This window comes from Homo sapiens, chromosome X (assembly GCF_000001405.40).
Source record: "Homo sapiens chromosome X, GRCh38.p14 Primary Assembly".
NCBI classification, from domain to species: Eukaryota; Metazoa; Chordata; class Mammalia; order Primates; family Hominidae; genus Homo; species Homo sapiens.
In genome coordinates, this window is record NC_000023.11 from 10,844,561 (window position 1) to 11,997,993 (window position 1,153,433).

The 1,153,433-nt window shown below is 39.1% G+C and overlaps 5 protein-coding genes, 6 long non-coding RNA genes, 1 other non-coding gene and 3 pseudogenes across 29 annotated transcripts in view, besides 22 other annotated features; 9 read left to right on the forward strand and 6 right to left on the reverse strand.

Annotated features, from left to right (window-relative positions):
• Positions 1-2,982: 2,982 nt before the first annotated feature.
• HCCS-DT (HCCS divergent transcript) lies at positions 2,983-266,578 on the reverse strand. 3 transcript variants are annotated; one of them, NR_186561.1, is made up of 6 exons: positions 266,323-266,578; positions 262,341-262,430; positions 211,376-211,476; positions 194,043-194,095; positions 15,483-15,786; positions 2,983-4,244 (listed from the first exon to the last, which is right to left on the reverse strand). It is a non-coding gene; the product is annotated as an HCCS divergent transcript (long non-coding RNA). The 3 variants fall into 3 exon arrangements; NR_186562.1 differs by lacking the exons at positions 2,983-4,244; positions 15,483-15,786; positions 194,043-194,095 and adding an exon at positions 256,071-256,674 and having other exon boundaries at positions 209,679-211,476; NR_186563.1 differs by lacking the exons at positions 2,983-4,244; positions 15,483-15,786; positions 194,043-194,095 and having other exon boundaries at positions 209,679-211,476.
• Positions 56,406-84,924, forward strand: LOC124905244 (uncharacterized). Its single transcript, XR_007068390.1, has 3 exons — positions 56,406-56,508; positions 83,210-83,314; positions 84,772-84,924. It is a non-coding gene; the product is annotated as an uncharacterized LOC124905244 (long non-coding RNA).
• Positions 77,629-77,923: an enhancer, noted in NCBI's record as "tiled region #6238; HepG2 Activating non-DNase unmatched - State 24:Quies". NCBI's record gives its function as "activates a minimal TATA promoter and a strong SV40 promoter by Sharpr-MPRA in HepG2 cells {active_cell/tissue: HepG2}" and the evidence as "EXISTENCE:reporter gene assay evidence [ECO:0000049][PMID:27701403]".
• LOC124905243 (uncharacterized) lies at positions 105,245-120,144 on the forward strand. The gene is made up of 3 exons (XR_007068389.1): positions 105,245-105,390; positions 106,499-106,682; positions 119,504-120,144. It is a non-coding gene; the product is annotated as an uncharacterized LOC124905243 (long non-coding RNA).
• Positions 162,569-163,080: an enhancer, noted in NCBI's record as "OCT4-NANOG hESC enhancer chrX:11025249-11025760 (GRCh37/hg19 assembly coordinates)". NCBI's record gives its function as "activates a minimal SCP1, AML or CMV promoter by ChIP-STARR-seq in naive H9 embryonic stem cells {active_cell/tissue: H9 hESC(naive)}" and the evidence as "EXISTENCE:reporter gene assay evidence [ECO:0000049][PMID:30033119]".
• Positions 258,544-258,743: an enhancer, noted in NCBI's record as "active region_29409". NCBI's record gives its function as "activates an Ori minimal core promoter by ATAC-STARR-seq in GM12878 lymphoblastoid cells {active_cell/tissue: GM12878}" and the evidence as "EXISTENCE:reporter gene assay evidence [ECO:0000049][PMID:35858748]".
• Positions 266,772-278,526, forward strand: HCCS (holocytochrome c synthase). Of its 3 annotated transcripts, none has more exons than NM_005333.5 (7): positions 266,772-266,958; positions 267,459-267,600; positions 270,275-270,426; positions 272,707-272,855; positions 273,941-274,060; positions 276,347-276,433; positions 277,052-278,526. In NM_005333.5, exons 2-7 carry the CDS (start codon positions 267,501-267,503, stop codon positions 277,248-277,250), a joined length of 807 nt encoding a protein of 268 aa, NP_005324.3. In that variant the 5' UTR covers positions 266,772-266,958; positions 267,459-267,500; the 3' UTR covers positions 277,251-278,526. The 3 variants fall into 3 exon arrangements, with proteins under 3 accessions (NP_005324.3, NP_001116080.1, NP_001165462.1); NM_001122608.3 differs by having other exon boundaries at positions 266,772-266,900; NM_001171991.3 differs by having other exon boundaries at positions 266,772-266,863.
• Positions 266,801-266,930: an enhancer, noted in NCBI's record as "active region_29410". NCBI's record gives its function as "activates an Ori minimal core promoter by ATAC-STARR-seq in GM12878 lymphoblastoid cells {active_cell/tissue: GM12878}" and the evidence as "EXISTENCE:reporter gene assay evidence [ECO:0000049][PMID:35858748]".
• Positions 292,984-821,360, reverse strand: ARHGAP6 (Rho GTPase activating protein 6). 5 transcript variants are annotated; one of them, NR_109776.2, is made up of 15 exons: positions 819,681-821,360; positions 445,823-445,918; positions 409,988-410,147; positions 352,365-352,436; positions 344,168-344,424; positions 341,676-341,871; positions 337,503-337,558; positions 334,742-334,892; positions 333,540-333,688; positions 324,945-325,124; positions 311,969-312,066; positions 304,070-304,159; positions 299,420-299,688; positions 297,673-297,753; positions 292,984-294,970 (listed from the first exon to the last, which is right to left on the reverse strand). NR_109776.2 is itself a non-coding variant. In NM_013427.3 (13 exons), the coding sequence occupies exons 1-13, from the start codon at positions 820,266-820,268 to the stop codon at positions 294,303-294,305; spliced, it is 2,925 nt and encodes a 974-aa protein (NP_038286.2). In that variant the 5' UTR covers positions 820,269-821,360; the 3' UTR covers positions 292,984-294,302. The 5 variants fall into 5 exon arrangements, 4 of the variants coding, with proteins under 4 accessions (NP_038286.2, NP_001274171.1, NP_038267.1 ...); NM_013427.3 differs by lacking the exons at positions 304,070-304,159; positions 445,823-445,918; NM_001287242.2 differs by lacking the exons at positions 304,070-304,159; positions 445,823-445,918; positions 819,681-821,360 and adding an exon at positions 582,988-583,258.
• Positions 376,788-381,171, forward strand: FAM9CP1 (FAM9C pseudogene 1; annotated as a pseudogene).
• Positions 411,289-411,583: a silencer, noted in NCBI's record as "tiled region #12683; HepG2 Repressive non-DNase unmatched - State 24:Quies, and K562 Repressive DNase matched - State 6:EnhF". NCBI's record gives its function as "represses a minimal TATA promoter and a strong SV40 promoter by Sharpr-MPRA in HepG2 and K562 cells {active_cell/tissue: HepG2 | K562}" and the evidence as "EXISTENCE:reporter gene assay evidence [ECO:0000049][PMID:27701403]".
• On the forward strand, positions 448,853-465,028 carry AMELX (amelogenin X-linked). 4 transcript variants are annotated; one of them, NM_182680.1, is made up of 7 exons: positions 448,853-448,908; positions 450,217-450,282; positions 452,219-452,266; positions 453,543-453,584; positions 453,676-453,717; positions 453,988-454,413; positions 456,047-456,201. In NM_182680.1, exons 2-7 carry the CDS (start codon positions 450,229-450,231, stop codon positions 456,050-456,052), a joined length of 618 nt encoding a protein of 205 aa, NP_872621.1. In that variant the 5' UTR covers positions 448,853-448,908; positions 450,217-450,228; the 3' UTR covers positions 456,053-456,201. The 4 variants fall into 4 exon arrangements, with proteins under 4 accessions (NP_872621.1, NP_001133.1, NP_872622.1 ...); NM_001142.2 differs by lacking the exon at positions 453,543-453,584; NM_182681.1 differs by lacking the exons at positions 452,219-452,266; positions 453,543-453,584.
• Positions 460,408-461,056: an enhancer, noted in NCBI's record as "NANOG hESC enhancer chrX:11323088-11323736 (GRCh37/hg19 assembly coordinates)". NCBI's record gives its function as "activates a minimal SCP1, AML or CMV promoter by ChIP-STARR-seq in naive H9 embryonic stem cells {active_cell/tissue: H9 hESC(naive)}" and the evidence as "EXISTENCE:reporter gene assay evidence [ECO:0000049][PMID:30033119]".
• Positions 474,054-474,126, reverse strand: MIR548AX (microRNA 548ax). Its single transcript, NR_049865.1, has one exon. It is a non-coding gene; the product is annotated as a microRNA 548ax (primary transcript).
• GOT2P7 (GOT2 pseudogene 7) lies at positions 489,476-491,439 on the reverse strand (annotated as a pseudogene).
• Positions 518,600-518,689: a silencer, noted in NCBI's record as "silent region_20658". NCBI's record gives its function as "represses an Ori minimal core promoter by ATAC-STARR-seq in GM12878 lymphoblastoid cells {active_cell/tissue: GM12878}" and the evidence as "EXISTENCE:reporter gene assay evidence [ECO:0000049][PMID:35858748]".
• Positions 562,849-563,143: an enhancer, noted in NCBI's record as "tiled region #12383; K562 Activating DNase matched - State 5:Enh". NCBI's record gives its function as "activates a minimal TATA promoter and a strong SV40 promoter by Sharpr-MPRA in K562 cells {active_cell/tissue: K562}" and the evidence as "EXISTENCE:reporter gene assay evidence [ECO:0000049][PMID:27701403]".
• Positions 572,655-589,330, forward strand: LOC124905246 (uncharacterized). The gene is made up of 2 exons (XR_007068392.1): positions 572,655-582,075; positions 588,437-589,330. It is a non-coding gene; the product is annotated as an uncharacterized LOC124905246 (long non-coding RNA).
• Positions 617,651-617,795: an enhancer, noted in NCBI's record as "145 bp enhancer 58 fragment used in the MPRA reporter construct; PK_construct_3552". NCBI's record gives its function as "activates an SV40 promoter by MPRA in HepG2 cells {active_cell/tissue: HepG2}" and the evidence as "EXISTENCE:reporter gene assay evidence [ECO:0000049][PMID:23512712]".
• Positions 617,718-617,728: a transcriptional cis regulatory region, noted in NCBI's record as "NFE2L2 motif; enhancer activity is reduced when this motif is scrambled". NCBI's record gives its function as "necessary for full MPRA enhancer 58 activity {active_cell/tissue: HepG2}" and the evidence as "EXISTENCE:site-directed mutagenesis evidence [ECO:0005528][PMID:23512712]".
• Positions 714,469-714,763: an enhancer, noted in NCBI's record as "tiled region #13392; HepG2 Activating non-DNase unmatched - State 13:Ctcf, and K562 Activating DNase matched - State 12:CtcfO". NCBI's record gives its function as "activates a minimal TATA promoter and a strong SV40 promoter by Sharpr-MPRA in HepG2 and K562 cells {active_cell/tissue: HepG2 | K562}" and the evidence as "EXISTENCE:reporter gene assay evidence [ECO:0000049][PMID:27701403]".
• Positions 720,858-721,470: an enhancer, noted in NCBI's record as "H3K27ac hESC enhancer chrX:11583538-11584150 (GRCh37/hg19 assembly coordinates)". NCBI's record gives its function as "activates a minimal SCP1, AML or CMV promoter by ChIP-STARR-seq in naive H9 embryonic stem cells {active_cell/tissue: H9 hESC(naive)}" and the evidence as "EXISTENCE:reporter gene assay evidence [ECO:0000049][PMID:30033119]".
• Positions 721,471-722,082: an enhancer, noted in NCBI's record as "OCT4-NANOG-H3K27ac hESC enhancer chrX:11584151-11584762 (GRCh37/hg19 assembly coordinates)". NCBI's record gives its function as "activates a minimal SCP1, AML or CMV promoter by ChIP-STARR-seq in naive H9 embryonic stem cells {active_cell/tissue: H9 hESC(naive)}" and the evidence as "EXISTENCE:reporter gene assay evidence [ECO:0000049][PMID:30033119]".
• Positions 785,146-785,255: a silencer, noted in NCBI's record as "silent region_20659". NCBI's record gives its function as "represses an Ori minimal core promoter by ATAC-STARR-seq in GM12878 lymphoblastoid cells {active_cell/tissue: GM12878}" and the evidence as "EXISTENCE:reporter gene assay evidence [ECO:0000049][PMID:35858748]".
• Positions 836,742-837,279: an enhancer, noted in NCBI's record as "NANOG hESC enhancer chrX:11699422-11699959 (GRCh37/hg19 assembly coordinates)". NCBI's record gives its function as "activates a minimal SCP1, AML or CMV promoter by ChIP-STARR-seq in naive H9 embryonic stem cells {active_cell/tissue: H9 hESC(naive)}" and the evidence as "EXISTENCE:reporter gene assay evidence [ECO:0000049][PMID:30033119]".
• Positions 859,575-860,074: an enhancer, noted in NCBI's record as "H3K4me1 hESC enhancer chrX:11722255-11722754 (GRCh37/hg19 assembly coordinates)". NCBI's record gives its function as "activates a minimal SCP1, AML or CMV promoter by ChIP-STARR-seq in naive H9 embryonic stem cells {active_cell/tissue: H9 hESC(naive)}" and the evidence as "EXISTENCE:reporter gene assay evidence [ECO:0000049][PMID:30033119]".
• Positions 859,686-861,053, reverse strand: LIMK2P1 (LIMK2 pseudogene 1; annotated as a pseudogene).
• Positions 860,091-860,592: an enhancer, noted in NCBI's record as "H3K4me1 hESC enhancer chrX:11722771-11723272 (GRCh37/hg19 assembly coordinates)". NCBI's record gives its function as "activates a minimal SCP1, AML or CMV promoter by ChIP-STARR-seq in naive H9 embryonic stem cells {active_cell/tissue: H9 hESC(naive)}" and the evidence as "EXISTENCE:reporter gene assay evidence [ECO:0000049][PMID:30033119]".
• On the forward strand, positions 888,129-890,793 carry LOC105373131 (uncharacterized). The gene is made up of 3 exons (XR_950513.3): positions 888,129-888,173; positions 888,341-888,510; positions 889,873-890,793. It is a non-coding gene; the product is annotated as an uncharacterized LOC105373131 (long non-coding RNA).
• Positions 890,794-905,892: 15,099 nt separating this feature from the next.
• On the reverse strand, positions 905,893-913,523 carry MSL3-DT (MSL3 divergent transcript). 2 transcript variants are annotated; one of them, XR_007068393.1, is made up of 2 exons: positions 912,192-913,523; positions 905,893-910,960 (listed from the first exon to the last, which is right to left on the reverse strand). It is a non-coding gene; the product is annotated as an MSL3 divergent transcript (long non-coding RNA). The 2 variants fall into 2 exon arrangements; XR_007068394.1 differs by having other exon boundaries at positions 911,075-913,145.
• Positions 913,217-913,416: a silencer, noted in NCBI's record as "silent region_20660". NCBI's record gives its function as "represses an Ori minimal core promoter by ATAC-STARR-seq in GM12878 lymphoblastoid cells {active_cell/tissue: GM12878}" and the evidence as "EXISTENCE:reporter gene assay evidence [ECO:0000049][PMID:35858748]".
• Positions 913,437-913,586: a silencer, noted in NCBI's record as "silent region_20661". NCBI's record gives its function as "represses an Ori minimal core promoter by ATAC-STARR-seq in GM12878 lymphoblastoid cells {active_cell/tissue: GM12878}" and the evidence as "EXISTENCE:reporter gene assay evidence [ECO:0000049][PMID:35858748]".
• Positions 913,597-913,976: a silencer, noted in NCBI's record as "silent region_20662". NCBI's record gives its function as "represses an Ori minimal core promoter by ATAC-STARR-seq in GM12878 lymphoblastoid cells {active_cell/tissue: GM12878}" and the evidence as "EXISTENCE:reporter gene assay evidence [ECO:0000049][PMID:35858748]".
• Positions 913,597-914,124: a biological region, named in NCBI's record as "Sharpr-MPRA regulatory region 2065".
• Positions 913,599-931,212, forward strand: MSL3 (MSL complex subunit 3). Of its 5 annotated transcripts, none has more exons than NM_078629.4 (13): positions 913,677-913,805; positions 915,233-915,315; positions 915,843-915,938; positions 916,277-916,377; positions 916,940-917,022; positions 917,570-917,692; positions 918,277-918,437; positions 919,220-919,378; positions 920,907-921,169; positions 924,013-924,122; positions 927,596-927,695; positions 928,061-928,145; positions 930,420-931,212. In NM_078629.4, exons 1-13 carry the CDS (start codon positions 913,704-913,706, stop codon positions 930,517-930,519), a joined length of 1,566 nt encoding a protein of 521 aa, NP_523353.2. In that variant the 5' UTR covers positions 913,677-913,703; the 3' UTR covers positions 930,520-931,212. The 5 variants fall into 5 exon arrangements, with proteins under 5 accessions (NP_001269103.1, NP_523353.2, NP_523352.1 ...); NM_001193270.2 differs by lacking the exon at positions 913,677-913,805 and adding an exon at positions 914,022-914,213 and having other exon boundaries at positions 930,420-931,193; NM_001282174.1 differs by lacking the exon at positions 916,940-917,022 and having other exon boundaries at positions 913,599-913,805; positions 930,420-931,193.
• Positions 913,830-914,124: an enhancer, noted in NCBI's record as "tiled region #2065; HepG2 Activating DNase matched - State 1:Tss, and K562 Activating DNase unmatched - State 1:Tss". NCBI's record gives its function as "activates a minimal TATA promoter and a strong SV40 promoter by Sharpr-MPRA in HepG2 and K562 cells {active_cell/tissue: HepG2 | K562}" and the evidence as "EXISTENCE:reporter gene assay evidence [ECO:0000049][PMID:27701403]".
• The window catches only part of FRMPD4 (FERM and PDZ domain containing 4), a 902,085-nt gene continuing 726,530 nt past the window's right edge, over positions 977,879-1,153,433 (forward strand). For both annotated transcript variants that reach the window (NM_001368398.3, NM_001368395.3), the window contains exons 1-3: positions 977,879-978,155; positions 1,020,526-1,020,656; positions 1,033,335-1,033,458. In NM_001368398.3, coding sequence (NP_001355327.1) covers positions 1,020,629-1,020,656; positions 1,033,335-1,033,458 — 152 coding nt within the window. In that variant the 5' untranslated portion in view covers positions 977,879-978,155; positions 1,020,526-1,020,628. The remainder of the gene's footprint in view (positions 978,156-1,020,525; positions 1,020,657-1,033,334; positions 1,033,459-1,153,433) is intronic.

Below are 1,153,433 nucleotides of genomic sequence, written 5' to 3' on the forward strand. Positions count from 1 at the left end.
GCAACAGAAAGAAAAATAAGATGGAGAAAAGATACATTGAAAGCAAGGACAGAGGCACAGAGACAGAGACCTGCAAAGAGGAACAGACAGATACAGAAATAGACTGGAGGTTTCCAGGAAGGTGTTAAGAGCTCAATGGCCTTGTTATGTGACTCTGCTATTATCTCAGGCTATAGAAATCAGAGAAAAGGATGATTCTGTAAAAGAAATGAGAAACTTGACATAGGTTGGAAACATACACTAGAGTATAGAAACTTTTCTGCCTTTTTCTATTTTAAAATGTTAGGTATTTTTTTTCTATGTGATTCGGAAGGGTTTGCACATGTGTAAATGAACAGCTCTGGGTTAGCAAGTTTTTCAGGAGCCTTTGCAAAGACTGACCACCAAGCTTTTGACACTGAAAGCTGTCATGCGCTATGGAGTTGTTATTTGAGAAACCCATACCGTCTAGCGTCCCAATGCCAGAAGGACACATTTAGAATTGGCCTTGATTTCTTCCTAATAGACACTTCTGTTTAGAAATCAACCTAGTTTTTGGTCTACCTTGGAATAGATATAATGGGAAGCAAATTAAAAAATTGTTTAAAAAATCTGTAAGGTTTAGTTTAAGTTTTCACAGTGGTACATATAAAATCTTCAGAGGGTCTCCTCTTAAAAGGAGTCCCAGTATTTCACAGAAGATTCCCTGATCATTGAACCCCACGGTTAACTGCAATTAACATATGCTAGGCGTTTCTGCAGACTAGTGTGTACTCACTTACATTTTCTATGGTGTTTTCGAAAAAGGAACTTGAAACACTATTAACTATATATCAGGATAGTCTAGACAAGGTTAAGTGTGAGGTATTAACAGTCAATCAAAGGTATTTGATTAGTGTGTGCCCTAAGTCAGTCCAAATATGTACTTCATGGATGGAATACTTATACCCAGGCCTCAAAATCTTTTATTGATATTTATCACAGAATCCACATACTATATTACATGAAAGAAATCTCTATTTAGAAACTGATTGAGATTTTAATAATGGTTGTTGGGTTGGAATTGGGAGAGTAGGGAGATAGATCTGGGAGACATCTCAGGGGGATGCATATTTCCTCTTGAATGAGTTTCATATCTTAAATGTGAAGTTCTCATGAGCTTGTATTTAAACTTTAATGTGGCAAATTACATAAACTCTTTAATAAGAGCCAAAGGTCTAAAGTGCCCTCTTAGATTTGTTTTCTTTTTCCACTGAAACAGCATACCAAATCTGAATCTGATTAAGCCTGCTGAATTTGTTATCAGTGCTAGGAACTATGTATTCTGTTCAGAAAATTAACTTCACCTAGAAATGCATGTTTTGGTGGTTTTACACTCCCCCCACCGACCCCAATAAAAGCAGGCTGGTTAGAAAGGCAATAAATCCTGGGAGAAGCCGAACTTCATTTTTCCTGATAAAGAATTGGGTTTGCACATAGGCTGAAAACAGGGCTGAAATTCTGAGTTTTGAAGACACATAATGACTTTAGGTTAAGTTAAGCTGTCAATGAGGGATGCCCTGGTTATTTTCTCCCTATCACAGTGTTTGACACTTAGACCATATCTAGCTTTATTTTTATGCATCTATGTATCTATCCATGTATATCTATCATTTAACTATCTCAAATTTTCCCAACCTCAGCACTACTGACCTTTTAGATAATTCTTTGTTTTGTGTGTGTGTGTGTGCGTGAGGGGGTGGGGGCTGCCCTGTGTACCGTAGGATGCTAAGCAGCATCCCTGGGCTCTCACTACTACCCACTAGATGCTGGTAGCATTCATTACCTATGGTAGTATATATAATAATAAACTATAATAATATGTAATAAATACATATTCTCTAGGGGAGAATATGCCTTCTACCTATTATCCTTGGTGGCAACCAACTTTTTCTGTGAACACTGCTTTCAGATACTGCTTAGAATATGTCATAAATTAACAGACAACATTTAATTGTTTTACTGAATTAAGTTAGTAAATCCATAGCAGATCATAATAATCTCAAAACTAAAGCTTGTTTGATATATAAGAACTAGGATTTTTTGAGGGAGAAATGGGATTTTCTTGAATTTAAAACGTTTTTCTTTAAATATCAACAGTCAGAGCCCCAGATGATTTAGAAATTTTAAAAAATGGACCAACAAGATTTGGTTTCTGAAAGCAAAGAGAGTTGTGCTGTACGTCCCATATGGAAGACTGGGAAGAGATAGCTTTGTGGGATGCCCTGCCCCTATAGGGGGCAGCCAGAGCAGAGCAGAAATGAAGAAAAGGTCTTAGCTGGCTGGCTCCAAGTTTTCCTTGGCTACTCCTTGATGAGAAGGCAGTTGGAGGTGTTCATGTGTCACCATAAGTGGTGTGGATAGAGTGGTTGGAACTTGAGAGCTGGGAACCTGCTAAAAGGTGTGTGTAGTGTTACTCTAGACAAAGGGTCCCATCCCAGAGGCTGCTATGAGTGGGACATTTCAGTCTGGGGCTAGTGAAAGGATGAGGCTGAATTGCAGGGCCTGGGTGGGAAACAAATTAGCAGGGATGAAGATCAAGTGTGTTGTCTAGTCCACCTCTACCCATGTTTTGCCAATGAAATAGCCTTCCCTCACTGCCTCCCCACACTCAGACCACCCTTCCTAGGATAACTGCAGAGGTCAGTAGATGAGAAATTCTCAAGTTGGCTGGATTTAAGCTCTGAATGAACCACACTTTGAACCAGAAGTGACCTTTTTCATTGAATTAACAAACAATTCTTATGCTAAGTGGAAACAGTGGCTTCAATTGAGTTTAGTTATAGAGAAATAATGTATTTTTGCACCTTAATGATGTGACTATAAGTTTTAAACTTCCTACAAGTATAGAACTTATTAAAATAGCTAAGTCCAAAAATGTTGAAGAATAGCATATTCAAAAGATGACTCACATTTGTATAGTTATATCCTCAGCACCCAAAAGAGTACTTGGCACACTGGAAGTTTTCAAAACATTTTGTTTAATGAAGGCACAAATACTAAGGAGAGGCCATTGAGAGCAGTTAGTAAAAGTGTAGATTCCAGAACCAGATAACCTGTCTTTAAATTTTCTCTCCACCACTAATTTTATGATTTGGAGCAAGTCACTCAATGCTTCTGAGCCTTAGTTTCTTCACTTGTAAGAAGAAGGGAATCATGCCTGTCTCTAGGATAACTATGGGGATGAAATAAAAAACTATATATAAGATGTTCATCCCAGTGGCTTGCACACAGTAGGTCCTCAATCATCATCTAAAGTAAATCATGGCAGGTTTTTAAGAACACGTAACTGGTATCATTTCAATCTAAACTTTAATTTTAAGCAAAACCATAATGAGCACAACTTGGGTCACTTTCTTAGAATCAAAATCTGTGGGTTTATATTTTCATGATGTATCAGATCCCTCTATACCACAACTGCCATGTCATGAGTAGAACATAGACATTAGACTCAGAAGTTGACAAATGACCCTTGGCAGGCCATTAAAACTTGTTAAGGCTCTTGATTCCATCATCTTGTGAAAAGGGAAGGATATTAATTTTTACTTCTTAGATTTTTTTCTAACGATGAAATGAGTTCAGGTGGAGCAAGTGCCTTATAATAAACTTTTGTTAGGCATTTGTTTTAATGCCCCTGAAGACTGGCTTCCATGGCCAATTGCTTCAAATTCAGCAGCAAAATTTATTTCTTCCTGTGCTTGACTCAAGAGCATATATGTGAAAGTCTGTTGACAAGAGTAAAACGTTATAGCAATGGAGGTGGCAGTGTGTACCCTATCCCTTCCAGGTAATTCTTCTACCCTGTCTCTCTTCAAACAGAAGCTAGGTATGCTTGAAAATATTGAACTCCCTTTTAACACCAGCAATTATTTAAGGGCCCCCAGGCCCCCTACTCTCAGGAGGAAGACAGAGTAGAGACCAGCATCAGCCTAAAGTCAGGATTGAACAGTCCGTCAGAGCTGCCTTTGTTGACCTTGCCTTATGGAGTTTTGTCTAACTCCGTAAACTTGGTTTACTTGACTATTCCATCTTGTGTTGGGTGACCTCTATGAACCTGATCCCTGGTTTAAGTGACCTCCACGGCCTCATTTGCTCACTTTCTCATTCACTCACTCATTCCTTCAGTGATGAACTATATTCAAATTGTAGTTAATCAGTGATACTGAGTCTTGTGGAAGATCAAAGGATGATTCAGGAATTCACTGTGCCTTTATACATCTCAGAGCCTGAAGGGGAAGGAAGAAAATAATTACACACAGATAACTAATGCTACAAATGTATTACATTTATATGCCTGCTCATACTACTAATATTTAATTATATATATGTATGTGTGGTGTACAAGTGTATATATGTAATACAGATGATAAATGACATAAGAAGAATCCAACTTAGATGTTTTTAGAATTTGATGAAAAAAGATGACAGATAAGGGGCTTATGCAAATCTTTGTTGAAGGGCATGTGAGGTGGTTTTTCGGCACAGATATATTTGGGTGTAAGGAGAGAGTGCCAATTCAGTTATTCATTTTATAAAAATTTGTTAAACTGCACATATATGCTTAACTTAAAATAATGTTGACAGACACTTTAATCATCATGTTTCTTAAGTTTGCACTACATTGTCTGCTCCTCTGACCATTCCAAAATGTGGTATCTGAAATATATATTTTAATTAGGCTAACAAAATTATTTTGTCAAACCGCTTCTAACAATAATTGGGATGTACTGATGAAATGGAAAACCGGGATTGGGATTCATCCATCTAAGTCATCTAAGACCCCAAAACTAAGATAATTTTCTCAGAGAAATAGAATCTATAGCTCTCTCTCTGCGTTCTTTGACTCACTCAGTATTTTTCTTTTAACACATGGATAATATTGTTTGTCTCCCTGAACTGTGTGGCTATTATGGGAGTTTTTAGGGTAATTTGTTTAAATACTTTAATGAGCCCAGTGTATTTGAAATCATTTCAGAAGGTCTTTCTTCCATGGGCAGGCTGACCAAGGGTTCAGAGACCAGTTCCTCCATCACAGCATAAGGGACCTTAGCAGAATCTACCAATGGGTGGAAGGTGAACTCCTCACCCACAGTCCCTTGAGGGAAATTCACAACTAGATTGGTGAATGACTGAATGGCTTGTAGGGCTAGGGATGGTTGTGAGAAGGACAGAGAAGGAGAGGTAGAGTGAAATATAGAAGAAAGGAAGTCCAGGCACCAAGTGGGGAAAATGTTTCATTGACAAGCAACCTTGGAAAGTAAGAGATTAGGAATCAGGGACTTACGGGTTAAGCCTAAATGTGGGGATTTGTATATTCTAGCTATGTTTCAAAATCAATTTATAATAACTGACACAAACTAAACAGAACCATTAAAATAAGGATAAAAGAGTAAGAACAACATAATAAACCAAGAGAAGCAGTTGCTTAGAAAACAAGTACAGCAAAGTCATTAGAACTGAACACAATGATTAGCTCCAGGAGCCATGGGAACTAAGGCAGGAAGAAAAACAAGACTAATTACATAGTTTGCATGATACAGAGAAAGAGGAAACCATTTTACTAGCACCAAGAGATAGATATTTTAGCCAGGCACGATGGTCCACGTCTGTAGTCCTAGCTACTCGGGAGGCTGAGGTGGAAGGATCATTGAACCCAAGGCTTCAAGTCCAAGTTGGGTAATATAGTGAGACCCTGTCTTTAAAAAAAAAATAAAAATATAGGTATTTTATTCAAGGGGTCATGTGGTAGGCAGAAGAATGCCTTCCCCCTTCCCCAAAGATGTCCTAATCACCAGATCTGTGAATGTTCCTCACTTGACAAAAGGGACTTTGCAAATATTATCAAGGTAAGGATCTCGAGATGGAGAGATGATCTTAAATTATCATGGTGGGCCCAGTGTAATCACAAGAGCCTTTGTATGGGAAAGAAATAGGCAGGAGGGTCAGAGTCAGAGAAGGAGACGTGATGATAGAAGCAGATGATTGCTGGAAGGGGATCATGAGCCAGGCAAGGTGGGCAGCCTCTAAAAGCTGAGAAAGGCAAGCAAACAGATTCTTCCCTAGAGCCTCCAGAAAGAATCAGCCCTGCTGAAACCTTAATTTTAGCCTAGTGAGAACCATTTTCAGAATTCTGACCTCCAGAATTATCAGGCAATAAATTTATGTTGTTTTAAGCCACTAGATTTGTGATACTTTGTTATAGCAGCAAGAGAAAACAAATATAGATCTGGTTTATAATAGACTGAGAAAAAAATCACTAAAATATAACTTAGATCACTTCTGTTGGGACTAAAAATAATATGGCTGATTTATGTAATATTCTGGCAAGGCTGTCTAGATGTAAGAATCCAGGTACATGAGAATCATCTGAAGAGATAGTGAACAATTCAGATCCCCAAGTCCTTCTCCAGTTCTGCTAAACAGATTCTGTGGCTAGGACCCAGGAATCTGGATTTTTAACAAGCATGTGTAATAGCTATTATTGCTGCATACAAATTACCACAAATGTAATAGCTTGAAACACATAAATTTATTATTTCAGTTTCTGTGGGTCAGAAATCTAGGCACACCTTAGCTGGTTCCTCTGCTTCAGGATCTTATAAAGGCTACAGTGAAGTAGCCAGTTGGGGCTAGAGTCTCATCTGAAGGTTTAGCTGGGGAAGGATCTCCTACTAAGCTCACTCATGTCGTTGGTAGAATTTAGTTATTTAAGGGCTTTTTTCCTCTTTTTTTTTAATTTTTCCATAAGTTATTGGGGTACAGGTGGTATTTGGTTACATGAGTAAGTTCTTAAGTGTTGATTTGTGAGACTTTGGTGCACCCATCACCTGAGCAGTATACACTGCACCATATTTGTTGTCTTTTACCCCTCTTATTTCAACGCTTTTGGACTGAGGGCCTAGGTTCCTGGCTGGCTATTGGTTGGAGACTGTCTTTAGTTCCTTATCAGGTGAGTCTCTCCAACATGGTAGCTTGCCTTATCAAAGCCAGCAAGAGAGATTCTACTAGCAAGATAGGGCATACAATCTTAGTAATGTAATCAGGGAAGTGTATTCCATTACCTTTGCTATATTCTATTGGTTAGAAGCAAGTTATAGATCCCATTCACATTCAAAGGAATGGATTACACAATGGCGAGAACACTAGGAGGAGGAGATCAATGGGAATCATTATCTGGGATGCTGTTAGGTTGCTTCTAATTGACCTAACAGCATCCCAGATGATTTTTGTGTATGACCAAGTAGTGAAGTACTAACTTAGAAGAATAATTAATAGAAGGAATCAACAATTCCAGCTGGGTTTTTGACAGGAAATGGATTTGAAACAGTTCAAGACTGTGGGCTCTGGTGATGTCTCTGCTGTGTCCTTTTCATAACAAATGCTGTAAGTTAGCATAGTGTCTGGAACTTGGAGATAGCCATTATCACTACTTTCAGTCCCCTCTCTGCTACCAGTCAATTGCTCACTATCCCCAAGCTGACCTCAACATCTCAGGGGAGCTGGTTTGTGGGAAAAGTGGGTAGGAAAGAGGGAGGGTAAACTGGCATGGTAAGAGTGGGTCTCTATGGAATTCATGAGTTCTGATTATTTTTAGTTTCTTCTCAAAAAATGTAAATTTTGCCCTATCACAATATAAAGAGAATCTATTTCACAATTTACACAGCTGATTTTAAATACTATCCTATTTCAAGCTCCATCACATTTTCCTCAGATATTGAAATGTTATTCTGGCAGAAACATTGGCATGTACTTGCCAAGCCCTCCTGGGCACAACACTAAACATTTCCCAGCCCCTTGCAGTTAAGCGAGGCCAGGGAATGGAGTCAGCTTGTGGCAAGTGGCCTGGCTGCTGAAGCTTCCCTCATGGTCTTTGAAACTCTCTTTTCACTCATCCTTGGCTGGATGTTTGAGAACACAGAAAAGGCCTCTGAGGCCCTTGTGATGGCATAGGACTAAAGGAGTCTCTGGACTGAAGGAGCCTGGGGTCCCAGGCAACTATGTGGATTTCTCCTCCACTCTTGTTGGCCAACTGCACAGGAGTGAAATGTGAGCAAGAAATGAACAATTGTGCTGTGAAGTCACTGTTCATTACAGCAGCTGACATTACCCTAAGTAAGAGTTGTATTGTTTTCTTCTGCAGAATGGAAGTCACGTGCTTGGTGTAGAGGGACATGAAATAGAATAGTTCATAGGGGTGATGCATATTCCCTTTGTGTTCTTTTTCTCTAAATTATACATTAGCATGGATCATTCTAGATGTCAATTCTCTATCTGTGGAAATTGAGCTATTTCTCAGTGAGTCTGTATGACAGGCCAGGCCCACTATTCTGACTCAGACACTGATTCTAAGGGGATGGCCTGCCCTGAATTGCCACACTCCCACCAATCTAAATTGAAATAATGACCACCTGCTGACAACCTGTGCCCCACCCCACTAGACTAGAGAGTCTTTGTCCTGATGCCAGCCTGGTCCAAGCATAGTTTGGTTACGCTTTTTAGACATCCTGTAGTGGAACGCTGGCTTCCACTTGAGAGTTCAGGGACTACTCAGACATTGTCTTATTTCTACATTAATACACTAACCTGTGCCGTTAAGGTACCAGCCTGTCTTTTGCAAAACCCCAACACTTTCGTTTTTAAAAGGGAAAAAATGTCATTTAATATGTGTGAGGCCCTGTGCTCATCATACATCATGTTTTATGTACTTTTATTTAAATGTCTGGGGTAAGGTATCCGGATTATGTTGACATGCGCTGATGAGAAAAATGAATCTCAGAGTAGTAAGCTTCCACACAGCTAATATGTGGAGAGAACTGGAATTAGGAGGCAAGTCTAATTCCAAAGGCAATACTATTAAGTTGTGTGTGCGTGTGTGTATAATGAATAGATTTAAAAACATATAGAAATATACATGTGCATTGAACAGTATTTAAACCATGTATACATATGTATGTATAATGAATAGACTTTAAGCCATAAGTGCATGAGAGTTGAAGGGAATTTAAACCATATATATTTATGTGTGTGCTGTATGCATATAATAAATACTGTCAACAATGTTTATACATACTTGTGTATGTGCATTTAATAGAATGTAAACCATATATGTATGTAGATGTGTATGCATTGAATAGGATTTAAACTTTGTATTTGTGTGCATGTGTGTGTGTATAAGGAACAGTTTTCAAGGAGGATATATTGACTTGGCCAAGCACACAAAGCCAGTGACAGAGGTGGAAACCTATTCTGGCTTCACAAATCTATGAAAGTTGGCCTTCTCGAAGTTCTAGATGTTAACTTCTTTCAGGGTAGCTTCTTAATAATTTCAGTACATATTTGAAATGTTTTGCAAAGGGCTAGAAATATACACCTTCCACATCATGCAAATAGAAAAAGCCAACAGACTGTATAAGATGAGGTTGTGCTGTGGTTTATAAAACAATATTAATAATTATTTCTAGAATTCATTATAATGCTGTATTTGACATGTCTGCTTTTAAAAAAATACATGCCATCTCATACAACAAATTCAGAGTCTGTGGGATTTATGCAATATGTACAATAATATTTTAAAGTACAGTTCTTAAGGTTTTTTATATAGTTAAAAAATATCTTTAACTTGGCATGCATATATATATATATACATATATATATGAAGCTTTGGAATATCATCTTCTAAACCAGCTATAAAAAATTTGGTAAAAATAGGACTTAGGCAGAAAATTTTCTTAGCTGGTATTCAATTAATGTTAACTTATTTACTGAATGAACGAATGAACAAATGAATGAATTACTGATATAAGAATGCACATTATTAAACCTGTATGATAATTAAGGCTATGAAGCATATACCATGGATTTTCTCGAGTAAAACTAAAACAAGATAAATCACACAACACCATTTTCCACACATATGAGGTGATTGTTAATTTATACAATGTCACATCAGTTAACTGATGATAAAAATCTTGGCAGTTTGGTTGATATTATGAATTAAATTCTGTATGGGTCATGGTTGCATATTTCCCAGTTTAGGGGGTACAATAATGAGGTCTTGACTTGACTTTTAATTTTCTAAACAACACTTTGGTTACATTTCTAGAATTTCGTTATACTGATGTCATATCACAAGCCCCTCATGCTCTTGGCTATGTAACAGGATTTCTCAACCTTGGCATTATTGACATTTGGAGCGGGATCATTCCTTGCTGAGCAGCATCCCTGACCTCTATCCACTAGATGCCAGTAGTCTCTGCCTTAATTGTGACAACTAAAAACGTCTCCATTCATTGCCACGTGTCCCCTGGGGGGCCCAATCGCCCCTAGTGTAGAACCACTAGTGTAGATAATGCAGGAGCACATTTGAGAGATCAGGGCCTTCAGCAAGGAGCTGTAACCCACGATCTGGACTCCGTTGCAGCTTTCAACTTTTATCTCGGTGAGATTCAGGATGTTGACTTTCCTTTTGATTCTTAGTTGGCTCTTGGCCTCTTCTTTAGAAGGTATCCTGAAACTAACCAACGACTTCGTCCAATTTCTCCATCCAGTTTAAATTCTGGCCACGTGGCTAGAACTGTTTTCCTCCATCAGAATAACTAAAGTTTAAAGTTCAATGCTCCCTAAACTCTCTTGGGATCTAGCAGAGTTACTTCAAAAAGAATGTGCTCTTATATAGGCTACTTTTAAAATTATTTAGACAGGAACAGATATTAAACTTCATGCATTTCACTTTGCTGACATCTGACAGCTATTAAAAAATAATCTGACGAGCATACATGTTTACATGTGTCTTCTTTCTCAACAGAATTTCTCAAGTAAACAATCTCTTTTATCTATACTTAGATGAAGTTTTAATAATATTTCATTAAGATCTCCATAAAATTTGCAGCAATATTTACGTTTTATTTTCATTACTATAGGAATCAATCATTTTTCCTCAGGAAAAATTAGGCTTCCACAAACACCCTACTGTTTAAGAAAAGCAGTTAATTACAAACACTAAAGATTAGTGTTTCAGCCTAGAGTTAAAATGAAGAACCTCTCTTATCCTTTGAAACAAATAGAGTCTACTCCTGAATTTGCTACCAAAAATATATTTTCACTGATGCTCCCTGTTAGTTAAATCATGTCTGAAATTCCATAAAGTAAATGCATTATGCTGTAAATGGGTAGTCATTATTTAAACAAAGGAATATAAGTAATTATGCCTCTACACAAAAAGAAGAGTTCTCCAAGTCACTCTCAAGTGCTTCCTCACCGTGATTCAAGTTTCTGTAAGTTCCTGTGTCCAAATTTTCAAATGTTGTTGTCGACAAAGTCCTCTCAACATAACATTCTATGCTTATCTACTCTTGGTAATTTCCTAATAGGTTTATTTGGAACCAAGATGTGTTATTTCAAGCTTCAAGGTCTTCAAACCCAGCATGAGAAATCTGGGTTGGCTCCCATCTGCCTCTTAATTCTTTTCTCTTAATAACAATCCAGTAATCCAATTTTAGCTTGCATTCAACTCAGTGCTCTATCAGGAGGTACGGAATTCAGTTTGCTCATTTGATTCCCAAGTGCCTTGGCTAAAAATATGTCTTGTTATTGTCAAAGAAAACAATGCAATTTGAAGACTTATAAGGAATTAAAAGGATAAGAAAGAAAATGAGGCTCTATTAAGTTTAATATGTCATCTCTCAGTTTTCTTTATTTAAAGGGCAACAGAATATGACTGTTTTCAATACAAAACATTGAAAGTAGAACTTAAAACAACTTTCATAAATAAGGAATTTTCTCAGGTGCTCCATGGATGACTCTGAAGGGTACAGGAATAGCATGTGACACGACTGAGAGGATGTGTTGATCAGCAGTTGACGCAAAAGCTTCCTTCTTGCCACCCCAACTTGCCTGTGTTATTAAGCCTCACAGCTAAACTATATTAGAGGGCTGGCAAATATTTGTTCCTCTCTATAAAAAATTCTTAGCTTAGATTGTTGGCTCACGATATTTTAACCAGAAGAAATATCTCGCTTTAAATCAAGTGTCCCAGGTCTCAATTTAAAATTGGTGATGTACTGAGAACATTTCCTAGGGACAGAACTCCACTACATCTGCCTACCAGGTGGCAGAAATGTAAGTACCCAGAGTAAATTTTATATTAGAAAGGCAGATAATTCTGACACAAGCAGACAGAGAGAAAAGCTGCCAAAATAGAGCAGGGAAGAAACAATACCCTAAGAGTGCTCCCCTTTTTACTGTTCCCTAGACGTGTCTCGCCCCCGTCCCAAATTCTTAAAAGTCACCCTACAATTCAGAGCTCCAAGCTCAGACTTCTCATGTTTTTGTTGTGGCTTCTGACCTTTCAACTGCCCCACTGATAACCTAGCATAAGATAGATTAACTAACCATATGCTGAAAGGTTCGACCATCCCTTGGGGGATATCAAACTACATGGAGAACTCTATGTCCTGGCAGGGGAAACACAGTCTAACCCATTTTTCTTACCACTGCATGCATTTCACGGGCCTGGGAAAAATGGATATTCTTACTTGTTTTACCAAACTCCATCAAAACAAGACTAGGTGTCGCCCAAACAACTAATCAGAGCCTGGATTTTATTGTGGCTCGAGGGGAAAGCAGAAAGATCATTGACATTTTCTTGGCTCTAAAGCTACCTTAGGGGAACCTTGCAACCCAGACGTTCCTCAAGGGATACCAAATATCACTGTACTTGATGTGGAAAAGCATATTAACTCAAGAACCCAGATATTCTTATTCTTGTTTTGGAAAATTGATTGACAAATATGAAGACAGTCATATTTGACATAAATATCATGGTACACTTGTTCTTAGTGCCTTCTTAAAGTTTAGTACAAAATATTGAGCTAATTCTCAAAGCCTCCCTTCTGATGCCAGAAAATATTTCTGCAAGAATTCTATGCATTGTCATCAGCAGAGTGCTGCTGCTCAATCTGAAGTCGTTGCCTGCTGGAATAACCTCTCTTCCAAAGCTGGAGATCTGTCTTCCAACAAAACAAACATCCAACACCAGAATGGCAAAGAACCACAGTCCTTCTCTCAAAGCCTCTTGGTCAAGGTGGGAAATATTTGAGTGATTATTAACAAACACAAGTGGCATTACCAGTTTCAATCACTTCTTTTACTTTTCATCTCTATTGCCCTCTCTTTGGTTCAAGCTACCATCCTGTCTTCCCTACAGTACTACAACAGCCTCTTTGTTTTTGTTTGGTTTTTGTTTTGGTAAAGGTTGTTGGGGTGTGATTTACATATCATAAAGTTTACCCCCTCTATGTGTACATTTCAATGATTTTTAGTAAATTCACTGACTTATACAACCATCACCTTAATCCAGTTTTAGAACATTTGCACACCTTCAAAGAGATTTCTCATGTCCATTTACAGTTAATCTCCATTTCTCCCTTCCTCAGGCTGCAAGCAGTCACTAATCTACTTTCTGTCTCTCTAGATTTGCCTTTTTGGGTATTTCATATAAATGGAATCACATAATATGCCACCTTTTGTGACTGGCTTTTTTTCATGTAATATAATGTTTTCAAGGTTCATCCATGTTACAACATGAATCAGTACTTCATTCCTCTTTATGCCTGAATAATACTCCATTGTATGGATGGACCACATTTTATTTAACAATTTACCCATTGATGGACATTTGGGGTTGTTTTCATTTTTTGGCTATTATGACTAACGCTGGTGTGAACACACACATACAAATCTTTTCTATGTTTCACTTTAGGATTAGAATTGCTGGGTCATGTAGATTTATGTGTCACAGTCTCTGAACTCTTCTACTTGTCTCACATCTGGGCCCACTTCAAGACCTTCTCCTTACTATGGCTAGAATGGTCTCTTTTTTTCTTGCTGAAATGTCTTTATTCCTAAAGTATGATCTTTCATGTTTCTTTTTTTAAAAATTATTTTAATGGCCACATAATAATTATATATATGTATTGGGGTACAGAGTGATATTTTGATGCATGTGACTGTCCTGATTTTTTCATTACACATTGTAAAATGATCTTTTGAAAACTGAAATTCACGTGTTATTTTGCCTGGTTAAAAATGCTCCAGGGGCTTCCCATTGTCCTCGAGTTGAAATCAAAACTTTGCAACACTGTTTGTGGGGCCTTGTATGATCTGTTTTTATTCTGCAGCCTCTAATCTTATTCCTCCACTTCACCTGGCTCCTTAACCTTCTCTATGTCAATCAGACTAATCTTTAGTTTTCAGTACAGACTGTGCTCTTTTAAGGCCTTATCTTGGGCTGTTCCCTCTATCTAGAAATCTCCTTCCCTTTAGGGTAGTAGTTAAAAGGGAAGCTCTGGAGTTAGACACCTGAATTCACCAATTAAAAGCCATATGATTTTGGGCAAGTCATGTCTCTGTATGTCAAATTCCACATCTTTAAATCGAGGATTAATAACACATCTTGACTCATAGGGTCCTTGGAAGGATGAAATGTGTTACAATGAGCAAAGCGCTTTCAACAGTCTTCAGTAAAAGTCAGCAATGGCCAATGAATTCTTCATTTTTTTTTTTGGCTTAGATTTAACTTTCTTCTAGAAGCTTTCACAGACCTCTTAAGTATGGGCTAGCTCCTTTAAGTGTTTCCATAATACTCTGTTTTTGTTGTATCATATTGTTATTGCCAGTTTACTTATCCGTGTTCTCCTGGTAGTATCTGAGTTTCGTAAGGCAAACCAGAGTACCTCCAACTTCAGCATCTAACAGACAGCATGGCTCACAATAAATGCTCATTAAAATATTTGCTAAATTGAAAAAAACTGTATTAGATAGTCTCTGTGTTCCATTCATTCCCATCCACCTTCACCCAGTTGTCTCTCTCAGAGAGACCTACATGGACTGTATCATCTAGACTACATACCAGCTGTGGTAAGTAGTTTGGTTGGGTTTGGCCAAGAGGAAGCTCTGGCAAGAGACAGATGAGTGAGCGGAGGAAGAGGTCATGGTAATTACCCTTTCCACTTCCTCCCTGCTGTGGTTCTGCCAGTGACTGCATTCTGCTATAGCTATGGCTCCTGTTAAGACATCCCACTTCCAGAGCTCTAGCTCTTTCTGGTGCCATTACGGACATTCCCTTCTCTTGCCCACTCAGACCTAGGAGTGGCAGCTGCAGCTTCCCGTTATTGCTAACCCCATTCCTCATCAGTCTTTTAGCCCTGCCCAACCATCTGTAAAAAGTTCACTATTCTCTCTCCATGTAAACTCATTTGAGTGTGCCATCTGCTTTCTTTTGAGACCCTGAATAATAACAATGACTGAGCATAACCATTCCTGCTAGGGGTCTCAGGTGGCAGAGAGTGGGGGGACTCTTTGGTGTGTTTTGTTGGAGAGATAGTGGTGGGGTAGAATATGATTTCACTATTAAATAGCTTGCAATGTTTACAGTTCTTATTTTTATGTGTATATACGTCACTTACCATATGCCAGGATGTGTTATTGCCAATGGTTTCCATATGGATAGTTCATAAAGCATTTTACTGCTGGATCATTCTTTCCGGTGCACTCTGTAGTGAAGACTGGGTAGCAGTGCTTGACTTGATTGATAGAAAATCATAGTCCACCAAGTGCTAAGTCTCTTCAAGTATCACAATTCTTTCCAGTTCCAGCTGATGGTACATTTCTTAGGCTATTATTTCTAGTTCTATTTGAGAAACAATGCTGGATATGTGATCTCACAGTTTTCATTTCAGGAATAGGTTTCAGACAGCCAAGCATCAGACTCTGAAACCAGGAAAGACATATAGGTTCAAAGACCACCTCCTGGATATCCTTGTCTCTTGTGTTAGTCTGTTGACGTATATCAAGCACACACTCCTTACAGAGCCTGATCCTATTTGCTTAGTTTCCAAGAGACAGGAGGCTTGAACTGACCCTTCAGGTGTTTTATGATATAACTATTGCTTTGTGTCAAATAGGTGTCTTTTTGCATATGAACTTAGAGTTATAAACAGCACACACAAGGACTTGGCATTATTATCCAGTTTGCATAATTTAAAATGATTCTTTGATTAGTAAAGCTCAGATTTCAAGAGTTCTAACTAGATTACTTTGCAGCCATTAAAATTTGTCTGGAGCTAAATGTGAGAGGCTATACTGAGGAATTGATGGGTTTTTTAAAAGTACATATTCTAAAATTATGGTTATATTTGTTTCCTATAGCTGTTGTAAGAAGTTACCACAAATTTAGTGACTTAAACAAAGCAAATTTATTATTTTATATTTATGGAGGTCACAAGTTCAAATGGATGTCACTGGGCTAAAATCAATATGTCAGCAGGGCTGTGCTCTTTCAGGAAGTACTAGGGGATAATCAGTTTCCTCGGCTCTTCCAGCTGCTTGGGCCTGCCCACATTCCTTGGCTCATGGCCCCTTCCTCCATCTTCAAAGCCAGCAATGCTGGTTGAGTCTTTCTCACACTGCATCACTTTGACACTGCTTCCATCCTCATACTGCTGCCTCTGACTATCTTGTCTCCCTCTTTCACTTACAAGGACCCTTTTAATTATACCGTGCCCACCTGGGTAATCCAGAATAATTTCCCCATCTCAAAATCCTTAACTAAATCACATCTTCAAAGTCCTTTTTGCCATGTAAAGTAACATAATCATAAGTTCCAGAGATTAGGATGAGAGGCCTTTATTTGGGCCTACTCCAATCTTTGGGGGCCATTATTCTACCTACCACACCTATTAAATAATTATTTAAAAATTTAAAAACCTTTGTCTTTGCTGTTATAAATAATTAAAAATGATGGAAATAAAAGCTAAAAACTAAAAAGTATTCTATGGGTGTTTTCAATTTTCTCCTGAGGCCATAACAAAACTGAGAAACATTCTGTTACCTTGATGTCTTTAAATGGAAATAAACACAAGCACTTCAAAAGGCTTAAATTTTTTGAACTTAAAATGGTTAATACAGGTAAAATTACTGAAGTAGAGAATGTGCTCAAAAATAGTCCTATATTCATTGCATACCATTTTTTAAATACATATTATTTTCCCTAAGTTAAGGAAAACGAGTATTTCAGTAGTAATGATTATAATGGTTTAGGTTTCAGATGTCATTTTGTGATTTGGAAAGCTCTATGAAATAATTTCATAGTTCATATAATCTCATCTTCAAAATTAATAAAGAAGAAACACGTTTTTTAGCCTATATATAATTTTTACTTAAGTAGCTTTGAGTTTGGCCCTTTACAAGATAGGAACTAGAAAAATTTTTGGTTTCTGTGGTGGAAGCTACGAATTCTCCCCCTAATTCACAAGCCAACTATGATGTATGATTATTCATTTCAGCAACTGAGAAGATAATTGGAAAGTTTGAAGACGGCCAAGTTGTACTTCTTAGCACCATAAAGTGTCATTGCCATGCCACTGTACTGAGGACAATGAAGTAAATGGCCAGCCAACAAAACTTACAGTAATCAAAAAGATAACTACCTGCCAGGTCAAGGAACAGGGGTGACACAGACAGATAAGGCATCTGCTTTTGTGGTACTTACATTCTAATGGGGAATGAGAGAGAAATAATACACCAATAGGAAGGTGAGCCAATATACAAACAATGTAAATCCAGAGAATGGGAAATGTTATGGTAATAGTGATATGCTAGGTTGTGTCTGTGCCAGAGGGGAGGCTACTGTAAGGGAAAATGTCTCTGGGGAGGGGACATTTGAGCTGTCTTTTGATGATAAACAGCACATCCTGTAAGTCCTTAAGAACCCAAATCCCTGATCTCCAAAGTGGAGTATGTGCACTACCAAAGGCAAGCAAGATAATCTATTGGAGTTTAGGGAAAAAAGATGAGAACTTCTGTTTGTATTTATTTTTACTTAGAAAACAAGAAAGAAATTAAACTTTGCTAACAGGGGAGGAAAAGATTTCCATCACTAGGTTTGTGGCCAGTTTTCTATAACAAAAAACTAGATTATTAACAAGAAAAAAACATAGAAATTTATTTAATATAAGTTTTACATAACACAGGGGCCTTCAGAAATGAAGGCTCAGAATAGGTAAACTTGCATATTTGTATATTTAAGATTGATAGAGAATGGACAGTCATGGAGAAATATGATTGGAGGACAAAAGGATATGATCTAATGGTAATAAACTGGGGGGAATTTAGCAAGACTTGTTTGTTCAGATTTTTCTCTGCATCCCTGTGTCTTCAGATAAAAGGATGTTCCTTTCCTTCAGGTATAGTTTCTTTCCTACAGAGAGGAAACCTCTCGCACTAGGGTCTTACAACTTGATTCACGGGAGAACGGTGAAGGGAAGATGAGAGTGTCTTCCCTGTTTCTGCTGTTTTTCCAAATGTCAAGGTGCCATATTTTGGGGTAGTGTGTCCTGAACCCCATCACTAATATTTACATTTTTACATTGAAACCCTATATGTGGCCCGTGTATCAGATAGTCACCCCCACTCTGTAGTATTGCAATGTATTGTACTGTTATATTATCTAATTTTAACTTGAATAACCCTCACATAATGGACCAATGGCTTTGAAATTTTTCTATAAGGAAGCCACGGGTTGAGGAAGTACTACTATTGCAATCTTAAGTCAGTGATAAGAAAATGTCAGAAGCAACTCTTTTCCTACTCCAAGTAGGCCATCATCAGCCACATTATGACTCTTTATTCAGAGTCAAAGATAACTCAGCCACAAATAATTAACGTTATCAAGAAATTCACATACAGCATGTATTAACAACTATTTCCATTCTATACAAACTGTACCCTAAGAGGGAATTGTGCCTTCCCATAGGATGATGTTATCACGGTGAGCAGCACGTTTCAAAATATTATCTATTTACTTCATGTTTATTCTGTTATGTATGTTTTATAAGACACAACATGTATTGGTTTCTGGTTCACGTATGTAATTTATAAATATATATATATTTAGAATACATGTGCATTTATTGTTAACTTCTACACATGCATAATCAAATACACTTTTCAATCGTTGCTCTCAACTATTTGATAGCTACGGCTCTTGTCAAAGACTGTCAGCAACTATATATAGGGCAACCCATCTCTGAATTCTGAAACTGATTTTCAAAGATGGTGTGAAGTTTTCAGAATAATTAAGGTGCCAAGAATCACATAATCCAACAGAATCTAGGTGAAGTGGCAATTTCCTGGTGCTTTGGAAGGTACATTCTAATTCCAACTAGAAGCTTCAAGGCATCTGTGCCAATCCCTGAGGCAATGCTGTAATTTCTGGGTCTTTGGTTCATATATGGTGAGGGTCAAGATTTCTCTGCATATTTGTCCCCCCAGAATAGAGTTCCATGAGTCGATACAGGTCCCATCATCAGCAAATTTTTTATGAGCATGTGTGTATGTGTGCTTGCATGCATGCACAAACATACACCAAAGTGACACCAACCAGTCTTCCCTTGGGCTCCTTGTGATTTCATCAAACACCTTTGAGGTGTTTTGATATTTGTCTTATTTTAACATTGGATAAACTATTCTACATAAAAGTGGTTGTTAACTTTCTTTGGTCTATAGCCAAGAAAATCTAGAATGCTTACTATGAATATATTTATAATTAGGAGTTAAATGTATTTTAAAGTATGTGCGTGTGTTTTACTCTAAGTGGCATTGATGAAATAATTTTCAATTTTGTTTGTCCTTAAGTATAGGCCAATTGAAAAAGTACAATTTTCAAAATTGTTCAATGCAGCAAATTTTCAGCTGCTTTCATGTTATCAATTGTCTGTGGTAAATAGCAACTGGTAATATTTAAGGATTTCCTGGTGACTAGATTGGGATGCATTTCTCTTTCCCAGGAGAAAAGGGAGCCGCAAAGGTGCCTTAAGGTTTCCATGTCCTATATCTCACATTTATCAAAGTAATAATTGTCCTATGAAAGGATTTTTCTCCTGCTCCCTTTGTCCCCTCTTCAGCTAGGCACACACTTCCACTTTTAAGAACACAGACTAACTCATCCCAGAAACACGAGCAGGGTAGAGTTACTGAAGACTCAGCCAGTCATCAGCATTTTCAGAGATTTGGTGCATTTCATTCCCATTGTTCATCTACATCTATACCATGCCATTCTTTGAAGTGTAATGTCACATAAAGAATTTTAATAAAAGCATATTGTATAGGCAAATATATGTGTGCTCAGATAATGGTGTCCAATCTTTCTGAGGAGACAGATAAATTTATAGGAGTGTTCTAAGGAAGTCACTGCTTCAGGCATTTATCTGTAGTGGTGTTGGCGTTGGTAATGGTGTGTATGCGTGTGTGTGTGTGTGTGTGTGTGTGTGTGTGTGTGTGTGTGCGCATGCATGTTGGCAGAGGTTGAAGGAATAGGCTTTCATAGAAAACCATCTTTTCCATACTGTGGGAAAGAAGATAGGTTGGAAGCCACTTAAATTACTAATCAAATACTACCTGATGGTCCATACGAGGCACATGAAACTTATGAAAGTGGCTTGAATGATCCAAGAAAACTGTATATTTGGACCTGATTATTTGTTCCCTGGAAAAATCTCTTCTATCCCTTTCTTATTTTTACCAAATGCCCTAAAGGTAGATTCTGGATCGAAGGTTCAGGGAATCTATGAGTTCCAAATCTATTTTAGTAAAAACATTTCCAGTTCTGAGCAACTCTGGGATCAGTGACAAGCTAGCCCCTATCTGGGTGAGGCAGTCAGTGCATAGAGGCACCTGGCAGATTTCATCAGCAGTGGGAAGGAAAGGGTGAGGATGGAGCCTCATGATCAGTTTGGTCTCTTCTTTGTTCTCTCTAGAGACCCACTTAATCATTTCAATCTTTCCATATCAAGGTCCTAGTAAATTTTTCTTTGGAGAGGACAACTTCCCAGGAAGTTTCCAAAGCCTGATGTCCTAAACTAAAAACACAGAAACTCGAGCCCCCCACCCACCTCTTATCATCACAATAAACATGTACCACAATAGGATGGTTTAATTTATTTTATATGTGTAAGATTTTATTACGTTTAAAGTAGATGGGTACACAGTTCTTTCATGCAGCTGTAGTTTATGATGAGGGTAACCCAAAACACATGACCACATGATAAAATAATGTAATGGAGTGCTTCAAGAATTCTGAGTGGACAGAAGGTTGGAAAGCAATCCTTTGTGTAAATAAGAGCTGGTCTCACATAATGGTAGATGCTTGTAGATCTAAAATCCAAAGAAACATGCACTTTCCCCTGGGATGTCATTTTCAGCATAATAAACATGATTCCAAATGCTTTTATACAAATATTGTCACATGAAAAGTCTGAAGGTCTGTCATCCTCCAACACCATCTATTTGGACAAAATTTAAACCTAGAAATCATTGGAGGGGCTGTTTTTTATGAAGGTAAATTCAAGAAAGATTCCAGCATTTCTCTTCTTGATCTTGCTGTTAGGTCATCGACCAACTCACTTCCTTCTGATGTTAGCCCAACTGGAGGAAACTTCTTAGATAACTTTTGCAGGTGTCTCATGTTCCTGAAGCTCATTGACTTTTTTTTTTGGCTAGTCTAGATGCACATCTTCAGGCCCTTCAGACAGGAAAAACATGCAGCACTGTCCCCTCTATCACGACCAGGGACCTGTTCCAGCACTTAGGAAACCTTTGCAGAATGTTCTTTTTTTGCTCACAAGTATAATCCCCTCACAATGCACAAAATACTAAGAGATAAAAATACCATTTTGGAAAATATTTTGGATGGCATGCACACGAATTTAACTAAGCATGAAATAATGTAGTTTACTAGGAAGAGGAGATGCTGTTGAGTTAGGAGGCTTGATTCATGGTCCTCACCCTGCCATTCACCAGCTGGTGCAACTTGGGCAAGTCACTTGACCTCTGTAAGCCTCCTGATCCTCCTAATCTTAAAAGGGACCAAGAATATCTACCCTACCTACTCACAGGGTACTTGTAAGAATTGGATTACTTGAATTACTTATTGATATACAATGATTGCATACTGTGTTGAAGAAAGAGCAAAGAGTTACTGAGTTACTTCTTAGGGAATATTTGGTAAAACCAGTTCATTTTTCTGGAAGAGTGATCTGAGGCATAGGGAAGAGAAGAACTCAACATTTCTCATGGTTACACAGTGGATGTATGTTTAAGATACAAAACAGTAACACAAACAATTGTTTGGACTGTGTACTCACTCAGTATAATATTTTCCATGATATCTATGTGAAACCGGTTTATAGAACATGACAAGAGTATTTTTTCTCCAAACCTCTGCCTTCAAACATTTTCTGTCTGGCTGCCAGTTTCTTCTCCAAAGATATCCCAGGCAGATCCTTCCATTGATTGCTTATTTTCAATTTGAAATTGACCAGCTCAGTCCATTATAAAACTTCAGTCCCATATTCTGCTTAGGAGGAACTCCTCCTCTGGGCTCCCAGTGCTAGGCCTTGGCTTGAGGGGTTTTAGATAGGGAGAGGGCTTTTTCCACTTCTTTCACTTGTCCTCTTCCAGGTTCTTTCTTTTTATTTAGTGTAAGGGCTTAGGGAGAAGGAACAGGGTTAGGGGTGCCTGGGGGCAGACAACTCTGATAAAATAGGTACCTTTGTAGTCAACTCTCTGTTGACTATTGCTGCTCTTCCCCAGAGGCCCTGTGCATACATAAACAAAACGCCTGCTCTGTCCTGCAGCTCATGGAAGTATTTTTCCAGAAGTCCCTTGGGATGGGTCTTTCCACTACACAGTTCTCAAACGTGAAAGATGCACTTCAGTTTGACCCCACTTCAAAGACTGGCTTTGGTGGTGGACCACACAACCTCTTGCTGCCAGGGACCCCTCACCCAATAGGCAGCCATCATGGGTGGGGCAATAGCCCAAACCCAAGTACATTTTCTTCATGTCCATTGGACTCATGGGAAACCCAAACATCCTGGACACATTTAGAGTGTGTGCTCATTGGTCTCTGTCTTCTTCTCCCTCTCCAGTGATTGTCCTGCCCCCACATCCAGAGAAGAAACAAGCAAATCTGTTACGTAAGCAAATAGCTAACTGTGGAATAACATTCCACCCTCCATCACTGAAACTTTCTCATCACTTGACTTAAAATGTAGGTATTCTCTGATGATTCTCCAGTGCATTTCTAGACTTCTGCTTGTAAAGGTTGAGGAAGTTGGTGAGGAGATTGCAGCTGTGTGGGACCTCCCAACTCTCAACAAGTTCTGCAGAGTTTGTGAATAGAGTGTGGGAACACAAGATGCCTGTTATTTTCACCCTGTTGTCTTTATCTGCTCAAATGTGCTGTTGAGTCCTGCTGGTGAGTTTTTTATTTTGGTTATTGTACTTTTCAACCTGAGAATATCTATTTGGCTTTTTTCCAATAATTCCCATCCTTTCATTAAATGTTCTCTATTTAGTGAGACTTTGGTTCTTTAGATATGGTTTCTTTTAATGCTTTGAATATATTCAAAATCACAGATTAAAAGTCATTGTCTAGTGAGGCTCAAATCTGGGCTTCCTCAGGTACAGACAGTTTCTGCTGACTGCTTCCCATCCCCAACCCCACCACAATGTATGGGCCACACTTTATTATTTCTTTGTGTGTCCATAATTTTTTGTTGAAAACTAGATATTTGAAATAATATAACATGACAACTCTGGAAATCAGATTCTTTCCCTTCTCTAGGATTTGTTGTTATTGCTACTTGTTGTTTTGTTGTTCGTTTAGTGACTTTCCTGAACTAATTATGTACAGTCTGTATTCTTTGTCATGCATGAACACTAAAGTCTTTGCTCAGATTAGCGGTCAGCTAATAACTAGACAGATTTTTTTAATGTCTGGAATTAATAAGTCTTCCAGTCTTTGCTGAGGGGCATTTTGTGCATGTTGGGTCATACCTTCAACACTCAACAAAGCAGCTTACAACTTGGCCTTAGCCTTTACTTCCTGCCTGCACAGAGCCCCAAGATTAGACAGAGGTGAGAACTTGGTGCCTTCTTAAGTCTTTTTTGAGCATGTTCACAGCCCTGGGTATGCACACAGCCTTACACATGCGTGTAGCTGTCCAGATTCTCGGAAATATGTCAGAGTCTTTCAAATCTCTCTACGTACATCTCATTCTCTAGCTTTTTCTTTTAAGTTTTTTTGGTTAGCCTATTATTTGCCCTAACTGTTATCTGAGTGTAATCTGAGTGTTCTAGGAATACCAAAGTTCTTGTAAGGATTGTTCTCTTAGCCAAAAACTTAGCCCAAGACACAAACCTTTAGGAGATCGTAGAGATGACTCCAGGTGAAGAGATCAGATGGGCTGCCATGCCATAGCATTCCAGCTCACCATTCTTCTTCACTGCCTTTGCTTTCATTCTGGTGGTAGGGGCTACTCCTGTTTACCCATATCTAGACTTCTTCTTTCCTGGAATTATGGGAGGACATACACTTAACCAATCCCCTTGCCATTGGACAGAGGGATGTGACTAGTAATGGCCAATAGGCTGTGGGCAGAAGTAACTTGCATCATTTCCCAATTGGGAAACTTTATTGCCATTGTGAGACCTCACAGCACTCTTCCCACTGATGTTATGACCAGTGATGTTCCATATGTTGTTATTTCTATTAGCCCAGGTCCCAGAGGCAAGATAACATAGAATAACATCCTTCATGGGCATCTGCTATTTATGAGGCATAATACAAAAATAAACTTCATTGTGTTATGTGACTAAGATTTTGGTGTTGACTGTTAATGCAGCTTAACCTGCACTAATCTGACTTGTCTCATGATTTTAAGCTTGGCTCACCTATGGTCCTCTGGTTTGACCACCTGCATCATTTTGATCACATACGTCACATTCATCAGCATCTTTGTGCTTATTTGATGCTTAGTGAAGGGAGGCAAAAGCCTCATATTTTTTTCTCTCTCTGAGTCTCACATTAATATATAAAGCTATGAGCAAACCAAATTTTACTATCATTTTCTTTCTCTCTCTCTCAAAAGAGGTTTATTTGACATAGACTCAACTAGCTAAAATTTAACTTATAAGAATATATACATACTCAGAGTTCCTATGCCTCTTTATAACTTGAGCAAACCATTGTCATCTTGGGTTTCCTTTTGCTACTCCGTAAAGCAAAGACAAGAGTGATATTTCCCAAGGTGGCTCTGATAATGTGTGTGTTGGGGGGTTGGGTATAACTAAGAGGATGTTAGGGAAAATGTTGTGTATTTTGCATAAAGTTCTGGAGTGAAAAAGGCACTCCAGAACTTCCCAAGATGGCCAAATAGGAACAGCTCCAGTCTGCAGCTCCCCACGTGATTGACACAGAGGACGGGTGATTTCTGCATTTCCAACTGAGGTACCTGGTTCATCTCATTGGGACTGGTTGGACAGTGGGTGCAGCCCATGGAGGGCGAGGTGAAGCAGGGTGGGGTGTCGCCTCACCCGGGAAGCTCAAGGGGTCAGGGGATTTCCCTTTCCTAGCCAAGGGAAGCCGTGACAGACTACCTGGAAAAACGGGACACTCCCACCCACATACTGTGCTTTTCTCAAGGTCTTAGCAACTGGCAGACAAGGTGATTCTCTCCCGTACCTGGCTCAGTGGCTCCCACGCCCATGGAGCCTTGCTCACTGCTAGCGCAGCAGTCTGAGATCAATCTGTGAGATGGCAGCCTGGCTAGGGGAGGGGCATCCGCCATTGCTGAGGCCTGAGTAGGTAAACAAAGCAGCCGGGAAGTTCGAACTGGGCAGAGCCCACTGCAGTTCAAAAAAAGCCTACTGCCTCTAGACTCCACCTCTGTGGGCAGGGCATAGCTGAACAAAAGGCCGCAACTTCTGCAGACTTAAACGTCCCTGTCTGATAGCTCTGAAGAGAGCAGTGGTTCTCCCAGCATGGTGCTTGAGATCTGAGAATGGACAGATCTGAGAATGGACAAACTGCCTCCTCAAGTGGGTCCCTAAACCCCGTGTAGCCTAACTGGGAGACACCTCCCAGTAGGGGACGACAGACACCTCATATAGGCGGCTGGCCCTCTGGGATAAAGCTTCCAGAGGAAGGATCAGGCAGCAATATTTGCTGCTTTGCAGCCTCCACTGGTGATACCCAGGCAAACAGGGTCTGGAGTGGAACTCCAGTAAACTCCAACAGACCTGCAGCTGAGGGACCTGACTGTTAGAATGAAAACTAACAAATGAAAAGGAATAGCATCAACATCAACAAAAAGGTCATCTACACCAAAACCCCATCTGTAGGTCACCAACATCAAAGACCAAAGGTAGATAAAATCACAAAGATGGGAAGAAACCAGAGCAGAAAAGCTGAAAATTCTAAAAATCAGAGCACTTCTTCTCCTGCAAAGGATCACAGCTCCTCGCCAGCAGTGGAATAAAACTGGACGGAGAATGACTTTGATGAGTTGACAGAAGTAGGCTTCAGAAGGTCAGTAATAACAAACTTCTCTGAGCTAAAGGAGGATGTTCGAAACCATTGCAAGGAAGCGAAAAACCTTGCAAAAAGATTAGAGGAATGGCTAACTAGAATAAACAGTATAGAGAAGACCTTAAATGACCTGATGGAGCTGAAAACCATGGCAGGAGAACTTCGTGAAGCATGCACAAGCTTCAATAGCTGATTCCATCAAGTAGAAGAAAGGCTATCAGTGATTGAAGATCAAATTAATGAAATAAAGTGATAAGACAAGGTTAGAGAAAACAGAGTAAAGAGAAATGAATAAAGCCTCCAAGAAATATGGGACTATGTGAAAAGACCAAATCTACGTCTGATTGGTGTACCTGAAATTGATGGGGAGAATGGAACCAAACTGGAAAACACTCTTCAGGATATTATCCAGGAGAACTTCCCCAACATAGAAAGGCAGGCCAACATTCAAATTCAGGAAATACAGAGAACACCAAAAAGATACTCCTCGAGAAGAGCAACCCCAAGACACATAATTGTCAGATTTACCAAGGTTGAAATGAAGGAAAAAGTGTTAAGGGCAGCCAGAGAGAAAGGTCGGGTTACCCACAAAGGGAAGCCCATCAGACTAACAGCGGATCTCTCAGCAGAAACCCTACAAGCCAGAAGAGAGTGGGGGCCAATATTCAACATTCTTAAAGAAAAGAATTTTCAACCTAGAATTTCATATCCAGCCAAACTAAGCTTCATAAGTGAAGGAGAAATAAAATCCTTTACAGACAAGCAAATGCTGAGAGATTTTGTCACCACCAGGCCTGCCTTACAAGAGCTCCTGAAGGAAGCACTAAACATGGAAAGGAAAAACCGGTACCAGCCACTGCAAAAACAGGCCAAATTGTAAAGACCATTGATGCTATGAAGAAACTGCATCAATTAATGGGCAAAATAACCAACGGACATCATAATGACAGGATAAAATTCACACATAACAATATTAACCTTAAATGTAAATGGGCTAAATGCCCCAATTAAAGACACAGACTGGCAAACTGGACAAAGAATCAAGACCCATCAGTGTGCTGTATTCCGGAGACCCATTTCACATGCAGAGACACACATAGGCTCAAAATAAAAGGATGGAGCAAGATCTACCAAGCAAATGGAAAGCACAAAAAACAGGGGTTGCAATCCTAGTCTCTGATAAAACAGACTTTAAACCAACAAAGATCAAAAGAGACAAAGAAGGACATTACCTAATGGTAAAGGAATCAATTCGACAAGAAGAGCTAACTATCCTAGATATATATGCACCCAATACAGGAACACCCAGATTCATAAAGTAAGTCCCTAGAGACCTACAAAGAGACTCAGACTCCCACACAATAATAATGGGAGACTTTAACACCCTACTGTCAATATTAGACAGATCAATGAGACAGAAGGTTAACAAGGATATCCACGACCTGAACTCAGCTCCGCAACCAGCAGACCTAATAGACGTCTGCAGAACTCTCCACCCCAAATCAATAGAATATACATTCTTCTCAGCACCACATCACACTTATTCTAAAATTGACCACATAATTGGAAATAAAGCACTCCTCAGCAAATGTAAAAGTACAGAAATCACAACAAACTGTCTCTCAGACCACAGTGCAATCAAATTAGAACTCAGGATTAAGAAACTCACTCAAAACCGCCCAACTATATGGAAACTGAACAACCTGCTCTTGAATGACTACTGGGTAATTAAGGAAATGAAGGCAGAAATAAAGAAGTTCTTTGAAACCAATGGTAACAAAGACACAATGTACCAGAATCTCTGGGACACATTTAAAGCAGTGTGTAGAGGGAAATTTATAGCACTAAATGCCCACAAGAGAAAGCAGGAAAGATCTAAAATTGACACCCTAACATCACAATCAAAAGAACTAGAGAAGCAAGAGCAAACACGTTCAAAAGCTAGCAGAAGGCAAGAAATAACTAAAATCAGAGCAGAACTGAAAGAGATAGAGACACAAAAAATCCTTCTAAAAATCAATGAATCTAGGAGCTGCTTTGTTTTAAAAGATCAACAAAATTGATAGACCGCTAGCAAGACTAATAAAGAAGAAAAGAGAGAAGAATCAAATAGACACAATAAAAAATGATAAAGGGGATATCACCACCGATCCCACAGAAATACAAACTACCAACAGAGAATACTATAAACACCTCTATGCAAATAAACTAGAAAATCTAGAAGAAATGGATAAATTCCTCGACACACACACCCTCCCAAGACTAAACCAGGAAGAGGTTGAATCCCTGAATAGACCAATAACAGGCTCTGAAATTGAGGCAATAATTAATAGCCTACCAATAAAAAAAATGTCCAGGACCAGATGGATTCACAGCTGAATTCTACCAGAGGTACAAAGAGTCGCTGGTACCATTCTTTCTGAAACTATTCCAATCAATAGAAAAAGAGGGAATCCTCCCTAACTCATTTTATGAGGCCAGCATCATCCTGATACCAAAGCCTGGCAGAGACACAACAAAAAAAGAGAATTTTAGACCAATATCCCTGATGAACATCGATGCAAAAATCCTCAATAAAATACTGGCAAACCGAATCCAGCAGCACATCAAAAAGCTTATCCACCACGATCTGGTCAGCTTCATCCCTGGGACGCAAGGCTGGTTCAACATATGCAAATCAATAAATTTAATCCGGCATATAAACAGAACCAATGACAAAAACCACATTATTATCTCAATAGATGCAGAAAAGGCCTTTGACAAAATTCAACAGCCGTTCATGCTAAAAACTCTCAATAAACTAGGTATTGACGGAATGTTTATCTCAAAATAATAAGAGCTATTTATGACAAACCCACAGCCAATATCACACTGGGCAAAAACTGGAAGCACTCCCTTTGAAAACCGGTACAAGAAAGGACGCCCCTCTCTCAGGACAGAAAACCAAACACTGCATGTTCTCACTCATAGGTGGGAATTGAACAATGAGATGACTTGGACACAGGGTGGGGAACATCACACACCGGGGCCTGTTGGGGGGTGGGGGGCTGGGGGAGGGATAGCATTAGGAGATATACCTAATGTAAATGATGAGTTGATGGGCACAGCAAACCAACATGGCACATATATACCTATGTATCAAACCTGCACGTTGTGCACATGTACCCTAGAACTTAAAGTATAATTAAAAAAAAAAAAAGAAAAGAAAAGCACTCCATTCAAAGTAGTGGTCTGGAGAATTATAGACCTTTGGAAGATGGTGGAATCTGTTTTCTATTTTCTGACATTTATTACATGCTAAAGCTGTTTGGATGCTCATTCTCCATTGAGATATTTGGCCCCAGCAGCAGGTACTGAAACATGGACTTGCTACACTTATTTACTGATTTAAGAATAGCAGCTAATCCAGTAAAAACAGGATAATTCTTATATCAGCCTGAGATGGTAATAAAATATTGTGTTTCTGCAAACTCTAAATGATTTAATTTTTAACATTTTATTATTTTGTTTATAAAGCAATGGCCACTTTTTATTAACATAGTAATATATTTATGCAATGTTACAATAATAATTGCTGTAGTTAGAAAATTTGTCCCTCCCAAAACTCATGTTGAAACTTAACTCTGAACATGGCAGTGTTGATAGGTGGGGCTTCTAAGAGATGATTGGGTTACAAGGGCTCTGCCCTCATGAATGGATTAGTTCATTCATGAATTAATGGATTTAAGGGTTAACTGATTAATAGGTTTTTGTGGGAATGGGGCTGGTGGCTTTATAAGAAGAGGAAGACAGGCCTGAGCTAGCATGCTCAGTCACTTTGCCATGTGACTTTATAAACAATCAAATGTGTCCTCTTGAAGTATGCCTTGGGACTCTGCAGAGTCCCCACCAGCAAGAAGGCCCTCACCAGATGTGGCTACTCAACCTGGAACTTCTCAACCTCCACAACTGTAAGAAATAAATTCCTTTTTAAAAAAATAAATTACCCAGTTTCAGGTATTTTGTTATAAGCAACAGAAAATGGACTAAGATAATAATTAAGCTTATAAAGGATATGCAGGGATAACTACATTTCATTTCCTCTCCAGGCATCCAGGTTCTGGTCCTCCCAGAAGGAATCCTTACTACCATTACACATTATACGCATATACAAGTATAATATATGATACATACAATGTTTAAAACCTACCCTTCCCATATTTATCAACATAAATTGGAGAGAATGTGCACAGTATTCTTGACCTTGCTACTTAACCTTGATTTTTAAAACAATGTTATCTTGGTCATTGCTCCTCTTTAGTCTATACAGACTTATCTATTCTTTTTAATGGCTAAATAATATTTCATTGTACATTTGGGACCTGGCTTATGGTGCAGATGGCCAAGCTGGAAAGCTGTAGGTGGGTCTGGCTCAAAATTATAGCATGCATGATACTTATTTTGATAGCACAGTTATGCCGCATTAACAAACAATCCCCAGATGACAGACATTTGTGCTTTTTTCAGTCTGAGGCAGACAATGCCATGAAGATCTTGCTCTACCTTTGTATACATACATTTGCGAGTATATCTAGAGAATAGGCCGGGCACAGTGGCTCACGCCTGTAAACCCAGCACTTTGGAAGGCTGAGGTGGGTGTATCACTTGAGGTCAGGAGTTCGAGACCAGTCTGGCCAACAGGGTGAAACCTCGTCTCTACTCAAAATACAAAAAAAAAAAAAAAAAAAAAATTAGCTGGGCGTAGTGGCGCATGCCTGTAGTCGCAGCTACTAGGGGGGCTGAGGCAGGAGGATGGCTTGAACCTGGGAGGCGGAGGTTGTAGTGAGCTGAGATCACGCCACTGCACTCCAGCCTTGGTGACAGAGTGCGACTCCGTCTCAAAAAATAGGTAAATAAAAATAAAATAAAAATAAAGTCTTAGCAATCAAGTGCTGAAATAAAAGGTATGTATATTTTCATTTACTTTGAATAAACTTTATATACAATCAAATGCATCTTCTTTAAGTGTGCAGTTTGTGTATGTCCATGTTACCATCAACACAATTCAGATATAGAATATTTGTGTTTTAATAGGCTTTATTATTACTTAGGTATGGTAAAGGCTGACAGAGCAGGAAATGACTGTCATTCAAAAGACAGTTTATTATACTCACAGTTTCCAAGAGAGGGAGTACACTTCACACTATTGGGGAGTCACCTGGGGAATCACTGAGGGTAAGGTAACGAAGCCAGTGGGCAAGAGAAAGAGGAACTGTGGGCCTAGGCCTTTATCATGGTTTCTGCAGGAAGCATAAGGGAGGAGAAATGACCTTTGGTTGTTAGAGAAGTGAATGTAGACTCTGGATTGGTTGGTTTGTATTTAAAGTGACTTAGGTATTTCACTGGGTTGTCCAGAGCAAGGTGTGTTCGGCATATGCATGCAGGGCAGATGTTAAAGCATCACATTTACAGATGGTAGAAACATGGTTAATACAAATTCCATTAACACAGACGTTCCCTCACAGCTGTTTGCAGAAAATCCCTCCCCAAACCCTGGCTCTAGGCAACCACTTACTTGCTTTTTATCAACATAGTTTTGCTTGTTCTAGAATTTTACAAGTGGGATCATACAGTGTGTGCACTTTTGTGCCTGGCTTCTGTTTCTCAGGAGAGTTTTGAAATTCATTCATGTTGTTTTGTTATCAATAGTTTATTTTTTATTGCTGAGTAGTATTCCATTGTATGAGTATACCACGATTTGTTAATCCATTCATCTTTGATAGACATTTGAATTCTTTCTTGTTGTGGGCTATTACAAATATTGCTGCTACAAATATTCTTGAAAATATCTTTCGGGGCCACAGGTGTACATTTCTCTTAGGCAAACACCCAGGTATGTAATTTCTGGGTGTGTGTTTAACTTTGTAATAAACTGCCAAATGGTTTTACAAAGTGATCATGCCATTTTATACTCACAGCAGTGTACGAGAGTTCCAGTTGCTCCAAATCTTTTCCAATAAATGATATGGTCAGTTGGGATGTAGATTTTGATAAATATTGTGCTCCAAATGTGTATCAGATGCAATGTTGTTGGTTGTTTAAACCAACATCTGTTCCCACCCCCTTTCTTTCTTGCCTCTCTGCATTAAGCTAACACATTCTCAGTCTCCCCTGCATCTATAAGCGTTCAATTATATCACAGTTCCAGACAGGACGGTATAAACCAAAGTCTGCTGGGATCTATCTAGGTAAGCTTTTATTTACCTAATACAGGAAGAGATGTGTCAGCACTACTTTCTCTCTCCCTCCTTGCTCCTTACTGACTTGAATGCAGACATGGTTCCTGGTGCTGTGGTATGCGTCTTGCCACAGTGAGAGGGAAAGGCCAAGAGAACCACAAGAGATAATGGAAGCACTGAGCCACCAAAACAGAAGCCACCTACCTTTAAACTTCTAATTATATGAGAAAAGTAAACCTCAACTTATTTAAGCCATTGTGCCCTAGGTACTCTCTTACTTGCAGAATATCGGACTAACATTTTTTCATGTGTTTATCATTCATAAAGAATACAAAAGGGAGTCAACAGCTGGTACCTCTATTGCATGTTTTTCATCTTTAGTATTTTGTTCTTTTAATATACATTTACTTAATTATGACTGAATTTGGAACTTAATTTGCTTAAAAGCTATTCATTGTCTTTCCTGTTATATGCCTGTATACATCTTTCGGATATTGATTCATAAAAATTCTTTATATCTCAATAAACTCAGCTCTTCATCTGTCATATTTTTCATTTGTCTCTCAACTTTGTGTAGGTAGGTTTTTTGCTAATCAGAAATTTTTAGTTTTTATATAACATGCTTTAAAATGAGATGTCCTATATTCAAATGTTGTTTTTGCTCTTTACTAGTTCTGATTCAGGGACTTTTCTACACTCAGTTATCTATCATTATTATGGTGGGAAATCCTTCCTAGGGTTCTTTTGAGGATAAAATGAGTTAATACATACACGACATTACATTATTTTCTGCATATAATGAGCATGCAAATATGAGCTTCCACTGTTATAATTTACAATTATGCTATTTACCTCATTATTAGGGTTCAAGTTGTTTCCTTTTATGTTTTTTAGAGTTTGAGTCTTGCTTGGAAATCTGTTTTAACTATAAAATTATGTTTAAAAAATCATCTTTTGAAATATTTCTTTTATGATTTTTAAGAAAAATTTTGTTGCAGTTAAAGAACAGAGTTGTAAATGGCAAACAGCAAAAGAGTAAAGGGTTTTTCTTTGGATGGTAGACTAAGGGATAGATATTAAAAATACTTTTATCTGACATTTTTGTAGATGGTTAGAATAGCATACAAAGACACAAGACTCTAGGCTTTCCAGTGACTGAAGAACTTGCTTGGGTAGCCGATGTGAGTGCAAAAGGTGTTGGAAAATATCTGCTGTTTGATTGATAGGTTCTTATAAAATGAAATGAGGTATATGTGGTACTGAGTTGAGCATGGGAAGGAAAGCATGCCCTGGATATCTTCCCAGGTAGCAACACCCTCTAGGAACCAAATAGGGGAAAAGCCTAAGACAGATGATATAATTAGAGTATTAGCAACTATTTGCAAAGTGCTATGCTTATTATTTTGTAAATATGTATTAAGAGGAAAGGCCAGTGCAATCAGATTGTTCTGGACTCAAGTCCCAGCTACTCTACACCCTGTGTTAGATGACCTTGGGGGAGCTAACTGCCCTCAATAAACTTCAATGTTTTTTCTATTAAATGGGATAAACATGAGTTCCTATGTCATCAGGTGATTGTGATGATTGAACAAGATCATGCAGTGCACTTAGCACAGCGACTCTTCTAGTACACACTAAGCACCCAAGAAATGTTACCTGTAATTACTATCCAGACAACACCATTAGGTAGGTATTATCACCCTCATTTTGTGGATGAGGACAGTGCTGTCCAGAGAGCTTAATTAGTTTTCCCAAGTTTATCCAGCTAGTAAGTTATGCTGGGATTTGAACCCAGGTCTGTCTGACTCCAAACCCTACGATCTTCCTATTTATCAAAGTACTTTATGCCTTACTGATTATATGCCTTCTCAGTTCATTGGTATGCACAGTATTTAGATCATCTTCCTAAGGGAAATCATACCTAAAGTCACAGAGAAGACACTTTCTTCATTTTTTCTTTGTGAAAATGTGGCTCCCCTACGGCTTCACCTATAGGTTATAAACAGGTATATGGATCATCCTTCTATGAGAAATCATACCTAAAGCACTAAAAAACAATGGCTTTCTTCAGTTTATGGAAAGGCTCTATTCATATTTCCAATCTTTTCTAAAAATGTGGCTCCTCTATGACTCCATCTGTAGTATACATACAGATACGTGGTAGGTCCAAGTTGGTCTCCCAAGATCAAATTGTGTCTCCCTTTTGGTGGTCTCTACTAAAACAATTTGTTTTAGTTTATGAAATCTTTCAATGCCATTATCAATTGAGCTTAAAATGTTATCAAAAATTTAAATTATTATTAACACAAAAATCTAAGAACTATGGACAATCTACTTAGTGTGGGCTTATCTTTCCCTCGATGCGTATATAAGGGTGGGAATTTCACTTTTTTAACCTACATTAAATTAGAATTTTACAGTACATGCCAGACAAAAATCAGCATTTTTCTCAATTCTATTTCCATTTTAGACTGTAATTTTGCATTGGCTTACATTTTAATAAAGTTGGCATTTTTACCTCTTCCACATCTGGAACATTTCCAATTGGCTTTTTCACATTGTGAACTGAAATAGTAATTCAGTTGCACTGAATTTGCTTTTAGGAATAAACCACCACTTTTGCATTTCTCTCCTTTATGATTTACTGATTTTCAAGATGTGCCAGGAAATACAGAAATATAGGTATACATATATTGTATACACGTATATAGGTACTATATACGTGTATACATATATTGTATACACGTATATAGGTACTATATACGTGTATACATATATTGTACACATGTATATATGTACTATGTGTATACATATATTGTATACATGTATATATGTACTATATATGTGTATACATATATTGTATACACGTATATATGTACTATGTGTATACATATATTGTATACACGTATATATGTACTATGTGTATACATATATTGTATACACGTATATATGTACTATGTGTATACATATATTGTATACACGTATATATGTACTATGTGTATACATATATTGTATACACGTATATATGTACTATGCGTATACATATATTGTATACACGTATATATGTACTATGTGTATACATATATTGTATACACGTATATATGTACTATGTGTATACATATATTGTATACACGTATATATGTACTATGTGTATACATATATCGTATACACGTATATATGTACTATGTGTATACATATATTGTATACACGTATATATGTACTATGTGTATACATATATTGTATACACGTATATATGTACTATGTGTATACATATATTGTATACACGTATATATGTACTAATATATGTGTATACATATATTGTATACATGTATATATGTACTATATATGTGTATACATATATTGTATACATGTATATATGTACTGTATATGTGTATACATATATTGTATAATGTATATATGTACTATATATGTGTATACATATATTGTATACATGTATATATGTACTATATATGTGTATACATATATTGTATACATGTATATATGTACTATATATGTGTATACATATGCACAACTGAAGTTAAAATAAAGCAAGAGTTGCATGCATAGTTGAACTTAATGTTAATTTGATTTATTCATATAGAGTAGCTCTGAGGAGTGAGAAGCTGAATAAAAGCAAATTTAAGAGAGAGAACAAAATATATATATGTAGATTGTTGAGAACACAATTGTTTCCATCCCTTCACTGCTTCTGGAAAATAAGTATGATTTCAATTTGTTCAATATTTAAATTTAAGAAGAATATATTCTGTTAAATCAGTAACTCTGGTAAATCCACTAGATACCCTACATCAATGTGACTCTTAAATGTTTGAAATAATATGACAACAATTCAAGAAGTCTAAACGGTCCTACCTTTGAAAATAAAGGGGAATGTAATTTGCCTGTCAAGAATAGCCACTCCGCCATTTTGTTTGAGGGTGAGAGCATGGTAGGGTAAACAACCATTCCATTTGCTTGGGATTGGGGAGGTTCCCAAGATGTGGGCCTTTCAGTGCCCAGGATTTTCCTGGGCAATCCACAATGAGTTGGCTAGCATACAGCAGGGAAACCTGTCGTGGGTGTTACAAATTGCACCCATCTGGGTTTGATATTGGAACACGTGACTGTCCTTCAAGTGCCCAGAACCAAGATCATCCCTGTAAATATTCACAGTGTCTAGATGGAGGAAAAAATCCTGAAACCACAATAAAATCTTAAATGTTTTAAAAGGCTATAATGAAGGCCTTTTGTAGTTTGATTTCTCCAGAATAGTCAGGATGTTGATATAAACAAAACATTTCCTAAAATTCAATTAAAGAAAACCAACTCTCCATAAGATAAGTGTCAAGTCTAAAATGAACATCAACTTAGTGGTTTGCCATGAGGGAAAGAGATGTTTATATATGCTGAAAATGCAATATTATGTTAAGAAGGCAATTTAGAAAGTAGCTTCTTTTATTATCATAAGCATTGAGTCCTCTAAGATAATAGGATGCCCATTTTACATGAAAAAGTCACCAGCGGCTAATATTCTAGAGGCAAGTTCCAATAAAACTATACTTGAATCTGCCACTGTTGCCTACATTCAGCTATGTCCAGAATTGGGGACCATATTGAAATGCATCTTGTGTAAAGCAAAGACCTCTGAAAATAAGATATTTATGCTCACAGATAAAATATTAAGCGCTTTTAAAATGACTAGACACCTCTCTTATCTCTTGTTTACAATTGGCCATTGTGAACAAGTTCTCAACCAGAACATTGGTTGAGGAAAGCGTTCTGGTTGAGAACTTTTCCATCTACTTTTGAGTTGATTACACTGCTAGACAATATGCACAGATGAAACACAAGAGGGGCTTGGCCTAACTTTCTCCTTTTCATTCTATAAGACAAGTCAGGGTATAAATCAGATGTCAGCTGAGTCATGCTTTCCCTTTTGATTGTCATTAAGTTGGTTGGTATCTCCATCCCAATTACAGAGGAGGTCCTCCATGGATTCATGGAGGTAGGTGGGGCTTGGGTTTCTTCTAGTTGTTTCTGACTCAAATTTCTGCTTCTGATGAATTAGATTGGTGTCTCGATCACCTCACCTTACTGAGTTTATTGTCTTTGGTGACCATAGGCTTGTGCCACTCAGATCTCCCTTTATGAGAACTTCCTGCCAGGAGTATGGTTAGCAGACAACCACCAGCTCTTGTGCATACAGCTCCCCTGTGGCATTTATGCCCTGAGGTCACTCCCAGCCAATGACTGAGCACAGCAGAGGACTAGAGACAGACCCCTGTCTGATGTGGATTCCTCTAATGGGCAAGCTTTGTTCAGGGGCTCCCCATTAGCCAGGCCAAGATGTTCTTGGAGCTGCACTACAGGTTAGGAGTTTTCTGTCCCAATATTCCTTCCTTTCTTCTTTCCCCTCACAGATGTCAGAGTTGCATCATGGATTAACGACTCTCCCTGACACCTCCTGCTTATCTTTCATTGACACTTTCTCCATCTGCATATATGCTTCTTACCGGAGCCAAACTGACACATAGTTTTTTCTTACTGACCTGTGTGTGCTAGACACCACTCAAAGTACCAATGACACAAAGTTCTAGGTATAGCAGTTTTTCATCGAAGGTTGGAGGCAAAGGATAGCGTTCACCCTGTTATACACCAAATGATATGAAACTTAATCTTTAGCATCTCTGCCTTAAAATATTTTGCTCATCCCCCAATCTTGGAATTTCTCATGAACTGTCTTTCCATAGGTTCCCACTTCTTGTCATGTCTTTCACATTCCCAGCTTTGTATCATTTCTATGATCTCCATTCTGCACTCAATATTTGCTGTGCCCCCTAGATTCTTGTTAACATTTAAGCCATTGGGATATCATCTGCCACAGCTCAAGAAGCCTATTATTTATCTTCCTAAAACTGTCAGGCCAGGGTAAAAAATGACATTTTTTCAAACCCTATTGTGCATTATTAAGGATAAAGAACCAAAAGTCTCACGTTTACAGATGAAAAAGGGACATAATCTCCATAACTCTATCCAACCGGGAAGTATTTCCTCATTCTATGAAGCCATAAGAAAAAAAAAAAAAAGAAACATTAAATTGGGTTAAACCAATGGTATTGTGGTAATAATTTTATACATTTGATTCTGGCATTACATGAAGATGAAGCATTTCTCTATTTCTTATGATCAACAAAATTTTAACTCAATGTGCATTCTTTCATTCAACATTTATTTTTAATGCTACCTGTGTGCCCAATGCAGAATTTGTTTTTAAAACAGTAAATCCTTTGTTTGCAAATATAATTTCTTATATTTATTTCTTAGACACCAGTATATGTAAGACAATGAAAGACACCTTACCTCATTTCCATAAATACTTATAAAAAATTTGAAAAATTGTGTGTTTAGGGCAACACTTTTTGTTTGTTGGACATTTGGTCCAATGGTTTCCTTAACTCTTTCTTATTTTCTATGATTTTTACCATAGACAAATGCTTCTTCCATTCAGGCAGGAAGTTGGTTGTGTTTTAAATAAATAAATGAATGCAGACATATATGTGACCATTTTACAAATTTATATGTTTATTTTTTTGCATTTTTTGTGTATGTATGTATTTCCTTCTGAAAGCACACTTGGCCATAATTATGAAAGAAGTACATTACTGGAGACCACAATCTCTGTGTTGAATATTCCTTTTGCAAACCTTTCTGACCTATGACTCCTGGAAGGAAGAAGCACAGAACGGCAGTGATGCTAGGCTGATACTTCTAATGATGCTTGTCTCTCTGGTACTTGGAAGGTAGGATGCATTGTGAAAAAACACTCTTCAACCCGAATAGTTTGGGCTACAAAAAGCAGTAGAGTATGGGATACTGCCCATTTTCAGCAAATGAAATTTGGAAGGAGGATTTCAGAAGTATTCTGGACAACTTGCCCAGTGCCTCAGTCCAGTGTTTAAATGCCAGTGGTGTTTAAAGTGAGACTGTTTGGAAGTCTAAAAGCCTCACATTCAAATTTCATTGCAAAGGGAGCATTCTTAAGTCACATGCAAAAAATATTATGTTTCGGTTCTGAATTATCTGTGTCTAAGCCCCTCTACATTCCACAGTTAACAAAGGTTGAACAGAAGTAACATTTCTGCCCTTATTCTCCTCTCACTGCATTATTTATTATCACTTGAAGCAATATGATGCTGCTAATCCTATGACTGTACAGCCTGACTTGTCCCTTGGGAAATACTCCCAGGGCTAGAGTCTGCTAAGGCTAGGCTAGTCTTAATAATCTACAATTGGCAAGTCATTCGTTTGAGATATCAACCAAGATGAGCCAAAAGACAGCAGAGATTTCTGACCATCAGTCAGTAAGAAAGAGAAGAGAATGCTCAAAGAAATTCTCAAGAGGAAAAATGGCTCAATGAATGGCCATGGACTCAAGTCCCATAACCTCTCCACATCTCAGTATCCTCCTTTGTATAATGGTAGAGTTACACTGGAAAATTCTGGTGTCCTTTTAGCTCTAAAAGTCTACGAATTGAAGTATATGTATGTATTTTTTGAATGACATCAGTGCTTTATCAAACTCGAAATCTGACAGAGCATCCTTTTTTTTTTTTGAGACAGAGTCTCGCTCTGTTGCCCAGGCTGGAGTGCAGTGCTATGATCTCTGCCCACTGCAACCTCTGCCTCCCAGGAGCGATTCTCCTGCTTCAGGCTCCCGAGTAGCTGGGATTACAGGCACATGCCACCATGCCCGGCTAATTTTTGTATTTTTAGTAGAGACGGGGTTTCACCATGTTGGCCAGGCTGGTCTCGAACTCCTGACCTCGTGATCTGCCCCCACCTCCCAAAGTGCTGAGATTACCGGTGTGAGCCACCGTGCTCGGCCCTGACAGAGCATCCTTCAAAGGTGCACCCCTTGTGTTTTGTTTCACTAGTTTCACCATGTTAAAAAAGAAAATATTTCATTTAGAAACCAACTAGTAAGCATAAAATTTAAAAACGTGGTGGAAGTTGTCAGTAGATATCCATGTATGTGTCAAAAGGTGGTGAAAGGGATTGTCCAATTTGTTAACACCTCATTTTTTGATCAGCCCCTCCATAAATACCTTTCTCAAATCTCAGAAAGAACAAGAACAGAATATACGTAAGCTGGGCTTATTGAATGAGTCCAAAGCCTTGTAGGAAGATATAAAGCCTTGAAACCACAGATTCTCAGTAAGTGACACGCAAATGTATTCCAACCCTGCAGTCTGCCATTTAAAGGAAGCAGCTCTTATTACATCCTGGGTTTACTTATTTGTTTGTTTTGTTTTGTTTCAATTTTACTGAAGTTTGATCACATCTGGCAAATGTCTATACAGCAGAGGGGAGAGGGAAAGAGATGGAATGGGAATAAGAAAATAAACTTGCCATAGGAGGAGGGGGAGTTCCAGAAATATTTTCTACACAAGTTTCCATAATAAGCCAATGGTAATAAGGTCTCACCACATGCCAGGCACTGGGTGAGGCCTACAAGGCACCATGCTAGATGGACATCAAAGAGAGAGGGATGAAACACAGCTACTTGGCAGACGCATCTGAGTTAAAAACCCTTTTGCACGGGCTTGAGAGAGGCTGTTGTCCCCTGGAGAGGCTTTGGCACGGCCAGAAGAAAACATCAAAGACACTCCAGACTTCAAATCCCCTCCAAGGGTGCGATCAGCAGGACAGGAAATGGGAAAGTCATTCTAGAAGGGATTTGGAAGGGAAGGGGCTTATCCACGGATGCCCCTCACCCTGCACATGAGCTCTCACCATGTGTACAGTTAACAGACATGATATGGTGAACAGCTTGGCACCCAGTCAGTAGCAAGTCTTACTCTAGCCCCCGACCAAGAAGCTGTGGGGTAAGGCGACACAAGGAAAGATAATGCAATAAGGATGTTTTGTTGTCTTCATGGTCGACTTAATAGTTTGAAAGGATACTATAGAACAGGGAAGCTTGCATTCTAAAACAACAGAAGCACAAATAAATAACCAAAGATAAAAGTCCAAAGACCAAAGTCAACCAAAAGAAAATGAACAAATAGGGTTTGCCTGAAATAATATCTGGCATGCTAAACTAAAATTCCTGGTAACCCAGCAGGGTTGCTTCATGCTTATAGTACCCCAATATGACCAAGGAACCAAAAGTTGCCAACAAACACAAGGAAAGGCCTTTAATTCCATGTCACTGGGAAATAATGACAGACTATGAAATCTGTCCATGTGCAGAGCCCAAACAAGACTGAAATTTCACATGCGGCCTGCCATTGAAGTGGGACCATAAAAATGAAGTCAGCCAAGCTGTTTTTTTTTTTTAAAGACAAAGAGCTCCTACAAAAACAAGGAATAGAAACTTCTTTGAAGAGATAGGAATGTGCAAGCAAATGTATGGGATACTGTGGATGTATATTGGTTGATTAAACCAAATAACACACACCACATATGTACATATGCGTACACACACACACACACACACACACATTTGAAGTTGAGCAAAGCTGAGATTTTTAAAGTAAAGCTGCAGCAAGTGATATATTTTTTAATGAGTTCCCAAGCCTGGTAATCTTCTCTGCCACATGCCTAGTTAGCGAGGACCCATGCATGCAGCTTGATAGCTGTGTAGCATAATGGTCAAGCTTGGAGTTTCTGGAGTGAAACCTTCTGGCCTTAGATAGCAGCTTCACTACCAAGTATCAGTGTGACTTAGAAAAGGTCCTGGACCAGACCTCAGACAACATGGGCATAATAGCAGTACTTACCATATATGGCTGTTGTAGGTATAAAGTGAGATAATACATGTAAAGCACTGGACTGAACCCTACCACATATTACGGACTCAACAGATATTCACTATTAATATCATAAATTTATCATAAGCTCTGTGCCCCATATCCCTTTGTAGTATGCACAGCAACTAACAGAGCAAAGAGTAAAAATAGTATTTATTAAATACCTGTTGTTTGATTTACAAATTAGGACCCTATTGTTTGTTTGATTTCCTAAGTCCCACAATATAATTGGTGACCTATAAAACAAAATTGTTTTCTTTTCTTTTTTCCTATGTGTTTATTTTCATCAGTTACTTAAAAAAATTTTTTTCCACTGTAGTCAGTTTTAAAAATTCATCTTCTTAGAACAAAGTAAACACCTGTTCCTTGTCATCAGTATTAAATCCCATAAATAATCCTTCTGGAGCCCAGCACAATATTAGCACCTTAGAATAATGTTCCTCACGATATCTCCAAGAAGCATATTCTTCACATGTCCCTATTTTTAAAAATACCATATTAAAGTTAATTTAAAAATGCTGAATTAAACAATGTTAATCAGGCATGCAGGACTTACCAGTCATAAAAGTGCTAATGTGTGCTGTGGATCTCCAAGAGATGAATATAAAATGAAATGCTGTGTTCCAACAGGTTACTTGTCCACACAATTCCTTTTTCATGGAATTACCTCTCTCACAGAGCTATAACCCTCATACAGCAGTAATGCTCTGTGGTAGGCACTTTGGGACATTCTATGTTCAAGGGATGACCTGAAGTCTACTGATTTTATCCTGGAAAGTGGGGGTCACCATCTCATGAGAACACAGTCACTTTTCTGCTCAGGTGGTCTGCATATAAAGCAATGATAGCTACAAAACATCAGTATCCTGATCCCCAGGGCTGATTCTGATGATTTTACTGGATGGAATGGTGTTTTTTTTCACTTGCACTACTCCCTGTGTAGGTTCCTCCTGCACCTATAAGCTCAGAAATATCAAATTCTTAAAAAGATGAATGTAGTACTGGTTTCGGTCAAGGGCATCACTTATTCTGGCTGTGCGTTATGCTGAACACATCATCAGTGGATACTGCAAGATAACACAACCTTCATTTGTACTGTGCTTTCCATAGTCATTTAAGCCTGCATTGCAATTTAGTTTCTTGATTAGCGTTTCCTAAACTTTAGGATCATAATAATCACCAGTGGAACTTGGGAAAAATCATGATTCTTGAGTTCCACCAGCCCTGCAGTCTCCAGTTGGGAGGTCATATGTTTTGAAATGCTCTCCTAGTGAGGCTTATGATCAAGCATCTTTTGGAAATTCAAACTTGGCTACATATTACATGTTTTATTTTTTTTTCCAAATACCAGAATTCTAAACAAAACCCACTGCATCAGAATCTCCAAAGGTGGAATGGGTATCTGTATTTTTAAATGTCTAAGAAATCAGTCAGTCTTTGAGGGGAGCCACAGCTCTATACCATACGCCAGAGATGTACTGACAGCTAGGGATGAAATTGGAAACCAGCTTCTCCAATTTGAAGTCTCAGGTTTCTTTTATTGGACCACTTAATATTGGTCATGAGGTACTGACCAGCATGGCACCCTAAACGGGAGGAGCCCAAATACATACTGAACGAGTAAGGAAGGAATGTCAAAAGTAATACCTGAAAATAAATACTTTTCTCTGAAAATAGGCTGAGTTGAGAGAAGGGAATTCATCCAAAATTTCCCCATGTGGTTTGGCCAATAGGCTCTTCTTGAGAAGATGTGATCATTCCACTTTACCTTCCAGTATTTTCTACAGTGGAAAACAGCTCCATAGGTTTTCTTCAGGACATGAGATACCTCCCCAAACATTATCAGGCAGTTTTCTGACTAGTGATATGTTTTCCCAATGTATTTTCATTTCTGTTTTGTCCCCCCAACCATGAGCCTGAATATATATAGAACAAGCTCTCCACGGGGAGACATGGCCTCCTGAGTGGGAAATGTGTGAGCCCTGCTGTAAAGGAGGAGACTCATCATCAGCTATTAGACTCTAGAAACCTCATGCTAGAAAGAAGAGGCAATCTCAACACAGTTACAAAACTAGCTAATCATACTGTCAGCCCTGAGAAACTCTTATTTGAAGAATTAGCACAAATGGTAGAAGGAAGTGAAAAAGAATTAAAAGAGAACTTCTGGAACTAATTTTGTTAACATGATTCCTACAACAAGACACCCCTCAGGGATCAAGATGCAATTTCTTTTGTAAAAAATTTTTTTATATTTCCATAGGTTTTTGGGGAAACAGGTGGTGTTAGGTTACATGAGTAAGTTCTTTAGTGGTGATTTGTGAGATTTTGGTGCACCCATCACCCAAGCAGTATACACTGAACCCAATTTGTTGTCTCTTATCCCTCACCCCCTTAAGACGCAATTTCTTTTTAACAGTTCATCTTTCCTGGGCGATAAATTTTAGACTTACAGAAGAGTTTCAAAGATAGTACAAAGAGTTCTCATATATCCTTCATCTAGCTTTCCCTATCCTTCACATCTTATATAACCATCAAAATTTTATTAAAACTAAGAAATTGACTTTAGCTTAATACCATTTTAAATGGTATTAATACCATTTAAATAAATCCAAAGTACAGGATTTATTCATATTTCATCAGTTTCCCCACTGATGAAAAAGAAATCCTGTCCCTTGAGAGGTTTTTAAATCAAGACATGTCTTTTGTTGTTGTTGTTGCAGGCATCCAGTGAGGATTCCACATTGCATTAACTTGTCACATTTCCTTAGTCTCCTCTGTTCTGTGAGTTTCTCTTTCTTTCCTTGTCTTTCAGGACTTTGACACTTTTGAGGAGTACTGGTTACTTCTTTTGTAGAATGTCGTTCAATTTGGGTTTGTCTGATGTTTTCTCATGATTTAGAATGAGGTTTCACATTTGGGGAAATAATACTCCTAGATCACCTAGCTAAGCTGGTGTCTGCCAGAATTCTCTACAATAAACTTACTATTTTCTCTTTGTAATTATTAAATATGTTGGGAGAGATACTATCCAAACAAATATCCTGTTATTGCCTAGACTATCACCCACTCACTTTAACGTTCATTCGTGGATTTTTCCTGAGACAATTACCACTATAGTTTACTAATTCTATTTTTGAACTACTCAATTTAGAAGTTCTATTTTTTAATTTCCATCATTCTTTTTACTTTTATTCATTGGAATTATTCTGTAAGGTACAGTTGTTGTTTCTCCTCCATTTAAGACAAAATATTGAAAGGATAGAAACAGGGTATATAATTTGAGGTAGACTGGTAGAACAGCATGCATAGTTGATTGGATCTTCAGAATATGATACTGGACCACCATCCACTGATAGTATTCTACTATAAAGACAAGCAAAACATGCACAGGGCTGGGCACAGTTGCTCACGCCTGTAATCCCAGCAATATGATACTAGACCACCATCCACTGAGAGTATTCTACTATAAAGACAAGCAAAACATGCACAGGGCTGGGCACAGTTGCTCACGCCTGTAATCCCAGCACTTTGGGAGGCCGAGGCAGGTGGATCACTTGAGGTCAGAATTTCGAGACTAGCGTGCCCAACATGGTGAAACTGTGTCTCCACTAAAAACAAAATTAGCCAGGCATCGTGGCATGCAGCTGTAATCCCAGCTACTTGGGAGGCTGAGGCAGGAGAATTGCTTGAACCCAGGAGGTGGAGGTTGCAGTGAGCTGAGATCGTGCACTGCACTCCAGCCTGGGTGAAAGAGTGAGACTCTGTCTCAAAGAAAAAAAAAATCAACAAAAAAAACCATTCACAGGGCGTGAAAAGTTCTGGAGTTTCCACCTAAACTCCAGGTTTAGGATGCAGCAGGGTGGAGATGATGTGAGGAGGGGGTTGTTCCTGGTGGTGTCCATCTGAAGATGAAGAAGATGAAACACTAGCCAGGAACAAAAGTATTTCTGAGGTTCAGAGAGTATAAAGGCAGAAAAGGCTGAACAGGTGAGTGGCAATTGATGCTTGGTTATGAAACCAGTCAATATCAAAAGAATCTAAGCAAAAGGTGGCAGGCCAGTGACAAAATTCCATAAGGAAAATAGGCCAAAATCTTATGGGGCTTAAGACTGAACACAGAGGACTTTGTATGACAGCAGGGAATCCAGGCAAACGTAATAGACCCAGAAAACAAAAAGATCAGCTGGTATCATCAGAATTGTTCTCTGTGAATGGCCAGAAAGAAAATGTTTTAGGCTTTATAGTCTGTATAGTCTCTGTTCAACAACTCAACTCTGCTGCTATTACATGAACATGACCATATACATTATGTAAAGGAATGGCCATGGCAAAATTTGACTTGCAGTAGTAGCCAGAGCACAATTTGAGCACTGTATAATTTACCTCTTGATCAGTCCTGTCTCAACTTGAAAACTTCCCAAGGGGCAGAGAACTAAAAAAATGACTATAGTCACTTAAAATGAGGCATAACAATTTTACGAATTCTTGCTAATGATAGGGTCTTTGAGTTACTTTAGTTATTGTTTTTATCTAGACAGAGGGGTAAGCATTACTTTGGAACTTAATCAAGTTAGTTATTTATAGTACGTTTCCCCAAATTAGATACATTACACACTTTTATTTGGTAGTTAGAGTTCAGAAGTACATTATGTTGAAGTTTCTTGAAATTTTTTTGAACCAAAATTGAATACAAGTCACTGTTATTATTAAATGACCTCTTAACTTGAAATTTTATGATATGAGTAATTTGAACCAAGTTCTTGCCTTAAATTATTTCAGTAAGTTGAAATAAAGGAAATGCTAACATTCTCTCCATCCTTTGATTCATCTCTGGCCTGGTGTTTTGTTTAATGTTCTCCTTAAACATTATACCTTTGAAATATAAGCTTTTAAAACATAATAGTGACTAAATAGAGGAGGATGAACCAGGGGAGAACTTCAAATCATTTCACTCTAGGAGGGTTAAAATATATAGAAAATGTTAAACTAATCCTTTTGGGAGTGAGATATCAATTCCATTTTCCTTGTACCCTCTGGGCTTTTCTTGAATCTTTGAAATCCTTTCCCTATAACTGGAATCTCTGTGAAAATATTTCTGTATATTTATTCTCAAGTAGCATAAAAACACTTTAGAATTCTTTGTTAACTTAATTTTATGATATTTTACAATTTTGACAGCCTTGGAACTTAAATAGACACAAATATAATGCAAGATAGACAAAATGCATGACCATTCATCTGGGAGATGAATAAAAAGAAAAATTACCTTTCAATATTTTCAATTTCCATAATGTTCTATTAGTTCCCTGGAAATTTAATTTCAAACACATGTCACACTTTACAGATTTAATGTGAAGTAAAGGAATAAATTTCAGTGAAATATCAAAAAGATGTTTTCACATTTTAAATTTCATTAGACTGAATATTGGTATAAGACATACAGGATTCATGTCACAATCTACTATTTTGTAACATTGGAATTGAAATATTATGCAAATTATTTTTCATCTAAGAATTTTTCAGCAATTTGCTTTTACCTTGTGAAAAAAATAATAGTTTCACACCCCCAAACCAGTAGACAGACTATAGAATCACTTGGGTTTTAGGGCTATAGAAATTCCAATTATTATATTCATGCTTTCCTTTGGGTATAAATTAAGTAGGCCATGGGACAGTTTTGTAGAATGACCACAGCTTTACAAACCTTATGGTTCAGCAGATGTGGTTGTAAGATATGGGTTCACTGAAAAATATTCACCACTAAGCAATTTGAGGACTCCATTCTGAGGTTTTGATTTAAAAACCAGGAATTTCCAGTTGAAAATGGGTAGATTTACCATCATATTGGTCTTCAGATACAGAAATATTCAGTTGTGTCACATAAGCAACAATGTGAATCAGGAGTATTTCAAATTGCAATATTTTTACAAATCTGCAAGTCATGAGCTGAGAAAGGTGTTCAGCACATGCAATGACTCCTATTTCAGTTTCTTTTTGTTGACCTCAAGATATTCTGGGGCTTTTCTTGGTGTATAAATTAGAAGCCTTCATGGAGGCATTCACTTTGAAAGATTACCTCAATATTTAAGAAAATTATTTGAACAGTGTATTCTCTGATTAGTAAAATATGTGCATTTTCGAGTAAATGTGGTATTATTGAAGTGTTCTAAGATTTTAGAGGAAATATCATAGCTACAATCATTTCCTGGGCTGTGGATTTGAATAACATTATCCATATGTACATTGAGAAATTTCATAAAATCCTGAAATGCACAGGAACCAAGTAAGTACCTAGACATCCATGAGAACAGAGACAATGGAGCTTCAGAAACACATTAGTCAAACTCATGCTTCAAAGGTTTGAGTTAATAAAAAATTGAGTCAGACCAGCAGTACTACTTTCATCTAGATCAAAACTTCCCACTCTAATTCCTTGACTGTGAGAGGAAAGTGTATTTCCAGATTTTTCTTTGTAAAATAAAAGAAAATCTGAAAAATGCTGACATACTTCCTCAATGGTTTTAGAACTTGTGAAACTCATTACGAAACTCGTTGAGTTACAATCTAACATTTCCATAAAACAGGAAAGGCTGATGAAATTAACATGCTAAAAAGTTGCAAGGGAAACCTACCTCTACAATAAGGCAGGATTGCAGTACTGATCCTCAATGAGTGCTGTTTCTCCACCTGGGGGATAATTCCTAGTTGGTGGAATAGTGGAATACTTAGTCCTCAGAACCTTTTTTTTTTTTGAGATGGAGTCTCGCTCTGTTGCCCAGGCTAGAGTGCAGTGGCGTGATCTCTGCTCACTGCAAGCTCTGTCTCCTGGGTTCACGCCATTCTCCTGCCTCAGCCTCCCGAGTAGCTGGGACTACAGGTGCCCGCCACCATGCCTGGCTAATTTTTTGTATTTTTAGTAGAGGCAGGGTTTCACTGTGTTAGCCAGGATGGTCTCTATCTCCTGACCTCTTGATCCGCCCACTTCGGCCTCCCGAAGTGCTGGGATTACAGGCGTAAGCCACTGCGCCCGGCCCCTCAGAGCCTTTTAAGCTGTTCCAGTTTCTCACTTACTTTCCCATGGAATATTCAGAGTATCACTTACGGTTTTATTAGTCAGAACTCTTTGGTTTCCCAATCACATGTCCCTGTTTACTTGTAGTGTCCTTGAAAATGACCACACAAAACCTCACTGAAGTCACTCATATAGATAAATGAAGACCAGGAAGAATAAAAGTACTGTTTCAATTGCCTATGAAGTTGTCTGTTTTCTCTCACTAGATTATAATCTCTGTGAGGGTAGGGACATTAAGCATTTATCCTCAGGGTGTCATCAACACTAGTATGGTAGTTTGTACATAATATAGGAGCTCAATAAACTATTTTAGTTTGATTGATTACATCTGGGGTTATTAGCCCCTACACAGTGTGTTTCCTCTACTTATTATCAATTAAACTTCACAGTGACTTTTCCAGTTAGGCAATATTATCCTAAATTGCTGAAGTTCCAAGGTAACATCATAGGAAAGCAAAATAACTGGCATGAGAACTCAGGGTTTCTTAGTCCAGATTTATTATTTCCACTCCCCATCAGCTGCCTGAGAAAGTATTCAATGGACAGTAGTAGTTTCAAAATCTTTTCTCATTCCACAAAATAAAGGATAATAACTAGATTTTTAAAAATATAAATACCTAATATAAGAATCCTTTCTTGACCACAGAAAAGGAAGGGTTTTGAAATCCATTATTCCTTTCAACTTTGAAGGAACAGAAAAGTCTTCAGTTAATTATTTAGGGAAAAGACTTCCCAATCCCCAATCCAATATTTTCCTAATCACATTCCTAGTTGGAACATAGGCACTGAGTTTGGAACCTGAAGCTTATTTCCTGTCTAAAATTGTTTTCATTCATCGTATGTGAACACTTGTTTTTTATTGCAAAGTTGTTTACAAAGTTGAGCTGCCGGAATACATTTCTTTTAATGAACAAAAGAGTGATGGAATATTTAGCTGGAAGGAATTCACAGAGCTGCATGCAACTCGAAAATCGTTTTAAGGTTTAAAAGTTGTAATGTAGGCTTTCTAGTCCAAAGTGGAGGAATATAGAGGTAAAAAATTTTTAATAAAAGAATTGAATAACTCAGAAAAGGAAGTCTGACCATCTCTTCAAACTAAACAGAACTTGCTTTCATCTAAAATAATGTTTCATTCAATAAACATTAATGAATATAAAATCCTTGCTACATGCCAGGCATCAGGATACAAAGTTCATTAACATTGATCCTACCCATAACATAAAAGATCAATAATTTCATATCTTCATAAAAAATGGCAAATGACTTTCTAAAGGCAATTCATATAAGTGAGAGCAAATATTCAGAACCCCAGCAATTAGAACAATAATATCAACACATAAGGCTGAGATCAACTGCATATACAAGCCACCTTGAAGACAAAAACCTGGTACTTGGTCTATAGAATATGTGAATCAAAAGAGAGTATTCCTTTTTTTAATCGGTGAAACTTCAGTCTTTTTACTTAAATCAAGATATAATTCATGCACCATAAAATTTGCCATTTTCAAGTGAATGATTCAGTGCCTTTTAGTATACTTACAGAGTTGTGCAATTGTCACAACTATCTAATTCAATTTTCATCACTTTAATTAGAAACTCTGTACCCTCTAAGCTGTCATTAGCTGTTCCCTCCTTCCCCTAGTCCCTGGGAACCACACATCTGCTCTTGGTCTCTATGGATTTGTCTATTCTGGACATTTCATATCAATGTAATCATACAATATGTAGTCTTTTGTGATGGACTCCTTTTACTTAGCATAATGCTTTGAGTTTCATCTATGTTGTAGCAGGAATCAGTACTTCTTCCCTCTTTATAGTTGAAAAATATGTCATTGGGTGGATGGACTACATTTTAATCATTCATCAGTTGATGGACATCTGCATCGTTTATATTTTTGGCTATTATAAATAATGTTAATATGAACATTTGTGTACAACTTTTTGTGTGAACATGTTCCTTTGATAGGATTAACTTAGAAAAAAGAAAAGTAAGAGTGAAAAAGGCAGCTAACACTGTGCCAAAGACAGCAAATGGCCTATTATAAATCCACAAATCAGGATTCTAATATTCCCTAATTATTCCGAAGATAAGTCACTATGTCCTTTGCTACAGGACATATTCATGGGCCCCAAACCAGGCATACTAAATTTGAATTTCCAGGGAAGGAGGGTGAAAATCTCTATATTTAAACAAGCCTCCCAAGTGATTCTAATCATTAGCCAAGTTCAGGGAACACTGGTTTAGTCTTTGCAACTCAAAGTTGATTCCTGAGAATCTCTAGCACTGCATCTCCTGGAAGCTTGTTAGAAATGGAGAGTCTCAAGCCCCACTCCAAACCTACTGAATCAGAATCTCATTTTAACAAGATCCCCAGGTGAAAGGACTCCTTATTCAATAAATGGTGCTGGGATAGCTGGCTAGCCATAAGCAGGTGAACGAAACTGGACCACTACTTTTCACCATACACAAAAATTAGCTCAAGATAGATTAAAAACTTAAATATAAGACCTAAAACTATAAGAACCCTGGAAAATACCATTCTGGACATGGGCCTTGGGAATGAATTTATAACTAAGTCCTCAAAAACAGTTGCAACAAAAACAAAAATTGCCAAGTGGGACCTAATTAAACTGAAGAGCTGCACAGCAAAAGAAACTATCAACAGAGTAGATAGACAACCTACAAAATGGGAGAAAATATTTGCAAACTGTGCATGTGACAAAGGTCTAATATCCAGAACCTATAAGGAACTTAAACAATTGAAAGAGTAAAAAATAAATAACCCCATCAAAAAATGGGCAAAATACATGAACAGACACTTCTGAAAAGAAGACATACAAGCGTCCAACGAACATGAAAAAATGCTCCACATCACACATCAACAGAGAAATGTAAATCAAAACCACAATGAGATACCATCTCACACCAGTCACAATGGCTATGTGTAAAAAGTAAAAACACAACAGACACTGGCAAGGCTGTAGAGAAAAGGGGACATTTATACACTGTTGGTGGGAATGTAAATTAGTTCAGCTACCATGGAAAGCAGTTTGGAGACTTCTCAGAGAACTCAACACAGAACTACCATTTGACCCAGCAATCCCATTACTGGGTATATACTCAAAGGAAAATAAATCATTCTACCAAAAAGACACATGTACTTTTATGTTCACTTTGGCACTATTCACAATAGCAAAGACATGGAATCGACAACCTAAGTGCCCATCAGTGGTGGACTGGATAAAGAAAATGTAGTTCATATATACCATAAAATACTATGCAGCCATAAAAAAGAATGAAATCATGTCGTTTGCAGCAACATGGATGCAGCTGGAGGCCATTATCCTAAGTGAATTAACATAGGAAAATATCGTAAGTGAATTAATATAAGATTCCCAACCCTAGTTGCACATTAGATTTTACCTAGAGTGCTTTTAAGAAATATGATCCCTGTGTCCCACCCCAGGCCAATTAAAGCAGAATCTCTTAGGAGTTGGAGGTTGGGCATCAGTATTTCATTAGATTATTTTAGGTCCCAGGTGGGTTTAATGTGCAGCCAGGGTTAAGACACCTAGGAAGTCGTGATCCCTCTCCGGCAGCAGTCCCCAACCTTTTTGGCAAGAAGAACCAGTTTCCTGGAAGACAATTTTTTTCCACGGATTCGGGGATGGGTTTCAAGATGAAACTGTTCCATCTCAGATCACCAGGCACTAGATTCTCATAAGGGGTGCGCAACCTAGATCCCTCACATGCTCAGTTCACAATAGTGTTTGCGCTCCTATAAGAATCTAATGCCGCTGATCTGACAGTCGGCTGAGCTCAGGAGGTAAGCCTGCCACTCACCTCCTGCTGTGCGGCCCTGTACCGGCCTGCCGCCTGGGGGTTGGGGATCCCTGCTCTAAGGTAAGGCTAGGAGGTGAGTCCAAGAAGAATACTACGTTGTCACACAGCCTCTCCCACTGCAATACAGACATAAAATTTCATATACTTAATCCTTTAGTCCCACTATTTTCAAAAAGGGAAAAGGGAAGGGAAGGAGGAAGGGGAAAGGGAAGGGAGAAGGGAGAAAGCGAGTGAGAAGAGAAGGAAAAGAAAAAAGGAAGGGAAAAGGAAAGGGGAAAAGGAAAAGGAAGGAGAAAGGAAAAAGGAAAGGAAAGGAGGGAAGCAAGGAGGGAGGGAGGGAAGGAGATATAAGAGAAGAAAAAAGTGTTATAATATGCTACATAAGAACCTTATAGTTTGAATCAATTGCAACAATTTTTATTGGAGCATATAAAAAATTTCCCAGTTAAGTTTTAAAAAATTCTGTTGGGGTATCATTTACATACAGGGAAATTAATCCTTTTAGTGTATTGTTCTGAATTTTGACAAACCCATAAGCTTGTGTAACCACCACGGCAATCAAGGCACAGCAATTCCTTCACTCCCAAAAATTTCACTCGTGCTGACTCTGTAGTTAGCTCTTCTTTCCACCTGAAGACAACCACTGACCACTTTTCTGTCTCTACAATTTTGCCTTTTCAGGATGTCAAATAAGTGGAATATTGATTCTGGCTTTTTTCACATAGCATAATGAATTTCAGATTCATCCATGTTGTTTCATGTATCTGTAGTCTGTTCCTTTTATTGTTGAATACTATCCCATTGAATGGAAATGCCACTGTTTGTTTATTCACGCACCAATTATATGTTTGTGTAGTTTCACACCAGTCGATGTTTGGGTAGTTTCTAGTTTTTGGCAATTATAAATAAAGCCACTATAAACATTCACATACAGGTTTTTGTGCAAATATACATTTTAGTTTCTCTTGGGTTATTACCTAGGAGTAGGACTGTAGCATTGTATGACAATTTTGTGTTTAACTTTATAAGAAACCGCTATGCTCTTTTCAAACAGACCCCAGTGTTTTGGCTTCTCATCAGCAATATATGAGAGTTCCAGTTGTTTTGCATACTTGTCAACATTTAATACTGCCAGGCTTTCTGGTTTGTTTCTTTTAGTTTTAGCCATTCTGTGTAGTGATATCTCATTGCGGTCCTTTTAAGTTTTGATGCCCTAAATTATCCTCAACTGTATTTTTTTAACCTTGTTTTTTAAAATCTAGCAGGTAACCTGTTTTGTTGTTATTGTTTTTTTTCCCAGCATTAAAAAAAACTTGTACAGAATTAGACAGAAGAGTATAATAAATCTGTGTGAACTGATCACCTAGCTTCAATGGTTGTCAGTATTTGCCATTTCTTTTCATCAGTCACCACCATCAATTTTGTTTCTGGAGTCCTTTAAAGCAAATTTCATACTTTATTTCATTAGTTAATATTTCAATACGAATCCCTGGAGGAACTTCAAAAATAAAGCAAAGGTAATCACATATAACAAAATTAGCAATAATTCTTTAATATCCCCTAATAATCAGTCTATTTTCAAATATCCTCAATTGCCTCAAGCATGTCTTTTAAAAAACTGCTTTGTTTAAATTTAATTTGCTTATGATATGAAGTGGAAGCTATAAAATCCAAGGTCCTACTTTTTTTTCAAATGATTGTGGTTCCACTCAATTTTCAGAAATAGTTTGAAGTCAGTTCAGATTTTACTGAGCTATAGTTTATCTATTCAAATTATATTTTTGTTATACAACAGCAATTGGGAATTATAAGGCAGATATTAAGAACATTGAATTGGCATATCATTTAACTGACAGATCAAAACAGTTAAAAGATGCCTGCCACTAATGGACAGTACAGCCAATTGGTTCTGTTGGCAGTGAATATATGAGTTGGCATTACCAGTCCAGGGTAGTGGGGAGAGGACAAATGGGTAGTAGGGGAATGGGAAGGGATTCTTTATTTGGCCAACAGACAGAAGGGATCACTTCTCTCACCTGGCATTGTTACAAATAAGGTTTGTTCATAGTGGGCCCCTAGCACAACTATGGAATTGATAAAACACTATCAAGAGGTGTGTGTGTCACCAGGGCCTGTTGTGGGGTGGGGGGAGGGGGGAGGGATAGCATTAGGAGATATACCTAATGCTAAATGACGAGTTAATGGGTGCAGCACACCAACATGGCACATGTATACATATGTAACAAACCTGCACGTTGTGCACATGTACCCTAAAACTTAAAGTATAATAATAAAAAAAAAAACAAATCCAAAATATTGGGGTTAAAAAAAAAGAGGGGTGTGTGTGTGTGTGTGTGTGTGTGTGTGTGTGTGTGTTGTCCCAGAGGTTTCATCCAAATACAATTTTGGCTTTATTTTGTTTACAAGAATTTTTTCTTTCATTCACTTTAGTTAGTAAGTAGACAAGACTTTATTGTGAATTTGTTCCATTATTGCTTTTATCTTTTTAAAATGTGGTTTAGCTCACAGCCAAGTCATATAAAAGTAATTAATATTTAGATTTGAAGATCAGCATCTTGGTGATTTCTGTTTTGATTTTTTTAAGTATATGGTTCATTTTAAATTCCAGATTGGAACAGGCTTTTTCTTCAATCCAAACCTATATGGATTCCTACAGCCTTGAGCTCTTTTTCAACATTTGCACAAATGTATTTGCTTGCTCTGTTACCGTTTAGTACAGATAAGAAGGTTCAAGTAAATGTAACCTGCACAATAAGAATATAATCACTGTTTAAAATCAAACTTCAGAACAGGTCAACATGGCATAATCTCCTGTATAAATGATCTGTAATTCGCCTCTTCAGATAGTCATCTTGGCCCTGGAGTGGTTTAAAAGATAGTAGCTGCCAAAAATTGTTAACCATTAAACAAAGCTTTGCTTTTCTTTTATGTGGCAGGAACAAAGGTACACTTTTAAATCTGTCTCTGAAAAATGCATTGGTTTTGAATCCAATTCACTCTACAACCCTTGCTTTTGGGATCCAGGAGGAACCTTTCCAAAAAGGGTTTTTGGTTTGTTTTTTTTGTTTTGCCTTCATGGAGTGACCTGAGCCAAGGTATGTGGGTTTTATTTCCGGGGGCAAAGTTGACATAAAGAAAACTTGGAAAACCCAAGGGAGGCTTGAAAGGACTGTGTATTACACTGGAATGTATTCCATCAATTGTCAGAGTACTTAAGAACACTGAGTCATCATGGGGAATGTCCCCTTCATGAAGTCAACAACGGGTTGGCATTATGGAGAATATTCATCTCTCCTATTGAACCATAGTGCAATTTGGCAGTCCACATATTTGCCTTTCATGGTAGCTAAAAAGTAAACATTCGTATTTATGTTCTATTTCATAAAATTAGACCACTATATTGCTTCCAACTTCAAAGAATTCTGTAGTTTCACTTTCAAGGCAACTCTAGAAGACAGTATTTTAAGCACTAGGGGACTTGAGATGCATACACAACCAGCCTCTTATGGATTCACTTAATCACCATTAGAACCTGAAGATCTAAGTTTCTACTTAGTTGTCTGTGCTCATGGTAGGTTTCTCCCAGGGCATTTCTTTCATGGTCACATTTGGTTTCTGCCAAATTCTTCTTTTGAGATTTAGAATGTCTTTTTAGACCTTTACCAATGGAAGGAAAATGCCAGGTATTTCATTAGCATAATGGACCTATATGCCAAAGCCAATGAGATTATCATGTTACTTACCAAATTCCTTAGATCATACATGTTGGCAAAGTAATCACTTCCTTCCACCTATTAAATTTGTTGTTTTTAATGCCAGATGAGAGAAACAAAGATACTTGAAGTGATCTTTTATAACCAAGTGACTTGCTACTATGAACATTTAGGGTTAGGCAATTCTTTGTTGGGAGTGGGGACTGTCTTGTGCATTGTAGAATGCTTACCAGCATCCCTGACCTCTACCCACTGTTCCAGTAGAAACCCCCTCTCAAGTCACGACAACCACATGTTTTCAAACATTGCCAACTATGCCATGGGGAGCAAAACTGCCCCCTGTTGAGAACGAGTTTTATAAACAGCAAGACAGGTATTCATCTACAGTCTTTTGAATTATTTATTAATTAATACATTCCACAGTTGGCTCCTGTGTAAGGGGTAGTGCTAGACATGAGGGACTATTGGATATGATCCTTGCACAAGGCTTGTTTTCACAGAGCTTATGAGTCAGCCTAGGAAGCTCACAATCTAACCTCATTCTTAACATCTCCCTGGCAAGAGTCATGAATCGGGTCAGTATAGGATAGGGCCCATTTGTAAACTTACACCTTGCATTGGCTCATGACCTGCCTATTTGACCCTGAATCCCCAAACCAGAGCACCTGTGTAGCCTCAGTGGGCACTCAAACAGGGTGATTCCATTCTCTTTTGAACTCTTCCAGGGTATTAGATTTGTGTCATTGATTATCTACTGCCCAGTTTATAGACATTGTGTACAGTTCATCATTTTCTTATTTTTAATGATTAGTACCCTCTGTAAGATGGATTTGGCTGGCTGCCTGGATGAATGGTTCGGTTGATTATTTTGGAGCATCTTGGCAGCCAAACTAAAGAGTTTGGAGACAATTTCTTTTAGTATGGGAATGACATGACTGATTACTTAGTAATATCCACATGTCATGGTGCTGGGAAGATTTGGAGAGGGGAAAACATGAAGCCAAAGAGATAATAAAATGATTTTATATTCCTCCTATGATCAGTAAAGTACAGTAGCAGAAGAGCAGCAATGTCAATGAGGAACAAAGGAGCAAAAAGGAGAGCCATTTCAAAGAAAAAATAAATAAGATTTTGGAAGAGAAAATGATCATTACAGAGAAATTGAGTCAAAGGACTCAAGTTCAGTGTGTGTAGATATGAAAATGTGGTTTCTCCATTAAATACAAATATAGGTGTTAAGATGAATAAAGGATATCCTGATATACCGAGGCCATCATTCTTCATGTAACTTTCCTCATTTGAAAGTAATATTCTTATGAATTTTCTATTCTTACATTAAGTCCAGCTGTAAACTAAGAGCAACCAAACAGGAGGTAGGATGATTCACTTTTTGAACAATATCACATGTAAACAATTCTGTAAAAAGCAATGCAATATGGATACAAGAGGCCTGAAATCAGAATCAATAAATCTGGGCTCCCCAGATGACCTAAGTGAAGCCTCACATGGCATTATTCACCACTCAGTTCACCTCACCACATTTCTTTTTCCTCCATGTGAAAAAAGTGGCTGACAAGTGAAGATTTCCTTAAATTGTAGTATTTTTAGAAATGCCAATTATATTAATGATATCCTCCTTATTAGTAATCTCCAAGTAGTTACATAATGTGCAGAATCATCTCAAGCACTAATTTTAAAGTAAATGAATATTGAGTGTCTCATATATGTCAGATCACTTTTCTGGGCACTGAGAATAAAGGGGTTTATAAAATAAAGTCCTTGTTCTTTTCCTCTTGGAGTTTACATTCTAATAGGGGAGACAGACAATAAACATATAAAGAAATAAATATGTAATAAATCATGTGGTAGTAAGTCCAATGAAGACAACTATGGCACTATAATAGGATTGAAAGTGATTGAGGTGTTATTTTTGATCAGTGAAGTGACATGTGAGGAGACTAGAAGGAAAGCAGGAAGCAGGGTATGCAATGTACTAGAGAAGACTATTCTGAGCAAAGGAAACAGCAGGTGCAATGGTCCTGGAAAGGAGGAGTGCTTGGCCCCTTAGGGAAACATCAGTGAGGCCAGGTGGCTGGAGCAGAATGAGTGACAGGGGAAGGAGAGGAAGTCAAAAGGGAGTAAGAGCCAGTTTATTAAGGGCTTTGTAGACCATGGAAAGGACTTCAGGATTTTCTCCCCAAATGTGATGGGAAGAAATTGAGAGTGTTTTGAGTAGACGATGACATAATCTGATTCAGTTTCCAGCAGTGGTTCTCAACCAGGAATAATTTTTGCACCCAGGGTACATTGGGGAATGAATGTCTGGAGACATTTTGGTTATCACAGCTGGGGAGATGTGCTCCTCGTCTCAAGTGAGCAGAGATTAGTGATGTTGTTAAACATCCTACAATGCAAAGGACAACCCCTTTCCCTTACCACTGCCCATTCCCACCACCAACACACACAGCAAAGAATTTTCTGGGCCAAAATGTCAACAGTGCCTGTTTACAAGATATCTCTACCATCGTGAAGAGAACAGACTGTGGTGGGGCCAGGGTAAAAGCGGGGTAAAAGTAGGAGTCAACTGCATTAGACTCAGGTGTCAGGGGTAGAGACTGGAAAGTGGTCAGATTGGGGATACACTGTGAAGACCACATTAATAGAATTTGTAGATAAATTTAGTATAAGAGATGACTCAAGAATGACTCCAAGTTTTCTGGCATGAACTACTGAGTTGAGGAATTTAGGGAGAGTAGCCAGTTTGGGAAGATATCAACAATTCATTTTTGAACATGTTAACCTTGAGAACTTGTTAGCTATCTAAGTGTAGATCTCAAGTAGCCATCTATAAATATAAATCTTAGAAACGTGAATCTAAAGTTACATGTTTGGCTGCAAAGATAAAGTTGAGAGTGGTATTGCAAAGGATTCTTAATTGCAGACAAGAGAATCCATTCTAGCCAGTTTAAATCAAAAGGGGATGTTACATAGTTCCAATAATCTCTGGGTAGGATGGAACAAGACCTGATGCTATTTGGTCAGAAACAATACAGTCAGGGTATACATCCAACCACACCATAGGAAAGTTCTGGTAAAAAACACCACTGTTGCTACTATCCACTATGACTTTAGGGACTGGAAATTGGAGATGTACTCAATTTGCCTCAGACCAAGCAGGTGTCTTAGCCTTCATGCTAGATAATCCTATCTCTCTTAGTTACAATTGGCCCAAATCTTGCACCTGGACATTTGATGTCACATGTCTCCACTCTAGCTATTAGAAAAACGTACAGTTTTAGCTTTGCAGTTTCTGTAATATTGGAAGGTGAACTAGAACAGTTTGGAATGAGTGTTGAATAAGTCAACTTGCTCTCTATCTGCCTCAAGAAGCCACTGGCATATAGACGGAATTTACAGTTAGGGTGTTTGATAAGGCCACGTGGGGAGAGAAGAACATTTAGTGGGACGAGCTCTTAGGCATCCCAACACTTGGATGTCCGGTAAGGAGACTGAAAAGAATCATGTAGTGACAGGAATGAGAACCAGGAAATTGTGATATCCTAGAAGCCAAACCAGGAGAGTGTTTCAAGGAATAAGTGATCAACTGTATTGAATGGTACTGTCAGATCAATTATGGGCAGATAATTAACCAGTGGATTTGAAAACACTGAGGTTATTCATAGTCTGACAAGAGACATTTCTGTGGAGTGATGGGGACAAAAGCCTGATTAGAATGGGTGCAGGAGAGATTGGGAGAGGGTGAAGTGGACACAGTGAGTATAAAAGAGACAGAGATATAGTCCTGCAAGTTGGAGGCGGAAATGGGGCTAAAGAAAGGTCTTTTTTTCAAATGGAAAATATTTAAAAATTAAATATTAAAAGAAAAGCATAACAGCCACATTTTAAAGCAATCCAACCAAGTTCTATATTTTAAATTTTCTATATTTTCTATATTTTAAATTCTCTTTCACAGAAATTGGTTTATGTCTTGGTCTTTGCCAATACTGTGCTTTTAAGCATCGCTCCTAATCATTTAGAAAGCCTCCATGGGGAATGCCAAGGGATTTCTGATGAGCAGCTCATTGCCCTCGGAGCCTTTTATATATATACACACACACACATATATACATATATATGTATATATATGTATAAAATACATGTATATATACATATATATGTATATATGTATAAAAAATCATTGCCAAGATCATCCTTTCACAACTGAGATCTCTGATCTTGTTCAAGCTTTTCCTAAAACATTTTTCATTTTTCTCTACTTTTAACAAATGAGCTTCATTAGAAAATACTACCCTTTGTTATCCATAAGAGGAGTTCACTTTAGAAAGTGGTAGAATATGAAGATCTTGCTGTAATAATATATCTCTCTTCATCTGCTGAAGCACAGCTACTATGAAAACAGAATGAGTAACTGCTTCCATTCAACACTCCCAGCTCTCCCTAAAGGGAACATGTCTGAAGAACTAAGTGATTTGGTCACCTTTAATACATTTTCATTTCCATAATATGCTCTTAACAATTCAAATGACACGTTTCTCCATTTAAGTCTCCCACTGGGCATCTCTATCTTCTCACAAACTGTTTTTAGTTATTATCATTGTATTGTCTATGGAGATTAGGTTTGCTGCTATGACAAATCAGGGGAGATTTTAAAGGATGACATTAATTTGACAATTTTAGGAGTATTTATTCATATTTTTAAATATCAAAAGGATTAGAACAGTCATTTGGTTTTTTCCTTATATATTTCATATTTTAACTTTTTGTCAGATACGAGGTTTGCAAATATTTTCTCCCATTATGTAAACTGCCTTTTAATTTTGTTGACTGTTTCCTTTGCTGTGCAGAAGCTTTTTAGTTTGATGTAGTCCCACTTGTTTATTTTTGCTTTTGTTGCTTGTGCTTTTGGTGTCCTACCCAAAAAACTAATTGCTAAAATCAATGTTAGGGAGCTTTTCCCCTGTTTCGTTTTCTAGGAATTTTATGGTTTCAGGTTTTACATTGAAGTAAACAATTTTTATGAATGGTGAAAAATAGGAACCCAATTTTGTTCTTTTGCATGTGAATATTTAGTTACCCACCACCATTTATTAGAAAGACTATCCTTTTCCCATTGTGTATTCTTGGCACTCTTGCCAAATATTAATTGACCATGTACGTGCAGACTTATTTCTGGGCTATATTCCTTTCTAGTGGTCTATGGGTCTGTTTTCATGACAGTACCATACTGTTTCGATTATTAAAGCTTTGTAATATAGTTTGAATTAAGAAGTGTGATGCCTCCTGCTTTCTTCTTCTTTCTCAAGATTGCCTTGGCTATTCTGGGTCTTTTGTGGTTCCATAGGAATTTCAGGATTTTTTTTTTTCTATTTCTGTGAAAAATGCCAATGGAATGTTTTTAGAGGTTGCAATGAGTCTAAACATCACTTTGGGTACTATGGTTATTTTAACAATACTAATTCTTCTGATCTGTGAGCACAGGATATCTTTCCATTTTTTGTGTGCCTTTAGTTTCTTTCATCAATGTGTTATAGTTTTCAGTGTACAGATCTTTCATCTCTTTGGTTAAATTTATTCCTAAGTATTTTATTGTCTTTGATGCTATTATAAATAGGATTGTTTTCTTTCTCTTTTAGATAATTCATTGTTAATGAATAAAAATGCAACTAATTTTTTGTACGTTGATTTTGTATTCTGCAACTTTATTGAATTCATTTATTAGTTCTAACAGTTTTTCTGGTGGAGTCTTTAGGGTTCTCTTGATATAAGATTGTGTCATCTTCAAACAGAGAAAATGTTACTTTTTCTGATTGGGATGTCTTTTATTTTTTTCTTGCTTAATTGCTCTGTCTAGGACTTCTAGTAGTATGTTGAATAGAAGTGGTGAGAGTGGGCATCCTTGTGTTGTTCCTGATCTTAGAGAAAAAGAATTCAGCTTCCCACTATTGAGTATAATGTTAGAGGTGGGCTTGTTATATATGACCTTTATTATGTTGAGGTATACATCTATACCCAACTTGTTGACAGCTTTTATTATGAAAAAATGTTGAATTTTGTTAAATGCTTTTTCTGCCTCTGTTGAGATGCTCATATGATTTTTATATTTCATTTTGCAAATGTGGTATATCACATTTATTGATTTACATGTCAAACTCTCCTTGCATCCCAGAGACAAATCTCACTTGATCATGGTATATAATCTTTTTGATGTGCTGTTGAATTTGGTTTACTAGTATTTGTGCATATTTTCAGTTCTTTTCAGTTTGCTGAGGTTTATTTTATGGCCCAGAATATGGTCTATTTAAATTCAATGTTCATCATACTTAGTGAATATTCATATGTTTCACTACAGAAATATTCATATGATTTATTTCTTGGGGCTTCCCTAGTCTTTAATGTGGGTGACACACAGTATATGTAGCATATAATATTCTTAAAATTTGAAAAACTGTGAATTCTGAAATACATCTTATCTCAGGGATTTGGGATAAGAAATTCTTGGTTATATTATCATCCTTGTGATCTAGAATAAGTTTATATTATTTTTAGATTATCACTGACAAGAAAACAAATAAATTTTAAAATTTCATAGAAGGACTTGCAGACTCAAAAGAATATTTCCATAGACCATGGGGTCTGTGGTTCCCAGCTAAAAAACTTAGCAATGATGAATTTACAGTATAATGATGTTGAGTTTTCTTTGGCTCTAGCTGCTTTCTCAGCAAAGATCTTTGAAATGCTAAACTATCTGACAGGCAAATTTGGCTGGCACTTTTGCTTTGGATTTTCTTGGATGTGATCAGAATTGCCAAAGGTAATTTTATTGCTTTTCTGTGATGAGTGCCGCAGATTGCAAGGAAATCACTGAGGAGAAAGAGATGAACAGTTCATGACAAGTATCAACCCCATTTTAGATCATAGCTATCTTGCTTATTGAAATCTGATAATTATCAATTGGAACTAAGAAAATTTCTTATTGAAACCAAGAAGGTTAGCAGTTTTAGAGAAATTCTAATGCCATTCCTAAATCTGTGGTAATGAGCCGGAGGCAAATGATATATTTAAGGGTCCTTAAAATTGCAAGCTTTAGCCCAGAATTAAATAAATAATTCCAATCTTTATTTAAAAATATAGTTTAGTGAAAATGATCAAGAGGTCTCTGTTGTGGTTGGGCGTGGTGGCTCATGCCTGTAATCCCAGCACTTTGGGAGGCCAATGAGGGTGGATCACTTGAGGTCAGGAGTTCAAGACCAGCCTGGCCAACATGGTGAAACCCCGTCTCTACTAAAAAAAATACAAAAAAGGAAAATTAGCCTGGCGTGTTTATGTGTGCCTGTAATCTCATCTACTCGAGAGGCTGAGGCAGGAAAATCGCTTGAATGCAGGAGGTGAAGGATGCAGTGAGCCCAAATTGTGCCACTGCACTCCAGCCTGGGCGACAAAATGAGACTCCATCTTAAAAAAAAAAAGAGGCCTCTGTTGTGTAGGATGAGGGGGAAAGACTCAAGATCAGCTACAAAAGTTAAACCGTTAAATTCAATGGACACTGTATAGGCCAGCCAAACCTTTGGGCAAGAGAAAGACAATACAGGGAGAAAAAACAGGCAAAGCTGTGACATGATTTGCATTCTTTAAACATAAGCATTCAAGGAATCAAGAGAATCATGGGAAATTGACTAGATATTGTAAACGTTGATGCCACAACTGCTCTGCACATTTTGCACTCCTGGTTGCCCAGGAACTAAGACCTCTGCCTTATTTCAATAACATTATAGAGAAATTCATGTGCTAATTTGTAAATTCATGTGTAATTGGGGGTGGAGCAGTACATCATCTGGTTGGCTCCACCTTGATAAAGTCTTGAACAGCAACTTGGATTTGATGTCATTAAATAGAACAATATTAAAAGTTACTTTTAACTGGCTGCTACTGTGTTGCTTCCCCTCTGGACTCTGGGTGGACTCCATGTTAAGTAATAAAAGTGATGTGATTATTCATTCCAGTTGAATGACAAGGTCTTCTCTTGGATACCTGCTCGAAAGGAAAAGTCCAGGAAGCTGAGACTTAGGACTGGAAACAGATGGATGAGCCATCTCACCGTGCCCTGTGCAGGCTAGAGAGTGAATGTCAGTGCCTCTATTGCTGGGATGAACCTCTCTCTCCACCCTGGGGCTGGGGAAATGTGGCACACGGAAAGTTAGTAGGCTCTACACAGCATTCTTGACAAAGCACTTATTTTTCACTTATATGTCACCTAGATATTTAAAAAACCCAAAGAGCAGATCAGAGCTTTTGAGGAACCCATTACTAAACACAACCCTTGGTCAGGGATGTTACCTAGAAAATCCTATTCTGATTCCACTCCCATTTCAAATTTAGGAAACATACCTGCTGGTCTGCCTCAGTCTCCTCTATATCTGAAATCAACTTCAGAGGCAGAATGGAGATTTGGTTAGGTAAATAGTGGGTATCCATAGCATTCTTTGAAGAGACAAAAAGGCCAAGCCAGGGCTGCAGGCAGTCATGAATAGAATTCTTACACCCCGTGAAAAATCAAGCTGTGCATGATTCTGTTCCAGCACTGACTACTCTTGGTTGCATTAAGTGGCTACTTCCAGTGAATGCAAAGTTCAGCCTCCCAAACTGAACTGTGTACCTGAATACTCTGGGAAGGTATCCTTATTTTATTTTCCTTCAAAACCCTACAGCCTGCTGGCCAGGTAAAGTAAGAAAACATATGGTCTTTATTTAGTTATTTAGTGCTTACCACCAAGACTAAGAGGAGAGTGAGGAGTGAAGATTTCTTGGCTGTCTCCGATGCTTTCCTTTAATCTTACTTTATTTGCTAAGAGCTAATAAAAAATCTGAAGTGCTTAACTCTCAAGTGTTGCTTTTCTTCTGGGCATTGGTATTTGATTTGTTTCTTGGCCTAAACTCCCTCCCTCTTTTTATCACCAAATGGGCGACTGTGAACATCCTTTTTAATGCTGTGCTCATTCTCTTTTCTTTGATATATTTTTCAGCTTCTTAAAGTTTATGTTTTTTTCCACTCTTATTCAAAAATTTAAGCTACAATCATATTAGATTTATACAAAATAATTTAATTATAAAAGTAATAATCTATTTTTGGAAAAGATGAGAAAATCATTTATAATTTTACTGTCCAATTGCAATAGCTCTTGATTTATTCTCTTTTAATATGTGTTGTATTTTCCATAGTGACAGAGTGTGCATAGAATTCTGCTCCAAATGTCTTTCACCCCATATTATCCTATCAATGTGATTTCATGTTCACTAATTCTGCTTTGTAATAATTAGGTTGCTTATTCCACTGAGTGACATTGCCTCAATTTACTTAACCATCCTTTTCTCAGTGGGACATTTGGATTGAAAATATCTGCTTTTAAGGCTGTATTAACACTGACAGGAGTTTTGTAAAGCAATCAAACCTGCACAAAATTAATACGTAAAACCTAATAATGTGTGAGTCTTTGGATATGAAAATGATAAGTTATAAAAACTTCGTGACAAATAACTCAACAAGAACAACTCTCCTTGGTTATTTTCAAGACATACTTACAACTGTAGATTTGGAAAGTGAGCATATGTATGATAATACTTAAGAATGAGTATCAGCATTCTTAAAAAAAAAAGTATCACTAATACAATCATCCATACCCATGGAGTCAATTTGCTGCCATATCTTTTCTGCAACTTACCCTTGAAAATGTGACTCTTGATATTTCCAACCTCCAGGTCAAACTAATTATATCTATATCAAAATCTTCAATATTTGTACAAGATAAGCATTTATTTCCTCATCAATTACATAGTAAGTAGCCTCTTAAATACTTTTCCATATTCTAATATTTACACATTCTAATTTTTTTCAGAGAAAATTAGAAAATTGATTTTTTCTTCTAGAAGGCTTGTATTTATCTGTAGACACTAAAAATGGAAACTAACAGCTTAATAAACCTGACTGCATTATTACTATCAAGCCTAATCGCCTTGTTTTGTGATAATCAGGAAATTGTAAAATAGACAAAAACATGCTCTTCATCCTTTGTTAATTAGTGACTACACTATCTCTTTTTAAATAAATAGTGCCTCTTAATCTGGATATCGATCCTTTTTCTTTTTAAAATTCTTTTGCTAATGAAATACTTGAAATATACAGAAATCCTAGAGATTCTTGATGCAATCATCTCCTAGTCAAACACATTTTACCAATACCAAAACCTTTTAATAATCTTACAAGATCATTACTTTTTTTCTTACCCAATCTTTTAGTATCTCTTTTTTTCTATTTAAATATATTTTTCATAAATTCTTCTCTATATACCTGTTTTGTTTTGGTAATTGGCCTTTCTCTGGATATATATTTTTTACTCTCTCAAACTATTTAAAAATAGTTTGTGTCACCTTGTTTTATGTGTTTCTCTTGTGGGCAGCATATGGGTACATTTAATTTTTAATCCAATCTGATAATCTCCATGTTTAATGGTTTTATTAATCTTTTTGTGTATATTTTTACTGACATGATAAAGTTATTCATGCTGTCTTTTTTCCTTTTTCTTTATTATCTTTTGATTTGCTACTATTTTTATTTTCCTTTTCTAACATCTGTGGGATGAATAACTTTTTAATCTATTCTTCTTTTAATAAGATAAGGTTTGCATTTGTATTACTTTAGTGGTTATTCATACATGTTAGCATACACAGCGAGTTTAAATTTATCTAACAGCTTTAAGTTTATTTGGTAGTCTCACCCTCCTCCAGGACATAGCAAGAGCTATAATGCTTTAAATAGCCATAGAAACTTCCGATTCTCGTTATTCATTTCTATAATTTTACTCTTATCTCTTTCAAAAAAACATTTTTTATCAGTTATTTATGTTTATTTACATATTTTATTAATTTTAGGCTCCCAATTGCTTCTTGTACCCCACATTTTCTTCTGGGTTTCCATTTCTTCATTCAGAAGCCCCTCACTCCTTGTAACTTTATTGAGTGTCTCTGGCTTTGAGTAACTGAAAATGTCTTGTCTTTGCTTTTGCTTTAGAATGATAGTTAACTGGGTATAAAATCCTGTGTTGGCATTTACCATCAACATTTTGAGGTTATTAATCCATTATATTCTGGCATTCATTTCCAATTACAAAGAAATGCACTGGGAATATAACCAACAGGGTTCAGTTCTCTGTCTTTTCTCTCTGGCAGCTCTTAAGATATTTTGTATGTTACCCTTAATGTTCTGTAGTTTCATTACAAGTGTCTAGGTGTGGATTTATTTCCATTTATCCTCCTTGGTACTTGGGGCATTCTTTTAAATTGAAGACTCATGTCTTTCTCCAATTTAGATATTTTCCAGCTATAATAACAGTCATTTCCTCCATTCTTGGTGCCCCACTTCTCTGATGCCACTCCAACACAGTCAAAGTGGTGGTTTGGGGCATCTCATTACAGCCTGGCCAGGATGGAAGTCTAAGCTCTGCACTCTGCCTTTGCTGGCTGGGGTAGAGGTACAGCTGCAATTTGGTCTTTTTTTTTTTTTTTTTTTTTTTTTTTTGTGCAGTTTGGCTGGAGTAGAGTGGTTAGTGTCTAAACGTTCTTTATATTGCCAGTTGCCCTTTTCCTGGTTTTTGGCTAGAGAGATCTGGCTTTTCTCAGGTTTTTTGTTTTTTTGTTTTGTTTTGTTTTTGTTTTTGTCTGTACCTATTGGCATTTCCAGGTATGCAGTTTGGAATATATGTTGCAAAAAGAAAACCTCAGGTCCCAAGGTCCCTAGCTGGTCTACCTTCTTTTCTCCACCTTTCAGAGGCTTGTTATATTTGTTTTATGTTTAATGTTCAGGATTTTTCGTGGTACTTAGCTGGAAAAATAGGAAAAAGCATGTCTACTCCATCTTCCTAGAAGCAAAGCCTATGTATTTTAAAGTATTTGTCAGACTCCTCTATAAATTAGTTTTTAAGTAGGAAGAACTTAAATAATGATTTAATTATCAATATTTTTGCTATGTTTCTCACGTTAGATTTCTTTGCCTGTTTTTGCATTTTGGTTTAGAAGCACCTTTTGAGAAAGAGGTTTTGCTTTATTTTTCTCTCTCTCTCTTTCAATGATCCCTTGTCTTTTTCTAGTCATTTCATTATTTCTTTCTCAAGACACTAGACTTCAATTCTAGAACCAGGTTTAAAATGTAATTCAGGTTCCTGGCTTTTTTTCGGTGAGCTACAGTTATCACAGATCTGAACCCCAAGGCATTTGGTGACCTAACTAAGTTCCTAGTGGATCAGCTATCTCTGAGTTCTTCCACTGGTTTGGCCTGTAGGTAACTGTGAACTCAGTGAGTGGTAGCAGATTTTTCAGTCTGTTTTCACTGGTGGGGAAAGAGGAAGCCCCACTTCAGCCCTAGCTTTAAGCAATGACTTTGGCCCGGTGCATCCGAAGTGGAGATGAAGAACCAGAGGGCATGTTAGTCTCCCTTACTTTGAAGCGCAACTGTCTTCTGTTAGACTCAGGTTCTGAGAGGCTGCTGGGTTTTGCACTTCTGTTATTCTTTTTTTGGGCCACAGCAATATGTTGGCCAGGATGATCTCGATCTCTTCACCTCATGATCCGCCCGCCTTCGCCTCCCTAAGTGTTGGGATTACAGGCGTGAGCCACCACGCCTGGCCTATCACAAGCTTTTAAAATATTTTTGATATCTCATTACTATGTGTTGGGAGCAGAAACTGTGCACCAAAACATGAACTTGCTGGGCTATCTTAATGGAAAATCTAAATTTTACTTAAACACCTTTGGAGACACTTGGGGGGAGTAGTTTATATAAGATAACAAACTGCAAAACCCCACATTAGCTCAGATTAGGTTAATTTCATTAAAGAACCAGTTTTCAGTTAACATCATCTATTTATTAGCAATTTGGACATATAATTATGTCGTTTTCTTACATCCCCCTTCACATCAACCCATCATCCAAGTAACTTTGTGTTAAATTGTTATTCAGTATTATTGGGTGAATATAAGCCAAATGTATACTATCACTAAATTTTCTTCTAACCTTCTATTCCCCTAGTGCTGATAACTGTCTCATTTTCCTGGGCATAGTTATCTTTTTATCTATGGCTAATTCTTCCCATATCTGATTATGGGTAATAGAGATTTCCATGCAGTCAAATATCTCAGTTCATTTATCAGTTACCTTTTTCTCCTTTCTGACTTTCTTCCCAATACTCTCCAACTTCATGTCCATTAAGGCCAATTACTTTCTTGGACTTCCTTCTGACAGTTGTCTTCTGGAAACTTCTCTTTGCCATCAATCTGGGGATTCCCTTTTCCTCTTTCCTGTGTCAGATCTCCTTTCTAAGGACCTCACTACTTCTTTCTGGATTTACTATGGTGTGGCTCATGCTCTAGAGACTTCCTAAGAAAAGATACATGAGAGATACCTTTTAAAAAACTCTTTGTTTTACTTTCACTCTCAATGAGTAGGTTGGCTGATATAGCATTCTAGGTTGAAAATTATTTTCACCTAGAATTTTTGGAAGTCATTGATCTATTTTCTTCTAGCTACTAGAGTTGGTAGGTCAAATACTTTTTTTATTCCTGATCTTTCATATGGGACCTGATTTTTATCTCTGGAATATTTTATGATATTCTCCTAATCATCTGTATTCTGCAGTTTCACAATTGTGTGCCATAATGTGGGTTTTTTAAATTCTTCGAATTATGGTCTCAGGAGGTCTTTTCAATCTTGAGACTCAGGTACTTGAGTTCTGGAAATCCCTCTTGAATTATGTGGCAGAACAGCTAAACTTCTCATTGGAATTTAGTTTGTCTCCTTCCAGAGTCCACCCCCAACCCCTGTTCTCCTTACATCCAGGTAGGCCAGATGATAAGTTCTCACCAATAATAGGAGAAGTGACATCTGGGCTAAGGCATTGCAGAGGTAGGTGGCTTACTCTACTCTCTTTCTTCCCATTTGCCAGATGGATGCAGCAAATGTCAAGGTGCTAGGATGGTAGAGCCACAAGGCAGAAGGATCATGGGTCCCTTAGTCATCACAAGGAGACAAGTAACCATGGGCATTCATCTGTTATGTGAGTGAGAAAAGTACTTTAATTTGTGAAGCCACTGATGTTTAAAGGTTTGTTGTAGTAGTCAGTGTTCCCTGATTGATATATTTTTTTGAAATATCCTACCAACTGCTTTCTCTGTTCCCAAATTTCTGCAATGTTGATCAGTGAGATATTTGACTTCTTAGATTAATCTTCTAATTTCTTACATTTTCTCACATCCTATCCATCTCTTTGGCCTTTTTTCCCCACTTTCAGTGAGTTTGATTTGTTAACTTCTTTCAACTATTTTATTGAAAAACTTTGGAGGGGGGATGGAGAGGGAGAGAGCTATCATATTTTTTTTTAATTTCCAAGAATATTTTCTTTGATTCCTCTTTTATAGTATATTTCATAGTATATAGTTCAGGTTCGATTAACTCAATATTCTTCTTATCTCTGAGGATAACAATTATAGCTTTAAATTATTTCCTGATTTTTATATCATTTATTTCCTTTTTGTATGTGTATGGGAAGCTATTTCACAATGTCTTAATGATACAGGGCTGCCATACTTCTTTAGATTGAAGCACTAGAAGTCTGACTGAAAGCTCCATGTGGGTCAGGGAGCAACTAGTGAGCTTCCTGTAAAACAGTTGCATGGGCCACTGGCTTCTTCACTGGATGAGCTCCAATTATGAGTCATGAATTCTCCACTTGGCCCTGATTTTCCGAGAACAATACAGGGACAGGAGATTGGGTGGGAGTGGAGAGTGGGGTTCCCATCATTTTCTATGTATACTTGCACTTCACCCTTACCTTCACCTTAACATGTGCCAGGTATCACCCCTAGTTCCAAGTCTCTCTAGTTCAATGTATGCATGGAGTAAGACTTCTAGCCTTATTACAAGGACTGGGAAGAAACAATTGCCGGATATGAAAACTAAGGTTGGGTTATGGAGGCAGAGCAAGATTGGTTGATTGGGATCTTCCACACTCCCAGAGTTTTATAAGTCAAGTGGTGTCTTAGTAATTCCTTTAGCCAAGATGTGGGCAACACAGGAGAAATAGTAAGTGGAGTATGGTTTGAGGTTCTAGCTAATTGGCTTTTTTATAGGGTAGAAGGACCCCAGTAACAAGAAACGAGAGATAACCTGGATTGCCAGGGTATCTGACTTTGGAGTTGATTTGCAAAATCATACCCAGAAACAGAAGTGAGTGACTGAGGACAGTGAGACAGGGAAAGGAGAAAAAGCCACAAAATAGTGAGTTATTAAGTTGGTAAATAGTGTGGGCAACTGGGGCTCAAGCTCGATGAGTGCCATCTGGGGAACTAGTAGAATAGATCTCAGAAGTGTTACATCAAACTAAATGGAAGTAAAGTCATTTATCTATTGACTCTCATTGCGTCTCTCATTGGTTACTCTTGGGGCATCAGCATCCCCCTCATACTTCAGGGGAGTGACTGTTCAAGGCCTAAAGGGTCTCCCTCTGCTTTGGAGAAAGTCCTGAGCAACAAAGCAACGAGATGCCAAGACTGAGATATGACATGTTGGCAGTATGCATGGAATGTCCATCCCAGATGCAGGAAGATCAGTTAGGTAAGAGCACATAGTGAAAGATACCACGAGTATCTGCTACACAGAGTGGTGGAAGGAGGTGACACAAGTGACTAAACAGAAGAGAAAAGCACCTGCCTAGTTCAAGGGGGTCAAAGTCAGAGAGTTCAAGCAGAGATCCTCCAAGGGGCCCTCAAAAAAGGCTCACAGGACAAAAGACCAGCTTTATACATCTGCCAAGCATAAAGAAAATGAAGGCAACTCAGAAGGGACCAACTCTGTTCCCTTTTCCTTCCGTTTCCCACTCCTCCTTATGCCCAAACTCTTGACTGGTCTGCCCAACATGCCAGGGGGTTGGGGAAGAGGAGAAACTCAAGTTCATGCCCATTTCTTCACTGGAGGATTCAAGTCTGGGAAAAGGATAAAGTGCTGCCTTTAAATCAAGCTTTCTGTTTTCATCTGTATCTTGGATTGGACAATGATCTGAGAGCTGAGACTATTTGCAACTGTCTATAACCATAAAAACTACACGTTACCTAAGAAAGAACAGAAATTTTTTCATCTTGGGGTAGGATACATTCAACCCTTCTAAATAAAAGTTTTATCAGGAATGTAGCAGATAAGAAATAAAGTTACATTTTGATTGTAGCATTGGCTGTGCTTATTTTACCTACATGTATCTTTTCTTATTTTCCAGGGTAGACCATATTTTCCAAAATGAAAAAGGTGATGAAGGATACGGCAGGCAGAAAGCTTGGCTTGAGGCTATGAGAATGAATCCAAATTCCTTACCACTGCTCATAAGGCTCAGTGTGGTCCTGAGCCTGCTTATCCCTCCTAGTCATGTAACACTCTCTTCTTCAAATTCTATGCTTCAGCCACAGGGAGAACCCTTCACTTCTGGCAGAGTATCAACGTGTAGTTCCTCCCCTGTCCTCCACATTGTTGTTCTCTCTCCACTCTCCCACCTCCTCTGTTTTCTCTTATGCTCACCTAACTTACTATTCACTAGATCTCAAATTTCGCCTCCTTCAGGAAGACCTTCAAGTACCCAAGTTCAAGGCACTCCCTGTGCTCCATCTCTCCTAGCACCTTATCGCTACTATATTTACTTGTTCACTTTGTGGTGTACTCCTTGCCCATACCCACTATCACAATCTCTGTAAGAGATGGTCTGTCTGGCTCTTGCCTTCATCCCCAGAAGTTAGTATAGTGTCTGGCATACAGTGGGAAATTAATGTCAAATGAATTAATTTGTGTATTTACATAAAACGTCTGATAAATGTATATAAATCAAGCCACAGATTTTAAAAAATAAGCTTTACTATAAATAATAAAATGAAAAGATATAGGAACTATCCTTGAAAATTCAGGATTTATATTGGCTATATATAGTGAGTATATATCTCATAAGAGAGTGTTTCTCAAAGTGTTGTCTCTGGACCAGCAGCATCACCTGGGAGCTTGTTAGAAATGCAAATTATCAGCAGGGAAACCCACCCTACCTCACTCTCAACTCAGAAACTCTGGGAGAGGGGCCCAGCATCTGTGTTTAATAAGCCCTCTGGAGCATGCTCAAGTTTGAGAACCACTGCCCTAATATTTGAAATGCCCCTCCCTGCAAAGAGCTTAAGTCATATTTTAAAGGAGATGGTGTGTCTATTAAACATCCCTGAAAGTTGAGATCTGTATATTCTCCTTCTCCTTGATGTCATTCAAGTTAACCATCCAAACTAAAGACTGTCCAACACAGTCCATTACAAGAGGACTCAGCTGGAAAGGATTACAAATGAGCACTACTGTCAATATCTACAAACGGTCTCCAGGTGTGTGCATCTGGCATGACTGGCTAGGAAATCACTGGATTACTTGCTTCATTTAGTTCTGCATTTTAACAGTCTGACATTTTAAACTTCATGGCTGGATTTTTAATCAGATGGGCTGATCTCTGTACCTATCTTGGCATGACAATTTACTTTGTGGGAGAGTTGAATTAGCAAAGGTGTTAAGCCTCAGGTTTGGCCAAGGGGAGAGGAAGTGACATTTAAAATGTATGACCATTCCATATGGGACTTAAGATCAAAGCCTCCTGTTGGATAAGGACAGTGAAGAGCCATATAGAAATCATCCAGAACCTTCAGTGGGTATTTACTGATTCCTTCACCTGAGGAAGCTGTATATTATTAAATCCCTTTCAAGTTCAGGCAGACAGGAAGTCTTGTATCCTGGGTTAGATTCTATTTTATCCATGAGGATCACCAATAGGACCAATGGGAAAGACCTAAGACATAGGAAGGAAAATACATTTTTAAATGTAGTAAAATGACAACAGCAAAAACAAAAAACCAAGAAGAGCACAAAGAAAGAAAAAAAGAGTGAAGATTTGTTAATTAGGGTTAACAAAAAACAAATAATAAACAAATGAAAAATGCCAGACACTATGTAGAGAAGGAAAAAAAAGAGAAGAATAAAAATGCCAGCCATCTTAGGTGCTAATGGCTGTCTACTTATTCTTTAGAATTGCTCTGTCCAAGAAGGAAACTGCTAGTCATATGAAGCTACTTATATTAAAATCAATTAAAATTACATACAATTAAAAATTCAGTTTCTCCATTACACAAGACACATTTCAATTGTTCTATAGTCACATGTCGTTACCATATTGAACAGCACAGATTAGAACACTCCCATCATCATAGAAAGTTGGATTGGACAGTGCTCCTATAGAACTTACTTTAAGATCAAACTTGTACTTTTCCCTGTCCTTCCAGGGGTATCTAAATCCACAGAATATGGAAAACTAAAAGGTTAAGGTCCAGGGATGCAAGTAATTTTGCTTTGTTGATGAATTAGAATTTTCCCTGAAATTCAGTGCAAACATGGTCTGGTTTGTTTGTCTACACATCTCTCAAGCATATATTCAACACAATTCAACACACCAAATGTTAACTTGGATGCCCCTTCTGGGCAAGACACTACCCTGAGCACCACCTGAAGAGTAAAGATACATAGAATATAGTCCCTGTTTTCCAGGGACATATTTGACAGAGCACGTAAGACTAGGACATAATTATAATACAAGATAAGAAAAATAGGTACATTGGGAGGGGTATAAAAAAAGGTGTGGGTCTTTAGTCTTGCTGTGCATATAATTGCCTTGTTAAAAATACAGATGTTTCAGCATCATCCCTAGACAGGTCTATTTGTTGGCTCTGAGAGAAGCTTCCAGCATCAAGCATGTACCTTCTTTATGGATGCAGATATCTGTAAGATGGCTGGTGACTTTAAGGAGGCGGGGCAGTACAAGGGAATGCACATTGGTGTGGAAGTCAACAGAAAAACGATTTATAAACTGGCTTTGGCACAGATATTTGTGTGCTGTTGATCAAACCACTTCAGCAACTTAACTAGTGACTATGGTCAAAATGGCTGATTATGATTCATGTTTGAATCTTCAAATGTCAAAAGAACAATTTAAATTCTTGAGTAGGAAAATGAACTCAGGAATTAGTGAGATCTGAATGGAATAAAAGGGAAACCAAGTCCTGAAGTCACCAGAATTACTCAAGGGACTTAAGCCAAACCAGAAGACAATATAGACAATCCTTTGGGGACAGATGAGTCACCTATGATACTTATCAAGTTATTAATTAATATAGGTAGATCAGCAATCCTTAAGGGAAGAGCACACTCTTTATAGATAAATAGAACACATTTGGAATACAGGGAAGCATTCCTTGGGATACAATACATAAAGCTGAGAGTAGCTGGTAAAATTATGTACAAAGATGCTGCATTTATTAGGTGACAAATGAGCAACTTTCTGACCACACATTGCCCATAGATAACTTCTAGCCCATTCCTTGGCAGTAATGGCTTTCACATCAATGGCTGATTGACTTGGGCCAGTGTGATGGACACCTCTCCTGTGGCTGGGCAAAACCAGAAAAATCAATATTAAGTTTGTGGTTGACTTCAATCACATTGTAGCCTAAAAAGTACATAAGTATTTAAATTTTAACTTTTTCATCCTCATCCTTGGTTTCTTTCTTGTCCATCTATTCTAGGATATTGCAAATACTTCCTTCCTCCCTCCTTTTATTTCTCCTCTTCTCCTCCTCCTCCTCCTCCTTCAAGATTGGAGATGAAGGGGTTTGCTGTTTCTTAACTGGATATAGCAGATAAAGAACAAGAATATTGGCTCACTCGAAGTTGTCCTAATTTCCTTCATTTTAACATATTTCTTCACCACCACCAGAATGCCTTCTCTAATGACAAACAATTTCCTGCTACACCATATTTCAAGACTTTAATCCTTGTGAATGGCCATGCAAATGTTAGATTTTGTAAGTCATAAGCAGTTTTCTAAGGAATTTTTAATCGAGTTTCATTGGACATGCAGGCTAAAATGCAATTTCTGGCTTTTATTACACACCAAAAGTCTGTCTTTCAAATAAATCATCAAAGGAAAATTGGGGTGCAATACATAGCAGATAAGAGGCAAGACCATCATATAAGACCATACTGGTTGTACATTGCACAACTACAGGAAAAGTCATTCATAAAGTCTTTGATGTGAATAGTGTTCCCTGGAGTTGTACAGTGTACAACCTGCTCAGCTGCTCATGACAGACATAACAGTAAGATTTCTATATAATTATCATAGGCTATTTGTTCATGTAATTAAGTGTTTATTGGGTGCTGATCATATGTCAGGCTCTGTGCTAGATCCTGGTGAGCTAAAGTAATGAAGTCTCTGTCCTCATGGAGTTAATATGACATTAGGAGGGTCAAAGAATTAAGGAAGCATTCATGATGAAAGCAAGTTAGGTACTATAAGAATTATAGGGTGACATGGAGCACAGAGAAGGGAGCCTCTTTGGGAATGGGTAAGGGGAGATTCCTAAAGCAATTGACATTGTTGTGAAATATTAGAAATAAACAGGAATTAGATAAGCCAAATGAGTAATATGATTGGAATGGAGAGGGGGAAGGGGATGCTGAGGAGGGAACATTCCAGAAAGACTATTATGCATGAAAAGAACTAAATGATGTGTGATGTGCTGAGTCATCAGCTACTTCCTGATGCCAGTTTTATTGGAGCCAAATGTGCTTGCTGTATTAGTGCTCATGGCAGAGCCAAGCCATGGATCATGCTTGGAGAAGATGTTATCTCTAGGCAGTCACATGGACAACTGTACTTTGCACCTGCTTGGTGACACTTGTATGTAATCTTATGTTTTGCTCCAAAGTAAATGGGGTACTTTACTCCCCACTCAACTGTGGGAGCTCATTAAGAAGAGAGTATGTCTTACTTTCCGATGTCCTTTATGCTATCTTTGCATGTGGCAGGTGTCCAATAAATATTGATAGAAAATAATTAAACCATCATCTAACAAGATAAATCAGCATAAGATAAGGAATTGGGATTCTTTTTTCCTTTTTCCAACCTTTCAATTAAGTGAAACCAACATAGACATGTAAGCTGGGAAGATTTTGAGCCTGGTTTTTCTGATTTCAATTGTGTTGTTAGTGAACACATCCTGATATTGTAATATGACAGAAAAGGACATTTAAACAAACAATGATATGTGCAGCCAAAGATCCATGATCTCATGTTTTGATTCCAATCTTATAAACACTTGAAAGTAGCTTTATAGGTATCTTGGGCTAAGACACCTCTGAGAGAGCATATAGTTCTTGTGCAGTCATTGGAAAGAAAACACAGTATCCTATTCCAATAAAAGTTTCAGACAGGGCAGTAAATCAGGCTTGCCTTCCAGAATGCAACATTAGGCCATTGGTTTGGGCATAACATTTGGTAATATCATTGAGACACTGAAGGTGATCACCATAACCCACATATATCTGCAGTTCTAAGGGCAGCTTTATGTTGAAGCCAGAACATGACGATGGCATGCAGTTTTCTGTTGTTGTTGTTGTTGTTTTACCTCATATGGTGAAGACCATAGAGACTACCAGCCAGTAACCCATTAACAAGATTAACCTTTGCCTTGACACCAGGGGAGTGACTTTTCTCAAAGCTCATAAAATATCTTTGCATCTCCACTGATAAGTTTGCAATGACAGTGGGGAAATTTCTTAAGTTATTTCACTCAGCTTAAAAATTTTTAAGAAGTCTGATTGCAAAAATGCTCATTGACCTTTCAATTACACTACTCCTTTCTCTTATTAGTGACAATGTTGCCAGCAGCAGTGAGGATGAGTGACCTAAAAAATGTGGGCTTTCATAATTCGGCCGATATTTTCAGTTTGTATTTAGGAGATTTTACTTCCAATTTTCTCCTGGCTTTTGCACCGCTTTAATTTCTCACAAGCTCTGGTTCCAGAATAGCTATGCCAAATTTGGTCATCCATGATGACAGTGTCATAAGTCATAGAAATATTGGGCTCCAAATTTCTTTGGAGAACAAATTCAGATTTAATGCTGCCAATACCCCATATTTCTTGGGAGAAATATGTGAAAATCTTTGGTTTCACTTATAGGAATACTCAAAGAAATGAATAAACTTGCCCATTTAAGAGGTTTACATTTACTGTATAGTCTCAATACTTTAAATTCTGATGATCTTGGATTACACTGGGCTATTTCAACACTTAATTTTTCACAGTTTCTTGAGGCTTTCAAAAAAACAAATATACTTTTCAGGTACAAATAATTGATATGTTACAACATTGATATAAGTATCTTCATAATTGAGCATCTTTCTATATTTGCTTTGCGCATAGCTGTCCAGTGAATTTTTTGAAAAGAATGAACAGTTCTATAAATATTTCTCTATATCCATCAGCCAAAATATGTTAAGGCCAGACTGTCACCTAGATAATTTTAAAACAGCATACTTCCAATTGTAAAATGCAGTTCAAACCACTCATCATTTTCAGTCTTTTGGCATCTCTCTGGTCCACAGGTCTATGTTCTCATAGGCCAGCCCAGCTCCTAGGAATAGTCAGGTTGATCACAGTATTCAGCGACTGTGGCTACAGAAAACAGGGGCTAGAATATCCCAGTGGAATGTCTAACAACTGGAAGGAGCATGTTGACAAGCAATCCCAGGAGCAGGCAGACAAGAAATTTCAGGAAGGTTCTTCCCTGAGCTGGTGGGGAGCAAAAAAATATAGCCCTCCACCAGTGTAGGAAAACTAGAAGGGATGAAGATGGTACAGCCCTAGGGAGGCTGAGCTGATTCTAATTTACTGAGATTCAGATTGAACTCAAGAGATGAGCCAGTACGCTACAATTTGAGGTGGCTGTCCTGGGAACAAAGAAGAACTCCAGTTATATGACCCAGGGGCAAGATCAGAGCCAAAATGGCAGCCAGGAGGGCATGAGAGGATATTCTGGGTATTAAACCAGAATTCCTTAAATCCCCCCAACAAAGATAAAGGTTGGGTCTAGAAACTAGCATGAGATTAAAGTAAAGTGACTGTGCCAGGGTGACTTCAGTGGTGGCTGTTTTCACACTGCTTTAAGAAACACCTGAGACTGGGTCATTTATAAAGAAAAGCAGGTTCAATTGACTCATAGTTCACGTGGCTGGGAGGCCTCAGGAAACTTACAGTCATGATGGAAGGGGAAGCAAGGCACGTTTTACATGGTGGCAGGAGAAAGAGAGAGGAAGTAGTACACCTTTAAACCATCAGATCACATGAGAACTCATTCACTATCACGAAAACAGGATGGGGGAAACTGCCCCCATGATCCAATCACCTCCCACCAGGTCCCTCCCTCAAGACGTGGGGATTACAGTTCGAGATGAGATTTGGGTGGGGGCATAAAGGCCAACCATATCAGTGGCCCTGTTTTCCAGGCCATATGAATGTTTACCCCACGCTGCAGGGCCCTCAATAGCTCCATTTTCTCCCGCGGCTGAGCCATTGTACTTTCTAGAAAAAGTCTTTCTTCATGACTGAAGGTTCAATCTTGTGCCAGTTTCCAGACCCAACCTTTATCTTTGTTGGGGGGATTTAAGGAATTCTGGTTTAATACCCAGAATATCCTCTCATGCCCTCCTGGCTGCCATTTTGGCTCTGTTCTTGCCCCTGGGTCATATAACTGGAGTTCTTCTTTGTTCCCAGGACAGCCACCTCAAATTGTAGCGTACTGGCTCATCTCTTGAGTTCAATCTGAATCTCAGTAAATCAGAATCAGCTCAGCCTCCTTAGGGCTGTACCATCTTCATCCCTTCTAATTTTCCTACAATGGTGGAGGGCTGTATTTTCTTGCTCCCCACCAGCTCAGGGAAGAACCTTCCTGAAATCTTTTGCCTGCCCGCTACTGGGATTGCTTGCCAACATGCTCCTTCCAGTTGTTAGACACTCCACTGGGACATTCTAGCCCCTGTTTTCTGTAGCCACAGTGGCTGGATACCATGATCTATCTGTGTATTAGTTCATATTCTCCAAGAAGCCGATACCAAGACAAGATGAAGTGTGCAAGTATTTCATTAGGGGACATGCCTACATGAAAGGAACTAGGAGGAAAATGGAGTAGGCCAGGAGAGCATTCAGTTTGTGATGCAAATTGACTTCCAGTGAAGGAGAGAGGAGGAAAAGATGGAAGCTCCTAGACTGTCCTTCTGGCTTAGGAAGGTTTGGGAAAGCCACCAAGGGCATCTTAGCCAAAGTCACCCATCAAAAAGGTACTGTGTCTCTTAGGAAAGGACCTGCCTTAGAATCCCCTCAGCCCCAATCACATTTAGCCATTGGTAGAGAACAGCCTGTGGGAAAGGGGCCTTGGCACATACCCACTGATAGATTTCAGAGTGCACTAGATGGAGTTTCAGTCAATTACATCCCCTGGAGTCACAGGTGTGCCAGGTGCATGCTCATGACCTTCACAACTTGTCAGTTTGGACTTTCTTCCAGCACCCGAAGCTGGGTCTGTACCCCAAGGTGCTAGTCTCACTCTACAAACATGCTGTTTTACCTTCAGGTCCCAGTCTCTCCTAGCCTGCTTTATCCAGCTGGAATCAACAGACAGCCAGGTCGGGCCTTATCATGAGCAGCGTTTTCAAGTGTGAATTCCTTCCTGGCATTTCTCCAGAAATTTATATGGACTTCTAAAACCCGAATTCCAAGAAAAATTCATTGAAACATTGAGGGAATGAGAAAAAATGTTACAATTCTCCTTGAAAAGTTAAAACTGAACAATCAACACAAAGACATAACTGGTTTGATGGAAGCCACTGACAAAAAGTCAAAAGAGCAGGAAACTCTGACATGGAGTCAAAGATCAAGGCTGGAATTTCCAGAACCATGACAGGAGTACAGAACAGTGGTCATGAGCTAATCAGTCAGCCTTTCTTGCAGCTGTTGCCATGTTATATGTGTGTGTTTGTTGCAGATAAAGTAAATATTAATAAGTTTATATGCATAGTATGCTTTATAGAAATCATATGATTGCTCTTCCAAAAAAAATAACAAGTTTTTTAAGCAAAATAAGTCCTTTAACTGGCAGTTTCCACATATGACTCTGGGAAGTGATGTTAATTTTATTAGGAGATCTGAATGTGAGGTTATTCGTATATTACCCAATAATATTTGTCAGCATTTTTCAGTGTTTGAATATTTGTTATAAAACATAATTCTTGGTAAAAAAAAATAGTAAACTGAAAATTCCTTTTTATTACATCATTTTAATGTCCATAATAATAAGATATGAAGAATGGTGGAAGTATTTAAAGAATAACATATGACTTAGAATAATTTGTGAAATTTCCAAGAATTCCAGTATCTCATTCCAAGTCTTGAAGACTAGAAATACTGTGAGATAAAGCTTGGGAATTCTCCAGGATTGATTAGAGAAATGATGATGACTAAAATGAGACTGCTGTTTTCGCTTTTATCCAATCAGAACTCAATCCTCTTAGCCAATCTAAACTTTAATCTCAGTGCTGTGAGCCTAATTTAACTGCTTCTTCAGAATAAGGAAAATAATTACACCATGCAAATTTCAATTGTGAATTTTCCCAACTTAGGAAAAGATCAATAGTTTTAAATATTTGTCCTCTATAGGGCTTGGCAACAACATGGCTAAAAATAAAAGCGATATTACAACTAAAAAGAAAAACACACCACTATAGCCATGCTATTGCTGCAGAAATTTTCATATACTTGACCTCTGATTAACATGTCATCTCTCTAAAGAGCTATTCTCAATTTTACTCCAGTGTCTTAGTCTGCACAGGCTGCCATAACAAAATACCATGGACTAAGTGGCTTAAACAACATAAGTCTATTTCTCACAGCTCTAGAGGTTGGGGAGTTCAACATCAAGGCACTGGCCAGTAGGGTTCCTGGTGTCTCTCTGAGGTCCTTTCTTATAACATCACTAATTTCATCATGAGGGCCCTACTCTCATGGCCTCACCTAACCCTAATTATCTCCCAAGGACGCCATCTTAAATACCATCCTGTTGGGTTGTAGGGCTTCAACATGAGAACCTGGGGTGGAGGACACAAACATTTGGTTCATAACATCTGACATGGCTTTCTTGAGACCAGAACCAGCTCATGAAAAGAGTCCAATCAGGTAAGCATAACTGGGCAGTTCCTACCACTTCTCCTTGGTGCTCCTTATTCCCCCAGGAACCAGTCCCTTAGGGTCCTCATGGGGGGCCTCTCTCTGGGATTTGGGGAGCAACTGAAGGGGGCAGCACATTCCCACGTACAGAGGGCAGACCATGTGCAGGGGCTTCACAAACATCATCAACTTTCACCCTTCCAGCATCCCTGCTGGGAGCACCTCTTCCATTTTCAGAAGAGAGACATTTGGGGTTGAACCAGTTTCAATAATTCATATGCCCATGTCACAGAAAAAGTAAGGACTAGAGCTAGTCTTTTCTTAAAGATACAATTCAGATATTAGAGAATTCACCCTTTCAAATTATACAGTTCAGCAGTTTTTAGTATATTCATAACATGCAACCATCACCCCTATCGAATTTCAGAACATTTATATCACCCCTAAAAGAAATCCCATACCCTTTAGCAGTCACTCCTCATTCTTCCCTTTCCTTGGCTCCTGGCAACCACTTATTTACCTTCTGTTTCCATGGACTTGCCTATTTTAGACATTTCATATAAATGGAGTCATACATGTTTTTTGTTATCTGGCTTCTTTCACTTAACATAAACATTTTCAAGGGTCATCTATGTTGCAGCATGAATCCCTACTTCATTCCTGTTTATGGCTTAATAATATTCCATTGTATGGATATACCACTTTTAATTATCCATTTATCAATTGATAAACATTTGGGTTGTTTCCACCATTTTGGCTTTTATGAATAATGCTGTTATGAACATTCATGTACAAGTTTTTGTACTGACATATGTTTTCCTTTCCCTTGGCTATATACCTTAGGAGTTGAATTGCTGGGTCATATGGTAACTCTGTGTTTAACTTTTTGGAGAACTTCCGACAGACCTAGTTTTGAACCAAAATACGTCTATGTTCTTTCCACCACATCAAGCAGTTATCACAACTTCGCTCAATCTTTGTTGCACATTCTAAGCACTTGGAGACCTTTGAAAATACTCTGAAGCCCAGGTGTCCCCTATGCAAGCGATTCTGATTTAATTGGTCTAAGGTGGGGCTTAGACACTGGTGTTTGTTCCTACTGGGAAGTCAAGGTGGAGAATCATAGCATTCCACTTTATGCATTCCAGATCTATGGACCTTTCAGCTGAGGTCAGTCTCCCTACTGTTGATAAAGGGAAATAACAGGCTAAACCACTCTGGGAAGGTGTTGCCCCTTTCTTGGCCACATCATATTTTAACAGAGTAAAGATGCATATGTCTTTGAGCATTAGATTTGCCTTTGAAGCATGGTGAGGCTATGGTAGGCCGGCAGGCCCCTTGGTGCCTAGTGTGCATCCATGAAGGTAAGGGCCCATTACTTTTCCTGACGTCTGGGATAACATTATTGTCTGTGAACCTTGCGATAACCCTCTGAGATAGTGATTGTCATGATCTCCATTTTGTAGATGAAAATGCTAAAGCTTGGAGAGTTTGAACCCCTTGCCTGAGGTCCTCAAGTGGTGGAGCTGGAATTCAAACCGCAGGCATCCAACTCCAGAGTCCTCAGTCATAACTGATCTGTGATATTGACTCTATTCTAATAAACAACTTTAACAAAATCTGTGATATTGACTCTCTTCTAATAAACAACTTTAACTTTATTCATCTTAATTACTGAAAAAATAATCACCAAACATAGTACTCTATATGACCAAAACCAAAATGAAACACTCTGGTGAGAAATGAACCAAAGACTTTGAAATCTGGCTAAAGGCATTAAGAAAATAAGTACTGATATCAGAAAATTTCAGATGTTCTGTCTTCCAAACTTATGTTGGGAACCTGACCCTAGAGCACAAGATATATTTTCCTTGTCCCCATGATGGATATATTTAATGATTCTTTTCTGGTCTGAGAATGGGGAATCTGATAATGCACCATATACAGTTACATTGTTCTGAGTCTGGGAGGACTTCTGAAGATTGAAAAGCTTACTAAAAGTTTACCAGCACAGTGCAGCCTAAGCTGCCATCTCCTTCCACCGACCAAACCATATCAGTTTCAAAACCATCTCTCTCAGTAGCCTCTGGTTTTATTTAATTTACTGCATTTGGAATTTGATAAGTTCCTGGCTAGCTTTCACATTCTTTTTCATCCTAGTAATTCACGTATTATCTTTCAGCTTTCAATTCTTCGAATCTTCTCGTTACTCCTAGAGAAAAACTGCTTTAGTGTTTTATCCATTTAATGCCTCAAAAACATAGTCAAACATGGGGATATATATTCTTACCCCAAAATGTCTCTGTGGTCCAGGAACTCCTCAATGTCCAACATTTTGGGAGGTCCATTTTTTGTGCACACCCCCCACTGAGGATCTACAGATGAAAGAGTGTCCCTACCCTACAGGAGCTCACATTTTTGTGGGACGAACAGACAACAGCCAGTTAAAAAATAATATAGGCATTCCAATAGAGGTATGGTATGTGGTGCTGCCCAAACTCATGATTGAGGAAGCTTGCACAGACTGTGGAGGCCAAGGAATATATTTTTTAGGAGGCTGTGGGCCATGATGAGTAAACAGGGACAACTGCATCCCAGGAGGTGGGAGGCATCCCCAAAGCAACATCTGTGAAAGTAGATGTGATCTGACCACAGACTGTGGGACATGGAATGAAGAGATATAAAATGGCTAATCCATATATAGTCTTACCATATGCCACTCATAGTTTTTCCTGCTTAATAACTGCTTGTTAATCCTCACAACTCCTGGGATATAGGTACTACTATTTAGAGATGAGGAAATGAAGGCAGAGAGAGGTCAGAGTGCCCAGTAAGGTATAAAGCTAGGATGCAAGCCCAGGCAGCCTGGAGCCAGAGTACACAGTTTAATTCTACCAGGCAGGTATGCAGAGCATGCATGAGATCATGACTGACTTTGCCAGTTCATTCCATTCATTCATTCACTTGTTCATTCATTCATTCAGCACATATTCATGGAATGCTACTATATGGCAAGGATGGTAATAGACTTGAGGATAAAACAGACAAGGCCCTTGAATTCTATCCTTAAGGCAACGGTGTGGGCAGAGCAGTGGGTGGGCTGCCGTTTGACTAAGATACAAATGGAATAATAAGACATGGGCCCTGCCTTTTGGGTGCTCAAGGTCTAACAAGAGAGAATGCTGTAAGAACAGGAAACATTCCATTAAAAAAATTCGTTCAATATTATGGAAAGAAAATTTAGACTGAGCATTGAACCTAACAAAAATTAATCTCAAAATGAGTAAGTGAGCAAAGATTGGTAAATAATAGGTTATTACGCAAATGGGAGAAAGTTGGAGATAGCTGATACCAATTGAAAGGGAATGCAACTTGATATGAAAAGTGAAATGGAGCAGAGGCAGGACAAGCTTACAGGGCTGGCAAATGCCACCTGGAGGCACCATGAACATGACTTGGTTCTCTATCAAAATCCTTCAGGGTCCAGGCGCCTGTAATCCCAACACTTTGGGAGGCAGAGGCGGGAGGATTGTTCGAGCCCAGGAGTTCAAGGCCAGCCTGGGCAATATAGAGACCCCAACTCTACAAAAAATAAAAAAATTAGCCAGATGTGTTGGTGCATATCTGTAGTCCTAGCTACTTGAGAGGCTGAGGTGGGAAGATCACTTAAACCCAGGAGTTGGAGGCTGCAGCAAGCTATGATTATGCCACTGCACTCCAGCCTGGGTGATAGAGCAAGACCTTGTCTCTAAAAACACAAAAACAAGAGCCCACAAAATACATCAAGACTTCTCTTGGAATGTTCAAGGATGTTGCCAGCACATAGTTGTACCTGGAAGCCAGCCTCAAAAAGCTCTCTGGCTGACCAAGAGAAGAACTAAAGGAAGATAGTTACAAATTCTTCCACGAACATACCCAATTCATACCCTCTGGCCTTAATGACTTTGGCAGACTGGGCACAAAACACATGACCCATCAGCTCCTGACTGACTGACTTGCCCCAATGTGAACCCCCACACCTCCACTCACCTCCCCTATCTCTTTCAAAACTTGCCAGTGACAGGAGAGAGGAAACTACTGGGCTCAGAACATTTTTTCTTAAAAATCTTTCCAAAGTTCCTTTTTAAACCGAAGCAGGGACAACACTTTAGGAAACTCTTTCCAAAGCAGATTTTTCTGCTTGACCAAAGGTATAATTTTTCCTCCAGGAAGTGAAGGCACCTCATGCTGGTGTAATCGAGTTTCCCTGGGAAGAAGCCGCTGCCCCCTGGGTGGTCATTGCTGTTGAAAAATTAAACACAGATGTTTGGCGGGTCGCCTCCCCATGCATCCCACTCTTTGTGTGTTTCCTCTTAGAGAGATGGGAGCAGATTCAGGACATCCCTGACATGCTGGGCCTACGTACTCATCAACACATCCATGCAGTTTGCTGTTATAGAAACCTCTGAAACTAATTGGTCATCCAGTGAATCCATTGGGCACCACCATATTGGTTATCCCTTCTCTCAACCATCGTCCCAGCCAATGAACACAGCAGTATGCCCCTTCTTATTTGAGGAATTATGAAAAAGCTTACGAATTTGTGAAATGCAATGCAGATTTTAAAGCTATAAAGCTATGTTCTTATTTACTCTTTTGGGAAATAAATGCCAATTATTTTAACCTGTCATACGAAGGGGAAATGAAAGGGTGAAGGTTGTTTCCCCAACATGGTGCTATTAAGTGAGGATCACGGATATTGACTTGTTAGTGCAGCCATCAATTAATAGTAATTTTTGAAAAATTATGAGCGGAAATAGGAATAAGTTAAACTTTTAAATCTCACCTTTACAAATATCCTACTAAGTCTTCTATCTTAAAATAAAAACATATTTATTCCTGTCCCTCTCAAGTTAGTCCATCCTTTATTTCCTGTCATTTATAACAAAACTTTTGAAAAACTATCTGGACTCCCTGAAGCCAATTTTTCTTTTCCCATGCATTTTATACTGCTTCAATTTATTTACCTCACTATAAAACTCATTTACATGAAAACCTCCCAAACACAAAGCAAATCAGCTCTGTTTTTCAGCTAATTTCATTTTCTTTCCAGTCCTCCACTCTCTAATTTTAGGACCACGCTGTAATCAGGCTTGTGCATCAGTGCAAGCTGGCTTCCTGTACTAGCTCATTGCAATGCTCTTCCTTGGTGGGTCCTTAAACAGGCCAATAAAATCATAGTAAAAGCACTGTCTACAACTTCATTCTGCAGCACAAATATTAATCTATTGTCAGTTATTATTTGCAGGCAGCAGTATTTTCTAGTATCAACAAATCTGTCCAAATCTGGTACGATGCCAAAAAACTCATCATGACACACAATTAAAATACTGTGTTTCCACCCATTTTAGTCAGGGCCCATAAATAGAGTATGTGTACATATGTGTGCTGTGTACCCTTTAAGTATACAAATGTCACTTAGTCATCTTGCACTTCTATAATTGTGCTCACTGAATGTGTTGCTTCCTTAATAATAACTGTAGGCTAGGGTGATTGATTGATTTGCAAGTGTATTCACTCTCCAGTAGTAAACCCTGCAAGCAACTTTTGAGTAATTATGGGGTAAGGGAGGGAATAAGTCAAAGCTTTAAAATCACCTTCAAAACATGCAGTTATTTCTCCTATCTCCCAATTTTTCTCCAGATAGTGACACATTTCTCAACTTCCTTTTACAAGGAGACTCCTTCCAAGTGTTGTTTCTATTTCCTCTTTCCACTTTCCTGCCTCCCAGTCTTGTGAACCTCCTCTTTTCAAGCCATTGCAGCCACCAAAGCTGTTCTAATGAAGGATCACTAGTTACTTCAACATTACTACATCTAACATTAGTTCTCAGTCCATATCAGGTGTGGCTCATGGGCAGCATTTTACAAAGCTCATCACTATCCCTGAAACACTTTCTAGGCTGGGCGTGGTGGCTCACACCTGTAATCCCAGCACTTTGGGAGGCTGATGCAGGAGGATCACTTGAGGCCAGGAGTTTGAGACCAGTCTGGCCAACATGGTGAAACCCTGTCTCTACTAAATACACAAAAATTAGCCAGACGTGGTGGCATGTGCCTGTAATCCCAGCTACTTGAGAGGCTGAGGTATGAGAATTGCTTGAGCCTGGGAGGACAAGACTGAATTGAGCTGAGATCACACCACTGCACACCAGCCTGAGTGACAGAGCAAGATTGTCTAAAACAAACAAACAAACAAACAAACAAACAAACAAACAGGGAAGAAAGAAAAAGAAGAAACATTTCCTATTCTTGACTGTCAGGATAGGCACAGGAAAACCATCTTGGTTTTTGTTCTGCTCCTCTGTTTCTCCTGAGCCTGCTTCACTGATCCCTTCTCCTCTTCCTTTCTTGTTCCCTTTTTTTTTTCAAATTAAGGTGAAATTCACATAACACAAAAGAAACCATTTCAAAGTGAACAATTATATGGCATTTAGTACATCCACAATGTTGTCCAGCCACCCACCTCTATCTAGTTTCAAAACAATGTTATCACTCCAAGACGAGATCCTGTATCCATAAAAAGGTCACTCAACATTCTCCCCTCCACCTAACCCCTGGTAACCACTAATCTGCTTTCTGTTTCTATGGATTTTATTATTCTGGTTATTCATATAAATAGAATATGTATTTATATGAATACATATTCCTATAATAGAATATGGACCACCCAGGTCCACACTACTGTTACTCTTTTCTGGATTATCACAATGGTCCCCTGACTGGTTTCTCTGCTTCTGCCAAGGTTGGGTTATAAAACACAAAAAGACACACACACACACACACACACACACACCCCAACATCAACTCCTCAGGACTCTGTCTTTTTGGATGTTTTCACAAACTGTTAGCCTGCTTCTGATTATAAAAGATTTCATATGTCTTTTGTGTCTGGCTTCTTTCACTTAGCACAAGCTTTTCAAGGTACATCCATGTTGTCCTATGTGTCAGTACTTCATTCCTTTATGAATGAAGACTATTCTACTGTATAGATAGACCATAACTTGTTTCATCTGTTGATAGACATCTGGGTTGTTTACTTTTGTGCTATTTTGCCCCTGACTTGTTAATATCAGCATGCTCTGGGGCTTAGTCCTCCCACCTCTTCTCTCTGTTTTCCTTTCCATATCAGTCTTCAGTGGATCTATTCCAGTTGCATGATTTTATGTGATATCTGAATGCTGTATATCTCCAGCTCAGACCTCTCTCCCAGTTAAATATACTCTTATATTTAACTGCCTGCTCAGCATCCATTGTTGGGTGTTTAATAAGCATGTCAAATGCAACATGTCCAAAATGATACTTTTTATATTCTCCCACCTACCCTTTACTACCAATCCTGCTTCTCCCAGTCTTCCCCATCTCAGTTAATGACAACTCCATCCACTTGCATGCTTTGGCCAAAGTACTTAGAGACACCCTTGATTCGTCCTGTATTCACATTTGATCCATTAGCAAATCCTATCACCCGCTCTCATCACCTCCACTTGGACCACCCAGGTCCACACTGCCGTTACTCTTTTCTGGATTATCACAATGGTCCCCTGACTGGTTTCTCTGCTTCTGCCAAGGTTGGGTTATAAAACACAAAAAGACACACACACACACACAGACCCCAATATCAACTCCTCAGGACTCTGTCTTTTTGGATGTTTTCACAAACTGTTAGCCTGCTTCTGATTATAAAAGATTTCTTAGGCAAAAGCATTATGACCTTCCAGGAGAAGTTGAAATGTATCCATTATCAGCTGGCAAGAATACGCTCAGATGAAATAAATATGGAAGAAATGACTTTATTTACTCTCAAATGTGCTTGTTTTCTGGCTTTATTTTCCTTGTTTCCAATTCTTAAGGAAAAAAAAATCAACATAAATTAAGTTCCTTAGGTCCGCTCCAAGGGAAAGGAACAAATTCTTCTTTTTGCAATTTCGATAGTAATCTTCCTCCATCCATTTTAATATATGGACTAACTTCTAACCCCCTGTCCAGCTTCTATTCCATGTATGTGAATTAACTCCATGTTGCCTAAGTATTTAAAAGGACAGTAAATTAACTCTACTGAACATACTCACAGAAGTCAGCATAGCAGCACCAAAAACTTACATCAGAGTTCAATTAGCCACAAACTATTTTTTTCTTGTCAAATGTATAATTACACCACTATTATTTTCAAGAAAAGAAAATTGTGATATAATATCACTGCCAACTTATCTTTCCATAAGGCAGTGATTTTCATCTTGGGGCTATTTTGTCTCCCAGGGCACATCTTGCAATAGCTGGACACGTTTTTGGTTGTTGCATGGTGATGGAGGATTGCTAATGGCATCTAGTGGGTAGAGGCCAGGGATGCTTCTAAACATCCTACAGTGCAGAGGGCAGTCTCCCATCACAAAGAACTACCTGGCCCAAAATATCACAAGTGTCAAGTTTTAGAAACTTAGCTTTGAAGTTACAACACTCATTACTCCATGGGGCCATGGGAGATAAGTCCAGTTTTAAAAGATTTACATTTTATAAGTAAACTTCTGGTTTTCAGACTTTTGATGCCTTTCATTGAAGGCACAGCTTTTACATTTTCATCTCGGATAATGTTATATAAATTAACATATGTCATCTTTAAAGTCACCCATGTAGCACGAAACTGACTTTTGGAACTACTATGAGAAAAACTCAGTAACTACTAATTTCCTGAAACACTGATCTGGCACCAAACAGATACCCTGGAGATGAACAGAGAAGCATGAAGCATAGTCCATTGTATACAGTGTGTGTGGGAAAGATCTGGTGATATCTCGACTCCAGTTCAGGATGTGCAGGATGTGTTTGAAATACAAGTTTCTGGATGGTTTGTTAGTGTCTACATTTATCAACCTGATATAGTATTCAAATCCTTTTTGGGTCTAATAGGGTCCCACAATTTCTATAAATGAATGTGGTGTGAGATGACTTAGAATGCTTTTATTTCAAAACATTCAAATCAATCTCTCCCTATTACATGTATAAACATAGGTATAGGTATAGGTATAACCCTGTAACCACTGGGGCCACATTAAATTAAAAATCTCACATCTATTGTGTTCTCTACTTTAAGAGGTTAACTAAAACATTAGCTTCCCAGAATGTGGATACTTAATGGACTTTAATGAAGATCTAGTGCAACCACTCCTTTTTATTACAAATGAGGAAAGAGAGGATCCCAGAGGATATGAGACTTTTCCAAGGCCAAAGAGCTGGTTATTGGCCAATCCTGGACAAGAGCTCCTCTTCTGTTAAAATATTCTGGGATTATTCCAACAAGCTAATCTTTCTTTGCTTAACTTATTTGGAATCAAACTTTCCACAACTGCTGCATAAAGTTGTGTTGGCTAATTTATTGTGTCTATAAACTTGGTATAAGTCCCTGAGCAAGTTACTTATTCCCATCCTTTTGTCTGAAGTGAAAATCTTCCACTAGGCACACAGCACAATGCTGTCTTCTCTGAGGTGAGCTGAAAAGTATTATATAATTCAGGCTTTATAAGTGCAATGTGTGATACATAATACTTAATATATAATATGGTACAGTTAATGATTTTTTTCTCATAATGGCTTCTGAGGTATTATACCACTTTTAGAACACTACTTTCTTCCCAGAATATCAATTTTTTCACCCCAAAACACACTAAATGAACTAAAAGAAGTGATATGTCAACATTATTAATTTAGACAAAGATATCTTCATCAATTTACTTGACACAACAATTTTTAGTAAGAGAATATAGTAATATGAAACAAGTTTTATGTCTACCATGCTTGAACGAACTCAAAGGGTTTTGCTTGGTTTTTAAGCTAAGGAAGAAGGATAAACTGGTTGATGGCTGTTGGCCACATGTGCCATTTCCTCATTTTTGAGACACACCTTAATGTTGCCCCCTTGGTATATATTTCTTTCTGCACTATTTGTAAGTGTATTCTGAATATAATGCAACCATGAGCCCCAAAAGATTGGGAAGTTGGGAAAGAAAATGAGTCACAAAAAAATGACTCAACAAATCTTCACAACATTTATATTTATAGGTACAAAATCTACTTATGTATTTATCTATTTAGTATCCATTTAATCTAATTAGTGAACTTTTTTATTTCATGGTTTTCAGTAATGAATTACTGTTTTTAAGCAAAGAATAAAGCTGAAAGTGATTTGGGATTTTTATCATAAAGCCAAGTACTCAAGCACTCTCCACAGTTATAACTCTACAGGTTGCCGCTCCCTGTTCCCTAGTAGAATTAATTATTAAAACATTTGATTCCAGATCTTTTATTCTCTTTGTATATCTTCTCTTTTTATCTTTTCCTACAAGCTAGATACCACGGTATTGTAACAGACACTTCAAAAATGCCTGGAGTCAGGCATGGGACTTTATTAGGAGGCTCTGGCTGGAGCTTTTTGCAATGAAAACTAAATAATTCTGCATTTAAATGGAAATGAAAATATTTCATCCTGAATTATCTTTACGAGATGATTTCGGCTTTAACATATGAAAATAGCAGTTGAGATTGTTATCTGTGAATTTCTCAGGAGCTCCATTTTCGGACTATGTGGTCTATTTTAAACACACCATATGGATTATGTACTCTAAGAACTACTCTCGACTAAAAAAAAAAAAAAAAAAAAAACTTTGCAAACACAAACCACCCAGCTCTAAAGTCCCAGCTGGCACTTCTGTTACCCATAAGTGCTCTCTTCTGTTTATGTTTCTTACACCCACATGTATATATGTTTGCAGTTGGAACCCTTCACCCTTGTCTCTTAAAAATTCCTTGAGCAACAAGGCAACTGCGAATGAGATTTTGCTCCATTTCTTGTAGCACGAACAAGGCCAACACTGCAGGCAGACAGCTGGTGAGAGAACACATGGTCCAGAATCTTCTCCTCCTCCTCTTCCATCTAAATTTGCTTGTCTTGTGTTCCATTCCCTTGAGGCTCAACTCTCTGCTCTCATTGATGCCACCCAGTCTGATGAACCAGCATTTCCCAAAGATGTGTGTTTTACAAGCTGTTAGCAAGAGTCCCATGAAAAGATGGGTTCCATGGTTAAAAGCATAGGAAGTCAGAACTTATCAAAACCTTTTATGCCCAGGACTTTCCATGTTATTGTTCATTATAAATATATTAGATGGGATAGCAAAGTACAGATTTTTAAAAAATGTTTAAATATTTTCATATTTTTCCCCGAGTGTCCTACAGAAAGAATAGACCATAGAACTCATTTTGGGAAATACTGCTAATGTTAATGGCATAAAGGAACTTTTCAAGATCTAACACTATATCCCAGTGGCATGGGTCTCAAGTAGGACAGGCAGGCTGCAGGGGAAGCTATTTTTAAATAAGTGGAGCTATTGGCACATATCAGGGACCACCACACAAGTGGTTGCCAGTTTCCGTCTGATAATAGAGTTCCCTGTGACATAGTCACATTGTCACACATCTAGGAGTGACAGCAATGATTTCAGGGATAATGAACTACACAAGAGCAATGCAGAAAGTAGACAGAAATTTTAACTGCACTTTTCAGGGTTTATGAATTACAAATAGTAGCAATCCTTTCATCCTCCACTACACAATGATTACCTTAAGTATGGAGATCAGGTTGTTCCTTGATGTTGCCCTAGGCTCGACTATGTACAGGGTCTGGCACATGTGTGCACTCCATAAATATTTGCAGAATGACTCATTGAAGCAGTGATCACCAGATTTGGTCATTCAGCTCAGTTTTTATCTTTCTATCTTCTCTACAATTCCAATCACCTTTTCACATATGATCATGGGAATCTGTAGATACGGAAACCAGAGAGGACATCTAGTCTGCTATTTGTCATCAGTCTGAAAGCTACATCTATTAGATGAATGACAGCTCCCCTATCTTTACAAACCCCAGTAAAAGAGGCTTCAAATCTTCCTTATTACCTTGTTTGAGTTGAATTACACTCACTACTAGGAAACTCAATCTCAATCGCACCTTCTATCTTATGTAAGCATTCAAAAGGCACTGGAGGGATGGTGGCCATTTCCCTGGATGTATCAAGTCCAACCATAACCCTTTGTCAAAAGCACCAAAGAACAATATTTTTCTTGATGCATGATCAGATGAAGGACGTTCTCTGGAATCTAATTTCCATTCCCACCTTTTAAAAAATACACACACACATACACATATACACACATGCATATATCTGTGTGTATGAGAGTGTATTTATATGTGAGTATGTGTGCTAATATCATCACTTGGCTAATCATGTAGGTTCAAGATTTTAGCCATTTTCATATCCTCCTCCTTCTGTGAACTTTGCTTATTTAATTAACTACTGAATTGGGTTTATACTGCTTCTGAAATGATGTTCGTGCCCATTGGATCATCTCCAAATTACTACTACTAGTTCAGCCTTCTTTCTCTTTCATTTAGACTATGCAGTAGGCTTCAAACTGGTAGAGAGATGTTTCCAAACTCCCCATCCAGTATTGTATTTGTATAGCAACTTATAACTGCTAAAATGTCTTCTAATATATTATTTTATGCATATGACAATTCTGTGGACTAGGCAGTATGGCCTCTGTGTGCAGATGAGGTAGTGGTGAACAGTAAACAATTAGCTCAGTGTCCCACCACTATTAATTTATGTGTCAACAAATCACCTCTTTTCTCCTCCTCTTTTTTCCCCATAGACCTTAGGTATTTTTTTTTATTATACTTTAAGTTCTAGGGTACATGTGCACAACGTGCAGGTTTGTTCCATATGTATACATGTGCCATGTTGGTGTGCTGCACCCATTAACTCGTCATTTACATTAGGTATATCTCCTAATGCTATCCCTCCCCCCTCCCCCCACCCCACAACAGGCCCCAGTGTGTGATGTTCCCCTTCCTGTGTCCAAGTGTTCTCATTGTTTAATTCCCACCTATGAGTGAGAACATGCGGTGTTTGGTTTTTTTGTCCTTGTGATAGTTTGCTGAGAATGATGGTTTCCAGCTTCATCCATGTCCCTACAAAGGACATGAACTCATCGTTTTTTATAGCTGCATAGTATTCCATGGTGTATATGTGCCCCATTTTCTTAATCCAGTCTATCACTGATGGACATCTGGTTGGTTCCAAGTCTTTGCTATTGGGAATAGTGCTTCAATAAATATACATGTGCATGTGTCTTTATAGCAGCATGATTTCTAATCCTTTGGGCATATACCCAGTAATGGGATGGCTGGGTCAAATGGTATTTCTAGTTCTAGATCCTTGAGGAATCACCACACTGTCTTCCACAATGGTTGAACTAGTTTACAGTCCCACCAACAGTGTAAAAGTGTTCCTATTTCTCCACATCCTCTCCAGCACCTGTTGTTTCCTGACTTTTGAATGATCGCCATTCTAACTGGCGTGAGATGGTATCTCATTGTGGTTTTGATTTGCATTTCTCTGATGGCCAGTGATGATGAGCATTTTTTCATGTCTGTTGGCTGCATAAATGACTTCTTTTGAGAAGCGTCTGTTCATATCCTTCACCCACTTTTTGATGGGGTGGTTTGTTTTTTTCTTGTAAATTTGTTTGAGTTCATTGTAGATTCTGGATATTAGCCCTTTGTCAGATGAGTAGACTGCAAAAATTTTCTCCCATTCTGTAGGTTGCCCATTCACTCTGATGGTAGTTTCTTTTGCTGTGCAGAAGCTCTTTAGTTTAATTAGATCCCATTTGTCAATTTTGGCTTCTGTTGCCATTGTTTTTGGTGTTTAGATATGAAGTCCTTGCCCATGCCTATGTCCTGAATGGTATTGCCTAGGTTTTCTTCTAGGGTTTTTATGGTTTTAGGTCTAAAATTTAAGTCTTTAATCCATCTTGAATTAATTTTTGTATAAGGTGTAAGGAAGGGATCCAGTTTCAGCTTTCTCCATATGGCTAGCCAGTTTTCCCAGCACCATTTATTAAGTAGGGAATCCTTTCCCTATTTCTTGTTTTTGTCAGGTTTGTCAAAGATCAGATGGTTGTAGATGTGTGGTATTATTTCTGAGGGCCCTGTTCTGTTCCATTGGTCTATATCTCTGTTTTGGTACCAGTACCATGCTGTTTTGGTTACTGTAGCCTTGTAGTATAGTTTGAAGTCAGGTAGCATGATGCCTCCAGCTTTGTTCTTTTGGCTTAGGATTGTCTTGGCAATGGGGGCTCTTTTTTGGTTCCATATGAACTTTAAAGTGACCTTAGGTATTTTTTTAAGTAAGTTGTTAATGACTGCTAAACAAGAATGTATTAAGTGGGAAAAGACAAAATTTGTCTTTATATATAATTTTAAAAGTTATTAACCATCAAAATCTTAAAATAAATATGTATGTAAAGTTAAATAATTCTACTTAAAATTAATTAATTTATACTATGAAAAATTATGTAATTTCTAAAATTCCTATGGGCATGTGAAAAGCCATATATGGCCATGAAACGATTCTGTTATTTCCTAATTGTTGTGGTTTGTAGGTCTGACTAAGTAGAACTACATGTGGGGTGCAGACCCTGCATTTGTCCATTCTTTACTCCCAGCATAGGATGACTCTTTCCAGTATCTCCAATTTGCCAAATCCTGTCCACCCTCCAAGTCCCAGTTAGTATGCCATTCCCCTCCCCTACCCACTGACCCATAAGGCCTTGTCTGTTACCTTAGGTTGTTGTTTAAAACTCTCTTAGGGAATTCAACAAATCCTAGCCTAAATCATAGTTATCTAGGTATACATTCTCCATCGTTACAGAATCATTCATTCATTCACTGATTCAACAAATAACCTTTCAGCATTGTTACCATGCCATTCTGGGCCCTGAAAACAAAGGGAGTGAGAAGAAATAAATTCTGCCTTAAGAGTGCCATCTTGTGCAAGCAGCTGCTGTCTTTGCTATATCACATGTATGAGTGAATAGTGTTGCTGTGTCCAGTCCAGCAAATCTGACTGCAGACCTCAGTTTACTGAGGCTGTTTATTCTACTGCCTCTCTAGTGTAGCCTGAGACTGTAAATTTATCAGAAAGAAATTCAGCATTTCAGCCTTGCATTTAGTATCTAACAGCTAACTGCACTTCAAACAGAATGGCGCTTCTTTTGAGAAAGAAGTATCTCTCACATGAGCCCAGCATTCCATGAACCAATGAACGAAAGTGTTGTTTAAACATTCTATTTCTCCCTGAATTCTTCTCTTAATTAATTATGTAGCTCAGGGTAGTAACAATAGTAAGGAAATCTGATACAGCCAGAGTTCTTTTCCACTAACAAACTTTTAGACCTTCTTATTTATGTTTATATTTACATTCATATATGGGAGTGAGTTAATTTTACAAAATACTCTGAGTTCAGTGGGAGTGAGAAGTGTCCATGGCATCCTTGAGTAATTGGGGACAATTGTTTGAGTGCTTGGTGCTAACTGTAACTGTCAGTTCATCATTTATATAACAAACTCTTATGAAGATGTCTTTCCACAGCCAGCATAAACCAATACGCTAACGTTGGAGCAAAGGGAAAAAAACTTTTAGTAGACTTTGTAAATTACAGATTCCATCACTATTTTATGGGTTGGCCAGTTCTTTCAAAGTAGGATTTGATACAGCTTACAAGTTAGTATATAAATTCCAAATAAAAATGGGAAATTGAGGTCATGGAATGAAGTAGAAAGAAAATGTACACTGGCACATTTGATGGCACTAAACAAGTTTAACTCTGAGCTTCTTGCTGGCAAGGGCAAAAAGAGAAAAATGACCAGTAACTGAGATATCATTAGCAGAATGGACAACACATATGAATGTTCTCCTTGGCTAACCTCCTCAGTTGGAGATTAGATGGTAGTTTCCTCATCTTTACCTCTCAGTTTGCTAAACTGGATCTTCCTTTCCAAGTGGAAGTTTGGGCTCCATTAAGTTTTACCAAGTTTCCTCTGTAATCGAAGACAGTATTGTGTTTATAGCTAATAACTGGGATGGCTGCCTTTTCTCCTGACCCTGGTAATCCATTCTTCAGAGAACAGTTAGAGTGATCTCTCACAAACAGACATCAGAGCAGGTCTGTCACATATCCACCATCCTCCCAAGACTTTCCATCACACTTAGCATAAGTCCAGACTCAGACTCCTATGCCTAACCCAGAGGTCTCCAACCTTTTTGGCACCAGGGACCAGTTTCATGGAAGACCATTTTTCCATGGACCAGGGAGGGGGTAGGATTCTTGCGCATTACATTTATTGTGCACTTTATTTCTATTATTATAACATTATAATACATAATGAAATAATTATACAACTCACCATAATGTAGAATCAGTGAGCGCCCTGAGCTTGTTTTTCTGCAACTAAATGGTCCCAGCTGGGGGTGACAGGAGACAGTGACAAATCATCAGGCATTAGATTCTCATACGGAGCATGCAACCCAGATCCTTCGCATGCACAGTTCACAACAGGGTTCACATTCCTATTAGAATCTGATCCAGCCACTGATCTGACAGGAGGCAGAGCTCAGGCAGTAATGCAAGCGATGGGGAATGGCTGTAAATACAGATGAAGCTTCCCTCACTCGCCCGCCCACCATTCACCTCCTGCTGTGTGGCCGGGTTCCTAACAGGCCAGGAACCAGTACTGGTCCATGGCCCAGGGACTGGGGACCCCTGCTCTAACCCACATGACCCTACAAGATCTGAACACTGCCTCAGCTTCCAACTCCCTTTCCCTCTCTCAATTCTACTTTAAGCACTGTGGTCATCTATTTCTGGAATACACCAGGCTTATTTACTCCTCTGGGTCTTAGCACTTGCTCCTCCCTCTGCCTCAAAAGCTCTTCCCTAGATTTTCACATGGTTTGCTTTTTCATGCATTCAGAAATAATGCAAATGTTAAATTCTCGAGAGGTGCTTTCCTGATGACCACAAAACCAGTCTGAACATCACATTTTATCACATTACTGGGTCTTATTTTCTTCACCACACTTAGCACCTGAAGTGATCTTGATGCCTGTCTCCATTTGCTTGTTTGTCTGTGTCATCACTAGCATGTAAACCCACAAGAGAAGTTGTGCATGACGTGTGGTGGTGATGAAGAAATCATTAATGAAAGATATATTATAAATGGATTTTATTATTAAAATGTATAAAATGAAAGAGAAATACAAATATATCATAGTTATTTCCTTTCCCAAACTATCTGGTTAATGTCTACATCAGTGAATTCACTTAATACAGGGGTTGGCAATTATTTTTCTGTAAAGGACCACTAAATAAATATTTTAGGCTTTGTGGGCCATATGGTCTCTGTCTCAATTACTCATCTCTGTGCTTGTAGCACAAAAGTAGCAATACATAATACATAAACAAATGGGTGTGCCTGTATCAATAAAACTTTATTTTAAAAAATAAGCAGCCATTGGATTTGGCCCTTAGGCCACAGTTTACCAAATGCTAATATAGCATGTAGATCATAGTTAGTACCAAGAAAATCAGAGTTGCTGTTAAAAGTAAAAACAAATAACAACAAAAAAATCAATGTTAAAAAGAATCCAGAACACTGGAGCAAAAATTCATATGTATAAAAAATGAAACAATAATAAGAATAATAAAAAAAACCAAATAGCAGCAATGCCAATGTCCATATCCTGGTTTAGGCCACACTCCCGAGCTTCACTCCATGGCTGTGAAAAGATGATCCTCTCTCTAGAATATGCTGATGAGATCATACTTGGAAAAATGTAGACAGGTCCAGGCACTTCATTAAGGAGAAAATGGAAAAAAATGTCCAAAAACTTTGGAAAGCCTTCCTAGTCGCTGGAGTGCATTCAGAAGCATGCAGCCAGAAAGGCAGCTTGGGAAGCGAACAATTGCAGAATGATTAAAAAGGCCACAGGCTATGAAACAGGGTGGAATAAAGGAAGACTACAGGGGACACGTGAAAGCATTTATGTAAGAATGCTGCACAAGCTGCAGAAAGAGGTATGTGCTGTTCATTCTATCTGAAGATTTGAAAACATAAAATAGAATGAAATTTGGAGATACATATTGGATCCAAATTTTCCCACCGAGTTTAGAAAAAAATAGTAATATCTCTTCTTTTAAAGTCTCTCCCAGTGATTCTAGAAAATGTTTCCAAGAATATATTTACATTTATTTAGCACTTCACAGTTTTTAAGGTACATTTGAACACTCCATTCCAATTTGATCATTGAGGCAGGCAAGAAAAATTTTACTATCCCTGTTTTGTAGATGAAGGAACAGAAGTTCAGAGAGGTGAACTGGGTTGGCTAGTAAGTAATTGGGTAAAGGGCATAAGCTTTGGAGCCATGTAGATCTGAGTAAAATTCTAGCTTAAGTCATTGGGCTTATTACTACTTAAGACAGAACTTTCTCTGAACACCTACATCTTCATGGACTCAATGTTACACTTGGGAAATTTCTGGCTTGACATGAGATATACCTGAAGTACATTTAAAAAAATGTAGCTATTCTTGAGCTTCACCCAGACCAATTAAATAAAAATTTCTGGGAGTAGGGCTCAGACATCAGCAATATTTAAATATGCCAAGGTACCACCAAAGTTGAGAATCACTGATCTAGTACAAGGGTTGGCAAATGTTTTCTGCAAAGGGCCAGATATTAAATATTTTAGTCTGCTTACCATTCAGTCTCTGCCACAACTACTCAACTGTACTGTTCCATGGCAAAAGCAGCCTTAGACAGTATATAAACAAATGGGCATGGCTGTGTTCCAATAAAATTTTATTTACAAAAGCAGGCAATGGGCCAGATTTGGCCCAAGGGCCATGGTTTACCAACCCCTGATCTAGTAGAAGATTTCTATGGAAAGAGACGTCTGGAGATGTTAAAGACCTCATCATTCATCAATAACAAAGTCAAAGCCAGGATTCTGCTGTTCTGCCCACTGGCCTGCTGTGGTCCTACTACCAGCTCTCTCTGTGTCTTGGACATGCTGTGCTTTATTCTCAACAAGCTTAAAACATTGCTCCAGAATAACATATCAATCATTTAATGGGAAGAGGGCTGCCTTTAGACAGAGACAGCCATGGTTTTCAGTCCCAGCCCTGCCACTCATTAGCAGAAGCAGTTCCCTCAAACCCTCTGTGTCTGACTGCCTTCATTAATAACCCAGATATGAGATTCCCCGCAGAGAATTTCTGTGTGGGTTAAATGAGGATGAAATGGCCTGGCACCACAGTTGGCACATGGTAATTGCTTGATACTGATTCCACCACGTGCAGACTTTTATTATTTTAAGATGTGCTCTTTTACACTTCATGTAAAATATTGGAAAAAACTGAAGTCTTAGGAAAAGATATATATTTTACTAAAATTTACTCTCACAATCAGAGAGGAGAAGGAACATATTGAAAAGGGGATCGAAAGAGGGGTAAAGGAGATATGTGAAGAAGCTCCCCAAAGAGATTCTGATGGCCATGCCCAACCTTACCACCAACTGAGAATCACCAGCCTAGAGTCTGAATAGTCTTCCAGCACCCCAGAAGTTGAAACGAGATGAAGACAGTGCAAAGATTATATATATTTTAAATCAGATATATGAGAAATGTGGTGTGGGTTTGTTTACTCCATCCTCCTAGGCTTGGTGACTTAAATATGAATCTAAATACCGTAATTCATTATTTTTCATTAAATATAGGAGACATGTTAGTCAAAGTGTGACTTCAGGATTTAGTTGACATGACAAAATTGATTTATACTGATATTTGTGAATTTAGTGACTTTTTAAAATACCCTAGGGTGGTCATCAAGCTACCTATCTTTCCACTGAGGTTTAGAAGATTTCTATGTCACATATTCTAAAAGATTGGGATACTAATTCCTATGAGCAGGAATTGTTGGTTGACTGTACAACATCCATTTCCTTCCTTGCTTGCTAAGGGATCCCTATATCATTCAAAGATTTCTTGCTCCTAGGCCATCATGTGTTTCACGTGAGGGAGTCTGAACCTATCCTCAGCTCTACCTGTGGGCCTGATTGAGGTAGAAATAATGTATGTCTTCTCACTTGTGATTGGATAGAAAATGGGTATGTGACCTTATTCTGGCCAATGAGAGATGAGAGGAAGTCACATAGGGCTTCTAGGACAAGTTTCCTAATTCTTTTGAGAGGGCAACAGAAGAGACGGTCTCTCTTCTTTCTTTGGAAAGCATTGTTTCTGTAGGCGATGCCAAGATCCATCATCTTGCCTAAAGTTAATCTGATAATAAAGGTGGCCATGGGGCAAGTGGTATCAAGAACTTGGATCTTTGTTGACATCATTATGTCGTGGAATCAACCACCCTGAACATGCTCCATCTATGGATGTTTCTTTATGTGAGTTAATACCTCTCCTTCTGGTTCAAGTCAATTTGATTGAGAATATCTTGGTTCCAAAAGCATGCTCCTGAAGCCAAAGTACAGCATGGAGTAGCATATTTGCTACATTTGGTAACCTGAGGCTTCATAAGGAATGCAAGTAGTCTGGCATTTTGAAGATTTTAGAAGAGACATGTTCTTTATTAACAAATTTCTACGGACAAATCTCACAGCTGGATGGCAATATACCCAGAAGTAATACCATTAATCTTTAGGGAAAGCAATGTCTTTGGAGTTCAGACCACTTGAATGCACACATATTTGCCAATCTTGTACACAACTCAAAATTTTGGTTTTAATTCATCATTTCAAAGTACAATAAAATGTTCACCAGAGCAACCAAATAAATGAGAAAAACTTAAATTTACGGCTTCAAAATAATATAGGTTATAAATTATTTCTCTTAGCTCAGCATTTGAACTTCCTGTACTCATTCATCCCGTAAATACTTATTGAGCTCCTATTATGTGCTAGGTGTACGGAATATAGAAATAAAAAGGGCAAAAATCAGTCCTTTAAGGGAATCAGAGGCTATCAGAGTCCTGTACAGTAAACCTTTCTGCAATGATGGAAATGTTCTATATCTGTACTGTGCAGTACAGTAGCCCTAGCCACCTGTGGCTAAAGACTACTTAAAATGTTGCTATTGCAACTTAAGAACAGAATGTTTAATGGAATTTAATTTTAATTAATTTAAATATAAATAGTCACATGTACCTCGTGGTTTCCATATTGGACAGTACAGTCTAGATGGTAATGCAGACAAGAAAATCAAAGGTGATTATATACTATTATCTGTACCACAAAAAGAGATGCACCTGGCTCTAAAAAGTAGGAATCCAGGGGAACAGTGCCTAAGTAATTCAGCCTGGGGCTAGAGGGCAGGATAAGAAAATATATCCAAGGAAAGCGGACCGTTAAACCAAGTCCTAAAGGACAAAGAGAAGTTAATCACTGAATCCACTTTCTGTCTCTATGACATTAAAGAATTATATTTGCATATTCTAGTATGTCATGAAATTAGCATATTCATTTTATGTATACATTGGAGCTTTCCTGAATCACTTACTCTACATTTGATCCAGAAGGATTTCTACTTGACATTTTATGTTACATACAAAATATTTTATGTTAATACAAAAGCACTCATGTGCCAGTTTGAATAGGATATCTACAAACTTGTTTTTGAGCACATGCTACCAAAATAATTTTATCTGATCCTATGCATGTTTTCCTCTTTCATCTATTCTAAATAGTGGTTTTCAGGTTACCATTCAAAATACATATCTGAAAAAGTAAACCTCCAGTTATATAAATAGTATGTGCATGGAGATTCATTTTTCTTTCTGTTGCTTATAGTTCACTGAGAGAGTCATTTCTGACTCTTGAGCTCTTTCTGAAGCTGTGAGGTGCACTTGTCTCTGGAGCAGAACTGAGTGCCCACCTCTGTGAATTGATTCCAGGTCCTATCATACCCTGCATGGTTCCTAAGCACAACATTCTGTCTCTCCCAAAGGAGAGGAGCTGGGAAAATCTGTGTGTGGCTCTAGCTGGCTCTAGAAGATTAATGGCTGAGGAGTGAAGAGGACAAATGCAGGCAGGGGTACTGCTGTGGAGCAGAATCACCAGGAGGCCTGGACAATGAGGAAATGGAGAGGTAATTGGATCTCAGGTGATAACAACAGAATGGACAGGTTTGGGGCAGAGTTGAGGAGAAAATGAGAGCACTACTGGGTTGGAAACACATTGAATACTGGAAGGCAAAGATGGTCAAGGCTTTAAAGTAGGTGACTGAACAAATAGTGTAATAATTTGTGTAAAAAATGTGGAGGATGGCTTGGCTTCTTTTGGGAGTTAGGTGGGGTTCTGTTGGATTCGAGGAGTAGTGGGGTATGGAAAACACAAATTCGGAGGTCAGTGATGCCACATTTAGAGAGATCACTGAGGGGGTAAGGCAGATGGGAAGGAGAGCAAAGTAAGGGGCAAGAGACTAGACAGGGAGCAACCACACAGAAGAACTAATGTGCTTGGAGGTTCTCAGGTCTTGGAAGAGGCTGTGAAGCCCAGATTAAGGTATTGAATGAGACAGTCAGGACAGAAAGAGACCTGGAATGGGGATAGATTGGGAACCACACGTCCGTGATTCACATTAAACAATGGAGAATATGTCCCAAGAGTGCCTTGCTCCAGGAGAGGAAATACGATGCCATGGTTAAGATCCCAGCCTCTGCCACCATTTAACCTGTTTTGGAATTCTGTCTCTGTGACTTCCGGGCCGTGTGACCTTGGACAAATCACATCGTTTTCCTGTGCCTCAGTTTCCTTCTTTCTAAAACAGCAATAGCAACAGTGCCTTGTGTGTCATTGTGAGGATTAAGCGAGTTAATATATGTAGTATATGGGAGAGGCGGAAGAAGGGAAATGGTCTTTCCGAGCTGGAGATCTTGAAGCTTGGAAAGCTTTGATTACTAATGGTGGTGGCAGGGACAGGTATCAGGGGTGAGGTGAAAATGGAGGCCCAGGAAGTGCTGGAGATTGAGGAACTGGCAGATTAGTCTGTTAGGAATAACCTCAACATAAATGTTAAAGGAGAGCAAGCATAAAAAAAAGCAGAAGGAAGACTAAGTTTTTCTTGACAACATTTGAAATTTTAATATTAGCAGATATTACTGATCAACCAGCCTCTATGGTTGGCAGTTTATGTTCCTTTACCTCATTTTCTGCTCATGACAACTCTGCAAAGTCAATGTTTTCTGCCTTTTCAGAAAAAAGAAATTGAGACTGAAGTGGTTTATGTACAATGCCAAAGCTCCCACACGTAGTGCATGGAAAAGGAGCCCTCAGAACCTGGGCTTTTCGAACTACAGCTATGTCATTGGAGGAAAGAGAACAGCTCAGCTCTCCAAATTGCAGTAACTGTTGAGCTAAGGTGATGACGTCAAGGGGAAGGTAAGGAAGAATGCAGAAAAGATGAGTTTGCAAGACTGAAAGCTATTCAACATTGTAATCTGTATTTGCAAATCTAAAAGAGAACCAGTCGGTTTGTATCAGTTCTTTTGGGTTCATTGCAGTTACCCTCTGAACTGAGGAAGCTCTTTTCTTTTCTTTCTTTCTTCTTTCTTTCTTTTTTTTTTTCCGTTGGAGAATAGCATTATCATTCAGATTGGTTTGAGTGTCTGACAATGTTTTATGTAGTCTTCTTATTTCCAAGCCTGAAAAGTTATTCCCCATGTAATAGTTCCATATTCCTTTTGGAATGTGTAGCATGATATCCCTCCCTCCCTCCTAGCAGCTTGTCTTCTATGATATATGCCATTTCATCCCTTTAGCAATTGGAAAATGTATTTCTAGAAGCCAGTCTCTTGGCAATTGGTGCATTATCCATTAAAGAGAATATCCATGCATTCACTAAGAATTGCAGGTTTAAAGTGTTTGGTAATAATCGCTGGTTGTTTGTCAAGCAGAATTTTTGTCTGAACATGAAAATACAACATGAATATGATTTGCAACCATTCCACAGGGTTCCTAATTTCCTCCAGCAACACAGAGTTATTTTTCTTCATGCTTAAAATCCACTACAGGTGCTTAGTGCATTTGGTCTCCTTTGGAGGTACATGTTCTAAGTTTGACACAGGAAAAAGCTGAAAATGTTCTAACCAAGTAATCCCCCCATTCCACAATCTTTTAACTCTGATTTATTCCAAAGCTGAAAGTATTCATCACTAGTTGAGCTAAAATAAACTAACTCTTATGACATATAATTAAATTACTGGCAGAAAGAAAATCTAAAATTCCTCCACAGTACTTCACATAAACATCAGCAGCATAATTGAGTTGAGGTAAAATATTTTGTTGAAAGGCCAAAAAATGTCACCTGAAGGAATTTGTTTCCCTAATCTCTGACGTTGTTTAATTTTCTTCATAATTACCAAAAAATTCACTTTCATGTAAAATCCTCTTTTCTTTTAGCTATTCTTTACCTCACTTCTCTTTCTATGTCTTTACCAGAAACTGGGAATAAAAACATTAGAAAAATGTTTACACTTTTAGCTAACTGATAGTCTCTCCAGATCTGGCTAAAAGAAATTATGCATATACTCAGTATTCACAATTTCTAAGTTTAAATTCTAGAAAGGGGGAGTGTTACATTTCCGTTTTGTCCATCTGGGTTTTCTTTTCAGTTGACCCAAGAACAGACTCGATTATCCTCAAGACTTTGTAACCAGGGCATGTTAATTTGGGGAGAATAGTGATTTCTCGTTTCCTAATTAAATAGCCCTAGGGAGAGGGCCAAAAATTGCCTATTAGAAGCAGCTGTGGAGTAAGGCACTCATGGAGAAGAATGAAAGGGGCAAGTGAATATAGCACCTTCAACTGAAATATCCAGGTGCACTCGCATTGGGACTGATCAGGGAAACAACTACCCACAGAGAACGAAGAAAAAGCAGGGTAGGGTGACAGCCCTCCCAGGACTGACACGGAGCCAAGGGAAACCCCACCCCCAGCCAAGGGAAGCAGTGAGTGATTGTGCAACCCTGGGAAACCACCACTTCTCCCACGGATGTTTGCAACCCGTGGATCAGGAGATCCCCTCATGATCCCCTGCCACTAAGGCCTTGGGTCCAACACAAAGAGCTGTATGGAGTCTCAGCAGGGCAATTGCTCAGGAATGCACAGAGATCAAGGAACTTTACATAGTCTGGGCCCAGGATCCCCAACAAACATGTCTGCAACTCAGGCAAGGCAAGAGGTCCATACACATCCCCAGGAAGGGGACTGAATCCAAGGAGCTGAGCAGCATCAGTCTGCAGACTCCACTTCCACTGCCCCTCTAAGACCCACTGGCTTGGAATTCCAGCCTGCCACTGGCAACAGGGTGAAGCCTGCCTGAGATGTGACAGTTCCCTCAGTGGGAGGGGCAGACCACCATCTCTGCTGTTTGGTAGACTCAGCCATTCCAGCCTGTGGGTCTTGGAGAGTCTAAGCTGACAGAGGCAGAGGCAGTTCCCCAGCATGACATGGCTGTTTTGTCGAGCATAGCCAGACTGCTTCTTTCAGTGGGACCCTGGTCCACTCCTCCTCTGAGGTGGGTCCTCCCAGCCAGGGCCTCCGGCCATCCCTGCCCATGTTCTAAAGCAGACAGAGTTCTCACTTCACCCTGGGACCGAGTGCCCAAGCAGTAGGGCAGGCTGCCACCTCAGCTGTTTGGGCGTCTCAGCCAGTCCAGCCTGTGGGCCTTGGAGAGCCAAAACTGATCAGGGGCTGAAGGGATCCCCAACACAGCACAGCTGCTCTACCAAAAAAGCAGCCAGACTGCTTCAAGTGGGTCCCTGATCCCATTCCTCTTGACTGGGTGAGACCTCCCAACGGGTCTCCAGTCACCTCCTACAAGTACATTTGGGCTGGCAACAGGTCAGAACCCCTGGGATGGAGCTTCCAGAGGAAGGGGCTGGCTGCCATGTTTGCTGTTTTGCAGACTTCACTAGTGATACTTCCAAGTATGGGAAAAACCAAGGTATGGGAAAAACCAAGGTGACTAGGGTCTGCAGTGGACCCCCAGCAAACCACAGCAGCCCTATGGAAGAGTGGCCAGACTGTTAAAAGAAAATCAAACAAGCAGGAAAACAACAGCAACAACCCATAAAAACCCCATCCAAAGGTCAGCAACCTCAAAGATAAAAGGTAGATAAGCCCACAAAGATGAGGAAGAATCAACCCCAAAACACTGAAACTTCAAAAAGTCAGAGTGCCCCTTTTCCTTCAAATGACCACAACACCTTTCCAGCAAGGGCTCAGAATCAGGCTGAGGCTGAGATGGCTGAAATGACAGAAGTAGGCTTCAGAATGTGGATAAATCAAACTTCACTGACCTAAAGACGCATGCTGTAAGCCAATGCAAAGAAGCTAAGAATCATGATAAAACAGTGCAGGAGCTGAGAGCCAAATAGCCAGTTTAGAGAGGAGCATAACCAACATGATAGAGCTGAAAAACACACTACAAGAACTTCATAATGTACTCACAAGTATTAATAGCAGAATAGACCAAGCAGAGGAAAGAATCTCAGAGCTTGAAGACTATCTTTCTGAAATAAGACAGTCAGACAAGAATAGAGAAAAAAAGAATGAAAAGGAATGAACAAAACCTCTGAGAAATATGGGATTATGTAAAGAGACCAAATCTATGACTGATTGGAGTACCTGAAAGAGACAGGGAGAATGGAACCAATTTGGAAAACATACTTCAGGATATCATCTAGGAGAATTTCCCCAACCTAGCAAGATAGGCCAACATTCAAAGTCAGGAAATGCAAAGAACTCCAGTAAGATACTCCACAAGAAGATCAAGACACATAATCATCAGATTTTCCAGTGTCGAAATGGAAGAAAAAATGCTAAGGGCAGTCAGAAAGAAAGGCCAGGTCACCTACAAAGGGAAGCCTATCAGACTTACAGCGAAACTCTCAGTGGAAACCCTACTAGCCAGAAGAGATTGGGGGCCAATATTCAACATTCTTAAAGGAAAGAATTTCCAACCCAGAATTTCATATCTGGCCAAACTAAGCTTCATAAGTGAAGGAGAAATAAGATAAATGCTGAGGGAATCTGTTACCACCAGATCTGCCTTACAAGAGATCCTGAAGGAAGCACTAAATATGAAAAGGAAAAACCTTTACCAGACACTACAAAAACACACTGAAGTACACAGACCAGTGACACTATGAAGCAACCACATAAACAAGTCTGCAAAATAACCAGCTAGCATCATGATGAGAGGACCAAATTCACACATAACAATACTAACCTTAAATGTAAATGGACTAAATGCCCCAATTAAAAGACACAGAATGGCAAGCTGGATAAAGAACCAAGACCCATCAGTATGCTGTCTTCAAGAGACCCATCTCACATGCAAAAATACACACAGGCTCAAAATAAAGGGATCAAGGAAAACTCACCAAGCGAATGGAAAACAGAAAAAAGCAGGGGTTGCAATCCTATATTCTGACAAAACAGACTTTAAACCAACAAAGATCAAAAAAGACAAAGAAGGGTATTACATAATGGTAAAGGGTTCAATTCAACAAGAAGAGCTAACTATCCTAAATATATATGCACCCAATATAGGAACACCCAGATTCAAAAAACAAGTTCTTAGAGATTTTCAAAGAGACTTAGACTCCCACACAATAATAGTGGGAGACTTTAACATCCCACAATATTAGACAGATCATCAAGGCAAAAAATTAACAAAAATATTCAGGACCTGAACTCAGCTCGGGATCAAGTGGACCTGATAAATATCTACAGAACTCTCCATCCAAAAACAACAGAATATACATTCTTCTCATCACCACACAGCACTTACTCTAAAATTGATCATATAGTCGGAAGTAAAACACTCCTCAGCAAATGCAAAAGAACTGAAATCATAATAGTCTCTTGGACCACAACGCAATTAAATTAGAACTCAAGATTAAGAAATTCACTCAAAATCACACAAGTATACGGAAACTGAACAACCTGCTCCTGAATGACTTTTGGGTAAATAATGAAATGAAGGCAAAAATCAAGAAGTTATTTGAAACTAATGAGAAAAAAGATACAATATACCAGAATCTCTGGGACACAGCTAACACAGTGTTAAGAGGGAAATTTATAGCACTAAATATCTACATCAAAAAGCTAGAAAGATCTCAAGTTAGCAACCTAACAACACAACTAAAAGAATTAGAGAGCCAGCAAACAAACCCCAAAGCTAGCAGAAGACAAGAAATAACCAAAATCAGAGCTGAAGTGAAGGAGATAGAGACATGAAAAACCCTTCCAAAAAAATCAATGAATCCAGGAGCTGGCTTTTTGAAAAAAATTAATAAAACAGATAGACCACTAGCTAGACTAATACAGAAGAAAAGAGAGAAGATTCAAATAAACACAATCAGAAATCACTGATTTCTGACTCCACAGAAATACAAACTGCCATCAGAGAATACTATAAACACTTCTGTGCACATAAACTAGAAAATTTACAAGGAAGGAATGGATAAATTCCTGGACACATACACTTTCTCAAGACTGAACTAGGAAGAAATTGAATCCCTGAATAGACCAATAACGAGTTCTGAAACTGAGGCAGTAATAAATAGCCTACCAACCAAAAAAAAAAAAAGAAAAAAAAAGCCACCACCAAATGGATTCACAGCTGAATTCTAATAGAGATACAAAGAAGAGCTGGTACCATTCCTACTGAAACCATTTCAAAAAAATTGAAAAGAAGGAACTGCTCCCTAACTCATTCTATGAGGCCAAAACCTGGCATAGATACAACAAAAAAAGAAAACTTCAGGCCAATGTCCTTGATAAACATCGATACAAAAATCCTGCACAAAATGCTGACAAACCAAGTCCAGCAGCAGATCAAAAAGCTTATCCACCACAATAAAGTAGGCTTCATCCCTGGGATGCAAGGCTGGTTCAACATATGTAAATCAATAAATGTAATTCATCACATAACTGCAGACAAAAACCACATGATTATCACAATAGATGCAGAAAAAGGCCTTTGATAAAATTCAACATCCCTTCATGTTAAAAACTCTCAATAAACTAGGTATTGAAGGAACATACCTCAAAATAATAAGAGCCATATATCACAAACCCACAAACGATATCATACTGAACGGGCAAAAACCAGAATCATTCCCCTTGAAAACTGGCACAAGACAAGGTTGCCCACTCTCATCATTCCTATTCAACATAGTATTTGAAGTCCTGGCCAGGACAATCATGCAAGAGAAGGAAATAAATCATATTCGAATAGGATGAGAGGAAGTCAAACTATCTTTGTTTGCAGATGACATGATCCTATACCTAGAAAACCCCATTGTCTCAGCCCAAAAGCTTCTTAAGCTGATAAGCAAATTCAGCAAATTCTCAGAATACAAAATCAATGTGCAAAAATTGCTAGCATTCTTATACACTAACAGGCAATCTGAGAACCAAATCACAAATGAACTCCCATTTACAATTGCCACAAAAAGAATAAAATACCTGGGAATATAGCTAACAAGGGAAGTGAAAGACCTATTCAAGGAGAACTACAAACCACTGCTCAAAGAAATCAGAGATGACACAAACAAATGGAAAAACATTCCACGTTCATGGACAGGAAGAATCAATATTGTGAAAATGTACATACTGCCCAACGCAATTTATAGATTCAATGCTATTCCCATAAAACTGACACTGACATTCTTCACAAAATTAGAAAAAACTATTTTAAAATTTATATGGAACAAAAAAGAGAGCCCAAATATTCAAGCAATCCTAAGCAAAAAGAGCAAAGCTAGAGACATCATGCTACCTGACTTCAAACTATATTACAGGGCTACAGTAACCAAAACAGTGTGGCACTGGTATAAGAACAGACACATAGACCAATGGAACAGAATAGAGAACCCAGAAATAAGACTGCATATCTACAACCATCTGATCTTTGACAAACCTGACTAAAACAAGTAATGGGGAAAGGATCCCCTATTTAATAAATGGTGCTGGGAGAACTGGCTAGCCACATGCATAAAATTAAAACTGGACCCCTTCCTTACACCATATACAAAAATCAACTGAAGATAGATTAAAGTCTTAAATGTAAAACCCACAACTATAAAACATCTAGAGGAAAACCTAGGCAATACCATTCAGGACATAGGCACAGGCAAGATTTCATGACAAAGACAACAAAAGCAATTGAAACAAAAGCAAAAATTGACAGATGAGATATAATTTAACTAAAGAGCTTCTGCACAGAAAAAGAAACTATCAACAGAGTAAACAGACAACCTACACAATAGGAGAAAATTTTTGCAAACTATCCATCTGACAAAGGTCCAATGTCCAGCATCCATACGGAACTGAAACAAATTAACAAGAGGAAAACCAAACAACCCCATTAAAAAGTGGGCAAAGGACATGAACAGGCACTTCTCAAAAGAAGACCTATATGCAGCCAACAATCATATGAAAAAAGCTCAACATCACAGATCATTAGAGAAATGCAAATCAAAACCACATGAGATACCATCTCACACCAGTCAGAATAGCTATTACTTAAAAGTCAAGAACAACAGATGCTGGTGAGGTTGTGGAGAAAAAGGAATGCTTTTATACTGTTGATGGGAGTGTAAATTAGTTCAACCATTTTGGAAGACAGTGTGGCAATTCCTCAAAGACCTAGAGGCAGAAATACCATTTGACCCAGCAATCCCATTACTGGGTATATACTCAAAGGAATATAAATCATTCTATTATAAAGATACATGCACGTGTATGTCCATTGCAGCACTACTTACAATAGCAAAGACATGGAATCAACCTAAACGCCCATCAATGATAGACTGGATAAAAAAAAATGGTTACATATACACAATGGAGTACTATGCAGCCATAAAAAGGAATGAGATCATGTCCTTTGTAGGGACATGGATAGACCTGGAAGCCATTATCCTTAGCAAACTAACGCAGGAACAGAAAACCAAATACTGTATGTTCTCACTTATAAGTGGTAGCTGAATGATGAGAACACATGGACACATGGTGGGGGGCAGAGAGGAACAACACAAACTAGGGCCTGTTGGAGGGTGGGAGGAGGAAGAGCATCAGAAAGAATAGCTGTTGGATGCTGGCTTAACACCTGGGTGATGGGATGATCTATGCAGCAAACCACCATGGCACATAGCTACCTATGTAACAAACCTGCACATCCTGTACATGTACCCCTGAACTTAAAATCAAAGTTGGAAATAAAAATAAATAAATAGCCCTGAGGAACACACCACCCACCTGCCACCCCCCCATCCCCACACACACATATGCTACTCAATCACTCTGTACTTCAACCCATTCAGGAACTTGTTAGGATGACTTCAGCTTTGTTTTGCTTGGGAGTTTGTCCTTTCTGTCACTTCAAATTTCAAAATGATATGGTCATTTCAGAAGCCAAAATTGCAGTGCCCACACCACATGGAAAATTTGTAGGCCAACACTTTCAGGATTCACCACAATATGAACAACAAGTCAACACAATGGTGGTTTACAAGGCAATAAATTTTTCCTTCAAGTTTTCGTGGTACCATTTTCATATTAACTTCTAAGTTTGAAAAATTCTCTTAACCACCTCCTCCCTTTTCCTGTTGAACACCAATTTTTAAATTATCTGGTGGTTTAATAAACTTCTCTTATTTTTCCACACTCTCTTCAACTGTGCTAGTATTTTTCAGGCTACTTTTCTTTCTAAATGCAGGGGGCAGGGAGAAAAAAACCAAAAACTGGACTTGAATTGGAAATTTGGGATTGGCCTCAACTCTGTCATTTATTAGCCATGTGACCTGTGGCTGGTCCTGTGATGACTCTGAGCCTAGTGGGCTCATCTATAAAACAATGTTATAAATACCTACACAAGTGGAGGATTCAAAAATATGGTACAAAGCTTGTGAAGAAGCTTTGTAAGTGCCAGGAGGCTACACATAGGTAATTTTTATTCAGAGGCATCTTTGTGACATAAAATATCTGGCAAAAGAATGCATTGGCTTTCTTCTTCTCCCACTAGGAAGAAAGAGCACTGTCTCAGGTATCAGCACTCACTGCTGTAATTACAAATGTCTTCCCACTCTGAACTCCAGAAAACTCTCCTCACATTTCAGAACTATCCCAGGCCTGCTCTCAAGAAGGTAACTCTACTCCTACTATTTTGTAGCCCATAGTCTACTGATAACATATCCATATGCCTTCATATTCTCTAATGTCTCTGCCCTTTGCCTTATCCTCAAGGCTCTACCTCCCTTGCCAGCCTTTCCGAAGGAAGTTTGATTGCTCCTTCTCACACTTCCCATGACTTGGGGATGGGATTAGAATGACTAGGAGGAGATGGAATAGTCCCTACTTTCTTCTATAGCTTTTAGGTTCCTGCCCCAACATCAACATGCTATAATGTTCCTAGTTTGTGTGTGTGTGGGGGGAGGGTTGTTTTGTTTTGTTTTGTCGAGACAGGGTCTTGCTCTGTCACCCAAACTGGGGCACAGTGGTGTGATCACGGGTCACTGCAGCCTTGACCTCCCAGGCTCAAGTGATCCTCCCATCTTAGCTTCCTGAGTAGCCGGGACCACAGGTGCATACCAACATGCCCAGCTAATTTTGTAATTTTTTTGTAGAGATGGGGTCTCATTATATCACCCAAGTTGGTCTCAAACTCCTGGGTTCAAGAGATCCTCCTGTCTTGGCCTCCCAAAGTAATGGGATTATAGGCATGAGCACTGAGCCTGGCTCTGTTCCCAGGTTTTAAGACTTTTGTCATATACTTACACATCTCTCCTTTCCCATTTATTGTTGTTCCATTTTGAGACACATTGCCAGGTGTTTTAAGACACTAGGCATCCACTGCCATCCTTCTTTTCAAAGACATCATCCTCCAAGGCACTGACAACCCTACTGATGCCCCTTCTGACACCACAGTTCACAGATCCTTGTCCTTCAGTGCACTAAAAACTCATCTCTTTGGTACTTCCCCTCTAAGGAAGCATTACAATATACTTGACCATTTCATGTGACTAAGATCTCACACCGTGAGATCCCTCTAATAGACTACAACCTCCTGAACTTCCCAAGCTTTCAAATCCTAATTCCTGCTGCATCTCCTTCCTCATGCTGGCATCCACTTCCTGGATCCCTCCCTACTTTTCTAGTGGATTGCCAACTGTGGTCCAATGAATAGTGACCCTCCCAAAGGTTTCCACGTCTTAATCCTTAGAACCTGTGAATATGTTACCTTACATGGCAAAAGGGATTTGCAGATGTTATTAAGTTTAGGATCTTGAGATGAGGTGATTTTCCAGGAGCCCAAAGTAATCGCAAGGATTCTTATAAGAGGGAGGCAGGAGGATCAAAGTCACACAAGGTGATATGAGGATGGAAGCAAAGACTGGAGTATGCAGCTGTGAACCAAAGAAAGTCAGCAGCCTTTAAAGCTGGGAAAAGCAAGAAAGATTCACCCTGGGGAAGTAGGGGAGACCTAGCACTGACACCTTGATTTCAACCCAGTGAAACTCATGTTGGATTTCTGGCCTTCAGAACTCTTAAGATAGTAAGTGCTGTATAAGCCATCAAGTAGGTGGTAATTTGTTACAGCAGCCATAGGAAACTAATATACAACCATAGCTGAGTGGCCTCTTGACTCAGTTCTGAAAGAGCCAATGGTCAATAATTTGTTTTTCCCTTCACCCTAGAATTCCTCTTGCCAATTCCCAACTGACTTCTATTACAATTATGGAACTTTTCATTCCTACACATCTGTTTTTGAGTGATGTTAGAGCAGACCTTAAACTAATTAGGATCATTTATAAATTACTGAATTATATAAATCTTTTTCCTTGAAGATTTCTCACCAGTGGCTCAGTAGTAGATGCTGAAAATATTTCTACTCTGTCTGGGTTACCAAATCCACCTCCACCCACTTCAGTCTTCAATGAACCCACCTTCTCTGACAAAACTGAGATAATCTACAACCTTTCAACTTTTCTTCTATCTATTTTTAGAACTGTTTTTAAAAATATAATTTATTTTTTCTTTTTAATTGATATATAATAGTTGTACATGTTTTTAGGGTACACATGATATTTTGATAGATGTACACAAAATAGTTAGAAGAGAAGACTGGAATGTTCCCAACACAAAGAAAAGATAAATGTTTGAGGTATAGATATTCCAATTACCCTGATTTGATCATTACACATTGTATACATGTATCAAAATATCACATATACCTCTTCTGCTTTTAACTGCCTCTTTTCTTCCCTCTTGTCTCAAATTCAGTGCCCTTTTTCCTTCTCAGCTCTATGTACGTCCTTTCCATATCCCCTAGATCCCATGCCATTCTGCATCTTCCTGGGTCTCACACCATCTATTAGCTTCAATCACTGGGGTGCATAAGAAGGAGTCTTGTGCACTGGGAGCTCCACTCCCAGGTTCAGGGAAGCACTACCTAAGCCATCCAAGATAAAAATCATTCTCATGTTGTTTCCTAAGATCCCCAAAGCTAGATCCATAGCTTGTTTCTTTTTACCATATTTTCTTGCCTTAAATATAAAGACTTTCTCAAGTTGAAGAGAGCATTCTATTGTTCTGCCGTTTGGAGACACACAGGAAAAATAATAGACACAATGACATTAATAGGAATTCTCTAAGATCATGTGGATTGCAGATATTCTATACCACTGTCTCCATAAATATAAAATGACCCATTTGTTTTGTTTTGTTTTGTTTTGTTTTGGAAATTAGAGTCACTCTTCCCATGATACTTAAAGAACTGTGCCTTTTGGGTAATAGACACTCACTAAATATTATTGAATTAAATATTCAAAATAGCTCATTGAAATGGACATTTTTCATGAGCTGCATCATCATGGGCATTGGACTCTTAACCCAAACAGCTAGATTTGCCTTCAGGTAAGAATCTCTCCATCTCTGTCCCCATAAATTTGTTACAAAATAATATATTCATCAGTGTATAACCTTTACCATGTGGCTTCCCACTGTGAAAACAGAATTAGGTGCTTTTTACTGCTGACACTAATATATGCTTGTTATAGGCTTCAAAAATGTCATGTAATAGTTCCAAAAATTTTCGCTGGCAATTGAAGCCCATGGATAAAGAGAAAGAAGCATAAAAGGGAACAGTTGTGTATATATATATGTGTGTCTATATATATATACATAATAACTGACATTATGTTGATGTTAAAGATGTCAACATTTTTGGGGAAAAATATTGCTTATTTTAAAATGTCTAACATTATTCTAGCCAAATAAATAAAGAATCAAGCTCTTGCAGAAATATAATCCTTTTGAAAAAGGTATAGATTTTTTCGTATAGCTATTTTCTTTTTGCTTAAATTAATTGCATTTGTATGTAAAGCACACAGACCTATATTTAAAAAGTGTATTATATATACTAACCTTCTCAAAATTTATATTTTCAATCTGTGAATTTACATATATATGAAATATATAAACCATTTCAATGATAGTACCAGAATACATTTTAAATCCCAATTTATGAAAATATCTTAAAGAAATTATGAAGACATTTAAATAAGAAAAGCAATATGGAGTACTGAGAAGAAAGTACATGTTTGAGCTAATCCAACCTGGATTTGAACCGTTATCACTCACTATGTATTATTTAATAAGTTCAATCCCATTAATACCAAAAATGACATATAATAATATTGTAATTCTCATCTTCCTCGATGTTATGGAGCTTAAATGAGTCACAGCCTTTCCAAAAACATGGATTTCTTTTCTTCCTTCTGTTTAAGAACTGTATCTAATTTTACCCCCAAGCGTGCCCAACACAATGCTTTAAATAAAGTAGATATTCAATAAATGTTTACTAAGTCAATCAATGTCTTGCAAATCACTTGGCAATGCACATTATCTATTTTCCTCCACACTGAGAAAAAACCTTCATAGATAAATCAAGTTAATCATTTCCCTTAACCTAAGAACTACACCTCAATTTCTTTCAGAGAACCTTACATTTTGAGTCTCTATGAGTTTCTTGTAAATTATGTCTTCTATGGGGCTCGGCAATCAAGTGGCTAAAAAGAAAAGAGATGCCAAAATTTAAGGAAAAGGAAAACACATGATTTTAGCCATGGTATTGCTTCAGAAGGTTTTATACACTTGACCTTTGATAAACATGTTTTTTCTCCCAACAGCTATTCCTGATTTTACTCCAAGGTGGCTTTCCCAAGACCAGAACCAGCTCATGAAAAAAGAGCCCAATCAGGAAAGGGTGGTTAGACTCTAATCACCCTGGGCAGTCCCTGCCTCTTCTCCTTGGTGCTCCTCATTCCCCTGCAGGTACCAACCAGTCCTTTAGCATCCTTACGGGGCCCCTCTCTAGGATTTGGGGAGTGAGTGAAAGAGTTGGCACATCCCAGTTTACGGAGGGCAGACCATGTGCAGGGGCTTCACAAACATCATCAACTTTCACCCTTCCAGCATTCCTGCTGGGAGACCCTCCTTCATTTTCAGAAGAGAGTCATTTGGGGTTCAACCAGTTTCAATAAATCATTTGCCCACGTCACAGAAAAAGGAAGGATTAGACCTAGTTTTCTTTTTCTTAAGATACATCATATATCATACAACTTGCCCTTTTAAACTATACAGTTCAGTGGTTTTTGGTACATTCATGATGTTGTGCAACTATCACCACTGTCTAATTTAAGAACATTTTTATCCCTCTAAAAGTAAACCCCATACCTTTTAGCAGTTACTCCTTACAACACCCCACCCTCAGTCTTAGGCAACCACTACTTTCTGTCTGTATGGATTTACCTATTCTGTACTTTTTATATAAATGGAATTTCATATTGTTTTTGTAAAAGAAAGGAGTAAACTAGGATATATTTTATATATGTATAAAGAACCTACAGAAAGATATTTTAGTCCGTTTGGGCTGCTAAAACCAAATACCTTAGACTGGGTAATTTATAAATAATAGAAATTTATTTCTCACAATTCTGAAGGTTGGGAAGTCTAAGATCAAGGCACTGGCTGATTGGTGTCTGGTGAAGGCCTGCTTACTGGTTCATAGACAGGGCCTTCTCGCTCTGTCCTCATATGGTGAAAGGGGTGAGGGAGCTCCCTGGGGTCTCTTTTATAAGAGCACCAATCCCATTCATGAGGCTCCGCCCTCATGACCTAATCACTTCTCAAAGTCCCCACCTTCAAATACCATCACATTGGTATTAAGTTTAAATATATGAATTTTGGAGGTACACAAATGTTCAGTTTATAGCAATGATGGAAGGGGAAACTGAAGAGATTCCAAGGGTAAGAGGGGCTCAACCCACCACTGTCGGCAGGGGCCAGGGGAAAGCAAGAGAAAGAATGTAGGCAGCTGCTGGGAGCAGAGTGGTCTGACTGACAGCCAGCAAGGAAACGGGGACCTCAAGCCTACAACCGCAAGGAATTGAATTGGCTAACAACGCCAAAGAACTTGGAAGTGGATTTTTCTCAGAGTCTCCTGAGGAGAGCCTAGTTGGCTGACACATTGATTTCAGCCTTGTGAGCCCCTGAGCAGAGAAATCAGCCAAGCCAACTCGACTTCTGACTTACAGAGCAGTGAGATTTTGTGTTGTTTTAAGTTGCTATATTTGTGGTAATATGTTGCAGCAGCAATAGGAAACTAATACGCACCTAGCTGTATTATTTGTCTTCTTATTATAAATAAAGATTGAAAGCTAGTGGAAAACCAAACAGACTATGCTAACATAATTGAGAGTAAGGCTAGTTTCCTAGTGACATAACTTATCCAGTCAAAAGGTCATGATAGTTTTTAAATTTTGTTTTGCGCACCTACGCTTGATAATTTTAGTCTGAAAATTGTAATTTTGACAAAAATCTCCAGGGAAGCAAATCTTTCTAGTAAAACTTGAATGGCAGGCTTATTAACCCAATGTTCTCTGTCTCCTAAATCTAGAGCCTTCCCTTAATACTAAAATTCCAGGATATAAACATGGTTTCTTTCATTCTTAAGAAGTTGATTAACAACATGCCCCGGTGTGTGATGTTCCCCTTCCTGTGTCCATGTGTTCTCATTGTTCAATTCCCACCTATGAGTGAGAACATGCGGTGTTTGGTTTTGTTGTGGGGTGGGGGGAGGGGGGAGGGATAGCATTGGGAGATATACCTAATGTTAAATGACGAGTTAATGGGTGCAGCACACCAACATGGCACATGTATGCATATGTGACTAGCCTGCACATTATGCACATGTACCCTAAAACTTAAAGTACAATAATAAAAAAAAGAAGTTGGTTACAACTGATAAAAATTAAATTGATAGACTCTAAAGAGACAGACACTTGGCTTAAAGGAGAATGTTTGCCTTGTCTATTTGAAATGTCTAAAGGTTAACTCTGCACTTTATCTAACCTTTAACCATACAGTTTTTCCTTTTGGTATTGGGTATGTTCCAGAGCTTTTCTAAAGGAGTTTAATGTTATTACATGGGGAAAATGGTCAAATAAGTGGTCTTTAATACAGAATTAAGATGAAAGTTCTAAGAACACCATTTCTCTTATTATCATTTAGCTCTATATGGCTAAGTACTTTGTGTGAAAACAAAAACAGTTCAAAATTGACTACATTCTATGAGAAAAAGCAGAAATATTTTTCCTACCTAATTTGTTGGAAAAGCTTAATTAATTTATTTTATTTTATTTTATTATTATTATACTTTAAGTTTTAGGGTACATGTGCACAATGTACAGGTTAGTTACATATGTATACATGTGCCATGCTGGTGTGCTGCACCCATTAACTTGTCATTTAGCATTAGGTATATCTCCTAAAGCTATCCCTCCCCTCTCCCCCCACCCCACAACAGTCCCCAGAGTGTGATGTTCCCCTTCCTGTGTCCATGTGTTCTCATTGTTCAATTCCCACCTATGAGTGAGAATATGCGGTGTTTGGTTTTTTGTTCTTGCGATAGTTTACTGAGAATGATGATTTCCAATTTCATCCATGTCCCTACAAAGGACATGAACTCATTGTTTTTTATGGCTGCGTAGTATTCCATGGTGCATATGGGCCACATTTTCTTAATCCAGTCTATCATTGTTGGACATTTGGGTTGGTTCCAAGTCCTTGCTATTGGGAATAGTGCCGCAATAAACATACGTGTGCATGTGTCTTTATAGCAGCATGATTTATAGTCCTTTGGGTATATACCCAGTAATGGGAGGGCTGGGTCAAATGGTATTTCTAGTTCTAGATCCCTGAGGAATCGCCACACTGACTTCCACAATGGTTGAACTAGTTTACAGTCCCACCAACAGTGTAAGTGTTCCTATTTCTCCACATCCTCTCCAGCACCTGTTGTTTCCTGACTTTTGAATGATCGCCATTGTAACTGGTGTGAGATGGTATCTCATTGTGGTTTTGATTTGCATTTCTCTGATGGCCAGTGATGGTGAGCATTTTTTCATGTGTTTTTTGGCTGCATAAATGTCTTCTTTTGAGAAGTGTCTGTTCATGTCCTTCGCCCACTTTTTGATGGGGTTGTTTGTTTTTTTCTTGTAAATTTGTTGGAGTTCATTGTAGATTCTGGATATTAGCCCTTTGTCAGATGAGTAGGTTGCGAAAATTTTCTCCCATTTTGTAGGTTGCCTGTTCACTCTGATGGTAGTTTCTTTTGCTGTGCAGAAGCTCTTTAGTTTAATTAGATCCCATTTGTCAATTTTGTCTTTTGTTGCCATTGCTTTTGGTGTTTTAGACATGAAGTCCTTGCCCATGCCTATGTCCTGAATGGTAATGCCTAGGTTTTCTTCTAGCGTTTTTATGGTTTTAGGTCTAACGTTTAAGTCTTTAATCCAGCTTGAATTAATTTTTGTATAAGGTGTAAGGAAGGGATCCAGTTTCAGCTTTCCACATATGGCTAGCCAGTTTTCCCAGCACCATTTATTAAATGGGGAATCCTTTCCCCATTTCATGTTTTTCTCAGGTTTGTCAAAGATCAGATAGTTGTAGATATGCGGTGTTATTTCTGAGGGCTCTGTTCTGTTCCATTGATCTATATTTCTGTTTTGGTACCAGTACCATGCTGTTTTGGTTACTGTAGCCTTGTAGTATAGTTTGAAGTCAGGTAGCGTGATGCCTCCAGCTTTGTTCTTTTGGCTTAGGATTGACTTGGCCATGCGGGCTCTTTTTTGGTTCTATATGAACTTTAAAGTAGTTTTTTTTTTCCAATTCTGTGAAGAAAGTCATTGGTAGCTTGATGGTGATGGCATTGAATCTATAAATTACCTTGGGCAGTATGGCCATTTTCATGATACTGATTCTTCCTACCCATGAGCATGGAATGTTCTTCCATTTGTTTGTATCCTCTTTTATTTCATTGAGCAGTGGTTTGTAGTTCTCCTTGAAGAGGTCCTTCATGTCCCTTGTAAGTTGGATTCCTAGGTATTTTATTTTCTTTGAAGCAATTGTGAATGGGAGTTCACTCATGATTTGGCTGTTTGTCTGTTATTGGTGTATAAGAATGCTTCTGATTTTTGTACATTGATTTTGTATCCTGAGACTTTGCTGAAGTTGCTTATCAGCTTAAGGGGATTTTGGGCTGAGACAATGGGGTTTTCTAGATATATAATCATGTCATCTGCAAACAGGGACAATTTTGTTTCCTCTTTTCCTAACTGAATACCCTTTATTTCCTTCTCCTGCCTAATTGCCGTGGCCAGAACTTCCAACACTATGTTGAATAGGAGTGGTGAGAGAGGGCATCCCTGTCTTGTGCCAGTTTTCAGAGGGAATGCTTCCAGTTTTTGCCCATTCAGTATGATATTGGCTGTGGGTTTGTCATAGATAGCTCTTATTATTTTGAGATATGTCCCATCAATACCTAATTTATTGAGAGTTTTTAGCATGAAGGGTTGTTGAATTTTGTCAAAGGCCTTTTCTGCATCTATTGAGATAATCATGTGGTTTTTGTCGTTGGTTCTGTTTATATGCTGGATTACATTTATTGATTTGCGTATATTGAACCAGCCTTGCATCCCAGGGATGAAGCCCACTTGACCATGGAGAAAAACTCTACGAATTAATCTAGCTGTTGGGTAAAATCTACTTATTTTTAACATCATCTCTCCTCTTCTAAGACCTGTATCCACCTCTTGCTACCCACTGCTGTCAATATTTATTTCAGTAGTTCTCAACCAGGGGAGATTTTGCCTCCTAGGGCACATTTGGCAATGACTGGAGGTGTTTTTGACTGTCACAACTGGGGGTGTGCTAGTCAATCTAGTGCGTAGAGGCCAGGGGTGCTGCTGAACTTCATACAACGCACAGGACAGCCCCTTCTACAGATAATTGTCCAGCTTCCAAATGACAATAGTGCCAAGTTTGAAAAATTCTGGTTTAGATGGATCTAGAGAGGTGGGTCAGTAATGAATAAAGATATGGAGTTCTCCATTTAGGACAATTAATGAAAGCCATGTTAGTACAGGATTGTTGTGAGAGAGGGAGAGGGATAGGGAGAGAAAGAGGTTTGACAAATGTCTATATTAAACTATATTAAAGTAACAGAAAGAGAGACCAAAAAGTAGAGGCAAAAACCAAGTGATCAGAGAAATAGGAAGATAAGGATAACAGAGTGTCACAAAAATAAGGAGGGAGACAATTCTAAGGAAGACTTGGTCAGCAAGGTTGAATGCTATGGAGCAGGAGTGTTGAATGAGCACGAAGGAAACACCATGACTTTCATACTAGGATATTATGGGTGACCTCCAAAATATAAGCTTTAAGTGAACAGTGAATTTTGGAGAAGAGTTCAAGGCTTGAAGGAATCGGAACAGATGCTTTTTTTTTTTTAATTTCTGTTTATTTTTGTTTGTTCTATTGCCTTTTTAAGACAGAAAAAGATGGAGAATGTGGTTATGCTGACAAAACCACCACCAGGCAGGATAAAAAATATCATTGTGCTAAAAATTATCCTCTGAAATAATTAGCATTTCAATAAAAATTTTAATTTTTTTCACAATTTCAAGCAATCACAACATTTAAAGAGGCATATATCATATATGACATTTAAAGGGAGATATGAACTATCTTGTGAAAAACGAGACATAATTTAATACAAAGAAGATACTCTTCTTCCCTCCTTGTTCTTCTTATACCTAGTTGTAAAGTCCAGTTTATGCAACATACAACAAATGAAAGTTAATTGGATCTAAACAATTAGTCAACTGGGGTGAAGGGACTGCAAAGAGGAGAGCATTGGTTATAATGCTCTCGGCATGATGACCACCAGTTGGTAAACCAATTTGGTTTCTGCACTTTTCAGCTGATTTTTTCTGAATAGTATAGAGAGGTTAACTCTGATTTTCCCATTTGAAACCAAAATGGATTTGACATCAAAACTATTTCTTTAAGTAAGCCATAAAAATAATCTGTTCAACTGTCTGCCTCCTTCATGCTGGGCTGCTGGTTGCCATGCTGGACTGCGAACTGTCATGCCAGGCTTGAAAAGCCATTACTTCACATAAAACCCAGGCCCGCCCCCATGGTCCCACATAGCTCTTGATGGGCATGCTCTGTGGCTCCTTGGATCAGGCCTGAGAGCTGGAAAGTCGCTATGGAGCAGCAGACAGAGTCAATCAAACGAGAACTTCCTTTGGGCAAGTGCAACTACAGGAAACAATAATAGACTTCAGATTTCTGGGAGGGATTCTTCTTATCCAGTCTCTTAAAAACAGAAAGCTTTTCTCAGACCCTTAAGTGAATTTAGTTCCAGCTTTCTTTCAGCTTTGGGTTGGAGAGAATGTAGCTGAGTAATAACTAACAAGTATAATGCATTCACTCTCTTCAAAGCCTCTGCCATACCATTTTAGGGGTAGAACTGAAGCCCAAAGCCATGTGCATTTCAGCCCCTGTGAGTTGGTTAGCTCCCTGTGTCACAGTGTCTCATCCTAAGTCAGTTTATATGAAGGGTTGTGGATAGAACATCATATTCTTTGTATAACTACTGGAAAATAAAGACGCCCTCTTTCTGATGTGAGTCCTATAGCGTCTTGCATGAAAAAGAGAACATTATATTATTCTTGGTGATCAGAATAGATGCTATCTAGAAGATACTCACCTATACAATTCGATTTCCAATTCATTAGTACGTGAGCTGGCTACCCTGCCATGTTCCCCCACTGGTTCTGCAAGTCCACAACCCTCAGTCTGTCCATCCCCCTCTTCCCCTTCCATGACTTTGGCATGACACACACTTATGTCTCTCTAACTCCTCCCCTACTACCACCTTGCCCAACACTTCAGAGCAGCACCCCAGGATCTTGGCATTTAAGTTGTGAAAAGTCACCAGGCTTAACTGTATCAATGGCCCTACTGAATGCTCATACAAATAAATTATGGTTTAGTGTAAAAAACCCCACTGCCTTTGTAAATGCTGCAGTAACACTCATTACATCAGAACAGAGCCAAAGAAAGAAGCTTAGATTTAATCTGTTTTAATCTCAGTTATTTCCTAATATAAAAGACTGTGGGCATTTTCACATTCTTTGGAAGGATTAGCGAAGGCCAACATGAATAACAAATTGACATTTCTGAAGTTCTGGAAGAGCCAAAAGCAATATAAAAGGAAGGCAGACAGATCAAATTTCTGAACAGAATTATTTTTCTTAGCAGAGTTTAAAAGTTAACATTAGGAACAAATGTTAAACAGCTCTGCACAGTTATTTATCTTTACCTGGAACACATTTTGCCAAACAGTTTAACTGACAATTTAGAAAGACATATCTTCATGTTATAGAGACAAAGAAACTTCTTCTATGTGACAGGCATAATAAGAGTTTTTTTAGAGTAATCTGTATAACAATTTTTACATTCCTCTAGTCATTTTATTGTCTGAAATATTCCAGAACTAATGCTGCCATTTTTTTTTTAGTGAAGAGTATGTTGGTTCCCATGAAATCGTTGAATATTTGTGTTAAAAGAGATTTAAAGAAAAGTAATCTACTTCAGCTTTTCATTTCATAAATGAGGAAAGTCAGGCTAAGAAAGAGTACCCAAGCAACCAGTGTCATAAAATCACAGATCTATGACAGTTCAGGCCTAGGATCCTGGTTTTCTGATGACTCATCCAATGATCTTTTCATTTATCTTTGTCCTTTTCCTCAAGAAGATTATATTTTATCATTATATAGTATTAACTTGCTCCATTATAACCACATTCCAATTTGCTTTGATGTATCTTAAATCAAAATAGCAAAAACAAATTGACTCTTGTGGCTCTACTTGTCTTAATGCCCCACAAAGTCACTGAGAAATGCTGTGAGGGTTGGGTCCATCCCAGCCCTTGGATATAGATATTTTCACATGTAACAGAATTGTGAAATGAAAAGATTTCTAAGATATTAGTTCTACGATAGGATTCTAAATCCTAACACATTCTGCCTTCCCTCTTAGTCCTAGACATAGGGTTTAGTCCAAACCAGGGTTTCTCAACCTTACCACTATTGACTTTTAGGGTCAGATAATTTTTGTAGGTGAGTATCAACCTGTGCCTTGCAAGGTGCTTAGCAGCATCCCTGGCTTCTACCTACTAGATGCCAGTAGCACCCCACCCCTAAATTGTGACAACCAAAAATGTCTCCAGAAATTGCCAGAAGTCTCCTGGGGTGGGGGTACAAAATCACCTCAAATTGAGGATCATTGGTCTAAACCCTTTAGCACTTACATAAACCTTGACACAAAATAGGAGCAAAGCAGAGATGAAAAGTGGGATACAAAGGAACTTACTGGCATCTTTGACTATGAACCTTCCTTGACTCTAAAGCCAATTAAATGTTTTGGTGGAAAAAAAGGAAAGTTGTTTTAATCAACCATATGCCTTTCCTCACTCCCACCACACTTTTGCCTTAAAGTTTGTTTTTGTTGCCATGAAAACAGAGCCTGCCTGTTTGTAATTATAATATTATTCTGCAGCAAATTTCAGAAAGCGCCAATTGGTACACTTCCAACCTCAAATTCTCTCCCTCTTCATCTCCCTTCCCTAGACAGGAGTTTAGAGAGGGGGAAGGAATGAGAGAAGAATGCCTGGTATCCTCAGCTCTGACCTCCTAATGCCTGCACTCAGCATAAACCTCTCAGGTCTCCAGGACCTGGCAATCAAACCTTCCAACACGGCCTTGTCTCTGACTGAACTTCATTTGTTCAGCATTTTCACCCAAAACCACAGAACTTTGATAAGAGTTAGTCAGGACTCAATGATGGTGAAGAAAGGGAAGGGAGAGGTAAGACAAGTAGACCCATGAGAATCAATTTGTTCTTGCTATTTTGAGTGCAGATACATCGAAGTAAATTGGAATGTGGTTACACTGGAGCAAGTTAATACTATACAATGATAAATACCCATTCTTTTTTTTTTAATTATACTTTAAGTTTTAGGGTACATGTGCACATTGTGCAGGTTAGTTACATATGTATACATGTGCCATGCTGGTGTGCTGCACCCACTAACTCGTCATCTAGCATTAGGTATATCTCCCGATGCTATCCCTCCCCCCTCCCCCCACCCCACAACAGTCCCCAGAGTGTGATATTCCCCTTCCTGTGTCCATGTGATCTCATTGTTCAGTTCCCACCTATGAGTGAGAATATGCGGTGTTTGGTTTTTTGTTCTTGCGATAGTTTACTGAGAATGATGATTTTCAATTTCATCCATGTCCCTACAAAGGACATGAACTCGTCATTTTTTATGGCTGCATAGTATTCCATGGTGTATATGTGCCACATTTTCTTAATCCAGTCTATCATTGTTGGACACTTGGGTTGGTTCCAAGTCTTTGCTATTGTGAATAATGCCTTTTTTCAATTTTTATTTTTGTTTTTATTTTAAGTTCCGGGGTACATGTGCAGGATATGCAGGTTTGTTACATAGGTAAATGTGTGCCATGGTAGTTTGCTGCACCTATCAACCCATCACCTAGTATAAATACCCATTCTTAATGAAAATGAGTTATAGTATTATTTTATTCATAGCCTGTGTTACTTCTCTGAATATGTCAGTAATAAACATGTTGTAGAAATTTAATAGAAATATCTAATAGATGTCGTTATAAACATGCTGTAGAAATTTAATAGAAATATATAATAGATGTGGTTCTTACATAATTTCTTCTCTGGCCTTTTACAGCTTGAGATATAATTTACACACAATAAATTGTTCAAATCTAAACTGTAAAGCTCTATAAATTTTTGCATATGTATATATTCATGGAACTGCTTCCCAGATGAAGATATAGAACATTTTCATTATAGAAAGCTTCTCCTGTTTCCATCTAGTTAGTATCCACCCTTACCTCCCGGGCAAGCAATATTGTGATTTCTACCAATGAAAGAATAGCTTTGTCTGTTTTTTTATCCCATAAATTAAATTGTACAGTATGTACTCTTTGTGCCTTTTGAGGCACATGTTGAAGAACATGAGAAACATGTTGAGTTTCTAAGGTTCATTCATTCAGTTTTATGTGCCAATGGTTTGTTCTTTTTTGTTGCTATGTAGTATTCCTCCATCCAAATAAAACACAGACTCCTGTTGATGGATATTTGTGCCTGTGTATATGTATGTGTCTATATGGACTATTATGAATAAAAATGCAAAGAAAATGGGGTGTACTAGTCTTTGTGTGGATATATGCACTTGTTTATCTTGGGTATATAACTCAGAATAAAATTCTAATACTAAAAATGGAAAATATTAATAATCAAATTGAATTTTTTATATTGCTATAAAGACTTGAAGGACACAATAATCTTCTCCCATTTATTTTACACAAAGGGAAAATAGATAAACCTTTTAAATAATTAATCAGGAAAATATATTAAGGCAGATGAAGACATAGAACACCTGACAGTAAGGTGAATATAGAATTTTTCATGAAACTGGGAGACTTTCTGAGTGAAAGGGGCATGATCAATATTTATATAGGGACTGTTTAACCTGGACTTTGCTGAAAATACTGGATCTTATGGCCATTCACGCTAATTGTGACTGAGAAGATGGAAACTAGGCCAGACATCTAATGCCAACTTCAGAATTAACCCCCTTTTTGACCTTGGTCAACTTGTTTAAACCTTTGTCCTTTAATCATGGCATTGGTCAGAATATTCTCCGCTGAAATTTTATAAAGACTCCATGAATGGCAAGTCATAAATCATAAACCTCAAAGCCAATAAAGCTGTCCTGCAAGGATTGAGAGCTGGAATGCAGACTTCCAGGGTTGAGATGTATGCTTTCAAGAGCCTGGTTGCACCTGCTTCTAAAGTGCCACTCAATTAATTTATGAGGTTCTCTCTTCTCTTTCATTTACTTTTCCAGTTGTGACTTAAAATAAGTTTCAGCTAGCCACATATACTCTATGTTATTTCACTGAAAAGATGTGAACTGCAAATTACATCAGTGATTGAGACACATTTGGCAATATCTTTCTTCCTCATGCTTCAGTCAACTAGACTTACTGTGTGATGAGAATCCCAGAGGCCCAGGGCGACAGCCCCTGAAATTTTCTTTTTTTTTTCTTTTATTATTATACTTTAAGTTTTAGGGTACATGTGCACATTGTGCAGGTTAGTTACATAAGTATACATGTGCCATGCTGGTGTGCTGCACCCACTAACTCGTCATCTAGCATTAGGTATATCTCCCAATGCTATCCCTCCCCCCTCCCCCCACCCCACAACAGTCCCCAGAGTGTGATGTTCCCCTTCCTGTGTCCATGTGATCTCATTGTTCAATTCCCACCTATGAATGAGAATATGCGGTGTTTGGTTTTTTGTTCTTGCGATAGTTTACTGAGAATGATGATTTCCAATTTCATCCATGTCCCTACAAAGGACATGAACTCATCATTTTTTATGGCTGCATAGTATTCCATGCTGTATATGTGCCACATTTTCTTAATCCAGTCTATCATTGTTGGACATTTGGGTTGGTTCCAAGTCTTTGCTATTGGGAATAGTGCCGCAATAAACATACGTGTGCATGTGTCTTTATAGCAGCATGATTTATAGTCCTTTGGGTATATACCCAGTAATGGGAGGGCTGGGTCAAATGGTATTTCTAGTTCTAGATCCCTGAGGAATCGCCACACTGACTTCCACAATGGTTGAACTAGTTTACAGTCCCACCAACAGTGTAAAAGTGTTCCTATTTCTCCACATCCTCTCCAGCACCTGTTGTTTCCTGACTTTTGAATGATCGCCATTGTAACTGGTGTGAGATGGTATCTCACTGTGGTTTTGATTTGCATTTCTCTGATGGCCAGTGATGATGAGCATTTTTTCATGTGTTTTTTGGCTTCATAAACGTCTTCTTTTGAGAAGTGTCTGTTCATGTCCTTCGCCCACTTTTTGATGGGGTTGTTTGTTTTTTTCTTGTAAATTTGTTGGAGTTCATTGTAGATTCTGGATATTAGCCCTTTGTCAGATGAGTAGGTTGCGAAAATTTTCTCCCATTTTGTAGGTTGCCTGTTCACTCTGATGGTAGTTTCTTTTGCTGTACAGAAGCTCTTTAGTTTAATTAGATCCCATTTGTCAATTTTGTCTTTTGTTGCCGTTGCTTTTGGTGTTTTAGACATGAAGTCCTTGCCCATGCCTATGTCCTGAATGGTATTGCCTAGGTTTTCTTCTAGGGTTTTTATGGTTTTAGGTCTAACGTTTAAGTCTTTAATCCAGCTTGAATTGATTTTTGTATAAGGTGTAAGGAAGGGATCCAGTTTCAGCTTTCTACATATGGCTAGCCAGTTTTCCCAGCACCATTTATTAAATAGGGAATCCTTTCCCCATTTCTTGTTTTTCTCAGGTTTGTCAAAGATCAGAAATTTTCACTAAGTCAAATACCATGAAATTGTTTCATCGAGCTGACACTTGACATTGGATGAAAGGGGGTTGGCATTACCTCCTCAAAGTTGATGTTCTTAGGCTCACGTGGGACAACAATGCTTTATTTCTACCATGTTTAGAAGTTTTAAGGCAACATAAGATAATAACCACAAAACAGCAATGCCATTTGAGAAGGAGGGGCTGCAAGTTTTTGCAGGCATTTAAAACTACGTTTGTCAAAAACAAAAAGCGAAAAGATAGAAAATATGTCTCTTGCAAGGGAAACAATGTATACTGGCTACCTGTAGAATGTCCCCAGAGTCACTGGATTGAAATAATTAGTTGCAAAGAAAGAATAAATTTAGGTAAAATAATGATAATCTGATATTAAGGACATTGTGTTTCCTACTATAGAAAAACAGCCTTTCCAAGCGAATTCATTGGGAGTCATAATCTGTTGCAAAATTACAAGTTAGAACAAGGACTAAAAATATAGCATAAAATCAGAAACTAAAATACTATTTATAACATGAATTATTTTTTATTTACTTTTAAAAAATTATGGATACATAATAGTTGTACATATTTATGGGGTACCTGTACCCCATAAATTGTTACATGTATAACCATACATGTAATAGTTTTGATACAAGCATATAATGTATAACAATCAGATCAGAGTAATTGGGATAGCCATCATCTCAAGAATTTGTGTTAGGAATATCCAATTCCATTCTTTTAGTTATTTTGAAATATACAGTAAGTTATTGTTAACTATTAGCACCCTATTGTGCTACTGAACACTAGATCTTATTCCTTCTATGTAACTGTATTTTTGTACCCATTAACCATCCTGTCTTTAATCCCCCTCATCTAGAACATGAATTCTTTGTTGATAAATTTTTGTTTTATAAAATCATCATTATCTTACTGCTAAGTTAATATATTCAAAGTATGAAACATTTTTCACTGAGTCTATACCTTCTAGATTTCAAATACAAAAATGTAACGACATTAGTTAATTTTAAAATATATATTGTATTTTATATAAACATATATATTTTTAAGTTTTTAAAAATCCACGTCTGTTTCTAAATCTGAACACATACACTCATACACCATACACAGTCTTCTTCCTACCTTTTGAGAGTCACTACCTTCTGAAAAGAACCTTTCCTAATGTAAATTTTCATAAGTAAAGAACAAAATCACCATTAATATCAAATGGCAAAGTTTTTATACATTTCCGATGCCCAAATTAAACCTATTTATGCTAAAGCAACACCAAGTCACACTAAAATGAACCCAATAATGTCAATATTTATCATAAGTTGTTATAACACAACATAACAAGGAAATAGCCCTTTAATTCATCACTAACATGGTTACCTATCTGCATATGTTCCGTTCTTTCCTAGCAGTTATGTATCATGCATATCATGCACGTAAGCCTGTGACCATAACATGTGCATTTGACCATCAATGTTTAAGTAATTGTACTTTTAGTTAAAAAATAAAACAAATGAAACTATCATTGATAACAATGCAAATGCACTAAGATCATCACTATTCCAAACCAGCAAACCAGGAGTTCTCTTGGAGGAAGAGATGGCAAGAAGCACCAACTGCTTCGTGCCTGTTCCATAAAACATTGGCCATCTATTTTCTTTGGGCCAACCAATGAGCATTCAAATGCCCTTCCATCTGTCCTCTACCAAGTCCAGTCATCAGGACTGGGTCATTCTTCTCTAGTGTTCTTTAAAGACAGCCAAGCGGACACAGGGGTGCTATCTGCAGAGTTCGGTGAGGACCTGATCAAAGATAAGGTGACTTATGAAGCTGTCCCATATTAAGAGGTGTCTAGATAAGACAACAGAGTAGAGGAACAAAAATATACCATTTTAGTTAGAGCAAAAGTATCTTTATCTGTGTTTGTGTTAAACACATATGCATCCATGTGTGCCGTGATGCATCTAATCACAGTTGGCAAAGTGTTGCTTAGTAGTTTGCTGAGCTAAGAGACTTGGTGTCACTGGGAGATAGTGAAGCCAACAAAAAGAGTGTAATGCTTCCTTTGATAAAGATAATTCATCTCATCCCAGTGAGTCTCTCCTTTTGCTTGGGATGCCCAAACTCTCCAAGGAAGGAGTGGAAAGCAGAGAAAAGATGAGGGAGACAGGAAACCAGAACAGGGGAGACACAGCAACCTGAGACAAAAAGTTAAAATCTATCGAGGATGGGAATTAGAGAGTTGCAGGTATTGGCGGGGCCTCAGATACTTCCCACTCTAACCATCGTTCCCACTCCGAAGGAAGCAGGAAAAAGAGCACAGGGGCATCAACCAGACCTGCCTATAAACTCCTCCCATCCATCCTCAGGGCCACCATTTTCACCCAGGCTCTGTCTAGAGCCCAGGTGGCCTGCTCAACTCCGCTCACTTTGTACATGGGTCTCTGCATCCTCTCTGAAAAAAGTCAGGTGCTGGTCTGTTGAATGTGGCTATAGAAGGTAATGACGAAGTATTCATGGAGATGACCAGACAAGTGGAGCCTTCTTAAGAGGAGATGCCTTAGGACTGGGATCCCGTAATCTGTGGTTTTCAGCCAGGGGCAATTCTGATCCCTGGGCAACCTTGAGCAATGTCTGGAGACATTTCTAGTTGTCACTACTCAGGGTAAGGGAGGATGCTACTGACTTCTAGTGAATAGAGGCCAGGGATACTGTTAACATCCTAAAATGAACAGGGCAGCCGCCACAGCCAAGAATTATGTGCCTCCAAATGTCACTAGTACTGTGGCTGAGAAACCCTGGACTAAAAGAAGCCAACCCTAAAGGTCAGCTTGGTGATGCAGGAGCAGCCAGATTACATGGCTAAGAGGGACACAGTTGGACAGAGTCAGACGCAGGACATCTCTGGGCTTCAGAAGGACTTCTAACTCAAGTTGATGAACAAATGAGAAGTCAGAATTGTGTTGCCGAAACGTCGGAAGTTTCAAAGTCAGAATCAAGATTCCAGCAATTACTTGATGTTTCCCAGTCTTAATTTTTTCATCTGTAAGACTGGGATCCTAACATTGCTCCATAGGAATTTGCTAAGACTAAAGAAGATATTGAACATGAAGAACTTCTCACCAGTGATTGGCAAGTAATAGGCACTTCACAAAGAGCACTTCTCTTCCATTTTCTTGCTCTAGGTAACCTCTGGAATGAACATTACAGAGATAGAGCAAGGAAGTGGATGGTTAGATCTTTTCCCCACAGCCCGACTTTTTCAGAGCTCCTTGATCTTCCTTCCTTTTGTAATTTTTTCTTTCTATCCCACCTCCTTCTAAGAACTGAAATTTCCCATCCATCAGTGATCACATACTCAGGCAAGGGCTTGAGGTGTAACTTTTTTCACCTTGTGACTCATGAAGATACAGTAGGGTGATCTCACCAGGAACCTATGCACATAAGAGACTAAAGAGCCTCATAGAAAATAACTTATCCTGGAAGAATAAAAAGTCAACAGGAAAAGAGTGTTTCAAGGACAACAGGTAACCTTTGAAAGAAAGGGGTCATTCTAAGCACAGCATAAGCCTCATCATGAATTCACCCTGAATCTCTGGACAAGGAAACATTAAAAAATACCTATTAAGAACCAAAATTGTTTCTGCAAAATTTCTAAGGGCCACTGAAAGCACAAATATTATTGGATTTATAACTATGAGGGAGAAGCTGGCATTGGTGGAGACTTTGCTTATGAGGGCTGCCCACTTTATTCTGACAACAAAGTTGGTGATATGGTGGCCTCTATCCACCTCTATTCACCTTGACAGAACGCATTGGTTGCAACTGTAGCAGCAATGCTGTTGAGAGACATCTGCAGTGGAAGTATTCCCTTCCATTGCAGATGGAAGTAATCAAATTTCTCCCCACAGAGACTCACAGGAGGGGAAGAAAGAGGTGGTATATTAGTCCGTTTTCACACTGCTGTAAAGAACTACCTGAGACTAGATAATTTATGAAGAAAAGAGGTTTAATTGACTCACAGTTCCACAGGCTGTACAGGAGGCACAGCTGGGGAGGCCTCAGAAAAATTACAATCATGGTGAAAGGGCAAAGGGGAAGCAAGCAGGTCTTCACATGGCAGCAGGAAAGAGAGAGAGTAAAAGGGGAGATGCTACGCACTTTCAAACAACCAAATCTCGTGAGAACTCTATCATGAGACAAAACTAGGGGGGACGGTGCTAAGCCATTAGAAACCACCCCCGTGATCCAATTAACTTCCACCAGGCCCCACTTCCAACATCAGGAATTACAATTCAACATGAGATTTGAGTGGGGACACAGAACCAAACCATATCAGGTGGTGTGCATTCCCACAGCATGGGGAGGACACATAGAGTACCATGGGCACATTCCCTGGATATCCCCAAGACTATGGAGGGACAACTTGAGCAGTGGAGGCAGAGCAGCCAGAGAAACACTTTTGGGGGTTGCCACTTGGCATTCTTTTCTTACTCAAACAGTTATGGCACAAGTTACAGTATAAGAGTAAACCATTATTCTCTCAGAACACCCAGTGGGTCTGCTTTCCTGTTGCTAAAAATCCTAACACCAGGTTTCAGCAGTAACAATAAGATGTTCACTGTGTCCCTGGGGCCATGCAAATACTGCAGAGCCTTAACTTTAGCTCACAAACCTTTGACAGGCCAGATCCACTATAGCACGTGATGGTGTTATGGGTAGGGGGAGGGAAATTACTGCTCTTACAACTTAGCTGATCCTCAATTGATGCTTCTAAGTTGCTGTTTCCTCACTTCCCCCACTAAAATTAATACATTAAGTCCAGATCTTTCTGCTTAGGGTAAGGAAAAGTAAAGCTAAGGCTGCTCGACTTGCCTTACGGTATGCTGTGAGACAAACAAGAGTCCAGGGTCCCTTGCTCACCTTGACCGTCACTGCCTGGCCCTTGGAATCTATACAGTGTAAATAAAGATCTGAGGGAAAAAAATCCTGGCTCTCTGTGATATTTTAGAGGAATGCAAAAAATTAGACCTAAGGCATTTGCATTGAAACTCTTACATTCCATTATACATATCTGAAGCTCTTTTGCTGGTTCTTTATGTCTTTGTGGACAGGATGTTAATCTTAAATCAAGATTGTAAAATTAAACAATTTTAAATATATGCATGTTTAACTAAAAGATTTTAGAGATTAAGAATCATTTGTAAAATTAGATTTTACACGTTTGATTTAAGAACATGTATTGAATGTTAGCCGTCAAGTCCCCAAATCCATTCATTTGTAGATACTAAAGGATCCCAAGAGGTGAGTTGATTCTAGCCCAAGCCCAATTAATCCTGACTCTAAACATTATATGTGTATTTTTATTGAGTGCTTCCTATATGTTGGGGTACTGGGCAAAAAGCTGTTTGAGCACTGTATCTAATATGTCTGCAATATTTCCCTCTTCACTGTGGGGAAGAAATGTTTCACTCTTCTCTTAATTTTCATATATATGTGTGTATATATATATATGCATCTGTACCACACTTCCCTCTTAATTCTCTTATATGTGAATAAATACATATATTTATATGTGTATATATGTGTGAATACACACACATGCATTTATATATACATAAAGATAAATGGCACCTAAAGTATGGCGTCAGTGTTCACTCCAGCTCATTGATTCCCGTCGGTTTGTAGGGCCAATGTCAAGTTTTTCACGAAAACAAAAAATTTCTGAACTTTTAATTTAAATATCCTTGTTATGGTCTGAATTATGTCTCCCCTAAATTCATATGTTGAAATCCTAACCCCAGTATCTTAGAATATGACTGTATTTGGAGATAGGGCCTTTAAAGAGGTAATTAAGGTAAAATGAGGCTGGTAGGGAGGGCTCTATTCCAATCTGACTGGTGTCCTTATAAGAGAATTTTTGGGACACAAAGAGACACACCAAGGATGTATGCATACAGACAAAAGACCATGTGAGGACACAGCGAGTAGGTGGCCATCTGCAAGCCAAAGACAGAGGAATCAGAAGAAACCAACCCTGCCGACACCTTGATTTCACACCTCTGGCCCCCAGAACTGTGAGAAAATAAATTTCTGTTGTTTGAGCTACCCAGTCTGTGGCATTTTGGTATGGTAGTTCTAGAAAATGAATACGCTCTCGTTTTTGAAAATTCAGGTTTTTAACAGCACTGTGTAGGTCAAACAAAAACATAACTAAAATGAAGAATGAACTCTCATACATAATGGGAGTGTGCATAAATTGCTTCAATCTCTATGGAGGGTAACTTGGAAATATCTATCAAAATTAAAAATGATTATTTTTGAGTCAGATATTCCATTCCTAAAATATTTATCCTGCAGAAATATTCTTGTGTGTGAAGTAATGTGTTCAATATTTGTTGCATCATTTCAATACAGCAAACCACATACATGCCCACTGATATGGGACTAGTAAGTAAATTATAGCACACCTATACAATAGAATTATGTGCAGTTATTTTTTAAATGAGGTAGCTCTATATAGAATGATTTTACAGATAGAGTGCCAAGTTAAAAAGTATCAGAACTGTGTGTGTGTGTGTGTGTGTGTGTGTATAACCATTTGTGTGAAACAATGTGTAATGTGTTTCAAAATGGCCCCTCAAAGTGGGATGTGAAATAGAAAAAAATATATCTGATGCTGAAGTCAGGGTTTTTTACCATGACCTTAAGGCATTTATTAGGGATACCACACCTATACCCAACCAAGATCTCTCAGCCCATTTCCAGATGGGCACTCAAATTTCTTAGTGCAGTTGGAGCCCTGCCCTACACAGCTAAGAGAAGCTGTGATCATCAGACTTCATGACTTCTTTTTCCCTGGGCAGGCTTCTACTCTGGCCTTTCCTGGCCCCTCCCTGCTTTGCCACTAAACACCGCCTGAGATATGGACAGCCTACCCAGAATGAACTCTCCCTTTGTGATGTCTCCTTGGGTGTCAACAAATGGGCTACTACTGTCTCCCTCTTTTGAACAAAGGCTCTCTATGGCCTGGTTAGAGCATTTAGCTTAGGAGGCAAGAGTATTCCACGGAGCACAACAACCTCATTATTTATATGATCAACTAAATCTTACAAGTGCTGCATACAGTTGCATACTCACAAGCACATTAGCATATAAAGTCTCTGAAGTCTCCGCGGTGTAGAAAAGTGGTTGCCCTTTTTCATCCCACAGTTGCCCAAGATTATTTAACTAATGAATCTTCTCTCTTTGTTGCACATCTATGCACATCATGTAAAACTAGTATTTCCCAGTGTGTAACACACTTGAGAAAATCTCTTCTAAACCAAGCACAGCTTCCATTCTTTTCTCCAGCTTGCTCTTTATAGAAGAGACTCAAATTACCTTCCCAAACAAACAAGGCTCCAAGGATTACAGCTAACAACAAGGATAAAACAACAACAACAACAAAAATAAGACTAAATAGGAGAGGGAGAGAAACCCAATAAAGAGGTAAAATTTAAAATTAAACGTCAAATTTTATAATTTGATGGTTCTATTTATTTCTGATTAAGAAAAGAAACCTGATCATGGAAAGTTATAAATTAGAAACCAGGAGGCAAGCAGGCAGGAGAATAGACAGGAATGTTGAAGGTCACAGCAGGCAATGGGTCATAAATCAGGAGCCAAGAGAACACAAACACCTGAGAGGAGGTCAAGGTCAATGGTTCTACTCTGGACAGCTCATCAGGAACCATTAAAAAGCCATAGGAGTGAGATGGCTATAGAGTCTTACCCAAAAGATGATTGAAAGATTACTAATTTAGGTTTGATTGGCCTGAATTCTCAACAGCCAATATGTTTATGCATGTTGTACATCTAATGGAACACCATTAAGATGGCTGACACTGTCGATTTATGCATTTATTGACATAATTCTGGCAGACTTTTTCTAACAAAATGTTTATATATTTTTTGTTTGTTCATTTGTTTGTTTTTTGAGATGGAATCTCACTCTGTCACCAGGCTGGAGTGCAGTGGTGCGATCTTGGCTCACTGCAACCTCTGCCTCCTGGGTTCAAGCAGTTCTCCTGCCTCAGCCTCCTGAGTAGCTGGGACAACAGGTACGTGCCACAACGCCCCCCAAAAATATTTTTGTATTTTTAGTAGAAACGGGGTTTCACCATGTTGGCCAGGATGGTCTCGATCTCTTAACCTCGTGATCCGCCTGCCTCGGCCTCCCAAAGTGCTGGGATTATAGGCATGAGCTACTGCACCCGGCCCAAAATGTTTATAACAATATAGAAATACATTATATTTCTAACTCATGCAAAGGTGCCTTATGAGCAAGCAACAATCCTGCCCCAAGGTCTGCCTGGTCTCTGGAAGGCCATGGAGGTAATGGCAGGAGGGCAGCTCTTGAAATCAGATGACCTGCATTCTATACCCAGCACCATTGAGCAGTTTTCCTCACCATTTTAGGTTTGAGTGTCCTCATCAGCAAAATGAAATCTATTTCTAGATGATGTTTCAGTTACATGAATATATTAGATTCTTTCTCACCTCTCATTTTTCACATATGCTATTGCTTCTACTTGGAATGCTTGTCCTTCACTCATCCCCAGGCTGGCCCTCCACATTCTTCAAGTCTCTGCATAAATGTCAAATCTTCCAGAATGCTTTCTCTTCTACCTTGGTTAGATCCCCTACTCAAGGCTTCCATCAGCCATCCTCCACCCACCATCAATTCACATCAAATATTATCATAATTATTTATTTCACTGTTTGTCTTTCCCACTAGACTTTAAATACCCATGGACAGAAAACATCTCTCTCTCTCATTCAGGGCTGTGTCTCCACTACCAAGCACACAGTAGAAACTCAATAAAAATTTGTTACATGAAGACATGAACAATGTTAAAATTTATATGGAAACCATTAAGTCTTTTTTTAACTTTTAAGTTCGGGGTACATGTGCAGGTTTGTTACACAGGTAAACTTGTGTCATGGGGGTTTGTTATACAGATTATTTCATCACCGAGGTATTCTCATTTTTTAAAAGAATTTTTCTGTATCTAGTATGCCACTTGGTTTGTCAAAGTTAGCCAAATTCACTTGTCTCCTACTTAAGAAAGTTAATTATTGAAGCCTGATTTCTTATCTCTGCACATTTTTATAAAACTAAAGTGCTATATAGGCACAAATATATTCTTATGAAGTTGTGCATGTTGTGAGGACGTGAAAACTAATTTCCACTTTAGTTGTACTCAGCAACTCAAACGGAATGAAGTCGTTTTATTAACAAACACCCTTCCTCCCAATTTATTTAGTAAATTCAGATTAATTAGGATTATTTCACTTTAAAAGAGTGGACTCTTGGTGTTAAAAGTGGGGGTGGTGGTGAGGGAAGTTCTGTTATTATCGATATGGAAATATCTTGATCATTTTCTCAGGGAAAGAAATCAAGATAAAGAACACCAAAAGTGTGATTTGCATGACCCTATCCCCCAGTCTCCCAGAGGACTTTGTCTTTGGCAGTCATGTTTTGGAAGGCCAAAAATGATCCTCTGATACTAAAAGGGAGTAGAAAGACGAGACCAACTGGATCTTATTGAGAAAAGGGGCAGCATTTGAGGGAGGTGGCATATACCCCTACAGGAGGAAGAATTTACTCCCTGGGAGGTAAGATTCTTAGCACCTGCAGATGTTTAACAGCACAGACTGTGAAGCTGGACTGCCTGGGTTCAAATCCGAGCTCTACCCTATTATCTGGGGAACTTTATATGTTACTTAATGGTGTGGTGTCAAGCTCACTCATCTGTAAAAATAGGGATAGTTATGGCAACTACATTACAGGGTTGTCATACAGGTAAAATGAATTAATGCATTCAGGAGATTAGAAAAATGACTACCATAATAAGTTCTTAATACTCATATATGTCAAGTTGGACTTTTATTATGTTTAGCTCTATATTCGTGGGCAGGGACTGAGAGAGAATTGCTTTTGTAAGATACAGAGTACACTCCAGCCTAGCCTGAGGAAATTGGCAAAAACTGAAATGGCCTGAGGAAATTGGCAAAAACTGAAAATTCCTTTGGGTAAGGGAGCCCAAAAGAGCTGAGGTCACTTAGAGGCCAGACTATAATCGCTTGAGATTCTCCAATTCTCTGACTTTGGTGTAGGCAGTGGTAGCAAGGGAGAAGGCAGAAGGCAGGTGAAGACACCAGTTAATGCAGTAAGGGTGGCAGAACTGGGAAACAAAAGCAGCCAAGAAGCAGAGATGGGAAATGCCTGGAGAAGACGATCACTAGACTCTCCAGTCAAATGTTTGCTAGGCTTTCCTTTTCAGGTGGCTTCTGAAGAACAGCATAACAAACTGCCTCATGGTATAGGAGACATCTAGAGCCCAAAGCCTGTATAATTGTTCCTCAGTTTTTTCTCAACAGGGAAAATCCCATTAGATAATTCCAAAGTGTTCCAAGCACCCAGCCTATTTAATGGTGCCCCCTGGAGTTGTGTAACACAGAGATGCTGAGCTGAGAGATCATAAATTACGTTTATCCATCTATAAGTGATTTGTTAGCCTATTATTTCCACCTTATAATTCTGTACCATTTCCTTTCACTGCATAACAGAAACTAATTTACATCTGCAACTAATTTTTGCATTTATTTATGTATTTATTTAGAGACAGAGTCTCACTCGGTTGCCCAGGCTGGAGTGCAGTGGCACCATCTTGGCTCACTGCAACCTCTGCCTCCTGGGTTCAAGCAATTCTCCTGCCTTGGCCTCCCAAGCAGCTGGGACTACAGGTACATACCACCACACTCAGTTAATTTTTGTATTTTTAGTGAGACAGGGTTTCACCATGTTGGCCAGGCTGGTCTTGAAAACCTGACCTCAAGTGATCTACCTGCCTCGGCCTCCCAAGTGCTGAGATTATAGGCGTGAGCCACTGTGCCCGGCCAATATTTTCATTTAGAGACTACTGATTCATCACTAAGTTGTCAGGAGTGGTATGTGGTGTGTGTGTGTGTGTGTGTGTGTGTGTGTGTGTGTGTGTGTGTGTATTAGCCTCTTTTAAGAGGTTATTTAGAAGAGGAAGACATAATTATTCACTTCATTTATGAGTTGCTCTATTACAATTTGGTTGTTCCTTTCGCAAAGCATTCGTGACATTGTTAGAACTTGTCATTAAGTCCTTTGGCGGAGGGCTCTACCTCTAATCTTTGCACAGCACTAGCTTCTTACTGTCCTATTTTCTCACCCATCTCACACACTGCAGCTGAAAATTGTGGCTGGGCTTGCATATGTAATTAGAGTTGTGCCTCTTTGCCAGGTTGTTTCTTCCTCCTCTACTAATTGGTCTAGTTTTCCCTTTAAGGCACGTAGGAATTATCAGTTAAGTCAAATGAAAACAATAGGCTGGGTGATGTCAGTTTTTGAAACTGTTGATTACTTTCCATATTATATCATATGGTCATGAGGATTACTCTGCACTTATGGGTAAACTATTCAGCTACTCATTAGCTCAATCCAGACACATCGAGGCTTGTCCTGGTTTAACTAACTTTTAAGCCATGTGACACAGGAAAAACGAATTCTTCTTCAAGAGTTAAACTGACTATCATGCTAAGACCTTCCTTTCCTGATGGCATTTGTAGTCATTTTTCTCACAAGCCATCAGTTCCAAGACAAGGATTTGGAAGAAAAAGCAACAAAAATAATAGTGCTTGGATATCTCTTAAGAAGCTAGGGCCATATTTTGCAAATATATTATTGTCCATTTTCAAGCATCCTAACAAGATGTGATAGACTCAGAAGCTTCCCAGTAGTAGCATAGGCTGTTCCTACTAAATCCAGAGGTTTATGGTTATCCTAGCACAAGGAATAGCAGCTTCAGATGTTGGCCATGGGGCAATTGTTACTCTTACTCCCATCTCTGGGAGTTCTCGAAAACTGTGGTCCCAGAACCAGCAGCATCAGTATCACCTATAAACTTGTTAGATAGGCACATTTTTACGGCTCACTCCAGACACAATGAATCAGAAACTCTGTGGGTGGAAGTCAGCAATCTGAATCTTAACAAATTGTCTGGGTGACTCTGATACATCTCTATCACATGGAGCCCCACTGCCAACCATAAGGCAAAGTAGATATGGGCCAAGCAGGTCTGTACAGGTTTTGGTGAAATCCTTAAAGCTCATACTGTTACCATGAGTCTTAGATCACAGAAAACACAGTGTTAGAATCATTGTTACTTCTATGCAGAAAAGGAAGAAGGAAAAAAATGCGCCAATTTCCTGGTAAATTTCCCCAACGGTTTTAACAATCTTTACCATATGCAAAATATAATGTTCTCAAAGATTAAATACCACTCTTGAGACTTAAAGAAAAGAGAATAGAAGACCATACTTGGGAAAAGAAATCTCTCTCCTGCTATGGGAGAAATATAACACTTATTATTAGGTAATTCAAAAATCTGTTGCATTGGTTTCTAAGACAAAGAAAACTTCTTAGACAGAGTCGCCAAGATGAATGAGAGTACCTTTCCATAGTGACTTTTTCAGTGTTGACACACAACTTCTAACAAGAAATGTTCCTAAAGAGTTTAACCTAATTACTAAAGTTCTTTTTACTCCTGTCATAAAGGAAGGGGAGGGGAGTTCAGAAAAAATTGCCTTGAAATCAGAGTCCCAGACTCTTACACATTCCTTACATTCATGGCATTCATGAGACCGTCAGGAGACCACCCGTAAAGACAGACAAAAGAAGATGGACTGGCGGCAGCACAAATAGTAATTATCAAAGCCATTGCCAAGTGGTTATCCCATGGAAACACATTTCTGTATAGTCAGTAAGTGGCAGTAATGATAACTGAGGGCATGCCAGCCAATAGAAGACCATGAACAGAACAAGATTCTTCCTGACCTTATCAGCAAGAGAGGGCTTTGAGGGAATGGAGATGCCTGGGCACTGAGGTCACCAGCACTCAAGAGGCCACCCCACCATGTCCTCATCCTGTGTGAATCCAATTGCTTACTTGGATTAGCTTTGCCACTTTACAATAGATGCTTAGAGGAAATCAAAATAATTTAGCATGCTAAGTGAAATTATACAACCAGGACTAACCAGGTAATTTAATGTAGAGGCACAGCCGCTTTGTTCATTAGCATTGGCCTTGGTCAAATTATGGAATCTCTCATTGCTTCAGTGACCTCATGAGTCCAGTGGGAATATTATTGCCAACATACTACTAGAAGACTCTTGAGAGAAATGGATAAAAAGGGTTGGGTTCTGTTGTATTGTACTGTACAATTTTGCATGTATTTTATTTGTATTTTGATGAACAAATTAGAAATAGCCCATATTCCAAACCATTCTCACTGGAATCAAGTGAGGAAATCACTAAACCAGTAGGCAAGTATCATATTTTGCCTAACATTGAATGTTTAAAAAAGACCAGTGAAATGCTTCTATTAACAGCAGAGTTCTTCATTCAGTGTGTGTGTGGGGGTGTGTGTGTGTGTGTGTGTGTGTGTGTGTGTGTGTAGAAAGAGTACTTTAAGCCAACTAAAAGGCGAGATTGTCAACAGAGCCTAGGAGTCTGAGAAGTTTGAGATAAGCGATGGTGATACAAACATCATTAGCACTGAGTCTTTTAGAATACATATTCTATAGCTCTCCAGCAAACCAAGTCTTCACATGAGGAAGTCACTGAGGCAGCAGGTAGATGCCATGGTCCTGGTCATCAAGGAGGCCCTACATTCACTTCTGCTTGCTAATGGCATCTCTTTGGGCAAGCTCTGAACCTCTCCCTAAGCAACATCTGTCCTTCAGGCTTAGCCAGCCAGAGTAGCTATGCCACGGCCTAAGGGCAGGGCAATTAAGATTCGTTATGTCACATCAAGAGAAGAATTCCAAATACTGGGCCCTCCACCAACAATGCAGCATCCTCACCCTCCCACTTCAAGCCCTGAAATGTTTTCAGTAAAAATAACTAGCTAATCATAACTGCTAGGAAGGATAGGGATAATCTCAGTGAGGTCACAACGAGCTAAAAATAAGTCTTTTGAGATCAAAGAGTTACACTAAGAAGGAGACAGAAAATTCAGGATATAATAACTAATCTTATATCCTTCTGTTCTTTCTGAACCTCAATTGGGGCTTGGATGCTGGGATATTGGGATGAAGGTGTTTGTCCCAAGGCCAAGCCGTATGCTGAATCAATTCCTAGTTCTACACAGGAAAGAAGCATCATTTTAGTCTCAGATAAATTAATAGTACGCAGCTAAATAACTCAAAACAGAAAAGTCATCATAGTGACAGAGTTGTAAAAGCCAGTTGCAGGAAATTGCACAAAATAAGCAGAATAAATATTACTGGAGTGAATTGGATGTTTTATGCAACAACCACCTGACACTCCAACTTTCTTTCAAATTTCACTTTTCCTCCCCTCTCTTTTTTGCCAGATGAATGTACTTCCAGCTGGACTTAAGAGAAGCAACGGTGTCAAACAACGACTCATTAAGAAATACACACCTGTCATAAACGCAAGACCCTCTCAGGGGAGATATTGAATTGTGTTCCCTGCTTCCTATGAAAAGGTGCAATGAAAAAAAAAATTAACTATCAACTACCAGATGTTTCTAGCATCTCTATTAGTTTGAGAAAGATGAAACAATTGCTGCATTGTACAGATGTGTAACTCACAGAAGTATTTTGGATGTGGGAGGAAGGCTCAACTAAATGTGTCTTGAGAATAATTGATCTTTTCTTTTTGGCACTGCTTCATAATAACAGGAAGAAATCTCCTCCTCTCCTTGAATTGACACATTTTTTACCAACACTAAGAATAAATGAACATATATTTAAAGGTGCAAGCATATGGATATGCATTTTTCAGTCTGACTTTGCTTCACTGCATCAATTATAATTATCTTGAACTTCCTGGTGACACTCATACATGCACGTTTCATGATTTGAAAGCTTTCTAGTTGTAGAAAGCTGTAAGTACTGTAAATCCCATTCTCCAAATAGTAAGAATGGAGTCTGGTGAGGAGAGGTTGTGTGGTCAATGGTATAGAGAAGGACAGAGCTAAAACTATTAGAGCCTATGCTCTATAACTATTAAGAGACAATATATACAAAATGTTTGAGTTACTCTTGTCCTCACAAGCAATGCTCGATGTTCTAGTATATGGAGAAGTCATCAATATGTGCTATTCAAGAAAAGGGTCAGGAGTACACAGTGGCAACAGCCTCAACTTCTGCCTATGGTTCCACATTATTGCATCTCCCAAGTGAATGGGCTTTGGCTTCAGCCCCTTGTCATCTCAGTGCCACAGGAGAGCTAAAGAAGGGAAAGCAGAGGGGGAATGCCATTTTATGTCATGGAGTACAGGGCTCACAAACAGGCTTTAGCTCAACATGCCAAATCTGATGGATTTTCTCTAGTGGCTGTCCTGGCTCTAACTGGAAAAGGATTCTGAGGTTGTATCTGGGCTTAGGCAGGAAGAGAGGTGAAATCTATTAGCAACATTTGCCAGTACTTTGGAAGGAGATGCTATCAGCTCATGAGGAATTTTCCAGCTTGGGGCCCTGTAACAGTTAAAAGTGTGGACTTTGAGGCCAAACTGATCTAGGTTCAAATACCACAGCTATACTACCTACAATCTCTGTCACACTGGGAAATTTACTTAACCTCCCTAAGATTCGATTTTCTCCTCTCTCAAGTAGGGATAACTAATATTATCCAAAAGAGCTGATATAAAGATTAAATAAAATAATGTATGGAAAGTGTCTTGCTGATTTCATGCCATAGAGTAAAAGCTACCAGAATGACAACTGTGGCTATGATAGTCATAGTATCCCTAGCCACAGTAGTAGCAGTAGCAGAAGTATCAGCACTAAGTTGATAGTATCAGCAGCAACAGTCTCATAGTTATGGTAACAGTAGTAACAGTCGTAATATTAGTACAAAAGTAATTTAAGGACAGGCCTGATTTTTTTTCTGGTATGGATTAGACATGAAAATTAATGAGAGAGAGAGAGAGAGAGAGAGAGAGAGAGAGAGAGAGAAAGTGCACCATGTTCTGATTAGCTAAGTAAACTGGAATCAGAAGCCACCTCTGGAGCTTATAGTCCACAGGTAGGTAATCATCATTCAGTTGAGGTGACTCCCTCAGCCCTAGAGAGGTTTGCTTTTCTCTCTTGGTGCTCTCAGTAGTGTGGCATGTGCCATATATATTGTACTGAAACTGTGCTGACACTCCTGAGGCGAAGGGTATAGCTTGAGCTCTCCAAGAAAGAGATGAGGCAATGATGTGTGGTCAGGTATTACTGAAAATATTTCAAAGGCAAAGAAAACAGAAATGGAGGGATGGCTACTGTCCCTTGAGCCAATTCATTATCCCACTGGTACTGGCCCTTATGATCCTGCTTTTTGAGTGGCACCGAACGGTGAGTTATCATGTGTCTTGAAGAGTTGAGAGAATGTGTGATGAGTAAGAAAAACGGAGTTCAGGAGCAGTTCAATGTTGAGAACACAGGTGGTGACTATGTTCCCTTTGGATTCTGGAGCCACTAAGTGTAACAGAGTAGGTTTCAGAGAATCAAAGATCATGGATGTTTTACAAAGGCTCTGTGCTTCAGTTAAAAGACAGTTCAATTTGTTAGAGAAATAATGGCCAGCTTCACACAAATAGTGGAAAAAGAACAAATTCAGGAGGAGGAGTTTAAAAGAATTTTAAAGAGCACTTTCGGTGGAATACTAAAGGAATAGCAGCTATAGGTCATAGACTTTTATTCCTGGAATAAACCTTTGAGATCATTTAATCCAACATCATTATTTACAGATTAATAAACGCACATCTTGTGAATAACAGCATGCGGAAAGAGCTTTTAAAATCAGGAGTTATTGTACTAAAGAGAGAGAAGGAGTCCAGAAATGGACACGCAGACTGTGGCGTCATCTAAGTACAAGTAGTAATTGAACTCATCTATGATGATACAGAGGGAAGAGATCCATTTCAGCTTCCAAGCAAAACATATAGACAGTGACACACCCATAATGAAATGGCCAAATGGATACCACCCAAACATAGATAACTATATGGCCCAAACAATGTGAATAAATTGAGGAAATTGGATGGCTATATTTCACATTTTTTGGCGTATCAAGTGAACTTTAATTACTTTTTGCTCCTGGGATAAATTTTTCTATCTCTCAAAGATTCTTAAGGAAAGAAAGGCAGATTCAAAATTTGCAGTGTTTTTGGGAGGCCGAGGTAGGCAGATCACTTGAGGCCAGGAGTTGAAGACCAGCCTAGCCAACATGGTGAATCCACTCTACTAAAAATACAAAAATTAGCTAGGCACACCTGTAGTCCCAGCTACTCGGGGTATGAGAATTGCTTGAACCCAGGAGGCAGAGGTTGCAGTGAGCTGAGATCCCGCCACTGCACTTCAGCTTGGGCAACAGAGCGAGACTCAGTCTCAAAAATAAATAAATAATAAATAAATAAATATTTTTTAAAAATTGTACAATGTGATACCATTTGGCCAAAACATATAAATACATAAAGAAAAAAGAGTATAAGAAAGGTTAAATAGGTCTAGTGGTGAACCAAATACTTATGATTACATTAAAGAATGCAAAAATAATCATTCTTGAAAGCAAAGCTAAATGAGTTAAAATAGTATTTAATATTAAACAATATGGATCTACAGTGACAAATAATTCCAACAAAATTCATAAGATGGGTCTACAAGAGGGAGGAATGAAAAAGAAGCTAATGACCTCAATTTAGATGGGATTCAAATAATTGCATTTATTTTGTGACACTGATAATTAGAGATATACAGGTTGCACATATTCTATAATTTAACAGTGAAATCATAATAAAAAATACATTCAGTGTTTCTAGAGACAAAGCAGCCCAAAAAATAACTAGTAGTAGTTATGAGCACTGACTACTAATGTATCAGGTACTTTTAAAACATTTATTCCTACAACCCTCTCGATAACCCTACCAAATGGGTACTATTTTTATCCCTATTTTTCAAGTTTTAAAAATGAGGATATTTAGGCACAAAGAATTTAAGAGCTTCTGATTCTTGAAATATTGAAATGGGACCCATGCCCGACTAGGCATATGCTTGAGCTTATGGTCTTAACCAATATTCTACACATGGATCAAAAGATGAACACCAGTAAGAATACTAGGAAGCTGTTTAAAAAAAATAAATGAAGACATCAGAAGATAAAATATATTAGTATGAAAATTAACAAATTTGTTAAACTAATTTAAAAATATTTTAGCAATAGAATTATATATTATTTAGAAGAGATAATATATAGAACAAAATGTTCAGAAGTATTAAAAATAAAAGGATGGCAAATATGTATCAGGAAATTGAAAGAAAAAATAGAAAGCATTAAATGCAGATTGCAATAAATAAAAAATAAAGCAACACTACACTAATCAAAGGTATAATCCACAATAAAATATAATAGTCAAGCAATGCTGTCCAATAGAACTTTCTATGACAATGGAAATGTTCTATACTTGTTCAGTCCAAAATGGTAGCTACTAGGCACATGGGGTTTTTGAGCACTGGAAATTCAACTAGAGTATCATATAAACTGAATTTAAAATTTTATTTAATTCTAATTAATTTAAATGTAAAAAGTCACATGTGGTGAGTGCCTACCATAATGGACAGTGTATGTCTAGGTCTCTGTAGAAATATATATGAAGTAATGTTGCTACAATTAAACAGAGTTTAAGAGAAGCATATTTCAGTGTTTTATTATAAAACAATTCTGAAATATTCAATAGACCAAAACAAAATACAATATAGAAAAACTGAATAATTTAATTGCTAAAATTACTTAATAGTTACATATAGAACTTTGCCTCAAGGAATGTGTATTCACATTCAAGGATGTTTACAAATTGTCACCCACAAATAGCCTATTTTTAGATTTCCCCAAAGTAGACATTTTACCAGCTACAATGTAATGACTTAGAAATTTATAACAAAATTTTAGGCAAATATACACCAACAAAAAAAAAAACAAATTGGAAATTTTAGAAGCATTAATCTAAATTTGTGCACGTATATAATGTAAATAAGCTCTACAATTAAAGACAATTACAACATATCAAGATAAACAGGTTGTGGTAAAATTGTACACAAAGGTAACTTCATAACATTTTATTGAAATTAATCAATAAAATAGTGGAAATAAATGAGCTAAGTCACTTACTAAGAGAACAAGATTATAAGAAAAGTCAAGAAAGGAAATAATAAAGATAAAAGGCAAAATTAATGAATTGGAAAATAGAACAAAGTAATAATTTCAAAACCAAATACCTGAGAAATTGAAAGATTAAAAAAAAATACAGGAAAACCCTCAGTATAGTTTTAGGAAACAAAACTGAGAAATATCAAACACCAAAATGTAGAAATGAGAAAGGGAATATAAAAAACAGTCATGGAGGCTGGGTGCGGTGGCTCACGCCTGTAATTCCAGCAGTTTGGGAGGCCAAGGAAGGCGGATTACCTGAGGTCCGGAGTTCGAGACCAGCCTGGCCAACATGGTGAAACTCCATCTCTACTAAAAATACAAAAATTAGTCAGGCATGGTGGTGGGTGCCTGTAATCCCAGCTACTCGGGAGGCTGAGGCAAAAGAATCACCTGAGCCCAGGAGGTGGAGGTTACAGTGAGCAGAGATCACGCCACTGCACTACAGCCTGGGCGACAGAGTGAGTCCCTGTCTCAAAAAAAAAAAAAGAAAAAAGAAAGAAAAAAGAAAAAAAGCAGTCACAGAGATGCTTTTAAAAATATTATTATAATCATATGCTAAAACATTTTGAAATCTGACTAAATGGATTATTTCTAGCAAAGTAAAAGTTACCAACATTGACTTGAGAAGAAATAAGAAAACTTCTGGCTATAACAGTAACTTCTAAAACTATGATTATTACAAATTATCTCCAAAAAATCCACCATGTCCATAGAGCTTTACAGATGAGTTCTATCAAGTTTTCAAGAGACAGAATACTGTTGCTCTAGAAACATTTCAGACCATGAGAAATGTAGAAACGTAAGACTGATTAAAAATCTGACAAGGAAAGATTATAGAAAAAATGATAGACTAAGCTATTCTTAAATTCATAGGCAAAAATCAACATTGAATTGAAGCAAATCAAGACTATTAAGACAGCTGCTGAGGCCAGGCCTGGTGGCTCACTCCTATTAATCCCAGCACTTTGGAAGGCCAAGGCAGGGGGATTGCTTGAGCCCAGGAGTTCAAGACCAGCCTGGGCAACACAGTGAGACCTCCTCACTACTAAAATGTTAAAAAAGTAGCCAGGCATGGTGGCACACACCTGTAGTTCTAGCTACTCAGCAGGTTGACGTGGGAGGACGACTTGACTCTAGGAGGTGGAGGCTGCATTGAGCCATGTTCGTGCCATTGCACTCCAGCCTGGGCAATAGAGTGAGACCCTGTCTCAAAAACAAAAAAACAAACAAACAAAAAAAAACCACCAAACGATCTGCTGTATATTGAAAAATGACACACCTTGGAAACATAAAATTTACCTAGGATTTAGTACTAGAAATTTTACTACTTTGATTAAGCACTTGAATATGTCAAAGGAGAAAAATATTATTTCAAGTAGATACTAAACAAACATTTGTGTACAAAAGATTTGAAAAGACACTTCAAAAGTAAAATATACAGAGAGCAAAAAAAAAACCCATAAAAAGGTGCTTGACATCACTAGTCATTAAGGAAATGCTAATCAAAATTACAATGGGACACAATTACACACCTATTAAAATAACTAAATTTTAAAAATTAACCATACCAGGTGTTGGTGGTGAGAATGCAGAGAAACTGGAACTCTCACAGACTGCTGGTGGGAGTATAAAATGGCACAACCACTTTGGAAAACAATTTGGCAGGTCCTTTAAAAGTTAATTATACATCTCCCATACACTCCAGCCATTCCAAGAGAAAAGAAAGTATATATCCATAAGAAAGACTTACACATAAATTACCAACCCAGTTTTCAATAGTCCAAAACTGGAATCAGCCCAAACGTCCATTAGTGGTTGGATAGATAAACAAATTGTGGCATACCCATACAATGGAACACTATTCAGCAATAAAAAGGAATTAATTACTTATATAAGCAACCATATAGGTGAACCCAAAATAATTATCCTGAAAGAAGCCAGACTAAAAGAGAGTACACACTGTATAATTCAATTTATATGAAATTCTAGAAATTACAAACTAGTCTATAATGACAGAAAGCATGTCAGTGGTTGCTTGGGGATAGGAGACAGAGAGGGGCTAGAGGGAGGGGTTGAAAAACACAAGGTAACTTTTGGAGGTGATGAGTATATTCATCATGTTGATTTTAATGATAATTTCACAGGTGTATACATATGTCAAAAGTTACCTAATTATACAGTTTAACTGTGTGTACTTCATTGTGTGTCAATTGTACCTTTTAACAAAAGGATGGAAGTGAAAGAATAAAAAAAGATTTAACAGAAACATTCTGAAAGAACACTAGTACACACTAGCTAGAATAGACTTGACAGCAAAAGAGATTTCAAGGTAAAGAGGCTCTTCATAAAGTGGTAAATGAAAAATTCACCAGGAATATGTAAAGATCCCAAATGTGTGTGCATTCAACAGAGTAGCATCAAAATATATAAAGCAAAAAATGGAAAGTACTACTAGGAGAAATTGTGGAAATGATACTCATAGTAATACAAAGGAAGATGACTCTCTCAGAAATCAAGTATATAGCAAGGAAATAGAAGACTTTGACAACACAATTAACAAACCTTAATTAATTGAAACAGAAAATTTCTGCACCCACCTAAGACAATTGAGCTTATTTTCAAATATTCATGGAACATTTACAATAATGACCATGTAATAGTTCACGAAGAATATCTCAACACCAAAGAACTAATATCATACAGCCCATGTTTTCTAATCACAATTCAGTAACATACAGCTAAAAAATCGTATTTAAATAATAATAAAAATACAGTAGGGATCTAAAAATCACACATCGAGTTTCCAATCACACATATCAGCCTAGATACACACATGTTCACCTCTATACCTTCCCCAAACACTATTAAAATTACAGGGATATAAAAAGGCCAAAACTCACAAAGATAAAGAACTAGGGGGAAAAAAGCCACAGCCACTGTATTTTGGAAGCAGAAATAGAGATGAAATTTACAATGGTAATAAGAAAAACCCCAAAGCAGGACGATTCATACCATAGAACTCCGGAATCACTCAGGAATTAGAACCACTGGTTACCTTTAAAATTGGGTTACAGGTAAATGAAGGCAGAAATAAAGATGTTCTTTGAAACCAACGAGAACAAAGACACAACATACCAGAATCTCTGGGACACATTCAAAGCAGTGTGTAGAGGGAAATTTATAGCACTAAATGCCCACAAGAGAAAGCAGGAAAGATCTAAAATTGACACCCTAACATCATAATTAAAAGAATTAGAAAAGCAAGAGCAAACACATTCAAAAGCTAGCAGAAGGCAAGAAATAACTAAGATCAGAGCAGAACTGAAGGAAATAGAGACACAAAAAACCCTTCAAAAAATTAATGAATCCAGGAGCTGGTTTTTTGAAATGATCAACAAAATTGATAGACTGCTAGCAAGACTAATAAAGAAAAAAAGAGAGAAGAATCAAATAGACGCAATAAAAAATGATAAAGGGGATATCACCACTGATCCCACAGAAATACAAACTACCATCAGAGAATACTATAAACACCTCTACGCAAATAAACTAGAAAATCTAGAAGAAATCGATAAATTCCTCGACACATACACCCTCCCAAGACTAAACCAGGAAGAAGTTGAATCTCTGAATAGACCAATAACAGGCTCTGAAATTGTGGCAATAATCAATAGCTTACCAACCAAAAAGAGTCCAGGACCAGATGGATTCACAGCCGAATTCTACCAGAGGTACAAGGAGGAACTGGTACCATTCCTTCTGAAACTATTCTAATCAATACAAAAAGAGGGAATCCTCCCTAACTCATTTTATGAGGCCAGCAGCATCCTGATACCAAAGCCGGGCAGAGACACAACCAAAAAAGAGAATTTTAGACCAATATCCTTGATGAACATTGATGCAAAAATCCTCAATAAAATACTGGCAAACCGAATCCAGCAGCACATCAAAAAGCTTATCTACCATGATCAAGTGGGCTTCATCCCTGGGATGCAAGGCTGGTTCAATATACGCAAATCAATAAATGTAATCCAGCATATAAACAGAATCAAAGACAAAAACCATATGATTATCTCAATAGATGCAGAAAAGGCCTTTGACAAAATTCAACAACGCTTCATGCTAAAAACTCTCAATAAATTAGGTACTGATGGGACGTATCTCAAAATAATAAGAGCTATCTATGACAAACCCACAGCCAATATCATACTGAATGGGCAAAAACTGGAAGCATTCCCTTTGAAAACTGGCACAAGACAGGGATGCCCTCTCTCACCACTCCTATTCAACATAGTGTTGGAAGTTCTGGCCAGGGCAATTACGCAGGAGAAGGAAATAAAGGGTATTCAATTAGGAAAAGAGGAAGTCAAATTGTCCCTGTTTGCAGATGACATGATTGTATATCTAGAAAACCCCATTGTCTCAGCCCAAAATCCCCTTAAGCTGATAAGCAACTTCAGCAAAGTCTCAGGATACAAAATCAACGTGCAAAAATCACAAATATTCTTATACACCAATAACAGACAAACAGAGAGGCAAATCATCAGTGAACTCCCATTCACAATTGCTTCAAAGAAAATAAAATACCTAGGAATCCAACTTACAAGGGACATGAAGGACCTCTTCAAGGAGAACTACAAACCACTGCTCAATGAAATAAAAGAGGATACAAACAAATGGAAGAACATTCCATGCTCATGGGTAGGAAGAATCAATATCGTGAAAATGGCCATACTGCCCAAGGTAATTTATAGATTCAATGCCATCCCCATCAAGCTACCAATGACTTTCTTCACAGAATTGGAAAAAACTACTTTAAAGTTCATATGGAACCAAAAAAGAGCCCGCATCGCCAAGTCAATCCTAAGCCAAAAGAACAAAGCTGGAGGCATCACGCTACCTGACTTCAAACTATACTACAAGGCTACAGTAACCAAAACAGCATGGTACTGGTACCAAAACAGAGATATAGATCAATGGAACAGAACAGAGCCCTCAGAAATAACGCCGCATATCTACAGCTATCTGATCTTTGACAAACCTGAGAAAAACAAGCAATGGGGAAAGGATTCCCTATTTAATAAATGGTGCTGGGAAAACTGGCTAGCCATATGTAGAAAGCTGAAACTGCATCCCTTCCTTACACCTTATACTAAAATTAATTCAAGATGGATTAAAGACTTAAATGTGAGACCTAAAACCATAAAAACCCTAGAAGAAAACCTAGGCAATACCATTCAGGACATAGGCATGGGCAAGGACTTCATGTCTAAAACACCAAAAGCAATGGCAACAAAAGACAAAATTGACAAATGGGATCTAATTAAACTAAAGAGCTTCTGCACAGCAAAAGAAACTACCATCAGAGTGAACAGGCAACCTACAAAATGGGAGAAAATTTTCGCAACCTACTCATCTGACAAAGGGCTAATATCCAGAATCTACAATGAACTCCAACAAATTTACAAGAAAAAAACAAACAACCCCATCAAAAAGTGGGCGAAGGACATGAACAGACACTTCTCAAAAGAAGACATTTATGCAGCCAAAAAACACATGAAAAAATGCTCACCATCACTGGCCATCAGAGAAATGCAAATCAAAACCACAATGAGATACCATCTCACACCAGTTAGAATGGTAATCATTATAAAGTCAGGAAACAACAGGTGCTGGAGAGAATGTGGAGAAATAGGAACACTTTTACACTGTTGGTGGGACTGTAAACTAGTTCAACCATTGTGGAAGACAGTGTGGTGATTCCTCAGGGATCTAGAACTAGAAATACCATTTGACCCAGCCATCCCATTACTGGGTATATACCCAAAGGATTATAAATCATGCTGTTATAAAGACACATGCACACGTATGTTTATTGCGGCACTATTCACAATAGCAAAGACTTGGAACCAACCCAAATGTCCAACAATGATAGACTGGATCAAGAAAATGTGGCACATATACACCATGGAATACTATGCAGCCATAAAAAATGATGAGTTCATGTCCTTTGTAGGGACATGGATGAAATTGGAAATCATCATTCTCAGTAAACTATCACAAGGACAAAAAACCAAACACCGCATGTTCTCACTCATAGGTGGGAATTGAACAATGAGAACACATGGACACAGGAAGGGGAACATCACACTCTGGGGACTGCTGTGGGGTGGGGGGAGGGGGGAGGGATAGCATTAGGAGATATACCTAATGCTAAATGAGGAGTTAATGGGTGCAGCACACCAGCATGGCACATGTATACATATGTAACTAACCTGCACATTGTGCACCTGTGCCCTAAAACTTAAAGTATAATAATAATAAAATAAAATAAAAATTAAAATAAAAAAATAAAATAAATTAAATTGGGTTACAGGTAAAATTGAAAATAGCACACAAATTAGCTGCATTTTAAAAAGCAGTTAGGGACATGTATCTCTTCCCTAACTCAAACAATCTGGAAACTACTCCCATTTCAGTAAAAGTCTGCAGACCTATTCTCTGGCAGTGATGAATCAAAGGAACCCTGGACTTGCGGCTGGTCAGAGAAAAGGATGCTGCACTGTAGACAGAACAATAAAGTAAAAATCTACTGCCTGATGAGTGAGATCCCACTGAGAAGCCAGCATTAAATATCCCAGGAGGGAGATGGAAAACTTCTCCCTGGGAAACTGAGCTCAAAGAAGAGGCTCAAAGCTACTGAGATTTGTACCCCCCACCTGACCCAGATAACTCATCCCAGTGATCCTACATTAAAGTCCACACTCTATAAGGCCCTCCTCCCCCAACATCCACACAGGAATCCAGAGCTATCAATTAGCTCTTTTTTACATGGTGGAAGCAAAGGATCCTCAGACCTTCGAGAAAGCCTCTAATGTGAGTGATAGGTGAATACCAAAGAGGAATTGAAGAAAATAGAAGTAAATCAGTGAGAAGATACTTCAAAAAACTATAATATCATCCAAGAGATAAAAAAGATATGGCATTCAGGAAAGTAGAACAGGGTTTTATTTTTAAAAAGAAAGAAATAAAAATCAGATCATAGAAATTAAAATCATGATAACAGTAATTAAAATGTAGGAGAAGGATTAGAAATTTAGAAGAAGGATTAGAAGTTGACAATCTTGACCAGAAATTAAAACAAACAATTGGGAAAACTAGAGAGGAAGAGAAAAACATTAGAAAATAAGTTTAAGAGGTCTAAAATCCAAATTATTAGAAATTTCAGAAAGAGAGCAGAGAATAGTGTAGGGAGAAAAGTATATAAGAAATAATACAAAAATAAATTTCCTAAAATTTAAGAAATTTCCAGATTAAAAATTCCTGTCAAGTACCCAACACAACAGAGTCCTTCAGTGAGGTTAAGTACTACTCTGTTTTATTATATGGCTACAACATGGTGTACCATTAATAGTTAACTATATACCAGCAAGAAATACAGATAGAGATATTCCTGTCAAGGACCATCAAGATACATGAGGAAAGCATCCCAGAGCATCTTTGTATCATTATAGGATCAACTTCCCTATGTCACCATGAGGAAATACTCATAGAAATGTTCTGCCATATAATAAAAAAAGGACAAATACCATATGATTTCACTCATATGAGGTACTTATGGTATTCAAAATCATAGAGATAGAAAGTGGAATGGTGGCTGCCAAAACCTTGCTGGGAGGAAAGAAGGACAAGTTGTGTTTAATGGGTACAGAGTTTCAGTTTTGCCAGATGAGAAAAGTTCTGGAAATGGATGGGGATGGTGGTTGCACAACGATGCGAATGTATTTAATGCGACTACACTGTACACTTAAAAGGATTAAAATAGTAAATTTTGTTACACATATTTTACCACAATTAAAAAGCATTAAATAAGGTATTTGGGAGTTATTGGGAAGCAAAACATTCAAAATTTTTTCTTTTGTAAAATAAGGAAAGAATGAAAGAACACTTCTATTTAACATTCTCAACTGCATATATATTGATGTGCACACACATAAAAACATAATGTGTGTATAGCATTTTTCACTCAATATTTAACTTTGTTATTTCATACTGACTCCAAATTCATAGGTGTTTATGCAGATAATCACATGACTACATATAGTAACTCAGACTGTAATTTTACTAAAAATGGCTTTATGTTCATGGGTGGTTATACTTAACCTAGCATCTTTTGTCTTATAATTACATAGCTTAAAATAAATGACTAATGTGCAGACATTAAAAATGAAAAACAGAAATATAGCTGGGTGGTCAGACAAGCTTTGCATTATTTAAAGAGAATGTTCCGGAATGGTAAATTTATAATAGCATATGTTCAGAATACAAAACAATGAAAAATATCCCCCCTTTATAGTTTTCTGCTTACAAACATCTCTTCTTATCTCTCTCTTCTCCTATTATCCTCTTATCGGGTTAGAAACAAACTTTGAAAAGTTATCTTCTACTCTATCACAGCTTTGAATGAGGATCAGTATTACACCATACTATTTATAGCCTCTAAGCAGGGAGATTTTCTGAGCTCGCTGATAACTTAGGTCTGCTTGAACTATCTTCTCTTAAGTAATCAAAGCTCTTTATTTCTTTCCCACTTTGCATTTAGTGGAAAAAGAAACAGTTGAAGTCTATGTTTTAGGTTCAAATTATTTTTTAATGTACTCATTGAAGAAACATTTTAAAGTAGATTATCGCTAAAAACAATAGTCTTGTATACCATATGAAACCATGTATGTGCCATTCTAGATAAGGAAAAACTTTCGTTGACAGAGAAAAGATCAGTAGCAGTTGTCTGGGGTCAGGGGTGAGAAGAGGAGATTCACTGTGAAAGGCCATAAGGGAACTTCTTAAAAAAAAAAAAATTCAGTAGTTTTAGTAGTACAAGCGCTTTTTGGTTACATGGATAAATTGCACAATGGTGAAGTCTGGGCTTTACTGTATACCCATCACCTGAAGAGTGTACATTGTACCCAATAGGTAATTTTTCATCCCTCACATGGAACTTCTTGATTGAGGTGCTGGTAACCAATTGTACACAATACCACAATGTATCACATTGTACACTAAAAATGGGTGAATTTTATTGTGTGTAAATAATATCTTAATTTTAAGAATTGCTTTGTTAAAAAAATACCAACCCTGTAGTCTCACTACTAAAACACTATCAGTATTAATACATTGGTGTGTTTTCCAACACCATTTCTCACAGACACTTATTTCTTCATTTGTAAACATAATTTGGATGATATAGTTTTTTGTAGCTTGTTTTTATTGTAAGCACTTGTTACATTACATGGTCTTGGAAAACAATCATTTTCAATGGCTACCTAATATTCAATCAAGTAATAGGAATTACTGAATGGTCAAAACTATTTAACCACTTGTCTATTGATAGCCACATTGGTTGTCACCAATTATTTAGTTACATAACTATTACTGAGAAAAAAATTTTGTGCACGAAGTTCTTTTTTTCTATAGGCTTCAAAATTCAGAAGTATTTTTAGGATATATTTCCAGAAGTACAATATTGAGCCAAAGGGTATAAACATTTTTTTTTTTTTTTTTGAGACAGAGTCTTGCTCCGTCACCAGGATGGAGTGTAGTGGTGCGATCTTGGCTCACTGCAACCTCCGCTTCCCAGGTTCAAGCAATTCTCCTGCCTCAGCCTCCCGAGTAGCTGGGATTACAGGCGTGTGCCACCATGCCCAGCTAATTTTTCTATTTTTAGTAGAGATGGGGTTTCACCATGTTGATCAGATTGGTCTGGATCTCGTGATCTCATGATCCACCCGCCTCGGCCTCCAAAAGTGCTGGGATTACAGGCATGAGCCACAGTGCCTGGCCAGGTATAAACAGTTTTAAGGCTCTTGCCAAACTCTAGATTCTTGCCAAAAAAGCCATACTAATTTACACTGCTTCCAGCAACGCTTAATGACCTTGTCACCTCCCCAGAGTTGGATATATTATTTTTTTAATCTTAAAGACTTCCTAATGACCTCTCCCCACAACCTTTCAGCCATAATTACCTCCTCCATTTTTGTGTGTGTGTGTGTCAAGCTTTTAACAACTTTTCCTTTTTTGGTCCCTTTCATTCCTCATTTTCTCTTCCTTCTTCCCTCCTCTCATCCACCAGGTCCCCTTACCTCTCCCACTGGTTTCTACTATAATTGATGTTTTTCTTCCTTATTGAGTGGAAAACCTCCACTGTAATATAAATTGGGAAGGAAGCTGTTGCTTTGACCAAAACAGAACTTAAGGCATGAGAAAAACCAAAACAAAACAGCTCTTCCCTGGAACATAGCATGGCCAGAGAAACCAAAAGCATTTCAAAACCAAACTGGAGTGTCAGAGACCAGATATTGAAGACTGTCTTAGGGAGAGGGAGTCTGGGAGGGCAGAGCACTCAAGGAGACAGATGTGAAAGCTGTCAAACTTCCTGACTACATTCCTACATCAGGGGATAATGCTTGAAGGACAGCAAACCTTAGTCTGATGGTTATATCTTCCCAGATGTAGAGACACAGGTTCTGACTGTGTCAGGGTCCATGGCCCCTGGACCTTTATATTGAGGCACCTGACCTGCTCTCAGGGTTGCATGACCCCTTGAATAACAGAGGGAAGTGTTAAGGGCAACATGATTTTGTGTCATGGGAAGTCAGGGACCCCGAACAGAGGGACCAGCTGAAGCCACAGCAGAAGAACATAAATTGGGAAGATTTCATGGACATTTATTAGTTCCCCAAATTAATACTTTTATAATTTCTTACACCTGTCTTTACTGCAATCTCTGAACATAAATTGTGAAGATTTCATGGACATTTATCACTTCCCCAATCAATATTCTTGTGATTTCCTATGCCTGTCTTTACTTTAATCTCTTAATCCTGTCATCTTCATAAACTGAGGAGGTATGTTGCCTCAGGACCCTGTGATGATTGTGTTAACTGCACAAATTGTTTAAACAATATGAAATCTGGGCACCTTAAGAACAGGATAACAGCGATTTTCAGGAACAAGGGAGATAATCTTAAAGTCTGGCTGCCTGTGGGCTGGGCAGGACAGAGCCATATTTCTCTTATTACCGAAAACAGGTAAGAGAAATATCACTGAATTCTTTCCCCAGTAAGGAATATTAATAATTAACAGCCCTGGGAAAAGAATGCATTCCCAGAGGGGGCCTCTAAAATGGCCGTCCTGGGAGTGTCTGCCTTATGCAGCTGTAGATAGGGATGAAACACGCCCTAGTCTCGTGCAGCGCCCCCAGGCTTGCTAGGATTAGGAAATTCCAGCCTGGCGAATTCTAGTCAGACCAGTTCTCTGCTCTTGAACCCTGACAATGCGTGCACAGCGGGACATGGAAGTTCATTAGTGATTCTAGTTTCGCCCTGACCTTCTGCCTTGTGATCTTTTGTTGCCCTTGAAGCATGTGATCTCTGTGACCCACACCCTATTCATGCACTCCCTCCCTTTTGAAAATTGCTAACAAAAACTTGCTGGTTTTATGGCTCAGGGGGCATCACGGAACCTGCCGGCATGTGATATCTCCCTCAGACACCCAGCTTTAAAATTTCTCTCTTTTGTACTCTTTCCCTTTATTTCTCAGACCGGCCGACACTTAGGGAAAATAGAAAAGGATCCACGTTGAATTATCAGGGGCGGGTTCCCCTGATAAGTTTGTGAAGGATTCAAGGATTCCAGCATGGTGTAGTGAAAGGAGCATGGACCTTTGAGGCAGACAGACCAGGTCTGACTTTGTAGTTCACCACTTACTAGTTCTTACACATGTTACTTACTTTCTCTGAACCTCTGTTTCCTCATCTGTGAAATATATTATCATTTCCTTTCTTAAATATTTCCCTTCTTAAATATTTCCTTTAAACAGCAAAAACCTGGGGACATAAGAGTAATCTGGCCCTAGTGGAACAAGCACACAATAATCAGCTAAAAGAATAAATAAATTCATAAATTTCCTTCCCCAGTTTGGACTCTAGGGTTAGTTATTTCACTGGCTCTCCTGAAAACCTTCAATTTGCCTATTATGCCCAATTCTGTCAACCTCCAACCCATAGTAGTCATTTGCTTTCACCATTCCTAAGTTTGTACTGAAGGCTGCTAAAAAAATTACATGAATGTTGTTGGTTACCATTATAAACGTATTTGTGATCCAGGGTATTTCTGTTTGCAATTCATTGGATATGTCACCATGAAAAATGCCAGGTAAATATAAGATGAAAAGGCATGGGATTTGATATTGATGGTGAATTCTTATATCAGCAATTAGAGTGCAGGGCTCTTTCCCCTTTGGATCTAGAAGTGGGCAGGAGAAGAGTATAGAGATGATTCCAGGCAGGATGGGACAAAATGGTAATAGCACATTAAAGGAACTGAGAATAATTCTTACTCCTGGAGAAATCTTTCACAAGGTGGAGAACTGTTGTGTGTCTGTAGAAGAATCTGGGGAATCCAATATTCAAAAATCACAGATGAGGAACTGAAGAACTCAAGAGCTAAATATCTAGAAGTAGGGACTAAGCCAACTCTAGTTTTTTAAGCTGTTGCCAATGCTGAAAGTCATTGAAGGATTGTGAATAAAATTTCCTAGTTAGAAATCATAATTGTTAACTTCTGAAAAGAAAGGTTTCTGTACATGTGCCAAATGTTTCCATTCATGTGAACATATAAATTTGAATGTTGTTCTGTGGATCACCTGTTGAAAGCTCAAACTAAGGTGTCTGGACTGTCAGTATTATGCTCGTTTGGTTGCCTTACCAGAAATCCTTGAGTGTAATAATTACCTAAGGAAATTTTTCATGCTGTCTGCAGTGATTTATCACAAGGAATTGTTTGGTGGTTTTACCACTTAGAAATCTATAAAGGAAATGAAGACTGTTCACTTTCTGCAGAAAACCTAACCCATGTACTTAATGCTTACTCTATTGTATTTATTTTATGTACATTATACACTCTTCTAAAACCTTGAACATAGGGGTTTCAAGATGAATTAGTGGCAGTACCCACTGAACACAGTTAACGTTCCGATGTATGCTATGTGGAATATTCCAGTGAAAGAAAAATATTTTTAAAGGTAATAGCAGGACCTTCATGTTAAGATGAAGTAAAAGAAGACATTAATTTCCAACAGTAGAAGACTCAAGTCTGCTTGAGTGTCGCTTCTAGTTTTCCTTCTACATCTTTGATGATCCTTTCCCAGTTTTCCGTCTTTTATACTGATTTCTTTCCATCCCCTTAAAATTACACCTCCCCAGCCCCTATCCAGATCTCTGCTCCTTTTTTCCCTACATACTCTCCCTTGTTTATTATATCTATGCCCATGACTCCAACTACCACTTAATTACTAATGATTTTGAATTTTATCTACAACATTGACTGCTCTATAAAATTCCAGATGTGTATTCCCAACTATTTCCTTCAAGTACTTAAAATTTGATGTCTAAAATTAACTTATCCTCTCACATTCACTTCAGGACTTGCTTTTTCCACTATAATTCCCATCTCAATAACTTTCATTACTATTCACCTAATAATGTAAATTGGAAAACTTGAGTTATCCCTATTTTTCTTCCTCATGACCCATTACTTTTTTTGTTTGTTTTTGGAGACAGAGTCTTGCTCTATCGCCCAGGCTGGAGTGCAGTGGCATGATCTCGACTCTTTGCAACCTCTGCCTCCCAGGTTCAAGTAATTCTCATGCCTCAGCCTCCTGAGTAGCTGGGATTACAGGCATCTGCCACCACACCCAGCTAATTTTTGTATTTTTAGTAGAGATGGGGTTTTGCAATGTTGCCGAGGGTGGTCTTGAACTCCTGAGCTCAGGCAATCCACCTGCTTTGGCCTCCCAAAATGTTAGGATTACAGGTGTGAGCCACTGCGCCAGCCCCATTAATTTCCATGTCATAAAGTCCTACTGATTGTCCTCTCTAGAGATCTCACAGATACACCTGCCAACCCCCCCATCACTCCCCCACCACATCTTCACTGTGACCATCTCATTAGGGCCTCATTATTTTTCACATGGACTATGGTATCAGCTTTCAAACTGGTCTTCCCACTATGAGCAATTCTTCATTCATGCCTCCTCCCAATACCACCAGGGTTCTTGCTTGAAAATAGAGACATCAAAATGTCTGTCAGTCTTTCAATTAAAACTTTCCCAAAGGTTCCCCATTGCTTATGGAGTAAAGTCTAGATAATTTAGAACTATATCCTAGTTTGTCCCCAAATCTGATATTAACTTTTCTTAATCTCATCTCCTTATATTACTCCCTACCTAACTACCAATGGTCACGTCAAAACCATCCCTATCACACTCTAACTTAGCCTACTTCCTTAATTTCTTCTTTTCTTTGCACACCCTCTTCTTTCTGCCTTGGCCAAACCATAAATACCTACATATTTCTATCAGTCGAGGTCCTCAAGTCCAAACTATACTCATTCTAGCAAAAGGACATTTATTATAGGATACTGGTAGTTCACAAAACATATTGAGCGGTATGAAGAAGCTTACAAAGTTCCCAGAAGAGTCAGGGACTTTTGTGTACTCAGATGCCAAGAACAATACCCAAATACCCTAGCCTCCTCTTTCTGACTCAACATCACAGATTTCCCCACCCCTGCATTGCTCACACTAAAGCTCTACTTCTGTCTCCAAAAGGCAAACCCACACACCTACCACTTCCATTGCTCACCTATATATCAATGTCTCCTGTTTACCCCTCTGACTGCTGGAATCTAGGTAATAGGCAAGTGTTTAGCTCCAAGTGAGTCTGGTGAAGAAAGGTTTTTGCCTTCTATATTGGGGATGCAAGAAGTTTCCCAACCATTACAAGAGTGTTTAAACGGTCTAGGCAGCTAGAGAATCTGGCAACTACCCACAACATCCTTCCTCTTTGATGGCCAGATTTATATTTCCCTTCCAAAACTAATCACCAGATTCCTTCAGGCAATTGGCTCTCAATCTCATGAGGCATACCCCTGCCATGGCCCTCAGCATGCTGTACTGGAATTATGCATTTGCATTTCCCTCACTTATAAATTCCAAAAAAATCCTTGAGCATCATGGGTATGCCTGATCTTTCTTTACATTATTCTCTTCTCCTTATTTAACATATAGCCAATGTCTGGCAGATGGCAAGCACTTAATAAATTTTCTTTTTGGAAAAAGTGAGTAAAAATTGGAGTCATAATTCAAATGTTCTTTATCTGCAAATATTTTAGTGATATACCTTTAGCTGAATTCTTTTACTTAATATTCCCAATTCAAGGGAAGATTTTCAACTCTGCTGCAATAATATAGCATTTTAATACACAAAGTGTTTAACCAATACTAAAACCCTTTTAAATAGTATGTGGTTTTCTAATATGCCCTAGCAAAGCTGGAACTCTAGCATGAGTGTTCCCAAAGCTTAACAAAACACAAGCAATTTGAATTCAGGATTCCATGATGTCATTAACAAAGATGTGACTTTGAAACGGAAACAGAATAGTGGGGAAGATTTCTGAGAGGAGACTTCAACTGTAAAAGTCATTTTAAATGAATTCTATTTGTTTCGTTAATAATCATGGGATTTGCATTGATGTTACATTGCCTTTACTTTAAAGCAGTCTCCATGGATCTGCTGACAGCTTCATGAGCTGATTGTGACAACAGTCTATGTCCAATGAAAAGAAATGGGCAAGTAGGGAGTACGTATTTTTATAAGTGAACATAAAGAGAACAATGAATATGCAAGTTCCCTTTCTACCTTTGAAATATATATGCTTAGCTTTTTGAAAGAAAATTTGGTCATTCAGAGCCAATTCAAGGTATTTAACGTCCATCTTTGATAGCCATTTAGTCTAAATTGTGAATCCATTAGTTCTGTGAGAAAAACAATTCACATAGAGCCTGAATGGTCCCTCCCTGCCCCTGTTCCCTAAGTTGTGGCCCTAATTCCATGGCTCTACAGTCTTGTAGAGTAGACAATGTATGTGAGGGATGAGGGGTGGTGTAGGGGAGACATAACACAACAAATACCAAATATATTAGAAAACACTTGCTTGAAAAATGTGCATCTCAGATCCACCTTGATCATTGAGAATAAAGGAAAAAACAAAGTCAATTTTTATATTCAAACCCACTCTTCTCCCCACATTTTTAAAGATGAAAACAAAAGAAAATGAGAAACTCAACACTGAGCCAAGATCATTCATTCTCTCTCAAGTAACAAAACTTCTTTAATATGAAAGGAAAACCATACTAACTTCCCTATCCTAAAGGCACTTACTGTATTCATGAGCTTTTCATTAAAGAGAAGAAAGAATCTAGTTCAAATTCCTACAATATTTATCATCACAGGCACTATACAGGGCTAGTTTAAACGTACTGAGAGCATTTCAGTTACAATATAGATAATCCGCTTTCCAATTATAACAGCTCAGTTTAATTTCATGGTAGACTTGGCGAGTGAGGAAGGATAGACAGGCATTCATCCATAGTCTTGATACAGTTCTTGGCTTAATTTCACCAATATACAGGGTGAGCTATGAGGAACCATTAATTAATGTCCAAAAGACCATGTGGAAGATGGATGTTTATTCAATGAAATGACTATTTTCTCAGCCTGTTTCCACACTGTGTGAATAAGGATTTTCCATCAAATGAAGAAAAGAGAACTTTTCAGAAATGTCTGTGCTTCTAAACATTAGGCTGAAATTCAGACAGTTCTCCTAATAAATTCTGACAGTGTTTATACATGTTTTTAATCTAATCATTTATGTATTCTTTTTTCTTCTAAAATAATTAATCTGTTAATGCTTGTAGCTTTGGCAAATAGCAGAATTGTGTTTTTACAGCTATGGTTGCCCCAGCCTATACATAGTTGTCACTTCTGTTTTCCTACAATACTTCAGCACTAGATTTCTCTTCCTCACCCTTTCATCTGCATCCTTCCTTGCTCTATTTTTCTTCCTTTTTCTCTTTCCCTCTCTTCTGTTCTTCTACCTTTCTCCATTAGCTATTATCATAATATAGAACTGAGATGTTTTTATTTATGAAATATCTTGCACCTTAAATAAAGTGGAAACCATGATAATACTAACTACGTTGGGTTCTTGTGAGGATTAAATAATATACATAAAATGCTTAGAACAATGCCAAGGAGAGATGAAAAGCTATGTAAGGATAAGTTAGCAAGAATTATCTTGATTTTTGGTAGTTATTGAATAACATTTTATAATCCTTGTTATTAATTTAGAAGAGAATGTGTAAACAATGGTTTTTCATCTATTGAGGACAGCAACAAAAGCTCTACCCTACACCCCAGAAAACTGCCTATATACACAACATTTTGCACATTACATCAGAGCTCTCATCGATATCTTTCATCCCTCTATTGACTCCTTAGTTGCCCATAAACCTTACTTAAGAAACTCTGCTCGATAGAGAAAAAGTTTTCCTACCCTGACTAGTACCAGATTACACAAATGAAAAACAAGCTATGTGCTTAGAACACTACCAAGCGGGTGGGAGAGAGGGTAGAGGAGGGAGAGAGAGGGCTCTTTGAAAAAAATTGGTTATTGATACTTCTATAAATAAATAAAATATTTACCATGGGGAAAAAAGTAAGACAATGTGGCATGTTTTTGTACTTCTTTTAGGGTTTGGCATTATTTTATTTTGCATTACATTGGAGGAGTTCATTTTTTTAGGTGTCAGAGCCATGATCCATCCATACCCTGCCTGAAGACTGAAAATGGTGTGGTCAAGTGGAAACAGCAGAGATTCTGCAAGCAAGAGAACTGGAGTTTGTGTTTGGATTCTCTTTTTCCACTTCCTTGCTTTGGACAAGGCACTACATCTCTCAGAACCCTTGCTTCCTTGGCTCTCTGAGGGTAAGATCACCTACCTCTTATGCTTATTGGGGAGAATACAAGATCGGTGTGGTAAGGTGCTTAATAGTTACAGGTTCCCTTGACTTTGTTTTTTTAACAGTAAAATTGTGCTGAATAAATAGATCATGGTGAAGCGTGTTGCTCACATTATTTTAATGGCAATTTTAGAGACTGTCACTCCATGATTTCTGTGCATTATTGATCATGAGTGACAGGTTTTGTATTTTTTTAACTGCAAAATTTGAAATTAGAAATATTATCATAGCATACTGTTGCTACTCTGAGAATTGAGACATCCTTAAACAACAGAAGGAAATTGTCCATGTGACTATTTTCTTTTATTTTATAGGGGAAGATATGGAGAAAAAAAAAGGCTGAGAATAGGACAAGAATGAAAAGGCAAAACTGCAATTTCACATAAATTCCTTCTGCTTATGCCATTTGCAGTAATTAATGTACTGTAAATAGGACAATTTTTTGTATTTTATAAATAAATTTTCACTGTGAGGAAAAAGTGCCATTTCCTTTACTTCCCATCCACATATTGTGCCGAAAGTGCACTTTTTATTATTATTATTCTGTACTTTTAAATATTTCTACACAATTTATCAAATATCCACCCAGAAACCCTAAATATTGAGGTGGATATCTCTGAAAACAATTGTCAGAATTCCTTTCCTTTTGAACACCCATCCCACCAGGCATGAGGATTAAAGGCAGATATTTGGGTATCATGTGATTCTCCTTTGGGAGATAATGACACACATGCAGAGGCTGAACAATGTAAATAGGCTAACATCTTGGAAAATCATCCCAAAAAATTTGTGTATAAGGATTTAAAGATTTCTTCTCTTTCTTTTTTCCTTTCTAACCTTGATGATTACTGTACTTATCTTTTCTTATTTCCCCACTCTCCCTTTGACAAAACCAAAGATGATACTTGGTTTTCTAATTTCCCTATCTGAAGCATTCTATATGAGATATACAAGTTTCGTTCTCCTTTTCTTCTTGTGGTGGGAAGAAAGCTCACACTTTTCATTTGAGACACTGAATCTAATGAACAATAACATTTATATGAAATGCCACCTATTCCATCAATAAGCATTATTGAAGATCTATTATATGCACCAACATTAGGCACTAGGGGCACAAATATATGTTAGATATAATTAGTGTCCTTTACACATGAACTGTCTAAGACGAGAGACAAATGTTTAAGTAAGTTTTATAACAGGAATACACTCTTTAATACAGGCATGCACTCAGGAGTTTGCTGACACAGAGAATGACATGATGAATTCTGCTTAAAAGAAAGGGGTATGAGAGATACGATCTCAGGAAGCTAAGATGTGGAAAAGAATCTTAAAAGGTGAGGGAAGACTAGATCATTGGAAACACCCCTCCAATGAGGGACAAACTGGACAAGCTGTTTAAAACAACTTGTTGAGAAAAGCTGGAAAAGTTGTTTAAAACAGCTGCTTTAAGGCATTGAACTGCTAACAAGGGATTAAACAACTTTAACTTCAAGGAACTGGGAGCAGACAGAACTGCAGAGAGGTAAGCCTGCCATTTGGGTATTCCTTCTCCTTTAAGACATTTGTCAAGCCCAAATGAGGGAACGAAGAAGCTGAGAAGTTGAGCAAAATGTCTGACAGTTTCCTAAGTCTAGGAGAACAAAATTGGGAGTCCAGGATCACCAAAGAAAGTGAGAGCCTACTCACCATGCAAGGCTGTGGAGTGGGACCTTGAGGAGTTGCAGAGGAAGAGTCAAGGTAAGTTGGAAAAACATTATTCCTCCCAGGGACTCCAATCCAAGTGCCAGGCACATGGTGATATGCAATAAATGATTGTTGAACAATTGATTAAATGATCACATCTGTGAATCAAGGGAGTGATGGCCCCTCTTCTGCCAGCTGCCCCATCAGAGAGCACACAATAGCTGGATGGCCAAGTGGCAGAAGGCAAGTTGGCACCAAGTGCCAAAAGAATGTGAATCCACAGAGTCAGGGTTCTGAGGTAGGAGGAATTAGGCAACAAGAGAAAGAGGGTGGAAGGGACATACAGCTAAGACCGGGATATACAGCTAAGACCATCATCTCTAGCCAACTCTGTTCCACTTGGAAAACAGGAGAGAGAGTGGGGAGAGAGAGAGAGAAAAGAGTGTGTGTGGAAAGAGAGAGAGAGATGGGGAGAGGGAGGGAGAGATGGGGAGAGGACAGGAAGAGTGGGGGGATGGTGGTAGACCACAACTTAGTTAAGAAACAGGGCAAACTTCATTATATTACATATCAATCATAGTTTTCTACACTTGTACAGAAAATTTACTCCTGAAATCCACTACAATATTAACTATTAATATCAATTTCAATTTGCACCACACTGGAACTAGTTTCATTTTAACTATGGTCTGTGGGGATCTCGATCTCTCTTGATTTCTAATCCTACTCTAGATCCCCATTATTTAAGGGCTTGAATCTCCAAATTAAACTGTTTTCTTACCTGATTGAAATTGTTTTCCTTCCTTGTTAAAACTTATCCACATTCTAAAAACTTAAGGTTTCATGTTAACCACTCAGAAGTGAGAGTTGTTCAAATCTGTGCATGATTTTCTGAAAAATTAGAGTTGTGAGTGAACAAAGGCCAAGTTTTCATTTTGTAGCTGAATGATAAATGAGGTGAAACTAGGATAGCTTTTATAAAAAATGCAAAATAAAGATTTGTCTTTCTCTTCCTCTCATGCTTAGAAGAATAAGCTGAGTGCCCTAAAAAGCATATTTATTCAAACAGCAAATCTGGTCTTATTGAACTGTTCTCTGTGGGTGCCACATGTTTACAAATATCCTTATCCTAAATTTCTTTCTTTTCTCTCAAGCTAATATCCTGTATGGTGTGCATTAATGCAAAATTGTTTAAAGGGTGAAAAATCAAAAGTCAGGAAATGCCCAGTTAAGGATCTTAAGAACAGTGAGAACTTGGCCACACTGCATACCCTGGGCAAATTATGACACAGTTTTTACCACATGAACAGAACTGTATTGAAGGTATAAATTTAACAAGGAAAAGAGGAATAGAAAAATTACATTCAGGCCACAACACCCACGTAATTAGGGTGTAGAAGTTTTGGAATTTCCTGACAACTTTTCTAAAGTTTGGTCTTTGCACAGAAATATTGTGGTAACATAGTTTTTTCATTTAATTTCCACGAGTTTACAAGAGAAGAAAGCATTCTAGAGAAATCCTCAATTTAGCAGTTCCTAAGCTCAATGTTCTTAATTCATGTATCTTTATAGAACTGCAATGGAACAAAACCAATCAAAGCAAAAGATTAATATGTCTTTATAGGCTTTCATTCTTTACATTGTATTGAGATTTTTTCCTGAGCTATGATGAACATACTGCTAAAGTGAAGTTTTAAGTTTGTCATTTGGAAATGTGAAAGCATAGGCATTTGTGCTTTAAAAAAATTTTTTTGAGCAAAAAATAAATGGTTAAAGGCGAGTGAAGAAGAATCTGAACTGAGGAACCCTCATTCATTCTCATTTTCTTTCCCAGCCAAAGTCTTAATGGTTGAAGAATTAAGTTTACACAAGGATAACTCTTTAGTACGCTTTCTCGCTCTATATGTGCAAATAATAATCACATGTAGTAATGTGGTTTCCTAGATAAGGTCAGATGAATTCATTTGTATCTTCTGAGAATTAAAAGTCAGTGGCTATTTAAACACAATTTTCCTACCAACTTTCCAAAGAACTTGTAGATTTCCAACAAAATTATTTGTGAAATTCTGAGTGTGAAAAATAATGTATTTTTAATTTTATGTAGGTGTATGGATGCAACTACTCCATCATTAAAACATTTTCTGAATTGCAGATTCAAATGTATAAAAAAGATTATGCAGATTACTACGTTTAATCTAGTTTCATAAAAAGGGTAGAAATTAATTAATTAGGCATTTATTTCTTAAGCAGGGTGAGAAAATTCCATATACAGAATTGTAAAACTTATTACAATTATTATTATTTTTATTACATTTTTAACTTAAAGTTTGTATTTTCTTTTTAATTATACTTTAAGTTCTAGGGTACACGTGCACAACATACAGGTTTGTTACATATGTATACATGTGCCATGTTGGTGTGCTGCAACCATTAACTCATCATTTACATTAGGTATATCTCCTAATGCTTTCCCTCCCCACTCTCCCCACCCCACAACAGGCCCCTGTATGTGTTGTTCCCCTTCCTGTGTCCAAGTGTTCTCATTGTTTAATTCCCACCTATGAGTGAGAACATGCAGTGTTTGGTTTTTTGTCCTTGTGATAGTTTGCTCAGAATGATGGTTTCCAGTTTCATCCATGTCCCTACAAAGGACATGAACTCATCATTTTTTATGGCTGCATAGTATTCCATGGTGTATATGTGCCACATTTTCTTAATCCAGTCTATCATTGTTGGACATTTGGGTTGGTTCCAAGTCTTTGCTATTGTGAATAGTGCCGCAATAAACATACGTGTGCATGTGTCTTTATAACAGCATGATTTATAATCCTTTGGGTATATACCCAGTAATGGGATGGATGGATCAAATGGTATTTCTAGTTCTAGATCCTTGAGGAATCGCCACACTGTCTTCCACAATGGTTGAACTAGTTTACAGTCCCACCAACAGTGTAAAAGTGTTCCTATTTCTCCACATCCTCTCCAGCACCTGTTGTTTCCTGACTTTTTAATGATCACCATTCTAACTGGTGTGAGATGGTGTCTCATTGTGGTTTTGACTTGCATTACTCTGATGGCCGGTGATGATGAGTATTTTTTCATGTGTCTGTTGGCTGCATAAATGTCTTCCTTTGAGAAATGTCTGTTCATATCCATCGCCCACTTTCTGATGGGGCTGTTTGTTTTTTTCTTGTAAATTTGTTTGAGTTCTTTGTAGATTCTGGATATTAGCCCTTTGTCAGATGAGTAGATCGCAAAAATTTTCTCCCATTCTGTAGGTTGCCTGTTCACTCTGATGGTAGTTTCTTTTGCTGTGCAGAAGTTCTTTAGTTTAATTAGATGCCATTTGTCAATTTTGGCTTTTGTTGCCATTGCTTTTGGTGTTTTAGACATGAAGTCCTTGCCCATGCCTATGTCCTGAATGGTATTGCCTAGGTTTTCTTCTAGGGTTTTTATGGTTTTAGGTCTAACATTTAAATCTTTAATCCATCTTGAATTAATTTTAGTATAAGGTGTAAGGAAGGGATGCAGCTTCAGCTTTCTACATATGGCTAGCCAGTTTTCCCAGCACCATTTATTAAATAGGGAATCCTTTCCCCATTTCATGTTTTTGTCAGGTTTGTCAAAGATCAGATGGTTGTAGATGTGTGGTATTATTTCTGAGGGCTCTGTTCTGTTCTATTGGTCTATAGCTCTGTTTTGGTACCAGTACCATGCTGTTTTGGTTACTGTAGCCTTGTAGTATAGCTTGAAGTCAGGTAGCGTGATGCCTCCAGCTTTGTTCTTTTGGCTTAGGATTGTCTTGGGAATGTGAGCTCTTTTTTGGTTCCATATGAACTTTAAAGTAATTTTTTCCAATTCTGTGAAGAAAGTCATTGGTAGCTTGCATCCAAGGATGGCACTGAATCTATAAATTACCTTGGGCAGTATGGTCATTTTCACAATGTTGATTCTTCCTATCCATGAGCATGGAATGTTCTTCCATTTGTTTGTGTCCTCTTTTATTTCATTGAGCAGTGGTTTGTAGTTCTCCTTGAAGAGGTCCTTCACATCCCTTGCAAGTTGGATTCCTAGGTATTTTATTCTCTTTGAAGCAATTGTGAATAGGAGTTCACTCATGATTTGGATCTGTTTGTCTGTTATTGGTGTAAAAAATGCTTGTGATTTTCGCACATTGATTTTGTATCCTGAGACTTTGCTGAAGTCATTAAGGAGACTTTGGGCTGAGACGATGGGGTTTTCTAAATATAGAATCATGTCATCTGCAAACAGGGACAATTTGACTTCCTCTTTTCCTAACTGAATACCCTTTATTTCTTTCTCCTGCCTGATTGCCTTGGCCAGAACTTCCAACACTATGTTGAATAGGAGTGGTGAGAGAGGGAATCCCTGTCTTGTGCCAGTTTTCAAAGGGAATGCTTCCAGTTTTTGCCCATTCAGTATGATATTGGCTGTGGGTTTGTCATAGATAGCTCTTATTATTTTGAGATACGTCCCATCAATACCTAATTTATTGAGAGTTTTTAGCATGAAGTGTTGTTGAATTTTGTCAAAGGCCTTTTCTGCATCTATTGAGATAATCATGTGGTTTTTTCTTTGGTTCTGTTTATATGCTGGATTACGTTTATTGATTTGCGCATGTTGAACCAGCCTTGCATCTCAGGGATGAAGCCCACTTGATCATGGTGGATAAGCTTTTTGATGTGCTGCTGGATTCGGTTTGCCAGTATTTTATTGAGGATTTTTGCATCGATGTTTATCAGGGATATTGGTCTAAAATTCTCTTTTTTTGTTGTGTCTCTGCCAGGCTTTGGTATCAGGATGATGCTGGCCTCATAAAATGAGTTATGGAGGATTCCCTCTTTTTCTATTGATTAGAATAGTTTCAGAAGGAATGGTACCAGCTCCTCCTTGTACCTCTGGTAGAATTTGGCTGTGAATGTGTCTGGTCCTGGACTTTTTTTGGTTGGTAGGCTATTAATTATTGCCTCCATTTCAGAAACTGTTATTGGTCTATTCAGGGATTCAACTTCTTCCTGGTTTAGTCTTGGGAGGATGTATGTGTCCAGGAATTTATCCATTTCTTCTAGATTTTCTAGCTTATTTGCATAGAGGTGTTTATAGTATTCTCTGATGGTAGTTTGTATTTCTGTGGGATCGGTGGTGATATCCCCTTTATCATTTTTTATTGCATCTATTTGATTCTTCTCACTTGTCTTCTTTATTAGTCTTGCTAGCAGTCTATCAATTTTGTTGATCTTTTCAAAAAACCAGCTCCTGGATTCACTGATTTTTTGAAGAGTTTTTGTGTCTCTATCTCCTTCAGTTCTGCTCTGATCTTAGTTATTTCTTGCCTTCTGCTAGCTTTTCAATTTGTTTGCTCTTGCTCCTCTAGTTCATTTAATTGTGATGTTAGGGTGTCAATTTTAGATCTTTCTTGCTTTCTCTTGTGGGCATTTAGTGCTATAAATTTCCCTCTACACACTGCTCTGAATGTGTCCCAGAGATTCTGGTATGTTGTGTCTTTGTTCTCATTGGTTTCAAAGAACATCTTTATTTCTGCCTTCATTTCGTTACATACCCAGTAGTCATTCAGGAGCAGGTTGTTCAGTTTCCATGTAGTTGATCAGTTTTGAGTGAGTTTCTTAATCCTGAGTTCTAGTTTGATTGCACTGTGGTCTGAGAGACAGTTTGTTATAATTTCTGTTCTTTTACATTTGCTGAGGAGTGCTTTACTTCCAACTATGTGGTCAATTTTGGAATAAGTGTGGTGTGGTACTGATGAGAAGAAAGTATATTCTGTTGATTTGGGGTGGAGAGTTCTGTAGATGTCTATTAGGTCCACTTGGTGCAGAGCTGAGTTCAATTCCTGGATATCCTTGTTAACTTTCTGTCTTGTTGATCTGTCTAATGTTAACAGTGGGGTGTTAAAGTCTCCCATTATTATTGTGTGGGAGTCTAAGTCTCTTTGTAGATCTCTAAGGACTTGCTTTATGAATCTGGGTGCTTCTGTATTGGATGCATATATATTTAGGATAGTTAGCTCTTCTTGTTGAATTGATCCCTTTACCATTATGTAATGGCCTTCTTTGTCTCTTTTGATCTTTGGTGGTTTAAAGTCTGTTTTATCAGAGACTAGGATTGCAACCCCTGCCTTTTTTTGTTTTCCATTTGCTTGGTAGATCTTGCTCCATCCCTTTATTTTGAGCCTATGTGTGTCTCTGCATGTGAGATGGGTCTCCGGAATACAGCACACTGATGGGTCTTGACTCTTTATCCAATTTGCCAGTCTGTGTCTTTTAATTGGAGCATTTAGCCCATTTACATTTAAGGTTAATATTGTTATGTGTGAATTTGATCCTGTCATTATGATGTTTGCTGGTTATTTTGTTCATTAGTTGATGCAGTTTCTTCCTAGCCTCGATGGTCTTTACAATTTGGCATGTTTTGCAGTGGCTGGTACCAGTTGTTCCTTTCCATGTTTAGTGCTTCTTTCAGGAGCTCTTTTGGGGCAGGCCTGGTGGTGACAAAATCTCTCAGCATTTGCTTGTCTGTAAAGGATTTTCTTTCTTCTTCACTTATGAAATTCTGGGTTGCAAATTCTTTTAAGAATGTTGAATATTGGCCCCCACTCTCTTCTGGCTTGTAGAGTTTCTGCCAAGAGATCAGCTGTTAGTCTGATAGGCTTCCCTTTGTGGGTAACCCAACCTTTCTCTCTGGCTGCCCTTAACATGTTTTCCTTCATTGTTGATGTGTCTAATATTGACAGTGTGGGAGTCTAAGTCTCTTTGTAGGTCTCTAAGGACTTGCTTTATGAATCTGGGTGCTCCTCCATTGGGTGCATATATATTTAGGATAGTTAGCTCTTCTTGTTGCATTGATCCCTTTACCATTATGTAACACCTTTCTTTGACTTTTTTGATCTTCGTTGGTTTAAAGACTGTTTTATCAGAGACTAGGATTGCAACCCCTGCTGTTTTTGGCTTTCCATTTGCCTTATTTTGAGCCTTTATTTCCATTCCTTTATTTTGAGCCTATGTATGTCTCTGCATGTGAGATGGGTCTCCTGAATACAGCACACTGATGGGTCTTGACTCTTTACCCAATTTGCAGTCTGTGTCTTTTAATTGGGGCATTTAGCCCATTTACATTTAAGGTTAATATTTTTATGTGTGAATTTGATCCTGTCATTATGATGCTAGCTGGTTATTTTGCCCATTAGTTGATGCAGTTTCTTCATAGTGTCAACAGTCTTTACAATTTGGTATGTTTTTGCAGTGGCTAGTACTGATTTTTCCTTTCTATATTTAGTGCTTCCTTCAGGAACTCTTCTAAGGCAGGCCTGGTGGTGACAAAATCTCTCAGCATTTGCTTGTCTGGAAAGGATTTTATTTCTCCTTTGCTTATGAAGCTTAGTTTGGCTGGATATGAAATTCTGGGTTGAAAATTCTTTTCTTTAAGAATGTTGAATATTGGCCCCCACTCTCTTCTGGCTTGTAGGGTTTATGCCAAGAGATCCACTGTTAGTCTGATGGGCTTCCCTTTGTGGGTAACCTGACCTTTCTCTCTGGCTGCCCTTAACATTTTTTTCCTTCATTTCAACCTTGGCAAATCTGACAATTATGTACCTTGGGGTTGCTCTCCTCAAGGAGTATCTTTGTGGTATTCTCTGTATTTCCTGAATTTGAATGTTGGCCTGTCTTGCTAGGTTGAGGAAGTTCTCCTGGAGAATATCCTGAAGAGTGTTTCCCAACTTGGTTCCATTCTCCCCATCAATTTCAGGTACACCAATCAGATGTAGATTTGGTCTTTTCACATAGTCCCATATTTCTTGGAGGCTTTGTTTTTCCTTTTCATTCTTTTTAATCTTGTCTTCATCCTTTATTTCATTAAGTTGATCTTCAATCTCTGATATCCTTTCTTCCACTTGATTGGTTCGACTATTGATATTTGTGTATGCTTCACAAAGTTCTCGTGCTATGTTTTTCAGCTCCATCAGGTCATTTATGTTCTTCTCTAAACTGGTTACTCTAGTTAGCAATTCCTCTAACCTTTTCTCAAGGTTCTTAGCTTCCTTGCATTGGGTTAGAACATGCTCCTTTAGCTGGGAGGAGTTTGTTATTATGCACCTTCTGAAGCATACTTCTGTCAATTTATCAAACTCATTCTCCATCCAGTTTTGTTCCCTTGCTGGTGAGGAGTTGTGATCCTTTGGAGGAGAAGAGGCATTCTGGTTTTTGGAATTTTCAGCCTTTTGGCGCTGGCTTTTCCTCATCTTCATGGATTTATCTACCTTTGGTCTTTGATGTTGGTGACCTTCGGATGGGGTTTCTGTGTGGACATCCTTTTTGTTGATGTTGATGCTATTCCTTTCTGTTTGTTAGTTTTCCTTCTAATAGTCAGGCCCCTCTGCTGCAGGTCTGCTGGAGTTTGCTGGAGGTCCACTCCACACCCTGTTTGCCTGGGTATCACCAGCAGAGGCTGCAGAACAGCAAAGATTGCTGTCTGTTCCTTCCTCTGGAAGCTTCGTCCCAGAAGGGCACCCACCAGATGCCAGCTGGAGCTCTCCTTTATGAGGTTGACCCCTGCTGGGAGATGTCTCCCAGTCAGGAGGCAAGGGGGTCAGACACCCACTTGAGGAGGCAGCCTGTCTCTTAGCAGAGCTTGAGCGCTGTGCTGGGAGATCCACTGCTGTCTTCAGAGCTGGCAGGCAGGAACGTTTAAGTCTGCTGAAGCTGCACCCACAGCCGCCCCCTCCCCCAGGTGCTCTGTCCCAGGGAGATGAGAGTTTTATCTATAAGCCCCTGACTGGGGCTGCTGCCTTTTTTTCAGAGATGCCCTGACCAGAGAGGAGGAGCCTAGAGAGGCAGTCTGGCTACAGTGGCTTTGCTGATCTGCAGTGGGGTCTGCCCGATTTGAACTTCCTGGTGGCTTTGTTTACACTGTGTGGGGAAAACCGCCTACTCAAGCCTCAGTAATGGTGGACGCCCCTCCCCCCACCAAGTTTGAGTGTCCCAGGTCAACTTCAGACTGCTGTGCTGGCAGTGAGAATTTCAAGCCAGTGGATCTTAGCTTGCTGTGGGCTCCATAAGAATGGGATCCACTGAGCTAGACCACTTGGATCCCTGGCTTCAGCCCCCTTTCCAGGGGAGTGAATGGTTCTATCTCCCTGGCGTTCCAGGTGCCACTGGGGTATGAAAAATAACTCTTGCAGCTAGCTTGGTGTCTGCCCAAATGGCTGCCCAGTTTTGTGCTTAAAACCCAGGGCCCTGGTGGTATAGGCACCTGAGGGAATCTCCTGGTCTGTGGGTTGCAAAGATTGTAGGAAAAGTGTAGTATCTGGGCCGGAATGCACAGTCCCTCACAGCACAGTCCCTCACAGCTTCCCTTGGCTAGGGGAGGGAATTCCCCAACCTCTTGCACTTCCCAGCTGAGGCAATGCCCCACTCTGCTTCTGCTCACCTTCCATGGGCTGCACCCACTGTCTAACCATTCCCAATGAGATGAGCTGGGTACCTCTGTGGGAAATGCAGAAATCACCCGCCTTCTGTGTTGATCTCGCTGGGAGCTGCAGACCGGAGCTGTTCCTATTCAGCCATCTTGCCCAGCAACAAAACTTCTACTTGGTTAAAGTTAGAATTTTATTCTTAAATTTATTAAACATTAATATTAATGCTTATTATTAATCACAGTTCTTTTTCCTGAATAGCAATGATATCAGCAGCTAATGCTTATTGACTTCTTACATTGTGCTAAGCCCTTTGCTTATTTATCTCATGTAAGCTACTCAAAAATCCCATATTGGAGATGTTATTACTATCCATTTTACTGAAATGGAGATAGCTGCTTAACAGGGTTTAGGAACTCACATAGTAAGTGCGAGAAATGGTAAAAGGTACACCTTGCTGATGTACACTGAATTCTGTCACATTGCTGGTGAATACCACTCAATAGAAAATATGAAAACAACCACAACATATCTTCTTCATGATCTAGCGCAATTCCAGCATCTGGAGAGTGAAAAGTGTGAGAAAAATGAATTTAGATTCCAGCTATTCCAAATGAGAAGTTGATTGTTGAAGAAACAAACACTGAAATGTTTGATCTTTCATCAGGGGTGTCAATATATTACAAATATTTTAATGTTACTCTAAGGAACAAAAGGGAAAACAGAAATAATCCCTTCACCCTATGATGTGCTAAAAATTGAGAAATGGAAGCTCTCGTTTATTTGGTCAGGTTACTTCCTGAAGGTGATTTTGTAAGGGAAATGTTTGTGATTGGGAAAAGGAAATTCTTATTTTCTTTTGTGGCATTTATTCACACATGGAATAAGTGAATTGAATTTTACAGTTTATAATCTTGTTCACTTATAAACAGCCAATAAGTGGGAGGTATTTGAAAATACAATTAAATGAAAACATCATCTCAAGAACTAATATTATGTGTCTTTAATCTACTGAACTTTCAATTCTTTACTTTAAATTTATTTTCATTTTTGTCCAAGTTATGCATTCACATATTTTAAAGAGTCAAGTACTTTCACAAGGTTTCAATAAAAAACAAAAGTTACCTGCTTCATCCACTCAAATGTTTCCCTTCCCAGAGGCACCATGATAGACATACACTGCAATTTCTGAATTTTTTGTTCTAGTCATTGTCTATCACTCCTGGTATGAAAGATGAAGATTTTGCTTTTGCAAAATCTCACCCCACTCGTACTCCTACATATATTTCTCATCTTCATCCTCCCACTGTATTTATCATGTGATTTTGCTTAGACCATCATTTGGTTTTTACATCATACTGACTCTGTAAATCCTATTTATAACTAAGTTGCCTTATATACTATGACTATTTTTTTTTGCAGCATTCTGTTTTTCTTAAAGTTAGCAATGATGTGGTGTTTGATTGCTTAGCTTTGTGTGTACTTACTACTAATACATTTCCCAATTATCCTCAAGTTGTATGTATCTCTCAGGACATTAGGACAATTTTATATCTCTGGATAAATCCTTCCAGAGTCTGAGCTGCTTCAGTCTGGATTGTTTGCCATCTACACCTGCATTAATTATTTACTGCCACAAACTTGGTGGGTTAAAATAGCACACATTTATTATTTCAGACTTTCCATGGGTTAGGAGTCCAGGCACAGCATAGCTGATTTCCCTGTTTGGGATCTCACTGGATTGAAATCAAGGTATTTGTTAGGGCTGAATTCTCATCTGAGGCTCAGGATCCTCTTCCAAGCTCATGTCACTCTTGGCAGGATTCAGTTCCTTGTAGATATGGGACTGAGGCCGTTGGCTTCTATAGACCACCCACCATTCCCTGACATGTGGTCCTCGCCACATAAATGGCTGTCTGCTTCTTTAAGGTGAGCAGGGGAGAATCTCTGATGTTTCAAATCTCTTTGACTCCTTCCCTCTATGATTTCTAGACTATTTTTAAAAGGCTCATCTAGTTAGGTAAGACTTCATCCCGGACAATCTCCCTATTGATTAGCTTAAAGTCAACTGATTAGGGACTTTAATAACATCTGAAAACCTCTTCATTTTCACCATATAACATAATCACAGGAGTAATATCCCATCGTATTCACAGATCCTGCACACACTCATGTGAGGGGATTCTACAGGGCACATATATCAAGGGGTGAAAATCTTGCGGGTCATCGTAGAATTCTGCTTACCATTATACCTAATAACTGGAAGCCACCCAGAACTCTCCATTCATTATCATCACAGAGATTCCCTCAGCCTTTCTCTTGAATTGAATTCTCTGTTTCCTGGACTTTGTGTCTTTTTTTTTTCTCTTGGTTTATTCCATAAATTTCTAGAAGCACATCTTCAAACAGCTTCCTGAAAAGGGGCTACATGAGTTTTGTTTTTTAGACACTGAAAATGGAGTTCTTGAAGTTATTTTTCCTCAGAATTTTTAGTGTGTTGTTGCTTCATTGCCTTCTAGCTTCCACTATTGTTATTGATAAGTTTGATGTCTTCTTATACTTGATACTTTGTATGAAACCTGTTTTTTTTTCTCCCTGAGACTTTATATTGTCCATTATCTGTCCCCAGCTTTGTGAAATTCCTCGATAATGTGCCTTGGATTTGGTCTACTTTATCCATTGTTCTGGGTGCTCAGTGACATCCCTTTCTATCAGGACATTCATGTTCCTCATAGATTCTGGAAATTTTATTTTGAATTATTTTATTAGTGATTTCCTTTTATCTATTTTCACTATCCTCTATTCATAGAACTTCAATTATTCTTTTTTTTTTGACGGAGTCTCGCTGTGTCGCCCAGGCTGGAGTGCAGTGGCGCTATCGTGGCTCATTGCAACTTCTGCCTTCTGGGTTCATGCCATTCTCCTGCCTCAGCCTCCTGAGTAGCTGGGACTACAGGTGCCCACCACCATGCCCGGCTAATTTTTTTGTATTTTTGTTAGAGACGGGGTTTCACCATGTTAGCCAGGATGGTCTCCATCTCCTGACCTCGTGATCCACCCGCCTCAGCCTCCCAAAGTGCTGGGATTACAGGCGTGAGCCACCGTGCCCGGCCAGAACTTCAATTATTCTAGAACATTCTAGATAAGTCTCTATTTTAAAAAATATTATCTATTTTCTTCTCTTTCTTCTAGTCTTTCTGGGAGATTCTCTTGATTTTATCTTCCAATATATATTTTTTGATTTTTTATGTTGTTTGAGATGGAGTCTTGCTCTGTTGTCCAGGCTGGAGTGCAGTGGCACCATCTCGGCTCACTGCGACCTCTGCCTCCTGGGTTAAAGTGACTATCGTGCCTCCGCCTCCCAAGTAGTTGGGATTACAGGCACCTGCCACACGCCCAGCTAATTTTTATATTTTTAGTAGAGATGGGATTTCACCATGTTGGCCAGGCTGGTCTCGAACTCCTGACCTCAGTGATCTACCTGCCTCAGCCTCCCAAAGTGCTGGGATTACAGGTGTGGGCCACTGTGCCCAGGGTATCTTCCAATAGTTTATGCGATCATATTGTCTATTTCTAAGGTTTCATGTTCACTGGATATTTGTTTTATAGTATCTACTTCTTCATTGATTCATATTCTCTAGGGATATTAATACTAGTTATTATTAAGTTTTTCTTTCTATTTGTATTGGCATTTAAAGTGAGGTGGGGTTTTTTTCATAAACGTCTGGCAGTCCTTGGCTGTCTGCTCATATTTAAGAGTGAGGCAGGCGCTAAAAAGAAGGCTGGGAGCTCATGGCAGGGGGAGTGCTTCTCAATGGTGCTCTTCTCTCTAGGATAATATTTGGAAAACTTTTGATTTGAGTGTCTTGTGCTTATTTCTCTTGGAAGATAGGTTCTCAAAGAAGATGCCTTTGACCCCCTCCATAGAAGGGGGAGAATGTTTTAGAATAGTTGAAATTCTATGAATAGAGGATAGAGAAAATAGAAGGAAATCAGTAGTAAAAGATTTCAATATAAAATTTCTAGAATTTAAGAAGAACATATATATCTGGCTGCCAACATTACTGAGCTATATGAGGGAAGATGGCTAGAGATCTTAGGTCCTATACATAAGGTTTATCTTAGTCCCCATGTTTTCTGTTTGGTATCTCTGTTTTAGTTGTACCTGGTATTGCCTAATTCAAAGATCATCTGTTTATCATCCTTAGAGAATAAACTTCAAGTCTCCTGCCAGAATGGGGGATGGATATTTGTTCAGATGTATAAATTTGGATTGGAGATATGAGGGACTAAATTTTTAAACAGTCTTTCAACTGATTATTCCACCTGCCAAATCCTGCTTCTTTGTAGGAGTCTGCAATGTACATTAGGTTATTTCTCCCCTTTTCCAACTTCCAGATTAGGATTCAGCTTTCTCATGTCTGTTAAATCATTTAACCCCTACCATCTGTCCACCAACTTCCAAAATCGTGTCACTGATGTCTCCTATCTCATACTTTGTTCTCATGTATTTATATCTTCTGTAAACATTCCTTTATTCTCATTTAGTGGGATTCTGGGAGGGAGAAGAGCTAAGTGTATGTTCAATCTACCATTTTTAACTATTCATATGCAAGACAATACTCACCAAAGCCCCAATGAGTTTTTTGAAAGGAACATCACCAGATGATTTGAAAGCCTGCCTGAAGGAATACACTTGTGAGAAAGCCAAGAAATTTCTGGGAGAATATATAATGGGATTTCCCCCTACAAGATATCAAAATGTATTTTAAATATATAGTCACTAAAATGGAATCATATTGGTGATTACAGACAGATTAATGGAACAAAAACACAGCAGACCAAAGACATTCTTATATGATCACACAATATTTCAAATTAGTAAGAAAAGAATTAACCAGGTAACTAATCAGCTGATAAATGATATTAGAACAAATGACTAACAATTTTTCAATATATACATATAACATCAGAACAAAGTTTGGGGATCTGGTCTCCTTCCTAGGGTCTAACAAGAGTCCCAGGGGATGACAAAAACTCCAAGAGTGTCTTTCAGTGTGTGGTTGTAACTATGCCATTTTTCTTTGCTCTGGCTCTTGTGGTCCTCCTGAAGGCAGCTGGCTTTTCTGATTCAATCCCTCCACTACACACACATGTACATGCATATACACATGTGCATGTACACCTCCTCCTCCCCCAGCAGATCATGACAGCCTTAACTGCAGTTTCCAAGCTCACTGAGCTTAGTATTTGGTTGCCAGCCTTATCAGAGGTCCCGCCTCTTCCCCAAAGCCAGATTGAGAGCAGGGCAACATTTCCACTGCTCTCACAACTCCCTACCCTTATCTACTGGGATTAGAAATCCTATTCCTGGTGGACTAGACTGCCACCTCACTGCTTGAACCCTCTGAGCCTTGATATTATTCACCCTGTCTGGAAACAAGGGCCTCATATCTGTCCTTGAAGCAAAAAACTATCCACACCTCCAGAAGAGGAAGCCCTGGTGTTACAGTTATCTCATCCTGATTAACAAATCACGCCCAAACTTTCCACCTTAAGCAATGACATTTTTTTTTTTTTGCTCAAGAATTTGCAATTTGGGGCTGCTCAAAGGCCGAGGACTAGGATATAAAATCATCTAGAGGCTAGTTCACTAACATTTCTGGTGGCTAACGCTGGTTGCCAGCTGGGGGTCTCAGCTAGTGCTGTTAGTCAGAGCACACATGGTCTCCTCATGCAGTTGAGGCTTACTTATAGCATGGAGCCTGGGTCTCAAGGGTGAGCATGCCAAAGAGGGAGAGCCAGGTAGAGCCATATTGCTTTATAGGACCTAGCTTTGGAAGTCATGCAGCATCACTTCCACTCTAATCTATTTGTTGACCAGTCTCAAAGTTCCACTCAGGTTCAAGGGAGAACAAATAGATTCCACCTCTTGATGGGAGGGTGGCATGGTTCTGGAGGAACATGTAGGACTGGATAGATTGCTGCAGCCATTTTTAGAAAATATCATCTGCCACACCTGGCTCACTATATTAAAAAGAAGAGGAAGAAACTGAACAAAATTGAGAAAAAAAATCTATAGAAAGAATCAACGAAACCAAAAGTTTGTTTTTTGAAAGGATAAACAAGATTGATAGACTACTAGCTAGATGATTAACAAAGAAGAAAAGAAAATCCAAATAAGCACATCAGAAATGACAAAGGTAACATTATAACTGACCCCACAGAAATACAAAAGATCCTCAGAGACTATTATGAAGACTTCTATGCACACAAACTAGAAAAGCTAGAGGAAACTGATAAATTCCTGGAAAAACACAACCTCCCAAATTTGAATCAGGAAGAAAGTGAAACCCTAAATATATCTATATCAAGTTCCAAAATTGAATCAATCATAAAAAAGCATATTAACCAAAAAAAGCCCCAGACCAGATGGATTCAAAGCTGAATTCTATCAGATGTACAAAGAAGAGCTGGTACTAATTCTACTGAAACTATTCCAAAAATAGTTACCGATCACTAACTCATTCTACAAAGCCAGCATCACACTGATACCGAAACCTGGCAAGGACACAACAAAAAAAGAAAACAAACGGCCAATATCCCTGATGAACATAGGTGCAAAAATCCTCAACAAAATACTAGCAAACTGAATCCAACAGTGCATGAAAAAATTAATTCACCATGATCAAGTAGGCAAAATCCCTGGGATGCAAGGTTGGTTCAACATATGCAAATTAACAAATGTGAGTCACCACATAACAGATTTAAAAACAAAACCCATATGATCATCTCAATAAATGTGGTAAAAGCTTTTTATAAAATCCAACACACCTTCATGATAAAAATCTTCAAGAAACTAGGCATAGAAGCAACATAACTCAAAATAATAAGAGCTATCTATGACAAGTGCACAGCTAACATCATACTGAATGGGCAGAAATGGAAATATTCCCCTTGAGAACTGGAGCAAGATGAGAATGCCCATTCCCACCACATCTATTCAACATAATACTGAAAATGCTATGCAGAGCAATTAGGCAAGAGAAAGAAATAAAAGGCATCTAAACAGGAAAAGAAGCAAGCTATCTCTCTTCACAGATGATATGATTCGATACCTAGAAAACTCGAATGACTCTGTCAAAAGGCTCCTGGAACTGATAAACAACTTCAGTAAAGCTTCAAGATATAAAATTAATGTACAAAAATCAGTAACATTTCTATATACCAATAATGTTCAAGCTAAAAGCCAGATCAAGAATGCAATCTTACTTACAATAGCCACACAAAAATAAAATACCTAGGAATACATCTAACCAAGGAAGTGAAAGATCTCTACAAGGAGAACTACAAAACACTGCTAAAAGAAATCACAGATGACAGAAACAAATGGAAAAACATTTCACACTCATGGATTGGAAGAATCAATATCACTTAAATGGCCATACTGCCCAAAGCATACTGTAGATTCAACACTATTCCTATGAAGCTAGCAATGTCATTTTTCACAGAACTAGAAAAAAACTATTCTAAAATTCATATGGAACCACAAAAAGCCTGAACAGCCAAAGCAATCCTAAGCAAAATGACCAGCATCAGATTACGCGACTTCAAACTGTACTATAAGGCTACAGTAACCCAAACAGCATAGTACTCTACAAAAATGGACACAGACCAATGGAACAGAATAGTGAATCCAGTTATAACACACCTAGAGCCATCCAATCTTTGACAAAGTCAAGAAAAATAAGGAATGGGAAAAGGACTCCCTACTTAATAAATAGTGCTGGGATAGCTGGCTAGCCACGTGCAGATGAATGAAACTGGATCTGTACTTTTCACTATATACAAAAACTAACTCAAGACGGGTTAAAGATTTAAATATAAGACCTCAAACTATAAGAATCCTAGAAGAAAACCTAGGAAACACCATTCTGGACATGGGCGTTGGGAAAGAATTTATGACTAGGTCCTCAAAAACAATTACAACAAAAACAAGAATTGACAAGTGGGACCTAATTAAACTAAAGAGCTTCAGCACATGAAGATAAACTACCAACAGAGTAAACAGACAACCTACAGAATGGGAGAAAATATTTGCAAAGTATGCATCTGACAAAAGTCTAATATCCAGAATCTATAAGGAACTTAAGCAATTGAACATGCAAAAAACAAATAACCCATCAAAAATGGGTGCAACACATGAACAAACACTTATAAGACATACCAGCTGCCAACATACATATAAAGAAAGGCTGCATATCACTGATCATTAGAGAAATGCAAGTCAAAACCACAATGAGATACCATCTCACACAAGTCACAATGGCTATTACTAAAAAGTCAAAAAAACAACCAATGCTGGCAAGGCTGCAGAGAAAAGGGAACACTTATAGACTGTTGATGGGAATGTAAGTTAGTTCAGCCACTGTGGAAAGCAGTTTGGAGATTTCTCAAATAACTTATGACAGAACTGCCTTTCAACCCAGGAATCCCATTATTGGACATATATCCAAAAGAAGACAAATTGTTCTACCAAAAAGACACTTGCACTCGCATGTTTATCACAGTACTATTCACAACATCAAAGATATGGAATCAATCTAGGTGTCCATTAATGGTGGACTGGATAAAGAGAATGTGGTACATATTGTGGGAAAGAGTTTCTGGGGTGCCAGTTGAGTTGGTCTCTCCTGTGTGAGACACCCATGGGAAGCCATGGGTGGCCTCTGAGGAGAAAAGTCTCCTTACTGCCTTCATGTCTTTATGCCCCAAGAGCATAACCGCTCAGTGGCATTCCACAGGTTGCTCGGGGAGATAACACTCCCTTGAAGCAGTGGAGTACAATCAAACATCTTGGCTCCTCCTGAAACCCGCTCCCACCCATTTCAGTCCCCATAAGTTAAAGATCTTAAGTAGTTTAGACACACGCCTTTGCTCAAGGAAATTCAAAGAAACCGCCACTGCTATACATCTTATTGAATGACTCACGAGTTCTCCTTCACTGATTAATCCTTTTCCTCATCCCTTCCTCCCCCTCCCATCTGCCCTAAGAACAAAGAGCTTGTAAACCAATAAATTGGGCGGAGCCCGAGAGCTCTGGGCCATGAGCAAGCCTCCGAGGGTCCGGTCCCCTGGACCTGCCTTTTAAACGCTTATTCTGTCTCTTTCTAACTCCTTTGTCTCCGCAGGACTCGGGGTACCCCCTGGGTGGTGTGGGGCTGGTTCCCCAACACATATATGTCACAGAATACTATACAGCCATAAAAAGAACAAAATTATCTCCTTTGCAGCAACGTGGATGAAGCTGAGGCCATTATCTTAAGCGAATTAATGCAGGAACAGAAAACCATATACTGCATGTTCTCACTTATCAGTGGGAGCTAAACATTGGGTACTCATGAACATAAAGATGGTAACAATAGAAACTGGGGACTACTAGGTGGGGAGGAAGGGAGGGATCAAGGGTTGAAAAACTAACTATTGGGTACTGTGCTCACTACCTGGGTGACGGGATCATTTGTACTCCAACCCTCAGCATTATGCAGTATACCCAGGTAACAAAACTGTACATGTACCCCATGAAACTAAAATAAAAGCTGGAAAAACAGAAGAGGAAGAAAAAATGTTTCCTTTGTTTTTGTGCATTAAAAGCCCATAGGCAAGAAAATATACAGTTAATTTCTCAATTAGGCTACCCTGCCCATCTGGTTTCATGGTTGAGAGACAAATGCTAATGAATCCTTTGGTACATCAATTAACTCTGCTTTGCTTCAAGGTCATGGATTAGGTCCCTACATCGAGTCAGTCACCTTGAAAACAAATGATACTGCGAACAAGGACAACCAGACATCCCTCACACCCCGCCAAATAGAATGTCTCGGTGTAAATCCTTTACTACTGGCAAATGATCTACTAAAGAGACATCTTCTGTGCCTAAAAATGGGCAGCCCATAAACATTTACAGTGATAGGAGAAGGAAATTATTTTCTTTTTTCTTTTCAAATAAATCATTTGCACATTACCACTCTATTGAACTCATTTATAGAAAACAAGATCGCGTTTTTGTTTTGTTTTGTTTTGTTTTTGTTTAATGAGGAACAAACCATGTTACTGTTAAAATGCAACATTATTTGTCTTGGCAACTACATTTGGATAAATCTTTATGGAGGCTCTATTGTTTGGTTTTCTATCATTGCTATACTTTTTAAAAATGTGCTCGTGAACGGTTAGCAATTGCCTATCACAGTGAACTTTTCCTTTGGGAACTGGGGATTTCTGACACACAGAACTGCATTTCCTTTATATTGTGTTACAAATACTTGATAATTCAAACCAAATTCCAGGTTAGTCTTAGTAAAAGACATGCCCAACAAATGGCTAGTTTCTAAAATTCATAGGTGATATATTTGCATCTGGAGTTGGTAGAGGAAGATGTAAGAGCAAATCTTGCATGAAGAATAGTTTAGAGAAAGCTTGATTTAGTTATATCCTTTCTTGTTCCAAATAACATTTAAACTAAGTAAGCAAGCTTTGTACAATCTACTAAGGATTTTTCTTAAGAAATGAGTCAGAAAATAATTTGCTAATAACTTTAAATATATTGTGAACAAGAAGCATGGCTCAATTAATTCCCAGATCTTACTTTGAAAAATGGAATTTCCTGAGAGACTTGTTAGAAATATAGATTCCCAGGGCTACCTTTAAGAATTTGAGTAAGTCTGGGGTGACACTCCAGAATCTGCATTTTAAACAATGCCCCCATGTGAAACGGATACAACTGGACCTACTAACCTACATAAAATTTTATTTTTAGTTTTTAGCAATTTAATAGAAAACTCTTACTCTATGTAAAGCAAGTATTAACTCATTAAATCCTCATAACTAACTAATAATGTAGGGATATTGTTCCCAGTCTACAGATGACAAAGCTAAACCACAGAGAGGTCAAGTAACTTGTCCAAGGGCCCGCAGCTGAACCCAGGCAATGTGGCTCCAGAGTCTGTATTTGGTTGACTTTTAAGAGACTTAATCACACATACATAAAAATAAACTATATAAAATTAAATCAGCATGTCGAGAAGAACAAAAATAAAATATATAAAATCATTGAACTGTAGGATCAATGACCAAAAGTCTAGAGGTTGTCAGCTTCCCTCTTTCTCAGACCTTTGTAGCTGGAGTTACTATAGACACAATGCTACCAAATTTCTGAGACAAAGTGGCCATACAGTATCAAGTGGTACCACCAAGTCTTACCAAAAGTGCTACTCAATTGTTGGCCATTACAATTCCCATAATTACCATTGTGGCAATCATCCTTATCCTTTGAATTCTCCACTGGGACTGCCTGGAGCTCTTCTGTGATCCACACTTGGCTGGCATTGTCCTAGCCATTGACACCTCTTGCCAACTTTGTCCCTGAGTGGTGGGTGTCATTTCCCATAATCCCATAACTACTGCCTGGGGTCCTTCTCTAAGGGACTCATCATCTACCACCACAAAGTCTGTCCTTCTAGTGTCTAACACTCTGACCCTGCAGCCAGACTACATTCCTCTGGCCACAACCATGGTCCAGAACCAAACCCACATCTTTTTTAGACTTGACATCCTCAACCTCACACTAGCCCAATGCCTCAGAGCACTCAAATTCAGAAATAAGTTACGCTGCTCCACAAGGATGCTTTATGGGGGTATTTCACACCCGAATATCTGGAATATGTTGATATATAACTATACTTACTTGTTATCAGATCTAACATGACCCTTTCCTTCTCTGAAAATAAAAAAAGCCAAAATGAAACTTTAAATTTTTAAATTTACATATAAATAATTTATGATGCCTTTGAATTAGACATTTTCAACTTTTGCCTTAAACAGATGGGGTCTGTCGGATCCCATAATTTTGTTTCAGAAGTTTAACTTCATGAATTGACTTTATATGAAATATTTATAAACATCAGAGATGTGGTATAGAAGATAGACTCATTAAGGTCCTTTTTTTTTTTAGCTCATCAAGAGGTGCTTTAGAAAACTAGGACTTGTTCTTAGCTGCACATGGAGTATGAAAAGGTATAAGGCTAAATGTTTTATTCCTCAACATGTGGGTCATATATAATCAATTTGATATTGTGTTTCCTTGGTTTTATTGCTTAATTGTATTTATATATCATGGAAGGCAGCAGAAAGAAAACATGTCAATTAGCCATTCTCACAAAAAAAATTTGAAGAGAAAGATGATCTGTCAAGGTACCATGGCATGGTGGAAAATATTATTGTCAATGGAGTCAGAGAGATCAGGGCAAAAATTCAAGTTTGCAACTTCGAAAGTTTTTAGCTTTTCAGAACCAAGTACAAGTTAATGACCTTATTGCCATACTATAAATAATTCCCAGTAGAGAAGCTGGCAAATAGGCCTCACTGAAGAAAGTTAACTGGTTTCTTAAAACTGTGCTTTGAACCATAGAAAAAAATGGGAGCAGGTACATACGGACCCTACCGTGTGCCTTTTCCAAATGTCTAAATTTTGTATTATGTTATTATATTAAGTTATTTGGGGATCTAATAAGCTGGATTGGGTCATTTTAGTATTTGAGATCGTGTTAGGCGAGCAAAAGGGAGAGTAATTGTGCTGTGGATGTGAAATGAAAGGGTCAGATTAGTTCAAGTCATCTCTCATTTGCTGGTATACTCCATCAAGAGGTTAGGAGATGACAAGTTGCCATGGGTGTGAATCTCCAATTGAACCAATTAACTCCACCTAATTCAGAGCCTCAGATGTGGGTAATGGAGGTATAGCAGAAATACTGAACTGATTACATTGAAGAGGTCACCAAGGGAAGACTGCAGGGGAAAATTTATCCTGCAAGCGGAAATCCACAACAAAAACAAGGAACCTGATGACAAGTCGACCTGGAAGACTCAAGTTCTTACAGTAATTTTGAGTTTTAAGTTCTCCCTCAAGCTCATGACTTTTCACTTCATTTAAGTCTACTCAAGTAACTGAGGTTTTGTCAAAGGTCACCAGTGAAACCTTGGTCACCAAACTCAAAAGCTTCGTTTCAATACTTTTCCTCTCTCAATTCAGCGGGGCTTGCCTCTGCTAGACACGTCTTCCTTCAGAAGCATTCCCTTGATTCTACGACAAGTTTTTACTGTAAGTTCCCACTTCCTTTTTTGTCCCTTTCTTACTTGTTTTATTCCCTTCTTTTCACCTCTTCAGGTTTCTAAATGAGGGCACATCTCACAGCTTAGTTTTTGGCTCTCTTTTATTAATATTTACTAGCTTTTAGTTAGTACATTTACACCTTTGGCTGCTACTTTTCTATTTCAAATGTTAACTCTGAAGCATGGTTGAAATTTCTAAACTCCTTATACACATCTCTAACAGATGTCCCACTGGCTCCTGAAACTTTGCATCCTGCCTGTATTAGTTGGTTCTCATACTGTTATAAAGAACTACCTAAGACTGGGTAATTTATAAAGAAAAAAGGTTTAATTGACTCACAGTTCTGTGGACTGTGCAGGCTTCTACTTCTGGGAAGGCCTCAGGAAACTTACCTGAGAAGAGAAGACAAGGGAAGCAAACACCTTCTTCACATGGAGGCAGGAGAGAGAGCAAAGGGAGAAGTGCCACACATTTTTAAACCATCATATCTCGTGAGAACTCAGTCACTGTCATAAGAATAGCAAGGGGGGAAACTTCCTCATGATCCAATCACCTCCCACGAGGCCCCTCCTCCAATTCGACATGAGATTTGAGCAAGAATACAAATCCAAACCATATCACCGCCACTCTTCTTATATTCTCTAACCCATGCTCCCAAATTCCCCAACACAGCTCCTCTCACTCAAGTTGCCCAGGTTCCCAAACTTGGAATCACCTGGGACGTTGCCTTGTCTTTCACCCTCTTACCTTAAGAGGTGCTAATTACTACAGATTCTGCCCGCCAAAATCATCTAGGTCTGTGCCATTCATCTGATCCTTCCATAGACGCTCTGTGTTAACATTACATCATGCCTGGAGCTAACACATCCCAAGAGAAATACAGGCCAAATGTACTGGGAGTCCAGAGGAGATTATTAATTCTTAAATGGACCATTCATGTATCTGTTCCAGATGATAAAAGGCAAAAAACACTGAATGATTACCAATCCAAGGAAAGTCACCCAAAAGTGTACTGAAAGACTAAAACGAATGTTGTGTCTTAAATAGAAGCTAATTGTTGTAGAAAGAATGATCTTTACAAATAACAGGGCTCTTTTAAAAACAGACAGAGCAAAAGTTTCTTCCCTCCCCTAATCAGTCAATGGATGGTAATGATATGATGGCAACATAAGAACATAAATCCATTTTTCCAGGTGGTTTTTATGGACCTTCTGAATCAGAATCATCTGGGGTAGCTGTTAAAATGCTGTTTCCCAGGTTTCATCCTGTACTCTTCTTTTGTAGTGCCCTGGGACATCCTTTTAAAACAAGTTATCCCTATGATTCTTATGTACATTAAAGCTTAAACGCCACTAAAAAATAAGCAAGAGAAAAGGTCAATTACATCAAAATATGATAAATTACATTTTTTATACTTGTCTCTAGTTTTCAAACTTTATAGTTATATCAGAAAAAATAATGAGTAATTTTAAAGTTTCTAGTCTCTCTCTGGATTTTCACTATATATATCAGAGAATAACTCACAGATAAGTTCTTTTAAATAATTAAGAAGATTCTGTAAAAGGAGAAGATATTTGAAGCAGAACTTTTCCATACATTTTCAAAACTACTGTTAAACTCAAGAGTGACCTAAATAATCTAATGTTTTTTTAATTGAAAAAGTTTTTAAAATTCCAGATATGTAGGAAAAAGATAATAAAATTATGATACTATTGTTCTTTTTTCAAAACTCAAGTTCTCTTGCTAATTGTTAAGGATACTGATTTATTTGAAACACAACATGTTTCTGCTTCATAACAACATGTGTATTATTTTACATTTTTATTGGCAACTTTCACTGTACCCTGGTGATTTCTAGAAATCCGCATACTTCCCTGCTGCTAAAAGTTTCCAAAAAATAATAAACAAATGATTATTAACTCTTGATATTTTTATTCTATGATCATGTACTTTATAAGAAGCACTTGAAAAAGTGGAGCTATTAACTTTAGGGAAAATAGGGTCCATATACCAGATCTCAACTGCAGGGATATTTTGTTAGGTAGACAGACCATCAAGAGTAGATAGAAAAACACCCACCACAAGTGTATTATTCCCAAGAAAGAGTGTCAGCATTTGGACTTCCTTCCGTTAGCACTAAACACACTCCTAACTTTTCACCTCATGAAAGGAATGTCCCCTGCTCATAGTGAAGTTGCTATCATGGCCAGTGTTGCTTTTTGCACAAGTGTCTAGCTCAGTGGTTCTCAACTGGGGGTGTTTTGAGCCCCCAGGTGACATTTTGTAGTATCTAGGTTTATGTTTAATTGTCACATCTTGGGAAAGCTACTGACATCTAGTGGGTAGAGCCCAGGGATGCTGCTAAACATCCTACAAAGCACAGGACAGCCTCCCACGACAAAGAAATTTAAAGTCCAAAATGTCAATAGTGCCAAGGTTGAGAAACCCTGGGCTGAACTCAGAGTTCCATAAATTAGTGCCTATTTCCATAAATTTTTAGGTCTGTCAGTTCCTGCTTCCTGACTTTCTACCCTAATCATCTGAAGCTTCAGAGTTTTTCATATCACCATATTAATGGTGACTGATCTTTTTGATACCTCTCTTGACCCATATCCTCACCCCGATCCTTGACCTAACCCTGTCCATCCGGCAGTTTTGATCCTTCTTTATCATCTGAAACCTCTATTCAGATTATTTGCCATAGAATTGTCTGTCCCTCTCTCACACAAGAATAATCTTCTTGAGTGTGAGAACTCTTACCTTAGTCTCCCCAGCATCCATCATGGTGCCTCAAACATAACAGGTGCTCAATGAATACTTGTCAAACTAATGAAATAAGACTTGCATTGTACCAAACACTGATGATGACTCACATAACATAAAACATAACCATTTCCTTCAAGTACTTACATTTTTGGGTGAAGGTACACACCAGAAAAGATAGCTAGCACTGTAAAACAGTGCTTAATGAGTAACAGATGTATAATTCAGACAATAATTACTATAAAAGATTTCTGGTGAGTGTGAGTTCCCTTAGAATGCAGGGAAGCAGAGAGTGCCTCATCGAATCGAAAACTGAAATATACTTGAAAGGATGAGGATGCTTTGTATAAGCTAGGAAATGTGGGGAGGCCATTCCAGCCTGGTGAGATGAGGGTGGAAAGTAGAGCATAAGCAAAGCTTGTCTTTGTAGAAGAATTTTGCCACATAGAACCATGGCATCTAAAAGCATGTTCATGGGGTCCTCTTTTGTACTTCTCACATAGTATTCCAAGAAGGGGGAGCATACAGAAAAGCAGTGGTAGAAGCCCAGATGTCATCCATTACCCTAGATCACACTCCCTCCCTGGAAGGAGCTCAAATCCAGTGACTGTCAAATAGAGAGGGATCCAAAAGCCTGGCCCCCTTGCCTCAAGGCAGGACAACTTTGAAGAGCCATCCCAGTGCTAAAGCTTCCTGACCCATGACCATTTTAACTCCTCCCTCTTTCTCATCCTTCCATCCATTGAGCATTCTCCAATAAATTACTTGCATGCAAATTTCCATTTTAGAGTCTGTTTCCTAGAGAACCCAACCAAAGGCCACAGGATGGGAAAAACAACCTATGCTGATGGCAGTTAGAAAGCTTGTGGCCTGACAGCTTTTAAAACTGTCCCTCTTGCACACTCAGCAGTTCAGGCCATTGTAAGTAGGTAAGGAGTAACTGGTCAACCTTTTCGCTTACTCTACAGTATCTCACTTCACTCCCCACTGACCCCTCATATCCCTAGGAATTTTCCCCACCCACCCTTTAACAAGACCTTCTCTGAAAGCCTTCATCATGGGGGCTAAATGACTCATGATACTTTATTCTCACCTAACAGGAATTAAGGTTGTCATTCAACCTTGATTCAAACTGGATAAAAGAATCAGCTTGCCATTAGAGACTACTTGGGGAACATGAGGGACCTTTATGGTGCCATACCACAGTGAACTACATGGTATCAGAGACGATGCTATGAACTCACCAAACCCCATTTTCTTTTTTGTCCTCCTAGGAGAACAAAACATGTCCTCAATGTTATAGATTTCCCAGCCTTCTCTGTGATGCAACTAGGCCATACGACTGAATTCCGAGACCCACATAATGTGGGTAGAAGTGATGCCTGCCACTTCTAGGCCTGTTCCCTTACCGCGTCCCCACCCCCGACCCCCCATACACAATTCTTCATGCTCCTTTTTACTTTTTCTACCATTTGTTTGTAGTTAATCCAGTTGAATCCTAAGGTCTCAGGGCATGGAGCCATAACATGAATGGAGCCTGAGCCCCTGAATGGCTGAATGCAATAGAGCCTTTCTCTACACCATAACAACCATGCTTGGGCTATGCCAGAGATATTTTCATGTCACCTGGATCCTAGAAAATTCAAGAAAAAGAAAAGACTTCTTTGCCATTATAGGTATAGCAAGTGGAGATAATGTAATCAAAGGCATAATCACTTACAAACCAACAAACAACTGGCATCCTATATTTAGCTATGGAAGATATAAATGGATCATGTAATTATATTCACCCATACATATTACACACCATTGCTTGTGTGTTAATGTGCTTAAATTTTGTTTCAAAAACAAAATATCCTACTGTGATGCTCTGAGTAAACAGATTCTTAGCAAAATTAATGAACAATGCCTGAAAAGAGAAAACTTGAGGAAAATGAACCAAGATTTTCCCTGAAAAGTGAAAAATAGGAAAAGATATAAGGTTGGTTGGATAAATATAGAAATTACACGAACTAGACATTTAAGAAGTGTGTTATTTTAAAGGTCAAAATAAACAAAGCATGATATATATTAACTCACTATTACCATGCTTTCTAGATGTCTATAGTCCATACTTGGAAAAGAAAATAGCCAAGTGAAAACAGGATGACTTGCTTTTCTCTTTTAAGCAATTATTCTTTTCTGTGGAAGGATTTAGCTATGCTTCAATTCTCTGGAGGGACTCTATTTAAAAAAAAACAATTTATATTGTTATACTTGAAACTATCTTCACAAAGGGCTCAAATTTGAAGTAGTAGAAAACTTTGGTTTCAAACCTATAAATGCAACTAATTTTATTCTATTCTAAATTTTATTATCAAGGAGCACATTGCATATTTTAAGTCATTCTGGAAGGAGGTTTCCAAAAAATCTTTCTGTTCATAGGAGAATTTGCTAAACAGCAACACTTTCAGCCACTCACTAATATCTGAGCACCTCCTACACTCATTAGTGATTCAATCCACTGTGTGTTCATGTGTGTGTGTGTGTGTGTGTGTGTGTGTGTGTGTATGTGTTTCTCATCATTTTGCTGCATTGGAGGCAGTTTTATGCCTCCAATTTTTAATTTTTAATTTTTTTGCATACATAGTAGGTATATATATTTATGGGGTACATTAGTCATTTTGATATAGTCATACAACGTATAATAATTACATCTGGGTAAATGGAGTATGCATCACCTCAAACATTTATCCTTTCTTTGTGTTACAAACAGTCCAATTATACTATTTTAGTTATTTTTAAATGTATAATATATTCTTGTTGACTGTAGTCACCCTGTTGTGTTATCAAATACTAGATCTTATTCCTTCTATCTAACCATACTTTTATACCTATTAATCTTCCCCTACTTGCCCCTCCACCCACCCACCCACTACCCTTCCCAGCCTCTGGTAACCATCATTCTACTCTCTATCTTCATGACTTCAATGGTTTTAATTTCCAGCTTTCATAAGTAATTGAGAGCATGAGTTTGTCTTTCTGTGCCTGGCTTATTTCACTTAACATAATGACCTTCAATTCCAACCACATTGTTGCAAATGACAGGATCTCATTCATTTTCATAGCTGAAGAGTAGTCTATTGTGTATATGTGCCACATTTTCTTTATTTACTCGACTGTTGATGGACACTTAGGTTGCTTCCAAATCTTGGCTATTGTAAACAGTGCTGCAATAAACATGGGAGCATAGGTATCTCTTTGATATACTGATTTCCCTTCTTTGGGGGTATATACCCAGTAGTGGGATTGCTGGATCATATGGTAGCTCTATTTTTAGTTTTCTGAGGAACCTACAAACTGTTCTCCATAGTGGTTGTACTAATTTACATTCTCACCAACAGTGTATGAGGGTTCCCCTTTCTCCACATTCTCACCAGCATTTGTTACTACCTTACTTTTGGATAAAAACCATTTTACATGGGGTGAGAGAATATCTCATTGTAGTTTTGATTTGCATTTCTGTGATGATCAATGATGTTGGGCACCTTTTCATATACCTGTTTGCCATTTGTGTGTCATATTTTGAGAAATGGTTCTTTAAATATTTTGACCATATAGAGTTGTGTGAGCTCCTTATATATTCTGGTTATTAATCCCTTGTTAGATGGATCATTTGCAAATATTTTCTCCCATTCTGTGGGTTGTCGCTCCAATTTACCAGTTGTTTCCTTTGCTGTGCAGAAGGTTTTTGACTTGATGTGATCTCATTGTCCATTTTTGCTTTGGTTGCTTGTGCTTGTGGTGTATTAATCAAGAAATTTTTAGCCAGACCAATGTCCTGGAGAGTTTCCCCAGTGTTTTCTTTTTTATTCTTATTTGCTTTTTTCTTTTAAGAATTCTACATGCAGGATGGCCCCCAACATTTTCTTGTAGTAGTTTCATAGTTTGAAATCTTAGATTTAAGTCTTTAATCCAATTTGATTTGATTTTTGTATATGATGAAAGATAGGAATCAAGTTTCATTCTCTTGCATATGGATATCCAGTTTTCCCAACACCATTTATTGAAGAGACTGCCCTTTCTCCAAGGCATATTCTTAGCACCTTTTTCAAAAATGAGTGCACTGTAGGTGTATGTATTTGGTTCTGTGTTCTCTAATCTGTTCAATTGGCCTATGTGTCTGTTTTTATGCCAGTACCATACTGTTTTGGTTACTATAGCTCTGTAGTATAATTTGAAGTCAGGTAATGTGATTCCTCCAGTTTTGTTCTTTTTGCTCAGGATAGCTTTGGCTATTCTGGGTCTTTTGTGGTTCCACATAAATTTTAGGATTGTTTCTCCTATTTCTGTGAAGAATGTCATTGGTATTTTGATAGAGATTGCATTGAATCTGTAGATTGCTTTGGATAATATGGACATTCTAACAATATTGATTCTTCTAATCCATGAACATGGAGTATCTTTCAATTTTTTTGTGTCCTTTTCCATTTCTTTCATGAGTATTTTATAGTTTTCATTGTAGATATCTTTCACTTCTTTGGTTAAGTTAATTCCTAAGTATTTTACGTTATTAGTGACTATTGTAAATGGGATTACTTTTCAATTTCTTTTTCAGATTGTTCACTGTTGGCATTTAGAAATGCTATTGATTTTTGTATGTTGATCTTGTATTCTGTAGCTTTACTGAATTTATCAGTTCTAATAATTTTTGGTCAAGTCTTTAGGTTTTTCCAAATATAAGGTCATATTATCAGCAAACAATGATAATTTGACTTTTTCCTTTCCAGTTTTGATGCCCTTTATTTCTTTCACTTCTCTAATTGCCCCAGCGAGAACTTCCAGTACTATGTTGAATAACAGCAGTGAACTGGGTATCCTTGTCATGTTCCAGATCTTAGATGAAAGACTTTTAGTTTTTCTCCATTAAGTATGATACTAGCTATGGGCTTTTATTATATTGAGGTATGTTCATTCTATACTTAGTTTTTTGAGAGTCATGAAGGGATACTGAATTTTATCAAATTTTTTCAGCATCAATTGAAACAGTCATACGGTTTTTGTCCTTCATTCTGTTGATACAATGTATCACATTGATTGATTTGAATATGTTGAGCCATCCTTGCATCCCTGGGGTAAATACCACCTGGTCATGATGAATGATCTTTTTAAGGTATGGTTGAATTTGATTTGCTAGTATTTTGTTGAGGATTTTTGCATCAATATTCATCAGAGATACTGGCCTGTAGTTTTCTCTTTTTGATGGGTCCTTGTCTGACTTTAGTATCAGAGTAATATTGGTCTGATATAATGAGTTTGGACATATTCCTCCTCTATTTTTTGAAATAGTTTGTGTAGGGTTGGTAATAGTTCTTCTTTAAATGTTTTGTGGAATTTGGCAGTGAAGCTATTGAGTCTTGGACTTTCCTTTACTGGGAGACATTTTGTTATGGCTTCAATGTAGTTACTTGTTATTGGTCTGTTCAGGTGTTTTATTTCATCATGGTTCCACTTTGGTAGTTTGTATGTGTCTACGAACTTACCCATTTCCTCTAGATTTTCCAATTTATTGGCATATAGTTGCTCACAGTAGCCACTGATGATCCTTTGAATTTCTGTGGTATCAGTTGTAATATCTCTTTTTTCATCTCTGATTTTATTTTCTCCCTTTTTTTGTTCACTAGTCTGGCTAAAAGTCTGTCAATTTTGTTTATCCTTTCAAAAAATCAACTTTGTAGTTTGTCGTTATTTTATATTGTTTTCTTCATTTTGAATTCATTTATTTCTGTTCTGATTTTTATTATTCCTTTTCTTGTACTAATTTGGGGTCTGGTTTGTTTTTGCTTTTTTAGTTCTTTAAAATGCCTTGCTAGGTTATTTATTTGAAGTTTTTCTTCTTTTTTGATGTAGGCATTTATAGCTATAAATTTCCCTCTTACTACTGGTTTTGCTCTATACTATAGGTTTTGCCATGTTGTCTTTCCATTATCACTTGTTTCAAAAATCTTTTCAATTTTCTTCTTAATTGCTTCATTGACCCACTAGTCATTCAGGAGCATATTGTTTAATTCCCATGTGTTTGTATAGTTTCCAAAATTCCTCTTTTTGTTGATTTCTAGTTTTATTCCACTGAGGTCAGAGAAGATGCTTGATATTACTTCAGTTCTGTTGAATGTTTTAAGACTTGTTTTGTGACCTAACATATGGTTTATCCTTGAGAATGATCCATGTGCCAAGGAAAAGAATGTTTATTCTGCAGCCTTTGGATGAAAAGTTCTGTAAATATCTGTTAGGTCCATTTGGGCTATAGTGCAGATTAAGTCTGGTATTTCTTTGTTTAGTTTCTGTCTGGATGATAAGTCCAATGCTGAAAATGGGGTGTTGATGTTTCTGGATCTTTTATTGGGTTCTACCTCTGTCTTTAGTTCTAATAATATTTGCTTTATATATCTGGATGCTCCAGAGTTGGGTGCACATATATTTATAATCTTTATATCTTGTTGCTAGATTGACCCCTTTATCATTATATGAGGACCTTCTTTGTCTCTTTTTATAGTTTTTTCTTGAAATCTGTATTGTCCAATATAAGTATAGCTCCTCCTGCTCTTTTTTGGTTTTCACTGACATGGAATATCTTTTTCCATCCCTTTATTTTCAGTCTATGTGTATCTTTACAGGTGAAGTATGTTTCTTATAGGCAACAGATAATGGGATCTTGTTTCTTCATCCTGCCCAGGGCAGTTCCAGTAATGCTGTCCAAGAGCTAAGGCCTGGACTCAGGGACTCCAAGAGCCTGCTTGTTGCTCTACTGCAAGGTGACCAAGCTGGTACCTAAGGTGCAAAACAAAGTCCCCTTTACTTGGAGTCTTTCCTTGTAGCCACCACAGCTGGGAACATGCTAGGTCACACCTACAGTCAGCACATTGCAGTGCCCAAGGCCCACAGTGTACTACCTGATGGTTGCTTTGGGTTATTCATGGCCCAAGTCTCTTTAGTCAGCAGGTAATAAATCCTGCCAGCACTTTGTCCTTCCCTTCAAGGCAGCTGGTTCACTTTTGGCCCCAAGTGTGTCTAGAAATGTTGTCTGTGTACCAGGGCCTGGAATGGGGTCCTCATGACTCTGCCCAGTGCCCTATCCTACTGTGGCTGAACCGGTATCTAAGATGTAAGACAAAGTTCTCTTTACTCTTCACTCTCCTCCCCTTAAGCAAAAGGAAGGGGACACTTTCATTGCTGCAAGTTTCACTGCCTGGGGTTTGAGGAAAAGTGGTATAAGCAATCCTTTAGCTATCCCAGCTGGTATCTCCCTAGGTCATGTGCCACCCTAGTCCTCCAGCTCTGAGTCCAGCCCAGGGCTAAGAGTTGCCTAGGAATTGCAGGCCTTTTGCCCTAGACTGCTATCAAGTTTACCTAGGACCCCAGAGCACTTTGGCCTGATGTGGCAAGACTTGCCGAGAAACTTGAGTTCAGACCAATAGAATGGGAAATTCCCCTCTGGCTAGGTCTAGTCCAAATGCTCCCTCCATGCACAGGCAATGGCTGAGCCCAACATGGCTTTGCTCTCTGCTATGACAAGGCAGCACTGAGTTCAATGCAAAGTCCCCCAGACACTGTGCTCTCCCTCCCCGAAGATCACAGACTCTCTGCACTGCACAGCCACTGGCAGAAGATGGGAGAGTGGTGGTGTTGGTGATCCAAGACTGTCTCTCTGACCCTCTTCAATGCCTCTTTCAATGATATGAAGTCAAAACCAGGTACTGTGATTGCCCACTTGATTTTTTGGTTCTTGCAATGGTTCTTTTCTGTGTGCAGATAGTTGTTAAAATTTGATGTTTCTGGTGGGGTACAAACCATGTAGACTACGATTCTGCCATCTTGCTCCACCCCCTCTGAGTTCTCATTACTCATTATTGGCCTTTCAGGTTTTAGATTTTTTCATGGTTCAATGTTGCTAGGTTCTATGTGTCTAGGAATTTATGCAGTTCTCCTAGGTTATCCAATTTATCGACATATACTTGCTTATAGCAACCTCTATGAGAAATTTAACCTTAAATTTCTGTGGGATAAGTTGTAATGTCTCCTTTTTCATCTCTGATTTTATTTCTTTTGGTATTATCCATTTTTTTCTTAGTCTGGCTAAAGGTTTGTCAATTTTGTTTATCTTTACAAAAAACCAACTTTTTATTCCTTTGATCTTTTGCATTGTTACTTCATTTCAATTTCACTTATCTCTGCTCTGCTCTTTATTATTTCCTTTTCTTCTACTAATTGTGGGTTTTGTTTGCACTGCTTTTCCCACTCTTCCCAATCTCTCCCTGTGGCTGTCACTGCCCCAGGCCTGTGACAAATACTGCCTGACTACTGCCAATGTTCATTCAAGGTCCAAGGGCCCTTCAGTCAGCTTGTGGTGAATGCTGCTGGCCTGGGACTCTCCCTTCAAGGCAGTGGGCTCACCTCTGGCCCAGGACAGATCTAGAAATGCCATCCAAAAGCCAAGGCCTGGAACTGGTGACTCCACGAGCTCCCACTGTGTCCAAGCTTGTACCTAGGCTGCAAAACAAAGTCTCCTTTACTATTCCCTCTCCTTTTCTCAAAAAGAAGGAGTCCCTCTACACAGTCAATTCAGCTGGTAATGTGCCTGGTTACATCTAAAGCCAGTACTTCTCTGAGTCCCTCCCAAAGCCGACAGCAAATACTACCTGGGTACTGCTGCTGATTATTTGAGGCCCAATGGCTCTTTAGTCAGCAGGTGATTAATCCTGCCTGGACTGGGTCCTTCTCTTCAAGGCCCAGGGTGTATCTAGAAGTGTTGTCTTGGAGGTAGGTCCTGGAATGAGGGCTTCATGACTCTGCCTGGTGCTCTATCCTACTGTGGCTGTGCTGGTATCCAAGTTGCAAGATAAAGTCATCTTTACTCTTCCCTCTCCTCTCTTCAAGTAGAAGGAAGGAATGCCTTCCAGATTTGCAAGCTGCACTGCCTGGGTTTGGGGATGAGGTGGTACAAGCACTCCCTTGGCCACCCCAGCTGGTGTCTCACTAAGCCATGTGTCCCCCTCCAAGGCCACTGGCTCTGAGCCCAGCACACCACCAGGACTTGCCCAGGAATTGACTTCCTGTGGCCTAGATTGCCTTTCAAGTTTATTTAAAACCCCAGAGCACTTTAGCCTGCAGTGGTGAGGCTTGCCACAACTAAGGTCCCAGTTGCTGGGATGGGTAGTTCCCCTCTGGCTAGGGCTGGTCTAAATGCTCAATCTATGAGCCACTGTGGTAGGGCAGCACAGAATTCCAATGCAAAGTCCCATGATCACTATGTTCTCCTTCCCCCAAGTGCACAGATTCTCTTTCCATGCCACGCAGTTGCTGCTGAGGGATGCGGGAGGAGTGGTGTTAGCAATTCAAGACTGTCTCTCCTACCCTCTTCTGTGCCTCTTTCAGTGATTTGAAGTTAAAACTAGGTACTGTGATCACTCACTTGATTTTTGGTTCTTATGAAGGTGCATTTTTTGTGTGGATAGTTGTCCAATTTTGTGTTCCTACAGGAAGGACAATCAGTGGAGGCTTCTATTCAGCCATCTTGCTCTGTTTCCTCTTTTATGTGTCTTTTTATTTGGAATCCTACACTGCCTCAGGGCAAAAAATGCACTAGATAGGCTAAGACACAATGAATGGATATTCAAGCAGCTATACATATAAACTTAAGTTTATATTTCTGGTAGTATATATTTATGCCCTGTAAATAAAACGTGTTGATAAATTCTATTTCTCTTGATTTATATAAAAATGCAAAAAATATGATGCATTTATAACTGCAGCATCGTCAAGTATATTTCTGACTGAAGATGACTCTAAGTAGGTATCAATGAGAACCAAATCCAATGCATACAATTTTACACATCTAACGATTAGAAAGATTGTCCACAGACAGGCTTCTGGCTACATACATTTCAAATCTTGCTTTTCCCCCACTACTTGCATACTTTGGTGACAAGTAACATGGGGCACACTCAGGTCACAATACAATCTCTGGTCTCGTGCATTGGGTCACAACACAGGGTGGCTCAGCACCGTGGACAGTATTCCTGGAAGCCTTTCCTACACCAGAGCAACTAGTCATAACATACACAGAAGTGACTGGTAATCAATAAGTATATTCCACCAATGAACTGTGCGGGTGTCAAAGTGCATGTTCCTGCTGGGAATTTTAAATCTGTATCTTTCATCTATGAGTAAAGATAATTGAAAGTTATTTTATATCCCCAACTTAACTTTCCCTTAGTTAGATCCCCCAAAAGCCCACAGCTGCTCAAACATCTCTCATTTTGAAGGGAAGTGTGATGGAGGGGCTTTTGAAACGGGAAGGGACAACAGTCTTAGTCAACTGTGGTTAAATTATCTCACTTTTTCAAGTTTTACAGAAAAAAATATGAAGACATCCCCAGGGCTCCTCTCAGCATTCTGGAAGGAACTCATCCAGTAGTGGGTCCTCAGGCTTAAGCTTCATCAGCTTCAGGGTGTTCCTACTTCTACATATGGGTTTTCTTTATTTCCTTATAAAAACTTTGTATTATGGAAATTTTCAAACATATACAGAAGTCATGATGATATATAATTACTCACCATATACTTATTACTCAGTTTCAACAACTATCATCTCAGGGCCCTTCCTATTTCCTCCATGACCCTGTCCACTCTTCTCTTCCCTCCCCACACCACAATTATTTTGAAACAAACCCTACACTTACATTTCACCTACAATTATTTCTGTACATACATGTTTAGGTTTATATTTCTTATATGGGGTTTTATGCCAAATCTATCAGTGGCCATAATTAAAATGAATGTTTTGACTTTTACAAGAATTATATTTATTTCTACTATTTTCATAACAGGAACCAAATCTATTCAACACTACTCACTTTTAACATTTACAATAAAGATGAGTGCTCACTTTGACAGCACATATACAATAAAGATGAGATTTCATTTGAACTGACAATGACCTTTTTTTTCACAATAAGCTGTGAATAAACTTCTGTTCCATGAACCCCCATGTGTTTTATTTTTATGGCTAATAATAGTCGTTAATCAATCATCACACATATATACATACAAATCACACAGAAAGACACATGTAATTTTTCTTCCTGTATCTCACTTCTCTAGCCTAAACTGAACTAGAGTCTTCAATTATGGGTAAAAGTCTGTAAAAAAGGCATTAGAGAAAGAAATAAGAAAAATACAAAAAAGTCATCTAACCTATTAATAGTTAAAGGAACTTAGGCCACATCCCACCCCACACGTGCAGATTTTTATATCACAGTTTGTTTGTTATTATATCACCATCATTACATGTCATGCCATTTTCATACATCATAAAGGATACATAAAATAAAAATATTTTAAAATCTAATTACTAGCATTTTAGTCAAAGTTGAGAGAAGGAATTTAAGTTGGTACCTTTAGTTCAAGGAGAAATTTATATGATTTCACTATTCTCACTAGTAAAATAAAGTCCGTTGGGACACACTGCCTTAGGGAATTTTCCTTTAGAACCATAAAGGCTCCAACATGCGAAAAAAAAAATAGTATTTTAATATGTTAGAGAGCATTGGTATGTGCCTTGGCTCAGGAATTGCTCTGATATTGAAGAGTTGTGATAAATTCCTTCGCAATTTCAGAGTATACCCTAGGCTTGAATCCAAGAATTCTGGGGTAAACAAGACAAGCATGGTTCCTACCTTCTCAGAACTTATGATCTACTGAAACAGACCACCATGCGAGGAAGCACAATAAAATGTGGCAGTTACTACAGCAGAGTGATTACAGGGGCTTTGGTAGTGCAGAGTAAAGGAGATGAATCAGGGGTGACCTGGGAAGTGATTAAGGTGATGAAGCTGAGACTCAGGGTATTATTGTTGAGATTTCATTTTAGTGAAAGGATAGCTCTGTGCAGAGGGGAGGAGAGATGAGAGGAGACAATGTCAGGGCAGGAAGAACAGGTATAAGACTACTGCCATGAGTATGGGCAAGGGAAGGTGGCACCCCACACCAGGGCAGTGGCAAGGAAAATGGGAAGAAGTGGACAGATTCGAGAGCCATTTCAGAGTTAACATCCACGAAGTTTAGTGACGGATTAGTAGGAGTGGGAAGAAAACAGGGAGTACTGGATATGTGTCCTAGAAGGGAAAGTGGCAATTTTTGTTGTGTGAAGTTGGACAAGGAGTTAAGCTATTTGACTTGTATATTCCTATTTCAGTTGATTCTCCAGAGACAGACAAACATCTCAAAGTAGAGCTCAGCATTGCACTTCATGAAATTTTGAAGAATGTGTGCAAGTGGTGTAATTACTGTTATAATTTAATGGGGCTGCTTTGTGCCTTGAAAGCTAGGAAGCAAGCATGCCTTTGTGTGTTCAAAATGCTAATTGAATTATCTCTGACTTTAGTTTATGTTCCTTAAGTACAAACTCTTAAGTCAGGCCAAAGGGATCACAGCTATGTTGTACCATACTTAACTACCTTTTTTATAAGCAAGGATTTTTATTCCAAAAATAAACAGAGGCATACTGACATAAACCCATAAAGTATGTGGGCTGGTACTTTAAAGAACTATGTATTTGCACAAGGACCAGGAGAGCTTTCTTAAAAGGGACCAGGTCCTGGGAATTCTCTCTAAAAGTGATTTATTTCTGTCAACATTCTTCTTCAATTTAAACATACACATTCACATATATTTAAATTCCTCCAGACATTTGAGTTTAAAGTTTTACTCCTGATCTACTGAGTAAATACCTTTAGCAAATAGGCAATAAATTAAGTGAAGGCAGCTTTCTTTTTGAATATACCTTCCTCATACAAATCTCCATCTAAACACCTAAAGATTTGATAATATTTATTTCAAGATATTTCCTATATTTATATATGTATTATGTGTGTATATATATAACATATATATTAGAAAACGATGGAAATGTCTAAAATTTGCTGTTTTTTTCTCACAGAAGAGTTTTCTTCAGCTTTCTGACAATGTAGATTTCAAACTTTATAGATGTATTTATAGAATCATTTTCAACAAACATTTGTTAAACACCTACTCTATATAGGTGGATGCGCTAGTGTATGTCAATGTGTATCATTACCATAATAAGTCAATTGTCAAAAAAATCAGACAACTTAACTGACAAATAATAATATTAAACAACCTCATGGCCACAAATGGAAACAGACTTAGGTGAACACTTTCTACCTTTCTAGTTTATTTAGAGGACAACTAAGAACAAAAACAATCATTTACAAAGCTTGTTCCCACACCAGTTAGAATGGCGATCATTAAAAAGTCAGGAAACAACAGGTGCTGGCGAGGATATGGAGAAATAGGAACACTTTTACACTGTTGGGGGGACTGTAAACTAGTTCAACCATTGTGGAGGTCAGTGTGGCGATTCCTCAGGGATCTAGAACTAGAAATACCATTTGACCCAGCCATCCCATTACTGGGTATATATCCAGAGGATTATAAACCATGCTGCTATAAAGACACATGCACATGTATGTTTATTGCGGCACTATTCACAATAGCAAAGACTTGGAACCAACCCAAATGTCCAACAATGATAGACTGGATTAAGAAAATGTGGCACATATACACCATGGAATACTATGCAGCCATAAAAAATGATGAGTTCATGTCCTTTGTAGGGACATGGATGAAACTGGAAACCATCATTCTCAGCACACTATCGCAAGGACAAAAAACCGAACACTGCATGTTCTCACTCATAGGTGGGAATTGAAGAATGAGAACACATGGACACAGGAAGGGGAACATCACACACCGGGGCCTGTTGTGGGGTGGGGGGAGGGGGAGGGATAGCATTGGGAGATATACCTAATGTTAAATGACGAGTTAATGGGTGCAGCACACCAACATGGCACATGTATGCATATGTAACTAACCTGCACGTTGTGCACATGTACCCTAAAACTTAAAGTATAATAAAAAAAATTTTAAAAAAAAAGCTTGTTCCCTAGTGAATCATAACAGGAATCGTCCATTCTACAACCCTGACAATACATTTTCCATAGAATTCTGATAATCATCTTCAACAAAAAGATATTGTACATGGCCAGTGCCACAAATCAAGTTATTTCACATCCCAGGTTATTACTGAGTGCCCAGAAAGTCTTTACATTATTTATATTTTCTGTAAAATAATATTTAGTTCCCAGTAGGAGGTAACTTTGCATTAAATGATGTAACAGCACTTTGGAATATATATCCTATTAGTGTGTATCATATTAGTACATTATCCCTAATACAAAAATTTCATCTGTTAGTTTAATGGAAAGCTTTACTTTCTCCTCACTTATAACTTACAGAAAGACATATTGAACAAGTTAGTTATGTCAATACATGTCTGTTAAGCTGAATTCCAAAAGGACCGGAAGAATTTCTTAAAATGCTCTGCTTACACTGCTGCTGCATTAATATCGCTGACCCTATTAAAAACATACATGGACAGTTCTGTATTTGTAACATTTTGTATGATTTAAATGACAAGGTACCATAAAAGGGAGCCAAAATAGGTGTTTTGATGTTTCAAAAGTGATTCTCTGGGGCAGAGTGAGAGTGATTGTCCAGTTAATTTGAAAGTGATTGCCCTTTAAACCTGAGTTGGGAGACCATCATCATCCAGAATAGAGTGAATTTTGTTGTGTAGTTGTTCTTCAAACCTTGAGGTGCCAAGGAATCTTGCTGGTGTGAAGACTGGTTCATAAAAGCAGAAATCGCCCTGAGATGTGGTGAACTTGACCTTGTGACTTGACCTTTCAGTCAAACAGCCCACCATACAACAAACAGCTGTCCCAATAACACAGCGCTTTGGCTCTCCCTTTACTACTCAATGAAATGTCATAGAGAGAACTTCTTACCTAGTTCCAAGGTTTGTTCCTCGGTTCCTGCTCCATCCCTGCCTTTACCCAGCTTCAAACATCTGGTCTCCACTTTCTGTCTTCTGCTTCCGGTCCTGCACCTGCACTTTGGGAGATGTGGACACTTAGATTTTTGGCACCTTGTCTTAGATATGGTTTGAACTCACTCTGGTACCCATGAATCTGGCTACCCCTCCACTCAAACTCTGGTCTCCAGGAGTTCTCTGCCTGACTAGTGTATCCATCAGACTCAACCCTGCCCAGACAGAGCAGAACAAACAGTCTGCCCTCTGTCCTGTGAAGGTACTTTATCAGTCAATCAGGAGAGGCTTGGGGATGCTTCTGTGACCAACAGCTCCAAAGTCTTCTGCAGTCTAAAGCAAAGGTTTACATTTGACTTATTCTATGGGCCCACCATGAGCCAGCTGTGACTCTGCTCCAAATCACCCTCACTTAGAGGCTCCTCTTCTTGGAACTTCACTGGTCACATTAACATGAGGAAGAAAGTATATTGTACTGCAAACCAGTTCTTAAAGACTTGCCCGGAAGCAAATTGCATTGCAAACCAGTTCTTAAAGACTTGCCCAGAAGTGATACATTTCCAGTCACAATTAATTGGCCAATGCATCACATAGGCATGCTTCATGTCAGGACGCACAGAAGATCCCACTCAAAGACAGGAGAACCAAAGATATTGCTGAATAATATTAACTTCTACTGTTACCAGAAAGGGGTCCTGATCTAGACCCCAAGAGAGGGTTCTTGGATCTTGTGCAAGAAAGGATTTGGGGTGAATCCATAGAGTAAAGTGAAAGCAAGTTTATTAGAGAAATAAAGAAACAACAGAATGCTTACTTCTTAGGCAGAGCAGCCCTGAGGGTTGCTGGTTAGCTATTTTTATGGTTATTTCTTGATTGTATGCTAAACAAGGGGTGGATTATTCATGAGTTTTCCAGGAAAGGGGTGGGGAATTCCTGGAACTAAGAGTTCCTCCCCTTTTTAGACTACATAAGGTAACTTCCAAGCATTGCTATGGCATTTGTGAACTGTCATGGTGCTGGTAGGAGTGTCTTGTAGCATGTTAATGCAATATAATTAACATATAATGAGCAGTGAGGATGACCAGAGGCCACTTTCATTGCCATCTTGGTTTTGGTGGGTTTTGGCTGGCTTCTTTACTGTATCCTGTTTTATCAGCAGGGTCTTTGTGACCTGTATCTAGTGATACCAGTCCTGCCAACCTCCTATCTCGTCCTGTGACTAAGAATGCCTAAGGTCCTGAGAATGCAGCCCAGTGGGTCTCAGCCTTATTTTACCCAGCCCCTATTCAAGATGGAGCCACTCTGGTTTGAACGCCTCTGACACCACCACAGGCACCAATTTTTAAGCCAAAATTTTCCAACCTTTTGTTCATGGAACTGAAATAGACCACAGTATTGGCTGCTTAGATCTGTTAGCTCTCATGAAAACCCAAAGAAAGCTTTAACTTAATGTTTAATTAGGACATAAGAGGGATTGACTGAGAAGAAATAAATTCTTCCTAGAAAAACTTCTCCTGGAACAACAACAGTCATTTGTAGCAATATATTAATAATGACAGCTAACGTTACATTTATCAGGCATTTGCTATGCACCAAGTATACTTTTAAGCACTTTATATATATTAACTCATTTAATCATCCAGCAATCCCATGATGTAAGTACTCTTTTGATTCTTGTTTTATAAACAAGGAAACTAAGTCACAGTGATGTTTAGTAATGTGCTCAGGGTCAACAGCTCTCATGGTTTACTGGTTGCTAATTTAACCCTTAAATTATCAGCATAAATGTATAATGTGGTTGGTTCTTCTGATAACTCCACTCTACACTGGGTCATTGTGAACATCTTGGCTTGTTATTTTTAAAGCAATGTCTTTCTCCAGGCTTCAGTAGACAACATTTCTGGCACATTTCAAGAAGGAATGGACTGGGTAAAAATGTGCAGTACTTCCACTTCTGGCTAGAATGTAGAAAGTCACAAGACAGCATCATTCTCACCCTAACCACCAAAACAAGCCTGATGAGCTACAAAATCTAAGTTTTATAAAATTCACCAGAGAGTGGAGGAGGCAAAGAAACATAAATCAACATGGTTCCGGAAAACAGTGAGCCTCTCATAGGTGAGAAGACGGCCCTAATTGTTCTCAATCTGAGCAAAATGATGGGTGGAGAAGAAATCCACCATGGAAGAGAACAAGGAGAAACTAGGCAAAATTTTAACAAAAGTTTAATGGTCACATGTGATCTGGTGTGACAGATGAGAATGCTAAGGAGCTCAGCCACAGGGTCTGCACTGACCCATCAAATCATTCCCATAGGCTGTCACCAAATGCTCAGGGTATTGTGCCAAAGGCTGTGTTTTGGACTGTTTTTGCATTGCTATAAAGAAATACCTGAGACTGAATAATTTATAAGAAAAAGGGGTTAATTGGCTCATGGTTCTGCAGGCTATATAGGAAACATAATGGTATCTGCTTCTGAGGTGGCCTCAGGAAGTTTATAATCATGGCAAAAGGCAAAGGGGGAGCAGGCACATCACATGGCCAGAGCAGAAGCAAGAGAGTGATGAGAGAGATGCCACACACTTGTAAACGACCAGATCTCACAAGAAGTCACTCACTATTGTGAGGACAGTACCAAGAAGATGGTGATAAACCATTCATGAGCAATCCGCCCCCATGATCCAATCACCTCCCACCAGGCCCCATCTCCAACATTGGAGATTACAGTTCAACATGTGATTTGGGTGGGGACAACATCCAAACTATATCAAGCTGGGATAGGTAGAAAAAAGATACACCCGTGAGATAAATGAGGACTTTCCTAAGTGCAAGGCAGCCATGTCCAAAAACAGAACTGAAAACTCCAGAAAGCACATCTGAGGCACTCTAGGCTCTGAGGTACTGAAGGCATAGGTAAGTTGAGAGAAATCTATCTGTGATACTCCCACAAGTCAACAACAGAAAGACAACCCAATAAAAATGGGCAAAAGAGTTACTCAAACAGATACATCACAAAACAAGATTGTATGAAAGACAAATAAGTACACAAAATAGTGGCCAATATCTTTAGTTACCAGATAAATGCAAATTAAACCAAAATGTAAAAGACCGACAACATCAAATATTGGTGAGAATAGGAAGCAACTAGAACTCTTGTGCATTTCTATTTACAGTGTAGGCTGGGCACAGTGGCTAATGCCTATAATCCTAGCACTTTGGGAGGCTGAGACAGGAGGAACACTTGAGCCTAGGAGTTCGAGGCTGCAGTTCCAGGGCAACACAGCAAGATCCTTCTCTAAAAAAATAATTTTAAAAACCCACTAATTAAAAATGTTAAAATTCTAAGTCAGAGTATGAAATAGTACAACCAATTTGAAGAACTGTTTGGCAGTTTCTAATAGTTAAACAAACATCTTCCCTAAGACCCAGCAATTCCACTCCTAGACAACTACTGTAGCTGAATGAAAATGCATGTTCATGAAAAGACTTATTTACTAATGATCGAAACTGTCTTATGCATAATAGCTCAAAACTGGAGATTACCTATATGCTCACCTATGTGTAAGTGGATAAAACTTTGTTCATACAATTGAATACTATTCAGCAATAAAAAATATAAATTACTCATACACCCCCAAAGATGGACGTTTCTCAGAAACATGCTGAGTGAAAGAAGTCAAACAGAAGAGTATATATGTATGAATCCATTTATATGAAGTTCTAGAACTGCCAAAATAATATATGATGATAGAAATTAAAACAGTAATTGAAGTGACCCAAAAGGGGCCAAGAGACACTTCTGGTGTGGTAGAAATGTTATCTGGTTTCGGATGGTTAGTACATACAGTTTTCAAAACTTAACTGAAACAAAGTTTTGTGCAATTTATTGAAGTATAATTATACCTCGGTTTTTAACTGTACATGGTCAAATATCGCTATTTCAGAATATTGAGAATGAGTCAGCTCCAAATTCAGTCCATGATACAAGAGTTAAAAGCCAGGTCCTGCAAGCCACCCAAGGTCAATATTTTTAAAATCATACTACTTTTCTTATTCATAGCATTTAATGGACAGCTACAGACAAGACAGGGCTTGCTATAAAAAGGGCACAATCCCATACTTAATGAGTGATCTTTTCCTTTTAGCTGTCTCTAGCCAGTGTTATCTCATGTTGATTCACCCAAAACCTGCTGATGTGTCACTGCTATAATCTTTCAGTGTCAGCCTATAATTGTTTAGGGTCAGCCTTTAATTCATTGGGGATTCCTACTCTAACCACGCAGAGCTTATCGACTGTATGGCTGGTGAGAGCTCTACCATTAACTGCTGGACTGTTTCATTATTGCCACTTCTGATCTCAAGTTCTCTATATAAGTCTATGCAAACACTTTCCTGTGAGGGTCCTTTGACATACTCCAAACTGACTACAGGTGACTGTAAGTGAGAACAAGAACATCTCCTAGTCTTAACACTGCCTAAAATAGCACTTCTCACACTTTAATGCGCATACAAATCACCAAGGAATCTTGTTAAAATTAAAATCCTGATTCAATAGGTCCAGAGTGGAGCCCAAGGTTCTGCATTTCCAACAAGCTCACAGGTAACGGGGCAATGCTGTTCCATGGGCCACATTTTGAGTTGTGAGGACCAAGTATTCTTTTCTCTATGGTTATGTCCTCTGTTTCTAGAAATCGCCTCTCTCCATGTGTGGATTTGCAATCCAGGCTTTGATATTCGACAGCTTTAAGCTCAAACGTGCAAGCGAGGGTTCCAGCAGTGGACAGAGGATAGCTTTTGGATTTCAAAATAAACATTTGGACAGGCATTCTAGTTTTCATGTATTCACTCACAATGAATTCATCTCCCCCAATGCACTCCCATCATCAATCTGGAGGATTTTCATTGACCAGCAGCTCCTGCAGGACAGGTAGCAGATCTTTCAGAATCATCTAAGACCAGAGCAGTGGGCCACATGCAGGAGCCTCACCAACACTTCAGCTCCTGCTTCAGCAGGAGCACCCTGTCTGATAGCCAGGGAAGGAGGAATGTAGGTCAGGGAGTCCCTCTCTGGGATGGGCCAGAGTCTGCTTCAATAATCAGGTCGGGGGGAAGGGCTTCTTTTCCCAGTGGTTCTGCTGGATGCAACGTTGCTCCTCAGGCAAACATAAAGGAAAACAGATTTTGCCCCAAAGTGACCTTTGGGCAATAGCATTACAAGAGATGGTAAGATTACAGTGACAGTATTATATCTGACATCCCATAGGGACATATTTTGAAAGTCTTAAATCTTTAAATAAATATTTACGATGATAAAAATGTTATCTCTAAGCAAGAGTTCCAGACTTTATTTTTTAAAAATGTACTTGAATCATTGAATCTAAGCAATTCTGAATATTCATAAATCCCCCAACCATTTTCTTAAGGATTTAATCTATTATTTAGAACGAAACTTTATATTTAAAACAGGAAATATCAGTGCTTAATGTGGTGTGATACACACGAGTTATTTCAGTTGATCAGGTTTACTGTTAATTGGGTCAGTGGCATTAATCCTCAGGCATGCAAATACTTTGCCAAAGAAACACAAACAACTAAAACTCATAGGCACATAAATGACAGCAAAAGAAGAACTCTTCAAATTGTTCACAGTTTTGCTAGTTTAACAAGATGAACTAGTCATGGTATGATGAAGATTAGGAGTTGCAAACTTTGCATAGCCTGCTTAAAATGTAAAAATAAATTCTAAGTGAAGGCAGCCAGGTAAGTGCTTCCATTAAGGTACAGGGATCTGTCCATTCACAGAGATCTGGAGATTTATTAGGAAATAGGGACTTCAAGGTGCTCAGCTGGGATACCTAGTACTCAGCAAGACAGTTACATAAACATGAACCAATAGTCAAGTATTTATTTTATTTTCACTGCTTGTCATCCCTTCTAGAAGTCTTCCTTTGCCATCCTAGGGCATTTTATGACAGTGGTTCAAGGCATTACTCAACATTTAACTGGGACTAGTCCAATATGTTGGTGGTGATCATAAAATGCATACTCTCAGGCAAGGCAAATTTTCCTAACATGGGTTTAGCTAAAGAATCAGAACTTTTCTCCACACTCAAAATGAGCAGTAATAAAAGCTGAAGGTCATCAGACATTTGAGGATAAGCAGAGATAAATTATTATAGAAAAGCACTGGGTTCTTTTGCAATATAGTATCATTACCATCATCACTGTCATCATCACCATTATTGCTACCATCATATACAATTGATAGTACAATAAATGGGAGAAGTTGAATTAAAAATAATTTTGGTAATAACTATTAAATCTTTACAATTCATATACCATTTGAGTCAGCAATTTCTCTCCAAAATATCTATCCTGAAGAAATACACATGCAAAAAAAGCATGCAAAAGCTTAATATTATAAAATGTCAATCCTTGCCAATAAAAGTCCAGTGAAAGTCCAAATATGATTTATTTTGGGCAAATTGGCAAACGGACTCTAAAGTTTACATAGAAATATTGTTTAAAACAAGGAAAAACTGCAAACTCCCTAAGTAATTTCGAAGACAAATTCATTTAACAAATGTTTATCAAGTGCCTATTATGTACCAAGTATTGCTTTAGCCAAAGGGATAATTAAATAAAACTTTGGTATGCACCTATGATAGAGCACTAGGCTGAATATAATAAGAAAATATTTATATAGAAAAAAAGAAAATAATTTATATAGAAAAGAAAATAATATAAAAGTACACTTAACAGATGTGAAAAAATGTGCAAGACATGCTGTGAAGTTAAAAAATCAGTACAATATATGCAAAAATGCTATTTTTAAAAAATTTATCTTGATCTGAGCATATAAATATATAAATGCACAGAAAATAACTAGTAAAACATGTTATTAACAGGAGATGGATGATTACTTCTGGAGAGAAAAGTGGAATTGAGTTGAGTCATGGAAAGCTTTGGTTTTGTATAATACTTGGATTTTTACCAGAAGAATGTACTTATCATATGTGCACCTGAAATACATCGGGCTACCTGAAAAGCACTGATAAAACATTCCTTGGGACAATCTGGCCTAGAATAAACTGCACTTAATATAATGTTTTCAAAAACTTTCATATCATTGCTAGTCATTTTTCTAGGAGTTTAAATTCTGTAGACTGATTGTAGACAAAGTTTATTTATTTATTTAATTATCTAGTGGTGGAGGGGGTCACTGAAAAGTAACTATAATTTTTTAAAGACTTATTTTAGAGTAGTTCTAGGTTCACAGCAAAATTAAGAGGAAGACACAGAGATTATCCATATACCCCTGCAAAATGTATTTTTATTGGAAGAAAAGGCAGGAGGGCAGATAGGTTAGAGAGAGAACAAACTCGGATGATGTTTACCATCAGTCAAACTTGGATTCTAATCTTTATTCTGGTGCCTGGTAAACATGTGTACCCTCAGAATGTACGCTTTTAGTAGAAAATAATAGGACACCTAATAAAATATGGCTTAAACAACAGAGATTTGTTAACTCACACAACCAAAAATCCAGAAACAGAACAGTGCCAGGCAGGGCAATCTCAACCGCTCTCCCTTGACTTTTTCTTCATGGTTGCAAGGTGGCTGCTGTGGTTCCAAACAAATACTGCATCCTCACAAGACAGCAGTCCAATGTAAAAAGGAATGAGGATTTTTATTTATGCAAGTCTTTACTTAATCAGAGAGAACACATTTTTCCAACAGCATCCACAAATTTCCCCTTACATTTAGTTGGCCAGAACCAGGTCACATGGCCACATTCAAATCAATCACTGGAAAAGAGGAGGAATACCATGTTTGACTTAAACCCAATCATATTCCATACCCTGGGGCTGGGCCCTCTTTCCTGAACACAGAACTACGTGATACCTGCAGTAAATCTGGATTCCTCTGTTAACAAAAGAAGAAAAAAAAAAAGAAATCATCATTGAACACCCAAACAACCACATTTGCTACAATAAGTAATTAAATATTCAGTTTGTTCATCTGTAAATTGGGCCAAATGACCTATTCTCATAATTGCTTGAAACACTGAGATTGCATATGTAAAGCACTTGACTTATACTAGCTGTCTGATGAATGCCAGTTTTCTCTCTCCACCTTCTTCCTCAATAATTCTAACACTATTTCAATAAGGAACAATTATTACAACAGGAGGAGGAAGAGTGAAGGAGCTCAGAACTGGGATTTTCTACACCCAAACAGACAGATTATCCTGGAGCAGTGGTTCTCAAACTTGATTGTAGACCCCAACACCTGGTGAACCTGTTAAATCACAGATTCCTGGGCCCCATCCCCAGTAGGTCTAGGGTGGACTCTGAGAATCTGCATTTCTAACAAGATCCCAGGTGATGTTGATGATGTTGTTCAGGACAACTCTTCACAAGCCACTGCCCTGTAGCGAGGCATGAGCCATGAGCCATGAGCCATGAGCATGAATGTTGGCGTCAGTTGTTCTCTGAATCCCCATCAGCGAACTCAGGGCCACGCCAGCCAAGGACACTGGGGAGCAGAGCTGTGAAACGTATGACATTTCTGAATAGTTTCAGATTATTTCCAGGCTGCAAAACTTCAGACTGAAAGACTTTATTTGGGGATAGGCCCCTTCAGGTAAGTTTGAAAGAAGAGGAAGGCCACCTACCAACACAAGCCAGCTACATAGTCGCTCACCTGCCAACTTCCCAACAAAGGGAGAACAAAATAACAAACACTCAAATTCTAAATGCCTTTAAGGGTTTACAAGTATTTCAAGCAAATTATCCTTCCTTCTTTTATGCCTGAAAAAAACATTTAAGCAGAGACCCCAAGAATTTAGGGCTCTTTTGCTTCTTTGCCAAAGGACAGTTCTCCTTGATTGGGCTCCGCACAAAATCCAAGACTGGAGCCCCAGACAAACTGGCTAGACGAGCCTGCTCTCAATTGCTTTGCCAACAATGGACCAAAGAACTGGATTAGCGAAAAAATTCTTTCTGTAATTTGATGCAACAGATTTTTCAAAACAATATTTTAATTTGCATACCAAGCCAAATTCCCTCTCAGAGGAGAGATAGAATGCATTCCATTGTGTAAGACAATACTCATTCATTCCCACGCAATGATGTCAGTGCTCAGCAAGCAATGCTCTCTCTGCAATTCTATTTCTTGCCTTTAAGTTTCTATTATAAAATTTTTACCACTTCAGAATCATGCATGATATTGCAAATCTTTCTGTTATCGTTTTTACAAAACCAAAAGAGACAAGGCTGTCACCAACTGCCTCACGCACAATTATTTAATCACTTTTTCCTCTTGGTATGAATAGGATTTCTGAAATCCATCTTCACCTCCCAGGACTTTCTTCTGATACGAATACTGATTTGGATAGTTTACTTTTGCCAGCTTTTAATGTTCAGGGAGCAGTCTCACTGTTTGCTGAAATGATAGGAGGCATTTCAGGGTTGTAAGGCTGAACCCTGGCAGGAATTTTGAGGTTAATGGGAAACACACTGGGCATTTTCTTAGGGGAAATACTCTGGCACAGGGAAGATTAAAGACAAAATGCATTCTAACACATAAATGATATAAAATGGCGTGAAGTAGCATAGCATGGCAGGGAGATTTTGGCAAGAGCTTGTTCATATGATTACATGAAAGATACCAAGTTAAAAAAAACACAATATTCTCTCTCTCTCTCTCCCCCGCCCCCCAACAAACCTGCCTGCCTGCCTATTTTTTTCGAGTTTTATTTTAGACTCAGAGAATACATGTGCAGGTTTGTTACCTGGGTATACTGTGTGATGCTGAGGCTCAGGGTACAAATGATTCTGTCACCCCAGGTACTAAGCATAGTACCTGATATGGTTTGGTTCTGTGTCCCCACCCAAATCTCACCTTGAATTGTAGTCCCCATAATCTCCATGTGTCAAAAGCAGGACCAGGTAGAGGTAATTGAATCATGGGGGTGGTTTCCCCATGCTGTTCTCATGATAATGAGTGAGTCTCACATCTGATGGTTTTATAGGTGCCTGGCATTTCCCCTGCTTGCACTTATTCTCTCTCCTGCCACCCTGTGAAGAGGTACCTTCCACCATGATTGTAAGTTTCTTAAGGCCTCCCCAGCCATCCGGAACTGTGAGTCAATTAAACTCTTTCCTTTGTAAATTACCCAGTCTTGGGTATTTCTTCACAGCAGTGTGAGAAAGGACTAATACAGTATACAGTAGTTAGTTTTTCAACCCTTTCCCTATTCCCTCCCTCCCCTCTCTAGTAATTCCCAGTTTGTATTGCTGCCATCTTTATGTCCATGAATACCCCATGTTTAGCTCCCACTTATAAGTGAAAACACATGCTATTTAGTTTTCTGCTCCTGCATTAATTTGCTTAGGATAAACTGGATACCTATTACATATCCCAAAATTTTAATATTAAAGAAAAAAATTGAATTTCTATTTGAACTCCAACTGTGTGCTACTTCTTTTAATTGTGAAAAGCTTGAAAAATATGGAACAGTGAAGAAAAGAAAATAATACAGTATCAACCAGCCAAAATTAGCAACTACTCACATCTATTCAATATAACTTAGCTATTTTTAAAATAAAAAAGAGCAGTTTAATTTTTAAAAACCCTTGATTTTTTTTTGTGCCCCATTTGCCTTTTCATTATTTAACTTGTTGGGTACTCTTCCAGTACACAGGTTTTTAATTTTATTTCATATACATCTTAATCCCATAATATATCCCAAAACAATACATAATATAGTCTTGTATGTTTTCTAGTATCTACATAAATGCTATTGCAAATAGTATTTATGATACTGAAACTTTATTTTTTTCATTCAGTGTTATACTTTTGAGTCCATCTTTTTTGATACATATAAATCTAGGTTATTTTTAATGATAGCATAACATTCCATTCTATGACTACACTACAGTTTATCTTTTAGTCAGCTAATGAAACCTTCAGCTGTTTTCCATTTTTCACCATTACAAACAGTACTACAATGAACAGTATTGTCCGTGTTTCCTAGGCACTAGGGGAAGAGGTTTTCTTGGGACTATATTAAGGACAGAACTGCTTGATCGGAACATCTGCATATTTTCAGCTGTGCTAGATATTATCAAAATGTTCTCCAGAGAGGTGATAGCAATTGGTATTCCAATTGGCAGCACTGACAGTTTCTGTTTTCCCTAATTCTTGTCAAAACCCTAACTATATCTTTCTTAAAGTATTCCATTCACCCAAGGGTCCCTGGTAAACAACCAAGGTGAGTTTTCTACCCACACCTGGGATGACACTGCAAGCAAATGTCTCTTCCTCTGCTCCCCACCCCCAGCATAGAAACAGAGTGTCTCTTTTGTGTAGAAAACTGCTTTCCCACACAGTAGGGTTATTAGTCATGAAGCTATGAAGGAGTTTCTCTCTATGTACAGTGATTGATCCAAGGGTTGGTATCAGAACATGGCCAATCAGACTTTCTCTTTTGGGGTTAATATGTGCAATGGGAGAGAAAATATCTGCCTTCTTTAAAGAACTGTAGGAGTGAGGACCAAGTTGTTTTTGCTCACCTAAGGATGAAGCCATGGAGAGGAAAAAGGAATCAAGATTATAGAAATTCCACCCCTTGGTATATGCCCAATTGAATTGAAAACAGAAACTCAAACAGTTATTTGTACACCAATGTCCACTTCAGCATTATTCACAGTAGCCAAAAGATGGAAACAACCCAAATATCTATCTACCAATGGATGAATAAACAAAATGCGGTATAGACATATAATGAAATATTACTCCACCACAAAATGAAATAAAGTACTGATTCATGCTACAACATGGATGAACCTTAAAAACATTATGCTAAGTGAAATAAGCCATACTCAAAAGGACAAATATTGTATAATTCCACTTATATGAAATATCTAGAATAGGCAAATGCATAATGACAGAAAGTACATTAGAGGTTGCTGGGGCTTGGGGAGGGGGGAGTTGGGAAGTTAATGCTTAATGGGTATGCAGTTTCTGTTTGGTATGATGGAAAAGATTTGGAAACAAATAGTCACGATGGTTTCATAACATTGCTAATATAATTAATGCCATTGGATTATACACTTAAAAATGATTAAAATAGCATTTCATGTTATATGTATATATTTTATCACAATAAAACATTTAAAAAGGCACAAGACTACTGAAAATTTAAAAAGGAAAAAAGATTAGATGGATAGATAGATATACAGACAAACAGAAAGACACATATGTATATCTCCTTACCACATCATTTGACTCCCTGGATCATACCATGCCTGAAGTCTGCACTAATTCTTTTAACTTTCAGTTACATAAACCAATACATTTTACTTTTAAATCTATTTTGAATTGGCTGGCACTAGAAACTTAAATAATTCTGGATCCTGTTATTTCAGGCATAATAGTGTACAGTTAGGAAGGAAAAGGATATATCTTGACATCTGTTTAGGTTCTAAAAATTTTATATAAACCCCTGATATTAGCAGAAAATCAACCAAATCTTATTCTAGTCTAGTCATGTATGTGTGTGTGTGTGTGTGTGTGTGTGTGTGTGTGTGTGCGTGTTAGCAGAAGCTGGTAATAGCTCGGATAAACATGATTTCATAAGTTCATTTAGCTGCTTGTTACGGGTCTAGCCCAACCATAGTTTTTCCAGATACATTTCTCCTCTGGTTAATGGGCTAAAAAGAATTAAGTGACAAACTGAAGGGGATAAAGGAGAAGAGAGTCCACAAGGATGAGAAGATGAAGAGTAAAAGTGATTATTTTATTCTGCTACCAAACAGAAAATGAAATGATCCAAAATTCTAAGGCAAAAATAATTCTCATATTTTAAGCATTTGTATTGACCTGGAGAGTGGGTGCTCCCTTTTCAAAAGTCACCATCTCTTTTAGAAGATACCAGGAGTCTCCTCCTTTTTTATAAAGGCAACTAATCATTATTCTCCTGATTTCACCTGTCCTTTATAGTAAAGAAATTGACAAGGCCTCAGTGGAAAAAAAAAGAAGAAGGGGCAAGGAAAGGAAGGAAGGAAGGAAGAGAACACCTCCTTGATTTTTATTTTCCTTTAGTTTGACGTTTCTGTCTTCACATAAGTATAGCAACAGACAACATAAATATAGATAGAACAAAATAATTAAGGATTCACAAAACTAGATAGGTAATTTTTGCTTTGAATGAATTATTGAAAACAAAAACAATTATACTTTGAATCTAACAGTTTCTTCTTTTCAGAAATTACACATACAGCAACTGGTAGACTGGCTTGTAATCTTGGTCATGATATGACAGAATGAAGCAAAAAATAAAATAAATAAATTTGCAAAGAGATAAGCTGTAGCCTTAAAAGTATTATTTATTGTAGAATTTCCTTAAGGACTTAAATATGAGTGGTGCACAACAAAGTTGTAAGAGATCCCAAAATAATTGAGTGTTATAAAAATCGCAGAAATGCAACAGTCTTCAGGACAGGCAAGAAAGAGAGAATGGATTTGTGTGTATGCAGTAGGGAGAGAGATGCAAACTGGCAGATGCTAGTGACTCCAATAGGCAAAATCTGATAGTAAATAATAGGTCACATTTTTTTTATAAGTGTTTCCACAATGGCCAGGTTTCAGAAATGCAAATTCAAAAGGAAATTGGGTAAAATACAATAAAAACGAATTATTTGTTCAACATGAAAAGAAAAATGCAAAGAGAAGAAATACTGCAACATTATGAAAGTTGAAACATTATTTTTCCCCTGAATTTCTTTTTTTTTGGCTCTGAAATAGTTCCATAAGGATTGAAAGAAGGGGGAGGAAAAAGGAAGCAGGGGATCTCATTGAAAAACAAACAGGGTTTCCAAAATTCATTTATGCTTCTCTTCATCCAGTTTAGTCCTTTTTCCCTCTCTTTAAATGCTTACATGGGTGCTTTTTCTGCCTGGTATTCATAAGCAAGACATTTTGAAATATGTAGCTTCATACCAATAACAGGGTGGGGTGGGACACCACACAAAGGAGCTTGCCTTCCAAATACAAGCACAAGGAACTGCCTCTTGAAACCTGTAACATTTCCAACTCTGGGCAGGCACAGCTGGCTTCATGTGTCAGTGCTAGGTAAGACCTTCCAAAAGGAAGCAACATGAATGGACTACAATGTATAGTCCATATCTTTTTATAACACAATTGAAAATATTAGCTGATTTTTCCACGTCTGACATTGTGTGGGTTTTCAGTATGCTTCACCTTCATGGTAGTTAGTTCAGTTGAATGAATAATGCCATAGTTAGAGGAAAAAATTATTCAGCAGAAAGGAGGGACAAGTAGGGGATAGGAGGGATAAATGACATGGAAAGTCATTTGATATTCCCAGTTAAGCTTCAGAATTGGGGTTTTGAGGATAATTCCAAACAAAATCCAGACATTGGTTTGGAAAGTGTTTCTTTAATCTGTGTTCTACTTCTGTGGCATTGCAATGAATGTTATCCCAAAACTGTAAATGCTTTCTTCAAACCAAATTTCCTGTGAATTGGCAACAATCAAAGTTTAATTGGAGACAATGCAATTAATGTTGAGAAGGATATATTTGCTCTGAAACTTCTGGAGGAAAACCTATTCTGGTTTGGTAAAATAAAATATGAACCACAGTCATAAATGATTCATCCTCCAAGGTAGTTCTATGATACATTTGAGGGCTCCTTTAAATACTGACATTTTCCCTTGTAATATTAGGCTATAATAATTAAATGTGTTTCAGGGAGTTGGATTCCTTATCTAACATTTATTTTAATTCAAAGTCATGGTCTTAATTTCCTTTGCACAGCTCTGAATTGAGGTAGGAGGCGGGACTTGACTTTGGAGATGGGGCTCTCAGACCCCAGACGAAATTGAGGACTAGCTAAAACAGGGATGGGGTGGAAGCAGCTTTCCACATGACATGCCCACAGTGTGCCACATCAGCTTACCATTGCCATGGCAACACCCAGTTGTTACCACCCCCTTCCATGGCAATAACCCAATGACCTGGAAGTTACCACCCCTTTTCTAGAAATTTCTGCATAATCTGCCCCTTATTTTGCATATAATTAAAAGTGGGTATAAATATGACTACAGAACTGCCTCCAAGCTGCTACTCTGGGCACACTACCTATGGGATGGCCCTGCTCTGCAAGAAGCAGTACCTCTGCTGCTTCAATAAAAGTTACTGTCTAACACGACTGGTTAACCCTTGAATTCTTTCCTGGACATAGGCAAGAATCCTCCTAGGCTAAGCCCCAATTTGGGGGCTCACCTACCTTGCATCATCACCTCATTTTCTCTTCATTTAAGCAGATAGGTTACTGCTTCTATTCATTGGCTCACTATTTAGAAGCAGAGAGCGATGAAATTGTTTCATATGTACATCAATGACTATCATTTGTTAAACAGGCATTCTAGCTGCTTTGTATATTACCTAATTTAATCCTCAAGGCAGTGTTTTCATTGTCATTTCAGAGGAAAAAAACAAGTTTCTGAGGTATTGAAAAACTTGACTGAGGCTAGATTCAAACCCAGAACTGGTACCACCACAGTTCTCACTGCACGCAATTTTCACTGTGCTATGCTATCTCCAAGTGAAAGAAGTTGGCAATGCCATCATAAAGAGGACTATGTGAAACTACCAACTAAATGTTCATTGAGGATGAACAGAACAAGCTATATCAGATTAAAGATTTTTTCTAAAATTTTACCAACAAGAGCTTTAAAAAACATTCTAGAACTGTAACCCCCCTTAATCCTAAATCACTAATATTAGTTTATCTACATTTAAACTATTGGAGGTTTAATTTTTAATATCCTAATTAAGTGCTTATTAGCATTTTTAGAAATATAGTATTTACTACTTAATAAAATTAATAAAAATTGAAAGTATAAGCAAACTTTAAGTTTTCAATAAAATACTTATATTGGACCTGAAGAATATTTCCTACAAGAAATCGAACATGGTCTTGTCATCATCCTTATGCCTGTTTTTCTCTTTACTTCTGAGAAGATCTGGTAATTTATAACAGAACAATATTGAGAAACAGAGGAGGAGAAGCAGTTGTGTTTAACCTGAGAATAAATCAGCACACTCCTGCCACCACTGTCCAGCAGCCCTGCTGGTGTCCAGGAGAGGTGCTGGGAATATTTCAGATGCACTGCCTAATGTGGTGAAATTGTATCTCCAACTCATAAATGCTGAATTAGCTACCTCATCTCTCTTTCTGGTATTTCACAGAGGAGAAAAGTGAAAACAAGGTGTCCTTAGATCAGACCTGGGAAAAAAAGAGGAGGACTTGTTCACCAACTTAAGAATCTGAAAAAAGGTATATTTCTTTTTATTGAATAGGGAGTTATAAATATATCTATAAATAAACATTTTTATGTGATTGAAATATTAACTATCACCAGACTACAATGTGGTATCTTTTTAGCAGACAGTAACACATATTTGAAACAAGGTTCTCAAATGCCATTGTGATTTTCACAATTCTAATAATGAAGTTCTGTTCTATCTTGTATGTTTCCCCAAATGATAGCCCCAAAAGATAATTTGTAACAACATATAGAGCTTACAGTATGCAAATTAAAGTGGAATAATATTCAAGCACCTTTCCCATGTAAGTCCAAATCCATCCCTCCATATTTTCTTGTGTATGATTGAAATGATCTTATTAGATCTTAAGAACATAAAATGAGGTAAAGTGTGATCATCATAGGAAGCATATAATATTAAGGTATATGCATTTTTAAATAATATTCTGATTCCTCCAAAATCCCACAATTTTGTTAACAGTCTGGTATACATTTTTCTACATCTCTCTCTACATCTTTCTCAGGCCCACTGTAACATGTACCTACATTAAAAAAAAAAAAACTTTTTACAAACTTTAAAAAAATAGGACTCTATTACTCTACAATTTGCTTCTATCATTTACCAAAAAATCTTTGATATATTTCTGATTAATACATGAAAGGATTAATTATATTTTAATGGTTACCTAATGCTTCACAGTATGAATATATAGTAATTTATTAAAATGTTCATACTTTTATAGGCACTTTGGCTATTTCTAGTAATAAACTTCTATGAACAATAATTTCTAGTAATTTCTTCCATAAACAATGCTACAGTAAACATCCCTTGCTCTATATATACATCTATTTGTAATTTTATTTCTGGATAAATAAGTCTCCAAATTAGGAGTATTGGGTAAAAGTGTATGTCCATTTTAAAATTAATAGATACTGCCAAAAATCAATAGCGATTTATGCTTGGCTTAATGTGGATACAAATGTTCACATATGGAAATATTTATAGATATGTGCACATACATGGCTTACTTTGCAAACATATATTTCCTAGCTCTGCCAGATGAAAGAGCCTACTAGTAAAAAGCCAATTTAGCACCCAGATCTTGGTTTTTAATATCATTCTCAAATAAAAGAAACCAGGGAGTTTTGGAGAGATGGCTAAGCCTAAAGCTGGTGCAGGAAACACACAAAATGAGCCTGGCGCATCTTGTAGTGCTAGAAGTAAAGAAGTACTAAAAAAACAAACAATCACAATCATGAGAGTATGCCAAAGGGACACAGGAGCCAAGTGAAGGAGCTCCAAATGGCCACAGCTAGGACAATTTGAGCAACAAAATAAATAAAGCAGCACTGGATTATAACCCAAGTACAAAATAAATATCCATGAGTCCAAACTGTTATGAATAAATAATTGAATACAATCCAAGCAGTATTGGATTATAACCCAAAGTATAAAATAAATATCCATGAGTCCATATTGATATAAATAAATAATTGAATAAATAAATACATGGGAGAACAGACAAATCTTACATGTAGAAGAATTCCAAATAATTCTCATAGATCTTCTGCCCCCGGGGGGTAGAAGATAATTTCCTACTTCTTAAATATGATCTATGCATGGTGACTTCCTTCCAAAGAAAGTAGTATGGAAAGGGCCAAAAAAAAAAAAAAAAGAATAACTTAGCAGTGGAGAAACCTGACAAACACTACTCAGCCAGGTGATCAAGCTCAATATCCACATTACAAAGTCACATTGGTAGTACGTGCCACTGATATAACGTGATGAGAAGGGTATGTCACTTCCGTGGTCTTTCTTCCAATAACCCACAGCCCCAGCTAATTATGAGAAACCTCCAGATGAATCCTAATTGAGGGAAATTCTACAAAATACCTGTCAAGGTCATCAAAAACAAGAGAAGTCTGAAAAACCATCACAGCCAAGAGGAGGCCAAAGAGACATGATAACTAAATACAATGGGGCATCTTGGATGAGATCTTGGGTCATAAAAAGGACATTAGGTAAAGATTAAATAAATGTAATAAACAATGGGTTTTAGTTTTAATGCTTCAATACTGATTTGTTACTTTCGAAAAGAATACCATGCTAATGTCAGATGTTAATATTAGGGGCAACTGGGTGCAGAGTATATGGAAACTCTCTCTGTACTATCTTTGTAACCTTTCTGTAAATGTAAAAGTATTATAAAATAATAGTTTTATTATTTTAAATAACAGTAGTTTTAAAAACAGCAACTAACGTGGAAATTTAAAGAAAAATATAATAGCAACAAAATACTTCAAAATACATTTTTAAAAGCAGGTACAGAGCCTACATGAATAAAACCATTAAATTATATTAAAAGAATTAAAACAAGATTTTCTACAGGAAGAATTCCTTTCTGAGAAGACTTAAGGTCACAAAAAAGCCAATCTACTGGTTTAATACTATTTCCATAAAAGTCCAAGCAAAGTTATTTAGAATGTGGGACTTTTTTTTTTTTCTTGATGGAGGGTTGGGAGGTTGAATCAGATCAAAACTGATTGTAAAGTTTCATGAAAATTGCAAGAAAATTTTAAAATGTAATAATGAAGATTTGCTTAATAATGTTTTAAAACATATAATAAAGTTACTATAATGAAAGTGTGGCATTAACATGACAACAGATAAAGAGATCAGTATAACAGAATAGAAAATCCAGAAAACAGATCCAAATATATATAGTATGTGTATATACACACACTTATGCACATGCACACACACACACACAAACACACACATATATATATGAATTTAATGTCTGTTAAAGCAGTCATACCAATTCAAAAGGAAAGGAATAGATGATGCATTTGGAAGGGAGAGAAGAAAGGAGGTAAATAGAACACTACAAGCCAAACTCAAAAGCCAAAGTGCATACAGCATTTTGAAAGGATTGAAGGCATTTGAACAAGAGCACAGGGAGCAGTTTGGGATTAGGGAAAGCAGACAGGAGTATCTTTGGAGAAGGCTAAAATGCCAGCTTGTGTTTAGGCTTTATCCAATAGTGAAAGGAACACTAAGGAAAGATTTGATTGAGACAGAGAGTTGGGAATGGGAGGAGTAGAAGACTCACATTTATTGAGTACTGACTGTGTCTTAGGTTCCGGGAAATTGACATAGGAGGTCATTTACTCCTCATTACAACTGTGTGAGCTTGGTAGTTTTCAATTAGTAATTTGCTGTTGTTCTTGTTAGCATTCATCCCACTGTTTTATTTTTTGTGGTAATACTTACATTGTTACTTTGAAATATTTTCTTCATTTTTAAATATAGAGACAAGAAGTAATCATGCTAATAGTTTTATGTAAAAAGATTTTCCATATAAGAGAACAAAGTTATGATTATAAAACAAAAGAAGCAAAAAAAAAAGTACTGTTCACTTGAGTTGGAAATGTTAATATGAGCTCACAAGTTTAAAAATATGTACTTTCTGGCTCTGTCAACTAAAATGACCTAGGAGCAACAGCATTCTGGTAGAAATAAGTGCCCAAGTCCCTAGATTTTGGCCTCTAATTTCATTCCCCCACTGAAAGGTACTAGTGTTCCTTGGAGAGATGGCCAACTCAAAGTCTGATATAGTGGAAGAGAAGATACAAGATGAGCCTGTGACACCATGTAGTGCCAGAAATCAAGGAAGATTTCAAAGATAAATAGGGTTATTTCAGAAGGAAACTAGAACCAGCTTAAAGAGGCTCCTACTAATCTATGATGAAAACATGAGCATCAAAAAGAGTAACTGTAGTTAAGTGTCCTCATTTTAAAAGTAATAGCTATAGAAATTCAAGCTGGGGAAATTCAGTTATTTTTCCAAGGAAATGCAGTCTTTAAGTACAGTCAATGTTGAATATGAGTTTCTGTGACTCCAAATCAATGTTTCTACCATACACCACGCTTCTCGAGCAATGTTTAACTGAAGAGAAAAGTGCAGAACGGAAGAGAATACAAAGAGGTAGCTAGGAAAAGGCAGGTCAAGAGCCCAAATTTATCTTTCACTGGAAGAATTTTCTAGTAAATAGTCCCATCCGACAAGACAAAAGGATGATTACAAATATCCAAGCAGCAGCTGGATAAGATGGCCTTTTAGAGAAACCACGAAGGTCCCTCCTTGGAATTAATATCCAGATGTCCCAAGTGCTCCTGCTTCATTGTGGCACTTCCCTTTAATATCCCAGGAGAAGTGGTCAAATTCCCATCCCATGTCACAATATATTTCCCTGCCCAGGTATCTTTGACATGGAGATTCCTAAAGATAGTTGTTGACTATTCCTTAAGTTCATTCACTCTGGTGCCCTTGAGGCTACAGCCAGCCTTGGAATTTACCACCTTAATATCTCACAAGCTTTCCCAGCAGGCTGCAATAACTGTTCTCACAACTTTGTCCCCTACAGAGACATTGACCACTCCTTTGATTTCAGAAAGCACCGCTAAGACCAGGCTACAGGGTTTAATAAGACTTTACTGACTACAGGAGCCTAAAAGGAGAGAACTGTAATGCAGAAGAGAAAACGTAAAAATGGATATGAAATAGCGTAGCTCCCAGTGCCCACTACGTTGCAGAATTGAGCCCACCTCCCCCACCCCCATCTACTCTTCCTGGAAAGGCTTTTGACGGTTGCCTCTCCCATATCCACACTCTCCTGGGACCTAGAGAGAGGCAACCAAAGTTTATCCTTGATTACCAGCGTCAGGTATGCTTCCTGTGAGTGTACATCTCTGACCTACAATGAAGAATTATTATGCAGATGGCTTAGAGCTATGACTTCCCTTTGGCATAACCAAAAGAGTTACTGTGGTTGTCTCTTTTCCCCTACAACTAAAGAGCCCCCATCCTCAATGGAGAATCAAAGATCCATTTCTAGCAACAAAATAAACCACAGAAACTTCAACACTAGGGTGTCTTTTTCTCCCAAGACTCAAATATCGCAGGATTAATTTCTTCAATTAAGGCCCAGGGTTAAAATTCCAGGGATTCCTTTCATCCAGATTCAGAAATTTCAGTGAAAGGAAAGCTGTGGCCAAGCATGTGACCTGAGATGAAAAGATCAGCCTTGATACTGGGGGGAGGTAAGGTAAAGATAGGAACCAAACATGATACCCCTCGCCTTTCCAGAGCAAACACCAAGGGACAGGTTACTCCTCCACCTACCCCCACCCATTCTATGATTCAATTAGACCCAAGAACTGCACTTTATTTTGTGTCTCATCTTGAAAACTAGGAAGTTGCACTGATGTATTGTGACCTCAGGGTGGTATAGAGTACAGACATGCAAGTTGGTCTCAGCCATCATCTGAAAACATTCTCCACACCTATCCCCAGCCATCACAGGCTGCTGTCCAGTGTCCAGTTGCTTGCTGCTTGGGAAGGGCAAGCAGTGGGTCTCGGGTCTCTCTCTCTCTGTCTCTCTCTCTCTCTCTCTCTCTCTCTCTCTCTCTCTCTCTCTCTCTCTCTCTCTCTCGATCCAGTGGGGGAAGAGAAGATTTGCACACTCCTCTCTTGTAGGTCTGGCTCTGTGCCCCTGGGGGCTGACCTAAATGGACTTTGTGAATGAGCCTTCCAATGGGGAGTCTCAGGATAGTATCAGAGAAAGTGAAGAGATTCAGTTTGAAGTAGGAATTCCCCCAGTGTTGTAGCTGCAAAGTGATCTTGGTCAGGTTCTGTTAGCTGAAGGTCACAGCCTAGTCAGGTAGCCCTCTTCACTCAGCTCTCTTTGTGTCTGGGTCCTGGAAGCTGATCTCTTCCCTCCACCCTTCTGGCATGGGATGCCAACAGTGTCCACTCACTAGCTTACAGGTAGCGTACCTACACTTGAGGTTTTCACACCTTTGTAACTAGACCCTTTACTAAAGTCTTTTCAGATTACTCAACATGAATGTGCCATTGGTTATACAAGCAGTTTAAAAACTTCTAACTCATGGCCGGGCGCGGTGGCTCACGCCTGTAATCCCAGCACTTTGGGAGGCCGAGGCGGGCGGATCACGAGGTCAGGAGATCGAGACCATCCCGGCTAAAACGGTGAAACCCCGTCTCTACTAAAAATACAAAAAATTAGCCGGGCGTAGTGGCGGGCGCCTGTAGTCCCAGCTACTTGGGAGGCTGAGGCAGGAGAATGGCGTGAACCCGGGAGGCGGAGCTTGCAGTGAGCCGAGATTGCGCCACTGCACTCCAGCCTGGGCGACAGAGCGAGACTCCGTCTCAAAAAAAAAAAAAAAAAAAAAAAAAAAAAAAAAAAAAAAAAAAAAACTTCTAACTCATACCGTTGTGAGATGGATTTGTACTCTCTAGGACAGCTGCCTTCTTGAGGCAGGTATGCAAGCTTTCACGGGGTCCCTTTGGGCCACCCTGACCACAACACCTGTAACGTGACATGGCCTTTTGTCTCACTCACTGTTCCCAGTCCCCTCTTAGCATCTGTCCCAGCATTGCACACAATTGCCTCCTAATGCTGAGGTCCCCTTGCCTAGGGTGATGGACATTCGGATATGTCATCTTGATCCCTTTTCAAGGAAAGCCTTGTTGTGCTGAGAGTGCTGCAGGCAGACAGCTCTCAGCTGGCAGCAACTTGGCAGCAGAAGGCTGCCACGGCCAAGGTCACATCCTTCCCAGGGTGGCCTATACCCAATGGCCACTGGTCAAAGCAAAGGTATAAAATTCCTGTCATTTGGCCCAAGTGCGACCATTATGATGGGCCATTTTACTCCAGAACTCTCCATGGAAATGGCCAAAGCTGACTCTGGGCCTGCATTGAAGCTCAGCTTCCCTCTGCAAATCCCGCTTTCTTCCCCTCCTTTTCCCAGGTGTTGACCCCAAGGGTCATGTGCACACTAAACTATTGGACATGTGCACACTAAACTCCTTCTCATGGTGTACTTACTAGAGAAACCAACTTGTAACACCTTGCTATAAGATTCCTGTTAAAACAACCCTGGGCCAATATTCCCATCACGAGCTCCACAGCTGGTCTCTGGAATCCATGCACTTTGGTGGGAAGGCAGTTCCCTTCCAAATGGAGTCCCCTCCCCTCTACCATAGGCCACTCAGCGTTCCTCAGATGAGTCAGGCACCAGCGCTCTGGGCTCTCCAGTTTCAAGGCACAGACCTCACATTTCAGTGTAGGTTGCACAGATGCTCCCCTCACTAGGACTGGGGCTAGAGGTAGGAGTCTCCTTGCCTTCATTCTTGGGAGTAAGAAATGGGACTCTCAGTGCTACTTCTTCCAAGGAAATCCCTCTACCAAACACCTCTTTCCTCTGTCCCCTTGACCCTTTTATCTGTCAGGTCATTGAGTCTTCTATTCAGGTTTTCCATGGTCTACTTAGAATTATTGTCCTGGTGGTCTCTTGGAGTGTGATGTTCATTGTCTTCATTCCCCAGCCAAAACTGACCCTGGACGAGTCCCCCCTTTTAACATGTTACATTATGGAAATGTTTGAATATGGCAAGAATACCTTTTGGAAGAACTCTAGCAGAGGTCTCTAAGTAGGAAAATGAGTGGCTGGGGGAGAGGGATGGGATTGAGACATACTTTTCCCTCCTTTTTGTCTTCTGGGATTTTGTGCCATGTACATGCATGTTATACCTGTTAGGTTGAACTTTATGGAAATACAATTTTTGATAATTTTTTGGTCAAAGTTTTCTTATAACTTGTCTATACTCAGCATAGTCAAGTGTAAGGAACCACAGGTTCCTTACTATTTGGTGTTTCTCCTACCATCAGATTATAATCATTTCATGTGGCCTAAGCTGTTACCTCTTTCTCTCAAACCTGGAACCTCACTATATAATTTTCCTACTTACATCTTATACACTCTAAGATTGCCTTTAGAAGCAGAATATAAACAGGATGTAATCTAAGGAAGATAGTCACATTCCCATTCTGTCCCACCCTACATCCAAGGTCCCAGTAAATCGCCCTCCTTCAAAACTCCGCTGAAATGCCACCTTCACCCTCAAGTCATTTCTGTATTTCTTTTTACGGCTTCCAGCTCACTGAGGAAAGACTGACCATTTCATTGTGCAGGTACTTATCAGAAAGGATCTCGTATGCAGTATTGTCCTCATGCATAGGCAAATCTTTTTCCTTTATTAGACTATTCACTTTTAAGGAAAATATACAAGTCTTTATATCCCAAATGAGAACAGTGCCAGGAGCAGAACAATAGACAATTGCTGAATGAACAAATGACTTCGTTATAAAAGCTGGCATTATTTTATAGCATAAATAAGTTCAGCAAACCTTTTATGATGGACACTCCTTATTCCGGTATGAGTAAAATATTCTCTCTAAATGTGCAGTGGGACACAACTGTGGAATCATTAGCTTATGCTGACTCACTCAATGGTCCATATATGATAGATGTCTTGGATACACAGTCCTAGCACACAGAAACATACTCTTTCTGAAAACATGCCTCAACAAGGAAGGGTAGCCAGTAAGACCCTGGCTCCTACAGACGACAATTCTGTTACGCTTCATAGCCTCCAAATTTCTATCTTGCTTCTAAGTGATGAGGAATTTCAAGTCTCCAAGGAGAAAAAATAACATGAGAAAACTTTGTCAGGAAACTGCAGGCCCCTGGGGCCAGAGTTTAGAAAACACTTACGCAGGTGAGACTGTTTTCAAGAAGTTTCGACTATACAAATTCCTCTTTGTCAGAGTAACCACATATTAGTCCAAGACAGTTATTATATTTTCTTATTATAAGCATGCACTGTTTTCTGCATCTGGTGCATTTGCCAAATTGTAGATTTATTCCTATTTCTATGCATCTGTGAAAAGAATGTGTGTTCCATCTCATCAGGGAGTTACTTGAAGTCACAGGTTGCTAATTCCAAATGAATAGAAACAATGATTAATCTGGGAGATATGGGCTCACCACTATTTATGTAACAGATGTCCATTATGATGAGTTACACATTTGTTCCATGTTTACACTAGAATACAAAAAAAGAGGATTCAACTATTTTGTAAAAAAGAAAGAAAGAAAAAGAAAGAAAAAGAGAAAAAGAAAGAAAGAAAAAATAAAGAAAAAGGGGGATGTGGGAAGGTAGGGAATTAAAAAAGTACTTGAAAATGTTTATTCAGGTGCCAGGTTAGATGCCACAGAGACATACAGTATGTCTGGAGGGTGGCAGGTAAAAAGCTGAGGGGAGGTAGAGAGCTAGGGGAGAGAGGGAAGTGGGGCTCAATGTTCCTGGCTTCATTTCAGGGTGTGGAGATTAACTCAGTCAATCTCACTTGGCTGACAGAAGCATTAATGCCAAAACCGGCAATTTCATCAGCATCAGTTACACAGAAGATGGGATTTCAGAGGAAAGCACGAGAAAAGGGAGAATGATGTATGTGATTTTATTCAAATAATTAAAAACAAAGTTGGCAGTCTATCTTCCTGTCAAGAAGAATAAATATCAGACTATGGAGTTGGAAGAAGTGCAAGCAGCTTCCTCTGCTCCATATTAACTTTGGTCCAATACAAACTTTAGAGCTGACTCTTCACACAAACAAAAATCCTTTTCCAATGATTCTCCCATGTGTTTTTTCAGTTACTCTGTGCAGCAAGAGGACATGAGCCAGAGGTAAGTGTGGAGGAGGGTACCGGACTGAGCCACACTCACGCTGTTAGAGTGAGGGCCACAAATACTACTTCTCTATAGCTGAGCAAAAGAAAGGACTCTAGAAATTTCCTTTCTCTCCTTATTTTCATCCTGTCCTCATAAGCGCAGGCCCTGAATCAAAGCAGGGCCTGGCCCATAGTAGGAACTGCATAGATAAGTAGATAGATAGATAGATAGATAGATAGATAGATAGATAGATAGATAGATACATAGATAATAAATATATAATGCATGCATTTAAACATGGATTAAATTAACATGGGTTGGACTTAACTAATGACATATGCACATGGATGGATAATATTTATTAATGGATTCATTATCTTATATACTATATTTGCAGCCTAACTGAATTATAGCAGAAGCAGCATCGTAACTGAAAGTTCAAGAATCCCTTCTGAATGTCATAACATGGCTGCTATGTGTTCTAAATTATACCTTTCCAGAGAGTTTCTTTTTTATTAATTTTATTAATAAAAAATAAAAATTTGACTAGATTCACTAAAGGGTATTGCTCATAAAACATTTTAATAAACATTTCTCTGTATTTCCAGTAAACTCTTAAATTGCTTTTTAACTACTTCCAAAACATTGAATTTAAGATGCAAAATGCTTCACTTTTACATCGAAACCTTTCTTTTTATTATTTAATGATTACAAGAGAAATGAATAATCCTCTCTGCATTTGTAACATGCCCAAGTCCAATTAGAGAGCAGAACTATTCTTCAGAAAAGTCCTAAATTGATTGGACTGCTGGGAGCCATACAAGGCAACAACAATATACATATCAACCTTAGGCAATGCAGGAAGGGAAACACTGCAAAGGTAATCAGATGATTATGGAGGAACTCAGCTACTTAAAAATGGCACATTGTTGTCCAGATTGGAAGTGTGAGTGCTCTGAGCCTGTTAAAAGGTTCTTTCAGGCATCCAAAACCTCTTTGCCAAAAAATTAATAATCTTATTTAGTCTAATCCCACCAAGTTAGCCAAGTTGATGAAGACAGAAAAAGACTCAATTTTTGAAGGAGGTGGGAATTCGGATAATACAAGTGTCAGCAGAGGTTTTCTGTGAAGGGCCATATAGAAAATATTTTTTTTGGCTTTGTGTACCATTTGGTCTCTGTCACAATCACTCAACTTTGCCATTGTAGTGAATGCATCCATGGACAACATGCAAATTAATGGGCAAAGTTGTGTCCCAATAAAATTTTGTTTATAAAAGCAAGTGGGCAAGCTGGATTTGCTTCACAGGACATAGTTTGCTGACTCCTAGAATATTATGTAGATGGCTCTCCAAAACAGACTGAAGCCTAAGAAAAGACGCAGATCTCAAGGTCAAGTTGAAAATTATAGTGTTTTTAAGTTCCTTGTATTTTAAAATGTGCTTAGCAGTACCTTTACTTCTTGTATAGATCTTATGGTGTTTGCCTTCCAATAGAATTTTCCTTAAATTCATCTTTTAGATGTGCATGTCTTTTATCAAATTGTCTGCATAAGCTTGAATTCAGTAAAAAAAAAAAAAAAAAAAAAAAGAAAAGAAAATCATTTTAAGCATTCCAGGAATAAAGAAATTACTACAAGTATTAGTCACATGGATATTGGAATACCTGGGGTATTAGGGTCAAGAAAGTTTTGACCAACCATCAGAGCATCAGACACTGAATATTTTAGCCTGACACACCAAAGTGGGTGGTTAGCAAAAACTTGACAGAAAACTGCTCCCACTTGCAAGAATATCTGAGAAACCTTTGACTAACTGTTTCAGTTTGCACCAGCAGAGTATCTTGTTCTCATGTACTCCCTGCAAAGCCAATCTAAGTCTCCTGCCTGCCTACCATGTAGCTGCAACCACCCCAAGCATAATAGCTTTTGTTTATCTTTCAACCCTCCAAAAAATAGATTATGTTACTCTCTCTGGCAAACTAACTCAAGAATGCACAGGGAAAGGGACAGAAAATATATAGCACTCTACTTCTCTCCTGCAATGCAGAAGAGCTCTTAGAAGAAAATGGTAGTGATATCTACTTGGCAATGGACAATCCACCACAGTTTGCCCCTTTGTCAATGCAGCAGCCATACACACCCTTCTTACCCATTTTTAACTTCCATATAAAGTAAACCACATAATGTTTCTGTCCTACTTGATGCAACTATTCTTCATACATCCAAAACCCACTCACACTTTCCCCCAAAGTGAAGCCACAAAGTCCTATTTGTTATTTTATCCATAACTGGTTGATCTTTATTTGCCTTCTAGGTCGGTCACAATAGCTGTTTATCCTGCAATTTAAATATTGAAATATGGGCTTAACTCACCCCTTATATTCTGTGACAGACAGAGGAATACAGGACAAATATCATTAATATGTACAGATATATTCATATCAAATAAGGAAGAAAATATACCTATTACAATCTGCATTTCTACATCTGATCACATGGCCCTTGTTAGTATCTACAATTTTATTTTTCTACTACTCATGGGGATCTTAGACACCCAGAAGAGTCAAATGAGGTCATTGTCCATCCTGAAGGCCAAGTTGGGATTTGCAATTCTCCAGTCATCACCAGGTGATGTGTGATAGTCCAGTTCAGGTCTCCCTAACTGCCGGGGTACCTAAGAGAGCCCAACGCCTCACCTGCTCAAGTCACCCACTTCTGGGCAGTTTCCTGGCTCAAAGGAGGCAAACAGCCTACAGTCGGAAGTTCCAAGGAGGGGAAGAGATCCACCCATGCTTCTGTATTCTCATATACACTCCTCCCACCTGTGACTCTCATTTTTTAACCTTTAAATCTGGTCCCTGGTCCACTTGAGTGGTATAAAGTCTAACTCTGTCTCTCCCACTCACTGTGAAATCCAATAGATTTTACAGAGAATATCTTCATTCAAATTACACCTAAAAGGCATGTATTAACTCTCTTTGATCTAAGCTGGATAGTGGAGTTGATTACAGGCTGGGGTTCATGGATTTAGATTCTGCATGAACACATTTTGCTTTGTACCAAGAAAAAGCCTATTTCAGGACTTCAAAGTCTAACTCCTCCTGGCCAGCCAGTTCTCAATGTGTGCTGGTGGTCAAGGGCAAGGATAGTTTGTGTGATGTTTCAGTGCAATCCCTCCCTCATTCCTAAGAAACCAAAACAGAAAAATTTTCCCTTAATGATAGACTTACTGGGCAAGAGATAATGAGATTCTTCTTTATTTAAAAAAATGGTCAAAATGTTAGTATCATCTGAATAAGCTTAGTCAATAAAACTCCCCAAATACCCAGGCTAGAATGCCCATTTCGAAATTATCTCCCTATCCCACATGCAGGTGTACACACACACACACACACACACACACACACACACTTTTTTCTTAACCTCAATGCAATAAAGATCTGGGGATATTGAGTATCAAGATCTTTGGAATGTCAGAGTAAGGCACCAGAATTCTTGTTTGCATGAGGACTTTCTAGAGGTCAGTGTTCCTCTAACTCTCTTAATGATAAGAAGCATCAATGACACTTGTTAAAAATACAGCTTCTCAAGTGCCTCTCCTGGAAATTCTAACTCAGTGGAAGGGAGCTATGCTCCGTCCCTGGGAAAGCTTTAGAAAAAATACAGATTTCTAGGTCCCCAACCCAAACACACTGAACCTGAATTTCTAGGAATGGGCCCAGGAAACTGTGGTTGTAAAAAGTTCCTTGGGATATTAAACAAAAATTAGTCAGCTTTGGGGTTTGCTAGGAGAAATAGTCAAGATTTTAGGACTGATTGTCAGATTCTAAGACTAAGGTTTTTTGTTGTTGTTGTTGTTGTTTTGTTGTTTTGTTTTTGTTTTGTTTTGTTTTGCTTGAGACAGGGTTTTGCTCTTGTCGCCCAGGCTAGAGTGCAGTGGCGAGATCTTGGCTCGCGACAACCTCTGCCTCCCAAGTTCAAGCAATTCTCCTGCCTCAGCCTCCCGAGTAGCTGGGACTATAGGCACGCACCACTACACCTGTCTAATTTTTTGTATTTTTTAGTAGAGACGGGGTTTCACCATGTTTTGGACAGGCTAGTCTTGAACTCCTGACCTCAGGTGATCCGCCCGCCTCAGCCTCCCAAAGTGCTGGGATTACAGGCGTGAGCCACAGCACCCGACCCAGATTCTAAGAATAAGATTCTTAAGCAAAGAGTCTTAAAGCCAGAGTCAATCTCAAGGGAAGGTTGATGTGTGTTTCTGAGCAAACAGGAAATTACCATGAAGTAGAAAGACGGAGAAAATGCATTGGCCCACCAAGGTTCACTCTCCTTGCTTTTTTTATTTAAAAAAAAAAAAAAATCTCCTCTGCCTTTCTCCAATCTGGCTGCAGTCCTATTTGAACATTTGAGCAGTTAAATAAGGCTTTAAACACTTCCCTCTAATCAATCAGCAAATTATTTCCTTCTCCTCAAGATGTCACTTTCAATTTTAAAAAAGACATATGCCGTTTTTCTCTTGACATTTTAAGTTTTTCAAATTTCAGAAAATGTTCAATAATAGCAAAATAAACAACCATATACCTAAATTCACCAATTGCTCATATTTTGCCACATTTGCTTTGTTCTCTCTCTCTCTATTTGAGTGTAAGATGAAGCTGATCTCACAGTACTTCATCCCTAAATTCTTCAGCATACACTCTTATGAACAAGATATTATCTTATTATCCTACTAAACCACAACACTGATACCACACTGAGAAATTTAATATTGATAAAATAACATTACTTAATGTTATTTTAAGTATTTTATGTTATTTAAATGTTAAACATTTAAATGTTACTTAAAATAACATTATTTAATATACAATCCATATTTATTCTTCATATTCACCGAATCATGTACTTCATGACTGCTTTCAAAAAATCATCCAAGATCCAATAAAGGATTACCTATTGCATTTAGTACACCAGGAGAGGGAATCTTGGAGGTCATCTTAGTATTCCGCCTATCACAAATTAGCTTATTACTCCTTGGTAATACTCTGCTATGAAGTCTACTGTGTTTGATATTAAGATAGCCACTCCAGCTTTCTTTTGATTAGTCTTGTTTCTTTCCATCCACTTTTACCTATTTCCATCTTTATATTTAAAGTTAGATAATTGTAGGCAGCATGTAGTTGAATCTTGCTTTTCTATCCAATCTGATAATCTCTGCATTTAAATTGGAACGTTTAGGCCATTTATATTGAAAGTGATTATTAATATGATTAGACTTAAGCATATCATCTTGCTCTCTGTTTTCTATTTGTCTCATCTGTTCTTTGTTCTCTTTTTCCTCTTCCTTTGCCAACTTTTCAATTAATTATTTACTGTGGTTCTATTTTATCTCCTCTGTTAACATACTCATTAAAATCCTTTGTTTTGTTATTTTGGTCACTGATTTAGGTTTCATAGTGTACATCTTTAACTTATCACAGTCTAACTTCAAGTGTTTTTATTTTTTTTTTAGAAACTTTTATTTTAGGTTCGGGGTACATGTAAAGGTTTCTTACATAGGTAAACTCATGTCATGGGGTTTATTGTACTTATTATTTCATCACCCAGGTATTAAGCCCAGTACCCAATAGTTATCTTTTCTGCTCCTCTCCCTCCTCCCACCCTCCACCCTCAAGTAGGCCTCAGTATCTGATGTTTCCTTCTTTGTGCTCATAAGTTTTCACCATTTAGCTACCACTTATAAGTGAGAATATATGGAATTTGGTTTTCTGTTCCTGCATTAGTTTGCTAAGGATAGTAGCCTCCAGCTCCATGCATGTTCCTGCAAAAGACATAATCTCATTTTTTATGGCTGCATAGTATTCCATGGTGTATATGTACCACATTTTCTTTTTCCAATCTGTCATTGATTGGCATTTATGTTGATTTCATGTCTTCACTATTGCGAATATTGCTGCAATGAACATTAACGTGCATGTGTCTTCATGGTAGAATGATTTATATTACACTGAGTATATACCCAGTAATGGGATTGCTATGTTGAATGGTAGTTCTGCTTTTAGCTCCTTGAGAAATCACCATGCTGCTTTCCACAATGGTTGAACTAATTTACACTCCCACCAACAGTTTATAAATGTTCCCTGTTCTCTGCAACCTCACCAGCCTCTGTTATTTTTTGACTTTTTAATAATAGCCATTCTGACTGGTGTAAGATGGTATCTCATTGTGGTTTTTATTGCATTTCTCTAATGATCAGTAACACTGAGCTTTTTTTCATATGCATGTTGGCTGCATGGATGTCTTCTTTAGAAAAGTATCACAGAAAGAATAAAACACCTAAGAATACAGCTAACCAGGGAGGTGAAAGGTGTCTACAATGAGAACTATAAAACACTACTCAAAGAAATCAGAGATGACACAAGCAAATGGAAAAACATCCCATGCTCATGGATAGGAACAATCAATGTCATTAAAATGGCCATACTGCCCAAAGCAGTTTACAGATTCAATGCTATTCTTGTCAAGCTGCCAATGACATTCTTCACAGAACTAGAAAAAACTATTTTAAAATTCATATGGAACCGAAAAAGAGCCCGAATATCCAAGGCAATCATAAGCAAAAAGAACAAAGCTGGAGGCATCACGTTACCTGACTTCAAACTATACTACAGGGTCACAATAACCAAAACAGCATGCATGGTACTGGTAAAAAACAAGCACACAGACCAATGGAACAGAATAGAGAAACCAGAAATAAGGCCACACACCTACTACCATCTGATCTTTGACAAAGCTGACAAAAACAAGCAATGGGGAAAAGACTCTATTCAATAAATGGTGCTGGAGTAACTGACTAGCCATATGCAGAAGATTGAAGCTGGACTCCTTCCTTATACCACATACAAAAATCAACTCAAGATGGATTAAAGACTTAAATGTAAAACCCAAAACTTTAAAACCTCTGGAAAATAACCTAGGCAATACCATCCTGGACATAAGAACAGGCAAAGATTTCATGACAAAGACACCAAAAGCAATCATAACAAAAGCAAAAATTGACAAGTGGGATCTAATTAAACTTAAGAGCTTCTGTACAGCAAAATAAACTAACAACAGAGTAATGAAACAATCTACAGAGTGGGAGAAAATATTTGCAAACTATGCATGTGACCAAGGTCTAATATCCAGCATCTATAAGGAACTTAAATTTTTAAAAGAAAAACAAACAACCCCATTAAAAAGTGGGCAAAATGGTGATTATTACACCATTTCTTATATAGCAGAAGAAGCTTCCAATAGTATATTTCTATTTCTCCCCCTCCCAATCTTTGTGCTGCTGTTACCATACATTTACTTCTACCTATGTTATAATACACATATGACAGGATTAATTTTTTTTAATTATACTTTAAGGTCTGAGATACATGTGCAGAACGTGCAGGTTTGTTACATAGGTATACATGTACCATGGTGGTTTGCTGCACCCATCAACTCATCATCTACATTAGGTATTTCTCCTAATGCTATCCCTCCCCTTGTCCTAAATACTAACTGACTGGCCCCGGTGTGTGACGTTCCCCTCCCTGTGCCCACATGTTCTCATTGTTCAACTCCCACTTATGAATGAGAACATGTGGTGTTTGGTTTTCTGTTCCTGTGTTAATTTGCTGAGACTGATGGTTTCCAGGGTTATTATTTTTATTTAAGCATTCAATTATCTCTTAAAGAAATTTAATAGTAAGAAAAAAACTCTTGTATACTTATCACATATAGTGACCATTTTGAATGCATTCTTTCTCTTTGTGTAGATATAATTCCATTTGTTATCAGTTTCCTTGTGCCTGATTTTTTTTTAACTTTTCTCATAGTGTGGGGCTGCTGGTGGTAAATTCTTTCAGACTTTGATGTCTAAAAGTCTTTCACCTTTATTTTTGAAAAATAGCCTCATTGGGTATAGAATTCTAGGTTGACAGGTTTTTTTTTTGTTTGTTTGCTTGTTTGTTTTGTCCCACCCACCCCTGGTATTTCGAAGATGCAAATCCACTGTCTTCTTGATTGCATTGTTTCCAGTGAGAAATCTGCTGTCATCTTTATCTTTGTTCCTCTGTATGCAATGTATCTTTAGTGTCTTTATTTCTCTGGATGCTTTTATGACTTTTTCTTCATCAGAGGTTTAGTTAAATTTGACTATGATGTGTCTTAGTGTCATTTTCTTCTTTTTTATGCTTTAGGTTTATTGACCTACTTAGATATGTGAGTTTATAGTTTTATATTTTTGGCTATTGTATTGAAATTTTTTCCTATAATCCCTCTTCCCCCTTCAGGGAATCCAATTGCACATATATCTTAGGCTGTGTGAAGTTATCACACAGATCACTGATGTGCTGTTCATTTAAACAATTTTTCTGTATGTTTTATTTTGGATAGCTTTTATTGACATATCTTCACATTCACTAACCTTTTCTTCTACAATGTCTACTCTGTCACTATTCCCATGTGGTCTACTTTGTCTCCAACATTGCAGTTTTGGTCTCTAGAAGTTTGAATTGGGTCTTTTCTATATCTTCCATGTCTCTACCTAACTTTTTGATCCATTTGGGTCTTGCTCTTAAGATTTGTTAGGCGGGGCCAGAGTTGTGTTTAGAACGAATTATTCTTCCATTATTGAGGCAAGATCCTTCAGAGTTTACCATCTAATGCTTCATGAATTATGAGGTTTTCTAAGTCTTGCTGGTGGAATAGGCACTATTCCCATGCCAGTGAGAGTGCTGCATATCACTGCCTGTAATCCTTTCAGGTCATTATTTCTCTGGTTCTGGGTAGCATCCTCACATGAATACACTGTCAGTACTGTGATGGATATTCTGCAGGTATCCAGAGTCCTATCTCTGGGCAGCTCTCTCCTCCCTGGTACTCTTTTCTGTGAATTCTAGCCTTGTTGTTCTCCCTGGACTCTCAGCTCCACCTCCTCATATCATGGAGTTCATCAAGCTCCACCGACCCCCTTCCCCAGCATGATGGTCTGGAAATTCTCCCAAGGCAGTAAGCTTGGGAAATCATAGAGTTCACTTCATTTATCATCTCTCAAGGACCACTGTCCTTCATTAGCTGATATTAGTGTCTTGAAAATCACTACTTCATATATTTTGTGTAGTTTTTTTTGTGTTATTTCAGGTAAGAGGGTAAATCTGGACCTTGTTATTCTATACTAGTCTGAAGTACAAGTCCATCATTTTTAGTTTTGTTCTGTTTGTTTTGTTTTAAACAATAAATAAATTAGGTCAATCTCTTGGGGACCTTCACTATACAACATTCTTTTAACCTACTTTATTATACTCCCTATTTTAGAAAACCATGCCAACAAACACATTTCAAATGTTGATTAGTCAGAAGTTTCACAAAGTTAGGTGGTTCTTTCCTTAATTAATCAGAAGAGTAAACTTTTCTTGTAATAACTCACACAAAATCCATGCTGATTTATAAACAATATCATCATAAAGCTAATATCAAATACAAATAAATCATAGATAGCCTAAGTATTGAAACATTTTAGACATTTATCAAAGAGTTGGAATACTATAAATCAGCTCAATATTCAGAATCCCCAGAGTCAACATTCTAGCTCCCACATGATTTTTTTGGTGTCTGTTTATTTAGAACACAGGCTGAGTTCACTATGAACAGCTTCAAACTGAAAAGGTGAGAGTTAAGTACATTTCAGTGTTTGTAGTTTTTTCCTTCTCAGCTTTCTTCCATCAAGGCTCTTCAGATCATTGCTGTCAAAGTCTGTCTCCCTCCTTCATTTTTTAGCCCTGTTATAGTCTATCTTCGGCATAACTATATCCTGTTATAGTCTATCTTCGGCATAACTTCTAACTCTGAGTCCTTTACCCACCATTAGTTGGGGTCTGGTTTGCTTGCAAAGAATGCATCATTCCACCATTGTAAGCATGTATGTACATGTAAACAAAACAGAACAAAATCCTTGATAGGACAAATCTCACTGCAACTGATACCATCATAATAAAAATTTTCATATAATACAGGTTTTTCAATCTCAAATATTGATTCCATTTATTTTAAGTAATGTTGAATACACACACACACACAAAGAATTTTATAGGACAGATAAAAATGGCTTTCAACTGGTATAAGACAGTGGATTAAAGTATCAGAAGGACCTGGGTTCCACTTTTGCTCTACCCTTACTGTGATTCCCTTATCATGTTATTTAATATCTCTAAGCATCAATTTCCTCATTGGTAAAATGTACACAATTATAATTTTATCAAGAAAAATTATCTAAAAGTTGAATAAGGTTAAAAGGGTGCGGCATGACCTTTCAAAATTTTACCAGAGCACTGACTGGTGCTAAAAGTTACTTCATTATCTAGGGAATGTACCTGTGTTTGACTTTCTATTTTCTATTTGGTTAGAATTTAGATGACTGAAGTTACGTTAATTCATAAATTTCTATCCAATAGAAAAGATAACATCAAATACTGTGGTTTTATTGCTTTGAAGGATATTAACCAGTTTTAAATGTAGCCTCAAAATCTTATTCAACACTTTTTTTTCCCTCAAAATGTCTATAAATACCAGATTCCTCAAAATGCTCTTGGAATTAGTTTAATTTTGTAATGGTTCCAATCATTAATGAGTTAAATGACTGTTTGGAATGTTTTCATTCCGTATGTATATGACATTCATGTTTTTAACTTGTTAAAAATTATACTTTAACCGTACCTATATCATCAGGTTGTTACGATAATTAAATAAAAATTAATATAAAGTAATTAATAAGGCCCTAACACATTTTAATCAATGAATGTTAGCTATTGTTATTATCTATTATTAAATGAAGTTTGGTTCACAAGAAATAAAAAATATATTATATGCCAAACTTCACCTATAGATACCCATGAGGTTAAAACAAAATAAATAAAACAAAGAGAATATTGATTTCCTTTGGGACTTTTGAGTCTTCCAGTGTCTAGCCCAAGGAATCAAGCTTTTGAATCAGTAGCCATTTTCATGGATGATGCTGGGACTTATATTTATTGGGATACATAATCATAAACAGAATAAATATTGTCTCATAAAGAAAAAGAAATATAATTTTCCCACTTCACATGACTGATAATAGATAAAATAGCTAAAAATTGATTAAAGTAAAAATTAATATTTTTCCTTTAAATCCTGCCTTGATACACCCAACTGCTATCTTTCATTTTATTTCCTTTAATTTTAATGAGTTATCCCGATTTTTTTCCAAAAGTTTTTTTGTTTGTTTTTTTCCATTGTTGTTGTTTTTTTTTTTTTTTTGGAGACAGAGTCCTGCTCAGTCACCCAGGCTAGAGTGCAGTGGCGTGATCTCGGCTCACTGAAACCTCCACCTCCCAGGCTCAAGCCATTCTCCTGCCTCAACCTCCCGAGTAGCTGGGATTACAGGAGGCCGCCACCACACCCAACTAATTTTTGTATTTTTAGTAGAGACGGTTTCACCATGTTGGCCAGGCTGGTCTTGAACTCCTCACCTCAGGTGATCTGCCCGTCTCAGCCTCCCAAAACGCTGGGATTATAGGTGTGAGCCTCCGTGCCTGGCCTTTCCAAAAGTTTTGAATAGCTATATCCTTCACTCCTTCGTGTGATTTCAACAACTGCTAAATACAGTGGTGACTTCCCTCCAAAAAAATTGTCCCCTAAAAGAAAGTAAAAAATAAGAGGGCTGCATGATCAATTTCTCCAATTTCATTATGATTTTGGTTCCTGTTTATGCTCGAATAACTTTCTCAGATTATAAATCCTCAAAAAGAACTCAGTCAATTTTAGGTTTTGGGGGTTTCTTTATTTTTTAGATACTGGCCCAGGAGTTAAATCAGCTTTGGCTCAGAGGAACCAATTGAATTGAATCAACTGAATAATTGAATAAACATTGAAACAGCACTCCAGAAGCAATTCCTATCCATACTGATGTCTAAAGAACAATGAAAAAGCATCTATAGAAAGAAATACAAGTACTGGAGCTAAAAATTTCCACATACAAATGAAACTGGGATTTACTCTGCACTGTACACAAAACCAGAGCCTGGGTCATCAAATACTTTTTAAATACCTTCAAATATTGAAACACAATGCAGGAACCTACTTAATTCATTTTAAAAAGCAAATAAATGAATATAGAGACTTACATCAAGGTTAAACATTCAGCTGTTGTTCAGTTCCAGTGAACCAAAGAAGTGTACACTGAATTTAAAATAAAATGAAGACACATAATATATGAGGTACTGAAGTGCTCTTTACATTTGCAGAGCTAGCTTATGCTTCCAGACAAGTTCAGACATACATGTACATGGATACACACATACTTGTGTATATGCGCATGCATTTATACATATGTGTAATATATGTATATATATTCACACACACACACATTTCCTAACCAAAAAGGAAAGGCTTATTGTTTTCATGTTGAGCCTTTGAAATAAGACATTAGCACTGAGCAAGTGGAGAAATCAGAGTGGAAGTAGCCATCATTCAACATTACTCCCAGATCCTTGCCACTCAAAATGTTGTCTCTGGCTCAGCAGCAACAGTATCATCTGGCACCTAGTTAGAACCACCCCACACCTCTCAGAACAGAACCCAAGTTTTTACCAGATTGCCTAATTTATGTGTCCAAATTAAAGTTTGAGAAGTGCTGCCCTGGATATGTGCTGTCCATTACCAAAGTTACTAGCCACATGTATCTGTTCAGCTATTGAAATGTACTTATTGAGACTGAGAGATTGCATTGTAAAAATTTAATGAATTAAAATTTAAAAACTCATACTCAATTCAGTTATTGGAATACTTTTCAATACGTTTGAAACAACTTAGGTACACGAATCTAAATATAGATAAGTATTTCTGGTGAAAATATAGCATCCAAATTAAGAAGTAAGCATAAAATACACACCAGATTTCAAAGACTTAGTATAAAAACATTTACGTAAAACATGTCATTGAAAATTTTATGATTACAGGTTAAAATGATAAAATTTCAGATATGTTGGGTTACATTAAATATGTTCTTAAAATTCATGTGCTTGTCTTTTACTTTTCAAATGTGACTACTAGGAAACTGCAGCTCACATTCTATTTCTACTGGACAGCATTCCTTTCGATCCATGGTTCTCAAATGTAAAATTAGTGCCTGGCTCCCACTCCCAGATATTCTGGTAAAATTGGTCTGGGGTTGAACTGAGCATTGGGATTTTTAAACTCTTCCTGGTGATTCCATTGAGCTTCCAAAGTTTGAGAACCACCACCCTGGATTAATAACAGATTCATTAATTCTGACTAATAAATAATGGCCTCATAAAGTCTTTATATCTTTTGGGAACTCCCATCATTCTTCAACTAAAATATAGAGCTGGGAAAGTAGTACCATTTCTTAAGATCAAAAGGCTGGAAGTTTGGGTGATATTATTCTCCTTCAACTTCAGGCAGAGTTAAATATACCCAACCAGATGAAAATCAATGTTCTTTAATATCTTCAGAAACTGGCCACCAGTTATTTCAGCAGTTCATTTCTATATCTAATGTAGTGGATCTTAGACTTCTGTGCATTTAGAATAATCTCCTTGATAGTTTGTTCAAAAGCAGATTGCTGGGCCTTAGTGAGTCACAGGAGTTCTGTGGTAGGGTGACCAAGTGTCCTGATTTGCCTGGGACTTTTCTGGGAATTGCTCGGTCCTGGGCAAAGAGGGGCAGTGGATCACCCTAACCCAGGGAAGTGCATTACTAACAAGCAGTCCAGGTGTTACTTCTGAGCACAGTTTGAGAACTACTTCTAGAAACACAGGCTCTCAAATACTTTTTCAGTGATACTCTTTCTGGATTAACCAACTGTCCTAGGAACACAACCAACGAAGTTATACAAATAACCAGTTCAGCAAACAACTGATTGTGGAAATTGTTCTAATATAATTAAGCATGTCATCAAATTGCTTTAAAGTGTATGAAAGAACTATAAAGAGATCACCCTGATAGCCTTGATGAGAACAATTCCATTGTCAGAAATTTAGCAGATTGAGACCAGGGAGGCAAAGTAAGTATGTGGCTTGAAGTCATGTCAACACTGAGTTTGAATCACAGCTTCTGCCATTTGCTAGCTGTGTAACTTTCAGGAAGTTCCTCAACCTCTCTGGATCTCAGTGTTTTCATCTATAAAAGATGAATAATTTATACTTACACTGAAGGCTAAGGATGAGAATGAGAAATAATGCACTACATCAGATGAATCCCAGCTGAGGGACATTCTACAACATACCTGACCAGCACTCTTCAAAGCTGTCAAGGTCATCAAAAAGAGGGAAAGTCTGAGAAATTGTCACAGCCAAGAAGAGCCCAAAGAGACATGATAATCAAATGTAATGTGGAATCCTAGATGAGATCCTGAACCAGAAAATGTATATTAGATAAAAACTAAGGAAATCTGAATAAATCTTGGGTGTTGGTTAATATTATTGTATCAAAATTGGTTTATTTCTTGTGACAAATGTACCATACTAATATAAGGTGTCAATAAAAGAACAAAATGGGGGTAGGGTGAATGGAAACTCTCTGTATATCTCTGTGACTTTTCTATAAATCTAAAACTATTCTGAATTTAAAAGCTTACTACCCCCAAAAAAGTGTCTAGCATAGTAGTGTCCAGGCCAGAAGTACACAGTTAACAATTGTTGTTACTAATTTTGTGAATTGTACATTAGAAATGATGCTAACAAGAAGAACATCATCTTGATTCAACATCTTTAGGAGGAACTATGAGCTTGAAACACTTGGACATCAGAGTTGAGAGAAGAGGACAAAAGGCAAGATGAATGGGCATGAAGACCCTCAACCATGTTACTTCTGATTGGCTTTCTTTCTGGCATTATTCAAATTCTGTACTTATTTTATTCATTCATCTGTTCTCTGCTTTGAGCCCAACGTCTCCTATCTCTGCCCCAGAATATAAGCTCCTTGGAGGCAGAGACTTTGTCTTTGTCACTTCTTTATCCACCATACCCAACACAGCACCTAACATAGCATGGAAATTTTATCTGAATTTACTACACTGAATGAAACGATTCCATTGGACATCAAAGGGCAGAGGCAAACACTCTGGACTGGATCCAGAGTCCTTTTTATACATGTTTTCTTCTCCTAGCTTCCTCGTAGCTCCCCACCTTTCAAAAAAAGAAAAGCAAACAAATACCAACCCCACTCTACTGACCAAGTAATTTACTTTAGGGAAAGAAAAGACTTCAACATTTGGGTCCAGATTTGCTCTCTTACGTTCTAGCTTACATTTGCAAATATGGGTGACATGGCTGAAACAGAAATGTCTTGGTAATTACTTGTGCTATATCACACCTCGTGTTTTCTAGTCAATTTAAGCCTCACAAAAATTTTGTTACATAAGCAGGGCAGATGCTTTTACCTCCACTATAACAAGAGATATAAAATATAAAGCTTTATATAAAAGAGATATAAAATTTTTATATGAAAAGATTATTTTTATAAAAAGATGTTTTTTAAAAGAAGGAAGGAATTTAAGGTGGCATCATCGTTTACCCAGCTAATTCACAGGGGATTATATTATTCTTCCGGGGCTGCCATAAAAAAAATCCCACAGACAGTGATTTAAAAAACAGACTTGAATTCTCTCACAGTTCTGGAGGCTGAAAGTCCAAGATCAAGGTGCAAGTGGTTTTGGTTTCTGGTGAGCCCTCTTTCCTCAGATCACTGTGCTCTCCATGGTCCTTTGGGTATGGAGAGAGCGAGTTACAAGCCCTGGTGTCTATTCCTCTTATAAGGACACCAGTCCTCACCAGTCCTATCAGATTAGGGCCCCACTCTTAATGACCTGATTTGACCTTAATTACCTCTTTAAAGGCCCTATCTCCAATACAGTCACATTAAGGGTGAGGCCTTTCAACATATGAATTTGGGGGAACACAATCCAGCCTATCACCAGAATGTTCTCTGACAACAGGCAGAAGGGTTACCAGGATGAGCAAGGAGGAGCTAACACTTATGGAACAGGGAGGAACTAACCATTAAACCAGGGGTCAGAAAACTATGGCCTTTGGGCCAAAGTTGAGGGCCACCTTCAGGTTGTAAATAAACTTTCATTGGAGCACAGCCACATCCATTCATTTACACATTGTCTGTGGCTGCTTTCATGTAGAGTTCAGTAGTTGCCATGGAGTCTATGGCCTACAAAGCCCAAAATATTTACTCTCTGGCCCTTCACAGAATAAATGTTCTGACTCCTGAGTTAGATCAATATATGAGTGTTCATTTTCTCCATGACATAATGCCATAAAGTCAGTGTTCCTGTCACTTCACCAATGAAGCAGTGGAGGCTCTGAGAGATGACGTGATATCCACATCACACAGCTGACAGTCAGAGAGCCCAGAGTTGGAGCTCTACGACTCCAAAGGGTGCCCTTTCCAGGGCACCTCATCTCTGGGCCCAGGGCTTTTCTCCTAGGCTCGGAATGGTGTGTGGATATGGCTGCCAGCCTGTGGCCTAGGTAAGTCATCCCATCTGCACAATGGCTTCCTACAATCCTCTCAGCCTCGAAGATCAAGAACAATTGTCATTCAGACCAGAATGTCCCATGGTTTCCATTCACACCTTATCAGCAGTTGACTATAGCTATTTTTGGCCCTCGGTTTCTTGAAATTTTATTTTGTTTTGGTTTATGTTTTATGTTGCGGCATGTGTTTTATATGACTAAGATTGACTTAGAAAGCAGATCATTTGCATTAGGGAGCCTTGCAAATAATATGTAGACCTTAAGAGGTTTCTAGGGATAATTTTGGGACTTTTAGCCCCAAATGCAATTGTTGGTACTTTTCATTATTAAACAGAATGTTTCCTTTTCATTTCAGCATTCAATATTGAACTCCTGGTGCTTTCCTTATTGTAGGAATAAAAGAAGCAAGTGAATACAACTCAGGTTCCTCTTTATGGACATTTGTCAATAGAAAACAGTTCCAAGATCCTCTTTGAATTAGTAGAGGCATTTCCCAAATTATTTACACAAGAATCCAGAGCTTTTTCATTAGGCCTATGTTAGAATCTAAGGAAGCAAAACAGCAATTGGGATTAATTTTACTATTGGCTAATGGATTACTTCCTGTTTCCAGCTTGTTGATCTTCCTGTCCATACAGACAAATGATTTGCCTGGAGATTCATGCTGCTTTTGTCTGTTCAGCATCATTTCCTCTGAGGAACATCCTCTCCCCCATTTCAGGTGGTCCCAGGTGGGCTGTCAATCACAACACACCAGACCTAGCCAATCATATTGCCTCACCTCCCCAGACACAGTAATTGATTCAGGGGAAAGAATGTGACCCAGTCAGAGCAAATTCCCCCAAATGTTAAAGAAGTTAGGAGAGAGGCCTTCAAACTAAGTGGCATCAGGCCAAGAGATAGAGGCAGAATGACTGGATCCAGCCCTTCCTGAGGCTTTACCCACCCCAGACTTCCTAAGAGTGTGATCCCAAAATTTCTTTTTCTGCTTAAGTTAACTCAAGCTGGACTTCTCACTCAAAATCCAAAATGTGCTCACTAATATAACATGCTTCCAGGTTTTCTGAGTGTCCCTCAGAAACATGTGTCAGCAACTTCCAGAGGACATAGGGCACTGAGCATTGGGATCCATGGGTCCTTATCTTAGCTGCAATCTTAGAGCCCTTAGGTCATCCCTATGCCAAGTTGGAGGGCTTTTGAAATGGAGAGCCTGTTACACAGGGGATGCAACATGATTTCATGGATATATTTATGTCTTATGCACAAAAGTGCATTCTAGACTTGCTTTTTAAGTTCCATATCTCTTTGTCCCCTTTGGCCCTTCCTGGAGTGGAAGCAGGACAAATTCTTGTGCTGATGACACTTTTTTTTTTGAGATGGAGTCTCGCTCTGTCACCCAGGCTGGAGTACAGAGGTGCTATCTCAGCTCACTGCAACCTCCACCTCCTGGGTTCAAGCGAGTCTCCTACCTCAGCCTCCCGAGTAGCTGGGATTACAGGTGCATGCCACCACGCCTGGCTAATTTTTTTTTTTTTTTTTTTAGTAGAGATGGGATTTCACCATTTTGCCCAGGCTGATCTTGAACTCCTGACCTCAGGTGATCTGCCCACCTCAGCCTCCCAAAGTGCTGGGATTGCGGGCATGAGCCACCACACCCGGCTGCTGATGACACTTTATTGGCAATCTTGGGAAGGGAAAAAAGACCAAGTAGAAGTAGCAACGGGACCCCTAACATTGATATTGCCTGATGACTGGGCTGGCCAAAGTCTGGTGCCAGGACCCCTATCCTACCAGTGGTTCCAGACACCACCGAGGGAATCTGGAAGGAGAAATAAAGCCCACAACACGCCACCAAGTGGCTGCAATATTACTCTTGCAGTGAAGATACTTTTTTTTTCCTCCTTTGTTTCCATAGGGTACTTTTCTAAACCTGTCCAAAGTCCCTCTCACTAGATTCCTTAACTGTCACTTAAAGTGTTATCTATGACTCAGAATTTCCTAACATAAATTCTATAACCTCCCTCCTTTCCTCAGGAAAGTTACCAACTGAGGCCTACTCACACCAAAACTCTGATCCTAGTGGCTGTGAGATGTCTGAATGCTGTTTAAACTGTGCACTTACATGTGTTTGCAGGTAGTGATAAATAAGAACTCTTCTTTGTTGTCGTGCTTATTCACAGTTTAACTTGGCTTCCTCTGCTTCAGACAGAAGGGAACTGAAGTAAATTCTTAAGACACACAAGGAAAGAAAGTTCTTTGCGCTGAAGGCGGTTCGCCAAGGTGCTAATTCCATCTTTGGTAGGTTTCTCCCAGGACTGTGTTCCTCATCCAGGAATTTCCCTGAGCTTGATGGGTCACACGTCCAAATTCCAGCTTTGAATAAATAAACCAACTAAAGTGCTCAGTTGCCTCAGGGATTAGCAGAGCAGTTCACGAACTTCCATCGCCCCCCAGTGGCAATTAGTTGGATCTTTTTGTTAGGGATTTTCTTATGCTTAAAATTTAGGTTATCGTTCTCCCCTCCAAAGTTGTTTTAAGTTTTTGTTTGTTTGTTTGTTTAATTCTCACACTGAAGATTATAAAGTCTTTGTGTGGAGGTATGTTGGTAATGTCAAATTAATGGCTTCTGGGTCACCAGGTCATAGACGGATAAGATGTAGTATCTGCTTTCATGGTTCTAAGTAAAAGACTGATTTTCAACCTGGTCTCTATTCTGAGGCTCCATCCTGAGAGAAGGTGAAAATAAGCAGCACTAAATCACTAAATCCAGAAAGGACTCTCAGTGGGTGGCATCAAGGTAACCTAGAGAGCCAGTTAGCCTTGGTTGCATATAGATGAGAACTCAGCCACCCACAGTGATAGTATCTACTCTGAAAACAAGATATAGGCTATGTGAGATTCCAAAAATAAAAAGCAGAAACTGTGTTGAGGGAGAAAGCTTATATACATATGAAGTAGCCAAGAAACACTTTTCTAGCATAATAAATTCATAAATTCATGCAACATACAGTCAATGATTTTTGATAGCTAGCATAAAGTACTTCACCTTGTTTTATAGAAAAAGAAGAAGTGGAATTTAGGAAAGTTTAGACTGAAGAGGCTTATCTTCAACTCAAAAAAGGGAAGGTTCTTGCCTCCCTGCCCACAGTGGAGTTAGTACTTAAGCTTATTTTTCAGATCATAGTAAATTCCTTTGGTTCACCACCTGCCATGCTCCACCCCCACACCCCTTTTAAATTTAAAACCAGGTTTGTAGTCCTTTAAATAATACTGACCCAGTTCTAAATTCCTACACACCAAACAGTCCTGCCAATGCTAAATCCTGAGTAGAAGTGTTTGTCCTTCAGCTTCCTTTACTCAGAATTTGTCTCCTTTCCAGCCAGAACATTCTCCTTCCCTGGCCACCCCTCTCCCCTTGGCTTTGGAAGGCAAACTTTACCTAATCTGTTTTGTTTAAGAATCCTAAATCTTAGTGGTTTAAGGGCCTCAGTATTAGTACACACAAGCACACATATATAAATTTAAGAACAAAGAATGTTTTATTATCAGCTCATTGTATTTTGTATAATATTTGTTTAATAAATTCACCCTTAAAGTATAAGCCTCTGTCAGTTAGGCCTGGCCTCCCCATCTCCTGGACCCCAAGGTCTTATTCACTTGAATCTCCCAGTCCATGGTCCATGGAATATCAAGTTTCCCTGAGTTATATGTTACTCCTCAGGGACTTAGGCTCCTATGGTCACTTCTGCCTCTGGACTCCTCTCTCTGCTTGTGCTGGCTCAGTTTACATTGACCTAGAGGGGAAACTCTGCCCCTTTATCATCTTCTATGAAAACCCATTCACTAAATTACTTGCTGATTTTGTAAAACACTCATAACAAAATAGAGATATATGGATACTTCTTAAACATGACAAAAAACTTTATGCCAATCTAAAAGTTCGCAAAATGCTTAATGGATAGACACTAGACACTTTTCCACAAAAATTAGGAATGTCTACTGCCACTTTTATTTAACGTTTTGCTGGAAAGTCTTAGCCTATGCAGGAGAAAGAAATTAGAGGCATGAGGCCAGGCGCAGGGGCTCACGCCTGTAATCCCAGCACTTTGAGAGGCCGAGGTGGGCGGATCGCCTGAGGTCAGGAGTTTGAGACCAGCCTGGCCAACATGGTGAAACCCCATCTCTACTGAAAAAAAAAAAAAAAATACAAAAATTAGCCGGGCATGGTGGCAGGTGCCTGTAATCCTACCTACTTGGGAGGCTGAGGTAGGAGGATCACTTGAACTTGGGAGGTGGAGGTTGCAGCGAGCCGAGATCATGCCATTGCACTCCAGCCTGGGCAACAAGAGCGAGACTTCGTCTCAAAAAAAAAAAAAAAAAAACAAAAGAAATTAGAGGCATTAAAGTTGGACGGGAGGAAGTAAAATCATTATTAGTTGAGATTATATGAAATAATCCCTGGAAAATCCAAAATAAACACACAAACATTAAGACTAAAGACAAGAGAATCCAAAACATAGGAGAGTATAAAATGGATGTAGTCATTGGAGCTTGTCTTTAGTCCATTTTGTGTTACTACAACAAAATACCTGAGGCTGGGTAGTTTATAAAGAAAAGAGGTTTGTTTGGCTTAGAGTTCTATAGGCTGTTCAAGAAGCATGGAACCGGCATCTTCTCAGCTTCTGGTGAGGGCTTTCATGTTGAGTCAGCAGAGAAAGTCAAAGGCAAACCAGGCACATGTGAAGAGAGAGTAAACATGAGGGGGATCCTCACTTTGTAACAATCCTGCTCTTGCCGGAACCAATCCATTCCCGAGAATTAATCCAGTCTTGTGAGAGTGAGAACCCACTACCATTAGAAAGTCACCAAGTCATTCATGAAGGATTTACCCCATGACCCAGACATCTTCCATTAGGCCCCAGCTCCCAGCACTGCCACACTGCAGATCAAATTTCAAAATTAGCTTTGATGGGGACAAACAAGTCATATTCATACCATAGCACAGCTATACCTTATTCCTTTCACCAGGATAAGTTTCAAATATATAAATGGTTTAAAGGAAAAAGTGTAATTTTTTTAATTGAAGAAACTTGGGAGAATTTAGGACTTAAAATATTTTTAATTATGCCACAACATCCAGAAATCATAGAAGATTATAAAATTAAGATCCATAAAAACTACTCAAAGCAAAACTTAGCAGAAGCAAAAACAAAAAAAGATAATTTTAGAAAATATTCCAACCTCATAGTGTAGAAGAAAGGTTAATTTCCTTATAAAGAATGTCTACAAATCAATTTTTAAAAAAAGCAATACACTGTGTTGATGAAGGTGTGGAAAAACAGGCACTCTCATCCACTCCTGAGGGAAGCTACAAGGGGTACAACCACCTATCTCGGGTCATTTAGAAGTGACTATCAAAGTTTTAAAAGCACATTCCCTTTGACCCAGTCATTTTAATTCTAGGTATTACAAAGATATGCTCACACAGTGTGAGAAATGATGTAAGCACAATATTACTCATTGTAGTATTGTCGTAATAGGAAAGTATTGGATATAACATCAATTTAGTTGATTAGTAAGGGACCAGTTACATAAACTGTATTAATCTATATGATGGAATAGTGTACATGTCCTAAATAAAAACAAAATGGAACACTGTATGTACTGATATGAAAATTTACATTTTAATTCTTGAATCTGTTAAATAAAAAGAAAGATGGATATGGAAAACCTCCAAGATATTTTAGGTGAAGAACAACAGTTAAATCCCTATATAAAGTATGCTACTACTTGTGTTTTAAAAATGGGGTCCCTCAAAGCACATTTCTTGGAAAACTGCATTTCATGTGGTGGTGGTAGAGGATGGTTTGTCAACTTGTCTTTTGCGGGTTTAATCTTTCAATCCCACTTTACAATGAGTCCAAACCACTCAAAGAGCCTTCCCTTCCTTCCTTTAAAGCTACTCATGCCTTGCCTTATTGATTTTCCTTCCATTACTCCTATTTTCTCCAAGTCATTAATTCACAATGTTTAGAATAAAAAAATAAGACTGCCAAGGAGGAAGAAATTTAGGTTGGCTAGTGATGCATTCTCTTCCTAATAGGAAAGCCAAACTAAAGTCGCAAAGTTCTTTGGTAAATTTGGAATGAGAGCAAAGAAAACCAAAGCCTTGAAGGATTTTACCATCCATTCTTATGTCTTAACATCCAACCAAACCTGATAATTTACATTTCTTTATCTGCAACCAGCTCTTTCCTGAGTTCTAATTCTGTGTTCTGAACCGCTTCTGGGATTTCACTGCCTAGATAACCATTATCATCTCAAGTGCAATGTGTCTAACCTGAACTCATCTTGCCCCTAACCCTAAATATTTCTCAAAATCAGCAGCCATTTTTTTACTCCTGTCTTCTTATTTACTTCACCTTAGCTTTCTCTTTATGCAGTAAGGTGGTAATTTCAAACAACTGTAATCTACCATGCTCCTCCTTTTTAAAAGAATAATATGTCAGAAGGTCTTTGGTTACAGTTTATGCTTTAAAAATTGGAGGGCAAATCCAATACCCACTGGAAATTTCATTAACATAACCCCGTGGTTTCCCCATTTCTCTCTACCATTGGTAACCAAATCCACTACTAATTATTTCCATAGGGAAGAAAACATGAAATTCCTCACTCCTCTAGGCAAGACTATACTGATATCTCTCCTGCCTGTGTGGGTGGTGATTCACATGGCTCTCCAGAGCTCCTCCCCAAAGCAATGTTCACTTCACCCATTCTTACCAGTGCTATTCCCATCTTTTTTGGCACATCATGTTAAATCTAGTGACTCATAAAGGCCCACTTGTGGCAACAACTGGATCAGCAACTTAATCATAATAACTTCAATAATAATAACAGTTTTCACCACTCGAAAATAGCGAGTCCCCGCCCCCATTTCTGCTTCTGAATGATTGTGTGTGTTGGTTTGGGGTAGGTAGAAAGAAGGGGCAATGAGTTAAATAGTCCCAGTGTAGTTACATAATGCACACTACATGCCAGTATGTTTGCATGTGTGTATATATACATATATTGAGCAAGCTGAGAAAGTAGAAGCCCATGCTCTAGCTGCCAGGTATCAAGCAGAGGAAGTTTCTGGCCTTTGGTTTTCCAAGAATAGGGTCCCTCCACTTTAATATTATTGACATTTGGGGCCAGATAATTCTTTGTTACTAGAGTTGGCCTTTGCCTTGTAGGATGCTTAGCAGAATGCCAGACTTCTATCCACTTGATTTCAGTAGCAACCACTACCCTCAGTGTGACAATCAAAAATGTCTCCAGATATTGTCAAATACCCCCAGGATAGGGACAGCAAAATCAGCTTTAGTTGAGAAGCACCGCCATAGAGGGAATCAGGGCCCTGTCTCCTATCAAATCTCATACCTGCTGAATTTCCCAGCATGAGAAGAGGCTGGGCAACCTCCCTGTTGGCATTCACCAAAGAATAGCCTTAAGTTTTCTGAATTGACCTAATTGCAGGCCCATTAGTGCCCACTCAGACCACCTTGGCAGGTATCAAGGAAAGTCCAGTCTTAAATAAGTACAGCTATAAATTAAAGAAACTTTCTCAAAAAGCAATGCCCTGCATGCATCTGGAGACATGAAACAAAGGTTCCATAAGAAACTGGGAGTGTACATCTGGAGACATGAAACAAGGGTTCCTATAAGAAACCGGGAGTGATTCCTCATATAAGGTAGTCATCCACAATCAGTGAATTAATTAATTCAATTTTTCTTTTGAGACAGATTTTCACTCTGTCACCCAAGCTGGAGTGCAATGGCATGGTCTCGGCTCACTGAAACCTCTGCCTCCCGAGTTCAAGAGATGTTCCCGCCTCAGCCTCCCAAGTAGCTGGGGCTACAGGTGTGTGCCACCACACCCAGCTAATTGTTGTATTTTTAGTAGAGATGGGGTTTCACTATGTTGGCCAGGCTGGTCTTGAACTCCTGACCTCGTGATCTGTCCGCCTTGGCCTCCCAAAGTGCTGGGATTATAGGCATGAGCCACTGCGCCTGGCCAATTAATTCAATTTTTAGAGGTCTATGTGAAGAAACCCTCGACTCTCATCAAAACACAAAAAAGCTTGGGACTTACCAACTAATAATAATATATCCTCTAAAGTTATTACAATGGTTGTGAGAATATTAAACAGAATGATAACCTCTGGCCATCTCTAATTTTATTGGCAATAAATCCCTTTAAGGAAAAGTAGTGTTTATTTCCAAGAGCAAGAGGTAACCCTGGCCTTTGATGTAGACACGGTCCCTCTGAGTACACATGTGATGAATGCTGGCAGACTCCATGGAACACAGACCTATTGGTGGGGGGTCTACTGGCTATGTCTTAGGAACTTACCTTCATTCATTTAGGCCTTAGCAAAGATCACAGTCTATGAAGTTCATGGGCAGTGCTGGCACAGAACCAAGTGAAGGTCTCCAGGCATAACTAGAAAGTGGTGAAGAGCAAAGTTGAGAAAAACAAGCTATCTCTATTGTCAGATCAAATAATTCTTCTTTTTAAAAACCCTTCCATGGCTTCACATTTCAATTAAAAGAAAATGTCACTTCCTCCTCATGGCCTATGGCATGATCCAGCCCCAACATCACCTCCTACTATTCTGCCCCCAACTCATTCTGTGTGGGCCACACTGGTCTTTCCCTGTTCTTTCTGATCTCAGAACATTTTACCATGGCATTCTCATTGTCTGGACCACTCTTTGCATTGATCTTCACATGGCTGGGTCCTTCTCAACATTCAGGTCTCAGCTAAAACGTCACCCTTCTCAGAGAGGTCTTTGCTGACAACCATATCTGAGAAGGTATCCTGAGCTCTCAATCTGTATCGTGCACACTGATCATCTGGGGATCATGTTACAAGACAGACTTTGACTCAGTGGTTCTGGGGAGGGACTTGAAATTCTGCATTTCTAACAAGCTCCCGAGGAATACAAATTTTCTGCTCCACAGATCATCTACCCACAGGGGTGGGTAGACCCCCATGCCTCAATCTTTGTCACACTACCTGTGTCATTTAATTGGTGGCTTTTATCAGGATCTTAAATTATTTATTTATCTGTTTGTGTTGGATTGTTTGTTGTCCAATCTATTCATTTACTAGAATGTAAATTCCCTGAGAGCAAGGAGTCTGTCTAGCACTTTTAAATTCTCAGCACTTCCCACAGTACCTGACACATCATAGGTGCTCCATAAATATTGCTGAATGAGTGAAACATCACTCATTCAAGATTCATTGACTCTGTGATCCCTTCCAGTGTCTGCTTCTGACTGCTTCAGTGAGCACTCAATTATACAACAGAAACTACACTGTAATGATAGGGCAGTGCTACCCAAGTGCCAGTCCAGAAACTGCTAGTTATTGGCCAACACTGAATTAAGAATCTTGTACTATAATATAAATCTGCTATGCCACTAAGCACAATTTTATCTGAGATGAGACATTTTTCATAGTAAGACTTTCTGGATGAGGCAAGCAATGCTTTGCCTTGCCTTGTGGTGAAAGCTCCTCATCTCATATTAGAAGGGTAACAGTGTGTGAACTGGTCCCCACTGGCAAGACACATTTTGAGTTGTGCTGATATAGCGGATATAAAGCCAAATAAGATCTATTTTTTAACTTCAGAAAATCCATACATAGGTAAGAGAATTACACATTCAAATACATAACTGCAAATCTTTTGTCAAGTGCTATAATACGGAATTAAGTGGAAGAACTCAGGAATTGTAGAAAAAAACAAATAATTGGTCTTTTGTGCTCCCCCTTAGTCACACCTTTCCTGACACCTGCTCTCATTATAACCACAAACCCTCCCACCATACCCCTTCCTCCTGATCACATACCACTCATCTGGGCATGTTCTTCCCCTTGGGCCCTGAAACACTGAAGTTACAGGACCAGGCTTGGGTCTTCTGAGAAATTGTGAAAGGGAACTGAGAATTGTGGTAGAGAACAGAAAATGATAGGAGAGATAGGGAATTGTGGGAGAAGGGAGAATTGCGGGAGAGAATAAAGTATCATGAGAGAACAGAGAATTGTGAGAGACAATGTGGAATTGGGAGACAGACTAGGCAGCTGTGAAAGAGAACAGAATATTGTGTAATAAGGGAGAAGTGCAAGAGTGGAGAATTGTGAGACAGAGCAAAGAATTGTAGGAGATACGAGGAATTATGGGAAAGACAAGGAATTATGGGAAAGAACAGAGACTTGTAGGTGAGACAGGGAATTGTGGGAGATAATAAAGAAAGGGGGAAGACATCAGGAATTGTAGGAAAAAACAGAGAATTGTGGGAGTGACACAAAATTGTGGACACACGGGGAATTGTGGGAGAGAAGGGAGAATTATGAAAGAGAAGAGATTATTGTGGGAGAGATGGGAAATTGTGTAAGAGAATAGAGTATTGTGAGAGAACAGAATGATGAGGGAGACTAAGGAGTTAGGGGAGAGACTACAGAATTGCAAATGAGGATGGAGAATTTTAAGAGAATGGAGGACTGTGAGTGAAAGTGAAGAATTATCAGAGAGAAGAAAGAATTAGGAGAGAGATGTGGAATTATGAGAAAGACAGGAAATTGTAGCATATGACACAGAATTGTGGGAGAGAGCAGAATTGTGGGAGAGACATAGATTTGTGGAGAGGACAGCACAAAGAATTGTGGGAGAGACACAGGATTGTGGGAGAGAACAAAAAATTGTGGAAGAGACACAAAATTGTGGGAGAAAAGGGACACTTGTGGGATAGAAAATTGTGAACGAGAATATTGTGAGAAAACAGAATTATGAGAGAGAATGGGAGTTAGGGGAGAGACTGGGGAATTGTGAACAATCATGGAGTATTTTGAGGGAATGGAGAATTGTAAGAGTGGAGAATTCTGCGAAAGAACAAAGAATTGTGGGGGAGATGGGGAATTATAGGAAAGATAGGAAATTGTAGCATAGAATACAGAATTATGGTTGAGATAAGGAATTGTGGGAGAGAACAGAGAATTGTGAGAGGAAACCAAAAATTGTGGGGAGAAACATGGAATTATGGGAGACACAGGGAATTGTGGGAGAACAGAGAACTCAGGGAGAGACAGGAAATTGGGGGAGAGAACAGAGAGTTCTGGGAGATACAGGGAACCATGGGAGAGAATACAGTGTTGTGGGAGAGACGGAATAATTATGAGAATGAAGGGAGAATTGTGGGAGAAAGGAAATCATGAAAAAGAATATTGTGAAAGAACAGAATTATGAGAGATAATGGGGAATTATGGGAGAGACTGGGGAATAAGAACAGAGTATTGTGAATGAACAGAACATTGTGGAAATGAATAATTTTGAGGAATTGTGACAGACAGAGTCATAGGGAATGATGGAAAAGACAGAGAACTGTGGGAGGAATGGAACTGTGGGAAACAGAATTTTGAGAGATACAAGAATTTGTAGGAAAGAATAAAGGCTTGCTGGGAAACCCAGCAAATTTTGGGAAAAACAACAGAATTACGGGCAAGACAGGGAATTGTGGGACAGAAAAGTGAATTGTGGGAGACACAAGGAATCATGGGAGAAACAAGAGAATTGTGAGCAAGACAAGGAATTGTGGGACAGAAAAATGAATTGTGGGAAGGAATAGAATTTTGGGAGTGACATGGGATTGTGGGAGAAATAAGGAATTGTGGGAGAGACAGAAGATTGTGGAAAGAACTGAGAATTGTGGGAGACAGAACTGTGGGTAACAAAACAGAATTGCGGGAGTGAAAAGGAATTGTGGGAGGGACAAAAGAATTGTGGGTAAAGAGAGAAGTTGAGCTGTGATAGTTGAAATGGAATCCTTGGGCTATCCTGTAGGCAGTTCTGATGCTGGGATGGCCCTTCTGAGTTGTCCCCTTTGGGGCTAGGGGCCTGGACTTATGTGCCCTTGCAGAGACCCTCATAGGATGCAGATCGTCCCCAAGGAGGGGAAGTGATTTTGTGTGAGGCAATTCTCTTAGGCAGAGGACAATTCCTGGAGACTCAGCTGAAAGCTGTGAGCCCCCAACACTTTCTGCACCAGGGGACATCTGGACGTATTTCACAGAGCCACTATAGTTATATAGAAAGATATATGTTTCTTTATTAACACTTTAAGTAACAAGATCAAATTACCTTAATTTCAAAGTAGTGGATGGATGATATTTTGAGACAGGCACAACAACCATATGTGACATAATTTATCTGTAATGTGTATTAGTGCCACATACAGCTAATAGTACTAGGATTTATTGCCTACATCCCTGATGGAAGAAAATGCTAAATTTCTGTTGGAGGTAAATGAAAATACAGACATTCAAAATCACATACCCAGTTAAGAAGAATTTAGCAGCCAGAACACTGTCTTGTTCACTTTTGGATCTCCACCACCGAAGTTATGGGCACCTACTAACGTTTCTTGAATCATTGCTACAATTAAAACCGATAAGATTTAAAAAAAAAACAAATTTAAAAACTCCTCCAAAGCACTCCTTCTGCCGCATAAAGCATACATAGTAGAGCTCTTCACTCTAGGGAAGCCTCTGGAGCAGACAACCTTCCCTGCCACCGCCACATTTTGAAAAAGGCTCCTGGCCTGGAGGGGCGGGCCCAGAAAGCGGCCCCCGCAGCAGTTACAGGCCGGGGCGAGGAGGGGACGGAACCCGCTCTCCGTGATTGACGGAAAATATTACTCTTCAGCCCGCCTCCCGCGTGCCCGGAAGTCCCGCCTTCTAAAAAGGAAGTAGGGGTGCGTGAGAACGCCGGCGGTGACCGCAGCCACAGCGGTGACCGAGTGAGAGGAAGGCGGCGGCGGCGGCGGCGGCGGCGTGAAGTCACTGCTGCTCTGGGTTCGGGTTGGCGACTGAAGGCGGTACCGGCCTCCCGGAACAGCCCGGGGGAGGGCTTAGGTGCAGAAGGGCAGGCTGGCCGCGGCCGGTTTGGTCTGGGGACCACGGGCTGGAGCAGGTGGGCAAGCGCCGGGACGGTGTGGGGAAGACACTTGGCAGCTTCTCGACCTCTGGTGTCCCTTCGTTTCTTCGAATTCCTATTCATGCGCCGCACCCTTCTCGGACCCCCAGCCCCTCGCTAAGGCTCTGGGGATGGGGGTCAAGTCTAGGCTCAATGGACCTCCCCTCCTCCACCCGGGTCACCACTCCTCGGAAATCCTCGCCCCACTCCCGCCTCAGGCCTGTACCTCCTGGCTGTGACGTGGTTTCTCAGCGACTGCCTCACCTCAGTCCCAAAATCCTCACTGCCTTAGATACATACGTGCCCCCAGAGGTTGGCCTGGGTTTCACAGTATTTCCCTAAGGGGGCAATATATTAAAGCTGTCCTTCGAAGTTAGTACCCTGCCTGGTAGATGCCCATGGGATGACAAAGAGGAGGAACAAGGGTTGACCAGATTAGGACTAACGAGAGAATAGTCTGAGTCCAGAGACATTAATCTGTCTCTTTGTTTTGGCAGGTGGAAATTTAAAATTGTTTACAGTCAACACTGTTTCCAGCCATGGGTTTGTCTCCATCTGCTCCTGCTGTTGCAGTTCAGGCCTCAAATGCTTCAGCGTCCCCACCTTCAGGATGCCCGATGCATGAAGGGAAAATGAAAGGTAATCGGCCCTTTGCCTAGAAAATAAAAACAAAAGATAATTCACGGCTGGGTGCGGTGGTTCACGCCTGTGACAGCACTTTGGGAGGCCGAGGTGGGTGGATTGCTTGAGCTCAGGACTTCGAGACCAGCCTGGGCAACATGGCAAAAACCTCCCTCTACAAAAAAATACAAACATTAGCCAGACGTGCTGGTGGGTGCCCGTAGTACCAGCGACTTTGGAGGTTGAGGTGGGTAGGATCGCCTGGGAGGCCAAGGTTGCAGTGAGCCAAGATTGTGCCACTGCACTCCAGCCTGGGTGACAGAGTGAGACTGTGTCTTAAAAAAAGTCTGGAAAGCCTCTAAAGGAAGAGGCAGTGTAGTATGCTGCTGAGGCTGGTAGGCATGGGAGTCAGGCACCCTGGGTCTGGTCGTTATTTTGCGTCTTATTGAGGTTTGTGACTCTAAACAAGTTAACTCTGTTAGCCTCAGTCTGTCATCTGTAAGATGAAGATATAATAATGTTTCACAGGCCTGTCATGATGATTGAGGTAGTACATGAGAACGTAGTGAGTACTCTAAACCAGCCCCAACTTCCCAAAGTTTACTTGTGCCTACATCAGTGGTTCTTAACTGGAGGGGGGCAATCCCCCCTTCCCACAGGGGACATTTGCCAATATCTGGAGGCATTTTTGGTTGTCACAACTGAGAGGAAAGTGAATAGAGGGCAGGAGTGCTCCTAAACATCCTACAATGTACAGAACAGCCCCCCAACAAAGAATCAGCTGGCCCCAAATATCAAGAGGGCCAAGGTTGAGAAACCTTAGTCTAGATCTAGCTGTCTTAATAAATAACTTTTGCTCGTATAGCCATTTCAGTATTTTCGTATATAAAAGTAAGCCATCACTTAACGGGCTTGCTGTCCATTCTTTAGATAAGAAAATGAAAATGGAAAAGCTGTCTTTCATTTTTAATTCATTCATGTCTACTTTAGATTTTTTATATTAAAGTGTGGCTTGAATCAGTAAGTCGTGAAGGGCAGAAGCAACATGGTGTGCTTACTGAGTACTAATGTTTGCGCTGTTATTCATTTCTTCAGTCAGCCAGCCTATTCTGAGAGGTCACTGCCCATTCTGTACCAAGCATTGCTGGATTTTGTTTGTTTCTGCACGAGAGAATAACATCATACAAAATGGAGCTTTGCCTGATAGAGCTTACATTCTCATCTTCATAAGCTATGTGGTCTTACGACTTCATAAGCTAAGTTTTCTCCCTATTTTATAGTCAAGGAAACTAAGACTTGGAGTAACTGATGCTCCAAGTCACATAGTAAGTGGCAAAGCCAGCAAAAGTTCTGTGACCTTGGACAAGGACAGGCAGTGTTCTTCTGGGGTTTCTTTGTACAGGAAGAATTGAGACAGATCAGCCAAAGCAGGTGTGCTCCTGTTCTGAGTGTCCTCAGGGAGATTCTAGAACCCTTACTTTGGTTTTATTTCATTTGCTGTATATCTTGGAGAGCTGCCAGACTTACTACATTAATAAAGAATGTGGGTGTCTATAGGAGATCGAAGGGGCTACTGGTTATATGACGTGAAAAGTTGAAATGTTATTTTCTTTGTAACACCCAGCTGGGATCTATGACTTGGAAAGGATTGGTGCTTTCAGTGGTAGAGAGGAAAGGCATAGCAAGTCTTCCTTCACCCCTAAAGTGGGCAGTGGCACAGGGCACCAGGAAATGAGGGCTTGGGAGGAGAAGTGCAGGGAAGGAAGTGAAAGCAAACTCAGCTTTTTCATGTGTATTGCTGTAGTTGCTGCTGCTGCTGCCTGAGGCCAAGATTCCATTACATGAGCAGCTGTCTTCTGTGTCTCAGCTCTCCAAGTGCCTGCTCATTCTCTGAACCAGTTTCCCAGTCCCTCACTAATTGGGATCAGCATCCTGGGTCTTTGGGCATAGCCCTTGCTATTGCTCATCTCATTAGGCTCAGACCTTCCCTCGTAATGGGCATCTTGATCCTGTATGGGTTGTGGAATATTTTCTTTATTGTCTGTCTTTTCCTGTTAAACTCTTGCCATTGACTGATGGGAATAGGCCATAGGCCACGTGGTTTTCCTGTGCCTTGTTTCAGTCTTGAGACAAAGCAGAGTGGCATTCAGATTTTTTTGCAGTAGCCTCTGTGATGTCTCCTCTGTTCATTTTCTCCTCCCCTTCCTTGTACCTGAGATAATGCATCAGTAATGAAAGCCTGGATTGCAACTGTGTCCTGATTGGATCTGGGCTTCTCTGGAACTAGTGAATGGAAAGTCAAGGAGACCCTGTGAAATGTGGCTGGTCCCCTCTTAGGTTCCTCTAACAGCTCCCCAGCTGCTCATCCAGCCAGGTTACTCAAACCATGGCACAGATAACACATGCTCTTGCAACTGCCAAGGTTTTTTGGCTTATTTTTGCTGGGGGTGTGACACAATTAGAGAATGTATACTCATTTTTCTTTCAAAGGAAATGTAAATTTTAGAACCTTCTCATCTTTAGGATTTTGGAATGTTAGCTAGTTCAGTTCTTGATAGATTTAAACAGAAGAAACCTGGCTTTTCCTATGGTGGTAATCATTGGTCAGAAATTCAGCTCTTTAGTGCTCCAATTGAGAGAGTTAGATGTCCTGCCTTCATGGTGACACCATTTTTATACTTGATTATTTCAGGCTGTCCAGTGAATACAGAGCCATCTGGCCCAACCTGTGAGAAGAAAACATACTCTGTGCCTGCCCACCAGGAACGCGCCTATGAGTACGTGGAGTGTCCCATTAGGGGCACTGCGGCTGAGAATAAGGAGAACCTAGATCCTTCAAATCTGGTAATCCACACTCATCTTTTCTTTCTGGAGCTTTTTATGCAGGGTTGCTTATACAGACTCCCAAGACAAGTTGCAAATGGCTAGGATGAATTCTTCTGTCCTTTGAAAACAGAGAAGTTAGATATTCTATCTACAGTGAAAATCTAGAATGTGTTAGTAAGTGTAGTTTCAGGGAGTGCCTGGGAAAAAAACCAGAGTGATTATGAGGAGCCAGCATAGTTGTACTGGGAATAAGCCATACCAAATGAATATTTTCTTCTGGGACAGTTACTAGGTGGTAGATGGGAAATTCTGTAAGAACCATAGCTAGAGTTAGTTAAGGTATCTTTGGTCTGGGGAAACTTTGTAGACACATTACATGATTGGGGAACTTCTTCAGGTACAATAGGGTGCCAGCCTGCCCGAGTCACTAGGGTGGTTCACTGTCGTGTGACTGCCAGCAAATTTAATGCCATTGAGAAGTGAGGGCAAGGTTGATGTGACATCACTACATTTTGTGATAGACAACATCAGAAATTGTGGTCTAAAGTTTGGAATCGTGTTTTAACGGGAGGCTCAGGCATATACTTCAGAGGGCCACAGGATTATCAAGAATAGAAATTTTAGTGAACCAGACAGCCTGTAAAGAAACTAGAAATATTTAGCCTGGAAAAGAAAGGGCGTGGGGGATACAATAGCAGCGTCCACCTCAGGAATCAACAAACTATGGCCCACTGCCTGTTTTTGAAAATGAAGTTTTGGACAATGCACCAAGATTATCTTGCACATAGGCCTTCAAATATTTACACCAGAGGTCATTGGCAAACTGCTTCTATAAAGGGCCAGGTAGTAAATATGTTTGGTTCTGTGGGCCGTAGGGTCTCTGTCACACTACCCAGTTCTGCTGCTGCTGCTTTCTCTGTAGCATGAAAGCAGCGACAGGCAGCATTATCCGAAGCCCCTGGCAGACCACTGGCCTAGATGATCTCTAATAGGTGAGTGGTTCAGAACATGGGCCTTTTGGAACCTTACAGACCTAGACACTTACCCCATGGGATCATGATATGTAGTGAGAATGTGAATAACAGCTAACTTTTCTTGTGGTCACTTTTTAAAAATTTTTTATTCAAGGCTAGCCAACTGAAGCAGTGGGAGAGGAGAAGGAACAAAGAAATCTGTAACTGGTTGTGATCAATTAGTCGTAAACACTACTGTACTCAGACCAGCCTCTTTTGGTCACTTTTCTAGCGTTTAAGCTAAGCACCCTACATTCTCCCCTTTAATCCTCATAACAACTCTGTGCAGCCAGTATTCTTAGTGTCCCCATTTCAGAGCTAAAGATACTGAGAGTGAAGGAGTCATTCATCCCACATCACCAGCTAGGAAATGGCAGAGCCAAAACTGAATCCTTATCCACCTCAGACCCATGTTCTTAAACACACTGTGGTGATAATGCAGGTAGAATACTCTGCAGTGCCTACTACACATAGCCCTTCCTGCTGTCGGTATTCTGAGGGCCTTGTTGTGATGGAGACTTTTAATTAATGTTTACTAGGAAATCCTTTATACTTCTAACACAGAAAGTTCAAGGCCAGTCATTCCCAACCTTGGGTGATTTTGCCCCTCAGGCAAATATCCTGCTGAACATCCTGCAGTGCTTAGACCACCATAACTAAAAATTGTCCAGCTCCAAATGTCAATAGTGCCACGGATGAGAGACCCTGGCTAAGGCTAAGTGCTAGCATAACAGTATTGGTGACCCACATGTCTGGGAGAAGGGATTCTTCCCACCTTCTGACCTCGCAGCGTTGAGATGCAAAGACTCATCTGTAATATATTTTGCCTAAGGGATGAAGCATAAGCAGAAACCTAAAAAATCTGAGAATATTTTTTTAAAAAAGCATTGCTGTACATGTGTGCTATGAGAGTTTTCCCCAGAGAATGAATAGTCATTTTTGAAAAGCTTGTCGTAAAGTTTTTAGAAATGCCTGAAGATCGTGGCGTTAGTTTCTACTTCTTATTCCTTGGTGACATTACTTCTAAATTTGTTCAAAGGAGAAAGAGGCCAAAAATTTAACCACAGTGTTTACCATATTTGAGAACTTAATCAGTGAAGAAACACAACCTCAGTAATGTGACTCTTCAAAACAGTCAAATTATGTGAGAAGTCTGAAATTTTGATGTCACTGATTTAATAAGTAATCTGTGCTTTTTGTGTGATGTATTGCTTTCCAGGAAGTAGTTAATTATATTGCCTTTTACTTTATATCCTATAAAAGCAAATCTGTTCATTTTATTTAGATGCCACCACCAAATCAAACACCAGCTCCAGATCAGCCATTTGCATTGTCTACTGTCAGAGAAGAGTCATCCATTCCGAGAGCAGATTCAGAGAAAAAGTGGGTTTACCCTTCTGAGCAGATGTTCTGGAATGCAATGTTAAAGAAAGGGTGAGTGAACATATTATTTAAGATAAAAATTTCTTGTCAGAATATCCAAGAGTTATATGCTAAAGAGATTTTTTACCTTCAAAACAATATAGTACATTTTTATGTATTAATCAGTTTATAATCACCTGATTTTTCACACCTGTCAGAATGTAAGTGCGAGACCAGTGTATTAAATCAGGGTTCTCAAGAGAAACAGAACCAATAGGATATGTGTAGGGGGGCAGGAGACAAGGAAGGCAGGAAGATATTTATTGTAGGGAATTGACTTACACAATTATATAAAGCTGTGGAGTCCCAAGATCTGTAGTCAGCAAGCTGGAGACCGAGGAGAGCCGATGGCACACTTCTGGTCTGAAAGCCAGCGGTCTCAAGATGCAAGAAGAACTGATGTTTCAGTTTAAGTCCAAAGGCAGGAAAAGTCCAATGTCCCAGCTCAAGCAGTCATGCAGAAGGCCTTCCCTCTTACTCATGGAAGGGTCAGCCTTTTTGTCATTCAGGTCTGCAGCTGATCAGATGTGACCCACCCACACGGAGTGGGGAGGGCAGTCTGCTTCACTTAGCCTACTGATTAGAATGTTACTCACATTCAAAAAACACCCTCACAGACACACCCAGCATAATGTTTGACCAAATGTCTGGGCATCCTGTGGCATAGTCAGGTTGACACATAAAATTAACCATCACAGCTAGTAATAGGTTTTTTAAAAAACTGAAAACACTGTTAGATAAAATGTTTAGAAAAAGTTAGGGGATCATTGATCAGTGGTACTATCTGAACAATTGTCACCTTAAAAATAGATGATTCTGTAAGTCTGGTTTACTGTGACTCAGTAAAATGAGACTAAGGTGAACCTTTTATATTTGTTTTCAATGCTTCTATAGTAGCTTTGGATTTATAGTGCTGCTCCATGATCATGGGTAAATCTTGAAAATGAGCCTTAGATCTGTTAAATTCAGAGAAAATGAGCATTCTTAGTTCTTTCTCAAAGGGGAATGTTGAATAAATCATCTTATGAAAATATGTGGATTAACTTTATGGCATTATCAGGAACAGTTGTCAAATTTTACCAAATATTCTTTCCTAGGTGGAAGTGGAAGGATGAGGATATCAGTCAGAAGGATATGTATAATATCATTAGAATTCACAATCAGAATAACGAGCAGGCTTGGAAGGAGATTTTGAAGTGGGAAGCCCTTCATGCTGCGTAAGTATGTTTGAGATCTTAAATGTTTCAAGCATCTTTGTTATTTCATATCAGCTTTCTAGAGTTTTAACATTCAAATCATTTGTTCTAATAAAACATTTTATGTAGCAGGCATGGCTCAGTGACAATTGTTGCATGACAGGCCACCCTTCTTAGTTGAAAAATAGCAACCATTTTATTAGGCTTGTGGATTCAGTGGGTCTGGGTAGCCAAGGACAGGGCAAGGATGGCTTGTCTCTGGTCCTTGATGTCTGGGGCCTCAGCTGCAAAGACTTAGTGGTCAGGATGGCTTCCGAGCCGTGGGCTAGAGTCTTCTGACGGCCTGCTGGTTTACTCCTCTGGCGAGTGGTCATGGCCTCTGAATATGGCTGTTTTCGGCTTCGTCATATGGTGGCTAGGTTCCAATAGCTAGAGTTCCAAAAAGCATCTCTATCTCCATTTTCTGACCCAGCCTGGGAAGTCCCAAAGTGTCAGAAGCCTGCCCAGATTCAAGGGGAGGGGACAGAGACCCTGCCTCTCAGCAGAAGGAGCATTACAGCCCTTCGAAAGCAGAGCATGTGGGAAGGGAGATGCTAAAATGCCATCTGCCCCAAGGGAGGTGGGAAAGACATTTTTGTTCCCTCAATAGCATTTATTGAATCCCCATTAGGACTAAACACAAAGAGATGTCTTAACTCAGAGCTCTTTTTCTCAAGGAGAATAGGTAAATGCAGCTGTGTGTGTTAAAGGAGACAGGACTTCAGTCTGTTGAGAGTAGTGGTTCTCACACTGGAGCGTGCATCAGGATCATGGGGAAGGTTTGTTAAAACCCAGCATGCTGGGTCCCACCCGCAGGATGTCTGACTGAGTCTGTTTCGGGTGGTGCCTAGACTGGGTGTATCTAGAACACTGCATATGCTGCTGGTTTGAGCCAGATTATGTCATAAACAGTGGTTTTAAATTCATTGCACAATGCGATTAATTAATTTCTTGGCTAAAGTCCACTTAATGATTTTTTTAAGGTGTTTTGTTTGTTTTTAATATTTGCACTCTGAAGTTCATTGGTTGCACTCCCTGGCTGTCACAGGCTGGGCCTCAGGCCTGGGGTGGGTGCATGTGAGAGGGGAACAACTGCAACCGTGTTGCCCTCAGTAATCTCTGGACTGAGAGGAGCCACAAGTGTTTGCAGTGACCTACTTTGAAAGTGTGTTCTAATTAAGACCACCTGCTAATTACTTGTGTGATTATGGAGCAAAGCGAAGAGAGAAAAGGGAATTTCAGTTTGTCAGTTTCAATTCCTTCTCCAGTTATTTTCTGGACGGTCAAAATTAAGTAGACCGTTTAAAAACTCATGCTATGATCTCCAGAAGAAAGTTTTGCCTAGATTGAGTTTACCTTTTTGCCTGTGATCCTCTTGAGAAGAGATGTTAAGGAGAGGAGTAGTTCCTAAAAGGAGAAGAAAAGTAACTCATAAGTCCTCAAATAGAAGTCCTTTATACTTTGGAAATTTTTCTCCCTCCCACTTACTTAGACACCTATCTTGTTATCCATGGGAGCAGCTAACAATATAGGTGGCCTGCTGACTTGGCCACCACTCCCTCTGTCTCGGTAACAGCTGTCTGTCTAGCCTGTAGGTGGGCTGTGAACTCCACGAGGACAGTGCTCAGAGGGTCTTGTATAGCAGGTCAGTGCCCTGCTATACCCTGGTGCCTACAGAGGGCTGGCACCTAGAGAGTCCTCAGCAGGGGTCTGCGGGTAGAGGGAGTGCATTTGCCAGCTAGGACTCTGCCACTCCTCATCTTATGTGTAGTTATTAAGGAGCTGGTCCAACATTAATTACAATCCATTTCTAGGGATTAATCCATCATTTTCTTTTCTTCATAAAGGCTGTTCATTGGTTTGAAATGAAAGAAGAGTATAGGATTTTCTTGTTTGTCTGAAAAACCCCAGCTGCTCTGTGCCAAAAAGAAGCATGATGCACAATACTTGAGGCTGTTTTTTTTTTTAATTTGCCTTTCCTCCTCCACCAAATGGAAAGGCCCTGTTTCCTGACTCCTCAAAGTGCAGTGTAGATATCCAGAAGGAAGGGGAGGCAATGGAATGCACCAGTCCAGAAGGAAAGAGGAACATTTTTAACAAATAGGCACTTGTTGTTTGAATTATTTTAGAACTTACCTTTCTCTGTAAATGTTATATTATGTGAAATGTATACAGGAAAAAAATGGATATTACTAAAAAATTAGAACATCATCTTTGTCAAAGAAAAGAAAATATTTTAACAGACTTTTCTTATTTGGGGAATTCTAGAGAGTGTCCTTGTGGTCCATCATTGATCCGGTTTGGAGGGAAAGCAAAAGAGTATTCACCAAGGGCACGAATTCGTTCCTGGATGGGGTGAGTGTCAGCGCAGAAGTGTTGTTTCACCATCCTCAGGTCAGGGTCAACTTTCTCTTCACACCAAAACCAGTCTAAGAATTGCAGTGCCATCTTGCAAAACTTAATGCATATTCAACTGTAGATGTCTTTCTCTCCCTGAGGTTTGCCCATTAATGGGCAGATTTATTAGGGTGTAGTAGATTGCTTCCTATATATCATAGGGTTGAATGGAGTTATTGTCAATGTTCTTGGATCTGCCCTCTTACTCTTCCCGTGATCTGTGTCTTTGGGTTTATGCACTTAGCCATCCTCCCTTTCTTTTCTAGCATACTTGAGATTTTTTGCTCACACCTGCATCTCTGCAGTATCTCAGCTGACCTCCCTGGCTTAGGTCTCTTCCCCATTGGCCTTATTCCTTTGTAGACAGATGAGCTGTCATCTGATACGGACTTATCACAGTTCTTCAGTGCCATCTTCCCTTAGTGCTGTTCACTGTGTAATTCTTCAAGTCTGACTTCCCCAGTTAGGTGTTTGGGAGCAGGTGTTTGCATGTGCTTCTTGAGTTTTCTCATGGCTTAAACCGGGACTGAATGTATTGCAAGCATTTTAACACTCAGTGGCATGTTTTTATTCCAGGTATGAGTTGCCTTTTGATAGGCACGATTGGATCATAAACCGTTGCGGGACAGAAGTTAGATATGTGATTGATTATTATGATGGTGGTGAAGTCAACAAGGACTACCAGTTCACCATCCTGGACGTCCGTCCTGCCTTAGATTCACTTTCGGCAGTATGGGACAGAATGAAAGTCGCTTGGTGGCGTTGGACCTCGTAAAGCACTGTTTCAGATGGAAAAATATAAACTATTTTTTTCTGAGCGATACATTAAACTATTTTCCCCAGATTGAATTGCACTCATGATGTAATGGGAACTTCAAGTGGGTAATCACACTTTTTCCTTCACTTAACGAAGGATACTATGCACTGTTCACTTTTGACTTGTGTTGTACCTTGCAGTTTATAGCAGATCATTTTGTTTTCTTCCTACTTAGCTTAAGTGGGAAGCAGTCTCTCAGTTTTTCCTTTACCTGCAGTATTGTCTGTATATTTCATCTCGAAAAGCCTGAACAACCTCTGAAAAAGAGCTTTTAAAAAGTGATGAAAGTTGCTTTTTTTTCTTACTATTTTCTCAGGAATACTCCAGAGATGTAAAGCCTGAGAGTCCATGGTGATGCTCAAGAGCTTTCATCTGGCCAAATATTTTAACTAAAGCTGTTCATTATAAATAAGAGGTGATTATACCTTTTTTAAAAAAAGTTACCATTATTTCTAAAGCCCCTATGGTATGATTGTGACCTTTAACAAAATGCAAAGGTATACACTGGAAAGGTACTCAGCAAAATTCTCTCCAAATTCTGATTTATATGAATTTCTTGGACTGGATAGAGTACTTTCAACTATACCTTCCTTTGGAACATACCTTTTAAAAAATGTTCCCTTTAAATCCTGTTATTCTAATATGTAACTCTGCTCCCAACAAACAGGTCTCCTCATTGTCCTTGGCATTTGACAAGTTATCCCAACTTCGAATCTCATTTCTTCCTTTGCTGGCAGCCTCCACCCTTCCCCACATCAGTCGGCCTAATCCAAACCTTGAAAGCCTGGCTTAAGTCCCAGTATCAGTGATGGTCCCCCTCTAAAACATGATTTTATATTTGGCTGAGTGTTAAAATTCACAAGATGAGCATTTTTTTCCCAGATGGAGAACGCTTCAACTCAGTCTAGATTTTTTTTGTTTGTTTTAAGGAAGCTCTAAGTTTGCCATTGAAACTTTTTGTACCAGTAATCCATAAACTGGTTGTTCTATTTATAGCAGCATGTTACAAATGACTGCTTTTTTTTTTTAACTGTCTATACTATTAAATCCTTTAATTTATCCTGAATGCTGTAGTGTTAAATTAGTGGATGAAATTGGCAGTCTGTGGGTGATTAATTTGGTATGGATTTGTCAGTTTTGTGTGGAGTTTAAGAAATAGAACAGCCTTAAACTCTACATTTCAAAATACTTGTATATTTTAAAATAAAGCTGATTAGTTCACAGGTTTTGAAAATTTTTTGGAATAATTTTACACTTAACGATTGTTTCTTCAGACGTATTATCTTTATAAAACCAATGCTTTATGATAGAATGATTTATAACCCAGCACACATATGTTTATTGCAGCACTGTTCACAATAGCAAAGACTTGGAACCAACCCAAATGCCCATCAATGATAGACTAGATAAAGAAAATGTGGCACATATATACTACAGAATACTATGCAGCCACAAAAAAGGATGAGTTCATGTCCTTTGCAGGGACATGGATGAAGCTGGAAACTATAATTCTCAGCAAACTATCACAAGAACAGAAAACCAAACACCGCATGTTCTCAAGAGTGGGGGTTGAACAATGAGAATACATGGACACAGGGAAGGGAACATCACTGGGGCCCGTCTCGGGGCCGGGGGGGGGTGGGGGGGGTTGGGGGGGGTGGGGAGGAGGCTAGTGGAGGGATAGCATTAGGAGAAATACCTAATATAGATGACGGGTTGATGGCTGCAGCAAACCAGCATGGCATGTGTATACCTATGTAACAAAAGTGCACGTTCTGCATATGTACCCCAGAACTTAAAGTATAATAATTTTTTTTTAAAAAAAACAATGCTATAGTCTCCCTACTCCAAGCAGCCACTTTTTCATCTACTAATCTTTTTTTTTTTTTTGAAATGGGAGTCACGCTCTGTCACCCAGACTGAAGTTCAGTGGCACAATCTCAGCTCACTGCAACCTCCACCTCCCGAGTTCAAGCGATTCTCCTGCCTCAGCCTCCCGAGTAGCTGGGATTACAGGTGCATGCCACCACGCCTGGCTAATTTTTGTATTTTTAGTAGAGACGGGGCTTCACCATGTTGGTCAGGCTGGTCTTGAACGCCTGACCTCATGATCCACCCGCCTTGACCTCCCAAAGTGCTGGGATTACAGGCGTGAGCCACCGCACCCAGCCCTAATCACATATTTTTAAACTGTAGAGGAAAATAATTACTGTTGGCATTTTTTGGGGGGGTCTTAAGTGCTATCGAATGAGTGTGGGATAAGACATTCTTATGAAAGACAAAACACTAACTGGAAACAAAAAATATGCCAAAGGCAGGATTCACCTGTTTTATAGGACTGTGGTAAACAAGCTTTAAACTCAAGCAAACTTGATGACAAGATCAAGTTTTATACATCGTTTTACTACTTCCAGAAAAAACCATGGCTTCCTGGATTGTCAGAGCTGCTTTGTGTCTAGATTATGCTTGATTGGGTCCAGGGGTCAATACTGATAGGAGTTTTCGTGTACAGCTTGAAACTCATTTAGGATATTCTCTGGAGTTTTAAACTAAGTCTTGTGTCTGTGGAAATAGCACTATTCAGAATCAGAACAAATTACTGAACATCAGGCTAAGTATTGGCAGACAAGCTGGGGCTACAAATGGATTGCATATTAACATTTAGTATTCCTGTCAGTCACTGGCTAACAAAATGTTTATGTCCCCTTTGTGCATCGTATAAGGAATACAAAATTGCAAAAGGTATAACCCTGATATGGTTTGGCTGTGGCCCCACCCAAATCTCACCTTGAATTTTAATAATCCCCACGTGTCAAGGGCAGGGCAAGGTGGAGATAATTAAATCATGGGGGCAGTTTCCCCTATACTGTTCTCCTGGTAGTGAATAAGTCTCAGGAGATCTGATGGTTCTTTAAATGGGAGTTCCCCGCACAACTTCTTTTGCCTGCTGCCACGTAAGACATCCCTTTGCTCTTCCTTCGCCTTTCACCATGATTGTGAGGCCTCCCCAGCCATGTGGAACTGTGAGTCCATTAAGCTTCTTTCCTTTATAAATTACCCAGTCTTGGGCATGTCCTTATTAGCAGCATGGGAACAGACTAATACCCCTACTTGCAGGGAACTCAACAATCTTATGGACAGTCTATAAATGAAATGGTGGTAAATGCTAGAACTCCAATTTAAGGAACACATTGTGGTAACACACAGTGTGAGAATTCACGTAAGTATTTTTGAATATTTAGAGATAGTTACCAATTTCTTTACTGAGTCATCATTATGGTTTATCTTCTCCCAGAGATTGCTTCTTAGGGAAAATGAAGCAATGCACATTTCCTGTCTCACCTTTGCAGTGACTGTCAGAATTGTATGACCCGTCATTTGTGTCACCATAGGCTTGAGGCTGTGTGTGTGATGATTACAAATGTGTGTCCTGGAGGCAGAGTCCTTGCCCTGCCCTTTAGTCGCTGTGTGATCTTAATGTCTCTGGGCCTCAGCTTTCTCGGCTATGAAATGAGAGTAATAGAACCAACTTATCAGAGTTGTTTTGCAGGTACTTTGAGGTGATGCCTAAAAGCGCTGGGAACAGAGTCTGTGGGTGGAAATGTTCAGCAAATATTAGCTATCACCATTGATCAACAACAGCAAGGAGAGAAATCAAAGTGCTGAGATATAATCTACTTCTCTCATCCTCTGGCCTTATTCCCCGCCCCACTCCGCCACCAGGAGAATCAGTTTAGAGGGGTAACAGCAGGCTCTAATCCCCATTTTGATCAATTTTAAGGATTACCAGGTGTTTGGGTGCTTGCTCTAAGAAAGCTCATGTTATTTAAAATCATCAAATGGAAAAAGAACAGGTTACAGCCTTTGATCTTTCAAAAAATATCAGGGTAACAAATTAGGTACTTGATATGCAAGTCCCACTTGACAAAAAGAAATATTATATTAAGACAGATACCCAAGCTGGAGTGCACTGGCATGATCTCGGCTCAATGCAACCTCTACCTCCTGGGTTCAAGTGATTCTTGTGCCTCAGCCTCCTGAGAAGCTGGGATTACAGGTGCCTACCACCACACTCAGCGAATTTTTTTGTATTTTTAGTAGAGATGGGGTTTCACCATGTTGGTCAGGCTGGTCTTGAACTTCTGACCTCAAGTGATCCACCCACCTCGGCCTCCCAAAGTGCTGCGATTCTTGTGCTTCTTAATCTAAAATATAGCTCACTGTAATGTCCTTTGGGTCACAAGGTTATCCCCCTCTGTGAAAATATATTACATATCCGGATTCAAAACATATTACAAGGTTGTTTACTGCAAAGAAAAAGATCAAAAATTATTTCAAAAGCCATGTATATTCCTTGTAACTTAAGGTAACATTTAAAAAATTATATAATTTGGGGGGTATATAGTATATCAAAATGAAGCATATGAATTATGCCTTGCGCCACTCATGACAAATAATATCACGTTTTCATTTATAAGTGGGAGCTAAATGATAAGAACACAGAGGGGAACAGCACACACTGGGGCCTATTGGAGGGTGGAGGGTGGGAGGAGGGAGTGGCTTAGGAAAAACAGCTAATGGGTACTAGGCTTCATACCTGGGTGACAAAATAATCTGTACAACAAACCCCCATGACACAAGTTTACCTATGTAACAAGTGTGCACATGTGCCTCTGAACTTTAAAAAGAAAAACATTTACTGCTGCAGTAGAGATTGTCACTGTACCTTCAGTAAAATTTCATGCCATTGGTGTAAGTGGTAAAGTGTCTATTTCATGCTTGTGCACTCTCTAGTTTGGAAGAAAAAGCTGACAACACTTTCTGCAAATGATTCAACCGGAGGTTTATACATCACATTGCAAGTATTCTAATGTTTTTGTGGAATCATACCAGATGCAGGAGCAAACATAGTTCCTAAGACTGGTTTAGGGAATGAGGCATGTACATATGGGTGCTATCTTGTATTTATAATTAGCTTTTCATTGATGCTTTTACACACCAAAGGTCATATGTGATAGGGGCACAGAAATAATACATCTTGAGTGTTGTAACAGAGGAATTGTGAGACAAGTCTTCACAATCATAGACGAGTGAAGTCCTAAAGAACAATGAAAAGTTACTATTTTGAAAGTTACTATTTTGGAGCTCTGTGCAGAATCATCATTTAAACACTTTGCTATTCCTTCTACATTTGGGATAACAATGTGACTAATTCCCGTGCCCCTTCAATGGTTTGCTATAGAATATTATCAGGATGCTTTTGGCTTCTAGTAAGTGAATCCCTGCTTGAACTCACAGCCAGAAGTGCAGAGGTTGGGTGTACACTTGGTTGATCCTGCTTCTCTGGACTCCCTTTCCTTCCATGTTCAATTTTAACTTCATCCATGTAGGGCTGGTTCCTTTCATCAGCGTCAATGCTTCCTAGTTGCTTTGAGATCCTTGTTTATGGTCAGTAGATATGAGGTGGGGTGGGACCCGGCCATCTACCACAACCATGGGAAATAAGGTTTCTCTTCAGTCTAATTGGGCCAATTCAGCACTGGGCCTGTGTCCTACCACCCCTCCCATTTTATGTTCCTGTGCGTGCTTCATGCTTAGATTAGCTCAGACAAATCATCAGGAGGACATGTAGTGACCACAAGAGGATTCCTTCACTGCTGATTTAAAATCCCATTCTTAGACATCATTTCATTAAGGTCTTTTTCCTTCATCTGAACCTTTTTAAAAATTTTTTTCTGAGACAGAGCCTCACTGTAGTGCCCAGTCTGGAGTGCAGTGGTGCGATCTTGACTCACTGCAGCCTCTACCTCCCAGGTTCAAGTGATCTTCCCATCTCAGCCTACTTAGTAGCTGGGACCACAGGCACATGCCACCACGCCCAGCTAATTTTTGTATTTTTTGTAGAGACAGCATTTCACCATGTTGCCCAGGCTGGTCTTGAACTCCTGAACTCAAGTGATCTGCCTGCCTCAGCTTCCCAAAGTGCTGAGATTATAGGCTTAGGCCACCAAGCCCAGCCTGAGCCCTTTTCTTATGCCAGGGTTTTAAATCTGGAGGTGGTAGCTAACGTAATGGCATAAAACAAGATTTGAGAGCTTTGTTTCTGCACTGATTCCCTGTGTTAAGCTGGGAGATTTGGGACAAGCCACCTTAGGCCTGTAAGTCTCAATTTCCTGAAATTATCTTAAAGGCTCCTTTCATACCAAAATGTTTGTGGCCTCATATTACAATGGGCTGAATTATGTCATCTTTCAGGTTGAGAATCTTTAAGTTAAGGGAAAACAATGTGGTTTGAAACCCTATTTCAAACTAGTTTTTATATAAACTACATCAGTAGACACACTCTTAAAAGACCTACACTTAAGCGAATTCCAAGTTAACCAGTGCTTTCCTTTCCCTCTATAAAATGTGCTGGCTTGGAAACAATTCAAACATTCACCAATTAGTAAATGGATAAATACATGTTGGTATATCCATGCAATGGAATATTATTCACCCATAAAAATAAATGAAGTACTGATAAATGCTACAATATGGATGAACCCTAAAAACATTGTGCTCAAAGAGGCCAGAAACAAAAGGCCACTTTCGTATGATTCCATTTATTTGAAACCCTCAGAATAGGCAAATTTATAGGGGCAGAAAGCAGATTCGTGGTTGTCAGGGCTGGTGGAGGAGGAATGGGGAGTGACTGCTAATGGACGTGGGAGTTTCTTTTGGGGGTGATTAAAAAATGCTCTAAAATTGATGGTTGCACAACTCTGTGACTATACTAGAAACCATTGAACTGTATACTTTAAATGAGTGAATTGTGTGGTTTGTAATTATAGCTGTTTTTAAAAATGAAAAAGAAATAGCCGGGCGCGGTGGCTCATGCCTGTAATCCCAGCACTTTGGGAGGCTGAGACGGGCGGATCACGAGGTCAGGAGATCGAGACCATCCTGGCTAACACGGTGAAACCCCGTCTCTACTAAAAATACAAAAATTAGCCAGGCATGTTGGCGTGCGCCTGTAGTCCCAGCTACACGGGAGGCTGAGGCAGGAGAATGGTGTGAACCCGGGAGGCGGAGCTTGCAGTGAGTCGAGATCGCGCCACTGCACTCCAGCCTGGGCGACAGAGCGAAACTCCGTCTCAAAAAAAAAAAAAAAAAAAAAAAGAAATAAAAACGTGCTGGTTGATCCCTACAGCCAGGAGGTCCCCATCCTCCTAGTTGAGCAGCCGGCTTAGCATGAGCCAGTAACGTAATTATTTTAATTAACCAAAACAACAGACAATGCAATGTAAATGCATAAGCCAAGTATATAAAGACTAATGAATGATAAGGAAGGCTTTGAAGGAGAATCCCAAAAAATGTTGCCATGAAACTGGAAGGGGTTTAGAAAATATCATAAAAATCAGAATAATTTTTCACTCACTGCTTTGTAGTCGTTTCTTAAATTTGCTGTTAAAAAAAAAAAAAGCCCTGGAACTGGAAGAATAGATGATGCACAGTGGATGTGGTTCATCCACTGTGCATTAGTAAGAAGGATGAAGTGGCACTGCTGACCCACCGCACCCAGAGATGCAAAAGGCCTTGGCTCCTTGTTGAAAGATTAGTAAATGATGTACATTTATGCTTTCAGGTAAAATGTAACATGTGATCATTTTATGATTTCTAGTTTCAGCTGGATTTTTTTAAAAGTATGATTTGACATTGTTCAGGCCAAGCATTGCCTTAGAACAGCATTTTGGATCTTGCTGCCTTTCCCCTTCCACCTCTCTCCCTTTTGTGGTTTCCCCAGCAAGATGCTTTTCAAGCTTTTGTGTACTATGTATCAGAATCCCCTAGAGGGCTTGTTAAAACGCAGATGGCTGGGCCCCCACCCAGAATTCCTGATCCTGTATGCCTGGGGCGGCTGAGAATTCTTGTTTCTAACGAGCTCCCAGGAGATGCTGATGCTGCTGGGCCAGGGGGCCCAATTTGAGCTTCACTTTCCTCTGGCATCTTTTGAATCCTTTGAGCTTCCATCCACCCCCATCTTTGTGATGCATTTACAGTTGCCTCATAGTCACATAGCCGTGGGTCGAAGTTCCCATGCAGAAGATGCAAAAGCAAATCTTAAATGTAAATGCCACTTCCCCAATTTTGCTTATTTTCCATTTCTTCTTTAAGTCCTCCTGCTCCCCTCACTTCTGAATGTTGCCTGATTACACCTTTGTTTTGCTTTAATAATGAAAAGCTTTCCTCTGAAAGTTCATTTCTTCATATGACTTCTGTAGGTGATGATAGTGGGGGCAGGAAGATAATGGGGTGAAGACAACAGCCTCCCAGACTGGGTAACAGAAGGTCCCTCTTAGTGTACGCTGCTTCTATGAGAATTGTTGTCTCAAAAGGAAAACGCTTTCTTGGTAGCACTCACTGGAGAAGGAAAGGTGCTCTGGGTGATTCCTGCTACTTGACCTTTGCTCAACACATTAGTTTGCTGTGGCTGCCATAACAAAGGGCCATAAATGTAGTGGCATAAGCAACAGAAATTTATTCTCTCACAGTTCTTGAGGACAGAAGTCCAAGATCAAGGTGTCAGCAGGGACATGCTCCCTCTGAAGGCTCTAGGGAAGGATCTGTTCCAGGCCTTTCTCCCAGCTTCTGGGATTTCTTTCACATCGGGCAGCATAACTCCAGTCTTCATATGGTGTTTTCTGCATGCACGTGTGTGTGTGTGTGTGTCTGTGTCTGTGTGTGTCTGTGTCTGTGCCCCAACATCCCCTTGATTTTTAGGACACCAGCCATATTGGATTAGGGCCCACCCTAATGACCTCATCTTAACTTGATCATCTGCAAAGACTCAATTTCCAAATAAGATCACATTCACAAGTACTGGGGGCTAGGACTTCCACATTTTTGAGGGGAACACAATTCAACACTTAACACTCACATTTTCAGAATGACTGTGAAGAAATTCATCCAGGGTCAGGCCAGCTCATTTATCTGGTACCTGTCACTGCTGAATTGCTCCACTTGTGCTCACTTGCACACTTTGCTGGGCCATGACATTGCAAACCAGTGTGGTTTGGCCCCTGTATTGGCAAAAGGGTGAACCCAGAAGGCTTCACCCTTTTGCGAAGCTCAATGTGCTCCTGGCCCTTCCACAGACTGCATGAGCAGCTCATGCATGCCTCTGATGGAAGTCTCTTGGTGAGAGAAGAGGGGGAGGGCAAGATAATTGTCTGATCCCCTGCAAAGCATCAGGAATGAAAAAGAGCCAAGTGGCTCATCTGTCCCAATGTTCCTTTCATGATTGACTTTCCCCAGCAGATCCTGGGCCCAGACCCTTGGTGTCTGACCAAGTAAAGGGATATGACTAGAAGAAGACACTGAACACTGACCCTCTATGTTTCTTTCCTGCAGAAAAAAGCCTGTTTCTAATCCCTTCTCTAATTCATTTACCTTCTAAGGAAATGAAGTCATCTCCTTTGTGCAGAAACAAGAAACAGCTTTGGCCTTCCCCTACTGGACATTTGAGGGTTCTGTTCTCCTTTTCATTCATTGCCCAACATTACATTTGATCTTGGAACTAAGCAAATGGCTTAGTCTGTTGGGGCTGCTATAACAAAACACCATAAACTGGGAGGCTCATAAGCAACAGAAATGTGTTTCTCACATTTCTGGAGCCTGGAAGTCCAAGGTCAAAGCACTGACAGATTTGGTGCCTGGTGAGGGCTTCCCGCTTCATAGACGGTGCCTTCTCACTGAGTCCTCACATGGCAGAAGGGGCGAAGGAGCTGGAGCCTCTTTTGAAGAGCATTAATCCCATTCATGAGGGCTCTACTCTCATGACCTCATCACCTCCCAGAGTTCCCACGTCCTAATACCATCACCTTCCGGGTTAAGTTTCAATATATGGATTTTGAGGGGACACCAACATTCAGACTCTAGCAGTAAGAGAAGCACACACTAAAAGATAATGCCAGAGAAACAGTGACTCAGACATAAGAATACAAAAAAATATGATGGCAGAAATAGAAACACAGGAAGAAAAGTATGGAAGGAAATAAGTGGAACAGGTTTTGCATATCATAAACATTGCTCATACTCCCTGGGATGGAGCAAGGTACAGTTTTACCTTATTTTACATTTTGGAATTATGTTCCGATGGAAAAGAGCTCTGTGGAGGAGTTAGGAACTTCGTAAAATGGCCTCAGGCAAAAGGCCCTTTAACCTCCTTGGGCCTCAGGTGGCTCACCTGTACTATGAGGGGCTTCCTGTTCTGAAACTGGGTCCTTCTCTTTATCTAGCAAAGAACGTGACCAGATCTGCCTACATCATTTGCAAGTTCCAGTGGAAAATGAAAATGTGGGGCTGCTTGTTCAAAAGTATGAAAATTCCAAGATGGCACTGACAGAGTATTCAAATAGGTGCTGGGCTCTTCCAAGCATGGGGTCCTCTGTGACTGCAAAGGAAACCAACCCTAATTGTGACCACACCATCCCTGATTTCTGCCAAGTTCTTTCTAAGGTGTTTGCTCCACTTCCAGAGACTGTCTTTCCTGTTTGGGGTTTAACTTCAAAATCCAAGCAGCATTTTGTGCTATGGTCATTTCTCTGACTTTTCACCCTGGGACAGACAGAATGATGGATGGATGGATGGTTGGTTGGTTGGATGGATGGATTGATTGATTGATTGATTTATCTATTGATAAATTTATGCAACGATTTATGGTTTGCCTACCAGACACCAGACACTGGCACATTTGCTGGATTTGTGGGACTTGACAGCATCTGCTGCCCTTCTTGCAGTACAGTTTACAAGAGTGACCATTTTATTAGCTGAGATATCTTTGAAGGCAGATTTGGACTTGTCTTATCTGTCTTTCTAATGGGCTTGGAAGCCAGTAGGCCACTGGTAAATATTGACTAGATAAGTTATTGGATGAATCCATCAACCAACCAATTGACCTAATAAAGCCATTGCATGGCTATTATAGCTGTATGAGCCAAAGGAAAATCTAAAGATAATGCTAAACTAATTAAGTGCAAGGTGTCAAATTAATAAATACGCAAATTGAATATTCTTAAGTATAATTCAACCAGGAGAGTTCAATGACTAAATCACACCCATTTTTCCCTGTGGTTTTGCTATCCAAAACTTTTCAAAAATAAAACCCTCTTTAGACCTTTTTAAATTTCAGCTTTAATTTCCCTTACTTCAGTAGGAAATGGGCAGGGAACCCAGAGCCCTTCAATGCTCCCCTGAAGCTGTGGATCATCCCGGAGGCAGGAGCCCTCCCCAGGGGATGGTCCAGCTAAGCCCTCTTCTTTATGAGAGATACCCAGGGGCTCCAATAAATAACCACAGAGCTTTGTTCATAGACTCTGCATTATACAAACAGCAGGTGGCACAGTTGGATGGCCTGTGACCAAATCCTGGTTCTGCACCTTCTAGATGTATGGCTTTGGGCAACTCATTTAATGTCACTTTGAGCCAATTGTGCCCTCTGGAAAATGAGGGGGTTAAATGAGTGAAAGTGCACAAAACACTGAGACTAGAGCAGAAGTTGTTAATAAATGTTAGTTACTACTACTGCATTTCACCACAAGCTTCCCAATTTTTGTTTCTAAAATGGTCTCACATAGGACACCAATTACACTGCCATTTGTCGAATATTTGTTATGTGGCTAGCACTGCTCTACGTATTGTTTCATATAATCCTCAGAAGAATCCTGGCAGTTTGGTGTTTTTATGCTCCAACTATTCTGATAAAATGGAGAGTCTGCAGATTAAAGCAACTTTCTTGAGGTCACCCAGCTGATAAATGGGAAAGACAGCAATCAAACCTTGTTCTCTTGGATGCTGAGGCCCATATCTTGAAACATCCTTGTCTTTTTGATCACTAAGTATCTATTGCATGCTTACCAGGGAGCATAGAACTATACATTTACTTATGTCATTTACCATTCAAATTTTCATCTTAAGAATGGAAAGCCACCCACTTCCTCTGTCCCATACAGTACAGAGCTGAGGTGGTACATCTCTGCAGAGGAGGGCTGGTTGAGAGACCATGTCTCTGTGCTTGCCATCAGCGTCTCCTCAGACTGTCTCCTTCTTTCTTCAAAAATCTATTTTTATTTGGAAAATATATCACTATCTCTGCATTTGCCACGTGGATCATTGGATGAATCTACCAATATTGGATTAATACAAGTTGACAGACATGTATTTTTCCTCTACTCCATGGTAAGCTGCTTGGTCATATTTACACGCATACATTCAGCAAAATTTTATCAAATGCCAACTGTGTGTCAGGTACCCCAGTTCTGAGGGTGCAGAAAAGAAATACATGGTCCCCACCCTCAGGGACAGAGAGGAAACAACGTCCATATAAAAGAATAAGACAGTAACTGTAATGCACAGCAATGCTTGCTCACACTGCCACATGGCAAAGGGCCAGAATAAGCTGTGTAGAATCATGTTTGTAGGAAGGGAAGGTTTGAGCTGATTTTGCCGGGAAAATAGCTTCCAATTGTGTAGGAAAAGCAGGGAAGAGCATTCGATACCCTTGGAACAAAAATGCAAAAGTGTGCTCTGCACATGGGAATGAGGTTTTCTGTACATGGCCAGAGTATGGGGTGCCATGCTTGGGAGAGATAAGAGGCAGAGGTAGATGAGACCAGATCGCGGAGTATGTTGATGTTATGGTGGGGTATGGACTTTGTCCTGTATATCTGGGAGCAGGAGGGCATCAATGGTTTTTCAGCAGTGATGGGCCTCTGACATAATGTGCGCTTCAGAACTATAAACTGTGGCAGTATGGAGGAGGGGTGGGAGGCCAGAGATGGAAGGGCCCACTCTGAGTGGGGTGGACAAACAGTAAACATGTGCACAGTAGGGCAACAAGAGGGGGATCGCAGGCCAGGCTGCTGGTGGGGAGCAGGAAGCGGTGCTCTGCATAAAGATAGGAGTGGTGGCTGGTGAGAACATGGCTTACTGGTCCTTCAGGATGGTTGAGGCATCCAGGGGACATTCAGCGAGAATGTCAAACAGATCACTGGGGAATGGGTGGGGTATTAAGGTTGGAGATTAGGGTTGCCAGATTTAGCAAATAGGTGCTAGGTTCAACTTGAATGTCAGATAAACAACGAATCCCTTTTTAATGTATGTCCCATGCAATATGTGTGATAAAGAATAATTTTTTTAGCATAATTATGTCTCAGGTATTGAATGGGAACACTGTTACTAATACAAGATCAGTTGTTTATCTGACATTCAAATTGAACTGGGTGTCCTGTATCTTATTTGGCTACCCTACTTGAGAGATGCCAAGGTCAAGTGTCCTGGATCCCCCATGCCACCTTTCCCCACCCTGCCGAGTCATAGAATGGCCTGTGTCCCAGATATGGGACTTTTTTGTTTTTTCCTAAACTCGGAACATTCCTGGGGAAACTGGGATGAGTTGGTCACCCTAAGCTGAAAAGATATTGGTTGAATTGAACTTAGAGATGCTTCTAGTCCTTTGGCGACCTCTTGGGGGCCTCCAGTTGGAGCTGACACTGGATGTACCTTGGTGAATTGAGGGTCACACCAGGTCGGGGTGGGTACCCCAGAAACCATGGTCTGCCGTTTGCCATCTCCATGACACCATCTGTCACCTTGACTGTGCCGAAGAAGAATTCCAACCTTTGTCCAAATTTTCCCTTGGTTTGTTTTTTTTTTTTTTTCTCTTGAAGAACATTTGCTACTGATTTAGTTCTGTTTTAAAATTCTCAGTTGAGATGTCCTGTTTTAACCTCTGTGTAACTCTTCTTCAGTCATTTCCTTTCTTCTCAGTTCAGTATAATCTACCTCCCCCAGTTTGCTTATCAGACCAACATACCCCACAGGCCTGGACTTTGTTCTGACGTCCCTTTATATTTAATCCCAATGCTGTTTCTCTGCCAAGCAGATGTGTATTAAAATGTGCATAAGAAAAGAAGCAAGCTGGGTTTATTTAGAAATTTCCTCAATTTGCACAAATTCCATTGGTATAAGAGGGTTTTTTTTTCTATAAAAACCCACAACAAACATATGGTAATAGCTACTTAGATGGATCAAGACAAATTCGTATTTGGCCATTTCTGCCATCCCCATTCTGGCCCCTTTGCCAGAGACACAAAAACAATGGCTCATATTGTTTCAATGTCAATGTCAGAGTATTCATAGATGGAGAAACATATGTGACACACTGAAGCTTTTTTCATGCTTGTTGAAGCTGTCTGTTCATGGGGAATGAGTGACTTGAACAGCCTTTTAAAGGCATTTTGGCCAGCTTGAAAGAGTTTTTTATTTTTTTCTTGTCAGGTATTATATCATTTATAAGGTATTAGAAAGGATAATTTCCCTCAGGTCTTTGGGTTTCATGTACGATTTTTTTTAAACTGCTTATTTTCAATATGATAAAGGCATTTAAGAAACAAGGCCCGGCACGGTGGCTCACACCTGTAATCCCAACACTTTGGGAGGCCGAGGCGGGTGGATCACCTCAGGTCAGGAGTTCGAGACCAGCCCAGCCAACATGGGGAAACCCTATCTCTACTAAAATACAAAAATTAGCCGGGCATGGTGTTGTGCGCCTGTAATCCCAGCTACTCAGGAGGCTGAGGCAGGAGAATCGCTTAAGCCCAGGAGGCAGAAGTTGCAGTGAGCACAGATCATAGCACTACACTCCAGCCTGGGTGAGAGAGCAAGACTCCATCTCAAAAGAGAAAAAGAAACAAGCTGTAACTCACTAAGCTAAAGACATGGCCCCTAAGCTTAAATGTACAAAGAGAGGGAGAGTGAATATTGAGATATATGTAAAAGATATTGTGAGTCCTGTTTTCTGGACTGCTTATTTTAGATCTATTAACAGATGGACATACTTTTCGTGACCTTTTCTGACACAGGCATCAACTTCAGGGCCATTTGATCTGGATGTTTTTTTAAAAATAGGACTACTCTAGCAAGAACATGGTAGAAAGAGAGTCGCATTTATCAGGCCATCCAATCTAGGAAGGAGGGAAAGAACTGATCAGATCATGGTCAAATTCAAAGCCAGGGAAGTAGCATCAGCAGGAGTAGGATGAGAGTAGGTGGCACAGAAAAGCCACCTGCGATCCACAACCAAGCAGCATTTCCTCTGGATCTTGTTGACAACTTTTGGCTGAGTGTGGGCAGTCAGGAAGAACCAGAGGTCTGCAGGCAAATCCTCCCTGAGTCCCAGCCAGTGGTGGAAGTGCTGGACCGGATGGCAGAGCCTGAAGCTATCTCAAACCATTCCCAAATAAGAAATACCACATGCCACTTCTAGCTTTTATTATTTCGGCCCTGAAGCAAATTAGGCATCTAAGGCCCACAGAGCAGGTGTAGCTTAACAGGAATTGCGTTGGGCAACAGCTGCCCAACACAGTTCAGGAAACTCAGGAAACCTGAGTTTCAGTCCTGTAGAAAACCACCTCTTCAACAGTCGAGGAAATCAGCCTTTACTTGCAACAAATTATTATACATTTCTAAATGCTTTGGTGTCACTGAGTTGATGTCCCAAAGCCATCTGATATTTTTAAACCAGCTTTTTTGCTATATATGTATATGCATAGAATTGCCATGATTTATTACACTTGGATCTGTGGATAGTGAAGAATATGTCTGAAATGTGATGCAAATTCATTCAAGAGATTTAAAGCCAGGAAACAAAGCCTTTGCTTAACTTTTTATTCATCATGGCACAAGATAGAACCTTAAGAAACACCACTGGGAATTTCATCACCAACATGAAAATTAAGAGTAGCATGTTTTATAAAAAAAAAAAAAATCTTTTTTTATAATACACTTTCCCTTCAGAAGTGAAAAAAAATTGCATAAAATACTGAAGCGTATCGCCATCTGCTGGTCAAAAATAGTTATGCACTTGAAAAACTTCAAACTACTAAAGTACGGTAGAACATTTTACAATACACATAAAATTACGAAAGAAAACATTTCCTCAGCCTTTGGCACAATGTAAGTACAAAGCTGTAGGCCTTTTACCAAATGTGATTTAGTTTTTAAGGAATTGCATGTAATTTGGCAAATACTGATTATGGGGCAAAGGGAAAAAACATGTTCTATAATTTGAATATTCTGTGTAGATTCTTAAACACTTTATAGTTGGATTCCAGTTTGTAGTTTTGAAAAATACATAAAAATTATACATTATAAATATATATTATATATGGCCTATATAAAACTGAATTTGATGTAACGTGGGACGGACAACTTCTTAATTTCTTTGTGAGGCACTGCCTTTTTCTTGTTTGGTTAACTGAATCCTTTCTAAACAAGTTCTAAAAATATATTTCGTAATCTATCAGATTTAGCATTTTCCTGAAAACGTATTCAATATCTAAAAGCATTCAGTGATTTTTCTTTTTGTATCTGACTCCTATGTAAAAATATGGCTTCTCATATTCTGCTTCCTCTTGTTAGTGTTTGGTATCGAAGGAAGGGTTATCCCCAGTTATAAAGCTATGGCAAAAGCACAGAAACCCGCTTGTGCACATTCTAGAACATTCTATAGAATCTCATTGTTTAGTATATCTCATTGCTTAATATAAGTGAAGTGATTTTTTTTTTAAAAGTTCCTTTTGTTTTCTCTTTGTGAATATATCATATATGATTATACATAATCTGTTACAGAATACACAATAGTCAAAACCGAAGACACATAAATACGGTTAGGCTATACCAAGCAAGAGTTGTATCTTATATTATAGAGCCAAGAGGGACGTTTTTAGATTGGACATTGCCATCTGGTTTGGGTTCTGTTTGTTTTTCCTAAGGCTGGCTACGCAATGGAACCTTATTCTCAATGGCGGGGGCGTGAGTGCTCTACCTCTGTAGGTGAACTGGATTTCTCTTGTGTCACTTTTGAGAAGTGTGAAAGAAGAACACTAAGTGTGCCAGTGGCCACCACCCACGGTCCCCCCTGGGCTGGAGGGCGGGGGGCTCGGGGCAGGGGGGGCTCGGCTGGGTGCGGGCTCAGACCAGCGTCTCGGGCAGGGCATCGGGGTTGTCGGTCGACAGGAGCTCCCAGATCTGCCAGCGCTCTCTCTGCCAGTCGAGCCAGCCAGCGTCCCCCAGGCGCGGACTGTCCTGCTCGCCCGCTGGCAGGGAGTTGGCGCTGCTCAGTTTTTTCTGCGTGACCTGCTGCTCTCGCTCGGCTGCTTGGCCTCCCTGGTCCGTGGGTGTCTCCACGCCTTCCGGGGGCCCCTGGATCCAGGCTGCCGCTGCCGCGGGCTTCCCTGGGCCCGGGTATGGAGGCGGGGGCCGCTTGTCATCCCTCCCACTCCCATGGGGTCTTTGGCACTGAGGTGTGGCCCGGCTCTGCAGCCCGGCCACATCCAGCTCACTCTCGCTGAGGTCGTGGGCGCCGCTCAGGGTCAAGTACTGCTCCGACCTGGCCGTGGGCCGCTCGGCTTTCCCTGCCACCTGGACGTGGGGCGTGCTGCAGGCGCGCGACACCGCAGGGTGGGCCCTGCCCTCCGTCGCGGGGGCTGCGGCCTGAGTCCTCCGAGCCCCCTGCGTGTCGCTGTCCAGCTCTGCGGGGCTCCCCTGCCACCGAGGCCAATTTGGGGACAGGTTCCCTTGAGAAAGGGAGCAGGGCCCCGCTCTTAGGGAGCTGCTTTCAAAAATGTCTCCAGAGGAACCTGGAAGCCAGAGAGAAAGCCCAAGAAATGGAATCAGTTTGTAGAATCCTTGCTGGGGATTCAAATCCTGTTATTTCCTTCCCACTTCTACGACGTCCCCCCGGACTTCTAAAACTGAAACAGCACAGTATGCTCTTAGCTGCTGCTACCTGAAGAAAACAACCTTCCCAGCAAAACAAAAAAAGACAAATGCTTTTTGATTATCGGCTCAATTCATATGCCTAGACTCTGACAGGTTAGCTGAGACGTCAGACTATATTAATAATTGGCTTTGCCACCAATTTGTGTTTCAGGAAAGGGCCCCTCTACATGGCTGGGAAAACTTTTCAGAATCCAGAAGGTGAAAGAAGCATTCCCTTCTTGTTCAATGCAATCTGTAATCCAGGAGAGATACAAATTATAATGTTTTCATGTTTCTATTGCATCAATGAAGTTACTTGAATCTCAAGTACCCCATTCCATGCCAGAAGGCAGGCCAGCCACTATGCATATTCTCCTACCATCAATGCAGGAAAGGCTGACTTGGTGATCACCCAATCGTTCCCCTTTACTTCCTACATGGCAGTTTCCAGCCTCTCTGGCAGTTAGGAGGGCCACAGAAATGAGGTCTGGGCAACAAATGTGGACAGATGTGATGTAAGCCATTTCTAGGCCTGAACTAAAAAAAAAAATAAAAAAAAAAATTAAACCACCCTGGCTAACACAGTGAAACCCCGTCTCCACTAAAAATACAAAAAATTAGCCAGGTGTGGTGGTGGGTGCCTGTAGTCCCAGCTACTTGGGAGGCTAAGGCAGGAAAATGGCATGAACCCGGGAGGCGGAGCTTGCAGTGAGCCGAGATCGCGCCACTGCACTCCAGCCTGGGTGACAGAGTGAGACTCCGTCACAAAAAAAAAAAAAAAAATTAAAAAAAAAAAACTAAACGAATGCCTTCCTACTGATCTTTGCTTTCCCCCTTCCCTTAACTACCAGCCCAGCATGAAGACTCTCTAGGCTCTGAAACTCTTGGAAGACTCCCGGGGCTCTGAGGATGGTGGAGCCACTGGATATGTGGAGCCTAGGCTGGGCCCCTTAGTGACTATGTGGAAGACAGCATTCCCTCCCCTCACACACTCCCGCCCCTCCTCACCCCTCACAGTCCACACTGTACTGGGACAGTGAGGGAGAAATCCAGTTGTAATAGGTTAAGCCACTGCCCCATTTCGGAGTTGTTACAGCAGTTAGCTTTCCCTAAAGGATACAACTTTCTTTAGGAAACTGAAGGGAAAGAAATAACAGTGCATTTTGCAAGGCAAAGGAGGAGTCCTTGGGGCATGTGTACCCAGACTACCATTTTCCTATGAATCTGCTCTGCCCTCCACTTCTTAAAAAGCAGACAAGGAACAAGAACAAGGCCATGTTGGGGACAGGGGAGTGGGGGATGTGAGTATTTACAAAGAAACAAATGATAGCTGAAACAGGTGACAGCTGAAACTGGAAAAGGAAAATGGAGTAAGGCTCTTCACAGGATACAGTGAGATATAGTTAGAAAAGGAATCAGCACTAGAGGGCATTACATTTAAAAATGCACTGTGCTTTTAAAATGTAATATGGGAGATATTACAAAACAATGAGAAAGGGAATATAAATATAAATATAAAACAACCAAACAAATAATTTACACATTTTATACCATATATAACATGTATTCCAGATGGATTAAAAAAATTAAGGTTGAAACAATGAAATGACATTAAAAAGAAACGCATACAGATGACTGACTATCCAACGCTGAACTGAAGATTAATTTTATGAAAGAATTCACAGAGAAGAGACAGTGATAAAATTAATTATGTAAAAAAAGAAAATGCAAGTAAGTAAACAATATGGAAAAAGAGTTAACATCTTTATTATATAAAGAGTTCATAAGAATTTAAAAAACACTGGCATACATAAATAGGAAATGATATAAGTAACAATTCAATGGGGGGAAGTTCAGCAAATTAATAGAAACACTGAAAAATACTGGTAGGAAAGAAATGCAAATCAAATTAACAAATGCAATTTTGTTTTTTAAGTTAGCAAAAGTGAAAACCCACTAACTTGCAATACTGATGAGATTTGCACACAGCAGTGTAAAATCTCCTGCCATCCACAGTTTACAGAATGTAAGGTAGTGGGTCCCATACAGCACAGGAGGTGACTGTACCTCCAGATTCTTGGAAAGCCTTGTTATATTTGACGCACTTCCCTGTTTGGGATTTATAACCTTTGACTTGCTTTCCAAAATTTTGTGAATCTATTAATAATTTGAAAAATTAATTACATAAAAGAGGCTCCTGAAAGTGTAACTTATTACAACAATAACAAAAAATTTCAAATGACTTAGTATTGGTTTGTAAGCTATGATTATGCACTCTGTGGAATACCCCTGGCCCTTAAAAAGGATAATGGAGAGTAACTGGAAAATGGAAGTTAGAAAATAATACAAAGTTGCACAGACAGAGTGACTGTAACTATGAAAACCTTTGCAAAGGAAATGGAAAAAAATATAGTCAAAGATTGGCATATTTGGGTGGAAAGCCTAAGGATAGTTTCATCCCCTCCCATTTTCAGCATTTCCCAAGTAATGTTTGACAAGCATGTAATATAATGATAGTAAAGAAAACTTTAGAAAATAATTTTAAAAGTAAATGCAATAAAGTTTAAAATTAATACTTCACCTGTCATTCCTGGGTCTTTGGATCCGCTTTTTAATGTTGAATGCCAAGTTCCCCAGATATCGAAAGGCTCCTCTGACAGATCTAGGGAAAAAGTGTATAAAAAGGTATATAACACAAAAGGAAAATTAAAAATCAATGAACATTTTAATAACATCTCTTCTGTGCAAAGTATTGTATTCAAGATCCTGTTGTATACAAAACAGAATACAATTCAGATCCACCTTTCAGCGTGTTCATTCTACTTGGGATTTACAAAAAGGCCCTTTCTATATCATGCTCGTGGTAGACAGAATAAGGGCCCCCCCAAAGATATCTGTGTCATAATCCCACAAATCTACAAAGATGTTATTTTCGAAAAGGGCTTTGCAGGTGTGATTAAATTATGGTTCTTGAGATGGGGAGATTTTCCTGGATTATCTGGATGGGGCCAATATAATTACAAGGGTCCTTATAAGAGAGGGGTAGGAGAGAAGATGTTGCTAGACTGTTGGCTTAAAAGATGGAGGAAGGGGCCTCGAGCCAAGGAATGCAGCAGCTTCTAGAAGCTAGAAAAGGCAAGAAAACGATTGTGCCCTAGGACGTCCAGAAGGGAAAGAGGCCCTGTGGACCCATTTTAGACTTCTCACCTCCAGAACCATAAAATAATAAGTTTGCATGTTATAGGAAATGAATAGAAGGGTGATGGGTGACAACAGCTTTATAGGTGCTAAACACATTAACACAGAACTAGAGGAACAATAGAGTTTCTGTACTATCCTCAGGAATACTTTGCTATTGGTATCACTGGATTTCTTCATGCATGCATTCACTCATAAATCCCCTTAGCTTATCCATCAATATTTATGGAGTAAGGCACTACATTAGGCTTTTTCACCATCTCATTTAATCCTCACTACAATCCCATGATGGGATTATAATTACGATTTATAGCAGCAGACGTCTACTGGGTGCCTCCACGTGTTCAGCAGTTCACATGCGTTATCTCACTTCATCCCTAGGAGGTTCCCAGCAGATCATTTTACAGACGATGCAACTAGCGTAAGGAGCAGGTAAGAAATGCACACAAGATTACACAGCAAGTATTATCGAGTGCGTATTACATTTGAAGTGCTGCGTTGAGGGCTTTACATGGATTAGTTCATTAAACTCAATGAATTAAATACTGTTATCATTCTGAGTTTTCACAGCAGGAGGAAATGGGACTCTGGGAAGCTCAATCGCTCACTGGAGATCCTGCAGGTTGAAAGTGGCAGAGCAGGTTTGTGACTCCCAGTATAGTGCTCTCTTGTCATTGGATACTAACACTATTTGGTTCTGGAAGGTTGTCTTCATACATATAGTAGGTTCAGCTTGTTTTCTTTAGAAATGTAACAGCAGTAATTGGGTGGCACCTCAGACTAGCAAATATGCAACCCAAATCCAGTATACATAAAGTTCCTAGGATGCTGGAGGGAAAAAGAATCAGCTGGGAATAGGAGTGGCTCCTCTGGGCATGCGTTTATTTCCCAGATATCTGAGACTTGGAGTGTGGCCTGCAGGGACCCTCCCAGCCAACGACTGGGCTCGCCATACCTTCCTCTTCCTAGAGTAGGCGTTCAGCAGGTACTCGGTAAATGCAGGTTGAATTACAGAAACATCAAATAAGGGAGAGACGAAGAGAAGGTCCGAAGAGCCCCACACCATGCCACATGCAACAAGAGGAGGGTCGCTTGTTTTGGCCAGCGCCTGCTGGCCAGGCTCCAGTTACCTTTCCCAAGCCTTGGTCCAGGAGAACTTTCCCTTGACTTTGACGACGACAAGTGGCCCACCAGCATAAACTGCCCTGGCACTCTGTAAAGCTTCTCCGAGCCCCCCGGGGCCGCGTCCTCTTGCATAGCCAGCAGGGAGCGCTCAGACAGCACTGGGGAGTTGTTGTCATAAGGGGAGATGTCTCCGCTGGAGGCCTTGTTGGAGTCTGTAGATGAATGCCTCCCTCCCACGGAAAAGGAAACTTCCGACTGCAGCATGTCAGGGCTTCTGGCACAATGAGACAATTACAGGTGCGTGAGTTTGTTAACAAGTAGTGACCAGATTTAAACAATATGGCTATTACACAAATGACTGGAGGAGTATGCGTGGACACGGGCTGAAACAAAAAGACCATTTTGAGCAATGTTCCAAGACATGTACATCCATGACGTGAAAGGGTTTCAACGATATGACCAGCAGAGGGCAGTAAAACCCAACAGATATAACAGGAAAAGGCAATGATGGAGAAGGCACGGTGAGAATGAAACCGACAAGGAGCCCTGCATTTGCCAATGGGCATCGCTAAGTGCCTCAGGGACTCATTCCTGCTTCCATTTTTAAGTGAAAGTCTGATGCTCACTATCTATTAGGTAAGGATACACTAGTAGATAACTCTTTCACTTTCCTCAATATCCTGCATTAAAAATAATTCAGATAAAACTATGGTTGACACTTTGCTTGAAGTTCATTATGGCTTTCTGGACAACTTTTCCATCCCACCAAAATACTTACTGTACTTAGTGTAAATAAATCCATCCTTCATGTGATAAAGATGTTGATGCCACCGGTGGGAATAAGTGTTTCATGTATAAAGTAGTGACAAAAACAATAAATATATGACCCTCACTAGACTCCATTTTATTCAAATACATCTAAAATGATTCTACAAGGCACTAGTGCTTTTACAAACTGATATGATGTACTAATTAGTATACCATTATCATAGTTCTGTGTTCATGAGTTGTCACAGAAACAGAAATAACAGTGAAAATGTATGTGGAACAGAAAAATGAGAACTTGAGCAACGTGAAAAGAGCATGGGAAGTCTTACCTGGAAACATCTTTCTTTTCTACCCTCCTCAAAACTGGCCCTGACAACATCTTGAAGGGAAACAATCACAGATTGATTAAAAGTTCCAGAACCTACATCTTTTCCCCCTTACTTCACTTCTCTTTACTAGTCTTTGCTCTCTTTTGGCTTAATTTTTCAAAACAAATCCTTTTTATTTCTTAAAGAAGGTAAACACATGCCTGAACAACACTTTCCTAACCAAATGGTTTTGTGCATGCAAACTGGAGGAAGTGCATTCACAGGGATCTAGCTTCCTCTGAGGTTTCCAGCAGGGGTTAATATCGCCGGGAAAAACATCCCAGCTTCTGTGATACTGCCACAGCCGTAACTGAGGCAAACACGGGCCTGAACCCTTTTGCTGAGGACATTTCCTACCAACATGGAATAAAGAAGCCCCTTCCTTGCCTCCTCTTTGAACTCTCATCACGTAATCTTATGGGAAGGAGCCAGAGGACTGCTATGAGGATGATTTTCCAGGTCTGCAAGATCTCATTGAGTGGTTGTGAAGTGCATCCCAGGGTGGCTGCATCTGTCTCACCTGGGAACTTGTTGGCAATGCCAATTCTACAGCTCCATTCTGGACCTACTGACAGGACTGGCTACACCATTTGTGGAGCCCAGTGCAAAATGAACATGTGATGCCCCGTGTTTAAAAAGCGTTAAGCATTTCAAGATGGCCACTGCAAATCAGTAAACCAAATGTGGGCTTCTTCTGAGTGTGGAGTCACAGCCCTGAAAGTCAGCTCTGCCTATTAAAAGGGAAACTCAGGGTGGGGCCAGCAAATTTTTTAAAGAATCCCTCCAGGTGATTCTGATGCACGGGGATGTTTGGGAACCTCTAATAACCAAACCTTATTTTCCTCTCTCAATCTGTAGATGTGACAGTGGGCTAAAGGTCTGCTAAGAGCCAAATCAGGAGGGAAACCAAAGATGGTAGCCAAAACTGCAGCATTGGCTGCCCTGGGAGTGAATGTGGTGGTCCTGACCTTGGGGTGACTGAGGCCACAGTTAGGAGAAGGAGGAAGGGTGTCCCCATCCCAGCCGATTCCTGGACCTCCTCTGTCTGCCTTAAGCAGGATCCAGACAACTGAATGTAGTGTAGTCCCATTGTGGATCAGAACATTTTGAAGTGAAAGGGGGGTAGGAAGTACCAGTGTAGTGTTCTCTGCTCTTCTGGTTCAGTCTCCTAAGTCAAGCCGGCAAAGTGACCACAGCTGGGCCCTCCATCAGGGAGGAAACAGTGGGGGTGGCTGAAGCGAATCCCTGGAGGTAGAGGTAGATGAGGTGTCTCATAGTAGACACAGGCTCTGAACCTCCTTGGGATGGCTGGGGTCACAGCCAGGGACATAGACAGAGGGGGCATCCAATGAGAGACGATGTCTTCTTTTCACAGTTTCCCCACCCCCCAGTGTATCCCAGCCATGGGAGGAGATACAGTGTGAGTACACATGGCAAGCAGTTTGGGAAATATACTTATGTGAAATATCCCCTTGGCCTGTGAGGAGAGTAAAAGTTAATATTTATACAGAGTTAATTATGTGGCAGGCACTGTACTAAGCTACTGTTAACAACTCTCCTTTTTCCTGACCTGAGTCTGGGATTGAGTGAAAGAAACAAGGAGCTGACTGAATGCTGAATACCATGCTCTCTAGCAGCAGAGGCAGTTAGGGTTGGGATTCTTCTAGAATTTATTTGGTAGATAGTGTTCAACATTATTACAAATCAGTAGTAAAATGCTCTTTCTTACTTAGAGTTAATAGCCTTTTAAAATGTTTAAAATATTTCCCTATCATTTTATTGTCTTAGCAGAGGTCAGGAAGTGGCAGCCAAATTTGCCTAAGAACCTATGTCCAAGAATTATCTTCTCACATGAAAGCACACCGATTAAAAAAAAAAGCTGTTTTATTCACTCCTCAGAACTCTCATAACAACATAGGCAGTTCATAGATTTTTTAAAAAAATAGTGTCATTCTATTGTTTTATATCTGTCAGAAGCAAATCCAGGATCAACATATATACACATACTCACATATACATACATACCCAACACACACGCACATACATATACATATTCAGACATAAACACATACATATACATGCATCAACATATGAACACATACATATACATGCATCAACATATGCACACATATACATATTCATAAACACATATACACACACACAAATATGACATAGACATGTACACATATACACAGACACATATTACATATACACATAAATGCAACTATATACACATGCATATACACATACACCCACTTAGGTGATACAATTGGAAGTAAAGACACAGAACAGAGAGAGAGTAGGATTGCTGAATGGAGGCTGGAGTCCGGAGAAATTTCCAGAGACTTGGAAGCAGAATTGTGAGGGCCTTTCAGAGCATGTCTCTCCTGTAATGGGGGCTGGGCATCCAGTCATTGTGGATACCTTCATTACACACCTGTGCTTCCTGTGTCTGTCCATTTTCCATTTTCCACTTCTAAATCTTTCTATTCTATCCCAGTTTCTGAAACATTTCTAAGTTTATGGAAGCTATTGTAAAAGCAGCTTGTCAAATTTATAAATCAGGTAAAATCTATAAAGTTCTGTAAGATTTTCCATATAAAAATCACAAATCAAAAAACAAATTCTTATAATCCAGAAATTCTGCAAGAAGACAGGGTGTGAATAAATCCGGGTGTAGTGTAGTGGAAATGTGGATGGTAAAAGTTTATAGGAAAGGAAATTTCTCTGACCCTGAAACCTAGAGATAAAAGTGAGAAAAGAAAGAAAAACTACCTTTCAGGCTACAACTGTCAGAGAAGTGGTTGTCTGCCAGGACCAGGGTGCCTGATGGTGGCTAAAACCCATCATTGTGAGTCAGCTCTGGGAGCTTCTTGAGTGGGCATTACCTTCCTACAAACCAGTTCCAATTGGCAGCACTCTAATTTCTGAACACTGGTGGAGAAATGGGCCCAGGAGGGGAGGTTTTAGTGATTTTCCACAGGACACTCAGTGTCAAATCTAGAAAACCATACCATCTTTTGGATATGTCCGAAAAATGAGATAAGCAACCACAATGTTTTCTCTCAGATTTGACTCTAGGATAATCCAACCCTAAGAAGATAGTTTTGAGTTCAGGGTCCCAAATAAAGGCATTAAAATACTCATGTATCTATTTACATGAAATTTTTACTCTGATCAGTGATTCACTAGATGAGGAATAGTCTAAAAGCACATAGTGACATCTCTTTGTATGTCTTGGAGTTTGATGGATTGAGGTTCAGAATGTTGGGTGAATGAGTTGCCAGTTGACATAAGTTGGCATCCAAAAGTGCCTGGTGGCTTCTCTTTCCAGTCTCAGAGCATCATGGATTGAGGTTGGGTGGACAGGTCACCAGTCTACATGGGTTTGCCTCCATGCATGGAGGGTTTCCCCGTTAGACCCCCAAACCCCAGGACCATCTACATACAGCATGCATGGCCAATCTCAGCTAACCAGACAAGCAAGGGATGGGCATGGAGAGCGAGTCACATTCTCACCCTTAGCTGGTCCCTCCAGGTCAGGGCGTAAACATGCTGGCAGGGTACTGTGGGCAGGCCTGCACTGCAGCCGGAAGCACAGAACTTGTTCTGGGGACAAATGGAAAACTCCGGTTCAATCACCGGATGGGGCCCGCCCAGCACCTTGCTGAGCTACCCCAGCAAGAAGAACTGTGGAGGTTTCAAATGTGTGTTGGCTTCATCCTTGGCTTAATCATATGACTGATAAGTTCCAGTCTGTTGGAACTGAAAGCATTGTATCATCCATCTTGGATTATATCAATGGTACTGGGAAAGGAATCCACTGCTGGAGCAGCTTTGGAATCATGAAGAATGTGCACATTAATCACCATCAGTTCTACAAAGCCTCCCTTTGACAGATTGCTAGGGATAAAGGTACCCCACTTCAAAGAGGAACTGACATGGCTCTAAACTCTCCACTGGATGATGAAGCTAACACCCTGGGCATAAGCCTTTGGTGAAATTTTTCCCCTCATTTTTAGTCCTTATTAATTCCCTCCTAATGTCTCTGGCAAATGGAGCACTTATGACAGGTGAAGATCAGACAGTGTTGTTTTCATTATTTACAGAGGGCCTGATAAAAACATCTTCAAATTAACATTCTGCAAATTTATAAAGAAGCTGTGAATCATAGTGAAGGTGTGAGGAAGGAAGGGGTAATGTGATACATTCTCCCTCCATCTTGAATGCCTTTCCATAGAAGGCATATATGCACACATTTTAGAATTTTTCATTATGGAATTCTCTATTCCACATAAGCTTTTTCTAAAACTATCTGGCTGGAAAGACTTTCTTGAATGGAGTATGTGTGTTGGGGGAGGGGGGCAGGGGCAGTTAATGCTTCATAATTTCCAGGGTATTGAGGCCAACAGCTACCGCCACTCAATAGGACTCTTTGCTGTTACATTGTACTGGTAAAGTTAGATTTCTTGTCTGAAAATTTCCTGAAACCCTTTCTGATATGAAAAATCCTAGTAAAAGAAAAACAGAAATTATAATCTGTCACATAACACTCCATGTTTGTGAAAAAAGATATTTTTAATGATGAGCTTTGAAAGATTAAAAGAAATGATCTATGTGATATTTGGTAAGTTAAATGTGATACCTTTAAATTAGAAGAAAGCCTAATGCTCCCCCAGAATGAAGAAGGCAGATTTGTCATTCAATAAGATGAACATCTAGCTAAACAATACAATTATTTTTCAGTACTGAAATTTTATTTTTTTTCAGACTAGTACAGATCTTCAACCATGCTCTTGATACACTAGTCACCAGTTTTGCTAATTTTTAAAATTAATTTTAGTTTAATTTTTTTTCCAGTAAAAACTTTGTGAAGGCTACTAATAGAATTAACCACAATGAAATTTAAATATATATACCTGAGTTTAGTTCATCCATATCTGCCTTCTCTCCAAATGCAGTTAAATTTGTTCTATTTTGATCTTGTTTCCAGAGTATAGAAGGGAAGATACTTTACTTAGCCTTATTTAATTAATATTCTATTTCTGGGGAGCCCCTGAGGTTTGATAGAATAAGAGCAAATCTTTATATGTTTCCTCAAGCCTATATTTAAAAATTACAAGACCTGTTGCTGAAACTAGTTACTGTGTCACAGATGATCTGAGCTCTGCTGAGCTCTCCTGAGCTCTGGATTTATGGGGGATTTTCACATTAATCATGCTTAGTTCTGCAAAGCATCCCTTATGCGGAACTTAGGGGCCCGAGATGCCTCAGGCAAAAGAAAACTGTGTACCTCTATATACATGGTTTTGTGTATATTTTTTTTTCCCAGAACATCAAAGCAGTTGAAAAAATTGAAAAATTGAAAAGAAGATACATTCGAACCTATAATATTTATATTAAATTTAAATGTTTTATGTATGCCCAAACAGAATTTCCTTATTATTTTATTTCAGGTTAATTTAGTTAGAACTTATTTAAGATTGTCACTTGGTCAAGAGAAACTGTCAAACATAGCAATTCTCTCAGTTGGAACCAAGATAAACAAAGTAGATTTTGAAAATCTTGCTTTGGGAGCTGAGGCAGGAAGATCGCTTGAGCCCAGGCGGTTGAGGCTGCAATGAACCATGGTCGTGCCACTGCACTCCAGCCTGGGTGACAGAGCGAGACCCTGTCTCAAAAAATAAATATGACTTATGAGTTGCTTCCATTTAAGGCAGCAGCACATATTTTACCTTTTGTTTCAGGTTCTATGACTAAGCATGGCTAGTCTTTTTAAAATTTTGATATTTTCTTTATCAAACATTTTTGGCATTAGCTTGGATTTTTAAAAAATATTACATTGCAATATAATCAATTTTGCTGACTGAGTTTTCTGGCATTCCCTTAAATTCTGTGTCTAGGCAAGCGTCTCACTTGCCTCTCACTAAGTCCCAGTCCTACTGTGATTCCTTTGTTTTGTTGCAAATATTCACATTCAACATATCCTGTCCTGTTTGATTAACCTCCCATTCTCATTCCCTATTTCCTCACATCCTTAAATCAAAGGGTAGGGGAACTATTTTAAGTACCTTTGAAGAAAAGAGCATATATAATGCTAGTAAACATACCTGACAAGTATATATTTTTAAAAATCAAAGTCTTGCTTTCTTTTTTTTTTTTTTTCCCCCTAGAGACAAGGTCTCACTCTGTTGCCCAGGTTGGAGTGCAGTGGCCTAATCTTGGCTCACTGCAGCCACAAAACCCCGGGCTCAGGTGATCCTCCTGCCTCATCCTCCCGAGTAGCTGGGAGTACAGGCATGAGCCACCATGCCCAGATAACTTTTAAATTTTTCTTTAGTAGAGATGGGGTCTTGCTGTGGTGACCAGGCTGGTCACAGACTCCTGGTCTTGCATTCTTAGTCATAAAAATCTCTTCTAATCCCCCTCTGGCATCCCGTTTTGGTTGAAGCCAAATACTTAAGCAGACAAGCACGAGAAAAAACAAGGAATTATCCTTTAACTCCTCCAATACCGATGTTGCATAAAGAAGTGAAAAACCCAAATCAAAACAAAATATTAAGTTCCCAAATATCACTAAATGTTTGCTCTTTCAAAACAGAAATTATAATATTTTCTTGTTCTTGGTTTTACACTCTTTTGAAACTTGTTTCTTTTCCCCTCCAAATAAAATCTTGTGCAGTTTCCACTTGGCCTCACAGGAATGTAAAGCTTTGTTTAGGTATGTGAACTGGTGGCAGAGAACAGAAGCTTCAGGAAAAAAAAATCAAAGGGTTAGAAGCAAATATAGTGTTTGCTTTTAGACACAATGCTATAACTTAAAGTGAACGGGTTCTCTCTTGTGTCATATTGCCTGGAAGGTTGCTATCTCATGAAAACCAAAGTAGAATCTAGTGATGGCCACGCCTTTGGTAAGTAGTTGTAAATGAGCAAATTGGTGATGTTTATGATATACCAGACTATACACTAAGAGCATAATTCTGTATTTAAGTTGGTGCTACTTTTTATCTCTAGTTTACAGATGAGGAAACTAGAGAGAGAGATCTATCTATGTATTAACAGATATTAACTCTTAACTAATAGACCGCATATATAATAGCAATAGAAATGGAATTGAAACGTAGGCAATCTGGCTCTGGATCTGAAATGGTAACCAGTCTATTAAACTACACAAGCATGTGTTATTGACAGATAACTGACTACACAAACATGTGTTACTGATGGATAATTGACTTGCCAATGCAGCCAGCACCATCTGGCAGTTTAGGGTACTGTAATTTACTATAATTTAGCCTTACAGTAATCTATTGTCACTGCTTCTTGACTTAAGCACCACCCCTCAGCCTGCCATTTAAGGGCTTCTACCTTCACTGCTGGCCAGCCTCTTTATTGTGACCCCAGCTAGCCAACATATTTACTGTTATGTCCAGGTCCTGGTGCAAGCTCCCCAAATATCCAGGCTTGTTTATATCCTCCACAGTCTTCAAAGTTCACTGCAAATCCTTCCTCTTCTCAGAAGCTATCTCTGAGACTTCAAATCACACCTCTTTTCCTTCTCCAAACTCCAAGTGGATTCATGGTCTGGAGCATTGATTCCCTTCCTTTGTCAACACAAGGATGCCTTTTTAATGTCAAAAATCACCCAGCTCAAACTCCCACATGATAGTAAATTTGTGATATCCAACGTGGTAGATCTAAGCTAGAGGTTCTTAACCCTGGTTGCTCATTAAAATCATGCAAGAGACTTTAAACAAAAATCCGAATGTCCAGATTGCAGCCTATGAAAATGAACCAGAATCTCTGAGGGGTGGCCCAGGCATAGTTGTTCTTCAGGCTCCCAGGTGATTCCAAGGGGCTGGTGAGTCTGACAGCCAGTGGGCCAGCACCTATTGTTTGGCATTCTACCCTTGGAGGCCTCCTCCAACAAGTCTGAAAGCTCCTAAAAGCAAGAATATACTTTGATATTTTAAGCTTTTTAAACTCAAAGTGTGGATCATGGACCAGTAGTATCAGGATCACTTGGGAGCTTGTTAGAAATTCAGATTCATAGACTACCTCCCCGAGTCCTACTGATTCAGAAAGAGCATTTTAACAAGATCTGGTGATACCCATGCATAGTAAAGTTTGAGAAGCATGAGTGAGTGAGTTTAAAACACAAAAAGACCACCTACTTTGGGAGGCTGAGGCGGATGGATCACAAGGTCAGGAGTTCGAGACCAGTCTGGCCAACATAGTGAAACCCCGTCTCTACTAAAAATACATAAATTAGCCAGGTGTGGTGGCATGCACCTGTAATCTCAGCTACTTGGGAGGCTGAGGCAGGAGAATCGTTTGAACCCGGGAGGTGGGGATTGCAGTGAGCCGAGATTGTGCCACTGTACTCCAGCCTGGGTGACAGAGCGAGACTCGATCTCAAAAAAAAAAAAAAAAAAAAAAAAAGGCAACTACAGCTAGAGGGGTAGCACTCTGGAGCTCAAGCCTCAAAAGACCACTAAAAGTAAACACTCATTTATTAACATATGCATTTTTACTTCATGACATCATTCTCTGCCTTCTGGGCTGTTCCTTGGCCTGTACCTAGAGGAACACAAACAAAAACCAAACACTTTCTTCTCCTAAGTAAGTCTTCCCCCAGTGTTTTCTGTTCACTGATAATGCTAGTCTCTGACATACACAGAGCTCCTATGGGCTCATTCTTCTTTTTATTTTATTATTATTATACTTTAAGTTTTAGGGTACATGTGCACAATGTGCAGGTTTGTTACATATGCATGCATGTGCCATGTTGGTGTGCTGCACCCATTAACTCGTCATTTAGCATTAGGTATATCTCCTAATGCTATTCCTCCCCCCTCCCCCCATCCCACAACAGACCCCGGAGTGTGATGTTCCCCTTCCTGTGTCCATGTGTTCTCATTGTTCAATTCCCACCTATGAGTGAGAACATGCGGTGTTTGGTGTTTCTGTCCTTGCGATAGTTTGCTGAGAATGATGGTTTCCAGCTTCATCCATGTCCCTACAAAGGACATGAACTCTTCATTTTTTATGGCTGCATAGTATTCCATGATGTATATGTGCCACATTTTCTTAATCCAGTCTATCGTTGTTGGACATTTGGGTTGGTTCCAAGTCTTTGCTATTTTCTTGGAAGCCCTGACACTCACCTAAGATCTTGGTCTAGGGTCTGCTCACCTACACTTTAAAATTCTACTTCTTACTCTTACGGATAGGGAACAGAAGGGGCTGGACAATTGTACAGCTTGGAATGGGCTTAATATGTGTGCTTCTTCCTTTTCCTAATAGAAGAGAAAGAAAGGTTCGCTTTTTACCACAGCATTTATATGCAAAGAGTGTATTTGAAAACCATGTAAAAAAACTTCTATCAACTGTTCTTTAAAGTATAGTATTTATCTATCTCATAATGCCACACAAAAGCAGAAATTTGGCCAGGCAAAAATCAGTGGTTTTCCTCAAAAGTGTGTGTTTTGTAGCTTTCCCACACAGTACCAACCATATGTTATAAGTGCAGTTTAAATGAGGGGCTCATAAATGGAAATGCCAGCATGTCTCTTTTCTGTACAAGGGAGGGAAATAAATGAGTTTATCAAAATTATGGTGGTGCATGATCTGCTGAAAAGAAAAGCCATTTGTTAATATAAATTAGGACTTATACCTTGATGAGGGTTAGAAATCTAGGAAAAATTTAAATGTAAGCCTAATTCTCTGATATGAAAAGCAAGACCATAAAATACTAGCTCATCTATACAATTTGAATATAATTTTATTCACTCATGGCTCTTGGGGCTTGAATCCAGGCCTTACTTTCAACAGAATTTGGTCCTATTTGAATCAGAATTTGGCCTGATAATGAATGGCCCAGACACAGATTTTTTAAAGTAGATCTGAAAGGATAATCCAATTAAAAGGTCTTCCCTGCTAAGCTGGAAATGGAGTGAAGCTGAATTTAGCTGTGCTATCAACGTAATGACCTGGGAAAGAAGGAGGTTGAACAACATGGAATTCCTTTTCACCAAATTTTTCTAAATAATATAACTTTTTAAGTATCTGCAATAATCATGAGTGAAAATTAATTTATCAAGTTCAACACCAATATACAGGAATAACTTAACATGTGTTACTGTTTATAAGACACCATCGATTAAGACATGCCATTATTTTATTTATTTGTTTATTTATTTATTATTATGAGACAGAGTCTCACTCTGTCACCCAGGCTGGAGTGCAGTGGTGCAGTCTCGGCTCACTGCAACTTCCACCTCCCCAGTTCAAGCGATTCTCCCATCTCAGCCTCACGAGTAGCTGGGATTACAGGCACCTGTCACTACGCCTGGCTAATTTTTGTATTTTTAGTAGAGAGGGGGTTTAGCCATGTTGGCCAGGTTGGTCTCGAACTCCTGACCTCAGGTGATCTGCCCGCCTCGGCATCCCAAAGTGCTGGGGTTACAGGTACGGGATTACGTTAGGAGCTTATCATTGGTTATAAGATTAGTCTCAATTTCAGAGATCATAGGTCATGGGAGAAACGTATCTTAGAATTGCTGAAATTTAGTAGGTTAAAAGTATAACAAAAGTGATAATTTTGTAAGAGCATAGCAACAACTTTTCCTGTCACAAATTTATTGTTTGGTGTCCTGGTGATGATACTACTCCTGGTTAATGATGCTATATTATGCCCTTAACTGGTTATGCCAAATGCTCAGCATCCCCACACCCTCTGCCTCTGCAGCAAAGATTGGAAGTAACCATAAAATCTGACTAATGCAAAAACTCTGTGCTCCTCTTTTGGGAGCAAAAATGGCAGCAAGCCATAGCCTGCAGCATGGCTTGCATTTTACTAATTGCAAACATGAGTGCATGTAGAAACCCATGTGCATTTTTATCAAAATAATACTAGCTATAAAAAGTGGGAGAGCCAAGAAGGTGCACACCTCTAATTTCAAATGGGCACCTAGGCCTCAGCTAAGGTCTGTCTTGTGGTTTGATAATGGGTTAATCCCACTGGTAAAGCTGCACAAGCAAGATGCATCCAGGCGCAGCCTTAAGGGCCCCTATGCACGCTTATCAGAATTCTAGAAGTAGAATCATTGACGTGTATTATAGTCCCTTGCCAGTAATTTGTGCTTTTTCCCTGTAAATGAAGTCAAAAGGACCCTGAGAGGCTAGAGAAAGCTGAAAATAAAACAGAAAAATCTTGTAATGTGGTTTCTAATTTGGTAAGTGGATTGATGGGACCCGAAGCATTTTCTGGTTAGATGGACTGATCAGAATTGCCAAAGAGTTGCCAAAATTCCACTTCAGGTCACCCTGCATGTACTTATGTAAACCTTTCCAATTTCTCAGAAATGGAAATAGAAATCTCCAATGCGGCTTTAGAAGATGGAACACTGGAATACTCACGATGATTGGGAAGCCTTTCTTCTGAGTAAATAGTCCACGACATCAGGATCGGTCTCTAACAGGCTGATCAGCACTTCGTTCTGGAGATCTGGGGGAACCTGAAGGAGCCAAATGTTGAGGCATAAATAAAACCATTCCAGAAACAGGCAACATATGGTCACTGACAATTTTACTGTAGCACAAAACAGAGCCCTAAAAGCTGCAAGACAGCAGAATGATTTGCTGGTTAAAACCAAACCTACGCCAACCCATGCAGCTGCTTTAATTCTTAGGACCAACTGGATGATTACCAATAGTCATATTCAATCCAAAATGTCACCCCTCATATGCCTGGAGATACAACTGAACCACTTGGATGCCTTTATTGCTCAGGTTAGATTTTCTTGGTTTTGAATAAGGAAAATATCATGGTTCAGAGAAATAGTGTCCATAATTTATTGCCCAATGGGGGCACTTTCTAGAGTTCACATTTATAATTATGCCAAGGCAGCAGGCAGAAATGATGACTGTATTGGGCAGTTCTGGAATATATGATCAGTTTATTAAGAAGGCAGGCCCTTGAGCCAGACTGCTTGGGTTTGAATCTTAGCCACGCCAGTCACTAGCTGTGGGACCCTTGACAACGTACATCGACAAGGATCTTCCTAGATCTCAGTTTGCTCACGTGTAAAATGGGGATAACAACAGTACTCACCACGAAGCATTGCTATGGTGATTAAATGACTTATTATATGTTGAGACTTTAAAACAGTACTTGGTCAATGGTAAATACTCAAAAAATTGCTGGCTACTACATTTGCATATGTCACTTTATTATTCGGTGCCTGCCTTTACTCCTTTCTTGCACCTGGTCCATCAGTGATGAAAAGTTTCTCACTTTGTAATTTGTTAGGCATCCAGTAGAGTTCTATAGATGAGCATCATATATTTCTCTAAGCCTAATCCATCCACAGTACATTAGAAGATGGCCTCACAACCCTAAGTCATCTGTGTGGAAATGTTCTATAAGAGATGATTGAACCCAGCTCTGACTTGTGGTTTCTTATTCCATAGAAGCTGATAGCTCAACCAAAGGAAACTCAAAACTATTGAGAGAAAATAAAATTTCAGTCTGATTCTCTCACACATGAGCTCAGAGAGAAGACTTTTTAAAACTGCAGGGTTAAGTCTTCTGAAAATAAGTGGTTGGTGGAAGAATTTGCTTCTTGCCTCTTGCAGAACTCTACAGTTCTTGAGCTCTGAGAATCTGGAAACAATTTTATTAATAAAAACAGGGATGAGAAAGCAAGGAAATGTGTTCTGTCTCTTACAAATCTGTTCCTCCTACTTTATCGTGAACCTTCATTAATGACATTGCCAACTTCTAATCACGCAAGCTCAAGATCTCAGAATTGTACTAAAGCTTCTCTGCATCCTCTCTCCATTCAGAGCCAGGAGGCCTACTAGACTTCATCTCTGTTACTTCTTTTCTCCCTTTTCCATTCCAACTGCAGAGACTCAAGTTCAAGCCCTCATTAGCCTTTTGTAGTGGTCATCTGTTCATCATTAAAAGTCTCCATTTCCCTCCTCTTATAATAGTTATACCCCACGTTCCCTCTGGTAAACCAACTGCTACCCAAGCCTTAGCTCAAGGGTGAAGTGTGTATCGTAGTCAAAGTCTATTGAGCATTCCATTCCCAGATCATCATAGTTGCCTGAGCAATGGGCATGTGACTCCATCAGAGGCAATGAAAACCCTGGAGGTTTTCCCTGAGACTTCTAAGAGAGGATACAGGGCCTGTATCCATATGAGGCCTGATGATTGCGCTGACAATTGAGCAAACAATACCAAGAAATAGAGATAAAAGGGATGTCTTGATATCATCTGAGTCCCGGGACAAGCTATGTCTGAAGCCATATTTGCTTGTGGATTGTTCAGCTATGTGAGCCTTCAAATTACTTAAGCTAGTTTGAGTTTTGCATTGCAAAGAAAAATACGTACTTGATGAACCTTTGATACAACAGCTTTCAAATTTGTCTGCTATTTCCTTAACATGTGCAGCACATTTCTTCTCTATGTGGTTGTCAGAATGCCATGGTCAAGACACTCATTTACTGGAAACTCTTTTTATTCCCATGGCTGAAGCCATCCACTTGCATACTGTCCTCAATCTGTCTTTCCCATCTTCTCCCCTAGCAGTCATTCCACACAAGCTCTACTTCAGCACCACTGTGCTTCTCCCTCAGGTCTTCTCTTCCCTCCCTTCCTTTCATTCATTGCATAAATGTTGAGTGAATGCTTCCTGAGTGCCAGGTATTGGATGCTGGGAATTCAGTTACAAACCAAACAGACAATAATCCTTGTCTTCATGAAGCTGGTAACAAATATGGAAAGACGGGCATTAAACAAACATACAAGAAAAACATAGAGAAACACAAGGCAAAGAAGGGCAATGAGAAATGCTTGGGAAGACGCAGTTTTCAATAGGATTGTCAGTCCCAGAGAAGCTGACATTTTAGCAGAAAACTCAAACTGATGAAGGAGTTGGAGAAAATCATTCCAGGTAGAAGGAAGGAAAAGAAAGCCAATGATAAAGGTCTTGAGTCAAGAGTGATGAGGAGGTCTGTGAGGCTGGAAGAGAGTAGGAAAGGAGGCGGGTGGTAGGAAGGGGTCATAGGGCCAGGACCAGGTGTCATGGAGTCTTATGGGTCATAATAAGGACTTCTGCACTTACTTGCAGTGGGTGGGGATCCACTGGAGATTTTGAACAGATGACTAACATGAAGCAGCATCACTCTGGCTGCTGAGTTGAGAGTAGAATGCATGGAGCCAGAGATAAAGCAAGGAGAGCAGAGAGGGCCTGCTGATCTACCCAGATAAGATGATGGGTCCTGAACCAGGGCAGTGAGGTGATGAGAAATATTTCCACAGTGGACATAGTGAGGATAGAGGTAATAGCATTAATTTATTGGATGGAGAGAGAGAGAAGAGAGGGAGAGGGAGAAGAAAGGATGACCTCAATGCTTGGGGCCTAGGCAACTAGAAAGATGGAGTTGCTGTTGACTGGTTTGGAGAAGCTGCAGGAGGAGAAGGTTGGGGGTCAAGTTTTGGAGTGTGGTTTTGATATGATAATGTTTAGAGGTTTGCAAGACATCCAAATGAAGGAGGTATCTTGTAGATAGTTGGCAATAAGGATTCAGAGTTCATAGGAGAGGTCTGGGTTGAACATAGACATTTAAGAGGCACATATAGATGGTATTTAAAACCCTGTGACCAGCTGCAGTGGCCTGGGTATGAAAATGGGGAGAAGGGAAAGGGCAGGATATTTAGGTCAAGGGTGAGATTATTCTCTTACTGTATAAATTAAACAGAAAGACATCATTTTTACTGTATTTTTTCCAAAGATCATCACCCAACAGCCATGTGCTATTATAACAGTTTTTAAAAACGTAACACCTAAAGGGTGAAAATGAGAGGAAAGAGAACTCATATTTTTTTAATGAACAGCAGAGCAAAAAATAATATAGGACAAAAATGTATGTCCCGATCTCTTTTTTAGAAGAAAATTCCATAAACAAATTAGGAAAAGTACTTGCATTTTCATCCAGTTAGTTTAATTTAAAACTTGCTAGGCTTTGACATGTAATAAAAAATTTCGTGGCTGGGTGCGGTGGCTCACGCCTGTAATCCTAGCACTTTGGGAGGCCGAGGTGGGCAGATCACGAGGTCAGGAGATCGAGACCATCCTGGCTAACATGGTGAAACCCCGTCTCTACTAAAAATACAAAAAAAAAAAAAATTAGTCGGGCGTGGTGGTGAGCCCCTGTAGTCCCAGCTACTTGGGAGGCTGAGGCAGAAGAATGGCGTGAATCCGGGAGACGGAGCTTGCAGTGAGCCGAGATCATGCCACTGCACTCCAGCCTGGGTGACAGAGCGAGACTCTGTCTCAAAAAAAAAAAAAAAATTTCGCTCCAAGCACTAATCCATTCTTGGATTTAATTAAAGAATAAACAGTTAGAGTGCAAGCCCTTCAGAGTGGTGCAAGCATGACAATATTAATTCTTTGAGAGTATGTAGTATGTCTAAGATAAATTATCAACTTGGATGCATTATTAGAATAGGTTTCAGAAGTATCATTACTTAAAAAATAACTTTCCATAAATTTTTGTCAAGCTAGTCTGCAATTCAGAGGTTTTCCTCATTCAACTAGGCGAGCAATCATAATTACTGAGGTCTATTTTATGTAGCATATGTGACTCTTACTTGGTAACAAATGCAAATAGGAAGGGTCACAGTTATAAATCTATCTACAGTTTCCTTTTAAAAGGCCCATGGTACCATTTTGGCTTGGAGACACTATTTACAAATGCATAAAAAAGACATAGTTTAAAATTGTAGATCCATGTATTACAGGAAGGCAAATAATATTTTCCTATGTATTATGCAAAACTAACTACAGTTGTATATAATTCATTAGTTTATTTATAATCCATTTTGTTACAGAGTGATTTAAGGCAGCTTCAAAATGTATGTGATTAAACCACATTCTAAAAAATAAAGGAATGATTCAGAAAATTGGAGTCAGTGGGAAAATGAGGTAAAAAATTTGAAATGATGCCTGAAACTGATTTTTTAATGTTCATACAACAGCACCCAGTACTGTTTTCCTATAATTCTTCTAATCTTTGGCTATAACTGCACATTTCGTTTCCTAACATTTAATAAAAATTTCAAACTACTGGCTCAGTTATATTGGATGAACACTTATTTCTCTATTAATTTAGGTACTTAATGGAGAAATAAAAGTCAAGTAAATAAACTGATAGGAAACAGCAGCTTGAAATAAGTAAGAAAGAAATATCTAGGTAGACCACTGACTTAAGCATACCTTTTCAGGAATTAGGATGCTGTAAAAAAAAATCTGACTGAGGCAACAGCCCCTGAAATCCAGTTTTGGCTCTGCTGTTTATAATTAATATAAACTTGGACACATCAATCACCTTCTTTAGGATTCTGTTCCCACATCTGAAAACATATGCATATTCATTTTACTTAATGGGGGGTGTTACGGGAATCAAAAGCGCTAAAAAAAAATGAAAATAGATTACCAATTGCAAAGAGATCTAGTAATAAAATGTTTTATTAGAAATAGATGAAATAAGTAAGTTAAACACTTGAAAAAATAAAAGCAGATAACATGGAGATGGACAATATTTATTCTGCAGTTATTAGTTTTTATTAACAGTCATCCATTCGCTTTCAGAGAAGAAGCACTCTCTTCTCTTTTGCTTAACACTTCTTTTGGGTAACTCAGTTATGGGATTTTCTCTTGCTATGCCTCTGCTTCTAATCCCCCTCTGAATTTCTGGAGTTACAGCCTATGACCTCTTGGCCCTTCAACTGCAATGGTCTTGAAGTCAGACTCTGTGTAGCCTCACCCTTCCAGTTCCTTTGGCTAGACCTTGAATCTTCCCACCATTCAAGTCATTAGAAGGTAAATTTCCTGAAGGCAGGGATTATCTGATTTGTTTACCCAGAACTGAAACAGGCTCAGAAATTTGTAGTTTTCTTTCAGCTAGCCTCCCTCAAAGCTAGGGCAAGATCACGTATGCACATGCTGGTACCTGAAGTGGGGCATGTAGGAGCTTCTGGAAAAGGTTATCTTCCCTATTGAAAATGGGTACATGAAAAGAAACATCATCTCTTCATTAATTGATGCAATGATGGCTGGAAGAGATGCTGTTATCAACTGTAGCCATTTTGCAGCTGAAGATGGCAGAGCAGAGAGAGAGAGAGCAAAGTGCTACCCAGCTACTGAAACTGTGCCCCCCCCCCCATATTTACTGTGTCACATAATAAATGCTGATGTCGAAAGCCATTTGCAGTTGATTATTGTTCTCCTTGCCAGTCAAATGTTTCCTAAATGATGTCTCATTTTCCTCCTCTAACTTTGCCTTCCTACTCTTTCCTCTCTGGAAGGTCTTACCTGCACTTCTATGACCCTCACCCCGTCATTCACTTACACACTCTCTTGCTCAATTTTATGCTCTTTCAGAATACAAGCTAGGGTGGTGATTTCTACCCAGTGGATGTGCAGTGAATGTTGCTGAAATGGCTAAAAATAATAATAATCTAAAATCACCCAGGATTATGGACTGCATGTGTTACGTTGCCCTTGTCTAGATGTTTCTCTCTACTTATCAGTGGTACCTATGTCATGCTGCAGCACAGTCTTCTTGCTGTTCATTTCTAGAGTGGGAAAATACATTTTCTTTCCCAACTGATTATCATCAGATTTTTTCTAAGTTCTTAAGCTATTTTTCTTATCAATACAAAAACTTCAAAACTTTTTGAAAAAGATAGCTCAATAATTAAACAACGTTTTCATTTTCTGCTTCTGGGATTTTTGTATATAGCAAAATGGGAACTAAGGAGAAGGGTAGTGAAAGACATATTACATTTTTTAAAAAATCAAGCAATTCTGCATGTTAAAAAGAAGAAACGAAACCCAGCCCAAAGTGATTCTTCATTTACAATTCATTGTTTCACATCAAAATCTCTACTGGGCTTTAGTCAACCTTGTAACAATTCTAGATATTTTCTAAGGGTACCATTTATGGTCTTGTTTATCTGGAGACTCAACTCCTTAGATTTTAATGAGTTCCTTCAAAGCATAATGCTGTTCCAAAAATCAAAAGAACTTTGGCCCCTCCTGCTTCAGAGAAAAAAATGTAAACACTGCACATATGAAAGAATAAAACTGTCACAATTAAAATCTACCCGATCAAATTAAAAATGAAACCTTGAATTATTGCCTGGGGTATAACTGCTATGAGGTAGTTTATTCCATAAACCACTGAGAGAGAAAAGTGGTATGAGTTGAGTTTTCTCCATTTACTAAGTCACCACAATAAACCATTAAGGGCTTTTTGAAGAGCTATTCCCAGGACCCAGCCCTACTGCACTTGTCACTGGATGTTCCACACCAATCCACCACTTTGCACTTGACCAAGAAGGATGCTTTAGCATTTAAAACCCAGCAAAAGTAAATAGCACTGGAAATCATGATGGCATTTTGTAGTTAACAAACACACTAAAAGAAATCACTTTGGCTGTTTATGGGAGCAAAAGCTCAAACAAGGACAGGCCCAGCTTAGAACCTTTGGCGTGGCTCTGTTGTGACAGGTGGTTTAATAATTTAAGGGGTCTGGGTGCACGGGAGGGTCAAGATGCATTAAATTCGGCAAATATTTCTCAAGTGCTTGATACATGTCAGGCAGCATGTTTTGGCAATTCAGGTACATTAGTGAACAAATACAGTGGAAGGGTCCAGGGCTCATGGAACGATGTTGGAGGATAACTCAAGCAAAGATGAAAGAAATCAGCAGTCTTTGCTCCATGGCAACAGGTTAAAGGGAGTGGGAAAGGTTCAGGCATAATTTGCTTCTGCTTCCTTCCACCTTTGTGGGACACAAACAGTACACATGTTCTGTCTTTACAGACAGGGCCAAGTGAGCAGACTATAGCAGAACATTTGCTGGCTCTGGAAGCCATCTGCTGGCCTGAACATCAGGGGTGCTATGATTAGTCCAGCAGTATTACTGCTGTTAAAGGTCTTCATTCCTCATTTCCAGATTGGCTAAAACATATTTTCTTGTTCTTTCCCCACAAATGGACTCCATATCTGAGATACCACATCAAAATGCCTCTTCTTTTGTGTAAGGAGGCATCATGCTGTAGAAATAATTCATTTAGTCACTGCATCACTTGGGCAAACAAACTTGGCTTACTCCTCATGAAATGGTAGTGAGATTTAAACAAGCCAATAATGTACGTAATGAGTAGCCCAACCCTGGCACGTAGACAGTGGTATTTGTGATATATAGAAAAGGAAATGGAAATCATATATAATTATGTGGATATACTGGGAGGGGTGGTTTCTTGCTTGATGACCTGGATGAATGCTTGACTCTTTGACTTGGTGTGCAAAGTGGCTTTAAGAAAATGCGATTTTCATCAGGGAATGAAGAGAACACAAAGCAAAGCTTGGCTTCTGACTCGGAATCCTCATCACAGCCTCTGACCCTTGCTCCCAGTAGTGCTCATTTGAAATTTCCCACGTGCACTAAGCTGGTCCCCAGTTCAGGCTGACAACTCAGTGGGGTGGGAACACACTGGCTTTCCCACGTCTCCACTGCACTCCGGACTTTTCATCAGCTTACAAGGGTGGTGTCTTCTCTTTCTTGCCCCTCTCCTAAGAAGAAGTCCTAGTAAGAATCGTTTAATATCAGCCCTTAGAAGAAGCTGACAGTTTTCTCCATTCTGCTCTGAAGTTCTTACTAATCCCAAGAGCAATGATGAGTTTTCTCTGGAATTCCCAATATTAGTTACAGAAGTAACAACTTTCAGAACAATTCATGTATCAATGACTTAGTCAGTGAGAACTTTCTGGTTAGGATAATACCAATGACTTTGTGTAGATATTAATGATTCTTATCCTTGATTTCCAGTGCTCCCACAGAGTATCATTTTATGTTAGCCAGTTTTTCAACAGGTGTTGATATCAGAAGTGGAGGGTCATGATTTAAAGGTAAGGGAATATAAGCAGTATGGACACTGGACAAAATCGAAACAAAAATACATTTTTTTTCTAGTAATACAGAATTGCAATATTTATTCAACAAATAATTACTGAGCACCCATCTTTTGCCATATACTTTCTAGGTGGTATGAATGTCAGTGAACAGAACAAACAAAAATCTCTGCCTTTATAAGGTTTGTATTCTGTTAGGTTTCAATAAGCATAAAAATAAGTAAATTATATAGTGGGTTAAAAGGTAATAAATGCTATGGAATAAAAAGAGCAGAGTAAGGGCCTAGGAGTATATATGTGTGGGATCAGGTCACAGCATTATACACAGTGGGCAGAGTGGGCTTGATTTCCAAGAAAACACCCAAACACGCTTTGATAGAGCAGGCACCTTATCCCTTTAATGTAATAATAGCAGAAATCTTCCTTTAATGCCTAATATATGTTAATTCTGTTCTAGGTGCCTTAAAATGTCATTTCTAATTCTTATAACAGTCCTGTAAATTAGGTCACATTGTTTCATCTTTTGGCTAGGGAAGTTAACTGTGGGGCCCAAGATTACATAGCAAATAAGTGGCTGAGCAGGGATTTGAATTTTGGTAGCTCATTCCAATGCACATGGTCTTTCTACCATACCAGTGTTTCCCAAGATATGGTTTCCAAAGGTGTGGTTAGGAAACTACCAGAACTCTGTGGAGGTCTTCACTAGAAAGTGCAGATTATTTCTGGGCCCCATCCCAGTGCTACTCAATCTGATTCTCGGGAGTGCATCCTAGGAATCTGAATGTCTAAGTTTCCTTGCAACTCTGCTGCACACTCAAGTTTGAGAACCACCATTATAATCTACTGCCTTCGTATTTTGATATCTGTGGTCATGATATCTGCTATTATGATCTATTTCCAGCTCAAGGATTTCCAAACCAGTACCTGAAAAGCAAACAACCAATGCAAAAGACTGTCCTAGCCAGACTCTTAAATTGTGTGTCAACCTCTGCATCTAGGTTCCTCTTCTGTATTACAGGACGAAGCCAGGTTCTTTTCCGCCCTTTCCCATTAACTCAGAGAGTGGCCACTTGGGAGAGGCAGTCTCAGCATCAGGAAATGAAGGATGTTAGAACACCCAGAACAAATTTTGGGTCCCTGCCAGGCCTCTGTGAGCTTCTACATCCCTTCCACCAGTTATTTTATGGAATCACTGCCTCCAGGTCTGTTCTGCCTTCCAGGACAAGCTCACAGCTACCTTTCCTAACAAGTCTTCCTTTCTAATGCTAATAGAAGTGACACCTCCCTTTCCGAGCTCTTAAACCCAAGGACTGTGAAACTGCACAATTACTAACTACTTTTAACCATCAGGCCCTGACTAGCTTCATCCTTCTTTGTTTGGAATTATAATAATTCTGAAAGCTTCTTTAAAAAGCCAAACAAAACAAAACAACATAGCGACATACAAGATTACATTTTTGTCCACCCATGCAGATCAGCTTTGCTGACAAACCACCAGCCTTGGTATAGCCGACTAGTTTCTCAACTGCCAAATATGCCAAGATAATCTAAAATGTGATGAGATTAATTTTCTCCTGTGCTTTATAAAAAGGAAGGAAGGGAAGTCAGTGCTAGGGCATAGCACCATGCAGATTTTACAACTAGAAGGGGTCTTGGCTATCATTCATTCAAATCTAGTATTTGATAACTAAAGAAATAGAAGAAGATGAGGTCATGTAGCCAATATATAACAGGGACAGGACGATAGTAAATTTTCTGGTTCCAGAGTCAGTTTCTTTTCATAGACCAAGACTTGAGATATTTGTCTCCCTCTTCCTCCCACTCCACTGTTATTTTTCTGAATATATGATTACCAGAATCCTTCTAAAGAGGTCAAGAATGATTACATTAATGGTTAACTTACTCCAAGAAAGGTATCCTTAATTTCTCCATGCCCAAATCTTTTCATACGTATAAGGAGTAAGGCTTGGTAATATGGAAATCATATGTCACAGAACAACCATTGAGTCATTCATTAATTCAACCAATATTTATTGTGTTCCTACCATGTCCCAGGCACAGGGGTAATGCAGTAAAGAAAGTACTATAGATAGAAATGGACCAAAAAAATCATCCTGTCATGTAGTTTACATTTCTAGGGAGTGGCGAACATAAACGAGAAATTTGTAAGACCCAATGTTAACAGTGGTGAGTGCTAAGGGGAAAAAGCAGGGAAAGGAAATAGGGAGTGATGATGTGTGTGTGTGTGTGATGGAGGGTGGAGGTGCATTTTAGACAAGGTGGCCAGGAAAGGCCTCTATGAGAAGTAAAGACTATAACTGGAGACCAAAAATATGAGAGAATGCCGACATCAATCCCTACAGAGAATGGCAAACAAAGATCAGATTTGGGAAAAGCTGGAAAAGGTAGAATACTGATGTTTTTATACTGTTCTTAGTAATTCAGGTGGCAGGAAATGGAAAGAAGAGGGATGGCACAATTAAAATGGCAGCAGCTATATTTTCAAAGAAGCCAGGAAAACTTTTGTTGGTATCTGAGTTGAAAAGAAATGCTCGATGATATGTGGTTTCATATAAAGGAGAACTTTGCTTAGATAATAGAATTAAGTTTGATGAGAAGTATTATTTTGTTAAAAAAATCCAGAGAACATGAAGTAATGCCAAGACTACTTGGCAAGATGATATGTGACTTAAACTTGATGAAAATGTTGAAAAGTTCAGACATTTGATTCATCCAAATATGTAGTTAATTATGAGGATTTAGGCTGATGTGTAAATTTTATATAGAGTCAATTATTAATTCAACATTTTTTGAGAGCTTAGCATGTGCAACCCAGGGACAGTGCTTCAGAGACACAAACAGGAACAAGATGCCATTCTACCTCAGTGAACTTTTCATTTGCTCTTCCTCCTGGGGATCCAACCAGGATACATTTTCAAGCCTCGCTTGAAGTTAAGTGTGGCTTGTGCATAAGTTCTGGCCAATGAGATTTGAGTGGACAAGATGGATGACCTTTCTGGGGTTGCCCGTAAAACTCTAAAAAATGTCAGAGCCTCAAAATACAAGGAGCTGGGATTCCTAAATCACCACCTGGAAGGCTGTCCACTTAACACCTGATTAAACTTTATGTCAGAGTGATATTTATGTTTGTGTTAAAGTACTGACTTTTGAGGCAGCACGTGTTACCCAACTAATATAATTACTAATTAACAGTTGCATAAACTGCTACAGTTTGCACAATACTTTCACGTATCAAATGATTCTGGTCACCACCCTGAGAATTACATCATCATTTTGTTTTTCCCATTTCTAAAGCTAGAATTGATGCATAATGAGTATTGAATTACTTGGTCACAATCACATAGGTAAGACACAGAGGGCAAATACTCTAAACTGCTGGGTCTCAAATTTACAAAAAGTAATTAGTATAAGACAAGCATGGACATAAATCTAATGCAAAGCACTTGATAAGTGTAGACAAACTACTAAAGAAATTTAAAAGAGGTAACTAGAATTCTCGGTTGAAGGAAGGAGCCACAAAAGGCTCTAGTGGAATAGGCAGGCTTTATAGCGTTTGCAAATTGACAAGAGAAATGGGAGAAAAAACATGAAGAAGGTTCCTGTAAATTTTGACATGCAATATTAGTGGTGAACAGAAATAGAAGAGAGTTGGCATTTGTTTTAATGTTTCAAGGGAAGTTGTAGCAAGCAATGCAGTTTGATGAAGGAAAACAGGAACTGGTAATTCAATACAAATCAAAAAAATATTTATTGAGTGCCTGCCAGATGGAGGGCTTTCCAAAAGTGTACAGAGGATATGGAGAGGAGATAACAATGGTGCAGTCCTTGTTTTAAATGCATTTATACTCTACTAGGGGAAATGGTCATAAATTACTATACACAATGTTGGGCAAGATAAACATCAGTAAGAACAGTAATGGAGTTCAGGGGACAGAGAAGTGGCATGGGAAGGACAAAGGAAGGAGAGGTGAAGCTTCATGTAGGAGGTAAAATGTCAAGATTGACCTTGGAGGAGGTGAAACCACTGAGGATGCTTATGAATACATGAATTCATGAGGGACACAATTCCATAAAGAAGGGTTTTATTAATGTCTTGAGCAAGGACACTGCTTTATAATTAAGTGACTCCAAAATGTGACCATGGTTTAGAGGACAACAAAATGAAAATTATAATTTGGCATGTTTGTTTAAACATGGAGTCACAAACTCAAAATGACATCATAGTTGTGCAAATTTCTACTCCTGCTGAAACTGCCTGACTTCCAATGAATTCAGTGAGCAGCACTGCACCCCAGAGGGTGGTCTACTAGAATTTCATCCTGCCTCCAGAGGAAACCAATAGGCAGTTTGCTGTGATGTCCTGCCACAGAAGGGCCACCTACCATGAACAGGGCTTCATAATTTTCAATCATCTTTTGCACAACAGCGATGATGGCCGTGCTCTCCTCAGCCCGGGCTGAACTCTGAACTGAGAATTCTTTGTCTGATGACTTCTGCTTGTGCAGCAGGTTGGGTCCAAATATGGTGGCTAAGTTTAGAGATGTCATTTTATTCCCAGTGACCTATAAGAGAACAGAACACAAGGACTGTTGTTATGTTTGCCTTTCAAGATACTGGGTGATTCAACAATCAATGAAACCTTTTACTCTCCTTTTTTTTTTTTAATCCTGCAAGGATGCCATCCTCTCTGTCAGAATCCATGGAGGGCATCATTATTTTCCTTTTGCTTTAATATCTTGGATTGAAGCTCACAGTTCAGTGATCATCTCAATAGCATATTGAATAAAAATTTGCAACTCTAAGTTGTTTATTGTAAAATGGGTACTACATAAAATTTCTATCCTGTTTGCACTTAAGAAATATTGACACCCATCCATCCATCTATCCATTTCTCCATCCATCCCTTCATTCATCAACCCATAATCTCACCACTGATCCATCCACTCAGCACCTATCATAGGCTGGGCATTTTTCATATATTGTAATTATTTTAAAATTTTTCCAATGATTACAACATAGTCCTTATTTTAAAGGTCTCTCATTCTAGGGAGGAAATAAACCTATCACTTACAGGTAATGAGTACAAAGTATAAAGCTCTCAACTCCAAAGGCCCCAGGGTCACTACCACAGAGGCGGAAGCATTTGCACAAACTCTCAAAAGAAGAATAGAGTTTGCTAGGCTGAAAAGCAAAGGATCTGGGCTAGGGGGTAATTTTACAATGGAGAAAGCACCACACATGCAAAGACAGAAACATCTAAAATACGTCATGGAGCCCCAGGAAGCTCAGTGTGGTAGGGAGTTCTGCAGGAAAGGCAGGCAAGGGCCAGGTGAGATGATCTTCATGTGTCAGACCAAGGAATTCAAACTGTGATCTAAGGGCAAGAGGATTCTGAACAGAGCAGAATGGAAATGGAATCTGCATTTCAGGAAGAGCAATCTATGGAACAGGGGATGGGGGATGCAAGGAAGTAGGACTACCTGGGACATACCACAACAGTCTAGGCCACAGCAGCTAGCATCTGAACTAGGAAGGAAGAAGTAGGGATGAAGAGCAGCTTCCAAAGTTACGGAGGGGGTGAAGAGGATAATGCAGAGGGTAAGGATCTTGTGTTTTAACAAATGAAAAAATGGAAGGACAGTTAAGTGAGGAACATGAAGGGCTGAAAAGGGGTTCCTGGAGACTCCAGCACCCTTAAGGAGCAGCTGATGAAGGAGGCCAATAATGGGTGAGAAGTTACCATAAAAGAAACCTGTGTCCAAGAAGAAATGACAGGGGAGTTTCAAGTGAGTTATCAACTGTGGCAGAGGGTCATCGAGATGTGACCCTTCCCTCCAGAATGGACTCTCTGATGGTTCTGATGTCCCAGCTAAGAGTCATGTCAGTGGTGTGGCAGGAATGAGCCACAGTTGCAGAAGTGGAAACAGTGAATGTAGACACTTTCTTCAAAAGATATCACAGAGAAGGAGGAAGAAGAAATGTAGGAGGAGCTAAAGGGGAGTACGGGGTGAAGGAAGGGAACTATTTTTTGCTTGAAGCATAAAAAATTATTCACATTCAATATATTAATAATTAGAAAGCACAGGTAAGCCAAAAGAAAAAAAAATGCCCATAATTTCACCACTGCCAAGAATCAGCCATTCCTATGCCTTCCTGTGCACATATATACATGTACACCTGATATTTTCTTCTTTAAAACTGGGATCACATCCATATATTATTTTGTAACTTGCTTACTATCTCTTAACAACATGCTACAATAATCTTTCCACTACAAAAAAAAAAAAAATCCTGTCTTCAGGCTTCATTGGCCCCTAGAATCCCACTGCACGAATAAACCATGATGTTTTTTAACCACAGTCAACTAATAGGCATTGATGTCGTCTTGAATTTTCTGTTATTATAAGCAATGGTACAAAAAATATCCTTGAAAAGATATTTTGTGAGCTCGGGTGAGCACTTTTTAGGAGTAAATTCCTACAAGTTGAATTGTTGTAATAAGGAATATGAACGTTTTCAAAGGTTTGGGAATTTTTTCTACTTGTCTTTCTTTCAGGTGAACGGGAGAGTCTGAGTAAGTTTCTCTAGGCTAGGGTTTCTCTACCTCGACACTAGTGACATGTAATACCAGATCATTCTTTGCTGTGGGGGCTGTCCTGTGCATTACAGGATGTGGAACAGCACCCCTGGCCTCAGCCCACTAGATGCCAGGAGCACCCCTGCCCTCAACCCACAGTTGTGACAACCAGAATTATCTCTAGACATGGTCGCAGGTCCCCTGTGGGGTAAAATTGCTCCTGGTTGAGAACCACTGGTCTATGTGAATTTTTATTTCTCTTGTCAATATCAGTTGAGAGTCAGGATAAGTATGGGAACTGCGTCTGCTTGGTGGGGATCTTTTGCCTGGGAAGATCTACATAGATTTTGAGAAACACCTGGGTGCCCAGCATAGAATTCAGGAGTCCCAATGAACAGCTGAAACAAAGCCCTCTGAACCCCACTCTCATCCTGTGGCGTCATGAGCTGGTGGCTGCCCTGCCCTGCAATCCCAGCTTGGTACACGAGTTGTATTATTTTTAGAAGGCAAGGCTGTTTTCAGGTGAATGATTGGCCTCCAAGGGATATCATTTCATGTGATAAACACTGACAATTTCAAAGAAAGTGCCCTTTATGTAGGATCGTCCAATCATTTTTCTTTGTTTTATTTCATTGGTAAGTTTTTTATTTCATTGACAAGTTTTCATTTAATTTTTCTTTTCCTGGAAATTCATGGTTAAGGTGAAAATCAAATACGTGTCATTTTCAAATTCCTCCCTTTAGAACTCAGAGGTATTTGGAGTGTTTCCCCTTACCCCTGTAAAGTCATATTAGGGTTTTCTCATTTTTTAAAAAAAACATTAACAAATGGAAGATTTTGTTTTCTTTTAAAAGAATGTTTCATACGAGAACAATCTAGAGCTCTGTTTCCGCTCTTTCCTTCTCCTGTTGCTATTCTGGGAATGGAATACAACCCATCTGTAAAACTGCACACAGATTCCAGCTGCAGACCAAGCTGCTGGGGTTTGTTAACACTTTTGGGGTTTCTTTTGTTTTATTGTTTTTTAACAGGGAAAGAAGAGTTGCTCCCAGGCAACATCCACCTTTTCTCCATGTGTTTCAGCATATATTTATATATATACTATACGGCTGTGTCTAGGTAATACAACGTACACTCGAGCCAGGCCATTACTTCATTTTTTAATTAGCTAGCAATTCAAGAAAACTTTTATCTTCACTAAATGAACATCCTAGATCATTTCTAAGCTTCATATGAATAGCTCATATCTGTTAAAAGTCTAATATGTACAGGTACCAGGCTAGGGGCTTTCCACTGGCCATTTCAATTCTTTCTCACTATAAGCTTAAGAAACAGCTGCTGCTGTTGTCCCTATTTTATAGACGAGGGAAGTGATGTCCAAAGCTCAGAGCCAGGAGATGGTATAGAAAGAAGCGAAGCTGGTGGCCCCACTCTAGGCAGCCCTACTCTCTTCATCCCATTGCTACATCTCTTCCTGTTTCCTCTTGCTGGGCAGACCCAGCCATGGCATGGGGAAACGGGAAAACGAGCTTTAAAACAGGGCTGAATGAGGGTGAGGGGAGACACAGGTCTTGCTAAGTTCCAAAGCCAACCACCATTTCCTAGAGGCATGTACCTCCTCAGAGATTAGTAATCATGGCCCTACACTGGTGATTTGTAACTTCTTTTTTTGCCTCATAGACCCTTTGAGAACTCAATGCCAGCTACGGACTCTCACCAAACAAGTGCATATTCACACCACATTTTCCAGGCAGTGCCAGGGGGTTCTTGAACTCTGAAAAACCACTGCTCAGGAGGTTTCAATTTTGTTCCTGCTATATTCTTTCTTGAAGAAATGCAATGTTTCTTACACTTGGGAATTTCTCTTTTCCCTAAGGAGCAAAGCAAATAGCAAACTAAACAAAATAGAAGAAAACAAAACAAACACAAGATAGCAAAACACCACAATTCAATAAAATACTGCTATTTTTTCCCAAAAAAGCACTGATTGGTCAACAATTTTTCTCATGCCCTTCTTTTAGACATCTTTAAGGTCTCACCAGTGAATGATGCATTGAATTTTAAGCACATATCAAAGAGAAAATATTATGTTCATTTTGTAGATGAGGAAGCTAAGACCACCCCCCATCCCAACTCTGTTTTCCTTCCTCTTCCTCTCTTTCATAAAGACAAGTTATGCAGCAAGGTGCTGGCAGAACCTGTGTGAGCTTTCAAGCTTCTTGACAATCTGCTTCAGGTTTCATCTATGTTGCAATCCCCCCAAACAACACCCTAACAAATAGATAATACATACTAAAAAAATAGGGAAGAGAAGAAGTTGAAAAATATTGGTTTTTGACCATATTTTACAATTTGGTATTTAGTTTTACTCCAGTCTGCCCATTCCATATTCTCTACCTGCTCATGCCAAATCAACTAAAAAATAATAAATAACTCCTCTCTTGATCCTCTCCCTCTACCCTTGACTTCTAACAGAAGGGGTTTGGCTAACTCCCATCCCAATGCTGTGCTTATGTGGTCCATGTACTCAATCCCTACACACCCTTTGATGTGCATCTTAAATTCAACCTCCTCCATGAAGCCATTCCTAACTTTTCTGGCCCATGCTCATCACTTCTCCGAATGTCTGCAATGACTCTGCAGTGCATTCCCTAATTCTATATTTGCCTTGTGTCCTCACCTCCTCCACCTCTTAGATGCCATTGTATCCTGAGGCCAGTCATTAGAAAATTTCTGAGCAATAGTCGTTGGTTTACAGGAACCTAGGGTAGATGCTCAGGACATGCATGATTCAAATCCCAAGGCCATTCTTTCTTTCTTTCCTTCCTTCCTTCCTTCCTTCCTTCCTTCCTTCCTTCCTTCCTTCCTTCCTTCCTTTCTTTCTTTCTTTCTTTTTCTTTCTTTCTTTCTTTCTTTCTCTTTCTTTTCTTTCTTTCTTTCTTTCTTTCTTTCTTTCTTTCTTTCTTTCTTTCTTTCTTTCTTTCTTTCATTCATTTATTTATTTTTGAGATGGAGTCTCGCTCTGTCACCCAGGCTGGAGTGCAGTGGCGTGATCTCGGAGCACTGCAAGCTCCGCCTCCCAGGTTCACACCATTCTCCTGCCTCAGCCTCCTGAGTAGCTGGGACTACAGGCACCCACCACCACGCCCGGCTAATTTTTTTTGTATTTTTTTAGTAGAGACAGGGTTTCACCATGTTAGCCAGGATGGTCTCGATCTCCTGACCTCGTGATCCGCCCACCTCGGCCTCCCAAAGTGCTGGGATTACAGGCGTGAGCCACCGCGCCTGGCCCGCCAAGGCCATTCTTACATGGAAATGTTTATAATAGGAATTGCTGTTGTCCATATTACTATTGATACAAAAGCCTCCTAACTCACTCTCCCTTTGTCTCTAGCCAATCTACAACGTGGATCATATCACCCATTAGTTGAATCCTTCCAAGGATTCACAGCTTAAAAGAATCAACCACCTGCCCTGCACAGAGGCATTCAGCAATTTATGAACATGGCCCAATTTCCCATTGTCTCCCTCAGTACTTCACTGCTCCGTAGCCTTTACTACAGTTCACAATGGCTGTGAGAGCTGCCTGCTCTCCTGTCACTGCTAACGATTTCACGGAAGCAATGCTTTCCTTATATTTCTCCTGCTGCTTTAATCTTTGGCTATTAGTCTTTCATTTTGATGCAATGTTCAGGTCAAGAGTGTCTAGAAACCCTCGTAAACCCTGGCTTCCTTTTACAACTTCACTGTCACCAGGATAATTCCATATTCCTTACAGTAAACTAGGTCTCTCAACCACTCTTCAAGGCTGGTTGAAGAATTTTCATTCCTCAAGTTCAGATGAGGAGACCCAGGTATAGGAAGGTTAATAGATTTTTCTAACAACACATGGTCAGTGAATTAAAGAGCTATCAAGCGCTCTCAACCAGGGGTGATTTTGAACCCTTCTCCTCAGGGGAGACCTGGAAATGTTTGGAGATATTTTTGGTTGTCACAACTTGGTGGGAGAGGAGATGTACTGCTACTGGCATCTAGTGGGAAGAGGCCGGGGATGCTGCTAAACATCCTACAATGCACAGGACGGCCCCATGACAAAGAATTCCTAGCTCCAAATATCAATTGTGCAGAGGCTGAGAAACCATGACCTAGACCCCAGTACATTTTTTTTTTCTTCTAATTCCTATTCTGTACGTCTTTTCTCTTAGACTGGCTCAGGTTCTATGCACAGCTTGGACTTTGCTAGTAAGGGGACCAACCCAACCCATTAACCAGTATAACGACATTGTCCTTCTTCAAGATCTTTTTCTATCATCCACTGGGATACTGTCCTAATAACTCTGCAAATCTCCAGTGACTATGGGGTCCATGGCACCTCCCCTAGAGTTGTGAAATGCACTAATATGCCACTCGTACAACCTTAAGTGGAAGCTCTCTGTGGGTTGCTAGGTAAGTTACTTAGCTCCCCTGGCCCTAAGTTTTCACTTCTGAAACATGGAGACAGTGATATCTCTTTTGCCTGTTAAGAGGATTTGCATATATATATATATATATATATATATATATATTTGCATATATTTATATATTTATATGTATTTGCATGCATATATATATATATATATATATATATATATATATATATATATATATATATCTCCCCTAGCACAAAGCCAGCTCATGGAAGGAGAGACATAAATGGTAGCTAATATTCCAGCATGCTGTTTCATTTACACCTGTCCAAGAATATTTTCTTCTTTTTGGCATAGGCAATGGAGACTTGTTCAGCAATTGAATGGAAAGAATGTCTGAAAATGATTCTAAAAGGGCAACAATGAGTTCGATTGGAACTTTTGCTTTCCTCAATGCCTTCCTAATTACCTGAGACCCAATTTTCTCCTTCTCACACAGTACTTAAGAAATGTCAGAGAAGTAACTGGAGTACCTTTAAACACAGAGCTCTGCTTTCCCCCAGCAATTAGGCAGATCATGCTACAGCTTCTGTTATAACTGTAGTTGATAGAGGTTGGCATCCAAATGAGTAATAAAACTACTTAACAATTATGAGAATTATAGTATGCCCATCAAAGAGCTGTGTATGCTGAAATAAGGTGTCAGTGCCACATTATGAAACCTGAAGCCATCTGGGGCTTCACTAATTATAACTGCTATAGAGATAAATGGCTAAGTCAGGAGAGTTCCATTCTCACACCCGTAAGGAGGAGGACGAGAAGAAATGCAGAATTGCCTTTCTGGATTAGAGTGAAAAAAATTATACATAACCACGTTCTTTGGGAAAGAAATTTGACAAACACAGAACTGAAGCTGCAGTGCAGCTGAGCTTTGTTTAACAAGAATTTACAAAAAAGTTTCTGTGGTTAAGTAAGTTTGGAATGCCTCTGGCCCCTTCTTATTGATTTACAGTGCATGTTAGCTTATTAAGGAGTCTAAAACCTCCTGAGGAATCCGAGGTCAGGGAGAGGTATAACTGCATGGTATCAAAGAGGGAAGGGGGTGTCTCTTGTTAAGGTGAAGATTAAATACGTTGCCCATAAGTAAGCAACTTAAAATTCAAGCCAGCATCTCATTTGTCCAAGGGTGAAACAAAAAAAAAAATCTTGAAATATATGAGTGTAACCAAAGAGAACCAGAACCCAAGATCTTAGATTTGGTGGGCGGGGGGGGGGCACACTGGGGCCTGAGTGGGGATCAGATCCAACAAGAACATTTCTAAAGAGTCTGTGGGACTATGTACAACCTGCTTTGAGCAGTTGATACCATGTGACATCAAGACACAATGGCAATGGTCAGCAGATCAGACCCAGTTTCCTCCACACCTGGTTTGGAAGCAGGACTGACCCTCCCTTGCATCGAGCAAGTCCCTGTTTTGGGGGGAGAGTTTAAGAAAGGAAAGGATCCCTTGAAAGGGAGACACTAGACTTCTTGCTCATAGTGCAGATGGGAGCTCCAGGGATAAACTGGAAGAATAAAGAGGTGACATCATATTTGGGCTCCAAGTTATAGAAGCAGGTAAAATCAATTATAAGGATAACAATCTCCTCCCACCCCCATCATTCCACTTTTACATGGTTGCAAGCACTTCTGTAGTTCACTGTTTTTCTTCTTTACAAACGGAAGTTCAGAGTCTTGAGTAAAGCCTCACCATGGAAAATGACAGCCTCATTTGGAAGCATACTTGAAACATATAAGGAGGCTCATGGCCCATGCACTTTTAGGAACTGTGCCTCCAGAGAAGGCCCTGCATTAGTCTCTTCCTACAGAGACAGCTAGGTTGGAGAAGGGGAGACATCATTACCTCCAGGCAAAATGGCCATTTTGGTGGTATGCCCTTTTAAAATAGGGGAGAGGAAGAGTCACGGCATCTATGGCAGCAAAGGCATCTTACCTCTTGCCCATCTTTGCTGATGTTGTCATCGGCATGCCTGGCCACGATGGAGAGGAACTGTAGCAGGCGGTGGAGGGTGTCGCAGTTGCAGGGAGGTAGAAGGTATATGAGGAGCTGCAAGGTGCCCAGCTGTTCCTCCGGCTCCAACACTAAGCAAGGCAAAAAGAGGTACTCAAATAAAAGGGGAGCCCATACTATTCAGGCACAGAGGAAAGGCCTCCTCTCAATTGTCTTAAGAAAGGGATTATCAAGGCAATTCCCATTTCATGCCTTCACTCATTTGCCCATTGCTTTAGCAATTTACCAGCAAGATTCTATGAAAGATATAAAGCCAAATTAGACCTCGAGAAGTGTAATACCTAGAAAAATAACTGTAATCCAGGTAAAAAAAAAAAAAAGGTAACTCAATTTCCCTTACTTTCTTCTCCCCCCTTCCCTGGCATTACTCATCACCTAGTTTAAGGATTTCAGTCTTCCATTTTTGGTAAATATTTATTAACAATGGCTGAAAATTGGTGAACATTCTGAAATTTGAGTTTATAATGGATTTAAGGCTCTTTTCTGTTGAGCAATTCACAAGGGACAGATATTTTGTTGGCAATAACCAAGATACAGCAAAGCCAATGTCTTCTCTCTCCGTTGTGATCCTATTTGAATGGCAGCATTGGAGGAAGAAATGTATGGAGGTTGACCCAGGTTTGGCCTATCTCTCCTCTACCTCCTCCTTTTTTTCTTCTTCATGGGATCTGTAGCTACAGCCCAGAAGCAGCTATGTTGAAAGCCCTGGCACTGGGCTATGGCATCTTGCTTCTCCTGGAATGTTGCTGCCCTCCTTTCTCACTCTGGGTTCTCGTGGTTCCCTCCTTCTTCGTACCAGAAACACAAACTCATTTTTAGGCACAGACTCAATGTGAACTCTTGTTGGTACTCTAAGCACTAACTCATAGTACTTTTTACTGTTCTTGGGTTATTTGAAAGCATCTCAAATTCTTCTTGGCTATTTCCATTTGTTTTATTGTAACTTTCTTCTTGCTAATTATTCCCAGGGTAAATCTGAGAAATTCCCTCAAATAGCTCACTCTTTAGAGATTGATAAATAAGGACAAAAAGTTATCAGGAAACATATGCATAAAGTTATGATGAATGAGTTGGACATCTTAGTATTCCAGGGCCACTTTCCCACATATGGCTGTATTACGCACAGAGAGTGTTGATGAAAGCTGTGTACAGCTCCCTGGTGAGAAGGGGGTCTGGCATGTCCCTCAGGAACTCTTTCAGCAAGGCTGCCACATCATGAACACTGTGCTCCTCCTCCAGAGAGACATCAATCCCACGGTCAAATTCCTCACGTAACTGGAAGAACAATGGTTCGAGTGGCAGTCACATAACACCATACCTCAATGAGCAGTGCCCAGCAGGAGAAGTGCTGTGACACGTAGCATCTGGAATTAAGACTGCACAGACCCCAAGAAGGGGAAGCAAACAACATCCTCACCTTGATCTGCCGAGTTGACACAGTCCAGCTATGAATATGTGTGTGTGTGTGTGTATACATATATATGTATATATATGAGTATACACATGTATATATGTATACATATATACAATATATGTATTGTATATATATGTATTGTATATGTATATACATATATATGTATATGTATACATATATATATATATATATAAGCATTATTAAATAAAACTATCTGTGGATTTATTGTTAATGATGTATGCAGAAGGGCTTGGTAATGACAACCAGGTTAGGAGGAACACCTAAGAGGTAGAAGACAATTTAGGTCAGCTATAAATGTGGGAGGGAGGAATTAATCTATTACACAGCATTTCTGTGTGTCACCAATCCTGCCATGTTTGGATGTTGATATTTTACTGAGTCACTCTATAAGAAAGCAAAGAGATTTTTTTTTTCTGCAAAAATGAAATTAAGAGCCCTGATAACACATTTATGACTAAGACTTAAAAGATGACAATAACTAAATAAAAGCTGTCTTAGATTTGTCAAAGTAGTCTTATTAACAATTACCAGAAGGATTCCCTGCCTTAATCATTATACTAGGTCTATTATCACTTGCAGCAGCAAGAAAACACAGTAGCAAGGGAGTAATAACTCCACACCCTACTTTTATCTCTAGCAGCTCAACTTTTCGTATGCATTGTTCTCTGCTGTAGAAATAATTATGTAACTTCATAAACCTACACTATGCAAAAAACTTCTCTAAGAGTTCATTTGTTTTCAATCTTTCATCCATCCATTCATTCAACAAAGATTACTACGCATTTCCTGTGTCAGACCCTGTTACAGGCTCACAAAATACACTAGTGAGTAAAGAGGCAAAGTCCCTCTAGAGAAACAATGTGATAAGCAGGTAATCCCACAAATAATTCACTCTTAACATTGTGGCTAGTGATCTAAGGAAAAAGTGCAGGGTGCTAAGGGGTTATATAACAAAGTAAAATGATGAGTGAGTTAGGGCATATTTCATACTTGAAATCTACTTCTAAGTAAACACTAATTATATTTTTATTGGGTAATCCTTAAATACAACTCCATGCAAAGGTTTCCCCTTTAATGGATCCCGATATAACTGATGAGTAATTTCTGGCACTCGCTACCTGTCCACCTGATGAGAATGAATACCCATCACTGTCCTGAACTACTCATTGATTCCAGACAGCACGCCATCAGCGTGTGTCAGGCAGCCAAAACAAAGAAGACTTCCACTGGCACTCCTCCAACTTGTGATCATTCAAACACACCATGCTTCTTTTCTGAGTATACGTACATGCAGAAAGAATGGAACATGCAAAGAGTTTGGCCTATGAAGTTAATGGTGACTGGTTAAACTGTGTGATCTTGAATTATGTTTCTTAATCTCTATAAGCCTTGACAGAAGTGGGTCAAAGGGGCTACACTCACAGCCGGTTGGCAGATTCAGTGAGATAATATTTGTAAAAATATTCTGCAATTCTGCACAGAAATGTTACTGTACTATCTTTCTTCCTGCAAGTTCTGTTGTGAAACATTAAATGTTGATCCATTTAATGTTTCTTGTGTAACTATTAAGAATAAAAACCAACCAACCAATCAGAAAACATATTTCTGTTGAAAGCCTTTTTTGTCTTGACAAAAAAGATAAATGAGGTATTTATTTCAATTACTTTCAATAATATGAACAAATATCATTTCTTCAGCTTCTTCCAACTAAAATTTATTTTCATTTGAATTCATTTTTGAGTTGCTGAGTTCCTTATCTCCTTCCATTGAAAACAACAGGAAGAAAATAATGCTTTAATTTTCCTTCACCAACAAATGAACTCTTTTCTCAAAGGATGGTTTGCCTTTTATGAAGCCATCATGAACACAAATACCTGCCTCATCACAGGAACCTATTGTTGAAGGTCTAATATCAAACTTCAGTTGCAGGAATGTTGCACAGGGCTGAAGGAAACAAAGGAGCACAGTCTCTATGTGAAAAGCAAACTGGGGGTCAATGGTTCTATGGAAACTTCATAAGAATTATTTATTTTTGATAAAGTAAAGCTATAAACATAGCATCTTATGTGAAGGGAATGTTAATGGCATTTTTCATATCACATTTTAGTAAAAGCGGGTGCTACATACAACTTTATATCATTTATTGATCAGTCACTCTGAATTTCCTGCTTTTGCAATTTTCAATAAGATGTTTATAAATTAGTTTTGTTTGGCTGCACGTGGCACAGATACATCCAGACATTTTGCTTTCAAGTGTTTGATCCTAACTGTAACAACATTTCTGAGTTGTTGCCTTTTACCTCCTGGAATTCAATTATATTATAATAGCTTGGAGGGTAAAAAAAAAAAAAAAGATAATCAAAATGGAATTTGCATAAACTTGAACTTTGCAAAAGGTAATTCAATTGAAAGTCATGTGAAACAAAATATAATCTTTACTTTTCACTTACTTGTCTCACTCTCTTTTTTGAGCTTCCAACTCGGAATATCCCCACTGTCTGGAGGCCTGCAAATAAGCAAACAAAATGAACAGTCTTGTTTCATGGCTTGAGACCCTGGAGGAAATCAAAATACAGAGCAGAATGCCAGCACAGTGCCGTAACATGTAGAGCAATAGTAACTTGACAGCATACAGTAATGCTTCTTTCATCTCACACTATTTCTATTATCCAGATACTTAAAGGTCAGCCCTTTAAGCACCAGAATTTTACGTTAAATGTTTCTGATCAAATATTTTTCTTGTGATATTTTATATTTCTAATCTTCTCCTTATCAGAGAAAATGAGCTTTTGTCCATTATCCAGAATTATTACCTAAACACACATTTTATAGGGATTCTAACTCTTTATTAATTTCTAAAAGATATTTCTTGTTCGTCTGATCATAATTAAAGTGTGCTTCTTAAAGAAAATCTAGAAAATGCGGAAAAATGTAAAAATAATATACTTTTAGAAATACCTGATGCAGAAATAATCACTCTTCATTTTCTTTTCTTTTCTTTCTTTCTTTTTTTTCCTTTTTTCTTTTTTTTTTTTTTTTTTGAGATAGATTCTCACTTTGTTGTCCAGGCTGGAGTACAGTGACGTGATTACGGCTCACTGCAGTCTTGACCTTCTGGGCTGCAGTGATTCTCCCACCTTAGCGTCCAGGGTAGCTGGTACTGCCAGCACATGCCTCCATGCCTGACTAATTTTTGTATTTTCTGGAGAGACAGGGTTTTGCCATGTTCCCAGGCTCAAGCGATCCACCTGCCTCAACCTCCAAAATTGCTGAGATTACAGGTGTGAGCCACTGTGCCTAGCTAATCTTTCATTTTTTAAAATCCAGCCTTTTCTACATGAATGTAGGTATTTTTACATAGTTGAGATCACACTGCATATATATAATATCTATTGACAGAGAGAATGTTACTGCCTTCCCTCACTATCGTGTCGCATGAATTTTCACTCATGCTAGTAACAATTCCTTATAAATGTCACTTAAAAGGGACAAAAGACTACAAATTGGGTGTAGTGTATACTGCTCGGGTGATGGGTGCACCAAAATCTCACAAACCACCACTAAAGAACTTACTCATGTAACCAAATACCACCTGTTCCCCCAAAATCTATGGAGATATAAAAAAGATGCAAAATATTCTATTGTATGAATGGGCCATAATTTACTCCATATTCCCCTCTGAATGGTGCACAGGTCCCCAAAATATACATGCTTATTTTTCTACTATAAATGACCCTATTGTGAACAATTCTGTGCACACGTTTTTGTTCACATTTCTGATTGCTTTTCCTAGGATCATGTCCTAGATGTGAAAATATAGTGTCAGTGCTGAGGTTGAGAAACTCATTTCTAAAAAATTAGGTCTCTTAAAAACACAAGTAATTTCACTATCACATATTAGAAATTTCAACAATAGTTCCTTAATAGCATTAAATTTCCAGTCAACATCCACATAAAGGTCACACACTGTCATATGGTCGATGTGCCTTTTAGTCTCTTAATCTGTGTTTCCTCCCTCTGTCTCCTTTTTCCTTATAATTGTTTTGGTGAAGAAATCTCAGTGATTTCCTACTGTAGATCTTCATATTGTTTGGATTTGGACACTCCATAGTGTCATTTGTATGTTCTTCTCCCTCTTTTATTTTCTGTAAAGAGATAGCTAGAGCCAGACATTACTCTGATTGCGGTGTGATTTTATAGGGCAAGAATACTTCACAAAAAGTATTGTGTACTTCCTTTGGGAGCATGAAACGTCTGAATGGCTCTCCTTTTTCTATGCCAGTCATTGATCATTGCCATTGATGAGCATCATGTATATTAATTCTTTCATTGGTGGCTCATTTTCTCTTCATTTGAGACAATCAGTTATGAGAGTGATGGGATATTGGAGCTGCTAACCGCCATTTGAAGCCACATGAAGAGAACTGTCTGAGAATAAAGCCAGCAAACAGAGGACACTCATGACATCGTTTGAATCCTGGATCCAGCCGTGCCTAAATCTAGATCACGCTCCCAGTATATAAAGATTGTTGTTGTTATTTGGGGGAGGTCACTTTGCTTAATCTAGTTTTTTCTGAGTTCCTTTCTCTTGCCACTGAAAAATTTATGACTAGTACAATATATAATTAAATCAGAAAGAATTGTATTTTTTTAAATATAGAATTGGGGTCTTGCTATATTGCCCTGGCTGGTCTCAAACTCCCAGGCTCAAGGGATCTTCTTGCCTTGGCCTCCCAAAGTGTTGGGATGACAGGCGTGAGCCACGGTGCCCAGCCTTAAATCTTTATAACATTATTTCTTTACATCCAGAAACAAAGTAAACATCTCAATTTGTTTTAGTTGTGTTTTCTATCTCTTGGTAGAAAGAGAATAGTCCCACCTGTGTAGAAAATGTCCTTATGTGATATCTTGCTTCTGTAGAAATTTTAATTATTCAGAAACCATGTGAAAATAAAAAAATAAATGCAGCCAAAATTAAAATTACTGTGACCTACTATTGAAGTTTTCTATTTCGTACATAGAAGATTCATTCAGTTCACTCAGAGTCTATTTCTCTCTATATAATAATATATGCCAGGTACTATTCTAAGTACTGTATGCACATTAATTAATTGAATCATTGCACAACTTTTGAGGTGGGTACTTACGTTCATTTTGCAGATGAAGAAATATAATCCTGTATTTTATTCTAAATAGTGTGATTATCCGGTTTTCAAGCTTCCAAAGTGATAGAAGCAATAAATTAGGCAATTTCATTATTGTGCAAACACCATAGAGTGTACATACACCACCCTAGATGGTATAGCCTACTATACACCTAGGCCATATGGTAGAGCCTAGTGCTCCTACATTACAAACCTGTACAGCATGCGACTGTGCTGAATACTGTAGGTAACTGTAACAAAATCTTAAGTATTTGTGTATCTAAATATAGTAAAGGTACAGTAAAAATACAGTATTATAACCTTATGCAATCACCATTGCCTATGCAGTCAGTCAATGAGGGGAATGTCATTATGTGGTGCATGACTGTGTGTGTGTGTGTGTGTGTGTGTGTGTGTGTGTGTATGTGTGTGTATAGAGAAAGAGATGTATATTCAAGATACATAGGTGATACACAGGCAAGTGAAAGATAAGGTGAAAAAAATTAAAAGAACCTACACTTAAAATTTTGTATAAACAAATAAGATTTTGCTACATTAGTTTTATTAGGTCATCCATATGTTATCCTATGATTTCCATTGTAATGAATTAAGAAATTTAAATATATCCTTAATGATTTTAAAATAAAGTTCCATTTTTATTAGAAGGAAATAGATGAGAATGTTAACAGTAGTTATATCTATATGGTAGCCTCAGAATTTTCTTTGCTTTCACGTTTACTTTTTTATTACAATGAGCATATTATTTTTACAGTTAAAAAAAGTAATTAAGCTTTTCCCATGTATATAAAACACGTGCTAACAAACACTATAGCATACAAACTTAGTTTATGAAAATGGCAGTTAATAAGCCAGAAGTCTAAATTTCAGAAACATTTTTGAAGAACTGTATATCATTCTTAAGTCAACTTAGTAACTAGAATTGAGTTGCAAAGGGTGGCTTGGAGAAATTTTAAGTGGACAGCTTCCACAAAAATGCAAATAGCAATATGTAAACCTGTTGTCAAAAATGATGTATTTTCTATTCACTTAAGCAATGATTCCCCAATTTTTTTTTTAAGTTGGACTCTTACTTTTTAAAGGAAACTTTGTGAGTAACCTCCTAGGCTACTTTTATGTATAAACAATAAAAGTGGCTCTGGTCTGTTTGAAAGAGGTCCTGGTGACAAACCCAGCCCAACAGATCTGATCATTCCCTAAACTGCTTGGCCTCCAAGGTAACTTCTGAGGACTACTGGGAGCTAAGCAGTCTGAATATCATCAAGTTGATTCACCCTCTTCTCCAATCTTGTTTAGCCCCACAATCTCTTAAGCAAACACTCACATCTGTACACTTTCACACAGTAAATTTCAGTTCAGAGCTTGATCATTTGATCAAGCAGAATTGACATTGGGTACTTCAGTGAATGATGCTTGAATAAATGAAAGTCCTTAGTACTTTAGACAGACAAGTCTACTTACCATGTTTTTCTAGGTGCTGACAGCAGCTGTCCACCAGCCTAGGGACCTGTCTGTAAATAGGATTCAGACTGAGTTTCTTATCTCTGGCTTTTTCCTTTTTACTTTGAGCCTCAGCAGGCAAGGAAAGTTGTAAAGCTTCTAGTAGTCGAGACTGATTGTCATCAAGATCGGTGATAGAATCCACTGACATGGCACCCTGCAAGTGACACAGAGCCGTGAACATAAAGTACAGATAGCCAAAAAACCCAGCTGCCCCCAGATGCTAACCAATACATACTTTTGCTCATGACTCTTTATCACACTTGAAATACTACTGCTTGATTTCTTTAATTGTTCTGTTTGTAAATTAAAAGAAAAAAGATGCCTTTTGAAAAAGTTAGAAAACCTCTACAAGATTTCCTCAAGCTAATGGCAGTTACAATTTCAACAATAGACAACATTTTCCAAATGGAAGAACAAGCGATGGGAAACATATAATTAAAGTATTTTGGCCCAACCACTTCATTTCTTGAAACAAGAAAAAAATTACATACTCAATCAATGAGGTAGTCAGAGAAGTCTTGTAAATAAAAAACTCAACTATGGCTCTAGGAAGTATATTTTTAAAATAGAATGATTCCACAAAACAGCCTTAGCTTAGTTTTCCCGAGAAACAACACAAAGTGCTTTATTAGAGAAGTGGTCCTGGGAAACACCTGTAGGGGAGGGGGGAAATGAGACAAGGAAGGAAAGGCAGCTGATGAAGGGAGCATTATCAAGCCTATTATCATTGTGGGCAACTGGAGCTCAATCTTTCTGGGGAGCTCTAGGAGACAGCTGTAGATCATGCACCTTAGAGCTATCCCTATCAAGTGAGAGAGCTGGGGTATTTATACACCAGGCCTCAGGAATCACTGCTTAAGGGTAGCCTCTGGTGGGGGCAGAGAGATAATATTATCTCCTAAGTACTTACAGCCTGCCATTTGGATAGGCTGGGTGCCTCTGGCATCAGAGAAAGCCCTCAGCAAATAAATAAGGTGTTGGCAGATGGAAGATGAGCTGGCATGCTAGGAATGGTAAAGGGTCAGGGAAAGGGAGCAGGGCACCAGTCGCATTTGCCGCACCCATACTTGATGAAGCACTGAGAAAGCAGTTGGCTAGCCAGGCCTGGACAGACGAGAGGGCATTTGGGAAAACCATTGCCTGAGTCCTACATTCCCAGAAAGCTAAAATTTAGAGTTTTAGTGTTATTGTTGTACGACAATACACAGTCTGAGACACAATGACAGAATTAGAAGAACAATTCCATCATGCAACTTCAGGAATTCCATAATTTTGTAATTTCTTCATTTTTAAACATAGTCAATACTGCAAAAACAGCAATGGATCAGGTCCCCCTCTACCTTGGACAAGCCCTAAATGTTAGGGGCTGATTGAAAAATGTTGGTTTTAAGTGGGAAGTGTCTGGGGTTTTAACTAGGGCAGTCTTCAACAGCTGGAGGTGGCAAAAATTTCAGGTCTCCACGTGACAGAGGAAAAAGGGAGAGAGGGTCAGGCGTGGCGGCTCACGCCTGTGATCCCAGCACTTTGGATCACTTGAATTCGAAGGTTCAAGACCAGTCTGGGCAACACAATGAGACCACATCTCTACTAAAAATAATAATAATAACAGCTAGGCGTGGTGGTGCGCATCTGTAGTCCCAGCTACCGGGGAGGTTGAGGCAGGAGGATCACTTGAGCCCGGGAGATTGAAGCTGCAGTGAGCAGTGATCATGCCACTGCACTCCAGCCTGGGCAACAGAGCAAGACCCTGAGTCAAAAAATAAAAGATAAAAATAAAATGCAGATTTGTTTTACAAAAGGGAGAGAAGATCTTCCAGTGACCTGGAAGCTTTAGAGATGCTTATCAACTGACTCAGCCAATCACCAACCAGTTTGCATGAACAATTCAAATAATAGCACAGTACCTAGAACATAGTACTTAACAATTGGTACCATATAGTTAGAGTATTTGAAAGAGGATATATAGAGGATTCTATGGTTCTGTTTGAGAAAAAGAAATGCTCCATTGATAAAGAAAAAGCTCATTGTTTATGAAGACCCACCGCCAATTCATTTGGCCAGGCATGTTCTCAGACTGGTGATGAAGAAAGTATTAATAGCTAAAACACCAGGCCCTGCCCTCGAGCCTCACAGTCTAGTGGGCAAGTATGGCAAGACTGACAGATTACAAGAGACCAGAATTAATGGTGATATTGCCGAATGTTTAGGAGAGCATGGAGCAAAGATGTGACAAAGGAGGGACACCCAACAGCTTCAAGAGGAGTCAGGACAAGGTCTGAGGCTATGCAAGGTGCCACGTGCCCAGTGCACATTCTTCATTAATGGCATTGTTGACAGATACCTGAACACCAACTACATATCCAGTTTTCACATGAACAAAAACGCAAAGAATAACTGTACATCTTCAGTTTTCCTAGCACTGGTGTCAGAGCAAATACTGGCCACCTCACCCTCCTCCTAGCCCGAGGAGCCGGTTCCGGGGTGTTTGGGGACGTTGACTCATTCGGTGTTTCTGAGGTTGAGCTGAGAGATGAGTTACTGCTTGAGAGTTCTTTGTTTTGTCTTTTATTTCCAAATGGGAGGAGGGAAGCCACAAAGTCAGATGCATCTTTCTGCTCGTCCCTCTGCAAGTCCTGCTTGAGTTTATAGGCCCTGTCATTCGCAATGACTTGGGATAAGGGCATTCCAAATGCCTGTGGGATGAATTCTGGAATCAAAAAACAGACATTCACTTTCAGAGACTGACTGGTCCAGTGAACACTCTCATTTATGTTTCAGACCTAAGTAAGAACAGACATATTCAAAGGAATGTTTTCTGAAGAATTGACTCATCAATCAAAAAGGTGACATTTGTGTTAATCAGAATGGCCCAAGTTTCCATTTCAATAAAGAAAACTAGTATTTATAAACACACATCTTAGACATTTAGGTCTCTAGTTTTTCTCCATGTTTCAAGTCTATCCATTCATTCAACAGGCATTTATTGAATGCCTACTACATGCCACAACAAGCTAGGCAATGGGAGGCGCAAAGCTTATAAAAGGTACAGTCCTTTCTCCTGAGGTGTTCAGAGTGTGGGTTGGGGTGAAGGAGTGGATAATCAGAAATGCAAATCATGATAACAGAGTGAGTATCAGGTGTTAGAGAGATGCATGAAACTAAGGCTGAAATTTAGTTAACTGAATACACTTTGAGGTTCCCAGTAAGAGTTAGCATGTGAAATGATAACCTGACAGGCAGAGGAGCAGCTTGGGAACTGGTTGGGAAGAAGTCCACTCTGTTTTCGTTGTGTTCCTCATCCCTACATTCTATTTCCAGCCAGCTATGTTGGGGCTGTCACTCTCGTGATCTACACTCAAGCCATTCTACTGGCCACATGCAGAGTGGACTCAGCCACTAAATATCTGGTGGGAGGCCCAGGAAACAATTTGTTAAATCCTTTAGTAAGGAGAATTTGGGGAAAGGGGCATAGTGCAGAAATCAATGGCTTTATTTGGAGACATACATAGAGTTCCTTTCTGAATTTCTGTCGTAAATCTGTTTGTATACATGTACCTTGGATCCTTAGGGCCAGGAGTTTTATTGGCAATATTTTAGATTCATGCTGAAAGGCACTAAATAATGTAATCAAATGTATTATTCTTTTTAGACTCCAAATTAGGTCTCCTAGCAGCAGTAAGTTGGAATCTAACCTCTCCATTGTTTTTATAAGCCCTATGAATGAAACTAAAATGATCAAGGGAAAATAATTCTAAGGTTGGTTGTTCTTTGAAAGAAAAAGCTAACATTAAATCAGGTAGAAAGAGACTTTAAAAGGTTTTCCTCCTTGATCCATGGCAATATTTCAAACATCACTGGGCTAATGACCAAGTCTACATTAAAAGCAGAAATGCTACTTGAAAAGCCTGCACCTCTGGTTCTATCAAAGCATGCAATTTGTTTTGAAGTAAAAAAGTCAAAACTTTAGTATTTCGGGATTTTCAGAGGATGCTTGCCATTCTTTAGCAACAAGCTAGGTGATATATGGTAATAAAAAATAATTAGGTACTTCTCCTTTGAGTGATCAATTTAGACAGTGTAGTGAGGTGTAATTCTCACTATTGATAATAGGCTGTGTCTACTACTAGCAAAATTAGAAACCAAAGGGGATAGTACCAGACCTCCTGTTATGTACCCTGAGGAGATATATATATATATATATATACATATATCTATATAGATATATCTCTATATATACACATACATACACACACACACATACATATAATCTTGTCTGTAGAAATGATCAAATATTACTTTTAAAAGGTTGGAAGAGTCTGGAAACATGTGGATGGTAAGGCTGACAGCTACATGAAATAACAGAAACAGAGGGGATAATAAGAGTGAAAAGAACATTGATAAATGTAGCAAGTGACATGTCTGCTCAGGTGGGCATATGCATGGCAGGGATTTACTATAAGATAGGGACTACTGAGCCCTTTCCCAGTCATTTTTTTCCATCTAAGGAAAACCAACCAGACTCGTTTAGAGACTTCTTATACCTCTGGGGCAGATCTTCCCCACCAGCAAATAATTCTGCCTCCTGTTTCAGGAGAAGAGCAACCAGCAGGTGCAAAGGCTCCAACTCTTCACACCTGCTGTACCTGTGCCCTCCACCACCCTCCTTTGCATGAGATGTAGGTGTGACTTGGCATCCTGCCAGCCTTTCTGCCTCTCCCTGGTTCCCATGCTTTCCCACCTGCCATTCAACTATGGATAACTTTAAACCATGGATAATGGTGTACTGCACTCAAGAGCTCAAAAAAATTATCCTAATACTCTTAGGTATAAATAGCGTTCAGCAATTTTCTGTAAAGGGCCAGATAGTAAATATTTTAGGCTTTGTGGATACGGCTGGGGCTTAGAATGGCTAGGATGCAAAATGATAAGGTGCTCGCATTCAGCGTGGGGCAAGTGCAGAGTCAGCATGCAGACTTGGCATTTCTTTCAATTCTGTAGCCTAGGGGCTCAATTTGTCTCACTCCAGCCTCCGCACTGTTGGCAGGTTGCAGTCTTTGTAGCAGCTACTCGACCTGCCAGTTTAGCAGGAAAGCAGCCACAGACAGTAAGTAAATGAATAGGCATGGCTGTGTTCTAGTAAAGCTTTATTTACAAAGACGGCTGGTGGGCCACCCCTGCTATAAATTACATCTTCTTGTGCCTGTATCTTCAACCTCTTTTTTTCTACTAGATATTTTGTACTAAATTTATTCAAGCAGCTATTTCTTAAAAAAATAAACAACCTTCGACCCACTCTTTTCTTTTCTCCATGGTTTACCCCCTCTCCTTTTGCCACAGTTAAAATTGTCTAAAGTGTTCCCTTTACTTTCTAGCTTATAACTTTCTCACCTACCACTCTTTCCTCACTTCATCCCGTCTAGCTGGTACCTCCATTAGATTCTAAAGCAGCTCCCTCTAAATCATTGCTGTCTTCAGGGTCATTAAATTCAGTGTTTTTGACAGCTCTGTTTCATTTGCCCTTCTGTCAGCCTTTAACCCTGATCGCCATTTCCTGAAATGCTCCCTGTCCTTTGCATCCTGGATATACTAACTGGGTTTTTCTCTACCTCTCTGGCTACATTCTTGCCCCTTTTTCTGGCTTATCATCTTCTACCTGGGTTTTCAATGTGGAAGGTCCTCAGAGCTCAATCTTAACCATCCTCATCACTCTGGTCTCTCTCTGTAAGTGACAGCACGATGCCCGTAACTTAAACTTCCATCCATAGATATTTCACACCTCATTGCTACCTCTAGCTCAGACCCCTTCCTTGAGCACCAACCACTTCTTCCACCTTCATATCTGGATGTCCCAAAGGCATTTCTTATTCTTCATCTTCCCTTATCAGGTCTTACTCAGATTTCCAAAAGTTTGCCTGTTCTTCATGTGGGAGAACCAGAAATCTGAGAGTCATCCTTGATACTTCATTCCTTCTTACATCTCATTTTCACTCCGTCATCAAATCTTTATCATGTCACTTTCACATTATCTCTTTTTTCCATTTACTTCTCTCCACTTCCACGATCACTCCCACCCTAGCCTAAGGTACCATTATCTTTCTCCTGAACTTCCAAATCAGAAGTCATGCTGTGGCCCAGTACTGTGTGAGCTGGCCCCTTCCTAACCTTCTCAGAAACCACACACTCCCTGGTTCTTTCTTCTCTTCTTATCCTAGAAGTACTAGCACTCAATGACAACATTCAATATATGTTCTTTGAGAATTTCTACATAGTGATAACTGATAACTTGATTATTCTGCTATTTAATGTGGAGCAAAATTAAAAGTTGTATGAGCTATTTGTATATAGTGTTACTTCACAGCTCACATACAGTTACATACCTAGACAGTGAGGAAAAGAAAACATGATACAATATGCTTTCACCAAAAAGAACAGTGCCAGAATTGAACTCTTTCCAGATTGTATGTAGATACATATATGGCATAATCTGAAAATGTCCTGGCAGGGGTTGTGGGGGGTACAATCTCCCAGAGTTACATCATAGTAAAACCTATTCCCCATGTGCTCAGTTTAGGAAGCACATTAATAAAACAAAGTAGCTATTTTTAAAATTACTTAATTTTAAAATTACTTTTGACACAGAAATTTTCTGAAGTTCTGAAAGTTTTAAAAACACTTTTGGTTGCCAAGAAATATAACTAAGAGAAATTAAGGACTTGGAATTATTCTGTATGAAAATATGTTTTCTGATCAGTGTCAATCTTGAATTAGTTCCCATATGTAAATCAAAAGTCACATGGGCACTGCCTAAGTGGCATGAGGAACATAGGAGTGTCACAAGATCTGCTGTATATCAAGGCAATTAAATAACATACAGGATATGATTCATTCTGATGAAATCAATTAATATGGTAGCATATCAACCATTTATGAATCACTATTGGGAGAGCAATTCGATTCTAAAAGGCTGCTTCTATTTATTTTTAGATGACCTAACTCAAGAGATCATTTAGAGTTTCCTGTTTTCCTTCTTTTACTCTTGGATTCAAATGATCGTTTTTCACATGTGCAGCTGTTACAAATCCAAATGCTAATACGCAACTGGAAGGAAATAATGTGAATAGATTACATCTGTGCCAGACCGGCACCCCGTCCTCCTCACACCCTGGTTCCCAGGATATCCATGTAATGACTCTCAGTGTTGACATGGACAGGGCTTTATGTTCTGAAAAGATGCCATGTAATTAACCTTCACTTAAGCCTAGGTTAGTTTGTTTTTAAACATTAAAGCTACTTAAAATTTTTTTGTTTTGTTTTGCCATGAAGCCTGATATTTCTCCCCTTAGTTGGGTGGGTGATATGTCTTTTCTTTGGAACCACCAGGATCTGCCTTCCTTTTCCCACTTAGCTACCTTCGAGGCACTATAGAACATTTCAGAGTTTTCACTGAGCCTATGTAAATATGATTTAGTTTAAAAAATCTATAATGGCCCAGTATGTATTGTTCGATTACTTCCCTAGCCCTTCCTTCCATGTTAATTCAAATTCTTGCTTCCTGCTGCTTTGTATATATAATACATGCAAGCAAACATACATCTCCTTCTGTTGAGGGAACATCTCATCATTCTGTTGAGGGAACCTCCTGCAAAAATGCTCATTCTGCTTAGTCTAGCCAAATGGACACTTTCTGAAAAATCACCTAAAGTCCACATTAGATGTATTTGAATCCCAATATCAATATCATCATCCTAGAATAAACCAAGTTTAAAAGAGAATACATTACTAATACCAACCTGAGTGATCCCTTTAATATGCTCTATACATATGGAAAATTGCTCTAATCTGGAGACATAAAAGTGCTCTACTGCAGGAATAGAATGAGCAAAAACTCTAGTTTAAAAGAGCAATGCTGGCTATTAATATTTAGGTCATTACAAAAATAAGGGCACAAACATATCAACAATTAAATATAACACAATTTATCAGACTATAATAGCTAGCTGGACAACCCTTAGCCCTCATTATTCCAGCAGCAGATTCTGCTGTGACAGAATGTGGCCTGGTGAGTATCCTAGTTAATATGGATCAAAATTCTTATCTAGAAGTTGCACTTTAGACGCTCTTAAAAACACCCATGCCTGAGGTATCCCTGAAGAACACGAACTCAGACTCCCTGGGGTGTGGGTCTTGGACTTCTTAAAGGTTCCACAAGTGATTCTATTGTGTAGTCAGGGGTGCGGATCACTGACACTTTCACCTTCTTTTTTCCAATTTGAGATAAACATTTGAAATGTCTGAAGATATTTGGGTTGAGGGTGGTGTCACTGGCATCTAATGAGTAGAGGCCAGGGATGCTGCTAAACATCTCACAATACACAGGACAGCCCCTACCCCAGATAATTATCCAGTCTAAAATGACAACAGTAGCAAGGTTGAGTAACCTCACTCCAAAGGAAGTAAAACAATGGTTTTCCATTCTTTAGAATTCTTCACCTTTTTTTAGTCTAAAGAACCAAATGTCATGACTGTTCAAGATATAGGTGTAGAGACTGAGATCAATGGTATGGAATAGCTCTTGTCCAATACTGATCCCAATGCATGTTTTAATACCCTTGGTTTCATCGCCTTCCATTACTTTTAAAGCAGAAATTCTATCATTATATAAAAGGACTCCAAGATGAGATGTGTATGGCTGTTCTCATTCAAGACTCGTTGACTGTGTCACATAAAGTGAAAATAAATGCATACAACCATACCATTCAGCAACCACTTCATAACAGACTATAAAAATAAGCAGCAAAAAGTGCGGTGGCTCATGCTTGTAATCCCAGCACTTTGGGAGGCTGAGGCGGGAGGAGCACGAGGTCAAGAGTTCAAGACCAGCCTGGCCAACATGGTGAAAGCCCGTCTCTACTAAGAATACAAAAATTAGCTGAGCATGGTGGTGCGTGCCTGTAATCCCAGCTACTTGGGAGGCTGAGGCAAGAGAATTGCTTGAACCTGGGAGGCAGAGGTTGCAGTGAGCCGAGATTGCACCACTGCACTCCAGCCTGGGCGACAGGGCAAGACCCTGTCTTGAAAAAAAAAAAAGGCACAAAAAATTGGACTGCGTCAATGGGGCTCAGGTGTCCATTATGTGAGCTTGAATATCAGTTTTAAATGACCATAAATACCTCAGAGAGTGGCTAAAGTTTTAGTTTCCTAAATATATGCACAAGGGGACACAAAACAGTAAGATGAGAGTAAACAATTCCCAAAACATATGAAGCAAAAGATGAGTATACTGTGATCTAACATAAAAATGCTGAGAATTCACTTACAAGTGGGAGCTAAACATGTTCATATGGACACAAAGAAGGGAACAAGACACACTGGAGCCTACTTGAGGGTGGAGGGTGGGAGGAAAGTGAGAATTGAAAAACCACTTATTGGGTACTATGGTGCTTACCTGGGTGATGAAATAATCTGTACAACAAACTCTTGCAACACACAATTTACCTATATAAGAAACATGCACATGTACCCTTGAACCTAAAACAAGAGTTAAAAAAAAATACTAGGCCGGGCGCGATGGATCATGCCTGTAATCCCAGCACTTTGGGAGGCTGAGGCGGGTGGAACACAAGGTCAGGAGATTGAGACCATCCTGGCTAACGTGGTGAAACCCTGTCTCTACTAAAAATACAAAAAAAAAAAAAAAAAAAAAAAAAAAAGCCGGTTGTGGTGGTGGGCGCCTGTAGTCCCAGCTACTCGGGAGGCTGAGGCAGGAGAATGGCATGAACCTGGAAGGTGGACGTTGCAGTGAGCCAAGATCGTGCCACTGCACTCCAGCCTGGGTGACAGAGCGAGACTCTGTCTCAAAAAACAAAACAAAACAAAACAAAACAAAACAAAACAAAACAAAAAAACTAATAGCCACTGACTATTCCCTAAAGTTCCTGGATCTTTAAAAAGGAAAATACTTGTTAACTCAAGTGAATATCTAATCTGGGAATTCTTAATTTAGGGGGTGGTAGGGTGGGCATTGGGTGAGTTTCAGGCCTTTGATAGAGCATCATCATTGTCAATGATTCTTAAAGGGCTCTGTGACCCCCAAAATATTAAGGGCATTTGCTTTAACCTATCTTGGCTGAGGCAATGTAACAAAGTAAAATGTAAGCATTCAGGTTAGTTGCAAATAAATATTTTTCAACTGGGTGAAAAAAAAAATGCTGAGAATGGCCTATCTTCAGTAACCCATGAGGATGAGACTGTTTCTTTCCAGTAGTGGTGGTAGGTGAATTCAAACTCTCATTAAACTAACCCTGCCTGTCTGGATTTGCCAGACAGCTGGTTAGCATTAGAGATGCTCTCCATAGCTTCTCAACCCAGGTCCTCTTTATGTATAGCTGATTGGTCAAAATAATAATTGGAACCACAAACTTGGCCGAGGTCACACTCTCCTCAAACCAGCTGAATTCATCAGTTCAGTACAGGGCTGCTCAAACACAGAAGAGTAGACCAAAACAGCCCTTAATGACATTCCACTGTAGAAATCCAGTTTTCATAACAGAGTTGAACCACGTATATCTATGCAATTCAATAACCCCACCAAATTTAACCATTATGCTCCATGGAAGATGCATTTACATTGGGTACTTTACCCTTTACCTTTGTCTTTGTTTTTCTCCTTTCCTAGTGAATCCAGTTTCTTTCTTAAAGATTTCTTTCTCTTTTGTCCATCTGTAAATATTAAAAGGAGAAGTTATAAAGATAAACATATAAGTGATATTTTACAGTATCGATAATTACATTTGAGCAAAAGCATGGCTTTTCTCTTACTTCACTTATAATTTGACATTTTAAGCAGAGTAACAGCTCTGAGAATACATGAAAATCCTGACTTGGATACCACATATTACCAGAATTTTGGTGTATATTCTTGAATTTCCTTTCAGTCATGGAATGATAGGAAACTTACCTCATTTGGAAGTAATTTAGCTTTGACATTTAGATAGGTTTAATTTTACTATTATCTAAGTCTCTTCCTCTTCTCTGTGGTTACATAACTTAATGTTCATCTTGAACCTAATCTCCATGAGAAGAGAATCAACAGCATGTATAGCTTTGACATTTACGAGCTAGGAGAGTATAACTGGATAAGAAAATGGATTTGGAGGTCCATAGAACTTAGGTCTAACTATTGCTGCACAATTTACTATGTGACTTTGGACAAGTCTTTGTGTCCTCATTTATAAAATGGGAATATCACAAGGTTGTTGTGAGAATTAAATGAAACAACACATATAAAGCTCTTCATAGGGAGTCTAACACAGTTCAGGCTACTTTCTTTGTGGGGAGTTCCATGGTATAGCTATACTGCAATTTAGTTAACCATTCCTCCATTGATGAACATTTTGGTTGTTTCTTACTGTTTACTATAATAAGTCAGAAATACATTCTTTTACAGTCTAGTATTTGCAACAAATGTACTTAATGTGTCTGCTTAACTCACCAAATAATAAAGATACCACTTATATCAGTGGGCAGCTGCAATCAAATTCTTGGGCTGTCATCATAAAATATTGGCATTCATCATTGCCAGAATGCGTTTTGAGGTTATGCAGCTGTCAACTTAGCATGTGGGAGGTGCAAATTCAGAATCCACACTGTGATCAAATAGGGGACATGCAGACCATGCCACAAGGAAACATATGGTGAAAAAAATGATTAAGAATTGTTTGTACAGGACACACTAAAAATGTAAAGAAAGAGATTCAGCCCAATACATTTAAAAGCAAGACTATAATATCAGGATAAAACAGAGTAAGCATTATGAAACAGAAATGAGCATTCCTGGTATCCTCACAGAGTTACAGATGTCCCCCACTCCTCATTTTTGGAAGGAAAAAGAACATCACAATATAATCAACAGGCACATTCAATCCTTCCTTCTTTTCAAAGATTTCAAAAATGACTCTCCTGCCACCAAAAGAAAATAGTTCATAAGAATCTTCACTCTTGTAGTCACGCAATTTGTATTGGGGAAATTATGTAAATCAGTTTTAATGTAATGTAATTGATGGCAACAGCCGTCAATCTCTCCCATTATGTATGTGTTCATAGATATGAACAACATCTAAAAGATGATCTACTAGGGCCTGTCATGACTTATTACACAGACCATAAACATGCTAACTGTACAAGATTCTAATCTGTTCTCCAATTAGGCCTTACAGGTCTTTTACTCTGTAACACTTTGTTCATAGCTAGTTCATATCTCAAATGTATTTGGCAGTAACAAAAATTCTTTCATTTCAATAGTTGACCCAGCAGAATAACTAAACCATCTATTAAAGCTTAAAAGATTTGATTTTTCATAACCAATGGGCAGATCCTAAAATTCAAACAAGTTGCCAAAAGTCAGAATACATACCAGATAGAGGACATTATTTTTAAAAGATAAAATGATTCTTAAATACTTAAAACTTATGTATTCTATGTAGATGTGTATAAATACAAATGTTCTGTCTAAGTAATAATCGTAAGTCCAACTCCAACATATCTAATAGCCAAGTTAAGCCAAGTTAAGACGTAGACTATTGCTAGTACCTGAGAAACTACCTGTATGCTTCCCTCCTCCTAGCCCCAGATAATTACTAGTCTGACTTTTGCAATGATCAATTATCAGATTTTATTCATAGTTTTACCATCTGTTCATGCATTTGTAAAGAATATGATTTTGTTTTTCCTGTTTTGGGATGCATACAGATGGAATCACATTATGGATACTGTTTCTTGCCTTGTTTATTTTGTTCACCAACACTTCATGAGATTCATCCTGTTGAAGCAGGTAGCTGTAGATCATTCCTTTTGATTGCTATATAGTAGGGGTTTTTGGTATGAATATACCACAGTTCATTTCCTCATTGAACTGTTGATGGTATTTGAGTTGTTTCTAGCTTGGGGTTATTAGGAACAATGTTTTTGAAAGATTTTGCTCATGTCTTCTTATGAGCGTGTATGTACACAAGTCTCCCTGAGACGGTGGTTCTTAAAATGTAGTTCTGGGACCAGCAGCATCAGTATCGCCTGGGAACCTGCTAGAGGTACAAACTCTCTATGGTCCCACTCCAGATATGCTAAATCTGGAACTCTGGGGTGTCACCCAGCAATGTGTGTTTGAACACACCCTTCAGGGGATTATGGTGCACATTAAAGTCTGGTTCACATTAAAGTCTGGAACCACCACTCCAGGGTGTATATGTAAAAGTTGCATTGCTGGATCTGTGTATATGCAATCTCAGACTTTATTTGGTAAAATCAAGCTTTTCAAAATAGTTTTGCTCATTTGTATTCCCACAAATATGAGAGTTTACATAATCTCACAAGGATAATATATACTTTAAACTCCAAAACTCCAGACAACATCTTGAAGTCTCCTTACAGGCAAAGTATGATCTTTGAGAATGCTGGCCTATTAAAAAACACTTAATTACTTACAACAAAATTTTTTCACTTAATTAGATAGCGGTGAATGTTACGAATAGGTAACTATACAAAATGATGGATGACGTGCAATAATGTGAAATGAAGCATTGCTTTAGCACACCATTTTCTCTTTTAAAATCCTCAGCAAAATGACCAGAGATGCACAATGCAACTGCTTATTCCTCTTCTCCTTTGTGATTAATCTGTGGTTTGTCTTGGAGTCCCCCATTTTTGAAGAATAAAATGTCTCATCTTTTGTTCTCATAAAGCATAGAAAACTTGCTCAAGAGGCTTATGTGCTTGCAACCATACAGAACAGTTTATGTTCCACCAGCTCCTTGGATGGCAATAAGTGTGGTTAAATGCCATTCTGTCTTTTAAAGAAATGCAAGCTCCACAACTACCAATACTGCACAGAAGTGTTTTCATGGTGCATATGGTGATGAGTGCATGCTTGCTAACTGCTCCCAGTGTGTGCACTGTCTTACAGACAACAGTGACCTGCAGGAACAACTGGGGTAACATGTCCTGATAGAATACATCTTGGAATAAGCACATAGGGATTGGCCTCCCTTTGCCCTCTTTTGTGGAAGTCCTCACTAATGTGTCAAGAGGAAACCATGTCCTACATGAGAGACCTCACAGACACCTGTGACACAATAGCAGATGGCAAGGCAGCAAGCTTTCCACATCCTAGTGACCCCAAAGCAAAGGACCCAACTGTGTGGGAGGTGGTTAATCTGGGCATCCTCTTGGGAAAGACCAATACCAAACAGTGTCTTCAGGACGGTCGAAAACAAGAAAACATGAGATTGCTCCCTGAGACATGATTTTTATGGATTCATTTGCTGTTAGGGATGGTATTCCATTTTAAGGCTTCTTTCTCTAGTTAGACTAGCTCTCTGAGGGTGAAACCAGGCCTCCTAGGCATTTGTCTCCTTCCAAGTGAATAGCCCAGCATGGGGCATGCCCTGAGGACTTGTCAGCACTGTCCAAAGCCAGGAAGTCAGATGGAACTCTTGGGTTGGGTCTGAGCAATGAAGTGCATACCTCCTAATTTTAAAGTGATCAGATTCAGAGAATGAGGCTTATAAAACAGTATTTTCCATATTACAATTAATTCTAGAGATAATAATAGAAATATTGTCCAAGGAAAGATTTGTTTAGGTGACAGAAGGAAGAGTAAGGGTTACCTTTGAGGAATAAATATTACCTGAAAGAGGGTATGAGGGACTCTTCCGGGGTGCTGAGCATGTTCTACATCTTGATCTGGTTGGTAGTAACATGCCATTCACATATTAAAAACCTATCGAGCTGTATTTGTGCACATTCATATTTATGTACATTACTATATATGTTATTCCTCAATGAAAGTAATAACAAAAGACCTCATCATTTTTGCAGAAACGCACTAATATGAGAGTTAGTTACATTCACTGAATGGGGCTGAAAACTCAGCAACAAAGTCCTTCAGAAGAAAGTTCTGAAGTGTTTAACTTTTCTAAATATCTGAATGCCAATGATCTCATCTGACCACCACAACTTCCCTGTGATACAGCACACAGTAGTAATAAATAGTGTTTATTGAGTAAGTACTATAAGCTAAGTGCTTAGTATCCAAAATCCTATTACATCCTCACAGCAATTCTATGAAGCCAATATTATTATTCTTTCCATTTTACAGATAAGGAGACTGAGATTAGGACAGAGTAAGTAACTTGTACATGGGCAGGAGCTGTGAGATGATAAATTCAGAACTTGCTCACAGGACTATCCAATGTCAAAGCAGGTCCTCTGTATTACTCCATTCTTATTCTGCCATAAGAACATACCCGGACTCGGTGATTTATAAAAGAAAGAAGTTCAATTGACTCACAGTTCCACATGGCTGGGGAGGCCTCAGGAAACTTACAATCATGGCAGAAGGGGAAGCAAACACTACCTTCTTCACATGGCATCAGCGAGGAGAAGTGCAGAGTGAAGTGGGGGAAAAGCCCCTTATAAGACCAACAGATCTTGTGAGAACTCACTATCACGAGAATACCAGCTTGGAGGTAACTGCCCCCATAATTCAATTAATTCCCACTGGGTCCCTCCCACCACACATGGGGATTATGGGAACTACAATACAAGATGAGAGTGGGTGGGGAATATAACCCAACCATATCAGGTGGTTTCAACTTGCATGCTTATTTTTATGACCCTCCACTACTGTACCACTGTGTGCAAACTGAGCATCTGGATCTGTGTGTGTGTGTGTGTGTGTGTGTGTGTGTGTGTGTGTGTGTGTGTGTGTGTGTGTAGCCTGGTCCACAGGAAATACTCAGCAAGTATTGGCTGGTATTCTTAGCTATTATGGGTAAAGTTGCTTGGAGGTCAGTTAGCAGAGAAGTTGACTGAGTTTCTGGTCACCTGGCAGGAGTTGGCAGTCTTTCCGGAGTTGTAGCAGCATTTAACACCTGAGAATTTCTGTTCACTTGAAACTTCTTCATTTGAAGGAGCTTTAGCACACAAATCAGAGACCTTCTGCCTAAGCATGTCCAGCCATCTTTAAAAAGGCTTCAGAGGTGGCTCATTGAAGGCTCTCAAAATCTATAACCGGTGATGAGGTACTGTTCCCATAACCCTAAATCTATCCATAGGACCCTGGTGTGATAAATTAGATTCCTGGATGCATTTCCTCTCATCTACAGTCCCTGTCAGAGGATGGATAGTTACCTTTACAACACTAAAGAATACAGGTGTTTAAACAAATATGATATTTGAAAGCTTATAAGAATTGGGTGGGCATGGTGGTTCACACCTGTAATCCCAGCACTTTGGGAGGCCCAGGCGGGCAGGTTATTTGAGGTCAGGAGTTCGAGACTAGCCTGGCCAACCTGGTGAAATCCCATCTCTATGAAAAATACAAAAATTTGCTGGGTGTGATTGTGGGCGCCTTTAATCCCAGCTACTCAGGAGACTGAGGCAGGAGAATCACAGGAAGCAGAGGTTGCAGTGAGCCAAGATTGTTCCACTGCACTCCAGCCTGGGTGACAGAGCAAGACTCCGTCTCAAAAAAAAAAAAAAAAAAAAAAAAAAAAAAGAACTGACTGAGTAAATGTGTGAACATATTATAATATGTAAACTTTCTCAATATAGAGTAAAAGTGGGAGGTCAGACTCTGGAAACAGACAGCCTTGTTCCAAATCTACTCCCTGACCCAAACCAAGATCAACCCTGCTATCTCACTGTGCCTCCATTACCCTCTCTGTGAAATGGAGGATAATAACTGTACCTACCTAGTAGGCTTGTGATGAAGATTTAATGAATTCATTCATAAAGCACTTGGAACAGGTCTTGTCATGTGGCTAGCAATCAATATATTTTTACTCAATAAATAGAATGCAAAACTTTGGGCTCCTGTTGATTTCCTCGCTCTGGATACTTCCCCCGGGATATACCAAATTGCTCTTCTAGGTGTAAACATTTCCAGAAACATTTCTGATAACTTTTCTAAATTAGGAATTTCCACATCAATGGCTTTCAGAGGTCATCCACATAACCCTGGCTTTACACAAGGATATTGCAAGGATTTCACAGGGTTGAATTGTTTGAAAGAAATCAATTTCCAGAGTGCCATTTTTCTAACAAACTCAAACTGCTCTTTTCAGGGGAACTCTTACTGTGATTCAGTCACGCCACAATAATCAATGCCGGCACAGAGGAAATCCAGTTCATCACATTCTCCAGCCACTTCCAATTCACCAATCTGGGATTGCTTGAAGCTTAGATGGAGGCTGTTGTCCTCTGTAATAACATTAATAGCACCTCTTCACTCTCAAGGAGAGCCTGTTAAATTTTATGCTTAGGAGATTTTAGCAAGAACTCCCTAAGATCATACCCAGTTTTGTAAATGTTTACAGATGTTTTTCTGGGGCGACATCTAAAACTTTCACAAGGTTCTCAAGAGAGTCTACTGGCCCAACAAGATTGAAGACCACTATTTTAAACAAACAGTGGACCCTTCTCCACACCAAGGCCAAACTCCTTCATTCTCTCATTTAGACCCTCACTCCTACATACTCAAACTTTGGTGTTTCCACTCAAGTCCTTCAGCCTACATCTACGCTCAAGTCTGAATCTTCATCTGTAAAATATCTTCCCTTTAGCAACCACCCTACCTTCCTTCTGTTCTTCCTGGCTCTACTTCCTCAAACTCTAAGTACTTTTCTACCAATTATGGTCTGTTTTTTGCTCCTTGCCCTCCAGCAAGACCCTGATGATGCTCAGTGTCTAATGCAGTGTACACATTCTAACTCTGATATAAACTCTGTGTGTGTGTGCATGACTTGATATCATTTGGATAGCAATTTATGGCAGAAGCATCCTCTGGTCTGACTCTGAATCTTTTTACAATTGAGAACTGAAACTATTACTTGAAGCTCTTCCTTCCTTTGGACTTGATGATATCATTCACTTTTTCTTTTCCTATCTCAGGGTCTTCTTTCTCAACCTGTTCTGTGGCTTCTCTTCTCCACGCAGCAATTCACTTTATAAATAATCTTGAAAGAATGAATGGATGGGGATTGGTTTTGGTGAGACACTATTCCAAGCTTGGCTCTGCCTCTGACTGGCTGCCTGACTTTGAGCACCTCCCTGGGCCTGTCTGCATTCAGTCTCCTTGCCAATATCATGGGGAGACTGAGACGATAACATAATGACTGTCCAGCACAGAGTAGATGCTCAATAAATTAGTTGATCTTTCTCCCTGCAGGCAAATATTGTTCTCTTAATGACACCCAGTGTTTTGATGACCATTGTGATGTTGCAAACTCTTAAACACATATCTGTTTGAGGTCTCTTTACAACTGGAGACTTATTTTTCCCTTTGCTTACCAGGCATCTACATCTGAACCTCCCATGGGCACCCCAAAGGTCACAAGTATGGGTAGCCCTGTACCTGTCCTCTGAGACTTCCTTTTGCAGTCTCTCCAGCTACCTACTTAGTCTTCTGAACCAGCCACCTCAAAGTCGTTCTGTAAACCTTCCATTTGGTGGTTAAACCCTTCTCACATTTAATTGGTAAAAAACTCCTTTTGATTTGACCTTCCTCTTTGCTCTCACATCTCCATCTCCATGGACACTGCTACAGTCCAGACCTCCACTGTTTCCATGTGAGAGTGAACATTGATCTATAATGGTCTCCCAGCCTCTAGTCTCATCCTGTTTCATCTGGTAGTCCCCATTGCTGCAGAAAGTAGCAGTTGCCAATATCATGGGGAGATTGGTATAATACGTTGAATGTCCAGCACAGAGTAGATGCTCAAGAAGTTAGTTGATCTTTCTCCCTGCAGGCGAATATTTTTTCTCTTATTGACACCCAGTGTTTTGATGACCACCGTGATGTGGCAAACCTCCTAGGAGGTGTTGCATCACCTTCCTAGAAAGTACCTCTTTACTTCTTTCCCATATGTAAAATCTTTCAGTTACTCTCCATTATCTAGAGCAAGGTTGCTCACCCTAGCACTGTCAACATTTGGGGCAGAGTCTTTGCCGTGGGGACTGTCCTGTACAGTGTAGGATGCTTAGTGGATCCCTGGTCTCCACCTACCAGATGCCAGTAGCCTGCCCCCTTCTCCAGTTGTAACAGCAAAATATAGACCTTGCCAAATATCCCAGGGAGGGGGCACAAAGTTGCCCCCAGTTGAGAACAACTGACCTGCAAAAATAAAACCTATATTCTCTCTTGGCTTATGATATACCTCAATATATTGTACCCAAATATCTTCAACTTAATCTCCTGAAACTATAACTCACACAGACCCTGAAATCTCTTATAGTTCTACAAAAAGTTTATTCTTTCCAAGTATACCCCACCTTTTATGACTCCCAGACTAAAGTGCCCCATTTTTCTACTTTTTGTCCCAATTTTCTACTGGAGTACCTTTTTGTTCTTATCCTTCCAAACTAATCTCAGATAATTTCTCCTGTTGTAAAGTCTTCCCTATCTATACTATAAATAATTTGTCCTTCTTCCTTATGGATCCTACATCACTTGCCATCTATTATAGGACTTGTCACTGTAATTTCTTCCTTTCACAAATGTATTTTACCCTGACCACTACTACCATCTACTTATAACTTTTTGAGTTTAGAAAAGAGATTCTATATATTTAGCATGTAGTACAATGCCCAACACATACTAGGAGTATTGACAGCTATTAGATAGACGAATAAGGGAATGACTAATGACTGAATGAGTGAATGAATGACGTCACATGCTTCTCTCCCCGGCATGGAAATGTGTTGCATGTTCTGCATGCAGAGTGAGTTGCTGGCTTCATGTCAAGGGGGAATCGTCCTTTAAGAAAAGGATCTGAGCTGCTGTTCTCCATGTTACCTGAAATCCCACCTCTTCCTGAAACTTGCTCTATTGAGACTTGAGTTTCAACTTGATGCTAGAGACAGTTGTTTAAATTTATTTTTTATTCATTGATGATTGCAACTGTAATGTCCCAGTCATAAAAATAACCTTATATTCAATAAATCCCACTCAGAAATATTCTGCATGGGGCTCTGCTTAGCATATTGATGTGAAATTTATACCCAAGTCTATTTTGGAAAACATCAAATTAAACTTGTAAGTATAAAGGAAATAAGAGTGCCCTTGACCTCCCAAGATTTAGATGATCAGCAGTTTTTAAATTACATTTCTTAAAAGCAAACTTTGATTTTTAAAGCACTGGGCACGAGGCTGTAATCAAAGGCACTGATGATATTTAGATGATTTAGAAGAGCACAAGCTGATCTGCCAACATTCAGCTTGCAGGATACATTTATCTTCCGTTAGTAGTATGAAACACCTTTGTTTTTATATTGATTATATTACTTTAGAAAATTATAGGTTTTGCCTTGTTATATTACTTACAGTCAAAATAAATGATTATGGATAATTATAATTACAAGAAGCAGCTCATTAAAAGGGGCTGGTTTTATTGAGGCTCTGCTTTATTTCTACTGGAATAATTTTAGGCACACAGCAGCATATCAAATAGGATGCATCAGAGGATGATTTTAGGAACTTAGTTCAAAAGCCCTCTCAGGATTTTGCATACATTTTAAATAATATTCAGCTAAACACGTAATCACATGTTTCTCATGTATTTCCAAAAATCCCATATGGTTAGAAATGCCTGCCAGGTTTCTCTGTTTTGATAAACAGAATGACATTTAATTAAACAGTCCTGAAAAATACCTTCTTTCTTGACTTTATACTCAGGAGAGTTAATAAAGTCCCCATTTCAGATGATGAAATAATACATTTCCTGCCCCTATTCTGGTTTTCTGCCTCAAATGTCTTCCTGGAGAGACTCCACATATGCCAGCCTTCTCAAGAGTATTAAACCAAGGGTAGATGGTAGCTAGTGTTCTTTGATCTCACTGTACTCGTTGTTATTCATTTTTTTCTTCTTCTTTTTTTTTTTAGATATGGGGGTCTCACTATGTTGGCCAGGTTGGTCTTGAACTCCTGGCCTCAAGCAATCCTCCCACCTCAGCCTCCAAAGTGTTAGGATTACAGGTGTGAGTCATCACACCTGGCCTGGTTGGTATTGATTTTTAAAAAGTGATTTGTTATTTGTTGTCCATGAAACTTGGTGTGCTCTAAATTGTTTGTTTGTTTCACTACATGACATTCCATATACTTACCATCAATTCCAATTAATAGGAATTCCAATAGAATGGCTGAAACAAATTGAGTAGAACAATTACTAACCCCTTTAGACATTATTATGTTAGGTTCTACACTGGCTCTATCTATGGGTCACTGCATCTGTTCTACACTGGCTCTATCTATGGGTCATTGCATCTGGCTATTTAGATGGCAAGGAAATGTAATTGAACTAAAAATCCTAGTCATTGAGCAACGGGCTGTTTTTGTTTTGCTTTTTACCTGCCAGCTGGCTCCTCATCTTTGAGGTTTGCTCTGACAGCTCTGAAGCTTGGGTAATATACAACAATATAGACAAAGTAAGGAAATAATTAGGTTGTATGATATTAATATATTCCCAACCTGAAAACCACAGTTTTAAAATATTCCTATTGTCTCCCCGTCCTCTGCTCATTTGACAGTTACCAGGAGCTTTGGGCAGAGAGGGAGAGAAGTGCATATGTTGTCACCTGCCGCTCTGCTGCCTCCATAGCCCATGTTAGGAATTAGCATGGTGTAGATTAAGTACAACTACACAATAGTCATCAATTCCCAATGTTATCGATACATTAGAAAGGGGCTTTGATTTCCAATTAAGTACTGAATAATTGAAAGAAACATGTGTTGTTGCAGGTTGTTGAGAAACACCTCTACCTCCATTTACCCTTTCATTAAGAAACAGGGATAAAAAATATTGCGATATCAGGATATCTAGAATTTGGAAGATGTGGAATCATCCTGCTGAGTCCAAGGGCAATCCAGAAAATCAGCTGTGATTCAGACTGTGGTGTGCCCCGTGGAGGCCATGGGTCATCCAGGAGCCTTGTATACCTGGAGGATGAGGAGCCACCAGGGGGGAATTCATTCTAACGTAAAAAAATGTCATCCTGGCATAGTGACTTCGACCCAGTTCAAAAGCCCGGGTTGTTGAAGAGGAGCCAAATTCTAGGCATGGTGTGTTTACAGTGAGTGCTGTGTTTCCCAGATTTTCCCATCCATCCGTAAGGATCTGCACATTTTAGGAAGAGAGAGAGAGAATTCAGAATAAGAGCTGAATAAGAGTGCAGTAGTAGGTTAGCTCAGCAGATCTGTGTTGTCCAAACCCTGCACTTTCCAAAGAACATCTGCTCTTTGACAGCCTTCCAGGAGATAACCTCTAAGCCCTTGGAATATCCTGCCTGATAATAATGTCTTTGTTTACCTGGAGCTTTGAGTTATGCTAGATAGTTAATGCTAACAATGTGATTTATAGTGGAAGCTTTGGGCCACCTGTATCAGTCTTGACCTCTGGAGGGGCTGGCAACTGAGTTCAGTCATGCAGACAGTCTGCCATGACTACACGCCCCAAAACCATACTGGATGCCAGGGTTGGGGGAGCTCCCTGGGCAGCAATGCTCTGTGCATGTTTCCTCACCTCACTGCTGGGAGAATTAAACATCATTTGGTTCCATTTCCCAGCTGCTGAAAAACTGTAATTCTTTTGGGGAGAAATTAATAATGTAGCTTAAAAGGAAGAATGTTGATTGTGTAAATTCTGTAGAATTTTTTTAAAATGTTGAGGGAAGAAGGGAAGACCAACTATGTAGAAAAGGGAGCCTTTATTATGAACACACAACTCTTTATAATACCCATGTAGAATAAAAGTAAAGAAAAAATAATTCAGATAATCACTACGTAAGATTATGTTTACTCTTACATGTTACACTTACATATTTTATTTTATTTGAGACAGAGTCTCACTCTGTTGCCCAGGCTGGAGTGCAGCGGCGTAATCGAGGCTCACTGCAACCTCTGCCTCCTGGGTTCAAGTGATTCTTGTGCCTCAGCCACCCGAGTATCTGGGATTACAGATGTGTGCCACCATGCCTGGCTAATTTTTTCTGCGTTTTTGGGAGAGATGGGGTTTCGCCATGTTGGCCAGGCTGGTCTCAAACTCCTGGCCTCAAATGATCTGCCTGTCTCAGCCTCCCAAATGGCTGGGATTACAGGTGTGAGCCACTGTGCCCAGCCACTTACATGAAACATCTGACTGCACTGCTGAATTCAAAATATATGAATATGTTATACAGAAAAGTGTTTTGAAAGTCCAGTGAAAATTAATAACCAAATAGAATGTTCTACTTAGTCATTTTTGACTTATCTTTATAATAATTTTGTTTTATAATGTGAAAAAATAGATCTATTGCTCATCTTGTCAAAAATATTTATGTACAGAACTGTATTTTAAAACAAGCAAGTACAAAAGAAAAATTAAGTGTATGAATATTTTATTACCTCTCAAAATAGCCTTACTTGAAAAGACCATCACTCCATGGCCAATGGATCTACTTGATCCTGAAATAATTGTGAGTGGGGTGTATCTGTTACTATCAGCAGGCCAACCTCACAGCAACAAGAAGAAAGGCCTTTGACAACCTGAGGGTCACCACTGGGATTTCTATGGCCAACTTAAATGGAAAGAATGAGCAGGAAACCAGTTGACTTTTTTTGAAGAAAAAATGACAAAAATCTCTCAGTACCTCTTAGTCATCATTTCTTGGAAACAACTATACATCATACAGTTGCAGGCAGGGAAATAAATTGAATATGTACTTTGTAAGAGAGCTTGGCAATTAGCAAGTGGCAATGACCATCCCTCAAAGTTATAAAGGAAGGGCAGTCCAATAGTATAGTTTTGTATTTGGGGCAGTATTTTCATAGAGGCATTTGAGCAACATGCATTAAGCAGAGGCAGGCCGATAAACGGGTGGCTCTGTTCTCTGCAAAGTCATCACCACTTTTGTGACACTCCTGAAGCATACCTCTTCACTGCCTGCCAGTTTACTGGAGTCCTTGCATCACTGTAGTACATCCATCAGTACAGCCTGTTATTCCTGCTGAATAAAGGTAGTACAGAATAACAGTACAGCCTATTATTACTGATGAAAGTTGTCAGTATTGAGGTCCAAAGAGGAGTCTGACTTTTTTTTCTAAGTTAAAAATAGTAGCATGGTACATAAATTAAAGCAATTCTTTTGCATGTGAATTTCTGCTATAACAGTCCCTCAAAAACAAGAACTTGAAAAGAATGATAATTCAGCCTCATTGTAGCTGAAAGGATTTGAATGGTATTTCTTGACATTTTGTTGGCTTAGAATGCCACAGAATGCAACGGACACAGGGACATTTATTTTGTTACAGCATCTTTCACAAGTGAAATTCCCCAGTTAGACTATAAATAAAAACAGCTGTGCAATTTCAGACACGTTCCACAAACCGAAGATGGGTCAAATTTAAAAATGAAGCAGTTATTGCGGAGTTTATGTTCCTCCAGCTTTTAAATATCATTACAAACAATGTAATAATGCATTTTAGACTAGGAGTGGTTTCTCAAAAGTGAAACCAGGAGATTCCAACATTAATCTAGAAAATTGATTTTGGTTTGTATCTTTTGCTACTATTATTATGAAAAACAAAACAAAACATATAGAGAAAAATTATATTTCTATCAATAGAACTATTAAGTTACACATTTGATTAAAGGTATTTTAAAGTAGACTCACAAATGGAATGAGATTGAGAGTGTTGATATCTACTGAAAAGCCGAGTTTGAAAATGTTAAAAGTCTATTATTTGAATGGAAGTCATTTATTATTCAGAGCTCTCTGAGATGCTGTAAATATTTTATAAATGATACAACCAGCCTCATCTTATGAGAGTTCTGCAATGCTCTTTAAAAAATCTCGATGAATTAAGTGTCATTCATTCAAATACAAAACAGAAATAGAGATAAATTACGAGAACTGCTGTTTTTTTTTTTTTTTTTTGAGATGGAGTTTCCTCTGTCGCCCAGGCTGGAGTGCACTGGCGCGATCTCGGCTCACTGCAAGCTCCGCCTCCTGGGTTCACGCCATTCTCCTGCCTCAGCCTCCCGAGTAGCTGTGACTACAGGCGCCCGCCACACTAATTAGCCCGCCTGGCTAATTTTTTGTATTTTTAGTAGAGACGGGGTTTCACCGTATTAGCCAGGATGTTCTCAATCTCCTGACCTCGTGATCCGCCCTCCTTGGCCTCCCAAAGTGCTGGGATTACAGGCGTGGGCCACTGCGCCTGGCCTATGAGAACAGTTTTGTTGTTGTTGTTGTTTTGAGACAGAATCTCTCTCTGTCGCCCAGGCTGGAGTGCAGTGGCGCAATCTCAGCTCACTGCAACCTCTGCCTCCTGGGTTCAAGCTATTCTTCTGCCTCAGCCTCACGAGTAGCTGGAACTACAGGCACCCGCCACCACACCTGGCTAATTTTTGTATTTTTAGTAGATAGCAGGTTTCACCATATTGGCCAGGCTGATCTCGAACTCCTGACCCGTGATCCACCCACCTTGGCCTCCCAAAGTGCTGGGATTACAGGTGTGCGCCACCTCGCCCAGCTGGGAACAGTTTTTAAAAATTGTATATGGTAGAGGAAGGAAAACACCTTTAACTTAGTAAAGGAGTCTTATAAATGTAAGAAATAGCTCCCTAATAAAGATAAGAAGATAGTCCATGACCTCATGGCACTTTCAAGATCAAATTAATCAACCCAGTGCCCCTGCCAACCTCAATTTAGCAGAAACTCCAGGTAGTTAATTACCTTGCCCAAAATTGCAGATGCAGTTGGCATCTGACACAGAATGTGTCTCCTAATTTGTTCTAAACCTCATCCGTTTTACTATATTATTAGAATATTAGACTATATATGTATTATATATTAATCTACCCAAAAATGTTATAGTTGGATTCCTGAAGGTGCCTTTTGGGAGTAATGTTCTTTGGTTTCTTTCTAGACATATTTTCTTTAACTAATCAGCCCTTTCCTCTGAGTAGTCCCAGGTCATATGGCACTGGTAAGTAAGGCTAATAATTTTCTATGTTTCTAATTGGGGAGAAGTTTCAGGAACTCTGCAGCCTATACAGAGAAAGGAGTTCCTTCTCAATTGCCCCCAAAACTGCAGCTCCTGATGCAATCACTGTAACTCCTAGAGCACTGCTTTCAGAGATTTTGTGAGGCAGTTGACGGTGATGTTATTCAGAAGTCCTTTTCTTCTCTCCTATTGACAGTGAAGATCATAAAATTAGATCTCCGTCTCCCTGTGTGTTTCACACATCACTAGAGCCCCTGCAGATATCACACTGACCCAGTCTAATTGAGTTCCATGTGTGTCTGCATGAACGTTTCCCAGCTAGGAGAGAACTGACTGATAATGAACTAAATTCGTGACTCACCTAGACAAGATTTCAAAGGTTAGGTCATGCTAATAAAGTGTCCCTGCATTATGATTGTCTATAGATTTCTATGCACAAAGATAAAATTAAATTCAGCCACAAAATTACATACTTTGAGAAAATATATATATATAAAATAAAGATTAAATAAAAAAATATATATAGGACCTGTAGATGCCGACACCACGAGGCTCCTCTGAGGGCCTGAGTCCCGGGTTCTTGCAAGAGCAGCCAGCCCGCCTGCCCGTGCTCCTCGCTGATTGGTCGGCTCAGTGTGCATGCAGGTAGTGGGGCCGTGTGGGGCCACGCCCCCTGCAGGCATGCCCATGGTAGCTGAGGACCTAGGGGGCAAGGGTGGCTCTCTGAGGCCTCTGTTCCCACAATATTCCAGCTCCTCATCCTGGCAAAGGAAGCAAGGAGCCGGGAATGGGGAGTGCTCGGAATCCTGTCCTGAGGAATGAAGGCCAAGTGGATGGGCCCTAGGACCTCACCCCCGGGCTCGTTCCAGCCACCCTTGCCCCTTTGGGTGCAATGGCCATCACCCCGTGGGTGGGGCCCAGGCTCCCTCCCATGCCCTGTGTGCTTCCAACACGCCCAGCTGCATCCTTTTTATCAATGGATTGTGCTTTTATGTTTTATCTAAGAAAATTGTTGACTCCCTGCTATAGACTAAATGTTTCTCCCCAGCATATGTCACTCTATTCAATCCACCAATCCCACCACTGGGTATCTACCCAAAGGAAAATAAATCATTACATCAAGAAGACACCAGAACTCATATGTTTATCACAGCACCACTCACAATAGCAAAGATATGGAATCAACACTCAGGTGCCCAACAACGGATAACTGGATAAAGAAAATGTGGTTTATATGTAAAATGGAATAGTATTCAGCTATGAAAAAGAATGAAATCATGTCTTTTGCAGCACCACGAATGGAACTATAGACCATTATTTTAAGTGAAACAAGTAAAACACAGACAAATATTGCATGTTCTCACTTATAAGGGAACGGAGCAATGTGTACACAGGAACATAGAGAGTGGAAAGATAGACACTGGAAACTCAGAAGGGTGGGAGAGTGTTGAGAAATTACTTAAAGGATACAATGTACATTATTCAGGTGATGGGAACACTAAAAGCCCAGACTTCACCACTACACAATAGATCCATGTACCAAAATTGCCCTCGTAGCCCTTAAACTTATATAAATAAATACATGAATAAATGTTTGATTTTGCTGGGTCAAAATTAAAGGGTTTTTGAAAGCTTTTGGTTAAAATCATTCCTGGTGATAAAAATGAAACCGACAAACATTTCTATAATACTTGACAACAGAATTATAAAGAGAAATGATGCATGAATACATCTTAATTCTTGCCTTAGGAATATTCTCTAACTGAAGTACCCAAAGGCTTAAATATGCCCATTTTATGCCATTATACCTCTGCAATTTATCTATGAATATAAAAGGAAATACAAAGGAATATAAAAGGATATAAAATATCTATGAATATAAAAAGTATGCCATTATACCTCTGCAATGTAATCTATGAATATAAAAGGAAAACCTTTGCTTAAGCACACACACACACACACACACACACACGTGTGTGTGTGCACATACATATATATATTTTTACCCTCCAAAGGCAACTTCAATTTTGTTAGATAAAACATAAAAGCACAATCCATTGATAAAAAGAATGCAGTTGGGCATGTTGGAAGCACACAGGGCATGGGAGGGAGCCTGGGCTCCACCCTCAGGGTGATGGCCATTGCATCCAAAGGGGTAGGGGTGGCTGGAACGAGCCTGGGGGCAAGGTCCTAGGCCCCGTTCACTTGGCCTCCATTCCTTAGGGCAGGGTCCCCTGGCACTCCCCACTCCTGGGTCCTTGCTTCCTTTGCCAGGATGAGGAGCTGGAATATCGTGGGGACAGAGACCTCAGAAAGCCACCCTCTCCCTGAGTCCACAGCTACCATGGGTGGTCCCTGAGGGGGAGGGCATGCCTGCAGGGGGCGTGGCCCCAGCGGCCCACCACCCACATGTGCACTGAGTCGACCAATCAGCGAGGAGTGCGGGCAGGCAGGCTGGCTGCTCTCAAGAGAACCGAGGACCCAGGCCCTCAGAGGAGCCTTGTGGTGCCAGCGTCTGCAGGTCCACTGAGGGAGCAATGTGGGGGGTCCCTCAGGTGTTGTGCCCATGGTGGGGAGGCGGGGAAAGCCGGCATGAGGCCCTTTGGGGATGACCGTGTGAAGCACCGGGCTGCCCCAGGCTGACCTGTGAGGAAATGGCCCCAGTGTCGTTGTCTGGGGCCTGAATCAGGGCAAGGCCCTGAGGGCAGGCCGGGGTGGGCCAGGGCTGAGAGCTGGAGCTGCCCAGGTGGTTCCCAGGGCCCAGGAGCAGCCCCAGGGGCCTGTGCATATGTGCAGGGGTTGGGGAGTCGGTGTGGGTCCCTCCTGCCTGGCTGCCCAGCAGGACAGGACACTTGGGGTCACCGGAGGTCCCCTGGGCATCCAGGCGGGCGAGTAGCAGTGCCCACCCTTGATTGTCCGAAACAGGTGCACACCGGGTGACTCCCACTGAGATAGCTGGGGAGATCCTCTGTCATCCCACAGCTCTTCCGGCCACACGGGGTCGCTGGGGGACCCAGGAGCAGGGCCGAGCTCTGTCTCAATGGCTCCGCGAGGATCCCCCAGAGGCCGCGGAGTTCAGGTGTGCGCGGCAGCTGCGAGCTCTGCGGCCAGCCCCAGGGACAGGCTGTACAGGCCAGGACAGGAGGGGATGCTGACATATTCTCCGCGATCCCTCCTGCTCCCACAGGAGACTCGGGGCGGGCCAGCCCCACGCTTCTTGAACCCACCATCCCGATAGCTCTCCTTTCACACACCCTGTTTCCTTACTGTATCTTTGCACTCACAAGGTTCAGGAGTCACCTCTAACATCCGAGGACAACCAGCCATGGAGCCCGTGGGCAGGAAGCTCATGGAGAAGCCTGCGAAGGCCTCACCCAGTGGAGGCTCAGGTTACGGCCAACCAGGAAATGGAGCATGGAGTTAAAAACAGTCCAGGGGAGCCGGAAGAAGGTGCACGCCCAAGGGGACGGTTTGTCTGCTCTCTGCGCGGGGGGCACACAGGCAGCAGACAGTCAGCCCGAGGCCCCCAGCCCCTATGTTGCTTTGGAGTTCACCTTGCACGTGCTAAGATGCCCAAGCTTTTCAAAGCAGGCTCAAGAGCCTTAGGTTTCCCATGGGAGGTTCTCCCTCATACCAGGGTTACAGATACTCTTAGAGCAGCTCTTCTCGATGGATGCGGTCCTGACGTCCAAGGGATCTGACACGTAGTGCCTTGTTTACTGGGACTTAAACCGCAAAGAGCTTGCAAAAATGCCTCTGTAAAATGGTCAGGGTCCCAGTGATTCCATGTATAGCGCTGCTTTAAAGCTTTAATGGGCAGAGAGCCAAAAGGGTCCACAAATAGTACATTTCTCCACAAAAAAATGTCCACAACAGCGTCTTCCTCTTAAAAAAAAAAAAAAGGTGTGTCTTTTTTATTTTAATGCAGGAAAGACTCCAGCAATTGATAAGCAGCGGAAAAGAGACCATTTTGCTGAAATCGATGCGGAAGACAAGGGGTAAAGTGTTTAAGTCAGTTTTGCCTGTCAGATAACGTCTTCTAAGAAAAATCAGCTTTGGAGCCAAGCATGGTGGCTCACGCCTGTAATCCTAGCATTCTGGGAGGCCGAGGTGGGTAAATCACTTGAGGTCAGGAGTTTGAGACCAGCCTGGCGAAAATGGTGAAACCCTGTCTCACCAAAAATACAAATATTAGCCAGGCGTGGTGGCATGTGCCTGTAATCCCAACTATTCAGGAGGCTGAGGCATGAGAATTGCTTGAATCTGGGAGGCAGAGAAGTCAGCTTTGGATCATATAATCACTGTTCTATGCAGAACATTTCACCATTTCACATAAGACATTTCTTCTTCTTAAACAAACATGGCATTTTGTGTAGCATTATGTTAAAATTTTGATGTAACTTTTTTCTTTTTTTATTATACTTTAAGTTATATGGGATACATGTGCAGAACGTGCAGGTTTGTTACATAGGTATACATGTGTCATGGTGGTTTGCTGCACCCATCAACCCATCATCTACATTAGGTATTTCTCCTAATGCTATCCCTCCCCTAGCCCTCCACCCCCGACAGGCCCCAGTGTGTTATGTTCCCCTCCCTGTGTCCATGTGCTCTCGTTGTTCAACTCCCACTTATGAGTGAGAACATGCAGTGTTTGGTTTTCTCTTCCTGTGTTAGTTTGCTGAGAATGATGGTTTCCAGCTTCATCCATGTCCCTGCAAAGGACATGAACTCAACCTTTTTAATGGCTGCATAGTATTCCATGATGTATATATGCCACATTTTCTTTATCCAGTCTATCATTGATGGGCATTTGGGTTGGTTGCAAGTCTTTGCTATTGTGAATAGTGCTGCAATAAACATATGTGTGCATGTGTCTTTATAGTAAAATGATTTATAATCCTTTGGGTATATATCCAGTAATGGGATTGCTGGGTCAAACGGTATTCTGATTCTGGATCCTTGAGGAATCACCACACTGTCTTCCACAATGGTTGAACTAATTTACACTTCCACCAACAGTGTAAAAGCATTCCTATTTCTCCACATCCTCTCCAGCATCTGTTGTTTCCTGACTTTTTAATGATCAGTATTCTAACTGGCATGAAATGGTATCTCATTGTGGTTTTGATTTGCATTTCTCTAATGACCAGCAATGACAAGCTTTTTTTCATATGTTTGTTGGCTGCATAAATTTCTTCTTTTCAGAAGTGTCTGTTCATAACCTTCACTCACTTTTTGATGGGGTTGTCATTTTTCATGTAAATTTGTTTCAGTTCCTTGTAGATTCTGGATATTAGCCTTTTGTTAGATGGATAGATTGCAAAAATTTTCTCCCATTCTGTAGGTTACCTGTTCACTCTGATGATAGTTTATTTTGCTGTGCAGAAGCTCTTTAGTTTAATTAGATCCCAGTGGTCAATTATGGCTTTTGTTGCCATTGCTTTTGGTGTTTTAGTCATGAAGTCTTTGCCCATGCCTATGTCCTGAATGGTATTGCCTAGGTTTTCTTCTAGGGTTTTTAAGGTTTTAGGTCTTACGTTTAAGTCTTTAGGTCATCTTGAGTTAATTTTTGTACAAGGTGTAAGGAAGGCATCCAGTTTCAGTTTTCTGCATATGGCTAGCCAGTTTCCCCAACACCATTTATTAAATGGGGAATCTTTTCCCCGTTGCTTGTTTTTATCAGGTTTGTCAAAGATCAGATGGTTGTACATGTGTGGCATTGTTCTGAGGCCTCTGTTCTGTTCTATTGGTCTATATATCTGTTTTGGTACTAGTACCATGCTGTTTTGGTTACTGTAGCCTTGTAATATAGTTTGAAGTCAGGTAGCGTGATGCCTCCAGCTTTTTTCTTTTTGCTTAGGATTATCTTGGCTATACAGGCTCTTTTATGGTTCCATATGAAATTCAAAGTAGTTTTTTCTAATTCCGTGAAGAAAGTCAATGGTAGCTTGATGGGGATAGCATTGAATCTGTAAATTACTTTGGGCAGTATGGCCATTTTCACAATATTGATTCTTCGTAACCATGAGCATGGAATGTTTTTCCATTTGTGTCCTCTCTTATTTCCTTCACATTAATGTTAATCAGGGATATTGGCCTGAAATTTTCTTTTTTTCTTGTGTCTCTGCCAGGTTTTGGTATCAGGATGATGCTGTACTCATAAAATGAGTTAGGGAGGAGTCTCTTTTTTTCTGTTGTTCGGAATAGTTTCAGAAGGAATGGTACCAGCTCCTCTTTGTACCTCTGGTAGAATTCAGATGTGAATCCGCCTGATCCTGGGATTTTTTTGGTTGGTAGGCTATTAATTACTGCCTCAAATTCAGAACTTGTTATTGGTCTATTCAGGGATTAGACTTCTTCCTAGTTTAGTCTTGGGAGGGTGTATGTGTCCAGGAATTTATCCATTTCTTCTAGATTTTCTAATTTATTTGTGTGGAGGTGTTTATAGTATTCTCTGATAGCAGTTTGTATTTCTGTGGCATCAGTAGTGATATCCCCTTGATCATTTTTTATTGTGTCTATTTGATTCTTGTCTCTTTTCTTGTTTAATAGTCTGGCTAGCAGTCTATTTTGTTTTTTTTTTTATTATACTTTAAGTTTTAGGGTACATGTGCACATTGTGCAGGTTAGTTACATATGTATACATGTGCCATGCTGGTGCGCTGCACCCACTAACTCGTCGTCTAGCATTAGGTATATCTCCCATTGCTATCCCTCCCCCCTCCCCCCACCCCACAACAGTCCCCAGAGTGTGATATTCCCCTTCCTGTGTCCATGTGATCTCATTGTTCAATTCCCACCTATGAGTGAGAATATGCGGTGTTTGGTTTTTTGTTCTTGTGATAGTTTACTGAGAATGATGATTTCCAATTTCATCCATGTCCCTACAAAGGACATGAACTCATCATTTTTTATGGCTGCATAGTATTCCATGGTGTATATGTACCACATTTTCTTAATCCAGTCTATCATTGTTGGACATTTGGGTTGGTTCCAAGTCTTTGCTATTGTGAATAATGCCACAATAAACATACGTGTGCATGTGTCTTTATAACAGCATGATTTATAGTCCTTTGGGTATATACCCAGTAATGGGATGGCTGGGTCAAATGGTACTTCTAGTTCTAGATCCCTGAGGAATCGCCACACTGACTTCCACAATGGTTGAACTAGTTTACAGTCCCACCAACAGTGTAAAAGTGTTCCTATTTCTCCACATCCTCTCCAGCACCTGTTGTTTCCTGACTTTTGAATGATTGCCATTCTAACTGGTGTGAGATGGTATCTCATTGTGGTTTTGATTTGCATTTCTCTGATGGCCAGTGATGGTGAGCATTTTTTCATGTGTTTTTTGGCTGCATAAATGTCTTCTTTTGAGAAGTGTCTGTTCATGTCCTTCGCCCACTTTTTGATGGGGTTGTTTGTTTTTTTCTTGTAAATTTGTTTGAGTTCATTGTAGATTCCGGATATTAGCCCTTTGTCAGATGAGTAGGTTGCGAAAATTTTCTCCCATGTTGTAGGTTGCCTGTTCACTCTGATGGTAGTTTCTTTTGCTGTGCAGAAGCTCTTTAGTTTAATTAGATCCCATTTGTCAATTTTGGCTTTTGTTGCCATTGCTTTTGGTGTTTTAGACATGAAGTCCTTGCCCATGCCTATGTCCTGAATGGTACTGCCTAGGTTTTCTTCTAGGGTTTTTATGGTTTTAGGTCTAACGTTTAAGTCTTTAATCCATCTTGAATTGATTTTTGTATAAGGTGTAAGGAAGGGATCCAGTTTCAGCTTTCTACATATGGCTAGCCAGTTTTCCCAGCACCATTTATTAAATAGGGAAGCCTTTCCCCATTGCTTGTTTTTCTCAGGTTTGTCAAAGATCAGATAGTTGTAGATATGCGGCCTTATTTCTGAGGGCTCTGTTCTGTTCCATTGGTCTATATCTCTGTTTTGGTACCAGTACCATGCTGTTTTACACCACAAAGATACTCCTCGAGAAGAGCAACTCCAAGACACATAATTGTCAGATTCACCAAAGTTGAAATGAAGGAAAAAATGTTAAAGGCAGCCAGAAAGAAAGGTCGGGTTACCCTCAAAGGGAAGCCCATCAGACTAACAGCGGATCTCTCGGCAGAAACCCTACAAGCCAGAAGAGAGTGGGGGCCAATATTCAACATTCTTAAAGAAAAGAATTTTCAACCCAGAATTGCATATCCAGCCAAACTAAGCTTCATAAGTGAAGGAGAAATAAAATACTTTACAGCCAAGCAAATGCTGAGAGATTTTGTCACCACCAGGCCTGCCTTACAAGAGCTCCTGAAGGAAGCACTAAACATGGAAAGGAACAACCGGTACCAGCCGCTGCAAAATCATGCCAAAATGTAAAGACCATCGAGACTAGGAAGAAACTGCATCGACTAACAAGCAAAATAACCAGCTAACATCATAATGACAGGATCAAATTCACACATAACAATATTAACTTTAAATGTAAATGGACTAAATGCTCCAATTAAAAGACACAGACTGGCAAATTGGATAAAGAGTCAAGACCCATCAGTGTGCTGTATTCAGGAAACCCATCTCATGTGCAGAGACACACATAGGCTCAAAATAAAAGGATGGAGGAAGATCTACCAAGCCAATGGAAAACAAAAAAAGGCAGGTGTTGCAATCCTAGTCTCTGATAAAACAGACTTTAAACCAACAAAGATCAAAAGAGACAAAGAAGGACATTACATAATGGTAAAGGGATCAATTCAACAAGAAGAGCTAACTATCCTAAATATATATTTTGTTAATCTTTTCAAAAAACCAACTCCTGGATTCATTGCTTTTTGAAGAGTTTTTCATGTCTCCTTCTCCTTCAGTTCTGCTCTGATCTTAGTTATTTCTTGTCTTCTGCTAGTTTTTGCATTTGTTTGCCTTTGGTTCTGCAGTTCTTTTAATTGTGAGGTTAGGGTATTGATTTTAGATCTTTCCTGCTTTCTCCTGTGTGCATTTAGTGCTATAAATTTCCCTGATGTAACTTTTTTTTTACAGGGTTGATATCCAGAAGCTAGAAGATATTGCAGGTATGTTTTAGGAGCTATTTGTAGTTTATGAAAATTGTTTTCAATCATACAACTGTTACAATAGGCTGTACGAATTAGTGGACAAGACTGTCTTAAATGCCTTCTTCTCATATATAGCATTTAACATAGTCTGTTTGATAAATCTGTATTACTTCCTTTTTTATTGTTGATGTGGAATGTGAGAATGCTTCTAATAATGGGCAAGTGAGAGGGATGGCTTTTCTTTCATACACGTGGAAATTTAATGTTTGGGGGATATTAGAGGACACTGGAGGAGAAACAGCTCTATTCGTTCCTTTTAGTGTACACACATTAAGTCACATATCAGTTTTTTTAGCTTTTATTTTAGGTTTGGGGTTACATGTGCAGGTTTGTTATATAGATAAATTGCGTGTCACAGTGGTTTGGTATACAGATACTTTTGTTATTTTGTTATTTTGTATTTTGTTACCTAGGTTATAGCATAGTACCTGATGGGTGGTTTTCGATCCTCACCCTCCCCTCCTACCCTCCACCCTTAAGTAGGCCCAGTTGTCTGTTGTTCCCCTCTTCCTGTCCATATGTACTCAGAATTTTTAATATGAGTTTTTCATGTTCCTAATTTAGCTATTCTATTGTCACAGCTTTCTGATTTTGTTTTCTTTAAAGTATGAGAAAAAATTGAATTCTCTAAAATGATTATTTTCTATTATTATTCCAGTAATAAACTGTGTAGTAGAAAAGTAAAGACAACTTTTCTACCCAGTGAGAAACATGTAATTAATTGGATCCAAAAACTCATAAACTTTATATTGCCATGTGAAATATTAGTTGTACTGACTGTTATAGGACCATTTATTCAAAAAAGTTTGAGAAAATTTCTGTAGAGACGATGGAGACAACACTCTTATTTTTAAAAAGCTTACTTTAGTTTTCAGTTCTTCTATAGCAATAATTCATATAAGCAGTATATTTGGAAAGCTTTGCTCTGCTTGGTGGTGACAAAGTGCTGGTTTTGTGAGCTGCCTAATACATCGACCACTATAGATGGATACTGTATGTAAAAAATATTTGTATTATGGTGCAGATCTTTTATGACTGCAGAAAACTATTCTTAGCAATTGATGGTGGATCTCTGATGTGAAACTATGTTTAGGAAAGCATTCCTTGCAGTAATACAGTTTTCAGAAACAGCATTGTGGATAAAAATGTCATATAAAAAGCTCCCAGAAAATATTTCAAACGTGTTTTTAAGTGTATTTCTTTATCTACTTAAACCTAAATTTTTATACCCATGGACATTGCTTCTTTTATTAAAATACAGTTAATAGCATCAATCACTAGATTGCTTAAAAATACTTTATTGTGTATTATGTTATGTCTACCCTTTTGATGGTCTTACTTTTATGTGCTTTACTTAATGAGTTGTGACAGTATTTCATGGAAACATGTCGTTTGAACTGTTGGACATTTTATGATGTAGAAATTAAAGTCTGTGTTTGTTACCCTTTCTGCACATTTAAAAAATAGAAACTATTTTAATTATTTGCTTTTTTTCATCATCTGTCAATTAAGTGATTTGCTGTTATACCAATTGGAATTGGAAAACTATTATTAATACCTGAAAGGTTTTACAGAAAAGGATTAAATCTTACTTTTTTGAAACGATCTTTCCATTTTGCATTTTAAATATCCTTCTGATATTGCTGAACCATCATGTCCCATATTGATTTCAATATCTGCAAATAAACTACTTTTCAACATTAATTTTTAATGCATTTTCATTTACTGTCTAGCTGACATTAAAAAGGGTCTTGCTGCAAAGAGAAAAAGGATTGAAAGCGTTGCAAAAGCTTGCAACGAAACAAACAACAAAATTAAACGTATTTTGAGAACAATACAACTAAAAATGCATGATTGTTGGCTTTTTTGAATAAGGATATTTCTATCATTTCTTTGTATTCATTGGTGCAAATAATTTCAAAAACTATCTTGTACATATTGGTGTCTGTAGTGAACAATATGTTTACTTGATTGTTCCTTAAGCAGGTAAGTTTCTTTGTTTTATAACCTAAGTTTAACAGAATTGAGGTATATTATCTAGAAAGCCAATGAAGATGACCTCTTTTTGCCTTCCAGATAAAAATAGTCTTCCTGTAAAATTAATTTTTATCCATTTCTAGAAATATGGCAGCTGCATATAAGATAAATGTCTTCAACGTTTAGTCTGTAGATCCTTAACAATATTAAGTTATGTAGAAAGGGACAACCTTATGTCGTAAATAGGTTATCTATTTTAGTTAAATTGTTTTCACTATTCCTTTTAGAAAATCATTGTTGTACCAAAGTGGAGAGAGAGTTAAGTGAAGTATTTCTTTTGGGAAATCTTACGGGATGAATGGCTATGATATTCTTGAACCTACTTATGAGAACCCACATGTTATTTAGTTTGAGGAAATGAAAAGTAAACTGCTGTTAGAGAAAATTATTGTTTCTGGGAAATTTATAGTGCAGTAAACTCTCCTTTGTTTTCAGCACATAAAGAATGTAAGATAGCTGCTCTAGTAGTCAGTTAGGAAGGGATCCTTTCAGAATGACAGTAACTCATTTCACCTTTTCCCAAAAAGAAGATTTCAGCTGCCATTACTCCCTTGCTACTTTATAGTATAAATTATGTGAAGTCAGTTTTGGTTTGAATAGGATTAATTTTTCATCTCTCTATGACATATGACCGTGTTACTTATTATGTGTTACAGGCAGAAATGTAGTTATGGACGTTCTCTGAAGTTGCTGACTGTCCTTGAATCACAGGTGAGCAGAAAGATGAAGAAGAAAGAAGAAGGAGCTGAATGCCCTTGAAGAATACATCACAGGTGAGCAGAAAGATGAAGAAGAAAGAAGAAGGAGCCGAATACCCTTGAAGAATACATCACAGGTGAGCAGAAAGATGAAGAAGAGAGAAGAAGGAGAAGAACTAATTGTTGGTATCAGGCTTAGCTTTACAATTAACCTATTGTATCAATGTCTCAGGTAGTAATGGTTCATGCAGAAATCCAGCAAAGAAGGAAGAGAGCATGAACCCAGAGAGCGGGGCCCATTAGTGGACTCATGGACTAGGGGAATATAATTGCCATGCAGCATTAGGGGTCCAACTGAGGTCAGTGTCATAGGGATTAAGAAGTTAAAGTCAGCCCAGATGGCATATTTGTGCAAGAGTAACTTTAGGGTTGGAATTTCCTGGGTTGGGGTGTAGCTGAGCACATTGATAGAGGGAGAGTTGGGCAGGGCATATATGTTGGTGGAGGGGGGGCGGTTATGATGACTGGCTGTGGAATTTCAGCTGGGACTGAGTTACCGGAGCACATGGGGGTGGGCATTGGGCAGTGAAAAGTGCTCCATCCATTGGGTGTTGGGTCCCTACAGATTCCTGAGCTGTAGTACTGAAGTGAGTGACCTACAGTGACAGGGAGGTAGTGGCTGTGTATGTTGGGAAGATGGAGAAATAGCTGAGTGGAGTGGTCAGGGGCTGGGACTCTGCAGCCACATTGCTTGGGATCCAACTCCAGTTTGACCATTGCTAGCTTGGAAATATGGGCAAATTATTTATCTCTGTGCCTCAGTTGCCTTATCTATGAAAGGAGACATGGTAAGAGTACCTACCTCAGAGTTGTTTGAAGGATTAAAGGGTTCTTATGTAATGGGTTTATTTAAAATTTTCAGGATGCGATCTCACCCATGGTTGCTCTTTATCGTTGCTATCATTGCTATTATTATTATTACGGGAGATGTTGCAGCCATTGGGAATGACAAAATCTAGGGGATGACTGTGTGAGTGAGTGCCACATAGAGGAGAGGAGAACACTGTTGTTGGAGATTAGGTCAAGGTGCAGAAAGGCAATCATTGTTGGAAGGTTCATCTATGTGCATACTGAAATGACCAAGTGTTTAAAATCTTAGTAAAAAAGAATGTTTCTTAGGTAAGAAAGATCTGTATTAGAAATTAACTATCTGTGGTCAACAAATTGTAGGAAGGGTCATCAAATACTCTTCATTTGAAACCAAGAATTAGGACATACATGTTGAATATATATAAGAAAGAATATTCTTTACTCCATGACTGATGAGAAAGATTATGTTGTTTTAGCATATGAGTGGTGAACACAACTGTTTAAAATTGGTCATAAATGTTGTCTAATAGTGTTCAGAAGTATTGATTTAAAGAGTATCCATTTAAAGCTAATGCAGAATTATGTTTTGTAAGTATTAAAATTTATCCGATTTTAATCACTTTTTAGTTTTGTGCTTCTAGAGAATATTTCAAGAGCAACAAAAGAGACGGCAACAAGATGGGAAAGGAACTGAAAGAGATTGAGCCGCCACATGAGCAATTCACAAAGGTCTGTTCTATTTGGTAACACAATACGTTCTTATAAAATACAACTCATGAACAAAAATAGAAGACAGTCTGCTTGTTTCTGAATGTATGGAAAGACCTTTTTTTTTGATCAGTTTGACTTTATTAATATTTGTTCCACAGAGCTTTACAGGTATCCTTTAACTGACTTCTAGGATTTATAGTTTTTACTTTTTTCACCAAACAACAAATTCATTTTTATAAAATTCAGTTGGCCCCGAGAGTTTCTTTTTTTTTTTAATTATCCTTTAAGTTCTAGGGTATATATGCACAAAGTGCAGGTTTGTTACATTGTATACATGTGCCATGTTAGTGTGCTGCACCCGTTAACTCGTCATTTACATTAGGTATATCTCCCAATGCTATCCCTCCCCCGACCCCACAACAGTCCCCAGAGTGTGATGTTCCCCTTCCTGTGTCCATGTGATCTCATTGTTCAATTCCCACCTATGAGTGAGAACATGCGGTGTTTGGTTTTCGTCCTTGCGATAGTTTGCTGAGAATGATGGTTTCCAGCTTCATCCATGTCCCTACAAAGGACATGAACTCATCCTTTTTTTTGGCTGCATGGTATTCCATGGTGTATATATGCCACATTTTCTTAATCCAGTCTATCATTGGTGGACATTTGGGTTGGTTCCAAGTGGACAGACCTTTTGGTTATACATTATAAATTACTTACCATTTTCACTTTGTATTGTTCCAGATTTAACATAATTGGTAAGTGTATTTTTAGGATTCATGAATAGTTTTGTGGGAGTTATTTAAAACAGGAAAAGGTAAATTGGAAATTTTACCTGGAAATATAAATCTTGTGTATAAAATTGATACTTTATGAATACATTAATGAAGATTTCATATTCAGTTTTTAGGAGATCAGCGACAGATCTTTAGTGGAATGCAGGAAGTCCATAAATCCTTACTGGATGTCTTTTTTACTTGTCTTGTTTAAACAGTTTTAGTTAAATAGGAAGTAGGCAAGTGTTGACTACTGAGTATCTCTTTTATTTCCTGCTGGAATGTAGGAGTGTTTTATGGCATATTCCCTTTCAAAACTATTAGTGACTAGTAATGGTTTTACATGAAAATTTGTAATCATAAGAGATGGTTCAGATGTATAACAGAATGTGAAAGCCAGCAGATTATTAACACTTTGTGAATTGTGAATTATCTGCTGTCATATAGCATATTAGCTAATCGTTATTGGACAATGACCTCTTCTTCATGTAGATGTATATTATTTAGGAAACAATGTAATTTTCTTTTGGGAGGTATTCTTTTTAATAACCTTGTGAAAAGACATGCTCATATGTCACTCCTCTACACTAACTGAGATGTGTTAAATAAACTAGGAAAAGCGTTTGAAAATAAAATTTTCAAGCAACTTAAGGATGATCTGTACACAAACAGTTATTTACATAGAAGTCACGAGAAGAGAACATGTTGCTATAATGTTCCTCAGAAACTATTTATTAATTGGTATGAACATTAAACTAGAAAAGTTATCCTGTCAATGTTAATGCTACATGTTACCCCTTAGGGTAGAAACTTTGGTATCATCTTGGACTCCTCTGAGTCCATTATCCTTCCCATGCAGTTATTGCGAGGCACGTTTACCGCTGTAATGGTCCTTTAATTTCTTTCTTTAAATCCCTACTGAGGCTGCCCTAGTTCAAGACCTCATTCTTCCTTGCTTGTATTATTAAGCTCTTTTCTGAGTTATCTCTTCTCTTCTGAGCCATCCTTCACTGATGGGCAATACTATCTTCCTAACACTCTCCCCTTTCTAAAATGCTTCCTAGCCCTTCCCTCTTCCCAGCCTGTCAGTGGTGCCCATGTCTCAGTTCTTAGATATTCAGAGACTCTCCCCTTTACATGACCCCCTCTTAGGCTTGTTTTGCCACCCTCTGTCTTTCCTCCCAACTCTCCAGATTGACAGCCTTCCCTGAAGGAACTCACCGTTACTCCCATGCTTTGCTCATGCCCTTCCCTCCAAATGCTTTTAAAATCTTTCTTTTTCTTTTTTCTTTTTTTTTTTTTGACTGATTGAAATCTTGTGCCAACTAAGTCGACATCAGTCTCCATTTTTGGCTACATGTCCGAGTGAGTTGCTCTTCCATAGCAGTAACACAAGTTTTGTATTACTTTTTTTTTTATTCGTGCATTTGCTCATGTCACAGGAATACGGAAGAGATTGTGTACTCATTTTTTACGTCTTCCTCAGTATTAACATACAACATTTTAGGGACTATGAACTGCTGAACTATTTGTTGAGGGACTAGTATATGTTTCATACGTAGTTATGTTTTCCCCAACTTGATTAGGTCATATCACAGACCATTTTATCCCTTCAATGAAAACCACGTTATGTGGACTATTAGTGATAACAAATGGTCACTACCTGGTGAAAAAATATGGTATTCCATGATATAAGACTGACAGTCTTTTTCTGTCTTTGGTCCATCTTGTCTGTAACATGTTCATCAAGCCATTTTATTCAAGCAAACTACATGACTGTTGGACCTGCTATAATAATATTTCACTGAAATCTGGAATTAAAAAATTTAAGTATTTGGAGCTCCATGTATTGATTACAGTTTTTAAATTTGAAATAAATAACCAGCATCCTTTGAATATTAAAAGCTGTTTCCTTTGACATCTAATTTACCCTGTTTAAAACCTGAGATGTAAAGTGATGGTTTGTCAGTGAACTAGACTTTTTGTTTTAGAGTATTGAGGACTTGGAAGAGTATAATGAAAGCCCTCTTTTTGGTGAAGAAAGTGGTGAAGAAAGTCAACTTAAAAAATACATCACCGTGTTCCAAAATAAAATTGTGTCGGAGACCATAAGTACTGCATATTTAATCTTAAAAACTCAGGATTGATGTAAGCACTGGAATATTTTATTTGTAGAAATGTATATTGCAATTACTTAAATTTCTTTTTTTGAGACAACTGCAGTAAGAGTTGGCACTTATTCAGATGTCTCTTTAACCACTGTTATTCTGATGGCTGATGAAAAAACTTGAACCTATGTTATATGATACAAGCATAACTTGAGCTACACTAAACCACATGACAGTATTTAGTTAATTCTCGTATAAATTAGTGTATCTCCTCTATCATTAGTTTGTTTGTTAAATGCCAGACCTCGTTACTGTGATCTGTTGAATGAACCCTAGACAGTTCTGTGAGAAAGCAGCAATTGCACAGTTATATACATGGTCAGTTAAATTTTAACATTAAAGATAATTTAGTTTTAGGTTTGGCCTCTGTGGATCTGTATCCGTTCCAAAACTGTAGAAAGCACAGGCATGGAACAGTACATTTTTCTCTAATAAAAGAAGACAAAACTTATTTTATCTGTGCATTCTTTGTATTTATTCATTAGGTTAAAGAGACAATTCCAATGAAAGTATGACTTCAAAAAATAGATATACTCTATGGCCTTTCAAAATTATTAAACTTACCTTAACATCTGTGTTCTTGAAAAAAATTAAACTACTATAAATGATTGAGACAACTGAGCAGGATATATAAATGTCAGTGCTGAGCCATTGGCTTGTGGGTATGTCATTTCCAAAGACATCAAAATGCCATTTAGTTTGTTTTGGTCCACCATTCAATGATACCACCCCTCAGCATTGATTCAAAGTATTTTATTAACATTTATGTATGCTTAACAATTACTTCACATCTATGGCAAGGTAAATTATGTAGGGTGCTTTGTTTTTTAAGTTTAGTATTTGTGGAGTATGTGGAAGTTAGTTTAAGTATGCATGCATCTAAAATCTTGTATGATGAACTCTCTTACCTTTCCTTTTTAATGTGCAGTTTTTGCACATAACATACAAAATGTTCATTTGGAAACACTTTAGTAAATATGAAATTCAGAATATATTTGGAATAAGTCAGTTAAATGTATTCTTTTGCTGAGTTTCTGAAATTCCATTCATGAATTGTTCAGAACACAATACCCTCATTGGGAGGAGAGGAGAGACTTACTCTCATTTTCCCTTGTTCTTTTCATTTTAATTGGCCCCTATATACCACTCTTATCTTTTCAAGGTTTTCCAAGTTAAAGAAAAAAAAAGTTCATTCAGATTCTGTTTTTCTGCCTACAGTCACTTATACAGGAATAAGTGAATCCTTATGGGGAGCATTTAATTCTTAAAGCTTGCATTTTCATAAAGGATTTTCCTTTTACCCAAAGCATGTGTTGATGTGTAAGTCTAAGTACTACTTCAAGTTTCTAAGAAGATCCTTATTTGAGATCTCTTTCAGTAGTTACAGAGGCAAAATAAGCACTGCAGAGGTCCATGTGAGAGTTCTATTATACATACTGGGCTATCTGACTATTCTACAGTGGAAGGATGAGAAAGACACCACAAGGTATTTAGTGATGGAACAGTTGATTTATTTTTATTTTTATTCTTTTTGAGAAGGAGTCTTTCTCACTCTGTCACCAGGCTGGAGTGCAGTGGCATGATCTTGGCTCACTGCAACCTCTGTCTCCCGAGTTCAAGCGATTCTCCTCCCTCAGCCTCCCGAGTAGCTGGGACTACAGGCACACGCCACCACACCCAGCTAATTTTTGTATTTTTAGTAGAGACGGGGTTTCAGCATGTTGGCCAGGATGGTCTCAATCTCTTGACCTCGTGATCTGCCTGCCTTGGCGTCCCAAAGTGCTGGGATTACAGGCATGAGCCACCGCGCCCGGCCAAAAGTTGATATTTATGTCACCCCTTAGTACCTCAAATGAGTAACTGTGTACTTGAAGTCACTCTGGCAGATATTCTGAAGGGAAGAAAGTTTTTGACCTTAAAAGTTATTAGGAGTGTGTGTGTGTGTGTGTGTGTGTGTGTGTATAAATGTGTGTATATACGTATATATGTGTGTGTGTGTATGTATATATGCATATACATGTATGTATATAGATAATATGCATATATATATGCATATACGTATATGTGAATATATGCACACACACACACATATATATGACTTTGTTTTTTAGAATTGTTTTTAGTTCACAACAAATTGATCTGAAGGTCTAGAGATTTCTCATTTACCCCCTGTTCTGCCACCATAGCATTCCCCACTATCCATGTACCCCACCAGAGTGGTGCCTTTGTTGCACTCCATGAAATTACATTGACACATCATTATCACCCCAAGTCCATAGATTACTTCAGGGTTCACTCTTGGTTACTTTTTGTGTGTGTGTGACTATTTTCCTCACATCTCTTGTGCTATAGCCCCTGTTTTATTTTTTCATTAAGATAACGTTTAATTTATATATTTGTGACCATGAAATTTTAGGTTAGGATATCAGAAACAAGTCGCACTAAAACAAACGTAAAGATACACTTTTCTCAAGAAAATGGTAAGACAGGTAACTTTAATTTACATACATATGCTTGAAAAATTGCAGTTAGTGCTTTTAAATTCTAGACTGAAGCACGTATTTTCTTTTATTCCATAATAAACACCCGCTTTGAAGAATGGCTGATATCAAGAGCATCATGTCTCCTAATATTGTCTCACTCAGCAGCTGAATGTTAAAATGCAAAGTAAAAGCACTAAATATATCCTTAGAGCAGTGATGTACTGAACAAAATTCAGAGGTCATATGCAAAGACAGTGCCCAAGAAATTTTGCCCACAGACCAGTGGCAAGTCCTTTATTTCAGCAACTGAAACTGAAGAGAAACAGTCTTTTGCCTCCCTGCCTCTTGGAGAGGGTTTCTCCTGATAGCAGAGGGAAAGGACCATCTCATTTCCCTGATGTTAAAATTTCATCTTGGAGTCCTAGGCTTATATCTTTGTGAAGATATCTAAATTAAGGTGATCCAGTCAAATCACAAAATACTTGACTCACTCCTTAGGAGGAGCTTAAGTCTGCCCTGATTTCTGTGCATACACCTGATTTATTGCACTCAGAGTACAAAAGCTCTGAGATGTCAAATTGAGCCAGGCCGCACATTGCATTCTTATCCAGGTGAATCAGGGCTCTCTCAGTGCTGCTCACCCAAAGCACATTGAAATAATTTTTCTTATTTATTTGTAAAACAGTGATGATGGTATCTGTGTCAGAGGGTTACTGTGTCACAGGAAACAATGATGGTGAGAAGGTTAGACATATGGTACATGTTGAATAAATGTTAGCTATTAGTTACCAATATCTTCATGATTTTTATTGATATATAATAGTTGTAAATATGTATGGAGTAAATGTGATATTTTGATTCATGAATATGTAAAGATCAAATCAGAGTAGTTGGGATATTCATCACCTCAAACTTTTATCAATTTTTTGTGTTGAGAACATCGCAAATGTCTTCTAGGTATTTTGAAATACATGATAACTACAGTTATTCGAGTGTGCTATTGAACCCTAGAACTTATTTCTTCTCTCTAACTGTATGTTTGTATCCATTGTCCAGCATTTCTTTATCCCCGTCAACCCTGCTACTGTTTCCACCCTCTGGTAACCACCGTTCTACTCACTACCTCCCTGAGATCAGTGTTGTCCAGGAATGAAAAGCAAGTAAATGGTAAAGACAGGCCGGGTGTGGTGGCTTACACCTGTAATCCCAGCACTTTGGGAGGCTGAGGCCGGCAGATCACCTGAGGCCAAGAGTTCGAGACCAGCCTGGCCAACATGGTGAAACCTCATCTCTACTAAAAATACACACAAAAAAAAAAAATTAGCTGGGCTTGGTGGCGTGTGCCTGTAGTCCCAGTGACTCAGGGAGGCTGAGGCAGGAGAATCGCTTGAACCCAGGAGGTAGAGGTTACAGTGAGCCAAGATCATGCCACTGCACTCCAGCCTGGGCGACAGAGGGAGACTCCATCTCAAAAAGGAACAAAAAAATAAAAAATAAAAAAGATGAACTAGTTGATAGTTAATAATCATGACTGGTCTATTTGTCTGCTACACTTTCTTTCCTCTATGTGTGGCAAGTGCCTACTTACTCTTTTAAGACTTGTGTCAAAGACCACCTAGTTCTTCACCTTTTCTGGACCCTGTTAGTTCTCAAACAAAATTGTGCCCCCTTTCCTCTCTTTTAGTGGTTCTGTACCTCTCAAACCCTGTATTGTGGCTGTTATTTACTGAACTGTTACCCTAGAGTGTAAAAACTTTATCATAGTCCTAATTTTATTTTTGGAAACTGGTATGTTCCCAGCCATACAGGAGGTGCACAATACACACGTACTAAATAAAGTAATGGTCATTTGAAAGAGTAAATGGTGAATACACAGCAATTCTCCAATCTTTGTGTTTATGCAAACACAAGAATTAACTTTATTGGCCTAATTCAAACGTTATCTTGAAATTTATTCAAAGTTCCCATTTTCCATGAATTAACCAGACATTTTTTGTTACTAGATTTTCACTAATTAACCAGTTAAATCTCTTTTGTCTTATATCATTTTAAAAGAGCATGTGGAACAAATTCAAACAACTTAGGTAGTTCACGTCTGTTTAGCTCACTATTTTAAGGAGTGAAGTTCACCCCGCCATTTGCCTACTTGCCTCAGTACTCACACAACAATTGCACTGATGTCCTGCTAATGCGCATTAAATCAGATATCCATACCTGGCTTTGAAGTGTGCCCTATTCAACAAACAGCTCACTTGGTTGTTATCTTCCATCTAGTATAAAGATAAAATATGTGCCAGAGAAAGATGTCTTATAGAGATTTTCGTGATGTACTAGTTACCCATAAACAATTAATTACTGGGGCAGACATTCCTACCTTTTAGAAGGAGAAGGCTTGTTCATAGGAGTTGAGAGTGAAGAAAATTAATTCTTGTTGAACTGATAAATGTCCCTTCTAGATAGTTTACATTGCCATTAAAGCATAACGTTGCCATTTTTTCTTTATCTCTCAGCTACTTATTTCTTGCATGAGCTATTCTGGCTTTTAAAATCATATTTTTTGGTCATTTGCCAAGTGCTTGGCTGTTGGGTACACATGGAATAAATTATCCAGTAAAAACCATCTCAGATCTTTCCAGCTATTTTTGATCAGGTACACCTGTAAATCTTAAAAAGCCTATAAAGAAATACCTAACTAGTACATTGGATACAAGACACACAAATCTCACATAGGACAATGGTAACTGAAGTTCTGAATGTTGACTCAACTTAGGAAATTGCAGTCCTTAGGGGGAAAATATCCTTAAACAAAGGCTTAAAATTCTACTAGGTGGTCACCACCGTTTATACACATATGTATTTCCCTCTTTTTATTTGGGAAACTGATGGTCGTATTTCCTTTTCAGGGTGGAAGAAGGAATTCTCCATTAAGAGAAGGGAAGGAAAATATAGGAAAAATAACCACTCTTTGAAAGCATCTATTGTCCAAATCATGAGGAAGAGCTTGTAGTTCTGAGTTTCACAAACGTGATTTAGTTGTTTTTCTGTAGGATCCTGCGTGGGGTCACCTGTTTCACGATAGCTGTGTCCTCAGACCCAGTGTAGGAGAAGGGTAAAAAATGTGTTACTTCACTAGTTCATACCTCTCTGAGCCTCTCTTGAAACTGCTGCAGGGAAAATTTCTCCATCTTTGTTCTGTCACTTGCATATTTGGAGCCTTTCCTACTGCCCTTGTTATGCTGCTTTGCTTTGTTTTACAGCATGCATTTTTTCCATTGCCAATGTTTGTTTGTATTTCCAGGGTCTAGCACATGACTGTGCTCAAATATCAAGTGAATGAATGAATGTATGAATGAATGAACATGACTTTCAGATGTCCTTTATGGCTTTTCTCATTGAAGTATATGCTTGTTCTTTACCTCTTCAAAAGAGGTGCAACTCATTGAGAATAGGGTTGCCAAATGTTGCAAAAACTAAGCATAGTCTTACAAAACTAAACATAGCTGAGCCATACAATCTAACAGTTGCACTCCTTGGTAACTACCCAAATGAACTGAAAACTTACGTCCACACAAAAACTTGTATGCCAGTGTTTAACCAGCTTTATCTATCATTGCAAAAATTTGGAAGCAACTAATATATCCTTCAATGGGTGAGTGCATAAATAAATTATGGTACATTCATACAATGGAATACTATTCAGAAATTATAAGAAATGATCTAGCAAGCCACAAAATGATCAAGAGGAACTTGAAATACATATTGCTAAGTGAAAGAAGCCAATCTGAAGAGGCTGCAGCCTGTATGATTCCTGCTATATAGATGACATCTGGGGTCTGGAGGACTGTGGCCCTCTTCTCACAGCTCCTCTAGACAGTGCCCCAGTGGGGACTCTCTGTGGGGACTTCAACCCCACATTTCCCTTCCACACTGCCCTAGCAGAGGTTTCCATGAGGGCTATGCCCCTGCAGCAGACTTCTGCCTGGACATCCAGGTGTTTCCATACATTCTCTAAAATCTAGGTGGAGGTTCCCAAACTGCAATTCTTGACTTCTGTGTACCCACGGGACCAACACCACATGTAAGCTGCCAAGGCTTGGGGCTTGCACCAAGCAACAGCCTGAGCTATACCTTGGCCCCTTGTAGCCACAGCTGGAGCTGAAGCAGCTGGAACTCAGGGCACCATGTCCTAAGGCTGCATAGAGCCGGGGGGCCCTGGGCCAGGCCCAGGAAACCATTTTTCCCTCCTAGGCCTTTGGGCCTGTGATGGGAGGGGCTGCCGTGCAGGTCTCTGACATGCCCTGGAGACATTTTCCCCATTGTCTTGGTGGTTAGCATTTGGCTCCTTGTTACTTATGCAAATTTCTGCAGCCAGCTTGAATTTCTCCCCAGAAAATGGGTTTTTCTTTTCTATTGCATCATCAGGCTGCAAATTTTCGAAACTCTTATGCTTTGCTTCCTCTTGAAGGTTTTGCTGCTTAGAAGTTTCTTCCACCAGATACCCTAAATCATCTTTCTCAAGTTCAAAGTCCCACAGATCTCTAGGGCAGGGGCAAAATGCTACCAGTCTGTTTGCTAAAGCACAGCAAGAGTCAACTTTATTTCAGTTCCCAACAAATTCCTCATCTCCATCTAAGACCACCTCAGCCTAACTTCACTGTCCATATCATTATCAGCATTTTGGTCAAAGCCATTCAACAAGTCTCTAGGAAGTTTCAAACTTTCAAACTTTCTAAGTTTCAAAGTTTCTGAGCCCTCTGTCTCTAGGAAGTTCCAAACTTTCCCAGATTTTCCTGTCTTCTTCTGAGCCCTCCAAATGGCTCCAACCTTTGCCTATTACTCAGTTCCAAAGTTGCTTCCGCATTTTCGGGTATCCTTATAGCAGCACCCAACTCTACTGGTATCAATTTATTGTATTAGTGCATTCTCACCCTGCTATAAGGACATAACTGAGACTGGGTAATTTATAAATGAAAGAGGTTTAATTGACTCAGTTTCGCAGGGCTGGGGAGGCCTCAGGAAACTTACAATCATTGTGGAAGGGGAAGCAAACATGTCATTCTTCACATGGCAGCAGCAAGGAGAATTGCAGAGCGAAGTGGGGGATGCCCCTTATAAAACCATCAGCTCGTGTGCGAACTCACTATTACGAGAACAGCATGGGGGTAACAGTCCCCATGATTCAATTACCTCCCACTGGGTCCCTCCCACCACACATGGGTATTATATTCCCATAACTACAATTCAAGATGAGATTTGGGTAAGGACACAGCCAAACCATATCATGCTCTAACCTCTACCTTACGCTGTAGTGGAGGAAATGTGGTGCCTATTTCAGGGATGTGACAGTAAGAGCCAGATACATGAACTGGCATGCCCAAGGTAACATAGAGTTAGAGAGGGAGGGGAATGAAAAACTAACAATTTCCAAGCTCTAAATATGCACTGGCACTGGAAGAAGTACTTTTTTTTAATGATATGAAATATTTATATCATATACCTAATACGTGTCAACACACGATCCATTGGGATAGCATTTTGATTTATTCATTTTACAATTGAGAGAACTGAAAATCAGAGAATTAACGCAAATTCTCTCAAAATCACAGAACTGGTAGGTGGCAGGGCTGACATTCAATGCCAAATTCAAGTTCTTTCCAATAAGCGCAGTTCTGTCTTGAGAGGTGTGGCTAAGAGCAGAACCCAGATGCCTATGAGGAGAAGCTGGAAGTCCTTCTTTAAGGTCACTTTGCCTTTGCAACATGAGAGATGGTTCAGGGCTCTCCTATCCAGGAGGTGTTTGTAAAACAGCGGACATCCATTTGTGCAATGCATTTAGACTCTGCCCTCCCAGAAGTCTGGATGATGGGCAAGAAGCGCTAAGGCTCATTTCTCATCCAGGCAATCATGGGGAATGAGTGTAAACAGCCTCAATTCACAGGTGCACCTGAATGTGGGATATGGCATCAATGTTTAAGCCCTTTTAAATTTCTTCACTTGCAGAGCTCAATAAAGATTACATTACTGGAAAGGAAAGGAAATCACCTGCACTGAAATATGACATGAGGGTGGAAAAGAATCTAAATGTCTGCTGGGGACAAAGACCTCCTCTGGTGCTGCTACACACACAGGCAAATTTCCAGCCTCATGGGTGCAAAATGGCCATATCCAGTCCCCTACTATTCAGGTGGTTTTTAGCCCACACAAAGTTTTATAAAAAGTTAAGTCCTAATGCAAAATCTTGGAAAGTTCACATACATATCTAGAGTTCCAGCCTCTTGAGGAAAGTGGAAGAGCTGGCAACACTGGGTCCCACATTCCTCACATGTGCCCCAAGGCAGCATAGGCACCCAACCCTGGGCCACTGTACCCACTTACATTACCTGGTATGCCTCAGAGTTTGTGAACCTACCCTAGCCTAAAAGGAAGGTCCTAGCTTATTCAAAGCTTTGAAAAAAATCCTGCTGAGAAAAGACTGAAGGAATGCTTTTTGGCACCATCTCCTGTTTCATTAGCCACAGCTGCCTTACTATGTATTTGGACCAATAAAATTGACTCTCGGAGAAAGCAAACCAATGAAATTCATAGGCAATGAGGAGAGCTCAATGAAAAAGTGAGGGGAAAATGATTTAAAAAGATACACTTGGGTGGCAGAGTAGGGAAGTGGCCCTTTAGAAACTGCATATAATCTGTGCCAGGATTTCTCAGCCTAGGCACTAGCGATATTTGGGGCCAGATAACTTTTCAGTGGAGAATAGTCCTGTGCTTCGTAGGATGTTTAGCAGCATTCCCTGGCCTTTATCTACTAGATGCCAGAGCACCCCACCACTGTTGTGACCACACACGATGTCTCTGGACATCACCAAATGTCCTCCAGGGACTAAACTTACTCCAGTTGAGAACCACTGGTCTATGTATAACTCAACTTAGAGAGCAGCTATGAACCCAAATCATGTAAATGTGAACAAAACATTCACATTTTCCCACTTGTCACAATGCTCAAGTTATACTTTATCTCAGTTTCTGTTTTAAACAGAACAATGTAAAAGTGTTTACAAATTATGAAGCCTTTATGTATCACACTGACTTTGGGACACAATAGCAATTTTCTTTAATTTACGAAGAAATGGGAGTCTGCATATAATTATCTTTCTACCAAATTTCTAGGACTACAGATGGGGGAATAAGCCAAGTTTCTTGAGGAAATAGCCTTGTATTTCTTTATATGAACTGTTTTTTTCTCCTTGGGTGGGGCAGGATCAGGTATGGAACACCCTCTGATAGTCAACAGTTGTATGAATGGATGTTTAGCATTTAGAGAAGACTCAGGAGACATTGTGGTTCTTTCCTTTTATTTAGAGGACTAAACATGGTGGATGAAGAGACTTACTGGCCAGCCCTCCATGGGCCAGAATGAAAATTCAGGAAGATATCATAGGAAGACAGTCTAGCCAGCAAATGGAACCAGTGGAATGAGCTGCCTCAAAACAAAGCATCATTCATTGTGGCTTCCATTTGGTTGTATTCTGTCTTGCACCCCTCCACTTTGTGAGAAACCAGGTCAGGAGCAGCCCTATGCAAAAAGCTAAGGGGTAAGTCTCCAGCTGAAAGCTATACTAGTGAGCCTGGGAACTGCTCCTCCAGCCCCAATCAAGCCCTAAGATGACTGCAGCCCCATCTTTGCTTGGCTGCAACTTCACAGGAGCCCCTGAACCAGAACACCCAAGCTAAGCTATTCACAGAAGCTGTTTTACAAGATAAATGTTTGTTATTTGAAAAATAAAAATAAAAAGATAAGAAAAGATGCCCAGTTAAATGCAATGTGGTATCCTGAATAGGATTCTGGAAGAGACAAATAACATTAGTGTGGAAACTGGTGAAATCTGAGTGAAGTCTATAGTTTTGTTGATAGCAATGCACCAATGTTGGTTTCTTAGCTGTGATAAATGTACCAAGGTAATACATTTATGGTATTAATGTTACCATAATAGCATTGAGGTTATGTTATTATGTTAACAGGGCAAACTGGGTAAGGGGCATAAGGGAACTCTATACTATCTTCATAACTCTCTGTAATTCTAAAATTATTCCAAAATTAAAAAAAAATAAGTCCTTTCTCCCAGGCACCAGATGTATTCAAGCAAAGGTTGGAAACTCACTTATCAAGCATGTGAGAAAATGGAGGCCTGTATTGCTCACTGAAGTGCTCCACAGAACTGAAAGCTCAGTTTAGTGACAAGAAGGGAGGTGACTCACAAGCCAGGCTGAAACTAGTGAAATAATCTCCTATTTGCATCTCCTTGATCTGAAAGAAAACATGTGCCTAAGCTGACATGAAACATCTATTATGTTTGCCATTCTGGTGGAGCCTGTTTGCTGGAAAGGGAGTGGACAGCTAACAAGATGGACCAGATTTGTTTTTATGGGGCTGGTGATTTTTTCATAGGTGGCTTATTAGGTTGTTGTAAGATTCTAAATCTTAGGTTCTCTAAATCCTTTTTCTGCTTAAGTTATCCAGACAGTATTTTTCATTTGCATTCATGAACACCGATTATTTGATTAGTACAGAAATCTATTTTTAAGCTCCAATGCCTATTCTGTAAACCAAAATATTGTTTTTAAAATAAAATATAACATCTCTTTACATATATATGTACATATAAATGTGAATTGAGTTATATGATCTGTGGATATCCTGTAAAAAGGTTTAGTAATACCATATTTTGTCCTTTATTAAAACTAAAATTCATTATTTCATCTCATTATTTCTCACTTTGAGGGCTTTTCTTTGTGGCTTTCAAGCCACAGACCTCCCAAAAAATAAGGCAAGAGAAAGACTGAACCAGATATTTTATTTCCAGTTTGGAACAGGAGGTTTGTTAAAGAAGTAACAATATTATTAATGACCCCTGGCACTTGGGAGCCATTCATTGTGCCTGTACTCCATGTTTGGTGCTTTCTAATGATTAATCCCAGCAACATAAGTTAAATTGGCCCAGTAAGTTTACATAGGAAAACAGGTGTTACCTGAGGACAAGTCAGGCTGGACAAAGGATCCACTTACTGCCATTGCCACCCCGAGTGGAATGAATTCAAAATTGCTCCTTCTACTTTGAGTTGCCTGCTTCATATTCAAAGTCTATCCCAAGAAATGGAATGGATAGCAGCTCTGATAGAAAAGAGGAATAGTAATCTAGGAAAGCGAAACCAGTGGGACCAGGAAAGGGAAAACAGTGGGACCAATGCAATGCTCTGGTTTAAGAGTTAACCTGGGATGAATCCCAGAGATTTAGGAAGGGAGCCAAAACAGGGATCTCTTCCCTATTCTTAAGCAAGTATTCTCTGCCCAGGGATGTTGTACCATAGAACATGATGACTATTCTTGGCTTGGGAATATTATTTACAATATAATAGTTATCTGTTTAAATGTCATCTTCCATACACTGATCTATCCATCCACCCATCCACCCTTTGATTGATCAATAGGTGAGATTCTGAGCTAGGTGCTATGAACCCAGATGAATGAATGCTATCTCTGCCTTTGAAAAATTCAAAATTCAGTGCTAGAGATAGACATGTGGAAACCTAATTAAAGCAAAATGAGGCCGGGCATGGTGGCTCGTATCTGTAATCCCAGCACTTTGGGACACCGAGGCAGGTGGATCCCTTGAGCTAAGAAGTTTGAGACCATCCTGGGCAACGTGCTGAAATCCTGTCTGTACTAAAAATACAAAAATTAGCTGGGCATGGTGGCACGTGCCTGTAGTCCCAGCTACTGGGTGGGGTGGGGTGGGGTGGGGGGCTGAGGCAGGGGGATCGCCTGAGCCTTGGGAGGTTGAGGCTGCAGTGAGCTATGATCGTGTCACTGCACTCCAGCCGGAGCGACAGAGTAGTGTCACTGCACTCCAGCCTGGGCGACAAAAAAAAAAAAAAAAGCAATATGAAGAAATGCTTCAGTGAGGAGAAGACATTTACTAGGTGCCAGGACAAAAGAGAGAAGACTGCTTCCAGTTCTGCTTGCAAAGGCTAATGTTTGAGTTCAACCTTAAGGGATGAAGTTATCCCTCTCTGGGGTCTTTGAATTTTGGTGGGGGTTTCCACCAGCTTAGTTTAGGACATCCTTCCTTTCTGATTACCCTATCCCTTTTAATGTTTGATTCCTTATAATCCAACCCTTTACCAACTAAGCATTCTATTGGTGAAAAAGATGAGAAAATTGCAAATTCAGGAGTGGATTGCTAGTTTCTTAAGTGGGAACCAGGGTTCAAGAGAGGGGAAAATAATAATTGTGGAAGAAAACAATCTATATGGAAAATAATGGAAAACGTATTCAAGCCCAAACTGGTCCCATCATTCAGGCAATGCTGGATACGTGTGTGTGTGTGTGTGTGTGTGTGTGTGTGTGTGTGTGTGTGCGCGTGTGTCATCTTCAAGAAATCTTTCATACCCTAGATTGTTGGTTATTTAACCAAACTCATGTTATCAAAGTTTTTGCTTATTAACTTATACTTAACAGTTCTTCCACTAACTTTAATTGAAATAGACAAAGGCAGATAGGAACAGGGTGATTGGTTCACTTTTGTTGGTATAAGTCCCAGTGAATTAAACACTTTCTTTTTCCTGCTAGCACTTTGTGGGCTAGGATTTCCAAAATCTCTTTCCAAAGTGTCTATGTTTCCCTGGAGAAGAAAATGTTTTATGGTATTCTTAAGCAATAGCGATGCCTCTCCTTAGGGCTGAGGCTCCCCAAAGTACTTGTGAAATGTACTAATCCCCACAGTTTACATGTTGAAGTGGTGGTGAAATTATCAAAGGTGTGGTCAGAAAATAAGAACATTCTGTGAGTCTCTCACTGCTGTAGAGAAAGTCGACTCTTGGAGGTCACCATGCCTTCAGTTAAACACTAAGAAGAAACCTATTCTGTTTTGTGTAAATTATTCTGGCAGGGTGATTAGTTCTAAAATTTTTCTATATCATCTTCAAGAGGAGAAAAAAAACTTCTGGATCCTCGAACCTCAAAGCAAGTGGTTTTCTATTACAGAAAAATCATTAAGATATTTGATTTGTTGAACACGTCTCCTTGTTCCGTCAAAACATGAGGTAGGGAAGCTGATCTCATGGTTTAGATGCCATAGCTTTAAAGGCTCAACTATGGTTTTTCCTTAACTAGGTGTTCTTTGTAATCACTGCTTGCTGTAAGAACTGCTAATGATCAAATTATGCCCTAGAAGGATCTTTTACTTGCTTTCATTTTTCCACAGTCAAGTTATATGATTTTTTTTAAAGAAGATTTTTTTTTCAAAGCTTTCAGCACATGTCTCAAAGGGGCAGCTCTGCTGCTGACTTTTCATGATCTAGGAGCTAGTATGTCCTTCCAGGCTCCTGAATTTGTATCTTTCATTGAACAGTCCTTAAATGGAGGACAATACTTTTAGTTTAGTCTAGGTAGGCACTGTATTTGTAGAGACAGGAGTTTCCAAATATCGGGGCAGGGAAAATGGCTTTTGCCAAGTCATTTTTTTAAGCTACATTTCATTCCTGGAGTGTAAATGAAAGGAAGTAGGCAGGAGAACAAAAATACAAAAATCATTTTTCCCTAATAAATATTCTAGGTGGTTAACTCAAGAAAATTAAAACCCAAATTTTGGGAGTCTTATCATTACTTGTTAAAGTCTTGGAAATGCCTAGAATTTCCTGCCAGTTGCTCCCATGAAAACAGCTCTCTCTGATTCAGTACCTGAAAAGATGATGCAATTAAATGAAACTATTATACTACCTATCCTTTTCTTATCCATTCCATGTTTTTGATTATCCTTTGAGCCATTCAAAACAATTCCATATGCTATGGAAACACTATATACATAAATGTGCTATGATTGAATTTTTAATGTATCTCATTTAATTTTTCAAATATTTATTGTGCTGTAGGTATGTATAAGGCACTGTGCTAGACGCTAAAGCAAATAAAATAAGAATGGTTTCCTCTCTATCACTTGTCTGCAATGGCAGAAGATGACAATGTTCTTCCGTATACCAGTAGTTTTTAATCTAAATCCATCTCTATCCTGCTCCCCTCCACCTACTCACTGCAATTCTTCCTTGCTCCATTTTGTCAGTTGCTCATCCTCCATGCAACTCATCCTGGGATGAGTTATCACCCCAAACTCGGGAAATGAACCCTTAGTTCAAGCCAATCCCAGTGATTTATTTCTACTTCCCAGTATTGATTTGGGCACTGGCAGGTGTTGCAATTCTAGGACATGAGAAGGGAATATTGCTAACTTCTCAGTCATCAAACAAGATAGTAATAGTGAAAGTAATAACTTGTAATGAAGATTGACTTATTAAAGTTACCCATTTAATGCATAACTCATGTGTCTATAGACTGCATGGTGGCATCAGTTGTTTAAACCAGTCATAAAAATATTGACTTTTATTTTTTGCTTAATGCCACCAAAGGAACTCATCTCACCTTGAAAAAATATTTGGTCACATATGCAGTCATGTGCCACATAACAATGCTTTGGTCAACAGGCCATATATAAGACAGTGGTCTGAAAAGATTATAATGGAGGTGCTTCATACAGCTATACTATTTTTTATCTTTTATGCAATATTTCTACTATGCCTTTTCTATGTTTAGATACATAGATACCTACCATTGCATTCCAATTACCTACAGTGTTCAGTACAGGAACATGCTGTATAGGTTTATAGCCTAGGAGCAGTAGGCTCTACCATATCGCCTAGGTGTGTAGTAGGCTATGCCATCTAGGTTTGTGTAAGTATACTCTATTAAGTTTTGCACACTGTCAAAATCATCTAATGATGCATTTCTCAGTATGAATCTGTCATTAAGCAATGCATGACTGTAATATAAGCACTAAAACATCTAAGAATAACAAAGGTCTGATCCTTAAAAAGCACACAATTACTACATCATGAAATTAAAATAATGAAGAAATTGAAATGAACAGGAATAGTATAGTTGAACAACTGCATAAAAAATAACAATGAATTACTATAATATTAATTTCAAATTAGGGGTTGGCAAGCTTTTTTTCTGTAAAGATCCAGAGAATAAATACTTTTGATCTTGTGGGCCATAAGGTCTCTGTCAAAACTACTCAACTCTGCCACTGTAGCACTAAAGCAGTCACAGGCAATACAGAAAGAAATGGACATGGCTGGGTTTTAATAAAAATATAAAAACAGGCAATGGACTGGCTATGGCCCATGAGCTTAGTTTGCCCACATCTATCTTAAGTGAAAACCTGTTAAACTACTCTTCCAGAGCTTTCCATATGTAAAGCTCTAGTAACACCCACTAGTTGAATTTTTAAGTAATCTTGAGGGCTTGATTCCAAATGACCTAAAAAGGCTGATTGGTTAAAAAATACACTCAGCATTAAATTTCAACGTATACGTATTTGCTTTTATTTTGCCCATGGGGAAACCAAGAAAAAAGGCAAAATGTTCATGTTTGAAGGATGGGATATTCTTCATAATTATCAAGTTTATTTTGGGCTATGATCCCAAAAGAGAATATAGTGCAGTCTTGAAATCTTTGAAAGGTGCCAGAATATTTCAGAAACTGCAGTGACAGAAGTTTTGGTCAAGATGCCAAAGTCTTGTGCAATAGTGGTTGCTGCTCCAACAAGACATACGAATATGTATAAATATGACCAGTTGAGACAAGACCTTGGATAGAAAACGATATTGTCTGAGAACATAAAGGAAGTAATTTGTGAATACCATGGTACAAAGCACATGGCTTAAAGAATCCCACACCTGCTTGGCACCAACATAGCATCATATAGTGGCAGCAGACACTTGAGAACTTTACATGGTAAAAACCCTGGGGTGCTAGGAAGAGCATCCAAGAAGAAAATTACAAAATAACCTGCAGGATAATGTCTTTGTCATTCTTGGCTTTTACCAGAGTGGGTGGATGAGGCAGCTTCTATCTAAAGGGTCACCAAAGTCAACTTGGACAGATCATCTCCACTGCTCTATCTTTTAATATAATTGATGCATCTGTGTTTTCTCTGTCTATTGACTAGGAACTACTCGATGATAGGAACTCCTTTTGACATAGTGTTGAATCCTCTATCGCAGCTAGACCTTAAAGCCCCACATATGTATCTCCTTCAGGTTGCATAACCCTTGGTATTATGAGGAAAGAGCTGTGAGGCCTTGTAGGAAGCCCTCTGGGTGTCACTCCCTCAGTTTGGCTCTAGAGAGAGAAGGCATAAGATACTCAGGTATGGCTCTAGCCTTAGGTTCATCACCATGGCCCTATGGAAAAAGAAGTTCCCGTCCACCTTATCAAGGCCCTGAGAGCCACAGCAAAGATCAACTAATTTTTCCATACTGATATTTTTGTTGCTTCCTTTGTGATTCCCTGTTCTCTATTCCATATACCTTCCAAGACTGTGTTATTGAATAGTGGTTTATAACCTATTAATAAATCAAGAAAATTCAGTGGATCATGAAAACATATTTTGAAAATGAAAGAGAATCAGATAGAAGAGGATAGGAGAGAATATTATAAAGAATATCCAAATGTATCTCTGATAAAGATAAGCTGTTTGGCTTCATGCATTTCCTGGGCTGAGATGTAAAATGTACTTCTCACTGCAGATAGGTTGTGGACAAAAAATCTGCAACCTGCTGTTCTAAGACAAGTAAACAAATAAAAGTCTGTGGTGCATTCTGAGAACAGGCTGCAAACTAAATGGATTTCTTCTTTTATATGAAATAGATAGTATCTCATATAAAATGGCTTTGATAGTAAGATCAGTAGACAATAGGGAGCCTTGGGATTTTTGTTTGCTTTTTGTTTTTCCAACAAAGGAGTAGCCACTGTGGTTGAAGTTTCACTCTGGTGATTTTACGTGTGGTAGATAGAATAGAGGAGAAGCCCTGAATTGAGGAAAGTAGGTAGGGGTTCTATGACTATAATTAAAATCAAGCATAATGATGCAGTGACATAGGGTTGAGGGGAGATACAGGACAAAGTGATATGGTGATGGCAAAAATGACAATGATGATGATGATGATGGTGATGGATAAGTTTTATGGAGAGTATATAAGATGTCAGGAAGTGATTTAAGCTCATTATGGTTATTATTTCATTTAAATCTCACATCAACCCTATGAGACCATCAATGAAAGCTGGAAACTGAGCATGAAGTGAAGGAGTAAGGAAGTGTTGAGGTTGTTTTAAAATCATTACTGGAGACACTGGGGACAGTGGGAGAAAGGTGATCGATGCTCTTTAGAGATATGGGGAAGAGTGAGAGAAAGAGCTTAATTTAAAAGCTTATTATTAAATAATATGCCTGCACGCATCCATTCACATCTCAAAGATTTGCTGAGGGCCACTTGTGTATTAGGCAGTACAGATGATGTTCCAGATCAAAGACCAATAAGACGTAGCCCTACTCCATGGGAAGTCACCATCCTTTGTGTGAAGATCACAGAAAAGGTGATTGTGGACACACAGAAGGTACAATCAGCTCCACAGTTCACAGAATAGAGACCTTTGTTGAGGGCCTCTGGGCACAGTGGTCTCATTATTCCGTGATCATCCCTATTTGGTGGTGTTTGCTTCCCATTGGCATTTCTACCTACAGTGGATTTTGTGGATTCTGCACCAGGTTTCAACCTTATTTTTACTTACACAAAAGGCTTTGGCAGACAGTTCTAGCACATCACCTCTTCAACTGGGCATTGCCAGAAAGAATAACAGAAATAGGACAGTTAAATTTTTCTGTCAAGGGTTGTTATATAAACACCCAATCTCAATTTCCTTGCCTACCAGGTTACTTTTATTTTCTAAATCAACATTTAAATCACAAACTGAAGACAGCTGCAGTGTTGGCCTAGCAAGAATGTAATTTTCCTTATTTCATTGAGTTGTGTACTTGGATTTGACATTGCCTAAGGGATAATGGCGAGGGATCATTTTATAAGGAAGCCATATAATTGAGCAATTTTGAGGCATTGGGGTACTCTTTTATGAGACTCTTCTCCATATTTTCTTAAACCATCAGCTATTCCTCATTCCATGATACTGTTTTCAAAATGCATAAACAAAGCCTTTCTCAATTGTGATATCAGAAATGAACTGATACAAGAAGAAAACAGCTCTAAAGAAAACACAAATATGCATTTCTGTCTTATAGAACCATTCAACTGTAAATATTGGTTTACAATATAATAAGGTTAAGCCATAATGCCTACACTAACGTGCTATAGTGATTGTGGCAGGAATAAGTTATTTTCTTTCATTTTACCTTAGATCAGGCATCAGCAAATTTTTCCTGTAAAGGGCCAGATAGTAAACTTCTGAGACAATGTCACAACTACTCAACTCTGACATTGAGTGAAAACAGGCATAGACGAATTGTAAATGAATGAGCATGGCTGTGTTTCAGTAAGACTTTATTTACAAAGACAGATGGTAAGCTTGGTTTGGCCATGGTTCAGTTGCTAACCCCTGATTTTGACCATTTGTATTAAAATGTTACCAAAATAATATTAATTGGACCTAACATACTACTTGATATACAAAAAGTGCTCTTTGGATGTGTTTTAAATAAGTGAAAAGTTTGTGTAGACCATTAGGTTTTGCTTAATTTCTTGACTATTTTTTACATTTGTTTCCTGGTTCTGTGACTAAGAGTTGGCCATTTACAAACTAGATAGTCTGATCCAAGAGCCTATGCCAAGAGTAGCCATTTGAATAATCAGATAGTCCATGCTTGCCTCCATGGAGTAATTTTGGGCTCACAGGGAAAATGATTGGTTCCTGATTTCAACCACTAAAAATGTCTCCAGATTCTCAAAAGCATTTTCAAAAGTCTCTTTTTGAACCATGTTAAGTTTAGAAGGGGTAACAAATTAAGCTCATCAGCTATTTTATCTTATTAGTTATTCAGTGTGTACATCTCCAGGCTAAATGGATATACAGGAGGGAGGAGCCACAAGATGCAAGAAGCCTGGGTCCCTGAATAACGGCCTGGAAGAGAGTTTGCCCTTCTCACCCCATTGCCAACCTGCATTAGATAGTGCTTCAGTAAGAAATATACTTTTGTAGTGGTGTTAAGGCACTGAGTGGTTAGCCTACCCCAACAAATACAAGTATGTATCTGTGAGATACAGTCTTAGAAGTAGAATGGTTGGGCCATTTAAAATTTAGAAAAATGCAAGAACCCAAAAGCAAATGCAATAAAAAGAAAGATAAATAGCTGGGACTTAATTAAACCAAAGAGCTTTTGCACACCAAAAGGAAAAGTCAGCAGAATAAACAGACAACCCACAGAGTGGGACAAAATCTTCACAATCTATACAATTGACAAAGTACGAATATACAGAATCTACAACAAACTCAAACACATTAGCAAGAAAAAAACAAACAATCCCATCAAAAAGTGGGCTAAGGACACGAATAGAAAATTCTCAAAAGCAGATATACAAATGGACAACAAACATATAAAAAATGCTCAACATCACTAATGATCAGGGAAATGCAAATCAAAATCACAATGTGATACCACCTTACTCCTGCAAGAATGGCCATAATCAAAAAATCAAAAAATAATAGATGTTGGTGTGGATGCGGTGAACAGGGAACACTTCTACACTGCTGGTGGGAATGTAAACTAGTACAGCTGCTATAGAAAACAGGGTGGAGAGTCCTTAAAGAACTAAAAGTAGAACTTCCATTTGACCCAGTAATCTCGCTACTGGGCATTTACTCAGAGGAAAAGAAGTCATTATACAGAAAAGATACTTGCACACACATGTTTACAGCCACACAATTCGCAACTGCAAAAATGTGGAACCAACCCAAATGCCCATCACTCAATGAGTGGATAAAGAAACTGTGGTATATATATAAGTATGATGGAATACTACTCAGCCATAAGAAGGAATGAATTAATGGCATTAACAGCGACCTGGATGGGATTGGAGACTATTATTCTAAGTGAAGTAACTCAGGAATGGAAAACTAGACATTGTATGTTCTCACTAATAGGTGGGAGCTAAGCTATGAGGATGCAAAGGCATAAGAATGACACAATAGACTTCAGGGACTCAGGGAGAAAGGGTGGGAAAGGGGTGAGGGATAAAAAACTATGAATTGTGTTCAGTGTATACTGCTTGGGTGATGGCTGCACCAAAATCTCACAGATCACCACTAAAGAACTTATTCGTGTAACCAAATACCACCTGTTCCTAAAAAACCATGGAAATAATAAATAAATAAATACAATTTAGACAAATGTTGCCAAATTGCCTTGCACCCTGTTGCAACAATTTACACCTCTACCAACAGTGTATGAGAGTGTTTGTTTCCCCACGAAGTGTATCATCCAACTTTTGGAGCCATGCCACTCTGAGAGAAAAAAAAAATCTCCTTGGTGTTTAGGTTGCATTTCTTTAATGAATGTGAGGGAGAGCATCTTTTCAAATCTATTTATACCACTTGTATTTTTCTGTGAGCCACCTGTAATTTGTCTATATTTTAGATTTTCTTTTTATATTAATTTGTAATAAAGTTTTATGCAATAGAGAAGTTAGCCTTTAGTTTGTCAAATGTGCTATAAAGTTTAGTTATTTGCTTATCTGTCAGAGATAATTCTATTTTTTTAAAATGTAGTGAAACTTGTTCCTCTCTTTGTTTATGTTTTCTGGGTAGGCCTTCCCTAGTGTAAAAAAATATATATCTACCTATGTTTTCTGCTGGTGCATCATTTATAGTTTCATTTTTTAATCTTTAAATCTTTCTTCCATATCAATTTATTATTTTCTTAATGATGATTGTCTCATTATCTCAAATACAATAATAACCCATCTTTTTCCCTTTACAAAAATACCGTATTTATCACGTAATAAATTTTCATATGTATTTTGGTTCATTTTTAATTCTTCAGTTTTGTGACACATTTTAATAAATGGACAGGGTTAATCTCCATTTTATCTCTTTATCAGATTTCCCCTGACTACCTTCACTTAATTATTTTCCCAGATGATGTTTAGATTAATTTAGTAAAATCATCAAAAAGAAAAATTCTGTTGGTACTTTATTTTGGAATCACATTCAGCTTATAGATAATTAATGACAAAATTTACAGCTTTATATTATTGAATTACTTCCTAATTTCCTTTCTTATCCAGTTGAGACTCTGTGTTGTGGGATTAGAATCATTCCTTTGGATACTGTATTAGCTTCCTAGTGCTGCTATAACTAATGACAAGAGACTTAGTGTCTTAAACAACTCAAATTTATCATCTTACAGTTCTGGAGGCCAGAAATCTGAAATGGGTCTCGCTGGGCTAAAATTGAGGTGTCAGCAGAGCTTTGTTCCTTTCTGGAGGCCCCTTGGGAAGAATTTGTCCCTTTGACTTTTCTAGCTTGTAGAGGCCATCTGCATTCCTTGGCTCATGGCCCCTTTCTCCATCTTTGAAGCCGGCAACATTGCATCTCTCTGACCATGCTTCCATAGTCACATATCTCCCTGATTACAGCTGGGAGAATTTCTGCACTTTAAAGTACCCATGTGATTAGTTTGAGCCCACCTAGACAATCCAGGATAATCTCCCTATCTCAAGGACCTTAACTCATCACGTTTGCAAAGTTCCTTTTGGCCTGTGAGGTATTATATTCACAAGTTCCAGGGATGTGGATGTGGCCATCATTGGGGGTCCATTATTTTGCCTACTACAGATATATTCTCAACTGCCATGTCCCTCTTCACCTTCATTGAATTGAACTAGAAAAGTCCTAACTCAAAAGAGGATATTTGGATTAACTAAGGCTGGGGAATTAAAAGTCCGATATGGTGTATTTAGCTTAACAGTGTTTAGATACCAGGATGTTTATTTTTCATTTAAAATTCCCAGCTACTAACCTCAAACGGACCTTTTGGCCTGTCCTGCAATCCTGTGACATTGCTGGCCCGTTAGCTGCCCTCTCTTCCACTCCTCTCCTCTTTCCTCAAACCTCCAGGACCTCTTCGCCATCCTCACGCCTAGTGGATTAAATTGCTTCCTATTTTGTTGGACGCTGAGACGCAATCTGGAGTAAAATCCCACGTGCCCTCCCACCATCTTCTAACTCACTTGCATCAGTGTCCATATAACTAATGCCCATCTATCATTATAGTGTAAAAGAAGGTCAAACCCTCCACTTGTGCTCTGGATCCCACCCTTGTGGTCTACTCTAGGAAATCACCCAGTAATTTCCCAACTCCCCCATCCTCAATTCTTTCCTCTCTATGGTAAATTCTGGCAGCTGATGATCATGTTATAATAGCATTCATTTGAACCCTGGAAGCACCAGACTCACAGGAGAGGGTTCTACAAATAGATAACCACAAATAAATCCCTATGATCATCCTAATGTGACAGAGAACAGAAATGTGAGCTTGACTATGTGTCCATTTTCATTGTATCATGATTTTCATTATATCCTATTAGGTTTGGCATCATTTCTTTAGGCTTTAGGTCCTGGCTACAGTATTTATTTTCCTGTGAAAATTATTCACACAGTGAATCTGACCCTGTTGAGAACCTCCATTTGAAGGTTTGCATGGGGATCAAGTGGCCACATTTAGACCAAAGCTACTGTCATAGAGCTTGCCACCAGCCACACATTCCAAGGATCTCAGTAAATATTTGATGTCTATATTCATATGCCCAATTCAGTAGCTTCAGAAACCCTCATGCGATGCCTGTTTCTTTCACCAGCCACACAATTCCCTCTCTCCTCTATAAATGAGAAAATTATTTGTAAATCATTAGTTCCTATTTTGACAGAAAATATGAAAATAACTGCTGTGGCCTGGGAATATCTTCAAACATTTCGATAGCACAAATCTTTCTCTGGATGTGCGGATAACCACACAGCCTCAGAAATAATTAATGGAGACAGAGCCTCTAGTAGACAAGTTTTATAAAATTGTTTTTGGTAAAGGTTATTTGTTTAGTGGACTCTTTAACAAGCAGGAACAAAGAAAAAAATCAACTGGATTTAAAAACAAAGCCACAGAGAGTATCTGTTCCCTGATATCTTATCTGATGTGCATTCAAACCAAGTTTCAAAAACTTTTCAAAGTCATCATTCTCTTCACTACAAATTAAGTTTGCTAACAATATTGCCATTTTTTTTTCCTTAGGAATGAAAAGAATGTCTGTGCTTATTAAAGGGAGACAAAACTCTTGGCCCGGGCCCCACATGGGCCACTTTGTGAGTTATGTTGGAGGGAGAACAGGCCTCATCTCCACCCTACAACCAAACCAATACCAGGTAAGGCAGGAGGGCGTTTCTCAAGGATAAGAGCGACACGGCCTGACAGTCACTAGTATTCATTTTTCACAATTGCCTAAGTGATTTTCTTCTTATTTGAGCTGAGGGTCTCTATGTGTGAGATTAGCATGAAAAAATAAAACAGGGTGGGGATTTCCTCTTGGAAACAACATGCTGTGGTTGTGGTAGTGAACAAACCGTGACAAGAAAGCCAAAGGTGCAAGGCATATGCCAGTGAAATATGCATGTCTTGTCAGCCCATTGGCCTTGTCTATCTCTCTCTTCTGAACTCTGTCATAACCTCCAATGGAGTCTCAGGTTCTGCTTCAAGAAAAAACGTGGCCCTAAGACTCACTATCCAAAGAAAAACTCTGGTCAGTGTTTTTGTGCTACTCTTTCTGGTCAAAGAACTGAGCCTCCTACCGCAGAGGCAAGTCGCCCAAGCTCACAGGTGTGAGGAGTGACAGGATGAGTTCACAAGTCCTAGTCTTTAGACCTCCAAGCCAGCATTCTTTCTGTTAGCCACAGCTGAGCCAAGAGAACTGCACCACTGGCACTGTGGGTGACAGAATGTGAATGTATGTGTGTACAGCAAGGTAGGTCAACTTCAGCACATGGGGCCTGATAATTTTTGTTGCAGGGGGCTGTCCTATTTATTATAGGGTGTTGGTCAGCATCCTCAGCCTTTACCCACTAGATGCTAGGAGCATCCATCCCCTAAGCTGCAAAAACCAAAAGTATATCCAGACATTGCCAGATGTCCCCAGGGCATGGGGAGCAAAATCAACCCTGCTTGAGAACCACCTATTTGTGTGTATATGTGTATACATATATATGCACATATGTTGTGTATATATATATGAACTATTTATGAATAAATATTCATGAAGCATCCCCTCGACCTCCTCCAAAAGAAAACAAAGTAGAAGAGAAGTTTTGCAGATACCAAAATCCTCCGTGGAAATGTTCTAGTTTCTAGAAGCTTCCTATCCCTCTTCTGCTTTCCTTTAAGTTTCAGGCACCCTGCCCAATGTTGCTTTTCATGGCAGATTTACTTTATGTGTATAACATCATAGTTTTTCATTCTGCCTCAAAGTAGCTGTCTGCTACATACTAATACAAATTAAAAAGTGCCTTTATAGGCCAGGTGCAGTGGCTCACGCCTGTAATCCCAGCACAGCACTTTGGGAGGCTGAGGCAGGCAGATCACAAGGTCAAGGGATTGAGGCTATCCTGGCCAACATGGTGAAACCTTGTCTCTACTATAAACACAAAAATTAGCTGGGCGTGGTGGTGTGCACCTATAATCCCAGCTACTTGGGAGGCTGAGGTAGGAGAATCACTTGAACCCAGGAGGTGGAGGTTGCAGTGAGCTGAGGTTGTGCCACTGCACTCCAGCCTGGCAACAGAGCGAGACTCCATCTCAAAAAAAAAAAAAAAGTGCCTTTATAGACAACAGTAAACATACAGAGACAAAGTTTTATGGATTCAAGGAATTCAAGTACATGTGTCTCATCTTTACTGGAATCAGGATCTGTTTAAAAAACAAACATCAGCCAATCAGGTGTGCACTGGCTCCAGTGCAACATACAACACACCAGCTGAAAAACTGGCTAAAAAGGAGTTAGGTTCGGTAAAATCCCTGATTCTGAGTTGGCATAGGGTCAAACGACAAGTTTAACAGAGTGTTAAGGCATTCTTTTCAAATGGGTTATTTTGAAACCAAACTGAGATAGACACAGCTTTTCTTCTGACCCTTTAAGATGACCTTCCTGAAAATTATTTTTAATTGGTTGTTCAGAATCCATATAGACTGTTGATATACACACAGCTTTCCTTTGTAATGCTCCAAGTTGACCTTCCCTTTAAATAAATGTATTACCTGACATGCAAATTGTCCCTCTTGAACATGTCCTTCAAATGGACACTAATGCCAGCCAACAACCAAGAAGCTGTAGTTTCCTTCCTGTGTGAATATTAGGTGTGAGAAGAGTTCACAGCTCACGGCTTTGGCAGAGCCAATATTTGACTTGCAGTGTTCCCCGGCAGAAAGGCAGAAGAGGCCTTACCTTTGGGAATGGTGATCTGACAGCTCAGGTCACAGTCCTGTTGCAACTGATAAAAAGCCACTTCCTGCAGCCGGGCCCTCTCCAGCTCTGAGAGACTCTGGATGGGGACTGACCTCAGCCGTACACTGCGGCCTGACATGCTGTTCCAGGTGAAATCACCCTGTAGGCCAAAAAAAAAAAAAAAAAAAAAATCAAGAGTTACAGAGTTCACTTACCTCTCACAAATCTCATCCTCTCTTAGTAATAAAGTCAAGCAAACCACCTTTGTGTTCCAAAATTGGGTCTCAATTCCCAAAGTCAAATCCTCTTTTAGTTCACTGTGGATTTTCTCAGTTAGTTGCAAATGTCAAAATCTCAAGTATCTGCTGGGTCACATGATCTTATCTCATTATGCATATAGGCCTGAGGAAACTATGTAGAAAGATACTGTGAGGGTCCTACTTCCTCCTTTTTATGGGAACACATGGGAACTTCTAACTTTTGTGAAACACTGTGCTGCTGCTAATTGCCATCACACACATCAGATATAGGGGGATGAGTGTGTATGGAGAGCCTACCATGTGCCAGCGGCTGCACCAAGGGCATTTTTTAAAATTGGCAAATAAAAATCGTACATATTCATGGGGCACATGGTGATATTTCTATACATATGGTTATTAGATATATATTTCTAATAATTAGTAACTAATCTCAAACACTTATTATTTCTTTGGTTGCTAACATTCAATATCCTCCTTCTAGCTATTTGAGATCATATATTACTGTTAACCATAGTCAAGGGCTTTTTAGTTAATCCCTCCAACAACCTTATGAAGTGGTTAACATTTTTTACCTATCTCATGTAAAATTTAATAATATAATCTAGTATAATATATGAGAATATATTATAATAGTAAAGTTTATACTTATGACATATTATATGAATAGTATAGTAACATATACCAATATAATATAGATGATGAAACTGAGTCTTGAGGAGGTTAAGTAATTCTCCCCAAATCATAAAACTTATAAGATTTGGAATAAGGACTCAAGCTAAGAATGTAGGGCTTTAAACTCTATGCTAATATTGTAACCACTGAGGTTCTATTTGTAGCACTCTCATGAGTTATTGTGAACACAATAAGCTTAGAGTTATGATCAACAGGAAGATGTTCAGTATTTATAGAGACATTTGATGCTAAAATACTCCACATCAAAGAGTCAAAGCAAAGATTTCCACAATCCTAAAAGTGTACTCATGTGTACACATGCACACCCTTGCAGGCCACTGAGGGTAAATGGCTCCACCCTCAATGCAGACAGTAAGAAAGTGACGTCCAAAGAAAAAGTACTTTACAATCCTCTGAAACCCAGTGTCTCCTTACTAAAGACTTCTTGTGAATCTCATGTATCAGGCATGCTGCAACAGATTTGAGGAGGCAGCTACTGTTGCTCAATGATCAAGAAAGAAAAGTTCTATCAGGGAAGGAGAGGTACTGGCCCACGCAGGGACTCATTGCAATAAATGGAACACTTAACAGAATCCCATAAGACTTCACCATCTTAAAGAAGTCACTCGCCTGGACGTGGTGGCTCACACCTGTAATCCCAGCACTTTGGGAGGCTGAGGTGGGTGGATCACCTGAGGTCAGGAGTTCAAGACCAGCCTGGCCAACATGGCAAAAGCCCGTCTCTACTAAAAATACAAAATTAGCCAGGCATGGTGGCGCATGCCTGTAGTCCCAGCTACTTGGGAGGCCGAGGCAGGAGAATCGCTTGAACCTGGGAGGGGGAGGTTGCAGTGAGCCAAGATCACACCACTGCATTCCAGCCTGGGCAACAAGAGCAAAACTCTGTCTTAAAAACATAAAAAAGAAGTCACTCACCTTAAAGAAGGGAGACAGAAAGACTGGTCCCAGCAACAAAGTGCCATAGCACTTTGTTTCACACTGGTGACAAATTCCTGTCTAGTGTATTCATTCCAAAAGTGAATGGCATGATGTTAATTCTTTGATATTTTCCCTCTTTATCTGGGATTTCATTCACTCATTTAATACATGAATATATTATACTCTGGTAGGGGCAGAAAATGAACGGGGTAAGTAAAAGGAATGGTGTGTGAAATAATGATAACTGCTAGGAAGGAGAAAAAGGCAAAGAAGGGGAAGTAGAAGAAAGGAATTTGCAGTTTTAGAGACAGCAGCCAGGAAAGACCTCACTGAGAAGGCAAAATTTGAGCAAGTGTTAAAGAAGTTATGGCTTTTAGTTTCTTTGCCTTGACATGTATGAATTATATCCAGTGGATAATGATGAAGACTAGCAGGAACCCAGGAGGAGCTCAGGGAGGGTGATGCAGGAGGGGATGTGGGGAGAGGAGTGAGTGAGCAAATCTAGTCAAAGTGAGGAGGCTGCAGTCACATTCAGTGAACAGAAGAAAATTCTTCTGGGGCCAGTGTATTTTGAATTTTTTCTTTCTTTTATGTTTTTGGTATAACCAGACTAAGAAAAAATAGGACATATAGACATTATGGTTGGGGACTCAGGCCTTGGGTGTACCCCTCACTCACACCCTCTAAGCTTAGAGAACTACAAGGAACACTATTGGGGAATTTTTTTTATTATTATTTTCTCCCAGATAGAAAGTCCCCAGATGAGTTTATAAATTTTAGATATCAAGCTTAGGTACCTACGGGAGCTGACTGTTATTTGAAGTGTCAAAACAGAATTACATACCTATTCTTTAAAAGCAATCAAAGATGTGACCTCCAATGGGCTTAATTATCTGTAGTAGGGGTTTGACAATCTTTTTCTGTAAAGACCACATAGAAAATATATCAGGCTTTGTGAGCCATGTGATCTCTGTTACAACTACTCAACTCTGGCTTGGTGGGATGAAAGCAGCCACAGATAATTTATAAATCAGCGAGTGTGGCCATATGCCAATAAAACTTTATTTACAAAAACAGCAGGCTGGTTTTGGCTGGCGGGCTAGAGTTTCCCAACCTGTGAACTATAGCTTATGACTGAAATAAAGTAATTCCTAGAAGGGACATTTTGTTCTTATTTACTAAGTCCTCCTGGTTAATTAATTCAAACAATATTTAATAAGCACAGATGAGATGCTAAGCTCTGTGGTAGGCTTGGGACTATTAAGATGACAACACAGTCCTCGTCCTCAGAGTTAACCTTCAGGTAGGAAGAACACAAACAATCCATAAAACACAGAGATTGTGGTACTAGAAGTAAGTACTAAATGCAATGAATGCCTAGGAGACAAGGCTTTGTTATCTATCTGGAGGATCAAGGAAAGCTTTATAGAGAAGGTAGTGTTTCAATGGAGGCTTGAAAGTTGAGTAAGAGGGGGCAGGGTTCGCCCAGTAGCAATGCAACTTTAGCAGCAGGTGCAAAGGCAAATGAGTTTGAGAAAACAGGCTTGTTCAGGGAATTACAAGGCTGGAAGGAGGAAAAGGGCAAGAGGTGAAGCCAAGCAGAAGTCAGGGCCAGATTCTGTAGGGCTGTCTCTGTTGGCAATGCAAACCAGATTAGATTTTCCTCCATAGACGATGGCTAGTCATTCAGGAACTTTGAGCTAGAGAGGAACATGAGCAGATTTGAAATATAGGGAAGATGACTGGAAACAAGTTTCCTAAGGAATTAAAGGGGAGAGCAAGTCAAAGATGTGGAGATGAGAAAAGACTCCGTGCTAAGTGGGATGCTGATTCCAATTTGAACAGACACGGGAGAAACTTAGAACCACATAGATGCTAGAGAATAAACTGGATGCAGTGAGGGGAAGAGAAGGGGTAATCTAGGATGACTCTTGAGTTTCTAGCTTCAGCAACTGGGCAGACAGTAACACTAATCACCAAGATGGGGAATGGCAGAGGGAATTATGTTTGCAGGGGGAGAAGGAAGATCACCCAGTTTTGGACATGGTGAAAATGGTATTTTCTTTTGAAAAAACAGAATTAAAACATTACTAAGTCTGGCAAAACAGAACCTGGCCAATTTATATTTTTCTTGAGCTTTGATTTTGTACTCTCAATTAAAACAGTTCCAACACAATCAAATAATATATGTTTTTTCAAACTGTTTACAAATGACTACAGTTAGCATAATAAAAAGTAAAGTGCGATGCTTCAAGTTTACTTTAGTCCATTATATATTGCAGCCCACGGTTCTTAACTTCTTGGATTTTTAAACTTCTTTGTTATATTTGGAATTGTTAACCAAAAGAGAGATCTGAGGTTATTTTGTTATGGCAGACCCAGTGACCAAGACAATATCTGTATTTTTTGTTTCCTTATTTTTACTTTTTAAATTTCTGTGGGTTCATAGTAGGTTTATATATTTATGGGGTACATGAGATGTTTTGATACAGGCAGGCAATGCATAATAATCATCATGGAGAATGGGGTATCTGTCCCCTCAAGCATTTATCCTTTGAATTACAAACCATCCAATTCCACTCTTTAAGTTATTTTAAAAATGTACAGTTAAGTTATTGTTGACTATAGTCACCCTGTTGTGCTATCAAATGGTAGGTCTTATTCATTAATTCTAATTATTTTTTGTAGCCATTAACTATCCCCACCTCCCCTGATCCCCCACACTGCCCTTCCAAGCCTGTGGTAACCGTCCTTCTACTCTCTATCCATGAGTTCAATTGCTTTGATTTTTAGAACCCACAAATAGGTAAGAACATGCGATGTTTGTCTTTCTGTGCCTGGCTTACTTCACTTAGCATGACAATCTCCAGTTTCATCCATGTTGTTGCAAATGACAGGATCTCATTCTTTTTTATGGCTGAATAATACTCCATTGTGTATATGTACCACATTTTCTTTGTCCATTTTTTTTCCTGAAGTTCCCTAATGATTCTCCCATGCAGCCAGGGTTGAGAACCACTGAGCTCAAGGCTTGAATAGATTCTAGTTTGAGTGTGCATCCACATTGTTCAGTTAGGCTATAATAAGTGCTATGTAGTAAGTCTAGAAAATCCAAGAAGTCCTCCATTGTCAAAGAAAGATACAAATCTACCAAGGGAAAGAAAGCTATTTCTATGACAGTCATAATAGTAAGGACGTTACTTTCTGAAACTGAGAGTAAGCATGACCCTGCTTTCTTTTATTAAACAAATGAAGTGATGACATAATCCTTATTTTTTCACTCAACAAAAAAATTAACTTGAACCTGACACTCTCAGAAGCCACTCTTAGCCACTACAATATTCTGGCTGGTTGTTGCAAGCTTGTGAGTTGCCCCTCTGCCCACATTTTGTTCTGTGGAGGTAGAGAGAAGTACAGTAAGGCGTAATCAGGTGGAAGGTGTGGTTGGTAGAATAATGTCTCCCCTAAAGATGTCCATACCCGAATCCCAGGAACCTGTGAGTATGTTATTTTACATGGTAAAAGGGACTTTGCAGATGCTATTAATTTCAGATTATTGAGATGGGGAGATTATTCTGAATTATCCAGGCGAGTGCAATGTCATCACAAGGAGAGAGGTAGAGGCAGAAGCGAGACAAAAATGTGATAATGGAAGCAGAGGTGGGAGAGAGAAAGATTTGAAAGAGCTTGGCTGCTAGCTTTACAGATGGAAAAAGGAGCCACAAGACAAGAAATGCACACAGCTTCTAGTGCAGGAAAAGCCAAGGATTCTCTCCTGGAGCCTCCAGAAGGAACATGGCCTTTGATTTTAGCCCAGTGAGGCCCACATGAGACTTATGTAAGTTTGTGTTGTAAGTTTGTGATAATTTGTTATGGCAGCAATAGGAAATGAATTCAAGAGTAAGGGGGAGCATTAGAAAAGGAAGTTGGTGGGGTGAAGGGCATGCTCGCAGACACTTAAAAAAGTAGGTTTTGACCTTCCATCAGATTCTTATCTCCCTGCTACCTGATGCTAAGGTGCTGCTTCATACTACAGGTACCATCACCAATGATTTGTGCTGGAGAGGTCCCAAGACTGGAATTCTGAAATCACTTTTCCCATAAAATAGAATTATAGAAAATTACATATAGTAAATACTTTACGCTCTGTGGGTCTTATGGTCTCTGCCACAGTTACTCAACTTTTGCCATTGTAGGGCAAAAACAGCCATAGACCCTACATAAACAAATATTCCAAAAATTTTATCTATGACATGAAAAGTCAAGGCTCATATAATTTTATGTGTACAAAATATCCTTCCTTCAAATTTTTTTCAACTATTTAGAAATGTAAACATAATTCTTAGCTTGCAAGTCATACAAAAACGGGCATCAGGCTGCTTTTGGCCCACTGGCTGTTGTTTGCCAACCCCTGATATGGAGATTAGGGTCATGTAGTGCCCTACACATATTTGTGTAGCATCTACAGCCATATTCCAGCAACCCAGTCCTAGGGCCTTGCATTATCAGCCATATACAACAGCTAGATTCAGGAGGGCAAGACCCTTGTCTGGCTTATTCATTTTGATGTTCTCGGTATCTAAGGCAGTACCTGGCACTTAACAGCCACTGAATAAATATTTGTCAATCTAGGGACTAATGAACCAGCCCCATCATGAGTTAAATAAATTGGAAACCTAACCAACCCATACAATGTTGTATATATGTGGGAAACTGTATTCTGGATTCGAATAAACCATTAAGAGACAGTCTTTTGAAATAGCCTGTTGATAAGCCAAGAAAAACCCATGCCAGTACATGAGGGGAGAAAATAAATGTGATAATAGGTGACGCGGGGAAGAGTTAATCCGTGATACCTATACCCACCCATCAGACTTCATAGGAGCAGTAAGACATGAACACAAAGGTCATAGTCTCCCTTTGACTCTCATGGCATGGACCATAAAGTGATAAACAAGCACCCAGGAAGGGCACCAAAGCCTACCAGCACAGTCTAGAATATGTTTCTGGTGGTTTCTCAAGGCTCACATGCATGGTCCAGACCAGCATTTTTCTTTGGTGACTGTTTATCTTATAAATGAATGACTCATTTGAAGGCTTTCTGAATCTAGTCTTTTGAGTGATCATCATGGAATTTTTTTAAGGATTGAAAATGGATGATTTCAAATTTGTTTAGATTTTATAAATGTAGATGAAATTGAAATTCATCCAATGTCTCTGGATAGACTAAAGACCTTGGCAGTTGTAAAAACATCTTTCTATTCTAGGGTACTATGTGACAGCATTAATAAAGGGCAGCAATATGATAAAATGATATAGGATAATGGTCCTTGGTGGGGTAATGTTGCCCCCAGTGAGCATTTAGCAATGTCTGAAGACATTTTTGGTTGTTATAACTGGGGCAGCGTTTGATACTGGCAGCTAGAAGATAGAGGCTAGGGATGCTGCTAAGCACCTTATAATGCACAGGACTACTGCCCAAAATCAACAACTATCTGGATCAACTTGTCTACAGTGCAGAAGTTGAGAAACCTTGGTTTAGCATAAATAAGTCTGCTGTTAAGCCCAGATTACATATAATCTCCTTAAAATGATGGTGCTGGAAATATTAACAATTATTTATATATTTTGTTTATCATAAAAATATGTACTATATATTCGTTTATATATCATGCATTACTATGTGTATTTTACATGTATTTTTCTACGTATTATACACATAAACAGAATCATAGGGCTTATTTTAAGCTAGTATTAATAAGTACAAACACTACAAACCTAATTAAAAGAAGCAAACCAAAAAAAGTTTGAAAACAATAGAGTCTTGATTAACTGGAGAACAACTCACCAAAAGTGTTAACTAAAGAGATTTCCTTCCCACCAGAAGTATATGTCTCTATGTTTAGAAAAAAAGAAGCAAAAGACAAACTAAAACCCAAACAATCTAATATCTATGCTTTATTCAGAAAGTCATTCTTTTGAGCTAAGTTGCACCTTTACAGACTTGATTTTCCCATGAAATAAAATTGATTGAAATAATTTTGGTTTTGTTCTACACCACATTGTTTTATTACATCCTTGGGGCTAGTCTCTAACTGCAGCATCTCTTTAATCTCATCCAACTGTAAACTCCCCAGGGCCAAACAAGGGGTGAGGCAGGGCTGTTCAAAATGTGGTTTGTGGACCCAAGGCATCGGAATCACGTGGGCAGAATGATCATTGTTAAACACGTAGGTTCCTTTGGCTCTAAGGTAGATTTAGAGAATTAGAGTCACAGGGAATAGGTCCCAAGCACCTCCATTATAAAGCAGCATCCCCAGATGAGTCTTACTTTTTGCATAATAAAAGTTGAGTCTCACTGGCATGGTGGTGAAGACTTGGATTCAGATAGATGGCAGTTCTTTGGTAAGATTCAGAAAATCTCTGATCATCGGTTTTCTCATTATTAAGATGGAGAAAAGAACAAGACTTAACTCTCAGTTTGTAGGGATAATATCAGACAATACAAATGAATTTCTTGTGGAAGGCTTATAAGCTCCCACAAGACCTGAATAAATGGAAATTTAAGTTATAATTAATATTAATCATCACCACTCTAAATTTGCATCACCATCTGATGTGGTTTGGATGTTTGTCCCCTCCAAATCTCATGTTGAAATACAATCACTAATGTTGGAGGTGGGGCCTGGTGGGAGGTGTTTGTGTCATGAGGGTGGATCCCTCATGAATATCTTGGTGCTGTCCTTGCAATAGTGAATTCTTGCTCTGAGTTCATGTGAGATATGGTTTTTTAAAAGGGCATGGCACTTCTTCCCTCTCTCTCTTGCTTCTGCTCTTACCATGTGACAGGCTGGTTCCCTGTTGCCTTCCATCCTGAGTACAAGTTACCCAAGGGCATTACTAGAAGCTGAGCAGATGACACCACCATGCTTCCTGTATAGCCTGCAGAACTGTGAACCAATTAAACCTCTTTTCCTTTCTTTATAAATTACGCAGTCTCAGGTATTTTTATGGTGATACAAGAAGGACCTAACACAGCATCTTAACTTGGAAGTATTAGAGACACCAAAAACTCTTAAGAAATGTGTGCTGAATTACACAGCAAGTTTTACAAGGTGATAAGAGATAGAGAAGGAGGTAGCACAGGGTGAGGGGAATAGGAGTGCTGCATGAGCTACCAGGACAGCCTTACAGAGAACATGATTTTTGCACCAACCCTTAAGGAGGTGAGGGAATGAGCCAGGCAGGTTTTGGGAGCCCAGCAGCCCAGGCAGAGACTGGTTGACATAGGTATAGCATAGCCTGGTGGCTAAAAGCAAGGGGTGGCAAGCTGGGCTGCCTGAGTTTGAGTCCCAGTTTTGCCACTTACTAGCCAGCCATGTGGCTTTTTAGCAAGCTACTTACATTCCCCATGCCCCATTTTCCTCATCTATGAAATGGGGATGATGACAGGGATTTTGCTGATACAAGCTGACTAGCCGGGGAGCCAAGTACTGCCTACTGATTGTTTTCATAAATCAAGTTTTATTGATTTATGAAAACCACAGCCACACTCATTCATTGTTATTTTCTGTGGCAGCCTACAGGCCACAATTGCAGAGTTGAGTTGTTGCAACAGAGACTGCACAGTCCATGAAGCTGCCCTTCCGTAAAGGTAACCATCTGGCCCTTTATGGAAAAAGTTTGCTGACCCCTGGACTGGACTAAAAGTAAAGACACATCTATGATTAGGATCTGCCTTTTGCCATCACCATTTTCCTCCTCTCCTAAGATTTTGTCTCTGAGAAACATCCCAGAGAGCCTGTAAAAAAAAAAATCAAACAACATAATTTAGCATATTAGAAAATATGCAAATGCTAGCATGAAATAGAAGTGGTTATCTGCAAATGGCCTGTTCACCTGGGTTACCGATAAACTAAAGAAGTAGAAATGAACATTGTCAAACCCAGGGCTGGGCTAACACCATCTAAAAAATCAAATGTCACTTACATCTTGTTTCCAGTGGAAAGAACCTTTCCAGTGGTTAGCATAGAGGGGACATACTGGAAGTCCTCAAGGGCAAAAACGTCAGAGCAAAAGGTCAATTTCATTTCTGTGTAGTCCCAGTTGAATTGTGGACTTTTCTAATGGCCATCAATTTAATTCTCAGTTCTAAGCTTCTCTCGAGTCTTGGATGGGAGGAAGAAGGTAAGATGGCCTGCACAAATCTCAGGGTTGCAAAAACTGGAAACACTGGCATGAATTAGAAATTTCTTAATGACAGGGCCAGCAGCTGATGGTTCTACTTGTCTTTCTCTAATTAAATTTAGTTCACTGAAATTAGAACGACCTCCGGAGATAGATTAGACCTTGAAGATACTGCTCACATTTATAGATGGTCCGCTCTCTGCTAGTTACTGTTCTAAGCCTTTTATTTATATTATCTCATTTAATTCTTACAACAACCTAAGGACTATGTTACCATCATTATTCCCATATTTCAGATGAAGAAACTGAGGCACAGAACTTAAGTAACTTGCCAAGAGCACACACCAATTAAGTGGCAGAGTTAGGATTTGAAGCCAGGCTTTAGGTTCTAGAATTTAGACTCATAACCACTATATGTATTTCATAACATTTCATGATAAACCAATCCAAACCTCTAACTTTACAAATGAGCAAAGCAGCTGCAGTGGCATAATGGGATCTGGGACATCAGGGTCATGTTCCCCTCTTTCCACCACCAAGCCCTTTCATTATGAGACATACCCTTATAATAATGAAAGCCAGACAGTGTTTAAAAATTCAGAGGCTTAAAGTTTCCTCTTTTGTAAAAGACAGCACAAGCACATCCGATGTATTATTAGCCTTATTTAATATCCAAACTGTTCCCCTAAACCCATATTTATCACAGCCACAGCAACTAAAATGTTGCACCCATATTCAAGAAGTTAAGAGGGAAAGATAAACCACTTTACCCTTTCAGACTTCAAAACAGCCTGTGCCCGAATCTTTTACAGAAATTAGCTCAATTATGCTGTTCTGTTAATCATGACACAATCCTTTCCTGCTTGAGTTTGCTCATTTCAAGCTGCCACATCATTAATCTAAAAATAAGGTTCTCATAAATCCATATTGACACAGACAGTTTTTAGCTGTCACACATCTCAGACACTGATCATTCCAGTTTTCTTCCTAAATCACAAGATGGATGTGAAAGAATCACAAAACTTTATCACAATTATTTTCTGAAAAAGTAGTGTAAGTATAGATATTTATATTGCTTACCCATAAATTATAATCAGCCGCGTCTTTGCTGTCCTCTCTAATCTAACTGAACTAAGCTTGCAGTAGGAAGTTGAGTCTGTTTTAAAAAAATTATTTTTTTGGTAAAAAATGCATCCTGAAATGGCAGATCATATTGAATGTCTGAGAAATGGCCCAGCTGGCATAGCTGTGACTCCCACGATACCTTTTGTTGCCAGAGACCTCCGCTACTGTGAATCTTGGGACCAAAAATATGCAATCTTTTCATCGGATCATTGAGAAGTTCCTGTCCTTTCAGAACAGAGGCAGGCTGTGTCCCTGAGTAAGTGCACAAATGAGTGAGTGCGTGTGTTTGTATGCGTGTGTGCCTGTGTGTGTGTGTGTGTGTGTGTGTGTGTGTGTGTGTGTGAGAGAGAGAGAGAGAGAGAGAGGGTGAGAGAGAGAGAGAGTTGGGGAGGAGGAAAGAGGGGAGGGAAGGGACAAAAAGAATGAGAGTATTTTGAAGAAATATACTCGAGTTAGAAAAGGATTCCTCTAAAAAAAATCCTCTTTTCCACAGGGATCTACAAACGGTAATTGGATTGTAACTGTGCAAACTGTCCTTATTAGGAATCAACCAAAGAATGTTGGAAGCCACTGGTGAAACCCCTGAGAGCAAGATAAAGCACATAGGATGCCTTCTTTGTTTAGGACAAATTCTCAGTTCTTAAATTATATTTTAAAACTACTGACTCCATTTTTCTAACACTAGCCACACACACTAAAAAGCAAAAGTTTTCATTCTCTTTCACACTGAAGCATAACACATGCTCTGTATTTTATCCTCTTTGTGGGACAGCAGTCCTTGAGAAGTTGTTCATTTCCTGAACAGAGGGTGTGGAGGTCAGAGTGAATATACCCACATGGCCATATCTAAGAGGGTTCAGGTTGGGGTGGGGGTTGGGGGTGGCATCCATGAAGAGCAGAGAGAAAAGGGAAGATTAATTCCAATCGCGAATTACCTTGATCTCCATGCATTCCACATGGCACTGAACCAAATACAACTCGAAAAGACATCTTTGTTTCCCAGTCAATAGGAAGTTATAGTTCTCTCATGGGTCTCAAGTGAATTCCAACAAAAGAATCACTGTGATTATAATTTACAAACCGGGAAATGATTTCATGGAAGATCTTACTGATTCAAAATTAAGGACTCGGTATGCTTTTACTAGGATTCTGTGAAACTAATCATGTAAGCCACACATAGCCTCTGCTGCTGCTGCTGCTAAGGAAGGAATTTTAAAGCAGTAAAATATTCCAGGTGGTTTTCTTTACTAGAATGATTAAACTTAAACAGAGATTCAGAGTAAAATCTACCTGTTACTGCACATACCTCCACCACCACTATCCTAAAAACTGATGTTGAAAATACGCATTATTCCAGTAGACAGTCAACATGGCTCATACTGGATACTCATCAATGGAAGTTACATCCTCATTTAAAGATATCTAATATCTTAATATCAATATATCTAATATCTTAATATATTATTTCACATGAAATTGATAAATATGTAATTCATTTTTTATTATTAGGCAAATGATCCTTTAGTTTATAAATAGATGACAGCAACATGTAGTTCTGACTGAGCACTTACTAAGTGTCAGGCATTGTTTTAGGCATTTTATGGGCACTGACTTATCTAACCATCAAAATAATTCTTAGCAGTAGGTTACATTATTATCCTCATATTACAGATGAGGAAACAGAAGCGCAGAGGAGTTAAGTGACTTGCTCAAAGATTCACAGCTCATAAGTAATGCGGCTGTCATCCCAACCACTATGAGCTTACAAATTAACTGGAAGACAAAACCACAGTTCAGAGTCAGTACTAGTAGGAGCCATGTTATAAGTATCTAATAAGGAAGAGACAGTGATGAAATAAGAATGTTTACCTAACACTAGAGTGGTCTGTTAAATCAATTATTTGATGGAGACATACACTGTCAGGTCAATAAATGTTTCGTAAGAAGGTGACTAAGTGAATAATCTCAAATAATCCCGAGAGACAACATCTTGTGAAATTCCTAGTCTGTTTTAAGAGTGGAAGCAAGGCAGGCCTTAAGAGGAAGTGCAGAAATAATGGAGAAGGTGTGTATATTTGGTATTCTTTGGAAAATGCATTCAAACCAGAAAAACAAAACATAAAGATAAGGAATCCTTTTTAAGATTTAAATAACAACTCTTTAAGTAAAACCAATAAGAGACCAAAGAGTCACTGAAAGAGCCTTGGAAATAAATATCAGGAAGCAACTAAAAGGTTCCATCTGTGGAAGAGTTTCGCTAATCACAAAAAGTGCTGAGAGCACAATGGTCATTTTTTTCCCATTTAACCCTCCATATCTAAGCATACCAAGAAACAATTTATAGCCTAAGAATCTATGCCATTAAGCATTCATTCCACCTTCTTCTTGGCTCTTATTCTGGATTATTTCTGTTTATATCACTGGTGATATTTTGCACATTTAAGGCAAAAATATCATAGAATCACTGTCAAACTTTTTGAGTGAATACATTTCTGATTACAGTACTCTTTTGCCTAAAACCCTTTGATGTCTCCTCCTTAGCTCCAGGACAAAGTCCAAATTCCTTAGCCTGGTATCCAGTGCGGTGTGCTTTTACTTAGATGGAATAAAATCAAATAGCCACTACATAATAGTGAATGATAACAGTAGAAGTTTACTGAGCATGTATTAGGTGCTAAGCACTTCATGTGTGCCATGTATTCACTGCCTCCAACAATTTCATTTTATAGAGGAAGTGATGGAGGCACAGAAATGGATGGCGCACAGTGAGGAAAACACTGACTGCTCATGAAGCCCGTAGCCCCTTTTTCGTGGGCATTCAGCTAGTCTACATTTCCCAGCCTCTCTTGCAGTTAATAGTGGTCATATGACTGGAGTCTAGCTAATGGAATGTCAGAGGAAGTGACAAGCTTCATTTCTAGCCCCAGTCCATAAAAACCTGGAGACAGCATCCAGGCAACCTGCATAGCCATGTGTGGTAGTCCCAGGAGTGGACCACATTTTTCAGTGTTCTTTGCCTAGTGTAGTCCCCTGCCCTTCAAGCCCGCCTGGCTCTATGAGTTACTTTAACCAACTGAATGTGGCAGAAGGGGATGCCAAGCCCATTCTGGACCTGAGACATAAGAAGGCATGGAAACTTCTGCTTTTGCATTCATAGGACCCTTGAGCCCCCATGACATAGGTGTAGCCACTATGTTGAAGAGACCACGTGGAGAGGCAATATAGCCAGCGTGAAAGGTTTAGTTGCCCCAATGTCTCAACCTAAATCCAGCCCACCCTACCTCCAGCTGAATGAAAGGAAGAAGCAGCCCAGGTTCAGAATCATTGCTTGGAGCACAGCTGTCCCACCAATTGTGGCCAATCTAACAGTATGAATGACAAATAGACTTATGTTGTGAAATTTGGGGATGTATCTGATATAGCAGCTGACCTCACTTTCCTGAACTTCCCATATGAACACAGATAATAAATCTAAGCAGCCTGATCTGGAGCCCTTGCGCTTGAAACTCCTCCTATACTTCTCCCCACTGAACGACATCATGACTCATTTCGTCCCTTCCTACATTCTCACTTGGAAACAGAGTAGTTGATCAACTGGATGGTAAAGTAAAAATTGCTCTTTATATATTGTTTTGCTGAGCATGTAGAAAGTCTTTAATATAAAAGAAGACAAATATATTTCTAATGACATCCTTCAGATTTTGAATAATATATAGCCAATGGTTAGAAATAGGTAATGCTTTTATCTTTCAAAATCATGACTGACTCATAAAATGGCACAGTGAAATTTCATTTAGATTATATTCATTACTGATAAACCTTCCATTGGTCCTGGTAACCTTTTTTGAGTGTAGCATAGAGTTCGCATGTAAGGTCTTAATATTTTTTAAGACTATATATAAAAATGCAAATTGTGAGAGACATTTTAGTTCATCTGCTGCCTTACAGTGCTCAGTGAAAATGTGGTACCATCAGTTTAACCATCAGACTCTATCTTTGTATTGCTCAGAACTTCCAGGGGCTAGGTGATAAGCCAATGTATATTCTCTCATTGCTGCCATTTGCTTCCTTAACTGTAGCTGTCCGTCCTTTCCCCATTCCTAGCACCCTGACCTTGGTCTAATTGCTAGCGTCCTTCTGATGCTACTGTGACCTATTTGCACGGAGAGAATGTTTTGGATCCTTCAGATCTAAACTCTACCATCAAAGCAAATCTAGTAACTGGAAAGCTATTTAAGACCATGAATCTGAAACAGTCAAAACCACAATAAAGAACAACTAAAATTTACTGAGTACTTATTGTCTCCATGAATACGCTATCCTCTAGGAGGCAGGCACTAGAATTATCTCTATTTTGCAGATAAGAAAGTTGAAACAAAGAGAGCGTAAAGCGTAAAGAGCTTGCCAGAAGTCACACAACTGGCAAGTAAAGAGTTGGCACTCAAACCCAGGCAGTCTGTTTTCAAATGCAATAATTTTAACCCCTAGGCAATATCACAGCATGCCAGCAACCTTTTCTTTATTCACTTCCTTGGAAGACCTATAAACAAAGTAAGTATGACACAGAGCATCCAACAGAGACTGGAAGGCCTCTCTGCAACTGGGAGAATTTTGGTAAATACATAGATGACAGCTCAGGGCTCAAAGCCCTGTGGAATTGAGACACAGAAATATGCAGAAACAGAGGCAGGGCACCAGGATGAAACAGAGAAAAGAAAGCCAATAGATGGGGCAATGACCTCCAGGAATAAGGAGAGGGACAGGTATTTCATTTAAAGAAAAAAGGAACAGCCATGTTAGAAAACCTCCTGGATGCCAGATCCTTTACAAGTAGAACTAGCCACTCTCAGTTTTAGGTAGGGGTGTAACACCATGAAAGAGATGTTTTAGGAAAGATGAATGAGGCCGAGTGGTGCAGAACTGATAGGAAGGGGATAAAGAGAGGAAGCAAACTGAGTCTACAATGTAACCGGTAAACGGAGGCTCTACCTGTGGAATGAACTGATAAGAAGCGAGTCTAGGCAGCAATAAAACAAGCTGACTCTAGGAATTCTTTCTTTATGAGAGTCCCTCTCTTTTTCCAATAAATATGGATCCCCAGAAAATTAAGCCCAAGATTATAGCTGGAGAAATACCTTTGAGTACAGAGTGTGAAATTTGCATCTCATTTTAGGTGCCCAGGAGGGTTGACCTAGAGAAAAGCATTTTATCTTGATTCTTATGGAGAAATCTGTATATCGCTGGTTCTACCACACTGCAGAGAATGGTACTTATTTTGTAGCTGCTCCTTCTACTCATGTAGTGAGGAACGCTGAGTTATAAGGTTGGATGCTTCAGGTTTCTTGAAATAAGAAGGAAACTCAGATAAGAGGGCACTCATTCTAGGTAAGATGTCATGTGAACTCTTTGTAGGGCAGGTCATTTATTCTGTTATGGGTATATTCACTGCTCATTAAACATGGAATGGATTTCAGAGCAAGATTACCTAAAAGATACAGGGATGCTGAAGTACTGTCACCTCAAACTGAAGAACCCAATCCCAAGTCAGATATTTACAAATCAGCAGGATATAAAACAAGCCTTAAGGATAGAAGAATATCGTATTTAGGAGCTTGAAAACTCTTAGGCCAAACAAACTAGGCAAAATAAAAAATGCCAAAGTGAATTCCTTTCCACTTTCTCATTTCAATGCTATATTTGGTGACATTGTGTTTCATCAATTGCACTTTGGCACTTTGCAAAAGTCTCTTCTCAGTGGGGTTCTTCTCTAATGAGAAAGGAAAACAATTTCCTCAAAATTACATGCGACTTCATAAACATATTAAGTTAATAAATTAATTTTGGATATCATCAAATATATAGACGTTGCTTCTAATCTGTTGCCTAAAATGTGAGCTGTGGACAATGAGCCTCTCGGTTTTACTGTAAGATAATTTATCCTATTAAACTCTTTTAATAAGTAATTCAAAATCTACATGAATTGTTGTACCACTTCATTCTAAGTGGGGAAAAGCAAGTTATTCATTTTTAGTTGCAGTCTGGTAGTTAACTCATCTAAATCTTGTAGAGTAAATGAGCAAGCAAGCTGCTTTAAATAAAAATATATGCGGCTACATTTCTAGGCTGCAGAAAAAGTCTAGCATTAATGATATTTTCAGAATCATCTTCCAAAGCAAAATGACCTCAGATACAAGTGGTGATACATTTTAGAACAAATGTATTCTCCAAGGACCAACAGTTCTCTAAGTTCATTGCACATTATAATTACTTGCTGTAGTTTTCAAAAATTTTTATGACCATGTCCCTCTCCCCAAGAACAGCATGGTCCAATAGACTTTTCTATAACAATGGACATTTTTGTTAACAGTACTAATTGCTAAGGTGGCTACTAGCCACCCGTGGCTAATGAGCACTTGAGATATGGCCAGAGAAACTGAATATTGAATTGGTAATTGTATTTAATGTTAATTGATTCAAATTTAAATTACCACAGGTGGATAGTGGCTACTGTATTGGACAGCACAGGTATAGACCAAGTCAATTAGACTGTCTGGGGTTGGGGCTCAGACAATGATATATTTATAAAGCTTTCCCCAAAATTCTAAGGTGCAGTCCAGGTTGAGAACCATTGTAATGGCCAGAGCTTAATGAAACTATCAGGGAAGACAAATTCCTTGAACTTTTTCCAGGATCCATAACTTTTCTCCAAATTCCACTAAGAATTTGTCATGTACCTTTGCTTCCCTCCCTCCTGCCTCCACTCCTCATTTCTTGCACCCTTCCACATACTCATGTGATGACTGCACTCTCCATATATTCCTTCATTGACTGATTCTGCCAGATTTCTCCCACACCGAGAGCATAACGTGCCCTCATCTCAAAGCTCAGATTCTTTTTTTCCTTTCTCTTCCATTGACAGCAGAAAGAAAACTTAACAATGCTACCAATTAAGAGATTAAGTCTCCAAGCACATACATCCATAATTTAAAATTGTTTTTCACGTGCACAGGCTTGATCCAGATGTCACTTTCCATGAGCTCTGCCATAGATGTGATGGGGAATATTTTGAACAGTAGCACAGTTAAGCAGCTTTCATCTTATCTGTTCATTTTGCCACTGTTTCATTCAAATGGGATGCAGTGTTATAGCACAGTGGTTACAGGGAGGACTCTCCTTCTGGCTGCCTGTGTTTGAATTCAAGTTCAGCATATAACTAGCCATGTGAGTATCCAACGCTTTTAAGCCTCAATTACCTGCTCTGTAAAGTGGAGATAAAATAGTCCTGTAGGGAGGAGAGAGCTATGCATGTAACACTTATGATAAATGAACGTGTCACATGCGCTGATAGACCCAGGTTTTGATTGCTTTTTCCCTACACCCCTCCCCAAACCTCACCCTTTTTTTTTGGTAAATAAAGCAAATAGCGGGGCCAACTTTTGAAGGAGAAAGTCATGAAATCCCTAAAAGCATGTTCCAAGTATTTGATAAATTAACGTGGCAATATGAAGACCATTTTGAAAACAGTTACAAAAAAATCAATTATATGGTAATCTGATTTTTAAAAATTATTAAAAATTTTTATTTTAATGAGTCATTTTTCTTGACTTCCATGCCACCAGTTAATATTAATAGGATGGACAAGGAAGGGTATGCTGTAAACATAGCTACATTTTATTTCATTTGTAAAAAAAAAAAACCAGTAGACTCAGAATTCCAGAATTCAGTGATATGAACATAAAGAACATGATGTCCAATGTTCAAGTACATAATCGCTTTGTTGACCTTTTGGTAATTTTAACTGTTGTACCCTAACAACATGTTCCCATGTCATTTTCACTCATGGGCATTACTGATTTGTGCACGTTCACATTTTCTACACAGAGTTTTGCTGCTTCTTTCTTGTTAAGTATCCATCTATGGGTAGATTTTTTTTTTAACCTCAGAAACTACAAAATTACAACCCATTAGCAACATAAAAATTTGTAGTCACCACAACTACTAATTAGTGGTGCACAGTAAGGATTATTCATCAGTGACTCACAGCACAGATAAAATAAGCTGAGAGCTATGTCCTGGATCTAAATCCAAAAGATTTAGATATGTGGGGAATGACTATCATCTCTTGTACATATAGTGTGTACCCATTATTATTCCAGTCCCTTATGGTGTACTCATGGTTTTAATCATTAAACAATCTTAAAATGTGAGGTTTATTAATATGCCCATTTTATAGATGAAGAAATCAAAGCACAGGGCAGTCAAGTAACTTGTCCCAGGACACATATTGCAAGTGGCATGGCTGAAATTCAAACTCAGGGACCTTAGTCCTGAGTTTGTGGTCTTAACCACTATCCTATGCTACTTTTCTGCACCTTGCTCTCCTACTCAAGAAAATTCATCAAAATAACTGTATGAGGTGGTTCTAGGCTCATCTCTAATTCTCTCTCATTTAGTTTTCTTACAAATATTCTAAAGTTTGTAACTTAATTATTATAGGTAATAAATTACTTCTAACACATTGACTGAGGCATGCCTTGACCTTGAGGTGGCAACTGTTGACTTAAAGCAGGGTCAGCAAAGGACAGCCTAAGGCCTATTTTTGTAATCAAATTTTATTGGAAAACAACCACACCCACTCATTTACCTATTGTCTGTGGCTGCTTTTCCGATACAACAGCAAAGTTGAGTAGTTGCAACACAGACAGTATGATCCGCAACACCTAAAATGTTTTCTATCTGATTCTTTACAGAAAAAGTTTGCCGACCCCAGATCTGGACCCACTGAAAAGAAATCACCAGATATATGACATAGGGGATGACAATGTTCACATTTCATGGTGGAGCATTTCACTATTTCAAACAGCAAAGGAACCACATTTTTTTTCTGTTTCTTTTTTTAATTAATTTTAAGTTCCAGGGTACATGTGCAGGATGTGCAGGTTTGTTACATAGGTAAACATGTGACATGGTGGTTTGCTGTACCTATCAACCCATCACCTAGGTATTAAGCCCAGCATGTATTAGCTATTTATCCTGATGCTCTCCCTCCCCCAACCCCACCACCGGACAGGACCCAGTGTGTGTTGCTCCCCTTCCTGTGTCCAGGAACCACATGTTTTTAAAACTATGTTTGTGACATCTCTGTATGTATGAGCAGATGGGTCCACAGAGATCACTCAATGTCTAATTTTCTTTTACGCACATAATGAGAAAAAGCTCAGGGAGAAAAAGTGAAATCAGTAGCATGGACTTTAGTATTTGGTATGAGCTACTTATTAGGAATCAGCATTTCTTCCAAGTATTCTCGAAAGAAAAGACATTCATACTAGAGTGATGCCTATCAAATCCACTATGGCCGGCCTGAGAAACTTGTAATTAAAAACTACAAACATTATAGATTTGTCTCCATATTAAATAGATTTAACTATCTCTACATCTATGTGTATCTATATGTATCTCTTGACTATTATATATTTATTATATGATGAATTATATATGTGACATATTTCTATCTTATATAGACAAATATTTATAATAGGTATGTGATAATACACAGTGGGTAAAGGGTACGTATGCAAATGCATCTTGCTTTAAGTAAACCAATTATTTGAAAATACACACAATAAAATTAGGGGCAATGATTCTGTGGTTCAAATACATCAGTATGGGTTCCCTGCAGTGACCCAGGAAAACTGAAGCAAAATCATTTTTAACATTGCTTCCTATGTCTCTCCTACTCACACTCAGAAAGTCACCAGTTTCTGTGGATCCCACCTCATTAAAAACTGTCCTTTCCTTTAACACTTCCTCTCTGGGAATGTCCACCAGCACTTCCACACTCTTGTAGGCTGTCTCTCCCTACAAAGCAAAACTCATCTTGTCCCTTCCCTTTTGAAAGCCATCATTGAGGCTCCTAGCTTTCCAGATGAAGTTCTCAACTCTGAGGTGAAAACACAAGATCGCTCAAGATCTGGCCACTGCTTAGCTCTTGGGCTTCACCAAGCCTCACTTACTTCACATCCCTTAATTTCAGCCACATGGAAGAGCCCAGAGGACTTCATGGTTAGGGTGAGGGGTGCTCTCAGCCCAAATGGCTTCCCCATGCCTTCCTACTCACCCTGTAATGCTTACTGAGCATCACCTCCTCTGAGAAGCCCTGTCGTCCCCCTACAGGGACATTACAAATGAATCATCACATTAACAAGAAAATCATACCATCTAAAACACAAACAAGTTTACTATGGACCTATAAGGAACACCAAAACATGACCAAAGGAAATTCACCTTATGTTTGTTAAAGAAGGCGAATCTGCTTCTTTCAAGGTTCCAAATGACCTAGACACTTGAGATGTCTAGACAATCACTTGTGATGTCTCATTGAGGGAGGAAAGAGGAGGGGTGGGAATGTTTAAATGTCAGCTATTTTTCCAGAAAACTCTAACGTCACCGATACGTCCCTCCTATGTAACCATCACACTCATCTCCCCCCGACCCTGCCCCATCTCAGCTATTTTCTTGACTCTTATTTAAACATTGGAAAGCTATTTGATTATCTATATTTGTGCCTTTTCTCCCTGGCTAGACTGTAGGTTCTGGAAGAATAGAAACAGCACTAACATTTTGTGCTTTTGTATATTTGCTGGTTGAAAGAAAATTTGAAGGAGAGTAGCAATTCTGTCTATACAGAAAATCATTTCTGTCTATTAGCATGGAAACAAGACCAGCAGGGAATATTTATATTTAGGACATTTATTTTAAAGTAGCTAAAATCACTTCCAGTAAAAATGCAAAAAAAAGAAAATCTTGCTTCCTGACTTTTAGTATTAAGAGACAAACATGTAAAAGGGAAAATTGAAAAGGGAGAAACCAACATGAAGTATGACACCAAATGCAGGTATGACGTGAAAACAAGCCATCTGCACTTACTGGTTCACATCTGATTTTCTAGCTGCCACTTTTCAGATTTATTTTTCAAAAATGTTTTCTCCTCAATATACGACTTTTAAAATGATAAATTACACAGTATTTCACAGACCTGTGTAAATACTTTTGCTCTGATGTATAGAAAATCATGCTTTCTCTGAGCAATGAAGCATATTGAAATTTACATTTTCAAAAATAAATTATAGTAAAATAATAGAAGAGCTTGGACATAAAAATCATATGCCATAAAAGTTACCACTTTAAAGTGTATAGTTCTGTGTTTCTTTTTAGTATACTCATAGATAGTGTACAACCATCATCACTGATTCCAAAACATTTTCATCACACCAAAAGGAAAGCCCATACCCAGTCACTCCCCATTCCCCTCTCACCCCAGCCCCTGGGAACCACTAATCTACTTTCTGTCTCTATGGTTTTGCATGTTTTTGACATTTAATATAAAAGTAGAATCATATAATATGTGGGCTTTTTGTGTCTGGTTTCTTTCACTTAGCATGTTTTTGGAGTTCATCCACGTTGTAGCATGTGTCATTACTTCATTCATTCTTATGGCAGGATAATATTCACTGTATAGATATACTAAATTTTGCTTGTCCATTCTTCAGTTGATGGGCATTTGGGTTCTTTCCACATTTTGACTGGTATGAATAAAGCTGCTGTGAATATTCATACACACTTTGTGTGAACGTAGGTTTTCAATGATTTTGGGTATATAACTAGAAGTGGAATTGCTGGATCATATGGTAACTATGTAGCCAAAAACAAAAAAAAAAAACGTAGACAACATGACTCCAAATAGCAAGATTCAAACACTTATTTTAGTGCAAAACTTGTTTTCCGCCTCATTCCATTCACATGAGATATCAACAATTACAAGAAAACTCATGCAATGTTTCCACTTCATATAGATCAGCCATCAGAGCTTTTTCCAAGCTGTGATAAGGAACACAATCCTTCAGTTTCTTTTGCTTTTTACAGTCTGATGAATATGAGTGTCTTGAAAAATTTAGAGGTTTCTAGTATTCTTTTTTTTTTTAAAAAAAAATTAGCCCTGTAATGGCTATACCACAAAGAGTAGATTAACTAATTTAATCATTTATGTTTATATTTTAACTCTAAAGACTAATTGTTGATATCCAGCATGGCAATTTTACTTGTTAAAGTACAGTTCAGAGTTTAGTTCCTTTCAGGGAGATATTCTTGCCTATATCAGAAGAGAAGCTAAAAAGAATGCTACACAAAATAGATCAATAGGCTTGCTTTAATTACTCTTGTCCTCTTTGATTTTATTGCTTACTGGGTGAGGAAAAGCCAGAAGAATTTAATACCCCTTACAAGATAGTCATTGCACATTTCATGAGTTGCTAGGGTCAAAAGCAGATGAACAAATGCTGAACTTCTTCCTGGCTCTACAGAACACGACCCCACACCCTCCAGGGTTGAGAAATGGAAGAAGCCACTAGGATAGGTAGTGCAGAATAATATCTCTCACCCCTAAGGTTTCCACACCCTGATTTCTGGAACCTGGGAATGTGTTACCTTACATGGCAAAAGGGACTTTGCCCATATGATTAAGTTAATAACCTTGAGAGGGGGACAGAAGTCTAGATTATCCAGGTGGGCCCAACGTAACCACACAGGCCCTTAAAATAGGACAACCCCTTTCAGCAGAATTCAGAGTTTGAGGAAGATGTGACTATAGAATAATGATCTAAGAGATGTAATATTGCTGGCCTTGAAGCTGGAGGAAGGGGGCCATGAGCTAAGGAGTGTGGGTGGTTTTAGAGCCTCCAGAAGAAATGCAGCTCTGTCAACACCTTGATTTTTGTCCAGTGCAACCTGTGTCAGATTTCTAACCTACAGCACTTTAAGATAATAAATGTGTATTGTTTCATGGCACTAAATTTATGGTAATTTGTCACAGCCATGATGACAGATTAATTCAAAAGAAATCAGAATATTTTTATGCCTGCAAGGGACACATACATTATTTAATGCAGGATTTTCCAAGCTGTTCCATAATCAAATATATTTGAAAAAGTTGTGCATGGTAGCTTCAACTTAAGTAGTCACAATAAACAATAAGAATAATAGAGAAGTCCTGCAGAGGGGAAATCATAACTCGGAGTACCTCCTAAATACACTTGCTATAATCTCACCTCCTTCTATTTTTTATTTTTTTTTAATTTTCAGACCATCTCTCCATATCACTCGAATTCCCCAGAATATAGTTGGGACATGCTAAACTAATTCCATCTGCTCAGAACCTGAGGCACAATGGGAAGAAGTGACAAGCCAAGGTGCAGCTTGGCAACACAAAGACATAACCCTGGACTCATACTCTCCATCTGGAGTCCCGTCCAGGATGCCACTCTGTCTTGCTGTATCTGCATCACAGATAATGGCAATAACAAAGGGATGCAGCCACAGTGTGTTTCTTAAGGTTCAGACCTAGCTTAACATGATGACTTGTTTTTCTATTGCCAGAATTTATGAAAGTTAGATCTTTGGTGGGAGAAGAGGGTATCAGGTGAAAATCAACCCAACAAAGCTCCTAACAGATAAATTTTTCTACTTAATAATATCAAAAACAATACAGCTGCTTTAGCACTGAATATATTTTATTATTTAAGATAAAAGCATTCAACACACTATTGAAAGTTTAATAACTTCATATTAACAAGAGTAATACAATAAAATATTTCCCCACAGTGATTTATCCTGTTCCTAAAAATGCCTAATTCTGCTGCCAAAGTCTATTTTCCACAAATTCTAGTTTCCAAATGTTAACTTGAGAAGGAACAGAGAGAGACAACCAAATGCCATTGTCTTCCATCATAGCACTTAATGTTTTCTCCACATTTCCATTTCCCATTGCCTGTGTTCCAAGAGTTATGAGCCCCTTGTCCTTTGATGTTTTTTCAGATATGCATTATCCTCATCCTTTTTCCAGGATACACAATGGGACCCCTTCTTCCACCCCTCCATTTTTTTTTAATAATAATAAAGATTATGACTAATAAACCTAACAACTTTCGACACTTATTTTTTTGCCAAAGACTATGCCAAGTGCATCACATTAATAATCTCATTTAATCTCAACAACAACCAATTGAGGTAAATATTACTATTAATATCTATATTTAACAGATGAGCCAAATGAGGCAGAGAACTTAGGTACTTTGTCCTAGGTCACATAAAAAGTGGCTGAGCCAGAATCTGAACATAATCTGATTTAGAGCTGGGGTCTTCTATAAGCACTAGCTTAGTAGTCCTCTACTGGGGTGATTCTGCCCCTCAAGGGACATTTGCCATTGCCTGGAGACATTTTTGGTTGTCACAACTGAGGAGGAAAGTGCCAGTTGTGATGGGTGGAGTCCAGGGATGCTTCTCAACATCCTACAGTGCACAGAACGGCCCCCACAGCAAAGAATGATCCCACCCTAAATGTCAACAGTTCCAAGGTTGGGAAACACTGCTCTAACCTAATGTCTCCCAATGTCAGCTCATTCTGAATGGGACATTTTTTGGTAAGACATGCAAATGGCTCTCACCTCCAGGTTAGAATCTTCTTTCTCTACTTGGGAAAGGAGGTTATCTCAATCTGGAGTGGATGGTACTTAGAGCCACAGAGTCCATTTGGTGTATATTATCATAGCATCAATGTACTCAAAAGTTTAAGCTGGCATCCTGGGACACTAGGTCATTTTATCTTTTTGTCCCTCAGTGGATACATGAAAGAGGCACTAGCTCACTAGAGCGTGACTGAAAAGAGCCAGAAGATTCTGGTTTTTGTTAGTCTTGCCTTGTAGTCAGGAAGACACAATAGCAGCGTCTGTGTCACAGATAATGGTAATAGCAAAGGGGTGTATCCACAATAGGTTACTTGAGGTCCAGACCTAGCTTAAAAGTCAAAATATTTAGGCCAGGCATGGTGGCTCACATCTGGAATCCCAGCACTTTGGGAGGCTGAGATGGGAGGACTGCTTGAGTCCAGGATTTCGAGGCTGCAGTCAAGACATGATTGTACCACTGCACTCCAGCCTGGGCGACAGAGCAAGACCTTGTCTCAAAAAAAAAAAAAAAAAAAATCAAAATTTTTTTCGGAGCAGTTCTGTGAATACCATTTGACCCAGCAATTCTAATATCTACTTTATAGCAATACTTGCAAAATGTGCAAGATACATTTGCAAAGACATTCACTTCAGTACAATATCTGATAGCAAAAAAACCCAGTCACCAATAAAAACAACGGAAATGTGAGCATATGTTCACCAAAATATGTGTGCTAGAATGTTCATAGCAGCATTATTCAAAACAGCCCCGAACTGTAAATTATCCAAATGTTCGTGAAAGTAGACTGAATAAATTGTGGTATATCACATAATGGAAAACTATGCAGTAATGGGAATGAAAAAACAAACTCCAACCACCTACAACAATACAGATGAATCCCAGAGACATCACGTTGAGCGAAAGAAGTCTGACATAAAAAATAACATGCTGTAGGATACCAGTAATGTAATCTATAAAACCAGATAAAACCAATATATGCTACAAAAATACAGAATAGGGGTTACCTTTGGGGAGAAGTGACTGGAAGGGAGTCCAAGGGATCCCTGTGAGGTGCTGGTCAGGGATGGTTCTCCATCTGGCACAGGTGTGTTCACTTTGCAGAAATTCATTAAGTTGTAAACTTATGTGCACTTCTCTACATGTGTATTATAATCTACCAAAATATATATATTAATACTTATATATAATTAATTTTATTATATATTAGTTATATGCATATATGTTTAAAGAAACATAAAAAACCTAAGTGTCCATCAGTGAGCAACTGGCTAACTAAACTACGGGGTATCTATTCAGTGGAATTCTGGGCAGTCATGAAAAAAAGTGGAGTAGTTCTCTCTGAATAAATTTGGAAAGATATCCACTATATGTAAAGTTAAACAAAGAAGTTGCAGAACACAAGTTATGGACATAAATGTTTATTATAATTTAACAGGGAGATCTGGGGTTATATATTCTCAAATGGTTATTAGTGGCCATCACTGGAGGATGGGATTTGTGGGACTTTGACACTGCCTAATGAATTTTTATAGTGTTGGAATTTATTTACATGTATTATGTTTGTACTGAGGGGAAAAAAGGACATTTAGAAAATTAAGATGAACAAAATATATCTTAAGTTTGAGATTGTTATTATTTCATCATCCATGAAGATTAGGGTTTCTGATAGATGAAGGAAACGATAATGGAATAAACAGAGTGTCTTGCCTTCAGGGTTGCTAACTGAACCCATTGATGGAGGTCACTTTGGTTTGTTGCTGGCAATGTTAACAATTGCTTCAAATTAGCACTTCTTTGCTGGGTTGCTCTACATTCAAATCCAGTTGTGGTGTGGCCACCACAAACAAGATTCTTGGCCACACAAAGAATGTGTCTACAAAATGGTAAAACAACTGAATTTGTTTAAATTAACAAAACCATATACTCAGAGGAAGGAAAAATCAAAACAGCTACACCCAAAGTAATTCACTCGGATGGGTGGTTCATGAAATGCACCCATTCATTAAATCAACATGTTAGCAGCCTCAAGTGGACTCTGTGAGAGACTCAACTGCAATGCAATATTCCTGAATAAATCAAGAGACCATAAAAGACACTTTTTTTTGGCCCATCATTAGCAAACGTTTTCTGAGTGCTCACTGTGGTTCTGCCATCCTGCTAAAACTCTGGGGATGTGATACCACCTTTATAATTGCAAATGTCATTATGTTGAGTGTTCTTAATTCCACCAATGACATTGAATGGAAATTAGAAAAACATCCACTGATTCAGGCAAAGTTGATAAAACTACAACTTCTCATATACAGTAAAGGTCTGGCAGATGTAACAATTTATAAGGTAGAATAAGTTGTGTTCAATGGATCTCAACCATGGCTACACATTATATTTGATCGAAACAGAATTTCTGGAGGTGGCACCTGGCCATCGATATTTATAAAAGCTTCCCCAGGGGATTCAAAAACATAGCAAGAGTTGGAGCCAATGCTTAGACCAAGTAAATCAGAAACTAGGTAGAATGGAACCCAGGCAAAAATATTATTTAAAAGCTACACGAATGGTTCAAAAATATAGTCTATGTTGAGAAACACTGCTTCTAAATTGATGTTATAAATGAAGCCAGAGGCGACACTTCAGTAAGCATTATGTAAAGAGACTCAATACCACCTGTCCTTATCTTGTGCAGTTTTGTTAGCAAATTATCACAAGGTAGTATTCTACCATGTTATGGTTTCAGACGTTTCATGTAAATTATATCTATATCTCCATGTGCTCTATTTACAACATTTCATTTGATTCCAACAACAATCCTATACAGAATGTAATATTATCCCCATTTTACACAGGAGGGTAATAAGGCTTGACAGAGATTCAGCATCAATCCCTCAGTTTCACAAAGTCAAGATTCCACAGTCTATATAGTCATATCGTGCTCTATGTGCCTGAAAGCAGTGTACCAATCAAAGAATGTTTTCTAAGTATCTATTATGAGCTAAATTCTCTTCTAGGCACTGAGGAGATGGAGAATAACTATAAGATAGGGTCTTCTGTAGGATACAGCTTACAGTCTAGCTGAGAAGCTAGTATCACATGGCCAAGTTTGGAGGATTTTGCAGGAAGATTTCTGAATTGGTAGGAGATTGGTCCTGACTGGATTCCTTCCAAGATTTTTCTCTATGACACAAATTTTGCTGGAGAATAAAGGTAAAATTATTTGTGTAGGAAGCAGAATAATGCCCCCCAAAATATGTCCACATCCAAATCTCAAGAATATGTGAATATGTTATGCTACCTGGCAAAGAGGAGTTAAAGTTGCAGATGGGATTAATGTTGCTAATCATATGCTGTTAAAATAAGGAGATTGTCCTGAATTATGTATATGGGACTAATATCATCACAGGAGCAACTTAAATGTGGAACAGGGAGGCAGAAGGGTCAGTGTCAGAGTGATGTGATATGAGAAAGACTCACCAGGCCATTTCTGGCTTTGAAGATGGAGGAAGGAAACATGAGCCAAGGAATGTGGGCAGCCTCTAGAAAATGGAAAAGTCAAGAAAAATGATTCTCCCCTACAGTCACCAGGTACCATGATTTTAGCCCAGTGAGACCCATTTCAGACTTCTGACCTCTGGAAGTGTAAGATAATAAATTTGTGTTGTTTTAAGCGACTAAGTTTGTGATTATTTATTATAGCAGCAACAGGGAACCAATACAATGTCTTCCCAATTTTTGAAGAGGGAAATAGAAGGCTCAAAAAGGAGAAATTTTGTAGTTTTTACCCAAGCTATCATATCTGTAGTCCCAAATCTTGATCCCTTTCTCAGGCCTACTAAATGAGAATCTGCCTTTCAACAAGGTCCTGGCCTAGTCATGTGATTTCTAGCAAGCTCCCAGGTGCTGGTGGTCCCCAACAGTTCTCCGATTTAAGCATTAAAGTTCATCAGAATCATGGGGAAGCTTGTTAAAATAACACAGATTGCTGGGCCCTACCCCAAAAGTTTCAGATTCAGTAGGTGTGGGAGGGGGCTGACAATGTGCATTTCTAACAAGTTCCCAGGTGATACCAATGCTGCTGGTCCAGCCACCACATTTTGAGAGCCATTGCTTTAGATGACACTAATAAACATGTAAGAGGAAAGAAGTGGCACTTATCATTCAACTAATATCCATGATAGGACCTCATTATTAACTGACATTTTATAGCAGGTGAGTGATCTGTTTAACAGTCTGTACTTTATGTACTTGCTCTGTGAAAAAGGCACCACATAGCCCCAGGGTTTTGGGCAACACTTGTGGGCAAAAATAGCCACATCTTTGGAACACCAAAGTATCAAATCCATAGATGTATTTCCCCAAATCCCAAAAACACATTTTCATGTGTATCTATATTTTCTCCTTGCAGCATTCCATATGGCACAACTGGCAACTGTGGATATTGACATGCTCCACATCTCATAAGACAACCTGAGGCACTGGGAATTTCCTTGAACAAGATTTCCCAACTTCAATGCTACTGACATTTGGGGTTGGATAATTCTTTATTTGGGGGGCTTTCCTGTGCATTGTAGAATATTTAACAGCATCTCTGGCCTCTACCCACTAGATGCCAGGAACATCCGTATCCTCCAATTGTGACAACCAAAAATGCTTCCAAATATTATAAAATGTACCCTGAAGGGCACAATCATTCCTGGTTGAGGCCCACTAGTTTATCTGATTCTCATGCATATTTTTATGTAGATATAATAGATCTGGAAAGAGATTATTGAGTCCCACAGCACACCTTGGACAGGACATAAGATTCCTGAGTTGCTGTTTGGTCAGATAATGAATTCGAGCTGATCCATATCATGTTGAGCCTTCTGTAAGCTACTGAGTGGGGAACAGATCTTTCCAGATGAACAACCACACAGATTGTTTTTTTTTTTTTTTTCCAAACATTTTGCTCTTACTCAATTTTACAGCCGATCTGTGAGACCCAAACTCCCTCAGATGTTCTGTCTATTCCCCATCCTAAATGTCAGGATGGGAGAACAGGTTAAAGGGGAAAATCTTAAAAATATGCATATTTAAAATTTTAAAAACATCTTTGGAACATGTATTTTAAAATAAATGTAAGTCAGCTTGAGTTTAAGGGCCTCAGTAATATCCCTGATAAAAACAAGAGCTACATTCTGTAATTGCTATAGTCCATGATAAATAAAAAGGAAATATACATTTTGTACTTACAGAGAAGCCACTGTATAATGACAACCTACTTGTAAACACAATCTGGGTTTACTAACTTGCATCTGATAACAATGCCATACACAGGGCATCAAGTCCTAGAGGGTCAAGGCTGCGCAGTCTAAGGCAGTTTGAGAGAACACTTCCTTTAAACTGAGAACAACAAAGATACCAGTTATTACCTCAATCACTTTGTGATTCCCACTCTGAGCAGGACAGATCCTAAGAACTAGAAAGGACCACAGTCATGATTTCTTTAGCCCGTTTATTTACAAATGGATTTACCAGGGAGGATGACAGCTTCCTTCACTTACACAATTCTGAAAAGAAAAGAGGTCACACTTATATTTTCTGAAATGTACATATTTCTAAAGTCCACAAGCTTCCTCTTTTTAGTCCATTCCTGAGACTAAATTAGATTAGTAGGGTATGATCAAATTGTGATTGCCCACTTGTTTTCGTTAGCTACGGTATAAATCAAATTTCATGCTTCCTTTTGCTGCTCAAGGGGTGTTTATAGTCTGCAGAGTAATGTTAAAGCTGACTTAAGTAAGGCTCTTTGAGAACCATTAATTCTTACTGTTGTAACATAAAACAGCCCAAATCCAAATTTAGACACTTTTTGAATTATTGACACCATGATTCCAGTCCTTTATAAGGAAGGTAAAGACCACTGGCATATACTATTGAATTTTATTTTAAAATAACAATTTCTATCTTTTAAAATGTCTTTTTATTTCCATAGGTTTTTGGGGAACAGGTGATATTTGGTTACATGAATAAGTTCTTTAGTGGTGATTTGTGAGATTTTGGTGCACCCATCACCCTCTATCTTTTTTAGTGACCGAAAAAATGAGTGTTTTTCCCCACCAGCTATTGTTTGAACAATAACTTCATCTAAATAACAGTTGTGCCTCTTGCCCCTAGTCATCTCTTTCCTATTTGCTAAAATGAATCACAGAGTTTTGGAACTTGGGGTACAAACTTTGGACCTTCACAGACCCTGAAATAGTTGTCTTTCCACAACAGCACCCTGGGTCCAGGCACCCACCTCACTTTATACACCCCTACACCCAGCTCAGTTCTTAGGTAACTGTAAATCTGTGGGTTTCAACTAGGGGCGAATTTGCCCCCTCACTCCCCCATCAAACATATGCGATGTCCGGAGACACTTTTGGTTAGTCACAACTTAAGAGCGAGGGTTGTTGCTGCTAACACCTAGAAGGTAGAGGCCAGGGATGCTGCTAAACATCCCTCAGCAAATAATTATCTGGCCCCAAATGCCAAGAGTGCTAACACCGACAAACCTTTTTGTAGAGGTTCTCAGAGACACATTTTCCAACCATATGTTGTATGACTCTATTTCTATGAAATGTACCAAATAAGCAAATCCATAGACACAGGAAATAGATTGGTAGTTGTCTTGTGCTAAGGGGAGGAGAATGGGAATTCACTGTTACTGGGTATGGGATTTCTTTTCAGGTGATGAAAATGTTCTAGAACTAGACTATGGTGATGGTGGCAAACTTTGTAAATACATTAAAAATATACTAAAACCCACTCAAGTGTACCCTTTCAACACATGAACTTTATAGCATATAATTATGTATTAAGTTATTAAATCCGTTTTTATAGACCTTTCATTAAATAGCTTTTATTTCTTACTAAACAAGAGCTTATATTGTAGAGCAGTTTTGAATAGCTGTAGGTTTCTCTGGAGAATATTCTCTGGTAACAGTTTTTGAATGCAACCCTATATTTCACAGGAAAAACATTATGTTCTGTATTTTTAAAGACTTATCTATTTCCAGTTGTTCTTATAATGTTATCATTTGATCTGGGGCCCCAAGGTATGCCTCATTCATCTGTGAGCAAGTGGGTGAAGAGTGTCTGAGCCAGGGCCAGAGCCCAGGGGTCTTGCGTCTGCTCTGACTCTCAATGTGATGTGAAGACAGCCAAGTCATCTGATTGCTTTGTGTTTCTACCTTCTCATTCTTGACACAAGTCTGAGCTTCCAGACGAACTTTCTTGTAGAAACCCTAGCAAGCAAGGACAGTGGATACAAATGCTCAGTGCTTTGCCACTGCAGAGGGGACACAAGTGGATTTCCCTGTCCAACATTCAGGGTCTCTCTGTTCCCAACAGCCCATCTGCCATTGCCCTTTTTCTACCTAAAACCTCTGCTGCTGCCTAGCTGGTCTTTTTCTGCACACCAAGCATGCTCTGCCCATTCCCGTTTCTCTTTCTTCCAATGACTCAGCCCTGTGAGGAAATAGCCTCTATGTCTATCCAAATCCTTCACATCTCCAAAGCCTGAAGCCCCTGGCACACAATGAACAATAGAATTATTTTAGGCAAGGAATTCTACATTTAATTGCTAAGATCATGGAAGCATGAGAAGATGTCACCTTTTGGCCTTCAGCTCCTCTTATGCCCTCCACCTTGCACCACACCAGCAGTGCTGGGTTCCTGCCAGCTAGCTAACACACTGGGCCACTTCCATGCTGGTGCCTTTGTGCTGATCCCAGAGATGCTCAGGCGAACACCTCACCTTCTTCAAGAAATTGTTTAAAACTGACCACCCTATTGAAACGTGCAACTCAGCACGTCTAATCCTTCTTAGCTGCTCTACTTTTTCCTTTTCCATAGGCTTTCTCTTCTGCTGTCCTTATTTATTATATCCATTGTTCATAGTTGCTTTCTGTGAGACTGTGAGTAGGAGTCTTTGTGTGTTTTAATCACTGATGTAAAACATAAACCCAGAATATACCCGGCATGCGGGAGGTGACCAATAAACATTTAAACATGTTAAATGCTTAGAACCATGGCTGGCAATAAAGGTTAGTTTCATCTTCATCATAGTCGTCATCATCAACTTTATCATCGTGGGGCAACACTTACACTATTGTTCTGTACCATTACACCGTGTTTAGCCTTTTAATCTATATTTTACATAATGTATAAAGGCTGTACATTTTTTGAGGGCCGATATCATACCATATATAATATGTGTCCTTTTAAAAATTAAGATATAATTCACATACCATAAGATTCACCACTTTAAAGTGTACAATTGAGTGGCTTTTAGTATATTCACAAGATTGTGCAACCATCACCACTGTCTAACTCCAGAACATTTCTATCATCACAAAAAGAAACCTGGGGCTCATTAGCAGTAACTCCCCATTTCCCCCTTCCCTCAACCCCTGGCAACCATGAATCTACTTTCTGTTTCTATGGATTTTGCCTATTCTTGGCATTTCCTATACAGTCATACAGTATATGGTATTTTATGACTGGCTTCCTTCACTGAATGTAATGTTTTCAAGGTTCATCCATGTTGCTGTATGGATCAGTGCTTCATTCCATTTTATGGCTGAACAATATTTTAAAAAACTACTAATCTATGTATGTCTCCACTGAACCTCAGCAGGAAAGTTGAACTTACTTTGGTATATTTTACCCAATAAACAGGAATAAAAATGCTTGTTTTTACATTACTGTCCTACCTCTTTTAACACAGATGTACCATTTTCACTCCTGACAGTTACCAGTTAATTATAATCCAAACAACACACTCTTCAACTGCATATAATTTCCCTTGTTGAAAATTGTTCCACCTGATATTTAGCAAATGCCTACGGACTTTTCAAATTACAAGCTGTATGAACTCTTGCTGTGAATGTTTATATTATTAAAATATTTCCTACTCATGATTTAAAAGGGCTCTCTCACTTTAAAAAATCGTGTGTTTTTTTTTGTCTTGGATTTTATGTTGAACCTTTTTTCCCCCTAAGAATGAACATTGGATATACCCAGGGCCTATGCAAGTAGCACTATCACTTACTCATCTCTCTTGCTGAACATGAGTGAGAAATATCATACTCCAAACTTCTCGTATTTCCCCTGCATTTGTTGCATTCACAGATTATTTAAAAGAAATAAATTTAAACCTCGGCTACCCAGAGATTTTCAAGGAGTCCCTAGATAACTACTGTGTTTTGGCGAATATCTCCCCAAATGGAGAGAAGGGAGAGCAGGGAGGGAGGGAGAAAAAAATTAGAGAAGGGGACTTTAAAAAATCTATTTTTCCACTTAACAATGTATCACCAACATCTTTTTATGTTGACAAACGCAGAGTGACATCCTCATCTTGAATGCTATTTGTGCCATAATCGATTTGAACCAGCCCCGCTATTGGTAGACATTTTGTTTTAAATGTTACTTCATAGGCCAGGCGCAGTGGCTCATGCCTGTAATCCCAGCACTTTGGGAGGCCGAGGCAGGCAGATCATGAGGTCAGGAGATGGAGACCATCCTGGACAACATGGTGAAACCCCGTCTCTACTAAAAATATAAAAATAAGCTGGGCATGGTGGCATGTGCCTGTAATCCCAGCTACTTGGGAGGCTGAGGCAGGAGAGTCACTTAAACCCGGGAGGCAGAGATTGCAGCGAGCCGAGACTGTACCACTTCACTCCAGCCTGGGCGACAGAGCGAGACTCTGTCTCAAAAACAACAACAAAAAATTATCTATCATAGTGTATTTGTTTGGAGTATATTATAATTTGAACTAAGAGGTCAGAGCCAAATGTAATGAGACTGTTAGGATAATAGATTCTAGCGCTTTTACAGCATCTCCCTTTTCAGATACTTATCAGAGGTCATTTGCACAGAAGTCCACAGGAGCAGTTGAGAGCAATGCTGAATTATCCATCTTAGCTATTGAAAAGGTCCATCTAAATCACTGTAGGATTTCTTTCAGAATCCACATTTTCTATGTTTACAATGTCATGGAAAACTTTTCTACATTTTCATTAATTCATCAACACATTTATCTAGCACCTACTTTGTATAAGAGCTTTTTCTAGGTACCAAGGAGCTCCCAAGAAAGTATAAGACACAATACCTGATTTCTAAGGGTTGCGGTGGGGTCAAAGTTACGATGTGTATCGGAATTCATCGGTGGTTTTGTGCCTAAGATCTGAAGATCATACAACTCCAACTCTACCCCAGCAAAAAAAAAAAAAAAAAAGCTATCCTAGAGAATGATGTTTTCTTGTAAGTAAACATCTACAGAGAAAATATTTAAAAGCCAGCTTTGGCTCCAGCTACTTAAGAAGACTCACTGTTGAAATTATTCCAGAATATTGGATAACCCTGGGGATGCTTTAAAAGAAGGCTCAAGAGTTGAACTCTTACAGATGATAGGAAAGGCTTTGCAAACTCATAATACCTGACTTATCCAAAGGCCACCCTCATACCCCGAGTGCTGTTGAAACCCAGGCAGTAAGCCAGTGGAGAGGAACCCCAAAACAAACCAAACACCCTCCCAGCAGTCAAAAATAAGTGTCACAAAACCGAAATTCATTTGCTTTTCTCACAGGCGAGGCCCTCCCAGGCCAGCCCCACTTAGAGTGTTCCTTTACTTTCAGTTCACGCATACTTTTAACAAGCTTGGGCATATGATTTTCTAGCATACTGTAAATTAGAAGCAGCAAATTAGAAGTGGGGAAGTTGCTAACATAAGCATTGTGAGAACAGCAAAACGTACTGGGCTGCAAGTCAAGAAAAAGAATACCTACTACAAAAAAATGAGCAAAAGAACTATTTTATGCAGTCAATTTATTCATAAATAAAATAATTGCTTATAGGAAAAATATTTCAATTGAAATTTCATTTTCCTCAAAACATTTACCAATTTTTAAGCTGTGTAAGTGGGGCCTAAATTAGTGGAAGAGATTTCAAACAGAGATCCATATTTTAATGTCCTATGATTCAGGATATGCAGTAGGGGAAAATCAATTATTTCTATGGAATCGGCCATCAAAGCTTGTTCAACTGTCCATGGTGAATTAGCGGTAACTCACTATCCAGTGGTCCAGAGGAATTAATGCCACATTAAGGCAGCATCCTGTTGATCATTATGGCCAAATATATCATCCTCTCATTCTTAGAAGGTGAGAAAAAGTATAAGATCAATCTTTCTAAAACTACAAGGCTACTAGTAATTCATCATTGACTTCATTAGTAGAGATTACCCACAACTTTGTAGAAAAAAAAAATATCCTGAATCCTTTCAGACACTCCAATATATGTAATTATATAAAATGGGGGAAAAAGATTGAAAGTGAATAAAATGTGATCCACATTTTCCTTCCTCTCCCTTACCACCTTGCTGTACACCCCTGCCAATCCTCCTAAGGTCCATTTTCCAACTTCCTTCAAAGGGAATCCTTCTTGTCTCTGCTATAAAATTCACCAATAAATATATTCATAAATAAAGCCAAATCCTGGGGACATTTGGCTTTTAGAATCATATTCTATGTTTCTTTTCATGCATACATTTTACCTGTTATAATCTTCTACTTCCTTCTTTGCAATCTCTCTCTCCCTGATTGGAAGGTCTTACCTTTCTTTGCAATATTCATCCCTACTGATTTATCCCCAAAGATCATCTTGGAATCTTGTTTATTAGCATTCTTTAAACATTTACTGTATGCCAGCTGACAGGGTTGGGGAGAGTAATAAATAGACTTCCATTTCCCCAGAGATGTCACTCATCTACTTTTCACATGAATTCCCTGAGCTAGGTTCTGTTATTATTTCCATTCTACATATCAGGAAATTGAGGCTCAGACAGGCTAAGTAATTTGTATATATACGTATAAACATATGTATATATACAAACTTTATAAGTATTACTTGTGTATTCAAAGAGATCCAAGTATAACATCAACTGTATCTGGGTAGATATTCAGTATCTCCTTTATTGATCTAATATTGATGGACGACTCGTCAGTTAGCTCCTGCCACTAATTACAACTTTGCTCAATTAGATCAATCTAATCAAATTCCAGAATGAAAGAAAAAGCCCATGTGTTATACCAAGGTAGAGGGGTAAAACACACATGAATTTAATAGGTAGATGATCAGAGGTTCTTTTAGAAAGTGAATAGCTTTGGTCATTGCTTAGGGAAAGGGGAGGCTGCTGAGAACATGGAAACAAAGTAGCTAGCCAGACAGTTAAGAGACTCTGAAAAATAGAGAGGAATTTGGGTTTGCCTGTATGAGAAAGTGGGATTGGGCCAGAAGGATATGGGCAAAGAAGGGCCGCCATACTGAGAGGCCAAGCTGCTCTGTGAGATGGGAGGCAAAGGACAACATCCCCTGTGACATGAGTTTGCTTGTAAAAAACAAAATTTACTTTAAAATGTGCTGTCTGGTGTGCACTCCTTGCCTTGTAGTATAGATCATCAGTAAAAGCTTTGCTACTGCAAGAACCTTAAGTTCCTGATTGTTTTTACGGTAGATGGGTTTCAGCATGGGGCCGAGAAGGGGCTTTGTCCCCTGTTTTGGTGGACACCAGAGGGGTGATAAAGGAGTAGCCAAGGGGAACAGAGAAAAAATACCTTCAATGGAAGCAGATAATAGAGCAGTGGTGATCCCAAAATTATAATTCCTCAGAGAGAAACTAGAGAGAGCTTTGGGGTTTTACCCAAATGGGAATTTGAATCAATTTCTCCTGATCTGAAAGGGCTGGAAAAATCCTGGAGGATATCCAGATTACACTAGAGAATCTCAACCACCTACCTTGATTTTTGTAAAGAACAACGTTGTTTGCTAGAACTGAGGAAAAGGCGATGGCAGAGAAGCTTTTTAAAAATAAATCTGAATATATCAACATGTACAGTCAACTAATTTGCTGACTTCAAAATAGCGTGATGAAACTCTTTGCCTGTTAAACCTATTATTGCCCATAATGAAAGATTCCATATGCACTAATCACAACATACAGCCTTATGTCTGATCATAGCTTCTAAAAAATCATGATACAGGGATTTTTAGTTATACTCAACACATTTTTCCTTTAGAAACTGGATTGGTTGTTACAGATGCCATGAATGATATAAATTGAGCTTATAGTTGGAAGAAATCTAAAGGATCAAGCATCCCTGAGTTTCAAACAGAAACTTGCACTGAATACATTCAAAGGTATGTGGATTTTATTTATAATTTGATATCCTTTTTATTGTGCTTATTTCTTTCTCTGCATTTCTTTTAAAAGATATAAATGTATTCTACATTTCTAATACTATATGCCATCAATAGTTACTTTTTAGTTGGCCCATAATTAAATTAGACTCTGATTACTGAAATGATTTTTAACTTTATAATGCAACAAAGTGCTTGTCTAATTCCAAAGGTCTTTCTTGGCCACATTTCACAGTAAAATATTTATTTTAATTAATTATCGATTAAAGTAAAAATAATACATTCACAGGCTGTGATCTACTACTTTGAAAAGCTTTTTATTTAATTACATAAAATAGAACCATCCATGAAGTGTTTTTTCTCATTAACCCAAACAAACAAACAAACAAAAAACAAATTTAGGAGTTAGAAAACTTTAGTGTACTTTTCATAGACAGCATTATCACATGTAATATTCACTTCTTATACAAAATTTAAGGTCTTTCTTCTGACAGTTTTCCCAGTAATTTGTGCCACAAATCAATGTGCACATTTTAGGAGGACCTGTTTTGCTTAATGTCCCAAGGGTCTTATTTATAGAATAATTACAGTGCAACATCAAACAAAATGAAGATTCCATTGAAAGAAAATGAAACCTCTTAGGGAGAAAGTATTCAAAATTCATTGAAGAATCACATAAAATTCGTACCATCCTCTCCTGTTGGTTCAGCCACATCTTTTGCTCCACAATCTGGAGCTCAGAGATGTTACTGGAGGGTCTTGCCTGAAGTTCTGTAGATAGGAATTTCTGGAACTAAAATCTATCTTGGCAAATTAATATATTTTCTCAAATGATTAGTCCTTGTTTTTAACAGTAGCAATGTCCAGGTAGACTGTGCACGAGACATTTCTGTGCCTCCTTGTTCTAAAATTATAAAATACTGTGCACTTTGATGATCTTCCCAACCTTTAGAGCCAACTTTATTCCTTTAATCATTAATTATAAATACAATTTAGCTTCTATGACTAAGGGCTGTATAGGCATAGGAAAATGGCATGCAAAGTCATATGAAGATAGATCATTCATGTCCCTGTAACTTGTTTAGCCCTCAACCTAAATTAAATGCATCTTTATCACTACTGTGACTCCAGAAACAATGAAATAGGCTGAGAGCTGGAAATCACATATGACTGAAGTAAATTCACAAACAATGGCTCCATCCTTCTTACTAGCAATAGACTAATGTAGATTATGTGTGTTTTATGGAGCATTCATTACATCCATGTTTCAGAAGAGATAAGAAAAGTGGATGTTGACTTACATTTCAGAACCATCAAGAAATGGGGACCTGGATTTTATTTGCCTGCCTCCTGGGAGCAGCTTTTGCCATGCCTGTGAGTAAAACACCCCTTGCATAAGTCAGTGTCCAATTTCACAAACTTGGACATAAAAATCTGCTCATAGTTGGTGAAATTAGGGTTTAAAACAGTATGAGATCAGATGTCTTCATATGTCTCTGGGTTGAAGAAACACTTCAGGAGCTTGTTTTAAAAAGGTATATTCTCAAATGCCGCTACCAAAAATTCTGATTTGGTACAGCTGGGGCGGGGCCCAGGACTCTGCATTTTTATAAGCACCCCAGGAGATTCTGTTGGAACTGTTAGCTTGTAAATATCACCACCCATCTCTAGATGGAGGAAGCTTTTGGAAGGGACCCTTGAAAGGTCTCCAGAGAAAGTGCTTAACCAGCTTTGGACAAATATTACAGAGATGCCAGTTTTGTCTAAAACCCAATTCCTCTCAAGATTCCAAATCTCTTCCTGCCCTCCACATATTGCTGCTCTTACCCCTCAGGGGGTAAGATTTTTGTGTTAGGAATCCACTTTTTGAGCCACATTCCTGTTCTCAGAGGCCCCACCCCTTTGGGTACATCTGATGAGTACGTGACTTTTTTGTGGTTGCCCGGGATCCTGCCTACACCCAATACATAGTGATATATTTTATATTCAAATGTATTAAAGATCAGGACATTAGACCCACTCTGTCTGGACACAGGTGCATAAGGGCAGAGAACTTAGATCACATGCATGCCAAGCAGGCTGCATCTGCTTTTTGGTGGAATAAAGAGCAGTTGATACAACCAGAAGCCAGCAAGCTTGCACCCTTGCCTCCTCTCTTCCTCTCTCACCCACAAAACCAAGATTCTGTGCTCTGACTTCCTGAAATCCTGCATTGCAGCGATTCCTAGTTTCCTCAGGGGTCCCTGCCTTACAAATTCAGCCCTTTTCCCACTCTCTAAGATGGTATTGTTCAAGAGGGTATAGGACCTGACTAAAACCATTCACATCCAGATGAGAGAGAATAAACCTTCCCATGAAATGTGAGCATTTTTAAAGAATATAATAGAGCCAATCCTAAATGAGGCCAATGTCTGAGGGAGATTTTCTGCATGACCGTCTCTCCTCCCTGGACCCCAGGCACAACCAGAGTTCCACAATACAGGCACCAGACACTTGGGCCCCACTTTTGAGAGGACAGACAGTCCTGATTCAGATCATCATTCAGGTGGCCTTTTATTTTTAACTTGAAAATTTTTCTGCCATAAAACCGTTGGCAGAATAATAAAAAAAGATCGGCCTAAACGTCATAAATCAACTCTTTCATTTTCCATGGGATTTATAATGTTTCCACTTTGCTCCACCCATCTTGTTCTGGCATTCATCAATAATTCCCACCTTGTGGTTTCTTTTGTGGCTTCTTTTGTTGTATGGAAGTGTTGTTTACTTTGCATGTCAATTATGAGAAATCCCTTTGATACTTAAAAGTACTTGACCACCTCCTGATCTACAAGGGAACATTCGTGAGACAATTCTCTCCTTGTTGATATTTCTTTATTGTGAAAGAGAAACACACTTCTCTCCCCATTATGGGGTGAGTTTTATCAGCAAGTAAACTGTTGGGCAGGATAGGGTAGGATTCATTGAAAACACTGGGCGTGGGGGTGGGATGCTGTCCAAAGATCACTGGAGAATAAATGTGTGCTGGTTTCTGCTTCCAGGTCTCCAGCCATAAGGCTATAACCCCAGGAACAGTCATTTAGCTGTTCTGAACCTCTTTAAAATAAAAGGTCTCCTCTTCTATACAGCACATTTGTTCAAACTAAAAACAGACCTCAAGTATATTCTGCACTATATAGATTTTTTTAAAGTAGCTTCAGTCTCCTTTAATGTGAACAATTGCATACTGACTTAATCTCTTCCTCTCTCTTCTCTTCCTTCACTCTCTCCCTTCCTCTCTCTTTCTATTCTCCTCCCCTCCTCCCTGTAAAAGCTACCACCTCATCCTGGGCACCCTGGTTATATCAACTTCAGCTATGAGGTAATTTTTCTCTTTACTAATTTTGACCATTGTTTGCGTTAACAATGCCCTGGGCTCTGTAAAGAATAGTGTGTTGATTCTTTATCCCAGATGTTTCTCAAGTGGTCCTGATTTTACAGTTCCTACCACCAGCTTCCCAGTTTAAGCTCTGATGGTTGGCCTCAAGCCTGTGTCGTCCCAGCAGCCTCCCGCCTGGCCACTCTGACTCAGTCTGTCCTCCTAAATATGGCCGTAAGCTTACCCATCATGAACCACTACTCAGGGAGGCTCCATGATAGGGCAAAAAGTAAACTCTGACCAGCTTGGTTCTAACCCAGCTAGTAAAATGTAAGGATTAGGTAAGATGTTATTTAAAACTCTTTCCAGCTCAAAAAACTCCTGATTCTAAGATAGTCACACTCTATGTGTGTCTCTTGCTTGCCTCTGCTGAAATATTAGTGACTAAGTGGTATAGGAGAGACTCCGCAGAACAGCGGAATGCATGAGTTTTGGACGTCGGGTTTGAGGTTCTCCTCAACCTCTTACTAACTTTGTGATTTTGGGCAAATCATTTCCTCTTTCTGGAACCCTGGTTTCCTCATCTGGAGAAAGGAAATAATTATAATAACCATATTTCAAAATATTGTTTGGAGAGTAATATAGTTAATGAATATGAAAAGTGCTTTGTCAAGTATAATATGAGCAAGGTTACTGATTATTTTTTGTATCGATTAAATGCCGTATTACTATATGAAGAATCCTCAAACCTAAGGCTAACCAAGTATATATACTGTTCAGAAAGGAATAAGATTCTTACTTCTCTCACAGGTTCAGGTAACAATCTATGAGTTTATTTACTTATAAAAGCTGAAGACAAATGTTAGTAAGATTTTGAGGCAAGATTTTCTGTTGAACCGAAAAGATTGACACATCTGATCAGTCAATCTGTGTTTCTAGGATGAGGGACAGTGTTTGCACCTCTCTTTTTCCCATTGTGACATCAAAGAAAAAAATGAAATTAACATCATGTCATATTATTATGTCATAATTTTGTGTTTGTTTTGCTCTTACAATGAAAAGAAGGAACTATGGAATTAAACAGATTTACTCCCTGTGTAACCTCAGTCAAGTTAATGAATCTCTTTAACTCCCCATAACCTTATCTAAAAAGTGAGAGTAATAATACTTGCCTCCTAGCATATAAGAAAAGATGAAGAATGTGTGTGATGGATGTAAACACAGTGCCTGTCACACAGGAAGCACCCAACAAATTTTTACCTTCTTCTTTCTTTTGTAGAACTCACATTCTCAGGCTATCAATGTTGACAGGACTGCATTAGTGAGTCTATATTTCCTACTGCATCAGTGAGTTTCTATATTGGATGAAAGTAAATTAAATCAAATGGGTTCTAATATCTTTTTCTCTTAAGGTGCTTACCCCTTTGAAGTGGTACCAGAGCATAAGGCCACCGGTATGTAGACATTTTGTTCCTTATTCCCTGAAAATATTAGGCATGCATTAAAATTCCCATATTAAGTGAAATATCATGTCTACTCCACATGCAGACATTAATGGGAAATTTAGTTTGTAAAAAATCATATCTGTGTACACAGTTACAAATTTTTGCAAAGGAAAAATGAATAAAATATTCCTATAGCCATAATGGCAAAGAAAACACTGCTGCTTCTCTGGTTGGAGTCACCTGAGCCAATGGTAAACCTGCCTCTCTGTTTCTCACCAGTACCCTTCCTATGGTTACGAGCCCATGGGTGGATGGCTGCACCACCAAATCATCCCCGTGCTGTCCCAACAGCACCCCCCGACTCACACCCTGCAGCCTCATCACCACATCCCAGTGGTGCCAGCTCAGCAGCCCGTGATCCCCCAGCAACCAATGATGCCCGTTCCTGGCCAACACTCCATGACTCCAATCCAACACCACCAGCCAAACCTCCCTCCGCCCGCCCAGCAGCCCTACCAGCCCCAGCCTGTTCAGCCACAGCCTCACCAGCCCATGCAGCCCCAGCCACCTGTGCACCCCATGCAGCCCCTGCCGCCACAGCCACCTCTGCCTCCGATGTTCCCCATGCAGCCCCTGCCTCCCATGCTTCCTGATCTGACTCTGGAAGCTTGGCCATCAACAGACAAGACCAAGCGGGAGGAAGTGGTGAGTATATTTTGAAGCCACTACAATGCAAATCCTGTGAAAATGGTGCAGCAAAATAGGCCCCAGAGTTCTAAGGTCTCCGACAACCAAGGATCTAGAGTTGTAGTAGTTACAGGTCTATGATTCTATTAGTCCAAGCAATATGCTATACCTTTATGTTAAAGACAAATTCCTCTAAATGGCTTGGTAATTAAGACCACAGTTTTTATGGTAGGTTTCAATTTTACTATTACTGAATTTCTACCAGAATATGTATTACCAAAACCCATTAATAGAAATATATATTACTAAACCCCATGAATTTTAAGGGCAACAGTATAAGGGAATATCAGTTCTCCTTATATTTCAAAGGTTTGACTAGCAAGAATAGGCTAGAGTTGCACTGAAGGCTTAAGACAAGAGGGAGCGGATAATTTTGAGAGTGCAAATATCTGAACAGGCTACAAAAGGTAGACGGGAAATCTCTTCAAAAACCTACAGGAAGATTCCCCATTTCCAGTAGTTTTCAATCTAACTTGGAGGCGGCTAAACTAAACATACTGTTAGATTCCTTTTCTGTACTGGGGTTCTATAGATGATTAAGCTTTTAGCAAGAAGTTACTGCAATTTAGCACTAAATCTTCCATTACAGGTAGCTCTTACAAATGAATGGGAATAGTCAACAAAACAAACTTAATCTACATCCATAAAGTCTTACTTCTATGTATACGAGATTATGTGATCCTATCATGTATATGTATCCAACTGTAATTCCAATTTATACATGTTATTGATGATTTGCTACTGAGAAGAAGAGAGAAGTGAGGTGGAAATGACCAGGATAAGAAGCCAGGACACAAAGGTTCCAATTCTGGCTTTGCCCTCAAAGACGAGGCAGTATTGTAAAAGTTACTTCAAATGTATCGGTGTTTTATTTTCTTTTAAATGGGGGAAAATGACGAAATCAGATTATTTTCAAGTCTCTGTCCAATTATAAATACCATAGTTTCTGAATTTAAAAAAATCATAATATATGTCATAAATGGCTTCATAATTGTGAGCATGTTTACGGAAAATATGGGGCAGAATTTTTTGAAAATTGATTGAATCCCAAGTAATCGGTGCCTATCATTGGCTATTCTAGTCCAAGGCACATGTTCTCTCTGTACATAGAAAATGCATTTACTTCTTTATGAATAATTAATACCATGAACTTTATAATGTGCTCACATCTTGACAAAGCTATTTATGGAAAGGTGACTTTGGGCAGATAGTTTGAACTCTTTAAAACTCAGTTTCTTTTTGTGTAAAATTTGAGTATAAACATTGATAGTTTCTTAGAGTTGTTTTATGGAAAACAAAATAGCGTGATAAGCTTGGAGCCTGACATGCAAGACGTACCCCCCAAAAAGGTAGCAATTGTTATTTTATTATAAAATAATAGGCTTTAAGTGTCCTGAAGGTGGAAGCAGTCCTCATGGACACCTAATATCTAATGACAACGAAATAACAAAGAAACTTCAGAAATTATAGAGTTCAACTTAAATGGTTGTACATTGTTTTGACAAAACTGAAGCCAGACATGTTATTGTAAATGGTACTCACTAGGAACATTTGTAAATTATTTTAACTGTTCTTTTGCAATTTTTTTCAGGATTAAAAGATCAGAAGATGAGAGGGGAATGAATACTTCAGATGCTTTCAGGAGTGACACAAGAACACAATGATTTTTGCTTATAATCACTTTACTTAGCAAATTCTGTAACTAAAAAAGTACCATTAGCAGACAATAAAATGCATTAAAAATCATTCATGTCTTTGTGTTGAATGAAACTTAAATTTTCCTATCATTTGAGATGATATATTATGAATGAGTATTCTTGAATCAGGTAGGAACTGCTCATTTAGTCATACAAATTCACCATTTGGCAAGCAAATAAGGAATATATTTCTTTTTAGAGAAAATTTAAATTATACTGTCTCAAATCTTTTTTAAAAAACAAAGTTTATACATCAGTTAAAACAGTTGATAAAATGAAAATTTATGAATATGTACAATAACTAAAACCTGAACCAAATGAAGGGAAGTTTATATGAAAAATTCTTTACATTAAGAAAGATAAACTTTTGAAGAATGTTTATATTATGAAACAAAATAGGACATGGAACACTGGCTTTACACTTCACACCACACTGGCAATCAAAATCTGGTCTTTTGATCTCATTCTATGGAAAAAAGATTTTTAAATGAAATTATGTGATATGCATAATAATGTACTGAATTTAAAGTTATTCAAGTAATTTGTTTTCCTCAAAAAATGTTATCAATGGAGCTTCAAATAGAGAATTGCAGTGATTTTAAACACAAGTCATTTCTTTCACCTCATAACTTTAAGATAAATTGTACTGTATAGTCTTCAAAATGTTAACAAATGCATAAAATGGACTCAAAACAAGTTTTCTTTCTCACTCATATTTATATTTGAATCCTTTTTTCTTCCTACACCCACACAGAATTGTAAACAGTCTTTGCAGGGTTTATATTACACAAACCCATGGTAACTTTATTCCAGTACCTTTATGATTAAGGCCCCTTAATCATTTTCTGGAATGAATAAACATAACTTTATTGGGAGGGTGTCAATATTCAAACAAATAACTTGATTTTAAAGAATTTAGATTCAATTTTTTAAAGGTAGAAAAGCTTTTAATCAATTGGCATGGACCAATTCTAATCAATTGAGTCAATATTTATTAAGCACACTCTAGGGCAAGGCACTATTCCATGTGCTGGTGAAAAGAGCAAGGCCCCATCCTTAAGGAATCTAGAATCTACCAAAGGGGTAAAATAAGCCCACAAATAACAATTAAAAAGGCCAAATGGTATTAATACTATGACAGAAGTACAGTCAAAACACTCTGGCAAATATGGCAAATATCCTTGGCTAGCTGTCCAACAGCTTTCCTCACCACTCCTTTCCTGTTGGCAGAGCTGGAATCAATCCCAGCATTCAGCCACGGTTTCCAAATCAAAATTCAGATACGTAGTGTGATAATACAGAGGAATGTTTCAAACCAGAGACATACATTAACTGGTAATTATACTCTAATACTTGCACTGTCAAATATGGTAGTCCTGTCCTATGTGGCTATTTAAATGTAAATAAATTAAAATTAAATAAAACTTAAAATTCAATTCCTCCGTCATAGTAGACACATTTTAAGCGCTAAATAGCCACATGGGGCTAGTGGCTACCATTCTGGACAACACAGATACAGAATATTTCCATCACCATTCAGTTTTATCAGACAGCATTGCTCTATGTACTACTTCTTGAAGTTGAAAAATAATTCTTATTAATTCAAATATTTTAAACAAAAGATGAAACAAAACAGATTTGCTGGTTGAAACTGAAAATCTCAGCTACCCACAGCAAGTTGTTCCCCAAGCATGCCAGTAATCCTGATCCTCTATGAGAATTTTCTAAGAACTGTAGAAGTGCCATTCTCTTCCTCAGGCCAAACTTTACATACTAAAATGGTTTCCCCTCTAGCTTTCATTTAGAACAGATAAATCCAGAGTTCAGAAGATATTTACATTCTTTTCTATTTTGTGGTTCAAACTAATAGTGCAACATAACATAGAGGGAGGCACACATTCACGTTACACACACTCACACACCCATAACCACGCATGCTTTCTGGGTTTACCTGTAGTAAAAAGACACATGTGGAGACATGTGCCATTTGAGTAACTTGAAATTTTAAATAAAACTTCTTTCCATTACAATCATTTAGAGAATGATTATGTGGTTATGGTATTCATTATCACCACCAAGACATACTACAGTTCTTCCAATACAAAAATCATATCAAGAAAAAAAGATCAAGCTGTGCATTTCATTTCCAAGCAATGTCAAGTTTACCATCCCCTTTCTCAACTCCACACAAAATAAAAATACAGACTTTTCTCTAAATCCGAAGTTTTTCCTTTGGTAGTAAACAATAGCTGAAAATACCAAGACTGAGTTTAAGGCCAAGACTTTTAAAAAGAAAATAAATTAGTAGACAACTGTATTAATTGGGAAAAAATAACCCAAGAGATCCTAGTATGAACAGCTTAACATGAGACTAACAAGAGAAAAACGACTTCAACCAATTTCCTACATTTCCAGAACATAGTAGCATTTAGTAGTACTCCACATTGCTTTAATAAAATAGTCATCAGCTTATGTCTGTTGTGAAATTCTTGTTAGTTGGAGTTTTTACTTATTTTTGTGATTTGGCTTTCAATTCCTTTTGCCCCTATTTGATCTGGAGCCTTAACAGCAAGGGCCATAGGCCGACATTTAGATATTAAAAAATACCTCCCTGTTGGGAAAAGTCCATGCTGGCCTCATTTGAAACACCTGACTCTTCCAGACGATAAATAATTATTGAGGAATAAGATTGGGCTGGGAGTGGTGAGGATTTGAAGAGAGAAGAAAGGAGTGGTCATTTGGGTTCGAAACATTTACCTCAATAAATCACACTTGAATCCTCTATCACAAAATCTAAATTAATAAAGCCCATTTGCAAATATCATTGTCCTATGGTCAACAAAAAACACCACAGGACCCAGAATTCACTTTACTATTAATTTTAAAAATGAACGATATTAAAATCTCAATTCCTCCAAACAGCCAAATTTTGTTTGCCTCTCCAAATAATTTTCCATGCTTCATATTTGGCCATGGAATGTGCAGGCTCTGGGGGTGTCAGTTAAGTGTCCACAGAAGCACAAAGCCGGCTTTCCAGTGTGATGGTAGGGGGTGCAGCCTCCATAACCAAACCGTTTGATTCACAATCATGACCATTGCCTATCTGCTGTGGAAACTTGGACAATTTTTTTGGCCTCTCTATGGCTCAGTACACTCGTCTATAAAATGTACTAATATCATGCTCTGCTCTGAGTCTTTTCATGTTAATGAGCCCCAAGCTCAATAAATGTTAGCTACAGTTCTTGTAATCAGAAAGAGAGCTTTGTCCTGCCTCTGTAGACTCCCAAAGAGAACACTACCCAGTTGGAAGCAGGAGTGATACAAAATTAGGATATGACATGGAAGTTTTTGATGCCACAGGCACTGAAGTACATCACGTTTGTCTTTTTTTTTTTGAGACAGAGTCTTGCTCTGTCACCCAGGCTGGAGTGCAGTGGCATGATCTTGGCTCACTGCAACTTCCGCCTCCTGGGTTCAAGTGATCCTCCAGCCTCAGCCTCCCAAGTAGAGGGGATTACAAGAGTGAGCCACCACACCCAGCTAATTTTTGTATTTTTAGTAGAAACGGGGTTTCACCATGTTGGCCAGGCTGGTCTTGAACTCCTGACCTCAAGTGATCTGCCCACCTCAGCCTCCCAAAGTGCTAGGATTACAGGTGTGAGCCACCATGCCCGGCCCATGTCTGTCATTTATCAGTGCATCACTCTGACAGTGTAGCCACCTGAACACCTCCCTTACTGATTGTGACCCTAAATGATCTTTGCCTTCTCCTACCTGATATCCCCAGACACTGTTCTTTGCTGCCTCCAAGACAAGCCTTCATCCTCAATTCACCACTCTGAGGGTAACAGGAGAGCAACACCAGGCAAGTGTCATGGGGGCGCTCCACTAAGTGGAGGCTAGAACTTGAGACCACCTCTCTCTGCATGTCTTCCTTTTACCTTCTTTCTAGGGCTGAGCCTTTGTGTACAGTGACTCCCAACTCAGACCCTTCCCTTGTCACTCTGGCATTGGCACAATTCAGCTAATTCCACATTATAAGGATTTCATTTTTCTTTCTTTTACTTTTTTTTTTTTTTTTTTTTTTTTTTTTGAGATGGAGTCTCGCTCTGTCGCCAGGCTGGAGTGCAGTGGCTCAATCTCGGTTCACTGCAATCACCACCTCCCAAATTCAAGCGATTCCCCTGCCTCAGCCTCCTGAGTAGCTGGGACTACAGCCAGGCACCACCATGCCTGGCTAATTTTTTTTGTATTTTAGTAGAGACAGGGTTTTACCATGTTGGCCAGGATTGCTCAATCTCCTGACCTCCTGATCTGCCTGCCTCAGCCACCCAAAGTGCTGGGATCACAGGCGCGAGCCACTGCACCCGGCCTTTACCAAACCGTTTTCCTCTAGATGAGTGGTTCTTAAGCAGGTACAGTTGTGTCTCCTAGGGGACCTTTGGCAATGTCTGGAGTCACAACAGGGATCTAAACAAATCAAAACAGCTTGGGGAGTGGTAGGGGTGTTAAGGAGAATTTGCAAAATAAAGAAAGTGCTGTCCCGTGATTAAGTCAGCTAATGTCTCTAAATCAAAACTATCCTGTTAAAAGCCCAGATTTCACCACTACACAATATATCCATGTAAGAAAGCATGTCCACCCTCTAAATCTATAAAATAAAAAAAGTAAATTAAAACAAAATTTTTAAAAACCGTCCGACAGAAGTTAGAATAGTTATTTGCTTCTTCAGAACTTACTTAGAAGTGAGTATTTGTTTCTTGGGAGGTTACAAGAAGCTTGTCTCCTGTGAGTTAATTGTTCCTGCTTGTTTGACCTTCCAAAGATGTGCTAAGGAGCTAATTGTAAATCAGACTGAAGAACCTCTGAAAGTGATTGTGTCTACCCGAGTGATAAAGAGGAGAAAATAATAAATTTAGCCATGAGTGTAACTACTGAATTCAAGGTTATTCAATTAGTCTGGGATAAGTTCTGTTCTGAGATTTGCTTGGATCTGGCAGAATAATGAGAAATGAGTGGTTCTGTCCATAAAGTGGGCAGTAATTTAAGATGCCTTAATTCTCATGATTTTCAGAACCACCACTCTCCAAAAGAATGATTCTTTTGATTAAGAAGTTTTTGTTACAAAATTGTTACAGAATAAAACCCCTACAGCCATGGAGAATATAAAGCAGTGTATTGTAAGGAGAGAAGATGATTAAGCACTGACCTTGGGCAGCTGAGAATATCTGACAGACCCAGGCCATCGAACACCCTATCTGTCCAAATAACCAACTCAAGGCACTTCTGAAGTGAGGATCTCCCTGCCTCCTTGCTGCTGTATCCCAAACATCCGGGAGCAGCCATCAGTGACCCTCACCTCAATGCCACCTCTTCTAGAAATCTTCTCTCACTGCTCTACGTTGGCTGGCACTCCTGGAAGTGAGGTTCCCCTGTCTCCTTGCCCCCATATCCACACATCTGGGAGCAGCCATCAATGACCAACACCTCAATGTCACCTCTTCTAGAAACCTCTCTCGCTAGTCCACAGGGCTGGAGTGCACAGGCTCAGAGGTTTCCCAGGATATGTTGACCATGCCTCTATTTCAAACAACTGCTTCTTTCTACTTTTGTCTCCCCCTTAGCTGTCAAGCTCCTTGAGGCAGATTTGGAAAAATACCTGGAAACTGGTCAGTATGCTTAATATCTGCTCAATGAGCCATCATTAGCATTAAACACCCAGGATGCTGTCATATAAAAGTAATGATAATAATAACACTGAACATTTACTGGGCTTATTATATTTCAGGCACTATTCTAAGCACATGACATGTATTAGCTCATTTAATTCTCACAACGTTATAGAATTGTCTCTATCACCAATTTACAAATGAGGGTTTGAACTTTAAATTTTAACAAGAAGTTAGGCTCTTTTAAAACACACACACACTGCCCCATTTTTTATGAGTACCATTTGAAAGATAAACTAATTCGTCATCCGCCTCTAGGATTCTAATTAAACAATCTATAGCTATTTTTAATGGCAAATGTAAATTCAACTCCATTAGAGTCATGAAGCTTGTCTCCTGTGACTTAATTTTTCCTGCCCATTTGTCCTCCCAAAAATATACTAGAGAGCTAACTGTAACTCAAAATGAAGAATCCCTAACTCATTAAATGCTCTGTAGTTGCATGAGGGAGTTGCCTCTTGTGCTAAACTGCCAAAGATGGGGAGGAGACAGCTACAAACATAGGCAAGTATCCCCTACGCTAGGACAACATTGCCATGGCAACCAGGGTAAGGGCAACCAGCTTTGAGTGTGAACCTGCTCATGGATGGTCCTCATGCCTTCTCTGGTTCCAAAGGATGGATGGAAAACAAAGAAACGCAAGTCCAGTGCTCGTAGAAACCACAAGGCCCTGTCTTTCTCTCACTGATTAGTTCAATGAAATAATCATGTGTTTTAGGAGACCCAGGCCTTGGCCCTCCGCTATCTTCCTTCCCAGACAGCCCACTGAACACACACTCAACGCATACAGAAAGCCCATTTCAAGCAGCATTCTGAAATTCACCGAGAATGACAAGAATAATAAGGCTACTGATATATCCCTACCATGACATTGAAGCAGAACTAATTGGCTTGCATACTCTCTCTACCTGGCATCTAATGCCCAGATTAAAATAGATGACAAAGTTCAGGTACCCCAATAGCTTCCTGCACTGCAGCCTCTACAAATGTTAGCTATCAAGGCAGCAGTCCAAACTGGCTCCTTCCATAGGGTCCTGACTAGGGAAGGAAATGTTTGCAAATTTGCACAGCTGCATGCAATAACAAATTCAGGCTCTGCAGGTTTACAAAATCCCATCTTCTCCCTGTGATTAGGAACTTGGGATCAACTTGTTTTCCACAAATGATTTTTCTTAATCTGGAAGTAGGTACAACAGAGGAACTTCAAAATCTGTTTCTTTTGAGACAATTCTCAATTTTTAAAGTACTTATTAAACATTGCTAAAATGTGCAGTTCTTATCAGCAGGATTTACAATGACACTTGGAAAGCAATGGGATTTACTGCTTTTGTGGCTTTTTTTTCCCCGTTCTGGTAGTGAAAAAATGTTCCCGATAAACAGTAATAGATATCCAAAAATCTGCAATCACCACCACATTAGTTGATTTGATAGTTGCTATTACTGTAAATAATCAGAATCACAATAAAAAGTCTATGCCTACAAAATGAAATCACTTAACAAACTGTAAATAATCATAATCTAAGAGCAGCAAATTTTCTTCAAAAGCAACTTGGCTTTTAACAAACTAAATAATTCGTATATATTTTAATTACTTTATACCTATGGTGGCATGTGCACATGATAGAGAGAGGAAGAAATTTGCAAATGAATTGATGTGGCCTGATCATATTGTTTAAGGTAATAGATCACCAATCTGTAGAAAAGCCAATGATTTCACTTTCTTGGTGTTAACACACAATTCACCAAATAAACCAATATAAGTTTAGGAAGGATTCAAAGCAGCTTTTACTTGTAGCTATATGAAACCAGCAAGTATTTAATTAGGCTCTGTGAACACTTCGGTAACAATCTAAATTAATATTCTGAAAAGATGAGTTTTAAGGTTCTTTCTATGAAATCATTAAAGAAAAAACCCTGGAATCATTAAAAAAAATAAAATTTGCACCAGATGCTACCTTTATTGTATGCAAACAACAAAACCAAAGTTTTCTGAACCAGCCATCTGTCTTTGCTGCATGGAGTGGCCACAGGACAGAGCTGAACCACATTTTGTGGTTCCACATTAGTACCCTAATCAGTTATCGATGTTATAGAATCTTGATCCTTCATCATACTAAGGAAAAGGGCAACCTATGCCCTTGTCCCCAGTCGTCAGTCATTATATAGTACCCAATGATTGAGACCCAAAGAGACACTCCATAGCAATGATGTTTTGGCTCATCCTGGATTAGTCTGGTGATCCTGGCAATGCCTGATTCACTCTGAACTTCAGTTTCCTTACCTCTAGCACAAAAACACTGGACTGGAACAGTAACATTAAGACCCATGCAACAGTAACATTATAAGCCAATGTGCATGTTAAAGTCAAATTCCATTGATTTTCAAATACTGAGAAAATAGCCAAAAGGAATGGTGCAGAAGAAATGGTGGGTCCTTACTATGATTTGCTCTGAACTTTCAATAAAAATATACACGTCTTGGCAATGGTATGTAATATTCCAATAAGCCTGGTTTGAAGACTCTGAATTTACTCTTAAAGCAACAGGCAGAGGCAGTGTGACTGTCATTTGAACCACCTGAGCTTTGATGTTAAAAGAGACTCAAGCGCCAGGACACATTGAGCAAATCCCTCCAACGCTATTACTTCCCTCCTTCTTTCCTACTTATGTTCACCTTTTCCAGATGCTGCTCTGGGATTATTACCCCATGGAATCTTTCACGTCTTCCTGGCTTGGGTCCTACCTTGCTTCTAGCAGTAGGCACGAAACACAGAGCCTGAAATACACACACCGTATCTTCTTACCTCTCCAGGGTTCTTACACCTCAGCAATAGCAGCAGCTCCAGGCAGTAGCGAGCCCCCATACTCCCCACGCAGAGCCCCTGTGCAGTGTGGGAACAGAGAAGGAGACAGGAGGCAGGGAGGGACACTGCTCAAAGTGCTAGAGGAGCCGGCCAGGCAGTCTCCCTGTCTGGAATGCACAACTAGAGGATCTCGGAGGGAGAGAGCCTTGGGTCACTGTGATCCTCTGAGTCAGACACCCTGGGGAGCTCTTAGTTCTGAAAGTCCTCCCCAGGCACAGAAGGCTGAAAGCCCCCAAGCACCCACTAGGAAGAAAAGTGTAAAAGTTAAAAAGTTAAAAAGTTGAGATAAATGAGGTAGACATATGGCAGTTTACAGTAGATGGTAGAAATGCAGTATGATTGCTGGAGGGAAAAAATCATTTGAAAAAAATGCTCACTCACATATCTGATGAGAGATTTGTATCCAGAATCTGAAGAACTCTTACAATTCAATAATAAAAAGACAACCTAATTGAAAAATAAGAAAAAAAATCTGAATAAATATTTCTCTGAAGAAGATATACAAATGGCTGATAAGCATATGAAAAGATGCTTGATATCATTAGCCATCAGGGAAATGCAAATCAAAATCACAGTGAGGCTCATGCCGGTAATCCCAGCATTTTGAGAGGCCAAGGTGGGCGGATCACTTGAGCTCAGGAGTTCGAGATCAACCTGAGCAACATGGCAAAACCTCGTCTGTACAAAAATTAAAATAAAATAAAAAACAGCCTGGTGTGGTGGTGCGTGCCCATAGTTCCAGCTACTTGGGAGGCTGAAGTGGGAGGATCACCTGAGCCCAGGGAGGTCGAGGCTGAAGTGAACTGTGATTGTGCCACTGCATTCCAACCTAAGTGACAGAGTGAGACTCTATCTCAAAAAAAAAAAAAAAAAAAATTATCACATCACGCCCACTAGGATAGCTTTAAAAAAAAAAAAAAACTGTTGGTAAGGATGTGGAACCCTTACATAGTGCTGGTGAGAATGTGTCTCCAAATGTTAAACATACATTTGCCATTATACTCAGCAATTCAACTTTTAGGTATATACCCAAGAAATATGGACATGAAAAACATGTAAGTCTGCACAAAAACTTGCATATGAATGTTCCTAACAGCATTATTCTTAATAGTCAAACAGTCAAAACAACCCAAATAATCCATCAACAGATGAAGGAATAAACAAAATGTGTCATATCCCTACAATAGAATATTATTCAGCCACAAAAAGGGATGAAGTACTGATAAATACTACAACATGGATGAACCCTGGGGACATTATACTGAGTGAAAAATGCCAGACACAAAAGACCAAATGAAATACTGGCTCTTATTCCCTTGCAACAATCATTCCCCAATTACACCAGGCTCTTCCGAGGTCACCATTACTCCTGCAAATTTACCTATGTGTTTTGGCAGAAGCTACAGTGAGAGGAGGCTTCCATCTCAGTGTGGAGCTACAACCACTGGTCCCCAGCACATTCAGACCCTTCTTCTCAGCTTTGCTTCTAGGCCACTGACAAAAATTCTGTTCTGGCTTCATGGTTCAGCCCCACTCCTCCCCAACTCCTTCATTTCTGAGTAGTGGCTCCCTTCTCTCCATGTCTATGGTTCCTATCTGTGAGAGTTTTTTTGGAACTTACAGTTGCTCTTGTATATCAGGTAGTTGGCATCTCCAAAGAGATTAAATGCAACTTAAGCACAATGGACTCTCACAGTTCAGTGGGTTTTTCATAGCTGAAATTCAGTAATTAATTGTGACCCTCTGCCTTTTTCGCAGGGAAAGGATATACTTTTTTGAGCACTTAAACAAAAAAATTAGGGTATTGCCTCCAGGGGCCATTGTGCATTTTCACTATCATAAGTAAAAATGAAATTAGAAGGCGATGCCAATGAAGGAAGCAGTCCAATGAAGAGACTGCCACTATGGTCATTGGGTTAAAGAAAAGGTCGACATTCTTATGTAATTTTATCATCCACTAAGAGAAATACATTACAGTTACTGACATTTTAATTATTAATTTTAATTCTTCTTTTTTTGCTTGTTTGTTTCCATATCCTTCATCTTTCCAAACTATTCCTGGGTACAATGGACCAATGCCCTTGAACATTATTTTCTTAACAATAACTAGTTCTATCCTGTGTCATGCTCAAGGTTTAGTTCGATCAGTGCATTCTGCTAACAGGACAGAAGTCTCAAAAGAAAGATTTGCTAGTGGCCCCAGTTAGCTACAACACATGGTTTCTGGAGTCACATTTTTGGCCAATATGTAACTTTTGCCTATTCTGGGTTTGTCTTAAAAATCTCAACCTTTAAACCCTTGAAAGTATCCATTTTTAAAGGTTGATGCCATTGCCTTCTGAAAAATGTCGATCAAAGTGTGGAGGAGAAGGCTTCCTGTCTAAGGATAACAAAGCTGCAAATGAACGTTCCCCAAAGCGCCGGCTGTGTTCATTTTGTACTGAAATGTCCATACAGGCTGATTCTGAAACACACTCGAGTGTTGTGGGTAATAGATGTCAAAAAATAAAACTCAGGCACACGCTATGTTACTTTTTAAGGGAAAAAAGTGGGGGGAAATCAAAGGGTTTAACAATTTTATTCATTGGCTTACATTCAGCGACTCTGAAAATTTGGCCACTACTCAGGTTTGCAAATTTCTATGGAAAATGAACTGTGTTTGGCAAGCTCAACGAAATATGAGGCTGATAAAAAAAAAATGTTTCATGCTTTCTCAAGACCTTATGCCACTAACTGTGTGGGATTGGAAAAACTGTTTAAATGTCAATTTAAATACTGTAAATAAATGATTTTCTATATCCATATGAATTAATATAATTCTGTTGATTTCAGGCCATAACTTGAACTAAAGTTTCTTTGAATTTTGATGAGGAAATGTTTCAGACACACACAACACAAACTTCAGATTAAGTAGTTTAGTTCAGTAGAGTTGTTTCAGAGTCAGAAATGTTAATGCAATACTTTATTTTACACTATGGAGAACTGACTGAAAATTTGATTGACACTAAGGTTTTTACAAAGCAGGTCTTGAACTAAAAAGAATTAGACCAAAAAAGACAAAAATATTATCGTAACAGCCCAAGCCATTATACAAAAAAACATGGTGGTAAATCCCATTGCAAAGTTCAGGACTCTCAAATACTATCTCCAAACCAATCATCTTTGTGTTTATGGAGCTGACTATCCAGCTGCCTTCTTGACCCTTCTACCTGGTGTCTCAGGGTCATCTCAAACTTCCCTTATCCACTAATGAACTCTTGACTTTCTCTTCTGGCAAATGTTTTGGTATCCTAGCCTCCCACATCTTTAGAGGTGTTTACAAAGCATTTATCACAATGCCTGCCTGGTATGCAGCACTCGCTTAATCAGTGTTGTTGTGGATGATGATGATGATTATTATTATTATTAAATAATGATTATTTTTATCCACCCAGTTAGTTGAGCCAGGAACTAAGTCATTTTCTTTATTCTCCTCTTCACTGCATGTTCTACTTTTAATCTATTACCAACTTCTGTCAACTCTGCATCCAAAATAAATCAGGAATCTGACCCCTCCTCTCCATCTTTACTTTCATCACTCCAATTCCAGCCCCCATCACATTTCTCCCAAACAAATTTAGCAGCCTTCCAGACAACCTAGCCATCTGCTCTTGTCCTTACTCAATTTGTTCATGGGGGAAATAACAGTAATCTTCTTAAAGACAATTCTTCATTTTGAGACATACATAGAGCATATCACATATTTATTAAATCTGCTAAACAACCTTAAGAGGTAGGTACTGTTATTACTTCCATTTTACAATGAGGAAGTGAGTGAAGAGAGGTTAGAACATGCTCAACTTTACTCTGCCTATAAGAGGCAAAGCCAGAATTCCTGCCTGGGCAGTCTGGCTCGAGTTATGTGTTCAACTGCTACACAAAGTACCACACCATATCCAACCTTAAAAAAATAACAACAAACAAGCAAGCAAAGATCATCAACGGGCTTCCATTGCACTTAGAATAAAATCCATCCACATAGAACTTGCCTATGTCAAAGGGTCTGGACCAACTTCCTTAGCCTCACCTTTCATGCCTCCTCTCTTTCCTCCTGTTCTTCAAACACTCATGGACAAGGCAAGCTGGGTCCTGATTAGGGGTTTCTGTCTATGCTGTTTCCTTTGCTTGAACTGCTTTCCTAAGGCGTCAGTCACAGGGCTGGCTCCTCCTTTTTCTGGTCTCTGCTTAAATATCATCTGCTCAAAAAGCCTTCCTTGACTTCCCCAATCTGATATTAATGTTTCCTGGCTTCTTGATCTCAACACACTGTTGATTTTCTTCTTAGCACTTATCTCAACCTATAATTGATTTTACTTGTTTGTGCATTTGTCTATTGGCTGTCTCTCTTACTGGGCTGGAGGCTTCACAATTAGAAAGATTGTTTATCACTGTATTTTTATAATCTAGCATCATGCTAAGATGCTAGGTTTAGGTGCTAAGAATTTTGATAAATGATTGAAGGAAGACAAGTACGCTTTGATGATATGAAGCATCCCCACACAGACCTTAGATTCTCCAAGTGTGGGCAAAAGATCAAATACAGAATCACCTGGGGTTACTTTTTGTTAAAAGTGAGTTCCAGGAGCTCTGAGCTATTTTAAGCACTTACTTTTGAGGTTCATCTCCTTGTATTATCAAGAATTTTTACAATTTTGATTTTGACATGATTTGGCAATAAGTAATTCATCGGATTCTCGTTTGGCTGTGATTTTTTAAGTAATTATTGTGCGTGTTCAGGAATACTTGTTAAGAGAACAAAATGTACATTACGAATTGTTTTTACATGTGATGAGATTGTTAAAAATACTAGTTGACAATGAAATTGGCACTTGCTATGTTTTTAGATATATAGGTGAGTATTTACATCATTACTTTGGGAGTCAATAATTTCCTTTTCAGCTTGCAGAAATTTATATGAGCTCCTGAACAGCTTGTGGATCCTCTGCCCTGTAATCAGATAATGGTGTGGGATGGATGAAATGGACCAGCTGGAGTCCAGTCCCAAATTGATCATAACAGAACTTCTGATGTCAAGGAATCTGCATTTTAAGAAACTTTCCAAGAAACTCTTATGCAAAATAAAAATTGAAAGCTGTTTTTCTCATAGCTAGATTTATGTATGTTATTTTAGAAAAATTTGCAATAGATATCCAGTGTTCACTCTTTAAATTTGTGGTTGATTTCTGAGAAATTCAAGATAATGTCCCACAAAAAGGGAAAACATTTTGCTAAGGATAATGGCCTCCACCTCCATCCATGTCCCTGCAAAAGATATGATCTCATTCTTTTTTATGGCTGCATGCTATTCCATGGTATATATCCTTAGCAAACTAACACAGGAACAGAAAACTAAATACTGCATGTTCTCACTTATAAGTGGGAGCTAAATGATGAGAACACATGGACACATGGAGGGGAACAACACACACTGGGGACCTCTCAGAAGGTAGAGGGTGGGAGGAGGGAGAGGAACAGGAAAAATAACTAATGGGTACTAGGATTAATACCCGGGTGAGGAAATAATCTGTACAACAAAACCCCATGATACAAGTTTATCCATGTAACAAACCTGCACATGTACCCTTGAACTTAAAAGCTAAAAAAGAGAAAACATAAAAATATTGATAAGATCACCAAGTGTCCATAAATGCAAATTATCAATAATCGTTCTGGTGAAATAAATCATCTCTGAAAAATATCTTTTGTTAGCCTGCATATACAGATTGAGAGAAAGGGACAGGCATTTCTCACCCTGGAGGGGCAGGATGAACCATTTGCCCAGATGGAAAAACAAAAGCAAGGTAAGTTCCTTAGCCCATAGCTTCGCTATGTTTTAGACTAGCTGACCCCAGCCATTTTTGGCACCAGGGACCGGTTTTGTGGAAGACAACTTTTCCACAGACAGTGCGGCGGGGATGGTTTCAGCATGAAACTGTTCCACTTCAGATAATCAGGCATTAGTTAGATTCTCATAAGGAGCTTGCAACCAAGATCCCTCACCTGCGCAGTTCACAATAGAGTTAGCGCTCTTATGAGACTCTAATGAATGCCACCACTGATCTGACGGGCGGCGGAGCACAGGCAGTAATGCTCACTCCTGCTGTGCAGTCCCATTCTTAATAGGCCATGGACTGGTACTGGTCTGCGGCCCGGGGGTCGGGAACCCCTGTTTTAGATGATAAGTGGATGTTAAGAAAATTAATAATTGACGGCAGGAAGAGGCTTCCTGGCTTGCTCAAAAGACGAAGGCTGTTTTTTCTCTTTTAGGGAAAGATACCCAAATTCCAGAATTTGAAAGAGCTTAAGTTAAAAACAAAAACAAAACAACCAGCCATGTTTTTGACGTCAATTAACAAATGTGAGAATAAGCTTTGTGGATGCCACACTCTTTTGAGTGTCTATCACCTCTCTGAATGTAACATAATGTTGGAATTCACCATGGCTCTGTTCTTGAATCTCCTTTATTTTTCATCTGCAATTCCTCTTTGGTGATTTTAACCAACCTTGTATCTTTAAATGACATCTATGCACTGATAGTTACCTAGTTTATATCTCCAACTAGGACATTTTTTTCTTGAATTCCCTGAGTTCTTCAACTTCTTCTCAATATTCTTCTCTATAGTGTTCCCCATCTAAGTCAATAGCAACTCAATTTTTCCAGTAGATCAGGCCAAAACTTCCACTCTCTATCACCAATGGGTCCATTTCACAATCCATAGTCAATCTGTCAGTAAATCTTGTTGGCTGTACCTTCAAAATATGTCAGAATCTGACCTCTTCTCATAATTTCAATGGTTCCATCTTGGTCCAAGCTATCATCATCTCTCACTTGGATTGCTGAATGACTCAGTAAAGACATAGGTTCTGCAAAGCCCTTCTTTAAAGTAGTCATCTCTCCTGGTTGAAGGTAATTTCTCTTGGGAAAATCCAGATTGTCAATAAGCCACTTCCAGTCATATCCTTTTCTAGAAAGATATTAATGCAGATAACCCAGAAAAAAATACAGGTGAAGAAACACTTCCCCAAATCCCACAGAAAGGTTTGGAGAGTATGTTTATTCTTTAGCAGTTCACAGGATTTTTAAAAAATTAACAAATAAAAATTGTACATATTTATTGTGTACAAGATGATGTCCTGACATACATATACAATTGTGAAATGTCTTCATTAAGCCAATTAACATATGCATTACCTACATAGCTGTCACTTTTTGTGGTGAGAATACTTAAAATCTACTCTGTTAGTGATTTTCAAAATAAAATACATTGCTGTTAATTATAGTAACCATGTTGTACAATAGATCTCTTGAATTTATTCCTTTTGTCTAAGTAAAATATTGCATCCTTTGACCAACATCTCTCCAACCCTCAGCCCCACCCCCAGGTTCTGGAAAGCACCATTTTAGTCTCTGCATCTATGAGTTCAACTTTTTTAGATTCCACATGTAAGTGAGAAAGTGCAGCATTTGTCTTTGCTTTCTGTGCCTGGCTTATTTCATTGAACACAGTGTCCTCCAGATTCATCCATGTTGTTGCAAATAACAGGAATTTCTTCTTTTTTAGGGCTGAATAGTAATGATGCCTGAATTCCCCTCTCTTGCTAATAACAAAATAGTACTATTATATGACGGGTATTTATTGTTCTGGTTGACAGTGTATAGCATGGACATGCCACATGCATTTTGGGGCTCAGTGAGCTGATCTTGGTAATACTGTTCCCCACCCACGATTGATCTCAGAACCCAGGCCTAAAGCCTTTTGTACTATAGGCACCAGCATGTGAGGGAAATGTGGCTGGAAGCCTTTGGAAATGTTTCCTAGAATGTAAGTGAGTTATAGGCAGAGGAAACCTTTCTTCTTCTATGCCAGAGTTACTCAGCACTATTGACATTTTGGGTTGGATCATTCTCTCTGGTGGGGCTGTCCTGCACACCGAAGATGTTTAGAAGCATCCCTGGCTTTTACTCACTTGATGCCAGTAGCACCTCTCCACTTGTGACAACCAAAAATGTTTCCCGACTTTGCCAGATGTCTCCTGGGGTGGTCACCCACAGTTGAGAAACACTAGCTTAGACATCGTCATATTTATCCCCAAACTGCCACAGGTTCTGTTGCTATCAGCCTAGAGGTGACACTTAGAGGGACATAAAATGAAGAGCACTGCAGGAAAAAGGTCAAGTCACTGGATGAAACCCTACATACTTATGGATTTTGGTGACATGAGCCTCTAAAATTCCTAATTATTTAAGGTGGTTTAAATGGATTTTGCTTTTATTATAAGCCAAGGGCATCAAAGTGATCCAAGGTCCAGAATCACAGGCCACTGTACATTGCTTTCTTCCAGGGCATCATACTGCTTGGAGAAATGACACCGGCCCCACCTTAGAGCAGGATTCCATAGTACAGCTTTACATGAAGGATGGCAAGTAGAATGGCTCATTTTTCCATTTCATAATTATTGCTTATACACTGTTGTTATGGAATTATAGAATTTTAGAGCAGGAAGGAATTTTAGGGATGGAGAATTAAGCTAAAACCAATGTCTATGTTTATCTTCAAAGGAAGGCCTTCAAAAGAGGATCAAGCCCGGTGCCTCCAAATATTAGGGAAAGTGCCATTATCCACTTCAAAACACATCCTGAGCATGACAAGTCATGTTACATCTTGTGTTAAAAGCAAAAGGAAATATTTTCTTATAGCCACATACCCTTAAATATTCCCTTCTCCATAAATGGAAATTCTATTTGGCTTTAACGTCTACATCAATTATCTATTTACAGCAGACTTCCTGTCATTTCCAAAAGCAGAGTTGTCATTTAATTCTACTATCCAGCAATATTGCTTTTAATGTGAAAAATGATGAATAGATACAGCTGGCATAATTGCTGGACTTTAAGTTCATAGCATAGTGGGGAAAGGAAGAAGATAAAAAATACAATCAATTTATTTTACTGTTTTATATATATACATATAAATCTGCATTATCTTTGCTTATAACAGCAATTTGAGCTTACAACTAATGTAATCATAAATATAAAAATAAGCAAAATGAGTAAAATTAAAATCATCCATAATCCAACAATCATTGATTATGTCTTAATGAATATTATCCCCTATATTTTTTGCATATTGAAATTTTCTTCTCAAAAAGTATCATATTATTTTGCAATCTACTATATTTAAAACATCCCCTTTTATCAGATATTTAGCTGTTACTTATTCATCCCCATTGTAAACAGTGCTGCATATGAATAGTTGGCTGAAATTATTAGGTTGGTACAAAAGTAATTACGGTTTTTGCCATTACTTTCCATGGCAAAACCGCAATTACTTCTGCACCAATCTAAATAAATTATATATGCTTAGAAAGAAAAATGGAAGGATAAAACACAAATGAAGAAATTCTGAAAAATGGACCAATATGTAGGATATTGTTGGCTTCAAAATCCTGTGAGGATTCAACTGTTGATCCAGTCCCCAAAGCAATCAGATCTACCAATGGATAAGAACCAGGGCAGACAGCAGCTGCCAAGAAGACAGAGGGGAGGGAAGAGCAAACCAGTTTTGCAGTGAAGGAAACCACCCAGGTGGCAGACTTGATGGAACAAACACTTTAAGTGAACCTAATGGAAAATGGTTCAACAAATGGACCACCAGTAGATTTTCTCAGTTTATAAATGATAGACCCATTGCCTAGAGAAAAGAACAGCTTTTATTCAATCATATAATAAGTAAAAGGAAATAATTTGCTCCTCTAAAAAAGTCCTGTGATGGTAACTCCACATTTCTATATCTATATCTATATCTATATCTATGTCTATCTATATATCTCTCTCTCAAAATATCTGTATTTATATCTGTATTTGTATTCATATTTGTATTTATACCCATACCTATACTTGTACTTACATATGTATGTGTCATTGTACCCACATATCTTGCCAGCCATCCAACCATCCATCCATCTACATAGAAGTGCTTCTTAAACTGGAGTATGCATCAGAATCCTCTGGAGGGCTTGTTAAAACACAGATTACTGGGCCCCATCCCCAGAGTTTCTGATTCAGTAGGTCTTCAACAGGGCCTGAGAATTTGCATTTCTAATGTTTCAGGGTGATGCAGCTGCTGATGGTTCCGGGATTACACTTTGAGAACTGCTGCTTACACCTGTACCCCTCTCATTCTCTCTTTCTATCTCATTACCAAACTCTAATTTAATGAACATACAGTTACCCGCACATATTTTGATTCATTATCAATTGTCAATATACATCACAGTGTTAAATACTACACAAAATAGATATTATGCTGATTTCAAATTTCTCTCCCCTTAATTTAATAATAAAATTATAAGATACAAAAATTATTACCATGTATATTTTTCCTCCCAGGAGAATACTTAAATCGTGGTACATTTCTTGCTTTTACTTGGTTTTCACTGCCTTTGGCTTCTAACTTGATGTATTTACATCTTAATGGTTCAGATTTATTTTCCAAACAGTGAGATGAAACAGGGACAACTCAAAGGCAGCTTCATTTTGAAATTGGCCAGGCTTTTGTAAACAAACCCTTGACAGAGCAATTTCTAATTCTCTAAACAGCTGGGGGGGAAAATATCACACAGAAAAGCAGATGTTATTCGCGTAACTTCTTTTTTTCAGGTCTACAATCATCATCTACAGCACCGGATCCACCATATCACTTCAAGTAAATTTTGACTTTGCTAGGTTTCAACCACATTACTCACATTGGAGATGTGAGTCAAAGAATAAAGCTTCTCAGAGACAGCTCTGTGGATGCCTCTTCATGTTAGGTTGACAGCTTTTGATTTAAGCGTTCTGTTAGCTCATGACTGCAGCATGCAATAGGAACACAGTTCCTCAGATGCCAACCCTAACCTAAATAAAAGCTAGACCGGCATCTCCTCAGGGTCAAGTTAAAGAATATGGGCTGTGCTGTCTCAGACCTCAGCGGCTACCAATTAGTGGGAGACAAGACATGTATAAAAGGAAATTTAATTGGTAATTTTAATGGATAAACAACTGCAGGGTTGAGAGAAAGAGGTCACTTGTGCTGGTGGAGTTGGGGAAAGTTTCATATTCCATGCATTCAGATCTTGAGAAACAAAGGTTATATCTCCAGAAAGCAAAAGGCGGACATTGAAAAGGGAAGCAAATCTTTACAGATGAAGTCACAGCAAAGACAATCTGGAGCCAGGAATTAACGTGTGACAAGAGAGGGAATAATCCCAGGGATGATGAATTTTACTACTGAAATGATTATAAATTACAGCCACCTACAACCTATTGTGAATGGCTTTTATGGTATCAGAACAGAATAGTTAAAGGAATAGGAAAAAATCTTGTGCCCTAATGAAGAAAAGGGAGATGTGTGTTTTGCTCAATTCAAAGAAAATATCTCTTTACACACACACACACACACACACACACACACACACACACACACACAGGTGTATAATATACACACACACACATATATAAACGCAAACACATATATGTGTATATATATACACATACACCTACATATACACACATGCATACACACATGCATACACACACTCAGACCTTATGGAATAATTCTAATTATATATAAGGTCTCCTTGTTCCCATTAAACATCCAAAATGCCCCTAGTTGCAAATACTTCAGCAAATAGTCCCTGAATAAAAGATATAGTCAGCCAACATTGAAATAAAGCTGTTACTACAAAGAAAAATATTTTGCAAAAGAGACAGCTCATAGACTGCTACAATACAAAAGTCTGCATTTTAAGAGCCATAACTGTATATGGATGTAAGCGGTGTTTTTAATGTTAAATACATGTTCAATATTTATTACTTTTTGTAAATTGTGCCATGAAGGAAATTTACTGGAAGCAACAAAATAGAAGAAATGGTAACAATTTCTAAGTGTTTTCTAATGTAACAATTTGGCCTGTAGTTCTAATTTATTTAAAAATTTGTTCAATTGGGCACAAATTTAGTTGCACAGTGGTATTTTGATGTAAAAGTTAGTATAAAAAGCAGGAAAAGTGAACATTTTTCAAAATAAGTACCTTTTCTAAAAATAGTAATATTTTGAATATAAAAATAGTGCAATAAATGCTACTCACAAGTAACTTCTCAATAAAATGAATGATTGAATAAAATAATACATCTAAATTTGCTGGCTCTCAGATCTGAGCTCCCAGAACTTCAACAGCCACACACATATACGCACACATTTTCAAATTCAATGTTATCCTATTAAAAATAAGCCTGTGTTAAAAGAAGTTGTAACTGTCCATCACACCAAAAATGCATAGTTTAGCCACAGCCATTATAGCAATTTTCATATTATTCAAAAAGAAAAGATTCTAAAGAGTACAAATAAAGCACAAAGCAGATGTTCAAAACAAGTCTGCATCAAAAATTCAAAAACATTTGCCACAGGAATGGCGCACTTTCATCATTAATATACACCTACTATGTACCCACAAACATTAAAAATTAAAACAAATTAAAAATAAAAAAGAAACGGATCATAAATATTACAGCTGCCAGTTTCCTGGTGAGAAATCTTTGTGAAGAAATTGCAGTTAAAGTGGCGCTCTGGAAAATAAGATAAAATGACAATTAAGAGATTATCTTTTCTTTCTGCTGTGACGTGACATATGTGAGTAAGACTGTTGGCATACCCACAGATACAGTGATGCAAGTTAACATTTGCAAAATGTCCCAAATCTGAAGAACATCTCAAGAAAATCACTGGAGAATAAAGAAAACATTTTATTGATCATCTCTACAGTACAGAGTTTCTCAATCTTGGCATTCTTGCTATTTGGGCGAGATCACTTGTTTTTGTGGTGGGTGTTGCTGTCCTCTAAACTGTGGGATGTTTAGCAGCATCCTTGGCCAGTAGCAAATCACCCCTCCCAAATGTGACCACAAAAGTCTCCAGACATTGGCAAATGTGTCCTGGGGGGAGGTACAAAATTTCCCCAGTGAAAAACACTGATAGCATATTTTTCTTTTTTGAGACAGAGTTTCACTCTTGTTGTCCAGGCTGGAGTGCAATGGCATGACCTCAGCTCACTGCAACCTCTGCCTCCCAGGTTCAAGCAATTCTCCTGCCTCAGCCTCCCAAGTAGCTGGGATTATAGGCATGCACCACCATGCCTGGCTAATTTTTTATATTTTTAGTAGAGACGGGGTTTCACCATGTTGGCCAGGCTGGTTTTGAACTCCTGACCTCAGGTGATCCACCTGCCTTGGCCTTCCAAGATAGCATACATTCACATAAACTTATTTGATCAATTGATGTGGTAAATAGGATAAAATTGTCCACAATGTTATATTCATACAGAACTCATTCTGTGAATTTTGCCTAAGTGTTGTATGTACACATTTTTCATATTTAAGCACAATAGATTGACAAATCTGGAGTGACTATTTCTTAGGTATAAACATTTTTAAACTCTACTAGAATGCTTCTGCTGATTATATTAAAATTTGAAGGATTCTCACCCAGAAGTTGTGATTTGGGGTTTAACCCAAAATGTTATCACTGCTTTACATGATGTAACTTATATTATATTTTGGATAAAGGAAAACAATCTGTTTCTGCTGTTTGAATAGAAGCTCCAAGTAATATTGCTAAGCATAGTATACCCTGAATTCTGAAGGTTTTGATATTAGTTATCAGAAATACCTTAGATGAATGTGAATGGTTTGTAACAATTATTCAGGAATGAGCTGGAAAAACTTCTCCCTGGACAGAACTGGCAATAATGTGGAATATTACAGAAATACTTAATTATAAAAACCATACAAGTCATACTTTTGTCCTTAAAACTTATCTTAGTCAAACACGCTAGTAAAATGAACAAAGAGAAAGTATGAGGGGACTTCAAAAAGTTCATAGAAAATATGCATTATGAAAGAACTATACAAAAATTTCAAATGTATATTACACCAAAATAAATTCTTACTAACTTGTTATAACCTGCCTTAACAAGATCTAGTTTGAGGCACTAAGAAAGATAAGACATCAGTTTGAAAAGAGCCCCTGTCAGGGAAACATGAATTCTGCTAAAATTGAAGCAAGAACAAACATCAAATTTATGGTGAAGATTGGGTGGAAGAATGGTGAAATCACTGATGCTTTATTAAAAGTTTATGAGGACAGTCCCCCAAAGATATCAACAGTTTGCAAATGAAAAACTCATTTTAAGAAGTGATGAGGGCTGAGTGTGGTGGCTCACGCCTGTAATCCCAGCACTTTGGGATGCTGAGGTGCACAGATCACCTGAGGTCAGAAGTTTGAGGCCAGCCTGGCCAACATGGTGAAACCCTGTCTCTACTAAAAATACAAAAATTAGCTGGGCTTGGTGGTGGGCAGCTGTAATCCCAGCTACTCAGGAGGCTGAGGCAGGAGAATTGCTTGAACCCGGGAGGCAGAGGTTGCAGTGAGCCGAGATCGCACCATTGCCCTCCAGTCTGGTGACAAGAGTGAAAACCCCCATTTCAAAAAAAAAAAAAAAAAAAAAGAAAAAAGAAGAAGGGATGATATTGAAGATGAAGCCCACAGCAGCAGGCCATCCATATCAATTTGTGAGGAAAAAAATTCATCTTGTTCATGCTCTAATCGAAGAGGACCAATGATTAACAGCAGAAACAATAGCCAACACCATAGACATCTCAATTGGTTCAGCTTACACAATTCTGACTGAAAAATTAAAGTCAAGCAAACTTTACGCCCTAAAGTTACCAAAACCATTGCACTTAGATCAGCTGCAGACAAGAGCAGAGCTTTTGAAGGAAATTTTTCACAAGTGGGACCAAGATCCTGAAGCATTTCTTCAAAGAATTGTAACAGGAAATAAAACATGGCTTTCCCAGTACCATCCTGAAGACAAAGCACAATCAAAGCAGTGGCTACCAAGAGGAAGTGGTCCAGTCAAAGTAAAAGCAGACTGGTCAAGAGCAAAGGTCATGGCAACAGCGTTTTGGGATGCTCAAGGCATTTTGTTTGTTGACTTTTTAGAGGGCCAAAACTCAATTAACATCTGTTTACTATGAGAGTATTTTGAGAAAGTTAGCCAAAGCTTTAGCAGAAAAATGACTACAACAATGCTCCTGGATCACTCCTCTTATCAAACAAGGGCAATTTTGTGAGAGTCTCTATGGGAAATTACTAAGCACTCACCTTCCAGTCCTGATTTGGCTCCTTCTGACTTCTTTTTGCTTACTAATCTTAAAAAAAAAAAAAATCTAAAGGGCACCCATTTGTCTTCAGTTAATAAAATAAAAAAGATTGCAATGACATGGTAAAATTCCCAGGACCCTTAGTTCTTTAGAGATGGACTAAAATGGCGGGTATCATTGATCAAAAAAGTGTCTTGAGCTTGATGCTGAGAAAGTTTCTATTTATTATTTCTTATCTTTTCATTTAATTTGTCCCATGAACTTTTTGAAGTGCTCTCATATATGCAGCACAAAGTAGTGGTTGGTTTCACTTAAAATTCTTTTGAGACGGAGTCTTGCTCTGTCGCCCAGGCCGGACTGCGGACTGCAGTGGCGCAATCTCGACTCACTGCAAGCTCCGCTTCCCGGGTTCACGCCATTCTCCTGCCTCAGCCTCCCGAGTAGCTGGGACTACAGGCGCCCGCCACCGCGCCCGGCTAATTTTTTGTATTTTTAGTAGAGACGGGGTTTCACCTTGTTAGCCAGGATGGTCTCGATCTCCTGACCTCATGATCCACCCGCCTCGGCCTCCCAAAGTGCTGGGATTACAGGCGTGAGCCACACTTAAAATTCTTTAGTCTGATAAATGTTCCAAATAAGAAAAATAAGAAAATGTTTCTACTAATTCTGTTTAAAGTGTGTGACTGCATTGTTTAATGATAATAAATCTAGAGATCAAAATGCTTATCAATCACTATTAAAATTATAATGTATTCACTGACAATACAGGAATTACTCAAATTTACCAAGAAATGTGGGAAATTTTTAAGAATAATAAGCATATCAAGTGGGTGCAACATGCTTACTTCAATAATACAGGACAAAATATGAAAGCTATTATTTTTTTCTGAATTGTTCATTTCTTTGTATAATTTTCTAATGAAGATTATTCATTTACCACTAAATATAATCAAATTATTGTATCATAATTAAATGCACAAATGAGAAAAAACACCTTTGTTAGTCTCTACATACAAATTTTTCTTTCAGAAAATGTTGTCACTGTTATTCACATTCCTACACAGATAACATCTGAAACCTGTATTTTGGTTTCTGTAATTATTATTTATTATTGAAGTGAAAATTATCTAAAATATACCTCATTTGAAAGAGAAAAACATCCTAGACCAAACTTATTTTTAAAAGTAGTTATGCTATTTTGCTAGAAATATGCTAATTTGCTAGATTAGTAGCTCTCAACTGAGGATGACTTCACACCCAATAAGACATTTAGGGATGTCTGGAAACATTTTTGGTTGTCTCAACTGAGGGGAAGGTGCTACTGGCATCTAGCGGCTAGAAATCAGGCATCCTGCTCAACATTCTGCAATGCACAGGACAGCCCCTCACAAAAAAGAATGATCTGCCCCCAAATGTCAATAGAGCTGAGGTTTAGAAACCCTGCTACACATAAAATTGTTTCCCAGTTTAATCTGTGCAACAAGGCAAGAAGCACGCAATTCAAAATGGTGTGAAGAGAATCCCTGTTTAGAGAGTATATAATGTTTTACCAAAGGAATTTTTCTTTTTCTTTCTTTCTTTCTTTCTTTTTTTTTTTTTTGAGATGGAGTTTCGCTTTTGTTGCCCAGGCTGGAGTGCAATGGCATGATCTCGGCTCACTGCAACCTCCGCCTCCTGGGTTCAACCAATTCTCCTGCCTCAGCCTCCCAAGTAGCTGGGATTACAGGCATGCACCACCACGCCCAGCTAATTTTGTAGTTTTAGTAGAAAAAGGATTTCTCCATGTTGGTCAGGCTGGTCTTGAACTCCCGATCTCAGGTGATCCACCCGCCTTGGCCTCCCAAAGTGCTGGGATTACAGGCGTGAGCCATCGCGCCCAGCTGGGATTTTTTTTTTTTCCTATGGAAAGCGGAATTTAAATTATCCCTTCTTGCTATTGTTGGCACCTCACAAAGCAGGAAACACAGTTGAAGGTTGAGGGGATCATGTACTTTGATATTGACTCAAAGTAATGCCTTCACTATAAAACAGGAATCACTTGACATGCTAAGAAAAACCCATCGTAGAAATCAATATAACTAAAGCTTGAATGAATCTGAGTAACTCTTTTTCCCTCGATGTCAAAAGTAAGTGGTAGCCTGTATTGCTTAGGAGGCACTATTAAAAAACAAACTTTTAACAGCCTTAAGTAAACGTTTTCATTTTCCATAAAACTAAATGATGGCACAGTAATATGATTGCTTACAGCTGCAAATGCCTCATCATGAACTAAACACTTGTTAAACTTTGAGTAAAATTTTTCTTCAATGGCTTACAGTAAAATAAAAGCATTTTTAAAAATTATTTCATTAAATAATGCCATGGCAGACCGCTTAGTTAAATAATGTCATAGACTTGACCCAATCATCCACTGATTTCATGATAAGTACACATTAAATCTAAAAAAAACCCCTACATCCCTAAATACAAATGACTTTATAATTTTACATTAGGGAGTAGCACTGTATAAGTTACTAATGTTTTGTCCCACCCAAAGGAAGGAAAAATAGAAAACTTCATGCTAGGAAGGAAAAAAAAGTTTCCTATGTGTTTAATTTTCCTAAATGTCCAAGATATTCTTTAGATTACATGTCATCAACACTTCAGGAGAAAGGTGTCAAGTTTCTGAATGGGGTAGTAAAGAGAAGTTGAGGTAAGAAAAGGACATCTGACATTCATTCCTGCTAAGAAAGAAAAGAAAATCTTGCTCACACATTTCGTTTTAAAGACTTGTAAGGGAAAAGTTTGTCTAAAATTTCAAATAATACAAAACAAAACATATTCGTCATTCACTTTTTAGTATGCATTACTTCAATCAGATTGTTTTGTTCTAAGGCCAAACTAAATTCAGCCCTTTAAAGATTGGAAAATATTTGATGTTGCTGGATGTTTTGCAAAGTATCAAATAATTTTGGAATGTTGAACACCTATGGGAAGGGCATACTAAGTGAGTACCATAATCCAGAGGGATGTTGTCAAAGATAGGTGAGTAAAGAGGCATTTGAATACCAGCAATAAGCCAAAAAATGTCACTCCTCCTAAACACAGATATTATGGGTTCATTTAGTGACTATTACCATGTCCTCTATTGGTGCCAGGGATGTAGGGGCTCAGGTAAAAAGATATCAAAAAGTCAGGTCTGAGCCTGACTTCACAATGGTACCTAGGAATTTGGGGGCAATCATAACCTGCTTTTGAGTATAATCGTGTGCTACAGAGGAATGTAGATTAGATTTATCAAAACAAAAGTCCTGGTTATTCATTTACAACAGGCTTTGTGACCACAGAAGTTATCCCAAGTCTTTGATTATTCTACACCATTACAAGATACTTTACAGGGTTTTAAAGGTACTTTACAGGTACTTTACAGGTACTTTACAGGCCAAAAAGCATCAACAAAGACATTGCTGATTTAGTCAGCATCTGGCCTGCTTCTCTGACATGCATTAATATGGAACCCTTTCAAACCATATTCAGTGATAGTTCATATTGAATCCTTCACATTACAAGATAATCACTTTTGTGGTAAATTATTTTGTTTTGGTATTAGATTGGTGTTAATTTTTCTCATTTCATCGTGAAGGAAGGTAAAATGTTGTCTAAAGTCATTTCTGAACTTTGCACATACATCTCCAAACATCTGAGCATTATTATTCTGTACAGGAGATACAGTTATGGTATAGGAAGGTACACCAGTGACTAGTGGACCAGCATAGGGCTGGAGAGGGTAGGGAACATTAATGAAGTCATGCTGAAGTCCAGATGGGGGAGCCAGCCTCCGATAGATTCTAATTCAGATGCAGCATTTATTGAGTAATTTGGGAGCGAGTTACCTACATGGCTCACTTTTAAAATGGGGATAAAAATCTCACTCTACTAGGATTTTTGTGAAGTTGACAAAGATTCTATGTGAATGCATGATGAGTTCTTAGAAACCAGTAACAGTTAACTGAATTCAGTGCCTGACCACCACCACTCTTTTCTGTCACGTCTCAGGGTACTCTGCCACACTGGCTAAAATCCAAAGGTTTCCTACCAATTCTGTCAAGGATTAATGATGTACAAGTGTCTGCCCTTGCAGAACTTCTAGTCTATCCTCATAGTTGTTGAGAATTTCTGGGAAAATCTTTGTTTCTGCAGCTTGTTTGAGGTATTTTATTTTTTTCACCACCAAAAACTTTTCAGTAAAACCTATTTCTGAGTGTGGAGATATCTTCGTCTCCCAAAGTTGCTAAAGGGCACCTGAAGCCTTGATGTACAAAAATTCTAATTTCAATTTAATTTTCAACACATTCAATCCAAAGACTATTAACTCATGTAGCTAGATCACTCTTCAGACATAATAACTGAATGTTCTAATCAAAATCTCCCAGAGTTACAAAAAAATCTAATTCTGCAAAAGACAATCAATGTAATAATTACAGAGGTATTATGGTGACTCATTAGAAAAGGCAAGTGTTAGAAAGGAGCTTTTTCTGTAAATAGCAGCCCTATCATCTTTGCAATTCGACTAATCCCATTACACCTACACAAGAACGAATTTCAAACTTTAATAATAAATTTCATGAAGGTTACCGAGCCCAGGCAATGTTGGCACCAGAGTTATGAGATCATTATGGGAAGTTCGTGAACCTGGTGCTAGAGAGATGATTCATCAGCTCTCTGTAAGATGGTAAAGATTTTATGGATCAACATGGGAGTAGTCATTTTTCAATATTTCAAAAGCCTGGCTTGGGTATTCAACAGTTTGACATACTTAGCTGTAGCAGCAGCCACAGTTTGTTTAGTCAGGGGCAACAGGAAAGAGTGATAAATTAGAAAACGTCAAGCCATTCTTTCCCTCACCTGCCTGACTTTAAGTAATTAATGACAGCTGTTTTAATGAATTGATTAGTTTAATAATTGAAAAATGCAAGACACTACCTTTATTTCTGTTATTTCTCCCATCTCCTTCTAACAAGATGTTCAAGAATTGTATCTCTGTTAAAGTACAATCACGTGTCAATGATGAGGATATATCCTGAGAAAACTGTCATTGTGAACATCATAGAGTGTATTTATACAAACACCTAAGCATTATCATACAGTGTGGCAGACATACAAAGAGTTACATACAAAAAGGTACAGAAAGGCTTACTAGTGACCTAGTGGACCACGAAGTGAACATCATAGCATGTACTTACACAAACCTACTACACACCTAGGCTAGATGGTACAGCCTATTGCTCCTGTAATACAGACCTGTACAGCATGTTACTATACTGAATACTGTAGGTAAGTGTAACACAATAGTATTTGTGTATCTAAACATATCTAAACATAGAAAGGTAGAGTAACAATATGGTATTATAATCTTATGAGACCACTGTTGTCTATGTGGTCCATTATTGACAGAAACATCCTCATTTGTAACATGACTGCATATTCGCAAGTGGATTCCAGCCACCATTTTACAATAACAACAACAACTACATGCACAACAGCAAAAGCTAACAATTTTTTAGCACTGACTACATCCCAGCTACTGTTATAAGCACATCTCAAGGTGTTCCACCAAGCTGGTGAGGCTGGGGGATGTCAGCAATGGGGTTAAAGGGTGCAAAGCCTCAGAAACGAGGAAGACATTTGAGTTTTTTTTGAGATCTGCTGCACAGCATGTTGAATATAGCTAATAACTGAGTACCATACATTTCATAATTACAGAGAGTAAATTTCAAATGTTCTAATCACAAAAAGATTAAATATTTGGGATGTATATGTTAATCAGCTCGATTTAATCATTCCACATTGTATTCAAAATTCATAACATCACTTTTCACCAAATAAATACAATTATAATTTATTAATATATAATTTTAAAAATTCTGAGAGCCCACTAGATTTCTCAAGGGTTAACGAGATGCATGTGGGTCTTAGAACGCCAGGAAGCATAGCAACTATCTCCTTGGCGTCTCTGAGGAGGATGGTCTTGAAAACCAGATAAACACAATCTTTTACACATCCCGCAAATATTAACTGAGGGCTTCGTTTGTGCCAGGCATAGAGCTCTATGCTCTAGATGTGTTTACTCATCTAATCATCACAACACCACCATTGCTCCCATTTCACAGATATTTAATAGAACAGTGGAGAAACTTGCTCATAGACCCACGGTAAGAAGGTGGCAGAGTCAAAATGCAGAGAATAGATTTAGCAAATCAATTGGAGTCACCCAGTGAATGGTGTCATCATCTCAGCACCCAACTGGAAAGCTGCAGGATCCCTCTCTTCCTTTCCTCTCTATTCTCATGGATGTTAGAATAGTGCCTGGCACATGTTCAGCATGTTAGAAGAATTTTGTTGGGGCTCAGAAAACAGTATCTCAAAATGAAGACTGCTGCTGAGCAGCTTCAGAAGCAAAAGTTTCTCCTGACCTTCTCCTGTCCTCCTCTCAGTCCCATTTTGCCCTAAGGATAGCCATGGAAACTAGAATCCCTTTTCCCCAAGATAGATCATACAAATCAGAACCCCTTTTCCTGAAAGTCAGTCATAAAACCTAAAAATATTCTACGTAAAAACTGGCCATGAAGAAATGATCTGACCTAACTGGTTTGACTGTAGATCCTAAGACTCCTGTTCCAGACAGGGTCCTCTCTCACATCAAGAAGGAAGAAATGCTTCTCAGAGAGGCCAAGAATAATCTAGATGGACAGGCCTTACTGGGTTTCCCCTACTCAGTCCATTAGCATTTAAATCAGACCCTTTCTGTCCAATCACATTTCTACATGGCTGTCCACATATTGTTGAACCTAAGCATAAAAATGGACAACTGTCCATTTTCCCCTGTATGTTAGGTATTCATTCCGAAGGTTTCTGTGTATACAAGTTAAATAAACGTGTATGCCTTTTCTTCTGTTAATCAATCTGCCTCATGCCAGTATATTTTCAGTGACCCTTTAGAGCGCAAAGGGGAAGTTTCTTCTTGACTCCCTTAGAGTTAGTAAATGAAATAGGTAAAAGACATGAGCCAACTGCTCCCACTAAATGAGTAAAACCATGCTTAAGATAGGCAGAATAAACACAAGCCCCTGTAAGCTGCAAAGTGAAGGCATTTAGTCAGGCCCACTAAACAAATTCTCTATGTGAATTCAAATGCTATAGATATGTTACTGATTTACTGTGTTATTCTTCTTTATTGGTTTTGGAGGTCTGAGACCATCACAAAGAGGCTCTTGTGGTCTATTCTTGGCATCTCACAACATCTCACAATGTTGTCATGGGTAAGATAACTGATAACTGTTTGTTGATTAGACTTTCCTGGGCAAATATAACTGAATACAGAGAAATCATAGACATAACTGGCTATGCTTACTTTAAAACTGTGAAGCTCTGTATAAACAACTAACAAAATGGGGCATATTGCTAAATCAATGAGAGCAAAGTACCCAAGTCCAAGGCTATTTTCAAATGATACGTTTACCTCCTCACACTAATCTATTCATTTTCATTCTTTGATTGGATTTTAAAGGTTTAGCTCAAGTGTGGTTCTCAAAAAAACTAGACATATTACTTCCACCTAGTGACCCTCTTGCCGCTATATTTTTCCCACCATTTTCATGATCAAGCTACTCTTAGATCCATCCCCTAGAAATATGCTTTCTCTGAATAATCAAATTATTCAATCCTTTTTTGTAGATTCTGCTCAGGGCTTCCCTATGACGTCTGGCTTGCTCTGGTATTTTGGGTGCTGATGAATCTTAGAGATATACACATATATTCTCATTAATTTGCAACTTTTTTCTTGATGCAAACAAACACAAAGCAATCAAAACAAAAATGTTCTAGAGGACACATACATTCCCTTATCCACAGTGCAGGGCCACAGGGTACAGACAGCAGAAAGTCATGTGTTTTGGCTTGCTGGTACTACCAGAGATCTTCATCCCTATGCTTTGTGAAGTGAATACATCAAAGTGCCTCTCTTCCAAGATGGTTTGACTCAAGTTCATGTTGATGAATGCATTTTAGACTAAACTTTTTTATTTTGAGATAATTTTAGATTCACATTCATTTGTAAGAAATAATATAGAGCCATCTCCTATACTCTTCTCCCAGCTTCCCCCAGTTGTAACATCTTTCATGACTATAGTATAATGTCACAGCCAGGAAACTGACATTGATTCAACTATCTTATTTAGAATTCACAAGTTTTACATGTTATCATTTGTGTGTGAATGTGTGTATGTGTGTGTATTTAGTTATATGCAATTTTATCACATATGTATCTTTGTGTGACAACCACAATAGTCAGGGCACAGAACAGTTTCATTGCCACAAGGATTCCTCTTGCTACCCCTTTACAGCTATTTGCACCTCCCTCTCAACTCATCATCTTCTTAAATCTAGCAACCACTAATCTGCTTTCCATATTCAATGAAGGGAGGATGTCCAACTGGGCAGAGGCAACATCCAGCAGGAGACAATTACACAATCATCGAAGAAGATGCTCAGATAAATTGCAGTTACCTTCTCCACTGAGAACAGTAAGGCTATGGCGTCATTAGAAAATTATGTTCTTTATTCTTAAATAAATCCAAGTAGGATGGGGCTTGATATACTTTGGCTGTGTTCCCACCCAAATCTCAGCTTGAATTATAGTTCCCATAATCCCCACATGTCATGGGAGGGACCCGGTGGGAGGTAACTGAGTCAATGGGATGGTTACCCTCATGTTGTTCTCGTGATAGTGAGTTCTCACGAGATCTGATGGTTTTATAAGGGGCTTTTGCCCCTTTTGCTCAGCAAGTCTTCTTGCTCCTGCCATGTGAAGAAGGACTTGTTTACTTCCCCTTCCACCATGATTGTAAGTTTCCTGAGGCCTCCCCAACCATGCTGAACCATGAGTCAATTAAACCTCTTTCCTTTATAAATTACCCAGTCTCCAGTATGCCTTTATTAGCAGCACGAAAATGGACTAATACAGGGTAGATGGTCAATCCAGCAGTAGAATGGGATGAAAATCTAGGATAGTTAAAAATCTTTGTGCATAAGGAAAAGAATAGCATGAAAAAGGAGAAGAGATAGCCTTTTCTTTTTCTTAAATGAGAGGAAAAAGCACCTTTTATTTTCCTTGCTGCAGTGGCAGCAAACTCATTGGTTTTCATAAAACACAACTTCTGCGATATGGTCTGTTGATAAGGTTGCTCCATCATGGGAGGACAAACTTGAGGCTGACTGTTAATGACAGAACTAGGTCTTCTCTCAAAGCCTCTAATGTGTGCTATTTCTCATGAAGAACCCCTGACACCGTAAGATGCTTCAGTTAAAGCTTCTGAAATATTGCAGTGGCATAATTGACAAGTTTTTTGGTGCTATGAGTTTCTCACACATGTAAACCCTTTCGGAAAAGTTGGAGATAAAAAGATGGGGGAGAGTTTGGTTTAGAGTCACAAAGTTCCAGATACCAGCCACAGATGCCTCTGCCCAATGTCGCTACATGTTCTTTTCTGAGAAATGCATTCAATCACTCAGTATTACGCACTGTGGTTAAAAAAAAAAAAAAAGATCTACTCACCACCATCTACCCTCCCTTATCCTCCATGTGAAGCTCACGGTAGCAGCAGCTGAAGACAGAAAAGTTGTACCTGTTCCCTCACACCAGGGACATTACTTGGTGACCTGGTGAATGGCATAGGCAAGATTACCCGTGTTGCTGGAGGTGATCCCTGCCACAGGGATGCAGTCATCCTTTGTCATACAGATGGAAAACCCCTTGGTTAGCTTCTCCACCTGTTCAGGCTTTAGCCTTGTGAAACAAAGCATGCCAATTTAGTCAGTCATGTGTTGTCAGATGTGTGAGGAACTCTCCTTACTGCAGTTGGAGATCAGCTGAGTCTGCATGCTAGTAATGCAGTTGGCCATGATTTTCACTTCTTGCAACCATTATTTTCACAAACCCAGGCTGTTCAGAATGGTAGAGGCAATACAGGCCCCACTGAGAGAAGGGTTGGAATACATGGGATGGATCAGGATCTTCAACTGACTCCCCTCTTTTGGTTTCATTCACTGTCTTTGCAGATCACAGTGAAGGCTCTCATACACTGACCATATAAAGCCCATGTTCTTGGCACATGATTGACAGAGACAAACATTAATGCTCTGTTCAATGAAGTTGCACACAGCCCAGGCATCCTTGTTACCATCACCACTGGCAAAGCCTTGGTAGGCCATATCAAAGAACGCAGTTTCTTTTTCTTTGCCACTATTATTATTTCCTTTCACTGCTTTGCATGAGGGTCCCAGGCATGCAGGAGAAGAGCACTTTGCTCTGGTATTTTTGAAATGTCCTCCATAGCACCCGTGAAGTCAAAACTGCAAGTCTTGGGGTTATAGAATTGATAATCTTGTAGTTGCATGCCAGCTACCCTGAAGATAGGTGTGTGATTTCCCCAGGGTGGTTTGGACAGAGACATCTCTGTCTTCAAAAACTTTAAAAATCTTTGCACAAAACTGGCTCCAACCCTTAAACCCCAGTTCCAGAAATGATCCACACAGTGACAGACTGGCCACTTTTCAACACTTTGCTCTTCTCACCCAAGGCTGGTTCTGCAGATGCCTTGGAAAATTCAGCTTGTCCCCAAATGGGCAGGTATTCCTTGTCTAAATTTTTTTATTATATTTTAAGTTCTGGGGTACATGTGCAAAATGTGCAGTTTTGTTACATGGATATACACATGCCATAGTGGTTTTCTGTACCCATCAACTCGTCACCTACATTAGGTATTTCTCCTAATGTTTTCTCTCCCCTAGCCCCCAACCCCGTGACAGGCCCCGGTGTGTAATATTCCCCTCCCTATGTCCATGTGTTCTCATTGTTAAACTCCCACTTATGAGTGAGAACATGCGCTGTTTGGTTTTCTGTTCTTGTGATAGTTTGCTGAGAATGATGGTTTCCAGCTTCATCCATGTCCCTGCAAAGGACATGAACTCACCCTTTTTTATGGCTGCATAGTATCCCATGGTGTATATGTGCCACATTTTCTTTATCCAGTCTATTATTGATGGACATCTGGGTTGGTTCCAAGTCTTTGCTGTTGTCTAAATTTTTTATGGTAATCTAACTGGGTCTCTTATTGTCCCGGTAGGCACCAACTCCCAGATTCATCTTTTTGCTGTTGATTTCCCTCTTAAAGGCTTTGGTGGTTCCCAGGATGGGATCTGGAGGTCTCATTTCCACATGGGCCCACAAGGAGCTGGCTCTGGCAGAGGCCATGGTGGGGAGGCCTAGGTAAAAGGTGGCAGCGATCCCCTAGAGGACACGGCTGGAGTGGAGCAGGGCCGGGTCATGGTGGACCTTGAGAGTGCAGTGGGTAGGCACAGGACAAAGTAGAAGGCAAGAAGGTGCAGAACCAGGGGGCATGGACTCCTGCTGAAGGTCTTGTTTTGTATTAGAAGACCTCCACAGTGGAGTGAAAAATGAAGTCACTTCTCTGTATATTTTGAATTAAAGCTTGCACAGGTGTTTCAGCCTGCTAAATAGTTCAACCTGGACTATTTCAGCTCTGAATTATTCAAATAATTATTTTTAAAATATTTTAAATTTAATTTAGCACACAGAGAATGCCTCTGTGTGAAGTAAGTGGTGGCAATTTAAAATAACTAATGATCATAATTATTGGAATCTAGTCTCCTGGGCATTTTCTACTTCATAATTTACAGGGAGCCTATGAGAGTTCAAACACACTGTATTTTCGCCAAAGGAGTCTCATGCTTTGTCTGCATTTTATGGCTTCCTTTGCACCTGGAGCAGCTATTTTAGGACTGTCTAGACAATCACCCCAGCTTTAAAGGTCTTTTCCTTTCTTTTCACATAGTCACTGAGCATGAAGGATAATAAATAGATGACGCTGGCACTCTCTCACCAAAGATACTATTCAAATAGAGACAGGAACAAGAAGGCCTTTGCTCTGGCTCACAAAATCAAGATGCCTTAATATACAGCCCCAGATGTCTACCAATTGGCCAAACTTGAAACCAACAAGAAGGCCTTCCAATGTCCACATCTCTGTAGTAGCTGGATCATACTTTTTGGTTGAGCTGCGTGAAATGGTTACTATTTGACCATCTTGGACATATAAAAATGGCAATTTAAGATGTTTCGATCCAAGAGATTTGGGAAAGAATTTGGGAGTGCTCTGTTTCCTTTTTTCCTCTCCAATTCCCAAGCAACATTCATCTGGGTTCTAGCAAGGACCCAGAATGCACAGCTTCTGCAGGCCACTTTTGCCACTACAGGGAAATAATGCAGCCAAGCATGATTCAGGAACATTTCCTATATACGTGTCCTAGGTAAGACCTAAAAGTTAGTAAGTAATATATCCCAGGGAGACGTACACCGGGTCAGTTTACTTCACCCCTCACAGTCATTTCTTTCAAGAGGTAAGAGACACCTTTTAAGCTCTCCACAGGACTCCTACAGCCCACCTGTCCCCAGGCTCTTTAATGGGTTCCGAGATTGCATCCCAATCTCAGACCCTCCTGGGAATATTCCTACTTGGTACTCTCTGATGGTGAAAGTATTTCATTTTGTAGGAAAAAAATACACAAGGGTAGATATCTATAGATATATAGATGTACATTGCATATAATATACAATATAATATTCAATTACATTATATACAACATACACTATATATGTATTTTTACATTATATACTATATATATAATACGTCACCTAGCAATGATCAGTTTTATTTGTTTCCTTATAATGTTAGAGTATTTCTCAGTACAACAAGATGTGCACATATTAATTTTCTGCTAACATCATACCATTTCTACTGTCGTGTTCAAGAGCTATCTCCACCCTTTACTCTGTCCCACTTTCTCCACTGATGATATGTGTAACATGAATCAGTTTGGAGGTCTGAAGTCCAAAGCATTTCTCCTGAGTATAAACTGGAGCTTCAAAAACAAGAGCAGCCCAAGAAGGCTGGGCCAAGGGCTGAGAAATTTCATATCAGTGCCACTCACAACTGCAAACTTTGTGCCAGGCACTGGGCTAAATGCAATGGTAAGTATGGGGATACAAAGTAGATGAATACTCAGTCTCCACTTAAGCAGATACAATTCTTATAGGGGAATAAAATTACAACACCAAGTGGAGCAAACACAGCATAGAACCAAGTCAACAGATGTTGTCTTACTTCATTTTGTGTTGCTATAAAGGAATAGCTAAGGCTGGGTAGTTAATAAACAACAGAGGTTTATTTTGGTTCAAAGTTCTGCTGGCTTTACAAGATAGATGGCACTGGCATCTGCTTGGATTTCAGCAGAGCTTTTGTGTTCCATTAAAATATGTCTGAGAAGGTCAAAGAGGAAGCAGACATGTGCAAAGAGGGACCAAACCCAGGGGTGTCCTGGCTTTCTAGCAACCCACTCTTGCAGGAACTAATCAATTCCCCTGAGAACCAATCTAGTGTCAAGAGTGAGAATGCCCTCACTGCCATGAGAACAGCACCAAGCCATTTATGAGGGATCCATCCCTGTAACCCAGACATCTCCCACTATGCCCCACCTCCGATATCACCATGCTGACCGTCAAATGTCAACATGAGATTTGATGGGGACAAACAAACCATGTCCAAACCACAGAAAATATGGATTCAAATTCTCCGAGGGCCATGGCTTATGAGCAGCGTTATTAGGGCAATTTGCTTAACTTACCCTATTTCCTCCCTTGAGTATCAGTTAATAATAATTTGAATCTTACTTGGCATTTAATAAGATAATTACTGAAAATTTATGTCAGGTAGAGTGAGACTGGCAAACTTAAAATACTATAAATGCAAGCTCTTATTTTTAGTGAGCATCCACTGCATGCATATACTACCCCATTTCATCCTCAGCAGTCTCAATCTTTTAATGTATTACTACTTTCTTCCTTTTAGATAGACAAGTTGGGCAAAAATAAGTTAATTAATCTCCCCACTAACAGAAGACTCTTTCCTGCAGGAAAATAATGAAGTCCCGAACTGAAGGCAAACTTCTCTAAAGTCATCAGCAATTTTTCACTTCTCAATTGCCAATATCTTCTCACTTTGTCAGTTTTCACTTCCCAGACACTCCTTCAAGCAACTCAATCTGTTTTCTACTTCCACTATTCAGATAAAACTGGTTTGGTAAAAATTCCCAATGCTGCCATGTTATAAAGCTGAGGGGCGACTATTCTGCTTTTATTCTACCTGATCCCTCAGCACCACTAAACCTAGCTGGCCATTCATTACCTTTGCCATCTGGACCTCCCCCAGCTTTTGCTATACGCACCCCTTTTCTCTCTTTTTCCTTCACTAGCCACTTGCTCTAGGTTCTTTGCTGCTGCTTCTGCTCCTTTAGAGCTCTAAATGCTGGCACTCCTCATGGCTCTGTTGCAGGCCAACATCTCTTAGTCAATCCTTCTGAAGATGTGTCTGGAATTTGTGAACCTCCTGAATCAGCTCCACCAGAAAGAAACAAGCTTCATGAGGGAAAGAACTTTTGCACATAAATTGCTGAATTCCCAACACCTGAAAGAATCTCAGGCACACTCCAGGTGCTCAACAAATATTTGCTGAAGGAATGTGAATTGCCTGAAGTGCTTGAGATGTTCCTGGGATGCCCTTCTGGACATCTAAATTGGAATCACAGTGCATCTGAGAACCAAAATCTCTGGTCTTCTACCACACCGACTTTTATCCATGTTCTTTCCTTAATCTGATATCCTCTCCCACTTCCTCATTCTTTAATGCGCAGGGAAGCCTTTCCTGACCCTCACCTCCACCCAGATTTAGTCGAATCTCCCTCTCGTGCCCTTTCATAGAACCCTCTCCTTTGTGGTACTGAGGTCCCTTAAATTTTACACATATCTGTGTGACTACTGCCAGCCTGTCTCAGATCATACAGGCTTGCACTCACCATCATACCTCCATTTCCTCACTAAGTCTCCCTCATGGTGGGCCCTCAATAAATATCAGTGAATAAATTGTTAATAATACAGATTTTATATTAACGTTAATATATCAAAATATAATAATATATTTAAATTGTATATTTATGATATAATGAATAATTAAAAGTTAAATGATGACACAAATTTCTCTCTCCTCAGCTCTGAGCTCTCCTCTGAATTCTACATGCATATCCCCATCTAGGGGCATCACATCTCCAAACGGATGTCTAATGGGTTTCTCTATTTCAGCCTGTCCAAAGCCCCAGCTTTTAAATTTTCCAATACAAACTTGTTTCTCTCTCAATATTTTACTCATGTTAGTAAATAGCATCACCCACCCAGTTGCTCAAGCAAGCTCTTGAGAGTCACATCTGATTCCCCCTTTTCCTTCACCAGCCCCTTACCCATATCTAATTAAACACTTAGTCCTGTTGCTTATACTTCTAAAATATATTTCAAATCCATCCCTTCTCCATCTCCACAGCTGCTGCCAAGCCCAATCTTCCATTAACAGTCAACTGGATGGTGGCTGCAAATCAACTGGTCCCCTGTATCCATTCTTGCTGGTCTACCACAGATTTTCTACACAGAGCTCAAAACATCAATCAAACCATCCCCATTAGAGCCCCATCCTAATTCAATGGCTTCTCACTGCAATGCAATGAAGTACATACACCTTAGTGAAGCTCTGCCTATCTATCTACAGCACCTCATGGCATTGCTCCCTTCACTCACTAGACTCCCAACTCTCTTTTGTACATACTGTTCCCTCCGCCTGGAATGATTACCCCATGTGTCCCCACCCACACCTCACACAGCTGGCTTCTTCTCCTCCTCCAGTCCTCAGATTACATGCTGCCTTCTCAGAGTAACCTTCTTAACAGTGTCTAAAATAGATTTCGGCCGGGTGCAGTGGCTCGCGCCTGTAATCCCAGCAGTTTGGGAGGCCGAGGCGGGTGGATCATGAGGTCAGGAGATGGAGACCATCCTGGCTAACACGGTGAAACCCCGTCTCTACTAAAAATATAAAAAATTAGCCGGGCGTAGTGGCGGGCGCCTGTAGTCCCAGCTACTCGGGAGGCTGAGGCAGGAGAATGGCGTGAACCCGGGAAGCGGAGCTTGCAGTGAGCCGAGATCGCGCCACTGCACTCCAGCCTGGGAGAAAGAGTGAGACTCCGTCTAAAAAAAAAAAAAGATTTCGCCTTCAGATATCTGTTGTCACAGAAATATTTCTGTTCTTTACACAGCATTTGCCACAATTTGGAATTACTGATTTACTACTGTTCATTATCTTGTTTCCAGATAGAAACTTCTATGTCAGTCTTGTTCACCATTTCATCCCTAGCACCTAAAATGGAGCTCAGCATAGATTATCAATAAACGGTTGTTGCATGAATGGACAGAGTGGAGAAAAACGGTCAGATTAATACAGTTCCAACAGATCAATGGTTGCCAGAGCCTGAGGGTGAAAAGAGGGGTTGACTACGAAAAGGCAGAAGGAAGAGATTTGGTGGTGGGGGTGGGGGTGGGGGGTGGTATATATAGAATTCTTCTGTATCACAATTGTGATGTTGGCTACACAACTTTATGTATTTGTCAAAACTGATAGAACCATACCCTCCAGAAGGTCAATTTTACTCTATGTAAATTAAAAAATAAATTAATAAAATTATGATTCCAAAACCCATGTCAACCCAGAACAAATCTAAGATTCCAAGATTCACAGGTTTAGAGTTTTTTTGTTGTTGTTGTTCTGGTGGTGGAGGGTTCAGTTAACTTCCTGTGTTCATGGTCAAAGTACTGACTCAAAACATACTTCCCTATTTTTCATTTATCAGTTTAAAGAAAGGAAACCGGAAACAAAATAAAGATGTGAAAGATAAATAATACAAGAAAAAGCACAGTAGTAAAATAATATTTAAACTAATCATGTGATAAAATGTCAGCATTTATTCATGACATTTGGCTCTGTTTGTATTGGATCACCCCAGCAGGGCAGTGGCTGTGGGTTGATTTCATAATAGTGCCTCCCACATGTACGCCCACGCCTGACCTCTGCTTTGTGCAGTTGATAATGACTAAACTTCACATATTATGCTGACAAAATCTACTCCTTCCCTGGAGGGCTGTTACACACAGGGAATTGGAGTTTCACAGCTGAACAATGTTTCTTTCTCAAATTCTGGGATGATCCACTTCCATTAGAACAAAGTTATACGGGCTGATAAATTGCTGTCTTTTGCCAAAGTGTTACTCATCATCGTATATTCACCCAACAGATGCCACTGAGAAACCCCATCCTATCAGGGGGAAAGAAGGATGCAGAGATATGAATAGACTGTTTAGACACAAGTTGCATTCCCTAAAGTAAGCACATGACATACGAATTTCACCTTATGACATTTCCCCCACCCCCACCCCCACTGACTTTCATCCATTAGAACGTGTTGATGGATATACCATTTCAAAATGAAATATTTGGATATCTGACTCTGATTTGGGGAAAGGGGAAATGGTGAGCTAATTTCCTCTTTTATCAAGCTGAATCACTAAGTTCGCTCTGTTGCCATGCACGCATAAGTAATGCCATAGCAACCTCTCAGTTTGCTCTTAAACACACAACAGCAGAAGTATGCGAATAGGTACATTTTTTAATCCTTAGATTTTCTTAGCAGCTTAAGTTTTATAAGACATTTTATGGCACCGGATTATTTAGTTCACCTTTGGTAGTCTTATTGCTGACTGACACATATATCATCAATACCAGCACAACAGAAAGGCTTAGTTCTTGGAAAATTTTCCAATAACTTTCCTTTATTCTCAATCTCTAGCTCACAATTAAAAATTTGCACATTGGACGCTATAGTCTGGATCCTCTTCAGGATTTTCTTTATAAAGATCCTAACTTTAAATGGGACTGAAATATATAATTTGAAATTCATGAAATATAGAAATACATGGACCTCTCATATAGCTATTTAAGTAAATTCAATGAAAGTGTCATTATCACTTGGTATGTACTAGGAATTATGTCAGGTTCTAGAAAGAAAGAAAATCTTTACTATCAAGGGATTCAGATGAACTCCTGTAGAAAATAAGGGATGGGTACTCTTGAATTCTGCCACTTTGAGGTTTAGATTTTTATGCCTACAAAATATATGGTAACACCTAACTTTATACTAGTTTAAGAAAAGTCCATCTAAATTGAGAAAATGTGGATTTTTAAATAGTTTTATTACCTCATGCATTTCTTCACAAATGTGTACACTTCTTTCTACTGGATGACAACAAAATGAGAGCACTAGTACTATGGAAATGCCTTTTACAAAACACCATGTCACTGCTCTCTGTCAAGTGTCTTTGGCTGATAGACTGGATGAATAATTGACTTGTTCTTGAAATACCTGAAATGGGCTTCAGATTCCATACTTGAATCTAACATTATTTAGCCACTTCTGCCAAATATTTTAATTACTTAAGGAGTTAAGGTTTTGTTATTTTATAGAGAGGCAATACACTTCAATAAAATTTTAGATATCCCATCCACCCTTCCATGAGCATATGTTAATGTATCCAAAGCTAAGGGAATTTGGATCAAGTCATTTTCACTTAAGCACTTATGTATAATTTGAAGGATACACATCAGGAAACAGAAAATATCAACTTTCTCATTGACCAGATGCGTTTAAAAATGTCTCAGTGAACTGGCATCCCTTCATTTCCGATCAGGTAGAGAGCTGTGCATTCATAAAACTACTAGGCTTGTTCTTAAGCAAAGCTTGCTGTTGCTAGCTCTTGCTGCTCTTAGAAGTGGGAGCAAAAGGTTTGATTCTATAGGGCTGTCCTGATTGTAACTATAGAATTAGGAAGCCCTCTATATTTCTTGATGAATCATATTTTAAGTTATTTGTATACTATGATAAAATGATTTTTAACTTTTAGGAATATTAACTTGAGGCCTTAATAGATGGTCCCCAGGGTTAATATTCATTTGAAATGCTAATATAGAGAAATTCTTTACATTAATGATTGTCAAAGTATAGTCCCTAGGAGAGAAATGTCAATCTTAGCTGGAAACTTATTCAAAATGCAACTGTTTGAACCCCACCCCGGACCTACTGACTAGGCACTCTGGAGATGAGGCCGGCAATCAGTATTTTAACAAGCCCTCTAGGTGACTTCAATGCACTCTCAAGTTTGAAATCCACTGCTTTATATAATACACATTGCTCATCTGGGATAATACATACAGAGCAATTTATGTTGAGAAATAGCTCTTTTCTTCTTTTTGATGGTGTGTTGTTTTTTGTGTGTTTGCTTGCTTGTTTTGTATTCTGATAAAAGTAATTGAAAATGTTTAATATAAGGATTTTTGCCTATCCCAGTATGGTTATGACACAAGATCACTTGGTTCCTGATAAACTAAAAAGTCATTGTAAATGTTGTTTTGAAGAACAACCTAATTAAAATATATTTTATTAGCAGCAATAATAAGAGGATGACTAATTTGAATAATCTAGCAACTTGAGACTGGGGAAACAATATGGCTTAGAGTCAGAGGGACTTTAGTCCAGCTTAAATCAGGGTTACTCAATATAAGCATTATTGACCTTTGGGGCCAGATAATTCTATGTTGTAGGGGTGCTATAGGATATTTGGCAGCATCCCTGGTCTCTACCCACTAGATGCCAGGGGATGCCCCTTCTCAGTTGTGATAATAAAAAATGTCCCATTGTCAGATGTCCCCTTGCGGGGGCAAATAGTCCCTACTTGAGAACCACTGGTCGGTCCATTGGGGGTTCTCAACCTCAGCAGTACAGTAGAATCAATTAATACTGATGCCCGGCCAGGCGCAGTGGCTCACGCCTGTAATCACAACACTTTGGGAGGCCGAGGTGGGTAGATCACCTCAGGTCAGGAGTTCAAGACCAGCCTGGCTAACATGGTGAAACCCCATCTCTACTAAAAAAATACAAAAATTAGCTGGGCATGGTGGTGGCAGGTGCCTGTAATCCCAGCTACTCAGGAGGCTGAGGCAGGAGAATCACTTGAACCCAGGAGGCGGAGGTTGCAGTGAGCCGAGACTGTACCACTGCACTCCAGTCTGGGCAACAAGAGTGAAACTCCATCACAAAAAAAAAAAAAAAAAAAAAAAAAAGAAAAGAAAGAAAAGAAAAGAAAAGAATACTGTTGCTCAGACTGGTTGGATTGAACCTCTGTGGATAGGCTCAGAATCAGTATCTTTTCAAAGCTCGGTAGGTGATACAAAGGTCCAGCCAAGACTGCCAAACACTGTACAGACATCCCAGTGCATCCATACCCTTACCTGGGAGAGAGCTGTAATACCATCTATTGTAACTATCACACAAGATCAGATGAGAGAGCATTTATGAAAGCATTTATACCACAAGGCAATTAGTATGTTAAAGGCAGCAGAGAAAAATAATGTACTTTTCAAAGTTGCCATTGAAATTGAAAAATATATCCAGCTCTCTATTATGAATTAGGATGGTTTATATTTACTGTCTTTTAGATTCATATCCCATTCCCAATAGGAAAGAGATGTGATGCATTCTCTATGTCTCTCTTGGGAGTAGATTCATGATATTATTCAGTCTTCGATGGGCAGAAAACCATACAAATTGGATCAAATCGTTCATACTATGCACCAGTGATGCTCTGAATATATACTATAAAATCAATATTCTTTCTATTCTTTTGCCTCTCAATAACCAATTTTAATAAGTGGAAAATAATTCAGATTCCTCTGACAATAGCCTCTTTAGAAAGAATGGGGAAAATTCTTGGGTTACAATTGTGTCAATGAAAGGGATTCTTTATTTTAAAAAAGATAAAAATATCCAAAGCAAATAAGAACAAATGTTAACAGTTACTAAATCTGAGTAACAAATACATAGATACTTGTTTTCGTTTTTCTATATTTTTCTTTGAAGTATCTGATTCAAACTCAAAGAGGATGCTAAAATCAGTTTGAACAAAGCACCAGTGAATACTTCAAAGAAAAATAAAGAAAAAAGCACGTTTTTCTTGGTGCCAGGTGACTATGTAGACCCCATGGGGATGGGGAGGCCAGCTGGGGGCCAAGGGGCTGCATCCCACAGTGTCTACCTCAGTTTATATTGCCACCTTACGCAGGCAGGGCACGTTAGCCTTTGATATTCAAGAGCAGTTCTAACTGAGCAGTTCAGCTAGGGTGTAAGGAAATCTTAGTAGTTGAATTTTTTTTTCATGTGCTCTAACAGCTTTTAAAACAAGGAAATTATTATCAATATCTGCTTCTACTCTCCCTAATGAGTTGCAAAAGTGTGTAACCCCTGCCTTTCTCTCTAATAGAACCAATATGGTAGCAATGGGGACATTTTACACAAAAGTCAGAGTGAAAAGATGGACTTTTAGGCACATTTTTTTTTTTTAAGAGATGAGGGTTTCTCTATGCTGCCCAGGCTGGACACAAACTCCTGGGGCACAAGTGATCCTCCCACCTCAGTCTCTCAAGTAGCTGGGATTACAGGCGTGCACCACCATGCTCAGTTTAGGCATATATTATAAAAGAAGCAATTTGCCTGAAGCACTACACTCCCCTGTAGACTGTGGACAGATAAGTAAGCAAAACAATTTTTCTCCCAGAGTAGGAGTTGGCAAACTACAGCCCCTGGGACAAATCCAGTCCACTGTCTGTTTCTGTGAATACAGTATTAATTTAACACAGCCCAGTCCATTCGTTTGCATATTATCTATGGCTTCTTTCAGCTACAACATCAGAGTTGAGTAGTTGTGACAAAATCTGTATAGCCTCAAAAGCCTGAAATACTTACCATCTGTCCCATTACAGAAAAGTTCCCTAACTCCCATCCTAGGGTATTAACATATGAATTTGTTCCATAGAGCCACTGTAATCCCAGCACTTTGGGAGGCGGAGAGGGGAGGATGGCTGGAGCCCAGGAGTTTGAGACCAGCCTGGGTAACATGGCAAAACTCTGTCTCTACAAAAATTAGCCAGGCATGCTGGTGGGTGCCTATAGTGCCAGCTACTGGGGAGGCTGAGGTGGGAGGATCACTTGAACCCAGGAGGTGGAGGTTTCAGTAAGCTGAGATCATGCCACTGCACTGTAGCTTGGGTGACACAGTGAGACCCTGTCTCAAGAAGAAAGAAAAGAAAGAAAGAAAGAAAGAAAGAAAGAAAGAAAGAGAGAAAGAAAAGAAAAGAAAGATTTAATAACAAGTGGACAAAATAAAAAATAATATTTCTCAATGACTTTTATAGTCACACAGTAGTATACATTTATACTACATTTTTGCTTTAATACAGAAAAAACAATTATAAAGACCCAAATATTGTCACCTTTTCTCTTGAAAAACAAACAAACAAACAAACAAACAAACAAACAAACTAGTGTGCTCTACAAAGGAAACCTAAAAGAGGATGTGTTGATAATTAATAATGTAACACATTGTTAAAATATCACTGTTTGATAGTCTCTCAACCTAGCCATTTCCTAGAGTAAGACTATTTTACTTATATACCTATTTGCAGTTGAATAACTGTAATACAGGTAAAAATACTAATGAAAATTTATAGGCAAAAATATTTCCCTTTTATAGAAAAATAGAAGTCACAGCTGTACGCTAGAGAAAAATAGAAAAGTAATCTTTTCTTTCAGTCCTTACAAAATAATTACTTCTATAGGGAGTAAAGATGATATTTGTGTTTTGACATAAGTAAAAGCTTATTTTTAGTTCATTTCATATGCCTGGACTTTCCAATGTTTGGGGAAATTTTAAGAAATGGAGACGTTTTTGTAGCTATATAAGACTCTATTATTTCCAGAAGCCTCATAAATTGAAAATGAGACCTTACTGACATTCTTTCTTTTGTTTCTTCTCAAAAGGATTCCCAAATAGGAAAAGAGTATGTAATAAAACAGAGAGTGCAGAGCTATGGTTGTCAAGGCAACTGTAATAATCTTGCCCTTGAACTGTGGTAGAGCATCCACTGCAGTTCAATCTAACCTCATGTTTCCTCAGAATGCTTATGTATGTTCGAAATCCTTATTATATAGCAATATCATTCCAATCAATCAGGTGATGATAGGAATGTAGAACACGAACTGAAATGTCCATGGCATTCCCATTATGGAAGGCAGACAGGAAAATGACACTTGCTAGCATACAGAATAGCTAAGAGAACATGTCCTTCCACTCCACGCCATTCAACATGCATTTGGGACACTATACTGGCTACTACCATTAATAGAAACATAAGTCCAGCCCACAAAGTAGTGAATCCAGATTAAATGAGCTACAATCCTGTGATAGGTCCCCATAGCCCTAGGAACTATGACAAACTACAGAATGGCTGGTATACACACTCACAAATTGCCACTTTGTGGAAAAAATGGTCACTATTTATGATCATCAGGTTTTCTTCATAGTGAAGAGAAGAAAACTTTCCCCATACAATTTGGAAGAAACTGTTACTACTTATTTGTATCTCATCTGATGCTTCCTTCAGGACTGCAGAGGATTGTGTTTTCTCTAGGAGATAGTCAGTATCTTAGAGGCTGGGCAGCTAGAGTTTGCCTCACTGAACACTAAATGATCTTTGCTTATATTTTCCAACTCAGACACTCCTCAATTCTGAAAGTCTGTTAAGATAGCTGGATATTTCAAAGTCCACATGCATTTTCCCATAGAAATAAAGATACAGTGGTTTTGGTTCGTAGGTCAGCTCAAGTAGTCTCATTTAACCTATGACATACGTGAAGTACAGAGTGGGAAGTACAAATGTAAAAGGGAACCCCATTCTCACCGTTGTGAGACCCTGGAAAACAGCAAAGAGTCCCCATCATGGGATAGGGGAAGGAGCACTGGGTTGGGATCAGAAGTCTTTGTCTGTATCAGTTCTTTCTCTGTGCCTCCAGGCCACAGACCATCTCCTCTGAAGTCAGTGCTGAGGCCCCTGGATCCAGCTCAATCACTTAGCTCACCATGGGAACTCAGCACATCATTTACTGGAAATAAAATAATAAGCACCTTGCCATTTGATCTGAGGTCGTCATTTAGTCATTTGAACATTTATTTTTCTGTTTTGTTTTGTTTTGAGACGGGGACTCCCTCTGTTACCCAGGCTGGAATGCAGCAATGTGATCTTGGCTCACTGAAGCCTCGACCTCCTAGGCTTAAGCGATTCTCCCGCCTCAGCCTCCCAAACTGCTAGGACTCCAGGTGGGCACCACACCTACTAATTAAAAAAAGTTTTTTTTAAGAGACAGGGTCTCACTATGTTGCCCAGGCTGGTCTCAAACTCCTGGGCTCAAGCAACTCTCCTGCCCCAGCCTCCCAACATTTCAATATTTCTGAGATTCAAGATTCTCCTCCATAAATTAGATGTTTGGGAAAAATAGGCCAGGCACTAAGCTTCTCTTACTCTCAAATTGTATTACCCTTAGATATGTGGATAACTCCTGTTATTCCTGTTTTTTTTTTTTTTTGGTATAATAGTGATAACAATGGGTTCCATAAAGGGTGGATGGGAAGATATCATAAGGATAGAGACAGAGTTAGGATAAGCATTTTACTATTGGTGGGGGATTGAAAACTTATATTTTTGGAAAGGAATTTGCTGAACAAAATAGACACTGGCATTTTTTGCTGAATTGACAATGTGATAAGAAGCACTCCCCAATTTCCCCTCTCAGTTATTTTTGAGTAAGTCCTACCCCATCTTCCTGGTGTCTCCTTCCACTCATTAAACAAATTTCTTTGTTTTTTGTTTCTAGTGTATTTATCACCATCTCACTTACCTTATTTTTTACCGTGTATGTATTGGCCATCCTTTGGCCCTCTAGAAATAAAGTACCATCAGGGCAGGGGTTTGTGTCTGTTCTGTCCAGAACTGTATCTCCAAAGCCTAGAATAGCATCTGCACATAGTAGGCATTCAAAACATACTTACTGAATAAATAAATGAATGAATCACTGAATGAGAGCAAAAAAAAAGAATACTCTTCTTCAGATCTAAATAAAATAGACATTTCAAAGTATATGTTGAGGCATCCACTGAAGACAAATTTTGGAATATTATGAAATCCAGTAGGAGGAAGATTATTTTTTGTCAGAAAAACTAAGGTAAGGAGACCCAATACCCCAGACTACTATCCAAAAGATTGAGTAACCAGGGTGATTGCTTAGATACAGATGCTCTTGATATATTAGAAGTAAACATGTATAAAGAAGGAATGCTTCTTGTATTTCTACTTAGGCCTGGGAAATGTCTGGTACAATGGAAAACACCCTGAGGCAGAAGCCACCAGGCATCCAGAATCAGTGGATTCTTGCTCTGCCTCTTAGTACCTGTTGACTTTGAGCAGCTAGAGGACTTCCCAAACTTCAGATTTCTCACTTATAAAACTGGAATATGGCCCCCTGCCTTACAAGGTGGTTGTGAGGGTAAAATAAAACGTAAGGAAACCCAGAAAAAGAAGATCTTCAGTAAATGATGGCCACTCCTACTATTGCCATCACCAACAGTAGCCTGCTCAAGTCACTTAACCCCTCTGGGCTCCAGTTCCCTTTTCTAGAAAATGAAAACATTGGACGAGAATGATTTCAAATGGACCTGCCACTCCAAAAATCCTGTATGCTCAGTTTCACTCCCTCAAATATGTAACTATGGGGCTGGGTGAAAAAACAAGATCTTTTAAAGAGAACCTAGACTTAGCTATAGAGGCTTATTAAATTATCTGTGTTATAATTCTACATTCATAACCCTAAAATATAATTTTCCCTTAAAAATATTCGGAAAAAAAGTTTCCCATGTCTTGGCAAACCAAACTCCAGAGAGTTTTCCAGTGTTTGGAAGGGGCTGAAGGGCCCCAATATTTTAAAGATGAATATAATTTGGTGCTGAAATCTTCCTTTTGTGTTTATGACTATGTCCCAAAACAGAATCCTAGAAGAGAGAAGTGTAGCTTAGAAATATCAAGAGACTGCCTAAGAACCCAGCAGGGTTTCATATACATTTTAGTTGATTTACACTTTAAAATTGTTACTCACTTACATGTTTCCACATTTCTACTGTCCCAAACAGAATGAATTTGACAATTTGTGAATCATGAAAAAAGAAAGAAAATCAACTTAATAAACAAGTTATTTTCCCTTTGGGTCATATGTACCCCATAAGATAACTTTAAAGCAGCACTTACATTACAGAGACATTTACTTGGGATTAGCAGAAAATAATTTTCAGGTTGCTGGTCAGTCTTTAAAAATCTTTTTAAAGAAATTATGTATTCAAAGAGCTCCCGGGGGAAAAAAATCTGTTAACTATAATACTTCTGACCAACAAAAAAACCTAAATGGTCTGCAATACTTCTAAGTTATTAGTGAAAAAGACTTCCCTTTAGTACAACACAATTTTTAATTCCTTGAAGTATGTCTTGGGGTAACAAACACCCCCATCCTTTAGGTCATATTCAAATTACACACACACACACACACACACACACACACACACACACACGCATGCATACACAGTGCACCACCCACTTCTCTCATTTCCTCCTGTAACCACAAAACGGAATGTTTTACTACAATCATGCACACCCATTTTATTTACATAAAAATGATGCCTTTAAACTGGTAAAGAAGCAGGAGATCATAATCAGAACTGAAATTAGTCAAAATGAAGAAAAATCTTTTAAAAATAAAAATGAACTTTACATTCTAATATATTTGTGCCTGGATCAAGAGCTACTATATTAAAATAAACATTCATATCATATAACTAAATACACGTGACCTAGAAACACCCAACTTACAAATATCCTGTACATGAGAACAGTCGACCCAAGTGAGCCAGGCCAGGAACAGGGCAGGCTCTCCCCAGACTTGAAGGCTAGAGAAGGATTCCTCTAGGATTCCCCTCCATCTCGTCCTGCTGGATAGTGGCGTTGGAAGTGATTAGAGTAGAAAGGGGAAGTGAGAAGCCATGGGCCTTGTACCGCCTCAGTACTGTCTTCCCACCATTCTCAACGAGGACTCCATTTCCCATAAATGTTACAAAGAGTGCCTTGGTTCCCAGGCCGGACCGTCAGAAGTCTGCTGGACCCACAGTGCAGCTGGAACTGTGCTATTAATACTAGGCTGACTTCCCACTTGGAAGCCAACTCCAGTCCTGACAGTGCTGTCAGCTCTGTTATGGTTAAATGGATTTCTGGGCGGTCCTGGGAGCCTGCCAGTGAGAACATCCTTTCTGTGGGAAAATTCCTACCGAGGCCCAAACAGCTCACTGTCAAACAGGGTTGTAGACCACAAGTTGTGAGAGCCTTAGGCATTGACCAATCACTTCTCACCTTTCCCTTCTGGAAATACTTGAGTGATCATTGGAGTCAACTCTTACACAGAGAAACATAAGGCAAGTCCAACACTCAGCATGTGATCTGTTCCATGGCAAGTAATGTGTATATTTTACTGTTGTCATTAATAAAACGACTACAAAAATAAATTATACCTCAGTAACACCATGTTCTAATCAACTGAGAGACATGATCACTTAATAGTCCTCTTGAATAAGTGGAACTTACGTGTAGAAAGGTTACTGTTCTCATCAATAGCAAAGAGGTAGTTTGGTAAAAGTTGATGAAATACAAGATCAAATAGTTTACCCACACAACACACACACAAAGACAGCTAACAATGCAACAGAGATGGGGAGTTATTATAGTAGCAGATTGTAATCTGCTAGGAGATGAAAGATATTCACTGCCTGGGAGCCTTAAGTACACACTGTTAACTGGTCCAAATAAGGCAATGGTCATGCTGAAGCAGGTACCTTTGGTATATCTTCAGTTTATTTACCAGTAAGAAGTAGGGCCTCCCTTATCTACTTAAAGACAGCACAGAAACCACTGAGGACCAAATTAGGGCATGAAAAAGTAGAGGATCTCCCATATCTGAGGCCTTAAGTCAGTTGATCAAAGTTCTTAACCAAAGGACAAGGGGACAGACAAGGGCCAACTTCAGTGTAGTGACTTGTCCTCCATGTAGGGGGTCAGAAGAGAGATTTCGGCACATCTGAATAATTCTCAATTCTCCAGTACTGAGTCACTAATGATAAGTCAGCTTTGGTGTTGTATCTCTCTTACTTAATCATCCCCAAGGATAAAATATTCCAGTACCCATGGGGAATCTGAAATGAGGTAAGAGCAGGTTTCTTAAATGCCTGAGAATGATATTTTAGTTGGAATATAATATATGGATACACACATATGTAGACTATATATTATGCATATACACTCTGTTCACCTGGATTGATGTATACATACTATGTATAGGTATATATACTACATATATATGCATATGCACATATATATAATCTTTCTTTTTTATACAATATATGTCAACTGACCTTTAGAAATGCCTTCAAATTATATGATTCAGTTCAAGCATACTTAGTACCGTATCCATCTGTGGGTAGCCAATTAGAAATTCATGCCTCACTAACATGTTTCCAGACTGAAGGTAAATTGTAAGCATGCACATCTGTGTTGGTTGTGAAAAACAACATCCTTTGCACTATTGAAGAAATCTTAATGCCAACCTACCCTCCAGAGAAGCCTCAGATCCTTGGAAAATTTTCAGTTTGATCAACACACAGAGGTAAGCCCCAGCAAAAGTTCTTTAACAGGTATTTGGAAAAAAGGCAACAAAGAATTTCCCTCTCTAAGTTAGGCTGACTAGTGTGGTGCTGTGGAGACAGAAGGGGATATTAATTCCACATAGTGCTCTCTCCCAGGCAAAGCATTTTAAAACAAAAACAGCAAAAAAAGTTCTAATTTCAAGTCACCCTGAGAACTAAACTTCTTCCTTTCAGGACATTTACTGAACTTGGCCAGTGCTTAGAAGTCTTTAGTATTGAGCTATTTGCTAGGGTGTCCTTATTTAATCAGAAACAACCTGTCTCAGGCAACAGTATTGCTTATAGTGTGTGTGTGTGTGTGTGTGTGTGTGTGTGTGTGTGTGTGTGTGTGTATGCATGGTAGTATGTCAATCTGAGCCAACTTGTCCCAAGGGCCACACCTATTTCTTGAGAGTTAAACAAACCCGATTTAGGATAAGGAGTTTGAAATTAGAGATGTGGCAAGTAGCCCAAATGAATTTTTGTCTGACCCGTCACTTCTATTTTAGTTCTCTCTTCCCTAATTGTTCTGCCTCCTCTCTGTACTTTCTGATCATTTTCCTTGACCTCATCATTGGAAAGGGTGTACTCATAGAGTGGGTGAAGCCATATTCTAGAAAAGTCACTGCCTAGGATTTTTAATGAGCTAACAATCGTTTGTGACTACATCAGGCAAACTTTTCATGCAAAGAAATGCTTAGAAAGCCCAAAAAGACAGATAAATTGATTATCTCCAAGCTACCAAAACAGGCTGGATTTTTGGTGCCTGCTGGCTATTAAATGGTTATGTAGAAGAATTTGCTCTTTCATACAACCTGGTAGTGACATGGTAGTACAGCAGTTAACTTTTACCACTTGTCACTTCTCCAGTGTTTCCATTATCTGCCAAAGAGAACCTACCAGTTGTGAATGTCTAAACTAGTTAGGGTCAGTGAGCAACACCTAGCCTACAAGTTTGTTGCAATGATTACATGAGATAAAAAGTATAAAGCACTTATGTAGTACCTGGCACATGGAAAGAGCTCTCTCTCTCTCTCTCTCTCTCTCTCTTTCTCTCTCTCTCTCTCTCTCTCTCTCTCTCTCTATATATATATATATATATATATATATATGTTCATCAGCATCATCATAATCATTATAACCATGATCACCACCACCACTATCATCACCACCATCATTGTCATCATTTATTGTGAAATGAGGACTACTGATTATAAAATTTTAGTTAGGACAGGAGTACCATCCATGATAGAATAAACTGAAAGGTAAACACAATAATACATAGTTCTCTATGTAGAAGGATCCCCTGAGAGTTCATCAGTCTCCACATATTTTCCCCACAAACCATATATCCACTTTTCTTCCATTACCATGGAATCTGACTCCAAAAGATTTAGATAAATTACTGATTTCAGCAGCATGCTGGACAAATTTTTCCGGAAACTTTGTGGATCAGACAGTAAAATGTAGCAAATACAGCTGTACATACAGATGGACTGAAGAACTATGCATATCAGGTACTAATTAACAAAGTAGGCAAATCTACCACCACAGGTACCTGGTCCCATCTTGTTTAACATCTTCATCAGAAACTTACATAAAAGCATGGGCAGTGATTATCAAATTTTTACTAGACAACTAAGCTAGGAAGAATGCATAATATAATAGAAGAGAGAATTGGGGTTTTAAAATACAATTGTAATTTATATATAATAATTTAATTAGATTAAAAGGTTAGGATGATACTTTAAAAATTCAAGAAATTAGAAATTTGCATTTAAATTGTAACAATTAATTAGACAGAGAGAGGCAACTTGAGTTTAATTCTGTGAAAAGGAAGAGGTAGGATTTCTAATGAGCCAACAATTGTCCGATAAGCTCAAATGAACTCCAAGTCTGACAAAAGCATTACACCAGGCAATGGAAACTTGAGCTGCATGAAAAAAACTTTGGAATCCAACTCAAGAAAAGAGAAAAGTGACCACGCAATGGATTCCACCCCAGCCAGAGCACACATGGAGCACTAAACTCTGGTCTGGAGGATACGCCTTTGAAAGACATTGAGGCATCCAGCAAGTTCTGAAGAGGGTAGTGAGGCTAGAGAGGGGAAGATGGTGAAAGCTTGGTCATTTGACAAACCTTTGAAATCCATGAAAGAAACTGATGTTGAGACTGAAGTTGCAAAGGCTGTGCAGTAATAGAAATGCTGACCTAAAATATTTGAATGGTGAAGTAGTAGATCTGGCCTATCTTTCAAGAGAGCAGATTTCAAATGACAGAATGAGAATTTCAGGAAGTAGGCCTGGGCCTCCTTCAAGGAGACTATATCTAAAGAAAACATTCACCCAAGGATAAGTGACTTAAGGGTAAGGGGATTCTTAATACTTAAAGGTTCATGCAGATAACCATCTGATTATCCATTCTGAATGTGGTAAAAAGGAATCCTGTTTTGGGTGAGTGGCCAAACATATGACCGTTAGGGTGCCACAACTGTAATTCAGTTCTCCTGTGTAAAGTGTCAATGAGTGATATGAGGAAGAGGGAGGGCTTCGTTAGAGGAGAAGGGGATGGCTGGAAATGGGGAAAGAGCAGTTTACGGCTGGCTTTGGGTAGCTGAAGAGTGTAGCAGGTAGCATAGTTCCCATGATAAATGAATTCATACTAATTAATTAATAAAGGCTCAAACCAAACTTTGGAATTTTACTCAATGCTAGTCCTATTCTAATGACAACTGAGTCAAAGATAGCTGCCCAAGTGCCCTATGGTCTAATCCATTCCCTCCCCATGCTGGAATGATGTTTTATTCTTTTTCACAGTCCTCATGACACCTTAGGCACTAGGCAGCAGCTTTATTAACTTTCTACTTTTGCTCCAGGGAGTTCAGGCTAAAGAATGAGGAATGATTAGTCAACAGTAGAAACTAGTTTGACACACCACATGTTCTCACTCATAAGTGGGAGTTGAACAAAGAGAACACATGGACACAGGGAGGGGAACATCACACACCGGGGCCTGTTGGGGGTGGGGGACAAGGGGAGGGAGAGCATTAGGACAAATACCTAATGCACGTGGGGCTTAAAACCTAGATGACAGGTTGGTAGATGCAGCAAACCACCATGGCACATGTGTACCTATGTAACAAACCTGCACATTCTGCACATGTATCCCAGAACTTAAAGCAAAATAACAAACACACAAACAAAACAAAAACAAAAAGAAACTTGTTTGGCAAGATGACTATTTCCTTGACTACTTTCACTAGGATATATGACCTCAACCTAAGTTGAAGTACTTTGACATCAAGGTGATATAAACATTTTTGCTGTTTTTTTGAGAAAAATATCACAGTAGTATGTCAATGTGGGTTTTTTTCTTAAATCTCTTGATCACTGTTAATTTTTAAAATTTGTCTTTTTAAAATATACTTTTTAATGTCTGATGGGACATTAAAGAATATTGTTAGACTGTGCTTCAACACTATAGTGATTTAACATATTTTGATATAATATAAAATATATAGCATACATTATGTTTTGATATATGTACCTTAATATCTAACAAAACTTTCTAGAAGAATTACATCCATTTATGTATTAAATTATACTAAAGAAAATTGAGAATTTATTTCATATTTAACACAAAATATCCATATTGCCTGGACCCAGAAATGAGGAAAATGATGCTACAGTGTTAAAGCAAGGTTAGAATATTATTGTAGAGCATAATTAATGGAGGGAGTGCATTTTCAAATATCCTCTTTACCTCCTTGTTGCTATGTTGGCTACACACATAATACTACCCGAGCCTGTACCTCTCCTTAATCCATTGAAACCTTTTCTTGCTGAGGAATTTCATCACAGCCATATTACCTGCCAGTAAGTGATAGTTCAGGTCAATTTGAAATGCCACGGCTTTTGATCCTGTTGTCTCTGAGTATTTCATTTTAGATTTTAATTACAATGGTATTGTGCTTATGGACCGACCCCAAACTGCATTGAATTGGGAAGTCATTTTCCTTTATTTACCTTTTATAATATAATTTCAAAATGACAGGCTCATACACAAAGCATAATTCTTTATAGACACTGGCTCATCATTGGACTTAATCACTTCCAAAGCAATGAGGATGGAAGAAATCCAGGGGGTCCTGATTCATGGAGATTCCTGGCTTTTTTCCCACTCAGTTGATGGAAAATGTTTTCTCTTTTTAAGTTAGATGAGGGATGGGGTTAGGGAAACTTACATCCTACACTCTTATGATTTGGCTCATGGCTTTATTGTTCTCCAAATTTTATGTGTTTGGGTCAGTTAATCAGACTCCTAACTCTATCCATTGTATTCAAACAGATGTAGTACTTTTTTCTCCTTTCTTCCCCCAAAGCTGCATTACTTTTTGGATATGGGGTCTCTCTGGCCAGCTGCAAAGATTCTGCCTTTGTGAGAGATGACATCACCCCCATGCTAATAAGTCTTTTAAAACCCAGAAATTATCTTGGGTATCCTACAAGTCATGAACAGCAGTACACTAGGGATATAGCGATTTACTTAATAAATATCTGTTGTGTGGATAGAAAAGCTAGAACTACTAGTCAGGTCTGCTTTTTCTCGAACTTGAGTCTTAATTATATCTTTCTTTAAAATTGAGATATAATTCACATACTATAAAATTTACCACTTTAAAGTGTACAATCCAGTAAGTTTTAGTATATTCAGAGTCATGCAACCATTACCACAATCAACTTTGGAGCATTTTCATCACCTTAAAAAGAAATCCATACCCATTAACAGTTACTCCTCACATCCCTCTCCCTCAACCCCTAGCAACCATGAATCTACTTTCTGCCTCTGTGGATTTGCCTGTTCTGGACATTTCATATATATCCAGTCATACAATATGTAGCCTTTTGGGTCTGGATTCTTTACTTAGCATAACATTTTCGAGGTTTGCATGTGTTGTCGCAGGAATCATCCCTTTTGTGGCTAAATATATTCTTCTGTATTGATATATCACATTTGTTTATTTGTTGATGAACATTTGGATTGTTTTCAATTCTTAGCTATTATAAATAACACTGCTCTGAACATTCATGTACATGTTTCCATGTAGACATATATGTTCATTTCTCTTAGGTAGATAACCAAGAGTGGAGTTTCTGCGTCATATGGTAGTTCTACGTTTTAACTGTATCTTTCTTTCTTTCTTTCTTTCTTTCTTTCTTTCTTTCTTTCTTTCTTTCTTTCTTTTTTTTTTTTTGACAGAGTTTTACTCTTGTTGCCTAGGCTGGAATGCGATGGCGTGATCTCAGCTCACCGCTACCTCTGCCTCCTGGGTTCAAGTGATTCTCCTGCCTCAGCCTCCCGAGTAGCTGGGATTACAGGCATACGCCACCACACCCAGCTAATTTTTTGTATTTTTTAGTAGAGGTGGGGTTTCTCCATGTTGGTCAGGACAGTCTCGAACTCCCAACTTCAGGTGATCCGTCCACCTTGGCCACCCAAAGTGCTGGGATTACAGGCGTGAGCCACCGTGCCCGGCCTTAACTATATCTTAATTGTTTTCCTCAGGTAGCTATGAGTGGTCTCAATTCTTCTGTAAATTCTTTTATGATTTAGTGACTTCCTGCCTTTTTATAATAGAAAAATTGGTTTGGTATATTTTATTCCATTTTATCTTCATAAAGGTCCTCCACCCATGTCTAGAAACATTTTAATGCAAAGTCCTAAAGAAAGTTAAATCCTAAGCACTTATCTCCTTAAAAATAAATTCAGCTTGATTTAGAAGAATTCTGTATGTAAAAAAATGGGTAAATTCCCCATTCATTAATAACTCTTTGTTATAATATTATCTGTTATGGCATCTCCTTATAAAGCAAACACCTCAGGTACTAGGTATTACAAATAATTTCTTCCTTGTGTGAATGTCAAGTCCTCTGAGAGCTGATGGTATGAATCTGTACAGAAACATTTTCTGCTCACTGTAAAATCTGGTAGTGCCAAACCCATCTTATATGAGACAAACGGATCAATCTGAATTAGTGACACCAAAAACAAACAAGTTTTTCCATGTAAACATTTTTATATTCAGGAACACACAATTATTCAGATTTTCAGGATAAGAAACTTTGTTAGATAATAAGAGGACATTATGTTTAATAAACAAATTAATTCTGTAAGTGGCACTTAAAGGAAGATTAAAGGTAACCAAACAGTCTTGCTCATATGTATTATCAATACAACTTCTAAATCTTATTTAGCCTATAATAAAAGGCTTGCTAAAAATGTGTATCAGTACCAAACCTCCTATCACCATATTCCAATGTATTCAAAATTCCTAATCATCTTTGCACAAGCATTATTAAGCCAGAGCAAACACATTCAAAAGCTAGCAGAAGGCAAGAAATAACTAAAATCAGAGCAGAACTGAAGGAAATAGAGACACAAAAAACCCTTCAAAAAATTAATGAATCCAGGAGCTGGTTTTTCGAAAGGATCAACAAAATTGATAGACCGCTAGCAAGACTAATAAAGAAAAAAAGAGAGAAGAATCAAATAGACGCAATAAAAAATGATAAAGGGGATATCACCACCGATCCCACAGAAATACAAACTACCATCAGAGAATACTACAAACACATCTACGCAAATAAACTGGAAAATCTAGAAGAAATCGATAAATTCCTCAACACATACACCCTCCCAAGACTAAACCAGGAAGAAGTTGAATCTCTGAATAGACCAATAACAGGCTCTGAAATTGTGGCAATAATCAATAGCTTACCAACCAAAAAGAGTCCAGGACCAGATGGATTCACAGCCGAATTCTACCAGAGGTACAAGGAGGAACCAGTACCATTCCTTCTGAAACTATTCCAATCAATACAAAAAGAGGGAATCCTCCCTAACTCATTTTATGAGGCCAGCATCATCCTGATACCAAAGCCGGGCAGAGACACAACCAACAAAGAGAATTTTAGACCAATATCCCTGATGAACATTGATGCAAAAATCCTCAATAAAATACTGGCAAACCGAATCTAGCAGCACATCAAAAAGCTTATCCACCATGATCAAGTGGGCTTCATTCCTGGGATGCAAGGCTGGTTCAATATATGCAAATCAATAAATGTAATCCAGCATATAAACAGAACCAAAGACAAAAACCACATGATTATCTCAATAGATGCAGAAAAGGCCTTTGACAAAATTCAACAACCCCTCATGCCAAAAACTCTCAATAAATTAGGTATTGATGGGACGTATCTCAAAATAATAAGAGCTATCTATGACAAACCCACAGCCAATATCATACTAAATGGGCAAAAACTGGAAGCATTCCCTTTGAAAACTGGCACAAGACAGGGATGCCCTCTCTCACCACTCCTATTCAACATAGTGTTGGAAGTTCTGGCCAGGGCAATTAGGCAGGAGAAGGAAATAAAGGGTATTCAATTAGGAAAAGAGGAAGTCAAATTGTCCCTGTTTGCAGACGACACGATTGTATATCTAGAAAACCCCATTGTCTCAGCCCAAAATCTCCTTAAGCTGATAAGCAACCTCAGCAAAGTCTCAGGATACAAAATGAATGTACAAAAATCACAAGCATTCTTATACACCAATAACAGAGAGAGAGCCAAATCATGAGTGAACTCCCATTCACAACTGCTTCAAAGAGAATAAAATACTTAGGAATCCAACTTACAAGGGACGTGGAGGACCTCTTCAAGGAGAACTACAAACCACTGCTCAATGAAATAAAAGAGGATACAAAGAAATGGAAGAACATTCCATGCTCATGGGTAGGAAGAATCAATACCGTGAAAATGGCCATACTGCCCAAGGTAATTTATAGATTCAATGCCATCCCCATCAAGCTACCAATGACTTTCTTCACAGAATTGGAAAAAACTACTTTAAAGTTCATATGGAACCAAAAAAGAGCCCGCATCGCCAAGTCAATCCTAAGCCAAAAGAACAAAGCTGGAGGCATCATGCTACCTGACTTCAAACTATACTACAAGGCTACAGTAACCAAAACAGCATGGTACTGGTACCAAAACAGAGATATAGATCAATGGAATAGAACAGAGCCCTCAGAAATAACGCCGCATATCTACAACTATCTGATCTTTGACAAACCTGAGAAAAACAAGCAATGGGGAAAGGAGTCCCTATTTAATAAATGGTGCTGGGAAAACTGGCTAGCCATATGTAGAAAGCTGAAACTGCATCCCTTCCTTACACCTTATACAAAAATTAATTCAAGATGGATTAAAGACTTAAATGTTAGACCTAAAACCATAAAAACCCTAGAAGAAAACCTAGGCAATACCATTCAGGACATAGGCATGGGCAAGGACTTCATGTCTAAAACACCAAAAGCAATGGCAACAAAAGCCAAAATTGACAAATGGGATCTAATTAAACTAAAGAGCTTCTGCACAGCAAAAGAAACTACCATCAGAGTGAATAGGCAACCTACAAAATAGGAGAAAATTTTTGCAACCTACTCATCTCACAAAGGGCTAATATCCAGAATCTACAATGAACACAAACAAATTTACAAGAAAAAAACGACCAACCCCATCAAAAAGTGGGCGAAGGATATGAACAGACACTTCTCAAAAGAAGACATTTATGCAGCCAAAAGACACACGACAAAATGCTCATCATCACTGGCCATCAGAGAAATGCAAATCAAAACCACAATGAGATACCATCTCACACCAGTTACAATGGCAATCATTAAAAAGTCAGGAAACAACAGGTGCTGGAGAGGATGTGGAGAAATAGGAACACTTTTACACTGTTGGTGGGACTGCAAACTAGTTCAACCCTTGTGGAAGTCAGTGTGGCGATTCCTCAGGGATCTAGAACTAGAAACACCATTTGACCCAGCCATCCCATTACTGGGTATATACCCAAAGGACTATAAATCATGCTGTTATAAAGACACATGCACACGTATGTTTATTGCAGCACTATTCACAATAGCAAAGTCTTGGAACCAACCCAAATGTCCAACAAGGATAGACTGGATTAAGAAAATGTGGCACATATACACCATGGAATACTATGCAGCCATAAAAAATGATGAGTTCATGTCCTTTGTAGGGACATGGATGAAATTGGAAATCATCATTCTCAGTAAACTATCGCAAGAACAAAAAACCAAACACCGCAAGTTCTCACTCATAGATGGGAACTGAACAACGAAAACACATGGACACAGGAAGGGGAACATCACACTCTGGGGACTGTTGTGGGGTGGCGGAAGGGGGGAGGGTTAGCATTAGGAGATATACCTAATGCTAAATGACGAGTTAATGGGTGCAGCACACCAGCATGGCACATGTATACATATGTAACTAACCTGCACATTGTGCATATGTACCCTAAAACTTAAAGTATAATAATAATAATAATAATAATAAACACTGTAATTCTATATTGTGATTTGCTTCCCATTTGAAAAAAAGTATTTCCTCCCTTGTCTTCTAAGAAGGTACTCCTTGAGGGATTTTATAGAGTTCAGATTTGCTGTCTTTCTCCTGCCTCCTTCGGCACCAGTCAAATCATTTTGTAAAATTCACTGGGATTAACAGGCATTAGTAATTTGTTTATCGGTCACATAGATAAAATTTGCCTTTGAATTTTATATGAATACTGTCCACAAACACAGAATGTTTTTTCTATCTTTTCAGTTGACTAAGAAAAAAACTACACACATGCGCATATAAAAAGCACTGTTTCCTTCTGATACTTCATTTGAAAGCCCCTCAAAAGCAGAAGAAAAAAAATAAAACCATATGAATTAAAGTTAAGGTAGAGGATTTTTCCAACAGCATCATTTCTGCTGGTTACTAAGTTCCACAAATAGCTAATGAGGCCAACCACCTTTGAAATCAAAGTGCTGTGCCCCATCTCCTAATGGAGCCACAGTATGCTAAGGGAAGTGAAACTTCTAGAGTCAGCACCCAGATGGTGTTGACAAAGAAACCCACGTGCATGGTGCAGTGCAGACTATTTTTTAAATTGGCCTCAAACTCTAAAAAGCACACAAACACACATTTGGATCACCTCTGTTCCACCACACAAAACAGTCCCAGTTTGCGTGACTCCCCACTGCCTGGTTCACATGCTGAGTAACTGGATGCTATTTCAATATTTAGCTCAGGCCAACAACATTAGCAAAGCAGATTTTTCTCACCTTATTGCCCATGGCCAAATATATAACTTTGAGGTGGTCTGCGCGGTCTGCTTCTTTCCATATGAGTATAACATTGACCTGTATGCATATGATTCTCAGCAATGTAGAGGTAACTGCTCACATTTGTATCTTAGTAAGAGGGAATTGATGAAGCAATAAATGTTTAACAGCTAGGTGTCATCTCCCAGCTGTGTATGAATTTCTGTTATAATATCAATGACAAATCATTGACTAAGCTTATCTTATAGACAGAAGTCCACTGAACTTGCTTTTAGACAACCTAAGTCGAAATTACTTTTCTGAATGTAAATTAATTCAGCCACTGTAAAAAGCAGATTGGCAATTTCTCAAAGCATTTAAAACAGAACTACCATTCAGCCCAACAATCCCATTATTGGGTATATACTCAAAGGAATATAAATTGTTCTATCATAAAGACACATGCACATGTATGTTTATCACAGCACTATCCATAATATTCCAAAGACATGGAATCAACCTAAATGCACATCAACAGTAGACTGGATAAAGAAAATGTGGTACATATATTCCATGGAATACTATGCAGCCATAAAAAGGAACAAGATCACATTCTTTGCAGCAACACGGATGGAACTAGAGGCCATTATCATAAGTGGAGGAACATAGGAACAGAAAACCATATACTGCATGTTCTCACTTGTAAGTGGGAGTTAAACATTTAGTACACATGGATACAAAGAAGGGAACAACAGACACCAGGGCCTACTTGAGGGTGGAGGGTGGGAGGAGAGTGAGGATCGAAAAACTACCTATTGAGTACTATGTTTACTACATGGTTGATGAAATAATCTCTACACCACAGCCCCACAACATGCAATTTACCTATATAACAAACCTGCACATGTACCTTTGAAACTAAAAATGTTAAAAAAAAAAAAAAAGAAATTACTTTTCCACCAATAATTAGCCATGTGACCTTGGAAAACTTAATTAACTTTATTAGCAGCCTCAGTTAGTTGCCTACCCAACAGTGATTTCCCCTTCCCTCCTTCTTCCAAAGAGAGGTCTAATGTTATTTGGCTATTCAACCTTCCGCCACGTGACCAAGGGTAGATGACCCATCCCGGCTCCAAAGATAGATCCTCATTATGTTTGGTCCCTTGTGGTTACACTATTCCATTTGCCAGGAATGTTTTAAGAAGGGAAATGCATATCAGATTAAGTTTGGTTGCATAACTACAAAAAAGAGCAAGAAATAAAAATAACAGTGGTCTTAAATAAGATGCAAATATAATTCCCTGGGGAATTATATTTTATATACTGGAGAAAAGAAGACAGGTGTTAGGCAACAGGGGGCACCCTGTTCAGGAGTAGATAGATGCATCAGGGATGAGGCTCTCAACTAGCTTACTTTTCTGCCATTTTGCTGTGCTGTCTCAGGTCCGGCACTGCTGCTAGGAGCCCTGGACAACTTCAGCCAACAGGAAGCCCTTACTGCAGGGGACTTAGTCACATGATGACAGTTAGCTATACAGGAGGTAGTGAAAGGAAGGTGGGGGAAATGCAAGGAGAAGGGGAGACAACTAGTAGTCATTGTCACAGCATGTGGCCCAATTCCCGCCTATGAAATATGAAGCTTCCGGGAAAGTCTCCTGCTATGAAAGAGAAACAAAAAGAGATAAACTGTACTTCTCCCTCTGATCAGTGTCACATCTCAATGTGATGTCTGAAACTGATGCAGCCATCTTGGTACCAGCCTGAGAGCAAAGCCAACAATACACAGAGCAGGACAGAGCCTGCAGAGAGAAGGACCCAACATCCTGACATTCTGTATGGTACCCAGATCGTAGGCCATGCTGGACTTCTTGTCATCTTAGATGGAAATTTCATTACTGTTTATTTCCAATGGAGGGGGAGTCTTCTGTTACTTGCAGACAAATGTCTTCAAATTCATTCGACCTATCCAGTAGGCCTTACAAATTTAAAGACAGTCATTTCTCCCTCTTGGTTTGTATTTTCACAAGCTAAAAATTCTAGAGACATAGAAGATCAATCAATTCTTATTTTAATCACTATTATCAAAATATATCTTGATTAATGCCTTAGCAATATTAAGTAACGTATATGCCTATAGTGATGTGTTATTGTCATGTAGACCAAAATAGAAAAGCAGAACAAAAAGATAAAATTCATTAAATACGTCATATTCACGTTCATTAAAAAATAATTGTTCATTTATCTTTTGGCTTATTGTTTTATAAAATGAATGCAGAAAACCATAAAATAATTCAGGTATTGGGGTTCCAATTCCTGGCCTTACCACTTGCATTGTGATCTAAGGAAAGCAATTTCATCTGTGAGAGCCATAGTTTTTTATACATTAAAAAATGGGAGAGGAATACCACTGGTTTTAGTCAGCCTTGGCTGCCAAAACAAAATATCATTTGCTTTTCACAGTTCTGGAGGCTGGACATCTGAGATCATGGTGCCAGCAGAGTTCAGTTCTGATGAGGGATCTCCTCCTGGCTTGCAGACAGCCACCTTCTCACTGTGTTCTCACATGGCAGGGAAAGAGCAAGGTCTGGTCTCTTCCTCTTCTTATAAGGGCACTAATCCCATCATGGGAGCCCCACTCTCATGAATTCAGCTAAACCTAATCACTCCCCAAAGGCCCTACCTGCAAATAGCATCACACTGGCTGTAGGGCTAGGCTTCAACATAGGAATTTTGGTGGGACGCAAACATTCAGTCCATAAAACCATCTCTTCTTAAGAATGTGTGAAGGTTGAAGAAATGTGTAAGTGGCATAATGGCAGTTATATAGTACTCATTAACTGGCAACTATGACATCATGGGCAGCCAGTGAGGATACAAAGACAAAGTTAGTAGATCTGATTCAATATTTCATTCATTCGTTTATACATACATACATTCAGATTCCACCTAGTTCCAGAAGGCATTGAAAGCAGAAGGAAAGCAAATATAAAAATTATTGCAATGTTTTAAGTTATAGAATAAATTGTATCTATCAAGAAATTATGGGTAGATAGAGAGATAGCAGAAACCAAGAGACATCAGATGTCATGAAGGAGCAGAAGCCATGAGGGAAAGAGAAGAAAAGTCAACGAAAGGTATTTGAGAGTAGACTAGAGCGACGTGGGTAAGTGAGGGAGGTGGGGAGAAAGAGAGAAAGCTAGTTAGCATCAAGTCTACAGCCTGGTAAATGTCGAATGTTACTAGAGTCATACTTTGCACAGGGATGAGTTTCCTTTGAGTCTTGCATGGGGTGGTGTTCAGTTTTCACAAGGGCTAAGATGTTTTTCCCCTTTTAAGTTCTTTCCTGTGTAACTTTACAATGGATATCTCCTACCTGAAATAACCAAGTGTGTCTCTGTTCCTTGCAACATGGAAGAACATAAAACAAAGTAGTAGCCTAAGCCACAGAATTGATAAAAGGGTGAAAGAAATGTGTCTACAGTGAGAGGAGAAGAGGCCTAAGATGGAAGTATGTTTAAGGAGCAGGTGAGGAATAACATGCCTTCAAAGGAGAGCAAGACATATTACTCCCAGAGGTAGGAGGAGAAATAATAGAGTTATGGAAAAGGGAAGAAAAGACGTTGTCAGGAAAAAACAGCTGGATTCAGAGGTTCCAGAGGTAACATGCAATAAGGACTCACTCTCCTGAATTCGCAGCAAAGTTGCCTATAACCCTGAAGACAGAAGACTCAAAGGAATGATGGGGTAGAAGCCAGATAGCAGAGAGTTCAGGAGTAGATAGATGAGCATGTGAACTAGCTTTGAGTGTAAACTATTCTTATGAGAGATTTAGTTGCAAAAAAGAGATGGCTTTCAGAAGAGGTTTGCTCAAGGAAGGGTTTTGACATGACAAGATGACTGAGAGTGTAGAAGTTGAAGCTGGGGAAGAGTTAACATGATGCTATCTGGAGTGACCCTGATGAAGCAGAACTGCATGGGATTTGGACAGGATGACAGATGCCTTTGCCTCTGAGATGGGAGGAAATGGGGCCTGTGCTGCCCATACTTGAATTTCATTTGTGATGAATCTTTGACTACAAGGACAAATTGACCCAGTACTTTCATGTGGAACTAGCTATAACAAAGGATATTTAAAGTTTTAAGTGAGCTTGTTTTAACCTCACAAAGTATTATATATAAATAATATGGTCATTTAAAATTTCCCAATTATTGTTATTTGTTCTGGATCTTAAGCTCATATCATAAGAACATTGATGGGGCTAAGTTTCTGGAAGTGACAGATCTTGTGCTTGTGGCTGGCTAATGAATCACCCAGGAAGTTTGAGAGACCAGGATGTTACCTCCAGATTGTGGGACTTCCAGGCTTCCGCCCTATCAGGCAGGCACATCTGCTTCTCCAGATGAAGGAAACAAAACCAGAATAGAAGAGTCAGTTGGCAAAGCAACAAGGTCAATTCTTGCCCTCTCCTTCCTGGTTTCCTGCACTGACCTGGAACTATCTACGTGAACTGCCTTCAACCAATTCTGCACTCTGCAAAAAGAATTAAAGCAGGAAGGACTACACTGTTCTCCTCTTTCAGCATCCCTGAAATGCCGTCTGACTCATTTACTAAACCCACAAGTTTTGACTGATCTATACTGTGCATTAGACTCTGTCCTAGGCACTGGAGAAAGCATGGTGATCGTAAAATAGTTTTCCTATGTAGCACAGATTGCCGTGGGTCTTGCATGAGGACTAATTGTTAATAAGGATTCTTGTTGTTTATCTAAACGGATGCATCTGTAAATCTTGCTTGAGCATATTGCATTACTGTTTACAAAAGGGTAAGGTTGCTGTTTATTTTTCGGCATGGAAGATGCACACATTGTACTTTTCATTTACAAGATACAGCTCAGGGTGAACAAAGCCCTAGGATAAATACTCTTTTCTAAAACACACAAAAGATGATAAACTCCAAAGCTTACATGTGTTCTAATTTTCATTATGGCCCATTTGGCCCAGGGTTCCATATCTGTCAGAAGATCCCCGTGACATATTAGGGAGGGCATGGTTTTGGCTATCATCTAAAATAGCATTCTTATTCCTCCTCCAATTCTAACTTCCCAACCTGCCTTAATTATCACATTTGGATTCATCTTCCATGAATTAAAATATTAGACTATATCACTTCTTAAGATACAGGATAGAAATAGAACCAGGATGCTTGCAATTTATGACTTCCATGAAGTTAACTCTAATTTTATGTTTCCTAATATTGCTGTTGTCAAGCTTAAAGGGTATTACCTAGTCCTGTTAAGTTCTATTGTGTCTTGTCCATCTCATATCTCTGTAGCTTATAAAGTACCTGACAAAGAAGGAAAGAGCTTGATAAATATTTGTGGAATAAAATAATTTAATCAATAACTAATTGTCACCCTTTTAAATTTGTAGACTTTAAATTTCCTGTCTCTCTGGTTTCATGTTTTACAGTCTAAAAAATCCTGATATTTTGGTAGATTCTCACCAAGTAAGACTTAGGTGCCCATATGTCCCAGTTTGCTTAGTGCAGTTCCAGTTCATGCCTAATGTGCCAGGGTAATTATTCCTAGTGATCTTTTCCCTTTCAAAAGTATCCCAGTTTGAATGACCCTCTAATCACTATTCTCCCGGGTCCCTTGAGCCCCTCTGTAAAATTCTACATGTGCATTTCAGAAGCTGGAGAAAGCTTTCTTTTTACAGGACATTGTGGTAGGTTTTTTGTTTGTTTGTTTGTTTGTTTGTTTTTTTGCCTACTCCCCTTCCTGATGATAAAGTATCTCTACGGACTTTCAGACTACTGGGCAGGGGTTGTCTAGGAAAAGCCTAGGGCCATGCTTTTCAAATTTTAGTGTGCTTTAATGTATCACTGGGGGCTTCTGTGAAAATGTAGATCCTATTCAGCAGGTCTGGAATGGGGCTCCTGATACTGTTGGGCTGAGGACAGCACTTTGAGTAACAAGGGTCTCCAAGTTTTCCTAGTTAGCCATGACTTAGAGCCCAGCTATTATGACATAACATTGCTTAGTGCTCAACAGGATACTCTTTAGAAGCCACAGAGCTGAGGTCAAACCTTGCCCTCATCACTCATACCTTTGTGACCTTACACAATGTATTGATCCCTCTAAAACTCAGTTTTCTTATATATGAGATACAAAGAATAACAATTATCTCAGAGGAATGATGTGAAGATTAAATGAAATAATAAATATAAAACAGTACTATCTTCCCTCATTGTAAATGTTCAAAACTGGTGGTAGCTGAAATTGTCATCATCACAGTTATCAAGTGTAGTTTGAATTCCTCCCCCGTTTTCTCTGCCCAGTTCTTCCCTGCCATTTCCCCCGTTTTACTCAAAGCTTAACATCAGAAGTTACTTGTTTAGATAAATATCAAAGGGTAATGAGCAGAGATATATTTTGGATAGTGCCTTAAAAATGGACACTGGGATATGCTAAACTATCAAGTTGTCAGTACATGCAGGAATTACAATCAAGGTTTGGACAGATCTACAGGAAGGGCCAAAAGTTGGCAATTAATGCCAATTCATAGATGCTTAATTATCACTTGACTGGATTAAATTCCCTGGGCTGAGGCTGCCTCCTTTAGTTAGCATGCGTCAATAGCAGCAGTCAGAAGCAATTCAATTGTATATACTCTTCTAAAACCCAGAATTACCAGAAGAAAGAGAATGAATATTAGAAAAATAGAAAAGTTTAATAGACCAACTCATCAACCTAGACCTTGTTTTAAACTTTGCCTTCTCTTTTTCCTAATTGGGTATCAGGTAGCAGAATTCCAAGTATTCCAGTTTCACTTACTTTATTTTAGCCTTTCAAAAGTCACATAATCTAAACCTTCGTTTTAACTCATGGAAAGTGATAGGACTGAAACAGCATTTTGTAAATAACAACTTACTATTTAAACCTATAGCGTCAACATCATTGTTGCAGTCATCAAAATTGTTATTCTCTTCCTCATCTTCAAGGTCCCTTCTGGCTATAAACATTTCTCTTTCCTCTGATGTCAGTCCTAATGTAGGACCCATGTTCTTTCTCTCTGGGTAGAGTCACCAGTGAAAGAATAAAAGTGATATCAGAAACTTGGATAATTTTCTTACTAGAAAATCTCTACTTAGTCATTGTAAAACTGGATGTTGAGTTTGAAGTGACAATGTGCTATAGGTTTACCTCCTACAATTCAAAGCTCACTATAGACTATAATTTTCCATTGATTAATTCATTGACTTATTCATTGTACACTTGCTTAGACCATAGTACCTATGGCATGAAGAACATAATAAAATGTCTCTCCCTAGTGAGAACTCACAGAACTACCAGGGCATGCTTCCTGAGGCCCATCACACTCTACAGGTCAATCATGATTCCATCTTGAGTTAACTATTCTTGACACTTACATGGCAGGTCATTTTCAAAGTATGCTTACAAACAACAACAACAACAACAACAACAACAACATGTTCTTAACAAAGATTGGCCCAACTATCACAATGACTGGAGGGCCTACTTATAGAAATAGTAGGAATAACTAATTTATATTTTCCACCAGGGTTGCACTGAGCACTGATAGGTCTCACTTGATGGATAATTCTCAAAATCCCTTAAGAAGATTTCCATGCAGAAAGAAGAGAAATCACCAGCATATTTTCATTATCTGACTGGAGGGATGGCTATTTCCTAGAGAACAGCAACCAGGATATGTGCAACATTAAAATTAACATGGTCCCTTAAGTGTTTCCCTCACCAGATTGGTTCTACAAGCACACAGCTATTTATCCTCTAAGCAAGGGTCAGCAAACTATAATCCATGGACCAAATCCAGCCCATCACCTGTTATTGTAAATAAAGTTTTATTGGAACCAGCCATGCACATTCATTTGTGTATTGTCTATGACTGTTTTTGTACTCAAATGGCAGAGTTGTGACTGAGATCTTATGGTCAGAAAAGCCTAAAATATTTACTATCTGGTCTTAACTAAAAGACCATGCTACTTTACCAAAAACAACAACAACAAAACCATTAAGCTTGCATTGACATTTCAGTGATTTAGTTTGAAGAATTCATAGATATCTTTAATAATTTTAAATTACTATAATCCTTAATAGAGGTAATTAAAAGCTACAATGGAGAGATTTGGAATAAAAATTTCTATGCAAATATCCCTTTGGTATATGGTTAATCACTAACAAATTAATCAAATATTATTTATGAGAAAGATAATGCCTAGTTTTATATATTGGAAACTTAATGAAAAAGATAACAAGTAAACATATTCAACAGCTCTGATTTCTGCCAGTATATCATAAAATAAATACTAGTACTTGAGCTCATGCTCATATCCTAATATCTACATAATAATTAGGAATAGATGAGTTGATCCACGACTCTGCTGTAAGTACTACAGGAAATGTCTCTGTAAAAGTATATTATCATTTTAATCTAGATTTAATGTATCTCATAAGCTTTTAACAATGTATATGTGTAATCATTTGAGAATCTAGAACCCAAATGAAAAAATATATATTTAAATGGAGAAGAGGGTTATTTCTGTGTCCTGCTTTAGTTAATTTTAAGACATAAATATCTAAAGTTGATAAAACAAAAGGGGAAACAAGCCCATCTGCAGAAATAATTTTGCAGTTTATATCCAAGCTACTTTTGAAATATAGAACCTGCTTTCTCCTTTCAAAGACCCTCAAGTATTTGCTGTAGCTTTATTATTAAAATATCTAGATGTGTCATTATAATCAGATGGAAAATTCAGCAAAATTGTGTTTTCTTAGTAAATAAAGTATATACTGACTATATGTTTATATATTAACTTTTTCCCACATGAAACCAGTATTTAAAGCTAAACATTTTTCTCACTACAGATACTTCTTGACTAATGAGTCAGTGATTAAATATATACCAAGTGAATATTAATAAAGAATGGATTTTTTAAAAATCATGTTCACTTTGGGATATTGATCTCATATTCCTCATGCTATGTGAATTGTACAGAATGGTTAAGAAATTATTGTTGACTGGCACGGTGGCTCACGCCTGTAATCCCAGCACTTTGGGAGGCCGAGGAGGGTGGATTACGAGGTCAGGAGATGGAGACCATCCTGGCTAACACGGTGAAACCCTGCCTCTACTAAAAATATAGAAAATTAGCCAGGCATGGTGGCACGCGCCTGTAGTCCCAGCTACTCGGGAAGCTGAGGCAGGAGAATGGCCTGAACCTAGGAGGCGGAGCTTGCAGTGAGCCAAGATCGCGCCACTGTACTGCAGCCTGGGTGACAGAGCGAGACTCCATCTCAAAAAAAAAAAAAAAAAAAAAAAAAGAAAAGAAAAGAAACGAAATTATTGTTAACTTAATTGGGACAATGATTTACAATTCTACTGATGCTGAAAGGTTAAGGAAAGACTTTGGAAATTCAAAAGCCAACCACAATTAATATTGCTTTATTCTTTTCTTTCTTATCAGGTACAAAAAATTTGGAATGTTTATAGAATGCTTGCCATATGTAAATATTGAAATAAAAATTATTCATACAAATCCCTAACCATGAAACTAAAGATTCTAATAATTCTAAATTTTTAAATATGAATATTTTCTATTTTTTTCACACACACACACAAACACACACACACACACACACACACACATATATATATATACTTTTAAAATTAGGATGCTAAATCTCTGCCCATCTGTGTCAGCCTTTTAAAGAGCTTGTGATTCCCAATCTTCAATGCCAGGATACACAGATGTTAGTAGGTGAGACAACAGACCGACAAATTCCTGCTTGGTAAGTAAAATAAAAAGTAAAATGTAAAACAGGAGATCTTGTTTTCTCTACTTTGGGGAAAATAAATCAAAACAAAACAAAATCATCACCAGCCCTCTCAAGTTCATAAAAAAGACATTGTTTAAAAAAAAAAGAGAGAGAGAAAAAAGCAAATGATAGTAATATTTATCCTGAAGCAAGGTGGCTAAAATTTGACCCAAGTACTTCCTAACTACTGAAAATTAAATCATTGCTTTTGTGGATTTGAAAAACAGAAGGTCTGCATTTCAAGCATATAAATAACATGAAATAATTGTGTCTTCACTTTGAAAGGGCTATTTACCAAAAGAATGTGACATTCTGAGGGGCACACTTTGGGGATGAAATTTAAGCAAAGGTCACATCTCAAATTCAACCAGCCTTTTTCACCTGGGCTGCAATGGAATGGAATGATTGAACAAGTGTGAACTCCTAGGCAGGGTGGGCATAGGTGGAGTTAGTGGGTAAATTTGATTTGTTTGCTAAGGTTAGTGAAATAAATTTATCTCCTTTGGAGTGGGATTCCAGGTGCTAAAAAATAAAACATGGTGTTTGTAGCCACATTTCTTTCCTTCATTTTCAAAATTTATCCAAATGAGATTAAGTTGATTGGTACTCTACAGAGATAGCAGCCACCTACCATTCTGATTAATATTTCAGTGAGGAGGCAATGTCTTATTATTGAGACCAAGCAATTATCAGCCTTTTGACTATATAACATAAAATAAAATAATCAAGACCAATATCCCATGGAAATTATCTGAAGATACAAACACAAGCCTGAGGAGACATCCCTATAGCTAAGCCTGTTGAGGTAAAGGACTGGAGTTTGAAGGGGCTCTTCCTCCTTCACAGAAGCACTATGGCCTAGCTACCCTCTCCGTGGTAGTAATATGGAGTGGGCCCAAGAGAGAGCAGCTTTAAAATTCAAAACAAGATCCTGGAGGACTGTGGTTGACTTGGCCAGGTACTTAGGAGCCACAGTTTTGCTCGTAAAGAGGCTTTGAGTAGTCACTCCCTCTCAGGTGGGCTCTAGGGTGGAGATTCCATCTTTGTGGTCCTTGGGACATCTCAAACAACAGAGATGTGGAAGCTATAAAGAAAACCTCTGAGGAAGACTATTCACTGGGACAGGGCAGATATTACATATTTCCAGCATCACAAAATTTTCTATTGGACAATGCTGTATATCTAGGTGCTATAACATTTAAAGTGTTAGCTTTTTAAAATTTATCTGCAACCATTTCTTCTCTTAATTCCTCAGAAGTAGGCAATCTAATACCACCTCTGGAGCTACTATTTCAATGAATAATCATATGTTTGCTTAGCCATATTGGAAAATCAAATAAATCTGAAAGAGTATGTTGTCCCTGGAATGTGCTAATTTCTAGTTACTCACTGCTATGCGTAAGAAGTTAAACTAAAACCTGTTCTTCACATTAACAGACAAAAAGGGCTTTCTTTGTCTGACTATCTAAATTGACTTCCCACACAGGAACCTAAGTGATAGCAAGCCGTTAACAATGGTTGACTCATCCTTTAAATATCAGGTCTCCTTTATGTCATATTTCTGATTGTCACCTTTTGAGAAAGCTTCCCTACCATCCTACTGACTCCCCTCCATCATTCTATCCCCTTATCTTCTGTATTACCACCTGGCATATTATATACTTATTGGCTTGTCAGTCTCCCTATTCTACAGCATAATCTCTTTAAAAGAAAGTATTGTATTTTATTCACTGATGTATTCCTAATGCCTAGAACAGTATCTCTGTTTTTGTTCACTTTATATATGCTTAGTAAATACTTATAGAATGAATTTATGAATGAAACCTCCAGAAAGCAGATACAAAATTTTCTTCATATACATTCCTCTGGAGAGCAAATGTATAACTTAGATCTTATTCTGAACAGATTTGTTCTGGGGCTTAAAAAGACTAAGAACCTGAGTTTTACACACATTATGCCATTTCATTATCAGCAACATCATTCTCTGCAATGTCCATACATGAAAGTTCTGCAACTGATCAAATGCTTACTTTATTAGAATCATACAAAATAAATATAAGTTGAAAAAGCAATGACATGAAACATTTATATTTGAAGGGCTTGTTGTTGTTGTTGCTGTAATTGTAAGAAAATTTACACCAAAAAGAACTTCATCTATCCTAGGTAATTTAGATCACTCCAAATTCTATTCTGATCTTTCTTATTAAACATACCTCTATATTTACGCATGTGTAATCAGTAATCATGTAACTGTTGTCTTTGAGATTTCCTTAAGAGATTTTAGCAGGAGCTCCAAAAGGTTCAAGTTTGGCTGCAGAACATGGGGCATTTTTATGTAGATGTGGATTGTGATTCTCAGTACCAATGGCTTCTCCCTGCTATGTCTGCTTTCCCGCCTCCCATTTGTCAAGATATAAACTGCACAGTCAGGGCTGAAGGAGCTACAAAAGTTAAACAATGTGTGTAAATGAAGATAAGAATTCTGCATGAGAGCAAGGGTTAGAAGAGGAAGCTAAGAAGGACAGAAAAAGAGATTGACTCAATGTTGTGTAAAAATAGAGACCAAGAGGGCTCAAAGGAAGGTGATAAGAAAATTAAATTAGAAAAAGCCAGGAAGATAAAGGAAGTTCAAAATATCCATAAATAGCCAAATGAATAAGAAATACAAAGAAAATACTAAGAAGCAGTAAAGGATAGTAACAATAAGGGAAAAAAGAAATGTGTAGCAAGGGAAAGAAATAGTAAAAAAGGATAAACAGTGATACAGCATGAAAAGAGAAAATGAAAAAAGACTGTAAATACAGAAGAGAGAAAATAACAAGATGATCATGTGCACATACAAACACAGTGAGATGCGATAAGGAGAGAAATAACAGAAACTCATCTATTGGCAGAAAGATGGCCTCCCAAAGATGTCCACACACCCATCCCTGGAACCTGTGAATATTTTGACTGACATGGTAATAGGAACACTGCAGATATGATTAAGTGTATAGACCTTGAGAAGGAGAAATTATCCTGGATTATCCAGGTAAAACCAATCTAATCCCATGAACCTTTAAAAGTGAGACTCTTCCAGTTGGAGTCTGTCAAAGGGAAATGGAAGAAAAGCACAAAGGCACAGGGAGATGCAACACTGTTGACTTTCAAGATGGAAGAAGGGCACAAAAGCCAATGAATGAGGGCAGCTTCTATTAATAGGAGCTCAAAAGGCAGGGATCTGCCCCTGGAGCCTCCCAAAGGAACCCTGCTGACACCTTGATTTTAGCCTAGTGAGATCTGTGTCAGAATTCTAGTCTACAGAACTAGAATATAATACTTTTGTAGTATTTTAAGACACTAAGTTTGTGGTCATTTATTATTGCATCAATAGAAGACTAATGCTTATGAGATCACAAATTATTACAGCAAAATGCTTATTTTGTGCAGCACAATTGTTAAAATCATGCTTGGTTGTCATTTTACAGCATACAAAGCCCTTTCCCATATATTGTCAGGTCTGATCATTCTAAGACCTGTGGAATATAAGCAAAGACCATCAATTCTACCCCTCCTGATGAGACAAGGGGGGCCCAGAGAGGTACCATGTCCAAGGTCTTGGTACTAAATGTTACAATTAAGGACAGAATGAGCTCTCCAAGACCTCAGTTTGCTTCCATAGTAAAACCATGATTGCCAGCAAGACATTCACATCTAATAAACTCAAGAGCACAATTAAAGTAATTTGCCTGGTTCAATACTCTGGTGCTTTGATGGCCTGCAGAGCAAAATTCTTCCAGTGTGAGTCCCATACCTCATGCTTCAACTTGCACACTCCAAATGATCAATCCCTCTGTTAAATGGAATGGGATTCATTGTTTCCTTGTTGTTCTGCTTTCCCAGAAAGGTAAGCTCTTTTTCCAACCAGTGCCCAGCATAGTGCTTGGCACAAAATGGATCCCAAAGTTTTGTGTTAATTTAATTGAATCAAGAACACAGAAACGTGATGCTAAATGAAAGAAGCCAGTCACAAAGGACCACATCTTGTATGATTTCATTCCTATGAAATGCCTAGAATAGGCAAATCTATAGAGGCAGAAAGCAGATTAGTGTTTGCAAGGGCTGGTGGGTGATGGGGAAAATAGGGTGTGACTGCTAATGGGTATGGAGTTTCCTTTGGAGTGATGAAAATATTTTAAAATTTATTGTGGTAATGGATGCACAACTAGAGGAATGTACTAAAAGCCGTTGAGTTGTACACTTTAAATCAGTTAATTGTATGGTATGTGAATCAGAGCTCAATAATGCTATTAAATTTTTTAAAAAGATTATATCAATTTCCTCATTTGCCCCATATTGTGCTTAAAATCCAGAAGACTTATTTCAATGTCACCTTTGATTAGTCCCCTCGTGAGCGGGATTTTAGTAGTAGAATTTGCTACCATTCATTCGTTGCCAACATTCAAATGAGGCTGAGGGTTTACGACAGTGAGAGAGATAGGTCCAGGACAGAAAAAGTAAGAAGGATGGCAACTGGAAGGGACAGTTGAGAAGTGGAGCCAAGGAACTGATCTGTGGGCCCAAACACAGGACATAGATCTCAGATCTAGGAAAAGAGGGTTTCTGGCCAAGATGAAAGGGACTGTTTTCATGATGGATACAAGCAGCACGTCATTGTTACTCACTGACAGTCTGGGCCAGGATGGGGAAGAAGGGCTCTTCCCTGCATCTACATGGAGTACCACTGGCATGGACACAGTGGTGGCTCTAGGCTGTGTGGCACATGTGGGCACCCCAATGGTTCGCTGCGTATAGTGTCATCTGAGAAAGAAGAGGAGGATGCTACCTGTACTTGACAGGATGAGTTTGGGTATTCAAATGAAAACAGCCCCCTCCAGGGACTATGGAACATAACTGGTGGGGATTTTCATTGTTTCTTTGTTTAACAGCTTTATTGATATATATTTCACATATCATAAAATTCAACAATTTCAAGCATGCAATTCAATGACATTTAGAAAATTTACCAAGTGGTGCTACCATCACCATAAACCAGTTTTAGAACACTTTCTTCATCCCAATAAGATCCTTCATGGACATGGTTACTTTTAATAAGAACTCTCTCATTAAATATCAAGTGTGATCAGGAGAGAAACATGGGTTTCATCAATAGATAACTGGAATATTTTTTCTTTCTCAAAAATTCTTCCATAACTATCCTTTCCATTCCCGAAGACCATCCTCTGCTTCAGAGCTTCATGACTCCAGTTCCATAATACTACAAAAGTCTCACAGGTAATATGTCTAGGGACAGCCAAACCATTCCTTCTAACTCATGGTTGTATTTACCTTCCTAAAATCCCTGTTCCATCATTCCATTATCTCTTCCTATTGCATCACTTACAAACACTTAAGACTTGGGTACCATTATTGTTTGGCCACTAATCACTTTGTCTTAGTTGAAGACCTGGCACCAGATTATTTCTATGGCACTTTCACACAATACTATGATTCTTTTGGCTGGCTTTTAAACTCCTCTATAATTTGAGTCAGCACTCTCTATCCAGTTTTATTTTTGATTATTTCTCAATAAGCGTGTTCTACTTCACTCAAGCCAACTTTCTCGTGATCCAACATGTTGATAGACCCTTCTCTTCACGGTTTTATCAATACTATTATCTTTACTTGGAAAATTCTTTTCTTCTCTACTCATGTGTATCAGTCAGCTATTGCTGTGTAATAACCTACTCGGAAGCTGGAGAGTGGTTGATCCTGAATGGACTAGCTCATGCATCTGCAGGGGGCTGTGCTCTAGGCTGGGCTTGGGTGGAGTTGCTTAGCTATGCAGCTCTACGCCACATGTCTCTCATTCCTCTCCAGCAATCCGGCTCAGACATGTCCTTCTCATGGCCATGGCAGAAGCACAAGTGGACAAGTGTGAACAAGAAAGGTCTCTTGAGGTCTAGGATTACAACAGGTATGCTATCACTTCTCCATGTCCCTATTGGCCAAAGCCAGTCAAAAGGCTGACTCCAGAGTCAGAGTTAGAGGGCACTGTCATGTTACCTAAAGAGCATGTATACAGGGATGAGTGGAACACTGGGTCCATCAATACATGCTACCACACTATCCAAATCCTTCAGATGGATTTCTTGGTCACTGTTGTATTTGGCATAGGAAAAGAAAGTATTCCAGAAACTACTGGAACCTTTCAAAGATGACAATGAGGGATCTACAAACAAATTAGGTTTTGAAGAGCTGGAATACTATGAACTCACATAAAAATAAGTATCATCAGGTTTAACAAACAAAATCCTTTAATAACAAATAGCAATATTTATATCTTCAGTCCCTGAAAAAGTATGATAGAAATGGCTCCACTTATTCATGTGTCTGTTGTTTAGGGCTTGAACTGTCCAGAACATAATCTTTAATCTGGAAGTAACCCCAAAGCTTTCTCATGAAATTTCTTCTTGAGATAGGGGAGCTCTGAGATCATCCTCTGGCCAGAGTTGATTAAGGTACTTAATGAACTTGATTGCCTGGTTTCCTGTGTCAGCCTTAAATTCTACTCTTAGTTATAGCCAAGCAGTAGGAATCTATGAGGTGGGATGGAGGACAGTGACGTACAAACTACCTAAACACAGATGTTTTATCTGACATTTTTATCCTTTACAATACATCCTTGCCTATAATGTATGCCCCACAAAAATCACATAAAATACCAAGTGATGAGCAATTATTGAAGAGAGACCCATATAAAAATAATTATTTCACTGGCTCTCAGAAGACAATTTGTGATTAGAAAAATGCACAAATAGAGAAGATTACTTATTTGGGCCAGTAAATACGAAACTCAATGTAATTTCTAATTTAGAATTCTGTGGCTCTCCAAAATGGGTTTTACCTAATTCAATTTAAGGTTTAATTTTAGATAATCAAACCCCAAACCAAGCCTGTGTATATGTTGACATCTTTTGAACCTAGACTAAGTCTCCGAGACTTCCCTTCTTAAGTAGAGAAAATAAGAGAAAAAGAACCTTCCTAGATTTTCAGCTGGGTGTGGTTCCTGGATTTGTAATTGCACTGATTTCCCCATGAGTCACATTTGTTCCTAGTGTACGCCAGACTTTCCCCTTTTAGATGCTTGAGGAGATACTTCTATGCGACAACGGAACACTGAAAGTGGTGAGGAAACCATACGATTGTGTCTAGCTCAATAGACACAGAATGATCTGTTGTTTTAGAGCAGAGCTTCTCTCCCTTGAGTGTGCAAGAAGAACTTGGGGGCTTGTAGAAACACACGTTCCTGAGCTCCAACCATGGAGTTTCTGGTTCACTGGGTCTGGGACAGGGCTCGTGATTCTGCATTTCTAACAAGCTCCCACGTGTTGCAGATGCTGCTGTTCCGTGGAATACATTTTGAGTAGCACTGGTTAGGAGTACAGTTTCTCAGCTTTGGCACTACTGACATCTGGACCAAGTAATTCTCTGTTGTGGGGGCTGCACTGTGCATTACAGGATGTTGAGGAGCATCCTTGGCCTCTACCGACTAGTAGCACCTCTCCAGGTATGACAACCAAAAATGTTTCCAGACATTGCCAAGTGTCCTCTGGGAGTCAAATCACCCCCATTGAGAACTACTGGCTTAAAGGATGGGTTCTGAATAAAAGAGACATGAGCTGAAATCTGCCCTAACCATTTGACTACGCATGTGGTTCAGGGGAGCAGTGTCCACATGGCTAAAGCTTCGGTATGAGTATGCCTCCCTCACAGAGTTGTTGTAGGGACAGGTTAAGTGAGGATGTATTTAATCAAGTGGCATGGGGCCTGGCCCCAAAGCAGCAGTCCATAGCGGTTCCTGAGTATTGTATCAAAAAATCTTTCTATGAGGCAATATCATCCAAACTCTGTTTGGAAGGTAAGCAGAGTTACCTACCTAGAAGGGTAAGTTTCCGTCTACTTAGTTCAAGTGTGTGCGTTATATTTAGAATTCTAGAGTCTTTTCTCAGTTCAGAGGCAATAACAATAAAATAAACCCAATATCTATCTCTATGATCATGAAGCTTAAAATCTAGTTCCATGGCTAATACACCGAGCATATTTTTATGATCCTGAAATAATCTTTATTTGAAACATAGATGTGTTTTTCAAGTGGTTTCTGAAGCAAAATGCTTTGTCAGTTTGTCAAATCCCTTTCATCCCAACGACCATAGAAGATATAAACCAGTTGTTGTCCAAAGAACAAAAGTAACCAAGGGGGCTGAGATAAAAATCTCAGGCAACACTGGTGAAAAGGGTAAAGCTGTATTTACATATCTCGTACCCTATCAATACACTCCCATAAGGAGCACTAGTGTTAGTTTTTCCTTTTGCCACCAGGGGGAGAACCAAACTTTCTCACAGAGTCACACATATTTGTCAGACGTGCGTTACAGAGGCTGGCAGACCAGGGTTGAACAAAGCTTTTAGTTACTTCCTACCAGAATAAAAATATCTGCTGGCATGAATTCACGAGAGAAGGCAGTACGAACCACTTTTGTATACAAGGTCTTTTAAGCTTTTTTATTCCAAACACTGCAGCAACAACTATTTTTGATCCTGGGAGTCAAGAGACGACAAAGTTAACTATCTCTGGGTCTTCTTACTTTCTTTACATTTAAGATGAGGCATTAGGAATAAGACAAGTAACATTAATGTTACATAAGACATAAATGTACATTTGGCTCCCTTTAGCTTCCTCAAGCCTAGTATTAAAGGATGATGACAATGGTGATGATGACAGTGGTGGTGATTGTAATGTTGTTGGTTGTGGTAGTGATGGCAGTAATGATGACAAAGATGATAATGGTGATGGAAATTTTAGCTAAACATAATGAACACCTACCACCATAGGATAGATCCTGGGCTAAGCAACTTATATTAGTAGCTAATTAAACTCTAGGAGGAAAACATGGAGCTTTCTTCATTTACTTATTAAAATTTTAAAGTTAGAGGAAGTTTGGGCATCCTGATCACTCCCAGAAACCTTTGAACCCCCCACCACAGGAAAAGATAAATAAGTAAATAGATAGATATAAAGGTTATTGGTAATTGTTATATTAATAATAATTAAATAAAGAGTGTTTTTATGCTCAGATACAATTCCACAGAGCTGTATTTGTGAAGGCTGGCTCTTCATGTGATAAACTATTGGCCTATTTTCATTGTTGTCCCAATAAAATAAGGCAAGAATACACATAGTATATGGATCCTGCCATGTACTCAGAATTTTTTCTTATTACAATCCACTCTTTATAATTTTGTCTATCGTTGCAACTTTTTTACAATGAGTGCATGTTACATATAAAATAATAATGCAGCTTCGTCATCTTAGAATAAACAAAAGGTGTAGATCCCCCAAAATTACCCAGAATAAATATCACCTGCATGTCTGAGTCTGAAACATGGGCACTTGTGTTGATTAAACTGTCTCCTAAATCACTACAGATTCACTGAGTTTTTGCCCAAACAAATCAAAGTACCAAGGAAACCAAAAAACAACAACAAAATTACAAATGAAAATTCATCTGTAATGAAAGTCAGAAACAACGAGGTCAAAGCAGCTTATACGGACATCAAATTTCACTTGGCTTTGTCTGTTAGAAATTTACCTCAATGGAGAAGTGGATGTGGCATCTCTAGTCACATTTTTAGTGATGATAATTATTATTTGGTGGATGAATACACAAACTCCACATTATTTATTAGATACGTTACTTCCTCTTGGCTAAAATCACTTTGGGGCTTAAGCCAAAGCCTTCCCTACATAAATGACATCAATCAGATTGGCATTTACCAGAACATTCCAAAATCAATAAGGCGTGTATTTTTAAGAGCCTTTTTTGCTATCTTTAGATCGGCAAATGAAGGAGTTCTGAAGAACCAGGAGTGGGAGTTCCACAAATAAACAGCATGCTTCATGGTTCATTGTGGAGAAAAATCTGGAAACTCTCAAGGGGATTTTATTGCTGATCTGAAGTGACTTGACGAAACTCAGGATCCCAAATGAGGGAAATCCTTTGATAGTAAGAGTTTGCCTAATATCTTCTCAGAGTGAATTCTAAAATTAAGAGTTAGGTCTAAGATTAAGTCAGAAAACACTGCAAAAGGGACTGCCTTCTTAAGATATGCCCCCTTCTCTCTCCCATCACTTTCCCTACAAAACAACCCAGGATGAGGGCAAAACTCACTAAAATAACATTTATGTGGGTTTTATTTTTGAGCCTTGGCCTGTGGTCTCTGCCATTGGTGGCTGTACTGTTCTGACTCAATTTCTGCCCCATATCCTAAATCTATAGTCTCAGGTACAAATTATCAGCCCATATGAGGACTGAGAGGGTGACCTGCTCGTACATTTCTACCTCTTTTTAAAAGGCAACAAAATACCTACTTCCTCTCATTTCAGAGGAAAATCCACTTTCCACTTCATGTATAAAACTCAGTTGGCTATAACTTATGAAGAAATAAGCTAAGGAGTGATGACTCTTCAGAAAATATGAGTACTGGAGAACGAAGAAATTATCAAACTATAAAAGGAAATAGAGTTTGTGCCTGGAAAAGACAACAGGGTGCTTCCCCTTGCCTCTCAGAATAAACTAGAAAATAAATGAAGTCTATACACACAGTTTTCCTGATTCTCAGTTGAAATTTGAAAGGAAAGTAAATAAAAGAGTGACAGAATTTTAATGCTTGAAAAAAACACAAAGAACACCATATTGATTTATAGAAAAAAAGAATAAGGATAAAAAAGTATCTACAGGATGGACAATGGGGATGCACAAAAACCATGTGAGAGAATTAAGAATTTCAATTTCAGATAAGATCATGGATCCAAGATCTACCTACTATGAATGCTCTTGTAAAACAACACGATGTGCCCCCGGGTAGCCAAGATTTTGGTCTCTAAAACTTTCAACTAAAAAGTGAAAGACACAGGGATCCTTGAAAAGTAGTTGATTCCATGTCTTGTGGCAGGAAAAACCAGGATGAGTCTGGAACACTTTGTTGTTACCAAGAAGCTTGAATACTTTCAAGGGTGGTGCTAACTGGACAAATGGACCAGCTTAATGCAGTTGTCACTAATGAAAGCATGACAGTTTAATCAACAACAAAAAACTCTGTGAAAAGTCATGAGAACACATATACTCAAAAACAACAAATAACATAATCTGCTCAAGAAAGATGTGCATGACTTCCCCCAGGAATATTTACTGGAAATACTTCACATTGATGAACCCAAACACATGCTTGTCAAATTCAAGTTTTGCTAAGTTCCAGGAGGTCAAAGTAGACAATACAATGTTGCATAGGGTGTTTCAAATTGGGTAGAGAATGCAGAATGATGGTTCTCAACCTTGGCTACACAGGAAAATCACTTGAGAAAATTTAAAAAATATCAATGACTGGGCACTATCCCCAGACAAATTAAATCAGAATCTCTGGAGGTGGGGCTTGGGGCCTGGTATGTTTGAAAAGTTCCCCAGACCATTCTAGTGGGGGTGGAGAACCACTGGCCTAGAATCTAGGATAACCAGTCATCCTGGACACTTTCCTGGTTTTAGCGCTGAAAAGTTCCCATGTCCCAGCAAACCCTCCAGTCCTGGAAAAACAAGGATGATTGGTCACCCTCTCCAATCAGGCAATAAAAAGTTGTCACAGAAATTTTCAATAAAAATTACATAAGAAAACACTGTAAGAAAATTAAGTATAAATGACCATGATTCACCAGACTACAAGAAAAGGTTGAAGCTTAGAAATTCTTACTACTGTATAAATGACTATAGCACAATAAAGGCCCAGTGGGATTGAGGAATCAGAATGGCAAACCCTAGTTCTTGGTGTCTTGGTCCAAAATCTCTGACTGAAAACCCCCAATTTATAAATTTGAAGTCACATTCTCAACCAATAACTGTATCTATCATTTCTGTTTTCCTTATTTGGGTCAGTAACCTTGCAACTCTGAGAAGTATACTAATACTAATATAATTCTAAGACCAAGGCTAATTCTATGCTAATAGTGCTGGTGCTGGTACTAATAATGATGATAGCTCTAGCATTAACACTATTATGAATACTAATGATAATGCTGCTACCAGTATTAATACTAATCAGGTACTAGTAGTAATATTGATAAAATACATGGGGCAAATGAAGAAATTAATCAAACTTTGGTATTAATACAATTGAGTTGAGTGTAAAAATAACTTCTGGAATCAACATGTTAGGATATGCAAGTTTTATTTGTTCTTTGAGGTGTTTGAATTGTTTTGGAGAATCTGACATATCGAACTTATGATTTTAACTAAAATACTTGGGACTTAATGATTTAAGTTTGCAATCTCTGTTTAAGTGTTTGAGGAAATCTGATGAGTTAAATCTAGAAGTTTAAATTTTGTAAGGAATATTTAGATGCTCAGTAAAAAATTAAGTGCTAGATTTGAAAGTCTCACTAGCTGGTATTTAAGGGATCAAAAGAAAGGTGTTGTGTTTTGTTTTGTTTTTAAACATTAATGCAAAAATGATAAAAAAATGAGATATATAAATTGGGCTTAAAGGCTTAAAAAAGGTGTTTTTAAAAGACTAGCTTGATATACTAGTATTACACAAAGTGAGAGTCAACGTTAATATTCTTGTACAAGTGAACCCACAAGCAAAAGCTAAGGCTTTAAAAAAATACAAGTGGTGTGATGTTTCTGGAACAGCTGTGGAAGTGTGATCTCAGAGAACACAAGAAGACAGCAAAGACAATTCCTGAGAAATTAGAAGGGAAAGGACAGAGCAGGCACAGCAAATCTAGCCTCAAGTCTCAGTGAAAAGGCCCAAAGGGGCCAAACACTTTGCTGAGTTGTGGGAAGCTCCCCTGCCAAATCTCTGGAACGAACCTGAGATGCCTTTTTGCAATGACTCAGATACTAGAATTGAAAGAATGTGACGTAAGTTTTAGCAATGGGGCAATTTATGATTTATTTTAGAAGAACTAACTGAGGAAACAAGATGAAAGTTGCTGGTAGGGCTTAGCAGAAATGCTCTCAAGCAAGCCAAGGATAAAGATCTTTGCAATATTACTTAGAAGTCCAAAGGTTGCTAGAGACCACGGAGTTCAGGGAGAGGCCAGCAGCTACAGGGCTGGAAGGCAGGTGAGCCTGTCTTGTGGGAAGGGGAGAGGTGAATCTAGACGTGACGAGATGCCTGAGGCCTAGGATGGTTTGCCTGGCCCAGATCCACCGGCCATAATAGGAACCTGGGAGCCCAACAGACATGAGGTGTCACATTTAAACGCTTAGGTGGGGCAAACAGGGCCATAAGAACATACATTTTTAAATAAGACACAAACCAAATACACGGGTCTGAAGTTATAAAGCACAGAAAACTTACTTTCCCAGCATCTTGAAACACACCTAATTCACAAAACGTGAGCATGTCATCTAAGGATGGAAACATGAATAAAAAAGAGCACAAAGAAAAGAAAGAAAATTAAACTATAAATAGCAGTAAGGAAAAAGAAATAGAGGCAAGTGATGGTGGTAAACATAGACAGGAACTGCGTATAATGATTTGCTGGCAAAGGAAGAAATACCCGCTTAAAAACCATATATATTTTTTAAGGTGGACTGAGGTTAACAGTTGAAATAAAGGCAGCAGTTGAAAGGAAGGCAGCAGCTGAAAGAAGGTCATGGATTAAGTAGACTGATCCAGCAGTTTCCACGCCAAGTCCAAGTCTGAACAAAGGAAAAACACTTGGAAAAAATCATTTGGTTAAAAATAATAACAAGGGATAGGCAGAAGAGTTTGACCAGGATGTTGCAGACAGGAAGAAAGCAGGCTACAGGGAAATGTGGGAAAGTGATCAATGAAGGAGAAAGGCAGCAAAGCCCTATCTACCTACATCAGTGGGTGTCAACCCTGACTGCACTCTAGAATTACCTGGGGAGCTCTACAAAATACCTATGCACCACCCTCGACCACTGAGCTGGAATCTCTGGGGCTTGGGGATTGGGTATGAAGTTTCTAAAGCTCCCAGGTGATCTCAATTTGCAGCTAGGGCTGAGACCCACTGCTTTGCATGCAGAGAGAGTAAATGTGAGGTCCCATATCTCTAAATTATCAGGCCCAAACAGCCACTTGCACCTGAAGCACTCCAATAATTGTAGCCAAAGTCATTTCCTTATTTGAACTTCGCAGGTAAATGACTAGATTTTTCACTTGACTTAAGGAGCTTTAAAATTCAGAAGGAAGAAAGGAAGAAATTTTTTTATTATCCTTTAAGTTTTAGAGTACATGTGCGCAACGTGCAAGTTTGTTACATATGTATACATGTGCCATGTTGGTGTGCTGCCCCCATTAACTAGTCATTTAACATTAGGTATATCTCCTAATGCTATCCCTCCCCGCTTCCCCCACCCCACAACAGGCCCCGGTGTGTGATGTTCCCCTTCCTGTGTCCATGTGTTCTTATTGTTCAATTCCCACCTATGAGTGAGAACATGCGGTGTTTGGTTTTTTGTCCTTGCGATAGTTTGCTCAGAATGATGGTTTCCAGCTTCATCCATGTCCCTACAAAGGACATGAACTCATTGTTTTTTATGGCTGCATAGTATTTCATGGTGTATATGTGCCACATTTTCTTAATCCAGTCTATCATTGTTGGACATTTGGGTTGGTTCCAAGTCTTTGCTATTGTGAATAGTGCTGCAATAAACATACGTGTGCATGTGTCTTTATAACAGCATGATTTATAATCCTTTGGGTATATACCCAGTAATGCAATGGCTGGGTCAAATGGTATTTCAAGTTCTAGATCCCTGAGGAATCAACACACTGACTTCCACAATGGTTGAACTAGTTTACAGTCCCACCAACAGTGTAAAAGTGTTCCTATTTCTCCACAGCCTCTCCAGCACCTGTTGTTTCCTGACTTTTTAATGATCACCGTTCTAACTGGTGTGAGATGGTATCTCATTGTGGTTTTGATTTGCATTTCTCTGATGGCCAGTGATGATGAGCATTTTTTCATGTGTCTTTTGGCTGCATAAATGTCTTCTTTTGAGAAGTGTCTGTTCATATCCTTCACCCACTTGTTGATGGGGTTGTTTGTTTTTTTCTTGTAAATTTGTTTGTGTTCATTGTAGATTCTGGATATTAGCCCTTTGTCAGATGAGTAGATTGCAAAAATTTTCTCCCGTTTTGTAGGTTGCCTGTTCACTCTGATGGTATTTTCTCTTGCTGTGCAGAAGCTCTTTAGTTTAATTAGATCCCATTTGTCAATTTTGGCTTTTGTTGCCATTGCTTTTGGTGTTTTAGACATGAAGTCCTTGCCCATGCCTATGTCCTGAATGGTAATGCCTAGGTTTTCTTCTAGGGTTTTTATGGTTTTAGGTCTAACGTTTAAGTCTTTAACCCATCTTGAATTGATTTTTGTATAAGGTGTAAGGAAAGGATCCAGTTTCAGCTTTCTACATATAAAATTTTCTCAACTAAACTCAGAAAAGGAAGTGGGGAAATATGTTTGGGTGGCTTGTAAACTATCAATTATTTTACATATTTGAAACCATCTTTAAATAGAAATCCAGTGTACCATTGGTCTTCACACTGAAAACAATTCACTCAGCCACAAAATAAAAGCTAGCAACACGGAGATAAGAATGTCTTATTTAGGTCACAAAATGCCTACAGATTCTTTTTCTGTTTTCATCTCTACTGATCAGTGATTCTCAACTGGGGGCAGTTTTGCACCCTTAGGGGACATTTGGCAATATTTCAGACATTTTTTATTGTCATGATTGGCAGCTTGTTATTGGAATCTACCGGGGATCGACCAGGGACACTGCTAAACACTCTACAACGCATGACAAATCCCTTAAAGTAAAGAATTATCCAGTCCAAAATATCAATGTGCTGAGGCAGAAAGATCCTGCTCTAGATAGTAAGGTTAACATTTCTGCAAATAATAACTAATACTCTCTATAATAACTCTCTATTGATACTCTCTACTAATAACTGCCTTTCAACCGAAACACAAATAAGTTTAAACATGCACCAATTATATGCTGAATTAAAGAAAAACAAAAAAGCCTCTTACAGAAAATCAAAGCACTAATAAAATTATCCTGTGGGTTTACCACAATGAGAGATCAAGGACTGGAGAATTAAAACATTGGCCAACCAAGTGAAGTTGCTAAAGCAAAAACCAGATATCAAATTATTTTGATTGTTGGAATTGAGTTTACACTCAGACAAATTGAGAGTCCTCTAAATGAAGACTTCTGAGCATGCGTTATCATCAATATTTAGTAAATTATGCTTAAAATATCTGTGTTTGCTAAATTTTACATGTCCTAAATAATACATTTGTAGGGGAAAAAAAGGCTTTTCAAGCTATACAATTATATAAATTTCTTCCAAATCACTTGGTAAATTTGCTCACTTCATGGAAAACAAAACAGAGGTGGGATAGGAAGATATTTTTCAGAATTGCAATGCAAATACAGTGAGAAATAATATCACCCCCAAACATGAGAAAGTCGGTGTGGTTAGAGCTGAAGGAAGACAAGGAAAACTTATCATGCATCCCAGTCTCTGATCTGTGATAACAGTAATGTTAACCACTAGTCTAGTTCTAATGGGAACTAGAAGTCTATTCTAGAGAAAGATTTACAAATTATTAAGAGTATTCATTAAAAGCCACAAAACATGCCTATGTCCTGAATGGTATTGCCTAGCTTTTCTTCTAGGGTTTTTATGGTTTTAGGTCTAACATTTAAGTCTTTAATCCATCTTGAATTAATTTTTGTATAAGGTATAAGGAAGGAAACCAGTTTCAGCTTTCTACATATGGCTAGCCAATTTTCCCAGCACCATTTATTAAATAGGGAATACTTTCCCCATTTCTTGTTTTTGTCAGGTTTGTCAAAGATCAGATGGTTGTAGATGTGTGGTATTATTTCTGAGGGCTCTGTTCTGTTCCATTGGTCTATATCTCTGTTTTGGTACCAGTACCATGCTGTTTTGGTTACTGTAGCCTTGTAGTATAGTTTGAAGTCAGGTAGCATGATGCCTCCAGGTAGGCAATACCATTCAGGACATAGGCATGGGCAAGGACTTCATGTCTAAAACACCAAAAGCAATGGCAACAAAAGCCAAAATTGACAAATGGGATCTAATTAAACTAAAGAGCTTCTGCACAGCAAAAGAAACTACCATCAGAGTGAACAGGCAACCTACAAAATGGGAGAAAATTTTTGCAATCTACTCATCTGACAAAGGGCTAATATCCAGAATCTACAATGAACTCAAACAAATTTACAAGAAAAAAACAAACAACCCCATCAAAAAGTGGGCAAAGGATATGAACAGGCACTTCTCAAAAGAAGACATTTATGCAGCCAATACACACATGACAAAATGCTCATCATCACTGGCCATCAGAGAAATGCAAATCAAAACCACAGTGAGATACCATCTCACACCAGTTACAATGGCGATCATTCAAATGTCAGGAAACAACAGGTGCTGGAGAGGCTGTGGAGAAATAGGAACACTTTTACACTGTTGGTGGGACTGTAAACTAGTTCAACCATTGTGGAAGACAGTGTGGTGATTCCTCAGGGATCTAGAACTAGAAATACCATTTGACCCAGACATCGCATTACTGGGTATATACCCAAAGGATTCTAAATCATGCTGCTATGAAGACACATGCACACGTATGTTTATTGTGGCACTATTCACAATAGCAAAGACTTGGAACCAACCCAAATGTCCAACAATGATAGACTGGATTAAGAAAATGTGGCACATATACACCATGAAATACTATGCAGCCATGAAAAACGATGAGTTCATGTCCTTTGTAGGGACATGGATGAAGCCGGAAACCATCATTGTGAGCAAACTATTGCAAGGACAAAAAACCAAACACCACATGTTCTCACTCATAGGTGGGAATTGAACAATGAGAACACATGGACACAGGAAGGGGAACATCACACACCGGGGCCTGTTGTGGGGTGGGCAGAGGAGGGAGGGATAGCATTAGGATATATACCTAATGTAAATAACTAGTTAATGGGGTCAGCACAGAAACATGGCACATGTATACATATGTAACAAACCTGCACGTTGTGCACATGTACCCTAGAACTTAAAGTATGATTAAAAAAAGAAAAGAAAAGAAAAAAAAAAGCCAGAAAACTTTAAAACATAACTGGTACTCTCAAACAAGCAATTTAAATAATTGATGAATCCCATTTCCACGTGCTTGATAGTCATCAGTGATTGAGGGCCTGTGAGTGAGAACAATCAAGTCAGTGGTCTTCAAGTTTTGCTGTACGTTCTCATCAGTTGGAGATTACAAGCTTTCTTTTTCTTTTTTAAAATGATGCCAAGGCAGGCTTCTTCCCAGACCAAATAAATCAGAAGCTCTAGGAGTGAAGCTTGATCTTTGGCACAGTATTGTACAGCACATCTCAAACTTTAACTTTCATGTAGATTGCCTAGGGATCTTCGTAAAATGCAGATTCTAATTGAGTGGGTCTGGGGTGTGCCTGAGATTCTGCATTTTGCAATGTCAACAGTGGTGTTCTAAGGAACACACTTGGAATAGTGAGGTGTCAAAAGCTTCCTGTTTGATTCTAATGTGCAGCCAGCATTGAGAACTGTCTATGACTAAGCTCCTAGTTGTAAGCTGGGTGCTATGTGGGCACAGAAGTAAAATAGAAAAAGAAGCATTCCTCAAATAAGGAATTGTTCCATCCTAAATCACTGTCATGCAATTCACATATCTTTGGCTTATCTTTTGCAAGAAAAAAGGGTCAAATTTTCTAATGGGAAGAAATTCCATTGTAGACCAAAGGAAGCTCAGTTACTCCTCTGGAAGGACAGCCCATTTGATGTTATCTTATATTAATACAGGTAACTTGCCCCAGCCTTAGCTTTTGCGTTTCCTTTTCTGGAAGGCTCTTTCAGCAGAGTTCTGCATGGCTGTTTCCTGTTCATCATTCCAGCCTCCTCCTATGTACCATTCCCAACCCCACCCCATCACTCTCATTTCCTTATCCTGGGTTTTTCACCAGCTGTTTATCACGAGTTAATTAATCAATAACAATAAATGGCCAGTGAGCTCAAAGAAACCCACAACCATTCCCATGCCCTGCTGAAACATGAATGAAGCCTGAATATTGGTTAGTACTATTGGTCTTGGGAGAGAGAAATCCTAAAAGGAAGAAAAATAATGACCTTATTAAAAAATCACACTGGCTAGCATTTTGGAGGAGGCTTTACATTTATAGCTTAATCTCAAATTGATTGTCTCATTTGATGCCTATGAAAAACTCATAGGGTGGGGATTTTCCCCATTCTCAAGGTAGGAAAACTGAGTTTTTGAGATGCCAAAGAGCACAAAATCACAGAAGGAAGAATCAAAGGCAGGCATCTGAATTCAAAGTCTAAGTTCTTTCAACTTCTCCTAGCTGACTTCTTTATTTTTTCAACACACTCTTAAGAATCAACAACCAAGTCCTAAGACTGTACATACATTTGAACTTGATATTAAGTAAATTTAACCCACCAGTATCTAAAATGGGAAATAAGAGATACAAGGCAAGTCACGTTGGTGTGTTTGTCCCAACCCTACACCCTACTTTCTCCATGTGATTTTTAATGGGGGCCCTTTCTATTTACTGAATTACAAGAAGGATATCCTGAAAAAGACACTATCAAATTCAGGAAATAGTCAGTTAGTTTGTATTACTGAGTATTTATAAAGCAGTATTATTTTCTTATTTAAAGAAAATGGAAGTTTTAATTATTATTTATTCCAAAGATTATAAAAGGTGAATAATAAGTGATTTAAGAGAGTATATGATAATGATTACAAATCTATTCAAGAGCAATTTAAGTTTTTTAGTCTTTAATTTTTCCTATTTAAAAAAGTAATACTTTTTTAAAGAAAACAAACAAAAGCAAAAACCAAAAACAGCAGAAATATACTGTGAAAAGAAGAAATCTCCTATAGTTCCTCCCCCTGAAGAAAGCCATTGTAAGTAATAATGATAATAATAATATAACTAACATTTGTTGAGTGTAGTAAAGGCCACACACTGTGCTATTAATTTGTTAAAATTTTCTATGGATATAACAAAATATATGCATAGACATTATGTTATTAATATAACTTGCATCATATTATATGATGTGTTCTATTCTGTTGTGATACACTAGCAAATGGTAGTACATATCTGTACATAACAGAATCATCACTCATCATTGTAGAAATGTTTACATTTAGTAACATTTGTTGTACTAAGCACTGTGTTCAATGCATTACCTGACTTATTTAATTCTGTCAATGATTCTCTGAGGTAGTGTGTAGTATTATTTCATAATCTAGGAAATCAAGTATTGGAGAGATTTAATAGCTTATTTTAGGACATGGCTTTGAGAGGCAGAGCTAGGATTTCCACTGAGAGCTGTCTCAGCCCAGAGCCTGAATTCTTATCAATGGTATTTTTAACTTGTTTTAATACTGAGAAAAATATTTTTTAAATATTGATGAACATTAACTCAAAAAAGCGTCTTTAGAACTGCTACAATATGTTTGCAATTTAGTAGTAATTCCAGAAAGTGTGCTTGGTAGTAATTGAACTCAAATATTAAGTTCACTTACACCCTCATAAATAGCTTAAAGTTTCTCAGAAGGTAGGGTGAGTAGTTGATCCAGAAGGTGCCAAAATGATAAGCGTTATAAGCCAAAAATGGACTTCCTGTAGAATGCAATGGGGCTACCTTTCCATTCTCAATGAAAATTTCAGCAAAAATAAATGTGCACTCACAGATAAGTAGATAAGCATTATTTGTCCTACACCAACCTCACATATCCTATAAATCTTAGCGTAAAGTTGTGCATTGACCTGCTGCAACATGAATGAGCCTCAAAGACATAATACTGAGTGAAAGAAGTCAATCACAAAAGACCACATGTCATGTTGTATGGTTCCATTCATATGAAATGTCCATAGAAGGCAAAGCTGTTCCAATAGAAAGTAGATTAGTGGGTACCTGGGGCTGGGGGTGGGAACAGGGAATGACTGCAAATGGGGATGAACAATTTCATTGGGATGATGGAAATATTCTAAACAGATTGTGGGAATGTTGCACAACTCTGTAAATTTATTAAGAAACCACTGAATTGCACACTTAAACTGAGTAAATTTTATGATGTAAAATTACTTCAATAAAGTTATTTTAAAAATATATCTCAATAAGAGAACCAGAAATTACTTGCAAGTGAAGGATTAAAATTAATCTTATACATTCAAAATAAGTGAGTAACATTATAATGTATCATTTTCCTTCCTAGGACACCCATTTAGAAAAATCACAATATAATGAATGAAAATAAACATCATTTTTTTGTTACTACTTATTTAGTATTTATAGTGATCTGACCAAGCATCCATCTGTGGTTAATATAGAAACAGCCCACTGATCTACACACCAGACTTCTAAGAAATTCAGCTTTCTAAAATCAGAAGCAAAAAAGGCATCTGAACAACTATCAGGATTGGCTACATAATTTATGGAGCCCTGATCAAAATGAAAATGCAGGACCTCTTGCTCAGATTAATAATTTTAAAATGATGACAGCAGAACATTAGTCATGTTGTCCTTCTGAGCATGGGCCCTGTGCGACCACACAGGTAGGATACTCATAAAGCTGGTGTTGGCAATCAAACTAGTTGTCACAAAAATTCTGGACTAAGGCCATGCATTTTATTCAAGAGGTTTATTCTGTAACAGAAGTCCTCTAACTCTCATTTTATTCTACATGCACATTTATGGACTTGGTTATCTCATTTGATGGACTAAGGGCAATCAAAATCAACACATAAGAACTGAGTGGAAGATTTCAGAAGGAAGAAGCCCTCTTCTGAAGGGAAAAGTGAAGAAACACTAAGAAGCTAACCCAGCAATATGAAGTATAATAATGGGACCAGGAAATAGTAAATTTTTCTATTACACCCTGTTTGCAAAGACAGCAACATCTAATACATTTTAGAAAATATTCATCAAAAAACAAAAAGGAAGGACTCAATGGGGCAGCAGTGTGCTGATAAAACATTTAACAACTGGTTCTCTGGAGGAAAGCTCTGATTTGCGCCATTTGTTAATTTCCATAATATAAATACTCATTGTGGCGGATTCCAGGGTACCAAGGTGAGGACACAGGACATGCAGTTAGGAAGAGATGCACACAACTGGTTCTCCAGCCAACGCAAGCTGGCTCCAGCATACTGCTGAAATGGGGAAAACATTAGGTACTACCGGCAGTGAAAATATAAGACAGGCCCGGGGCACAGGAGGAGAAATAAAATTCAGTTCTGTTCCCTTATAAAACATTTTGTTCCAAGGGTTAGCAAAGAGAGAAGGTGACTGTTGCTATTTGCTAAAATAAGATACTAATTCTAATGGCAAAATCATCTTGGATAATCAAAAATTGACTACATAACTATTTCCCTTGTCACTTTCCTTCCAAAAATAATTATCTCTGAATAATTTCAAGGTTAAAGATTGTAAGCCTAAAGAGCAACCGACTGTAAAAACAACTGAAAACTATGCCAGTGATATGGCTTTTAAAAAAATAGTAATATTTGTTTTTAAAAAAGAGAGCATGGCCAAGTAAAAATATTTTCTCTTTTCTGTTCCAATGGTTTAACCTATGAATCACCCTCTAGGAGTACTATCATACCACAGATAGGCAACTCTTACTCTTTACAGCAAAAGCATAAGTCTTCACTATCAGTTTTAGTTGCTTCCAATAGAAAGGAGAGTATATGTGATATTAAAATGTAAACATTTCAAATCACCATAGGCTACCTTGAGAATCCCTGATTCAAAAGACCTCTCTCACCCTCAGGAACACTTTAAAATTTCTTCAGAGTCAAGCAGTCAACGGCATTCTGGCTCAGGGCATGATACCACAGAAGACACTTCCCTGATGGTCTCTTAGGTGGCAGCCATATTACTCACCCAGCATGCCTGGTGTTTCCTAAATCCCTTTTCAATTGCCCTTCTTACACCCAGAAGCATCAAAGAGAGGTCTGGGGATGACTGCTCCCTCTTACTGTAGCAACTCTCTCCTCCAGAGAGGGCAGGGGTTAAAGTTATCTTTTTTAAATTATCTAATAAAACCGTAGTTGATCAACATATTTTTTCCAAAAGTATTTACGGAGTGCTTATTACATCCAAGCACTGTTCTAGGACTCATAATTTTGATATTTTTGCTAGGTACCAGTCCAATTCTGACAGTACTTAGAAGGCAAGGTAACATACTGTGCACATGCAAGCCTGTTTAAAAACAGTTCTGGAATGAATGCCAAGATGAGAGACGCTGACTTACATTAGGGAAGCCTATACAACTGATTATCCTCATTACCTCTGTTTAACATAAGCTCAGACTTTTTTTTAAAAAAATCTCAGAACCTATATGGACATTATCAGTTTTAATCTAGTGTCTTTTTTGCCTTTATAACTTTCTAGTATGAGCGCATAGAATATCCTACTTAATGAGAGATCCTCTAGGCATGGAGGCCTAGAGATTTGGTAACACTAATTATTTTGGTTAAAACATATACACACACAAACACACACATGTGCACACACACCCTAAATGGGATCCATCTTTGGGAGGCCAAGTAGATGAGTATAGGTTTCCCATTCTTGGGAGTAGATGGTATCATTACTAGCAACTGTTGTGAGATGCCCCTGCCTGTAAGAACTGCGACAAGAAACTCCTTTTGATGGAAGTTGCCCCCAAAGCAGAAAGGTCAGAATCAGGCTGCAAAGCTGTGGACATGTCAGGGTCTTCAGATCTCTCTCCTACAAGGCATCCTTACTATCTGGAGATAGATGGAAATTATTGATCTTTCAACATCCTCTTCACCAAGAAGAAAGAATAATAACCTCCAAGAATATTAGTAGCACTGTACTTCCTGAAAGTCTGAGAAGAATTATTACCCAAGACATGGAAGCACATGGGAAAGGGTAGCCTGCAAGGGGCTAAGCATTTATGTGTGTGTATAACATATGCATATATATGTGTATGTATATCAAAGACAGCATGACTATACATAATATGAAGATGTAATATAATATATATTATCTATAATGTATAATGTATGGTATAGATAATCCATTATATATACCATCAAACAGGTAGGTGACAATGTATATTTTATCTCTCACATTTAATTTCATTGCTCTCCTAAGCTGTATGAAAATATCCTGCAAGCTGAACATGGTGACTCACGCCTGTTTTCCTAGAACTTTGGGAGGCCAAAGTGGGCGGATCACTTGCGCCCAGGATGAGACCAACCCAGGCAACATGGTGAGACCCCATCTCTACAAAAAATACAAACACAAAAAATTAGCCAGGTGTAGTGGCACACACATGTAGTTCTAGGCACTCAGGAGGCTGAGGTGGGAGGATCAACTGAGCCCAGGGAGGTCGAAGCTGCAGTGAGCCAAGGTCACACCACTGCACTCCAGCCTGGGCAACAGAGCAAGACTCTGTCTCAAAACAAAAATGAAAACAAAAACGAAAACAAAAACAAAACCTGCAGCCAAGTTGCCTCTGAAACCTAGAATGATGTCAGACCAACAGATTCCCCACATTGATAGTAACTAATTAAATCACTGCTTTCTTTGAGATAAAGACTAGAACAGGCACTCTTTACTCTGGGGCAGGCCTACTCCACTTTGGAAAAGGTGCCAAATCTCATGGGCTTACACTACCTGGTGACCTTACACAAGTTACTGAAACTCTCAGGTTCCTTATCTGTAAAATGGGGATAATAATTGTATATGTTTCCTAGGGTTGTTATGAAGATTAAAGAAGTATTTGTAAAAATTCTAAACCAGTGCCTGTTAAATAGTAAGGACTGCGTAAGTGCTATAAAAAAAAAAAAAAAAAAAAAGAAACCGTGGGAGTATCTTATTGTTTTCTAATGTTTGCAGAGGGAGTAAGAGTTTTACTCATCTATATATAATATGAGCACATAACTCATTCTCAGTTTGATTTTTCCTTAACACAAACAAGCCTCTTTTCAGAGTTTAAACAAATCACAAAAGAATTTTTAAGTCATTGTTAAAATTGACATGATTTATAAGCTGGAATGAAAGTGCCATTCTTGTCCCTTAAATGCATGAGGTGATCAATACGTTTTTTCCTAGATATAAGAAATTCCTTTAGGTACCTGCTTTGGCATGGCTGGCATAGACATATTTATATTAGGTAATTAAGAACTCAGATGAAAACAATTTGATACTATTGTTAAGCACAATATGTTTTAATTATTATAGTCATAATTATATAATTATACCTTTATATATAGTATAACAATGCATTCTTTTCTACAGTTTGCAGTTTGATTCCTTTTATCCTTGATGTCATTTAGGAATTCTAAATGTCCTAATTTCTCCAAAACACTGAATGAGAGTTGCAGAAAGACAAACATAAAACCAGATTAACTGCAGGTGAAAATGGCATGTGGATAATTTATTTCTGAATCCAGAGGAATTACATTTTTGATGCTTTGTCTCTCCTTAGCCTAGAGTCTCAAGAAGCTTTTATACATACAAGTCAACAGATTAACATTCGTGATGATTCACTGTTTCAAAATAACTTACATGGTACATCCAAAGTTACTGCTAGAAATATTGCTGGCATTGATTTCTTTAAGCACATTTAAACACAAAAGCCCAACAGAAAAATCAGAGCTTCTACATTTGGACTAAAAAGAGGACACACACAGAGATCTGTTCCTCTCTAATAGAATGTATTAAATAGTAGACTTGAGTGGTGTTTGTAAGTATGACATTGTGGGAGGGAAACTATATGAAGCAAAGGCTATACCTTGAATAGGCTGTTATTACTGCACCCATCACCCCAAAACAGGCCAGTGTGATTTTATGTGCCTCCCCCACAAAATAGAGCTTCTTAATTAAAGCCTTAGCACTTACCAGTTCCTGCCACACAATAAGCAATCAAAAAAAAAAAAAAAAAAAAAAACCACTGGCTTAAATAAAGACCAAATAAATGGATCATTGTCCTAAGTAGCTTACAGTCTAATTTGGGAGGTGAGACTAATTTGGGATGTGGGATAATCAATCCTGAGGACAAATAGTGACATCAACAGACTTGTGCAGGGTAAAATGTCAAAGAGGATATGGAGAAATCTGAATCCCTGTATTAAGATTGGTGCAAAAGTAATTGCAGTTTTTGCCATTGCTTTTAATCATCACTGTTACATCACTGGTGGGAATGTAAAATGGAGCAGCCACTTTGGAAAACTGTCTGGCAGCTCTTCAAAAGTTTAAACATAGAGCTACTATGTGACCCAGCAATTCCACTCCTAGCTATATTTCATTTCAAGAGAAACAAAAACACATGTACACACAAAAACTTGCACATAAATGTTCACAGCATTATTCATAATAGCTAAAAAGTGGAAATAACCCAAATGTCCATCAGCTGATGAATGAATAAACAAAATGTGGCGTACCCATACAACGAAAGATTATTCAGCCACAAAATGAAATCCTGATACATGTACAACATAGATGAGCCTTGAAAACATTATGCTAAGTGAAAGGAGACAGTTACAAAAGGCCATATATTATATGATTCTATTTTTATGAAATATCCATAAAAGGCAAATCTATGGGGACAGAAAGTAATTAGTAGTTGCCAGAGGTGTTAAAGGGAAAGGGAGGGGTGGTTGGCTGCTAATGAATGCAGCAATTCTTTATGAGGTGATCAGGATGTTCTAGAACATGTGGTGATAAATGCACAATTCTGTGAATATACTAAAAACTACTAAATTGTACACTTTTAAAAAGGGGAATTTTATGGTATGTGAACTAGACCTCAATTTCTTAAAACATGCAAAAGATGCATCACTGCAGGAGTTCAGTGGAGAAGTATTAATAAAATTTGGAAGACCTTAGAGGCTTCCAGGGGGAGGGGATAATTGAGCTAGGTCTTCAGGGATGCATTGGATTTAGGTTTAAGGAGGGAAGGCATTTCATAGAAGAGAAAGAAGGTGACGAAGTGAAGCTGGTCATTGTTCCAGTCATGAAAAAAAAAAGAACCAACATACCTTGCAATAATATTGTCAATGAACGTGCCCCCCCGCACCCCGTCCCCCCCTGGCTAAAAGCACTGTCGTTTACCTCTGCTTCAGGTGGAATTTACAGTTCAAGGCAGCCAATATGCAAACCACCTAAGCCTCCATTTTCACAGCTGTGGCTTACCAATTTCTCTTTAAAACACCAACTTTTAGATTTCTGTCCCACTCAATTACATTGAAAGAAATCCTAGATATCCTATCTTTCATCCAGAAATATTTCAGCATTATACTCTTAATGTTTGACATTAACCTAGCATGAACTATCACTGTATGATACTCATGCTGTGACTGTGCCGTATTGTATTTGACTTTCCCAATATTTGGGGGTCTGAGTTTCAAGAAGGACATGAATGTCAACTTCTAGTCATGTAAATAGAATTAAAAACTCCTAGTGCTGTTTATCTTGATAAGGTTTCTATAGTTTACTATTAAATATTAGAGTTCAAGCCTCCACTTGGAATCAGATCCATTCAGGAGACTGTATCATGGTGTTGCATAGCAGAATTGCTATTTAAGAATAACATTCTTGTCACATTCATCCACATTCCAAAAATACTCTGCTTGGCCTTGATGGCAGGATCTGAGAAGAAGCTGGTCATGGTGAACACAAAGTTTGGGAGAGATTCTTGCTGAAATATAGCTTTGTGTGACAAAAGAGGAAAAGCACGGGATTCCTGGGATTGGAAGAGCATCCAAAAGCAGCTAATCCAGCCTCCCGCCCAATGAACAAATTCCCTCCGACGATGCTATTAGGTAAGTATCACCTTGAGTTCAAGTAGTCACAGCTTTATGTCCAACCAGCTCATGACTGGACAATTTTTATCTAGACAGTCCTCATAGCATGGCCAAAGTCACAAATGATGAAAGACATAATAAACTCTAGAAAAATACATAATATCAAGACCATGTTTCTTAACCTAGGCACTGTAGACATTTGGGTCTGGATAATTCTTTGCTGTAGGGGCTGTTCTGTGCCCTGTAGGATATTTAGTAGCATCTCTGACCTCTACTTGCTTATACGCCAATAGCACCCTCCCCAAGATGTGGCAAGCAAATACACAAAAATGTCTCCAGACATTGCCAAATGTCCCTTGGTGGGGGAGTAGGGGTGGGGGAGGGCAAAATTGCCCCCAGTTGAGAGCCACAGGGCTAGAGGCATTACATGTTAAGAGCTACAGGAGGGAAGCTGTGACCTAACGGCCATTCATATGTACAGGATATTAGGATACTTACGACCTGAACAAAAATATACCCTTCAGTATCCAACAGTAAGTTATTTGACATTACCAAAACTCAGCAAATGTTTGTTAGCTTAAATAAAACCATATGATTGTATATATTTCCTGTTTTAGAATAAGAATAATTCAGTAAAAAGGCTAGTGCATTATGTTTTCATTGCATACATATATACATATAAATAATTGAAGGAGATCTGATAACATGTTAAATTTTAAAATTCAGTGGTGTTATTATTTAGTCAGACTTTGTCCCATCACTGTCCAATAACTTTATGTACATCATTCTGCTTAATTCTGACTCCATCTCTGAAAGATAGGTCTGCTGACTCAATTATGATATAATACTAAGGCTCACAAATAACTTGCTGGAAGTCATCCAATTAGTAGATACAAGAGTTGGGATTTGAAACCATGCCTGATTCCAAACACAAACCCAAAGTACAACATTGCATTGAGATTTAGGATCTGATTCCCAAGTTCTTGGCCACAAAAGTATGCTGTACGTTTGTCTGTCTCGTTTTAAAGAATTACAAATATGAACAAATGAGAACAATTCAAATATGTGTCAAGTTTTTTTCACCCATTTTGGTTCCACCTTCTTTGAACATTTTCAAAACATAAAAGACTGTGAGTCAGACTTTGAGCCTATGCCTAATTTAAGCAAGACTTTATATACTAGATTAATTAACAAAATAGAAGATTGTTCTGCTCTCTTGATCTCACATTGCAACAACCCAGGCTTTATTGTACAGGGGTCACCTCCCTTCTAGAATGGCTTTATCCACAACTATGCTTGTATAGAGAAGTCTACAAGTCACTAGCTCTCTGTGAGTATCAGCTACAAGACATTGCTCTGGCAACACCAAGGCATGCTTGCAATTTAACAAACTCTGTAAGTGGAAGGAAAAAAGAGCCTTCCACCTAAATGCCAAATCTATATGTTTCACATAGGAGTGATGTTTGAAATATCTATTTCATTTTTGCCTGCCACTCCCCTATTCTCTCAGAGCTCTGTTACATAAAGCATTAGGTGTTCTGGGGAATAATTGAGCATCAGTTGTGGCAGAGCGTAGGAGGATGCCTAGGTTACCTCCATTATCACACACTCTATTTAGGAGGTGGGCAAATCCTATTTATGTAACTCCAGATGAAGATACACCCTAGCAATTTGGGAGGGTGATCACCAAAATAAATAGGTAATTTCACTTGAACACCTTGTACTAAGCACAAATCTGCTTACTGCCTTCATCTTCTTCGAAAGGAACAGGTGTCATTGAAAACAATAGTTTGCGTTGGCTGCTCAGTATGGGAAAGCCAAGGGGTTGAAATTCAAAGCTGAGTAGAATACGGGCAGAGAACAGCAGCTGAATTTTACTACGAAATGTGAAAACACAGCTCTGTATCCTCCCCACCTGTGAAGATAAGACATCCTGACTATTTCAGTGTGAGAAAAGTTCAGCAATCTTGGGGTGCTCAGGGCTGGGTGTAGGTATGGGGGAGAGTTAGAGATAGTTGATGTGAAAACTTCCCCAGTAGGAAACTGAGTCAAATCAGTCATCTTTTGGTTGCTCATTCAGTTCTCTAAAGCCCTGGTGTCAAATACGACAGCCACTAGCCCCAAGTGACCAATGAGTACTGGAAATGTGGCTAGTCAGAATTAAAATGTGCTGTAAGTATGAAATAAATAATAGTGCAAAGACTTGGCATGACAAATGTGTATATCTCGTTAGGAACTTTTCTATTGTTTGCATATTAAAATAATATTTCAGATATATTAGGTTAAATAAAATATATTACTGTTTCTTTTTATTTTTAAACTTATCTAAATGTGGCTATTATAAAATTTAAAATTGCATATGTGGCTTGGATTTCATTTCTATTGGACAACACTAATCAGGCTGAAAGTTACTTTAAGGCATGATTTATGCTGAGCTCAAAGGAAGGCGCTTCCATAGGAAAGTGTTGCTTGACTGAGCTTGGCTCCCTATCTCAAAATGTTAACTTCAAATATACTTCAAAACTGAAATTTCATTCACTGCCTTCTTGGCAAAATCTGTTAGATAAACAAATCTTCTACTCTTTGAGACATGAAAAAGGATGGTTAACAATGTAACTAAACTTTCTTCCTTTGCAGACATACTTAAACCACGTTAAAGCAGAGATAAAACAGGCTCTAACATTGAAATGGGCTCATAATTAGGTGCTAATGTTGAATATCCTGTAATGTTTCAAAAAGACACAGATGCAGAAAGGCCAGGTCTGCACAAGGCAAGAGAGAAAACGTTGCATTTATGAATGCAAATATGTTACAGATATCCAAGTTCACCAGTCTATGCCTTACTGATACTTCTTGCTTTTTGGCATCTCCTCTTTAATTTCCACCACTTAACTGATTCACACCTGGGTCAGAGGCAAAGCCGTCTTCCTCATCTCTCTGATGAGCCTCTCCACTCTTTGCATCTCCCATTGCTAATCTGTCTTGTCCCCCTACCATTGCAAATCATCTCAACTTTTGGCTTAAGAACCTATGAGAGTAGCAGGCAGCCCAGGATCGAGGTCATCCTTGCATCAAAGCCTTAAAATCCGATTCTACATAATCCAGCCAAGCAAGAGATTCCAAAGGCAAGCACGAGAATCATTAATAATGAAGTAGTCTTCCAATCTATTCAAGTCAATCCTCAGTCTTTTTAATGCAACATTTACATTAAAACATAAAAATAATCCCTTTGTTTTGCATTTGTTTAATTCATTTACAAATTATTCCATATAATTAGAACTCAAAGAAAGTATCACTGTCTGCCAACAGGAACCAAATTTTCTTTTCAGTTCATAAGTTTTTTACCCTCCAAAACCTCATCTTAAAAAGTTTTGTGTTTGTGGGTGGTTATAAATGTTTTTCTAATCTAGAGCTCAAAGAAAATGTGGCCAAAGGATACTGCTTTGGGTAACCTCAGGAAGGAAGAATATCTCCAAAAATATTAAAAATAAAAAAGCAGATCATAGCTCTTAAGGCCCAGTATGCTAAATCCTCAGCGAGCCTGGATCATGTAGGAACGAGTAATTCTAGATAAGCACACATCCTGGATAGCTCAGGGTTAACATTCTAACTATCTTATTGTAAGAGCTTCTATTTCTCTAATGGAGACATTTTCATGTCTTTTAAAACCATTGAACAGTTTGTCTTATAAGCATAATTATAGGTGAAAATACAGATTAAATAAAGAGCTGATTGAATCTGTCATGATATTACCACATGAAGCAAATGTCTGCAGGCATCCACACTGACAATCCATTATGACTGTTATATCTTTTCAATATGGCACCCAGCGTCCTGGTAGGCCTAATATAAGGGGCTGCTGGCTGCCCCTCCAGCAAACGTTAGAGCAGTTCCTGACTCTACTTCTTCATTGCTGCTCTCTTTTCCACTGTCAACAGGAAGGGCAAACTGCTGTCCCTCTGTTGATTCTCACTTCTACCACCACATGGCCATGGGTGCCCACCTTGAGGTCCCAGGTGACCCCAGTACTGTTGCCACTGTGATCTCTACCACTCTGCTCCTCTTTGCTTTCTCCATCCTTAGTTCTCAAAATGAGCTTTTCATGCACCTATCACCACTGGGGTGGAATGTCTTTTTCCTTCTATAAGACAAATCCATGACGGAAGACACTGCTGGGTAAAAACACATCTGGATCCCAATTCTACTTTTAAGGAGAATTTCTTTTTTCTTTCTTTTTAAAAAAATTACTAGTCATTCCTGCAGGTTGGTATCCTACAAATCAAGGGTTTACTGTATGATTATTACATATCCATAAGAAAAAAATGACAATTTAAAAAATTTTAATGGCAAGCTCTGGCATATTAATTGGAAATCCTTGGTTCTTAGTCTAAACATTGAATTGTTGTGTAATCAATTTCTAGTCAAATAATCAATTTCTACTTCAGTTTCATTAATAATTATGATTAAGTCAGTAGCAAAAAAGCATGTTATTTCTCCTCGGGAAGATGTAAGACAGCTTAACTTAAGGGACCCTAAATATGGTCTTTGTAATCAGTGGACTTGAGTTTACAACCCAACTTCACCACTTATTTTTGTGACTTTGGAAAAGTTACTTAGCCTCTACAAGCCCCAGTTTCCTCATCTATAAAATGATATAAAGAAACCTATTAGAGAGTTGTAAGGAATTTTTTTTTAGATAGGATCTCACTCTGTTGCTCAGGCTGGAGTGCAGTGGCATGATCATCACTGCAGCCACAGCCTCCCTCGCTCAAGTGATCCTCCCGCCTCAGCTTCCTGAGTAGCTGGGACTGTAAGTGTGCCACCATGCCCAGCTAATATTTTATTTTATTTTTAGAGACAGGGTCTTGCCATATTGCCCAGGCTGGTCTCTAACTCCTGGGCTTAAATGATCCTCCTTTCTCTCCCAAAGTGCTGGGATTACAGGCATGAGCTACCATGCCCAGCCGAGAATTGTAAAGATTATAAAGTACTCGCATAAGTCATCAAGGAAAATGTATGACACAGAGTGGGTACTGGGATGGGGGCGGAGATTTTGCCCATTGCTGATCCCCTGGCAACAGACTAAAGAAGACTATACTGAGCCTCAGCTAGGAAAAGCAATCCTCAAATACTTGACAGCATGTAAGAATGCACTTTTAAAGATAATGATCTTTTTTCCTTTTTAGAGATTCATGGTACTGTTTGGCTTACAGCATTCCGCCTGAGCTTGCTGTAAACTATACACACACACACCCCACACACACACTCACACACAATGTAAACACACACACATATGCCACTGCCACCATGACTATCAGCCAGTTAAACAGATTATGGTACATTCACCCACAAATGTCCATATAAAAAGCATCCTAGTATCCTGTGGTTGGCCATCGTGGTTACTCCCAGCATGTTGGCCCTGATTAATGTGTGTGGGATGTGTGCGTAGGGGGTATTGAAATATACTGTATCCCAGTGTCCAGCGAAAGGCCAGACCGTGTTCACGTAAACAGTCCTGACATATTCTGTTTCAGTTTCCCATGACATAAAATAAACTGTCACCTACAAACTGCAAGTAAACTGAGAAGATTGTTAAGCACATATATAACAAAGAAACATCTAAATAGATAAATGGGGAGTTTTTTTTTTTTTAATAAGTAAATGTGCCTAGACAGACTATTACCTTACAGTGGAATAGACCATGCATGTCTAGCATTGCTTGGCTTTCTTGGTTCATTTTTTATAACTACATTATTGAGATATAATTCACATACTTTACAACTCACACATTTCAGGTGTTTGATTAAATGGTTTTCAGTATATTCACAGAGTTGTGCAACCATCACCACAACCAATTTTAGAATATTTTTATCACCTCAAAAAGAAACCCCATACCCATTATTAGTCTCTCTGCATTTTATCCCACCCCCAGCCCTAGGGAACCACCAATCTATATTCCATCTCCATGGATTTGCCTATTCTGGATATTTCATGTAAGTGGAATCACAAGAGAATATGTGATCTCTTGTGTCCAGCTCAAGAGAGACTTAGCACCATGTTTTCAAGGTTCATCCATGTGGGAGCGTGTGTCAGTACTTCATTCTTTTTCCTATTGAATAATATTCTCTTGTATGGTTGACCATATTTTGTTTATCTGTTAATCAGTTAGGATGGATTCTTGGGTTTTTTCCACTTTTTTGTTGTTATGAATAATGCATGTGCATTCATGTATAAGTTTTTTGTGTACACACATTTCATTTCTCTTGGGTAGATAACTAGGAGTGGAATTGCTGAGTCATATGGTAACTCTATGCTTAACTTTTTGAGGAACTGACAGGCTGTTTTTCAAAGTGGCTGCAGCATTTTACATTCCCACCAGTAGTTTATGAGGGTTCTAATTTCCCTACATCCTCACCAACACTTATTCTTTGTATTTTTTTCATCATTACTATCCTGGTGGGTGTAAAGTGGTATTTCCTTGTGGTTTTGATTTCCATATCCCTGACTGCTAAAGATTTTGAGCATGTTTTCATGTTCTTATTGGCTAACTGTATGTATGTTCCATGTGTTCATTGGCCATTTGGAGTTGAACGGGGAGGAGGTGTGGGATGATATTCAAAGGAATAGTGTAGGAATCAGATACAGGAATGATATCCTATAGTCCAGTATTTTTTTCTTTCTGCTGGCACAATGAATGTTCTAAGGAATTTATGAGTAGCTTTTTAATCTTAAGCCTGGGATTTGTGAGCTAACTATAAATCACTTAACCAAAGCATGATGAAATGCTATTCAACAAAATGCTGAAGGAAGCAGTAAGATTAATAACTAAAGACAACGTATGACTTCAACACTATAACTTAAAAAAAATCAAAACAACAAAAATAGAACTATAAGTCTTCTGTCCATTAGTCAAAGGTGTTATCACTGGCTCCTAGGTCACAGATTGAGACCTCAGCCTGGTTAGTCTGTCAAGCAGAGTTCACTGAAGTAAACGTGTGTAAGGAGGCAGGGAGGGGGAAGCGGAATGGAAGAGTTTATAACAAAAATCGCAACCAGATTCTCAATGCATACAGTGTGGCAAACGTTGTATAAGCCTCACGGGTGAACTACAATATTGGTTATTCTTGCCACAAGTCTGCCAGGATTTCTTAAAAAGTTGTTGCTCTCATTGGTGGTTTGCTTGTCTGTAACAGAGAAGGGCAACAAAGTTCCTTCCATGTACACAGTTTCCTCTTGCTCTGTTTAATAGCCACAAGCAGCTTATAAGCATAAAACTCTATCCAGGTACAACGGAAGCACCCTTAGCCATAGCTATAATAGGCCCAGGGAGAGGAGGTGACCGATGCAGCAGTTACCCAGTCAATAGGGGTCTATGAGGAAGCATGATGGAAGAGTTTTCCCAGTATGGACGCTGCTGCCCAAATTGAGAGTTGTAGAAATTGCCGTTCAGTGGGTGCCGGGAACAGACAGAAGCAGATTTAAAGGCAGTAGGACGACAAAGTAGTCATCCATGAGTTCTTCCTACCAGAGTTTACAAGATATCTGAGGGTGGCAATGCTATGGGTATCCTGGCAATAAAAGACCTCCTATTCTGAGTGTCCAAAAGGCTGTAACACAATTTCATCACATCTCTTTTTTCTAATTGAGGAAATTGATCATCACACACACACACACATACACACACACACACACACGCACACACACACACGCATCCTCCAACCCTCACACTGCTTAACTGTTTCTATAACTTCCCCTTACTCCAATATCCTTACTCTGTGGCCTGTAAGTCCCTGCCATTTTTCTTGACCACCGCACCCATCTCTCCAAAGCTCTGTTCTGCTACTGTTCCCCTTACTCCTTCACTCAGTCTGCTACTTTCTTCACTCATTTGCTTGAACTTGCTATGCCACTTTGCTCCTCAGCATCTTTGCACAAACTATTCCTTCTTTTCTATAGTGTTTTCCGTATGTTAATCCACCTAATAATCATCAGCCTGTAGGTCTTGGCCTAGTCTTCACTTTTAAAGCATAACAGATATAATAACTAGGGCCACCGACACGTAGATCCACAGCCTGCAAGAAATGGGGTGGGGGGTTGTCTCTGGCTTGCACCCCATGATTCACTGGATATCTATGTCAAGTGTTCACTCAGGAGCACAAGCAGGGGCCTGTGGCCACATGTCCTCTGGCCTCTCCAAGTCTTGCTGCCAAGTGCCAGGGCTGGAAAATGGTTGAAGTGGATGACCCCCTGCCACTTCCTCCAAGGTGACACTGTGAAGGTGGAGCAGGACATCCATACTCAGGGGACACAGATTCTCAAGCAAGGAGAGGTGGAGGGAGCCTTTTGTGTACACTTTACTTTGATAATGGATACTGCTGGAATATGGGCAGACTGCAGTGGACTATTTTTAAAGAAAAGGATCTGGTTTTAAATTCATATGTGGTTTTGTGATTTTAAAAGGAGGACTACAAAAAATACTGTTGTGAAGCAAATGATCACCATCTAATGTGCCTCTTGTTTGTTATACAAATAAAAGTTATAACTAAAATAAAACACTTCACACTGGCTAGGATGGCTACTATCAAATAGACAAAGCTGGATGTGGTGGCACATGCCCATACTCCCAGATGCTCAAAAGATTGAGGTTGGAGGATTCCTCAAACCCAGGAGTTCAAGACCAGTCTGGGCAACATAGCAAGATGCTGTCTCTAAACATTACTACTAATAATAATAACAACAACAAGTACTGGTAAGGATGTGGAGAAACTGGAACCCTCAAACACCATTGTGGGAATGTAAAATGATGCAATCACTTTGGAGAACACTCTGGCGGCTCCTCAAATAGTTAAACATAGAGTTCCTATAATGACCAAGCAATTCTACTCCTAGTTATATACCCACGAGAAGTGAAAGCATACATCCATACAAAACATATACACAGAAGTCCATAGCAGCATTATTCATAAAAGCAGAAAAACTGAAAACACCACAAATGTCCATCACTTGATGAATGAATAAGCAAAGTATCATGTTTCCATATGATGAAATATTATATGGTGATAAAAAGGAATGAAGTACTAATACATGCTGCAACATGGGTGAACCTCGACAACACACTCAGTGAAAGGAGACAGTCACAAAGGACCACGTATTGTATGATTCCATTTATGGAAAATCTCAAGAACAGGCAAATCTAGAGACAAAAAGCAAATTAATGGTTGTCAGGGGCTCAGAGTAGCATTGGTGGAGGAGATAAAAAGAGAGTGACTGCCAGTGGCATGGAGTTTCTTTTGGGGAAACAAAAATATTCTAAAATTAGCTAGTGGTGATGGTTGTACAACTCCGTGAATGTACTAAAACCCACTGAACTGTACACTTTAAATGGGTGAATTGTATCACATGTGAATTACATCTCAATAGAGAGGGTTTAAACAAATGATGCTATACCTTGAGTTTACAGAGCAAAATGTCCCTACATAACTTTGTGTTTCCATGTTTGACCACTTAGCAGGAAGGCCTCTCAAGTTAATGAACACATTTCCGGCTCTCGCAAGACAGTCTTACTGATTGCTATGAGACTAAAATTCCACATGAACAGAACCATAGTGTCTGGATGACCTTGATGAGCAAGAGAATTATAAATACAAGTTAGAAAATTTTCAAAAAAGAAGGAAGGAAAAGAAGTTAAAGTGGGAATAGGGTGTTACCACTGTGCTAGAAAAAATAAAAAGAGAGAAACAAACAAACAAAAAAATGGGTGAAAAGTTGTTTTTAGTAGAACCTCTTTAAACAAGGGGAATGCTTTCAACAGTCCCAAGCAAATTTCAGTGTCACATGGTTAAGGCCAAAATATCCCAAAATAAGATGAATAAGATAAGATTATGGCCCTGTTGCTATGACTTCATTATGTGGAATATAGATATTGGGCCTGTGTCACTGGCAGACATTATTTATATATATATATATATATATATATATATATATATATATAAAATATACAAATATATATGAAATATATAAACATTTATTTATATGTTTACGTTAGATTTATATATGCATATATAATAAACATAAATATATAAACAAATGAACATATATTTATAGGAAGATAACTTTATTTTGGTATAATTGATACAGCATAAAATTTATGCATTTTATGTGTACAATTCAATGATATTTTAGTAAATGTACCAAATTGTGTAACCATAACTATTAATTCAGTTTTGCAACATTTTTATCAAATTATATAGACAGTCCTGGTGGCTGCTCAGATATGTTTTTGCTTTTGATTTTAGAAAGTCGAGTTTCTTAGAAGTCTGGTGTCTAGTTCAGTGGGATGTTTATGTCTTAACTACAAATGGGTGCTTGGTCAGATCACTGAATCCTGAACAACTAGCAAAAAATAAAAAGGTGTTTCCCCTCATTTATTAGATTTTGAACTTTCTAAGAGGTGGCCTAGAAAGGAAAAAATATATATATACCATTACTAACGTATTTCAAGTTTGATTGTATAATATTGATTTTAATCCTTCATTTGTAAATAAGTACTTTTTGATTCTCTTATTAACTCATACTCTAAAACAACTTCATTGAGATGTAATTTACATTCTATAAACTTCACCTGTAAACTTACTGCGTTGGATAACCATCACCACAATCCAATTTGAGAACATTTTTGTCACTTCAATAACATCCCTGGGGCTCACTGACAGTCACTCTCCTTTCCCAACCACAGCCCCAGGAAACCACTAATCTATTTTCTGTTCCTATGGATTTCTGGAAGGCATTACACTTTCACACACAGATAGAAAAAGATATATCAAAAATATATCTCTCCTTTAAGAAAATCCTATCTCTACCCCAGAATTTCAGTGTTTGTGATGTTTAAAATTTTTAAGTAATAAATAAAAGTTGCCACAAATGCTATGAAAAACAGTCCCCCAAATGAGAAGTTTCTCCACCATAATATACATTTTAAAGTTTATAATAACCAATTAATAGACAGCACTTTAACACCATGTGATATTTTCCTGATTAAAGCCAAAAGCTACTAATTCTACCCTGCTCCATGACTAACCAGCCTCCCACCAAAAACAAAAATCCAAAACACTTTAGAACACATATTGTTCATTTTATTTGCAGACAAAACTCCTGGACTACTGGTCTCCTTCAAATTTGGATCATAAGCTGAATTAAGCAAGGGAAACTTCCCAAAATGACATCCTATTCTGCAGCTTTTTAGAGCTACAGAAACTTTTCTAGACATTAAATTCTCTTTAAAGATAATCCGGAATTATGTTAGACTAGTTTAAAAACCATCACTTTTCATAGCAACATGATTATATTGTGGGCATTTCCAAGTTAATTATAGATCTGTCATTTTAAGGAATAATCATTAATTGAGATCTTTTCATTGAATTAATGAAGGGATATTGTACAGCTGCAACAAAATAACCCTTTTCCCCTTAACCATCAATGGAGAGAATTCGTACCATGGTAATTTGGAAGCTACCACCATCATGTATGCATATATCATAGTTCTCAAGAAAATATTGTTCCCGAATTGTCTTTTCCTACTAAAGAAATAACCCTTGGTCAATGTGACAAATATATGACATTGAGTCATTTCCACATAACTCTCCAGCAGACCACATCTGTGAAGCTAGATAAATCCTGTTTCAATTTGGATTGCCATAAAACACAACACTCTTTTCAGGCCAGTCCATGGACTTCTGATAGCAGCCTTCACAGGCCACAGGTTGCCACTTTCCAAGTCTAGGATGCTGTGGCTCTCACAAGGGTGCTGACCCGGTTTCTATTTTCAACTGGAATTTCCTCCTCTGGGGTCATTTGATTTCCACCCTCAGAGACATTTTCCTGGTTCTCTGTTCTGTGCCCCGACCTACTCGTTGCTTCAAAACCAAAAAGAATTCCAGGTTCATCCTCCTGCACAGTCCAGTGAGACAAAGACTCGTGGACATTATGCTTTCAATCTGGTGGAAGCCATGGTTTTTTGAACCTCAGTGAGACCCTCTTAGAAGACACCAAGGTGACATTTACTCAGGAAGCTGCTGAGCTCTAAGACAAGACCTGCAGGAAATGATAGCGGGAGGCCATGGTGTAGAGCTAAAGCTGTTAAGACGTCTTCATTCAAAGGGTCACAAGAATGTGGAAGAGTCAGCCAAAAGAAACATCACAAAGTGTAAGACAGGGCTACTTCCTTTGGCACAACACTGGCTGCATTGGCAGGACCCAGAGATGGCTCACCCCCAGCTCTTGTGGCTGAGCGCTCAGCAAGCCACACGGAGTTTAAAGAACAGGAGACTGGTGTTTTTAGAGTCAGCTCCTGGAGGCCCTTTATGTTCTTGCCTCTGAGGGAGTTCTGGATACAGTAACATAAAAATCTCAGATACATCCACAAGAAGAACTAGCATTTTAAACCCATGAGTAAATGACACTTTTCTGAGTTTAAGTCTCCCTTTCGCACTGGTAAGAATGGCAATGTTTATGAAAATTATTCTGCCTAGAATAATTGCAAAATAAACCATGAAACATATACTATTTTTAACTTAAAATTTTTAAAGCATTTTCCAGTGATGTAGAGATTGGACAAGGCAAATAGTTTTCAGACACTATACTTGCAGATGCATCTTCTTATTCAAGAGGAAGCCTTAGAGTAAAAATTGGAGACTAACCTTTTAAAAAAATGTTTCCCTTAGCGCTATACACATACCCAGTTCTGCACATATACTGGTGAATCAATGAATGTTCACTGACATTTTGCCCTTATCTGAAATATACCCACCACTCCCCTCCATACCAACAATATGTGTCCCTTTCTTTTGCCTTCATACTGATGTAACGTAGACCTATCTACAGTGTCTGTGGTAATTTGAGACATAGCATTAGACTAGAGATAGGCAAACTTTTTCTGTAAATGGCCAAAGAGTAAACATTTTAGGCTTTGCAAGCCATGCAGTTCATTGCAACCAACCACTGAACTCTGCTATCATAGTGTGAAAGCAGCCAAAGACAATATGTCAATAAATGCACATGGCTGTGTTCTAATAAAACTTTATTTATGAACACTAAAATCTGTATTTCATAAAATGTTCACATGGCATAAGATATTCTTCTTTTGGTATTTTTTTCAACCATCTAAAAATGTAAAACTGATTCTTAGCTCATAGGAGACACAAAAGCAGGCAGTTGTCTGGATTTGGCCTGTGGGTCATAGTTTGTTGACCCCTGATTTAAGAACTGAGCTACCGTAATATGGCAGACAGTCTACTAGATATGATCACGTACAGAGCAAACTGGAAAAAAAAACAGGCCTTGGCAACTGTTCAATCAAGTTGATATAATAGAGGAAGATATGGTGAAGGTGTTCAAACTTCAATGAGACAAGATTCTGTGTGTGTACTTTAAGTGCATTGCTTTTAATGTAGCTTATCCATTTACATGTCAAAATTGATCAAATTAATAATTTAATTGCCAAACGTTGCCTCTGGTGTGTTTGGCCTAAAGGATTAATATATTTTTCTTTCATTCATAAATCACCTCATCCTTAATTTCTTCTAGGTTTTGAAACAGTAGCTAAATTCAGAAATCTTTTAAAAGTGATACTAGTAAAAAGAAGCAGATAAAAAATCTCCAGGGAGATGTTGGTCAAGGATACAAAATTTTAGTTAGGCAGGAGGAGTAAGTTCATATTCCTTGTTCAACATGGTGACTATAGTTAATAACAATGTATTATATACTTCAAAACTGCTAAGACAATAGATTTTAAGTGTTCTCACCACAAAAAATAAGTATGTGAAGTAATGCATATGTTGATTATCTCAATTTAGCCATTCCACAATGCATACATATTTCAAAACATATTGTACATCATAAATATATTTAATTTTTAATTGTCAATTAAAAATAAATTTTAAAAAGTATCCAGGGAGGTGATTCTGAATGGTTTCTTTTTGATAGTTTGAGGAACCAGAGCTGCTACACACAAGGAAACAGGGACGAGTGTCGCAATTCTGTTTAAATGTTAATATCATTCAGTCTATTTCTATATTCCCTTAATGTCTACTCAGTCTTTCTCCAATCACTGTGGATTTATGGGAACTGATATCAGTGAGAGAACCTCAAAACCCTGCTTTTGTCATTTAATTGGGTCATGATGACATAGATATTGACATCCATGACAGAAAGAACTCACTGACGAAACAGAAAAAGAAAATCAGGATAGATTTGTACCTTCTTAAAAGTATTGGCATTCTCAGGATAAACTGATTAAACACTGAGGTAAAGTGAATCAATTCCCCCATCTCTTCATCCCTCGTTGCTTCACATCCTTACCACAGCCCCATCATGGAAGGAGTGCATTTCCCCACACACTGAAGTTAGGCTTTTACATGTGACTTGCTGTGGCCAGTAGCAGGTGGGTGGAGACAATAGTGTGTCAAATTCCTGCCTACGTCTCAAGAGTCTTCAGTTGATCCCACTTGCCATCTTGTGCCTTTGTCATTGCTGAACTTCTTTGGGTAGATGCTGCCAGCCTGGGCCCCAGGATAGATACACATGGGACAGAATTGACAGAAGAGCCTTGACACTTTGGCCTCTGGTCAAACAGCTGAGCTCTGTCTAGCTAAGCCAACCCTAACCGACCCACAGATCCACTAGGATCCGTGATGGTTTTTTTATGCCACTGAATGTCAGAGTAGCTTGTCACACAGCATTAGTGTGGTGATAGCTAACTGATACAAACACACTTCTACATTTTAGACAACACAGCTATAAGGTAAAGTACGATTTTGTGTGTCTATGTGCATATATGTATGCATGCTAGGAGTTCTATATTTCATTCCTTTCTAATGACGCCTTAAATAAAAATGTGCCCTCCCCCACCTGCGGCAGCACAGAAATATCATGGAAGGCCTCATTCTCAAACCAAGTTTCCTCTTAGACTCACTACATGAGCCTTTGATCCTTTACAGATGTTTGCAATGGGTGATACAAAGTATCTGCGTGGTAATGGTGACATTACCTGTCTAATTTTAATGCAATTAAATTGCATTAAAAGCAAGAGTTGGGCTCAGTATGACTACATTTAAAAAATGTTCTTCCTTTCTAATAAATATCAAGTCATAATCATATGGTAAAACTGAAATATGTGAAGTATCTAGTAAGTTTGCCTATGTTTGCAGAATCAGACAGCATCAGCAGTTTGGACACCTTTTTTAAAATAGTGAGCACCAAATAAATGCAGGAAGTCTTTCTAACTGTGTCCCGATGATAAGGTTTCACTCTTCAGCAATCCTGAATAAAAACAGCTATTAAGGATTTTTTGAACCAGTTCATCATGATAAGGTTCAAACCTTTCCCCAAGAGAGGTCTACGAACGGCCACTCCCTTTGAAATGGATGAATAAAAATGCATGTGTGCCATGAATGCCAAGGTTTACGTAACTGTTGTGCTGCCCAGAGCCCAGCTCGGTCATGGCTACCTCAAATCCATGCAGGACTCGTGTTTATCCTTGTTCGTAAATACTTTTGGAAAACCCTGACAAGGGCAGAGTGCCAGCTCTCATGTACCTTTTCCAGGCTGCTGCAAGTTCAGTCACGCGGTTGTCGGTCCAGAAATGGATGTGCCGTTAGAACAGCCATGCAAAGAGGGAGTGTGCCGCATTTACGCAGGAGATAAACTCTGCCGTGTTTCAATCAAAAGCAGTTTGCTAGTGAAAACACAGGTGTTGGAATTATAAAATTACCACAACCCTCAAACCCTCAACTAAAAATAACAAACAGGATGTTCTTTATATGGGTGTGTACATATATATATATATATATATATATATATATATATATATATATATATACACATACATATATATGCATTGCTGACAACAAGGACACACCAAAATCCTCTCTGATCTCCCTATCAATTCACCATACTTTCTTCTGTTATGTTTATGGATGCTTTGGGTGTAAATAATCAATGGAGACAGGAATGTTTCCACCGTGCAGCAAGAACAGGAGGAAGAATTTAAAATGTGTCATCTTATGGAGACAGTTCAGTGGTAGCCCAGATTCAGGATGAGGGCAGGAGTAGGGTGGATGTGAATACAAAGGGGTAGCATGGGGGGAGTGCTTTTGCGGTGATGGACCAGCTGTGTATTTTGAATGCGGTAGTGGATATGCCAGTCTGTACAGGTAATAAAATTGCACAGAACTGCACGCATATATACATACATAAAAGAATGCATGTAAAAACCTGGTAAAATGAGAATCTGTAGTCTAGTTAATAGGATTGTCCCAATGTCAGCTTCATGGTTTTGATATTGTGTAAATAAGATGCTACCATTGAGAGAAGCTAGATAAGGGGTACATGGGACCTCTCAGTACTATTTTTGCAAGTTCTTATAAGTCTTCAATTATTACAAAATGAAAGGCTTTAAAAAGTATTACCTCAAAGGTATCACCTTAAGCCAATGGCATGTCAACAATCACCCACTGCACAGTGATTCAAGCATGCAGACTTGGCAATCAAATTAAGAGACAAGGATTTGAGTCCCAGCCCCACTACGTACTAGCTGTGTGGCCCTGAAACAGACATAAGGTCAGAGCTTTGGTTTCCTCATCTTTTAAATGAGGATAATAGGACCTATCTCACAGGGTTATTTTAAGGATTAAGTGAGATAATATATGTAGAATAAGCAGGACTCATAGAGAGCATTCAATAAATATTGGCTATTATTATTACTCTAAGTCAGACTAAATATTTCTGAGAGCTTTAAATCACTGATTAATTTCATTGACACTCAAGTACATACTAAGCATCAGGCACATGCTATAAATGGCCAAGCATTGAGTCACACACAATATAGTCCCTGGTTCTGGTCTGCGTCCTTTTGGATTTTCTGGTTCTGTTGTGAATATGGTCTCCAAAGAAGCAGGATGAATATTTATGAAAGTGGGTGCACAGAAGACTCAAGGAGGAACTAACTTAAGAATAAGAGGTACTTTCTGCAGTCCAGGTTGAAATGAGAGTTTTCTCTCTGCTAAAATTTACTGGGGTACAGGGCGGTTTAACTGCAATACTTAGCTGCAACCATTCCTTGACCAGCAGAGATAAATGAAAATTGCCTTTCAGTCAAGCACAGGTTAGACCATTTGTGTTGATGTGCAATTTTAAGAGTTAAAACCCTTTACCCATCAACCAGAAAAAAAGCCAAACCAAATCTTCCTTTTTCTTTGTTTGGCAAGGAAATTACATTAGACTATCCTAATGGGCTTAGAGGGAAAAAAAATCTAATTGTAGTCTATATTAATACATTTACATATTTTGAATTATATTAATAAATACTAATAAATTTAGACCAGGGCACTTTAAAGTAATGAACTTTCCAATATTAGATTAATGACAAAATATACGTAGAATATATCACTCTCTACTAAATGCTTTAATAGGTTTGTGATATAAAAATCCTTAAAAGCAAGCACACCACGTATGGATGGAGCTGGCATAGCACCTGAGTACTTTAAATGTGGTAGTCAAAATAATCTACAGTGTGGAAGAAAGAGACATTTGAAGCAATTTGGGAGACTTCTATATACTTAGGAATTTAAGGTCTTTCATAAATGTAAGCAAACCCCAAACAAGACTGAAAATGCTTGTAATGATATTTTATGTTTGTCAACACCGACCCCCCCTCCCGCCAGCCCTCAACAAAAATAGGAAATAAAATGTTCTGCCCTTCTCTGTGCTGGTCTCACTGGATTGGCTGGGCTTGGGCCCAGAAGGAGATGGAGAACAGGGAGACCAAGAAGTCAGAGTATTTACTGTTCCAGTCTATCCCTGCTTCTCTGTATTTTGCCCTTGCTGGAGTCTTCTCTGGACACATTGCCAGGGTCCCTTCCAGCCAAGGCTGCAAGTCAGTGGGCTCTGGTAACGCTGGTCCCTCCCTGGTAACAGCTTCTCAGTGTTGCTAATTGCTGGGTGCTTCACCACTCACCGTTGGTTCCTTTAAACCTGTCAACACATTGGCGTAGTTCATTCCTCAAATTAAGCCTTTTGAGTGATTTATCTGTTTCCTGTTTGGATCCTGATCGACACAAAGCCCTTGACTGTGAATCAGTAGCTAATGTGGGAGGATGCCTTAACTTTTGAGATAAAAGTTAAGACCGTGTTTTGCATTTTGCTCAGACCATCGAAATGGCATCTTAACATGAATGGAACTGTTGAAAGTCATGTGCATAGATACCCACAGAAATAATACTATGTGTTATGTTACCATTTTCAAATCATTCTAGCAAACTCAATGTTCCATACCCTTGCTAATCTATTATTCATCTGTGGGTCTAATTAACATGGCATCACCAAGCTAGGAACCTAGAGCAATGTCCAGGGATTTGTGCCCATGTGGAGAGGCACCCACCTGGCACAGAGATGCTTGGCAAATATGGAGCCCACGTGCTCCACAAAGTGCTGAGATGCTTTTAGCCTCTGTATTGCACTTGGACTGGCTTATACATTTCTTTACCAGATATTTCAGTCAACTGCAGAAAGGGGTCATTCAAAAATATGTTAAAAGTTTATTCATCTAAACTACTTCTGTTGCTGTTGCCATGGCAACTTTTCTCTAAAGCCACAACTCCAAATTCTTCTAAAATTGTTATTTCAGAAATCTAATTTAGCTGACATCCCAAACACTCAAATTTTACTATAAGATTTTTTTTTATGTTAGAAAAGTTCTAAGAAAATGACAAGTATCCGAAGAGAAGAGGAGAACAAGCCTGACAGGTTTTCATTTGAAAGAGTCATGGCATCTTTCAAGGAAATTGGAAGTGGAAGAGTCTTCAGTAACAGTAACTGTATTTGAATGAAAAAATTTGGCTTATATTTTGTATATGTTTCTTGTATTGAAAAGTATCCCATATTCACATCCAAGTAGTCACCACAAAGATAGTGAAAGCAGTACCACATAATGACTGGTGGGAGTCCTTGTTGCATCACTGGATCTACCTTTACGTTTTTAAGTATTCAGGGTATATTTAAGAATAAAATAAATCAGAAAAATTGGTCTTTTGAAAATAAGGTTAGAATGAGAAAACCTGAGAACAGAAAGTACATTAAAAGATATTAAATTAATTAATTGTGTTTGTAAACAGTGGTCTCAGTCCAAAATGTGGCAAGCACCCAAGACCGTTAAATCTATCCCCACCCTCCCCATCATCTCGTAACTCACAATCTAAAACAGACCATGCTAATGGACATGCAGTGACATGGCCAGGAGTTAAGAACGGGCTCTGCAATTCAATGGGAGAACAGGTAGGCCACAAACCCGCCTGCCACCCTGGGCTGCTCAGGAGATTTTGAACCCTGATGTGATTGAGAGAGAAACGCTGGGAGCCACTGTTTCCCTCCCTCTTTCCTTTGGCTTTTCTTTCAGCAACTCTTCCCTTTTCCCCAGAGCAGGCCGGTCTGTGTCATTATCCTCAAGGAGTAGGGACAGAAGCAGGCACTCTAGTTTCTCACTTTCATACAGATGCAGATCCCACATCCACACACCAAGGCTGCTGAGCACTCCACACATCCTCATTTGGAGATTATAACTTCTAATTTTAGGCCCACGATTAACACATTTGTTAAACGGGTATTCTGGCTAAATCAGAAGAGAGGTGGCAAATTAGGCAAGGCTGTTAGACGGTCATAAAGGAAGAAGTTAGCTAATGTCTGACATGAGAGAGAAGACAGTAAACATTTTTTTAACCCAAGATTAGGAAGGGCTTTGGCATTGAGGAGTGAAGAAACAAAAAGCCCAAGATGCTGAGGCTTCTGGAAGGACCACCAACACCCTCTCCAGAGTAATCCCCACACAGTATGAAACACACTGTTCATAACTGTGACTCACAGCCAGGGAAGCTCACTCACATTTTCTCACCTCTATCTCTGAAAACCCAAGAAACTACGAATAATGTATTTTAGAAAGTGCCATACAAAATTGTTCTCAAAAACATTTAAGATTTTGATATCTACTGAGATACAATTAAGTCAGGGTTTCTCTGTCTCAGCACTATTGACATTTGAGGCTGGACAACTCCTTGTTGGGTTGTGTTGTGCTTTGTAGGATGTTCAGCAACATGTCAGGTCTCTACTTAATAGATGCCTGTGGCAACCCCTGCCAGTTATGATAACCAAAAGTGCCTCCAGACATTGCCCAGGGTCCTCTGGTTCAGAACCACTGGTCGATTTTACCTAGAATATGGATACCGAGGGACATATTGCCAGATGACATTATATAGAGGAAGTATTCCTATACCTTTTGTATCATTAGAGAGTTTGGCTGAAATGAACACTGGGTGGTAAAACAAAGGACTGCTCTGAAAACTTGTACTAGATTACCTCAGAGTCAGCTGAGGTGAAGTATTGTATTGCACTTTCTGAATCTACTTTGCTGCTGAATCCTACATTTTGTAGGGGCTGCTTGAGTAGTAAGTGGTTCACCGTGTAAATTAATCAGTGTTTGCCAAACCCAGCTGATATTGGAACCACCCCCAAAGCTTTTTCAAAGGATTGATTCCAAGTCTGGTCCTTAGAGATTCTCGTTTAGTAAGAATTCAGTGAAACTGGAAAGCTAATTTTTAGTCTCGTCTCTCCCTCTGACCTCAATCATCAACTAATAAAGGGTTAAGTTTGGAAAGTCCTAGCGTAACCTAGGGAAAAATACACAGGCAGCCAGATTCATGTTCTCATAAATATTTATTGTATGCCTACCCTGTGCCAGGACCTGCTCTAAGGCAGTGGAAAGACAGTGGGAAAGGATCATTGGGTCCTTGCCCTGAATAAACTTACACACTAGTCAGAGGAGACAGACAAACAATGAATATATAATATAATACCAAGTGGTGATGTGAACAATGAGGGAAGTGGCTAGTGTGATATGATCCAGGGTAACTGAGTGGGCTCAGAAACACTTCAGAGAAAGCAGTCAGGAAAGGCGACATTTTTCCTGCAATTTGAAGGATGTAAAAAAAAAAAGCCTATCACACAGAGGACATTCCAGGCAGAAGGGACAGCAAGTACAAAGGCTTGGGGCAGAAAAGAACTGGTCGCATTTGAGGAACAGAAAGGGCACAGATGTGGCCAGGCAATGATAAGCTTGTGGAGTGGGGTGTGGTATGAGGCAGAGAAGACCATGTAAGGAGCACTTGGAAGGTCAAGGTCATGGATGAAGCTATTATTCTAAGTGGAATGGAAACCAACCAAAGAGCTTAAGCACTGAAATGTCACTATTTCATTACCTTTTAAAAAGATTGCACTGGCCATAGGGACAGCCAACCACTCACTGAGATGGGAAAGTCTGAGAATGAAACAGGTGACAGGGAAGTGAGGAATCAAGAACCCAATGAAGACTTTGTATGACTGGACAATAATTTCACAACCAAGTTGAGAGTCATGTGTGTGTGGTCCAGGGTTATCACAATGTGGGAACAGGAAAAGTAAATAATAAAAGTTCATCACCAGAAAGGACTAGGCAAAGGGTGGTAATTGTTTTCAAATGATTGGCAGAGATGTCTGCTATGCAACATCCAACAGGAATCTGATTTTTTATCAATTAGTAGTGGTACTTAATGAGTGGTTTGAAGGAGGGGAGATGTAGCTTCCTAAGATGATGGGGCTTCCACACCAAAGAGGCCTCATCCAGGAAAATTTCTGCATGCAGCAGAAAAGTAAGCATGCCAGGTTGGGGGTGGGAGTAGAAAAGGTATCTACAATTAGTAGAGGTGTCAATTAAGAGGATTCAATAATCTCTCACATATTTGTAAGTTGAAAAAATTTTGCTTTTATGAGGAGACAAATGACAACCAGAGTAATATAAAAATGGTTTTATAAAAGTAAGTTCTGGGCCATGCCACAGGTCAGTATAAGTTCTGCTGAGTTTCCTAAGATGTCTACACTGTTAGCACCGATGGATGATAACTGATTCATATCAGCATAGGCCTGCAACGGCGCCCAGTTCTGGGCATCTTCAGAATTACCAGAGAGTATCCTGTATTCAATACCACTCAATTATTAAGCAAACTTAATGACTTCAAAGTCTTTGAAAATTGAATGTTCATAGAGAACAAACGTGGAAACTTTCATAGTTTCCATTCTATGTGAAAACAGGTTCTCTGTCAGGGTAAGCAGCTTGGCACTTCTGGTGAGTTCCTTAGGAAGGGGTTAACTGGAGCAAGGGCAGAGTCAGCATCTGATTACAAGGCTGTGGTCAAAAGCACAGATGGTGCAGTGACCACACCAAACAGGAAGTGACATCAGCAGCAGAGGAGCTCAGACTAGACCAGTACAAGGAAGGAGAATGAGCAGCTTAGGACCTCAAAAACTAGGTCTCAACTACTAGATTCATGAAGTCATTCAACACATTTCTACTGAGCACCTACTGTGCTTCCAGCACTCTGCTAGGTGTCCAGGTGACAGCAGGGACAAGACACACATAGTACTACTCCCAGCAAGTTTTCAACCTGCCAGCGAGAGAGAAATGAATGATGTCAGTCCAGGGATTCCTGATGGTGACTGTATAATGGACACTGATTTGCTTTTCTCTGCCCCACTTGAGGGTAAAGACAGGTTGGGGCACCAGGAGAGAAGAGCTTGAGCCTCCTAAGGTCCCCAGTAAGTCACAAGGCCAAGCTTTTAATCCAGATTTTTTTTAGTGTCTTTCAGAAAGACATAAAGATATTGCATTGAACTTAATGGATACTTAAATTTTTAGTTTTTGTCTACACTAGTCAAATTTAAAAGCTATTTGGCCATGCAATTTGACAATACAGATAGTCACATTAAGTCACTGAAGGTCCAACATTTGGTTGTTGGTTTATTACTGTGGCAAAGTGGATCGCAGAGGGATGATTAGGTTCGACTATCCTCATTGTCTAAATGACTCAGAAGAGCACTGCAGGATCAGGGCACCTGGATAAAGCTCTCAGTTCTGTCAGCAGCGACACATGTGCTGCCTTGAATTCTACTGTTCTGAGCTTAGATTTCTTCAATCAGGAAACAGAAAACCTGCATAAGGCAGCAATTGGATTTCAGACTGAAATTGACCTAGACTGTGTTCAAATATTTTGCAATCTGTATAAGACAGTAACAAGGAGGGAAATATCATTATGACTATTTGCTTATTATATAAACTTCAAGAGCTTCTCTAGAAATGCTGCCAGAAAATCATTGATTCATTCATGTCATCCTCATCCTTCATACTCTATCACCTCTTTATCCCATCCAAACTAAGTCTGACAGGTTCTATGTTCTAAGCATCTCTCCAATATGCCAACTGCTCTCAACCTCCTACCCAGCTGCCACCCTAGCATCAGTCATCTTCTCGAATCTCTCCCAGGCCCAAATACCAGGATGCACTCTAGCTCCTCCTCATCCTCACTCCATACTGGGATCATTTCAAAATGTAAATCTGATTCAGTCACCAAAAGGCATCAAGGACAACACCCAGCTGGAAGGACGGAGTCACCATAATCTGAACGTGGGAAAACTGTAGGAGGAAATTTTTTGAGGAGAACATTAGCTGCTAACACACATTATTTTCTGTGTGTGATGATAAAGCAAGAAGACAGTTGTATTATACTTTGAAAATGTCTGTTTATGTAAATGGAGGATGTTCTTGTCTAGTTAATTGCATTTTGCTCTCTGTGACCATTATGACCATTTAAAAAGATGAGTGAGATGTCCATAGCAACTCCTAACATTTTCACTATCTAACTGTCTCTTTGGAAAATTGACCAAATACCTGGAACACAACAGGCATTCAACAAATGTTTATTGAATGAATCAAATGTGAGCCACTGACCTCTTATATGCAGTCTCACCTTGGACAAACGAAAAAGCACTGAAGGAAGAGCATTACATACTTATCCCCGAATTATATTTCAGAGGAGGCAGGAGGTATTAAGGACACATGGAGGGTCATTCATGTCAAGGAAGACAGACCCAAAAAAAACCCAAGATCACAGGAAAATGCACAGTGGGACAAAACCCTGTTGAGCAAAGTAAGTGGAATATTTGTGCTAAACGGCAAAACAAGCTCTGGAATTATCAAAACCCAAATGAGGGAAGTAAACAAAAGTGCAGCGTTAGAATAGATATTATACCACCAAGGGTTATACTAATATGAAAAACAATGGGTCGCACTTAATAAAGAACATTCTCTGGACACGTGACTGATTCAGAGCTGCTGCTTTCTCATCCTAAAGTATGCATAGGAAACTTCAGAGAGCCCGGGTGACTTATTCCAACCTGGAATCCCAACAAATTCCCTCTGGAATCTTCCTTTTTATAGTCTTAAACCAGAATATACATACATGATAATCTGTACTAGAATAAAGGGCTATTTCATCAGCAGTCTTCAGAGCCCCAAGAGGGGACATTAGCATCGGCTTGACTCTTCAGTTTATGATTTTAGAAGAATCAGACAGCCTAATTAAATGACAATTTTAAAATATTTTTGTAATATATTTACATAATTGAGGCAATAACCATTCATTGAATGAATAGATTTTTTTAAAATTAAGGAGCCCGTTCTCACCTTTCCTCCCCCACCCGCACTCTTGCAAATGGCAAAGACCTCAGATCATGAATCAAAGGGTACCAGCACACAGTTCAAAAAGGTGGTGGGGTGGAGATGTTGAATGGGCACAATGAGCACAGACTCTACTTCCTTCAGTGTAAAGCAACCTCTGTTGAAAAGTGGTTACCCTTTAAACTACTTTAAAAGGCAAATCACTGAGCCACCGGTGTCTCCAAGACAGATGAACGAGCATTAGTAACTTACAAGTATCTCATTTGGTGTTTCAAGACAAGTAACTATAGAAAAACCAGAGAAAGAGCTGTTACAGGTTCCTGGAACGTTTGCCTGGGAAGGTATCTTAACAATTTCCTAATTCAGGTCTTCATTTTTCCAGTGGAGGAAAGCGAAGTGTACGAGGTGTGCAATTTGCCCAATGGCCCTGCAATTAATCCAGGAGCCCCGAGGTGACACCAGGAACCAACTGGAGCAGCTCCGGGATGCCTGAGTCCACCACCCCTGTCCACCTCTACTCCTTTCTTCAAAAAAACAATTTTTTTTTTTTTTATGTTGGGGACTGGATTTTGGAAGACACGAATTCCAGACAGTTAACTGTCTTTGCCTGATTATAAATATTAATGATTCTTGTCAACTCTCTGCCTGCTTCTCTCCAATTTTTAAAGTTGGCAGTCAGAACGTCCAGTCTCAACAGTGCAAATCAATTCAAGGAAAACTCAGTAAATTAGCAGATGACAGAACAACTGCAGTGTCTCATCTCAAAACGACACATCTCACACGTGGAAAATCAATGTCTGAAGACTGGAATAAGGTAAACCTTCTCCCTGCCCCCTTCCTGGAGGGGGCATTTGAAATCTTCAGAAGTAGTAGTCATTCCTCAGAAACAACTTTCCTTTTTTCCTTCTTTCCTTTCTTTTCTCTCTCTCAAAGAATATACTCATCTAGTATCTGGATTTGGTCGGTCGTTAACCTTAAAATCTTGACTCCTTCTTCAAAGAAGGCAAATCCCATGAGCTTTCTCTCTGTTGTGTTTCCTGCAGTACCTGCAGCACCTAGCGCAGTCCCTGGCACACAGTAGGTCCCCAGTAAATCTTTGTATCAACAGGGAGAACAGAAGCCACCATAAGGGAGGGGGAAGGTACGACAGAAGAGCCCCTGGTATTCTCTTGTATTAGCGTGCAACATTAATGATAATGTGCAACATTCTGTCCCGCCACAAAGTAGGAGGGAAATGCACTCCCTTTCTAAGGAGTGAAACGGCTGCACCCCAACGCTCCCGGCAGCATTTCTTCAGCAAATCCACTCGCCGCACACTGAGATCATGAAGCGGCCCTGCCTCCTGTCCAGTCTTATTCTCGTCCTTTCAACATATCTGACTGAAGGCTGAATGAGCGACCTAGGCCTAACCCCAGGAACCCCATTTGTCAGCCTTTGTCAGCGAGGTGGTGGCGGAGTCCAGCCCCGTCCCAGATGCAGTGACCACAGCGTTGGGGCAAAGAAACACTGAATTCAGGGTTGGGGCTCCCCTGTACCTTCTAAAAGATTTCGGGAAGCGCCACTGAGTTAGTGAGCAGGTGGCACTTCGGGGTGACGTACCCGGCCACCCGCCACCCCCTCAGCCGTGGACCTGTGGGGAGCCCCGACTACCATCGCCCCTCGCAGTCCCCACCCGGAGCGGCCCAGTGGCGCCCCCTGTGTCCTCTGCACGCGTCAGGACACTCACCGCGTAGTGCAGCTGGGGCTTCTCGCCGCGGTACACCGGGTGCCCCATGTCGCCTCCGGGAGGAGTGGCGCGCCTTGGGCTCAGCCTGGGGTCACGGTGTCTCTCTGAGTTCCCCGCACTTCACTGCCATCCTGGGGCAGCCCCTGGGCGCGAGCCCTGCTCCGTGCGTGCCGAGTGCTGTGCAAAGCGCCCCTGGCACAGCGTCCCGCTGCCGCTGCGGAGCCGGTGGGGACCTGGAGAAGGCAGCGGCGCGAAGGGGGAGGGGGAAGAGGAGGAGGAGGAGGAGGAGGAGGAGGAGGAGGAGGAGGAGGAGGAGGGAGCGGCCGAGTCTGATGCGATGGGCGGGCGTTTAATTCCTTCCGCTCCTGGCGGGTCCCTCCGGCGGCCGCCGCCGCTGACAGCTGTTGGGGGCTGCGGAGGCCGAACGCGCCCACGACAGGTGTCAGGCTGGCCGGCACGCCTGCCTCCTGCCACCCCACCCTCCCCGGACCCGTGGGACCCCGGCTGCTGAGGCGGGGACTGCCAAAGCCTTTAATGCCAGCGAGAAGGCGAACTTGGGTTTCCAAGAAAGAGAGACTTTCACTAACTTTGAAGGAGGTGTGGGCCTGACAGTGGAAGGAGATTCAGAGCCTTCTCCTGGGAGGGCAGAGTTTCCCTTTCTAGAAAGCCTTCTTCTGTGAGAGTCTCAAATTGTGGGGACCCTTGGGGAGGGCAGGACTGAGAGGAACCAAGTCATGCTACCCAGGAGAACTGCTGCGGGGACAAGGCTGCCCAGGATGCTGGTCACTTAGGGTGACCCGAGTTCCAGGGGGGCTTGCAGGGCACATTCTGTAGGTTCACAATAACCCTTAAAACTGGCCTCTGCTCTGAAATCCCCTCATGGAAACCTGCACTTTAAAACACCTTGGAGAAGATCAGCGAGTTCCCTCCACAGCCTTGTCCTTCTGTAATTTACGTCCAGCCTCCCACAAGTTGAGCCCAGAGGAAGGCCAGGCCTGGGGCCAGAGTAGAGACTCCAGACTCATGAATCAATCAATGCAAGCCCCAGAGGGGTGGCTACAAAGTGGAAGATGTGCTTGGGGGTAGCTTGTGCCAGTTTGTCAGGGTCCCACTGTACTGAACCGGCTGAATGACTCTCCACTTGCTCTGTGTAAGAGGAGAGGGGAGGAGAGGGGAGGAAAGTTGGATGTGGCCCCGGAATTTCAGCCCTTACAATTTAGTTGAATGAACCATCCACTGGCATGTAATATTTTAAAACAATCACAGCATAATTATAATTAGCAGTGGGAATGTGAAGCCAGGGGTGCAAGTGGCCTGAGGAATCTACCATTAGATAGTCCCATGACAGTTTATCCACCTGGAAAACTGGATGGTTATATCTGCTAAAGTCAATCATAGGCCTACCTTCCAATCCAGCAAATTCCACCCCTAGATATACAGAGTACAATAATCTCATCATATACCAGAATGCTCATACTGTGTTGAGGCATAATTGCCCCAAATAAAAGCGATCCAAATGTACACCAACTGATGCATGACAAACCAACTGTAGTCTGTGCACATGATGGAATACTATTCAGCAATAAAAAGGAAAATGCTACTGATGCACAGAACAAATGGATTAATCTCACAAACATTATGTTGGGAGAAAGAAATCAGACACAAGTGTACATACTGTAAGATTTCACTTATTTATTCTGCAACTGAAATTCAAATGTTTAAGTGCAATAGGCAAATGGAATCCATGGTAATAGGTGTCATAACAGTGGTTACCAAAGTGGGAAGGTGGTATTGACTAGGAAGGTGGTACAAGGGAACCTTCTAGGGTGCTGGAAATGATCTATATCTTGATCTGTATGGCAGCTACTAGAGTACACCCATATGTAAACATTCACTGTGCAGTACAGTTCAGACTAGTGTAATTTACACCCTTCACTACATGTATTTTATACTGCAAAAATAAAAAATAAAAATAAAAATAAATTTAAAATCAATCCCTTGCCAAACCCAGGAACTTCCAAACAGTGTTGCCTGTCTTATGAGAAAGTCAATTGAACTATTTGCCCAAGTCTTTCATTCTCCCACAGCCTGATCTACCCAAGTCTCCTTTCTTCTGCTTTGTAGGAGAAATGAGCATGCCCATTGACCTTGGAGGCCTTCCTTGCTCTGTGACATGTCCAGGCAGAGCTCGAAAAATGACACACTAAAGTTCCCTCTTTACTCTCACTCTGTTCTGCTGCTAAAAGCAACCTTTAGAGCAAAGTCATCAAAGATCCTCAGAATAAGACAGAGAACCAGCTTGAGCTTCACCATCTGGCATCTTTCAGAGAATTGCAGCCAGGGCAGCCTGATGGGGGCACGTGTGTACAGATGTAATTCAATGGCCTAGACAAGCCCCAGTTTAGGGACTTTCACTTCACTGTGGTCTATTCATAAAGGTGAACACTCCAGCCTTAGGACTTTTTCTTCCATCACGCTTGCCTTTAAGCCCCTGAAGCTAAAAATCCCTTTCCCTACAAATACTATTTAATTATGAATATATTTAAACAACACAAGGTGGATCCCTGGGTCTTAAAACCTTAACCATAGCCTTTTGATCATTACCCCTGAGTAAGTCACCTCTTAAAACTGGGTCATCCTGGATTTGGTTTGTATTCTTTCTTTCAAAAATGTAGTAAGTCACTAAATGACATTCTTGTAAGCCAAAAATACTCCATCAGCCCCACACTGTGTACTTACATTTTAGGAATGACTTCTGCCTTCTAGCATTATTTATTGCTAAAGTGTCATAGCTAAGTTGGAGTAAAATGTTCAAGTGCAATAGGATTGTTTTTTCTCTGTGTTTGAAGAGTTTGTGAGATTGGGCAAAGCACCTAAAGAAATGATCAGTTCATGCTGCAAGACTCTTAAATCACCTTGGAATGAATCATCCACCTCCTTCAATTCTTAGTCCAATTGTGTAAGGCTCAAAGCTCCAGAAAGGATCTAGAAGATCATGCAGAACTCTAAGAAGTCTGTTCAATCTTAAACAATTTGAATTTCACACATTATTCATTATTTCATTTAAATATATTTCAGGGTATATTTAAAACACCACTCTAATCAAAATTTCTTATTTGCATATCTCTACTTCCAAGTATCCTTCCCATGTTATTTGTTCACTTGGTCATTATTCAACAAATATTATTTTAAATTTTAAATTTTAATTTGTATAAATGTATGGGGTAACAGTGTAATTTCATTACATGGATAGATTGTGTGGTGATGAAGTCAGGGCTTTTAGGGTATCCATCACCAGAAGAATGTACATTGTGCCCATTAAGTAATTCACCATCATCCACCCCACTGCCCTTCTGAGTGTCCATTGTCTATCATTCCACACTTTATAAATATTTTTAAGTGCATACTATGCACAGGTATTGTTCTAGGTCAACTAAACTGTATATTGACATGGCATGTGGTTTTAAAATGCACATTTGATCCTTTGGGGTAATGGAGAGAGATAAAAAGGCAGCAAGAAGCACATAAAACCTCACTTCAGAGGAGGCTGAAGTTCATCCAATTTGTTGGTTAAGAGCCTGCTAGGCTAATGTTCTTTTTTGTTTGTTTTTCTTTTTTAAAAAATAATAAATTTATCTGATGTTTATCATTCACCCCAGAGAGGACTTAAAAATAATCTGTATGAGTTACTCTACTAGCATCACCTTTAAGAGAAAACGTGCCCTGCTAACTGTGGAATTTCCATGTCTTCCTGTCCCTAAACATTACAGCATTTCCAGAACTGAATGCTGCCCTTTCTGCCAGAGCATTTAAATTAAAATACTTGTTTGCATTTATTCTGCCTGCCTATAGGCTGAGTTAAAATTTTCCACAGTTAATGCCAATGCAAGGGTGATTACTTTTTTCAGAAAAACTTTACCCAAATCTGTGGAAGCAAATTCAACTTCAGAGTGTAGGAAGAGCTGAGGGCCCATCTGAGTACTAAAAATCACTTCAGATGGCAGGACAGGCCCTTCTTGAAGGCCCAGCCCCACCATTGTTAACAGAGTTACTATGAGACCCTCTAAGATGGGGAATCCCCTCCCCCAAACCCAGTGCCCACACTATGCCATCCTATTGTCCTGTTAATCTAGCCCCTGGAGTATTTTTAACATTTTGAAATGGAAAAATCAATAGCATATAATGTGCAGCTTAATGAATTGTTACAAAACATTCACCTGTCTAACCTTCACTGAGGTCAAAAATTAAAATATTGCTAGTACCCTAGACCCCCATGTCCCTTGGCTGTATTTCCCTCCTCCATCCCAGTGGTAGACACTGTCATGACTTCACTTCTTCACTTCCCTTTTACAGCAGGGTTTCTCAACCCCAGCACTCTTGACATTTGGGAACCAATCATTCTTTATGGTAGAGGCTGGACATTGCAGAATGTTTTGCATCATCCCCAGCCTCTACCCACTACATGCCAGTATTATTCCCCCTACGCCAATTGTGGCAACCAAAGATGACTCTAGATATTGCAGATGTCCCCCAGGGAGTGGGGAAAGGCATAATCACCCCTGGTTGAAATCCACTGCCTTTTAGGAAGTCAGGCATCCATAAATATTAGAGCTTAGTGTTGCCTGTTTCCTAACTTTATGTAAACAGATTCATAAGTATGTTTTTATTATAGCTGACTTCTTTTGCTCAACATTCCGTTTCTGAGGTTCATCCATGTTTGCTGTATGTAGCTGTTGTTTGTTCATTCCAATTGCTGTCTAGTACTCCATTATATGTGTTTATTACTATTTATCTTTGTAACTGTTGATGGACATTTATGTCCTTTTCAATCTTGGACCACTGAAAACCACACTGCTTGAACATCATTATACATATCTCCTTGTGCATATGTGCATGCATTTTTATAGGGTCCAAACCCAGGAATATAATTGCTGGGTCATAGGCATGCATATCTTCAACTTTACTAGACAATGCCTAACAGTTTTCCAAACTGTATTAATTAGAATCTTTATTTACACTATTGTATAAACAGACTGAACACAGTTTATATGAAGACTGAACACAGTTTAGAGTTGTCTCTTTTTTAAGTCTTTTTCATGGGGCTACAAAGATGAAATTAAGGAAATCAAACTCCAGGATCAGAAAGGAGAGCTGGAGTAGCAGCTTAAGGCCCTCCTTGGCTGAAATCATGTGTCTCCTGTAAGTGAAGGACCTACCAGCCCTGCTAAGGCCCTGGCATTGGCAGTGATAAGGCCGACTTCACCCACACGCACAGACAGGAGCAATGGATACACTGAATGTGCTTTTGAGGGAGGACATCTCATTAGGCAGAATTTCAGCAAAGTGGGGGTAAAATCTCAGCCTGATAACTGTAAACATATATGCCATTTCAGGAATTATCATTTTACTCTATAGCCATAATTTCTTCCCACCCTCTTAACCCTTCCAGGGATATGGAGATAGAAGAAATCTAAGGAAGAATGAAGGTTCTCATTCCTTTTTCCAGGTAAGTTTAAGGAGACAACCCCCAGCCTGAAGACAGCTGGGCTGAAGACCAGTGAAGGAGGAATTCCTGCAGCTGGAGCTGCAGTCACATAGGAGAGATGGAGAAGAGAGAGGAGAACATCCTGGCACAGCATAGTACCATTGTCTTTGGCCTCAAACCCTAGTACAAAGAATATCATAAAGTTATGCATCAATTGGAGTCGAGAATATGATAATCCGAGAATTCAGGGAAAGAAAACAAGTGAGGAAGGGTGAGGAAATAAATGACCATTACAGTAGGTTCTATTTGGTATTATTGGTTTATCTTGTTTTTTGCCGTTTTGATATTTTCACTGAAGAATTTCTACTCCATGCCACAGAGCCAGGGAGGGTATCCTTAAAAAGTGCCTAAAAAGAGACATTTCTAATATATATGTTCTATTCAAGGGTCATTAGGCAAAAAGGAGAGGCCGCAATTTCTCCAGCTACGACTTTCCAAATAACCATTTGGGAATTAAGAAATGATTTTTCATTTATATCCATAATCTAATGTTAGTCTATTGCCTTCATTCCTCTGATCATAATCTCCTTTCTTCTGCACAGTTGCACAGTGTTTCAGTTGTCTAAAGCCTGCAGAATTCCCATGACAACGCCAACACCGCAGGTGCTAGAATTATTGTTTGAAATGGTAACAATTCCACTATTCATTAAGCACCTACATCACAGGCTCAACTAGATGCTTTGCAAACATCTGGATCCTCAGAACAACTGGGAAGGAAAGTATGACTATCTTAATTTTATTTATGAGGTTAATTAACCTGTTTTGCATACCTAATAAATGGTGGAGTTGAGATGTAAATGGTAGTTGACCCCAATCTCTTTGCAGGTCATTCCAGTATGTTTCAAGGTGGAGATTCTTTTTGACAAATCAGGCCCATTCATTAGATTGCTGGTGTCCCATCCACACCTCCTAGGCCAGTGATTCTCAACAGGGGAAATTTTGCCACTGAGGAGAAACTTGGCAATATCTGAAGCTATCTTTGGCTGCCACAACTGCAGGGGAAGGGTGTCACTTGCATCCAGTGGGTGGAGACCAGAGATGCTGCTAAACATCCTGCACTGCACAGGACGGCCTTCACAACAAAGAAAGTTCTGGTCCCAAATGTCTAGAGTGCCAAGGCGGAGAAATCTTTCACAGACATAAGGAATTCATCCTTTAATAATTTCCACTTAGCAGTACCTCTCACACCAACAACACATTTTCTTTCAGTGAAGTAGGTCTTGCACCACCCAAGAAAACAAAGAGAAAGTTCTCCAGAGCAGAAGAGTAGAGCTGAGCCCTGGGTCTCCACCCATCGTTGAAGACCCATACACAAGTGGGTCTCCACGCAACACTGTGTGTTGTTAAAAGGCTAACAGACTGGGTAAAAATTGGCCATCTGTGTGATCAAAACTGACCACTCTGGAGTTCTTTGGAGTGCTTGACTAGTCACCCCCCTAAAAAAACCACTTTTATAACCTCAAGAAACCCCTGGCTTCAGAGGCTCAGGAGTAGGATGAATGATGACACCTGGCATTACTCTGGTGCCTGCAGGTTTCAAAGCAATTTTGCATATATTGGTTTCCCTCCCCTCCCCCCGCCAACTAATCTATCTTGTGATAATGATAGGGAGCAGAACATATAAGGCAAATGTTAAGAATTCGTTGTCAGGAGTGTAATAAAATGAGGAGAATAAAACAGAATGTCCTTCTCCTGCCAAGTCACTTAAACTGTCTGTATCCCATTAATCCAGCAAATAGAGAGGATGAGCCAGGGAGTTCCAGATCCCCCAGGAATGCTTGGTACATAAAGGTCAAGAACCAACAGTTTAGCAGGGCCTTCTTTGCCTTGCTGTGCAGTAAGAACCAACCGAAGAAAACTGCTCCAAGCCTAATTTCTTGATTATTTTCTTTGGGGACCATGCCTTATGAAGGTGGTTCTCAGCCAGGGGCAGATTTGCCCCTTAGGGTGCATTTGACAATATCTGGAGGCATATCTGGTTGCTGTAACTTGGAGGGAGGGGGAGATGCTACTGGTATCTACTAGGTAGAGGCCAGATATGCTGCTCAACTTCCTACAATGCACAGGACAGCCTCCCACACACAAGGCAAAGAATGATCTGGTCCCAAATGTCAATAGTACCAAGGTTAAGAAACCCTACTTTATGGTTAAAATTGTTATGGTCAAAATAATTCTAATAAATCAGAATCTAAGCATCAGACTGGGACTTTTTTCATTATTTCAACTTTAGTTGTCTTCCTTCATGTCCTTGCACACAGCACAGATGAAAAGATATTACCTGGAAAGATAATAAGATTTCTTCTCCCTTTCAGTGGAATACAGAACAAGAGGAAGAGGGACCAGAAGGAAATGGCTAGTCAGTGTTTTTGAAGGTATGGTCTTCAGGACCATGGGCATCAGCATCACTTGGGTGGGTTTTTAAAAATAGATTTTGAGGACCTCCCCAGAGCCTACTTGCACAATTCCTTGCAGCACCACACCATTGACATTTTTAGTGAGATTCTTTGGTTGTTATCCCGTGCAACACAGTTTGAAAGCCACTGATGTAGTGGTAGTATGATGCAGAAACTGAAACTCATAAAGGCCGGGTGATTTGTCCAACGTCATGCAGATAGCATGAGACAAAGTCAGAAGCCATCCTGAGCTCTGGATTTAATGTTAAAAGAAGGTGGAAAATAGTCCTAAGTGTATGACTAACAAGCAAGGATTAGATCCATTCATAGCTACAGAAGAAGAAATGACCATAACATTTGGCCCAGTTCAGCACAACCCAGAGCCTGCTAAGTAACTTGCTACATTTTCCTGTGGTTTTGTCAAGTTTTCTCCCCATTGTCTTCATGACTAAGAATAAAAAGAATGCTACACGTGATTTCTTTTAAAGCTCTTAAGATAATTGATTTCCATCCAATTTTATTTTTCAGAAGCACAAAATTTTTTCTCACATTAACATGTCAAGAAATGACAAATGTATACATAAACTACACAAATCATTAGTCCTCTTGATTTTCCAAAGGGAAAACCCATGCAGAGTCTATCGAAAAGCCTTCTTACCCAGAAAATAATTTGTTTTCTCTTATCTTAGCAAAATAAACTTAGCCACTTGTTCCCTGTTGTTGATGGGAAAGTCTGAGATTTGGAACAAAAGAAAGCTGTTTTGTACATTATAACAGATAATATGACAACCTCAAAGCTATCAGTTTGCATTTCTGTAAGTCCCATTTTTGCAGTGGAATGATTGAAAGAACAGAAGATATTCAGTCTTTGAAAGTTGAAGGAGGACATAAAGATGATGAATAATTTGAGGGGATGTCATACATAAGAAAGTCTTGTCCATATTTCTTCAGAAAGCTGGATAAGTACCAAGTGTGGAAGTTAAGGAGACTCAGATTTTGTCTGAATATAAGAAAGAACTTTCTGTATCTGACTTAGCAATTCTACTCCTAGGTATATAGCCAAGAGAAATGAAAACATATGTCCACAAAAACTTGTATACATATGTTTATGGTAGAATTATTCATAATGGCCAAAAGGTACAAACAAACCAAATTTCCATCAACTGATGAATGAATAAACAAAATATGATCTATCCATACAATGAAAGATTACTTGGCCATTAAAAGGAATGAAATACTGATAAAACGTAGATGAACCTCGAAAATTGTAAGCTAATTGAAAGAAGTCAGTCACAAAAGACCACATATTATATTATTTCATTTATACAAAATGTCAAGAATAAGCAAATCCACAGAGTAGATGTCGGGTTGCCTAGGACTGCAGAGCTTGGGGGTTGAGGAGTTGAGGGGGGGATAGCTAAAGGGTACAGTGTTTCTTTACAGGGTGATGAAAATGTTCTGAAATTTATGTTAATAGTGGTTACCCAACTTTGAATATGTTAAAGACCAAGGAATTGTTCACTTTAAATGAATGACTTGTATGGCATGTGAATTTTACCTCCATAAAGTAGAAGGAAGGAAATAAGGAAGGAAGAAAGGGAGGGAGGGAGAAAGGGAAAGAGGAAGGAAGGACTGACTTTATAACAAATCTAGATGGAAGGCAACAGTCCCAGGAGGTGGTAGTATCTTCTTCCCTGGCCATATGTAAGCTGAACCTAGATTACCATCAGCCAGAGAGGCTGCACTATGTGGGCAGTCTCACTATACGCCCTTCAAACTCTAAAATGTAACAGTCACTGTTTCAATATTTTATCCTTTTTCTGTTTCCCTAACTGCAACATGAGTAGTGCAAAGCTGGCTTCTATCAATTCATTCAGTCCATTCTTTCATTCAATATTTCATTGCTGACTTAAGGTAAAGCCTTACGATATTTCTCTGTCTTAATAATATATGTGCTTGTTGCTTTAGGTAGAGTTCCTCAGAAGCAGATACTAAGATAAAGACTGATGTGCAATTGATTTATTAAGAACCTGTTCCCAGGAGAAACTGGTAAGGGGTGAGCATAACAGGGTAGGGAAGGGAATAAAGCCAAGTAAGGGTGTGATTTCTAGCAAAGTCCCAGTCTCAGTCTGGTCCTGAGGGAAGCTCTGGGGTATTAATTACATCTAAACTTTGTCCCGCCTTCGCCAAAGAATTTGGACTTTAATATTTTCACACACATCAGTCAGTCATGGGCTGTGGGACGCCCCGCCCCCAGGGTGATGTAAACTCCCAGGCACTTCCTGCTCTTTGTGAATATAGGGCAACTGCTCCAGAACCCCACAGAGTGCTCACAGATGTTGGTCATTAGAAGCAAAACTACACAGAAGCTGGTGAATGGGACAGGCACACAGAACTGGTAAAAGATCTGAGATATTCCGGGCAGAGCACAGACAGAGTCCACTGTGCTTTTTGGTTGAATACATGTTAAGCTCTAAAGGCTATGTATGACCTTGTTCCTACGTCCAGAGGTCTTGAACAGGGTAGAAGCTTGCAACCTCCAGATTTCCACCTGGGTGAGGTATGAGTCGGTCTTTTCGTACTCCTCCTTACTGATAAATGCTTTGACTGACATCTTTGCCTACATTCGATCTGTTTCATTTCATACACCGAAAATCTTCTGAAATGGGTAATCTGCCCACAAGCACCACAGGGAATTCCTCAACAGCTTTAGCATCCGTAATATTACTCCAAAATAGCATTGCTGTTCTGCCTCTTACTTTAAGGTTGGGCAGATGCCAAAAGCTGCAAACCCATGGAACCATCCATGACCGGGTACACTTACCAGATTTGTTTCCTTCTCTTAAATTAACACAAATAGGCCTACGATGCTAATTCCGGAGCCACGTTCAAATTTCACTGTTTCATCAATCATTTCGTGAGCTCATTAGTTGATTAACACTTTTTTGGTGGTGATTAAATTAGTGTACATGCACACTCATGTGATCGTGTAATCACTTAAAACACAGCCAGGCACATAGAAGCTCTGTATCAATGTTTGCTATTATTACACAAGTACAGAGCTTCTCTCAGGTTGTATGATGGGATCTTTGTCCTCAAAATCATTCTTCCTGCCAAAGGGCTTACAACAGTTTTTCTGACCTATTTCAATTAAAAAGAAATTGTTTCTATCTTGCCTTTACTTCTACTACTTCTTACTAGCACTTTCTTCTTTCAAGTCCTCTGAGGTTATCACATAAGATGGGGTTCCTGGCAAAATTCCTCAACACCTAGCAGAAAGACAGCAAATATTCCATAGACTGAAAAATGAGAAATTCTTTTTAAAAAGGGCAGAAAATAAAAGAGGTCCCAGAACCTCTTGACGCATATTTTGGTGGTGAAGAGAGAGCCAGAGGGCTTTGCTCCAGAGTATGGTTTTGTTTGTATCTCTGAAAGTGCACGAGTTGAAATTCCATAAATAGAGGAGCTTCTGTACCACTTTCTATTGCTAATATTTTCTTTTCCTCTGACGTCTGTCCTCAGCATTTCAGTTCATGGTGAGTGCTTAATAAATGCATGATGACAACAGATGTTAGAAAGTGTTACGAGAGCACAGAGCATTCTAGAAAAACCTAGGAAAACACCAGTGGGGGAAAACATCATTATTTAATAAATTTATGAAAACTTTAAAAGGAAAGCATGTTGCTTTTCAACCAAGGACTTTCTAACAGAACAAACCTGTGGGGAGATAATTGTCTCAGATCTAGCACAGGGTGAGTAAAATTGTTTTTACATTTTTAAGTGGTTGGAAAAAATTAAAGGAATAACATTTTATGAAATGAAAATTACATGAAATACAAATTTCAACATCCATAAATAAAGTCTTCTTGGAACATAGTCACACCCATTCGTTTACTTACTTGTCTATGACTGCTTTCTCACTACACCAGCAGAGGTGAGCAGTTGCCAGAGACCAACTGCATGTTCACTAAACCTAAAATATCTGGCCTTTTGCAGAAAATGTTCACCCACCCCTGATTTAGAAAACTAAAATTGCAATTTGTTTCCTTTGAATCTTTTTCTACTTTTGGCTTTCATCTTTTCCCTCCTGGAGTTTTATAAGCCCAAAAGAAAAAAAAATTATCTTCCATATATTCATCTCTATTAACATAGTGATTATTTTGTTTCATTTATAGTCTGGAAACAGGCAACTTACCAAAGAGAAACCAGACTGCTTAGATCAAGAGGACTTCCAAATTGGATGCTACTGCTTTATGTATCTGAGCTTTTAAAGACACATTTGTATTATTTCTAGAAGCCTTAGGTAAATGTATTTGGGATTCATTTTGTCTGTAGAAAGCACCTGCAGCCCCATTTCTTCTAGAACAATATAAATTGTAACTAAAAACAATGTTCCCTTGTTGCATTTGTATTTACTATTCTCAAACCATTTGACAAAGTATTTCCCTCTCACTAATTAGTGTTTCCTAAGTGTTATTGGAAGCCACTCGCTTGCCTTGCAAGTTTAATCCTACATTTGGACACATGCTTGTTAATTGGTTTCCCTCCAAAGTTGAATGGGGCTTGCACCCATCTGTCCTGGATTCAATTACACCAAATGCCACATGCTCTGAGATCAGAAAAGCAAAGGATTCTAAAACATCCATGTCTATATTTGGCCCTTGACATCCTATTATTCTTCCTTGTCTTAAAAACCCTAGGCCACTCACAGGAAGTGAACTCGAATTGTTATTTTTATGGCATAAACTTTTCAACAGGCTGTAACTTCTATGTCACGTCATACTATATAGATAAATATGTGTGTACATAAAATTTTTAAAAATCCAACCCATTGTTTTGCACTTACTACAGTACACATAGCATCCTCTCCACACTTTGAACATTCCAAAATGCAGCCATCCTTCTACTCAATTTCTTGCCAGAGGAGATGCCCACTGAAATTCTAGGTCACACATTGAATGTGATTCCTTTGTTTTCAAGGAGAAATTTCCCTCCACCTATAATGCTCTACTTCCTCTGTCACCTCCCTTCCATTTCTCCTTTGCCTGTGTAACTCCCATTAGCCTCTCTGGATTTTCTGGAGGGACATTCCCCGATTCACCTCACCACCCTCCAATAGGAGCTTTGCTAGCTTCCTGTTCGTACCTCTGTTAGGATGCTCATCTTGTCTGTTTCCTCCTGAAACACTTGTCTCCTCAAAGACAGGGCTGCCATACTCATTTTTTAACCCCAGAGCCTGGTCCCATATACAATAACCACTTGAGTAATATTTGTTGAATGCTGTTACTAAATACAATTTCAGGAGATGAGAACAATCAGCATCAGTGGTTACAGCACCAGCAAATCAAGAAACAGTCTCATCAGGAATCAATTACAATGGCAATGACTGCTGCCTGGAGGAACCTGGTGATTTATATAACATAATCATTCATCGGGCCCAGATTTGATTGCCATGCCCAAGTGCTGAATGCTGCAGATGGCTCACCATTCTCATTAGGACACTGTGATGTAGTATTTCAAAAGCAAAACTTTTCAGAATCATAATTCCGACCCTTAGGAAAGAACAAACCATATCTCCAGAAAAGGACAGTCCACAGGAAATCAAAGGGATGCTCTCCAATCTCAGGGCTGCCATTTTTGGTTACAGAATAAATATATCAAAGGCCCTCCTACGAAGGAATTCAGTATGACCAAGAGGTAAATGCGACTCCCAGAGCAGGGGTGCTTCCCAAGAACACATTAGTCTATGTAGAGTTTAGGAGGCAGAACTCTCTAATTTGGTTTCTCACCAAAACAAGTGCAATCTACTCAAAACCCTTTAAAAAGGCTGTGCTTTGATAATTGGGTCTTGTCTTTGCATACTCTCCCCTGATCAACTCTGTTATCAGTGAGATCTATCTCCTTGATGTTTCCACACTGAAGGGACATCACGGGGCAGAATAATTTGCTTTTCCTAAGACAAGACTCTCCAAACGTTTTGGTTCACAAAGTGAGAAGCCCAACTAGCAGCCAACCACAGGAGCCTGGCAAGGACACACTTGTTCCAATGCCCCTAGTCCCCCAACTCAACTGTCCTCCTGGGACTGCCAAGTAAAAAAGAGAAGGAACAGGGAAGTTATTTCCCTAAGGAGCCCCTTGGGAAGCAGCGGTAACCCAAGCACAGGGGCCATGCCACTTTGCTTTCTACTGTCAGATTTTAATTTTCACAAAATCGAGAGTCATGAGATTTTCTGTGTTTTCTCCTAAACTAATATTTGGATTTCTTTTTAAAAAATGATCCTTTTAGGTGCTACACGAGACCTGGGAGGCTGCATTGAGATCACCTAAATCTTCTAAGATTCTTGTACACAGCTCCAATTCCTTCTCATCACTTGCCAGGTTTTTTTTTTTTCCTTTGGAGGATGGTAACTTAAAAAAAAATCTCATGAATTTCTACACATATGTATTTGAAATATATATACACACATATACGTAACATATACACATATACAGTCTAAGAAACATAAAATGATATTTTTAAATGAAAGATTCTGGATAATTATGAAACAATAACTAGTACATCTTATGTATATAACTATTGGATTGAATATCTAGCTTTACAGTTATTTAAATTTCATTTACAGCAGTGTCTTTAAAAAATTGTCATCAATTGCCCTAATTCTTGGATTATTACATCCCTTCTATTCATTTTTAGCATTTAATATTTTTCTTTCCTTTATAACTCCCCACCGGCATCAATGAGAGGGGACAAATTTAACTGAATATGTCAGCCAAAAAATATGGGTGATTTTTAAAAAAGACCTGGCTGTTTCTTCTGACCCTCTTCTTAAAAAAAAAAAAAACTGCCTCAATTCTTCCTTTGGGAGTAATAATATTTGACTCCTTTTGTAAAATCTAAAATTGATTTTTTTTAGAAGTATACACATTTTATTCAGCTTCCCACATAAGACTGGGCAGCCAGTCAAAATTCAGGAGCACAACTGAGGCAGACAACACTTTGCATACAAACAGCTCCCCCAGTCTCCAGCACTTCTTTACAATTTCACGAAGTTAAGACTAAACAGAAACGGGGGAAAAAATCCTTCCAAATTGCCTTCTTAGGGTCCATAAATTCCACATTCAGCTTCTTTGCATCCTTTGCTCTCTCCTTTGGCAAGAAAGCCCAGGAGCACGCAGTCTGCTCAGTGGGTTAATCCACTGCAGTTTAGACACAACCTTTTTATTTTTGCCATGGGGTGTGTGGAGCTGAGACCACCTAGTCAGTCACACTGTCAGGGTAGACGTAGTCAAATGCAAAAATCTGAAAACAGAAAATTTATTCCATTTGTGAATAAGACTAGAATCCAAAGGGCCAGGGCTAATTATGTGGTTGTTTCATGAGGGACATGTCATAGGCATCATTTTCAATAGAAAACTGGCTGAGAGCAATGCTGATACATTTCTATCATTAAAGAGATGTGCATTCTTTTTTCTGTTTTTGAAACTCTTTATTGAAATACAATATATAAGCAGAAAAATTCTGAACTCATAAGTGTACAACTCTGCATTTTGCCAAAGTGAACCCCCTGTATAACGACCACCCAAATCATGAAGAGTCCTCTCCTGATCTCTACCCCTAAAAGGAACCATATTCTGACTTCAAACACCATTGATCTGTTTGCCTGTTTCTGAACTTTAAGGCCACAGAATCAGTCTTTTTTGTCTGGTTTCTCTTGTCAATATTATATGTTGTAGCAGGTAGCGAGACTCCTCTTCATCGCTAAAAGTATTCCATCATATGAATAAAACACAGTTTTCCCTTTTCTATTGTTGATAGACATTTTGGTTGTTACCAACTTTGGATTATTAATAAATAGTGCCAACGTGAACATTCTGGTCCATCCCTTTTGGTGAATATACGTAGGCATTTCTGTTGGGCGTATACCTGAGAGTGGAATGGCTCCATCACAGAGGGGGACATATGTTCTACTTTAGTAGACACTGCCCAACAGCTTCTCAAAGTCTTTATACCAACCCACAGTGCCACCAGCAATGTACAAGAGTTCCAGTTGTCCCATATTAATGCAATGCTTGATATTGTCAGCTCTCTCTTTATTTCTTGATTATAGCCATTCTGATGGGAAAGCAGTGCCATCCCACTGTGGTTTAAATTAACATTTCCTACCAGGTGCGGTGGCTCACGCCTGTAATCCCAGTACTTTGGGAGGCCGAAGTGGGTGGATCACGAGGTCAGGAGATCGAGACCATCCTGGCTAACATGGTGAAACCTCATCTCTACTAAAAATACAAAAAATTAGCCGGTCATGGTGGCAGGCACCTGCAGTCTCAGCTACTCGGGAGGCTGAGGCAGGAGAATGGCATGAACCTGGGAGGCAGAACTTGCAGTGAGCTGAGATTGTGCCACCGCACTCCAGCCTGGGTGACAGAGCGAGACTCCGTCTCAAACAAAACAAAACAAAAAAGAAAACCAAAAAAAAAAAAATATTTCCTGGTGACTAATGAGTTGGAACACCTGTTCATGTGCTTATTGGTCTTTGGATATCCTCTTTGTAAAGTGTCTGTTCATGTCTTCTGCCCATTTTTTTCATTGAGTTATCTGTTTAGAACAGAGGTTGGCAACATTTCCCTATAAAGGGCCAGAGAGACCACATTTTAGACTTCGGAGGTCATATATACAGTCTGTGTCACAACTATTCTGTTTGACAGCACAAAAGCAGCCACAGACCATATGTAAATGAAGGGGTGTGGTTGTGTCCCAATAAAACTTTATTTACCAAAACAGTCAGCGGGCTGAATTTAGTCCACAGGCAGCGAATGTTGACCACTGGTTTAGAAGATTTGTGTGGTTTTGACTTTTAAACATTAGCAAAAGTTGGGCTATATACCAGAGCTTGCTAATTGTCTACCCAATATCCATTCTCCTGTCATTCATTGGTAAGATAATACTGAAGGAGGTGGTAAAAATACCTGGCTGAAAAAACTATCGATATTGGAGAGCAAGTGTTAGGTTGAGGGCTTCAGTAATTTTGGGAAGCTGTCTCAGCAAGGATGCCCTTTTGAGCTCCCCTCTTCCTTATTCTTTCTGTCTGATACATGGGCATGATGGCTGGAAATATAGCATTCATCTTGTGAGCATGAGACAACCTTTTGAATGGTGTGGTCCCACATGATTATCTTACCTTCATTACTAGCCAAACATCTTGTCTTCACATTTCCAGGTGAGAGACCGATTCTGATTACAGGGTCAAGGGCATATTACTACCTGGAGACTTTTGCATACTTATTTTAGCAAAGGTACACACCAGAGAACCACACAATGCAAATGTCCACTCGAGGCTTTAACAAGCACTCTTGTCTACATGTGACAGGATTTAATAAGGGGGAACAATCTTTTTTCCCCTATCTTTAACACCAAAGGAATGACTGCTTTCAAACCACTTCGGGCTTCTTCAACTCTCTTGTTTCATAGCCCAGCCTGTTCTAAAATCATTCTCTTCTGTCTGAAGCATTGCAAAGCACTTTTCCAAGCAGGAAGCCTGAGCCCAGCAATACTGTGATTGTAAAAGCAAATATGAAAGCCATTATAAACTCAGCAGTAACTCCCTACTTAGAACTTTAGAATTTATTTTTATTGAGAAGAACATTCTTTTAAAAGCACTGTTCTTTTCCTTGTTGTCTGAGCTCACTTTGCCTACTTGGACAAAAACTGAAGCTGTTAAGAGTTAAGGCTGAAGACTTGAATATGTGGTCCATATGGGCATGAAATAGTTGAATTCCCAGGCTCTTAAAATAGGACAGGAAGGCATCAAAAACCTCTGCAAGGTAAAAGTTTTCTGACATTGTAAGAACTCTTAAAACTCTTCCCCATTTTCCAAGACCACATGGGGGCCAGATAATTTTCACTCTTACTGTGTCACTTTTCAAGGTGGTGCTACTTAATAATTACATCCAGATGACAGACAAAAACTGGATTATCCTAGGCAAACCTAGATGTGTGGACATCCTACACACATTGCCCCTTCCCTCCAAGACTCAATGCAAAGTTGAGATCAAATATGTCAAGAGAAGCCTAGGGCAGCAGCATGCAGATGTAGCCAATGCTTTTTAGAATATCAGTTCAATGATATCAAATCTGGAACTTTGCAACATCTTATTAGGGCAGTGGTTTCAACCAGGGTGATTCTGCCTCCCAGAGGACATTGGGCAATGTGTGGGGACATTTTGGTTGTCGTGACGAGGGTCAGGGGTTGGGCACTACTGGCATCTAGTGGGTAGATGCCAAGGATGCTGTTAAACATCCTACAGTGCACAGGATGGCCTGTCACATGTGGCCCAAATATCAACAGTGCTGAGGTTGAGAAACTCTGAATTAAAGCCAGCAGAAGCTAGAGAAATAGATAGGATGGGCCATGCACATTCCAAAGCACATCAGCATGAACCTTATGCCCTGTGGTTGGTTCAGAAGAAAGACCCAGTCTCACAGGTTGAGTAAAGTTAACTTCCCATCACACCACAGTCAGAGTTCCCCAGTTGCTTCAAGCAGAGGGTACAGAAGTTAGTGTCAGACTGTTGTTATTATATATGTTCAAATTACATTTCTCAATAAACTAACTTATTGAAAAGTAATTTATTACATCTGAGAGGTTAATTATTGTTAATGATTTGTTTGGGCTTTTGTTCTACAACCTGAATTAAAGGATCCCTTCAGGTATTATTCCTTGAAATCACCTCAACTGACCACTGTGATGAGAATTTCCATGTCCAGAGTGAGAAAGGCAGATCATGACTTCTGGTATCTTTTTTTAAGAATGGAGCCTGAATAAGTTCCATCTTATCTGGGCATGTTCCAAGTGAAAAATTCAGTAATTGGGCTTTAGAAAGAAAAGAAATTGATAACCAGCCATGATACTCAGTATTCATTTTCCAATATGGACCAACATGGATGTAAGGAACTGTGTTTTTTCTCCTTAATTGCTTTTCACTCCTTCTTTTGATGCCCTCCTCAGATAAATTCTCCATGTGACTCACACTGAAAAGAAAAAAAAATGAGAAATTCTCTTGTAGCCAGAAGAGTTGTTGGCAGAAAGCTGACATTCCGTTCCTTTTCTGTCCTACCAACGTGCACACATTTAATTCCAAAGAATGACTGATGAAAAAAAATTAAAAAAACCTCTGGGCCCTGACTGAAACATCAAACCACCTCAGAGGGTGGCAACCTTAATAATAAATATTTAATAGGCCTTAGTTGCAAATATGTAAATACTTTACAGAGACAATGAAACCACATAACTTCGATTGACATTTTGAGGAATATCTATTTTATTTGTAGGGAAGTATATCTCACTTCAGCCTATCTTCTAAATCATAAGAACGACATTGAGTCTCACATCTTGTCAGAGATTTTTTTTGGCCAGGCCATATTTTACTATTAAAAAAAGTGCTTATTAATGAGGAGTCTCTAAATGCTAGGAACAGATTTGCAATCTAATGTTAGTTTTCCCAGAAGACACTGAATTTCCATAAGGAAATAGTTTAGAATACCGTCATTGGTCTAGTCAACATTGAATTACACCATTTCACTTGTGCCTATGGATTACATGGTTGAAGGAAATGACACTGTAGCGTCAGACACGCACTTTCTCCAAGATGAGGGAGGAGGTACTTGAGTCTTCAAGGGAGTAAGTTAAGATGACAAGCCTGATGACTGTCTACATCAGAATATCGTGACCTATTAGTTTTCCACAAACCCATCTGTAGTTAGAACCTTCCATGTGTCATCATTTACAAGTTACTTCATTTCTATAGCACCATAACAAACTATGATTTAAATGGTTTTATTGAAGCCAAAACTGAAAAGTCAAATCAATTAAAATATGAACTTGGAAACCTTCCCACAAAAATAATCCACTAGAGTCCTTTATTATCTTAGATCAGGGGTCAACAAACTACAGCTCTCAGACCAAATCCAGCCCACTGCCTATTTTTGTAAATAAAGTTTTATTGGAACACAGCCACAACTCATTCATGTATTGTATGTTTGCTTTAAGGTTACAAAAGCAGAGTTGAGTAGTTGTGGCAGAGATTGTCTAGTCTGCAAAGCTGAAAATATTTACTCTCGGCTTTTTACAGGAACAGTTTGCTGGCCCCTGCCTTAGATTCCTGGGTCTCTTCCAAGTGAATACTTTTACACAGGGGTACTTGTATACATAATTAATAATCTTCAAGAAAGAATGTTATCTACAGACTTAGCAATAAAACATGCAAACAGTCACAAAGCAAGAACACATGGTTCTAGCAAGAAAGGTGTTTCTAAGGGATGCTGGCTCCACAAATTTTTCACTTAAGGCATTGCAATTTTCATAAATAATTGTCAATTAATATAAAGAATTTGGTTGACATGTATATTTATTGATGCAAGGGTGGGTGTTTTAAAATAACAGATATAATAATAACCCGTTCTATAGAAGACAGCTGTGTTAAAACACTTGCAGTCACCATTGGACAGCCTTTATGTTAAGGAAGTTGGGAATAACCAAGGCAGACTTCTAGAACAAAGGAGTACAAGAAGACTAAACAAATACTTCTCCACACTTATGCTTTCCACCTCAATTGGAACAGCTTTCGCCTCAAAGCATATTCAGCCACTCTCTGTCATGCATCCACTATAATTGTACCACTTGGAAATCTTAACCTCAAATATTCCAGTCTTTGAGCACAGCCTCCAATCCTTCCTCCTTACTTGATTTTCTTCTGGATCATCAGTCCCTCTTGACTTTTGTGCCTTCCTTATCCAGCCTGGATTCCAAAGTCAGCTGCAGAAACCCTTCTTGCCCTTCCGTTGTCTCAGACCATACCACCATACCCTCCTTCCTCAAGTTGGATGGTAAGTACACTGGGGCAAAATGAGTGCACAAATATGCAGACTAGACACAGATCCACAATTCTTATCCCAGATGGGGTTCAGAGCACTGGTTGGCCATCAGTCCATTGCATTCCTTCCTCTTCCAGGACTTGCAGCTTTTAGCCTGTACTCACTCCACTTCTTTTCTCAAGCCCCTGCATGAACTGGCACCACTTAAAGTTACCTCTTCTCTCACAGAGAACCAGCACGATTTCTGGGAACTATTCCTCCATCCCTTAAAATATGCTGCTGTATAGTTGTGATATAATTGGTCTGGGGGTGGGCCTGGACATTGGGATTCTGAAAGGCCCCATAGATGATGCACTCAGGGCTGGGAACCACTGGCCTAGTCTTTAATTCCTCCCAAATGAGTGCGTTCATCTTAGCTCTTTCTCTGAGCTCCTACCAAAAAGCTCCCTGGACACCCCTGCATGTACATTCCACAGGCATCTCAAATTTATCATGTGAAATACCAAACATTATCCACACTTCTCTCCTACCATAAAGTATGTTTCATTGAAATGTCTCACCTTCATCCAATTTTCTAAGCCAGGGGCCAGTGATGCCTCCAGGGTTTTATATGCAGCAATACAGTTTGGTGCGGGAGGCTGGGAGTAAGTTTTGTTGACTTGGTTTCTATACTTCTCTGGGGCAGCTGGGAACAAGATGTTGTGAAAGCTATGAGAAGCGTATTCTTCACTAGCCTTCCTTTGTCACTGCCAGCTGAGACACCACCTTTGGCCCCTAACCCAACAAGCCACCAAGGCTAGTGGGCCCCATGTCAGAATTCTCTCTTGAATCTATACGTTTTATTTCCTTTGTGTCCTCACCACCAATGGTTTATTCATTGGTCTCCCTGGCTTTGGCCTGCCATCCCCACCTTCGCAAGCCCCAATCCATATAGCTTACTCTCCACTGCCAAAACTGTCTTTCTCAAGTGCCAGTTCAATTACATCTGATTAGCAACAGAAATCTGACATCCAGGCAGCCATTGTGTGTTGTTTGGGAGTCCCTGGAAGACCTCACATTGGTTTGTGCTCCCAGGAATGCATCCCAGCTTTTCTCTCCCGCCTGGGCACATTCTCACTAGGCTTCTAGGCTCGAGCTCTAAAGTCACACCTCCACTAGTGGAGCCTCCTCTACACCCACAGGCCAATGCACCCCTACCTCTTTGGGCTACGCTGCCCCTGTACATGCCTTCTCTTGGATTAAAAGTCATCATTTATTTTCTACATGTGCCTTCTTTCCCTTACCAAGTTCCCCTGAAAGCATGAGCCACAACTTCCTGATTTTTAGATCTGCATCCTTCAGCACAGGGGCTGGCACACTGCTGGAGATGTGCTAACAAAGCCTTAGTAGATGGATGCATCAAGGTCCAGGGATTTGGAAGGATTCCTGGATGATTTGTAGCTGACTGGCATCAGTGATCATAGGCGCCTTAGGCAAAACTGGGAGTAAACATACGTGGACTGACATGTCAGAAACATCTTGGCTAGGAAGAAAAATGTCAGGCTGTGAAGCTCCACAATGCTGCTGGGGAACACTCTAAGACACACAGGTATGATATCCTTTCCCTGTGACAGGTGAGATATTCACCCTGACAGAAATGGCTGATGAGTGGGCACATTCCACGACCATGGACACTCACAGTTGTCACCAGAACAGCCCCTAGATACCAACAACAAGGCAGTTTGTTCTTGCTCCTTTAAGGGAGAGCTTCCCAGAAAAATAAGAAGTAAGCTGACAGGTCGTTGATATTTGCATAGAGCGTGATAAGTGATTTATGCTTGAAATCCCCTTTGTAGAACAAATAATAAGTGTGTGTGTGTGTGTGTGTGTGTGTGTGTGTGTGTGTGTTCTTTTGCTATCTATTGTATGTTTGATCCCAGGTTGATGAAAGGGTGATAGCTGAAATCCTATAAAAAAACAGCTTGTTGGGCTTGCAGCCCCGTCAACATATGGTGTTCAAACTAAATACAACAAACGTGTCATTTCAACGTGCTCAGCTACCTACGTGAAATTCTAAACAAGTAATACAATATGAGGAGAAGAGAAATGTTTTTCTGGAACTGAGCACCTGAGCCTGCTGGGCTTCTGAGTCATGCTAGTGTGAGATGAGCCCTTCACTGCAGGGCTCTGGTGAGCCTGCCCTTTGTAATGCACGTTCTTCCAAGGCTGAACATCTCCGACATCCTCTAAGAAGTCACAGAAAACTCACCCCGAAGAAATCCGTTTTACAGCATCAGATTCATACACTGGTTCTGCTAGTACTTCCTGAATGCCAGCCATTCCAAAAGATGAAAATCATGGTCCAAAGCAGGGTTTCTAATCTTCAGCACTATGAACCGGTGTGGGCAGATAACTCCATGTGGTGCTAGCTGTCTTGTGCATTGAAGAACATTTAGCAGTACCCTGGGCCTCTGTCCACTAAATGTCATTTGCACACCTCCCTCCATTGTTGTGACAATCAAAATGTCTCCAGGCATTATCAAATGTCCCCTGGGTGGCAAAATCCTCCCCCATTTCCCCACCGCTGACCTCCGTTGCAAACCACTGGTCCAAAGGATGGCATCTTGCTGGAGAATTACCAAGAGGGCTGTTAATATGAGTGCAGGTGAGAGACCCCAGCATTCCCATTCGTGGATCTGGCTGTGCAGCATAGCTTGCCCAGGGATGCTTAGCCTCCCTGTAACCTGCACACATTGGAAGTGTTCATAAAGCCAATGTCACATGGATCCTCAGGGAAGAGTTATCACAATAGCTGCCCCTTACAAGAATTCATTCCAATACCCTTAACAGTTGCAGGAATAAAATGCAGCTGTTAGACGCAGGGGCAAACACCAAGATGTGGCTTTTCTTTCTCTCTCCTTTATTTTTCATAATTACCCAAAGAGAAACTGTTATCACCATGGCCTATAATGGAACTAAAACGCAGGAGAACCACTTGTTACCATAGCAACAAAGCCGGAGTATATTTTCTGTACCCCTTGAGTTCACAGTGCAGCTTTCTGGTGCCATCTGACTTGATTTGCTAATTGCTTTCACAGAACAATCAGTCCACTCAAGCATTACAGTTCAAGAAGTAAAACCTTAGTTACAACTGATGATAAATATTCAAACGTGGTTCCTCAAGTTGAAAGAGGGTTTATATGAAAGCGAATCTAGCAATACAAGTAACAGTTCTGAAGAACAACATTCTGGAGACTCACAACCCCCACTCATCTATACTTTCAGCTTTGCTTTTGCTGCTCACTCTGTCTACAGTACCTTCTGCACCCCGCACAGGTGTCACTCCCCTGCTCCCCAGAGTAAGACAATGCCCTTTCTCCATGATGCATAGCACCTTGGTAACAATCTGCCCCACTGTAATACCACTCCTTTACATGTTTGAAATTACTGCTAGACTGGAAACTCCTTGAAGGTAGAGATGATGTCTTCCCTGGCATTTAATAAGGGTTTAATAAATGTCTGTTGAATTGAAATGACTCTTTATGTTTGACACTTAAGATGAAAATCAACAGATAACAAAAGAAACTCATGCAAAAATTAGGAAAACAAGAAAAACCACAATTACGTATCAACCCCTGACCCCAGACTTCTGGCAGGAGATATAATATTAGTATGGATGCAATCTGAAATCCTAAATATTCCATCAATGGGTTCAGAGTAACCACATTGTTCATTCATTCATTAAATCATTCAAGGAATATCTATTAGATGTCTATTATGGACTAGGTACATGATAAATGAGAATAATAATTTTTTTAATTTATTTTTTTGAGACTGAGTCTCACCCTGTCGCCCAGTATGGAGTGCAGTGGCACGATCTCGGCTTACTGCAAGCTCCGCCTCCCAGGTTCAAGTGATTCTCCTGCCTCAGCCTCCTGAGTAGCTGAGATTACAGGCATGCACCATCATGCCCAGCTACTTTTTGTATTTTTAGTAGAGACGGGGTTTCACCATGTTGGCCAGGCTGGTCTCAAACTCCTGACCTCAGGTGATCCGCCCACCTCAGCCTCCCAAAGTTCTAGGATTACAGGCATGAGCCACCGCACCAGGCCATGTTTTATATTTCTACAATGTTTTACAGTCCATGTAACAGTTTCATCCACAGAACCTAATCAGAGGAATATCCGGAAACACATTGAGTGGTTGCATTTCCTAAGATCATACAAAAGTGAGAAATCTGGCTCTTCTGACCGATGCTATGCTTACTGTTCTTTTTACAAAAACTTCCATTCAGAATGATACCTCTGAAGAATTGCATGCTTCTCAACAAGCAAATAATTGAATTTTTCAACCTTCAAAACTTCAATATTCTGCTCACATACCATGACAGCTAATGAATTTTACTCTACAGAGATTTTTTCATAGAAGCAGGCATTTGCACACAAGAATCTCTCTGTGTGACTGGTCCCCTGGGCTTTGTCCAAGGGCAGAAAGCTCACTTAGTTATTAAGATAAATAGCAAAGGGAAGCCAAACAGAAGCTAAATGAATTCTACAATTTTTCTCAGTCTTGCAGAGTTGTGGAAAGTCAAGTTTTCCAAATCTACTCCTCACTAATATATGCTGCAAGACTGACTTAGAGGCATCCTTACATGGGCATTTATTAAAAGCATTTATTAAAGGCATTTATTAAAAGCCCCTATTCAAAATAAGGAAACACTAGTGTAGATTTGGAAAACCCAGAAATAATTAGCTACACTTTGTCAACTCAGAACTTAGAAGTGGTCAAGCTAAAATTTGATTTGGGATTTATTACATTTATTTTCTGCAGTTTTATGTGGAATTGGCTCTCTCTCTCTCTATATATATACATAATATATATATATGCTATATATATACATAATATATATACATAATATATATATAGTATATATAGCATATATATACTATATATATACATAATATATATATATAGTATATATATAGCATATATATATATAATTCTTAGGAATGTTCCTAAATACTCCCTTCTCCAGAATGTTAAAGATCTTCTGGCTTGTCCAGCTTCAGCATGTACCTGCCCTGGCCTCCAACGGGGACCCTTGCAAAACTTGTACTTGAGATTTTTGAGCACTTGAAAGAGGTACAAATCTGGTTATAGTGTTTAAGGATGGTGATGGGAGAGGAAAGAAGACATTGTAAGCAATATTTCTGGGTATTAAATATTTAGTTGTTTCCAAGAAGTTCAAGTAAATGACTTGTTTTAAAATTACTTCTGGTTGTACCAATAGTATTCTCTTGACTCTTCTAAAACTAAGCCACACATGAGTTACATGATACATCCCCAGCCCTCTGAAGGTATATTGTTGCTCAGCAAGGTTCGTAAAAAAGCCTATCAATCCACTTGCTTTTGTTTTGTTTAGTATTTCCAAAAGAAGAGTAAGCAAAGTAGCCTGCAAACATACATGTCAACTCTCAGTCTTGGTAATGATAACATTTTAAGATGCATTAATAATGTATCTTCCTGAGAAATCTCTTGTGGTTTTGCACTTCAGCTGTTTTCTCATCTTCTTTCCTTGGCTTTGTCTCATGCTGTCCCAGAAACCAAAAAAAGCTGTTTCTTTTTTGAGATGGAGTCTCGCTCTGTTGCCCAGGCTGGAGTGCAGTGGCACGATCTCGGCTCACTGCAAGCTCCACCTCCCGGGTTCATGCCATTCTCTTGCCTTAGCTTCCCGAGTAGCTGGGACTATAGGCTCCTGCCACCACGCACGGCTAATTTTTTTTTTTTTTTTTTTTTTTGTATTTTTAGTAGAGACAGGGTTTCACCGTGTTAGCCGGGATGGTCTCGATCTCCTGACCTCATGACACGCCCGCCTCGGCCTCCCAAAGTGCTGGGATTACAGGCGGGAGCCAGGGCACCCAGCCAAAAGCTGTTTCTTAAAGGATCATTTCAAACATTAGTGGGTTTGCATGGAACCTTCCACGATGAAGCTCCTTTTCTATAAAATCACACTCTAAAATATAAGCTCTAAAATACTTTCCTTGAAGCATTCAGAGTAAAGAAAAAGAGAAAGGACACCTAATTTTAAGCCCCTTAAATAAAACTGAGGGTGTCTTTGTTAAAGAAAATAATTACCTGAATAAAAGAGATTTCTTTTTTCTTAAGGAAGGTTTCCAACAATCTGGCACTTGAATTCATTGGAGTATTTTGTATAGTAAGTTTCCATATGGAGTTGTATTGGCAAGAATCAAGGAGTGTGGTTTTCAGGTCTTGGAGGTGATTAGGTTTATATCATTTCATTTACTGATTGGACAGCCAGTCTAGCTCTGCCTCATGTGAGTGACAACCAGAAGTCCTGCTTGAAAATCCGTAATTCCCACTTCCATATGAAACAAATGGTTCAACAAGGGAATTTAAGAGGTTCTTGGTGTGCACTGGGCATTTTAGATAGCATTTGGGATGAGACGGATCTCATGTCATAGGACATGTATGGTGTAAAATATTTGTTATTCAGTATATACACCTCAATCCAGTTTGGTTTCATAATTGGAATCACTGCAGACTATGAACCAATATTGAACTACCTGGGAATAGGAGCTGTTTGGCTTTATAACAAAACATATTTTTTTCAAGCACAACTTGGGGAGATGCCAGATCTTTATTATAAACATGGAAACCAACACTTAATTGCTCTTGAGTTTTCCTAGACTCTATTTCCTTATTATCCAATGGGTAGATTCCAATATATCTACTTGACATTGGAGAGAAAACATATTCTCCAAGGCAGTGGAAGAAATTCCTATATTTACTAAATGGAAATTCCTCTATTTGCTTTCCAGGCCTCTTTTGAAAATAACCACAGGAAGAAATGGGATATACTCTTACTGAATCCAAACTCTAAAGTACTTTTGCAGATTTTGCAGAGTGAAGACAAAAGAAGAAATGGTGACCTTCTTTTTGCAATAATGGTTCTGATGACATAAACATAGACTCTTTGGTGACATCTTTGTCATTCTACAAAGCATTATGAGAGGCAGAATAGTTACTGATACTAGTTCCTACCACTTATGAGGCCACCATTACAACTGCAGTAGCTGGATCTTGCCACAGTTGTGTAATTGCAGCCAAGGACTTCATTACTTCAGTAGCATTGGGACAAAACTGAAATATTTACTTTTATAGACATACCAATAATATTAAACCTTGCAAACGGGAAAAAATAAAAAGGAGTCTGTAAGTCCCTATGGCCAATAAATCAAGACTTAGCCAATTCATGATATTTTGATGTTCACATGGTAAGTGAAATTATTTTCCTCTTTTCCATCTACCCCCACTATCCGTGGCTTCTCTCCAATTGTAGTTTTCATCTCCTTTTCAAGGTGAGTGATTTTAGGAGGCACAGTGTTGGATTGAAATAAGATGACATGAGACTAGATTCTTCTACCTCAATAACTTGGTACCTGGTACCTATGGCAGGTCACTTAAAATCTTTTGATCTATTTTCTCACTTCTATAATGGAGATGATAATACTTGCTCTGGGAAAATCAGATGGCATAATGTATGTGAAAGTGTTTTAAAATTTCTAACCTGTTGTTATAATCTGCAGATGATATAACTTCCTGCATAGATAACTCAAGAGAATCCACAGATAAATTATTAGAATTAACAAGAGTTCAGTAAGGTGGCTGCAATAATTTCAATATACAAAAGCAAAGTGCATTTCTATAAACTTTCAGCCAGCAGTTGTAAACTGTAATATTAAAAACTGTGCCATTTATAATTGCAAAATAATATATAATATACCATACAAAATCAAAATATGCAATATTTTATGTAGAAAATTACACATTTTAACTATCGTAAGCCACTAAAGAAGCCTGAAGTAAAATGAGAGAAATAACATGTTCATGAATATGAAGACAAAATATCAATAATGATGTTAATTCTTCCCCATTTTTTACAGATTTTTTACAATTTCAATCAAAATCCAAACTAATTATTTTCCTTTGAAGTTGCTAAGGAAAGGGTCCAAGTGTCCAAGATTTTCTTCGAGGAAAACAAAAAACAGGTAGAGAGACCTGCCCTGCCCAATGTCATTAAAAGAATGTGACAAGGGTGAAAGAACAAAGAAAACTTTGAAATGGGACAGAATTTAGCTACAGATCCAGATCATATTGGTGAAATTGTGATATATGACAGACCTGGCCTCATAGAATAAAGAACTTCAATTACCCAACTTAACCAGTGGCAAGGGGTGGAGGTGGGGCAAGCCCACTGATGCCTCCTTGGGCCCAGCAGAAGACAACCCTTCTCTGCATACCACAGTACGTGAGAGAACTCCTTGAAAATGGAAACAACATGAAACCTCCATTACAAAAGACAATCCTAGCAATTTTCTAATGTGTTCAACATAATTAATTCAGAAAAGAATAATTACAATGTTCACTAATCAGTGAATCTATTCTATTCCAAATATTACAAAATAGAAAACGTGTCTTGCCTTGAAAAAATGAAATATATAGTGAGTATTCAATAGGCAATATACTTCTACACACTCATAGGTTTTGCCCCTAATATTATTTTTATCCTTAAAAGAGGGCTGGTCTACTTAGAGGAACACAATGCTTAGGTCTGAGGCTCAATCAAACATGCAGGACATAACAGAGATTTTGTACTATCCTGTTAATACTGCTATCAATAGAGCGAAGCATAGCATTTGGTAGTCACAGCTGGAACCCTGTGCATATCCCCTAGATCCACCATGGAGGTCCCCAAAAACTGTGATAGGTCTGAAATTTTACTCTACTTTCAAGCGAATGAGTCATTCTGCCAGTTTCATGGATGCTGTTAGAAGACATGAGACACCTGAGTCCAAGATCAAGGACAATATATTATTCACAACAATAGTAATAGCCAGAGCATCACCATTTGCTCCAGTCCCTCCAAGCCCCAGTCCCTACAAGGTGACTTATGGGAGTCAGGTGACACCTGCTCACATAATGGACTGCATTACAGGACATCATCTCTGAGCTTAGAGAACCGAAATCTTTTGTGATGGATGGTAAGTTTGCCTAACCTTTGTCCCTAAGGAAGACATTCTCTTCCTTAGGGACAGAAAACAAACCTGCCCTTCTCTCTAGAGGGAGACATGACCTCTATCCCTCTTGAGACTGTTCACTAAACAAATATTTTTGAAAAGATATTCCAAAAGTGTGAGTGCCTCTGTTCACAAGATGTTAGAAATGCCAGCGACACATGGAGAACTGCCTTTCAATAGAGGTCAGCTGCAGACAGCTCCCCTAAATTCAAACTGCTCCAGGGCGATCTCCGGCAATGGAAGTCTACTAGGTCACCTGCACTGGTCAGGCTGGAAGTGCAGGGGAGGTAAGGGCCCAGAAAAGGTTACAGATGATGGCATAATACCCCTGCATCATCACCCCTCACTGGGACATTTCTGAATTGTGTTCTACACAGGCCCTCAGCTGCATTTAGCCCCACTTTCCCACAGCAGTAACCAACTCATTAACATAGCTTCTATTAGCTTTCCTCCTTTCCTTGTCTTCCTTACTTTCTCACTGTGTTCCTGCAGTTACCTCCCAAATAAACTACCTGAACTCAATTCCTGGTCCCAGGGTCTAGTTCTGGAAAATCCATACCAAGACAGATAGAGCAAAGAAATAAACCCACATCAGTTAGTGTCCATAACTGACATCTTTACTTTGTGATGTGTAGACACAGCCTAAAAAAATGGAAGGGAGTCATACTTTAAAGATCTTTCCTGTATTAAGATGGTCCCTGATTCAGAGTTATATGATGGTCCAAATCTTCATTATTCTGCAGTCTTAGCTGTATTAAAGCAAGATAATCCTAAATTTGATGCAGCTGAACCTCCTGCCATAGATTCAATAGATTTACTGAAGACTTTAGTAAGGCTGCGGGCCAGGGAATGAGCTCATCCTTCAAAAATATGCCTCGGCCTCTTGCCACTCCAGTACTTTCAAAAGCAGCAGGGCAGGAATAAGGAATTGGCTTGGCATAAGCCAGTGGATCCAAAATCCAGTGCATGTAAACACACAAATTGCTTGTGGGTTACTAGAGCTGGGCAACAATGTCTGACTCGTCACATCCACCCTAGGGTTCCTCCAAGCTCCTCCATATGGTATACTACAGCCAAAAAGAGTATGTCTTGGAGTAGCACCAACTAAACTGTGTATATTGTGACAAGCTACATCTCTCCAAGATTTATTTTCTTCATTTATCAAAAGGTAGTGATAATATCTACATCTCATGGTTTTGTTTTAAGAGTTATATGTGATAATATAAATAAAGCTTAGGCCACAGGTTCCAATTTCTTTTATTTAGCATGTATTTCCTGAGCGCTGATCATGTGCTAGGCATTGTTCTAAGAGCCTGGGGTACATCAGCAAACAAAACAGGCAGAGATTTCTGTCCTCATGGAGCTTACATTCTAATAAGGAGAGATAGTAATAAAAAGTAAATATAATATATAAGTAAATTATTTAGGATGTTAATGGTGATAAATTCTAAGGAGAAGTAAAAACTATAGCAGGGTAGGGAAACATCAGGAAAGAGGAGGTGGGATGGGGTGGGGTGAGGAAGCTTGCAGTATTAGATAATGTGGTCAGGGTAGGCTTCAATCAGAGTTTGAGATTAGAGAAAATATTCAAAGAAGAGGAGGGAGTTGGAGTACTTATATCTGGGGGAAGAGTGCTCCAGGAAAAGACATAAATATATTTTAATGAACATTAACTTCTACTAGCCATCTTTATAGTGGCTTTTTAATTGAACTGAACAATATTGACAATAACAATAAAAAACACGGTAAACATTTATTTAGTGCTCATGATGTGCCAAGAACTACTTAGGCTTCTCATCTATCAACTACATCGATTCTCATAGGAATTCTTCGAGATATGACTATCTTTCAGAGAAGCACTATCTTATTTTTTAGATAAAACTGAAGCAGGCAGAAATTAGTAAATTGCTTAAGGTCACACAGCAAGAAAGTAGGGAAAGGAAGATCCAAACAACACATTCTGACTCAAGTATTGAGTGCCAAACCACTGTACCATACTGCCTTTATTTAATTAAAAGGACAGTTAAAGGGGGCTGGAAAGGCTACCTGGTGGGAGTTGGGGTTGTAGAGAAATATCTGGACTATCAAGGGGCATCAGATATATTTTTGGGGTGATGGAAATGTTTAGCTATTGTTTTGTGGTGGTCGTTTCACAACAATTATCAAAATTCATCCATTTGTACACTTGAAATGGATGCAGTTTATTAAACTATTGCTCAATAAAATGAACTTTGAAAAGGGGTTCTGGAAAGATTAGCTTGCATATACTGAAATCACCAGTTTCATTCACCCCAATTACCCTACAGAACATCTGTCTTTAATTACTCAAGTTTCTAATTCATGGGCCAAGTGTGAGTTCTGTATTTTGTCTTAACTCCCTTACTTTTCCTTGAGGTGTGACTTACATGGTCTATTTAATATGTGACCATTCACAGACTTCAGCCCTAGGTTGTGCATTTAATAGTGAGTAGCCAATGAATTAGTGTTAAAAAAAAAGTGTTATAGTTGATCCTTGTTCACTGCTTTTGATAGGCAGAATTAAAAGATGGCCTGCAAGATTCCCATCCCCTGGTATATACACCTGGTATAACCCCTTCCCATGTGAGTGTAGGCAGGACCTGGGAATATGATGGAACAGTCTGCCCCTTGATTAGGTTACCTTCTGTGGCAAAGGTGATGGGATGTTGCTCCTATGATTATATTACAGTGTGTAAGACTCCATAGTAGCCTACAGGAGAGAGATGCTCCTGCTGGCCTTTGAGAAGTAAGTTGCCAGATTGTGAGAGGGCCTGTGAGATGGTCACATGGCAAGGAACTTCAAGGGGACTCTAGGAGCACAGTGCAACCCCTGGCTGACAGCTGGCAAGAAAAGGGTATCTTATTTCTGCAATGGTAAGAAGCTAGATTTTGCCATCAACATGAGCTTGGAAGAGGATCCTGAGCTGAAGATGAGACAGCAGCCCTGGCTGATACGTTCACTTAGGGTCATAGGACCCTTGTATGACCCTGTATGATCCTGAGTGCAGGATCCAGTTAGGTGTTCCTGGCCTCCTGACCCACAGAAACTGTGGGATAATGTATGTGTGCTATTTTAAGCCACTAGGTGGTACTCTCTTATGCAGCCAAAACAATTGAATATACTGCTCCTTAAAAAGATCCAGTCATTCATTTAACATTTATTGAGATCCTGCTGTGTGTACCACTCCAGAATAGCTTCCTCAGGCTGGAATTTTCCACCGTACTTCCCTTGGTTGGACCTAATTATATTTAAGTGCCTCCTCCTGCATTGTTTGTGCAGTTTACCACAGTCCTAGGAGCTAGACTACCTGGGTTCAAATCCCAGTTCTACTGTTTACTAGCTGTGTGACTACAGGTAGATTATTACTTCTGTGTGCCTGTTTCCTCATTTGTAAAGTGAGAATAATAATGGTGTCTACTCCACTCAAATGAGCTTATTTATTAGTCAGGTAAGGTTATGCTGGGGTAACAAATTAACCATGGAGCCTCACTGGCTTAATGCAATGGAAACATATTTTTCAGTGATGCTGTGGGTTTTCGGGGGCTCTACTTCTTGTAGTTACTAATGGACTCCAGCTGAGCGAGGGTCCTCCAAACTGAGATGCCACCATCTTAACAGATTGCTTAGACAGAGCTGGAGGGTCATTTACTTTCTTGGCCAGAAAGTAATACATGCTACTTCCATTCACAGTCCATGCTGCAAAACCAGTCAAGTGATCTCACGTAACTCAAGCTGGTTGGGAAGAGACAAACAAAGAAGGAGCCCACCCTGTGGAAATCTTTTCATATACAGAGAAGAGCCAGTATACAGGCTGTGGGGAAGGAATTACTGACATGTTCACGAAAGAGTAAGAAGCTCAGTGTGACAGTTGTGTGGTGACTAAGGACAAGAGTTATAGAAGAAATCATTGGAGAGATAGGGAGGGGCAAGATCACACAGAGTGAGCAAAAGCAAGAGAGTGAGAGAGACAGAAAGTGCTGTCTGGGTCACCTCTTAGACTCGTAGCCACACAAAGGGGGGAGCTATCTGTGTTTGTCACTTCTATCCCCCAAGTGCCTAACACACTTGCTGGACACTCAGTAGAACCTCAGACACTTTGTTTACTGAATGAATACATGAATGAGGTGGTGGGGTTGACATACTTGTCTCTCTGAATTTCATTCCCCGGGCCTCTCTCCAAGGTACGGACTGCTTCTTGACCATCACAACGAAGCTTTGGAAACATATTTCAGGGATGATGAAGCAAACATTATCTTGTGTACAAGACAGTTCAGCAGAACATTATCAAGGAAACCACATTCCTATCTTGTAGGCTAAGGATGGAGCTGAAAGATGTGACTGGACTTTAGACTTCCTGCAGGCAGCAACTCTTCCCCACTGCAGCCTCTGCTGGCTGAGAAACAGGGGCCTCTCTCAAGAAGAAGCATATCAGATCTGACCAGAGACTGGCCAGAAAGAACACCCTGCAGACTGCCTGAAGCCCAGGGCTAGGAGGGAGGCTGAAGGAGGGACAATAGCATCTCTGGAAGTCAAAATATTTTCTTTTACCCAGCTGCCAACTTGCAGAGAAGGAAATTAAAGCAAGGCTGCTTTCCTAATTTAGAGCGAGGATATTTTCCATATTTTTGTAGAGATATTTTATTTATGAGACACAAAAGGAACCAGGGGATACAGATAGTAAGAGTGTCTACTGGCCTTTTAATGCACGGTAGGCTGCACATTTCCTTCTTGTGCTTTAGAAATAGGTTCAATAAAAGAAAGTCCAACTTGTGAAATCACACACATCTAATTCTCTTTGAGATTTAAGGCCACAAGTTGTGACCTGAGCTGAGTCACAGCTGGGTCGAAGGGAACTGCCTCATCTCTTCTCCACCCACGACAATGCCCTCTCCATCAAAAAATATCTAACTGTGTTTGTCCCAGATTAACAGCAAGCCTTGGGATGATGTGGGAAAGCGACCTTTGCATTGTTTGTACAGTGTAGTAATGGCGTCCTTGTGTTTCCTCCATCCCAACTGTCTGAAAACACTTTCCAAATTTATTTCAGCTGTGGTTAAGGAATAACAGAATAGAAACATAGCAGCGATTTTGTAGTTTAATGACTCAATCAAGAAAGAAAACATTACCATCGTGCTGTGTTTGACAATTCACTCCAAATCGATTAATTTGATTTTTATAATGAGATTTGGGATAACATTCTGATTCTCCAAATCTTAGAAAGCAGCCATTTCATCCCTCAAATCCAATATAAAGGCTTTACCTGCATGGGATTCAAATTTATAATGTTGTGTGGTAAGGATTCTATGATGCATTTGCTTCCAACTTTTAAACTCAAATACCTATGGTGACACCATCAAAGCTAAAAAGTGTGAGCAAAAACTGGACCTCTGCCAGCACTTTGCTAGACTGTCACAGGCGTTTCCACTAACTGCATGGCTGACTGAAATGGCTTTTAAAAGGTAGTGGCGAGACCCTTGAAAGTACTTGAGTGTATTCTTGTATCTCTCCTCTTGCAGTCTGCCCCATGGCTGAGAAATGCAGTCTGTCCCAGCCAGAAATCTGGGTATCCATCTTTTTACTTTATGATTCCTTTTAGGTGTCTCCCATTAGCATTGGTGGATTTCTCTCTTTCTGCATCCAGTACAGAACTGCAGGATCCAAAGATCACCTGAGCAGAGTGGAAGGTGGTGTTGGAGGAGTAGGGAGACCTCACTATACAGTGAAGTTACGTAACGTGCAAATATATCTACCTTGAATTCAACTATGGGTGTTCTGGAAAAGGTGTGGGTGGGGCGTGTGGAGAGGGAGGATGGAGGGAAAAATGGGAGAATGCCTATGAAAAAACATAATTCAACTATTGTGGTTTTCTGTTGTTGTTGTTGTTCTTTCATTTGTTTGTTTGTTGATACAGGGTCTCACTCTGTCACCCAGGCTGGAGTGCAGTGGCACGATCATGGCTCACTGTAGCCTCAAACTTCTGGGCTCAAGTGATCCTCCTGCCTCAGCCTTCCAAGTAGCTGGGACTACAGGCACTAACCACCATACCTGGCTAACTTTTTGATTTTTTGTAGAGATGGGGTCTCATTATCTTACCCAGGCTGGTGTCATGAACTCCTGGACTCAAGAAATCCCTTTGCCTTGGCCTCTCAAAGTGCTGGGATTACAGGTGTGAGCCACTGAACCCAGCCTGTAATTCAAACATTTGATTACATGCTACATTGCACTCATGAGTGTGTCCCCCTGGGAGTGCACATAACTTTGAAAATGTGATTCCATTAAAGTCATCACAACTGCCTGTTCAGTCGGTGTCTGTCTTTGCGTGCTTCCCACAGACAGCACCTCACTAAGCTAAACTATGAACCGCATTTAGTGTTCGAAGTCATACATTCTTTAAATACAACATGGCCTTCAATTATAAGTCAACTGCTTCGTAGTTGGCTGCCAAAGCAACAGCCATCTTAAACCATGAAATGCCCTTCAGAAGAAAGACATGTGCTAGGAAGATGGAGGAGGGAGCTTGAAGAAACCTGGGTCCCAGGTAAATGTGAAGTCACTATTCCAGTCTCATCTAAATCAGAAAATAATAACTTCCTATCTTTTTCAGCTATGGTTACTTTGAGTTTTTGGATAGATGCGGCTAAACCTCATCCTCATCTACACATTGTTTACATGCAAAATGAATTCCACCTTGAGATATAATATAAGAAGCATGCCCTCTTTGTGGCTGAATATAAACCACAGTGGAACTTTCTCCAAAAAAGGAATATTTACAAAGCTATTCCCTTACCTCCAGGTAAGCAGAAATTATTTAATATTTTATTTTAAAAGAAATCACTGCATTCAATACAATGTATCTTGCTGAGCTTTTCTTGATCGGCATTTTAAGCTCATATGATTAATTTTTCTGACTTTCTGAAGCACATAGACATGAAAACTGAAACTAAGTCACAGATAAACAAGGAGTACACACAAGGATGTATCAAAAGGCAAAGAAAAAAGTATCCTAACACTCAAACAAATATTCATAAACTGTAATTACAGGGGAAAAGGCACAGGATGTTCCTGCCTGTTTATAAAGATTAACAAACCTTGGCCAAACCCTTCTTCTTTTCCTTATCTCCAGTAATTGCCAAGCAAGTTCAACTGCAAAGCTAAAGAATGTGCCAATCTCTTCTTTCAAGACTTTATTCCTCTTTGTTTTCACTGCTCATTTTCTTCAATACGTCATCACAAGTTCCTTAGACCTACCTTTAGATAAAATGCTTCTGTTTCCTTAACTATAATGAGCTTCATGTAAGGAGCAACACCAACATTTATGAAAAATTTGTCTTCCATTTCTTCTACCAAGTTAAATACCTGGCCCTAAAGTAATCTGGGTGGCCACCTGGTCTGGCCATGTCATTCTTCAGATGCTACAAAGAGACATAGTAAGTGAGCTGGCTTCCCCATCTATCCACGGCAAAGTCAGAACCGGCTTCCAAGCCTAGAACAATCTTCTGACTGCACCACCTTCATCCCTCACGGTTCATCTGTTATCTTTCAGCTTTCTTAATCTTGTTTGCCAGGTCGCCACGCATCACTCATTACTCACTGATCTTCGGGTCTATGATCCTTATAACTGCCCATGCCATTACATACTTTATAAATCAGATACTCTCACTGTCCCTTCCCTTTTCTACAGAACTTACTTGTCTACCTTTTTATCCCTTTAAATAAAAGAATAATGATACCCAATTATTGAGCCCGTTGTTACTGTGTTAACATGGGCTTTGCGTGCAACTCTAATTTTGCCCTCTCAATACTTGTATGAAGCAAAAACCACAGGAGATAAGGAAACTTAGGCTCAGAGAAGATAAGTAACTTGCTAAAGTTCCCAAGACACTCTCATTTTATGCTTCAACCTTCTCTGTAGAGTAGCACTGTCCAATAGAAATGTGATACAAGCCATATATGTAGTTTAAAATGTTCTGGTAGTCAGATAAAAAATGTAAAAATAAGTAGTTGAAACTGACTTTTTAACTATATATTTCATTTAACCCAAATATCCCAAATCGTATTTCAACATGGAATTGATGTAAATAAATAATTATTAATAAGATATTTTACATTGTTACAGCACATCTCAATTTGGACAGTGGATTTTCATTAGAAATACTTGATCTGGACTTAGACTTCATAAAATATATGATTGCAAGAATAGATTCACATACCCAAGTTGTTCCAAACGTACTTAAAACTTTTCCAAAAACTGAACACAGCATCACTTTTTTAAAAGTTTAAATTTCACTTCATTGCAAATTATATTAAATTAAAATGAATTCATCAGTCACATGAGCCATATGTCAGGTGCTCAAAAGCCACATGGTAGTCAGTGGCTACCACGTTGGATAGCACAGTTCTAAATCTATGAATGCATTCTTCCAGACAAACTCAACTATATTTTCCTACCTGAACTCATGCAGACGAGTATGTCTCCTCCTCCTCCTCCTCTTCCTCCTCCTCCTCTTCCTTCTCCTCCTCCTCTTCCTCTTCCTCCTCCTCCATGAGAACAGTTAACCCTGCCCATCTTCCGAGGCCCAGTTCAGATGTCTTTTCCTACACAGAGACTTTCCTGATCCACTCAAAAGGAAGTAAACTTCTCCTTTGAACTTGCAGAGCACTTTTTCTGGGCCTCTTGAATGTCAATGATCATATTTCTCTTTGTAGAGTACACATTTCCTTTCACTCCTGACTCCTGTACTACCATCTTTGGAAACCCATAAAGGCTTACCTCAAAACAATGTAAAAAGTAGCTCCTAAAAATATTTTGTGCATGAATCACTCAAAATGATTTGTGAGGGAAATATTAAAATGACACAAGTCTAAGCCTTTGAAATAAACTATTTACTCTCCACAAACAAAACCAGAAGAGGACAACTTCGGTAAAAAATTATAACCTCTTTGGTATCCTTATATAGGTTGAGAAAGAATATGAAAAAAAAAAAAACTATTACCACACCTCACTTGTTTTAAATTTTATAATAGATACATTGGTTTCACAAATCCAGGGGCCTTTTTGTTTCTCTCTATAGACACAAAGTCTTGTTCTGTCACCCAGGCTGGAGTGCAGTGGCACAATTATAGCTCATTGTAACCCCAAACTCCTGGACTCAAGCTGTCCTCCCACCTCAGCCTCCTGAGTAGCTGGGACTATGGGCACATACCACCACACCAGGCTAATTTTTTGTTTCTTGTAGAGACGAGGTCTCTCTATGTTGCCCACACTGATCTTGAATCCCTGGCCTCAAGCAATCCTCCTGCCACAACCTCCCCCAGTTCTGATATTACAGGCATGAGCCACCACACCCAAACACAAGGGGCATTTTTAAAGTACATGTCTATATATGTTTCTTACAGTAAGGCAGAATGAATACCCACACCAGCCTTCCACAGAAAACAACTAGGGATGTTGGATAATGTATTTTAAAGCCCTATTTAAAATATGCATGAGTGGACAAAAAAGTAAAGAACACTTATGTCTCAAAATAATCAGGAAGAACATTGCAGCCCTACAGCCAGTGCTTGCCTTGAAGTCATTTGTTGAATGTGGTGAATCTAAATTCTGTTTTCCTGACCTCACAGGATTCAGTGGACAAAATGCGAATTCTAGGCTTGCCCATGGTAACAAGTTGAATGGGACAGTCCTTCCCATAAAGCTGGGACTCAGCCAGGCATGGTGGCTCATGCCTCTAACCCCAACACTTTGGGAGGCCTAGGCGGGAGGATTGCTTGATCCCAGGAGTTCGAGACCAGCCTGGGCAACATGATGAGACCCCATTTCCACGAAATATTTAAAAATTAGCTGGATGTGGTAGCACTCACCACAATCATGGCTCACTGCACTCCAGCCTGGGCAACAGAGCAAGACCCTGTCTCAAAACAAACAAACAAAAAAAAACACTCTGGGTCTCTAAAAAGGATGTATCTTTATGGTAAGGGAGAACAGCCCTCTCTCAACCAAAGGCAGGAAAATTTCCTACCTTAAACTTTGCAAGTGAAAACAACTCTTAACACAAATCACAGTAGAATGGATATATTATGGTATATACATAGAATGAAATGCCACAAAGCAACAAGGAGCAATGGACTACAGATGAATGCAACACTGAGGCTGAAACTCACAAATATAACGATAAGCAAAGAATCAGACACAAAAGGGTACACTGTAGATATCCATTTATATAAAGTACAAAAATGGCCAAAGCTGGTGAGACACAGTGGCTCATGCCTGTAATCCAAGCAATTTGGGAAGCCAAGATGGGTGAATCGCTTGAGCCCAGGAATTTGAGACCAGCCTGGCCAACATGGCAAAACCCCATCTCTACTAAAAATACAAAAATTCGCCAGGCTTGGTAGCATGCACCTGTAGTTCCAGCTACTCAGGAGGCTGAGGCAGGAGAATCACTTGAGCCCGAGAGGCAGAGGTTGCAGTGAGCTAAGATTGTGCCACTGCACTCCAGCCTGGGCAACAGAACAAGACTCTGTCTTAAATGAATGAATGAATAAATAAATAAATAAATAAATAAATAAATAAATAAATAAATAAATGGCCAAAGCTAACTGATGGTGGTAGAGGTCAGAATATTAGCAACCTTTGGAGATGGTGGGTTGGAGATCATGATTGGGCACAAGGGAGGTTTGTAGGATTCCAATGATGTTCTATTTCTTGATCAGGGTGCTAGTTATATGACTGTTATTACTTGGTGCAAATTCATGAAGCTGTACATTTATAATTTGTATACTTTTGTGTGTATACATTTCAATATAATAAGAAATGAAACAAAAATGAAACTCAACGAACAGTTTCAAAGGTAGATTAAGCATAGCTGAATCAGTAACCTGGATGATACATTTGAAGAAATTATGCTGAATGCAGCTCAGCCCCTGCCCCTTCATTTCACAGTAATCTTTCTAAAGCCTTCTGCCTTCTCTCTTTCATCGGCTTTTTCTCTTCCACCTCTGTTCCTTAAATCCTGGTACCTTCTAGTGTTCTAGCCATCACGTCCTTCTTTTCTTAACCACAAATTTTATTTTGAATCTACTCAATAGTTAATGAAAAGTAATATTTTTAAAATGTAAAGAACATTTATCTGAGATGGACATTGTTGGCAAAAATATTAATCAAGTGGTATCTGTTTAGTAGCAGAAGTACTTAAAATATCTGAAATGACTTCTAGAAAACATTTTCTAATCTGTTTTTTGCTTTCCAGTTTGAGAAAATTTCTTCCAACAAAGTCCGAAACACAGAATTGATGCTAAGTGGCAATTTCTAAATGACAAAAAGGGAAAGCCACAAAAATGTAGTTATGTCAAGGTACTATGCAATGAATGTTTGTATCCCTTTGAAGTGGATATATTGAAGGCCTAATACCTAATGTGACAGTATTTGAGGGTGGAACCTTTGAGAAGTAATTAGGTATGAGGGTGGAGCCTTCATGAATGGAATTCATGTCTTATAAAGACACTAATGTAGAAGAAACATGAGAGAGATGATCATGATGATATGAGTGAAGGCAGGCATCTGCAAATCAGGAAGAAGGTCCTTAGTAGACACAGAATCTGCCAGCACCCTGATCTTGGACTTCCCAGCCTCCAGAACTGTGAGAAATAAATGTTTACTGTTCAAACCACCCAGTCTATGGCATTTGCTAGAGCAGCCTGAACTGGCTAAGACACAACAAAAATTAAGTCTTTTAGAATATGATAATGCTTTTTAAGAAACTATGTCAGAATTCTAGGAAGATAATCTGCACATAAATCAGGCCTTTCTTAGAAAACAAATGTGATGATGTTATTAAAAATAAATGATTCAAAGCAATCTTTAAGGCAATTCTATTTCTAATTCTAGAAACTTAATTAGTTACTTTTCTATTTTGCTCTTTGAACTGACGTATTCTGTACTGTTTTAAACAAATTTGATTTTTTAAAAACACAAGTACCATACTATACTCAAATGTGTGCATACCTACATAGATATGTGCATGCATATATGCCCATAGAATGCTGACATAGTCTCCTGAGGAGTCTTTTACTTGAAATCTCTTGCAGACTTCTAACAACTCTAATCCACTAAAATACAGCCCAAAACTATAAGTGACAATTACCTCTTTGCACCCCAGGAACTAAGGTCCAACCTGGGACCTCTTTGCAACCCAGGAACTAAGGTCCAAGGTCCAAGGGTGGGAGGATGTAAAGTATTAGATTTTCACGCTAATTGCACACAATGCCTACATACAAGGAAGGGAATAATAGCAGAAGAAAAGCCTATCCCAATGTCATTCTCATAGGTCACCTGTCCATTTGCTCTCAGTGGGAGTTAATTCCCAGAAACTAGGGGGGCACACTTGTGAGTCAAAAGAGGCAGGAGAGAGAGGTGGGTACATCTGTTCTATCTAATGGGATTCGGTTCCACAGTAGAGCCAGTGCCCATGTTGCATAAACAGGAGGAAGCAGCCTCAGATCCAGGATACCTTTTTTTCACCATGATGAATAGAACATCAGTGCAGAAGGGATGCAGAAGGGAAGATGGGCCTAACTGGAATTATGTAGTACATATGGTGTGTATGTTGTAAGTTGTAGGTATGTTGCTATCTGGCTAGCACAGTTAACCAAATACTGTAAGTGGACATTGTACCCTCAAATTTCAAGATACAATGTTGTTGAACATTGATAAATAAATGATGAAGCTAAACCAATTTCCAGCAATGTATTTCCCAGATACTTTCAAAATGTCAGTTTACCAAGACCTCTCGTATTTCATTTCCTCACAGGTCCTTTTGGTATTTCATCAGAAATGACTGGCTGATGGGTTCCCTTGTGAAAGTGCCCCATTTGGACAAGTTAAATGAGTAAACCTGGTTAAAAAAATATATTCACCAAGAGCCTCTGGGCATAGGTACAGTTTCCAAGAGCCCAAGCATTCTTGGCTACTTGTAAGTATTATTGGAAGGCACTCAAAACAAACACTCCATTTGCCTGATCTTCAGCAAAGAAAATATCAGCCTGTGTGAGCTAATGTGGATGTTATTTTAGAATTAGCTTCACTGCCATTTCAGGGTAGCTAATACTATTGTCCTCAACTCAAAGCCTTTTGAACTTAGATTTAGAAGGCAGGCAAGCTGCAAAGCTTGTGACTTTGAGTGTTCTAGAAAAACTCAAATATGAGTAGATTTAGCTTGGTCGTGCAGGACACTTTCCCTTAACTTACTGAGGTATTTGTATCATGGAAGAAGTTGAAAGATTACTTTCAACTGTAGGAACAGCAGGGGTAGCTTCACAGGCATGAAACCAGGCAGTGGCTCAGGGCTTCACAGTACAAAGGGCTCTGTGCTGAGTTAAATGCTCTGCTGCTGCCATCTTGAAATTCTTAATATTTCTTGAACAAGGGGCTCTGCATTCTCATTTTGAACTGGGCCTTGCAAACCTGGAAACAGCAATGTGGCTTTACTTCTACCTCCTTCCTAGACAACTTTCCTTCTTGTTTGCATATACAGGTTTCTCTATTCATATTAAATATAAAATGTATCTTTTAGTAGCTGAGTCTCTGAAAGGTTTGGCCCACCACAAGGATAAAAAACAGGATGAGAGAACAGTAAAGTAAAATGATAACATTAGAAGAAATGGAAACTGGGTACAGGGTATACAGGAATTATCTGTACAATCTTTGCAACTTTTCTGTAAATCTAAAATTATTCTAAAATATAAAGACCAGCTCATCATCAATTTAAAAAGAATGTAGTAATTATAAAGAGACAATTGTAAAATAACCAGAAACAACAACAGTAACAAAAGCCTTTCACACTTGAAAGTTAAAAATAAAAAAGAAACAACAGTATTCTTCTTAAAAAATCACTTGATCAAAGAAAATTAAAAATGGAAATTGTAAACTTGGAAATATATTACTATTATTTTCATAACCATTAAAGGATTTAATTAGAATTGTTTAAATATAGCAAAAAATATGTTTAAAACTCAACAGTCTACTTTTGGACCACAACAATAGGAAAAATGAAAATCCCTTTATTCAGAAATGTGCATTAACGATATGTGCATGTGTTTGTGTATGTGAATAAATTATAAAATTTTGCTAAATGATACTAAAGAAGACTGAAGTAAATGAATCATATCCTATTGCTGGATGGAAATAATTAATTTCATAAAAATATCAGACTTGTCTAAAGTAATACATTTTTAAAATTCTTTCTGTAATCTGAAAAAGATAATGAAAAATCTCTGTACCCCTGGGGGATGCAGGGAATCATCCTTGGGGGAAGGACAATGTAATAGTCTGATCCTGAGACCCAGGGATACAGGGCCTACCTCAAACTGAGGCTGAACCAGGTCAGCAATGGCTTAATTCACTTAAAAACATGTCCCCAGGCTCAAAAAGCTAGGAAAGGACAGATCCAGGGCTTGAGACCATTCATTCAGTCATTAACGCATTCATTAATCCATCAATTATTTTTTGATCACCAACTCTGACCAGGGCATTGTTCTGGGGGAGAGACAGAGCAACGAACAAGACACATACCAGTTTGCTTTCCTGCTTTCTTGGGATATACATTCAAAAGGGTTAAGCACAGATTTGAGAATACAAAAGCAACAAATAAATAGGTTTCTCCACCTTGGCACTACTGACACTGGGGGAAGAATGATTCCCTGTTGTGAGGGTGGTTCTGTGCATTGTAGGATGTTAGCAGCATCCCTGGTCTCCACCCACTAGATGCCGGTAGCACCCTCCACCCCAGTTGTAAGAACAAAAAAATCTCCAGATCGCCAAATTTGCCCTGGGGAGACAAAATCCCTCCATGTTAAGAACCACTGACATAAATGAATTCAATAATTTCACATAGTGGTAAGCAATATGAAGAAAATAAAATTGGATGATGGACAGAGATGGAGAGGCACCACTTTAGACTGGAGGGTCACAGAAGGTTGTTTCAAGGGGAGAAGGCCAAGAATCAGGCATTGACATATGAGGGCAGAGAGTTCTAGGCAGTGGGAACAGCGGGTGAAAAGTTCCTGAGGTGGTAAGGAGCTTGGTGTGTTAAAGGAACATAAAGAAAACAGAGTGACTGAGGTGTGATGACACAGAATGCGTGAGCAGGGGCCAGATCATACAGCAACTTAGGGTTTATGCTTGAAAAGATGATTCAGTTGCTCTTTGGAGAACAATTTGAGGTAGCCTGAATAGAAGGGGAAATTGGTAGTCTAGGAGAAAGACTGTGGGAGCAGAAATAGGGTTTTAGTGAAGGAAATGGGAGTCACTGAACAGATCTGTCACATGGTGATGTGGAGGTAAGAGGCCTTGCTAATAGACTGGACATGGACAACAAGTTCCCCTTCTCCTTTAGGTGTCTGCCAAGATGGGTCCCATTGTCTATATTCTGCTGGAGATCCACCCCTGCCTCCAACTAGGCCAGATGTGCTGCATTCCTGTTTGGGCTCAATCTCTAATTCTTGGCCCCACTCTGTACCCTCATCTTCTAATAGGTCACCCCTGACCGCTGCCCTAGTCAGCTCCATGGCCAGAAACCTCATCTTCCCTTAGCCTCCCTACCATTTTCTCACATCCGGTTTCCCTCCAAACATTGCCAGCACTTGAAGTCTCTCGGGAGCTAAAGCTGAACATTCTGTTTCTATGATTATAGAAACCCAAGAATTATCTTCATCATGAATTCCAGAGAAGAGCCTAGGGGGTTTCTCAGAGTCATCTTATGAACAAAAGACATGGTACATACAGGGGTCAAAAATGCAAGAAAGAGGAATGTACAGTACAACATAGTAACCCCAAAAGGGATATTTAAACAGTGATTGAAATCACGGGTTGAATTGTGTCTCCCAAAAAGATATGGTCAAGTCCTAACCCCATGTTACCTGTGTATGTGACCTTATTTAGAAATGGGATCTTCGCAGATGTAATTAGTTAAGATGGTCACATTGGATTCGGGAGGGCCCTAAATTTGTAAGGGTGTCCTTACAGAAAAAGGAGGGGACACATACAGACACAAGCACACACAGGAAAGAAGTCCATGTGACAATGGAGGCAGAGACTGGAGTCATGTAACTGCATGTTAAGGAACATCAAGGATTGCCAGGAGCCACTGGAAACTAGGAAGAGGCAAGGAAGGAATCTCCCCTAGCACCTTCACAGGGATCATGGCACTGCTGACACTTTGATTTTGGACTTCTGGCCTCCAGAACTGACAGAGAGAATACATTTCTCTTGTTTTAAAACACCCAGTTTGTAGTCATTTGTTTTGGCAGCCCTAGGAAACTAACACAATGCACATTTAGACAGTTTGGGCCAAAAAAAGTACATTTTAAGTACATGTGAATTTCCTGTTGAAAAGCTATAGCACAGAATATTTGAATGATGAAGGTTAATCAGATGAAGAACTCCAGCAGCTTGACCTTCTGAATTCAGTTGATATTGAACACATATGCCCTGTTAAAGCTGCCTTCTCAACACTCCTTTTGGCTGCTCAACTGCTCCACTAGACCCAAGCTCCTGGGGTCCAGGCTCTAATGCTGGGTTCTTTGCAAAGTGAAATTCAATATGTACCCTCTGGGCCCTGAAGCCTGAGTACCATGCCTGAGGGAGCCTCAGTAAAGGTTGATTGAGCCTTTGCATGTTCTGATTACCCTTTCCCACAAGCTGTAAACTTGACAAGCACACACTACTCCAAAGAGACCTGGACAGTCTTCTAAAGGTGTCACCCTCACACCACACCACAGCTGAGTCAGCAAAATTCCAGGGAGTACACAACAGTTTCATCCCCAAGTCTGTCTACAGCGTTATCTATTGGTGCTTCTTTGGGTCCACATACCACCTTTTCTAGATCTAATCAATGCTTCTTGTTTACATCCACCTCCATATCCAGCTAATGAAAATTTAAATGGATGTATAAATCTCACCAAATTATAAGTGGACCAAGGCATTGTAACTCAGAAGATGGAATGCTAGACAGCAAGAGAAATGTTTTGGATGGTGGCACTTCTCTGGCATGCTTTCAACTCTTTGGCAGGGGACAAGAAGCCCTTTTTCTTAGTCATACAGAAGAATAAAAATATGCAATCAAAGGGACAAATTAAAATTATAAAGCAGTGAACAAATGGCAATAATAATTTGCCTTTCATTTTAAAGTGTGGCATTCTATGGCATGGCTATGGTTTGGATACAGTTTGTTTGCCCTCACTAAATCTCATGTTGATCTCTGATCCTCAGTGTGGTGGTGTTGGGAGGTGGGGCTTAGTGGGAAATGTTTGAGTCATAGGGGCAGATCCCTCATGAAGGACTTGGTGCCATTTTTGCAGTAGTGAGTTCTAGCTCTTGTGAAATGGAATTAGTTCTCAAGGGAATGAATTATTTTTCCCAAAAATGAGTTGTTATAAATCCAGGATACTCCTGGGTTTGGTCCCTCTTTGCATGTGCCCACTTCCCTTTTGACCTTTTCTGCCATGTTTTGACACAGCACAGAAGCCCATACCACAAGCCAAGCAGATGCCAGTACCATAGTACTTTTATAGCCTGAAGAACCATAATCTAAATAAATCTCTTTTCTTTGTAAATTACATAGCATCACATATTCCTTTATCACAACACAAAACAGACAAAGACAGGCATTCAATATTCTGCAGTATTATCTTCAGTGGTTTAACAGTATTCCATAATAGCGCTATATGATCATTTAATCAATCCACTATTATAGACTGTTTCCATTCTTCTTGTGCCCTATTTTTAAAAAATACTGTGATAACACATCCTTGAAGCTAAATTTTAGCACACACCCAGGGTTATTTCTACAGGATAAATGTCTTGATATGAACCTATAGAGTTTCAGGAATTAACATCTTTAAGGCTTTTGGTTCCTACAGCTTTTGATTCTTATTACTGAATTTTTTCCTACCCATGCCAAAAAAGTTGTATGCATTTGCACCTCCAGCAGCATATCTTGAGTGTTTCTTTCCCAATCCAATTACCAGCATTATATATTATACAATTTTCATCTTTGCCAAAGTTACCCATAAAAATGGTAAAAAGCATTTGAGTGTAATATTAAAGAAACTACACACACACACACACACACACACACACACACACACAAACACACACACACAGAGCTTTCAAGAAAATAATCATTGATCTAAAAACTTAAAAGCTTCCAGACAAAAACACAGGAGAATATCTTTTCGACTTTGAGGTAGGAAAACATTTCCTAGAATATAAAATTTGATACACTTCATCAAATTAAAAACAAAAACAACTCTTGCTCATGAAAAGACATCATTGCTGAAGTAAAAAAAAAAAAAGCACCACAGACTAGGAGAAATTTTTAAAAACACATGTCTAATGAAGGACTTGTATTTAGATTTTTAAAATTCCTACAAATAATGCAAATAAACAAAACAATAGGAATGGGAAAAAAGACGTGATCGAGAAATTCTCAAAATACTCAAACTGTCAATAAATATGAAAAGGTGCTCAGCAAGGAGATGCATATTAAAGCCACAGAGAGATTGAATAAGATATCTGAGACAGTGTTACAAGGCAATCAAAAGATATAAAGGACATACACATTGAAAACAAAGGAGAAATACTAAGCTTTTTTTTTTCCCAGAAAAGACAATCATGTATTAATTATGTAGGAAGAAAATCCAGAAATCTACTTTAAAAAGCCACTAGAGCTATAAGTAGATTGAGCATGGCCTCAGGATGCAAGGTTAATATCCAAAACCAACTGAATTTCTATTTGTAATCAATGAAGGATTGAAAGATGAAACCAGAAAAACAATACAACGTATAATTTAATCAAAGCACACAAACCACTCAGGAATAAATTTAGCCAGATATACACAACAACCTAAAAACTGAAAATTTAAAAATATTACTGAGGAAAGAAAAAAGACAAATAAATCAAACCATAATTTCAGTGTAATCTCAATCAAAATCCCATCATCAGTTCTTGCAGACATTATAAAATTGTATTGAAATACCAAGAACCCAGATTAGCCAATACATTTTGAATAGGAATAACCAAATTATAGGACTTACAGTGTCTGGTTTCAAGATTTACTATAAAGCTACAAAAATCAAGACATTGTGTACAGTGAAAGACAGGATGATAATTGCATGAAGAAAGACATATAGAACAATGGGACAGAATAGAGAATCCACAAACAGACTCATAATATAGTCAACTGATTTCAACAAAGGTGTCAAAAGTAATTTAATGGGGAAAGGAGAGAGTTTCAAAAAATGATGGTATAACAATGTTTTCTTAAAAAATTAAACTGTCCCTCTACTTCACACCATATATAAAAATGAATTCAAAATGAATCATAGACCTAAATGTAATTATTAAAACTATAAAATGTTTTCAAGATAATATAGAAGAAAACCTCTGCAATCTTGTGGTATACAAAGATTTCTTAAGATACAAGAAAAACCCAACAAGAACAGATGAAAATATTAAAAATTGGACTCCATCAAAATTTAAAATTCATGCTCTTTGAAAGATATCATTAAAAAATGAAAAGGCAAGACATAGACTAGGAAAAAAATATCCACAATACTTATATCAGACAAGTGACTTGTTTCCAGAGTATACAGAGAGATCTTACAACTCAAAAATTGACAATTTTTCAGTTATGAGAACTTCAAATATGATAAAAAAAAAAAAACAATTTTTCAAGCTGGTAAAAGATTTGGAAACTTAACAAAATAAGATAATAAATGGCTGATAGGCACATAAGATATGATATTTATCAGCACTATTCATCAAGAAAATGTGAATTAAAACAAGAGATACCACTAAACTTGCTAGAATTTAAAACTATACTGTATGATTACTGTATGAATGACAAATGTTGGTAAGAATATGGAACAATTGGAACTCTCATGCCTTGCTGATGGAAGCATAAAATGTGACAACCCTTTAGAGAACTGTATGGTAATTTCTTATAAAGTTAAACATACGCTTACCATATATCCCGGCCATTTTACTTCTAGGTATTTACTCAAGAGAAAGGAAAACATATGTCCCCAAAAGAATTGTACACAAATGCTTATTGCAGCTGTTTTCATAATAGCACAAAACAGAAAACAACTCAAATATTCATCCACAGATGAACAAGTAAACATATTGTGATATGTCTGTACAGTGGAATATGAGTCAACAATAAAAAGAAATTACTGAAATACACAAGGACATGCATGAATCTCAAAAATATGTTGAGATAAAGAAGCTAGACCAAAAAATACACATACAATATGATTCCAATGCTAAGAAATTCTAGACAAACAAAACTAATCTGTAGGGTCAGAAAATAGATCAGTGGTTGCCTGCTACCAGGCACTGACTGGGAAGGGGCATGAAGAGTTTCTTTTATGGTGATGGAAATATTTGATATCTTGATGTGGTGGTTACATGGATATATATACCTGCCAAACTTAGTCAACCTACACACTTAAGATGGCATATTTTATTGTATGCTAATCATACTTCAATAAAAGTGATTTTTTTTAAAAAGAGATATAAATGCATACCCTTCAGTATGACTAAAATTATAAAGACTGCAAGACCAAGTGTTGGCAAAGATATAAATAATTAGAACTCCTGTACATTGATGGAAAACTTCTTTGGCAGTTAAAGTTAAATAAACAGCTTCCCTATGAACCAGCAATTCCACTCCTAGCTTTATACCCAAGAGAAATGAGTATGTATGTCCACAAAAAGGCTTGTAAAAGAATGTTCACAGAAGCTTTATTTGTAATAGCCAAAGGCTGGAAACTCCCCAAATATCTATCAACAGGAGAGTAGATAAACAAATTGTGGTGTGTTCATACAATGGAAAACTACCTGGCAATAAAGGAACAAACTAATGATGTCCACAACAACTTATAGTCTCAAAAGCATTGCGTACAGTGAAAGACACATTAACTCATACAGTATTATTCCATTTATATGGATTTCAAAAACAGGCAGCACTAATCTATGTGGATAGAAATTAGGATGGCAGTTGCCTCTGAGCAGGGGAACTAACTGGAAGAGGCATAAGGAAACTTCCTGGGGTGATGGAGATGTTTTATATCTTAATCTGGGTAATGGCCATGTGCATTTCTCAAATTTCTTCAAGACGTACACTTTAATATTGCTGTGTTTTACTAAATTGTGCCTTGCAAAGCATGAAAAAAAACCCATAAAAATAAAATTTGAAGCCAGAAAGATTGGGGGGTTGAGAGTTCAGCAGAGCTTGTGTTCATTTGTGCTTAATTTCTCATTTTCATAGAGATTTCAAAGATGCTAACTATCAAGAATATTCTTCACCAACAACAAAATTCTTCCTAGAGCAAAGTGACACAGAGCTCTAGTTTCATGAGGGCACAAAGAAACAAAACCAGGAGACTGCTGAGCAGTGTAAGCCCAAACTCTTTGAACTCATAGAAGGGATTCTAAATTGGGAATCCAAACATTTTCTGTTTCCTAGCAGAAATACTCATGCATGCAAAAGCTCCAGGCAGGCAATGGGGCTATTGAAATGGCAATCTGGCCATGACAGATGTTTTAAAATGCATTTGAATCCACTCAGTCTCCACTTTAACGAAAGGCGGCTTTCTCCCAGAGTTACTCATAACAACTCATGTAGTCTGTGGTCACAGTTAATCTGACTTACAGGGTCCTGAGTTTGAAGGGCTGTGTCTTGGAAGGTTTCTCACAGGCCATGAGACAAACAGTGCCTGCCGCACAAGAAGCAACACATCTTTCATGGTGTTTTATTGTTGCTATCATGAAATGTGAAGTGGTATGACTGTACAACCAGCAAGGGCAACATCCCGGTTCAGCTCATCAGAACACAGCTCCAAAGAGATTTAATGTTGGAGACACCTAGTAACACATTCATTTCTGGAGGGTAGCATCCCTCTGATCAACAGGTCATTGTATACATTCAGCTGCTTAGGAAGTATCTGCAAATGTGACATTCTGATTACAGGCTGGTACTCTATGGCAGATGGAATCTAGATATTTTCAAACTTAGAACTCTTTTCAGGGCTGGCTTCATGGGTTCATGACCTGTGCACACAGCCCCATGCTCAGAAGGGCTCTGCACTTGGTTTAAGGCTCATCTCTCGCCATCTTGAAATTCTAATAATTTTTTCAAAAGGAGCCTCGTGTTTTCATTTTGTACTGGGTTCTGCCAATTATGTAGCCAGTCCCAGCTGATGCTACAGAAGCTCATCTCTCCTGGACCTTGAGACTAAAAGTGAACCTTGGCCCCACTGCTCTTAATCAAGAGCTAATCTATATATTAAATTTGGTTCTTAAATTCACTGGGGGTCGGGGGTATACCGTGGAGGGAGAATCTATGTACCAGTCTGCCTTTACATTTGCAAATCTGGCCAGGTGATCCCCCTTCAATTTGGCTCCACAAAAAGCCTTACCTTGAAATACACATGCTTAGGGTGGGAGCAGGATACTGTGAAAATGAAAGGAAGGCTGGGCAAGGATTAAGTCAGGGTAATAATGAAGGGAAGGAAAGGAAAGGGAAATGTACGACAGTTGAGCTCTTAATTGTTCTCACTTGGATTTCTGCAGTTTATTCTTTCTCTAGTTTGTTTCCCTGCCCGTTTTGCCTATCCACACAAAAACTTGTGTGTGAATCTTCATAGCAGCAGTATTCATAATAGCCCAAAACTGAAAACACAAATGACTTTCAACTGATGAATGTAAAATGTGATATACACAATGGTATGTTATTCGGCAACAAAAAGAATAAAGTATAGATATATGATACGACATGGATGAACCTTAAAAACATTATGCTAAATGAAAAAAGCCAGAAACCAAAAAAAATCACATACTGTATAATTCCATTTATATGAAATATGCAGAATAGGCAAGTCCACAGAGACAGCAAGTAGATTAGTGGTTGCCAGGGGCTGAGGATGAGTAGGTATGGAGTGGGAGAAATGGGGAGTGATGGCTGGCTAATGGATATGGAGTTTCTTTGTGGTGTGATAAAAATGTTCTAATTGATTGTGGTTATGGTTGTACACCTCTGTAAATATACTAAAAGCCATTTAATTATGCAGTTCAAATGCGTGAATTGTATAAGTGAATTACATTTCAGTAAAGCCATTTTTCCAAAATGTAATGTTAAGTAATCATTACAGTTTTAGCATGTTAGCTGCTTTTCCTCCCCCCAGTCTTTTTTAGTTGAAATAACCAAGACACACAGAAAGAACTCAGCAATACACACACTGTAACTCAAGCCAAATTTCCCCTGGGTTACTAAATAAACAATCATCAGAGTTATTGAGTCTCTCAGATGAATTCTGGTTCCCATGATGCTGCATCCTGTACCTCTGCTGTAGTTCTCTTATCTAGCAAGAGCTCATTGCTGCCCTTTCTGCCACAATGAATGTAAGGAAGATGACAAGCAACATTTATTTCCCTTATTTTTTAGTTTGTTTTATTCAAATAACTCACAAATCAGCTGATCTTTTAGGCAATGATAGTATTAATAAATCTTTTAGAAAAAAATCATCCTAAAATATGTACAATATATGAAAGGTTAACTGCATCTGGTCTTAAAAATGCAAATTACTAGGATCTCCCCTGGAGTGCTACTATTTACAGAGGATTTTTTTTCCTCTCCCTCTAATATTTTCATGGTGATACTAACTAGAGGCTTTCAGAATAGGGGCTACTGTGGAATGCTGGAGAATTCCTTCCCCAGGATCCTCCGTGGCTGTATTACTCAATGATTCGATTCCCATGAGCTTCTCTTAGGGAAGCTAAGAGTAATTTTTTTTCACATGCACGCACACCCACATATAATGACTGCAGGCCTTAATCCAACTCCATATAATCAATTTGCAGAAAGACACAAAAGCTAAAAGAAGGGACAGGGCACTATGGAAAGTAGCAGCAATGCTGAAAGTGCTGTGATAGAAACAGCCCAAGTTGTGGTGCCACGGTGAGTGGAGTACAAGCTAACCAACAGGCAGAGTGGGGACTCCATGATTGAAGGATACGATGAGTGCACCAGAATACAGTAATGCAGGCATTTCCTAGTGGAGTCCTTAGAGAAAGAATGTGTGCCAAGTACAGTGGCCAAATAAACTACAAGACACCCAGTTAAACCTGGTTTTGGATAAAGAACACATACTTTTGTAGTATAACTATATTCCAAATATTGCAAAGGATATATTTTACTAAAACATTGTTTGTTTTCTGAGATTCCAATTTAACTGGATGTCCTGTATTTTTATTTGCTTAATCTGGCAACCCTAATTCTAAGGAAAGAAAGCCTCAGCTCACTAATGGCAGGTAAATGTGAGAAGGGAGAGGAAATTCTGAATACAGGTCCAGTATTCTTTATTCCCCTAGCACAGAGGAAACAAGACACAAATGACAAATTAACTCACTAAGAATAAGAGTCACACTAAATCTGGCAAACTCCCATGAAGTTCATAGAGTTCCACAGCTTAGAGGGCATTTCCCCCAATTTAGCAGGTGAAACCTGGAAGCTACAGTTGCAGGAGCCCAGTGTTCTAAGCCGGTGGTTCTCCACCAGGAGTGGTTTTAACAAGGTCTAGGGGATATCTGTCACAACTTTGGTGGGGGAATGCTGGTGGAATTGGCTTCAAGTGGAGAGGGGCCAGAGATGCTACTAAATATTCTACAGTGCGCAGGATAGTCCCCCACAGTGAGGAATAATTCAGCCTCAAATATCAATAGTACTTGGGGAGGAGAAACTCTACTCTCAGCTAAAAAGTAAGAAAAGCCTAAATGGGGAAAAGAGGAATGGCACTAGAAGTCATCACTGACAGCTGGCGTACCCCCAGCAGCTGCAGATAAAGAGAATCCAGCAGATTCCACACAGTACCTGGGCAGCCAAAATTCCCGTTCTCACGTAAGACCTCTCCTGGAGGCACCCTAATGAGTTTGGGGAATGTGCAGAGGGCTGATGAGTTGGTGTCCTGAGATGTTGACCTCTCAGCATTTTTCTTTCCATAGGGGGCCACCTTCCTTGTGCTCATACTGTCCTGGTTCACTTGGCAACCATCAAGCAATGCCCACCCACACCGTGGCTCTGGGGTGCAGACTTGATGCTGGTCTGGACTGTCATGGACCCTGTGGCAGATGTCCTTGGGGCTCAGCTCATATCCCCTCCAAGTCCCCAGTGTTATGCTTAGTGGCTCTAACAGGCTCTTACTCCAAACGGCCAGCCTTGTGTCTCCTGGTTAGAGAACTACCCACAGACTTCCAGAATCTCTTTTGCCTGCACATGTGAAGAACCAGGAGTGCCCAGAAATTTATATCCCCTCCCCACAGTGTTGGTGGGGTAATCCCGATGGGGAACACAGCACTGAGTGGGGTCTACACTGTCCCCAGTACTTCTCTGTGGAGTTGCACTTAAGTTATCCTCTGGGGGGTGAATTTTATGAGACCTTGAACTCTGTGGAGCCTCCCTCTCTTCTTCATCCCACTTCCTCTACCATTTTTTCCCAAGAATATTTCCTGACCAATCCTTTTCCTGTTAATCCTACTCTCAGAGACTGCACCAGAGGAACACAGTCGAAGGCAGAACTCTTCGTGCTGCCCTCAGCAGATATGAGGGATAGACATATGACCCAAAATGGGCTGCAGCAGATATTGACCACTGCCTTACCAACAACCATCTGTACACACACCCTCTCCTGCCATGCACACAGAACTTGCAATGTGTTCAAGAGGCAGGAACCTTTGGTTTCAGGAAAAGCTGTCCCTTCACTTAGCCTCAGATGCCGAGCCATGATTGTTGTAAACCACTCATGTTAACTCCGTCGCTTCTTGCCAATAATTGGTCTTGGAGTGGACACGTGCCCCACTTCTGGCCAATGGGATATAAAGAGAAGTCCACTGGGGGTTTTAGAGTAGAGATCTTCTATCCCCCAAAATAAGAGTGTTGTCAGAGGAATGACCTCTTTTCTATCCTTTCTTCCTCCTTATGATGCTGAGGTGAAGAAGTGATGCTTGGAGCTGCAATCATGAGCATGAACTCAAGAGGGTTACAAGACACTGCTCAGCTCCTGCTATCACTGAGTCACTGACTCAACCCAAGAGCCCCTTACCTCCAAACTTCTAGCTCTGTGAGATAATCAAATGTTTTTTTTTTTTCTTTTCTTTTCACTTAAGCCACTGCTGATTACTCTTCTGCTTACCAATGAAAATATCCTGAGATGAAAGGCAATCATAGCCCTCCCATGAAACTGGTTAATAAATTGGATGTTGTAATAGAAATGGTCTCACTTCCTTTGGGATCATGAGCTGTAGGGATGGATGTCTCTGTTGGATTGTGATTATCTTTTATGACTATAGGGAGAAAGACATATTTAGTGGAAGAAGTTAAAGCCAGCAGGGAGGGAAACAGAGCTGAGAGACTGCTCTTATACTAATGTTAATTCTTATAGTGACACCGTCTTCAACTCTCTTATCTGTAAAGTGGGAATAATAATTCCTATTATGCAGGGCTGCTATGAGAATAATTTGAAATAACATTTCAAATTGTAAAGTGCCTGGTTCCACTTCTCTTAAATTTAAAAACCTAGAGAATAAGGTATTCCAGGCTTATCTGCAAAGAAGCTTAATGTTTTGTTATTTAATAGTATTTGGGTTGTATCCTAAAAGTCAGTGTGCCCGAGCTTGAAAACTGGCTTCCCTTGAAAAGACTTTGGCATCTGATGCAGCTTTGCCCTGGTATGTGCAGCAGCTGTGCTCAGAGATGTCCAAAAAAGAGAGGAGGGCAGGGGAGGGGAAAGGGGAAAGAAAGGAGAGAGAGAGGAGAATTTTAGAGAAGATTAAGTAGGAGGAGGAGGAGGAAGAAGAGGAAGGAGAATCGAAGGAGGAGGAAGAAGAAAAAGAGAAGGAAGATGATAATGAAGAGGAAGAAAAAGAAGAAAGAGGAAGAGGAGGACAAGGAGGAAGATGAAGAGGAAGAAAAATGAGAGCAGAGGAGAAGGAGGAAGAGAAAAAAGGAAGAAGGAGGCAGAGGAGGAGGAGGAAGAAGAGAAGGAAAAAGAGGAAAAAGAGGAGAAAGGAGAAGAAGAAAAGGAAAAGAAAGAAGAGGAAGAAAAGAAAAGAGAAAAAGAAAATAAATAAAACAAATTGGATACATAATTGGGATTCTAAAAAGCTTAATGGCTGTATCATTCATTAAGTATCTGTTGAGCCCCACTCCATTAAAAAATTAAAAAGCTAAAATTTACTGGCTGCTTCTTGTCATATAAATCATGTTTAGCATTTAGTTTGCAATATTACATTTAACACTCAGAAATAAAAAAGAAAAACTATTAAATAGGGGCTTTATTTTTCTAACTTTACATTTGAGAAAACAGAAGCTCAAAAAGTTACATAAATTGCCCCAAGTCACACAGTTAAGTGGGTGAGCAGGGATTCAGACCAGGTGTGCCTAAGTCCTTAGCCCCATTCTTAGCCACTCTTGTGCTCAATGCCACTGAAGACATTCACTGAGAATGGAAAACAAACAAACAACAACAACAAAAAAAAAACATATCACTCAGGTGTCATGAGCTAGCCAGTGTAATTACCCAATTATGTATATATGAGATCCTTAACATTAAGTAAAAGAAAACAAAATGAGATGTAACATTCCCCTGTCTGGAAGTTCACAGCCAATAGTGGAGACAAAGTGTAAATACGTAGTTCTAATGCATGACCACTGTTCTAATGAACTCACTTGAAAGCCACTGCAAGTTTCATACAGAAAATGTTTTTAATGCCTAGTCTTCCAGGATGAATGAGGATTTATCACGGAAAGAGTATTAGAAGAGAAGAGGGAGGGAGAAGTAAGCTTCCAAAAAAGGTATGCAAGGCACAAGGTGTTTTCAGAGAGGTGATCAGCTGAATGCATTGGAAGTAAAATTGTAGGAAATGCCATTTAACTTCCAAAAATATTCTGAGCTTACATAATGTTGGTCTCCCTTCTCAGCTCCCAAGTTTTTAGTCATGCAATAAACATTATTTTTAAAGTTCTCATCTACTTTTGTCTCTCTTCCACACACATAAGCAAAATAAACTTTGAAACTGTTCAGCAATTTATAATAGTTTCATGTGATTTTTTGAATCAGCTCTAATAAATGCTAAATGAAAATATAATTTTATATGCCATACCCATTCACACATGCACTGCTCATTTTCCCTGTGATGACTTGGGGCAGGATTGGGGTGGGTAGGATCAGTGAGCCCAGTTGCTACATCTCTTCAATTTGCAGGTTCGTGAGGAAGGGATTTTTTCCACAAGAATTTAGCTAGCTGGTGAGAGAAGGAAAACATCGAACATTGCTTCCTGACCCCTGGGGGCCTATGGGTGGGTGCCTTACTGCCTTTTCTCTCCAACTCATTCATACCAATTGAAGAGCTGGTCCCCGATTCTTTCTTTTATATGTAGAAGCAGTTTTACAGAGCAGATATTTTATTTGATAGCATAAGAAACAGAAGCTGATTTTGATCTCAGTATATAGAAATCACCGGTAGGCATATGATTAAGTCTGCACAGGGGATGAGAGCAAGAGAAGCCTGTGAGAAAAGAAATGTGAGCTCAACACACACAAGCCACCTCCTAATAAGGAAAAATGATGTTTTGACCATACTCTTGCAAGAAAACTCTGGGTTATAGTGACCTGAAAATAAACTTGCCCAGATGTCATGCTAGGTGAGGTAGAAAACCCCAAACAATCATTGGGTTACCATGGGTGAATCCTAAATCAGATGTTAAGTAAGTTCAAGAGCCAAGAGAAAATAATTTTTTAGGAGAATTAAAATTTATTTTCTGCATATGTAGAAACTTTAGCTCTCTACATATTCATTTGTTCATTAAGTCACTCACTTTTTCATTCGATGGATAATCTCTGAGTGCTTATGATAAAGCAAGCATTGTTCTTGTAATAAGGTAATCTGCCAGTGAATGAGCCAGGTTGAGGGGAAAACAGAATGAAAACATAAATCAATTATAAAAAATAATAAATCAGTTATAATGTTACATGGTGAGAAATGCCTTCCTCCTTTCCCTCCTTCCTTTCCTGAACAATTCAATCCAAGACCCATGACATCAGGCCTTGCAGGACAGGTATCTGCATCAGGTGGGGCAGGAGTGGTGACTCAGCACAGTGTATCAAGTATCATGAGGAGGGCATTCACTCAGGGTGGTCTGTTGCTGGGGATCAAGCCCAAGTGGCATGAAGAGGGCATCCACACAGGGGAATGATGATGCTGGCCTGGCATGGGATGTTGAAGCCTGAATCAGGTGAATAAGGTGCCCATGTGCCACGTTGGCAGAAGTGGTACTGGCAGTGGCTTGGTATGGGATTTTGGAGCCTGAGGCAGTGAGAGGAAGCACAGGGTGGGGTGTCAGAGCCCAAGAAAGGTGAGCAAAGCATCCGTGTAGGGATGTGGAGGCTGGTGGTGGCAATGGGAGATTGGGTACATATGGGGGTAATTGATCAATTATGGTTATATGGAGGGTGGGAGGACCACATTTCTCACTGTTAGAGAAGTAGAAAAGGAAAATGAGAAATGTTCATGTGGTACTAGATTGGAATTAGAAGCATTGGTGTGAAGTCATGATTTTTCAATACATAGAGATAGATACAGAAGTAAATACATATGTAGATGTATGTACATATATGCATATGTGTAAATAGATAAATACATAGATTGCCCTGGATCTCTCCACTGAGAAGGTCTAAGAGTTGTGACATTCAACAGTAATGAGTATACTCTGTGTACAGATCTTGGTTTCTAAATACCATTTTACACTAAACAGAGCCAGGTTTCTTTGGGGAAGTGGCTTGAGAGCTGGAGCAAGAAAGGTACGAGGTGAGGCTACAGCATTTTGTTGGGCCAGAAATCAAGGAAGTATTCAAAGAATGATGGGGACATATTGAAAGAACACAGTAAGCATCTTGAAGGGGCTCCCACTTCAGGGCTTCAGATTCAGCAAATAAAAATAGAAGATGCCCAGTTAAACTTGAATTTCAGTTAAACAACTAATAATTTAAGTATGTCCATGCAATATTAAGCATGTATATGCAAGATTTTAGACATATTTTACTAAAACAATTATTAATTGTTTATCTGAGATGCAAATTTAGCTGGGTGTTCTATATCTTATCAGGCAACCTTATCCCACTGCTAAATGTGGGACCCTTTGAGCATCAAAATAAATGAAAGTAAAGGATTCTAACCCACTGAATAGAATAGGAATCCATGAGTCCATGGTGATATAAATGAACAAATAGGAAGAGATGAATTGTTTTCCCTGTAATGGAATGCCAAATAATAATTATAGGAGTGATGGAAATAGAAAATTATCAAATGTCAACTAACACAGTAATAATTAATTTAGCCAAGAAACACCACTAAAACTAGTGAGTGAAAGTTTGATGACGAATGGGATATTTATACCTCTTCAAATGTGATATTCATATCAAAAACATATAACTTGAAGTTAATTATAAGGAATCATCAGACAAATACAATTTTACATTCTACAAAGCAGCTCTCCAATACTCTTCAAAAAATGCCAAAGTCATGCAAGTCAAAAAATACTGAAGAACTGTTCCAAATATAAAGAGAGTAAAGAGATATGACAACCAAGTACAACTTATGATCCTGGACTAGATCTTTTTGATACAAAGGAGATTACTTAGACAATTAGTTAAACTTGTTAGAGCATAGGGACTAAATGGCTATCAGGAACCATGCTCATTTACTGATTTTGATGGTAGTATTTTGGTTATTTTTTGTAGGAATTACACAATAAATTATTAGGAGGGATAGGGCATCAGGTTGGAAACTTACTCTCAAATGATTTAGAGAAAAAGTTCCTTATACCATTACTTCGACCTTTTTGTAAGTTTAAATTTATTTAAAGTATCTTTAATCACCACCATTAAAAACGATATAAAATGAAACAAAGCTCTATTTCATTTTTAAATAGTAAAGCAGCTTGTCACAAAGACCTATCAACAGTCTATACCAAGGGTACCCAACTCCTGGGCTGCAGACCAGTACCAGTCCATGGCCTGGTACTGGTATGGTTAGGAACCGGGCCACACAGCAGGAGGTAAGCAGCAGACCAGCGAGCATTACCACCTGAGCTCCACCTCCTGTCAGATCAGCGGCTGCATGATATTCTCAAAGGAGTGTGAACCCTATTGTTAACTGTGTATGCAAGTGATCTAGGTTGCATACTCCTTATAAGAATCTAACTAGTGCCTGATGATCTGAGGTGGAACAACACTTCCATCCTGAAACCATCCCCCCCACAACCCTGGTCTGTAGGAAAATTGTCTTCCACAAAACAGGTTCCTGGTGCCAAAAAGGTTGGGGACCGCTGGTCTACACCTTCTATACCTCTCTGTCCAGCTCAACTCAACGTTAAGCATTTTATCAGATGTAACGTGTAAGACATAATTCTTGTGTGCAATGATTTTATAATAATCTATAGAGGATCTAGGTCTTATGTAGAGTAAGACATAACTGTTAAATCCAGATAGTTTATGAGAAGTTCCTAATGAATCATACATGCAAAACTGGGTAAAGTATTTGAGCCAGTGTTTGCTCTCAGCCCACCCAGGGAAGATGAGTTTCTGTAAAAAGCATAGAAAAATAAAGAGAAAGAATTTAGAACTAGACAAGGAAGATCTTCAGATGCTCAAACAACAGCAATGAACCAAGGGCTTCAGAGAAGAGAAGCTCTGAATAGCTGCTGAGGCCCAATTAGGAGATGGCTGAGTCAATTCAGGTGTATGACAACAAAAGCACTAACCAAGGTGAACAATAGCAGAAGGAAAAGAAGGTAAGGAAAGAACGCTATTGGAATTTTAAATGCAAAAGAAACAATCTGTCTTCTTCAGCTTAGAGCACAGGTTGGCAAATGCTTTCTGCAAAAAGCCAGATATGAAATATTTTCAGCTTTTAGGCCAGTTTCTGTAGCAACAACTCAACTCTGCCACTGTAGTGCAAGAGCAGGCATAAACCATACTTAAACAAATAGGTATGGCTTTGCACCAATAAAACTTTATTTACAATAACAGGCATGTGGATCAAATTTGGCTCACAGGTCATAATTTGCCAACCCCTGGTTTAGGGAAGTCCAAGATATGAATAACTGTATGGTTTTGACTTAGGGTGACTTGAAGAATGATCACACCACTGAAATGAGTAGAAAAGCCAGGAGGAGGAGGTATTCAACATAACAGCATCAGTTTCATTTACCCATGCTGTGCTTGAACACTAAAAGGAGAGGGCTAGCAGAGCCAAGGGATTGGTGACTTGACCATAGAGAAAAGAAGGCCATAGAGACAGGTAGCAGGATGCATTCTGTGAAGGTGTTGGAAATGTAAGGTAAAAGGTAATCAGGAAGCATGTGAGAACCATGAGAATGTGAGGACCAGACAGGTAGGAATTCGAAACCAGGCACCAGACAGGCATCAGAAGGGCACTGAAGGTGAAATGGAAACAAGGTAGTGAGTTAAACCAGAAATACGGGTGGCAGACATATCCTAAGATGACCCCCCTCCAGTGAATCACACCCTTATACAATCCCTTCCCCTTGAGTGTGGGCAGAACCTGTGACTTACTTTGTACCAACCGAATACAGCAAAAGTGATACGATTCCATTCCCATAATTATATTCCATTATATAAGACTCCATCTTAGCAAGCTGGGCTAAGAGACTCTCCCTTGCTGACTTTGAGGAAGTGAGTTGCCATGTTGAGAGGTCTGGAAAAGGGACAGGAGGCAAGGAATGAGGGTGGACTCCAAAAGCTGAGCGTAGCCCCCAGCCAACAGTCAGCAAGAAAATAGGGACCTTGATCTTACAACCACAAAGAAATGAATTCTGCTAACAATCACATGAGTTGGAAGTTGAACTGAAGCCCCAGAGAGAAATGCAGCTCAGCTGACACATTGATTGCAGCCTTGTGGGACCCCTGAGCAGACGACCCAGTTAAGCTGTGCTTGGACTCCTGACCTATGGAAACTGTGAGATAATAAAGGTGTATGGTAAGCCTCTAAGTTTGTGGTAATTTGTTATGCAGCAATAGAAAACTAATACTATTAGGAAAATGGTGTCCCAGATGGTGCTGTGATTTCAAACTGCAATTCGTTTCCAGGTCTCCTTCTATTTGCCAGTTTATGGCTATTCACAGTTTTTGGAAATCCCAAGCCTAGAAATGCCTCAATTATTACCAGCTTTATACATTTTCTTGTCACTTTTCAAATAATGGGTGGGAGGTAGGAGGAAACCATGCTAGAATTATTTTACTTAAACACGAATTTGACTTCACTTTGGACAATAAGACCCAATCATAGTATATCAACATTGAAACATCAGATAAAAACTTAACCATTTTTCAAAAAGAATATTTAATGTTGGAATTGTAATGCCAAATGTGAATGGTGAAGGGTGAGAATGAAGCAGTCAAGAGGTTGGAATTGAAATGGGCATCACATAATTATTTGCCTATTCTTGCCTCTTCTGAGGAATGTCAACAGTGTAAAAGCAAGCCAGAACAGGCTTTGGGGGAATTCAAATTTGTCTCTAGACTTGGAAAACAGAATGCAATTTGCAGTGTATCATTTTAATGACCCTTGTTATTTAACAGTGCAATAATAAACAGAACAAATCAAAAATTCTTTAATATATGGTTTATTTTATTTTATTATTATTATACTTTAAGTTTTAGGGTACATGCACACAATGTGCAGGTTACATATGCATACATGTGCCATGCTGGCGTGCTGCACCCATTAACCCGTCATTTAGCATTAGGTATATCTCCTAATGCTATCCCTCCCCACTCCCCCCACCCCACAACAGTCCCCAGAGTGTGATGTTCCCCTTCCTGTTTCCATGTGTTCTCATTGTTCAATTCCCACCTAGGAGTGAGAATATGCGGTGTCTGGTTTTTTCTTCTTGCGATAGTTTACTGAGAATGATGATTTCCAATTTCATCCATGTCCCTACAAAGGACATGAACTCAACATTTTTTGTGGCTGCATAGTATTCCATGGTGTAGATGTGCCACATTTTCTTAATCCAGTCTATCATTGTTGGACATTTGGGTTGGTTCCAAGTCTTTGCTATTGTGAATAGAGCTGCAATAAACATATGTGTGCATGTGTCTTTATAGCAGCATGATTTATAGTCCTTTGGGTGTATACCCAGTAATGGGATGGCTGGTTCAAATGGTATTTCTAGTTCTAGATCCCTGAGGAATCGCCACACTGACTTCCACAAGGGTTGAACTAGTTTACAGTCCCACCAACAGTGTAAAAGTGTTCCTATTTCTCCACATCCTCTCCAGCACCTGTTGTTTCCTGATTTTTTAATGATTGCCATTCTAACAGGTGTAAGATGGTATCTCATTGTGGTTTTGATTTGCATTTCTCTGATGGCCAGTGATGGTAAGCATTTTTTCATGTGTTTTTTGGCTGCATTAATGTCTTCTTTTGAGAAGTGTCTGTTCATGTCCTTCACCCAGTTTTCGATGGGGTTGTTTTTTTCTTGTAAATTTGTTTGAGTTCATTGTAGATTCTGGATATTAGCCCTTTGTCAGATGAGTAGGTTGCGAAAATTTTCTCCCATTTTGTAGGTTGCCTGTTCACTCTGATGGTAGTTTCTTTTGCTGTGCAGAAGCTCTTTAGTTTAATTAGATCCCATTTGTCAATTTTGGCTTTTGTTGCCATTGCTTTTGGTGTTTTAGACATGAAGTCCTTGCCCATGCCTATGTCCTGAATGGTAAAGACTTAAACGTTAGACCTAAAACCATAAAAACCCTAGAAGAAAACCTAGGCAATATATGGTTTTAAATAATTAGAAACCAAACATTCTATATCAGAATGCAAATTTCTATACTAGAAAAGAATGGCTTAAAAAGAAAACCCTAGTGAGCCATTCAAAGAGCACTGCTATCTACTGACCAAGTCCTATACGTGCTGAGCATTTAATGAACAGCTAAACAAACAGAGGTACTCAAAAGACCAACTTGATAAACCTGATAGGGGAAAGTTATACACGATTCTCATAAGAGTCACGAATAATATAGTTAATATAGTTGTGGAAAAAGGAATATTTATATATACTAACATGGACAATGTTGAAGGTAATGAAATGTGCTTGTATACTATAGTCCTATTTATGTTAAGAGAGAAAGAGGAGAGAGAAAGAATGAACTAGATGATTAGGTCGCTATCCACCAAAATTTGTTCTTCATTTCTTGTATACAATAGAATTGTAGCTTGGCATATGGCCTCCCAGCTACACTTCAATTCTCGGCCCCATTAACAGTTAGGGATAGCCATGTAAGTAAGCTTTTTCCCAGCCTTGTCTCTTAAGTCAAGGTGCACGTCTTCTTCATACTCAGTTTCACTCCTTACCACTAGACAAAATGGTGACCACCAGAGTGACCTGAGGGACTATGTTGAAGATGGCAAAGCCAGTGTCATCTTGGGTCCCCAGCTGACTGCCTGGAGCACAGCTTCCTATCAACCTGGACTATACATGTTGGGCCACGATGCAGAGAAAAAACAAATCTCATTTTTTTTAAGCCACTGAATCACGGAGGCCTTTTATAGCAGCTTAAGCAATCCTAACTTATATGCACATTATAATATAAAAAGTATATCATACTATGTATGTGTCTGTATATGCACTGAAAATGTTTGCAAAAACACTCAACAAACTGTTACAAGTGGTTATTTCTGGAGAATCAACAAACATGGCAATGAGGGGCAGTAATTATTGAATAGATTCAAAGAGTGATGCACATGAATTCTCTGGTCCAGAGCCCATCCCAAAAGCTCAGACTGCATCATGGGAACTAGGCTTAGCCAGCTGAATGCTCCTGACCAGCACTTTAAATGCGTGGAGAGTGACGCAGAGCAATAGGACAATGAGATGGCACAATTCATGGTGGCCAAAATAGCATTGAGAAGCCAGCAGGAGTGGTGGTAGGTGTCCATTGACACTTCCTTACCTTACTATTCATTGGTGTGACTGTGTTTGTGTTACCAACTGCCAGTGGTTTGGGGTATGGACAATAGGGTCGGATTCCTGAGGGTATCTGGGCCCCAGACAAGTAAGCAGAGGATTCAGCTGTGGAGTCCAGATGTAAGAGCAAAAAGAGTTGCTCAACAGAGAAATAGAACAAAGACGCACGTAAATATAGTAAGACCTGGGCTCTACATTCAAGCATCAAAATATTTCGTAAAAATTCCTATCAAACTGACAGAAAAAGGTTATGTAAGATTTCCCATACAAAACAGAATGCCTTTTTTTTTTTTTTTTTGAGATGGGTCTTGCTCTGTCACCCAGGCTGGAGTATAATAGCAGGATCATAGCTCACTGCAGCCTCAAATTCCTGGGCTCAAGTGATCTTCCCACCTCAGCCTCCCAAGTAGCTGGCACTACAGTCACATGCCACCATGCCCAGCTCCATTTCTGAAATGAAAACTGGGCTCCTCAACACAGCAGTATGGATGTTTGGGACCATTTCTGTTACAGGGATGGTGGCATCCTGTGCATTAGATAATATTTATCAGTGTCCCTGGTATCTACCCACTAGACACAAGTAACATGCCTCCCTCCTCCACTGTGACAACAAACACATCTCCAGCATAGCCAGATGTCCTCTGAAGGACAAATCCTCCCCTCCAACCCAGGTTGAGAACCACTGCATTAAATGAACAAATAAAAATCAGTGTATTCCTTCTAATATGTTTTCTTTTAAAATCCACACAAAATGGTCAGATCCTTTGGGACGTAACTGAGCATTGGCTCAGTTGGTAAACATGCCTGGACATGCTATAAAAACTTGTGGTCAACACAACATGGAGCCTTACATTAATTAAGAGAGATTACAGAAGCAAGATTCAGAAGGTCATGGCAAATGGACCTAATAAATAAGACTGTATTTGAAAAGGATAAATGTAAGTTTATTCACTTGAATCCAAATCAACAACAGCAAATTATAGGATAAAAGAGTAGAGATTTGGTTCCTGAAAAGAAGTTCTGCAAGAGCAGATGCTTTCAGAGTCATTTCACACATACTCCTAGTGGTCAGCTAGGTTGACTGGAAGTAAGTTCACCTCTGAGAGGTGGTCACCAGGCTTTGAGGAACCTGAAAGGAAGTCTGGAACCCTCATAGTCTAAGGTGCTGAAGGTCACAGGTCCTGCTCTGATTACAGAGAGATTTTTGTAAACAACTCACCCTTTGTGTACTTATCTGGGGAGTTTTGCAGAAAAGCCAGGGTAGATCAAAGGCTCATTCTACCATCTATTTTTATTTTCATGATTACCTTTGCATATCTAAATAAATGACTCTAGATGGTTGGAAGTTAAGGAGCCAGTCACTTTTGTTTGAAGAAGTACAAAAAGAAAAACATTTACAGATAAGAGATTTAAGAATAAGAATTTTATAACTAGCTTAACATATTTAGGAAATATTGGAACAAAAATAATCATATCAGTAATAGAGAACCTCAGGCAGTCTCAGGACCTATATTTGCATTTGTCTGTACAATAATGTTTGAGCCAAGTAAAGACCCAATGACATCATAGCGCACTATATGAATGAACATCTCAAGTAAGGAGAATAGAGGCAGAAAATTCAGTTATCATGTTAACACAAGGTAGCCCTTAAAGAAGTCTGTCTTTTAGTAGTTGGTGGAACATTCCCAGCCTCTGCCCCCACCCACCCCTTTCCTTTTCTCTCTGGCAGAGACTTACCTCCTACTGAGGGCAAAAATGCCATATCCTTGCCCTTACTTCCCTAGACTCCTTTGCAATGTGGATATGGACACACAACCCAATCCTGATAAATGAGACTTGACGGGACTTCTCCCAGGAGACTTTTGGGAAAGGTTTTTTTCCAAAATAACAAAAATTGAAATTCCCTCTTTTCTTCACCTGAGTATGCTCTTTCACACAGCACCTGGTAAGGCTGTAGCCTATCTACATGGAGAGAGACATCTCTGAGCCAGGGAAGAGAGATGAACTGTATCTGGGTAAATGTAGTCACTGAGTCCCTGAGGTAATCCTGGAACCATGCTCCAGGTTTATGTCTGTGGCATGCTGACTCTAAGGTGGTCCTAAGGATTCTCCTCTTTCCCTTCCTGGTATTTATGCCCCTACCCAATCTCTTCCCTTTGAGCGTGAGCTGGTCTACCCAAATATGGCAAAGGTGCTGTAACAAATAGACTCCATAGCACCTTCTAACAAATAGAATATGGCAAAGGTGATGGGACGTCATTGCCAGAATTGTAACTTTTGTCTTGACAGTTGATTCTGCTGTTGCCTTCTTGGCTTGCATGCATTCATAAAGTAAGCTGCCATATTGGAGAGACCCATGAGGCAAGGAGTGGAGGAGGGTGGCCTCCAGCCAACTGCCAATGAGAAGGTGAGGCCCTTAGTCAAATGGCCTTTAAGGAGATTCTGCAAACAACTAGGGTAAGCTGGTAAATAGGGCCTTCCTTCACCAGTTGAGCCTTCAGATAAGACCCCAGCTCAGGCTGCCACCTTAACTGCAGCCTCATATAACTTCTGAAGCAAAGAAATCAGCTAAACTGTGTCTGAACTCCTGACCCACAGAAACTGTGAGATAATAAATATGTATTGTCTTAAGCCACTAAGTTAGTGATAATTTGTTACACAGTAATATCTAATGCCATGCTTATGTGAGATAAAAAATGTTCTTACTATTTAAGCAACTTTCAATCATGTACTCTGTTAGTGCAGCCAAAAGTAGCCTAGCTGATACACAGGAAGATTTCTTGTGTATATCCTATCTTTTTGTGCTTGTAATATTTTATTAGCACAAGAATGAGCTACTGCTTATTACAAAATTTATTATCTTATATATCTGCTACTATAAGATTCTAAAAAAAGCTGTGTGTTATCTTTATATTCAAATAAATGAGGGACATTCACAAAATTATCAAGTGTTCCTCATTACAGTTGACATTTGAGAGTGATTCATTTCAGTTAAATGTATTCAGATTATTTTGAACTAGAAAAAAAAAGAATTATTGTGCTTATTTGTAACATTTTAAAGCATTCTTATACAGACAGACATTTTCTACATTTGTGTTATTGAAATCAAAGCATGGAGTTGGACCCAAGTCTTCATTTTTTTTAACCATACATCCATCACTGGATTTTAACAAAGCCAAATCATCTGTCAAATTAAATTAATATTACTACTGTGAAACTTACTGATTGTTACATATAAAGTATTTGTTTTGATTAATAGATTTAGTAGTAGGTGGTTTCAATGCAATAGAGGAATATCCCAGAGAATCATTATCCATAAAATACATAAATCCTCCTGCCCCTTATTTTGTAGCACCAAAGAGCTGCTTAGTGGGAAGCTGTATCACACATCAGCCCTACAAGTTGTGGTGACTATTTTGGTGACTTTCTTTTGGGGCCCATATTTGAAATTCTGTTTATTTTCTCTGCTATGGATACATCTTTTATTGGTTTAGTGATCACCAGATCTTCTTTCTTCTGCTTTGGCTTCAACTGCTGTGGAGGAGGAGGACTTAACTTTTTGTGGTTCCCTGAGGGCCATCAAAGTGAATTTACTGTATGCTACGAAGCCTGTATTTTAAGTAAGATCATCAGAAACATAAATTTCTAATGCAATACATCCAGCCATGTTTGTGTGATACAAATAACTTAGTTGGATTATATAGATAAGATTTCTGAACATAAGAAGTTTATTCATAGTCTTACATAAATAACTATAGCCCTATTTCAGTAAAATTAGAGTAAGTCAACACTGGGAATCTGTTATGGACTGAATGTATCCCCCTAAAATTCATATGTTGAAGCCCTAACCCCCAATGTAATGGAATGTGAAGGCAAGGTCTTTGGAAGATAATTAGGTCCAGATGAGGTCTTGAAGGTGGGACCCCATGATGGGATTAGTACTCTTATGAGAAGAGAAAGACCAGAGTGTGCCTCCCTCCTCCCACCCCCTTCCCCCTCCCTCCTTCTCTCTCTCTCTCTCTCTCTCTCTCTCTCTGCCATGTGAGGACACAATAAGAAAGGGTCCATTTGCAATCCAGGTAAAGAGGCCTCACCAGGAACTGAATCTGTCAGCACCTTGATTTTGGATTTTCCAGTCTCCAGAACTATGAGAAATAAATTCCCATTGTTTAAGCCACCCAGTCCGTGGTATTTTGTTATAGCAGCCTGAGCTAAGACAGAGTTCATGAAAATTTTTCTTCCTAATTGATCACTACTTGAACAACAAAACTCTAGAGTAATGGTTCTCAACCTTCCTTTTTTCACTTTAACACACCAAACAATGATGCTCACATACACGACATTCTTCCATGCGGGTATAATCCCCAAAGTTGTGCACAATTGGCTGCCACCTCTTTATCTTGCAATCAGAATAGGATACTAGAATATAAGTCAGCATATCATTATTGTTGCTGTAAGCTTGAATTTGATTGAATTTCAATATATAAATTATATTTTGCCAAAATTTGAGATTTATCCATGTTGACACATATTGGCCCATTTCACTTATTTTTACTGAAATATTATCCCATAATTAATTTATCTATTCTCATAAGGGTATGTTCTTTCTGATTTTTTCCCATAACAAATAATGTTGCAATGAACAGTCTCATGCACGTATATGAGAATTTCCCTAGAGTATGTATTTAGAAGTGAAGCTGATGATTCAAGAGCCTGGAATCTTCCACCTTAATAGACACCACTATATTGCTCTCCATAGAGGTGGTACAATTTATAGGCTTTCATGTTTACATGCAATGGATGAGAACTTCATACATACTCTCATTTTCTTTCACTTTCGTTAACTCCAAAAATTTATCTGTGCCTGTTGCCAGATGACTAAAGAAGGAGGAGTATCTATATCACAAACTCAGCTCCACCTCATTCCACTCTCACCATCTGTGCATTCAGTCAGTCACTCCTTCAAAAGACATTGATAAAGGGCCCACTATGTGCTCAGTCCAGTGGGGGTGTCAGAGTAGGAAAACCTGTCTGTGCCCTCCCTACCATAAGATCTTAGGCTACTCATTTCAGCCTCCTGAACTTTGGTCTTATTTTAATCAAAGTGGGGTAACATTTACCTCACAGAGTAAATAGTAAAAAGTAAACCAAAGTTTGAGTATATCGAAGCATCTGTGGGCAAAGGGAATTTAAAAAAAAATAAAATAATGTCCCAATTCTCAAATACTTTTTTGTTGTTGTTGAAATAAAACAATTATACACAGGTAGAAGAGGTGACCTCAATAATCCTGTCCATGTTTTGAAACCATTTGGTAAAAGAGCAATATCTGGAAGCAATTTATTTCATTTTTTCTTTTGCTTATTTGACATATAATTGTACATATTTATGAGGAGGCATTTTGGCATGAACATACTATGCTGCATTTGGTCAGGGTCTCTGGTAACTTCCAATACAGATTTTAAGAACCAGGGTACCTATCAACTAAGTTATATCTAGGAAAGCACTTCTCCCCTTCCCTGTCCCACTAACTAAAATAACATCCTGGAATGAGATGTTTCTGTTGTAATATTTTCTGGCTATGTCTAAGAATGCCAAAACAAGTGAAAACGAAAACATGCAGGCAAATCAGGTACTTGGCACTCTAAGGACTGGTTGTTTCATTGACTTGACCTTTTCTCCTTCTAATACATTGAGTCAAGCTGACTTGTGTGTGTAGATGAACCCTAATGTTTATTGCGGAATTGGGAGTCATTCATCTTTAGTCAGTCATGTGCTTGATGTGAAGATATTTGTGAAGTTTACATTTATGGAAATGTTTTCTCAACTTCAGGCAAGCAGTTTTTTTTCCCCTTCTAAACACACTGTAGGACTTTTTTTCTATTAATTTGTTTATCTTCAAAATAGTAGTCCTGTATTTCTCCACTCCTTTGCTTTCTTAAACAAAATGGTGTCTCCTCATTCTCCCTCTCCATTCCCCTCTGGGGCCTCCAGGACTTAAAGATCCTCTCAATAGTCTTCTTGCAGTAATTCCTCTCCAAAGAGCAAAGGTTTCTCCAACTTTTAGGTGTTTATATAACGACTGTTTTCTCACATCTTTTTGCTATCTTGGGCTCTAGGTTCCCTGACTTCTGGTTCCCAGTGTTAATGTTCTCATTTTTCATCTATTTCATCCTTACTGCCTGAAGGGACTCTGATCCTTGCCTCTCCCAGGCACTGCTGGATGCAAATGGGAAGAGGAAGCAGCGGCATGGAGGTCTGCCCCTGGACAAGGGCCATCTTTACATTCTGAGGCATTCAGATTTGCCAAGTGTGACTTCAGCTGGAAACAATCTTGAGACAGAAAGACTTACTGAGCCATATTCTGCAGTTTAATGAGTGTGCACATCAGCTTTCTTCTCAAAGACTGATTCAGATACCTAGGTCTCGTGGGTTTTTTTATTTGCATAATTTTCTTACTGGAAGAGTAATACTATTTTCTAACAGAGTCTTTAGGAGGATATCTGAAGAAGGGAGAAAATTGTTTAGTCACATGTAGAAACTTTTCTGTGATTTTATAAAATGAAAGTACTTGAAAGGGCATTGAGCCACCTGAACCACTGTTTCTTCTTTTCATTCTATCAATAAATATTTATGGACCCTTCCTTTCTTTGGAAGGTACTTCCCAAGTCACTTGGTCATCTACCTGCTTCATCCATGGGGGTTCCCTCTCCTTATTGACTTGCCTACTAAGCTGTACTCCACTGAGAATAAAATACCCTTTTCCAAAGTACATTTTAATAATTTTTCACTAAATCCCACAACTTAAGTTTCGGAAGCAAAGAGAAGGCCAGGTGCGGTGACTCACGCTGTAATCCCAGCACTTTGTGAGGCCGAGGTGGGTGGATCACTTGAGGTCAGGAGTTCAAGACCAGCCTGGCCAACATGGTGAAACCCCGTCTCTGCTAAAAATACAAAAATTACCCAAGCATGGTGATGCATGCCTGAAATCCCAGCTACTCAGGAGGCTAAGGCAGGAGAATTGCTTGAACCTAGGAGGTGAATGTTTTAGTTAGCCGAGCCGAGATGGCACCACTGCACTGTACCCCGGGAAACAGAGCCAGACTCTGTCAAAAAAAAAAAAAAAAAAAAAGAAGAAGCAAAGAGAAACCTTTTTTTCAAAATGAAATTACTAGTATACACTTTAGAAAAATCATATAAAATAAATCAAGTCTTTTGGGGGGGAAGGTTATAGAATCTCAAGTGGAGCTCAGCATTTAACCATAATGACAACTCTCTCTTGTAAGCTCTATTTATAATGTATATGAAGATTTCAATAGGATCATGGACATTAATGCCATAACATGATTCATGAAACACCCACCAGAACACACACTAGAAGAGCTGACATGAAACAGTCAACAGCGTGGTTGTTGGCAAGGTTTTGAAACCCTCATAACTCTAATATAGAGGTTGGCAAATTAGTTCTGTAAAGGGCCAGATAGTAAATATGTTTGGCTTTGTGGGCCATACAGTTGCTTTCACAACTACTCAACTCTGCCCTTGCCACAGGAAAACTGACATAGACAATACATTAAAAAGAAACTGAGATTATGTTCCAATAAAACTTTACTTACAAGCTGGCACAGTGACTCACCCCTGTAATCCCAGCACTTTGGGAAGCTGAGAAGGGAGGATTGCTTCACACCAGGAAATTGAGACCACCCTTCTCTCATAGCAAGATCCCAACTCTGCAAAAAGTTACAGAATTACCTGGGTGTGATGGTGCACACCGGTAGTCCTAGCCACTTGGGAGGCTGAGGTAGGAGGATCACTTGAACCCAGGAGTTTGAGGCTACAGTGAGCTGTGATCTTACAAAACAAAACAGGTCTTCTAGCCATAGTTTGCCAGTTCCTGCTCTAATACATTGTTGGTTAGAATAAATTTGTACAAGCAGGTTGGAAAACTAAAACTAAATTACAACTGACATTTGAACAACATGAGAGGAGTAGGGGCGCCAAACTCCCATGCAGTCAAAAATCTGTGTATAACTTTTTGACTCCCCAAAAACTTTACTTTTAATGGCCTGCTATTGACCAGAAGCCTTATCAACAGCATAAACAGTCGATTAACACTTAGTTTGTATGTCATGTATTATATACCGTATTCTTACAATAAAGTAGGCTAGAAAAAAGTAATATTATTAAGAAAATCATAAGGAAGAGAAAATATATTTACTATTCATTAAGTAGGAGTGGATAGTCATAAAGGTCTTCATCCTCATCATCTTTATGTTGAGTAGGTAGAGAAGGAGCAGGAAGAGGAGGGTTGGGTTTTGCTGTCTCGAGGGTGGCAGAGGCAGAAGAAAATCTACATACAAGTGGACCCACACAGTTCAAACTTGTGTTGTTGAAAGATCAACTGTGTGTGTGTGTGCACATGTGTGTGTGTTTATATACAAATGAAGCCTCAGCAATTTCATTTCCAGGTATAGACACATGCAATACACAAGTGTGTTTATTTAAAAACATGTACAACAATGCATGAGTTGCAATAGCCAAAACCTGGAAATAACTCATATGTTCATCAATGGAATAAACTGTTGTATATTCATACAATGGAATACTACATGGCAATGAAAAGTACATTAATTACAACTACATGTGACAATCTGAACGTCACAAAAATGTTAAAGCCAGACACAAAGTAATATATAACATGTGATTACATTTGTATAAAATGCAAAATTAATCTATGGAGTTACAAGTTGGGATAATGATTACCTTTGGCAGACAGGGGCAGATAATGCCTGGAAAAGGAGGCCTGAGAAGTTTCTGGAGTTCTATTTCTCATGATGCTTTATTTCTTGATCTGATGATAGTCACATGGGTGAGTCCACTTTGTGAAAACAAAGTGAGGTGTGTATTATGATTTGTATACTTTTCTGCACCCATTTCATACATTTATAAAATACAGTTGACTCTAACAACATGCATTTGAAATATGCAAGTCAATTTATATGCTGATTTTCTCCTGCCTTTGCCACCTCTGAGACAGCAAGACCAACCCCTCCTCGACCTCCTTTTCCTCAGCCCACTCAACAAGAAGACATGAGGATGATAACCTTTATGATGATCTGCTTCTACTTAATGAATACTAAATATATTTTATTCTTATGATTTTCTTAATAGCATTTTCTTTTCTCTAGCTTACTTTATTGGAAGAATACAGGGTATAATTCATATAACATACAAAATACATGTTAATCAACTGTTTATGTTATCTGCAAGGCCTCTGGTCAACAGTAGGCTATTAGTAGTTAAGTTTTTGGGGAGTCAGAAGTTATATGCAGATTTTCTTTTTTTTCTTTTCTTTTCTTTTCAGATGGAGTCTTGCTCTGTCACCCAGGCTGGAGTGCAGTGACGCAGTCTTGACTCACTGCAACCTTCACCTCCAGATTGCAAGCGATTCTCTTGCCTCAGCCTCCCAAGTAGCTGGGATTACAGACGTGCGCCACCACGTCTGGCTAATTTTTGCATTTTTAGTAGAGACGGGGTTTCACCATATTGGCCAGGCTGGTGTTGAACGCCTGACCTCAAGCAATCTACCCACCTCAGCCTCCCAAAGTGCTGAGATTACAGGTGTGAGCCACCGTGCCCAGCCATATGCAGATTTTATATTGCAGAGAGGGTAGGAACCCCTAACCCCTCATTGTTCAAGGATCAGCTGTATTTACAAATAAGACTTGTGAAGACTTCTTCAATAACCCACACAGTTCAAATCTCCTGTTTCCTCAGTGAAACTTCGCTTCTTCCATTGGGTTCCCATGGCACACTGCACATTCCTCGACTGTGTGTATTAATTCATGATTATTTATATATGTTCTTGCCAGGGTTAGACTCCTGCTACTTGAAAACAGGGACTACATTTTAATAATCTTTTTGTCCCCAAAGCCTAACAAATAGACTGATCCACAGCAGACTAGGAATAAACACTATCAAATGATTTCAAACACTTTGGATGATCACTGGAAAATGCTACCATGAATTGATTACTCTTTAGCCCTTGCCAAAGACTCGTTGCAGTCATTTGATAATCCAGGGAGAGATTCCCAAAGTTCGATGGAAACGTTCTTTCTCTCTCTCGGATCTTCAGAGACACGACTCTTTATTCATTTGATCACAAGCAAAGACAATACCCAGAATGTATTAGTTCTGCAACTCAAAGAAATGAATTTCATCTCACAAAACCTAATGTTATACTGTCTGCTACCGTTTTAGTAGAGAATTTAGACCAGAAATATCCATTTGCACACACACACACACACACAAAGAGACACACATACACACACACAAACACATGCACACACACATCTGTGTCTTTTGCAAAACCGTGGTTGAAAAATTATCTATTTTCTTATACAATGTCCCACATATAATGCCCTACAAGATATATTTCTCTTTAAAATCAATGGCAGGAAAAAAAAGTGGTCTTGGCTGATGGAGTTATGTATCAATTTTTTTTGGGGGGGGGCTACCCAAGAACTGTTTCTTTTTTTCTCATTTGTTGGGAAATACAGAACTCAATCAAATATTCAACCCTAATGATTAAGTCATTTCAGGACTCCAGTGACATCCTTGCTTCTGCTCCTTCTATTCTGTTTCAGTTCTACTTTTATTTGTAATTACTTTTTGTTATTATGTTTAATTTGTTAAGCTTCCTTGGAAAGCAGGTAGAGTACATATCTTAAATTAGGGTTTTTCCACCTCTGTACTATTGACATTTTAGACTAGATAATTTGTTGTTGTCAGGCTGTGCTGCACATTGTAACATGTTTAGCAATATCCCTGACCTCTTCCCCCCAGGTGCCAGCAGTGTCACCAACACCACTCCCCAGTTGTAACAGTCAGAAATGTCTCCAGATCTTGCCAAATGCCCTCTGGTGGATAAAATTACCCCCGTTAAGAATCCGTCTCTTAACTATATAAATAAATATTGTAGAACCCTTTTAAACCCTCATATCTAAACTTGTTCACCAAAAAGCTATTAAAGAAGATGCAATGAAAATTATTGATTAAAACCCCAACTATATCTTTACTCACATTAAGTGCAAATAAGCAGGTCTTTAGCTGAATGAGGAAAACACATACACACCCACTGGCTTACTGAGCCAGAAGACTGAGACTGAAGAGACACACAGTTAAAGTCAGGGAATGGACAATGGTGGTTTCATGCCTTTCCTGGAGGTAAACACATGGGGAGAAAATGAACAAAAATGGTTAACAGCCACCAACAATGCTAGAAAGATATTTCAATGTCACATTGGAGAAGTTTTAATGGGAAGAGTAAACCCAAAAGTTAGCATGTCTTCCTTTTTGTACTTCTCCTCCTTAGACCTGGTAAATGAAAACATCTGGAAGATGATTGGATTTGTTTTTTTCAAAGTAAAAAATGACTGTAAAGTCTGGGTGGCTTTTCTTGAGCAAACTTGGGAGCTTCCCTGAAATTTTCCCCGTAAAGACCAACATAATGAAGGAAGGCGCAACAGAGTCCAAACTAGGCAGATGACAAGCCAGTAAATAAGACCAACCTCCCACCAGTATAGTGCATTACGCTTTCACCTATGAGCTCCCGTTTGGCTCTCTGTGGCAGCCTAGGCAGGTTGTGTTCCCCTTGTTTTATGCTTGGGTTAGTCAAACATGTAAATGGCACAGATTCGTGAACTTGAGGTTTCATACTATTATTGAGTGTTATAACACAGAAGAACTTCAATATCACTGATAAGTAGAGAAACGCAAATCAAAACCACAATGAGATACCATCGCACATCAGTCAGAATGGCTACTATTAAAAAGACAAAAAATACCAAGATGCTGGTGAGGTTGTGGAGAAAAAGGAATGCTTATACACTATTGGCAGGAGTGTAAATTAGTTCAACCATTGTGGACAGCAGTGTGGCAATTCCTCCAAGAGCTAAAAACAGAACCAACGTTCAACCCAGAAATCCTATTACTGTGTATATACCCAGAGGAATATAAATAATTCTACCATAAAGACCCATGCACGTGAATGTTCACTGCAGCACTAGTCACAATAACAAAGACATGGAATCAACCTAAATGCCCATCAATGACATATTGGATAAAGAAAGTGTGGTACATATACACCATGGAATACTATGCAGACACAAAAAGAATGAGGTCATGTCCTTTGCCGGGACATGGATGAAGCTGGAGGCCATTATTCTTAGCAAACTAATGCAGTAACAGAAAACCAAATACCACATGTTCTCACTTATAAGTGAGAGCCAAATGATGAGAACTCATGGAGACAAAGAAGAGAACAGACATTGGGGCCTACTTGAGGATGGAGGGTATAGGAGCAGAAAAAAATAACTAGCAGGTACTATGCTTATTACCTGGGTGATGGAATAGTCTGTACAACAAACCGCTATAACAAGAGTTTACCTATATAGCAAACCTGCACATGTACCCCTGAACCTAAAATAAAAGTTAAAAAAAGAACACAGAAGAGCTTGAACGGGGATTACATCAATTCTATGCAACCTACAAGACCCTCCTCCCTGAAGTCTCCCACGATTCTCCCCAACTCTCAGTCAGAAGCGTTTGCTTCTTCTCTTCAGCCTTTGTCTTGCTCTTACATTAGCATTATCTGAGTGGGGGCTTTTTCTTCCTAAGACAGTACATAGTCTCCTTTTTTATATATACTTTAAGTTCTAGGGTACATGTGCAGAACGTGCAGTTTTGTTACATAGGTATACACGTACCATGGTGGTTTGCCGCACCCATCAACCTATCACCTACATTAGGTATTTCTCCTAATGTTATCCGTCCCCTAGCCCCCCACCCCACGACAGGCCCCGGTATGTGATGTTCCCCTCCCTTTGTCCATGTGTTCTCATTGTTCAACTCCCACTTATGAGTGACAACATGTGGTGTTTGGTTTTCTGTTCTTGCGATAGTTTGCTCAGAATGATGGATTCCAGCTTCACCTATGTCCCTGCAAAGGACATGAACTCATCCTTTTATATGGCTGCATAATATTCCATAGTGTATATGTGCCACATTTCTTTATCTAGTCTATCATTGATGGACATTTGGGTTGGTTCCAAGTCTTTGCTATTGTGAATAGTGCCGCAATAAACATACGTGTGCATGTGTCTTTATAGCAGCATGATTTATAATCCTTTGGGTATATACCCAGTAATGGGATGGCTGGGTCAAATGGTATTTCTAGTTCTAGATCCTTGAGGAATCGCCACACTGTCTTCCACAATGGTTGAACTAGTTTACAGTCCCACCGACAGTGTGAAAGTGTCCCTATTTCTCCACATCCTCTCCAGCATGTTATTTCCTGACTTTTTAATGATTGCCATTCTAACTGGCATGAGGTGGTATCTCATTGCGGTTTTGATTTGCATTTCTCTAATGACCAGTGATGGTGAGCATTTTTTCATAGTACATAGTGTCTTAATCATCTTTATTTTCTCCACTGTTTTCCCTAAGCACAGAGCCTTGTAGGACTCCAGAAATGTTTGTTTAATTGAGCCTGATCTATTAATATACTCTTGAACCCCTACTGATTATTCAGTAGAGAAAGTTGAGTCATTAAAGCCTCATTCTGAAGGGGAGAGGAATTCCTAAGAAATATCTAGAGGTTTGTGACTCTGTGACCCTTCAGAAATAAGGGCGGTTATTGGCTCTTTGCAGGGGGACTCCTTTCCCTACACTCTCCAGGATGTGACCTTCCAGTGACACTTGGGATGGACATGGCAGCACAGCTTTTGAACAGTGACTGAGGGTGTGCTTGAATAAGAAAGATTCCACATCTCAGTCTCCGTGTCTTTAAAACAAGGGATATTTGCTCAGGTGACAGGGAAATTTATCTCAGGGGCCTCTACTGTTTCTGCGGCATAAAGTGTACATTTGTATCTTCTTAAAAAAACAGCATAATTATTTCCAATACACACTTTCACCTCATGAGTTCTCAATCCTTGTGAGTGCCCATGAGTCAGGAGATTCACTCCTATTTTGTAGAAAGAAACTGAGGCTTCTAAAGGTTGAGGAACCTTCCTAAAGCCATTGTGCCAATTAATGACAGGGCAAGCCATCTGATTTTCCATCTAGGGCTGTGGATTTCCACAGAGGCAATTGTGCCCCCAGGCAGACATGTGTATTTAAATATGAGAATAATGATGAAGTTATGGGACTGTCAATCCCCCACTTTGCCCCCAGCTCCTTGCAGTTGCCTCTACTGACAAAATCCTAAAGCCCTTATTATAGAGTAGAACTTTGGCCAGCAGCCTCAGAGAGACTTCTAGTGGTACTTATAGTCCCACTGCTAATAAAGTAGTATGCACTCATTCAACACATATTTCTTGAGCCTCACCTATGTTTTTGCACAAAGTATGCTGAAAGTCAAAACACCCTCGTGGAACTTGGTTTCTCAAGAGGGAGACAATTATTAAATGAAGAAATCACCCAAATAATGGAAAGGTACAAGGAAAGAAAAGTACAGGGTGTTTACCTAGCATGGATGTGGGTAGGTATGGTTGCCAGATTTAGTAAATAAGGTACAGGACATCCAGCTAAATTTGAATTTTACATAAAAAATGAGTATTTTTTTAAGAGTCGGAGTCTTGCTCTGTTGCTATGATACAATGGTGCGATCATAGCTCACTGCAACCTTGAACTCCTGGGCTCAAGTGATCCTCCCACCTCAGCCTCCCAAGTAGCTGGGATTACAGGAGTGAGCCACATCACCTGGCTAATTTTTAACATAAGTATGTCCCATGCTATATTTGGGACAGATTCATACTGGCAATATTATTCATTATTTATCTGAAATTCAAATTCACCTGAGCAGCCTGTATTTTACCTGGCAACCCTAGGGAGAAAAGAAATAGCTGTAGTTTCAGAGATGCAGGCTTGCCCTGACCCCGACTGTAACCCCAACTCCTAACTCCATGCCACTAAGTCCGTCTTTCCATTTCCTTCTAAGCTGCATACCAGTCAACTTGGCTGGGGTATTCCTAGCCTGACAATTTCATTGCTCCCAAGGACTGACTCCAGCTGCCTTTGGACCCACCCAAGGACTGGAGTCCTTCTGCAATATGCTCACCTCTCCAGTCTTCCACTGTATGCCTCCTGTGCTTGGCATAGTCTCTGGAGTCAAAGATATCCCTTCAACCATCACTTCCTCAGCCCCACCCCTTTCGAATCTCAGCTTCCTCGTCTCTTCACTACTTCAAATGCTGATGAAATTCCAAAATGTGCCTCATGCCTGAGCCAACTCATACTACACACACACACACACACACACACACACATATCACGCATCACACATGCGATCTATATGGTAAGTTAGTCACCATTTGGCCATTTGGCATTTTATCATTTAGGTTTCTTTATTTACCATCCCTCACCAACATAGTGATAACCTTGATATTGGAATCATTAAGGAAAACTTCAAATTATACCCATCTGAGTTTGGGTACTAAGTTATGCTATTGATTCTAAACCTCTGCAAACAAGTGATCGATCTACTTACAGTGTTGATCATAATCCCATGAGAAGATCTTTTGATCAAAATATCTCATCCCTACAATGACAGTTAACAGAGTTCATCATACTGGGGAAACTCCCCCAAATTCTTTATTTGCCATTCATCATATATTTAAGAGCATCTCCACAACTAATATTATTCAGCTAAACAAAATAAAATTTGAGATTTCTGTACCTAGGACCAGGAAGGGGTGGAAGTAGAAAAGAAGGGGGATAGCTAGGGAGCTGAAAAATAATGTTTGGGGCCCAATATACAGCCTATATATAGAAGACAGAGATGTCTTCTTTAAGTTGTACCTCAAATTCTACACAGAATTCTGAATATATGCATTTTGTGGAACCTCAGAATCAAATTATTTCCAAGTTGGGAGTGACTTTTCTTTTCATATGCAAACACTGAGGCTCTGCCAAGCTAAGTGACCCTCCTAGCCTATCAGGTGGACCTTCACATTCTCAGTCCTCCCTGATATTTTGCTACATTCTGTTCACTATTACTTTTTAAATTCAGGGTACATATTTTTAAAAAGTGGTTTTTGTTTTGAGAAATGTTCCATTCAGGAATTTGAAATCGTAAGTCTAAAATCCAGAAGGTTATCAGAAAAGAAAATCCAGAAAGCAAAGATGGTTAGAAAAACATAAGACACTTTGTCCTGTGTTAAAAGTTGCATCAACAAATGGTGAGTGGAAGGAATGTGGCTAAAGGCAAGAAAAGCTAGGTTAAACAGTCCTCGCTCAGTGACGTGGGTATAGCAATTGTCAGGAAAAGGTCCAGTGGTTTCATAGGCCCCACTTCCAGGAATAACTCCTCTCACCTCCCTGTGTTCAGAATGAGAGGACCTCTAGGGTAACAGGGATACCTTTAGATGCCAAACAAAGAAAATTCAGAGATAGCAGTTGGTGTTTCAAAATTCTCTCAAGGAAAACATTCAGTTGACCTTTGGTGTATCAGATTAAGCTGTGGAATGTCCAAAGATATGTAATGTGTACTTTCCTGCATGACAGATATCGGATCAGGGCAAAATTATAAACAGCATTTTCCTGCAGATGACTAAGAGAAGTACTCATAGGAAGTTATCCCCTCCAGAAATAATCTAAAATAGATTATATATGCCCTTCTTTTCTGTCTAGAAGAAAGTTGGAGGAAAAATAAGGAGATCATTATATTTTTCAATAAAGAAAAGGGAAGGTGAGTGTGATAGGCGGCACCAGTGGCCCCAATTCTTCATGGCTCCCTGAATTCATACCCTATGTAGTTTCTATCACTAAAGAGGATATTTTCCTGCCTGCTGATTTTGGATTTGGCCATGCGATAGTATGGAATGGCCAATGACATGGTAGCCAGCTTGAGGCCACAGATGCACTTGGATGATTGAGCTTGTACTCTTTTCCGTGTCACAGCTATGAAAAAAGCTGCTGCCACCCATCCTGGGTCCCAGAATGAATACACAAGGATAAAAGTTATTCCCATTTTGGTAAGAATCCAAGGTCACATGGATCTAGAACCTGAATCAGAGTAAAAAAGCCCAAGCTTGCATTGTGCACTCCCAACCAATCTGAAGACTACGGAGTGATAGTGATGGCCGTTTTAAGCCAGGAGATGGAAAATTAAGGCCTTCGAGCCAAATCCAGCTTCTATCAGCAAACCATTCAAGGATCTGACATTTTTTAAGGGTAGAAAACACATCAGAAGAAGATTTTGTGGCACCTAAAAAATTTTATGAAATTCAAATCACAGCATCTATACATAAAGTTTTATTAAAACACAGCCATTCTTATTTATGTATTGCTTATGGCTGCTTTAGCCCTACAAGCAGAGTTGAGTAGTTGGGACAGAGAACATATGACCTGCAAACCTGAAAATATTTACTACCTAGCTCTTTCCAAAAAGAGCTTTTTGATTCTCCTTAAAGCCACCAAGTTTTGAAGTGGTTTACTATGCAGCAATATGTAAGTGATTTTCCCCTACAATAGAGCGGCAAATAATTATTAGTAATTGCATTACAGGAAATGAGCATAATTAAAATGACACAAACGTAGAAGAATCAGAGGATCTATGGTTCCTGAATGGGTTATACAAGCCTGCTATTGTATCATATTGCCAGGGATTCTTGAGTAAATTGATTATATTTCCTGTGCTATGCTGGATTATTTTGCATCCAAATACAGTGATTAAAATAGAGGAAGGAGACATTTTTGCAATGCTTGCTACTCCAGAAGAAATGGCACTTGCCTCCTTACCTTGCATTAGACTTTATACCGATTGATACTGCACCCAGAGAGGAAATCAAAATGGGTGTACGAGAGTTTCTTTCCTAACCCCTGGGAGGACAGTGGCCATGCCTTGTACAGTGTATACATTCCCCTCAGGTGTCTTGCACATTTCAAGGCTAACAGCAGATAACTGAGAAACATGTGCTGATTAAAGACATATCTCTGAAGACAACATCGTTCCATAAAGAAGGCATGGGACTGAAGGTCTAGAGACCTGGCCTCTATGCCTGATCCTGCAACTAAGTCATAGGATTCCCTGGACCCATTGATATTTTGGTCCATTGCAGAACATCCTACCTGGCTCACTCTGCTGGTGGGTTACAGGTGTGTGGAGGTGGTAATCAACTCATCCCTTGAACCAGCCAGGTGAAACAGACCTGGGGAAGTCAGAGCCCCATAATCACAAGCAGCCTTGTCCTTTTACTCTAGCGTGCCACAAAATTATGATTTTTTTTTTGAGACAGAGTCTCGCTCTGTCACCCAGGCTGGAGTCCAGTGGCATGATCTCAGCTCACTGCAAGCTCTGCCTCCCGGGTTCACACCATTCTCCTGCCTCAGCCTCCTGAGTAGCTGGGACTACAGGTGCCTGCCACCACACCTGGCTAATTTTTTGTATTTTTAGTAGAGACAGGGTTTCACCGTGTTAGCCAGGATGGTCTTGATCTCCTGACCTTGTGATCTGTCCGCCTTGGCCTCCCAAAGTGCTGGGATTACAGGTGTGAGCCACCACGCGTTTTCTTTATGCACCATGACATGAAAATGGATAGGATACATTTGGGGCAAGTTGTGACAGGATTTAACCTATAAGGAGATTAGTTTTGTGTGATAGCTATTTACTTTTAAAGTGCAGGGTAAACCTTAGGCCTTTCAAATTAATTCTTCACTGATCAAGAGTAATAAAAACATAACCTGGAAATTATTTTAGAAATCTCATTAATTACCATGGAGATCAGGATGCTCAGAAGTGAATAAATCAAGCTTAGTGTTCTCTCTTTCCACACTATGTAGCAACCTCCTCCCAGACTGTGGTGAGTTTATCTTACTGATGGAGCCTATTAACAGTTTCTCCATATATACAACCTTTGAAATGTGACTTTGCACCTACTCTCATCAAGAGTTGGGTCTATTTCTCCACCTATGAATCTGAGCAGGCCTTGTGTGTTGCTTTAGTTAACATCTGGTGGCATAAGAGATGGTACTTCAGTTTTGAGCCTAGATCTTAAGAGATCTTGAGTGTTTCCACTTTCTCTCATAGATCCTTGCCACACCATAAGAAAAACCCAGGAGAATCTGATGGAAGATTAGAAACCATATGGAAAAGAACCCAGTTTTCTCAGGCATGACCACCCTAGACCTGCTGACTTCCAAACATATGAAAGAGGTAGCCAAGATCAGCAGAGCCTTCTCCATGACCTACAGCTGACTGCACATGCATAAGAAAGCCCAGCCAAGACCAGACAGATCATCTGGCTGATTCATAAATACATGGCAAATAATCAATGTCTATTGTTTGAAGCCTCTGAGGTTTGGGATGGTTTGTTACACATCAATAGCTAACTGAAACAAAGATATATAAGCATCAGGTTTATTTTCATTTTAATGAAAGGGAAAAGTATCATTTCCCTTATTTATGTTAGTCAAATACCTGTTGATCTATGCATTTAACAAAATGTTATTAACCATATATTCCATGTCAGGCTCTGAACTGGACTCCAGGGATATAGTAGTGAAATCCACTCAACTGATGATTGCCTCCAAAACTACATCTGCAATACTGCCCTCTTATCTAATGGTTTAGGGCCCAGCTCTTAGAATATTCTACCATTACTGAAAACTCATCATGTTCGAAATCTTAAGTAATCATTCCCTCCTCCAGGACCCCCCAGCAAAAACAAACCACCACCAACAAAAAAACCCACAAGATTTTGTTCTTTCCTACTTTATTTCTATATATCCATACTTTCTTGCATGGACTGTGGGTCATAAACCTGTGCCCAAGCAAGTTGAGACTTCAAAGAGCAGCAAGACTCAAGACCACGTTTACAGAGATTATAGTTAGTTGGAAGGCGTAACATCCAAGACTTGCCATTGTTGACTTACTTTGGACACTTGCACTGTTTTACCTGTTAAATGGAGTCTCTTGCTAAGCCCTCTGTCCTTATGCCATCACTTGCCCAGGTGCTTACAACTTGGCACTGAATCCGTAATAGTTTTCTAGCTGAGTTATTTGTCCAGTCTCTCCCAGTATGGGAGAGACTGAAACGTATGAGACCCAGTTCTTTTTATCTTTGGGCACAGAGATAAACCACATTTCCTAGGCACCTTGCATCTAGGTGGAACCATGCGACAAATTCTTTCCAAAGGAATGTGAGTGTATTGATAGGTCACTTCTGGTCCAAGGCAGGTAAGAGCAAGGACGACTTCTCTATGAACACACTCTCCTTCACTTTCCATGCCTACCTTGGTAGCTACATATTAAAGACAGTGGCTTAGGCCAGGCATCATGGCTTACACCCATAATCCCAGCATTTTGGGAGGCCAAGAAGGGCGAATCACTTGAGCTCAGGAGTTCAAGACCAGCCTGGGCAACATGGCAAAACCCCATCTCTACTAAAAATACAAAAAATAGCCAGGGGTGGTGACACATGCCTGTAGTCCCAGCTACTCAGGAGGCTGAGGCAGGAGAATTGCTTGAGCCCAGGAAGTGGAGGTTGCAGTGAGCTAAGATTTTGCCATTGTACTCTAGCCTGGGTGACGAAGTGAAACCCTGTCTCAAAAAAAAAAAAAAAAAAAAAAAAAAAGTGGTTTTACATAACGGAAAGTGCCTGAATTCCTGAGTGACTTCTTGAAGGAGAACTCCCAGAATTTCTACCTCACCTAAAATACTTGCTTTTGTCTTTTCATGAGCAAGATGGATTTTGTTGTATTAAATCACTGAGATTTGGGGTTACAGATTACAGCAATTAGCCTATAGCAGAATTGCTCAATTTACCACTACTCATATTTTGGCCTGGATAATTCATTGTCGTGGGGGAATATCCTCTCGGGATATCCTATCCTGAACATAGGATGTTCAGCAGTATCCCTGGCCGTGGCATCAGCAGAACCGCACCACCCCACCGTTCCCAACACCCTGCCAGCTGTGACAACCAAAATCTCTTCAGATGTTGCCAAATGTCCCCTGAGAAGACAAATTGCCTCCATTTGAGACCCAATGGCCTCTTATGCCTACTATATCCCATTTCTCATCTATTTGGTATGCACAGGCTTCACTCGTCTAGTTATCAAACAATTCTCTATTTGAATAATTGGAAACTTAAAGTCCTCTATGTGATTTTCAGTATCTTCTTGATTTGACCCACTTTTACTTTCCAAAGTTCTTGATAATTACTGTACAACAAATCAACTGAATCTCCCTAATATTGCCCTCTTCACCTTTGTCTATGCATTGCACACACACACACACACACACACACACACACACACTCATCCACACATTTTACTTCTGTGTGCTTGATCCTACTATCCATTCCCATGAGGCTTTGAATTCCACCCTCACTGGTTTCTCCTATCTGTAAATTCTCATAGCCATATGGTCTAATACGGGATGAAAAATGGGTTCCATCTCACAGAAAAACCATAACTGACAATGGCTGCTTGGAGCACAACGTTGAAAAAGCGAGGGTGTACACAGGCTCAGCAACAGTATGTTGTGATCAATTAGTAATGTCTGTCATGGACCTGAAGTAGAATGGTGGTAGCCATGCCATCCAAGATAGATTGTCTTACATTGCTCTCTGTTGACTTTTCCCAGTTCTAGTATAATTTCCTTAAAAGCAGGATATGTGTTTCATGCAGAAGGAAGAACTTTCTTGGAAAGTAAAAGTATATAAGTCACTAAGGTACACATAAGTTTGTGAAATCATTCCTAAACATTTTCCTAATACATTTATCAAGAAGGAAAAGTTGCGTCCTGAAGCAATCATTCCCTAGGCTCTGTGTCAATCACAGTGTCATGTTAGGGAACATTATTTTGGTTTCATCAAAATTATCAGTTTGAGTAGCAGCTATACATTATATACTTACTGGAGCACATAACTATACCTCCCCCTTTTTTAACAACCAAAGCTTTCCCTCAATAATCTTGGCCAAATTTCTGCGCTTGGCTAAAAACCTATAGGCCATGGAAATTTATACCATTTAAAATATGTTTTTGGACATCTGCCTCCTTAATGTTTCATTTTTATTTATTTTTCTTCTAAAACATATTTTTTATTAAAAGAACTAGATGTGTCATTGTCGTGGGCACAAACTCATCTTGTTTATTACAAAATGATTCATACAAATTAGTAATGAAAGAAATGTCCTTTTCAGAAACAGTAAACAATTTGCACAAAACATTCCCTAAAATTTAGTTGAGCTTTATCTCAAAACCTCACATGATTTATGAAATGTTATTGGTATTTCTAAAACAAAAAGTGAAGACTAAATTACTAAAATGGAGTCAAAAGCCCCCATGAACCTCTGCATTGCCAGACCACCCCCCAGGGGTGTTTCACCCCCAAACGTGATATCCCAAATGAAAATCAACAATTTTCCTATTAAAGTTAATTGGCTATGAGTAGAGATAGGCCATCAAGGTCTCCTGTCAATCTACTGTGGCTACTCCTAACCTTGTTTCTGGGGGAACTCTCTCTGCTACCATGTTTTTATTTACAAAAACAGCGATTGAGCACTTATTATATCTCTGATCTAATACTTGTCAGTCGAAAAGTTAGTTACTAAGTATTTTTTAAAATTACATTTTGTAAGTTTCCTTTCATTCAAATGTTTTCTCTTTTATTTCTTTTATTGTGGTAACATATACATAATATAAAATTTGCCATTTTAACCATTTTTAAGTGTACAGTTCAGTAGCGTTAAGTACTTCCACATTGTTGTGCAACCATCATCATCGTCTATCTCCAGAACTTTTTCATCTTCCTAAACTGAAACTCTATTCCCATTAAACAACTCCCAATTCCTCCCTCTCCCCAGCCTTTGGTTTCATTTTGTTCTTCTCTTTTGAGATGCATCCTTTTTCTTCTAAAAATATATTTTCAATATCTCACCAAGTATGTATGCAACATTTTAGCTATCATAACTATTGAGTTTCTTAGAGAATAGCTAACATTTACTGTGCATTCTATTAGATTTAACACATACCGTGATAAGTTTACTTACTCGTTGTAGCAATACTCAACATAGGTCCTCATTCCTCCATTTTGCAGATGAAAAAACTGAGGACTTGGGAGTTTAATGTTTCAGTTTTATTGATATTTCTTTTGAAACATATTTTGTATGTTTTTAAAACATATTTTGCTCAAGGTCACATTGCTAGTAAATGGTAAAGATATGATTATGCAAATATTTTTCCAAATCTAAAGGCTGTGCTAACCCTGTCTTCTCCTTCTAGACTCCAGCCTCCTTCTCTGTCATCTCCACACTTCCTCCAAAACTGTAAATGTAGGCATTCTCAGGTTGTATTCTCCTTCAAGGCCCCTATTCACTTTCACAGCTTCCGCTACTGTTTCTTGGAAAATAATCTTCTATATCTATCCGCGAGCCTCTCTCCAGAACTCAAAATCCATGCTGCATAACAATAATAACAATCACAAAAATAATGAAATCTCAGAGGCCCATAACAATATGACAAGAGGCATTGATGTAGCTCATGAGTGTCTAGGTAGACTGAGGCTGGCTAATGTAGGCTGGGCTCTGCTTCACATGTCATTCATCCTTTACCCAAGACAAGTTGGTTAGCCCAGGCATGACCTTCTTGGCAGAGGCTCAAGACAACAAACAGACACATGCAAAATATCTTAAGCTTAGGCTAGGAACTGGCACACTGTCACTACTGCCTTATCTATTGGCCAAAGCAAGTCAAAGATCTAAACATCAGGGGGCAGCGTATTACGTACTCTCCCCTTTTTGTGCATGGAACTTCAAATTCTACAAGGGTGTGGATGCGAGGGTAGGTGAGGAATCAGAGCCAATAAAACAACTGGCATTACTAATTTCTGCTTTTAATCTTATCTTCTCGTGCACACTGTTCTCTATCATGAATCCTTTCCACTTCCATAGGTTCAACTGTCATGTCTATTAAGAGAATGTTAAAATGGTTATCTTTAGCCCTCATCTCTCTCCTGAACTTTAATCCTATGTGTTTGGTTTAAAATCATCAAGCAGTATGATATTGGCTGTAGGTTTGTGATAAATGGATCATGTCCTTTGCAGGCACATGGATGGAACTGGAGCTGGAAGTCACTATCCACAGCAAACTAACACAGCAACAGAAAACCAAACACTGTATGTTCTCACTTATAAGTAGGAGCTGAACAATGAGAACACGTGGACACAGGGAGGGGAACAACACACACTGGGGCCTGTCAGGTGGTGGGGTTGGGGGAGGGAGAGCATCAGGATAAATAACTAACGCATCCTGGGCTTAATACCTAGATGATGGGTTGATAGGTACAGCAAACCACCATGGCACACGTTTACCTATGTAACAAACCTGCACATCCGCACATGTACCCCGGAATTTAAAATAAAAATAAAAACTTTAAAAAATTAAAAATAAAATAATCATGCAACATCCCAGCCCCAAATACCTTAACCTAACATTTTAAAACCTGAAATTATCAGTATCTTCCTTACCCACGCACTCATCCACAACCAAAATCAGTTTGTCCTCCTGTCTTCAATTTTCTTTTCTTTCTTTTCTTTTCCTTGACAGGGTCTTGGTCTATCACCCAGGCTGGAGTGCAGTGGTATGATTATAGCTCACTGCAGCCTTGAACTCCTGGGATCACATGATCTTCCCGCCTCAGCCTCTCGAGTAGCTGTGACTACAGATGCATACCACCACACTTGGCTATTATTTTCAATTGTTTTTCGTAGAGATGGGGTCTTCTATGTTGCCCAGGCTGGTCTCAAACTCCTGGCTTCAAGCGATTTTCCTGCCTTGGCCTCCCAAAGTACTGGAATTACAGGCATGAGCCACTGTGCCTGGCCCAATTTTCTTTTTTTTTTCTTTTTTTTTTTTTTTTTTGACCTACTGTCTTTCTTGGTCAGAATTTAAGTATTGGAAAGGCACATGTCTACTCCATCAGAGTAACAGTGCCTTCCAACTAAGGGATGTTTCTTTGCTTTCTCCCCTCAAAAAAATCTCTTCCTCAAGGCCTCCCTTGCAACAGTGCACTTTTTTTTTTTTTTAAATTATACTTTAAGTTTTAGGGTACATGTGCACATTGTGCAGGTTAGTTACATATGTATACATGTGCCATGCTGGTGCGCTGCACCCACTAACTTTTCATCTAGCATTAGGTATATCTCCTAATGCTATCCCTCCCCCCTCCCCCGACCCCACCACAGTCCCCAGAGTGTGATATTCCCCTTCCTGTGTCCATGTGATCTCATTGTTCAATTCCCACCTATGAGTGAGAATATGCAGTGTTTGGTTTTTTGTTCTTGCGATAGTTTACTGAGAATGATGATTTCCAATTTCATCCATGTCCCTACAAAGGACATGAACTCATCATTTTTTATGGCTGCATAGTATACCATGGTGTATATGTGCCACATTTTCTTAATCCAGTCTATCATTGTTGGACATTTGGGTTGGTTCCAAGTCTTTGCTATTGTGAATAATGCCGCAATAAACATACATGTGCATGTGTCTTTATAGCAGCATGATTTATAGTCCTTTGGGTATATACCCAGTAATGGGATGGCTGGGTCAAATGGTATTTCTAGTTCTAGATCCCTGAGGAATTGCCACACTGACTTCCACAATGGTTGAACTAGTTTACAGTCCCACCAACAGTGTAAAAGTGTTCCTATTTCTCCACATCCTCCCCAGCACCTGTTGTTTCCTGACTTTTTAATGACTGCCATTCTAACTGGTGTGAGATGATATCTCATAGTGGTTTTGATTTGCATTTCTCTGATGGCCAGTGATGGTGAGCATTTTTTCATGTGTTTTTTGGCTGCATAAATGTCTTCTTTTGAGAAGTGTCTGTTCATGTCCTTCGCCCACTTTTTGATGGGGTTGTTTTTTTCTTGTAAATTTGATTGAGTTCATTGTAGATTCTGGCCAAGTCAATCCTAAGCCAAAAGAACAAAGCTGGAGGCATCACACTACCTAACTTCAAACTATACTACAAGGCTACAGTAACCAAAACAGCATGGTACTGGTACCAAAACAGAGATATAGATCAATGGAACAGAACAGAGCCCTCAGAAATAACACTGCTTACCTACAACTATCTGATCTTTGACAAACCTGAGAAAAACAAGCAATGGGGAAAGGATTCCCTATTTAATAAATGGTGCTGGGAAAACTGGCTAGCCATATGTAGAAAGCTGAAACTGGACCCCTTCCTTACACCTTACACAAAAATCAATTCAAGATGGATTAAAGATTTAAACGTTAGACCTAAAACCATAAAAACCCTAGAAGAAAACCTAGGCATTACCATTCAGGACATAGGCGTGGGCAAGGACTTCATGTCCAAAACACCAAAAGCAATGGCAACAAAAGCCAAAATTGACAAATGGGATCTAATTAAACTAAAGAGCTTCTGCACAGCAAAAGAAACTACCATCAGAGTGAACAGGCAACCTACAACATGGGAGAAAATTTTCACAACCTTCTCATCTGACAAAGGGCCAATGTTCTTTAACAGTTAGAGAATTGATTTTATATATATATATATATATATATATATATATATATATATATATATATTACTTTAAGTTCTAGGGTACATGTGCACAATGTGCAGGTTTGTTACATATGTATACATGTGCCATGTTGGTGTGCTGCACCCAGTAACTTGTCATTTAACATTAGGTATATCTCCTAATGCTATCCCTCCCCCTTCCCCCACCCCACAACAGGCCCCAGTGTGTGATGTTCCCCTTCCTGTGTCCAAGTGTTCTCATTGTTCAATTTCGACCTATGAGTGAGAACACGCAGTGTTTGGTTTTTTGTCCTTGCGATAGTTTGCTGAGAATGATGGTTTCCAGCTTCATCCATGTCCCTACAAAGGACATGAACTCATCAGTTTTTATGACTGCATAGTATTCCATGGTGTATATGTGCCACATTTTCTTAATCCAGTCTATCATTGTTGGACATTTGGGTTGGTTCCAAGTCTTTCCTATTGAGAATAGCGCCACAATAAACATACGTATGCATGTGTCTTTATAGCAGCATGATTTATAATCCTCTGGGTATATACCCAGTAATGCAATGGCTGGGTTAAATGGTATTTCTACTTCTAGATCCCTGAGGAATCGCCACACTGACTTCCACAGTGGTTGAACTAGTTTACAGTCCCAACAACGGTGTAAAAGTGTTCCTATTTCTCCACATCCTCTCCAGCACCTGTTGTTTCCTGACTTTTGAATGATCGCCATTCTAACTGGTGTGAGATGGTATCTCATTGCAGTTTTGATTTGCATTTCTCTGATGGCCAGTGATGATGAGCATTTTGTCATGTGTCTGTTGACTGCATAAATGTCTTCTTTTGAGAAGTGTCTGTTCATATCCTTCACCCACTTGTTGATGGGGTTGTTTTTTTCTTGTAAATTTGTTTGAGTTCTTTGTAGATTCTGGATATTAGCCCTTTGTCAGATGAGTAGATTGCAAAAATTTTCTCCCATTCTGTAGGTTGCCTGTTCACTCTGATAGTATTTTCTTTTGCTGGGCAGAAGTTCTTTAGTTTAATTAGATCCCATTTGTCAATTTTGGCTTCTGTTGCCATTGCTTTTGGTGTTTTAGACATGAAGTCCTTGCCCATGCCTATGTCCTGAATGGTATTACCTAGGTTTTCTTCTAGGGTTTTTATGGTTTTAGGTCTAACATTTAAGTCTTTCATCCATCTTGAATTGATTTTTTATAAGGTGTAAGGAAGGGACCCAGTTTCAGCTTTCTACAAATGGCTAGCCAGTTTTCCCAGCACCATTTGTTGAATAGTGAATCCTTTCCCCATTTCCTGTTTTTGTCAGGTTAGTCAAAGATCAGATAGTTGTAGATGTGTGGTATTATTTCTGAGGGCTCTGTTCTGTTCCATTGGTCTGTATCTCTGTTTTGGTATCAGTACCATGCTGTTTTGGTTACTGTAGCCTTATAGTGTAGTTTGAAGTCAGGTAGCGTGATGCCTCCAGCTTTGTTCTTTTGGCTTAGGATTGACTTAGCGATGTGGGCTCTTTTTTGGTTCCATATGAACTTTAAAGTAGTTTTTTCCAATTCTGTGAAGAAAGGCATTGGTAGCTTGATGGGGATGGCACTGTATCTATAAATTACCTTGGGCAGTATGGCCATTTTCATGATATTGATTCTTCCTACCCATGAGCATGGAATGTTCTTCCATTTCTTTGTATCCTCTTTTATTTCATTGAGCAGTGGTTTGTGGTTCTCCTTGAAGAGGTCCTTCACGTCCCTTGTAAGTTGGATTCCTAGGTATTTTATTCTCTTTGAAGCAATTCTGAATGGGAGTTCACTCATGATTTGGCTCTCTGTTTCTCTGTTATTGGTGTATAAGAATGCTTGTGATTTTTGCACGTCGATTTTGTATCCTGAGACTTTGCTGAAGTTGCTTATCAGCTGAAGGTGCAATCAAACTAGAACTCAGGATTAAGAAACTCACTCAAAACCGCCCAACTACATGGAAACTGAACAATCTGCTCCTTAATGACTACTGGGTACATAACGAAATGAAGGCAGAAATAAAGATGTTCTTTGAAACCAACGAGAACAAAGACACAACATAGCGGAATCTCTGGGACACATTTAAAGCAGTGTGTAGAGGGAAATTTATAGCACTAAATGCCCACAAGAGAAAGCAGGAAAGATCTAAAATTGACACCCTAACGTCACAATTAAAAGAACTAGAGAAGCAAGAGCAAACACATTCAAAAGCTAGCAGAAGGCAAGAAATAACTAAGATCAGAGCAGAACTGAAGGAGATAGAGACACAAAAAACCCTTCAAAAAATCAACGAATCCAGGAGCTGGTTTTTTGAAAAGATCAACAAAATCGATAGACCGCTAGCAAGACTAATAAAGAAGAAAAGAGAGAAGAATCAAATAGACGCAATAAAAAATGATAAAGGGGATATCACCACCGATCCCACAGAAATACAAACTACCATCAGAGAATACTATAAACACCTCTATGCAAATAAACTAGAAAATCTGGAAGAAATGGATAAATTCCTGGGCACATACACCCTCCTAAGACTAATCCATGAGAAGTTGAATCTCTGAATAGACCAATAACAGGCTCTGAAATTGAGGCAATAATTAATAGCTTACCAACCAAAAAAAGTCCAGGACAAGATGGATTCACAGCCGAATTCTACCAGAGGTACAAGGAGGAGCTGGTACCATTCCTTCTGAAACTATTCCAATCAATAGAAAAACAGGGAATCCTCCCTAACTCATTTTATGAGGCCAGCATCATCCTGAAACCAAAGCCGGGCAGAGACACAACAAAAAACAGAATTTTAGACCAATATCCCTGATGAACATCGATGCAAAAATCCTCAATAAAATACTGGCAAACAGAATCCAGCAGCACATCAAGAAGCTTCTCCACCATGATCAAGTGGGCTTCATCCCTGGGATGCAAGGCTGGTTCAACATACACAAATCAATAAATATAATCCAGCATATAAACAGAACCAAAGACAAAAACCACATCATTATTTCAATAGATGCAGAAAAGGCCTTTGACAAAATTCAACAGCCCTTCATGCTAAAAACTCTCAATAAATTAGGTATTGATGGGACATATCTCAAAATAATAAGAGCTATTTATGACAAACCCACAGCCAATATCATAGTGAATGGGCAAAAACTGGAAGCATTCCCTTTGAAAACTGGCACAAGACAGGGATGCCCTCTCTCACCACTCCTATTCAACATAGTGTTGGAAGTTCTGGCCAGGGCAATCAGGCAGGAGAAAGAAATAAAGGGTATTCAATTAGGAAAAGAGGAAGTCAAATTGTCCCTGTTTGCAGATGACATGATTGTATATCTAGAATATCCCATCGTCTCAGCCCAAAATCTCCTTAAGCTGATAAGCAACTTCAGCAAAGTCTCAGGATACAAAATCAATGTGAGAATCAATTTTCTTTAACAGTTAGAGAATTCCAGTTACCTTAGAAAAAAATTCGAGGCCATTGAATTCTCCTATGGAGTCTGCATCTCTTACATCTGCCTGTTTCTTTCCAGCCCCCATGGCCATTACCTTGATTTCCACCTATGCCTCTAGTTGTCTATATTGAAAACGCTAAGTAAGATTGTCCTGTTTCTCCCCAATAACAAAAGTAGAACCAGCAAGTGGAGGGGGAGGGTGTGGAAAGGCAGATTTGGGTTCAATAGTAGAAACAACCACGGTACTCAAGGAGAAAACAGGAATGGCGGTATAATGGGTAGAACTCAGGTTTTAGCATCATACAGTCTGGGTTTATAAGCAGGCTCTGACACTTATTGTGTATTTTAGAGAAATTATTTAACCATTCATGCCTTGGTTTCCTAAAATGTAAAATGGAGCTAATAACAGAATGTAGCTTATTAGGGTACTGGGAAAATTGAGTTAACATGCGCAAAATATATACAAATTCATAAAATACAAGTACTCAAAACCTGAAGCTATTATCTCTCTTATTATTATAATAAAAGAAGTGATGTAGTTGCACATTAGGGCAGAGATTGCTAACTAGTAGGCAGAATATTCTTTCCTCCTCTTTCTGAGTAATGGATTAGTCCACACTGTATTTCCTAGCCTGCCTTGCATTGACTGATTTCTAGTCAATGGAACATGAGAGGAAGACGTGTGTGTTATTGCCGGATTTTACCCAGATAAACCTCCTATACATGTTCCTCCATACCATTTCCCTATTTCAGCTGGCTGAAATGGAGGGAGCCTGGTATAGCTGTGGAAACAATATACTGAAAGTGACAATCATGCCATCAGTTGATATCCTCTCACAGAGCAGAGCTGGGTCTACCTGCCCACTCCCACAACCCCACCCTGGTCTAGCTTGAACTACCCTAGATTGTTATGGATGCAAAAATTAAATTTCTATTGCTTTCAGCCATTGGATGCTTTGGTCTATTTGTTGTCTTATTCTAACCTTAGCACCAATGACATTTGGGACTGGATAATTCTTGGTCTTTGGGGGACCGTTCTGTGCACTATAGCAGCAGTCCCCAACCTTCTTGGCACCAGGGAGCGGTTTCATAGAAGACAATTTTTCCAAGGACCGGAGGGGAGGAGGATGGTTTCTGGATGATTCAAGCGCATTACATTTAATGTGCACCTTATTTCTATTATTCCATTGTAATATATAATAAAATAATTATACAACTCACCGTAATGTAGAATCAGTAGGAGCCCTGAGCTTGTAGATGGTCCCATCTGGGGATGATGGGAGACAGTGACAGATCATCAGGTATTAGAGTCTCATAAGGCATGTGCCACCTAGCTCCCCTGCATGCACAGTTCACAATAGGGTTCATGCTCCTAAGAGAATCTAATGCCGCTGCTGATTTGATGGGAGGCAGAGCTCAAGCGGTAATACAAGTGATGGGGAGCTGCTGTAAATGCAGATGAAGTTTCACTCATATGTCCATCACTCATTTCCTGCTGTACAGCCTGATTCCTAACAGGCCATGTACCGGTACTGGTCCATGACCAGAGGATTGGGGACCCCTGCATTGTAAGATGTTTAGAGGCATCCCTATCTACTAATGCCACTAGCATCTTCCCTGACTCCGGTTGTTGGCAACCAAAAATGTCTCCAGACATTGTCAAGTGTCCCCTGAAGAGCCTATCTTACCATATACTCATCTTACTCATCTTCAGAGGTATTCACAATACTGCATGCATGATCTCTTTCCAGGGGTGGTTGAGCAGGAAATCTTGAGATGTTGAAGTCTGCCCATAATCTACAATCCTTTTCAACTCTGCAATTGACACTGGGACTTTTATTGGTGGAAAAGATCATAGACACTTGTTGGTGAATGGATTATTAGAGTTCATTTGATTCATAAGGAAAATAAGACTCAGAGGTGTTACACACCATGCAGAAATTAGGCTCCCAACTCCCATTTAAATTCTGCTTTTACTACCCCATACTGCCTGGCATAAGACTGAGTGAATACATTGTTCTGCTTTATCATTGCACAACTTTCTCATCCAATAAATTAATCTAATTTATATTTTATAGTTCAGTCCAAAGAAAATGCCCAAATAAAGATGCTAGGAGTGGAGCACTGAAGGACAGCAGTTATTCACCATGTACTGTGTACAAAAACCTATCAATTCTTTATTTATAATGACCAAAATTTACAGAGGAAAAAATCTACGTAAGCATAATTAATTTACGTCAGGCTCTATTTACCCATGTTGTTAGTAACCACATGGGCCCCTCCATGAAGAACTGATATTAACCAGGCTCACCAACCTGCTTATCCTCAAAAGGCTGGACTAATTCTCAAGGCACTGAGGATCAGAAAAGTAACAGAGAGCTAATCTTTTCTGGTATTGATACCTATGGCAGGGTTCAAAAATATAAAATTCCTTAGTCCATTTCTTAACATTGAGTTCTCCCAGAAGCAGAGAGTGAGATAAGAATTTGCATGCAAGCAGTTTAATTGGGAGAAGATCCCAGGAAGCACTGGGAAAGGATGAAAGTGAGACGAGGAAGGGAAGGTGACCAATTCAAATGCATTAATGAGCTGGTGACTACTGTGGGCACCTGGGACTTAGTCCTTCTGGGGGCCTCTGGGAGATTGGGTAAAGCTTCACTCTGAGTCATCCCACTCAAAGGGCAAGGAAGCTGGTTGTGTTAAGTGTTGCTTTCTAGGTGTAACCACTTCCAGACTTCCCTGCTGTCCTACTGTCAGCTGTACATGAGTAGGGAGAGGTGGCAGAGAAAGCCATCAAGTCAAAAGTTGCCAATGTTTGTAGTATAAAGCCTTCAGGCTGAAGCAGGCAGGACACCAGAAGCACCTGCTGTGGCTGAGAATTAAATCACTGACCCTCCCCTCCCCTCACCTTGCATTTCTCCCCAGCTTCAGTAGTTGTTTTCCTTTGGGTTCATTTCTACATTCAGGGAAAGAAATTTCATTCATCTTGGGTCTATCTCTAAGATTTAATTTCTCTAATTTATAGATTCCCAACTTGTGGGACATGACTGCTTTGAGGTGGTAGTGGGAGAGCCTCAAATTATATAAGGGAATCCTCCAATCTATTTGCACACTCAACATCATTTCTAGAATAAATAATTTATCTGAAGGTATGTTTTACTGTCTTTCATATGCTGTTAGATGCTACTTGTGTTGTGAAAATTATATATGAATTCATTTTGATTGACAAATTAATTTGCTAATTTCTGTCATTATATTATATCAGACAACTAAAATTACCATGCTTAGTAATTCTAACTATGAGAGGTTAAAATGGAGGAGAGGTGTCCATAATTTAAAAGTTTAGAAACCATTGATATAATGGTTGGAAAACACTAAAGGAGAATTAGTCCTAATGATGCTTTGCTAATATGAGGAGTGTGTGTGTGTGTGTGTGTGTGTGTGTGTGTGTGTGTGTGTGTGTGTCTTTTAGTCCATCTGCTTCCAAAGTATTATTAAATGTCACTTAAGATTACACTGATATGTTTAAGTGTCTAGGCTCCAGAGTTAAATTTGATCTTGAATCTTACCTCTCTGACTCAAGTAGCTGTTTGAACCTAGACAAATGACTTAACTTCTTCAAGCCTGAGTTTCCATATCTGTAAAACAAGCTTTTTAATATATCCTTCTTCTATGAGTGTTGTAAAGTTCAAGTGAGATATATGTATAAAGATTTCAAATACGAATTAACCAATTGTTGCCAGGCACAGTGGCTCACACTTGTAATCCCAGCACTTTGGGAGGCTGAGATGGGTGGATCACAAGGTCAGGAGTTGGAGACCAGCCTGGGCAACATGGCGAAACCTTGTCTCTATTAAAAATACAAAAATTAGCCGGGTGTGGTGGCACACGCCTATAGTACCAGCTACTTGGAAGGCTGAGGCAGGAGAATTGCTTGAACCCGGGAGGTGGAGGTTGCAGTGAGCCAAGATTGTGCCACTGCACTCCAGCCTGGGCGACAGAGCGAGATTCCATCTCAAAAAATAAAAAGAAAAGAAAAGAAAAAAGAATTAACCAATTGTCTGCTGCATCTTTTTTATCTGTTCCCACATCTTTTTATCAATGACACTAGATTAGGGTTGCCAGACAGAATACAGGTCACTCAGTTAAATTTGACTTTCAGATAATAAATGAATATTTTTAGCATAAATATGTCCCAAATATTGCATGGTTCTAGATGGGTTGGGGAAAACATGATTTTAGAAACCCTGGAATTTTCAACCTTATTTTGCATTATGGTCTTTTCAAAGCATTGCATGGGATCTACTTATAAATACCACATGGAATATACTGTAAAAATATTTGTTTTTCTGAAATTCAAATGTAACTGAGTGATTTGCTAAATCTGGCAATTAGTTACATTAGCTGAATATGCCTAATCACAGAGGTGGTCAAAAGGCTTAAGGACTTGTGGATACAAGTTTCAGTTCAGTTTTTATAAATTCCATTAAAATTTTCGATAAGTATGGCTGGATTCCTTTTAGGAAACGTAGTCTAAAGATTCACATTCTTTTATGAGCAATCGCTACAGAACAAGGGCCCCAAATTCTGTGTGTGTCTGTGTTTCTTTTAGTCCATCTGCTTCCAAAGTCTTATTAAATTCAACTTAAACTACACTGAGCTATTGATTGAACTATTTATTCTACCAATAGACAATACCTATGGTGCTTTTCTGTGGCACGTTTAGATAAAATATTTGCTAACCTTTCAGCACAGAGGGAGATGAAGCCCTGCTAGTGAAGTCCAGCTTACCAAGGGCATATGTTATATATTCCCCTTTTATTCTGGCATACTTCTGATTTAGCCCAGATGCTGTGTAGATTCTACCGATTCTTGCATTTCGCTGCCTACCTTTTACCAAAAGGGTTGCCTAGCAGGGTCCACAGGGTTTCCAAATGCAGGAAACTATAGCAAAGGTTGCTTGTCCTTTTAATCCACAGACTGTTATCAATGCAGATTCTTTGAATGCTTTGAAAAGACCACAATGGACAATGAGGTTGTAAATTTCAAGGCTTCTAAAAAACATATTTCCCCAGCCCTCCTAGAATTGAACCAGTTACAACAAGATCTTTATGCAACAGGGCCCAGATTCTGGACACTAATAGCTTTGCCCCTGGGTGAAGTAGGCCAGGTTTCCTTAAGCAAAGGCCGCTATTAAGCTTTTGGGTTCTCCACCAGGTCTCCAAGGCATCCATGCATGCATAAACAAACAACCCGAAACTCAGCCTTTCCTGTACCCATGTGTAAGCTTAATGGCTTATATTACCAAAACATTACTAAAACCAACCCAGAAATAAAAGAAAATGGATGTCAAATCAGTGTAACTGTCAGTGGAGTGGTTGTCATTCTAGACTTTCTATCCCTGAAAGAAGTTGGATAGAGCAAGAAACATCTGTGTGTGCTTCTGATGTCACACACACAATCTCCCTCTCCCCCATCTACTTTTACTTTTCTCAGGCCCTTGCTGCAAGGGAAATCTCTCGAGTCTTTAGTGTAATGTCTGGAACATAGTAAGTGCTTGATAAATGCCAGCTATCAGCACTATTAACAGGCACTGTCACCTGGTTTAAGGTCAGTTCGACTCCAAGCTAAATTCTCAGTGTTCCCTATAGTTTAGGCTTTGTGGGACTAAAGGCAGTGCACGAATCATGCTCTAGAGCAGTGTTTCTCAAATGACCTGTATTGAAAGACAAGGTTTGCTTGTTTGTTTCCAATCCATTGCAGAATCATACTTTTGTAAAATGTAATAAAAATAAAATAAATTACTAAAAAGGGGTGGAGGGAAGCACATGAAACACAAGCCCAGTTTTAAAAATTAGGTTCAATAGATATAAAATTATGGTGCCAAATTTCTATAAAAGTTTCTAAATGTTTACTCTTGCTTGATTTGCATATATCCTTACAGACCTGCAAGGACTATCTAAGAATTGGCACTGGTCCGGGGACCATACTTTGAGTAGCATGGATCTAAAGATCATTAAACATGCATTTCACTATTGAAAACATAGGCTCTTGAAATGGAATAATATGATTATTTTAATCAGTGAGTAAACTGACACCTTGTTCTTTTATTAATAAGAGAAGAATAACTCTGATAAGTCAAAGTAATATATGCAGTATGAAAATTTAATGATATTTTCCCCAGTAGATTAAATTTCTAATTATGTGGTATTTAGGCTAATGTTAAAATCTGTATTTTCCTTAGTACACAGGCCATCAACAAGTGGAGGTGTCTGCTCAGGAAATACAACTTATTTCTGTCAAAAATATATTGTGAATAATACAATGTATATGCAGTGTATAATACTCTCCAAAGAAGGACAAAAATCAGGAAAACTACAATAGGTATGGATTTGCCACTTCAGAAAGCCACTGCCTTACCTGGATATGGCTCTCTCAAGTTTACAAGACTGTGGCATTAAACCATACTGTGTCTGAATACCTTTCCCATCCCCATCTACCAAGGAAAATTCTGCTGATCTTACAAGACCCAGATCAAGAGTTACCTCTTGAGTGCATTCTCAACATTCATTCATCCATTCATTCGTCATTCACACTCATCCATCCAACAAAAGTGTATTGCCTACCCTACAATATGCCAAGCTGGAGATGGCACATGGTGGTGTAGGTGCTACAGATACAACATTGAACAAACCATGGTTCCTACCTTTTTAGAGTTTGTGTTCTAATGGTGAGAAAGGAGAGAAAAACAAATTAAATATATTCATAATATTGTGTTTGGTAAGTGAAAACTGTTATAAAGCAAAGTAAAACACGGACTCAACTTGCTATCTTCATCTAAACCACAGAACACAGAAAGTACTTTGACAGACTATATTCTCAATTTTCCCAAGGATGATGCACAGCTATTACCATTCTCGATACATACGAGAGAAGTTAATTCATTGCATACAATGGATGCCTTAGGGAATGACATCTTAATTTGCAGACTGAGAGAGGGTGAAATAGAGAGTAACTGAGGTGCTATTTTAGATAATGTACTCTGAGTGGCCTCTGTAAGAATTGTACAAGGGAGCAGAGATCTTTTTTTAAAAATCCTTGAGCATGAGCCATGTGGATAACTAAGGGAAAAACACTTCAGGCAAGAAAACGAAATTCAAATTCCCCAAAACATAGAGAACTTGTTGAGTCTGAGGAACAGCTGGGGGAGGCCTATGTAACTGGAATGGAATGAGTGAAGTGCCAAGTACTGGGAGAAAAGGACAGCAGGTCAGGGTTGTCAGTAGAGGGTGCTCCTACCAAGCCTTATTAGACTGTCACTTTGCAGTTCAATTATAGCATAATCATACTATTTTTCTTCAGTTAGCAATAGGTTGTTTGAAGGCAGAATCTGTGTGACGGTCATTTTGTATTTCGACATCCAGCACTGCAACACGTTAAGGCTTAAATGTGTGACTGAACAAGTGAATGGATAGATGAATGAATTAATATATTCATACAGGGCTTTCACAAACAATATTCATTAATTATCTGCCATCCTTCCAGGAGGCGGATCTAGTCTTACTGCATCTAATTTACATATAAAAAATCTAGGATGTTCATCAACTTGCCTGCAGGTACAGAATTGCTAAGATCTAGGAAAAAGGACCTTCCAAATTCAGATGTTTGACTCTTAGTTTAATGCCCTTCGTATATATTGAGCTTCCAATTATGGTTAATAGAATGGACAGAAGTAAGTTTTTTAAAAAATCACTGTATATCACAATACTTTCTGAAAATGGTAGATGCAAATGTAAAAGTTTACATTGTTTTTAGAGTGGGGACTGGCTGCCCTCTCCTGGAAATATGAAAAAATCCCATGAAGCAAAACCCATTTCTCTAGTCAATCTAAGACATTCCTCCACCCACCCACTCACCTTACCCCTCTTCCCCATCTCTCTGTTTCCTTTCTTTCCTAAACTTTTCTTTCATGTTTGTCAACCTAGATTAATGACAGGGGGTTCTTTTTTTTTTTGGCTGTAAGATTTATTTTTAAAACCTGAACTGCATCAGATACATAATACCCATTTGTTTGCAAGTTGTTGCTTTAAAATTTATTATAATCCATAGCTATCCCAAGCTTTGAGCTTCAGTTCACATTCCCTTTATATCCTCATTTTCTCCAAAATCCAGACAGCTGCCTGGGGTCCCAGCTATTACAGTCAAAACTATCGGTGATTACAGAGATGAAGAAACGTGGTTTCTCTTATTAGCTCAGTACACTTATTCTTACAACTCAAAGTGTGTTCCACAGTCCAGCAACATCAGCATAACCAGTATTAAAAATTCTGAAGCTCAGGCCCCATTGTGCTGGTAATATTTACCAGACAATTACATGCACATTCTCATTTGAGGAGCTCTGCTCCAAGGATGCTATTGAGGCATTGGTGCTACACTGAGCTGGGGTTCGAAGTCTCCTTTGTTTTCAACCATGTGGGTGGAGGTTAGAGAAAGATTTGTTGAACACACAACACTGTAGCCACAATCTCTAATACAGTTCATGGTATTTCTTTAAAAATACAATTCCATTCATTCATTATTAACTGATGCCATTTCTTATGTTCATCATAATCACTTTATACATACGTACCGAGTTTAAAGACAAGGTCTTAAAGTGGATATGTTCACGAACATGTGCGTGTAATGATAAATACCAAGGGAACATGGCTAAGAAATGGCATCAACTGATAAAGAATAAATGAATGAATAACAAAATTTTATTTTTAAAGTAACAGGGTGGACTGTGTTAGAGACTGTGGGTACACTGCTATGTGTTCACCAAAACCTATTCCCTCTCCACCCTGTCTGTGATCATGTGACTGTGTTCTGGCCAATGGGATGGTGCTTGACTGATTACAGGCTGGCCTAGAAAAAAACTTCCCATGCAAGATCCTTTCTCCAGCCTCTGGCTGGAAGTAAGGATTCCAAAGCCCTAGGGCAAGTGTTAACAAACTGGTTTTGCACTGCCTGTGAGCTAATCATGTTTTTTACATTTTTATGGTTGAAGAAAAATTAAAAAGAAGACTATTTCATGAAAAACCTATCAAATTCCAATCTCAGCATTAAAGATAAACTTTTATTGGAATACAGCCACACTCATTCATTTACATATTGTATACAGCTGCTTTCACACTACAAAGGCAAAGCTGAGTAGTTTTGACACAGACCAGAAAGTCCACAAAGCCTAAAATATTTCCCATCTGGCCATTAACAGAAACAGTTTGCTGATCTCTGCCCTAAAGTCTGGCTGAACTACAAGATGGGAGGAGCATGGATCCCCAAGTCACTACAAGGAAGGCTGTCCACCAAATATCCTCATTGGACTCTTACATAAGAGAGAAACAAACTTGCAGTTTCAAAATTTCACTCAGATTTCAGGATTCATCTGTTTCAACTCATACAAAAAATTTCTTTTTTAAAAAATTAGATGTCCAGAGGGCAGTGTGACAGACAGGTAAACTGAATAAAGAAGATGAGAATGCATAATTTTAAGGAGATACCATTTTTGTATTCACAGCGTTTAAGTCATACTGGGGCTACCACCGAGAAGGGGACAACTTTTCAGTAACATATTTTAAAATAAGTGTAATATATCCCCTCATTTCCACTAGGTGGCACTTAAGACCATTTACATTTTCAAAACGGCTCTATTTTGTAGTATGTTGTGTAATATAATCCTTTACTCCCACTAGGTGGCACTTAAGATCCTTTATAATTTCAAAACTAATACATTTTGTAATGTAATGTGTAATATATCCCCTCATTGCCACTAGGTGGCACTTAAGATCCCTTATTCAAAATACACATTTCAGGATCATCACAAAGTTTGTAATTTAATTAAGGTGGAACTATCAAAACCTACTTTATACTCGTTATTGCTGGAGACAGAAAAAGATACAAATCAGAACCTCTCCCTCCAAAGAATTGATCATTTGTAGATTTATAGTATAACAAACAACATGTATCTTCCTATCAAATTCCCAAATTAAAATCTTCTCATTTCAATAAACTTATTGTTGGTTTGATAATCATTTAAATTGCATAAACATGTTTTACCCAAATGTTCACAGGTCCCACATAAGCAAAATACTGCCCTAAAAGTCTTTGTTTACAGAGAGAAAGGTCACCAATCCTGTCTTCAAGATGCATCTCTAGTAGTGACAGCCATTAACATGCATCATCTTGCAGTCATTTTGTGATTCTTACCATATTTTGTCCAAAATACATTGTGTATCCTTGACAAAAATGTGTTGAAACCAAGTAATAGTTTCTAGACTATGATAAAGAATGTGGGCTGCATCCTGAGAGTAATTATAGAAATATTGAAAGGTTTTGGATTTTTGGAAAGATCACTGTGACATGGAGAAAGAACTGGAGGACTGAAGTGGTCAAGACTAGAGACTAGTTAGGTGGCCTTATCTAGGATAGTAGGCCCTTACAATGGAAAGAAATAAATGGACTCAAGAGACTTGAAGTAGTTACAGTTCTTATCTCTGTGGGCGATAAAGCCCATAAGCTGGAATCAGCTGACTTAGATTCAAAATGGAGATGCTGCCTACCGCAATAGTGCTCTCATGGGAATTAAATAACATCAATATCAGGTGCTTGCTGTACTGCCTGTTGACATGCAGTTGAGCAGTGAAGGGTGTTATTATGGGTCCCACTGTCTACACTCTAGAGAAGATGCTTACACCCTCACACTTAGGTTAATACTATACCTCCATATTGGGCTCCCAGTACCCTATATCTATGGTGTAAAGTGGAGTTTCTCAGCCTTGGCAATATTGACATTTGGATAATACTTGATGGCGGAGGCTTTCCTGTGCATCATAGAATGTTTGACCACATCCCTGGCCTCTACCCACTAGAGGGCTTCTAGAAGCATCCCTCCCCTCCAGCAGTGGCAACCAAAAATGTTTTCAGACATTACCAACTGTCTTCTCGGGGGCAAAATCATCCCCCTTTGAGAACCACTGGTACAGGCCATGGTAGCGAACAGCCCTGTCCAACAGAAATACAATGTGAACCACAAATGAGAGCCACTATGTAATTTATAACTTTCTAGTAGCCACATTAAAAAAGTGAAAAGAAACAGGTGAAACTGATTTTAAACTATATTCTATTTAACCCAGTGTAGCCAAGGTATCATAATTTTAACATGTAATCTACATAAAAATTATCAATGATATAGTTTACATTTTTTCATATTAGTCTTTGAAATCCAGTGTGCATACCTAACCCTAACAGCACATCTCAATGTGGACTCAGCACCTTACAAGTGCCCAACAGCTCCATGGGGTTAAGGGCTACTATATTGAACAGTGCGGAGACAGTATCTCATAGCGTGCATTTTTATATACTGATACCATCTTATTTTCTTCCCCCCATTTCACCATCATCCTCCTTTATCTTATTAGTTTCAAATTTTTAACCACATACGGTATTACATAGTTTCTTTTTATTGCAATAAGAGCTGGTAGGAATAAATTATCAACAAGTGGCCCCTCTCTCCAGTTCCTCCACCATGGCCACTGCTACCTTTGTTGGCTTAAAACACACTTGCATTTAGCCACCCTGCTTCCCATGTATCTGTGTTATGTCTGCCCCCATTACCCATAGAAGTCTCTATCTCTTCATCAAATCATTCTCTGTGCTGACTAATGTTTACCTTCTAGAATTATTCCCATTTATATGGAGACAGCCATATTGTCTCCTTGGGAAAATTGCTTAAATCTTGCATGGAATGAGTCAGCAAACTTTAATGTGATGTTCTGCAAGCCATATGGACTCAACCAACATCTACTGAAGAGCGCTTCATCCTTACATGAGGCTACTTGTTTTACTTATCCTCAAAATAATGAGCCTTCTTGCTGAAAGCGGCAGGTCCCAGTAGCCCACCTTAAGCTTTTTCTCCTCAATGATCAACAGCTTTGATGTACTATAAAAGGAAGTTTTAAGGGCCTCTGCCCTCCTTTAAGTCACCATATTTTTTCCCCATATTCCATAACCACCCGGCATCTCTCATCCCCATGCCCATCTGTGTTGAAGCAGACACCGATTCTGGGGCTGCATTCCAGTCTCTCATTAACAGTGGCCTGGCTTACATCTGACAGTAAGTACGATCCAAGATGGCCCTGATTAACATCCTAGAGAAGAGGAATCTGTGATATGTTCAAAGCAAACAACAGCAAAAAATTCCATTTCCCATTGTTGCTCTGCAGATATCCTTTGGGTTGGAATTTAAAACTATATTGCTATGGCTCCTGAAAACTAGCTTCATATTTTTGTTAATGTTTATGTTTTCCTGACCATCACATTGATGAAGTTCATTCACCATTTATTCATCATGCAAGGATTTTTGTCAGCATCCTTTTGAGGTCCAGCTTCAGCTCATTTTCCTTTGCCTATCTGACCTTAGTAAGCCCACAACATAACATAGAGCAAGGCTGGTGGGCCAGAGGCTGGTGAGTGAGCCAAGCCAACCAACCAGTGTAGAGGGTGGAATAGATGCTGTAGGTACCCCATCATGTCCTCTCAGCACTCGCTGCTTCAGGACATCCCATGACATCCAGCTTCACACATAAGCAGCTCTCTGCCTATAAGCTTTCTCTTGACTAGGGAAAAAAAGGAAAGCCAGAAGTGCCAGGGACCTAATGCCCCTGGATGTTGCCCTGAGCCAACAGCAGCTGAGATTTGGAGGATAAATACCTCAGTGTCCTTGTCCGTTGGGTGGGATAACTCTGAGTTGTATTCTATACTGGCTTATAGGGTTCCCTAATGGGATTGCAGCCCATCTCCTAAAGTGGAAATGTGCTCAACAGTACACCTGTTATTGGATTCCTCCCTTCTCTGTCTCACACCTCCGCTCCTCTACTTTTATTCTCCAAATAAACTCCTTGAATGTGAATCCTTGACTCAGGTGCTACTTCTGGGAGAACCTCATGCAAATCACACTCTGTTTAATAGATAAATATTTTGTTTCTTTGTGAACAATCACCATCAAGAGAGACGATAAAACCTTAATGAAAGTTGAAAAATAATTTAACTTGTGGTATGAAAATATGCACAAAAACATATTTCTGGACAAAAACGTAACTAAAGAAAGCAAAGAGCCTGTACAATTATTTTTGTATTGTCTCTGATATTTGAATTTTTTACTGTGTAATATTTACCAAGGATAAAAAGTACGCTTGAACTCTCTCAAATAATAACATAATAGGGGTTTGCATAAAATGAAATTACCAATTAGAACTTTTTCACGGAAGGGCCTTCAATTTTTTACACCTAAATACTTCAGTAAAATCCAGTGACTTGTTTTCCTAGACTTGATAGAATGTGCTATCACCATCACAAATATTTCAAGCATAGATTCTCTTTCCACACATGATGAAAACTGGGAGCTGTCCCTCAATACTTGTTCTCTTCTTCTGTCACAGTAATACAACATCCAATTTTAGCTGGCATATACCCATCTAGAATAAATATTAGATAACCCAGCCTATTTACAATTAGGAATGGCTATGTGAATAAATTCTAAACAATGAGAGGGAATCAGAAACGTCCTGTCGCGACAACAGATACTTTGCCTTAAGAGACAGTGGTTCTCAACTGGGTGACTTGCCAGCCAGGGAACATGTGGCAATGTCTTGAGACATTTTTAGTTGTTGCAACTGAGGTTCCTACTGGTATCAAGTGGGCAGAGACCAAGGTTGTTGTGAACATTCTACAATGCACAGGACAGCTCCTCTCAGCAAAGAATTACCCTGCCCAAAATGTCAACGGCACAGAGATTACACAACTCCAAATCAGACACTGGATTTGAAACAAGAACTCAGAAACAATTGCTTCTAGTTCTTTTAAGCTCTGGCACAGAATCCAAGGGTTTTTCGTGTCTCTAATATCTACAAAGCAATAAAAGATGATGCTGGCTTATGTTATTAGCCATGGTATTTGAAATATCCCAAGTTCTGAACTTTTGTTCAACTTGATTCATTTTCTCTGTCAATCACTAAAGCAGTAGTTCTCATAACTTTCTGGTCTCAGGACCCCGTTACACTCATAAATTATTGGAAGTTCCAAAAGCTTGTGTTTATGTGAGTTTTATCTATTGCTATTTATTGAATTAGGAATTAAAACTGAGAAAGTTTTAAAACACAAGAACACATTCTATTAGCTATCAGCATGATATTCATTGCACACCATGTGGTCTCTGGAAAACTCTTATGGCACACTCTTGAGAGAATGAGAATTAAAAAACACAAACAATATCTTCATATTATTATTAAAATAATTTTGACCTCAAGGAACTCCTGGGAATAAAAAAAAAAACCCAATAGTTCCTCAGACCATACTTTGAAAACTGCAGGACTAAAGACATCACTTTAAAGGCCTAGAAATTGATAAATATACTAGTATCCTTTGTGACATAAAAAGGCTTTTCTCCTTGTAAATATATGCTCATTTCTAAAAGATACAGAGTTGTCTCTTATAGCTTCTCTATGGCCCAAAGTGTACAAACAAGAGAAACAAAAATCAACTATATCATGATAACAGCAACTTTTGATCTTTTTAAATATTGAATATGTACATTGGACTGGCTCATTGATCTTAGAGATCATTTGAGAAAAACAATCAGTCATTTCCATCTTCTAATCTGAGACATCTGAAACTATCAGAAGATCATGGACTCATGTTTCATGTGCCCACACTCAGTGAAATCTGATAATAAAAAGGGACTTTAAGACCTTAAATTATATTTTCTTTGATTTTCCTGGCCCTTTATGGCTGAGCACCTGTCTATAAAATGTATCTTTAGGAGAAGAGTAACTAACACAAGCTGTACCCCAAAAATTCAATTACTCACAGAGAAGACCCAGAATGGCTCTTTTCTTTATGCAGATTTCAGGAAGAACTCAATATTTTTATAATTTTTTTCTCAATTTAATAAAGAATTAACTCCTATAATGTGTACAATAAAAACCAAATACTGAATGTCTAAATGCTTCTAATTTTAAAAATATTAAGGTACTTCATTTTTAATTAATCATTTTCTCCATTTCTTAGATTCTGAACACTTATTTTTTCAGCATAGATTAATTGAAACTAATCCAGATGTTAGATTAATAAAGATCAAGATTTCTCAACCTTGGCACTATTGACATTTGGGGCCAGAAAACTTTTTATTGTGGGGACCACTGTGTGTGTGTGTGTGTGTGGTTTTTTTTTTTTTTTTTGAGACAGGGTATCGTTCTGTCACCCAGGCTGGAGTGCAGCTGCAGTGGCGTGATCTCAATTCACTGCAACCTCTGCCTCCTGGGTTCAAGGGATTCTCACGTCTCAGCCTCCCAAGTAGGTGGGACTACAGGTGTGTGCCACCACGCGTGGCTAATTTTTTTGTATTTTTAGTAGAGATGGTGTTTCTCCATATTGGCCAGGCTGGTCTGGAACTCCTGGCCTCAAGCAATCCACCCGCCTCGGCCTCCCAAAGTGATGGGATTACAGGCATGAGCCACTGTGCCTGGCCCACTGTGTGCCTTTTAAAATGTTCAACAGCATCCCTGGCCTCTACCCACTAGGTGTTACTATAGTAACATTCCCCAAGTTATGACAATCAAAAATGTCTCCAGACAATGCAATATCTTTCTTGGTTGAGAACCACTGCTATAGTTCTAACAATTTATCATTCAACTGTCTGAGAAATGAGCCATTGAGACAATTAATGCACCACCCTTCAAATGCAAATTGAGAGGACTTTGGAATATGACTGAACTTTCTTGACACCATCCCCATAACAGCTTTGTTTCATTACTGTGATTTCAACTTAAAATTGTTCCATGGATTTCAAGAAAGGTAATTTCCATGGCATTCTGCAGAGTTGCCTACCCTGCTGAATGACAGACCCGCTAACCATCCACATGGGCATAAACTCAGACACTCGAGAGTAAACAGCTTTTTCTCATCCTCTCAGGAGATGTTTCACAGAGACCCAGACCACAGCTCCCACTTCTGAACTAGCCTAAGCGATCCAACATCAGAAAATACCCACATTCAATAAATGTTAGTGGAGTGCCTAACTACGGCCTCCCACTGTTTTAGGAGGGGTTGGGAATAGAAAAAGGAATGTGACTTTATCCTCACTCTGGCAAAGGATACAGACCTCCAAATCGCCAGCCATTAAGCCTTTAGTTAAGTCTATAAACAGCTCTTTTGAACCTATTTAGAATGAAAATCAATAAGCTTAATGGAGATAACTAGCCAGAGGAGATTAATAAGCCCCTAATCTCATTGGTTATCCAGGGACAAAAAGTGAAACAAAACAAAACAAAACAAAACAAACCTCAGGCTGGGTACGGTGGCTCATGCCTGTAATCTCAGCACTTAGGGAGGCCGAGGTAGGCGGATCATGAGGTCAGGAGTTCAAGACCAGCCTGGCCAAGATGGTGAAACCCCGTCTGTACTAAAAATACAAAAATTAGCCAGGCATGGTGGCAGGCACCTGTAATCCCAGCTACTCAGGAGGCTGAGGCAGGAGAATCACTTGAACTCAGAAGGTGGAGGTTGCAGTGAGCCGAGATCACGCCACTGCACTCTAGCCTGGGTGACAGAGCAAGACTCTGTCAAAAAAGAAAAAAAGGAAAAGAAAAAAAAAAAAAAACCTCAACAAGTGCAATATTGAAAAGGTTTAAATAAGAAAAGTTACCATGAGGAGCAATACTTCAGCTTTACAGAGCAGCTAATAGGAGGAGGAGGGGGTCCCATGCTATAAGAAACCTCAAATTTCATTTGTTCGCCCAGATCTGGAATCCTCTTTTCAATAATCATGGCAAATGGTCACCTTTGGGGTAGAGAGCAGAGTTCCACAAGCAAAATTACCCATAGGACAGATAACTGTCTTTCCTTGGCCAAATAGCTGGTCATTTTGATGTCCCCCCAGCTTGAGAGAGTCTTAGATCCCTCTTTGGGATCTCCAAAGGTGACCAACTCCTACCCAGCAGCCACCAGTGGCTTTCATTGTTGAAGATGGCTTATTGGCACCAAGAAGGCTTGAGAGAATATGCAGAAAATTCTATAGAAGAACATAGTGTACTTCTGTAAAGAAGAACATGGTGAACCTTCAAATAAAGAAGGGACAAAGCAATCATAGGGCGTTGGAAGTAGTCCATAAGTGAGACTATTTAAACCAACTGATTTCTCTGGGCTGTAATTTAAGAACGGCATGGAAGTCATCTGTTACACTTACACAGACCAGGCCAGTGGGGAGCCAAACAGCTGCTGTGCACCAACCATGGCAGAAGAATTGCATTTTGTGGCCCAGTACAGCACAGCTGTGAGCAGCTTGAAAACAGCGTCCAGCTGTACTTGTCTCCTGAGTGCCTGCATGGGGCTCCACAGGCACGCAAATGTTTCTAAATGTAAGTTTTGTTATTATTCAGGTATAGTGGGGCTAACAGATCAGTAGACAATTGCCTTTGGGAAAACAGCTTGTTACACACAGTTCCCAAGAGGAGAGGCATGCCACACCACATAGGGCCACATGGGGAAGCACCAGGGCTGGTCAGGGGAAAGAGGAAGCAAGGAGAAAACATGGGCAAGAGCCTTTATTGTGGTTTGTGTGGAAAGGAATGGGTGAGGCAGGGCTAGCAGGCTTAGGATTGGCTAGCTTGAATAATTTAAGTGGACTCTGGGGTGTAGGGTCCATCTCTAGTGTCTGGTACCTGGCCTGGGGTGATTAGGGCAAGGGTTTGAGAGCCCTGTGAGAGCCCAATAAATGAGGTGGTTGGGGTATGGGCTCTGGATTGGTTGGTCCACATAGGAAAGGTATAATTCCAAGTGAGTTGTTTACCATCCCTAGGAATTAGCTAGCTCTCCCAGGGGAGGGGCAGTCCCTTCAGGATCAGCAAGGCTCTGGATATCAAATGATCAGAAATATAGAAATTAAAAAGGCTTAATTAATCCAGCAGTTAACATAGCACTCACCACTCCATCACAGGATTAACCATTCAGAGGTCTTCCCCACAAAACTGCTTGGCTTCTTACTTGTCTTTGTTGCCCAAGACTGAGCACATTTACTGATTGCTCAATAAATGTGAAATCCTAGAGCCACCACTACTAGCTGCATACCTTAGGCAAGTTACTTATCTATGCCTCAATTTCCTTATCTGTGAAATGGGGATAATAGTAATAATAACAACTACATAGGATTGATATGAGGATAACATTGATTAATATTTTTAAAATCACTGCAAACACTGTATAAGCGTTTGGTTTCAAAATGTCAGTTGAACTGGACTGAAAGCATATAACATCACATACTGAAATACAAATGCAGAGCTTTTTGTGAATGATTTCTATCTTCTAAGGTTGTGTTTGTGTTTTTCCTTACTTAGATTTAGACTGTGCATTTGGTTTTCTACAGCTGTAAATAATGGTTAGGCAAAGCCCTACTTTTTTTTTTTTTTTTTCTCACTCCCAAGAGGAGAAGACAACTCTGGTTAAATAAATCCTATTTCTCTCAGCTCATTCACTGGAAGACAATTAAATCTTAAGATTTCCAGCTGGGTGCAGTGGCTCACACCTGTAATCCCAGCACTTTGGGAGGCCAGCTGAGGTGGGCAGATCACCTGAGGTCAGGGGTTTGAAAACAGCCTGACCAACATGGTGAAACCCCATCTCTACAAAAAATTCAAAACAATTAGCCAGGTGTGGTGGTGGGTGCCTGTAATCCCAGCTACTCCGGAGGCTGAGGCAGGAGAATTGCTTGAACTCGGGTGGCAGAGGTTGGCAGTGAGCCGAGATCGCGCCACTGCACTCCAGCCTGGGTGACAAAGTGAGACACCACCTCGATAAAAAGAAAAAAAAAAGATTTTCTGGTGCCAAGAAAATAAAAAGAGAGAATTGGTGGGGAGAGGGAGTGGTCAATAGAGTCAGAAGAGGGAGAATGCGGGGGTGGAAGAAACCATCTATGGTTTATGGGTAGATCATGCCCATGCCCCTGCCCCAATCCCCTAATTTAAGCAGTATGCTCAACTTCAAGTCTGGGTTTGAGGCAATGCCTTCAGAAAGGCATGATGGAAGGGCGTAAGTGCTGACTATACTTCCTAAAAATGGGTTTATTTATTCCCCTTCCCTCTCACTTCCACCCCAAGAACACACAATCTGTCACATCTTGGATGTGAACTTAAGGCTGGTGTGAAAATATTTCTTTGAGGCTAGGAGTCTGTGAGTCCAAGTTGCAAAGTTAGAAAACCCTCCAAGCTTGACAAAATAGGCCAGGAGAGCAAACCAAAATATCAGCTAGCGCACATTAATCTACATAGCAACCACCTTACTGACCATGAGTCGACACCCAGACACTTTAGGATGCAGAGTGGGAAGGGTCTCCTTTGGGTAGGAAAAAAAATTGTATTTGGGAGTAATCAAACACAATAGCTTCACAAATGAGAGATGAAGCAATGATTTGAGAAATGGAGCAAGTGGATTTTACAAAAAATGTTGATTTATTGCAGATACCAATGGAACTTTAGGAGAGAAGGAAATTTAGATGGGGATGCTTGGGGTCCCCTTAGAGCTTCTGTTCTATGTAACCTCTCAGTTCAAATGTCCTTAGTGGCTTGATTCATTTCAAGTTTCCTTCTCTTCTGAGTCTTAGAATGTCTAACAATTATTTTGCTTTAGCAAAAAGAGGTTATTTTGTATAATTTTAGAACAATAGTTCTCAACCAGGGGCAATTTTGCCCAACAGGGGACATTCGGCAATGTCATGGGACATTTTTAGTTGTCACAATTCAGAGGGGAGGAGCATGCTACTGGCATCTAGTGGTTGGAGGCCATGGATGCTGCTAAACATCTTCAATGCATGCAACAGCCACCACCACCACCACAAAGAATTATCCAGTTCCTAATGTCAATAGTGCTGAAGTTGAGAGACCCCAGTTTAGACAATGCAAAGGTATTTTGCTGAAATTAGCTCACTGAGACCATAAAAACTCCAAAAGGTAAGTATTATCCTCCCCTCTTGGTTGCTTTCATGAGGATGGGAACCTGCCAGTGGCAACAAGTGACATTGCCACTAGACAAAGCTGAGTTTGGACCCGAGACTGTCTGACTCTAAAGCCTATACTCCTAAACAGCATGCGATGTGCATAGCCCAGACACCTTGTAAACAACTGCAAATGTGTATGTATGTGTGTGTAGAAAGAGGGACAGAAAGAGTTTTACATTCTAGTGCTTATTTTGTTAATTTGCTGAATTTTTAAAATATTCTGTTAAAGTCAAGATTCTCTGAGTAACACAGCAAGGCATTAAGAACAGATACTTGTTATAGATTGATTACCCAATTTTGTAAGAACAAGTGTACAAGGAAATTGACTTAATGCTAAAGCCATATCAAGTGTAATTCAACTTTTGATTATTTAGAAGGTATCTTCACTCTTAAGGCTCCCTATGGCCCCCTTTCTTATATCTAGGCTGGTTCAATTGTTTTTAGGCATTTGGGATAATCATGACACACGGAAAGCGAAACACAGAACATGTGAAAGGTATGTTGCCCATGTAATGGATAATGCTCAGTAAAAGATGAAGAGAAATAATGAATGAAATGATAAAAAACAATGCATGACTACAGGATCTACATTAACAGCAGATGCCTAGTGGCCCAATGTTTATTTAGAAGAATGCAACATGTTTGAAAGCTTGAGATTCACACATGGGTAAAGTTCCACAGGCCAGACTTTAGCCAAAAGCCACAGATTTATCATATGTAGGACAGAGAGGCAAATGTTTAAACCATGCCAAAAATCTGAGAGGCCTTAAGAACATAATCAAGTTTCCAATAAACCCTAAAGGTTGGGTTATGCCTGTCATTTTGAAATTGGCTTCACAACCACTTCAGTTTTGAGGTTGAAAAATCTGGCACCCAAAACAAGTCACTTTTTAGGTCTTCATTTATGTTTGTTGATGCCATGTTTGGAATGAGGTTCACTTCATGGTTCATCTTATTTGTTTCAAGCAAGGGTCAATCTCAGTATCATCAGTTCTCTGGTGGAATTTAATTTCACACTGACATCTTGGGTCACTTGAATCGTGTGATTTCTTTCTTGCGAATAAATTGACTCTCCATCAGCCTTTCAGAACCCAGCCTGTTTTGATGCAGTGGTAAGAAGATCAAACATTTTAGCAAATGAAGGATATGATAAATATTTTATGCTAGACTTACATAACGCAAGTCTTCTAATAGGGCCAACGCTATTTGTCAGAAATTAAAACATTATCTCAAACAAACAAACAAAACCTTTGAAGAAATGATCTCATCACTCTGAAACTTCCTACAAAAAATATGTAGATAGTTCATAATTATGTTTAACGTTCAGCTGGAGATCCATTGCAGTGTGGACTAGACAACCTCTCAGGTTTCACTCATTTCAGACACCAGCAAGTTGTGTGACCTGGGGCATGTGCCTTTCCTTCTCTGATTTTTTCAGCTATACAATGATGAGGGGCAGGGAGTCAGGAGTGTTCTACATGGTACAAGAAGTGATTCTTGGCAAGTACAAAATACCCATGATTCTATTATGTAATTCTCCAGAATAAGAAAAAATCTATTTGGCAAGCTAATGTTTAATTTACCAAGTAATAACGCCTTTCAAAAATCTTGACTTCAAGGAGATATTGTGCTTCTTATTTGCAAACATTAGACTGAGGTATATCTCTAGTACTTTCAATAACCTTGAAATCTAAAATACAAACATTCAGGTAGCTGTCTAGTTTATTCCCATAATTTATTCCCTTCAAGGTTTTGCATAGTAGGAGCTAATCCTCTCAGATAAAGCTATCAGGCTTTCTTAAAAAAAATAATTTGTGCTTCAAAATAGCAGATAAACTATGACTCTCAGATCACAAAACAGACAGCATGCAAGGCAACATTTAGAAGCTTAAGCATAGAAGTCAGGCAGACATCCTCACTCTATCCTTTATTTATAGCTGAGATTTGGAGAAAACTATACCCTAAACCTTAATCTCAACATCTCTAAAATGACAACAAGAGAGTTAGTTCAGGGAGCTGCCCCAAAGACTGCATGCACTGATGTGTTTAAGAGTGGCACAATGTGGGCTCAAGGTAACTCCCCAAAATGCAGGCTTGAAATGTTAATAATTTTATTATTCACAGAGTAAGTACTTACTATCACATTAACAGCATGCTTTCTACCAGTTTAAAAAAGTGAACTGCAACAAAATAATTATGGATCATGTTTTTGTGAAAGGATGTAAAGCTTCCCAATTTAGGAAGGTAAACGAGGGTGATGCCCATCTGGATATGCAAGAACGGAGCCGCTGTGATTTGCCCTGCAATTGACCTTCTGTTTTTATTCCTTTTTGAAGTCCTGCCTTCAAAATAATAAAGAAAAACATGAAAAATGAGCCTTCTCCTACTGGGAAAATTAAGAAATGAACTATGATTTAAGGGTTATTTCATTGTTTTCTGTGAACTCCTGAAAAATATGTATAAAGTAAAACATATATATATATATATTTGGCAAATAAATATATATTTGCCTTTTATGCTGGGACATTATTTATACCTATATCCCTAATGCCTGGCGCTTATTGGCTTTGCAATAAATGACTGCTAGGTGTTACACAAATGTCTTTCTCCATTCAGTAAGCCCTTTTTGATCATCATACTGGGCAGAATTTAATCATGGTAGTAAGAATCTTTAAAATATATATTATGAAATTCCTGTAAAATATAATAATAAAGACTAGGAAAGTATTAAGCCTAAACTCACATATCTTCTTTCCCAAATTCCATCAGAGTGTTCTCTGGTTTTCAGAAGGTTGCAAAGCAAGGGGTAAAGATGTACATTTGGAAACTACTTTCAGCTAATTCTATTAGACTTAAGTAATTCCTGCCCATGCCATTTTTTTTCTTTGAAGGACCATGGGTTGCTGTTTGTCTTCTACAATCACTCTTCCTATCTCAATAGACTATCTCAGGTGGCTGCCTTCTTATTTGTTAAACACTTGCTGGCAGCTTTCAAACTCCTCTAACAAAAATGAGGAAACTTGAACTTCCACCATACCTTCTCTTTTCCAGGTCTATATCCAACATTCTTCCCCACTTCAAACTCCAAGAAAAATTTTACATGGAGATGGTCATTCAATAAAATATTATGCATGTTGAATCAATTTCTTGTTCTACTTCTCTGATAAATCAGTATCAGGAAACATGACATGTCACTGGAAATAAAAAGGGAGAAAATAACCTACCAAATGAGACAGTAAATACAAAGGCTTCGCTTGTTAGTAAAACAGGGCTGAACTCAACATCAAACACCCAAGATATTTTTAGAAATGCAAGAATTACAAGAAAATCTGAGACACATCAGCCTCACGTTCTTTGGAATCATTTGGGCAGCAGAATCTTTGGCCTGTCCAGAAAACCTAAAAATAGTTTATGGCTCCATATGATGGCATGTAGGTAGTGGTTTTCCAATAGAACATGTCACAACACTTCCACTGCAGTGTGGAAATGGGTGTTTGAATTTCCAAGGGAAGAATGTGCTAGATTCTTCATAGCTTCCCTTTGTGGCAAGCTCATCTTCCATGACAGCAGAAGGAAAACAGGGGAACTGAAAAGTAGTTTGAGAAAAAATATATTCTGCCTCTTAGAGACCACCACTTCTTAAATTTGAATGTGCATAGCGATCACTTGGGAACATTGTTGATTTCACAGATCTGGTTGGGGCCTGAGATTCTGCATTTCTAATTATCTCCTAGATGGTGCTGATGTTGCTAGTCCATGGCCCACATTTGAAATACGATAATAGAGTATTTCCAAACGAGGTCTGTTCTCTAGTCCCTTCTCTGGGATTCACTAATTGGCCCACTGAGCAATCTGAGCTTACACAAGTAGAAATTGAGACCCTAAAAAGTCCAGTTGAGCAGTCATGAAGTGGACCTCTATCTATTTCTAATTCTGTTTCTAATAATATTTCTATTTCTGTGCTCCTCTCTCAGGGAGAAAGCCACCCAGCATATTTTCTTTATGTCTTACTGAGCAGAACAGGGTCACAATAATTGCTCCACCTCAATAAAAAAGGCACAGGCCCTGCAACTGCACTTTAAAGATGCACCCATCCAATTTCAGGAACTGCTGTGGAACAAAAGGTGAGGAACCACTGATCTAAGCAGTCCTCTTTAAATACCCCCTAAGGAATACCTTAGCTGTGGTCCTGAGTTTCCTAAGTGAAGGGAATGGAGTAATAAATGAGTATCTGAGAACCTGAGCTGATTTGAAGGTTAGAGCAATGGCTGGCCACTTTCTGGGACTCTATGGACACTGGGCTGACTTAGTGCTGGTTCCCACTCTGGGCTGCATGCTAGAGTCACCTGGAGAGCTGTAAAAAAAAAAATACTGATGACTGGGGACCACCCCCAGAGATTTTTAGTTTAATTCATTGGGACATAGCTTGTGCAGCAGAATTATTTTTCCTTTTGTGTTTAGTTGACATGTAACAATTCTACATATTTATGGGATACAGAGTATTTTTATAATATATACAATGTGTAATGATCAAATCAAGGTAATTAGCATATCTCCTGCCTCAAACATTTATCGTTTGTGTTGTGAACATTCAAAATCCTCTCTCCTAGTTTTTTGACATATACAATAAGTTATAGTCAACCATATTCACCCTACAGTGCTAGAACACCAGAACTAATTCCTCCTATCTAGATGTAAGTTTGTATTCATTAACCAGTCTCTCCCCATCCTCCCCTCCCTTCTGACCTTCTCTACCTCTAATACCCACAATTCTACTCTTTACTTCCTTTGGCTCAAAATTTTTTTAGCTGCCACATCTGAGTGAGAACATCCAGTATTTATCTTGTTGTGTCTGACTTATCTTGCTTAACATAATGTCAGCCAGGCTCATCCGTATTGCCAAGAAAGACAGAATTTCACTTTCTTATGGCTGAAAAGTATTTCTTTTTTTTTTTTATTGAGATAGAGTCTCACTCTAGGCTGTAGTGCAGCGACGTGATCTCAGCTCACTGCAACCTCTGCCTCCCGGGTTCAAGTGATTCTCCTGCCTCAGCCTCCCGAGTAGCTGGGATTACAGGCATGCACCACCACACCCAGCTAATTTTTGTATTTTTAGTGGAGACGGGGTTTCACCATGTTGACCAGGCTGGTCTCAAACTCCTGACCTCAGGTGATCCACCTGCCTCAGCCTCCCAAAGTGCTGGAATTACGGGCATGAGCCACTGTGCCCAGCCGGCTGAAAAGCATTTTATTGTGTATATGTACTATATATGTAGAAGAATAAAACTAGACCCCTATTTATCACCATATACAAAAATAAACTCAAAATGCATTGAATAGTTAAACATAAGATCCAAAACCATAAAACTACTAGAAGAAAACACAGGGAAGTTCTTCAGGACATTAAGACGTTAGGCCTAAACTAATATATCTTCTTTCCCAAATTACATCAGAGTATTGTCTGGTTTTCAGAAGGTTGCAAAGCAAGGGGTAGAGATGCACATTTGGAAACTACTTTCAGCTAATTCTATTAGCCTTAAGTAATTCCATAAAAATTGTATGGCTAAGACATCAAAAACAGAGGCAACAGAAACAAAAACAGGCTAAGGGAACTATAATAAACTAAAAAGCCTCTTCACAGCAAGGGAAACAATCAACAGAGTGAAGAGACAACCTGTAGAATGGGATAAAATACTTGCAAACTATTCATCCAATGAAGGACTAACATCCACGATATAAAAAGAGCTCAACTCAACAACAACAAAAACAAATAGGATCTGAATAGACAATTCTCAAAAGAAGGAAAGCAGAATTTTTAGAAGCCCCAGGGGTGAATCTAATATGCAGCCAAGGTTTAGAGCCACTGCCCTGGAGCTGTGCTTCTCAGTCTGTAATGTGCACACAAATCACCTAGAAATGCAGATTCTGATTCAGTAGGCCTGTGATGAGATCCAAGCTTCTGCATTTCTCAGAAGCTTTCAAGGATGCTGATGCTGCTGGTCTACAGACTCCACTTTGTCTGGAAAGGCCCTGAAAAAGCAGTACTCAAAGTGTAGTCCATGAACCAACATGATCTGAAAATTACTTACTGCCATTTTACAAGGAGAGAATTTGAGAGCACTGTTTAGAAACGTTTATAGCAACTTGACATTGCAGAGACACCCAAGTGTTGAACTTTGTATTTTACGAAGGTAAAGCATATTAAAACAAAACACCTGGTTGTGTAGCACTGGTAATCTGTGAAGCACACACCAAGAGGATAATCCCCTGTTAGGGCATGCAAATTTGAGGTGGAAATTACATTTTATTATCTACAGAATGCTTGGTAACAGGCCATAAAGGGCACTTAGAAAATGTTGGTTGAATGAATGAGTAAAAAACATTGGCCTTCTGGTTGTGGCTAGGGATAGGCTTCAAAAAGAGATAAGCCTATGCTTATATGGACTTCAATATGCAGAGAAAAAGGTTGGAAAGTTGGGGAAAGGCTGTAATTTAATTTGATTTCAAACATTTGCTAAGAGCTTCTACACTATACTTTAGAGACAGAAAGATGAGAAAAATGTGGTCCCGGACCTGACAGAGCTCCGTTTATCACCCTGTTATGCAAAGTGTGGACCAAAAAAATCACTGGTTATAAAAAATACAGGAACCTTGGCTGGCCCCAGACCTGCTGAATAAGAATGTGTATTTGAATAAGACAATTACTGCACACATTAAGATTGGAGACATGTTGCTCTAAACAAGTAGTTCTCAACCCTGACTGAATATTGGAACTTTTAAAAATCCTGATGCATAGACCACACTCCAGACCAATTAAATTAGATTATCTTGGGTGTGGCTCAGGCATCTTTAGTTTCTAAATCTCCTGAGGTAATTCAATGTCAACCAAGGCTGAGAACTACTTGTTTGGAGCTCTAGTAGGTAGGTATGTGAAGGTAAGATGTCAGTCTGAAGAATGCATTCATTGAATGGGCAATGGAGGGAGGGGCCTTGATGGATTTTGAATGCAAGTTGCTTTTCAGAATTACACATTAGGAAGATCATTGGAATAACTGCATGTTAATGTAATCAGATGAGGTAGAGACTAGCCACTTGGAAAGTCTCTTAAGAGGGCATCTCACAATACATATCATGAGAGGACAGTATATTATCTTGTCAAATTCTCCACTTTGTGGATAAACTAAGGGGGCCCAGTTTGTGTGCTGGTGAGTGGACTCATTGGTGTGGTGACTGATGTCAAAAGGACTAGTTAGGATGGCCCATTCATCAGTTTGATTTGAATCAGGAACAGCCAGTAGAGCATATCTAAGATAAATTCTTTAGGGGGCATTGAGTAAAAAAATCTACAGAACAAATACAAATGTACAAAAGTAGGGGAGAGAAGCAAGATTCGGGAACTGGAGGAGTGGTTAGAACAAGGAAGAAAGGAGTGAGATAAAAGTCATGGACAACACAAGGGTGACTTGGGAACAACATAAATGTCATGGACAACATCACAGTGTCTTCACTTTGCCATAATGGGTAGGCAGGCTCATGAAATGAAATGAAGAGTCTGAGGTTAGGATGAATACTAAATAGAAGGATTGTTAATCATCAAAATTTCTATTATGTATATTCTACTGAAGGAACCAGAGCTGACATCTCGCATAGTCATCTACAGGCTAATTGCCAGCAAATTAGAAAATTCCATCTGTTAGAACCTCTCACCCTACTCAGTTAAAGTTTTACTATATCTAAAGAGTCAAAGTTAAACATTTGATAAACCAGAGAACCCATTATTAACCCATGTTAATAATGCTGCAATGAACACTTTTGTTGGTTTTACTAACTCCAGAGTTTGACATTTCAGAAGATGAGTGTTATGGGATGAATTGTGTCTCCAAAAAAAAGATATGTTGGAGTCCTTACCCCCACTACTTTGAAATGTGACCTTATGTGGAGATAGGGAATAAACAGAAGTAATCAAGTTAAAATGATGTCATTAGAGTGGGTCCTAATCCAATATGTCTGGTGTCCTTGTGAAATAGGGAAGTTTGGACAGACAGAGAGATACACACATAGAAAGAATGCCATGTGAAGATGAAGGTAGAGATTAGGGTGATGCATCTACAAGCTAAATGATGCCAAAGATTGCCAGCAAACCATTAAAACTAGGAGAGAGACTTAGAATAGATTCTCCCCCACAGCCTTCAGAAGGAACCAACCTTGCTGACACCTTGATCTAAGACTTCTAACCTCCAGAACTGTGGATCAATACATTTGTTTAAGCCACTCAGTTTGTGCTGCTTCATTACAGCAGCCTTAGCAAACAAATACAATGAGCTGTACGAGAAGACAGCATAGATGAAACAAAAACCTAGAAAAGGTATAAGGAACTAAAACAACTCAATAGTAAGAAAATAAACAACCCATTTAAAACATGGGCAAAATACCTGAATTGGCATTTCTCAAAAGAAAACATCAAATGGTCAATATTTTTTTCAATATATGAAAAACATACTCAATATAACTAGTCATCAGAGAAATGCAAATCAAAACTACAATGAGACATCACCTCACACCTGTTAGAATGGTTATCAAAAATATGAAACATAAGAAGTGCTGGAGAGGATGTGGAGACAAAGGAAGCCTGGTACACTATTGGTGAGAATGTAACTTTGAACAGCCAATATGGAAAACAGTATGGAAGTTCCTCAATAAATTAGAAATAGAACTACCATATAATCCAGCAATCCCACTACTGAGTATATATCCAAAGGAAATGAAATCAGCATGTCAAATATCTGCACTCCCATGTTCACTGTGGTAGTATTCACGAGAGCCAAGATATGGAATCAACCTAAAGTTCCATCAGTGGATGAACTGATAAAGAAAATGTGCCATATATATATATATATATATATATATATATATATATATATATATAGACACACACACACACACACACACAATGGCATACTGTTCAGCCTTAAAAAAGAAAGAAATCCTACCATTTGCAACAACACAGATGAACCTGGAATTCATTATGTTTAGTGAAACAAACCAGGCACAGAACGACAAATGCCATATGATATCAATTTATATGTGAAATCTAAAAAAGGCAAACTCATAGAAGCAGAGAGTAGAATGGTGGTTGATAGGGGCTGGAGATGGAGAGGGAGGATTGGAAGATGTTGGTCAAAGGATACAAAATTTCAGTTAGGAGGAATAAGTTCAAGAGCTCTATGGTACAACATGGTGACCACAGTTAATAACAGTGTATTGTACACTTGAAAATAGCTAAGAGAGTAGATATTAAGTGTTCTTACCACAAAACAAGATAAGTATGTGAGGTAATGCATATGTTAATTAGCTTGATTTAGTCATTCAAAAATGTATACATATGTCAAGACGTTAAAAACAAGACCAGGGGAACTTTATGTGTTATAAAGTTAGGACAGTGCTACTAATGAAAATAATAATTAGCTGAGAATATATTTTGTGAGAAAGTGCTTTATTTGTGATAAATCAGGCTTAAATGTGTAGAAAATCCAATCTTGAACAAATAAACAAAATCGTTGCTTAGAACATTTTTTTTTTTTTTTTGAGACAGGGTGTCACTCTATCACCCAGGCTGGAATGCAGTGCTGCAATCATGTCTCACTGTAGCCTCAACCTCCTGGGCTCAAGCGATCCTCTGACCTCAGCCTCCTGAGCAGCTGGAACTACAGGCGTGCGCCACCATGCCCAGCTAATTTTTGTATTTTTTTTTAGACAGGAGGTCTCACCATGTTGCCCAGGCTTTTCTCGAACTTCTGGACTCAAGCAATCTGCCTGCCTCGGCCTCCCAAATTGCTGGGATTACAGGCATGAGTGCTTGCACCTGGCCAGAACGTTTTAAATAAGAGCTATGAGAGAATGAGATCCCCAAGAATACAGGAAATAGTCCTTTTCTAATTTGAAAAGCAGAGCATTTTTACTCTTGAAGCAATTCACCATTAAGTTTACTAAAGCGATAATGGCTTCCAAAAAGTCAAGGGGGAAGGAATAGAGTCAGGGAAAGAAGAAAGGAGCCAAATGGATGAATAAGGAAAGGAAGAACAAAGAATATCAACATGTATTACACAACTATTTCTTGAAAAATGTGTCAGCTTGTACCAAGCTGGTTTCAACTAGCAAGTAACTAGTCAAACTCCTTTGGGTAAGGGAGGCAGTGATACAGAGTCCAGTGTGAATACCAACATGAATTTAACTATTTCAGAAAGACATTTCAAGGGCATTGAGTAGGCAGAATGTACTATATTCAAAAGCTACTAACATGCTAAAAACCACAGCAAATGTTTAAATGTATTTGCCTAAATGTAATCAGCTGGAAGTTGCTTTTAAGAATCATCCTGTTCAATGAATGGATAAAGAAAATGTGCTGTATAATATACACAATGGAATACCATTCCACCATAAAAAAAGAATGAAATCCCATCATTTGCAGTAACATGGATATAACTGGAGGTCATAGTGTTAAGTGAAATATGCCACGCACGGAAAGAGAAATACCACATGTTCTCACTCACATGTGGGAGCTTAGAAAGTGTATTTTATGGAGGCAGAGAGTAGAATAATAGTAACCAGAGCCTAGGAAGTGTGGGTGGAGGTGAGATGAAGAGAGGTTGGTTCATGTGTGCAAACATACAGTTAGATAGAGAGAATAAGTTCTAAGGTTCGATAGCAGAGTACGGTGACCATAGTTAACCACAATGTATTGTATATTTCAAAACTGCTAGAAGAAAAGATTTGAAATATTCCCAACACATAGAGATCATAAATGCTCGAGGTGATGGATACCCTAAATACCCTGACTAAATCATTGCTCACTCTATGCATGTAACAAAATATGACATGTACCTCCTAAATATGAACAAATATTATGTGTCAATTTTAAAAAAGAATCAACCTATTAAATCTTTTGAAGTTAGAAATTTGGTTTCTCATACAGAACCTTTATTTCATCAAGAATAGAAAATATATTCTCTGGTTTTTACAGTTTTCTTGGTAGTTGGTCTTTGGTGCAGTGGTATGAATAATACAAAATTAAACCTGAATCCACCACATGTATTTGAGAGTGGAAATAAAAATACTCTTGTATAATCTCTCCCCCCATAGATGTCTACAGTGAAAAAGTACAGTTTGATAAAGTGTCAAAACGCAGGAAGGAAAACAGAGTGACTGAAAAATGTGGTGAAGCAGAGCAAAAAAGAAAAGCAATACTCCTAAGTGGGAACCTTTGAGACAATCTACCAATGAATAAGCATTTACTGAACAACTACTGTGTGAATGGGGTTGTGCTGGGCTCCTTTTGGGACAACAAAACACATCTGATAGGATCTCTGTTCTGAAGGGGCTCACACAACCAAGAGGGTGATAAGAAAGACAAACCTAGAAAGATACCTGAAATACATGCCAGTTCATGAAATGTGTCTTCTGATGGTATAAGCAATTCATTAACTCATTTCAAATTAATTCAACAATATTTACAGAGGTATGCCTATATGCCATGCACTGTTCTAGGTTCTAGGGAAATGCCTATGATGAAAACAAAGGAGGTAGTCCTCATGTAGCTTAGATTCAGTCGAGATGGAGTGAGCAGAGATAGGCCACAAATACACAAATAATGCTTAATACGTAAATATTGCAAAGAAAAATAAAGCTGGATAAAGGGACATGGGAGGGAGAGAGGGGTGCACAGTGGTCAGGGGAGGCCTCTCTGAGAAGCGGACATTTAAGCAGAGAACTGAGAAAGCTAAAAAGTGAGCCACATTGGGACAGGGCGTCGTGGCTCACACCTGTAATCCCAGCACTTTGAGAGGCCAAGGTGGGCAGATCACTTGAATTCAGGAGTTTGAGACCAGCCGGCCAATATGGTGAAACCCCGTTTCTACTAAAAATACAAAAAAATTAGCCAGGAGTGGTGGTGGGCCCCCAGCTACTGGGGAGGCTGAGGTGGGAGAATCTCTTGAACCTGGGAGGTGGAGGTTGCAGTGAGCCAAGATCATGCCACTGCACTCCAGCCTGGGCAACAGAGCAAGACTCCATCTCAAAAACAACAACAACAAAAATGAGCCACAGTGATATTTGGGGGAAAGCATTCCAGGCAGAGGGAAGAGCGTACGCAGAGACCTCCACATGGGAACGTGCATGTGTTTGAAGAAAAACAAAGAAGCCAGTCTCTGGGGAGTGATAAGAGATGAGACCAGAGTAACATCAGAGGAGAGCCAGAATACATAGGTCAACACAGGGTGATGCTGATGAAACGGAAGTTCACTGGAGGGTGTTGAGTAAGTGGGATGGCATGCTCTGTGTCAGGTTTTAAGTGGGAAACTCTAACTGCTCACTCCATCCACAACAAACAAACTTTCTGAAATCCCTACTCTGCGCCAAATACTAGGTATAAAAGGATAAGATATAGTTCCTACCCTATTATAATCACATATCCTTATCATTAAGCACACCAGCAACAGCAGCACCATCAATGTTGTTATCATCATCATCACCATCATCACTATCATTATCATCCTCCTCAAAATGCTGTTACTTAACTATACAACCTGTGGTCAATACACTTTCCTGAGTAGTGGGCCAAGATCCAACAACTTTTTCTTTCCAGGATAGATGAGTGTATGGGGTAAGAGTTAAGGGTACATCTGACTTTCGTGAAACTACCAGGGCTTGCAAAGTGATTTGAGTTACAAGGAAGACCCAAGAGGCCAGGCTATGTGCCAGTGCGAATTGGCCAACTTGTGCTATACCCCAGCAAGGCTGCTATCTGACTAGTTAACATCCAGTTGGACAACTTCCTGCAATGGACCCATTCTTTGCCGATTACAGAGTTTCTTTAAAAGACCAACAGTCAAAACCAGACTTACAGTTTCTTGTTTTGGATCTTCCATGAAGGTGAGGCTCTTTGTGGAATAAAGAAAAGGAGTTCCTCGAGACAGGAAAGAGGTTACTATTAGCATAACTAACTGTAGCTAATTTTGTTATGGTAAGGTTCTAGGGTGGCCCTTATTTTCAGGAATTTAATTTCAGAACCTAAATTACCTCTTTAAAAGTAGAAATCACCCTACTTTCAGAGCCTTTGGTATTTCTAGAATATCCTGTTCATTCCTTCCTATGTTATATTTTCTGTTTATGTAACTGTCTCCCTACTAGGTTCTGAAATTTCCAAGGACAGAGACTATGTCTTATCCATGTCTGTACCCCAATAACTTGCTCAGAGTCAGACAAACCTTTGTTGAAATATGTAGTTTTTCCTGCTTCTTCCCCTACCACAACAATCAAATTTCTACCCCTTGGACACTGCTATTGAAGAGTACAAAGATACAGTAATAAAAAGGAAACATAAAGTTACTAAAAACTGAGCTTCGATAAAATTAAAATGAAGAGGAAGAAGAGGAGAGGAAGAAGAAAAAGGAGATATTCACGTTTGATGCTTTGCTCTTTCCAAGAAGGTAATACCTGGTATTCAGTTGAAAATTTCCTCCATAAATCCTATCACCCATGTAAAAGTCTTTTCTGGAAGCAGATCAAAGTTTTGAAAACACCCTGTCAGAGACAGTATGACAGCTATGAATAGAATGCAGCATGAATGCTAGATTACTCATGATGAGAAAGATAGCAACCCCAATGCTGCAACAGAAATAAAATACTAAGAGTTTGTATGAGTAACAAATGACACCAACAGGCTGCACGTTTTACCCTCAGAGCTACAACAATCCCTTGAATTTTAACCATTTGTTTCTTTTTTTTTGTTTTGTGTTGTGTTTTCTGAAAGGCAAAAAAAAAAAATTATGAAGAAAAAGACCCAAAGAAAAAATTCCATGAAAAAAATGAATAGAGATATTACAGGAGCCAAAACATGAACAAAATCATTTCAGGAACAATCCTCTAAAAATAAGAAAAGAAACTGCCTTTTGCAAAGATGGGTCTTGCGATTCATCCCAGTGTTAATTATCAGGAAAAAACCCTGTAAGCACAAAGAACTTCATCCATAAACCAGTCTCACGTTAGGTACCATCAAGTCATCCTTAGCTAGGACAATTTTATAGGTGCCACAATATAAAGTAGGAATTTGGGATCAGAACACAAGAAAGGAAGTTTCTAACTTACAACCTATTAATCAAACTCAGCCTTGGTTTTGAGCAAATCTTAATTCCAAAGTTATACTGCAGGCTAATGTGGCCTCCAATTATATATATGTATGAGAAGTAACTCAGCCCAGGAGTGGCCTCTCTGAATCATTCTAGACAGATACGGTGAGTAGACCTACCACAATGCATGCTCAAATCTCTAAGTTAAAGAAAGCTGGAATGGCCCCATCATCTGGAATTATTGGGACAGAGCTACCATTTACAAACCCACACGCTCCATGTTATTTGCTGCCAAAATTAAAATCCAAGCAATCTGCTTGGGAAATGATGAAGCCTGACCATCACGATACTTAGAGAGGAGCTGTAGTATGTCCTCAAGGCATTATTTATTATTGGTGTTTGCTTAGTTTCCCCCAAAAGTCTGTGGCTTATCCATAACATCTGGGCTTCATCGTTGACTGGAAAGCTTATGAGAGCCCTTGTGCTGAGTGAGGCAATGGAAACAGAAAATGATGTCGGAGGATTGTCAACAGGCATTTGAACATCGCCAAACATCATGTTATTTTCCAAGGAACATTGAGGATGCAAATAAAAATCAAGTAACACTTCTTCTTGGCAAAGGAATGGGCTTAATTTGCTTTTGTTTTCTTCTCTCTTGGTTTTAACTTGAACTAGGCTGCAAAGGATCATGAAGACTTTATCAACTTTAGTTGCACTAAGATAAAGAGCTGTAGGTACAGTTTAAAAAGGAGAAATTTTGCCAGGTGTGGTGGCTCATGCCTGTAATCCCAGCACTTTGGGAGGCCGAGGTGGGCGGATCACGAGGTCAGGAGTTCGAGACCAGCCTGGCCAACATGGTGAAACCCTGTCTCTACTAAAAATACAAAAATTAGCTGGGAGTAGTGGTGGACGCTTGTAATCTCAGATACTTGAGAGGCTGAGGCAGGAGAATCTCTTGAATCCGGGAGGCGGAGTTCGCAGTGAGCCGAGATCATGCCAAGGCACTCCAGCCTGGGCGACAAGAGCAAGATTCCATCTCAAAAAAAAAAAAAAAAAAAAAAAAAAAAAAAAAAGGACAAATTTTACGCAGTTGCATGAAGCAGCTCCCCTTATGGAGAATTCTACAGTTAAGTCACGTAAATTCCCTCTACTACAGTTAACTGCTTTGGGAATTTATCGGGAACTTTTGTTCCGCTTCTGCTTGTCCACTTGTCTGCCCTGTCCACAGCTATTTTTCAGCTATAGCGACAGATCTTTATTAGTCCTTCCTTTAAAGGGATCAGAGATGGCAACACCTCCTCCAGAACATCAGAGTCCTTCATGTTCCAGCAATCTCTAGGTCATGGCCCCCTGGTGGCTGGGTGGTGGTATGGAAGGGAGAAGCAATGCCACTTTCACCTCTTACATCATCGATGCACTTGGTCTTTCATGATGAGGCCCATTTTTTTACTGTCACTGCTTCTTCCACTACCTCAAGCTGTTTAAAGCTGTTTAAGATCTCAGCATCTTTGTACATGCTTAGTGTACCTTCTGCCTGCCTGGAATGTGTTCTTCCTTGTTTGTCCAATTCCTTGTTATCCTTCAAAATGTCACCTTTCTGCACCAGCAAGCCTTTGTTGTCCTCCGGGATAATATGGAGGGTTCCTCCTCCCATAACAGTTCCTTCATATCTCTGTTACCCTTATAATCACTGATTTATTTATCTATGTCAATCATTGGCCCCCAAGTTTTTTCCCAAACAGGAAATCAATATAATTTGCCTTTGTATTCCCAGGCTTGAACATAACAGGTTTAATAACTATTTAAGAGGCAGTTTAATAACTGTCTGTTCAACAAATAAAGTAGGAGGGCCGGGCGCGGTGGCTCACGCCTGTAATCCCAGCACTTTGGGAGGCCGAGGAGGGTGGATCACGAGGTCAGGAGATCAAGACCATCCCGGCTAACACGGTGAAACCCCATCTCTACTAAAAATACAAAAAAAGTAGCCAGGCATGGTGGTGGGTGCCTGTAATCCCAGCTACTCGGGAGGCTGAGGCAGGAGAATGGTGTGAACCCAGGAGGCGGAGCTTGCAGTGAGCCGAGATCGCGCCACTGCACTCCAGCCTGGGCGACAGAGTGAGACTCGGTCTCAAAATAATAATAATAATAATAATAATAATAATAATAAAGTAGGAATTCACTATATTGAAAAGATAAATCAACCGAACAACCATGCCTGTTCTTTAAAAGCTAAGAAACATGCTGATTGCAAGTTCTCCATGCTAAAAAAATAATAATAGATTCCCTACAACTTCAGAGAAGAGAGCACCCGATTCTCAAAGTTGAGGGAAAAATAGTGCAATCAAAAAGACGGGTTGAAAAGATTTTTTTCCATAAAGGGTCAGTAAATGTTCATTATCATGAGTTCTATATTCTCTATTTCAGTTACCCAAGTTGTCTGTTGTAACATGAAGGAAGCCACAGGTAATGTGTAAACAAATGCATATGACTGTGTTCCAATAAAACCTTATTTCCAAAAATAAGCAGCAGGTTGAATTTGGCCTGCAGGCCTTAGTTTACTCATCTCTAATACAGAACGTCAAAGAATTTAAAAGCATCAAGTTTAGTGTTTAATGAAAGGAGAAGTACTTTCATGTGTTCTCTAGAACCCCAGAAGGAGGGAAAAGCCTATGTAGGACATTTGTATGTGGACATCATAAGGTTGACACACATTTTCAACAAAATACACTCATCATGCAAAACCAAACGGCTTTAATAACCATGAGCTATGTTACCATACCCAGTTTTGTGGGTGAATCTGAGTTTACTAGTCAGACTGGAGCAGGAAGCAAAATTTCAAAGGTTGGTAGTGCTACAAAGAGGTAGATAATCCTTCCTCCAATTTTCTTATTCCTGCTTACTACACTTTGAAAAGAAGTCAAAGCGTCATCTTAAACAATTTTTTAAACACCAGAAAGTCAAATGCTCCTAAAGTCATGCATTTTCTATTTTCCATACCTCTTTTTTGATACAAATGTATTTTTCAAATCTTTTACTGTTTAGCATTCTCCTTATTCTAATGACAAATTTCCAGACAAATTACCCATCAATCAAATAACAGCTATCTGTTAAGCACTTTCTGCAGGCCAGTCACAAACACTTTTTGCATGACAGTCTCTCAAAACTGAACATCTAGGGCAGGGGCCACACCTGGACTGCAGCCTGTTTTTATAAACAAAGTTTAATTGGAACATAGCTACGTATAGTTTATGGCTGTTATTGTAATACAGAGTGAAGCAGTTTCAACAGAGACCACAAGGCCTGCAAAGTCTAAAATATTCACTATTTATCCCTTACAGAAGATGTTTGCCAGCCCTTGATCCAAAGTAAAGGATCCTAAGCAACAGAAATAGCCATCAGTAGAGGACAGGTTAAACAAATTAAGGGATCACTATTTTATAATTAATCTCCATATAATGGAACACTATAAAACCCTTAAAAACAAAAGCTAAAACAAAGGAAGCATATGTACACCCAGAGATATAAAACTATCTCCAAGGTATGTTAAGTATAAGAAATTGTATACAAATTATGCAGTATAATTTGTACAAAAGTGGTATACATATAGATTCAGAAACGTGCATGCTTATAAATGCATACAATAACGCAGGAAGAATGGAAATGTATGCAAGACATTGCTATCACTTGTCTCTGGGTAAGTAAAATGGTAGACTCAGGACTAGAGATGAGAATGAGACCTTTAATAAAAGCACATATTGTTTAAGACCATTTGAATTTTTTATCTGTATGTATACATGAACTATTCAACATTAATAAGTATATAAAAATAAAATAACATGTTTTGAAAATTGATGTATTAAAGAAAATCAAGTTTGGCTATGACCCCAAAGGAAATAAAGTTATATCTGGCCAACCCAAATTTTCTGCCAGCTCTGGACAAAAATGGACTAGTGATTTCAAGTTTCCCTATCCACCTCTGTTTTTCATGTCAAAGAAGGGAAGCTGCAGAAAGCCCTGGCTTCCTTGGTATCAGGAAGCATTGGTTGTTCCACATGAACACCAAGGATGCAACATCTGGATGTCCACACATGGCTAGGGCAGTGAAACAAATTCAGACGGAGGCCAGTGGCAACAATCACAAAATGGAAGCACTGTGGGCCTACCACAGAAGCTGCTGGGGCAGGTGATACAGCATGTCCTTTGGGAGGGGCCAGAGGCAGGGCTGACTCTATCCATATGCAACAAGAAAAGTGCTGCCCCACCTAAGCACCAGAAAAGAGAGCAGGAGCTCATAGGAAGGGCAAGAAAGCAAAAGCGACAGGGGTAATACATTATGAAGGGACTAGGCCAGACCTGAATACCAAGGATGACAACAAAATGAATAGCAGCCACACTGGGGGAACCACTTAAAAGGTGTGTGTGTAATTCTTTTTAAGAACATGCCAGAAGTTATATAAAATGAAAATTGCCTTTCAAAACTGTGGATCTACCATATTAATTTGAGGAACTGCCCTCAGATCCACATCAGTAGTCTGTGAAACTGCAGTCTAGCAGCTTGTAATGGAAATGGCATGCTCATTCATTCAATCTTAAAATGTTCCTGTATAGATTTTTAAAAAGCCCATTAGCATGTAATTGGTATATTAAGAAAACACAATGCTTAGAGTCAACAATCCCACATAATGGGATTATTATTTGGATTTGTTTCTTTTAAAAATGAAAATAACTTTATCATTTGAATGTTAGGAAGGTATAAACAACAGAGGAAACTATAAAACAAGGAGAAGGTTTAAAAACCACCTGAAGTTCCAAATTCAGGAATTATTTAACTTTCTGATTCCCATCAAAAAAAAAAAAACTTCTTGCCATCTAGCTAAAAGTCTCAAAATAGAGTAGCAGGCATTACCCTAGATGATTTGAAAGTTAAACCTCCTCTTTGCCACTCCAACACTAACAGTGACCTTCCCTCTGGCTCCCACCTTTGAAACGCAATGTCACTCAAGGTTCAGTGGCTATTTTGAGAATAAGCAAATCAAATTACCCAAGACTTTTGCAAACTCACGCCTCCTAGAAAAAGTTAATAATGCCTTTATGTTAATTTGATTCACCTTCTAATTTTGGAACTTTATTACTTTGAACACATGTCAGCTGTTATACTTCTAGTTTAATTGCCTAATTGTGAAATTTCTATGCCATGTGTATTGGACTAACTTCTGCTTTGGGGAGAAAACCCACAATAAATAAAAGTTTTTTTAAAAGAGACATAAGGGCCATTGAGCACCTGGAAAAAATGCATAATTATAACCACACATTACTGTCATTTTTAAAAAAGACATTGAGTTGAAAAAAGAGAGGAAGAAATGAAAAATATGTTTTTATTAGAAAATTCATAAGAAAATAAAAATGATATTAAGTGAATTCATTTGAAATAAGTAATTTATCAATATTAAAATTCCTTGAAGAAATTATTTACCAACTGTAATTTTGTGAGCCAAGAGTTGGAATATCCACTTATTAAAAAAATCATAAGATAATCCAATTTAATAATAATAAGTTCAAATATGTAAATAACAAAAGTAATGGAACAGGCATTATGGAAATGTGTTATGAAGAAAACTCAGTATTATTGTTCTTTCTAGCTAATTTTCAATTGTATGAAATCTCACAAGATGTATATAATCAGAAGCACATTAACTGAGAAAAGTATTTCTCTCTCATATGCGTGCACATGCATATAAGTACATATCCACCTACTAATTAGAAAGATACTCCTGTAAGCCAGAATAGCACATCTCTGCAAAGATTGGAAACTTTGCAAACATTCATCATTCATAACAATTAAGAACTTGATTGCAGCTACAATCAAGTTCCTAATTTCACATCATAACCTAAGTCTAGAAGGAACTGGCAGAAATTCACACTTATGTTTATACTTAAAATCAAAGTGAAGTTAAACTTCACTTTGAAGTTAAACTTCACCATAACAAATGCTGGTATTCTTAGTTTCGCCTGCAATGTGAAACATAATACTCTTTGATAAGTTACTGTTGGTTAACTTAAAATAATTTCTTGCAGGCCTTATTTTCAGTAACATGTCTCCGAGTATTCTTAGTTTTGACTTGTCACTTTTTTTAGTCTAGAGATCTAAAGCATTGTGTGTTAAAGGTCACAAAGAGAGGCAGCCTCTAAAACTACTCATTTATAAAACATTTTGTTGACATGTTAGCTTATCATTGTCAACAAAAAAATTCACATAAGGTCTAAAAAGTGCTTTTATTCCAATGAAAAACAATAAAATGATAGATAGCAAGAATAGATAAATCAGTGTTCAGTGCAACTAGGAAGATTTCCAATATATACAGGTTAAATAATTCAACTTCCAATTAATTAACTGGAGCTTATTATGCCTTTCTCTTTGCATGTTAATCATTATAAAAGAAACAAAATTTCAGTATTAGGTATAGTCTCTGTGAAGTATTTTTCCAACTAGAATTTTTTAAAACCTTCAGAACACTATTGATTACAACTTCCATACAAATTTCCTTAAAAAAAGATTAAAAGTATTAATAAGGTATTAAGGAAACTCAAAGTTAGTACCTCAGTTTGCTTAAATTAAGGGCCCATAAGTGCTTAGGTATAGTACTTTTTATTTGACTTATCCAACAGAACTTTTTTTTTTAATAGAGTTCTGGTTTTATAATATATTCTTGAAGGAAAAAATATATCATTATTTGATATTTAATATTAATTCATCTGAACACAGTAAAATTTCTTAACAAAACCTAATTATGAATATAAAAAGACTATTTCACATCATGATGAAAAGAAAACTGATTGCTAGCATTCTACGAGGAATAAACCAGACTTTATGACTTGTAACATGTAGTAACATTTTTATACAGCATTAGGTCAATTTCATGGATGCCTCAGCCTTTCAGTCTTGTATCTAGGCCAAAAGCACAGGCTTCTGGAAGCAAATGTTATGAATCACATGACAAGTAGAATATGCCACTAAAAACAATCCCAAAAGTTGTTCTACTACTCCTGGCCAGGTCTCATGCCCTACAGGACTGGCTGGATGGAGCACCTCCTATGCAAGGATAACCTCCTGGACAAATCTCATTGCCTCCTGGAGACTTTTTCCAAGGTTTGTCTCTGAAGGAGAAAACTTATCCAAAGACTCTGACCTTGGCATACAGGAGTAGAGAAGACACTCAGCCAGCTGATTAAAGTGCACAACATATTTTACCAGAAAGTAGGGAAATCTCAGAGTACTACTCTACTATGTATAGTAAGGATACGGTTAGGGAGTTGCCCAATTTTCCTGGTAGCTCTGTGTGAAGCATAGGTACTAGTCTTTTCCTATTTCACATCAACAACTATCACTGAATCTTAATTTTGAGGGTCATCACATCTCCAGTTGCTATTTCTCCCTGATTCTATTGCCCTGCCCCAGATCAGAAATGTTTTTCTCAGCACCTTCAGTTTTGGAGGAACAACATCCTCTTCTTTGGGCACCCCAGGCTCACAGATCAGTTTCAGAAAATCCTAGAAACACAATATGGCCTGAACTACCAGTAGGCTACTCAGAACTATATTCATTCCTTTATGTTCTTCTCTGGATCCCAGCAGCTAGAAGTTTGGTAATTACATTTTCCAGACACCTTGCGATACAGTTCAGGGTGAGCTCACACAAATGAGATATATTCACAAGGCCTAAGAGAAGCCAAAGTCCAATATGGTGATGGCAGGCAGATGAACAGCCTTGGGCCAGTGGCCCATGGGAGGTGTTGCTAGATGCTTCCAGGTACAGTAGGTATCTGAGACCATCAATGGTGCCTGCCTGCTGTTATTATCTTCCTAATTTCTTGAATGCTAGTTGAAGTCCTTTTCAATTCTTTAGAAAGCCTCTCACTCCTGTAATAAATCTTTCTTCTTGAAATATCTAAAGGTTTTATGTTTTCCCAACTGAATCCTTGCCAGCGCAGAATGGCTTAGTCATAACTCAGGTGCACTGTCGGTGGAAGGGCCAAAGGGGGTTAACTGGCCTCCATAGAAGCAGTTCAGGTACCAACAGCAGATAACAAGCAAAGGTTCAAGAAATCAGACTGAGTCCAACATAAGGGATGGCAATTGTCAAGGAGGGACCTATTCAGAGCTGGCTATCAAACGCAATATTCTAGCTCCTGGGAGAAACAGCATCCACTAAAATTCAAAATTCAGTGTTGACATTTGAGATAGTGATGCACTTCCTCTTCACCCCAGATACGAATTTAGTGCAAGTACGATAGAGATTGTGTGTAAACCAACACATGGTACTCATGGTGTCCTGGTTGGTGATGCAGAAAATATGGACTATAGTGTTCATGGTGCTGATAATCCACCAGAGGCTGACAGCAACAGTGAAGGAGGTTTCCTGGAAGGTGAGAAAGCACTGGGAAAATGCTGCTTTCATGTCTGGTTCACTGGTGTTCATTTTGTAAAATAATGCTAGCATATAGAGAATGTTTACTCTTTCCATTACATGAGAATGTGGTGAATTAACAAACCTGAAAGAAGACCAGACTTAGGACAATTGCTGAGGTCTGTATCCATTCATCCCCAAGTTCCCCTGCCCTACAGCTATGCTAATACACACTCTGCTTCCCTTGGAGATTACATTCTCACTCTTTGTTGTCTTTGTAGAATTGCTGATCACATGAATAAAATGTTTATGTTAATTCATGACAAAATAAAAGTGCTGAACAGAAACTCACTTAAACTCTTCTGGAACTTGGTTTTCTCTATCATTAAACTGTGATTATAATCCTATTGTTTAGGGGGTTTGTGAGCATTAAATGAAATATATGTAAAAGAGCTTTAGAATGTGAAGTATTACCAGTAAAAAATTTATTGCAATCATATCCACACAAAAATGTATATGAAATATCTCCATGAGTATTATGCAAAACCATGTACAAGACAAAGTAAGTTAAGGCCATGAGAGCAAAAAAGGATTGCAAAGCATAACAAAAGCCAAAATTGAAAACAAAACAAGACTTTTGTTTCTTTAAAAATAATATCACCAGCCAAACTGCTTGACTTTCAAAGTTATGGCTTACAGCATGCTCAAACAATTTCTAAAATGTGAAAACATTTGCGGAACTTGTGGGAAAACATAATTTCCAAAAGCTTTACTCACAACAAACCCAGTAAAAATAACAATGCCCACATCATCACAGACAAACACATCAGTGCACAGCAGTCCCTGATGCAGTCTGGCCCACCCAGAATGTAGACCTTAGAACATTTGGTGACAACACCGATCAACAGCATTTCATGAACAAGCCTTTGTGAATTAGTTCAAGATTTCTCTAAACATGTTAAATCATCATATTTATAACATGGATTCTTGGTTTGGGTTCTCCTACAAGTGGAGTCTGAAACAAGGATTTGAGTGTAAGTAGTTTATTTGGAAGGTGAGACAGAGAAGGGAAAGAAACCAACCGAGGTGTGTTATCACACAAGTTACTTCTGTGAGCAATTTGATCAATCCTACTAGGTAATACTGAGAGACAGTACAGAATATGCCTCAGAAACCCCGTCTCTACTAAAAATACAAAAAATATTAGCTGGGCGTGGTGTCAGGCGCCTGTAGTCGCAGCTACTCGGGAGGCTGAGGCAGGAGAATGGCATGAACCTGGGAGGTGGAGCTTGCAGTGAGCCGAGATGGCGCCACTGCACTCCAGCCTGGGTGACAGAGGGAGACTCCATCTCAAAAAAAAAAAAAATATATATATATATTTGCCTCAGAGTTGTCCTCACAGGGGGACTAGGAAGCTGGGGCAGTTTTTTGCCAAATCCCCATCCAACCAGCTGCTTGTTTTCTTTTCTTTTCTTTCTTTGACAGGGTCTTGCTCTGTCGCCCAGGCTGGAGTCTGGAGTGCAGTGCTGCAATCATGACTCACTGCAGCCTCGAATTCCTGGACTGAGGCGACCCTCCATTCTCAGCCTCCTGAGTAGCTGGGGCTACAGGCATGTACCACCACATCCAGATTATTATTATTGTTGTTGTTTTTATTGTAGATACAGGATCTAGCCATGTTGCCCACGCTGGTCTCGAGCTCCTGGGCCCAAGCAATTATCCTGCCTCAGCCTCCCAAAACACTGGAATTATAGGTGGCATGAGTCACCATGCTGGGAGAATTGCTTTCATGGCCATTAACACCCAGGCAATTCCCACTGTTAGAAGAAATGCCCTCAGGTGGCAGAGTTTTAGGTGTTCCAAACACGCAGCCTTCCATGCATAGAGTAAATGCTAAGGGGACATGAGAAAACACTGAGAGCATTACAAAATTAGATCCCAGGGAGGACCTGGAAAAAAAAAGTCTGTCAACTGCACACAAAATAACTGCTGAATCTCCAACAAAAAATAGTGTGGCGTCAGCATACCCAGGTACATGCCATATAGCTGAAAGCTACAGTGGTCCCAAGTATGTTGGGAATATTCACTTAAAAAATGTATTCATCACCAAATGAGTATATTGGAAGTTCTCAGCAGAATAAAAGAAATCACAATTATTTAATTCCTTATTTCAATAGAGATTCTAAAGATTCATTCTCTTCAATCCTGAAGCAATTCAGCAATGGTAAAATTGCTAAATAAATAAAAGTCAAGCAATGCAACTGGTAGTAATAGAAAACTGTAGTTCTGGCCAAACGCAGTGGCTCACGCCTATAATCCCAGCGGTGGGCAGATCACTTGAGGTCAGGAGTTCGAAACCAGCCTGGCCAACATGGCAAAACCCTGTCTCTACTAAAAATACAAAAATTAGCTGGCTATGATGGCGGGCACCTGTAATCCCAGCTACTCGGGAGGCCAAGACACGAGAATCTCTTGAACGCTAAGGGTAGAGGTTGCAGTGAGCTGAGATTGCGCCACTGCACTCCAGCCTGGGCGACAAAGTGAGATACTATCTCAAAAAAAAAAAAAAAAAAGTAGTTCTGCTCACTAAATCAAAGTGTTACTGAGTCCATTTTATGCAGAATATGCTAGCAGGAACTTTGGAGATATTTTTAAAATGAAGTCATAAACTTACTCTTTCCTTACATACAGAAGGAGTAACAAAAACTGATTTATTACAAATGGAGGCTATGGCAAAAACATAATTGGTAAAATCTATGTCTAGGCCCAGCAGGACAGAAGGTACTTAGTGATGAAAAAGCTCAGAGCTAGGTGGGATTAATTAATGAATTGTTTTGTACAGGTGAGCTTTGAGCAGAGTTATACAGGAAAACAAGGAAGGACTAGTAGAGCAGAAGAAAGAGGGGGTTCTACACTAGTCGTTCTTAAGTGCAGACAATCGTGACTTCTAGGGGTCATGTGGCAGTGTCTGGAGACATTTTTGGTTGTAGCAACTTGGGGAGGGGTTTCTAGCATCTAGTGGGTAGAAGTCAGAGATGCCACTAAATATCCCACAATGCACAGGACAGCCCCCACCACAAAGAATTGTCTGGCCCCAAATGTCAATGGTGTCTCAGTTGAGAAGCCCTATTTTAAATAAGGGGAATGGTATGGATGCTAAAAGGTTAACATGGAAAGCAAAGGAGGCACACTAATCTGTAGAGGATGTCATGGGTGGCTAGTGCAGGTGCTGGGAGAAGGTATCAGTGCTAGTAGGATTTCAGGTTTTGTTAATAAGAAATTTCTCTCCTCTAGCTTATGTCTTAATAATGTGTAAAATCCATGTAAGGTGATAAAAAACCAAAGCTCTGACTCTACCACCAATGGGAACATTATTGGACCACTGCGCATTTCCATCGCTGACTTCTACAGAAATTGGGATGGGTGGATGTCTGCACCATAGTGGCCTCTCCTAACCACACCCCCCATCCTAATTGAGGTCTCAGTAGCCCTGCACCCTCTGTAGCATATACTGTTTATAAACACTCTTGAAAATTCCTTCTGACACCTCTGTCCTTCACACTTCTTCGCTCAAATATTTCTGCTTAAACCACCCAAGGGGTCTCAGGCTTCATTCCACAGAGGACTCAACAGGCATTTCTGTTGCTGCCACAGAGTCTTCCCTCCATGGCATTTATTTTTGTCATATTTAAAATGTTGGCTGAGCAGAAGCCTAGGAATGTTGTGAAAATGCAAAAAGAGAAAGGCTCTGAGTAGAATGCAGAGCAAAAAGATCTAAAAATAAATTTCATGTTTACAGCAATCTCAAGTCTGGAGTATAAGTGAAAAGAAATGTGTTAGAAACCTTAGAATAATGGGTCTTGGATCAAGAGGAAAAAGGAGAAGGGCAGGTTGAGAGGATGACTTTGAAAGTGACATTAATTCTCATGAGCTATGACATTAAATTTATATCTATTTAAGTCACTGACAGAATTAGAACCAAGTGTACAAACTCTAAATTACAGGAAGGGCAGAGAAAACATCAGATCAAAAAATTACTAAGTATTACATTTACTAATCTACAGCTGAGATTTCAGAAGCAAATGCATGTTAAAAATGAGATCATGGCATGATACCTCTTCTGCTCATCTGAAGAATGAACATAATTTATTTTATATGTTATTGATATGAAAGTATAAATATTTGATAATATGTTTAATAGGTATCAACCATCTAGGCTGAAGGTTGGAGATAACAATAATAATAATAATGTGATGATGATGATAATGATAGTAGTGGGGGTGGTTAGAAATTATTGAGTGCTTACAGTGTCCTAGGAACTATGGTAAGTGTTATAATTTCAATCTCTCAGCACAACCAGAAGATACCACTATTATTATCCCCCACTTATGGTACAGAAACTGAGGCATGGGGAATCAGGGCAAGTAAGTGGTGGCTCTTAGACTTGATCCAGATCTGTTTACATAGCCCACAATCATACTATCTCTTTGGTGGTGGCATTTCAGAAAGATTCAGTATTACTTTGGTGCATAATTTTTAAACACTAAATCTACAATTTTAAATGTAATAATTATTTAAATTATATGGCTTGCTAAGGTTTGAATATTTTTGTCCCCTCCAAAATTTATGATGAAAGTTAATCCCTATTGTGGTGGTATTGGGAGGTAGGGGCCTTTTGGAGAAATGGTTAAATCATGAGGGCTCAGCCCTAATAAGTGTATTTGTGCCTTGTAAAAGGGCCAGAGGTAACCAGCTTAGGCCCCCTTTTGCCCTTCTGTCCCTTCTGCCATGTGAGGACACAGCATCCTTCCTCTCTGGAGGATGCAGACAGCATCATTTTTATGTAGACAGCAGCCCTCACCAGAAAATGACACTGCTAGGGTCTTGATCTTGGACTTCCCAGCCTCTAGAACAGTGAGAAATAAAATTCTGTTCTCTATAAATTACTCAGTCTGTGGTATTTTGTAATGGCAGCACAAATGAACTAAGACATTCCTCTAGGTTAAGAATTAGGGTTGGGCTTTCCTTCTAGAAAATTCTTTTGGGGTTAATGTCCACCACTGATTTTCATAGAGGGGTCACCTGATAGGTAGAAAAGGCACAGACTCTGATGCCAGATAGGCTGGGGTTTAAATCCTTGCTTCACTCACTACTCTCTACTCATGTGAATTCAGGCAATTCACTTAACTATAGTAGGTAGAATTCTAAGGATAGCCTCCCAAGATTCCCATCCCATGGTTACTAAATTAAATACTAATCTAGGTACTGCTACGAAGGGATTTTGAAAATGTAACTAAGGTCCCAAATCACTTACCCTTACATGGGGAGATAATCTGGGTGGGCCTGCTCTAATCACATTAGTCCTTTAAAAGGAAGAAGTCAAAGGCTGGGCATGGTGGCTTTTCAGGTGTAAACTTGTAACCTCAGCATTTTGGGAGGCCAACACAGGACAGTTTGACCCCAGAGTTCAAGATCAGCCTGGGCAACTTAGGGAGACCTTGTATATTAAATAATAATAATAATAATAATAATAATAATTAGCTGAGTATAGTGCTGCATGCCTGTGGTCCCAGCTACTCTGGAAGCTTAGGTGAGCGGATCACTTGAGCCTTTGAGGTTGAGGCTGCAGTGAGCCGTGATTGCATCACTGTACTCCAGCCTGGGAGACAGAGACCCTGTCTCAAAAATAAAAAATTATAAAGGAAGAAGTCAAAGGGATTGGAAGCATAACAAGGATCTGACATACCATTGCTGGCTTTCAAGACTGAGGGACCATGAGACAAGAAATGCTCACAGCCTCTCAAAGCTGAGATAGACCTGCTGTCAACAGCCAGCAAGGAAACAGGCATTTTCCCAAAAAGCAATGTTAACACCTGTTGAATAGGGCTCAAGTCCATTAAACTGATTGACCTATTAGATGCTAAACTATTTGTACTATCAGGATAATCAAATCATAATGGGTAATGAGGTTTCTTTTTTTTATTTTTTATTTTATTATTATTATACTTTAAGTTTTAGGGTACATGTGCACAATGTGCAGGTTAGTTACATATGTATACATGTGCCACGCTGGTGTGCCGTACCCATTAACTCGTCATTTAGCATTAGGTATATCTCCTAATGCTATCCCTCCCCCCTCCTCCCACCCCACAACAGTCATCAGAGTGTGATGTTCCCCTTCCTGTGTCCATGTGTTCTCATTGTTCAATTTCCACCTATGAGTGAGAACACAAGGTGTTTGGTTTTTTGTTCTTGCGATAGTTTAATGAGAATGATGATTTCCAATTTCATCCATGTCCCTACAAAGGACATGAACTCATCATTTTTTATGGCTGCATAGTATTCCATGGTGTATATGTGCCACATTTTCTTAATCCAGTCTATCATTGTTGGACATTTGGGTTGGTTCCAAGACTTTGCTATTGTGAACAGTGCCGCAATAAACATACGTGTGCATGTGTCTTTATAACAGCATGATTTATAGTCATTTGGGTATATACCCAGTAATGGGAAGGCTGGGTCAAATGGTATTTCTAGTTCTAGATCCCTGAGGAATCGCCACACTGACTTCCACAATGGTTGAACTAGTTTACAGTCCCACCAACAGTGTAAAAGTGTTCCTATTTCTCCATATCCTCTCCAGCACCTGTTGTTTCCTGACTTTTTAATGATTGCCATTGTAACTGGTGTGAGATGGTATCTCATTGTGGTTTTGATTTGCATTTCTCTGATGGCCAGTGATGATACGCATTTTTTCATGTGTCTGTTGGCTGCATAAATGTCTTCTTTTGAGAAGTGTCTGTTCATGTCCTTTGCCCACTTTTTGATGGGGTTGTTTTTTTCTTGTAAATTTGTTTGAGTTCATTGTAGATTCTGAATATTAGCCCTTTGTCAGATGAGTAGGTTGCGAAAATGTTCTACCATTTTGTAGGTTGCCTGTTCACTCTGATGGTAGTTTCTTTTGCTGTGCAGAAGCTCTTTAGTTTAATTAGATCCCATTTGTCAATTTTGGCTTTTGTTGCCATTGCTTTTGGTGTTTTAGACATGAAGTCCTTGCCCATACCTATGTCCTGAATGGTACTACCTAGGTTTTCTTCTAGGGTTTTTATGGTTTTAGGTCTAACGTTTAAGTCTTTCATCCATCTTGAATTCATTTTTGTATAAGGTGTAAGGAAGGGATCCAGTTTCAGCCTTCTACATATGGCTAGCCAGTTTTCCCAGCACCATTTATTAAATAGGGAATCCTTTCCCCGTTGCTTGTTTTTGTCAGGTTTGTCAAAGATCAGATAGTTGTAGATATGCGGCGTTATTTCTGAGGGCTCTGTTCTGTTCCATTGATCTATATCTCTGTTTTGGTACCAGTACCATGCTGTTTTGGTTACTGTAGACTTGTAGTATAGTTTGAAGTCAGGTAGCGTGATGCCTCCAGCTTTGTTCTTTTGGCTTAGGATTGACTTGGCGATGTGGGCTCTTTTTTGGTTCCATATGAACTTTAAAGTAGTTTTTTCCAATTCTGTGAAGAAAGGCATTGGTAGCTTGATGGGGATGGCATTGAATCTATAAATTACCTTGGGCAGTATGGCCATTTTCACGATATTGATTCTTCCTACCCATGAGCATGGAATGTTCTTCCATTTCTTCGTATCCTCTTTTATTTCATAGAGCAGTGGTTTGTGGTTCTCCTTGAAGAGGTCCTTCACGTCCCTTGTAAGTTGAATTCCTAGGTATTTTATTCTCTTTGAAGCAATTGTGAATGGGAGTTCACTCATGATTTGGCTCTCTGTTTCTTCCTCGACACATACACCCTCCCAAGACTAAACCAGGAAGAAGTTGAATCTCTGAATAGACCAATAACAGGATCTGAAATTGTGGCAATAATCAACAGCTTACCAACCAAAAAGAGTCCAGGACCAGATGGATTCACAGCCGAATTCTACCAGAGGTACAAGGAGGAACTGGTACCATTCCTTCTGAAACTATTCCAATCAATACAAAAAGAGGGAATCCTCCCTAACTCATTTTATGAGGCCAGCAGCATCCTGATACCAAAGCCAGGCAGAGACACAACCAAAAAAGAGAATTTTAGACAAATATCCTTGATGAACATTGATGCAAAAATCCTCAATAAAATACTGGCAAACCAAATCCAGCAGCACATCAAAAAGCTTATCCACCATGATCAAGTGGGCTTCATCCCTGGGATGCAAGGCTGGTTCAATATATGCAAATCAATAAATGTAATCCAGCATATAAACAGAACCAAAGACAAAAACCACATGATTATCTCAATAGATGCAGAAAAGGCCTTTGACAAAATTCAACAGCCCTTCATGCTAAAAACTCTCAATAAATTAGGTATTGATGGGACGTATCTCAAAATAATAAGAGCTATCTATGACAAACCCACAGCCAATATCATACTGAATGGGCAAAAACTGGAAGCATGCCCTTTGAAAACCGGCACAAGACAGGGATGCCCTCTCTCACCACTCCTATTCAACATAGTGTTGGAAGTTCTGGCCAGGGCAATTAGGCAGGAGAAGGAAATAAAGGGTATTCAATTAGGAAAAGAGGAAGTCAAATTGTCCCTGTTTGCAGATGACATGATTGTACATCTAGAAAACCCCATTGTCTCAGCCCAAAATCTCCTTAAGCTGATAAGCAACTTCAGCAAAGTCTCAGGGTAATGAGGTTTCTTTGAAAAAATCAATCCCTCTCATCTGTACCATATGTTTTACTCTAAAAGTAACTCTCAGATCAATTTTGCAGTTTTCACCTGCATAGCAACATTTTGAAGTAAGCACAAGAAGACAGAGATGGCTCACTGATGACTAAGGGATTGTGCTAAGCCAGAGTTCACACTTCCTCACCTCCCTTGTAGGTAGGATGGAGCCATGTGATCAAATAATGGTCAATGGAATGATAAGAGTTCTGGTCAAAGGCAGGAGTGATGTGTGTCACTTCCAGGTCAGGCTCATGGGATCTGCCATTTTCTAGGCCATTCCATGGAGTACACAGATTGAACATGAGGATGCCACAAGACAGAAGAAGCCTGAGTCCTTGAATCCCCACATGGTAGCCTGCCCTCCAAATGCCTAATTCCAATGCAAACGAAAACTAAATTTGTGTTAAGTCGCAAAAATGTTCAGTTTGTTTTTTCCAGCAATTAGCTTCTTGATGCAGCAACAGGACTATTCTACTTGAGATATTTGAGCACCTTAAAGTGAGGTGCTGCCATAACCAAGACCTAATAATGAATTTAGAACTGGCTTAGTCCTTAGGTAACAGACAAAGAGGAACTAGATACCAGAGGTTAGAAAGACAGGTGACTCATATCATGTGGCAGCAAAAAAACTTGCTACATCTTTTACCTGTGATAACCTGGAAGGGCGACCACATGCCTTCAAAGCCAGCACCTTTAGAATTAAAATGTTAGCATATGTTGGCTACTCTTGCCTGTGTCTGACAAGGGATTAAAAGGAAAGAGGGTGGGGGAGAGATGGGAGAGAATTTGGCAACTTTGAAAGCAGAAATGAAAGCAACAAGGATTCCAGAATTTCAGCCTAAAGCGTTGAAAAAGCTTACTCTACTACATGCCCAACCATATAAAACAGAGAAAGAGCTTGGGACATTAGCATGTGCTGACCTCCACCCATGACTTGTTATTTAACAGCTGCAGTTCAGAACAGTTAAATTATTGCCTGAGAGCTCATGATTTTATGAAGTGACAGATCCAGGATTTGAACTCATATCTTGTGAATCTGACTTCAACTTTCTTTCCGTATATTTCACAGCTAAAATGCTGCAGTAAATTATCGTTTTTTTAATGTGCTGATGGTTCAGAAGCTAAACAACAGTGAATTTCCTTGGGAACAAAATAAACTTTCCATGCTTTTTATGGGAATCTAGAAGGTGAAATCAGTGTTTCAGTTTCCCTAAAATGGGATCCCTACATTGTTTACAGTGAGAACTCCTTGTTCTTCTTCCTTTTCTTCTACTGACAAAATAAGATTGGCCTCTTTTAGGGTGATACTGTCACTTTATTAAAAATTAGATTTGAGAATGTGTTTTTTTGTTGGCAGTGACTATATTATTTTATACACCATTGTGTATGGCATATATTTATATACTTGATGCTTTGCTCAAGGTTCACATTAGATGCCTTATAAATACTTACAGTTATCTGACTAGTGAAGAAAAAAGTGCTCAATAGTACAAGACACATGCTACAATTTTTGTGGCATTTTCTATTTCCACTGTTAGAATGTAAGCTCTATGCAGGGAAGGGCTGAGTTAATTGCATCTTTGTGACTTGCCTTACAGAAACATCAAGCATATAAAAGGGCACAATAACTAATTGTTATTGAACAACTGAAAAATGTTGATATTTTAACTAAGGTAAAAATAAGCATACAATATCAGATTAGGAAGTGTCTTAATTTGGGTTCTCCCAGAAGCAGATGCTGAAGCAACAATTCCTGAACAAATGGTTTATTTAGGAGGGGTATTAATTTTGTGTCACTGCTGTAACAAATTACTACAAATTTAGTGGTTTAAATCAACAGATACATATTTTCTTTCAGTTCTGGAGGTCAGAAGTCCAAAATGGATCTCACTGGGCTCAAACCAAGAGGCAGAGTTGCATTCCTTCTGGAGACTCTAGAGGAGGAGCCCCCCATCCCCCTTTTTTTGTCATTGTCCAGCTTCTAGAAGCCACTTGCAATTCTGGGCTTGTGGCACCTTCCTCCTTCTTCAAAGCCAGCAGTGTATCATCTTCCAATTTCTCTCTAACTCTGTTGCTGTCATCACACCTCCTTCTCTGAATCTGACTCCCTTGCCTCCCTCCTTCACCTATGAGAGCCCTTGTGATTACAATGGGCACACCCAAATAACCCAGGCCAATCTCCCCATCTCAAGATCCTTAATTTAATCTGCATCTGCAAAGTCTCTTTGGCCATCTAAGAGAACAGATTCACAAGTCCCAGGATTAGCATGTGAACATCTCTCAGGGTATTATTCTGCTGACCACAGGAGGTAACACCAGGAAACAGTTGGTAGGGGAGTGAGAGGCAATGAGATAGGAAAGAGAAAGAAGTCAATAAAACATGAGTTCACAATACAGTTATCATCGAAGGAAACTGGGACTCAGCCCTGCAGGGAGACTCTGCGAGACAGAGTGGATATGCTTCAGAGTTACCCTGAAAGAGTTAACCTAGAATTACCCACCTACTCTTCATCCATCACCAGTTGAGGGCTGCTCCTAGGATCATTAACTCTCTGTCACTTCTGAAACTTGCCCTGTCATGGCAGAGTATGTTCCCATGACCAGAAAGAAACTACTAGAAAGAGAGTTGCAGGTGTTTTTACCAGGTACTTGCCATCAGGTGTGTGTCTAGGAAATACATAGAGGGTACCAACAGCTTCTTGTAAAGGAAGAAACTTCTAGGGTCATCTAATCCAATGATATCTTTTTTCAGAAGAGCAACTAGAGGCCCAGAATGGTGGTGTTGGTTGGGGAGGGGGAATTACCCAAGGTCACATGACCAAAGAAGAGCACTGATGGTGGCTTCCATTCAGTGTCTCAGGCTACTATGTGTTAGGCACTGTACAAGTAGCTGGACACATGCTCCCAGTTCTTAAAACTCAACACAGTCAAAATGAAAGTCATCATCTTTCGGCCGATACCTATATTGCCTCCTTTCTGGTCCCCAGCCTATGACTGTCTCAGGGGCCACATCATAGTCATCGTCTTGAGGGACCACTTCTATCCTCATACCTAGCATACTCACCAGCATGCATGAGTGTACTACTTAAATTTTGAAGGAAAAAAAAGAAGGAAGAAAAGGAGAAAAGGAAGGAAAGGGGAAGAAAGGAAACAGAAGATATTTTTATACTCTTTAAGCAGTGGCTTAAAATGGAGGTCTAGAGTGGAAAAGATGTAAAGGCAGCAGTGCTGCACCCAGAAGAGATGAGGTCCCAGGGCCCCTGCAGCCAGGAATGGGCATCCCCCACCCTCTATACTCTAAGTTCAGTGTGTTAACAATGTGAAGATTCCCCCATCTAAATAATGGGATATTATCTCACCAATGAAGGGTTATCACTTCCACTCTGCACAGGGAGGATCTCTTTTGCTTTCATGATTTAAAAAAAAACCACTTTTTGGGCAAAGGATATGAACAGACACTTTTCAAAAGAAGACATTTATGCAGCCAATAGACACATGAAAAATGCTCATCATCACTGGTCATCAGATAAATGCAAATCAAAACCACAATGAGATACCATCTCATACCAGTTAGAATGGCTATCATTAAAAAGTCAGGAAACAATAGGTGCTGGAGAGGATGTGGAGAAATAGGAACGCTTTTACACTGTTGAAGGGACTGTAAACCAGTTCAACCATTGTGGAAGACAGTGTGGTGATTCCTCAAGGATCTAAAACTAGAAATACTATTTAACCCAGTGATCCCATTACTGGGTATATACCCAAAGGATTATGAATCATGCTACTATAAAGACATTTGCACACGTATGTTTATTGCAGCACTATTCACAATAGGAAAGACTTGGAACCAACCCAAATGTCCATCAATGATAGACTGGATTAAGAAAATGTGGCACATATACACCATGGAATACTAGGCAGCTATAAAAAAGGACGAGTTCATGTCCTTTGTAGGGACATGGATGAAGCTGGAAACCCTAATTCTGAGCAAACTGTCGCAAGGACAGTAAACCAAACAACGCATGTTTTCACTCATAGATGAGAATTGAACAAGGAGAATACTTAGACACAGGGTGGGGAACATCACACACCGGGGCCTGTCGTGGGGTGGGGGGATGGGGGGATGGGGGAGGGATAGCATTAGGAGAAATACCTAACGTACATGACGAATTAATGGGTGCAGCAAACCAACATGGCACATGCATACATATGTAACAAACCTGTACATTGTGTACATGTACCCTAGAACTAAAAGTATAATAATAATAATTTTAAAAAGCCACTTTTATTCAAGGGGACTTTCTTTAGAGAAACGTTTGGACGATCATGGGCCCAATGAGGAAAAGAAAACAATTTTAACGACAGATTATGAAACATCTCTACTTGCCTTCTGAGCTAAGAAGTAAAGAGAATATAACAAATCAGCCTCATAGTGTTATCTGCATGGTGATACTATAGTATTAGTGTAGTATAATGTTACAAATGATAACTTTATTATTTAAGTTAAATTTTAAAAATTATAGTCCCATTATTTCAGAGTAGATATTTTCTAACTTTATCAATGTGTGTACAATAAATGTTAATTATTAAAAGTTGCCAGAAATAACATCTTGATTAACTAACTCTATCAATAAACCAATTTCCCATAGTCCTTCTTACCTTCAGATATGGAAAATTCCCTAAGGGTCACTTATCTGGGGGCAGAGCCCTTTAGCCTGCCTAACTTACCAAATCTATACTCCAGAAAATTTCTAGTGGTTCCAGCTGCCAAAAAGTTATCTCTAAATGAATTATTATGATTCTTTATAGCTTGTGGGTTTAGCCATATTTTTAGAGGGAAATTTCAAATTCCGAAGGAGATGACTTCATCTGGGCAAATATTTTACTGTAAAAGGTACGAGACTCAGCACTTGTTAAACTCTCATTCAAAACTGCGTCAGGAGACAAAATCTCCCCCAAGGAAGGGCAGAGGAGAAGATGTTGACAGGTCCATAATGAGCTGTAACCATGTATGTGCATCCCTAGAGAAATCATTTTCTGGGCTCATATTTTCCATTTTAATGTCACAAAAGAACAGAATGCGCCTCCAAATTATACCACCAGCCACTGCAACTAGTGTTAACTGCTGCCATGACTCATTAAAGGCCAGAAAATCCCCTTGAAAGTGAAATCATACGTCCTATAGGGTAGGTGAGGTATCTATGAGGATGATAGCTACCAAAACTAAACAAACAAACAAACAAAAAACTAATTTGAACAAACTCTAGTGTTCACAATTGATTTCATTACATTGATTTTTTCATTTGCAGTTTCTTTTCCAAACTTGTGCTTTTCATTGCTCTTTCACACTGTGAGGGGAATTAAGTCCCTGGAAATAATATACCTTTATATTGGGATGCTGCCAAGACTGTAGGCACATAAATCTATGAGACACGTGTTGGCCACTAATTCTGCAAATCTGGCTGGTTCAGCCAGGGTCCCTCCCCTTTCTTCCTGTCCTACATCAATGCAAGTGCCTCCCAACGAAGCATGACCAAAGAGGATGATGAATAATCTTTCATTAGAAGGAGACTGTGTCTCAAACTGTTTTTTAAAGGAAAAAGATAATAAATAAGTACTAGAAAGTCCAAACTTACAGCTACATCTGTAGCCAAAACTATTTTAAAAACTGAAAGTAAATCTAGTCACTTGGCAAATACTGCTTCTAAATGCTTTAAATTATAATACAAGTATTCGAGAAAAAAAGTTAAATTATTCTAACTATATCTTTATTTTCAGACACTAATATAATGTTAGCTCTCTTTAAAACAGTGAGAATATATTATATTTTACATTTCTCTAATACTTCCATTTGTGGAAGTGAATATAGGAAAGAATAAATAAAATGTAGGTTTTGTGTTTCTCTCTTCAAATGGCTTTTCTGAGTAATACATAAAAAGCCAATCATGAAGCATTTTAAAAAGTGTCTTTCTTACTTCAAGTAGGGTCCATGGACTACGCCATCTGCAACTACTGGAAAATGTACACTCTTAGGTTCCCCAAGGGACCTAAGTGAAGCAGAGACTGCTTTTTAACAAAGTCCCCAGGGATTTGTGTGCAAGGTCAAGTGTGAACAGCGATTAATAGCTCAATAAAAATTACCAGTGTTACAACTTAATAATTGAAAATACAACCCAATTAAAAATGGGCAACAGATTTGAATAGATATTTTCCCAAAGAAGATGTACAAATGGCCAGTAAACACACAAAAAGATGGTCTACATCACTAGTTGTCAGGGACATGCAAATTAAAATCACAATGAAATATCACTTCATACCTACTAGGATGGCTATAAACAAAAACATAATAAGAAGTATTGGTGAAAGTGTGGAGAAATTGGAACCTTCAAACATACACTGCTGGTGGGGATGTAAAATGGTGCAGCAGCTTTGGAAAACAGTCTGACAGTTCCTCAAATGGAATATAACCTAACAATTCCACTTTTAGATACATACTTAAGAAAAATAAAAACATACATCCATACAAAAATGTGTACATGAATGTTCACTGCAGCATTATTCCCTATAGCCGAAAGGTAGAAACAACTCAAATGTCCATCAATGAATAAATGGATAAACAAAGTGTGGTCTATCCATACCCTGGAAGATTATTCTGCCATGCAAAGAAATGAAGTACCGGTACTTGTTACAACATGGATAAACCTTGAAAAATTAAGCTACATGAAAGAAGCCAGTCACAAAAGACTAAACATAGTACAATTTAATTTGTGTGAAATGTCCGGAATAGGCAAATCTATAGAGACAGAAAGTAGATGAGTGGTTGCTTACAGCCAGCTAGATGGACGGGGGAAGGGGGAAATGAGAGTTATTGGGTATGAGGTTCCTTTGGGGGGTCATCAAAATGTTCTAAAATTGATTGTGGTGATGGGTGCACATATCTGTGACTATACTAAAAACACTGAACTGTTTTTAAAATAAATGAACCCCACTCTCCCAAACTTTCATGTATGGCATACTGCCTAGCCGGAGATATGATGACTTACACCTTAGAACAACAAAAAAAAACTTCCAAATAACAAATGCTTTGTACTAAATGACACATTACTTATTGAGCACTTCGTATGTGCAGGGTCCTATGTTGGTCATACACAGGGGTTTTCTCTTGTAATTCTCCCCACAGCCCTGAGAGGTAATTATTATTATTATCACATTTTTACAAATGAGGAAACTGGAGCACTAGAAACACACCCAAGGTCAACTTGCTGATGACCAGTGGCAAAGCTCAGATTTGACCCAGGGAGTCTGAGAGCAGAAGCTGCACACAATCTCTCTGTCTTTGGAGTCCCCCTACAAGATACTTTTGCTAACTGTGAACCGGTCAACACAGGGGCAACAGAAGAACCTCCTATAGAGCAATGAGAGGTGTAAATTACCCTTCCATTGCTATTTACTAGGGCTGGCCAATGTTTAATGATTTCCCCGACAGATTCTGATAATCAGCTTCAATTTCATTTCTTTGAATTTTTCAAAATGTAAAATATTGTGAGAAAAACAGCCAGCCCTTTTTTATTGGAAAAACATTAGTCAAACAAATCTGCCTATTTTCAGAAATTCCTTGAATGAGTAAAGGACTAGTCAAATTCTACAAGGGATATGTTTCCATGGGTCACATATAAGGAAAAAAAGCAAATCTTTCATGTGTGATCATAGGACTCTGACATCTGTAACAAAAACTCCTGGCAAATTGATCATTCTAACTTGATTATTCAAAGTCATAGCTTGTAGTTAATAATGTATTGTATACTTGAAAATTGCTAAGAGAATAATCTTAAATATTAATATTAAATATAACTGTGAGGTAATAGACATGATAATTAGTTTGATTGTAATAATCATTTCAGAGTGTATACATGTGTCAAAACATCACATTGTATACAATATATACACATATGCAATATTTATTTGTGAATTATACCTCAATAGAGCTATAAAAGTTTTAAATTTAAAAAAAGGAAAAAATTACATTGAAACAAAAAATAAATCATAGCTAGCACATATGTAACACTATGCACCAAATACATTTTAAGTGCTTTATATTTAGTCACTAAATATTCACAATAGCTCAAAGTTACCTTAAATAGTCCCATTTTTAAAATAATAAAACTGAGGAATTTAAGGTTTTCACAGCCAGTTAATGGCAGAGCTGTGAAGTGAAACCAGATAGTTCACACTCTCAACTGCTACACCTTACTAACTGCTCTCCAGGATGGTTGGTGGAAGAACAAGCTATAGCCTCTGTAACTAGAAATTACTGGGCAAACATTAATACAGCACATTGAAATCAAGTACATCCCACAGTTGTAGTAATTTCTGCAGGCTCAGAAAAGAGTTTTGACAGTAGGTGATGCTTGTTGTCACTTAGCAGAACTGGACCAGATTGTTTAAACACACAAAATAAGCCACAAGGGCTATTCGATATTAGACACTAGATATTTTATCAGGAAACATATGGCCTACACAGCCAAGAAGTCATCTCTCTGTTACGATCAAATCCTATTGCTCATGTCAGCATGGAATGAAATTATTTTTAAAAAGGGAACAGCATAGCCAACTAGTCTATTTATATTCCTTGCTATAATTTCAAACAACTTCATGGTTCATTAGATATTTTGGTTCACTTAGCCAATAAGTGTTTTTTAATGGAGAATTATTACAAAGCTAAGCAAATAGAAAACTCCACAACAATAAATCATGATCAACCAGGCTTTATCCCAGGAATTCAAGGAGGTTCAACTTTAGGAAAACTATTAACAGAATTCTCTATGTATTTATATTAAAGATGGAGGAAAAAAAAACATGATCATCTCAAGTAATGCTAAGATATATTTTACAAAATTTCACAGGCTTTCCAGCTTGAAAGAAAAATATAACTACCAATAAGTCAAGATGGAAAGAAACTGATTTATCTTGCTTAAGTTAAAAAGTGGTCTCATTAAACTCAGGAGCAAGGCAAAGATGCCTAAAATTGACATTGTACCAGAAGTCTTCAGCAACATATAAGAAAAGATTTCTTTAAAGCCTTAAATACGGAAAAGGACTATGCCAAAGTGTTATTATAAACAAATAAATGACTTTCTGTCTACAAATCCAACTTGTCAATTTAAAGTTTACTGGAACTAATATGAAAGCAATAATGTCACTAGATACAAGACAAACTTACAAGTTAATCGATTTCCTATAAGTCATAAATAACCAAATTGAGAACATATAGGAAAAATATATTTCGCCCAGATAAGCAAACACAACCAAGAAACAAACGAAAAGTAAATCTGTAAACTACTAAGAAATGTGCCAGATCTATATAAGAAAGTTACAGAAGTGAAAAACTGTTAGTTGTGAGGATTACTGTGATCAGTAATTATCATCAAATGAAAACTAATGTCAGCCACTAAAAGTCTATGGGGGAGAGATGCTGAATTATTCTGTTTGATTACTCAGATCTAATTTGCCAAGTATGTGATATTTTACTGATGTGGCCAGCTTCAGAGCCCAAAGCATACCTAATCCCTTGGGTATTCATCCTCATGCTCTCAAGTGTTTATCAACCCCTTTGAGAGTAGAAGGCCCCAGTGATATCTTCCTGAACAGCATTCTGTGATACCCCACACAGTACCTTGAACAGGAGGGTCTGCCCACAGGCAGTCGTGTGTTGGAGTATTATGAATTGCCGTACTGTTTCAAAGAATATAAACAACCTCATTTACTGAGCAAAAGCCCACCTAAGTCTCTTATCTATTCAGATAATTTTGCTGTCAGAACGTCTGGCAGTGCTGATCATTTGAGTCTGTGCAGCTCTAAAGTGTTATGACTATAATAACTACAGATGTGTAACATGAAACTCAACAAATATTTTATTCTTTAACTTTTAAGTTAAGGTTACATGTGCAAGTTCATTATATAGGGAAATCAGTGTCATGGAGGCTTGTTGTACAAGCCCCACCCTCCACCCTCCACCCTCAGAAAGGCCTCAGTGCCTGTTGTTCCCCTCTATGTGTCCATGTGTTCTCATCATTTAGCTTCCACTTGTAACTGAGAACATACAGTATTTGGTTTTCTGCTCTTGCATTAGTTTGCTAAGGATAATGGCCTCCAGCTCCATCCACGTTCCTGCAAAGGACATAATCTCCCTCTCTTTTATGGCCACATAGTATTCCATAGTGTATATGTACCACATTTTCTTTATCCAGTCTATCATTTATGGTCATTTAGGTTGACTCCACATCTTTGCTATTGTGAATAGTGCTGCAATGAACATATGTGTGTGTGTGTCTTTATAATAAAACAATCTGTATTCCTTTGGGTATATAGCCAGTACTGGGATTGCTACATCAAATGGTAGTTCTGTTTTTATGTCTTTGAGGAAGTGCCATGTTTTCTGCAGTAGTTGAACTAATGTACATTCTCACCAGCAGTGTATAAGTGTTTCTTTTTCTCCACAACCTCGACAGTGCTTGTTATTTTTTGACTTTTTAGTAATAGCCATTCTGACTGGTGTGAGATAGTATCTAATTGTGGTTTTGATTTGCATTTCTCTAAAGATCAGTGATGTTGAGCTTTTTCTTCATATGCTTGTTGGCCACATGTATGTGTTCTTTTGAAAGGTTTCTGTTCATGTCCTTTGCCCACTTTTTAATGGTGTTTTGTTTTTTCTTGGAAATTTAAGTTCCTTATAGATGTTGGATATTAGACCTTTGTCAAATGCATAGTTTGCAAATATTTTCTCCCATTGTATTAGTCCATTCTCACATTTCTATAAAGAAATACCTGAGACTGGGTAGTTTATAAAGAAAACAGGCTTAGTTGGCTCACATTTCCACAGGCTGTACAGGAAGCATAGCTGAGGAGGCCTCAGGGAACCTATAATCATGGCAGAAGGCGAAGGGTGAAGCCTTCTGCCTATATTGTCAGAGCCTATATGTCCAGAGCAACAGGAAGTGGGAATAAGGTACTACACACTTTTATACAACCAGATTGTGTGAGAACTCACTATTATGATGACAGCTCCAAGGGAGGTCGTGGTAAACCATGAGAAACCGCCCCCATGATCCAATCACCTCCCACCAGGCACCACCTCCAACATTGGGGATTAAAATTCAACATGAGATTTGGGCAGGGTCACAGATCCAAACCATGTCACTCATTCTGTAGGTTGTCTGTTTACTCTGTTGATAGTTTCTTTTGCTGTGCAGAAGCTCATTAGTTTGTCAATTTTTGCTTTTGTTGTGATTGCTTTTGGTGTCTTTGTCATGAAATATTTGCCCATTCCTATTTCCAGAATGGTATTGCCTAGGTTGTCTTCCAGGACTTTTATAGTTTTAAGTTTTACATTTGGGTCTTTCATTCATCTTGAGTTGATTTTTGTATATGGTGATAGGAAGAGGTACAGTTTCAATCTCTGCATATGGCTAGCCAGTTATCCTAGCACCATTTATTGAATAGGGAGTCCTTTCCCCATTGCTTGTTTTTGTCAGGTTTGTCAAAGATCAGATGATTGTAGGTGTGCAGTCTTATTTCTTGGCTCTCTATTCTGTCCCATTGGTCTGTGTGTCTGTTTTTGTACCAGTACCATGCTGTTTTGGTTACTGTAGCCCCATAGTATAGTTTGAAGTTGGGTAATGTGATGCCTCCAGTTTTGTTCTTTTTGCTTAGGATTTTCTTGGCTATTCAGGCTTTTTTTCAGCTCCATATGAATGTTAAAACAGTTTTTTTCTGGTCTGTGAAGAATGCCATTGGTAGTTTGATAGGAATAGCACTGACTCTATAAATTGCTTGGGTAATATGGCCATTTTCACGATATTGATTCTTCATATCCATGAGCATAGAATGTTTTTACATTTGTTTGTATCATCTCTGATTTCTTGGATCACTGGTTTATAGTTCTCCTTGCAGAGATCTTTCACCTCCTTAGTTAGTTGTATTTCTAGGTAATTTTAATCTTTTTGTGGCAATTGTGAATGGGAGTTCGTTACTGATTTGGCTCTTGACTTGACGGTTGTTGGTGTATAGGAATGCTAGTGATTTTTATACGTTGATTTTGTATCTTGAGACTTTGCTGACATTGTTTATCATATTAAGGAGCTTTGAGGCTGGGACTATGGGGTTTTCTAGATATAGGATCATGCTGTCTACAAACAGGGATAGTTGGACTTCCTCTCTCTCTGTTTGGATCCCCTTTATTTCTTTCTCTTGCCTGATTGCTCTGGCCAGGACTTGCAATACTATGTTGAATAGGAGTGGTGAGAGAGGGCGTCCTTGTCTTGTGCTGGTTTTCAAGAGGAATGCTTTCAACTTTTGCCCATTTAGTATGAAGTTGGCTGTGTGTTTGTCATAGGTGGCTGTTATTATTTTGAGGTATCTATATAATTTTTAAAGCAATGTGTTTGGTAATACATATGAGGAATACATTGCATGCCAAGGAAGGAAAAGATTCTTTCTAGATAAGAATTTGGGAGATCATCACAGGCATAGAGAGCAATCTGAAAGAAGACCCTAAGTCAAGATTGGTTAAAGAGTTCCAAGAACTACAGCCAGCAAGGAAGACTAGCGAGACTGGTATAGAAGGATGGAAGATGGTAATGCAGTTAGTTATAAGGGTAACTGGTATAGTTCTGAGCCATTGGTTCCCAATAATTTAAAACAGGAAAAGAATCTGAGATGTTTTCTCTCTTCACGAAAAGATTGAGCTGTGCTGCTCCCATTGGGTCATCCCTGGGAAGAAGTTTGCTAAGAATAACCACTGCAGGTCACATATGCTGTTCAGGGGCTGGAAAAGTGAGCCTTTCAGCAGAAATGGATTTCCTGAAAGGAATTAACTCCTTAATGTGCTGCAAGATGGAGAACACTGTAAAAATCTATGGGCCATAGGATTCTTCACCTTCACATAAAGAAAGCAAAGGGAGAAGAGTTAATCTTATGACAGAATAAATTCTTAGAGTATGATGGTTTCAGTGGCATGATCTTTTCTATATATTTAACCCCTCTGCGTTCTCCATGAACACAGTGATATGTGTTTATTTTAATAAGAATTAAAATTTTCTGCTGTTAAAAAGAGAAATATGCTTTTTACAGATGTGTTTGCCATTTATGGAACTGCCCTTGAGATGTTCAGAATTTGAGGCAGACACATCCATTACTCAGGTCCCAATCTCCTGGCTTCCATCTCTGTCATTAGACATTCTTAAAGGAATCTGAGAGGGCTTCATTTCAGGGCTGATGCAACATTTTGAAAAGTAATACAGGTTTATCTTATTGACTTAGGCAACTTTTTTAAGCTCTCTGGACCACCACTTTCTGGTCTACAAATGTAGATAATCACCCTCCATGATTGCTGTCAGTTTAGGAGGGTGTGGCAGCTTTGCAAAATGGTTTGCCAATTCCTCCAAAGCTTAGAAACATAATATTACTGCATGACACAGCAATTCCATTCCTAGGTATATACCCAAGATAACTGAAAACATCTGCCTACCCAAAAACTTATACATAAATGTTCATAGCAGCATTATTCACACTATCCAAAAGGTAGAAACAACCCAACTATCCATCACCTGAAAAATGAATAAACAAAATGTGATCTATCCATACAATAAATTATTCAGCAACAAAAGGAAATTAAGTACTGATACATGCTACAACGTGAATGAATCTTGAAAACACCATTTTAAATGAAAGAAGTCAGTCACAAAAGACCACATATTGTATGACTGCACTTCTATAAAATGTCCAGAACAGATCAATCCATAGAGACAAAAAGTAGATTTTTGGTTTCTTAGGGCTGAGGAGGAGAACGGAATGAGGGGTGGCTGCTAAAGGACACAGGATTTCCTTTTGAGATGATGAAAATATTCTAAAATTAGATAATGATGATAGTTGGACAACCTCGTGAATATACTCAAATCCCCTGAATTGCATGCTTTAAAAGGGTGAATTTTGTGCTATGTGGATTATATCTTCAAAAACGGTGTTGTTAAAAAGTAATCCTGTATTCTATTGTTTGTCTGTAATTCTATTGTCAGTATCTGTATGTGGGATAACAATATACATTTGACTGCTGCATTGGAATTTTTTTTTTTTTTTTGAGACGAGTCTTGCTCTGTCACCCGGGCTGGAGTGCAGTAGTGCAGTCTTGGCTCACTGCAACCTCTGCCTTCTGGGTTCAAGTGGTTCTCCTGCCTCAGCTTCCTGAGTAGCTGGTACTACAGGCGCATGCCACCACGCCCGGCTAATTTTTGTATTTTTAGTGGAGACGGGGTTTCACCATCTTGGCCAGGCTGGTCTCTAACTCCTGACCTCAAGTAATCCTCCCGCCTCGGCCTCCCAAAGTGCTAGGATTACAGGCACGAGCCACCGCACCAGCCTGCACTGGAATTTATACTGGCTTGTTCTAGTACACTTTTAAATAATGAAGAACTTTTATAAATCAAATATAACCTTTTTTTTGCAGTTTCTCATACATGGATATCAAGCAGAAGACTGCATGGAAAGACACATACTATGCTTATGGAAGTTTGTAAGTAGATTAAACTATAAAAAGCCTGAGAAAATATACTTACTTGGAGAGCTTGCCTCTGAGAAGGATTTCGGCAAGCTCTTCTTGTTTTCTATAAAAACAGGGTACTTTTCTGAGTGAAGGAAAAAAGGTGTTTAGTTACTATCTGCTGAAATGCTGAGTCCAAACAAAATTATCTAATAGGGAGCCTGATAGGCTGGTTTGGAGGGGAAAGGCTGATACAGGAGAGTGACAAAATCCAGACCAGCCCACTCATGTGGTGATGTCTCATTACGAGCCTTGCAGAAGAAAATTTACCTCATTGCAAAAACTTCTACCCACACTTCCCCAGTCCCCCTTCATCTGTGTGAACTGTTACTTTATCGCTAGCTTATGAGAACCCTGAAGCTCAGCGATGAGACAAACTCACTCATGCTCCCATTGGAATTTACAAGGTAATTATACAGCCTTTGATGGGAAAGAAACAGTTAAGACTAATGAGGCATGCCTTTAAGTACCAGCCCTATAGATGAAGACACAGAGAACTTGAGACAGAAGTGATTATGAGAAGGGCAGGGTGAAGAGAGGGAGAATAAGGGAAAACACAACTTATACTGGCTCTCTGTGTTCTGAGATTTCTTATGGTCCTGAATCGGAATCTGATATCTTAAAAATACACAGCAATGGCGTGTATATGGAGATTTTTAAAAATCTACTCAGATTTGAGAAAGATTTAGATCATAACTCTACAAAGGTAGAGTGTCCCAGAGGTTAATTACTATATTATAATTCTTTGTATCTCCCTTTTTTATCTAAATTATTTCTCACCAATCTTGATTTCCAAAGCTCTGTTTTATCATCTCCAATAATACATATGCAGTTGTCAAATCATGCCTTGAAATTTGGTTTCAAAAATATAACCATGTATTTCCAGTATCAAACACAATGCCTGGCATAATACTTTTAAAAATTGTTGAATTATTAAACAAAAAAAAAATGAATGAATACAAATAACTTAAAGAAAATGGAATCAGCTGAGTGCAGTAGCTCACGCCTGTAATCCCAGCACTTTGGAAGGCCGAGGTGGCTGAGTCACTTGAGGTTAGTAGTCAAGACCAGCCTGGCCAACATGGTGAAACCCCATTTCTACTAAAAACACAAAAATTAGCCAGGCGTGGTGGTGCACGCCTGTAGTCCCAGCCACTTGGAAGACTGAGGCATGAGAATCGCTTGAACCCAGCAGGTGGAGGTTGCAGTGAGCACCAATGCACTCCAGCCTGGGTGACAGAGTGAGACTCCATCTCGAAAAGAAAAGAAAAGAAAAGAAAAGAAAAGAAAAGAAAAGAAAAGAAAAGAAAAGAAAAGAAAAGAAAAGAAAAGAAAAGAAAAGAAAAGAAGGAAAGAAAGAAAGAAAGAAAGAAAGAAAGAAAGAAAGAAAGAAAGAAAAGAAAAGAAAAGATAAGTTAAGTTGAATCATTTGATTTAAAAGATTCAGGGGGCCAGGCTCAGTGGCTCACGCCTGTAATCCTAGCCAAGATGGTGAAACCCCGTCTCTACTAAAAATACAAAAATTAGCCGGGCGTGGTGGCGGGCGCCTGTAGTCCCAGCTACTCCGGAGGCTGAGGCAGGAGAATCACTTGAACCTGGAAGGCAGAGGTTGCAGTGAGCCGAGATCGCACCACTGCACTCCAGCCTGGGTGACAGAGCAAGACTCGTCTCAAAAAAAAATAAAAATAAATAAAATAAATATATAAATAAATAAATTCCAGCGTAGCAGTCAAATGTATATTGTTATCCCACATACAGATACTGACAATAGAATTACAGACAAACAATAGAATACAGGATTACTTTTTAACAACAGCCTTAAATTTAAAATATGTTTTAAAACTTTTATTAATTTTAATTATTTAATTAAATAATTATTTAATTATATAATTATTAATTTAAAGCCTCTATTATTAATCAATAATTATTAATATTCCAAAAAGTAGAAACAACCCAAATGTACATCAAGGAATGAATGGATAAAAAGTGCTCAATCCATACAATGAAATGCTAGCCATAAAAAGAAATGAAGAACTGATACATACTACAACACGGGTGCTAAATTAAGGCACATACAAAAGATCACATATTTTATGATACCATTTATACAAATTGACCATAATGGGCAAATCCATAGAGGCAGAAAGTATATTGGCGGTTGCCAGGGGCTAGGGTGGAGGAAAATGAAGATTAATGTCATTTAAATGGACATGATGGGTCTTCTTGGGATGATGAAAATGACTGATTAGTAAATTTACTACATATATCATTGAAATGTATACTTGAAAGAATAAATTAAATGATATGCAAAGTATACCTCAATAAAGCTTCTAAAAATTCATAGAAAAAGACTGACAACAGGTTTCTTGGGGGTAGGGAAATAGTATGATTCATTTCCTGTTCTTTTTTTACACTTCACAATGATCTGCAACTTTTCTACCTCAACAAATTCTTACAGTAGGTTCCCCAAAAGTAGTCCTGAGATGAAGAACTGTGTGAAAGTGATTTGTAAGAAGTAGTCCCAGGAAAAAATAGGAGCATGAGAAAGGGAGACTAAGTAGGTAAGAATGGCAAGCAAACATGTGACATCAGACAAAGAGCCTGAGAGGGTTAACTATGGCTCCATCCTGCAGAGGAGGAAGATGGGGGAAGGGGAAGTTGATGACACAGTGTGGGTCCCACTCAAAGTCATCTGCTCAGGAAGCTGGAGTATTTATAATACCACCCATACAAACATACAACACACAACACCAATCAGCCATTGGCTGACACCCCTACCTCCACCCCTGCCTGGAATAGTAAATTCACAGAAACTTGTTGTGGTTCTTTGTGTGCCACAGCCTAAGGTTGATCCTTCAAGAAAGAGATACAAGTACTTGGCTATTGGGAGTGAAAGTACCCAGGAACTGATGTGCACAATAAATGGTACAAGGAGGCATGAGAATACAGATGAAGCTCTGGCAGCATCTTCAACAAGCATGTTTTTATTATATAGGCAGGAGAAGACAAAATAGGAAAAAAGTATATTGCTGGTATATAATATATACAAAAATATGGTATTATATCATTATATAGTATTATAGTTATTAGTGGTTATATCTAGTAATATATTTAGTATATACTAGTGATAAAATCCACATGTACATAATAATAAAGGTTGGACACTACTTCTGAGACAGTATATACAATTTGTAGAAAAGCCCAAAAGAGAAGATGTGCTTGCCCTTTTCTTCGAAGAAATGAGAATTAAAATCCAAAATGTCACAGAAGACAAGGAGTTGTTTGTTAGCTCAGAGGAACCTGTTGGTGGTAGGGGCTGCATTTGGGAAAAGCAAGGTTTGAAGAGCCTCTGGTGAAATTTCTGGCCAGAAGATGACCCTCACTACCTGGCAGCATTCTATTACAGCATATTTGTGCCTTTACTTCTAGACAGACCCCAGAAGTAATGTCTCTGAGTACAAAATTTGGGCATGCAAAATAACTTTAGTGTCTGGAATCAAAGAAAGGGTATTGAATGTAACTCATCAGTTAGTTGTTTCCTAAACAGTTTATTTCTTTGGAATTTGCAACGAATGACCAGTCAGTTGAAAAGATCTGTCAACTCTGTACATACTTTGAACTATTCTAGAAATACAAAAATCCTGAAGAATAAAACTTCAGTGTTTATTTGTCCCCTAATCCTCTAAAGTCAATTGCTCCTGCAGAACCTCCTGTTCTTGTGATTATTCCAGGAGAAGGAGAAATACGACCTTTGGCTCTCGTAGAGTGGCCTGCACAATTATCTGATACTAGCAGGGGAAAAAGCGGTGAAAAGAAGCCTATCCAAGTAGACTACATGCCATATGATTCCAGTTATACAACATTCTGGAAAAGACCAAACCATAGTGACAGTAAAAGATCATTGGTTACCAGACTTTAGGGAGGATGAGTAGGTGGAGTATAGAGGATTTTTAGGGTAATGAAACTATTCTGTATGATACTATAATGGTGGACACGTGTTATACATTTTTCCAAATTCACAGAATGTACAACACCAAGAGTGAACCCTAACGTTAACTATAGACTTTGGGTGATAAAGATATGTCAGTGTAGGTTTACCAGTTGTAACAAAGGTATCACTTTGGTGCAAACCTCTTGATAATGGGAGAAGCTGTTGCAGTGGGTGGACAGGGGATGTATGGGAACTCTGCACTTTCATCTCAATTTTTGCTGTGAACTGAAAACTGCTCTAAAAAATAAAGTCTATTTAAAGGAAAAAAAGCAGTGAGCAGAAAAACATGGTCCTCTCAGTAGGTATTAATTCACTACACACAATGACCTAGAGCCTTGGCCAGGATCAGCTAGGTAACTGGCAGGGTCCAGCACAAAATAAAAATGCAGAGCCACTTGGTCAAAAAATTTAAAATTCCAAAATGGTGGAAACAGCATTAAATCAAACATTGGGCCTCTCTAAACAATGGGCATTCATCACATGCTGATGAAGTTGGCCCTGGCCTTGACATACGGTTCCCTGCTTAAAACCCTTCAAAGCCCCCTGTAAACAGTGAGGAAGTTGGAAGTCCTTAATTAATTTGACATGCCCTTCATGATATCCCAGGCCCATTCCCCCTTCAGCTTTATTTCTCTCAGCCCCACCCTACTCTCTATGCTCTAGTCACCCAGAGCTTCCTTTACTTTCTAAAATTTTCCATGCTCCCTTTGCCTCAAGGCCTTTGTATGTATTTCCCTTACCTGGAATACAATTCCTCCAATTTTTCATCACTCCACTATTGACCCTACAGGTCTCAGTTCAGCAGAGAAGTCACAGCTAAGTAAATCAATGCTTACATTATATAATAAATGCTATTTTAAATATATTTAACACTATTTTAAAATGCTATTTAATTTAGAAAAGAAAAATGCCTTTCTCATGCAATAAATAACCTTCTAATTCAGGGGTCATCAGCTCCCCCATCACAGACCAGTACTGGTATGTGGCCTGTTAGGAACCAGGCCTCACAGCAGGAGGTGAGCGTTGCGTGAGTGAACATTACCACCTGAACTCTGCCTTCTATCAGATCAGTGGCATTAGATTCTCGTAGGACCATGGACTCTTGTGAACTGCACATTCAAGGGATTTAAGGTGCATACTCCTTATGAGAATCTAATGCCTGATGATTTGAGGTGGAACAGTTTCATCCTGAAACCACCCCACCACCCACCACCTATGAAAAAACTGTCTTCCACGAAACCAATTCCCGGTACCAAAAAGGTTGGGGATGCTGTTCTAATTGCTTCATACATAAAGATCTGTATTTCACAAAGCAGTTTTATATAAAATAAGGCACACCTGTAGTTTTCAATATTGCTTGTCATGTTGCTAGTTGTTTAAGAAGGTTCTGAACACTTGCTCTTGTTTACAAAATAAAAAACAAAGCCTGAGATGATGCAGTCTTCTTAGTAAACACAACTTTCTGGAGATTTCTTCATTCTCTTAAAAATGAATGATCAGTCGGGCGCAGTGGCTCACACCTGTAATCCCAACACTTTGGGAGGCCAAGGCGGGCAGATCACGAGGTCAGGAGTTTGAGACCAGCCTGGCCAACATGGTAAAACCCCATCTCTACCAAAGGTACAAAAAATTAGCCGGGTATGGTGGCGTACGCCTATAATCCCAGCAACTCGGGAGGCTGAGACAGGAGAATCGCTTGAACCCAGGAGGCAGAGGTGGCAGTGAGCCAAGATTGTGCCATTGCACTCCAGCCTGGGTGACAGGGTGAGACTCTGTCTCAAGAGAAAAAAAAAAAAAAAAGAAGGATCAAAAAGAAAAGATTCCCTGTTTAATAAATGGTATTGGGAAAACTGGCTAGCCATATGCAGAAAACTGAAACTGGACCCCTTCCTTACACCTTATACAAAAACCAACTCAAGATGGATCAAATACTTAAACGTAAGATCTAGGACCATAAAAATCCTAGAAGAAAACCTGGGCAATACCATTCAGGACATAGGCATGAGCAAAGACTTCATGTCTAAAACACCAAAAGCAATGGCAACAAAAGCCAAAATTGACAAATGGGATCTAATTAAACTGAAGAGCTTCTGCACAGCAAAAGAAAATATCATCAGAATCAACAGGCAACCTACAGAATGGGAGAAAATTTTTGCAGTCTATCCATCTGACAAAGGGCTAATATCCAGGATCTACAAAGAACTTAAACAATTTTACAAGGGGAAAAAAAACCATCAAAAAGTGGGCAAAGGATATGAACAGACTCTTCTCAAAAGAAGACATTTATGCAGCCAACAGACATATGAAAAAATGCTCATCATCGCTGGTCATTAGAGAAATGCAAATCAAAAACACAATGAGATACCATCTCACACCAGTTAGAATGGCGATCATTGAAAAGCCAGGAAACAACAGATGCTGGAAAGGATGTGGAGAAATAGGGACACTTTTACACTGTTGGTGGGAATGTAAATTAGTTCAACCATTGTGGAAGACGGTGTGACGATTCCTCAAGGATCTAGAACTAGAAACACCATTTCACCGAGCAATCCCATTACAGGGTATGTACCCAAAGGATTATAAACCATTCTACTATAAAGACACATGCACATATATGCTTATTGTGGCACTATTCACAATAGCAAAGACTTGGAACCAACCCAAATGTCCATCAATAATAGACTGGATAAAGAAAATGTGGCACATATACACCATGGAATACTATGCAGTCATAAAAAAACGATGAGTTCATGTCCTTTGCAGGGACGTGGATAAAGTGGAAACCATCACTCTCAGCAAACTACCACAAGAACAGAAAACCAAACATCGCATGTTGTCACTCATAAGTGGGAGTTGAACAATGAGAACACATGGACATAGGGAGGGGAACATCACACACCAAGACCTGTCAGTGGGTTGGGGGAGTAGGGGAGGGATAACATTAGGAGAAATACCTAATGTAGGTGACGGGTTGATGGGTGCAGCAAACCACCATGGAACGTGTATACCTATGTAACAAAACTGCACGTTCTGCACATGTACCCCAGAACTTAAAGTATATTAAAAATAAAAAAGAACTTAGACTACTCCTCCATAAAAATTGCTTTTATAATAATTTTTGGTCCAACTTGCCCCAAATTCTCCAAAATTAGCACCCAAGTCCTTAGAGAATAAGGTCTGGCCCCCAGGCTTGGAATTTGGAAGGTGTTCAAATTTGGCCTCTTCTAAATTCTCTGGTCTCATGACTCATACTTATCTTTGATACTCAAAGGTTTCAAAGCACATTGTCTTTGATCATAGCCATTTTCCTGGCTTGTGAGTGTCTTGATATCTCTTCTTTCCCCACCTGACCCAAGCATGTAATTATTTTTTGTTAAAACTAATGTGTGGCACTTTTCATAAAACAATTCATGCTATTATTTTGATATGTAGCTAGGGTGATCAACTCGTACCAGTTTTCTTGGGACCTTCTGTTTTTTCTCACTGAAAATTCAATTTCTCAGGACTCCTTCCCCCACTCAGTCCCAGGCAAACTGGGATAGTTGGTCACCCTATACCCTTTGATTTAAATTATGAGCTTATCTGTGTTTTTCACAGGCTTAATACAGGGCTTTAAGCATAACATTTACTCAGAAATATTTGTGATTAATTTCAATTGCATGCATTTTTGTTGCTGCATTTTTAAGCATCCATTTCCAAAATAGTGATTTTCTGTGAATTTATCATAAGGTCCAAGTACTGTTATAATTAGACAAAAATGGTCTGCCAATTCCTGGCAACCTAAAGAGAAAAAGAAAAGTTCAAAGCCAAAAATGTTAATAGCTTTAAAAAAATATGGCACAGCTAGAAAAATCCGTGTTAACTAAGTCTCCATCTTATCTGTGACCACTGAGAAATATCTCAGTAGGAGTGAAGTTTATGGCCAATTTAATATAGCTGATTAGTATCTGTTCTACCACCTTTTTTCATTGGTAGTGATAGTAGAGTATTGAATCTGCCCTTTTTTCCTTGTCAAATATGTTGCATTAAAAATTACTTTGAATCCCCATGGGAGAAGCAAATATCATTCTGTAAGCCGTAAGGAATTACAGAGTTTATCACTGTTAATATAAAAAGCAAAGCCAAAATCAACATTTTTAATCAGAAACTGACAGCAGGTCAGGGCTTGAACTTGGCTCTTGAGAAACACAAGCAATCAAGACTAAGCAATAATGTTCCAGGCAGAGAGAAGAGCGTGAGTAAGGACTTACAAGTGAGGGGCCATGAGACATATTCAAGAAGCTAAAAGTGTGTTTTGTTTGTGAAAAAATTGAGGAGAGGATAGAGAGTTGGGGCTAAGGATGAAAAAGTAGAGAAGTGAATTCAGAGTTTAGACTTGATTCTAAGAGCAATGCGGAGCCATCAAAACATTTTTGCAGGGAAGTAGATGTTAGATGTTTATTTTCAAAAAATCACTCAAATAACAAAAGGAGAGAGTGCATTGCTGATGGGTCAAATTGGAGGCAGAGAGTCCAGTCCTAAGACTGCCACAGGTCTTGGTGTGATCTCACATGGGACACTGGAGAGAGGAAAACTGGAGAGATGTTTAGAAAATGGAAGACATATCACTTGATAACTGATTGGATGTAGGGTGGGCACATGGGAGGACAGAAGGGCAGAAACTGACATTCAAGTACCTGGCTTCAGCAATCAGTGGACCTGGTGCCCTTCACAGGGATGGAAACTCTGGAAGAGGATGAGTGGGGATGGGAAGATGATGAATTCAGCTGCTTTATACACTGACCCTTAAGTTGACAAAAACCTACAAAGAATACCAGCTTACAGTGCCACTTTCTTTAAAACATATACATACTTTTATTATTCTTTCTTTTTAAATTTCAACTTTTATTTTAGATATGGTGGTACCTATGCAGGCTTGCTATGTGGGTATATTGTGCCCTGGCAGTGAGCAAAGTACCCAATAGGTAGTTTTTCAATCCATACCCCCTCCTTTCCTCCCCATTCTAGTAGTCCACAGTGTCTATTCTTCCCATGTTTATGTCCATATGTGCTCAATATTTAGCTCCAACTTCTAAGTGAAAACACGCAGTGTTTAGTTTTCTGTTCCTATGTTAATTCACTTAGAATTATGGCCTCCAGCTCCATCCATGTTGCTGCAAAGGACGTGACTTCATACTTTTTATGGCTGCACAGTATTCCACGATGTATATGTACCACATTTTTATATTCTAAATACATAATTTCCATTTAAGAAACACAGCCATGGCCAGGCATGGTGGCTCGCGCCTGTAATCCCAGCACTCTGGGAGGCTGAGGTGGGAGGGTTGCTTGAACACAGGAGTTTGAGACCAGTCTGGGCAACATGGTAAGACCCCATCTCTACAAAAACATTTTTAAAGTGGCCCAGCATAGTGGGGCATGCATGTGTTTCCAGATACTTGGGAGGCTTAGATGGGAGAATTGCTTGAGCCTGGGGGGTTAAGGTTACAGTAAGTTGTGATCATGATACTGCACTCCAGCCTGGGCAACAGAGTGAGACCCTGTCTCCAAATACATAAATAAATAAATAAATAAAGCTATTTATTTTCAGACTGAGTAATAAACCGTGTGTCTGTGTACCTCATCTTCTTGATCTCTTCATCCATCTGTGGGAATTAAGGTTGTTTCCATGTCTTGGCTATTGTGAATAATACTGCAAGGAACATGGGAGTGCAGGTATCTCTCTGAGATCCTGATTTTAATTCCTTTGGGTAAATACCTAGAAGTGGAATCTCTGGGTTATATGATAGTTCTATTTTTTATTTTTTAAATTTATAATTGCTCCATAATAATTGTAGACATTTATGGGGCACAATGTGATGTTTTAGTGCATGTATACATAATATAATGATCGAATTGGGTTAGTTTTATAGCCATCACTTTAAACACTTATAATTTTTTATGGTAACAATACTCAAAAATCTATTTTCAAATTTCTGAAGAATCTCCATGTGTTTTTGGACATTATGGTAAATGAAATAAGACAAACACTACATAATATCACTTATATGTGGAATCTAAAATAGTCGAACTCACAGAAGCCGAGAGAAGAATGGTAGTTTTCAGGGGCTGGGGGAACAGGGAAATGGAGAGATGTTGCTCAAGAAGTACAAGTTTCAGTTATGCCAGATCAGTAAATTCTGGGGCTCTGGTGGGTAGCATGGTAACTACAGGTAACAATAGTGTATACTTGAAATTTGCTAAGGGGATAGATCCTAAGTGTTCTTACCATACACACACAAACCGGTAACTATGTGAGGTGCGGATATGATCATAAACTTGACTGTAGTGATTACTTCACAATGTATATGTATATCAAATTATAAAGTTGCACACCTTAAGAACATACACAAAAAGGAAACACAGCAGAACAATGAAATGTGTGGTTTCAAAACGAATGTTTCTACTTGTGCAAAATAAAGAATGCAGAGAGTAAATGGAACAGAGATGGCAATTTGTAATAAGTCTGGGCTTTCAGTGACATAATACCCTATGTTCTAGGGAAGCTCTTTTTTCTGGAAACTCTCATAGGTGGGTGGCTCTGCAGTGATAGCCAAGATACCATGCACTACTCTCAAAAGCCATTTGACCAGAATACAGGCACAGCATGCTGCCCATACATGAATTCCTGGGAATCCAAGGTAAGCCAAAGGAAAACAGTATCAGTATGCAGAAGGACAGTTGTAATTTTGACTATGTAAGAATCCCAGAGTATATCTGGATGGTAACACACCAGATTAACCAGACTGTCAAGGACCAGATGCTTTCAGCGTTGAACATGGGGGAAGAAACACTCTCGCATTCTATTTCATAAGCTCCAAGCCCAGAAACAAATAGGGAAAATCTCAGCGTTGCAGCAGAATAACAAAGTCTTTTATAAAATTTAAACTTGTGGAACAGATATTATTGATGCCTCACCCTCGACCTCCACCTTGTTTGCTGAAGCCTGCCTGCCGGGAACACCTGTAAATCTCTGCCTGAGGGCTTTTCTTCTGGCTGAAGGAGCAAGACCTCCTGTGCAGGGCTAAGTGGAAATACCAGAAAGTTAATGTCCTTGGAAGAAGCCCTTACCAATGACAAATGAAGTGTTGGTGGGCAAATACATCAACCTCCCTGGTCCCCAGTTGGGATAACTCTGAGAGGTGTTCTATACTATCGCCCAAAGTGTTCTGGCAGGATTGAGCCCAGTGGGCAAGCATATGAGTGTATGGAGTTTATTTTGCTGATGTTCCCAGGAAACACCAGTAGGGGAGTGTGAAGTGAGATTGGCAAGGGAAGAAAGCCCGTAGCACAGCTTCCCATTGTGGGCCACTGAGGTTCAGTTCTGCTGGGGACCTTTGCGAGCCTGGGTGGAACATGTCTCAGAGATTTCCTAGTAAAACTAAGGAAGCACACTGGACATGTGCTGAGGGTTGATCCTGGCAGATGTGACTGCTTGGCACTTCCATCCTGTACTGTGCAGAGGCTAGAAAGACTGCAGCATCCACAGAGGCATGTCCAGAGATTGGCATTGGCTGGTAGATGGAAGTCAACAGTCAGACCATACAGGAATGGTGAATGTTAAGCACAGAGAAGCACAAACCAGGAAAGAGGGTACCAGCAAGCAGTTCCAGGTGACTGATCGGGATAAGTCCTAAAGGATTGTAGGAGCTAGTGGGGCTTAGGGGAGGGGTGTGGGAGAGGGACAGCAGCAGTGTATGGGAAGGGAGCCATTATGAAGGGAGGCCTAGTAGGTGGCAGGCTGGTGAACTGATCCAAAAGAGCAGTGGTGGTGCATGCCTGGTGGCAGGGAGAGGAAGTAGAGCTGGAGAGAGGGGATGGAATCAAGAGGATGTGGTGAATGGTGGGAGGGTAAAGAATCACAGAAAGAGGGAGATTCTCAGATGTCTGCCTCCAGACACCAGATGGCTGCACCATTCATGGTACCAGGGACACAGAGGGACAGACCATTTATTTATGCCTCAGTGAGCATCACGAGTTAGTTTTTAACATGTTTAGTTTGAGGCCTATGGGGTATCCAAATAAAAGCATGCTATGGATATTACTGGTAAGGAACCCAGAAGCAGTCCGTGCTGAAGACAAATATTTCATAGCATCCAATATAAGATAAAACTGATTCAACAGAGATTTTTTTAAATGTCTACTATGTGCCGGCCAATGTGTCAATCTCTAGAGACATGCAGTGGTGAATATGAAGTAAGAAGTCCTTTCCTTCTTGAAGCTTACAGCACAACCATGTTGGCAGTAACCATGGCAGCTGAGAAGATGCCCAGGGAGAGCAGGAACATTGAGAACAGAACTCTGAGCAACTCCAACATCTGAAGGACAACCACAGCAAAGAAAACACTTAAAAGAAGCTAAGAACAAATGGCGAGTAAGTACAAAAAAAGTAAGACAAAGCTTGAAAGAACCTACAGTGCAGTTTTGCTAGTCATAGTAGTGCTGTGTGTATGGAGGTGAGAGGGGGTTGCTTAGCAAAAATGGAGTGAGTACAAGAGTTGATTAAGGATGAAAAAAGAACTAGGGATATTTATATCATAACTGTGGACAGCACAAATATTCTCTACCACTAGATAGTAAAATGTAACTGATACTTTTTAAGTCTTATTTTGATGCTTCATAAATATATATATAATTTGTTCCTAATATCATGACATATCTTAATAAAAAAAGCAATACCTCCCATCAGTGAAATGCTTTAAAGTTTATCAAATGAAACATTTGTCTGGGTATCTGCTAGGATTCTTGGTTGCAAGCAACAGAAATCTAAATCTAACTTAAAAAGCAGAGGGGTATATTGCAATATATTGGAAGAATATTAGCATTTTCTCAAAATTCAGGCTTGGAAAATGCACAGGAATCAAGGGAGGCTACATAACAAAAGTGTCTCTCCGGGATACCTGACACTTTCTCTGTGCCTGTGCAGTGCTACTATCATGGGGCCCAGTGGCCACACTACCCTGCCACTTACCTCCAGGCTACAAGTTCAGGAAGAAATAACTGATTGGTTAGGTCTATGTCATGAGCCCCTTGCTCTGCCCACCTGGGCATGGGAGAGGGATTATTTTCCCTCTCAACCTCTTGCAAGAGGAGGTAGGGATATGCTTCCCATCCCAACTCACACAGTGGGTATTGTCCAGTTGAGGAAAGGGGTGGTAATGTGGCACTACCAACTGTCCACAACCTCTGGGTGTGCTTATCTGCCAGACCCACGCTGGAGCTCTTTACTAAACCTCTGTGTGGTCAATTACCATTATCCCCAATTGACACTGGAGGATACTGGAAATCAGGGCACTTACATGCAAGCATTAGCATTAAGATCCCCACTGAGGAGGTGAGCTCAACTCACTTGAGTGCTTATGGACTCATGCTTTGCCCAGAACACCGGATGTGTCTGAGTGATAGGACATTTAAAAATCCCTAAAGACTGAAAACCACTAAACTGGCCCACCTGACTTTATTCTTAAGTCACGGAGATTGTGATACACATTTTCGTCAGCATGGCATTGATTGAGGCTATGTGCTCCAGAAAGGGCCATGAACATGACCTTCGCTCTGAAAAGCAGAGTGGAATTTCTGCCCTGGAAAGTAGCACTAAGGTTGCTCATTCCATCTCACCGGTAGTGGCTCTCAAGAAGCATTTAAGCCCTGAGCAAAAATTGTGAAATTCCTAAATCGGTTTTCAGGCCACTTAATCCACTGAGAGTATAATTTATATCCTGGGAAGTAGCAAATGCTACCCTGATGAAGAAGATCTATAGGTGTGAGCATTTCAGTCCTAATTTTATAATTTTTTTTTAAATTAACAGAGCTTCAATGTGAAAACTGTTTTGCTTTTTCACACAAAACAAGGTACAAAATAATGCTCTAGAAAGTGTTTTACCCTCAGTCGATTGCTGCTTTGACTTACAAATGCATGGGTGGGTGTGTATGTGCAGTGTTTACAGATCTCATTTGTGTATATGCATGTGTAGAGGGGGATGCTTGAAATACATCAGATTTGAGACATCAAAGGGTCTGTGGTTTCTGTGACTCTGATATTAAACATTATTTGTGATTTACTAACAGGAAGCTTTTGCATTATCCATATAGTGAGGAAAGAGGGATGAGATTATATGTTAGAATACAATTTATCAAGAAAAATAATGCAATTTATACTTAGAGAAGAAAACAGGATTGTGTGTAGAGAAGACCTAGGTTTACACATAAAGAACAAAATTTCTTAAAGGTGCACTTTTATGGTCTGTATGCATAACATCTCTGATTTAACAAGATAAAAGAGTATAATACATCAAAATGGAAATGAAAAATTCACAATATTTTATGTGTGAAACTATCAAAAATGCTAACCCAAATTGTTGAGTTACAGCTCTGTGTCCAGCAGTAACAAGTATCATCCAATCCCATTCAGTGTCTCTGCTTTAGACTGCAGTCAGTTTGGTTTGGCTCAGGCTCATCTGTTTCGTGAAGCCCAGGATGAAAGAGTAGTAAGTACCTGGAGCATGCTCTAATCACAGCAACATCGGGAGACCAGAGGACAAGCCTAACCATGTAAGCATATGCAAAACCTCCACTTGCATCATAGCTACTAGCATTCCATTGGCTAAAGCAAGTCATATGGCCCCCAACACCAATTATTGGTGCAAAAATATACTCAACCCACTCTAGTGCACTGGAAAATCATACTGCCTTAGAGAGAATGAAGCATTAAAAACACAACCAAGCTATCACACTGTACAAGAATCCCATCATTATAACCCAAAAAGGGCCCAGATCAAGGGCCCCAAACACATTCTGATGAATAGTTTTGTGTAGATGGTAGATATAAGTGATTTAGTCACTGAGTTTATCAACAGTGGGAAACTGCCACATAGTGGCTCAAGTTTGAGTCACAAAGTGGCTCAAGTTTCATGAGTGAATTTGGAGGCTGAGTTCTACAGACATCTAGAAATTCCCAGTGTCCCCATGAAATCTACATACCTCATGCATAAATAGCTGCTATTTATTGTGTAACTGGGCTCAAACCTAGCCTATCTGGGGCCTCTCCCAAGTCCCCATCCTCTCCAAATAAAAGTATTTGTGGGGTCTTAGATTAGGTTCTCTAGAAAAAGACTAAACCAGGTAGTTGCATGTAGAAGGTTTATTAGAAAATCCTCTAAAGAGATAAACCTATGAGGAAGTGAGCAAGGAAGGATCAGGCAGAAAGAAGAGTTGACTTGCAATACAATTGCAATGGAGGCCTCAGCTGACTCAACAAGGAGCTCTGGAGCTGTGGTGGCCCTTCAGAGGCAAGGAGGCTTGACCTTCATATCCCTAAATCAGCCAGTCAATGGTAATGGATTGCCCTTTCAGAGGAAGTGTAATCTTTGGACAGCCAGTTCCCTGGGGCCAAGGATAATTCTGGTCAGGGGACAGCTGTAAGCCTTCAGTACAAACCATTCCCAGAAGCTAGGATTGAATGAGCTGTCCCTGAAGAGAGGCCTGGATGAAGCCTCACAGCATCCACTACAGTTGGTATCTACTGATCTGTTTGGGAAGCCATGCTAAGTAACAGAGGGAGGAGATAAGAGTTGGTGATTGTGCACAAGGGACAGGAGGAGGGAGGGGGAGAATGGACGCAATGTTCTCCATTTGGTCCCTAAGTTTGGGTTTGAGTTCTCTGGTTAAGGCTCTTGGATTTCCATGGGAGACTCAGTACCTAAGCTTCAGGTAAAAATGACGAAGCCTGACTAAGAGATGGGGAGCTGTCCACTCTTCCTCACTTCTACATGGAACCCAGCAGCAAGCTGGCACACAGAGGACTGGGAATTTTGGAGTGCCTGGTGATAGAGACACTGGTATTCTGCTATAGGGAAGGTGTTTGGGTGAAGCTTCGCCAAGTGGCTTTGGAGATGGGGCAGGAGAAGAAGAACAGGGGGAGTGGCAGTGGGCGTGGCAGCTAACTAGTCTGTGTTACTTGTACAAGAGCTCTCTGGATAGTCCCCCAAATAATGAGTACACTGTTCAGATTCTATTGCCATGTGAGGAAGGCAAGTAGGCAGGCATTTGGGTGCCCGACACTTTCTTTTAAACATCTCATTGTAATTTTGAATTTCAAGAGCTTTTCCTCTAATCTGGATGTCCCAGGAGGGCTGAGAAATATAAGACTATTTCTCCCAGAAATACTCCATGAAACTGATGTGACAGAGGAAAATCCTAATAACAACAATTGAATATTCACAGCCTCACATCAGCCCCCAAAAAAGATGGAGTCTTTTTTTATTGAGAGTATAGGGTCTGGCCTTAATTTGTATGATCTCGGTAATGGGTAGAAAGGTGAACTGAAAAAAAGCCCAGAGAAGAGAGTATGAGCTATATGAGAGCCAAGAGCAACCCCATCCCGGGGAGAAAAGAATAGATCCAGAAAGTAAGTTGTGGGGCATGGAGTGCTGTGAGAGAGGAAGCTAGGTGGGGAATGGAAAAGGAAGAGAAGGGAGGGAAGAGGAGAACAGGAAGGAAAGAAATTATGCAAAGGCAGTTCGCTGTGATGAATAGGATTTGGGAGTTCAGACTGTTGAAGATTTTCAGGATGATTTTCTGTGTGTTGTGCAATTTAATTTCACCATAAAGAAGATAGCAACAAAGATTTAGTTTATTGAATTTGTGTTGGTTTGAATGTGACACCCACTTGGACTGGATAGGAAGTGGCTTAGCTTTACCCAAGTTATACAAATGAACTGAGGGAATTAATAAAGATTTGCCAGGATAGAGCTGCTACACTTAGTGGAACTCCTTGTAATGGTTCTCCAAGGGTTGTCTCGCATTTTTATTAAACTCTTTGCTATGTTATCTGTTTCTGAGAACCCCAAGAATGTGCTCTTGTTGCAGTTTCCACTTATTGATAGTGTGTACATGCTTCATGATCTCCCTGAAGGCAAGGTTTGTCCATGCAGATCCAAGGGTCTTAGCAGTCCTTGTGGCAAACAGGATCAATGAGGCCTGTGAGAGTGAATGAATAGATCCTGATAGGGTCACATCATTAGTTAAAGTGAAAATGAAATCAATGGCCAGGATCTCCCTTAGACACAGTCCAGGGAACACATAGGGGAAAGCACAGTGGGAGCATCTTATTAGTGTGAGGATACCATTTCTTAAATTACTTTTGGGTCTCTTGAGGCTCAGTTTTACTCTTTAAAATCTTAAAACTTCATCTGAACCCAATAGAAAGTTTAGACATTGTTTAATTTAGGTACCACTTTCACTTTTGAATGAAACCTATATATGAGGGGTAATTTAAAAGCTTAAATACATTAGGAAGACCACTTCACAAAACATAAATGTTGCTCAAAATGTAGTGATTACAAATCCCACGTTACAAAACCACTTCATTCAATACTTCATTCTCTCAAGTCGGTTTCTTATTTCTTTCATTCTTCCAATTTCTCATAACAAGATGCTCAAATCCTTCTGCCTCAGTCAGTATTAATTTGATTAAGTAGGATTTTGTTCTTACAGTTGCCAACTCATGAACTAATTCATAGTTCCCATTAAAAATATTGGAAACATCTTCATTGTAATCTTTGAATGCTTAGCTGTTACAGACAGTAAGTGTATATAATAATCTGTATGAACATATTCCTGGCAGACTACTTTTTTGCCCTTTGCATTTTGACAACTTACAATTCTCACCTCTTCCTGCAGTCAATGCTGCCTTATAGAGAACCTTGTTTCTCTTATCATAGTCTGTCATCTCAAGCAATGATATCAACAGAGGTCCAAAGAGATGTTGAACAGTGACAATGTACAAATGATGGAGCTTCTCTAGAGGCAGGATTTTGTTTCTGAAGTACCCCGAAAAGGCCAGATCCAGAAATGAATGGATATAAAAGGACAGATCCCTGGTGGTGATTACAGCACAATAGTTGATTCCATACTTCTTTCCCTAATAGAAAGCAAACTGAGAAGGTATTTCCACCATTATTTAGTGTTCAGAGATGGGTTAGATGATGTTGGAGTTACTCAGAGGAAAAATTCATGAAGCTAACAGAATTATAGACAAAGTAACTGAGAATCTGAGGTTATGTTCAGGGTTTAAAATCTCCATCTTCTTTTGTAAGTATGTATTTTTAAAATAGCCGTGAAGGAATGTAATCAACTTCTTATTGTTGGCTTGGTTACTGTTAAGTTATGCCATGTATAAAAGTATAGCTTGTGACAGTGACCTTACAGTCTACTTTAAATTTATGTTTGATTGTAGCCAAAAAGCTGGGGCAACAAATAATTTGTAATCTTCTGGCTTCTTTCAACAAAGCTTTGAGCGAACCAGTGCAAAAGCCTAACAGCACATCTGATACTACAGGCTTCAATGAAAAATAAGGGGAAATAATCATAATTGGTTTTTCTTTGGGTATATTCTTCAAAAACGCTGATTTAAGAATTAAGTCTGCAATCTGTATGCAATTATATCTTGTGGATACAGCAGATTATTATTTAAGAATGTTTTGTCCTTACTGGACAAAAATAGATAAAGCCTGGTTTTCATTACTCTCCCACTTACTACCATTGCATAAATATATTTCAGTTTTACAAAGTGATAATTCACAGCTACAACTCTAGAGTAAGTAACCCTAAGGTAACCCGGCAAACATGGCAGGATTATATGAGCACAGTGACTGAAATGATACTTTTCCTTCAAGTACAAATAAATTTAAGTAATGGAATAATAGTATCAATGAGAAAATGATGGTTCTGGTACATTTTAGTGTTCAAAATATAAAAATAATTTTTTCTGCAAAATTGGATTATTAAATCTGAGGACATGGTTATGGTACATTGCACATTTTCAGGCTCAAAATAGGTGCCTAGTAAACTCTGACAACCGAAAAATCTGTCACCACCATCATCAATATTATCATCATCGCCACCATCATCACTACCATCATAACCACCATGAAGCATGAGGCTTTTGGAGAAGAAACCCAGACTTTGAAGCTGGACAAGTCTGGCTATGAGACATCATGACTCTGTGTCCTTTCAGCTGTATGGTCTCTGCCCACTGATATGGTTTGGCTCTGTGCCCCCACCCAAATCTCATCTTGAATTGTACTCCCGTAATTCCCACGTGTTGTGGGAGGGACCCCGTGGGAGATAATTTGAATCATGGGGGCGGTTTCCCCCATACTGTTCTCATGGTAGTAAGTCTCACAAGATCTGATGGTTTTATCAGGGGGTTCCGCTTTTGCATCTTCCTCATTTGCTCTTGCTGCTGCCATGTAGGAAGTGCCTTTCACTTCCCACCATGATTCTGAGGCCTCCCCAGCCATGTGGAAATGTAAGTCTAATTAAACCTATTTTTCTTCCCAGTCTTGGGTATGTCTTTATCAGCAGTGTAAAAACGGACTAATACACCCACCTAAGGCATGGCTAACCACCTATGGGGCACCAGGAATGGCAGATTCCGTCATAACTAAAAAAGCAACTCCTGGCTTGTAATAGTACTTACTGCAATGGCTGAAAGACAGAATGCCCCGCGACTAGATAGATGTAGGTTGCAAACCTGGCTCCATTGGTTAGGGGCAGTGGTCCTGGGACAAGTTCCCCAACTTCTCCCTAGCCTTAGTTTTTACATTTACAAACTCATTATCTTAAATTTGGGTTCCACCAAAAGAAGACCCTGGAGAAGTATGGGGATGCAGGGAGTTTACATAGGAAGTGATCTCAAGAGGTCCAAGGGAGGAAGTGAAATGTGAGAAGAAGAAAAAAAAGTCAAAAAGTACATAGATGAATAGGTTCCTGCTATGGACAGGTGGGGCTCAATCTTGTAAAGCACTCTCTGAGAAACCAGAAGGAACACACCTCAGAATCACTCACTAGACAGGAGGGAGCTATGGCATTTTTCTACTTACTTCTGTCCACTATTACTTGAGGGCTATTCTCTGAGGCATTAACCCCGCTTGACATTTTCAGGTTGCCGCTATAAACAATAAAGCAAGCTCCTGGGATGCCAGAGGAAGCCCTCAGGCAGAGTTTAAGAAGGAAGAGAAGCAGGAGAGGCAGCTATGGCAAAGAAGACAATGGCAGGACCTTGCAGTGGCAACCTATCAGCATACCAAAAACTGCACACTGTAAAGCTGCAGGGAATATCAGGCAGAAGAAAAGTGGAAAGGGCATCAACAGCATCTGCTACATTCAGGACACTACTCACCTTTACAGGAGATTGTGAGGATCAGAGATAAGAAATATGAAGTGTCTGGTTCATAACAGGGACTCAACAAATGGGAGCAATGGTGGCAAAGATGCCCTAGAAGAAAGAGGAGGCTGGGCACTACTAAATGGAAGAACCTGCCAGTAACCCAGGCTGGCCAACCCAGTGTTCCTCCTCTCCTCTAGGTGTATGCCTCCAGGCGTGTGCAGGTGAGCTGCTCAACACAGACTGCTTACACTGTTGCTAAATTGTTGGTATGATTTTAGAGGAGGTTTCTGTTGAATTTGCAGAGCAATAAGATAAACCCAGCCTGTGTCATTGAGCTGCCACGTTCAAGTGTCCATGATGCCTTCCATGGGCCTGAGTTACCTTTGTTTCATGGGCCTCTTCCTCCAGTAAAAAAAAAAAAAAAAATACAAAATATGCTGTATGACCAGATTGGTGTAAAGACAAATACATTAGTATTATACATTAAAACTTTTTATTGGACCTAAAAGGACATCTTTCTTTCTTCTGCATTTAAAAGAAATTAAAACATTTTCATGGGCCCTTGAAGTACTGTGAGCCCCAGGCACTGTGCCTGCTCTGCCTAATGAGTGAGTCACCTCATCTCACATACACCATTTCATTTAATTCTTATAGGGACTGTGCAAAGGTGGTTTCTTATCCCCATTTTTCAGGTGAGAAACTGAGGCTGAGAAAGATGAAATGACCCATCCAAATTCACACAGCCAATGGCAGAGCCCTGGATTGTTATATGCACTCTAAATTCCTCCAGCGGTCATATGGAGGAAGTGCCCATGGTAATGATGCTTGCTGCACTTGCCAACATCTGAAACATCATAAACATATGTAAATATATACACAAAGAAACATACATACATACACACACAGAAATGTCTTATTTTGTAAACAGATTTATGAAGGTGTAATTTACATATGATATAATTCACATATGATACATATGATAAAATTCAGAGGTTTTTAGTATTTTCACAGGGTTGTGCCACCATCATCACACTTAATTTTAGAATATTTCATCGCCACACAAAGAAATCCCATCTATGTCCATTAGCATTCATGCCCCATCCCCTCCTCCAACCTCTCCCCAGGCCCTGACAACTACTAACCTACTTTCTGTCTTTATGGATTTGCCTGTCCTAGGCATTTCATATAAATGGGACCATAGAATATGTGGTCTTTTGTGTTTGGCTTCTTTCACTTCGTATAATGTTTTCAAAGTTCATCTATGTTGTAGCATATACCAGTACTTCATTTTTACTGCCATATTATATTCCATTTTATGGATGTACCATATTTTATTAATCCATTCACAAGTCAACAGACACTTGAGTTGTTTCTATTATTTGACTATTATGGGTATTGCTACTATAAACATTTGTGTGCAACTTTTTGTGTTTTAATTCTAAATATGCATTAGTTTTAATCAGATTGTTTTCATATAATCCATCTTAGCATAAAGAGGAAAGAGTTCTACAGCTAGGGCTCTAAAACATAACTTTTCTAACTAATGAAGGGAACAATTACTAAGAACCCATAATAAAAGACACTTTACAAGAGAATAGAAGACCTTGTAGGGAATGAAACACACTCTTAAGAAAAACGGCAAGAAGCTAGGGCATAATGTGCTTGCTAAAATGGAGTGTAACTACATTTCTGAACACAACAATGAGAAAAAGTTATCCAGCATTCTTTCCCCTTGACTTAGTGCATGATGAGGAACAAATAGGATTATTTCCATTAGGACAAAAGATGTAGTTGCTAAAGCTTATCTTTCCAAGGAATGAATCACTAGTTGGGATCTAGTGAAGATCTAATAATTTATATGTCCCTGCCTAATATTCACTCTGCAGCTGAGAAAAAAAATCTTAAAAAACCTTCCAAAGGAAGCGCACAATGAATTTTTTTCAATTCAAACCAACAAGCAGTAAATCCCCTCTTTACAATAGCCTGTCTCACTCCTTGCCCTTGCATTTCCACTTAAAAGTTTTTCATCCTTCAAGGCTACTCACTCCATCAAGTTTTCTTGGAGTTCCCCCAAGTTATAACCATTCTTTCTCTCACTCCATATCACTGAGTGCTCAGGGGCACCAGACAACATGCAGTGACAACTGAGTGACTATAATATGCCAAGCATAGTGGGTGGCACACCCTGGGGACAGAAAAGTACAAAAAAAAAAAAGCCCTCAAAGAATTTAACCTCTTTTTAAAAAGATGGAGACTAATCAACCAATCAAATAAATTATCAAAAACATTTCATAAACAAAGATACACACACATTCTTGGTTTTAAGTAATAAAAATTCACCTCAAATTAGCTTAATCTTCCTAGTGTGATCACTGATAATGTGATCTCAATCTCACAGACCTGGAAGGGCCACATGTACAGCTGGCTTCAGGAGGAAGTGAAAATCATCATAATTCCACGTGTCTGTTTGCCTGCACATAGCTGAACATAAAGCTGAAATGCATGTTTTAAGTGAGCAGCAACTTCTCTCTTGTTAAATACTGTACACCCAACTGCTAGCTTCTGGCACACTGTAGATGTCCAAACTGACTAAGGTCTTCCAATCTCAATTCTAAATTTCAGAAGAGAAAAACCAGGTTGTCATTTGGGTCAGGTATCCACTTCTGATCTAAACAGCTGTTACCTGGGATGGGAGATACTATAAACGGAATGTTTGTGTACCCCTCAAATTCACATGTTAAAACCCAGTCCCCGATGTGGTGGTATTTTGAGGTGGAGCCTTTGGAAGGCCCTAGATAGTTCATCTGCCCCTTCTGCCACGTGAGGGCACAGCAAGAAGACAGTTGTCCATCTGTGAACCAGGAAGTAGACCGTCACCAGATCCCAAACATGCTGACACCCTGATCTTGCACTTCCAGCCTCCAGAACCATAATAAATACATTTCTATTGTTTATAAGCCACCCAGTCAAAGACATTTCTTATATGGCAGCCTGAACTAAGATGGGAAGAAATAACACTTCTCATAGAGGAGAGGTCTATAATAACTCAGCATCCCTAGTGATACAACTCCAGTGTTCTTTCAGTGTTCTTCAGTGTTCTTTCAGTAAGTGGCATTATGATCCAGCTAGTCCTTCTACATTCTCACTCTTAAGTTATCACTCCTTGTTTATGTACCAACCAACTAAGCCTACTAGCTGTAAACTTAGAATAAGGAAAGAACATTGTTTAAACACTAAGGTTTCCATTATCTAAAATGCCCATAATTTATTGAAATTGAATGGTTTATTCTGGCTGGAAAAATCAGTGATCACTGCCTGTAGCAGATAGCTTCAGAAGCCAACAATATGATATTATTTTCTCTGGGACCTTCCATCTACTAATCTACTCGCTCTATCCCTATTCCAAAGGTTGGCCCATAGCAGCCATATTTGTTCCATTATGTGTGACCAAACTTAAGCGTTAACCTGACCCAAGGAGGGTCAATCACACTCTTGCATCTGGGAATTGAGACTGCAAAGCTGAAGAACTGTTAGCGGCTCTGTGAGGAACAGGGCTCATTTGATATAACCTCTGAGGATAGGCTACCTTTTGGCCACCATGGAAATTGAGAATCTGAGAAGGACAGTGAACAGAGAAAGATGAATAAAGCAAATACAAAGCAATGAGAGATTCTGGAATGATGCATATATAATTCTAACTTTAGGTTTCAGCCTTTTCTGAGATCTGGCTCCATCTCTACTTTTGAGACCCACAGACATTCCCACACACTTTCACAGAGTGTCCTTTAGCTAGTTCAATCAGCTTAGATTACTAGCGACCAGAGCCCTATCTAATATAGAAGGTTCTGGGAAGCTCTGACAGAGCTTTTTAACAGTAAATGATAAAGGACAAATGTGGAGTTTTCTCACAGCGTTTCTTCCTTGGCATTCCCTGTCTATAATTCAACTATAAATCTTTTGAGTATCAATCCCATCATTCTTCTGGCAATGTAGTTTGTGACCAGGCTGCCATTCTTTGGAAAAGAGAAAATGGACTCACACTCTTAGGAAGAGTCAATGGTTGGTGCTGTTTGATAGCTTTGGGCTAAATCCTGACTGTATTCACCCTCTGTCCCCTGCCCACAGGTTCCTGGAAGAGTTACATGTACAAAGAAAAACAGCAAAACAGAAAACAAGGTTGTACTTTACTTTTAGCTGGGCCTTTTCCCAATAACTCCAGATGAGGCCAAGAACCCTTGGCAGGAACCAGGAAGGGTTTTGGTCTGCAGACCATCATGGCACCACATCCAGGGCTCCCAGACCACTGGCACAAATGGTCCCTGTGCGGGCACCACCCACTTCTCTATATGGCAAATTCAGTAAATAGGACCTTTTCCACGGCCCACCTAGCCACTTCCACCCCAACTCTATCCTCAAGGACCTGCTGGGCAGACATGTGGCACACAAGCAGGATCACACCCCTATACCTCTCAGAAACTCTTACTCCAGCCTTCTCCCCCAAGTGTTGAGAAAGGGATTGTTTCAGTGTAGCCCCTGTGTATTAGTCCGTTCTCAGGTTGCTATAAAGAACTACCTGAGACTGGGTAATTTACAGAGAAAAGAGGTTTAATTAGCTCACAGTTCCACAGCCTGTACAGGAAGCATGGCTGAGGAGGCCTCAGGAAACTTACCATTCATGGAGGAAGGTGAAGAGGAAGAGGCACGTTCTACATGGCTAGAGCAGGAGAGAGAGAACCAAGGGGGGAACTGCTACACACTTTCAAACAACCAGATCTCATGAGAACTCACTCACTGTCATGAGAACAGCAAGGGGGAAATCTGCCCCCATGATCCAATCGCTTTCCACCAGGCCCCTCCTCTAACACTGGGGATTAACAATTCAACATGAGATTTCAGTGTAGACACAGAGCTAAACCATATCACCCTGAAACACAGAATGACTGTTAAAACATTTTTGAGTCAAGGGAACCAAAGCCAATAACACAGCTCATGAGTGACAAACGTAGCACATGTATTCTCAACTAGGCAATATCGCCACCAAGGGGGTAAAAATCGATTACTGGGAGAGGCGAAGAAAACGTATTATTTTTATGTATAAAGCACAGAAATACACAACACAAACAGATAAATAGGATATCTGTGCTATGTAAATTTCATGGGTGGAGGCTGGGGAGATTAGAGAAAAAATGTTTTAAAAAGCTTCCTTGAGGGGGCAATAATGAAAAAAAAAAGGTGGAGACACATTAGAGCCTATAGTGGATGCTGTGGTGCTGCCACAGACCCTTACTGCTGGTGGACCCATTCCCAGTTGCTAAGAACTCCTAGCTTACTCCTTCTCCCAAGAATTGGCCTTTGCAAAAGGGGACCCACCTTTCTTAGGGAGACTATACTCCTATGTTCTCCTTTTCTCTCTCTTTCCTTCATGCTATGCTCCATTTCCCAAAATGTCAAACCAGTCCATGCACTTTTTCATTCTGCACCTTTCTCAGGCCTTTCTCTGACCTTCCTGTAAACGTCATTTTGCAACCTTCTCTTTGCATTCTCCTGACTCTTTTCCAAGCACCACTTCCATCCAAATACTTTCCATTAATGTCTATGCCTTTTCTCCTACTACTCTTGCAAGCACTCTGAGGGATAGAATCTTGTCTCATTCTTTTTTCTACTCCCAGGAACTAGCACTATTCCTAACAGGAATGGGTGTTCAATAATTGTTGGGTCAAACAAAGTAATTTGCAGAATATCTCTGCAAGTTCCTTAGGCAGGTGTACCCTATCAGAGCTGAGAAGGCCACAGAACAACTCCCAGTTATTTCAAATTTGATCAACTCATTGAAAAGACCCAGTTCTACTTATTTCTGTACTCCCATGAGCACCCACAGACAGGAAAACAAAACACCTAAAACATCTTGTCTACACTGTAGTCCAATCATTATAAATAGGGCATTAAAAAATAAGTTAAATATTATGAGAAAATACATCAGTACTGAAATAGCTGTACTTACATTCAAGTGCTGAACATAAACAAATAAAGACAATGCTGAGTTTGTCTTACAGAGTATCTACAGTTTACAGAGCTGTTTTATCTACACTGTCTCTTTTGAGGCTCAAGCAGCCTAGATAATACTTTTCCCATTGTAAAGAGGATGAAACTATGTTAACAATTTAAAGTGGCTCCTCTTTCAAGGTCACAGTAATGTATGGAGAACAGAATTCAAACCCAACCCTTCTGCTATGGCTTGGATATAGTTTCTTTATCCCTGCCAAATCTCATGTTGAAATTTGGCCCACAGTGTAGCAGTGTTGGAGGAGAAGCGTAGAGAGAGGTGCCTGGGACATGGGGGCAGGTTCCTCATGAATGGCTTGGTGCTGTTCTCACTCTAGTGACAGCAGATTAGTTCTCAAGGGAATGGATTATTTCTGGCAAGAATGGATTGTTATAACTAGTATACCCTGGGTTTGGTCCCCCTTCCCAAGTGACTGATTCCTCCTTTGACCCTCTCCAAAATGTTTTGGCACAGCACAAAAGCCCTTGCCAGTAACCAAGCAGATGCCAGTGCCATGCTTCTTGTACAGCCTGCAGAACCATGAGCCAAATAAACCTCTTTTTTCTTTTTCTTTTTTTCTTGAGATGGAGTCTTGTTCTGTTGCCCATGCTGGAGTGCAATGGTGTGATCTCAGCTCACTGCAACCTCTACCTCCCAGTTCAAGCAATTCTTCTGCCTCAGCCTCCCAAGTAGCTGGGATTACAGGTGCCCACCACCATGCCCAGCTAATTTTTTTGTATTTTTAGTACAGACGGGTTTTCACCATGTTGGCCAGGCTAGTTTCAAACTGCTGACCTCAAGTGATCTGCCTACCTCAGCCTCGCAAAGTGCTAGGATTACAGGTGTGAGCAACTCCGCCCAGCCAACCTCTTTTCTTAATAAACTACCAAGCCTCAAGCATTCCTTCATAGCAACACAAAACAGACTAACACACTTTCTATGTTTAGCCTAGTAGTTCTCAGCTAGGCACAATTTTGCCACCCAGGGGACATTTGGCAATATTTGGAGACTTTTTTGGTTGTCACAACTGGAGGGTTGCTCCTGGAATCTAGTGGTAGAGGCCAGAGATATTGCTAAACATCCCACAATACAAAGGACAGCTTCCCACAACCAAAAACTACCTGGTCTAGAATGTCAATACTGCCAGTGTTGAGAAACCCGGGTCTTATTCAATGTCTTAGCCATCATATCACATTCTTTTGAGTAGACAATATAACTCTTAAATGGGTGTGGAGCTATAAAAACCTTGGCTACAGAGTTGTGCTTTCCAAAGTTAGAGCCATGAACCACATGCAGCTATTGAGCACATGAAATGTGTCTAATCCATATGGAGATATGCTGTAGGTGTAAAATACATTCTGGGTTTTGAAGACAGTATAAAACAAAGAATATCAATAGCTCATTGATATTTTTATATTGACTGCATGTTGATATAATATTTTGGATCTACTGAATTAAATAAAATATATAATTAACATGAATTTCACCTATGTTTTAAATATGTCTACTAGAACATTTGAATTTCCAGATGTGGCTTGCATTTGTAGCTTACATTATATTTCTATGACCATTGGTGCTATAGAGATTGCTGCTATAGAAAATACATAGTTTAAATAGTATGTGTCATATTCATCATGCAAAGTAGCATGAGTACAGGCTATTTCAAAATAGTCTCCCAATTTCATACGCATTTGTGATAGGCAAAATAACCCCCTGCCAAAGATTTCCACTAAACCTTTGATTGTGTTACTTTACATGGCAAAAGCAACTCTGAAGATGTGATTAAGTTAAGGACCTTGAAATGAGGGATAATCCTGGATTATCTAGGTAGGCTCAATATAATTGTCATGGTTGATGATTATCTGAAGCCAGTGCACTGGTGGTAAAGGAATTTACCAAGATAGTAATGAGTTTAGAAAGGCAGATTTATTTAGAGGAGAAGGGGAGATACATTGCAAGACAGCAGAAAGAAGGCTGTCTGCTATCTGCAGAGTCAGGGGCTGGAAGGGGAGTTTTATAAGGTCGTGCTGCTTGAGCTGAATGCTTGCAGACAGAATGCTTGAATGCAGGTGGGCCATGAGCTGAATGCTCGTAACAGGATGCTATGGGTGCCAGTGAGCCTTTTGTGGTTGACCCCATTTCTCAAAACATTTGCTCCCCTTATCTATTTCTGTTCCTGCCAGGTAAGCCCATTTTCTAATTTTCTTTTTACTCCTTAGGGTTTCACAATAATCACAAGAGTATTTATAAGGGAAAGAGGGAGGCAGGAGAGCAAGAAGGAAATGTGATAACAGAAGCATTGTCAGAGAGAAAATAGAAGAAGTTATACTGCTGGCTTTGAAAATGGAGGAAGGGGCCACAAACTAAGGAATGCAGGCAGCTTCTGTAATAGAAGCTGGAATAGACAGTGGAACAACTTCTTCCCTAGACCCTCCAGAATAAACGAAGTACTGCAAACACCTTAGCTTTAGCCCAGTGAAATCCATTTTAGACATCTGATCTCCAGAACTGTAAGATAACAAATTTGTGCTGTTCCAAGCCACTAAGTTTGCAGTAATTTGTAACAGCAGCAACAGGAAATTAATACAGCTTTATACACATACACAGATAAATTACGTTGCATGTCAGCTTTCCTTCAAAATGAAGGATTCTACCAAAATATATGACTTCATTTTAGTAAGTAGAAATCTATATGACTATGATTAAGGACATTCACTGATAGCTGATATATTCTAGGTGTCTATCCCATTTCCACATTTATAATACAATGCATTCCCTAAAACTGCTTTACCCAGTGAATCATTGTAGATTGTACCGAGCTCATGCATGATTAATTAATCTGCACAATATGCATGGGGCCACAAAGAGAAATCACTAAAGAGAAAAAGAAGATAAAGTTATGAAATAAAAATTCAATTGTCCTATATAATGAACTTGCTTCATACACAATACCATTTTCCTGTAGATAAACAAATGGATAGTCATTACCCAACCCATGCTGTTGAGATTCTGACATAAAATTACTGTGAGTAAACAACAATTACATATATCAAGGAAAAGACATTTTACATAGCCACCTAAGTGGAAGGAGGAGCATAGTCACTGTATGTCCCTCTACCTTTCTATAATATTTAAATTCATGATTAACAAGAAAGAAAGGATTTTTTTTTTAATGCAGACAATCCCCATTCACAATCCTCTGTTTGAGTGCATAGCTGGAGAGCTAAATCTTTAGAAAATATCAGTTTTCAAGGAAAGTGGGTTTTAGTAAAAGTTTTTTTGAAAAAATAGGAGGGATTAATAATACACTAATCTCCTTAGTAACTGAAGCTAATTTATGAGAACTATAAACTTTCATCTATTTCCAACATTAAAAGCAGAGAATAAGTCAACCAGAAAAGTATTTATGGCTAGCTACCAAAATTAAAATTGATTATCTTTTGGGCAGAAGTAACCAGATCTTTGGATTGGAGGGAAGACAAGGGATCTAGTCCCTGTTCTGCAACCAAGATATTGTGCAGCTTTAAGCAAGTCCTTAGGACTCTCAAATCTTGGTTTTCTCCAGACAATATTAAATGTTGGACCAGTTGTGTGTCTCTAAAGCTCTTTGCAGCTCAAAAGCAATCTATGCTTAACCATTAATGTGGGTTTGTTTTAATAATTTCATTTTTGTTAATGTATAAAAGCATAACTTCTAAAGACATTTAAGTCTTAGGTTGTGTCCATGATGATGCATGCTGGATGACTCAATGAAAAAGGGAACCATGATTTATCATATGGTTAATTCAGGGTTTAGGTATTTGATTTCTTCACTTGGCATACAGTGAAAATGTTGACATGGATTACTGCCCTCTAACAAAAATATTTTTTTATCATATTTGGCCAGAAATCTGTGTGTGACAAAGAGTAGGGTTCAAACAACAGATGAGCATATCAGCCTCAGCAGCTTTGCCTCCTCCCTTCCTCCTAACAGTTGTCCTCCCCGCTTTCCTATCTCTCTCCAACATCATTAATCAAAACCAAGGCTTAACTATAAATAGGCACTGGAATTGATTTAACTAACTTTAACATGGAGGGAAAGGGCTGGGGTAGGTTCCAAATTGGCTACATTTCACTTCATTCCTGAGGATTTTCCAGCAAGGTCTAAGCCTCCTGCTGCCCTCCTCTCCCTCACAGTCTTCACTGTCCCTCTGTATTATAACTAACTACAGGCTTCCTTTGCTCTGACTTTGTAGGACAATCTCCTAATTGTCTTAATTTCCCAAATGCAATGCCTGTGCTCAATTCCAATGAGGTCATACACAAAGTCATAGAGATATCTGTAGAAATCATTCAAAAATATCTAATTTTTATTAGTCTGATCAATACTCCAAATATAGAATTTGACTACAAATAAAGCAGGTTTATGGAGGCTTTTGTTAATCACAAATAAAGAAGAAGCAAAAGCATAATCAAGTCAGGGCATAAGGTAATAAGGCATCTAAAATGTTGAACTACCAAGAAGTGCAATTAAAAAAACAAACTTTTTTTGAAAAACTTCCTTCTATGACTTCTGGTTAAGAAAGAATTTTAAGTTCATGCTATATGGTGTCCCCATTGCTCGAAACATGCAATTGTGATAAGTGAAATATAACAAAAGAATACTGAAAAGACAATGCCAGAATATAAATTAAGATATACATCCTCAGGACCAGTAATAGTGAGTGTGGTTGAAGCCAAAGCCTGATGGGTGCTGAGCCCCAAATCAGGCAGTGAGACAGAGAAATCTCTTTCCAATGGGAGACGAAAAGTCCTCTACTTACTATGAAAGGCTGAAGCCAGGCTTTAGGCTTAAAGCTGGACTGGATTTGGCACCCTTTCCTTGATAAAGGAAGCTAACATCAGACATTGCCAATTGACTCCAGGGTTTACAGGTTTTACCACCGGTTATCAAGGGGGAGTCAGTGACTTTCTTCCCCAGAGGACATTTGGCCAATGTCTGGAGACATTTTTGGTGGTCATAACTGGAGGGAAGTTGGCACTAGTTGCATTTAGTGAGTAGAGGCTGGGGATGTTTCTAAACATTCTACAATGCAAAGGACAGCTCTACACAACAAAGAATCATCCGGTCCAAAATGTCAACAGTGCCCTACTGAGAAAACCTGGTTTATATGAAGTTAAAACCTAAAAACCTACAGATTTAAAAGACGTCAACACAGCCTCTGTCTAGACAAAGATCTGAAACAAGCTGCTCCTGGCCTGGAGACTGGCTCTGCATTATTTTACTATAGGGCAGGAGCTCCAAACCATCACCTAAAATGTGGTTTTGTCCTGGGGACCCCGGTGGACATCAACTGAAAAATACCAGCCACAAAAAGAAGCTCATACAGAGAGAGAAAGTGGGTGAGAGAGAGAGAACGGACATACATGAACAGAGAGCAAGAGACAGAAGAACACAAACAAAAAATTCACTCAAAATTAGCCTGTGAATCAAAATCCCAAAACATGTGAAGAAATATAACACTGAAGAAGACAGCCAATATATCAATATCCAGAATATGAGTTTACTGTGGTGAAATTAATTTTATAAAATAGCTTGACAAAGACTTCAAAACAAGCATGTTTAAAATACTCAGGAAGATAGATGAAATCACATGTATAAAAATCAAACAAATTATGACACAAAATCAGGCAGAAAGGAGATAAGAATAGGTGAATATAAATAAGATTTGAAAAAAAATGGTGTTTTAAAAGGAAAAATTCAAAAGATAGGATAAACTTTAGATTTGAGGCAGCTGGTAAGTGTTTTAGTGAATTAGATTTTGATACCAAAAAATTTACCCAGAAGCCAGCAAAAAGAGAAAAAGTAATCAAAACTTGTAAAGGAGCATTTAAGAATCAGGGCAGATGGTTTGAGAGCCTCTAGCTTCAAAGGCTTACTTAAAATTTAGAACTTATGTTTAGAGATTTTTTTTTAATGAAGAACGGTATTTGAACATTAATATCCAAGAGTTTTCCAGAATCAGAAAAAAATGAGAATCCTCAGTTGAAAGTACCCTATGAGTATTCAGAAACATAAATACAAATAAGTCCTACACCTAGACACATTTTAGTCAAACTGCAAAATATCAGTCTTAAAATTTAGCAGAGACAAAATACAGTTTGACCTGTGAAGAAGTTACTATCATACACACAGATTTCTGATCATGAACAACAAATGGTAGAAGAACCTGAAGCAATGCCTTTTAAAGTGATGAGGAAAAATAACTGCCAATATAAAATTCTACTCCCAGAGAAACCATCATGCAATGTTAAAATAATGATATTACAAAATATAAAACATTAAGACTGTTTAACACCCACAGGCACTCATTAAAAGAACTATGAAAGGATTCATTTCAGCAAAAAGATATGTGAATTCAAGGGAAAGGCATAGGACAAAGGAAACAATTTTGTGTGTCTCATCAATGAAAAACAAGTGACATTGCTGTGGTATGTAAGCTGCTTCACTCTCAGAAATGCCAAATGCCCTTGAGTTTAGTTGTTCTAATATTTTACCTCATACTTCCCACTTTAATATATTGCTTTTAATTTCACTATGAAAGAAAATTCTACTTTCAAGTGAAGAGATGAATAATAAATTTGGGCAAGGAAAAGCATTTAGAGAATTTAATAGGAATTGTAAATGACCAGAATAAATCAATTATACATGGAAAAAAATGTACCAAAGAAACAGAAAGACTGTTCAGAGAAATAGTTACCAAACCAGGGGGTTGGGGGAAGATAGGTAGGAGAAGGGTCTAGAACCATAAAAAATGGGGAGAACTATTGTAACCTGGACCCTGCTGTGTCACAAAAATGACTGATTACTTTAACTGCTTAATCTGAAAAATAAGGGATTGAGGGAAATCAAATTTCCTTGATCCTAGATCAAAGATGTTGGTTAATCTAAAAGGTTATCATTATGGTATCTTTAAGCTGTACTATTTAGCATAAATGATCTAGTAGTCACAAGTATAAAATATTAACCTTGAAATGTGTATATGGATTAGAAATTTTGCTGTTTCCAAGAAAACATTTTGTATTTTTTTAATGGCTCTATGCCAAGTTTTTAGTAGTATATATTCAATAAAGACCATGGAACAAAAATATAGTAATTATCAACAACCTAAGTAAAATCTTAATATTTATAAGTCAAAGAACCATGTTCTATGTTACCTTTACCATTTGCTGATAAAATTGCAAAAGATGAGATCTGGAAAAAGAAGGATGCCCACTTTCACCACTTTTATTCAACATAGTGCTGGATGTCATAGCCAGAGCAATAAGACGAGGAAAATAAATAAAGGACATCTAAATTGGAAAGGAATAAGTCAAATTGTCCTTGTTTGCAGACAATATAATCATGTATTTAGGAAAACCTAAAGACTCTTTAAAAAAATCCTAAAGACTCTGCCAAAAAAATGTTAGAGTTGATAAACAGATTCAGTAAAGTTGTAGTATACAAAATCCACATACAAAAATTAGTAGCATTTCTAGATGCCAACAGCAAACAATCTCAAAAAAGAAATCAAGAAAGCTATTTATAATAGCTACCAAAAAATACCTAGGAATAAACTTAACCAAAAAGCAAAAGATCTGTGCAATAAAAACTATGAAACACTGATTTTAAAAAACTGAAGAGGATGCCTGTAATCCAAGCACTTTGGGAGGCTGAGGTAGGTGGATCATGAGGTCAGGAGATCGAGACCATCCTGGCCAACACGGTGAAACCCCGTCTCTACTAAAAAAAAAAAATACAAATATTAGCCGGGCATGGCGGCGGGCACCTGTAGTCCCAGCTACTCAGGAGGCTGAGGCAGGAGAATGGCGTGAACCCGGGAGGCGGAGCTTGCAGTGAGCCGAGATCGCGCCACTGCACTCCAGCCTGGGCGACGGAGTGAGACTCGGTCTCAAAAAAAAAAAAAAAAAAAATTGAAGAGGACATAAAAGACATAAAATATTGGAAAGATATCCTATGTTCATAAATTGCAATAATTAATATTGTAAAAATATCCATCTTACCCAAAGTGATTTACGGATTCAATGCAATCCCTATCAAAATACCAATGACATTCTTCACAGAAATAGGAAATCCTAAAATTTGTATGCAACCACAATAGAAAACAGAATAGCCAAAGCAATCCTGACCAAAAAGTATAAATCTAGAGGCATCACACTACTTGACTTCAAAATATATTGCAAAGCTATAGCAACCAAGCGGCATGGTACTGGCATAAAAATAGACACAGACCAATGGAACAAAATAGAGAGCCCTGAAATAAATCCACACTTTATAGCCTACTCACTTTACACAAAGGTACAAAAACATACAATGGGGAAAGGACAGTCTTTTCCACAAATGATGCTAGGAAAACTGAATATCCATATGCAGAAGAATGAAACTAGACCCCTATCTCTCATCATATGCAAAAATAAAATCAAAATGAATTAAAGACTTAAACCTATGACCCGAAAGTATGAAACTACTAGAAGAAAACAACAGGGCAAATGCTTCAGGACACTGGTCTGGGCAAAGATTTCTTGAGTAAGACCTCAAAAACTCAGGCAACCAAAGCAAAAATTGACAAATCAGATAACATCAAGCTAAAAAGCTTCTGCAGTGGAAAGGAAACAATCAAGAAAGTAAAGAGAAAACATACAGAATGGGAGGAAATATTTGTCAACTATTCATCTGACGTTAACAACCTGAATATATAAGGAACTCAAACAACTCAATAGCAAATAATAATCATCCAATTTTTAAATGGGCAAAAGATCTGAATTTCTTTTTTTCTTTTTTTTGAGACGGAGTCTCGCTTTGTCGCCCAGGCCGGAGTGCTCACTGCAACTTCCGCCTCCCGGGTTCATGCCATTCTCCTGCCTCAGCCTCCTGAGTAGCTGGGACTACAGGCACCCACCACCACGCCTGGCTAATTTTTTGTATTTTTAGTAGAGACGGGGTTTCACCGCGTTAGCCAGGATGGTCTCGATCTCCTGACCTCGTGATCCACCCGCCTCAGCCTCCCAAAGTGCTGGGATTACAGGCATGAGCCACCATGCCTGGCCAAAGATCTGAATTTCTCAAAAGGATACATAAAATTGGCCAACAGGTATATGAAAAAATACTCAACATCACTAATCATCAGGGAAATGCAAATCAAACCCACAATATGATATCGTATCAACCAAATTAAAATGGCTTATATCCAAAAGACAGAAAATAACAAATGCGGATGGAATGTGGAGAAAAGGCAATGCTAGTATACTGTTGGTGGTAATGTAAATTAGTATAGCCATTATGGAAAACAATATGAATTTTCAAAAACTAAAAATAGAACTGTAACACCATATGATCCAGCAATTCTATTGCTGGATATACATCCAAAAGAAAGAAAATGCATCTGTCAAAGATATATCTGCATTCCCATGTTTTTTACAGCACTATTCACAATAGTCAAGATATAGTATCCATCAATGGATTGATGGATAAAGAAAATGTGGAGTGTGTGTGTGTGTGTGTGTGTGTATATGTATATATGTTTACGTGTGTGTGTGTTTAATAGAATATTATTCAGTCATAAAAAGGACTGAAATCTTGTCACTTGAAGCAATACAGATATAACTGGAGGACATTATGTTAGTGAAGTAAGTCAAGCACAGAAAAATACTTCACGTTCTCACTCATATGTGGGAGCTAAAAAGGTGTATCTCATGGAGACAGTGAATAGAATGGTGGTTACCAGAGGCTGGGAAGGGTAGTGGGGAGGAATGAAGAGGGCTCGGCTAATAAATACAAAAATAAAGTTAGATAGAAGGAATAAGATCAGGTATTCTGTAATAGGACAAATATAGTTAACAGTAATTTGTTATATATTTCAAAATAGGTAAAAGAGAAGATTTGAAATGTTCCCAACACAAATAAATGACAAATGTTTGAGGTGATGGATATCCCAATTACCCAGATTTGATCATTACACATTGTATGCTTGTAACAAAATATCACATGTACCCCGTAAATATATACAACTGTGATGTATCCATGAAAATGAAAAATGAAAAAAATTACAAAAGAGTCATTAAGTTTCCAATAACTACTGAAATTTTGTACTAAGTGTATGCCAAATCTCTAAACAGTGCCTGGTCTATAATATATTCTCAACACATTTTCACAAATAAATAAAATAAAATACCATGAAAAAACAGAATAAGAGAAAAGCAAAAATTGATGAAATATAAAACAAGATGTAATAAAATATATGTAAAAGCAAAAGCTAGTTTTTTTACTGACAAACTAGTAAAATGGCAACCTGTAAGTCAGATATGCCAAAATAAAATATACATATACACAATATTAAGAATTCAAAAAATACAAATACAATAAAATCTTAAATCAGAATAATATGAATGTAATATAATAAATTTCAAAACTTGGATAAAATGGATAATTTTCAAGAAACATATAAATTACAAAAACTACTCAAGAGAAAACATAAAACCAGAACAAATAAATAACCATCAGAGAAATTCAATTGTCAATTTGAAGTCTGCCTTGAAAATGATATCCAGGCTCACAGGGTTTTATGATCTGTACAGACTATTTCAGAAAATGGAAAAAAATTACCCAATTCTCTGAAAGAAGCTAAAATGTTCTTTATACTAATTTGATAAGGACTGTATAAAAAATTAAAATATGAGAACTACCTGACAATGAACACAGATGTTAAAGTCTGGAAGAAAATATAGCAGGTATTTCTTAATGCATCATAAAATGTACATCAGGAATGCAAGGATGGTTCAATGGAAAAGCAAATCTAAAAATGAAAACACCACATTAGTAACTTACACATGAAAACCTATATCTGCATCTCATTGTATTTACCAAAAAATCCATAAAATTCATTACTCATTATTTTAAAAACTCTTAACAAAAATTAAAGAACTCCCAATTTTTAACTTGATAGACATTATTTTAAAATCTAAGACAAGATGTTAGATCACCACTTTCCCTCCAAACTTTTCTGAAGGCCACAATCAATGTAAATAAAACAAAACAAAAATAAAGGAGTTAAGATGTCTAAGAATTGGAAAGAAAGAGATAAAACAGCCCATACTGGCAAAAATATGATGATATTCCAAAGAAAATCTCAGAAATTCATAGAAAAACTATTAGAACAAGTTAGATAATTCAGCAAGGTTGTTTAATCAAGATCAACATTCAATCAATGCCCTTGCTATATCAGAGTAATAACAAATTAGAAAGTAAACATACCATACAAAAAAAATCAATGATAATCCTAAGGTTCCTAGGAATACATGCAAGAAAATTCATACAGGGTATGTTGAAAAAGTTTTAAAATATTGCTAATAACATATAATATTACTTTAGTAAATGGAGAGATATACCATTTCATGACATGAAGTCTCAATATCATATGTGTGCCAATTTTCCTAAATTAATATACAAATGCAAAACAATTCCACACAATATTCCAACATGATTAATCAGGAACTAGATAAGCATACCATAGAACTTATGTAAATGAAGAAGTGTTGAAGAATAGCCAAGAAAATTTTGAAGAATACTCTGTTCATCAATAGGAAAAGAGATAAAATAATTGATATTATACTCATAAAATGGAATATTATATAACAATTAAAATGGATAATTAGAACTATGCTGAGTAAAGAAAATATGTTGCAGAATAATGCCTATCAAATAATACCACTTACAGAGATTTTTTTAAACATGCAAAAATGCTGTTTAGTCATTAATACATAATACACAGGTCACAATAAATTGTCTTTATTATTATGCTTCTCCCAGTAATTAGGTCAAAGTGATTAGGAACCCACATCTGGCTTCAAGTCTTAGCTTTGCCCTTATTGTGTGATTTTGAGCATATTATCTAATCTCTGGTCCTCAGTTTCCTCATCTGTAAAGTGGAGAATTAACATTATTTACATGAGATTAATGAGAGATAAAATGCAATTACTAATCTAATTCACTCAGTACCTGGCGTAATAAGTAGTAATTTCTCATTAAGTGATGATTGCTATGGTAGACATCATTTCCACTATGGAGTTCAGAGACTGGTATATGCAACCTTCAAGCCTTCAGGTAGTGTACACTATTCAGAATAAAACTACTGTTTCCAAAAAATTAATATCCCTAATGGTTAGTTTTCCAGTCAATTCACTGCTTTTTGTCTCTATTTTTAGACCCACAGGTAAACTTTCATTAACAATGTAATATAAAAGTGAATGTCACTGGTAATTTGAGAATAAGTTGAAACAAAGATGAGGCATTTTTATTTGCAATAAAGCAATTCAATATCCAATTGTTTATTAGGCCACAGCTTTAAAAACAGCTGACTTGGGTAGTATTTGAGATTTTAGAAGAAAACAAAATGTACTAGATAGATCTGTCTGTCATCTAAAATGGTTGACATAGAGGAAAATATTTATGATTGTGCTGTCATGGCTAAGCTTCTGAAATAGACATCACAAAGTGATTTCACAGACAATTATTTGAAAGATACAGGGAAAATTCTATTATGGTTACATTTGAAAAGCAACTTTTCCCCCAACATCATCTTCTGATTCAGTAAAGGTATAAGTGAATCTGTAAAGAGGGAATTGTATTATTGTGTAATGCTGAGGATTTAAAGGATTTCTTATTGAAAGCTTACTAGTTTCTTTTTACAAAGCTTTCTTTTAAAACAGCTATATTCTCTGCATATTTTGCATACGTGCAAATGGTAGCAAGACAACATTTCTTTCTGTGATACTCTACAGCTAGTTGGGTCATCAGAGCATGAAGAGATTCTAACCATTCACAATTTTAGGTACTGCTGTGAACTAGAATAATAATAGCCATTTCCTCCAGAGCTCACCATCTAAGTGTCGCTAAAAATCTGCTACGTGAAAGCAAGTGAGCAATGAACAGATCAACTCCTTTTCCCTAGTACGGAGTCTTTTCCACAAAATGGATATAAGAAACGTTTGGCAAAACTGGAATTGTTTTCTCCCTGCTTAAATATTTCATGTGGGTATAAATACTTCCTGTCTTGTTATTAGCAGAAAATAATTATGTGTACTAATCATTCCATAATGTCCAACCACAGCTAATTTTGGTCATCTGCTTACAGTAAGTGTTTAATTATTATTACTGTCATATGATCATCCCCATGCTTCAGATACGTGTGTGTGTGTGTGTGTGTGTGTGTGTGTGTGTGTATACACGAGCTAGAGCTCGAGTCTTACAGATCTTCTATCTTTACTATCTTTACACATCTATACAAAATTACTTAGTTCATTCCAAGAGACAGCTAGGAAAGGAGGGAACCTGCCTACTTTCCTCCATCTCCACCACCTTCATCTGCCATTACCTTTAGTGGCTTCAACATCAGAGCATACAATTACCTCACAGTTCCACAGTTCTCTTAGGTCCAGAGAATTCTGTATTTGCAATTCATGAGTGTGGTCACCCCATCTTAGATATCTGCCATCACTTGGAAGTGCTTGACCTACAAATGTTCTCTGACTACCAACTTCTATCCTTCAATTTAACATATGTCTTTAATCTTTCTACATGTGCTCTTTGTGGTCATTTTTCACTCATTCATTTATGCATTCATTCATTAACAAATATTGATATTTATAATGTATGCCAAGCACTGCACTTGGAACATGGAATAAAATGATAAACAAGACAAACATGATCCCTGATCTAATAAAGCAATTATGAATATAAATATTATATATATTCATATATATATTCTCAATAGGACATTGAATCCTTAATAAAAATTTACTATAAGTCACTCTTAAATCACAAAGGAAGCATTCCATTATTAAAGCACATACTCCCACGAATTGTAAGACAAAGGCATTGCCTCTGTATCCAGGAATAAGCCGCTCCCCAAGGCACTGAGTGGCCACAGGATGGCTGGGCTGAGGCTCGCATTCACACACCCTTAAGAGTTCCCTGCCAAACCTGACCTCATGTTTCAACCACAAACACACAGCTAATAATAGCTTCTGCTCTTAACTTACAAAATACAATTCTTAAAGGCAATTTTTGAGAACCAGCCAGATTTCCAAAAGAAAAATTTCCAAAGCCTAACCAGTAACTACTACCAAAACAAAACTTCTCCCAGCAGGCATATGGCACTTTCAAGTCTCACCAGCAAAGTCCTTTGAAAAGAATCGAAGCTCCCCCAACTAGTGTGTGTGTGTGTGTGTGTATTCACCCTACAGGTCAAGTCTATTAATTACCTCCTGCCAGTTTCTGTTGTCTCAAAGTGACAAGCAATGGGTGGAAAGCTTTTGGGATAGGATCAACAAAAATGTATTACCAAATATATATATATGATAGATAGATAGAAAGTTGTTAGTAGAATTTGGCATGTGTTTAGTAGCTCTGAGGGAAATGTTTATGTAAAGCGTTACATTCAGTTAAAAAGAAAAGATGCAGTGTCATATGTTTTCCACCCTTCAATTTAAAAATCTGATTATAACCTCTTCAATACACTATTTAGGCTACTTGTAAAAGCAAGACATCCAAGAGGTCCAAGTCAAATGATTTCCAAAAGGGCAGATTATGAAACATATAGACATCAAATCCCACTTATGATATAGATGCCTGGGCCCTATAAATCTGTGGACAAATAAAATCCATCCTCTGTGCAGTTCTGTCAGGTCAAAAAGATGCTATGAGGGTGGGGACCATGTCTCTTCTGTTCACAAATGTATGTCTACTGCCTAGTGCAGTTAGCAAGATGGCTGGCATGTACTCAATAAACATTTGATGTTTGAGTTAATGATGAATGAAAGGATGGATGGATGGATGGATGGATGGACAGACAGAAAAGCAGATGAATGCAGATAGTTACCTGGACAGGCGGAGAATGAGTAGGGGTAGAGAATAATCAATGATTTAGGAAAAGATTTCTGACCAATGTTAACGACATTCTTCCTTTGACTGGCAATAAGACAAAATACTCTGAGCAAAGCTTTGAAGTTAGATGAATCAAAGTGTGGATCCTGAAGCGACCTTTGATTAAGTATGCAATGTTAATATGAATAGCATCACCTTTTTTGTCCGATTTCCTCATCGCTAAAATTGAAAAATAAAATTTATTTGTAGGATTATCGAGAGGATGGGATGGAGTAACAATGAAAGCGGCCGCTTGGCTGCCTGGCCAGGCACTGTTTTTTTTAAAATGCTGGGACAAGGTAAATTGAAGAGAGTTGATGATTGTCTCTATGCCAAAGGACATGTCACTCATGTAAATGGAACAGAGATAATAGTTCAGATAATTCAGGCCCCTGGAAATCTACAATCATTTCAAATATGCATAGATAAAAGATCTTGTGCAATGTCTGTGTTGTAGCCATATGTCTTTAAGTAAAATGCTCATCAAAATAATCAACTCTTCCCTCAAAAAGGTAAAATGGGCTGGGCACAGTGGCTCATGCCCATAATCCAAGCATTCTGGGAGGCCGAGCCGGGTGGATCACCTGAGGTCTGGAGTTCAAGACCAGCCTGGCCAACATGGTGAAACCTCATCTCTACTAAAAATACAAAAATTAGCCAGGCGTGGTGGCAGGCGCCTGTAATCCTAGCTACTTGGGAGGCCAGAGGTAGGAGAATTGCTTGAACCTGGGGAGCAGAGGTTGCAGTGAGCCAAGATCACGTGATTATACTCCAGCCTGGGCAACAAGAGCAAAACTCCGTCTAAAAAAAAAAAAAGTAAAATGGACTTTATTTCCAGTGTCTCCATAGCACGACTCCCCAAGTTCTAAGTGTTCCAATGTTATTTTAAGAGATCACAAACTACGGGCAAAGGGAGGCACAAAAGTCTACAGCAGGGAGCAGCAAACATTTTCTGTAAAGGATCAAATAAAAACTATTTTAGGCTTTGATAGCCATCCAGTGTCTGTCACAGCTACTCAAATCTGCTATAAAAGCGCCAAAGCTGCCACAGACAATATGTAAATAAAATGGGTGTAGCTATGTCCCAATAAAGCTTTATTTGGACCTTGAAATTTGAATTTCATGTCATTTTCATGTCATAAAATATTGTTTTGATTTTTTCCACCATTAAAAATATAAAAAGCATTCTTTGCTCACAGGATGTACAAAAATGCATGTATGAAAGGCTGAATTGGGCTCATGGGCCATAGTTTACTGACCCCTGGTCTACAGAAGGTGGTTTTTAAATACCCAGCTAGAGTGCTTTAAGGACTCAGGAATATTTGCCTTAAATATGATGTAAATGTTCTCCTAATCTGACAGTAAGAGTTAAGAATATAATATTTAATATTTCACCTAGAAATGAAGAACTATTGTTAAGCTACTCTATTAGTGAAATTTGTGAATACTTAAAACATGCAGGTATTTGCTGCCAGACACAGATTAGCTAATATCTACATTTTCTAGCAAAGACATTAGATTAAGAAAACAAAAGTAAGGGGAAATAATTTTCTTCTGGTTTCAGCTTAATCAATTGTTGAAGTGTGTTTTAGAGTGATGACAATTGGAAAGGTATTAAATATACTTCATTTCCCAATAATACATAACAACTTGCCATCCTGCTGCTAGAAAGCCTTTGGGGTTACCATTTATGTGACTTTATTAAAACCTGCCTTTATGGGTAGAGAATTGAAATACCTTAAACATAGCTTAACTATTAACATTTGCAAAGCTCCAATTTGATTTGAACACTAATCCTCTAAGTTAGAGACTTGGAATTATTTGTTCTATTCTTTATTTTCCTTTAGCAAATTGCAGCTTTAATTGACGTAATTATAACTCCCACAGATTCCGCATGAATGGTCACAGTGTAAAGAACATAATATAATTTCTACTTCTGTCTGGTACATTAAGACCCAGCAGGAACTGAGGAAATTAGAATTGTCAAATTAGAAATTTCCAGTTCTCACAAATACATGTATTTAAGTGGATGCCCTGCCATATGTAGTTTAAAACATGCTGTAATGGGCACTGCTGGTAGCCACCACATCTTCTAAGATCCCTTTTACTAACTTTGTGTGTCCATCCCTTGGCTTTTGTGGGCTTTGCTGCTAGTGACTGGCACCTGTCCCCTTTGTGCTGAAGCCAGCTCACACATGCCAGAAGTGCCTGAGACACTTAGCCATTGACTGGTGTGTGAGTACCAATGCCCAGAGCCTTTGCCTCATGGTGGAACAAACTCTGAGGTATAATTTACCCTCCCAAGCACCCCGTGGGATCTAGGCTGACCCTGGGACTCCACCCAAAACTACACCCTTGCTTGGCTTCTTCCCCTTCCTACTCCACTACTGTTCTGGCTTCTTTCTAAAGCTCTTCCCTACAAATCACTAGCACTCAAACCCTTAGCTCTGTCTGCTTTGTGGAGAATACAACCTAAAACATATGCAATTGTCTAAATGCTGCTGGTAACAGCTACGGCTACCTGGACAAACATGCCTTGGTTTTTGTTTTACCTTTTCCCTTATAGTATTGGCTGTGTGTCAATACACCCTCCCTGTCCCAGTGCCATGAATGCCTTTGCAGAAACAGTCATAAGCTTGCCTATGAGTAGGATCTCTTTAAACTTACCTTTTGTTTCTCTCTACCTCCCCCATTACTTCTCCATACCTTCTTCTGAGGGACTGAGCCACTGGGAGACCTCCTGTGACCTGCCATGATGGGTCATTTTTAGCATCACTCCACTATACCCACTGTTTCCAATTCACTGACATTCCATCACCCTTTCATATTGCATGTAGCCTGTTGGAGTTCAATCAACCTATATTTACTGAGCACCTGCTTTGTGTGCTTATTCCTCATAGGAAATGTGGAAGTGGAAGGCGTCTGGACAGACTAGCATTTGAGTTCTAAATCACAGTACTGACAAGCTGCACAACCTTGAACCATTCACTAGACAAGATGCATTGAGCTTCATTTTTCTGATCTATAATGAAGGAATTGATGCCTCCTTTGGAATTTGGTGAATGGATGTGGCTTTTTGTTTGAAATGGGGGTGTCTATTACATATCAGTCAAGGGCATGCCTGTCTCCAGCTCCCAGCTCTGTGCTAGCTGTGCTGCTCTCAGTAAGTTGCTTTTTGCCTATTTTCTGTAAAACAGCATTTATAGTGGTACCTGACTCAGAGTTGTTGTGAGGATCAAATAAGTTAATATTTGTAAAACAAATAAGGAGCACTTGATAAATGTTCACTGAAAAGCATTCTCCTATGTGTATATTTACTTATGGATTGAGTGGTTTAAGCCATGTGCTTGGCTATTTTTTTTTTTTTTTTTGAGACAGGGTCTCACTCTGTCTCCCAGGCTCCCAAAGGTTTGGGACTGCAGGTGTGCACCACCATGCCCAGCTGATTTTTCTTTAATTTTTTGTAGAGATGGGGTCTGCCTATGTTGCCCAGGCTGGTAATTATTTTTATTTAAATTCTTAATAAGCTTTAACTAATAATCATATGAAGACATAATAAAATAAAAATTAAAATCACAAAGAGATACTCTTTCTCAAGTTGACTAATTTGTTTAACCATTCAGTGCTGGCCAAGGTACATTGAAATACTCAGAGGCATTTTAATAGCCTAACTTTCTGGAAGGTAATTTAGCAATATTCCTAAATCCTTAAAATTATGCATACCTTTTGGATCATTTATCTTATGGCAATGAATTTTGTTGGGATAATAAGATATGTAGTCATTGTAGTGAAAGATGGATGTATGAGGATGTTCACTTTAGTGGTAGTCATAGTAGCCAGTAATTAGAAATAATCTAAATATCCAATTAGATAAGAATAATTAAAATTTGGCATATCCTTACTATGTGATTCTTTTCCACCTGGAAAAGAAAAATCATATTTTCAGTAATTTTTAATGACACAGGAGATTTTTAATAAGAAAATGTTAAGTAAAAATGCTATTAAACTATAAATGAGACACTCTGTAATTATATTAGTTACCTATTGCTATGTAATAAAGTACTTCAATCTTAGCAGCTTAAACCACACACATTTGTAATCTCAAAGATTTTGTGGGTCAAGAATCCAGGCACAGCTTAGCTGAGTCCTCTGCTCAGACTTTCACAAAGCCATGATCAAGGTGTCACTGAAGTGGGGGTTTCATCTGGAGGCTCAACTGGAGAAGGATTCACATTCAAGCTCACCCACATGGTCATTGGCAGGATTCAATTCCTTAAGAGTTATGAGACTGAGAAATCAGTTCCTTGCTGGCTGTTAGCCAGAGGCCACTCTCAGTTTTTTGTCATGTGGACCTCTCCAGTATGACAGCTTACTTCATCAAATCCAGCAAGATAGAACCGGCTAGCAAGTCAAACTTCACAATCTTTTGTGACCTCATCATGTAAGTGATGTCCTCCCAAAGTTGTCATCTCTTATTGGTTATAAGCAAGTTATACGGAGGGGATTACACAAGGCTGTGAATGCCAGAAGGCAAGGATCACTGTATAGTATATAAATAACACAAAAGACTACTTCAAGGAAACATACCCAAATAGTCCAAGTAATTATCTCTATAATAAAGGATTATGAGTGGTTTTTGGTTTTGTTTCTACATTTTTTTGTATTCTATGAGATTTTTTTAAAATGAGCATATATTACTTTTATAATTAGAAAAATATCCACTTTATATTTTTAATAAATACTTAGTAAAATTTAATTATAATTTTGCTCAGAATGCTACAATTAAGATATTCTCAAATGATCCTTTCTATGATAAAGTACTGCTAGTAAAGGTCTGGTTGTTGTTAAAATGTCTAAATCTGAGTGGACACTTTCAAACATCGGGTGACTAAATGGGTACTCAGGCCATAATTAACTATATTTGGCTTGATTCTTATCCCTTTCTACTGTATAAGATTATAAACCCAGAAGAAATCTCTTTAAATAACCAGCATTTTTGGCACCAATATCCATTATTTTATTCACAAACATAGAGAGGAATGTTACTATGAAGGTAAAGCAACTCAGCAAGAATGTGTTCTCTCTTCACTTTGGGCGTTGCAATATACCTAAGTGCTTCAGCAAGACAGAAGGATAGGACATATCCCTTGTGCTCAAGAAGGTTGCATTCTACTTGGTAAGAGAGAACAAATACATGTCAAATAACAGCAACAATTGTTTCCTTGAAATATATAAAACATCTTAATTTCTGACATGCTGGCACCTCAATGCCTTAATTCAGGTAAAATATAAACAAAGTACTCTAAAGAGCCTTCTTAGAGAAAACTTCATCTGGGCCGTCAAAAGTGGGTAGCACTTGACTACACATGGAAGGAAGGAGAACAATACATTCCAGGTGAGGGTTAACAGGGACAATTCAGGTTATGCCTGTTATTTTAGTGTAATTATTAATAGCGCCTCTTTTCACTTTCCAAAATGCTACAATTTTGACAACAAATTATATGAACACCCTAAGTAGAGGCCATTTATGTTCACTAAATTAAGTCAACCTGCTCAACAGATAATAATTACTATCACCATCAACAAGAGAATGCTTGTTCATTCAGATTATTTGTTCATTCATTGGGTGTGAATTTAACTTAAAAGGGTAATTTGTTTTAATATTTTTACTGTCAGCGCAGACTAATAGCCAATTAGAGATATGGGCTATAAATCAGAGCACTTTTTCATATTATTTTCTTTCTTTACTGTAGAGCTAGCAAGATACTACAGTAGGTACTAGGAAGGCTCCTAAAGCTTCCCGGTAACAAGCCTATCTAGAGTTTGTAGGATGAAAAAAGGTCTCCAATGACTTGGGGAAAAGGGTTATGTGGATTTTCTAGGATTCTCAAGGACAAGGATTGAGATAGGGTTTCTTCTCCAGTTTTCTTTTAAGAAACAGAGTGTAAGGCTCACAGAATTAAATGATTTGCTTGTTTAAAATCAATTAAGATTTTGAAAAAGTGCTGCTGTTTCCCTGGTCATCAGATCAAGGCTCAGGTGGGCATCCACATTTTTCAGTATAATGTGAAACTCGAAGTACTAAATCAACCATCTTTCAGAATTCTTGTCATCACAAGAGAAGCACAACTTGTTACAAAGAGTACACTGGTAACCATAAAATATGAAATTCAAATTTTGGTCAGGCCAAATTTAACAATAACTTCAGTCAACCAAATATGTTGCAGAAAATTTTAGGCCATGATCAATTTGTTTAAAATATTTCTACAATTTCACTTTGTGCAAAGTGAAATTAAAAGGCCCTCACAACATCCAAGTTGAAATACCTACTAATAAAAATGTTGCTTCAATGTAGTACTTTATTTATAAACTTATAGGCTGTAAACTTACGCAGAAAATCTTGACTGAAAGGAGAAAAATAATCTATTAACAAACAGGCCATTTACAGTTGCAAGATGATGATTTTTTTAAGAGCCATTTTTAGAAAGATCCTTATTGCCCAGCATCCATTACTTAGCATGTCATGGGTTTTTATCATGGTCTGACTACTGGCAGCAGACCTCAAACATAAGAGAGTTGAAATGGCCAAGTTGATGTTCAGGGCAATTCCACTAAACTCTGGCAAAAGGCAACAATAATAATATTTGGCATAAAATCCTACCATTTTCCCAGCCACTGCTGGGAGTCCAACAGTTAGCTTTAACAATTCATAAACTTTTTAAAGTTTTATTCTAAATTTTGCTTTCATTTTCATTCCTCCTGTATTATTCCTCTAATAACGTATGAAAAGAAAAACCATTAACCTAATTATTTGCACTCCTATTCAAGAGCTCCTATTCAAACCTACTACACTACCAGAAAACAAAGATAAAATTAACTCTTAATAATAAAGAGTTTGAACTCAAATGGGTCCATGTGAAAAGCTCAAAGACATTTTACTGGGTTTAAATAAAATTCTGTTCAGCTTCTCCCCAAACCTAATTGGATTTTTCAGTAATTGATTTTATCCTATCCTCTGAATTTGTTAGCTGTAATTTTGATTTTTTTTTTTTGGCATTTTAAGTCTTCTTAATTACAAGTAATTAGGTGGCTTCAATTAAAATGATTCTTTTGGGATTCTCTCAAATTGGTTTCACAAATGTTCAGGTAATAAATCGTGATGAATTTCTCCTTATGGAGAAAGAAAAATGAGAAAGATGTTCAATAATACAAATCAGCTGTTTTTATCAAAACAATATGGTCAAAGCTGAAAGAATGATGATTTTTCAATGAAATCAAGAGAAATCTTATTTTTAATTCCCAAGAGGAAGCAAACCAGAGGCTTAGGCAGATAGAGATAGCTAATAACACAAGTATGGCATCCAGTGGTTGGGCACCCTTTGAAAGCAAAATGTAAATAGGTATCACCAGAAGAAACAAAAGTGGGTAGAAAAGGTTGTTCTCAGGGATTTAGCATCTAGGAATATATACTCTAATGTAAAATAAATTCTGACTAACATTTTCAGTTGGACTGAAGAAAATGACAAAGTCAAAAAAGAACAAGGGTAACGCTGAAAAATATACACAGAAGCAATGAAAATTCAGTGGCCTGAGGTGAACTTGCCTGCCTTAAATTTTTGAAAGTTGTTTACAAGTCAGCACACGTTAAAACCTGAAGCTTGAAATAGTGTTCAGGTTCTATGTGCAAATAACCAAACTTCAGGTATTTAGATGAGTTGTCCACAAGACACACAACTAATTTGAACTGTTTAGACACTTTTAGTGATTACTGTCATCTGAAATTCATTCTATACCCCCTATTAAAATCTCTACTTGTTTTCAGTTGCAAAAATAATTCTTCCCAGTATGTGTCCTAAGAACAAGGAGTCAACAAGCATACAGAGAAAACAGGGCCAAATTATTACCACCCCTCCATATTAAATGCAAGTTTTAGTCCCCAACCCAAAGGAAGAAGATAGTAATTTCTAGCAGATAAAAGAAAAATTATATATAGCCCAAGACTATTAAATACAAAGTCATGTCAAAACATCTTATGTACCCCATAAATATATACACCTACTATGTATCCACAAAAATTAAATGTAAAAAGTATTTTTAAATAAGTGTATTCACTAGTAAAAGTGGTCAAACTACTAAATTTATAAATTAGAGTGAATAAGACCTAATGGATAATGAACACCATTTTTAGATAAACATTAGGCTGCGGAGGAATGCCACACTTGTAAATGGGAAAGTTTATAATTTAGCTAATCTGAAAATTGGAGGCTACAAGAAGCATGGATTGACAGCCTCATTTGAAGGGATTTCTGACTGCCAAAAATCAGGAATTTAAACCCAGAGTCTAAGGAATGTGAAAGGGTAAGAAAGTGACAAGGCAGTAGGAATGGAAGGGAGAAAAAACATAAGTCTGAAACAAGGGAAAAAACATAAGTCTGAAACAAGGGACATTGGGGCAGATTATGAAAAGAGTATAAATTATTTTACAATTATGCCTTATTTTTTTATTGTACTTTAAGTTCTAGGGTACATGTGCACAATGTGCAGGTTTGTTACATAGGTATACGTGTGTCATGTTGGTTTGCTGCACCCATCAACTTGTCATTTACATTAGGTATATCTCCTAATGCTATCCCTCCCCCAGCCCCCCACCACCCGACATGCCCCGGTATGTGATGTTCCCTTCCCTGTTTCCAAGTTGTCTCATTGTTCAATTCTCACCTATGAGCGAGAACATGCAGTGTTTGGTTTTCTGTCCTTGTGATAGTTTGCTGAGAATGATGGTTTCCAGCTGCATCCATGTTCCTGCAAAGGAAGTGAACTCATCCTTTTTTATGGTTGCAGAGTATTCCATGGTGTATATGTGCCACAAAAAAATATGCCTTCTTGATTAGACAGCTGCACTGTGGTTTAGCAACAAATTATCATGGGACTTCATTTTTGTTATATACTTTACAGTATATATCTGTGAGAGAAAAAGAAATAGATAAATTAAGAGAGATGGGGGATTGAGAAAGATTGAAAGAAAAAGAGAGATTGAAAGGGACAGAGACATGGAGAAAAAGAGAGAGAAAGAGAGAGAAAGATAATCACCAACCTGCTCCTGACCCCCCACCAACTTCTAACCCCAATGCCCCTGGCCTTAACCATTGGATTTTTAAAAGTAGATCAGAACCATACTTAACATTTTAAAAGCCTCCTTTCAAGCTTAAGCCATTTTTTGTTAAAAATTTTAAGTGATCTTTAGTAAGCAAGAAGGTCATGCTACAGCTATGATTTTGTGCCAGAAAAAAAGTACATGTTTAGATGACTGCTGATGTTAATAGAGGAATGAATCCTCTCACCACTCTTTTATTCAATGTGTTCTCTTACAGTAATTTTTTATCAGCTTCTGATTCCTTAGTTTTAAATCTAACAAAATGTAAAGGAGATGTAAGAACAGTGCCCCGGGAAAGGAAACATGAATATTCCACTCCCTACTTCACCCTCACTGCTCTCTCATCAGGCTATTTGTTGATTCAATGTCCATTGCTCAAGAACACATCAACTTGGCATCTGCATTATTTTCTAGGCTTGTGTCTGCATTTTGCCTCCCATCTGAACATTACAAAAACCCCAAAATACTCATTTATTCAGTGAGTTGAAGAAAAATTCTCGTACACTGGAGTTGGGCGTTCAGCCTAACTCTGTTTCTTTGCTTCCAAAAGTCATAGTGTTTCCAAAATTGAATACATAAATGCAAGTCTGATGAAGAACAGTGCTGCCTCGCCTTAAATAACTTTCTACTGTAAATTATGTGACGGGGCAAACACAGATAAGAAAATAAGAGGTTTGCTCAAATGTCTAAACACTTGCTTTCTGGTTTTGCTGCTTTATCCTATAACTGGGACTCCTGTCATAATTTCACACACACGGTGAATTTCATACCCATCTTCCTTGGAGTTGCTGTTTAGGCTGCTTCTCTCCTGGAGGCATTGTTTGTTTCTTCCCCAACCTCAAACACCCAGAAGAGTCTCCAATTCATATATTGACATTCTGTTCTGTCTACCTCCAGAGGCAGCTCAAAGTACCCCCATCTGTGAGGTCTTCTTTGTTAACTCTCAGTCATCCCAAATTCTCCCTTATCTAAATATATATGGAATTGGCAGGCATCCTTATATAGTTTTATCCCAGTTTAATATTGATGTGTTATTCTGTAAATTTCCCTGTGTCCTACCTACCTAGAATGGTAAGCTGTATGAAGGTTAAGGCAGTTTTACATCACAAGCCTGTGTAAGTGACAGGGGCATGGGTGTTTAACAAATACTTGCTGGCACAGAGATTGAGTAACCCATTTTTTTTTTCTGGACTAGTAAGTGGGAAAAAAATATAGGGAGAAGACTTGTCTTTGGAACCAGTGGTCCTTAGTTATCTGATTTCACAAAGGATCACAATGTAAAAATTATATTCTGCCTCAGGAGAAACATGGGGCAAATATGGCCTCTTACTTTGACATTCACCACATCCTTCAAATTGGCAGTCCCCCTGAATTAACAGTAACAAGGATTTGCCAAAATGATACAGGGAATGGAGAGAGCAAAATTCTCTTCCCTTGCATAGAAGCAGAGCAATTTCTGGTTCCAAAAAGATGGCCCAAATGGGAGAAAATGTTTTCCAAAGACACTTATCTTGTCCTTAAGTATGAGCAGCAAGTAGCCTGGGACTTGGCATATTGACAACGGTGGCTAGTATCTCAAAGTCTCAACATTTAAGGATAACCTTTTCTTTGTGATATGCTAAACTGTCACTTTCAACCTGAAGAAGGTCGCATCACACATTAACAGCTCGGTCAAGTTAGCAGATGATGCAATAAATTTGGTCATATAGATATTGCAAAACTTCAGAGAAGAATAAACAGTTTAAAAGCATGTATTTAAATTATGTGAAAAATGCTGGTACACGCATTATAAATATTTCCACAAGCTATCTTTGGAGCATTTCACCAAGACATACATTCTGCATGTTTGAATAGATGCAGTAGAAGGAAAAAAGGCAATATTCTCTTTGTTTAAATGCTCTTATGCTGAAGAGTTTTAACAGCCTCCCGGGAAGGAAGCATAGAAAGTACTAAAGCAAATTCTAAGCGTGTCCACGTTGTTTCTGCTCAGCTGCATTTAATTATCAATCATATCATCATCACTTGCTTTCTCTTCTTTTCTCATCATGTGTTTTCTCCCCATGGAAAAAAAAATACCATTTAAAAAGATAGCAAACATCCAGAGTTTTTCTACATTGCTTGACAGACCGATTTTACCCTTTCTTTTACTTCTTTCAGACCATAAGTACGGATCCATTTTCTCTTTTTCAATTCACGTTTGAATGCATGCTGATACCAAGTATATGCAATACATCATATATTGAATATTAACTATAAGATTTAATTTTTAATAGATGTAGTACATCTTGGAAACAATCCACAGAATTTGCACAATCACTTCAAAATACTTAGCTACAGATGCTGGAGACCTATTCCAACTTGGGTGCCATCACTTAAACGTATCTACAGCTCTGCTTTTGAGGAACTCTCCTAGAATGATTACTCATAACATGTCCTATATTCACTGTGTTTAGGCCAAAAAATATATATTCCTAGAAAAATCAACTATCATATTTGCCAAACGTGCCTAAGCAATAAATTTGTTTAAGCCTCAATGGACTCAGAAATTCCAATGCTACATATATACCCAAGAGAACTGAAAACATGTATCTACACAAAGACTTGCACAAGAATGTTCATAGCAGTATTATTCATAATAACCAAAAAGTGGAAACAACCTAACTATCCATTAACTGATGAATGGATCAATAAGATGTGGTCTATCCACACAATGGAATATCATTCAGTCATACAAAGGAATGAAGTTCAGATACATACTATAACATGAACATGGATGAATCTTGAAAACATTTTGCTAAGTAAAATAAACTAGACACAAAAGGTCACATATTGTATAATTCCATTTTATGAAATATCCACAACTGGAAGATCCACAGAGATAGAAAGTAGATTAGACAGAAACTGAGGGCAAGGAACAGTGGAGAATGACTGCTTAATGGGCACAAGGTTTCTTCTTGGGGGTGATAAAAATGTCCTAAAATTAAATGGGTGAATTATATGTTAGGTGAATTAAATCTCAATAAAGCTGTTTTTTTTAAAACAATAAAGGAAATAATGGGTATAACTGAAATCTACTTAATATGGGTTCTCCTGTAGCATTTCCCTGCTTTTGTTTTTGTGAACAACTCATTTGAGATTTGTCAGAAGGCATTGAGGAAGAAAAGCTGTTTTCTATAGCCATTGCCCCATCCATAGATCCACCACCAAGCTGTCTACTCAACATCAAACACACACAAAAGTTCATACTATAGAGTCCTTTCCCCTGCATGATTCCAGTCTTCCAAATTTAAGAGGATAACACCAGAGCCTTGTCTTCCCTTCTACAGTCTTTCTTCTTAGCACAAAGCTATTGTAAAAAAATAAGTCTAAAATATCCAAAGGTTTGGTAAAAGTCAGAGGTTCCCATCTACAAATAGTGTATTTAATATTTTATGCCAAAAAAATTCTGGACAAGTTTACTCCCTGAAGGACTACTATTTACAATTCTTGCAATTTGGGAAAAAATGTTAGCACCTTTCTAACGCCAGAATTAATCACTCCCTCTTCTTTGTTTCCAAAACACTTTATAAATTTTTTACAACTATTGTTTAACTTACACCAAGTAATATCTGTTTATTTTAGAAAACCTAAAGTACAAAAATGCAAAAGAGGATTTAAATTCACTCAGAGATATTATAATATTTTGATGTATTTTTCTGGGTTCTCTTTTTATACTGCACTCATTTCAAAATTCCAAACCATTTATATATAAAGGAGATTGATTACAGAATCAATCCCTTACATTGTGGAAGAAATTTCCATTAATAGATAGAGTCTATGGCCCAATCCCTTGAATTTGGGCTGCCATGTAGCCTGACCAATAGAAGATAGCACAAGTGACAGTGCATAGTTTCTAGCCTATGCCTCAAGAGGCTTGGAGCATCTTCTTCCTCTCTTACAACTCTGCTTCCACCATGAGTACAAATCTGAGCTAGCCTGCTGGAGAATGAGGCCATAGGGATCAGCATGAATTATCCCCAACAACATGCTAGCTGACCGCATATGCATGAGCAAACCCAGTAGAGATCCGCCACACTCTTTCCACATCAACCAGACTACACAAACCTACAGATCCATGTGCAAAATTAACTATCCATTGTTGCATGAAACCAAGTGTTGTGGTTGTCTGTTATACAACTTTATCGTGGTCATAGATAACTGGTGCAGTAGGTAATTCAATGTTGTACTTTAGGTTCTTAGAAGCTAACTCCACCTAATGAAAAATGGAGTTGTGAAGATATTGGGCAGCTAGCTAAGGGGATCATGGAGAGGCCCAGAACCAAGCTTCCGAGAAAAATTTTCAAAACCACATAATGGAGCTGATCTGGTAATTTAACTGAATTTGGCCATCTTCAAGCTCCAGATGCTATAATTTATGTTGCCTCCCAAACCTAAATGTTACTACAACCACACTGTTACCAGATGGATGCCACTCTCATCAGAAACTCAACTTTGCTGCCACTGCTGCCTGTAAAAGCTAGAAACTTCTGCTTCTAGCCACCCTTGCTAGAAAATAGATGCCTTCATTATGTTCTTACCTAGAGAAATCTAGGAAGAATTTTCTTACAAAAATTAAATCTACCTGATTTTTAAAAAATGGGCAAAGGTCTTGAACAGACCCTTCACCAAAGAGGATATAAGGATGGCCAATAAGTACATGAAAATATGGTCAGCATCATCAACTGTTAGGGAAATTCCAAGCAGAACCATGACAAGATACCACTCATTAAAGATACCACCTATTAAAGTGAAAAAAATAGAAACTACTAATAATACCAAGTGCTGGTAAGGATGCAGAGCAACTGAAACTCTCATATATTGTTGATGGGAATGAAAATGGTACAACCACCCTGGAAAATAGTTTGATAGTTTCTCATAAAGTTAACCATACACTCACTATATGACACAGCAATCCTACTCCTGGAATTTACTCTAGAGAAATTAAAACTTGTATCTACATAAAAACTTGTAAATAAACATTTATAGCCATACTAATTGCCCTCAAATTGAAAACAAGCCAAATTTACTTTGACGGGTGAATGGAAAAACAAACTTGGACATCCATATCATGGAACTTACTACTCAGCAATAAAAAAGAACAAACTATTGATAATGCAACAAGTTGGACAAATCACAAAGACATTATATTGAGCAAAAGAAGCCAGTCTCAAAAGGCTAAATACTGTACAATTCAATTTCTATGAAATTCTTAAACAGACAAGACTATAGTGATGGAGAACAGATCAGTGGTTGCCAGTAGGGGCAGGTTAGGAATGATAAAGCAATCATTCAAGACAGTTTTTTGGGGACACTGAAACTGTTCTGTATTCTGATTGTGGCAGTGGCTACACAAATTTATGCATGTACTAAAATCCATAGAATTATACTCCAAAAGAAAAAAAATCATTTTTTTTGCTATCCCTTATATTAATATGGACTACTCAATGCTCCAAACATCTCATCCACAGTAGCTTCTGGGGGAAACGTTACTTCATTTCTAAAAAAGAGAAACTATAATTCAACAATATGAAGTGGCTACCAAGGTTCTCAGCAATTCATGATTGCCCAACCCCAAAGATGCTATCACAGTTTACATGGAAAATGGTTTTATTTTAAGTCATTGTCTCAGAAATTAGACAAACATACGTATTTTATTTGTCTCTAAACTTTCAAATAAAGTTTCAAATAAAGTTATTTGTCTCTAAACTTTCAAATAAAGTCCTTGGGTGCTCTCCCTCGTTGGCTTTTAGAGCCAAAGAGATGACTGTGAAATTTGAATAAGGTTGTTGAAGACTGCAAAGAAGAAGCTTGGAATTAGGAAAGAGGAGAAGGAGAGGAGTAGGAACAAAGAAGACCTACTAGAAAAGGATGGGCAAGGGGCTGATGATGGTAGGAAGGGTCTATATGACAGATGAGATTTTGTCTTGATTGTAACAGGGACTTCATAACGAAATTAAATGATGTTGTTAATTATTATTAAATGATGTTATTAATGCTTAAGGAAGAGGAAAGCATGGATTAAAACAAGGTTAACCCATCATCCAGGAAAGTAGTTAGAAGGTCCAGTGTATTAAACTGTTTTCACATTGCTGTGAGGTTTGACTCACAGTTCCACATGGCTGGGAGGCCTCAGGAAACTAACAATCATGGTGGAAGGCAAAGGGGAAGCAAGGACCTTCTTTGCATGGTGGCAGGAAAGAGAAAAGCGAAGGAGGAACTTCCACACACTTATAAAACCATCAGGTCTCTTGAAAACTCACTCGCTAACATGAGAACAGCATAGGGGAAATCACCTCCATGATCCAACCACCTCTCTCCATGTAATACCCATGGGTATTACAGGTCTCTCCCTCCCTCGACACATGAGGATTAAAAATCAAAATGAGATGTAAATGGAGACACAGAGCCAAACCATATCACCCAGCATGAGAGACAAGGGCCATGCCCGGTGGAACAGAGAGAAAAGGCTAAATAGGAACATTGCCTAGAACAGGAGACAAGTCTTGGGGGTCATTTCAATACAGAATATAAACGCTGAGGAACAATAAGAAATGTGTTCAAGATTCCAAGGTTACAAAAATGGTTATCACAGAAGAAAACAGGAAGGTTTAGAGAAAGAACTGGTTGCGGTTTGTATATTCATGTATTTACTTTTCCTTTGTTGGGGGAAAGGGTTGGTAATTATTTTAAATATTTAGAGTTTGAAGTGATGGTGGAATCAACAAGTAGAAACATTTTGTTTGCAAACAGAAATATGGAACTAGGGTTCAACTGGGGAGAGAAATAACAATTTTTACCTCTAAAGGATAGAAATGATAGTTGAAATAAACTAAGACATGACATAAGCCAAACAAACAAAATTGTTGAGAAAACTCATTTCTTCCATTTGACTAAAATATTTTGACAAACATGAATATCTGATTTAATCTACAAATTCCTACCATGAAAGCACATTATGAACATCTGTTTTAGTGTCACTTCATTTTAAAGGAACCTTTATATTTGTCTTCCAAAATATATTTAATTAGTGAATATCATACAAAATGATGGCATCAATTTTTGTCAATCAAGAGAAATACCTAAGTTAAAATCAAACTCATAGGTAACAAGATCAGTATATTCAAGGAATGCAGTATAAACCAGACACGTTCTGCTCCTCTTTGCAAAGCACCTTCCGATACCATACTTTGTTCTCTAGAGATGTTAACGTAATTGCTGAGGATGCTTGCCAGTGGTATTTTTTCCAATGGTATTTATTATAAAACAATCCTGGCAAGTGAAAGAAAACAGCACACACTGCTAATATTTTGGTAGATTTGTGTGTTTATTCTAGCACTGTTAATAAGAGAGAAGTAAGCAACCAATGAGCACAGAAGAATGCTGCTGATGTAAATGAATATGTACTCAAAGCTTAGCTCTTCCTCCCCCTTCTGACAGGGGAATGACAAGGAGTATTTTCATCTTGGATTTCTCTTAGCCTCCCACATTAACAAATGCAGCACCCAAAGACATGCTGTTGATGCCCCGAGGCGGCAATAAGGACAGACAAAGCAATAGCCTGCCAGAGAGCTTCCCATGTAATGGAAAAAAAAGGGCAGGCGAATCCAAATTACAGAGAAAGAGAATCCAGCTGAAGGGCCAATGAAGTCAGTTGGCTGCTAATGAGGTCACTGTTATAAGGTGGCTTTCTTCAGTCCCTCAGCACAGCCTTCAGTATTGCATCTTATCAACACGCATATGGCCATGCTACCAGGCAGACAGGACAGGAGAATGTGGGCTGATTGGGTGAAAAGCATCATCAATAAAAGAAACATTGTATTTTACTAACATAGATAAACAGTGACACTTGGTGTTCAAATGATGTTTTATGTATTCTTCCAAGTATCCCATTCTAATCATGCAAAATCAGACAAACTGAAACCGAGGGACATTCTACAAAATACCTGACCAATACTTTTCAAAAGTGGCAAGCTCACGAAAAATAAATAAAGACAGATTGGAGGAGACCAAGAAGCCTTGCCAACCTGATGTAATGTGAGATTCTGCATCAATCAGGTCCTGAAGCAGGAAAAGGATATTAGCGGAAAAACTGATAAAAATCCAAGTAAGTTCTATATTTCAGTTAAAAGTATTTCAAAGTTACAGTTAGACAGGAAAAATAAGTTCTGATGTTCTATTGTACAGTAGGGTAACTATACCTAATAACAATAAAGTGTACATTTCAAGATAGCTAGAAGGTATAGAATGTTATCTCCACAAATAATAAATGTCTACAGTGGTAGACAGAGTAATTACCCTGATTTGATCATTATACAATGTATACATGCATTGAAATATCACACTGTACCCCATAAATATGTACAACTGTTATGTATCAATTATAAGTTTTGTTAAAGTATTAATTAAAAACATTACCAAGATTGCCCCAGTAATAAACCTGTTGCCAAAGTTTGTTTCTTAGTTCCCATGAATGTAGAGGATAAACTACATTGTATCATAATTCTTCAACTACTACTTATTTTCCCTACAGTTTAAAAAACCTAAAGTTGCATCTTACAATTGCTCTTTACATTTACCATAGTATTGTTGCCTTTCCTCTTCCCGCTGAAGCATTATAAAATTGATGTACACCTTCCTATAACATTTGAGAACGAATTAAAGTAATAAACAATAAATACTTCTACATGACCCCTTATAGCTTGTGTACCCTCAACCAATTCATTTCACAAGCTCCTACAAAGTACATACTGTTATACTCCCCTTAAACAACTGAGAAAACTGAAATTCACACCTAATAAATAGTGGCACTGAGATTTGATCCTAGGCTTGTCTAAGATCATATTGTCCTTCAGTTATGTTTTTGAGTAGCTAAGATTGTGGGTGACTGATTCTAAATGCTACTTCCCATGAGCCTGTGCTAAAGTTTTTGAGTTCTGCTACAACTGTGCTGGGCAGTTCTGTGCAAGCTCGGACTGACGTTGTGTGCTGCTAGTGATTCATCTCTAGTGCACACCTCATCATATGTAAGAAGCATGTGGAAGTTAAAACCCCAGAAGCAATCTTAAAAAATGGAAGATGGAAACCAACAGAGACATTCTCCAGCTTCCCTTCCTTTAGCTCGTGGCAGATTAAAGAAGACCACAAATTCTTTGTCACTTCTTCCATCAAGGGGTAGACTCTTTTTCCCTTGCCCTAGAATCTGGGCTGGCCCTGTGACTCACTCTGATCAAATACCATTAGACCAACATTCAGTGAAGAAGCCCAAACTAGTCAGTTGGAGAGAGAAGGGCCACATGGAGGATCACTGAGGCACCACACATGTGAATGAAGACACCTTGAACTTTCCAGGCATCCCAGACACCAGCTGGAAGCAGCCAAGTGAGCGAGCCCAGCCAATGCCATGCAGAGCCAAAGAACTACCCAGCTGAGCTGTGATCTAATTCCTGACCCACAGAATCATGCCACTAAGTTTGGAGGTGGTTTGTTATGCAGCAATAGAGAACTAAAACATGGGTAGATCATCTCGATAGACATTCTACACATTTTCCAGCAGTCCTGGTGGAACTTGAATCATCCCTTTTTCCACAATTACAACTTCCAAGATACAGCTTTACTTCCCCTCCTTCCCCATTTCATTATCCCTTTTTCTTCATTACTCCTTCCTGAGAGCACCTCCCAAATAAACTGCTTTCACCCAGATCCTGCCTTTGGGAAAACTCAGACTAAGAAACAGAGCTTTTGCCACTCTTATCTTTTCTTCACAAAGTTTTAAAAACTTGTATTTTCATAAAAATAATGTAACCACATTGCTCCAATTATATATGGTAATAGCCAACCTTTCATTTTTTATTATAAAGCAGTTATTAAGTTAAAAGTTACATGTATGTACATATAGACAGGGAAATTATACTAATAGAGTGTGATCTAAAACTCTGTAAGAAGTCTTTTTAAATAAAATGAAAAAATCAACTTTCTGCATTATAAAAATATTGCATAGAAACATTTAATTAATTAATTGGAAGGAATCTTTGCAAATATATTGTTAATTTTCTTCTTGACCATTCAACTTTCTTTTCTTTTTTTTTTTTTTTTTTCCTAAGACAGAGTCACACTCTGTTGCCCAGGCTGGAGTGCAATGGCACGATCATGGTTCACTGCAACCTTGAACTCCTGGGCCTATGCAATCCTCTTGCCTCAGCCTCCCAAGTAGCTGGGACTATAAGCACCCACCACCACACCTGGTTAATTTTTAAAATTCCTTTGTAGATATGGGGTCTCACTATGTTACCCAGGCTGGTCTCAAACTTCTGGCCTCAAGTGATCTTCCTGCCTCAGCCTGCTTTCAAGGGGATTACAGGTGTGAGTCACTGCACCTGGCCCAATCATTCAACTTTCTTATTCAATGAACTTTTTAAAAAATAACTTTATTTTTAGATTGGTTTTAGATTCAGTCAATGAACATTTATATAAGCAGCATCTACTATATCTTTATATAAATTAGAAATGATAACCTCATAAGGAGAGTAAAATACACAGTAGGATTTTAAACATTTTCTGTAAAAAAGGCTATTTCTTGATGAGGAAAGGCAAACTAGACAATCAAGATCCATTGACTCTCCTGCATCCGGCTCTCCCCAGGGAGCACCAAAACAGAATAGCTCAAAGAAAATGAACTATTTCACATTTTTTAAACTTGTAACTCTGAATAACTAATTTCAGCTAAAGAACCCTGAACAAAAACCTAAATATTTGATTACTTCCATAACACTATACCTATCTTTCACCATACACTTTCAGCTACATGAGAAAAAGTAATATATTTACAATTCAATCATAAATTAGAAGATTAAAATATTGCCATTGCAGCAGAACAACAATATATTTGCTGAGCTCATGCCTTGGAGTGTCTGGAGCTGGTCTGGGATTCATATCACACTTTGTGACCTTCAAGCCTGTGGATAATCTTCATATCACCTTTCATGTTTACTTTCTCAGCATTTTGACACATTCTGACAATATCATTTATTGACAATATATTAAAACATTAGAAGCCAGATTCAACACACCTCCTTGAGGACTTGCTGAAATATCTAGAGTAACACTCTGATATGATATGAAAACTGTATCTGTCTTTGAGCTCTCTTATAAATCATGAAATGCAGAAACCTGACTCATTGCATCAGCAGCGGGAATCTAGAGACTGTGAGTACTAATCCTAGGTTCTTTAACTTTTATTTTAGGTTTGGGGTACATGTGCAAGTTTGTTACATGGGTAAACTTGTGTCACGGGGGTTTAGCTATACAGATTATTTCATCACCCAGGTATTAAGCCTAGTACTCATTAGTTATTTTTCCTGATCCTCTCCCTCCTCCCACTGCTCACCCTCAGGTAGGCCCCAGTGTCTGTTGTTCCCTTCTTTGTGTCCATGAGTTCCCATAATTTGGCTCCCACTTATAAGTGAGAACATGATGGTATTTGGTTTTCTGTTCCTGTGTGAGTTTGCTAAGGATAATGGTCTCCAGCTCTATCCATGTTCCTGCAAAGGACATGATCTCATTCTCTTTTATGACTGCAGAGTATTCCATGGTGTGTATGTACCACATTTTCTTTATCCAGTCTATCATTGACAGTCGTTTAGGTTGATTCCATGTCTTTGCTATTGTGAATGGTGCTGCAATGAACAGGGATGTGCATGTATCTTTATAAAAGAAAGACTTATACTCCTTTGGGTATATACCGAGTAATGGGATTGCTGGGGTTAGATGGTAATTCTGTCTTTAGGTCTTTGAATCACCCCACTGTCTTCCACAGTGGTTCAACTAATTTACACTCCCACCAGCAGTGTATAAGCATTCCTTTTTCTCCACAACCTCGCCAGCATCTGTTATTTTTTTACTTTTTAATAGTAGCCATTCTGACTAGTATGAGATGGTATCTCATTGTGGTTTTGATTTGCATTTCTCTAATCATCAGTGATGTTGAGCTTTTTTCATAGGATTGTTGGCCACATTTATGCCTTCTTTTGAAAAGTGTCTGTTCATATCCTTTGCCCACTTTTTAATAGCGTTGCTTCTTATCTTGTAAATGTGTTTAAGTTCCTTATAGATGCTGAATATTAGAACTTTGTCAGATGCATATATTGCAAAAATTTTCTCCTATTCTGTAGGCTGTTTACTGTGTTGATAGTTTCTTTTGCTGTGCAGCTCATTAGTTTAATTAGATCCCATTTGTCAATTTTTGCTTTTGTTGCAATTGGTTTTGTCTTTGTCATGAAATCTTTGCCCATGCCTATGTTCTGAATGGTATTGCTTCAGTTGTCCTCCACGGTTTTTACAGTGTTCGGTTTTACATTTAAGTCTTTAATCCATCCCAAGTTAATTTTTGTATATGGTGAAAGGAAAGGGTCCAGTTGCAATCTTCTGCATATTGACTAGCCAGTTATCCTAGCACCATTTACTGAATAGGGAATCCTTCAACAAACCCAACAAAAACAAGCAATGGGTAAAGGATTCCCTGCCTAAACCTAGTTTCTATAAGCAGTTTGCAAAATACCTTTGGGGGCAAGAGTTTAACTTTCGTTTAAAATATTTTCCAGTTGTAGTTGGATATATTCACAATTCTCATCTGCCAGAAAGAAAATATGACCCAAACTTTTGTGTTGATGCTCAGAAAGCAAGCTAGGCCAACCCGTACTTCCCTAGCAACAATAATAATTCAGTATTAGTGATTTTCTGGAAAACCAGAGAGGCAGAATTTGTCTGTAACATGATGAAAGTTTCAGGGAGACTGGTTGTGAACACAGTTCCATGGAGAATTTTTATGTCTATTATAATCTAAAGGCAGAACCATGAAGGTCTCTGTTTGTGGGTGATAGCTAGGCATAGACTGGGGGTGTCATAGATGGGATTTAAGCACGACATGGATGTTTGGAATAGACAGAAGACCTTCAAGGACTTTTTCTTCCTAATATTCTATTTGCTCGTAGAATGCTAAAATCAGTCTAGAAATGCTAATGGAGTTTACATTTAGATTTTGAGCAAAAAGAGAATCTGATTGTAGATAGGATTGTCTTAACTTAGTGCTGCTGCGTTTTTACCCTGGAAAGATGTTGAATGAGATGGGCCTTGAAAAGCAGTCAACTTGGTCTCATGTAATCACTGTAGTATGTGGAAATAAAAACACACCTGGCTTGAAATGAGAAGCACACTGCCATTTACCAGTTAAAGAACAGGGCTCGACTAAGAACTTTTCAGTTTCCAACATTCTAAATATTCTACTAAAAAGTGTCTAAATGCAATGAAGTTACCATGTACTGGAATGAAGGCAGCCCCTTGGCCTATTGGCATGTCTTGGGTTACACCAAATCCACAATACAAGTCTGACAAATTCCTGTGTTCCAAGTCACTAGGCCAAAATGCCTGGAGTGACAGCCTGCTGTCACTCCAATGCCTACCATGAAAACTATACCTTATTTAACAGCTCGCAAAATAAAGTTCCACTTGTTTCCTGCTGTTGTCTCATGCAGCTGGGCTTAACTCACTGACCAAAGTTTCTGGCACACATAGTAGGTGCACGATAACTATTTTTGACTAAAGTAATTCTTTAGCTTAGGTCTTACCTTTGTTGCTTCCTAGTGTGTGACCACATCTCTAATGTTATTTAGCCTTGCACTCCTATGCATCTTTTAGTACTTCCTACGTGCTGGGCACTTTCCAGGTAATTATGACATGAAATCCTCACAAAAACTCTTTGAGGTAGGCACTTTCATCATTCTCATTTGATAGATGAAGAAACTAAGGCAAAAAAGGGGCTTAATAATTTGTTTAATGTCACAAAACAGAGCTGGGATTTAAACCTAGGCAGTCTGGTTCAGAGTCTAGCTGAACCGATTCACTTCATTTTCTCTGCAGCTAAATCTGCCTACCTCTGAATCTGAGTCTCAGTGTCCTCACTCATAAAATGAAGGTTGATACTATCACCCCACAGAGTTGTTCTAAGAACACTAAACTGGCGTGCATTCTACAAATACTAATTGTTATTTTGTTTGTCACCATCATCATCATCCTCACCCATCAACGATTATTTGACTGAAATAAGTGAACAAGAAATCACCTGGAGGTTCTAATTTGAGCAGAATTACACTTTGCTCAGAAAGTCTGCTGGCCCAGTCCAGGATTTCCCTGGACAAAATTACTAGCTATATCAAAGCCCTTGTTATATTAAACGCTGAGGCAGCATGGCTATTGTTGCCTAAGGCTTCTCTTTCCCCTACTCCATCTATATCTGGGCCTCAAAGTACCAGCTTGCCCAATTGTTTTTCAAACCCCTGAGAGATGAAGTTATGAGCAATACAAGCTGAGAACTGATCCAATGCTTATTGACACTTCAGCTCCTATAGGTGGTATTAATTCACCTATTTCCATGAGCTGTCCACTTCTACAGAAATGAAAACATGTTATTTTCTTGGTCCATCAAGCCACATAATTCAATTCACTTCCAATTTCTCTAAAGATGAGGAGAGCTTCTCAGGCTCAGCATTCTCCTCTTGGATCCATCAGCATATCATTCGATAGGTGGTTTCTAGAATTACTGTTACTTCTAACGGCTCCTGAAAATCTTAGGCTTTTTAATAGTTCAGGTGAGATAAGGCCAGGCAATTTTTCAAGATTGTAAGTAGTTTTTAAAATCTCTGCCTCTCTGAAAAAGCAATCTTTTAATAGCTTCTCTGTGCTTGCTTTCAAAGTGCAATAATCAGGACATCGAATTTCCACAGTAACCAATCTCAGAAAATCCCATGGCTGGCTGCCGACGACTCTGTTCAATCTCCCAGAGCCGTTACTACCTCCCTAGTTTCATGTTGAATACATGAAGCTTCAACTGACTATATAACTACTCTTCTACATTTATATTTATGTTTTATTGAAAACAAGATGTGGCAACAACATATTTTCTGAAAATTATAAATATCATTTTTAGGTAAAATTCACAGACCATATAATTCACCCTTTTAAAGTATACAATTCAGTGATTTTTTAAATATATTCACAAGATTGTGCAACCATCACCTGTATCTAATTCCAGAACATTTTCATTACCCTAAGAAGAAACCTTATACCCATTAGCTGTCGCTCCACATCCCTCCCTACCAGCCTCTGACAACAAGTAATCTTTTTGTCTCTATGGATTTGCCTATTCTAGACATTTCATATAAATAGAATTATACAATATGTGGACCTTTGTGACTAGCTTCTTTCACTTAGCATAATGTTTTCAAAATTCATCCAAGGCATAGCATTCATCAGTACTTCATTCCTTTTTATTGTTGAGTAATTTTTCATTAATCACATTTTGTTTAACCATTCATCTATCCGTTGATGAATATTTAATTGTTTCTACCATTTGGCTATTATGAATACTGCTGCTATAACATTCATATACATGTTTTGGTGTGGACATACATCTTCATTTCTCTTAGGTATATACCCAGAAGTAGAATTGCTGAGCTCTGGAGTAACTGTTTTATTTTTGAGGAATTGCCAAACTGTTTCCCAAAGCTGCTGCGTCATGTTACATTCTCACCAGCAGTGTATGAGAGTTCCGATTTTTCTACATCTTGTCAACACTTGTTATTATCTATCTTTTTTTATTATGGCCATCTTAGTGGGTATAAATGATATCTCATTGTAGTTTTGATTCACGTTTCCCTAATAGCTAATGAAAACATCGTTCTTTACCAGATAACACAACTAATTTCATTTTTTCACACATTACATTCCAAGGGTTTTTCTGCCATGTCGTAACATAGTTACAATCACAGTCTCACTCTCTTTATCTAAGTAATGGCTCAGAGAGGATGCAGTAAATTTTAGAACAAGATGTCACGCCCCAAAGGCAAGCCTCTGGGAATCTGGGAGAACTGCTATCTGCATGCAGACTCCCTCAGTCATTGACTAGATTTTGATATGAAACACACTTTCTCTTTTTCAAGCACCAGATTGGAAGAATGTGAATCTCACTATGAAAACATGAGCTTCTGTTTCTGCAAATCCTGAATGTGTCATGACATGTACCAGAGTCAAGCTCATTTATTTGGAGGCACCTGGCTGAGCCATAAAGTACAAATGGAGCCTTCTCAGGTAGATATGGGACCAAGTTATCAAAAGTAAAGTGAGAAGGAGAGGAAACAAAATCTATGTGGGGAATCTTTACATTAAATGGTAAAATCCATATCATTAAGCCCAAAGTCCAGCGAGACTTATTCTTCACCATCTTCCCAATCCCATAATCCATTCTAGTTGGATTTCTCTAAATTCTTGAAGCATGCTATGTTCCCTCTTAAATACACGCCATTCCTTCTCGCAGGAGCTCTGTGCCCTTTCTTTTTGTTTGGCAAATGCCTCCTCATCCAATGATTTCAGCTGAGACATCCCAGACCTGTTTATGCCTTGTATCAGTTTCCTATCGCTGCTCGAAATTACCACAAATTTTGTAGCATAAAACAACTGACATATTCTCTTACAGTCCTCAAGGTCAGAAGTCTCACTGAGCTAGGATCAAGATGTCAGTAGAGCTATATTCCTCCTGAAGGTTCTAAGAATCCATTTCTTTGCCTTTTCCAGCTTCTAGGGGCTGCTACAGCCAAGGGCTGTGGCTGCTTCCTCCATCTTCAAAGCCAGAAGTGTAGCATCTTCAAAATCTCTCTCATTGCCCTATCCCTCCCTCCTTTCCGCTCTCCCTCTTTCTCTCTCTCTGCCTACTTTCATCCTCATATCTCCTTATCTGACTCTGACCTTCCTGCCTCCCTCTTATAAGGATCCTTGTGATGACATTGGCCCCACCCAGACAATCCACGATAATCTCGCATCTGCAAAATCCTCTTTTGCCATGTAAAGTGGCATATTCACAGGTTCTAGATATTAGGACATGAACATCTTTGGGGGACATTGTTCTGTCTACCACAGTCCTCTCGTCAAAATGCAATTAACACTCTGAAAAAACTATAGAGATTAATTGATTTGAAGTTACTGCTTTCATAAACTGGAAGCACCTTGCAGAGCCATACCTATTTGCTCCACCTACATTCCTAGTGTCCATTGCATAGCTGGCATGCGATAAATATTTGATGACTATCTGTGTGAGTGGCCAGCTTGGCTTTGCTGGACTAGAGTTCCTGGGAGAAGGCAGGCTGAGATGATGTTGTAAAAGGCATTGAAATGACTAGCTAAGTAGTTTGGATTTTATTCTGTACACTCTGAGACCCATCAAAGGTTTTCAATCAGGGGTTAACATGATTACAATTGCATCTTTTGAGGATAAGTCCAAGATGGCAACAAGGAGAAACTGAAGGCAGGGTGACCAAGAAGGGGGTCACAGCAAATGAGAACCCAAACTAGGCAGTGACATTGTGAATGAACAGCTGGAGAGAGATGTAAGAACTCAGACACACTCCACTTCAAATCCTTTCTAGAGTGGAGCAAATGGGAAGTACACACTGCAGCGTTCGAAAACTTATGGAAGAATAAAGGAGGAAACAAAAAAGGGAGGAGTAAAGGCATTCTGGCCTGGTAAACCTAGGCAAGCAGAAGAAGAGCGATACCAACCAAAATAAGGAATACATAAAATGAAACATGTTCAGAGGAAATGGGAGGTGATTTGTTCTGTTTCAAACATGTAGAATTTGAGTCCATTGGGCATCCATGAGCAGATATCTAGGAAGAAATCAGAAAATATATATTGGGAGCTCAACTACAAGATTCCAGGTAGGCACAGAGTGAGGAGTCTCCCCCAGAGGGATGATGGTTGAAGTCACAAAAGTGAATGAGACAATAGGAGGGACAATGACCTGAAGGAAAAACACAGAACTGTAGGGTTGGCCAAGACAATCCCAGAGTCAGAGGAGTGGGAAGAAAGGTAAGGAGGAAACCAAGATTCTCTGTGTGTGATGGGGATAGGAGGAGCAGGGAGGGGACGTGGTACTCTCAGTTTTGCCCAGAAGTCTAGCCAAAGGAGTCTAAGAAGATTCTTGGAACTTAGGGAACTTTGAGAGAATAGTTTCAGTACGTAATCAGGATAAAAACTGATTGCCAAGGTTTAAGGTGCTCACCAGAGAATAAAAGCAGTCGTGGTCACTTACTTTTTCCAGAAGCTTGGCAGTTTATATAGAGAGTCAAGAAGGATTTCAGGGTGGTTCTGCCCTTGGCTCTTTGCCTGAGTTTGAGTGGCTTAAGCTTTACAGTCCCTCTCTTCAACTGTAAAATAAGCAATTTGGAGCTAGATGCTACCCAAGGTTCTTTCTGAGTCTAAACTTTGCTCTTCCCAACCCTCAAATCTCAAAATGTTGGTGAAAACTCAATTCTAAGTCATCTGAGAAGCTATCTTCACAGTATTCTCCATTAAAATTAAAAATTGCCTTCAGAAGGAATTCTAGCAGAGAGATAGCCTGAGAGAGAGTGTATGTGTGAAAGTTGAATAACTCTTTTTCCTAACTTAAAAAAACCTTAAGGCATTATACTGATTTCAGACAAAAATCCTTGTAAAACACTTTTTGTCAATTTCTTTTTGAAGCTGTCTTATTCTAATTACTTTCTCTTTGGTGACATGAATGAGCCTCTATTTTTAAACACAATATTTTTCTCTGCTGCATTTTAAAATTTAATTCCAGTTTCCATCATTATATATTTACCATTCACTTCTTCCCTATAGATATATTTAGAAATCCCTTATTTTTTTTCATATGCTCAATACCCATAGAAAGTCATTTTTTTGAATTTCAAAGCCTTGGTTGACATATACTAGATAAGAAGAGGAAAATGACAAAGAGTAAAGCCACAAGCATGAGAGAAAATGGTACTGAAAAGCAAAACCTGGAATTCAGTTTCTTGTATACAGGGCGTCTCAACCTCAGCACTATTGACATTTTATGTAAGATAAGTATTTGTTTGTGGGGGCTGTTGTGTGTGTTGTGGGATGTTTACCAGTACCTTTGGCCTATACCCACTAGACGCCAGTAGCACACTCCTGCCCCAGTTCTGGCAATCAAAAATGCTGCCAGGCATTGCCAAAAGTACACTGTGGTACAAACTTTCTCCTGGTTGAGAACCACTGGTCTTTATGATGATCTCTCTAAAACCCCCAGAGTACAGGGGCCAGATTTTAAGAATTCAAAGATGAGTAACAGTTCTGCTTTCAAGGAGTTCAACAGAGCAAGAAAAACTTTACTAAAACAGAGAAGTGGGAAATATAAAAGTATTATGTTTATATGCCAACTCCCAGTTATTTATAGGATGCATGCTTGGCATGATTTCCCCATGCCCACCTCCTCTGAGGATCTGTCCTCCACTTGTTTTATGCTTCTAACCCATGCTCCCCCAGACACCAGTTTACCTCTAAAACACATCTGATCATGTTACACCTCATGCTTAAAAATCACCAATTTCTCCCACTCTCTACAGCAGAGTTTCTCAGTCTCCACACTCCTAACATTGACTGCCAGATGATTATTCCTTGTGGGGCTGTGCACTGCAGGGTATTTAAAAGAAGCATCCCTGGCCTCCCACTAGATGCCGGTAGGAACTCCCCTGTGGTAGACAGAATAATATACCACCAAAAATGCCCACGCCCCAATCCCTAAAACATGTGAATACCTCATAGCAAAGGGAACTTAAGGTTTCAGGTGGAATTAAAAGTCACTAATCAGCTGACATTAAAATAATGAGATTATCCTGGATTATCCAGGTGAGCCCAATGTAATCACAAGAGTCCCGAAAAGAGCGAGAGAGAGAAATGACCACACAAGAAGAGTGGATGAGATGCAACTTGGCTGGCTTTGAAAATGAAGGAAGGGGGCCACTGGAAAAGGAACCACAACAGATCCTAGAGCCTTCAGAAGGAACACAGTCAGGCCAACACCTTGAAGTTAGCCCAGTGAAACCTGTTGGGATTTCTGAGGTCCAGAACTGTAAGACAATAAATTTGTGTTGCTTGAAGCCACTAAGTTTGTGGTCATTACAGCAGTGATAGGAAATTAATACACCACCACTTCCAGTTGTGTCTTCAGACACTGCCAAATGTCCCCTGGGGACAAAGTCACCTCCAGGTTAAGAATCACTGCTCTACACAAGTCCAAACTCCTGAGATGAGCACAGTGAGACGCTTCGTAATTACCACTATCCTACCTGTTGAACACTATTATCCTGCACACAGCAAGATACATCCTCTTCTCCAGGCACCCCAAACTTCACTTGGGCAACACTCAATATGCCTTCACTCTCTGCAGTTGTGATGCCCAGGGGCTCCTTGGAGAGTAATGTGCTTTGACCAGTCTCTCATTTTTGTTCATACCCATAATTATCCCCCCAGTAGAGGCTGGGTGTGGTGGCTCATGCCTGTAATCCTAGCACTTTGGGAGGGTGAGGCAGGCAGATGGCTTGAGGCCAGGAGTTCAAGACCAGCCTGGCCAACATAGTGAAACCCAGTCTCTACTGGTGCATGCCTGTAGTCGCAGCTACTGGGGAGGCTGAGGCAGGAGAATCGCTTGAACATGGGAGGTTGCATTGAGCTGAGATCGTGCCACCGCACTCTAGCCTGGGCAACAGGGTGAGACTCTCTCTCTCTCAAAAAAAAAAAAAAAAAAAAAAAAAAAAAAAAAAAAAAAAAAAAAAAACCCAACAGGTCTGATTTCTGACTTTATTCGGTCAGGCTTTTATTACATGAAAAGCCATGTGGTTGTACGTGTATCAAACTGCAGGTGCCCTAACCTGCTCCTCCAAACAAATTATTGCGCTTAGGGCCCTCTAAGTCTTCTTTTTTGGGAGCTGTAGAATCACCAACACCTCTGCGCCTTTGCCTGTCCACTCTTTTCTGCCTCATGAAGGCATCACTTTCCTTCTTCTCCTTAGAAATGGCAGTCATCTTTGAAGATCAAGTTTAAATGTTCTCTGGACAGTGAAGCCTTTCAAGGCCCCCCAAAGCACAGTGAATCATCACCCGCCCCTCTCTGTTCCCTCATTCTGCTGATCTTCTGTATTCCCCCTATCAGTTAACTCACCTGTCCCCTCATTAGACTATGAGCTCTTTAGCCTCTCTGCATTCCTAGTACCTACAGAAATGCGTATGCTCAAGAAATGCTTGTGCCATGAATGAAGAAAAGTATAGACGCCAGTGATATATAGAAATCATTTTAATTATGGGTTGCAAAAGTTGGCAAACTCCAGGTTAGCTATGGACATAATCCCAGCTCTGATCCACAAGAATTAGGAGAAGCTCAGGATTGAAATGAGACTTTATTCCTTTGCCTGTGATCAGAGTCAGGGGCAGAGCTTGGCTGCTAAGAACACAAGTTGAGAAACACGTTCCAACTGTGTTACCACGTACCATTTACCCTTTGTCTCCTCCATGTTTCTACTCAATAGATGATCTACCCAGCATGTCCAGGAATCAGATTTTGTTAAAGCAATCCTGAAACACGTAGTGAGGAAATGCTAACAAGATCGTAGCTGACTTTGCCTAACACTTCCCAGGTTTAGGCCATAAAATGGTCATTTGTAAGCTTTGAACGAGCACAAGTAACAAAGCTGCAGGCATTTGTGAGAGTCTTGGGAGCAGGGGCTGTTGTATGGACAATTTACGTTAAAAGCAGACAAGATTCTGAAAGAACAAAGTGGGAAATGGATGAGATCCATCAATGGCTAAACCTGAAGGTGAATTCTTAGGATTTCATATGGATTCAATGGAAGAGAAATAGAAAATTTGAACAGACTGTAAGGGGTACATGACTCCAGAGGGATCCTCGTGGTTTTGGAATCAAACGAAGGCGCCAACAAAGTTTAGGCCAGCTGTAAACACTTCTGTGGGCACTCTCTTGATGGCCAGCATGGGGTACTATGGGCAACCTCACTAACGCAGCAGTTCTCAGTTAGGGCGATTTTGATCCCCAGAGGATATTCAGCAGTGTCTAGAGACATTGTTTGTTGTCACACTGGTCTGGAGGAGTGCTACTCGCATCTAGTGGGAAGAGGCCAGGGGTGCTGCTAAATACCCCGCAATACCCAGGACAGCTCTGTAGCAAAGAATCATTCAGCTTCAAATGTCAATAGTGCCAAGGCTGAGAAACCCTGAGCCAGAGCAACCAGAAAAGTTCAAGAACCAAATCTATATGAACCAGATATTCCCTCCAGGGCCTCTAAGCAGCCTTGCAAGATGCTCATTGGCTGACATTTTGATGTCATTAGTAAAGACTCTCCTTTAAGGACCAAAGACTCAGCTTGCCTGCAAGTGAAAAGGACAGGCAGTGCCCAATAGGATACATTTTCTTGGTTTTTCAGAGGGTTCCAGGGCGTTAAACCTTTGAAAGGTAATCCAGGCCATTAAATTAGAGATCCAAGGGTTATGTTAGGATATCTTGGCCTTTATTAAACAAAACCAGGGTTGGAGCTACATGCTAGAGTTCTATCCAATCACTCCATGCCTGCCTCAAGCATAAAGGAATTTCCAACACACACACACACACATACACACATATTCTATGAGAAAATTCTGGCTTTTTGCTAGATGGCTACATCCTTAGTTTTAACCACCATGAAAAGGTAAAAATCATGGTAGATGAGTTTTGTGCAGACTGCCCACTGTATGGAATAGAAGCCACCCAGTATCACTGCAGTTCAGATCCTTGTCCATTAATTATGAGATGCTAATGGATAAGAAGATAATTTGCAACAAGTGAAATCATCTACAGCCACATGCCTTTTGGTCATAACAGTAATGAGCAGCATCTGTATACTATATTCCAAGTATGTATATGGTTGCTAAGAAAAGCAGAAATGTTCTTAATGATGCAATTAGTTTTAAGCACGAATGTTAGCTAGCTAATCCAAAATGCTGGCTTGCTTTTGTATTTCTCTTTCTCTCAACTTGTACAGATTAATCTGATAATGTGTGCTTCTGAAATACAATGAGAATCCAGCCCCTCCTAAAGACCAAGAGAAATTCAACATTTCAATTTTTGATGCTCTTTCTAATCTTGAGTTCCCTGGTTTGGAGGTAACATCTTGCCCTCTGCCTCGACTTTCCTTTCTACTGCCTATCTTTCTCAAGAAAATGGGCAAAAGACCTAGCAAAATTTGTTAGTTTTTTGTAATCTGCACCCCCAACACCTAACAGCCTCAGTTACTTTGACACAGTAACTAACATTAATAATATGTGATGCTAATAATTCTGATAAATGATGCTTATTTTTCTAAGGCGGTTTACTAAAGCCAAAGTCTAACAGTTATCTCACATTAACACAGCTGAGTATGATCTCAGATGCTATTTTCAAACGGTTTTCCTTGGTTGTGTATTTAGCCTAAATCTCCAGCAATTACATGGTATTTCATTTCATTTCTGTAATGCTAACTGTACTTTAAAATATTAAATTACAACTGATGGAATCTCCCTTCCCTTATGGAAACAGATCCAAGGCAAACCTATAGAGTTTGTGGACCGAAGGGGATAGGGGCTGTTCATTTTTAAAACAATTACTATTCTCTGAAAGTGTGTTATTTTCAAAGCGCCCATCAGTGACAGTTTCCCAATAGGTCAATTCACTATTTTTCTTAACTGGACAGCAAATATTTTAAGGGTATCTGATAGCTCCCTCTGAGTCCCCTATGTATTGTTGATTCTTCACTAAACTACTAATTGTTCTAAATGGAATTTAGGCATCAGCATATTTCCATGATCTTTCACACCCCTACACAGAGATTTTCTTCTTCTCCTAGGTTAAACTAATACTCAGTACCATAGATTTCTGAAATTGCCCCTTCAGGGAAAGAAAAGGTGAAAACTAGAGAATTCTTGTCCCCCCTGCCACCCAAACACACACACACACTCACTCATACAGTCAATGACACCCTCCAAAATAATGTTTCTGAATTCTCTACAGAACAAGATGGCAGACATATTTCAAAATATATTTCATCCAATCGTTACAAACAGCTTAGCAATAGATATTTGAGTTGGAAAAAATATCAACATTGGGTGAAGGGATAAGGTGACCCTTTGAAATTGCCTGCAGCACTAACAGAAAACCAGAACACCATCTCTTTCTCCAGCTCCCACGACTGCTCCAAAGTAGAGCCAACAAGTCCTACAAGACGCACAAGCGGGTGGCCACTAGGGACATCCCATTTCCAGGCACCATTTAGCAAGTAGAAGAGGAAAACCCACACCACGGAAACCCCTTAGTGGGTGCCTTGCTCTGTAAATGTAATGGAATTAAAGGCGGTCTCCTGAAACTGCCTGGGGGCCTCCTCCTTGGGCCGTGGGACGCGCAGCGCTGGTCCCTACCTCGGATTTCCACACGACGTAGGGGTGCCCGCGACTGTCGGGTGGGGACTGGAACTTCCTCTGCTGGAGCCACCTCCTAGGAGAAGCGAAGATGCCATTGGGGCCTCCCCCGGATGAACAGAGGATGCTGGAAGCGCTTCGGCTACTGGCTGGCCCGGCCAGGACAGAAGGCAGGTCCCAGGCCATGCTCTTCTTGAGGCCGCCGCGACCCAGGGGAACCTCATAGTCAAAGTGAAAGCTGCCGGATGGTGACTTCTCCTGCGGGGTGCTGGGTGTGGAGAAGGACGAGCAAAGAGGTCCAGGAGGCGGTAGCCTGGTGGCCCTGGGGGGCGGACCCCGGGAAGAGGACGCCAAGCGAGGGCCGAGACTCTCGGCTGGGAGTGATGGGGAGTAGAGGCGGCCCGCCGTGGCTCCCCGCGCACTGCCCTCCGCGCCCGCCTCGTCGCTCCCGCAGCCGCCGATCAGGGCCGGGTCCAGGCTGCGGGTCTGGCGCAGCTTCCTCTTGGAGAAGCCCTTGGCCGAGGCCGCGCTACTTGAAGCGGGCGAGGAACAGGAGAAGACGCTGTGGAGCAGGCTCTGCGCGGACATCTCGGCGGGGCTGCACCTGAGGACCACCTCCTCCTCCCTCCCTGGACGCTGGTGGCTTTGGGTCGGGAACCGAAAGGGACTCAGGCAAAGGTGCCAGGCGGGGCTGGCCCGGGGTTTGCCCAGGGCAGTGGAGAGCAAAGCCCAGCTCACGCGCCGCCGGTGCGCTCCAAGTGCCCCGGCGGCGGCAGGAGCAGCAGATCCATCACCAGCCTTCTAGGAAAATGGGTCTGGGGACCTCCTGCAGCCGCTAGAACCTTCCTCCGGAGCCCAAGACGCGAAGAGGGTCAGGAAGAGGAGGAGGAAGGTCAGGCGCTCGCTGGGTTCCCAGCTCCAGCCTGCCAGCGCCACTCCCCCTTCCTAGCTGAGGCGGGAGACGCAGCGCTCCTGCTCGCTGGCTCTGGATGGCCTCTAAGACTCCAGCAAGCTCCTCCTTGCGGCCCGAGGACAGTCCCGAGGGCCAGGGAGAAGGCTGCCTGGGCGTGCGCCCAGGGCGCGTCCACCGCGCTCCCGGCGCCGCGAGAACTTCCTCCCGCTCCTGAGCCGGGCGCCTGAGCTGCGCCTCCCTGCACTCTCTCCTTGCCCCGGCGCCCGAGGTTGCGCGCCTGGCCTCCGCTGGGCTGCTGCGCCCACTCTTCCGACTGCAGAGGCTCAAGGGTTGTTCCAAGCTCAAGGTTCCCGCGGGGTCTCTGTCTTGCTGCAGTGTGGGGACACCGAGCGTGCTGCGCCCGGGACCTCCAAAGACTGCGTGCCCACGGTGGGATGGAATTCCCGGCGGCGCTCAGCGCTCTCCGTGGAGGAGGGAGCTCAGGAGACAGCCCCAAGGCCGGGTGTGTGTGTTCCGCCGGAGAGGAACACGCTATTCGCAGCCCAGCCTTGGGCCCAGGGCAGACGCGGAGATGACCCCGTACGCTCGCTCTAGAGGCAGCGGGAAGGGGGCGGCCAGGACGTGTAGAGCTGGAGGAATGCCGGGGCTGGAGCTGGGGCGGAGCCAGGAGCAGGAGAAAGCAGAACGTGAAGAGTTTTCCAGGCGCCAAACCTGCAAGCGGCGAGGAGAGAAGGCAGCTCGCCACTGATACCGGGTCTCCTGGGGAGAAAGTCGTGAGGACGGAAGTGCGGACCTTCTCCCCCGTCTCCCCACCCCCAGATCAAGGGTCGCGCCAGCTCCACTCACGTTTCTGGAAAGGAAGGGAAGTGTCAGATTGCACCCCACCCACTGGTGTCAGATGGGCAGCCGGGGACGATTGCTCTGAAGTTGGAGTTAAATCTCCTGCCTTTTCTCCCCGCGCCCCCCCACCCCGCCCTGTCCCGGCTGTTTTTGTTTTTAAAAAGGAAGGATAGATAGGAAACTGTCTAAAAGCAGTGGCTGCCGATGAATGAGCTGGAGATGGAGACCTACTAAGAAAGTGGAGGGGGAGGAGCCTTTGCCGTGGAAGGGGTCCTGAGCACGTGCGGAAACGTGCTCTAGGAGGAGGGGTGAGTGAGGCCGGGTAGGGGGCAGGCGCCGGGCGCAGCTTCAGCCCAGAGGCTGCAGAGATTGGCGCTCACAAAGCGATCTGTCTCCGCGTCCCGCTCTGGGACGCCTCGGGTCTCAGCGCGGTGGCCACAGTCCTGGGAAGCTGGAGAACGCTGGGGAAATCAATCTTCCCGGCAAGGAGATGAGTCTGAAAGCAGCTTCTCCCGCTGTCGGACCCCTGGAATCTATAAAGCGCAAAGCCTCGCCCTCTTGGAGGGCTTTTTGATGTAACAGTTAAGCTTTGCAATGCAACTTACAACCATCTCAGCAGGGAGCAGACAGAATGTTGGAAATGTCTACTTTGTGTTTGTGTCCTCTTTTATCACTTAGGGATGAAGATAATTTTATATAAATGTAAAGGTGACTCTACCATTTCTTTTATTTTGGAGAAAAAATACAATGAAATTATAAATACAGATGTTGGACACGAACATTCCTCTTGCATATCTACCAGAATTGTCCAAGTTTGATTCTGGAAGACTTCCTTTATTCCCTATGACATATTCAGGGGAAAAGTTAATTTACTTAGACTCTTTGAAAAGCGTGTTTGGTGTTCCTAGGTGTTCAGCTATTTTGGAGGAGGTACGTCATGAAATCTAATTAGGAGAATTCGTTGTCTCCACAAAGGGCGTCGGGCTCCCAGGTCTTGGCTGTACTCGTTTTTTGTAAACGCAGCCGAACAGACTGCACCCTTAGAGATTTTTTTTCCGGTAGCTTTAATGAGCTATCTGCTGTCTGAAGACAGAGTTCGATTCTAGTTTCCCATCCCCCATCGCTGTCCATCTCTTCTCACCCTGAGCTTCTTAAGTATTTTCAGCGGCTGTCAATCAGGTGTGCTGCTGACAGGCACAGTGTTTAAAAAGAGCTCTTGCTCCCCTGCCTAACTACACCCAGGCCAAGTTACATTTGGGGGCTTGTTGGCATTGGCTTTCTTCCCTCCTCATACAAGTCACATTAGAAGTAAAAGTGTGTGGGTCTTGTCTGCCCTTTCTTTAGTAACAAAACTGTAATTTATCACTGGTAATGGAAACACTTAATGTCTCTACCACTGGGATACGAATGCATGGTTATGCCTCATTGCATGGTTATGCCTCAGTGGAGTTTGGCATTCGGGGTAGATGGTTAACAGAGTCACTTCACAGAATCACTTATAACTCAAGGGGGGTGAGCAACTTGATGATTGTATTTGATGATTTATATATTTCTCTAACCCCATATGATAACCATGGGGTAGCAAATGAACCCCTGCCATGACTGTATAGGCTAGTATGAATGCCCCCAGGCACAAGGGCATACATTCTTGCTCATGGGTGTTGGAGAGCCAACCAGCAGAGGGATTCTTCTATTAGCACTCCTAGGGCTTGGAACACACACATGCCAGTTAATTCATCATCTAGTTTCCAAGTGTTCCTGACCCTCCAGGAAACTGGAAACTTGTGTCATTGTTGGGAACAGTGAATAAATTGTTTTAAATATTAATCAAATTAGACTGGGGCTCCTTTTAAAAACTCAGTGTAAGTATGTGTGCTTTTAATACCTGGGGCAGGGGATGTTGATGTTCTTCTAGAAAGACTTTGTAAGAATTTTTTTGGATTTTTTTAAAACTATTTTGATTTTCAACCTGACTGCTATTAGGTTTACCTTGCAGTCATAGTGGCTTATGGTGGATTCATTCATTCCTATTTAAGGCATTCTATTTAACTCTTGTTTGTTATATATTCTCTTTGTTTATATAGACTCAACTCACATTGGCCTTTCTGATCAACTGTCAGGTTATGCCAAATTCAGTTAAGGAAGATCTATGGGTTTTGGTTACCAATTTCAAAAAATGGCTGGTTTTGTTACATTGCTTCCCAGAATCCTTCTTACAATTCATCAGCTAGCTTCAGAAGCATTATAATTGGTAGTCAAGAAATAAATAGTTTTAATGTATATGCTTTCAAAAGCAGGTTTCTAAGACTTTGCTTTGCTTCTCTATTAGGGCATTTGATATTGAAAATAGTGCCTATATTTGTTAATTTTTTCCTCAGAGACAAAGTTAATCAAAGACTTGGGATACCTTTCATTAAAGAGCAGAACATTCTGTTCACTATTCATTCCCAATGATAATTATTGTAGACATCTAGGATTTAAAAAACATCTTATGCTATCTATTCCATCTGGTCATGGCACAAGAATATTCCAATGGAAGTTCTAGAATCCTTGGACTGACATCAAGCTATCCTCTTATCAGAGATCCTAGAAAACTCATCAGTATTCTTTCTATTCCCTTGAGAGACTGTTCTACAAACACACACATCTTACTATCAAAGGATATATTCTGATGCTTAACCTAAATTTCCTTTTCCTTAACTTTATCCCTTGAAGCTTTTCATATCTCCAGCCAAAATTCCTCTTTATCCTTGGTGTTTAGACCCCAAAGCTATTTGTAGATTTTTATCATGCCCTTTGGGTCTGACTCTGTGGTTTGGCTACACTATAAAGTTCATATTTTGCTTTAAAACCATCACTGTAGATGATCTTTTCTGGACTCCCTCCAGTTGCTTTTGTTTTTCAGTCCTGAGGTCCAATATTCCAGGTTAGGGCATCCTATTTTGCTCTTGTTTGTTATATAATCCCATTGCTTAAACAGTCTCAAATCACACTGAACTTTCTGATTGAGTGTCATATAATATTTCAGACTTCTATCTGATTGGCTCCCAACTTTTAGCATTGTTGATTTTCATTTCATCCTGCCCATGTCTCTCAAACTGATCATGATCCCCCGATATCATTTCTATGTTCTTAGTGGGTAAACAGTTCACAGCATCTCACTTGCCCATAAAAGTCCGGGTTCTGTCTCCAAGCTCCTGAAACATGAAAAAGAAGCATCATTTAAATCTGTGTGACATGCATGGAATACATGAGAGATATGTGGAGAAATTTTACAAGGCTTAAGAATGCAAATTGCATTAAATAGCCCAACTTCCCCATGCCTGAACTAAAAATGTTTCTTTAGATTCCTATGCCAGCTGCCAAAGCACTTAAATTACAATCGACAAACGTCAGTGGAGGTAAACCTAGAGTCTTTGAGTACAGGAAATTTTTGTCTTCTATTACATTTATATACCAACAGGCAAGGTTTTTGGCTCAATATTTTGGATCAATTTCACATAGCCCAGAATTGGAACCATGAACCCTCCAGGTACACACTTGAGGTTTTAATATTCCTCTAGTTGATATCCAGACCTGTGAAATTTTTTTTTCTGACGTTATATTCGGAAACCCAAATGACTATTCTTATTCATCTTTCCCAGTTTTTCCCCACTCTGTGTGCCTAATTTTGCCATTTCTCACCAATTGTGACCTTAAAAAATTAAATTCAGTAAAAGAAAACGACTGTATCTGTGTCAGCATCTGCATTGAACACACGAACATCCACTTGCAACATTGTCCATTTTCTCATTTTCTGTGCAAATATTAGCAACATGTTCTATGTTTTCTAGTGTTTAATATTTATCTTCTAGACTTAAAAAAGCAGGAGTTTGGCATAGGCACATTTTCTGCCTTTTCGCTTACATGTTTATTTCTTGAGCAGGTATGAGTACACTATTTTTTTCTTCTTTTTTTTTTTTTTTTAAATACAGTTTCACTCTGTGGCCCAGGCTGGAGGGCAGTGGCGCCATCTTGGCTCACTGCAATCTCCACCTCCCGGGTTCAAGCGATTCTCCTTCCTCAGCCTCCTCAGTAGCTGGGATCACAGGCACCTGCCACCATGCCCGGCTAATTTTTGTATTTTTAGTAGAGATGGGTTTTCACCATGTTGGCCAGCCTGGTCTCAAAGTCCTGGCCTCAAGTGATCCTCCTGCCTCGGCCTCCCAAAGTGCTGGGATTACAGGCATGAGCCACCACGCCTGGTCGGGGTACACTATTTCTAAATGTTAACCATCCTATTTTCACTTGCCCAAGTTAGCAGGGCAAGTGAAAAACAAGGCTGTATAAGAATCTTAAACCAAGTTGCAGTGTAGATGTGCTCAGCAGGATCACAGGGGCAACTCCTGAACCAAACAGTGGTTACTCTACCTGTGGCATGTGAACGAATCTTCCAATATCAAATCCTAAATGTATGACCATCATCCCTTTTGCTTTAGGCTTTGAATCTTGATCTCAGGAGACTTTTAGAAATATAAATTGGCTGAAAGCCAAATTCAGTTTTGGTTGATAAACATTTTTGAACACACACTGTGTGCTAGTGGCATTCTTTGTTCTATCTTTGTGGTGAAAGTGTACTTAGAATCTCAAAATAAGTTAAATTTATCTGAACCTGGTATATAATTCAGCTGTACTAGCTACTTAAACTAATTTTTAAAATCTTCTGTAGCATATGTCTCAGAACTACTTTTGAGGATGAAGAATTCTGTAATAATGTAAACAATTTTAATAGATACTTTATTAATTACCCTAAATTGTTCATAATCTAAGCATTCATCAATATTTCCCAATTTAAAAAGCAACCAAATAACATGAGGTTTCATTGCCTATGAAATGTTAATTTTTCCCCCGAATCTTCACTTTTCTATATTGAATGGAAACAGGAGGACCTATTTTGCCTAACATGTTTCTCTGGTGACAAGGTAGGATGGGGTATGGAAGGGAAAGAAGAAAATAAAACAACTGGTACTATGCCTAGGGTACATACAGACACATACATATATATTAACATCAACTTTACTGAGAATCTACATACAATAAGCTATATAAATGAATTTTGGCAGTTGTGTATACCCATGAAACCACTACCACGATCAATATACAGAACATTCCTATCACCTCCAGTGTATGCTTTTATTAACGTTCAATGAACATTGACAATTTGAGTTTTGCTATGTTCATGGTTGAGTAGTGCCTTTGGCCAATATAAAAAGGGAAGGAGGGAAGAAGAGCATGAGGGAGGGAGGACAAAATAGAGAACAGAGCTTTTTCAGTTCTTGTAGTGGGTTGAAGTGTGTTCATCTAAAAGGCATATTCAAGTCCTAATCCCTGGTACATGTGAATGGGACCTTATTTGAAAACCGGGTTTTTGCACAAGTAATCAAATTAAGATTAAGTCAGACTGAATTAGATGGGTCCTAAATCCAATAACTAGTGTCTTTATGAGAGAAAGGAGAAGGCAAATGGAATACAGACACATGCGTGTGCACAGAAGAAGACCATGTGAAGACAGAAGCAGAAATTAGAGTGATACAGCTACAAGCCAAAAAACCGCCAAAGATTGCCAGTAACCACTAGAGGCTAGGAGAGAGGCGGAACAGATTTTTCCTTAGAGCCTCCAGAAGGAACCAACCCTGCTGACACCTTGACTTTTGACTTCTAGCCTCCAGAATTGTAAGAGAATAAGCTGGTTTTTTTTTTAAAAAGCCACCCAGTGTGTGGTAGTTTGTCATGCCAGCCCTAGGAAAATTTTGTATTTCTTATTGCCACAGCTTGGTTCTCCTTCTTTCAAACAGTTTAATAAAACCCAAGGAAGTCATTGAGCAAAAAGCAATCCCAAAGAATTTTAAAAGAAGACAAGAGAATGGCTAATGAATGCTTATCAGTGTTTCATTTCCAAAGGAAAAGTGATGGATTAGAAATCCTGTCTCCTGCTAAGCATGGTGTCATCATTATGTCAGCAGCCAAGCTGCAGTTAGGTCCCACGTGTGCACGGCTCCGTCTTCTTTCAGGATGGACTTCACTTTCCCCTTGGGGGACTTCTGCCCTTCTGTGCATTTGTTTCAACAAAAGGGGCTCAAACCAGAAAGAGACACTCAAATTCAGAGGGCTGAGATGCTTTGGTTTGCCTTTTTTGGTGTTTAATTTGCTCTGCATTAAAGGGGCTGAGCACACACCTGAGACACAAATGAGCTCGAGTGCCAGAACAAGCCAGTAAGAAATGTCTTTAAAAGGAGATGGAAGCTGCTGAAACTCTTCAACAGGCTTCATGGAAACCAAAGCCTGGTAAGCCTTTCTCTAGGGAAAACTTCCGGGGATCCAATTGAAAAAGCAGAGCTGCTTAAGCTAAAAGCCACATGCCCTTTATTTGCCTCCTGTATGATTTATTGGGAATTCCTTGGGTATTTTTCACAGTTCACTGCTTTGTAGCATGACACAGATTAGAGACATACCAAAGAACTCTCAGCCCCCTTTAAAGATATAGGAAGGAAAATAAGACATTCACAAGATCGTAATAAGCAGGTTGTGGATCAGGGAGCTAAAAGTAAGGGGTTCCCCCCTTTTAATAGAAACGGCTTCACGAACCAGTTTTATAGAATTGGCAAAAGCAAACTGATGGAAGTTGTTGGAGGTTTATGGAGCAGTAAGAAAAATGCAGTAATGAGAATCATAGATCTAACTCTTAGTAGATGCTTGGCTACTAACTAGCTCAGTCATCTAACCTTGTGCAAAGGAAACCCCTACTCACCATTTAAGCCTACTTGGTTTAAATGTCTCTTGCTCTGCCTTAGGCTCCTATTCCAGTTAAGTTAGTTCTCATGGTATAACTCTCCTACTCTCAGACCTTCCCTTTATTATAGCACTTACCAAAGTGGTAAGCATATGGGATTCATTAGTGCAATTATGCATGTTCAATCCCTAACATCCCTAAGACCCTAAGTTTCATGAAGCAAGAGTCATCACTGATTGGTTTCCCTTGTAATCCTAGTGCTAGAATGACTCATCTCACGTAAGAATAAAGGCTCGATCGATAACCATAATTCACCTCTTAACCTCAGTCTCCTCATCTGGAACTTGGCTCTTCAGGTCTCTGACAGCTGTCGCCTTCTGTGTCTCAGAGACCTTGGACTTATCCTCAGGCATCAGTGGGAAGTTCTATTAATTTGACTTGTCACAGAAGAACTAAAATGAGTGATAACTATACAGATGTCTGCTAGTCAAAATTGTTAATATTTCGTTAAATGTATGGGCTTTGAGTCAGACATCTCCAAGTTATAGTCCTAAGTGTGCATGGTGTGTGTGTGTGTGAGAGAGAGAGAGAGAGAGAGAGAGAGAGACCAACCAGTCTACCTTGGGTAAAGTCATTTAATTCTTCAGAGGCTCAGTTCTTCCTCTGGTACACAGAGTTAATAGCTATACATTGTAAAGCATTTAGTATGTTTTGTGGCATAGAACAAATACAAAATAACTGTTATCTGTTATTAATAAATTTGTTATCATTAATTACAGAAATAAGACACATAATATGGCTTATTCAGGTTTGCCTATCTGTACATATTATAAAATTGAATATCTAACAATAACAGTAGTAATGAGTCAACCTTTAATATGTATCAGGTACTGTGACTAGTGTCTTACATGGGTTATTTTATTTAATCTTCACAACTCGTTGAGGTAGTTCTCTATCATCTTCATTGTTCAAATGAGGAAACTGAGTCACTGAGAGGTTAAAAACTTGCTTAAGTGAGCTAGTAAATGGTGGAGCCATTGATTTGCCCAAGTTAGCTAGGAAATAATGGAGCTATCAAACTAATCCTCATACACTATACAAAGTCACTTTTTAAAACATGTTTTCTATGGAAAAATGTGTGACAAATAGAAGTCATGCTCATCTCTCCATTCACATGATCTGCACTACATAGACAGGACTGGGAGTGTCGGGGTGTGGGGATCAGATATGGTGAAGGAGGGCTTAGCATTTCCCAAGCATCTATTCTGTGCTAAGAACTTTACACACATGATTTCTACACAACATTGCTGTGAGGTAAATATTCTTATTCCCATTTCAGAAATCAATGATTCACACCCACGTCTGTCATGTCACAACCCATGTGTTCCCCATAATACTTCTTGAATGGCTAATCTGGCTAGCAAATCTAAATAATCACAGTCATCAGAAAACTTGACCATGAACAGGAATGTCATATTCCTAACTTGTACTTGCCCTTTGTACTTTCTGAGAGCAGGTGGGAATTAGCTACAGCTCTGTGTTTCCTATGGATATTTTCACTTATTAAGAGAATTCTAGCCTTCTTTCCTCCAGGCTAAATCTTTAATTATTTTCCTCTGGCATGTCTATTATGTGCTGTAAACATGTTCTTTTGGGAATTTTTTATGTGCTGCATTATTCCTTTTAAGTTGTGAAGCCCCAAACTGGACACAGTGCTCTCTAAAGCGACATATCCAAGCTGTGTTTAGTTTGATTTATCTGTGCTGATTAAGAAGTTGTGTAGAAGGCTTTTATTCACCCTCTGTGATTTGCCTAATGTCTTTAGGGTGGTGGTAAATAAATCTTGTACATCAAATTCTTGTTATCCGTAAGGTGAAAAAAGGCCAATCCTGACAAATTGGGTTCCAAGATTATGAGAAGTTGCTCTTACTAAATTCCCTATTATTGTTCAGAACAGTTCCATTTGCCCAAATGAGTTCTCATCAGTGGAAAGTCAGTGCACTTGAACCAGATGATACTTGAAGCATTTCCAAATTGTATGCTTTACAGTGTCTTTACAAATGGCGATTGAGCAGATGAAGCAGAGAACCAAGAAAGTGAAACCCGCCCAATAGTCCCATAGATAGTTTTTTTTTTTTTTTTTTTTTTTTTTGAGACGGAGTTTCGCTCTGTCGCCCAGGCTGGAGCGCAGTGGCGCGATCTCGACTCACTGCAAGCTCCGCCTCCCGGGTTCACGCCATTCTCCTGCCTCAGCCTCCCAAGTAGCTGGGACTACAGGCGCGCGCCACCATGCCCGGCTAATTTTTGTATTTTTAGTAGAGACGGGGTTTCACCGTGTCAGCCAGGATGGTCTCGATCTCCTGACCTCGTGATCCGCCCGTCTCGGCCTCCCAAAGTGCTGGGATTACAGGCGTGAGCCACCGCGCCCGGCCAGTTTATTTTTATAAACATAGAAATTGACCCTTCTGGTCTTAAAGCTTGAAACTTACATTTATTTTGTCTGAGCTCCTTCCTCAGGAAACAAAAGTATTAAAGAACTGAAACTCACCAGATCACCACATCCAGATAATGAGATGCCAGACCCCTCATTCATCATGATTGCTTCCTTGCCCCTCCATAGTTCCTGTTTTCTTACACATTGTTTATTTCTTCCCTGCTATATACACCCCTAGTTTTGGCACCTCAGGGAGATGGATTTGAAACTGAGCTCCCAGCTCCTTGACTGCAGCACCCTATTAAATCCTTCTTCCCTGGCAATACTCATCATCTCAGTCATTGGCTTTCTGTGAAGTGAGCAGCAGGACCTAGACTGAACCCCTTGTTTCAGTAACAAAAGGATCTACTCAGCTCAAGCTTACAACACAACTTGGATCATTAAGATAACAACAACAAAAAAAATGTTTACTTGACACCCTGATTTGAAGAAATAATAATTAACTTGATTTGGTTGCAAAAACCTTTTATTGAAAAGTCCTGAAAAAAAAAAAAAAAACAAGATCCTTTTTTGATACTACTTACATCACAGCAACTGATAAGGCAATATTTTATGCATTTAATATTTCCTTAAACCTACACCTCTCACTTTGACCTAGGTGTTAGCATCTCTACCAGCAATGAGACTCGAAATACAAGTGTCTAGTCCATTTACTTATGGAATGGAGAAAGCTATAGCATAGAAATAGGAAGTATCACATCCATGAAATGAGAGATTGTGTTGCATTCATTTTTTCATATCCAGAATATTCTACAATGCCTGACACTAAATAGGCACTCATTAAAGAGAATAAACGAATGAGTGAATGGATGAATAAGAGATTTCTGGAACTAGAATTCTTGCTACCTGACACACCAAGGTCACTGTCCATATTATTTTGAATCACATCTGTGACATTAATTCACTGAGCGCCATTCATTGTTTTTAACATCTTTATTGACATATAATTCACATGCCATGAAATTCACTCATTTTCCGTTTAATTCAGTTTCACTCAAATTAGCTAAATAGTGATGTTACATATATTTATTTAAAGTCTGCTTAAAGATTTGTTAAGAAACAAGGTAAATGTGCACAGTTAAAACAAGTTTTGGAATCCATCTCTTGATTTACTTAATGCATCCCTTGAGACCACCAATTGAGAATTGAGTGTATTTTCCGAAATATATGTTGGCTATAACTAAAAGAGAGTTTGAAGTACCTTTTTAACTTGGTAGTGAAATTATTATGACGAGGAGCTTGCTTTTTTGAATCAGCATCTTGCTAATAAAGAAGAGCTTCCAAAGTAGAATCATGAGATTCTCAGATGATTGACCAGATCCAGAGGCTACAGACTTCTAAGGCGAAGCCAGATGGATTTATTATTACTGATTTCCAGCAAGATAAAACATTTATTTTCACAGATTGCTTCAGTGTCCTGGTTTGACATTTGCTGTTGTTTTAAAAGGCAAATTAAAAACACTGGAAATGAGAAGGCCAGATAAAACATAGTTCCAAACCACCCTAGAGGGATGGAGTAATTGATAATGGTGACCTCAAGCCCCCTTCTGCAGCCTGGGACAGACCAGAGCCCCAAGGACTATTCGGATGGTGCCTCTTTTTATTTGAAATTCTTTAATTCATGGTCAACCAGTTCCTTTCTCTTCTAGGAGTTCAAGTTGTTAGTCTAATCCAGAACATCATCAACTATTTAAAGAAAGCCATGAACACAATGGGACTTTCATTTGATAAGACTGAAAGTCAAAAGGAAGTAAACTACTAATTAGAAAGACATTTTCTGTTCCTTTTATTGAGCTGGAGTGTGGGGGTGGGGGAGAGTCACTTTTTATGTTTTATTGCTAAAGGAAATAAAACTTCTCCCAATATGTGCCCCCCTTTATGTGGCAACCACAAGACATCTTGGAAATACTGATTTTCACACATGACCTTTCTGGAGAAAGAGAAAATTTGGCATAGATCTGTTGACTAACCTGACCTCCAAATTAGATAGTTTTCAGCAGGTGCCTTGGAGCCTTCAAATTCTACTCAAAGCATCTCTTGAAATATTTCATCCTCAAATGAGTGATCATGGCTTTATATAGTCAGACAGCCACCAGATATTTATTGAGTAACCACTTACGTACCAGGAATTTTCCTAAACACTGGAATACAGCAGTAAATAGGAAAGAAAGTGTCCCTGCTTTCAGACAGCTTACCAAATTGTGAAGGGAGGCACATGATAAACACATAAGCAAGTTAATATATAATTTCAAGAACTGGTAAATGCTATGAAGAGTCGAAAGCAGAGAGACTGGTGAGCTGCTTTAGCTACAGTGGTGAGAAAAGACCTTTCTGAAGAGGTGGTAGTTGATTTGGACTAAGACAATAACTCTAAAGGTCAATGATAGTAACCCTATATACATTGAGCAATCAAGGAAAACCTAAACCCTGAGCCTTAATAACCCTGAAGCTTTCTCTAAGGTTTGCCTCACTGTTCTTATGAGAAAAGTAAAGTCTAGCTTCTCTCAAGAGACCTAGTAGAGGCTTTTTTTTTTTTCTTTTTAGACAGAGTCTTGCTCTGTCACCCAGGCTAGAGTGCTGTGGCACGATCTTGGCTCACTGCAACCTCCGCCTCCCAGGTTCAAGCGATTCTCCTGCCTCAGCCTTCAAAGTAGCTGAGATTACAGGCACGCACCACCACGTTCAGCTAATTTTCGTATTTTTAGTAGAGACAGGTTTTTTGTCATGTTGGCCAGGCTGGTCTGGAACTCCTGGCCTTAAGTGATTCACCGGCGCCGGCCTCCCAGAGTGCGGGGATTACAGGTGCCCAGCCCTGGTAGAGGCTTTAAGTTATCACCTGCCTTGATTTAATCCAGTGACGCGCACCTTTAAGAGACCAGGTGTTCCAATTCAACCCATAGAGCTACAATCACTTTGAAAAGATAGTACTTCTGTGACTTAAAAAAAAAAAAAAAAAACTATTTGTAAAAACACTTCACTTACACTCGAAATATAGTTTCCAGAACTAAATTTAGTTTTGGCACATATGCCATTGGCTGACTTCCTGCATTATATTTGCCTTTAAGGGCATGTTCACTTTCTAGTTCTCATGCATTCAGAGGCTGCCACCAGTTGCGTTCACAGCCCTGCGGGGGCAGTGTTTAAATGACCTCCCATGTTTTCATTAATTCTTAAAAAATCTTACACAAACATTTCTGGTCATATTAGGTTTTGCAAACCTTTGCCCTCGTGCTTTTTTTCTTTTACAAAAACCTAAATTTGGTGCGTAGACTAATTTGACCTCATAATATATCATCTTTTAAATAAATACAAGACTTGACAAGATCCAGAAACTGGTGCTGAAATGGAAGTCAGGATCCTCTCCAGTTTTCTGAGGCCAGGTCAACAGAGCTATAATCATCCCAGATAACTCAAGGGGGAAATAAAACGCTCTATTTTAGGGAGAGAAAATAAACATTCAAGGAGAGTATCTATTTTTGGGAGGAATTGATGACAGAGCTCTTGATGAGTGCTACCTGAATTCATCATCTGCCCAAATATTTTGTGTTATTTTTCTGGAGCCTACTTTGCCTTGGGTTGGTCCTGAGGTCATGATTTCTTGGTCATAAACATACAAGAGAACTCAAATGATCAGTAATAAATAAATTAATTAAACATGACTCCAGGAGTCAAGGAACTACTCCTTACCTCAACTAACCATGTTCCAATTTGGTTAAGTCTCTAAAAATTGCATCCCTTTAGCTTGCTAGTCTGATGGTGAGAACAGTGATAAAAGTCCACTAAAACATGTCAGGTATCTTTGTTCACTCCCTCATCCACAGTGAGCGAGTGCTATGTAAATATCAAATGCCCTAGTAGTATTTAACAGAATCAGTTCACTGTGGCTTTAAAAGAAAATAAATATGTGTCATCTGAAGCAATGCTAACACATATCACTTTCATTACTTGTTAGGCTTTGAAGGATAATTTGTAGAACACAATTTCCAAGCCATTATTTTTACCTTATTATTTCCACAGAATCCACAAGGGGAATTAAACAGGATAGCTGGGTAGTCACATGACTAATTCTCATGGAAAAATAGCAGCTTTTAAAAGACTTTCCTGAGTATTGCAGCACTGTAGAGATGATAAAAGAATGCTTTTGAGAAGTGGGGCTGAACCAAGATTAATTAAGATACTGGTTCTTGGAACATATAAAGTTTAGCATATCAGTGGATACATCCTAAGGCTAGGTTGTATAAGGCTAGGCCCAATCACCTATGAGACTCAGAGATAAATTCATAGCTTTCAGGAAGATAATGATTTAGAATAAAGACTGAAAACTGAGAGGAACAGGGAAAGACTCAAGTCCACCAACCCAGATTGTTTCCTCTTTATCCAATTGGGCTTTAACTAACAGAAACCAGGCAAGGGAGGGAAATCAAAAAGCGGTAAAGTCAGAAATTGAAGGCAGACAGGAGGCAAAGGGGCTTGCAGCGTCTCAGGAAGTGGGGAGAGGAATGCAATGGGAGATGACAAATGACAAATAAGAAAGCTCTCTCAGGCCCCCTGTTACAAGCATTGCTGGCCATGGCATACTGCATTGCCACACAATTTGCATTGTTTTCTTTCTTTTCTTTCTTTTCTTTCTTTTCTTTCTTTCTTTCTTTCTTTCTTTCTTTCTTTCTTTCTTTCTTTCTTTCTTTCTTTCTTTCTTTCTTTCTTCTCTCTTTCTCCTCTCTCTCTCTCTCTTTCTTTCTTTCTTTTTCAGGTGGAATCTCGCTCTGTTGCCCAGGCTGGAGTGCAATGGCACAATCTCAGGTCACTGCAGCCTCCGCCTCCCAGGTTCAAGCGATTCTCCTGCCTCAGCCTCTGCAGTAGCTGGGACTATAGGTACCCGCCACCATGTCTGGCTAATTTTTGTATTTTTAATAGAGATGGGGTTTCGCCATGTTGGCCAGGTTGTATCAAACTCCTGACCTCAAGTGATCTGCCCGCCTCATCCTCCCAAAGTGCTGGTATTACAGGGATGAGCCACCATGCCTAGCCTGAATTGTTTTCTTTCTGCAAGGGTCATCATCCAGAAAATAATACAAACAGCGAAAGTATATCCAAGAGGCAAAAGAGTAGGGGTGAGGAGCAGGGATGCTGGGATCAGAGCTGGGGTTGAATTCAGGCTCTGCTCCTTACCAGCTCTGTGCTTCTGTTTCTCCTGCTGTAAAATGGGACAGTAGCAGTCTTTGCTCCTGGGTTATGATGAGCATTCAATGAGTTAATACTTGTAAAATGCTTAGAACTGTGCCTGACACACAATGAACACTGTCTGAGTGTTTGCTAAATTGATAAGGACAGTGACACCAGCATTCTTTAATCCATGTTTTGGTAGGTTTAGCAGTTGATAGAAAACAGGAAGCATTTTTGAGGGCTCATAATTTTATTTCTTTTATTCTCATTTTTATTTTATTTTATTTTATCTTTTTTGAGACACAGTCTCATTCTGTCACCCAGGCTAGAGTGCAGTGGTACGATCATGGCTCACTGCAGCCTCGACCTCCCGGGCTCAAGCGATCCTCCCACCTCAGCCTGTAGCTGGGACTACAGGCTCATGCCACCACACCCAGCTAATTTTTGTATTGTTTTTGTAGAGATGGGGTTTCACCATGTTGCCCAGGCTGGCCTCGAACTCCTGGGCTCAAGCCATCCACCCACTTTGTCCTCCCAAAGCACTGTGATTACAGATGTAAGCCACTGAGCCTGGCCAGTTTCATTTCTTTCTTTCCAATTATTTCTGTTTATAAAGAGCAACTGCTTATAATATTCCATTTATTTTTATAATTTTTACAATTTCTGAGTAAATTCTGTAATAGAAATTTAATCAAAAAATTTTTTTCTCTGAAATGAATTTGGTCTTCGGAAAGTTGATTCATTCCATCAAGGCCACCCAATATTTGTTTTCCTGCATAGCATGTTTACAACAATGCATTGTAGGTGCTGAGGATTTTTTTCTCCATTATTAAACACAGGGCTTTCAAATAATCCATTTGTGATTTTATGGAAACTTTTCTAATGGATGGTGCTGCTTTTGAAGTTGCACACATTTATTCTGTGGAAAATATAAGTAACACTTGGCAGGAAAAAGAGCAGAAAAATTCTCAAAAGTAAGCCAAAATATTTATATATTTGTCCACAAAAGATATGCACCAATGATCCTAGGATATATAGGAAAATAAGCTTTGCCCTCAACACTTAGACCTAAACCCCTTTCAACAATGACATAAAAGATGCCACAGGCTTTCCCTTTGTTATGGGGTGGCCACAAGAATGTGAGTTGAGTGAGCTACTTAGTGTCCTCAGCACTATCTTTAGCTTCGAGTCTGGTGGTCCTTGTTGGAGCCAGACTTCTCTTGTTAACTCAAAACTGTTTTTACAGAATGTAAAATAGCTGTCTTACTATTCTTCATATTTTGGAAAAGATCATTTCAAGTTAATGTTAATCTTTGAGTTGATTCTGTTTCCTACACTACTTTGCTTCTGTCTAGTTGCTCTGCATTCTTACAACTTCAATTTGGATACTCTGTAGATGATTTACATTTGATTGATTTTATTTCCCCAATAGTATTTTAATGCCAATTGTTTTCCCCAAAGAAAATATATTGAATGGAATACAAAATAATTTTATCATTACAATGAATTTTTACATATTTAACTCTAGGCTGCTGGGTTATTTAAAAGGAAAAATCAGAATAGATTTATCTTCTAAATATGGTTGTCTCTCAGTATCAATGGGGATTGGTTCTAGGACCCCAATGGATACCAAAATCCATGGATGCTCAAGTCCCTTATACGAAATGGTATCATATTTGCATATAACCTAAGCACACCCTCCCATATACTTTATTTGTTTGTTTATTTATTTACTTAGAGACAGAGTTTCACTCCCTCATCCAGGCTGGAGTGTAGTGGCATGATCTTGGCTCACTGCAACCTCTGCCTCCCGAGTTAAAGCGATTCTCGTACCTCAGCCTCCTGAGTAGCTGGAATTGCAGGCACGCACCACCACTCCCAGCTAATTTTTGTATTTTTAGTAGAGATGTGGTTTCACCATATTGGTCCAGCTGGTCTCAAACTCCTGGCCTCAAGTGATCCACCCACCTCGGCCTCCCAAATTGCTGGGATTAAAGGCGTATCCTCCTATATAGTTTAAATCATCTCTAGATGACTTATGATACCAAATACAATGTAAATGATCAGTAAGTAGTTGTTATACTGTATTGTTTAGTAAATAATGACAAGAAAAAATGTCTGTACATCTTTGGTACAGATGAAACCATCCTTTTCAAAAATATACTTTTGATCTGTGGTTGATGGAATCCACAGATGCCAAACCCACAGATACAGAGGCTGACTGCTGATAATCTCTAATGTGTCCCAATTATTTTTGTGAACGTGCATATACATATATATACATACACACATACATATATACACATATATATATACATACATATATACATATACATATACATATATACATATATATGTATATACACACACGTATATACAGCATAGATGTTATAAATATGTCCACCTAGCTTTCTTCTGTATATATTTCTAATGGTTTTCCATGTGTAATAACTTCTCTTCAGTGAATGATGCCAGGGGAATTAAACACAGGAACTTTAAAAATTCACCCTTGGCTCTCAACAAGAAGGATAAATATCAAGTGATCACGTCCAAAGGCCATAAGACATCAAAGCAGGTTTTGATGCTTTAGCATATTACTTTACAGAAAACATAAAGTCTGCTTGAAAAGCTGGTATAAATACTGCCGAAGAAAGCAAGCTAAGGTGTGCCCACTAGCCAAATGCCCTTCCTCCTAAGGAAGGTATATTTTCCTACTGGGAGCTGGTGTATACCCATGTTTAAAAGTGTACTTTTCTCCAGGCAATTATATTCCTATCCTGTGCCTGTGGCCAAGAGTCTTCTACATGAAACCTAAGAAGCAAGTCACACAGGCCCTTGACACCAAGCACCCTGGGAATGCTCTTCCAAGGACACGATGAACAGCCTTCCTTGGCTCCCAGGAGTGCACATGCATACAGATCAACACTAACATATTCCTTATAAAGCTCACCATTCTCTTTAACTTTTTATTTGTAGAATTCCTTCAAATATTCCAAGCTGCATGTTCAGGGTGCACGTGGATTGATTTGGACCCTCAGTTTTGACTGGACACGTGGACCCTTCTAACAGTCATCAGTGCATATACCAATAGTCGCACTCAAGGAACATAACTACTAATAAGAATTATAGATGTTGAGTGCACATGGACACAAAGAAGGAACAATAGATACAGGGGCCTACTTGAGGGTGGGAGGAGGGTGAGGATCAAAAAATTACCCATCGGGTACTATGCTTATTACCTGGGTGACAAAATAATCTCTACACCAAACCCCCACAACACACAATTTACCCATGTCACAACCCTGCACATGTATCCCTGAACATAAAATAAAAGCTAGGAAGGAAAAGAAGAAACAGAAAACAAATAGCAAGATGGCAGATTTTAACCTTGCTTCATTAAATGTAATAGTATAAACATCTCCGATAAAAACATATGGATTGTAAGACTAGGAAAAAAATTATAGATGTTAAATAGAACTGTTTTTCTTCCTACTGCTTGGTAGAAAGGTATAAGCAAATACTTTCCCTCTGCAACTATTTGTTATCTAAATAATTCTAGAAAATAAAAATAGTATATCTATCTCACTTCTGGTACAATGAGAAAAGACATGAACTCCACAATGTTACTCCAAACGTTACTCTGAGAGAAATCTCAAGTTCACAAGTGGGAAACAAAGCAGTAGCCCCAAAGGACTGGAGTGGAGTAAGGGCTCAACCTAGATAAAGGTGCTCAAGAATTCCAGCCTAGTCCTGGAGGGGCATGGTTCATAAAATGGAATAGAGGAGGTAAGTCTGTTCTTCAGTCCAGAATTTACAAAATTTTCATCAGCACAGGGAGACCTGCCTCCACTGGCAAAAGGAAAACTAAATTTCCTCCAGCTCTGAAGTGAATAATTTAAACCATTTTGAGGTTCAAACAAAACAAAACACAATATTTTCTTTTTTGTGGTTGCACAAAAACTTCAAACTGATTGGAGATTTGGGAGTGTTAATTAGGCACATTTCCCCATCTAAGTGAGAAAAAAAGCCTCAAAGAGGGAATGAGAAGTAAAATACCAAGAATACCCATTTGACATTAGTTTACAATATGGTGGCCCCAAAACAATACTCTAAAGCCATTTGCAAGACTTTCCACATCAGTCAGCACGTCAAGCAGCCAAACAACCAGGTTAGTTTAGAATAAAAGATTTTCAGAACCAGAAGTTATCTTGGACCTGGTATAACCCATCTCCTTCAGTTATTGAGGAAACTGGGGCCATGCAAAATATTACTTGGTGAAAGTTACCCCAAGCTGGGTTTAGTCTTTGCATCTTATATTCGGGTATAAATAGTCTGGTTATTTTGTAACTGGAGTGCTTGAGTCTTCTGATCTGCTGGGTCCTTGAATATCCAAATAAACTAACTCGAGTCTAGTGTTTCTTTCACTTCACTATGTCCAGGCCTGCTCCAGTATTTTTAATGGGTTCTGGCTGCATCTGTGTCCTAGTGGTGGACATCTGTTGCTCCTCACCTGAACCACCCATCATCACCCATCCTCAGTTACTTCTCCAGGCTTCTTGCTACCTATGTTGTCAAACTACTTTGTCTAGGTTGGATGCACATAGGCTCCTCTCCTTCACTGTTAAGGTGCAACAAACAAAAGTGCCATACTATGCAACAAAGTCTACCAAAGGTTAAAAAAGGTGGAGAGTAAAATTGCTACATAGTTCCAGGAATCACTTAAAATTGGACATCAACATCCTCTGGGTTTCCTCAGCTATAGCTTCTGGAGGAATATAGCTTATGGAGAAATCTCTTATCAACTCTTTCCTCAGGCTTCAGCCTCCCAATGTATTGCCTCTCTCCTCTTCCTTCAGTTCTAAGACTTCAACTTCATCTCTCCCATGGTGGAAAGCAGGTATCTCCATCTTCCTCAAACTCCTGATCTGCGACTAGGTCCAGAGATGTGACCTTTGCAGAGCACAAAGGCTCATGAAGTGTTTTCCTAAACCAAAGAGAAGTTATTTTCCTCAATTCTATCTCCTAGCATACATACACAACTACCCTTCTAAACATCGCACTACTTTTTCTTGGGTCATGGCCATGTAAAACAAAATCAAAAGAGAACATCAAAATCTCAATCCAGAGGCCTTCTGCTCAACTTTCAAAGCCATTGTTGGTTTAGAAATTAATTGTGCTCCCTGGATACCTCTCCAACCCCTTACTTCTTTTGCATCTTCACTGCTATTGCCATGGACCAAGCATTCCCACCTCACTCTTTATTCTTGCCATAGCCTTCTAAATGTTTCTCCCTGATACCAGTCTCTTTCTCTTCCATTCACCTGGCCATTAAAGCTTTCTGTCAAAAATTCAACTTAATCATGACATACTGTCAGTTAAGTATCACAGGGACCCATCACCAGCTCTCAGAAGCACGTGTGGTCTTAACCAGTCACAATCTAGCCCCAACTTGGCATTTCATCCTCACATCCTTCCATCCTCCTAATGGCATCTTCTCTTTTCATACCTTGGTATCCTATTATTATTATTTTAGAGACAGGGTTTCACCCTGTTGCCCAAGCTGGGCTCAGACTCCTAGGCTCAAACAATCAGCCTCCAGAATAGCTGGGACTACAGACATGTGCCACTGGCTACCTTGGTATCTTAAATAGGCCTTTTCCTCTTTTGGGGGTGTGACATATAACCTCCTTAAAAACCAAGGCCCAACTTAAACATCACTTCTATGAAATCTTCCCTCTTAGTTCTCATAACCTTCAGTGCATGTCATCATTTTTGCAGTTTCCACATTATGTTGTTAATGTGGATGTGTCTCCCCAAGTAGACTGCAAAGTAAAAAAGGAACACCAGCTTTAGCTCACCTGGATTTCCTAGTACTCAGCATTCTACTTTGAATATAGGCTTGATAAATTTTTATTTAATTAAATTCTATGGACTTAGGGCTGCTTAACCATATCAAGAAATAAAGCATGATGTTTAAGATGTTGTGTGAAGCATTTTAAGTTCATTTCAACTTAAATTTCTTCAAAATAATGGAGGAGAGAGTACCTTGATTTATTTCATTCGAAACTATGCCAAAAATGTTTGCTAGATAATATTGGGGAAATTGGCTCCATTTATGAAGAAAAATACTTTGGATCACTATCCCAAATGATTGTGCAAAAGTAACCTCAAAATGAATTAAAAATCTAGAAATTAAAGTCATCCATCAAATTAGTAAAATGTAGTAAAAGTGTAAGATGGAAAACAAAGCAGTAATCAGAAGTAATGAAATAAAGTATGTAAAGTTAGATAGATCTTTAAAATAAGGAAAATAGTAAGAAACAGAATGAGATCTAGACTATAACAGTATTTATATAAATTAAAAATCAGAAATATGAAGATAAAAGCAACAATGAATGCTTTTTCAGGGGACTTTCTTATCGAAGATATATATTAACCATGTTACAGTGTAAGCCTAAAGCAAGGTACAGAATGAGAGAGAAAATTAGTAAAGTAAAAAAAAAGAAAAGAGATTACCCAAACAGATGGTAATATCAGACCTGGAATGAGAATTTTTCATGGGCACATTCAGATGTAAAGACATATATTGAACCTGTCAAGGTGGTATAGTATGAGAGGAAAATAAAAGGAAAAAATAATGAAAATTTTAAATGGATATTGTAGGTGATGGTGTATCATGCCCTGAGGAATATAAGTAACTCAGTTGTGGATCTTAGGTTTAAATAATGAAATTAAAAGCCTAAACAAGGGGACATTCCAGATTGATTACTTAGAACAACGGGGTCAGGGTCTGTAGAGCAGCAGAGCGTCTGTCTTCATGGTATGATGTCTCTTCTGGCATCTGAGGATCCCTTGGGAAGGCAGTGATGGAGAACAGGCCAAGGGTCAGACAGAAAATCCTAATGCCTGCTCTGCCTAGGACTTGCTGTGGGGCCCAACAGGCCACTCCACTCCCCTGGGCCTGGTTTCCTTATCAGAAAGTCACAGATAACAATCCTGACATGTCACCAGGGAGGGCTGCAAGGGGAGCAAGCAGAAGGGCCTGCACCTCAGAAATGAACCCTTTCCTTCCAAATATGAAATCCATTAAACAAAGCAGGGACTCCAGCTCCCAGATGGACACTGATGCCTGCCCCCCATTGTTAGAAGCCTGCAGCCATTATGTGGGAATTAGGGAGGGAGAGAACAAAGGAAGAGAAATGGCCCACCTATTGAACCCACATAGCTGTTGTGTGGCAGCTTTTGTTTTTGGATCTGTTGCAGCTCACTTTTCCACGTGTGTTTGGGTGATCTTCCAGATTCTAGGGATATATGGTGAACATAACCTAGACCTTCTGAATTACCGGACATTTCCCGACTCCCATTTCAACTCTAGAGAATGGGGTTGAGGAGGGTCATGTGAAATGTAGCCTGAGGCCTACATTTCAAGGGCCTGGAGACAAGGTAGGCTCCATGCAGGAGAGTTGCCCTCAAAATTCCCTTTCTGCTTTGATTAATGAAAAACTGTTAACTGCTTTTGTGGGACTAAATGGAAGGTTCACCTGTTTCAACCATCTGCCAACATAAATAGGGAAAATCCTTATTATTTTATATGAAACAATGGATCTGGATTTATTAAATATTATTGCTATTTTGACACAATTTGTAGTAAGTATGTCCTACAGTTTAGACTGAAGGCAAATATTTATAAAATGTGAAAAATTAATTTTTAAAAGAACTCTAAAATTACTTATATCCAAAGAGAACTATAATTGTTTTAATTAGCCATTAATAGTTCAACCCACTGTGTTAAAACCATGAACTCTTCCAGAAGTATTTACTTACACTAAAGTTTTATCTTGAGCTATTACTGATAATGTCTCATTCATTAGCTTTCTGCCTGGGAACTTTACACTATTTGCAAGCCACATCTTATTTAGCCATTATAACATGTGGCTATATGTTGGGGACGTGGAAGTGACTAATGGAAAAAATCTTGAAGGAGAAAAGAACATTGCCTGTTGAAATTACTCATGGGACATGATCAATATGAGCTGGACCTAGAACCCAAGCCTCAGAGTTGATCTTAGAAACCTGAATTGATCTTGTTGCTTTATGATACCAATTAGCCTGTCTATGCAGGACCAACAACAACAACGAAAGGTATATTTTTCTTGAAGCAAAAATTCCTGACTTTGAGCTAAATATTAAAAAGTGGTGTTCTCTGTATTGGCAGATGTAGGGACAAGTTGCAAATGGCTTGTTAATATTTTGTTGTAAAGTGGTGTGTGTGTGTGTGTGTGTGTGTGTGTGTGTGTGTATTATGATACAGCTCAACACTGTTCCCGTGGGGGAAAAAAAAGCAAGCAAGGGGCAAGGGGGGCTAGTTAGAGAATTAGAAAACAAAAGTAACTTTATCTTGGACCTATTCAGCGGCTTTTTGAAACTTGAGTCATTGGTTTGTGGTTGTCCCATGGGAAAGGGCCAGGAAGTGATAAACACAATAAATGATGAAATCCAAATGGAAAAGCACTGTTCTTTGAGCTATTGGCTGCATAAAGAGGAAGAGAGGATACAAATGTTTATCCTACCATTCCTTGCTTACTGTCAGCATAAGGAAATCTAAACCTCCAGTTTTCAGCCTACTCAGTTCAACCCATTGACAAGATGTTACCCTAATCTGGGAAGACAATCATAGAAAGAATTCACAATAAAAATAGAAGGATTGATCATCTTATTGGTCTGTGGTGAATATTTTATGATTATTAGAGGTGTGTGTAATTTCTTTAAATATCACTCAGATCCTAAATTTTAATTAATAAAATAAGGATAATAAACCTATTGTTATCTTTGTTTAATAGCTCATCAAAAATGTGCTTTTTAATCTCACATTGTATACAAAAATCAACTCAAAATGGATTTAAATGTGACACCTGAAACTATAAAACTACAATAAGAAAACAGAGGAAACGCTCCACAGCATTAGTCTGGGCAAAGATTTCTTGGATATGACTCCAAAAGCAGAAGGAACAAAAGCAAAAATAAACAAATGGGATTGTGATTGCATCAAATCAAAAAGCTTCTGCATAACAAAGGAAACAACAGAGTGAAGAGACAACCCACAGACTGGGAGAAAATATTTGCAAACTACATACCTGATAAGGGGTTAATATCCAAAATACCTAAGGAATTCAAAACAACTCAATAGCAAGAAGGCAAATAACCCAATCAAAAACTGGACAAAGTATCTAAATAGACATGGCTCAAAAGAAGACATACAAATGGCCAACAGATATATGGAAAATGTTCAACATCACTGATCATCAGGGAAATGCAAATTAAAACCACAATGATATATCCTTACACTTGTTGGAATGGCCATTACCAAAATGATGAAAGATAAGTGTTGACAAGGGTGTGGAGAAAAAGAGAACCCTTGTGCACTGCTGGTGGAAATGTAAATTAATACAGCTACTACAGAAAACTATGTGAAAGTTCCTCAGAAAAGTAAAAATAGAATGATCATATGATCTAATAATCTCACTTCTGGGTATACATCCAAAGGAATTGAAATCAATATGTCAAAGGGATATCTACACTTTCATGTTTGTTGCAGCGCTATTCACAATAGCTATGATATGGAAGCAACCAAGGTGTACATCATCAGATGAATGGAAAAAGAAAATGTGGCATATATATGCAATAGAATACTATACAGCCTTTAAAAAATAGTTTAATCCTGTCATTCATGACAACATGAACCTGGAAGACATTATGCTAAGTAAAATAAGCCAGGTGCAGAAAAACAAATACTGCATGATCTCACTTATACGTGGAATCTAAAAAAGTCATAGAAGTAGAGATGGTTATAAGAGTCTGGAGGATGGGGGATAAATGGGGAAAGAGGAGATGTTGATTAAAGGGTACGAAGTTTCAGTTAGAAGGAATAATCTTTAGTGATCTATTGCACATAATGGTGACTCTAATAAATAACAATGCATTGCATAGATCAAAATTGCCAAGAAAGTCGATTTTAAATATTTTCGCCATCAAAAAAATAAGTATGTGACATGATGGATCTGTTAATTAGCCTAATTTAACCATTCCAATACTGTAAGCATATATCAAAACATCACATTCTACCCCACAAATACATACAATTATTATATGTCAGTTAAAAATAAAATTTAAAATATTAAAAAATTGTTTTAAGAGATGAGGTTGGCCAGGCAAACTATGTTGCCCAGGCATACTCCTGGGCTCAAGTGATCCTACCACATCAGCCTCCTGAGTAGCTGGAACTACAGGCATGTGCCACCAAAATTTAAAATGCTTGGCTCCAAAGTTTAAAATACTTGGCTCCAAAATTTCAAACACTTTTCAAAATAAATATGCTCTTGAAAATAAGAACCATACTTTTCTTTAATATATGAGATATTATATGCAAGATATTAAACATTGGTAAAATAGCTAGCATTTATTGAGCACCTATGAAGTATTAAGTCAATGGGTTTATTCATCTGTTACCTCAATCTAAGAAACATTAAATGAGCAAGGCAATTTGATTTCTTTTTAAAATCTGCCAGCTGAGTGAGGTCTCCAACATAACTGCCTACGGAAGTGGTGCCCCTCTTAGCCTTATGCTTTCATTGCTTAAAATATGTGAAAGCCCTTTAATCCAAAGAGTTTCCAATGCCAGTTGAGAAGGAAATAATGCTTGTTTCTTTATTTTAAATACATATTATTTTGGTTTAAAATACATGCTTTTCTCCTCTACTCATCTTCCTTATCAGGGTTGATTCAAGTGGTTTCTATCTGAGTCAAAAAATTAAATGTATTCTCAAAAGAATTATCACTGTGGCACTAAGCATAATTTTGGAAGAGGGGTTCTGTAAGTTTAATGCCCCCAAGTCTTTGTTGAAGGGAATACTTGTCCTTCTTTTAGAGAAATAGGTTCTGGTGAGATTGCATAAAAAAAAAATATCAACCACGGTGCTTTACAGGATAGGTTTTTTACTCCCTACCTGCCCTCCTCACTCTCATTTGGGGTTTGTATTGGTCCGTTCTCACAGTGCTATAAAGAACTACCTGAGACTGTTTGTTCATAAAGAAAAGAGGTTTAATTGACTCACAGTTGCACAGGCTGTACAGGAGGCATGGCTGGGATGGCCTCAGAAATCTTACAATCATGGCAGAAGGCCAAAGGGAAGCAAGCACGTCTTCACATGGTGGCAGAAGAGAGAGAGAGAAAGTGGAGGAAGTGCTACACACTTTTAAACAACCAGATCTCATGAGAACACAACTCACTATCACCAGAACAGCAAGGGGGAAATTCACTGCCATGATTTAATCACCTCCCACTTGGCTCCTCCTCCAACATGTGGGAATTACAATTTGACATGAGATTTGGGCAGTGGAGACACAAAGACAAACCATATGAGGGTTCTTATTTTCCATTTCACTGAGAACAGAAGACTTTGTCCTTATCATTTCAGCACTATACCTATGCTATACACTCTCCCTTCCAGTTTTTCCTTCTGGAAGAGCTATTCACATTCCAATCCAGTGGTTCTCATTATCTTTTAAATCTCTGTGCATCTGTAGCTATCTGTCTTTATATTCCTAATAGTATTGATGTTTTCTTTTGTTTTCTCCTCTATTTTATGAGTTTTGTCAGTTGCTTGTCACTACTGTTAGTCTTTTAAAGTAAATAACTTGGCTTTTATTTTAATCTACTTTCTTATATCTTTTCATTTACGTTCTTAACTTTATTATTCTCATCCTTCTACATTGTTCAAGTGTATTCAGTATTTCTTTTCTGATGTCTTAATGTGGAAGTTTAATTTATTTTTACCCTTCTTTTCTAATATAAGCATTTGAGTCTATAAACTTCCTGTCAAATACCACTGATACGGTTTGGCTGTGTCCCTACCCATATCTCATCTTGAATTGTAGCTCCTATAATCCCTACATGTCATGGGAGGGACCCAGTGGGAGATAATTGAATCATGGCGGCAGGTTTTCCCATGCTGTTCACATGATGGTGAATAAGTCTTATGAGATTTAATGGTTTTATAAATGGGAGTTCCCCTGTACATGCTCTCTCTCTTGCCTGTCGCCATATAAGACGCACCTTTGCTCCTCCTTCACCTTCTGCCATGACTGTGAGGCTTCCCCAGCCATGTGGAACTGTGAGTCCATTAAACCTCTTTTTCTTTATAAATTACCCAGTCTCACGTATGTCTTTATTAGCAGTGTAAGAACAGACTAATACAACCACTTTAGTTGCACCCCCAAAATTTGATTGTAGCATTTTTTATTTTTAGAGACAGGGTCTCACAATGTTGTTGCCCAAGCTGGCATCAAACTCCTAGACTCAAGTGATCTTCCTGCCTCAGCCTCCCAAGTAGCTGGGACTACAGGTGCATGCCACCCTGCCCAGCATTATTTTTAATATTTTTAAATTATAAGTGTTTTCTAATTTCCAATGTTATCTCTTCTGTGACCTACATATTTTTTAATTTGCTTTTTTTTTATTTCCAAAAGTGGGAGGTATGTTTTGTTTTCTGTTGTTTTGTTTGTTCTTGTTTTCTAGTGTAGTTGTGATCAGAGGGGATGAACTGTATGGTAATGGTTTTTTAGACATTTTTGAGATTATTTTAGGTTCCACTACGTAGTCGGATTTTGTGAAGTTCCAGGTGTGTTTGAAAAACATATTATGTGTTCTCCAGTTGTTTTGTGTAATGTGTGTGTATATACACACACATAAAACTCTTAGTAATATATTTCTATATTACTCTTAGTGATATATTTTGCCTTAAAGTCTGTTTTGTCTAATAGTACCACAAATATACCAACTTTCTTTTGATTAATATTTATCTGGTATGACTTTTCCAGTCATTTTACTTTCAACATTCCTGTGCTCCTTTATTTCAGTTATGTTTCTTGTAAATGATATAATTTACAAGAAGTTTTTGTTAAAAAAACATTCAGGCTATGATCATCGCTTTTGAACTAGAGAGTTTTGTTGCAATTGTTGTGATTACAAAACTGCTTGGTTTCATTTTTTCCACCTTATTTTATGTTTTGCCTTAGTTCCAGTTTTTGTTTTTCTTTTCCCTCTTCCCTCTTCTTTATTCCTGCTGTCCTTTGGATTGTTTAAGATTCCTCCCTATTTTATTTTTCTCCTCTCCTAGGTTCTGATGCCTGTTCCTGCCAGATTGCTGGGCACTGCCCTGGAGTGTGACGAGGCATTAGAGATCTACACATGGGCCACTCTTTCTCTTTCCTTGAGTTTTCCCCCAGCAGGTCTGGGGTATGTCTGATTGAACAGTTGCTCTTATCTGCATAACAGTAATTCTAGGTAGTTGGAGAAATATTTGACTTCAATTCATTTTCATTCAGATGGATAAGTAGTCCCAATCTAGTCTCTTTTTTTGAGGATATTACATCTGTCACGAATGTTATCCACTAGTATATTCCCTAGACTTTTCAGCAGGCAAAACCTATTTTATATTAGTAGTTTTGTTAAACTGATGAAGCAAAAGTATTTGCAAATTGTATAGACTCAGTAAGTGTCGATTGCTTTCATGGGGTACAGAAGTGTAAGAAATCTCTACTCCTGCTCTTAGCCAATGGAAACTCCATTTGAGAAGAAGAGCATTTCATGCCCAAAAAAAACAGCAAACAAGAGAAAGGTCAAGGATTAAGTATGATTAAGGGCTAAGCTGGTGGTAGAAGGCTGTACTGTAGATGTTCAGAAAGGGGCATTGGGAGATGGAGTTGCAGGAACGGTTTGGTGAGAGAGAGAAGCTGAGTCTGATGAGCAGCACTTGACTAACAGAAAGTATATCCATTGCATAATATAGCATTCTTTTAATAGCTACTAATATTTATCTGTCTATCATGGCTTACTCCACAGTGGTTTTTAGACTTTGATGTGCATATGAATGACCTGGGAGTGTTGTTAAAGGGCAGATTCTGTTTCACCAGGTCTGGGATGAGACTTGAGATTTTGCATTTCTACAAGGTGATGCTGATGCTGGGGATGCCGGTTCAAAGACCACAGTCTAAGTGGCAAGGTAAATTATTATTAGTTATCTGAGGCACGGACTATGTTTCATTCACCTTTGCATTCCCAAAACCTAGAGCACTGCTTGGCACATAGTAGGCTCCATAAATACAAAATGAACTTATGAATGAATGAGGATTAAGGATAAAGAATATCATTCCAGGTGAAGGATATATTTACAAGGACAATGGGAAAGGACAATGTTGACGCCTGAAGGACAAAGTATTAGTCTGGTAGGTGTAGAGAACTGGGTCGATTAGGAATAAATTATGATGCTCCATGAAAACCAAGCCTAGAATTTTATATTTGAAAAGTCTTAAAATATAGAATCAGCAGGGACTTTGGACAGAGGACAGGAGAGAGGAGTGATGGATTTTAAAGAGACGGATTTTAAAGATAAATTTTTCATTAAAGCATAAAACTTGGAGATTTTTTCTGCAAATAACTGCAATAATTGCATATCAAATACTGATCTTATTCAATTACAGGATTTCTATAGGACGAGTGCTCACTAACTCATACTTTTTTATATGTCTGCAGGGCTGGTCTAAACATACTGTAGCCCTATGCTGTCTTACTTTTGGAATCTCTCTTCCACATTATATAAAATATATTAGACTGGGCGCGGTAGCTCATGCCTGTAATCCCAGCACTTTGGGAGGCCGAGGTGGGTGGATCACTTGAGGTCAGGAGTTCGAGACCAGCCTGGCCAACATGTGAAACCCCATCTCTACTAAAAATACAAAAATTAGCTGGGTGTGGTGGCACGTGCATGTGGTCCCAGCTACTCGGGAGGCTGAGGCAGGAGAATCACTTGAACCCGGGAGGCAGACAAGATCACACCACTGCACTCCAGCCTGGGCAACACAGTGAGACTCCGTCTCAAAAAAATAAATAAATAAAAATAAATAAATAAAACATATTAAAACAAACCCCCATACCACAGGAAGCATAATTATTGTAAAAAAAAAGTTCAGGATTTTATAATTGTGTTTTATGATATTTGGCTACAAGTAACTTTTGACTTATGAATTGGTTATAATTTCTCAGCAGTTACTATGCATATACACAAACTCTCACAAAGTGAGAAAATATGACTTATATATGGTTTTAAATGTAGTGAAATGTTTATAGATACTAAATTTATTAATTAGGGAAGTTGACATGATGTTAGGCTTTGTATACATTTAATTAAACATTTATTTATATTTTATAGTTCTCGCTTTGTATTTTTAAGCCCATAAATTTGATGTCAAGTCTTGAAGATTTTTAAGTCCCTGAAAAGCACCAAAGCCTTGATCAGATGCTCACAGTGCTTAATGGGCATCTCCTACCTCTTCTGATCTCTTACCTCCATCTCCTGCCTCCTCTGATCCTGCATCAGGAATATGACCAATTACTGTTATAACCTTGGGAACAATTGGCAAATATGATCACTATATTGTGGAAGAAGAAATCAGTCTAATGTGATATTGCTATAATAGTGAATGTGCCATTTTGGAACCAAAACATCAAGTAGGAAGTTGCTTCTCATTTCTGCCGTGTTGGTATATCCACTTTCATTGGAAATGATCTTTGCTGCCCAAGTTCTGTCTGCTGTAAGACTTCTTAAATTCAGACACTAATTGATGTGAATTTTTTTTAAAAAGTTACTTGAAGTATGAAGCAAAACAAGCTATTATTAAGCCTGACCTGGTCTATGGAATTCATCAGTTCTTAATAATCTGTACCACACAAAGCTTGCTAAAGGTTGAGACTTCCAAATTGTGAAACAGTGGAGAACTGTCAAATCATTTACATTTGCCTTTAGATGTTATTTTAGTCTTTATCTTAGATATCCTGAGGACTTAACAATCCTTCAAAGTAATGGAATCATCTTGTTAAGATATTATGGTCTTCCCTAGTACGCTTTCTCTCCAAGCACCTTTCTAATATTCTAATATCAGAAAACCAAGCAACAACATAAAACAGAGTGTGAGCTCCCTAAATGGTGCAGAGCATGAAAGAAGAAAGTTTTCAAGAGCCTACTGCATGCCTGACACCTTCCCTACATCCTCTCACTTAATCTTCAGAGCAATTATACTTGGTCAACATTGCCATCAGGGCAAAGGAATAATCCGAAGTCAAACAGCTGAAAAAGGCTTTAAACTCAAAGTCATGTCTTTGCACATCAACTTTGGAAATGTCTTTTTTTGGGGCTGGGGGGTTCATACCATCCCTGGGGCACAGAAGTAATTACGTTGACTTGATATTTTTGTTTATAGCCTCTAATAGACTAAAGTTCCCATGTATATTGACTGACTGATTCATAAAGTTGGTGGAAATGTCAATATAGTCTCAAATAATTGAAATCTGATTTTATTATTGACCTCTAATTTGACACAATGAGGTATGAATTTTGTTTCTCTTCCCCATTTCCATAGAGTGTTCAACTTTCTTACAAACTAAATCTGCTTGTCTTTTTCCTGTTATGAATTCTTATTTGTGCAATAATTTTATTAGACATCCACTAATTTATTTGCCATGAGTTAAATACATTACTGTAACATCTAAGATTTCTTAAAATAGGAGCTAGAGTTATTTTTACTCAAATAATTCCTCCTTAGAAGCATCATTTGCAAAACTCTATTTTAGGCACGCCGTTTGAACTTAATTTTGATCTGTGTATCACTAGTCTTCTATTTATAGACAAGGGATTAACATTCCCATGTTCCCTTTGACCTATTATTCTTGACATCTAATTCCTTCACTAAGAGCTAATTTGAATATAAATTAAAGTATTTAATTTGAGCCCAAATTATTTAAGTGAGTGACGTGGTCTGTGTTCAGTAAGAGTCTGAGCATTTTCTTAAGGAATTGAAAGCTGACTTTATTAACTCACAATTATACTTTGTGTATTAAGAAATATCATATTAGACTTGTGTGATATATAAGAGCTGAGAAAAGCAATTCCTCTACTGGGGCAGCTAAGTAAACCTTCGAAGGGTTACCAAGTATCTTCTGAGTATGTATGAAAAGATCAGGTATCAGAGGAAAGTTATATAGAAGTTATTTAACAAAGGTAGGAGGAACCTAAATAGAGCAGTCTCTGCTAGTTGCCTATTCAGTACCCGCTCTTTCTTCTCAGAAGGCTCACTTTCTCAGTCTGTCTTGGAGTGTGGATTGGCCATGTGACACTAAGATGATCATTATAACATAAGCCAAAGCTTTCAGGAGGTTCTGAAAAACTTTTGCTCTCCTGATAGAAGCAAACAGCTGGCATGGGATATGTCTCTTCTCACTACCTTGAAATGTGAACATGAAGTCTGAAACTGTAGCATCCAGTTTTATGGCCATTCACCAACAAGCCTGAGGGAAAAGCAAGAGTATCACAGTCATGCTAGGCTTGATATCATGGCGCCACACAAAACCAATGCTAGTAGCCATCTACTTCCTCTAGATTCTTAATGCATGAGAACAAATCCTGACACTGTTAGCTGGTGTTTTGTTACATGCAGCTGAATACATTCCTAACACCACATTTGTGAACTTTCCTTTTACGACATTGCCACTCAAAGCATGGTCCTTGAACCAGCAGCCTCAATGTCACCTGGAAGCTTGTTAGAAATGCAGAATCTCAGGCCCAACCTTAGACTCCCTGAATCAGAAAAAATGAGAAAAAAGTGATTTGCATGCATGTTAAAATTAGAAAATCATAGTTCTAAAACATTATAGAAACACAGAGAAAAATATACTCTATGTACATATATATAGAATAACGGTAATTTTCCAAACATGCAATTACTGGAAAAAAGGGGGAAACAGGAGGCTCAATTTCAAACATTTGCTTGTATATCACCTTCTATATGGCAGGCATTTATACATATATATATTAGTTGTAGTTTATATTCATTATTTCCTTTAAACCTCAGATACTGTAAGCATTTACTTTGTCCATCAAGCACACTGCATAGGTGAGGAGGTAGGGCTTTAAAACATGAAGTGATTCCAGAGCCATTCAGGCAGAGCTGCTTTTCAAACCCAGGTCCTGCTGACTTCAAAGCCCACCTCTTTCTGCTCTACTACATGGACTTTCTGGCTACATGTTGAAAGAAGGTGGAAAGTGAATAAGACTTTTGAAGAGAGGGAAGCTATGCTTTAATGGTGAAGGACCAAGAGAATGAACTGCTAAAGTCTGTATCTCTGGGAAGAATTTAGGAGATTAGGGAGATCAAAGTCCCGGTGGGGGCGGGAAGAGAACAAGATGGCAAAATATGGGGGAGAAGGGAGTTTACATTTTGAATGGCAAATTACAGGCACATACTTAATTCAGATGAAAAACTAAAGCTGTTAAGGATAAAGAAGCAACCAACAACATTATGAAATTGGCTTGCTTCAGAAATCCCCAGCCAGAACTCTAAACTCATGCAGTTGTTTTCTGACACGAAGTCTGGGAGATCATTTCTTATCGGAAACACTCATTTTTTGTTCATATTCGTAGGCAGTTCTGCTGACTGTTGTTGGCTTAGCATAGCACATCTGGTCAGGAGGCCTCAATTGGGCAAATCTGAACTGCCTAAAATGGTGTTGATTCATATAACCTGTGAAAACATGGATTCAAATTAACAAGCATTAGGGCAGATTTATATTTTTCCTTTATTTAAGAACGATAATGTTCAGTGGAAGTGATCGTGAGGGAATATCTGGATCCAGATGTAGTGGACAGTCACTGACACTGTATGGATCAATGGCAGACCCAACATTCCCTGCCTTTTTCTGAAAAACCTGGCTCCTTCAGCAACATCATCATTAGCAAAAGCCAAAAGAGAAACTTGCCGACCTACACTGGGTAAGTGCTAACTTGTCTCGGACTTCTCACTTTTCTATTTGGATCAAAAGTCTCTATTTTTAGAGATCCCCCTAATTAATTTAGAAAACTAAATTAAAGAGTAGTCCCCAGAAAAGCACCACTCAATAAATGTTTTATAGAAGTAAGAAGAGAGGAGGCCAAAAGCCTGTTCTTTCCCTAGTGCATGAGTGTTTATTAAGCAAAAAGAAATGTAACTTTCTAAATCTTTGTTTTGATAGTGTTATTTCCTTGCTTTGAAAAAATGATCAGGCCAGGCACAGTGGCTCACGCCTGTAATCCCAGCACTTTGGGAGGCCAAAGCAGGCAGATCATTCGAGGCCAGGAGTTCAAGACCAGCCTGGCCAACATGGTGAAACCCCATCTCTACTAAAATTCCAAAAATTAGCTGAGTACAGTGGTGCATGCCTGTAGTCCAAGCTACTTGGGAGGCTGAGGCAGGAGAATCGCTTGAACCCCCAGGAGGCGGAGGTTGCAGTGAGCCAGATCGCACCACTGCACTCCAGCCTGGGTGACAGAGCAAGACTCTGTCTCAAAAAAAATAAAAAAAATAAAAATAAAAATAAAAATGTGTCCCTAGCCCCAGTCATCCTCTTTCTCATGATCTTATTTCATTATTTTTACCACAATTGTTATTATCTTGATCTTATTTTTTTAATTAATTTATTTATTTGAGATGGGGACTTGCTCTGTTGCCCAGGCTGGAGTGCAGTGGCATGATCTCTGCTCACTGCAGCCTCTACCTCCTAGGCTCAAGGGATCCTCCCACCTCGGCCTCCCGAGTAGCTGGGACTACAAGCGTGTGCCACCACAGTGGGCTAGTTTTTGTTTTTTTGTTTGTTTTTTTTGTTTTTTTTTTAAATTTTTCATAGAGACGGGGTCTCTATGGGCAATTGCATTGCCCAGGCTAATCTCCAACTCCTGGGCTCAAGCAATCCTTCTGCCTTGGCCTCCCAAAGTGCTTGGATTGCAGGCGTGAGTCACCACGCACAGCCTGAATGATCTTGTTAATTTGTTTTCCAGTTTATTTTCTGTCTTTCTCCCTTCTACAATGAAGGTTCCAGAGCAGCAGGGACTTTGAGTGTCTTAATCATCACTGCATTATCAGCTCCTGAGACTGTTCCTGGCACTCCATAAACACTTGGTGATGAATAAATCATCCAACAGAAAGAAGGTAAACTCCAAATTCTTCCTTATTCTCACATGCAAGACCTTCTATGGGCTGAATCCAACTTCAGTTTTCCAGGCTTGCTAGTCCTCTCCTTTAATTTTTGATGCCAGCCACATTCACCTTGTCATTGACTCCTAAATAGGGGGACTTCTTCACCACCAAGGTTTTTTAGTGAGTGCTGATCTTCTTCCCTCTGCCCACCCAAATGCTGTCCCATGGCCTGTTGCGGTCTTTCCCTCTCTGTGAAGCCACACAAATTACTCTGTCCATGTGCACCTTGTTGTCTGCACCCCTTTGGTGTCTGGAGACCCTATGTGCCCAGCAATCAAGTATGATCTGCCTGCATTATCTTTCTCCCCTCATATTGCTGTATTTCATATTATAGATTTGTTATTTACATTTTCGTGTGTGTCTATTTTGTCATACTATATATACTAAGCGACTTTATTTTTTGCCTTTGCTTCTCAAATAAGTTGCACAAGGATTTTCATATAATAGACTTTTAAAAGACATTAATGGAATAACAGATAGAATTCATTAATTGACACTTAAAAGGTACAGTGATAAAAGCCTGAAGAGGAAGTTTCCTGTGAGCTGGAGAACATTAAGAGAGCAATGAAAGAGGAATTGTCTTATGATTGGTGTTGCCCTATAGACCAGGGAAAGAAAATAAATTTACTTTCAAGGGGCAAGTTGAAGAATAAACACTTCTCAAAAACAACTCCCTGTGCCATGAATGGAAAAGTAGCAAAATTAATTTCCTTGAAAAATCATGCTTGATTTTTAAATGGGATGATTTTGATATTTTAAAATATCACCAGACATATTGAATTTTTATGCATTTATTTATTGAGACAGAGTCTCACTCTGTCACCCAGGCTGGAGTGCAGTGTCACAATCTCAGCTCACTGCAACCTCTGCCTCCCAGGTTCAAGTGATTCTCCTTCCTCAGCCTTCCGAGTAGCTGGGATTACAGGCATCCGCCACCATGCCCAGCTAATTTTTGTATTTTCAGTAGAGATGGGGTTTCACCATGTGGGCCAGGCTGGTCTCAAACTCCTGACCTCAGGTGATCTGCCTGCCTCAGCCTCCCAAAGTGCTAGAATTACAGGCATGTGCCACCCCACCTGGCCAGACATATTTTAAAAGTCATACATTCCATGTTTGGTCTTCAAGACCTCCCAGTGTATAATACATGCAAAACAATGAACAGACACAGGATTGGCAAAGATTCACCTATGATCATCTCCCTCACTGCCTCACTGGGAAATGTATTTTATTACAGATAACAGTCTCAGAAACCAGTTTTCGCTTGGACAAATCATTAATAGGTACCTAACAAATAACTGATTGTTCTTCCTGGCATATTGCCTAATTTAATACTTGCCCCCACATTTTGTCCCTTTCTGCACAGCAAAATACAATTTCTAAATGTGTAAATGATACAAAGTCAGTACTTTTAATAAGATGAATAGAAAGAGTCTCATATGCTGACTTATAATCTCTTGGCTCATTTTCAAAAGTTGACGTGTATATCTCAACCTCACTGCAATGCACGAATGCATGCAAACTGTTCCCCTAGTTTAAAAAATCTTGGATTTTAAAAAATTGCTTGTTATACTAACTGCTTAATTTACTGAGTCTGATCAATGGCCCAGTTCAGGCCCACCACTCCCACACTTACTGGGGACAGCTGAGGCACAACCAGCCACACAATACTGAACTGAGCTGCTGCTGGGAGTCCAGGCTCAACCCTACAACAAGCTTGCAAACTTCACATGTAAGTATAGTCTGTATAGCAAGGAAACTCTGGCCAGAGATGACATTTGATCCCACAGCTCATCAGGTCTATGTACGATATTTCACACACCACCCAATAGATGTAATGACAAGATAATATTAACAACAACCACTTTCCTGGATCACTCCCCTCCCCGCAACACACCACTCCAATACAACGGCCACACATTGCATTAATACCCCAAACCTATTCTCAATTTGTTAAATATGGTGCAAGCTCACAGTTAGGAGGATGCAAATCTAGTTGAGCCAAAGAGTCCCTGGAGCTCTGGGAGCCTAGGTGGAGGGTCACCTCAGAGCTTTCCAGTACCCGCAGCTGTGGCTCAGGCAGCTGTGGCTCAGGCAGCTGCAGCCAGGAACTAGTGAGGTGGGACAGCCAATGAGGGAGGTAGAAGTCAGCTGGCCCAGCTTGGGGAGGTGTATCTCTCAGCATCTCAGCTTTGGGACTCTGCCACCACCTCTTCCTAGCCCAAGCTGCTGCCTAAACCAGGCATGTTGAAGGGTGAACAGTGGCTGCCACAAGGCCAAGGCCAAGGCCAAGAGATTGCTGACACTCTCACTCCCTTGCCTGAGCCCCTAGGCCTGTGACAAGCCACACTGTCCTCCAGAACCCATCTAGCTCTAGGCAAAATGTCTTAGGCTTCTGACTGAGGAGTCCACCAGGGCATGAGTAACAAAAGCCAGGATCTGGGCTTTCTAGAGGGCAGGGCCTCTTTCTTTCTAGTCCCCCAGCTTCTTCCTCTGCTTGAAGGTGACTGTTGCAAACAGACAGGTTGTTGCCCATAAGTTCTCAGCCAGTCTCCGGTAATTAGGTTTGAAAACATGAGGTAGAAGCTTCCCCTCACATTGATGTTGTCCCTGGGCTGGCTAGAGTCACCCTCTGGCAGGTGAACAGAAGCCAGCCCTTTTCTTGACTCCTGGCCAGTTGTGCCACACACCAAAACTCTTCAAAACCTACTCCCTCGACCTCTGCTCCAGGAAGGGCAGGACCCAGAGTGGAAGTGGGGAGCACCACTGTCTTTTCACACCCTTTGAGTTTCTTCTGGCCACCATTCTTTCCTTCATCCACACTCCCACTTGCCCTCCTGCACCCAGCTGGACTATAGACTTCAGAGTTCACAGGCAGGTTCACCCTGGGATCCTGCCTAGCAAGTCCAGGTCACGCTGATTATTGTAAGAGATTACACTAATCAGCGTGACCTAGAAGCTCCTGGGTGGATCCGAGTAACAGATTTCCTCCTGGCCCAAAGGCCGGGCTTTTTTTTTTGTCTTCTTCACAGCTTTCAGGTGAGTGCTGGATTTGCAGACAGTAACCAGGCCCTCAAACCTGTGGAGATACATTTTCCTGGTGCTGCATCCATTCGTCTCCTGGGGAGATAGAAGAGATGGCTTGTTCTGCTTCTTTTTTGTTTGCGTTTTGAGACGGAGTTTTGCTCTTGTTGCCCAGACTGGAGTACAATGGCACGATCTCGGCTCACTGCAACCTCCACCTCCCGGGTTCAAGCAATTCTCCTGCTTCAGCCTCCTGAGTAGCTGGGATTACAGGCATGTGCCGCCACACCCAGCTATTTTTTTGTATTTCTAGTAGAGATGGGGTTTCTCCATATTGGTCAGGGTGGTCCCCAACACCTGAACTCAGGTGATCCGCCTGCCTCGGCCTCCCAAAGTGATGGCTTACAGGCGTGAGCCACCGCACCCTGCCGGCTTGTTCTGCTTCTAAACAAGCTGCCAATCCACGGGAAGCCCGAAAAACCCTGCTCACAGCAGGGATGGAGAACAGAGGAGCAATGCTGGCTGTGGAACACCCCCCTGCAGGGGGCTGGGCCAGGGCTAGTGGGGTGAGTCTTGGATCAGGCCGTACTGCATGCTCACAGTGTGGTCCAACTCCTCCAGCCCTACAGGCGGCGGGATGCCCAGCTCCCCCAGGTACAGAGAGTCCTCCAGTTTTGAGAATGCCAGTCTGCTCTCGGGCTCCAGTCTGCAGTAGATCATGGCCAGGGGGAAGAAGGTTGGAGGGCAGTCTGTGGGGACAGACTTCTCCCAGAAAAGCATCATGCTGAGGCCAAAGTCCAGTGTTTGGGGAAGGAAATCGGGATCTGCATACACCTGCCCAATGGTCTCACAGAGAACGATCCCAAAAGAGAATACATCCACATTTCGTCATAGCTCTTTCCATTCAGCATCTCAGGTATCATCCAGTAGAGGTTTCCCACCACCATGTAGCACTTCTTGAAGTTGTTCTTGTGCAAAGTACATTTCTTGGTGGTGGCCATTCTGGAGGCAATGCCTTTGGCCAAGCTGACTTCCTGCTGCCAGGGGAATGGGTCCACACTTTGCAGAAGGTCCTTCAGCATGCCCCCCTCAATGTCCTCTCAGCAGGTTCAGCTTCTTGTCCTTGTACAGCACGCCAATGAACTTGAGCACATTGGGGTGGTCCAGGCTTCACGTCACTTTCACTTCAGTCAGAAAAGTCTTCTGGTTCTCCTCATCACATCGCATTAATTCCTTCATGACCAACACTTTGCCTGTGGCTTTGTGTGTCACTTTGATAGCCTGCCCAAAGAAGCCCTTCCCCAGGACCTCCCCGTGGATCAGGTCACAGGACCGGAAGTTCTGCTTTGAGTAAGTGCTGGAACAACAAAGGGATTCCCAGCAGCTGATGTCACGGCTGAGCAGCAGGGGCTCCTTTGGAGAGCTAGGGCTAGGGGACTTGGAGATGCTGTTACTGAGTCTTAGGGAGCATCTTCTCAGTGTCCCCTCCAGATTATCCTTGGTGTCCAGGGTGCTGAGGGCGTGAGGGTGTCCAGCATTCTGTGTGTGGGGAGAGAGCCAGGCATCCAGCCGCAGCTGGGCTGGGGACCGGGAGACAGGGTCATGTTCAATCAACAGCAGAAGTGTCTGGCTCATCTGGCTAATTGCATCCTCCAACTCCTCTACTTGGAGTGTGTGGGTGGGGGTTCCACTGATCTCCAGGATGTGGTCCCTGGGGTGGATGGCATTGCAGCTGTTGGGACTGATGTGCATCTGGTTGACCTCTTTTACTTGCACGGTGGTAACATAGTTGGAGCAGGCATTCTCCACGGACACGGAGAAGCTCCGCCTGCCCTCTGTGATGGCCAGCATGGACATGAGCATGACAGAGTAGGGCAGCTGGTCCTGAATGGACTCTGTGGAGAGTATCTCAAATATGGGTGCCAGCACCACCTCATTTGTGGCACTTTCCACAGTATAGGGTGACACGCAGCACCAGGGCGTATGCATCCCCATCCTCAATGGTCACCTTATAGCTCACACAGGCAAAGCATTCTGGATGGTACTTGAACTCCCTATTAGCAGCAGCAAATCTGCATGGGTCTGCAGCAACCTCAATTCTTCCTCCTCAGAAGAAAGAATTCGACTGAGGGGCATAAGAGAGAGTGAGAGACCAAGGCAAGTTTCAGAGCAGGAATGAAAGTTTATTAAAAAGCTTTAGAGCAGGAATGAAAGGAAGTAAAGCACACTTGGAAGAGGGCCAAGCAGGAGACTTCAGAGATCAAGTGTGCAGTTTGACCTTTGACTTGGGGTTTTACATGTTGGCATTCTTCTGGGGTCTGCATCTTGTCTCCCCTGATTCGTCCCTTGGGGTGGGCTGTCCGCATGCGCAGTGGGCTGCTAACACTTGGGAGGGGCTGCATGCACAGTGTGTTTACTGAAGTTGTGCACATGCTCACTTGAGGTGCTTTATGTGGTCCCCACAGCCCTGACACCTCCAGGCATCTTCACCTTGGTCCTGGCATTACCACTAGTTGAGTGACCTGGACAACTTCATTTTCTTCCCTAAGCCCCAGTTTCTTCATATGTAAAATGAGGAGATTGTACATTATCTCAAAAGTCTCTCCTGGCTCTAGCACCCACCAGTGCAGACATGGTCCCAGGAGCATAGAAACGGGGAGGAGGAAGCAGGGCCGCAGCAGCACCAATAAGCTCCCACCTCTGCCTAGGCGAGGGAGGACCTCAACCCCAGGCACGAATGGGCGGATTTTTAAATCTATGATTAATCTAGGATTCCTTTGAGTAAGACTTCAAAAAATAACTTTAATATTAGAAAAGGGTTTTGATTGTTTTCCTAATAAATGTGAAAGGAAAACATTAGATCATTTTTCATGGTTTGAGCTTTAATCTGATATTTAATTATGTTTCTGCTTTGCTACAATCAATGAAAGTATGTTGCTTTTGTTTTTGAAATCTTGACATCAACCCAGGATAAATGAATAAAATTTCAAAAAATTAATTTGCTAACACAAAAGGCTTTAGTTATTTTACTTTTAAACGTAAAGTTACAGAATAGCCACCATTACATAATTCGAGCTTTAATAAACTCTAATAAGAAACATATCCTTGTTTAAAATATTAGAACATAATGGCTCTATGCACATTGATTTTCTTCTTTTCTATAACTGCTATGCATTTTGATTCAAAATTAGTTTTTACAGGATTTCTTTTATAAATTATTATCTTGGAGCCTATAAGTAACAAATTTCTTTTCTCTGATCATTCCATAAGCCAAAATATTTCAAACCAGATGTACATGTGAGTTGTGTGTGTATTCTTTATCCACTGACATTTCAAAATTCTATTTAATTATATCTTCATATTTTAAAAATCAGATGATTCAGGGGACTGATTCGATAAGTTGTCTTACTTCCACTAGTGGAATACCATGCAACTGCAAATCCAAGGACTAAGAAGTTCTCTTAAGTTCCAATGTGGGAAGATGTCCAGGTAATATTGTTGAGTGAAAAATCCAAGGCACTGAACAATGTGTGTGTATATTTATATATATAGAACACCACCTTTTGTAAAGAAAAGGTGGAAAATAAGAATAAATATTCATAGGAGTAAAACTTCTTGAGGAATAATGTTTCGTGTATTTTGCCTTTTGAACCAAGTAAATCAAAGAACTATTCAAAAATAACAATAAGGGGGGGAGGAGCCAAGATGGCCGAATAGGAACAGCTCCGGTCTACAGCTCCCAGCGTGAGCGACGCAGAAGACGGTGATTTCTGCATTTCCATCTGAGGTACCGGGTTCATCTCACTAGGGAGTGCCAGACAGTGGGCGCAGGCGAGTGTGTGTGCGCACCGTGCGCGAGCCGAAGCAGGGCGAGGCATTGCCTCACCTGGGAAGCGCAAGGGGTCAGGGAGTTCCCTTTCCGAGTCAAAGAAAGGGGTGACGGACGCACCTGGAAAATCGGGTCACTCCCACCCGAATATTGCGCTTTTCAGACCGGCTTAAGAAACGGCGCACCACGAGACTATATCCCACACCTGGCTCGGAGGGTCCTACGCCCACGGAATCTCGCTGATTGCTAGCACAGCAGTCTGAGATCAAACTGCAAGGCGGCAACGAGGCTGGGGGAGGGGCGCCCGCCATTGCCCAGGCTTGCTTAGGTAAACAAAGCAGCCGGGAAGCTCGAACTGGGTGGAGCCCACCACAGCTCAAGGAGGCCTGCCTGCCTCTGTAGGCTCCACCTCTGGGGGCAGGGCACAGACAAACAAAAAGACAGCAGTAACCTCTGCAGACTTAAGTGTCCCTGTCTGACAGCTTTGAAGAGAGCAGTGGTTCTCCCAGCACGCAGCTGGAGATCTGAGAACGGGCAGACTGCCTCCTCAAGTGGGTCCCTGACTCCTGACCCCCGAGCAGCCTAACTGGGAGGCACCCCCCAGCAGGGGCACACTGACACCTCACACGGCAGGGTATTCCAACAGACCTGCAGCTGAGGGTCCTGTCTGTTAGAAGGAAAACTAACAACCAGAAAGGACATCTACACCGAAAACCCATCTGTACATCACCATCATCAAAGACCAAAAGTAGATAAAACCACAAAGATGGGGAAAAAACAGAACAGAAAAACTGGAAACTCTAAAACACAGAGCGCCTCTCCTCCTCCAAAGGAACGCAGTTCCTCACCAGCAACAGAACAAAGCTGGATGGAGAATGATTTTGACGAGCTGAGAGAAGAAGGCTTCAGACGATCAAATTACTCTGAGCTACGGGAGGACATTCAAACCAAAGGCAAAGAAGTTGAAAACTTTGAAAAAAATTTAGAAGAATGTATAACTAGAATAACCAATACAGAGAAGTGCTTAAAGGAGCTGATGGAGCTGAAAACCAAGGCTCGAGAACTACGTGAAGAATGCAGAAGCCTCAGGAGCCGATGCGATCAACTGGAAGAAAGGGTATCAGCAATGGAAGATGAAATGAATGAAATGAAGCGAGAAGGGAAGTTTAGAGAAAAAAGAATAAAAAGAAATGAGCAAAGCCTCCAAGAAATATGGGACTATGTGAAAAGACCAAATCTACGTCTGATTGGTGTACCTGAAAGTGATGTGGAGAATGGAACCAAGTTGGAAAACACTCTGCAGGATATTATCCAGGAGAACTTCCCCAATCTAGCAAGGCAGGCCAACGTTCAGATTCAGGAAATACAGAGAACGCCACAAAGATACTCCTCGAGAAGAGCAACTCCAAGACACATAATTGTCAGATTCACCAAAGTTGAAATGAAGGAAAAAATGTTAAGGGCAGCCAGAGAGAAAGGTCGGGTTACCCTCAAAGGAAAGCCCATCAGACTAACAGCGGATCTCTCGGCAGAAACCCTACAAGCCAGAAGAGAGTGGGGGCCAATATTCAACATTCTTAAAGAAAAGAATTTTCAACCCAGAATTTCATATCCAGCCAAACTAAGCTTCATAAGTGAAGGAGAAATAAAATACTTTATAGACAAGCAAATGTTGAGAGATTTTGTCACCACCAGGCCTGCCCTAAAAGAGCTCCTGAAGGAAGCGCTAAACATGGAAAGGAACAACCAGTACCAGCCGCTGCAAAATCATGCCAAAATGTAAAGACCATCGAGACTAGGAAGAAACTGCATCAACTAATGAGCAAAATCACCAGCTAACATCATAATGACAGGATCAAATTCACACATAACAATATTAACTTTAAATATAAATGGACTAAATTCTGCAATTAAAAGACACAGACTGGCAAGTTGGATAAAGAGTCAAGACCCATCAGTGTGCTGTATTCAGGAAACCCATCTCACGTGCAGAGACACACATAGGCTCAAAATAAAAGGATGGAGGAAGATCTACCAAGCCAATGGAAAACAAAAAAAGGCAGGGGTTGCAATCCTAGTCTCTGATAAAACAGACTTTAAACCAACAAAGATCAAAAGAGACAAAGAAGGCCATTACATAATGGTAAAGGGATCAATTCAACAAGAGGAGCTAACTATCCTAAATATTTATGCACCCAATACAGGAGCACCCAGATTCATAAAGCAAGTCCTCAGTGACCTACAAAGAGACTTAGACTCCCACACATTAATAATGGGAGACTTTAACACCCCACTGTCAACATTAGACAGATCAACGAGACAGAAAGTCAACAAGGATACCCAGGAATTGAACTCAGCTCTGCACCAAGCAGACCTAATAGACATCTACAGAACTCTCCACCCCAAATCAACAGAATATACATTTTTTTCAGCACCACACCACACCTATTCCAAAATTGACCACATAGTTGGAAGTAAAGCTCTCCTCAGCAAATGTAAAAGAACAGAAATTATAACAAACTATCTCTCAGACCACAGTGCAATCAAACTAGAACTCAGGATTAAGAATCTCACTCAAAGCCGCTCAACTACATGGAAACTGAACAACCTGCTCCTGAATGACTACTGGGTACATAACGAAATGAAGGCAGAAATAAAGATGTTCTTTGAAACCAACGAGAACAAAGACACCACATACCAGAATCTCTGGGACGCATTCAAAGCAGTGTGTAGAGGGAAATTTATAGCACTAAATGCCTACCAGAGAAAGCAGGAAAGATCCAAAATTGACACCCTAACATCACAATTAAAAGAACTAGAAAAGCAAGAGCAAACACATTCAAAAGCTAGCAGAAGGCAAGAAATAACTAAAATCAGAGCAGAACTGAAGGAAATAGAGACACAAAAAACCCTTCAAAAAATCAATGAATCCAGGAGCTGGTTTTTTGAAAGGATCAACAAAATTGATAGACCGCTAGCAAGACTAATAAAGAAAAAAAGAGAGAAGAATCAAATAGACACAATAAAAAATGATAAAGGGGATATCACCACCGATCCCACAGAAATACAAACTACCATCAGAGAATACTACAAACACCTCTACGCAAATAAACTAGAAAATCTGGAAGAAATGGATACATTCCTCGACACATACACTCTCCCAAGACTAAACCAGGAAGAAGTTGAATCTCTGAATCGACCAATAACAGGCTCTGAAATTGTGGCAATAATCAATAGTTTACCAACCAAAAAGAGTCCAGGACCAGATGGATTCACAGCCGAATTCTACCAGAGGTACAAGGAGGAACTGGTACCATTCCTTCTGAAACTATTCCAATCAATAGAAAAAGAGGGAATCCTCCCTAACTCATTTTATGAGACCAGCATCATTCTGATACCAAAGCCGGGCAGAGACACAACCAAAAAAGAGAATTTTAGACCAATATCCTTGATGAACATTGATGCAAAAATCCTCAATAAAATACTGGCAAACCGAATCCAGCAGCACATCAAAAAGCTTATCCACCATGATCAAGTGGGCTTCATCCCTGGGATGCAAGGCTGGTTCAATATACGCAAATCAATAAATGTAATCCAGCATATAAACAGAGCCAAAGACAAAAACCACATGATTATCTCAATAGATGCAGAAAAAGCCTTTGACAAAATTCAACAACCCTTCATGCTAAAAACTCTCAATAAATTAGGTATTGATGGGACGTATTTCAAAATAATAAGAGCTATCTATGACAAACCCACAGCCAATATCATACTGAATGGACAAAAACTGGAAGCATTCCCTTTGAAAACTGGCACAAGACAGGGATGCCCTCTCTCACCGCTCCTATTCAACATAGTGTTGGAAGTTCTGGCCAGGGCAATCAGGCAGGAGAAGGAAATAAAGGGTATTCAATTAGGAAAAGAGGAAGTCAAATTGTCCCTGTTTGCAGACGACATGATTGTTTATCTAGAAAACCCCATCGTCTCAGCCCAAAATCTCCTTAAGCTGATAAGCAACTTCAGCAAAGTCTCAGGATACAAAATCAATGTACAAAAATCACAAGCATTCTTATACACCAACAACAGACAAACAGAGAGCCAAATCATGAGTGAACTCCCATTCACAATTGCTTCAAAGAGAATAAAATACCTAGGAATCCAACTTACAAGGGATGTGAAGGACCTCTTCAAGGAGAACTACAAACCACTGCTCAAGGAAATAAAAGAGGAGACAAACAAATGGAAGAACATTCCATGCTCATGGGTAGGAAGAATCAATATCGTGAAAATGGCCATACTGCCCAAGGTAATTTACAGATTCAATGCCATCCCCATCAAGCTACCAATGACTTTCTTCACAGAATTGGAAAAAACTACTTTAAAGTTCATATGGAACCAAAAAAGAGCCCGCATTGCCAAGTCAATCCTAAGCCAAAAGAACAAAGCTGGAGGCATCACACTACCTGACTTCAAACTATACTACAAGGCTACAGTAACCAAAACAGCATGGTACTGGTACCAAAACAGAGATATAGATCAATGGAACAGAACAGAGCCCTCAGAAATAATGCCGCATATCTACAACTATCTGATCTTTGACAAACCTGAGAAAAACAAGCAATGGGGAAAGGATTCCCTGTTTAATAAATGGTGCTGGGAAAACTGGCTAGCCATATGTAGAAAGCTGAAACTGGATCCCTTCCTTACACCTTATACAAAAATCAATTCAAGATGGATTAAAGATTTAAACGTTAAACCTAAAACCATAAAAACCCTAGAAGAAAACCTAGGCATTACCATTCAGGACATAGGCGTGGGCAAGGACTTCATGTCCAAAACACCAAAAGCAATGGCAACAAAAGACAAAATTGACAAATGGGATCTAATTAAACTAAAGAGCTTCTGCACAGCAAAAGAAACTACCATCAGAGTGAACAGGCAACCTACAACATGGGAGAAAATTTTTGCAACCTACTCATCTGACAAAGGGCTAATATCCAGAATCTACAATGAACTCAAACAAATTTACAAGAAAAAAACAAACAACCCCATCAAAAAGTGGGCGAAGGACATGAACAGACACTTCTCAAAAGAAGACATTTATGCAGCCAAAAAACACATGAAGAAATGCTCATCATCACTGGCCATCAGAGAAATGCAAATCAAAACCACTATGAGATATCATCTCACACCAGTTAGAATGGCAATCATTAAAAAGTCAGGAAACAACAGGTGCTGGAGAGGATGCGGAGAAATAGGAACACTTTTACACTGTTGGTGGGACTGTAAACTAGTTCAACCATTGTGGAAGTCAGTGTGGCGATTCCTCAGGGATCTAGAACTAGAAATACCATTTGACCCAGCCATCCCATTACTGGGTATATACCCAAATGAGTATAAATCATGCTGCTATAAAGACACATGCACACGTATGTTTATTGCGGCACTATTCACAATAGCAAAGACTTGGAACCAACCCAAATGTCCAACAATGATAGACTGGATTAAGAAAATGTGGCACATATACACCATGGAATACTATGCAGCCATAAAAAATGATGAGTTCATATCCTTTGTAGGGACATGGATGAAATTGGAAACCATCATTCTCAGTAAACTATCGCAAGAACAAAAAACCAAACACCGCATATTCTCACTCATAGGTGGGAATTGAACAATGAGATCACATGGACACAGGAAGGGGAATATCACACTCTGGGGACTGTGGTGGGGTCGGGGGAGGGGGGAGGGATAGCATTGGGAGATATACCTAATGCTAGATGACACATTAGTGGGTGCAGCGCACCAGCATGGCACATGTATACATATGTAACTAACCTGCACAATGTGCACATGTACCCTAAAACTTAGAGTATAATAAAAAAAAAAAAAAAAAATAACAATAAAATGAGATAAAATCTACTAAAAATCAAGTGAAACAAGTTTTTGATCTGGTTAATAGAACATAAAATGATAATTAAAACATTAGCTAAAATTATGATTCAAATTCAAATTCAGGGATTTTTATTATGCTCACAAAGTTGTGCAACCGTCACACAAATTCCAGAACTTTTTCATCACCTCCAAAAGAAGCCCTGTGCTCATTAGCAATCACTCTCCATTCCCCTTTCCCCCAATCCACTATTTAATTTTTTGAAAAACAAGTTATAAAACACTCAAGCACAACATAAATTCCAAGCAAAACTCAAAACTGGTTTCTAAACAGCACTCATTATAGTAGCACCTGTGACCAATATCTCCAAGAAGTTGGGTTAGGGAAAGAAAACTGTCAAGGGAAGTGTAGGTGTGACTGCAGGGGTCAACTTTTGAGCTTTCCCAGAAGACTCTGGAGCAGGGGACAGCTGTCCAAATGAACTTTCTGGGGCACTCCCTGGTTCCTGCATCATGTCTTTCTAACAAACCCTTCCCTTCTATGCCCTCCTCTCTTAGTTTACTCAATTCCATGTGGAGATTTATCTTTGTCCATCTTTCTTTCTATATGAGCCAGCCAGACATTAGGCTCCATATTACCCTCCAATCATTCCAGCAAACCTTATAGCTACCAGAAAGTTTTTAGTAACTATCACAGCTTTTAAGAGAAGTCAGTGTTGGAAGTCACTTCAAGGTCATCTGGTCAGTTGGCTCATTTTTACATATTTTATATATGGGGAAAGCAAAACACAGAACATGGGCTCTACTTGGAGGCTCCATCAATATTTACAACACAGTGCCATTGGTCCTGTTTTAGAAAGACTCAAGATTCAAACAGGCTTTCTTAAGTACCTCTTTCCAAAGTCCTGTTGTTCAGGAGGAGAGTTGGGCTATCCCCTGAGCACAGTAAGTTTTTATTTTGTGTCTGGTTGCTCTCAATAATAGGAAGAGTAGTTGGGCATCAGTGATGTCAGATACAATAATTATGGCTGCTAACCCTTTGTGAACCTAAAAGAGTGCTTGGTAAGTCCTAAAGGGAACTAGAAAAACTCACCAAAACCCTGAATGACCAAGGAAGACTGTCCAAAGACTTTCAGTGGTGAAACGGAATGCAAGTTTCAATATGTGCTATTATTTTCAGTCAGCCTGAAGATGTCATGGATAAAATAGCAGACTATAAGTAACAACACCGGTGGCTATGTCTGTTGTCTCATTGATTTTCTGGTGGTTTTGTTGTGTAATAAATCAAGTCAAACGATTGAAAGTTATGTTTTTTGTGCATCTTCATATTTCAGATCAGGATAAACAACTATACTGTGATAAACTTTTGTACAAGGTTTAAATTTTCAATCAGGGTCCAGTCAGGAAAATGAAAATCAAATCAAGTACGTGAACAGAAAGAATTTAATCTAAGAAATTGGTTGAACAGGTATGGGAGTACTGAAGGGGCATAAAGGGCCACTGAGATAAGGTAGAAGCAGTAACTTCAAGAAGCAGCTACCACTCTTGGGCTGAAAGAACAAAGGGAAGAGTTTGGGGTTATCAGAGCCTAGGAGATCAGAGGAGAGGCCACATAGGAATGGGCTCCAGACTTCTGAAAAGGGGACACTGCTTGGCTGATGCTAGTGTATTTGAGGAGGTACAATGAGACTGGTTCTAGAGATATGAAAAACAAATCCTGGAAACGAACGAACTGCCACTGCCAGGCATAGAGACATCGCTGGGATGACACTGACAGGAACAAGCAGGCAGTAAAGAGCAGGCCCCTTCTGCCTCCTCCAGCCTCGAAGTCTCCCTGCATCCCTGGTTTTGGTTGAACCTACTAGGGAGCCAACTGGCAAAAGACTCTCAGCTCCAACATCCAAGAGGAGTGTGGAAGACTGGGATTGAGCTGAGATACAATAGCTTACTGATTGGCATACTTCCTAATTTAATAATAATCTATTTAAGTGCATGCTTCAGTATAAGAAAAATCCCCACATAGGAACAAATGTATGTGAATTTAAATAATAAAAACCTATCCACTTTTACAACGAGAAGTTACATAGTTTATGTCTGACTATCCTAGATTCATGATTTCAGGGCTTCTATCAATTAATTCTCAGTAACTGATGCCTTAAAAATTCTAAATCCGGGCCAGTGCAGTAGCTCACACCTGTAATCCCAGCACTTTGGAAGGTCTAGGTGGGTGGATTGCTTGAGGTCAGGAGATTGAGACCAGCCTGGCCAACATGGCAAAACCCTATCTCTACTGAAAATACAAAAATCAGCCAGGAGTCGTGGCAGGCACCTGTAATCCCAGCTACTTGGGAGGCTGAGGCAGGAGAATCGCTTGAACCCAGGAGGCAGAGGCTGCAGTGAGCCGAGATCATGCCACTGCACTCCAGCCTGGGCAACAGAGGGAGACTCCGTCTCAAAAAAAAAAAAAAAATTCTAAATCCAGTTTGGGATTAGGATCAACATCGATGAGATCTGTATTTACTGAATGCATACTTTAAAGTTGCATTCCTGGACTCTACCCAAGAGATGCCAGTAGCAAGTCACATCCCCCAGTTGTGACAACTGAAAAATATCTCCAGACCTTGCCAAATGTAACCTGAGGGTTAAAAGTAACCCTGGTTGAGAAACACTGGCTACCAGCACTTGAGCACAAATGTTGATTCACTGTTTTTTTAATAATGATAAAGAATAACGAGAAATGGGTCTCTTATTCTTAGCATCCCTAATTGGAATGGCCTCTCTGTAAACTCGACATAAAATTTCTAACTAGTTTTCACATTTCTGTTGGCTTCATTTTGGAAAATAAGATTTCTCATTTTTGGGGAGACTATTCCTATATTTGGACTGGAGACTTTTAATCTGTGCTTGCAACTGAACAGAAAGGATTCCTGAATCTGAGTGTGTCGTGCTGCATTCCCAACATCAAAGCTCCGACTACTGAGCTTTTTGTTTTGTTTTGTTTTGTTTTGTTTTGTTTTATGTTCCATACTATTTATCTTAGGCTTTTGTGGTCAAAAGCCAGAGTTCTAAGATATCGGAATTGTAAAAGCCCTCAAGTTGGAATTTAGAAAATGGTAGGTGAAAGAAAATTTCTCTTAACAGTCAGTTCTTACACTCATTAGTAAAGGAACTATTAAACACAAGTACTAAATAGGCAAGACATTTTTCTCAATTTTTTCCTCTATTTAGCCTATGAATATTTGAAATAGCTGTATCTAATGTTTGAAATGTTTCTTTCCCCCTTTTTCATATGCTTTCCAGAGAAAACCCAACAAAAATAAATACAGCATAATGAAAATGAACGCTTCCAAAGCACATTTGGTTAGGTGAACTAATTAGTCATGTTTCGCTTACATTTGCTTAAGAAAGTCATTTATTCCACCAGAGCTATCCCATACAATTCATGAATACAGTCAATATAAACAGTCATAAATAGTTCAATCAAGAGCATATCTGTTATCACTGATGTTGTCAAAACAGTTTCTGTCCAAAGAGATTTCATCTCTCTCCTCCAGTTCCTTTATCTACCTCCCTTGTAGTGCATAATACATGCTCGATTTGGAAAATTTACACAATAATTGAAATAGTAAAGAAGAAACAAATCTCATTACCTAGAGACAACATTTCAGTGTATTTCATTATGGTATATTTTCTCTCCAATATTTTTATCAATGTATTCATTCATCAAAAAAGCATAGCTGTGAATTGGGATCATACTTTTAAGTTTTGTAGCTGAATTATTATCTTTTTTTTTTTCTGAGATGGAGTCTCACTGTCGCCCAGGCTGGTGTGCAGTGGTGCAATCTCTGCTCACTGCAACCTCTGCATCCCAGGTTCAAGCGACTTTTCCGCCTCAGCCTCCTGAGTAGCTAGGATTACAGGCACGCACCACCATGCCCAGCTAATTTTTGTATTTTTAGTAGAGATGGGGTTTTACCATATTGACCAAGCTGGTCTTGAACTCCTGGCCTCAAATGATCCACTTGCCTCAGCCTCCCAAAGTGCTGAGATTACAGGCTTGAGCCACTGTGTCCAGCTTAATATTTTTTATTGAACATTATCTTGTGCATGTTTTCTCACAGGGCTAAATATTCTTCAGAAAGATATACTATTCTTAACTCATTTATGTTTGAGTAATATTTTGCTTGACTCAGTGTTTTTATAATTTTTCCTCTAAAAGTATTAGCATTCACAAAGTTGGGCTTCTTTGATGGTTTAATTCAGTGTTTCTGTGATTTTCAATTAAATCTAAATTTACTCTAAAAAATGTCTCTAATTTTCTGTTTCCTAGATTCTTATCTTTATTTTCTGCATTACAAGCAAAGCTGAGGGCCTGGGATGGTGGCTCACGCCTGTAATCCCAGCACTTTGGGAGGTTGCGGGGGTCAGATCACCTGAGGTCACGAGTTCCAGACCAGTCTAGCCAACATGGTGAAACCACGTCTCTACTAAAAATACAAAAATTAGCTGGGCATGGTGGCATATGCCTGTAATCCCAGCTACTTAGGAGGTTGAGGCAGGAAAATTGCTTAAACGTGGGAGGTGGAGGTTGCAGTGAGCTGAGATCTCACTACTGCACTCCAGCCTGGGTGACAGAGTGAGACTCCATCTCAAAAAAAAAAAAAAAAAAAAAAAAAGCAAAGCTGAGATTTATAAATTTGTAAAGCACTCCTTGCTGTGTAAAGCAGTTATCACAGTGCTTGGGCACATAGATTTCAATGAAAGCTAGTCAATATCATTCTTAGGATTTTCACGATTATTCTGCTTGAAACTTCAGCTTTGAGAATAAAGCAAACTTCATCAAAGGAGTATGTAGACATAGTTAATTTTCACGTGTTACTCCCAGTCAGGGTTTCTCAACCTTTGCAGGACTGAAATTTGGAACTGGACAATTCTTTATTGGGGGAATGACCTGTACATGGTAGGATGTTGATCAATGTCACTGGTCTCTACTCATTAGAGTCTAGTAGCAGCCCCCAACCCCCAAAACAGTTGTCACAACGAAACTTATCTCCAGACATTGCCAACTGATCCCCAGGGGGGTAGAATTGCTCCATGTGGAGAACCTCTGCAATAGGTAAATCTGTCAGAACCCACAGAATGTTCCTTTATAAAGACCACCTGCCATCTCTAAGCCTTCAGCATGAGTGTTTTATTCTTAAATCTCCATATGGCATGAAGTTGCCTTTTCTCCTGAGAAGTCTCTTAAGCTTCTTCCTGTTGTTCTTGAGATACTAAAATGTGAATGGTGCCAGAACAAGTCACCAGAGACGTCTGAGCCAAAAAGATTTAACAAACAGACACACAGACAGATATTTGCCTAAAAGTCTGTGCATTTGGAAATTAAAATATCCTTCTATTCTCATCCCAAAACCGGGTAGGACTGCATGATATTTGAATGATAAATGAAAAAGTGACCCAAGAAGAACACATTACATCCTCTATCACCCTTAGCTTCTCCTTATTTGTGTAGTATAAAGACCATGGGTTACGGCATTATCAATAGCAATAGAAAATTAAGCAAAAAATTAGTTTTTCAAAAGGAAGTTACTAATATAACTGATATATCTGTACTACGTAAGGACTTTTTACTTCGTAGGAAATATGGTATATAATATCTGTCTATCCCTATAGCTTGTCCAAAGTTAGGATGATATAATATGTTTTTGCTTTCCTTCACGATTAGTTTAAAATCATATTGGAATTTAAAGGAGGATTTAGCAGAATATCAACTTCTGTGAGAAAATGATGAAAGGAAAAACAATTGGGTCTTTTGAATGAAACAGGTTGCTGCGGGTGGCTATAACAAGTAAACCACTTAAGTTCAATGGCTAAATTAAACAAGACAGGAGCTTAATTCTCACTTCCATAAAAAAACAATTTGAATATTTTCGGTCACTGGGCAGGCAGTTATCCTCCATGGAGTTCTGCTATCCCCTAATGCCTCAAGTCCTCTGCCTCAGGAAAAGAGAATAGAAAAGGTACCAGTGTCTTTGAAGACTTAAACTGAACTGACAAACCTCAACTCTATCCACACATCAGTGGTGAGAACTAGTCATGTGGTTACAACTGGAAGCAAAGGCAGCTGGAAAAGGTAATGCTGGGTGGGGCAGCTGCCTCACCATGACCACAGCACATGATCGAAAGGGCAGACAATTATCAGTGGACAGATGGCATCCTGCATCTTGCCATCATGAATGAACCTTTATAACTCAAAATAATTTGAAAAAAAGAAACTTAGCCATTGTTATGGATTGGATTTTGTCCCGCAACAAAATATGTTGAATTGCTAAGCTGCAGTACCTCAGAATGTGACCTTATTTGGAAACAGGGTGGTTGCAGATGTCACTAGTTAAGATGAAGTCGACTGGAGTAGGAAGGGCTCTTAATCCAATATGACTGATGTCCCTATAAAAAAGGGAGAGACACAGTGAGAAGAGAGCCATGTGATGACAGAGGCAGAGATTGGAGTGATGCCCTACAAGCCAAGGAATGCCAAGGACTGCCAGCAACACCAGAGGCTGAAAGAGTCAAGGAAGGGGTCTCCCCTAGGTGCTTCGGAAGGAGCATGGCCCTGCCAACACCTTCATCTCAGACTTCTGGCCTCTAAAACTGTGAGACAATAAATATCTGTTGCTTTAAAGCCACCCAGTCTGTAGTGTCTTGTTACAGCTGCGCTTAGAAACCAATACAGCAATCCAGTACCAACATGGAGGACAAAACCGTCACACCAACACTTCCCAGGCCCTGTGTCCTGCCTACCTTTGACTCTTACATATCTCTACTTTATATTTGCCAAAGGAAGCCTGGCTGATGGTGGGGCAATGGGGAGTGGGGCTGGTTGGACAAATACAGCCCTTTAGTCATGACTCCATCAGCCTCATTCAAACTCTCTCAGAGAGACAGTTACCTCTCAGTGTATGTGTCTTTCTCCATCCTCTGTTTCTTGAACTCCTCAAAAATGGCCCTCTGGATTTAGCCTCTTGGGGTTCTAAGAAGGCCTTTGGAAAAGGAGGAGTTATTATAAGAAGCAATAAACAATATTGGGGCAGAAATGTTCTTCTGTCTAGGCCCCCAGGCTGCTTTTAGGACACTTCCCTCTCGTCTTCCATGGCTCCTCTGACATCTCCCTCATGGACATCTCTGCTTCCTTCCGTGTGTTCCATGATTCCCCATGTTCTGACTGGCTAATGCACACTGTATTCTTCTATCCAGATTCCACTGGGAGCTAGTCTCACCAGCCTAGTGAGTTTCCACCACCGCATTGGGCAAAGCCTTTACACCAGGCCACCTCAGGGGTCTCCCCAAGCTATGGAAACTCCACTCTTTGTTCTTGGGCCACCCTACCCCCACCCAGGTGGCTACCTCATGCTAAGAACAGGCTGTCACAGATTCTCCTTCAAGGCACTGTGGATGGGGTGTGGCCCAATAGGAGGGAACTTTGCACTTTCCAGGTTAGTATGTCTGACAAGTCCAGCACAGACCCAACGTATGTTCTAGTAGTCTTTCCTCTATCTTAATTGCTTATTCTTGATAGATGTCATTTTATCTTTTGAGGTGGCATGGTTGCTCAACATGAGCATAGACACAAAGGCCGGGTGTGGTGGCTCACATCTGTAATCCCAGGGAGGATTTTGGGAGGCCGAGTTGGGTGGATCACCTGAGGTCAGGAGTTCCAGACCAGCCTGGCTAACGTTGCAAAACCTCATCTCTGCTAAAAATACAAAAATTAGCTGGGCATGGTGGCACGTGCCTGTAGTCCCAGCTACTTGGAAGGCTGAGGCAGGAGAATTACTCGAAACCGGGAGGCGCAGTAAGCTGACATCATGCCACTGCAGTCCAGCCTGGGGGATAGAGTGAGACCCTGTTTCAAACAAACAAACAAAAAAGACACGAAAGCAGAGCCTGGAGCATCCATGGTCTAGTTCAGAGGCTATGCCATGGGAATAATAATGGCTCATACTAATAGCTAACTCTTACAGAGGACTTTTTAAGAGGCAGACAGACAGTCTTCTAGATGCTTCACATAAGTTAACTCATTTAACACTCACAACAACCCTCTGGGGTGGACACCATTAATATGTCCCATTTTATGCCTAAGGAAACTGAGGCACAGAGATTCCAAGGAACTTGCCACATGTGTGTATTAACAAATAAATAAGAAGGTATAGGTTTAAAAAAAAGAAATTCCTTGAAAAACAAAGACATTTGAACTGAATTTGGTGAGACAGAGAGACACTGAGGTTTTTGAGACCAGAATGATTCAGCAGGAGCGAGATGGATTAGTGGCCCCTGAAACTAGGGGTAGTGGCTGATCCAAAAAGCTCCTGCAGAGATCCACATCCAGGGGAGAGGCTCTGAACTGGAGTGGTGGCAAAGGCAGTTGAAACAAGAAGCAGGTACTTTGGGAGGCCGAGGCGGGCAGATCACGAGGTCAGGAGATCGAGACCATCCTGGCTAACACGGTGAAACCCCGTCTCTACTAAAAATACAAAAAAATTTAGCCAGGCGTGGTGGCAGGCACCTGTAGTCCCAGCTACTCGGGAGGCTGAGGCAGGAGAATGGCATGAACCCAGGAGGTGGAGCTTGCAGTGAGCCGAGATCGCGCCACTGCACTCCAGCCTAGGCGACAGAGCAAGACTCCATCTCAAAAAAAAAAAAAAAAAAAGAAGAAGAAGCAGGTAGACAAAATTGCAACATCTTGTAGGACTTCCTGAGTAATGACAAGAGCTGTAACCATCAGGGTTCAATGAGGGAAAGAAAACTGCTAGGAGAGTGCGATGGATTGAATTGTTACCCCCCAAATTCGTATGTTGAAGCCCCAACCCCCAATGCGATGGTATTTGGATGTGGGATCTTTGGGAGGTGAGTAGGTTTAAATGAGGTCATGAGGGTGTGCGCCTCATGATAGGATGATTGTCCTTATAAGAAGGGGCACCAGAGAACTTGCACTCTCTGCCCTCTACCACGTGTGGACACAGTGAGAAGGTGGCTGTCCGAAAGCCAGGAAGAGGGCCCTCACCAGAACCTGACCCTGCTGGCACCCTGATCTTGGATTTCCAGCCTCCAGAACTGTGAGAAATAAATTTCTGTTGTTTAAGCTACCCAATTTGAGGTATCTTGCTATGGCAGCAGAAGTAGACAAAGAGAGAGGAATGGATAACGGATGCATTTATAGTGGATAAGGCTGATGCAATTGTGGGAGTTGGTGAAGCAATTTACAAAGATGAGGAATCTGAAAGGAAAGCTTGACACCGTTCATGACACTGATGCCCATCGCAACAGAGCCAGCTGTCTGCACACCTGGCCCAGGCCTTGGGGAAGCTGAGGGGGACATCAGAAGGAGCTGGCGGAGCTGTGGTGCAGGTGCTGGCCTCATGTCAGCAGATCTCATGTCAGCAGATCAGTGACAATGTGCAGAAGCCCTGCTCAAACCTTCAGAGTGTACAATATATGACTTCTGCTTCAATTCCAATTTCCAAGTTGCACACAAAATGTCCTGGGTGGCCAATATTGCCTGGAATCAAATGGCAAAGGGGATGCTGTGAAACCTAGGCTTAGCTGAGTTAAGTTAATACAGCACAAAGCCAGCAAGATAGTGGATGAGAAAAAGCAGACAAGTAAAGAGGACCCCAAGTTTTTGTGCATGCTTGACTAGAAAAATGGTGATGATTCTAGGAGATGTTGGAAGACGATGGTGAGCTTAGTTCTGCTGTAGTCTTTGGCATGTATGTAGAAACATCTAGCAGGCAACTGAAGACTTAAAGAGAGGACAAGACTGGAAATAAAGACATAGGAGTTTTTAACCAAGTGAGGTTTTGTACACTTCTCCATTCTCTATGCTGCTGAAGGAAATGATGCAGAAAGTGCATGGAGCCATCAAAAATTGGATTTTGTTCCTTTTAAGAGAAAATTTTATTCTTCATTTGATTCTTTCATTTAATGAAAGAATCACTTATTGAGCAACCACTTATTGAGCACATGTATAAGTTCGTCATAGTGGTTCTAAGATAGAAAATCTAGGGTCCTGCAAACAAAAATCACCTAAAAATGCCTCAGACCAGGCTGTTATAGGGTTTGTCCATGTTGTGGAAGCTGCTTTGAAGATTACGCTTGGAAAAGAAAGGAGAAGGCACTTAAGAGAATCAGTATGTGTGAGATATAGAAGTTTTTGCACTTACCCTTCACTTTATAAAGAGAGGTTAGTTTTCAGAATGGATGTACTGCTTTATTATTTACTTATTTATTTTTTTATTTTTGTAGAGATGGGAATTTGCCATGTTGCCCAGCCTGGTCTCGAACCCCTGGGCACAAGAGATCTGCCCCCCTCGGCCTCCCAAAGTGCTGGGACTACAGGTGTGACTGCCAGATGATGTAATGCTTTAAATCAGTGAATTAAGACAAGGGCTCCACAAGAAGATCATAAAAGAAAAAAGACCACTAGGACATGTCTTCCCTGACTTCCTCTTCTTAAAGAGCTACAGAAACTTCAACATTCAGGCTACCAGGTCAGCCTCGCCCACCTCACCTAAGCGGACCTAAGTCTGGCATCAGGTGGGTCTAGCATGGCTCTTGCTGCCTCTACACTTGGACCTCTTCACACGGAGGTCCTCAGTCCCTCCAGCATCTCCTCAAGTTATGTTCTAGTCATAGCACCCCATTAGGAGCTCTGCCTGAGGGCCATTCCATTTGAATGGGGCCTTGACAATCCTTTCTGACTTTCTCCCTGGGTGCTGAAATTGGAGAGAGAGCTTTCTCCACCCCTGACCACAAGTTTGAACCCCTGCCCAAGCAGTGGTGCCAAATGCCCTTGCACTCATTGGATCTTGTAATTTGCACAATCAGCCACCTGTTTATTCAGGCCTACAGAGAAGAAATCTCCTGAAATCAGTACCTTTATATCTGCGGTCATTAGATCACCTACATCAGAATCAAATGTAGGGTTGCTTTTAAAAAAAATGCATGTTCATTTTTGCTGACTCAGACTGTCTAACAGCGTGGCTTGAGAGTCTGCCTTTTTAGCAAGTATTCTAGGTGATTCTTTGTACATTACAGTTTGAGACCATTGATAAGATCAAGCATAGACTAACTCCAGGGGTGCTCCCACCTCCCCAAAAGCTATTGGGCTCCAGACTGTTTCCTTACCAAGCCTATTATTAGTTTGACATGATTTAGTTGATCTCTCTATTCACACTGTTCTCAAAGTGTTGTTTTAAAATTATGCGTAGGGTATCTTGGTAAGTAAATTTTGATGTACCATTAGGCCGTTATTGGAGTCTCCATCTGGTGGCCACAGTAGAGAATGGCATGTTTCACTGAAGAAATTATGGGCAAGTGTAAAACTGGGGAAATTAAAAAAAAGTTTCCTTGGTGTCTTAAGGGATTGGCAATCACAGTCTTTCTTTTTTATTTTATACGCTCTAAGTTTTTCTTCATATAGGCAGAACACTTTGACACACAGCTGTGGACTGTACTTTCACTTTCAAACAGAGACGATTTCAATTAGATGACCTAGCCCAGCAAGCGCTTTCTGCAAAGGGCCAGATAGTAAATATTTTAGGCTTTGTGGGCCATATGGTCTCTGTTGCAGTTGCTTGACTCTGCTTTTGTAGGATAAGGGTAGCCACAGACAATATGTACACAAATGGGCATGGTGTGTCCCTATAAATATTTATTAACACTGAAATTTAAATTTTGCATCTTTTTCACATGTCACAAAACATTATTTGTATTTTTCACTCATTTAAAAATTCAAAAACCATTCTCATCTTTGCAGGCCTTGCAAAAACAGGCAGCAGGTGGGAGATGTTTCGCAGTCCATAGTGTGCAGACACCTGGCCTAGCCTATATAAACCGCTTTCCTTCAGGAATATTGTGAAGGATACATAGTGGGTATTTGTGCTGAGTATCTCCTGTTTGCATTTCCATATACTCGAGAAGTGTGGGGCTGTGGGACTAGTGTACCTTCTGGTCTAGAAACTTTGAAGCCTGTAGAGCCTTGGCAAATGACCACAAAAGCTAATAGGCTGAGTAAAGGAGCCCTATAGAATACAGTTTGTTCTAAATATAGGGTTGCAGACAAAATTTACAAAGCATTTGAGGAAATCAAATACCATGAGCAATAACAAGGAACTATAGATAATAGAGTCTGATTTGACCATTAAAAGGAAGGAGTCAATAAATGAATTAAACAGTAGGGTAAACACAGCTCAGCAGAGAACTATGAATTTAGAGAAGGCTCTAAAGAACAGGCCAAACTATAGTGCAGAAGGCAAAAGACGTGGAAGTTGCTAAAGAGAAGTTAAAAAACAAGACAGATAAACGGTAAACTCCAACATACAATTAGTAGGAATTACAGCTAAAGGGATGGAGAGAGGTAATAATCCAAAGGCTAAAGCCCAAAATATGTCCAGGACATTTTCTTCTAGGCATGTGTAAACTCGATTTTAGTATTGTAGAGTGCATGAAAACGTGGACTTTGGAATCAAAGAGATTTTGGTTTGATCATGATTACGTCACTTAAAACCTGGGACCCCGAGTAAATAACTGAAGAGTTGGTTTTTTCATCTGTCAACCAACCTTACACAAGGAGATTGTGACAACAAATGCAGGAAAGACTTAGCACAGGGACTGACTCTTGTTAGCCACTATAATTACTGTAACTGAGAGGCACATAAGAGACCTCAGAGTGCAGCGCTGATCTTGGCACTAAAGATGATACCTCAGAACCTCTCCAATTCTTAAAGTGTTCCTCTCTCACACAATGGTCTTGAATAAATCATTTTTATTTGTCTTAACTCCTCTCTCTTTCTATCTTTTGGGTTTGATTTGTTTTCTTTGTATGTTCCCTGCCATCTCGCACTAAGTTCCCATCATGACCAGTTTCCCTAGTGAGAACTGTCACTGTATCAAGTGATATTTGAGGTATCCTATTGTAGTCATCAGGCTATATTTGGATCCTCCATTGCTACTTCGGTATCTGGCCTTTCATATATACATAGAGGTTTTTTTTATCATCTTGTCTTGAAGTTAGAGCCCCCTGAGATCTTTAAGAAATGAAAAGTCCATGTCATTTAGCCATTCCTGGGAGAGCAATTAAAAATAAAAATAAAGAGCAATAAAAACAAATTAAATTTCTTTGAACACCAAGTGGTTTCTCACTCTTAAGTGACTTTCTTATGTTTTGTTTTTATGGAGCCTGGGATAATGACAATCTATCTTGTCCTTGCGGATTTCAGCAGGAAAAGCACTTGACTCACAGGGAGAAATTGGCTGCTCTTACTGTGCGGTTGTTCCTGGATTAGCATCTCTACTTTGATCCTGTCTTCCCTGACTGCCTACATCCCACCCACAGTCTCTATGCCATAATATCTTAATATTAGCTGATAATGGGGACATGAGTTTGGGTAAAATTGAAACCAGTAAAATCCTTTGTTTATCATTGAGGATCGAACTAGTAATTAATGGCTTTGGTAGCCCTGAGCTGCAATTCTCCTTGGCCTGGTCTTTTTTTTATAAAAAAAAAAAAAAATACAACTTCTTATTTTAGAGACAGAGAGTACATGTGCAGGTTTATTACATTGGTATATTGGATGATGCTGAGGTTTAGGGTATGAATGATCCTGTCAACCAGGTACTGAGCATAGCACCCAATAGGTAGTTTTTCAACACATGACACCCTCCCTCCATTCCCCCTCTAGTAGTTCTCAGTGTTTGTTGCCATCTTTATGTCCATGAGTACCCAATGTTCAGCTTCCACTTGTAAGTGAGAACATGCAGTATTTGGTTTTCTGTTCCTGTGTTAATTCACTTAGGATGATGGCCTCCAGCTGTATCCATGTTGCTGCAAAGGACATGATTTCATTCCTTTTTATGGCTATGTAGTATTCCATGGTGCATATGTACCACATTTTCTTTATCCAGTCCATTGTTGATGGGCATCTAGGTTGATTCCATGTGTTTGCTATTGTGAATAGTGCTGTGGTGAATATGTGAGGGCATGTGTCTTCGAGTAGAACCATTTGTTTTCTTTTGGGTAGATACCTAGTAATGGGATTGCTGGGTCAAATGGTAGTTCTGCTTTAAGTTCTTTGAGAAATCTCCTGACTGCTTTCCACAGTGGCTGAACTAATTTACATTCCCACCAACAGTGTATAAATGCTCTCTTTTCTCTACAATCTCACCAGCATCTGTTGTTTTTTGACTTTTTAATAATAGCCATTCTGACTGGTGTGAGGTGGTATCCCACTGTGGTTTTCATTTGCATTTTCCTGATGATTAGTGACGTTGAGCATTTTTTGTATGTTTATTGGCCGCTTGCATGTCTTCTTTTGAGAAGTGTCTGTTCATGTCTGTTGCCCACCTTTTAGAGGGGTTATTTGTTTTCTGCCTATTGAATTATTTAAGTTCCTTATAGATTCTGAATATTAGATCTTTGTCGGATGCATAGTTAACCAAATATTTTCTCCCATTCTGTAGGTTGTCTGGTTACCCTGTTGACAGTTTCTTTTCCTGTGCAGAAGCTCTTTATTTTAATTAGATCCCACTTGTTAATTTTTGTTTTTGTTGAAATTGCTTCTGAGGATTCAGTTACAAATTATTTCCCAAGGTGGATGTCCAGAATGGTATTTCCCAGGTTTTCTTCTAGGATTCTTATAGTTTGAGGTCTTACATTTAAATCTGTAACCCATCTTGACTTAATTTTTGTATATGGAGAAAGGTATGGGTCCAGTTTTATTCTTTCACATATTGTTAGTTAGCTATCCCAGCATCATTTATGGAATATGGAGTCCTTTCCCCATTGCCTATTTTTGTCAAGTTTGCTGAAGATCAGATGGTTGTAGGTATGTGACTTTATTTCTGGGTTCTCTATTCTGTTCCATTGGTCTATGTGTCTGTTTTTGTACCAGTACCAGGCTGTTTTGGTTACTGTAGCCTTGTAGTATGGCTTGAAGTCGGGTAATGTGATGCCTCCAGCTTTGTTCTTTTTGCTTAGGATTGTTTTGGCTATTCAGGCTCTTTTTTTGGTTCCATATGAATTTTAGAATACTTTTTTCTAATTCTGTGAAAAATGACATTGGTAGTTTGATAGGGATAGCACTGAATATGTAGATTGCTTTGGGCAGTATTGGTCTGGTTTCTTTTATACTTCACCCTATACAGGAGGGTGAGACCTGGAAAACATACTGTCTTTGCTCTGTGCTTTGCAAATCAACCAGTATAGGCCCAGAGAGACAAACTCTCCAGCACCTTCCGTCTCCTCTCCTTTGCACTTCTGCTGCTTTTCCTCTCCTACCCTCGTCTCCAAAGACAGTGTATTTAGCTGTTGCATGAGTCAAGTGTATAATTTGGGATGTTGGAATATTGATTTAGTCTCATGACTCCCCTTTGACAGCTGTGGACTTTGGGGCCCACTGAAATGAAGTAGATTATAATAGCAAGTGTACTTGCTTCCTTTGGCAGCTGTAACAAATTACCACAAACTCAGTGGCTTAACACAACACAAATTTATTATTTTAGTTTCAGAGGTTGGAAGTCCAAAATAGGTCAGCAGGACTTTGTTCCTTCTGGAGGCTCTAGAGGATGACTTGTTTTCTTGCCCCTTCCAGATTCTAGAGGCTGCCTGAGTTCCTTGTTTCATGGCCCCGCCTTCCTCTAATCTGCTTTCATCCTTACATCTCCTTTGCCTCAGACTGTCCTGCTTCCATTTTATTAAAACCTTTATGATTACACTGGGCCTTGGTACCAAGATAATCCAGGATAACCCCCTCATTTCATGATCCTTAAATTAATCATGCTTTCAAACTCCCTTTTATATGTAGGGTAACATATTAAGAGTTTCTGGTGACTAGGATGTGGACATTTTGGGGGGCGATTATTCTGTCTAGCATGGAAGTATTGGCTGTACTTGTCGCTGATGACATGTCTTCTATCGATGTCCTGGGATATAAGTAAAACATTTTATTGCCATTTAACTTTTTCAAGTTTATGTCCTCTCCCCACCATTATGAATGTAGTTTCTTTGAGGGAAAAGACTATTCCTTAGAAGCCTTGTGTCCCCTCCAAGGTCAGAACTTCACACATGGTAGGTGCTTGGTAATTTGGACTCAATTTGATTTTCTCTAAGATCACATGACATACAGGATGATACAGGTGTAGATACCTGTTATTTTTTCTTCATAGAACATGCACAGAAACTTCAAAAGAATTTATAAGGGATAGTGCCAACAGCATATTTTTAAAATGCCTATTGTGGGTAAAGAACAATGTATAAGATAAATATTTAATATTTCTTTTTAAGCTGCTTGAAATCAGTAATTCTTCTTTATTTTCGTGTGTTTTCTCTATGTATTCTACATGTATTTTGGCTGGTCGATGCTAAGTCATGAGTCAGTCCCTTATATGTAGAAAGTTAACTTCTGTCTCCATATCCTAAAATTTAAATTATGTTTTATGGTGATGATGAGGTATGGCTAAAATGTAATATGATAATCAACATATGCAAACTGAGTGGATTCAATTTGTGAAGTTTCCATGTCATCAATACTACTCATTACCCCCTTAATCATTCTGAAGTAAATGGGGAAAAATTGAGTCTTAACAGTGATTGAAAATGGCCCCAAAGTTTGTGCATATGCAAAATGAATTTCTGAACAGACCACTAATGTTTGGAGCACCAGTGAGGGACCATCTTTATGCTTAAAGCACCACAATTACTCACTTCTATCATATTGAATGAACTACATGAAATATTTGAAAAACAAATGAGCACCTAAATAGATTCTTAGCTGCTCAGTGGATGGTATAAACTTGTGCTAAGCATATATTTCCTTTGAGAACTATTTTTGGTATATTAAAGATATTTAAGATGCTCCTGTTTATGTACAGAGATGCTTTCACTGACCCCTTTCACCAAGGGCTCATTGGAGGATAACTGGTGGTACTGATTCATCATTGTCTTCTTGCTCCTTCCTCCTTGTGACTAAATATATGATTTTTTTCAATGATGAGCTAGGATCCATAGGTAAAGAGTAAAGAGAAGTATACCTGGCCCTGACATGTCAAATATGGACCTTTAAATTCACTAACACCATAACAAACTGTAAAACAAAATATGTACAAGGGAATGAAAACAATGCTCAAATTCAGCTGTTAAGGTTATGTCAGTGTGTATGCATATGTGTATATTTATGTGTACATACACGTATCACAAACCAAAGCAAAAAGCAAACTTTTCGTCAAACTAAAAAACTTCTCTACAACAAAGGAAACAATCAACAGAATGAAAAGACAATCTACAGAATGGGAGAAAATATTTGCAAACTATACATCTGATAAGGGGTTAATATAAAAAAAAGGTAAGGAACTCAACACAATTCAACAGCAAGAAAACAAATAACCTGATTAAAACATGGACAAAGGACCTGAATAGACATTTCTCAAAAGAAGACATACAAATGACCAACAGGTGTATGAAAAAATGCTTAACATCACTAATCATTGCATAAATTAAAACCACAGTGGGATATCACTTCACATGTTAGAATGACTACTAACAAAAAAAATGATATAAAGTTGGAAAGGATATGGAAACTTTAAAGGGAACCCTTGCACACTGTTGGTGGTAATGTAATTGGCATAGTTATTACAGAAAATAGTATGAAAGTTCCTTTAAAAATTAAAAATAGAACTACCACATGATCCAACAATCCCACTTTGGGGTATACATCCAAAGGAAACAAAATTACTATATCCAAGAGATATCTGCACTCCCATATTTATTTCAGTATTATTCACAGTAGCTTATATGGAACCAACCTAAGTTTCCATCATTGGATGAATTGATAAAGAAAATATGGTCCAGGCCAGGCATGGTGGCTCACACGTGTAATCCCAGCACTTTGGGAGGCTGAAGCAGCCTCTGAGGTCACTTGAGGTCAGCCTGGCCAACAGAGTGAAACCCCATTTCTACAAAAATACAAAAATTAGCCGGGCGTGGTGGTGTGCACCTGTAGTCCCAGCTACTTGGGAGGCTGAGGCAGGAGGATTGCTTGAACCCAGGAGGCAGAGGTTGCAGTGAGTCCAGATTGCACTACTGCACTCAAGCCTGGGCAACAGAGTGACTCTGTCTCAAAAAACAAAAACAAACAAACAAAAAAAATGAGAAAGAAAATGTGGTTCAAATGCAGGATGGAAAACTATTTAGCCTTAAAAAAGAGGAGAAATCCTGTTATTCAAAACAACATAGATAAATCTGGAGGACATTATGTTAAGTGAAATAAGCCAGGCACAGAAAAACAAATACTGTCTGATCTCATTCATATGTGGAATCTAAAAAAGTTGAACTCATAAAAGTAGAGAGTAAAATGGTAGTTACCAGGGGCTGGGGAGATGGAGGGTTGGGAAGTTGTTGGTCAAAGGATAAAAAATTTCAGTTAGATAGGAGGAATAAGTTCAAGAGATCTATGGTACAGCATGGTGACTATGGTTAAAAAGAACATACTGTATTTTGAAAATCATTAGAAGAGTAGATTTTCAGTGTTCTCACTGATAAGTATGTGAGGCAATACATATGTGAATTAGCCCTATTGAGCCATTTCACAAAGTATACCTACTTCAAAACATGTGGTACACAAAAATATATACAATTTTTTTAATTTTAAAAATTAAACCTAATTTAAAAAGAAAAAAATCAATTAATCCACGGAGTTCTATCAATTAATGATGGTAAGGAATCCAACCAAAAATGATGACAATGGTGTTGAAACTCAAGGCAATACCATCTGTGTATCTTTGTGGATAAATAGGCTTGACGGTAGAGTTCTATTCCCATTGCTTCTGTGGTCCTCAGCTCTGGCTGTTTTGCAGGGTGCTGATGTCCAATCATGTAATCATTTATAATTCAACCTTGTCCTGAGGAACCCTTTCATTTTAGGATACCAGGTTAGGTTCCTGGGATGTATGTTACCATCTCCTAAATGGACTCAGCCAAAGGTCAATCAATGCCATTGATAGCCAAGAACATGTCACAGCTGTGTTTTCTTTTCCATTGAATTAAATTAGAGGAAATTTTGAATGATTCAGGGCCCTGCCTTCCTACAAATAGTTTTGACTTTTGAAGAAAATGTAAATTAAGGAAGCGTTTTCAGAGAGATTTCTTTGTTCCCACTTCTGAACCCCCTAGCTGCGTTCTATTCTGGTTCATCGTCCACATGATCTATTTAAAAGAGTTAACTGAATAAGTTACTTGAGGAAACTTGCAGAGAATACTCATACCATAATAGAAGACAAAATTTCTGAAGGTAGTGACTATAACTGTGACATCACAAGAGGTAGAGTTACTAGCAGGGTGTGGGTTCCTCTGCAGGTCCACTGAAACCGTTTCGTCCCCTCCATCAGGGCTGCATCTTCGCCTAGTAAGAGAAAGCGGTTATGGAAATCTGGACTGTTTTGATTTTTAATGTACCAATTAGAGGAATTACCTTCTTCTATAATTTATGAGTCAGAAATCGAAGCAACTTCATACATTTTTTAAAAGTTGTAAAATTCTTTTTTCTAACTACTTTCCATATTCTCTCATTAGACCTGCTTTTTTCTCTAAAACAAAATGATGTCTGGAAGACTAGCTGGCATGAGTAGATTCAAACATCTGTGTACCATCTGAAGCAAACTCCAGACCAATCATTTGAAGTGAATTGGGCAGAAGACTCACAAAGAAAGTGGGTTGTACAGAGCATGGAAGTCCCGGCAGAGGTTAGATGTTTTTGTTTTCTGTTCTCTCCTGTATCTCTTTTTCTCCACAGATTTCTCTGTTCTCTTCAGCCCCTCCTCCTTGCTCCTGTTTCTAGTTTTAGAACAGCATATTATAGTTTGGTGAAAATGAATACTTTATTCCACAAATGGCAGCTATTTTTAAAATGTTTTTTGTACAAAATTCTTACCTTATGAATTTGCCTCTCCTGTGCACACATTAGGGTACAATAGTTTAAACTAGGGTTTCTTAATCTTGGCACTGATGACACTTGGGGCTGGATGACTCTCGTGTGTGGAGGATTGTCCTGTGTACTGTAGAATGTTGAGCATTCCCTACTAGATGCCAGGAGCATCCCCAGCTCCACTGTGACAACCAAAAATGTCTCCAGATATTGCCAAATGTCCTGGGGACAGGGGCACAAAACAACCATCAGTTGAGAACCACTGATTTAGAAGAATGTGGATCTCTTATTTTCCCAGGGTTACAATGAGTATAATTAATGAAAAATATAAAATTTCTACTAAAAGTGTCATGCTGTAGCTGGATATTTTGATTCTTAAGTGGGACCTGTTTTCACATCATTTCAAGTGCCTTAACAGTCTGTCTAGCCTAATTAATATGTAGCCCTTATAATGTTAAGATATTGTCCTATAAAGTGCATGTCACTGTCAAGCTTGATGCTCATGCATGGTTGAGCCACAGCTGTAATCACTGTTTCTCTCATTGCTCACCCTGTATACCAACCTATGTGACAGTCGCAATTGCAACATCTAGACTTCCTCCCCTGCTCTTTGAAAGTAACCTCATCTTCTATTTTCCATTCTGTTTCAGTCTCAACTTTTTGTTTTGTTCTCTAGCCAATTTCTCCTTTTTCTCAGGCTTCCATCAAGAATCCCTGCTGTCTTGGGTTTAAGCAGCCCATTGTATGGAACAGTATCAAAGGCTTTCTGAAAATTGAGATTATCCATGTTGTATGAATTATCATTTTCCAATGCATCTGTAAGCAGCTCCAAAGTATACAAAGAAGACAGTGAAGTTAGATAGAGAGCATCTTTCTACATAAAGCCCCTCACTCTTTGTCTTCTTGAGGCCAAAACACCCATCGGAAAGGGAGAAAGGTGCTTGTTGAATATGTTTTGCATGCATTCCAAATATTTGTATGTTTGGCTTCATGTTGACAGCCACCTGGAAGGCTGATAAAATTTTTCTTCTGGATTATTTGGGAGTGTGTAGCCAGAGCTTCTGTGTCTTCACTGACTGTGGCTTATTCAGAGTTAATTAATATTTATTGAGTCCTTTAAAATATCTATTTGATCTTCATCAGCATCACATAAGGTATATGTTTTGTTCCCATTTTACAGATAAAAGAAATGGGTCTTGAAGACTTTGGTCACAAGATAAGTGGCAGACTCCAATTTGAACTTGGGAGTTCTGACTTCGACTCCAGTTTCCCTCCTCTACAGCATAGGGAAAGTACCCAGGGTCCTGTGCCCAAGACATGAGTTTTAATCCACATTAAGCAACTCCATCCTCACTACTCGAGATATAATCTTTGGACCAGCAACTTGAACAGCATCTATGTGCTTGTTAGAATTGCAGAGTCCTGACCCCCACCTAAGATCTACTAAATCAGAATCGGCACTTCAACAAGAACCCCAGATGATTCCTATGTGCACTAAATTTTGAGAAGTACTGCTGTTCAACTCCGTGAATATGGAAAGATAATGACCCAGTTGTGTCACTATACTGTGTCCCTTTGTAACACCACGTTCCCCAGCAGCTTAGCCTCTTCCTGATGCCCCTGCCTGCCTTCCTCTACTATGGTACTCTTATATCCTCCTATGGTACTCTCTAACATTCTATCTTATATTTTAGGCCAGAAAAGACCAAAAGTTTTTTACCTCCTTTGCCAACACAAAGTTCAATTCACAGTGGTTTCCTAGAGCATTGTGTTGAACAGGATTCTGAGGCTCTGTCTGGAGAGGCTGGTAAAAGTCTGATGTTTGCCATGGGTGTAGGAAGTGAACGAGCAAAGCATGTATGCCATGGATTTGCCATTCTTGTTCTGGACACTCCTTTTCTACTTCTCACTATCAATGCTTATGTATTTATTACCTCACTGTCTCAATGCCATGCTAAGTAACTGCACAGAAAATGTGACGAGCCAATTCCAGCTAATGGTTGATCAGTGACTATGATTTATTTATAATTCTCAAGTAACTGTGCATTTTGATAGGGCACTTTAATTCTTCGCAAAAATAAAATTAATGGTAGAATTTTTACTCATTGGGCATTTTGTCATTTTTCAATTCCATCCATTTAAATAAACTTAGGATCACAATATGCTGTTTGGGACCTCAGTTCCCCTACCTTCTTGTATATTGGCAACATTGGTGAGGAAAGGCATCCTATAAAAAAGATAATGGACCAGTTTGTGTCCATCGACACCACCAAAGAGAAAGGAGCAAGACCTGCTTAAGGACACCAGAAATGGAGGACTGTGGGGAACAACTGAGCCAGTTACAAAGACTGGCCCTACCAGGAGCAGTTCAGCAACTCAGACCCAGCCGCAAAGGGCACTGACAAACCACAGGAGACTGAACGATTGTAATTACTGATCACATTTGCTTAGAGTGTTACCATGTACAAAATGCTTTCTCATTTTTCTGTATTGATTGATCCTCTGAGTTATTTGGCTAAGCCTTACTTGTAATCATTGTTTTTTAGATTCCCCATATGCTTTCACTGGGGTTGGGGGCAGGATCACTGAATGTGATTCTTGGAAGGTGGGTTTTTATGAAAGAAACAAGATTTATTGAGAATCCTGAGTCTGGTCTAGGAAGTGAATGGGTAAACTATGTCCAAATAGTAGTAGGCATACAGGGTTCACGACGACTATAAAAGGCCAAGTAGTGTTTACACAGCCCTTTCCATCAGGAATGTGTGAGAATGTAGCTAAATGTGGATGGGATTGTGCCATCTGCCCCTTTAGTCAGGCAGTCAACAGACACCTGGGGACATGTACAGCTACAAGGAAACAGCACTGCACTAGACCAGAGGAACATAGATGACTAACACAATTTCTTCCCCTAGAAATTCACCATATGCCTTCATTCAGCTCCAGATTCTCTTCTTTCATTACCTGGATGTCATATGGTTCTCTTTTCCTTGCTAATCCACATTCAGGCTGATTATGAAAGTCTATGTAAAGACATTTGCTTTCTTTTGTTTGATTCATGAATGCTAGAGTTCTGTTTCTTGGCCTTTAGCTCATTAACATTCAGTTTCTAAAGTACAAGTGCTTTCTTTGCAAATTTATGTTTAATTACATGATGACTACATGAATGCATTCTCATTTGTAAGATAGTCACCCATACAGCTTCATTAATTCATCTTTGATATTCTTGCCTCCTGTACCCACTCTGAGGCTTCTCCACAGAGGTAATGACTGTTCTCAGTTATTCTGAACTGTTCAGCATCCCTCTAACAATGTCTGTTCGTATTTGCAACTCACCAAACACTTGGCTTGGCTCATTTTATCTATCCATCAATACCTTCTACAAAACGCTTTCCCTGACTGTGGTTAGAGAATGACAGCGCCTCTCTGGCATGAAAGAGCAGAGGACTGGGGGCAAGGGGCACTATCTCCAGTACCAACTGTTCCCTCAAAGATTCTCCTTTCCTATAGCCTTTAGTGAGCCTGTCATTTTCACCTCTGCAGATTCCCCTGAGCAGCTACAGGCCGGAGTTACAAGCTTACCCTGGTTGCAGAGTTCTGCCTTGCTGCAGTTGGGTTGTTTGACCATATTGTCACAGCTACGCTATTTTAGGGTAGGCTTTAGAAGGATGATAGTCAGATGACATGGAGCTAAGCTATACTAGGTGCCCACTTTCAGGAGATGGTTGACTAAATTCAAACCTGCTTTGACTAGTGTTTCTCTCCCTTCTTAATCTCCCCACCCCCTGCCCAAGTGAAACTTGGTTATGGTTCTCTAATGCCTTAGGTTTCCTTACCCTTGGGCATGCCTAGCTGCCCCTTTTCCCTTTTGTCTTAGAATATTTCCTTTCATTTTTTTCCTTATTTGAGAACTAACACACTGCTAGAACTTTTTCAGTGTTTGCAGAAAGGTGGTGTATGTCAAAAGATGCTGATGTCTAAAAGATGAAGATGGTAAAATTGCTAGATGGGACCCAAGGGCCAATATGGCATGCTGGTTCCTTCCACCAGTTTCAATGATGCTCCGGTCACTTGCAATGAGATGCAGTTGTAAGGTAATAGATGTGGGCTTGTCTGTAAGTAGATTGTGTCTATTTGTTTACTTTATAAAACTTTATAGAAATATATTCCACTGAGATGGGCTTGGATATTGTATTGGGCTGACTCATGATGCCAGCAGTTATAATGAGACCAGTAAATTTATTAAATTCCTGAGGCTAGACTGTTGCTGCCTTCTCTATGTTATACCATGTATTAGTTTCTTATTTGCTATAGCAAACTACCAAAAGTTTAGTGGCTTAAAATAATACACGTTTATTCTCTTGCAGTTCTGGAGCTCAAAAGTCTAATATGAGTTTTAATGGGATAAAATCAAGGCAGTTTTTTGCTCTGGTTCCTTCTTCCATCTTCAAAGTGCATCACTCCAATTTCTGCTGCTGTCATTCCATCTCCTTTGTTTATTGACTTTCTTGCCTCACTCTTATAAGGGTCCTTGTGATTACATTGGACTCATCCACTTTGGTATGCCCAAGTAGGGAGGTCAAGAGAAGGCTCTGACTGGACACTTGGGAGTAATAAAGATACGGAAAACAACTGAAGCCATATTGGATGATGGGACACTACATAGAGCAATGGTTCTTAATCTTTGAGGAAAACTGAATGAACCCTAATGATCTTTGCTTCAGAAAAATGCAAATTCAGACACAATTTCACATGCAATTTTAGCGGCTTAAGTATTCTCTAGGCATTCATGAATGCGAGGTTAAGAACTCTTGATGTATAGTTATCTAGGATAACTATTCAGTTGGATCCTTACCTCATAGCTCTCACCAAAATACATTCCAATGGCTCAAGGATTGGATCATTATCAAAGAAAACATGGAAGAGTTTAAAAAATCTTGTGTGTGATAGAGGCGTTTCTAAGCATAAGACAAAAATCTCTAACACATGAAAGGAAATATTAAAAAATTCAACCACACAGGAATGTGTGTGTGTCTGTGTGTGTTTGTATTCTGCATGGAAATAAAATCATAAACAAAATTAGAAGGGAAATAACAAAATGAGAAACACTTTGCAACTCATACCAAAGCCGAAGGGCTTTCTTAACAGTAAAACATTCTTAAATTGATAAGAAAAAGACCAACAGACTAACTGAATAAATGCGAAGAGCAAGTTCACAGAAATTGATACAAAAACTTTTTTGAATCTTGAAAAGATGCTCAATTTCATAAAATGCCAGTTTCTTTTTTTTTTTTCTTTTCTTTTTTTCCTTTTTGAGACAGGGTCTTGCTGTGTCACCCAGGCTGAAGTGCAGTGGCACCATTATGACTCACTGCAACCTCTGCCTCCGGGATTCAAGATTCTCATGCCTCAGCCACCCCAGCAGCTGGGATTACAGGTGCACACCACCATGCAAAGCTTTTTTTTTTTTTTTTTTTTTTTTTTTTGTATTTTTAGTAGAGACAGGATTTCGCCATGTTGGCCAGACTGGTATTGAACTCCTTGCCTCATGTGGTCCATCCATCTCTGCCTCCCAAAATGCTGGGATTACAGGCGTGAGCCACCATGCCTGGCCAAGAGAAATGCCATTTTCAAATATTAATTTGAAAAATATGAAGACAACTGAGCACAGTCTTAGTGATAGTAGAGGAAAAATTCCATACATATGCTGCTACTGGGAATGCAGTATGTACCACCTCTAGCCCAGTGTTCATCAAACTGAAATGTGCACACAGATTACCTGGGAATCTTGTTAAAATGCAAATTCTGGTTCAGCTGGTCGGGGGAGGGGCCTGAGATTTTGCATTTGTTTTTGAGATAGAGTCTCACTGTGTTGTCCAGTTTGGAGTGCAGTAGCATGATCACAGTTCACTGCAGCCTTGACCTCCTGAGCTCAAGTGATCCTCCCACCTCATCCTCCCTCGTAGCTGGAACCACAGGTGCATGCCACCACACCTGGTTTATATTTCTTGTAGAGATGGGTTTTTGCCATGTTGCCCAAGGTGTTCTCGAACTCCTGGGCTCAAACGATCTGCCCACCTCCCCTTGCCAAAGTGCTGGGATTACAAGCATAAGTCACCACACCTGGCCCGAGATTTTGCATTTCTAACAAACTCCCAGGTGAGGCCAGTACTGCTGGTCCACAGAACAGACCACACTCTGTGTTATAAGCTCTAGTAATTTGTAAATATTTAATAAATTTTTAAATAAAAGTCTCTCTTCAACCATCAATACCATTTCTATGAATTTTTCCTACTTTTATTCTCACATATGTGGGAAATGGTGTGTGTTCTAAGATATTTCTCATGAAATTGGGTGTAAAAACAAAAGATAGCAAGCTACGCCAATATCTGTCATCATAAGTGTGCTAGCACTTTCTTCTCCCTTCTTTGTTCCTACTCTATATCTACAATGGTTTCAATATTTTAGAAGACTAAAAACTACATTTATCAGACTGATGCAGCTAGGATTTGTGACATGATTTAGATTTCATCGATGAGCTGCATTTTCATGAAATGTAGTGATGAGACATTTTCCTGATGCTTTGGAGTCTGAAAAGGAAAATGAGGCAGAGATGAGCATTTGCAGCAGCTGGACTCCACATTCCAACATGTACTCACTAGCTTCATGAGCATGAGATTCAGCTGTGGGAGTGTCGTGACAGCATCAGTCACAGTTCTCTGACTTTGTAATCACAGCAGTTATGGTATGACTTTTGTCTTTTCAAAAATATACCAGAAAGCATGAGAATGATGTGACTTTTAAATCATTAGCCCATGGGCAATCCCCTAAATTGCTCCCAATGAGTTTCCAAGCACCTAATTTTCTGTGTTAAAACTCTTTCTACTTAAAATGCCTAGAGTGTTTACTGCACATAATCCTAAATAAAACAGTATTTGGCACCAAGATGGAAAACTAAAATTAGTTATCTAACCTGTTTGTGTTTGATGACAGTGATAACAACACCATACTAGTTTGTATTGTCCTACCATATAAATAACCCTATCCAGCTGAAATACTATTCAAGGGCAAAGGAAAAACAGAATGCTAAATGAAGAAAGAAATTTCACCAAGAAAAACCTCATGAGTAGTTGTGAAATCAAGGAATATAGTAGCTACATACATTGTTTCCTTGCCATTTTGTGTATATACCTTTATATAGTAACCAAATTTCATTTCTCCATTTTCTCCTTCACCTTTATTTTACATAAAGGTGTTACAAGTATAATTTAGTTTATACTAAATTAGTATAGTGTTTAGTTATAGTTTAGTCATTGTGTTACAAGACATAAAATTTCAATTGTGACTAATTTTAAAAAGTAATTAAAATCACTCAGAGTTTGATTCTGCAACTAATAGAATAGGTTCCCCTTTATGGAGAGAGGATGAATATATTTTCACTGTAGAAGGTAATATATAATATAAGGTGTGACCATATTGTTGCAATTTAAAGATAGGTGGAAGGATAGATATTTATGGTGAATAATCCAAATGGCTAGACAGTGTTGTTCAATCAGGCTTTGATATCCTTTTCCACTCTTCTTTCTGTTTTATTTAGGTTCTGCCATGAGTTTATCTTATACAACAAGAAAGTGACTCCAAGTTGAAAAGCATCCAGACTAAAAGTAAGACAAAGGCCATCTCTGTGATATTATGCAGGCTGCATACAAAGTCAGACAGGTATGAATGTATGTGGCTGTTGGTTTCCATCTTCCAGGGTCTACTCACCAGCCATTTGGTGGTGAGACAACGCCATTTGTGGCCATGGTGATAGCAACTTCTGAATCTCTGGATGACAGCTATGGTTGTATAACTTTGAAACCAGTAATTCGGGGGCAACCCCATTATTTCCACTTTTTCTTCCCTTTCGATTACTTCATCTCACCTAATTCCTTTCATTTACATACCAGAAAGCAAGTGAATTTCTACTTCCTGCATTAAACTCTAAGAGGGCTGGTTAAATAAATTATAATACATCCATATGTAGACACACTCTACATCTACATGCACACAAAAGATGTAGCTCTATATATACATATATGCAACAATCTACGTGATACATTATTAAACAGTAAAAGCAAGACTCAGTATGTATGTAGTATTATACAGTATCTTGTGTGTGTCTATGTGTGTGTATACATAAAATATCTCTGCAAGGATACACAAGAAATCCATAACAGAGATTCCCTTAAAAAGAGAAATGGGGTGTCTGAGGGTCAACAGAATACAAAGGAGACTCTTCACTTGACACCCTTTGTATCTTTGGAAGTTTTATCAACTGAGCATATTATACCAACAAAAAATGTTTATGAAACAAATTAAAAAGAACTTCTGATCTAGGGTGAGAGAAAAGAAGGCCTAGAAGAAAGCCCTAACTATTATCAGCATATAAAGGAAGGGCATGTACAAAGGAAACAGAGAGTGGCTCAAGAGCTTGTAGTAACAATGGGAAAGATAGGGAAACAGAGACAAAGGTAGTGGAGTGTTTCCAGAAGGGCGAGAGTTAGCGCCTGAGTAAATGCTGCCAGAGGGCCAAGAAAAGCAAGATAGAAAACCCAATTGTTACTTGGGTTAGCACCAAGGTCTTGGTGAAAGGAGTTTTAATGGAATGCATGCTTCACTCCTCTGAAGAATATGAGGAGGTTATTGGGTTGAAAGAGGAGAGACAGCATCCCTTTTTTAAAAAAGGTTATACTGCTTGCTCAAAGGTGCAGTTAGTTCAGATGGCCTTAAAGATTCAAATCAGTTTAGAGACCCCTATATTCTAGTGGGTTATCCTAATAAGCTGTTGTGATTTTTTTTAAAGCCCCTCTATTGCTTACTGCGTGAAATAAAGTCACTAGGTGAAATTTAGAACACATCTACTAACATAACTTTCTGGGAAATAGTTTCATTATCCAGCAGGATCTGGGCTTTTGTCTCCAAATTATAAAAATAGTATGAAAGGAATAGGATGTAAAGTCCTTAAAAGACTGGTGAGTACTAGTAGTTTGGAGGGTGACATGCACGGCTGTCTTTAGTTTTCATATGGAAAATGAGAGTCAAAGCAGTGACATGCTCTCAAGGCTGTAGGAAGGGTCATTAGGAGGACAAAGCCATGCCATGGGTTTTAGATTTATTTTATTTTAATTCTTATCCCTAAATCCATGAGAAATCCCACTATATTCATGTATCTTCTAGAATAATTTATTAAATAATTCAGTAACTTATTAGCCACACTTTTTGCCCCCTAGAACTTAAAATCTAGTATAAACAACATTGATATGATATAAACTGAATGTAAACAGCATATAATTTAAATTAGTATACAAGTTGAAGATACATGTATTTTATTCTAAAAGCTTTATCATCCTCACTTATGAAAGAACATGAAAAACAGAATATACAATTTTGCTGCTTTCATGCTCTTTTGGGGATGTCTTTTGGTCTCACGTCTGTAAGAGACCTATTTGCAAAATAACCAGTACTCATTTAAAAACTGCCTGGAAAATGTTATTAAGCTAATAAAAGTGAATTAATATTTAGGTCTAGTTGAAATGATACAGTTTAAACAGTGAGAAAAGAATGCCTGGCTTGTCCCAAGCACTATTTTACCACATCAGTTTATTACAATCCTTTAAAATCTTTTGTTGTTGTTGTTGTTTTTGTTTTGTTTTTTGTTTTTGTTTTTGAGACAGAGTCTCGCTCTGTCGCCCAGGCTGGAGTGCAGTGGCGCGATCTTGGGTCACTGCAAGCTCCGCCTCCTGGGTTCATGCCATTCTCCTGCCTCAGCCTCCGGAGTAGCTGGGACTACAGGCGCCCACCACCACGCCTGGCTAATTTTTTGTATTTTTAGTAGAGATGGTGTTTCACCATGTTAGCCAGGATCGTCTTGATCTCCTGACCTCGTGATCCGCCCGCCTCGGCCTCCCAAAGTGCTAGGATTACAGGCATGAGCCACTGCGCCTGGACTAAAATTGTTTTTTAAACAATATTGGATGAAAATTTCAAAAGTTTTCCAAAAAAGTAAGTTTGATAGCACAAATCCATCTGGTCAGAGACATTGTCTTTATAGGGAATCTAGTAGCTTTCTGTTTATAAAATTAATCCAGTATTATTTGTATTTTTTCCTTTGGGATATAAACAAGGAAAAAAATGGCACATGAGATTAAATACAGAGAACTACATAGTTATCACATCTAATCTATCAATCTCAATGAGCAGGTCCAAAGGATGTTAGGTATGTTTATAAGACAAGAGACTTAGGTTAGCCACAATCCAAGGATTTAGCAAACACAGTGAACTGATGTGACATGTTTGACCATATTTTCTCATTGTTAGCTGTGGTCAAAAATGTCATGCCGGGCATTAAGCAACTTTTGAACCTCCCTTCGATGTCTAGACTTTAGCCAAAGTGGACTTTGTTTTCATCTTCTAAACCTTTGCACATGCTTTTTCCATTTGCTCCACGATCAACTTTTCCTCTCTGATCTCTTCTTATCTTTCAGCACAATTTCTCTGGAGGAGGAATATCTGTGCTCCAGATATTCTCTGGCCTTCAGCCATGAAGTTGCTCACCCCTGCTATGTCCTCCTATAGCACTCTGTACTTCCTTTTTCATTACATTTTTTTCTTCATTAAGTTTGTAAATTCATCTGTCAATTCAACTAGTCTTGGCTTCATAGGGCTAGGGACTGTACTAATGTGCTGCCATCTCATATCTCCTCCAGTGTCTAGTGTCTAATAAATACTTTCTGGATAAATGAATACTCTAAATGACCATACTGCATAATTCTCATTCCTATTCTTGGTGTTTCTCAGTCACTGTGTTTCTCCTCCTGGTGCACACACATCTTTGAAAATGCAGAATTTACATTATAGATTAACTGCAACTTATATAAGTTTTATATAAACTTGTAACATTTTATATAAACTTTTGTAAACTTATCTCCTTGGTGTAAAAGTACTGCTGGATAGAAAAGGTGCAGGTCTCTTTAGGACTCTCAAGTTCTGAACTGCACCCACTGTTACTGAAGCACCAGGGTTTGGACTAGGTGCTGCTGCTCGTCACACAGAAAGCCACAATGAGTACTGTCAAGGAAGAAGGCTTTAATTGCGTGCTGCAGCCAAGGAAATGAAAACTCAGTCTCACATCCGTCTCCCTGAGTCTCAAATCCATCTCCCTGACCAGCTAAAACTAGGGGTTTATAATAGTAGTGAAGAAATGTAACAATGTGTGAGAAAACAGGAGCTGGGAGGGGCAAGAAAGCAACCATCATGAATGAGGGGTCCAGCCTCTAATTGTCTGGATGTGCTGATCTTGTGAGTTTTAGTTCTTTGACACTTTTATTTATTTATTTATTTATTTTGAGAGGCCTGAAGGTCTTTGCTTCCTGAGGAAGGAGCTCCCATAACACAAATGTAAGTTTCAAGTTTTAAGACCAAAAGGGTCAAATTTTTTTTTTTTCTTGAGAGAATGAGTCTCATTCTGTCACCCAGGCTGGAGGGCAGTGGTGTGATCTCAGCTCACTGCAGCCTCTGCCTTCCGAGTTCAAGTGATTCTCCTGCCTCAGCCACCCGAGTAGCTGGAATTATAGGCATGCCACCACACCCAGATAGATTTTGTATTTTTGGTAGAGACAGGGTTTCACCATGTTGGCCAGGCTGGTCTTGAACTCCTGGCCTCAAGTGATCCACCTGCCTCAGCCTCCCAAAGTGCTGGGATTACAGGCATAAGCCACTGCACCTGTATTCCAAGCCAGGTCATTTGGTTCCTTGCTCCATGTAATGTGTGCATGTGTGTGTGTGTGTGTGTGTGTGTGTGCACGTGCGTGCATGCTCATACATGTGAAAATGCACATCTCGATTTTTTTTCTGTCAATTGATTAATGTATCCATATCTAACTCAGGATTGTTGGAAAGATTAAAGGATAATATACTATAAGGTACTTAGCACAGTGTTCAGTATGTATAATTGTTTCCTATCATCATCATTGTTGTCATCATCCACCACTACTTTATTCTGCTCCTCAGGTCCCTTCTGAACTTGGTCAAATGTAAACTCCAAAAGTAGAAATGAACACTCCTTTCAGAACTTTCCTTTTCTGCAGCAGTGTCTGGGCAGGCAGACTAACGAAAATGTATAAAGATACAGGTAAACTTTCATAGTATATTACAAAAATGAACACATAAAAGTTTATGGCAGTAAAACCGATCCAATAGTCCCATAGATAATTTTTTGGATAAAGAGAAATTGACCCTTCTGGGGGCCACTTTTTCTTTTTAATGAGTGCTTTTTGTGTCTAAAAATTTGCTATCTTGAAAGTCATGAAGACATTCTTTCATGCTTTTGTTTAGATGTTTTATTGTTTTAACCTTGCATACATAGATCTACAATCCATCTGAAATTGATTTTTACATATGGTTGAAGTAGAAGATCAAGATTCCTTTTTTATATGGACATGCAATTGATCCAGCACCATTTATTAAAGAGATCATCTTTGCCTCACTGCACTGAAGCAACCCCCTTCTCACAATTCAAGTGGCATGTGTGGGTCTGTTACTGGACTCTATTCCAGCAGTCCCCAATCTTTGTGGTACCAGGGACTGGTTTTGTGGAAGTCAAGGGGGGCATGGTTTTGGAATGAAACAGTTCCACCTCAGATCATCAGGCATTAGTTAGAGTCTCATAAGGGCTGCACAGCCTAGATTCCTTGCATGTGCAGTTCACAATAGGGTTTGTGCTCCTATGAGAATCTAATGCCAATGCTGGTCTGACAGGAGGAGGAACTCAGATGGTAATGCTGGCTCGACTGCAGCTCACCTCCTGCTGTGCAGACTGGCTTCTGCCAGGCCACAAACTGGTACCAGTCTGCAGCCCAGGGCCTGGGGACCTCTGCTCTGTTCTGTTCAGTTCATCTATTTGTCTTTTCTTACATCCGTACCACAGCATCTTAAATACTGCAGTTTTATAAGAAGCCACAATATCTGATGATAAAAGTCCTCTAGGTTTGTTCTGCTTTTTCAAAATTTTGGTGGCTGTTTCTGGCCCTTTTCATTTCCATACAAATTTTAGAATCTGCTTTTCAATTTTCAAAAAACTTCTAGGATTGCATTGTATTTATGAATCTATAGATCAATTTAGGGAGAGCTAGCATCTTTATAATATTAAGCTTCTTGATCTATAAACATGATGTATTCCTCCATTTACTTAGGTCTTTTTTAATTTCTCTTAATAATTATGTGTTTTTCACATCTTCTACTAGATTCATTCTAGGTATTTGACCTTTTTGATACTGTTGTAAATGCTATTCCAAATTTCATTTTCTACTTGCTTATTGCTAGCATACAGAAACACAACTGACTTTGTATACAGCAACCTTACAAAGTATCTTTATAGCTTATCTACAGATAGAGTTTTGGGACTTTTTTGTGACATAGACAATTGTGTCATCTGAGAATAATGATAGCTTTATTTCTTCATTTTCAATCTCTATGCCTTTAATTCCTTTTATCTGCCTTATTGTTTTGACTAAGATCTCAATATTGCATAGAATTGAGGTAAAATGAGCATCCTGTCTTAGTCCCCATCTCAGGGGAAAAGCTTGCCATAATTCATGCTAAGTGCAATGTTCTGTAATGATTTTTTTATCCCTAGATTTAAAATATTCATTACATGAGTAGTTTACTTCATTTGAGAATCCATCTCTTTCTTATCAAAAAGGTAACCTTGAGTTCCTTTAAATTATTTAATTTAACAACATTCAGTAGTACTTGATAAATTTCTGGCATATGATTTTCACCTTGAATATTAATGTAACATATACCAATATTTTTTAAGGAGTGTACCTCTGTTTTGCTGCTTGGATCTCGCCTATTTGCATGCGCGTGCACGTGTGTGTGTGTGTTTAAATAAAAGGAAATAAAATATATAGACTTGGGTTTATGCTAAAGCTATTCAGGTCACTTATTTATTTATTTATTTATTTATTTATTTAGTGGCTCACTCTAGCACCCAGGCTGGAGTGCAGTGGCACAACCTCGGCTCACTGCAATATCTGCGTCCTGAATTCAAGTGATTCTTGTGCCTCAGCCTCCCGAGTAGCTGGGATTACAGGCACACGCCACCCATGCCTGGCTAATTTTCATATATATATATATATATATATTTTTTTTTTTTTTTTAGTAGAGACAGGGTTTCACCATGTTGGCCAGGCTAGTCTTTAACTCCTGACCTCAGGTGATCCACCCACCTTGGCCTCCCAAAGTGCTAGGATTACAGGCATGAACCACGGCACCCAGCCCACATTTTAAATTTAAACTAAAATGAGATTGGGATGATGTTTGAAGCCTGAAGAACCACTGATTCATTTTTTTTCATTCAACAAACAATTTTGAAGCAATTAGGATGCACCAAGAACGAGTCTCTGGGGACTTTGAAGGCTGAATATTTGCTAATTGTTTTATTTAACAAGCTTTTTTTTTTCCTCAAGAAATTATGATGTACCCAGAACTGTACAAGTCCCTGGAGATATGGAGGGGATCTCAAGGAGTTCCTATTGCACAGGGAGAAAATGAGACATAAACAGATTTATCCCACAGTATGATAAACACATAATAGAAGGATGCATGTGGAGATACGCATAGGGGCCCCCAGCTCACCTTTGGCCAGGGGCAGTTGGCATCTGTGAAGACTTTGCACAGGAGACGATGCCTGAGTTGAAGCATAAAAGATAAATATGAACTAACTAGGCAAAGAGGAATACAGGTAGAAATATTGCATCAAAGCAAATGGCCAAAAGTAAACAAACAAAACAGCATTTGTTCATTCAACAAATATTTATTGAGTGCTTCCTATGTCACAGACATAGCATTTGGCATAAGGTTCTGATAAATAAAAATAGACATAGTCCCTGCTCTCCTGAGTAGCTTTCAGAAGTAGGGTAAGAGATATTTATAAAATCTTATTTGAGACCTTTTTTCCAAGTATTCATTAACCTCCAAACACATTCTTATAGTCTGAATATTATTACATTACTAAAACAAAAATCAGTGTCTAATACATAGCTATAATTTCAGAGGCAATTTTCCAACAATTTTAGTGGGAAGTCTCAGAAATTCATTTACAGTTTGATTTTTCCATCTTGGACTACAGTTTCTCTTTTTTTGAGACGAGGTCTCACTCTGTCGCCGAGGCTTAGCTGCAGTGGTATGATCATAGCTCACTGCAACCTTGAACTCCTGGACTCAAGTGATCCTTCCCCCTCAGCCTACAGAGTGGCTTGGACTAGAGGCATGTGCCACCAGGCCTGGCTAATTTTTTAAATTTTTATTTGTTAGAGATGGAGGTATCACTATGTTGCCCAGGCTGGTCCTGAACTCCTGGCCTCTAGTGATCCTCCAATCTCTGTCACTCAAAGTTCTGGGATTACAGGCATGAGCCACTGTGCCTGGCAACTTAGACTACAGTTTCTGAATTAAACTGTTTTATAAGTGATGGTTAGGTTTACCCTCCAGCACTCAAAGCCTATTTAACCCATAATATACATGAGGTATTAATAGTTCTATTTCAAATACACTGAATCACTTATTATGTCATATCTATGAAAAAATGCTAGGCTTTGGGGATACATGTTTGCAAAAGATGACACAGTCCTGGGTCTCATCGAAGTTACAATTTAGTAGAAGAGACAAATAATTAAACAACCACACAAATGAATGTGTGATGATGATCTGAGACGATGGCTACAAAATGAAGGGACCGGTGGAGACATAATGAAGCACCACAGCCTATCCTTTGGGTCTGGAAAGACCAACGTGGCAACCAGGCAAAGGAGCAGAGGAAGAACATTCTGGATAAGGTGTTAAAGGAACTGGGACAAGATCAGTGTGGGTGGTGTAGGGCAAGAGAGGAAGACAGTGGCATGAGAAAGGCCATGTCAAGACTATACTTTGCCTAGTGAGCCATGCCATTTCTTTCTAATAGCAAAGAGAAGTCCCTGGGAGACTAAAAGCAGTGCAGTTAGTATCATGATAGATTTACATATTACAATGGTTCATCCTACCCACACTGTGAAAAAAAGATGCTACAGAGTCCATGTGACAAAAAGATGCTACAGAGTCCAGTTGGATACAAGGTATCCAGTTAGAAGGTTTCCGCACTGATGCAGGAGAGGTGACAGTGGCTCACACCAGAGTGGCAGTAGTAGAGATGTAATAAAAGATTAATGAGCTAGAAAGCTACTTATGTGATAGGACCTGGTTAGGGATTACCGAGAGGGTTGAGAGAAAGCGGTTGTCTAGAATGACTACACATTTTCAGGGCTACTTAGGGAGTAGAACTGATTGAATGTTAGGGGTGAGGGAGAAAAATGAATAGGCAGTATCCAGATAGATATACAGCTTGAACAATAGGATGGATGGTGATATAGCCACTAACATCAACTGAGACACAGCAGGAGGCTTAGGAAGAAAGGTGATGAGTTGCATTTTGGACTTGTTGCATTTAGATACATTGGGTATTCCCTAGATATGAGGCTAGCATATGATTACAGGATAGCACTCTGATACTTGAAGACTAGAGAAGAGACGTAGGTATGGGGAGTCATCATTTTGCAGGTTACACATGCCCCATCAGCGGGGTTGAGATGGGACTGTGGGGAAGCACGACTGTTAAGAAAATAAGGTTGCAGGTCTCATTACCTCTTGCATTAATTAATGCAGAGTCCAATTAATGAAAGTCCAAATTAACAAAAGAGTGCAACCTCTTTTCAGTAACATGTTTATACAGTTCTCAGTAATTTATACCTTGTCCATGCAATCTCCCTAGGTTTAACTGCTGGCTTTCCTCCAGGAAAGCAAAGTGACTGCGAATCAGATCCACTAGTCACCATTTTACTCCAATACAGTGAGATCATGTACTGAGTGAAGAAAAGCAGAATTATTTTCACACTTCAGCCTCTTTTGCAATCTTACTGTTCCTGTCTGAGAACTGGTCTTTCACCATTCTTTCTACTACTGCGACATACCAACGTGTATGGAACAGTACACCCAAGCCAGGCTCATTGTTTACCACTTTCAGGAAACTATTTGCAAACCTGAGATGGGATTAGAACACTCATTATAGCTAACATTTATTTTTTTCATTATTAAACTTTATTGGATATCAACAAAACGAAAAATTAGATTTGGTACAAATCTTGAGAAACTTTTATTTCAAGCCTTGTTAAAAACATGTCTAAAATAATTTGGTTCACTTTCCTGCTTTCCTGAAAACCACTACATAAAATATTGGCTACACCTTGAGGTATTCAGAAGGTTCTATTCATTAGAACTCTTGGTTGCAAGTGACAGAAACCTACCTGAACAATAAACTGCTTTCTTTCCACTTGAGTTGCTTTCCCCCTGTGTCCAAGTAGCAAGAACATGGAATAATTCTCATTGGCCTTGTATCGCACCAAGGTGCCTTTTTGCCCAATCACCTTGGTGAGGAGATGAGATATTGCCTTGGATCACGCCTGGGCCATCTGCCCAACTTGTGGTCAGAAGAAAAGATCTGCTACCAGAATAAAGAAGATGGCAAATCTAACAGGACAGACTAAATATAGTCACTACAACACAATTCACACGATGACGATGAGAATCCAGTACTTTGGGTAGCATGAAAAAAAGAAGTGACAATACCTCAGAGTCATCACTTTGAATGATGATTGTCATTGGAGACAATCATCTTAATAAGATTGGGGTGAGATAAAAAAAGTCACTGTATATTCTTAGAATTTTTAAGGTTTTAAAGTCATCTTTGTAGTAAATTATTAATCTCTGGAAACTAAAATATGAAAATCATTTTCAGTTACCTTTTGATCTAAAAATTACCATTTTTAGTTTAGGTTTTACTACATATAATCCAAGTAGAATGAAGGATAATTTAGGTCAATAATTTTTAATTTGATAATTGAGCTAATATTTTCATGATCCATTAGTCATGGACTCATATGGTAATTTCCTCATGAGATTCTGTTTTAAAAAACAATGTCAGCCAGGTGAGGTGGCAAGTGCCTGTAGTCCCTGCTACTCAGGAGGCTGAAGTGGGAGGATGGCTTGAGGCCAGGAGTTTGAGGCTGTAGTGCACTATGATTGTATCTGTGAATAGCCACTGCACTGCAGCCTAGGCAACATAGCAACACTTGTCTCTAAAAGAGCAAACAAACAAAAACTGCCCCCCCAAACAAAACAAAAAACAATGTCAGTATGATATCTTGTGAACATTAATTACAGATTTGAGTAAAGAGGAAGCTGTATCTAGCCATGGTTCCTGGGAGAACTGAAAGCTAATAATAAATACTCAATGTAGCCTGATTCTTTTTACCACTCTTTCTTCAAAAACTTAACAAAAATTAATTACAAGGGTGACAAAGCCGCTTTTCAAATATGATAAAAACAGAGAATACTGTTTTTAAGAGTCACTCACTGAAATATGACCAAGAAACTAATAATTTCCAGAATATATTTCAACAGCAAAATTTGCAATTTATGTGTATTTTGTTCCCCTGTCATGGTTCAACAACAGTTCATAATGTACAATTAATAGTAATTTTATTGTTCATAATACATCATCATTTTTATATGAAATTAGTCAAGGACAGTTGTTTTACTCAGAAACATCATGTGAGTCTTAAGTAAAGCAAATTTCAGGTGAGTAAGACATTCAATCTTCCTTTTAAAATTCTTCTGCCAAATTTCAAATAGGCTTTAATGTTTCAGAGGTCTTGGCATTTGAAGGTTGTCATCTAGTTAACATTTTTTAAACCCGACTTGATATTTTGAACCTTTTTGAAAATGATTTTGTGTAAATTTCTCTGGAATTTCAACTGTAAGGATAGTCTTCTAATCTGGCTTTTGTAGCTGATATGACTCAATCTCATGAAGACTAAAATGATTATATGACTGCAAGTTCAGTACCCTTTTTAATGCAAATAATATTCTCTGTGTTTGTGCTAATTTGATATGTCACAGGTGCAGAAAGCATTGATTACATAGCTGTACAAAGACAGAGATATTTGAAACCTCCTTAGAGTTTTATAAGCCTTTTTAAAAGCTTGTAAAACTTGGGATATTAACAAATGGAGAAAGTGGGACATGGATATTAGATAGAACTAGATTGGAAAACACCTTGCCATTCTGACGTTTATTCATGTGCTACCTTGGGTAAGCCCCTTAACATTTCTGAGCCTTAGTTTTCTTGTTTTTAAGTGCAGATAATAATTATCTAGTTTAGAGGATTGTTTAAGGGCTAAAGAATATGACATGTGGAAAAGTTGGCATGTAGCCACTCAATAAATAGCTGCTGTTATTATTTGGTTCTGTTAAATGGAATAAACCTCAGCTTTGAATGTTTAATCTTGAATAAGAAGGTTGAGGACCTAAAGTTACTTTTTAAGCTTGTACCAGGGCCAAATCTTATGCCCAAGGTGGCTTTACTCAAACTTGCCAATAGATGTAAATAATCATTCTCACCATCTTCAAAAGTATCCACTGACCCTAAGTACAGTGTCACAAAAGTGCAAACTGACTACATTCTACAGCTCTGAATTCATCAGAACCCAATTATATCCTGAATGTTGGCCATTAAGGTTGTTGATCATACAACAGGAAAGCCTGACAAGTACCTGCCTCAGTTTACACCTGAAACAGAACACTGGGCTTCATCTGTACAGCAAGAATTTCAATTTTTGAATTCACAGATGCTGGAATCCCACTCTGATATTTCAATTCAATGAGTCAAAGTTGCAGCTGTAAAAAGCTCCTCAGGTCACCCAAATTCTGTTTTTTAATGTGTTTGTCTGTTACCATACTGTTCACAGTTTTTCCATGTCAGTAAATATCTGTCTACAACATAACTTTAAATGGTTTCATAATATAGGCATGCTGCTGGACTTTGTTTCAAACTTGCAAGATAGACATCATGTATGTTAATACTCTTGCTATTTATAAAGTGACAGTGACTTGAGTCCTGAATCTTACAGCCCAAGCCCAGCCACATCGTTTTGTGGAAAGGTGTGCTTACCAGCATCATTGGCTTTGGTGTCAGCCTGAACTCACGCCCCATCTTTGGACAAGTCAGTTAGCAATGCAGGTCCCTGTTTCTACCTCTGTTAAACGAGGGTGATCATAATACCACCTCCTAAGGTTTCGAGAATGACTGGATCTGAATATGTCAAGTGCTTAGCAGAATGCCTATCACATAGAAAACACTCAATAAACCTTAATGATTGAGGAAAAACTAGGCAGCCTCTGACATCCAGGAGCTGGCCCGGCATGAACAGCTGGGCCTGGCTATTCTCATATTGATCATAAATAGTGTCATAGAATATCAGGTGAAACCACTTAGGGACCATGATGGATCATGACAAGAACAAGACCACTCCAACCATGCCTGAACACAGGCAAAACACAACTACTGTCCAAACCACAAAATCCAAAACAGTCCCTTCTCCTGGCTAATATGAGTGACAGCCACTTCTTTACCAATCACAGCTTCAACTGCAATCTGGTCTTTCCTCCTCCTAGGTAAGATGTAATCAAATACCCAATCCTAAAATCACCTCTTCATGACATCATCAAATGCAGAGGAAAACCTTACTTCCTTAACTCCTTCACAAGGAGAAGGGCTTCAAGCCACCAAATCATGGAACACAAACTCAAGTCTTCCAATAAGCCTTTTCTAACTCCCTCACTGAGGCTCCCCACAACTTCCCAAGGCGCGCCTTCTCCCTGGCTGAAGTAAACAATATACAACTTGTTCAACGCAAGTTCAACAAGTGTGTTCCTAGTGGTCTTTGGCTGGAGGGCACTGATGGCAGTATTCTGGAACGCTTTCTTCATAATATAACCACAATGTAGGTAGCTTGGTTTTTCCCTTGGAACTACATCCCTATAACATCTGAAGAATTACGAGTGGAAACCAAGAAGCAGTGAAAGTCAACTCCACTTGACCTGAGAAGCACCAACAAGGATTAAGGATTAAGAAGCATTGCAACTTTTGTAAAAGGATCACTATAACTTTTATCAGAATATTCATTAACCACAAAATTATTCTTAGGATGTAGGTCTGCATATCACCTAAGACCAAAAGAAGAAAAAAAAATCCAATTGTAAGGTCATCCAGTTCTAAGGTCAAAGTTGTAAGATCATAGATTGTTCTTAACTTTATAAATGGGTTGTTCCAGAAATTCATTTAAAGTTTGTTTCTAACCTAAAAGAGACATTCTAGTTGAAACCGTATCATAAATGGTAACTAGGTTTACCCTTCATTCCCAAAGCCTACTGAATACTGAATACATGTGAAACAATATTTCAAATGCAACATCAATTATGTCTACATGTCCATGGAAAAATGCATTCTCACCATCAGAGGTCTGTCTCATCAGTATCACCAAAATTAGCAATAGACAACATACCAGATGCCAATAACCTAACTCTACAACTGCAGGAGGGGCGTGATCAGGATGCTTTTGCTGCATGGAGGTTTATTATGTCACAGAGCAAGAAGTTTGGCGTTAGGCATCAGGATTAGTTAATTTAGTGCGTCAGGGGCTCAACAGCTCCCCAGTGACCCAGGTGAGCGAGTGCTAGCCTTGGGCTCTCATCCTCAGAGCCTCAGTGACGATGGCCAGCTCCGTGGTGCCAAGGTGGCTACAGCACTGACACCCTCTCCAACGCCGCATTCTGATGCAGATGATAACACCCAGTGAGGAAGAGGAGACTTTATGCCAGATGTATTTCTTTTGGGGGGAGGCAGGTGGAAAATATTTTCCAGAAGTACTCACAGTTCCCCATTTTAACTCGCTATGAGAATTTCTCATTGGCCAGGCGTGTATCACATGACCATACTTAAACCAGTCACTGTAAGAGGAAGGGGATTGCCGGGATTGGTTTAGACCAGTAGTTCTCAGCCCCGCCTGCACAATGGAATCGCCTGGGAACTTTGGAAACAAAATTCCAACTCCTGGCAACAGTATTTTAACAAGTTTTCAAAGTTCCCCAGCTGTTCCAAATGTATACCCAGAGGTGAGTCCTACCGTATTAGCCCGATCAAGTGTCACTCCAGCCCTGGTGAGAGGTCTGCTCTAACAATGTGGGATGGCAAACACCTGAACAAAATTGGGCCTCTGCCAGCGGGGCGGCGGGCGACGCAACTAACTGGATCCCGCACTGCACTCACCTTGCTAAGAGAAGCAATTCCTGTAGGTGACCTATAATGAGAAATCAAAAAGATTTGTTATAAGATTTAATGGTTATCTTAATCCCGACAAAAACAAGACCATTCTATAATCATGCCCGAATACAGACGAAACTACTGTCCAAACCTCAAAAACTGGAAAATGAGGAAAACACCTAAGTTGCAATTCAAGAGTGCCTTCCTCTCTGGAGCTTTTTCAGATACTCTCCCTCCTCCTAGAGAGAAGTAAGCTCTTCTGTCTCCTCTATTCCACACCAGCTTTATCAGGGTATGCACATAAAGCTTGAACTTGATTGCTTGCTGCTCCGCCCTCCTGAAATGTGCCCTCTGGGAGGACAGGGGTAATGTATGTATTCTACTTTGTGTGTCTAGCAACCAGCACACAGGAGGTCCAATAAATATTTGCTGAATGAATGAATGAATGAATGGGGGACACGGAGAAACAGATAAGAAATGCCTAATGTCAAGAGCAAATATTTACCCAGCCCTTATATGTCAGGCACTACACAAAGCCATGTACACTGAATTGACTCATTGACTCCTAAAAAACCCTATGAAGTAGGAGCCACTATTTCCTTCATTTTAAACATGAACAAAGTGCATTACAAAGAGACTAACCAGTTGTCCATGGTCACAAGCTAGAAAGTGACAAGCATGGGACTGGGTCCTGGAGAGTGGTTTGCAGAGCTGGCCATGTTCTTAACCTTTACACCCGAGAGGAAAAATGATGTCCTGCATTAAGGGTGGAGCCCTCTCTAGTGGATCCTAATCTGGAGGAGGACTGTAAGGGGTGCTGCCATTGGCAGGCTTTTTAACTTTTAGGTTCCTGAAGGCTTTTGCATTCTTGGACTTTTTAGAGGGACGGGGAAAGAGGAATTCCTCAATGACATAAGAAGGGGTGGAAATGCGGAGAAACAAAGGAAAGCATCTAAAATCCTATCCCTGAAAGGGTAGAGCCTGCAGCAGAACTCTCTCCAATCATGGGCAGGAAAAATAAAAAGGTGAATACTTCAGTTACGGTTTACACAGGACGTGCAATTACATGTGCTTCCAAGCCGCCCCTGCCATTTGTGGGGAACACCACCATCTACTGTTCTCATCTCTGATACACCACAACCTGGAGAGGAATCATGGTTCCAGTTCTAGTTTCTGCACCGTATTACCCCAAAGGCCATTTGACCATCTTCCCCCAACCTTTAACTCCTCTGTATAGCCTTATTCTGGCGGATGCAGCTATTACTCACCCAATTCCTTGGGCCAGAAAACCTGGAAGTCTCTCAAGATTCCTCCTTCCCTCTCCTTCACATCCAATTGGCCACTGAGTTTTGTGGGTTCTATTTCCTAAATCAATCTGTTCATTCATTCCATATTATGTGCCACGAATACGCCGTGATGAATTGGATAAGACCCCTACCCCCAGCTTCAAAGAGCTTACTGTCTTAATGAGGTCATTTTGCAAATGAACAACCCATTCTATAGCACAGTGGTACATGCAAGAAAGGGGTTAAGCAGAGTCCTGGGAGGGAACACCTCAGGGCTTTATGATTCATCTTGGGAAGCCTGAGGGCTTTTCTGTTGGCATGCCCACGCTGAAATGTGAAGGATGTATACCAGGAACCTGGTGAAGGAAGCGTGCAGAGGGGAAGCAAATGCAACTTTCTGGAGGCTAGAACAGAGAAGGGGAAGTTCACCAGGTCCGCAGAGATTAGCCTGGAAGCTGGTCTCCAGCCCGGTCCTAATCCAGTAATTACACTGCCCAACGGCTTTCCAAAACTCAAAAGAAAAAGCCCAGCACTGTCCTTCCTGTCCCTGGAAGTTTGTCCTTCAAGTCTCCCATCACTTGTCATTCGCTCATCAAGTATTTACTTAACATCCACTCTGTGCAGGTACCATATTGATAGCGGCCTCAAGGGTGCTTCTATTTAGGGAATTTTTAGTCTATTGGAGCAGATAGACCGTGGGGGGCATTCCGGGGATGCTGGGGGCTGTCAGGCCACGCTAGAAGCTGACACTGAAGACGTCAGCTACTCTTTAAGGACCCATCTGCCTCGCTGCCCACTGCTCAACCCGTCACTGGGGGCTCCAGGCCTGCCACCGGCTTGTCCTCTGAAGGGATAAGCAAGTGTTCTATTCACAGCCCGGAGTGCCCTTCTGCCCTCGCCCGAGGCCACTGCCCGCCTGGGGCCAGCTCCAGCGCTGCGTTCTCCAAGCGTGGCCACACTCATCGGCGCGCTGCTCTGCCAAGGGGGCTGACGCGGCGCGCACGGCCAGGGAGCTCTTGGGGGCAGACGCCGTCCAGCCTCCCGGCCGCCGGGTGCCTACTCCAGACCGGCTCTCTCTCTCCCTAGGCGCCTCCCACGCCCGGGCCGGAGAGCGGGCGCTCGGGGCGACGGACGACCCTGCGCGCACGTGGGCGCAGCCTGGAGGCCGCGGGGACCCTCTCCCATGGGGGCGACGGGAGACGTCCTGCCGGTAGACCTTGGCCAGGGGGTCGCGCTCCCCGCCCGCACCCCTCCCGGAGCCCCGGCGGGGACGTGCGGGGACGCGCCCGGGCGGGAGCGCGCGCGCCAGGCGCCTCCGAGGTCCCGGCAGCGGCTCGGGGCGGGCGGAGGAGGGGCCGAGGGCGGGGCGGCCGCAGCCTCCGCCATTCCCGGCCCCCCCCGGCCACGGCGCACCGCCTCCCCGCCCCCGCCCGCCCTCCCCCACCGCGCGCGCTCCGCCCGCCCCGGAGCCTCGCCCTCCGCCACGATGAGCAAATGAGCGCGAGCGAGGGCATGAAATTTAAATTCCACTCAGGGGAGAAAGTGCTGTGCTTCGAGCCTGACCCCACCAAGGCGCGAGTGCTGTACGATGCCAAGGTGCCGCCGCGGAGGGACAGGGAGGAGGCGCGGGCTGGGGGACCCGGGACCGGGGGCGGGGGCGGGGGCGGACGGCCGCGCGGAGCTGAGGGACCGGCCGGGCTCCTCGGCCTGCGAGGAGCGGTGCGGCCGGCAGGGGGCGCTCACAGGGCGCTACGCCCGGGAGTCGGGGCGGGGTCTGGGATGCTTCCACTTCCTTCCGTCAGGCCGGGCGGCGCACGCGCGGTTGGGAGCCTCGCCCATGCTTTGTCGCGTTACCGGGGCTACCGTTTGCGCCCCCGACTGCAACGGTGGCCGCTGAGGGAGGAGGCTTCTCGAATACGGTTTCTGTCTTCGCGTTAAATGTCTCCTTCTGTGCGGCCTGGTGCCGGGTGGGCTCCTGTGGGACGCCCTGGCCGTCCGATCCAGGTTCTAATTCATAGTTACACGGCGCTGGCCGCTGACTTGCGACGTTGTGTCCCTGGGACCCTAGTCCAGTTTAGGCCCCATCCCGCCTGTAGGCCGTGAACCCCATCCCGAGGGCAAGGTTGGCCCAGTGTTTTCGTACCCCAGGGCCTTGCAGCATTTACGTTTTCAAACTCTGAAGGATTTACGTGGGTCTGACCATAGTTGATGGGAATCGCGCCCCGGGCCGGTCCACCTAAGTCTCCGGGAGCTGAGCCACATCTTGCAGCTCCTCAGATTTGGGTGGCGGGCAGGAGTTGGCACCAGGTCTCCCAGATCCCCAAGGAAAGCACCCAGGTGCTTTCATTTCAGAGACCTGGGTTCCTAGGGCCACCTGGGCGAAGCCTTAGGCGGCAGGGACAGGGGCAGTCCCAGGTGTGTCTTTGGCGATGTCTGGACAGCTCTGTCCATTAGAGATGCTAAAGGACATCCCTAAAGGGATGAGCATATTCTGCCTTCAGTTCCCTCCCCTGCTGCTCCTGTCTTTTAACCGCGTCTGCTATCCCTCTTTCTCCTCGCCCTCCAGCCTCCTCGGGGCGGAGGGGGGGGGGCACGCCCCATCATTAGTTTTAGTTGTTCCCTCTAGGGACACAACAGGGAGGGATTCCAGAGTCTCCAGCTAGCCATCCTGGCACTGGACATAGGGGAGCCCAGGAGACTACAACTCCCAGAGCTCTCAGGGCTGCAGCTTTCATCTAGCCTGGAGTCTCTCCTTAGTGACAAATCGGCTGGCCAATGGCTTCAGAAGCCTCACACTGTCTCACGCTCAGAGACCAATCACGGGGTGGTTGGACGGATGTTTCCTATTTTGAAGGCGTCCACTTGGGGGAAAAAAATGAAAGGAAAAATATTTCAACCCGGCTGTCGGTCTAAAAGAGGAGAGAATGCTTTCTTTAAAAAAGGGTCTGTGAATTAGTTTTCCTGATCTAACTTCTAATTTTCTGTATGTTCTGCCATTTGTGGGAAATATTTCTTCGTTTCAGATTGTTGATGTTATTGTTGGGAAAGACGAAAAAGGCAGAAAGATCCCAGAATATCTGATCCATTTTAATGGTTGGAACAGAAGGTGAGTGAACTTGTTAAACCAGACTGAAAATTGATTGTCTTTGCTGCATAGAAACATTGCAGACTTAAGTTTCAGAAACACTTGTAGAGAAGTTTGTTTCATTTCCTGCTTTTACTTTGTAGCATTGCAAACTTCTTTAAGTTTTTGAAACACTTGTAGAGAAGTTTGTTTCATTTCCTGTCTTTACTTTGTAGCGTTGCAAACTTCTTTAAGTTTTAGAAACACTTGTAGAGAAGTTTGATTCATTTCCTGTTTTTACTTTGTTACCAGAACTTGCCTATTGTGACGAATAGTTACTTTTAAGTCGATTGTATTTGGATTCTGTCTGGGTGATTCTGGAAACCCCAGTTGTTTCTGTGTCTGAATGAGTTACTTTTTCAGTTTATTTGCCTCCTCTTTGTGATTTTAAAATATTTAAATCGTTTTCTAAAAATGTAATTCTGGGGCATTTCTATTGCTTTGAGGTACTTTTAGTCGTTGTTTCATATCAAACTAAAGTACTGAATTTTCCTTTTTTGTTCAATTAGCTGGGATAGATGGGCAGCAGAAGATCATGTGCTTCGTGATACCGATGAAAATCGTAGATTACAGCGTAAATTGGCAAGAAAAGCTGTAGCTCGCCTGTAAGAATACAAAAATCAAGATATAAATGTTATCCAATGTGTTTTCTCTTAGTGTTTTAGATTTTTATGATATAAAAGTAATACAATGACAAATATCATTTATTAAATAATTTTAAATATTTAAAGTGTGTAAGGGGAAGAGTGTTCCTATGGTATTCTAAATAACAGTGTTTTCAGAGTGGTTATTGTATAATTTTCTGAAATGGAAATTACCATTTATGTTCTAAAGTTTAATAATTTTTCAAATGTATTTCATTGTTTATTATATCTTGTTTTGATCTCAAGACTCACGAGTTCAATGTCAAAACTTATTTCAGTTGTTTGCTACTCTTTTTCAGGAGGAGCACAGGAAGAAAGAAGAAGCGCTGCAGGTTGCCTGGTGTGGACTCTGTCTTAAAAGGCCTCCCCACTGAAGAAAAAGATGAAAATGATGAAAACTGTGAGTAGCTTCACTTCATTTCTTTTGGCTGAAAGAACTTCCACCTAGACTGAGAGAAGGATTCACTGAAATTCTAGACAGGGAAACACTTCAAGCTCATTATGTATAATATTTGCCCCATTTATTTTTGACAATTAAAGTAGCAGTCAATATAAGTCAGTAAATCAGTAATAGAACGTTAGCAGAGTCATGCTTGTGACTACTGCCCTCTCGGCCAGCATCTTTGTACAAACCCCTCATGGGTGTGTTCTCATGGGATCTGTTCTCTTTTTGGCACCTCCCAGGCCTTGGTCCCATTTATGAATGCAACAGGAAACTGTAGGATCCTAACTGACAATACACTTTCCGATCATTAGCTAGTGTGATTTTTGCATCCATTGAAATTGGTTGTCAAAATAAATTTCTATTGTGAAAGATACAGTATTTGTGTTTGGCATTTAAAAATACATGGAATTGCAGTTTATTATTTCCAGTAGCACCCACACTACACGTGAAGATCTGTAGACATAAGGGTTGGTGAAGTATAAAATGCGAGTTTACCGGATGCTTTTGTTTCACCTAGCATTAAGCAGTTCCTCTGACTGTAGTGAAAACAAGGATGAAGAAATAAGTGAAGAAAGTGATATTGAAGAAAAGACTGAAGTGGTATAAAGTTTTTATTGTAAAAACTTTCTCTTTGTTATATATTTTAGTGGTAAAAATTCACAGTGAAATACTCCAGTTGTGAATTGTTTTCTAAAGATACATCTTTTAAACCAATAATGTAAATTTTTATTTGACATTTAAAGAAAAACAACCCTTATTTATAGTCGCCGTATGAGTCTCTCAGTGGCTCTTTATGCCCCTAAAATGTTTCCACAAATTATAGTTATCTTTCTTTCCAGTCAAATTATTTGTTTTATAATGATTAATTTTTTAATGGAGCCTACAGACTGTGATGTCTTCTGCCTGCATCCAAAGTTAATATAAATCCGAGTGGTAAACTGAAATGGGAAAGAAATGAAATACATATTTGCATTGTGTTTAGTGCCCCCAAACAAGTTAACTTTTGGCCTTTAACATACTTTTAATTAGAACACGTGGCATACTATGATTGTTGAGGATTAGCTGGGTTTGTTTCATAGCAGGCCTTCCTTGGATATTGACTCTTCTACTGTTTTAAATAGTTAAAAATGGAATTTTGATATTGCAGAAAGAAGAACCAGAGCTTCAAACAAGAAGGGAAATGGAAGAAAGAACAATAACTATAGAAATCCCTGAAGTTCTGAAGAAGCAGCTGGAGGATGATTGTTACTACATTAACAGGAGGAAACGGGTATGTAGGGAGAATGTATAAAACATTAATTTGTTTGGCATTTTCATTTTGCCATAGTTTGCAATCATAGACGTAAGCAATAGCGAATCTTGGTGGAACGAAATTTATATTTTTCAGCTTTGTATTGAGTCAGGTTTTAAAGTTCTCTGCCAGTGGTGCTGTGCAGCTGATAAAAATTGAAACTCACACAGCTCTGGCTGCCCATTAGGGTTGTGTTGGGAGCTTTCCAGAATGCTGCTGCTTGTGCTTCAGCCCAGAAATTAAGAATTAATTGATCTGTGGTGGAGTCCAACTGCAGGTATACTTGAAGAAGTTCCCCAGGTTGTTCTCACAGATCACTGAGATTAAGAATCACTGCTTACATCTATTCAAAAAAGTAATATTGTAATCTACATAAGGTTATGATCAGTAGAGAAAAAAAGATCAAAGAGATTGCGAACATATTTAAGAAGTTCTATTCAAACAGAATTGGCTTTGGTTTATTTTTGAGTTAAAAAATGATACAGACATGACCAGTGTTTCTTGGAATATGTGGTTTGTTACATTAGGATGCATACATCAGATGTCTATGTTTTTGTTAACAGTTAGTGAAACTTCCATGCCAGACCAACATCATAACGATTTTGGAATCCTATGTGAAGCATTTTGCTATCAATGCAGCCTTTTCAGCCAATGAGAGGCCTCGTCACCATCACGTTATGCCACATGCCAACATGAACGTGCATTATATCCCAGCAGAAAAGAAGTGAGTACTGGCATGTTTGGTGTTTTGTGGTTCTCTCTGTATTAGAGAGGTGGCTTCCATTTAGAACAGGTGACACTTGTCTCTATTCCGTTATTTTGAATTCATTTAATATTTAATAATTTATTGATAATTCATTGAATCATCTAATATTAAAACCTTGTCACTTTTGTGAAATCTTCAGTACTTCAATAACTATTTACACATCTTACATGGATGCATTGAAAGTGCACTGCCTCAGCACTGAGACAGTTTTTTCAGTGATACTGTTTAGGGCGAGAACTTTCCTTGAGAAGCACCAGAATGGGCAGTGAGGATTTCTCAAAGCTTGTTTACAAACAGGTTTTCATTCCAGTCAGAGAAAGCTTCCTTGTATCCTGCCTGGTACACATGACCCAGCTAGATGAGAGGCAGAAAGGTGGAGTGTTGGAGTTAAAGCAAGGGTTAGGGATTCACTAGGGTCAACCCGTTTCAGCTTGCAGTGATAGGGGTGTGTCCACCTGTCCACTTTTGCAGCACAGGCTGCTGGACACCTCGTGTGGCCTCAAACATATTTATTTGTGTTTAATGGGGTAAGTTAAAGTGACTGCTGTATTTTCTGCACTTTATGTTTTCCTATGTAATCTTGACAGTAGCTACAAATCCATTTCATTTTGTGTGTATGTAGGTGTAGTATATAATGATTAGATTTAAAACTGCCCTATTAAAAATCGGCAACTTCATTGTGAACATTTGGAAAGTACCTCTTACTTGTGTCTCTAATCTCTTCTTTTTAATCCTCCCAGTGTTGACCTTTGTAAGGAGATGGTGGATGGATTAAGAATAACCTTTGATTACACTCTCCCGTTGGTTTTACTCTATCCATATGAACAAGCTCAGTATAAAAAGGTGACTTCGTCTAAATTTTTTCTTCCAATTAAGGAAAGTGCCACAAGCACTAACAGGTAAGTTATATAGCCTGCACTTTCACCCTCACATGTCAGCAGTACAATGATCAGATCCTTGTTTTGAAGAGTTCAATCTGATGGTGTGGGCCAACATGTTTGGAGGAGGGAAGGAAATGAAAAGTGTGTGTCCTGGTGGTTTTCTTTTTTCCTGGGTAAGCTAAGTCATCATTCACTTTCATATGGCTCTGGCAGATTTTACCAAGTGAAGACCCCAGCATAGAGAACTTAGGTGGGATGATGAGCAGCTCTCCCATTTTGGGGAAGACGGTAGTGGGTGGGGTGAAGAGAGCACAGGCCGGGGAGGGTGGAAGGGGCAGGTTTGAATTGAGTCCCCTCACTGGCTGTTTGTGTTAGTTGCAGAGGTTTCTTAGGAGCCTCCTTCTTTTGCAGGTGTGGGATGGACGGAAGGCAGGCCTAGCTAGTAGTATTAAATGGGAATGTTCACACAGGGCCTGCAAACTTTGGCCTTCAGTAAAAGTTACTTCTCTTCTTGCTCTGCGATGTCACCACTTTTCCTCCCTCAGTTACCGAGCATGCTCTGTTCTTTTTTGAGGGGGCAGGGAGGGGGATCCTGCAACCTAAAGTCTTTCCCTTAATCTCTATAAGGTATTGTGCTCGCTCCCTCTTCCCTCTCTTCCTGAGAGAGTGGTCTGTTCTCATGATTTCCACTCATCTGTCTCCTCTGTTAACCACTTATTATCTGCCTTCATCTACTGCTGTGCTGCAAAACTTTGCCTGCACGTGAACTGATAACCTCCCACTTGCAGTGTGCTGCCCTTTTTCTCGGCCACCTTGCCCTGCCCTCCCTTTCTCCCTCTGCTTCATGGCTGTCAGCTCCCCAGCTTCTCTTTCCGCCTGGCCGCCATCTCCTCTCAGCCATCCTTCCTTTGGTAGCTTCTCTCTCTCCTTTCCCTTTCCCCATGTCAGTTTCACCCCAGGTGAGAGGCCTGCAGGACTCACTGGGGACCTATGTCAAAGTCCCCAGGGCCTACTTCAAACCTTGAGACTCCTCCGGGGTGGGTTGTGTGTTTTCACACAGCAACCCCAATGCTTTTCTTAGTCCTGCCAGTAGTTACGTTTCAACGAGGTGGTAGGGTATTCTTGTTCTCTAGACCAGCGTTTCTCAGCCTCGGCCCTATTGATGTTTTGAATCAGATCTTTCTTTGTTGTGGGGCTGCCTGTGCAATATAGGATGTTTAGCAGAATTAGTGGCCTTCACCCACTAGATGCGGATAACACCTCTTTCCTCAGTTGCAGCAACCAAAATTGTCTCCAGACATTGCCATCTGTTCCCTGTCAGGGCAACATTGCTCCCACTTGAGACCCACTGCTCTAAGACACATATAACAGGGGCATCACAATCTTTAATGCCAGCGTGCCTTGCAGAGTTATGGAGAGGGTCCAAGTGACTTCGGTACATATTTACGACCCTCCTGGAGTAGAGAGAGCATTTCGTGTCTTCAGAAGCACTCCATGTTCTGGAAAGGCCCTTTGAGCCATGTGTGACATCCTCCATCTTCCCTAGGAGCCAGGAGGAACTCTCTCCCAGTCCGCCTTTGTTGAATCCATCCACGCCACAGTCCACAGAGAGTCAGCCGACCACCGGTGAACCAGCCACCCCCAAAAGGCGCAAAGCTGAGCCAGAAGCATTGCAGTCTCTGAGGCGGTCCACGCGCCACAGTGCCAACTGTGACAGGCTTTCTGAGAGCAGCGCTTCACCTCAGCCCAAGCGCCGGCAGCAGGACACATCCGCCAGCATGCCCAAGCTCTTCCTGCACCTGGAAAAGAGTAGGTTCATTCTCGGGTGCCCCAGGCCGGGGAGAGCCAGCGTGTACTTTGTGTTTAGTCAGTGCCAGGCATGGTGCTGAGGTTACATGTGTGTGTGTACAGTGCGTGTGATTCCCATGTCCAAAGTGCTGTCATGCTGCCTGCTTTCTGGAGCTGTAGAAAGTTGAAACACCTGGCGCAGATTGCAGCGCAGCTGTGTTGGAGGCAGGACTGGGCTGTTTCCTCAGCCTTTCTTTTTTGCCATCACTCTACCACTTGTGAGCAAATTGAGTTATCAGAATTCTATGTATTGTGTAGCTAGGCCTAATGAAGCATTCAAAATGAGCAATGCTAATGGGTTGTTTAGCTTTTTGTTTTCTTTGTACTCTGTCTCTGTAGTCTCTCCATTCTAAAGTTTAATTTGGAAAGGTCTGTCCTGAATTATCAAAGTAAGAATACTCAGATTTCCATAAGCTCTTCTCACCTCCTCTTAGCCCAACTCAAACTCCATCAGATCTTCTCACCTTGATTTTGAGCTGGAATGTTTCAATGAGCAAAATAAATTAGACAAAAGTTTACTTTCTTTTTTTCCAAAATACACACAGGTTGATTTGCTGTAATATAAAACTTAGAAGTAAACCACTGCTAATTAATCATTTTAAACTTTCAAAAACTGCTAAAACAGGTGCCATGAATCAGGTACAATTACTGTAGAAACTAACATTAGCTATTATACACTAACCAGGCATTTTTCCCAAATTAATTACAATCTGGTTGTTTAGCCTATGCTAATTAAGCCCTCTTAGTAGTAGTATTCACTTTACATTGAAGACCTCATTCACAAATACAGGGTGCTCTGTGCTTATATCCTTCCACCCTTGACTGCCAAAAATGTGTGAAATGGAAAGTTGATGGCAGCAGGGCCGACGATGTCACCTGGTGCCTCGCGGGCTCAGTGAGTTAGGAAGTCAGCAGCAGGGGAGGCAGCTTGCATGCCTGTCCCCCGGCACACTGTGTGGAGGTGGAAACAGAGCTACGCCAGCAGGCGCCAAGCACCCAACTCCAGAGATGGAAGCCTGGTGGCCTTCCTTTCACAGAGCTCAGCTGCTCGCAGGCTGTGAAATCTAAGACACCCCTCATAAATATCAAAAACACCTCCAAAGCTAACGTCAGGGTAAAACTACTTGGAGTCGAATCCCCATGCCCCAGTAGGTGTATCTTGTGTATGACCTGTGCCCTGTTCTTCCCTCAGCCTCGCCTGCTGTGCTGACTCCTTCAGGGGTCCTTCTAAGCATCATCCTGTTGGAACTCCCAAAAGTCATCCCAGTGCCATTCTGTGTTCAGGTGCCCATTTCCTTGTGTACATCCTGTCCCTGCCACATCCATAAGCTCCTGAGAGAAAGGTCTGACTTGTTGATTGTGTCACCCCATCACAGCTCAGTGTTGGTGGCATAGTTCCAGGTGCGTGAAAGTATTTGCTGATTCTTTGAAGATTGGGAAGGCTCAGAAGGGCAGAGTTGAAGAAGGCATACCTTTAAGAGAAGCCCTTTGAATAATCAAGTGCTAAAACAAAATCAGGTGCTTTTTTAAAACAGCTTGATTGAGATATAATCCACATACCTTAAAATTCACACATTTAAAGTTTTTAGTGTCTCCAGACACAGTGGTTCATGCCTGTGAGACTGGGGCAGGAGGATCACTTGAGGCCAGGAGTTCAAGATCAGCCTGGGCAATATAGTGAAACCCCATCTCTTAAAGAAAAAGTTAGCCAGGTGTGATGATGTGCACCTATAGTCCCAGCTACTTGGGAGGCTGCAGCTGTGGCTGTGGCTGAAGCTGGCGGATCGCTTGAGGCCCAGAGTCTAAGACTGCAGTGAGCTCTCATTGGGCCACTGCAGTCGAGCCTGGGCGACACAAAGAGACCACCCTGTCTGATAGATAACTAACAAAATAGTTTTAGTTGGGCAAAATTAAAGAGTTGGGCAACCATCACTGAAATCAGTTTCAGACATTTTCACCACTCCAAAAAAGAAACCCCACATCGACTAGCAGTTACTCATTTGCTTCTCCCTATGTCCCCTGACAACCACTAATCTATTTGTCTCTATAGATTTGCCAGTTTGGGGCATTTCATATAAATGGAATCATCTGTATGTAAGTGGTTAATAAGGATTGGTTGATTGAAGATTGAAAAGGGTCAGCTGGGAAAATTTTTAAAAAGACTGTTTTTAAAAAGGTGCTACAAAATAAAGTGCTATCTTTTTCTGTTTCTCTTTGTACTTTTTATTTTTTATTTGTATTTATTGATGTGAAATTCACATATAAAATTAACCATTGTAAAGTGAATAATTCAGTGGCACTTAACAGCTTCATTGACACATCCACATATACAGTTCAATCCAGTAGTTTTTAGTGTATTCACAGAGTTGTGCGACCATCTGCACAGTCAATTCCAGAACATTTTCAGCACCCCCCCACGAGAAACCCCATACCCAGTAGCAATCACTCCCCACTTCCCCTTCTGCAAGCTCCTGGCAACCACTAAGCTGCTTTCGGTCTCTCTGGATTTGCCTACCCTGGGTATTTCATATAAATGGAAACATAGTATGTGGCCCTTTGTGATTGGCTCCATTCACTAAGCATAGTCTTTTAAGGTTCATCCACATTGTAGCATATGTCAGTGCTTTATTCCTTATTTTTTTAACCAAATAAAATTCAGGTGCTATCTGTTAGGAAAGTCTTATCGTTAAAGGTTGGTAATTTCTGAGAACCAAGTTTAGATTTATGTTCTGCAGTTTTTAACAGTCTTGAGGCAGTCTTTAATTCAGTTGCTGTGTGAATAATTTCATCTTTTTCTTTGGAAGAGACACCTGTGCATAGCAGATCATCTTCACCTATTCCTCTGACTCCTAGCAAGGAAGGGAGTGCTGTGTTTGCTGGCTTTGAAGGGAGAAGAACTAATGAAATAAACGAGGTAAAGAATGTTTGATGTTTGTTCCCAATGGTTCCTTTATTTGTGATTACTTCAATTCTATAGGTGGAAGTCAAGGTTCTTAAAGCATCATGTTGCTGCTATTACTGTAAACATTATCAAAATTGTACGTAATTTTATGCTTAACACTGTGGGTTTTGGTTTCTAAAGTGAGAAAATTGTTAGGATTCCAGCCCTACACTGACAATCATCTTTTAAATAAGTGCAATTATTGAAATACCAGTATTTTTACTTTATAGAACAGATGTCAATTTCCACAGAGGGCCAGAGGGTAAATACTTTCGGCTTTGTGGGCCATATGGTGTCTGTCAAGGCTACTTAACTCCAAAAGTAGCCACAGATAGTATGTAAATAAAATGAGTGTGCTATATTCCAATAAAACTTGATTTATGGACACTGAAATTTGACTAGCATTTAATTTTCATGTGTTTGAAAATTTTTTTTGTTTTTCAATCATTTAAAAATATAACATCCACTCTTAGCTTGTGGGCAATATAGAAACAGGCAGTAGTTGGGCGGGATGTGACCAGCAGGCTGTAGTTTGCTGACTCCTACTTTAAATCCCTGATTCCCCTCCATCATTAACAGTAATACCAATAGCCGTCCCTTCAGGGATGGGCTCTAGGCCACCACTGTGCCAGACACTTGAACCAAATACTTTGAATTCTCGAGATCAGCCTTGCCACCAGATTTCCACTTGATAGATGGGAAAACTTTTCATTTTAAAACTATTTTTAAGGCCCATTAGGTGATCTGTAGGTGGTGAGTTTGTCAGGGATTCTGAAGACGTCTCAGTTTATCAGCATATTCTGTGAACGTCTCCTAGGAGGTGAGATTTCCTCTTTTTTTAAGGTGAGTAGGAGTTGCACAAGGGAAAATGGCTTTGCTAGGCAAAGAACATTTTTTTCTTTTTTTGACACAGGGTCTCACTCTCATGCTGTCACCCAGGCTGCAGTGCAGTGGCAGGATGTTAGCTCACTGCAGCCTCTGCCTCCTGGGCTCAGGCGATCCTCCCACCTCAGCCTCCTGAGTAGCTGGAACTACAGGCTCATGCCACCATGGCCTGGCTAATTTTTGCATTTTTTTGTAGAGACTAAGTTTTGCCATGTTGCCCAGCCTGGTCACCAACTCCTGAGCTCAAGTGATCCTCCCGCCTCTGCCTCCCAAAGTGCTGGGGTTACAGGCATGAGCCACTGTGCCCAGCCTAGGCAAAGAGCACTTGATGATGGGAAGAGAAGTCACAAAACTTTCTTCCAGACGATAACTGTCTTCAGTAGTGTGTACCCTAAGGTCTCTTGAGAGACTGCTCAACTCTGCTGTTCCAGCAGGAAAGCCCTAAACAAAGGGACGTGGCTCTGCCATAAACAAAGGGGTGTGGCTCTGTGTGCTGCCCCCTTAATTCATTCATGGACACTGAGAATTTAATGTCATGTGATTTTCACATATCACAAAATATTATTCGTATGATTTTTTTTCCCCAACCATTTTGAACATATGAGCATGGGGCTGGATTTGGCCTAGGGGCTACAGTTGGCTGACCCCATAGAGAATCTAGAAAGCCTAATTTGTGTTATGATGATTGTTGAGGGTAGGTTAGGAAATCCCTAGTTCAAGCAGTCCCTGACATGCCCATTTTTCAGATAAGAATGCACTACGAATTTTATTATTGAGGGGAAATCGTGAATTTAAGGGGCATCTGAGTTGTCAAGTAAGGGCTATTCCCACTCCGGTCTGCAGTGCGAATGCGCCATCTAGTGGTTATAGGTACAGCTGCAACTTATAGTTTGAAAGTGCTTTCTGGGAAATGGTTGGGGTTCAGGCGGCTCTCACAAGGACTCATGAGACCTTCGTGGATTCCCACCTTCTTACGTACGTCTACCACCGTGTTTTTTGACCAGGGCTCTTTCTCTCAGTTCCAATCGCTGCTCCACAGTACTAGGGGCTGGTCTGGGCCAGCACATGCCAGTAAAGGTCCATCAATGATTCCCATGCATACCCCACTGGGAATCCCCCGACTAGAAACCTACCATTTTTCCCCGGAAAATGTGTCTTCATAAATAGAAGATTATAAACTGCCTTGAAACACAGAATTGAGTGAGTGAGATAGAGCCAGATGACCTGCTTTTGTACGTGCCAAGTGCTGTTCATGCCTCTGAGATTGCAAAGTCCTGTATGTTTCCTTTGAGTCACTTTCAGAATGGTTCCAAAGCTTCAGCTGTGTGCACTGGGCAGGTGCTGGGGATGCTGTAAAGATGCTGGAACGATCCCTTCCCTCAGTGCTCCACAGTGCAGAAGTGGGGCGCTGGGGGTGGAGACCTAGGCGAGAGTCTAGGCCTGTCTAGGCAGGGGCCAAAGTGAAGCTAGGCCTTTGTTCTGGATCCTTCAGGGCCACCTTGGTGCTTATTAGCTTCTGGCAGTTCCATGTTGTTAAACTGACTATATCAGTGTTTCTGAGTTTGTGGGGGCATCTTTCTTTCTGCTTTGTCTGCTGGTGGACTTCCTCCAGTCTGACTGTTTCCATATTGAATATGACGTCCCAAAAGCCAAAGTAGCAGCTCAGTAGAGTAGGCTCTGGTTCTATAATTTGCTGAAGTACTTTTACGGAAATTCATCAGAGAGTTTTGAAATGCAACTCTCCCTTTAACAAAAGCCCCAGGTCCACCCACAGTTCTGAAATTCAGAATGAAGACAAATCAGTTATCAGGTTTGAAGTCTATTTCAGTTGATTCAAGGGGTTAAAAGATTCAAATTCGTTTCCATAATGAATCTAACAGCAAGAAATTAAGGAATCTTGAAACAACAGTAATATTATTCAGAACATCTATGGATTACTTTTTAATGCTTCATTCTCTCTCTAGTGCAGCAGGATTTTCTTTTTTCTGGGTGGAGGGGAAGGGGGCCAGAGTTTCACTCTTGTTGCCCAGGCTGGAGTGCAGTGGCACAACCTTGGTTCACTGTAACCTCTGCCTCCTTGGTTCAGGTGATTCTCCTGCCTCAGCCTCCCAAGTAGCTGGGATTACAGGCGTCCACCACCACACCTGGCTAATTTTTTGTATTTTTAGTAGAGATGGGGTTTCAACATGTTGGCCAGGCTGGTCTCAAGCTCCCGACCGCAGTTGATCCACACACCTCGGCCTCCCAAAGTGCTGGGATTACAGGTGTGAGCCACCGCGCCTGGCCATGCAGCAGAATTTTCAATAAAGAGAAAGGACTAAAGAACCTAAACAGTTACAGTTATTTATAGAGAATAACTGTTGCGAGTTAAGAAATTAAAGACTTTCTTGATCTATTTTAAGTGTTTTTGCCTTTCATCTTTGTTTTTTGTAAGCTTGTGTTTATTTTGATCCAATCACTTATTTTTTCCCCTCTACGTACAATTTACTGTCATAATTGTTAGGTGGTTGGAAGTGTCTCCATTAAGAATAACAAAAGCATTCAATTCGTGCTTTTTCCAGGTCCTCTCCTGGAAGCTTGTGCCTGACAATTACCCCCCAGGTGACCAGCCGCCTCCACCCTCTTACATTTATGGGGCACAACATTTGCTGCGATTGTTTGGTAAGAATCCTGGTTCCTGCCTTCTTTCCATTTTTCATTTTGTATTCTCTTGTTAGCTTTCTGTACACCTTGTGGTTTGGGCTATAATTATCTAACTAAGAAATTTGGGGATCCAAGAAAAATTAAAAGTAATCTATCAAAGAAAAGGCATTGAATGAATCTTAAATTTCATAAAAATTATGTTTGTAATATTTGTACTGCTACTCTGTCTTTGTTCAGTAAGAGTTTGGGGATTTGTTTGATAATGTGGATGTTAATTTCAGTTCCAGTAGAGATAAGGAGGGGCCCAGACCTTCCCTGAGTGAATCCTATGCATTGTCAGATTCTGCTAATTGTAAATGGTTTTGCCTTTATTTTTAATGCAGTGAAACTTCCAGAAATCCTTGGAAAGATGTCCTTTTCTGAGAAGAATCTGAAGGCTTTATTGAAGCACTTTGATCTCTTTTTGAGGTATTTTTATTATTTTGTCAAAACTTACACCTGTTGCCATATATGTGGCTTTTCTGAACTTCTCTTTAGCACATGGGGAAGTCAGCTCTGTGATATTTTAAATAGTAGAAGTATTACCTAAGCATGGTTGGTTCTAACCGTAATGGGAATTAGGAGTGGGTTTTTTTGGTATTTCTTTTTTCCATAATTTCTCTGGTTTCTGAGTTAGGGGCATTCATTGTACAGAGGTGAAGTTTTTTTGTCTCACTAGAAGAATTTAATTTAAAAAAACCTTATAAATAGAAAATAAATTTTCTAAAGTAGAAGTGATTGAGATTGATGATAATTTAGTTTTACATTTTTTTATTCAACAGTACCTCAAGTAGTGGACTTTCCTTTGTTGCATGTACATAAACTAACTTAAATAGTAGCATTTATAGGTTGGATTTCGGTGTTTACTTTAGAATTAAGAGAAAAGACCCCTTGTCTGTGTTGTCATGTATGAATTCAGACCAAGGTATTGTTTCCTGCAGCTGACAAAGCCAGTCATTTTTTTATCTAATAGGATCATTTGATCTGAGGCTCTGCTGTGTCCTCTCCCTTCCAGATGATGTCTATGGACCACTTTCTCTCCTTGGCCTTCAAGGCTAGTTGTCCCCCTGCCTCACCCAGCTCATCCTAGCTACCTGACTTTGTTTCTTCCTTCTCTTTAAGGAGTATCTCTTCCTTGTATCCAGGCCCCACCCTGACTTATCAAGTAGGATTTACCACAGAGTGGAGAGTATCCCAGCCAGGGAAATCGTCTTGTGGTTTTAAGAGATCCTTTCATGTAGGCATTTTGAATAAAGTGTCCATGAGTGGAATTAGACTTCACAACATTTTCTTGGAAACAAGTTTCCAAAAGACCCTCTTCCCTCCCAGCCTCTTCCTCAACAAAACCCACAACTCTGTTTGGCATAAAATTTTGTAAACTGAAATCAAATAGTGCCAAGAAAATATGAAGAGTCAGTTGCAGGATAGCATAGGAAATCCTGCTAATTTTGATGCATGCCTAATACAAAATAGAAATTAGAATTTTAGGAAGTAACTTAGGAGGACTTACTAATAAACCTAGTAAGAGGTTTTAAAAACGTATTCGAAGATATCAACCAGAATCAATGGACTCAATAATGATCATAAAAAGAGTACACTCATAGAAGAAAAAGAGTTAGCTATCCAATGAGTTTTGACTCAATTTATACTGAAGAAGGTTTGCACATTTTTAGGAATTTGGGCAGGTGGGAGTCACTGGGAAGCAAGCATAAGGCAAATGTGCTTATTAGTGAATATTGCACATGTGAGAATGTCTTAGCCCTCCATGGCAAAATCAGTTGAAGTTTGAGTCAAGATATCATATGTATATTGAAGATTCTTGAATGACCAGCACATTTTTAACATCCGTCTTCATACATATGAGTCTTTCCTGTGTCTTGGTACTGTTAGCTAGAACTGTAACATGTTTTGGCATGGCAAATTAGGACACCAAATGCCATTACTAGTTGTTCTGTTCAATTTTTGTATGACTTTGCTCATATAAATGATGTACATTTCTGAAGTGAGATTTATTGTTTATAATCGTTTTTTATTTTTTATTTTGTTTATTTATTTATTTTTGAGACGGAGTCTTGCTCTGTCGCCTGGGCTGGAGTGCAGTGGCGTGATCTCGGCTCACTGCAAGCTCTGCCTCCCAGGTTCATGCCATTCTCCTGCCTCAGCCTCCCGAGTAGCTGGGACTACAGGCACCCGCCACCACGCCCAGCTAATTTTTTGTGTTTTTAGTAGAGACGGGGTTTCACTGTGTTAGCCAGGATGTTCTCGATCTCCTGACCTCGTGACCACCTGCCTCGGCCTCCCAAAGTGCTGGGATTACAGGCGTGAACCACAGTGCCCAGCCTATAATCTGTTGTTTTTAATAGTTTGTTTGAACAACAGAAAAATGTAGAAACATTCATGGGCTTTTTTTTTTCCGCCCCCAACAGAAGTGTTTATATAACCAGACTGCCACCTAGTGGAGTGTAGGTTCTGTTTCCATTTGTACACCTGATGATGGTGAAGGCATTCAGATAAGTAGTAATTCACATAGAAGCTGGATAAGTGCAGTGAAAATAATCAGTATAGAGAGATCAAAATTATAGTCATTTTTTTCTTCCTAATACCAAAAAACAGTTGAAATGTTAGTAGGTTGAAAGTCAATATTTTGCTTGATGGTATTTAGTCCTTAGTATGGTGCTCATTGGGGCTATTTTTTTTTTCCAGGTTTTTAGCAGAATACCACGATGACTTCTTCCCAGAGTCGGCTTATGTCGCTGCCTGTGAGGCACATTACAGCACCAAGAACCCCCGGGCAATTTATTAAAATGTTGTTGGTTCTGTAAGAGCAACTGCTCTGTCTAGTTTGGCGCTCTGGGTTCCAGGTGAATAACTAACAAGGTGGTGGGTCTTTACCCACAGCGCAAACACAATGCCCACCTTGGGGCTCTGTTGTTTGAGTTGCCCACATACTGCAGTTATTCTGTTAGGAATGATTCCCTGGGTGCCTGAAAGTGCTCTGACACGACACTTGTTACTTTGCAGGCCATCTGTGATGGCAAGGAAAAAGCAACTATGTTCACAGTGAAATATTCGTGGAATAGGTTAGGCCATTTCAGTAGACATTGCAGTTAGTTAGCAAGAACCACATTGTCTCTTTATTTGTTAGCATTAAACAAATTTTTTTTTGCAAATTGGTTTTATTTTTTTGATGAAGCCGAGCAACTCTGTCCAAAAAGGTTTAGTTTGTACTCGGAAACCACAAAGTAGTCTCAAAGTATTTTAGAGGGAATCGATATTGATGGCAAAAGAAAATTTGCAGCTATGCATTTGCTTCTAACGGTTCCCTCTCTGTGAAACATTATTTTTGGTGATCTAAAGAAAGCATTGCCTTTCTTATTTGAGATTTTACAGCTATACTTTGTTGTGTAATGTTATGGTTCCCTTTCTGTAAAATGTTATTTTTGGTGATCTAAATAAAGCCTGTCTTGTTTGAAAGAACCAGGAGAGAGAGTTTTCACTCTGGCCTTGTCCTCTTTAATGCAGGGTAACAGTGGGGTAACCTTTTGACTCATAACTTTAGGTTTCATTTTGTTTTTCCTTTGTGCCTTTTTTTGTTAAATCCCTCTTTGGTTTTGCCTCACTTGGCAGCAGGACCAGACAGTGGTTCCTAGAAGTTCCTGCAGTTCTGTGCTGTCTTGTTGCTGCATTGTGGTCTCATCTGGGGCTAACACCAGCTTATCCTCCTCCTCCCTCATTACCAACTGACAGTCTCTGCAGTCACTCCTCTAATCCTTATTTTAGTCGCACATGCCTCCCCTATCTTCAGATGTTTTAGAAAGTTCTAACTTCGTAGAAATGGTATCAGTACCATACCAGCATTGAATATAGCACCTGCCTTGTAACTCAACTCAGCAGACCTTAACTTCCAAAGATCACTGGTTGTGAACAAGGGCCACAAAGATTTTTTAAAAATCTGTAGATGGTTTCATCAAAGTGACTTATGCATACACTGACCAATGAGAATTAATACTGTGCACTTAGTTGCTAAGTTAGACGTGGGTTTTGGTGTCTCATCCGGAGTAGTACTCAGGTTCCTGGTAGCTTTTATCTCCATTTGGTTTATGCAATGCTTGTTTGAATCTGGCGCACCTGCAGTGTGCTCTGAATTGCTTAAAAAGCTGAATCAGTAATTACTTATGGCCAGGAAAAGGAAAAAGATTTTCCTTTGTAAGACTCAACTTGTTTAAATGTCTCCAATGAAGTGAGCACAGACATTTATATAGGCACATACCTTGAGTTTACAGTTAATTCATTTTCTAATAATGAACAATTATTTTCTTCCCCTGAAGGCATTTCTTAAATATAACTTCAAAAGTTGATGATGTGGCCGGGCGCAGTGGCTCACGCCTGTAATCCCAGCACTTTGGGAGGCTGAGACAGGCGGATCATGAGGTCAGGAGATCGAGATCATCCTGGCTAACATGGTGAAACCTCGTCTTTACTGAAAATACAAAATAATTAGCCGGGCGTGGTGGCGGGCGCCTGTAGTCCCAGCTACTCGGGAGGCTGAGGCAGGAGAATGGTGTGAACCCAGGAGGTGGAGCTTGCAGTGAGCTGAGATGGCGCCACTGCACTCCAGCCTGGGCAACAGAGCGAGACTCCGTCTCAAAAAAAGAAATAAAAACAGTTGATGCTGTGCAGCTTTGGTTGATTTAAGTACTAATTTTTCATCAAAACATCTAACCCTCTATTGTTTATTACTAATAATTCAAAATATTCCTCAGATAAAAATATTTAAATGTCTATATAATCCTTATACAAATTACAAATTATCTTCCTTTTGTTAATTTTTAAATTGTTACTTTCTTAAACTGCCAAACCTTACAGTTGTTAAGTCTTATATTCATTGTCAATGTTTTCCTTTTAGTAGTAATTTAAAGGCATGTTGAAAACAATATTTCAATAATTTCTGTATCAGACCCTTGTACTAGATCTTTGACAAAAACTTGTGAGAACAAAAAAACCATTTCTGAGCAGAAATGGAATATATAAATCATTCCAGGGTATGACGTACACTAAAGAAGCCAAAGAAAACTTATCAATTTATAAAAGTTGCTGTCTCTCATTAGATATTGTCAACTCAAAAATTTGAACAAGTATAATGACCCTGTTTTGCAGTTAAAAAGATAGTTCAATAGCCTTTGCCCTTTAAGATTTGGCTTGTCAACAGTTAAGTTTTTCTGAGCAGTTATTGACTACTTATTCTGCTGCCAGAAACTACTAGGTATTGGAAACGGGAAGAAATAAGGCATGGTCCTTGTTGGAATACAGTTAAGATAATTTTTACAGGCACTGACCATCATTTTTACTAAATCAAGTTTGGTATTAAGGAAGTGTGTTACTTTAATCAGTTCATAATATACAAAAGTGTAATGTAACCCATAAAGGTCAGCATTTTCCAAAATTAACCCTTCCATTGTCCCAAAAATAAAGTATGCTTCTATTAACTGGTTTTCAGTGCAGAGGGTTTGATCATTGAATGTTTTCATCAGTTATGAAATCTGGCCAAGATGGTGTTAAGGAACTTGATATACACTTGGGTAAAGGGGTTTCAATAGATTAAGTTGAAAGCAATAACTTGGAAATCATGTTTATACTCCAAAGAAGCAAGAAACTCCTCAATAAACTAGTTAAATCTTTTGAACTGGATGACTTTAGTGTGTATTTGTTTTTATGTTATTCTGGTCAAAAGACCAAGTGCTTCTCTGGAATCCACCTTCTAAACTCAACATGAGTTTATCGATGGCTATTTCTTGCCTTCAGCCTTCCCTCCGGTGTAAATTATGGGATATCTAACCAATGAGCAGAATACAAGTCCCCAGCAAATTGTCTCAGGGCCTGGGATGTACCTAGCCAGCACCACTCCCTTTGCATGGTGACAGGCACAGCAACTGGGAGGCTATCCCACATCATATCCAGAATGGACATGTTGCCAACATGCATCATACGTGGAAAATACATGTGTTAGATCTTTCATCACACAGTGAGGAATGCAATTACTAGAAATGGGTGAATAAGCAAGAGTTCACATGTAGTTGAACAGTTGGGTTGCTGGAAATCAGGAGACCTTTCCTACAGGATGATGCTTCTCCTGCTTTGATGGGCAGTCTTGCTAGAATGTGGGTTCTGAGTCAGCCGGCCTGAACTGCTAGTGAGCTCCCAGTCATGCTGAGGCTGCTGGCCCTCAGTCTGCACACTGAGCAGGCAGGTTCTGAGATATTGTTTGAGGGGATAGGATGTACGAAATCGGGTAGGAAGCAGGATTCAGACATAGTCAGTCCTTTCTGCAATACTTTATGTTCTTCCTTTTGTTCTCAGGATAGCTACATAAGGAAGGTATTATGTCTTACATAAATCAAGGAATTAGAATTCAGATTAGTTAGAAGCAAGAGAGAATTCAAACAGATCTGTTTTGATTCTAAAGCTATTTCACTGCAACTTTTTCCAAGCCAAGGCAAGACAATAGGCAAGCTTTATGGGTCAGAGGGTAGAGGAAAGAAGTAGGGAAACATTTGGAATCATTTTTCTGCAGTCTCTCCACTTTCTCCATCTTCTTCACCCTTCCCACGTGTTCCCAGGATTCTTACTGTTTTAAACTGCCATCTGCTTGGCCATTTGCTTGATTCTGGTATTAAAGGAAGAGGCAGTTGTTAGTTTAAGGCTTTATCGTTTAGGTAGCTAGATCTAAACTGGATTTATTTTTTGTAATTCTGAAATATGAGGGCTGATTGCAAAAGAAGAAATCTATTAAGTTCATCCAAGATTCAATGACAACATCTTTCACTGACCACACTTTCAAGAGTTTTAGAGATGTTTGGCTTCCTAGAGGATTTAACAAAATATCTTAGTTTTGGCATCCAAATCCTTTGTTGCATGGGGTTGTAATGAGAACTGTAAAATAGAATATGTGCTAAATGGACACAGTGATCATAGCTGCATTCAGAGAATACTGGGAAATAGATCTCTAGCTTAGCAGAAGTAACTCAAGTCACTACGAGGAAGTAATTTCAAGGTACTAGTGTGCTCATAGTGACTGATTTCTATGGATTAACACAATCTATCTAAATTGACACAATAGTGGAATCTTGTATTTTTATCATTAAACTATTTCACTTTTTATTAGTCTCACTGATGTTAACAGTTATCATCTATTCTGAATGTCACTGAATTTATTAATTAACCTGATTTCCAAGGTAAAAGTTAATTAGTACTTAGGTAAAGTGATTATAGTTCTAGGGAGATGCCTCACTCACTGATAAGGTGACATCTGAGCAAAAACCTGAGTTTAAGGGAGTGTGACATGCAGATAGCTGGAGGAGGAGCATTCAGGCAGAGGGAACAGCCAGGGCCAAGACCCTGAGGCAGGAGTGTTCTTGGCATTGCTGGAGGAAAAGCAAGGAGGCTGGTGTGGCTGGAGCAGAGTGAGGAGGTCAGAGAGGTAAAGGGTCAGGAGCTGAGGGTCAGATCATATGGGGCCATATAGACCGTGTTAAGGGTCTGCATGTTATCCTGGAGGCAATGATTGCCAATGGCAATAGTTGGCATCATTAAGTTTTTATTTTCTGAGTCTCACTCAGCTGCACTGTGGAGGATGGATTAGAAAGAGGTGAGAGGAAGGCTGGTCTAGGTGGTTCATGAGCCTGTAATCCCAGCACTTTGGGAGGCCAAAGTGGGAGGATCACTTGAGCTCAGGAGTTCGAGACCAGCCTGGGCAACATAGCAAGCCCTCATCTCTACACACACACACACACACACACAAATAATAATAATTAGCCTGGCGTAGTGGTGTACACCTGTAGTCCCAGCTACTCAGGAGGCTGAGGTGGGAGGATTGCTTGAGCTGGGGAGATGAAGGCTGCAGTGAGCTATAATCATGCCACTGCACTTCAGCCTGGGTGACTGAGTAAGACCCTATCTCAAAAAAAAAAAAAAAAAAAAAAAAAGAGGTGAGAGGAAAGTAGGACAGTTGGGAGATAGTGGCCTCCACAAAATTATTGAAATTGGGATGAGGAGAGGAGACAGAATGTTTTGAGACTTATATGAGATGGAAGTTGTACCTCAGGAGGAAGAACTGGGTGGGAAATATAGTCTGTGAAGTCACCAGAACATAGGTGGTAAATTCTGAGATTGGCTAAGGTCACCGGGGAAGATAGTATGGACTGAGTAGAACATGGGATTTCTTCTTTCCTTCTTTCCTTCCCTCCTTCCTTCCTTCTTCCTTCCTTCCTTCCTTCCCTCCTTCCTTCCTTCCCCTCTGTCTCTCTCTCTCTTTCTTTCTGACAGTCTTGCTCTGTCACCCAGGCTGGAGAGCCGTGGCGTGACACTGCAGCCATCATCTCCCCAGCTCAAGTGATCCTCCCACCTCAGCCTCCTGAGTAGCTGGGACTACACCTGTGCACCACAACATCAGGCTAATTTCTTTTTAAAATTTTTTGTGGAGATGAGGGCTTGCTATGTTGTCCAGGTTGGCCTCGAACTGAGTTCAAGTGATTTTCCTGCCTCAGCTTCCCGAGTAGCTGGTATTACAGGCCTGCCACCATGCCTGGCTAATTTTTGTATTTTAGTAGAGATGGGGGTTTCACCATGTTGGCCAGGCTGGTCTCGAACTCCTGACCTCAAGTGATCCGCCTGCCTTGGCCTCCCAACATGCTGAGATTACAGGTGTGAGCCACCGTGCTAGGCCAGAACATGGGATTTCTTATCAGCAACCCCAGATGCAAAAGACAGGGCTGACAAATATCTTTAAAGTGCTGATTACAAACAACTTTGGACTTAGACTTTATTCCCCAAAAAACCAAGTCAAGAGCCAGAGTCTCTTCCAGCACTTTGGGCTCTCAGGGACCCTTCAGTGTGTTCCTGGCCACCTTTCCAAGCACTAGCTTCAAAACACGCCAGTCACAACAGCCTTCAAACTCTGGTGGCCTCTCAAGTGTGGTGTATTCAACACCATGGACCCCAATGGGACAGAAGAAAGCACACCCAGGTGCAGGTGGCCCTTAACACTAGGTCTTGAGGGCTGAGTTTCTATATCATGTCTGGGCTTGCTGCTGTATAACTCTGTGGCAGATTCTTTACTTGGCTTGCGGCAAGGAGACCTGTCCACAGCAAAAAGCATGAAAAAGACAAAAAAGCTATGTACTCATATGGGAGTCTAAATGTGGCAGGGAGTAAGAATTAATTCTCTCTGCTGTGCCCTCCTCCAGTTTCCAAAGCCTTTTGGTTGACCAAGCAGGGCCCAAAGGCTGCTGGCCTGGACAGCCACCTCATGGGCTTGCTCATGTGTTGAAATGCAGGAGATCATTTCCAGCTGGTTTTTGGGAGGAGGGGCTTTTGGGGAGGCCAGTGCAGAAGAGAGGGAGGAGGAGGATGGAGAGGAGGAGCTGTCTGCTGCCATGAAGGGCTCGAGTCCCTAGCAATAGAAGCCTGAGGGCCTAAAACCAAGCAATTGTTTCCTAAGGGACTTCCTGCACCTCTGGGCAAAGGCAGAAGGCCAGATGCTGGGGAGACCTCACAAGAGTACTTGTAGACTTGAACAGAGCTGTCTGGGGCCCAGATGACAGAGGGGACACAAGCTTCACACTTCTCTGACTCCATGAGAACTAAAGCTTGGGGCCATCTGGAGGTAGCCCAAGGTGCATGCAGCACTGATACTCTCGCCACGGCCCTATCATCATGTGGAGGGAGGCAAGTCTCTTTCAGGGAGCTTTCAAATCAGCTCTTCACTATCCTCCTACTTACTCCCTTTCTGCTCCCTCACCTCCTCCTCCTCTTCCAAGGATCTCCTAAGGCAGTTAGGGAGGAAGAACTTGGCAGACTGCATGGTGACCACAGCTAGCCAACTGGTTTGTGATGACTCCCAGATAAACAGAGGGACCTGTTTTAAGGGTTTGGTTCCTGTTAGGGCAGGTTTGTAGGAAGATAAGCGTCTTTTTCACTTATGCTCAGATTACAACACTTTCAACACTTTGGAGTCCATATTAATTTTCTACTGCTGCTGTAACAGATAATCACAAATTTAGTGACTTGAGACAACACACATTTATTAGCATACAGTTCTGGGCATCAGAAATATAATACAGGTCTCATTAGGTGAAGATCAAAGTGTCAGAGGGCTGTGTTTCTTCTGGAGGCCCTAGGGGAGACTATGTTTCCTTGCCATTTCAAGCTTCTCGAGGCTTCCTGCATTCCTTGGCTAGTAGCTTCTTTCTCCATCTTCAAAGCCAGCAAGTTTTGGCTGAGTCCTTCTCACGCTGCCATTTCTTTGATTCTCTGACCACAGCCAGGAAAGCATCTCTGCTGATGAAGACTCCTATGATTAAATTGGGCCCATGCAGATAATGTCCTCATCTCTAGGTCCTTAGTCTTAATCACATCTGCAAAGTTCTTTTTGCCATGTGAGGTAACATATTCACAGATCCTGGGGATTTGGATGTGGGTGTTTTTGGTGGCTGTTATTCTGCCTATCACAGAGTCCTGGCCTGTGAGGCCAGGAAACATTTGCATTACTCAGATGTTCCAACAATCCATGGTGTTGGCTTTGGAGCAGAGGTAGAATGACCGTGGAGCTGGTGAAGCTGAAACTTCAGGGCTCCTCATTTGCTTGTGTGCACCTATTCCAAGCCCTCAGTTTTGTAGGCATAATTGTGTGCTTTATTTCTCAAAGAGGGCCACCACGATTACAGAAACTTGAGGCCCCACAAAACCTGAAGGGGGTCCTGTTCTGGAATGTGTGTGTGATGAGACAAATGGAGTGCCCCCAGGAGGCCCTTGGGGGGCAAGGTGTGGTGTGGTCTCGCCCACGATGAGCCCGTGCTTCTGGCTGTTAAGTGAGATACCAAAAGGAAGAGTTTGGAGAAGCATCTGGGGAGGAGGTTAAGCTGTGGCTCAAGGGGGTGGCAGAGATTTCTGAGGAGGAAAGGAAAAGAAAAGTAAAGAAGGATTTGTTTCAGAAAAAAGAGAAGTATTGAAAACGGGGCAGGGGCATTTTTGCTGGGTGATGTGCTTTGTGAGCCTGCCCTTCATTGCTGCTCAAATGTCAGACATTCGCTTAATGCTTGAGGAGCTGGATTTGTGCTTTTGAGCTTCTGTGGAAATGGGTTGCCAGGCTGAAACAGGCCTCCAGGCAGGCAGAGAAAGAGCAAGGACACTCTGAGAGTCAGGAACATCAGGTTCATGTGCTCTTTCATTCATCAAAAAGGATCCCAGAGAAGCCAGAAACAAGGGCCTCATATTGTATGATTCCACTTACATGAAATGTTCAGAATAGGCAAATCCATGGGGCTAGAAAGTAGATTAGTGGTTGTCAGAGGATAGGGAGAGGAGGGAATTGAGACTAACTGCTAATAGATATGAGCTTTTTTTGGGGGGTGATGGATATTTTTGGAATCAGTAGTGATCATTATACCACTCTGAATATACTAAAAACCACCGAATTGTCAGCATTTAAAGGGTAAATTTTATGGTATGTGAATGATATGGTTTGGATTTGTGTCCTTGCCTAATCTCATGTTGAACTGTAATCCCCAATGTTGGAGGCGGGGCCTGATGGGAGGTAATTGGATCATGGGGGTCATCCTTCATGAATGGTTTAGAACCACTCTCCTGGTGCTGATCTTGTGATAGTGAGTGAGTTATCGTAAGATCTGGTTGTTTAAAAGTGTGTAGCACCTCCCACCTCTCTCTCTTGCTCCTGCTCCTACCATGTAAGAAGCCTGCTCCCCCTTTGCCTTCTGCCATGATTGAAAGCTTCCTGAGGCCTCTCCAGAAACAGAAGGTGTTATGCTTCCTGTACAGACTACAGAACCATGAGCCAAATAAACTTCTTTTCTTTATAAATTACAGTTTCAGGTATTTCTTTATAGCAATGTGAGAATAGATTAAAACAGGGAATTATATCTCACTTTTTAGAAAGGGGTCTCTAAAAATTGGCTGTGCCTAAAACTCAAGGAAAATACACTATGAAAACCCATTTTTGAGAGCTGAAAGGCTACTTATTCCAATACTCCAGTGAGGCTTCTTTCAAGCATCACTGCTTAAAACAGGCCAAGGTTCCTCTTGTCATTCCTCTGAGTTCATACCTCCTCTGAAGGTCAGAAAACCTGTGCCTTTATACAGCTTCCTTTGTAAGCAAATATGGGGTTGACAGATCTTCAAACTTTTTGGCTTTCTGATTCTCCTGCTTAGCAAGATAGGGCATAAGGAATAAGTATATACTGATACTGTGATATAAGCAAAAAAGGTTAATTCACAGAGGTTAGTGACAGCAAGAATAAAATGAATTGTTAAGACTAAAGCAAACCAGAGCCAGTTAATCTTTACAAGTCTTCCATGTTTTGGAATTTCTTTGCAACATCAATCTTCATCCTTCCAGAGGATCATGAAAATCATAGGTAGTAAAGTGCTTGACTATGTTTTTCTATTGATTTGTACTTTTCCCACTTAGATTTACAACTCTCAGTGGGATGATTTAATAAGCCATTTTGGAGATATGGCTTGGCACAAGGTAAATTACACCAGCCTGCAGGCTCTATTTACTGCTCAATCTTCACTATTGTAAAGGTGACTTTTGAGACAATTTCAGGTCACCAGCCTCTATTAGTCGTCCATTAGTATCCAGAAAATAATTTTGGGTGAGATGATTTGTGAGCTGCATAGAAACACACCTATTAGTGTCAGAGGATAAAGGCTGTTTAAACGTGCTTGGGCAGTATACAAAACAAAGTCTGAAAACCGAAAACACTCTATTGGAGGGAAAACCTAGTAAGATTTTCTTCTGATATATGATATTTCATCTTGTCTTTTATATTCTGTAGCATGTGAAATATAACCAATCAGGGACTCTTAGTTAATTTGGTGGTCCACAAGAAGCCATGGTGTGATAGATGGATTTAAAAATGTTTCTAAATCTTTACACACCTAACACCACCACCACCACTACTCCCTTTCCTAACCTGTGAAATGTGAGTTTGAAGTTCCTCTAATAAAGAAGTGGGGTCTATTTTCTTTGCTCTTGAAAAGGGCAAAGAAAAGTCTGGTCTTATAACTTGCTTTAGCCAAGGCAATATGGCAGAAGTCACTCCCTTCCATTCTTTCCCTTGGAAACTTGCTGAGATGTGAACAAATCCCAGTTAACCTGCAGACGATAAGAGCCACATGGCCTGTTATTCTTATTACCACTGCCAACAATCAGCCGACTGGCCAACATGTGAAAAAAAAAAATCTTAGACTGGCCAACCCCCAGCCTACCTGCCAGCTCTCAACAGATGCATATACAAGCCAGCCAAGATTAGCTAAGTCTAGCCCAAGTTAGCAGACCCATCCAGGTGACCCATGTACTGTTGATCAATAATAAATGCTTATTGTTTTAAGCCACTGAATTTTGGGATGCTTTGCTATACAGCAATAGCTAATGTCACAACGTGCCTTTTGTGGTGCAAATGTTTTACTCCCTCTCTGTGGAACAGTTTAAACTTCGTTGCCTTGGCTGAAATCACTGAAACCCTGGCATGTTCAGAAGCCATCAGATGCTCAAGGGAACATATACCTACCCTTGCTACTGCTCAAATAACAAGGAAGAAAGTAGATGGAGACAGCAACACATCTTTGGGATCCTGTAGCTAGCATGAAGTCTGGTGGGGGCAGGTGGGGGGCAGTTGGTAAGAAATTTAGAATTTGCAGAAAACTAGAAAGGAGAATATAAAATACATTTTCACTATAAAGTTAAAAAAACTGTTATTATTTTGTAATATTTGTTTCAACCACTATTTGTAAGACAAAAAAAAAATTATATTTGGCTAAAGTTCCCTTTAACCATTACCTGGGTCTCAAGCCCCTGCCTTTCTTCCACAGGCAAAAATAGCCTGAGTGTGGTATAGTGTGGACTCACATTGTACAATGAAACTTTTTGCTCTTTTACTCATCATAGTTTTGACATACATATATATATGACATACATCCATATGTATATATACATACATGTATAACATATGCATAAATATGTAAATATGTGTTTTACTTATATACATGTTTAGCTTAATACTTTCAACTGCTGTATGACAGTCTATCACATGGATGTAATAGCCTGTATTAATTCCTTTACCATTGTTGAATATTCAGATTGCTTCCAAATTCCCCTTTTACTCATACATAGTGCTGAAATAAATAGCACTTGTATATAATTCCTTGTATTCAAATGCCAGTCTTTCTCTAGGTCACACACCCAGAATTCTGGATGGTGGGACACATACTTTTTTGCATTTTCTAGAGTCTAAATTTATCCCACCAGACAGGAACCTGGCTTTATAAGATTTCCTTGATGGTAAGTTTCAGAGTCGTTGTCTTATGGGACAAATTTATAACACAAGAAGCTAAAATAAAAGAAAAGCTAGATGGAAACTTGAAATCTCTTTGAAATGTTCTCCAAATGGACAAACATATCACATTAGATCATTTCTGAGAAGTCTCAGATTCATTATTCAATAAGGCAAACCAGTTCTTTTGTTTTGTTTTGATTTTCTCAATGGAGAAGTCAAGTTTAAAATCTTGTATTTTACCGTGCCAAGACATGGTATGGTAAACATACCATGGTATGATCATGGTCAAGTTCAAACAACTTTCCCTCTGTAAACAGAACATTACTCTTGTTGCTTAAGTAGTAAGTAGCTAAGTGCTCTTAGATTTTTACACAACCCCGTCAAAAGTGAATTAGCACACAAGAAGCCTGCCGTCATAATAAATGTTCTTCTCAACAAATTGTGTGTACCCTTTGTCTTCTGGGCTCAGTGCAAACCAGCTGATCATAACAGGATGGTGTCAACATCACCCTATTCTTTCGGTTTGTAACCATATCTGAGAGCTGCCTGAGGTTTTCTTGGTTTATGTCAGTTTACATTATAGATATTTTATAATGGAGACGCTCTTAGTTTTAAATTCTTACAACTGGTGATAAGAATTGCTGTTTTGTAGAAGTAATACTATATCATGCACTTTGTATAGAAAAATGAGGAGAAATAAAACTATGGGAAAGCGACATCTTTGTCCTCAAAACTCCCAAGCCAGCCCGATGACAAAATGTTGATTAGTCCAAGTAATAAAATAATTATATTAATGAAGTGAAATCCTGCTGGCTTCCAGAAATCACTCTGAAAGGAACCTCTAACGCTAGTTTTTTAGTTCTTTCCTTTAAGATTTGGGCAATCAAGACTCTGGTTTTTGAAATATCCTGCATGTTTTGTACACGTGAGGGGAATTTTATAAAGAGATTTCAGGTGCTGTCAGTTTTTCGGCGATTATCGGGCAGCTCCAAATTCATCGCTTTCTGCTGTGCTGAAAACTCCTTTGCTCTCTTGCTTCCTGTTGTGTTTTGCCAGCAGGGGGCACTGGAGAGGGACAACTGGACGGGAGAGAGGGGTTCATCTCGATTGGCTTGCTGCTTCGTCAGGATGCAGGGGCGCTTCACTCTGGCTGCAGCGGCTGGTGGCAGCCTCCAACTTCTTTCCGCACTTCCAGAAGCATCCTCCTGGGGCCGGTCGGTCACACCGGCAACAGCTGGGAGGCGCCCCTTCCTCAGCGGCCTGAGCTTAGCCTAGCGTCTCCTCCTCTAAACCCCTGCTCCCAGCAGCAGCCGGGTAGCCCTCCCTCCTCCGCAGGTATCAACATCTATAAACATTTTTAAAGTCCTTGATACATTTGCCAAATTGCTTTCCAGACGAATTATCGTGATTTACACTCTCACTGGTTATGTGCGAAAATGCTTCCAGAAACCCCCTCCCATACGATTGTTGCTAATTAACTAATCATTGTCTTTGGTTGATTTTTATATTTAACTCTTGAATTCAGTGGTTCTCAAATGCTAGCTCCAAGACATGCTGCATCAGAATTATGGGGGAATATAGAGTCCCAGAGCTTACCTCTGGAGATTCTGATTCTGTTGAAGCTTTCTGAAATTAATTGCATAACTTTTCATGTTTTTATATTCAAACTTCTGAGTTTTTGACTTGGAATTATCCAGGCCCTGAAAGTTTGAACCAAATCTACTTCAAAATCATCAGGGCCCACAGTTCTGGCATTTGAATACAAGTTTCATGGCTTGCCCAGTTTCCTCATCTGAAAACTCCATGAACTCTCTTATGGGATTTTTCAGATTGTTTACTACTTGCTGACTTTTTTTTTTTTTTTTTAAATAAAAAAGGGACTTAAAGGAGAATGTCGAACCTGAACCTCAATTGGGGTAACTGCACCGGATCGCTATAGCAAAGGGAAGACCTTGTTTCTGTATTTGTGCTCCCTCTCACCCCTGGCTAGAGCCTCTTACTCTAATTAATACTTTCACCAAAACCTAGAGCCTTGGTTCCTATGTTCAAAAGCTTTTAGAATGGCATATTCTATAGTTTTCCTTATGTCAAGGAGTGGGCCTGAGATATTTCCTGAAAAGAGAGTCTTTGTGAGTACTGATAGACCATGATGGAAGTTGTGAGTACTGATAGACCATGATGGAAGTTTTACTTTGCCTCTGTTTGCCCTCTAAGGTTTATGACACTTTGGTTTTTTAATATAAAATATAAAATGTGGAAGCGGGATGCCTATGGATTCTGAGTATCCAGAATCAGTGTTTGTTTAGTGGTATCTAATTAGGAATGCTATCCATGAGGATGTCAGTGGCCCAGGAGAAAAAGATACAGTAGCTCCAGCTCTTTATTACCTTGGTGAAGGTTGTCACAGTGATGTGGGGAGGCCAAATTTTAGAACGTGAAGGAAAAGTGACCCCAGCCTCTATCACTTAGCAAATTACGACCTGTGGGCCAAATCAGGCCTCCTGCCTGCTTTTCTAAAGTTTTATGGAAACACAGCCACACCCTTTCATTTAAATAGTGTCTGTAACTGCTTTCAAGTTATAATGGCAGAAGTTGAGTGGTTGCTACAGAGACTGCATGGCCTACAAAGCTAAAAATATTCATTATTTGATCCTTTACAGATAATGTTTGCTAAGCCTGATCTAGATTTTCAAATATATTACAGCTGTGCCTGCTTAGTTATTTCTTGCAGTTTCAAAGGATTTTTTTCAGCAGCTGCTATTTTAACATTCATAATTCATTTAATGGACATTTTCCTCATCCCTTTCTATTGATTATATTTGGCAAAGCTATTCTCTTTATATATATATGTATTTTTTTTTTCAAGAAACTTGCACTCTTGGGCTTGTAAATAATGCTATGGTTTTCTATTTTCTAATATATTTGTTTTGATGCTTTAATTATTTCCTTCATCCTACTTATAGACTTAAAAAATCCTTGTCTAAATATATTAAGGTAATTATTATTATTTTTGACCCAACTAACTCCCATTTCTTTTAAAATTATAGGAAACTAATATTTTCCAAATATAAAAACAAACTAAAAACAAAAAGACACAGACACATCAAAGCACAGATAAAAGGGGGAAAAAATCATCCAACATCATGATGCCATAGCTCGTCACCATAACTATTTTGGAGTTTTTCCTTCTAGTCTCTTTTTTAAAAAAAAATTAAGTTTTTTAATAGTAAAGAAACACAATAACATAAAATTAACCATTGCAATCATTTTTTAAGTGTACAGTTCAGTAGTGTTAAGTACATTCACATTGTCGTGCAACAGATCTCTAGAACTTTTTCATCTACCAAAATTGAAACTCTGAACCTATTAAACAAGTCCTCACTTCCCTTTTCCCCCAGCCTCTGGCAACCACCATTGTATTTTCATCTCTATTAATTTGATGACTCCAGGTACCTCATATAAGGGGAATCATACAGTATTTTTCTTTCTGTGACTGCCTTATTTCACTTAGCATAATGTCCTGAAGGTTTATGTTGTTGTAGCATGTGTCAGAATTTCTTTTTATTAAAGCTGAATAATAATCCATTGTATGGATAGACCACATTTTGTTTCTGTTGGTAGACACTAGGGTTGCATCCACCTCTTGGCTATTGTGAATTATGCTGCTGTGAACATGGGTGTGCAAATATCTCTTTGAGATCTTGCTTTCAATTCTTTTGGATATAGAAGTAAAAGTGGGATTGCTGGATAATATGGCAATTCTGTTTTCATTTTTTGAGAAACATCCATGCCGTTTCTGGTAGGCACTGTACCATTTTGTCTCCTTTATGAGGCACAAGTGTTTCAGTGGTTAGTTCAACTCATCATTTTCTTTAAATAAAATTTAAATAAATGTTGCCTAACTGAACCCCCTTTTCTATGCCCCATGGAAAATGCAATCCCCTGCTCGAAATGTCTGTCTTGAAGACTTTTATTGTCATGTTTGCATCAATTTCTTCTCTTATTGTTTTCCTCTATTTTCTCTTTTTTCTGGGAGTATTTCTCAATTTTTATTCTTATATTACTAGTCAATTGTAAATCACCTGCCACCAGCTAACTTAAATTTAACAATGTTTTTTATTTCCTTGAAGTCTCTTTCTCCTGACCTGCTTGCTTTTTAGTAAGACAAATAGATTGAGAAAAGAAATGCTTTCTTAAAAAATGAGATTCTGAAAACCCTGACCACTTAGCTCGTGGATTAAAAAAAATCTTTTTCTCAGCATTTAGATGAGATTTTGTATCTTATTGCTGTTGCCAGATAACTTTGCTTTTTCTTTGAGTCTCCATGTCTTACATGCAGTTTATGAGAGACATTTTTCATCCAATCTGCTCACACTGCCATCTGAACAGAATGATGTTTCTTGCTTTTAAGATATAAAAGAAGACGATAGAGTTGTCTTGTTTTAGAACTATTTTAAAATATCCTAAAGAAAGTTTGAAATACTAAATGGAACATCAAAACTTTGAGTTCATTTATTGCTGCATAATGACAGTTTGGTGGTTTAAAATGATGATTTATTCTCCCCACCCTGTTGGTTGCCTAGGCTGAGCTAGGCAGTTCTTCTCCTCCACACTGTTGGTTGTGGCCACTCCTGGGGTTGCATTCAGCTGGGAGCTTATCTGCAGCCAGGATCTCCAAGATGGCTTCACTCAAAGACTGGTACCACAGCTGGTGTATCTGGGACTGGCTGAGCCTCTCTTTCCAGCAGAGGAGACAAACTCTCCACATGGTGATTCAGGGCTCCAAGAGGGAAAGCAGAAGCTGACAGGCCTCTTCTACCATATTGTGCTGCCAAAGCAAGTCACAAGACCACCTTATATTCAAGGGAAGGGAAAATAAACTCCAGGTCTTGATGGCAAAGGCAGACTACTTGGCAGCCATATTTGCAGGGAATATACCAAAACTTAATATAAATTCCTTTAATTTTCTCCAGGAAAATCAGATATTGAAATTTTACATATGTTATTTATTGTGCCATAGTGATAGTGAGGGTAAATAATGAAATGTCTAGTGTATTAGTCAGCAGATATTTTCTGTCAAGGGCCAGGTAGTAAATATTTTAGGCTTTGTGGGCCATAAAGTCTCTGTTGCAACCACTCAACCTCTGCCATTGTAGTGTAATAGCAGCCAGAGGTAATACATAAATGAATGGGCGTGGCTATGTTCTAATATAACTTTATTTACAAAAACAAACAAAAAAACAACAGAAAAACAGGTGGCAGGCAGGATTTGTCCTGTGGATTTTATTTTTCTGACCTCTGGTCTAAATAAATAGTGTTTTTCCTGCATTCTAAATAGATTTAAAATGAATTATGAGGCCAGGAGCAGTGGCTGATACCTGTAATCCCAACACTTTGGGAGGCCAAGGTAGGTGGATCGCCTGGGCAACATGGAGAGACCCTGTCTCTACAAAAAAAAATCCAAAAATTAGCCAGTTATGGTGATGCACGCCTGTGGTCCCAGCTGCTTGGAAGGCTGAGGTGGGAGGATTGCTTGAGCCTGGGAGGCAGAGGTTGCAGTGAGCTGAGATTGTGCCACTGTACTCCAGCCTGGGTGACAGAGTGAGACCCTGTCTCAAAAAATAAAAATAAAAAATAAAGTAAAATGAATTATGTAGGAATGAAATCTCTGATTCTAATAATACCCACATAAAGTATCTGAAACTAACTGAAGTTAATACAAAAATGATCACATAGTGAGCTTGTATTTGTTATTTTCGTATCATCTGCATCATCCCCTACTAATAGCATCAAGCACCATGTATTGAATCTGTTTATTACTTGAGGGTACACATGGAGGCACAACATTTTTCCTTACTTAATTACCATTGCTTTTTAGATTCCATAAAATCATTTAATGTCCTGGGAAAAAGGATATTTGATAACGTGAAATGCTATTTGGTAAGCAAAAGACAAACAGTGGGATAGTTGCTATTTGCAGAACACATTTACTAGCTTTATGTTCCCATGACACCAAATATTTGAGTTCTTGGGTTCTGAATAATGAATCAAAAGGAAAGTTATGACTTCAAAACCCTCTTGACCACTTTTTAGTAGTTAGTACTTTTTTTAACTTCTGCACTTTTCAGCAAACTCTTAACATCTCTTATTTCATTGGTGATACTTTGGTGCTTTATGAGGTCACATTTTATTTTTTCCTTGCAAATGAGACACCAGCATAGAAATACTTCTCATCTTGCTGCCCTCTGGGCTTTGTTTTTCTCTAATGTTGAATGACAGATACTAACAGTCTGTAAGAGCTAGTGTGAAAATGCTGCCTTTTGTGGTTGTGTCGTCATATTTTCCAGCCTGCCACCCGGGCCAGGCTGTCACCACGCACCTGCAGAGTGAAGGAGTTTCAGGCACGGTTCCAGGCCTCTGCTTCCTGAGATGGTGCAGCAGAGGTTTGGAGGGAGGTGCGTGGCCCAGTGTGCTCCCCGGGGGAAATTGTGAGAAAAACCCACGTCTCTCTGGAGAGTTGCTTTTACAAAGTACCTATTTGGTAAGTGTGAAGGGACTTGATTAACTTCTCTTGTGTATCCTTGTCCATATAGCTCATGTGTTAAAATAGCTCTGGGCATTCAGTGTTCATTGCTTCACACAGACAACATGTGAACTGCTTTAGACTGAAAATTTATACATCACTAGAATAGCAGTTGTTGCCTGAGCTCCTCCTACTCCTGCCATAGAAGTTATCTCAGCTCCTCTGCCTGACATGAGTCTGTTGAGGCTCAGAAAGCAATACCCCAAGACTCATGCTTTGACATGCAGAGAGGCGTCAGAATCAAGGTCCCTCTTACCTTGTCTTGTCTCCCCCTGCCTCCCTCTTGTCCCCCAAGCTCTGGGAGGGACTGTCTCTGGAATTTCCTTATCTCACTAAGAAAGCATCTTTCCAAAAGAAATGTAATTGTCTTAAACCGCCTCCCTAGGGATCTCATCAAATATCTAGGAAAGATCAACCATCTATGAAGATAAAAAACTGGGAGTTAGCACCAGACCCAGACAGACTTTTCATCTATTCTTCTGAGGGCAGCTCAGAAAGATGACCTGGAAGACTCCATCTGCATAATAAGACAACCTTTCTTCCTGTGCACCTCCACCTCTCACCTTTCTTAGTGTCTGTTTCTCACCTCCACCGTCCATTTATTCTCCCTAATGGTTTACTGCCCCCGAAAATAATTGTCTAAATTCCCCGATGATATGTAATCATGTTTCTTGATCCCAAATGTCTCAAAATGGTGTCACTTATGACAAATGGCTCAGCCTACAGTGAAATTGCTGACCCCTCAGAGTGATAAGCATATGTATAGAAGATGTCACCTGCTGTGGCCAGGCACTGCTGAGACCTGACAAGCGAGTGAAGCCAAAAGGTGGCTGAGATCATGGCCATGGAGGGCCATAAAAACCACAAAGAAACTGACCACGGTCAAGATGCCAGCAGAAGCTCTGCACGTGGCAACTCTGAGGCCTCTGTTCCATCGGCAGGGGCTGTAGGAAGGTCTGCTGGGAGAAGAGCAGTGACAGTGACACCCGCTCCAACCCCGACCTAGGAAAAAATAACAGGACCTGCTGGATTGTCAGTCAGCATGCTGGCCTCCTAAGATAATCAAGCTGTGACCCTCCTCTCTCTCTTACTAGTGCCCTTGTGTGTTGAATATATTTGCATGATTGTAGGCATGTGAAAGCCTCACAATAAACCATGGATTCATCAGCATTTAATTGGCCACCTACTCAGTGTGAAGCCTCCTGGCCTCAGTTAGCACAACGAGGCTGATTTGAACCTGATAGGAGAGCCATCTCTCCGTCCCCTATGAAAAAGAGCATATGGGCTTCTGCGCTGCTGTCGGTCAGAGGGTAATCATTCTCCTGTGGTTCCCCCATGCTATGCGCGTTACAGTAAACTATTGCATGCCTTTTCCTTTATTAATTTGCCTTTTGTCAGCTGATTTTCAGTGAACCTTTAGAGGGCGAAGGGGAAGTTTTCTCTGTACCCCTATAAGTCTCTCCAGGAAATGGCTCAAAAATAAAATAAAAAGGAATAGAATCTATTCCTAACCCTTCTAAATGGATGTTTCCTTTGTATTAACCTTTCATTTTGTGATGTGTTCCTCCACTCCTGAGCACTCAGCCTGAGCACTGGCTCCTCCCCTCTGACTTGATAGGACCAGGCTTCTAGAACCCAGCCTGGAGCCTACATATCTGAGAGGGGCAATTTTTCTTTTATGCTTCTCTTAAGGAAAATCAATCCAAAGCGATGCACACAGACCTTATTCTGTTTCATCGACCAGCTAGCTGATTGGCACTGTTTTGTACATATGAAGTTACCAGGCACTGGGTTTGTTTCTCTAAGTTTCCTTTCAGAATTGTCTCCTTTGGTTCTTGTCCTAGTTCCTTTTCCACCATCTGTTGAAATATCTTCTTTACAGATACCGAAATTGAGACACTAAATATGCTTGTCTGGCTGATGGCTAATGTTGGTGATTCAGGTTTGAGAGGGCAGGCAAGGATCAACTGTGAAACAGAACACCCCTTTTCCTATATTTTCTAAAAGGCATAGAGTAGTTTGAAAATGCCAGTAATAGTTTGTTGAAGACTTAGAAATGGCGATTATTTTATTTCTGTTTCCTAGATTACTGTGTAGGTTACCAGCTAGTAAGGATCCAGGCCTTGGCAGGTGGAAAATGAACTGTTTAGGAGGTGCCGTTCACTTCTCAACCTACTTGCCTTTGTAGAAGCATCGATATGCTTTCCATGGACACTTCACAGTATGTATTTTTGAAAAATTCTTCTAAGAGACTGTTCATACTTTTATTTTTTATTTTTATTTATTATTTTTGAGACAGAGTCTCTGTCACCCAAGCTGGAGTGCAGTGGCGCCATCTCGGCTCACTGCAACCTCCGCTGCCCGGGTTCAAGCAATTCTCTGCCTCGGCCTCCTGAGTAGCTGGGATTCCAGGCACCTGCCACCATGCCCGGCTAATTTTTGTATTTTTAGTAGAGACGGGGTTTCACCATCTGGCCAGGCTGGTCTTGAACTCCTGACCTTGTGATCCACCCACCTTGGCCTCCCAAAGTGCTGGAATTACAGGTGTGAGTGACCACGCCCAGCAACTTGAAATGAATTATTTTATCTTTAAGGTCTCATTGTAAGTGATTGTCTTAAGGATACTGTTTTCCTGAGGATACTTTTCTGTTTCCCAGATTTTCTACACCTAAGTAAACCAAATCTACCACCTATTCCTGTGATGTACTGCAAAATTGGCTTGCTATCAGTATATGCAGACAGAATGATTTTGCGAACAACATTTTCAGTGAGTTGTGTACTTTGATCAAGTCAAGCAAACAGCATCTGAGCATATTGTAGTCAACTTAAAATATGAAATTATTTAAGACAGCATTATACAAATAATACCTGGAAATTAGTGGCAATCACACTCTTTTTGCTGGGGACTTGCTAGAATCACGGCTTGGCCTTCAGTCAGCTTGAGTACGTGTTTTCAGATCCTGTTGTTCCTAATGGGCTTCATCATGGTCAGTTTGATAAATAATCCATGCCTCGGCTGCTCTAACTGAAGTATTGTTACTCATAGTTAGCTGTTCTGTAGCCAATTTGTTAGGATGGAGTCTGCTCTAAGTTGCATTAAATTAAATGACTTAACTTGGGGATTGCTATGTGACTCTGTAATACTCATTTTGTGTTGGTAGAACAAGGAGATCCTCTGCACATTGATTCCAAATCCACAATGTAAAGCAAACACAAATTATATATTCAAGTACCTCTGGAACAAAGAAAGAAGAGAAAATTCATCTGGCCAATGAAATATACTTTATGTTTAATACAGAAAAGGATGGTGTAATGATTTTCAGCTGAAATGAAAAATATAAATTCATTGTTTTAAAAAATTGGCTTAAATCTATTAAAGTAAAATGTTTATTTCAGAACTATATTATGAGAAATGTTGAACATATACGAAACTTGACCCAGTAGAGAATATTGAGCCCCTAGGTATAATCACCAGCTTCAAGAATTATTGACTCATGGCCAATCTTGTTTCATCTTTCTTTTTCTATACTTTTACTGACTTCTCATCCTCTTCTCATATTATTTTGAAGTAAATTCCAGATAGTATTACATATAAAATTGCCTTTAAAAATAGAAGCATTTTTTAAAACTTGGACAAAATAAAGTATAAATAAAATATAAGGTAACAGCAGCTATGATGTCAACATAATTCAAGAAAATGGAGGAAAGTCTGGCATTTAAAATGTCAACTTTATGACCCAAAAAACCCCAAACTATTACAAAATAATGAACTAGGTGTAAATTAAGAGCCAGATTAAAATGTTTTAATTGTTCAATAAATATTTATTTTGTAAATAAATAAAGTATATATTATTAGTCCATTCTCACACTGCTATAAAGATACTACCTGAGATTGGTTAATTTATACAGAGAGGAGGTTTGATTGACTCATGGTTCCACATGACTGGGGAGGCCTCAGGAAACTTACAGTCATGGTGGAAGGCAAAGGGGAAGCAGGTACCTTCTTCACAAGGCAGCAGGAGAGAGAGAGAAGTGTCACACTTTAAAACCATCAGCTCTTGTGGGAACTCAGTATCATGAGAACAACACGGGGGAAACAGTTCCCATGATCCAGTCACCTCCTACCGGGTCCCTCCGTTGACACGTGGGGATTACAATTCGAGATGATATTTGGATGGGGAAACAGAGCCAAACCATAGCAACAAGTGTGAAACAGTTCCTCAAAAAGTTCAACCTAGCGTTATCATATGACCTGGCAATTCCACTCCTATGAAGACACGTGTCCACACAAAAACTTATGCACAAGTGTTCACAGCAGCGTTTTTCGTAATAGCCAAGTAGCGGAAATGACATGAACCCATCAGCTGATGAATGGATGAACATATGTGGTCAATCCATACAATGGAATAGCATTTGGTCATAAAAAGAAAGGAAGTACTGACACATGCTACAACATGGATAAACCATGAACACACTGTGCTATGTGAAAGGAGCCAGTCCCAAAAGACCGTAAATATTATCTGATACCATTTATATGAAATATCCAGAATAATCAAATACATAGAGGCAGAGGCAGCAGGTAGATTACTAGTTGCCTAGGGTTCGTGGGTGGAGGGGCAGCCAGAGGGTAATGGAGGTCTGAGGAGGAACTGCCAATGGGTACAGAGTTTCTTTTTGGGGGTGATGAAATTGCTCGAGAATTTGATAGTGGTGATAGTTGCACAACTTTGTGAATACACTAAAAACTGCCGGCTGGGCACGATGCCTCATGCCTGTAATCCCAGCCCTTTGGGAGTCCGAGGCAGGTGGACCACCTGAGGTCAGGAGTTTAAGACCAGCCTGGCCAACATGGTGAAACCCCGTCTCAACTAAAAATACAAAAAATTAGCCAGGCGTGGTGGTAGGCACCTGTAATCCCAACTACTCCAGAAGCTGAGGCAGGAGAATCGCTTGAACCTGGGAGGCGGAGTTTGCAGTGAGCTGAGATCACGCCATTGCATTCCAGCCTGGGCAACAAGAGCAAAACTCTGTCTCAATAAATCAACCAATCAACAAATCAATAAAAAACTGCCCAACTGTATACTTTCAAGGAGAGAATTTTGTAATATTTCAATCATATCTCAAATTTTAAAAATGCTATGGAAATATGAGTATCTAATCACACTGAAGAAAAATACATAGATCTACTTTGCCACTAAAAGCTTGTGGGGTTAGGGCAAGCATGATCATTATTAATGAAAAATGGTGAAGTGTTTTTAAAATGTCAATTATAAAATTAACACAAGGGAGGTATGACTTTTTTTTTTTTTTTTAAACAGTCTCGCCCTGTCACCCAGGCGGGAATACACTGGTGCAATCTCAGCTCACTGTAACCTCTGCCTCCCAGGTTCAAGTGATTCTCCTGCCTCAGCCTACTGAGTAGCTGGGATTACAGGCATGCATCATGATGCCTGGTTAAGTTTTGTATTTTTAGTAGGGATGGGGTTTTGCCATGTTGGCCAGGCTGGTCTTGAACTCCTGGCCTCAAGCAATCTGCCTGCCTCGGCCTCCCAAAGTGCTGGGATTACAGGCACGAGCCACTGTGCCCGGCCTTGAAAATTTATTTGATGTCTTCTGCCCAAGTCACATTTTAGTTACTGAGGCTGAATCATTTTTTAATACCAACTTTCAAAAATGCACCTTGTATTTAGCTGCCTTCTTGAACACTGGGTATCAGGTATTACATAACCTTTTCTATATTTGCCAGGATACTTACTGCATGCCTTAGTCACGTTGGGTACTCAGTAAGCATTTATTAACTGCATGGATAAATGAATGAGGAAACATAGAAACATTTTTACTATAATATTTTCTTAAGATATTATATGTGTAGAATTATTCTTTCCCTTACAACGAATGATTACAGAATGTTGTATTTTGTTTTTGTATGCTTTAAAGTTTCTCCCTTACTTCTATTCATATGCTTAGTCATGTTTTTCAAAATTTAGTTGTTTGGATTAGGATTGAAATAATGTTTAAATGTTACAATTATTGAAATGTCCTTTAGTCTCTTTCAATCTGTAGGTTTTCTTTCTCTCTCTCTCTCATTTATCCCTTGCAATTTTTTTTAATCAAGAAATTAGTTCTTTGTCTTATAAAACTGCTCACAGTCTGGACTTGCATTTACATGGTATTGCACTCACATGGAAGCTGCATTTACATGGTATTGGTTAACATGTTCCTTTGTCCCCTCGAGTTCTTGTATATTAGTATGTAGAACCAGAGACTTAATCAGATTCAAGTTCAATTTTTTTCACAGGACTACTTCATAGCTGTTGTTGTTACTTCCATCAGTGGCACTTCATGCCTGGTTGTCTCTCTTGTTGTGATGTCAGTGGCCATTGATGATTATAGTGTAGATCAATTAATTCATTGAGGGTTGATAAATGGTGTTCGCAGTAGCCAGCCTTGAAGAGGCCCCCAGTGCTCCCTGGCTCCTGGGATTCACGGCTTCATGTAATGTCCTCCTGCACTGTTTCAGGGTTGGTCTGCATGACCAATAGAACATAACAGAAATGCTGTTATATCACTTGTGAGGATAGGTCATAAAAGGCAGCATAGCTTCTACTCCTCTCTCTCTTGGCCACTTGCTCTGGGCAAAGCCAGCAGCCAAGCCATGAGGACTACATGGAGAAGAACTGAGGCCTCCTGCCAGTAGCTGTATGAGTGAGGTTGGAAGTCAAACCTTCAGGTAGCTGCAGCCCCAGCTGGCATCTTGATTGCAGCTCCTGAACCATCCTGAGCCGAAACTCCTAGCTCAGCCACTGCTGAATTCTTGACCCATGGAAAGTGTGTTGTTTTAAGCTTCTATGTTTGGGGGTAATTTGTTATTCAGTAATGATAATTAATTTAGTGTTACTCTACCTCATTCATTCAATCTTCATTTACCAGCTAGAATACTTCTATAAAGAGAAACTTTCTTTTAACAATTATTTGATTACCCTGTAGTACAGTTAGTATAGGAAATAATGCTTACTCTTTCAATGATTAAATTATAATCATACTATATATGCTTTTGTACACACATATATATACACATAATAGATGGATAGAAAAATTTAAACATTTTAAAGCATTAAAAATACTTTTATAGGTTATCCTGAATATATATTGTCTGTTATGTAATATTCCACTAAGCTTATTTAACTATTCTTCTTTGTTGGAAATTTGACTTGTTTCCAGTGTTACTGCTAATAGCCAAGCAATTGAAAATATTTTTACATAAGGCTTTTTTTTTTTTTTTTTTTACTTTAAGATTATTTCCTTAGATCAGATTCCTAAAATTTACTGAATCCAAAGCTATGGGCATTTTTCTAAATTATGTTCCAAAAAGAAAAAACTCAATTTCTACTGGCACAGCCATGCCTGTGTGGCCATTTCACTTTATCCCTTGTTAGGGCTGTGTGATATTTATGCTTTACAAACATCTGTAAAGTGCCAACTGTGTGCCAGGCACTGCTCATAAAACACAACCAGAAAATTCAACTTTTGTTTTTAGTCTGATCTGATAGTACCCCACAAATTTTGTTTATATCTACTTTTTAAGTATCTCTTGAGACATCATCAAGAGTATTACCCTCTGAATCAGGCAGGAATTTTTGTCTGCTCACTGCTGCCAGCCTTGCAGTCTGCTTCTTCAAACCTTCTCTTTCCATCCCTTTCCCATTTCACGTCTTTTATTTCTCATAGGCTGGAAACCCAGATAACCACCCTTGTTAGGACCATGAATTAAATGAGGCGACTTTGATCCACCTACTGCCACTACCCATTCTCGTAAATGGAAGTGTAAATCTTTTTTTAGGCCATATTTTATTTAGCTTGATTTATTATTTCTCATAAGAATAGCTTTCCCTGAAAGTCCTGGAGGGAAAAGAACCTTGTAAAGAAGCAACAAGATGTTTTCCAAGAAATTATCGTTTGTAGCGGAGACTGTCATTCTCTAAACCAAAGAGACATGGACTAGTTTCTCTTTTAGCAACTTTTAGGGTGATAAATTGAGAACAGAGATTAGATTTCCTTTACAATCAGTGTCTTGTAGATTACATCTCTAAAGGAACCAGTGGTTAGTTCCGGACCGAATCACCAAGCAGATTAACTTCTTTTGAAGGGCTCCTATTTGGGCAGTCTCAAGTTCATTTTAGATAATAACTATCCCCCCTCCCAGCTCCTGCAGTCTAAGGGTAAGGTAGAAAATTTGGAAAGTCAGAAAAGTAGGAAGGAAAAATTAGCCATTGCCTATAGACCTACCACCCAGCAATGATCACTACCAATATATAGCTTACAGCTGTCACGCAGGTGGTTCCTTTGACTGTCTCTGGGTCACCCATTAGGATTTTAGATAAATTATATGTTACAAAGTATAGGGAAAGAGTATTAGGGAAAGGGTGGACTTATGAGTTCAGGATCGACTTGAGAAGCACGGGCACCTCATAATTCCAGGGTTCCACAGAAAGGAGCGCTAAAGTCAGGGCTTTTCGCTGTGAATGTGTTGGACGCCCTGCCCTTTGTGAGCTTTCATTTTATGATATAGCATGACAGAAGCCGAGTCGAGGGTTAGGTCATTGGAAGGTTGGCACTGGAAGCCTAAGTTTGTGTGCCAGACGTTCGCAGGACCTGCCCAGAAAGGTCAGCTACCCAAGACCCAAGATTACATACAAGTCTATGTTATATACATTATTGTTCTATTCTTTATTTATTCTGATTTTTCGTATATTATATACATGCATAATATATAAAAATGTCTTTCTGTCTATGCACACACAAATATGCACACATATTCCCCACAGTTTCTAAAGTGGATTCTAGTTCACTTTGAGACACAGAGTTCTTTATATTACATTCATACCTTTAAAGCATCATGTCAGTTCTGTTTTTAGTATGCTCTTAACATGGAGTGGTTTTGCTAATGTTATATTCTTTTTAATTAAAACAGCACATAATCATATTTTATTTTAATGGACAAATACTAATTATGTACATATCTATGGGGTACAATGTGATGTTATGTATATGCATATATTGTGGAATGATTAAATCCAGCTAACATATCCATCACCTCACATACTTATTTTGTGGTGAGAACTTTAAAAATCTACTCTTTTAGCGATTTTGAAATATATAATACATTATTATTAACTATAGTCACCGTGCTGTACAGTAGATTACTAAAACCTATTCCTCCTGTCTAACTGAAATTATGTATCCTTTCACCAACCTCTCCCCATTTCCTTGCCTACTTAACCCCATCTCAGCTCCTGGAAATTTCCATTCTACTCTCTACTTTTATGAGCTTGACTTATCTAGATTCCATACATAAGGAACATCTTGTGGTGTCTTTCTGTGTCTGGCTTATTTCACGTAGCATAATGTCTTCCAGGTTCATCCATGTTGTTGCAAATGGCAGAATACCCTTCTTTTTGCATTATGGAAAACAATATGGAGGTTCCTCAAAAAACTAAAAATAGAAGTAGCATATGATCCAGTAATCCCACTTCTGGGTATATATCCAAAGGGAATGAAATTTGTATGTCAGAGAGATATCTGTACATTGGACCACTCTTCACAATAGCCAAGATATGGAAGCAACCTAAGTGTCCAAATAATCATATTTGAATGTAAAAGTTTGTGTGTGTTTTTAAAAGATAAACATCATCCAATTTATGAAAACTAGATTTATTTCCATCTTTCTTGGGACAGATCTTTTATGTCAACCAAGCCATGTGTTCTGTCAATGCTATTTCTATCATCAGGTCTTGCTACTTCTCAGTTCTTGGAGATACAGATGACAAAGGATGAGGCCCAGGCTGTGGCTGTTTCATGTACCTCAGTTTATTTCAGTCAAAATTGGGATTTTTCTGTACAGAAGCAGGAGGTAATTATAAGACCATTGCGTGAGTTCTGTTTAATTCCTAGTATGGAGAGAACAAAGCAGAGCTGAATGACTTGGCAGGAAGTTTTAGAAGTTTCAAGTCCAAGCCAGGGAGCAAATGTTGGCTAAGTGCCCCCTAAAATGTTTGTCCATGCCACCTGGCTGGGGGTTTGTGTGAAAAGGAGGGGAGAGGAGAGACCTCTATTAGTTTAGCACCTGCTGGGCCAGGATATCACGTGCATGCTCACTTAAGCCTCCCAGCAAGTCCTGGAGGAATCTGTGTCCCTGTTGAGTAGACCAGGAGGCAGAGACACAGAGATAAATCACATGCAGCTATGTTAAAAGCAGGAATCTGAACCCAGATCTGTGCTGTCTCCAAACTCCACATATTTCCTGCTATTAGAACCGATGATGCCTTCATGGGCTGAAAGTACTTTTGCCTCCATGGGTCCATCCTTCACCAAAAATACTAATAATTATATTTTATGGCTGTTATGGCATAAAGACAAATGTAAGCAGAGCTGGATTCATTATTATGTACACATTATTATTCTTTTTTTCTGACTGGAAAAGATTAAAATTTTAAGAGAGTAAATTTTCATGGGTCTTTAAACATATTCTGGGCTCTGGCCCTGGGCTGATTATCCAAGCCTGATTGGAGAAGTTGGCCCTGTCCACTGTAAGATTCTTTTTCTTTCAATTTATTGGTTTTCTAGGAGAAGGGAAAGTTAAGGGAAGCCAGAGCTTTGGGGTTGAGAGAAATGAAATGAGTCACAGAAGCAAAGTATATCTAGCACTAAGCAGAGTTTTAAAGTCATTGTGATCAGTCATTTTAAAAATCTTTCTTTTGTGTTAGAACTCATTGTAGTAAAAAGATGAATTCTTATATGCAATGCCAAAATATAAACTTGGTCAAAGTGGTCAAATTGGGCAGGTACTGCAACTCCCATTCCTAACATCTCAACTCCCATCCTGAGTGGCCCTTGAGGGACGTTCACTGACCCTTAAGGCTCATTGAAACAATCTGAAACTTCACCTCTTTCCCAGGGGAATTCAGTGAGACCCAGAGAGGCTGAGTTGCTCCCAGTTACACAGTGGATCAATTATCATGCTGAGACCCAGGCCCAGGTATCTGGATTTCTGGGTTAGGGATGTTTCCACTAGCTTCCTCCCCCGCTTACGCCTTCTTGGGTTCAAAATAACACAGCCAAATCCCCTTTTGAAACCTCTAAACATGATTCAACTTTAAAACATGTGAAAATACAATAGGTTAACAATCTTCCCTCCATCTGCAGAGGACTTTTTAACCTTTGGTTCCCTTAGCATGTTAGTTTGGGACCAAATAGCTGTGTTCAGTCAAGTGTAGGGACCTCAGCCACTATAATGTCCCTGTTCTTTGGAGGGTGCTGCTAGGGTTTCCTAGTGACCTATGTATCATGATCCTAGGTGCAAGAGATCTCCAACACATTCATGTGCAGTGAGGTCTCATGGACACAAGGGAGAAGTTGGCCCCATGTCTGCTGCCAACTCTTCTGGCATTTAAGGGCTATGGCCATCTCGCTGGTTTCCCTAAGGATCATGTGTGTGATGGCTTGGATAGCCATCGAAGCAAGGGCACTAGCTGGTTGTAATATGGAGTCACAGATAGGAGCACAATCCCTTGAATGATAGGTTTTGCTTGACAAGCTTGCTACACATAGTAGCCGATCAATTAATAGTGAAAATGAATGAAACAATGAACGGTGAAGATACACGCCTGGAGAAGTTTTTGGTTTCTCTGTGACATCTCCTTTGGGCCTGTGGCTCAGGCCATCAGGTCCTCCTCATCCTCAGTCTGATGGGTAGAGTTGTCCCTGTGATATTTGGTCCCAGAGATCCTGGGGTGTAATAAAATGCTGGAGAGGAAAAATACCTCATCTGGGGAAGGGCAGATAGCTCTAGGATGTGAGCACAGCCTCACACAAATCCCTCCATGTCTCCCTGCTGTCAGTGCCAGTTCTGCTCTGGGCTTCACTCTCTTTTGCATCTGGAAGTGTCTAAGGAGAAAGTGAGATGTGAGCTTCAGAAAATACAGACAGTCCCCACTCTGCTATGTGGCCTTGGGCAACCTATGTAATCTCGCTAAGCTTTAGCTTCCCCATCACTGGAAAACAATGATGCCTGTCTCACATCATTGCTTGAAGGTCAATTGTGATAATATCTGAGAAAGCACTGAGAACTCTCTTCTGGATATATGTCTCAGGGAAGTTCTCACACAGACAGATAAGGAATATTTTCGAGGCTGTTTTTCATGGCATTTTTAGGAGTAGAGTGTTGGAAACACTACCACTTGTGACAATGGGGATGGGGGTGGTATATTAGTAAACTGCTGTGTCTTTTAGCAATTAGAAGGCGCATACTCGATTTGCACACAGCAATGAAGCAATTATTTTACTTCAAAACAATGCTGAGTGAAAAATGCCAAAATGGTGTGAGTCTAGAGCCCAATACCATGTGTGTAACACATGTACACATGCATGTACACAAACACACCCCCACATGCTACCCAAAGCCACATACAAATAAAAGGATATACGTCATATACGTTAGAATGGTGGAATGGGGAAAGGAAATAGAAAAGTAGAACAAAATAAGGCCGAGAAGAGTCCAATGATGAATATGTGCCATAAACTGGGGAGTTTGAATAATCAAATGCAAATAGATCTATTTGTATCTTAGATCCAAAAATGCAATGGCTCAATAGTGAGTCAGTCACACAGTAGACCTAGTCCTACCTAACTCTAGAGCAGAGTTTCTTGATCTCAGCACTATTGATATTTTGAACCGGATCATTCTTTGTCCTGGGGGCTGGCCTGTGCATTGTATGATATTTAGCAGAATCCCTGTCCTCTAGATGCCAATAACATCACTTCCCCAGTTGTGTCAATCCAAGACATCTCCAGACATTGCCAAATGTCCCTAAGGGTACAGACTAACTCGTGATCGAGAACCACTGACTTAGTGGCAATAACAAAACTGAGGATGGGTTACCAAAAGAATCATCTTCCTGCTGTGTAGTGGGTGAAGGGTTGTAGGTCAAAAACATGTATTTACTATGACAAAGGTATGTTCACACAGAGAAACAAGAAAATAAATAGGAATGACAGAGTACTGACAACAATCAGACCTCTATACCACTAGCAAACCAGAGTTCCTCATCGAGGGCACTTGCCATTGGAAGACACAAGCATATTTCATTTGTAAAGAAGTTGAGGCCGGGTGCAGTGGCTCATACCTGTAATCCCAGCATTTTGGGAGGCCGAGGCGGGTGGATCGCTTGAGGCCAGGAGTTTGAGACCAGCCTGGCCAAAAGGGAGAAACCCTGTCTCTACTAAAAATACAAAAATTAGCTGGGTGTGATGGTGTGTGCTTCTAGTCCTAGCTACTTGGGAGGCTAAGGCAGAAGAATCACTTGAACCTGGGAGGCAGAGTTGCAGTAAGCCGAGATTGTGCCACTGCACTCCAGCCTCAGTGACTGAGGGAGTAAGACTCCGTCTCAAAAAGAAAAAAAAAAAGTTGAGAAAAAACACTTCATCATTATTAAGATGTATATGTGTATGTACATATGCATATATATGTGTATATACTATCATTCATTCATTATTTATCTTGAATATTTTTGTTTCCTCCCCTGTTGATTCTAGGTAGAGTGAAATATTATACTTTTCTTTCTGAGTCATTTTCGAAACGGATAGTAGTACATAATTCGGCAGAGTGAAAGAATATTCTTTGGAAGAAATTTGGGAATTTTCATATAGTGAGTGTTTAATAAATATGGACTAGGCGATATCTTCCTCAATTTTGTCTGCTCTGTGGCATATATTTTAATGCATTCTTTTGTACTTTGTATACTGTCACTTATAATTTATGTCCCTTTGGAAAGGTAGGTCTTGGGTTTAAATATATTATTAGCATCCCGTGAACACATCTGTTTTGTAAACATTCCATCAATTCTGTTTCCATGGCATGTTTATGGTCAAATTGGACAACCTCGGAAGAGGTAAGAGTAAGGGGAATAAGGATGTTACAGGTTTCTAAAACTCTGGTTGGTGTTAATTGAAAATGAACTTTCATTCCCCTTGTCATTTTGATGTATCTCTGAATTTTTGTAAACAGATTTTCTTTTAAGCTTCAGAGATTACAAGCTATGCAATATTCCACCCCAGCTGCTGTAATTGATTAGACAGATTTTCCATTTTAACAGTGTACTGGCTAGGGTGAAAAATAATGGATTATAGTTCCAGGCTTCTAAATCGTACTTCAGTCTGCTGCATTTCAGCTTGGGACAAAAGAGTTTCTTCAGATTGTCTTAAGTTTATCTTTGAGATCAGTGTTTTCAAGTGCGGTGCATACTTAATTTTGCAGAAATTATTTTTTAAAATAAATTTAAGTCTATAAAGATGTGCTACTTGTGTTTGGCTATAAGCTAAGGTTGGTTCCTACACTTGGATAGATGGATAGAAGACCAAAACAAGGCCACTTTATTTTTAGATAGTAAGTTAGCTCAGGGTCAGGAAATGTATCTGAAAGAAGATGCTTCTCTCAGATAATAGAAAAGATTGTCATCTTCCTAATTCAGCCCTTTATTTATGAAAATCTATTACTATCTCCTAAGTTTGAGTGTGTCTGTGTTGAACTGTAGCATTTCAAAGAAACTTTTCATTCATATATATACCTCAAAACAGCAAGCTGAGAAAAAATGATTTCAGTGCATCAAAATTCCAGTGTGACCTGCCTTCCCAAAGTTTTATGTGAGGTAGGATTTTTTCAACTACATTTACAAATATGAAGAACTGATTTATAAATTTGGCATAATATAAACTTGCTAATCTTTTAGTTTTTTAAACTATTCTCAACTGTCTAGCTTTCTCATCAATGTATTACTACTTATTAAACATAATTTCTCTACCTCTGTTGGGAGCAAGTGCATCCACAGTAAGATGCCCTCAATAGTTGGGGCCTGGTGCAGTGGCTCTCATCTGTAATCCTAGCACTTTGGGAGGCTGAGGTGGGCTGATAGTTTGAGGCCAGGAGTGTGAGGACCAGCCTGGGCAACATAGCAAGATCCCAGCTCTACAAAATTTTTAAAAATTAGCAGGGCATGGTGGTGTGCGCTGGTAGTCCCAACTACTTGGGAGGCTGAGGTAGGAGGATCACCTGAGGGTAGGAGTTCAAGGCTGCAGTGAGCTATGATCGCACCACTGCAATCTAGCTTGAGTGACAGAGTGAGACCCCATCTCAAAAAATGAAAGAAAGAAAGGACAGTGAGAAGAAGGAAGGGCTTGCCTGTTTGGGTGATGAGCTGGTACGTGGATCCGGGGCTGGAATCTGTAGGGTGGAAAAAGGAGTGCTGAGTTGGGTGGTCTATTACATCCAAGCTGCGGAGGAAGCAGCTGAACGTCACACAGCAAGGCCAAAGGATTGAAGGTGGACAAGGCAGAGCTTCAAGACTTTACAGTTCAGAGCCCAGTAATAATCAGATTGGAGGTTTGGGACAAGGCAGAATGGAGGAACCATTGTAAGAATGGCTCCTTCCATATTCTCAAATTATCCTCCAATTCTAGTTCACAGACATATGCCACAGTTCTAGGGAGAGGAGACTGAACATGTGATACCGAGAGCCCCTGTGTGCTGTGGAAAGACTGGTTAAGATTGCCTGACCCCTCAGGCAATCACTGCAGATGCTAGGGGGGCAGCAGAACCAATCTCATTTTCAGAGGGGTACCCGGCCACTTGGACACAGAGCCCCACAGCTGACTACGGAGAGCTGCACAGCTGTGGCGATAGAACACAGGTGTGAGATGCCATGGGGGGCAGTGAAATTACCTGGATGAGTATAAGTCTCCTGAAAGGGGTAGCAGAGCAGTAAAGAATGCTGTTTGCTCTTCCACACGTGACCTTGAACCTCTATACTCTCTGTGCTAGTGGAACCCATAGAGACAGCATGAACTATTAACTTATTATTATATCCTGTCTTTTTTATAGAAAGTATTAGTAACACAGTGTTAGAACAGTTGCAGTAATTTCTTAAGGTATTGCTTTATTTGGAGCCTTTGAAAAAAACTAACTTATATTTTAAAATCTTGACTGTCCTGTAAAGATTTTGGAATGGGTAAAACGTGGAAGCAACAGTGTATGTACCCATGGTCTCAATCAAGATATAGAACATTTCTGTCTTCCCAGAAAGTTCCCTCTTGTCCCTTTCCCATCAAATTCTACCCCTGACTCCTCCACCACCAACTCCAGCTACAACCAGTTTGCTTTTGTCACTATAGACGCTTTGTTTGTTCTAGAAATGTGTATAAATAGAGCCATGCAATATGTGCTATTTCATGCCTGCCTTTGTTCCCTGAACGTGCTGATTTGAGATTCATTCATGTTGTTGCAACTATCAGTGGTTTGTTCCTATTTGTTGATGAGTAGTATAACATTGTAGGAATATACTACAATTTGGTTATCCACTCCCTTGCTGATGGAAGTTTGGGTGTTTCCTGTTTTTGGCTACTATGAATGAAGTTCTTATGAACATTTACATACAAGTCTTTGTGTAGACAGACATTTTTATTTCCACTGGAAATGAAATATCTAGGAGTGGAAACACTTAAGAGTAAGAATATGGAAACTTTATAAGAAAGCGTCAAACTCTTTTCCAAATATATTTCACCATTTTACACCCCTCCACACACCAGCAATATATGAGAATTCCAGTTGCTCCATACCCTAGCTAACATTTGTTAATGCTAATCTTTTTGTTTCAACTATTTTATTGGGTTTATAATAATATCTTGTGGCTTTAATTTGCATTTTCTGATGACTAATGCTGCTGAGTATCTTTTCATGTTCTTATTGGCCATCTATAATCTTTTGTGAAGTGTATTTTCAAGTCTCATTTAAAAAATTAAATAATTTGTCTCATTTTATTATGGATTTGTAGTCATTCTCTTCTCATCTGGATTCATGTACTTTGTCATGGATTATGTATTGTAAATATTATCAGAGTCTGTGGCTTGCCTTTTCATTTTCTTAATGGTATGTTTTGGTGAGCAGAAGTCTTTAATTTTGATTAGAGTTCAATTTATCATTTTTTATTTTATGGTTAATGCTTTTGGGGTTGTGTCTTAAAGAATCTTTGCCTACTCCAGGGTCAAGATTATATTTTTCTACGATTTCCTCAATACATTTTATCATTTTTGCTTTTATGTTTATGCCTCTGATCCGGTGAAGGCATTTGTTATTTACTACTTATATCCAAATTTGTCAAGGACAAGAAAAACACTTTATGTAATAAAACAGCTTTTTGTGAAAATAATGGCATGCAAAACATATGTCCTAAAAATAAGATATTTATAGTTTCCTATTAAATTGCAATCATGTATTAGTAGGCAAGTGATTTAGAAAATCAGCAGCCTTTCATTCATTCTGTTGGAAGAGCTTGCTAATTAATGTAAAACTTGCTTTGTAATAATATGGGAAAGATAATCTAGCTGAATTCAGTTTCGCTAACAAAAGAATGTGCAGGTTTTCACATGCATTTCTTTTACACAGATGCATTTCACAATTTGAAATAATTTCTTATCAATGGCATATTGTCTCTAGAAATAGTTATGGCTTTGGAAATCTCTTTCCTCAGCTTCTATACAGAACAACTCATCAGCCCTTTTCTTGAATGAGTGGCACATGGCAAACCCTCCAAGAGGTGCTGAGGCTGGTCTTCATCAGTAGCAAGGCCAGCTGTTACGGATGATCTCTCTCTCTCTCTCTCTCTCTCTCTCTCTCTCTCTCTCTCTCTGTATCCAAGCAGTAACTCCAGAAAAGTTCAGTTCACAAATGGAAATGTATGAAGCACCTCTGATGTACCAAGAGGTGGTACACATAATCATGGGAGGCCACAGATACTTCTCGACCATTAAATGTAATTTTCCTATTAATTTTTACCTACATGAAATATGTGCATAATAACTATCAGTTAGGGTTCTCCAGAGAAACAGAATCAATAGGATATATACGTATGTATCTATCTATATATCTAAATATGTGTGTGTACAGAGACAGATTTATTTTAAGGCATTGGCTCATGTGATTGTGGGGCCTGACAAGTTTAAAATCTGTAGGGCAAGCTGGCAAGCCGGCAACTCAGGCAGGATTTTTATGTTACAGCCTTGAGAAAGGATTGCTTCTTCTCCAGGAAACCTCAGGTTTTGCTCTTAAGACCTTCAATGGATTGGATGAGGCCCACCCACATTATGGAGAGTGATCTTTACTTAAAGACAACTGATGGTAGATGTTAATCACGTCTACAAAATACCTTCACAGCAATACTTAGACTAGAGTTCGACCAAGCTACCAACCATAGCCTAGACAACTTGAAACATAAAATTTAACCATCACAATAACATATAGGGGATACTTGACTCTTAGGTCATTTGGAACTAAAATCTTTTATAGTAAAGTCCAATTTTTCAAAAGCAAGTCAAATGATCGCAAATCTTGCGATAGGGAACTGCATGCATTCACAATTTTGTAAATGAAAATATTTATTCTTGCTTACTTGAAGGTAAACGATGCCTACCATAGGTATAAAGTTGTTGCTTAGTTTCTATAGAAATGATAAAGGGGGAGTGGGATCTTTTCTCTCAGATCCTGGCAGCAAATATGCCCAGTAGAGGGTAATCCAAGCCTTATCTTTCCTCCTGGAAGTAAACCTGAAGTATCCGATGAAGGAGCAGACTTCAGTATCCTGTGAGCTCGTTCTCCAGTACCGCAGGCTCAAATTTGTAATACAATATTGCTCTTTGGTTGTCTAAAGTATATCTCGACATTAACATACCTAGAAGAGAATTATTGAAGTTTCTCTTTAAGATCCTTCCACTCAAGTTTTTCTTATTTTGGTAGCAGGACTACCAACCACCTGGTTGCTCAGGCAAATATCCAGGCATTATCCCCAATTCCTTTCTTCCCTCCCAGTAGCTACTATCCATCACCAAGTCCTGTTAATGTTTCCTCTAGAACATATTCTCATCAATCCACTTCATCTCCACTAATACCACCCTGGTCTTGGCCACTGTCCCATGTCACCTGAACCACTGAAATACTTTCCTAATTCTTTCTCCCGCTTCTGTTTTTGCCTCCACAATCTATTCTCCAGTTGTCTGTTATTTTAATATACAGAGAGCTGTGACTTTCCTATATAGGAAGGCTAAGAAAAGACTACAGGGACCACTCAAGTCTCTAGAGCTAGAGGAGAATGTGATGAGTATCTTTAGAACCCACTAAATTCAAAACGTAATTGTTTAGACTTGGGGAGGGGTTCCAGGCTTCCATTAGTGGACTCAGGAATGGGATTACATAGAGTTGAGCTGTGAGACCAGCCCATTTGGAGAGTGTTATTGCGTTGGCCATAAAGAGAGTTCAGTTTTCGCTTCAGGGTTGTGTATAAGAATCTCTTAGGGGCTGAGGCACGGGCCTCTTTTCAGGGAACTGGAAGACAAGCCCAAATATCACCTGGGGATGTAACACAACATTCCTGGAGGATGCCATACTGGTTGAATTGAAAACATCAAGATGCTCAGTACTTAGTTCAACAGTTATGTTTCCTTTTAATCTAAAGAAAAGTTGTAATTTAGAAAAAAAATAAAATAACCAAAACTATAGCATTAATATTTTGTGTTTAAGAATACTATATACATATTTGGTATTTTAGACGTTTACTACGTTTTAGAGAATTTGGCTTATTAAGATAACTTTATCAGCTTTGTGATACCATTCAAAATGTGTATTTGACTTATTGATTTAAACTTATGATTTTAGCTTGAAATCTTATGACGTTTATCCGTAATATTAGAAAATTCAGGAAACTTAAGTTTACCAATATATTTACAAATTTAATCTATTAGATTTATAAATAGTACATGAGTACATGGGAAGGTTTATTACTCACACAATTGAAGCCCATAAAAAAGGAATAGAATAAATAGAATATATTAAAATTTTAAATATTGCTTAACATACTAGAGAGAGTCTAATCAACTGCATTGGCAATGGGAACAAACATTAATTAAAGATCCCCCAAGAGTGATTATTAAAACTTGGTAGATTTGTACATACAATAATATCATTAGTGAGTTGAATTTAAAAGCTTGAGAAGGACTAGTTTCTGATTTGGAAATTTTAATAAATTAGTTTTTTAACATCAAAGGTAATTTTAAATATTTTCATGTGCAAAAACTGACATATGAGAAAAAGCAAATCTACTCATCAATATTTAATGTTGAAACTTCCTATTTTTGAGTAGTCAGAAGCTACCCAAAGATTATGATTTAGCTCTTGACATATGTATGTGAACAAGAAGGCTCACTAAAATGCCTCATGACACATCAGAGTCCGTTGGAAGGATAAATACCTATGGCAATTGAGGAAGTAGATTTCTAGAAGTTTAGTTACTTCTTCTAATCAGCAGATGCTAAGAAATATTAAGCTTGAGTCTTGCGGTATTTTGCCAACTATCACAAGTTGTTTTCTTTTTTTTAATAATGAGAAAATAATAACTTGTTTAATCTACCTAGTAACCTATGAAGTAGGCATTATTATTCTCCCTGTTGTCTAGATGAGGAAGGAAAGGTACAGGGTGCTTACAGGACTTGCTACAGTACACAACAAGGAAAGAGTCCTACTGAGATTCACCGCCGGAGGTCCAAAGTATAAGATCTTAACTGTCCGGATGAAGATTTTTCAGTGTATAGAATATGAAGCAAAAATACCGAGGTAGCCAATTAATGATCTTAACACTTGGAAACCTCTCCTGGGCCTTTGGGTCTTTGAAGCCCAGTCCTCCTAGTTCTCAGCCTAACCTTTCTGTTCTCTTTCTTCTAATTCTCTTCCATTCTTCCATTCTCCCTCTACATGAGAAGGTTATGTCTTTGATCTGAGTCTCCCCACCTATTGGCTGGTAAACTCTTCCTTTTTCAGCAGTATCAGTGTTTATTTCATTTACCATTTTCATTTGTTGTCTCATCTCTAGTTGTGGCTTTTGCCTCTATATAATAATAATTCCAGGATTCAGGAAGACATTTGTGAACCAAAAGTATTCCTAAAATCAAAGATAATCCCTTGTTTCCTTCCAGAAGCTATTCTAGCTAGTTTTAAAGGCCTATTCCTGGACCTTTTGGCAGTTGTCAAAAAGGGAAGGGCTTGTGCTTTTTTTTTTTTTTTTTAATTATACTTTAAGTTTTAGGGTACATGTGCACATTGTGCAGGTTAGTTACATATGTATACATGTGCCATGCTGGTGCACTGCACCCACTAACTCGTCATCTAGCATTAGGTATGTCTCCCGATGCTATCCCTCCCCCCTCCCCCCACCCCACAACAGTCCCCAGAGTGTGATATTCCCCTTCCTGTGTCCATGTGATCTCATTGTTCAATTCCCACCTATGAGTGAGAATATGCGTTGTTTGGTTTTTTGTTCTTGCGATAGCTTACTGAGAATGATGATTTCCAAATGGAGTTTGCATTAGGTTTACCAGCAAGCACACTTGTCTTTGTCTGTTCTCTCCTGCCTTATGTGATGGTTTAAAATATGTCCGCAAATTCTTTGACATGTTATTTAAAAAGTGGGGCTTAATTCCTCTCCCCTTGACTGTGGTCCTTACTTAGTGATTTGCTTCTAATAAAAAAAATAAGGTATAAGTGATAATATGTGACTTCTGAGACTATATCATAAAAGCTGCCTTGTTGCTCACTCTTGGATTCACTCTGGAGGAAGTCAGCCACCATGTCATAAGGACAGCCCTATGAAGAGGTCCATGTGGCAAGGAACTGAGGTCTCCTGTCAAGAGCCAGCATCAACTTGTCTACCACATGGTCCATCTTGGAAACAGATCCTTCACCCCAGTCAAGCCTCCAGATGACTATAGCCCCAAAAATATCGTGACTGAAATCTCATGAGACCCTGAGCCAGAACCGCTCAGTGAAGTTGTTCTCAAGTTCTTTACCTACAGAAACTGTGAGATAATACATGTTTACTGTTTTAAGCTGCTAAATTTCAAGGTAGTTTGTTATATAGCAATAGAAAACCTAGTACACCTTCCTTGGTTGAACCCCAATCTAGGCATCTCCACATCCTCACTTACTCCTAAATAACTCCTCCTCACACCAATTCACTCAGGACACCTAAGAGCATATCTTGGTTTTCCTATTATTTTTGAACATTTCATATTTAAGGTAATGTTTGTACGACAAATTTTTTAATGTAGTGCCCTGGATTGATTATTATATCATTAATGTTAAATTTCTTTCTGACATTAAAGCTTTAAACAATGAAGCATGTTATTGGAAACACCTTTCATTTCAGAGAGAAATTCCTGTAATTTTGGGATAATTTTAATGTATTGTATACATTCTGCATTCTCCTTCTTGACATTAAGAGCTTACTGACATGATTTCCTTCTGATAAAGCTCCTTGGCTATGAAGGAGACACATCCGCTTACTTTGTGGTCTTTGGTTAAGAAAAATGAGCAGATAGGTTATTGGTTAAGAAAAATGAGCAGATAGGTTATAGAACTACTGATCTTCTAAATTTTAGAAGACCTTCTGAAATTAATTTTCTTTTAAGACAGAGTCTCACTATGTCACCCAGGCTGGAGTGCTGTGGCATGATCTTGGTTCACTGCAACCTTTGCCTCCCAGGTTCCAGTGATTCTGCTGCTTCAGCCTCCCAAGTAGCTGGGATTACAGGCATGCACCACTATGCCCGGCTAACTTTTGTATTTTTAGTAGAGACAGGGTTTCACCATGTTGGCCAGGCTGGTCTAGAACTCCTGGCCTCAAGCAGTCTGCCCACCTCAGCCTCCCAAAGTGCTGGGATTACAGGCATGAGCCACTGCACATGGCCCATGATCTTCTAAAATTTAGATCAGTAGTTCTCAACCCTGGCTATACATTAAAATCACCCAAGGAGCTTCGCCAAACAAAGTAAACAGAATCTCTGTTGGGGTATGGGGTAGGAATCTACATACTGTGTTTTTAAAGGCTTCCATGTACCTTCATTAGACACCAAGGTTGGGACCACTGTTTTGGATCAACCTAGAATAGAATTCATTCCTTCAGTACCAGCTCCAAAGTAAGCACAGCGCTGGTGGTTCTGCAACTATTTAGCTATTTTATCTTAGTAAAGTCACTTCATCTGCCTGGACATTCATTTTTTAGTCTAGAGCAGTGGTTCTAAACCTTGGCTGTGGTACTAGGGAGCTTTAAAAACACTGATTCCTGAATCCCAGTCCCAGAGGTTCTTATGAAACTGTTTGGGGGCATTCCTGGGCATCAAGATTTTAAAAGCTGCCCCCACCACTACTGTGGTGATTCTAAACGTGCAGTCAAGATTAAGAACTAAGAAATGAATCATTGCTAGGATCCTTTCCAGCTCTGTTTATATTTTGAATAACTGTGATTAGAGTTGACACAATCCATGATATTAAAACATTTTACAGTCATGGGGAGAAAGAATGATCAAACTACACAGCTTGACTCTGGACATAGATGTAGCATTATTTGCAAGTTACGTGAAGCTATTCAATAAATAGAAGGGTTGGAACTAGAGAGGGTTAATCCTAAGCACTTTTAAAGTTTTAGTCAAGTTGGAAAGTCGGGGAGGACTGCAGAACAACTGAGAAGAGTAACTCTTCTGACATGAGGTTTCATGGATTGTGCATTGTATTAGTCTGTTCTCACACTGCTAATAAATACATACCCGAGACTGGGTAATTTATTAAGGAGAGAGGTTTAATGGACTCATAGTTACACATGGCTGGGGAGGCCTCACAATTATGGCAGAAGGCAAACGAGGAGCAAAGTCACATCTTACATGGATGGTGGCAATAGAGAACATGTGCAGGGGAACTCCCCTTTATAAAACCATCAGATCTCATAAGACTTATTCACTATCATGAGAACAGCATGGAAAAGACCTGCCCCCATGATTCAATTACCTCCCACCGGGTCCCTCCCATGACATGTGGGAATTGTGGGAGCTGCAACTCAAGATGAGATTTGGGTGGGGACACAGTCAAACCACATCATGCATGAATGTGGACTGAAGGCTAACTCATTCAATTTTTCTGAAACTAGATGATGTTAACTATATTTTTTTCCATGGCTACCCCTGTCCTGACCTTGTTGTTTTGATGTTGTACCACTGCAACAGATAGAATGCATATCATCTTTTATTTTCTTCCTTAAATGATGTGATGGAGGAATAGTTGTGCTTTCATTTCTAGAATTAGGAATGGAAACAATTCTATGGTTGCTTCACAAAATTTCTACTGCAAGCTGGTTTGAAATCAGTGATTTCAATAAGAAGTGCTTGTGGTGGGTGGTTTAGGAGACCTCCCAGTTTGGAGGGATTAATGTAGTGACTATAAAGTCCCTCCTGTGTGTGCACAAGTATTTCATAGGGTCTGAGGCCTGGGCCTCTTTCCATAGAATTCTGAGACAAGCCCAAACACCACTTGGGGAGATGACCCAACATTCTTGAGGACACCATAACTGCTGGAATAAAAACATTAAAATGCTCAATGCTTAAGGAAACAGTTACATTTTCTGTGAAAATAAACAAAGACCAGCCAAATGAGAAAGGCAAATGCTATTAATTGAGAGCTTGCTATAGCAAGACAGTCAGCCATCATCACTGCATTTGGCAACCATTGCTGACCACTCTGATGGGTCAGGACTGCACCAAGGAATTAATGACTGAGGAAAATCTAAAAATGTTCAGAAAAGAATGGATGGCTGGAAAAATGCAACAGATGTTATTGTGCTAGCCCAACATTTATTACGCTGAGATTTAGCATACATTTCTCATATTTGCCTCCATCAACCACCACTCTTATGTTTGCAAAAAATTATAGAATAATATGCTAATATAAAACATTTGGAAAATAGACAATATTTACTCACTATCCCCTTAATATATAGTCACATCTTACTATATTTTCTTCATCTGTTTGAAAACTATGTACAATAGGTTTAGAATAGATAGATAGAATAGATAGGCCAGAATAATGACCCCTCAAAGATACCCATGTCCTAATCCCTGGAACCTGGGAATATGTTAGGTGACATGATAAATTCAGAATTAAGGTTGCAGATGCCATGAAAGTTGCTTATCAGCTGACCTCAAATAGATAAATTATCCTGGATTATCTAGGTGGGCCCAATGTAATCATAAACATCCTTAAAAGTGGAAGAGGGAGGCAGAACAAGACTCAGAGGGACATGTGACTATGGAAGGAGGTCAGAGTGATGCAATGTAAGGACTCTGCTGGCTTTTGGGGCTTTGAAGATGGAGGAAAAGGTCATCAGCCAAGAAATGCTGGTGTCCTGTAGAGGTTGAAGAAGTTAAGGACCTAGATCCTTCCCTAGAGCCTCCAGAAAGGAATGCAGCCCTGCTGACACCTTGATTTTAGCCCAGTGAGATATGTTGGACTTCTAACTGCCAGAATTGTAAGATAATAAATTTGTGTTGCTTTAAGCAGGTAAGTCTGAGAAAATTTGGTAAGAGCAGCAATAGAACACTAATACACCTTGTTTTTTTCATTTTTATAGTTCCATCATTCTTAAACATTTTTTTATCTTGCTATAGTTTTTGTAATTATTTGAAGGGCCATATATTATGCTACGGAGCTGAAGTGCTGGTATTTCCTTAATCACACCCTGTAAATGAACATTAGATGTGTGAATATCTTTCTGCATTTTCTTTTTTCCATAAGTTTGATTATTTCCTAAGGATATTCTGCCAGAAATTAAATTTGGGCTTTGAGTTCCTTCCTTCCATTTTTTCTATATTTAACTTAAAAAAAATCTCTTAAATCCACTTGGGCTGGGTGCGGTGACTCATGCCTGTAATCCCAGCACTTTGGGAGGCCGAGGTAGGCAGATCACGAGGTCAGGAGTTCAAGACCAGCCTGGCCAACATGGTGAAACCCCGTCTCTACTAAAAATACAAAAATTAGCTGGGTGTGGTGGCACGTGCCTGTAGTCCCAGCTACTCAGGAGGCTGAGGCAGGAGAATTGCTTGAACCCAGGAGGCGGAGGTTGCAGATCATGCCACTGCACTCCAGCCCAGGTGACAGAGCAAGACTCTGTCTCAAAAAAAAAAATAAATAAATAAATAAAAAGTCCGCTTGGAATTTACCTTGATATATGATGTAGGGGAAATACTTTATTCTTAATCTGTTTCTTCAACTGCATATGCTAAATAATTTTTTTCTTTTCTGTTGTTTGATAAATGCTTTCTTTATTAAATATTCAGTTTTATACAAAGGAAACTCATTTTCTGGGCTACTGATTCTTTCATTTTAACTGATTTCTGTCTGTTCTTAAGCCAGTATTGTACTGTTTGAAATCTTGTTGCCTATAATATATATAAATTCCTTTGGGGACTAGTCTTCTTCCTCTGTCTTATTCCCTTTTCTGTTGCCATAACAGAGTACGAAAGGCTGGGTAATTTATAAAGGATAATATTTTATTTCTTACAGTTCTGGAGGCTGGGATTCCCAAGGTTGAGGTGGTGAATCTGGTGAGGGCTTTCTTATTGGTGGGGACTCTTTGCAGAGTCTGGAGGTGGTACAGGGCATCACATAGCAAAGGGGCCCATGAGAGATGGCCAAACTGGTTTTTATCACACCTCCTCTTGTGATAACTAACCCTCATGTCCCAAAGGTCCTGCCTCTCAACATTGTTGCATTAGGGATCAAGTTTTCAACACATTAACTTTTGGGGGACAAATTCAAACTGTAGCACCCTCATTTGTTTAATTTCTTAAATTGTTTTTTATATGAATTTTAAATAATTATTTCCAGCTCCTAGAAAAATCCCATTGAGAGTGAGTCTCTAGTGTCCAGTGCCTTGACAAATACCTTTAAAACCTTAGTCTGACTGTAAAAGGCCCCAGTCATGTGACTGTACTTTTCCTATTCCCATTTTTCAAAGACTTCAATTATATCTAGGGCACTTCTTTGCTACCTTCCCTGTAGATCATTTTCCATTTTATGAGTCTTTTCTTATTTCTTTCCCAGCCCAGATTGCACTTATAACAGTGATTTGTCTCACAGGCTTTTCATCAGTAACTTGGCATATGTAGAGTGTGAGTGTTGGAATCATACAGTCCTGGGTTGGAGTCCCAGCTCTGTTTCTTACTAGCTGTGTGGCCTTGAATGAGTCACTCATAATCCTTGAGGGTCAGTTTCCTCCTTAAAATTAGGTCAACAGCATCTTCCTTGCAGGGTTGTCAACTGGATTATAGCTAATACAGGCAAAGAATCAAGCAATTGGACAGTTGTTTTGTGTCTTTTGAATCTAATAATAAAAAAGCTTGTATTTCATATGTATGTTTTTAAAATTTCATTTTCTAGTGATTCATCTTTGTTGTATTTGTAAAAGTCTTGTTTTGCAGTGGACTGGACATTCTTTAAAAATTGGTTCTTCACCGCAGTTTGAGAAACATTATTCTAAGCAGGGGTTGACAACCTGTAGCCTTTGCACTGGTTACCTATTTTTGTAAATGTTTAATTGCAACACAGCTACACCCACTCACTTATGTATTGTTGTTGTCCCTCCATATCTTTGGGTTCTGCATCCATGGATTCAACTTAAGAAGATATGTGAAAAAAGAAAATAATAAAAAATAACAGCACAATAAAAATATAAAAGTAAAAAATAATACAAGTAAAATACAGTGTAACACCTATTTATATACCATTTGCATTGTATTAGGTATTATAAGTTAATCTAGAGATGATTTAAAGTATACAAGAGGACATAAGTTATATGAAAATATCATGCTATTTTATATTAGGGACTTGAGCATCCATGGATTTGGGTATCCATGGGGGTTCTGGAACCAATCCCCCAAGGGTACCTGAGGGATGAAAGTATCTATGACTGCTTTTTTTTTTTTTAAACAAGGGCAGAACTGAGTCAATGTGACAGAGACTGCATGGCCCACAAAACCTAAAATATTTGCTATGTTACCCTTTACAAGAAAAGTTGGCCAATCACTGCTCTATTCTGTGTTTCATAGTTCCCCAGCTGAATTGAGTTCCACTTGTCCTCAATAATGACTTCCTTGATAACATACCTTCTCTTGCCTTCTTTCCTTTCCTTGTCTTGTTTTCTCATCTGCCGTTGTTTCTTAGATCTTTTCCCATAGAAACTACCTGTACTCACATTATTGACCCACAGTTGACTTCTAGGGGTATCCAACCACTGTGGTTTGAATGTGTCCCCTAAAGTTTGTATGATAGAAACTTGATTCCCAATGCAAAGGTATTAGGTAAGGCCTATTGGGAGTTGTTTGGGTCATGGGGCACCACCCTCAGGAATGCATTAATGCCATTATTGTGGGAGTTGGCTTATTAACATAGTAGTGGGACTCCTTATTGTGGTAGAGGGCTCCTTACAAACGGATGACTTTGGCCCCCTCTTTCTCTCTCTCTTACCCTTTCTTTACTTATCTGCCAAGTGATGATGCAGCATGAAGGCCCTCGTCAAATGCTGGTCCCTTGATCTTGGACTTTGCAGCCTTCAGAACTGTGAGAATAAATTTCTATTTATTATAAATTACCCAGTCTCAGGTATTCTGTTGTAACAGCACAAAATGGACTAAGATGCAAACCTATACGTGCATCATGTCTTTGTCTGTCCTGGTCTTGCCCCTACCATTCACTAGAAGTGACCCTAGAACGTGTCAGCTTCAGAACTTCAGTTAAGCTACCAGCCCCTATCCCCCACCCCATCTTTACTGCAGCACCATATGAAAATTCAACTTTGTGGGCATGAATTTTTCTAATTTGTTGCATCTATCTTACCAAACACCACCTCAGCACCAGGGGTGGTAGAGGAGAGAATGAAGATGGGACAGAGGAAAGAAAATTCCATCTTGCCCTACATTTGATGCTTGTTTCTTAATACAGCTTGTAAAGCTTATAGCCGATCCCAAGGTGTCAATGTATCTGAGTCGTGGCTGATTGTTTTTCACTGACCTCTGGACCTTTTCAGCCTCATAGGACATGGCCAAGTCATTGCCCACCCCAACCTTATTGCTGCTGCTTTCATATGTTTCTGTCTACTACTTCTAATTACTTAGGTCACTTCAGGCTTTAAATCTGTCTTCTAAAGTGTAACACAGCCATAATTAGGCCATATGTTAATTAGCAGGATGACACCCTGTGCCTTGTCACTCGTGCGGGATGTGGATCATCCCAGAAAGTGCCATAGAAAGGGGAGTTCAGTGAGAAGAGGAAGTCTAAGGAGGCTGGAAGTGACTCTTTGCTCAGCAAAAACTGCCTTAGAGAGCAGGAGAAAATGGCAGTGTGCAAGATGGGGAAAGGATGGGGTCACACAAAGAAAAAGAGCTAGAGTTGACCTCTTTTCCACTCTGGGAATGAGATGTAAGCCAGGAGGCAAGCCTGAGGCTGAGACTCCACCAGGGATGGCAGAATCTCCTGAAGGATTGGAGGTGGTGGCCAGGGCAGAGGCCAAGGTCTTGACAGAGGCCACTGACGAGGTGAGTGTCAGGCATGCCCCCATCTCTATTGCCTGGAAATTTGTGGGGAGGCCAATCAAAAATCAAGGCTACTCTCTACTTCTATGGATACTGTCAGTGCCCTTTAGGAAATCTAAAATCTAAAAGAGTTGGGTCTGATTGGTTGGGACTGTTTCTATGTGCCATTTACTAATTTATTTCTGGTTCTTCCTTTAGTTAATAGTTTTCTATTAACTAAACTTGTTTTCTGATGTTCTTGGCATAGGAAAGTTGAAAAGGAGACTGGCTACGTCCCGACTATTTCCAGTTTCAGATATTGTCACCTTCATCACTCAGGAGACAATTTCCAGGAAACTAATTACTGAGGGAATTCATGATTGGGTGGGATGACATGTGAATTATAAAGATATTAACTTCAGTTTGCTGTCAACCCATGATGTGATAGAAACCTGTTCTGTCATCACCTAACTAACGGATGCAAGAGACTAAAGGCATTCAATTTAAGTTACATATTTGCTTGGATTTTAGAAAAAGGCGTTTGTCACAGGAACTCTCAAAGCATGCCAAAGGGGACATTTGAGGGCTAAGTTTATGATAATATAATAATAATAATTATTATTATTATTACCATTTATTGCTAATATTTGTTGAGTTCCTACTATATTCGAAAACTTTACAGGCATTACTTCTAACACTCCTTACAATTCAAGGAAAGTATCATTATCCCATTTAACCTGAGGCTCACAGACATTGGATCATATTCAAAGATCACACTGCCAGCTGAGACAAAACTGAAATCTATATTTCTTTTCTTTTCCTATTTAAATTCTAAAATTGGAGCTCATGTGACTTTACTGGGGTCAGCAAACTTTTTCTGTAAAAGACCAGATAGTAGATATTTTCAGCTTTGCCAGCCATACGGTGTGTGTTGCAGCTACTCCACTCTGCTGTTGTAGCACGGAGGCAGCCATAGACAATTCGTAAATAAATGAATGTGGCTATATTCCAATAAAGCTTTATTTGCAGACACTAAAATCAGAATTGAATATAATTTGCACATGTCATGAATTATTATTGTTCCTTGGGTTTCTTTTCAATCACATAAAAATGGTAACATTGTTCTGTTCACAAGCCATATAAAAACGGGCGGCAACCCAGGTTTGACCCACAGGTAATAGTTTGCTCATCCTTGCACTGTACAAAACTGCCTTTCTAACAACTTATGAAAATAATGAAGTGAAAGCAGCTGAGCTACATATTTTACCTAAGGGAGCCAAGCCAAATATGGGGAAGCTGATGGGACCATAGTTCTTATTCTGGCTCTACCATCAAATTAAATTTATAGGTTTAGGTATGTCTTAAAAACTTTCCCAGATGAGATTCCTAACAGCTCCACTATTCTTTCGTCTTAATCATAGTATGCCTGTACCAAATGATTTCCATAAAATCACAATCTGAATATAAGGTGACAAATTTGGTGGCGCCATCAGCAATATGGGGAAGACTTGGGAAAGAGTAGGTGTGTGGGTAACATCAAGAGTTTAGCCTTGAACAAGTTAAGTTTGGGGCACATAATAGACGTAAGTGGGGACAGTTGGATATAGAAATCTGGAATTCGGAGAGATAGCAGGACTAGATATTGAAATATCGGAGCCATTAGCATGTAGACTGAATCTGAGTACATCATGGCATCTTTTAGGGCAGGATTTCATAACCTTGGCCATTGACCTTTGGGGTGGAGTAATTCTTCATTGTAGGGATTGTCCTGTACATTGTGGGATGTTGAGAAGCATCCCTAGTCTCTACCCACTAAATGTTAATAGCATACTCCCCTCAGTTGTGACAACCCAAAATATCTCCAGACATTGCCAGACATCCCCTGGGGTGAAAGTCATCCTTGGTTGACAATCACTATTTTAGGCTGAGAATGGTCCTTCATGACTCCAACTTTGGAAATCAGAAAGAGGAGGAGAAAATGGGAAAAGAGACAAAGAAGGAGTAGTCAGTAAGTAGAAAAATTCATATGCTGGGTCCCAAATGTCTAGACTAGACTTGGTTTAACATTTGTTGAAAGCCAGAGGTGGAGTGTGGACAAGAGGTAATGCTCCAGAGATCAGGGCTGAGCCACAGTGAGCTCCACAATATTTTGTTGATGGGATTTCCAGTGGTGGTTAAAGGGATGGGGTAAACCAGGCTCTAAATGCATGGAGCCTGAGGGTGATGCAATGGACAGAGTGGTGTTTTCTAGTAGAGAATGGTTAAAAAAAAAAAAAAGTGGTTAAAAATAGCACTGGGAAACCAAAGATAGATACCTTTACATGTTTCTTCTTCTTTCTCATTTTATTTTTAGAAATAACTCTCAAAGGATAAAACTGTTATGGTCTGGGTGCAGGAGAAAAACAAGAACAGAAATAGAGTTTCTGTGGTTTTGAGGAAAAGCAAAAGTACTTGAGAGATGTGGTTTTTGGCATCCTGAGCTGCAGGATGTGTCTTCTTTGTGTGTGTGTGTGTGTGTGTGTGTGTGTGTGTGTGTGTGTGTGTGTGGTCTCTTCACTCATCTCGTGCCTAATTGTAGTAAAAAAAAAATAGTGAACGGCTTGTGTGAACTCTCTCTATACATTTAAAAATTGAAGAGCTATGGCTTGATAAAGGCTCAACACAAAGGTTAAAAAATTGAATCCCTCATATTGAAATTAATGTCATTAAACAAGTATGCCTCTTAGTCACATGATAATAAAATACCAAAAGAAAGGGAAATGTCTGCTTTTTTTCCTTTTAAGTCTTCTCACTTCAAAATGAGGATAATAAACTTACCTTATGAGGTTATGTAGGAGTGATTATCAGTGTTTAATACTTAGTTGGACTTCTGTAAATGTTTAAAAATAATAACAATATGTATCCTGATAGTGGTGGTTACACAAATTTAAACAGGTAATAAAATTTCATAGAACTATATATACCGCACCCCCCCACCAAAAGAACACAGAAAAGGAGTGAAATCCAAACAAGATTATTAGTTGAGTTAATACTATTGTACCAACGTCAATTTCCTCATTTTGACAATGTGCTACAGTTATGTAAGATGTTCTCATTTAGGAAAGCTGGGTGAAGGGTACACAGAGCTCTGTATTATTTTTGCAAGTTCTTGTGAGTCTTAAACTATTTCAAATAAAAGCTAAGACTATTGTGTAGCTCAGGATCATTTTGTTTTATTGTCACCTTTACCTCATGGATTCATTTTTGGTTTTTAATAGAGACGTGTACCATAAGTAAGCCAGATTATTAGCTTTTATTTATAAAAGACAAAATAATATCTGATCAATATATGTTTAAGCTAATGCAGTAGATTATAATCCAGATCATGAACCTAAATTGCTCTTAATAAGCATGTAGTCACAAAGTTCAATTATAGGTGAAAATCTGAAATTAAACAGGACTGCCATTTAGTTTTTAGTTTTAGCATATTTTATTTTTGGATAGTCCAGGACTCATCTAAGTTTGCCAAAGATTGAAATAGTCACACAACACATTCTTAAAGTCCCTGAGAAGTAGAAAGTAGAGGTGGCTTGCCTACTTTTTAAGGTGAGAATTTCTATTTCAGCAGACTTTGGGGAGGGCAAGCATCTTCTGTCTTGCTGATATGCCTAAGATGTGATCTATTTATATTACAAACCATATGCAGAGCCTGGCAAGCCTCTCTGCAAATGAGCTCATTCGCTCTGCCCTAAAGGAGGAGGATAGGAGGGGGCGAAAAGACATTAGGGACCTTTAACAATCATTACACCTCTTGATGCTGATTGAACAGGAAGGATAAACAAAATCTATGATTTCTGACAGGAAGCATAAATAATAAATACCTGTCAAGGGGAACTACATATTCTCTTTAGTCATTTTTATAGGTCATCAAAGTCAAGTTCCTAAAGACTTGAGTACTTTTTAATAGGTTTCTCTTTTTGGCATGTTGTACAAATTACAAGTACAGATAATTTCAGATTTATCTTGCCAATGGGCCTCCTTCGAAGTGTGATAAATTCTATCTAGAGCTTCACTCAAATCAACTAGTATTAATAGAACATTTATCCAGTGTTAAATAATTAGATCTGTCTGTAAGGAAATAAAGAAGAGCAGTTGCTGACCTCAAAAGGTTCCCAGACAAAGAGGAATGAGACTAGAAAACAAAGTGTATTACAAAATGCAAGCACCGTGAGAGAGGTACATACAAGGCTCAGAGAAAGGTATGAGGAGGAGGTGTCATGAACTGTTTTGGACAGTGTGTGGCAAACTGGGCCTGCAAGAAGGGTGAATTTCTGGGGCATGCTGAGTTTGCCACAAGAATTTAAAATTTTTGTGTTTTATTTAGATGGAAATTATATATATATATATATATATATAAAATATATATGTTCTGTATATAACATATATAAAAGGTGTATTTTATATATAATATATGTAAATTATATATAATATACATTTTATAAATTATACCTTTTATACCTAAATGATACCATATATAAATTACATATATTATATCATATATATGGTATAATTCTTTTTTCCCCAGTCATCTGGATGAGTGTGGGTGTGTATCTTATTGAATACTCACGGCCATGTGATCTTCATGCATCTGTGCACTGTTCAAATGGGTGACTTAGTTTAGTTTAGTTCAAATGAGTAATTTGCTTTAGTTTGAATGGGTGGAAGTAGATAAGAAAACCGAGTCATTTCATAGCAAAGGGTAGTTGGGGACATGGGACTGAAAGAATCTGGACTTGAGCATCACTGGCATATTCGGAGTTCCAGTGGTTGTTTTGCATAGATGTCATCTTTATTTGTACCAAGTAGCAAGACTTCTAAGAAGATATGTAGTAGTCCATATTTAATGAAGAATTTGTCTGTTCGTACTTCCAATCACAACTGGATAAGATAGCCATTTAGCGCCTGAATAATGCCCTGGTGCTTACCCTGCGTTTAAGGGAATCAAAAAGCTGTGCCTGTGACGGATTCATTCCCATTTCTCCATATTCTTGCCATGAGCAAGGTAGTAGAAATTTTAAAACTTTAATGAAAATGCCAAAAGAGCTACAGATGCATGGACAGCGTATCAACAATGTATCAATCAAATTTATACTTAGTTGCTAGTAAAAAAATTATAAGAGAGTGGCTTAATTTATAGCTTTATTAAGTCCAGAGTGGGTAGTCCAGGGTTGTTCTGATGGCAACATGATATAAACAGGGACCAATGCTCCTTTGGCTTTCTGCTTTGTCATCTTTTGGGTATGACCCTAATCTTCCTGTTCTCAATATGGCTGTCTGCACTCAAGCCATCATATTTTTATTCTCAAACATGAAGAAGGGATAGAGCACAGTAAAGAAGACATATGCCAACTGTGTTATCCCCATTAAAATTGCCTTCCTGGAAGTCACCATTTGTGATTATTATAACCTAAAATTGTCCAGGAGTATCTAAAATGTTCCTAGTTGTAAGGAAGGCTAGAAATCTTGCTTGTAGCTTGTTACATTGTCCCTTCAAATAATCTCAGGTTTCAACTAGTACAAAAAAGAGAAAATTAACATTTAGTAGACAGCTAGTAGCCTCTGCAACATTGTATCATATATCACTGATCCAACTTCAGCAACTGCCCGCACCAGACTTTTTGATATATGAGAAAAGGAAACCTTTATTTGTTGAAGGTCCTGCTATTTAGGTATCTGCTATTTGCAGCTAACCATATTCCTAATTGAAACAATATGTAAACACTTAATTGGTGTTTAACTTTTAGAACTTTTAGAATGGGCTTATTGACCAGGCATCACAAATTCAAATATATTCAGAACTATACAGGCACTGTGAGTGAGTGAGAGAGTGGTTTGGAAGGGGGTGGGCCTGTCAAACTGGCAAGTGTGTGCCCCATCGAAAGTGGGCAAATGCTGCTGCTGCTGAACTGAGAGAGGTGCCTTCCTACAGGATTGCTAGCCCACTGTTCCGAGACAGCAAATTTCAAGAGAACCAGAAAGCTGGATCTTTATGCATGTTGCAAGGTCGCAGTTTTTTTTCACACCACAGAATGGATATGAAGAAAAGAATCTCATTATTTAGTCTGCAATTATGGCCTGCTCCCAATCTCTTCTGCTGCTGGTTCAAGGAAAAACACAACAAAACACCAGCAACACCTAAAAGTCAATCTTGTTTAACTGTTAGTCCACTGACAATTTTGGAAATGTCGATGGTGCAGATCTAATCTGAGAGCGAGCAGGCTCAAGCTCCATGAAGAGCTGATGTCTCAGTTGGAATCTGAAGGCAGGAAAGAGCCAACGTCCCAACTTGAAGGCAGCCAGGCAGGAGTTCTGTCTTACTGGGAGGAGGGTCAGCCTTTTTGTTCTACTCAGATCCTCAACTGATAGGCTGAGGCTCACCCACATTATGCAGGACAATCTGCTTTATTCAGTCTACCAATTTAAATGTTAATCTCATCCAGAAATACCCTCCTACAAATACCCAAAATAATGTTTGACCAAACATTTGGGTACCCCATGGCCCAGTCAAGTTGACACATAAAATTAACCATCACAGTGGGCTTTCAACTATCATAGTATATATAATATACTGGCAGAGATAAACTGATTGATTACCTATTGTCAGGCTATTATAGAAATCTATGAGGCTGGATCCTTGAAGTGTGGCCTTTGGAAAGCTTAAGAGAAATATAAAGTAAACTAGGAAAATCTTTTCTCAAGAAAATAAATAGTTTAACTAACTGTTGGATACTATGCTCACTATCTGGGTGACGGGATCATTTGTATCCCAAACCTCACCATCATGATATACACCCATGTAACAAACCTGCACATGTACCCCCTGAATCTAAAATGAAAGTTGAAGTTATTTTTAAAAAAGAATAACCACTAGTTTGGAAGGATTAGTGTCCTGCTTCATAAGTCTATTTTTGAAGATCAGAAGATGAATATTTCCTTAGATTCTGTCTCTGAATTTCCTCTGTAATAAATTCTGGTCTCTCTCCAGACAGGTGGATAACTGAGCATTCTAGGGTGAAGGTCATGTCACTGAGAAAGCAAAAGAATAAAGCACAATAGAAATATTAAGAAAATAGGACCTTTGTTACACATGAAATCTCAGTTTAAAATACAGGGAAACTCGTTCAATTTATAAATTTCTGTTTAAATCAAACAAAACTATATCGTCTTTCACTTAGGGACCAACAGTTTGTGACCCTTGCTGGACAAATTGCAGACAAGTTTTGTTACAGAATCAGGTTGGTGAGGACTGGGAAAAAGAGTTGGAGGAGAAGGGGAGAACATTACTGCTTTCCCTTATAAAGTGGAGAACCAAGAGACATTGCCTATGGTGCACAGAACATAAAATAGAAAAATAGAAGCATGTTTTAGAACGCTTAAGAATGCTGTCAGTGACAGCATTGACTAATGGAGGTCTTGATCTGGAGATATAACTATAATATATGTCTAAATATAAGTGGACCCTGAATATGAGTCAAACCATCATTTTCCTAAATGAGAAAGTTGGAAACAACTTTTCTTTTTTCAACTTGAATATACAACATTTAAAGAAAGAGTTGAAATAGCCAATGTCTACCTATGATATTTTAACTTTTAGTTATATATGTATGTTTTAAACCACATGTTATGTAAACTACACTGTTATACAAAATTGCTCTTTTTCACTCTCATATTTCATGATTTTTTTTCAAATGGCGACACATGCACATTGGCATTCATTTCTCCTTCATCTGGAGCCACTTGAAAACATAGTGCCATATTTGCTTCCACTAAGTTGTTTGACTACAGCACTTTTTGAATCTGAGTTTGATGTTGCCATTAGAAATTTTATCCTAATTTACATCTACTCATTAATTCGTAGTAAGCTCCACAACATAAGTATTTAATGTATTTTAATAAAGTAATTTTTTAAAAAAGCTTGTATGCAGTGGCATCCAGAACTGCTGTTTGAAGCCATTTCTCCAGAAATATTGACTCAATCTGTGTTAAATTTATTTACCCTCCCCCGTCATGTCAGATACCCTTTATAAACATCCAAATCTAGCTTTGATTGAGGTCATTTCAGGTTACTGTGTCTTCCCCAAATAGTAATTTGTCGTTTGAAATTAAGTAATTGAGAGACTGCTTATAATATGAAGGTCTTAATAAGGACTTTATTTTTTATGGGATAATTTTGAGCAAAAGTCTTGCCTTATATTTGGCTACATACGGACTTTTGGGAAGGGCTACTGGAAACTTGAGGGTAAAGGAAGTAGGTTAATTCTTCATCTCTAGTACCAGAAAAGTAAAAGAAATATCTTATTTTGATAAACCAAGAAATTGTCACATAAAGCACATACTATCTAGTGATACTGAGACAACTACTAGATGATCAAAAACCGGTGGTAGTTTCAGTTAGTGGCTTGTGGGGAGCCAGATTGGGACAGGGTAAGACTGAGTCAATAAATTGTTCTTCATTATAAAAGCACCTGAACTATGATATCTTATAATGAAAAAAAATTAAAACTTAAAGCGGAATATTACAGTCCAAATGAGAAATGAAGGACTGTGTCATTGGTAATGAGGATGGAAGGCAGAGGTTGGTTTTAGAGCTGCCTGAGGGTAGAGTTGATGGGATTTCATGCCTGGATTATGGCGGTTCGTGGAAAGGTAAGAATGCAAGATTACTTCTGTCTAGTCTCCCAGCTTTGGTGACTGGGTAAATATGATGCTGAGTTGGAAATGCATGAACAGGGGAGTGAACAACAATTAAATCCATTGTGAGCACATAAACTCTTAGTATCTGTGACCTAGTTAAGCAAAGATGAGTCTGGGGCTCTTAGGAGAGACACACATTTAGAGTTCATCAGCATATGAGTATAGATATAGCCATGGGACTGGATAGATTACCCAGCAAAGATGTTTCATGTAAGATAACAAGGGTAGGGATCGGGCTTTGGGAAAACCATCATTATTAGAAGGGAGAGAAGAGAATCCATTGAGAGAAAATGGGCCGGAGATAAATGAGGTCAATACCAAGAAGGGGAAAGTATCAAGGAAAAGAGTAGTAGCTGTTTTAGATATTGAAGGAATACCAAGAGAAATAAGGATGGGGAAGTATCCAGTTGATTTGGCAAAGTATTTTTTATTTTCTAAACAAGGCCATGAACTCCTTAAAAGATAGATCTTTCTGTCTGCAAACAGTTTAAAAGAACCTCTTGGGAAAATTATGACTTATGAGTGTTTAGTTGAAATAAACTGAATATCCTTCAAGAGGAAAATGACCTGGGCACAAACTAATGAATGTGCTTTTTGGCTCAGCTTGCCCATAGCCCTGCACAGTGGTAGCCTCACCAGCACCTAAACTGAGCCCCTGTTTTTGTCCTCCAGGAACTCAAGGTCACTCTGAGCCCTGCTTGCTTTCCTCCCTGGTTCTGTTACGTTATTGCTGATCCCTACCTCATTTTCTTCCAATGCCCATCTGTCTTGCAGGAGCTTCACATTTACTGGTGGTATACTCTGTTTAACAGATACCGGATTTGCCTCCAGACACTACTCTTTCTGATTCCCATGGATATATCTAATGGGCAATAACTATGGGGAGACAGACATCTCAATGCAAGGAAGACTCTCAGACAAAGTGATTCAAGGAGGTATTGAAAGAGTTAATCAAAGAGGCACCAAATTTCCATTCTCTGAGCATCATCCAGCACAGACGAGATGACCTTTCAGCAGTTGTGCTGCAGAGGAAATAATTCATCTATCAGAATTCATCCATTGGATGACCTTTAAAATACCTTTCTGTCCTAAGAGTCAATGGTCTCTTGATATCAAACAGAGCATAGAAATCAGGGAACCTCGGGGTTGGAAGGGGCTTGAAGAGGTCATTTGATTCACTTTCTACCAAATAAATATGTCCCTTCTACTACCTTATTAAAGAGGAGCATCCCCAACTCCTTTTTTAAACTAATAAACTTTAGTTTTTAGAACCATTTTAGGTTCACAGCAAAGTTGGGTGGAAAGTACAGAGTTCTCAAATATCCCCTGTCCCACTGCACACAGGCACAGACTCCTTCATTATTAGCATCCATCACCAGAGTGGTACATTCGTTACAATCAACCTACATGGACACATCATCACCCAGAATCCATAGCTTGCTTTAGAGTTCACTCTTGGTGTTGTACACTCCATGGGTTTTGATAAATATATAATGACATATATCCACTATTGTAGTATCACACAGAATAGGTTCACAGCCCTAAAAATCTTCTGTGTTCTGCCTATTCATCCTTTTCTCCCTACTAACCCATGATAACCCCTAATACTTTTACTGTGTCCATAGCTTTGCCTTTAACAGAATGTCATATAGTTAGAATAATACAGTATGTAGACTTTTCAGATTGGCTTCTTTCACTGAGTAACATGCATTTAAATTTCCTCCTTGTCTTTTCATGGCTTGATAGCTCATTACTTTTTAGTGCTGAATAATATTTCACTGGATGTACCACAGTTTCTTTATCCATTCATCTACTGAAGGACACCTTGGTTGCTTCCAGGTTTTGACAATTATGAATAAAGCTGCTATAAACTATAAACATCTGTGTGCAGGTTTTGTGTGGACATAAGTTTTCAATTCATCTAGATAAATACCAAAGAGTATGATTTCTGGATCATATGATAAGAGTATGTTTACTTTTGTAAGAAATTGCCAAACTGTCTGCCACAGTGGCTGAACCATTTTTCATTCCGACCAGTAAGGAATGAGAGTTCCTGTTGCTCCCCCATCGTCACCAGTATTTGATTTTGGATATTGGCCACTCTTGGCTTCTTTTTGAATGCCCCCCAAAATGATAATTCACCATGTCAGAAATTCAGGATACTTTTAGTGGCTGGGAAAAGTAGAGCTTTACAGGAGAGTAAGCTGAAATAAAGAATGTTTGCAGCCTCTCCACCTGGACACAGACAAGGTTCGGTGTGGGTTTTGGGCAGTGCACCCTCCTGCAGCAGAGAGCTCACCGAATATCTATTTCCTTCCCTGCATTTTGCAGCCTCTCTTATAGTTGGGTTGGAGCATGTGATTGAGCTCTGGCCAATGGGAATATGAGCAGAAGTGAAGCCTCACTGCAGATCGGGCTCACTTAAGAGCCTATGAGCTTCTTCTTTTTTCTATTTCTTATGTTCAGAGACCTTGGAGTACTCTGTGATCCAGATGAAACAGCTGTGACAGATATATGAGCTTGAGCCCCAGAAAGACTGTGTGGAACAAAGATCCCTCTGAACTGGGACATGCATCTTGAGTAAGAAATAATCTTTGTTATGTTAAGCCACTGAGATTCTAGGGTTGTTACCTCCACATAGCCTAGCCTTATCTGACTAGTACGCCTCTCTTTCCTGACCCTTAAGTTCTCTCTTGGCTCTTAGTCCTTTTCTCTCCATCCAGTTATAACTCCCTTGTGTGTCTGTGCTACACTTTAACTTCAGACCACTTAAGTTATATTTGGCAACCTGACCCATCTCAACAAGCAATCTATCCATGTCAATAAGGTTTTCCAAGGACCCAGTTCATTTCGGGGGGCTGATCTTTGTCTTTGGACTCTGTGGGAATCTATATGTTTATTTGTCTGTCCAGTCCTTCCGTTGGTTCTCCAATTATTTCTCAGAGTCTCACTGATACCAGCTGGTTCCAGTCTTGATCTCCCTTGATGACAGTACCCCTCACGTGACAATTACCACATAATACCACACCGTCTGTTTTTAGAAGAGTCTAAATGATGTCTTGGTTTTTTCTTTAGGTGAGCTTAATGTGCCCCATGAAAATTATCTTGTATTTATTTGGTCAACCTCCATTCTCTGGAGTTGTGAAAATATCTTCTTCCATGTGATAGACTTGCAGGTAGCTGAAGATGGAAAGCTGTCATATTCCTTCAAATTTATTATCTAGGGTGTCTGTTTTTATCCAGATGAATATATATGTATATAAAACAAAAGTGAAACCTTCTTAATAATAAGAAAGTAGAATGATGGAAGGATAGGTATTTTAGTACATCAATATAGTTATAACTAATATTACACATTTAACACAAGAGGAATGAACTTATTTAAAAAACCATAACACATGCATAGGCTGAATGATTATACCTATTATCCATCTGCTTTTTATACTTTTAGTTTTTTTGGTAAGATTTCACTTGGGGTTGAAACTTGGCAAAGCCTTAGTCTGACAGCAATTTATAAAATGTAAAATGTGAGAAAAGGAGAAAAGGATCTGTCATATTTTTTTAATTATAAAAGCTCAAGGCAAGGAATAGCTCCTTTATCTTCTTTTCCCTTTTATGAATTTGGGAAGTCACAAAAAAGGAAGGGTTGGGAGAATATAACCTTAGCACCTATCAGCTTTTTAAAAAACTTGCTCTATGAGTTAAAATGAGAGAAGTAACCACTGACCACTGACTTCATTACAGAAGTCAAAGAGGCCACTGTGATTTTAAAAGTACACTCAGAAGAGCCCATTCTGCCATGATATTTTCCTAGTGTCTCTTGTCTTCTAAAGCCAGAAAGACTACATATTTCTTTATAAGTTTGGAGGAGCTCTGGGAGCCTGTTACTGTCATATTGTTCCATTTAGCTCAAACGCATTTTTCTACCTAATCTTATCACTATCAGGCTTTCTCTCCCTCCTCCATCTCCTTCTTTCTTATCAAAGCATCCAGATAGCACGAAGGCAGCAGGACTAAGAGAACAGGTATGTACATAAATAGAGAGGATGAGAAATAAGCACGTACAACGTGGCATCATAGGAAGTGGAATGGGAGGTAGGGCGTTGGGATGAGCAACATTGAGCAGGGGTACTATAGGGTCAAGTGGCCTGAGTAAGAAGCCAGTTTGGCTTAGCCAGGTGACTACTTTCTCTCCTTCCTGCCTTCCCTCTTCTTTTTCCCTGATTTCTTTCCTTGCCTCCTGCCCAGTTACTTCATTTCCTCTCTTCCCTTTCAACCATTTTGTCCTTTGGCTGTTTTCCCCAGTTTTTATTAGTCTTCTTTCTGGTAACTCCTGCCCTCTTCCCAGTATTATCACTTGACATGCTGTGCAGGAAAACGTTAACAGAGTGGGCCTGACACTGGTATTTTTAAAAGGCCCCCTTTCAACTTTGCATTTGAAATATTCTCTAAGCTATCATAGGTTGTTTTGCCCATGTGGGGCACTAAACACCTGTTTCCTTCTGGGAATTTACTATTATAGTAGATGTGGCAGGTCGTTGTGCCTACATTATGATAGAAACTTTGGACTCTGAGTCTCAAGCAAGCCTCAGTGGAAAGAAACAGTATACATGTATTACTAGATATCATTGCGAGAGGAGGGAACACAGTCCTTTCTGGTGTGAGGGAGGGAACATAGGAAACCTGTGCATGGATTCCTTCAGACTCGTCCTGACATATCTTTTCCTCTTGGTGATTGCTGTAATAAGCTATAACCATGAATACAACTACTTACGGGGCCTGTGAGTCCTTCTAGAAATTGCTAAATGTGTGGGTGGTGTTGGGACCTCTGCAACACATACCAAAGCTAATGTTTTGCCTGGCCCATTTTTGTTAGCTTCAAAGTGGTATTTAAAAGGCAGATAAAGGACTACTGAGATTTTTCCTTGTGAAAATTATTATTATTTCCCATTGGAAAGAGACTTATTTTAAAATTAGAGGTGAGGGTGAATGGCAACTACTATGTACCAGACACTGTGCTAAGTGCTTTATATGCATGTGTCATTTAAACAACTCTGTGAGGTAGTAATTATCACTCCTACTCTGAATGTGAGGAAGTTGACTCACCAAAAATTACAAAGATGGGAGCTAGAGGAGGCAGGGCTTCAGAGGTTTAGTTCAGTTTAACAAATATTTACTGAACAACTAGTATATACTAGGCAACATGCTATATACAAGAGAAAATGATAAATGAAACATAGAACAAGCTACAGAGTTGTTTAGGGAGGAAACAGACAGATAAACCCAATTGTTATGCTCTGATGAAAACTATGCCTGGGGTGCTATAGGATTTGAATCTAAATCTTTCTGATGGCAAATGTATGCTTTTTCTTCTTAGTGTTCATTATTGCTATACCCTGCCTTTCAAAGGAAATGCACATGAGGAAATTTAAAAGTTCTATTTCATTATTCTTATTAGGTTTTGAAAGCTAAGAGAAGTATATGTTCATGATAAAAAGGTCTGACAGTTCAAAAAAGTGCAAAGTGAAAAGTCAAAATCTACGTCCTTTTTCAACAGTTTCCTCCATTCTATTCCCTCATTGGAGCCACTTTTCTGTTTTCTTATTGTCCTACTCATTGCCTAATACTGTAAAATATCAAGTAAAAAGATATGAGCCCCAAAATATCTAAATTTAATCCTTAAAATAACAAATCACTTTCCTCATAGCCTTTCTGGGCAGAGTTTAAGCATTCTGAGGGGCCATGGCCATGTGGGACTGAATTTGCATTTCTGACTATGAATTATATTACTGACTATGAATTATATTTTAGTTTATATTTCAGTTCATTTTTAAACTGAAAAAGAATTGTATTTCAGTACATTTCTTTTTCATTAAAAAATACTAGTTGTCAATTCTTTAAGATAGGAGTCTTAAATATTTATGTTGATGTTGAATTTTGAGAAAATTTTTTTGGAATGTCCTTATATTCAGTTTTTCCAAAAGCTGAGATGATACATTTCTTCTACCTTTGATCCAAAAAAGCTTAGGTTCCTAAGGATGTGGTAAAAGAATCATGCAACAAAAATAGATTCATGTTCAACTACTGCAAAAATACGTAATAGTGGATAGAAATGATACATTTTTATCAAGAATAATAGAGGGCATGATTCATGTTAGGACTGGAGGGAATCTTAGAGCTCACCCAGTGTGTCCCCTCGTTCTGCATGTCAGACTCTTCAAACTGCTAATCATGAAAAGCAGAAGTGAATAGTAACTTACAATGAGAATGGAGTTCGTTTGTTTTTAAATTCTAGAGGCTATTTTTGTTTGCCCCTGGATGAGTTTTCTTGTGTATGTTTAAGGAATTTGTAGCAGTACAAGCTGAGTAATTAATAAGTAGAAAATCCACTATAGTAGATCTGATTTAGGAGAATCGCTCAGTCTCACCAACCTTATTCCTATGAATTTAAAGCAAATATGTTCACTTCAAATTAAATCATTAAGAATCTAGCACAGATTCTTGACCTATATTCTAAGGTACTCTAAATTCCATGGGGAATAAGACCCCCAACATGAAAAATTAGAAAGCAATATCAGAGCTCAAATATGACACACAGACAAAAGATGCTATAAGGATATTCACATATTTTTATAAGTTGAAGACACTTTTTTTTACATTTGGCACCTTGTCTAGATTGATACCACAAGTGTTCTTTTCTAATAAAGTTAATGCACACATCAGAACACACCACAAAGATCTGCTACATATTTACAAGGCACCAACCCTTTCTCATCTTTAATGTGAATTATGCAAATCAATGAAAAGCATATCAAGATCTCCCCACCCACAAAAAAACTGTAATATAAATATATACTTCGGTTCAGTACAATTCATGAATAGATGGCCTGGGAATAGCAAAATAATCCAGATAGCTCTTACAGTATCGAAACTGTAACCATTTAATAGCTGCCTTCAGGATTGGTGTATTGTGCAAAAGTTATTATTCTGGGGGTAGGAATCAAAATGGCAAAAACAAACCATATAAAATGAAGAAGATATTTTCATTGTTTGTAAAATAAATATTTTACATTAAATTTACCCAAAGGTTTTCTTTTTGTATTTTTAGTGAACGTATAGAGTTGTGTAACTATCATTTCAGTCTTAGTTTAGAATTTTTCCATTACCCCCAAAATTTCCCTTGAGCCCATTTGTAGTCAATCCCCACCACTATGCTCCCCACTTCTGCTGCCACGAGGCCCAGGTAACCACTGATCTGCTTTCTATATCTACATATTTGTCTTTTGAAATTTCATATACATAGAATCGTACAATATGTAGTATTTTGTATCTGGTTTCTTTTATTTAATGTCATGCTTTTGAGGTTCATCCATCTTGTAGCATGTATCAGTAGTTTCTTTTTCTTGCTGAATAATATTCCATTGTATGGATACACTACATTTTGTTTATGGAATCACCAGTTGATAGATATTTAGGTTATTTAATTTTTTACTATTATAAATAATGCTGCCATAGACATTCATATACAAGTGTTTATGTGGATATATGTTTTCATTTCTCTTGGGTAGATTCCTGGAAGTAGAATTGCTGGCTTGTATATTCAGTTTAAGTTTAAATTTTAAGGAAACTGACAAATTGTTTTTACAAAGTAGCTGTATCATTTTACATCCCCATCGGTAGTATATAAGGGTTCTAGTTTCTCCAAATCCTCACCATATTTAGTTTGTGTTTAAATTTTAAGGAAACTGCCAAATTGTTTTTACAAAATAGCTGTACCATTTTACATCCCCATCAGTAGTATATAAGGGTTCTAGTTTCTCCAAATCCTTACCAACACTTGTTATTGTTTCTTTTTTACTGTAGCCATTCTAGTGTGTGTGTCATGGTATCTTATTGTGGTTTTTATTTGCGTTTCCTTAATGACTAATGGCATCCTTTCATATACTTATTAGTTATTTGTATGTCTTTTTTGGTGAAGTGCCTATTTAAGTCTTTTACCCATTTTTAAAATTGTGTTGTTTGCCTTTTTATTACTGAGTTGCAAGAGTTCTTTACATATTCTATATAAAAGCCCTTTATTAGATATATGATTTGTAATATTTTATTCTTTTCTGTGGTTTGTGTTTTAATTTTTTAATTGTGTCTTTGAAGTGAAAAATATTTTAATTTCAATAAAGTCCAATTTATAAGTTGAAGGTCATGAAGAGTTTTTTCTGTTTTCTTCTAAAAATTGTTTTATAGGTTTAGTTCTTACATTTAGGTCTAGGATATACTCTGAGTTAATTTTCATGTGTGGTATGTGGTAAGCCGCTAAGTTCCTTTTCTTTCTTTCTTTCTTTTTTCTTGTTTTGCAAATTGATTCTCAATTTTCCTGGCACCGTATGTTGTAAAGGCTGTTTTTTCTGTTTGTTTGTTTGTTTTTCTCATTGAATTGTCTCAGTGCCTTTGTTGAATGTAACTTGAACATAATTGAAAGGGTTTATTTCTGGTCTCTCAATTCTGTTCTATTGGTCTATATACCTATCATATGCCAATCTCATATTCTTTAGATTACAGTGGTTTTACAGTAAGTTTTGAAATTGGATATGTAAGTCCTCTAACTTTGTTTCTCCTTTTTCAAAAATATTTTAACGCTGCATTTCCATATAAATTTTAGAATCAGTTTGTCAATTTCTATAAAACAGTGTGATGAGATTTTAATAGGGATTATATTGAATCTGTAGATCAGTTTGGGGAGAAATGCCATTTTAACAGTACTGAGTGTGTCAATTTATGAATATGGAATGCTTCCCTATTTGGTTAGATTTTTCCCCAATTCTCTCAGCAATGTTTTGTAGTTTTCAGTGTACAAATATTACACTTCTTTTGTTAAATGTATTCCCAAGTTTTTATTCTTTTATATAATATTGTGGATGAATTTTTTTAATTTCATTTTTATTCATTGATAGTACATAGGAATACAATTAATTTTTTCATGATCTTGTATTTTGTAAACTTGCTAGGCTGGTATGTTAGTTGTAGTAGGTTTTGTGTAAACTTTAGGAATTTTTAACATGTGGAATCATATAACCTCAAAATAATTGCATGTCTTCTTTTCTAATCTCTCTGTATGTGAATATGTGTTTAGTCTCATTGCACCAACTAGAACCTGCAGTACAATTTTGAATAGAAATGGCAAGGATGTTCATCCTTGTTTTGTTCTTAATATTATGTTAAAACTTTCAGTCTCTAAGTATGATGGTAGCTATAAGTGATTTTGTGCCCTTTCTCAGGTAAGGAAGTTCCTTTATATTTTTATTTTTTATTTTTTATTTTTTTTTAATTTTATTATTATTATACTTTAAGTTTTAGGGTACATGTGCACAATGTGCAGGTTAGATACATATGTATACATGTGCCTTGCTGGTGTGCTGCACCCATTAACTCGTCATTTAGCATTACGTATATCTCCTAAAGCTATCCCGCCCCCCTCCCCCCACCCTACAACCGTCCCCAGAGTGTGATGTTCCATTTCCTGTGTCCATGTGTTCTCATTGTTCAATTCCCACCTGTGAATGAGAATATGCGGTGTTTGGTTTTTTGTTCTTGCGATAGTTTACTGAGAATGATGATTTCCAATTTCATCCATGTCCCTACAAAGGACATGAGCTCATCATTTTTTTTATGGCTGCATAGTATTCCATGGTGTATATGTGCCACATTTTCTTAATCCAGTCTATCATTGTTGGACATTTGGGTTGGTTCCAAGTCTTTGCTATTGTGAATAGTGCCACAATAAACATACGTGTGCATGTGTCTTTATAGCAGCATGATTTATAGTCCTTTGGGTATATACCCACTAATGGGATGGCTGGGTCAAATGGCATTTCTAGTTCTAGGTCCCTGAGGAATCGCCACACTGACTTCCACAATGGTTGAACTAGTTTACAGTCCCACCAACAGTGTAAAAGTGTTCCTGTTTCTCCACATCCTCTCCAGCACCTGTTGTTTCCTGACTTTTTAATGATTGCCGTTCTAACTGGTGTGAGATGGTATCTCATTGTGGTTTTGATTTGCATTTCTCTGATGGCCAGTGATGGTGAGCATTTTTTCATGTGTTTTTTGGCTGCATAAATGTCTTCTTTTGAGACGTGTCTGTTCATATCCTTCGCCCACTTTTTGATGGGGTTGTTTGTTTTTTGCTTGTAAATGTGTTTGAGTTCATTGTAGATTCCGGATATTAGCCCTTTGTCACATGAGTAGGTTGCGAAAATTTTCTCCCATGTTGTAGGTTGCCTGTTCACTCTGATGGTAGTTTCTTTTGCTGTGCAGAAGCTCTTTAGTTTAATTAGATCCCATTTGTCAATTTTGGCTTTTGTTGCCATTGCTTTTGGTGTTTTAGACATGAAGTCCTTGCCCATGCCTATGTCCTGAATGGTACTGCCTAGGTTTTCTTCTAGGGTTTTTATGGTTTTAGGTCTAACGTTTAAGTCTTTAATCCATCTTGAATTCATTTTTGTATAAGGTGTAAGGAGGGGATCCAGTTTTAGCTTTCTCCATATGGCTAGCCAGTTTTCCCAGCACCATTTATTAAATAGGGAATCCTTTCCCCATTGCTTGTTTTTCTCAGGTTTGTCAAAGATCAGATAGTTGTAGATATGTGGCGTTATTTCTGAGGGCTGTGTTCTGTTCCATTGATCTATATCTCTGTTTTGGTACCAGTACCATGCTGTTTTGGTTACTGTAGCCTTGTAGTATAGTTTGAAGTCAGGTAGCGTGATGCCTCCAGCTTTGTTCTTTTGGCTTAGGATTGACTTGGCGATGCGGGCTCTATTTTGGTTCCATATGAACTTTAAAGTAGTTTTTTCCAATTCTGTGACGAAAGTCATTGGTAGCTTGATGGGGATGGCATTGAATCTATAAATTACCTTGGGCAGTATGGCCATTTTCACGATATTGATTCTTCCTACCCATGAGCATGGAATGTTCTTCCATTTCTTTGTATCCTCTTTTATTTCATTGAGCAGTGGTTTGTAGTTCTCCTTGAAGAGGTCCTTCACGTCCCTTGTAAGTTGGATTCCTAGGTATTTTATTCTCTTTGAAGCAATTGTGAATGGGAGTTCACTCATGATTTGGCTCTCTGTTTGTCTGTTATTGGTGTATAAGAATGCTTGTGATTTTTGTACCTTGATTTTGTATCCTGAGACTTTGCTGAAGTTGCTTATCAGCTTAAGGAGATTTTGGGCTGAGACGATGGGGTTTTCTAGATATACAATCATGTCATCTGCAAACAGGGACAATTTGACTTCCTCTTTTCCTAATTGAATACCCTTTATTTCCTTCTCCTGCCTAATTGCCCTGGCCAGAACTTCCAACACTATGTTGAATAGGAGTGGTGAGAGAGGGCATCCCTGTCTTGTGCCAGTTTTCATAGGGAATGCTTCCAGTTTTTGCCCATTCAGTATGATATTGGCTGTGGGTTTGTCATAGATAGCTCTTATTATTTTGAGATACATCCCATCAATACCTAATTTATTGAGGCCTTTGACGAAATTCAACAACGCTTCATGCTATATTTTTATTTTACTGAGAATTTTTGTCATGAATAGGTGGTAGATTTTGCTAAATACTTCTCTTATCTACTGAGATGATCACATGGTTTTTTGTCCTTTATTCTATTATTATGGTGCATGAAATTAGTTGATTTCCAACATGTTATATATACTTTCTATTCCTAAGCTATATTCCATTTGGCTATCTTGTATAATCCTTTTTACAAGTTGCTGAATTTGGTTTGATTACATTTTGTTAAGTATTCTTGCATCTATGTTCATGAGGAATATTGGTTTGTAATTTTTTGTGTATATGGTATTTTGGCCGCTTCTCTGTAGTCTGGAAGAGTTTGTGAAGGTTTAATGCTATTTTTTTCTTTAATGTAGAATTTTTGGCTCTAGTATATCTCCTTTTCCTACTCCCTCTTTTCTTTACTATTAGTGTCACATATATTGTAACTCTATATGATATAAATCCTACAAAATAGTGTTATACTTTTTCTTATGTTCTTTAAAGAAGTTTAAAGAAGAAATAAGAAAAAATATTTATAGTCTTTGATGCTTATCCATGTATTTAGCATTTCCTTCCTTCTTTCCTTTCTTTTCTTTCCTTTTTCTTTTTCTTTTTCTTTTGCTCTGTCACTCAGGCTGGAGCACACTGGTATGAGTATAGTTCGCTGTAACCTTGACCTCCTGGGTTCCAGTGATCCTCCTGCCTTAGCCTCCCAAGTAGCTGGGACTACAGGCATGTATGACCACATCCAACTTATTTTTTATTTTTTTGTGGGTCTTGCTGTGTTCACCAGGCTGATGTTGAACTGCTGGACTCAGGTAATTCTTCTGCCTTGGCCTTCAAAAGCACTTGGGATTTCAGGCACGAGCCACTGTACCTGGCCTTTTAACATTTCTTATGCTCTTCATTTCATCCTGTGGATTTCATTTACTATCTTATGTCAGTTCGTTTTAGCCAGAAGGATTTTCTTTAACATTCTTTTGTAAGGCAGATCTGATAGTTATGAATTCTTTTTTTTTTTTTTTTTTTTTTGAGACAGTGTCATGTCTCACTCTGTTGCCCAGGCTGGAGTACAATGGTGTGATCTCAGCTCACTACAACCTCTGCCTCCCAAGTTGAAGAGATTCTCGTGCCTCAGCCTCCCGAGTAGCTGGGACTACAGGCATGCGCCATCACACCCAGCTATTTTTTTTTTTTTTTGTATTTTTACTGGAGACGAGTTTTCACTATGTTAGCTAAGCTGGCCTCAAACCCCTGACCTCAAGTGATCCACCTGCCTCAGCCTCCCCAAGTGCTGGGATGACAGGTGTGAGCCATTGCACCCGGCCTGATAGTTATGAATTCTTTACGTGCTTGCTTATTTCTTTATTTCACCCTTATTTTTGGAGGATTTTTTTTTCTGAATATAGGATTTGTGGTTGACATTTTATTTTATCTTTTTCCAGCTCTTCGGATATATCAGTCCACTTTGGGATGGTTAATTTTATGTGACACCTTGACTGGACCATGAGGTGCCCACACTTTTAGTCAAACATTTACTCTGGATGTATCTCCTATTGTTTCTGTGTCTCTGAAGAACCCTAACATGCACTATTTTGTGGCCTCCATTGTTTTTGATGAGAAATTAGCTGCTAATCATATTATTTTTTTCTTTATATGTAGTGGTTAGGTTTTCTTTTGCTGCTTTCAAGATTTTCTGTTTGCCTTTTTGTCATGTTGTGAATTTCTTTGTGTTTATCTTACTTGGAGTTTGTTGAGTTATTGCACTTATAAATTAATGTTTTAATCAAATTTATGAAGTTTTTATTTATTATTTTTGTGAATACATTTGTTCCTTTCTCTCTTTGATGATTCTGTTATGCACATATTTTTACATTTGATGTTGTCCCACAAATTTCTGTGCACTCCGTTTATTATTCTTCAATCTTTTTTACCCTCTGTTCTTCAGATAGGACCATTTCTATTGATTTAAATTTAGATGTTCTGGTTTGTCTGCCAGCTTAAATCTACTGTTGTGCCCGTCCGATGAAATTTCTGTTTAATTTCTTACACTTTTCAATGTCAGAATTTCCATCTGGATATAATGATTATCTCTTTATTGAAACTCTTCATTCATTGAGTTATTGATATCATACTTTAATTGTTTCAGTATGGTTTGAACGTATTCATAATAGCTGCCTTAAAGTTTTTTGCTAAATCTGGCTTCTGGAGACACTCAGAGACAGTTTCTATTGACTATTTTTCCCCTCATTATAGGTCCCTCTTTCATTCTTTCAAACCCCAAGTAAAATAAACAGAAAGAAATAAACATGTGACAGAAAGGTGAACAGGAAATCTTGAAAGCAGCAAAAGAAAATCTAATAGAAGATGAATCTCTGAATAGACCAATAACAGGATCTGAACTTATGGCAATAATTAATAGCTTACCAACCAAAAAGAGTCCAGGACCAGATGGATTCACAGCCGAATTCTACCAGAGGTACAAAGAGGAACTGGTACCATTCCTTCTGAAACTATTCCAATCAATAGAAAAAGAGGGAATCCTCCCTAACTCATTTTATGAGGCCAGCATCATCCTGATACCAAAGCCGGGCAGAGACACAACCAAAAAAGAGAATTTTAGACCAATATCCTTGATGAACATTGATGCAAAAATCCTCAATAAAATACTGGCAAACCGAATCCAGCAGCACATCAAAAAGCTTATCCACAATGATCAAGTGGGCTTCATCCCTGGGATGCAAGGCTGGTTCAACATACACAAATCAATAAATGTAATCCAGCATATAAACAGAACCAAAGACAAAAACCACATGATTATCTCAATAGATGCACAAAAGGCCTTTGACAAAATTCAACAACCCTTCACGCTAAAAACTCTCAATAAATTAGGTATTGATGGGACGTATCTCAAAATAATAAGAGCTATCTATGACAAACCCACAGCCAATATCATACTGAATGGGCAAAAACTGGAAGCATTCCCTATGAAAACTGGCACAAGACAGGGATGCCCTCTCTCACCACTCCTATTCAACATAGTGTTGGAAGTTCTGGCCAGGGCAATTAGGCAGGAGAAGGAAATAAAGGGTATTCAATTAGGAAAAGAGGAAGTCAAATTGTCCCTGTTTGCAGATGACATGATTGTATATCTAGAAAACCCCACTGTCTCAGCCCAAAATCTCCTTAAGCTGATAAGCAACTTCAGCAAAGTCTCAGGATACAAAATCAAGGTACAAAAATCACAAGCATTCTTATACACCAATAACAGACAAACAGAGAGCCAAATCATGAGTGAACTCCCATTCACAATTGCTTCAAAGAGAATAAAATACCTAGGAATCCAACTTACAAGGGACGTGAAGGACCTCTTCAAGGAGAACTACAAACCACTGCTCAATGAAGTAAAAGAGGATACAAAGAAATGGAAGAACATTCCATGCCCATGGGTAGGAAGAATCAATATCGTGAAAATGGCCATACTGCCCAAGGTAATTTATAGATTCAATGCCATCCCCATCAAGCTACCAATGACTTTCTTCACAGAATTGGAAAAAACTACTTTAAAGTTCATATGGAACCAAAATAGAGCCCGCATCGCCAAGTCAATCCTAAGCCAAAAGAACAAAGCTGGAGGCATCACGCTACCTGACTTCAAACTATACTACAAGGCTACAGTAACCAAAACAGCATGGTACTGGTACCAAAACAGAGATATAGATCAATGGAACAGAACACAGCCCTCAGAAATAACGCCACATATCTACAACTATCTGATCTTTGGCAAACCTGAGAAAAACAAGCAATGGGGAAAGGATTCCCTATTTAATAAATGGTGCTGGGAAAACTGGCTAGCCATATGGAGAAAGCTAAAACTGGATCCCTTCCTTACACCTTATACAAAAATGAATTCAAGATGGATTAAAGACTTAAACGTTAGACCTAAAACCATAAAAACCCTAGAAGAAAACCTAGGCAGTACCATTCAGGACATAGGCATGGGCAAGGACTTCATGTCTAAAACACCAAAAGCAATGGCAACAAAAGCCAAAATTGACAAATGGGATCTAATTAAACTAAAGAGCTTCTGCACAGCAAAAGAAACTACCATCAGAGTGAACAGGCAACCTACAACATGGGAGAAAATTTTCGCAACCTACTCATGTGACAAAGGGCTAATATCCAGAATGTACAATGAACTCAAACAAATTTACAAGCAAAAAACAAACAACCCCATCAAAAAGTGGGCGAAGGATATGAACAGACACGTCTCAAAAGAAGACATTTATGCAGCCAAAAAACACATGAAAAAATGCTCACCATCACTGGCCATCAGAGAAATGCAAATCAAAACCACAATGAGATACCATCTCACACCAGTTAGAATGGCAATCATTAAAAAGTCAGGAAACAACAGGTGCTGGAGAGGATGTGGAGAAATAGGAACACTTTTACACTGTTGGTGGGACTGTAAACTAGTTCAACCATTGTGGAAGTCAGTGTGGCGATTCCTCAGGGATCTAGAACTAGAAATGCCATTTGACCCAGCCATCCCATTAGTGGGTATATACCCAAAGGACTATAAATCATGCTGCTATAAAGACACATGCACACGTATGTTTATTGCGGCAGTATTCACAATAGCAAAGACTTGGAACCAACCCAAATGTCCAACAATGAAAGACTGGATTAAGAAAATGTGGCACATATATACCATGGAATACTATGTAGCCATAAAAAATGATGAGCTAATGTCCTTTGTAGGGACATGGATGAAATTGGAAATCATCATTCTCAGTAAACTATCGCAAGAACAAAAAACCAAACACCGCATGTTCTCACTCATAGGTGGAAATTGAACAATGAGAACACATGGACACAGGAAGGGGAACATCACACTCTGGGGACTGTTGTGGGGTCGGGGGAGGGGGGAGGGTTAGCGTTAGGAGATATACCTAATGCTAAATGACGAGTTAATGGGTGCAGCACACCAGCATGGCACATGTAGACATATGTAACTAACCTGCACATTGTGCACATGTACCCTAAAACTTAAAGTATAATAATAATAAAAAAAATAAAAAATAAATAAAAAAAAGAAAAATAATATGATTAGGAGAAAGAAAGAACAAATACGTCCTTTGTTTTTTGGAATACTGTACATTTTAGACAATATATTATAGCCACTCTGAATTCTTATTTTTTTCCCTAGAGAGTTTCTGTGTTTGCTGATTGTTCTCTTTTGATTTGTTTTGTTTAGTAACTTGCCTGCAGTTAATTTGTGGAATTGCCCTACCTAATGCTTTACTCTGAGATTTGTGGCTGTTGATGTCTCTGCTGTTTTTCCCCTCATTTTAACTTTTTTAAAACTTGGCTTTCTAAGTGTTACTCCTTTGCCTGCATAACTTAACATTCAGCAAAGATTGGTCAGAAAGTTGTGCTTAAATCTTTTTAGTCAGTAGGGTTTCTACTGTCTGCTGATAAATCTGTTTGTGGGCTAGGGAATATATTCAGTCCATTTTTAAGTCTTCCCCAGCCTGTGTTTTTTTTTTTTTCATTAGGTCCTCTTGTATCTCCTTTGCACATACATGCAGACTCTTTCATCCAGGGATATGTGGGTGGTTTGGGCCCACTTCAGTCTCTGCTGTGCATGTGCAGACTCTTCAGTCAATTTGGGATATGTAGGGTGCTCATCAAGCCCCCTGTGGATGATCCACTTCTAGGAACTCCCTGTTAAATCCCCTCCTAACCTACCAGTCCATTGCTTGCTGCAAACAAAACAGAAACTTCAGGCTCCCAGAGCCACTGGTCTTTCATATTCCCCTGTAATTGAGGTCACCATTTCAACTGACTATATTCAATATGTTCTATAGCTGACATCATACTCAATTGTGAAAGACCGAAAGCTTTTCTTCTAAGATCAGGAAGAAGAGAAGGATGCCTGCTTTCACTACTTCTACTTAATATAGTACTGGGAGTCCTAGTCCGAGCAATAAAGCAAGAAAAAGGGATAAGGTATATCCAAATTGGAAGACAAGAAGGAAAATTATCTCTGTTCACTGGTGACATGATCTTACATGTAGAAAACCCTAAAGATTCTATGAGAAAGCTGGTAGAACTAATACATGGAGTCAGCGAAGTTGCAGAGTACAAAATCAACATGCAAAAATCAGTTGTATTCCTGTATAACAATGATCAACCTGAAAAGGAAATTTAGAAAATAATTTCATTTACAATAGCATCAAAAAGAATAAAATACTTAGGAATAAAAGGAGGTGTAAGACTTATACACTGAAAACTACAAAACATTGCTGAAAGAAATTAAAGAAGATACAAATAAATGGGAGATTTAATATCATTAAGATGTCAATACTACCCAAAGCTATATCCAGATTTAATCCAAGCCCTATCAAAATCCCAATAGCATTTTTTGAAAAAATAGAAAAGTTCATCGTAAAATTCATGTAGAACCTCAAGGGAGCCCAAATAACCAAAACAGTCTTGAAAAAGAAAAAAGTTGGGGGCCTCATACTTTTAGGTTTCAAAACTTATCACAAAGCTACAGTAATCAAAACAGTGTGGTACTGTCATAAAGACAGACATGTGGACCTGTGGAATAGAATAGAGAGCCCAAAAATAAACACTCACATAACATGGTCAAATGATTTTTAATGAGAGTGCCAAGACAATTCAATGTGGGAAAGGACAGGTTTTTTTTTTTTTTTCCAACAAGTGGTATAAAAAAGAGATATCCACATGCAGAACAATGAACTTGGACCTTTATCTTATATCACATATAAAAATTAACTCAAAGTAGATCAAAAGCCTAAACATATGTGCTAAAACTATAAAACTCTTTGAAGCAAACATAGGAGAAAAACTTCATGACTTTGGATTTGGCAATGATTTCTTGAATATGACACCAAAAGCATAGGCAACAAAATAAAAATAGATAAACCGGATTATGTCAAAATTTAAAACATCTGTGCATCAAAGGACACAATCAACAGAATGGAAAGCCAACCTATGGAATGGGAGAAAATATTTTCAAATCATATATCTGATAAGGGGCTAATATATTCAGACTATATGAAGAACCTCTACAGCTCAACAACAAACCAAATAACCTGACTAAAAAATGGGCAAGGGATTTGAATAGACAATTCTCCAAAGAAGACATACAAATGACCAACCAGCATATGAAAAGTTGTTCATCATCACTAATTATTAGAGCAATGCAAATGAAAATCACAATAAGATACTACTTACCTATTAGGGTGGTCACTATTAAAAACAAAGAAACAAACAAAAAACAGAAAATAACAAGTGTTAGCTTTTAGCGAGGATGTGGAGAAGTTGGAATTCTTTTGCACTGTTAGTGGGAATGTAAAATATTGCAACAACTATAGGAAAAGAGTATGATAGTTCCTCAAAAAGTTAAAAATAGAATCACCATAATGTCTAGCAAATCTACTTCGGGGTTTATACACAAAAGCATTGAAAGCAGGATCTTGGAAAGATATTTGCAGATATATGTTCATAGCAGTATTATTCACAAGAGCCAAAAGGTGGAAGCAACTGAAGTGTCCATTGCCATGTGAACAGATAAACAAGATATGGTGTATACATACAGTGGATTATTATTCAGTCTTAAAAAGAAAGGAAATCCTGAAACATGATACAACATGGATAAACTTTCAGAATGTTATGCTAAGTATAATAAGCCAGCCAGTCACAAAAAGACAAGTATTGTATGATTCTATACAGGTAAGTACTTACAGTAGTCAAATTCATAGAGACAGAAAGTGAAATGGTGGTTGCCAAGTGCTGGGGAAAACAAAGAACGGGCTGTAACTCTTGTTTAATGGATATAGAATTTTAGTTCTGCAAGATAAAAAGAGTTCTGGAGACTGGTTCCACAATGATATGAATGTACTTAACACTACTGAACTGTACTCTTACACATGGTTAAGATGGTACATTTTATGTTGTGTATATTTTACCACAATTTTTAAAAATTAGTAAAAGACAACCAAGTGAGCCTCCTCTGGTGGACATAGTGAAGCTATTGATGTTCATGACTTACCCTGCCCCGGTTGAACTACTGCATGAACAGAACTGGCACAGGTGGGGTGGAAAGGTGCTAGAGGGAGCAGGCCCAGGTAAGAATGCCACAGATTTAAGCTCTTCCTACCTGAAGATCAGTCGTTTTCATGAATAAATGTTTCTCTGTTTGTTGTATGCTCATGGTCAAGTTTCAGATTGCTGAAATGGTTGTTGTTTTTTTAAACAGATTTGTCCAGTTTCATGGGGAGAGGATTTTTGATTTCCTCATCCCAGAAATGAATCTGTCTCCAATGATTTTCAATTTTAGAGTCATAGACCCTTCTCCATTGACAGATTACTGGAAGAGTAAACAAAAGGAATAAAATGAGAGCTCTGGCTGTGCTTGGTTGCCCCCTGACTTTTATGTCACATGTTCCACGGCCCCTGAATGAGTTCAGGGGAACCCAACTAAGGTTCCTTAAGACACAGTAGAAACAGCACCTTTACTAGGTATCCAAATAGTATCCCATTTTAATAAGTAAGTAGTTGACACTTGGCTTTATCATGACATTATGTCTCATTGTGTGGGCAGGATGTTTTTATGGTAGAGAATAAGTAAATATGGTTATTTCAGAAGAAGAAATTAATCATTCCTTTCCCTGTTCATTTCTTTGATTCCTTTCAGATTAATGCTAACTATCTTCCTCAAAAAAAGCAGCCTACATTTCTTTCTATAAGGTTTCTAAGACAAAGACCTAAGAAATGAATTTTTAATTTTTCAACACTTCTATTGGATTTTAACAAAAGATCTTGGGAAGTACTTGACTTTAGCTTTGGTATGATGACAGTAGAAATTTTTGAGAATGGTTAAACTCATACCTTGGGATGTGAATTATATGCAGTTTACCTGAAGTAACTTAGGTGTAAATATTATACAAAAAAAAAAAAAAAAACCTCTAAGAGATAGACAGTGGGGTTCTACCATCAACTTCTAATTCTTTATCATAAAGTTAATAAAATCTTTTCATCTGGCATGATTAAGAAAAGAGTCTTTGTTTTGGTCCAGTGGCAAAACTTACTTTCTCACTGGATGTTAGCTGACAATAAGAGTTCAGCCCATTAGGCTAAAAAATGGAAGGTGGCTTTGGTGGGGATTGAGGTATTCCTATGTAGCCACTTTATGCTTACTAACATCTGGGCCACACAATCTTCTATTTAGGAACTACTTATGTATCATTAGGAGGGAGCAGCAGGCTTTCTGAGTAATATGGGCCACACTTCACTTTCTCAGGGTTTATGGTAATGGAATATACTTTGTCCAGGAGGCTGAGGTAGGAGAATTGCCTGAGCCTTGGAGCTGGAGGCTGCAGAGAGCCATAATCATGCCACTGCACTCCAGCCTGGGTGACAGAGTGAGACCCTGTCTCCAAAAAAAAAAAAAAAAAAAGAAAAAGAAAAAAAAGAATATACTTCGTTATGATTTCAGCCTTTGCAAATTTATTGAGACTTGATGTGTCACCCAGTCTATATGCTATCCTGTAGAATTCTCTGTGTGTACTTTAAAAGAATTCTTACTATGCAGGGGTTACAATCCTAGTTTCTGAGAAAACAGACTTTAAACCAACAAAGATCCAAAAAGACAAAAAAGGGAATTACATAATGGTAAAGCATTCAATTCAACAAGAAGACCTAAAAATCCTAAATATATAAGCATCCAACACAGGGGCACCCAGATTCATAAAGCAAGCTCTTAGAGACCTTCAAAGAGACTTAGACTCCTACACAATAATAGAGGGGGACTTTAACACCCCACTGAGAATATTAGGTCATTGAGACAGAAAATTAACAAATATGTTCAGGACCTGGACTCAGCACTGGTTCAAATGGACCTGCTAGATATCTACAGAACTCTGTACCCTCAAACAGAAGAATATACATTCTCTTCATCGCCTTGTGGTACTTATTCTAAAATTGATCACATAATCAGAAGTAAAACACTCCTTAGCAAATGCAAAAGTACTGAAATCATAACAGTCTCTCAGACCACAGTGCAATCAAATTTGAAATCAAGACTAAGAAACTCAAAACCATACATTTACATGGAAATTGAATAACCTGCTCCTGAATGACATTGGGGTAAATAATGAAATTAAGGCAGAAATCAAGAAGTTCTTTGAAACTAATGAGAAAAAAGATACAACATACCAGAATCTCTGGGACACAGCTAAGGCAGTGTTAAGAGGGAAATTTATAGCACTAAATGCCCACATCAAAAAGTTAGAAAGATCTCAAATTAATAACCTAACATCACAACTAAAAGAACTACAGAACCAAGAGTAAACAAATCCCAAAGCTAGCAGAAAACAAGAAATAATTAAAATCAGAGCTGAACTAAAGAAAAAACCCTTCAAAAGATCAATGAATCCAGGAGCCATTTTTTTAAAAAAAATTAAAAATATATATTGCTAACTAGACAAATGAAGAAAAGAGAGAAGATTCAAATAAACAGAATAAGAAATGACAAGGGGGATATTACCACTTACCCAACAGAAATTCAAACAACCATCAGGGAATATTATGAACACCTCTATGCACATAAACTAGAAAAATTAGAAAAAATGGACACATACCTGGACACTTACACCCTCCCAATAAAGAAACAGGAAGAAATTGAATCCCTGAACAGACCAAAAATGAGTTCTGAAATTGAAGTAGTAATAAATAGCCTACCAACCAAAAAAAGCCCAGGACCAGACAAATTCACAGCTGAATTCCACCAGATGTACGAATAAGAGCTGGTACTGTTCCTACTGAAACTATTCCAAACAATTGAGGAGGAGGAGGGACTCCTTTCTAACTCATTCTATGAGGCCAGCATCATCCTGATACCCAAACCTGGCAGAGATACAACAGAAAAACAAAATTTCAGGCCAGTATTCTTGATGAACATTGTATTAGTTCATTGGCATGCTGCTATGAAGAAATACCTGAGACCAGGTAATTTATAAAGGAAATAGATTTAATCGACTCACAGTTCCACATGGCTGAGGAGGCCTCAGGAAACTTACAATCATGGCAGAAGGCACCTCTTCACAGGGCAGCAGGGGAGAGAATGAGTGCCTAGTGAAGGGGGAAGCCCCTTATAAAACAATCAGATCTTGTGAGAACTAACTCCCTATCATGAGAAAGAAATGGAGGAACTGCCCCCATGATTCATTTATCTCTACCTGGTCCCTCCCTCAACACAAGGGGATTATGGGAACTACAATTCAAAATGAGATTTGGGTGGGGACACAGCCAAACCATAACATTCTGCCCCAGGCCCCTCCCAAATCTCATGTCCTCGCAATTCAAAACACAGTCATGCCCTTCCAACAGTCTTCCAAAGTCTTAACTCATTCCAGCATTAACTCAAAAGTCCAAGTCCAAAGTCTCATCTGAGACAAGGCAAGTCCCTTCTGCCTATGAGCCTGTAAAACCAAAGGCAAGTTAGTTATTAGTAATACTTCCTAGATACAATGGGGGTATAGGCATTGGGTAAAATACACCCATTCCAAATGGGAGAAATTGGCCAAAACAAAGGGGCTACAAGCCCCTGCAAGTCTGAAATCTAATGGGGCAGTCATTAAACCTTAAAGTTCCAAAATGATCTCCTTTGACTCCATATCTCACATCCAGGTCATGCTGATGTAAATGTGGGCTCCCATGGCATGGGGCAGCTCCACCCCCGTGGCTTTGCAGGGTACAGCTCCCTTCCTGGCTGTTTTCACAGGCTGGAGTTGAGTGTCTGAAGCTTTTCCAGGTGCATGGTGCAAGCTGTTGGTGGATCTAACATGCTGGGGTCTACAGGACGATGGCCTTCTTCTCACAGCTCCACCAGGCAATGCCCCAGTGGGGACTCTGTGTGGGGGCTCTGACCCCACACTTCCCTTCCACACTGCCCTAGCAGAGGTTCTCCATGAGGGCTCCACCCCTGCAGCATACTTCTGCTTGGACAACCGGGCATTTCCATATATCCTCTGAAATCTAGGTAGAGGTACTTACAACTTAATTCTTGATTTCTGTGCACCCACAGGCCCAACACCATGTATAAGATACTAAGGCTTGGTGCTTGCACCTTCTGAAGTAATGGCCTGAGCTGTATGTTGGCTCCTTTTAGCCATGGCTGGAGCTGAAGCAGGTGGGATGCAGGGCACCATGTCCTGAGGCTGCATAGAGCAGGGAGGCCCTGGGCCTGGCCCAGGAAACCATTTTTCCCTCCTAGGCCTCTGGGCCTGTGATGGGAGGGGCTGCCACAAAGGTCTCTGACATGACCTGGAGACATTTCCCCCATTGTCTTGGTGATTAACATTTGGCTCCTCATTATTAATACAAATTTCTGTAGTCAGCTTGAATTTCTCCCCAGAAAATGGATTTTTCTTTTTATATTGCATTGTTAGTCTGCAAATTTTCCAAACTTTTATGCTCTGCTACCTCTAGAACACCTTGCCACTTAGAAATTTCTTCCACCAGATACCCTAAATCATCTCTCGCAAGTTCAAAATTCCACAGATCTCTAGGGCAGGGGCAAAATGCCATTAGTATCTTTGAATAGCAAGAGTGACCTTTATTTCAGTTCCCAACAGGTTCCTCATCTCCATCTGAGACCACTTCAACCTGAACTTCATTGTCCACATCACTATCAGCATTTTGGTCAAAGGCATTCAACAAGTATCTAGGAAGTTCCAAACTTTTCCACATCTTCCTGTCTTCTGAGCCCTTCAAGTTTCTAGGATGTTCCAAACTTTCCCACATTTTCCTGTCTTCTTCTGAGCCCTCCAAATGGTTCCAACCTCTGCCTGTTACCCAGTTCCAAAGTCACTTCCACATTTTTGGATTTCTTTACAGCAGCACCCCACTCTCTGCAGTACCAATTAACTGTATTAGTCTGTTCGTATGTTGCTATGAAGAAATACCTGAGACTGGACAATTTATAAAGGAATTAGGTTTAATTGACTTACAATTCCACACAGCTGGGAAGGCCTTAGGAAACTTATAGAGGAGGGCACCTCTTCACAGGGTGGCAGGGGAGATAATGAGTGCCCAGTGAAAGGGGAAGCCGCTTATAAAACCATCAGATCTCATGAGAACTAATTATCATAAGAACAGAATGGGGGAAACCACCCCCATGATTCAATTATCTCCAACTGATCCCTCCCACAACATGTGGGGATTATGGGAACTACAATTCAAGATGAGATTTAGGTAGGGACACAGACAAACTGTATCAAACATTGATGCAAAAATCCTCAACAAAATACTGGAAAACTGAAACCAGCAGCACAGCAAAAAGTTTATCCACCACAATTAAGTAGGCTTCATTCCCGGGATGCAAGGTTGGTTCAACATATGCAAATCAAAAATGTGATTCATCATATAAACAGGAATAAAGACAAAAATCACACGATTATCTCAATAGATACAGAAAAGGCTTTTGATAAAATTCAACATCCATTAATGTTAAAAAAACTCTCAATAAGCTAGATATTGAAGGAGTGTACTTCAAAATAATAAGAGCCATAAATGACAAACCCATAGCCAGTATCATATTGAATAGGTAAAAGCTGGAAGAATTCCCCTTGAAAATTGGCACAAGACAAAGATGCCCTCTCTCACCACTCCTATTCAGCATAGTATTGAAAGTTCTGGTCTGGACAATCAGGCAAGAGAAAGAAATAAAAGGCATCCAAATAGGAAGAGAGGAAGTTAAATTATCCTTGTTTGCAGATGATGTAATTCTATATCTAGAAAACCCCACAGTCTCAGCCCGAAAGTTTCTTAAGCTGATAAACCACTTCGGGAAAGTCTCAGGATACAAAATCAATGTGCAAAAATCACTAGCAATCCTAGACACCAACAACAGTCAAGCCAAGAGCCAAATCAGGAATTAACTCCCATTCACAAATACCACAAAAATAATAAAATGCCTAGGAATACAGCTAACTAGTGAGGTGAAAGATCTCTACAAGGAGAGCTACAAATGACCGCTCAGAGAAATCAGAGATGACACAAACAAATGGAAAAACATGACATGCTCATGGATAGGAAGAATCAATATTTTTTAAATGGCCATACTGTCCAAAGCCATTTATAGATTCAATGCTATTCCTATTAAACTACCATTAACATTCTTCAGAGAACTAAAGAAAAGTATTTTAAAATTCATATAGAACCAAAAAGGAGCCCGAATAGCCAAGGAAATCCTAAGCAAAAAGAACAAAGCTGGAAGCATCATGCTACCTGATGTCAAACTGTACTACAGAGCTACAGTAACCAAAACATCATGATCCTGGTACAAAGAAAAAAAAGAACTATAGACAAATGGAACATAATAGAGAACCTAGAAATAAGAATGCACACCTACAACTATCTGATCTTTGACAAACCTGACAAAAATGGGGAAAAGATTCCCTATTCAATGAATGGCGCTGGGAGAACTACCTAGCCGCGTGCAGAAGATTGAAACTGAACCTCTTCCTTACACTATGTACAAAAATTAACTTGACATGGATTAAAGACTTAAATGGAAAACTGAAAGCTATAAAAACCCTGGAAGACAACCTATTGCCTGGAAGGCAATACCATTCAGGACATAGGCACAGGCAAAGATTTCATGACAATGCTAAAAGCAATCGCAACAAAAGCAAAAATTGACCAATGGGATCTCATTAAACTAAAGAGCTTCTGCACAGTAAAAGAAACTATCATCAAACAGACAACCTATAGAATAGGAGAAAATTTTTGCAAACTATGCATTTGACGAAGGTTTAATATCCAGTATCTATAAGAAATTTAAACAAATTTACAAAACAAAGACAGCCCTATAAAAAGTGGGCAAAGTACATGAACATATCCTTTTTAAAAGAAGACATACATGTAGCCAACAATCATATGTAAAAAAGCCCAACATCACTGAGCATTAGAGAAATGCAAATCAAAACCACAATGAGATACCATCTCACACCAGTAAGAATGACTATTATTAAAAAGCCAAAAAATAACAGATGCTGGCAAGGTGGTGGAGAAAAAGGAAGGCTTATGCACTGTTGGTGAGTGTAAATTAGTTCAGCCGTTGTGGAAGACAGTGTGGTGATTGCTCAAAGACCTAAAGACAGAAATACCATTCAACCCAGTAATCTCATTACTGGATATATACCCAAAAGAATATAAATTATTCTATTATAAAGACATATGTACGTGTATGCTCATTGCAGCACTATTCACAATAGCAAAGACATGGAATCAACCTAAGAGCCCATTAATGATAGACTGGATAAAGAAAATGTGGTGCATATACACCATGGAATAGTATGCAGCTATAAAAAAGAATGAGATCATGTCCTTTGCAGGGACATGGATGGAGCTGAAGGCCATTATCCTTAGCAAACTAACACAGGAACAGAAAACCAAAGACCACGTGTTCTCACTTATAAATGGGAGCTAAATGATGAGAACACATGGACACAGAGGGGAACAACACACACTGGGGTCTTTCAGAGGGCAGAGGGTGGGAGGAGGGAGAGGATCAGGAAAAATAACTACTGGGTACTAAGATTAATGTCTAGGTGATGAAATAATCTGTACAACAAACCCCCATGACACAATTTTAGTTATATAACAAACCTACACTTGTACCCCTGAACTTAAAAGTTAAGAAATAAGAATGCTTATTATAGTCATCCTGTTTTACCCACAGAAATTTAAAATAAAAGAAAAAAATAAAAATTAAAACTTAAAAGAATGCTTACTATGAAAACTCTCAAAGAAGTAAAGAAGTTGATTCTACCTAAAAAATATCCTGTGAAATGCACTTTCAGTCAGTTCATAATGTCCTGTGTAAATGAGGCTTCTTCCTCTTCTCCTGACTAAGGTAAATTTAATAAGAAGATGTGTTTATAATGTAAATTAATAAGAAAGCAAATATTATACTTGCAGAAATCCTTAAAAATCTAGCTGTCAAATAATTTATTTTTTCCTATCCTTGGTTCTAATAAACAGCTGAAGGAGTGAAAATATTATTTGCTTCCTCACCATGTTCTTCAACATTTGCGTACATAATATAGGCTTATTAAGGCCATTCCTATGCATAAACTGAACTATTTGACATTTATTTAATTAAAAAATTATTCATTTTCTGCACATGGGAAGAACTACACTTGCAGAGAAGGACAAAATTGCCCAGGATATAAATTTTTATTCTCTGCAATAAAGGTGAGATAATAGCTAAAAGCAGGGAGCAAAGAAGCAAAGCACAGCATTATGCAATATTTTGAGACTTTATTACACAGTGTTCAAAGGAATTTCAGGTTTTCAAATGATAAAGTTTTGTAAAATATATTTACCTTTGTTCTTTCAAACTTAGAATTGATCATTTTTTGAGTTAGAATCTTGAGATAAGGTGGACATTTTCTAGGATAATTTTTAAAAATGTCAGAACAATAGAATTGCTTCATTTTGCATAAAGTAAGGAAGGCCATTTTCCAAGACTTTGTATTCCTGCCTTTTCATGTTTTAGAAGCTTTAGAAGCTAAGTAGTTTGCTTTGCTGTGCAATTTATAACTATTTTAGAAATAACATTGAAGCTCAAAGTCAGGAAGGAATTACTGAAATGGTTTTCTCCACATATTTTAAGAATTTTGCTTTTTGGGTTATTTCTACCATCCTGCTTCTGTTTTTTGTTTGTTTGTTTGTTTGTTTGTTTTCAGTTACATTAAGTGGTTTCCCTAAGGTTTAAAAGCTAATCCAACACTAAGATTGTACTTATAATTCTTGTCCCCACTGCCCTGTCAACCCCTAGCTGCTGCTGCCACTTCAAATAAAATGCTCATTGCTATTTCCTGATGTTTCCACTCTGCCCATGCCCTTTTCTTTCTTTTCAGTATCTTCCTTTTGTTGTGTGCACTTGTCCTACCCTTTATACTGGAGGATCCAGACTGTCACTTCTACTAACTTTGTTTAATTTTTGCCTTGCATGTGGCAAACTCCCAAGAATTATTCACTTAAATGAGTCAAATTACCAATTAAATGCAACAAGGATACTCCTTGGGACAATATAAAATTAAGATGCATTTGCTGGAGCAGCTCAAATATACAGTAATAGGCATATATTTAGAAAAGAATCACTTATCAAGATATTGTTTTCTCTTTAAGAATGGGTTGCTGTGGTTCTTGGCTGTCTATTTTATTTTAAGCAAACTTGTTACACTTGGTTACTATGTCTCAGGCTAATCACCTTTTTGATTGACATGCAAGAAGCCGAACTGCCTGATTGAGGATCATCTATGGGATCTTGGCCTGAAGTTAGCTGCTTTCAGGGTTTAACTGGACTGTGTGATTGAAGACACTCTGACTCAGGTGGTGTTTGCAATCTTGATTTATCCCTTGCTAAGCAGAATTTTGATGCTACAGAATGTATCCTGATTATCATCAAAGTTCCCTTTGCTTAGATATACTTAGTTTTTCTCTGAAAAGGAATTGGCAACTTAGAGCCAGTTGGCACCTGACTAACTATTAGTATTGTGTTCTCCCTCTGGGTGTCAGCTCCCCACAGGATGTGTGCCAATCACACTTTAATGATATTTAAAATAGGTGAATTGTCTTGGAGAAAAATGTTTCTGCCTGGGAAACATCTAATGAGGTTCTTAAAATCTGATATAAATGAACTCATGAAAGAAATAAACATTTTGTAAGTCAGTTTGGGTTTTTCCTAAACCAAGTTAGTAATAGATGTTCTTTCATTGCTGAAAGTGAGGTGGGATGAGTTTTAAGGGCTTTCTGTAAATCTCACATTCCTTATTATCCTGGGAGATGAAGTTTGATTAATCTTCATTTACCACTAATTGTTCTTTTATTGAAAAGTTTACAAGGTTCTCTATTCACATAAGAGCAGAATCAATTTGAAGATTTTCCTTTTAATCGAGACTCTTGAATTCAGTTGAAATTATTTCAAAAAGTATTTAATTAAAAAATTTAAATAAAGAAGTTAGTCTCTGTCATGTGACTCATAAAATTTTGAGGTATTTAATAATTTTATTTCTTTTTAGTAATTATGGTTATGTTTGATACAAAGATGAACAAGAGGCATATGCTCTAATATGAAATTGACACTGAGGTCTGAGATAAGTGATAGCTGAGAAAAAGGAAATAGATAGCTGAAGAGGTATTATTAGGACCTTATACTCAAATCTCTCAAGAAAGAGTCATTTGTTGGGTCAATTTGCTATGTGGCTCATTGTACTATGTGTATTCCTCCATGACTTCAGCAGTGATGATATATTCCTTATCAGGTCTGTGATTTTTTTTCTTTTTTTTTTCCCTTGAATGTTAGGATCAATAGTACTTTGGGTTTGATAGTTCCTGCTTATCTCATAAAATTAAAAGAAAATCAGCACAAACACAAAAAACAAAATATGAAATAAAGAAGGTCATTTAGCTTAACTTTTACTCCTGGATAGATAGTAAGCACCAGGTCAGAATTTGTCTTTCACTAATTTATCCATTTGCCTATTCAATTTATGGTTTGCATGGTATTATGGCAATACTAATTAGAAATAGGTACAATCCTACCTGAGGTCTACTATAGAGATAAAACTTACAACAACTAAAGCAAAAGAAAGTGCTAAATACTCCAAGTTCTCATCTCCAAGTAGGTAAAGTCCCATAGAGGTTCTAAGGTGAGAGAGGACCTTTCTACTAGGGATGGGGTTGAGAGCATGGTGAGGATAAGAGTTATGAGTTCAACCTTAGTGTTTGTATTAGTCTGTTCTTGCATTGCTATAAAGAAATACCCGAGACTGGGTAATTTATAAAGAAAAGAGGTTTAGTTGGCTTATGGTTCCATAGGCTGTACAGGAAGCATGAGGTCAGCATCTGCTTGGCTTCTGGGGAGGCCTCAGGAAACTTCAATTATGGCAGAAGGCAAAGGAGAAGCAGGTACGTCTTACATGGCTGGAGCAGGAGCAAGGGGTTGGGGGAGGTGCCACACACTTTTAAATGACCAGATCTCACAAGAACCCACTCACTATCACATGAACAGCACCAAGGGGGAAATTCACCCCCATGATCCAATCCACCTCCCACCAGGCCCCACCTCCAACATTGGGGGTTATAATTTGACATGAGATTTTGGTGGAACACAGATTCAAACCTTATCAGTGTTGGGATGGCTTTTCAAATGGCCCTTAAAAAGTAGGTAGGATATTGAAAAGAAGGTTTCAGGTGGAAATGTAGTAGAGGGAGGAAACAGCAAGACTGAAAGCATTTTGGTGGTCTTTGGGGCTCATATGGGTACCAAAGGGGTATTTAGGCTAATGTAAAGTGGCAAAAAAGAAGTTCTAGAAAGTAAAGTTTACACATGGATTAGGCAGAGATTGGGGAAAATTTGGATGCCAGGCTCAAAATTTATTGTGTAAGCATAAACACTTGAATTTCTATACAGAAGTGGTATAGGAGTGTTGGCTCTGATAATGTGCCTTACAGACCTCCTACAGTTGTGTCAGGGCTCCAGCTCCTACAGTCTATAATCCCTTGTAGATGATGCACCATAAAGGTTGCTCCCTAGCAATGACTGAGCATGATGGGGATACTAACATGCACTGTCCCAGGAGACAGACCCCTTCCTTGGCTGAGCTTGGCTCAGGAACTCCCTGACAGTTTTGCTGAACCTTCCTTAGACATTAAGGAAGTCTAGGACTCTTTCATCCAAGTCATACTGAGTCTGTCAGTTCTCTTAGCTTGCTGAGCTTTGTCCGTATTTTTCTTTACACAGGCATTTTTGCTAATAAATAGATAAATAAATAAATAATCTACATTTGATCTCATCTTGATGTCTATAACTTTGTGGACTAGGACTAACTAAGGTGTTTAAGGGTAGCAACCTGATTGGAGGTGTGTGGTTAGGGAACTTGGTTTTTTTTTTTTTTTTTTTTTTGATGCATCTCTCTCTCTTTTTTTTTATTATACTTTAAGTTTTAGGGTACATGTGCACAACGTGCAGGTTTGTTACATATGTACAACGTGCAGGTTTGTTACATATGTATACATGTGACATGTTGGTGTGCTGCACCCATTAACTCTTCATTTAACATTAGGTATATCTCCTAATGCTATCCCTCCCCTCTCCCCCCACCCCACAACAGGCCTCAGTGTGTGATGTTCCCCTTCCTGTGTCCATGTGTTCTCATTGTTCAGTTCCCATCTATGAGTGAGAACATGCAGTGTTTGGTTTTTTGTCCTTGAGATAGTTTGCTGAGAATGATGGTTTCCAGCTTCATCCATGTCCCTACAAAGGACATGAACTCATCATTTTTTATGGCTGCATAGTATTCCATGGTGTATATGTGCCACATTTTTTTGAAGCTATGTTTGTACAACAAGTCTGCTGCTTTTATTTACATTGCATGAATTTTTTTAGGAGACTTTGGTGGGAACTGAAGAAGATTATGGAGGTCTACAGCACCCCCTAGGCTACCCTGGATGTTGGTAGTAGAAAGTAATTTACATTCTTTCCCTTATTAAAAGAATGATGACACATATTATTTTATAATGCAATCATAAACTACAACCAAAGTCATAAATATTATGTATGAAAAAAACAGATTAACACTAGTTAATTCAATATAAGTTAAAAATAATGAATAATAATAATTTCTGCCCCTAGTTCAGTGCTTCTGAGGTAAAAAGAATTGATGTCTTAAATGCTTGATGAATATAGCTTAGAAATGTTTTTCTCCATTATTTGTTTCCCTCAGTATCCTTTCAATACATTTTATCTGGAATTTTGGCATGGCCATACAATGTCTTAGCTTACAGTGCTCCTTCTTTGAATAATTTGTGAAAGGACTCTTTTGACAGTCAGAAATGACTTTGACTCGATTTAATACTAATAAAGATATATGTTGAAGCTTGTATGTTGTTTGCCTGTTACTCAGATTTGTGTTATGCTTTCTCTTGCATTGAAATACTTCTATGTTTAGGGCCTTGCCATTGGTTGGCTTGGATATCATGGTAATGTCACAACTTTAGGCTGTGACTTTGCTGCAGGTGCTATTAGAAGGAGATAATAGGCTGCCAGGCAGAGGAGGGGAAGACTGGATTCCCACAAATGCTGTGGACTTGGCAAGTCACACACATTGCATGGATCTATGAAAATAACATCTACGGGAATAACTGAAATGAATAAATAAAGACTGCTCGGAAAGTTAACAAGAGTGAAGGGATGAGGGAGCAAGCAGAGAGGATCCTGGGTGTGGACTGAGGGCAGTTTAAGGGCATTGCATTGGCAGCACTAAAGGAGTGGTTAGACATGTGGGAGGGATGAGGTCAGAGGAAGCCACCTAGGGGATGCCTGAGCCCACAAGACTAAGCCAAGACCAAACATTGCAAGCAGAAGGGAAGAAGAAAATAACCAGTGCTTTTGATTTGCATGCACAATTGTACAGTAGGAGCTTTTGATATCCTTTGGGAAAAGTGTATATTTCTTCCTGAATGACTGAGGGGTTATTTAGCAAACTGAAAAGTGATCATGCCTCTTGACTTTATATGCAAAGCTATCCTGTCATTCTTTTGTTGCTTTGTGAATATTCTGGTGAATTGACGTCCTGTTTATCCATCAAGACTTCTACTCATCTGCTTTCCCACTAAGAACAAAGATGCCTTCCAAAATTGAAAAAAAATTTAATGGACACTTTCCATTGACCTTATGGCTCTTTGATTTTGTTGGCATTCTTGACTATTCTGTTTATAGTAAAATATGTTTCCCTCTCTAGTAAAATGGATTTTTTTTTCTAGTAAATGTTCTTGTGCAGAAAAATGTGAAAAAGCCCTACACTATAATTCATTGTTAGCAATAGTTTCATAAAATTGACCATTATTTAAATTGAGGGTGGTAGAGGTAGAAAAGGACATCCATTTGTGATGTTTCCAGGAAAATTTTTGCATTGAGTAAAACTGAGTGAATTATGCTGTTCTTTAAAAATGTGTAACACATTTTATACAAAGAAGATAGTCAAACCAGGTATCATTTTTCTTGTAGGTGAATGAAAAAGAGACCAAGTGAAAAAATAAGTTGATTTAGTGACCTGAATGTATCCCATAGAGTGGAAAATAAAATACAGGATCCCAAACCTTGCCCTTCCATGTCATCATCATCTTTGAAATATACAGGTAAGTGGTTATATTCATTTTGAGAGTTGACCTAGTGGCTGTGAAATAGAAAGTGGCCAAGACAACAGTGCCAGTCTGACCAAAAGATTATTTTAGTATTGTTGCAAATATAATTAGGATGGTATTGTTTTCTTCTTCATGAACATGAAAATATGTTACCTTGTGTTTTTTTAAAAGCTCATCTAGAGCTGTATGTGACATATAAAGATGTACCACACAGAACTAAATCTCCACAGCAAAGACAACTATAACAATAGCAATAGTGGTAGCTACAGCTTACAAAGTACTCATTCTATGCTGAGCCTAGTGCTAAAGTGCATTCCATAGATTTTTCTAATCAACCCTTATAGCAGGATTAATTAGAGGTAAGTATTTTCACCATTTTATGAATATGGAAACCGAGGCATAGGGAGGCTAAGACATTTGCTGAGGTTCATATGTCTAATATGACTAGTCCAGGTTTGTTTGTCTCTCTCCAAAGTTAGTACTCTTAACTAGGGCAGAATATGTTACTGGCAAACTGAGTGGTGGTCAGGATAAACCAGAACTTTCACACACTTTGTTTTTCTAAATGGATATCCAACTGTAGAGTGAGCTGAATCAAAATCAACTGACTCATACAAGTCTTTGACATGTAACTATTATATGGCCAGGTCTCTTATGATGTCTTATGTTCATTAATACTTTCTGTGGGGACAAGAATTTGCAAGTAGGTACAGTTATGTCTAAAACTCAAATTTCAAGAAATTGAGTTTTAAAGGTCTAATTGGCTTTTATTAGCAATTCATGAATTGGACAGTACCCAGTTTACAAAACAGAAAGGAACTCCCATTAGCTGAGCAGAGAGGGTGGGCTTTTTAGGCAGAAAAAGCTGAAGAAAGCAGAAACAAGGAACGAAAAGCAGATTGGTCCTTTCTGTTACTTTCCTTATAGGGAATCCTGTTGGCTTCATGGGATTTGGCTATCCTCTCTCTTCTGATTTCTTAAAAAGGTCAGATCTTACAAGTAAACAGTATAGGTTTCAGTTTGGTGACGTGTAACCTTAGCAAGAGTGACTCCATTTTGGGTTGGTCTACTGGGGCCTCATGCAGGAGTTCAGCCCAAATCAAAGGCCTTCCACAAATTTTATTTAACAGTTTCCAGGCTAATAGCTCAGGTAATAAAGGGCCAAGAACATTGGGTTTAGGCAATAGTAGGAGAAACAAGGTGAAGAAGCAGAGTCCTCCATTCTAGGGATCTGGAAATCCACAGATGGCCACTGAAGATACAGAGTAGACAAATTCTGTGAGCTACAGTGATGGTCTTCAAGCTTACTTGTTCACATATCACCTCGGTAAGAGAAAAACAAAAAACAAATAGTAAGAATGTCAGTATAGATGTGTGTCTGTATATGTATATAGATCATTACAAATAATATATACATATACAACTAGATTAATATATTAAGAGATCTTAAAATAGGTTTTTAAACATGCATTAAGTTTAGTAAAATTTCTAAAGTAATGGACTGAAGGTTGTCTTGTGTTTTTAATATTACTGAAAAATATTATAGTGGTTTGTTTTCTTGGTCTGGATGTTTAATTTTTAAAATATTTTTCAAACTGTGGTGACTTCATGCTACTATTAGCCAATTTTTAAGTGGGGAAATATACTTTTGTGGTAATATTAATAGTTAACAGTAATGGATGTTAATCCATATTTCAGATAGTCTCCTTAATTTCAATTTTTGGCTGATTTCTCTTTGGATCTGATTGTATTAGTATTTTTCAAATTGCATATCACAACAGCCTATTGAGGGATTACAATATTAATAATAATTATTTAATAAAATAGAGAAAATATCAGAGTATATTATTAAGTATTGTTCTGAAAAGCTCTCATTTCAATTATATAACTGTATCTCTATAGCTGTATATATTTACATGTCCATATATGCATATCTGAATACTGAATCATGATATGAAATCTGGTGATCAAACACTTTTGAAAGTGTTGAATTAGATAATTATTGTATTTACCCAAAACCTATAGCTTTTGAAGGGCTTATAGTAGAAGCAGAAATGTAAAGTCTACTATTTTCTTGCTTTCCTTTTGTACTTCCATTATTAACTCTGTTTCTAATGCTTGATTCCTTTGCACAGAGCTTTTTAAGCCAATTGTATTCACTTAGTTACAGCTAGATAATATAATCTGTGAATTCACTTAACAAGGCATATATCAGCTGCAACAGAATGAACGTATTGCGGGTGCTCTGACAGACCCCTTGATAACTCTTTCACCTTGGGAAATTTCCAGTACCATACCTGATTCATAACCTTCAGACATCCTGACTGAGAGAGGGTGCCAGTGGCAATCTTTATATGACCTAATTAGCAAAGCTTAATTTCTTTCTATTTTTTTAGACAAAAAATACATTTAAATAAAAATGCTGATATTTTCAGCCTGCACCCCAATGGGTCATTTTCAGTCATGCCCTGTGGAGCGTGTCCCCTGTTTGTAGGAGACATTGACTCATAGGCATGCTGGCCAGGGGTTGCAGCTACCCCTGTGTTCTGTTGTGACCTCATCTCACACCAGTCTTGTGCTTATTCGCCTGCTCTAGTCTAACCACGCTGAATGCACCAAATAAGTGCCTGCCTCAGCACATTTCCACGTTTCCAAGATCCCCATGAGGTCGGTTCCTTGTCATCATGTAGGACTTATCCCAAAAGACAACCTCTTGGAGAGGACTTCCCTACTCACTGCATTTTATGTAGCCCATTTCTCTCTTTCCGCAGCCCCTACTCTTTGTTCCATTATGCTCTTATTTATTTTATTTTTTTCACAGAAGTTACTACTATCTATTTAATGCTCCTTCACTCTACTTCAGACTCCCTTAGAACAGGACCCTGGTCTCCACTATTCACTTCCCTATCTGCAGTACATTGTCAAGGCTGAAAAGATTCGATGAATGACTCAGCACTTCTCCTGTTCTTCTGTTTCACTTGGGCCAGTCCCTTTGGGTCTCCTCTCCTCATTTGTTTCCAAAAGTGGTTCTTCCTCATGATATCATTTGGCAGAGATACTGTGTTAGGAAGGATGGGGTGATGGAAGGTGAGCCAAATGCTATGAGAACTCCCTAGAAGAAAGGCTCATGACCCAGGGGTTGAGGATGGAGGCTGGTCCTGGAAATCCTTATGGCTCACATCTGGTTATAAGATGATCAGGCCACCTATGCATTTGGGAACACAAACCTAAAAATGCTGATGTAGTAGGCTATTAACTCTACAAAATGTTGGGTCCTGTAGGCAATTTCCATGATTAGAAATTTGATTTCCAACTGGAGATGTATTCTTGAGACACAATTAGTAGAGGCTGCTAAGTTTTATCCCTGTAGATAAAATCCTACAGTCTGAACTTGGAACCAACCATATCAACTGTAGCAGAATCCCCTATCATGCCTTATGTCTTAGATGAATAAAGGAATGAATAAATAAATAACCATAGCAAATAATGAAAGCTGGGTCTGGCCGGTCTCTGACATTATTCATCTATGCAGTTTGCATCAGGGTTTGGTAAACCATGACCCACAGGCCAATTCCAGGCCACCACCACTTTTCATAAATGAAGTTCTGTTGGAACACAGAAATGCTCACTCATTGCTGTAGTGCCTTATGCACTATAACAGCAGAGCTGAATGGCTGTGAGAGACTATATGGCCCACAAAACCTAAAACATTTGCTATCTGGCCCTTTACAGGAAAACTTTGCTGACCCTTAGGCTAGAGAATGTCACTTAACTTCTATGGGCATTGATTTTTTTTTGTTTCTAAAATGAGTTGGACTTAATGGTGTCTGAGATCCTTTTCAGAGCTCACATTTGGTTTCCCTGGAATCTAAGACTCTATGTCCATAAAGAAATTCAAGGTGATACTAACTTAATGTTGTACTCATCATCTTCTCAGAAAACATATGATTTCAAGAAGTTATGTACTCATTAAATGGACATAAAGGTTTACCACATATATCTCTAAGACATACGGCATATTCCAGATTGAGTTCATTTCTGTGGTTTGATATTTAAGTGCTTGAAGCAATAGATTCATTATGTGGCTTAGTACCTTCCCAGTGCTTTCCCCAGGGGCTTTGCTAATTGTAAAGTAACTCAGAACTCTAGATAAATGGGTTCACTTACAATCTATAATGCTTTAAGCATGGATCTGGCATATATTTCAAAATAACTAAGGGAGTAAATTTCAAATGTCTCACCATGAAAAAGGATAGATAAGTGATGTGATGAATATGTTAATTAGCTTGATTTAATCATACCACATTATATACATATATCACAACATCATATTGTACCCCTTAAGTTTGTACAATTATGATTTGTCCATTGAAAATAATAGTAATGTTAAAAGAAATGAAAATAATGTTAAATATAACATTAAAATCACGGTTGAATTTCTTTGACTTGCTGTGAGGTCATTTTTGAGCCAGATAAGAAAATTGTTTGTCAATACACATCACAGGAGAAAAACTCTGGTTTAGGAAGAAAACTCTGTCTTGATTAAGTTAGAATCAATTGTATTATATCTTGATTGATTTTCTTGTTTTGGTTTAAATTATAAGTGCTTAAGTAAATAAACCCCTCATGGTTACCTTTCAAAGATCATTTGATCTGCAAAAATTTTGTTCAGGTCACAAAATTTCCATTGGATATTTCTTTCCATATGTGTCATACTTTCCCTGTTACTATTGACTGCACCCCATATCATGGGCCACTGAATATGAACATTACCATCAAATCATATAGTCCAGGGTTTCTGACAAACTGCACAAAAAGAAGTAGAATACATTGAATTTTGATCTGAGGATAAGTAGTAAGTTGCAATTCAGGCATTCTGTCTTTCCATTCATTAAACATTTATTGACCCTCTACTGTGTGGCAGTCCTGTGTCAGGAGCTAGATCTGTTTTATGTTAACTTTCATAGATTGCAAATCTATGGAAATTTAGAGATTTCACACCATGATCCCACTTGATGATTACCCCAAATTCGGGAAATTATCAAACCAAAGTTTTTACCCACCCCTCACGTTTGTGTGGGCCCTTGCTGGAAGAATATTAAAGTGGTGGGGTAAAGAGGTGAGCCCAGCCTGGCAACGCCTGGAGATGCTCCATCCTCCCCAAGGTGAGCTTCTTTATATGGGATGTTGATGTGGATGGGGGATGACCAGGAACCTTATGAACCTAAGGGCAGTGAAAAGGGCAGTGACATGGCGCTAGGGCAGGACAACCTCTGCATGCAAGAGGCCTGATTCATAATTCTTATACTGTGCTGCCTCCCAGACAAAAGCAGGAGACTGGGTTTTCAGCCCGGGGTGAGAGGGGCCCTTTTGGGTCTTCATAGTGCCCAGATACCCACTCCCAACCAAACTGCAAGAGCTGTGTCTCCGTTGGGATATAGAATGGGAGGACCAGGGAGGGGTCTATGAAACGTGAAAATTCTTTGCAAATCATCCATCACTCTTCAATTGTGACCCAACAGTAATAAAAATAGCATCTTGGACCGGCAGTAGGTAACTTTTTTTGCCTTTGGACAAGAAACTCTCTGAGCCATAATGTACTAGTGTGTGAAATAAGGGAATTGGACTAGATTAACTTGGAGGTCTTACTCAATTCTTACTTGCTATGGTTTTTGAACTTACATTGGCCTCCCAAATTAACTCTGCTTATATGAAGCTCATGCTCCACAGATCTCACGATAGCAGATGCAGCTGTGGCAGTGTCTGTTTGTATTCCCTAGGTACTCACCATCTCTGGGGCCTGTGCTGCAAGCACCTATGGCTTTGCCAGAGGCTGTGGTCTGGTTGCTGAGACATGCTTGGCTGGAAATGCAGAAGCATTAAAATCTTCAGGAACGATCCTCCATTAATGCCAAATATGAGTTGAAGAAAGATACCCTAGCATTCTTGTTCCCTGGGGGAGGCATCTCTGAAGTTTGTTCTTACCTACAGCAGTAACTTGTTGGTTAATGCACTCTGTGTTGGCTCCTTCCCTTTCTCACTTATGTCACCTCCCAAAATACCACTTGCACTCAGATCCTTATCTCAGGGTCTGCATCTGGGGGAATCCAACTGAAGACCAGCCCCAAACAAGTTCTATTGTGATTCGTCTAGTAGCATGCACATTAATTCACAGTGGGCAGGTCTTTGAGGAATACATTTTATTTGCCCCTACCAGGGTGGCCACATTTGATAAAAATACAGGACTCTATTTAAATCTGAATTTCAGATAACAGTAAATAATTGCTTAGTATAAGTATATCCTATTCCAAATATTCGATGAGATGTACTAACAAAATTCATTGTTTACTTGAAATTCAAACATAATGGGAGTCATCCTTAATTTTTCTGTCATCTGTAATCTCAACTCTGTTGGAGGGCATTGAGCATTGCAGCTAGACTGAATTCCACAGCTGGGGAAAGGAACGGTGGATTGGGATTGGCTTAGAAGATGCAAAATGTGGAGAGAGTGAAGTGGACCTAAAGCACAGTGTCCAGGGATGAAGCTGGATCAAGAACCCAAGAGTAGATGGGTGTAGGCTTGTGAATAAGGAATTATCAATTTAGTGGGCTTGCTCAGGGAGACAAAAACAAGGTGCAGCACAACAAAACTGCAACCAGCAATCTCAAACCTTGTGGGGAGGGAGATGCTGAAGTGACCAAACTTGCACAGACATTATTCATTTCCCTATCCCTACTGCCTAGCACAATGCCTAACTCATTTTTGGTGATCAGTAAACATTGAATGAATGATAGGAAGGGAAGATTGATAGAAATATGAAATTTTGCCAGCTATGAGTTTTATGGAATATGGTGCCCAATGAAAAATGCACAGAGCCTTTTTGAGCAATGACTTGCATCTGATTATAAATGCATAGAAAATATGAATTGCTGTGTGAATTCTAAGTAATGAGCTTTTCTAATGCTTTCCTCATTTTTCATTGCAGGTACAATTCAACTTAAGTCTTTCATGGTTAGACAGGTTTTTGAATGCCACTTGTATGTTCAAAGCTAATTTACTTAATAGCTACCTTATCTGAACCTTGAACAATATTACTGAAGCATTTAGATTGAGAGAAAGAGTTTGGGCGGAACATTTCCCATCCAATTTCAGAAGACTAATCAATTTACATTTTTAATGACATTTCCTTTTCTTTCTTCAGGAAGGCTGAAAGGGAGGATAAAATCTCATTCTATCTTTTTTATTTCTAACTATAAGTTCAAAGTTGAGAAAGATTGGTTTTATTCTCAGCAAACCATGTGATATTTTCCTTACTCTTTTACAGAGAAAACAAAGGGAAAAAGAAAGATAAATGACAGCACGTAGATAACACAAAAGTAGAGCCAACACTTCCTCAATTTTACTCTTGCTTTACAAAATGCAAGCAGGCTGCTCTCCAAAGGGTAGTTCCAACTTAAAATCATTTATTCTGTGGGTGATCTATTTTTTAGAGTTTAACATTTTGAGTTAACACTGTATCAGCCGTATAAGAAGGGCTGAAATCTATACCAAGGCATGGTCAGTTATTTAGACCAATTCTATGCATAAAATATTTTTAGAAAAGCTTGAAATTACTGAAGAGCCAACAAAAGCATGAAAGTGAAGGAAAATGTAAAATAACAAGTGTCTGTGAGGATGTGGAGAAATTGGAACCCTTGTGCATTGCTGGTTGAAATTTAATATGGTGTAGCCACTGTGGAAAACAGTTTGGTAGTTCCTCAAAAAGTTAACCATAGAAATTCCATATGACCCAGCAATTCTACTTCTAGGTATATGCCTGAGAGCACCAAATCTGCAGAAACACAAAAATATTTTCTCTACACTCCCCACTGTTGAAGACTACACTTTTCAAAATTTTATAAGGTTCAGTTTATCAACTCTGGACTATTTAAGAATGCTTTACCCCTAAGATCAGAAACAAGGCAAGGATTTCCACTCTAATAATTTCTATTCAGTATTTTATTGGAGGTCCTAACAAGTGGAGTAGCAAGAAAAAAAAAACAGATTAGCAAAGGAAGAAGTAAAACAGATTTCATTTGCATATTATACGATCATCTATGTAGAAAATTCTACAAAAAGTTTAATAGAACAATAAGTGAGTTTAGCAAAATTACAGATACAAGGTCACTTGTATCTGTACAAGTTATATAGTGATGAACAATCAGAAATTGAAATTTTATAATTAACATTTACAATAACATCAAGATATGAAATACTTAGGGATAAATTAGCAAAGAATGTTACTCTTTGCTGCCCTTTGCCATAGAACCTCAAAGCTACATCTGTACACTGAAAACTATAAAATATTGCTGAGGGAAACTAAAGAAGAACTAAACAGAGTTAATACTATATTCATGAGTCAGAAGACTCAATATTGTTTAAATGTCAGTTGTCCCTAACTGATCTATAGACTCGACGCAATCTCAATTACAATCCAGCAGGCTTTTTTTTTTTTAAAAAAAAGAAGAAATTAACAAGCTAATTGTAAAATTTATATGGAAATAGAAAGGACCTAGAATAGCGAAAACAATTTTGAAAAAGAAGAACAAAATTGCAGGATCTATAGTACTTGATTTTTAGGCTACAGTTACCAAAACTTATCTGTGAAAAGTCAGGCATATAGGTAATGGAACAAAATAGAGATTCCAGACATGGACCCTGTAATCCCAACTACTTGGGAGGCTGAGTCTCCAGAATCACTTCATCCCAGTAGGCAGAGGTTGCAGTGAGCCGAGATCGCACCACTGCACTCCAGCCTGGGGAACAAGGTGAAACTCTGTCTCAAAAAGAAAAACAAAAACAAAACAGGATGGTTGTGTCTGTACTGAACATGTGAACATATAAATACCTTTTTTTGTGTGTCATTATTCCCTGAACAATACAGTATAACAACTATTTTATTTTTTGAGACAGGGTCTCGCTCTGTTACTCAGGCTGGAGTGCAGTGGTGCAAACACAGTTTACTGCAGCTTTCACCTCCAAGGCTCAGGCGATCCTCCTGCCACAGCCCCTCCTGTAGCTGGGATCAGGATGAATGCCACCATGACTGGCTAGTTTTTTAAATTTTTGTAGAGACAGGGTCTCACTTTGTTGGCCAGGCTGGTCTCGAACTCCTGGGCTCAAGTGATCCTTCCGCCTCAGCCTCCCAAGGTGCTGGGATTTCAGGCGTAAGCCACCATGCCTGGCTATAAAAACTATTTACACAGCATTTATATTGTATTAGGCATTATAAGTAATCTAGCGATGATTTAACATATACAGGGGAATGTGCATAGGTTGTATGCAAATACTACACTATTTTACATAAGGGACTTGGGCATCCTCGAATTTTGGTGATTATCAGAGGGAGGTCCTAGAACTAGTCTCCCACATGGAGCTTGCATTCTACAGTGAATACAGGTACTTGCAATGTAGGGCAGAATGTGATCACTACTTTTACAGAGGTACAAAGTCCTTTAGAAGTACTGAGGTGGGGAGATTAATTCCCTGGAAGAAAGTGGAAGACATCCTAGAAAATGGCCTGTGAATCATGTGTTTGAGGAAAGATTGGTTTTGGTCAAGAAGAAGAGAAATGGTGTTTTAGTGGCAGGGAATATTGAAAAAAAACAACAATAACAAATGTTTGGAGGTGAAAATTCATAGGGAGCTCATCATATTCCTTAACAGGATTGGCACTAAAAGCATGACAAATGGCAGAAGGGAGGAAGGGCCAAAAAGTGAGACTGGAAAGAGGAGGCAGAGGCCTTGAACGTGAATGTCAGGCTGTGGATTAAGGAGTTCATCTGAACAACTTTAAATAATTCTCAACCTTTCTTAAAAGGACATAAAATTATTTTTCTCTTGGCCAGTCAAAAAAGCTCATATTCATAAATGATTTTAAAGGCATTCAAAATGTACATTTAGATTTTAAAACTAGGAAGAATAATATAATTTTATGTAAAAAGCATGAAATCTTTCAAATCTGCTCATAGATATTTTCTTTATTATCTTTCTATATAATCCTAGAAAATAAGCTCTTTGAGGGCAGGGACATGTCATTTAATTCTTTCATATTTGCTGCTGTGCAGGCCATTTGATAGGTATAACCAGCTGTGATATAAAAATGCTCTCAACATTAGTAAGAAACGAGCATTTCCAAATTTAAAAAAGGAAAGAAAAATCCACAACCTACAGCCAAGGAATAGATCTGGAAAACAGGCTAGAAACAAGAGACTTTGTTTCTTGAAGCTCCTGCTCCCAAATTCCAGCTCTCAAGTGGAGCTCCCCGACTCCACCTCCATCCAGGCCGCACTGAATATCCTGTGAATTTCCCAAGGCCAACAAGCTTCCTCCTCCTAGAATCCAGCCCCTAGAAGGGGACACAGTTCACCCATCTCAGAACACCATTCTGCTTTGTTGAAAACTCTTTTCTTCCTTCTTATCCCAAAGGAAATGGGACACAGAACCTCTCTTTGCGGCACACTCAATACCCTCTCCCATAGGAAAGCATAAACCTCTGTCCTTCAGTCACTGACCCCCCTACACTAATCTCCAAAATAAGCCCCCCAGAGGGGACAGAAAGCCTTGCTGACACCGCTTACCACTTGAGGATCTTTACCACTTGAGGATTTTTTTTTTTTTTTTTTTTTTTTGAGATGGAGTCTCGCTCTGTCGCCCAGGCTGGAGTGCAGTGGCGCGATCTCGGCTCACTGCAAGCTCCGCCTCCCGGGTTCGCGCCATTCTCCTGCCTCAGCCTCCGGAGTAGCTGGGACTACAGGCACCCACCACCATGCCCGGCTAATTTTTGTATTTTTAGTAGAGACGGGGTTTCACTGTGTTAGCCAGGATGGTCTCGTTCGCCTGACCTCGTGATCCGCCCGCCTCGGCCTCCCCACTTGAGGATCTTGTCTTCTTTTTTATCACATTCACTCCCAAGACAACTCCCACTCTGTACTATTTCTCCCTCTGGCGTGCCATTCTTTTTAATGAAATACCATCACCTGTAAACTTGCTGAATTGCACTTTTGCTTTTGAACAATCCATCTAATGTTCTCAGCATTGAATTTAAGTAGACTGTTGTTCGTGTATTTAATTGAAAATAATTTTTTCCTCATTTTTTTTTTTTTGCTTGAATCTAAGGCTCTTTAGGAAACATCCCACCTGTGGTTGATAACAGTTACACAATTGGGCTCAAGATTTATGTCCTCATTATCTCTGCCTTGATTGGTTTTGCTGTCAAAGATCAACTAGGCATAGTTTTCCAGAACAAACCCTTCTTGCAATGGATGATAGATACCAAGGTAAAATAAGAAATATGTAACTGAGGAGAAGTGAGCATATTCCAAATAGCAGGATTTGGGAACTTGGAGACTATAGCAATGAGAGGTTTGGCAGAATGTCATTGGAGAGTTATTTCCCCACTTTAAATGTGTCTCCATTGTGACAAATCAAATTGGCCACCTGCACTTGGGCATATGAGTCGTATGTTTCACCAAAACCCTTGACTGTTTACCTACCATTTGTCTTTGGCATGAGCCCATCTCAAATATAAATGATACTCCTCCTGTCTTGAACAACTTCACTAAAGAAATGGGTCTATAGCAGTGGTTTCAACCGGGGTTGATTCTGCTTCCCAGGAATATTTGGCAATGTCTGAAGACACTTTTAGTTGTCACAGCTGGGGAGATGCTACTGATATCTACTGGGCAAAGGCCAGAGATGCCACTAAACGTCCTACAATGCACAGGCCAGCCCCCCACAGCAAAGGAGTAGCCAGTCCAAAAAGTCAATAACGTCAAGGTTGAGAGACCCTGGTCTAGAGAAAAGGAGACATTGCATATCACCCAAAAGAGTATTCCCTAGTGCCCTCTGTCTATGGCATGGGAAGCTAATGCTTTCTAAAAGCTGTCTGGATCAGCTTTTTCTCGCCAAGTTTAAATTACTGGATAGGATCTAGCACTGAAATTGGCAACTTTCAAATAGCTTTAAGGTAGATGCGTTAAATCTCAAATTTGGATGAAACACAAGAAAGCCATGGGAGAAGTTAAGCAGCAATTTGAAATCTAGGAGCAATGTGAGAACTGTGTGCAGGTGGCTTCACTCCAGCTCAGAGCGCCAAATATCCCATCGTGAGTTCTCAGATGGGGAGGAGCAAATACACATTTTTCATCAGAGGCAGATGCTGAAGCTGCAGTTATGGCCCATTCAGACCTTCAGAAGGTGCCCCTTCATTCCCAGTTTGATATCACTTTGATTCTAACTGCACCGGGTTGTCCTGATTCAGAGGGGTCAGCACAGAACTGCAGTCAGAGATCTTGCTGTTGACTTGTCCATTTTTATGTTCCATGTCAGACCTAATTGCTGTTTTCTTAAATAAGTAGTCTGTACATCTTTACTCGTGGTCAGGAAAAAAGTTCCTGTTAATAATTTACAAAAGGCAGAGCCACTCCTCTTTTGCATCCTCAAATCTCTTGGAGCACGTGATTGTTTAAGAATATCTGGTTTCCAAGTAGCTGAGTGATGAAATATGATTGGCCTCTCAGCATCGATTCCTCCTCTCCTTCCTCTCTCTCTCTTCCTGGATAGCAGTTGTTATGATACAATCATTCTTCTTATAAAAGAATAAAGAAGAGGTTCTCTCTTTCCATCCTTAGGAAAAGGTGGGCTGTTTTGGCTTCCTACCATGGAGGAGGACCTTGAAGGAGAAAACTGGCAGACCTTCTCCATTCCCTGGTGCTTCAGCAGGGCAGCTGAGGATGAAGGAGAACATATTTGCCAGTGAGTAATGGTCTTCAAGGAAAAAATATCAGGGGTCTTATTGTTGCTTTCTGAGATGAGCTTGTGCTTTTCAGTAGGATGAATTTATTTGGAAAGAATTGAAAGCTGTGTCTCAGAATTATACAAGAACGATGCCTTTGGAGAAAAATGAAGTCCTTCTGAGTTTTGTTCAGGCAATTCAAAAATTTAAAAAGAATATTGGAGGCAAGGCATGAATATCCTGTAAAACAGAAGGACAAAGCCGTATACTACTTTGGTCATTTATTTCCTTAGGAATAAATGTCCACAGGCACTTTTGGGAAAAGAAAAACTGATTTTAGCTGCCTGTTCATTTCTATGGTATTATAATAGGCTATAATTCACAGTAAACTTTTGGCTGCACTTTTTACAAGGGAATTGAATTGTGTGCTGTGTTTATTTTCTTTTAAAGATGCTGTCTTCTCAGTGACAAATATATCTGTCAGGATGAAAAGTTTTGATTTTTCAACAGAAAATGCTATGTTGGCTATGCAAATTGGTTTGTATTTAATTGTTTCTTTATGTTCAATGGTCTTGATAAATACGTTTTTCTCCCTTGAGAACCATCATAATTTTACAGAAAGTTCAGACTATTGCTGAATGGCTTATGATTTATATAAATATGTAATTCTTTTCTTGGGGTTGTCTAGCTTTCAAATACGAGAAATTCATCAGTAATGCACACACTTTGGAATGCTGATTGGAAAATTTCCAGTTATTCTGATATTTAATGCTTTCTCATTAATCACTGGCACTGTATATTATAAGACCCTTATAAATTTGTTTAGATGATATTCTTTCAGTAGATTCTATGATTATTGAGTGTTTAAGCAGGGCAATACAAACATTATGTGCAGACCCAAATATAGAGGAACTGCCACAGGTTAAGAGAAGCTCTCCAGATTGATAAAAGTCATTGCCCTCAACTTTTGCTACTTGAGACTTTGAGCCAAATGTTTTTGAGTTTCCATAATTTTTCATGTCAATAATTACTTGGTGGCACTATTTGTCTACAACACTTTTGAGATGAGTGCAAATGAAACCTTTTTTTGTTATGCAGTTCACTGTAAGGTAGATTTAGAAATTGATGTTATTCTATGAGACTCAAACACACAAAAAAGTCTGACATTTGGAACTAGCTACTGTGATCCCCAAAAGCTGTTGGCTTGCAACATAATTTCACTGGATGACTTTTCTTTTTAGCGCCTACATTTTTCTCCTGATTTCTTACTTGAAGGGTGAAATGATTGAATGTTTGGGCTCTGGAAAGTCATCACTTAAGACATAGGATCCTGGGATTTGTGCCTCCTATCTTTCCTAATCAATAACATTCAAAGAAATAGATTCAGCTCCAAGCTCACTGAAGCTTGTTTATGGGTTTGGGAGGAAGTAAGTAATAAAAGAGGTAAGAAATATTTTAAATCAAAATACTAGGCCAAACCACTGAATTCCAGTTCAATAGTCTCTTGACTATTATAGCATCTATCTAGTAAAAGGTCTGGCTGTGATTTGTTCTCTTAAAATTAGTGCTATATATGTCTCTAAAGACTGAAGCTTTTTGTTATCCCTGGATACACCTAATAGTTTGATAGTCATTAGATTATCCAGGTTACTATATTATTTTATATATATAATTCTATTTTATTTTTAGAATCAACATAAAAAGAAACCATTATTATCACTTCAGCTTAGGTCTGCAGTGGAGAACACTCTCAACTATAGAACTATGTAAATATAGTTCAAGATTCAATGGGCAGGGATAATTATCATAGAGCCACAAGTGACGCTAGTTCAGTTTGCTCAGCTGAGTCCTACTCATGCTGTTAGCTTCGCTAGAATAAGGTCTATAATTTTTAGTCTGTCTTCCAATGGAGCAATTGAGGTTTCCCAGACTGGGGGTCTCCATGCTCCTCCATCTGTATGCCTCATGGCTGATCTGAAGGACTTATTATCATAAGACTCAAGTAAAGAGAGAGATTTACTTTTCTAAAGTTTTATAACTCTTTAAAATTAAAGTGACTTGAGATTGTTTTTGTTGTTTTGCTGTTGATTAAAGAGCAGCTAGTTCCTTTGCCAAGTAAAGCAGGTACATGGAATGGTTAGGACCGTGTTTTCTGAAACCAGCTTGATCTGGTATGCACCCTAGAGCCTTCATTTATTGGCTATATGATTTTGGGCAAGTTTGTCAGCTTCATTAAGCCTCAGTTCCCATATCTCTAAAATGAGGATAATACCTATTTCATCTGGTTGGGGAGATAAGTGAGTTACTATAGGAATTTCTCCTAACACAGTGCCTGGTTCATCCAATTATCTAGTTATTGATGATGATAACTAGATCATCACTTATTGTTAGTACTATTAGCAGTGAGAATAGAGACTTTCAAAAGCTCTTGATTGCATGCCTTCAAGTTCAGTTTGTTGAGTGAAAATTATAGGCTATATTGCTATATATCCTAATAGAAAGAATGATTCATTTAGGACTTGGGAAAAGGAGTGAGTACAGGAAGATGAGAGAGATAGTTTAATACTTCTGTCCTGTGCAATTTTTTTTGTTTTCCTAACACAAAGCTTAGTATAAAGTATAGTGAAAATTGAATTCACTTATTTTTATTTATTTATTTTTTGAGACAGAGTCTCACTCTGTCACCCAGGCTGGAATACAGTGGCACAATCTCAGTTCACTGCAACCTCTGCCTCCCATTTTCAAGTGATTCTCGTGCTTCAGCCTCCCAAGTAGCTGGAATTACAGGCACGCACCACCACACCTGGCTAATCTTTGTACTTTTAGTAGAGATGGGGTTTCACCATGTTGGCCAGGCTGGTCTTGAACTCCTGACTTCAAGTGATCCACCCACCTTGACCTCCCAAAGTGTTGGGATTACAGGCGTGAGCCACTGTGCCTGGCCTTGAATTTATTATTAGTGGGTTTATTAAATGAGGCAAAACAACAAGATGAGTGTATTTCAGTTCAACAAATATTTACTGAGAACCTACCACATTGCAAAATGCTGGAGTTCAAAGATGAAGACAAAGTTACAATGAGATGCCGTGCCACACCTATGAAAATGGCTAAAATAAAAATGCTGGCAATGCCAAATGCTGACAATTCCAAATGCTGGCAAGGATGTGGAACAACTGGAACTCTCATACATTGCCAGTATAATCTATTGGCAAAATAGTACAGTCACTTTGGAGACAGTTTGGCAGTTTCTCATAAAGCTAAAAATACATCTGCCATAATGCTCATATAATCCCACCCCGGGTATTTACCCTAGAAGAATAAAAACTTACATTCCCACAAAACCTTCTCATGAATGTTTACAGCAAGTCTATCAAAATTGCCCCAGACTGGAAACAACCCAAATACCCTTTAATGGATGAATGAATAAACAAACTATGTTAAATCCTCACAATGGAATACTACTCAGTGATACAAAGAAGCAAATTATTGATACATACAACAAATTGGATGAATGTCAAAGGCATTGGCTGAGTGAAGCCAGTTTCAAAAGGTTATTTACTGTACAATTCCATTTATAAGACATTTTCAGAGAGACAAAACTACAGTGACAGAGAACAGATCAGTGGGTGCCAAGGATTAGGGGTTGGAGGAGGGTGTGTCAGCACCCTGGGTGGTGGAAATATTCTGTATCTTGATTGTAGTCATGGTTACACAAACATATACATGTGATAAAGTTTATGGGACTGTACATCCTCCAAAGTCCATTTTATTGTACAGTCATTTAAAACATGAAAAATAAGAATATTAGTTTCTTGCCCTTAAGGAGTTCATAGGTTCAGTGAGGGAAAAACACAAACACGAATAAGTATAATACAGTGCAGTGAATGCAGCGATTAAGACTAAGACATACCAAGAACAGAGTTACCAACCAGCTTGACATGCCAGGCTGGTATGCAATGAATGAGTTACAAAAGTATCCGGGTGTTGCTGCACAAGGTTTATGAAAGCCAGAGACCCAGGCCAGTTGCTTTTGGCCAAGCACAGTCTTGTCTACCCTCAACCATTTTCTATGTGTGCCAAGATATAAAAAAAAGTTTGAAAAGAGTCTTGGCATAGTGTATTGTGAGAGCATAGAAGAGGAACACATTGCCTGGCGGACTGGGAGGGGGAATTCCCAGGGAAAGACTTCATAGAGGAGACAACACCTGCCCTGGGAATTAAAGGGTAAAGAGGAGATAGCCAAGAGAGGGCTTCTTCAGGGGAGGAGGAGGACATTTCAGCAAGTCATTCCTTGCCTGAGAAAGGTACAAAGGGGTCGAAGAGTGAGGTGTGAGTTGGGAACTCTAGGGCGTTCAAGATTATAATAGTGTGAGTGGGGCTGGCAAAGAGAGACTGTGAACAGATTTATAGAGGACCTTGTATAATAAAGGAGCATTTTGTTTTATGACATAGTTTGAGCATCCCTAATTCGAAAATCCAAAATTTGAAACTTTTTGAGCACCAACATGACGCTACAAGTGGAAAATTCCATACCTGACCCCATGTGACAGGTCGCAGTAAAAACATGGTTAAAACTTTGTTTCATGCACAAAATTATTAAAAATATTGTGTAAAATTACCTTCAGACTATGTGTATAATGTATATATGAAACATAAATGAATTTCATGTTTAGACTTGAGTCCCATCCTTGAGATATTATGTATATGTAAATATTCCAAAATCTGAAAAAATCTGAAATCCGAAACACTTCTTGTCCCAAGCATTTTGGATAAGAAATATTCAACCTGTAGTAGATTTGGAGCATATTTAGGGGCTCCCAGGGATGAGGCAGCAGAGAGGGTGATTTGATAAAAGAGAGAGGAGACTGGAGGGATGAGGTAATGGGAAGAGGTATAGGGTTTGGTCTTAACTGTCAAGTCCTAGAGAACTCTTTGGCAACACATATGGCTTTAATGGAAGACTGTGTCTCCTGGGGAGGTCCCTGCATTCATTCATCCATTATTAAATTCATTCAAACACTCTTTATTGAGCGCCTGCTCTCTGCCAGGCGCTACTCTAGGCCTTCGGGATCCAACAGTGAATGAAACCAAAGCCCAGCCTTTACAGAGCTGATATTTTAGGGGCCAAATGAGCTGAGCTTTGGCAAATTTTTGGAGTGTAAGGGGCCTCTGAGACATCCAGGTTGGCAACACCTAGTAAGTAGATGTTAGCGGTGAAGAGCAGTCTGGGCTACAAATATAAATTGGGGATCATTGGCACAAAGACAGAAATTGGAAACTTAGGCATTGGTTGAATAATCTATTTCTTTCACCTCAGTTCTCAATGATTTGCCATTGGATCTGGTCCTTATGTGTGAGGAGGGATGTATCTAGCTTATGCCATAATCTCAGGGTGCTCATTTACCCATACTTCTTTTTTTATGGCATTTTGGTAAAAGGCTCTCTAATCTTTCTTGAGGAGATTGTCTGAAGATTAACAAATATCTCTGATATGCAAAGCATTATACTAAGCTCTAGGGGGGATGGAAAATAAATAGTAGATCTAGTCCCTGTTCTGAAAACACTTCAAATCTACAAGGAGAGATCACCCCTATACACTTTGTAAATGGTCCATGGTGCTTGAGGACAGCCATAAGCAAATTCTAGGCTGCTAAGGAGATTGAAATTCTAGCTGAAATTCTAGGCTGCTAAGGAGATTGAATCTTCCAGTACGTATGCACAGGCAGAGCTGTAAAGTAATTGTCAAGGACACTTCCAAAGGGCATATGGTTTGAAACTGGTTTCTGATGCCCTGAATCCACACTGGGTTGGAATGACATAGGCCAAGTTATTGGGTCTGACTTGAGATAATTCAGATGGGCACATGCGTTTTGAAACAATTTTGACCCAGCTGTGTTGGAGCTCTTGTGACTTAGGTACCTATTGATGCCACTATGTTGATGTGGTCCCAGAACAAATCATTGAAATTCCAGCTGTTCTGATAACCAGGAAATAAACAAATGGATGTCCTTTCTTCATCTTAGGGCCTCATCTCCCCTGTGGTGGAGTTGGGACAAGGTGGGATTCAGAGGTGGGATGAGGTAGGGTACAGGCTCCATCTGGCAGGCAAAGAACCCATGACAGGGATTCATGTGCTAACCTTGTCCTCTGCTCATAAAGGACCTTTTGTCATTCTAAGCTGAGTGATTGCTCATTCTTAGAGATGTCATGGACACCTTGAATAAATGGTCTACATCTCATGTTAATTTCACCTTTAAAATCATGATGGCTCTACTTGTTTATATTCAATAAAGAATTACACTTAAAAATATTTCCTTTTCCATTTGATAATTGAGGGGATAGACGTCTCTGCTATTTTGAAGGCTTTTTGGTTACACTCAGTTTTATTGATCAGTGTTATGTTGCTTGTTCAAGGGAAGAAGGAGGAGGAATTTACATGTCCTTATTCTCAGTGCCATACTGCGCAGAAAGTCTTCAAATAAATTCTTAAGTGTTTTTCTAATGTGTGTGTATATATGTGTATGTGTGTATATATACGTATATGCAAACACACATTAGAAGAACAGTTAGGTATTTATATATACACACATATACATATACACACAAACACACATACACATAATATGAATATATATATATCCACCAATATTCATATTATAAATTTCCTTTGAATTTATGGTTTTAAGAGATAATTGAGTTACCCTTTGAGACTTAGTTCTAACAGACTTAAAAAGAGCTTTATTACCTTTTTATTATAAAATTAATTCATTCTTATAAAAATTTTTAAAATACTGGCGTGAATAAAGTAAAATGTGAAATCTGCATAATAGAGGAGAGATTAAATATAGAATAAGGATCAGGGATGTCTATCATGTGCATGACTTTGTAACAAAACACAGATTTCACATTTTGGTGGGCCCTTTTGACAAGGATCCCGACTCACCATTGCTGAATCATAATGTTCCTTGGCATGTAACAGGCCCATCGAAATGGATGCACCGAAACTGTTGTGTCATCCCACTTCTAGGTATATTATCCAAAAGAATTGAAAGCAGGATATCAAAGAGATATCTGTACAGCCATATTTACAGCAACATCATTTATAATAGCCAAGAGGTAGAAGAAGCCCAGTGTCCATCAGTGGATAAATAGATAAGCAAAATATGATATATTCATACAATGGAATATTATTCAGCCATTAAAAGGAAGGAAATGGACACAGGCTACAACATGGATGAACCTTCAGGATATTATGCTAAGTGAAATAAGCCAGTCACAAAAAGACAAAGTGCTATATGATTCTACTTATAGCACTTATTCTACTTATATGAGGTATCTAGAGTAATCTGTTGCATAGAGACAGAGAGTAGACTGGTGATTGACAGGGGCTGGGGGGTGGAAGAATGGGGAGTTGTTTAGTGAGTATAGCCTTTCAGTTTTGCAAGATGAAAAGCATTCTGGAGATTGGTTGCATAATAATGTGAATATATTTAAGACTACTAAGCTGTACACTAAAAAATGGTTAAGATAGCACATTTTATGTGTATCTTACCACAATTAAACATTTTTTAAATGTTAAAAAAATAGCCATTGTGTTAACATGCCCTGCTTTGGTGTACCTACCACCAATAAAATTAGGACTCTTTTCCTAGTGCCGTATAGACCTGAGGTGTTACTGTTGTTACACTTTTTGTCTTCCATTGTCTTTAGGGCACGGGGCTTCAATAATCCAGGAGATCCATGAACTCCTCTATACTTAATGCAATTTTATATCTGTTTAAGCATTTTCCTGGGAGAAAGGGCCCATCGCTTTTTTCAGTTTTTCAAAGAGGCATGTTATCCCCTTGCCCAAAAAGGGAATCTTAGCAGCATAACCCCATAGGTGGTTTCTATTCCACTGACCTTATTAAATTGTGCATGAAAGCTATTATTTCGAAGCTTTGAGTTGAATGTATACCCAAATAAAGCAAAATCTTATTAAGGTTCATTTATGCTATTGATTATCCATCTATACTTTTAGTGGCTGAGATGATTTTATGGCCAAATACTTATAAAACCAAGGTGCCCCTGGGAGATGCCCAGAGTAGAGCATGCTTTATTCTGCAGGGCTGCACATGCCCCCAAGGAATCATATTTGTTAGTTTCTCTACTTTTCCCACACAAATCAGGAAGGTGTAACAAATGGTAATTGATGATTCAAACTCCATTAATCTGTACTACCTATTCATAATTTTCCCGAATATGCACCCCAAGTTTTTGAAGATTTTTAAGGTGACAACTAAGGAGTCTTCTGTCTCAATAAAGTGGATTTCTAGAAGGAAACAGTGGGGAAATACGTTGAAATTACAGAGAGGAGATCGATTTAGACAAACCATTTTTTTTTTCCTGATTACAAAGCACAAAGCCAGTGCTTTGAAAAGCAAACAGAGATGTCAGAAGGTCTTTCCCCAGGCAATTCAATATGTACCTGAAGGACCCTTCTCTGACAGTGACTGTGCTTTGCCCTTTCAAAGCTCACTCTCAGGTACAGATTGTTATCCAGTATTACAGATAATTGCTGACTGGATTTAACACAATTCTCCCAGGGGACTGAAGCTAATGGGTTAGAAATTCTGTGTATTTAATGTGTTTGCCCAGGAAGACCATCTCCCCTTCCTAAAACAGAACTCAAACCCCTAAAGTGAAGAAGGTGCTCACATATTCTATACACATAAAGTCAGCTCCAGTAATCGTGACTTTTTTTTTTAACTTTTTTGCTTATTCTATTTCTCCATTTAATTTTATTATTTTAAAAATCTGATAATTATATCTTAATACCAACCCTCCTTTCTGACTCAGAACTTTTGTACTAATTGTTCCCTTTCTCTGGAATGCTCTCTCCCACATGTCTCTGCTTACATGTCTCCTCGGGGGGACCTTTCCTGATGACCTCACCTAAATATTGTTCCTCCCCACCACTCTTCTGACTCAGCTTTAGTTTTCTACAGCATTCTCACAATCATCTAGCATTCTTATGCATTTATTCATGTGTCTATTGTCTGTTTTTCTCCACCAAGATATAGGTACTCAAAGAATATCCTTTTACTCCAATTTTAGATTACTGTAACTTCTTCAATCTTGGCCTTTTAACTTCAGTGTTAAATGAATAGATGAAAGAATATTCAAGGAAGATTTAACTGCAGTGGGTTGAGTTAACCCTTCTTGTTTCTTCTTGTTTCCTCTATCCAAGGCCATCCTTGAGAAAGCTTGTATGCATTGACATTCATCCTGTGGAGTTCTAATAAGATAGGTAAGCAACAACAAAGAAGGAGCCCCAGGTCAGGGAGAACAATTGTTCTGAGACACGGCTAATCACAGACAACCTGCAGGCACCACACCCTGTTCCCACATACCTCGCTCCACATGTAGCCCCAGCAGCAGGACCTTATCTGCACACCTTATCTGCACATAGCCCCTCCAGTATGAACCTATAAAACTTCCCTCCATCCTCTGCCTCTTGGCAGACAGCACCTTCTTTGCTGTGCTGCCTATTGCACCCTTGCAACATATGTTTGTACTTTCTTTAATAAATTTGCCTTTCTTTACCTACAACTGTCTTGGTAAATTCTTTTTTCATCTGTGACACTGGCTCCAACCAGTCACACCCGGGACAGATTTATTTAATTACTTCATTGAATGCTAACTGTGTACCCAGCCGATCTATGTGCTGGTAGGAAGGTAGTATTATACCATTATTAAACTAGTCCTTTGTCTCTCCGAGAATATTTGAACACTCAATCATGATTTTTGGTTGGAACTTTCATTTAAAATGGGTGTTATTCTGAGGGCTCACATTACCAGTATATCAGAATTGTGTTCTTCCCTCGGGTTTTCATAAAAACAGGTAGCAAAATGATAACATAGATAAATGGAGTTTTGAGAAGTTGCCTACAAGATTAATTTCCTTTTTTAAAAAATGGGTTTATTTTCCAGTACAGTTAAAACATTATTTGTAAGTGCAGAATTTTCTTACAGAAATGTGTATAAAGAATATTATAAAACAAGTGTTAATTTTGTTTTTTCTTACATCTTATTCTTAACCATTGAACTCATTTTATTGGACTATCATTGGAAAATTTTAATTCTGAGGTTTCACATTATCAATAGCAATTACTTAGAAAATATTTTCCAAATAAAACATATTATAACTAGGATGTGGATGAGAGGGCTAAAGATGATCACTATGTACATCAAATCCTTTATGTTTATTTCCGAAATTCTACTTTGTGTACACTTTTCAAGAGTCCTATGTTGTCATTTTTTTGGTTTTAACACTACACCTTCACATTTTTTACCTGTATTACAACTCTGAAATTCTATTCATATTTCTATAGCATATATTTTACAATAACCTTGTGTCTTCACAATTTACTAATTTAGTGAAATTATGTGTGCCATAGCAAAAATAATTTTAAAGGTCTATTTAAAATTATCATCCTCTGTGTAAAGGACATCTGATACTTTCTAGAATGTATTTGTCAATAGGGCTGTTTCATTTTTATATAGAAAATTTGAACACCATGACTCAACCATTACATAGTTCTTTTTACCCCCTCATTTATCCAAGTTTAAGTTATACAGGCATACCTTGGAGATATTGCAGGTTGGTTCCAGACCACTACAAGAACACAAATATTGCAATAAAGTGAGTCACACAAGTTTTTTGGTTGCCCAGTATATACAAAAGTTATGTTTATACTATAGTCTATTAAGTGTACAGTAGCATTATTTCTAAAAAAAATGCATACCTTAGTTTAAAAATACTTCATTGCTAAAAACAAATGCTAACATTATCTGACACAGAGATAAGAAGTGAGCACATGCTGTAGGAAAAATGGTGCTGATAAAGTTGCTCAACGCAGGGTTGCCACAAGCCATTATTTGTAAACAAAACACAACAAAGCAAAAACTATCTGCAAAGCACAATAAAGTGAAGAGCAATAAAATGAGATATGCCTGTACTTCTTCATAGAACTGTTATCTAATTCTGGAATATACTTACTGAGTACCTTCTAGGCATCTGTAGAATTTTATTATTGATGCTAAAATAATTTGAGTCTCAAATATATGTTTAGTGCACTATTATTAATTGATATGTGTTCTCTAACTTTTTTGTAATATATGCTATAGCATTCCCAAATATAATGCAAGTTTCTTGGAATTACGTCCCCAACTTCTCACATTCCCCACTAGCCCTGAACAAATAGGTGCTCCTCAACTTAGACTGGGCTACATCCCAATAAGCCCATCATAAATTGAAAATGCTGTTAAGTTAAATGTGCATTTTTGACTTAAAATGGGCTTATTTGGACATAACCCCATTGTAAGTCCAGGAGCATACTGAATGTTGTAAGTTGAACCATTGTAAGTCTGAATGAATTGAATTTAATACAGAAGAGAGGTCTTCATTAAGAACTATATAAATGTAAAAGTCACTTCTCAGCATATATTCAGCCCTCCAGTTAATAGGCATATTTCTTTATAATTATTCCAAGTGTTGTGGCTTTAAAAATTTCTATTATCTCCTATGTGAGCAGAACATGTGTACAGCTATTAATTGCCATATAACAAACCATCCTAAGACACAATGGCTTAAAACAACAAAAATTTATTATTTCTCAGAATTTTGTGGATGAGTTCAGCAGTGTGGTTCATTTGCTGCATGAAATCATAGCAGGGGTTTCTTGTGTAGCTACGTAAAGCTGGGAAGTCAACTGGGGCTGGAATGTCCGAGAGGACTATGCTCATGTGTCTGGCATCTCAGCTGCAGTGCCTAATAGAGCTGAGTGCTGGCTGGACCATTTTCTTTTCCTTTTCAGCACTCTAGCCTGAGCTTCTTTACATGGAAGCTGAATGCCAAGAAGGCAAAAAATAAAAAATAGAAAACAGAAGCTGCCAAGCTTTCTAAGGCTTAGGCCTGGAAATCACAAAGTTTTACTTCTGTCACACTCTCCTGATCCAAACAAGTAACAGGACAAGCCAGATTCAAGGGGAAGGGCTCTTTCTCTTGTTGGAAGGAGGGACAAAGTCATGTAGCAGAAGGGTTGGGGGAACTGTTGGCAGCCATTTTTGCAGTAATCTATTACAACATGGTAGCAAGGAAGGATTGTGAAATTATCTAGGTAAACTTTTAAATTTTTGCATTTGAGAAAATCAAAGTTTAGAGAAGTGAAATAGTTTGTTTAAGGTACCACAGCTGGTTTTCCAGACTCTTGCTGTGCAAAGTGCTGTCCTTAGACCAGCACCATCAGCACCTTTGAGAACTTATTTGAAATGCAGAATCTCGGACCCCACTCAGGACATACTAAATCAGAATCTGCCTTTCCCAAGGTTCCCAGGAGCTCTGAATGCACATTAAAGTGTGCCGAGACTCTCCTGCTCTTTTTACTTCTGCAACTGAGACAGAAGACCTACCACCTACAAAAGAAGATTGTTTTGTAGTCAGGGACTTGATTCAGCATGGAAAAGGCTTTGTTTTACTTATTGCCTATTATGTGGTTTGTTTTTCAAAGCCTTACCCTTAGCTCTTCACAGATATTATCAAATATAATCATCACAACTACCTTGAGGGATAATTATCATAACTCTTCATTTTACAAAAGAGGAAACTGATGTTCAAAGACAGGTGGTTAAATAATTTACCCATGTCACCCACACTTGTACATGGAGAAGCTGAATTCAAACCCAGGGCTTTTTGACTCCAAATTGCATGCTCTTAATTATGGTAGAGTATCCACTGGCAACTGCCATATGGCAGCGGTGAAGGAGTCTAAATGTTTAAAGGAAGAGAGTGTTAGAGGGGAGCCATGGCATGTGGCTGGCTTGGTGAGCTGTCACTTCTCTCCTGAAGCCTTCCCACTCCCAGTTAGCCTGAAGTGAAGATGCTGGCACAGGCATGTGACAGATGGTGCAGGCCTGCTCTGCCGTATGTGTGCTGCTCCCTGTTCCTGGGCACACAGCTGCCTGAGACAAGCCTTGCCAGCTGGGCAGCTGCCTCTTGGGGTGTCTCCAAGGGCTGTTGCTCAGAGAGTGCAGTCCAGCATTTTCTCTACTTCCTCTTTTAGACACGTCTTCCTGCCTTCCCTCAGCTCCTCGGATCTCTACCTGGGACAGAGAGCACTGTTTGGGTTCTGACTGGGAGCCAGTGCCAGACCTTGAGCTGCACATAACAGGTGGCTTATGGATAAAGCTCATCCAAAAATGGGGGAGCCATGGGAAGGAGCAGGGAATGGCTCCTCCTGGACTCCCTCTCCTGGGAGAGCTTGGCGCCTGCCAGAGCTTTCTTGCAACAGCTGTGCGTGGGATGGAAAGGCAATTTCCTCCTTGCTGTTCCCTTTCCAGGAATGAGAGAGGAAGAAATGAAGAATGAGGGACAAGTGCAAGGCAAGGACACTCCTCTTCCTAGACCCAGAAGCCGAGGGGAGAGGGGGCCAAGAAAGCAAGCTGGAGAATCATTCCACATTGGAGTAAAGAGAGCAATATTTATGTTTGCTTTGTTCCAGTCAGCACTTCATGCCACCACAGGATAGGTTAACAGTTGACATCTAACACTGGGTATGCAGTATTGTGCTAGCTCAGGTAATTACCCTCTCTGGATTAAAATCTCTGTGTTATCATGTTCCTTGGGTAAGTTACTTGAGCTTACTAAGCCCCAGAGTTCTCATCTGGAAAAATGGGAGTAATAATTTTATCTCCTCATAGGGTTGCTGTGAGTAATAAATGGGATAATACTTGTAAAGTGATTACATAGTCCAGTAACTGGCATTTAATACATATTTGATAAATGTCATTTAGTAGTATCAAAATTATTGTGAGAGTAGAAACTGTCTAGTTTACTATTATATCCCCAGCTCCAAGAACAGTTCCTGGCACCTAGTAGTACTCAGTATTATTTGATGAATGAATGAATGATTTGATGAATGAATAAGTGAACAAATTCTCAAATATCCTAACAGTCATTTTGTGCTTTATCAGAGGACTCAGTAGCTTATGTGTAGAGAAATGAAAACTTCCATGTGTGTACATGTGATTGTGTATATGTGTGTACATATGTTTAGGAGGTATATAGTATATGTATATAGGTGGGGATAGACAGATTTTTCAAGTGCTGTTTAGTTGGTCAGAAATGACGCTGCATTTTTATTTTCCTGGACCAAACTTCCCTTTTTCCTCCCTCCCTTTCTTTTCTTCCTAAATTCTTATTTTGGCTTTGATGTCAAAATCCTGCCTCGGAGCATATCTATAGGCGGCTTTCATGCTCACAGAAAAGAGTAAACTGGCTTGAAACCCAAGGCCCTTATCAAGTGAAATGACAAAGCATTTCTGCCGTAAAGATGGTCTTTCAACAATTCAAACTAAGCACCAGGACAGGCATTTCACAGTCTTCCTAGGGTGAGTGAGTGGTCTGTGGGAGTGGAATCCCTCTTGATCTTGTCCTGTTGGAGACCTTGAGGTCTGATAGCCACCAGCTCCTTCACTCCCGCACATCTGGAAGGAAGACAAGATGAGCAGAAAGCCATAGAATCAGTACATCAAAATCTGCCGGACAGGAAATGGAGTTACCCTGCTCAATAATTAGGTTCTGAGATCATGAAACTGAGGGGAATCGTTCACAGTTCAAGAAAGGGCAAAGAATGAAAGAAGTCTAATCTCCCATTTCCTAGGGGTCTGCTGCTTTTGGTCAGAGTCTGAGAGAGGCCAGCAAGGAATAGATTGCTCTCTTGTCCCTATTGTATCCTGTGTTTCCTGAAGGAATGATTTTATAACAAGAATTGGGAACATAATCTATTCTCTCAGAAGTGAAGCTTGGGATGGGTCTCAGTCCTGAGATTTGCTTCACAATCAGTGAGAGCTTTCTCGATATACGTATACCCGGACGTCAAAATTAAAAGAAAAAAATTCTTGGGGGTTACATCCTAGGTTTTTTTATTATTAAGTAACCTTGATTATTTTATAATAATTTTGGATTTACACAGAAGTTGCAAAGATAGCACAGATAGCTCCTACGTATCCCTCATTCTGTTTCCCCCATTGTTAACACCTTTGATTTTGATGGTACTTCGGTACATTAGTGTTCACTAAACTGCAGTCTTTATTTGGATTTCACCAGTTTTTCTACTACTTTATCTTCTGTTTCAGGATCTCATCCAGGATGCCAGTTTGCATTTAGTTGTCATGTCTCCTCAGTCTTCCCTGGTCTGTCAGTTTTTCTGTCTTTCCTTGTTTTCCATGACCTTGACAGTCTTAAGGAATACTAGCCAAGATTACATTTACTTTATAAAAATTTCAAGTAGATTTTGATTCAGAATAGCACTGCTGTTAAGAACTCCTTCCTGTAGAGACACTTGGACCTGAATTTTGGCTTTGAATATAAGTTTTGCCTGAATTCTTAAAGGTTTTAAGTTAAGATTTCTTACTGCCTATCAAGTATCTCTGACATTTTGGTGACTAATAACCTTTTTTAGTTAGGAATGAAAATGTATCTTGGCTATAATATAAGCCAATATAAATTTGAAATTGAGATTTGAGCATATCAAAATACATTATATGAACGAGCACTTTATATAAGAATCTTTGGCTAACTAAACTTTTATGGCTTTAATAAGGGCAATAATCACAATTACTGAATGCTAACTATGAGTGAGGTACTGTCTTTGGTGAGTTAAATGTGGTAAGGTACTTAACTCTGTGATGGCCTTGGATGTATCAATTTGCCTAGGTGCAACTACCATCCAAGGATTCCCTTCTAGGGAATTCTTTTTCCAGTTAGGGCAGGCTAAAAGGGGCAGTCCCTAGAGAGTTAGAGAAGGAAAAAGAGGCAGTGACCATTTTGTAGCACACACATCTTGCCCCAATTATTCAATCAAATACTAATCTATATGTTGTTGTGAAGGGATTCTGCAGGTGCAATTAAGATCCATAATGAGTTGACTTTAAATTCATCAAAAAGGAGATTATACTGGGTGGACATGACCTAATCAGCTTAAAGACCTTTAAATGAGGGTTTAGGCTTCCCTGAGTTAAGAAATGCCTGTGGACAAGCTAAAACTTGTACCCCTGAGCCTGCAGCCTGCTTGTGATCTTCCCTTCCTGACCACCTGCACTCTGAACATTGGACTTGATAAGGAGCCTTCACAATGACATAAGCCAATTCCTTGTAATAAATCTATTTAGTATACATATTGTCTGGTTCCGCTGCTCTGGTTGAACCTTGACTGAGGGAAACTCTCATCATATGAGAGTTATTCCTTATTCCCATTTACATCTAGAGAAACTGAAGCACAGAGAAATTAAATAACTTTCCCAAGATCACATGATCAGTGACAGTTTAAATTCAAAGTCATGGTGTTTAGTCTCCAAATAGGGCTCTTGATTGTTATATTATACTGGCTCTTGCATAGGCATTGGAATGTACAAATGAAAGAAGCCAGTAACAACCATTTTAAAAATGATTAATCCAGAGCAGTGATTTTTATCCTTGGCTGCACATTGGAATGTCTTGGGGAACTATAGAAACCCAGTGCCCAGGGTGAATCCCAGTTACATCGGTTTCTCTGGGGCTGGGATCCAGGCATGTTTTTAAAGCCTCCATCAGATTCCAATGCATAAAAAAAATTCAGGAATCAGCGCTTTAGACTAGAGCAGCATGTCTCAAATTTCAATGTGTGTAAGACTCACCTAGAAATCCCGTAGGTTTTAACTCCATAGGTCTGGGTTGGGGCAGAGATTCTGCATCTGTAAGAGGCTCTTTCCAGGTAATGTTGATGCTGATGGTCTAGGAACCACACGTGGCTAGCAAAGCTCTGGAGTGTGTTTCAAAGTGAAAGATAATTTAGAAGAGGGGACAGACTGAAAAAGAAGAGTGTATCCTTGGTTGCAAATAATACGATATGGAGTGATCTACATGCGGCAGATAGGGGAAGGCATTGGAGACAGACCAAGCAAGTGGAATCACCTGTCTAATGAGGGTTATCAGTAAAAGGTCTTAGAGCCTCTTCCCAGAAATATGTGCTCCAAGGACCAGAAAATATCCCAGAATGGTTGTTTTCAACAACATGATTCTTGCTCTTGCTTGTACAACAGATTACAGCAGAGCAGTTTCTTAATAGGAGCACTTATTGACTTTGGGACCAAGTGATTTTTTTGTGTGGGGCTGTTGTGTGCATTGCAGGATCTTTAGCAGCATCCCTGGCTTCTACGCACTAGATGCCAGTAGCAAGTTACAACGCCATCAAGTTGTAACAACAAAGATGTTTCCAGGCATGGCAAAATATGCCCTGAGGGACAAAAATCACCTGCAGTTAAGAACCACTGGAATAGACAACGTTAACACAGGGCTGTTGCACTGAAGTCCAAGATCAGGGCTTCAGAACATTAATGAAAACTGTTAGGAAGAGTGAATGATGGAGCCAATCATTACTCTGGTAAACAGGGAGCACTTGATCAAGGGGGAGAAGGAAATGAGGGGGACAGTGAGACTTAGGTTCATCCAATATAACATGCATTACCTTATTAAACTCAGCAAATTTTTTTTGAACTTCAAAATTCAGCAGTTAAATGAGATGGAAATGGGACTCCCCCTGCTGCTGCTGGTAACATTGCAGAGACAAGGGGATGAGAAGATAAACTGTTGTAACGTGAAGGTTCGTTTACATTATGTTAAGACTGGGGATGTCTTCTGCCTTTTAGTCTTCCATTAGCTGCCTACCTGGGGCCTGTGTGCCAAGTTGTTCTAGAAACCTCTCAACCAGGTAATAGGTAGAGCTCTACCTCACATAAGTTGTTTTCTTCCTGTAGCTGGGTCAATGTTCATGGTTCTGACATAGTTGTATAAGCACCCTGAGATTTTATAGTTATTTTAAAAGTCACTATTTATATTTGAACCTGAATCTGTTTCCCAGTATTTTTTATCCCCTCTCATCAAGCTACTCTTTCTGCTTTGGATGACTATATAAGGGCTCAAAGATTCTTTCCTTCAAAGGAGCTGTCCCTTGTGATACTCTTCGATGTGATTTCTCAATTTCAGGCTTCCAGCCATTGAGTTCTGAATGATTTCCCCTGTGTAATTGCACAGACACCCTTCTTGAGCTCTTTAGGCTATCATAGTTTCAGATAATTCAATTAGCTTTCCTAAATCGTAGAGGCATATTGAAGTATTTTAAAGAAAAAAAAAATAATTCAAACTCAACCACATGACTCGTTTTCACCTGCAGTATTCTTTCCTTATCTTTTCACCCCCCGCAGTGCCCAACTGTGGTGTTTGTAAAGAGGCCAAGTTACTGTGATCTGAATGTTTATGTCCCCCACAAAATTCAGATGTTGAAATCTAATCACCAATATAATGGTGTTACGAGGTGGGGTCATTAGGAGGTGATTGGGTCATGAGGGTAGTGCTTTTGTGAATGGGATTCGTGCCCTTATCAAAGAGATCCTAGAGAGCTGCCTCTTCCCTTCTACCATCATGTGAGGACACAGCAAGAAGGTGCCATTTGTGAAGCAGAAAGCAGGCCTTCATTAGACACCAAATCTGCTGGTGTCTTGACCTTGGACTTCCCAGCCTCTAGAACTGTGAAAAATAAATTTCTGTTGCTTATAAGGCACCCATTTTGTGTTGCTTTGTTATAGAAGCCTGAATGGACTAAGACATCAATGTAACATTAGGAGTCCTTGCGTAGTTCATGTCAAGTGACCATAGCAGTGAAATGTGCTTGGGGCTGAGCCCTGTGGTCCATGGATTGGGCCAATGAGCCATTCCCCAAAGAATGTTTAAACTGGTGTTTCTCAAACCAGAAAGGTGTCCACGAATCCCCTGGACATCTGATTAAAATGCAGATGTTGATTCAGCAGGTCTGGTACAAAGCCTGGGATTCTGCATTTCTAGCAAGCTCCCAGGGGATGCCAATGCTGCTGGTCTCCAGAACAGACCACACTTGGAGTAGTGAGGACTTAAACTGGTCTTGTGTTTGGGGGTTTGGAAGCTGCTAAATTCAGTATCTGAATTAATCTGAGTGTAAATTACTTAACATTCACCTCACTCTGCTTTCCTGAAAAACCTTGATAATTACCATTCCAAATTCCTAATTTAAAATCTGGTATGGAACATGGATGAATTACAAAAAAAAAAAAAAAAGAAAGAAAAAAAGCATGCTGAGCAAAACAAGCCAGGCACAAAAGAGTACATTTAATATGATTCCATTTACATGAAATTCTGGAACAGGCAAAACTAATCTAGAATGACAGAAATCAAATTAGTGGTTGCCTGCTGGGGTTGGTGGTGGTTGTGGGGTTGTCTAAATTTGTTAGGGGTGATAATGGTCCTTATTTCTTAGACATAATACTGATATATTTACGAATAAATGGTACAGTTCCTGGGATTAACTTCAAAATAATTAGCTGGAGAAAAGGGTGGGGGTATGGCTAAAACAGAAGTGACTGTGTGTTAGTAATTGTTGAAGCTGGGTGTTGAGTACATGGCCCTCATTGTATTATTCTCTACTGCTGTATTTATGTGAATATTTCCAGAACACAAAATATTTTAAAAAGTGGTTATCAGTTGGAATGTTTTCTCTGATGATTAAAGCTTTTTATGAATGTAGGAAATATTGTTACCAAAGACTGCTTTTATTCATTCATTCAGTATACAATCATTGTGTACCATGTGTGCCATGGATTGTGCTAGATAATGGAGATAAATCAAGGAATAAAGTCGAAAAACCTCCTACAGTCCTGGGGCTTGCATTATAGTGCAGAAGACAGGTATAACTAATGAACAAAATCAATAAGTAAATACATTGCATAGTATGTTAGACATAAGTGCCATGGTAAAACCGGGGCTGGCTAAGGGAATTGAAAGGAGAGGAAGGCTGGGTAGGAAAGGCAAGGGCTCATTGAGGAGCTGGGTGCTCAGGGCAGGGCTCCCTGAAAAGATGACATTTGCATCAAATCCAGAAGGAAATGAGAGGTTTAGCCCATGCAGATAAATGGGGACAGAGTATTCTAGGCAAAGAACAACCAGTGAGAAGGCCTCATGTAGGAGCAGTTCAAGGTTCCAACACCAAGGAAGAGGTCCTCATGACTGAAAGGTGTGTGTGTGTATTGGGGGTATGGGGGGCAGGCAGGAAGAGAGGCAGTCAGGGCTGGATGGGTCTAGATCAGTGATTGTATTGACATTGGCTTTTCCTCTGAGATGGAGGTGCCCTGGCGGTTTTAAGCAGCTTGGCATGGGGCAACCTGACTGCTGTGTTAAGAAGACTCTATGGACAGGGGTGGAAGTGAGGAAAGCAGGCACTCACTTGGTCTGTCCCAGTGTCTTCTCTCAGGTGCTGCTTGTAGATGGCTTGGTATCCTATTATTTGCAATTGAGCATACCCTCCTCTTTATCAGTCTGTCTCCTCTCAAACATCCTTCACTTTGAAACACACTCTAGATGCAGTCCCTGGACCAGTGGCAGCAGCATCACCTAGGAGGAGCCTCTGAGCTGCTCCATCAATAATCCAGGTGAGACCATAGAAATATATAGGTAAGTGAGGTGATGAATATGTTAATTAGTTTGATTTACTCATTACACATTTTATGCATGTATCAAAACATCACATTGTACTCCATAAATATATACAATTATGACTTGTTAATTTAAAATAATATTAATTAAAAAAGAAAAAGATAATAGTAATTATCCAGATGAGAGAATATGGGGGAGTCAGACTAGGTGGAAGCTCTGGAGGTAGGGAGAAGTAGGATTCTGGAACTATTTTGAAAGTAGATCCAGCAGGATTTCCTAAGTGATTGGCTGTGTGCTATGAGAGTCACAGAGAGTAAAGGATGTCTCCAAGGTTTGGGCCTGAATAAGTGGAAAGATGGACTTGCCTTTGCAATGAGAAGACAGCTTGGGGTGTCTGAGTAAGGGCTAAAAGGTTGTTTCACAAACTCTCCACCCTGCAGTGAACATAACATTCAACTTCCTTAAAGCCAGACATTATGTTTGTGCAATAGCTCCCTAAAAACTACGAAATGGCTTTTCCATCAAAGCAAATTTGAAAAAGTATTGAGAAATACAGAAAGTCTGAACTATAAATTTGTAGGGCATTTTGTATGATGATAGTAGCTAATGGCAATATGCTCTATATTCTTCTCTGTGGCATCCTAATTTGTCATGCCTAAAATGCACCTGGGTGATTGAGAATGTATTTGCTTCCTTTCAGGAAGTGGCTGGTGACTATAGCAAGAGGAATGTTGCAGAATAATTTGTTATTACAGAAGAAAATGGGTGAAAAGTTTATGGCAGACTAAAACCTGACATCAATCCTAATCTTATTTTTACTTGCTGTGACTCACGAGTGATGTTGACTTTTTTTTTTTTTTTTTGCAGCTGACACTTTGTGCTGCCAACCTCCCTTTCATTTATTTGCGTTTGTTTTTGCTTTTTATTGTTACCCCAGTGACATCTTTCTCTTTCCTCTCATAGAGAGAAGGATTAAGATTTAAAAGATAATATAATATGAACATGTTTATTTAGCCATAGACGCTGAGTCCCCAATAATATTTTCATTTTTATAAGGAGTTTTGAATATAAGGACACATTCATTTAAAAGGACTATTACGTGAAAAATTTTCATGGCTGACTAATGGGTTGGTTTCTGCCAACAATAATGAGCATAATTTCAACTGAACAATATTGCTGTTTTTCACCAATTCTGTTATTCGCCATCAGTCTAGCATCATACTTTCTTCAATCATTTTCTGCTATTACAATCTGAATGTAATACAAAATACTGGGTATTAATGTATTATCCTAATGCAGTCTTTGGAAAAATACTAAATTTGTGATTCAGTGGTCCATACTTCTGAACAATGTTTTTTCTTTCAAAACTTGTTGATTTTATTTTTATTTATCACCATTGCTATACCCTATAGGTATAAGATTTGGTCGCTCTACACAGTTGACCTTTTTTCCACAGCCCCTTCTGGAGATGTAACAGATAGTTTTAGGTCTCTGGGCCTCCCTATGCACAGGGCTTACTTGGATTGGTGGAGTTATCCGGGGGTCTTTTGGTTTTGATTTCATTTCTTATTTAACATGTGGTAACAGACAATTATTGTTGGCTTTTTCCCCTCTCTTATGCTTTCTTGATTGGGTGATAGATGTTTCAGAGGATTTTTTTTTTTTGTCTGAAGAAGGGGGAAGGAACAATTTATATCCTCATAGTTGTCTTGTGTACCTGGTAGGGCAAGAGAGTGAACACAGAAGGGCATTGGTTTAGGGGAAGAAGACGGAGACAAAATGGGAAGCGGGGGCTTCATAAAGGGTATAGGTTGAGGAAAGGTTTTTGCCAGGCCAGGACAGGATAGGACTCTTGGGAGAATGTATGGGGAAGAAGAGAAGGAGCATGGGTAGGGTTATCTGACCTGGCAACTGTTTCTGTATTTGCACTGGCAAGGGGTCGTCCCCTCTTTCTTTTCTTCTTCAGCACTTGTGGCTGATTCTTCTGCTCTTGTGGTTGGTTGGTCCATATCTGTGCTGAATGTCTGTGGTTTGTCTGTAATCTCAGCCATGTTGAAGCCTTCTAGTGGTCTGTCCCAGGGAGCTCCCCCTGCCTATATATACCCTCCCCTAGGCAAGGCAAAGACACACTCTTAAGCTGTGCTTGGTCATCCAGGCACTGCTGCAGCCAATGGTAGCCCTGGAGTGTCTTGGACATCATGAAACACAACCCCGACACCTCCACTGGTGGTTGGGTGGTAGTGGGGGGATGCTGGAGAGGCTAAGATGCTGTGATTGGAGAAAGGGGGTTTCTTTAACACCACATAAAGAGCTTTCCCAAACTGACTTGCCACCCCCTCCTCTTCTCATATTCAATTCTGTTGACCCCCATCGCAGAAAGAGGGTGCTTCCTTCAAGTTGTTCCCCCATGGCCACCACATCAGTGGTTCATTCTTTTCTCTCCCACCCTTCACCATTATTTAGTATTTTGGATGTCTTGCCTAAAATCCCTCTAAGGTAATGTGGCCATATTTAAGTCTCTGTGGCCATGTGAATCATCCTACTTGTCCCTAATTTGTGTGCTTGTTTTGATTTATTTCAATAGTTTTGGGGGTACAGGTGGTTTTTTGTTACATGAGTAAGTTCAGTGGTTATTTGTGAGATTTTAGTGCACCCATCACCTGAGCAGTGTACACTGTACCCAATATGTAGTATTTTATCCTTCACCCCCTCCCAACCTTCCCCTTCACTGAGTTACCAAAGTCCATTATATCATTCTTATGCCTTTGCATCCTCATAGCCTAGCTCCCACTTATAAGTGAGAACATATGATATTTGGTTTTCCATTCCTGAGTCACTTCACTTAGAATAATGGCCTCCAGCTCCTTCCAAGTTGCTGCAAAAGACATTATTTCATTCCTTTTTATGGCTGAGTAGTATTCTTTGGTATACATATACCACGTTTTCTTTATCCACTCATTAGTTGAGGAGACTTAGGTTGCTCCCATATCTTTGCAATTGTGAAATATGCTGCTATAAACCATGCGTGTGCATGTGTCTTTCATATAACTTCTTTTCCTCTGAGTAAATGCCCAGTAGTGGGACTGCTGGATCGAATGGTAGATCCACTTTTAGTTCCTTAAGGAATCTCTATACTGTTTTCCACAGTGGTTGTACTAATTTACATTCCCATCAGCAGTGTAAAAGTGTCCCCTTTTCACCACATTCACAACAGTATCTTTTTTTTTTCTTTTTTACTTTTTAATTATGGCCTTTCTTGCAGAGTAAAGTGGTATCTCATTGTGGTTTTAATTTGCATTTCCCTGATGATTAGTGATAGTGAACATTTTTTCATATGTTTGTTGGCTGTTTCTGTATCTTCTTTTGAGAAATAAATGTCTATTCATGTCCTTTGCCTGCTTCGTGATGGGATTATTTGTTTCTTGTGGATTTGTTTGAGTTCCTTACAGATTCTGGATATTAGTCCTTTGTTGAATGTATAGTTTGTGAAGATTTTCTCCCACTCTGTGTGTTGTCTGTTTACTATGCTGCTTATTTCTTTTGCTGCGTAGAACATGCTTCTGAACAGTTTTCTATAGGTCAGTTTCAGGTCTGTCAGGAACTGACTTTAATGCTTCTTTTTTGCTTTTTTCATCAAATTGTAAGCAATTCTCTATGAAAGATGCAATTTGACAAATTATTAAATTGCTGTCTTTGTCAGCTTGGCTGCTATAACAAAATGGCACAGACTTGGTGGCTTAAACAGCAGACATTTTTTTTTCTCACAGTTCTGGAGGCTGGAGAGTCCAAGATCAAGGCACCAGCAGATTTGGTTCCTTGTGAGGGCTCTCTTCCTGAAGCACATGGCCACCTTTGTGCTGTGTCCTTACATGGCAGAGAGAGAGCTAGAGAGCAAGTGAGTGAGAACGAGAGAGTGAGAACCCAAGAGAGCACTCTGGTCCCTCGTCTTCTTCTTATAAGGATGCTAATTCCATCGTGGGGACTCCAGCCTTATGAATTTATCTATTAATAAACCTAATTACTTCCCAAAGGCCCTACCTCCCCTCCTCCAAATTCTATCACATTGGGGGTTAGGACTTTAATAGATGAATTTTGGGGCGAAACAGTCCATAATCATAGCCTTTCAGTAAGATTTGTCAAAGAACTCTCACTTCAGGAATTTTCTCTGTGGCTGCTCATACTTGGCATGGGAAATAATCTCTTAGAATGGAATCGAAATGGAAATGGTGGGGGCCTCTTACCTCCATTTCATCCAATATGAGGTAGAATTCTCAAAAGGAACATGAATGGCAGAATAAAGAGCAAACGTGAGGGCAGGAAGACTTGTTGGGAACTTATTGCAGTAATTTGGGGGAGTGATGATGGAGGCTAGGACCACTGGGCTGGTTGTGGGGTTTTAAGAGATGTGTAGATTGTGGATATGTTTTAAATATAGGACTAACAGGATTTGCTGAATGATAAATATATGGTATGATTTACAGATAACTCCAAGGTTTTTGAAGGAAACTGAGGAAGGCAGAGTTTGGCAGAATGAAGTGGCATTGAACAGGAGACAGCTGTCATTCTCCGTTTTGTTCACAGTCTTTGAGTGTGATTACTAGTCTAATCTACCACTGGACATTTTCCAAATCTTTCCAGTAAATGAAAAATGCTGGGAAAGGGAAATGGTATGTGTTTTTGTGTCAGTATTGAGCATAGGCTTTAACCCCCAAATGGAATATGTTGCCCTGGCTTTCTAAACTATAATATTTTCTATTTTAATATTTATGCTTAGGTAATACTTTTATTGAAGAACAAATTGCATCAAACTTTGGCTGAAGACCAGATTAAAGCAATTCATTTTTATATACAGTTTTAATTCCTTGAGCCAGAACCTCAAAATATTCAGTGTAGATAACAAATAATGAGGCTGATTAATAAACTACATAAAAACACATCCTTGATTCTTTATAGCCCTACTCTTCTCCAATTTCATTTTCCTCAAATTCCATATTTTAAATTCCATGCTTTATTTGTTTGAAGTCAAGACATTTTTAAATTACAAACTTAAAAGTCATCAAATTATGTCAGAAACCCAATATTCGAATCATAGTTGTAAATTTAGATTATTTGTTCTCCATTGAAAATTCCATAGAAATTTCTCATTGTAGCCCTTCAGCTAGTAAAGGGCTTCTTTTGTCTTTTTAAAAAATGACTTATTTTAAATCCTCTATTGTTTGATTTCTAATATGTCCTGCTGGGATTTTTGTTTTTGATTTTTTAAGACAGGGTCTTGCTGTGTTGCCTGGCTAGAGTGCAGTAGCGTGATCATGGCTTACTGTAGCCTTGACCTCCTGGGCTCAGGCAATGCTCTCAGCTCAACCTCCAGAGTAGCTGGGACTACAGGCATGTGCTGCCAAACCTGGCTAATTTTTTAATTTTTTTTGTAGTGATGGGGGTCTCACTATGTGCCCAGGGTGACCTCAAACTCCTGGGCTCAAGCAATCCCTCATCTCAGCCTCGCAAAGTGCTGGGATTATAGGCATGAGCCACCATGCCTGGCCTGACCTGCTTGTTTGAGTGTAATATTGCAAATGTTAAGTGAAATAATCAGGATATTGTAGAAGCACTGCCAATTTATTTTGAAATAATCACATTTATCCCCTCTGTCTCTTTCAAATGGACAGGTGCATATGGTCATCATCGGGTTTAAAGCATTGCTCTTTTTATTTCTTACGATGTCTGTTTCAAGAAAAGCCAGGCAGAGCCCTCCATCATGAAAGGTAGACCTCATAAAGTGCTGCCTTTACTGAATTCAAAAAAATCAAGGAGAGACTTTGCCACTAGGCTCAAAGCTAAGGAAGGATATGGGTATACGTCTCTTTCATCGAGTCCTGTTTATCCTTGATCCTCTTAGATGAAAGGCAGGGGACGTTGTTAAAATGTTGGCTGCAAGAAAGGTGAGAACTTGATTTGGGTTTTAAATTTACCATTTTGTTTTGTTCTACCAACAGTGAGTCAAGTGGTTCTATATGATTAGCTGAAACAAACATTGAGTTTCCGGTCTTGTTCCTTGCTTTCACCCTTCTCAGGAAGCAAGCCAGAATTGACTCTGCATTGGCCTTAACCTCCAAGACTCATGTGAGATTAATACTCATCAGCCACCTTTTAAGAATATCAGCAATTACCATACTAGGACAGCATCATTATTGATCCTTTGATTGCTGTTCTCACTTTAATGTCAAGACTCTGAAGCCTTGACCTTGTACTCATAGCCCTTGAGCTTTTAAGAGATGATTATTTTTAATGATACAACAGTATTATTGACATGTAGGAATCTATTTTGGTGATAATAGAAATAGCTCCAAATAGCAAGAGTGTGGTTTTTAAAATTACTTTCTGTGGCAGACACAGTTGTTTGTATCCACAAGGGCATTTCCCCTTCTTCTTTGCTACCAGGAACTTGATTTTGTTTAGGTGGTAATGTGCACAGCCCAGAGGATGAGTCTAAATCAGTTGTCTAAGCTGGTGGTGTAAATCAGTGCATGGCAATTAAATGTCCCTTGGACAAATACTCCTTTTTCCAGCCCCTCTTGCAAATTAGGTGGCCATGTGACTTTTAGCCAATGAGACATATGGGCAAGACTGCTGGGGGAACATCCAGGAAATACTTTATTGCCCGACAAAAGAAAGTTTGGAAGGATACCTCCTCCGCACTGAACTTTCCCTCTTCTTCCTTCCCTGAATGTGATTATATGTGATTCCCAGATCTGCAGTAGCTATTTTGAAACCATGAAGTTACAAACCTAAGACAAAATGCTGAGGATGGCAAAGTTGAAAGAAAAAAATGAGCCTGGGACCTTGGTGATATTGTTGATCTGAGATATTAAACCAGGAATTCCCTATCTTCTTTTATTTTGAAATAATAAAATATATTTATTGTTCATGTCATTGTTAATAATTCTATCCCTCAACAAGAAATCTTCCTATTTGAGTCAGCTTCTGTTGTATTTTTCAGGCAAATCATCTACTTACTATACTTTGTAGAAACAAGCATAGCCTATTAGAAAGAGCCCTCAGTTAGCCCAGATTTGGGCTCTAGTCTCAGAACACTTATATTTGAATGCCTACTTTCATAAGGTACTGTGATATATATTGGGGGTATTAACATTGATAACGTGTGCTCCTAACCCCAAAGGATCTTATAAACAAGTGGGAGAGATTGACTTTAAATAGATAATTTTGATACAATGAATCAAGTATAATAATGGAGGTATAGACTAAAAAAGTTATGGGAGCAAAAACTGGGGTCATGGACTCCATTTTATGAAGCACACAGAAAGTTTTTGAACGGACAATACTCTTTTAAAAAAGTTTAATGAGGTATAACTTACAAGCAATAACATCAACCAATGTGAAATGTAAATTTCAAGTATAATTCTATTACAGCCACAAAATCAAGATATGAAACATTTACATCACTTTAAAGAGCCAGTCTTCTCCCCAAATCCCCTGATCTTGACAAACATTGACCTTCATTCTATCACATAGTCTTGCCTTTTCTAGCATGTGAAATGAATAGCTTCAGTTTCCCTTCATTTTATTTATTTATTTATTTATTTATTTATTTATTTATTTATTTTTCTTTTGAGATGGAGTTTCATTCTGTCACCCAGGCTGGAGTGCAGTGGCGAGGTCTCAGCTTACTGCAAGCTCCACCTGCTGGGTTCATGCCATTCTCCTGCTTCAACCTCCCGAGTAGCTGGGACTACAGACGCCTGCCACCATGCCTGGCTAATTTTTTGTATTTTTAGTAGAGACAGGGATTCACCGTGTTAGCCAGGATGGTCTCGATCTCCTGACCTTGTGATCTGCCTGCCTTGGTCTCCCAAAGTGCTAGGATTACAGGCGTGAGCCACCGCACCCGGCCCAATTTCCCTCCATTTTCAAAGGTAGTTTTTGCTAAGATATAGAATTCTTGGCTGACAGTTTTTTTGTGGGTTTTTTCATTCTGAATATATTGTTTCACTGCCATCTAGCCTCCATTACTTCTGACAAGTCAGTTTTTTATTGTATTTTTTTCACTGTATATAATGAGTTGTTTTTCTCTTGATTCTTTCAAGATTTTTCTTTTTCTATGGCTTTTTAACAGTCCAACTATGGTGTTTTTAGGTGTAGATATCTTTGTGTGTCTCCTACTTGGGGTTTCTTAAGCTTCTTGGGTCTATAGGTTAATGTGTATTTTTAAACTTGAGAAAGTTGTAAAAATTATTTCTTGAAATATTCTTTTTTCTCCTTCTTTCTTCTTCTAGCACTCCCATTACATATAGGTTGGTATGTTTGATATTGTTTCATAAGTCTTCAAGTCTCTGCTAAATTTTCTTAAATTTTCCTCTCTGTTGTTCAAATTGGATAATTCTATGGATCTATTTCATGTTTACTGATTCTTCTGTCTTCTCAGTTCTGCTACCAAGTCTGTCTAGTGAATTTATCATTTTAGTTATTGTACTTTCCAACTCCAGAATTTTCACTTGGTTATTTTTAATATTTAATATCTAACATTAATATTAATATTTAATATTTTAAGCATCTAATAATTAATGTTTATATTGTTATATTGATATTTCCAACTTCTTAAGTTATTGTGATCGTATTTTTTTTTAATTCTTAAACATGGTTTCCCTTAATTCTTTTAACCTGTTTATAACAACTGCTTTAAAGTCTGCTGAATCCAGTAACTGGACCCACTCAGAGTCCATTAAAAAAATCAACTCCTTCTGTTTCCCTGAATATGGGTTATACTTTCTTATTTCTTCCTCTCATTATTTTTTGTTGGTGTTATTGAAACCTGGATAGAAGGCTGGATATTTTAGATATTTGTCTTAGTTCAGGCTGCTATAACAAATTACCATAGACTGAGTGGCATATAAACAACATACATTTATTTCTCATAGTTCTGGAGTCTGGAAGTCCAATGTGAGGTTGCAAGCATGGTTGGGTTCTGGTGAGAGCCCTCTTCCAAGTTGCAGACTGCCATCTTCTTATTTTCTTATGCAGTGGAAAGAAAGTGAGAAAGCTCTCAGGAGTCCCTTTTATAAGGGCACCAATCCCATTCATGAGAGCTCCACCCTTATGACCTAATTACCTCACAAAGGCACTACCTTCTAAAACTATCATATTGGAGATTATGATCACAACATATGAATACTGAGGGGACACAAACATTCAGTTCATTGCAATAACATATTGTAGAAACTGTGGGTTCTTGATTTTTTCCCCTTAGTGCTGTTGTTTTTGCACCTTTTTTTCCCCTGGGTTTTATTTTGTTTCGTAACTTGCTTTGCTTTAATCTGTGGAATATTTTCCACCTCTTCCTTACTCCCCAAGTTTGTGGCTGTAATGTGGCTCTTCTTTCCTCCTCTTCCTCCTCCCTTTTCCTTCTTCCTTCTCCTCTTCTTTGTCCTCCTCCTCTTTCTCCTCCTCTTCCTACTGTGTCCTTCCTCTTCTTTTTCCTCTTACTCTTCCTTCTCCCAGCTTCCTGTGGGTCACCCTTTTGTCTGTATAGCTTAGTTGTCAGCCAATAATTAGACAGAAACTGTGCTCAAACAATTTATGCCAGTAAAGATTCTACTTTCTGCTGACTGCTCCGTGTGTAGGTCCGTCACTTTCAAAGTTTAGGCGTTTTCAATCATCTTTAATTTTTTGCTGGATCCTCTTGGGTCTTCCTTGCATGTGCAAGGAGACTTGCAATCATCCAGAGATTGTGAAGAGCTTGGATCCACTCAGTTCTGCCTGTACACAGCCTCCTAATTAGCCAAGGATATATGTAGAGCATTTCTAGCCCCTCTATGGATCTCTAATTTCCAGGATATCCCTGTTAAATTTCTGATTTCTAGCTAGTCTGCTACTCATTCCCAGTGGGGCTACAACCTCAAACTAACAGAGTTATGGACTTTCATCCCTTTTGTTTCCTACCAAATTTGCTAATTTGACTGGCGACACTTGTGGGTTTTCACCCTCTGCTCCAAATCAAGGTAGCCCCATCTAGTGGCAAATCTTCTATTTTACACTGCTAGCCCCATGTGACACTACCACAAAGTAGCAGTACTTTGCAGATTAATATGGGTGGGTGGATGGGGGTGTATGTGATCATTTCCAGGCAAGAATACCACAGACACGACCATTTTACTCAGAGTTCACTAGTTTTTCATGAATAAATACATCTCAATTTGTTGTCAGCCTTTCATCTATTTTTAGGCCCTTGAAATGATTATTGTTAGTTTTTCCAGTTTTATAATTGTGTTTTGGGAAGATATTTTCTGACCATATTACTCTGCTATTACCGAAAGTTTTTCTTTTATATGTTACATCTTGCATTTCTAGAATAAACCCTACTCTGTCATGACATATCCTTTTTATATGTTGCTATATTTAATTTGCTAACATTTTATTAAGGATTTTCTTGTCATGTTCATAAGTGATATTGGTTTCTATTGTCTTTTTCTTATAATATCTTTTTCTTGTTTTTATATCAAGGTAGTGCTAGCCTCATAAAATGAACTAAACATATTCCCCCCATGCTATTTCCTGGAAAAGTTTGTGTATAATTGGTATTTTTTCTTCTTTAAATATGTGGTAGAACTCACCATTAAAGCCACCTGGTCTGGAGTTTCCTGTTGGGAAAGGCTTTTAACTGAAAATTCAATTTCTTTAATAGATGTAGGCTATTCAGGTAATCCATTTCTTCTCAAATGAGTTTTGGCAGTTTGTGTCTTTCAAGAAATTTGTCCATTTTACCTGAGTTTTAAAATTTATTGTTGTAACATTGGTCATAATAGTCCCTTAATATCGTTTAATGTTTGTAGGATGTATGGTGATGCTTCCTTTTTATTCCTGACATTGTTGATATGTATATTTCTTTTTTTTCTTGATTAGTCTGGCTATTATTTTTCCAATTTTATTAATCTTCTCAATAATGGTTTCATTGAATTTATTCATCGTTTTTCTGTTTCATTGATTTTTGCTCTTTATTCATTTTTTTTCCTTCTGCTTGCTTTAGGTTTCATTTGCTTTTCTTTAACAGATTTTCTTGAGTTGGAGCTTAAAACACTGATCTGAGACCTTTTTTTCTTTTTAGTATATTCATTAATGTTATAATTCTCCCTCTAATCACTGCTTTATCTGCATCCCACACATTTTGATAAGTTGTGTCTTCATTTTCAAAATTCCATTAAAAGTGTTCTAATATCCATTGTGATTTTTTCTTCAGACCATGAGTTATTTAGCATTGTGCTGTTTAAATTCCAAATGTGTGAGAGATTTTCCTAGTGTTTTTTTTTCTGTTGATCTCTAGTTTAGTTCTGTTGAATTCAGAGAAAACATTTTAATCAACCATCTGAAATGTATTGAGCCTTGTTTTATGTCTCAAAATATGGTCTATATTGATGAATATATACCATACATACTTGAAAGTATGTTCTTGTTTGTTGGATGGAATTTATATCAAGTTGGTTAATAGTGTTTGTCAAGTATTTTATATCACTACTGACTTTCTGCTTACATGTTATTATCAACTTCTGAATGAGGAATTTTAAATCTCCAACTATAATTTTTGATTTGTCCATTTCAAGAATCTTAATATTTAAAATGTGAGACTTCTCCACTCACTAGCCAAATGATTGTAAACAATCCCCCTAAGGCCACAGGATTCAAATTTTTATGGTTAAAATGCTGATTCTCTTTCTACCTCAGAGTATTGTGGTGTTTACCAAAATAAATAATTTAAGAAGAGGCATTATAAAACATATACACTAAGTAAATATATGATCTCATTAATGCCCACATTGAAACATTATATAAACACGAACAAAATAATTTATAGTAATATAAGATTAGAATTTATGACAGCATTTTTTTTTCTGGAGACAGAGTCTCACTCTGTTGCCCAGGCTGGAGTGCAGTGGTGTGATCTCGGCTCACTCTAACCTCCCAGGTTCAAGCTATTCTTGTGCCTCAGCCTCTCAAGTAGCTGGAACTACAGGCGCGTGCCACCACACCCAACGAATTTTTTTGTGTTTTTAATAGGGATGGGGTTTCACCATGTTGCTCAGGCTGATCTTAAGCTCCTGAGCTCAGGCAATCCGCTTGCCTTGGCCTCCCAAAGTGCTAGGATTACAGGCACGGGCCACTGTGCCTAGCCAATGACTGCATTTTTAATATGATTTTCCAACCAAAATATCAAGCCTTCTTCATAGGTATGTGACATGTCAAAACACAGAGATATACCTGGTAGAACATATACATATGTCTTTTGTAAATTAATATTAAACATTTATATTAGACATTAAAAATCACCATTTTTATTATTCAAGAAATGTATTTAATTTTGCTGTTACAAAAAAGAAATGTAACCCCTGCCCACAAAAAAAAAAAAAACATCTTCCAAGAATCCCTTTAGAGAGATTGTCTATTCTCCTTAAGTGTCATAACACCATATATTGAGCTCATTGTTAGTCTAGCCAAAAGGTCAGCAAACATTTTCTGTAAAGGGATAGATGGTTAGGCTTTGCCATCTCGATCTCAGCTACTCAACTCTGCTGTTATAGTGCAAAAGCAACCATGGACAATATGTGAACAAATAAGCATGGCTGTGTTCCAATAAAACATAATTTACAAAAACAGGTGGTGGATCTGATTTGGCCTTGAGCTGTCGTTTGTCAACTCCTGGTGTAGACAGTAACCCCTGTTTTGCCCTGTCTCAATTCAAATACTGACTTCGTTTGTCTCTGTACATATGTTTGGTAACTGAGAGAGGTGAGAGGACATTCTGTTCAGGGAAGGTGACAGTGGAAAGAAAGATGAAAGAGGTTAGAATACCCACTTGAGCTGGTTTTAAACTTCCTACAGTGGACAAAGTTAACAGAATCATTTAAGAAGCTTTATGGGGCTGGCTGCCAAAATGTGACACTGTTTTGCAGCAAAGGGCTTCTCCCTTCCTCTGAATGGACTCCAACTTCATGGTGGCAACTTGGAGAACTTCTTTGGCATAATTTTGGTGGAGTTTGATAGGTCCTGGCAGCAGGGAGGCTCCTCCTGATGACTGAGTGGGCAGGGGATGGAGAGCAGGTTAGCAAACGCAAGCAAAGAGACAAAGGTAGACATTTGGGAATGACTGCTGGTGGCAGACATTTTTGTGGACACATGAAAGGCATCCTTTGGAACATTGAGAGAGATTATAATGATAATGATAGGTGGGAAAGTAGGAGACTTCAGTCCAATTGCTTTGCAAGTAATTGCTGTTGAGCCAGAAGATATTTCAGCAATCAGAGGAAATAACCAAGGTGAGCCAAAGTGGTGCCACAGCCAGATTTGGACAGAGAATGGAAGATGGGCAGCCAAGATCCATACACTTTCCCTCAGGGTGCTTTGATGGTAGCAAGGAGGTGGTATCCTGGCTCTGTTTGTGGGTTTAATTGACTGGCTGGTTATCAGGAAGAGATTAGCAGTACATAGAGAGAAGAAGGCTTTCACAGGCTACTTCAACTGCAGGTGCTGACTTCTCCAATCCAGAAGCCCCACCGAAGAAGAACATGCCCCTTAGTCTTTTCAATTGAAGTTGGCAGCTGGAAGGGAAGCAAGCTTCTGTAAGCCACTCCCAGCCTCTTTTCTTTTCCTTTGCCTGTCAGTTTGAAAGTTTTGGTGTAACCAGGTTGGTCTCACATTGTTATATGTAGCTCAGGCTTGGAATATTACCCTTGGAAATGGAAGCTCATGCTTAACACAAGACAAATCTTATTGTCATTTTCTCAGAGATCACAAAGGGGAACATTTACTGGAAAGGTATTTTCCTCCCTGTCTTCAATCTAAGTGATTGACACAATGAACCGACAGTTTGAGTTTAATACTGCTTTTTTAAGTTAGAGAGCAAATGGCTTGTTGGGATAATAACACATAAAAGAAATATAAAGGCTCAAATTCCTCCAAGGACAAAAATATCACTTGAGAGATGAATCTGCTGGCCTGATAAGCTAGTGAACTTATCTCAACCTATGAAGGAAAAAAAGTCCTGTGTGTACATGGTAACAAAACAAGATTTTGAACTTTGCCTGTGGATTTCCATTTGGTCAAAGAGACAACTTTTAAAAGCCCCTTCAATACTTGTATTTTTTTAAACATGTGGAACCTACTCTGTTGTCCAATTACACTGTAGGACATGAGAACAAATTGATTATTTTCTGATATTTATAGCAGAATAAATGGAATTACAAAAAAAAAAAGAAAAAAAGAAGAAGAAGAAGAAGCTGCTTCTAGACAGTAGAAAAATGGTGAAGGGGCCGGGAATTTATAGGTCACCAAATCTGCCCCATGCATGGGATTGGGTACTGCAGTTTTAGTACTTCATTTTACTTTACTTAATTCTGAGGTCATTACCATTACTTCATTTTAGAGATAAAGAAACCAAGGCTAAAGGGAGCCTGAAACTGCCTCTTAAAGGGGGCCTGCAGCTTCTAAGTGACCTAGTTGAAATTCATAAATTCATAGCCTTATCTGCCTCCAAAGCCAGTTGTCTTTGAAGCTGTCTACTTTGTCTAGCCTGCGATTCACAATGTTTAGTGGGCCTATGCATTTCAGGGAGAGCCAGATAACATGCACATTCCTGGCCTCTGACTCTTGGGATCCTAATTCTATTGCTTTTTGGTGAGTACAGTCAGGAATTTCCATTTTCCCGGCATGTCCCATGATTGTGAGGCTGACTGGCTGAGGACAATACTTGGAGGAGTGCTGGTCTGGACCTAAGGTTCTCCATGCTAACTGCACATTGAATCATCTCAGAGGTTTACAAAATACCGGTGCTTGACACCTCACCCCAGATTGTCTGGGGATGGGGTCAAGGCTAAAGTCCCACCCTCTCAGAGCCATGGTCATTATGATGGACAGTGAAGATTATGAATCTCTGATCTAGCTGATTCTGGTCTCAGTTTCATTGCTGAGTATATGCATGATCACTGATAGTCTTTGCTCCTCTGTGGAAATTTAAGATATTGGACTCTAACTTCAAGATCTCTTCTAGACACCTGGATCATAGAAGAAAATTAGTTGACATTGGAAGCACTGTTTAGTTTTCAAGGAAAAATTCCAAATATATTATATATGTTTTCTTTCTAGAATTAAATTTTTAAATATCATTTCCCTTTGGTAAATAAGGAAAAACATAATGTTTACAGATAAAATCTGATTTTGTTTCAGTACTTCTTGTAGAATAAAGATGAAGAATTCAAGAATTTCCCTGTAGCTATGAAATCAAACTAGGGAAGAATGGCAAGGGGTGAAGATAATTGAGTGAGCGAGCAGAGGCAGGGGCTCCATGCCTGGTCAAGTTTCCTGTTTCTGTAGGACTCCAAGCAAACTCTGGAGAAAACAGATATGAAGGAAAGAGAATGACATGTTTTTAGATTTGGTAATTGTAGTCATTTTAACCACGTTAGACAGTGAGAGTTTCCAATACATCCTAGAATTTTAATTCATCTAGAATTCCGGGACTTGAAGAACATAGTCTAAAACTCCCTCTGTATTCCATAATATCTCTTGGATAAATTAATTCCAGATTTACAGAAGGTTCATAGATGCAGAAAGTGAATTTGTCTTTTTTAAAAATGATTAATACATCTAGCATGACAAATTGATGGCATATTGCATCTGACTAGTGCATTGCACAGTGTCCTTCAATTATGATGTCCTTTGAATAATAACTACGTAGAAATATGACTTTTTTTTCTTTTTTTTTTTTTTTTGAAAACGTCTAAGTGCTCTGAGTTCCTCTAACAGAATACCACCTCATCTGGGGCTGAAAACTCAAATGCCTACAGGATGCCAGGCAAGTAAACTAAAAAGGAGTACTGAGCAGCAAGAAGGGACCATGGCAATTGTGGAAAGTTTGAGCATGCAAGTCTAACTAAAGGCATTTAAACACACGTTTTTAAGAACACTGGGGAGGCTGAATGAAACACATCCAAGGGCCACCACTTTGCAACTCCTGAACCAAGCAAAACCAACTGGTGTCCTGTTGTATGCGTGTGTTGTAGAGCTTTAAAGCTATAATCCCTTGAATTATTTGATATTTCTTTATAACTTTTAACATGCCATTTTGTTGCCAGCCTCTCTTCTCCTCCAGAGAAAGAAAACAAAACTTGAAGCAAACAAACAACCCTGTGTGTTCTTTAAACTGTAGCAGCTGTGGCTAAACATATGGGAAAAAATTATTTCTGTGGATATTATTATTCTCTGTGTACTGTTCTGGATGGGGAGAAAAATAAACTTTTTTCATGTATATGTTAAATAACATGGTGTAGACACAACATATGCTGCCTTTGTCACTTAGACATTTTCACGTTGAGATTTGAGTTGTATTCAGAAATTTAAATTAATGTAACTTCTTGATACAGATATCTGCCAAAGTTTGCAAGCATAAATCTCCATAGGATATATATTTTTTAGGGATAAAAGAGAAAAAGAGCTTTCTAGCAATGCAAAAAAAAGAGCTTTCAGGGTGTGCTTATTTTTACTGGAGTTGACTTTTATTTCTTATTCCTTGGCACATTGTGCTGACCTTATAAATACTATTGGATGTTAACCTTGCAAATATAAATAAGAATTGTCAATAACAGAAATTGTATTTCTGAACACAGAGGTCAGATTCTCCTCTAAGCTGCATAAGATTGCTTTGTGAGCTTTTAGTATGGAAGGGTAATAAAACAATTTTGGGGGGAAGCATTTTCAATGAAAGTGGTTAACCAAGTTTTCTAATAATAGAGATTGCTTAGCACATGCTGCACAATGGAAACCCAGCAAAATAGTCTTATTCCTCAGTTGAAGGTGTAGAAATGCTGCCCTACATTTGTGTTAGAGAAGGAAATATGCTTGAATATTTCAGTCTAACAAACATCTAAACTGAGTCATGGGACATCTGATGAATAAAGAAGTCCTTGCCCTCATATGGAGAGCATATGGTACAGAGCTGTGCTGTCCAATATGGTAGCAACTAGCTACATGTGGCTATTTAAATGAAAATTAATTACAATTAGAAATCCAATTCCTTAGTTCTACTGGTCATATGACAAGTTTTCAATAGCCATATGTTGTAGTGACTACCATATTGGACAGCACAGATATAGAACATGTCCATCATCACAGAATCCATTGGACAGCACTGGTGTAGAGATAGTGAACTCACCTCTGGAGTCAGACTGATTGGGTTTGAAGCTAAGTTGTACCACTAACCAGCTGTGTGAACTCAGAAGAGTTTCTTGGGAGCCCCATGCCTCAGTTTCCCCCATCTGCAAAATGGGAATGATACTCATGAGGGCTGCTATGAGGATTCAATGAATTTATTCATATAAAATACATTTAAAAGTACCTGACCCATAGGAAGTGTACAGTAGATATTGGGGTTGCTCCTCAGTAGACATTTCACAGAACATTTTGAACACCCAAAAGAGGCAGCAAATTAATTCTGACCCAGAGAGACTGAGGAAGCTTCGTGGGAATGGTGATATTTAAATTGTACTTAGAATGATGAATTTTAAAAAATGAAGAAGGGAAGTGGATGGGGAGGGGGAGGGTATTCCAGGCATGTGGAACAGCTTATGCAAGGGCATGGGGGCAAGAAATTACACGGTATATTTGGGCAATGGCAAATCACCCCATTTGTCTGTGGAAAGAGGAATGGATGGCAGAAAGTGAGGCTAGAAGGACAGGTGAACAAAGACTGTGCTGTTCCTTGCATGCCACGCTGAAGAAGAGGCTAGATTTTATTTTATAAATAAGGAGCCAGTGAAGGTTTCTGACATGACCATATCAAAGATAACTATGGTGACATTGTGGAAGATGGATTTAAGTGGGGGTCCAGCAGTCAATCAGAAAGGGAAAAAGGGGGATAATGAAATCTTGAACTCAGGCTGAGAGAGTGTGGAGGTGGAAGGGAGAGGAGTGTTGGTACGTGTTCAGCATGAATTACATGTGGGGAGGCAGAAAGAGGGGATTCAAAGATTTGGGTGGAGACTTCAGGAGAAGGGTTGGGTATCTCACCTCCCATGAAGGCTTCCTAGACCTCCTCAGACAATGCTGACAGTGCCTTGCTTTGTGTCTCACATTCCAGCTCTAGATGGCAGCGGCCCCCAGTCATCAGTGCTGCCTTATGTTAATCTGGTTCTCCCTGTGGTAGGTTGTGATTCCATAAGGAGGGGACTGGGCAGTGTCTATACCATGAAGAGGGGACGAGACCATGTCTGCACTGTCATGTGCCTTTTTGTGGACCCTCCCACACCCTCTTTCTTGTCAGCAGAGCTCCCCTCCCCTCCTACTAAAATGCCAGATACCTGTGTTCCTAGCCTCCCTCACACATAAGGCACGGGCACATGATTCGATCCTGACCAATGTGAACTGGGGAAATACTGGGGCTGAGGCTGGGGCTGTACAAAGATTTTCTTCCAGGACTGAAGGAGAGAGTTGGGAAACTTCCTACCTCTTCCTGCTCAAAGACGCTGTTCTGCAAAAAAGTAGGCAAAGTCATGAACAGACACTTTTCAAAAGAAGACATAAAAGTGGCCAATGAACATTTGAAAAAATGCTCAGCATCACTAATCATCAGAGAAATGAAAATTAAAACCACAATGAGATAACATCTCACATCAGTCAGAATGGCTATTCTTAAAAATTCAAAAAATAACAGATATTGATGAGGATGCAGAAAAAATGGAGTACTTATACACTGATGGTGGGAATGAAAATTCATTAAACCCCTATAGAAAACAATATGGAGATTTATCAGAGAACTAAAAATAGAACTTCCATGTGACCCAGCAATTCCACTACTGGGTATCAACCCAAGGGAAAATAAATCATTCTATCAAAAAGACACCTGTGCTTGTATGTTCATCACAGCACTATTCACAATATGAAAATCATGGAATCAACCTAGGTGCCCATCAATGGTGGACTGGACAAAGAAAATGTGGCACATAGACACCATGGAATACCATACAACCATAAAAAGAGGGAAATCGTGTTCTTTGCAGCAACATGGATACAGCTGGAGGCTATTATCCTAAGTGAATTAACACAGAAACAAAAATACGACAAGTTCTCATTTATAAGTGGGAGCTAAACAATGGGTACACATGGACATAAAGATGGAAACAATAGACATTGCAGACTCCAAAAGGAGGGAGGAAGGGAGGGAGGAGGGCAAGGGCTGAAAAACTACCTATTGGGTACTATATTCACTACTTGGGTGATGGGTTCAGTGGAAGCCCAAAGCCCGGGATTACACAATATACCCATGTAACAAACCTGCACATGTACCCCGTGAATCTAAAAAAAAAAAAAAAAGATAATAGCCATCAAAAGAAAGACACTGTTCTGTGAAAATGTAACAGTTAGATATGTGACTGCCCTATTGTCACAATGAGGCAAAGGTGACTAGAACATAGAAGCTGATTCTGAGCCCTGATATTGTTGAGGCTCTGGACTAAACATGGAACTGCCATTCTCCACAAACTTCCTCCTATCCTTGCTCTTTATGTGCCCTTTAAATAGATGTTCTCTTACTTCACTTGAAATCACTCCAATGGAAAAAGGATTATGTGTGTCCAGTGCTTACACTGCAGCAAGCACATACCAATGTTTTATAAAATGTTTAAGTTTAGTTGTGCAAATTGAGTTATTAATTTGTTCTGTTTGTAAGGGAGAGAATAAATTTGGTTTTGACTGATTCATTTGATATATCTCTGAGATATAGAAAGGGACACAGGCCAGGCGTGGTGGCTCATGCCTGTAATCCCAGCACTTTGGGAGGCCAAGGCGGGTGGATCACCTGAGGTCAGGAGTTTGAGACCAGCCTGGCCAACATGGTGAAACCCCGTCTCTACTAAAAATACAAAATTAGCCAGGCGTGGTGGCACATGCCTGTAATCCCAGCTTCTCAGGAGGCTGAGGTGGGAGAATCGCTTGAAACTGGGAGGCAGAGGTTGCAGTGAGCCAAGATCATGCCATTGCACTCCAGCCTGGGCAACGAGCAAAATTCCATCTCAAAACAAAAACAAAAAAAGAAAGGGACACAGCTAGAATGAATGTGTATTTGGGTCTCATGGGAGAGAAAGTGACTAAAGTTACAGATTTGTATGTCCTAGCCACACATACATGCAAATCGACATGTTGGGGAAGTGAGCCATCTAAGCAGAGCATGCAGATAATTTTTTAAAAAGGGTTGATCACCAATCCTCCTGGTAGGGGTGGGAGCAGTGAATGTTGAGAAAAAATGAACGCAGAGATAGTCATGAGTGGAACTAGGCTGAAACTGAGACGGCAGCCAAGGAGGGAAGACATTTCCAGAATGGGATGGCAATGCCGGACACCTTGGAGGGTTTCTTCCCATCCATGTAGACATGGTGGACATCTGTCCTGTGAATTTTCTCCCAGTGACCTGTCTTTTTTTCTCTTTCTCCTGTTCCTTTCTAACAAAGTCATTTTAATTGAAGACTTTTCTGCTACTTGCTGTGGACTTGTTATTATCCATTATCTTCTAGGCCATCTTCAAGGTTTCTCAGTGTCAGCATTGCTGGTATTTTAGATTGTCCTGTGCATGGTAGGATACTTAGTGGCATCCCCAGCCTGTATATACTGGATACCAGTAATACCTCCCATCTCCCCATTGTAACAAACAAAAATATATCTCAGCATTGTCTAATACCCCCTGAGAGGCAAACTTGCCCTCAGTCGAGAACCACTGCTCTAGGCAAAGGGTTTGGTTATATGCCAAAATCTAAAGAACAAATAAGAGGGACTATATAATATCTGTTATGAATCATTGGTAAGCCCATTAGAATCCATCAAACAGCCTACAGTTTGGGTGGTTGGGAGGACAGGGCCAATAGGGAGTGGGAGTGGGAGGCTGTGCACAGGGGATCATCAGTGCTGTGGAGGGAGGATTAGTGTGGCTGGGACACTTCAGGGAACTTCTAGGGAGTCAAGGAGACATAAATAAATCACTCTTGGTGGTTATCATTGGAGAAATTCAATGACAATTCCTGCCTACTTGGAGATATGACACTGGTGATAAGTTTTTGGGAAAAAGGCTCCCCAAATCAGGAGCTCCACCGTGAAAACTAGTTTATGTTTCAAATTCAAGGCTACAAATTAAAACTGCCTCATTGTACTCAATTTTCAAGGTTTTAAAGCCAAAATAGAATACAGCATCTTTACAAAATTTCTCCCTTCTCCTCCTTGCCCCTCTTCAGAGATTGTCAGTTTATACACAGTAAAGAGTTCAGTATCTGTGACAGCACTGCATGCTATCTGCTGGATTAGTATTAAACTATTCTGGAATCAGCAAAGAATTACTGCAGGATAACATGGCAATGAAGATTCAGAGAATGGATATTTATTAGTGAGTAAATCTCTTTTTAGCTCTGTAATTCCCAAATTAAAAACAACACAGCTGGCATCCTTTTATGAAACATTAGGCAAACACATCAAATTCTCTTCCCTCCTACCATCTAAATTCCTGATACAATTTCCAAGATTCCTTCCCCCCACCATTGTGTTTCTAATAAAAATAGAGAATTTTTATTCTGGGCCGTTGAGATTCTGTATTGCTAGGACCAGGGGGAAAATAAGGGGGAAAAAAGCCCAACATTTTTTCATTTTTTTCACTAACTGTGGGCTTTAATCACAATCGATGATTAATTCTAACATCTTTATTTAAATGCCAGCATTGTTATGATGAGTAAACTCCAGTCAGCTGCACAGTGGCCCTATTAAATAAATGCAGTGAACATTTCTTCTTGCCTGCAGGTTGGTCCCTGCAGCCTCTGCCCTTCCTTTCCCATCTCTACTTTCTCCAGTTCCCAAACGATTAATCACAGTATCTTCTGTACGGTCATTAGTCCTGTAAGATGTGCCGACTTGAAATAATGATTTTTGGAACAAAGGGGAATATCTCTTGTGATAAGACTGAGACATACTAAGCTTTAACCTCCCCTTAGGAGGAACTTTTTCAGTTTCTAAGAAGAAAGAAAAATAACATTTAATGAAAACCTACTGGGTGTTAGGATTTTCTCTCATTTGCTTCTCACAGCAACCCTGGGAAGCAAATAGCAGTTTTTTTATTTGACAAATAAATTATAACTCAAAGAGTTAATGAAATCTGCACAAGGCCATAGTGCTAATAGACGATGAGATCAGATTCCAAGGATAAAGTGTTATAGCTATGCCACCAGCCTCTTTCCTCTGGGCCCAGCTGCTGCTCATTCTAGGAAGTCTAGGAGCAGAGGCAGCCCTAGACAAAGGGAGAAGAGAGAGAGATGTTTTACCTTCAGTATCCCCCAAAGTACCTTTGTGCATGTGTCTAGCTGGACAATCTGAGGCATCTGAAAAGTCAGGGTAATGCTCGCCAACTGCTTTAGCAAGCATTCCCCAACTTCGGTGCTGTAATGTGGTAAATGGTTTAATTGCCCCCAATTGTTTAAAGTTATAGATCAGGTCCTATTACGTAAGGAGATTGTCATCCGCATCCACTGCCCCGTAACTTGCCATGCCTTTCTATGAGGAGTGTATTAGTCAACTTGGGCTGTCGTAACAAAGTACCACAGACTGCATGGCTTAAACAACAGAAATTAATTTTCTCACAGTCCTGGAGGCTGGAAGTCCATTATCAAGGTGCCAGCAGGTACGATTTCTTCCAAGGCCTCTTTCCTTGACTTTCAGGTGGCCGCCTTCTTGCTATACCTTCACATGGCCTTTTTCTGTGTACATGTGCATTCCTGGTGTCTCTTCCTCTTCTTATAAGGACACCAGTCCTATTGGATTAGGGTCCCACCCTTATGTCTTCATTTAACATTAATTACCCATTTAAAGGCCTTATCTCCAAATACAATCACATTGGGGGTTAGGGTTTCAATTTATGCATTTGTGGGGGGACATGATTCAGTCCATAACAGGGGGAAAGTAGAGTTTCCTTCCCATTGACTAGGACTTGGCCAGTGGAATTTGAGCAAATGTAATAGATGCTGTATCTTAGCGGAAGCTTAAAAGCTTTGCATAGCAGCTCTGTTGCTGGTCCATTTTTCCCTATGCCATAAGAACAGCCCCAAATAGGGACTGATCCTTCAGCTTGGATTCTGGAATAAAGAAAACATAAGGAGCATAGCCACAGTCAACAGCAGTTAACATGTAATATGAACTATAAATAAACTTTTGTTGTCATAGGCTATTGAGAGTTTTGGGATTGTTACCACAGCGTAACCTAACAAAAGCTAACAGATACACCTAGTATCATAAAAATTTGTTTCTTGCTTAGTTACAGTATGATGCAGGTTAGGTATCTCTCCTTTTTGTCTGTCTTTCTCAATAGTAATTTAGAAATCTGAGCTCTTTGTATCATGAGGGTAGCTACACAGCTGGAAACAAGACAAAGCCAATGATTTATTCGGAGATTTTAGTGGACAGGCCTAGAAATGGGGTATATCACTCTGTCTTCATTTCTTTGATGAGAATTAATGATGTGGTCCAAACTTAAATGCAGGGTGTATTAGGCATTCTTGCACTGCTATAAAGAAACATCTGAGACTGGGTAAGTTATAAAGAAAAGAGGTTTAATTGGCTCACAGTTCCTCAGGCTTTACAGGAAGCATGGTGCTGGCATCTTCTCAGCTTCTGGGGAGGCCTCAGGAAGCTTAAAATCATGGCAGAAGGCAAAGGGGGAGCAGGCATATCACATGGTCAGAGCAGGAGCAAGAGAGCGGGTGTGGGGTGCCACATATCTTTTAAACAACCAGATCTCATGAGAAGTCACTGACGATCACAAGGACAGCACCAACAGGATGGTGCTAAACCTTTCATGAGAAACCTACCCCCATCATCCAGTCACCTCCCACCAGGCCCCACCTCTAATACTGGGGATTACAATTCAACATGAGATTTGGGACACAGAAGCTGGGCTGAAGGGAGAAAAAGCTGGGAGCCCTGCATGGGCTACCACACACTGGGGCTTATATTGGAACCACAAAAGCTCCAGGGGAATTGGTGATTTAAACTGGCAAAGAGCAACCTGCTCTCACCACGGACCTCTGGAACCCCAGAAGGAGGGGACCCCTTGACCACCACAGCCACTTGAGGTGGCAGGAAGAGCTGCTTAGAGAAGTGGTGGGACAGCAAGCCAGCTGATGTGGAGCCCAGAGGGTTCGGTGTGGGAGCATCTGTAGTAGAGCATGGCCAGGGATGGCCATTCCCTTAGGCTCAACTTGTTCCCATAAGAGACCTTAGCCCTAGGGAACAGTTGGACCTGATCTCTGCAAGGTGGTCTTGCACATCAGATGGGGCAGGTCTGACCTGAGCACCCCTTGGTCTGCTGGCCTCTCCTGGGGCCCCAGCCAGGCCATGCCTACTTACAGGGCAGTCTCAGGTGCTCTGGGGACCCACACCATAACTTCTGCACTGGTGGACCATGCCTGACCAGTGGAGCGCTCCAGTGAGGTAGCCCCTTTGGCCATATGCAGCAGCCCACATGCTCCCTCCCCATACTTCAGCTTCCCCAGCCCCACAGCAACTCCCTGCATTGCTTTGCTGGCATGTGTCTGCATGGGCAGGTTTTGCTTTACTTGCCATGCCAGCATGTGGAAAAGCAGTCCACTCCCCTCCACTCCACTACCAACTCCTATTGCAGATGGAGCCTTGGTGGGCACAGAATCAGCAAGCCCCACCCCTGCCAGTGCCCTGCCCTTGCACTAACACTGTGCAGAGAACAGCAGATCTTCCCACACCCTGAGTGATCACTCCTGTTTGCAGGGCACAAAGAAGTCACCTAGACCTGCACTGGCCAGCACCCCACCCCAAGCCAACACTACCTTAAGGGCAACCATGCATACAGTCTCCAACAGGGCCCCCTTACCCCCTACCCCAGCTGCATTGCCTCTGACACTGTGGTGAGTGTCTTCAGGGAAGCAGGCACCCCTGCATCCACTAGCACTCTACTGCAGCTGCTCATCTCAGCCCCACCCCAACAGTAGATTCCAAGCTTGAGGAGCCAGAGAACAAAGTTGGGGCCCAATACAAGTCTCCCAGCATTAGAACATGCAGTCCAGGTGTTGAGAGTTGAGCCTTGACCTCTAAAATCTCCCAGAAACAAAGCCAGTTGGCTGAATGCATCTTATACCACAAACCCTCAAGGTCATCAAATAGGATAAAAGAAAATTTAAAAACCATCCAAAGGTCGGCAACCTCAAGGGTTGGAGGCAGATAAGCCCACAAAAAATGAGAAAGAATCAGCACAAGAATGCTGAAAACTCAAAAAGCCAGAGTGCCTTCTTCTTTCCTCTAAATGACCACATCACCTTTCCAGCAAGGGTTTGGAACCAGGCTGAGATTGAGACAGCTGAAATGACAGAATTCAGAATACGGATAGGAATTAAGATCATCAGCTATAGGAGTACATTGAAACCCAATGCAACGAAGCTAAAAATCATGATAAAATGATGCAGGAGTTGACAGATCAAATAGCCAGTATAGAGGAGAATGTAACCAATCTGAGAGAGCTGAAAAACATAGTACAGGAGTTTCATAATGCAATCACAAGTATTAATAGCAGAATAGACCAAGTGGAGAAAAGAATTTCAGAGCTTGAAGACTAGTTTTATAAAATAAGACAGGCAGACAAGAATAGAGAAAAAACAATGGAAAGAAATGAACAAAACCTCCAGGAATCTGTGACTGACTGGTGTCCCCGAAAGAGATGGAAAGAATGAAGCCAACTTGGAAAACATATTTCAGGATATCATTCATGAGAACTTTCCCAATCTAGCTAGAGAGGCCAACATTCAAATTCAGGAAATGCAGAGAACCCCAGTAAGATAATCTACAAGAAGATCATCCCAAGGACACATAATCATCAGATTCTCCAAGGTCAAAATGAAAGAAAAAATATTAAAGGCAGCTAGATAAAAAGGTCAGATTACCTACAAAGGGAAGCCCATTAGACTAACAGCAAACCTCTCAGCTGAAACCCTACAAGCCAGGAGAGATTGTGGGCAAATGTTCAACATTCTCAAAGAAAAGAAATTCCTACTCATAATTTCATATCTGTCCAAATTAAGCTTCATAAGCGAAGGAGGAATAAGATCCTTTTCAGACAAGAAAATGCTGAGGGAATTTGTTACCACTAGACCTGCCTTACAAGAGCTCCTGAGGGAAGCACTAAATATGAAAAAGAAAGACTTACTAGCCACTATAAAAACACACTGAAGTACACAGACCAGTGACACCACAAAGCAACCACATAAACAAGTCTGCAAAATAACCAGCTAACATGATGACAGGATGGAATCCACACATATCAATACTAAGCTTAAATGTTAATGGGCTAAATGTCCCAATTAAAAGACACAGAGTGGCAAGCTGAATAAAGAACCAAGACTCATTAGTATGCTGTCCTCAAGAGACCCATCTCACATGCAGTGACACATATAGGCTCAAAATAAAGGGATAGAGAAAAATCTAAGCAAATGGAAAACAAAAAAAGCAGGGGTTGCAATCCTAGTTTCTGACAAAACAGACTTTAAACCAACAGAGATTAAAAAAAAAAAAAAACATGAAGAAGGGCAGTACATAATGGTAAAGGGTTCAATTCAACAAGAAGATCTAAGTATCCTAAATATATATATGCACCCAACACAGGAGTGCCCAGATTCATAAAGCAAGTTTGTAGAGACCTTCAAAGAGACTTAGACTCCCACACAATAATAGTGAGAGACTTTAACATCCCACTGATATTATTAGATCATCAAGACAGAAAATTAACCAGGACGTTCAGGACCTAGACTCAGCACGGGATCAAATGGACCTGATATCTACAGAACTCTCTACCCCAAAACAACAGATTATATATTTTTCTCATGGCCACATGGCACATACTCTAAAATTGATCACACAATCGAAGTAAAACACTCTTCAGCAAATGTGAAAGAGTTGAAACCATAACAAACAACCTCTCAGACCATAGTGCAATCAAATTAGAAATCAAGACTAAGAAATTCACTCAAAACCATACAATTACATGGAAATCGAATAACCTGCTCCTGAATGACTTTGGGGGTAAATAATGAAATTAAGGCAGAAATCACGAAGTTCTTTGAAACTAATGAGAAAAAAGATACAACATACCAGAATCTCTGGGACACAGCTAAGACAGAGTTAGGAGGGAAATTTATAGCACTAAATGCCCACATTGAAAAAGTTAGAAAGATCTCAAGCTAACAACCTAATATCACAACTGAAAGAACTACAGAACCAAGAGCAAACAAATCCCAAAGCTAGCAGACGACAATCCGAGCTGAACTGAAGGATATTGAGACATGAAAAACCATTCACAAGACCAACAAATCCAGGAGCTGGTTTTTTGAAAAAATTAATAAAATAGACTGCTAGCTAGACTAATAAAAAAGAAAAGAGAGAAGATTCAAATAAACACAAAAAGAAATGACAAGGGGGATATTACCACTGACCCCACTGAAATACAAACAACCATCAGAGAATAATATGAACACTTCCATGCACATGAACTAGAAAATTTAGAAGAAATGGATGAATTCCTGGACAAATACACCCTCTCAAGACCGAACCAGAAGAAACTGAATCCCTGAACAGACCAGTAATGAGCTCTGAAATTGAGGTAATAATAAAAAGCTTACCAACCAAAAAAAAAAAAAAAAAAAAAAAAGCCCAGGACCAGATGGATTCACAGCTGAATTCTACCAGATGTACAAAGACGAGCTGGTACCATTCCTACTGAAACAATTCCAAAAAAATTGAGGAGGAGAGACTCCACACTAATTCATTATATGAGGCCAGCATCATCCTGATACCAAAACCTGGCAGAGATGCAACAACAAAAAAGAAAACTTCAGGCCAATATTCTCAATGAACATTGATGTAAAAATCCTTAACAAAATACTGGCAAACCAAATTCAGCAGCACATCATGAAGCTTATCCATTACAATCAAGTAGGCTTTATCCCTGGGATACAAGGATGGTTCAACATATGCAAATCAATAAATGTGATTCATCATATAAACAGGACTAAAGACAAAAACCACATGATGATCTCAATACATGCATAAAAGTCTTGATAAAATTCAACACCCCTTCATGTCAAAAACTCTCAATAAACTAGGTATTGAAGGAACACACTCAAAATAATAACAGCCACGTAGGACAAACCCACAGCCAATATCGTACTGAATGGGCTAGAAGCATTCCCTTTAAAAATCAGCACAAGACAAGGATGCCGTCTCTCACCACTCCTATTCAGCATAGTATTGGAAGTCCTGGCCAGGGAAATTAGCCAACAGAAAGAAATAAATGGTATCCAAATAGGGAGAGAGGAAGTCAAACTATCCCTGTTTGCAGACGACATTATCCTATATCTAGAAAACCCCATAGTCTCAGCCCAAAAGCTTCTTAAGCTGATAAACAACTTCAGCAAAGTCTTAGGATACAAAATCAATGTGCCAAAATCACTAGCATTCCTATATACCAACAACAGTCAAGCCAAATCAGGAACATAGTTCCATTCACAATTGCCACAAAAAAAAAAAAGTATAATATACCTAGGAATACAGCTAATGGGGAGGTAAAAGATCTCTACAAAGAAACTACAAAACACTGCTCAAAGAAATCAGACATGATGCAAACAAATGGAAAAACATTCTATGCTCACGTATAGGAAGAATCAATATTGTTAAAATGGTCATACTGCCCAAAGCAATTTATACATTCAATGCTATTCCTATTAAAGTACCATTGAGAATCTTCACAGAACTAGAAAAAACTATTTTAAAATTCATGTGGAACCAAAAAGGAGCCTGAATAGCCAAGGCAATCCTAAGCAAAAAGAACAAAGCTGGAGGCATCACACTACCCAACATCAAAACTGTACTACAGGGCTACAGTAACCAAAACAGCATGGTACTAGTACAAAAACAGACCCATAGACCAATGGAACATAATAGAGAACCCAGAAATAAGACCACACACCTAAGGCTATCTGATCTTCGACAAACCTGACAAAAACAAGCAATGAGGAAAGGATTCCTAATTCAATTATGATGCTAGGATAACTGGCTAGCCATATGCAGAAGATTGAAACTTGACCCATTCCATATACCATATACAAAAATTAGCTCAAGATGGATTAAACACCTAACTGTAAATCCCAAAAGTATAAAAACCCTGAAAGACAACCTAGGCAATACCATTGAGGACATAGGCACAGGTACAGGTAAAGATTTCATGATGAAGACACCAGAAACAATTGCAACAAAAGCAAAAATTGACAAATGGGACCTAATTAAACTAAAGAGCTTCTGCACAGCAAAAGAAACTATCAAAAGAGTAAACAGACAACCTACAGAATGGGAGAAGATTTTTGCAAACTATGTATCCAACAAAAGTCTAATATCCAGCATCCATAAGTAACTTAAACAATCTTACAAGAACAAAACAATCCCATTAAAAAGTGGGCAAAGGGCATGAACAGACACTTTTCAAAAGAAGACATATGTGTGGCAAACAATCATATGAAGAAAGCTCAACATCACTGATGATTAGAGAAATGCAAAACAAAACCACAATGAGATACCATCTGTATTAGTCTGTTCTCATGCTGCTAATAAAGACATACCCAAGACTGGGTAATTTAGAAAGGAAAGAGGTTGACTCACAGTTCAGCGTGGCTGGGGAGGCCTCAGGAAACTTAAAATGATGGCTGAAAGGGAAGCAAGCATGTCCCTCTTCATATGGCAGCAGGAGAGAGAAGAATGAGAACTGAGTGAAAGGGAAAGCCCCATATAAAACCATCAGATCTCCTGAGAACTCACTCACTATCATATGAACAGCATGGGGAAAACCGTGCCCATGATTCAATTACCTCCCACCACATATGGGGATTATGAGAACTACAATTCAAGATGAGATTTGGGTGGGGACACAGCCAAACTCTATCACCATCTCACACCAGTCAGAATGGCTATTAAAGTAAAAAAATAATAGATACTTGTGAGTCTGTAAAGAAAAAGGAATGCTTATACACTGTTGGTTGGAGTGTAAATTAGTTCAGTCATTGTGGAAGACAGTGTGGTGATTCCTCAAAGACCTAAAGACAGAAATGCCATTCAACCCAGCAATCCCATTACTGGGTATATACCCAATGGAATGTAAATTGTTCTATTATAAAGACATATGCACATGCATGTTCATTGCAGCACTATTCACAATAGCAAAGATATGGAATAAACCTAAACGCCCATCAATGATAGACTGGATGAAGAAAATGTGGTACATATACACCATGGAATACTATGCAGCTATAAAAAGAATGAGATCATGTCCTTTGCAGGAACATGGGAAGAGCCAGAGGCCATTATGCTTAGCAAACTAATGCAGGAACAGAAAACTAAATACCACATGTTATAAGTAGGAGCTGCATGATGAGAACACATGGACACATAGTGGGGAACAGCACACGCTGGGGACTGTCAGAGGGTGGAGCGTGGGAGGAAGGAGAGGATCAGGAAAAATAACTAGTGGGTACTAGGCTTAATACCTGGGTGATGGAATAATCTGTACAACAAACCCCCATGACACGAGTTTACCTATCTAACAATCCTGCACATGTACCCTTGAACTTAAAAGTTAACTAAAAAGAGATGTGAGTGGAGACAAACATACAAACTATGTCACAGGGGAGGCTTAGAATTACTTTTTCAGAATGGGGCTAGGAAAAGGAAACATATAACTTCCCTCTGCATGATTGCCTGTTCTCAGTGTTGACTTCCTGAGGGGGCTCTTCTCCAGCTGTTAATAATGCCCCAAGGGTGTTAACTGACCTTGGCATAAAGTGCTGGATACACATCTGTTTTAACAAAAGCCTTTTAAATATCACAAAGCTTTGTGAGCCCCAAAAGAATAAAATGTCAATGATCTTCCTGACAGATGGAGGTCGAACCTGTGTGCATCTGTTCATAAAGCTAGTCTTAACCTGACTGGTTCAGTGAGTATTTATTAAGCATTTGGCCATGCCCCGGACACTCTCCATGTGAGGCCCTATGCAATGTGCTGTCAGAAGCAGGAAGTGACTAATTTTGCTTGTGAAGTATTGAGAAGGTTGTATGAAAGAGGTGACATTTGAGCTGGCCTGAAAGATGTTGGGAAGTCTGGAAAATGCAAGGTGGCAAATAGAATTCTAGTCAAAAGAGCACCATCAGCCGGGTGCGGTGGCTCACACCTGTAATCCCAACAGTTTGGGAGGCCGAGGCTGGTGTATCACCTGAGGTCAGGAGTTCGAGACCAGCCTGGCCAACATGGTGAAACCCCGTCTCTACTAAAAATACAAAAATTAGCCAGGTTTGGTGGCATGTGCCTGTAGTCCCAGCTACTCGGGAGGCTGAGGCAGGAGAATGGCGTGAACCTGGGAGGTGGAGCTTATACTGAGCCGAGATCATACCACTGCACTCCAGCCTGGGCAACAGAGTGAGACTCTGTCTCAAAAAAAAAAAAAAAAAAAAAAAAAAAGGCACCGTCATGGGAACACTATCATATAGACATGTGAAAAAGCACAATGTGTTGTGAAAAGTGCAAGTGGCAAAACGTGGCCCAATCACAGCCTGCATTGGGCTAGGGATGCAGGGAAAAGAGATGACATGTAGTGACTTGAATGTTGGCTCCCCAAAAGATATGCCCACCAGGAACCTGTAGATATAACCCTGTTTGGAGAAGGACTTTGCAGATGCAAATAAATTAGTAAGGATCTTGAAAGGTGTTGTCTTGAATTGAGTGGGCTCTAAATCCAGTGACATGTGCCCTTATAAGAGGAGGAGAAGAAACATACACACAGAGAAGGTGGTCATGTGAAGACTGTAGAGATGCAACCACAAACAAGGGATACCTATAGTCACCACAAGCTGAAAGAGGCAAGGAAGAATTCTCCTCTAGAATTTTCAGAGACAGTGCAACCTTATAGACATCTTGATTTCAGACTCTGGCCTCTAAAACTGTGTGAGAATACATTTCTATTGTTTTAAACCATGAAGCTTGTGGGAATTTATTATGGCAGCCACAGGAAGCATGAAGATTTGATGAATCTGATTCTCTCTGTCTTGCTGAGGAGATTGTACAGCATCCAGAAAGCAGAGGATGGGCAGGGGAGGCAATTTGATAATCTTTAAGATTGATCTGATATGGTCTGCTTTGGACATCAGAGAGGCAGCTCTGGTGGCTCTCCGAAGGATATTGGACAGTTATTATCAGTCTGCTTATGCTTGAGGAGTAGGTCAATGATGAGTTGTTGGTGAGTCTTGAAGTGTAGTGGGGATGAAGCTGGGATATCTGCATTGGCCATGAGGTTCCATAGTCACTTCCCAACCTGTGAGTTACCCCAGCAGCCTGTCAGGGGAAACTTAATGTGCTGCCTTTATCTGGCTCCCTGAATAACCAGTTCATGACTAAAGAGAGGAGAAATAATTATTTTCTGTGATTTCTTTCTGAAAAAGACAGAAATTTTGTAATCATCTGACCATACAGTATATGTAATACTGACCTTAGAAATATTTCAAGTGCTACTGTGCATGTGTGTGTGTGTCCCATCAGTGAGCCCCCAGATTCCATTGAGGCTTATTTAGTTATTTATTACTGCATAGAAAAACACCCCAAAACTTAGTGGCTTAAAACAACCACCTTTTTCTTCTCTTTTATAGTTCTATGAATTGACCAGGCTTAGCTGTGCAGCTTTTCTGCTGGCTTTCCTTGGGGTCTCCCACAGTTGTAGTCAGATAACAAGCTGGGTCTAGAGTCATCTGGAGGTTCACCTTGGATACTAGGATGCCTTGAGCTGTCTCCCTCTCCATGTAGTCTCAGTACCTCGCCTCTCCTCATAGCTTCTCCACATGGTCTCTCCAGAAGGGCAGTGTGACTTCTTACATGGTGGTTTAAGGGTCTTAATGTGAGAGTTCCAAGAGAGAGAAGTGAAAACTGCTAGTACCCTTAAAAGTGAGTCCGAAATTGGGACAGACTTAACTCTACTGCATTCTGTTGGTTAAACAGTCACAGTAAAGCAGATTCAGGGAAGGAGAAATAACTTCCATTTCTGGATGGGAAAAGACAAAGAACTGGCAGCCATCTTTAGTCCATTTCAAGGCTATTTTTGAAAAGTTGCACTTTTGCCATTTTCCTTAAGCAGTACAAATGGAAATGGAGGAGGCACACTGCAGATATTCAGTAAATATTTGATGGATGGATTGAATGAATACATGAATGTATATATGCAAAAGAGTTGGCCGTGTTTCAGCATTTCTAAGGGACCTTAAAAAGAGGATTTGCTAATAGCTAAGATATAGTACTGAACTTGCCCAGGGATATTGTTTAAGGGTTAGATTGGAAAAAGAAATGCTTCATGTCTGATTAAAAGCTTAATGTCGGCATAGAATGGTGTTACTAATTAAATCATATTATTAACTACAGAGTGCATACATATACCACAATGCTAGGCCCGGGGAAGACTCATTGTTTGTCCACTCCCTTGCCGTTTAGGTGGGATACTTATTACAAAGAAATATTGATGATATTTCATTTGTTTATGAATTATAATCTAGCAGATAAAACTGTTGCAGGCATGAATTCAGAAAGATGAGCTACTCACTTAAAAACTTAATAAAATGAAAAGGTTTTAAAGTCAATATATATATTTCATCTTTACTGAATAATTCTTCATTCGTAAATCACACTGTTTCCTTTGCCTAACTTTTCCTAGTATTTACTTTTCTTCCTTTCCTATGATAGGAATCCTGAAAGTCATAAGTTTTCTAACTTAAGGCAGTACTATTGCTTTAATATTATAAAGTAAATACTACTAGTTATTTTACTGACTTAGGCAGCATACAGAAGTCATATCAAAATTCTGAGGGAAAATAACAATAACTTTTTGGGAAAGTGTTACTAAGAGATTAGTCAGCTGTCCAAATGGGAGTTAGGTGTGTAAAACTGTGTACTAGGTATTAAATGCCCAAAGCAAGTACTGTTCTACTGTTTGAACAAAGGGAAGTACTTATGAGGACCAAAGAATAAAACAAACATAAAAAAAAAAAAAAGATTTGAACTTGAATGTCTGTTCCTGGGTGCCTTTACTTGTTCCACTCTTTGCCATATGCTTCATCCTCCTCTGTCTAGAACTCACATTTTCGCAGGATTTGCTCCTGATTCCATTCAGACGCCTGCTCAAATTCCACCCCACTCACCAGAGTGGCCTGTCGCGACAACCCTTGCTAAAATAGCATCCCCATTGTTCTAACTTTCTTCATGGCACATACATACAGTTGTTGCTTTCTTGTTTATAATTTGCCTCTCTCCACTGAGAGCAGGGGCACTGCTTTCTCACTGTCAGCCCTACAGTGCCTGGCACTTAGCAGTTGCTCAATAAATACCTGGGAGTTTAAGACCGAGTCCCCAAACGTCAGCTTAACGTAATGCACAAGAGATGAGAGCTCAGACACTCCAGACCTAGGTACACGTATTTGCAAAAGAGAAAGATAAACACTGCTGACTTAGGTTCCAGCCCTAGATTCATCTGCACCGATTGTGGAAAAGGCTGCTGGTTCCAGATTGACCTCATTATTCATGGATCGTAAATAAACATTGTTTCTTCCTCTTTAAAGATTTCTCACCATTGGTATTTATTGTTTCACACTAACCATGCCTTTGCAACACTCCTCAGGAAGACAGGCTTCCTCTCATGACACATCCCCCAATTCCACCGTCCACTGGCTGCCCTAGTTTTGGATTATAAGCTATGAGCTATCTTAGCAGTCTAAAATGATTGGTTGGAAATATCCTTCATTTGGATTGTTTAAAGTTTTCCAGATGTGTGGAGTAGCAGTCAGCAAGGAAAAAGCCAGTAGAATATCAAATGTGTTATTTTATTGCTGCAAAATGATTTTCAACTCTTCTTACACCCAAATAAGTGCCCAGAAATTCCAAAGAATCAAAAATGTCATTGTTTCTCAATGCTTCCACCATCACTTCTATTTCAGGAGCCAACTGTACTCATTCCCAAATGGGGAGAATAATTGTATGCATTTGTAGGATTGAAACCGAGTTTCCAAAATATTTGGTGACGTTATTGAGGCTGGCTTTGTGGGGTTTTTTTTAGGGACAATCAATATCTCACTAGAGTAAATGTAGCATCAAATTGCATTATTTTAGTGGCAGGGCTTCTAATTATGATTCATTTGATAAATCTGGTGCTAAGTATGCAATAACCTTGTTCCCTCGTTTATGTTTGCCTCTGTGCTAATTTTCTTTTTAAACTGAACTCTTCAGAAGAGAACTTAAGGTATAGAATTTTTATTTCAGTTAAATAGTTTCGGCTCATTCATTGTATATACCCAGCTCTCCTGGCCCATTGCCAGTCATACTTAAATGGTGGTTGAGCTAATCAAGATGGTTTGATCATGCCATGCAACTAGTCTACTGCCGCATAATCTCAGTTCAAATAATTCCAAGCAAGAAAAGTAGAATTAGTCTACTATGCTGGGTAGATGGGAAGACCATTGCATACTTACTGGGTCACTTCACTTGGTACTAAGACTTGAAGTTGTTAAGATTTTATCTGTTTGCTTGCCTTACTTGAGTCTCCCTAACTCTTAAAGCAGGAAAGTGTGCTTGAGTTCTCACATAAGCAGTTCAGCCAGTGGTAGTTAGTGTACATAGAAACAGGATGTTATGGCTGGAAGGAACACTTGATTCGCAATTTCCCCAAGCACAACACCAATATGCAGGCTATTGAGAAATGGAGAGCATCTCCCTGGCTGCTTGAGACAGTGGTTTCTAGGCTGTAGCCATTCCCAGGGAAGTCTCCATGGTAAGGGTAATTTACTTAAGTCATGAGAAACACTGATCTTCATTATAAATGTAAAGAGAGCATTTTGGGGAGCAATTCCAGTTCCAGTAGTTTGTTTTTGCCAAATATAACTAGGGGGCATTTAGTATTTTGAGATGATAACTTGAGGAAGGAAGCCCTTGTCTTTTGTAAAACAATTACTTGTTTATAATGAGTTACATACATGTGTTCCTTTGAGATTATAAACTCTTTGAAGTTATGAACAATGTCTATCTCTCCCACTGCTCTATTCCCAAGGCCTAGAACAGGGTCTGACACATGGCAGACAGTCAGTAAATATTTATAGATTGAATGATGAAGGAATGAATGATGTCCTTGAAGTTCATAGCAATTGCTATTCAAGACAAGATCGTTTTGTTGTTGTTGTTTAATTTAATTTGTTTGTAGCGTAAGAGGGATCTTCACCATATTATGTGAACAGCAAAATTACGGGCAAGACAAATTACATGCAATTGATCTTTTCTTGTGAATGTTGAAGGTCGAGGTCTTTCATATACACCAATTTGTCAATAAACTTTGGCCTTTTGTGACACTGGATTTCTAGCAGCAACTATTGGTGATTTTTTTTTTTTTTTTTTTTTTTAAATTTAACAGCTTTATTGAGGTGTAACCAGCATACAATAAGTTTCACATATTTAACGTACACAAATTTGATGAGTTTTGACACATGCAAACAGCCATGAAACCATCATAACAATTAAAATAACAAACATTTCCATGTTTGCTTTGTTTTGTTGTTTTTTTTTTTTTTAATGTGTTTTTTTTTTTTTTTTTTTTTTTTTTTATTATACTCTAAGTTTTAGGGTACATGTGCACATTGTGCAGGTTAGTTACATATGTATACATGTGCCATGCTTGTGCGCTGCACCCACTAATGTGTCATCTAGCATTAGGTATATCTCCCAATGCTATCCCTCCCCCCTCCCCCGACCCCACCACAGTCCCCAGAGTGTGATATTCCCCTTCCTGTGTCCATGTGATCTCATTGTTCAATTCCCACCTATGAGTGAGAATATGCGGTGTTTGGTTTTTTGTTCTTGCGATAGTTTACTGAGAATGATGGTTTCCAATTTCATCCATGTCCCTACAAAGGATATGAACTCATCATTTTTTATGGCTGCATAGTATTCCATGGTGTATATGTGCCACATTTTCTTAATCCAGTCTATCATTGTTGGACATTTGGGTTGGTTCCAAGTCTTTGCTATTGTGAATAGTGCCGCAATAAACATACGTGTGCATGTGTCTTTATAGCAGCATGATTTATACTCATTTGGGTATATACCCAGTAATGGGATGGCTGGGTCAAATGGTATTTCTAGTTCTAGATCCCTGAGGAATCGCCACACTGACTTCCACAATGGTTGAACTAGTTTACAGTCCCACCAACAGTGTAAAAGTGTTCCTATTTCTCCGCATCCTCTCCAGCACCTGTTGTTTCCTGACTTCTTAATGATTGCCATTCTAACCGGTGTGAGATGATATCTCATAGTGGTTTTGATTTGCATTTCTCTGATGGCCAGTGATGATGAGCATTTCTTCATGTGTTTTTTGGCTGCATAAATGTCTTCTTTTGAGAAGTGTCTGTTCATGTCCTTCGCCCACTTTTTGATGGGGTTGTTTGTTTTTTTCTTGTAAATTTGTTTGAGTTCATTGTAGATTCTGGATATTAGCCCTTTGTCAGATGAGTAGGTTGCAAAAATTTTCTCCCATGTTGTAGGTTGCCTGTTCACTCTGATGGTAGTTTCTTTTGCTGTGCAGAAGCTCTTTAGTTTAATTAGATCCCATTTGTCAATTTTGTCTTTTGTTGCCATTGCTTTTGGTGTTTTGGACATGAAGTGCTTGCCCACGCCTATGTCCTGAATGGTAATGCCTAGGTTTTCTTCTAGGGTTTTTATGGTTTTAGGTTTAACATTTAAATCTTTAATCCATCTTGAATTGATTTTTGTATAAGGTGTAAGGAAGGGATCCAGTTTCAGCTTTCTACATATGGCTAGCCAGTTTTCCCAGCACCATTTATTAAATAGGGAATCCTTTCCCCATTGCTTGTTTTTCTCAGGTTTGTCAAAGATCAGATAGTTGTAGATATGCGGCATTATTTCTGAGGGCTCTGTTCTGTTCCATTGATCTATATCTCTGTTTTTGTACCAGTACCATGCTGTTTTGGTTACTGTAGCCTTGTAGTATAGTTTGAAGTCAGGTAGTGTGATGCCTCCAGCTTTGTTCTTTTGGCTTAGGATTGACTTGGCGATGCGGGCTCTTTTTTGGTTCCATATGAACTTTAAAGTAGTTTTTTCCAATTCTGTGAAGAAAGTCATTGGTAGCTTGATGGGGATGGCATTGAATCTGTAAATTACCTTGGGCAGTATGGCCATTTTCACGATATTGATTCTTCCTACCCATGAGCATGGAATGTTCTTCCATTTATTTGTCTCCTCTTTTATTTCCTTGAGCAGTGGTTTGTAGTTCTCCTTGAAGAGGTCCTTCACATCCCTTGTAAGTTGGATTCCTAGGTATTTTATTCTCTTTGAAGCAATTGTGAATGGGAGTTCACCCATGATTTGGCTCTCTGTTTGTCTGTTGTTGGTGTATAAGAATGCTTGTGATTTTTGTACATTGATTTTGTATCCTGAGACTTTGCTGAAGTTGCTTATCAGCTTAAGGAGATTTTGGGCTGAGACGATGGGGTTTTCTAGATAAACAATCATGTCGTCTGCAAACAGGGACAATTTGACTTCCTCTTTTCCTAATTGAATACCCTTTATTTCCTTCTCCTGCCTGATTGCCCTGGCCAGAACTTCCAACACTATGTTGAATAGGAGCGGTGAGAGAGGGCATCCCTGTCTTGTGCCAGTTTTCAAAGGGAATGCTTCCAGTTTTTGCCCATTCAGTATGATATTGGCTGTGGGTTTGTCATAGATAGCTCTTATTATTTTGAAATACATCCCATCAATACCTAATTTATTGAGAGTTTTTAGCATGAAGGGTTGTTGAATTTTGTCAAAGGCTTTTTCTGCATCTATTGAGATAATCATGTGGTTTTTGTCTTTGGCTCTGTTTATATGCTGGATTACATTTATTGATTTGCGTATATTGAACCAGCCTTGCATCCCAGGGATGAAGCCCACTTGATCATGGTGGATAAGCTTTTTGATGTGCTGCTGGATTCGGTTTGCCAGTATTTTATTGAGGATTTTTGCATCAATGTTCATCAAGGATATTGGTCTAAAATTCTCTTTTTTGGTTGTGTCTCTGCCCGGCTTTGGTATCAGAATGATGCTGGCCTCATAAAATGAGTTAGGGAGGATTCCCTCTTTTTCTATTGATTGGAATAGTTTCAGAAGGAATGGTACCAGTTCCTCCTTGTACCTCTGGTAGAATTCGGCTGTGAATCCATCTGGTCCTGGACTCTTTTTGGTTGGTAAACTATTGATTATTGCCACAATTTCAGAGCCTGTTATTGGTCGATTCAGAGATTCAACTTCTTCCTGGTTTAGTCTTGGGAGAGTGTATGTGTCGAGGAATGTATCCATTTCTTCTAGATTTTCTAGTTTATTTGCGTAGAGGTGTTTGTAGTATTCTCTGATGGTAGTTTGTATTTCTGTGGGATCGGTGGTGATATCCCCTTTATCATTTTTTATTGTGTCTATTTGATTCTTCTCTCTTTTTTTCTTTATTAGTCTTGCTAGCGGTCTATCAATTTTGTTGATCCTTTCAAAAAACCAGCTCCTGGATTCATTGATTTTTTGAAGGGTTTTTTGTGTCTCTATTTCCTTCAGTTCTGCTCTGATTTTAGTTATTTCTTGCCTTCTGCTAGCTTTTGAATGTGTTTGCTCTTGCTTTTCTAGTTCTTTTAATTGTGATGTTAGGGTGTCAATTTTGGATCTTTCCTGCTTTCTCTTGTAGGCATTTAGTGCTATAAATTTCCCTCTACACACTGCTTTGAATGCGTCCCAGAGATTCTGGTATGTGGTGTCTTTGTTCTCGTTGGTTTCAAAGAACATCTTTATTTCTGCCTTCATTTCGTTATGTACCCAGTAGTCATTCAGGAGCAGGTTGTTCAGTTTCCATGTAGTTGAGCGGCTTTGAGTGAGATTCTTAATCCTGAGTTCTAGTTTGATTGCACTGTGGTCTGAGAGATAGTTTGTTATAATTTCTGTTCTTTTACATTTGCTGAGGAGAGCTTTACTTCCAACTATGTGGTCAATTTTGGAATAGGTGTGGTGTGGTGCTGAAAAAAATGTATATTCTGTTGATTTGGGGTGGAGAGTTCTGTAGATGTCTATTAGGTCTGCTTGGTGCAGAGCTGAGTTCAATTCCTGGGTATCCTTGTTGACTTTCTGTCTCGTTGATCTGTCTAATGTTGACAGTGGGGTGTTAAAGTCTCCCATTATTAATGTGTGGGAGTCTAAGTCTCTTTGTAGGTGACTGAGGACTTGCTTTATGAATCTGGGTGCTCCTGTATTGGGTGCATAAATATTTAGGATAGTTAGCTCCTCTTGTTGAATTGATCCCTTTACCATTATGTAATGGCCTTCTTTGTCTCTTTTGATCTTTGTTGGTTTAAAGTCTGTTTTGTCAGAGACTAGGATTGCAACCCCTGCCTTTTTTTGTTTTCCATTGGCTTGGTAGATCTTCCTCCATCCTTTTATTTTGAGCCTATGTGTGTCTCTGCACGTGAGATGGGTTTCCTGAATACAGCACACTGATGGGTCTTGACTCTTTATCCAACTTGCCAGTCTGTGTCTTTTAATTGCAGAATTTAGTCCATTTATATTTAAAGTTAATATTGTTATGTGTGAATTTGATCCTGTCATTATGATGTTAGCTGGTGATTTTGCTCATTAGTTGATGCAGTTTCTTCCTAGTCTCGATGGTCTTTACATTTTGGCATGATTTTGCAGCGGCTGGTACCGGTTGTTCCTTTCCATGTTTAGCGCTTCCTTCAGGAGCTCTTTTAGGGCAGGCCTGGTGGTGACAAAATCTCTCAACATTTGCTTGTCTATAAAGTATTTTATTTCTCCTTCACTTATGAAGCTTAGTTTGGCTGGATATGAAATTCTGGGTTGAAAATTCTTTTCTTTAAGAATGTTGAATATTGGCCCCCACTCTCTTCTGGCTTGTAGGGTTTCTGCCGAGAGATCCGCTGTTAGTCTGATGGGCTTTCCTTTGAGGGTAACCCGACCTTTCTCTCTGGCTGCCCTTAACATTTTTTCCTTCATTTCAACTTTGGTGAATCTGACAATTATGTGTCTTGGAGTTGCTCTTCTCGAGGAGTATCTTTGTGGCGTTCTCTGTATTTCCTGAATCTGAACGTTGGCCTGCCTTGCTAGATTGGGGAAGTTCTCCTGGATAATATCCTGCAGAGTGTTTTCCAACTTGGTTCCATTCTCCACATCACTTTCAGGTACACCAATCAGACGTAGATTTGGTCTTTTCACATAGTCCCATATTTCTTGGAGGCTTTGCTCATTTCTTTTTATTCTTTTTTCTCTAAACTTCCCTTCTCGCTTCATTTCATTCATTTCATCTTCCATTGCTGATACCCTTTCTTCCAGTTGATCGCATCGGCTCCTGAGGCTTCTGCATTCTTCACGTAGTTCTCGAGCCTTGGTTTTCAGCTCCATCAGCTCCTTTAAGCACTTCTCTGTATTGGTTATTCTAGTTATACATTCTTCTAAATTTTTTTCAAAGTTTTCAACTTCTTTGCCTTTGGTTTGAATGTCCTCCCGTAGCTCAGAGTAATTTGATCGTCTGAAGCCTTCTTCTCTCAGCTCGTCAAAATCATTCTCCATCCAGCTTTGTTCTGTTGCTGGTGAGGAACTGCGTTCCTTTGGAGGAGGAGAGGCGCTCTGCGTTTTAGAGTTTCCAGTTTTTCTGTTCTGTTTTTTCCCCATCTTTGTGGTTTTATCTACTTTTGGTCTTTGATGATGGTGATGTACAGATGGGTTTTCGGTGTAGATGTCCTTTCTGGTTGTTAGTTTTCCTTCTAACAGACAGGACCCTCAGCTGCAGGTCTGTTGGAATACCCTGCCGTGTGAGGTGTCAGTGTGCCCCTGCTGGGGGGTGCCTCCCAGTTAGGCTGCTCGGGGGTCAGGAGTCAGGGACCCACTTGAGGAGGCAGTCTGCCCGTTCTCAGATCTCCAGCTGCGTGCTGGGAGAACCACTGCTCTCTTCAAAGCTGTCAGACAGGGACACTTAAGTCTGCAGAGGTTACTGCTGTCTTTTTGTTTGTCTGTGCCCTGCCCCCAGAGGTGGAGCCTACAGAGGCAGGCAGGCCTCCTTGAGCTGTGGTGGGCTCCACCCAGTTCGAGCTTCCCGGCTGCTTTGTTTACCTAAGCAAGCCTGGGCAATGGCGGGCGCCCCTCCCCCAGCCTCGTTGCCGCCTTGCAGTTTGATCTCAGACTGCTGTGCTAGCAATCAGCGAGATTCCGTGGGCGTAGGACCCTCCGAGCCAGGTGTGGGATATAGTCTCGTGGTGCGCCGTTTCTTAAGCCGGTCTGAAAAGCGCAATATTCGGGTGGGAGTGACCCGATTTTCCAGGTGCGTCCGTCACCCCTTTCTTTGACTCGGAAAGGGAACTCCCTGACCCCTTGCGCTTCCCAGGTGAGGCAATGCCTCGCCCTGCTTCGGCTCGCGCACGGTGCGCACACACACTGGCCTGCGCCCACTGTCTGGCACTCCCTAGTGAGATGAACCCGGTACCTCAGATGGAAATGCAGAAATCACCGTCTTCTGCGTCGCTCACGCTGGGAGCTGTAGACCGGAGCTGTTCCTATTCGGCCATCTTGGCTCCTCCCTCCCTGGTGATTTTTTTTAACAGTATTGTTGGGAGGTTTAAGAGGTGATTATTATGAGAAATCCCATATGTTTACCTATAGGTCATTCTGGTATTTGCTTACAATTGCATTCTCCACAGCCCCCAGCACTTGATAAAATACAGAAGCATTCTACTCTTCCTCTCCCACAGTTAGCCGTATGCCACTTTATATCTGTAGGTGCTTTGTACACATCACTCCCTCTTGGAGAGGAAAAACAGCTCCAATATACAGTGGCTTATTCTAAAATGTGTTTAAGAAATACTTCAGCCTCAAGTACTTAAAAGCTTAAAGAGAGCAGTACCTTAGTTGGAATAAATCCAGTGTTCAAAGTTTGAAGAAATCCGGTCGGCTTCAAGCAAGCGTCTAGATTTATCCCATAGTTTAAAAGACTTAGGCAAGGGAGACTAAAGGCATGGAAGTTATTTTTAGCACCACTGAAATTGTGGAGGGACAATTTTACTGCTCTGCAAGTTGAGAAGGTTTTTCTGCTGTGCTTAAAACATGAGGTCTCCTTCCTCCCAAGGCAACACTAGCTTCTAAGCCAGTGTTTGTGAGGCTAATAGGAGTCTTGTCAGTTGTCACTCGTCAGTTGTGACCAGAGGCTTCTGGAAAGAACGTGCAGTGGAGATAAGAAGAAAACACACTTTCCAGATGCATATGAATGTTAAAGCTTTAAAGATAGACAAAGGTTAAAGAAATTAGCTTCTGGTTTTGATGTAATGAAATAGCAAGGTCAAAGCCTATACTGTTCTTTCTCAGTATAAACTTACGTATTTAAAAAGAGTCATATTTTAGCATAATTGTGTGCTAGATTTTACATTTTTATGGTAAATTTGTTTCAACCTCTTACCCTGGGGGAATTTCATAGGCAATTATGTTGATTGTTTTTCTTTCCTTTTTTTTTTTTTTTTTTTTGAGAGACAGGGGTCTCACTATGTTGTATGTTGCCCAGGCTAGTCTCGAACTCCTGTGCTCAAGTGATCCTCCTGCCTCAGCCTCCTGAGTAGCTGGGATTATAGGTGTGCACCACTGTGCCCAGCTATGTTGATTGTTTTTCTAATTGCAAGGTGCAGTTTAAAATTTATCATTACTTAAAGTGTAATGACTTAAATAAAAGTTAAGGCAGAGAGGAAGCACAAGGAGAACTCTAGTTGTAGTAAAATTAAGGGTGACGTAGTAACCTCCTGCCTCATGAAATCTAATGGAAATGAGAAAGTGGAAGTTTCCCCAAACACAGTAACATTTGTTATCCATTTAGGATCAGATTTTTGCCTGACAAAGGGGTGTTAAGGATTTGATTGTCTTCCACAATGTTGGTCTCTTATTTTTAGAATATGTAAAAGGAAAGCACAAGATCAATTTTTTATTGTGATAAAATATACATAAAATTCAATTTTAACCATTTTAAAGTATACAGTCCCAGGGCCTTTTAGTGCAATGTTGTGCGACTGTCAGCACTAGCTAGTTCAATAACATTTTCATCACTTCAAAAGGAAATCTTGTATCTATTAAGTTGTCACTCCCCATTCCCCTCTCCTCCTAACCCCTGGCAACCAAGTACCAGACTTAGGCAACTGGTAAAAGCTACTTTCTGTCTTTTGTATCTGCCTATCCTGGATATTTCATATAAATTGGATCTATTTTTTAAAAGGAGAAAATCAAAGCTAGCCATAGTTATCATTTGGTAAGTGGCATAAAAGCAAATAGTCGGATTTCACAATCAGTAGACCTTTCCTTCTGCAAGCTAGCCATACCATAAGTGAAGGACAAACAGGCACATCTTGATTATTGAACAGAAATGAGCGTTGGAATACCTAGGTACTATAGATGAGAGCCTAGAATTTCAGGTGAATTCCTGTGTCCCAGAAATTTTAAAAATCATTTCATCGATAATTTTCTGCCTGCCTTTTTCTTTTTACTCTTTCTGGAGTAAAGACAGAAAATTTTTATTACATTCTGATTTTGGATCACTGGGCTGCTGATCCTTTGTCATTTCTTCCCCCTCTACTTTTAGGGCATTTACTCCATACTATTTATTTTTATTTACTTTTTTTTTAATTGTAAATAAAAGAAATTTATTTCTTACAGTTCTGGAGGCTAGTAAGTTTAATAGTATGGCACAGGCATCTGGTGTAGGCCTTCAAGCTGCATTATCCCATGGCGGAAGAGCAGAAGGGCAAGGGAGTGTGTATGAAAGAGAAAGCATGAGGGGCTGGGCTTGCTTTTATAACAACCCACTCTCTGGATAACTGACCCACTCCCAAGATAACTACATTATTCCATTCATGAAGGGTCCACCATCAGGACCTAATCATCTCTTATTAGGTCTCACTACCCAACAATGTTGCATTGTGGATTATTTCCAACAAGTGAATTTTGGGAGACAATGCTATTTATTTTTAATTCCTATAAACTCTTAAAAAATCTCTGGATGTTCATTTTCTACAGGATCTGGGAAACTGGAAATCTAATTGCTTCTTAAACCTACTTTCAGGTTTTTTCCCTTTTTTATAACTCCATCTTCTCCCCAACTCCCTGAGGTACTTAATGCTGCCAGTTCCTGAGGCTTTTAAGTCATCTATAGCAGGGATCAGCAAACTTCTTTTCTAAAGGGTGAGGTAGTAAATATTTTAGACTTTGTAAGACATACAACTGCTCAACTATCAAATACAACTGCTCACAACTGCTCAACTCTGCCATTGGATTAGGGAAGCAGCCATAGATGATACGGAAATGAATGGGCATGTCCTTGTTCCAGTAAAACTTTCTTTACTGACCGCTGGTTTATGATCCATCTCCTTTCCAACTTCCAAGCTTTTGTTGCTGTCATTTGTCCCCACTCCAATTCTTGTTATTTTGAGACTGTATATTTTTAATGCTTTTATAGTCATCTTACTGGAGTTTTAGGAGTGAAAGTAAAATATTTTGCTTCTTCATCATCTTTACCTGGATACCACAGGTGAGCATGAATAAGGGGTAGTGTGAAGTATGAAAGTCTGGTATTTCCATTACTTTTTTTCTGTAATTGGACCCAGATACCACAGGCTTTTTACACCCACTAATTTGCATCTTTTAATCTTCATTTTCCTTTCTTGTAACACAGATTTTACTGTCATTTCAGCCTTTATCTAGAAATCTATTTCCAGCAATAGGTAGGATCTTAGCATTTGTGATTTCATGTAAAATTAATAGAACCTAGATTATGGGCAGTGCAGTCAGCGTAGGAGACTAACTTGCAAAGGGCAGGTGAGAAAAACAGCCCTTTCAAAGAAGGGCTAGGATCAGCAGAACATGCTGATAATCGGGAGGCTGCAGCTTCTCTGACTGCCCACCAGGGGTAGAACTGAGGCCACTGAGAGCAGTTGCTAGTCCTCGCACCCCGAGACCTCGAGCAATGGTGGCAAATAGGACAGGAAGCCATTCTCTGAGTCAGCAGCTCCCAAATATAAGCCAGGAGTAGCAGCACATATGTTCCCAAACTGTGATTATGCTCCACAATCCCCTCCCTTCCTCTCCCAGAGCAAATCACAGCCATTCTCAGTGTGCTACTGCTGAGGAAAGAGAACTGGAAAATAAATCCTCTGTGTTTTCCAATGAAAATACTGTTCAATGTTTAAATAAATGTTATAGAAGCAACAGCTTTCAGACATGACTGCACGTTGTGATCACCTGGGGAATTTTGAACACTCCTAAAGCCCAGGCCCCACCCTAGACTATTGATGTCAGACTCTCTGAGGGTGGGGCCAAGGCATTAGCATTTTAATGCTACCTTGAGGATTCCAGTGAACAACCAGGTTGAAACCTCATTTTCTTGCCCCTCCAACCCCCCATGGATTTTCTTATCAGCTCATTTCCTCAGCAAAGGTAAATTGACACTAGGGCATGACACAGAGCAAGAGTGTTCTGACTTGGGACGGGAAATTTAGGAAACTGTAGAGTATAATTATGGTTTTAGAACATAAGATTTTTTAAATATAAGACTATGAGAGTTATGTCATATTTAATAAAAGCTCAAATTTAGGCACTATTTTAAGCACTTTCCATATATCATCTCATTTAATCTTCATAACAAACCTGTGATGGATTATTATCATTTTCATATTATTACCAAAAGAGATCCTAAAGCACAAGGAGGTTAATTTACTTGTAGTAGTCCATTTTGTGTTGCTATAAAAGAATACCCAAAGCTGGGTAATTTATAAAGAAAAGAGGTTTATTTGGCTCACAGTTTTGCAGGTTATACAAGCATGGCACCAACATCTGTTCAGCTTCTAGTGAGGCCTCAAGAAGTTTTTACTCATGGTGGAAGGGTGAAGGAGGAGCAGGCATGTCACATGGAGAGAGAGAGGAGTAGGTGCCAGGCTCCTTTTAACAACCAGCTCTCAAGTGAACTAATAGAGAGGGAACTCACTCATTACCAAGAGGATGGCATTAAGACATTCATGAAAGACCCACCCCCATGACCCAAATGCCTCCCACTAGGTCCATTTTCAACACTGGGGATCACACTTCAACGTGAGATTTGGAGGAGACAAATATCCAAACCATATCACTTGTCCAAGGTTACACACAAGAAGTAAGTGGCAGACTTCGGGGTCCATCCCTAGCATTTAAGATCATGGCTACACTGCCTCTACATCTAATTTTGCAAATAGATGATTCCTTCATAGAAAAGAATCAAATTATAATAAATGTAAAACTGAGTAAAAATAAAAATCTGTGGGTACAGCACATGTCCACAATCTTTTATCTCAATTCTGAAATCTCCCAAAGCTTTAAAAAGTTTTGGAAATTTGGACCCAAAACTCATTTGCCTTTAAGACCTGAATCTAACCCATGTGAGGTCATGTCTAATCCTTTTTTTTGCCCATCATAGTATAAATATTCACATTTTTTGTGGCACAGTTATTACATTTTACTATTCTTTGCTCCGGCAGACTCACCTAGGGCTGTTAGGTAATATATGGCTATGGAAATCCAAAGTGCTGTGTGCCAAATGTTTCTAGCCCTCCGTCCTCTAGACACATTGTAGGGTTGCACTTTCCTTCCCTTTTAAAGTTAGGTATGATCGTGTGACTTGATTTGGCCAATGAAATGTGAACTGATGTAATATATGTCATTTCCAAGCAGCAGTTTTAAGAGACGGTTTGCACTTAGTTGTAACTCTCTTTCCAGAGTTGCTGGAACTCTGACCAGCAACACCCCTGATGGTGCTTGCTCTGTGTGATGGTTAATTTTATGTGTCAACTTGACTGGGCTAAGGGCTGCCTAGGTAGCTGGTGAAACATTATTTCTAGGTGTGTCTGTGAAGGTGTTTCCAAAGGAGATTAGCATTTGCATTGGTAGACTGAGTAAAGAAGATCACCCTCCCTGGTATGGGCAGGCATCATACAACCCACTGAAGGCCCAATTAGAGCAAAAAGGTGAAGGAAGGGTGAATTTTCTCTGCTTGATCTGAGGCATTTATCTCCTCCTGCCCTCAGCCATCAGTGCTTTTAGTTCTTTGGCTTTCAGACTATGACTGGAATTTATACCATTAGCCCCCTGATTCTCAGGCATTTAGACTCAGACTGAATTACGCCACTGGTTTTTCTGTTTCTCTAGTTTGCAAATGGCGGACTGTGAGACTTCTCAGTTTTCATAACCAGGTGAGCCAATTCCCATAATAAATCTTCTCTTACATATACCTAAACATATCCCATTGGTTCTGTTTTTCTAGAGAATCCTGACTAATACACTCTTACAGCCTGGGACCTTGAAGAGATATAGAGCAGAGTCCCCCACCCCTGCCACAAGTTGGATTTGGGGGATTTTTGTTACTGAAGCCTAATGTAGTCTAGCCTGACAGATACAAGAGTATACCACCTTACATTTCTAAAATCTGAAAGATCCTGAGTTCTGAAACATAAATCACTTAGGGTTTCAGATAAGAGATTATGGATCTTTACTTGAATATTTGAATCAGGATATGTTCCCCTAAGAAAAATTGAACTGTGTCATTACTGTGAGTACAGCTATTTCCTGAAAAGAGTTAACTAGCCTCTGAGCAACATCATCTGGATTGAGCTCTTGGAAGTCAGGGACTGTCTCATGTATCTTGGCAGCCTCAATGCTTGATATAAAGCGAACACTTAGTAAATAGGTGCTAAACAAAATGGGTGGCATAAAGACAGTTCCTGAAATGTGAGTCTTCAGGGCAAAAAGCAAAGAAAGAGAACATAAGAGGTGAAGGCAAAAGTTATCTATTCCAGCTACTTCACAATTTGCCTTGTTTAAATAATGAACTGGAGTCAGGGCAAACCCTGTTTGAAAGGACAGTATAGTGGCTGTAAATAAATGCTTATGGAGTGGAGATGAGGACTAACTGGGGTCATTTGAACACGTAAGGCTCTTAGCATGGAATTCATTTATACTTAACCTGCAATAATTTTAGCTATTATCAATATTAACTTTAAAATTGTAGCAATCCTCGGCCAGGTGCAGTGGCTCACGCCTGTAATCCCAGCACTTTGGGAGGCTGAGGCAGGAGGATCACCTGAGGTTGGGAGTTCGAGACCAGCAGACCAACATGGAGAAACCCCGTCTCTATTTAAAAAAAATACAAAAATTAGCCGGGCATGGTGGTGCATGCCTGTAATCCCAGCTACTCGGGAAGCTGAGGCAGGAGAATTGCTTGAACCTGGGAGGTGGAGGTTGCAGTGAGCCAAGATCATGCCATTGCACTCCAGCCTGGGCAACAAGAGTGAAACTCCATCACAAAAAAAAAAAAAAAAAAAAGTAGCAATCCTTGTGAAACTCTATATAAGAGAAGGCAATTGCCTAACACTAACATTTTCAAACTGGGCTTTACTGTGTTCTTTGGTGTTGTGGACTGAATGTTTGTGTGCCTCCCTCCCCTAATTCAGACGTTGAAACCCTAATCCCCAATGTGATGCTATTAAGAGGTGAGGTGTTTGGGAGTTAATTAGGTTATGAGGGTGGAGTCCTCATGAATGGGATTAGTGCCCTTATATGAGGGGCCCTAGGGAGATCTTTTGCTCTCTTTTTGCTATTTAAGAATGCAACCCAGAAGCAAGCCCTCACCAGAGTCCAAACTTGTTGGCACCCTGATCTTGGAATTTCAGCCTCCAGAACTGTGAAAAAATACATTTCTGTTGCTTGTAAGTCACCTAGTCTATGATGCATTGTTACAGCAGCCCAAGATAACTGAGACATAGGGACTCTGAAGCACCTTTTTAGTTCCCCTAGGCTGGGGAATGTCAGAGCTCTTGGAAAGGGGAAGGGGAAGGGCCTGACCTAGCAATGCCTGCTTCAACCTTAACCACTCTGCCTTACTGCCATCACATATTAGCATCTGATTAGGATTTTCTTTGAAAAAAAGGTCCTGTGGATAAAAGGAATCTTGAAAGCCATTTGAAAAATATATTTTAGAAAGATCTTCAGCAGCAATTGTTGAAAACCAAGGCTTTTTGATACATTTTATTTTAAAATAAAATAAATTAGTAACTGACTCATAAATCCTGGTATTCTGGCCAATTAAGATTTTAATGTAGCATCTTGAGATAACATTTGAAAAAAATATGCAATGCTCTGGCAGTCATGAGCATATATATCCTTACATTTTCCCTGCCTCCTCAAAAACCAAAAGATAGATATTTGTAGGTTAATCACATGAGGGCTTTGCTTAGCTAGAATTTAATGAGATGTTCCTTAAAGCTCCTAGAATCTTCTTCTTGGCTCATGAATTAGTGGCTCTGAAGGGCACAGGTTATTAGTGTGTTCTGACTTAAGGCAAAATTAGAGACTTGGAGAAGAGGCTGTTACATGGATTCCATTTTCATGGTCCTATTAATGTGGCGAATGTAATGCCACTGAGTAACATTGGCTCAGTGTGGATTTAGGACTGTGTGGTGTCTGGTGCATGTATACAAGATGGCCGTTCCCTTATGAACTGACTGGTTCATGTAGTCTCACACAAGAAGGTGCTTTTCTTACTCACCTTTCCTCCCCACTGGGGCTTCAAGGATTCCTATTTTGAGAGTCTTGTGGGGAAAACAAAAAAGAAACTTGAAACTTCCTGAGCATGTGTCTGTCCAGAAGTAAAAGAGGGAGGAGGACTGCTTAGAACAGCTAATCTTAAGTTGGAGACATTCAGAAGGTGGCAAGTTTCCAAAGACAAGTCTGATTGTTTCAAAATTTTGGCAAGAGTGAACCCTGCAAAAGTGTGTATATGTGTGTGTGTATGTGTATACGCATGTGTTGGTAAGGGGAGGTAGAAGTGGGAAGTGGAATGTTTTTCCTTTTTTTCTTTTCTCCTATCTGGAATGTCTCTGATTCCCAGGATTTTCAAGTGAGACCAAGCTGGTTGCTTCAATAGGTGGTGATCACACTGACCCAGAAGCCTGAGTAGGGCAAGTGGGCTGTGGCTTGGCAGAATCTGGGGCTCCTCTACTTGCCAGTGAGTTGCCCGATGGTTGAGACAATGTCAAATTCAACTTTTAGACTCCCAGAAGGTGCTCAGTTGTTTTTGGTTTTTTTAGATTATATAACTATTTTGCAATTAATAAAATTGTATATGTTAAAGGTGTTCAACATGCTGCCTTGATATACATATACATAGTGAAATAATTACTAATGGTCAACCAAATTAACATGTAATATGGTTTGGTTCTGTTTCTCCACCCAAATCTCACCCTGAATTGTAATCCCCATAATCCCCACGTGTCAAGGGTAAGACCAGGTGGAGGTAGTTGGATCATGGGGATGTTTTTTCCCATGCTGTTCTCATGATAGTGAGTGAGTTCTCAAGAAATCTGATGGTTTTATAACTGTCTGGCATTTTCCCTGATTGCACTCACTCTGTCCTGCCACCCTGTGAAGAAGGTGCCTGCTTCTCCTTTGCCTTCTGTCATGATTGTAAGTTTCCTGAGGCCTCCCCAGCAATGTGGAACTGTGAGTCAATTAAACCTTTTTCCTTTATAAATTACCCAGTCTTGGGTATTTCTTCATAGCACTGTAAGAACAGACTATTACACAAGTACATTACCTCACTTAGTTAACTTTTTTGTTTGTTTGTTTGTTTGGTGAGAGCACCTGAAATGTACTCTCTTAGAAAATTTCCAGTATACAACACAGTATTATTAATTAGATTCCTCATGTTGGACCTTAGATCTCCAGACTTATTCATTCTACGTAACTGAAACTTTGTACTCTTTGACCAGCATCTCTGCATTTCTCCCTTGTAACTATTAAAGCCTCCTTTATTTCTTTTTAAAAATTGAGATATCATTTACATGCCATAAATTCACCCTTTTAAAACATACATGCAGCCAACAAGCATATTTAAAAAGCTCAACATCACTGATCATTAGAGAAGTGCAAATCAAAAGCACAATGAGATACCATCTCACACCAGTCAGAATGGTTATTATTAAAAAGTCAAGGCTGGGCGCAGTGGCTCACATCTGTAATCCCAGCCCTTTGGGAGGCCGAGGCATGTGGATTACCTGAAGTTAGGAGTTCTCGACCAGCCTGGCCAACATGGTGAAACCCTGTCTTTACTAAAAATACAAAAAATTAGCCAGATGTGGTGGCACACACCTATAATCCCAGCTACTCAGGAGACTGAGGCAGGAGAATTGCTTGAACCTGGGAGGCGGAGGTTGCAGTGAGCCTAGATTGCGTCATTACACTCCAGCCTTGGCAACAAGAGTGAAACTCCATCTCAAAAAAAAAAAAAAAAAAAAAGGAAAAAAACAACAGATGCTGGCAACATTTCAGAGAAAAGAAAATGCTTATACACTATTGGTGGGAATGTAAATTAATTCAGCCATGGTGGAAAACAGTGTGGTGATTCCTTGAAAACCTAAAAACAGAAATACCATTCGACCCAGCAATCCCATTACTGGTTACATACCCCCCAAAAATATGTCATTCCACCATAAAGACACATGCACATGTATGTTCGTCACAGCACTATTCACAATAGCAAAGACATGGAATCAACCTAAGAGCCTGTCAATGATAGACTGGATAAAGAAAATGTGGTATCTGCATACCATGGAATACTATGCAGCCATAAAAAAGAATGAGATTATGTCCTTTGCAGGAACATGGATGAAGCCAGAGGCCATTATCCTTAGCAAACTAACGTGGGAACAGAAAACCAAATATCACATATTCTCACTTATAAGTGGAAGCTAAATGATGAGAACACATGGACACATAGAGGGGAACAACAGACGCTGGGGCCTACCTGAGGGTGAGCAGTGGGAGGAGGGAGAGGAGCAGGAAAAATAACTAATAGATACTAGGCTTAATACCTGGGTGATGAAATAATCTGTACAACAAACCCCCATGACACAAGTTTACCTATGTAACAAACCTGCACATGTACCCATGAACTTAAATTAAAAGTTAGAAAAGCACAGTGGCTCACACCTGTAATTCCAGCACTTTGGGAAGCTGAGGCTGGTAGATTGCTTGAGCCCAGGAGTTCAAGACCAGCCTGGGCAACAAGACAAAATCCCGTCTCTAACAACAACAACAAAAAATTAGCCTGGTGTGGTGGCACACACCTGTGGTTCCAACTACTCAGGAGGCTGAGGTGGGAGGATCACTTAAGCCTGGGAGGTCAAGGCTGCAGTGAGTCATAATGGCGCCACTGTACTCCAGCCTAGGTGACAGAGCGAGACCCTGTTTCAAAAATAAATAAATACATACGTACATGCATACATACTTTAAAAAATTCACCCCTTTCAAGTAAGAGCCCAATTCAGTGGTGTTTAGTGTGTTCACAAGGTCAGGCCTTAGGCACTATGCCTCCTGCATATTATAAATGAATCAGCCCTTCTTTCATGAATATAATAGCCAGTGGTCACTGATATGGGTGGATTAGGGCCCTGGGAGCTTTATCTCCCTAAGGAGACCTTTAGAGGAATAACAAGAAGCAGGCTCCTTCCCAGGCAGGCTAAGTTTGGTGCTTTTATTTCTTGAAGCCGCAAAATCAACATTCCTTGGGAGAGCAGAGTAGGAGCGTTAGATCACAGCTGGAGCTGTATGAGGAAAGTCATGTTTATCAGAGGAACCTCCTCCTTAAGTTTGTCTCAGATGCTGCAGTTTGCATCCCAGGGGAGAAAAACTAATTCTGCTTTCCCCAGAGCCCAATTGTAATCTGCGAAAGGCAGTGGGACCTGGCAGCCATCCAGCCCATGCCTCCCTTTTCCAGATGTGAAAGCTTGAGGCTGAAGCAGTTAACTCAGTTTTTTGCCCTGATTTTTTGCATTTCCTCCTATCTTAAAGACTCTAAGAGGGAGAAAGCTAACCCAAGGGATATATTTGCAGTCATCACCCACCCACATTCGATAGCATCTTACCCTGGGAACTCCCCTCTTCACTAACACCTTCCTTGGCAATGGCTGCCTTGGGCAGTGTGGTTTGGGACTTTTGGGCCAAGGATGGCTGGATAATGAATAGAACAGTGCCAGTCAAGGTGGAGACCATCAGCAACATCAGCGTCACCTTAAGCTTGTTAGAAATGCAACATTTCAGGCACCCCCAAAATCAGGAACACTGAGGGTGATGCCCAGCAAACTGTGTTTTAGTAAGTCCTCCAGGAGATCTATTTGCACGTTAAAATTGGAAATGCACTGAGAAGACTCTTGATCAGGTAGGGCTCGGGGTGCTAAACCTAATGACATGGCTGTGAAAGCTAGTGCAAAATCAATACAAAAAAATAAGTAGACCAACTCAAACCTCTGAAGCTTATCTACACATGGCCATAAATACTCACACATTGTATCATTTCATGTAGGCTAAAAATGAATTTGACTTACCCTCTCCTACCTACACCTGTTGGTTTCTCATTTGGTAATATCCTTCTTCCTTCAAGCAGCTCTATATTGTCAATGTCATTGCAAATAGATTAAATTAAGAAAAGAAAAAATAGTGGAAATGGAGTGAAAAGAAGGGAAACTTTTTTTTAACCCTGCTGTATCCTGTGCCTGTTGACCTAGCATTAAAACTCTAATTTAAAGATAAGTCTCATTAAAGATGTCCCTTTTCAGGAGTGGCATTTTCTGACAATGGAATTTAGGAGTCTAAGATTCCTAACCATGGTACTATTTAAAACTTTTGCCTAGATTTCCATTATCAAATAAAAAGCAAATCCAGGTTTAGCTAAGGAGAAACATTATTCAAAAGGACTATTTCGATGAGGGGTGGGGGATTGTTGCATATGGGGAGAGAACTTTGCAATAGGACGAATGGTCCCACCAGAAGATCTGCAAGCACCGCAAAGGTCAGATAGAAAGGAATTTTCTTTTATAAGAAGGAATAAACAAGGCTAGAAAGAACCAGACATGGGGAGAGCGATGAGCAGGAAATGCCTTTCCTTGAGAGTCAGCCAGTTCTCTTAAGGGGCCATTCAAGGGGGATTGGTTGTTCAGCATATTGATGCTATTGGCAGGCATTTTATCCAGATTAGTCAGGGGTTTACAAACAGTTCAGTTAATCATTTGTGGCAATGAATGGAAATTTGTAGTGTCTGTGTCTGGCCTGTCCTAGGTAAACAAAGGGGTTATTCACAAGTCTTCTTAAAGTCATATGGTTAAGAAGAGTGGTTCTGTGTAGTAAGCCCTTCCTCTGGACACCAAAGGATGGAGGAATTTCTTAACCTGTGTTGTCTTCCAGGCAGTGTATATCATTGTCAGTATATATCACTGAAACATTTAAAAATAAAAACCTCTTAGCATTTATCTAATAACACAATTATCTTTAATTACAAAACACATTTGTTGACTTCAGTTTGGCCAACCTATGTGTTTTGTAATTAAATGGAATTTGCTTTATTAGATAAATTGCTAAATGCCTCTTTTAGGAGAGGAAGTAGTAACCAAACTTAGCATTAAATACATGCAAATACATAACAGAGATTTAAAAAAATACTTTGAGGATAGAATTGGATGAACTATTTAAAGCTGGATGCAAGAGTTGGAACTGAAAGAGATACTACATATTTTTTCCACGTCAGTAAATCTGGTACGTACAATATGTCATGCTGGTGAACAAAGAAGTGCTGAGGAGTCATGAATTACACAGTAATGAGAGAATAATGTGGCTAAGAGGGTGTTCACAGGTTGTCCGGTTAGCACCACTTAAAAATAATCATCATGGTTGAAGTGTTTTTTTCATGTGGAAAGCTTAATTAAAGCAAAGCAACTAAGAGCAGGGGGATCTTTAGGTAGGAAGTAAGGAGGGAAAAAGGTTAATTTTTCAAATACCACATTTTTTTAGTGCTGTGGTACACTGTGACCATTAGCTGCCTACAGCCTCTATAAAATAATGGAAATCCTTTCTAATATCATCTTGGGGTCTTGACAGAATGTTCTACAGTTTTACACTATTGTTCTCTATCATTATATCTGTCAATATAGTTTCTACCATCATAAATTGATGGTAGAAACTGCAAATTCCTTATGGGAGATTTGTTCCTGACCTTGTTGGTGTCCTTGGGGGCTTTTTAGCAGAATAGGAAAGTCTTATTATCAGGGATGAGTCTAAAACCCCTTCAAAAAAAAACCAGTGACAACAATAACAAGAATAGGTGTCTTAGTCCATTCAGGCTGCTATAATAAAATATCATAAACTGGGTAACTTATAAACAACATTTATTTCTCACAGTACTGGAGACTGAAAAGTCCATGTTCAGGCAGATTTGATGTCTGGTGAGGGCCCACTTCTTATAGACGGTGCATTCTCACTGTGTCCTCCACATGACAGGAGCAAAGGGGCTTCTTTGCATCTGTTTGATAAAGGCCCAATCATGAAGGCTAATCCCATTCACGAGGGCTGCACTCTCATGACCTAACCACCTCCCAAAATCCTCACCTCCTAATATCATCACCTTAGGAGTTAGGATTTCAACATATGAATTTGGTTGGTGGGTGGGTGCGTGGGGGGACACAAACATTCAGGCCATAGCAATAGGAAGACATTAAGAATCAGCCAGGCTTGCTGGGCACAGTGGTACATGCTTGTAGCCCTAGCTAATGGGGAGGCTGAGATGGGAGGATCATTTGAGCCCAGGAGTTAGAGTCCAGCTTGGGCAACACAGTGAGACCCCATCTCAAAAAAGTTAAATAAATAAATAAATGTATGTATGTATGTATGTATGTTTGGGAGGCCGAGGTGGGCGGATCACGAGGTCAGGAGATCGAGACCACGGTGAAACCCCGTCTCTACTAAAAAAATACAAAAAAATTAGCTGGGCGTGGTGGCAGGCACCTGTAGTCCCAGCTACTCGGGAGGCTGAGGCAGGAGAATGGCGTGAACCCAGGAGGCAGAGCTTGCAGTGAGCCGAGATTGCACCACTGCACTCTAGCCTGGGCGACAGAGCAAGACTCCGTCTCAAAAAGAAAAAAAAAAAAAAAAGGAAAAAGAATCAGCCAGACATAGGCAGTTTATCAACTTTATTTTGTTTAAACCTTGCAACCAGCTAAGTGGGTATCATTTCACTCCTACTAAGTGGGCATCATTTCACTCCACAGATGACAAAATTAAATTTCCAAAAGGTTAGACTCAAGTCTTTTCACTACACTTCAGGAAGTTTCTAACATGCATGGCAGAAAAAGGTATCCCTCTTTGAGCCCAGATTTCTGAAGGACCAGTAAGGGGTCATGAAGGAGGCAGAAGTAGGGCTGGTCTTTCCAGCTTCTCTCATCTGTGAACCATAATGACTGCATTTTAGGCTCATCTTTGCCAAGTTGTCAAATCAGTTTTGACACAAGCAGACAGTCAAAACAAGTTTTGGAAGATGAACTTTGGAATTCTTATTGTCTGCCATATGCTTGATCGCTGCTGTATCCGCCAAAATAGAGCCATCCTCAAGCCGACCCAGCTCTTCACATAGCTAGAACTAGGCGCTCTGTTCTCCCCATTCTTCTTATTAGTGCTCCATTTTCCCTACTGAAACTGGAGGCAACCCTGATTCTGTACTCTTATTTCTTGCTTTCCAAAGGATGGTATTATAATAAATTCAATTAAAGATGTATGTGAGGTTTGGAGGGGAGGGGGGAGATTTCTTTAGAGAACATTTTCTATTCTAATGTAAGAAAGCCAGACCTAGAAGACATTGAATGTAATAGCAGGAGCTCACTTTATTGTAAGTATGGAGTTAGGTTAATCCTTAGTAGATTCGGGATCCTATAGTCCCATGATAAATGTATGCACTTTTTAAATTAGCCTCTAGTGTAACCTAACACTTCATTGCTTGTGGAAATTCCCCTCTTATCAATATGTTTTCTTAGCATAGCAAACTCTTTGAAACATTCTTCTGTACCAGTTGTAAATAGCATCTTTTTTTTCTTCATCTTTGGCCTTTCAGAAAATAAACTTAGAATGTTTTAAGAGTATTAAAATACTTTTTCCACATTAAAGTTAGAGAGAACTGAGGTAGAATTGCACTGAGGGTGGGAGGCTGACTACTAACATATGTTCCAGGATCTGGTCCGCAGGTTTGTAGTTTCAGAAATTAGAATTGTGTGGTGCTCAGAGTCAATCAGCCTTAACCATACGTAGCCTAACTATACTCACAAGAGGCTGGCTTACAATCACAGTAACACTTGTTTACACTGAGAAATCCAATTTTCAAGAAGACTAGAATACTTATTTTATCTGTGTAGCACATTTTCTCCCTTACAGGAAAGCTGTAGGTTTTAGCGAGTCATGGGAAATAGGACAAGAAAGCTCACTGGTTGGTGTCATCCACCTTGAAGATTAACAACTTCCTAGGCAGAACTTGTTAAAAGATAACTTTTAACAAAAGGTAAAATCATGACTCTCATACATACAAATATAAAATGAACACGTAAAATATTTTATGTGACTCAATCAAATGAGGGAGCCAACAAAATGTCACAACCATTTTAAAGTAGAAGTAATGAGAACCAAGTGCTGTGGCTCACACCTGTAATCCCAGTATTTTAGGAGGCTGAGGCAGGAGGATCACTTGAGCCCAAGAGTTTGAGACCAGTCTGGTAACATAGCCAGATCCTGTCTCTACAAAAAAAATTTAAAAAATAGAATTAGCCAGGTGTGGTGGCATATGCCTATAGTCCCAGCTACTCAAGAGGCTCAGCCAGGAGGATCCTTAGAGCCCTGGAGTTTGAGGCTGCAGTGAGTGAGACCCTGTCTCAAAATAAAATAAAATAAAATAAAATAAAAGTAGAATTAATGAACCACTGATTTATATGGAGTAAAACATATTGAAACTAACTTATAAGTGGACACAAACCTGGCTATTTCCCAAGGGCTATGATTGAAGGAGTCAATTGAACTGCTGCCAGACAGATTTTATTTGCATGCTTATATTTTATTTGAGCTATTTTACAACTCTACTATTTGTAAAATAGCTCAAAGAAAATAAAAAGCTAGAATCGGATAACTCAGAAAATTGTGCTGTACACAATGCATAGTTTTCCCTTTGGAGATAGTAATCTTTTTCCCTAATTCCAAATTTTCCTACAAACTGACATCTTCTTTTGACTGAAAGTAGTTATTTTGAAGGTCAATTGTAGAACTGATTTCTCCTGGCCTTGGGATAATTTTCTTCTCTCCTTTTTCTTTCACTGGCTTACAACTAAGTTTCCTTAACAGTATACCCTAAGGAAGTATCTTTTATTATTTAAAAGAACCCCCAATTGGTCTTTTGTTCAGTTACAATTTTTTGAGCACTTAATACATTGATTTTCAAACCTGGTTGATCAGAATCAGGTAGATTTTTAGAAATACAGGCTACCAGACCCATCTCTGGATTTTCTGATCCAGACTCTCAAGGACATATGTCTTTAACACTAGTGATTTGAGGAGTCTGTGGATATACTCTGGATAAGAGACCTAGTTGACAAATTGAATATTCTAGCAGGTGTTAGGGGTGGAGGTTTTCATGAGTTGCAGATGACTTCTGGTCATTGAGTGTGTCCAAAGACAAAATTACAACAAATTTAGTTTAAAGATCTTAATGGACTTTTATTTGTGATTCTAGAATCAGTTCTGATGAGCTGATCAGAGGAGGTTGGCTTTATAGACAGAAAAAAGTTGAGGAAAGCAAAAACAGAACAAAAAACAGACAGGTCACTTCCAAGTTACTTTCTTTATAGAGGTTAAAGCAGAGGACAAGTCCTTATCAGGCTGGCTAAAAACTGGCCTGTTTGGGGATTTGGCTATTATCTCTCTCCTGATTTCATGGAAGGTCAGATAAACAACTTAGTTTCACATTACAGACATGGAACTTCAGCATGAATAACTCCATTTTGATTTGGTCTGTTGAGCCAATTACAGAAGCTCAGTCCAAACCAATGACCACCTCTAAATTTTATTTAACAAGTGACTTGTTGGATGGTGATAGAACCCATTATCTTCTTTATAATATTTAGATCCCTAAGATACTCATATCACACTAATATACTTTAATATAGCTTTTCCCTCCACCGCAAATTTGGAACTAATTCTCATGTTAGAATCACTTTAGAAAGATGCATTTTGTGATAGTATATGAACAATACAATAGAGAGGGTCACATTTTATTTTCTACAAAAAGCCAACATAGGATGTGTTTGGTAGTTATGTTTGGACTCCACTGAGTTTTATTAAATCATGATGCCAAAAAAAACCCTACCAAAACCAAAAATCACAGTGAGGGTGTATCCTGAAATCTTAAAAGAAAGTCCAAACTATTTATTATTGCAGGTTGTATTTTTTAAAGTTATTTCCATAAGTGAAGCAGGCACATCTTGTTCCCACCACAGGTGCTTTCTGGAAAAGATGTCAACTGAAGAATGACAAGATTCATAAATTTGGAAGGGAGAGCTTTATTTCTTATAAAGGGTTGCAGCCTGCAGGGTGGCCATTCTGGCAGACTGGGAAGTGTAGCCTCTGGCCAGAAGCTAGAAACAGACACTTCAAGGCAGTGGGTAAAGAGAACAGGAATTTATGCTGAGCAAGGTGGCCAAATATACATATTCAGGAGGAGCCATAGTTATTTATGAAAAGAGAAACGTGTATGTCATGTGCAATGGAGTGTCACGTCCCTTCAGGGGTCCCATGTACAAAGAATGGCAGCATTAGCACCATCCAAGGGTGGAGTTTTTGGCCATTTGACATCAAAAGGTGAAGCAGAGGACATGAAACTCCTCACTGCATGTCCTCAATAGATTGGCCAGAACCATTCCATAATGGGAGGCCCTTATCAGGAAGGAATGCTGGTGGGTTGTTGTGATGAAACTGCAGAAGGACAGCAGTCAGGTGGTTGGTTGATATGGTTGATATCAGTGGTGGAGTCTTTTGAAAGGGCTGGTTTCTGTTTAACCCTTAGGGAAGGAAGCCTAATGGTAGTTAGTGAAGGGTGGTTATAACTAGCCATGTCTGACCTCCCAACCTGTCAGCTTCTCAGGTTTCTCTGGGGTCCACTTGGCCAAGAGGGAGTCCATTCAATCAGTTTGAGGACTTAGAATTTTATTTTTATTTCTTACGATATAAATGCCCTTAGTTGACATATGCTCCATCTCCTGTTTCTTTCATGGTGGGGAAAAACTACCTCAGCAAACAGTGATCAGTGATGCTAAAAACAGCTCTGTTGGTGGCTCAAGTGTTTCAAATGATGGGGCATCACAAGATGGATCCAAGAAACCCTAATCTGTCAGTGTTAAGAAGGAACAGCATACACAGCAAGCAGCAGATGTGTTAGCCTTTCCAGCAGCTGGGGTGTGTATCCCAGAACAAGCCCAGCATATCACAGCACAAATTATTACAATGTTGGGGAATAATTGTCAATACGAAACTACTTTCTTGTGGAGCGGTTAGGATTTCCTATGCTTCCCCTCCCTGCTCCTCCCTCCAGATTTCCTTTCCAGCTTGTGTGTATGTGTGTTGCCAAGAACCATTTGGATTTTAAAGGCTGAAAAATAAGTCAAATTCTTTCTCACCTGGGGTTGATTGGTTGCCAGCTCCTTCCTCCTTCGGGTGTCATCATGTTCGCTCTGTCATTGGGAAGGCCATGCATTGCTGCCAAAGAGGACCTGAGAAGCAGCTTGAAATTCAGATGCATCAGAGATACATATCAGGGGCTGATATGTTGAAATCATTGTCAGTTATCTCAGTTTCCTGATGCAATTTTTTAAAGATTCTTTTGGCTCAAAGTGTGGTTAAGAATTTTGACTTCCACATGGATATTTGAAGATTTAAATATCCTGTAATACAAAGATATATGTGCCATATCTCCTTATGGATTTATTTTGTCTTTATTCTCTATTTTAATTCCTGCAGTTTATAAAATTCTGCCTTGTGTGCACCATCCACTCTGTACCTGATGCATATCTTGATCATAACATTTGTCAGTATATTGAATTCAACCGTATGTATATATCTGCTACCTCCATGGAAGCAACCTGGTTCTATTCATTTTTATATCCTCACAACCTGGCACAATGTTCTATACATATTTGAGTTAAATTGAATTTATTTCATATTGACTTAAGGGATAAGTCCAAACTTCTTAGCTTGGCAATCAAAACCCTATTTAACTTCTTACTTTATTTTTCTTTGATTATCTGCGTATAACCAGTATTGGAAACAAGAAGGACCTAGGGGATGGAATCATAAAGCAATTTTAGTTTTGCTGTCTTCGTTCTTTAAATCTGTTCTGTGGAGGTGTTTTTTTCTCTTGCCCTTGGAATTTTCTAACTGTTCTTTGATCGTACAAATTTCTATAGTCACTTCAGGTTGCACAGTACTAGATTAATTCAGTAATTAAAATGTTTGGTGCCATACTATGAAACCCTGAAGCTGGGCCTACTGGAAGCAGGATATCTACAGCCAGAGAATGGTACATGATTGGCTTTTACTCTCTCTCCTCTTCTGGAGCTTCTCCTCCTCTCTCAGATTGCTAACCGTGGTTTCTGATTCCTTTAGAGTGAAAAGAAAGAAGAGGAAAGGAGGCAAGAAAATTCTTACTTGATTGTACTGCCAGAGTGCTCTAGCCTTGGTGTCCTCACTTGGCAGGGATGGAAAGTTGATTCTTCATATCATGGGAATTTTCATCTGCTCTTGTCAGTCCCAAGGAATCTAGAAATATCTCCAGCTTTTCTTTGCTAAGATCTGTTTGCCCCTTTTAGTAGTCCTCTTGGGTTGGATTAAAGCAATGCCATATCAGCTCACCCTCATACAGAGCTGACACCTGGTCCCTGGGAAACACTTCTGCATTATTCTTTGTGACAGACACTGAGAGTTCAGATCCATCTCAATAAGCCCCTTCACTATGCGGTACCTTCAAAGAAATTAGCCAGCTCAACTGTCACCTTTCAGATTTTGAGTGTGAGTCAAACACCAACATCTCAATAAGCCCCTTCACTATGCGGTACCTTCAAAGAAATTAGCCAGCTCAACAGTCACCTTTCAGATTTTGAGTGTGAGTCAAACACCCAAACTGTAGAGGATTAGAGTACTCCTTTTCATGATCTATTTCCCAGGCCTTCTTCCACATTCCACACCAAAAATTTGAACAGAGCTTTAATGTTAAAAAGAAAAAAAAAACTTAAAGAATTTTTAGTTAAATAAAAAGTTATTAACCACTGAAAAGATAAAAAGAGAATTCTAGGAAGTAGCAGAGGTAGCCATTGCTAAAAGCTACTACAACCTCTAAGGCCGAAGGACAAAAGGGAAGACGTTGGAATTATTGAAGCTTAGAAACTAAAGGAAGACCTCTCATAAAGCTGCTGTCCTAGTCCATTCCTACTGCTATAACAAAATACTTTAGATTGCAGATTTGCCTTGATCTTGGGCTTCCCTGCTTCTAGAGCTGTGAGAAGTAAATTTCTGTTATTTATAAGTTACCCAGTCTAAAGTATTTGGTGTCTGGTGGGGGCTTGCTCTGTGCTTATAGATGGTGCTTCTTGCCACATCCTCACATGGTAGAAGGGGCAAATGTTGTATCTTCACAGAGCAGGAAGAGCAGAAGGGAAAAGGGGCACTAGGATGCTCCCTTCAATGTCTTTTATGAAAGCACTAATCCCATTCATGAGGGTAGAGTGCTCATGACTTGATCATTTTCCAAAAGTTCCCACCTTTTAACACTATCACATTGGGTATTAGGTTCCAACATATGAATTTTAGAGAAACGCATGCATTCAAACCAATAGCAGCTGATGTCTCTGGGACCAACACCTTTGAGGAGGGGCACTGCTCAGCCACAGGAACAAACTCCTGCTGCTGCAGTGATGAAGCATTACTGAGGTAGCATGCACAGCAACTGCATGCTGACACCCTGCCTTCAGAAAAGCAAAACTGGAAGGAGTAAGTTCTGTTGTCTTCCTCCTGACTTTGTTTCCCTCTAGTGCCTCCTATTGAAAGAGGCTATCAGGGAACAGCTGGCAAAGCAGACATGTAGGACACAGAGTCCCAGCCCCAGCACCACAGAGCAGAATCTGGAAGGGTTGGTTTTTAGCTAAATAACAATAACTTACCTGGCATAGCTCCTTTTGGGGTGGGGTTGGATTCTCAGCACAATCTCTTCTATTTTAAATGTGATCTATTTTCTTTTGTTACCCTGTTATACACATAAAATACATCCAGCTGACTTGGTTTCATTTTCTCCCTCCTACTAACCCCTCATCACCACTACTAATAATAAGAATTTGTACTATTGCTCTTTCTTGCAATACCTTTCTTATTTTCATTGATCAAATTTCTTTCAATATGTATACTAGGGTGGGCAAGTGAAATAACACAAAGGAAAGAAATGTTAAATCAGGCTCACATGAATCAGAGATCTTAATAACTTCAAAAATACAAATAATTGTGAAGCACAGGTGATACATGGAGAGGGCTGGAGCCACTCACTCATGTCCTCATGCATATTCTTGTGTAGGGTGTACTTTGTTTCAGATTTAACATATGAGGCTCCAACCGATGTCTGCTGCTACAGTAGTTACACAGTGGGGAAATGTTTTGGACATAAAACATTTTTATCTTATATGGCATAGACGACATTTCCATGTCCTATAAATTAGTAGATTTCAGTCCTGTTTGCCATAAGCAATCCTAAACAGACCAGGCACATCCTGCTAAAATAATCTACAGATAAGGAATCTCCCACCAGCCTTTAGTTTGTTTGCCAAGAGGTCTGTCATTAGCATGTTTTCAAATAAATTTATTCATCTAATCTTTTTGAGAAAGACAATGATTGCTGGTCTACTGGCCAACTATTTCCTACCCAGCAAGTGAGATGAAACTGACAAGAACTAATGCTTGAATATATTAATTGAAGACGAGTAGAACAGAAAGCTGAGGGCAGAGATGCATGGGCAAGCCAGTTTGTGCTGGATGTGACAGATATTTTCTTTACAAAAGTGGGGAAAGGCTAGGTTAAAATTGGCAAGCCTAAGGCAAAGGGCAAGAGCAATTCTGGGGAATCACAACAGGAGTAAGTTGACAGATTATAAGGGAAATTTGGGGGTAGGGGATTGATAGGAGGCAGAATGCAGGTCAAACTCAGGGACTCACAGACTATATAGGTGAAAAAATTCCCTAGGGATAATGTAGTCCAACCATTTGTTTTTAAAGATGAACAAACTCTTCATTGATTTGCTCCTGAGTTGCTCTAAGTTGGTTAGATGTGCCACAAAAGGTTTCCTAGCACATGTTTCTCAAACTCAGCTGCCTACACATAGAGGTGGGGACAAGCTTTTCAGAAATGCAAAATGCTGGACTCCCACTTCAGAACTACTTGAATCAGAATCTGAGTCTGGGATTGGGATTCAGTGCTTTTTTTGTTGTTGTTGTTGTTGTTGTTTGAGACAGAGTCTCACTCTGTCGCCCAGGTAGGAGTGTGGTGGCGCAATCTCGGCTCACTGCAAGTTCCGCCTCCTGGGTTCACGCCAATCTCCTGCCTCAGCCTCCCGAGTAGCTGGGACTACACGTGCCCGCCACCACACCTGGCTAATTTTTTTGTATTTTTAGTAGAGACAGGGTTTCACCGTGTTAGCCAGGATGGTCTCGATCTCCTGACCTCGGCCTCCCAAAGTGCTGGGATTACATGCGTGAGCCACCATACCCGGCCGGGATTCAGTGTTTTTAAGACACTCCACTATAATGTTCTACTAATGTTCTTCATGGCTTTGACACCAGTTACCTGCACTACAGATCAAATATAGTAGGACTTCCCACAGTGTCCTGTCTGGGAACTGCCAACAGTCTTACAAATCTCTAGACCCTTAAGGAGAATTGAGACACTGTCTCAGAGTACTAATATGAAATGTATGGTCTGTATCATTGGGTACTAGACAATTATTACTGTAGATTTTTATTTATCTATTTAAGATTATGTCCTGTGTCAGTTGTCTATTACTGCTAGGACAAATTACCACAAATTTGGTGGTTTAAACAACACAAATTTACTATCTTACAGTTCTGAAGGTCAGAAGTCTGAAATGATTCTCACTAGACTGAAACTGAGATGTCAGCATGGCATCATCTCTTTCTGGGGGCTCTAGAAGAGAATCTATTTCCTTGCCCTTTCCAGCTTTTAGTGGGCAACCCACATTCCTTGGCTTGGGCATCCTTCCTCCATCTTCAAAGCCAGTGATAGCGGGCTTTCTCACACTACCATTTCTCTGATTCTTTTTTGCCTCCCTCTTCTAGTTTTATGGATTGTTGTGATTACATTAGGCTCACTTGGATAACCCAGGCTAATGTCCCTATTGTAAGGTCACCTGATTAGCGAATTTGATCCATCTGCTATCTTAATTCTCCTTTGCAATGTAACGTAACATATTCACAGGTTCTCAGGAATTAGAGCATAGACATCTTGGTAGATGGGGGAGGCATTATTCTGCCTACCACATGCCCTATTTTCCAAATTAGGCTTCCAAGAGGACAGGTCTACATGTTATTCTTTTAATTAGAAGGGTGTTTGCTGAAGCAATCATTCAATAATTAAGGTTGAATTTGGGCTAAATGCTGAATGAAAGTATCTTCATTTCCTAGTTTTATTCCCCTAGAAAGGATTCCTTCATGTGACTTAGTTTGCATTCCAGAATAATTTTATTAAGTGGATTTTAATAGAAATATGACACATCCATTTACTATAACTTATATCAGAGTCTAAAAACATGATTTCTGCCTATTTAGATCAATTTACATCCTTCCAAAGCTGTTAGTTCTCCAGGAACATGTTCTTCTCATTGTCTGATTCTGTAAATATTTCACTGCCCCAAGAGTCCCTGGAATTTCTGGCAGAATGAGAGTTCAGCAAAATCATCTTCCTGTTTAATCATTGTTGTTGAGAATAGAAATCACCATTCTTTTGTCAATAGGACATGGTTCCTGTCTGTTGCTTTCCACTCTCTCAGCATCTTAAATTTAAAAAAAATCAAAATCAAACAATGCCTGAATGCAAAAGAAAGCGGTATTAGCTATTTCCACCCCAGTATGGAGTTTGAATAGTGTCTTGATTTGGTTGTCATTTAGAAGCAACGACTTTATGTTCCACAGTCTCGTGAGGCAAGAAGTTCTTTCCTACAAAGGGGAAATAATAGTATTCCTACATTTATCACAATAGAATAACGCTTCCTGAACTCCTATTTTAATATTTAGTGACTCAATCAGGGAGTATTTGTTAAGCACTATACTTGATAAAAGACATCTAAGACATAAAAGTCACCTAAAAGAGGCTTAAAATAGAGTGAAAATATACACCAAGTTGGAGGGAAAGAGCTTCTGTACAAAGGCTAGAATTAATTGAAACTTTTCTATGCCATGGAAACATATTTGCATCAAATAATATGCTATGGTCTGGATGTTTGTGCCCCCCACATTCATATGTTGAACCCTAATCCCTATTGTGGTTATATTAAGGGATGGGGCTTTTGGGGAGGTGATTAGGTCATGAGGGCTCCACCCTCATGAATGGGATTAGTGCCCTTGTAAAAGAGAAATAAAGGAGCTTGTTTGCCCCTTCTTCCATGTGAGAATGCAGCAAGAAGATGCCATCTTTGGAGCAGGGAGTGAGCTCCCACCAAACACTTAATCTGTTGGTGACTTGATCTTGGACTTTCTAGCTGCCAAAACTGTAAGCAATAAATTTCTATTGATTCTGAATGACCCAGTCTAAAGTATTTTATTATAGCAGCCCAGATTTATCATCATCATCATCATCATCATCATCATAGCCTCAAGTCTCAATTTGCCAAGGCAATGGGTTGAAAAGATAACATGGTTGTGTAAAAAATCATTGATCCCAAAATGTGGTTTTATCCAAGGATTTTAATTTCCTCCCCAATCTCGTATTTTTAAGCAGAATCAATAAGTCAACCAAACTAAGTTGAATATCATTTTCTTCCCCTCATTTAACCTTTCCAGTAATGCCAAATGACAATTTCTTTAATTCACAGATTCTTGCTTTGATCTAAAATCCTCTTGAATGCTTCTTCCCTTAAATCTCCAGTTTCATTTATTTTTAAGAGACTGACTTATATGAATGCAACTGACTTTTTCAAGTAATATAGATTAAACATTTCTGGGTGGCCACACTTATTTGGATTACACTGGAGGATTCTCTTTGAATTATGCTAATTTTAGCACCCACCCCATCAGCAAGTAAGTGGCATGGGTGTGAGTTTTAATCCTTTATCTAGGTTTCTTTCTTTCACCATGGCTGAGGTAACAGCAAAAAGAAAAAAGAAAAGAAAATCTTACTCCCTTCCTGGAGTTTGAACTGTGCAAGACTATTTTTATATATACTTATTTTTTGGAGATGGGATCTTGCTATATTGCCCAGGCTGGTCTCAAATTCCTGGGCTCAAGCAATCCTTTCCCCTCAGCCTCCTAAGTAGCTGGGACTACAGATTTGTGACTATTCCTGGCTGTACAAAGACTTTCCATGTAAACATATCTTATCCATGTTGTGACTTCCTTCCGCTAATGATCTCCCCTAGCCATTACTACTGAAAGTGTACAGTGTAATGAACTGTTCTGCATGTACAGCACTGTTATAAGACGAGGCATTTGTGAGACCCTGATGGATGCTCTTTTTTGTGTAAGTTTAGCTTTAGAGTCACAATTTACTTCCTTAATCAGAGCAGTGCTTTTCATGTCATTGAGTAACTTTTATTTGCACAATGTATTCACAGCAATATGCTTTTGCATTTGTAAATTTCTGGTGCCTTGAACCCTTACAGTAGGATCTGATCATTTGCATTTTTACAATGAGCACCTGCTCTTGTTGTCCCTCAGAACCAAATACTGGTCTTACTCGTGAATGGAGGGAAAGCTCATCAGCTTCCTTCAGCTTGCAGAGCTGGACTTAACAGGAACCGGGAATACACGGAGAAGAGGATGATTTCTAGGCAGATGTGTGTGTGTGTGTGTGTGTGTTTTTTTTTTTTTTTTTTTTTTAAGGAAGCTGACCAGTGGCAGCTGGAGTAGCTTTGTTCATTACAGATGTTATTGGCACTGTCTTTGTAGTTTTCTCTGTGAAGAAGAAATGGAAGATTGGCAGGAAGCTCCACTAGGGGGAGATGACCAGTATCTAGAATTTTGTGTTGCCTTTTATGTCTATTTGACCACATAGGTCCACCGGTTCTTTTCATTTCATCTTCTCTTGGTCTTGCATTCCATTTTCCTGTGATCAGCTGGGGAACCTTTCACCTCTAGCAGCATAAAGTAACAGCATCTGTGATTTGGAGGCGGGGGCAGTAGGCTATTTTCCCAGTAGCCCCAGTCTTTCTGCAGGAGGGGAAAATGAGGTCAAAAGAAAGAGAACAGTAAAGTCAAGGGATAGAGGTCACCTCCCTTCACCACAGATCCTGCTAGCCCATTGTTTGAGCCTTGGATCTAGTTCATGATAAAAGCTACTGTTATGTGTCATGCACTGTGCTAATATTGGCAACAGCCCAGTTGAAAGATGCTAGTATTTTCTCCTCTCTTTTGTCCAAGATCAGACAACTAAGTGTCATACCAGACCCCTATTGACTTCAGTAGGGATGGTACCATGTTTGAAAGGCCAAAGAGGAGTCTCAGAACCAGCAAATGAGACACAGGGTTTATTGAGGTGAATTATATACAGGGTGGTTCAGTAGTGGCAGCCTGGACTCGTGAACTGCTACTGTTTGTAAAAAGCATGCAGTTTACATAGCATTTTCGCTTAGCACTCTCCCCCTAGCGACCATCTCCTGGCAACCTTCATTCAACCCACACAAAGGGCCTCAATCCCCCGTATGGCCTGCATTCCATGAAATGGGCCAGGACTTCAGATGTTCCTCATAGGTAAGGAATGAATCTCTCGGTTGGCCACTCCTGAATTCCTTAGCTTGGAACTCCAAACATGCATTCTTCTTACACCATAGGGTCATTGTCAGGGTATGCTTTCATTGCTGACAGGTGTGTCTGCCATACAGGGTCATTCTCAGGGTATGTTTACATTGTTATTACTGTCAGGTGCATCTGCTATACACTGAGGCACAGAGATTAAATAACTTAGCCAAAGTTACACATGGGTAATAGCTGGCAGAAAGATTTTAATCCAGGCAACCTGGCTCTAGCACCCACGTTCTCAACCAACAAGCTACACTGTCATGCAGTTATTTTACATACCATCTCCACTCCAACCTTCCCACTTATGTGAGGCAGTGAAATTATTTCTGTCACTTCCAGATGATTACTGAAAACAAACCAAGCCAAATCCCGGGCAGGCCATGATTGGGTACGAGGGTAGTAAGCTTTGGCTTCAACATTCTGGATAATTGGATCTTATCTCCAGCTGTATTGTGTCAGTGGCAACTTGACCAAATACTGAGGCTATTTCTCAATCAACATTTCCTTTCTGTAACAGGACTGCTAGGAGGAGCTGCTTCTCAGCTCTCTCAGTATGGCAAAATGCCTTGAAAATCTTCTTGGGTGATCTCTAGTATAGCCCCTACCCCGTTTACTGAAACTAGGTCAAGTTGCTGAATTTACTAGTCACAAATTCTGCTGTGGAGGAGTGTACTCCGAGAACATTGCAGATGGGCATTGCCATCCTAAGAGTGAAAGCAACAGTGGATTTCCATGGGCTTAGGCCTTGAATCTGAAAATAGAGAGGCTTTCATCAGTGACGTGGATAATGGAATAAAAGAATCATATATATAAAGATTTCAAAGGGCCTTAAAGCAATTGTAGGGGGTTGACTTGCAGCTTGGAAATTGGGTTTAAGTTGAAAGTTGCCTAAATAAATTGCAGTGATCATCAGGTTCAAAGTGTTAGGCGCCTAAGGCTGTCTTGCTATAGACCCACTGATGAATTTAAGTGTAAAATCATGTCGGTGAAAGGCTGGCTAAATTTGGGATTAGGGAGGTACAGGAAGCCTGTAATCTGTATGATTTTATAAAACATTGTTTTCTTTGTAATTTAACAATATGTAAGACACATGTGCATTCATTCTTATATCTCTCCAAATAATCGTTTCGTAGACTATTAATGAGTTGCTTTATCCTTTCTCTCCCTACCCCCTCATTTTGTTTCTCTCCACTCCCACCAGCTCTCATGGGACTATGCAAAACACAGGTAGTCTTATTATTGAGTTACAGTTATAAGCCATTGTGAGTAGATTCCTCTCCTAGCCTCAGTTCCAGTAGCTGTGGCATTTTGGGGGTTTCTAGGATACTGTAGCAAAACCAGAGACAGGTGCAGTTTGCTGTATTTTTGGAAACTACTAATTTTATGATGCCTATTGGCACCAAGAGTGTAGGCAATTTGGGTCTCCTACCCAGGTCAAAGGTATGTACTTTTCCAAAGCCGCATATTATTAAGGTTCTGCATTTCCTTTTCAACTCAGTACCTTCATCCCATAATAAGCAATGATTATCAACAGAGGCTAAAGAGGAAAGCTTTTGGTAGTACATTTGTCTCTTCCTGGGGTCTATCTGGTGATCTTCTCTTCTTATAGGCTCTTTGTACTTTGTATAGTTGATCACAACCATTAGACCTACATTCCCAGATGAGATCAGATGCTCACCACATGTGCGCAAGCTTTTTGATCGCTCTTCTGCCTTTCCATTGTCCAGCATCCATGCTCCGTCATTGGGGCAAATACACAATCACACTGACTCTACCTAGAAAACAGGGAAGAAGAACTTGGTTCCAGCACTGACTGACTATGTTGGAAACACAGAAATTAATTAATAATGCTCTAAGACCAAGTGAGTTGTAGCATGTGAATGTTCTTCATAGATATGAACTATACAAGAACCACCAGAGAAACAGAGAGAGTAGATGTTAAAGCCAAGTTGGGAGTAAAATTTCTGCTGATTGCAAATCTCTGCCCCTTCAGCTGTGTGAAATGATTTTTTCCCCCGAAAAGTTTTCGTGATTGCTTAAAGCATTTGCTAGTTTTGCTAATGTGATTTGACCTCACTGGGGCTCTGATCCCAAAAGCCTGTCATTTATCTCATACCACACACAGCTGAGGCAGAGAAATTTATTCCCAGCCAAGAATCTCATAGAAGTTGGATAATTACCCCGTGGCTCAATCCAATTCCATTTGAGTGTCCCCCAGTTTAAGCCTCCCCAACAAATAAATATAGTATTGATCTGGTGGTTAGCATATGAAATTGGCAATTGTTCTTCCCCCTCTTCCAGATCATTTGTGTGTTTCACATAGTTACCATGACTGAATTTGTCAGGGTTTTTTCTACTGGGCGTCCTACATTTCTGCAGGTCATGATCTGATCTCCAGGGCTTCTTTATTTCCTGTCTTTCTGAAATATGTGAGTCACTGAATGTGTCTTAGCTGTGAGCTGGCCTGCCATCCTTACTCTAAAATTGGAGTCTGAGTTGCTGCCTTACATGCGCCAGATTTTGTTAGGGCCAGGGAAACATGTTTTCTTTCACTTGCAGCAATGCTTTTTGGGTATAGCATTCTGCCTAACATTATCTATTCCCTTACCATTTCCTGTATTTGATTATTATTTCGTTATTATTCATAGAACATTACCCAGAAATTATTGCAATATTGTAATTTTATTATTTATGTGAAAACACATATTTGTATAAATTTAACAATGTAAATATCAGTAGAATGTGAGCTGTTCAATGGCAGGGTCTGTGTTTCATTAATCATTTATATCCTAGCACCTTGAAGAGTATCAGCTCATAGCTGGCATTCAATAAATGCTTTCATTTTAATGAATAAATTAAAGAATGACTTTGCACTGTTAGATTTTCCCCCATTAGTATGTGCTCAGTTGTTTGAAGAACACTTCTATTGTCTTCCCAACATCTATTCCACCTTTCCCCATGGGAAATAGCAGTAATGCATTTGTTACCAGGATTGGAGTCACCCCAGCTCTAGGGATAATTTTTGACTGGTCTGGGCCTATTGTCCCAGTGTTAGATACCAAGAAGGGGACACTATTTTAGGTACCCCTAAGAAAGAATGAGATAAAAACGCCAATAATTATAACTACATCAACTGTAAGATGTATTTCACTTCAGATATACTGCAATATTACAAATATGCCTCTTACAATGGAAGTGATATGGTGAGTTGGTTTAATCAGAGTGGAGCTTAGGACTTTTGTTTGGTTGTTTGGTGAACAGATGCCCCTATTCTCAAGTGAGAATGAGGAAACTGTGGCCCTGGGAGTCCCTGGTCATCAACATCCTACAATTCTGAGGGTAGCTGGCTTTAGATGTGGCCAAAAATTTCAAAGTGATGTAGGATGCTGAAAAGAAGCTAGGTTCTTGACACAGTTCTGCTCAAGATTTCTTCAGTTATGTGAGTTAATACATTCCCTTTATCACTTAAGCCAGTTCTAGTTTTATTTTTTTAATTTGTAACCTAAAGCATCGTGATTCACGTATGAGTTTCAATAAAGGACACTTAGCTCAGAAAGGACATCCAATACACTGAACAGGAGTAAGAATTGTTGGGGAAGAAAAATCCAAGCCATAATCTGGGATGAAATATGAATGAAAGAATGATATGCAAGAGGAGTACATCCCTTCCATGCACTCACTCTAGCTAGGTTCTCAGATAGTAACTATTTCTGCTCTTGAGCCAACTTGGAGGACTTTCCATTAGAATTGCAGAGGAGTTTTCCAGGGAAACTTTATAAGAAAATAAATTGAAATTGTCCAGTTTGGGGGAAAAGAACAAAAGAAATAATAGAGAGACAGGATAGTGTAGTATTTTGAAGCACAGGGGCTAGAGTCAGATGCCTGAGTTCAAATCCTTACTCTATTGTTTCTCACTCCTAGGACATCAGGCACATTGCTTACTTCTTTAACTCCTCTTTCCTCATCTGACAAATGGGTCTTATAGAATACCTATTCTTTGCAGTGTCAACAGAATCAAATGAGATTGATACATGTAAAGCACATAATGGGTGCCTTATAAATGCTAGTCATTAATATTGGAGAAATTTAGAAATCATTTTCAGTTATATTCCATACCCAGAAAAATTCATAATCAGGTGGCCTAGCCTTGTGAGTGAGTATACAAGAATAAATTAGTTTATGTGAAAGCTCAAAGATTTGGGTTGATAAAAAGGAAGACATTTTGGCCCATAGAAGCTGCTAGACCACAAGATAATAGACAAGTAAGATTCTTATTTGTCTACATTATGTAAAATCCTCTATTGAGTTGGTCTAGTAAAACATTTTGAAATAGAAGGCTTGACTTTGCCTCCCTCTCCCATGGGCTGTTCTATTCTTTCAGCAATGGAATTCAGTAACTTTATTTTTGCCTGGTTGCCCAGTAACCGCCACTTCAGTGCCTCTTTCTAATTCACGCTTCTTCTCTTCTTTTTCATCTCTTTTGTTGAAAGAAACAAGTTTTGTGTCTATTAATTCAGACTTCCATCTATAGCTATGAATAAAGAAATCATTTTTTATGTTTGAAAACACTTGATTTTGCTCAAACGTGTTATAAAATGCTGTGTTTCAAAGAAAGATGCTATAGTCTGAATCAGAGATCAGGGCTAATTTTGTGTGTACTGCCTGAAAAGGAAATCAGGTATAAATCCATCTCCAGGTATCTGTAGATCTGGGGCTTTGCTGCTCAAAGTGTGGACCTTGATGTAGCCAGGACATCACCTGGGGGCATATTAGAAATGCAAAATCTTAGCACCCCTCCCCTACTGAACCAGAATCTAAATTTTTTTATAGGTGCTTTAAATAGCTGCAAAAGTTTGAGAATCACTGCTCTCTCAGGAGCATATCTGGATAAAGGCAGCTAATTGACTATAAAGCTTATCTTCTGATTGGAAGAAGGCCTCTGTATGATTCTATGCTGATAAGTGTTCGTTCTTCATTTTTTGTCTTTTGTATTCTTCTCCTTTGTTACTGAGAGAGAAACCTACCATTTATTAGGAGGGCAATGAGAACAATAGAGATCCACTGGTGATAAGGAGTGCTATATAACGCTAAGGAATAGGCAGGAAAATATGTCTTCTGCCACAGAAATCTCACAAAATGTAAGGGTGGCAAGTCTTGAAGAGAACCAGGATTAGATTCAGCAGCTGTTGGCAATGATTGAAGGTTGTGCACCCAGGGATGAGATGGAGTGGGGTTAACAGACCCAGGGCACAGTTCAAAGAGGTTAGCATAGAGTTAGGTCCCAGGAGGGACTAAGTCTGAGAGTCAGGCTTGACCTAGCGATCTGGAGTGAGTGGTTTCGAGTGGAACTCTGCTTAGCATGGAGTTAAAGAATTTGCAGAGAAAAAATCAAAGTCAGGAGATAGGAAACAGCTAAGAAAGAGAGGTTCAATATGGCTATAGTTTGGATGTTTGTCCTCCCAGCCTCACGTTGAAATCTGATCCCCAATATTGGAGATGGGGCCTGATGGGAGGTGTTTGGGTCATGGGAGCAGATCTCTCCCATGAGGGAGAGCTTGGTGCTGTTCTCACAGTAATGCATTCTTGCTCTGTTAGTTCCCGTGAGAGCTGGTTGTTAAACAGAGCCTGGCACCTCCCACTCTTTCGCTTGCTTCCTCTCTTGCCATGTGATTTTTGCACATGTCTGTTTCCTTTCACCTTCTGCCATGAGTGGAAGCAGCCTGAGGCCTTCACCTGATGCAGATGCTGGCACCATGCTTCTTGTACAACCTGCAGAACCATGAGCCACGTAAACCTCTTTTCTTTATAAATTACCCAGCCTCAGCTATTCCTTTATGGTAACACTAAGGCAACTAAGACAAAAGCCCAAAGCAATAATCAGAAACCAGATGATTCCCAGAAGTTTAAGAGGTATGAAAAAAGTAAAGCAGGAGATATGGGGCATCAGCCATATAAACAGCTTTACTAAGGAGAATATCTTTTTTTCTTAGCCAGTGATGTGCTCTTGATGAGTGTAGGACATTGAGCCTTGTGTGTGGTTCCTTGGAAATCTGAAGTTATTATGAAAGGAGGGCTTGTGGCTGGAGTAGAAAGAGAGGGTCACTGGGAGAGTCAGCTGCAAACCCAGAAGCTGTTGACCCAGGTAGACTTCTGTGGTGTGGGTGGAAGCAGGGCAAGGCTGGGCAGGAATGATGAAGTCCACTGAGTCAAAGAAGCTAGAGTGAGAAGGGTTAATGGAGGAGCCCTGGTTTTCCTGATATGCTAGGGCTGAGGAGCAAAGAGTTCCTGAGGATTTTTGGGGGGCAGGAAAGCAACAGAAGGAGGTCAGCTTAAGTCAAAAGGGTAAGCAGGAGTCAGACAAACAAGGCTGTTGGCCTGGGATGCTGGGATTTTACCATTTGTTCTCTGTGTTCTTTCATAGAGCCTGATCGGCATGAATGACCCTGAGCATAAATCATATCACAAAGGAGGGCAGAGACTTACAGAGAGCAAGAGCAAGAATCTGCAAATCAGTGAGACTTGGACCTAGGTTTAGAATTTTCTGTTGTTTAAGTCTTAATCCAAAGGAGGTGATATCATTTTGAATATGGAATAAAGCATGCTATCAGGAAAATTTGCAGGCACTGCAATCAGACACACTGGGGCTTTGGAAAATTATCTTTGAGCTTTAGTTTCCATATCCATAAAACTGATACAATTCTACCTTTCTTGGCAGGATTGTTCAAAAAGTTTAAAACATGTAGAACATCTAGCACAAGAACACCAAACACATAGGAGGAGTTTGATAAATTGCAACAATATAACTACGGGGAGTAGAAATTATTCATACTTGCTTTCTGAACAGTCTACCTACTATTGCCTCATTGTGAAAATTTTATTCTTTTTTCATTTGAAGATAACTAAATTTTTTTTTGTATTACTGCATGAAAATACTAATTCTATTTCTGGTGAGTAATGAGAATGAGGACAGGTGTAATTCTTCGTTAAAAATATAAATGATAGAGGGGAAAATTGAACTTTACCTAGAGACTGCACACAGCACAGCCCCAGGAACAACTGTCATTTACTGCCCACTTACCTGTTGGAGGGCATAGAGCCTCAAAGAAAGTTATAGCCTCTTAAGTGCTATCCCTGAAAAGTCCATGTCTATAAAGTGAGGCTTAAATCAAAGAAATGCCATTTATTTGCTGAATTATGTGTAATGCCAGCTACTATTGAAGTTAATGGATGGGTATAGATTAGTATCCTACCTGTTACAGACAAGACATTTGCATTTTAACAGGGGTCTCCAGAAAAAAAGCTACCATTCAAAACAGAGATTCTTTTACACTGGGAATTTTCAGTGTTGTGGCAGGTACATGGGAGAGCAGTTTGGAGACAGGAAGGCTTTCAGATTTTCCTATCCTTGGTGCTCTTGAACACTCTGTCTCTGACTGAGCCTCTTTTCTCCCGTTAATCCTGGATTTCCCTGACATTGAAATGGGGGAGTGGGTTCTTCTCAAGCTATTTTCTGGCCTGAGATTTTAGATTCTGCAATAGAAATATCTGAATAACCTGTAGCTTATCACACACACAAAAATTAAAGACAAATTCCCATGAAAAAGTAAGGAAATAAAAAAATTGGGCTTACTGGCCTCTTGATAGTGATGAGTATGGTAGCTAAAAGTATTTCCTCTAAAAGCTATTGTTTTTCCTTTAAAAAATCATGCAGCTTTGATGTTCTGGCATGGTCTTCCTTTTCAACAAAAGTCCCTTTAAAACATAGCACTCTTGATTACACATCCATTTTCAGGTAAGCTGTTGTCTTGATCAATAAATTGATTTTTATTTAAATAAGAAGGAAAACCTACTTTTCTGGCAAGGGCATCAATCTGGTTGACCCTTTGAATGTGTTAATTACAATTGTTCAAAGAATTGGAAGCCATAGTTTTAAATATTAGATCAGTTGATCAATTATAATGCAATTCTTCAGATCACACACTTTTGTTTTGTTTCAAAAAAGCCCATTGCCATTCAAGTTGTCTCTTTATGAGAATTAACATCAAACAAATTACCAATGGCTAGCCAATTTAAGAGATTAACATTGCTCAAAAAGAGCCCCCAAATGGCTGTGATTCAGCAGCCTTTATTAGATCTAATTCTTTCCTCCTTATTTGCCATGACTCATCAGTTTTGATGGGACCAACTCTGTGATCATTTTCATTTTGTTTTGTTCTTTTTTTAAAAAAAATGCATCTGATTTTTATTTTAATTTTCCATTGCATGGGATCATATTTATTGAAGAAGGGCTTTTGCTCATTTGTTTGTTTTTTTTTAAAGTATAATTTCTGCTTCAAGGAAACAGTCGGGTAAATTATACCGAACTACCAAGCAAATAGTATTTTCTCTCATGTACAATGAGTTTTTTAATAAAAGTTAAAAAGGCACTTAGATTGATACATGTTGCTGCTGCTTATTAAAAAGTGGAACTGTGGAAAACAAACTCTGAGCAAATGGCTGCATTTGTGTAAATTTGCTTTTAAAAATTATTCTGATGTAGTCATTGGTCTTAGAAATGGAGTCTATACAATGGTGGTATCAAGGATCTATCAGTGCACATATTTTTATTCTCTGGTGCTCTGATGCGTACTGAGAACAATCTGATGCCATTGGGACTTTGTGTTGCTTATTCCTCCTGGAAATCTCCAAGCCTGAAGTCCTTCCCTGTGATTTAAAAGGCGTTGACTATCCGTTTTTAAAAGGGTAGGATATGTGAAATCATATTAAATGGGAATATGAGAAGAGAGTGTTGATGAAAAGAGTCTACCTCTGTAAAATATTTGAAGAGATTTATTTTGAGCCAAATGTGAGTGACCATGGCCTGTGATACAGCCCTTAGGCGGTCCTGAGAACATGTGCCCAAGGTGGTCGGGGTGTAGCTTGGTTTTATACATTTTAGGGAGACATGAGACCTCAATCAAATACATTTAAGAAATATATTGATTCAGTTCAGAAAGGCAGGACAACTGGAAGCTGGGGTTGGGGGTTTGGGGGAGGGGCAGCTTCCAGGCTATAGGTAGATTTAAAACTTTTTTGGTTAATAATTGGTTGAGTTTAACCTAAAAACCTGGGATCAGTAGAAAGGAAATGTCTGGGTTAAGATAAAGAATTGTGGAAAAGAAAGTTCTTATTTTCAGAGGAAGTCTTCAGGTAGCAGGCTTCAGAGAGAACAGATTGTAAAATGTTTCTTATCAGACTTAAATTCTGTGTTGATGTTAATGCTGGAGAGGTATGATGAGGCATGTCCGACCCCCACTTCCCATCATGGCCTGAACCAGTCTCTTGGATTAAATTTTAAAAGTTCCGGCCGGGCTCGGTGGCTCACGCCTGTAATCCCAGCACTTTGGTAGGCCGAGGTGGGCGGATTACGAGGTAAGGAGATCGAGACCATCCTGGCTAACACGGTGAAACCCCATCTCTACTAAAAATACAAAAAATTAGCCGGGTGTGGTGGCAGGTACCTGTAATCCCAGCTACTCAGGAGGCTGAGGCAGGAGAATGGTGTGAACCCGGGAGGCGGAGCTTACAGTGAGCCAGGATTGTGCCACTGTACTCCAGCCTGGATGACAGAGTGAAACTCCATCTCAAAAAAAAAAAAAAAAAAAAAAAAAAAAGTTCCCTGGCTGAGGAGGAAGTCCATTCAGATGGTTGGGGGGCCTTAGAATTTTATTTTTGGTTTACAAGAACTATATCCAAGAATACTGCAGCATATCTGCTTTAGCAAGATTGAAATATCTAGGGCATTTCGCCTGATTAAAAAAAACAAAATACATTTGGCATTGGAAACCAATTCGAAGAATATATGCTACTTGTCTTAGAGGGGAAGAAAAAGAAATCCTTCTGGTAATTACTGTAGGAGAACTTTAAACTGAATCACTGAAGTAATGAAATGGTTATTATGAGCACTATAAGTCTGGGCTGTTATGAAAATGGAATCTTAACGAGTAGAGTGTTTGTGGAGAACAAATCATGCCCGACAATACAAAACTTTACTTTGAAGCAATTAGAAATTTAGAGGACCAAAGAAAAGAACATCTTTTAAGATCTTAATTCAAATTAGGGTCGCTGCTTTTTCAGCGTTTTCAGAAATTCGGTGTGTATAGAACTGGAATGCTCCCTGTCTTTTTCCCCTTTCCATACCCTGCCCCCAACAACTCACACTAGGATAGGTCCTTGTTTATGCCCATAATACCTTGTACTTTGTAGCACTAAGCACTTTTGTAATTATTACTACCTTTAAAAATTAATTATGGTAAAGTATATATGTAAAAGAATGTATAGGGTAGTACAGTTTAAAGAAGGAAAAGTAAAGTAAAAACCCATGTACCCACCACCCAGATAAAGAAATAGACTAGCACCAGTACTTTTGAAGTCTCCTTCATGCCACTCCCCAAGTACCGCTTCCTGTCCACCCAGCAGTGGCCATTTCCCTGAATTTCATGTTAAAATTGTCTTGCTGTTTTTTATGGTTTTAATACATAGGTATATATCACTAGAAAATATGCCATTTAGTTCTGTCTCTTTGGTCAAGGTTATGTTTTTGGATTCATCCAGGATGATGTATCAAATTAATATATTTAGTCATTCTACAGTTAATAGATGTTTGTTCCCTATTTGTTCTTTTCTTATGAATAATGGTCTTCTGAGCATTCCTGCTTATCTTATACCTAAGACTGGAATTGCTGGATCATAGACTGGGAACATGTGCAAGTTAACTAATTAATGCCAAGTAGCGGTGTTCATTTCGGTTCACATCACTGTGGGATGAAACTTTCATCACTCTATACCTCATTGATGCTTGGCATTATCCAAATTTTTAATTGTTGCCAATTTAGTGGCATGAAGTGATTTTTCATTGTGGTTTTAATTTTTATTTCCTGGTTACTGATGAGGGTGAGCATCTTTTCATATGTTTATTGGTCAGTAGGATTTGTTCCCCTCGGAAATGTCTATTCATGTCTTGTGTGTTTTTCTATCTAGTTGTCATTTTATTGATTTGGAGGATTTGTGCATATATTCTGGATAATAAGTCCTTGTCTCCTCTATATGTTGCTCATGTCTACTTATGGTTTGTGGTCTATATATTTACTCTCTTTTGGGTGACTTCTGATAAATAGAAGTTCTTTATTTTACTATAAATGAATTCATCCAAATATTCCTTTATGTTTTATATCTTATTTAAGAAATTCTCCATACCCAAAGTCATAAAGCTTTTCTCTATTTGCTAAAGGTTTCTGGTCCTTTCAAATTTAAGTCTTTAATACTTAATGTGTGTGTGCACGCACGCTCATGCTTGTGTGTGTATGCACATGTGTATGTGGTAGATTTATGCTGTCTCGTCCTCATTTTGTCACTGTGGAAGATTAACCACTGCTTCAATTTTGTTTATATTTATGGGACTATTTAAAATTTTTAAAACATTAAAAAAACTTGTATTTGAGTATTTTGTTGGGTTGTATTTATGCAAGAATTTGTCAATTTCATCTAATCTATTTCAAACGTTTGCATAAAACTGTTCATGAAATGCTCTTATTTCTTTTATCTCTGCAGCACGTTTAAGGCCTTCTTTTTTCCTAATATTTTAAAATTTGTGCTTTCTTATTTGTTTCCTCTCTTTATTTATATTGTCAGAGATTTGTCTATTTTATAATCTCTCCAAAGGACCCGTTTATAGCTTTGATCCATTTTTGGTTTGTTTTCTATATCATTAACTGGGTTTTTTATCCCTTCCCAATTTCAACATATGGGTTTCTGATATTTTCCCCTCTAACTTCTTAATTTTGTTAATTAGCTGAATAAATTAGGTTGTTCTTTTCTAAGGTAAGCATTTTAGACTGTGAATTTCCTTCTAAATACTACTATATTTCTATCCCTTCAATTTTTACCTTTTCTACACTTTTTAATGAAGCATAATATACATATAGGATGATGAGCATGTCATACCTTTACAACTAGATGAGTTTTCACAAATTGAACATGCTCATTTAACTATCACCCTAAACTAATCTCAAAAGTTTTGTTTTGTAGGATTGCCATGTTCATTCCATTCTAAATTATTTTCTTATTTTCATTGTGGTTTCTTTGACATATTGCTTACATGTAATTCACAACTTCCAGACATGGTTTTTTTTTTCTGGTTATCCTTGTTACTGATTTTTAAAATAATTGTCCAAAAGCTAAGACATGGGTCAGCAAACTACCGCCCCTGGGCCATTGTAGTTTTTGTAAAGCTTGGTTAGAAATCAGCCACACTAGTTTGCTTCCTTATTATCTATGGCAACTTTCAGGCTACACCACCAGCAGCACCAAGTAGTTATAAGAGAGACCATCTGGCCTACAAAGCCTAAAACATCTAATATCTGGCCTTTTATAGAAAAAAATTGCCAACCTCTAGCCTAGGAAAACAATGTGTATGATCCTAGCATGGATACATTCAAATTTTCTAAGTGTATTTTCCAATTATTGAGTATGATATTCTATATTTGCTTGATAATTATGATATTCAAGTTATCTTTATTCCTGAATTTTTTGTCTATTTGACCTATCAATAATTAAGAGAGGTAATATTAATATCTCTCAATGTAATAGAATTGTCAGTTTCTCTTTAAGGCTCTGTCAATTTTGCTTAATATCTTTTGATGCTCAATTTTAGCCATTATATTATTATTAGGCTAGAATTGTTTTGCCTAAATCATGTGTTGATCTTTTTATCTTTATGTAGTGAATCTTTTTTAATACCAAGATTGCCTGTTTTTTCCTTAAAGTCTATCTTGTCTGATATTAATGTAGCTATACTCTTAATTTCTAATTCTCTGACTTCAGTTTCTATGTTCTTATGTTTTAGCTGTGCTTATATGTACAAGACTTGATTTCAATTCTGTCTGACATACTTCACTTTTTAACAAGCAAGTACGGTCTATCATATTTATTTTTATTAATGATATACTTTGATTATTTCATCATTTTATTATGCATTTTTGTGTTATTCTTTTTGTTTGGAATGATATATTTTGTCCCCCATTTTCTCAATGCATTTTTGCTCTCCATTAGACTTGAAGCTATGAATTATATCTATTTTGACTGCTAATTCCAGATGTTTTACCATGTAAATGTTACAAAGTTAATCAACTTCTTGCTATACTACTGCCAAATAACAGAAACCTAGAAGTCTTTCACTCCACTCATCCCTTTCAGCTTATATATCACTGTATAGCATTTTAGGTGTATCTTTGTAACTCTACAAATTAGATAGTATTTTTATGTGCTCAATGGTCTATTACACTTCTTTATAAATTTCTTACTACTTTTTTCTGTGTCTCAGACCTTCCATCACTTTCCTTTTGCCAAATATCTATGCTTTAGAATTTCCTTTAGTGAGAATTTGTTGTGAGTATATTCTATTTTTGTTTGTCTGCAAATATATTTATTTCACTATATTTTGGAAAGATATTTTTCTAGGTATAGTGCTCTCGGTGGAATTGTTCTTTTCTCTCAGCACTATCTTCTGGTTTCTGCTGTTGCAGTTGAGAAAACAGTCATCAATCAAATTGCAGTTCTTTGTAGGTGAACGATCTTTTCTTTTTTTTCCCCGTCTTTTGAGATCTTCTCTTTCTTTTGTTGCTATACATTTCCACTATGATGTGTCTTGTAATGGATTTCTTCTTATTTATTCTGCTTGGAATTCATTAAAACTCCTACATTGTATGATTGAGATGTCTTTCAACAATTCTGTAAAACTCTCAATGATTTAGCACTTCAAATATTGCTTCTATCCATTCTTTCTAGTTTCTTCCCATTAAATCTGATTAGACGAATAAAACCATCTTGCATTATCTACCATGTCTCTTGTCATTTTCATATTTTCAACTCTTTGTCCCGTGGACTGTATCTGGAAGAACTTTATTGGATGTCTTTCAGCTCAACAGTTAAATGATATCAAATCCGCTGTTTAATCTGTCTATTAAGGTTTAAAAAAATCTATTAAAATTTTAATTATTACATTTTAATTTAAAGATTGTTTTTCAAATCTGTTTCATGATTATTTTGCTGTCTTTCTCCTACCAATACCTTCAAGCTACTCTTCTATATTGTTAAAAATGTTTAATAGTTATTTTATATTTTGGATCTGCTGATTTTAATATCTGAAGCGGGTCTGATTCTGCTGTCTTATTTCTGCTGACTCTTACTCATGTTGTTTTGTCTATTTTGTTATTTTTCACTAGATCTCTTGTACCTTGGAACCTTATTTGCTGTCATTCTTTTAGGTCTGGATTAAGATTTAGTTTCTGCAGAAAATATTGATGCTTGTTCCTATCAGTCACCTAGGAGTACCACCAACCCAGGGTTATTCTTAATTCAAGTTCCAGCTTAAAGCTTTTCATGTCACACAGGTAACATGAATTAGGAAAGCTCACCCATGTGTGGACAAGCTTTAGGGAACATACTTAAGGGAATTGTTTTATCCTCTATCTAACACTAAGGTCTAGATAGATATTTATTTGTTGACTCCACTTTTATTGTGGATTCATTTTTTATTCACATTTACACTAAGGGGTATAGCTTCTTAGTGAAAGGGTGGTCTAGTATACTTCCATTACATTGTCTGCCTTAGATGGATCCTTGTCTTTATCTCCTCTTTACTGTACCACCACAGAATTTCAGCATCTTTTGCTTTTAGCAGAATCCTGAGAGGATAAAGTTGACTTTGCTGCTTATTTACCTCTTGGGATTTCTGCTTTTACTCAATTTTGCCCTCCGGATTTTTTACTTTCATGCTAGCTCAGTGAAACATTATAAAGCATATTTTCTTTTTCATAATTTAACTCAGCATTTTAGTCATTTTCATCAGAAGGATTGTTCAATATATTTATTATATTTAAGGTCATACAGAGAATGTAATAAATACTTCCTTCCCCTCCTACTCTGGATTGTAAGTTCCGTGAAAACAGGTGTCACATCCACTGTCACTCCTGCTGTTCATTGCTGTTTTACAGTAAAATTCCTGGCACAAAATACAAGAGGACTTCAAAAAGTTCGTGGAATTAAAAGATAAAAATAAAAAATATTAACTTTATTTCTTAACATAACCTATATAGAGTTCAAGACATGTGCTCACTTCAGCAGCACCTATACTAAAAAAAAGTTCAAGACACTTTTGTAATTGATGATACCAGCCATTTAGTCCATCCCTAAAGAACTGAGGGTCCTGGGAATTTAACCATGCCAGTGTAGTCTTTTTTACATTAACTGGAGAAAAGCAAATGTACTTTAAAGATTTTTTAAGATTAGGAAACAAAAAGAAGTTAGAAGGATCCAAATCAGGACTGTAAGGTGGACGTCTAATGATTTCCTATCAAAACTCTCCCAAAATTGCCTTTGTTTGATGAGAAGAGTGAGTAGAAGCATTGTCATGTTGCAGAAGGACTCTCCAACGAAGTTTTCCTGGGCGTTTTTCTGCTAAAGCTTTGGCTAACTTTCTCAAAACACTCTTATAGTAAGCAGATGTTATTGTTCTTTGGCCCTCCAACAGGCAAAATATTTTGAGCATTCCCAAAAAACTGTTGCCATGACCTTTGCTCTTGACTGGTCCACACCTGCTTTGACTGGACCACTTCAACCTCTTGGTAGCCATTGCTTTGATTGTACTGTGTCTTCAAGATGATACTGGTAAAGCCGTGTTTCATTCTCCTGTTATAATTCTTCAAAGAGACACTTCAGGATCTTGATTCCACTTGTTTAAAATTTTCATTGAAAGCTCTGCTCTTGTCTGCAGCTGATCTGGGTGCAATGGTTTTGCTGCCCACAGAGTGGAAAGTTTGCTTGACTTTAATTTTTCAGCCAGAATTGTGTAAGTTGAACCAATTGAGATGGTTATGGTGTTGGCTATTGTTTCTGCTGTTAATCATTTGTCCTCTTCAATTAGGGCATGAACAAGATGAATGTTTGCCTCACAAATTGATGTGGATAGTCTGCCACTATAGGCTTCATCTTCAATATCATCTCAAGAAAGTGAAAGGACAACCTACAGAACGTGAGAAAATATTTGCAAGTCATATATCTGGCAATGGTCTACTACCCAGAATATAAAAAATACTCTTACAACTCAACAACAAAACTATAACCTGATGAAAAAATGGGCAAAGGTCTTGAATAGACATTTCTTCAAGGAAGATGTACAAATGACCAACAAACACAAGAAAAGATGCTCCTTATCATTAATCATTAGGGAAACAAACCAAAATGAAAATGAGGTACTATTTCACACCCACTAGGGGGCCACTATTAAGAACACAAAAAATGGAGAGAGGTGGAGCAAGATGGACAAACAGTAGCCTCCACTGATTGTCTTCCCTGCAGGAACACCAAATATTAACAACTAATTACACAGAAAAAAGCACCGTCATTAGAACCAAAAATCAAGAGAGGAGAGTCAAGAGTAAAGAGGACTTTGTCTTGCCTCTTGGATACCAGCTCAGCCATAGTAGGATAGGGCACCAGGGCAGAGTTGTGAGGCCCCCATTCCAGGCCCTAGTTCCTGGACAACATTTCTAGATACACTCTGGGCCAGAAAGGAACCCGCTGTCCTGAAGGAAGGGACAGAGTCCTGGCAGGATTTATCACCTGATGACTAAAGAGACCTTGGGCCTTGAATAACCAAGAGTGATACCCAGGTAGTACACAGTGGGCCTTGGGTGAGATGCTGAGACCTGCTGGCTTCAGATGAGACCCAGCACATTCCAAGCTGTGGTGGCTATGATGAAAGACTCCTTCTTGGGAAAAGCAGAGGAAAAAGTAAAGGGGACTTTGTTTTGTAACATAGGTACCAGGCGCTGTGAGGAAGAGCACCAAGTGGGCTCTTGTGGTCCCTGAGTATAGGCTTAGGCTCTTAGACATTATTCCTGTCCTGCTCTGGTCTAAAGGATCCCACTGCCCTGAAGGGTGAGCCCTAGGCCTGACATTATTAACTACAGACTGACTGAAGAGCTCTTAGGTTTTAAGTGAACATTGGCAGTGGCCTGGTAGAACTCTCTGGGGATGAGTGGTGTTGATGGTTATGGGGAAAGCTCCTCTGCCCATGGAAAGGGAAGGGAAAAGCAGGAAGGACTGTGTCCTGTGGTTCAAATGCCAGTCTAGCTGCAGTAAAATAGAAGACCAGGTAGTTTTTTAAGGTTTTTTACTCTAATCCCTCATACCCAGACAGCATCTCTGGACTTGCCTGGGGCCTGGGGGAACTCATCACCCTGAAGGGAGGGACACGAACCTGGCTTGCTTTGCCATCTGCTCATTGTAGAGCCCTAGGGCCTTGAGCAAACATAGGCAATAGCCAAGTAGTGGTTACAATAGGCCTTGAGCAACACTCAGTACTGTGCTGGCTTCAGGCCTGATGCAGTACAGTCCCAGTGTTGATGGCCACAGGGATGCTTGTGTCATGCCACCCCCAGCTCCAGGAGGCTCAGCACAGAGAGAGAAACTCCATTTGTTTGGGAGAAAGTAAGGGGAGAGAACAAGAATCTCTGCTGGGTAATCCAAAGAATTCTCCCAGATTTTATCCAAAACACATGGAAATTAACCAATATGCTCCTGAATGACCAGTGGGTCAATGATGAAATTAAGAAGGAAATTGAAAAATTTCTTGAAACAAATGATAATGGAAACACAACATAACAAAATCTGTGGGATACAGCAAAAGCAGTACTAAGAGAGAAATTTATAGCTATAAGTGCCTACATCAAAAAAGAAGAAAGACTTCAAATAAATAACCTAGTGATGCATCTTAAGGAACTAGAAAAGCAAGACAAAACCAAACCTAAAATTAGTAGAAGAAAAGAAATAAAGTTCACAACAGAAATAAATAAAATTGAAATGAAGAAAACGATATAAAAGACCAACAAAATGAAAAATTGGTTGCTTAAAAAGATAAGTACAATTGACAAACTTTAGCCAGACAAAGAAAAAGAGAGAAGACCCAAATAAATAAATCAGAGATGAAAAAGGAGACATTACAACTGATACTGCAGAAATTCAAAAGATCATTAGTGGCTACTATGAGGAACTATATGCCAAATCTAGAGGAAACGGATAAATTTCTAGACACATGCAACATGTCAATATTGAACCATCAAGAAACCTAAAACCCAAACAGCCAATAACAAGTGATGTGATCAAAGCCATAATAAAAACTCTCCAAGTAAAGAAAAGCCTGGGAACCAATGGCTTCACTGCTGAATTCTACCAAACATTTAAAGAAGAACTAATATCAATTATACTGAAACTAGTCTGAAAAAGAGAGGAGGAGGGCAAACTTCCAAACCCATTCTATGAGGCCAGTATAATTCTGATACCAAGACCAGGCAAAGACACATTAAAAAAAAAAAAAAAAAAAAAAAAAAAAAAACAACTACAGGCCAATAACTCTGATGAATATTGATGCAAAAACCTCAACAAAATACTAGCAAACCAAATTCAACAATACATTAAAAAATCATTCATCATCAGGTGGGATATATTGTAGAGATTCAAGGATGGTTCACCATAGACAAATAAGTCAGGTGATACATTATATCACTAGAATAAAGGACAAAAAGCATATGATTAGTTCAATTGATGCTGAAAAAGCACTGGAGAAAATTCAACATTGCTTCACAATAAAAGCCCTCAAAAAACTGGGTGTAGAAGGAACATACCTCAACATGATAAAAGCCATGTATGGCAGACTCACAGCTAGTATCATACTAAATGGGGAAAAACTGAGGCCCTTTTCTCTAAGATCTGGAACATGACAAAGGTACCCACTTTCACCACTGTTATTCAACATAGTACTAGAAGTCCTAGCTAGAACAATAAGGCCAGGGAAAGAAATAAATGGTACCCGAATTGGAAAGGAAGAAGTCAAATTATCCTTGTTTGCAGATAATATGATCTTATATTTGGAAAAACCTAAATACTCCATCAAAAAAACCTATTAAAACTGATAAACCAATTCAGTAAAGTTAAAAGATACAAAACCAACATTCAAAAATCAGTAGCATTTCTATATGCCAACAGTGAACAATCTGAAAAAGAAATAAAATGTAATACCATTTGTAATAGCCACAAAGAAAATTACTTTGTGGCTATTACAAATACTTAGGCATTAACTTAACCAAAGAAGTGAAAGATCTCTGTAATCAAAACTATAAGACACTGATTTGAAAAATTGAAGAAGACACAAAAAATGGAAAGATATTCCAAGCTCAAGAATTGGAAGAATGAATATTGTTAAAATGTCCATACTACCCAAAGTAATCTACAGATTCAATGCAATTCTTATCAAAATATCAATGACCTTCTTCACAGAAATAGAAAAAAACAACCCTAACATTTACATGAAACCACAAAAGACCCAGAATAGCCAAAGCTATGCTGAGCAAAAGGAATAAAAATAAAGGAATCACATTACCTGACTTCAAATTATACTACCAAGCTATAGTAACCAAAACAGCATGGTACTGGCATAAAAACAGACACATAGAGCAATGGAACAGAAGAGAGAACCCAGAAATAAATCCATGTACCTACAGGGAACTCATTTTCTACAAAGGTGCCAAGAAATACATTAGGGGAAAAGACAGTCTCTTCAATAAATAGCACTGGGAAAATTGGATATCCATATGCAGAAGAATGAAACTATACTGCTATCTCTCATTAAATACAAAAATCAAATCAAAATGGATTAAAGACTTAAATCTAAGACCTCAAACTATGAAACTACTACAAGAAAACTTTGGAGAAGCTCTCTAGGACATTGGTCTGGGCAAAAATTTCTTAAGTAATTCCTGGGTGATACCAACAAGCACAGGCAACAACCAAAGCAAAAATGGACAAATGAGATCACATCAAGTTAAAAAAACTTTAGCACAGCAAAGAAAACAATCAACAAAGTGAAGAGACAACCCACAGAATGGGAGAAAATATTTGCAAACTACCCATCTGACAAGGAATTAATAACCAGAATACATAAGAAGCTCAAACAACTCTATAGGAAAAAAATCTAATAATCCAATTTTAAAAATGGGCAAAAGATCTGAATAGACATTTCTCAAAAGAAGACATACAAATGGCAAACAGGCACATGAAAAGGTGCTCAACATCATTGAACATCAGAATAATGCAAATCAAAGCTACAACGAGATATCATATCACCCCAATTAAAATAGCTTTTATTGAAAAGACAGGCAATCACCAATGCTGCTGAGAATGTAGTCAAAAGGAAACCCCCACACACTGTTGGTGATAATGTAAATTAATACAACCATTATGGAGGACAGTTTGGATGTTCCTTAATATACTAAAAATAGACCTACCATATGATCCAGCAATCCCACTACTGGGTATATACCCAAAAGAAAGGAAGTAAATATATCAAAGAGATAAGAAGTCAGTATATCAAAGAGGTATCTGCAGTCCCATGTTTGTTGCAACACTGTTCACAATAGCCAAGATTTGAAAGCAACCTAAGTGTCCATCAACAGATGAATGGATAAAGAAAATGTGGTACACATACACAATGGGGTACTATTCAGCCATAAAAGAGAATGGGATCCTGTCATTTGCAACAAAATGGATGGAACTGGAGGTTATTATGTTAAGTGAAATAAGCCAGGCACAGAAAAGCAAACTTTGCCTATTCTCACTTATTTTGGGGAGCTTAAAATTAAAACAATTGAATTCATGGAGATAGAGAGTAGAAGGATGGTTACCAGAGGCTGAGAAGGGTAGTGGGGGGAAGTGGGGAAGTGAGGGGGAAGTGAGGATGGTTAATGGGCACAAAAAATAGAAAGAATGAATAAGGCCTAGTATTCTAAAGTACAATGAGGTGACTATAGTCAGTAATAATTTAATTGTACACTTTAAAATAACAAAGAGTATAATTGGATTGTTTTAACACAAAGGATAAATGCTTGAGGGGATGGTTACTTCATTCTCCATGATGTGATTATTACGCATTGCATGCCTATATCAAAGTATCTCATGTACCCCATAATTATATACACCTATGTACCCACAAAAATTAAAAATTAAAACATATATAAAAATAATGTTGATGAGGATGTAGAGAAATTAAAACCCTTGTACATTGCTGGTGGGAATGTAAAATGGTTCAGCCAGTAAGGAAAGGAGTTTAGTGATTCCTCAAAAAGTTAAATGTAAAATTACCAGAATACCCCGTGATTCCACTCCTAGGTATGTACCCGAAAAAACTAAATTGATATTCAAAGAAATATGTATACATACATGTTCATAATAGCACTATTCACAATAGCCAAAAGATAGAAACTGCCAAAATGTCCATCAATGGATAAATAAATAAGCAAATCATGGTATATACATACAATGGAATTTTATTCAGCTGTAAAAAAGAATGAATTCCTGATACATACTACAGTATGGATGAACCTTTAAAACATGATGCTAAGTTAAACAAGCCAGGCACAAATGGTTACGTTGTATGATTCCATTTATATTAAATATCCATAATAGGCAAACCCATACAGACAGAAAGCAGATTAATGGTTTCCAGGGGCTAAGGGAACAGGAATGGGGAGTGACTGCTCAGTGGGTACATCCCCCATTGGGGGGATGAAAATATTTCAGAACTAGATAAATGTGGTGGTTGCATAACATTGTTAATGTACTAAACCTCACTGACTTGTTTACTTTAAAATGGCTAATTTTATGTTCTGCAAATTTCACCTAAATAAAATTTAAAAATTAAAAAAGAAATCTCAGGAAAACTGAAAGTATAGACATTGAAAACCCCTAAAGCTTACTAAATATCTGTGCCAAAGCAGAGAACTGGGCTTGTTTTCCTAGTTCCTTTCTATGATACTTTTTTCTGCATTCACATGTTTGGGGACCATTAAACATAATCCATAATATCCTCCACCATGTTTCTTTTCTACTTTATTTCATGGAATTCTTGGTGTCTATATTAGTTTCCTATTGCTGAGCAACAAACTACCACAATCTTAGTGGCTTTAAACAACACATGTTTATTACTCACAATTTCCCTGCATCTGTAATCTGGTGTGGAGCTAGGTCCTCTACACAGGGCTTTACAGAGCCGCAAGCTACTGACTGGACCGCATGCTAATGTAGAAGCTTGACTGTGGAAGAATCAACTTCCAAGTTCCTTCAGTTTGTTGGGAGAATTCATTTTCTTGAAACTGTAGGACTGTGTATTCTGGTATTTTTCTGGCCAGTGAATAGAGGCCATGCTTAGCTCCTAGAGGCCATCCTCATGTTCTAGGGGTTATCTGTAGTTCCTTGCCATGGGACCTTCTCCATAATGGTCATTTACTAAATCATTCTTATGAGGAGAGTCTCATTCCAGTTTGCAAAGATGCAGTCTTATATAAAGTGACATAATCTTAAAAGTGAAACCTCATGACTTCTACCATATTTTGTTGGCAAGTCATGGGTTCTGCTTATACTCAGTGACAGAGATCATGTGCTTGTGTGAACACCAGGAGGTGGGACTCACTGGGGGTCATTTTAGGTTGTGTCTGCTACAGGGTCTAATCCTTAACAGCATTTCAAAATGAGATCCAGTGTTTCAGGCATAAACACTTCCATAATTAGTCCATGGAAGTAATGATTCCATAAACTATCATGTAAAACAAGGAGTCAAGCTCTTATCGTTGCCTATAAAGATTCCACACCTTTGAACTTACTTTGTCTTTTTTCTGGAAAGACAGAAATAAATGATAAGATTTCAATAGACCATGGAGGTGTACACTATACTAGAATTTCTAACCTCTATTCCATCAACAGGTAGGGATTTAAATTTAGATGCTAATTGTAATTGAATAGACTTTTCAAGTCAAGCTTAAGGATATTGATTACTTGTAAAAGCCTCACCCTTCTCACACCCTTTTGAACCAGAAATATTTCTTCTTTGCTTTGAGCAGTAGGATAACTGATTTTCTTTAAATTTAAGTCATTTGCCTTTTAGTTACCTAAAAACATTTAATAAACTAAGATATAAAAACTTTTATAAACTAAAAACATGTAAACTAAGATACATACTTTATCAGCGTCAAAGGTACTTCTCCTCTAAACAGAGTAGGAGATAACAATACCTTTGACGTTGATAAAGCACGTATCTTAGTTGATATGCATTACAGCGACTCCGAAGAGCTGAGCTGATTTTAGGTTTGCTTGCCCTAATTGCAAAGACTGGCCAATTGTAATTGCATTGAAGTTTTATTGCAAGTGCACTCACATCCAGATCACAGGGAACCATTGTATTTTTTATATCTAGACTACTATCCAATGATTTAGAAGATCTGCTCTAATTTTATTCAGTGTGTTCTTTCTGAGTGCTATAATAGGCTTTTGTTTGCACGCAGGCACCTAATTAAAAGAGAAAAAAAAAATCCCTTGTTAAAATCAGCTGGGAATAATCAGAATGATCATTCCATGGCTCATAAATATTACATGAGCAATATGGGCGCATCAGTAATATTTAACTGTTTTCCAGTTTCACTTAAAACTTTTTATTCTAAAAGTCTGCAAGCCCAGGAGAAGATTAGTACTTTAAATTCTTAATCACAAGAAGAGCTCACAGGATTTCTATTTACAGAGATTTGGTTTATTTATACATATTCAAGGTTTATTACAAAACCAACATGCTATTGCTGTGGCCATGTTTTTAGTCTTTCAGTATAGGAACCTAATGTGGCTTACCCAGAGTCCCCAGGGTGAGATGCCTGCATTCCCTGGATGTTTTGCACTTCAATATTTTGATTGCCCTTTTTTGTTGTAATTTGAATTCCACTGCCTTTAGAGAACTTGGAGCAAAGGGATATGATTACATCAATCTTTAAAAAAAATAAGTCAGATAGAGCTTTCATTCAAAAATTGTATCTGGAATTCCAGAAAAGAAATGCAAAGAGGAAAATAAATAGGTGGTGAAGAAATTTACTTAGAGGGCGAAGAAAATTCAAGCCCCACTGGAGTTCTATTTATCACCTGCTATTTGCCCTCAACCTCTAGCAGCATGGTGGCCTCTTTGTGGCCTCACAAGCCACTTCGGCATTATTCCTCCTCAGTTTGCTGTCTCTTCTTGGTGGAAGGTAAGGGAGTAGAGGTGGGATTCAGGGTGATGAAAAGACCCTTGAGTTCCCCCTGGAGGCTCAAATGCACAACCAACAAATACTGCATTCCAACACAATCAATGATGTAATGATGTATGACTTTCCTGGTCCTTTGTTTTTTTTTTTTTGGTTTTGTTTTGTTTTGTTTTTGCAAATGATACAATTCCTCCATTTAAAAATAAGGTTTTATTCCAATTGTAGTTTATTTTTTTCTGTTTACCAAACACCTTTTTAACTGGAGAGAATAGGTTATTTTTATATCTTTTTCTAAAACATTAGGCTTTTCAGATAACAATGTCTATGGGGTACCTGCTGTGGCTACATCCCTATATTAAGCATCATGGGTGATTACATTTATGGAGAAGGTATGGGTACCCTCCCTCCCCCACAGGTTGTAAGCAAATCAGGGGCCATGAATAGGAATTCTAATTGTGTCTCCAGTCCTGAGTTTTTCAGCCTTAGCACAATGGACATTTGGAGCTGGATAATTCCTTGTGGTGGAGGGCTATCCTACACATTGTGTGACGCCTAACAGTGACCCTAGCCTCTACTCACTAGATGTCTGTTATCCCCCTGCCAGTTGTGACAGCCACAAATGTCTCCAAACATTGACAAATGCACCCTGGTTGCAGGCAAAATTGCTCCCTGTTGATAACCACTGGTCTTGGGAAACCATAAGGGATGGAAATAGAGAGTACAAAAACAAAAACAAAAACAGAAACATTCATTTTAAATCAACGTGTTCTATAGATTACTATGTCTATCTTGAGCCAGAGATGTGTTGTATAAGTCAGGGATCTGACACTAGCATTTTTGTGAAAACAAAGCTCTGCATCTTCATGCTCTTTAAAGTTACTTTTCAAGAGTTTTTGTGCTGCATTAATTTCAAGAGCTACAATGAGTTTAAAGGAATACAGTCAGTTTTTTGCTCTTTAATACATTTTCAAGTAGGTATTTGTAAATATGTCTGAGGGCAAAGAATATTCAGTGAAGGAAGAACATAAGCTCTTGACTAGGGTCCAATTCTGCTAATTATTTTGTGATGAACAGGTTTCCTGATTTTTTTTTCCAAAGAGTGATTTATGTACTAATAGCAACTGCAACAGAATGAAAATATGAGGTGATAAATTTAAGGTTACTGGTGTTTGCAAGTAAGGCCTGTCTTCATATAGACCAGTGCTTCTCAACTGAGTGATTTTGCCCCCCCAGAAGACATTTGGCAGTGTCTAGGGATTTTTTGTTTTCACAATTGCACGAAGGGGTGCAATTGGCATCTAGTGGGTAGAGGCCATGGATGCTATTAAACATCCTACAATGCACAGGACAGCCCCTACTCACTGAGAAAGAATTCTCCAGCCCCAAAGGTCCATAGTGCCAAAGTTCAAAAGCCCTGGCACAGATATAGGAGAACGATGGATTTTATCACAAAAGGTGACTTGAAAGTCAGAGGGATGTTATTTTTTCCCAAAATTACTCCCCTAATGGCCTGTGGAATTTCATTCCTTTGGCTCTAGTACAGACCTCTCATTCTCTTCTTTTAAAAGGCAGATAATCTTGGGAGAGGTAAAATACTGAGTTACTACAATATAGTCAGGACCCTATAGATGATTTGCTCTTGTGATAAGAAGATTGCAGGATAGAGTACTTTTGAGGAGTGCGTTTGAGAGTCGAAGAAGAGTATTTGACTTACGGGGGGAGCTGCTGAAAGAGGCAATGGAGTCTGTTAAGTTTGTCCTCAATTTCTTATATCATTTCCTGTGGTTGGTTGTTTCTTTGGTTCACACACACGATGGCAAACTGTATGTTCAGGTGTGTATGTGTATGCATAAGAGTTGTATTTTACATTAGATCTAAAATACTATTTCTATCAGATGAACTTCCCATGCTTTCTAGGTCTTCACTTTGTGAGTGATAAGGGGGCTTATTCATCTCAGTAACTTGAACAGCCCAGAGTTTACACTTAGTCCATAGACTTCTAGAAGACATCAGTTCTGTAAGAATTGATGCTTAGTCTTTCATTCCAGCTCTGCTTCCATGTTTTTCCTTCTCATTGTTGCATATTTGATGTGTTATGTCTGCTCTGAAGTAGGCCTAGAATAATTTGAAATACTGGTATCACTTTAAAAATCCTTTTTTCCTGGTTACTTTTCCACTTAAGGCTCTAAAATACTTGCAACACTTCTCTTTTTTTTCTATCAAAACAGCTTGAATAAGTGGTCTTTGGGCCTTTATGTTTTCTAGAATAAGTACTTTCTCTGTGTGCTGAAATGTTTCTCATTGCCAAATTACAGTTCTTTACAATGAAAGTGGGTTTAATTAAGAGTTTAAAAGAAACTTTCCAAAGAGATCTGAAGAACAAAGTTGATCACCAATAATGTCACACTACAGTTCTTTGAGACACAGCAGTCCCTAAAATTGGGCTTTCCTGACATCTGTTTCTTCACAGTGACATACTGTAGCATCTTATTATTTTTTTTCAGGCACAGATCAGCCTGGAAGAGGTCCCAGAGAAATTTAATTTTGTCATTCCAATCGTTCCCACTCTTGCTTGGGTCCTTCTATCTTTATTTTCTGAGGTTTCCCATTTTAGCTGCCAGTAAGCTGTAAATAGAGTTTAATCTTCAATATTTCAGACTTCTTTCCTTAACCAACAGGCACAAGGGAAGATTCTACTTGGAAAATACTCCTTAAAATTGAAGATAATAGATTTTTGGATATCTTTTACCACTTAGGTATTTAAACATGCATTTATATAAAGTATTAATAAAAACTTATTTAAATTGTCAAAATCTCACTGTGTCTGTCACCATAATTGCTAATATAATCCTTCTTGGTCATTCAAAGGCTTTGGCCAAACAAGCATATCAACTTCTCTTCTCATTTGGCATCTGTCGTTCCTGGGGACCATACTGTAGTTGAACTAGAAGTGTGGATAAAATGATTCACTTATGTGGTTGAATGTCCATTTCCATAATTAATATCAAAATACATTTGAAATAGCATAAGAGTGCTCCAACCTTTATGTGCGTTAGGACGTGGCTGAAATATTGGAGACAGGAAGTGGTCTTCAAGCAAATTTCACATTTTATAAGTGCATCAAGGCCATTTTTTTCAGAATCTTTTGGCAATATTACTTTAAAAATAAGTGAGTTCTGTTTCATAATCAACAATGGAACTTAAAATTGTCCCCCAGATTTGCCAGGCATAAAGATTTGGTTGTCTAGATAGGCTCTCCATTTATAAAAAGAAAAAAAAATAAAGCAGACAGTATACCTAAAAAATATAATTCCATTAGGTAGTGCATTGATTTTTGTAACACAATGTGCTGCCTCTTTGATAAATTATGGAAGTTGCTACATTTCTGTCAGATGACAAGGGGGAAAATTAAGAAAACATTGAAATATTTGCTTCTGGAAAATTCTGGAAAACTATAAATAGTGTGTGCTTTAGCAGAAGATTCCCTCTCCAGACACCCTTTTGAACCTCCCTCACTGCCTTTGCAAAGAAAATAATTAAGGATTAACAATCATGTTCCCAGAGTGGTGACAATTAGTTTGAGAAGATTCTCCGGGTAAGATATGATTGTGACTTTAGGAAATGCATCTATTGTGCTCATCTTTCATCTTTTAACTCCCACAATAGGTATAAACATTTAAAATATAAGCTGCAAATAAAACAAAATTCTTTCAGAGGAAAACAATAATGCTTCCTTTGTGAAATCATTTGCTGTTGCTATTAATTGTACAGCCCTTGAGGCTGTAGACAATGGTTTGTCTTTTTTCAGTCAATATGAATCACAGTGCCTGGCACATAGTAGGTGCTTAATCATAGGTTATCAAGCAAATATCTATTACCTATTATGTTTAGTCATTCTGCAAAGAACTTTGGTGGGGGAAGGGAGGCAAGAGAATATAGAAAATGTGATGTAGTTCCGCCTTTCAAGGAGATTTCAAGGTAGCTGGGAAGACAAGATAGACATATATGCATATATACAAAATCAGTGCTTAATTAAATGTTTCTGGGATATAGATTGAAAATGCCGTAGGAATGTATAGTCCTTGCAGCTCTAAAAAGTCTGGAGAGGGTGATTACTACATGGCTTAAAATGAAGCATAGACAGAGTGAAAAGAGGAAGTGAATATTCTAAATGGACTTCAGTATGAGGGAGGTTCTTCTGTCTAAACAAAGGCATGGCGTTGAGAATTAGCCTGGGATGCAAAAGGGGATTTAACTATTTGGTGGTGTTAGGAAACAAGGCAGAATTTTAACCTGAAATAATATGTAATAGCAAGCCCTGAAGATTATGAGATAGGGTATGACATGAAGGGGCATTTAAGAAAAATGGTTTAGACGTAGACTTCAGAATAAATGGGAACCAAGCAAAACTAGGCTCAAAGATGTTGGTTAGGAGGCTGCTTCAGTAATTCAATTCTAATGAAGGATTGGAAAAATATCTTCTTGGTAGTTTGGATTTGGAAGAAGAAGGAGTTCAAGGTTGAAAGGAAAGTACAAATTGTCATATTTCCTAACATGCAAGTATTAGTCACTTACTGCTGTGGTAATGCTGTGTAACAAATCCCTCCCAAATTTAGTGGCTTACAATAATATGCATTTACTTATCTTGCTTATAAGTCTTTGGGCTGGCCAGGGTGGCTTTGTTTCTGGCTGCAACTTGGTGGGGCTTGGTTCTAGGTTTTGGAATCTGTGCACCAGGCTTTGAATTTCAGGCTTCACTTCTACAACATGGGTCTCATGGGGCCCAGACTGAAGGAACAGAGGCTACCTAGGATATTCTCTTCTTATGGTCATCATAGGAGGGCAAAAGGCCAAGCCAATTTGCACAAACATATTTAAGACTTCTCTTCAAGTTATATTTCTTTGGTCAAAGTAAGTCACATGGCAAAGCCCAAATCAATGGGGCAGGGAAGTACTTAATGTACCTCAAGGAGAAGAGAGGCTAAGTGAGTATTTTCTGGGCAATAATCCAAACTTTCACAATTGGTGTGATTTTTCTGAAATGCATCTGCAAATGTCATTAACCTTAAAACCTTTACATGGCTCCCTGCTTGTGTAAAAGTCACACTTTTTACTAAATAGGGTTCTTCACAATCTCCTCACATT

What these genes read in the sequence shown, in the direction of transcription:
- HCCS (NM_005333.5), top strand. Translation starts at nt 267,501, where the DNA reads ATGGGTTTGTCTCCATCTGCTCCTGCTGTTGCAGTTCAGGCCTCAAAT. An exon ending in AATGCAATGTTAAAGAAAGG is followed by an intron (nt 272,856 to 273,940) that starts GTGAGTGAACAT and finishes ATTCTTTCCTAG; the next exon opens with GTGGAAGTGGAAGGATGAGG. An exon ending in CGAATTCGTTCCTGGATGGG is followed by an intron (nt 276,434 to 277,051) that starts GTGAGTGTCAGC and finishes TTTTTATTCCAG; the next exon opens with GTATGAGTTGCCTTTTGATA.
- AMELX (XM_017029404.3), top strand. Translation starts at nt 450,229, where the DNA reads ATGGGGACCTGGATTTTATTTGCCTGCCTCCTGGGAGCAGCTTTTGCC. An exon ending in GAGCAGCTTTTGCCATGCCT is followed by an intron (nt 450,283 to 452,218) that starts GTGAGTAAAACA and finishes TCCCTGTAAAAG; the next exon opens with CTACCACCTCATCCTGGGCA. An exon ending in ATATCAACTTCAGCTATGAG is followed by an intron (nt 452,267 to 453,675) that starts GTAATTTTTCTC and finishes TTTTCTCTTAAG; the next exon opens with GTGCTTACCCCTTTGAAGTG.
- ARHGAP6 (NM_013427.3), bottom strand. Translation starts at nt 820,268, where the DNA reads ATGTCCGCGCAGAGCCTGCTCCACAGCGTCTTCTCCTGTTCCTCGCCC. An exon ending in TCAGCACCTAGAAAAACATG is followed by an intron (nt 337,559 to 341,675) that starts GTAAGTAGACTT and finishes GCTTATTTGCAG; the next exon opens with GCCTCCAGACAGTGGGGATA. An exon ending in AGCTTTCATCAACACTCTCT is followed by an intron (nt 333,689 to 334,741) that starts GTGCGTAATACA and finishes TGCCTTGCTTAG; the next exon opens with TGTTGGAGCCGGAGGAACAG.
- MSL3 (NM_078629.4), top strand. Translation starts at nt 913,704, where the DNA reads ATGAGCGCGAGCGAGGGCATGAAATTTAAATTCCACTCAGGGGAGAAA. An exon ending in AGAAAAGCTGTAGCTCGCCT is followed by an intron (nt 915,939 to 916,276) that starts GTAAGAATACAA and finishes ACTCTTTTTCAG; the next exon opens with GAGGAGCACAGGAAGAAAGA. An exon ending in AGTGCCACAAGCACTAACAG is followed by an intron (nt 919,379 to 920,906) that starts GTAAGTTATATA and finishes CATCTTCCCTAG; the next exon opens with GAGCCAGGAGGAACTCTCTC.